Below are 1,153,433 nucleotides of genomic sequence, written 5' to 3'. Positions count from 1 at the left end.
AGAAATATTAAATTTTTGCTTAATTAGTTTTAAAAAACTGAAAATTAATGTACGAAACTGCTAAAAGAAAGTCTTTGTAAACAGTTTCGAGAAAGGGGTGGGTGCTTTAATTGTTTCTGGACTGGTACATGCAGCGCAAGACTGATTGCTAGATTGAGCTGATGATGTATGAAGTTTTTATTTTTTTAGACATCAAAGTGAAAGGAGTCTAAAAAACTGCATTTTGAATCGCATTGAACGTAAAAATATTCAAACAAATATTCCATACTGCTTTTGGCCCATAACCGACGTTTATTTTATTTTTTATTTAAATCTTAAAGTAGGGCACACATATCATACATATTGTTATGTTAACATTACAAATATATTTAATTTATAAATTGTTTATCACATATGTCTTGACCATTATTTTAAATTTTGATATGTTTTTTTCTTCATAAATATTTTTTTCCATTTCGTAATACTTTTTAATTGCTTTAAATAAAATTGAATTTTGTGACTTTGCCTTTTTCCTAAATGGAAGTCTAATTTTGTTCTTTTCTCTAGTATTGTGATCGTGTTCATGCTGGTTCCGAACAATTTTTTTCCAAAATTCTGTTTTTTTATTAGAGTTTATAATTTTATGAACAAATATCATTGTATTAAAAAATATTCTTTGTTTATATGTTAATAATTTCATTTCATTTACCATCGACTTTACCCTCGTATATCTGTTTTTTTTTTCAAAATGATTCTAAAGGCTTTATTTTGTAATACGTTTGAAGTTTATCACTGTCTAAAAATTTTGTTCATTACCTCATTGATAAAATATTTTTTTTGTTAGTAACGATATACTTAATCACATTTCAAATTTGAACACGTTTTAAAACTACCGAAATGCAAAAAGTTTACACTCTGCGGAACTGATTCCGTTGAGCGCCTGGCTAATTTTGACGAAAACAATCGCTCATTAAAACAACTCTACTCATTTATTACAAAAAAAAGTGCGGCTCATGCTCTTAGATGCTTATTTAATAAGGTTTAATGCACATTATATCATTTACTTGGACTTATTTTCTAACTTAAATATAAAACGACAGCTGGTTTAGCGCAAAAAATCAACTTTTTCGAAAACTTCAAGCTCTGGTTGAGGGCAAAAAGTAGTATTGAATATTTTTTTGGAATTTTTTCTGTTCAAAATAATCCAAAAAGACACTTCTAAGACCCGTTTCATTTCAAAATTCGTTAAAAATATATATCGGCCTACCCTACTGATCACTTTACCATCATGCAACAGATGATCGAATAACGCTGTGTTTGGATTACCAATGCAGAGCACTTTATACCTTTGGGCTCGGATCGTAGAATGACTCACGGATCACATCTTCTAAGTTTAACCCCACTCTACCCCAACTGGATTGCCATTTTTGAATAGTGAGTTACTTAAGTACAACTCGTTGAAAATGGCTAACAAATTTAAAATATTTTGGAAAATTATAAGAATGTAAATATTTATTTCTATGCGTATAAAAAAAAAAGGTAGATCGGGATTTGAACCTCGGACCACCCGATCCGCAGTCCATAATACTACCCACTGGACCGCTAAGAAAGAAACAGGATAAATTGAGATTATGTACATAAATTGTTAGTTTCCTATGCACCCATTTGTCTTGTGAAGAAAACCGCCATAGTATAATATATTCTAAGGCCGTATGGGTCAGCGAACTATTGACTTATACCTCCTTAAATTTGCATGGCCGTTCAGGGTAACCATGAATCTTTTATATGCGTGTTCCAAAAATCATATGCTTAAATAAACTTCACCAAGATCTAAATTTCTCGCAACGGAGAGGGAAAACATTGTCTAGAAAAGATTATTGAAGTCTAAGCATTTACAGGGATTATGACCTATCATTGGCTGGTTTTAGTGGCCACTTTTCACACTGTGTAACATTCATCATTTTGCCTATGTTTAAACATATACATTTCCTCAACTCTTCTATTTGTTTACTTTTGTGAAGTAAAAGAGCTGAAACCTTAATCATGCGGATGAGATTCATCCGGCTGAACCAATTCACCTATTAGGCAACGCTTGAAAACAATTGACCAACTTTTATACTTCTTCTTTTACCATTTAGTGAACTCAACAATATTTGGAGTATGCCCAAATTTTAAAATGAAACAGGAAATCCGGCCAGTCTGCAAACATTTGGACAAATTTTGAAATTCCATCTTTCTATTGTGAAATGTCGATTTGAAGATTTGAAAAAGTACGTAGTAAGTAAAAACTCCATCATTTAAAAAAATAAGAAAGATATCTCAAATCTCGATAAGTATGTAGATTAGTGTCACATCACAGTCACATAAGAGGTAACTAATTTCATGTTCACTCGCAAACGAGTGGAGGCGTATAAAAAATAAAAAAACATGTATTTTTTTTACACAATAATTCTTTTTTTGCCCTCACAGACTAGGAGTTGCCAATATTAATTGAGGACTTATTTTTTAAAACATTAACATAGCATGTTGCATAAATTCAAATATTCAAACAAGCAAATGTGTCAAATAATGTTAAATAAATGAAAAAAACTTTAATAAAAAATGTAAGAGACAGAAAAAAGAATTTCAATCTACATCGCAAGATGCGATCGATTTCCTCTCCTTTCCGCATCGTTCATTCGCTCAATATACTTTCAAAGTAGTTATGACTTACTGTCAGACATCTTCATGCCATATTTTAATTCATATTATATTTTCAAAAAAGATGTAAGTGTTAACGAAAAGCGAACTGTAATGAAAAAACTCATTTCATTCAGTTTAGGAAAAATGTTGGGAATATTTGAAGAAAGAAAAGGATCACGGAATATGGACCTACCTTTGTTACGATGTGAATGTTCTTCGGTTTTCAACACTGGATGATGAAATGCACTATGAATTATGTAACTATTTATGAAAACTATAGAACAACGCGCGACAAATTCAAGAATTTTTATTATATCTTTTGTAATGTGTCAAAAATGTTGTTATTTTTTGTTCCAAATCTTATAATTTTGAATTTCTTCTATTTTGATGTAAAGTAGGTACAATTAGGATGTGTCAAGAGGATGATAGGAAATAAAGGAAATCCGCCAGGGCCACGATTATGAACGGCTATCTTCATCGGTATATACTGAGACGGTATAAACTAATATCGATATTTATATATGAAAGTGTAAATATTATTTTGAAAATTCAAAGTATCTTCGTTGGTAACTGATTACTAAACATGTTTAGAAAATAAATTTTAAACATATTGTATTTTTTATACAGAAAACTCAATTTTACTTTGTAGATAAAATAGAAGATAAATTTTAACTTCCTATCAGAATACGTACCCTGGGCCTTGATTATGATCGTAAGATAAAGACGCCATACCTTCACCTTGACGGTTTAATTAAAAATAAATTCACTCTAGTGATTAAAAAGATATACTACCAACCCTTACCTTCAAATTTTGGGTAGGTACATCGATACAAAACAAGGGAAAGCGTACGACACGGTTCGCATATCTACGCACTGAAATAACATAGCTTCAATATGACGTCATAGTTGAAGATAAAAGTCTCCCGACCGGTGACTAAGATACACTACCGATCAAGTTTTGATGTAAGTACATCGGTTTATACCGACGGGTCAAGAACCTATTGATACGTTTATCTACGCATTAACAGTGTCAAAAATATTGTTCTACCTAGAAATTTTTCCTTAAATTATGAATTATTTAAATATTTCATCGTTTTGAGGTTGCCACTTTTTTACTTAAAAGCCTATTAAAAATATAAGAGAGAAATAAGTCAATTTTGAAGTCGAATTAAATTCTGAAATAACTGTCAGTTTCGGAAACGAGTAGCTAGATGCAGTTGCTAGACTAGATATATGCTGCCCTATTAACATATAAGAGCATCTAGCCGTAAAATGTTACCAATGCAAAAAATAAATTCAGCTATTTTATTTTTTCCGTCTGTTTAACTATCTTCCGGAGTGTACGTATCGAGACGTTAAAGGAGCCGGCTTTGTAGTCGCTCGCTAGATAAATACAGACGATCATTAAGCATAAATAAATATATATATATATATACGAGTTGGGTTGTGGTCCTGTGGCTAGTGTCTCGGACTCACAGATCAAAGGTCCCTGGTTCGAACCCCACTCTACCCCAACTTGATTCCCATTTTCTAATAGTGAGTTATTTACAACTCGTTGAAAATGGCCCCTCAAAACGAAATATTTGGGTAAATCATAAGAACGCAAATATATTTTTTTATTTAAATATTAAAAAAATATTGTCCTAGCAAGTGTCAAAAGTCTTTTGATAATCATATTCAAGCGAGCTTTTTTTGCTTGAATTGGGATTTGTTGGAATTTATATTCGCTTTGAAGTGGGCAATTTCTATCATAGAAGCCTTTTTAAAATATAAATGAGAACTATTTTAAATGTTAATGACGTAATGAACGCAGACTAATAAATTGTTTGAGGTCATTCTTTGGCTTGTTTCGATCACATGATGTCTATATGACAAGAAGGTAAAACAAACCGAGGTAAGATACATATAGTACAGAAGTTAAGTTTACCTTCTCGATATATACAGATGAAGATAGCGTTCATAATCGAGACACTGGAATAATATCGATAAATGCTGTTATTTACTAAACAGTGTCAGTGGTTTTTAAAAAAATATATATATGTTGATAAGTTTACTTAACTAAGAGATTTTTAATTTATTTATCATTTAATTAGCGCAATTTTTTTAAGTTTTGTAATTTTGAAATTACTCCATCCGTGACGTCAAAAGTTATCTTCTTTGAGTTCTGTTGATTGTTAAGTCGGCTTCCCAGAAACCAGAAATATATCACAACACTCTATCATTGGTTGATTTGGAAAGACTTGTTACTTAGTTCAAAGTAGTTGATAAAAAAAATGCGTTTTTGAGAAACTTCGCTGTTCAGTTAAATATTTAAATTTTTACTGCGTGATGAAAAAAAGATACATCCAATTGCCCATAGCGATCTTCTTCTTTCCTCAGTTTCAATACCTACGTAATAAAATAAAAAATATTAAATTAATACTTTGAAAAAATGAATATAACAGGCGCACTAGAAAAGAAAAAGAAAACATGAAAACGTTAAAAAAAACACATTTTGTATTTACGAAGAAACCAGATAAAACGGTTTATACAAATTACAATGCATGCAATTTAAAACACGGTTATTTACAATAAGAGACCTGCTTTGAATAAAAAAGGACTTCCAGGGAGAACATAGGCAAAGGATTCGAAGACCACCTCTGAAAGAAGTGAATAAAACAAAGAAACACAACCGGTCAGTGAAATCTAATGATTTAATAAAGAAAACAAAGTTTTAAGCAGTTCTCGTATAAAAAATACATTAATTGCTCCGCCAATTTGATAAAAGCTGTAAAATTTATTTTTTTATAAAAAAACGTAAGTCATGATTGAAAATCGTGGTCACAACAATTTTAAAGCTACATAATTTAAGAGAGTGTTAAACTGTTAAGTCTAAACTAAATAGTAACGTTCAACGTTTATAGGATGCACACGCTTTCTTGAATCTAGTGGGAATAAACAAAGGCATTCCTATTTATTTTCCTGAATAATTTCGCGTTTGTAACACAAAGCCGAAAGAATGAAAACAATTTGCCTTTTGACTCTTAAGTTGGCGGTACTCTTTTGTAATACAATTATCATTTTTGTTTGTCGAATTTGAAATGCGTGTTTATTTAAGTCCCGAACAACACTTTTTGGAATGAAACAGTAGCATTTTACATCGGAATTTAAATGTTCACATAATAGATTGCTTTGTTTATTGTAGGAAAACGAAAAATGTGAATGTTCTGAAGGGTTCGCGAAAAATTCAATTTACCAAAATAAATATTTTAAAGTGAGAGTCCCTTTGAGTTTTGTTAGCATTTGTAATTTATGCTAATTTTTATTGTCCATTAAAATTAATTGACAAAGCAAATGATACATTAAAAGCACCAGTTTTGGTTATCACTTATCAATCTTTATAGGTACGTTTATAACAATTTTAATCGATATTTGTATCTATTTTTTTTAAAGATTTAAATTCGTTTATTAGATTTTTTTTATTATTATTAAATTTATTTGATTTTTTATCTCGTTTTAGTTGCATTTATGAACACCCACGATTTTTTTATTTTAAAGCACAAAACGCATAAATTCACAGTATTTTTTTACTCCCTTGTTTTATGCACATTGTAATTATTTCAAACAATTTTAGATTGTTTTGATCAAGGTTTTATTTATGTATGTACTATTTGAATTGAATTTTTATTTACACAAATGTCTGAGCACCCGATAAAAAACTATTAGCTCATTGTTTATATGGATAATCATTGTTTAATATTTTTTATTAAAAAAAATATTGTTATGTGACATATGTAATTTTTCGAAGAAAGAAAAATGAAATGAAACTAAATATTTAATTAAGAATCAAAGTATTGTGTATTTCTTTGTTTATGACCTTTCTGTCATTGACGATTATTACCGAGATAATTAAATAGTGTAATAACATTTTGATCATTGATTGAAGGACATTTATTTTATTAAATTATATTATATACTTATAATTGAATCGGGTTGCGGGCGCGTGACTAGTATTGCGGACTCACGGATCAGAGGTCCAAGGTTCGAACCCCACTCTACTTCAACTTGATTTCCATTTTCTAATAGTGAGTTATTTATATTTCGTTGAAAATAGCCACCAAAATTAAAATATTTGGGCAAATTAAAAAAAAAACATAAATGTTTATTATAAAAAAAATATTTCAAGTTCCTACTATCTTGAATATGTAATGCAATATATTGACGGAAATATTGACAAAATTATAATTAAAAAAAAATTATAATTATAAATTTCAACTAATTGTGGTTTCCGTTTTATATTTATGCAGTACAAATTTTGACAACTCCATTACTCAATATTTCCTTATTATTTATAAGCCTTACCCACGATTATGCACAATTGACAAGTCAAGGCGTATAAAATAAAACAACATAACCCTCTAAATTAATATTTTGCATTTCCACAAATAAATTAATATTATAATCTTATAAACGATTTATTTATAGAGAAAAAAATATGTGTTATTTTGAATGAAACGCTGTCAGTTTTGTATTCAAAATGATGCTGAGAAGTGGGTTATCAATGACAGGAGTCGAATTTTGAAATGATCTTAAATTTGAACTTTTGAAAATGATTTTGATGTTAAATCCATATAAAGAGGGCAGTAGGCCAGCGAGCACGAATGAGTAAGGTATTTTTGCGGTGAACAAATACACGTCATTCGTAGGTCGAAGTATCAATAATATTTCAAGCGGCGCGAAGTCTGTCCTGCTCCAATGTTTATCTCAAATTGAAATTTTAAAGTGTAGCTTTGCGTTTGATATAAAAAATTATTCACTCGGTTCACTCCATACAAATTAATATGAAAATCTCACACGGAAAAATCAATGAAAAATAATAGTTTCTTAGTTAATGAAAGATCAAGTACCCCTTGACATAACATATTTTTTGGTATTTTAAATTTAATATTTATTAGAGAGGAAAAAAATTCAGGGTAAAATCCTAGAATGTTTTTTTTAATATTTTGTTAGGTATAATTTGTTATTCGGTCATTTTCGGAAATCCTAATGGACAAAATATTTACAATATTTGAGTTTGTTCAAATGTTCATAGACAAAAGACTGGATATAACCCCCTCGGGAGTCGTTAAGATTAAAAAATTACAACAAGGATAGAGAATACCTTAAACAAGGGAATATGGAAGTCAAGGCATGCCTATTATGCAAAATAATTCAGTTAGATGAATCTCTTCACAACAATAAAGGTTTCAGCTCTTTAACTTCACTAAAATCAACAAATGGAAGAATTAAAGAATTATAGATGTTCAAATATAGGCAAAATGGTGAATGTTACACAGTGTGTAAAGTAGCCACTTAAACCAGTCATTGACAAGTCATAAGCCCTGTAAATGCCTCGACATCCATATTCCCTTATTTAAGGTATTCTCCATCCCTGTTGTAATTTTTTAAGACAAAATATTTCATTAAAAATTTTGTAAGATACCTAAATATTACATATAACTTTTTTCCTATGTGTTCAGGTCTATTTAAAGATTATAAAAAAAAAAAAATAATAAAAATAATTTATTCACGTAGTTGCCGAGGTATCAATTGATTATGTGCAATTTGCAACACCGTGCGCCAATTACAATAACGGGTTAGTTCAAATTATCATACTAAAAAACACGTTCAATCCGTTTTGTTTAGATATAAGTATCTATTAAATATACTTAGTCATATAATATTCGCTCCCGAAACAAAAGTTTCTGTTGTAAGGGTGAGTTAGTGCAAAGATGTCCGACATTTTTGAAGTTTTATCCCCTCTTTTGTCTCCCCCTATTTGCGGTTCTAGACAAAAGCAGGCTTTCGATTGTTCGCGCATCAAGTTGTTTTGCTACCTATGTTTCTGAGAACCCATACTTAATTCTGTAAGACTTACTCCCGAAAACAATTCACCGAGAACGAAAAAAGGATTTTTTATTTCGTTCTATTATTGCCGAGGAGTATTTTTCATAGATAAAATATTTATTACATTGACATGTTTTAAATCACATTTTATTTTATCGCTTTGCAGTGGGCAATTTCTATCACAGAAGCCTATTTAAAATGTAAATGAGAAGTATTTTAGATGTTAATGACGTAATGAACGCGGACTAATTGTTTGCGGTCATATATCGACTTGTTTCAATCATATGATGTCGATATGATAAGTAAATAAAACATACCGAGGTAAGATACATATAGTGCAGAAGTTAAGTTTACTGTCTCGATATATACAGATGAATATAGCGTTCATAATCGAGACACTGGAATAATATCGATAAATTCTGTTATTTACAAAAAAAAACCACTTCATTAACTTTTTCCACGTTTTCATCGGTTATTGATGTGCTGTTCGTCATCTTCAACGTCTTCGCGGCCATCTTGGAAACGCTTATACCACTTGTAAACTCTTGTTTTACTAATAGCAGATTTACCATGAGTTAACATTTGACATACTTTGTTACACTTTATTTCATTTTTTACACAAAATTTTATATAAATTCTTTGATGCATTTTTTTTAACTAACGAAAATTGCTAGGTTCATAAAAACCACGACAAAGTAAACAATGAATATATTTGAATATTTTAGCATACTACAGAGGCATGTGTACCAAGATAATAAAATAAGAATTTTGACCAGCGGACTCTCCGAACCCGCGAAATTAAAAAAATACCGTTATTTTCTGAACACACCTCGTATATAAAGAATCGAAAAATGACTATCCAAAGGCAGAATTATGAATATTGCACAGTGTAAAATTAATCCTTTTAACCAGCTGATAACCAATCTTAAGCTCTGCAAAGACTAGACTAGAAGCCCAGACTACTATATTTTCAACGGTTTTATCTCTGCTACAAAAATATCTTAGTAAAATTAGTTCGTACTGATTTCGTTCTGCTATTTGGAATTCAGATTCTCCCAGTGAGAAAACTCCCTGAAAGCAGAAGCACAAAAAAGCTTTGGAACTGTAAGTCACTGAAAGCCCCACCTCTTGACCGACCAAAGAGCTTTATCAAAGAATCAGATAAAACCTTCTTTACAACCAACGAAGCTTTGGTAACGGTATTTTGTAAATACAATTGAACGAATTTTAAATCAGATCGACTGGTTAGTGTCCTAAAAAAGCTTTTCAATAATCGCACAGATAGAAAGTGTCTTTCATTTAAATACTTGACAATTTTAAAAGTTTTGAAGTAATTATGTCAAAGAGGTTTATTTTTTTAAATTCTCTAATTTCGTTGATTTCATCGTGAATAACCGATGTGCAAAAAATAGGAAATCGATTTTCTCATATATCGTAGGCATTCTGCGAAAACCCATTATGTTTTATTTACTAGTTTTAAGATATTTAAGAGAAAAAGTTTGTTAGGCATTAACAAATAATTAAATAACTAATGTGTAAAGCCAATTATAAAAATACTACATTGATCTTTCAACTACGATAAAAAAAAGGTTTTTGTACAAAATTACTTTTTTTTAAAGCAAAGAACATTTGCGTTCTTATGATTTACTCAAATATTTAATTTTGAGGGCCATTTTCATTTTTATGATGTTTTCTTCTTTTATTCTGTTCATGAACCCAGAGGGCTTTTACGTGATAGGTAAAAATATTACAAGAATTTCATTACAAAAGTTAATATACAGGTTTAATAAATTTGTGTCATAATTAATGTATCTAATAAAATGAAATATTGATTTAAAAGGTGATTCCACAATTCAATATTTCATGTTCCTGGACTTGCACAGATAATTAATATTCTTTGCATTTAGTAAACTATCACAGTGCCTTATGCACCATCAGGGTGTGATAATGATATTTATTTATATATTAAACAAACAAACCATCACGCCGTTTCTCCGTAGGGGTAAGCAGAGAGGATAGAACGCCACATCACTCTGCCTTTGCATACGGACCTCGCTTTCTCTACATTTATACATCTTCTCATGCACGCACACTAATTATTCCTACTCTTGACATGTGAATCTTCAGGTATTTGAAAAACTTGATTGTTCCATGTCTTTCTCATCAACATGCGCATCGTAGATCCTTTTAGCCGTTCTTTTGCTGTCCATTCGCGTTGCATGTTCAAACCAACGCAGCATCCCTTTCTTGATTCTGTTGATAAAGCTTGTCTTGGCCTTACATAGTTCACGGATATCGACATTTATGCACTTTTAATACATCGTTTCACCGCACATCTGCCTGAGGGGTCGCATTTCGACAGCATTCAACCTACTTTCATCATTACTTTTCCAATTCCGTCCTTCGCTCCCATACATTACGGTTAGCACTAGAACTCCTTTGTGAACTGCTAGTTTTGCCTCCTTTTGACAAAAAAATTGTTTGCCAAGGTAGATTTCAGTGCACAGTCCACCCTGTTCCCAGCACTTACCCGCCTTTCAATACATCTCTCAGTCTTGCCCATCCCTAGTAAACTTACTTCCCAGATACGCAAATTCTTCTACCAGATTCAGAATTTCACCGGTCTAACTGATCTCACATTAAGTTATACTTTCATCCTTTTCAAAAACCATTGCTTTTGATTTATCAACATTTATTACCAAACCGCTTTTCTTGCAAAGGCAAGACTGCTAGAAATATGACTCTTGGTTTAAGCACCACGATAATACGCCGTCTTATAAATTTATCCTTATACGCGGTTAATTGGCCAGAAGATGTTAGCAAAACAGAGTGATGTAGCGTCATATTTTCTCTGCCTACTTTTACAGGAAAACAGTGATATGGTTACGTTTGCTTTTGGATTAAATAAGTTTAAATAATAGACCATCTTTTGATATAAAAATGTTATTTTAGCTAGTTTTTAAAATACAGTTGGTATAGCGATGATTTTGAGCCCTTATTCTGTCAGTCCTTCGTTTCGTTCGTTCATTCGTATTTCACATCTCCATCCCCCTTTAAGGCAATGAAAATCATGTTACGAAAGAAAATGTAGAACATTTTAAATAAAAGAATATGGAAGTCTAGGCGTTTACAGGGCTTATGATCTATCATTGGTTGGTTTATGTGGCCACTTGACACACTGTGTAACATTTACACTTTTTAACCACCACCGACCTGCCGTATAAATTAGCTTGGCAAATCTTGTAAGTAATAATAAATTCGTGATGTATTTGATGCAATTTTAATAAATGTAGGTTTAATGTAATTTATGGAAAATAAATTAAAAACCCTCGGCTTTCTATCAAATCATTTCATTTAATTTCAACCTCAATTTTAATTTCAATTAAAGTCTTATTAATTAAACACGACCAAGTTTCGGTATGTTTGCCTTTTTGTATACAGGTAAATATAAAGCCAATCAAATGTTTAACGGACTGAACCGATTTAACCATTTTCAATTTGAATCAATGAACAGGCACACGAAATCATTGAACCGCTCAAAATAATGCACAAGCTTGTAGTTAATTTACCCATGCCAGGAAAACACGTTTATGTTACCTATTTTTTTTTCTTGTCCAAGTGGATAACGACACCGTTCTGTCTGTGAAACAAAACCAAAATCCTGGACGAGTGTTTTTAATTAAGGCTGTAGTCTGGTACAACGAACGCAAAATAAGGAAATCATACGATTTTGCCATTTTATAGCGAATTTTTATTTTTAATCGTCCAATTATAATAAAACATTAAAAAAAATTACATAAAAACATAAATTTAAAGGTATTTCTGTTTTATTTAAATTTTATTAAAATTAACATTAAAGTTTTATGTAACTAAAATCTAATTACTTTTAGACCGACAGATTACGCCATTTCAAGTTTAGACTAAACTTAGGTATCTGGGATCTTAATAAAGATCATTGAACTAAAATTCGTCTCGTAAATTGAACACGAAAGTGGCTGAAGCCAAATTATTATTTTTTTATTTTGAAAAAAAAACAGGCATTTAAAATCACATACATTTATGTGACATTTTCCTTAATTTCTTCGAAATAAAATTGAAATACTTTAGTTAAAACTTTTTTTTTAAAGTTGTATTCTCTCTTTTTTTAAAAAAAAAGATAATTCTGGTTGTAATATTTAATTTATAACAACATTTTTTTTACGTTTTTATCACCTTCAAACCTGCCCTTATCGTTTTTGGTTTCGAATTGAACAAACCGTTTACGATTCTAAAACAGTTTTATATGTCATTGGATGTTTAATACTCAGTGTGGCCACATATGAAGTAAAGTGTATTTGCATGCAAAAAATAAAAACCGCTATAAGATCCATAATTGCACCCCAGGTAAAGTACTTGCAATCCAGTGTCTTAATTGAAATTATTTTCTATCAGATGAAATCGCAAATGCGAATTCAGAAAAAATATTTTTATTTAGGCACCTTAAGTGTTTTTTTACTCTAATATTTAAGTTTCTTTTAGTTTTTCCAATGAATATTGAATAGCAATCATTACGAATTGATTGGTAAATTTATTTATTTATTTTTGAAACCAACAACGTCATTGTAATTAACAATACATAAATAATAACAACAAATAACACTACCAATTATGTGTTTCATATAGGAACAAAAATATAAAAAAACAAAACGTACTGTTCACTAGGTGTTAAAAGAAGTAGGATGGGAAAATAGGAAAGGAAGAGAAGAAGAAGAAGAAATAGTTAGTAAATATAAAACAATGAAAAAAGAAATAAAAATGGGTATAAATGTACACATACAACATACATACATATACAGTACACACACACACGTACATATATATAAATATACATACATACACATACATACATACATACATACATATACACATGAACATACATATATAAATATATACACATACATACACATATGAACATATACGCATACACTAATGCACAGACATACGCGTACATATTTATAATTAATAATAAAATAATAAAAAAATCATAAGTAACATACCAGATTTATTAGATTTATGGACTTTTTCTTTGTGATTTCAAAAAAATGTTCCTATTTTATTTGTTGTGTAGAATGTTTATTTACTGTGGGAGTATAATGTAAATATTTATTTCACCTAGACGAAGGTTTAACACTTTTACTTCACGGAAGTCAACAGATAGAATAATATTATATAACAATAAGCAATAAGCACAAATAACAACAAGAATGCACCTTTTCCCAGAATCTTAAATAGTTATAACAAACATTTTTTAGAAATTGATATATATTTTCTAACTTTAATTAACTATAAAAAAAATGCCAAGGCTATAATTGCAGATAATAATCATTTAACTTAATCAGTACTATCTATTTAACATTTGTAATTTGTTATATACTTGTACATTTGTATTTATGTCTAAGAGGAAAAGCTGATCTGAAGCTACTCCGTGGGGATCCGTAAAATGTTTTTTTTTTTTAATTATTTAAAAATTATAATAATAAATTAAATTTTGTACTTTTAGTTATTATTAATTTTTTTATTTTTTGCAAGTGATATGATACGGAGTGGCTTAATACTGGTACGCTTTTTTTAAATTTTTTTACATTCTATTTAGTTTTTATAAAGAAAACTATAATTGGCCTAAAATTTTGGTTTATTTGTATATACTGTATTTTTTGTTGTAATGGCTGTTGTTTTCTTTAAATAAATAAATAAAAAAATAAAAAATAAAAAAAAAATAACATATGAATGCTCCTCTGTGTACTGTTGCAGTATCTTATAAATCATTAGAAACGGAAAGTGAATAATTAAGATGATAAATTAATATTTTTATCAAAATGCACGAGTTTTAGAAATTTAGTGTGGCTCAAGATTTGCCACAAATGTTGTACAAAAACTGAACAAGATTTTGCGTAAGATCTAGTACTGTTTTTTGATCCATAAAATACGAATTTCACAGCAAAAATCAAGAAAAACGTAATTTTTCCTTATAACTTTTGCTTTGCAACACTTAACTTTTCTTTGTCGATTAGGCAAATCATTGAACAATTGCAAAAGGAATTTCAAGGCTTTATGTTTCCAATTCACGTGGCACCCCCGTATACTTTATCGGGGCCATTTAAAAATGCAAGGATCAAACATTTGTGTAACAAAGGATGCTACTTTGCATTGGACGTATGTTTTCCGCGAGCCAAAGGTCCTGAATTTCAAATCATAAACATTTCAGGACGATGAAATATTGAAAAATGTTCTGAAATAGAAGCAATTTTGATATTTCGTAGGGTTATTGAAATAAACGTTGTTTACGAGAGACGAAAATACGAAGAAAATGCTTTATGTTTTCTTTATAAGGCGTTATGAGAATGATAGTAATTTAATTATTTTTTTGTTTACTTTTTATTTGATTTATTTATTGCAATCTACAGTCATATATACAACAATACGGTAATAATATAAGATATACTTAATACTGGACTAAAAATGATTTCAAACTTTTGATTGACAAAATACGTAATGTGTCACATATTTATTTATTTATATTTTTACATTGTTTGTATTATTTTTTTTATTCAGAGTAATGTTCCCTCAATGGGGTGTCCCGTACCGCGGGAAACATTTTACAAAATGTGAAACATGCCTTAAATTAGTTGTTCAACAAAGTTAACATCATAATAATTTTAAAAAACGTAATTAATCTAATTAACCTAATTATCATCAACATAATAAACAACATAAACTAAAATAATCATAAAAAACACAACAAATTTATATCGACCAAATTTCATAAACTGTACACACATTTTACTTATTTGGCTTGATCTACTCATCGATCAGTGCGCAACCCACCTCCACTATCCATTTCTTAATAGCAATTTTATATTGTTAGTACTTACTTATTGTCCTTATGGATAATGGAAGTAGATTGTACACTTTAACCGAGTAGTAGGCCAATCCTCTTTGACCGAAGGTTGTATTAATTTTTAATTTTTTTTACAGCATCAGGGCAGCATTTTCAAATAAAGTTAAACTATACAAGAATAGAATTTGTAAAACCATAAATGAAATGTTTGTACATATTTGCTTTCGTAAATTTAAAATTAAATTCAAAAATAATATTGTATTTACTAATCACTACTCACTCGCGACGACAATGCCTGCATGCTGTCGCTGATTTCCCTTTTGAATTTATTATTATTCAAGTTGAATATATCACTCGCATTGGATCCAATAATATTATTATACAAGTTGCGAATTCTATGAACGCACAATTTTTTTGCGGTATTAGTGTTTACATCGGTGCAGTAAAATAATTTGGTGTGACGGGTACGTTTAAAAGGTACATGGAAATGAATTAATCTAAGTAAATTGGGGCAGACAGTAATGCCATTTAAAAGCTTAAATAGAAACATTAAGTCAGCAATCTCTCATCTATTATCCAAAGAATTTATTTTAAAATGTACTCTCGCTTTATTATAATTATTAAATCCGTAACTATTTATGCACGAAAGACGTTTAAATGATTTATTTTGGACTTTTCTATTTTATATTTGTGACATTCATAGTATGGCTTCTAGATTAATGTTGCCAGTTCAAGCTGACTTTTAACAAATGCGTATTACAGAATGTTAAGGATATTAATATCTTTAAACATTTTTGTGACTCTTTATTCTGGTACCAATGGCAATGTCCCTGGATTTTTTTCGCTACCTGAAATGCATGCGATCAGTTTTACGCTTCTGGTGCCAGTCCAGGGAAAAAAATATTGCAGTATAGAACAATCTTTAAGATTTAAAATTTTAATAACATAAAAAAAAGACCTAAGAATGTTAGGATTCATATACAGAATCTGTAAATCATTTAAATATATATCATCGATAATTTGTTTGTACAATTCATTAGTTTGTAGTAATTTGGGATTCGGATGTTTAGTCTGGTCACCACATTACATAACTCACATTAATTTAATTGAATCCGTGCAAATTTTTTTTTCTTAACCTAACATTTTTTTAATTTTTTAAATTTATTTATTTACAATTTTAAAAACCCGTTAGGGTCACATTAGAAATTAAATATTGTCTAGTCATTTTATGTCTCGTCTAGTCTAGTAAGTTCAGTCATCATGAGCTTTTTCAGATTGATTTTAAATTTGTCTCCATTAAAAGTTTTCAAGTAGTAAGGTAGGTCGTTGTAGTGTTTAAGTCCATTATGTAGTATTTTTGACTGTCCTGTGTTTGTCTTTGCTTATTCAATATGATAGTGTTGTTGTTGTCTGGTGTTATATTTGTGTATGTCAGCATTTTTGACTAATATTATGTGGTCGTCCTGTATGTTTTCCAGTGTTATTTTGTGCACAATTTGTAAGGTCTCAATTTTAGTCAAGTAGTTTATGTCAAACTGGTGTGTTTTTTTGTACAGTTCAGTCGTAGAAGTCAGGTAGGGTAGGTTGTATGTTAGTTTAAGAATTTTATTTTGTTGTCTTTGTATTCTTGTTATGTCTGTCTTGTTGCCAGTTCCCCAGAAGGCGATCATGTAACTCAATTTACTTTTGACATAGGCTTTGTACATCATAATTTAATTTAAATGTAACCTAGGCAGAACCCTTCAGTCCTCATGATCAGCGCCTAGAACAATTTGGTCTAGATAAGTTAGAATTTAGGAGACGGTTTATAGACTTGATGTATCTTTTTAAAATAATTTATTATAATGTTGGTTATGCATTTTGTTTCAAGAGTGTACCTCTGAATGTCCTCAGTCGGCGATTAAGATCATATACTACATCTTATCTTCCAACCTTCAATAATAATATGGCTCACGTTAATGCGTTATCATATATTTATTTATTTATTCATATTTTTTGCTTACAAACTATAATTAATAATTAAAATAATGCGACCTCACTGGGGTTTCCCATGCCGAGGACACTTAACAATTTACTTTTATGAAATTACATTTGAGAATAAACAAAGAAGACTAACTTAAAAAACAGAGATAATTCACAAATATTCAGACAGTTTTAAAAACAAGGTATTTATGTGCATCCATATGCAACTTAGAATATGCATCACAAATATGGAATCCTATGTACAATGTGCAAATATCACGAGTTGAAAATATTTTTAAAAAATATCGTAAAGTTTATGTGTTTCCGGTTGAAACTTGAGTTTAAGTCCGACCAGTTTATTAATTTATGTAAAAAACATCACCTGTTGCCTCTGCAAAAACGTCGGGAAATAGCGGATATAATTTATTTACTTAAAATTGCCTCCGGTTCAATTGACTGTCCTAAACTACTTTGCAAACTTTCTATCAATGTTCCTTCCAAAGTTTTAAGAAATAACCCTCTTCTTCACACACCTCTCGTTTCATCTAATTATAGGCAAAATTCATATTTATGGCGAACTTTTAATAATTTTAATGTAATAAATAAATCATTTAACATAGATTAATTTGCAAATAATCTTAATGACGTACGGCGTTTGCTTTCGATACAATTCGTACTATTTTTTCTTTTCTTTTGAATTTACATTTAATTACTATTCATTTTATGTTCGAGAATCTTTTTTTACTCCCTGTGATGCTACTTGTGAAAACCTGTAATTGGCTTATTTGTTATTTGTTTTGTAATATAAATAAAAGATAATTATAGTTGTTGGTTATCCAAATAAATAAAATAAAATAAAATAAATAAATAAATTACAAAACACACAATGAAAAAAACAAAAACCTAACATCAGCTATTCACTTGTGGAGCAGTTGATTCAATTTTGGTATGGGCGAATGAGACAATCCATTATACTTCTACCTAGCTCCACTATCCTTTTTTTTTAAAGACTTTTTAAATGTTTTCTCATTATTAATTGTTTTAATAGAAAGTGGAAGTTGGTTAAAGATTATGTCGGTTGAATGCTTAGATTATATAATTATGTAGAAAGTAATGCTGATATTGATATCTTCAACGATACATGAAATAATTATAAGAGAACTGTAATGCTATGTATTAAATCAAATAGTCCCTTTTGTTAGTTATTTTTTTATTTTTTTATTTATAAATTTCATAAAAGCTACATGTTTTAAAAAAATCTGTACACATCTACTTTTGTACATCCAGTAAATGTTATCACTGTAACTCTCCAAAAAAAGAGACTAACTCTTGTGCTTGGAGAGTGACATACACTGTTGTGGTTGTTTATTTATAAGAGTTTAGTTTGGTAAAATAATTGTACTAAGCTGTAAGTATAATTGAGTTTCATAACTTTCATTATATTAGTAGAGATTATTTAAGCAATTCAATGTTTAAAATAATTTATATACCAATATAAACATTTTAAAACTTATTTGCGCATGATGTGTTCACATTTAACTGATGAACAATATCTAAACATAACATATTGTGATATTGTGTCGTATGTAAACGAAATAAAACGTCAACAAATGGAAAAGTTGAGGAAATTTGGATGTTCAAACATTGGCAGAATGATGGATGTTACACAGTGTGTAAAGTGGCCACTTAAACCAGCCAACTACAGGTTTTAATCCTTGTAAATTCCAGACTTTCATATTCCCTTCTCAAAAGTGTTTTCTCTTTCTATTGCAACAAATTTAGATCCTTATTACTTTTACTCTGTTTTAAAATATTTTTTCGCTGTGTTTTTTAAATATGTTTCTTACTATACATATATAAATATATATACATATATATATATGTATATATATGTATATATTTAAATATGTTTAATATGTTTTTAATGTATTTTTTGTTTTAACTACGTATTTAACTTTATTTTTTAAAAAGTTTTATACTATATTTATACTTTGTCTATGACCTTAATTCATTTTTTGAATGAATAACATACTGTTTTTAAATCTTGACTGTATTAGAACAGAGTAAAAACCCTTAGTTATACAGGCAAAGCAAAATTGTTTGAATGTATTTTTGTATGTATATGATACTCCAATAAATAAACACTTTCGATAAATCGCTTTTTCTCACTAAAAATCAAACCCGAAATCACGTGCGATGTGCTTTTACCAAGGTTTTTAGTCATTACTCCACGGGGGTCGCCAAATGCACATGTTAACAGACACCAAAGAGTTTTCATGGTAAATGCTTATTGTCTCGAGTCATCTAAGACACCATAACTAACGCACAACATCTCATTATGCAACAACCATCCCGAAGAATGGTATTTCTCATCGCTTTATAGCGGCCTGGTTCAAAAATGCAGAATCACTATGGGATTGTAACTGCGCTGTCATTTATATTACGAAATGCATCTTTTACGAACTGACAGCCCAAAATAATTCCGCATAGCAACAACGAAAATGAAGACATCGATCTTGTCTCGTGATTGGTTGGTCATGAGTCATGATTCACCCAAACTGAGGAAACATTTTCACATTATATCATATCAAAATGTTAGTAAAAACCACTGGTAAAAACCAATATTGGTTTGAAATTTGGGATATAATAATATAAATAATATCTTATGATAATCAAAAATGTTTTGAGTGTGTTCAAAATATAAACCATTGTATTTCACACATAACCTTCGTGTCCATATTTTATATTGGAAGGAAAACATCCTCATAATTTAACTACAGTATGTGTTTTAACAAAAAGTTAAAGTTAAAATCCGTGTTTTAGGTTTATAAAACATATTTTATATTAGAAATCCATTAAGAAGTGACTTTTATTCTTCATCATCATCCTTCCCTTTCCGCACCTAATGGTGCATAGGGCACTGCATTGGTAACCAATCACAGCGTATCTTGATTATTTTGGTTATATGAAGGTAAGATGATCAGTCTTACGCTTCAGGTACCAGTCCAAGGACTATGAAATATTCTAGTGTGAAAACACTCTTTTAAACAAATATTTCATTTCAACCATGTCGGGAATCGAACCCAAGACCTCTTGCATGGTAGGCAAACGCGCTGACTATTACACCACGAGGCCGACTTTTATTACGAAATGTTTATTTTCTATACTATTTTGTAATGGCAGAATTTCGAAGGAAAGATTTACAAATAGAAGAATCTTATACCATCAGACTAACAGCAAGTTGTAATGGTCCAAATTTATTTATCTAAATATTTTAGTAAAAATAATAAAAACTTGGGCGAACTTATTGCTTAAAGCAAAATCTTCCACCCAACCAAAAAACAGTCTAGTCAAAACAAGAATTAGTCAGAAATTCGTACTAAAAAAATTAACTATATTTCAAAAGATGCATTCATGAAAAACTAAATAAATAAAAAATGTCGAATGTTTTTTTTAATTGGGAGATAAAACTCGATTAATAAAGGTTTTTTTTTTGCACCACAACAGACCAGGACGCTCAAAAACAGTGGTGAATGACAGCACAGAATACCCAGGCTTATGAAAAATCTTATTTTAATTTGTGCGTTCTCACCGAATCGAACCCGGAACCTTCCGTTTGTGAGTCAAGCAACCTAAACCACTACACTACATTATGTTATACACTTGAAAAATGAGGAATGTGCGATCAAGTCATGAGTTTGTAAAGAGACAGGAACAGGAACCAGAAAAGAGAAGGAATAAAAAATAAATAACCATATTCCGAATGCAATTTGTTTATTTATATATTCTTTTTCCACCACAACAGCCACCAAGCATGAGGCCCAATCACAGCGGTGAAGTACATCACAGAAAACTCAGGCTTGAGAAAAATCACATTTAACTTTTGTATTCTCACCGGGAATTGAACCCGGAACCTTCCGTGTGTGAGCCGAACGTCTTGACCATTACACCACGGAGGCCGCCAAATACAATGAGATACATATACAAGTTACATATTAAGTTCAAAAGAATATTAAACTATAAAACATTATTATGTTCCCGAGAGACAAGATATTGGCTCGTCGGTAAGTTTCAAAACGTTACCAATCAAAGTGGGAGTTAAATAGTTTTTTTTATAACTGTTATTTTTGTAGGAACACAAGTATGTTGCATGTAGATAAAAAATCAATCACTATTCAATCTACATGTTTTTTAAATGCATAGAATGTTAAATTGTAGAGTTGACAATGTAAGTGTATTTGTTTACTATCGATACCCCAAAACCGCAATTAAATCTAACGATTCAAAAAACTGTTGTATATAAATTCAAATGTACTATCGTTCTCATCCATATCCTGGTGTAGAATGGCAGTTAATATAACTGAGGATAATTTACAAGTCTGTTACCAAGATCAGCAAATCTAAGAATGTACATAACATGTTACCTACAGCGATCGGCTACCTGGACATGAGTTTGAAGGAGTACTACAGACTTTAATGAATTTATTGTGATTTGATTGTGAAACGGAATTGGGGCTGATCAGCGCGCCGGCCCCAAGAACGGCCATTAATCAGTGTGAGAAGAGCCAAACTAGGCTGGGCAGTGGCCCTTTTACGAACGTTTTCTGCTGTTTCTTTGTCACTTTTATTAATCAGACTTTTCGACAAAATGCAATTAATTGCATAATTCGTTTACAGGCCCAGGCGGTTAACAAACACGATTATGTAAGAAAAATACAACCCAAATCCCAGGTGAGTGTTTTTGACTCGACGGCCACTCTCAGGTGAAAATCCTGAAAAAGAAAATCGAGTCATTTTTTAGTTGCATTTATGAACATCAAGTATTTTTTTCATAAAAGCATCAAAACCATGATACATGTACAAGTATTTATTTTTGAATTTAATTGTACTTCGTTTTTTTTACTCTCTTAAATTATTACCTGTTTTGAATTGTTTTGATAGCATTTTTATTTTCAGGCATCAAAACCATGATCTTCATTATTATAATTACCTTTCCGCATCCAATGGTGTATAGGGCACTGCGTTGGTACACCAATCGCAGCAAATATTGATCATTTTTGTTACATGAAGAAAAGATGATAAACCTATCTGAACTCAAAATATAGCTACCGGCAGTCAAAGATTGCTAAATAAGTTAGACGTATATTCACTTAAGCCTCTTAATGTCAATAGGACTAATATTAAATACAGGAAATCCATTAAAAATCTAGAAGTTCTAATGGACGAACATGTATGCTGGCGAGCTCATACTAATGAATTATGCCGAAATTTTTTTTTCAGTCTAAACTAACTCAAGATTGCAAAAATTATTACCCGTTAATACTAAATGTACTCTGGCACAAGCATTGCTACTACCCATTTTAGATTACGCTGATGTTTCCATGACTGATTTGAGCTGTGAGCAACTCGATAAACTTTACCAACTTCAAAATATATGCATAAGGTACATTTTTGGTCTTGGCAAATATGACCACATTTCTGACTATCGCGGGCAACTGAAATAGCTCAAAATTAGACAGCGGAGAGACTATTACTCCCTCTCATTTCTGTTAAATGTACTTCATAGTCCTAACGCTCCTATATACCTGCGCGAAAAATTTCAACACATATCAGTTCATGGTTTACCAATTCGTTCTAATTCTCAAAGCACTATCTTAATACCCATTCAAAATTCCTCTTTTTTCTCTAACTCATATAGTGTCCATGCCGCTCGACTGTGGAATGAATAACATTATGTAAAAGTTAAATGAATAAAGATGATCAGTCTTACGCTTCAGGTACCAGTCCAGAGACTATGAAATATTCTAGTGTGAAAACTATCTTTTAAATAAATAATTCATATCAACCACGTCGGGAATCGAACCCGAGGTAGGCTAATGTGCCGATCTATACAACTCTTTTGAGGGAAAATCCAGCTTGTCTACAAACATTTTTGATTAAACTAAAAAGTATAAAAAGAAGTTGAAAAATTTAATTTTATTAGTTGAAATGGTTCAGCCGGATGAATCTCACCTACAAGATAAATGTTTCAGCTTTTTTACTTCATCAAAGTCAACAAATGGAAGAGTTGAGGAAATGTGGATTTTCAAACATACTAATATCCGTATGCAGAGACAAAACTTAAGGTGAGGAAAGTACATTCTAATATCAAATGCGGAGAATAATTTGAAGTTGAAGACAATAGAATGTACTTTCCTCACCTTAAGTTTTGTCTCTTCCATATTTACTTTTCAAAAATGTTTTTCTTCTCTGTTTCAGCAAATTTTTATCTTTCTTATTCTTAAATATAATATCTCATTTGCTATGACAGGCATTAATTTTGTAATTATTTTAACAAGTTATAGAAAATAGGTTTTTAGGTAAGTTGTTAATGTAAATTGATGGTTTTTAAAAATACCAGTATTTAAAATTTGTCGTATTTTGAACAGTGGAACACGACGTTTTAGAGAGATTTTTTAGTTTAGTCTTATAAGAGTTAAAAAAATAAGATCAATATGTCAAGTCTTGTAGCCTATGGGAAAACGTCACATCCCTCCCCCCCCCCCCCCCATTCACTACTTTAAGTAAAAATACGATAGCTTCTTTGTTTTAGTAGTGGCTTGTGCGTGAGCTGAGGTAGGTGGGTTCAAAGTAGATTCGGGTACCTCTCACCCAGGTTTATAGTTTGTGTAACATTTTCGGGCACATACAACACAGAAAGATATCCCTAAGTAAAAGAAATCTATGATATGTGCAAAATTTTTTTTCGTTTCAGATTTGCGTCTCCGTAGGTGCATTTTTCTGGAAATTGTGTTTTTTTCAATCTTAGTTTATAATATTTTTTTAATAATTGTTTTTTTTAATAAACATTTCTTTACAATATTTGAGTTTGTCCAAATGTTCGTAGACAAAAGACTGGATTTCACCCCCTCGGGAGTCATTAAGATCAAAAACTTACAACAGGGATGGATAATATCTTAAATAAGGGAATATGGAAGTCTAGGCATTTACAGGGCTTATGACCTGTCATTAGCTGGTTTAAGTGGCAATAAAGGTTTCAGCTCTGTAACTTCACTAAAATAAAAAAATGGAATAATTGAAGAAATTTGGATGTTCAAACATAGGCAAAATGGTGAATGTTACACAGTGTGTAAAGTGGCCACTTAAACCAGCCAATGACAGGTCATAAGCCCTGTAAATGTCTAGACTTCCATATTCCCTTATTTAAGGTATTCTCCATCCCTGTTGTAATTTGTTAAACATTTAATTGTTTCTTTTTCACATGGCTTCAAAATTTATTGAATAAACGTCTAATTAAAAATGAAAACTTAATAAAGTCGTTTTTAAATATCCTGATAATAAAATGACATTGTAGTTTATCTATGCTAGGAACAAAAAAAATATTTAGAAAATTAAAATTATAGTTATGGCTGTTCTACACCTGGTTAAAAAATAAAATGAATGTTTCTAATACACCCCTTTTCCTTTGTCTTTTCTGCCTCATGTTTCCTTATCTAAGGATTTCAATTAAGCGAAGTGCGCTACGAGTTGGTCTTTATGCCTTTTTCTGCGCAGGTTTATGTAGGCGAGATGGCTGACTGATGCGCAGATGCCAACATGCGCCATTATGCGCAATATAACTAGACAGCTTTATGTAATCGTTGGATGTGCAAATGGGAATTTCGACTTCAAACAGTTTTAATTGTATCAGAAGAAATTTGTAATAAATATTTGTGTATGTGCGGGTCTAAAAAGAGGCCGCAAGACATCTAGAAGGGATCTAGGTAAGTGAACAGGCATTTAATGTTAACAGATTGAGTGTTTCTACTGACATTTCTTGGTGGAACTGCATTTTAATTACAATAATAAAAATACGCATTTAGTTTTATTCCACTTTTATTTATAAATTTTTACCGGTGACCGGGTTTCGTCGTGACCGACATTGTCAGACTGGTGTGAGACTAAAAAATTTATTTGTTATATAAAAGTTCAAGCAGGGGTTGTAAATCATGTTTTTTTATAATTATGGAAATAAAAAATTTTGGATTAAGATAATTTAAGCATAAAGTAAATACAATTGGATTAATTTAAGTTTTATTTTTATGTAATTAATAACAATAGTAAAACTTATATAATTAAATGAAGTTTATTTGAAATTCATGTATTTAATTTTTTTTTAAATTTGACAGGAGCCGCTGGTTGGTAGTTCCATCGACAACTATGCCCCTGGACCCGGGGGTAATTAAGTGATTCTCTGAAAATTCAAACAATTGTTTTTACTTTATGCTTAAATTATTTTAATTTAAACTCTTTTGTTTCCATTTTAATATATTCAATTTTATTAACAACCCCTGCTTGCTCTTGTTTTCGTATATATCTGACAATGTCGGTTACGACGAAACCCGGTCACCGGTAAAAAAATATAAGTAAAAGTGGAAAAAAACTAAATACGATTTTTTATTATTTAATGTTTATTTATTTATTTATTAACGGACATTGTCCATGTATAATATTTATAAGGTTTAAATATTACAATAGAAGAATAGTTTAAAACATTTTTTAAAAAAGAAAGAAGCATTGACAAACGTAAGGGACATCGAGACAAGATCTGGACTATTTATTTAGTGCTCGTTTAAATCGTTGTAAACTTAAACCAAAAAAGTCCAGATCTTGTCTTGAGTTAACAATACGACAAAGGCGGGTCGTTGGATAATTTAGGCCATAGTTTGTTCTATGCTGATCGATGAACAGTACTTCATTGTTTCTCAATGTACGAGTCGGAATATTGAATTTTATTTGTCCCAGTAATGATGGAACATCGATTATACCATTTAGTATGCCGAACATATATATGGAGTCAATATTAGTTCTACGTTTTTGTAGACTAGAAATATTTAACATTGACTCTAATGTAATAACATATGTAAATCTTAATAACTTACTTTACTGTGTCCTTGATTATTTGCATAAATTCAAAATATAGCTAGTATCTAATTAAGGTCAAAACATAAGAAAATACTCGTTATTAAAGCGTATTTATTTATGCATGTTAAAACGAGTCAGCGAACAACTTGTTCAGTGATCAAGCCAAGAACATCATAATCCCAGTTTATCTTAGAGTGCACATATTACACCCACGCTGTGCCAGTATGCTTCCCGCAAAGGAAAAGACACTCCCACATCATTAAACCAGCCGTATTTTCATGGCATCCTCATTCAAACATAAAGTTTATATCTGATATTTCAAACAAATCCATAGCACAAACGAGTACGTAAGCGTATACAAAAATACGTGCATATTTTAAGTAATTATATATGTAGGTACTCATAAAAGTATGACTAATACAAACTTAAGTTATGATTCAGACATTAAGGGCAAGTTGAATCATTAAATGTTGAATAAAACAATTTCATGAAATAGATGCTTACTTAAAACAAAGAACGACTAATCGAAAATGAACATTTTAAATATTTAGGACTTACAATAGACAGACAATTGACATGGACAGCTCACATAAATAATTAATTAGAAAAATAGCAACAGTATCGAGTCTTTTTTTAAAAATCAAAAATTTTGTTCCGAAAACGGAAAAAAATCTTATGTATGAAGCAGAGGCGGTTTCTTAGTATGTGCATAAGTGCAGTGCACTGCCAAGTAAAAATATGTGCAAACAAATGAGTGATTTTATTGATAGTAAAAATATGTTATAGGTAGCTACAAAAAAACAGGGATTCGTTGCAAACTCGTAAACATCATAATATTCAATACTAGCGCCAAAAGATCTAGCGAGATCGACTCTAGCGGACGATTTTCACATCTTGTCTACGCATGCGCAATCGTCCCTGTGCATGTTCTGTTTTGCACAATTCTTTACCCTGAATTTGTATGAAATATGTAATTTTTTCTCAGATCGTCATTTGAGGGAGATAGACAACGCTTCATTCTGGTGAATCGTGCGTTAGAGGGAGAAGATAATATACATACTCCGGGCATTGCCAACGCATGCGCATTGAAGTTTAAAGTGCGTTAGCAATGTCACTTTGAACATGCGTAATGACATAATATTAGTACGAATTTAGTTAATTTAGTATCCTATAACGTGCGTATATTGTTAGGCGAATTTAACAACTTAACAACAGGGGCGAATCGTCAAAATAAGCGATTACGCACAGCTAACTATTATGTTTGACTTTCGATAATAATGCTTTATAGTAAATATGTTAGCGGGAAAATGATAAAATAATAATTATTCATTATAAATCACCACCAACGTTTTATATCCTCCTACAAAAAAATATCTTTGAAGTGCGCCCAGCGCCCAGCCCGTTTTCAGTGAACGATGAAACTAGCCGATTATCTTAGCTTTCTTCGCCATACTAAAAAGTAAACTATTTTCTACGTCTTTAACCCAAGTCAGTTTTTTTTTATTTGCAAATATTATTTAAAGATTCTCTATTTGGAAACAAGTATTTCAAACATTATTTCTGAAGGACTATTTTTCTTTGATCGGAAACCTTTGACGACTTCTATATTACCTTCTCTAAAATGTTCTTCATATCTGCTGTAATATGTTAATGTTAACAGCTCTCCAGGGAGTTGAATCCAGTCCTTGTCTACAAAAATTTGGACAAACTCAAAATATTTTTGATAAATCCACCTGGTCCATGAAGAAGTATAGAAATTGAAAAAAAAAATTTTTTTCAGACGTTGCCTAGTATGTAGGTGAAATAATTCAATTAGATAAATCTCACCCGCATAAATAGAGGTTTTAGCTCTTTAACTTTACAAACATCAACAGAGGAAAGAATTGAAGGAATAAAGATGTTCAAATATGGGCAGAATGGTGAATGTTACACAGTGTGTAAAGTGGCCACTTAATCCAGCCAATGACAGGTAATAAGCTCTGTAGATGCCTAGACGTCTAAATAACCTTCTCTAAAATGTTCTTCATCTCTGTTGTAATATGTTGATAATATTATGTCTCACATAGGACATGTGGCGTTTGCAGTGGCCGTTTTTGGCATTATTAATTTGAGGAGAAATCGGCCAGTGCTCTGTGTTGACAGTTACTGCTGAATTTCATTGTTATATTTGTTAATAAACTTTTGTATGTAAATACATCGTACAGGTATTGTTTTAAAATAGTGTAGAATAAAGCTACGTATATCACGTGGTTAATAATAATTGTTGTTTGAGTTGATTTATACAGAACCACAGTAGAAACAGTCATAAATTATTATTACTTACATAAGCGTGCGTTTTTCATAATATCCAAACTCTCGCTGATAGACGAACCACAGCTGATATAGTGTTACTCACCAACATAATATCTGATAAAATAGATTCCCCCGAATTGGTTAACCGCATTCATCTTAAGGTACCACAGAGACAAACGCGTTATACACAACTTTTCCACATACCTAAATGCAAAACAAATACGTCAAAAAACGCTACGATTAACCGTATTATGGATACGTATAACAGGAAATTTAACGAAATAGATATATTTACCAAAAATATTAAATTTATCAAAACTGCCATAGGTAATAAATTGTCTTTGTCCGCATCCTCCTCTCCGTTGCTCTCTATCCCTGAACATATATAAGTTTTATAGTGAGAAGATCTTTTAATATAATTATGTATCCCCGTACTGCGGGCCAACTGTTTGTGACACCTGATTTTTATAATCCGAATCATTTCTATTAAACTTATATGTTATTCTTATTTATATATTATGTAGGTGCATATAATATGCATTTGTGTGTTCGTTTTGAATCAACGTTCGCGTATTGTCAATCCTTATTTTATTGTTGTCATTATTTCGTATTTACTGCATTTTGTGATTACCTACTGTATTGTATAGGACTCGTCCCACATTATTCATTCGATGTGTATCAGTTAAATTTAAAAAATAAAATGCTTTTTTTTTCTTCAGAATACGGTTTTGAAATTTAACATACTTAAAAAAAAAAAAAAAAAAACAATTTATATCATTTCGTCATTTGAATTTTAACAAAAAGGTTTCTAACTTTTTACTAAGCTCTTTATTGTACCATTTTCAATACAATTTACAAGTTTTAAGCAAATATATTATTTTTATACTTACGCACCCATACAAACGCACCCTCTCCCTCTTTCATTCCCACACGCACATGTATCCTCTCCCTCATTCATTCACGCATACACACATTCACATACACATGAATACAAACGTCACACAAATACAATTACTAAACTTCTTTTCTTATATATTATGTGTCATTATATTTACAGTGGATTTTTTTAATTGGCTTTAGTATTGTTAAGATTTTTCTAATTATTTTGTTTATGTAATAGCTGTAAAAATCCCAAATAAAATGAAATAAATAAATAAATATTATGTAATCGTACTTCAATATGTGTACGTTTTTTGTAGATTACCTAAAAAAGAAATCACGGCTCGCCACTGCTCATCACGAGACTTTTAGTCCCATAGAGTTGAGACTTGTGTCTCAAATAATCAGGTCATTAGCCCTGTTAATGCCTAGACTTCCATATTCCCTTCTCAAAAATGGTTTTCCTCAATTGCAAAAAAAATTGAGTTTTTTTTTATTTCATTTTTTGAACGTTTTTTGTAGATTTCCTAAAAAAGAAATCACGGCTCGCCACTGCTTATCACGAGACTTTTAGTCCCATGGAGTTGAGACTTATGTCTCAAATAATCAGATCATTAGCCCTGTAAATGCCTAGACTTCCATAAATGTTTTTCCCTCTATTGCAACAAATTTAGAGCTTTTTTAAAAATTATTGTTTTATTTTAAAATCATTCAAACACTAAACTTCGTTTTCAAATATAAATATAATTCAAATGGGGGCTAGATTACTGCCCGTCCATAATTTCTGTAGCTGCAAGAAGTTTTTTAATGTTTGAAATATAATCATAAAAGTTACATTGTATAAAACAAATACTTCTTTCTACATTTTTTTTTTCTTACTAAGTAACCTTGGTAGCGTTTGTTTCATATGTTTACGCTTCAAATGGCATATTTAATTCTAAACTGTCATTTTTAGGATTAGTGGCTTTTGTCTGAACGGCGACGATATATGGTCGCTTCAGTTCGTTTTTGTTCAACAAACCAAAACACAAATCTGCAGAAATAGAGCTTTCAAGTTTTTTTTTTACGAAATAAGCATTTCATAATGACCACAACTTAAGACAACATACGTCACAAAAATCCTTAAGCATTTTTTTTTTCATTTGAATATTATATATTTAGGCTTTCTCAGAACTCCTAAACTCAATTTTGTTCAAATTGATCATTTGGACAAATAAAACTAAAGCGACGACTTATAAATATTAAGTATTATCTCTTTATTCTATGACACGTCGAAAATCTGATTACAAAAAAAATGTACATAGAAAATCTGAGAAAATTAAAAACAAAAATAAACCAAATGAAAAATTAAATTAAAATACAAAAAAATATTGATGTAGAAAATTACGTTCTAAAAACTAGATCCTTAACATACCTCCCTCTTTTGAGCCTGATATTTCTTATTTTTCATGTGAACATATTGAAAATTGAAGATTTAGTATATTATAGTATTCATTGCCTGTATTTATACATGCATTTTGAGAAAATAAGTACATTTACACTAGTGAACCGAGTATTATAAACATGCTCCAATTTATATTTTAATGCATATTGAGAAACCTGCTTAGACCCATACTGAGAATATTAGAACATCGAGATAACAAAAGGTGATGTTTGATAACAATTTGATCCGGGTTGCGGTCCCGTGGCTAGCGTCACGGACTCACCGATGAGAGGTCCGAAGTTCGCACCCCGCTCTACCACAACTTGGTTGCGATTTTCTAAAAGTGAGCTATTTATAACTCCTTGAAAATGTCCCCTAAAATTGAGATGTTTTAATAAATCATAAGAACGCAAACATTTCGTTTTTATTTAAAAAAATACGCGGATTATGTGGTTTTTGGAACTAACTAATTATGAAAACAATATCATCATAACCATCATTCCATGTCCGCTCCCTAGTTGGAGCATATGGTGTCCACGAAGATCCTCCAGGAATCTCTGTCGGCTGCCAACTCTTGTGCATTCTCCCAAGTCAGGTGCGCGTCCAGTAGTTTCTGACATGAACTGCCAACGAAGAGTCAGCAGTACACGTCCAGGACGTCAAGAACCTGACGGTTTTTAAGTAGACACTTTTTTTCGAAACTCAGTATTTTGCTGTTTGGGCCCTAGTGAGGTGCCATGATTCGCATCCATAGAGGAGAATATTCGTTATGCAAGCGTTATATAGTGGTACCAATATTCAATACAGGAAATCCGTAAAAATCTAGGAGTACAAATGGATGAACATCTCTGCTGGCGAGCTCATACTAATGAATTAAGCCTCAAAATATTTTTCAGTCTACACTCACTTAGAAGGTTGCAAAAATTCTTACCCATAATACTAAATGCACCCTTGTACAAGCATTACTACTACCCATTCTAAATTACGCTGATGTTTCCATGACTGATTTAAGCTGTGAGCAACTCAATAAACTTGAACGACTTCAGAATACATGCATAAGGTACATTTTTGGTCTTAGGAAATATGACCACATTTCTGATTATCGTAATTTTGAAGATGTACATTTTCACAGTTGTAGTTAAAATCAATATGCAAACGTCAATCTAAAATAAATTTTTCATGTCAACCAAACGTTATACCATTGATTTAATTATTCATTAAACCGATATAAATTACCACATTTCCGTGTTTCAAAATTGTGTCGGAATACATTTCTTCAAAGGGGTTTCTTTAAATGTTTATTTTTGATGCAACGTCATTCGTCATCGCCCACAGCAGTCATCAATTCGTTCATTAGCGTAAATATTTTCATGATGTTCCTGTTTTTATAAACACGAAAAAAAAGACATTCCTCTTCGCCAATTAAAAGGTCCCTAAGGACTGTGTTAAATGTATAAATATAACTAATTACTTCCAGCGATTAAAACAAACCCGAGGAAAAAAAATATATCTAAAGCCCTTTCTTGTATTCTGATTAAGCGAATGGAGAATCATTTTTACTCGGGGCATTAATTTTGATTCCCAGTCTCTTTTAATTTAAAAACCTGCGTTATTTATAAAGTTGGAACTGTGTAAAAAGTTCTTGGGTATTTTACTGTGCACGCGTCTCTTAGGATTAATAGACTGTGTATTTTTGAGTAGCGGTCTTGTTTTCCTTGCTGGTGAGAGGTGTTGCCGGTTGTCTCATAGGATTGCCAGGAACATAATAATATCACAAGTCGGAAGTATGATATATGGCAGTCACTTTTCAGCTGGGATGTCAAAACGAGTATTCTGTGAAAGATCGGAGTTAGTAATCAGAGGTAGACAACATTTTATTGTTATTTAATTTATGGTTTAATGCTTGCTTTTACTCTAGTATTAATGTATTGTAACATATTATTTGTAAATTTACTAATAGAACAGTGTCAAGAATAAATTAATCAATGAACTATTGTCCCTTCTCACTTTAAGTCATTATTGTTGGTGATTTTTACGTTTTATTTAGACGGTAATAATATCTTATTATAACTCTTTAATACTGATTTTAAACATTTCACATTGTATAACTTTGCTATTCTTGTCTGTAAAAGCCAAAATCATTTACAAACGAGTGGAAGTAGTGAAAGTATTTAGATTCACTGTGCTTTTCAAAAAAAAAAGTATTAAAAAAAAAAGTTTTAAAAAAAGTCTTGAAAATATTGAAAATATATATTTATTTATTTAATTGGATAAACTAACAGTATGTTCAAAACAAACTGACAATATCTTTCTATATTAGTATAGGACACCCATGCACACACCGAAAAAATTGTTAACATTCGAACTGTGAAATATTACAAATGAAAAATATAAAAAATGTAAAAATATGCAAAACTGTTTTTGTCATAAATATTTGAATGATTCAAAAAATAAAATCTAAATAAAAGTCTGAGTATTGAACATTATTCTCTTTATAATAAACGGGATATTTAATTTTATCCTGGTATATGGACCAAACTTTAATACCACTCTTATTGGCGTGTTCTGAGAAACTTGATTTTTTTTTAAATCTGGATCGTTTCCAATAAACAAGACTGTAGACCAATATTTCAAGTTTTTGCAATAATTGAGAATCATTTTATCTAAACACAATATTTGCCCCACATAGAGACTTTTTTACATTTCTTTTATTGAAAGCCAGTATCGAGACTAAAACCACCAAAACAGGCTAAAAAACCGGCTTAAAAAATATCAACGTCTTATCGTTTTTTTCAAAATACGATATTTCATCGTTCTTATTTCAATTATTGCTTGCCGGTCTCGTAGTGTAATAGTCTGCATGTTTGCCTACCATGTAAGAGGTCTCGGGCTCAATATTTATTTAAAAGGGTGTTTTCACAGTAGTATATTTAATAGTCGATTGACTGATACCTGGAGCATAAAACTGATCATCTTCATGTAACATTTTTTTTTATCAATATACGCTGCAATTGGTGTACCAATGTAGTGCCCTATGCACTATTGGGTGCGGAAAGGGAATGATGATGTTGAATTTCAATCATTTCTGCGGGGTGATAATAAAACAAAAGAACATTATGAATTATTTTTAAATTATTAATTAGAATATCAGGCTTAGTTGTAAAGCTGTGATTATTTAACACGAAGATTGTTCACGCGATTTGACGGGAATCACAAAAACCTTCTCCTAAAAAGTTACGTCTTAAGCAATTGCTAAGTTTTGAAAAAAACGATCTTTAATTGAGTTTAACATTTGGACAGTTAAAATTGTTTTGTCCATTCGATTAACTTTTGTGTTGTTGCATTCGTGTCATTGCGGTAGTGGGATTTTAATAGTTATGGTTGCCGACCTCGCGATTACCACGTGCAGACACACGTCAAGGAAACATGGTATAAATTAGCTTCTAAATGGACCGTCGTTATGATTATGTTCTTAGGAAGGAAGCAGTACTAACTATTCCTGGCAGACAAAGTCAGCCTACCATAAATTTTATTAAAACAATATTACAATTATCGTACAAACCCTTTATCAAATTCATAAATGTATTAATCTCATACAATACCTACATTGTTAAACACTTATTCAACACGCAAATAATGTATAACATGTCAAACACCATTTTTAAAAAAAAATAAGTTTGATCGGTTAACATTTACAGGGCCTTTGATCTGCAATTATTATTATTATTATGGATATTATTTAATGAAATGAACAAAGATAATAAAAAGTACAATCAGGAATACAATATATTTAAGAAAGAAGTAAAAAATAACATCTATAATTCTTCTTTATGTAACACTGATTGAAAACATCGTTAATATATTTTTTGTAATTTATTTATGTTATTCTAAAAATATTATTGATTAAAATAAAATAATCTATTGTAAGACGTCACTCCCCATTATGTACGCAAGAATTGTTTATTTCTTTTGCGTAATGGGAAACATTAATGTAAATATATGTATTTGATTAATGTGAAAAATTGTATTTAGTTGTAATATTGTATTTTAATTTGTTATTAATAAATAATAAAAAATATTTTTTTAAAACTTACATAGCGCCACTTTCGTAATATAATACCTCAAGGGCGCTTTACTTAGTGATTCTATAGATAAATTAATTTAATTGAACATCCACATTTCCTCAACTCTTAAACATGGGCAGAATGGTAAATGTTACACAGTGTGTAAAGTGGCCACTTAAACCAGCCAATGACAGGTCATAAGCCCTGTAAATGCCTAGACTTCCATATTCCCTTCTCGAAAACTTTTTCCCTCTCTGTTGAAATAAATTTAAATATGAACAACTCCCTAGGGAGGAAATCCAGCCAGTCTGCAAGCATTTGGACATAATCAAACATTGTTGAATTACTACCTGGTAAAAGAAGAAGTATAAAAATTGGAAAATTGTTTCCAGGCGTTGCCTAGTAGGTGATTTGGTTCAGCCGGATGAATCTCACCCACGTGATAAAGGTTTCAGCTCTTTCACTCCACAAAAGACACCAGATGGAAGAGTTGAGGAAATGTGGATGTTCAAACATGGGCAGAATGGTGAATGTTACACAGTGTGTAAAGTGGCCACTTAAACCAGCCAATGACAGGTCATAAGCCCTGTAAATGCCTAGACTTCCATATTCCCTTCTCGAAAACTTTTTCCCTCTCTGTTGAAATAAATTAAAAAAAGTATTTCATTTAAATTATTTATTGACAATTCTTTATGGAATTCCATTGTAATGATGTAATAACTTATATTAACATATAAGTTATTAATTTAAAAAATACTTGGTACACTTCCACTTATTTATTTTGACTAATTAGCGCTTTCACCCTCTAATGGGCATCTTAAGACTGGTGAATATTATAATAAAAACTAAATATTATCTTAAGTGTAGGTACATTTAAAAATAAGTCGAAAAAAATACAATACGCAATATTGCAATGGAACAGAGAGAGACAAATGATCGAAACACGTGTTGGCGGTGTACTGTAAGAGGATATTCTATGTTATGAAAAATATTTATTGTTTTATTACAATGTACAAGGTCTAACTAAGGGGGCTAATAAGGGTGAGTTTTTAAATTATATCTGCTGATTTATTAAAATTCTATCGCTATTATTTTTTTATCCTATTATCTAAAATTTCTAATCTATCTAACTTTTGACCTTTATGTCCTACATGTAAATTTTTTTAATGTTTTTTTCTTTATCAAAAGTATGTTTAAATTCATTTAAATGTGATGCATAGTTTGATAAGTCGTTATTTAATCTATGTAAAGCTAAATGTTCTTTCACTCTGTATTTAATAGTTCTCCCGTTTTGTTCTATATATGAACCAGGACAAGTACATGTTAGTTCGTATATTCCGCTATTTTCAAATTTGTCGACCTGATCTTTACTATTAATTAATGTTTGGCCCAAAGATTTTTTATTAAAAAATATAAGTTATTACATTAAATAAATTAAACGTTGCTTTTTGTGATCATGTAAACATGACTTAATAGAAGACAAAAAGCGCACATCAGCGCTGTGGTGTTTATGTGTAGGTTTCAAATAACAGGGGTCGTGATTTGCTGTCACTGTTAAAAAAATATTTTGACTTAACACGTTTTCCGGTTGTCGCTTGTCACTTTTTGTCACCACGAGAACGGGAATTTATCGTTTTATGCCACGGGAGCATAATCGACCGTGTTCATGCACTGCGAAAAATCGTGAAAGAATATTACGAAACAAATATTCATTCAAAAGAACATTTAAATAAAATATTAATTATCGTTTATTTCGCTCAATTTTTTACCTTTAAAATAATATTACCAAAAGAGACGAGGGCAAAATTAGCGAGTGGCTTTTGAATCACCATCATTATTTAAAAAATAAAATTAAACCGCTTGATACCCTCTTCGTTTTAAATACACGTTATGAAATTATATATTTTTACTTACGCACCCAGACGCACGCACCCTCAGACATTCATTAACACACGCACACGCACCCTCTCCCCCACTAGCAAAAACATTAATAATTATTATGTTTAATTAGATTTATTTATTAATTTATACTTTTACATTGTTTGTATTATTTTTTTATACAGAATAATGTTCCCTCACTGGGGTGTCTCGTGCCGAGGGAAACATTTAACAAAATGTGAAACACGCCTAAGATTAGCTATTTAACAAAATTAACATAAAAAAAACGTAATTAATTTAATTAACCTAGTTATCATTAATCAACATAATAAACAATAAAAAACCAAAATAATCATAAAAAACATAACCAATAATATATATAGACCAATAGAACAAATTTCATAAACAGTACACACATTTTACCTATTTGGCTTGATCCACTCATCGATCCGTGTGCAACCCACCTCCACTATCCATTCCTTAATAGCAATTTTATATTGTGAGAACTTACTATTTGTGCTTATGGATCATGGAAGTAGATTGTACACTTTGTCCAAGTAGTGGGCTAATCCTCTTTGACCGAAGGTTGTATTTTTTTTTTTTGCAGCAGCAGCATCAGGGTGGAGTATCTAGTAACTTTTGTATTTGTAACGGAAGGCAGAGAATAATGTTTACGTGCGTATAGGAACAAAGCTTTTACATACAGTTGTTTTACAGATTTAATATTAAGATTTTCAAATATACCGAGGGAGGTAGTTCTAATTGGGACTCTTAAGATAATTATTTTTAAAGCTTTTTGTGCAATTGTTATTTGCTTGATCAGTGTGTCATTTGCATATCCCCATCCAATTATTCCATATTCCAAAACTGATTGAGTTATTGCGTTATATATTTTTACAAGTTATTTTAGGCTCATTATATTTCTTATAGTTTCAAAAAAGTGAATTTGCTTTTTCAATTTATTTTTAATATGTTCAACAGATTAATAGTAGATTTTTTTAATTGGCTGTAATATTGTTAATATTTTTCTACTTAAAGTTATTTATTTATTTATTTACGGTTCAATGAACTTTTTCATAATTACAATAAAACCAGTGAAAAAAATTATAACAAAAAATAAATTATATTAAAAAAGAACAAAAACGTCAAGAAAAGCATAAAATAGTAAGCAATATATATATATATATATAAATATATATATATTTAAAAATAGAAATAGAAGTATTACATCTGTAGCAAATATAAATATTAAAAAGAAAGGTAAATTAAAGAAAATAGCAACTACTACTACTACTACCATCGCGCCATTTCTCCGTAGGGGTAGGCAGAGAGAATGGACCTCCACACACGTCTATCCTGGCATACATTCCTAGCTTTTTTCTCATTCATACATCTTGTCTACATGCCCTTCGGTTCTGTCTGCTAGTGACATGACCAGACTTAAGATTTCGGTTTATCTGATCATGCCACGTCTTCCTTGGTCGTCCTCGTCTCACGTTGCCGTTCATCTTCGCCATATATACTTGTTTTACCATTCTTTCGTCGTCCATTCGTTCTACGTGACCAAACCATCTCAGAGACCCTTTCTTAATCTTATTAATTATACTTGACTCAGATTTACACTCTCGCCTGATTTCATCATCAGCAGTTTTAAAAACGAGGAAGCGAAGAAAAAAAAGAGAAAAAAAAGAAAAAGAAAGTACTTTAAAAGGAAAGTTAAAAAGTTTACTTCGTAGTTAATATAAATATTAATACTAAACTATAATAAATTTTAAAAAGAATTATACACCCAAAAATTCAGGAAGTTCGAGAAAGACATGGAATGACCAAATCCAAAAAATACTTGATAATGGACAAAAGTCGGAATATTGGAGCGCTTGGATTTTAAAATGTATGAATGTATAGGGAACGAGATCCGTATCCAAAAACTTATAAGTTAATGTCTTGAAGACATTCCTTTATTTGCCAAAAGCTTGCGTGTATCATAATTAGTACTGTTTCTATGTCGTTTCTGACGATCCTATTTCGAAGTCCAGCACGCATGCGCAAATCTCAAGTACTAAATTAACCGACTCCGCGGAATAATTCAAAACGGAAAATATCACAACGCACACACACACATGCACATACCTATACACACACATACCGACACAGGCAGACGGGCAACATAGAGGTAATAAATAATATGAGAAGGGCGAGCAACAGATGTGGCTTAAGACAATTATTTCAGGCCGTTCTTTAAACCATTTCCATAATACATATTTTAACAAATATGAAAAACTCCTTTGACAAAGTAATTATTATTATTATTTATGAAAATCATTGAGCAATATAACAAGAGTAAAAATGAGCGTACAAAATATGGTCCCTCAACCTGCGGCCAATTGACATTTGTTTGATAGAACGTACTTTAGCCTGTTACGAGCATTCTTTGGCTACTTCTGAACTTTTATCTCCTCTCAATTACTAAAATGCCTATTAATGTACCCAAAGATACTGCACAAATCGATTTGGAAAAGAAAGAAATAGCGATGGCTTAACCTTTCACCGGTAAGTAATGTTTTTATATTAATCAATACTTAAATTAACATATTACAACAGAGATGAAGAACATTTAAGAGAAGGTAATATAGGAGTCTAGGCATCTACAGCGCTTATGACCTGTCAATGGCTGGTTTAAGTGGCCACTTTACACATTGTGTAACATTCACCATTCTGCCCATATTTGAACATCTATATTGTTAATAAATCCACCTGGTCCATGAAGAAGTATAGAAATTGAAAAAATAACATTTTTAGGCGTTGCCTAGTATGTAGGTGAAATAATTCAATTAGATGAATCTCACCCGCATAAATAAAGGTTTCAGCTCTTTAACTTCACAAATATCAACAAATGAAAGAATTTAAGGAATAGAGATGTTCAAATATGGGCAGAATGGTAAATGTTACACAGTGTGTAAAGTGGCCAATTAAACCAGCCATTGAGAGGTCATAAGCCCTGTAGATGCCTAGACTCCTATATTACCTTCTTTTAAATGTTCTTTATCTCTGTTGTAGTATGTTAATATAAACAGCTCCCTAAGGAGTTGAATCCAGTCCTTGTCTACAAAAATTTGGACAAACTCAAACTATTGTTGATAATCAATACTTGTTAAAAATAGTATAAAATATTATAAAAAAACTTTTATCAATATGTTGCCAATATTTATTAGTCGAAAACTATCTCTTGTCTTTGTCCTGCTCAGTTAGTCGGGCGTATAGTGAAACGATAAACAAAGGTGACGCGTATGCGTAAGCAAATAACATACTGAATAGAACTTACAGCAACCATGTCGGGAATCGAACCCAAGACCTCTTGCATGGTAGGCAAATGCGCTGACCATTACACCACTAGGCTGACAAAGATATTTATAGACATTTACAGGGCTTAAGACCTGTCTTTCTCCGATTGCGGGTGAGTGAAAAATAATGTTCTAGGTGTGAAATAGAATCTAAACTCTTGACGTGTGTTTTTGTTTAAGTAGATCAAAAACACTCTCAGTTTAAAATACTGTAAAGGAAAATCGAGTGGAGATAAGTATGCTCCGTAGTGTAGTGGTTGGGACGTTCGCCAGCCATTCGAGAGGTCGTGGGTTTTATTTTGCCTTTATTAGGGTATTTTACCAAAACATGAACATCGACCAAAAACAAGTAAATTTCGGTCCATCGTGGCAGCCATTTTCAACAAGTTGAAAATAACTCAATATTATAACATGGGAATTAACTTTTAGTAGAGAGAGGGTCTTGATCAATGAGTGCGCGACTCTAGCCACAGACCACTAGACAATTTCACTACAATAGTTCACTGTCACTTGCTGGCACCTGAAGCTGAGGTCCTTACATAATGGGTGATCAAGATACATACATTAATAATAATAATATTTGGCTGATTTATATAGCGCCATTTTTGTAAAAAATCACCTCAAGGGCGCTTTACAATTGTATGTCTAAAACTTACATTCTAACTAAACTTAAGTGATACATTATATTTCAAGATTTAAAATTGAGGGTATGATAGTTTAAAGAAGTGGAATTTTAGATGGGATCTGAACTGACTGGGACTGTCAATGATTCGTAAGTTTGAAGGCAATTGTTTACAGGCAGAGGGGCCGGCGGCGGCAAAAGCACGATCTCCAAATCTAGTGTTTGGGGAGCGCTGGATTTCAAAAAGTTTTCCTCTTACTGAATAAAATGCTGACCTAAGGGTAGATTTTCTTTGACATGTATTTTCCCTAACACAAAGGTCCGATGAGTATTTTGGAGCCATTTCATGAAGGATTTTGAATACTGTCCAGCAAAGCTTGTATTTTATTCTCTCTGGGCTTTTTAACCAGTGCAAATCTCGAAGATGTTGTGAGATGTGAGAATATTTTTTTACTCCCGTAATAAGCCTTGCTGCTGCATTGAAAACAGATTGAAGTTTATTAGTTTGATAATTGCATTTAGTGTTCCAATGCAGTTCCATAGGATATAGTGATGATGTAATGACACTCACTGCTCAAGAGATGTCACTGCGGTGCCAGTCATGGCTTATGACGTGAGAGTGAGCGGGGCCACGTAGAACGTGACGATCGACAGGAGGACGAAAGTAATCACTCAAACGGCATTCAGAATCAGCGCTCCCTCTATAGGTTGTATTTCTTTATATTAAACTATATCTCAACAATAACCATCTTTTCTTTTGCCACCATCAAGTTATAACAATTGGCGATAAGGGTGGAATTATTAAAATGAAATACCTAGTTATATTTGTACCTTACAGCTTAAAGGCTAGAAGTCACATTTAAATAGAATTGAGTTATGAATGGTAATCATTTGGTTCATATATTCAGATTCTATTAATGCTAAAAACATTGAAGTCGTTCGATACACCACTTCTGAAATTGCTTGTTCTAAAACACCAGTATTGCAGTAGTAATACTCCTGCTTTCAACTAAATTCAACGGTTTTCTGGTATACCGAATAAAGTCCACAATTTTTGATCCAAACCATCTATGACGCAGTGAAGAATTTTGCACAAGATTTTTTTTTTCATAATCAACCATGTCATTTCTTTTGCCGTTAATTTAATTATTTTACTTTTCTTTTTTTACATACTGATTACTTCCAATTACTGTTTTATTGCAATATCACATCATCAAATTTATATTAACCTGTTTTTTTTTTATAAATAATAAATGTTTCAATTAATGAGACGTAATTAAATGTTTTGCATAAAGAAAGTTTAAAAATACAATACAATGTTCTACATTACTTTTTAAACAAAAGTCCGAGGACGAATTAGGACGCGGGCCGGGCGGTCAAAAAAGAAACATTCAAGTCCTATAGTTATTTGATAGACCATACTGTAAATGTTTTTTTCTTCAATGTTCTTATCAAAAGCCTATAAATTAAAAAAAAACAGCAATCAATTGTGTTTTTACTTCGAGAGATACATTTGCAACAGTTTTACAACTTCAAACCGCTCTACTGAACAATCGACCAAATGTAACTTTTGGCATTTCAGCTGTAAGGTACAGATATTATTTCGCAAAATTAGTGCTTCAAATATTAATTTTATGATGTCCTTTACCTATTTTATTTACATTTCGATACGACAGCAAGATGGCTGACAGTTCACGGATCCAGATTATCAATGCACAATGACGTATGATCATTCGCCATTACAAAACATGTCGCGAAGATGTTACCGTATAATTTACTGCGTGATTTGTTCAGGGAATATGTCATCGGTTCCCGTGTCTTACGGACCGCATTTTCGGAGCAAAGTACCTACAGTCCATCTCAAACACAACAATAGCAGTCTATCAAACTAAATCTGCTAACTCCAATTTCTGTATTTTTTCGGTTTGTTTATTTTTCCCCTTTTCTAAATATTAACGATTTTCATCGATCAAGTGCTTGAATACTTAATTTTTTTTTATTTGAAAATTTATTTAAAAACCTTTAAGGATTATTACATTCATTTTACAAAAATAATATTTACATTTTTCATTCATACTCAAATACTTCAAAATAATATTTTTTTACATCTTTTGAAAAGTTTGTCTGAGTCTTTTGTTTAGTTTTGTCTGGTAGTTTATTGTATAATTTCAGTCCCTGGTTTATAATTCTTGATTGTCCTTGTCTTGTTTATTTATTTTATTAATTTTTCACGCCCATAAAGCTTTGACATGCATAAAAGTTATATAAAACATGAGAATATGAACAATATAAAATTTTAAAAATACAATATAAAGCAATAAAAGATATAACAGTGTTTAGAAGTAAAGTAGGTATAAAAAATGAAAATGAGTATATAAGGAGGTTTATATGATATTTTTCTGATATTCTCGTATTATGTCCATGTTTATTACAATTTTACAATGTTTTAGTTCTTCGTCTACAATCACGTTAGTGGCTAATTTATGGATAAATTTTAATGATTCTAGTTGAAACAGTTCAGTTATATTTAATTGCTTAGTTTGTTTAAAAAGCTCTCTTGTTGCAGTTAGATAGGGAAGGTCATAAACTAACTTTAATATTATATTTTGTTGTCTTTGTAGTCTGTTTATGTCATTTTGATATCCTGTTCCCCATATTAGTTGCGTATAACATATTCTAGTTTTTACGAAGGCTTCATACATTAGATTTTTTTCCGTTTTTGGAACAAAGTTTTTGATTTTTAAAAAAAGATTCGATAATGTCGCCATTTTGCTTAATAAATTGTTGATATGAATTGTCTATTGGTATTCCAAAGTATTTAACATGTTCAATTTCAGTAAGTCGTTCATTATTTATGAAAGCATCTACTTTATGACATTTTTTTCTAGATTCAAAATGGATAATATTGATTTTTTTTTCATTAAGTGTTAGTAAATTTGTGTTTGTCCATTTAGTCAACATTTTTGTTTATGTCATTGTTTGGTAATACGTCTATTTGATTTTTAGAATAGTCCAATGTCGGCATACATAATAATTTTTCCCTTGAAATTGTACAGTGACAAATCATTAATGTATAAAATATAAAGGCAAAGTGAACATGGAATTGTATTTTGATAAAGAGTGTGAATAAATAAATACAATATTGGACCCAAAATATTTTTTTTCATTTACATATGTATACTGCTTTATTAAAATAATTTTAAAAATAGAAATGTATTTTCATAAAAGGTACTAGAAATAAGAATTGCATTTTTAGAAAACGCTAAATAAAAAATAAAAATTGTATAAAGAAATAAACACTTTTCTTGGCAATGTGTCATATCTTCTCCAAGCGGATATATCTAATATATATGTGAATGAGGAAGGCGTAACAAACTTAGGTTTAATGTTTCCAAGTGTTCGGTCACGTCTTTCACTAGGGTCCAAAAAACTCTATTTTTTCATCAATTACCAGAATCTGATACGAACATCAAATGTTAAGGATCTGGGCGTTAGATTTGTGAGCACCCTGACATTTCATGAACACATAGAGACAATCAATAGTAATGCATTGAAGATGTTAGGATTCGTGCTGCGTACTGCCAGGGTTTTTGAAAATACCCGCGTACTGAGAACTCTTTACAACTCCTTGGTGCGAAGTAAACTCGAGAGTGGCTCGATGATTTGCGGGGCACATGAACTGAAGATACATGACTCTTATGATAGAGAAAATTCAGAAGAAGTTTCTGAGATATCTCTACATGAGAGAGTGCAGGTATTATCCTTGGCTCTATCCGACCGAGTTTCTCTACAGTTTTGATACCGGAAGGAATGTGTATTTAACTACACATTTTTATCGATTATTGCATGGTACGACCGATAATCCTGAGATTATGATGAGCATTTGTTTGTATGTTCCTGATAATTATCCAAGACAGATTATTATTTCATATTCCGATATACAGGACCAACCTGCCAATGGTTACGCCTGTTGGAAGAATTACAGCTATGCTGAACAATATTGCTCTGGATAATGATCAGTTTCATGTATCCAAAAGAGTTTTCCGGAGCAGGATTCTCCTTCTACTTTGACAAAAGTCTCTTTAATGTATTTTTTTTCTTGTTATAATATGTATGCCTAAAATTTTAGTTTTTTATGTGCATGTTATTTTTAAAATAAATTAATTGAAGTGAATTGAATTAAATTGAATGACATATCATAAGCTCAGTAAATTGCTAGACTTCCATAATCTCAACAGCTTCATCTCTGTTTTTCAAAAATATATCATATTGAACCGGGTCTTGGTCCTGTGAGTGTCATGAAATTGCGGATCAGAGGTCCGAGGATCAAACCCCACTCACCAATTTGATCTCCATTTTCTAAAAGTTTGTTATTTTCAACTCGATGAAAATCATCAGAACGTAAATATTTTTATTTTTAAAAAGTAAGGGAAAAATCCAAAATGTGTCCAAAATATATAAATGTAAATATTTGGTTTTTAACTATTGTATCGATTTAAAACATTTCATAATATTTGTCGAAAAATTTGGTTAGCGGGTTTTAGATGGAGCCTGTTGAAATGTGATTCCTTATTATATGTTTTATAAAATGTATGGGTTTTTCAGTCCACCTACACTATACAATTTGCATTGTATCGATATCTAATTATAATTTATTTCATTAAAACCTTTGCAATTTAAAATAAAAATCTTATTGTTTCGCTATAATATGCTCGCTTGATTATAAATTTTACTCACATGTTTCTTTTTTGCTTTTCGTAACATTCATTTAGGTACTTTGTTTGCTTTACATAATTTATTTCATAAAACTATACAATTGCATATTTTGTTTAAATGCTTACTTTTTTTCTTGTTTACCTATTATTTACTTTGTATAACTTTTTTATGAAACCTTTTTTAATTTCTTTCTAATTTTTTAAAGTAATTTCACATATTTTTCTGTATATTTTGTGTTTTATTATTAAAAATGTGAGCATGTATTTTTTTTCTTTTTTCAAATGCTCCTCTTTTTATATTTATTTATTTACAATTTTAAAAAACCCGTTAGGGTAACATTAGAAATTTAATATTGTCAAGTCATTTTATGTCTCGTCTAGTCTAGTTAGTTCAGTCATCATGTGCTTTTTCAGATAGATTTTAAATTTGTCTTCAGTAAAAGTTTTCAAGTAGTAAGGTAGTTCGTTGTAGTGTTTAAGTCCATTATGTGGTATTTTTGACTGTCCTGTGTTTGTCTTTGCTTTTTCAATATGATAGTGTTGTTGTTGTCTGGTGTTATATTTGTGTATGTCAGCATTTTTGACTAATATTATGTCGTCGTCTTAGATGTAAATGAACAAGATAAATCAATTATTAAAACGTATCTATATGTGTCTTTTTTAAAGGAATAACCCGCTTAGCCTCTTTTCTAGAGGCTTGTCAACACGTGGGAAACAAAGAATTTGAAAGGAAATTATAAATAATGCACCACACTTAGACCAATTGCGAAAAAAATCTTTGTTGGATTATATTCTTGCAACTGGCGGGAATCGAACTCACGACTCCAATTTCACAGTTGGCCGTTTAACCAACTGCGCTACGGCGCCTGTCTACATACGTTTACTTTAGCACGTTTTCTCCAATCGCTACACTTCTCAATTTTATTTCAAATATAAAAGCTTTAGTTTGTGTATATTGTAATGATCGTGGAACAATGACGCATGTGATTTTCTTCAACTTTACATAAGAGCAATTTTTTTCGTCACTTCATGTCACAACTCGAAAAGCACAAAAGGATATCCTTTGATAGTTGCGATAGCTGGAAAATAAAGGCTTTCCAAAAAATTTTCAAGATCAAATCTACAGGAATGTCAATGTCGCATTTTTCACACATCCGTCGTTGTTCTACGATTACGACGATATGTTTTTTTCCCTTTATTCAAATAAACACATGATTAACAACTATTCCTACTGAAATACACATTTTATTAATAAGTACGCCAACATAATTTTTAGTTATCCAAATTTTAAGCTATCTCATACATCCATGATTAATGTAAATATTTCAATACCAAGGTTCAAATAATCGAACCTCTGATCGTGAGTCAGTTACAATAGCCACACGGCCTCAACCCGGTTTTTTGACATTTATAATTTTAAGATATCTTATGGAGTTTTTCTCGCTCCTTCGGCAGTTTAAAAAAAATAATATTTTAGTTTATTTTTTATCCTTTCTTTTACATAAAACTTTTTATTTTTTCTTTTCTATAGGAACACCTTAGTGGTCATAACCTGTGCCTAGGCATTCATTTACGTTTTTTTTAATATTATCTTCTAGTACATAATAAATAAATATAATGTATAAATAACACTTTATAAATATAATTTATAAATAGCAGACATGCAAAAATAATTACAGGTTCAAATAGACGACTGTTCTGGTGGGGTAACCATCTTAAGGCAGTTCTCGGGACCCAAATCGAGAAGCCATTTTTTACCAAATAATTTCAATTGCTGTTTTTTTATTATTTAATTTTAAATGAAGAGATATAGTGTTGTAAATTTTGAGAGCAAGGTACACGTGACTCCGCTGACCAAACGATGTTGTTGTTTCAGGCGGCACGAATAGTTGTCTCTTTTTTATCTGGTTCCATAGATTATATTTTATTTTCTCCTACCATTTTTATGTGCAGTTGTCTGTTGTCCAGAACACTATATCTTTCAAACACCTCCGTTTTGGGTATTCTGATAGGGACCCAGAGTAGAGCCTTGAGTACATACTTTTGCGCTATTTCCAAGGTATGCATAGCACTTTTGCTGGTTCCACTCCATACAATTATTCCGTAATCTATAATGGCTTGCCAGATCATTGTCAATATTACTCCCTTTAACAAAACATTCGGACGAAGGTCCAAATATTAGTTTTCTGCCAAATTGTTTAATATGCTTCCACATAAAATTAAGTTAACTGATAACAAAATATATTTAAAAAAAGAAATCAAAATCTGGCGAAGAAAACTTGGATGAAAGAAATATTTGAATTTTTTTGTGCTGTGAGTGTTTTCTACAAATTGAAAAATGGCGTTTTTGTGATCGACACCATTTTCAGAAGGTGATTAAAACAGTTTTTTTTTGTATGGAAACAGTCTTGCTGCTTTCACATACCTACCAAGACCACACTTCACTTTTTTGCACACGCATCCTCACACAAAAAAAAACTCGCGCACATGCACTTTTATGAATTAATATCTAACTGAACTGGATTTTTATAATTGTATTTATGTGGAAAACTGATTTGGCTATATTTTACGTTTTCTTTATAATGTTGTGTATATTTTTTTGTATTGCTTAAAATTGACCTTTTTGCACCCGATAACATCAATACAGGTTTTTTTCGAAATTGTGGACTGGCTGCTTTCTGCATAACTACGTTCAAATTTCAAACGCTCACGTTTACTCTAATAATATACCTCTATGGTAATTATTATTGTTTTTAACTAACTAACTAACTAACTAACCATCACGCCATTTCCCCAGAGGGTCAGGCAGAGAGGATAGAACGCCACACCACTCTGTCCTGGCACACTTCCTTTGCTTCCTTCACATTCATACATCTTCTCATGCACGCACGTCGATTATTCCGACTTTTCACATGACCACTTTCAAGAATTTGTTGTACTTGATCATGCCATGTCTTTCTCGGCCTTCCTCGACTTCTACAACCAGACACATTCGCATCATAAATCTTTTTAGCCGTTCTTTCATCATTCATTCGCTCCACATGACCGAACCATTGTTTTTAAGAAGTACTTTTAACGAATTTTTGACGTTGGTCGTGGCCTTAGTTTTTCTGTGTCTACTATAGTCAAGACTATCTTGTACTCATTATATTACTGTGTACATGTTTATGCTCTGTAGTCGGGATGAGTGTGTATTGTATTATCTGCTGTGTATGTGTCAGTTTGTATGTAGAAGTGTAGGTTTGCCAGCACCATAATTAATTCATTACATTCCCTTTACACGAAGAAATGAGTCATTTGCGACCGACGAATGTCTCCGGGTATTTTTACATTCACTGTGACAGCTTTTGATGAAGACATCACATTATGTTTAACCCTTTACATGCCGACCAACTCGATGAATTATTTTTAATGTATTTTGTCCATAAAAAAACATTTAATCTATTCAAGTACCCACAATATATCGATATTAATTTAAAAATATTTTATTACATAGGTATACAACTTGTAAGGTAATATAAAAAAAAAACTATTCACTTAAATTTTTTTGAATTTTGAATTTGAAAATTTATTTATTAACGCATACGGATTTTTACATTCATTTTACAAAAATAAAATATTTCTGAAGATACCATTTTTTACATCTTTTAAAAAGTTTGTCTGGGTCTTTGTTTAGTTTTGTCTGGTAGTTAATTGTATAATTTCAGTCCCTGGTTTGTTTATAAGTCTAGAGTGTCTTCGTCTTGTTTATTTATTTTATTAATTTTTCACGCCAATAAGGCTTTTCATTTTCATTTACATTTTCATTATACAATATAAAGCAATAAAAGATACAACAGTGTTTAGAAGTAAAGTAGGTATACAAAATGAAAATGAGTATATAAGGAGGTTTATATGATATTTTTCTGATATTCTCGTATTATGTCCATGTTTATTACAATTTTTCTATGTTTTAGTTCTTCGTCTACAATAACATTCATGGCTTATTTATGGATTAATTTTAATGATTCTAGTTTAAAAAGTTCAGTTATGTTAACTGAATTGTTGAGTTTGTTTACAGAATTCTCTAGTTACTGTTAATTAGGGAAGGTCATATACTAAAGTTAATATTTTATTTTTCTGTCTTTGTAGTCTGTTTATGTAATTTTTATTTCCTGTTCCCCATAGTAGTTGCATAAAACATATTTAAGTTTTTACATAGGCTTCAAACATTTTTTTTTTCTTTTTTGGAACAAAATTTTCGCTTTTAAAAAGACTCGATAATGTCGCCACTTTGCTAAATAAATTGTTCATATGAATTTTCGATGTCAATTATCTGTCTTTTGTTAGTCCTAAGTATTTAAAATGTTCAATTTCAGTTAATTAATTTAGGTGAGCATCTGTTTTCTTACATTTTTTTCCAGATTCAAAGAGGATTAAGTTGCTTTTTTTTCATTAAGTGTAAGTAAGTTTGTATTTTTCCATTAAGACAACGTAGTTAGGTCTTCGTTTGTATCGTTGTTCTTTAATACGTCTATTTAACCTTTGTGGAATAGTCCAATTTCGTCGGCATGCATAATATTTTTTCTTTTAAAATTGCACAGTGATAAATCATTAAAATCTATAATATATAATAGTGGACCTAAAAAAGATCCTTGTGGTACTCCAAAATTTACTGTTTTACTTAGGTTATAAAAAAAAGAAAAATTAATCTTAACTAGTTTCATAAAAAAATTAAACAATTACAGTAATAAAAAATATATATATATATATTATGAATTCACAAATTAAACTGCTTCGTGGAACTGTTTCTAAAAATCGTGATTAAAAACAGCAAAATCGCACTATATTTGTTCGGTTGAGAAGTCACAGCAATAAGCGAATAACTATCCTAGGGGAGAGGGGAATGGTCACGGGTTTGCCTACACTGCTCTAAACTAAACTGTAATTTTAGAAAAAGTTTCACATATCCTGACTAGTATTGCGTTACAAGTAACAGTTAATATTATTTTATTTGAAACCGTTACATCAGCCGGTTTTAAGATATTATTTAGAAACAGAGTAATTTGGCAAAACGGTAACTGTTACTGCTCCTCTTTTTAAATAACCAAAATGTTCATCTCCAGTAGGCAACAAAATATTTATTTTATTCTTCCATCAATCTAATGTTTGTCAGGACGAAATTCAGAAACTGGTTAACAGTGTTTCAAATAAATTTGATAGCGTATATTACATAAAAAAACAACATATTATATAACACCAGTACGTTAACATACTTACAAAAGTACTAAGAATTCACATTGTAATACAGTTAATGGACTATTATAAAGCCTGAGACGTAAATTACAAAAAATAACTAAAAGTAATTATTACCAATGTATCATTGTGTACTTACAAAATACTCACTAAAAAAGTATATGATTAGACAAACCAAATTGCTTTTTAATTGTAGGTACCGAAGACCATAAATGATATAATTACTCTACTTATTAATTGCCTTCTCTTTGCTGTGAAAAATACATCTGCCACGTGTTTGTTTATGTTGTATGTTTCAATATTATCTGTTTTTAAATGCATTATTCCATAATACGATGATTTAAATGTAATTTTTTGTACTATTTTTTCATTGATATTTATTATTTTTGTATCAAATAAAATGAATACGAAATATGTAGTAGGCAGTTTAAACTTTTTAATTGATTGATTTTTTGCATGATTTCTTAACTTTGAAAACTTTTTTAATAGCTCTCAGGATATAATAGTTATTTATTTTAATATTAAAACACATCTAAATTTAAATTGTTTTTTCTATGCTGATTACGACGTGGTTTTTGCTAACAACAAGGACAGACTGCAATTCTTGGTAACAAAAGTATATGATGCATGAAAGAAAGGTGATTTGCTGATGAATGTCGATAAATCGAATATGATCGTTTTTGTGAGAAGTGAAATTTTAGCTAAATGTGAAGTCACTGTGAATGGGGTTATACTAAAACAGGTAGATAAATTTGTGAATCTGGGAGTATGTGAACTGGTATGGAATGACCGAAAAATATATTGAAAGGAGGGTGAGTGCCGGGAGCAGAGTGAACGGTGCACTTAAACCATCCTTGGTAAATAAATGTTTGTCGCAAGAGGCAAAATTAGCTGTTCACAAGAGAGTCCCGGTCCCGACTCTGATGTATGTTAGCGAAGTATCGACTTGGAAAAACAGGGATGAAAGTAGACTAATACTGTCGAAATGCGATCTCTGAGGCAAATGCGAGGAAAAACTATGTCCGATAGATGCACAAATGCTGAGATTCGTAAATTATGTAAGGCTAAGACAAGCATTATCAACCAAATCAAGAAATGAGCTCTGCGTTGGTTTGGGCATGTAGAACGAATGGACAGCGAAAGAATGACTAAAATATTTACAATGCGAATGTTGATGGATGCAGAAAAAGAGGAAGACCGAGAAAGACATGGCATGACCAAATCCAACAAATATTTGAAGATGGACATATCAAAAGTTGAAATAATTAGCGCGCGTGCGTGAAAATGTATAGAATGTAGAAGATGTATAGAATTTTAGAAGGTAAATATTACAATTTTGGCTCATAGAATTGACCTCACTGTACCCAATAACATCAATATGACAATTTTTCAAAATTGTGGACTGGCTGGTTTCTGGATAACGACGTTTAATTGCAATGACTTCCATTCTGCTCTAAAGCAGAATTCTGAGAGGGTTTCCAGATAATGACGTTGCACGGTCGTCTTTTGTTCGTATGATTTCTCAAATCAATTATTTACATCCTCTACAACACTGTTGGAACATTTCCAATACCATGCCAACTTGGATCATTAGCGTGCCAAGAGGAATCAGTACTTGGAAACTAACATATATTGCATCCTCATATCTTGACTAAAAAATAAACTATCAGAGCAATGTTTGATGTTTAAAACATAAGATATAATTATTAATATTTAAAGCATTAACTTTGTGGTCAAATATTTTACTAAATGTAATGAAATATTTGTATTTAACCACTTACCGACTTTTCTATGTCTACCGGTTTCCAGACATGCCCGTCTCTTTATCAGGACACCAATTAAATCAACATGCAAAACCAACTTTACACCCTCACCATAGTTGTAGCACAAAAATATAAAACTAACACGACATGCTTTTGAATAAGCACATGCACTTATAAGGACAAACATGCATTGATTAAATTATGAAAATATTATATCTTGTTATAGAAATAATTGAAAAAAAGTAGAGGGGAGGGAGGGAGTGAACCTAATAGGTTTAGGGTGACCATTACAGTGAAACATCGTATAAAAGACTATATTGAAAGATTGTTTAATTATTGATCAAAATAACATTTTTTTATAGCTTTCTTAATGTGAAATATTTCCATAATATTTACTTTTAACCCTTAATTATTTGTATTTAAGATTAAAACTCCTGTATTTTTACTAAAGTTATGATTTAAATTGATTTGAAAATTTGGAGAAATTATTATTGTGAAGACACCTCCTATGTTCTTTAACACGAATATCAAAATTTTTTGATGTTCTTGCAACGTAAACTGGTGAACAATAACTGCATTTCAAAAAGAATTGCATTGCAATACTCAAACAACCTTTCAATAAATTAGGTTCAGCCCCTCCCCCCATCCCCTCTACCTTTTTCCAATATTTCTCAAACGACATAGAATATTTTTATAATTTAATCAATGCATGTTTGTCCTTATTAGTGCATGTGCTTATTAAAGTGCATGTCATGTTGGTTTTATATTTTTGTGCATCAGCTATGGTGAAGATGTATAGTAGGTTTTGCATGTTGGTTTAATTGGTGTCCTGATGAAGAGGCGGGTACGTCTTGAAACTGGTAGACATAGAAAAGTCAGTATGTGGTTAAATAGAAATATTTAATAACATTTAGCATACTTTATTATATTCACCCTGTACCCCAATTTAAGTAAGTAGTTAAAAGCTCATAATTTCATTGTCTATTAAGTAAAATCGATTTTAGTTTTTGAATTGGACATTTGAAGTTTTACCGCCGAAAACCTAAAAAAAATGTATAAAAATATATTTTAAAAAACGCTATATATTTATTCCGAATAATTTTTTTGGGCCATTTGTGTGGAAAATCACCTGAAGGGCGCTGTACATAAAAAAAAACCCGATAAAATCCAGATAAGGACATCATATCCTGCAGCTATAAAGCGTTTGGACAGTTAGAAATCTAGAACCTATTTATAGTTAAATATTATTTACATATTACAACAGAGATGAAAAACATTTTAGAGAAAAAAACCTTTAGAATCATTTTGAAAAAAAAACAGAAACACGAGGGTAAAGTCGATGGTAAATGAAATGAAATTATTAACATATAAACAAAGAATATTTTACAATACAATGATATTTGTTCATAAAATTATAAACTCTAATAAAAAAACAGAATTTTGGAAAAAAATTGATCGGAACCAGCATGAACACGATCACAATACTAGAGAAAAGAACAAAATTAGACTTCCATTTAGGAAAAAGGCAAAGTCACAAAATTCAATTTTATTTAAAGCAATTAAAAAGTATTACGAAATGGAAAAAAATATTTATGAAGAAAAAAACATATAAAATTTTAAAATAATGGTCAAGACATATGTGATAAACAACTTATAAATTAAATATATTTGCAATGTTATTATTAGAACACACATAACAATTTGTATGATATGTGTGCCCTACTTTAAGATTTAAATTTTTAAAAAATTAAAAAAAGAAGATAATATAGAAGTCTAGGTATCTTATGACCTGTCATTGGCTGGTTTAAGCGGCCACTTTACTCACTGTGTAACATTCACCATTCTGCCTGTATTTGAACATCTATATCCCTTCAATTATTTCATCTGTTGATGTAAAGTTAAAGAGCTAAAACTTTTATTTATGCGGTTGAGATTCGTGTATTTGAATTATTTCACCTACATACTAGGCAACGCGTTAAAATTTTATTTTTTTCCATTTCTATACATCTTCATGGACCAGGTGGATTGATTAACATTTATCTTCTATCTTATCTTCTCTAAAAAACTCTTCATCTCTGTTGTAATATGTTAATATTAACAGCTTCAGTTTCTGTCTACAAAAATTTGGACAAACTTAAAATATTGTTCCTATAATTTTAAAATGAATTTTATTTAAATAATATTAAATGTAATTTTATCAAACATCTTGCAGCTTTAAAACATTGGCACTCCAAAACTTAAATATATATATTATGTTCTTTGGTCTTATATGCTTGAGTTAAAGGATTAAATATTTATGATTATTTTTAAATATTTGCCAGTATTTTTTTTGCTGGCAGAATGAACGTAACATATAAGTTTTAAGGCTGATTAACATATTGCAAAAGAGATGGAAAATATTTTAGAGAAGGGCATACAGAAGTCTAAGCATTACAGGGCTTATTACCTATCGTCGGATGGTTTCAATGGCCACTTTACACGCTGCGTAATATTCACCATTCTGCCATTTATTTCTAGTTTTGTACTTGTCGACGAAAATTTGAACAATTTTCAAACATTGTTGAATGTATGAACGCATTTGTATCAACCGCCTTTGGTAAAAAGCAATACATTGTAATGGCTCCAAAAATATTGAATGATTTATTGCCAAATATAAAAGACTCAAAATGTTAAAAAAATCTAAAAATAAAAATAACTGCACATATAAATAGTGTAGCGAGAGATTTTTTTGAAAAATATATGTTTATCATCAAACGTAGTACTTTATATAATTGGTAAACCTATTATTTTAATTTTTTTGTATTTCATTGCTTTTTATTTGTTTTTTTATTTTTATATTGTACTATATAATTTATGTTAAAGTAACATGTATTCTTATCACATATATATACTTTATATTTGAATTATAACGATTTTTAATTTCTTACATTAGATTAGCTAGGCATTTATAATTAAGTAGTTTTAGTTTTTCTTTTTTATATTATTGTTTTATTAGTATAGGACTACTTATGCTCTAAAGATAAAAAATCTTCATCTTAGAACAGGCTGAGCCATGTTAGATGGAGACTATCATGAACAGAAAAAACTCCGTTTTCATTTTACATTAATTAGTTATTATATAGATTCTATGTTATTAAGTTTGTATATTAATTTTTTGCAGTAATTTTATTATAAAAATATAAGTATACTAAAACGTCCCAACTCAACATGGATTTTCTAACGAGTCGGGACAAGTTCACAGCCATGGGTTATTCCTGATTTGTCCCTATAAGCAATGACTTTGTATTTGATGAATTATTTATGCATTATTTTGTGGTCGAATAAAATAGTATAATAACTTCAAATCACTTTGACACGGTGATAACTGAAAGGTAGTTTCTCCCCTCATAAAAAAATAATTAAAGAACGTAGTAAAGGAAAAAACAATCAATTAGTTAATTGAAGCATGAAAATTAAGATTGATTACCTCCGGTTCCTGGCGGACATTTTTGCTATATTTTTAAACACTTAAATGCCTTAGCTTTTAAACACGCAAACAAGGGGTATATTTAAGAGTAATACCAACCCTTATTTAATAATATTCTCAACATATTTGCATGCATTGTTAGTGCCCCGACTCAACACGGATTTTCTAATGAGTCAGTAGCTCAATCACAAATAACTATCGACCTGCTAATAAGTGACGTGATAACAATTTCTAACAATGGATGTTTATCGTATTCGGGATCACAATGCAACATCCGTGAAGACTAATATAAAATGTCAAAATATTTCAATACAACAGGCCAGGAGGCCTAATTACAGTAGTGAATTACATCACAGAGCACCCAGGCTTGAGAAAAATCACATTTTAATTTTTGTGTTTTCACCGGGAATCGAACCCGGAACCTTCACAATCATCTTGACCACTACACCACGGAGGCCGCCGACGAGATATTTACGTTTCGTATCGTATAATCCTGTTGCGCAATCACATATTTTAATTTCGACGGTTTAAATATGGAAAATATTCTAAAACTGATATTTTAATTTATTTTTTTATAATTTATCATGCTATTTATTGCATTTAGCCGGCGGTTGGCAAGCTACGAGTAAATGTCAAGAAAAGCAGTCGCCATAGTAATTGTAATTTAATTTTCACTTTTTTGTGTTAGATACTCCTTACTATTCAGCAAATGCCATATATTGTATGATTGTTGTAAACGCCGATTTTTGGCCAATGAACTGTATTTATCTACTAGAAAAACCAAAAACAAACCAACAAAAGCGTTGACTTAGATATTACACACGCGTTGACTTATGACTGCGATAACTTAGACATGTTCATTGTGATCGCTCAAATGCTTAGCATGATTTTAAGTACGTCGATAGTTATTTGTGATTGAGCTACAGGGCTTGTGATTAAGGTACAGCCATGGTTCATTCTTAACTGTCTTGATATATATGTAATCGGATGAGGTGGTGCTTTTAAAACAAATATTTTACCCGTCAAAAAAAAAACAAAAATTAATCATAAAAGTTATGGAGGGAATAAACAGTATTATAAATCTTGCATCATAAACGATACAACCAATTAAACAATCTCTATCGAATTAAATAATTATTTATAACCAAACTAAACGTTTTCTACGTGTAAAATATTCCACTTGGCACCTTTGAGTATGATTTTTTTTAATACTTAATACTTTTACAATCCACATCATACGTATCCATGCTCTTAAAATGTGTATTTCAAATGCATTTTAAATTCATCCGAGCAGATCAAGACAGGATATTAATTCAAGTAGCAATTAAAATACTTTCACTTAAGGAAATCATTAAAAAAGGATTCTTTAATCAATTACAGTTAAAATGACATAACACTTTGGCATAATTCAATAAATTAAAGGGGTGTAACTGTAACATTCTCAACGTTTTATCATTTGTAACGCGGAATATTAATGACGCACGTCAAATATTGAATTCATGAAGTTTATATGAGTCTCACTTCTACGTGTTTTAAATCAATCAAACATATTAAGCACAGAACTTTAACCCCTAATTAATGTTTCAACATTTTAATGCAGTTTAGAACAGGAAGAACGACGTAAGTTTAATGATATGTTTAACAAAACGGAAGAGGAATGTAGCTAGTTTCCGGTTACGCAACGCTGTTTTACGTTTAGTATAACAAAGGTTATAAATATTTCAATTATATTTATATGTACAAACAGTTCAATCAACTTTAATGGATATAGTATTTTTTTATTCAGTTTCAGTGCCGGAAGACAATGTTTATCGTCAAAAAAAATCTACTACACACCTTAAAATAAACATTACAAAAATAAGAGCCTTGCAAGGAAATATTAAATAGATAAATAAATATCCGTTTAAAGCTAGATAAATTAAACAAATACTTTAAGAAAAATATGAAAATATAATAATAAAAATAGTTCTAAAAATAGTATAATAAGAAAAAAAATTAATACAAAAGGAACACTCCCACACTACCAGAAGTCAAACTAGAGGACGGGTCATGGAGTCTATCACTAACTCTGAATTTGGGCAAAGAAATTTCAGAACTCTGGGCCCCAAAATATTAAATGTGTTACCCGAACATTTTCAAGCCATGACCCGGATTCAATTTTTTAAAAATGGAAAAAAAAATATTACTGGGTTTGGTTCGTAAAAATCGGAAAATTTACTCAAAATACATTCTTAAATAATAAATGGTATAAATGAATATTGTAAAAATGTATTGTAAATTAACTAGTAGGTAGTAATTTTATTGTTTATTTTTGCATAAAAATTTCTACCTTGAAACAGGTTGTACCTAACTAGGCAGGCTAGACATGATCCAGAGAAATCTATTACCTAAGTGTAAATGTAGTATATAAAGTAATTGTTATTTTTTTAATAAACAATGGTTATTATTATTAATAAATTATTTTTTTTAAAATTGGGCAAAAATTTGTAATATTTATAATTCAATGAAATTCAATGGGATATAAAATAATAAAATCCATCGCATATTTATAGAAACTATAATTTTCACCGAGCTTTAAGGCAAAATTTATAAAATAATTTATCAACCAATTTTTTAGTTTGTCCAAACGTTTGTAGACAGGCTGGATTTCTTCCCTAGGGAGTTGTTACAAAGAGGGAATTTTTGATAAGAAAATTCCCTTCTCTCTGTTGCAACAAATTTAGATCTCAATAAATTATATTTAATTGAGATTATAGATTATAGATTTAATTGAGTTATATAAAGAAAAAAAAAAGGTTTTTTTAATTTCATGTACGGTGCCAATTTTATTGTTTCGGAAGAAGCTTAAAACCCACTTGTTCTCTAAGTCATTTGAATAAATCCGTAGCATGTCATAACAAAATAAATAGTTTTAATTAAATTACAAATTTAAAAGCTTTAGTCAAATTTATTTATCTATAGAATCACTTTGTAAAGCGCCCTTGATGTAATATATCACAAAAATGGCGATGTATAAGCTATCCATAATAATAATAACTCAATTAGCGTGTGGTGCCTCAGAAGTAGGTACCGGCAACTGTGAAGAGAATAGCATTAGACAAAAAACACAACTGGTTGGCAACTCAAAGGATCACTGACAGGTAAGCATGTAAAAGGACCTCTTCTCCACTTTTGCAGCTCGCCACCTACAACACAGACCCAAGATCTTCGCAACACGAAATTATTGTCAACCGCAGTATGAAAATATTTAAATTCTAACATAAGGGCTTATTTGTATTAGGAATATATTCAATAACGAATCTCGTTCATTTTTAACTCTTGTGTGGCTGTGGTGTCACGATAGTCTACATACGATACAATACTTGTAATGCCGTATAAAGTAGACTTCATGAACTCGGCAATAGTTATTCCTCGTATCTGATATATTTCGTGTAGGGTATTGTTCCTATAGAACAAACCTTTTGAACTTTTTCCAAGATGGTGAATGGTAATTATATTTATTTATTCATGCATTTCATAATATAAACAGTTTTTTGTTTACTTTGTCCAGCTGTATGAAACAGTACTTATGATTTTCTTGTGTATTACTGTAGAATATTTTATTATTTAAACTTTCTACTGAATATGCTGTATATTTTTTTTAAATATACATCTTTTATAATTTTTAGGGTTAATTTTTTTTTTATAAATCTTGGGTATTGGGAAATTTATGTTTTAAAAAAAATATAAATATGTATATATATTCAGCTAATATGTTAGTATTATAAATGTTTGTAAAAGGCAGATTTGCCGTTTATGTTATTAAAATAAAATAAAATAAATACTTAATTATATATCTCTCTTAATTTTTAAAATGAAGTTGTATTTTTTATGATCTTCAAATGGACATTTTCATACCAAATTTAGAAAGTAAAATTTGTTTGACTATGCTGGATTTCAATACAAAAAATATTTTACCTTGCTACCTGAAGAAAAATGTCCGCAAACACAGCAATACATCTGTATTAGAGAGAGCACGAAGAAAAAATACATTACAAGGGAGACAGAGACACTGTTCTGTAGCTGCCGTAGCTGCCGTAGCCGTTATTATGTGAAACAAATTCAGTTGAGTGCAGAGATAATGTAGAACTAACTTGGTTGAGTGATGACGGTGATAGAGGACGCACGCGTGAATTATGAGCGGCGTTTTTCTGAATATTTTTTTTGTTGCAAAAAGAATTATTAAACTGCATGTTTTTTTTTCAAATGTTTGAACTTTAGAATATTCCGTCTTTTACTAGTGGTAACACGATGTTACATCACAGTTTTTAAAAGATTTTACCGTTATTTATTTAATTTTTAATATATAGGGTTCGAAACTTATTTAAGTGTAGACTTTTGTTTTATTATAAAGTGTAAAGCAACCTTTTGAAAAGCAAAGTGGGGCCACGAGTGAAAGGTTGGATGTAGAATTTTGGTCGACTCCCTACACCACATTTTAGCCTGTAGCACAGGACTAAAAACACCTACGCGTAGTGTATGCTTTTAGACCTAACTACTGAGCCAGTTAGTAGTAGAGTCGACAATTGGCCGATCGCTAATAAGCGATCTTCACCACAACTGGCGATCTACACCACAGTTGGTGTCCCCCACAAGCGTTATTAATTATTCAGTGGTGTAAAAAACATTTTTTTTTTTCGCCCAAACCAATATTAAATAACCAATCGTTTAGAGTTTGGTTCCATTATTTGGTCGCCACATGAGGCTTGATACTCTTTGAAGGTGGAGAGAGTGCAAAAGAAATTTCTGCGCTATCTGTACTTAAAGAAGTGTCCTTGGCTCTTGCCAACCGACTTTTTACTGGGGTTGCTAGGCTTACAGTCATTATGGAGAAGAAGGGGCGTTCATTTGAGTTTTTACTTCTTCTAGGTGATTGGTGGTCGTAAACATAACTCAGAAATTCTGTTCGTACCTGATAACTATCTTCGACAAAGACAGCATCAATTGTTTTACCCACTACGATGCAGAGCCAACCTGCCAATGGCTATGCCGGTTGGTAGAGCAATCTTGCTACTTAATCGCATCACCTCGGATGTCGACATATTTCACGACAGTGGGTCTTTCTTTAGAAAAGCAATTTCTACTTTATATTTTTTTCTTTTTACACTTTGTTATTTTACTATACATGACTATGTATTATCATTGTATTTACAACGAATTAGGTTTTTTTTTGTAATGTTCTAAACAACTAAATAAAATATTTAAAAAAAAAAAAATACCTATGAAAATATATATTTTTTTTAATAAAAAGAGAAATATTTGAGTTCTTATTGTTTACTTAAATATTTAAATTTTCAGACCATTTTCTAAAAGTCGTAAATAACTTGTGCTGCAAAAATGGAAATCGAGTTGTGGTACAGTGGGATTTGAACTTGGGACCTTTGGTCCGTGAGTCCACAATACTACCTCGGGACCACGACTTGATTTTATATACATCTACGTTTTTCATTAGATATTTTTATGTTTTTTCATTATATATTTTTGTATTATTTGATTATTTATTACTTACTAAAGTATAGAGTGAGTTTCTAGAAACAATATCTCAATTACCACTTCAATTACGTTTTTATACAAATATATTATTTTTCTGTATTTTTTTGTTTTTCTTTTAATTCATCTACATTTTAAAATTATTTTTTTAATTTCAATTATACTGTTTGTTTTGTATATTTGATTATCTATGAATCTAAATTTGTGTAATTTATATTTTAATATTTATATCTGATTATCTTTTTTTTGTGGTATTCTTTGAAATTTTATTATTTTTTACTTATACCTTGTTTTTATAGATTGTTGTTATATTGCATCACATGTGATTATAATTTAATCTAGTTAATTTTACTTGGTGTTTTTATTGTTAATTATTATGGCTTGACACGGGCACTGCCTAAAAAGCTTTTAAAAGTTCATTAATATTTAAACGGGTGTAATTTTCAACGAATGAATAAATAAATAAATATATTAAATTAATCAACTGCTCCACAAATGTGCAGTTCATGATTTTTTATTGTACGTTTTATAATATAAATTACACAAGCGTACATAAATTACATATAAACTTAAATACAAAGTGTTTAAAACTGATTTTAATTTTGTCAATTATCTCAGTACATTAAGTTTTTTTTGTTTATTCTCCCATGAAAAAATATGAAAAAAAGTATACTCTTAAGTGTTCTCGGCACGGGTAACCCCAATGAGGTCACATTATTTTTATTGTTGATCTTTGTTTATAATGGAAAAAAATGAAAAGATAAATTAAAGAGAAAAAAAATGCCTTTATTCTATTCTATTATATTTATATTTTTCACAGTTTAAATACATACCTTAAGATTTGTTTTAAGTTTACCCGCTTTGGCGACATAGGCATTTGAGACAAGATGCTTAAACTTATTTTTCCATCTTTAAATTACAGAGGTTGGAGGGTTTATATTATGAGGCTTTATGTTTCAAGCATTCTTTCAATTTTGCAATCCCTCTCAAAGTTGTCGGACTTATTTACACACTGATAAACTTTCTTCGAAGTATGGGGAGGGGGAAAGAGGAGTGAAAAGGTACAAAATAAAGAGGATAGTTGGAACGAAGGGCAAGTGAATAAATATTTTTGTAATTAATTTTTGAAGAACTTATTTTGTAATTTGCCATGTTGCATCATTCAACGAAGTATTTATTTTGTATTATTATTGTAATAATTTAGATAACTTACATAGTACCATTTTCGTAATATAATACCTCAAGGGCGCTTTACAAAGTGATTTTATAGATAAATAAATTTCATTGAAGCTTTTAGATTTTTAATTTCATTAAAACAATTTATTTTGTTGACACATGCTACGGATTTATTCCAATGATTAAGATAACAAGTGGGTCTTAAGTTTTATCCGAAACATCACTTTACTTTTGTCTAATAATTCAATGATTTTAGATAATATACGAGTATATACGTATTTGACATGTATTTATTTACTGTATAATCATACATATGCTTTTAAAATTAGTTTTCTCATTTTTATGGTCAATAAAATTGTGATCTAGTATTGGCACTTATTTTTTGATATCTATCGTATACTTCCAGTAGCCTTTATTCAAATTGAAAATAAAACGCATTCCCACACACAAGCCATGCCTTTATGGTTTTTTTTTTTTGTTTTTATTTAATAGTTTTATTTGTATTTGTAACTTATTAAAACATTTTATAAAATGCAAAGAAAAATGTCTAATAAAGAAAAACATATAAAGCTAAGTCATAATTTATCTTTCAGCGTCCAGTGACGCATTGAGTACTGCAATCGTAAACCAAATGCAGCTTATTTCTATAAACCGTTATTTGCAGCTAAGGTACTAGTCCAGGAATAATTCAATATTGTGGTTTAAACAACCAAAAATATATTTCTAGAAACTGAACCTAGGATCCACCAGTCACTACACAACGAGGCGGACTATTCTCAGCCCGATTTCTTTATTCAGGATTTTTATCTGAGAACAGCCGTCGAGACAAAAACACTCGTTCTGGGTTCTGGTTCTTTTTCACACAGAGCTGTATTCTTCATTTGCCACGATAAAAAAAATCATGGTATGATGTCGGCTATTAAAAAAAAATACCGTTAAATGTGTAGTTTTGGAATAAATATGAATAAAACTAAAATTTAATCATTTTGATAAAACAATTATATTTTATGGGTCGTTTTCAATATCCTTTTATCTCCAATAAGCACAACAATCAACTTCGAGAAGCATTGACAAATTGTTAAAAAACTATCTTTATTTTATTTGATTTATTTCGAATACAAACAGATGTACAGGTTAAATAAATATAAATTAAAACTATAAAAATGTTTACATTGAAGGGTCTGCCATCTAATTATATGTATTCACAAAATTATACTGCAATGAAGCGAGTCAGGTTTAAAGTTTAAACTATACAAAGAATAAATAAACAATATATTAAAATGAAAGAAATATGAACGACACAATGAGATAGTGAGAAAGAAAAAAAGGAAGTTGATAAAAAGTGCTGAAGGATGATTAAAGGCAAGTAAGAGTGGAAAATTGCGTTTGATTTAATGATTAAGAGTAAGAAAAGAGACAAAACGTCTATTCTCTGTTATTCTGAATCGAACCTATTAGTTTTCTTTTATGCCTCTGTATGGAGTATTTTGTACTTTTGTATGGAGTGTCTAATATATCAGGACTATTATTTTTTTTGTTGAATGCTTCACATATACAAGGGACCGTAGACTATATGTATGTATGTTTGTTTATATAAAAAACATTCATTAACATATGCAGATTGCACAAGGTAATATAATTTACAAATAACGCTTGAGTCGTCTTTCCCCAATCTCCCCTAAAGAGTTCAGGGGTGAGTAAAAAAAATAAATGAGAAACTCGGAGCAAATAAATAATATAAAAGTAAGGGAAGAGAAGTTCCGGGGAATATCATCATCAAAGTTTTATTTCATCACCGTCTTTGGATCATACGCTGCGCTGGAGGGATTTCTACGTTTCTAGATAGGAACGACATGTATTTTTAATGACAAAATCAAATAAATTTCTCAAAGCATTGGGATTTTTTTGGAAAATACTTTACTTGTCTATTCATAGGTAGACAAGGGTACTACAAAACTATCTGGCTTCAAAATTGTACAATATTGTTTACCTAGCCGGACCAAAGAGGGGAATTCGAATCTCCCATAGACCGATTTTAATTCGATAACTCAAGTATTATTAAAATTATTTCCCCTTTTTTTTGTAACTTCGAAATTAATAGAAAAAAGCAATTTCCTGTTTTTATTTTTAAATTTTGAAAAAGTCGTTTTTTATATTAAATCAAAAAAGACGTAAATAATACAAGGGTCAATTTCATTTTATGAACATAAACATTCGGCAAACTAACAAAAATGTTTACGCGAAAACATGAATAAATGATTGCACGGTCATACACACTTCCAACATTTTATTCTTTTGACGCTATATACAAGTAGGCACTGGGGTCGTTTGGTCCCCCCGTTCCGATCATGTGTAATTTTTGGATGCTTATTGAAAGAAAGGTTAACATGTGAAGGCACCCTGAAAATAAATTAAAATTAAAATTCATAAAAGTCATAGATTACAAACAATAAAACGTATTGATCTGTTTAGCAATTATTTTTTATTACCTATATTCCTACTAAACCTGCCATTGGAAAGAAGATTATTTTATTTAGCAATCTTTATTATTATTAATATTTTATTGACATGTAATATATAAATAAAAACATTAAGGAGATGTATCAAATATGACATAAGTCCCTAATGTGAGATGGCGGAATTTCTCAAAAACGAAACGCCTTCTAGTATAACCCAACGGACTCACATCCCCTCCGACCAACCAAAACATTGTAAGGACACGACAAGATTTCAGACGCACCACATGAGTATCCCATATTAGGACCACTTTTTAAAAACTGTTTTTTCCTATAATTTTACTTTTTGTTTAAAATAGTTGAATGTTTTAGAAAAAATTTTCGATGACATTTTATCTATCTATATAAATAAATGAATCGCCGTATCGTGTCTCGCAAAAACTCGATAATGGCTTGACAAATTTAGGTGCGGTTTTTGCTAAATTTTCTAATTTACATCTTTAAGGTTTACAAACAATAACATCTTCAATAAGTTGAGTGGAAAAAAAGTTTGAATCCCATATGATTATCGATTTTCAGGGGTTGCATTTGACTAAAATGCATATATTGAAAAATTCGGAGGATGTTTTATTTTTTTTACATAAAAAAAGTATATATGGCAAAAATGAACGGCAACGTTAGACGAGGACGACCAAGGAAGACGTGGCATGATCAGATAAACCAAAATCTTAAGTCTGGTCATGTCAAAAGCAGACAGAACCGAAGGGCATGTATGACAAGATGTATGAATGTGGAAGAGGCTAGGAGTGTATGCCAGGATAGACGTGTGTGGCGGTCCATTCTCTCTGCCTACCCCTACGGGGAAATGGCGTGATGGTAGTAGTAGTAGTAGTAGTAGTTGAATTTTACCGTTTACAAACATCAATAATTTTTCACACGTTTTCACGACATAACCAACCATTCCAGTTTCGAATTAAATGTTAAGCTCACGTCGAAGCCCGTCTGGTGGTTAAAGAACGACTAAATACACGTAGGGCAGGACTGAGCGTTTGAGCATGAGTTAAGTGTCATAATTATAGAGGGTTCCGGGTGCACTTTTGTGTATTGATAGGTCGATGGTTTAAATCAAGAACACCGAACCTGTTTTTACGGTTACATAAAAGCATTATGAAGTTAAGTTTTGTAAGTATACTTAAAAATGTTTATAGAGAAAATTTTATTCTAATACTTGCTCAAAAAAAAAACAAAATCGGTTGACTTTTGAGGTGTGGAAAACGAGACAACGAAACGTCGATTTTGTTTATTCCAACAATAGGTCTGACATGCAGTTGTTTTTTTCACGCAGCATCGGGGAGGCATCGCAAGACAGTGACAGGAAAACAATGTTCAAATACCTAATTATCAATATTCTCTGTCCTCACAATTTATGTAAAACGAAACACAAAAATTAAAAATGTGTACGTACATTTTTAATTTGGACTAAATACAATACTTGAAATCAAATTTTCGATTTTGTTCATTTAATATATGTATATATATACGAGTATGTACTCAAATCTAGCAATAGCAATGCATTGCCGCGTTCAGCTTAATAACATAAATATGTCCCCAAAGATTTGAATGTGTTTGTGAAAACCATTTAATTATAATTTCTAAGATTTTTCCCTAAGCCATATAGATGTACCGAATATAGATTCGGTACATCTCGTCTACAAATATGCATTTAATATTCCCTGGAGTTACAACTCATTCCGAGACATGAGGAATTATGTACTTATGCATATCAGCACTATAAAATCAAAAACATGACATTTCTATATTATATCATGTAAATTTACCGCTCTGGCTGATAAAAAAAAGAAAAAACTAAAGGGCTTTGAGATTTTGATGTTATTTTTGCTTTTATTTCACCGGGTGCATGTATTATTTTTTAATTTTTGCATTATATTAAATATGAAACGTTAAAAAGAATGTGTCATTAATGTGGGTTTTTTTTTATTTTTATTACGTTGTTCAATTTTTTTTTCATTTTTCAATTGTGTCTATGGATATTCTTCCTGAAATGTTTCTATTTGAATCCAAGTTTATTTAGATTTTTTTTCATTGTTTTTTGAAGAAAATTTTTCATTGTTTCTTTTTCACATGGCTTCACAATTCATTAATAAATGTTGAATTAAAAATGAAAAAAAAAAATATTTTTGAAAATATTCTAATAAAAGTATGTTTGTTGCAGTTTATCCATCCAAAATATTAAAAAAAATGTTGAAACACAGAATAAAAATAATTAATTTATAATTATGGGAGTCCTTCATCCGGTTCATTCACCGCGTAGTGTAAAATAAGTTTATTGACGATGGGATGAAATAAAGTAAATGATAACAAGTATGTAGATATATTTTTTTTAAATGTAGAAAATAAAATATTTGGAAAACGTTATGTTGATGAAATACATTAAAATATTGTAACTCTCCAACAAGGTTGACAATTTCAGCGAATAAATCCGGTTACAAGGAATTAATACTAAATCGGAAACGGTCAAAACTAAACCAAGCTTACCAATGAAAAATTAACTTGACATTTCCATAACTGGTCACGTCTTATTCAAACATTTCCGTCATCAGATATAGGTATTACGTATGTTCAAAACTTATTTCTACCTCGGTTTTCTTATGGGGTCTATTTTCCCTTGAATGCCCACCCGCCCCATCCTATTATCACTATTAAAGCTGTATGAAAAACCGAGAGGCCGCAAATAAAAAGTTTGCGATATTCGACTTAATAAGCATCAAAACGCCAAAGGGCTCGCGTACTTCTCAAAATTTCCAATTTGTAATCACACCCCGTACCTACCCAACACTTCATCCCCACAAATATAATCTCATTTTAATCTTCCCTCTTTGAAAATTGGCGGGAGCCGCAATGAAAATGTATCCACTTATTATCGTCAATAAAATAGAATTTATAGCTTGAAAACGTTTAATGCTGGGATAAGACTTACTGCAAAATAAATGTGGGTCCTGTGATTATCCTCACATATGGAGTTCGATTCCGAGTGAGATCAAGGTGTTTTGTGCTGAAATTTACTTTCAATCACGTAACTGTACATTGTCTCCTTGGAGAGCGACATCTTTCACGTCAGTGAAACTTTTTTTAAGAGGGAAATACTCTCATATCTAAATTCGTTGCGACAGAAAGGAAAAACATTGTTGACTAGGTAATATGGAAGTCTAGGCATTTACAGGGCGTATGACCTGTCATAAGCTGGTTTAAGTGGCCACTTAACACACTGTCTAACATATGCTAAGATATTAATAATAAATAATACTTTTATGCTTTTTCAAGTACGGACTTTAACCGTGAGTCAATAAGTTTATCAATCTTCGTTTTCCATGTCCTCGCAAATTGTGTCGGGTCTAAGGTCAAACCGCACTACGGTGGCGTGGCGCTTCGCTGCAAGACGAAATAATGTTTCCAATGTTTTGGATAAAACCAATTATGCTAGAGCTGCGTGACACGGCGCGGCGCGGCGCGGCAGAGTTGCCTTCGGAAGATTATTTTGCCGCGCCGCGTAGTGCCACGGACGTCAATGTGGTATAGTGCAGTACACTTCACAACGCGCCAATCCGCATTCGACGTTGCAGTTTTTTTTTGTTTTACTCTCTACCGCCTACTATAATTCATATAACTCTTCACCAAAGATATACAGAAAGTGTCTTGGTGGGATTTTAGTTTAAGAATAAATAAGAAAATTGAAATGTTAAAACTAATAAAAAAAAAATTACTAACCTAACCTAACGTACAATAGGGTGGGCCGATTTTTTATTTTTTTTTGAATTTCGAAATAAAAGGGGTCTAAAAAGTTTCCTTTTGGATTACTCAAAATGCGAAAAATATCCAAAAAAAATATTCGATACTACTTTTGGCCCTCGATTTTGAAACGCCCGAGCTTGAAAATTTCGAAAAAGTCGATTTTTTGCGCTAAACCGGCTGTCATTTCGTATTAAAGTAAAAAAATCAATTCAATTAAATTTTGTAATGTGCATTAAATCTTATTTAATAAGCATCTAAGGGCGTGAGTTGCACTTTGTTTTGTAATAAATGGGTAGCATTGTTTTAATGGGCCATTGTTTTCGTCAATATTAGCCAGGCGCTCAACGGAATCAGTTCCGCGGAGTGTAAACTTTTTGCATTCCGGTAGTTTTAAAACGTGTTCGAATTAGTAATGTGATTAAGTTATTTATTTGTTAACACAAAATAATTTTATCACTATAGATAATTAACAAAATGTTCAGACAGTGATAAACTTCAAACCTCGGTTGAGGGCCAAAAGTAGTATGAATTACTTTTTAAAATAATTTATACGTTCAATGTGATCCAAAATGCAACTTTTTAGACCCCTTCTACTTTGATGCCTAAAAAAATAAAAAACTTTATACATCATCGGCTCACTCTATTGTACATGCCTCCATCAATGGTATTAACAGTACACTTATATGAATACTCAAAACATAAATAAACAACTTTGTGCTTATTAAATTTTTGTTTTACTTAAATAAGTATGAGCATTTGTGTCATATGTTCAGTGGCACAGATAGTACAAAATGGTACCAGTTAAATAAGTAGACTCATTTATATCATTCATTGAGCAGTACAAATAGTATAAGTTAGTTTTAGTGTTATAAATAGACTCATGTCTGTCATATCTTTAATGGTTCAAGTAGTATATATGGAATATTTTTGTTATTTGAACAAATTACTTGAATGTTGTAACACAAATCACATTATCTGTATATAATAACCCATTTTGAAAAATCTGAGTTCTGTAGCTAAATAATTGGGTTCGTAATAACGTTTTTTTGCTCTCCTGAAAAGTTGCACTTTTTCAGTTATACTCTTATGTCCGCCCATCAAAGATATGTTTGTACCTGGGATGTAATGTTGCCAGTGTCCATAGTATGGAAAATTAAGTAGAACTGGAAAATTATTATGACGCTGTTTTATTTATTTATTTTTCTTTGTGTTTACTGAAATATTTACTAAATTTTTTGAGATCAAAAACACAGAAACAAATATGGATGGTCCCATCCGTCATCTGACTACCGTTATATTTATACTTTTAATTAATTTTCCAGCAACCTTTTTAAAATGTCAAGTACTTAACCACTTTAAAAATAAAATAATGATTTTTAAATATCACATGATTTTAATTTTGTCGTGTTTACATTCAGAAATATTCTTAAATAATATTCTTCAGATTTATGACATTAGTGTTTCCAATATTTTTTCATACTTCTGTATTTAGCATTTATTATTGTTGTTTGCTTTTTTCTATTTCACGTTATGTCTATAAGAAATTTCTGAGGTATCTTTACTTAAGGGAGTGCGGATATTATCCGTAGTTGTACCCGTCTGACTTCATACTGGGAATGCATGGCTGCAATAGTTTGGAGAAAAGAAGAAATACACACTTGCTTATGTATTTTTTCCGATTGATCCGTGGTATTACGATCAACATAGGTGTAACGTAGACTATTTTTCTTTATGTTCCTAATGACTACCTTAGACATAGACAGCTTAAGCTGTTTCATCTTCCTGCTTGCAGAACCAACCTGCCGATGGTAATGCCAGTAGGAAGAGCAATGTCTTTACTCAACCGTATCTCTTCGGATATTGACATCTTTCATATTAGTGAAAAAAAGTTCAGAGAGGATAGCATTCTTTCTCTATAATTGCTGGGTATTTTTATTTTACCATTTTTGTATATTTAAATTTTAGTATTAATTTTGTCGTTTTATGAATGCATTGTAATATTTTGTAATGTACATAAACGCTTATAAAATAAATAAATTGAAAATTGAAAATTGAAAATGTTCTTCGTGAAAATAGTAAAGTCGAGTTCAATAAACAATAAAACATTTTTCTAAACATTGCGTATTATTTCCTATTCTTCCTATCCTGATTAGGTGTCTCAGGTGTACCGTATGGCAGGTGTTAGACGTAGATACGGATCCATTTACTAGTTTTGTAAATTCTAATGACCAACCTGCAGAATAATAATGGTTATTGCCTCGAGTAAAACAGAAAAACGGCCATTTTGTTTGTCGTTTGTGACAGTTTTATTACGGTGTAATTATTAGAATCGATTCTAGAAACGTTGGGATGTTATTTAATAGGATGTCGTCAATCATGCCGAAGCGGCTATTTGTGAATTAATCAATAGGAAAACAATTTGATTGGTTTTATATTGTTTGACGCTTATTCATTTAGTTACTTGCCACAGCTAAAATTTATATACAATGTAAGTAGATACAACTATTTTAATTTAACGCTAATCCCCAACATTGTTCGCTCCATCGCTCTCTGCTTGGCTACCTGGTTCAGTTAAAAACGGGAGAGCTGGACATCGTTGAAAGTGTTGCAGCGTTAAAATAGCGTTGGGCTGGATATGTTGCTTGCAGCTCAGACGATAGATAGACGAAACGCCTCCTGTGCTAAAACTCCACCCTCAAACTTCTATCAGAAACCCCGGGCGACCCCAACTCCGCTGGAGAGGCACGCGGGTTTAGCGTAGATACAATTAGCTCAAGACCGTTTTGACATCGAGGGGGATAGAGGAGGCCTACGTTCAGGAGTGGACGGCTACAGCCTGAATAAGAAGAATATACTGCTTCTCAATTACGCCATTTCAGCAGGCAAAGAAGATGGTACGCGTGTATCACGACAGACATTCCAGCTTCTTCCAAGTTCATTCATCTTGTCATAATGTATGATGTCTGCTTTTGACATGACTAGATTTATGATTTTGATTTATCTTATCATGCCACTGGCCGTCCTTATTTTACGTTCAATTCAATTCAATTTAATTTATTTTAAATATAACAAATACATTACAAAAATATATTCAATAAGTACGTATTATAAAAAAGAAAAAAAAATACTAAGAAATTCATGTCAAAGTAGTAGAAGAATCCTGCTCCGGGAAAACCCCTTCGGATACATGGAACAGAGCAATATCCAGAGCGATGTTGTTCAGCATAGCGGTAGCCCTTCCAACAGGCATAACCATTGGCAGATTGATCCTGAATATCAGAATATGAAACAATCTATGCTGACGCTGTCTTAGAAAATTATCAGGAACATACAAACCAATGCTCATTATAATTTCAGTATTATCGATCATCCCGCGCAACAATCGATAAAAATGAGTAGTCGAATACACATTCCTTCTAGTCTCTAAATTGTTGTAGCCAAGCCATACCCCGAAGAAACTCGGTCGGATAGAGGTACGATCTATTACAGAAATTCGCAGATTACATAAATAATGAATTGAATGGCTTACAGCATATCTTGGTTTTATTTATAGATTTTTCAAAAGCATTCGACACTTTATGTCTCTCAAATTATTAGAAATATTTAGAGTCAATTGGGATTAGGGGAACACTGCATTCTTTTTTTTCAAAATTATTTTTCGGGGAGAAAATTGAGCGTCAAAATTAAAACATTTTAAGTTCAGACAAGGAATATTTATCCGGAGTACCTCAGGGATCGATTTTAGGCCCAAAATATACATATTTTATGTGTCATTTATATAAAAAATTGTTTCGAAATGTTAAAAAATTTATCTTTGCAGACGATACGGCACTTGTGATTTCGGGGAAAAATCCACTAGAAATGCAAGAAAAAATGCAAAACGATTTTAATAAACTGTTGAATTGGGCACATGATTTTGGTCTCATTATTAATATAAAAAAAACAAACGTTTGTATATCAAATCACCTCATGCTAAAAAATATAAACTTCAAAATTTCATTGCCCATAATGTTGACTGTCTACATATTAAAATTCCACTACACTGTAACTGCGATATTATTCAATTCGAAAGTCAATATAAATATTTAGGAATATATATAGATGTCAATTTTAAATGGAATTGTCAAATATCTAACCTTTGTGATCGATTGCGGACTCTAGTTAGTACTTTTTATTAAGTTTTATTAAGTTAAGTTATCGGTTTATTCTGCCTAAAAGTACACTCAGAATTATTTATTTTTCCTTGGTGGAGGCGATTCTAAGATATGGTATCAAAGCATGGGGTCACTCAACAATCACAAACATAAAAATGATACAGAGTTTACAGTGTTCCATCGTTAAAAAAATAGTCTCCAATGATATTTACAAAATAAGGAGTAACAAATGTGTACTATATAAATCTATTAAGGCGCTGCCGGTTCGAGGAATTCTGTGGCTCTGTATCATTTTGGAACAAAGAAAAAGTGATGAATTCAAAAATTTATTGGAACATGGTTATAACACAAGATTCACACAAAATGAAGGTTTAGTGATTCCAAAGACAAGCAACAAATATGGGACAAGAACTTTAAAATATGTGGTTCCAGTTATGTTCAATTTGTTACCAAACAATCTGAGAAATGGCACTACCAAAAGTGACAAGGGCAAAATAATAGACTGGCTATTCGATCAGGAGTTTATATATTAAAAAATTTAATATTTGTAAATAAAGATATATATATAAAATAGAATTTATAAACTAAGTAATATTCTCATGGATGTTTATGTGTGTATATGTATGTTCACATGTATGTATGTATGTATGTATGTGTATATATGTGTATATATGTATGTATGGATATGTATGTGTGCATGTACGGGTATAAATATGTATGGATATGGATGAGGATGATGATATATAGATATAGATATAGATATAGATATAGATATAGATATAGATATAGATATAGATATAGATATAGATATAGATATAGATATAGATATAGATATAGATATAGATATAGATATAGATATAGATATAGATATAGATATAGATATAGATATAGATATAGATATAGATATAGATATAGATATAGATATAGATATAGATATAGATATAGATATAGATATAGATATAGATAAAGATATAGATATAGATATGGATATGTTAATAAATAATGTTTTTAATAAAATGCTTTGTGCCTATTAAATATATACACACTTCTATTTAAAATTTTGGTTTTTTTTCCGCTTCCGTTCCATTAAAAGAGTGTTTGGCATTTTATTCCCTACTTTGGTTTATTTTACCGATTGCCTGAACTATATTAATCATGTATGATACTACCTCTCGTGTGAATTCTTTATTACCTATCACTGATGGGATGACGCAAAGATCTTCACCCAGGCTTCTGCATCGCGCCTCCAGCTGTTGTCTTTGTAACCTAAAAAGGGACAATGTATCAACATGTGAGGGACATCTTCAGAAGTTTCATCAAATAAAGTTATTTGGTATTAAAAATATCGAATTTCATAAATTTATTGTGAATTATAGTACGATGCAAAAAAAAATCATGTATTTAAGGGTTAAGCATCTCACGATTCAAACAATATTTACAAAAAGGATTTTATTTCTCATAAGTATATTTATAAAATATAAAATAACGAAGTCAAAATTATTAAATGTTTTCAAAGCAGAGACAAACACAACGTTCGTAATTCAGTACAGAAAATCACATTTCTTTTTATCTCATACTTCTATAACAAGTAATGAAATTTGACATTCGTTAAACTTTCTCGACGTTTCAAAGGAAAACTTCGACTTTACTTCGGGGAAGAGATATTGTTTCAAATAGTGAGTACAAAAGGCAGAAATATCCTGTTCACGTTATATTGTGTAGGGCGAACAACAGCAAACAAGGTAACTATGAAAACCCGTTACTAAAATGAACTTTCAAGAAATAAAAAAAACTAAATTACATAAAATATCTATAACGTATTCACCGAGGCCTTAATCATGAACCCTATCTTCATCTGTATATATCGAGACAGTATACTTAACTTCTGTACTATCTGTATCTTTCTTGGTATGTTCTACCTACTTGCCATATCGATATCATATGATCGAAACGAACCAATGAATGACCGCAAAAATTAGTCCGCGTTCTTTACTTTATTAACATTTAAAACAAAATAGGCTTCTGTGATAGAAAGTGCTCACTTCAAAGCAATTATAAACTCCATAATTCAAGTAAAAAATGCTGGCTTGAACATGATTTTGAAAAGACTATTGACACTTGCCAAGACGACAAAGCCGGCTCCTCCAACGTCTCGATACGTACACTCCGGAAGATAGTAAAACAGACGGAAAATTTAATGACTAATTATTTTTTTACAGTGGCAACTTTCTTACGCCTAATCACTCTTAAATATTAATAGGGCAGAATCTAGCGACATTATTTTTTGCATCAAGCTACTCATTTCGGAAACTAACAGTTATGTCAGAATTTAATTCGACTTCAAAATGTACTTATTTTTCTCTTAAACTTTAAATTTTAAGCACATCTGTTTACTGCGGGCATCATTTATACATATGCTTTGGGTGCTCTCACTTAGTTGATTTTTAAATGTAGGTAATGCTAATGATTGTCCAGCTATTCCAATTTTATTATATTTCAAGTCATTAATTTTAGACGTATTATGTTTTCTATTTTATTAAATATTTCTTATTCTTCATCTGATTGAATTATTTGAGTAACTTTGTTCGAGTCATCTCTCTGATTCTTAAGTTCACACAAGGGTTGTATTTACCATTATTTGGCATGATATTGTCAATTACTTTCATTACAAAACGAATGAAAACAATGTGATACATTACCTCTGTCACTCCAATAATTTTTGTAAAATATTTATTGCAAGGTTATATTCCATTTTAGACCACAGCGTGCAAGACGTTAATTGTTTTTTTATTTATTTATTTATTACAACAGTACATATTTTATTATTGTACATAAAAAAGTAGCTCATGCCAAACTCCACAAAATCAAAACCTCTATATTGAGTTTGGATACATAGAAAGTGGAAGCGTATATTGTTAAAAATTGTTTTATTATGTTTTTTTTAAATCATCGGCTGTTAAATAAATTGATGAATAAAAAAAATATCATTAGACATTTCAAAATGATTCAAAATTTTTAAAGCATATGAGATTTTAAAAATTAAAATAAAAACATGAACAAAATAGACTAGGAGATTTAATGCACAAATTCAACAACGATCTCTTTAATTGGTTTTTATTTTAAAAGTAATAAAAGCTTTTCTTAGGTTTCTTTTTCTTGGTGTCTTTCAGAGTAAAGTATTTGAGTCTAGCGGATTCCTTGAACATAGCTATGATGGAGTCTGTCACCTCCTCACAATTTGGGATAATCTGTTCTGCGGGAAGAAGGAATCCATGTTTTCCAGTGTCCCGTAGTTCGTAAGTAAAGGATATTGGGACTTTGTGCTTAGATTTCACCCAGTCCATACTGCTTCCGCTAGCTTTATCTACAAAAATATAAAACAAATGCATATTCGTAATTTAATTTTCAACAGAAATGAAGCCGCTAAAAATATGGAAGCAAAGGCGCTTACAGAGCTTGATCTGTTATTTGATGAGTTAAGTAATCAATTTACACGCTTTAACGTTCGCTATTCTGCCTATAGACATTTTTCAATTCCATATGATTATATATAGAGATCCTCCTCTTCGCTATACCAGATTAAATTCCCTTTTTTATATACCAACTTGTAAAAACCATTATACCTCGAATTCATTCATTAGACGTACGTGTAGAAATTACAATGGACTCAGTATTGATGTAAACATTTTTAATGAAAATTTCTTCATGGGGTCGATTATTTGGGATAGTTGCTGAATGTGCATTTCGAGTGGATCATGCTAAGTATATGCGCCGCATGTAATGTATATGTTTGTGTATGTTTTATGTGTGCGTTTATGTGTGTGCGTGGATGGCTCGGAGTGTGCGTTCGGTATTTTTATTTATTTTAATTTATTACCTCCACGGAAAACGCAAATTTTAACAATTATTCTTTTCTCACTTGAAATTTTCATTTATTTCTTTTTTGCTGTCACATTTAATGTTTATATCTTTTGCATAATTTATGAAAACATAATTCGTCTTTTTATTTAAAAAAAATGTTGTTTTTAATGCTTATTATGTATGACTGTATATTTTCTGAATAAAATAAAATAAAATAAAAATAAAATAAAATTTAAAACTTTTTTGCTTGGTATACCATTGTTTATACTACAGTGGCAAAAAATATTTTAGAATGTACACGAATTGGTGTTTTTTTTTGTATTTAGTTTTATTGTGTTCTGCATCAAACCGAATTCATAAGAAAAATAATGAAAAAAACATGGTCAAAGCATACGTTGTGAGAGGATCTGAGAATGAGAAAACTTTGATCTTAAAAACATTCAATGCAATGACGAACTAATTCATTATGCAAAAGATATAAACATTAAATGAAACAAAAAAAAATAGAATTTCAAGTGAGAAAAGAATAATTGTTAACATTTGCGTTTTCCATGGAGGTTATAAATTAAAATAAATAAAAATACCGAATGCATTTTCCGAGCCATCCACGCACACACATAAACGTACATATAAAACATACACAAACATATACATTACATGCGGCACATGTACATAGCATTTAAAATAAAGCAATCTCTTAATCTGTCTTCATTGGAGAAACGTAGAACTGAGATGGACCTCATATGCATTTTCAAAGTACTTAATGCTATAAGTGATGTCCCATCTCTGATGCAATAATATTCTTTTCATGTTCCCAACCAGAAGTCAAAATTTGCTATTTATTAAAACTTCTAAGAACAACTTTTGTTCTTTTGCCCCAATGTCCAGAATATGTAGATTAGTCAATTCGTCACACTACTTGGAATTCTTCGGGAAATTTCTCCCGGCTTTACGTAGATCTCTTCGCGACTAAAACAGTGGGGGATGAAGTTGGAATGGCATGGTTTGGCTCGAAGTATCATAATACTTCAAATAATACATATCATTCGTTTTTATAAACATATTGCATACCATTATTGTATTGCCCTTGTTTGTCATTGCAACTTAGTTTTATGTTCTTTTTGTTCAGTTTCTTGTATTTATGTTTCTTCGTGTAACTGTTGTAATTGGCTTAGGCCGTAAATATAATAAATCAATACCTTACAGATTGTCAAGAGTCTACTTTACTATGAATCTGAAATTTCTAAAATAAATGACTTAATTTTGATTTTCATATCACGTTTTCATGTTCAGAGTAATCTCTGAAACATTATAAAATTATAATGCTATCTTAAAAAGTGACGCTGATGTTAAATTGCTTAATTGATACTTACATATAGTTTCTGCGATGTTGCCAACTTTGTATTTGGTACCATATTTGACTGCAAGTCCTTCAGCCGCTTTGAGACCAATAGTTAACTGAAAATTAAACATGTTAGATTAGACTGAAAGAATCCTGATTATTTTTGTTAAGTTTTTTTTTTGTTTGTCCATTTGATTGATAATTTTATACATAATTTCTAATTTTACATCCAAATTATAGATACAGCGAGCTTATTTTTCCTATTATCATTCGTGCCAATTGCCCATTACGGTAAATTCTTAAGGGATAAAAAAATTTAAAACTGATAAATGTTTTAAAATGAATTTGGAAAAGTTTTCTAAATAAAAAAAAATAATATGACTCATTAGAAGCTTAAAAAAATGTGGGTTTTTTAACATAAATAATTAGATAAGAATGTGACATATCCCAATTTAAAAAAAAAAACAAATAATTGAGGATAAATAAAATAAACAATTAATTGTCCTCATTTGGTCGTCAATTAATTTTATTTATTTTAGTTAAAATGTATTTTTTTGTGTATAAACTAATATTTGTTATGAACCAATATATTATTCTTGAGATAGACGGGCAGTCTATCTCAACAGGACAATGTTTTTTTCAGTTACAAATTTGTGTATATTATTTTTTTTTGCAAGATTATACTTGTATTTAGTAGACTTCAGATTTCTTCCACGGAATATAACAAAAAAAAATCATAATAAATAAAATTAAACCATGGAAATGGTCGTACGTGTTTAACAAAATTATTAACACAAAATTAATTAACTTTTTTATGACTGAAACTGCACATACATACTACATATTCCTTATAATTGTAACAGTTGTTTTTTGTTATTCTTACTACGATCATTATTTTCCGACCAATCGAATTCTTTTAAAATCCCAACATTAAACGGTAAATAAAAACTAATAATATATTTAATATAGTTTGAAGACAAGAAAGCATTTAAAAATAACGACCTATTTTAAAAAAAAAAAACAACAATGCAAAATTCAAAATTATGTTTTTTTTTTTTTGTATTTTGTTTTTAATTTGAAGTACTCCGTGAATAGTGTATTTGGTAGATATTTTTGTAGTTTGAAAAAAAAACTTTTACCAATTTTTTTTTTTTTAATAAACCGTCCATTTAAATGTTTTGATTACTTACAACATCGCCATAATTATCTAGATGCTCCTCAGTATGTCCATAGGGCATCAGAAGGAGTTGAGAGTATGAATGGAAAGCCAGATACACATCCAGCTTGTCAGCGATCGTTGAAATAAACCGAGAAAGAGATCGCGTTTCTCTTTCAGAGAATGCGTTTGGTCCTGCGTAGACGTCTGAACACACGCGATTACTAGATCCTTCCTCTGAAAAGGGGAGAAAGAACAAATGATTAAATGCACGCGTGGCGGTGGTGAGTCAGATACGACCGAGTAAAAGTCGCTATTTTTGTCATTTTTTGTGAAGTTTACAGCATTATTTAACCATTTAAATTTTTAATCAGTTCAAAGACATTTCGTAAATGGACTTGGTTAAAAAATATAATGCTCATAAAAATTACTTTTCACATAATTGAGAATTTCCAATACTACAATTGAGAAAATATTTGTATCGTATTGTGTTGATTCCTTATTTAGTCATAAAAGAGTCTGACGTTTTACAATAGACGCCTTATTACCTTACTAGTCTTATCTCATATTGACACGCAGTCACGTTGCATTTTAAGCGCTGAAAACACCGCGTAAGGCACACCGAAACTGCTTGACGTCAGCACAATTGAAATTCAACAGAATCTCCGAGTCCCGTGTTGACTTCGGTTCAGATAGCTTTTTGCGCTCTCTCTCTCTCTCTCTAAGACTTTTAATTACCCACATAATATAAATAGTGTCATGGTTAATTCATTCAGTGTTGTATTTAATTTAATCGTTATTTGTATAATTTTGTATTCATCATATTATCTATTAAATCTCAGAAAAATGTAACTGAACGTTGTATTCAATTTCACCCAACAACAAAACTACGGTTGGTCAAACTAACTATTTCATTCCAACAAAATCGTTCACTATATAATTAATGCAGCGTGAGAGCTTGCTCATGGCAATTTTTCCCATAGCACCTCGTCTGATAATGATTAAAGTCCGTTGAAGGTTATAACCCAGCCACTCTATGCTCTTTGTACTACCCATTTTTATGCTCCTCGCGCTGCTCCCTATCACCCGATGTTGCTCTCTCTGCCCACACACTGCTCTACTCGCGCAATAAATCGCGACGTTTCGCACTTGTCATTTGTGTTTGCTATACAATGGACAATGAAACTATGGCAACGTGCGTAAATACATCATTTAAAAATGACGCGCGCGTTTTGTGTGAGCGTTCGATGCGTATTGCGACCGCGCGATTATGTGGCCATCCACTCGCGCTCATATTGCCTGTTCTTTGATTCGCTCTCAAAAAACCGACAATAAAGGGAGCGGTAGGCATAATGAGGAACATGGCGTGCGGCATGACGAGTAATGTTGCCACACTACGTCTCTGCCTCCTTTTCTCGCTACTTCCCAAGCATAAAGGAAAAAAAAAACATGAATTAAAATACCATTTACCATGCTTGTAACATGTCTATTAAATTATACGTCGTTATAGTAAACACCATTTTTAAATTTTTTTAGGTTTTGAAATCTAAACATTATGTTATAAATTTGGAGATATCTCCCGCTCCTCTGGGAATTTCTATTAAGTTATAAAAAACTACTTTAAAATTTGTATCATCAACTCTCGGGTCTAATATATATTTTTTTTAATGAAAATTTATATAAAAAGTAATAATATCTAGATTGCGTTAAACTAATAATAAATAAAATTTATCAGCGTGTTTTTAATACAAATAAAAATAACGGAAATTTTCATAAAAAAAACTAAAATTAAACCGTAAATACTAAAATGTAAAAAGTAGTACTGCGAATTTATAAAAAAGGAGAAATAAAGTTGACACATTTTTACACTTATAGTTTTGATTTTCAATGAGGAAGTACTTTAATCGTCCGCTTCTTTACTCGAAACTAGTTGATTTCTTTACCGCGGTGGGAAGCTTTTCAAACAGTCTTAATAAAATAGATTCTGTTGTTCTGTTTTAATAGGAGTTTTGTGCTTTAGACTCTACCAGTTTCATAGCTGAAATCGCCCTTGTTCGATGTCGGTGACAGAGCGGGGTTATTTCCTCATCAATAAACTTTCTATATCAGCGTATAGGGGTATAGTTGCTGCATCTACCCCAATTAAATATCTTATTTTTCTTTGCTAAGCTTTTTAATTTTATTATTAACAATAATTCAATGGTGCATTTGGCACTGTTCGCATTGTATCAACGATATATTGTAATTGTGATATATTGTAATTCGGGGATTGCGAAATACTTCCTTGAAAAAAATATAGCGTATATTCCATTTAAGGAGAAGGTAGAATAGAAAACTGCGTATGGATAATTTTGTTGGTTGTTGTCAATAGAGCTTCTACACTAGTTGGAGATGCCAGAAGAAACGATGTTGATGTTTGATGTGTATTTTTTGTATGGTGAATTTAATACAGGACCACGAGAACTGAATCGAACTGGATGATGCGATTAGGTGAACACTAAACATTGAACTGAGCTGAGCTGAATGATGTAACCACGCCCTGTGGTCCTTTTATAGGTTGTCTTATTCTGTATTTGATATCTCTATGGCGGAGATGAAGTTAATTATTTATTTTTTTATTTATTCATTTATTTTTCATTTTTCTTCCATTATAAACAATGATGAATAGTAAACATAATGTGACCTCACTGGTTGGTGCACTTTAGTGAGTTGTACTAGTTTTGTCATCTGATTTTGTTATTAGAAGACATTAATGTCTGGTTGGTTTTGCATGAAATATTGTTTTGTGTTACCCAGAACATGCTACGTCGCTTTCTTTGGTAGATGTTTTTTTATTTATTAATGTACACGGCACGCAGTGCCTTTTACCTTAAAAAGATATATATTTAAAATAATATAAACACTACAATACAATGTGAAAAACTTCAAAATTAAATTGAAAAGTATTATGTTACATAAATACTATATATAACATAGCAGTATTGTATAAAGAACATATTTAGATAAAAAAAAAATTAAATAATACAATTATTTTGTCTCAAAAAAAATAATCGAACAATACTAATAATTTAACTTTTTTTTTTTTTTTAAATAAGTATACACGTAAATATGGTACACAATAGTATATTTCATATAAACTAATTTAGCGTAAGTGTGTAATTGAGCTATGTACGTTGCACTCACACGTATGAAACATTTCTTATTAGGTAAACGAAAAAATAATTTAACTTACCTCCCCAATGTATGTCCCAATTTCTGTTTGGATCAGCTCCCTTACAGAAGAAGGTATAATCTGTTCTTGTTTTCCTCCAAAGTCTGTTCTGCAAATAAAAAAAAATTGAACCATTCACTAGTATTACTTTTTTATTCTTTATTTATTGTTTTTAAAAACCCGTTAGGGTGGTATGATTTAGCTGTTGTTAACGGTATGGAGTTCCTACCCCGTTGGAAATTGGCAAAATTCACAATTTTGATGTTTGATGCGTGAATTTATTACGTGGCGAATAAAAAATTAATTGAATTATGGCTGCAATTCGAACTACATGCTAGAACTGAGTGGCTACGTTGAGCTGACTTGTAAGGCTGACTGTTCAGGCTAACTGGTTAGGCTGACTTGGCGTTTCCACACCATGTAGACCACGTTCCGTTTTTATTCATATTTATCTGGTAAAAATTAAATGTATACTCCAAATAAATCCTGTTTTTGTAATAACAGCATAAATATGTTAATCTTGTTTTTCTTTTTATGGTTATGTCATACCATATTTACATACGATAAACTTACAAATTATTAAAAAAAGAATGGCCAACGCTCAGGCGCTGAAGTCTTTGTGGGCATTTTTTCCAAACTACGGTTTTTCTTAATTTTAAGATGTATTTTTTAAAGTGTATTTTTGCATGGAAAATTCAATGTTTTGCAAACTCAAATAAATTTCATGAAATGATTTATAAATCTACTATTTACAATTTAAAAAAAGTTTGTTATTTTGAGTAATAAATTATGGTTAGTATAATTTATGAGTCTGTTACTAGGTGCATTTGATTTATCTCACAGCTGTTTAAAAATATCAAAAGCAAAACTTCATATATTTATCCAATCAAGTGGCATTTTTTGGCAGCTAAGCGCATTTCCTATCATTTTTATTTCTCACATTGTATGATACCTTCTTTTTTCTGATTAAAAAAGAAAAGTCTCGAGCAAGTAGAAGAATTTGTGTATCTGGGAAGCATGTTTTCAAGAGATAGAAGAGTAGAAAAAGATGTTGAAAGAAGAGTGAATGCGGGCAACAAAATGAACGGAGCACTAAGCACAGTAATTTCTAATAAAAATATGTCAATCGAAGCTAAACTGGCAGTGCACAACGGAGTTTTAGTCCCAACACTTATGTATGGAAGTGAAACATGGAACTGGCAGAGGAAGGATGAAAGCCGAGTGAACGCGGTTGAAATGCGATCTCTTAGACGAATGTGTGGGAAATCAATGTATGACAGGGTTACGAATGATGAAATCAGGCGAGAGTGTAAATCTGAGACAAGCATAATTGATAAGATTAAGAAAGGGTCTCTGAGATGGTTTGGTCACGTAGAACGAATGGACGACGAAAGAATGGTAAAACAAGTACATATGGCAAAAATGAACGGCAACGTTAGACGAGGACGACCAAGGAAGACGTGGCATGATCAGATAAACCAAAATCTTAAGTCTGGTCATGTCAAAAGCAGACAGAACCGAAGGGCATGTATGACAAGATGTATGAATGTGGAAGAGACTAGGATTGTATGCCAGGATAGACGTGTGTGGCGGTCCATTCTCTCTGCCTACCCCTACGGGGAAATGGCGTGATGGTAGTAGTAGTAATAGTAAAAAAAGAAAAATCAAAAGATGTTCCTAAATTTGTACTAGGATTACGACTACCATGCTATTTTTCCGCGCGAGAAGGCGGAGATGATAAATATGCAGTAAAAGATATTTTCATCATACATAAATTATGTTGTTTTAGATGTTCTCTGTAGCTCAATCACAAATAACTATGGACGTGCTTTAAAACATGCTAATCATTTGAGCGATCACAATGAACAATAATGAACATGCTTAAATTATCGCAGTCAGTGTAATCTCTAAGTCAACGCTCATGTCAGTTTATTATTTGGTTTCTTCGTAAATAAATACAATTCTCTGTCAAAAAAACGGAATTTACCATACAATAAAATACAATTTATTGCATTTGCAAAAAAGTAAGGAGTATCTTTAACAAAAAAGTAAAAAATAATTTACGATTACTATGGCGACTGCTTTTTTTGACATTTGGCTTGCCAACCGCTAACTAAATGCAATAAATAGCATAGTAAATAATTAAAAAATAATTTCCATGTTTACACCGGTGAAATTCAAGTATATAATTGCTCAGCAGGATTATACGTCGCGAAACATATATATATCGACATTCAATATTAGTTGTTCCCGGATGTTTCATTGTGATCGCGAATACGATAAAAAACCATGGTGAGAAATTGGTATCCGTTGCTTATTAGCACGTTGATAGTTATTTATGATTGAGTTACAGATCATTATATGATAATATGATCAGATCTGTAAGTACCAAAAACGTGATAAGAAAGGCAAATCCTCTAATCACTATAGGACGAGGCGGACTAATATCTATTCGCTTTTTTAAATTTTTTACTTGTTATCAAATATGAACTAGTACAAGCGTATAACATTTCTCTTTTATTTATCGTCAGTTTGATCCACCTCACCAAAAAATCTTATTTACCCATTTTATTGTCTTTTGTAATGCTTAATTTATTATTGATTGATTTGGTGTTTATTTTGTAGAACTCCATATTTAAACTTATAATTAGAAATCATAATCGTATCGTATAATAATACATTTATGTTTATATAAATTTCCTCATAATATTTCAATCATGTTTTAAAATTAAAATGAACAGCAACAATACTATTGATATTTTTTCGACAACAATTATCTAAATTTACAAAACTATAAGGTTTCATTAATTATCTCACAATACATACTTGTATGTCAATAAATACTTACTTTGTTATATTTTCCCCGAAATTCAAATACAAATACCTAAATTCCCCATTACCTATTAAACACATAGCCTCACCCTTAACCATCGGTTTTTCCCTCAATTATGATTAATGTACATGCTATAGTTCATAAACTATTAGAATGGACAAACAAAAACTTCTTAACACTAAATGCCAAGAAATGCAATATAATACATTTCGAAACACAAAAGAAGAACCATAACATGAACATAAAAATAAACAACGAAACTCTTAAAGAACTAGGACATGTGACTTACCTAGGACTCACAATGGACAGACAATTAAAATGGACAAAACACATAGATGGACTCACTAAAGTAATGGCATCACTACATAGCCTCTTCTACAAAATTAAAGATTTTATATCAAGAAAGGAAAAAATTATGATGTACGAAGCCTGTGTCAAAAGTAAATTGAGTTACATGATCGCCTTCTGGGGAACTGGTAACAAGACAGACATAACAAGAATACAAAGACAACAAAATAAAATTCTTAAACTAACATACAACCTACCCTACCTGACCCCTACCACTGAACTGTACAAAAAAACACACCAGTTTGACATAAACTACTTGACTAAAATTGAGACCTTAAAAATTGTGCACAAAATAACACTGGGAAACATACAAGACGACGACATAATATTAGTCAAAAATGCTGACATACATAAATATAACACCAGACAACAAAAACACTATCATATTGAAAAAGCAAAGACAAACACAGGACAGTCAAAAATACTACATAATGGACTTAAACACTACAACGACCTACCTTACTACTTGAAAACTTTTAATGGAGACAAATTTAAAATCAATCTGAAAAAGCACATGATGACTGAACTAACTAGACTAGACGAGACATAAAATGACTAGACAATATTAAATTTCTAATGTAACCCTAACGGGTTTTTTAAAATTGTAAATAAATAAAAATAAAAAAGATTATTTTTAATTCCTACTTAAGTACCTTGAATTATATAACTATATAAGGACATTCAATCCAAATAATCTTCACATTCGTTTGAAAATGCCCTAATAAGGCGAAACAATTGTCACGAAGTTCTTATTTTTATATGTTTATATTTGTAAAAATAAAATAAAGTGTTCAGTAGACTCAAATCAGTGTTTGATTTCTTATTATAAGATTAAATTATTCTTACATTAATTTGTCGTAAATTGATTTTCCTACCCGCAATATGTTTAATTTTAACCGCGTATATCTGGTACGTTCTCCCAGTGCGATGTTTTGATTTCACGTATATTTTGAATGTGCATTGGTCACGAAATAGTTTGGTTTAGCTCTTACTATGAGGTGTGTGAAGACGTAGCCATCTGGGTTTGAAACTGGTACGATGTACCAGTCAAAGCTCTCAGCCACCTGTCTGAAATCTGGATTTTTGCTGGTAAGCAATTCATTGGCCAAGTACGTCACAGTTGCGGGTGAAATCCATTCTCTGGCATGCATTCCTCCTTCCAAGAAGACGGCTCTTCTTCCTTCACCGAAAGATATCTTTAGACCCTTAATAACCCGGTCTTCGTACGTTGTTCCAGCTTTTAAGACAGTCACTTTTCCTGGATATTGTTTTGGAAGACCATCCATCCAGGAATAAATGTTTTCAAGTCTGTGATAACTTGTCCACGTCATACTACCTCTAGATAGTGACTGCACTTTTTCTTCGTTAATTTTCCTTTAACAAAAAAATAACATATATTTGAAAACAATTGATATGCAGTTTTCATAATTAGGACGAATATATAAAAATAGAAAATATTGAACATCTTTGATTTCATAACATTATTTGCTAAAAATACTATGTAACAACAACAACAAACCATCACGACGTTTTCCCGTAGAGGTAGGCAGAGAGGATAGAACTCCATATTACTATTTATTCTTTGCATACAGACCTCGCTTCCTCTACATTCATACATCTTGTCATGCACGGACGCCGATTATTCCTACTCTTGACATGTCTATCTTCAAGTATTCAATGGACTTGATCGTGCCATGTCTTTCTCGGTCTTCCTCGTTTTTTGCATCCAACAACATTCGCATCGTAGATCCTTTTAGTCGTTTTTTCACTGTCCGTTCACTCTACATGTACAAACCAACGTAGCGCCCCTTTCTTGATTCTGTCGATAATGCATGTCTCAGCCTTCCACAGTTCACGAATTTCGACATTTGTGCACCTATCATACATCGTTTTACTACACATTTGCCTAAGAGACCGCATTTCAACAGCATTTATCCTATTTTCATAATTATTTTTTTCAATTCCATACTTCGCTCCCATACATTAAAGAACATTTTACAGAAGGGAATATAGAAGTCAAGGTATCCGCAGGGCTTATGACCAGTCATTGGCTGGTTTAAGTGGCCACTTTGCACACTGTGTAACAATAATTCAAACTAATGAATAACACTCACAACAATAAAGGTTTCAGCTCTTTAACTTCAGAAACGTCAACTGATAATGTAGATGTTCAAATAAAGGCAAAACGGTTAATCAACAATATTTTGAGTTTGTCCAAATTTTTGTAGACAAGGACTGGATTCAACTCCTTAGGGAGCTGTTTATATTAACATATTACAACAGAGATGAAGAACATTTAAGAAAAGGTAATATAGAAGTCTAGGCATCTACAGGGCTTATGACCTGTCAATGGCTGGTTTGTCAGTGGCCACTTAAACCAGCCATTGACAGGTCATAAGCCCTGTAGATGCCTAGACTTCTATATTACCTTTTCTTAAATGTTCTTCATCTCTGTTGTAATATGTTAAAATGGTTAATGTTACAGTGTGTTATGTGGCCACTTAAACCAGCGAATGACAGGTCATAAGCCCTGTGGATGCCTAGACTTCTATATTCCCTTCGGTAAAATGTATGTTGTCATATTTTGTATATATATATATTTTTTTATATAATAAAGAAATAATATGGTAAAAATGTTTTCCCTCTCTGTTGCAACAAATTTAAAGATAATAATATGTTTTTACCTATTTAATATTTTAGTTATAAGCACCTACTGACAAACTACAGTCCTGCAGTTCAGTTATTTATTTTTTTTGCATATGAATAAATAAATCAAATAAAATAAAATGAGGTTTCAAGAAAAAAATTGTTTGGCCTTAGCCTATTATAGAGCCAAATTATCGCATTTCCATAATGGGTTATATTTTCTCTGTCTTTTAATTTGTATGAAACAACCAACGATTGCGTATCGTATTGCAGTATCGTAGTATTGCAAAGCAGTTTAAAATTAGAGGCCAAAGAAAAAACAGTCGCTCGACAATCGAGCCATTTGGTAACATCATCAAGGTCCATTAAAGTCACACTGAAAAGTTCAAAATAGTTCTTTTTTTATTACTGGTCAAATTGATCGCTTTCAGTGCACTTTTTATTTATTTAACGAGTGAATATATGCGTTTGTTTTATTTAATAATTTATTTTGCATTTTGAATCAGTGGCAATTAAGTGTGGCAAAAAAAATGGAAATCGAGTTACGACAAATCGTGGTTTAACCTTTTGTCCATAAATTTGCGACATTACGAGACTACAATAATACTCATTATGAAAACGGCTCTATTGAAAAAATATATCATTTATGTTGATAAAAGCTGAGGCGCAGTAGGTTAGACGGCTAACTATGAAACTGGCGTCGCGGGTTCGATTTCCGGCTGTTGCAAGAAAGAAATCCAAGAATGATTTATTTCTCAATTGGTCTGGGTGTTGTGGTGTATTTTTCATAACTTCCTTCTATATTATCTCTTTCATTTTTGAAAAAGAGGCTTAGTAGGTTATTCCAATTTTTAAAAAACCAATGGGTATGTATACTTTCTCTGGAATGTACTCGGAAACTCATGCACAGAAATTGAAAACCAGAGGCTCTAACTAGTAAACCAAAATGCGGATAAACTTTTAATCAGTTTTAAAGAAAAATTCAAAGATTTGGAAAATACTAACTTTGGTACTCACTTTTGAATATCATTGATGAAAACTTCCACTTCCAATCCATGATCGTGCATTCTCCTTACAAAGTCATCTTGTTCGTATGGTGGAACCATCACATCCACGGGTATTCCAGCAGAGTTTGGCTCCGCCCAGAAGTCCAGAGAGAAGTCTTGGTCAAACAGATTCTCTAGGAAGGTGTTTTGATCTTTGGTTGTTGGTTTTAGCCTAAAAACCTTAAACCCATCATATCCGCCGCCGTCGGGAGCAGTTTGACAGATGTAAAATATGGAAGCAAGAAGGAATAAAACCTTCATCTAGAAGAATAAAAAATATATCATAAGGTCAAAAACAATATTGAACTGTGACATCATTTTATTTAATTGAAAGTGTTTTTTTTAGGAAAAGATAAAATAAAATATTTCTTGAATATTTTTTCGTTTTCTTGTAAATTTCGTTTAACGTTTTCCTTGCCATGAAAATGTACTTTACATAATATTATTGTTTTAATGATCTAAATTCAAAGATTGATTTGGTTATTTTAAAAACAATCAAATCATTTTAAATCCTTCAATTCGACAAAAATTAATTGCTGTCAAATAGTATAAAGAGCGCTTAGAACACACTTCATTTTATAAATCGAGTACTTATGTTATAGGACTTACAGTAATCCTTAGTTTTTGTTTAATATTAAAATAATAACACACTTATTTCTCTGGAGACACAATAAGTCCTAAAAAAAATGGTTTACATACGAAATCATTTGTAGGACATAATTATTTGCTTGCGAGAAATGTTTGAATGAAAAGTGTAAAAACGTTCCGAAATAACATTAAAAAATACTTATATTTGCTGTCATTTATTGTTTGATTTGAAATCCGTCGATATTTTACTCGGTTTTTGTTACATCATAAGTCAATACTGTCAAGGTTTATGTTTTACGAAATGAAATCTCTAGACCAAAACTGACAAAAAGACGTTCCTTCAAAAGTCTTTGAAGTTTATATTGGATCGGTGTATTTCACGATTTCATATTGGAAAAAACACAATGAAGTTAATAATTGATTGACTGTTTGGTTATGCGAATATTTTGACACAGCAGAGTTTATACGCCAAAACGAATTGTTATAAAGAAACAGGTGAAATCGAATTCTCTCAGTAAATACGTGTACCTTTAAACAAAATGTCAGCAGAATGAGATTTTTAGCAACTCGAATCGTATTTATATGGTCGATTATTATTATTGCAGTCATATCGCTGTTTTTGTGTCAGATTTTCTACTGTCAGACTCATAGGGGCTGATATACCGATATTGCCATTCAGGTTACATACAATCAATGTTTATGAGTCAGATAAGATTTTTTTGGAAGTTATATTAACATATTTTTGAATTTATTAGTATTGTGGAAAAAAAAAACTTGTGACCAGTTTCATCGCTTCGGTGGCGTCTCTGCTAGTCTTTTATTTCCATAATAAATTTTAACGAACTTCCATCAATAATGGTCACTTGCAAAATTAAATATTTTATTAATGGTGTATTGTGACACGCGTTGCGGATACCCCAGGAAAGCCTTAACTACCCCTGTTTCCCTTTTCTTTACATTTGTAGGATTAGGTAGTTGAGGGTTGGTTGGAGCCCCTACCTTAGTTAAAGATTGACAGAGAAGACATGAGGTTGCTGTTTGATGTTTATTTCTTACATGGCGAATAAGATACAGCACTTGGTTGTATAGGATACCACCTTGGTATCCTGGAGGAACATCACGTCGGAACAACGGGATGTGTTAAACTCACGTGGGGACGACGGGGCGTATTTAATTTGCGTCGGGGTCACTACTGTAGGATTGAGGTAGTTGCTGGGTGTGGTGATACTGTCCCAGTTGGAAGTTGTCAGGGAAGAGTCGAGGTTGCTGTTTGATGTTTATTTATTACATGGCAAATAAATAACGAATTATGTCGGACGAGTGTTACGTCGATGATGGGTTGAGGTAACTGCAATTGAACTACATGCTGGAGCTAAGCGAACTGCAGTGATTTTGTTAGGCTGCTGACTGAACGGGCGGACTGACGTTGGAGGCGTCCTGTGGTCTTTTTATAGACGACGTTTCTTTGTAGTTCATTTCTTCATGGTAGGAACGATGTGAATGTACTGTAGAACAATGTTCCCGGTTTAACTTGTAATCCTATAAGAGTTGCATTATACGAATGTATTGGATTCGATTAAAAATGATGACATCGCATCGTCGGTTATTAGTCCACTTCAGGTGAATTAATTTAACACGTGTGCGTCATCGACTATGGACTATGAACCCTACACCTCTATAGGCTTCCACGATCCTGGAACGCCGTCGATGACAATTATTCTTCGGCTATATTGAGAGGACTTTGGAGACGCCGGAGGAATCGGGTCGTGGTCCCTTGGCTAGTGTCTCAGACTCACGGCCCAAAGGTCCATGACTCAAATCCCACTCGACCCCAACTTGTTTCTCATTTTCTAATAGTGCGTTATTTACAACTCGTTGAAAGTGGCCCTCAAATGAGATATTTGGGTAGTGCATAAGAACCCGAATATTTATTTTTACATTTAAAAAATGTGGGAGGTGGCGAGAGTGCTGGCGTCGATAAGGTCCCGTGGCGGCGTATGATGATGTGGAAAATGATAAAATATGTATTGATTTATAAATATTAAAAAATGACCTTTTTTAGATACATAAAAAATGAAAGAATACTACCTTTCTTATTTTTTTATTTATACACAGCATACTAGTTACGAGGAGATTAAATTAAGCACAAGAAAATTTAACATAAGGCAATAAAATATGGTTAATTTCCTTGGGTCGGATTGTTTGAAACAAACAAACAAACCATTACGCCGTTTCCCCGTAAGGGTAGGCAGAGAGAATATAACGCCAGAACACTATCTTTACATACAGATCTCGCTTCCTCTACATTCATACATCTTCTCATGCACGCGCACCGATTATTCCGACTTTTGACATGTCCATCTTTAAGTATTTGTTGGATTTGGTCATGCCATGTCTTTCTCGGTCTTACTCTATTTCTGCATCCATCAACATTCGCATTGCAAATATTCTTAGCCGTTCTTTCGCTGTCCATTCGTTCTACATGTCCAAACCAGCGCAGAGCTCTTTTCTTGTTTTTTTTTTATAATGCTTGTCTCAGCCTTACATAATGTACGGATCTCATAATTGGAATGAATGAATTTCTAAAAATTTATGTATTTATAAGCTTTATGATTATATAATATATATGTCAAATCCAAAAAAATGCAAAATGTGAATCAAATTTCATTTTTTAAAATTTAAAGTAAATAAATTTAATATATTTCAGTTTTTATTTTTTTTAGGCACTGTGCAATGAAGAAAAATATTAGTTGATCTCTATCTTTGTGCCCTTATACCACTATTAAAACGCTTTGTTTGCCTGTGGTACTGTCACAGGCTGAAACATCAGGGGTCAGAGGTTCGAACTCCGCTCTATAACTTGTTTCCTATTATAACACGATTATTTACGGCTCAAATAAAATGGTACCAAAATTCAAGTATTAAGGTTAATCATAAAAACGCAAATATTTATTTTAAAAAGTAACATTGAATAATATACTATTGTACTTGTTCCGGTGGATGACGAATACAGTTCTGTATGTGAAATGGAACTAGAGTCCTAAATGAGTTTCTTAGGTAAAAATACTAAATACGGGAAATCCCCTCTCAGTTTGCGTACCATTAGCCTACAGTATTAACGTCTCAAGGTTGAATCCAGGCAGAGCCAAAGAAAAATGTTTGTTTAATTGTTAAATATTATTTTCATACTATTCCTTGTCCGCTCTCTAGTTGGAGCATATGGTGTTCACAAAGATCCTCTAAGTGTCTCTGTCAGCTGCCAGCTCCTGTGTATCCGTCCAAGTCAGGTTCGCGTCCCGTAGCGAACTGCCGACGAACAGTCAGCAGTGGACGTCCTAGACGTCGAGAACCTGATGGCTTACAAAGTAGGCAGCGTGGTTAAGGCTCTCAGAATGCATCCGCATATGACAGTTCTTCTATGACAGTTCTTCCGATTGGTTCATTTACGGTGACCAAACCGGATATCCTTCAAAGCTCTCATATCATTGGATGGTTCATATGAACCAGTGACGTCATGCAAAGTAGTGCGTTCTTATAATATTTTTTTTTCGTACATTTTTTATAAATTTTACCGTAAAATTTAATGCTATATTTTTTACCACGCGCAAGAAAACAAATTTGTATCCAATTTCCCGTAGGGCTGAAGTTCCTCATTGTGTTAGATACCTTTATCACTGCTTTGGAAATATATCATAATGTGGATTTGTATTATTTACATTTAAAAGATGATGCTCTATGCACCTCAGCATGCGGAAAGAATTATAAAAACGCTTGAGTAAATACAAAGTAACAAGGTTAAATTTCTTCAGGTGATATACTTACGCTCACGCGTCGAAAAAATAAATAAGTGTTCTGATATTCTGTGTTCTACTTGATATTATTTCAATATGAATCTAATCAACCTAAACAATATGTGCAATAAACAAACCAAAGTGTTACAGAAATTGTATTCCCTTTTTTACGATATAACCTTCACAAGCAATTTTGTTTGTAATATACTGTGAAGTAATTTGTCGTCTGTGTACCTGCATGAAATCGATTAAAAATAATCACTTTTTTTTGGGATCTTTATTAAAGCAGGTTAACTGGATTTTCAGGAAATATATTTTTTTAAATTACTTCTAATATGTACTGCTAACTACTACCTCTAAGGGTGGGCGGTGAAATTACATTCCTGCACATACCCGAAACTGTTTTAAAGACCATGAGTCTTCCTTTCGGTTTTACTCGTACTAGTAAGGATTTTTTTCGGTCGATAAACTAGTTTTTTTTTATTTTTAAATTGCGTCTGTCAACGGTGAAACTCACAGGAGTTCGACAAAGTGTATGTAGAGCCCTTTTTCAAATATTATTATTTTTCTTCATGACCATACTGGAAATACTAATCGTAGCAAAACTGTATTAACTTGTATCATTATGTCCATTCCAATAATTTTATAAATTTAATAACGTCAGATTAGTTTGTTATTATCATTATTTAAAAAAATTGTAACTCCGACGCCCTTCGTCATCAAAAAAAAAACCTTAAAATCATGCATGTAGCATCGCTTATTTAATTTTATTAACTACATCAATTTAATCAAGTCACACTGAAAACATTGCTAGTACGTAGGTACTACGTTTGACAATCTCAACACCGTGGGTTAGCAACACTACTTTATTTTAATGAGCAAGGATGGAGAAACGTGTATTTATTGACACCAAATATTTCTCCGATAAGTTGTAAAAAAATCATAAATTAATGCAAAATTTTAGTGATCGACCAAAATTTCGGTTCCGGACAGTTTTGGCCGCGATTTCGGTTTCGACAAAAATTGACTGAAATCGAAATGCCTTTGTCAGATGTATCAGATTACGTGATGTACTTGGGTGGAAAATTAACACAATTAGAGATATTGAATTGTTGTTTATTCAAATAATTAGTTATTGTATTGTCATTGTCTAACATAAAAAAATAAAACTAGATTAGTTAACAGTTCTAAGATCTTTCATATCTATGTTTATGTAATTCCTTTATATTTAATAAGTTTAAGTTCCTACGGCGATCATTGAAGAACTGTTACATAAAAGGCATATGTTTAATAACAACGAACCAAGAAGTGCTCAAAATATACCAATTTATTAATAAAATTTGTGCCTTTTATTTCATTGTACATTTTATTTAAAACTTACTATACTAAACTCGATGGGTTTAACAATAAAACGTCTAATTTTGGGTAGTTAAAAGTGACTTTTAACTTATTCAAATTAGTTTAGGTTTCAATTTCAGCCGGAACTATAAGAGAAGCCGAAATTCGGTGTTGATTTCAACTGAATCTTATCTTACACAATATTATTTTTGGTATGTGTATATATATTTACATATTTATACACACACAATTCTGGGTTTTATCCCAAGGGGGAGTAGGTATATTTTTATTTGCTTTAATACTTAACCTCAATATCAAATACATAGATGGCGCTCCAAACGCGCTAGCGAAAGCTTTCCTTGTTTCATGACATATATACAAAAACCAAAAATGTCACCGATATGGATATTCGCTAATAAGCGGAATGGGGAATGTTGTAGTATCTACATAAAAGTGGCCACTTGAACCCAACCTATGACAGGTCATGAGCCCTGTAAACACTCGAATATCCATAATCTTGAAACAAAAATTCTACCCATCTCTGTAGTGATATAAATAAAAATGAATCTTATCTTGTGAATCTGGCCTTGTTTCAGTCGATCATCATAAAATTGCACTTGTCATAGAAATAATATAATTATTTTGTGAGGTTTTAAACTAATGTGACGATTCCTCTTCTCTCGGCCTCTTGAAACATGGTGGTAAGAGAGTCCACCACTTCTAGGTTGTTTGGCAAAATTTGGTTTGCCGGAAGAAGAAACCCACTCGCTCCCTTGTCTCGCAACTCGTACGTGTATACCAGCGAGGTATTAAACTCTTGCTTAACCCAGTCAGTACTCAAACCACTAGCGGCATCTGAAAAACGGATACTTTTATTTATTATATAAATCAAAGACAAGTGATACAAACACAAATTCGGAATATCCAGTGGCCAGTTTCATCGCTTTAGCGACATCTTCGAGACTGGTATCTTTCAATATATTTATACATAGCACCTTTGAGGTGATTTTCACAAAAACGGCGCTATATAAATTATCCAAATACATATATGTATATATCAGAGGTAAGAAAAGAGAATTCAAAATTATATGAAAATAAATTAAATAAAGTTATTTTTATCTTAAAGATCATTATCAAAACTTTTAACAAATGAGTTGATTTAATGCTATTTTTTTTACTTTAAGTATTTTATTTTTAGTGTATTTAGTTAATTATTGTTAATTTAGTTATAATTAGTTATTATTTTATGTAATGCTATTTTAATAAGTCTTAGTATTTTTTTACACTAAATTAACTAAAATTAATAAACTAAATTACACTAAAAATAAAATACTTAAACTCATAAAAATAGCATTATATCAACTCATTAGTTAACCCGACTGACTTTATTTAATTTACTTTCATATAATTTTCAATTCTCTATTCTTGCCTCTGTTTTGTATAAATACATTGAACTGCTTAGTAAAGATACTAGTCTCGAAGATGTCTCGGAAACGATGAAACCGGTCACTGGATATTCCAAATTTGTGGAATTAAGTATCACTGGTGTATGGTTTATATAATAAATTAACTTAAATTTACTACATAGTTTTATTTGTTCAGTTTCTTGTACATATGTCTCAAGTCTCATCATCGTTCCCTTTCCGCACCTAATGGTGCATAGGACACTGCATTGGTACTCCAATCGCAGCGAATCTTAATCATTTTTGTTACATGAAGGTAAGATGATCAGTCTTACGCTTCAGATACCAGTCCAGGGACTATGAAATATTTTAGTGTGAAAACACCCATTTGTATAAATATTTCACATCAACCATGTCGGGAATCGAACTCGAAACCTCTTGCATTGCAGGCTAACACGCTGACCATTACACCATGAGGCCGACAAAATTATATGAAAGTTAATTAAATAAAGTTATTTTTATCTTAATGATCATTATCATGTAATTTTATTATTTTTTTGGGTTAACTAATGAGTTCATATAATGCTATTTTAATGAGTTTATGTATTTTATTTTTAGTGCATTTTATTAATGATAAATATAAGAACTTACTTAAACTTAAGTACATAATTCTTATTAAAAAAAAAAATCTTATTATTATCTTATTATTATAATTGTTTTAATTTTCATTCACATAGTGCATTCAATCACACAATCCCACATTTACTAAATCTCACGATTGTGACAAACCCTATGTGTAAAATACCGTCGAGTAAAAGAAAAATATTTTGCTTCTTACTAGTAGCATTAAAAATATTTTTTAATTTGTAATTTTTAATACCCGCAAAAACGGTAATTGCATTAGCCACGCCCCAAATATGTCACGATTCATGTTAATTTTGAATTTTGTTCCTAACCTTTCAAATTTTTAAAGAACATCGTCACGAATCTTAACGTCACAATTATCAATACCAAACACGTCGCGTTTTTCAAGTGGTATATTTTTTATAATATTTTTTTTAAAGTTATGTATGAAAATATTTCTCCACAATACCTTTATTAATTTTGAAAATACAGTTCATTATTTACATTTTATGCAGGAGGAGTAGTGTCAAATATTCCATATTACATTAAAGTAAAACTTTGAAAGAAAACGCAATGTAGAAAGAACACATTTCTTGGCTTAAAAGTTAATAAAAATGGTTCTACTGTAGTTCCGAATCCTTACTCAAAGCGACTGGAAAAAAAAAAATTGTTCAATAAATATGCAATACCAACTGACACTACATTTTTTTTTTTGCACCACAACAGGCCAGGAGGCCTAATTACAGTGGTGAATTACATCACAGAGCACCCAGGCTTGAGAAAAATCACATTTTAATTTTTGTGTTCTCACCGGGAATCGAACCCGGAACCTTCCGTGCGTGAGTCAAGCGTCTTGACCACTACACCACGGAGGCCGCCACTAGTGTATTTTTGGTAGGTCGGAAAATATTGTTTGATAGTTAGAAGCCCTATAATGCATTTTGTACAAGTTCGCTTCTCAAAAAGACATTGTTGAAATATCTACATAGAAACAAAATGTATGCATTTACAAAGATCCGTATTTCTAAACCGTATGCTAATTTGTTTTTTGGGATCAGGGCCTCGTAAGCTCCTTACAATATCTTGACCGACGAAGGGCTTTTGCAATTGTGATGGCATATTATGATTATTAGTGCAGTCATGAAAATTCAACCGATTGTTCTAAATTGCTATCAATGTGGTCTGTGCGGACTGATTATACATATTTATTTATTTAGTATTTCACAGTTTTAAAATGTACAGAGTTTATTTGTTTCAGGTCCCGACTAGCTAGGAAATTCCTGTGTTTAGAAAGGACCTTATTTTTTTCATGTGTTTTTTTAAATTTTTAATTTCATTAAATGATGCTTAATAAATTCAAAGAATAATAATAACATTAGAAAAAATCAATATAAATATAAATTAAAAAACATGCGAGTAATAATAATAAAAATTGAATCATAAAAATAAATTAGAAAATATGCCATTAATAGTAAATAAATGAGACACAATTATTATAAATTATAAAACATACCGATAATAATCAAAATTGAACCATAAATACACATTATAAAATATAAAATTAGTAACTAAGAAATTAAACAAAAATATAAATTGGAAAACATACCGATAATAATAAAAATTAAAGCTTAAATAAAATTTGAAAATATATCGTTAGTAATTAAAAATTGAAGAACAAAAATAAATTACAGAATATACCATTTATAATATTTAAAAAAATAAGATACGGTTAAAATACTAGTATTAAAAAGAAAAAAAACATATATAAAATGCGATTTTCACTACCAAACATGTCATTTTGAATATTTTTTGGAAAATGCAGTAGCTGGCAGTAAATGAAGAACATCGAAATTAAGAAAAAGACTGCCGGCCATCATCGGCTAACTTCGACTTTGTAGAGCGTCGTCTTTATCGCGCGAGCCCGGTCTCTCCATGAATATATGAATGACGCTATACAAAGCCGAAGTTAGTTGACTAGGCCAGCAGTCGACGTCTTTTATTTGCTGCCAGCTATTGTACAGTCTATTCAAATAATTTACACCCTCTTTTTTATGTGTGCGTAAAAAACTACCGCGTCCATCGCTCCATTTCCCCATAGAGAGTAGGTATCAACCAGGGCCCAGTAGGTATCAAATAAATTCAATCAACCTAGTAAATGTGTTTTACACATATAGGGTAAATGTGGCCTCACCAATAGGTATAAATCATTCTAGTGTGCCTACTAATTCAAATGAAATTTGTATGCTTACATGGTTTACGGCAGGTACTAACACATTAAAATAGGGTTATTAAACATTCGATCGCACTGAACAAAATGTTTTAAAACACTTACAAAGAACCTCTCCGAAATTTCCTGCTGCTGAATATTTAGTACCGAATCTTTTGGCCAAAGCTTCAATGGCTACGTTTCCTATAGCGACCTGAAAACATTGATAAAAATAAGTTTTTTTATCGACAAACATACGACTCAGATGCTGTTGATTGATTAGCAAACAAAACTTTACCGCGTCCTCATAGTTTCCAAGGTGTGTTTTGGTGTAACCGTATGGCACCATAAGAAGCTGAGAGTAGGAATGAAAGGAGATGTAGGCGATCAGATCTGAGCTTATGGACTTTATGTACGCAGACATTGTTGCAGAAGACTTTTCAGAGAAAGCATTTGTTCCAGCATACGTGTCAGATGAACACAAAAAACTGGTGCCAGCCTCTGAAAATTTCAACAAATTTTTTATTTATTTATTTATTTATTTATTTATTAACGGACATTGTCCATGTATACAATTTATAAGGTTTAAATATTACAATAAAAGAATAGTTTAAAACATTTTAAAATAAAAGAAAGAAGCATTGACAAACATAAGGGACATTGAGACAAGATCTGGACTATTTATTTAGTGCTCGTTTAAATCGTTGTAAACTTAAACCAAAAAAGTCCAGATCCTGTCTTGAGTTAACAATAGAACAAAGGCGGGTCATTGGAGAATTTAGGCCATAGTTTGTTCTATGCTGATCGATGAACAGTACTTCATTGTTTCTCAATCTACGAGTCGGAATATTGAATTTTACTTGTCCCAGTAATGATGGAACATCGATTATACCATTTAGTATGCCGAACATATATATGGAGTCAATATTAGTTCTACGTTTTTGTAGACTAGAAATATTTAACATTGACTCTATTTCATGTTTTTTTTAACTGCTATGATAATGAAATCGATTTCTTCTGAAATTATATTGTTCAACTTTGCGCGCTAAAATTAATACTCTGATGATAAAATGATATGGCTAATACATTTAATACACCCCCATTTTACAACATGATGAGCCAACTTTTATTCCAAGAGCGTATTTTTCAGTGTGAAGTATTTAAAAACAATAATGATTTATCAACAATATTTTGAGTTTGTCCAAATTTTTATAGACAAGGACTGGATTCCTAGTATGAGCTGGAGTTGCCTAGTATGTTTTTTTTATTTTATTTTTTTTATTCATAAATTTCATAAAAAAGTACATGTTTTTGTAAAATTCTAAACATATCTACTTTTACACATCTAGTAAATGTTATCACTGTAACTCTTCAAAAAAAGAGACTAACTCTTGTGCTTAAAGAGTGACTTACACGGTTTTAGTTGCTTATTTATAATAGTTTATTTAATTTTAAATACGAGTACATGAAAAGAAAAAAAAAACATAGGATTTATAAAGAAAAAAAAACATAAAACAATAATTCATTCATTCTAATTAAAATTTAATGTTGTTTTCACACGAGTTAAAAAAATTTCTTTATATTAACTTTAAATTTATTGATTGATATATTATTTTTAATAGTTTTTAGTTCATTAGAAAGATTATTATAATTTTGTACACCTTTGAAGACAAAGCTATTTTTACCATGACTTGTATGGAATTTAGGAATTTAAATATTATGTTGGTATCTGAGTGACTTATTCATTTCAAATTATTTTCTTTTTTCTTTTTTCTTTTTTATAAATTTGTATAATAGAATTCATTTTATAAAGAGTGTCTACTGTATGAACCTTAAATATTTTATATAGACTTTCCGTATTGAATGTTGAGGGTTTCTTTAAAATTACTTTAATAATTAATCTAATTCTATTAATATAATCTAATTTTATTTCTTGAAATATTTAAAGGAATAAAGATGTTCGAATATGGGCAAAATGATGAATGTTACACAGTGTGTAAGGTTGCCACTTAAATCAGCCATTGACAGGTCATAAGCCCTGTAGATGAATAGACTTCTATATTACCTCCTCTTAAATGTTTTTCATCTCTGTTGTAATATGTTAAGATAATGATTTAAATAAGGTTTCATCTTACGGTTCCATTTTGAATCCCAGTTTCTGTTCAAATCAGATCCAATGCAGTTGGAAGTGTACACCGTTCTCGTCTTTCTCCAAAGTCGATTCTGGGTAATTTAAAAACTAAATGTTAATTTATTTAGTATTTTGAATGGGATACTCGTGTTCATTTGATTTTCAAAAGTTTTGTTTTAAAACTCCACACAACCAGAAGTCAAACGAGAGGATGTATCCTGGGGTCTTCCACAAACTCTGAATTCGGGCAAAGAAATTTCAGGTTTTTGGGCCCCAAAATATTCAATAGGTTACCCAAACATTGCAAAACTATGACCCGGATTTAATTGAATACATTTGTAAAAAATTGGTTACTGGGTTTAGGTAGAAAAAAATCGGAAAATTTACTCAAAAACATTTAAAAATAATAAATGGTATAAATTAATATTGTATAACTGTATAATAAATTAACTAGTTGGTAGCAATATTTTTGTTTGTTTTGCATAAAAATGTCTGCCTTACAACAGGTCGTACCTTGTTAGGCAGACTAGACGTGATTCAGAGAAATCTTTTACTTAAGAGTATGTAGTAGATAAAGAAATGTAAGTTTGTTAGTTAAAATTCTTGATAGAAGTTCATTGTAATTTATTATACAAATAAAAGACGAGTGATACTTTGATCCACAAATTTGGAATACCCAGTGACTGGTTTCATCGTTTTTGCGACATCTTCGAGACTGGTATCTTTATTTAGGAGTTCAATGTATTTATATGAAACATAGGTTATGATAGATAATTCTAAATAATATGATAATTCAAAATGTCAAATGCCACAAAAGCAGATAAAAATCTTGAGCAATTTTAACTATTTGTAAAAAAAATGCCTACTTGATTTGGGTCCCGAGAACTGTCTTGAGATGGTCACCCCACCAAAGCAGTAAACTTGTTAATATATAATTATTTTTGCTTTAACTTTGAATTTAAATGTGAATATGTAATGTTTTATATGTATTTTATATTATTTTTTTAGACACTATTAGTAATAATATATTAAATCGTGTAAATGAATGCCTCGACACGGGTTGTGCCCAGTGAGGTATTCATATTTAAAAAAAAAGTTTTATGTAAAACCTAAAATGAAAAATAATAATAATAATTATTATTATTATTATTTCTTCAGACTGTTCTTAGGTTGGCGTTTTCTTACAAAAAATATTAAACAAAAATTCCAGGACATTAATAGAAACTAAAAAAATTAAAAGATGATTATACCATCAGAGCTTGACTTACGTTTGTGTGAGTGAACTGATAGCCATCAGGATTAAAAACGGGAAATATATACCAGTTAAAACTGTCCGCTATTTTTCTAAACTCCGTGTCATTACTTGTCAAAATTTCATTGGCTATGTAGGTGACAGTAGCTGGAGTTATCCATTCCCTGGCATGAATACCTCCTTCAAGGAAAACGTTCTTTTTGCCTTCTCCATTAAATATTCTTAAACCCTTGATATCCCGATTTTCGTCCGTTGATCCTCCTAAAACTACGGATGCCCTTTTATAAACCGTCGCCATATCGTTTAACCAGAGATATATATCATTTAGCTGGTAATATTTATCCCATGTCATGCCAGCACGAATATAGTCACCAACTGATTCCTTATTTATTCGTCTGAAAAATCAAGTAATCATGAACCTTCCACTAGTATAATAATTAATTCCAAAATAATGATAACAGCTACCCATTGTTCTGTTAAAGGAATTTAACTGGAAGGAACTCGTAATATTAATAAATAATAAAAATATTTGGCTGATTTATGTGGCGCCATTTTTGTGAAAAATCATCTCGAGGGCGCTTTACGATTGTATACTTAAACTTACATTCTAACTAAACGAAAGTGATATATTATATTTTATGATTTAAAATTGAGGGTATGATAATCTAAAGAATAAAGATTTTAGCTGGGATCTGAACTGACTAGGACTGTCGATGATTCGTAAGTTTGAAGGCTATTGGTTCCAGGCAAAGGGGCTAACAACGGCAAAAACACAATCGCCAAATCTAGTGTTTGGGGAGCGCAGGATTTCGGCAAGTTTTCCTCTTGAATCAGTTTTTTTTTTAAATTTGTACGAAATTAACTGAATTAAATATCAGAGAATGAATATTTACACTAAATTTGCGTATGTATTATATTTAATTTTCGAATAAGATTTAATATTTTGGAATAACTACAAATATTAAGGATCCCTTTAAAAATATGCTTTAGGAAAATGTTGATTTTTTGGCAACATGAAGGCCAATATTAATTAGATTAATTATTTGTATGGCCGTAAAAATATTTGATAAAGCTACCAAAAAGAAAAAGACAGCACATTTTATTAAAACGTTTTGGAGTGTTATTTTTTTAAAAATAAATTAATGTTATCTTTCAACTTGTTAATGTTAGGAAGATGTAACTGAGTACATACATGTAAATGTATTTAATATAAATATTTTAAGCACTAGGTATCATAATATTTTTACGGTGTATATTTTTTATTTATATTTACAGTTGGCAATAGTCGGCTATTTCTTAAAGTAAACTTTTGTTTTTTATGTTGTTTGAATCACTTTGTGTATAATGCTTAATAAAGATCTTTTATTATGTAATATAGTAACAGCGAAAATTGATGAGCTGTGTAATTGAAACTTACTTTTGAACGTCTTCGATGAAAATTTCAGGCAATAACCCAGCATCTCTTACTATTTTCGAAAACAATTCTTGGTCTTCAGGTGAAACCATAATATCCGTTGGCATCTCTGATACTTTTGACATGGACCAGATGTCGAATTTCCCATTGTCTTCCAGACTTTGGAGAAGATATCTTTGTTCGAGCGTCTTCGGCCACACCCTATATACTCTATATCTATCGTACGTGCCTAGAGCAGCTGAGAAGCACAGACTTCCAAGAAATATCAAACATATTGGGTTCATCTAGAGTTAGAGTAAAAATTAATAAATTGCATATTAGTTGGTCGAATATCAAATATTTCATAAATAATAGAGTTTCTTACCTTGACAAAATCCGAGAACATAATATATATATTATTTTGTGCCGATATATCTTATCAGAACAATAATAATGATAAATTTATAATTTCAGATACAGTCAACTGATTGTATGTAATCAATAATACCTTCATGAAAAAAAAGTTTTTTCGAGAGGTTTTTTCATACATTTTTTCATTTTGTATCTGTCACTATACGTACATTTTATTAGCTTATTGAATCATAATTAATTAAAAAACACAAATGTATTTAGTCCATGATTTAAACATCATATATTTTTTGGTTTATTAATCTCAAATAACAATAAAACAAATTTGCTTAGACTGTGCTACTATGGTAAGAAACTCTAATCAAAGGCCTTAAAAATTTGTTGCTTGGCAACCAAAATATAATACAATGTATACACATTTTTTAAAAATAAAATAAATAAAAAAACTTTGTTTTTACGCACTTATTTTGTTTTTTTTTCCACCTACCGGTTTTAAAGCAAAAGAGCTTCATTGGCAAGGTTTGCGTAGCTAAATAATTATTTCCTATTTAATGTGTTCCATGTTTACTAAATACTACACGCGGAGCCAATAAATCAAGTATTTTTTTCCCTAAGAAGTTGATAATTTGTATTAAAAATTTTCAAAGTTAGACAGGAGTGGACTAAAAAAAATATTGTTCATTTAGTTATTAATATTTTTTTCTTATTATGAATCATTTTTTAAATTTCTAAGATTTCTATGTTGTCTGCTTAACATATTTTATTTTCAACATAAAGTAATTTTTAATTTAATCCGGTATCTATATTGTAGTTATGTTTATTTTCTACCCGATGATTTTCAATCAGAAAAAAAAAAAAAAAAAAAAAAAAATAGTGGTTAAAAACAAATTACAACAGATATGAAGAACATTTCAGAGAAGGTAAAATAGAAGTCTAGGCATCTACAGGGCTTATTACCGTGCGTTTTCAGAAATTCTCCAGCAGCCAGTGGACCACATGGTGACAGTATCTACCTACTGTCTACAAAAGATTCTGTTCGGACATCTATCTCCCTTTGTTAACCATGGAGTTTATACAGTGCTTTATTTATTTAGTTTTTTATTGCTTACTTTTTGGCATAAACACTTGACAAACTTACTACTTTGCTCTATTTTTTGTAAATTTATTGATATCATTCTAACATTGCTAGAATTCCACTCGTCCATGCCCTTTGTAGCTGCGCGATGATTGGTTATCAAGCTTTCATATATCAACTTTAAAATACCAAAATTTTGTAAATGGGGTCTAGAATTCCAATCGTCTATGCGCTTAGTAGCTGCAAGACGTTCTGTAATCTAGCTTCTATATGTTATAATTTTTGATTGATCTTAATTAAAAACGAGGAACTAGAATCCCCACCGTCCATGCGCTCTCAGCTGCAAGACGTACAAGGATATTTATTAATTGTACAGCGTCCTTGAGGTGATTTTCACAAAAATGGCGCCATATAAATTATCCAACTATATATATATATATATATATAATGGCTAGTTTATTACCTTCTCCTAAATGTTATTCATCTCTGGTGTAATATGTTAATATAAACAGCTCCTCAGGGAGTTGAATACAGTCCTTGTCTACGAAAAAAATGACAAACCTAAAATATTGTTGTTAAAAAATAGGAGACAATGAATCAAGCCTTTATCTTTAAGTTTTAAAGATCGTACCTTCACATTACGCTTCCCAACCTTACAAGACATGATTTATTTATTATCTCCATACGCAGAATTGATAAAATAAAATACGATTGAATTCATTGGCTAAGTGTACTTTGATGAAGAGGCATGTATATCTTTAAAAGCGGTCGGTAGAATAAAAAATTGGTTTAAAACAAAATTGCTTTTAATAATAATAAATTTTTTTTAGTTTTAATAATCACAAAGTTATTACTTTAAGTAAAATTTTCACACTTAATTATTGACTTTTTATGTCAACTTTTTGTTACTAACACTCAAGAGTATTTAAAAATATCAAGAAACATCCAAAGAAGTATAAACATGGAATAAAAAATGTTAAATAAATAACAGTGTCCACATAAGTCCATACATATAAATGGTAATAAGACAAACGTAGACACTGTTCAAATGATAAAATTGTATTTATATTCAATTCTTAAAGATACATGTGTAGTTCCGAAACCGGTTGGTAATCAAATAAATAATAAGTGATAAAAACGATGTGTTTAAAAAAAAAAATTTACTTGTGTACTGTTTAAATTACAACACAATAATAATATGACGCACTTTGATGGCGCACATTATCACATATGTTTAGATTGTATAATAATGTAGAAAGTAATACTGATATTGGTATCTTTAACGATTTATTAAATAATTATAGGAAAGTTGTAACGCAATTTATAAAATAAAATGGTCACTTTTGTTAGCTAGGTTAAATAATTTGTAATAACCTGTTAGTAATACTTTATTGTTAAAACTTTTATAACCATCATAGAAAACTAGGCAAGTTTTAAAAAATCAATTTTATATACTTTTTTTTTATATCATTATTGCATGCTGTGTTCACATTTAATTGATGAACAATATCTCAAATGACAATTTGTGATTTTTATACTAATGTATTGTCTACTGTTTTTGAACCATAATAAATTAAATAAAAAATCATCAAATTTTGCTATCGTCGAGATTCAAGTAATATTCCTGGTTTTGGGATACATGAAAAAAAATGTGGGATCGCTAAGGAATTCTTTTAAAATAAGGCTAAATGACAAAACGCCGAAGGGTTTCTTCCCCGAATTTTTACGCACGTAGTTCATGATAATACTTAATACATGGGTAGTTAAATATATAAAAAAAATTGATACGTGGCCCGAGGCGGAAAAATACTAAAATAAAGTCAGACGATAAGCACTACTGATAAGTCTAGCATTAATTATATATGTATGTAGGTTCTCCTCAAGTAGAACAAACGGCTAGATGGGTACATGAATATTTTCTTCTATCGACCATTATTTCAAACACCTTATTTCACGGTAGCAATTTTTTTCTAGAGGTGTCCTTTTAACGGTCAAATATGTGAAAAATCACTTTCGACAGAAGTTATGTTACTAATGATGGAACCGTTAATTTCATACAGTATGTTAGATAAATATCTAAAGCACGGGTTTTCAACCAGTGGAACGCGAAAAATAAACTGCAAAATAAAAATTATGCCATTTATCCTATCGTCGGCAAAGAAGCTCTGCGCGTCTTTTTGCTATTCGCAACTACTTGTCTTTGAACAAAACAAATAAATAGAATACACGCTGAAAATAATCTCATTTGTGCACTGACTTCCGTGAAGGCGCGAATTGTAAAAGATTGGGAACCGCTGATCTAAGGTCTCCGTGGTATAGTGGTCAAGACGCTTGATTCACGCACGAAAGGTTCCGGGTTCGATTCCCGGTGAGAACACAAAAATTAGAATGTGATTTTTCTCGAGCCTGGGTGCTCTGTGATGTAATTCACCACTGTAATTAGGCCTCCTGGCCTGTTGTGGTGCAAAAAAAATATAACAATGTAAAAGGTATAAAATGAATTGAACGCAATTATGCAGAAAGCAGCCAGTCTACAATTTTGAAAAAATGAGATATTATTGTTATCGGGTTTAGTAAGGTCAATTATATGTCCTGCTAAAAACAGTCAGACCACTTTCAAACAAAAAATTGTTTTTATCGCCTTCTGAAAATGGTGTCCAACACAAAAACGGCATTTTTTAATTTGCAGAAAAAATCCACAGCACTAGAAAATCTTAACGAATTTTAAAAATCATTATAACTGGTCAAATACATAAATAAACTCTTGTTTGAAACGTAAAAAAAAAGTTATTTATTCCTTTTTAATAATTTGTTTTGTATTTATTCCTTGTTAATCATTAGTCAAAAACATTCCAACTGTTGGGTCGATTTGTTTATTCACTCTTTTCACAAAAGTGCCATATCTCAGTTTCACTTTTCTATGGCTGGCTGTTTTCTGCATAACTACGTTCAATTATACATCAAAATGAATGTTTTGAAATCCCATGCCAAAAAAATGTAGTAACTTATTCAAAATCTGTACATATTGAAAACTGGCTGAAATGCCTTTTCCGTAATGTTTCGTGCGCCATTTTATTAATAAATCCTTTCTTAATCTCATATTAATGAGTTAAAATTTACTCTTAATGCGTTAAAACAAATTCGAATTAATTTTTCTTTGGAATTCAATCAAATTTTTACATATTTCGAAACACTAGAGTCGCCTGTCTCCTTACAAATGAACGTAGTTATGCAGAAAGCAGCCAGTTCACAATTAAAAAAAAATGAGACATTGATTTTATCGTGTACAGTAAGGTCAATTCTATGTTTTGCTAAAAGCAGCCAGGCCGCTTTCACACAAAAAAAACTATAACTGTAATAACCTTCTGAAAATAGTGCCGATCAAAAAAATTGCATTTCTTAACTTGCAAAAACACCCACCGCGCTAAAAAAATCTGGCGGTACTTTGAAAATCATTAAAACTACTCAAATACATAATTAGATTCTTGTTTGTATTATTAAAAAACTAATGTATTTATTGTTTATCATTTGTCAAATTCAAAAACATTCTAACTGTTGTGCAGGCTTGATTATTCACTCGTTTCATAAAGGTGCTATTATGTTAGTTTCACTTTTCTTTGGCTAGCTGCTTTCTGCATAACTACGTTCAAATTTATGTAAGAGTTTTGACATATGGCAGGCGGCGGCGCGTTCACCTTCCATTTTTGAGGTCCTGAGTTCGATTCCTGGCACGGCGGACGTAAAATATCGCATTTCGGGCTGTTTAAACTGAAACATTTCATTACAAAATAAATAAAAAGCCATTTTGTTTTTAACCACTTATTTTTATTTTTTCTACCTACCAGTTTCAAAGCTACACAAGCTTACTAAAAGTGAAAGGGCAGGGAATGTAGTATATTTAAATTCAATTATAATTACTATATACGAAATTGAAAAAAATATCATTTTTAGAGAGAAACTCGTTTATTGTCTAAAAAAATGTTCTTTTGTATGAGCGAAAGCAATTGGAAGATTTACATAGACGGTGCCTTTAAAATGGTTTTTGGGTATGCAGAGGAAGTATTTTCACTGCTTTATTTAATTGTTCTTAGACTGGCACAAAAAAAAAAACGACGATATCACATAAAAATGAAACGCGCCAAAAAGATAAAGGACATTTCATAGAAAAAAAAAGAGCTCTAAATGCGTATGGAGATAGGACCAGGGCGTATATACTCCCACGCATAGTAAATAGAAATAAAAAATAGTGATATAAATAAAAATAAAGTAAAATTTGTTTTAAAAATATTTTTCTCAAATTTTAAGTTAAGTAAGTAAAAAAAGGGAAACCAAACAATTTAAAACAGTGTTAAAAAAATGTTTGTTTTTCATATATTTCGGTATCAAAAAAGACTTGATTTACTTGTATTAATTTTTTTGAACTTTCATTTTATTGATATATTTAAGATTTTATTTTTTTTATTTAAAAATTATTACATTGTGTTATCAAAATATGTAAAGAGAGAAATGCCTGCAAAAAGACTGCTTTTGCAGTTTGGCAGGAGTTAAAAAAGTGTTCAAAGGAAAGTTTTAGTGTAAATTTTAAATCTGACAGAGTGATGTTTGTGTAATCTATATTTTTAAATTTTGTATTGTAAATTGAAAAAGTCCTACGAAAAAAAGCATTTTTAACATACGATGTTTTACTTATTGGTACATGAAACAGGTGGTACCGTCTACAAATCCTGGCTGGCACATGTATTGTTATTAAACCAAGCAGCTCTGTACAGTCAACCATTCCTGTCATAATTTTGTAAAGCAGTAGTTGGTCCGCACACACTCTGCGGTATTGTAGAGAAATGATTCCATGGAAGGTGGAGGCAGTGAGAGTAGATACATAAGAAATACCGGTTTTGTATTTAAGGTACTTTATAAATTTGTTTTGAATATTTTCTATTCCACTTATATATATGGCATACTGGGGATTCCATATCTGAGAGGCGTATTCCAAATGGCTTCTAACAAATGTATAATATCATGAAATAAGGGCCTTTGGAATATCAAAGTGTTTACTCATTCGAATTATGAAACCTAACATGCTCAATGCTTTGGAGGTAATTTTATTGATATGCGAATGACTGATTAATTAACCTTCTTTTAAAATTTTATTAAAATACGCTGCATTTGGTTAATCAATACAGTGCCCATTGCACCACGGGGTGCGGAAGGGGTATGACGATGATGGTAAACACTAGTTATTTTTTTTATTTTATACCAATTTATGTGATTAATTTGATGAAGTCAATATCGATTCTATAAATGAAATCTCAAAAATAATTTACGCATCCAATAAGCATTCTAATTTCTGTGAAGATCAGCTCCTTGGCAAGATGCAGAGTAGATTGTTCTTGTTTTTTTCCAAAGCCTTGTCTGAAAGAGCAATCAAATAATCACATTTTACGCTGTTTTGTGGAAACGGGTTGACCTTTGTATTGGACTATTTACAAGAGGAGATCTCCGCAAAATGCTTGTCCGATTTTCTTCTGTGGTTTGAATTATCAAATACCAAAAAACGTACGACATTCGCTCGGAGAAATTTCTCTTTTGTGACCCCAAGAATGTTAAATGTCCTGGACGAACGAACAAAAAATAAGTTCTTTTAAATGAAAGTCATTTTTTAGGAGAAGTGCACAAGTTTGGATTTTGTCTAAGGGAATTGCAAAAGACAGCTGCAAGACATTTCATAGATTTATAAACGATTATGGTTGCTGTCCAAATGTTTATTAATTTTTTTATTGATGAAATGATATTTTTGAAATTTTTATCATGCATGCTTCATCTTCCATTGTGTTGTGTCGTAACACAACACAGGACACTTGGTCGTGTAGAGTTAGTAAGACGTTTTTTTTTAAATGTGTATTTTTGTATTAATAAATAAATAAACTTGATTTCTTTGAATTTAAAAGTAAAATTAAAATGTCATTCGATAACTCGCTGTACAGTATATGTAAACTAGCTCAGTTTTTGCATACTGAATAATCACCCGCATCCTAAAGAATATTAGTGAATTCACGAACAATGGTTGATATGATAGTATAGTAGAAAGCGTACCTAAATTTAATTTTATGTCAAACAAAAAAAGACAAATAATTTTACGTACAAAGCTCCAGTATTTGCATAACTGATTAATCATTTAATTTATTTTTTAAACGCCTTGTAGGCTTTGTAGGTAGAATATTAGGTATAAGGTGGTTCGATTTTATAACTAACATTAAAGTCCGAGAATGGACGGCTGGAAGGCCGTCAATAACGATCTTTAGACTTTATTCGGCGGAATTTAGGGGCGCTGGATTGACGTGGGAAGAAGCAAAAATGCTGGCTGGCGATAGGGTCTTCTTGAGACAATTGGGGATGTCCACATGCTCCACTTAGAGTGGATGTGGATAAGAAGAAGAAAAAGTAGGTTTTTTCATGTTAGATGTATACAAATAAAGATAGACATTACAATATTTGAGTTTGTCAAAATTTTTGTGTACAGAGACTGGATTTCACCCCCTCGGGGTGGTTAAGGTTATCAAATTACAATTCGGATAGAGAATACCTTAAATAAGGGAATATGAAAGTCTAGGTATTTACAAGGCCTGTCGTTGTCTGGTTTAGGTAGCCACTTTACACACTGCGTATCATTCACTATTTCAAACAAAGGCAAAATTTGTAGAACTTGTGGTATCAGGGGATCTTAGAAAATTACGTAAAAGATTTGACATGTACTTATTACATCTTAAATAATACAGAATCAGTGATTGACTAACTGACTAAACTAACCTGTCATTGGCTGGTTTAGGTGGCCACTTTACAGTCTGCGTAACATTCACCATTTCAAACAAAGGCAAAATTTGTAGAACTTGTGAACTCGGGGGATCTTAGAAAATTACGTTAAAATAGATGAACTAAAAAACGGAAAGTTGAATAGTAAATCGAAAAGTGTAGCAATTAAAAAAACATTACTTAAATCTTTTTGAAAGTGATAGTTATTTATTTAATTTATATCTTCTTTTTAATGGCGGCCTCTTCCAAACGTCTCCATTCCTTCCTATCACCCGCTTTCATCATCCATGTTTTACCGGCTATCTAGGCAATGCCATCGATTCATCTTTTCTGTGGCCTATAAATAGTGTATAATACTGTCATATGTTTCTTGTATTATGTTTGCTTACTATTTTGAATTGTATTAACTTTTATTATGTATTGTTAAAATTATTTTTTTTTTGTATGTAACGTCCCAAATGAGTTTTCTTTTTATAACCCCTGGGAGTATAATATCTGGTTCATGTATTATATGTTTTATGAATAACAACAACAAAAAACAACTACTACACATAATATTTTTTAAATAATATAATAATATTTTAAATAATCCCACTTCGCCTGTTTATCTGAGAGAGCTCATCCAACCTGTTTCACAACACGGACTATCTCTTCGTTCTAGTAACGAGAGAACCCTTTTAATACACTGTCATCGCTCTAATTTTCTTGCCTCCTCTTTCACAGTAGTAGCCGCTCGATTGTGGAATAATCTACCCACTAATGTTAGAGACGCCCCTTCTTTATTTACATTTAAGTAAAGATTGAAATTGATATTCTTGCTAGCAGCAAAGAAGACCTTCAATTCTTAGTAACAAAAGTCTACGAGGTATGCAAGAAAAGCGATTTGCTTATGAATGTTGATAAATCGAAAGTGATGGTTTTTGAAAAGGATGAAAATATAACTAAATATGAGATCAGCGTGAACGGAGATATTCTGAATCAGGTAGAAGAATTTGTGTACCTGGGAAGTATGTTTACTAGGGACGGAAAGGCCGATAAAGATATTGAAAGGAAGGTGAGTGCCGGGAACAGGGTGAACGGTGCACTAAAATCTACTTTGGCAAACAAATGTTTATCGCAGGAGGCTAAACTAGCAGTTCGCAACGGAGTTCTAGTTCCAACTCTAATGTATGGGAGCGAAGTATGGAATTGGAAAAATGATGATGAAAGTAGGTTGAATGCTGTCGAAATGCGATCCCTCAGGCGAATGTGTGGTAAAACGATGTATGATAGGTGCACAAATGTCGAGATCCGTGAAGTGTGTAAGGCTGAGACATGCCTTATTGACAGAATCAAGAAAGGGGTGCTGCGTTGGTTTGGACATGTAGAGCGAATGGACAGCAAAAGAATGACTAAAAAGATCTACGATGCAAATGTTGATGGATGCAGAAAACGAGGAAGATCGAGAAAGACATGGCACGATCAAGTCCATCAAATACTTGAAGATGGACATGTCAAAAGTAGGAATAATCGGCGTGCGAGCATAAGAAGATGTATGAATGTAGAGGAAGCGAGGTCTGTATGCCAAGATAGAGTGTTATGGCGTTCTATCCTCTCTGCCTACTCCTACGGGGAAACGGCGTGATGGTTTGTTGTTGTTGTTGTTGTTGTTGAAATGTCACTATCTTAATATTTAAATTGTTCCTTTATCCTTCTTCTTTCCTTCCCATCCCCTCTCTTCTCTTCATAGTACAGTGTTATTTTTTTAAAATTTTGTTTATCTTTGTTTTTAATTATTGTATAAAATTGTAAGATTCAATATGTCCATGTATTTATAATTTTCTCAAACTGAACGGTTTGGGTAGGTAGGAAGAAATTGCCTTAAGGCAATTTGCCTGCCCTTATATGTATATATATTGTATATGTATATAAAGTGTTAAATAAATAAATATGTTCAAAATATATGTATATTTCAATTAAATGAACATTGATCGTATTTTAAATTTTAAGCATTGATGTGCATTGACAGAGTTCTCTTTTACACCAAGTCAACGATTCCTTTCTTCGCAGCTTCTTGAAATATGGCAATCAAGGAATCCACAATTTCCAAACAGTTGGGGATGATTTGTTCAGCAGGGAGGACAAAACCGTACCTTCCTGTATCTCTCAATTCGTAAACATAAGTCAGAGGGGTGTTGTATTCCTGCTTGACCCAATCAATGCTGCTACCGCTAGCGAGATCTAGAATTAAATAAAACATGAAGTGCAATATTATATAGTATCGACTTTACCATGATTAATCATTATGCCGTATATGCGTTTACCTATTAAGGAAAAAAATATAAGAAATAATCTTAAAAGGGTTTTCATTGTCATTTTTAGAGTCCATTTGGGATATAATTTATCGTTAAAAAAAGTCCTTTAATAATATAAATAATTAAATAAATTTTCTAAAACTGCTCCTGTATTTTATATAAATATGGATCTAAACATTGAGACTGATCATCTTAACTCCGTAAATCATAAATCAAACAATTGATATAAGCCGTTTAGGTACCAATGCAGCGGCTTTTGCTTCAAGAAGTAAAAATAGAATAGTTATAATAATTCGTAATTTGTAATTTAAAAGAGCAACTCTAGAGGGACAGTTACAATCAGAAGTTACAAAGTATATTTGACTGTCTATAAAGTAAAATCGATATTTATGTACGAAAATGTGTATGTTAAATATCTAAATTAAAAAGTACCTGCATCGGTTACTTGGAATTGAAGATGTTTAGAAACGAAAATTGTATGCATACTTCAAATAACAGAAATCTTATTTTACTTCGTACATAAAATTGAAGATGTTGACTTCTCACGTCGGGGTCACCAATGTAGGATTAGGTTGTTGAGGGTTGAAGTTCCTACCCCAGTTAGAGATTGACAGAGATGACACGAGGTTGCAGTTTGGTGCGTATTTATTACATGGCGAATAAGATACAGCACTTTGTTGTATAGCACGAGTGTAGCGGCGATGGTGGATTGAAGAGATTGCACGTGAACTAAATGGTGGAACTGTGTGACGTCGTCGAGCTGGACTGAAGTGAACTGAACTTGTTAGGCTAACTTACTGGCGTTGATCCTGTGGTTTTTTTTATTGAGCACATTTATTTCTAGTTCCTTTCTTCATGGTAGGAACGATGTGAATGTCCTGCAGAACGTTGCCCCCTGATTTTATGTGCAATTCTGTTAGATTTGCTGTATTGAATTATATAAAAAATGATGACATTGCTTTTTTCGGTCATCACACTATTTCAGGTTTTATGAATTATCTATTACAATAAAAAAATAACATGAAACAGGTCTTAATTTATTTTTAGGTAGCTGGGCAAGCAAGAGATGTTAATTCTATGTTCACCAATTTTATACCCCCAGTGAGAACTCCTAACTACATATCAAAAATAAAATGTGGCTCAAAGCAATTGAAATCTCACAACAGAAAAGAGAAATGACTATTGCAATATTTTTATTAATAAGCGTTGAGATAAAAACATTTATTAAGATCAATGCGATATTAAATTAGTATATCCTTGTAAAAAAAATACATCGGCAATTTTTAACTGACAAAATTATTTACTACTCTAGGTTTTCTTTAAGGCGTATTAAAGTAGCTTTTTGGTATACAGGTATTTGGATGGCTAGCAGGAATGTTTTCCTGTCATCACCTACCTGATCCTTTGCATCCTTACTTTTTAACGTACTGTCTCATCAAGACAGTTTTCCATAACGTTACAATAATTATTAATTTACAACTCACTACAGTGATAATAAAGGCCTACCGTGAGTATCTACCAAATCGGTTTAAGATAAATGAATACAAACTTGGGTACTGGCATCGGTTGTCTGAACTGGACTTTTGTCCGTCTGTGTTGTTCTTGTCCCATAGAAGGGAAGTGGTAAATTAAAAATCTAAATAGTAGACTAACTCAAAAGAACCACGCGCTGACCATGTTCTACGACCCGCTTCATGTACTCTAAGGTCTGAGAGATTGTTGGGACGAAAGGGGTCTTTTATTGCACAAGATTGATCCCACTGTTGGTATAAGGACAACAGAGGTAATTTTGGCTGAGTTCGATAGGGATCATGTGAGGATCTGGTTTAATACTTTGCCAGTACTGTCTTGATAATTTGATGTACTTATGTGCTTTGGTACACGTATTGTTTTTATTATGTTGCCTGAGTGCATATTGTATAGGGTAACTTCTTCTAAGGTTGACTATATTTATTTAGGTTTTGTGTCGTTGTTTAAATTGTTTGTATTACTACGTTCTTTTTCTTTTCTGGAGCATGCAAAATTAGAAAAAAGTGATACTGACCACGTGTATTTTATTGATCAGAAATTGATTATACTCCAGTGAGAGGTACAATGAAAGCTTTTAAAGATTCTTTGTTTTTTTATTTCTGTGGTTTGATCGTAAATAAATATTAAATTTCCGCTTAGTCACTTTTTTAAAAACTGATAGCGAACATGCAAAACTGAAGAAAAACACAAGCCATTATGAAAAGTTTCTAGAAAGGGGTGAGTGCTTTCATTGTAGCGATAATTACGCTAAATGTTACGAATTTGAATTTTTTAGTAGCAATTTAATGGGCGTTTATGCCGTTTTAAATCTTGCAGATAATTTTTTTATTTTGTTACTAAATTAACTTATTTTAACTGTGTATACTACTAATCTGATTTAATGGCCAAATGAAAAGGGGGGTAGTTTTGTTTTGGGTATTTTATAGAGACGGTTGGGTACTAATTTGCTATATTTTTTTAAGGTTTTGTGCGTTATCTATGAATGGCCGTACAGTCAACTTATTCCAAAATACTTACAAATTGTCTCTGCAACGTTTCCGACTGGTGAGTATTTAGTTCCATATCGCTTAGCAAGAGCTTCAATTGCAATTTTACCAATGGCGACCTGAAGAATAAAATTTCGTATCAATTGTAATTTTTATAAACATTGGTAATGTTTTTTTTATTGTTCAAACATGTATTTTATGTAGTTTTTTTGTAAAAATGACACTGTTTTTAAAACAATTAAAGGGAACAAGCTTCAAAGTTGCTTAGAAATAACGTATTCATAAGATTCGAATGTTGACAATGGATGTCCAATCAGAATTGTTTAGTAAGATTTAATTAGTGTCCTCAAATTAAATTATAATTTGCGAATACAAATAATAAGAACTTGTTATTTTGTTTGACTTCTGGTTTCAATAAAATAATTCTTATTGTAAAGGTTACTTTTAAAAAATTACTTTGTTTTGTCAACCACTTTTTTTATTGTCACAACCGACTAGTTTCAGCAACTAAACGTTGCCCTCTTCAGGGTTATATAATAACTTAGTTTATATATAACCGGTAGTGACAATAAAACAAGTTTTTTATAAAACAAACTAATTTTATTTATACCTTTAAAATATAACAATGAACTACAAAATTAGTGCTACAAACATCCAAAATACAATTCTTATTGTTTAATATTGAAGGCGAATGAAGATACGAATCTATTGAAAATATTTTTTTGGATTCAATTGATACAAAACTCGTTCTTGTTTTAGGACTAAATTGAGTTTTAACAATATATTCTGCAATTTTTGTTCCGCCATTATGAATACTTAAACCTATTACAAAATATTATTGGGTTCAAATGATAATTTAACATAGCTATGCAAAAAGCAGGCAGGTATAGAAAAGGGAAACTTAGATTATAGCACTTTTATGAAAAGAGAAAATAGTCCAATCTGCACAATAGTTGGAACACTTTTTACTTTGACAAATAACAAATAATGCAAACATTAGTTTTTTATAATACAAAACAGAATTTAATGATGTGTTTGCCTTGGTTTAATGATTTTTGAAGTCTGGCTGACCAGACTACCTAAGAAGTGCATTTTACAGAAAAGAGCCAGTCATAGTAAAACTCTGATGTTTGTTCCGTCATTATGTATTCGACATATTTTTTTATATTTATATTAGGGTACTAAATTGTAAAGATTCACTTTATGAACTTGACATTGTTACAATATTTTGAGTTTGTCCAAATTTTTGTAGACAAGGAATGGATTCAACTCCCTGGGGAGCTGTTTATATTAACATATTACAACAGAGATGAAGAACATTTGAGTAAAGATAATATAGAAGTCTAGGCATCTATAGGGCTTGTGACCTGTCAATGGCTGGTTTAAGTGGTCACTTTACACACTGTGTAACATTCACCATTCTGCCTATATTTGAACATCTATATTCCTTAAATTCTTTCATCTTTTGATGTTTGTTCTATATTCCTTAAATTCTTTCATCTATTGATTGATGTACAAACATCAATAGATGAAAGAATTTAAGGAATATAGATGTTCAAATATAGGCAGAATGGTGAATGTTACACAGTGTGTAAAGTGACCACTTAAATAAGCCATTGACAGGTCATAAGCCCTGTAGATGCCTAGACTTCTATATTATCTTTACTAAAATGTTCTTTATCTCTGTTGTAATATGTTAACATTGACATTGTAAGTATATTTTTTTTAATTTAATTACATGGTTAAGGAATTTCGGTGATTTCAAGTTTGGCTGACCACACAACCTAAAATATGCATTTTGCAGAAAACAGCCAGATCTAATATTGAATTATACATCATTTAAACTTTTAATGTATGAGGTGACATTACGTACAAAAACATTTTGTTCTTCGTGTGTTTTTAAATTAAATAATTTATAATATTAAAATACCTACGTATTCATCAATTTATTCCAAGGAAACAGATTTCTAGCGGCATTCATTTTCCCATCAGCACCTATACGGTAAGATTTTTCAAGTGCTGTGGGTGTTTTTTGCTAATTCAGGAATGCCCCTTTTTTGATAAACACTGTTTTTAGAAGGTGATTATAACTGTTTTTTGTATGAAAACGGCCTGGGTGTTTTTAGCAGAACATAGAACTGACCTTACTGCGTACGATTAAACCAATATCTTAATATTTCAAAATTGTGGACTAATAGTGACTCATCTTACCGTGTCAGCATAGTTCCCAAGATGGTCCTTGGTGTGTCCATAAGGGACCATGAGAAGCTGTGAGTAAGAATGGAAGGAGATGTAACTGACAAGATCCTTGCCAACAGTTTTGATGTATTCAGATAGTGACGAAGTGCAGTTTTCAGAGAAAGCCTTTGGTCCTCCATAGGTGTCAGATGTACATACGCTGCTGGATCCTTGTTCTACAAAAAAAGATAAATAAGTGCTCTATCTGTTATTTGACGGGTATTGGTTCTTTGAAATAGTTCAATCCTTACCCATCCAGTGGGCATTCCAGTTCCTATTAGGATCAGCTCCGTGGCAAAGTGCTGAATAGGTAGTTCTTGTCTTTCTCCAAAGTCTGGTCTAAGCATCAAACATAACGTCATTTATTTCATAAGATATCCATCAAACAACTACAAAGACCAAAAAGGGTATTTTTTGTATGGCAGGATTCAAATCTGCTTCGTAAAATCAGAACTTTGGCAGAAAAACCAATAGATAATAATTAATCCTCATTTATTATAGTCATTGTTTGATAGGAATCGCACGAAAAGGCAATAATGAATCGATTCTCAATTGAATTATTAATCATTTGATAAGAACGCATTGTTGTGTTTTTTTTTACTTAAGATACTCGAGATAACAAATGTTTTATAAAGCATATAAAACCAGAAGCCGTTTACGAGTAATTATTGCGATAAAAATAATAATCAGAAAATTGATAAAATAATTATAAAGTCATTTGATTTGAACAATTCAGTAATGTTATTGATGGTTGTTCTTTTGATTATTTATTTCTATTTTAGCCCACGATTGTTAACTGTTAGAAACTATGCATTTTGTCAAGTAAATATGGTTATCACCTTCCTGCAAATCACACGTTTAAAGTGTTAGAAGATTCTAGGTTTCTCATTCTCCTTAAATATTTTTTTTTTGTTCTTCAATGGCTATTATAAATATATTTAAACATATACGGTACCAAAAAAATATTATGCATACAGGTTGATTTAAAAACATTTCTGAAATCTCAATTTCTAGTACCGTTTATTTTCTACAGAAATAATTTTATTTTTTTGATAACAGATATTTAAAAACTTTAACTGAATTATGTACTATTTTTTATATTCCTATATACCAACTGTGGTTTTTCCTAAATAAATAAAAATAAAACGTATTAAAAAATAATCCAATCTCAAAAGATTTTCTTAATTCTTAAGAAAATGAGGATTGAACAGATATTTATATTTTTTATGATTCATCATTAACTTTTTGACTTCAAACACTTTTCTAACATATTCAGAATGGTGAATATGAAGTGACACACTTAAACAATTTTATAACAGTTCATAGTCTTGTAAGTGTCTAAACATATATAGCTTCCATAAAAACAATAAATTTCTTTACTTACGGTCGTGTGACTGTATTCGTAACCATCGGGGTTAGAAACGGGGAACAAATACCAGTTGAAGCTATCAGCAATCTTCCTGAACTCTGGGTCAGTGCTAGTTAAGATCTCATTAGCCAAATAGGTAATTGTGGCTGGAGATATCCATTCCCTGGCATGCATACCACCTTCCAAAAACACTCCTTTCTTGTTGGGTCCGTTGTCGATTTTCAAACCTTTGATTTGGCGTTTTTCGAAGGTGGAGCCTCCGACGACAACGGTTGCTTTTGGGTTGGCTGCAGCCAATTCGTCAAGCCAGGTGTAGATGTCATTCAAACGGTAAAATGCAGTCCATCCCATACCAGCGCGAGCAAAGTTACCAACTCTTTCTACATTGATGCGGCTAAAACAAAAGAAATGCGAAATTCAAAATGACTTCAAGGTATTGGTGGCACTAGTTATTGGCCTTGCAAATTAAAAATATTATTATATAATTGAATAAGGTTTGAAACCCTAGTCTTTTTTTCCACAAAATAAAAATAGGTTTTAAATAAGTGTCAAGTATTTATAATGCATTATATATCTTGTTGTGGATAAAGGTTGTTAATTATGTACATCACCAAAATGACTTCATCCATTATATTTTACAAAAGAATTGTGAACTGTTTTATCCGTATATTTTTTAAGAGTTTACTGATGATGTTTCTTTAAATCTTTATTTTTACTGGTTTACTGAACTGTAAGATGTTAGTTCATGGAATTAAATGACATATTGAATCAAACTTACGCCTGGACGTCATCAATGAAGATTTCTGGTTCCATACCAGCGCTGATCATTGCCTGAACAAACTTTTCTTGTTGTTTAGGCTTCACCATAATATCAGTAGGTTTGTCAATCAACTTTGTGTCAGCCCAGAAGTCAAGTTCATCACTTTCTTCTAAGCTCCTGAGATAATCCCTTTGTTCCGTAGTCTTTGGCCACATTCTGTAGACCTTGTAGCCATTGTAAGTGTCACGGGCTAGAGAGATGCTCAAAGAGCCCAAAACTAGTAATAAAACAACCTTCATCTAAGAACAAAAAAACAGAATACATTCTGTAATAAAATAATGATTGATTTGAATTTTGAATGAACTGTCTAATCTATTGAATCAATTTTTTGTTCTCTTACCTTGGCTGGTTTTCAACGTCTGTTTCTTGAATCAAAATTAATATGCTTTTATAATAATATTTATTTTAAGACGTTTGTTAATCAGTGCCATCGAGATAATTTTTTCGTTTGTCGAAACTGATAAAGATAAAGTTTTTTTCAAGTGTCCTCAATCAAAGTTTAAATTGGGTAAACATGACACAATTTGTTAATGCAATTACTATTTTTAATATTTTTTACAAAGTCATGATCTTAAAAGTTCTTATTTGATTAAAACAGACCCTAGAAGATAATTCGGACGCTAGTTATTTTTGTTGCCAAGTCACGAATTCTGAAATGTGCACGTTTTTATCGGATTTTCAGCATTCACCTGATTTTTTGAGCTGAAACTTACACACAAAGTTGTATTTCCTGTTATTGAAAAATATCGTATTTTGCCTACCTGAAACAGACCATTTTATTGGTTTCGTTCATAGTTAAAATTATTAGTGTTTCTGGTGAAATGAAAAATCTGTGTTTTTTTTTACATATTTTTTTTGCACCACAACAGGCCAGGAGGCCCAATTACAGTGGTGAATTACATCACAGAACCCCCAGGCTTGAGTAAAATCACATTTGTAATTTTTGTGTTCTCTCCGGGAATCGAACCCAGAACCTTTCGTGTGTGAGTCAAAGTCTTGACAACTACTAGGCTATGTGTTTGTATGCATCCATGTGTTTGTATGCATACGTGTAAATGTGTGTAAAATTTTATGAATCGGCAAATGTTTTAACCGAAGAGTGTAATAAACGATTTTAAAGGTACGGGGTAAAAAAAATGTGGTATTTTGATAAAAAATGTTAATGCTGATGAAATTGCTATGTTTAGAGTAAATTAATTAAGGGCGAAAATAAATCTCGTTCATTATATTTAGGATTGAAATATTGATTTGTAAGCCTTATTTTAAGCATCGAACTGTGATCGCGTAATAGGGTGTATTTAATTAATTAAGTTATTCCTATAAATATGTTTGAGATTTTTGAAAATAACCAGTTCATGGATTTTATAATATACCAATAAATAAAAGTGAATGAAAAATGTGTTTAAAATGTTAGAATTTCTTATTCGTTTTTAATATGGTAACCAAACCCATTTTAATATGGTGTATTTATCATTACCTTCTTCCATATTCCCTCTATCCCACCTGCTGACAAGCCTCAAAATAGAGGCTTAGCGGGTTATTCCTTTTAAAAAAAAAAACCTTTTTCTTACTTTTCCAATTTCATTTATCAATTAATTTATAAAAAAATTGTATGCCTACACAATCCATGTGACTTTTGTTGAGTTGTGACAATTACACACATTAATTACACAAAAAACTTTTTTGTACTTATTTGTGCACATTGTGTTCACAGATAATTGATGAACAATAAACTCGTATAACAGAACAGATCGTGATTATTATACCAATATCGTATGTATTGTTTGTTGTTTGTTATCCATAATAAATAAAAATAAATTATTTAGATACATATTTGCCACGTCTTCCAAATTTAATTAAATAGATTTTTACTATCACTAATAGCGTAATCGGAATATGCAAGATGACAAACTATTATTGAATAGTTTATCGGGACAAAATATATTTTAATACTTTGTTTTCTTTATAATGTATTAATATTGTAATAATGTATATATTTTATTGAATAAAGACTCTTTGAAAAAAAAAGGGAAAATAAATAAAATTACTCTAAAATTGGTTGTAAAATATTTTATTAATATCTATTATATTACTTATTGCAAGCACAAAACAGACTGACAGATTTAATTGTAAAAACATTGTTATTTTTATTTTTATTTATTTATTTAAATCTTAAAGTAGGGCGCACATATCATACATATTGTTATGTGTGTTCTAATAATAACATTGCAAATATATTTAATTTATAAGTTGTTTATCACATATGTCTTGACCATTATTTTAAATTTTAATATGTTTTTTTCTTCATAAATATTTTTTTCCATTTCGTAATACTTTTTAATTGCTTTAAATAAAATTGAAATTTGTGACTTTGCCTTTTTCCTAAATGGAAGTCTAATTTTGTTCTTTTCTCTAGTATTGTGATCGTGTTCATGCTGGTTCCGATCAATTTTTTTCCGAAATTCTGTTTTTTTATTAGAGTTTATAATTTTATGAACAAATATCATTGTATTGTAAAATATTCTTTGTTTATATGTTAATAATTTCATTTCATTTACCATCGACTTTACCCTCGTGTATCTGTTTTTTTTCAAAATGATTCTAAAGGTTTAATTTTGTAATACAGTTAGTTTATCTATGTCTTCTTTGTTTGATAAAAATAAAATGCTAATACTGTAGTTAACGTGTGGTTCAATAATTGCTTTGTAAATGTTTTGCAAGAGTTCTTATTAATAAATCTTCTGATCCTTCCCAAAATAGATATCTTTTTTGCAATCTTATTTATTACCATCTTAGCGTTTTGGTGAAATGTAAGTTTTGAATCCAACATTACACCTAAATATTTAATTTCAGTGACTTCATTAAGTTTTTCATTTTCTATTACAATTGATGGTGTAATTTCTATTCTTTTGTTCCCTATATTCATATATTTAGTTTTGTTAACATTTAATTTTAATTTATTAATTTTTAGCCATAGTGATACATTATTAAGATCATGACTTAGTCTGTCCATAATTGTTTTATAATTTTCTCCCGATATATATATTAAGGCATCGTCTGCAAAGAGTCTTGTTTTTGAATATTTTAATGTTTCGACAATATCATTAATGTATATAATAAACAAAACCGGTCCGAGAACTGATCCTTGTGGTACTCCCAATGAAATTTTGAGAGGCTCGGAAATTTCATCATCCATCTATCGAATATGTTTCTGAACGAAAAATACCAAACTATCAAATTCAAGCACTTTTGAGGTCTTATGATACCGCGGTAGAGTTATATTTAGCGTCAATGGTCAAAATTTGGTCGGGTCAAGCGACTTTAGTTCTTAATTTGTTAAACAATACACTACGAGATAATGAATTCCGATCGGCTTTTTTAAATTGGTTCCAGAGATCATATAAAATGTGGACTGCGCTGGCATGGACTTATAATTATTTTAATACCAAGATCTTTATTCGATGGTACTGTATGAATTCACTGCTTATATCAAGACCTGCGCGATGCGCTGAGATTTTTTAGACCACAAGCGTTGACCGCGGCAAGGAATGGTTTTCTATTAGGGGGGCTCTCGTCACATTTAGAAATTTGATTCGATTGTTTGTCGATTCCGTCACAGATTGTTGCATTTGACGAGATATTAATAATTTTAACTGTTCATTAGAATAAACCTTAGGAATTTTCTATCAATATCATTATGATTTTAAAAATGTTCTTTCTGTAAAATTAAGGGAACCAATAGTTTCATCCGTTCTATAAACGGACCGCGCGTGCTACATTGATACATCTTGGTGTTGCTTAAAATCAATGTTGTATACTTGCATTGCAAATTTCAACGTATAATTGACAATAAGCAATGTAATTTAACGTTTGAACTCTTAAAAGACTGTGGTTAATAATACCTTTGCCCGCGAGGTAACATCGGGATGTAACATCGTGTTACCACTTGTAAAAGATGAAATATTCTAAAGTTAAGATATTTAAAAAAAAAAACATAAACATGAAGACAGACTGCTTAATATTTTATTTCCCATAATTTATGCAAATAAACATATAATTTAGCCCTGTTATAGCAAAATGAATAAAAAATCACAAATACGCCGCTCATGTTACGCGCTCATCATTGTTATCAACCGACTGAAGTAATGGTGGGAATAATCGAATTAAAATAATTGAAATATTCGGTTATTAAAAAGATCGAGACATTTCGAAATGCTTAGAATTAATCAAGTTCACTCGTGCTAGTCGGAAAAATAATCGAGATATCTCGAGTGAATTCATTCGAAATGGTTTTCCGAGACAATCGAGATATGAATTCGGACTTGACATTTCGAGACAATCGAAATATGATTTCGGACTTGACATTTCGAGACAATCGAAACATTAATTCGGAATGGATTTCGAGACAATCGAGATATGAATCGGACATGACATTTCAAAAGCAATGGTAATTAATTTTATCAATTTTTTGGAAGTGTAAAATATCATTCGTGTTCAATAAAATTCAAGTATGCAATGTTAAATAAATTGTTGCTATGGGTTCATATTTATATTATAAAGGGACTAACCTGAGCTGATTAAGATGTGGGAAAACATTCACAACTTTTAACATTTTTGTTTGTCGTATTATCAGCGCTATGATATTAATTTTATTTTGAAATTACTCTGCGTGTGACGTACAAACTAACGTACGTGAAGTTCACGTCTGTTAGTTTGTTTCCCGGAAATAGGATAACTATCACAACGTTATATAATCGGTTGTTTTCGCTGAACTAGTGACGTCATTCAAATGAGTTTGTTCTTATTAAAATAATGTATTTCATACATTTTCAAAAAAATTTCAATTTATTGCTCTAATTTTTAATGTGCGTAATAAAACATGTTTTGTACCCAATTTCCCGTAGGGCTAAACTTCATCATTATTATTTTGAAGTACTTTGTTATTACACGTGTTAATGTTTACCCCCCCCCCCCCCAAATGTCAACAAGTTTTTTTTTATCGTTTTCTGACATTTCACGGTAAAAAAATTGAGGTTCGAATTTGATTATTTGCATGTCTCGAATACTTCTATTTCGATTATCTAAATAGTTCGATTATTCCCATCATGAGACTGAAGACTAAATCTATTTTAGACGACACCCGTCGCGGAACAGCGTCTCTGTCTTCCTTGTTACGACTTCTATCTTCTTGCTCTCTTTCGTATTCAGTATATGTATAAATGTGTTGCTGAAAAGGCGAACATTCATTTTTCGCGTAGCAAGGATAAATATTTTTTGTATTGACATTTAGCACAGTAATACAAACTTTACTTTCCAAATCCGGTGTGAAAGTGTCCATTTGAAGAAAACAAAAAATCAATTCATCATTAAAAAAATAAGAGCGATTAATCAAGTATTGTGTCCTGTGTCAACTAGTGTGGCATCACAGCCACACAAGAGTTAACAAAAACATCTCATAAAATTTTTATTCTTAATAATTTCATGATTTCGAGGAACGCAAAAATAAAAAACATGATTATTTACCAAACTGTTTTAATTCAAATTTTAATTAAAAAATCAGATAAAACACAAATTATCGGTTAGTTATTCTTCTTCATCGAATTTACCCGAGAGTTACTATTCCTCTCTTGGCAGCTTCCTCGAACATCGCGATTAAAGAATCAACAATTTCCAAGTTATTGGGCATGATCTGGTCGGCTGGGAGGATGAATCCATATCTTCCTGTATCTCTCAGCTCGTAAACGTAAACCAGGGGAGTGTTAAACTCTTGCTTCACCCAATCAATGCTTCCCCCACTCGCAGGGTCTGTAGAAAATATAATAATTATAACACCTAATAATAACCAAGAAACAAAATTAATGAAAACTTTAAAAAAAAATATAGTTTTTTAATAAGCATGAAGGCGTCGGCGTCGTGCAGAGACACTGGACACGCGTCCGAAATTCCGAAATAAAGGAACCCCCGTGTAGGTAAGTGGCTATAAAAGCATTATTCTCAACCATTGAAGATCATTTTACGCCAATTATTCCTACTTTTGACATATCCATCATCAAGTATTTAATTGATTTGATCGGGCCATGTCTCTCTCGGTCTTCCTCGTTTTCTGCGTCCATCAACGTTCGCATCGTATCTGAAAGGATCTCCTTTTAGACGATATTTCGCTGTCCATTTGCTCTACATGTCCAAATCAGCCAAATCGGACCAGATCGGAGGAACCATTTGTTATACAGAACCTTTTATGAATACAAGACCGAAATTTTAAAAACATTATTATATTTAAAAGGAGTGTTCATTTTTGGTTATTACAGATCAATTGAGAAAATTTAGAGTCTGAATTGTTTAAAATAATTGTGAACTTAGGGTAATTTTTATTTGGAGCACATATTAGGTATATTTCTTGATTTATAAAATGATATCTTTTTATTTAGTACTTTTTTTGATATATATTTTGTATAAATTATATTTTAATATTTATGTATGATTGTTTTTTTACGTTATTTTATCTGAAATTTTATAAATATGCTATAGTTTTCTGTATTGTTTTTCTATTGTATCACGTGTAATTATTATGGCTTAACACAGGCACCGCCTAAAAAGCCTTAATTAGTACCTGAATATGTAAACGAATGTTATTTTGAATTGATAAATAAATAGAATTTTAAAAAAACTGCCTGAAGGAGCTCTCTGTAATCTGGTAGCCTTAGTATCTTTGTGCTGAAAGAAGGCAATTTAGAAGTCCAGTATATGCACTTCATTGGACTGAGAAAAGAGAGAAGTTAATTCTTCACTGACTGGGATTCAATTGACTGGACATGATCAATTCGCCGAAATGATTACAAAACTTTTTTAATGTCTTCAAATTATTTTTGGAACCCACCAGATCTGTATATCCGACAGGAATAAAGGGCCAGTAGCCAGATTCGTAATCATAGAGAAGGGAAAAGGGACAAAACTACAGGATGTGTTCAAAATATTGATAAGGATATCCCTTAACTTTTAATTTTATTATGTAAGTACCCACCGATAAAACAGAAATGAAGTGATATCGTGAAAAACTGTTCATTTTATAAATACGACTTAATGAACCGGGGTGTGGTCCCATGGCTAGTGTCAAGGACTCACGGATCAGAGGTCCGAGGTTTGAATTAGTGAGTTATTTAAAATTCGTTGAAATCGAACTCCAAAATTAAAATGTTTTTTTTTATTTTTAAAAGAAGTATTTGCATTCTTATGATTTATCCAAATATTTAATTTTGAGGGCCATTTTCAACGATTTGTTAATAACTCACTATTAGAAAATGGGAATCAAGTTGGGGTAGAGTAGGATTCGAACGAGACACTAGCCACAGGACCACAGTGGGGTTTGAGCAAACTAATATATCGATAAATAAATGCAAAGTAAACATTAAGAATTTTTTTAACCAAGTGTAAAAACCAAACCGCATTCAATTTTAATTAGTATGAATTTATCATTATTTTCATGAAGTTTTTTTTTCTCATGTTTTCGTATATTCTAAATAACATAAATTCTAATAAATAAACAACTATAACAGTGTGATTCACTCTCCAAACACATGAGTTAGTCTGTTTTTGGAGAGTTACAGTTATAACATTTACTGGATGTTTTCAAGTAGATTTGTGTAGAATAAAAAAAACATGTACTATTTATGAAATATATTGATAAAAAAAATAAAAAAAATCGGAAGAAAGCAATTTTTTTTTTTATGCAAAGAAATATTTTTTTAAATACTTACAGATGACTTCAGCAATATTTCCGACAGGGGAGTACTTGGTTCCGTACCTTTTGGCCAAAGCGGCAATAGCGATGTTACCAATAGCGACCTATAAAAACCAAATTCTTACCACTTTTACTAAAATTACAAAATGTTTATAATCGTTAAAATACTTTTTTTAAAAACAACATTTTTTTTCTTCCTTTTCCGCACCTTGTGGCGCATATTGAATTGCATTGGTCCACCAATCACAGTGTATCTTGACCATTTTTGTTACATTTAGGTAAGACGATAAGTCTTACGCTCAGGTCCAGGGACTATGAAATATTATTTTGTAAAAACATCTCTTCAAATTAATATTTCATGTCTATGTCGGGAATTGAACCCGAGACCTCTTCTATGGAAGGCAAAGGCTCTGACCACTACACAACGAGGACAATACTTTAATTTCAGTACACAGATCCATCTGCCCACTTTATATTACCGAACTATTAAAAAATTTAAAACCACTAAAAATTATTAAGTTTTAACTATTTTAAACTATACTAGATGTAGAAAAAATATTAAAACTGAAAATTGATCGATGTTAATTAATAATTAATTAATATTTGGCTGATTTATATAGCGCCATTTTTGTAAAAAAATCACCTCAAGGGCGCTTTACAATTGTATACCTAAACTTACATTCTAACTAAACTAAAGTGATATATTTTATTTCCAAATTTAAAATTGAGGGTACGATAGATAAAGAAGTGGGGTTTTAGTTGGGATCTAAACTCACTGGGACTGTCGATGATTCGTTAGTTCGAAGGCAATTGGTTCCAGGTAGAGGGACCGGCGGCGGCAAAAGCACGATCTCCAAATCTAGTGTTTGGGGAGCGCCGGATTTCGACAAGTTTTCCTCTTCCTGAATCAAATGCTGACCTAAGAGTAGATTTTCTTTGACATGTATTTTCCCTAATACAAAGGTCCGATAGGTATTTTGGAGCCATTTCATGAAGGGATTTGAATACTGTCCAGCAAAGCTTGTATTTTATTCTCTCTGGGCTTTTTAACCAGTGCAAATCTCGAAAATGTTGTGAGATGTGAGAATATGTTTTTACTCCCGTAATAATCCTTGCTGCTGCATTGAAAACAGATTGAAGTTTATCAGTTTAAGATGAATATTGCGATGAATCTGTCCCGGATAATCAAAAGCCAATAACGACTTACTTACTTTTAAAAAGGTTAAAAAATATATTTCAGTGGGGAGGTACTTATTAATATGAGTTACCAGCAACTGATTTAAGTTAAAAATGAATAACTACTACTTTAAAAAAAAAAAAAAACATTGACTCAATATTTAGGCTGCACTTGGGACATCCAGCCTAAAATTGAATTTTTGCTATTTTTTTTTTTTAAATCCTAATAAATTTTGAACGACTGAATATCGCGAAACATACATGGGTGTTAAATCGATAGGAATTGAGGTCCCCCATCGCTTTGCCACCGATGATCCACCCTCCCAGTTACAGACTTTATAAAATAAAATCATTGAAATATGATAAAATTATCATTAGGTTTTTTCTTACAAAGGCAATTAATATGCATATTGTACTTCCTATTATTTCAAAGTTTATTTTTTTAAATACAACTAAACTTATAAATTTCTTTCTTATCAAGTTCTTCGTGAGTTCGATCACTTAAATTATTACGCTAAATTATGGTTGAATTCCAAAAATTAGAAGACTGCTTGTTTTTCCGACTATCGCATGAATTTCTCATATTTTGAAGAAAAAACCAAATAAAATGTTGGTTGCACTCACTGTATCGGCGTAATTTCCAATCTTGTTGGTTGTGTGTCCATAGGGCACCATCAGGTATTGGAAGTATGAATGGAAGTCGATGTAGCCAACGAGCTCTGAGCTGATGCTCTTGATGTAGGCAGACAAGGAAGCGGTGCAAGGTTCAGAGAAAGCCTTAGGACCAGCATAAAGATCAGAAGAGCACACACTGCTCGATCCTTGTTCTAAAAAAATATCAATTTTGAAGCCTCATACAATACAGCCCGAGTAAAATTGGAAAAAAAATGGTGAATTCGGGGATTTTCAGATAACATCAACCATATTCACAGTCAAAAGTGCATAAGGCACTACATTGGTATTCCAGCGTATCTTGATAGTTTTTGTTATATGAAGGTAAGGTGATCACTCTTACGCTTGGGTACTAGTCCCTAGACAATGAAATATTCTAGTGAAAAAACGTTTTTTTTTTTAAAGGGAATATTAGCTTTCTTATAATTGACCTAAATATTTTAATTTTGGTGGCCATTTTCAATGAGTTGTAAATAGTTTTTTAATAAATAAAAAATTTAAATAAATATTTCACATCAACCATGTCGGGAATCGAATTCGCATGTTAGGCATTCACGATGACCATTACACTACGAGGCTGACAACGACACTGAAATTTTAATAGGTTATCTATAGCCTAATCTATCAAACAGTGCTGCAGTGTGTAGTTCACATGGCGTGTTGGATTGCATTTTTAATTACAAATAATGTTTGTTTTTTGGTGATTTTGATCGAAAAATAGAAAAAAAGTGCGAAAAACCAATATTTTATTATAAGTTTGCAGATATGTCGGAAACATAACGTATTAAGATTGGCACTTTTTTTTTTTTAAAGTCGATTTAAAATATGAGAGAGAAATAAGGAAATTTTGAAGTCTAATTAATTTCCGACATAACTCTCAGTTTTAAAAACGAGTGGCTAGATGCAATGGCTAGACTGGCTAGATGCTGCCCTATTAACATACAAGAGCATCTAAAAATAAACTTACAGATTATATTTCTCCATATGTTTTACCATTTTCCTGAGAGTATGGTATTGAGAGCCGGTCTTGTAACTCGGTAGATAAATACAGACGATTGTTCAGCATATTGTCTCGGTAATTGTCAAAAGTTATATGAAAATCATGTTTAAGCGAGCATTTTTTTGCTTGAATTCGGATTAATTGGAGTTTATAATCGCTTTGAAGTGGGCACTTTTGATCACAGAAGCCTATTTAAAATATAAATGAGAACTGTTTTTAACATTAATGAAGTAAGGATCGCGACTTTAATCTTTGGGGTTATTCATTGGTTAATTTCAATCATGTTGAGATAACAAGTAAGAGAACATACTGAGGTAGATACAAATAGAACAGAAGTTAAGTAAACCGATAGCGTTCGTAATTGAGGTCTAGATTCCAGGCTCCTTTAAAATCAGAAAGCCTTAAAAAAGGAACAGCATATTTTTAAAAAATGACCTAAAATAGAAGAAAAAGAGTAAATCCATTACCTACCATTATTAATGCTTCATTAAGTATTTGGGGCCGTAATACTGATTTGATATGTGATTGTTGCATTTCATATTGGGAGCACTTTGTTGAAAATACGTTTAATGTATTGTTTTACTTTTTGTTTAAAATCATGACATCTGCTTGTGTTTTAAAAATATTTTTCGACGACATTTTATAAAACATAACGACTTAACAAAAAAAAAATTGTTTCCCTAAGCTTTTCCATATTCAGAAAATCTCCTCTGCCTTTAACACTAAATAAATAATTCAGTCAAAGATTCGAGTAGTTCTTTCCGTTGCGTCAGCGTCACTTTCATTCTCGATAGCCAATTCTGCATTATTTTATTCAAGAAATTTTAAATACGCATTGGAGCATTAACGCCGCTTTTTCTGCCATCTCCAACGTATGCATTATAGGTGCTGCCTTTCTCATAAACGAGCAAAACCCTTCAACATTAAACTTCACTCCAACGTACATAAAAAAATATAAAAAGTACATGGAAAAAAAGAAATCTTACCCATCCAGTGAGCATTCCAGTTCCTGTTGGGATCAGCTCCAATGCAAGTGGCACTGTGAACCGTTCTTGTCTTTCTCCAGAGTCTTGTCTGCCAAAACGAAAAATTGTGTTAATTTATTAATACAATTGTGATCATACTCACTCTTTGTAGACAGGATGTTTTTATAAAAAGGCTAAAATGCTTATTTAGACAAAAATATTAAAAGGCTTTTTCAGAATGAAGTACCTCAATGGTAAATAATAAGTATAGATAGGGTAAATTCGTATCTTTGGAGACTCATTAAGACTTATGCTTAATTTTTTCCGTATTTTCAAATTTTCATTTAGTTAATATTTAATAGTTTTTTTATTTATTTAAAAAAATATAAATAACGCAACCCTAACTCTATTAGGCCAAGAGCCATGTGTTGAGTTGGAATACAACACAATGAAAAATGGAATCATATACATTATTAAACAATAGCAAAATTAAAAATTAACAGTAAGTGCATAAACACATATTTTAATAAATATTTTATATCTATAAAACAACTTTATGTAAAAACTTTGTTACTGTACGCACGTAAACATTATTCTCTACCTTTTGTTACGAATACAAGAGTGACTAGATGATGAGTTACTACCCTGATGCTGCAAAAAAAATAAAAATAAATAAAACCTTCGGTCAAAGAGGATTGACCTACTACTCGGTTAATGTGTACAATCTACTTCCATTATCCATAAGGACAATTAGTAAATTCTCACAATATAAAATTGTTATTAAGAAATGGATAGTGGAGGTGGGTTGCGCACGGATCGATGAGTGGATCAAGCCAAATAGGTAAAATGTATGCACGGTTTATGAATTTTTTTTAATTGGTCTATGTAAATTGTTTTTTTTTTATGAATATTTTTGTTTTCTATTGTTTATTATGTTAATTATAATTAGGTTTATTAGATTAATTGCGTTTTTTTTCATTGTTATTATTATGCTAACTTTGTTACCCCAGTGAGGGAACATTATTCTGTATAAAAAAAGAATACAAACAATGTAAAAGTATAAATAAATAAATAAATGCATGGTCAATTCCTTATGATTTTCTTGTATTTTGGATGTATTTATGTAAGTTTGCTAGAAATGTATTAATGTTCAAAAATAAATTTAAAAAACATTAGAACCCCCCCTCACGTAACGTCCTATTCAGCACTTTCAAAATCATCATTTCCCTTGCCTCACCCAACGGTGCATAGTGCACTGCACTGGAACATCAACTGCAGCATTTTTAAATAATAGAAACATGCTAGTGCAGAGAGAGTGAAATAAATCATTCACTTTGAACCTGTAAGGAATCAAACCCCAACATGATTGGCAAATGCGTCGACCATTTTCTTAATTAGTTTATTGGTGGACTTATCTCCATCCAGACGAAAACTGCTTAAATCACTAAGTGTGTGCATTCAATTTATTTTTAAGCTTATCATGTCACTGATTTATCATAAATTATATCAAACACCAATCAGTCGTGACTTTTACATTAAAATTTATTTTCACCGTACTTTTCAGATACCGATCTAAAAAATGTTTTTTTTATATATTGTTTTTAATTGTATACTCATGAGCTATTTTAGTATAATTATCTCTGGTGATTAAGCTTACTTACAAAATTAATTGTTATTAATTATATAATATACTCCACGTTTATAATTGCATGACGTACAATAAATAATTTAATCTTGCCCACGTAAAAGACGTAGAAGATTGACAATCATTAAATTTTGTAAAATAAACATTGTTTGATACAAAATAAACACATTAAAACTGACTTAATAGAGTTTTCGCTAAAAGTTTTTGTTAAATAACTGTTTGAAAAAACCTCCACTAATACCCTTCTACGTGGGCATAATTTGATTATGTTACAACATTAATGAACAAATATTTTACCACCACGACATTTTTCCGTTAAGGCAAAGAGAGAGAAACAAATGCCAAACTTATCTGCTCGTATTTTAACATAATGCATACACAATATAAGTCTTTGTCATGTTTTGTTACTTTTTATAAAAGCTTAATTTAATTTGTTTTAAAATTTAAAAAAAAAAAAATATTCATTAAAAATCTTTATTTATTACTATTTTATTTTAAAATCCTTATTAATTAAGAACCTTTAGATGAACCTTTCAAAATGTGCTTACGTTTGTGTGGGTGTATTCGTAGCCATCAGGGTTCGTGACAGGGAAGATATACCAGTTGAAGCTGTCTGCAATCTTTTTGAAAGCTGGATCAGTGCTGGTCAGGATCTCGTTAGCCAAATAGGTGACTGTGGCAGGGGAAATCCATTCTCTGGCGTGCATACCGCCTTCCAGGAACACTGCCTTCTTTCCTGATCCATTGTTGATTTTCAAACCTTTGATCTGGCGTTTCTCGTAGGTGGAACCTGCAACGACGACGGTGGCTTTGGCATGGGTGGATGCAAGGGTGTCCATCCAACTGTATATGTCATCCAATCGGTAATATTTATCCCATGTCATTTCAGCGCGTGCAAAGTCGCCAACTCGTTCTTTGTTGATATTCCTAATAAAAAAACAAGCTTCAATCATATTTTGTTTAATTTTTAGTTCGATTATTATTACGTTTAAAAAACTTAAATGAAACCATTATTGCCATAAGATCTTTTTATTGCAGATTTGACAGCAATTGAATTATGACATCCACAAAGTTTGCTAGATTGCAAATAACACTGGAATTTTAATTCTATTTAACAATAACAATGATTATTCAAATTCACGTGTTTACAGCAAGTCAATTTACCTGCATACCAAGCATAAATATAAATAACCTTTCTTTTTATTTGTGTATTGTAACGACTTTATTTCGTCCTGCCCCATTTAAGTAGCGCGTGATTAAGCACGAGTCTAAATGATATTTTTGCTACGTTAAGATTCAGGCATGGCAATACCACGTCAGACTGTGCATTGCTAGGAAAAGCAAAAGATTGCCCGTAACAAGCGGATAAACGAGACAAAATCAAGGATATAGTTCTTTTATATCGAGGAAGCATGGCCTTAAGGCATGTAAGTACTATGTAATTGAATTTGTAATCGTATTGTCGTTCCAATTTGCCAGAACACGGAATCTAATGATGTATTTTTGTCCATACTTATATACTTCCTAAACACCCCATTTTATGTTCATAAATTTAAAATATATGGTATATTTCCATCTTTATAATAGATTATCATTACATCTGTCTTAATCTTGACAATTTACGTCAATTTCTTTGTACAAAATCTAAATTACTAAACCCGATGCCGAATCGACAACAATAAAATTGGTTGAAGTATTATTTAGAGGAATGACGCGTACAGCGATGGCTTATGCCAAGATGTTGGCCGGAAGTATGTACCTTTAAAAACTGGAACCTTTTACATAATACTCCGGCTATTTGAAACAGAAACAAATTGAAGGTCTTCAAAGAATTTTAAATTTAATTTCTAAATCATTTGCAATTTTGTCTTTTAGATGTTATATTTAGCTAGGTAAACGCACAAAACTAAAATTTTTCTTGTAAAAATAAAATTGTTATTTCGAGAAACAGCCTTTGTTATTTTGCAATTACCTGGTCTACATGTTTTAATTAGCAATACACAGTGATTATTGAGGCTCCAAGACTATTTAAATTTTGAATCCTATTTTTTATCTTGATTCTTCACACATCTTGTAGGAAGGTCGGACATAATTATTCTCCTCATTTTGGAGAGATTGTCATCTTTACTGGTGACACTGGCAAATAGCTTATATTTTGTGAAGAATTTTATCTGCATTTCAGCTTACTTTTTGCATTGTCTCACAACAATGCACAGAGCGTAGCTGTCAACCAATAAAGGCACAATTATTTTTTTCTATATAATTAAATTTTCAATTTTCTTGTTTAGATTTATCTGTGAAATATGTTAATACATTGAGTGTTGACATTTTTTTTAAAAGAAAATATGTCACTTTTCACACTCCTCACAAAAGGACATTATAATGTATCAACCCTTAATTAAACTTAGATTCTAATTTTTATAAATTATCAGAAGAAAAGTAAGTAGGTTTTTTATATTGATAAAATGCTAATCAAAATTCAAAGGTTTTTAAACTTCAAATTCTTATTCAGAAAATAGGGGTCAGTGCTATAAAAGCTCTTAAATCACTGCGATCTTCGTAGATCTTTAAAGTATCAGTCTATTAAGTAGGAGACGAGTGTTAAAACGAGCTCAGGGCCGCGATTATAAACGGCTATCTTTATCGGTATATACTGAGATATATTTATGTGCGAAAGTGGGTATATTTATATGAAAATTATTAAATTGAAAAGTATCTTCGTCGGTGAGCGGTAATTGAACATGTTTAGAAAAAAAATGTAAAAAAACAAATTTTTCAAAAACTTGATTTTACTTTTTAGTTCAAATTGAAGACAAATTTGGATTTTCCATCAGAATACGTACGTATTGACCGATAACCCCTCAAGCATGCGATATAAACCATTATTTTGTGATAAAGTAAGCATAACATTTATTGTTTTCTAAAATCTTCAGATTTTAAGATTATTTTAATACAACCTATACGAAAAAATGTACTCTTGTTCTCCAATGCAATATATGTACGTATTATCATGTATCCCCATATATTTTCTACTAATATGTAATGATTTAATTTTTTTATTTTTCTTTCTCTTCTTAATTAATTTTTTTTTTTGCTCTTTTCTTTGTGTAAAATGCATTTTTATCTTCATATTTAAAAATGCACTTCTGTTCTTTACTCTTTTATAGTAATATGTAAAGGTGATATTTTTGAAATTTTCATTTTTCTTCTAGAAATCATTTATATATTTTTTGCTACTTTTTTGTAAAATACATGTCTGTTTTTATGTGTATATATACATATGTATGTAAAAACATGTAAAAGCTTAAAAGGTGTTTAAATAAATAAATAACATTCACATGTAATGGTGTTTCATGTAGAAGTTTAAAAAATTTGTAAATCTTACGTTTGCACGTCCTCAACGAAAATTTCTGGTTCCATACCAGCGCTGATCATGGCCTGGACGAACTTCTCCTGGTCCTTAGGCTTGACCATCACATCGGTCGGCTTGTCCACCAGCCTGCCCATAGCCCAGAAGTCCAGCTCGTCACTGTCCTCCAAGGTCTTTAGATAGTCCCTTTGTTCCTGGGTCTTTGGCCACATCCTGTACACCTTGTAGCCATCGTAGGTGTCCCGAGCCAGAGATAGGCTCAAGGTGCCCAGAAGAAGCAATAAAACGAACTTCATCTGTAGGACGGTAAAAAGTTATTTTTTTGTAGCTTAAACTTCATGTATATGTACAATCGTATTTTGTATAAAATAACATAACTATAAAACTAAAGTTAAAAAAAAAAATCGCAAATATAATCGAAAACAGAAGAGCAAAACGTCGATTTTGTATATTCTTACATAAGCTCTGATATGCAGTTGTCTTTTTTGCACAGTGTCGGGGAGGCATATGAAAGACAGTGACAGAAAAACAATGTTCTAATACATATTTGTTAAAATTCACTATCCTCACAATTAATGTAAACCGAAAAACAAAAATAATAATCTATACGTACATATCTAATTTGGAGTAAATACATTATCAAACTTTCGATTGTTTTTATTTAATATATATGCGAGTAAGTGCCCAAATCCAGTTATAGCAAAGCATTGCCAGGTTAAGCTCGCTAATAATAAAAATGATAAATCAATGTAAAAATGTTTTATTAATTTTACAGTGCAACATTAATACAGAATATGAAAAATCGCATTATAAAAATGACTAAGAAATTCATGTACTTACCTTTACTGTCAAAGTACTATTGAGTAGAATGTCTACCTTATTTTTTGTTTTTTATATTTGCCTTATCGTTTATCGCGCTGTCTATATAATCCATTATCTAAGTTTATAAATAAATCTATCACAAAATTAAGATCTTAAAATAATTAAGAGAGGTAGCGTAAATCTAATTTAAATAAATTGAATAAACCGATGGCCTAGTCCATTATCATCAGTGGTGCTACGTTGTGGGCCCTGGCCTCCTCCAGAATTTGTCTCCATTCGTCCTTGCACCTAGCGGTTCCTCTCCAGTTCATCAGGCCAATTGCTCTAATGTCACTTTCCACAATATCCAGCCATTTTAATTTTTGTCTGCCTCTGATTCGTCTGCCTTCCGGAGTGGTATAAAGAACCTTTTTTGGGGTACGGTTTTCATTTATTCTGTGCACATGACCCACCTATTGTAATCTTCTTATTTTTATGAATTGTGGAATGTTGAGTTCGCCATACAGTGCCTCTAATTCGTGATTAAACCGTCTCCACCACACTCCGTTACGGTTGATAGCACCAAATATCTTCCTTAATATTTTTCTTTCAAATACTGATACCATATTTTCATATTTTTGGTCATAACCCAGCATTCGGCACCATAGACAATGACTGGTCAGAGGAGAGTTTTGTAAATAATGGTCTTAGTTTTTCTAGTGAGCAGTTTGGATCCCAGCTGTTTAAACAAGCCCAGTCCATTAGACTAAAATCTCTAAATTTCATCACAGAGATACTAAAAATATTTATATGTGTTGATATAATTTAATCAATATTTTTGAATCAACAATGTTTGAATTCGTACAAATATTTGTAGACAAGAGCTGGAGTTAACCCCGTAGAAAAGAAATTGAGATTACCGATGAGATGAAGAGAATCACTTTCGAAAATAGTTCCTTTGAAGGCTTTAAAAAATTCAATATATGAAAGAATTAAGAAAATATTGACGTTTTAACAGAGGCAGAATAGAAAATGTTATACAGTGTATAAAATAACCACTTCAACCAGCCAATGACAGATAATAAGCCCTGTAAATGCCTTGACTTTTATAAGTCTTCTCTAAAATATTCTCCATCTCTATTCAAATATGATGATTTTGTTGAATGAGGAAGTTCAGTGGTTTTAAAATAAATTTATTTTTGATAGACTAAGCTAAGCTCAGCTCAGCTAAACTAAGCTCATTAAATAAATACATATATATAAATATATATATATCGTATTATCAGCGCTGTGACTTGATTGAATTTTGTATTCTTGAGATGACTCTGCGTGTGATGTCAAAAGTTCTCTTCGCCTTCTACTCGGTCAGTTCTGCTGATTTTTCAGTTGACTTACCGTAAACCAAAAATTTATCACAACTCTCTATCATTGGTTGATTCATAAAAATTAGTGACGTCGTTCGAAGTAGTTCGTTCTTATTACAATCATTTTATTTTTGTTCATAAATGTTCAATAAACTTTAATGCTCTAATTTTCACCGAGCGTAAGAAAACTTTTTTCATATGTAATTTCTAATAGCACTGAACTTCCTCATGGAAATTAATCGTTGACATCATGTTGTTTTCTTTCAATTCGCTAAAGAGGCATATAGAATTTGCCATAACGGAAATATGCAGTTTTAAAAACGTGAAAGTAAAATTTCCTATAATGAAGAAGATTCGTGTTTTTTTATATTTTTTTATTGGTCAATGTACTACTAAACTAGACCATACTTTTTTGGTGAAGTTTTTCATTTTTGAAATTACCTCCCGTGTGAAGTTTTAAGTTTTTTCCCCTTCTTCTTGATGAGTTCTGTTGATTTGTCGGTTGACTTACCGTAAACCAATCCCAACATTCTTTGCATTAGTTGATTTGGATGAACTAGTGACGTCATGCAAAGTATATTTTTACACAAAAATATTTCAACAGAAAGGGAAAACATTTTTGAGAAGGGAATATGGAAGTCTAGGCATTTTCAACTCTCTGTTGAAATAAATTTAAATATGAATAACTCCCTAGGGAGGAAATCCACCCAGTCTGCAAGCATTTTGACATACTTAAACATTGTTGTTTTTTTTAAATTAAAATATGTATTTTTTTAAATATAACTAAGGGGGGAAATTCGAGAAAAAGTTTACATAGCGCCCCTTATAATATATTTGACAATTAGCGTCAACCGCAAATAGCTGAAAACGCGAGTTCAAAATTACATTTTTAATATTATTAATGATAATAGAGAACAACAATGGACCCAGGTTAGGGCCTTGCGAGACATCTGAGAAAATATAGAAACACTCTGACGCGAAAAAACTATACGAGACGTCTTGGCTTATATTTTGAGGGTAGTTCGCCATTAATTTTTACATACCATCCGAGAAACCGATCTCATACACCTTTTTTAATAAGACATCATGGTCGACAGTATCAAAGGCCTTGGCGAAGTCATTTCATGAACAGTCTACCTGATGTCCTGTGCCCGTTGAATAATATGAAGTACTCTGAATTCTTTGTAAAGCAAGTCACTTGGATAACAAAATGTTTTTTTTTTTTTAATTACTCGAATTAAGGATTTCTGTGCAATTGTTACGGGTTCAAGAGTAATTTTTGTGCAAGCTCCCCAACCAATTAGACCATAAATCAACACAGAATTTGCCAGTGCATGGTATAGGTATTGTGAAAAAATATATAGTGTAAACCATTTCGGGAATCAAACCCGAGACCTGTTGTATGGCAGGCGAATGCGCTGACTACTACACCACGAGGCTTACGTGATGTTTTGTTGATGTTTTTATGATACACCTACATAGAAGCATCTTGGTGTTGCTTAAAATCAATGTTGTAAACATGCTTTGCAAATTTCAACGTATAGTTGGCAATGAGCAAATTATTCATAAATTGCTTTTTCAATTGGCGCGGGTAGATTTTAAGGACCCGTGGCGTCCATTTTGTTTTGATGACATCTGTCAAATACTTTTTTTATTATTTAGTTACTTATACCAAATCACCATGGCAAGTTACACAATTGAAAAGCTCGTTCAAGTAATAAAATTAAATTAAACAAAATTAAAATGAGTGTTTGTTAGTGCAAACGTTGTGCGTAATGCGCTCATTTTATGGTAGACGTGGTGGCCTTTCACAGTCAACTCTTTAAAGTTTGGTGGCCAAATTTGAGACGGTTAGTTTGATAATCAATCAATCAACACCCGTACGTTCAAGTAACGCAATATCAGCTGAGAACCTCGCCGCTGTCCGTGAAAGTGTACAGCAAAACCCGAGGCATTCGATTCCTCGCCGTGCACAAGAACTTGGTCTTATGCAGACTTTAACTTAGCGAATATTGCTTGGGGACTTAGTTCTATACCCATACAAGATCCTACTAGCCCCGGAGCTCAAAGTTCATGACCATAGACAATGCCGTTCGTTCACTGAATGCGCTTCGAATCGTTTGGAAGGCGACCCCAACTTTTGCCGAAAAATATTTTTTAGTGACGAGGCGCATTTTTGGATGAATGGCTATGTTAACAACCAAAATAGCCTTATATGAGACAACAACAACCCATGCAAGGTTCACCAGGTAATAATTCATCCTGAAAAAGTTACAGTTCGATGTAGATTTCAAGCCGGCGGCGTCATTGGTTCGTCCTTTTTTGAAAACTACGTTGGTGAGGCGGTCACCGTCAATGGTGAGCGCTACAGAGCGATGATAACCATTTTTTTATGGCCTGAATTGAACTATATAAGCCAAGACAACATGTGGCTCCAGCAAAACTGCGCTATGTGTCACACAGTGGACGCCACGATTGAAATTCTGTACGGACGATTTGAGGGTAAGGTTATCTCTCGCAGGGGTGATCTGAATTAACCACCAAGGTCATGCAATTTTACCCCGCTAGACTTTTTTTTGAGGGGTTCCTTGAAGTCACGGGTCTATGCAAGTAAACCATAACTGACCAATGTCCTAAAGTAAAACATAACACAGGCCATCGCTCAAATTCATCGGATTTACGCGGAAGAGTCATTGAAAATTTGACCACTCGGATCCGAGCCACCGTAAGAAGCATTTTGCGAGGCGGGCATTTTTACGATGTCATAAATCAAACTTAATGGCATTTAAATAAAAAATAATTTTGTAATACCTCACACACAACTTGTTTTATTACATTTCAACATATAACCGCCCTCATTGAAAAACCCTATAGTTAAAAAAAAAGCATTTCGTTTAAAAAAAAATCTGATTAATTCTATGATCTCAAGTAACACAAAAATAAAACCACATTTATTTATAAAACTTTTTTCATTCAGATTGCAATTAATAATTCAAATAGAATACCAATTATCTGTTAGTTATTATTTCGCATCGACTTTAACCCAGAGTTACTATTCCTCTCTTGGCAGCTTCTTCAAACATTGCTATTAAAGAATCAACAATTTCCAAGTTATTGGGCATGATCTGGCTGGCTGGAAGGACGAATCCATATCTTCCTGTATCTCTCAGCTCGTAAACGTAAACCAGGGGAGTGTCAAACTCTTGCTTCACCCAGTCAATGCTTCCTCCACTCGCAGGGTCTGTAAAAAAATAAAATATAAACAAACAAACAAAAAGAAACCATTACACAGAATCCCCGTACAGGTTGGCAGAGAAGATAGAACACCAAATCAATCTGTCTTTGCATGCATACCTCGCTACTTTTACATTCATACTTTTTCTCATGCTCCCACGTCGATTGTTCCTACTCTTGACATTTTCATTGTTTATCTTCAAGTATTTAATGGATTTGATCGCCATATCTGTCTTGGTCTTCTTCGTTTTCTACGTCCATCAACATTCGCATAGTGGATCCATTTAGCCGTACTTTTGCTATATGTGTCCAAACCATCGCAGCACCCTTTCTTGATTCTGTCGATAGTGCATGTCTCAGCCTTACATAGTTCACGGATCTTGATATTTGTGCACTATCATACATCGTTTTACCACACATTTTCCTGAGATATTGCGTTTCGACAGCATTCAACCTAATTTCTTAATTATTTTTCCAATTCCATACTTCGCTCCCAAATATAAAGGCTGGCACTAGAACTCCATTGTGAACCACTAGTTTTGCCATAATTATAATACTCAATAATAACCAAAAGTTAAATGAATCAAAACGTTTAAAAAAAATTTTTTTTTTTAATTCATTAAAAATTTCAATACGAAACCTGTAAATTTAATAATTCTGGACTTTTACAGATTTTTTTCTTCAGATACGTTTGATTAAGTAAAATTATGTTTTATCCACAGATACCGACAGATTGCCTACCACATACCGCACACCCCATTTGAGGACATACCGTAGTTCTCCTTAGCGGTGCCCAAAACAAGGAAAAGTTGCTCGTTGCCAAACGAGGATTAGCATCCTTAGCATCTTTGTGCTGAACGAATGTAATCCAGAAGAACATTATATGCACTTCGTTCGATTGAGAGAAGAGGGAAGTAAATTTTTCACTGACTGGACGTGATCAATTCGCCGAAATAATTACAAAACTTTTTTAAAGCCTTGAAATTCTTTTTTTGGAAGCCACTAGATCCGTATATCCGACCGGGCTACGAATTGTAGCGAGAAGCTCCATTAACCGCATAACCGAGTATCGCACGCAACTACACTGGCTTAGTATCAGACATGGAAGAAACATTCACATTTTATCACTTCTTCACAATATTTTAAATAATCCCACTTCACCTGTTTATCTGAGAGAGCTCATCCAACCTCTTTCACAACACGGACTATCTCTTTGTTCTAGTAACGAGAGAACCTTTTTAATACCCTGTCATCGCTCTAATTTTCTTGCCCTCTCTTCCACAGTAGTAGCCGCTCGATTGTGAAATATTCTACCCACTAATGTTAGAGACGCCCCTTCTTTATTTATATTTAAGTCAAGATTGAAATGTCACTATCTAAATATTTAAATTGTTCCTTTATCCTCCTTCTTTTCTTCCCACCCCCTCTCCTCTCTTCATAGTAAAGTGTTATTTTTTTTTGTTTTTCTTTGCTTTTAATTTTTATATAAAATTGTAAGATTCAATATGTCCATGTATTTATAATTTTCTCAAACTGAACGGTTTGGGTAGGTAGGAAGAAATTTCCTTAAGGCAATATGCCCGTCCTTATATGTATATTTATTGTATATGTACAAAAAGTGTCAAATAAATAAACAATAATCATAGAGAGAGGAATAGGGACAATATCACATAATGTGTTTAGAAGAGGAATCAACAATATTTAAAACATATAATTTGTCATGAATTTTATTTTTTGGTAACCACAAATAAAACTCAGTTAAAAGGTGATTTCATGCTAAACGAAATTTTTAATAAATTCAACCTAATGAACCAAGGAGTGGTCCCGTGGCTAGTGTCACGAACTCAAGGATCAGATGTCCGAGGCTCGAAAATTGGACCCCAAAATTAAAATGTTTTAGTAAATCAAAAGAAATGCAACATTTTTTTTTTTGTGAGAATAATATTTTTAAAAATACTTACAGATTACTTCAGCAATATTTCCAGCAGCAGAGTACTTTGTTCCGTACCTCTTGGCTAAAGCGGCAACAGCGATGTTACCAATGGCGACCTGTGAAAATCAAATTAAGACCAGTTTTACTAAAATTACAAAACGTTTCCAATAGTTAATTTTTTTTTTTTTTTAATTATTTATTTCAATTCACATGTCTACTTGAATGGTGCCAGACTATCAAAAAGTTTATTATAAACTATGTATACTAGAGGCACTAATAAATCAATTTTAAAACATCTTGAATCCGCTCAAAAATCGATCATTAAAATATTTTTTAAAAAGCCCTTCAGGTACCCCAGAGTCAAGTTGTTTGAGGAATTCAGGATCCTAGATAAAAGGAATTTATGTATTTTAAGAATTATAATGCTTGTGAATGGAAATTATTCTGCCAAATCCCAAAAGGAACACTCTCACACTACCAGAAGTCAAACTTGTATGGGTCATGGGGTCTATCACAAACTCCGAATTCGGGCAAAGAAATTTCAGGTTTCTGGGCCTCAAAATATTCAATATGTTTCCCAAACATTGCAAAACCATGACCCGAAATCAGTTTTAAAACTTTTTTAAAATTGTTTTTTGGGTTTTAATAACTGTAATACTTTTAAAATATTTCAATATTCTATAACTGTATAATTAATAAGTTAATAGACCTAAATTTATTGCAGCAGAGAGGGAAAACATTTTTGAGGGATCAGGACTTGCCATTGGCTGGTTTATGTGTGGAAAATTCCCATCTGTTGAGATACTTTAAAGTTTGGAATTTTTGGGATTTGTTTGAATTACTCCGCCTGTGACGTTACAAGTTCTGGTCATTGAGTTGTGCTAATTGGTGAGTTAGCTTCCCAAAAACCGGAAATCTATCACAACATTATCATTGATTGATCTGGATGAAATAGTAACGTTCATGGTAGTTTATTTTGATTAAAACTGTTTTATATTTTTTCCTACATTTTCGTGAAACTTCGCTGTAATTTTTACCACGTTTAGGAAAACATGTGTTTATTTATTTTTCTGCAGCACTGAACTTCTTCATTGTGCGAAAAAAAAAAGAAAGCTGCCTCAAAAAATTGAGGCAAAAAAAAAAAGAAAAAAGTTAAGAAATAAAATTATTATATATTTTAATTTAAATTTTACTGCCTTTAATTTTTTTTAATTGACTGTGTTTAAAATAAACTATTGTAAAAGTACCAATTTATGTTTGTTTTTTGTACCATTCTGTGAATTTTACAAGAAAACTTAAATAAAATAAATGTGTTGATAATCCTACTACTCGTAAAAAACGTTTCGTTTCGTCTCGTTAAGAAAAAACAAAATTTTTAAAGTTTGTCGCACTTACTGTATCGGCGTAGTTTCCAATCTTGTTGGTTGTGTGTCCATAGGGCACCATCAGGAGTTGAGAGTATGAATGGAAGTCGATGTAGCCAACCAGCTCTGAGCTGATGCTCTTGATGTAGGCAGACAAGGAAGCGGTGCAAGGTTCAGAGAAAGCCCTAGGACCGGCATAAGTTTCAGAGGAGCACACGCTGCTTGATCCTTGTTCTAAAAAAATATATTTTTTCAAGTCTCATACTATACACCCCATGTAAAATTTTAATAAATTTGTGAATTTGGGGATTTTTTAATAAAGTTTAATCCTATTCGCAGCCAAAAAATAATAGGGTACACCGTTGGTGTATGAAACCCGGTGTAATTAATTTGTTACATGAAGGTAAGATGATGCAGGTCGGCCTTTTAGTGGAGTGGTCACAAGAGGTTTTGGATTCGATTACCGATATGGTTGACCTGAAATATTGATTTAAAGGGGTGTTTTTACATTTCATAATCCAAAGACTGGTACCCGAAGCGTAAGATTAATCATTGTTCTTTTATGTAACAAAAATGATTGAGATACACACAATTTTTCACTTCTTTTTCTTCACGTAACACAAAACCACAGTTCACTGTAATAATTTTTTTAACCTACTTTGCTCAACTTGTGAGAGAACTAATGTAAATTGCACCTCGGATTAAACACCGCCGTGGAAGATATTTGACCAATATATCTCTTAAACATAAAATATTATTTAACATGATATAAAAATATTCGTTTTATGTAAAATAAAATTTGTTTTATTTTTAAAGTTCAAAGTTCATTGATTCAACTCTTCTTTTTAAATGACCCTTAACTTATTTACAATAATACACAATAAAATTTTAGAGAAATTAACAAATTGCTCTATTTTTACCTTTCATTTGTGTTATAATTACATTTTTTTCCATCGAGCAACATTACGCGGCGACTTCGCGAATGCGCGCTGCGAAAGTGGAACAAAGTAGGGGGATTTTTGGACATAGTCCGATGTATTTAAATATGTCGAGTCAAGCAGTTTTCACCGTCGGGGTCGCGTCGCGTCAGCCTTACTTTCATGCTCCATAACCAATTCTTTATTATATTCAAGAAATTATAAATACGCACTTGAGCATTAATGTCGCTTTCTTCTGACATCTCCAACTAGGGTATTATAGGACTTGCCTCTCTGATAAACGAGCAAAATTCTTCACTGAATCCAAGAATTATTTCTTTTCGCTCTGACGTGCGAAAAAATATTATTATGAGTATATGAAAAATGAGAAATCTTACCCATCCAGTGAGCATTCCAGTTCCTGTTAGGATCAGCTCCGATGCAAGTGGTACTGTGAACAGTTCTTGTCTTCCTCCAGAGTCTTGTCTGCCAAAATTAAAAAATGTTTTTTTTTTTAAATTATGTATATTTAATTTTTATTCAAGAAGGTAAACATGAACAGAAAATGTAAAAGGATAAATAATAAAACCCACTTAACCGCGAAACCGGCTTGTCAGCAGGTTTTTTTTTTCTGTGTTAATTTATTGATACTATTGTGATCATACTCAATCGGCTTAAAAGCTTATTCAGTTTAAAATATTGAGAAACTTTTTCAAGAGTTAAGTACCTAAATAGTTAAATATAAATAAGTTAGATTTGTATCTTTGGAGACTCATTAGGCCTTTGCTTTTGTTTTGCTTACATTTTAAAGTTTTTATCTACTTCGTTTTTTTAATGATGTATTTTCAATTTCTTGTGATTTTTTAAACTTTTGGATAGCTAAAAAGGATTACTAGCCCAGTTTTATTTTGTTTTGTATTTATTTACGTAAGTTTACTAAAAATAAATTTATCTGAAAAAAAAAATGTGTAGAATCCCCTCTACGTCCTTTTCAGCACATTCATAATCATCACCATTTCCCTTTCCGCACCCAATGGTGCATAAGACACTGCACTGGTACATCAACTGCGGAATTTTTCAATTATCTGTTACGTGATGGTAACGTGCTAGACCCAGGAGAGTGAAATAAATACATAACTTTGAACCTGCGAGGAATCAAACCCTAAGATGGTTGACATACGCGCCGACCGTTTTATTATGTGGTGGCCTTATCGCCATTAAATCAAAAACGCTCGCCCAGAGTTCTCGTTTTATTTCACAAACAGAACTGTATTCTTCATCATTTCATTTTCATTTATGAAAAATCGTAGATGTTCGAATTCTTAAGAAATTGGTTTATAACGTCTTAAACCATTATTGTGGATGAAAACGTTAAGTCTTTTTTTAGATAAAATCATTATGTCAGTACCTTAATTAATAAGTTTGTACGTAGTATTAATTCAAAAATTCATCAACTTATCATAAATTAAATCAAACATCAATCAGTCGTGACTTTTACATACAAAATCAAATATACTTTCACCGAATTTTTAGATAGCGATCTAAAAAATGATGAAATATTTTTAATTATTGTATACTTATACACTATTTCAATACAATTATCTCTTGTGATTTAGCTTAGTTAAAAAAATATTTTTAATCGAAATATCTGTCGATTTTGATAGTAAAAAGTATTATAGCACACTACACTTTTATAGTTGTATTTTCTTCTTCTTATCAGCCCGTTTCTCTCCACCGCTGGATATGGGCCTCTTCCAAATTTTTCCATGTTTTTCGGTCCTGAGCACTCTGTTTCCATCCACGGCCACGAGTTCGACGACGTCGTCAGTCCATCTCCTATTTGGTCTTCCTTCTTTCCGTTCACTGTTGCAAGGTCTCCAGTTTAGTATTCTGGGGGTCCACCTGTCGACTTTTTTTCTCGCCACATGACTCGCCCACTGCCATTTCTGTCTTTCCACTCTTTCTGCTACATTGGTCACCTTTGTACGGCGTCTTATTTCCTCATCCCTTATTCGGTCTCTTAAGGAGATGCCCAACATGAGTCTTTCCATAGACCACTGAGTGCACTTAATTTTGTGAACACTTCTAGCAGTGAGTGACATGGTTTCCAAACGCATTCCAACTTAACCCGATTTATCTAGGCAGTTCCGCAATTTAATTTAATTTTCCCAATTTGATTTTGTGCCTAAGGTAAATGTACTCGTCAACAGCCCTTATAGCTTTACTTCCAGTCTATATTATATTGCCAAGTATTTAACTTAAAATCTTGGTTTTGTCGGTATTCATTTCCTCTTTGTACATTCAATCTTGGTTTTGTCTACTTCATATTCATAATTGTATGCCTCACGATAAATAATCGAATTGTGCCCACGTAGAAGTACATGTACAATATGAACGAAAAAATAAAAAAAAACTGTTTCATTAAACGGTAAAATATTATAAATTCCAACGAAATACCATTGACAGTCATTGAATTTTTAAAAATAAAAATACCAAATAAATAGAGCTTTAGATAAAAGTTTTTGTTGAATTACTCTACAAAAAACTACGTACACTCATCTACGTCGGCATAATTCAATTATGTTACAACATTTGAATATAAATATTTTATCGCCCCGCCATTTTTCTGTTTGCAAACAGAACGAAAATAATGCCACACTTATCTGCTCGTGTTTTAGCATAATACAGACACAATAGAAGTAATTTTCATGTTTTGTTACTTTTTATAATATCTTTATTTAATTTGTTTTTGAAACTTTAAAAAAGTCATATTTGTAATAATTCTTAATCCTTAGAATATTTTGGGTATTATTCTTTCTTCATTTATTTTTTCTTGTTTTCTGTTTTTTTCTCTGCACACATACACACAATGTAAAATTTTAAAAACGTTAATTTAATTTTTACCAATCAAAATTACTTTGCATTATTATTAATAATCATTATGTTCTTATATATTTTCTTACTCGTAGCATTCTAAAAAATATATAAACCAACCACTTAAACCATTCACAATTATTTTGTTTTACTACTACTACTACTACCATCACGCCATTTCCCCGTAGGGGTAGGCAGAGAGAATGGACCGCCACACACGTCTATCCTGGCATACAATCCTAGCCTCTTCCACATTCATACATCTTGTCATACATGCCCTTCAGTTCTGTCTGCTTTTGACATGACCAGACTTAAGATTTTGGTTTATCTGATCATGCCACGTCTTCCTTGGTCGTCTTCGTCTAACGTTGCCGTTCATTTTTGCCATATATACTTGTTTTACCATTCTCTCGTCGTCCATTCGTTCTACGTGACCAAACCATCTCAGAGACCCTTTCTTAATCTTATCAATTATACTTGTCTCAGATTTACACTCTCGCCTGATTTCATCATTCGTAACCCTGTCATACATTGTTACTCGGTATATAAAAAAAGTATCATTCACCGTGGAATATATGCAGACTTTTTTTCAATTCAAGTCAGGATGTATTTTATTTTATTTGAATTCAGTTTTTTTAATTTTCCCAAATAAATAAAAATTAAATTAAATGTGCTTCTTTTTTTCTGTCCAAGCAGATGGAAAGTACAATTATGTGTGTGAAATAGACCTAGAATCTTTTATACGCCTGACACAGTATATTAATTCTAAGAACATTTAAATGAACCTTTCAAAAGCTGCTTACGTTTGTGTGGGTGTATTCGTAGCCATCGGGGTTCGTGACAGGGAAGATATACCAGTTGAAGCTGTCAGCGATCTTCTTGAAAGCTGGATCGGTGCTGGTCAGGATCTCGTTAGCCAAATAGGTGACTGTGGCAGGGGAAATCCATTCTCTGGCGTGGATACCGCCTTCCAGGAACACTGCCTTCTTTCCTGATCCATTGTTGATTTTCAGACCCTTGATCTGGCGTTGTTCAAAGGTGGAACCTCCAACGACGACGGAGGCTTTGGCATGGGTGGATGCAAGGGTGTCCATCCAACTGTTGATGTCATCCAATCGGTAATATTTATCCCATGTCATCCCAGCGCGGGCAAAGTCACCAACTTCCTCCTTTTTGATGTTCCTAATTAAAAAAAACACCTTAAAATGATATTTCGTTTAATATTTGTTTCAATTATGAAACGTTTAAAACACGAAAAGAACAATAATGTCGATAGAACCTTTTTATTTGTGGTTTAACAGAGATTAAATAATAACACCCAAAAAGTTTGCAAACTTACAAATAACCCTTGAACACACCAACAATGATTATATAAAGCCACTTGTTTACAGTAATTAAATATATCTAGATGCCCAGCAAAACTTGATTAGCTTTTTTTGTTTGTATTTATCAAGCTATAATAAAACTTTTGATTATTATTTTCATTTACTATCAGAAAAAAAGTGTGTAGATTTTTTACATTAGTAAAATGCCAATCAAAATTTAAAGGGATGTTGAAGTTTTTACCCTTATTCTAAAAAATAAGGGTCAGTGATCTTTGAAGTATCGACAATGTTTGAGTATGTCCAAATGCTTGCAGACTGGCTGGATTTTCTCCCTAGGGAGTTGTTCATATTTAAATTAATTTATTTCAACAGAAAGGGAAAACGTTTTTGAGAAGAGAATATGGAAGCATAAAGGTTTCAACTCCTTTACTTCTCAAAAGTCAACAGATGGAAGAGTTGAAGAAATGTGGATTTTCAAACATGGGCAGAATGGTGAATGTTACACAGTGTGTAAAGTGGCCACTTAAACCAGCCAATGACAGGTCATAAGCCCTGTAAATGCCTAGACTTCAATATTCCCTTCTCAAAAACGTTTTCCCTCTTTATTGAAATAAATTAATTTGAAGTATCGGTCTATTAAGCAGAGGACAAGTGTTTAATAATTCTCAGGTTCAACCAATAACCCCTCAATAATGCGATATAAACCATTATTTTGTGATGTAAGCATCACATTCGCGTAAAATGGTCTTTCAAGTAGAAGATTACAAAAGTTTTTAGACTTACGCTTGTACGTCTTCCACGAAAATTTCTGGTTCCATCCCAGCGCTGATCATGGCCTGGACGAACTTCTCCTGGTCCTTTGGCTTGACCATCACATCGGTCGGCTTGTCCACCAGCCTGCCCATAGCCCAGAAGTCCAGCTCGTCACTGTCCTCCAAGGTCTTTAGATAGTCCCTCTGTTCCTGGGTCTTTGGCCACATCCTGTACACCTTGTAGCCATCGTAGGTGTCCCGAGCCAGAGATAGGCTCAAGGTACCCAAAAGAAGCAATAAAACGAACTTCATCTGTAGGATAGTAAAAAGTTATTGTTTTTGTAGCTTACAATTCATTGATATGTACAATCGTATTTTGTATAGAGTTATAATGCAAAACCAAAAAAAAATCACCATCATCATCCAACCCTTACTCGAACCTGATTGTGCATAAGGCGCTGCATTGGTAACATAAATGCAATCTCAATAGTCTGTTACGGGAAGTTTAATTCATCAGTCTTTACAGTACAGAACTAACTTTTAAACAAATATTTCACTTAAACCAGGCCAGGAATTGAACCGAGAGTTGAAGTTTAGTAGGGGAAAGCGCCAACCATTTTTTTTTTATTTTTTATAAGTAGTTGCATTATTTTTTTACCTTGCTTGTAGTGTACGAGGTTAATATATACTTCAAAGCGATAGTTATTCATTTGTTTACTTAAAAATATTTACTTTAATGAAAAACTTTATTTCGTTATTTTATGTAAGGATCGGTAAGATGTTTCGGCTGTGACCTGTTTCAAGAGGAAAGCATAGAAAACTCGTCAGAAGAAGTCGGACCGTTGTTATTCGTCAACAGATCTTCCGATCCACTTGAATAGTGTTCGGCATTTGGTGTCCTGCTATCATTGATACCTTTTATTGCCTTCACTTTATCTGTCATGTATAATGATACCTCTCTTGACAAGTCCCTGTGACTAATCACTACATGCACATCGTGTAAATCCTCATTTAGACTTCTGCATCGCGCCTCCAGTTGCATTCTCTGCAGACTAAAAAAGGGGCAATGCATCAATAGATGGGAGACATCTTGGAGAGTAACATCATCGCATGGGCAGCGCCAACCATTACGCTACGTGGCAGATCTTGACTCAATTTTATTTCTCAGGATTTTCTAATAAGCATAGCGAAGTAATATTCTTCTAGGGTTATGATATTTTTCACACATATAAAAATTATATTCATCTACTCCAATACGAAGAAAAACTTCTGTTAAATCCCGAAATTTCCCTTATTAACTAATATGATACTTTGTATGAAGTTATGAGTATAATAGGGATCCTTTTCTACGTGAAATCGTCAGTATAATTAGGAAAATGTAATTAAATCATTATTACACTTATTTGTTTATAAATTTGTATAAACCACTTAATTTTTTTAATTACACTTCGACCGGTTTCGAGGTTACTACCTCATCGTCAGGAATTTAACTAACTTATAATTACACGCGTTGCTATTTATATAATAAAATATTGTATGAAAGAGACAGAAAATTGATAGAAAGAGAGAGAAAATTGAAAGAAAAAGAGAGAGAAAGAAGATAAAATAAATCATAACGGGTATAGCTTTAAAAGAGGACTCGAAGTTAAAGCTTTTAAAGCTATTCCCGTTATGATTTATTTTATCTTCTTTCTCTCTCTTTTTCTTTTAATTTTCTCTCTCTTTCTATCAATTTTCTGTCTTTTTCATACAATATTTTATTATATAAATAGTAACGCGTGTAATTATGTGCGCGTGTAGTGTAATTAAAAAAATTAAGTGGTTTATACAAATTTATAAACAAATAAGTGTAAAATGTCATACCACAAAGTGAAAAATGTTTTTGATAACAATAATATAAATCATTATTGTTTATAATCTTAGATTATTTTATTTTATTAATAATAATAATGAATCGTTGATGATGAAATGTAATTTTAATTTAACAGTTTTACATAAATATAAAAAACAGCAGCATAAAAATGAGGAAAAGAAATTCATGGACTCACCTCAACTGTCACAGTACAACTGAGTAAAATGTCTATATTATTTATCATTTATATATGTCGTATCGTTTATCGCGCTGCCGATATAATCCATTATCTCAATAAAAAAATAAATCCATCACATAATTAAGATTAAAAAATAATTAAGAGAGATAGCGTTAACCTTATTAGAAATTAATTATATCGATCACCCAGTCCATTAGACTTAAATCTCCAAATATCAAGTTTAGAGATACTAAAAACTAACAATATTTGTTAAACAATTTAATCTAATCTTTTTTAATCGACAGTGTTTGAATTTGTCAAAATATTTGTTGACAAAAGCTGGAATAAACCTGCGAGAAAAGTAATTAAGATTAATGATAAGATGAATGGAAACATTTGAAAGAAAGGTTCCAGCTTTAAAAAAATAAAAGATGGAAGAATTCAGAAAATATAGATTTTTTAACATAGACAGAATACAGAATGTTATAGAGTGTATAAAACAGCCTCTTCAACCAGCCAATGACAGAACATATGCTTTGTAAATGCCTAGGTTTCCATGAGCCATGTATTTGCCTTTTCAAATCTCAAACAAAAGTGGCCCTTCACAGAATTTATCAATTAAAATCCATGATTTAAAAGGTAATGTAGATATTTGTAATAAGTTCTACAAAATAAGTTTAGGGGAAAGATATAAATATTTGGGTCGATGCATAGATTATAAAGACATCTGTTTTGTATAAATACTTTGAACTCCTTAATAAAGATACCAGTCTCGAAGATGCCGCGAAAGCGATGAAACCGGTCAGTGGATATTCCAAATTTGTGAATTAAAGTCTCACTCGTCTTTTATTAATAAAATGAATATTTATAAAGGTTAAATAAACACAGAAATACAAAATTAATAAAAAAGAACAAATAATTAAGAAGTGTTACGTAATAATCTAAAGAGTAAATTTTATTAATGAACTTTTTACAAAAAAAAACCGTATCTATCAAATACAAAACGTATACTAACTTGCTAACTACTGACTACTAACTCTAACTTAATCTTCGCTGGTGACATCCCCTACAAGTAAAATTCACTTACTGTTACTTGGTCAATTCTTCGGATCCTAAATTTACTAATAAAATTGACTGTGTTTGTTGGTCAGTTTTACTTGTCAAAAATCTGTGAGCTTCTATCAAATGGTCACATATTTTACAAATTAAATTCATTTTAGAGTGTCGGATCGACTTGGCATTTTTTACCAGTCAACCATTGGGCTAATATGATGTCAAAAAGTCGATTGACCCGATTAGTTATAATGAGTTGATAATAATCCTAATTAACTAATCACAGTTAACAATTAACAGTTAACAATCAACTAATAAGATGATAATGTGATTTTTTTGCAGGTAAGCTAAAAAAAATATCATTCATTTGTACCTACACAGTAGGTACACAATATAATGAAATTTATATTATAAACTATAAATTTATATTTTTTCTGTGGTTCTGTGTGCTTCAACAATTTTCATCTATGAAATCAACTCAAACTACGTAACTTTGTGATATATTATATTGTGAAACTATATTATTCATTAATTTAACACATAACGCATATAAGAATTTATAATTCAGTCAGTATTAGGTATTCTCATAACGATTGAAATGTCAACTGGGCGATTTGTTCTAGAAATGAATAATGCCAAAAACGGCCGCGTCGAGCGCCATGTGTTATTACGCCACCAATTACAACAGTTACATGAAGAAACATAAATGCAAGAAAATGAACAAAAAGAATATAAAACTATTTAGCAAAGACAAACAAGGGCAAAACAATAATTGTATACAATATATTAAAAAAAACGAAAGACCAAAAACTTTGAACTAAACCATACCAATCCAACTTTACCCCACACTGTTTAGTCGCGAAGAGATCTACGAAAAGCCGGAAGATCTATCCCAAAAAATTCCAAGTCGTGTGATGAATTGACTAATCTACACATTCTGGACATAAAAACCAAAGTTGCTCTTAGAAGATTTTATAAATAGCAGATTTTGACTTCTGGTGACACGGTTGGGAGCATGAAAAGAAATTGATTGCAACAGAGATGGGACATCATAAACAATGAACAACTAAAACAGTGTAAGTCACTCTCCAAGCACAAGAGTAAGTCTCTTTTTTGGAGAGTTACAGTAATAATATTTACTAGATGTGTAAAATAAGATATGTATAGAATTTTAAAAACATGTATTTTTTAACATGTATGCAATTTTTAGTAGCACTGAACTTTCTCGTGGAAATAAATCGTTTGATTTATTGAAATGCTAACAGAATTTGCCATGATTGAAATATGCTAAAATGCCTGTAATAAGGAAGTTTTTTCATTTGTTATTTGACTATCAAACTAAACCACCTTTTTTTTACTACACGTAACACGATGTAACATCGTGTTACGTGTAGTAAAATACGGAATATTCTAAAGTTCAGTGATTGAAAAAAAAAACGTGGAGGCATACTGCTTAATAATTCCTTTTCCATAATTTATATTGATGCGAATAAACATATAATTTAGCCCTGTATTTGCAAAATAAATGAAAAATCACAAATACGCCGATCATGTTACGCATGTGCATCCCCCACCACTGTCATCAATCGACTGAAGACTGATTCTGTTTTAGACAACACCCGCCACAGAACAGAGTCTCTGTCTTCCATGTTATGACTTCTATCTTCGTGCTCTCTCTTGTATAAGGTATTTGTATAAATGTGTCACTGAATTAGCGGACATTTATTCTTCGCGTAGCAAGGATAAAAAAAAATTGTATTAACATTTAGCATAGTTATACTAATTTTACTTTCCAAAGCGGATGTGAAAATGTCCATTTGAAGATTACAAAAATACGAATTCATCATTAAAAAAAAAAAGAGATATTTCAAGTCTCGTGTCCTATGTCGACTAGCGTGACATCACAGCCACACAAGAGTTAAGAATCATTTAGAATATTAACCGATACACAAGTGTAAATTTGATGCTACTCTTTTTTTCTATGATTTTATTTTGTTGCGCTTTAATAATAAGGAATATTTTTGGGTTTTTTTAAATATTTTTTATTTCCTTTTTTAATTACTATAAAAAAAATATATCATATTTACACACATCTTTTACAAAATAATTTTTTTTTTCTTTCTTATGTTATACAAAAATATTATAACTGTCCATTATTTATTATAGGAGCTAAAATTCATTAACATTTTCTTGTATACCCACGAACAGGCCATGCCTTTGTGGGATTTTTTTCGTTTACTATTTTTCTATTTTTATGTATTTCATTGATATGTAATTATGCTTTATTTTTTTTAAAACTCTGTTTTATTATTATGTTTATTGTTAAAAAACAAAAAAAAAATAAAAAAGAATTAAAAATACTTACATAATATAAGCGAGGAATATTTTTCAATCCGATGATGTTTGTGTAGAATATTATTAATTATTTTTAAAAAACACAGAATTTTGGCCAAAAATTAATCAAAACCAGCATGATCACAATACCAGAGAAAAGGTAAAAATCAGACCCCCGTTTAGAAAAAAGGCGAAGTGAAAAAATTGTATTTTATTTAACGAAATTTAAAATATTTTGAAATGGGAAATAATATTTATGAAGAAAAAAAATAAATGTACGAATAAAGACAAAGACGACTCGTGGTTGTCTTCGTCTCACGTGACCGTTCATTTTCACCATTTATACTTGTTTTACCATTTTTTTCTTGCTCCATTCGTTCTATGTGACTAAACCATCTCAAAGACCCTTTCTTAATCTTATCAAAAAGCTTATAAATTAAATATATGTACATGGTTATTATTAGAACACATATAAGAATTTGTTTATGTATGCTCTATTTCAAGATTCAAAATAAATAAATAAAACAGTTTAATAACAAAATAGTGTATTTCATTCAAACACGATTCTCTTACAATAGCTTTGTAAGTACCTAAATGAAGTGTTACTGAGTAAACGCCGATAAAATAAATGAAATAGTTGAGTAGCTTAAATATGGTGCAGTTAGTCACAGAATACGTTGGCAAACTCTATTATATCTCACACGTCCTTCAGGACATGGCCTTCACGATGTTGCAATCACGGTTGGAGATCTCAGGGTCCACTCTTCTTCTTACTTCTGGTGTATAAAAATAATTATTCTGGAAACATATTAAATCAAAAAATAAATTAATTCAGTTTCACAACTGCTAACCTATTCTTTTTTTAGATTTCAGGACCGATTAGGATAAGTGAATTTCAATAATGGTGTCATAGCGATTTTTCTACTTGTTAGCAAATTACTAAAAACAATTGATTTACTTCTAAACCAATATTTTTTAAACATTTTTACACCGATTTAATTTTTAGCAAATAGTGTGTTGAATATGAAAACAAAGTCATGCATTTAATGTAATTCCTTCTCATAAAATTAATAAAAATCGTGTTAAAGTGCCAGTGTGAGATTTTGGCTGACCGTCATCTAATTTTATATATTTTTTCAAACGTTAAAAAACGATAATACCGCTTTTTTTTCAAATTTTATTCTTAGTGAGTTTTATAATTTAACTCATTCATTTTATTTTATCCAACAAATTTCTTTAAAGTATTTGAATACTAAATTTAAAAAAAAAAAATTAAATGGTTTGAGTCGGCAGTGAGAAATTATCCAAAGGCAATATACCTGACCTAATATTTATTTATTCATGCAAATATGTACATATATATTGCATAAAAAAAATAGTAATGTTTCCTTAAATATATGAAGCCACGAGATCTGTGTTGAGTTGGGGTAAATATAATGGAAAGTGGAAGCGTGTACATTATTAAATAATAGCAAAAATAAATACTAAAAATAATTACACAAAAATATGTTTTTCAATAAACATCTGGACACCACGCAGTATATAAATCTATGTAATATCTCGCAGCAGTCTCCTGGAATGGTATTTTTCCTTAGACAAATTATGGTATGATATATTCATGGTACAATAATTATAATCTTATATGTAAATATATTATTTTCTGGTACTAGAATAACAGTGAGTTCCCAAATAGGCAATGTTTTGGGGACCTCACTTAACAAATAACAAAACATCTGCAAAATCAAAGGTATAGCAGGTAATTATCAACAAATTCAAGAAAGGAGTGCGGTGTTGGTTGGACGTGTAGAGCAAATGGACAGCGAAAGAATGGCTAAAAGGAGAAATGGCACGATCAAATCTAAAAATACTTGAAGATTGTCATGTCAAGAGTAGGAATAATCGGCGTGCGTGCAAAAGAAGATGTATAAATGCAGGGAATGAGAGGTCTTTATGCAATGATAGAGTGATATAGCGTTTTATCCAACCCTAATAAAAAGTGTGCGTAATTGAAACTTATTATATGCGTTTCTTCGAAGGTAAAATAATTATATAGAATCTTGTGACATCAATTAGAAAAAGCTTGTTTACTTCTCAAAAATAAACAGGTGAAATAATTGATTAAATGCCTATTTATTTATTTCATATACGGCTAAAGCTAATAACAAGAGTTATATGAAAAAACATAAATACAAGAAACTGAAAAAAAAGAAGATAAAACTTTTTAGCAAAGACAAACAAGGGCAATAAAATAATGGTATAAAATATATTTAAAAATACGATCAACATATAAGATTTCGAGCTAACCCATACCAATCCATCTTCATCCCACACTGAGTTGATGGCAAAGAAATGTATGAAAAGCCGGAAGATCTGCACAAAAGCACAAAAACCGCCCTTGAACCTGTAGCAATTGCACAGAAATCTTTAATCCGAGTCATCTTAAAAAAAACTTTTCACTATCCAAGTGACTTGCTCTTCAAAGAATTCAGAGTACTGAATATTATTCAACAGTATATATTGAGAACGGTAGTGGTTACACACGTAAAGAGAGACATTTACCCAAGCGTCAACCACAACCATAATACAAAATACTCTAATAGGGATCTGATACTAAGTGAAGGGGTCAACACTGTTCTGGCATCGAGACAACACTATAACGTAGGCAAAAAGGTCCATAACCTTTTGCCAGAATCGTGGAAAGACGGGAGTGTTGTCAAGTTACGGAAGGTATTGACCTCGCTCTTTCATGACATTGGTCGTCGGGAGTCAGAAAAGTTGATGCATGCCACGGATTGGAGAACCTCACTGGATGTCAAAAATAAAATATAAAAAATAAGGAATAATTAAAAAAAAAAAAAATTATAGATGACAACCATGAAGTTTCGCATAAATAAATTGTCTTTGTTTTTATGAATGTATGTATGTGTATGCGCATGGGTGTATGTACGTGTGTGTGTATGTACATGTGTATATATGTTTATATTTATATATACATGTGTGTATATATGTGTATGTCTGTATGTATATGAATCAAAATGTGTATCCGAATAAGTTTATATTTTGTTTGTCTGTGCTCTATATTAATTTGTTAACTATTATAATATATAAAAATGTAATTGCCTAGCTTGGAACGGGGTATGTACCCTTGTTAGGTGGGCAAAGTGAATATGGAATTGTATTTTGATAAAGAGTGTGAATAAATAAATAAATAAATAAATCTTTCCCAAAGAATTCCAAGTTATCTGACGAATTGACTAATCTACGCATTCTGGACACTGGGGCATAAAAAAAATTGCTCTCAAAAGATTTAATAAATAGCAGATTTTGACTTCTGGTGACATTATTGGAAAAATGAAAAGAAATTGATTGCAGCAGAGATAGGACATCACTTATAGAAGTAGGTATTTTGAAAATGCGTACATGGTCCATCTCAGTTCTACGTTTCTTCAATAAAAGCAGATTGAGAGATTGCTCAATTTAACAGGAGGAATAATGACCCCTTCACAATTCGGGCAACCATGCCTTTTTAGAAAACGGTGTTGGACAGACTCGATATGGTGAAATTTGTAAATTTATTTATTTTAAAAAAACAAACAGTCGACAATGATATAATAACATTTTTTTTTAAATACAGTTTAGAGACAGGCCAGCAAAGTTTCTAAATCAAAATCATTTATACTATTATATTGTGTTACAACATAAGCATGTGTTTATGTGTATTTGTATGAGAGTAAGTGTAGATGTGTGTTTATGTGTATTAGTGTGGGAGTAAATGTTCAAGAGTGTGCATTATTAAATAGATATATTTGATATATTTGATACACGTTCTGTCTTTGAGCAGATCATAGACAGAATATTACACAGTTCGTAAACTGACAATTAAAACCACCCAATGGTTTTAATTGTCAGTTTAGCATTGCAAATGCTAAACACCCATATTTTCTTTCAGAAATTTTCTCAATGATTGTAAATAAAATATAAATTAAAAAATATTTTTTTAAAAAAAGTAAAATAATCACAGTGTTATCTACGTGAGCATAATGTTTTACATTTCAATATGTACACACTTATCTACTAGTATTCATAAGTATTCCTATCACACTTATCACTAATTGATTAAATACGTTAAAACAATTAAGGTTGATAAAAATCTCGATGGATGTATTTTCGAAGATTTAGTATTTTATCAGTTATTTTTTGTGATTTAAAAGCAAGGTTTGTCTAATTAATTTCAAACAAATAAATTAATTATTGTTTTTTTTTACCGCAGTTTAATCTGAAAAAAAACTAAATAAAAAATATTTCAATATTTTCTTAAATAAAAATAAATATTTGCGTTCTTATGATTTACTCAAACACGTTTTAACGTGGTCAATTTGAGGGGCCATTTTTAATACGTTATAAATTACTCACTATTAAAAAATGGGAAACAAGATATGATAGAATGGGGTTTGAATCTCAGACCTCAGATTAGTGAGTTCACAACACTAACCACGGGACCACAACCCGGTTAATTTAATGTCTCTTTCAGATCCTATGTCAATTTCAACGGATTCATGAATTTGAGCTAGCATCAAAACATATCCAAAAAGACCGTTTTAAATATTGTATACAGTATGTAAACCGGAATTCGACTCTTGTTGTAGGCTGTGGTAATTTTGGGAACTCGTGTATTAGAGATCCCGTGTTAATTCTCGATCTACCATAAATCGAAAAAAAAAATTGCATGAAATAATTTAAGACGCGCTAAAAATGGCCCCAATTACATTTTTGTATCCCAAAAATCGTTTCAAATATTAAAGTAGTGAATATTCAAAATTGCAGAAAACCGTATATTTTTGTGAGAGTTTTGGCTAAAAACACTTTGTGTTTCATTCACACTTGTCTTCGTTTTTAAAATAAATTAAAACCTTTCAGTCAAATACCCAAACACGTCTAACAAAAAACCATTAATCTCATAGTTAAGAAAAAATCACCGTATTCCAAGCAATTATGAATTGAAATAACTGTTACTGTTTTTTTGTTACCTATGATAATAAAATGTATGTAATTTTTCATGACATTTACATTGGTTTCAAAATTTATGTAACGGTTTTTTAGATAAAACAACCTTATTAAAACAAAACCGTCCGATATGCTTGTCTAGCGGTATTTTTGTTTTTTTACTTGAGTCAATTTTCAAAATAAACTTAATATATCTGGATACGATGTTAATTAAAAAATATAAACATGTTATCTTTAACAATATGGCAGATATAAAATAAATAAATATTTAAGACGTACCTTCTAAACTAAACATCCCTCTTTTAGCTCCTTCGATAAAAATCGTAATAATGGCATCCATAGTTTCCTCACAGGTGGGTATAATTTGGTCTGCAGGTAACAAGAATCCATATCTACCCTCGTCTCTTAGCTCGAAAGTGTAAACTAAGGGCGTGTTGAAGTTTGCTTTCACCCAATCTGTGCTTCCTCCAGATGCTTCATCTGATAACCAATTCAAAATAATCAAAAATCGTAATATACTCGGAGATCTTGTTTACTGGTTCAAAAAATCCCTCTAATTCAAATGAAGAACATTATTATATAAATGTAACTTATATTTAAAGTGTGTATGGTCAAAAGCGTTTGTAGTCAATATTTCAGTGAACGTTATTAAATATTTGTACATAACCACGGACCGACTTTTCTTTGTCTATCGGCATCGGCAGGACATTAATTACACCAACACGCAAATTCCACTATACACCTTTAGTATATACAATGAAAGTATCCACCCTTTTCCTGAAACTGTTCATAAAGACTTGAGTCTTTCTTCAGTTTCGCATATCAATATCAATTTATTTTTTTTAAAACTAATTAAGTGAAAATTTAATATTTCTTTACAATCAAACCGCAGAAATAACAAAACAAATAAACTTTAAAAACTTTCATTGTACCCCTCACTGCAGTATTGTCAGTTTGTGATCAATCAAATACACATGGTCAGCACAATCACCTTTTTCTAAATTCCCAGTATTACAGTGAAGGAATACAGTGTTAGTTCCAAATTGAGACCGCGGCCGCACGCTCCAGATCCCGCATCGGAAAGGAAGAAGAACGTAGTAATACAAACAAATCAATCAAACGACACGAAACCCAAATACATATAGGAAACATTGGAATAATTTGCCCTATACAACATGCACTCAATCAACAGAAGAAAAACAATACGTATCTATAACAAATCACAGTGGAACATCAAATTATCAAGACACTACCGGCAAAATCCTAACACAGATCCTAACATGATTCCTATCGAACTCAGGCGAAATTACTTTTCGAAATTACCTTTATTATATAATAAATTAATGTTGGGGTAAGCTTCTAATAACATGTGTTCTTTCAAGACGTTGGTGTTAATATTTTTGTGCAACTACTCGTACTTGCCGTCTGGAGATCCGATATTTACTCAGTGAAAACCAAATCCCGCCCATATAACGCCTGCGTAACACCTGTTCTCCTCTACGGATGCGAATCGTGGCAACTCACTAGGGCCCAAAGCAGAAAAATTTTGAATTTTGAGAAAATTGGTGTCTCAGAAGAATATTGGGTGTGTGGTGGTTTGAATTTGTGAGGAATGAAGTAATAAGAGAACGGAACAAACTTCTGTGACAACTGTCATCAAGCGGAGGCGATACGGTCGGCTTAGCCATGTGCTGCGGATGCCCCACGCTTGCCTACTTTACAAGGCATCAGGTTCTCGACGTCCTGGACCTTCACTGTTTGCTGTTTGTCGGCAGTTGGTGTCATAACTACGGGACGCCGATAAGCAGTTTTCAAAACGCGAGAAAAAAAATGTGTATGCCTGTATGTAATAATATATTTTCACGACAGATGCAAATGGTGGCACCTTCTTGAGGGCCCAAAACCGTAAAATACTGGATTTTGAGAATAGGTGTCTATGAAAAAAAAATTGTTTTTACTTTTTACTCTGTTTTTAGTATGTTTTTTTATTAAATGTGTTTTGTTTACTATATACATACATTTTTTTCTTTCTTTTTTTTCTTTGTTTTTTCTTTTTACTAAGTATTTTGCTATGTTACCGTTGTTATTATTTTTGTATGTATGACATTGTAAATTATGGTTGGTAAGGATTTGTTATTGTTATTTTTATATGTTTCCTACTATATGTTTTATTTTTACTACGCATTTTACTGAGTTTTAAAAAAAAATAGTCTTGTTTTTTACATATTTTTCAAATATGTTTTTCACTCTGTCTACCTTTATTATTGTTTCTATATGTTGATTACTAAATTTTATATGTTTTTTGACTGGCTTAGAACGGGGTAAATAACCCTCCTAGTCAGCAACTTTTATAAATAAAAATAATAATAATGATAAATAGATTACATAGTATGCTTCAACTAGAGAGCGAATATCAAGAAGATTTTTTTTTGTATGATTTAATTTTAAAAACTCACATATAGTTTCGGCAACATTTCCAGCCTTGTAAGACGTTCCATACCGTTGTTGTAATGCAGTTAATGCATTCATTCCAATACTTATCTGAACAAACATATAGAAAATACTGTAGAAAAAGCATACAAAATTTTAGGGTTAGTCATACGATCAACCAAACCTTTCACAAGAACTGACTCATTAAGAAAACTTTTTTTCATATGTACGTAGTGTCCTCGAGTTTAGTTCGCCGATTTGGAATCCTCAATACAATACTTACATAAATCGTATTGAGCATATTCAAAACTATGTTCTTAGACAATGAGATTTCAAAAATAATGTTTCATTTTCAAGGAGGACTGAGTCCGCTAATTTTCACAAGGCTCAAAATCTCGCAACTCGGCGTACCATGTTGGATATGAGCTTTCTCTACAAAATTGTTAATAACCTAATTGATAGCCCAGAAATTGTTAGAGGCATTTCATATCGAGTCTCTATTCGTAGAACTCGTCAATCTGTACTCTTCGACATTCCTAACTCAATGACTAATTATTTGAAAAATAGCACTCTTCGAATAATACTGATTACCTGTTTGTGACTGTTTCCCTAATTAAAAACCTCACCGCACGCTCCTGACGGGTATATTTAAAAGTAATTACAATTCAAATTCATGCCAATTTGGCATCTTCTGACCTGAGTACCTACGGCCCATTTTTTGCTGCAAACTGTAGCTTACTTTGTTATTGATAATCCTAGATCATTTTTTGGGCTAACAGGTAGCTATGCAATCGGTAGCGCGTATTATTATCTGAGGTTATATCACTATTGACAAAATTAGTTTAAAAATAGCACGATCTTTGCAAATTCGACCACATAACCGAATATCGCACGCAACTACACTGGCTCAGTATCAAGCATAGAAGAAACATTTACATTCTATCATTTTTTTACAATAATTTAAATAATCCTCCTTCGCACGTTTATCTGAGAAAGCTCTTCCAACCTCTATCATAACACGGACTATTTCCTCGTTTTTGTAACGAGAAAACCCTTTTAATACCCTTTAATCGCTCTAGTTTTCTTGCCTCTTCTTTCACAGTAGTAGCTGCTTGATTGTGGAATAATCTACCCACTAATGTAAGAGACGCCCCTTCTTCATTTACATTTAAGTCAAGATTGAAATGTCACTTTCTAAATATTTAAGTTGTTCCTTTATCCTTCTACTTTCCTTCCCATCCTCTTTCCTCTCTTCATAATATCGTGTTAATTTTTCATATATTTTTATTTTGTTAATTTTTGTTTCCCGTTGCCTTCTCTGGAAGATTTTTCTGTCGGGGTTACCTTCCCTTTGCTGGATAGATCTAGTTTGGAGGCGCCAGAAACTCGCCTTTTATCCTCTCGTTATCTGCTGTGATCACACCGTTATGCGTGTGATCCCAATGCCCGGGGTTTGCGACATGGACGCTAACGAGTAGGACTAATCAGTAATGTTGCCGGTGGAATGCAACTGGGCATTTGCAGAATTTTTGAAGAAGGCAACGGGAAACCACTCTGGTCATCTTTTCCCGGGAATCACTATGGCGAGTATATCTAATAAGCAGTGGTCCTGGCTGCGGAATACAAGAGTAGCGCAGGACCAAGATACTTTCGCTGTAGTGATCGCCAACCTCGGGAGGACCTAACAAGGCACTGCAAGAAGATGAAGAATCTTTTTTTTTTTTTTTTAATTAAAATTTTCGTATAAAATTGTAAGATTTAATATGTCCATGCAGCTGGAGGCGCAATGCAGAAGCTTGGGTGAAGATCTATGCGACATCCCATCGGTGATAGGTAATAAAGAACTCACACGAGAGGTAGTATCAATCATGGTCAATATAGTGCAGGCAATTGGTAAAATAAACCAAAGTAGGGAAGAAAATGCCGAACACTCCTCTAGTGGAACGGAAGGCCTGTTGACTACTGCCAACAGGCCGGCTTCTCCTGAAGAGTTTTGAGTGGTTTCCTCTCCTCCGAAGTTCCTGATTGGCCCACATTAGTATATCCCTCCTGATCCTAACAGTTTAGATAAATTTAAAGAAATTTAATTGCAGAAAAATCCACTTTTGAAATATAAACCTTGTATATTATAAGCAAGGTAAATAATAAAGCAACTCCCATATAAAAAAAATAAATAATAATAAATATGTCCATGCGCTTGTAATTATCTCAAACTGAACGGTTTGGGAAGGTAGGAAGAAATTGCCTTAAGGCAATATGACCGCCTTTATATGTTTATAAATTGTTTATGTTTATAAAGTGTTACAATAAATAAATAAAAACTTTCTTCACAACTTACAGCTTCATCATAATTGTCTAAATGTTGCACTGTGTAACCAAACGGAACCAAAAGGAGCTGTGAGTAGGCGTGAAAAGATATGTAGGCCACGAGTTTATTTCCAATGGATCTAATGAACTTTGAAAGTGTTTTAGTTTCGACTTCAGAAAAAGGACTCGTCCCCGCAAAGTTTTCGTTACAGGGATTAGAACTGGTGCCACGTTCTGAAAGAAAAAAAACCAAAGTTATTACCGTATGAGGGAAATATCACATACTACGAATACCGATAAAAATATATGAAATAGATTAAGAATATTTCATTTATATTATTAATTGACAATTCTTGGTGGAATTCCATTGTAATGATGTAATAACTTATATTTACATATAAGTTATTAATTTAAAAAATACTTGGTACACTTCCACTTATTTATTTTAACCAATTAGCGCTTTCACCCTCTACAGTGTAAGGATAATTTAAATAAAACTAAATATTTTCTTAAGTGTAGGTACATTTAAAAATAAGTTGAAAAAGATACAATACGCAATATTGCAATGGAACAAAGTGAGACAAATTATTGAAACATGTGTTGGCGGTGTACATTGTAAACATTGTTATAAAACAATAAATATTTTTCATATAATAGAATATTCTCTTAAAGTACACCGCCAACACATGTTTTAATAATTTGTCTCACTCTGTTCCCATTGCAATATTGCGGATTGCATATTTTTCAACTTATTTTTAAATGTACCTACACTTATGATAATATTTAGTTTTATATGAATTATCATTACACTGTATAATATTCACCAGTCTGAAGATGCCCATTAGAGGGTGAAAGCCCTAATTGGTCAAAATAAATAAGATTTAGAATAATTAATTTTATTTTCAAAATCCATATGGATATTGTGGAGATTTGTTTTTACACATATCTTTAAAAAAATATTTATTTAAATATGTTACTGGAAAAACACGACATGTTTGGCATTGGTGATTGTTTTGATTTAAGTTATTTTTTGACAATCTTTGATGGAATTACATTGTTATGATGTTATAACTTATATTTATATTTAAGAAATAAGATATTCGAAATCAGGTAGAAAAATTTGTGTATCTGGGAAGTACGTTAACTAGGGATGGAAAGACCGAGAAAGATATAAAAAGGAGGGTGAGTACAGGGAATAGGGTGAACGGTGCACTGAAATCTACTTTAGTAATCAAATGTTTATCGTAGAAGGCTAAACTAGCAGTTTACAACGGTGTTCTCTTGCCAACTCTAATGTATGGGAGCGAAGTGTAGAATTGGAAAAAAATATGATTAAAGTACGTTCAATTCTGTCGAAATGCGATCTCTCAGGCGAATGTGTGGTAAAACGATGTATGATAGATGCGCGAATGTCGAGATCCGTAAACTGTGTTAGGCTGAGACATGCATTATCGACAGAATCAAGAAAGGGGTGCTGCGTTGGCTTGGACATGTAGAGCGAATGGACAGCGAAAGAACAGCTGAAAGGATCTACAATGCGAATGTTGGTGGATGCAGAAAACGAGGAAGACCGATAAAGACATGACACGACCAAGTCCATCAAATACTTGAAGATGGACATGTCAAAAGTAGAAATAACCGGTGTGCGTGCATGAGAAGATATATGAATGTGGCGGAAGCGAGGTCTGTATGCAAAGATGTGACGGCGTGATGGGTTGTTGTTGTTATATTCAAGTTTCTAATTAACGATACTTTGTACACTTTTACTTGTTTATTCGACCAATTAGCGCTTTCACCCTTTAATGGGCATTTTCAAATTGGTGAAGATTTCCATATTTTCATATAATTTCTTCATCGCAGTTGAGATATGTGTATGTTTTCAATATGTACCTGCCCAATGTGAATCCCAGTTTCGATTGAGATCTGATCCTTTACACGGTCCATAAGGCTTTCTCGTCTTTCTCCAAAATCGATCCTGAAATCAAATGACAAATGTTTTTTTTTGTTCATTCCCCGAAAAAACTTTTTGTAGAGGGAAACTCAAATATATAAAAAAAAAATTTTTGATTTATAATTTTTAATAAGAAAAATCAACAGAAATGGTATGAAAAAATATGTATGAAAATATTAAATATACATTCAATTGATGTTATTTTACGAATATCTAGCCATGATCCCCAAAACACCGTAATCGATAAAATATATTTTTTATGGGTGGACATTTTGTCTTTTTAATTGTTAAGAAATGCACTGTGCGAATAAATTTTCGCTTCAAATGTTTATATTATTGATATTTATTTATTATATAAATTTATGGTCTAAGCCAATTACAAGTTATATAAAAAGACATATGTACAAGAAACTGAACAAAAAAATCATAAAACTGTGTAGTAAATTTAAGTCAATTTATTATATAAATAAAAGACGAGTGATACTTTAACCAACAAATTTGGAATATACAGTGACCGGTTTCATCGTTTCCGCGACATCTTTAAGACCGATATATTTATTAAAGAGATCAATGTATTTATACAAAACAGAGGTAAGGATAGAGAATTCAAAATTATATGAAAGTAAATTAAATAAAGTTATTTTTATCTAAAAGATCACTATCAAAAGTTTTTCGGGTTAACTAATGAGTTGATATAATGCTATTTTTATGAGTTTAAGAATTTTATTTTTAGTGTGATTTAGTTAATTTAGTATAATAAAATACTTAAACTCATTAAAATAGCATTATATCAACTCATTAGTTAACCCGTAAAAAATTGAATGGTTTAGGTAGGAAGAAATTATCTTAAGGCAATATGCCCGCCCTTATATGTATATATATTCTACTACTACTACCACTACCATCACGCCATTTCCTCGTAGGGGTAGGCAAAGAGAATGGACCGCCACACACGTCTAACCTGGAATACATTCCTAGCTTCTTCCACATTCATACATTTTGTCATACATGCCCTTCGGTTGTGTCTGCTTTTGACATGTCCAGACTTAACATTTTGGTTTATCTGATCATGCCACGTCTTTTTTAGTCATCCTCGTCTCACGTTACACGTTCGTTCATTTTCGTCTAATATACTTGTTTTACCATTATTTCGTCGTCCATTCGTTCTACATGACCAAACCATTTCAGAAACCCTTTCTAAATCTTATCAGTTATACTTGACTCAGATTTATACTCTCGCTTGACTTCATCATTCGTAACCCTATCATACATTGATTTCCCACGCATTCGTCGAAGAGATCGCATTTCAACTGCGTTCACTCGGCTTTCATCCTTCCTCTGCTAGTTCCATGTTTCACTTCAATACATAAGTGTTGGGACTAATACTCCGTTGTACACTGCCAGTTTAGCTTTGATTGACGTGTATAATATATGTATATAAAGTGTTAAATAAAACAAAAAAAGTAAAGACAAACAATGGGCAATAAAATAATGGTAATACATTCATAAACACGATAAACATATAAGACTTCTATCTTAACCATGTCATTCCATCTTCATCCTATACTGTTTTAGTGATATCAATATGCATAACGTATACACAACGTAACGTAACGTAACAATGTGGTAACAATATACATAATGTGTTAAAATTAGCAATAAAAAGAATTCTCGTTATTGAATAATTGGTTTTATCCAACAATGTTTGAGTATGTCCAAATGCTTGCGGCTGGATTTCCTCCCTTGGGAGTTATTCAAATTTGAATTTATTTCAGCAGAGAGGGAAAACAGAAGTCTAGGCATTTACATGCATTTGGGTTTTGTGTCGTTGTTTGATTTGTTTGTATTACTACGTTCTTCTTCCTTTCCAAGGCGGAATCTGGAGCGCGCAGCCGCGGTCTCAATTTGGAACTAACACTGTATTCCTTCACTGTCATACTGGGAAATTAGAAAAGGGGGATTATGCTGACCATGTGTATTTCATTGATCACAAATTGACAATACTGCAGTGAGGGCTACAATGAAAGCTTTTAAAGTGTTTTCGTTTTGTTATTTCCGTGGTTTGACTGTAAATAAATAGTAAATTTTCGCTTAATTAGTTTAAAAAAAAATTATATAGATATGCGAAACTGAAGAAAGACTCAAGTCTTTATGAACAGTTTCGGGAAAGGGGTGGATGCTTTCACTGTATTATGACCATAAGCCCTGTAAATGCCTAGACTTCTATATTCCCCTCTCAAAAAGGTTTTCCCTCTCTGTCGAAATAGATTTAAAATTGGTTTTATATTCATCAGTGGTCAAAAGTTGACAATTTTAAAATTTCTAAAGTCGTTTTTCTCTGTTTGACGCATTTAGACTTGTGGCACTCTACACGGGGGGTGCGATATGTAGGTAATTACGATAGTATCGCACAACAAAAGAATAACAGTTTTTAATAATCGTATGACCGGTAGTCATCAAAATATTAAACTTATTCTAATTCCTGTGCGTAGTTAGCATACATTCAAGACAACAAACATAAAAGAGGCCCATTCGTCTGGTAGAGATAAGAATGTTTAAAATGTTACACTTACTTTAAAATGGGAGTATTCGTATCCATCAGGATTAGCGACAGGAATGATATACCAATCAAAACTTGCTGCTATTTTTCTAACAGCCGGATCGGAACTCGTCACTAACTGGTTTAACAAATATGTAACCATTGCCGTTCCTATCCATTCTCTGGGATGCATTCCTCCTTCTATCATCACAGCTGGTTTTCCGGTCCCATGTGAAAACCTGATTCCTTTGATAATGCGCCTTTCGTAAGTTCGGCCGCCTTCGAAAATTGATACTTCGTTGTGTGCACTCGCCAATTTTTCCATCCAATCATAAATTTGGTCCAGACTCGCGTATGATTTCCAATCCATTCTTCTTGTTCCACTTCTCAAAAACAAAGGCTTTGATTCTCTTCTGAGCAATCTAGAAGCAGATATTGACCAACGTCTCCTTATTGCTTAGCTTTGTGGGATGATAAAGTAAATAATGAATTACTCAAAACTGCACAGCATAAATTTACAAGTTTTGCTCATATAATAGCAATGAAAATAACATCATGAAATCTTTATAGAAATTGTCAAAAGGAAAAAAATTATGCTGTAAAGATTGATAAACTTACTCTGTAACATTTGTTACGAAAACTGTAGGATCCATTCCACACTTGAGCATATTTTCAATAAAATTGTTTTGAAATTCCGGAGGCACCATGATGTCCACTGAATTCCCTTTAGATTTGACGTCACACCAAAAATTCAAAGTATTGTTTGCATCTTCTAAACCTTTTAGAATCGCGACCTGATCGTCAGTTTTAGGAATGACTTTAAAAACCTTATAACCCTCATAATTACACCAACTTCCTACTATGAGTCCACAAATTAACAAGAAAAATGCGTACATGTTATAAAACCATCAAAGTTTTACAAAAAAAACAACTCTAAACGTGTGTGTATAAAAATCTTGGTATCAATATTACAAACGAACTAAGAGCAATATTTATAGCTTCTAAAAATAATTTTCAAGTGATTTTTCACACTTCATTGGTGAAACTCTTAACCTATAAATACTGCATTTGATTAAAAAATAGCGTAATTTTCAAGTAGTAACGTTACGCCTTAAATAACAATAAAATGTATCATTAAATAGCAATTAAAAACCATTTTTACGATTTCGCTCTAATAATCTGAACACAAAATAATTAACATTCAAACTGAAAAGACTTCTTTATTATTACATACATAATATGAAAAAAAATATAAAGGTGCAACTTAGTTTCTGGAGAAAATTAATTTTTTTCGTTTCAAGAGTCAAACAAGGAAAAAAAACAAATGATAAACTGTTGACAAAGTATTTGTTTGTGCCAAAATATTTTCATTGATAAGTTTCTGTTATTGCTAATTTTAATATTTTCTTTCTGAATCTATAGCTACGAAACAGGATATATCTATAATGTTACTTTCCATTGTATATTTTTTATTCAGGAAACATACAGTACGGTTACAAAGTTTTATATTTTACACAGTTAGACTAAATTCTAATGGACCAGTGAAGTTTCAATATAAGATGTATATATACATCTAATATTAAAACATATACATATAATTATAATTATATCTAATGAACCATTTTTTTAAGTACAAAAAAGAGAAGAAAAAAACAACATAAATAGAAGTTGTTTGAAAACTAAAATCAAAGTAAAAAAGTTATAAGTTATTATTTACAAATGGTAATAAAATTACAAAAAAAGAAAAAAAATTTTTTATAATAAACATGGAATGTACTTTTATGTATGAAATCTTAATTATAATATTTATTTTTAATCATTTGGGCTACGTCGCACTCAATGTATAAATCAATAATTTAGAATTCATAGTAAAAAATAACAGTTAATAGTAACAATGCGGGGTTTTCGCTTAATGATGCAGGGAGCTATTACCCCAGTTGGAGATGACATGTTATGGTTACAAGTCGAATAATGTAACACATAATAGGTATAAGAGTTATTAAACTGATGAACTAAACTCTATTGAACTATTGACTGGCAGTATCTAAGGGTGTTTCTGCTTTTTAGTAGTTGTCCATGGGGTTTTTGTTTAGTATTTATTTCTTATTGGAGAATTGAGCTCGTCCGCTATTTTCTTTGATCCAATTTAACATTCATGACAGGTAATCAAGATATTGGATATTCTGATTATTTTGTTGTTTACGTACAGAAAATGCATGATTCACCTTCTGCATTGTCTTTGACGAAAATTGGTCAAGTGATAGTGCACATTGGTTTCCGGGTGAGTCCAACTGCTTTTAATAATTAAATTTAAACGCAACTTCAGCTAGTAACTTTTCAATAAAACGTACAGTTATATAAATAATAATATGGTTAATACAACATAATATAGTTAATATAATATAGTTAATACAAGGCATAGAAAAAAAACTGATTTTTCATCTTCAATTCTTCTTCTTGCAATGCCTTGTCAGGTCTCCTAGAAAGCATCTCGGTCCTGCGGCACTCCGCAGTCAGATTAACTGCTTATTGGATGTATTTGCCATAGTGACTCCTGTGAAAAGATAGCCAGAATGGTTTCCCGTTGCCTTCTCTAGTAGACTTTTCTGTCGGTGTTACCTTTCTTTAGCTGATCAGTTTTGGTTTGGCGACGCCAGAAACTCGCCTTTCATCCTTTCGTTATTTGCTGTGATCACACCGTCATGAGTGTGATATAAAATATCTACATTATATTATTTATTTATTATATATACGGCCTAAGCCAATTATAACAGTTACATGAAGAAACATAAATGCAAGAAACTGAACAAAAAGAACATAAAACTATTTAGCAAAGACAAACAAGGGCAAAACAATAATTGTATACAATATATTCAAAAAAACGAAAGACCAAAAACTTTGAGATAAACCATGCCAATCCAACTTCATCCCACACTGTTTAGTAGCGAAGAGATCTACAAAAAGCCGGAAGATCTATCCCAAAAAATTCCAAGTCGTGTGATGAATTGACTAATCTACACATTCTGGACATTGGGGCATAAAAACCAAAGTTGCACTTAGAAGATTTTATAAATAGCAGATTTTGACTTCTGGTGACACGGTTGAGAACATGAAAAGAAATTAATTATAATTAATTATGATCATGTTTTATTTACTATACAAAATAACAAAACAAAACACTTTGATTCTTTTATTCTATATTATAAACGTTTTAACACATAAACAACATAACCTCGTGTCTGTAATTTTAATGTTCATATATTTTCACTCATTGAAGCCTAAAGTATCCCAGTTTTTCTGCTTCTTCGAAAACAGTTATGATGGAATCCATAACTTCTTCGCAATTAGGGATGATCTGATCAGCGGGAAGAACAAAACCATATTTTCCTGTATCTCTCAATTCATACGTAAAAGCAATCGGAGTTTTGAATTCTTGCTTCACCCAATCTACGCTGGTTCCACTGGCAGCGTCTATAAAATAAGTCAAAATTTTAAATACTTCTGTGAAATCATGTTCGAATTTCAAAAATGATTATTATTTACTCACACAGAATTTCCGCAGTGTTGCCCACTCGGTACTGAGTTCCATATTTACGAGCTAAGGATTTAGCAGCAGCGTTGCCAATATGACGCTGCAAATCAAACGCAAATTATCGATCAAAATTATTAAACTTTTTGTCCAACAATTAAATTTAAATGGACTTAAAATTGGCAACATTTTTCTAGTGCATATTAAGGACAAAGTTTGGCACTTATAATAGAATGTTATTTATATTTGATTACCAAGCTGTCAAATAAAAATATTTAATTGCACAGTTTGTTTTATGGTATAAGCGATTTTTGTCGGTTAAAAAAAGCTTCACTTGCCATATAATTCTTAGGACTTAAATTAAGACTGTAATTGGATTCAAAATCTGAAATATGTACTGAAATTTTATACTGATAATAGAAATTCAAGTAAAATAATTGGTTATGTGTTAAATCATTACTAATTTATTTATTTATTAGTGTTTAGACGGCACAAATGCCTTTTATAAACATAAATAATTAATAATAATAATAAATATGTACATATCCCCTCCCCTCCTTATCCTCTCTTCAAGCATTTTTGTCCTTATCCCGCCCAATTTACAGTAACTTAATGTTCTTAAAATAAATATTTAAAAAATCTTTGATTATTAAGTACATGAAAATAATATTTTTATATATATTAATTGTATGTATTTATTTGATATGTAATATATTTTCTTTACTAACTTTGTATACTATGTGGAAATCTGTTATTAGTTCTGAGTTTATACACTATATCTGTTTGTTTACTAAAAATATGTATGTAGAACTGTTGATTTCCCAAATAAAATAAAATAAATAAATAAATAATAATAATAAACATAAATACAATTAACTTACAGTTTTCTCTTAGAAAATTATGAAATAATATAATAACAATATATCTATACATATTACACAGTTGTTTTTTAAATGTTCTATGTAAAAACTTTGAGATTTTAATACTCAACATACTTAGGCAGAAAAATTATAAAAATAAAGACAACGCGGTATATTCGAAATGGCAAAAATCATAAATCATTGATTTGTTGGTATTGTTGCAATGTATACTGAATGCCCTAGGAATTATACTAATTGTCTCCTGATAAAAGCTCAGGGGTCCACAACCGTTTTAAAATTAAAATATAATAAGGAACAAAATAGTAAAAAAAAAAAATTTTTTTTTTTAATTTATAAAAATTTAAATTTGAAAAACTAAAAAAAAAAACAAATATCTAGTCGTACGTTTATAAATATGTTTGACATGTATTTATTTGAACATTTATTTTTCTTTTTTTAATAAATGAACATAAATACTTAAATATCAGTCAAAATCCTAAACAATTTCTTTAATAGGAAGTTTAAACTTCATTTGGCCAATGTGAAAAAATAATGCCAAATCAGAATTAACGATGTTGTCACAGATTGGTTTGAGGTAACCACCGGAGTTCGCCAAGGTTGTGTCCTTGCACCGTTCCTTTTTATAATCCTTTTGGACTTCATTAGGAAGTCAATTCTACTAGATCGAGGAATATCCATCTCCTCTTCCCAGAAACTTTGCGACCCAGAGTATGCCGATGATGCGGTTATAATTGACGATTCAGTCGGGGGTCTTTCAGTCACTGTAAATAAGCTAAATAGGGACACCGCGCGCATGGATTTAAAAATAAATATTGCAAAAACCCATGTACTATGTTTTTGCAATATCTTCAACACTTCGAGGGTTGAAAGGGTTGAGAATATCAAATACCTGTGAGTAAATGTTACAGAAAACGGCAGCTTTCAAAAAGAACTGGGAGTGAGGCCATAAGTAACAGGCACCGCATCCATCAGTATGATGGCTATCTAGAGATCGGACATTTGCTCAGTGAAAACCAAATTCCGTCTTAACAACGCCTGCATAACACTTATTCTACCATACAAATGCGAATCGTGTCACCTTACTAGGGCCCAAAATAGCTAAATACTGGGTTTTGAGAATAGGTGTCTCAGAAGAATCTTCGGTGTACACAGGTTTGACTTTGTGAGGGATGAAATAATAAGAGACGGACGCAGCAAACTCTTGTGACAACTGTCATCAAGCGGAAGCGATATGGTTGACTGGGCCATATAGGCACTGCGGATGCCTCCTGAGAGCCTTTTCCATGCTTGCCTACTTTACAAAGCATCAGGTTCTCGACGTCCTGGACGTTCACTGCTGACTGTTCGTCGGCAGTTTATGTCAGAACTTTGGGGCGAGAACCTGATTTGGGAGGACGCACAGGAGTTTGCAGCCAAAAGAGATGCATGGAGGCTCTTTGTGGATATCATATGCTCCAACTAGGAAGCGGATATGGAATTCTGATAAACATGAAATCAGTAGTATGTGTATTTTCAAAAAAACATTTTTCTATTGATGAAATATATTACTTTTAAGAAATTATATTTAAGCGTAATTGATATATTATGTTAGTTTCAATGTTAATTAGGTTAAAGAATCATAAATTATTTACCATTGATCAAATAAATGAAGCCGTATAAATGCAAGTCAAAAATTACGCTTTAATATGGTAATTCGCTTGCTAAATACGGCTTCTGCGGATAATGTGGATTTTTTTTTTAACATTTTGGAAATGTAGCAGCTATCTGCTTTCTAATTATTAAATTCTACCTTTTATTTACATTCTGCATTGCATGATGGGTTAAACAACCTGTAAAGTAATGCAGACTACAATTTATTGTCAAATAAATAAATACGAAACTATAATATAATATTATTGAACTATAATAAAAACCTTATATGCTTTTAAAAATCTCGTTTATACAAACTCATAAAAATGTTGGAGGATATTACAGGGAACACATTTGATGTTCGTGTGAAATTTTACTTTTACAAAAATGTCATATTATTTAAAAAATGTATATGCACTCACAACATCGTCATAGTTATCTAAGTGTTCACTGGTGTGGCCATAAGGAATAAGCATCAACTGCGAATAGGAATGGAAGGAGAGATAGACGTCTAATGAGGAACCAACAGATCTGATGAAATCAGCCATCCTAGAAGTCTCTACTTCTGAAAATGCACTTGGTCCCCCATAGGTCTCCGAACATACTGATTTACTTGTTCCAGCCTCTAAAATTAAATATTATACAAAATTTTCATTCTGAGTCTTTAAAGTTTTACGGGTTTATTTAAAACGCATCAGCAAGTTAAATGATGTATCTAATATTCGAAACTTCTGTTTAAACCCAGAGCAGTTTTATCCTAAGCTGATGAAATATGTCTTTTCTTACCTCTCCAGTGAGCTGCCCAGTTCCTGTTTGGATCAGCTCCAACGCAGTTTCCATACGGGGTTCTGGTTTTACGCCATAATCTATTCTACAAATGGAACAGTAATAAAATTTAAAAATTAGTGCCACTTTTTAAACTTTATTTATCTTGAAAGAATTTGGATTCACTAACGGTAGAATGGGTGAAAGCATAACCATCAGGATTGATGACTGGAAAAAAGTACCAATCAAATCCGTTGGCTATTTTTCTTACAGCAGGATCTTCGCTATTCAGGATTTCATTCAAGAAGTATGTAACTGTTGCAGGACCAATCCATTCTCTGGCGTGGATACCACCTTCGATAAACACTGCCCTTTTACCACTGCCAAATGATACTTTTACACCTTTTAAATCTCGCCCCTCGTATGATTTACCAGCGCTGACTATGGAGACGGCAGAATTTTCTTTGGGAAGTTGGTTCATCCAAGAATGAATATCTTCTAATTTGTAATAACTTGTCCATGTAAAACCAACTCGCGGCAAGGTTTCAACGACATCAGAACCTACGTATCTAAAACAGGTATTGAAAAAACATCTGAGAATTTCAAATGTGACTTTTTTTTGGAAACACTTTTTTATTGTTAGTAATACTTACTGTTGGACATCATCTATCATTATTTCCAAAGGAATATTATACTGCTTTATAATATTTAAGAAATTTGACTGTTCTTTTGGTTCAACCATAATATCTACTGGAATTCCAGCATTATTGACTCCGTTCCAGAAATCAACATTTTTTTCATCATTTTCAAGTTCCAAAAGAATTTTTTTCTTGTTCTTTCGAAACGGGACTCAATCTATATACCTTAAATCCATCAAAAGATTTCTGTTTGGAACGCACTATAGATATTATAACCAATAAAAATAAAATAACTAAATGCATGATGTGCTTTGGCATAGTTCAGTTTATAAATGAAGTAACTTGCAAAATTACATTCCCCTCACTCTATAACAGATTTAAATAGTATTTTTGTAAAGTACTCCTTTAACAAAAATAACGTATCATTAAACCAGGTATGAACTAGATTAAAAATATTTTATTTCAATGAAAACAATTTCAAAAAAATATATTAACGTTTTTATAATTTACCTAAATTTTTGTGGCCTTTTTTAACGAGTTGTAAATAACTCACTATTAGAAAATAGAATTCAAGATGGGGTAGAGTAAGGGTTCGAACCTAGCACATCTGATCCGTGAATCCGCATTACTAGCCGCGGGACCACAACCCGATTAATATTACTATTTGTTATTTGGTAAACAATAGAAAGTAGAGCGAAATCTAAATGATAGCTTAATAACTTAAATAAACAATAATGGATTGCTCTAATATAAGTTTATTTGATTTGACAGGGTCGATATGAGAAAATACTATGAAATAGGTGTGTAATATAACAATGTTTTGAGTATGTTAAAATGCTTGCAGACTGGCTGGATTTTCTTCCTAGGCAGTTGTTCATATTTAAACTTGTTGCAACAGAGAGGGAAAACATTTTTGAGAAGGGAATATGGGAGTTTTGGTATTTACAGGGCTTCTGACCTGTCATTGGCTGGTTTAAGTAGCCACTTTACACACTGAGTAACATTCTCCTTCCATGTTTGAACATTCACATTTCCTCAACTCTTCCATCTGTTGACTTTCGTGAAGTATAAGAGGTGAAACCTTTATCATGTAGGTTGGTTCATCCGGATGAATCTCAATGCTGGGTTCTAAATATTTGAGAATTCTTTTACCATACTTATTACATAGTTTTTATATCACCAAACCTATGTTTGAGAGGAATTTTAAAAGTATTACTATTAAATTCTTCCAAAATGATGCAGAGCCACAGTAATCCTCGAACAAGCAGAGTTTTGTGTTTTGTGCAGGACAACATTATCACTTCTTTGTTCGTTAATCTCTGCTGGTGCAATTCTCTTAACTATATAGTACTTGGTCCCCGTATCATTTTAATATTAGTTTAAGTCGAATATCCCCATGACTTAAAATAATAATAATAATAATTATGGATAACTTATATAGCGCCATTTTCGTAATATAATACCTCAAGGGCGCTTTACAAAGTGATTATATAAAGATATAAATTTAATTTTAACTTAAACTTTTTAATTTAAGAAAAATAATGTACTTTTTCATACTACTTTTCCACCACATGCTAAGGATTTATTCAAATGATTTAGAGAACAAGTGGGTTCAGTGGTTCAGTGATTTAGAGAAAGTTATTATACCTCTACACAAGCTAGTTCATCTGGAATGCAGAGTTACCTTATATATTCTGGAGCAGAGTTGTGCAGTGACTTATACATAAGCCAACAGAGTTTGTATTCCATCCTCTGTGGAAAACGTAGCCAGTGCATTCCCGAAGTAGTGGAGTGATATGACTGAATTTAGAGATTCCAAAAATAAGTCTCGCTGCGGTATTTAATACAGCCTGTAGGCGAGTCATTTTATTCATCGGTAGACCTGCGTAGATACCATTACAATAATCGACTCTAAACACTACAAACGCATTTATTAATTGACGGGCGGCATCAACTGGCAAATTTTTGCGTATGCATTTATCTGTCTCAGCTGATAAAAGCATGAACTTATCGTTCTACTAATTTGAGCGTCAAGAGAAAGGTCAAAATTAAGGATGACTCCCAGTAGTTTAATGGTGGGTAAAGCGGTACTCCTTACATCGGGTAGTGCCGTATCCTGAATCAAATTCTGTCGTCTGGCTGAAGCCATCCATAGTTGTTCCGTTTATACCATATCTTGTTATATAAATAACCAAACAGAATAATCAAGTAAAAAAAAAATCATTTTTAGAGTGATTTTAGACAAAATGAAAGATAACTTATAAAAATTACTCACAAGAGTCCGCAATCGATCACAAAGTTTAAATTTTTGACAATCCCATTTAAAATTTTGATCTATAAAAATATAATTTTAAAAAATTAGGGTCACAAAACCAAACCCATGGTTACTGAGCCTGTTTATTTAACCAGGGCTGCATTCATTGATCATGCCGAGCTACACATGCTTTCACGTTTGGGTATGACAGGTAAATATAATCCACAAATCATCGCCCAAAACCAAGGGCACATTTTGTTATAATTACTTTTAAAAATTATTTTGTTTATAAATCTACAACTTAATGTATCAAATTTCTTATTCCAGCTCTTACCCACTCCATGTGGTTAGATTTAAGTAAAAATAATGTGTATTTTATCGTTAATTTATCAGTTTTACATAGGATATCCGCATATGAAGTGTTAACTTAATCAATTGATTATTTTTTGCATTCAAGTCACGTTCAGAGTTACGAAAGTTTTCATTTGAATGTGTTTACTGATCACACAAGTTTTAGTTTTCTTTTTGAACACATTATTACGTTTTGTATCATTACTCAAACATTATATGTTTGCCCATGTTCTGGCAAAAATAAATTTAAACTTTTCTTTTTAAACTTGGACAAATGTTTTTGACTCATTGGTTATTTTTAGACGGAAATCCTTCGAAAACGGGAATTCGGTAAATAATTGAACGTACTTATATAGAAAACTGCCAGCCATAGAATAGTTAAGCTGAGATAATAGCCATTTTGTGAAAAGAGTGAATTATAAAATCTACACAATATCTTGACTCTTTTTGACATTAACAAAAGGTAAACAATGAATACATAAGTTTTTAAATATTTTACAGACAAAAATTTTATTGTGTATTTGACCCATTTAAAAGATTTTTAAAGTACAATAAGATTTTTCTAGTTTTGTGGGCGTTTTCTGCAAATTGAGAAATGCCGTTTTTGTGATCGACACCTTTTTCCGAAGGTGATTACTACAGTTTTTTATATGAAAGCGGTCTAGCTGTTTTTAGCAGAACCTATAATCGACCTTACTGCACCCGATAACATCAATATCTCATTTTTCCAAAATGGTGGACTGGCTGCTTTCTGCATAACTACGTTCAATTGACGGTCTCCGTCATTTTTACTCCGTGATTTTACACTAGAATATTTCATAGTTCCTGGTCTGGCACCTGAAGCGTAAGTCTAATCATTTTACCTTCGTGTTACAATAATTATTAATATATGCCGTGGTGGTTTACCAAAGCAGTTCCCTCTGCCTCATTAGGTACCAAAAGATTATAACAACAATTAAGTTTTATGTGATGATTGATACAGTAAAATGAAGACACTAAATAAAAAAGACTACTCTGTAAGTTTGTACGTTTCAGTTGTCCGTGTTATGGTTTGTTTCTTTTATAAAGTGCACTCTCTTCAATTTAACCAATAGGTGTGAACATGCATTGTATCTGTTGCATAGAAATTTTGTTTTGAATCGGATGAAATTAGACTCCGTTTTCTAACCACAAATCTGATAGGGAAAGAGTTGTAATTGAATGAGATTGTAATACAATACTTTTCATTTTGTTTTATGAAATGATGAATGGGTTTGCGGTTTCAAGTTTTCCAGGTGGATCAATTTACCTTATGCCTAAATAACAAGACACTTATTAGTCTAGTTACCTGACACCGTTTCAAACATTACTTTTTACAAATGATTCCAATAGGAAATATTGCGCATCGAATCATTTTTCTTTCCATGTAAAAGCATTATTGTTTCATGAATAAACAAACCGAGATTTTTATTGCAACCAGAAATAACCCAATCAACGCCCGATCAACGCCAATTAGTCATTTATATAACATATTTTAACTACTGTTTTGCATTAATTTACGTTTTTAACTACAGAGTTATAACTAAAAAAAAATTATACATTTTTTAAAATTAATGCTTTCTCACTGAGATATTCTATGCCGAAGAAACACTTCAACATTTGGGGTGATACATTTAAAACAAATATTTTACCCGGCGAAAAAATACAAAAATTTACTATAATTGTTATTTTTGAAAAAACCGTCTACTTTTCCCACTGTTTTAGATACAAAATTGTGATATAAAAATAATTGTTTGCTTCAAATACAGAGTCAAAATGAATAGTTTTGTTTCACGTCACAAAACGTAAGTACGCGACCTAGAACAGGTGGTAATATCTTAATTCCCAAATTAAAAACAACTACAGCAAAACATCTTAATACTTACAGAGGAATATTTTTCTTAAATGAACAAAGAAAATAAAAAAGTTTATTCAGCAATACAACATATTTAAGAAAGAAGTGAAAAGTTACATTTATAATTCTTTTTTGTGTAGCACTGATTAAAAACGCCGTTTTTTTTTTGTAATTTATATGTTATCCTAAAAATATTCATAATTTAAAAAAAAAAAAAACTATTGTAAGACGTGACTCCCAATTATGTACGCAAGAATTGTTTTTTTCTTTTACGTAATGGGAAACGTTAATGTGAATATATGTATTTAATTAATTTAAAAATTATATTATGTAGTAATATCGTGACCTTATATTTGTTATCTGAATAAAAAATTTAAAAAATACGAAACATTACAAATAATGCATGCCTTACTTACCTTTCATTTTCATGATGACAAACTACAAACAGAAATACGGTAATTTTTGCTTTTCACTTTTTTGTTTCTTGTTTTGCTCATTTTTAATTTTATAACCAAATATATTTTGAGTGTCTAAATATTTGTATGTCCCTAAAATAAAAAATACTCACATACCTGATGTTTTTGTCTCCCAAAAACTTATAATGAAATAGTGTAGTTATTAAAATACTGAACTGTTCATTAATTCGTCCCCATTAGAATATGCTAGTTTGATTTGGTCTCCATACTAAAGGAATCATATTGACCATTTGGAGTCCGTCCAGCGTTGTTTTCTGAGAAGAGTCGCATGGCTGCTCGGCTCCAAAATAGGAACCTATTCCTATGCGAAAATAGACAAACGTTTACAAATGTCTTCATTGGAGGACCGTAGAACAGAGTTAAACTGTATATATAAATAAAATATTTGATGGCTTGACGAGAGGCAATGAGACCGAATGTAACCCGAATAATTTTAGTAAACTTGCGAAATTTGCTAGCTCATGGGTAGAACAGTGGGATGCGCTTCGAGGAATCTAAATGAGCATTGTTTTTTTTTCGTGGCTCTAATGGGATTTCAAATAGGATGATCTTCATGGCGGCAATGCAAAATCGAACTTAAGTCGTGTGTTGTTTATTTCCGTACAAAGGAAGAAAGTTTATCTACTAAAGCTCGGGTTTCCTAGGACAGCGGTGCCCGTATTTTAACGGCCGTAGTGAACATTAATGCGGTTGACAGCCGTCGTAACGGTGACTAGAGAGTGGTTTCCTATAAAAATGGTGTTGACAACACCGTTAAAAAATAAAACCACTCTCTAGTCACCACTACGACGGCTGTCCACCGCATCACCGTTCACTACGGCCGTTAAGATACGGGCACCGCTGTCCTAGGAAACCCTAGCTTAATACACTATCGAGTAACGCTAGGAGGCGTGTATCGGTCGGGGGTTGGGCTGGGCTGCTCCTTCGCCGCCGTGGTGGGTTATTAAGAACACTGTACTAGGTATACCCGCTGATGCACAGGGCACTGTATTGTCTGTCCAATTTCAGCGTACCTAAATATTTTTTGCTAGATGGAAGATAAAGTGATTAGACTTACGCTTCATGTGCCAGTTTAGAAACATTGAAATATTGCGGTAACCACCTTTTAAACCAATATTTCACGTCCACCCTGCTAAGAATCAAACTCAGGACCTCAAGAATATTCTTTATCTGCCCGAACACAGGTAAAAAAGAATTATTATTTTAATTTGTTGCAACAGTGAGGGTAAAAGTTTTTGAGAAGGGAATATGGGAGTCTAGTCATTTACAGGGCTTATGACCTGGCATTGGCTGGTTTAAGTGGTCACTTTACACACTGTGTAGCCACTTTACACATATTCCCTTCTCAATAAGGTTTTCCCTCTTCGTTGCAACAAATTTACAAATGAACAACTCCTTAGAAAGGGAATCTAGCCAGTCGGCAAGCATTTGGAGATACTCAAACATCGTTTAATTTACTACCTGGTAAAAGAAAAAAAAATGATTTCAGGCGTTGCCTAGTAGGTGATTTGGTTCAGCCGGATGAATCTCACCCACATAATAAAGGTTTCAGTTCCTTTACTTCACAAAAGTCAACAGGTGGAAGAGTTGAGGAAATGTGGATGTTCAAACATGGGCAGAATGGTGAATGTTACACTTAAACCAGCGAAGGATAAATCATAAGCCCTGTAAATGCCTAAACTCCCATATTCCCTTCTCAAAAATATTTTCTCTCTGTGTTGCAACCAACTTAAATATGAACAACTCCCTTCCCTAGGGAGGAAATCCAACCAGTATGCAAGCATTTGGACATACTCAAAGATTGTAGAATAATTATTAATTAATGTAAGCTATGAACATTGTTTTTATATGTTTTTATTACGTATCGTTATCAATTCATTATTTGATTTCAGTCAGTATTTTACATACGTTCATAAATATTTTTAAGACAATGTAATAAGTCCGATCTTTTCGCCTTCTTGAAAGATGGCGACTACCGAGTCCATGATTTCAAGGCAGTTGGGAATGATCTGACTGGCGGGAAGGACGAAACCATTGCTTCCTGTGTCTCTTAACTCAAAGGTAAACGCGATGGGAACTTGGAAGGTCTTCTTCACCCAATCCATGGTGCCACCACTGTGCTTATCTGGAACACAACAAAAAAGCTTAGAAAATAATACCTAGCTAAAGTGGATGCTCAACCATGCTTCATTTTAAGACACGGAACTAATTTTATTACAAGAACAAAGACTGAAAGAAAACTAAGCGCCAACTAGAAAATCTGATCTCTGGGGTACTCTATATTAGTTTATTTCAAATTAAAATTTGCAAGGTAAGCCCATTACTGGCATTAAACATCCTTTGACTGGTATCATTACATTCACTGCCGTGGACATGGCTTCAGCTCTACTTGACGCACTTATTCCTGCAGAGAACACGCATTATTAATTCCATCAAATTCATTGTAGAAAAAATTGTTTCCAATATCAATCTGTATCAAACATCTTATCTAGACTAAACTGACCCTGTGCTTGTAAAAAGTTGCTGGTCTTTAGCTCATTTGAACTCCTTACTATGTTTGATATTTGCTTTTCCGAAGGTGTCTTCCCAGATTGCTGGAAAACGAGATTGATAAAAATAATTCCTAAGCGCTGCAATCGGCCAAGTACTGATCCAAAAGCGCAAAGACCAATCACTCTTCTGCCTATTCTGGGAAAAATACTGGAGCGACTAATATGCAACAGACTCGAGACTCACTTAAATGTAACTCAACCGATAAATGCTAAGCAATTTGGGTTAAGATCCATAATTTCTACTGAAGCAATAAATAATAAGCAATTTTGTTGAAAACACAAACAAAAAATATGTCCTCATTATATTACTTGATATCTCAGGTGCCTTCGATCTCATTTACTAACAATGATGATTCCAAGTTTCTACATGTCAATTTATAATTATTTGTTGGATTTAGCCAAGGCATACGTTTTTAATTTTACATGAAACGTGTTTTTTACAATATCCTAGCTTGAAATCAACTATTGGAAGAGTCAAGAAAATGTAAATGTTTTAACATAGGCACAATAATGAATTTCGTCAGTGCGTAAAGTGTGACCACCACCTCAGTAAACTGTAAAATACCCGACGAAGAAACTTTTCATAAACAACGAACTCTAAAGTCTTCTCATCTTGAGCACGTGGAATTGATTCATATAATTAAAAAGCAGTATATTCTGTAAATATATTAAATCTCCGTGGAGCTATTCGTTTTTTTTTTACAAAACTATTTGATCAAGTGACTATTGTTGAGGTTTTTTTTATCAGTACTCACATATCGTTTCTGCGGTATTCCCAACCTTGTATACTGTGTTATATCTCTTAGCCAAAGCAGCAACGGCAGATTTCCCAACTTTGATCTGAAAGAATGAAAACGAAAATTTATTATGTATGTGAACTGCGCGGCGTTTAAAAATACCGCTTACGCTGGTAAAATTTTTTGATCATTTAAAAATACAATTATTTTTCAGATAAATCAATTTTCACAACAGCAAGCTGGTAAAATCAAAAGTTCAAGCAAACATCCCGCTACGTTCCAGGAGGAAATGCAAAGATGACGGAATGCCAGTCACATTTAACTTAGCACCAAACTCTATTTTCATCATACATGCCATTTGATTCGTTCCATTTTTTATTTTTCCAAATTCAAGATTTTAATATTAAATACATAGATTATGCCAAGTCTTTCTTTATTGTCCATTTTACATTTTTATGATAAACTTTTGTTTATTGTCATATTCAATTTTAATAAGAAGGCAAATATTCTTAAACTGGTGGTATTTATTTTGGATAATTTATAAAGAACCATTTTTGTGGAAAAAAATCACCTCAAGGGTGGTGTACAATAAACATCCCAACATGACTTGTAGCTACACAGCTCATAGCTGGTTGGGATCCTAGTTCTTCATATCCGATCAAGTTGATTTCTGATAATTTTACAGGAACTACAAAACGACACGTCTTACAGCTACAGAGTGCACGGATATTTAGAAATCTAGCCTTAATTTAAACCGTAAAAAAAATACCAAGAAGATCTTTTAATATAATTGTATATATCCCCGTACTACGAGCCAACTGTTTGTGACACCTGATTTTTACAATTCGAATAATTTCTATCAAACTTATATGTTATTCTTATTTATATATTATGTAGGTGCATATAATATGTATTTGTGTGCTCGTTTTGAATCAACGTTCGCGTATTGTCAAACCTTGTTTTATTGTTGACATTATATCGTATTTACTGCATTTTGCGTACTACCGTATTGTATGGGACTGAATTATTCATTCAGTGTGTATCAGTATACACATTCATGCATCTTGTCATACACGCCCTTCGGTTCTGTCTGCTTTTGACAGGACCAGACTTAAGATTTTGGTTTATCTGATCACGCCACGTCTTCCTTGGTCGTCCTCGTCTCACGGTACCGTTCACTTTCGCCATATATACTTGATTTACCATTCTTTCGTCGTCCATTCGTTTTACGTGACCAAACCATCTCAGAGACCTTTCTTAATATTATCAATTATACTTGACTCAGATTTACATTCTCGCCTGATTTTATCATTCGTAACCCTGTCACACATTGATTTCCCACACATTTGTCGAAGAGATCGCATTTCAACCGCGTTCACTCGGCTTTCATCCTTCCTCTGCCAGTTCTATGTTTTACTTCCATACATAAATGTTGGGACTAAAACTCTGTGGTGCACTGCTAGTTTAGCTTCGATTGACATATTCTTATTAGCAAATTACTATCTTTTTCTACTCTTCCATCTCTTAAAAACAGCTTCCCAGATACACGAATTCTACCTTTATTTCTACTTGTTCGAATAAAAAATATATACTGATTGGTACATTGATCAAAAAAATAATTTAGGCAAGCGTAAATAATGCAACGGCACAAAAAAAAAACAGTATAAAACTAAACATATATTATTCCTATGAACTCCAAAGTAGAAGCTTTAGATTTGCTCTCGGCTATACTATTGAATACTATGATTTACTAATGACCGACAAAAATACAAATTAAAACATTTATGTTTCATTTTCACTTTTTTAAGTAAAAAGAGTAATTACTTGATGTGGTTAGCAGGTACTAAGCCTCTACTTTGAATGCATATCATCTGATAGAAAAAATAATTAAGAACCGGCTTGTCTGAATTACGTACCACATCGTCATAGTTATCCAAATGAGCAGTTGTGTGTCCATATGGCATAAGCATCATTTGGCCATAGGAATGGAATGATAGAAAGACAGACAAGTTAGATCCAATGGTCTTTAAGAATGCAGACATGACAGTGGTTTCTTTTTCGGAAAAGGCTTTGGGTCCCCCGTAAGTATCGGCACATGCTGACGTACTGGTACCTTCAGCTGTGGAAAAAATTCACATCAATTTTACTTCAAAAAGTTTAAAGTATGTCATCGTGAATTATGAACGGTACTCAATAATAAAAAATACAACTTGTCATATTTTTTACTTACTTCCCCAGAAAACATCCCAGTTTCTGTTCATATCGGCTCCATAACACAGTGAATATGGGGTCCTATTTTTGCGCCACAACCGGGACTGAAATTATTTATCTTATTTTATTTTATTTTATTTAGGAAATCAACAGTTCTACATACATATTTTTAGTAAACAAACAGATATAATGTATAAACTCAGAACTAATAACAGATTTCCACATAGTATCCAAAATTAGTAAAGAAAATATAGATTACATATCAAATAAATACATATAATTTATACATATAAAAAATGATATTTTCACGTACTCAATAATCAAAGATTTTTGAAATATTTATTTTAAGAACATAAAGTTACTGTAAATTGGGCAGGATTAGGACAAGAATGCTTGAAGAGAGGATAAGGAGGGGAAGGGATATGTACATATTTATTATTTTAATGCCTACTAAGTTACATAATGCATTTTTAGTGTAAATTTTAAATCTGACAGAGTGATGTAATCTATATTTGTAAATTTTGTATTGTACACTGAAAAAGTCCTACGAAAAAAAGCATTTTTGTTTTACTTATTGGTCCATGAAACAGGTGGTATCGTCTACAAATCCTGGTTGGCACATGTATTGTTATTAAACCAAGCAGCTCTGTACATTTAACCATTCCTGTCATAATTTTGTAAAGCATTAGTTGGTCCGCACACACTCTGCGGTATTGTAGAGAAATGATTCCATGGAAGGTGGAGGCAGTGAGAGTAGATACATAAGAAATACCGGTTTTGTATTTAAGGTACTTTATAAATTTGTTTTGAATATTTTCTATTCTACTTATATATTGGGGATTCCATACATTCATAAATTTATTTATTTATTATATATCACTAGCGGACCCGTCAGACGTTGTCCTGCCCAAACGTTGCGCGTTGGCTTGCCTGCTATTAGCTTGGAAAAAGATTTTTAATTGGTAAGTAGGTACCTAGGAACTTGTTTGTGATTAAATTCCAAAACTAAAAATTGTTAATATTGAATTTAAGTAAGTACTTGTTAATGGTTGAATTCCAAATATGGCATTCTTTTTGCAAACGTCAAACTCCGGTCTTCTCACCAACAGAGGGGTGTACTTATCTAGGAATACGATTTTTAAAAATGTATTGAATTTAATATTATTTTAGTGTTACCAAAAATCCAGTAAAAATAAATAAATGGATGGAAATTTCAACGAATTTAAGGAAAAAATCTGATTGAGATCCACAAAAAATAAATGCTGTTTGTAAACATTCAAAAACAAACTTTTTTATGGACAAAATAACAACATGTTTTCATTTTTTTTATTAATGCATTCTCCTCGAATGTAGATCATGCAACCCTGGTAGATCTATAAATAACATATTTATGCTCCTTACTTCTCTTTGACATATTAGATTGAATATTTTACTATCTACGAACACGCACAGCGCAAAGATCTATATTTCTCTGAAAAGGCACGTAAATCGGTTAAGCCGTTTAGGAGGAGTTCGGTAACATCATCCGTACAGATGAATTATATATATTTATTAATATATAAAAATAATGATAAAGATTATTTTATTTAAAACGGGTTTGATTAAAATCAATATCCTTTTCACTTTGACCGAAAAAAAATAATTACTTGCACCATGTTCTCAGATCAAAAACTCTCCCAAGCTTGAATGAACTTTTTCTTCCAGAATTTTGTTTATTTTTAACTGAACACTGTTTAAATATGTCTGTCTTAAAACTAAAAACAAGCAGGTTTTACATTTTTTATAGTTTAAGCTCTGAATCACTGTAAATGTAATATGATATTATTAATGCTTAGCGATAGTTAATAAACAAATGAATATCTTACGTTGGTGTGAGTGTAGGCATACCCATCTGGATTAGCCACAGGAACAATGTACCAATCGAAACTCTCTGCAATTTTCCTGAACGCAACATCCTTACTGTTTAAGATCTCATTAATGAGATAGGTGGTAGTTGCTGGTGATATCCATTCCCTTGCATGAATCCCTCCTTCAATATACACACCCTTTCTTCCAGGCTTAAACGATATCTTTATTCCCTTAATCTCCCTTCCTTCGTGCGACTGGCCTATCTTAAGAGCTGATACTCTTGAAGGGTTTGCGGAGATGAGACTATTTAGCCAAGCGTTGATGTTTTCCAAGTTGTAGTAGTTTGTCCAAGTCATGTCCACTGTTGTATTTTTTGCTGGGATTGAAGATACTGCTGGTTCCATTTCATCGATCTTTCTGGAAATGAAATAGTCCTTTGATTTAAACTGAGTCCTGATTTTTTAATATTCTAGTGTTGTTTCTAAATTTTCTACCCCGTTTTTCACCAAATAGCTCATTCCACACCTAATTTTGTATTAATGCATAAATTGCAATAAACCTCAATGGCTTTATTCATAATACGCTTGAAACGCCAGTTCTTATCCTTGTAGATCAGTGCTTTATAGTCGTGGTGCAGTATAGAACGGGTCCCAATAAATTAGTTCTCGCCCTCCAAATCCAGGTTTTAAAAGAGTCTGTTATTGTGTGGTTAAGGAGTATTCTCATATTGCTAAATCTGCCTTTCCAAACCCAGGTTTATAACATATCTGGCTATTAGGTTAGGTGCGAGTTCTGTAACTTCCTCAGGCTTAAGTCCTCTGATTAAGCGTCTACTTTTTTGGAATAAAGCATAGCATTCCCATTGAATGTGCATAAGTATTTCGTCGTCGGCTCCGCAGAATCAACATCTAGAGGTTGCTAATTAAGAGACTTTAAAGTATTTTGCTGAAGACACACCTATCTTGTAAATATTTTTTATCGTATATATCGGAAATAAGAAGCCAAGGATCTTTGCTAGCCAAATATTGGTACATACAAATACATGGAAGCCAAACGCTCTTTCCGCTTAACCATAATACCGTTTATAGTTTCAGAAAAACATATTATTTTATCTAGTATTGATTTTTTTTATCGTTATCAGTAAATTTGATAATAATTATTTACGTCAGTTGTCGAGAAAATAAATTAAGTAAATGCCGAGCAAATGTTATTTTCATAATATCAATTACAAAAACTGATAAAGGTAATTACTAAATAGTGTTTATGTGCCTTTTCTGACTTTCTTATTTCAAATTATCACTAAAATATTACAACAGAGATAAAGAACATTTAAGAAAAGGTAATATAGAAGTCTAGGCAACTACAGGGCTTACGACCTGTCAATGGCTGGCCACTTTACACACTGTGTAACATTCACCATTCTGCCTATATTTGAACATCTATATTCCTTCAATTCTTTCATCTGTTGATGTTTGTGAAGTTAAAGAGCCATTGACAGGTCGTAAGCCCTGTAGATGCCTAGACTTCTATATTACCTTTTCTTAAATGTTCTTCATCTCTGTTGTAATATTTTAATATAAACAACTCCCCAGGGAGTTGAATCCAGTCCTTGTCTACAAAAATTTGGACAAACTCAAAATATTGTCAAATTATCACGTTTTGTCGTTATTAGAAGCATTTAATCTATGTATTTTTGGTATGATTTACTTCAACTTTCTTCTTCCATAATTGTTGGAACATCCGTCTACATCCACACAGTAAATTTGAACAAAATTAAATAAACAAAATATACATAAACTCTTACTTCTGAACGTCTTCAATTAACACCTCCATATGTATTCCATTACTCTTCATAGTTTTTGTGAAGGTCTCCTGACTACCTGGTGGAACCATCACATCTGCAGCCTGCCCAAGTCCTGCCACCTCGGCCCAAAAGTCCAGGTCAGACAATTCCTTGCTGAGGGAGACGATGACTTCGAGCTGGTCACCCGTTTCAGGGGTAACCCTGAATACTTTATGGCCATCATACCTAGTGACATGTGAAGTCACATATGCAAAGCATATTACCAATAAGAATATTGATTTCATTTTCTGGAACAAATATTAATGTGTAATTTTGACAATTAGAAATATTTTTTTTTATATTATCAGTTTTTAAACCGTGCTTGTGGTATCATATTACAAAATTGTGCTAAGAAAGCGAGTTTTTTTGTCAATTTTTAATGAAAATCATACAGACTTTATCATAATACATGATATTATACGATAAATACTTTAAAAAATTAAACCAATTTTATATTAACAATTTGTATTTATTAGATATACATAAGTAAAGAGAAAAAATATTTGAATAAATAAATATTAAATTTCAATTACTTTGAACATCAAAAATGAATTGTTAGGCTTAAAGAGGCGATATTTCTAGGTATCCGAGATCCTAATCAACTGAGGCCCAAAGATAATAATTTCGGATAATCGATATTTATTTATTAATACATACGGTACGCAGTACCTTTTACCAAACAAAGATACATATTAAAAATAATACAATCACTTCAATATAGTATGAAAAACATAAAAATCAAATTGAAAAGTATTATTTTACATAAATACCATAAAACAGCAGTTTCGTATAAAGAACATATTTAGATTTTTTTAAATAATTAAACAATGTGTGGAGATAAATTTTTATTAGGAAATTAATTTTTATATTTTTTTTTCAAGAGGTACAAAATAAAAATAAATTAAATACATTATAAAAAAAATGAAACTCCAAAAAAATATGAAAAAGGTGGTAATAATAATAATTAAAGTAATAAAAAAATAAGTAAACACGTAAATATGGTAAACAATAGTGCCCATACAAAAGTAAACATAGAGAGCACTATAATAAAAAAAAATGAAAATTACCGTTCACCATCATTGAAATGATTAAATAGAGTTGATTTATATAAACTTAACTTAATGTCAAAAATATCAGCAACGTTGGAATAGTTATTGCCAAGTACATGGAGTCGATTCAGAATAGTATTATATGAGTATACCGTTCGCGAATTGTTGCAACTTTACTGAGGTACTTGACGAGTCCTTCGTCCAGGTACCCTGAAGTTAATGAGTGGTAATAGATTTGTGCAGTTCCATGTAAAGTTAACAATCTTAAATAAATTCGGTAAATCTATAATATTTCTTCTCTCAGTTAATTTCAACAAGTTCAAAGTATTTATATCAGCTCATTTATATCAGTTCAAAGTATTGATATCAAAGATATCAGCTTGAGTGAATGATAGCGGATACCGATTCCAACTCGACTTTTACTAGAAGCAAGACGGTGCAGAAATAATTTTATCGTATAAAAATCTTTGTATTACTTTAGTTAGATAGTAAATATTTGTATAAAACCACTTACCGGTTTTCCTATGTCTACCGGCTTCGAGACGTGCCCGTTTCTTAGACAGGACACTTGTCATACAAAAGTGTACTGACGAAAAACGGATACGTTTCGAAACAGGTAGACAATAAAAAGTGGTTGATTAAACATTGTCGAAGGTGTATATTTTTAAATTCTGTAATGTCCTGCCGGTAAAACAACTTTGTGACTACAAATTGATTGTAGATCACTTTGTTGATCCGGAATATAAAAAAAAGAGTTTCCCACACCCACAACACTAAATTAAAAACTAAGGGCTCCCTGTTCGTTCCCCGAATTACAAATTACTTCGGAGAGAGAACATTAAATTACGTTGTTCCAAGATTGTTCAATGATCTCCCACAAACCATCATTAACATGAAAGATCTTCAAATGAAAAAAAATAGAACTGAAGAAATATCTTCTTGATACTTTATAGTGCCTGTTTATAAATAAATTTGTAAAATATAAATAAAATAAATGTAATTCAAACCTGTCATAAAAAAAAAATGTGTCCCACCGAAAAGTCTTTAGACTTAGTAGGTAACAAATTCTTATACGTATTTTTTTAATTACAAAATAAACGCTGCTCTGCAGCACTGAAACTGAAATACACATATTTACTTTGAATTACGTATTTGAAAAAAAACTTTTTAATGGAGGCGTGTCATTTACCTGGTTATACAATTTATTAATCGGATATCAACCTACCTTGGCAAAGAGCGAAACAGATATGATTTTTTTTATGTAACATGTTTTTAAATACTTTTAATAACATATAAAATAATATTAAACTATTTTATCAAACAATCATTCGATAACGATGATAAAAAATGACAGGTTGATTAGCAAATATTATATTAATTATTCATTTGTTTATTTTTTATTTATTTAATTTTACAATAAGCCCAGGGGGCATTTACAAAAATATACAGGTAATTAAAAACATAGTAAGTAATAATTAAAAAAATAAACAACGCTTTTTTGTATACATGTAAAAATAATAAAAAGCATACTGCTATGCAAAATAAAAAGTGAAACTTTACATAGTAAAAAAAAAAAAAGACATGGATATAAGAAAAGTGATTAAATTAAAAAGCAAATTGTAAAAAAACTCGTAAAGAATTAAAACAAAAAAATATATATACATACATATATACGTACTAAAAAATGGTATTAACAATTTATTTTTTTAAAAATTTATTTGGAAGTTCAACAATAATAAATAAAATACATAATTTTTTAAAGTAAGTATAACTTACGTTCTTTATATATATTCTCAATTATAGAACTCCACCATTTTTCATAAATTATATAAAACAAGTGTGTAAAATCAATTTAAGTAATAATAAAGATTAAGTTTAGTGAAAGATAAGAATAAAGATTGATTTAAAGAAATAAAATTAAGTTAAACATAAGAAACTACATTTTTTTTTTTTAAGAAAAGAAATGAGAAATTAAAAACTAGAGAAATTAAAAATTGGAATGTTACAAACAAATAAAAAATATTATTAATATTCAAAGCATTAACTTTGTGGTCAAACATTTTAATATTATGTTAATAAAATTTGTGTAAAACAATTCACCGACTTATCTGTCTACCGGTTTCGAGACGTAACCCGTCTCTTCGTCAGGACAACAACACTACTCCAACATGGAAATACCACTACACACCTTCACCATAGTAGATTTGCAAAAATATAAAATCGACATGCAGGTTAGACACATGCTTCAATACGCCACCACCGAGGGTTAATGACTTATGAAGCTAATATTTTTATATTTTGATACATTAGCGGATACAGTATTTATATATAGATTTCGCCTCCATTTATTTTCATTATTTATATTGTTATCATTATTGTTAATGGGATATAAAAATTGTTAAATAGACTTTTTCTTAAGTTTTCTATTTAAAATAGTATTTACTATCCATAAGAAAATATTTTTTGTTAAAATGTTATTTGAGCTGAATATTTTATCCTCAACGTTATCCAAGAACAAATCAGCGACTAAAGGACTTGTCGGACTTCCCATTGCGAGTACAGATTTAGTTAATACTATTTTAAATAGAAAACTTTAGAAAAAGTCTATTTAACAATTTTTATATCCCATTAACAATAATAATAACAATTTAAATAATGAAAATAAATGGAGGCGAATTCTATATATAAATACTGTATCCGCTAATGTATCAAAATTTTTACCTAGTAATATCAAACCTGCCTTCTATACTAATAATAATATTGGTAGATTTTTACTAAATAATAAAGATAAAAATAATGTATTAAATTGCAATTCTTGTTCTTCAGTCTACATTGGAAGAACGTCAAGAAATTTCGATACTCGTGTTAAAAAACACATGAGATGTCTTAGTAATAATAACTTCGCAGAATTCGCCAACCACATTATAGACTCAAATCATGAATTTAATAAAGATACCGGTGTTAAAATTTTACACATAAATAATGAAGGACTGAAAGTAAATAATATGTAGATTTTTTTACATAAAGAAGGCTTTGAAAAATAATGTCCCATTAATTGATAATCAAGTAACTTTCCAATATAGTCCATTATTCGATATTTCATTGTAATGGTCACCCTACCCTCCCCCTCCCTTTTTCCTCCTTTTCCGATTGTTAATCCTTTTGAAATATTAGCTTCATAAGTCATTAACCCTCGGTGGTGGCGTATTGAAGCATGTGTCTAACCTGCATGTCGATTTTATATTTTTGCAAATCTACTATGGTGAAGGTGTGTAGTGGTATTTGCATGTTGGTGTAGTGTTGTTGTACTGACGAAGAGACGGGTTACGTCTCGAAACCGGTAGACAGATAAGTCGGTGAGTGGTTTTATACAAATTTTATTAACACAATATTAAATAAAAAATAAATTATCAGTAAGTATATATAAGAAAATTAATCATTATTATCACTTATTTTTCGCACTAAATTGTGCATATGGCTCCACATTGGTCTACCAATCCCAGCGTATCTTGATCATTATTGTTACATAAAGGTAGAATGATCAGTCTTACGTTTCAAGTGCCAGTCCAGGGACTACGAAATATCCTAGTGTAAAGACACCTTTGTAAGTCAATTATATGCATTTTTATTATTTTGCCATTATCTGTTAGTCCTAAAACTTAGTCCCCGTTCCTGTGATGTACCCGGCGCCGGCGTTCCAAATTGCACTTAATTCATTTATATCTCGGCAACTACTGTAAATATTGTAACCACGAATTTCTGTAATATTCAAGTAAACCTGAACTAAACTCAAAAAATAACAAATATTCAAGTAATGTTTCCGAGTCACACGACTATCAGCTGTGATTTGTTGAATTGGCTACAGGAGGCGTAATTATCGTAATCCAAAACAAAATATCATACAAGATTAAATGAGGTTCTGCAAGAAAGAAAACTCACGATGCTCGTTATACGTACAAGTTAAGAATAAAATTATAACAGAAACATAATATGCAGTATTTTTCATGCTACTAATAATTATCTAAAACATTTAAGTTTGTAAGTGAAAATTCTTGATGGAAGTTCATTGTAATTTATTATATAAATAAAACACGAGTGATACTTTAATCCACAAATTTGTGGATTAAAGTATCACTCGTGTTTTATTTATAGAATAAACTATTAATAATTAGCAAGATTTTGGATTTTTTAGACCTTAGACAGTATTTCATAGACCTTTATTACCTTAAAAATGTAAAAAAATAATATTTCATTATTCTGGGGTTTTTGTAATTAATAATTGCATACCCAACCATTTGTTTGTAAGGATTTGAGCTTGCTCAAAATGTTTTGGAAGCAAATGATTGACGTCTGATATTATTAACATGGATTTCATGTAACACGTATTTATTATAATTGTAATGATGACTATTGCATTTCGCCAGTGATTATTGAAAATTGATGTAATTATTATTATTCACATTTATTTGTATAGATAATGTTTGATGTATTGCTCGTAATTACATCAGAAACTATTATGTCTGCGTGTAATTGACTCGGCGCTTAATTTGATAGAAAAATACATTAAAATGTTATTACACTTAATTTATAAAACTACCAGATAAACATACGGATAAAAAAACCCGTGTATTATTTATTAGAAAATTCAGTTCACCCAAATACGAAAGTTCCTTTTACAAGGCGAAAAAAACATTTTTTAAACAGCCTACATATTTTTACTACTCAATGCCCAATTTCAGTACAGAACACCCAGGACCCGGTACCTTCCGTACGTGAGCCAATCGTCTGAACAAGCACACCCCAGAGACCGCCTCTATATTCGTCATTTACCTCTTTCCCAGGGGTCTTACAAATATAAAATATGATGAGAAACAAATTTTTCCATACGAAATAAATGAAATTCCAAAGATTTTTCCCAACGCTGGCTGATGCAGCAAACTTCCGTCATCATCACCAAAGTACTTGCAAAACGACTGAAATCTTTACCGGACACGGAACTATGAAAATTTATCTACGAGTATACAGGTTTAAAATAAGGAATTATGACTATTGTTCATGCGATGATATTTCTTCACCCATATTTCTGAGCCCATTTTTTAGTTTACTACGCCATAATCTTGAAGCAGAATGCAGGAAAGATGGAATATCTTTAACAGATATTAACACTATCGTATAAAGTAGTTATCACGCGCCATTGTTCTTGGACTATGCAACAATGGTGATTGGACTCATAAAGGTAATTAACCAAAATCAGAGATCGAACGTCCCATTTCCACGATAAACAATATCGATTTTTTCCGAGTACCTTGGCCTTGTACACGACACGTAAGGCTACGAAATACAGGGGTCCAAATACATATATTAAATAAAATTCTTTTATTAAAGAGACTTTTATTCTAGAAAATAGTTATATGTACATAGTGATAAAAATGCAAGAGGATGAAGGTTTAAAATTGCTACATTATATTTTATTTGTTTCTTTACTTGAGCAAGCGATTTTGTTTGTGCATTATTTCTACATTAAAATACGAGTTAAATCCTCGTCGCCTTATTTTGAAGAATTTGTGTTTCATTTTAAATAATAACGGCTTCGTTATATTTATAAAATACGTATTTACTGGTAAAGTAATGCTATCGCCAATAAGCCCCCGAGCTTTGATTACAATGGAAGGTGAAGATTGCCTTTAAAGTAAAGTCTACTTAAAAAAAATGTAATCATTTTAACCATTTTTCATTTTAAATGTATTTTATGATGTTTTATTTATTTATTTATTTCAGCAATCATTTAAAAGAACACAACTACCATTACGACCGCGCAAATAGTTAGTCTGGCAAACACAGGCTTCATTGCACTTGAATGTGCATATCACTGGATTTTTATTTTCGCATGTTGGCTGACATTCACTTGCGCAGGCATTGTATTGTTCATTTTCCCCACATTTCAAAGGTGTTATTGCCTTCGGAATTTCTGAAAAAAACATGAAAATAAAACAATTTAAAAAAACATTAATATAAAACACTAAACCGTGACTTGTTACGCCACATTTACTATGTGTTTGAATAGAACATTGACTAACTTAAGGCGTTAAAATTTATTTGCTACCTACAGGACCCTGGTTAAGGTGTTTCAATGCCTACCATGGGTATCAATATTGTTCCGGCCCTATAATAACAACTGAACTGATAGTGTGTGCGTGTACTTTTTTAATATTCTCACCTCGATCGCGAATAATTTATTTTTGCGATCAATAACTCAATAAATACACTGTGTCGTGTAATCGCATTTAATATTCAAGAAAACACGTCAGATTTTTTTCGCCTCCTATTGCTCAATCACAAATGACTATCGACGTGCTAATAAGCGACGTGATAACAATTTCTCACCATGGTTGTTTATCGTATTCGCGATTACAATGGAACATCCGTGAGATCGGGATTATTGTATTTTTTAATATTGTTACACGCGCAATCACATATTTTTCTCCAGTGTAAATATGGAAAATATTTAAAAACTGTAAGTAAAGGAAAATAATTTAGTTTTATATAGTTTTATTTTTTTGTTCACAATTTATCATGCTATTATTGCATTTAGCCGGCGCACGACACGGCTGTTGGCAAACCAAATGTCAAGAAAAGCAGTCGCCATAGTAATTGTTTGTAATTTCATTTTCACTTTTTTCCATTAGATTCTTATTAGAAGAATTATTTTTTGTAATAAATAGCCGTTTTTTTGTAAATAAACTGTTTTCATTTACGAGGAAAACAAAAAATAAACTGACACAAGCGTTGACTTAGAGATTACACACGCGTTGTCTTATGACCGCGATAACTTAAGCATGTTCATTATTGTTCATTGTGATCGCTCAAATGCTTAGCATATTTTTAAGCACGTCAAAAATCATTTGTGATTGCGTCGCTGGCCTGTTGCGGTGCAAAAAAAAATTATATATATTTATAAAATTGGAAATTTGTTTTCAGGCGTTGCCTCGTAAGTGAAATAGTTCAGCCAGATAAATCATACCTGCATCAACAAACGTTTCAGCTCTTTATCTTCAAAAACAGATGGAAGAGTAAAGGAAATGTAGATGACTAAACATAAGCAGAATGGTGAATTATACACAGTGTGTAAAGTGACCATTTAAACCAACACTAAAACAGCTACACTAAAAATTTATATAACTGATCGTTACCCAACCTTTTATTCCCATACAACACTAAAATCTAACAACTCTACTATCTACAATCGCCAACATAAAAACAAAATATTAACCAACTTATTACAATATAAAACATGGTATTTAGTATTTTCTAATGACGATCCGAATCCGTATTTACTGGTAAAGTAATGCTATCGCCAATAAGCCCTGGTAAATTACCTGGTCCATGAAGAAGTATAGAAATTGATAAAATAACATTTTCAGGCGTTGCCTAGTACGTAGGTGAAATAATTTAATTAGATGAATCTCACCCGCATAAATAAAGGTTTCAGCTCTTTAACTTCACAAACATCAACAGATGAAAGAATTGAAGGAATATAGATGTTCAAATATAGGCAGAATGGTGAATGTTACAGTGTGTAACGTGGCCACTTAAACCAGCCATTGACAGGTCATAAGCCCTGTAGATGCCTTGACTTCTAAATAACCTTCTCTTAAATGTTCTTCATCTCTGTTGTAATATGTTAACAATAACATTGATTTCACAATTATCAAAAATCCTAAAAAATAATTTTAAAATTAATGAATTATCAATTTTATGGAAACTAATTATCTTTTGTCAAATAACCGGTTTAGATTTATACCTAATTGCAGTACAGATGATGCAATATTTAAACTTACAGATGAAATCTATTCTGGTCTAGATGCGAATATGAAAACATTAACAATTTTTTTAGATCTTAAAAAAGCATTTGATACAGTAAATCATAGAATTTTAATATGTAAATTACGTCAAATTGGCATAAAAAATGAGTGCTTTGTGTTTTTTGAAAGTTATTTGGCAAATAGACTGCAATGTACCAGGATCGTAATTAATGTTAGTAATACTAAGACCGTTATAAACGGAGTCCCACAAGGAACGGTTCTTGGCCCTTTGTTATTTCATATATATATTAATGATCTTTGTAATATAGCTGTCCCTGGTAAATTAGTTTCTTTTAGAGATGATACTGCAATAATTGTAAAAAGTGATACCTGGGATAATACTTTCAAAAAAGCCAATATATGTATAACTATTATCAAGGAGTGGTTAAATCGAAATCTTCTCTCGCTAAATTGTAATAAAACACTGTTTATTCCATTTTACAACTCAAAATCATCTTCCCCTTCTTCTTCCCTTAATGTAATGTTTCATAATAAATATTGTAATCTTGACATATGTAATAACTGTGAAAACATGAAGTCTAAAAGGTGCATAAAATACCTGGGAGTAATCATTGACTGTCAACTTAAATGGACTAATCATCTTGAAGTAATTGTTAATAAACTAAGATATTTTACCTGTGTGTTCAAACGACTATGTATTTACGCCCAGCTGAATACGATTAAAATGGTATATTATGCACTTGTACAGTCATCGCTTTCCTATGGAGTAATTGGATGGGGGGGGAACTTACAACAATCATATTAAACCATTAGAAACTATTCAAAAATTTATATTAAAAATAATGCTTCAAAAAAACTTTTCACATTTCCCTCTTTCCAATTATCCCTAGAAGCTAAACTTTTAGATCTAAGACAAATATATTGTTTTCAATGTTTAAAATATATATTAAAGAACAAAAATTTATTTACAAGTTATTCAAATAGATCAATTCAAAGAAGGAATCATTTATTAGAAATACTACATTGTAAAACAAGGCTCGCACAGAGATATGCATATTTTATAGGCCCAAAAACTTTTAATTATTTTTTTACTGACAATATTTCATTGATTCCAAACTTTCAAAATTTACCTTCTTTTAAAAAACATGCACTATCCTGGATTCAAACTAAAGATATGAACTCTTTTTTTCTATGATTTATTTTGTTGCCTTTTAGGAATATTTTTCTGTTTTTTTTTTATAAATATTTTTTTTTTCCTTTTTTAATTACTATAAAAAAAAGTACCATATTATCTTACAGAATATTTTATTTTTTCTTTCTTATGCTATACAAAAATATTATAAATGTTCATTATTTACTATAAGAGCAAAAATTCATTAACATTTTCTTGTATACCCACGAACAGGCCATGCCTTTGTGGGTTTTTTTTGTTTCCTATTTTTCTTTTAATATGTTTTTCATTGATATGTAATTATGCTTTATTTTTTCTTAATACTCTGTTTTATTATTATGTTTATTGTTACAAAACAAAAAAAAATTAATAAATAATTTATTTAAAAAAAAAACATTGACATGTTACAAGCCTTGTAAATGCCTAGACATCTTAATAGCTTCTTGAAAATGTTTTCTCTTTCTCTGTTGCAACAAATCAATATGTTTTTATTATATTTATTCATTTTATACATTTTAAATGTTCTCAGCGGGATTTTTTTAATACGTAAGGAAGCTAATATATTTACAAATGGCGAAATGATATCATAAATGGATAAAAAATAAGTAAAGCAATAATAGCACTCGAACTTTGAATGATTAAACGACTCAAGAAATTATTCTACCATTTATGCCTTTCTTCAAATTTTCATGTTTTAAAGAAAAATATAACAAAAAAGAATTCATTGTCAAGTTAATGAAGTCACTTACAGAATAGGCGAGTGAATTAATTAATAAGTACTAGATTTTTCACTGCACATAAAAACTATCTACCTTACAGCAGGTTGTATCTAGATAGGCAGACAACCTACAATGCAGAAAAATCTGTAACTATAAAGTTTTAGTTGAAACCAACTGGTCAAAAAGGTATGACAATTAATAAAGTTTTTTTTACAATGCTACTTATAACAAATGCCTAAAATACAGCACATTAATTAGCGTATTTTTCTCAAAATTATTTTCATTTTATTGTAATTGGTGGCTTGTTTTTCCTTTTTCAGGATTTTTACCTGAGAATAGCCGTCGAGTCAAAAACACTCGTCCCGGATTCTGGTTCGGTTACACCACTCAAGACTATGTTTTGCGTTGTGCCTAGACACGCGGAAAATATTGTTGAAAAATACAATGAGTTAAAATTGTTTATATATTTCTAACCTTGAATATTGTAAACAGCACATTCTGCTAGCATCACGAACGTCAAAATTGTAAAACAGATGAACGTAAGGCTGCGGACTGATTTGTCAGACATTTTGTTACAATTTCAAGATTACGTCTGGCACCACTGCGTACAGGCCTCAAACTAATATGTTTTTCTGTATAAGTTATACGCGTTTATGATTCCATATTAATGATTTCCGTCGTTTAAATACTAAAAACACTGATTCTAAACATTTCATAATCATCTACTCCGCATCAGAAATGGCGCATGGACGCCATATTGACTAAATTTGGTGTACTTTAACCATTTGTCACTTAAAGGTAAGGTGATCATTCTTAAGCTTCATTTCTCAAAATAGTAATACACGGGAGACATTGATCATTTCAAGGCGGTTGGTAATCTGTTCAGTTGATACTATTACTCTTTACTTTTTTTTCTGCTTGATCGGTAAAACAGGTATAAAGCCCACAAGTTCCCAATACAGAAGATGAAGTATTCATGGAAAAGATAGCATAGCAGCAATATAGTAAAGTTGACAACAAACACCAATTAACCCATATTTTTAAAGACTGCCATCTACTTGGAATAAATGATTAAACGTTCGTTGAATTCTAAGTGGGGGTGAGTGGTCATCAATATATATATATTATTACTCTATAAATGATTGATTGCGTCTTTCCTGTGCGTGCTTATTTTGCCCGCTGGTGAAATTTTTCCTTTTTAGTATATGTACTTCCGAAGCAAAAGTTTCGTAAGTGAGTTGAAAGTATGTGATTTTGGTTTATATATCGGATAAAATTTTGGTTTAAAGTTTCAAAAATCGGCCGCTAGATGGCAAGATATTTTCATATTTTTATTATACTTATAAAATACTTTCTAAATCTAAATTTTTGTGCGGTTTTTGGAATACAAAAAATTCACGTGAGTATTTGGTTTGTGGTGAATTAAAAAATGCTTTAATCACATTTAATTTTTGTGTTCTCACTAGGAATCAAACCCGGAACCTTCCATGCGTGAGTCAATTTTGAGGCTTAAAAGGGTGAAATTTCACAGCGCCCGAGATTCTAATAATTTAAATGAGGTCCGAAGGGCCGATCAACTGAGGCCTGCAAGGCCAATAAATCAAGGCCTAAAAGGCCGAATTTTCTAGCTATAAACAGTCTGTTGCTTGCTAGTTTGATTTAAAGATTGACAAAAAAAATGGTTGGTGATGTTTTGTTCTTCTACTGCAGAAAAATCAATTAGTGTAGTCAAGTTTGGTGCGTCTACGGATGAATGTATTATTTTATGCAGGTAAATTGTTCTCTATCTCTGTTGAAATACTTAGCAATATTACATTAAGAAACATGAGATTTTGCTTCGATTCTCAGAAATAAAATGTGTACCTACAAACGGGTTTTACTGGACCGGCACACGGTATTTTTAATAATTTTATGTATAATTTTATCTTAATCATTAATACTGAATTTAACTAAAAAATGATATTATTAATCCGCATGATGTATTTACTAAAAACTAAAGCATTTAAAATACATTACCATATATGGCATATATATTATACAGACAATTACAGACATTTTTTTCTACATGACTCTCTTAACTAATTTATATGACTTGCCAGTGAAGTTTATTTTTCAAGAATATAAAATTAGATTTCAATTATATTAATAGTGACTTAAATGAGTTCTTGCTGATTCCATACAGACGATGTACTTAGTCTTATTAAATCGGGCAATACAACAGCCAACTTCATCGTGAAGCTCCACCATTGTGATTGAAACGACAGTATATTTTATTCCACCGAATTGTTAACAACGTATTTTTTCATAGAGGTAAACATGTTTAATTTCGTTGCTAAAAATTGTATTTGCTGGGAATTTTACTGCAGTACTTGTTTTTTTCATCTGCAGCTAAAGCAGATAGAATTCTTGTGAAAATCTGTCGGAACCAAAATGCAGAAATTGGTTTTGACGCTTTGAAAATAATGATTTTGATGTTAAATAGAAAGAACACTCTGGTGCACCAAAAAGTTTGAAGACAAATAATTGGAAGCTTTACTTGACGATGAAGCTAAATAAACTGACAAAATCATTAGCAATTGTTTACACAATAATTGCCTACCGATTAAAAGCAAGGAAATTGGGTGCCTTACGAATTGAAGCCGAGAAACGTCTAACAAAAAACGGCAAGAACTAATTCAAGTCCCTACTAAAATTACAAAAATAAAGTAGGGAATAAGATATAAAGAATAAAGACATGAAAACTCAATAAGAATATTTATTTGAAAATGTGATTTACATGCTTTTATATTCCTGAACAGAATCGGCAGCGTGAGTCTGATCACCTTGCTTAAATTTATCAAATGAAACGCAGCATTGTAGTACGGATTCAGTGTTTTTTGCTCCACGGCACAGCACCGAAATCGGATGGGGTAGTAACGATAATTATTATAAAAGCAAGATGTTCGTGTTTAAAAAGAGATGATTTTACAATTTCAGTACCTCCGTTTTTTTAAGCTCTTCATTTGTTTTTTTAAATAATTAAATAAATGTATCCATTACAAGACTCAATAGTTACGGTACGGAAGTTAAAATGCAATGAATTTAAAATGTTTCTTTAGTTTGGCTTTAAGTTTTCTTATATTCTAAACATTTTTTGGTTAATTGGATTAATTTTTTTCATTTTAATCATAACAAAGAGCACACTTTTTTTTATGCATATATTTTATATGTGTATGTTTCCACTGTCTACTGTTAGATCCCAACTCAACAAGAGGCTTTTAAGCTCATGGAGTATGGGAAACGTTACTATTTGGTTTTATATAATACGAGCTGAACGCGGCAATACTTTGCTATTGCTAGATTTGAGTACATACCAGTATGTAGATAAAATGAATACAATCGAGAGTTTGATATAAATTAGTTTATTTACTCCAAATAAGATATGTACGAATATATTATTATTTTTGTGTTTTGGTTTACATAAATTGTGAGGACAGAGAGGATTGGTAAATAGGCATTTGAACATTGTGTTCCTGTCACTGTCTTGCAGATGCCTCCCGATACTGTGCAACAAAGACAACTGCATGTAAGACCTTTTGTTAGAATAGACAAAATCGTCATTTCGTTGTCCCGTTTTCCGCACCTCAAAACCGAACCGATTTTGTTATTACTTTCGACAGAAAATACGAATAAAAAAAATTATCGATACATTTTGCGTTTTTCAAAAATAGTTATTTTTGTATACCGAGCACCCGAAGACAGCAAACAAAACTGTTGTTTACGGGTTTAAATGGTTCTAATTCCCATTGTAAACTATTTTATAAAATCAAAACAAAAAGAACACGCCAATAGTAAATATCTATAGTCTGTAAAAAAAAAACACTACTCTAGTGCCATAATCTAGAGAGAAAATACGGGAAAACTGTTCTATGAAGAAAAGTCGAATCGCGTTTCCTTTTAAGATTAAACGTTATTAAGTATACTTGCAAAACTTTACTTAAACATATTTAGTAAACACCGTTCAGATAAACGGGAAAAAGATGTTTTAACTTTTTATTGATAGGTAAGTAGGTACCTAGGTAGTTGTTTATGATTGAATCCCAGAACTTAAAATAATTCATTTTCAAATATTCTATTTAAGTAGGTACCTAGATACGTGATAAGGTTTGAATTCCAAAACTTTAAATAATTAATTTTCAAATATGGATTTTTTTTAGCAAATGTCGAACTCTACTCTTTTTACCAACAAGGGTGTACTAAAGTAGGATATAAATAAATTTAGGTATGCGATTTCCAAAAATGTATTCAATGCCAGTTTATATAATTTGTGTGTAACCGAAACCCGGTAAAAATAAGTAAATGGGAAGAAATTATTAGAAATTCATTGAATATCTGATTTGGATCCATAAAAAACTAATTTTGTTTGTAAACATTCAAAATCGTTTTTTTTTTAAACACAAAAAATAACATCTTCCCATTTTTTGGAAATGCATTCTCGTCGAATGCAGCCCTGATAAACGATGAAAAAAACATTTACACTCCCAACTTTTTTTTTATTATATAAATTGAAGATTTATAAAGTTTCAAATATGCTCATGGCAAAGATCTACATTTCGCTGAAAACCGCGCGTAAATCGTTCTAGTGTCTCAATTATGAACGTTATCTACATCTGCCTATATCGAGACGGTATATTTAACTTTTGTACTATTTGTATGTTACCTCGGTATGTTCTACTTACTTCTATATATCATAAATGTTATATATCATAGGAACTAGAATCCCAACCGTCCATGCGCTCTGTAGCTGCAAGACGTGCTGGGATATTTATTTATTGTACAACGCCTTTGAGGTGATTTTCACAAAAATGGCGCCATATAAATTACCCAAACATTATTATTGTTATTATCATATCAACATCATATGATCGAAACAAGCCAATGAATGGCCGCAAAAATTAGTCCGCGTTCCTTACGTCATTAACATTTAAAATAGTTCTCATTTATATTTTAAATAGGCTTCTGTAATAAAAAGTGTTCACTTCAAAGCAATTATAAACTCTAATAAATCCCAATTCAAGCAAAAAACATGAATTTTGTATGACTTTTGGAAATCACCTAGACGGAACGCTTTACAATCGTCTGTATGTATTTAACGATAGACTACAAAGCCGGCTCCTTTAACGTCTCAAAACATGCACTTGAAAATATAGTAAGATGTAATAACTGAATTTATTTTTTACAGTGGTAACTTCCTAACGCTGAGATACTCTTATATGTTAATAGGACAGAACCTAGCGACATTATTTTCACATCCAAGCGTTCGTTTTCTTTAACTGACAGTTATGTCGGAATTTAATTCGAATTCAAAATTGACTTATTTCCCTCTTATATTTTTAATAGGCTTTTAATAAAAAAAGTGCCAACCTCAAAACAATTTAAATTTTTAATAAATCATTTTTAAAGGAAAAAATTCTCGGTGGAACAAAATTTTTGACACTTTTGATGCGTAGATAAACGCATCGATGTGTTCTAGACCCGTCGGTATAAACCGATGTACTTACATCAAAACTTGATAGTGGGGGATCGGTATTATATATCTGTAGCCAGTCGGAAGGCTTTTATCTTCAACTATGACGTCATACTGAAATTATGTCATTTTAGAGCGTAGATATGTGTACCGTGACGTACGCTTCCCCTTGTTTCATATCGATGTGCCTACCCAAAACATAAAGGGGGGGGGGTCGGTAGTGTATCTACGAAATTGCTAGAGAGAATTTATCTTCAACTATACCGTCAAGGTGAAGGTATGACTTTTTTATCTTCCCATCATAATCGAGGCCCTGTAGTTATTCAGTCTATCGAGAACACACATACGAACATTGCTTTTTACATATACTAGATGTTCTATTGAATTGGATAAATAAATAAATTTATTCAGTAAATTTATTTTTTTCTAATGTGGTTGTTATTTTTATGAATTGGGTTGAGAAGCTATGAAAACTAAAATTATATGTGGTTAAGTGAATCATTATTAAAAACTTAATTTGCATACTCTAAGTAGGTACTTACGAGTGATACAATAAGGAAAAATAATTAATATTGCACTTTTTGTACTATTGAATAAGTCATAACACTCAACATTGGGTGTGGTCTCACAGAGATAAGACACAAGAAATTATATATTTATTTATATATTTTTTTTTAAAATCACACACCCAAAACTGTAAACCGACATTCTACTTATGCACTAAGAATAAGTCAAACAGCGAAGCAGTTTGGTAAAGCAGAATGCTTTTACGGGTTCGTTTCCTATAAGAGCTGGAGGCTTATGCTGGAAATATGTGACATTTTGCCACCCACTTGACAATAGTTGATTGAGCATCTCGATTGCTTTGTCATAATGGTATTCTTGAACACCCTCCGACAATTTAATTACAAAGAAGAATGAGAAAGTGGCAACACTAACAAATTCGTATTTATCTCTGACTCTTCTGGTCTCCTGCCACACGTAAACCTTTATAGTTTCTTGTCAGACTTCTTTTGTTAAATATTTTTTTAAGGAATATTATGAAAAAAATATTTTACTGAGACGCGGCAACATTTATAATTATTACTTGCCTTTGACCTAACACACATCTTCATGTTATTAGAAATATTTCATATTTATTTAATGTATTTTAAAAACATTCCGTGTAGTTTATATCTCAAATGCGTATTTTGACATTGAAGAGCGATAAAAAAATTGAAATCATGTTTCTAGTGAAACTAAATTTGATAATGGATTTAAAATAAGTCCAGTTATATTTTTTGATACGTCATCATTATACCATTGATCAATGTTGTAAATTTTAAGGTAAAATATAACAAAAATACATACTCGTCATTCAAACATGAATGCCGAGAGTTTTACAAGAAGGAAGTTTAACAGCTAAAGTTACGATGTCGCATTCGATTGTCAATGACGAGTGCTTTGGGGCACTCGAGATAAAGTCGATTGGTTTTCAATCAACTGCATTCGTATGGGTGGTTCATGAATGCTGTCACTTGTCGAATTACGGAAGTCGCATACGATTCTAAAGACGGAGGAGTCCAGCATAAGGACCCTGTGCCTATGCTGGACTCCTCCGTCTAAAGAACCAATACGTTTCTATACGAAATTAGAAAAATATAAACATATTTGCAGAGATTAACAAATTACAACAGGGATGGAGAATACCTTAAATAAGGGAATATGGAGGTCTAGGCATTTACAGGGCTTATGACCTGTCATTGCCTGTTTTAAGTGGCCACTTTACACACTGTGTAACATTCACCATTTTGCCTATGTTTGAACATCCATATTTCTTCAATTCTTCCATTTGTTGACTTTAGTGAAATTAAAGAGCTGAAACCTTTATTTTTGTGAAGAGATTCATCTGACTGAATTATTTCACATACTAGGCAACGCCCGAAAACAAGTTTGCAATTTTTAAACGACTTCTTGGACCAGTTGGTTTCATTACAATATTTGAGTTTGTCCAAATGTTTGTAGACAAAAGACTGGATTTCACCCCCTCGGGAGTCATTGAGATTAACAAATTACAACAGGGATGGAGAATACCTTAAATAAGGGAATATGGAATATGGGTGTATACACACGTAATTTAAAAAAATATTTACAAATACGTAACGCTTAGTAATTATCATGTTTTTATCTCAAATAATAATAAAGTAAAAAACTAATTAAAATAAGCGCGTCATTTTTAGATACAGTTCATACTTACAAGTTGATGAAGAGGATCTAGCAGCTATTTGTACTAAAAAAATGCCAAAATAATGAAAAAAACTCTCATTTTGCGCATTTAATGAAACTCTTAATTGAAATGATGGCGTTGTAAGTCTAGCTTCAGTTCTCCTACTGTAATCGTTATTTTTATTTGTTTCTACATTAATTATGAATTGTTGTTTAGCTTTGCTCCTAATTAAGCCAATCAAAATCTTCACGCTTTAAATAAACTCTTATAATTAAGAGATTGAGTTTTTATACTGACATTTCATCATGAAACTGGACTTTAATTTAAATAAAATTATATTTTCATTTAGTTTTAACGATTTTTAAATGTATTTTTTTTTAGTGACCGGGCGTCGTTGTGACCGATATTTCCACACAGGTTGGAGCCAAAAAAAACATAAGTAAAATGACAAGTATCTCCTTGAGGTATTATATTACGAAAATGGCGCTATATAAGTTATCCATAATTATTTTTATTTTTTTTTCAGGTACATCCAAGAACTATGATATACTGAAGGGTAATCTCAAATGGGAAATAGCAGGTTTTTTATAAAATTGCATTTTTAAAGCAATAAAAGTCTATGAAATACTGTCCAGTGAAAAGAAAAAAAATCTGCTAATTATTAGTAGCATATGTATTTTTTTTTAATTTGTAATTTTAAAATTCCTGCAAAAAAGGTCATTCCATTGGCCACGCCCCTAATACGTAACAATTCAGGTTTATTTGTTCCTGTCTATTCAAATTTCTTTAGAACATTATTACGAATCTTGACGTCACAAATGTCATAGCCAAACACGCTGCGTTTTTCTAGCAACGTATTTTTTTTCAAAAGTACTTTTTTAAATTTAAGCATGAAATCATTTCAAAATCCATATTGATTTTGAAAATACAATCAATTATTCTAAATCTATTTCACATATTTTTATCGGTATTCGTAGTATGTGATATTTCCCCATTGGGAAAAGAACCCAGAACTGAAGATTATTCATCATAAGAACAAGTCAAGCCGACCCCAACAGCCTACATGTGCAATGAATTTGGACAATGGACAAAGAAGAAAACGAGCATCAATATTATTATCATCACAAACCCTAATCACGGGTACTCTTAATTATACATAACAAGAATGTTAGGTCAAATCATTCAGGTGTCCAGAACAATAAAATACTTGTTTGAAACCTATTTAAAAAAAACATTTGAGATAAAATTTGATCAACATATTACAACAGAGATGAAGAACATTTTATAAAAGGTAATATAGAATTCTCCACAGGGCTTATGACCTGTCATCGGTTGGTTTAAGTGGCCTGTAAAATAAAAATAAAAAAATGTAATAATAAAAAGATGTATTTCATTTTTCAGTGATCAAACAGGTTCCGTGACAGAGTTAGTTGGACGGCCAACTGGGAAACTAACGTAGCGCGGCAGGTTCGATTCCAAAACAAAATCCGAGAAATGTTTGTTCTCAATTGGTGTGAGTGTTATGGTCTATTTTTCATAATACCTTTTAAAAAAAGACACAGCGGGTTATTTCTCTGAAAAAAAAAACAGATTGAATTTTTTATTTCTTTGTTTTTGTGCTCAGGAAGCCTATTTTCTGCAAAGAAAGGCTGATTACCTTCAATTTTAATATTAAAATAGATTATTATGCACTTTGCTTTGATCCCCTTTTCAAATAAGCTTTAATCAAATTAATTCCCTAAATATTCCATAAAACAAATTATCTTCAGCTTGTGAAACTTTTGCTTAAGTGAAGGGATTCACATAAGAATAGGGAAACCCTATTCTTAGAGGGTTGAACAAATTATTACCCAGAAAAATATAGGGTGAATTTATTCATTCACCCCTCATCTTTTTGAATTATCCTTTATTATTTTAGCATATTTACAAAGCGAGAAATTTGAAATTAGTTATTGTTGTGTTAAGGATTTTTTAAGGAAATGAGTTTAATTAAGTTTGCTTTGCTACGTAAAATTCAGTTCCAAAAATACTCACCTTACATCACTGGAATTTTTTGTCGTTATAAAACTAACGATCAGTAATACGAAGAGATACAAAAACAATAATCTTTAGAGATTTAAAAATAATAAAAAGAAGACCAAGTTTCAAAACTCAAAAGCACATGGTCTTAAAATTGTTCAATGAGTTACGCTCTTCTAGGAGGTATGGCAGAAAAGTAATGCGACAGATTTTTATTTACAAAAGTTTTTTTTATTATTGAACATCAATGTTATTCCCTTTAAAGTAGTTCCCTTGGGCAACTACACACCGATGGAGACGTTGTTTCCATTGTTGGTAGCAGCGCTGGAAGTCTTCAACCGGTATTGTCTTTAGCATGTCTGTTACACTCTTTTGAATATTTTCTCAAGTCCCGAAATGACGTCCTTTGAGGACATTTTTCAGTTTGAGGAAAAGGAAAAAGGAACAAGGACTAAGATCAGGTAAATAGGGGGGCTGGGAAACCACAGGAATACCTTGAGAGGTCAAAAAATCTGTTATGGAGAGGGCAGTGTTTTTCGGCATCATCCTGGCACAGATCTTTCTTATGTGCAAATGTTCAGTCAAAATTTGATGAACGGTAAAACGGTTCAAATTTAATTGTTTACTCAATATTCTTAATGTTAACCGATGGTCTGATCTCACTAGAGTGTTCACAAGTTCGATGTTTTCGTCGGTTATCGAAGTTGAAGGCTTCCTTGAACGATGTTTGTCTTCAACGTGTTCTCTGTCTTTCAAAAATGATTTGTGCCACCAAAAATCCTGTGCTTGGGATAAATAATGTTCCCCATAGGCCTGTTTTAACTTTTCAAACGTCACACTTGCCGATTCTCCAAGCTTAACACAAAATTTAATGGCACAACGGTGCTCCAAATTCCGCTGTTCCATTTTGCGTGACACACAACCTAAACACAACTTCACTAATAGCAGCCTACTAAAATCACGTGGTTAACGTAAGGAGTTGAAACTCACACTGGGCTATGGGAGGTTACTGATACACCTGCTCTACAAAGGGCAACAACGTTGCAGTGTTATCAGTCTCATTACTTTTCTGCCACACCTCGTATACCTCCGTTAAAATTTCGTCGCTTATCAGTTCATGGTTAACCTCGTATTAGTGAAGTTATGCAGAAATCAGCGAGTCTGTAATTTAAAAAAAAATATATCAGGTGCTGTAACGTCAATTCCATACTCTGCTAAAAATAGCCAGGCCGCTTTCATACAAATAAAACTGTAATAATCTCCTTCTGAAAATGGTGTTGATCACTAAAACGGCATTTCTCAATTTGCAGAAAACACCCACAGCACGAGAACAATCTTATGGTATAGATGCTGATGGGAGGATTAATGCCTCTAGAAATCTAGTTGTATCAAACAAATTTATGTGTAAAAATGCATTCGTATTTGAGCATTATAAATTTATTCATTGAAAAATAGTAGGAAAAAAAAAAAAAATGTCTTATTGTATACTGTCACTCAGTTTGAAAGAGGTATCATTCAATATTTGATCTGGCTGTTTTCTGCAAAATGCATAATGTAGATTGTATGGCCAGAAAGACTTAAAAAATCACAAACATTAGCTTAGTGCATAATTAAACTATTTAAAAAGTTCTTTACAATCAGTTACCTTTACATAAATATAAAATAAATGTTTAATACATTATAATAATGACAAGACATACATCAGAGTTTTACTAGAGCTGGCGGTTTTCTGAGGAAATTCACATCTGCCAATCTACAAATATCTTTAACCTATTGTGTGAAAAAACTCCATAGATTCATAGTACGGTCACTTGAGGCTAGAAAATGATGGCCCGATAATCGCTGACTCTTTTCATCTTATTAAAATTACATGCATGTTTTGCTTATTGATCTAATTTAATTATATTTCGCTATCTCAAATGAATGTTTTATATGATATTTGTTTTAGGGTACTCGATATTTTGTCATTTTGGGATATATTGGTGGGCAAAATATTTCATTTAAAATTATATTATATACCTATTTAAGTATTACTACATAAATTATTATTTTTTCGACTCCGTAGTGTAATGGTCAGCGCATTTTTCTACCATGCAAGAGGTCTCGGGTTCGATTCCTGACATGGTTCTAAAATGATTAAGATACGCTGCGATTGGTGTACTAATTCAGTGCCCTATGCACCATTAGGTGCGGAAGGGGAATGATTACGATATTACTTATATTATTACATAAGCAAAAATGCATATTACATATTTCATATTTATGTTATAATTTTAAGTAAGAATTTTTTTTTATAAAAAAAATAAAATATTTGCGTTCTTATGATTTACCCAAACATTTAGTTTTGAGGGCCATTTTCAACGAGTTGTAAATAACTCACTATTAGAAAATGGGAATCAAGTAGGGGTAGAGTAGGATTCGAACCACGGACCTTTGGTCAGTGAGTCCGAGACACTAGCCACAGGATTACAACCCGATTTTAGTCTAGATATGTTTAACACTCCATAGGCTTGATTCAGAACAACAAAGACGTCTTGTCTCCTTTCTTGCTCTTAATCATTAAATCAAATGCAATATTCCACTCCTACTTTCCTTCAATCATCCTTCATCACTCTTTATCAATTTCTTACTTTTCCTTCTCATTATCTCCCCTTTTTTTCCATATAACTTTTATTTTAAAATAAAGTATATTTACTCTTTATATAGTTAAAACCGTGGTCGCTTTATTGTATTATTATTTAGTGAATATGTATTACTGGATGACAGACCCTACAATGTAAACATTTTTTTAGTTTTTATTTAAATTCATTTAACCTGTACGTCTGTTTGTATTCGAAATAATTAAAGTAAAAATAAAATTAAATATTTGTGGTATTATTCATAGCAGTTGCCGAAATATTAATTAATTTATTGCAATTTATTACGTCATAGGAACGGGCGTGTTAATTAAATTAAATAATAAACTGGAGAGCCTTAATACATTTTTATATATAAATGTTTACATTTAATGTTTTGTTCTTTAAGGTTCGTATAAATATTTAAGATATTACAAACTAATTTGACAAAGCATAAATAAATCAAATTTAAAGTTTTATAACTGATTTTTAACTAAGAGTAAAACAATGTATTTTTTCTGCTTGCTTTCCCTCAAATCCAATATCTATGAACATCGGTATGCTTGCTGTAAAGTTCGTACCCCTAAGAATAAGGAATAGGGGTCCATAAGCAAGAAAATAACCAAGTTGTGTAATCCCTAAAGTTTTGTCGATTTAAATCAGGAAGATTTGCATGACAAAGTCGTCCTGAATAATAAAAAGGACTTTCATTTTACCTACCCACTTCGGAGTTTAATAATCCTAAACAAAGGAAATAAACTAAGCGAATTACTTATTAACACGTTTGTATTTTGTTAAATACGACCCAGCATTGTTTTGGCGGAGCTTAATTGTGATTGTGTGGAATAAAAAGAAATACTATTGTTAGAGTTGTACTTACTTTTTGACCCAGCCGGATGCCAATTTTTGGACCATGCAAATTAAAACAAAAAATTACTTAAAACATTTAAGTTTGTAAGTAAAAATTCTTGATGGAAGTTCATTGTAATTTATTATATAAATAAAACACGAGTGATACTTTAATCCACAAATTTGGAATATCCAGTGACCGGTTTCATCGCTTTCGCGACATCTTCGAGACTGGTATCTTTATTAAAAAGTTAAATGTATTTATACAGAACAGAGGTAAGGATACATAATTCAAAGTTATATGTAAGTAAATTAAATAAAGTTATTTTTATCTTAAGGATCATCATCAACAAATTTTCTATGGGTTAACTAATGAATTGATATAATGCTATTTTAATGAGTTTAAGTATTTTATTTTATTTTTGGTGTCTCATTCTTCGTGAGTGTGGTTTTGTAAATAATGATTTCTGAAAAACAAAGGGTAAAAAGTCATTGGTAAAATTATATTACAATGGGTAAAGTAATGGAGAATGCACATGTTTTATCTGTTCATTAAGTAATTCTACGTCGGGTTTATTTTTTAATCTATTGATTTCGAGAATTTCTAATTTGTCAAGTTAATGGCCTTTGGGTGCAATATGAATTATTTTTACATTATTTTGAGTTAGAGAAAAAAAAAGGAATTGTGGATGATCTTACTAAAAGGGGCGCTTTAAGAATTAGAACGAAGAGGTAAACCATATAAACCTTTAAAATTTTCAGGGAGGTGTATAGGAGCGTTAGTACTAAGAAGTACAATTGACAGAAGTGAAAGGGAATGAAGACTCTCCACCGTCTAATTTTGAGCCATTTCAGTTGACAACGATAATCAGAAATGTGGTCATATTTCCCTTGGTCTTAACCAAAAATATGCCTAATGGATGTACACTTAAGTAGCTTAAATCAGTCGTGGAAACTAGAATGGGTAGTAATGCATGTACGACTGACCGTTTTGGCATAAATGTGTAACAACTTTTGTATTTATAAGTTTTTAAAAAAATCAAATGCCGTGCCCTGTGTGTTAGTCTACCGTGCAAGAGGTCCCGGGTTCGATTCCAGACATGGTTTATATGAAATATTTATTAAAAAAAAGAGTGTTTTCACACTAGAATATTTCATAGTCCCTGGACTGGTACTAAAGCGTAAGACTGATCATCTTACTTTCATGTAACAAAAATGATCAAGACACACTGCAATTGGTGTACCAATGCATTTTCCTATGCACCATCAGGTGCGGAAAGGGAATGATGATGAAATAAATAAATTAAAAATCTTAAACAATCAATATGCTTAAAGAGCCAACTATTTCTGGTTTTACCCTAAATAGTTTACTTTAAAAAAACTAACAGTTAACCTAAGACCTCCGGTTAGTTATTTGAATGGAACCCAATAATATTGACAACATAAGAACCTTTTATTTTTCCCATTCCTCAAAGGACACCGCGATGTGTTTAATACCGGCAAACGTGTTTTATTCAAGAAGTTCTATTTAACTCCTGTGGCAGGAATTCTATTGTCGCCAAGGTACTGAAGCACAGTTCAAGTTAATAGGAACACAATGAAAATAAATACAGACGTAACTTTCTGTTGTAAATCCAACCCAACATGGGATACATAAAGGTGCGTGATAGATAATAAGCCGACATTTCTGCCATACATCACAGGTACTGAGTTTTGGTACAGAGGTGGCTCGTCCCTACGTTCTTACAATCTCTATTTTCAATTATTTTCAATCGAAGAAATAAAGCTGTCGAAGCTGCTCGCGATATTCGCGTGCTATACGTTGAAGATGCTATGAATGAAAGGACAACTCGTCCATGGTTTTTACTTTTCAAAGACAGTAGAGCGATTTAAGATGGCGGTATACAGACATGTGGCTACAATTCATCTGCTAAGCCATTTCACCAGTGATTTGAATTTTTTTTTTTGAATAATTAAAAAAATATTCACACTTAAAGGGCCCATATGCATGGCAGTTAACATTTATTAAAAGCTTCCTAAAAAAATAAATTATATCAAAAAGTTTTCAAAAGTGTTATAAGTGTTTATTATAAATAAATGTTTCTACAGTTTGAATGAATATTTGGAAGATGTAATTGAATGGATTAAAATGTAAATAACGTGAGCAATAGACATCTCAGCTTATATTTTTTTACTGTTCATGGTTTCTTGAGTTTTTACTTATTTACTTTGTTATTTCATTTTTATATTTTTTTATAGCTTTTTTTTAAAACTTTTTTCTGTATTTTTTTGTTTGTTTTTTGGTCTGACTATAAGAAATGGCTAGTGAAAACAAGTCCGTCATTTAACTGTGCATACTTTTGTTTTATTTAATAACAAATATTTATTTATTTTAATAAATATTATGGTTAAAAAAAAAATATATTCCTATGATTATTATAGTTTAAATGGTCTTCATCGAAGTCTACTGTTCCTGAGAAACGCTTCATGTCTTTCAGGTTTAAATAATATTTTTTGAAACGCAAAAACAATCAACGAGCTGTCTTTTTATTGAGAAAGGATGTAAAATAATAAAAAAGCAAAACTCAGTAATAAATAAAGAAAACCATTGTAATCATTATTCCCTTTTTCACACCCACGGGTGGAAAGGGCACTACATTGGCAAACCAAATGCCGCGTATTGCTTTCATCTGCTACATGAAGGTAAGGTGTCAACTTAAATTGACTAATCATCTTGAAGTAATTGTTAATAAACTAAGATATTTAACCTATGCGTTCAAAAGACTAAGTATTTACGCCCGGCTAAATACGATTAAAATAGTATATATTGCACTTGTACAGTCATCGCTTTCCTATGGAATAATTGGATGGGGGGAAACTTACAACAATCATATTAAACCATTAGAAACTGTTAAAAAAATTATATCAAAAATAATCCTTCACAAAAATCGCACATTTCCCTCTTTTCAATTTTTCCAAGAAACTAAACTTTTAGACCTAACACAAATAAATTGTTTTCAATGTTTAAAATATATATTTAAGAACGAAAATTTATTTACAAGTAATTCAAATAGATCAACTCAAAGAAGGAATCGTGTGTTAGAAATACCACATTGTAAAACGAGGCTCGCACAGAGACATGTTTATTTTTTAGACCCAATTTTTTTTAATTCTTTTTTTACTGATAATATTTCATTGATTCCACACTTTTGTCCTTCTTTTAAAAATATGCACTATCCTGGATTCAAACTAAATATATGAACTCTTTTTTTCTGATATATTTTGTTGCCTTTTAATAATAAGGAATATTTTTGTGTTTTTTAAAAATATTTTTTATTTCTTTTTTTAATTACTTTAAAAAAAATACCATATAATCTTTTAAAAAATATTTTATTTTCCTTTCTTAAGTTGCACAAAAATATTATAACTGTCCATTTTTTATTATAGGAGCAAAAATTTATTAAGATTTTCTTGTATACCCACGAACAGGCCATGCCTTTGGGGGATTTTTTGTTTACTATTTTTACTAGTTATATATATTTTATTGCTATGTAATTATGCTTTATTTTTTCAAAACTCTATTTTATCACTTATGTTTATTGTAAAAAACAAAAAAATAAACAATAAAAAAAAACAAAAAAAGGTCATCTGTCCAGAGTTTCAGGTGCCAGTCCAGCTATTTAATCGATAGTTCACGTCGACATATCCAGTGATCGAACCAAGGACCTTAAAAACGGTAGACAAACGCACCGGACACTTTAAAGAGAGGGACTAACTTCGCTCGGTTTCCTGAGTTAGAGCTTTTACCTGAGAGCAGCCATAAAGTCGAGTCATCATTTGCCTTGATACAGAAATGAATATAAAAAATGCTAATAAATGAACCATAAAAAAATGTATTTATATTTTTATCAAGACGAACCGCCCCTGTGTAAATCTTGTGCGAGGAAGCATAAGCGTGCGGTGTAGCGGCGCGGCGCGGCGCGGCGGCGGGACGCGGCGGTGGTTCCGAAAGGACCCGAGCCCAATACCCAAGACCATTCAACACCAATGGCCGCGGTACATAAAATATTATTTTGCGGTGCATAGTGAATAGAATGTTAAACGTTTGTCACCCGTGTCCATGGGACCCCTTACAAGAACCGTCTTCCAGGATATGCCGGCGTGATTTATTAGGTCAGGTAAACCCTTACGATTCCACCCCAAAAACAAAACGTAGTAAATGCGATTGCAAAAAAACGCAAATTAAATAAAACACTCGTCAAAGTGTTATTATTTATTTCATTAATTTAATTAAAATATTCAGAAAATGACTAAGAAAATCCAATTCATTCTAACTACACACATATATTTATATATGGATAATTTATATAACGCCGTTTTTGTGAAAACCACCTCAAGGGCGCTGTACAATAAATAATTATCCCACCACGTCTTGCAGCTACAGAGCGCATAGACGGTTGGAATTCTTGTTCCTCGTCTCCAATTATGATATATAGGAGCTAGATTACTGCACGTCTTGTAGCTACAGAGCGCATAGACAATAAATCTAGCCCTTATTTACATTTTTTGTTTTTTATTTAACATTAAAGTTTTTATTTTTCTTTGACAATAAAGTTTAGAGTTTTGGTAATATTAAGAAAAAAATATATATATATAAAAATTGAAGTTAGATTACAACAAGTCTTGCAGCTACAAAGTACATGGACGAGTGAAATTCTAGCAACTTAAATTATCAATAAATTTACAAAAACAAACATTGATCTCAAAAGTAAATTTGAAAAGTGAACATGCTTAACAATAAACAATAAAAAACTAAACAGACGAGGCACCGTTTCAACACTATGGATAACATAACAAATAAAAATATCCGAAGGGTTGCTTTCGCAGATTTTGGGTAGATCGGGAATGGGTACAATAATAAATCACAAATTATAATAGATAGTTATGTAAATAAAATAAAATAACCAAATGTATTATTGTTTCATGTTTTTTCTTTAAATATAGTACGTTTTTATTTTTTTCTCATGTACTCATATTAAAAATTATATAAACTCTTGTTATAAACAATTAACAACTATAACAGTGTCACTCTCCAAGCACAAGAGTTAGTCTCTTTTTTGAATAGTTACAGTGATAACATTTACTAGATGAATAAAAGTAGATATGTCTAGAATTTTTTTTTAATATTTACCTTTTATGAAATTTATTAATAAAAAAATAAAATAAAAAAACAAAAAAAGGAAAAAACAAAAATTAAAAGTTAGAAAGTGCTTTCCTAAGAAAAGGTCCACTGTCGTGAAATATGTCGACATCCGAGGTGATGTGATTAAGTAGCAAAATTGATCTACCATCCGGCATAACCATTGGCAGGTTGGTTCTGCATCGTGGTAGGTAAAACAATCGATGCTGTCTTTGTCGAAGATAGTTATCAAGTACGAACAGACCTACATCCATCAGAATTTATGAGTTATGTATGCGACCACCAATCACCTGGAAAAAATGAACACTTAAATGAACGTCTCTCCTCCATAATGACTGATAGCCTAGCATCCCCAGTAAAAAGTATTAATACGTACGTATTTTCATGCTTTGTTAGTCCATCACGCCTTTTCCGTGGGGTTCGGCACAGAGGATTGAACGCCACGTAACTCTGTCTTGGCATACAGACATCTAGATTTATACATCTTCTCATGCAAGTACGCCGATTATTCCGAATTTTGACAGCCCTATCTTCAAGTATTTGCTGAATTATGTAATGCCATCTTGACCCGCCTCGTTTTCTGCATCCATCGACATTCGCATCATAAATACTTTCGGCCGTTTTTGCTAGTCCGTTCGCTCTATATGTCCAAACCAACGCCGCACCCGTTTCTTGATTTTGTCGACAAAGCCTTTCATAATTTATAATATTTTATTTATTTTTATGTTATAATTTTTATTTTCGCTATTGCTTCTACTTTCCATTATGTTGTATCCCAACTCAACACAGGACTCTTGGCCTCACAAAGTTGGTGGCGCGATATTATTTTTTTGTAAAAATATATGTATTTGTATGAATAAATAAATAAAAATAGTTATAAAAAAACAGCCAATGACAGGTTATAAGCCCAAGCTCTGTAGATGTCTAGACTTTTATTTTCGGTTCTCTAAAAGGTTCTTCATCTGTGTTGTAATATGTTCATTTAACATAATATATTTCATGAAAAAAATACCATTAATTTAATGTACATTTTTTTTTCCAGTGCGTTGAAGTGGAGTTAGCATTGTTTGAATTCAACGAGACGTTTAGTGGGCATTGTATGACCCATATCTTCGACAACCTGGTCGTGAGCTGAGCGGTGGTTTACGGAGAGGTGGTTCTGTAATACCATTTACGTATAATATCCCTATAGGGTAGAAGATTGTGGTTTGGACTTACCTACTACCGTTTATAGAGTGACGATATTGCTAATGACCTCCATATAAAGCCACAGAATACTGGGAATTTGAAATGCCGAGGGGAAATTATTTTAGAAAATAAAATTTTAATACGATTTTAATAAGTATATGAGTGAAATAGAAACAGTCTCATACGTCAACATTGTATTTTATTTTGAAAATAAGTACTATTTCAATAAAAATATAATTTTCGAAAATTTGCCATGCCTTTTTCTGTGTTTTTTTCTTGGTATTTTTTTTTACTACGTATTTTCTGCGTTTTAAAATATGTTTCTTTATTTTATATATTACCATGTTTCTAACTTTGTATTTTCTTTTTACTGGTTTCAAAATACGTTTTTTTATAATATTTTTGACTTTATTTTTCTCCGTGATTTTACTACATTTTTTACTATGTCTAACTTTATTTATTTTTCGATGTATTAATTACTGTGATTTTTAACTGGCTAGAGCGAAGGGGGTAAATAACCGCTAGTTAGATAGTCAAAGCAAATTTGCTTAAATGTACAATTTAATGTTAGATAATATGATAATAAATAAAAAACTTATCAATGAATACTGGCAGGCAACGGTATCGTCGTGTAATGCTCAGCGCGTTTGCTTACCATGCAAGAGGTCTCGGATTCGATTCCCGACCGGGTTGATATGAAATATTTCTTTTAGAAGGCGCTTTTAAACTACAATATTTCATAGTCCCAAGACTGGTACCTGATGTGTAAGACTGATCATCTTACTTTCATGTTACAAAAAATATCAAGATTCACCGCGATTGAACCAATGCAGTGCCCTATGCACTATTGGGTGCGAAAGGGAATGATGAAGATGAGGGTGAACAGTCAAGGGTACGCCTTTCTCTTCACCAGGACACCAATAAAACCAACAAGCATAACCCACTATCCTTCATTTAGTTGTTGTACAAAATTTAAAACCAATGTGCCGATTTGAAACCATATGCATTAAGTAGGCAGCCCTTAAATATGTTTTCAAATCGGCATGTTAGTTTTATTTTTTTTCGTTTGTGTTCTGACGAAGAGACGGGTACGTCTCGAAACTGGTAGACACAGAAAAAGCAGTAAATGGTTATTTACAAATATTTCATAGCATTTAATAAATAATATTATACAAATAGAATCTAGATTACATGCCCTACTATGAAAAGGTCCCCGGACAAAAGTAATTGAATTTATTTATTTGAACTGAAACGCATTTTATAAAATCAAATAGTCTCTTATGTAAGTTAGGTGAAATAATTTGTAATAATCTATCAGTCTTTTATCATATTTTTTTGTGATAAGTTTCATAATACATATTAATAGACCTTAATTTAGCTAGTCAATAAAAAAAAATACAAAAAGTGTTCAAATATAATTGTTGAGCAATACTAAACATAACAAATTGTAATTATTATACCGATCCCAAAGAATTCTAATTTGTGTGAGGAATTGACTGATCTACCATTCTGGACAAATAAACAAAAGTTGCTCTTAGAAGATGTCATAAATAGCAGATTTTGACTTCTGGTGACATGGCTGGGAACATAAATGGAAATTGATTGCAACTAAGATGGGACATCACTTATAGCGTGAAGTATTTTTAAAATGCATATGAGGTCCATCTCAGTTCTACATTTGTCCAATGAAGACAGATTAAGAGATTGCTCTATTTCAAAATAGGAACAATTACCTACCCCTTTGCAATCAAACCTAACCTACCCCTGTGCAATCCAAGCAACCGTGCCACTTTTCTTAAAAAACGGAGTTGGACAGAGGGATATGGTAAATATGAGTCCTCTAGTCACTATAATGAAATTACTGTTGTTTGTTTTTAATTCGAATTAAAATTTTAAATAAATTAAATTTAAATTTTTTTTTTTTTTTAATGTATTTGTACTGTATTTGTATAAATACATTAAATTTTATACTCAAGATGTTCAGCGGTTTTTAAGTATTTTTTATTCATTAATACACTATCTAACTAAGCCAAAATTAAATAGTAATAAATGTTTGTTGGATATTATAAGCGTTATGATTTTTCAAGGTTTTTAATTTGAAAGTCATATTACAAGTTCTCTTCGTCAAGTTCTGCTGATTGATTAGTTGGCTTTACTTAACCCGTATAAGAAAACGTTTTTCACAAAAATATTTATTTATTTATTTTTACATTCACTTTCCCTTAGTTCTGAAGTTTCTCATGATACCAGCCTTGAAGATCTCGCTAAAGCCATGAAACTGATCACCGATTTTTCCAAATTTATGGATTTAAGTAAAGTAAGTTAGTAAGTTTATTTAAATACCTTTTTCTTTTGTTTCCAAAATAAATTATTCTTAAGCTTTTTTTATTTTGCAATAAATACATTTAATTGTACGGCGAGACTAATCTCACTATAATGATTCATTATGATGGATATTTTTTAAAGTCTCTAGACTAACTTGCAACAGGAACGCGTGTTCTGTACGATGTTCAATATGCACAAAAAATCGAGTTTGCTTCCTAAATCGTACATCTGTCACCAGCTGTCATTATGTCGTACCTACGTCATGGCGACCGGCATAGCTGTCACTTTCAATCATAATCTAGACCCGTACTTTAAGGGTTCTATTGTAGGACACTGGATGAGGACAGAACAGTGGTGTGAATTATTCGACACAATATCGTTACCTGGACACAACGGTAAGTGGATAGTAAAACAATTTAAAAAATCAAAACACAATAAGAACGCAAACATTAAAAAGAAAAGGAAAAATTTAATTATCTGTGTCCAGGCAGATGAATAATACAGTTTTTTTAAATAATATAAATTTTAATTTATTTTTATAAAATTGAAAAATACAATTTTTATTATTGAATAATAATAATTTATTATAAATTAATTTACTGTTGATTTGGCTAAAATTAGCACTGGTGAAAAGACTGATAATAATTAATTTTAAAGAATATTTGTTATTGAAATAATTATTGAATCAAAATAAATTATACAAAAAAATTATTACATAATTTGAACCGGGTTCTGGTCCCGTTGTAATATTATGGACTCACGAGCCAAAAGTCAGAGGTTCAAATCCCACACTACCAAAACTCGATTTCGTTTTTCCAGCAAAAGTTATTTACGACTTTTAGGAAATGGTCTGAAAATTTAAATATTTGAGTACATGATAAAATCTCAAGTACGTCTCTTTTTCTTTAAAAAAAAGTATATATATATTCATATTACAAGGTGTATTACAAAGTACAAGACGAATGAATTAGAATGAATTTTATTCCCAGGAGTTATTATAAATCAATTTGGGGACTCAGTAATGAAATCTTTATTTCTTTTTCCCACTGTGTAATAATATTTGTTTATGATAATTTATAAATAAATATTGTTACTTCAACTTTTGTAATTCCTAAGCTCTTTATTTTATTTTCTATTGAATATGTTTTGTAACTTAAGCATTACAAATAAAAATATTTTGTTGGTTGGTTAGAAGAAAGTGCTGTTTGGCAACAAACCCGCCAATGTACAATGTACATTATGTACAAAAAAAAATAATTTTTAAATAAAGTAATACTAACAATTTTTCGAAATTTACATGTTCGGAAAAAAAGTTTTATTCCCCTCAATTCAACGCGAACAGGTGGAGGTTTCAAAGTGCCTACTTTCGTATACTTGACATTTCATTTTGTAGGCTTGTACACAAATAAAATAAAACACGTAACGTAAAAACACAGTATATTTTAGATCAGAAAATTTCTTTCGAATAAAATAAATTATCCTTTACCATTTTTTTCAAACTTTTGGTGCCCATTTTTTAGTTTGGAAAAAAAGACACCACAAATGGTCACACAAAATACAAAAATGTTTACTAATTTTCGTACAAAAAAAACATATTACTTTATAGACAATTAATTGAAGGTAACTCAGTTAAACGTTGAGATCGAAGCCGTAATAGGGAATGTCCTTTTTTTAAACATTTTTATAGTGCCTACCTAATGAACGTCGATGAAATACTGTAAAAAAAAAGTGTTACTCAGTAGTAGCATTAAAAGTATTTTTAAATTAGTAATTTTAAATTCCCGCAAGAAAAGTCATTCTATTGGCCGCGCCTCTAATACGTCACGATTCATGTTTATTTGTTCCTGACCATTTTAACTTGTTAAGAACATTATCAGGAATTTTGACGTCACAACTATCGAGGCGAAACATGTCGCGTTTTTCACGAGACGTGTTTTGTAAAAAATTCTTTTTATATTTCAGATCCTTGGCCATGCCTTTGTGGGATTTTTTCGCTTACTATTTTTACTGTTAATATGTATCTCATTACTATGCAATAATTCTATTTTTATACCATGTTTTACCTCTTATGTATTTTGTAAAAAAATACAAAAAAAAAATTATAAAAATATTTAAAAAAATTAAAAATTAAAATGAAAACATTTGTCCACAATATCCATATTGATTATGAAAAAAACAATTAATTATTCTAAATTCATTTGATATTTTTTTATCGGTATTCATAGTTTGTGATATTTCCCTATTCCGATCGGAACGACGACAAAGACATATGTAGGTAAATGGTACTTTGCTGAATAAGGTACCAGATGCGGCAAAACTTTTATGGTGCATCTTCAGAAGAGAATAATATCCATCATACATTTTACTGGCCGGAAATCCACCGCATCTGGATAGGAATCTGTGTTATGGGTCACCCATTATACCGTTTTAATTATTATGAAATCGTTCATTTAATCCATAACTTTAGAAGCCATATCTAAAGGATTTGAAGTATTGAAAACTATAACTTAAAAATGACCTTAATTATGTATTAATAAATCAAAAAAATTAATATTGAAGTTACCGGGTTCAGGAATTCAGAAAGGTTAATTGAACGATTATATATATATATATATATATATATATAGTTGGATAATTTATATAGCGCCATTTTTGTGAAAATCACCTCAAGGGCGCTGTACAATTAATAAATATCCCAGCACGTCTTGCAGCTACAGAGCGTATAGACGGTTGGGATTCGAGCTCCTTGTTTTCAATTAAGATCAATTAAAAATTATAACAGATAGGAGCTAGATAACAGGACGTCTTGCAGCTACAGAGCGCAAAGACAGTTAGAAATTTAGCCCCCATTTACACATTTTAAAAATTGACAAATAAATTTAGTTTATTAATGATATTTAAAAAATAAAATAATATGAATAATAAAAAGGAGCAAGATTACAACACGTCTTGCAGCCACTAAGCGCATAGACGAATGTAATTCTAGACCCCATTTACAACGTTGTTTTGCAGAAAGCAGCCAGCCATAGAAAAGTGAAACTGAGATAATATCACCTTTGCGAAAAGAGTAAATAACCAAATCCATCCAACAGTTGAAACGTTTTTGACTTTGAAAAATGATAAACAATGAATAAATGATTTTTTTAAATAATAAGAAAACTTATTATGTATTTGACCAATTTTAATGATTTTCAAATTCCCGTTAGATTTTTCTTGTGCTGTGGGTGTTTTTTGCAAATTGAGAAATGTCGTTTTTGTGATTAACACTATTTTCAAAGGGCGTGCGTGCATGAGAAGATGTATGAATGTACAGGAAGCGAGGTCTGTATGCCAAGATAGAGTGTTATGGCGTTCTATCCTCTCTGCTTACCCCTACGGGGAAACGGCGTGATAGTTTGTTGTTGTTGTTGTTGTAGTTCAAAGGGTGATTACTACAGTTTTTGCATAAAAGTGGTCTGGCTGTTGTTAGCAGAACATAGAATTGACCTTACTTTTTTTATCAACTGTGGACGCTGCTTTTTGCATAACGACGTTCAATTTTATGTTCATGCCAGGCTTCTTTCATACATAAAACTGCAACAATTACATACTGAAAATGTCATGAAAATAAATGTCTCCTCATACGAGTACATTCAAAGGTCGTATAATATATTAGATCTGGCTGTTTTCTACAAAATGCATATTTTAGGTTGCGTGGTCAGCCAGACTTAAATAATCACCAAAATTTCTTTAAAACATTATTTATTTATTAAAACAAATTAATAAATAGATTCATTGTAATTAACTACCTTATATACAATACACTAATACAGCCTAGGACACAGAGTAAGAAATGATGAAATTAGGAACAAAACCAAAATTTCAGATGTTATGGATCGCGTAGCAAGACTGAAGTGGTTTTGGGCAGGACATGTTGCGAGACAAAACCCCATAAGATGGACCTCTAAAACCTCCTGAAGGCTGAAGAAAAATAAGAAAAATAAGCTTCAATAAATACAATAGAATATGATCAACATCATGATGACACAACACACATCAGAGTTTTACTAGAGCTGGCTGTTTTCTGCAAAATGCACACCTTGGATTCTGTATTCAGCCAGGCTTTTAAAATCATTAAAACGAGTAAGATACTTTTTTTCTGTAGCTGACTGCTTTCTGCATAATAATGTTCAATTGATATTCTTCAAAATGCCTGAGTTCTCAATGTTTTATTTTATTTTATTAACATAAATGGCAAATCTGCCTTTTACAAACATTTATAATACTAACATATTTGGCTAAATTAGTTTTTAATTTTCTTTAAAAAACATGAATTTTCTTATACCCAAGATTTATTTTTTAAAATTAAACCTAAAAATTATACGGCGTATTCGGTAGAAAGTTTAAATAATAAAACATTCTACGGTAATACAACAAAAAAATCATAAATACTGTTTCATACAGCTGGGCAAAGTGAACAAAAAACTGTATATATTATGAAATGCATGAATAAATAAATATAATTACCATTCACCATCTTTGAAAAAGTTCAAAAGGTTTGTTCTATAGGAAAAATACCCTACACTAAATATATCAGATACGTGGGAATAACTATTGCCGAGTTCATGAAGTCTATTTAATACGGCATTACAAGTATACACTGCCCGCGAATTGTTGCAACGAAACGGTGGCACCTGTCTAGTCATTCTCCCAGGCACCCTGAATATAACCTTTTATCTGCCTCAAAAAATTAGTCAGTGGGAACCCGTCTCTTTTAAGTTGCAAACTGCCCGTCCCAAACATGTCGGCATCTAATATTTAATTATATTTAATTGCTGAAACGGTAATGAGACATCCTCGCTATAATTTGAAATCATTATCATTCCCTGCCGAGTTATACACAAAAATAACACGTTTGTAGGCGCTCTGAATTTCACAACAAAAACACCTTAATTAAATTTGCAAACAAAGAGACTCCAATTAATACTAAAGCACTAACAAGCAACGGTCGCACTCACTTGTGAAAACGGTTCGAACCTATTTATAGGATTGCCCATAAATGTACAGCACTATACCTACACTGTACGAAGCCTTAAACTGTGGGATGATTAATACAAAAAAGTTTTAACGGTCGTAAGATTTTGACTTATACAGCTAAACCCGGCAATGCTTTTCAATTGCTAGATTTGAGTACTACTACTACCATCACGGAATTTCACCGCAGGAGTAGGCAGATTTATTATTTATTTATTATTAGTATTTAACCATCATTTTGTCATCCATTCGTTCTATATTGCCAAAACATCTCAGAGACCTTTTCTTAATCTTATTAATTATACCTTAGTCAGATTTACTCTCTCGCCTGATTTCATCATTCATAATCCTGTCATACATTGATTTCCCACACATTTGTTTAAAAGATCGCATTTCGACCGCGTTCAAACGGCTTTCATCCTTTTTTTGTCAGCTCCACCTTTAACTTCCATATGCAATTGTCAGGACTAAAACTCTGTTGTGAACTGACCGTTTAGCTTCGATTGATATATTTTTATTAGCAATTACTGTGCCAAGTGCGCCGTTCATTTTGTTGCCCACATTCACTCTCCTTTCAACATATTTTTCTATTCTTCCGTCTCTAAAAAACATGCTTCCCAGGTACACATTTTTTTCTACTTGTTCAAGACATTCGTTGTTTACATTTATTATGCAGTCAGTAACCTCAATTCCCCTTTAAAATATTATCACTTTTGACTTGCTTTCGTTCTTCACCAATTCGCTATCCTGGCATATATAATAAATTCTTGTTATATGAAATGAACACAATCGAAAGTTTGACAAATTATTGTTCTTGGTTAACATTAGATATATTTACATTATTATTTTTCTGTTTCGGATTGCATAAATTGTGGGGATATGCGTGACAGGGAATTTTGATTGATGGGTAATTGAGCATTGTTCTTATGTTACTGTCTTGAAGATGCTTCCTCGATTCTATGCTAAAATGACAACTGTATTTTTGAAAAAAGGAAACTGTTCCGATAAAAGGAAAAAAGATGGTGTATTTTTTTTTTTTTGAAAAGTATAAACCTAGGTAATTATTAATGATTGAATTCCAAAAATAAAATATATTTTTTAAATTTTAAATTATTTTCTTAAATGTCAAACTCTGCTCTTCTACTAACAGGGGTACATTTTATGTAGGAATGCGATTTTCGAAAGTGTATTAAATTTCAGTTTATATTATTTTAGTGTTACCAAAAATCCAGAAATAATCTAATTGGGATCTATGAAAAGAGAATGTTGTTTGTAAACATTCAAAACCAAACTTTTTTTCAGACACAAAAGAAATAATATCCTTTCAGTTTATTGAAGCCCGGGTAAACGATGAAAAAAATAAATTTTAGATTTTAAGAGCTATAAATATGCCCACGGCAAAGATCTACAATTCGCTGAAAACGGCAAGTGCTTATTTTATTAAAATGAAGTGAATGATCTTCTGCGTTGACTCGATATAAAAGACAGTCGGTCAATTAAACCCTGTCACATCAGAAACCACAATGATTTATGTTTTTACTAATTAGAAGCGTTTTACAAGATTAAGAAACAAATATTTAAAAAAAAAATTTAAAAAATTAAATACCGTTTTTTTCAATCGTTCAAAAGTTGACAAAAATAGTTGAAAAGACAATTGTTGAAGCCCTCCTGGAAATTCATTTTTCATAGTTACGAATCTGTTTTATCTAATGTGATACAAAAAAAATATAATCGAAAATGAAAAACACAGCATTAATATAAATAAAAAGGATTACAGTTGGTACATAGAAAGAAAAAAATACAGTAGGTATAATGATTCAAAATTACAAAATATATTACAATTATATTTACATCTTCTGACGCACATACAATATTCTTGTGTTAATTCTAAGAGGTACTTGTCGATTAACAGGAGTTGGCGCGTTTGTAAAACTTACACAAACGCATTCAAAATCTACAGGGTGTTGATTTAAAAAATACTATATTAAATTTTAACCAAATGTGCAATTTTTTTTTAAAACCCAAATTGGATAAAAAATCGAATGGGTTAAGAAAATATAATGAATTAATTTATTTTACACATATACATTTTTAAAAAATACTAAAAGTATGTGTTCATCATTTTCGGCATACCAAATAATAAGAAGGCTAATTTTCTGCCGCCGTTTTCTGAAGATTTTTTTTTGGGAGCGACACGTTATTAAATAAATAAACAAAATTGACTTAATTCATCATTTTGTTATTGCTTTAATCCAAAAGAAATTTGAAAATTAAGGCACATTTGACTTAAATTGAACATGAAAGTTTTTTTGATCAGTATTCTGTTTATTAATAATGTGTTATTGTAAGTTTTGCAAACGCGCGAGCACAAGATAATCAACTTATAAATGCTAAGATGAAATGAAAAAAACATATTTATAAACCAGTGTTTTTAACCGATTGAATATATATTATTATATTTTACTGTTAAGAATCGCAGCAAAATTCAGACGAACACAGAAGCATCCTGTGTATATTTTATTACCATTTCATTAGCAACTAACAAAGCAATAGTAGTATATGTCACGCTGATAAGCGCATCTGAGCGCAAGAGAGACAGATATTATTTTCATAATACGTATGCCGTGCAATGTCATACTATCCGCTTATTCACATATACACACAATGCGTTTGTGTAAGTATTGCGAACGCGCCAGCTTTAAATAGTCGACCAGTGGGTACATACGGTTATATTATGTAACACAGACTCTAAAATAATATTATTTTTTTTACGCCACTCCAGGTCAGGAGGCTGAATTGCAGTGGTGAATTACAGCACAGAACAAAAAGGTTTAAAAAACAGGTGTTCAAATTTTATTAGTGGCTTAAAAAACTCACATTCAATTTTAGTGTTCTCACCGGGAATCGATCCCAGAACTTTCCGTGCGTGAGTCAAGTATCTTGCATTCTACACCACGGAAGCCGCCAAATTCCAAGGTATACGAAAAACATCGATTTCGTTAGCGTATTGGTTCGCAACGTAATTAGGCATTATTTCGCTTTATGTGTACAATGGAGTATTAATGTTTAATTTCACATAAATATAATAATCCTCGAGCTAATGATTTGAGAACCATTCAAAAACTTACCATTCGTAAATTACATAAAGAAGAACACGTTTGTTACGAACAGCCAATGGCCGATCCTTAGTATAACGATTCGTCCCGGCAGAGGGAGAAGGCAGTTTAGAATCACCGTGTACCTTATTAGACCTTCATATAATTCAATGTGAACGTGGACCCGGTGTAATACACGCTTGTACAGGAAGAACAGGAGTAAATTTCCTATTAAAATTCACACGATGAGAGTTTCGGTGGCGATCGAATTAATTGGACAAATTGTTTGAATTCCGTTTGGGAGACTACAAACAAACTGAACACGTCGGATGAATATTCAGGTATTGTTTTGTTTTAATTAAAAGTATTGGAGTACTTACATTCCGGTGTGTTATGGGTCTTTTGTTTTATATTATTCTCGCACAAAATGAAACACTTATACTATAAAAAAAACGGATTTTCAAGTTAGGGGACATATTCTGTCATTTGAATGCTTTGTGACCAGTCTGTCGTAGACTTATTTAACTCTTGCGCGGCTGTGATGTCACACTAGTCGACATAGGATACAAGACCTGGGCCTCTATTATGATGGAAAGATACATCATATAGATAGACGTCATACCTTCACCTTGACGGTATAGTTGAATAAAATTCCCTCTACCGATTATAAAGATATACTACTGACCCCTCACCTTTAAGTTTTGGGTAGGTACATCGATATGAAATAAAGGGAAGCGTACGACACGGTACACATACCTACTCTCTAAAATGACATAGCTTCAGTATGACGTCATAGTTGAAGATAAAAGTCTCTCGACCGACTATAAAGGTGCACTACACATACCCCCCCCAACAAGTTTTGATGTAAGTACATCAGTTTATACGGACAGATCTAGAACCCCTAGATACGTTTACCTACGCATTAAAAGTGTCAAAATTTTTGTTTCACCAAGCAATTTTTCCTTTAATAATGATTTCTTAAAATGTTTAATCGTTTTGATGTTGGCATTTTCTTTCTTAAAAGCCCATTAAAAATAAGAGAGAGAAATAAGTAAATTTTGAAGTCGAATTAAATTCCAATACAATTGTCAGTTTAATAAAACGAACGCCTAGATGTGAAAATAATGTCGCTATATTCTGTCCTATTAACAAATGGGAGTATCTAGGCGTTAGAAAGTTACCACTCTAAAAAAATAATTTTGTCATTATTTTTTTATCTGTTTTACTATTTTTCCGAGTGTATGTATCGAGACGTTAAAGAAACCGGCTTTCTAGTCGATCGGTAGACACAAACAGACGATCGTTAAGCGTACCGGCTGTACACCAATCGCAGGGTATATTGATGATTTTTTTGTAACAGGAAGGTAAGATGATCAGTCTTACGCTTCAGGTACCAGTCCGGCGACTATGAAATATTCTAGCGTAAAAACACCTTTTTCAATTTTATTAATGTATTTAACAGTTTTAAAATGTACAGAGTTTCTTTGTTTCAGGTCCCGACTAGCTAGGAAATTCCTGTGTTTTGGAAGGACCTTCTTTGTTACATGTGTTTTTTTTATTTCATAAAATGATGCTTAATAAATTCAAAGAATAATAATCACATTAAAAATAATCAATATAAATATAAATTAGAAAACATGCAGGTAATAATAATAAAAATTGAATCAAAAATAAATATCATAAAATATAGTATTAGTAATAAGGAATTAATCATAAATATAAATTGGAAAACATACCGATGATTGAATTTGAAGGAAAAATAAAAATCATAAAATATAGTATTCGTAACTTAGAAATTTATCATAAATATAAATTGGAAAACATAGGGATAGTGATAAAAATGTAAGCATAAATATAAATTTGAAAATATACCGATAATAGTAAAAAATTGAAGAACAAATACAAATAAGGGAATATACCATTTATAATTAAAAAAATAAACATATTAAATAAATGTTTCATGTCAACCATGTCGGGAATCGAACCCGAGACCTCTTGCACCGTGTGCGAACGCACTGACCACTCACAACGAGACCGACAAAATTAACAATGGGGAAAAAATGCAATAAAAGAAAAGAAAAAACAAAACTGGCCACTTCAATGCCCAGATTTTTATATTACCTTCTCTAAAATGTTCTTGATCTCTGTTGTAATATATTAGTACTCTCAATACTTTATATAAATTGTCACTGTTAAACATAATGCCTATAAAAGTTTGTATATACTCAAATCTGATTAAACATTCCGTTTAATTCATAATTTTATAAACGAATTTACCAAATGACAAAAAATAAGATTTTTTTATTGAATTGTATGTAAATCCGTTTACTTATGAAGGCGTATTTGCCTAACAATGCATTTTAAAAGCCCCTTCATTTTAAACTAATAAAATCATCTATGTAAAATGAATTAATAAATTCTAGCAAGTCACTGTAGATCCAGGTGCTTTGCCATAGTAAAACTGATCCATGCTATATAATGATATGTATCCCTTTAATTCCTTTTTGAGTCCTTTGATAATTGCATTTTAAAGGTAGGCATTAAAAGGAATAAGTGGCCATTCTAAAGGATACGGTTGAATAAAACACAATGCTACCTTATTACTACTTACTCTGATACAAAAATGAGGGTTGGTCTCGATAACATATGATACTGTTGTTTATTTGTCGGGATGACGCGAATTAAAAGCAGGGGTAGTAGGCGAAATAGGGAGGCTTAAATTAACGGAAATATGAGCGCATTTGATTGTAAAGGGTTGAAGGTACAATTAGAATTAGGGTTATTATTTTAATTTTATTTATTTACAAATTATCGCGTTTTGTTGCATTTTTTTTTGCTAGCAGCAAAGAACCTTCAATTCTTGGTAACAAAAGTCTACGATGTATGCAAGAAAAGCGATTTGCTTATGAATGTTGATAAATCGAAAGTGATGGTTTTGAAAGGGATGAAAATATAACTAAATGTGAGATCAGCGTGAACGGAGATATTCTGAATCAGGTAGAAGAATTTGTGTACCTGGGAAGTATGTTTACTAGGGACGGAGAGGCCGAGAAAGATATTGAAAGGAGGGTGAGTGCCGGGAACAGGATGAACGGTGCACTAAAATCTACTTTGGAAAAGAAATGTTTGTCGCAGGAGGCTAAACTAGCAGTTCACAACGGAGTTCTAGTTCCAACTCTAATGTATGGGAGCGAAGTATGGAATTGGAATAATAATGATGAAAGTAGGTTGAATGCTGTCAAAATGCGATCCCTCGGGCGAATGTGTGGTAAAACGATGTATGATAGGTGCACAGATGTCGAGATCCGTGAAGTGTGTAAGGCTGAGACATGCATTATTGACAGAATCAAGAAAAGGGTGCTGCGTTGGTTTGGACATGTAGAGCGAATGAACAGCGAAAGAACGGCTAAAAGGATCTGCGATGCAAATGTTGATGGATGCAGAAAACGAGGAAGACCGAGAAAGACATGGCACGATCAAGTCCATCAAATACTTGAAGATGGACTTGTCAAAAGTAGGAATAATCGGCGTGCGTGCATGAGAATATGTATGAATGTAGAGGAAGCGAGGTATGTATGCCAAGATAGAGTGTTATGGCGTTCCATCCTCTCTGACTACCCCTACGGGGAAACGGCGTGATCGTTTGTTGTTGTTGTTGTTGTAAGTCAGCAACATTTTTCATTTGTGGAAATAATGGCTATTAACGATTGGATTTGACCCCGAAAGAAATTGTCAATATTAACATTTATGACCAGTCTTATTTACATAACCAAATTACACGCTGTGTAACATTCACCACTCTGCCTTTGTTCGAGATTTGAAGATATATATGGAAAAATGGAATAATTGGATGAGGGAGAGCGTATAGTAATCATATTAAGCCATTAAAAATTAAAATTATGCTTGAAAAAAACTTTTTCCTCCAACCAAGTATTTCAAGAAGCTGAACTTTGAGAGCTACTTGAAATCTATTACCAACAGTATCTAAAATATGTTTTTATGCGGTAATATTGGTTTCCTAAAAAAAATACAGATCGTGCCAAAGATTGTATTATTGATTAATTGAAACTAGAAATTCTTTATTGTAAATTTAAACTCGCGAAAAGACAATAAGTTTTCATAGCTCCAAAACCGCACAGTGCGTTTTTTTAGGATAATATTATGGTGGAGGCTATTTTTTTAATCGCTTTAAATTATGGATAAAAAGAAATATTTTTAATGAATAGCATTTACTTTTTTTCTATTTTTATAAACAAAACTTATGTTCTAAAATTACAATTTTATTTATATCAGTCGTTTTCTTTCATCATAATCGTCGTTGCCTTTTCGCACCTAATGGTGCATAGGGCACTGAATTGGTACACTAATTGCAGCGTATCTTGATAATTTATGTTACATGAAGGTAAGATGATCAGTCTTACGCTTCAGGTACCAGTCCAGGGACTATGAAATATTCTAGTGTGAAAACACCCTTTTGAATAAATATTTCACATCAACATGTCGAGAATCGAACCCGAGACCTCTTGCATGGCAGGCTAACGCGCTGACCATTACACCACGAGCCGACTCGTTTTCTTTCAGTAGCCTTTATTAAAATTTAAAATTAAATGTAAACTCACACATAGGCCTTGCCTTTAGGAGATTTTTTTGTGTGAAAGTGGATTTTGATGTTTCGAAAATTGCATTTTTATGATGAAAGTTGACTTCAGTGATTTATTCACGTATGAAATAGCTTATTCCGATAAGTTATTTTTTTTTAACATCTTTACAACAAAAAGTGAATTCCCATGTTTTATCTTCTAAGGTACAGAGATATATGCTCAGAGTAATAATGCGTGAACCTATAGAGAAGCCCTATCATTTTGTTTTACAGAACACAAGCGATGTTGGTTTGTTGGTTAGCGATCAATTGGTGGCCATTTTTGTTTGACAACATAGACATAACGATTCAATCGGATGCTTTTGTAGCTGTGCTTGGCTTTGTTTGTAAATAACGTGGATATTTACGTTATAATAAATAAAAATCAAATCGTGAATTGCAGTATGTTTGGTTGCAGCAGTAGGAGCTTCAAAGATGTTAAAGAAGACAGTTTTCACAGAAAATCGATTTAGAATATTTTCCCAAGATTTACATAGATTTTTGGTATTTATTGTCCCGACACGTGTATTATGTTGCTTAAAAACTTTCCTTGTATTAATATATTTACTTCAGATACTATTTTTTCTCAATTTAGGAGATAAATTTGTGAATTAAAGTATGCTTACTGTTGATGCCGCTACGATTTGCCGTGTCGGAGATGTGACGGACAAACAAACAAACTCAACACAAGACTTTATTTCCATGAAGGTGGGATTTATGTCTCAATAAATATAACATAAGTATATTCTGAATAAAATAAATAAACGCACACTTGTATTTTCAGTTTAATAAAATAAATATAGGCGAATTATAGAAAAATAAATTGCAATAACCCTGCAATAATAAATACGCGGGTACATATTTAAAAGTATTTACAATGCAAATAAATATCCATTTATCGATTCTTGACCTGAGTACGGCCCATTGTTTTACTGCGAACTGTAGCTAACTTAATACCCAATAGTCATAGAATGGTTTTCCTACGTTTGGGCTCCTCAATAGCTTAGCGCATTATTACTCTGAGGTTATATGTATATAATAACAACAAGCCAAGAAGCGCTAAAAATAAACAAATTTATACGTTTCATTTTATTTAATACATAATTTAATTAACTCATAAGCTTGAAAAATAAAAAAGACTGATTTTAAGCGTTTTGAAGTGACTTAAAACCTTGTCAAATCAGTTTCGGTTTCCGCCGAAACAAGAACAGAAGCAGAAATTCTGTTTCGGTTTCCGTTGAAAATCTTGTTTCGGTCAGTAACTACCTTAGAAAGAAAGTTTCAAGAAAAATCAGGAAGAGGCTTTGTACTTTAGCCCATAAAGAGGGTAGAAAAAAGTAAATAAAAAATGTCTAGGGGTTAAGAGCCCGTTAATGAGAAGATCTTTGAATAGGTATTTCAAAGAGGACACCCTTATTTCCTTTTCACCTTCCCCGCACTCTTTCACAGTTCCCGTGCGAAATATATCAAAGAATTCAGAAAAATTATATCAAGGGTTCAGACATCTATGAGTTTTAAGTAATTTTGTAGGGAATTGTTCGCTGGACTTACGTGTAAATGAATACCATTCGTTTGAAGGGAAATTATGTCTTCCGGTTCCGAGTCGGCCGTTTGCAGAATAGAAAAGGGAAGTTACCGGATATACTAGTGGGTTTCCGGTCCCGAGGGTTGGGGCAAATAAACCTCTCTAGCGTTTATCGATTTTAAATTGGAAGAAAATGTTTGTGATGTAAGTTAATACACATTTATAATTATCATATTTTCTGTTGAATTTTTATATCATTTAGTCTATATTGTAAATCTAATTCTTTTACCTGGGTTCCAAATTTTTTTTTAATGTTCCTCTACGGAAGAGACATTGTGTATGATTGAATTTCATTTCATTCTAAAATTCTGATAAACCAGCATTTTCAATTCCTCTTTTCTGGATATGGTTTTAATTATATCTAGTCTAGATTATATTATTTTTCTTCAACCTTTCTACAAAAGTTTTAAAGATTTTCTTTGCGGAATAAACTGCTTGTTACTGTGTATTATTATTTGGTTCATTTTTTTGAGTTGGGTTTTTCTCTGCGCTGAGCTCTGCGCTGGTTTGGACATGTAGAGCGAATGGACAGCAAAAGGTCGACTAAGAATATTAACAACGCAAATGTTGATGGATGCAGAAATAGAAGAAGACCGAGAAAGACATGGCATGACCAAATCTAACAAATACTTGAAGACGGACATGTCAAAAGTCGTAATAGTCGGCGCGCGTGCATTAGAACATGTATAAATGCAGAGGAAGCGTGATCTGTATGCAAAGATAGTGACGTGGCGTTCTATACTCTCTGCCTACCCTTACGAGGAAATGGCGTGGTGGTTTGTTTATATTTTTTGTTTGGATAACATAGTAAGTCGTTGACGTTAACAAGAGATTGCAGGAATGAGGAAATTGGATACAAAAAATGTTTCTTGGGCTCGGTAAAAATAAGAGCCTTCAATTGTACGGTGAATTTTTTTTTAAATATACGAAAAAAAATATTTTTTTTAATAAAAACGCACTACTTTGAATGACGTCACTGGTTCATATGAACCATCCAATCATATGAGAGCATTGAAGGATATTCGGTTTGGTCACCGTAAACGAACCAATTGGAAGAACTGTCATAGAACAACCTCTGACGTCATGTTCAAAAATCATAGTGCAAATAAAAAAGTTTGGCTTAGTTTAATAATTCTGTTAACAAATAAAAAAAATAAAAAAAGCCAGTGAACTTCCTCATTCTATGTTTATAAATATAAAAAAATGCAGAAAATAGCAACGCAGATATTTTAATAAAGTTTCTTATTGAAAAACAAAGTTACAGTTTATGTTACAGAACAAAGCATCAAAAGTATACTGTGTTAACTTTATCTCGGCGTGTCGCGTGTTGGCAGATGTGTTAATCCAGAGACTGTCAGCAAGCACGACGAGTTAATTAGATATGAATCCCGAGTCCTCGAGAGGTATGAGTGTGTCAGAGCTAAGATGCAGCGCGCAGACAACATGGGATGCACAATTTTCCCATGTAATTGGATGTGCCAATCACAGCCACCAAACCAATCTCGCCTCCATTTTGTGGTACTTAGCGGCGCTGTGCATGCCTCGCTAGCTGAACGCCATCCGAATTTGGGAAACCAGAATTCGAAGTTATGGAATGAATAGAATGTAGCAGAACGCAAAACTCAGAGACAAGCGAGTCACGTTAAAACTGCTGACAAACTTGGCATTTTGAGTATTTCGATGTTGAATTTGCTATTATTTTCTGCAAGATATTATCTTCTACATATTTTTGTCGGCCTTGGTGTGTAATGGTCAGCGCGTTTGCCTACCAAGCAAGAGGTTTCGGATTCGAGAGTCGATTATTGTAATGGTATCTATGCAGGTCTACCAATGAACAAAATAACTCGCATACAGTCTGTATTGAATGCTGCAGCGAGACTTATTTTCGGAATCTCTAAGTTCAGTCATATCACTCAACTACTTCGGGAATTACACAAGCTACGTTTTCCACAGAGGGTGGAATACAAACTCTGTTGGCTCAAGTTTAAATCACCGCACAACTCTGCTCCGGAACTATACGTTCCAGATGAACAAGCTGACAGGCGTCTTACGCTTAGATCAGCTACGTATACGGCGAGAGAAAAAGTTATTATACATCTACGCAAACAGCGCACTAAATTCAGTGAACCCGCGTTTGCGGTCGCAGGCTCTATGGCATAGAATGCTCTCCAAGCAGAGGTGCGAAACTGTGAGAGTAAAGTGATGTTTCGGAAAAAACTTAAAACCCACTTGTTCTCTTAATTATTTGAATAGATCCGTAGCATGTGATAAATAAAATAAATTGTTTTAATTAAATTACAAATTTAAAAATATAATCAATCTGTAAAGCGCCCTTGAAGTATTATATTACGGAAATGGCGCTATATAAGCTATCCATAATCATAAAAATAATTATGAAATATTTATTGAAAAGGGTGTTTTTACATCAGAATATATCATCGTTCGTGAACTGGTACCTGAAGCGATTGACTGATCATCTTATCTTCATGTAAAAAAAATCAAGATACGCTGCGATTGGTGAACCAATGCAGTGCCGTATGCACCGTTAGGTGCGGAAAGGGAATGATGATGATGCTGACATATTTTTGATTTGTGGATTTCCTTTGGTATATAAGGTGTTTTTACCAAATTAAAAAATGAGCATCAAAAGTAAAACAAATCGGTAAAGATTATACATACTTACGTCATTCGAAAGAAAATATTCTGCTCTACAAGATAATGTGTTTGCTTTAAAGTTACATGTATCATTTTATTTTATTTTCACATTACCAGCCTTCAAAATAAAATGTCAAGAAGACGAATGTGAGCATTTTCGACACCTCTTTTTGTTTGCTTTCAATCGAGTTTAAGGAGAAAAACGAAAATATAAGATTGACTTTTTTTTGTGATTTTTTTATGGTGCCCACTTTTTACCTTCATTTGGAAAAAAAAAAGTTCATTTTATTTTGTTTTTATCCAAAAAATAGTTCCATTTTGCAAACAGAAGGTGTCGAAAATGCTCACTTTCATCTTCTTGAGATTCCATTTAAAGGCTTGTAATCAAATAGAATAACATATATAACGACAAAACAAACGCAATGCCTTGCAGAGCACAAACTTTTCTTACGAATGGTGTATAAACTTTTCCATTTTGTTTTTTTGTGGTCATTTTTTAATTCAGAATAATACAGATAAAACTAATGTTACCCAATTATTTTAGAAAATATCTTTACATTATTATTTACACGAGTAAATCGCTTGTTTAAGTATTGTCAGATTTAAATTTGTATTTTGTAGCTCAAAAAAAAGGAAATTTGTAACATCCAAATCATTATTTGGATTTTGTTGCTGGTTCGGTTTCAAATTCCTTTGTTTCGATTTTCAAACTTCCTACTTCTACTACTATCACGGCATTACTTATTTACATGACATAAAAAAATATTTGAAATTTTATAGTTATTTTATTTATTTATTTATTTTCTTTTATTCAGGAAAAGTATATAAGTTATATAAGTTATTTACAATTTGCTTTTTAATTTAAACATTTTTTAATATCCATATTTTCTCTTTTTTCACGTTTGATTTTGCATTACGGCATGCTTTTCTGTTTCTACATAGGTACAAAAAAAGGAGAAAAAAAACGTGTTGTAGATTTTAAAAATTATTATTTACTATGTTTGTACTTAACTTTATTATTTTTGTAAATGCCCCTTGCGCTACAGGGGTAGGCAGAGGATGAAACGCTACACACGTTTATCCTGACATATGTTCTTGGCTTCTGCCCCATTCGTACATTTTGTCATTTATTAAATATGTTAGGTATTTACTATGCCTAGTGAGGATAGACAGTGTCTAATAGAGATGCCACAAATATTCTGCTACTTTTTTAAATATTCGGTATTCGGCCGAATACCGAATACAAAAACATGAAAAAAAATGCAAGTATTTCTTAAAAACTCTTATTAATACTCAAAATCTTTCAGTGGTAAGTTGCAGGGGCGAACCGTGTATGAAAGCGATTATGCGCAGATTACCATTATATTTGACTGACCATATTATTGTTTATTTTAAATCATTTCCACCGTTTGTATTTTTTTCCTGATATAAATATTTATATTAATGAAGCGCACCCAGCGCCTGCGGTGAGCCAAGAAACTAGCCAATTATTCCAGCTTATTTTTTCATCCAAATAAGTGTACTGTATTTTGAATGTCTTAATCCCAGTGCGGGTTTTTTTTATGCTAGATTAAACTTGCAGATTACACATTATTAGAAGATTCTTGATTTGGAAAACAGAATTTCAATAATTTTTTCTTAAGGGCTATTTTTCTTTGAGATAGTACTTTTGACATAAGAGGATAATTACTTTCATGCGTCATTTTGCAGGACATATGGCGCTCGACTTGGCCGTTTTTAGAACTATTAATTTCTAGAACAATTCGGCCAGTCGACATTTCAATTGAGTACCTTATATCGACGGAAAGTGGTATTTTTTATTTATTTTAAAGTGAGTTTTGTATTAAAGCAATGGATAATATATCTATATAATATAATATATCACGAAGTTACGTCGCTCAAGTTGATTTCATGGATGAGAGTTGTTGTATCACAAAGAACCACAAAAATATATATTTATTACTTACATTATATTATGTACCTTCTATGTAGGTACAAATATTTGATATTTTTTTATTGCTTACCTGTAAATAAAATCACCGTTCGTTATTGGTAAGTTGTAATGAATGAAAACAATTTTTTCAGCAATTGTTGATTACGAACGATACCTCGTAATATCTCGTTGTTGCATAGCAAACTGACAGCCAACTTTTTACTATAAATCTCTTAATATTCCCAAATATACGAATTTAATCAAAGTGTGCTATTTTTTATTTTTTTATTTAGGAAACATACAGTACATTGTTTTATATTTTACATAGTTAGACCTAACTCTAATGGACCAGTGAAGTTTCCATATTATAAAATAATTATATGTAAGGTTATCAATTAAAGTACAAAAAAAAGAAGAAAAATAAACATAAATAGAAGTTGTTTAAAAATTAAAATCAAAGTAAAAAAATGAAGAAAACTTGTAAAAGTAATTAAAAGTTAAGAATTAAAATAAAGAATGAAAAACATGCTTAGATGTAAAAATAAAATAAAATAATAACATTTTTTTAAAAAGGAAAAACATAAATATACTCATCCATATTTTAAGGGATTCAAAGAAACGATGAGAAGAATCTTTAAAGATTAACGATGAGCAAAAATTACTAATTAATAATAATTATTACGAATAATTATTACTAATAATAACTATCAGTACCACAATGTGACGCACCGCAATGAGACAGGTCGTAAACTGTCGGGTACGAAATGCACACACCTTTTGCCGAACATTCAGCGTATCGGCCGAGAGCGTGGCCGAATATTCGGTATTCGGAGCTGGTTTGGAGGCGCGATGCAAAAGTTTGGGCGAGGTCCTAATCAACATCGGTTCGGTGATACTCTGATATTTCATAAAGAACTCACACGAAAGGTAGTATTTTACATGGTCAAGTTAGTGCAGGACATCAGTAAAATAAACCAAAGTAGGACTCAAGAAGCTGAACACTCTTCTAGTGAAACGGAAGGCCTGTGTATGACTGTCAACAGGCCGGTTTCTTCTGAAGAGTTTTAAGTGGTTTCCTCTTCACTAGAGCAAATGCTAGAGAAGTTCCTGATTGGCCCACTATAGAAGATCCCTCCTAATCTCAACACTTAAAGATAAAATAAACGCTAAAAGGATTAAAAGCAGAAAAATCCACTTTTATTAATTATTATAAACATTGTACGTAATAAGCAAGGTAAAAAATAAACGCAACTCCCATGCAAAAAAATGTGTTTGCTTATGATTTAATTTTACATGCTTGAATTGCATTTAATTTTACTTCATTGTACCCTTTTCACTGTTTTGAAAACTGAACATATTTTATTATTTACAATAATAAACGTAGATTTTCGGAACTGAACCGGCCCAAGATAATAACAACACAATTATGAAGAAATGATCTACAAAAAATTGAACCAAATGAACATAAAACCATGCCGAAAACACAATCGAAGGCTTCGGTTGTGCCTGGCTTTGACAGAGCTTTACTTGCGATTTCGGTTTATACAGGGTGTTCTTTAAACCCTGTTACATACGAAATCGCGATGATCAGTATGGGCAAGAAGACATATTAGCATATTTAAAACAATATTTAGAACGCAGAAATTTAAAAAAAATAATTTAAAAAAACAAATGGTTGCTTACTTCTACAAGGGCGAAGCGAGGGGGGCGTGGCCATGTGGTTGACGGTGTATCAAATTCCCCCCCTTTTTCATCGCTTCACCCTTGCAGAAGTAAGCAACTATTTGTTTTTTTAATATTTTATTTTTGTAAATTTTGTTCGTTCTAAAAATTAATTTTAATGCGTCAGTATGTATTCTTGGTCATACTGACCATTGTGGTTTTTGATAAAACAGGGCTTATAGAACACCCTGTATAATAATGCCACGCATTTCTTGGTCATACTCGTCCTACGTAAGCCATTCATTGTCTCCGTGTATATTTATTTTACTATCCTTTCATCATCCATCTTAGTGACCTATTTGTCTAAGATTTGCACTCAATCTTAATACATCATTCGCAACACTGTTATTTTAATATCGAAACTCACACATTCGTCTGACAGATCGGACTTCAGCAGCGTTGAATCTGTTTTCCTCCTTCCTCTCCCAGTTCCATGTTTTACTTCCAGGCACAAGTGTCGGGACTCAAACTCCGTCGTGCACTGCAACTCTAACTTGAATTGAAACATAATATTTTGTTTCGCAATTACTAAAATATTGCGATGTTCGTTATTCGTTGCCCGCATCTATTTAAACTTATGGCAGTGGCGTCAACTGTTGAATAAATACTTTGGAAGTTTTAATGGGCTCTAATTCGGGGTAGGTATGGTAATAGTAAATGTGCCTCCGATTCAAAATGATACGAAACATTTTCAGTTCAAGAGAAATTAAGCAATTTATATCATTAGTGAAAATGAAACCAGACGTAAGGCGGCTGTTTCAAAAGTAATTAAAATTAAACGTGCAAAACGACCGGCTCCCGAGACAACGCGAACACAAGATAATATTCTTTCATAATAGCCCACACGGTTCTCTGCCAAGCGTCATGTCAGCGCCTCTCCTCCGTAACATCTCAACTTGTCGGCGAAATAAGCGCACAGAACACAAATAATGATTGAGTACTGCGATCTCCCGCCATTACAAAAAGAAAAAAACAAAAGAAAAAAACGAGTCGACGGCTATTGGTCGGCGGAGTGTATTTACGCTCCCCCCTTTTCAAGGTAAAAAAGCGCCTGCCCGCGCGAAGTTCGAAAACGCAGCTTGCACCGAACGTACAAACTTGATCGGTGCAACATGAGCACCCCCCCCCCGATCGCGATTTTCCCTCTCTGTCGCCACAAAACAACCGTCTCTCTCACCCCCGTTCGGAAGCGCTCGGGCCCACCCGAACCTCTCGTGTTTGCCGGCCTAAAACGAGTTCCGATTCAGTCGCTCTTCGGCAGCCCGGCCGCCTGGGTTGTGAAGGATTTTTGCTTTTGCGAGCGCGGATTTCAGGATCGGAAGCTCGCCGCGTTGGATTTCGAAGCGAAGTGATTTTGTGGACGCACCGACGGTGAATTTATACGAAAATGTTGCGAATGTAACATCGATAATAATATCAGATAACTGCAAACCGATAAGGATTATTTTACAATTGTGCAAATTCAATGTTGACATTTTGTCATATTGTGATCAATTAATGGATACAATAATTAAACATTAATTTTATTACGTTTTGTATTATTCAATTAAACAGTTATTATAAAAAGTTGTACCTACGTATTTAAAAAAAAAGTGTTGTTAATATATAATACAATAATTTTCATTAGCGCGTAAAACAGGTTGGTACCTGCCCGTCGGCGTTTGAAATTGAGGCGGCGTTCGAGAAAATATTTTTTTTACCTACCTGTTCTGAGGCACCTTTTGGCATACATATAATGCAAATAACACACGAAAATATATTTTTGTTTTTCTGACAATCTTATGTCATTCCACTTGATGTGGAAGTAACGAATTACCAAGAAAGCATAAAAAAATACAATACTACCTAGAATCGGAATCGACAACCAATTATTGTGAAAAAAGCCGGTTACCTATCTAAAATATTCGAAGAAAATTTTGTATTATCAAGCACTGATAATCACAGTTTCGATACGTATTTTTCAGTCGAATTCTTTGTTTTGTGTCTGTGATAATTATATTGTCGTCATTGTTTATATTTGTAATAATTTGAAGTGTAAACAAATATAATCATCGAGTGATCGAAGTGTTCAGTGATTGTTTCCTGAAGTTCTCCAGAAACTGTTGAAATTGTAAGTCATACTTCTCATGTATTTATTATTTAAAAAGTTTGTTTACACGCGTTAACATTTTATTCTGACCAAATTTATGACATACAACAATAAAATGGCGTCTTCGATAAAGTCAAATAGTCGGCAATAGAAAAATCAAATGCATTAAGCCGATGTGATAATAATTGCATGGCGATAAAAGAAAAACATAAAAAAAATCGTGGGTATTTGTAATGATGTAGTAACTTATATTTACATATAAGTTAATTATTTTAAAAAATACTTGGTATACATCCACTTATTTATTTTGACCAATTAGCGCTTTCACTCTCTAATGGGCATCTTCAGACTGGTGAATATTATCTGGTGTACGGATAATTTATATAAAACTAAATATTATCTTAAGTGTAGGTACATTTTTTAAAAGTTGAAAAACATAACAAAACAAACATAACAAAGCATCACGCCGTTTCCCCGTAAGGGTAGGCAGAGAGGATAGAACGCCACAACACTCTTTGCATACAATTTTCGCTTCCTCTTCATTCATACATCTTCTCATGCACGCACGCCGATTTGTTGTTTATTTGTTGGATTTGGTCATGCCATGTCTTTCTCGGTCTTCCCCTATTTCTGCATCCATCAACATTCGCATTGTAAATATTCTTAGCCGTTCTCTCGCTGTCCATTCGTTCTACATGTCCAAACCAGCGCAGAGCTCCTTTCTTGATTTTGTCGATAATGCTCGTCTCAGCCTCACATAATGTACGGATCTCAACATCTGTGCATCTATCGTACATAGTTTTACCACACATTCGCCCGAGAGATCGCATTTCGACAGCATTCAGCCTACTTTCATCCCTGTTTTTACAAGTCCATACTTCGCTCCCATACATCAGGGTCGGGACCAGGACTGTGAACTGCCAATTTTGCCTCTTGTGACAAGATACAAAGATACATTACGCAATATTTCAATGGAACGAATTCCATCATAAATTGTCAATAAATAATTTAATTGAAATAAAAAAATAGTGGGTTGTATTCTTATACCATAACCATTTTTAAAAAAAACGCTATTATTTATTAATTTTATATTTGTAGTCTGTATGACTATACGGGCTATTTAATCAATTACTTGATACAAATTGTAAAAAAGGTAGAATTGCATTGCGGATGGTAAGTTAAAAAGTAGAAAGCATATAGCTGATTAACTGCCGATACGTACAAAAAATAGATCAATATTATCTGCAGAAGCCGTATTCAACAAGCGAATTGCCCTATAAATGGGTGAATTCTCACTTGCTCGTACAGCTTCTGAGTACTTGAAACAGCGCATGAGATGTCGCTCTAGTAAAGTTAGCTGTTGGGAACATACAAACTGATCTTTTTCAGTATATTTGGATTGTACATACTTCCAGAAATCAGCTCACAGAAAGGTTTCCCAAGAAAAATATGTCGACGAGATTCGAGGGTAATGTAATCGAGTATCCCCGCTAGAAATAATGACGGATACACAAATGGATATTTATTATATTCTTTAATATATAAGTATCGCAAAAATCGCCCTTGAATCTTCTCTATTTCAAGATGTGGTTTGACTTAGAAGGGTCCCAAATTTTGGAACATGATTCTATAGTCCTTAAAATGTAACATGATTAGAATGACAGTTGTCAGAAAAAGTGACAACATAACTTTGTAGTAACGTCAAGGGAGTTTTTTATATTGACACACGAAAAATCATTTGTATCTGGCATGTTAATAATTTTTTTTATTACAATGCTTAAAACATAAATCAACATTAATATATTAAATCAGCTTTTAAACTAAAAAAAAAATTAAAATAAACCTTATTTTTAACGACGTTCTTACAAGGTCGCATCATTTTGCAAAAACGTTAGAGATGAGACAAATTGATCAATGTAAATTGATCGAATAAAAAAATTATTCGTTTGATGTTGTTCATGAAAAAAATATAAATATCTCATTTTTTAAAAATTATGTTAAACACACTATAATAGGCTTGTTTTTTCGTTTTTTTATCAATTTTCGGAAACAGAGTTTCATGATTGCATGAAATAACTGATAAAATCGATCTTATCAGTGATCAGTAATTTCCCATCACTAATGAAATTAGTTTGACAGCTGTCACTCTAATCAAGCTATATTTTAAGGACTATAATATGCTGCGGACTAGTGTATCATGACATGTATTGCAGAGGTATTATTGAAAGATCTTGAATTTCGAAGTACAAATCCAAGCATCTTTCTGGATTTATCTACAACATTAGTAACGTGGTATTTACGTTGATGTATGAGAGAATATTTGTATTTTAGACACGTGGCTATATAATATGTTCCGTCCCTATGTCAGCATTTGAATATACATTCACCTGTATTCAATCAATTTTTGTTTCTCTGTCGATGAATATTTTGAATGCATTTTCTTTTGTAAGAACATATTGTTATTTTATTTATTTTTTTTAAAGAGAAATACTTGAGTTCTTATTATTTACCAAATTATTTCAATTTTCAGTCCATTTCCTTAAAGTCGTAAATAATTTGTGTTGGAAAAATGGAAATCGAGTTGTGGTAGAGTGGGATTTGAACCTCGGACCTTAGGCCAGCGAGTCCACAATACTACCACGGTACCACTACCCGGTTAAAAAATTCAAATTCAAATCATTATATAATACATTTAAATAACTTGTTAACAGTATTTTGAATTCCAAACGTTTGTGGACTAGATTTCACCCCCTAGGAAGATTTGAGATTATCACATTGCTTACAACAGGGATGGAAAATACTTTAGAGAAGAGAAGGTGGAAGTTTACGCAATTACAGGGGTTATGACTTCTTGGCCTGTTTAAGTGGCTTATTTACTAACTGTTTCTAACTGTTTCGGAAAAAAATTAAAACCCACTTGTTCTCTAAATCATTTGAATAAATCCGTAGCACGTGACAAAAAAATAAATTGTTTTAATTAAATGACAAATTTAAAAGCTTCAATTAAATTAATTTAACAATAGAATCACCATGTAAAGCGCCCTTGAGGTATTTTATTACGAAAATGGCGCTGTATAAGTTATCCATAATAATAATAATAATTTCCACATTTCTTCATGTCAACTATCTGTTGATTTTTGTGAACTTCGAGAGCTGAAATTCAGCCTTAAGTAAAATGGATCTTCAAACATGGCAGAATGGTGATTTTTCACGTCCGTAAAGTGGCCACATATTCACTTAATGACAGGTTATAAGCCGTTAATGCCTTAACCTTTATGTTGCCTTCTCTAGAATCTTCTCATCTCTGTTGTAATATGTTGATAGCTATGCTGGTAACAGAAAAACGTTATGTTCAGATTAATACTTAAATAAATTTTATCTATGCATATTACATCTAGTTGTTTTCGTTTGCTTATAGTGTTGTGCGAAATGCAAATTAATTTAAATTGAATTATGTATTGCAAACTGCAACATACACAATTTATTGCTTTCAGTATCTCTTAAAACGAATAGTTTCATTTATAAAATTAGTATTGAATGCAAATTAATGCATATATATATTTGGATAATTTATATAGCGCCGTTTTCGTAAAAATCACCTCAAGGGCGCTGTACAATAAATAAACATCCCACTACGTTCCTCAGCTGAGTGCATACACGGTTGGGATTCATGTTCCTCGTCTCCAATTATGACATACAGGAGCTAGATTAAAGCACGTCTTGCAGCTACAGAGCGCATAGACAATAAGAAATCTAGCCCCTATTTACATCTTTTATTTTTTATTTGACAATTAAGCTTAGAGATTTAGTGATGTTTAAATAAATTAAATAAAAAACAAATTTATAAAAATAGAAGTTAGGTTACAACAAGTCTTGCAGCTACTGAGCGCATAGACGGTTGGAATTCTAGACCTCATTTACTAAATTTGGATATTTGATAGTTGATAACATTTACCTATTGAAGCTAGATTACTAATCGTCTCGCAGCTACAAAGTGCATGGACGGGTAAAATTCTGGCAACTTAAAATTATCAATAAATTTATAAAAACAAACAAGCATTAAAGTGAATTTGTAAAGTGTTCGTGCTATAAAGTAAACAATGAAAAACTAAACAGATAAAGCATTCTCAGCTGGAATATAAAATATAATATATTTATTATCTGTAAATGTTCAGGAAACAAGATTTTGTGACTGCGATTTCCAAAACACTCTGACTTTTGAACCAAATGAGATAATTTCAATCTAAAAATATTTTTTTTATGTACAATAAAGATTTTTTTATAATGATGGTACACATTATAATGGCATATCTGGGACGATAGGTTTTTTTTTGCACTAAAACAAAGTGGACTTGAGAGTTTTTTATTTCATCGTACAAAAGCATTTTTATGACGAAGGTAGACTTCGGTGTTCTACTACTACTACCATCACGCCATTTCCCCGTAGGGGTAGGCAGAGAGAATGGACCGCCACACACGTCTATCCTGCCATACAATCCTAGCCTCTTCCACATTCATACATCTTGTCATACATGCCCTTCGGTTCTGTCTGCTTTTGACATGACCAGACTTAAGATTTTGGTTTATCTGATCATGCCACGTCTTTCTTGGTCGTCCTCGTCTAACGTTGCAGTTAATTTTTGCCATATATACTTGTTTTACCATTCTCTCGTCGTCCATTCGTTCTACGTGACCAAACCATCTCAGAGACCCTTTCTTAATCTTATCAATTATACTTGTCTCAGATTTACACTCTCGCCTGATTTCATCATTCGTAACCCTGTCATACATTGATTTCCCACACATTCGTCGTAAGAGAACGCATTTCAACCGCGTTCACTCGGCTTTCATCCTTCCTCTGCCAGTTCCATGTTTCACTGACTAATCCAGTCAGATGAATCTCACCCACGTCGATAAAGGTTTCAGCTCTGTGACTTCCACATTCCCTTCTCAGGGTGGTTTCCCTCTTAGTTGCAATAAATTTAGAAAACATAAGTATTTTACTTATTCAAAGGTAAGCTCTTGTACTTGCTTAAATTTATTCGTTTTATATCCATATAAACTTTATACCTAATTCTTTTTTGTAAGTAAGAAGGCACGTGGGAAAATACGCAAAAAATATTACAAATAAAAGGTAGGCAAGTACCAAGTAGACATGACGTGTGTTAGAAATTTGTATGTAAATTTGTGCAAAAATATGTATTCATATCTTATCTGTTTTATTTTATCTTGGATATGCCAAAACGACTTTTAGTTCATATCATTATTTTATGTTTATATAAATAGTAGGTACTTTAAGCTTTCGAAACGAGCCGGCTTCTACGTACTTTTGTGTTATTTTGGGGTTATCAAAAGGCTCGCTAATTCTAAAGAGAGAAATAATTATATTTCCAAAGAAACCCAAAATGAATGGAGTACGTACTCCATACGAGGTATTAGTATTTCAGTATCATAAAGACGAGTAAAAAGATCATCTAAAATGTAAGAGTCCTTATTTGTTTCCTAAGTATAAAAGTAAATTCTTGGTATTTTATTTTACATCGGGGTAGAGGGTAAAATTAAGATTACGCCTTTTCTAAAAATAAATTAAAAGTTTTTTTTAATGAAAACGAAAGGAAAAAATATTATTTTGGTTGTATCTTAATTTTTATTTTGAATGTTCGGGGGACTAGTAAAGTTTATATTCATCTGTTTTACATCCATTTTTGTTTTGTAGCGATTGCCTAAAACACTTAATTAAACAATCGAAATACAGGGCGATATTAATTCGATCAAATCATCTCCGATATTTTCTATAACCAACCGGATTTGAAACAAATTTGCATTAACTGGTGCCCAATGCACTGTTTACTTAAGTAAGAAGATTTTTTGTTTAATTATTCGATGCCCCAAATCAAAAAAAATATTCTCACATCTCACCACATTTTAAAGATCCAAGAGCCCCCTCTAACAATTAATTAAACATGCATCTTTTATTTTTTTTGTAAATGCATTCTACTCGAATGCAATCCTGGTAGATTGACGAATAAAACATTTATGCTCCTTACTTCTTTTTTACATATAAGATTAAAGATTTTAGTATCTACGAACACGCACAGCGCAAATATCTATATTTCTTTGAAAACCGCACGTAAATTGGTTAACCCGTTTAGGAGGAGTTCAGTGACATCACACATACAGAGGAATTATATATATAAAGATAAATTCTGCCTATAAATGGCTAAAACGCTTTAGGTTTTTTTGCCAATATCTCGGTTCTTAACGCTTCCAAAATCATATTATTTTGAAAACTAGGCTCTCATATTTTAGGTCTTAATGGTTTGTTTGCCGAACTATCTAGTTACACCGACTTTGTTGGCAAATAAAAAAGTTTATGAAATTCGAGTCTCCCAACCCAAATAGATCGAGATCTCAGTCGTTATTCTCAGTCGGGGCAAAAAATATGAAAGGTTAACATATTTATTTTCTCTCCAATGACTAAATGTCTGCCCGAGAGATTTCTATCTTAATATTATTACAAAAATCAGGTTCCTTCTGCCAAACAAAAGAAATATTGTCCTGGATTCTGCTTTTGAGAAAAATTCAACAATTTTTTTAGAAAAAAAAAACGGAATCTAAAAAACTGTTATTTTGTACCCCTTTTTTAATCTTGATGGTTTTAACAATTCTCTTTGATAAGTTAGGGTATTTTAAAAAAGCAAAAAAAGTACCTCACTAGATTATTTTTTAGTGATAATTAATTCCTAGTTATGCGACGAATTGACTTGTAATCTACTTATTCTGGACATTTATGTATTTTTTATTTATTTAACTTTTTCTACATAATATTAGTTATACATTGGCGGGCTAGTTACCAAATGGCAATTTTTTTCAACCAACCAATAAAATAAAAGTTTTTTTTTTATCATTCAAGTTAAAAACAGATTCAATAGAAAATAAAGATAAAAAATAAGCTGAAGATATTTAAAAATAGAAATAAATGTGTTTGTGTATAAATTACCTTAAAACAATACCAATACTCAATGGGAAAAGGGAAAAAAGATGAAAGGAGGAGAGATTTAGGAAGAGAAAAGAAATGTTTCTTCAGACGTGATTTGAACAGAGATACGGTAGTTACATCTTTGATGGTGGATGGGAGATGATTCCACAGTCGAGCCGCATGGACACTATATGAGTTAGAAAAGAAAGAGGAATTGTGGAAATTGGGGTGTAAAAACAAAAGTTGCTTTTATAAGATAATAGTTTGATAAATAACAGATATTGACTTCTCGTGAGACGGTTGGGAACATAAAAAGAAATTAATTGCAATAGAGATCAGACACAACTTAAAGCATTAAGTATTTTGAAAATGCATGTAAGGTCCGCCTCAGATCTACGTTTCTCCAAAGAAGACAGACTGAGAGATTGCGGTTTCAAAATGAGAATAATTACCCCTTGGCAATCCGATCAAACATGCTAATAAATGTTACCAAAAATAATTCAGTATTCTACTATCCGTACCTGTACCGTACCGTACCGGTAAAGGGCATATCATTTTTACCCAAATCGCAGAGCATATCGATCATTTGAGAAGGGATTAGTTTTTTTTTCGTTACTTTTCACACCCACTCCTAAGCGGAGCATGTGGACATCACCAGTTGCCTTCAGGAGACCCTATCATCAGCCAGCATTTTTGCCTCTTCCCACGTCAATCCAGCGCCAAATAAAGGCTAAAGATCGTCATCGATGGCCTTCCAGGATGGCGTGAGCCCGCAGGTTTAAAGAATGTAAAATAATATCGTAGTAAAACGTATGTATTTTCTTGAAATAAAGACTCCAACTAAGAAAAAAAAGTTGGTTAGTTGGAAGAATTTACCATTTAGCAATAAGCCCGCCAATGTACAATATAAATTGTGTATAAGAGGTTAAATAAATAAATAAATTTAAAACACATTTAGTCCTTTTCGGTGGAAAATAAAAACAGTAACTTTGTTGATAAGTTCGAATTGAGAAGCTTCTCGTTTATATTATGGTTGAAAAGCTAATTGTTTTTCGGGCAATAAAAATGATACCCACGCCACTTTGAAATAACTCAAAATTTCAGTAGGTTTCTTGATAAATAATCGGACTGTAAAATGTGTAATTTTAAACAAATTTAATGGGCTCTTGCCCAATTTTATTATTAATTTTCATACATTTAGTTTGACTATTATCTCCGATCTCCGTGATTTGTGATACAGGCGATGTCGAAACGCCATATTTCCGTGTCTCTAGTTGTTTTATAGATGTATTACAATGGAAACTGACCGAGGCTTATCAAAAGTTTTGGATGTCAAAATGGTGGATTTATTACCTTGCCACGCTGTTTGGGAGAAAGCACCGTGGATTCGCTAAGGTGGATCGTTGACAAACTAAACATTTGTTGTTTAAAAAAACATTTGTATCTTAAGAAACTTTGCTATGGCTAGGAATTTCGATGAATACTTATTTTATGTTCTTTCTCCTTCTTTTTTCCTTCCCGTGCTCCTCATTCATAGTATAGTCTAGATTTTCAGTTTATTTTTGTTTCATATTTTGTATAAAATTATAAGATTCTGTATAATACCTAGAACATATCCATGTAGGTACATCTTGTTTTCTCAAACTAAACGATTTGGTCAGATAGGAGGAAATTACCTTAAGCCAAAATGCTCTCCTTTATATGTATAATAAATTAATATTTTAACATTCTTTTTCTGTCACTTTTCTGCGAATGCCTCTCCGATACTATGCAAAAAAGACAGCTGCACGTCGGGCTGATTATGCCTAGCAAAATAGACGTTTCGTTGTCCCGTTTTATGCACCCCAAAACTGAACCGATTTGGCTGTTTTTATTAAGAAAGGGTACTAAAATTTTCTGCAGCTTATTATTTATTTAAAAAAAAAAAACGTTTGTATTCAGAACATCTAAAGACGGCAGACAAAACTAGGCGCTTTTGTGGGTTTTTGGATGGTCCTAGCTCCTATCAGAAACAATATATCAAAAAAGCAAAACAATAATGACACGCCAATAATAAATATCTATAGCACGTAAAAAAATCATTGCTCTAGTGCCATAATCTGGGAAAAAAATCGGAAATACGTTTGTCTGAAGAAAAGTCAGACCACGTATCCTCTCAATAACTGCCAAGGGAGGAAATCCAGCCTGTCTACAAACATTCGAACATACTCAGAACATTGCTGTTTTAAAATGCTTTTATTTTATACGGATCAAAATTTTCTCTTTGAAATTGCTCGATCCATCCTAATGTTTGCGGGTCCACAGGCACAGATGAAACTGACGCAGTGTTCTGGTATAAATCCGACTATGTCCCTAGGCGAAAATTTAAGTAATGGCTCAAACCTACGCTTCACGGCTCCAAATTTGGATAGGGCATGTGGATAGTGGCGGACTTAGGAAAATACTTCGCCCATAATGCCGACAGTCAATGACACTTCCGACTAGTTAGCGAGAATTATGGTTGCAAGTTATCGCGGAATCTCCTGCATTCGCGGTAGTCGCACGTACAAGGATTAATAATAATAATTGGATGGCGCCATTTTTGTGAAAAATCTCGCTTTGAAGTTACAACTGTAAAAAAATCAAAGACACTTATGTCAGTATTTTTAAACAGTTAACGGTAATTATCCTCCCAAGTTTAGTTAATAATAATCAAATTTAGTACATTTGCGGTAGGCAAGCATATTAGAATTAGCTAGGTAGATAGGATAGCGCTATTTTTGTGAAAAATCTGCTGAAGAGGGCTTTGCAGTTATAACATGTTTTTAAATGCGTCAGATATTAGAAACATTGCTTCGCGTCATTCCAAGATACGTGATATTACAGATAATTAATATGTTAATTCTACACGGATAGTTTGGTAAATATCTAAATCTAAGGTATACCTTAGATATTGACCTAACTATGATTAGAATCTCAAATTGAAATTTTTAAAATCCTATTATATTAATGCAGGAACTTAGTACTTAAAAACTCCCGAAAATGCTTTTTACGTCATGTCTCGTGCGCCTGTTACAGAAATTTTATTAAATAATCCTTAATACATCAAATCAAATCAGTTGAATAAGTGCATGAAACCACTTCAAAGTAATTGCATTTTCACTGTAACTCCATAGAAATTTTGGAATATTTCGAACGCTGAGTCGCCCGTCTTAAAAAAATAATATCCGAGTATTCACACACTACGTTCTAAAAAAAATATTTCCGAGTTATGAGAAATACTTTGACCTGGACGCGCGTCGGTTTGAATTACAAAATTTTTTAAAAATATAAGGCGGAATGTGGGACTGTGTACATATTATGTAAAATGGCGTCGGTGGCCCACTGGTTTGCCTCGTGGGCCTTAAGTATATTATAATAGTCATTATTGCTAACAATTAATAATTACTGTAAAATATCGTTAATTTACGCCAAGCATATAGAAGGATTAATTTAACATCGCAATTTACTTATTTAAAAATCTCCTCAAGAGCGCTTTTTAGTTTTTTATAACGCAATATTAAGTATTTTATATTATAAATTAAAATAGGTAAGAATAAATTATGCTTGCAAGTGTAATTATGTCGTTTATTAGCAGTACGCATTAGGCTTTTGTTTTGTTGTTACTTTAATTTATTTAGGAAACTATTTTTTTTTTTTAAAAACATTTTGGCAGAAAAGAAGTATCATTTAATAAAACTAGAAATAGGAACTAATGACAAGTTTTTTGTAAATTGTAAAATGTCGTATAAGTAAAGAAATTTATAAAATAGTTATTTTCAAAATGAAATGAAAAAAAAAAATTAGAAATTTGTTTGCTTTAAAAGAAAACGTAGTTTGACGGAGATGCATGTGAATATCAAAAGAATAAGAGAAGTTAAAGTTTAAAAATATACATATTTAGTATTGTAATATATACCATGGTCTATGATGCATAATAGGGAAGTTCGGTGCTACGAGAAATTGGATATAATAAATGTTTTCTATCGCACGGTAAAAATTATAGCATGAAATTGCATGGAGAATAAAATATTTTAGTACAAACGAACTGCTTCGAACGTGTTTCGATTTATATTCGCTAGACGCTAAAATTCTAAAAGCTCTCGAAACCCACTTGCGCAATGTATTTCATCCTGCCACGATGGAAAATTGTGTTAAATAAGATTAATATTAAAAAAAAAAAAAAAATTAAATGAATTTATACGAACATATCGAATTCTCGAGAAATTAAAATCTACGTAAAAGTATGTGTTTCAAGCGTAACATACTGTGTGTTTAACTGAAATTTATTCATAACATTATTATTCACTGCCACAAAATTTTGCTTCGATAAACTCTTTCGTGTTAAAAAATTCTCTTCCCTGAAGATTGTGAAAAATAAAAAAATAAACACGATGCATTAGTTGCTGTATATTACATAAAAAATAAAAATACTATTTCGTAAGTTTTCACAAATACAAAATAATATGTATATTTTTTACAGGAGCACCTACAATGTTTTAAAATAAAAAAAGAACAACTATAGTGCAAAACTTTTGAAGTAATATACACTTTAAACTCAAAATATAACCTTAACCAAGAAAGGATGGATGAAAGTATGCAACCAAGTAACAACATATAAATATATTATCTACTTGAGGATGCAATTATTAGTAATCGCACGAATTCGTCAGACCAATTAAGCATTAATCACAATCAAACTAACGTCATCGTTTAAAAATTCTGAAGTGAATTTATAGCCTTAAGCCAAACGTGTGCGACGTCACAAGTTCTTCCGAATCAAACAATTATAGAGTGCTGTGATAGATTTCCGGTTTTTCGGAAGCTAATTCAACCTACCGAAGAGAACTTGTGACGTCACACGCGGGGTAAATCAAATATACATATCTTAAAAAATCGTAGCGCCGATAAGACGATCCATAAAATTATATTTTTGCTTCGTTTGATAGTCCATAAACAAACATAAAAAACAGCGGAACTTCCTCATTAAAACCTTGAATACAAAGTAAAATATTTTAACTGATTTAAATAACAAATAATTTGTAATCAAAATGGAATAAAATTACTAAGTTGCAATTTAAGATAGCTTATTTTAATATCTCAATTCAAATTGCAATAATTTATTCACTTGAGAACATGTAATTAAATTCCATACATTTTTCGCTTAAAGTTTATGGCTTTATTTGCAATTCCTATCTTTTCATCAATATTTAATCAATAAATCGCTAGCACCTGTGACAATTAACGCTCTATCTCAATGTCGTATATTGGCCGCTTAGAAATTAGGCATCTTAATTACTCGTTTATGTAAATCAATTAATTATCGAGCGAAAATATAGAAAAAGCGTTTTATTCCTGACATGTTAAAATAAGTTTAGCATTTTATTGGCAGGTGTCTTATAAATCTAAATGTCAATGAGCAATTTGAATACTCGATCGTGAAAAATTGTTACTATAACAAAATTGATGATCGTACTTTTTATTTACATGAAAATCATGTAAAATTTATGTCTTAATTATTTGCACCATTGTGTAATGGTTAGCGCTTTGCCAACCTGCTCCAAGTCTCTGGTAATATTTAACTTCAGTAAGACTTCATGTGTATAATTGCTTAACCTAATTATTACATATTGAACCGTATCTCTTCGAATATCGACATCTTACATGCGACTGAAAGAAATTCTAATTATAGGCTATTTTTCCCCGTTTACCATATATTATGTAGTTCACATTAAAATTCTATTGCATACTTTGAAATATGTATTTTGTGATGCACATAAACGAATAAATTCAATAAGTTGTTTGTTTGCATGTTAATTTTCTCTTTGTGGTATAATTATTGTGGCATTAGTCTACCATGTCTAAGGTCCAGGGTTCGTTTCCCAACAATGTTAAACAGAGTTTTATTTAACAATATTTTGAGTTTGTCCAAAACTAGATTTCACCCTTTAGTCTAGGGAGTTATTAAGATTAACATATCACTTACAACGGATTATATTTCAAAGAAGGATATACGGAAGCCTAGGTATTCACAGGGCTTATGACTTGTCATTGGCTAGTTCATATCGTAACTTTACTCACTGTAACATTCATCGTTTTGCCTATGTTTGAAAATCCATATATCTTCAATTCTTCCTTCTGCTGATTTTTCAGAAAGTTTAAGGGGCAGTGATATAGTTGAGTTGAATTCAATTAAAATGGCGATACATGTAATTTAAAATTTAAAACGAGTAACGCGTTTATTGACAAGGAAAAGGGTTTTAGGCAGGCCACTGTCCTGTCGTTTAGCCAATGGCGGATCATAGAAAATTCCTACACTGCAATGTCTCTTCTCAAAAATATATTCTTTCTCTGCAGCGATAAATTTTGATGAATTTGATTTTTCGGATTTTTCAAAATTTCGGTTCAGTTTGTAAGTCCTCTCCTGTTTGCGATTTATTCCCCGTGCGTTATTTGAATGTTTTAAAATTATGAGCTTATTGCTTAATTATTTTTCTGTTGGGTTTCGATAAATCACGTTAGTCTAAACATATCTCAGGATATTATTAAACTACGTAAGATAATGAGAAATGAATTATTATCATTTCGAACTGGCGGACCGCTACGTAGGCCCGGCCCGGCCCATGCTCCGCAGTAAGTTGAGCCTCAGCCCGAGGCAACTGATTTGAAAATATCTGTTATTCAGTAACTATTTTCGATTTAAGTTCAACGCCGAGTGTAACAGAAGATAAATTCGTTATATTCTTTATTCAAATTGCTGTTATAATGTCTTAATAACAACTTCTCTGAGATTTCCAGGGTCTTATGTATACTCGCTACTTCTTAGACAGAGTATATTAAACTCCACGATTTCAACAGATACAGAATATTATTATCCTAGGTAAACAGTAAAATAACCTGTTAATATGTAGTGTTACCTTATAATAAAAAAATATTTTATCCAATTTATTTAGCGTCATTTTCGTAATATAACTAGCAGGCAACAATCGGCGATAGAATTCGGCCCTTCGGGCATAATATAATCGGCCTCGATTTATTAGCCCTACGGGCCTCATTTTTCGGCCTTTCGTGCCTCGGTTGATTAGTTTCTCGTATCGTCCCTTTGCACCAGACTTTTTTTGTCGTTCGGAGTAATCTAAATAAAATAAACAATTACGTCTCATTCAAAACAATCATATCTACGTAAAAATTTTGGTTAGTTAGGTACAAAAAAAGTCGTAAAAAAAAGATAACAGACATCCGTGACTGACTATAATATACAATTTTAACATACGAAATTGACTCTGATTTAGCGTCGATCACACGATAATAAGGCTCAAATTCTTATGGGCGAGTATAATGGTCAGACGCCATCAATTAATTTTAGAGTATTCATAATATAGATACTTCAATGGTTTTTTACAAAGTGATTCTATGAATATCTACTTTAATGAAGAAGTTTACTGTTTTTGTAAATATTTGTCAATAGACTATTACTAACCAAAAAAAATGTTAAGTGTTCCACAAATAAGGTTTCACGGACAGGTACTACTAACACGTTACCATAGGCTTAATTAACAATTGAACGCACAATACTTCATGGTCTTAAGAAAATTAGACTTCTGCCCCAGATAAATCATAATGGAAATATCTGCTGTTGTATATATATCTTGTTAATAAACTGTTGTCAAGTAGTATATTAAAATAGTTTAGAATAAAGCTACATATAATATTTTTTGTTTGAGTTGATTTTCAAAGAACCACAGAAAAAAATGACGTTTATAATTATATTAGTGTAGCGAGAGATTTTTTTGAAAAATATATGTAAATAAAAAAAACGTAGTACTTTATATAATTGGTACACATATTATTTATATTTTTATGTATTTAATTGCTTTATATTTGTTTTATTATATATTATACTATATTATTTATGTTTAAGTAACACGTATTCTTGGCACATATATGTACTTTATATTTGTATAATAATGATTTTTAATTTCTTACATTTTATTAGCTTAGCATTTATAATTAAGTAGTTTTAGTTTTCCTTTTTGTTATTGCTTTATATGTTATTTAGTATAGACTACTTATGCTCTAAAGATAGAAAATCTCCATCTTAGAACAGGCTGTGCCATGTTAGATGGAGACTCTCATAAACAGTGAACACTGCGTTTTCATTTTACATCAATTGGTTTTTATAGATTCCCTGTTATTAAGTATGTATATATTTTTTTGCAATAAATTTAAAAATAAATAACTATAACTTACATCTTATGTACATACTTATATGCAGGTACAAATTAATTAATATTTTTTGTAGTTTACCTATAAAATAAATCACGGCTCGCCACTGCAACATACGCAGTAAAACGAGAGTATACTAGGGGACAGAAGGAAGTACACTGACCTTATCTCTAGCGCAATTTGTTAGTAGGTAAACACAGCGTAATACCGTGTACATAAATATAACATTCTTCGTGCTGTCATCAGAAGATCTAGTCATTATAAAGCTGTACCGAAGTGTGCCTTAGCACGGCTAAAGTAGGCATTCCTTTACGTACGTCATTAATCCATACTCCATACAAACGTGGTCTAGGCCACTTGTTTTCTTAAAATCACGGGTAGCGAATGGGGCACTCAATTTGTAAACCAAATTAATTTTTCTATCATCCGTTGTGTTTTAATTTGTTTAAAATTTAATTTAGTAAAAAATTTATTGAAAAAAAAATTCATACTTAATAAAAGGGAATCTATATAAAACCAATTAATGTAAAATCAAAACGGAGTGTTTTCTGTTTATGAAAGTCTCCATCTAATATGGCACAGCCTGTTCTAAGATGGAGATTTTCTATCTTTAGAGCGTAAGTAGTCCTATACTAATAAAACAATTACATAAAAAAGAAAAACTAAAACTACTTAATTATAAATGCCTAGCTAAGAAATCAAAAATCATTATTATACTAATATAAAGTATATATATGTGCCAAGAATACATGTTACTTAAACATCAATAATATTGTATAATATGTAATAAAACAAATATTAAGCAATGAAATACATAAAAATATTAATAATATGTGTACCAATTATATAAAGTACTACGTTTATTGATTTACATATATTTTTCAAAAAAATCTCTCGCTACACTATTTATATGTGCAGTTATTTTTATTTTAAAATTTGTTTTACATTTTGAGTCTTTTATATTTGGCAATAAATCATTTAATATTTTTGGAGCAATTATATTGTATTGCTTTTTACCAAAGGCGGTTGATACAAATGGGACAATACAGTTAATTTGTGTTGCTGAACGAGTGTTTATATTCTGTTGGGTTATTTTGACCTCACTTAATTTATCATAAAATTTAAGTAGAAGTATGAAGGTAAAGTTATTAGCCTTACTCTTCATGAGCCAGTCCAGGAACAATAAAATGCTTCCGTTGAAATTAGAATTTCACGAACCCAGGACATCAAGAATGGTAGGCGAATACTCCAATCACTGTACAATGAGGCGGAGTTATCCCCACTAGATTTTCTTATTAAGGATTTTTAGTTGAGTTCAACCATCGGGTCGAAAACACTCTTCGTTATGATTTTATTTCACAAATAGAACTGTATCCAAAAAAAAAATAAAAAACAACTTATCCACTTGTTTTTTTTTTTTACTACCGACCGGTTTCGAAACTACATAAGCTTCTTTATCAAGGTATAATTTAACGGATGAATTCTATTATATTCTTTTTTACAGCGAATACTAAGTATTTCATCAAACATATGGAGCTATTAAGTTAATAAAAGTTAAAAATAAAGATTTTTGGTAATTATTTTTTTATATCTGAAAACAGGTAGGTAATTATCAGGATGAAAATGCGGTAAAATTCAATCAAATTAACAATGTATTAACTTCAGTACATTCCTTATGCTGAGTTTAACCTTTTGTCTCTTAATCTCAAAATTCCAATTCGTGATATGTCTAGTATCGATCATTTGAATTGAAATAATATTTAGAAGGAACACTTTTGCTCAGAAAATAGTCAGTAATCAAATTAATCGGTAGTGGGGTGGCAAAAAAGTACATCTGTCATTTTCTAACAGTACGGGACAAGCAAATAATTCCTTTTGTCACATAGCCTTATCACATGTAGAAATGTACATCATAGTAACAAAAGACAAGTGATATTACATATTATATTCACACATTAAAAATAACGCGACGTCTTCGAGACTGGTGTCTGATGTCTGACTGGTGACCAGTCCCAAAGATATCCCAAAAGCGATGAAACCGGTCCAAATTTGTGGATGTTAGTATTTCTTTAGTATTTCAATGAACATCCACCAAGAATTTTCAATAACAAACATGAATGTTTTAAAAATGTGTGTTTGGAAAAAGTGACAGATACGAGTATACCCTTTTGCCATTGCACAGCCGAAATAATACATGGTTAAACCGGCGCCGTAGCGCAGTTGGTTAGACGACTGTGAAACTGGCAAAGCGGGTTCAATTCCCGCCAGTTGCAAGAGAGAAATTCAATTAAGATTTTTTTCAATTATATTAATGAGTATTTTCCTAACTTTCTTCCACATACTTTATCACATCTGATGACAAAACTTTAAAAAAGAGGCTTGAAATATAATGTATGACAGGGTTACGAATAATGAAATCAGGCGAGAGTGTAAATCTGAGACAAGTATAATTGATAAGATTAAGAAAGGGTCTCTGAGATGGTTTGGTCACGTAGAACGAATGGACGACGAGAGAATGGTAAAACAAGTATATATGGCAAAAATGAACGGCAACGTTAGACGAGGACGACCAAGGAAGACGTGACATGATCAGATAAACCAAAATCTTAAGTCTGGTCATGTCAAAAGCAGACAGAACCGAAGGGCATGTATGACAAGATGTATGAATGTGGAAGAGGCTAGGAGTGTATGCCAGGATAGACGTGTGTGGCGGTCCATTCTCTCTGCCTACCCCTACGGGGAAATGGCGTGATGGTAGTAGTAGTAGTAGTAGTAGTAGTGAAATATAATTAAAAAAACAGAGCATTTGCATCTATTTTATTGAAATATATTGTAAAAAATATTTTTTTTAATTTAATGTAAAAAACTATCAGGTTTCGCATCAGTTGCGTAAGAAAGATAAAAAAAATATAGCTCTCACGAATTTCATTCGATCGTTTATTTTCTATTTTTACAACTATCTGGTTAATATATGACTCGTTATTTCTATGACTGTCGACGGTGCTAGAAAGTTCGTGTTAAGACCAACGATTGAATCTATGATTTCTCTACATAACCTCAAATTACATGCACGTAATCCGATGAGGAATATTTTCCATTGCTCTTCGCATCGGATTCCCTCGCCGTAATAACTAAGTGAGGCTTACAGCCGATTCTATCTCGAGCCGAGAACTGGCCAACATGGAGGCGCCTTATCTACCTCCATTTTATTGAATAAAACTACTCGCGGGACAATAAAATGGCGGCTTTCCCGCGCGATTATCTATGCCAGAAGAGCCCACACGCAACAACTGGCGGGAAATGGAATTCGCATAAGAAAATATATCGTTCTTGCAAATTTTATAATACTAGATACCTAGAATTATGTTTTAAATGGCAAGTGGTCTTTAGATTCAAGATACGATTAAATTTTCTGAAATTGCTGCCCGTCGCAACTTATACACATGAAAGCATAAATATAAAACATTTTTGTGAGGAGTCTTTATAATTGTTTATTGTCTAGTTTAAGTGATCTTTTTAAGCACTGTAAAGTATTCACCAATTACCATTGTCTGAAAATTGGAGATAATATTTTTTAAATATTGTTTATTTAATGCAACCAACTGGCCTGAAAGGTCTTTTTTTTTTTGTTTTTATATGCTGGTGAGATTTTACCGAATTTTTTCTGTTTATTTTTTCGTTCAATAATATTTTGAAAAAGCCCAAATACTTGTAGACAAGTATTGGATTACTTTCTAGGGAGGTAGATATCTCAATGTTTGTTTTTGTAAATTTATTGATAACTTTAAGTGGCCAGAATTTCACTCGTCCATGCACTTTGTAGCTGCAAGACGATTAGTAATCTAGCTTCAATAGGTAAATGTTATCAACTATTAAATATCTAAATTTAGTCAATGAGGTCTAGAATTCCAACCGTCCATGCGTTCAGTAACTGCAAGACTTGATGTAATCTAACTTCTATTTTTATAAATATCACTAAATCTCTAAACTTTATTGTCAAATAAAAAATATCAAATGTAAATAGGGGCTTGATTTCTTAATGTCCATGCGCTCTGTAGCTGGAAGACGTGCTGTAATCTAGCCCCTGTATATCATAAACGGAGACGAGGAACAAGAATCCCAACCGTCCATGCGCTCTGTAGCTGCAAGACGTGGTGGGATATTTATTTATTGTACAACGCCCTTAAAGTGATTTTCATCAAAATATATATAATAAATATCAAAATTCATATAATAATTCTTCAGTGATTGAGAAACGTTTTAAAAAGTGAACGTGAAATACTTTTTAATTTTTTTTCTAAAATATCATATAAATATCTCTAGGTACAGATAATGAAATACCTGGACCTTAGAGAGGATAAAATACGGGGGTCCATTTTTTGCCGTTTTGAATTTTAAAATGCAGAAATTATCGCGATTAGCTATTTTATACGTGAATAAAACATCGATCCCCACTTTCACCATAAAAATGCTTCTTTGAGTTGAAATACAAATTCTCTGTTGTAAATTGATAAAATAATCAATGCAATAATTTAATTAAGTACCTTTGCATCTGTGTTTGTCATCGTAATGCTCGCGCTGCTTAGCTTATTCTCTAACCCGGGTTTAAGATAAAGGGCCGAGAAATGATATCAGTCATCGTGACCGCACTGTTATTTACTCCCAGGCACAAAGTAACAGTCTCTTGCATCGAGTAACACCCTTGTAAAAGGCTTCGAGGGGGATAAACTAGAGGTTTCTTATCTCCCGACCACCCGTACAATCTACCCCCGAGGCGGAAAGAACTTTACTGTTGCAATTTCATTTTGAGAGAATCTGCCACTTACCAAGGACAATTAATATGCTAATATATTTTTTTATCTACTAAAAAAATTATTTTTCTTATATAGCTTGATATGTGCTTTTCATGTACAGGTAAACGTCGTTTTGCGCCGGTTTGATTTACGCCGATTTACAACTACGCAGGTTGTTCCTGGTGTGGGATTCCCCGGTTCGGCCGACATCAGACGACAGTAGGCGCCGCGATTCTAATAACAGACACACTTTTACACGTTGTTTTATTCTATTACCGTATACGCGAGCGGCCTATTGTGTGTGTGAAATTGTTTCCGAGTTAGTTTTTGTTTTTTTTTGGAAGAAAAATAAAATGGTATGTTGATACCATTTTTTAATTATTTCAACTGAAAATTATAATACTTGTAGTTTATGGTATGATTCTGCATGAAAGAAAGCAACAACCAAAGCAAATGAAATTGTATGTTTTTTTAAAATTTTTATCAATTAATTTAGTACCGACGAACTGGTGAGTCAGTTTTTATTATAAAAAAACACATTGTTTACATTAATAGATTATTATTTATTTTGTAATCGAATAAAACTGTATTTATTAAATGCATTTATAATTATTGTGAAAATACATTGGAAATGTATGTATAAGTTATGTTACATGGTTATACATTATTTAGTAATGGTTGATTTTTCGTCAAAATGTTCAAAATTAGTTTCATGAAAAATAAAATAGAACAACTTATTTTGTCAATTTTGACGAAAACGCCAAAAATATAAAATCTGGTAATGTATCTAAAATAAAACACGTTTATTCGATTTTAATTCTACTTTATTTTTTTAAATATACTAGAGAGTATATTGTAACGCGTTTTGCCTTGTTAGGACATTTTTAAACGCTAAGACGAAACGTGTCATAATATTGTAATCTCTATTGTATTTTCAAAAATAAAGTAAAATTAAAATCCATTGAACGAGTTTTTTTTTGGATAGATTACCAAATTTATTATGGAATTCTACCAATTGTCTGCATACACAATATTAAAAAAAATTAAACAATGTTTTGAGTATGCCCAAATACTTGCAGACTGGCTTTATTTTCTCCCTAGGGGGTTGTTCACATTTTAATTTGTTGCAACATACAGGAAAAACATTTTTGAATTAACTACCTGGTAAAAGAAGAAGTATAAAGAAATGGAATATTTTTTTCTAGCGTTGCCTAGTAGGTGAATTGGTTCAGCTGGATGTGTCTCACGCACATGATAAAGGTTTCAGCTCTTTTACTTCACAAAAGTCAACAGATGGAAGAGTTGAGGAAATGTGGATGTTCAAACATGGGAGAGTGGTGAATGTTACACAGTGTGTAAAGTGGCCACTTAAACCAGCCAATGACAGGTCGTAAGCCCTGTAAATGCCTTGACTCCCATACTACCTTCTCAAAAATGTTTTTCCTCTCTTTTGCAACAAATTAAAAAAAAAAACTTATTTTAGATCCATGTTATTTTTTTTGTTGAAAACAACAAAAGTAGCGAAAATTGTGCGAATCGGCAATTTTGCAAATACGACAAAAACCTTTAAAAAATCTGTTGTACATTTCAAAAATATTTTGTGTTTCAAACACTCGTGCACCACGTTACTCGACGATTATTTTCGTCATAAAAAATAGGTCAAATTCGTTCAGGGAATTTGTTCATCGCGTTCCTTTAAATGAATATTTTGGCCCGTTTCCGTCGTCAATAAAAGGTTTTTTTCTGTAAAACAAGCGTATAAACACGAAATAACGAGAATCCGCGTTGTTTTCTCTTTCAAAGAGCGTATAAAACCTTTTAGAAAAACAGTATTGGAATACGCTTCGGGCAGAAATCTTTTCCGCACATGGCACTCGGAAAAGCTCAGAAAGTAACAAAATCTGCGTTCAGAAAAACTTTCGCAAAAACGTTTATTTGTAATTAATCATTTATACAACATGCATTACACTTCCAGTTGCTCAATAACAAATAACTACCAACGTGCTTATAAGCGACGTGATTACAATTCCTCGTCATGTTTGTTTATCGTATTCGCGATCCCAATATTAAATGTCAAAATATTTACGTTTCGCGTCGTATAATCCTGTTGCGCAATCAAATATTTATTTCACCGGTGTAAATATGTAAAATATTCCAAAACTGCTATTTTTTAAAAAAAAAATTATAATGCTATTCATTGCATTTAGCCGGCGGTTTACAAGCCAAATATCAAGAATAGCAGTTGCCATAGTAATTATAATTAAATTTTCACTTTTTTGTATTAGAAACTCCTTTCTTCATTGCAAATGCAATATATTGTTATATTTTTTATAGTAAATGCAAATTTTTTGCCCATGAACTGTATTTATTTACGAGGAAAACAAAAAACAAACTGACATGAGCGTTCACTTAGAGATTACACACGCGTTGACTTATGGCCGCGATGACTTATACTTATCTTAAGCATGTTCATTATTCTTCTTTGTGATCGCTCAAATGCTAAGCATGTTTTTAAGCACGTCGATAGTTATTTGTGATTGAGCTACAGGAGTTAGACATAACGCTATGTGGGACTGATAACTAATTAAAACTATTGTGAATATTTTCTCAACAGCTTCCCGGGAGTTGTATCCAGTCCTTGCCTACAAACGGCGGCCTCCGTGGTGTAGTGGTCAAGACGCTTGACTCACGCACGGAAGGTTCCGGGTTCGATTCCCGGTGAGAACACAAAAATTAAAATGTGAATTTTCTCAAGCCTGGGTGCTCTGTGATGTAATTCACCACTGTAATTAGGCCTCCTGGCCTGTTGTGGTGCAAAAAAAAAAATGTTTACAGACTTAAAATATTGCCAACAATACCATTTAGCAATAAACAAATATGTACGTACAAGAAGTTAAATAAATAAAACAAAAAATAAAAGGCAGCCGTGATATGGTGTATGTGGTTCACCAAATCGGACACGATTAATACCAATTTAGTTTCTTTGCTCCAGCAAGTTCTGAATTATTGTGGCACTCTGGTAGCCTGTCTGTTATATTCGTGAGAAACAATGTACAAAAGATGCTTTAGATCATACTTAGTTAATTGGATAAATCTGTCCCGAATTATCTCTTACGGACACTAACAATTATTTATCAAATCAAGGTACATACCATCTTAATACTTACCAAACGCCTCGAAATGATTATGATTAACTGTCCGTGTGAAAAGTATATCGAATAAAGTTTATTTTCAACGAATTATAAAACTCTGTAGTTTTAATGAGCTGACGGAACTTTTAACTGGGTGTCATTATTTTCTTTCAGTTGAAATAAACGATTACCCAAAGTACTTAATGAAGAAACATTTTGCAACGGGGATATAAGTCTAGGCTTTCAAGATGCTGACGACCTGTTATTGGCTCGTATAAGGTAATATTTTTACATCTTCTTCTTCTTCTTCTTCAGCCTTCTGTTCTCCACTGCTGGATATAGGCCTCTTCCATATCTTTCCATTTTTCTCGGTCGGTTGCTACTAGGAGCCAATTTTACCTCCTATAGCAGCTATGTTGTCTGACCATCTTTTTTGAGGTCTTTCGACGCCTCGTTATTCTCCCAAGGTCTCAATCTTAAAATTTTTGGGGTCCATCTTGTGGGGTCTTGTCTCGCTACATGTCCTGCCCATTGTCACTTCAGTCCTGCTTCGCGAACTATGATATCAGTTAATTTGGTTCTGTTCCAAATTTCTTCATATCTAATTTTTACATATTGTCTAATAATCATCATCATTCCTTTCCGCACCTAATGGTGCCAAGGATAGTACTGCATAAGTACACCAATCGCAGCGTATCTTGTTCAAATTTTTTGTTACATCAAGGTAAGATGATCAGTCTTACGTTTCAGGTACCAGTGCATGGACTATAAAATATCCTAGTGTAAAAACACCCTTTTCAATAAATATTTCATGTCAACCATGTCGGGAATCGAACCCGAGACCTCTGACATGGTGGTAAAACGCGCTGACCAATACACCACAAAGCCGACAATGTAGAAATGATGATTCTTAATTAGTTGCAACAGAGAGGGAAAACGTTTTCGAGAGAGGAATATGGAAAACTAGTCTATTTACTGGGCTTATGACCTGTCAATGACTGGTTTAAATGGTCACTTTTCACACTGTGTAACATTCACTATTTTGCCCGTGATTAAACATCCACATTTCCTCAACTCTTCCATCTGTTGACTTTTGTGAAGTAAGGAAATCCAGCCTGTCTAAAAACTTTTGGACAGAGTCAAAACATTTATGAATAATGATTCTGCCTAAATTTACAGTTCCTTGTTTACTTACTTTGGACATCTGTTCTCAACTCTCTCAAAAAAATCTCAAAATATCCCTCCCTTCCTTTCAATACTTTTTTAAGACTTGGTACAGTCAAATAGTTGTTTGTTTTACCAACAATATGTTTAGTTCACGGAAACATTTGTGGACGTGCAAATAATTCAACTTCAAGCCCCAAACTAGGCAGTGAAAACGTGAATTTAGCACATACATTGAAAAAAAATATATTTTACTTAAAAACAAACTTTAAAAAAAAAAAAACAGATAACGCGTGTTTTTTTGTCGTAATACATTGCCTGACAAATTTGGGTACAACATTATTTTCTACGGTTCTTTTAATTGGCCTCCATGAATGTGTGATTTTAAGCAATTTGAGAGCATCAAATTGTATTAAAAAGGAAACTTTTATTTTATGAAAGAATTTAAAAAGTGAAATAAAAAAAAAAGCTTTTATCCGTCCTCCTTCCTCCTTTGCAAGTGACGCCACTGACTCGCGAGGTAGTACTAAAAAAATTATTAACAAAATTTTACCCACTTTTCAAAAAAGTCGCCAGATTTTTTTGCACTCGTAAAGTAGTTGCGTATTTAAAAAGGTTAAAAAGCATTATTTTTACTGAATAAAAACACATACAAAAAAAAACAAATAAGTTTTTCTAAGCTATCAAATTATTTATGTAGTTAAGATGTTCATTGACTATTCTATTTTACCTAATAATTTCGAGACAGCTAATATATCACAGGGACAATATTACGTTTTAAAATTCGATTTTATAAAGCGTTTTTTTGTCATTATTAACTGTGTGAAAATCGGATCTTACCAGGTACTTTTTTGTCTTAATATGCCTGGTTTTATGTAAATGGTTTGTTATTTCACAAGTACGCTAATTTTACACACAATGTACGAATGTTGATGGAGCGAAGCTAATGCTTCTGTATTCACATAACGAAGCGGTTTTAACTTTAAACACAATTCTCCACAAGTCAAACAGAATTATCGCTGAAATCTAGCGATGCGAATAACCGGTTACGGAATCGAATACTTCGATTTTTTCAATGACCGCATTATAATCATAATATATTTTAAAACAATCATTACTAAAATAAACCGTTTTCTCCATCATCTTCCGATTCGTGCCAAATAGTGCATTGAGTAGTGCCTTGATACACCAACCCGACATATTTTTGTTACATATAGGTAATAAAATCAATCTAACGATTCGGGTTCCGATCCGGGACTATTAAATACTGTAAAAATACGTTTTTATATAAATGTTTCAGGAATCAAACCTGAGATTAGAAAGCCGTTGTTTATAAAATTACTAGGTAGATAATAACAATTACATTACAAAAGTAAAATAGCCAATTAAAATGTTTAAATTACCAATATGGTTTGGTCATGTTGAACGAATGGACGACAAAAGAATGGTAAAACAAGTATACATGGTGGAAATGAACGGTCACGTGAGACAAGGACTACCAAAGAAGACGTGGCATAATCAGATGAACCAAAATCTCAAGTCTGGTCATGTCAAAAGCAGACAGACCCGAAGGGCGTTTATGACAAGAAATAGACTTGATGGTAGCACCTAAGTAATAATTCTGTATAATAACATGTATAATTTATTTATTTAATCGTTAAGTGTTATTCAAAATTGTTTTCATTTCTTTATTAACATGTACTTTTTTCGTGGTTCTTTTTAGGTGTGAAACATTATTATCATAATTTTTTTAAAACAATATTTTCATTTGTTTACATAATTTTTTTACTGTTTATATTGTAGACTTTTTAATATTTAAATAACTGAAAATATTAATTTAATTTATAATGTTATAACATAGCTCTACTTACGAGTACATGTATTTTTTTTATTGTATTTGCAATTAATGAGTTAAAGGCACTTATTGCCGTTTATTTTAATAAATTTAAAATCGCTATGACATTATAGGTGAAAATTTTTTGGAAGAGCTAACTAAATATTAAGAATGAATTTTTAATGCCTTTAATATCCTGGGGTGATATTTTGTATGTAAATACGCAAGATAAAAGTGTTTTCTACGGCCGCGAGGGCGCTTCAGAATTGCACCGCTGGACGTTATCGACTGTTTTGGCTGTGGGTTAATAACTTTCAGTACCTAAATCTGGTATTTCATAATCCATTATAATTTAATCGATCAATCGGTTTTCACATCACTACTTAAGCGCTCAACTTGACAAAAACAGAAGCTCATGTGTAATATTTTCATGAATGGCGGTCATTAAGTGTGTATTTACAAGTAAATCTTTGTTTAAACCACATTTACCTGTTGTGCCTGTGCGACCTACCAGAAAATAATGTCGTTTATTATATTCAACAAAAAAACTCGTGACTAAATTAAGTTATTCACTGTGAAATAAAACCACGCGATTATTTTGCCATGTAATTTCGAATATTTTAGATTTAGTTTCTAAATAAGGTGTTTACTAGGTGCGAAGGTTTTCACGGTCACTGTTATCAATATGTTTTTTTTGTGTGATACCGTCTGTTGTTCCGACGTTTTGGCTACCATTTTGCCATCTTCAGGGTAAACTGTGTGTTTTGTAGGAAATAGTATGTGTTTAATTGGGCACCCTGACAAATCCGCAATAGCGGAACACTTTATAGACACGGACATTTTTTCGCTTTCGTACCTAAAATTTTACTTGAACCCACTAATTACAGTGCACGTATAATAAAAGAGGTGATTGAAAAACACAGACACTCAAATAACATAAACAAAGACGACAAGTTCAAATTAAACTGAACATGGTTCCCAGCACTACATACTACAAAAACGAATAGAAATGTGCCTACTGCTGACTGCGACACGGTACAAATTACTAGTATTCAAACCCATACTATTTTCTACGAAACACGCAGTTTACTCTGAAGATAGCTCCTGCAATGGTAGCCGAAACGTCGGAACAAATCGAACATACATAATGAAGGCGTTTACTGTTCAAAAAAGAGAAGGTTGATACTTGCAATGCAAAAATTTATAAAGTAAATGCTTGACATGTAAAGTGACATGGATTTTATTTTATAAATAGATTTAATTTCATAAAAATTATTTAACAGTTTATTTGATGTCCCGACTCTTCTCCAACAAATATCTCTTAATGTTCCTTCACGTAGACTCAGAAATAATGAAATTCTGTCCCTCGGTCAGCATTAGACTAATTATGGTTTCCATGCGCCTCTACCCTGACTGATTGGATTTGTAAGTGAAAAACAATATTTTAATCATTTTGATTGTACGAAAATTGGGTTTTTTTACTAATAGACTGAAAAATATTCCCCATAAATTGACTGTATATTTGTAGAATTAACCTAGGTTCCATAATGCCTGTCGAATGTATTAACTTGTCTTTGATTTTCTTTGTTGTATTGCTTCTATTATTTGTTACTGTATTATTACTGTTTTTCGTTATATAGTTTGTTTAAATAAGACATTGTCCTTAAATTTGTTAAATAAATTAATAAATATACCGGTCGCGAAGATATTGCGAAAGCGATGAAACCTGTCACAAGTTATTACAATTTCGTGAATTTATATAACCGCTGTCTTTTAATTTCTCGCGTAAAAAAATGCGGTATTTATATTTTAGTATTTTATTGAATTATTTTCAAACAAACCATGTTCCTTGTACAATATTCAGAGAACCATTTGTTAACCGATGAGTTGATTTTGGTAGTGCACAAAGTTCTGATGGGGTGATTAAACTTCTCAACTCCGAACACAAGATGTGGAGACTTGACATGATGAAATACGAATATATCCTTTCATAGATGGAGCATCAATTGATGATTTATAGACACGATGAAGCGTGATGTAAAGTTGAAAGAAGACATGGGAATGCCTTCCATTATATAGGATAATAAAACTTGTTCGCCTGTTTAAATCTCTTGATTTATCAGATACGAAATACGAACTATCCGTACGAAGCGTTTAATTTCATTTAATTTAACAGATTTAACGCCAACGGGTTTTTGAAAAGTATATTTTTTTTTTATTTGCAGTAAAAACATTACATCATAAAATATAAATAAGTAAATTGAGGGTTATATTTTTTTTTTGTTCATGATTATAAATTAGGGTTAAAATTTTTTTTTTTATAAATATCAATATATCCGATTTTTTACGTCGATGTATATATTGAAAATTGGCGCCCTTTATTTAAATCATGCTATTTATATAAATTCTTTACTAATAAAGAAAGATTATTTTATATTATTTATGTTCAAAGCATTAACTTGGTGAATAAACATTTTAATAAATGTTAGTAATCATGTGTGTTCAACTACTTACCGATTTTTTATGTCTACCGATTTCGAGACGTACCCGTCTTTTCGTCAGTGTAGTGAGTGGTCAGCCAAACAAAAATCATTAAAACTGGTCACATACAAAATTAAATAATTTTTTTTATATTGAAAAAAATTAATGTATGCATTATTTATCATTTGTCAAAGTAAAACATTCCAACCGTTGTGTAGATTTGATTATTCACTCTTTTCACAAAAGTTATATAATCTCAGTTTCACTTTTCTCTGGCTGGTTGCTTTTTGCATAACTGCGTTCAATCGGTTTCAGCTCTTTTATCTCCCAAAAACAACAGATTTAGTGAAAATGGATGTTTAAATATGGGCAGAATGGTGAATGTTACACAGTGTGTAAAATTGCCGCTTAAACCAATCAAGGACAGATCACAAGCCCTGTAAATTCCTTGACCTCCGTATTCTTACTAAATCTTAACTAAAATGCTCTCCATCTCTTTTGTGATACGTTTAAAGCACTGTAGTTTGATTTTTACATTGTACTAATATTATTACTTTGATTGTATGTTTCTGGGAAACAAATTCGTTAAATAATAAATTCAACTGAATGTGTAAATTTTTTTTTTAATAATTCTCTCGGGTTCCAAGTTCCAACCGCTAAGCGGCTTAAACCCTGGGGTCATTAGTTCGTTTCCTGTTTAAAGCTAAGCAATGCACGCTTTAATAAATTAGGAAGATTAAGTATTCTCTTCGTTATTTATTTTGATAACGACATTAGTCTTTTTATTTAATTTAAATATCACCAAACCACTTCAACAGATATAAATTACAATGTCTTATACAAAATTGTGATTTAATTGTATTAATTAATTATTAACGAAGCTTAGGATGTTGAAAGGAGAGTGAATTCGGGCCGCAAAAAGTTTTTTGTTTTTTTTTTCACATATCTCTATTTGTATATATTTTCTTTTTTTAGCACAAATTTTTGATCAATTCTTTTTTTGACCAGTCGTTTTTTGGTGGAGCGGACGATATTGCTTTTAGCAAAAGTCCGCCAAAGTAGTTATTCTTTGAACTTGAAGTTTTGAATAAATAAACAAAATCAACGGCGAACTTAACACAGTAATTGCTAAAAAAAATATGTTGAATGACGGCAGATAGAATTTATTGATAGTTTAGGCAGGTTTTTTTTGGGTATAACAATTTTCTACCTAAAAACAATGTTTCATAATAAAATATAAAATACATTTTTAAAAAAAAATTTTTTTTTTACGACAAAATTGAATTATTATTTCTATTTGATTGATTTGGTGTTTATTTTGTAGAACTCCATATTTATCTTTATATTTATATTATCTAAATTTACAAAACTATAAAGCTTCATTAATTATCTCACAATACATACTTGTATGTCAATAAATACTTACTTTGTTATATTTTCCCCGAAATTCAAATATAAATACCTAAATTCCCCATTACCTATTAAACACTTAGCCTCGCCCTTAACCATTGGTTTTTCCCTCAATTATGATTAATGTACATGCTATAGTTCATAAGATTATTTTTATTTTCTACTTAAGTACCTTGAATTATATAACTATATAAGGACATTCAATCCAAATAATCTTCACATTCGTTTGAAAATGCCCTATTAAGGCGAAACAAATGTCACGAAGTTTTTATTTTTATATGTTTATATTTGTAAAAATAAAATAAAGTGTTCAGTAGACTCAACTCCGTGTTTGATTTCTAATTATAAGTTTATTATTTCTAATATTTTCTTTCTGGTAATATTTTTTTGGGTTGAAAGGTCCAAATAAAGAACGATCAAAAGCCACTAAACCAAATTTGAGCCACCTTGCCACATCTTCTAGATATATAAAAATGTATCCGTTAGTGTATGTAAGGAAAAGTTACCAATGGAATTGATAAAAAAAAGGAAATAAAGAAATTGTGTTGTCTACATAAATCATTCAAAACATAAAAATCTCATTTTTCCTAGTTCTACAAACCTTCAAATTTCGATTTCTTAAAATAATTAATTTTTGACGGTAATAAATTTTATAAGTATTTGTATAATAATCACAATTTGTCATGTTTAGATATTATTCATCAACAGCATGCACAAATTAGTAAAAAAAAGTTTATCTTTACATATATAATTATTCTATATCTACGTTTGATGTGGGGTTCTCACCGAAATGTAGATCTTTGCGCTGCGCGTGTTCGTAGATATTTAATATTTCAATCAAAACTGTAAAAAAAAAATAGAAGCATAAACATTTTTGCCATCGACCTACCAAGGTTGATGACAAGGATGTTGTTTTTTTTGTGTTTTAAAAAAAGTTTGTTTTTGAATACAAATAACATTAACTTTTTATAGATCCCAAACAGATTCTTTCCCTACATTCCTTTTAATTTCTTCCCATTTATTTCATTTTACTGGATTTTTGGTAATCCTAAAAATAGGATTATTATTGACTGACATTCAATACATTTTTGAAAATCGCATTCATAAATAAAGTGCATCCCTGTTGGTGAGAAAGGCTGAGTTTGACATTTGCAAATAAAATTCTATATTTGAAAATGAATTATTTTATGTTTTGGTATTCATCCATAAACAAGTACCTAGGTACCTACTTAAATTCAATATTTGAAGATTAATAGTTTTTAGTTTTGGAATTCATTCATTCACAAGTACCTAGGTACCTACTTATCAATGAAAAGTCTTTTTCCAAGCTAATTGCAGGCAAAGCCATCGTTCGGGCAGGACTACGTCTGTCGTATACCTATATATATATATATTTAATTGACCAGCTTAATAATTTCTATTAATATTATGGAAGTTATTACAATAAATTATACTTCCAGGTCTGCAAATTATTTTACCTAGCTTCCATAAGGGACTATTTGATTCTATAAATTGGGTTTACAGTTTTCCTATAATTAGTTTTTGTCTCGTTAAATAAATTAATATCAGCATAACTTCCCACATAATTTCAGAATCTTTACATACGCGATAATGCATTGAAATGCGCCAAATAATAATTATTAAAGATTGGAAAATAAAATATAGCGTACGATCTCAATTGCTGATTGGGGACATTCAGGGGTATATTCTCTAAACAAAATGTAGAATCAATATAACAATTGATTATTTTATGAAGATACATCAATTTGTCACCTAAATTCTAACTTATCGAAACCAAAGTTCTATCCCCACAAACACACATTTGCCTAGCAAGTAAAAAAAATTGGCCTTCGAAAAGTCTGCAGTAGATGGTATGAAATATATTATGTAGTTTAAAGATAACCCTGGATGTTGGGATGTCAGGAAATAAGAGTATGAGAGGTAATGGAGAAAGGAGAATATTTCCTGAGGAAATTTGACACCAGGGATTCAGGATGGATGAAAGGATGTAATCTATTCTGTTTACTCTGCAACGTTAATTCTGTGCAAGGATGACAAAGCGACACTAACAGATCTACCACCCCTCTCTGAGGTTTGTTGAGTAATGATATTCCCACTGAGACGTCAAATATCCACATATCAAAATATTACTTATTTAATGTCTGTGCAAGTGATTTAAATTGATTTATTCAATGAATTATTCCATACCTAGAAACGCGGCGTATCTTGCTATTTTTTTTTAACATAAAAGAAGGATTGTCAGTCTGCCACCAGTTGAATTCAGGGACTATTGAATATATTTTTATTTTAACACTATATTCTCGTATCTAAATTTTTACAAAATTCCTGCCTTCTGTGCAAATAATATTTTTTGTTAATTGTTACTAAATAATAAATATGAAAATAGTTTAATAACTATCTCTGGGCCGCGATTCTGAACGGCTATCTTCATTTGTATATACTGAGACTGTATAAACTAATATCGATATTTATGTACGAATGTGGATATATTTCCACGAAAATTCAAAGTATCTTCGTCGGAACCGGTAATCAAACATGTTTAGAAGAAAAAAATGTAAAAATATTATATTTTTCATACAGAAAACTTCATTTTACTTTGTAGATAAAATTTAAGAAAAAAATTATCTTCCCATCAGAATACGTACCCAGGGCCCGCATTAAAATGGGAAGTTAATACTTGTCTTAAATTTTATCTACATAGTTAAATTCAGGAATTTGTAAATTAAATCTTCAAAAATTTGCTTTTTTTTTAGAATATTTTTGTACATTAATTTTTGACCATCGCTTTTACTTAAAATGTATCAATATCACTTGTATTTTGACATAAATTTAATGTTTTTAATTTAATAAACTTCGAATTCGGTCAAGTCCTTCCTTGTTCTGCACCAATTCACTCAAAATTTAACAAAAGTGGACATGACCATTTTTCAAGATTACCTCCTAAATTCAGTTTTCTGTAGGAAAAGACATCAACGTTTGCATTTTTTTTAAATATGTTCAGTTACAGGTTACCGACGTAGATATTTTATTTTTTTATACAAATGTACACATTTTGTACGTACGATGAAGATAGCGTTTGTAATCACGGCCCAGGGCTGGTATTTCAAACGCTCTCGCGGCTGCAGAAAAACCATTTATCTCGTGTATTTACGTACAAAATACATGAGTTCAAGTGGTTTTTACGGCCGTGAGAGCGGTTTAGAATAACACCCCAGGTGTTTACCAATTCAAATACAATTATTGTCCTTTAATTTACGTTGCAAAAACATCAAGAAATTTTAATATTCGTGTTCAAGAAGACATAAGATGTCTCCACAACAATTCTCATAATAATAATGTCTCCAATTTATCATCGTTATTTACCGCGAATAATTTACCGCCATTTATTACCCACAAATCACCTAATCAATTTTAATCATTACTTTTAAAGAAACAGAAGCTAAAATCTTACATACAAATAATAAAGGCTTGAAAGTAAATAATATAGAAATATTTTACATTAGGAAGGCTTTGAAAAATACTGTTTTATTTTATCAATAGTCAAATAACCTTCCAATATAGCCCATTATATTTTGTTCCATTGTAATGGCCACCCTAAGTAAATTCATTCTCCTTCCTTCTCCTCTCCCCTTTTTCCAACTGTTACTTCCAAAAGATAAGAAAAAATACACAATCACTGCACGTTACTGTTAGCTACTAACAGCATGTGTCCTATCAACATGTCGGTTTTATATTTTTAAGCACCTACTAGGTGCTATGGTGAAGGTGTGTAGTGGAATATACATGTTAGTCTAATTAGTGTCCTGGCGAAGTGACGGGTACGTCTTATAATCGGTAGACATAGAAAAGTCGATGAGTGGATGTATAAAATTTTATCCTTTACCAACATATAATAAAAATGATTTTATTGAAAGAATCCATGCAGTTCTTTATGAATAAATTCAGTGATTAATTTTTTTTTTTTTTTTTGTGTTTCTGAAATAACTCCGCGTGTGACGTCTCAAGTTCGCTTCCGCTTCTCCTCGGTCTGCTCTGCCGATTGGTCCGTTGACGGTAAATAAACCGAAAATTTCCCACAACTCTCTTATCATTAGTTGATTCAAATAAACTGTCGTTCAAAGTAGTTCGTTTTTAATAAAATATTTTTTGTTATATTTTTCGTACATTTTCAAGAAACTTTGGCGTATAATTCAATGCTTTAGTTTTTACCGCGCGTAAGAAAATATTTTTGTATACAATTTCCCGTAGAGCTGAAGTTTCTCATTATCGAAAGAGTTTTTTTTTTATTATTTTTTTTTATTATTTTTTTTTATTTTTTTTTTTGTTTTCTTACAATAAACATAATAATAAAACAGAGTATCAAAAAAAATAAAGCATTATTACATATCAACGAAATCCATATTAATAGAAAAATAGTAAACAAAAATCCCACAAAGGCATGGCCTGTTCGTGGGTATACAAGAAAATGTTAATGAATTTTTGCTCCTATAATAAACAATGGACAGTTATAATATTTTTATATAACATAAGAAAGAAAAAATAAAATATTCTGTAAAAGATAATGTGGTAATTTTTATTGTAATTAAAAAAGGAAACAAAAAATATTTTAAAAAAACACAAAAATATTCCTTATTATTAAAGGGCAACAAAATAAATCATAGAAAAAAAAGAGTTCATATATTTAGTTTCAATCCAAGAAAGTGCATGTTTTTTAAAAGAAGGAAAATTTTGAAAGTTTGGAATCAATGAAATATTATTAGTAAAAAAAGAATTAAAAATTTTTGGGCCTATAAAATATGCATGTCTCTGTGCGAGCCTCGTTTTACAATAGAGTATTTCTAACACACGATTCCTTCTTTGACTTGATCTATTTGAATTATTTGTAAATAAATTTTGGTTCTTAAATATATATTTTAAGCATTGAAAACAATATATATGTCTTTTTTTGTTGCATTGTTTACGTAGGCACGTTATTTCATTATCAGGTTTATGCCAGTACATTTATTTTATTTAAGTCTCGATTATTCATTTTTGTGGTAGTTACGACCAGCGCTCGCCGCTTTAAAAACCATTCGACATGTCTCGTTATTTATGATCGGCCAATAAAGGTAATTGAGAAATGAAAACGAACCGATGTCACGGGGCTGCAGGGAACCGAACGCGACATTTCTCGTACCTCGAGCGTAGGTGGTGCTATGGGCAATGAATAAACAATATAGGACTTAATGAACACGCCCACATGGCATTCCATCACTCCATTCCCAATGAGAGTAAATAAACCCTTACCTTTTATGCTGACACTCCTTGTATCTTTCTCCTTATTCATGGATATATCGGTCTTAGCTGTTAAGTCACTATCTGTTCTCACATGTATTATGTTATTTACATTGTTGTGTAGAATTTATCTTTTTGCATTTGCTGAAATATTATTTCTGCCGTATAAAAGTTCTCTCTATCTTTCGTTCAGACACCTTTGAAGCTATGTAATAATAAAATAAAGTATTATGATTTTGAAATCGACAAGTTCTGGTTTTACACATATGCAACACAACTGCGGTTTTTTTTAACCCACCCTATTCAAACTCCATTTAGTAAAATGAAATGTAAATTAGAGATGGAAGAGTAGAAAAAGACGTTGAAAAGAGAGTGAATGCAAGCAACAAAATGAACGGAGCACTAAGCAAAGTAATTGCTAATAAAAATATGTCAATCGAAGCTAAACTGGCAGTGCACAACAGAGTTTTAGTCTCAACACTTATGTATGGAAGTGATACATGGGTCATTTACTGGTGCTTTGACCCTATATTTAACGTAAAAGGTGAGATTCTCGACATCTTTTGATTTGTGAATCACTCGTGTTAAAATTATCGAAAATATTTCTAAATTTATTGTCAATAATGAGGAATTCCACTGTTTTCTAATGTATTTTTTTTTCTATTAGCGTACTATTTAACTAAGCAAAAATATGTTGTTTTTTTTCTGCGTTTTTTACAAAGATATGATTTTTCAAAGTTACATTTATCAAATACCGCGCCAAATGACTAATCAGTGTGTCACTTTTCAGTAGTGACGTCATGAAACGGTTGGCGTTCTTACTTTCACTGACCGCGGTAAGTTGTATTTCTCCAGCCAATAACAAAACTGACAAGAATCTATGGAATATTGATTTGATTACTTCATTTAGTTGATCGTAATTTGCTCATTTACCGAAAAATCGGTAGATCTGGCAACGCTGTTGAAATGTCAAAACTTTTCAATCGCAAATTATACTCTTTATTTTTCTATGGTCAAAACGTTCCTTACAAGGTGCGGGGCTTTAAAGCGGAAACCGGAAATACTACACGTAGATATAAGGAGTGACGTCATTATTTACGATTTTAAAATGAATACTTTTATTAACATTTTTTATTTATTTTTCCATGCGTTTTTGACATATTTCATCCTACTCCAAAATTTTTAAATATTCACGTGTACACGAAAACATTTTTAAAATTTAATTCCGGGTTGGGCTGGAATTTCCATTGCCAACCTATTAAAAATGCCATTGGAATCGTCTTTGGTTCGACAGTTTTCTTCCAGAAATAACGTGTTACCTTGTATGTCTTTGTGGTACATGAAACCTTATAAATTGTACAATTTCTTGGCAATCAAGTAAAGAATTTATTATTCCATATAGTAACATAAAACTGAACATTTCTCTTCCGTCATACAATGAAGTTAATTGTAGTTCTGCTTGTGATTCTTGTATAAAACCAAGTAGGTTTTATCTTGGAATCATATCTTTCCAATACCCGCCATATCCATACAACTTTTAAAGAAAAAAAAGACACTGTATTAAATTCCGAAATGAATACAATCGCAGGCATTTTTTTTCATGGATAATAAATATTTGCATTCTTAGTATGAATTACCTACCCAAATATTTAAATTTTGGGTGAAATTTATTTTAGTAGTTTATAACCGCATGAGAAAGTGCTGTATGGGAAAATGATAAAAAATTAAATCTAAACCTAGCAATTATTGATACATTTCCTAAAATTAATATACCATCCACGTTATTTACAAATATGCTCACATCGTTCATTGGAGTCTGAAAATATAATATTTTGGCATTCGTTGAATTATTAGCTTTTTGTGCTTTTATTTGCAAGTCATTTTTGTAAAGATGGGAAATAATTTATATCAATCTATTCAAAATATTCTTTTGATATGTAAATGCAGAATTCTACTCTCTACAAATCAATAATTTTATTGTTTGTGCAAGTATTACGAAATAATACTTTTGAACACAAAATATAACGTTCATTTTTTTTATTTTTATTATTAATTAAAAGTTTTATTTAAGCGGATTTATTGCTGAAAGCAATATCTTCTAGCTAACCAAAGAACAGACTGGTCAAAATCAGAGTTGGTTAAAAATTTGTTCTAAAAAACAAAATATAGGTTTATCAGAATACACACATGGAAAAAACGGGTTGATAAGGCTTACAAATATTAACTTAAATAAAAGTGCATTGTATTTTTGCATAAAAATGTCTGCCTTAAAACAGGTTGTACCTAGTTAAGCAGACTAGACATGATCCAGAGAAATCTATTACCTTAGTGTATATATAGTAGATAAAGTAATTGTTATTTTGTTAATAAACTATGATTTTTGTTATTATTATGCATATTAAATATTGTTTATAAAAAAAATGCACTTTTATTTATACTAAACATTACTACTTGATCATCATCATCATAATCCCCTTTTCACACCTAAGGGTGCATTGGATACTGCATTGGTACTCCAATCGCAGCGTATCTTGATAGATTTTGTTCCATGAAGGTAAGGTGATCAGTCTTACACTTCAGGTACTAGTCCAGGGACTATGACATATTCTGATGTGAAAACACCCTTTTTAATAAATATTTTATGTCAACCATGTAGGCAAACGCGCTGACCATTACACCACAAGGTCATTTTATATAATTACTTTATATTTTAATATTATTCTAGTTGCGCTGTGCCTATCAAAAAAAAGAAATTAAGATTAAGCTCTTGTGCTTGTAGAGGGACTTACACAGAAGATTTATTAAGGTACAATCTATTTTTTATTTTTTTTGTAAATCTGATAAGTTGGTTTATATTATATAAAAAGCAATATTTTTTCCAGATGTCGTATATCCCCTTTTTTAAAAAAATAGGGTGGCTATTAAAATGTTTATCACCCAAATATTTATAATTTTATTGAAATTGCTTGGTTTGGCACTTTGGCATTCTGAAATCATTTTGCAATCTTAAGTATATACTCTTTTTTAATTTTACTTTTTTTGTCTTTTATTATTATACTACTTATATTTTAAAATAGTTTCTGCATGGGGTGTCGTAATTTCAGATATAATGTTTTTGTTGAAAAAGTTTTGTTTTTAATATGATTTCATCATTGCTCTCTGTACTATTTTTCCGAATTCATTATGTTATTTAATGCTTCTCACCATCTCACATACACAAATCCATCATACACCAACTTGATTTCCATTTTCTGATAATGAGTTATTTATAAATTTAAATATTTGGTTAAATTATAGGGATACTGATATTTCTTTTATATATTTTTTTTTAAAATTACTTTTAATAGGCACTTAATATTTATTTAATTACCGACCGGGTTCGAAACTACACAGGCTTTATCTAGATATAATTTAATAAATCAATCAACATAGATAAATGAGGTTGTAATGAACATTATCCTATTTTATAATTTTAATAGTGGATACTGAATACACAATCTTATACATATGGAGGTAACAAGTAGAGTCTTTGTTTCATGTTGCCATGTAGTATTTTGGGTATGCGAAGGTATGGAGTAAGGGGTGCGTAGGATTTAAATTTGATCATTCACACGTCTTAAATTAGACAGGAGTAGACTATAGGAAATACTATTTATTTGACTGTTTTTTTTTATTTATTTTTTATTAATATTTTAATTTTTAAGATTTCCTAGCTGTCTTATTGATTAAAATAAGCGTTTTCATTTTAATTTTGATTATACACGGTTTTTCGGGGCCAGACCGCGAAATTTTAGAGGAACATTCCTTATGGTAAGTTTTTTTTAAATCCCATCAAAATTTTTAAAAAGTACGTATTTTAAAAAAAATAAAAATTGGCTATCTCAAAATATAGTAAATCCTTTATTTCTTGAACAAGCATCCCTTCCGTTTTTTGGAAAAAATTTATAAGAATTTTTTTAAAGCCTACCATAAGGAATGTTCTTCTGAAGTTTCGCGGTCTGGCCCTGAAAAACCGTGTATAGTGAATAACCACGAAGTAAGTGCTTCAAATATATATTTTATTTATTTAGATTTGAAATTTGAATTATTAGTTCTGCAGAAACGTTGTCATCTTCATATTATTTTGCAAATGAAACTTGATATGTTTCATTGAATATTCGAATTCATTAAACATTGCTACGTGCCTTTTGTTCAACAATGAAACACGATACTCGACTTGAAAGACGAGGCAAGTTTCCTACAATAATCGCTAAATAAACACTCGGAAATAAATATATTATATTACATAAGTATGTTTACTATTACTTATTTATAATTCTTTACGCGTGATGTATTTATTACCTTTATTATAAAATATATATATTTTTTTAGCGTAGGCCTTACATTTTTTTAAATGTAATAATTTTACTATCAATTCAAAAGGAAGATTTGGAAAAAATGAGCGACTGTCATTGAACGAATATAAAAAATATGAAAGCGATTTAGGGGAGTATTGTTATAGGGTTATGAAAACTAATTTCTCAAACAGAAGCAATTCACCTTTGTTATATCTTTAAAATTTATCTTGTTATTCCAAAATTTCCCCATTTACTGACTTAAATTTAAGTTTAACGCTTTTGTTTATATTTATAGGGGGTAGTTTCAACTGGTATTGCTTTCCTTTCGTAATTGGCAAGGACTGTGCATAAAAGAGAAGGTAGACTCCCCCCTTTGCTTAAGGCTAAAGGGTGGCTAATTAGGAATGATAATGAGCGTCTCAGATTGCAGCTTGCATAACATCCCCATCGGATTTTAATCGCAATGAAAGGGATGATTTGATTTGCATCTAGATCAAAAACAACCCCAACCCATCCTTCATTAGGCCTAGTTATTCTGCGCGTTTCTGACTTTGATTCAAAATGTAATGAAATAACTAACAATTAACTTAAGTTGATGTGTCATTTAATTAGATAACTGTAAAGGTTCAATATCAATCTGATTACTTAATATGTAAAGCTTTATCGTCAATATATATAATATTTATTAGATTAAGGAATATTTTAAAAATCTATAATTTCGAAATAGCTTTTTACTCAATTGTACAATCTTTGTTACGATATGGTATTGTAGGATGGGGTTGTGCATTTGCCAATATATTTAACCCTCTTAAAATAACACAAAGATTAATTTTCAAGGAACCCTCAACATTCAATTCGGAAAGTCTATATTAAATATTTAAGCTTCATACAGTAGACACTCTTTATAAAACTAATTCTATTATACAAATTTATAAAAAATAAAAGAATTTATAATGAATAAGTCACTCAGATACCAACTTAATATTAAAATTCCTAAATTTCATACAAGTCATAGTCAAAATAGCTTTGTCTTCAAAGGTGTAAAAAATTATAATTATATTCCCAATGAACTAAAAACTATTAAAAATAATAGATCAATAAATAAATTTAAAGTGAATCTAAAAAAAATATTTGAACACGTGTAAAAACAACAATAAATTTTAATTTGTATGAATGTATTATTGTTTTATGTTTTTACTTTAAATATACAAGAATGTTCAAGAAACATGTGTTATAATGTTAGCTCCTGCCGAAATAAATTTAAAGTTATCACTAGAGCACTTACTGGGCACCGCAGATTGAATGTTGAATTTCATATCGGGTTGTGGTCCCGTGGCTAGTGTTGCGGACTCACGGGCCAGAGGTCTTAGGTTTAAACCTCACTCTACCCCAACTTGATTTCCATTTTCTAATAGTGAGTTATTTACAACAATGAAAATTAACTCGGAAACAATTTCACGCACACAATAGGCTGCTCGCGTACACGGTAATATAATAAAATAACGTGTAAAAGTGTGCCTGCTATTAGAATCACGGCGCCTACTATCGTCTGGTGTCGGCCGAACCGGGGAATACCACGTATGTAAATGTAAATTGGCGTAAATCAAACCGGCGCGGCGCAAAACGACGTTTACCTGGATAATGAATCCTTGTTTCTTTGTATAACATAACATAACATCATAGTCTTGAGAGGAGAGAACGAGAGTTTGTTTCTTTCACCCCATTTTAAGATGTCGTTCAAAGCATCACTAGCCTTCTTTTCTATCATAGCTCTCGATCCTCCAGATACAAAAAGTAGCGCATCATTCGCATAAGCCACCGTCATGCAACTCTTCGGCAGTGAAAGTAATAAAAGGTCATCGAATAAAAGGTTCCACAGGGTCGGCCCAAGAACCGAACCCTGAGGACAGCCCATAGTAGATGCCCGAACCACACACGTATCGCCATACCTGATGGACACCTCTCTGTTAACAAAATAATTAGAAATAATCCTGAAAAGTTGTCCTGGACAGAGCCTGTTCTTCAGTTTTAGAACCATCGGCCACCAGGCGTTATCGAAGGCACCAGATATATCCAGAAATACACCCATGACGTACTTTTTGCTGCTATCTTTCACCATATTTAGTACATATAAAATGAAATGCTCTTATTTCATTTCATTTCATTTATTTATTCAGATATTTACAACATTACAGAAAAAAGACCCAATTCATTCTAAATACAATAATAGATCACAAATTACAGTAGATAGTTAGATTTGTTTTTTTAATATCAGTTACTTATTCATTTCCCATATTTTTACTTGGCAGTGCACTGCACATATTAAGAAACCGCCTTTGCTACCAACAAAAGCAAGAAAATTGAGACGTTTTAGGGATACCTGTAATTCAAGAATAAACTGCGAATTTTCAACTACCTACGAAGATTTGACTATCAATTCGTGAATCGTTTGTATTTTCCTTTATGTCTTTTTTATTACTTTGTTCAAAGTTTTATGTTTTAATTATTTGCCATGTTCGTAGATTACACCTCAGGAGGGAGAAGTAGATTGTACATACCTTTAATTAGATTATTTGAAGTCGAAGGCGAGCAACACACAACTCATTAAAAAGTTGCGTGCTCCTACGAAAGTTCGCGGAGATATGAGAAATCTGCCATGTTTTAACTCCAGACTGAGAGAATTTCTTGGAAACAAATTGCGAGATACTACGTATTACGTACAACCATGTATCATTTTGTATTTCTCCTAGGTGTGAGTTATTCGGGAGCTGATTCATCCCTAAGTAATCGGATACTATGTAACGCAGATTAAATTGAATATCACTGAAATTGTCCCGAAAAATTAAGCTAGATCATAAAAATACAATTATAAATGTTACACAGCAGACTGTTTTTTTGTGATAATTTATTTAACATCGTTATAAAGCTGATGTCCCAATCAGTAGCTCAATCACAAATAACTATCTGAATATAAAAAATAAATTAGAGCATGTATTTAATACGCGGTTCACTAGTGTAGATGGACTAGCTCTACTTAAATTCAATAATAAATACGGGAAAAGAACACTTCAATACAATATACCAAAAATGTATAATATGCTCCCATTAAATATAAAAAACACAAAAAATTAAAAGGCTCAAGAGAAAGATAATGCGATTTTCAGTATATAGAATATTGAATTGACTTTAGGGCACGCAATAACACCAATATCTAATTGTTTCAATTGTGGACTGGCTGTTTTCTGCATAACTACGTTCAATTCTAATAATTAGTGTTCTTTCGCAGGGTATCATCATGCATTGTTCTATGGCACAAAGTCACATTTAGTTTCAAATTTCCACCTTTATACCACTGTCAGTTCATTGTGCAAAGCGCATTGTTTTCCTATCGAATCATTATCGCATCGCGAAATACATGAAAGCCCCGTGATCAAGCCTACGCTTCGGGGCTTTCTATTCAACCTCCACCCTCCAGTAATAAAGGCTTATCAAATTCTGAAATTCACAATCTGTTCCGGAATTTAGGTAAATTCATCATTATCCCTTATGTTAGTTAGCTAAAATAATTTGTAATAACCTGCTAGTATAATTTATTATAAAAACATTCATAATATTATTAGAATTTAATTAAACCAGCCAATTTCAAAATATAAATACAAATTATTTTTTCTACTTATTTGTCCATGTTCACATATTTATAATTTAAGAACAATATCTAATCTGAAAAAAATGTGATTATGATAACAATGTCGTATGTTTTTGAACCATGATAAATAAAATAACTTTTTTCTTATTATGAAAGAAGGTGAGTTGATCAATCTTACGCTTCAGGCGGAAATTTAGGAACTATTTATTTTATTTATTTCACAGTTTTAAAATGTTCAGAAGTTCATTGTTTCATGTCCCGACTAGCTATGAAATTACTGTGTAAAGGCAGGATCTTGTCTTTTACATTTCATTAAATGATTCTTAAAAAATTCAAATAACAATTATAATATCAATAAAAATTGAAGCATTAGATATTTTTTTAATCAATTTTCCCTTTCCGCATGTAATGGTGCATAGGGTACTGCATTGATACACAAATCGCAGTGTAACTTGATCATTTGTTGTTACATGAAGGTAAGATGATCAGTCTTACCCTTCAGGTGCCAGTCCAGGGACTATGAAATATACTAGTGTAAAAACACATTTTTAAATAAATATTTCGTGTCAATTATATCGGGAATCGAATCTGAAACCTCTTGCATGGAAGATAAACGTGCTGACCACTACACCACGAGGCCGAAGCATAAATATGAATTGGAAAATATACCATTAATAATTAGAAAATGAAACATAATTATAAGTCAATTTGAAAACATACCGATAATAATAAAAATCAAAGCATATTTATGTATTTACATAGAATTAAGAATAGTATGGAATAGTCCAGAAGGAGCGAAGAATCATATTTGAATATATCGGACTGTGTCCAAAAACCCTCGCACTTTGCCCCACTTTCGCCGTGCGTATTCGTGAAGTCGCTGCGTAGTGTTGCGCGATGGAAAAATATATATAAACATAACACAAATGTAAGGTTAAAAAAAGCAATCTGTTAATTTCTCTAAAATTTTGATTTCCTTAGATTAGCCATAATCTCAATAACACTCCTTCAGGGTTCTGGTTCTATTTCACACACGGAACTGCATTTTTCATTCACCCGGACACTGAATAAAATAAAATATAAACTAAGCTTCAATGCTTTTGTTGTAATTTCTAACATAGTATGGAGATTTTGACAACGTAAAACTCTGAATTTAAAAATGCTTTATTTAAAATTTTGCTTTGAATCTCTTGATTGTGAATTATTCCTGAAAACATTTTTTGGGAGAATACGCCTCGGATTATGGCATTATTTACTCTCATTTTTGAAAAAAACAATAAACTTAATTATTCCGTAATATCATAATTTAATTTGTGGTCCTGGAAGAATGTTTGTTAATCCCTTATTTAAATAAATATTTTTGTGATCAAACGGAGAAATGGGAGCGCGAAACAATAAAAATATGCTAATTTTTCTCCAGCATATCAATGAAAACATGAATAAAAAAATGATCCTCTTCCATACGCAAGTCCCGTTGATATAATTTTATATTTTGTGGAAAATATTTTAAAGTATCTTATCTAAATATTTATTTACAAATACTGAATTAAACCGTTCGTATTTTCATCATGTAAGGTATTTCAAGAGAGACGAAGACACAAGATAATTACAAAATCACTTTTGAAATAATAATTTCGTAGGCGTATGTATATTTTTGTTGAGAAGTGAAGTCTGGTTATTTGGAAGAATGCTAGTGACATATTCCGTTTCGGCTGGAAATCGTCTCAAACTTCGGCTCATCCTAAACCTCCTATTATACATGGTGAAGATTAAGTTTATAAGGCTCAATTACATGTTTATGCTCTAGTTAACTTAAGTCTTACATTTACATACACGGGATTCATTCATCATTAATGAAAAATAATAAGAAAGATTAATTAACATTTTTTCATATTTTCATATAATATGAGGCTCTGAGAGGACTATTAAAAGATGAGATAAGAAATGTTTGTCAGACATAATTTAATAATTAGTGCCGTAGAAATTTATTTAAAAGAGTGTTTTTACACCAGAATATTTCATAGTTCCTGGCAGCAAAAGACTGATCATTTTATCTTCATCTTACAAAAAAATATCAAGATACGCTGCGATTGGTGTGCCGATGCAGTGTCCTAATGTTAATTGGATTAATTACGTTTTTTTATTGTTATTATTATGTTAACTTTGTTGAATAGCTAATCTTAGGCATGTTTCACATTTTGTAAAATGTTTCTCTCGGCACGGGACACCCCAGTGAGGGAACATTATTCCGTATAAAAAAAGATTACAAACAATGTAAAAGTATAAATTTATAGAATACAGAGAGAATAGGCTAACATTAAAACCGTCAAAAACAAAACAGCTATGAATGGATTCAACCAGACGACAGAATTCGATTTAGGATACGACGCTACCCGAAATAAGAAGTAACGATTTGCCCATTAGATGCGAAAGGGAATGATGGCGATGTAGAAATATATTTGATAGTGAATGGTAGATGATTTTACAATTCCACCGCCAAGCAGCATGGACAGTTAGTTATGTTTTTGTAATAAAAAAGAATCATAAGTGGGATTTATAAGCGGTTATTTAGAGGATGTGGACAAAGAAATAAGTTTATATAAGTCGAACATTGTTCATCAGGTAATAGTCCTCAACTTTACCTCGGATCTTGCAACTGAACTGGCTGAAATAATTGCTTAATTTGCCAAACAAAACGAATCTCCTTCCTTCACTCTACTCTGTACCTTTAGCCTCAACTCTCGACTAGACTCACACTCCGCGCGTGACTGGATCTAATACGTTCAATTTAAGAAGAAACATCGAGAACGTACCCGCGGGGGATCTGGCAATTTATATCCCCGAACTTTATATGAAAATGAGATATTCTGTAACTAAGCGAATGTGAATACGACCGCGGGCATCGCGCTTGTTACGAGTACGTACACTTTGCTAAATCCAAGTTTTCCACAATGATAATATAAGATCGTTAATAAGATTTCCTACGAACATATTTTAACCCCTCGCTTCAACAAGGGTTTTTCGTTACTTTTTTTTTTACCGTTTGTTAATTTTTCTTCCTCAACGTCTTACTCAATGATGAGCGTGTCCTTAAGGGATACAAAGTCTCCGTAGCTCAAGCGATTTAGGCATATTTCAGGACAAACCTAAAAAAAATACTGCAGCATTTCTTTACTTTTGACACAAATTACAATTTTTGTTTATTTGTTTGTTACGCTTATGTTATATACATAAACATTTATACATTTTGAGGCATTTAAAAAACGGAAAATAATAAACACTCAATTTAACGGTGAATTGTGGTGAAATAAAAATACCCAGTGATAAGAGTAAATGGATGCCATCAACTCCTGAACTTTATTTCAGTAATAAAATAAATAAAACAACTTTTAATAATATTGATGTTTTTTTTTGACATTTCTTGATAAAACTCCACAGTAAATGATTATGATAAAATTATAAATAAACTTATCATAAAACTTCTTGGTTTAGTTGAACTTTTCATTATTTTGACCAACGAGCGCTTTCGCCTTAGTATGCATCTTCAAAACTGGTGAATTGTTTACAACATTTGCAGTTTTTATACTATTTTTAACATATTTTGGAGATAACATCAAATAAGTATTTTAACAGGGGACAGAAACATAAATATTTACAACTAGTTTGCTAAACACTTCATTTTTGGGAGTTTTTGGACCGAAATTGGGATTAAGCTTTTATTATGTAAAAGGTGGGAAAAGAACACATGGCGAAATACAACAGAGTGAGAAATACACATTTTAACAGATAAAGTTAGCACAATACTTGATTTTTGACAGGGAAGTTTACATACCTAAAAAGTAAAACTAAACCAAGAAGTTTCATTGATAAGTTTATTTATAATTTTATCATAATCATTAAAACGACTTCGTTTTTAATCAGTAATTTTTTTAATTATTTTTTTCTACCGACCGGTTTCAAAGCATTCGTTACGTAAACCTTGACGAAGAAACTTGTTTGCTTTGAAACCGGACGGTGGAATAAAAATAATTTAAAAAATTAGTGGTTAAACTTAAACTTAAAACCCACTTGTTATCTAAATCATTTGAATAAATCCGTAGCACGTGACAACAAAATAAATTATTTTTAATAAATTACAAATTTAAAAGCTTCAATTAAATTTATTTAACAATAGAATCACCATGTAAAGCGCCCCTGAGGTATTTTATTACGAAAATGGCGCTATATAAGTTATCCATAATAAATAAATAAAATTTAAAACAAAGTTGTTTTATTTATTTTATTTAAATGAATAAGCACAAAGTTAGTGCTTCAAATATAAACTTTATTTCAGCAACTTGAAAGATATTGATTTCTGAAGAGATATGGTCAAGTAAGGATAAAAAGATTGCCTTCATTAGATTAACCAAAATCTCATGTGTGTTTCAGTAAAAAGAAGACAATCAAAGGGCATGTATGATAAGATGCATGAATGCGGAAAACTAGGAATGTATATCAGGAATTTCAGGATAGACGCGTGTAGCGTTACAATGTTTCGTAGTAAATAGTATTAGGAGTACTTAATATGCCGTTTCTTTTTTGTACATTTTGACTGCCTGGTTAGTGTTGTAGGTTGTAATGTAAGACCGAGCATCTCGTATTATATACAGAAATCAGTATTGCTGCGATTGGTGTAAAACTTTGTTACTATACGCACGTAAACATTATTCTCTACCTTCCGTTACAAATACAAGAGTTACTAGATACTCCACCCTGATGCTGCAAAAAAATAAAAAAATAAATACAACTTTCGGTCAAAGAAGATTGGCCTACTTCTCGGTTAAAGTGTACAATCCATTATCCATAAGGACAATTAGTAAGTTCTCACAATATAAAATTGCTATTAAAAAATGGATAGTGGAGGTGGGTTGCGCACGGATCGATGAGTGGATCAAGCCAAATAGGTAAAATTTGTGCACTGTTAGTGAATTTTTTTCTATTCGTTTATGTAAATTGGTTATGTTTTTTATGAATATTTTATTATTATTTTTTTTATTATGTTAATTATAATGAGGTTAATTGGATAAATTACGTTTTTTTATTGTTATTATTATGTTCACTTTGTTGATAAGCTAATTTTAGGCATGTTTCACATTTTGCAAAATGTTTCCCTCGGCACGGGACACCCCAGTGAGGGAACATTATTCTTTATAAAAAAAAGAATACAAATAATGTAAAAGTATAAATAAATAAATATAGATGTAGAATGCAGAGAGAATAGACTAACATTAAAACCGTCAAAAACAAAACAACTATGGATGGATTCAACCAGACGACAGAATTTGATTAAGGATACGACGCTACCCTTAATAAGAAGTAACGCTTTGCCCACCGAGAAACTACAGAAAGTCTTTCTTAATCTGACTTCACTCTCGACGCTCAAATTAGTGGGACGATAAGTTCATGCTTCTACCAGTTGAAAATTATTTAATGCATACACAAAAATTTGCCGGTTGATGCTACCCGTCAATTACTTTTTTTTTTTTCCTTTTTTCATAGATATATTATTTACATAGAAATATAATTAGAAAAATACATCTTAAAATTAAGCTATACCATGAATCGGAAAAAATGCCCACAAAGACTACAGCGTCTGAGCGAGGGCCATTCCTTTTTTAATTATTAAATAGTTTATAGCACATATATATGGTATAACATGACCATGAAAAGAAAAATAAAAGAAAAGAAAAGATTAATAAAAGAAAAACCAAATTAACATGTGCTGAAATTACGAAAATATGATTTGTTTGCATTTTTTTAAAAAGAATGTGTCTATCTGCTCCTTCCATGCTAATCCAAGACCTCAAACCTACTTTAAACTATACCAGTGATTGAATGTTTTGTAGTTCCTTGATTAGAAGATTGAAGGATCTTGGACCAACGTGTGCCTCTGTGCGAACTTAGTTCTGCATCCTGGAACTGACAGTACTAATTAATGCGTTTGTAGCGTCTAGAGTCGATTATCGTTCTAGTACCTACGTAGATCTACCAATGAATAAAATGTGACATATTTTGTAATCTCTGAGTCCAGTCATATCACTCTACTTCTTCGGGAATTACAATTACTAATAAAAAAAAAACTCAAAACCCACTCGTTGTCTAAAACATTTGAGGAAATCCGTAGCGTGTAATAACAAAATAAATTGTTTTACATAAATATAATATTCACAGAATCACTTTGTTCAATACCCTTGAGATATTTTATTACAAAAATGGCGCTATGTAAGTTATCTATAATAATGATACTTATAATACACATAAAAGAATTATAATTATGCAAAAAATTAAGTCATTTTAAGTTAGCCCAAATGTGCTTTATATTCGCGTTATTTGACGTTTTAAAACTAAAAATGACTTCATTCTTATTTTTTATAACGCTTTATATTATCTTAATGGCCTTAAAACTGTTGCCTCATTGTTTGAAATATAATTACGTTTGTATAAACAAATATCGCTCGGCGTATCTCAGAGATAGACATGTCATTTCTCTGGGATTTGTTGAACTTTTAACAATGGGAAAAATAAGATTATACGTTTGTGTTTGTGAACTTTAGTGTCCATTCACACTCGGTGACTTTGTTCTTCGGAATGTAAGATAACATAAAATGCAAAAACGTAATTAAAATTCTTTAAATTTTATGTTTAATTTACTTCTCGACCCTGATGTGTTGCGTTTATAAATTTTATCCGCCAGTTCTACCGAAGTAAGCACGCAATTTTATTTTATGTAGACTAATTTAGATCTTTTTAAAAATCATAACGATATTGAAAAATAATCCTTAAAGGATAAACCACGAGTGTCACATTAAACGAAATGTTTAAGAAACAAGATTTTGTGATTGTGCGATTTCCAAAACATCGTAACTTTTAAACCAAATGAGATAATTTCACTACATAAAGAACTTTCAATGTGAAATAATTGTAATTTTAATAATAATAGTGCAAATTAAAAAAAGCGTATCTGGGATTTCTGTTCCTTTTCGCATTAAACAAAGTGGATTTCAGGTTTTTATTTTAACTTAAAAAAGCGTTTTTACGGCAAAAGTGGACTTCGCTGTTTTATTTACGTATAAAATAGCTTATTGCAATAAGTTCTTTGTTTTTAACTCCAAAACGGATCCAAAATGTGAACTCCCGTGATTTATTCCCTAAGGAGACTAAGGTAGGAAAGGCCGGGGCTAGTGGGCCCACTTTTAACTTAGTGATTAAAAAGGGGGGGGAAAAGCCTCTTACCGATGGAAAATTGTAATAATAATAATATTATTACAATATTTTTTGGTTTATTAACAAAAATTACAATTACGACTATGTGATCATACCATAAAAAACTTAAAACATTTGCCTAAAAGAAAGCAATTATGTTTAGAGAAAACCCAATTATTAGGGGTAAAAATTAGAGCATTAAATTATATAGCAAAGCTTCTTGAAAATGCACGAAAACAAAAAATTTTTTTATGAAAAAAGAACTACTTTGAACTATGTCACTAGTTCATATGAATCAACCGATAATAAGAGAGCTGTGAAAGATATCTGGTTAACTTACCGTGAACGGCCGAATGGGTAGAACTGACCGAGAATTCGCGGAATCACCTCTGACGTCACATGCGGAGTAATTTTTGAAATGCAAAACTTTAAAAAATGATATCGCTGATAGTACGATACATGAAATTTAAAAAAAATGTAAATGATGCTTATTGTTATGATGAAAAATATGAGTTTACTTGTATACATCCCCATTTTTTTGATTCAGAGTATATGGAAAAATCCAGTTTTATAGTTTATAAAAAATCTCAGCTGCAATATTTAGGTCAATATACAGTAGTGTGTTAGCAACTGTCCGCTTTGAAAATCTGTTTGAAAACTACCGAAGTATTTTAATATCTGAATAATATTATAACCATAATAGAATGTGCTGTAGAGATTGCGTAGCATAATCGTAAAGTTAATGTTTTATATAGGCATATTTTTGTTTTGAATGCGCTCTGCGATGCGCAGAAGAGATAAATGGATAAATATTTAAATACAGTGCGCAGTGTAGTGGGCGCGTGTCGTAAAATTTATTTCTTAGTATTTTTATTACGTGAGCTGCAATGTGACGCGCTGATAAAAATATAATTAATGAACGCTTTATCAACAGAACTCGTCAAATTTTGAAATATCACCCCGGATTAATCAGAAGTTATGGTCACCCAAGAATCGAGCTTGAATTTACAATTTTATATTGTTATAATTATTTGCGGTGTTGTTTTATCTATCATATTTTAGTAAAGCATCAATAAAAATATTATGTAGCAATTTTCATAAAAAATATTTCTAATGAGAAAGTCTCAAAACTCATTTTTTATATATTTAAAAAAAAATATTAATAACAAATAAAAATACAATATTACAACTAAATACATTTTTTTACATTAATCATATATATACATACATTAACATTAACGTTTTCCATTATGTAAAAGAAATGAAATATTCCTGTGTACACAATGGGGAGTGACGTCTTACAATAGTTTATTTTATTTTAATTAATAATATCTTTAGGATAATATAAATAAATTACAAAAAAGAGTTAAACGATGTTTTCAATCAGTGTTACATAAAGAAGAATTATAGATGTAATTTTTCACTTTTTTCTTAAATATATTGTATTCCTGACTGTACTATTTAATATCTTTGTTCATTTCATTAATGAAAAATATTCCGGAGACGTTTGGAAGAGGCCTTTGTCCAGCAGTGGAGAGAATAAGGCTGCAGAAGAAGAAGAAGAAGTACAATGATGTTATGCAGTAATTGTTTTTAATTTAGGAATTAAGATATTATTACCTGTTCTAGGTCGCGTCTTACGCTTTGTGACCTAGAAATACTACTATTTATTCATATTTATGTATTTGAAGCAAACAATTCTTTTTATAAAGCAATTTTATATCTAAAACATTATTTTTTTTAAATAGTTGATTAGTGGGAAAAGTAGACGGTTCATTGTACAGGGGATTAAAACTGTACAGTTACCCTGTTAAATAAAATAAATGTTAAGCCTTGAAATATTTAAAATCAATTTGAATTCGATAATTTTTTTATAAATATTAATATCATTAAACATTTATGCTAGTTCGGAAGATATTATGAGTTATCTAAATAAAGCGTAAATAAATCAATATAACACGTTTTAAATATTGGCATTAGTACTCCAGTAAAGCCTCCTATTGTAAATAAGAGGGATTTTGGCTGGCTTGATATTCTTGTACAAATTAATATCTAACTGCCCACGATATCCTTTCTCAGATAAACCTTAATGTACCTCGCCGTAACTTTCGTACCAATCCTGTCTTTGTTGTGGGAAATTATAAAACTAACATCGGATTCTTTTCCCCTCTGTCGAGGATCCTCAGAACAGTGAACGAAATCTCACTAAACGGTACTGTCAATGTGTTCCAACAGCAAGGGCAGGTATTTAAGAAGCAAGCGGTGTTGTCTCTCCTGACTTTCCATGTCACACTTGCCGTTTCCACCTAGATTATGCTATATACATACCTTTTGTTAATTATACACTTTGTTAATTTAGGTAGATTTTAAGTATGTTAAGATTAAGTATTGCTTATTAATGCATATCTATTAGAGTTTACTTAGACTGTTGATTGGCTTAAAAATATTTTTTTTAAATAAAAAAGAAAATAAATCCCAGTATTCAAATCAAACTTGGGTTATAATTAATTTTATTACTATTTTATTGTTGTTTATTTGCACCACAAAAAAACAATAGGTCTAATTAAATTATTTTATTACTCAACGGAACATCCTATTAAAAACCACATTTTTATTGAGATTTTCAATAAACAATTTCCACAGTTGTGTAAGATATCGATTAGGTACATTATCAGTATCAAAATAAAAGCAATTAACAATTGTTAAGCACTTAGAAACTTGCAAATAAAATAAAAATACGTTTAATTATTTACAGTTATAAAAATAAAGTTAATAGAAACAAGATAAATTTTAATTTAAAGAATAAGAAAATATAAAAGTTAAGTAAAAATAATGTAAAAGGTACAAAAATATAATAATATAATAATGAACATACGAGCTAGATAATTTATGATTTAGCTACTGGTATCCAGCACCTATACGTTTTATCAGGACGAGTATAATAAGCATGAGCCGTCGACACAATATGAACAAATTATAAAAGGCTACATACAGGCTACTGGGTAGCAAATTTTCAAATCACGCATGTTCTCAATCCAACCCCCATTCTCCCTCGATCGCTACATCACAAAGGGATCCTAATAGTATATCATCGCAAGGACTAACAGCATTACTGGCGTTTTACTTTATTATTCAAGTATATATCCTGGAAGGTCTTTAATTCCTTTTTGAATGGAGGCGTTCCGTTGTCACCCGGAGATTATTTGCTAAACACATGTAAGGATTTCTTTGGTCCTTACTCTATTGTACAATACGGACTATAGACTAATATGGAACCGGGCAATAATACATGTATTTGATACAAGGATCTATGTCTGTTTGCGGGTCCTGAATCGCATTTTTATAAACATTGCAAATGTTTTCTATCTGCCATGTTCTTGAGATAAAATGATACTGTATAATATATTCAATTACATGTTTATTCTTAACGTAATTACTTTTTTTAATTTTTTTTTCTACTTTCCCTCTTTAAAAACTGCTATTTTATTTAATTTACCTTTTTTAAAGGTAAATATTTATATTTGTTGCAGATGTAATTTTTTTTTTTTATATATATGAATACTGTTTACTATTGTAAACTTTTCTCGATATTTTTGTTGTTTTTTAATATTATGCTATTTTTGGTTGTATTTTTGTTGTCACTGGTTTTATTGTAGTAATTTAAAAGGTTCATGGAACCGTAAATAAATAAAATAAAAAATATTACTCATTGTTTCGTACATTACTCATTAGGGGCAGCAAAAACAAACATTTCCGTATTAAATAGTATTTTATTTTATTTTATTTTATTTTATTTTATTTTATTTTATTTTATTTTATTTTATTTTATTTTATTTTATTTTATTTGATTTTATTTTATTTTATTTTATTTTATTTTATTTTATTTTATTTTATTTTATTTTATTTTATTTTATTTTATTTTATTTTGTTTTATTTTATTTTATTTTATTTTATTTTATTTTATTTTATTTTATTTTATTTTATTTTATTTTATTTTATTTTATTTTATTTTATTTTATTTTATTTTATTTTATTTTATTTTATTTTATTTTATTTTATTTTATTTTATTTTATTTTATTTTATTTTATTTTATTTTATTTTATTTTATTTTATTTTATTTTATTTTATTTTATTTTATTTGGGAAATCGACAGTTCTACATATCATTGGGATTCTATCAAGCCACTCTAAAGAACATTTTTAATAGATCGTCCAAAACCACCCAATTGCTTAGGTTGCAAATAACGTTATTAAGTTTACCTCTAATCCTCAAATAAGCGTCGCCTTCACAAAATAGTTCCCGGCGGAACAAATAAAGAATCCAAAGAAAACTTTATTTTTCCAATTTAAGCTTTTATTAAGTGTTACAATTTTGACGCCTTTTACGCACTATCTTCTCCTTGGAAAAAGAAGATCGTCTAAATGTACGAGAATTTATTTCTTGGCTGGTAAAAATACTTTGCAACTTAACTTTGTAAACTTTCGTACACGAATAAAACCTGGAACCGTAACGTCTGACACATGTTTGCAATGTTTAGAAAACGATATTTTTTGTTGCGTTAGAAACAATTTTGAAAAGGATATTGTTGAAAAATTAAAAAATGTAGAGCAAATGGGCAATTAAAATGCGAATCAATGGTCTGGATTACAAAAAATTGAGTTGCAAAAGGCATTAAAAATAATAATAAATAAAATAAAGAAATACCGTACCAGTGTACCTAAAATTTACCCAAATATTTCAATTTTGGTGGTCATTTTCAACGAGTTGTAAATCTCGTTCGGGTAGAGTGGGATTCGAACCTCAGCCTCTAATACGTGAGTCTACAACACTAGCCACAGGACCATGACCCGATTCAACGCTAAATGTTTTAAATGAGAATGTCGTATCATTTGCATTCATTAGAACACTAATCTTTCATCTCTTTCCAATTTTTTTAAAAGGAATAACCCGCTAAGCCTCTATTTTGAGGCTTGTCAGGAGATGGGATAGAGGGGATATGAAAAGAGGTAATGAAAAATACACCACAAACCCAGATCAAATGCGCAAAAAATATTTTTTGGATTTCTTTCTTGCAACCATCGGGAGTCGAACGTAGAGAGGAAATCCAGCCAGTCTGCAAGCATTCGAACATATTCAAAACATTGTTAAAATAAATAAACAAACAAAATAAATGGCGCAACCATATCTGGAATCAAACCCGCGACTTATTGCATGGTAGGTAAACGCGCTGACCATTATAAGACCATAGGAGGCGAACAATACTAAAAAATCTAATATTAATTATTAATTTTTAACTGCTCAAATTTCAGATCGTTCGAATCCATACATAATTCTGATTGAAATCCTATAAATATTTTTGTGGGGAAAGCTTTCTTGAAACCACTCGCTACAAATAAAATAACAAATGTTATTATTATTATTATTATTTGTGCTGTATGTTTGCATGTTGACAACGCGATAACAAAAGAAAGATTTGTCAAACAAATACAGATGTTGACAGAGCAAAAAATGTTATGGGAAAAATGGGGATATAATTCGGATTAAGGGTCGTATTCGTTTACACATATTCCCCTTACTTAAGACGTTGCATGCATTTAGATAATATAAATACACTGCGTTTCATGGCAAAAACTCAAAAATTCAAAAGAATCTTTAACTATATTTTTTAGGAATACCGCACATAGTTAGTATTTAACTGTCAAGTACCGTTTATTAGTGTCGAGAATCCACCGTATAACATTGTTGAGAGATGATGATAATTATTTACCTAAATATTTAAATTTTTAAGATGTTTGTAACTAATTTGAATTAACTTAGTTCTAGAAAATAGGACTTAACGTGTGATAGATCAAGGTGTCCTACGTAATGTGCTGTTATATAGATACACCTTATTTATTTAAGCATTTTATATAGCGCACGTACGCTCAAAAACTAGTTTATCTTTTTCATTAGAAAAAAATAAAATAATTCCCTCCGGTGCTAATTCTGTAAACCTAACACTATTCGTTGAGGTAACGTTCCAGAAAATATTAGGTCATCTCCGGTTACAAATCTCGTCTGGAAACTCCTCCTGGCGATAATGTCCTCAGGGACTTCTATTACAAAAAGACGGTAGAAGATATATCGATGTTTTTTGATATTTTGTGAGGAGCTAGAATTATATATTATAAATACCTATGTGCTTTGTTTTATAAATCGTATCACAAATAGTTTGTAATAAGGAAATACCACTTAAAAAAATAATTTAAAGTAATAAAGATCTATGAAATACGGTCCAGTAAAAAAATATAGTTTTTTGCTAATTATTGGTAGCATAAAAACACTTAAATTGGTTATTTTGAATTCATTTGTTTATTTGTACGTGCTATTGAAATTTGTGAAGTACAATATCACGAATCTTGACGTCACAACAACCAATGCCAAACACGTCGCGTTTTTCTACGAACGTATTTTTATTGAATTTCTTTTTTACATTTATGTATGAAAATCTTTCTACAATATCCACATTGATTTTCCAAATACAATTAATTATTCTTAATCCATTTCATTTATTTTTATCGGTATTCGTATTATGTGATATTTTCATTTTCAGTATACTCTATTACTGAAAACAATAGCTTTTAAACGGTGTTTTTAAAAATAAAAAACCCTTTTCCAAAATGTTTTCCCTCCCTGTTGTAAAAAACTTCAATCCGTGCATCGAAAATTCGAGTTTATTTTATCGACTCTTTGTAATCAGGTTCCGAATCCCGACTAGTTGAAGAGGTTTATTTGGCTCTAAAGCTTCGAGGACAGCTTCTAACTGAAATTAAGTCCCCTTATCCGATGAATCGGCCATTCGCGTCGCATCTTGCGGAAACTGCAACTTGTTTTTTAACCAACTGCTTTCCGCTTAGTCTTTTTGGCATTTGTTTCATTTCTCATTAAAAAGTCATTATTATATTAAAATGTTTACAGATATGAAAATATGAAAGCCTGGGTACTTACAGAGCTTACGATATGTCTTTAACTTGTTTTTGTGGCCATATTACAAGCTATTTAAATATTTACATTTCATCGATTGTGTAATTAAATTTTAGTCATTTAAAATTTCGTTTCCACTGCCATAAAAAATAATAATAATACCAAGATATGTGCAGTTCTGTATGTAGGCACATAATAAATGTACACTGCATGGTCAACTATAGTTGTATTATATATTATAATGTACAAATATGTGACCAATATTTAAAAGTAGATATATTTTGAATAATATGTATTACTTTTTCATTTCTAGTAATATTATAAGTTTTGTATGATAAGTTATTTTATGGTATGTATAATTTTTATGTGACAACATTTACAATAACAATATTATGTGGAAGCCTCTAATTGGACTTTATGATATGTATTTATGGTATAATTGATTCTTATAAATCTGTAAATGTCTGTTGGCTTTCCAATGAAATAAAATTTTTAAAAAATTAAAGATAATCTATCCGTTCGCCTCGTGATCTAGTGATCAACTTGTTTGCCTGCCGTGCAATAGGTCTTGGGTTTGTTTCCAAGAAGGTAATTTTGAAGTATTTTACCGTCCATTAACTGGCGTGTGAAGTGTGAGACTTATCATCTTACTTTCATGTAGAAATGTAAGGCCGGTAGTATACTATTAGTAATTTATTTTTTAAAACCGTATTCTACCGTATAATACGGTAGACTTTATATAATATAATACGGTAGAGTTTTTCTTAATAAAATGGCTATATAATTATTTGATTAGTAATATTTGATTACATGGCCTGTATTCCATTGGTATTTTATACTAAGAAACAATATATGTGTAATAAATAGTATAATACGTTAGAATACGGTATTTTTCTGTAGTTTTCATAGAAAACATTGTGTTTTAATACGGTAGAAAAATAACTTTATTAGTAACAATTCATTATTTTCGTCCATAGCGCACTGCCTTATTTCAGTCCATATTCAGTTTATATTTTTTTTTGCCCTTCCGAAAAGAAGCTGTACTGTCATGAAACATGAAATTGTTAATTAATAAACTACTTAACCCTTTATAGGACGGGACCATTTTTATTGCATTTTTGATGAAAACTTGATTAAAGCTTAAAACTACGAACATTTAATATGTTTTTAGTATTTATATGATCATTAAAAAATATAAATCTTACCTGTTTTCTCCCTGAAGACGGATTGGGATCGAAAAAAACAGAGAAACAAGTCGAGACACGTCCAAACAGCGCAAAGTTCCGCGCGGGGATGTTCGGTGGCAAATATAAGTGACACATATTTTGTTTTTGCCACCACTTGCACCACCGGTTTCAATTTGTACCAAAAATGACATTTATATTGACCACTGTCTGTTTACCTAACGAAACAAGTACATAAACATAATTTTAGATGGAAATTAGTAAAGATATTGACCTTTGTTGAAAGTGGCACGTATATTTGCCACAGACCTATAAAGGGTTAAGAGACGACAAGGGGCTCAAAATGAAACAAGAATTAATAAAATCATATTAAATAGTATTTCTTTTATCAAAATATTTAATATTTTTTAACGAAAAAATAAACTACCAAAACTACGGTAGGATACGGTAGACTACCGGTATACTACTGAGCGAATTGGTAGACTACGGTATTTTTACAACTCTACTTTCATGTAACAAAAATGTAATAATAATAATAATAATAATGTTTGGATAATTTATTTAGCGCCATTTTTATGAAAATCACCTCAAGGGCGCTGTACAATAAATAAATATCTCAACACGTCTTGCAGCTACAAAGTGCATGGACGGTTGGGATTCTAGTTCCTCGTCTCCAATTATGATATATTACAATTATGATATATATGAGCTAGATAACAGAACGTCTTGCAGCTACAGAGCGCATGGACAGTAAGAAATCTAGCCCCTATCTACATTTTTTTTTTAAATTTTTTATTTGACAATGAAGTTTAGAGTTTAAGTGATGTTTTTAAAACGTCTATTTTCAATTGTTTTTTGGATTTGGTCATGCCGTGTCTTTTTTAGTCTTCCTCGTTTTGTAGATGCGATGCGAATAATGTACCACTGAAAGTGAATATATGTTTCCTACATTAAAAAAATCGTTTTATAGTCAAAGCAACTTTAATCAAAACAATGATGCATTTAAAATTTGACTTTTAAAATACTCAAGTGGTTTTACTCGCAAAACCGGTCCTGAGATGCTGTTATACATCGACAATAAAACATATCTAATACGTTTTTCGATTTTCCTCTTTCTCTCTACAAAGCCTTAGAAAAGACTTCTCGAGCACCAATAATTTGATTTATCGTTGATTGCGTATAAAAATAGCATTCCAGACTTTTGTAGGTAATGTAGAAATAAAATGTTTTTCTAGCTGCAGAGGAGTAAACTGTCTCAACAGAAATTCGTCTGGCTGAAGTAATAAATAGCAAAACGAATAACTGAGTGGTCAGCATTGAACCAAAAGTTTTTACGCAACTCCCCATCTAAGAAGTAAACACATAAACAGGGCATGCATATTTTTTAGATTCTAACGGTTTTACAGATATTTAGTTTACAATATAATATTTCTACTCCAAAAATATTTGAAAACTCGGATCATATTTCTTCTGTTTTTACTATTTAAGCTGACAGTTGATGTTTAGTTGATACTTAAAAATTACAAAAATAAGCTTAACCATTCACAATAATAATTACAAATACCAATGTTTGTTAAATTTTTAATAGTAAAACATTGCAGTTTTTTTATTTATTTACCCACATACTTAAACACTTGTGGGTGTTTTCCAAATCTATTTGATTTTGTAGATAATATTATATAATATGTTACAACGTAGATGAAGAACATTTAAGAGAAGGTAATATAGAAGTCTAAGCATCTACAGGGCTTATGACCTGTCAATGGCTGGTTTAAGTGGCCACTTTACACACTGTGTAACATTCACCATTCTGCCTATATTTGAACATCTATATTCCTTCAATTCTTTCATCTGTTGATGTTTGTGAAGTTAAGGAGCTGAAACCTTTATGTCAGTTAGAAGAGAGTGGAGATGTTTCTTCAGACGTGATTCAAACAATGCTACCATAGAAACATATTGGATAGCGGATAGGAAATGATTCCATAAATATAAACTTAAAAAAAAGATAGAATTATGGATGGTCCATATGGGAAAAAATGTCGACGGTAACGCTATAAATATTTTTTTTTCGGTCGACGCCAGAAAAAGATTCTACGAAGGTTTGAAATATGCATATTTTGAATTACCCGAAAACGAGACATTTTGCGTCCTATGGGACAAACGACACGTATGACGCTTTAGCGCCAAAGTTATCCGCAATGTTATTAGAAACGCAGTCGGCAATCATTACGCGTGACGTCAAAGTAACGTGATGCCAACTGCGACCAGTTTTGTATGTGCTAATTTTTAGACCATAAAATTATAAATTAAAACATATTTTGAATATATTATATCATTCATCAGCATCATCGTCATTCCCTTTCCATACCTAATGGTGCATAAGGCACTGCATTGGTACGCCAGTTTCAGCGTATCTTGATCATTTTTGTTACATGAAGGTATGATGATCAGCCTTAAGCTTCAGGTACCAGTCCTGGGACTGTTAAATATTCTTGTATAAAAACACCCTTTCAAATAAATATTTTACATCAATTATTTTGGGAATCGAACCCGAGACCTCTTGCACGGTGAAAACACGTGCTGAACATTACACCACAAGGCCGACAAATTAGAATCGTAAAAATCGGCTTTAAATATAAAATATATTTTTAACGTTATACCTGACTTGTGAAAATACTATATTACGGTGCTTTGAGAATGTAAACGAAAATATGATACTACGGCATTTACTGAAACGGCATCCCAAAAAACCATTTTTTTCCGTTTGTATGTTTAGTCAATTATGATTTTAATTTCTCTATTTGTGTCATGAAAATCATACTGAAATTAAATTTATATTCGATATTTATAGAACTAATTTAATTTATTAATTTTCCGGTATTACCGTTTCTAGATAAGTTAGCAAACCCTATCCACCAGTCTGTGCCAAAATCATTTCCATATCTCTCAGACTCCGCTGGTAACAGTTGTTTCAAATTAGTAGCCGGAAAGACAGTCAATTTGTAAACCAATCTCGACATCTTGTTACATTTATATCTTTATGCCGATTGAATACACAAAATCTAATAGATCTTACTTGGAAGATAAAACACTTCTTCTTCGTTTTAATTTTATTTATTATGCATATCAATAGTAACACAGATCACACGTTATTTTTTTAATCTCCTGGCAGTCATAATATATTTCGTCTGTCTTTATATAAATATAGGTGAAGTATTCAAAAGGTTATAAATTAATTTGTATTAAATTTCTTAATAGTGTTCTTTATTTACTATTTTTTTTTTTCTCATGTATCTCAATAAGAATGTATAAACTGATGTGTATGTATATGTATGTGCGTGTATGTGTATATGTATGTATATATATGTATATGCATGTATATGCATGTATGTATATGTGTGTGTATGTATGCATAAGGGTGCATGTGCAGGTTCGAATGAATGAGGGAGAGGGTGCGTGTGTGTAGGTGCGTATAATAATAATAATAATGTTTGGATAATTTATATAGCGCCATTTTTGTGAAAATCACCTCAAGGACGTTGTACAGTGAATAAATATCCCAGCACGTCTTGCAGCTACAGAGCGCATGGATGGTTGGGATTCTAGTTCCTCGTCTCCAATTGTGATATAAATCAATTATGATATGTAGGAGCTAGATAACAGCACGTCTTGCAGCTACATAGCGCATGGACAATAAGAAATCTAGCCCCTATTTACATTTTTATTTTTAAAAATAATATTTGACAATGAAGTTTAGAGTTTAAGTGATATTTAAAAAAAAACGAAATACAAAGCAAGTTTATAAAAATAGAAGTTAGATAACAACAAGTCTTGCAGCTACTGAGCGCATGGATGGTTGAAATTCTAGACCCCATTTACTAAATTGAGATATTTGATGGTTGATAACATTTACATAATATGATAGCTAACATCACAAAAAGTCTTGCAGCTACAAAACGCATCGACGAATGGAATTTCAACAACATAAGAATGATTTTAAAATGTTAACAATAATAAATATGTATAAAAATATAAATAATTCAACACTTGTAATCATATTGAAAAGTGTACAGAAAAGAGATTAGTTAGAAGTTTGATTAGAAAAACTAATAATTGATATCTACTTTCAAAACCTTTTTGTATTTATTTAATCTTATAAATTTCTTTTTTTTTAAGTATGGTAAATTTCTAAACCTTATTTTGAAAAAAAAGGATTTTATTAAAAAATTTAATTGATACCTAATTTATACATATTTTTAACATACGCTAGTTTACGCGGCTGCTATCGATTTTTTCAGGACGACTTAAACTTTTTACTGGACCGTCCTCGCCATGACGAGGATACGCTGTTGCCCAGTAGACCGCAATTCCAATTTTACCTACAACTTAGTTCGTGACCAAAAAACTTTGATGGTTTTGTCAGTTCTGCGGACATAAATTATTTTTGAGTTAGGCGTGAAAAAACACCCGAATCAAAATACTCATCACTCAAATATGTTTTATTCACATTTAAGACATTCGCCGCCAAAAGTTTCAATAAATGTTAGTAAATATGTGTATAACCACTTAGATTATTTTATTTTATTTTATTTTTTTGTTTTTTTTACAATAAACATAATAATAAAGCAGAGTAAAAAAAAATAAAGCAAAATTACATAGCAATGAAATCCATATTAATAGAAAAATAGTAAACAAAAATCCCACAAAGGCATGGCCTGTTCGTGGGTATACAAGAAAATGTTAATGAATTTTTGCTCCTATAATAAACAATGGACAGTTATAATATTTTTGTGTAACATAAGAAAGAATATTCTTTATAAATAATATGGTATTTGCACTAGTTAAAAAGCCCAGAAAGAATAAAATACAAGCTTTGCTCGACAGTATTCAAACCCTTTCATGAAATGGCTCTAAGATACCTGACGGACCCCAATATTAGGAAAAATACACGTCAAAGAAAGTCTAGCAGAAGATCAGCATTTAATTCGGGCAGAGGAAAACTTGGCGAAATCAAACACTAGGTTCGGAAATAGTGCTTTTGCCGCTGCCGGCCCCTCTGCCTGGAACCAATTGCCTTCGACACACTCACTCAGTTCAGATCTCAATTTTTATATATCGTATTATCAGCGCCACGATTTTTTAAAGTTTTGTATTTCTGAAATAACTCCGCGTGTGACGTCAGAGGTTCATTTTCGCTTATTCTCATTCAGTTCTTCCCATTGGTCAAGAAATGACAAGCAGACCGAAAATCTTCCATAGCTCTCAGATCATAGGTTGATTCATATGAACCAGTGACGTCATTCAAAGTAATGCGTTTTTGTCAAAATATTTTTTATTATTTTTTCCGTTCATTTTCAAGAAACTTTGCTGTACAATTTAATGCTCTAATTTTTATCCCGCGCAAGAAATCATTTTTTGTATCCTATTTCCCGAAGGGCTGAAGTTCCTCATTGAATTGTAAATAATGCGAGCAATAGACACCGCAAGTAATATAGTATTGTACCTATTTGTGTTTTCTTAACTTTAAAAAAAAATATAATTTTTATTATCATTAACTTTTTTTTGGTCGAGCTGTAAAAAATTACTACTGGAAAAAGTCCGCCATTTAATCATGTTTATTTTTTGTATTTATCACATTTTTTAAAAAGATTTTTTTTTATTATAAAACGTCTGCATTTCTATCCTCTTTTTCTGCATTTCTATTGTAATATTCGCTCCTGTCTGCATTATTATACATTCAGCAAATTTATTTTAGCGACATTTTAAACATTGTCAACCGCCTTAACCCATGCGTTTACAAATCCTATATAAAGAAATTATTTCTCCCCATTTGCCCACAAAACGGTTTAGTAGACAGCCTTTATTCATGTTCAGAGAAGCTTAACTAACGCATATTATAAGACATTTTTTACCGATGTTTGTTTTTTCATCCAATTTCGGTTTTTCAATTTTTTGGGTTGGCTGACTGTATTGTCAATTCCGTACATTAACAGAAAATTGTCTTTTATTTATCCTCAATCTGAAACGCATAGGCCACTGAGTTCTTATATTATTTAGAACCGGGTCCTGTCCCGGCTGGCAGTCTGGTAAACAATGCTTTTAAATTTGAATACATATTTCAGTTAATCACAAAAAACATTTATATTTTCTTATAAAAAAAGCAGTCAATTTCAGGTAATGTCGAAAATGTACTTTTTTCATGTTGCTGAAAGAAATTTCAGAAAGGATTTTCTTACTTTTTCTCCAATTACTGGGTATTTTTATTCCACATTTTTTTCATATTCAAATTGCATTTTTGATTTAAATTCGTATTATTTACGCCTTTTATATATTTTTTATAATGTACGTAAACATATTAAATACATAAATTAAATTAAATTGAAATTGTAAACCAACATTAATACGATTAAAACTTTTTCTAGTTGCAAATCACTTCGACAAATGAAATTCTGGCTGGGTTGTTACTTCACTAGTAATATTTGAATATCAAGAGTAATAGGTAGTTATGAATAACTAATGCTTTCTGTTATTTCCTATTACCAATGATCTATCAACCTTAAAAATTATTTTTAAAAATTAACAAAATAACATCGAGCCATGTTGTAAGTTTTGCAAATATATATGATACAACCCAACAGCACAAAAGTAAACGGTAAAAAACTCAACAAATAATTACTTACTTTTAAACTAATCCAATGAGTGTTCTAAACATGTGCATATAATAATCTTAATTAATAAATATTCTCCTTTTGAAATAATTTTCAATGCCAATTTTGATTACCCTTAAATTCATCATAATTCCGACCAGACAATGTTCATATTACGCCTATTTATAATTAAGATAAGTCATTTCAAGTCTAGACGAAGGATTGCTGACCAGAAATTAATTTCTCCTGAAACAATTGTTTTCGGAATCCTCTAGATTCTAGAAATAAGGATTATATCGGACCGGACGTTAAAAAATCTCAGTGCTTTTTTGATTATTTTGTTCTTGTTTGGTGTCCTTAGTTTCAACGAATTTGATTTGATTTTATAAAAGTAAGATATTAACTTTCTCTATCATATTACAACAGAGATGAAGAACATTAGAAAATCTAAATGAAATTAGCATTTTAAGGAATAATTTTCACTTAAAGGTTGACTTTGGCCTCTTGGCCAGTTATTGCTATTTGTCATTGGCAAGGAGCCTTTCTGAACTGCTATTCCAAACGCTCTCGCAGCCGTAAAAAAATCTTATATCTCGCGTGTTTACATATAAAATACGCGAGATAAAAGTGTATTTTACGGGCGCGAGAGCATTCGGAAAAGCACCGCTGGTGCGCCTTCATCTCGTGTACTGCTTTTTTTCTGCCTTCTTCCTTCAAATTTCAACCATCTATGCGCTTTGTAGCTGCAAGATGTGTTGTAATCCAGCTTTTATTTGTAAACGATTAAAAAAAATGATCAGGAAAACCAAAATTCAATTTTTAAATAATAAAATTGGGGGTTAGGCTTCATACCATCCATGCGCTCTGTAGCTGCAAGACATGATGTAATCTAGCTCCTATTCTTTATCTGTTGTTAAATTAAATTTTAATTGGAAACGAGTAACTTGAATCCCAACCGTCAATGCGCTATGTAGCTGCAAGACGTGTTAGAATATTTATTGTACAACGCCCTTGAGGTGATTTTCACAAAAATGACGCTTTATAAATTATCCACAGTTACAATAATAATTTGTATACCATACGTCAGCAAGTTTAGGGATTTTTTGAATGGTTATAAATCCCATGAGAAACATAATTTTATACTTTGTTTCATGTATTTCTTATTCATCAACCAAGTTTTTTTTATTAATTGTTTTACTATACCTTCCTTAAATTTTGTTCTTTCAAAATGTTTTATTTAAAATTTTATTTCTATTTTTTTAAAGAAACAGTTTATTTAGCATTTACTCTTTATAATTACTTTTATTAAATTATAATTTGTAACAAATTGCATGTGAACAGTTATAAAAGATGACAGATCTTGTAATATTATATATTATCTTATTTGTTTTCCATATAAATATGTTTTTTTTTTCTTAGCTTATTTTTCCATACATATATTTACATATAATTTTAATTACAAAAATACACTTAAAAACATACATCTTTAAATTAAGCTATAACATAATTTGGAAAAAATGCCCACAAAGACTTGAGCGTCTGAGCGTGGGCCATTCCTTTTTTGATGATTTAAAGTCTATAGCATATAAATATTGTATTACATAACCATGAAGAAAAAAAGAAGAAAAAACAAACAAGATTAACATATGCTGATAAAACAAAAGACAGGATTTATTTGCAGTATTTCATTACATATTTATTTTTTTAAATAAGGTGTCTATTTGTTCCTTCCGTGCTAATCCAATACCTCAAACCTACTTTAAACGGTATCAGTGATTTAATGTTTTGTTATTCTTTAGGTAAAAGATTGAAAGATCTTGGACCAACATTTAAGGAGTGCCTCTGTGTGAACTAAGTTCTGCATCCTAAAACTGACAGTACACTATCGGATCTACCGCTAATCCAATTTAAATTATTACTAAATAATTCCCTATTTAAGTAAACATATTTCAGGCACTGAAATGTATATAATTGTCTTAAATTAAGGAGTCCACTCTCTACGTATAGTGCATTACTAGGAAATAATTTTTTGTACATGATCTTAATAATACTTTTCTGTACAATATCCATTGAGCGACTATGTACGTCCATCCTCCCCATCCTATTATACCATATGTGACTGAAGATTGAATTAAAGCGTATTATAACATTTTTAATTTTATTTGCTTCAAATATGTTTCATTCTTTGGAAAACATAAGCTAATCACCTGAGTTTGTCTGTTAGTTTAGTTATATGAAGCTGCAAGACTTTTTTGTGATTTTAGCTATCATACTATTTTTATCATATTATGTAAATGTTATCAACTATAAAATATCTTAATTTAGTAAATGGGGTCTAGAATTTCAACCGTCCATGCGCTCAGTAGCTGCAAGACTTGTTGTTATCTAAATTCAAATTTTATAAATTTGCTTTTTATTTCGTTTTTAAAATATCACTTAAACTCTAAACTTCATTGTCAAATAAAAAATTTAAAAATAAAAATGTAAATAGGGGCTAGATTTCTTATTGACCATGCGCTCTGTAGCTGCAAGACGTTCTGTTATCTAGCTCATATATATCATAATTGTAATATATCATAATTGGAGACGAGGAACTAGAATCCCAACCGGCCATGCGCTCTGTAGCTGCAAGACATGTTGGGATATTTACTTATTGTACAGCGCCTTTGAGGTGATTTTTTACAAAAATGGCGCTAAATAAATTATCCAAACATTATTATTAATATTATTATTTTTATATGTTTTTCCCATTTTTCCCATTGTATGTCCAGTTATCTGTTATTGTTCCCTAATAAAATAAACGAATAAATAAATTCATCAACCATAGAGACACGCCAATGGTCTATAGCGTGTAAAAAAACATTGTTATAGTGCCATAATCTGGGTATAAAATACGGTAATACGTTTGCATGAACAAAAGTCAGACCGCGTTTCCTCTTAAGTTCCAATGATCGAATCGTACAAAACTACCTACTGAGTCAAAATACACGCCGATGCACTAATAATAGCATACTTAAATGTGAGTCTGACGTACGAAAAATACGCAAAAAAATCTTGACACAGACCATTATCCCGGGGTTTAGTAAATTATGCAACCGATCCCCGAGGACTTCCGAGGAAAACCGAAAAAAACCGAAATCTACCTGTGAAACAGTCGAGGTGACGTAGGTTGACATCGGGTTGACGAAATAATCCGAAGTGATACGAATGCAGGCCTTAAATAAGATGGAGGTGACATTTTTAGTGTTAAATATGTTTTAATTTATGGGTAGGCGGGAGCTTCTGGGTTGTGCGGAATTTAGATTACAGTATTATTTTTTTATGACTCCATATTTCAATTTAATTTAAGCCTTAAACACCAGTTCAAAGGAAAGAATTTTAATAATGGTATTTCTTTATCATTAGTGGCCAAGATATTTAATAATGAAGGTTTTTAACATCCATCATCTTTAAAATACTTCAAAGATAATTGGCCAGCAAATATATTGATTATTTAAATTACTTTTATCAAATTATGATACTGTATAAGATTTATTTTTTTTAGAAATTAATCATTATTGCGGTGGTTCCCGTCTTCAAATCCAGAGAATTGAGATTTTTAACTAGAATTCAAATGGTCCATGCATTTTGTAGCAGGGGCAAATCGTCCATATAAGCGATTATGCGCGGCTTACATATTTGACAATCGATAATAACATTTCATGTAAGTTTTAACTATAATAAAATAAATTAATCAATTCATTTTTATTATAAATTAAAGCAACTTTTATATCTTCTTCGAAAAATTAATATATATATCAATAAGCGCACCCAGCGACCAACCCGTTCTCAGTTCCCAGTGGGGGAAAGAAACTGGCCGATCACTTCAGCTTATTTCTTCAAACAAATGTCTACCGTATTTTAACATTTCAAAACCCATCTAGTGTTTTTTCCTCCTTAATTAAGCTTGCAGATTACAGATATTATTTTAAGGTTCTCTATTTGGAGAATAGCGTTTCGAACATTATTTTCTAACGACCATTTTCCTTTGATAGTATACAGTTGACATATGACACCAGTTCTTTCATCAGCCCGTCTTAACGTAATGTTTGTGACGCTCTGCTCGGTGCATGTGTCAATTTTTGGCATCATTCATTTTTAGACAGAGTCAGTGGGTGCGCTCAGTGATAGCATTTTTGTTGCAATAATTTTGAGAATATATCCTATGAATGTCATTGTTACAAAAAAATTACCTTTTGCGTATACGTATTTTTTAAAAATAATTTAGAATATACCTACGTGTATCGCGAAGTTATTCAATATTGTTGAATTCTTAATGGTGGATTATTGGTAACAATTAATAATTATTTTATTTAAAAATAAGCAGGTATTCCGTTTTCCGTTTTAAATACATTATTACTTATATGTATGTACATTTGTACATACAGGTACAAATTATGAAAACAAGTATGTCTTACCTATAAAAAAAGACACTGTTTGCCACTTCTTTGTAACTGCAGAATCTAATAAATTCCATTTTATTTAAAGAAAAAATGCCTTATTAATTTCAAATACGTAAACATAAAAATAAGTATTTGTAAAGCTGCATCATTTTTTGTTAAAATACATTTAAACGTTTTGTACTGATCATAAATATAAATTATGATTCAAGACAGATTTATTTTTATGATTATTCATGCGGGATTCTGGTTATATTTCGCGCAAAGAAACGTATTCTTCATCCGCCTGGACATCGAGTAATAATTATACCACAAAACAAATAAATATGCCTTTTTAAATTTGATTATAATTTGCTGGTGTTGGGAAAGTAAATACGTTTTGTTTAACCGTACCTAATGCGGAAATCGTTAAACATGTTTTTCTTATTTTGATTAGGCGACGAAAACATTAAGTAGACGATTTAAATACATAATTTATTAGGATCGCATTTCCTACGGAATTCTGCGAAATAGGATTTCGGGAACGGGGTCCAAATAAATTAAGTCAACGAACCTTGTTAAAAACCACGTGTGACGTGTTTATCAGGAAACATCAGGACACATAATGAACCCCTAACATATCCTTGTCACTAGATGACAGCGCTGTGCCTTGTGACAACCCTGCCCCTGGGAAGAGACAGTCTTCCGCATACTAGAGGGAGAAGGGTGATCGGGACCAATACAAGGTTGCCGAAATTCGATTGAAATTTTTCGATTAAAAATAAGTTATTTTAAAACCAAATCCTGGGCCACGATTACAAACGCTGTCTTAATCGATACATATCGAAACAGTATACAGTAAAATTGATATTTATATACGTAATTGTATATATTTGTATATCAATTATATCTTCGTCGATAACCTTAAAAAACGGTAACCGCCTGTGCGCTATTTAGCTGGGATGTTTATTGTACAGCGCTCTTGAGGTGGAAGGTGGATTTTGAATGGAATAAAAAAATACTAAAAATGACGAAATTTTTATTGATTTTGAAGATAAATCATGAAAATTTTGAATCTTTTACCAAACCTACTCCAAACGATAATTATTGACTTCCTATGATTCTTTATCTTTCAAATATACCTATTCATAATTCTAACTGGATTGACTGCCGAAGTGCGTCAATTCAATTATCATATCTTGTGAAATGAGTTGATCAATTAATACAATAAAATAACGTGATCACGGCCGCTAGATAACGGCACAGCTATCTTTGGAATCCATAGCTTAAGTGGTTATCTACAAATATTTACTAATGTTTATTGAAATGTTTGTCCATAAAGTTGATGCTTTAAGTATTAATTATAATGTAATATACTTTTATTATTGTCTAAAAATATCTTCCATTGTACAAATGACAATCTTTATCTTAATTGAACGTATTTTTACATAATTAAAAAAAAAACAATTAATTGATATTAACTGTTATTCTGATTGCAGTTTCAGATGAATAGATTTAAATAACAATTATTTTTTTAATTACATTTTTAATCAAACTATTTAAACAATGTATGAAATGATCGATGATTGAAAATGATGGCAGTCAGAATTTCTATCATCCAAACAGTTTTATCTTCCGAGTAAGATCAAAGAATGAGACCATATTTTACATTGCTTCTGTCATGTCAATATTCGATCTCTCGAGATGTGACAGTCGATAGAAGTGATCAATAGTCTTTAGCTTAAGCATTCGGATTCCTCAATATTTTTTATCTTAAGCGCCCAAAAAGACATGTTTTCCCCTTTTTTATATGAATTCACTAAACAAAAATATTGTTTTTAAAACCGTTCTTAAAATTAACACGTTTTTTGTAGAATTATGCTCGATTACAAAATGCTATGTTATTCTTTTGAAAGTTTGTTGTCTATTAATCCGCAAAGGATACGATTGAAGAAATATTTCTTTTATTTTTAGATGTGGTGATAGTAAGTCTGTGTCTCGATGGATGAAGAATACAGACCCGTGTTATTATTATGTATTTTATTTGTTCGCAGTACTTTATTTGAAATGTTTAAGACATCAGTCCCAAATCCGTATGACCGAAGACCTATTTTGAGTTGGGACAAATAATATACTTAAAAAACAATAAACAACATATCGTAACATGTCACAACAAATATATAAAATAATAAATAACATCAAAATAAGACATGAGATATTAATTTACTATAAAGAACAAAAAATAAATAAATAAAGTGTAAGTTAAAGAACTCAAATATTTGAGGTATTTATTTATTTACTATGGATAACTTACAAAGTGCCATTTTTAACAATATATTTTACCTAAGGGGCGCTTTACAAAGTGATTTTAACTTGACTTATAACTTAAGTATAGCTTTTTAGTAAAAACAGTGTATTTTATCATTCAATCCTAGAGATTTATTGAATATATGAGTTTTAAAACTTTTGCAAAGCATCAGTTGACTCTCATAATGATTTTACTTTATTGATTATAAATTATGAAAACCTCATTTAAAAAAACAAATATTTCCTATCGATAGTTCCTGAAATCGAATCCGGAACCTCAAGCCTCCTAGGCAAACGTTGCAACCACTACACAACAAGGCGGTTTTATTTACTTGTTCAACTCTTCAAGTACAAAAATATATCTACTTAGGTAGACTCATTGCGAAAAGTAAGTCGTTGCTCTATATTCCAGGTGAAATCATTGCACGTGTGTATGTCATCGATTGATGGACCCTCACAGCTCTAAATGTTATTTTTTATAATACCGCTTTTCTAAAGTTAAATAAAAATTGTTGAACTTTACGTTTTTTTATGGATACATTTACCTAATTCTGTCCACTTTACGACATTCGTTATAGTTTCGGGTTTTTCTCGATAAATAATATGGACCGCTAATGAATTCCGCCCACTAAAAAGCGATCCGAGTGATTTCGGACATATGTTTCACGGATCGGTTGATTTTATACATGCGTTTTATGGAACGGATAAATTTGGACATATCCACGTATTGCAGGCCGCTTTGATGGTCAGTTCGGGAATCTGATTTTGCGGATATTGCTGCACGGAAATTTAGTTATTAGCGATATGGAAATCGGGAACTTCGCTGTGGTGGTAATCGCTTGCAATCGATTTCGATAAAGGATTAGGTATACAGGCTGTATCAAAAATTATGGTTACTTGTTTTTATCGTCAGTTATAAAGATGGCAAACATTAAAAATAAGCGTAGCGTTAATTCATTTCAAAATAGTAAGTTAATTTATTAAATATTATATTTCTCAATTTGAAAGAAGAAGAAACTAATGGGCCAAAACTTAAAACTACTCGTTTAAGAGTAGTTTAGTCGCCTTCTGTTTGATGCGCGTATTCTGTTTCTGGACTATTCTTAATTCTATGATATATTTATGTTTAATTTACTGAATGGCTTAATTGATGAACCATTGTTACTGGAACAAGTGGCATTCAATGTTCCAATCCGCCGGTTGCGAAATAATAATGTGCTGTTCCTCGATCAACACAGCACAAACTATGGCTTGCATGCAGCAGCAATGTCCCGATTGTGTCGTATTGTAAACTCGAGACAAGATCTGGAGTTTTTTTTTTTTTTTTTTTTTTTATTTTTTTATTTTATTCATTTATTATTTTATACATACAATGTTACAAAATGGCACAAAAAACACTCTGGCAATTTCTGCTAGTACTAGGAGTAGGCTCAGTATATGAAGGGTCGGCAAGCCAGAAATATTAATACGCCTAATGTTGCAATCGGTTCCTATATGGGCAAATGCCTGTTCTAAGAAACCGATTTGTTGCGGCAAATATGGTTTACGAATATGTTTCCTATAAATAAATTTAAATTATTATTATTATATTAAATTAATTAAATTTTGGGGGCAAGTCTTTATAGATTTAAAAAATCACTAAGATAGACCGGATCTTGTCTTGGGGTAGTAATTTTTTATTTTTTTGGTCTTAGCTTTAATTAAATTGTATTTTATTCTATTGGTGTCTGTATTTATTATAAGAAATTGTATTTACCATCGCTAGAATGGACTGCATAAGTCCGTCAAATAAATAAATAAATCATAATAGATCATTTTGAAAAAAAACAGATATACGAGGGTAAAGTCGATGGTAAATGAAATGAAATTATTAACATATAAACAAAGAATATTTTACAATACAATGATATTTGTTCATAAAATTATAAACTCTAATAAAAAAACAGAATTTTGGAAAAAAATTGATCGGAACCAGCATGAACACGATCACAATACTAGAGAAAAGAACAAAATTAGACTTCCATTTAGGAAAAAGGCAAAGTCACAAAATTCAATTTTATTTAAAGCAATTAAAAAGTATTACGAAATGGAAAAAAATATTTATGAAGAAAAAAACATATCGAAATTTAAAATAATGGTCAAGACATATGTGATAAACAATTAATAAATTAAATATATTTGTAATGTTATTATTAGAACACACATAACAATATGTATGATATGTGTGCCCTACTTTAAGATTTAAATAAAAAATAAAATAAAAATAATAAATTGAAAAATAATGTATTTCCGACTGTCTTAGAACAGTAGGCTTACCAAAATAATCGTAGTTAGACAACTAAAGTATCTTCTTACAAATCTAATAATTTAATGTTTGTATGTATGTGTAATAAGATGTATTAATTAATTAAACGTTGTTTTAAAAGTACAATTTTTGATGGTAGACTATTTATAAATTTACTAATTAAAATTCCTCAAATATTTAAACAGTGAAACAACGCTCATCAAATATGGATACAAATATTAATTGACTTTACCTTCCGTAATTTAAAACAGGTTTCTAAAACAAATTATAAGTCCTTCGCTAATTTCATACAATCCCCCACTATTCAATTGTCAAAAAATATGTAAGCATAAAACGGAACGGAAACGGTTTTAATGCGCCATTTATATAAAAAATCCGATAAAAGACAGATACATTTTCATAATTCTTGCACCTGATAAATTTATTGATTAATTAAAATAATTTTATGCTGATAGAACATCTTAATTGTTCAGGTTTTACTATGTACAAAATAAATTTATTAAAATGGCTTTGGTCACGCTAGCTTAGACTGGTAAACAAGGTTCTAGGTGTCAAGTTAATTTGTTTTTCAGGATATAAGCAGTTCACAATGGAGTCGTGGTCCCGACCCTGATGTATGAGAGCAAAGTATGGATTTGGAAAAACTGGAGTGAAAGTGGCTGAAAGCATTTGAAAGAAATGAAAGTATGACTTAATGTGAAATCACTGTGAATGGGATTAAACTAAAACAGGTAGAGGAATTTACGTACCTGGAAAGCATGTTAACTAGGGATGGAATGACTTAGCAAGATATTGAAAGGAGGGTAAGTTCCGGGAACAGAGTGAACGGTGCACATAAATCAACCTTGGCAAATAAATGTTTGTCGCAAGAGGGATCGCATTTCGACAGCATTTAACCTACTTTCATCATAATTTTTCCATTTCCATACTCTGCTCCTATACATTAGAGTTGGCACTAGAACTCCATTGTGAACTGCTAGTTTAGCCTCTTGCGATAAACATCTAATACTATGCTTATATAAATGCGCGAGTAAAAGGAGTGCATTGTCCAATAAACAAGTTTTTTATTAATGTTTTTTTGCGTTATTTTTGCCAAATATTTTTTGAAGACATCTGTTGAAACTATTTTTCATTAAAAATAAAATCATTTACAAAATTTTATCTTTGTCACTCAAAATAATAAATTATTATATTTCAAATAAAAGACATCCGGATCGCGACTATCGTGACTCTATGAATTCATACCACCTTAATTTTATATCAAAGAAGTGCCGAATAACATAAGTATATATTAAAAATTCTGTCTCATCATTTTTGAGATAACATCACTAAAAATTGCCATAATCAAAAACCATTATAATCCATCGCTTTGTATGGTAGTCCACAATTTATAGTTAGTTTCGTGGGATTTAAAGTTGAATCGTTAAACCACCGTGCACGTTCACAAATTATATCTAACTAGCTGATCCAACAGACGTTGTCCTGCCCGAACGTTGGCTTGCCTGCTATTACCTTGGAAAAATATTTTTATTGATAAGTAGGTAGCTATTTACTTGCTTAGTTGAATTTAATCTCAAAAATAAAAGTTATTAATATTCAAATATTGAATTTAAGTAAGTCATGTATCGTTGAATTCCAAAACATAAAATAATTATTTTTTAAGAATAGAATTCTTTTCGCAAATGTCAAACTCGGCTCTTCTCACCAACAGGGGTGCACTTTATTCATGAACGCAATTTACCAAAAATTCAGTTAAAATGAATTAATGAAAATAAATCATAAGGAATGTAAGGAAAGAATCTGATTGCGATTTATAAAAAGCTAATTTTGTTTGTAAACATTAAAAACAAAAATTTTTAATACAACAAAATAACATCCTTCCATTTTTTTATACATGCGTTCTCCTTAAATACAATCCTGGTAGGTCGGTGAAAAAAAGATTTATGCTTCTAACTTTTTTTTACCGATTCTATTGAAAATATTAATATCTACGAACACGTGCAGCGCAAAGATCTACATTGCGCTGAAAACCGCAAATAAATTAACTTAACCGCTAAGGAGAAGTTCAGTAACATCACAAGTACAGAAAATTATATACATAAAGATACATACAGACAAAAAAAACTTAATTTGAAATAATCTGACCGATTGAAATGGATTATGTATGTGATTTATTAATCACAAAAAATCTCACGCACCAAAAACTTATAAATTCCTTTTTTAGTTATTTTACTGTACATCGCTTATTTCTTTATATAAAAAATACAAAAAAACAGACAGAAATACTTCGTTTCAAGATTATGCCACTGCATGACATCACCAGCTCTATTTTGAATATCATAAACTTTTCTGATCACACAAATTTAAAATACACGAATTTTGGCAAAAAATCTCTGGAAAATATTGACCATTCCCAAAATAGTAAACTGCCCGATGAACTAAAGGGAAAACGAAAAGTCGACTAGCAAATCAGAAAGTGTTGTCATTCAAAAATATTACTTAAATCTTTTTTATAGTGATAGTTATTGATAAAATTTATAAAGATAGTGTATAATACTGTGTTTTATGTTTCTTGTATTCTGTTTTCTTACTATTTTGGATTATATTAACTGATATTTTTTATTGTCACAAAAATATTTTCTTTTTATGTACCGTCCTAAATGAGTTTTTTAAATTACTTCTGGGAGTATAATATCTTGCTCATGTGTTGTATATTCTATTTATTATATTCTAGCAGCATTTTTATACTTTAAAACGAGACAACACGGCATAGTTGAATTCAAATCGGGAGTTACGTACTGAGCGACGTCTACAAAGAAACTAATGTTTAGTCGCCTTCTGTTTGATGCGCGTATGCGGTTTCAGGACTATTCCTTATTCTATAATATATAGGCTTTAAATGTATTAAAAACAGATTTTTCATCGTTTATCATATAATTTGTAATGTAATTTTATTCATATTTGTTAATACTAGTAATTACTTAACCAATGTTATTAATTTTGACTCTTTCTGGTGACACTCTAGCTAACTATAAAAAATGGACGTTTATTTTTAACGAAAATAATCAACCATGAAACGATGCGAACGAGCCAACATCCCCAATATATTTCTCTTTTGTCTCCAAATCCTTGCAATTATGGGATTTCTGTCCGCCGTGTCGTACGACTTTTTTGCCGCACGACTATAACACGCACGTGCGCGTCGTTTCTAAGTCTTCAATGTAAGCAATCTTCACACAGAACAGGTAGCTGTGAAATATGGCCCATTAACTTACAAAGAAAGATAGAGGAAGAGTGTTTGTTTAGTTATTAACATATTTTTTAGCCTCGCACGGCATTATCTTCTACCACGGACTCGAGCGAAACACGCAATAATATTTATTATTGCGAGAATAATCCTAATCATTATTTACTAACAGGATTTAGATGGCTACTACATACATTAATCAATAAAAAACATCCATGTTTTTAACACCTATCAAAAATTTATGAATACCAGCATCTTTATTTATTTATTTATACATACATTTCATATATAACAAAATGGCACAAAAACACTCTTACAAATGTTTCTTGTAGTGGGAGTAGGCTCAGTATGTGAAGGGTCGGCATGCCAGAAATATTAATATGCCTAATGTTGCAATCGGTTCCAATCGGTTCCAATCGGTTCCAATATGGGCAAATGCCTATTCTAAGAAACCGATTTGTTTTGTAAGAAAAGAACCCATAAAAAAAATAATTTTGAAGAAATAGAATAACAATTACAGCCCAAAAGAGAAAAAAAAATATGCACAGTTTACGTTAGTATAAAATAAAATTTTAAAAATATATATACATTGAAAAAAATATAGTAGATTTTTAAATTATTCAATGGAATCCATGCAATATTAATTTATGATAAAGTAAACAAAACAACTCTAACCACCTTTTTTTTCTACCGACCTGTTTCAAAGTTATACAAGCTTATTTATCTACTACAACGTTTCATGCTCTTTGTAATGCTTGTTTACATAGGGGATGATGTTAATTATGTATACCCTTCGGGGATTCAGATCAACCTAACTGTAGTCTGCTTCGATCTTACTATAAATTATTCCGTTAAATATAACAAATCGGTATTTTTGTTTGAGAAATATTAATATAATGTCGCAGTAATACAATGACTCAAACATAGAGGACAAGTAATCGATTCTTAATAGGAAAATGTGTAGAGGAAAATATCAATCTTAACTAAAAAAACAAACAATATTTTAAGTTAAGCTTTTATTAAAACATGCTACTTAACTATTAATCTTGATAACATAACAAAGTTTTCTTTTTATATACAGGGTTTTCCAGGGCCAGACCGTGAAACTTCAGAGGAACATTCCTCATGGTAAGCCAGTTGTTAGAAAAAAATCCATGAAAGATTTTCTTCTCAATTGGTCTGGGTGTTGTGGTGAATTTTTCACTACCTCCTTCCATATCCCCTCTTTCCCACCTGCTGACAAGCCTCTAATTTAGAAGCTTAGCTGGTTATTCCTTTCTATAAAAAAAAAAAGCTTTAAAAAAAATTTTTTTTCAAAAAGTCATCTAAAATTTATTTTTCTTAAGATCTCAAAATGGAATCTTTAATTTCTCAAATAGGCATCCCTTCCGCAAACCGCTACCTCTCCCCGACAGAAAAAAAGTGTGATAAAAACGTAATTGACCAACGAAGCGATACGCACCAGAAGCGGACAAGGGAAGCGGCTAGGTAGGAGAGGAGAAGGGGTTTGTGGAGGGACTTCTTATCCGAGAAATTAAGGATTTACTAAATTTTGAGATTACATTTAATTTTTTTTAATGACTTCTTGGAAAAATTTTATTGGGATTTTTTTTGAAGCTCATTATGAGGAATATTTCTCTGAAGTTTCGCGGACTGGCCCTGAAAAACCGTGTATACGCCTCCACTCGTTTACAAGCGATTTTGTTTTTATTTAATTTATCATAATGAATTACCACAAAGCTAGTGGTTCAAATACAAATTTGATATTAATTCATTAAATTGGGAAGAAAAGTAAAGTGGCATATTTAAACTCTGCGTATTTGTAATTTTCTAGTTAACGAGTGTATAACATAATTGATATTTTAAGTATTATTATTTAATATTTGCGGTCTTAAGATTTACCTAAACATTTCTATTTTTGGATCTCTGGTTCGATTCCCGACATGATTGATGTGAAATTTTTATTTTAAAACGGTGTTTTGACACTAGAATATTTCATAATCCCTGGACTGGCACCGGAAGCGCAAGACTGGTTACAAAAATGATCAAGATACGCTGCGATTGGTGTACCAGTGTCCTATGCACCATTAGGTGTGGAAAGGGAAAAAATGAATGTCAGTAACTCACTTTTAGAAAATTGAAATCAAGTTGCAATAGAGTGGGATTTGAACCTCGGAACTTTGATCCGTGGAATCCGCGACACTAGATTATGATATTTTATGTGCATAATGTAAAAAATGTTTTCCTTAATTATGTTTTTTTGTTATTTTTAATTTTTTTTAAACCTTGTTTTTATTTTATTTCTTCCTTCTTTTATCTTTCTTTCTATGCGTAATGTACCTAAATTTCAGATCTATGTATTTGTTACATTGAACATACAAACCTTTATAATTTATGTAATATTACATTTTATTCAGTGATATGCATAATAAATAAATAAATTGGTAGATTTTTCTTCTTAGGTGTAACATAAGTTTTGTCCAGTTTTTTTTACAAATGAATAGAATAACCTCCTTTTGCTCTCACAAGACAAAAAACAATTACAATCAATTAGTTAATAATGTATTCTCTTTTATTATTCTACAAAAAATTAGACGATAATTCATTACATTTTACCGTACACTGCGCAAATATTGCGAACAGCTTTGACATCTTTATTTTCTCGATTGAACGCGAATAGGTGTCGAAAATGCTTTACTTTCGTTTACTTGGCACTCCATTCAAAGGCTTCAAATCAAATAAAATAATTTGCGTAATTTTTTATATAAATAAAACACGAGTGATACTTTAATCCACAAATTTGGAATATCCAGTGACCGGTTTCATCGCTTTCGCGACATCTTCGAGACTGGTATCTTTATTAAAAAGTTAAATGTATTTATACAGAACAGAGGTAAGGATACATAATTCAAAGTTATATGTAAGTAAATTAAATAAAGTTATTTTTATCTTAAGGATCATTATCGACAAATTTTCTATGGGTTAACTAATGAATGGATATAATGTTATTTTAATGAGTTTAAGTATTTTATTTTATTGTTGGTGTCCCATCCTTCGTGAGTGTGGTTTTGTAATGATTTCTGAAAAACAAGGGGTAAAAAATCATTAGTAAAATTATATTACAATGGGGCAAGTAATGGAGAATGCACATGTGTTATCTGTTCATTAAGTAATTCTACGTCGGGTTTATTTTTTAATCTATTAATTTCGAGAATTTCTAATTTGTCAAGTTTATGGCCTTTGGGTGCAATATGAATTATTTTTACATTATTTTTTAATTCGAAGGAATGTTTGTTTTCTATTAAATGATTGGCAAAATTTGAATTATCTTTATTATTAGACCATGATTGTATGTGCTCTTTTATGCGTGTTTTAAAGGCTCTACCCGTTTGGCCTACGTAGCATGTATTTTTACAGTCGTTACAATTAAGAAGGTAAGTTCCTGAGTTAAAATAAAATACTTAAACTCATTAAAATAACATTATATCCATTCATTAGTTAACTCATAGAAAATTTGTCGATAATGATCCTTAAGATAAAAATAACTTTATTTAATTTACTTACATATAACTTTGAATTATGTATCCTTACCTCTGTTCTGTATAAATACATTTAACTTTTTAATAAAGATACCAGTCTCGAAGATGTCGCGAAAGCGATGAAACCGGTCACTGGATATTCCAAATTTGTGGATTAAAGTATCACTCGTGTTTTATTTATATAATAAATTACAATGAACTTCCATCAAGAATTTTCACTTACAAACTTAAATGTTTTAGATAACTAATTTGCGTAAAGTAAAAGCAAATACAATATCTAGTAGAACAGATTTTTTTTTTCCAATGACGTGTAACCTTAATGAATTTTTTTAAACTTTTGGTGCTCATTTTTAAATATAACACAGACACAATATTCTTTAGAAGTTTTTGACAAAAAATATTATGTGTTCTAAGTGATAATGGTGTCAAATGCCCTAAAAATGCCTAGACTTCGATTCTCTTACTTTAAATAACAAAATCGTTAATCTCACTTAATCGATTAACCATTTAAATTACTAGATATCTTTAAGTGTTCATATTACCTAAAACCTAATTTAGAATTTCAAATTAGCGTTGTCAATTTTGTACGGTTTTACCCGGATGTTTTAAATAAATTCAAGTTAGTTGGTATTTTAACGGAGATGGAGAACGTTCCAGATAAACTTTTATGATCACCACGTGGTCTAGTGGTGTGCTTGTTAGGTAACATCGCGATGTCTGTGATTCGATTCCCGATTAGTTCAAATTTGTCGTAATATTTAATGCAATATTTTTTCATTCTTTGAACTCCAGTTACAATGGGAAAGTAACAAAGTTATCTTAAATTATTGTCTACAAAGTGAGATTGAATTTTCATTTTGATAAATTGAATATGCACAAATTATTGGTTTTAAATACATATTAAACTGCTGGTTACTGACTCAATTTCTTCAAATTCGTATGCAAAAATATACATTTTTGTACATAAAATTCAATCGAACATAACTTTGAACCGGATTGTGGTTCCGTGGCTAGTGTCTCAAACTCTCGGATCAGAGGTCCGTGGTTCGAACCCCACTCTACCACAACTCGATTCCCATTTTCTCATAATAATTTATTTACAACTCGTTGAATATAGCCACAAAAATTTGTATAATTGAGTTAGTAATAAGAACGCAGATATTTATTTAAAAAATAAAATAATTATTAAACCAACCCTTTTTATTTAGGCCCTGGACTGGAATCTGGACCCTGATTACAAAAAGATGTTAATAGAGTTTTTTTTTTAATTTTCTGTAAAGTGAAATCGAATTTTCTGTATGAAAATGTGCTCATTTTTATGATTGTTTATTGAAAACATGATCAATTGCAAGTCACCCCAAGAGATGCTTATTTTTTTTACAAATATTTACATTTTCGTTTAACCAAATTGGTTCTACCTAAAAGGCAATTAAAGATAAGGCTGTCGACTTCTCAGTAAAATCGAGGCCTTGAAGTAAAATATTGATCATCTTGCTTTGATATGTCAAAATAACAAATAGTCTAGATATAATATATTTGTCTACCGTGTCTTTAGAAAACATGTTTTTGAAACATTCAAACTGACGCCCTATACATTATGTGAAGATAGGGTTCACAATAAATTACAAGTAGAATAATTATAAAAATATTTCGAGTTTATTATTAAGTACGAAAACGATTTTTCAGAAGTTGAGCGAAACCAGAGCATATTATACGAGAGTAATTTTAAAATAAATTGCCTAATTAAATATTTTACCACAACTTCATAACATAACATGTTTTGTATTCGAATGAAATCGTGTCACAAAATGGCGCCGGCCCAATAAAATATGCATCTCAGTGCAAAACCACGTAAGCCTTAACGATCTTATTAGCATTTTAATTCGTTTATTATCAAGAGATGTCATTCGGTTTATTTGCAAAGTTGTTTCGCATAATATACCTCTGGAAACGACTTAATTAGAGGATTTTTGAGAATATTAGATGCTTAAAATAAACAAGAAAGTTTAGAGGGATTTAAACTTTAAATGTAGGCGTAAAATCGTAACCCTTTCAATGACGAGAAGCCATTTTATTATTATTTGAAACACAATTCTTCAACATGCATGATCTTTTTTAAGTGATCCCGTGTAGGTGGCAAGAACCGTCTTCAGAGTAAACTATGAGTTTTGTGGAAAACTATTTGTTTAAGTACTAGTAGTTTGTAGTTAATTGTATGTTATTCGTGTCGCAGTTGACGATAGGTCAGTTTTATTTTGTTCTGTCGTATGACTTGTATAAAGTACTGGGAACCATGTCGAGTTTTTTTTTGTTTTTCTCCTGTTTTGGTTACTTATTGTTTTGCTTAAGTAAACAAAGCTTTTTTTCCTAGGATGTATATTCTGTACAATAGTTATTTTTCACGGATCTGGGTCCGTTCCGTCATTATTTTTTTCCTTTTTATAACTAAGGTCTTTAAAAAGTCAATGTATCCTTCCGCAATGGCTTCATTTTTTCATACTTCCTCCGGGTTTTCAAAATTTAAGCCGTTTTGTGTGCACATTTATTTGCAGTTTAAGTTTTACCTCTCGGCGTCAAACATAGGACAATCGTGTAATATATGGAGAACGTTCTGAGAGATGAGTCCATCGCAAGAGCAGCAATCATTAACTTATTTTTATATGCATGGATATATTTTAGAAAAGCACCATGACCTGAAAGCATTTGAGTTAGCTCGTAAGTCCACCCAAAAGTATCCAATATCTCGGCATTCTTTAAATTTTTGAAAACCAAATTTGTTATTTTGCTTGTATCGCTTGATAAATATCTTTTGTTCCAAGTTTTATATGATTTTTCTTGCACTTTTTTTCAGTGTATGCCATAGGAATATGGTCATAGGCTGAAAGAGTTCTTATTTTGGAAGCTTTCTTCGCTAATTCTTCCGCTTGCTCGTTTTTCATGTAACTATTGTGTGTTTTAATCCACGTCATTGCAATTTCGTTTTTTACTTGTTCGGTATATTTTTCAGCAAGCTCTTTAATTTCATAGATAATTTGATCTGTAGACTTTGGATCATTCAATCTGTGTAGCTTGACATGCTGTCACTGTGTAGCATAATTTTTTGGCATTTTTAGTGTTTCCTCTTCATGGCTTATATTATAGCCACTAGTTAACTTTGGAAGACAATACACTTATTTGCCAACTTTATTTGTCTTTTAGCAGTTTTAAGTTTATTAAAAAAAAAATACAAAATGACCATGTCGAGTTACACATACACGAAGATATTAGAACACAAGTGGAGAACATTTAAGAGAAAGGAATTTATTTATTTTATTTTATTGTATAAACATAAACGGCAAATCTGCCTTTTACAAACATTTATAATAACAACATATTTGGCTTAATATTTTTTTCCTTTTTTTTCAAAAACATGAATTTTAAAAACAAGATTTATAAAAATAAAAAAAATCAAACAAAAAATTATATAAGATTTATATATTTAAAAAAATAACCTAAAAATTATACAGTATATTCAGTAGAAAGTTTAAATAATAAAACATTCTACAGTAAAACAACAAGAAAATCATAAGTACTGTTTCACGCGGCTAGGGAAAATGAACAAAAAACTGTATATGAAATGCATGAATAAATAAATATAATTACCATTCACCATCTTTGGAAAAGTTCAAAAGGTTTGTTCCATAGGAACAATACCCTACACTAAATATATCAGATACGTGGGAATAACTATTGCCGAGTTCATGAAGTCTATTTAATACTGCATTACAAGTTTACACTGTCCGTGAATTGTTGTTACAAAACGGTGGCACCTGTCTAGTCATTCTTCCAGGCACCCTGAAGTTGATGAGAGATAACAGTTCAGGGCAATTCCATATTGAATTTACAATTTTGAATAAATATATAAGGTCTATAATTTTCCTTCTATCGTTAAGTTTTAACAAATTTAATGTTTTTAGTAAAATATCGTAATTAAAAAATTCATGACTGATTCTAAGTTTTAAATTTATATACCGTAAGAATTTAAATGTTAAATTTTAGGTATTTGCAGTGCGTATGACCTGTCAATGGCTGGTTTAGTGGCTACGTTTTACACACTGTTCAACATTCACCATTTTGTCTGTTTGAATATACATATTTCTACAAGTCTCCCGTCTGTGAATTCTTCATTTTTGTGAAGTCAAAGCACAAAAATGTTCAACGTCCTACAGACTTCGCTTCCCCTGCGTTCGAACAAGACATCTTCTCATTGGTACCGTTGATTGTATTTTTTAAACAAAATAATATCTGGCCGTTTGCGCTTAATGGGTTAATTGTTTAATATTTTTGGCAACCCTCATTAACATGGCTTTCGGCATTTGAATTTAAATACACTTAAAATTTAAGAGTAATTTTTTTCGCACGATTCTTCCAGTTATTTGAACGTTTTTTATTTAAGCGTTTTCTCGTCTTCATTATGTACCAAATCGTAAACTTTATGCAGTAGTTTAACGTTTTTTTTCAGTCACTGCGTAGGAATTTAAAAATACTGTAAATATTTTTTCTTTATTATTTAATCTTAAAAGTGAATAACTCCACATTTTTATGTGTGTTCTTATAATAACAGTGTAGACATACATACTGTGGATGCAGCGCATCCCTTGAATATTTGAAAATAATAACATTTATTTTATTATTAAAAATTATAAAGATAAAAATATATAATATTCCAAAAATTATCGCCAAAAATATTTATTCGCACGCGATTTAAAAATTCAACTAAAATTTTCAGTTTACAAAGCTACCAAGATGTATTTATGACTGTAGTTGTAATCTATATTACGATGTGCAACTGTGTAACCAATATTTAAAATTGGATTTATTTTCAATAATATGTGTAACATTTACATTTTTAGTTATATTATAATTTGTGTACTATTAGTTATTTTATGTTATGTTTAATTTTTATGTGACAACATTTACAATCAACCATATTATGTGGAAGCCTCTAATTGAACTTAACGATACGTATTTATAATACAATTGTATCTTATAAATTTATAAACAATGTCCGTTGGCTTTCTTTTCAATGCAATTAATAAAAAAAATAGTATGAACGTCATTATTTGCTGTCAGCATACCTACTGATAATATTCACCGCACGCGCCTGATGTATATTTTTTATAAATTGTTTAACACATAATTACGCACTCGGTGGTGTATAGGGCATCGCATTGGAACACCAAATGCAGAGTATCTCCAACATCTGTTGCGTAGAAGTAAGTCGATGATCAGTCTTACGATGTAAAAGTCAGCTCAAAAACAGTCAAACATTGCGGTGTAAAACCACATTTTAAAACAATAATTCACGAAGACCTTGCCTATCTGTATTCTTCATCTGCCTGAACACAGAATATTGTTCAGTATTAAATAACTTAATTATGTTAACGATGCCTGGAATATTCCGAAAATACAGCGCGTTGTTGCTACACACAAGTATGTTTAATTATTTTTATCTCTTTATAAATGAGGTAAGTTGATTATTGCCTAGGTTATTTTTACTCAGTTCATAAAAATATGATAATTGAGTACGCAAAAACCGCCAGTTCATGTAAATTATTTTCTCGTTCACCTGCACGGTTTCCGTGGTGTAGCGGTTATCACATCCGCCTAACACGCGGAAGGCCCCCGGTTCGATCCCGGGCGGAAACATTATTTTTTTTTTTTTAACACACTACCGTATTTTTAAATGGTTTAAAAAATAAATAAATATATTTTCGTTTAATATACGTGTAGACGATAAATACAATAAGCGGTTTTAGTCTTGTACGCAAATTTAAAATCCTAAAAGTAATTAAGACATGATTTATTCATATACCTGGCATTGAAATCACGATAAAATTGGTTTATTAATTTTGTGACCGGGTGGATGAAGACTACTGTTCGGTCTGTGAAATAGAACCAGAAACCTGGTGGAGTGCTTTCGACTTGATGGCTGCTTTCAGGAAACATCCTAAAATATGAAATATTAGTAGCGGTTGGCGCGTTCACTCACCATTTGCAAATATATCCCTGGTTCGATTCCTGGCAAGGTGGATGTGACTCTCTCTTAAAATTGGTTCTTTACTGCAATATTTCACTGTCCCTAGACTGGCATTTGCAGCGTTAGACTGATCACCTTACTGTGGAGTTACAGATGATAAAGACACGCTGCTTTGTCTTTACCAAAGCAGTGCCATATGCTCCATTATCTGCAGATGAGAAATTGATAATTATAATTTATCAAAGAATATAAGCAGCTTGTTCACCACATACCACACACCGCATCTGAGGACTTAAGTCTCCTTGGCTAAAAACTCTAAAAGTCGCTCGTTGCCAAACGAGAAAAGCTGCCCGAAGAAGCTCTTTGTGATCTGGTAGCTTTAGCATCTTTGTGCTGATTGCTTTGTGCTCCCCATAATTGGTAACATAAATTATCACTTAAATATTATATTATAATTATGAATATATCATTTTTATTATTTTATTATTTGTATGAAAATCAATGTACACTTTAATACAGAACACCAATTTTGTTTTCGTTCCTGTGAAATAACCGAATAAAGACAGATCGATCGAGTAGAAAATTGTCTCTTTACAAACATTAATCTAATATTCTCAGTTAAATATTGCACGCTTTGTATACGTAATTATATCTCTAGTAATTTGCTGAGCTTGTCGACCTGTTTTGTATTTATAAACCCGTTATGTCCAATTTCCTTTCCATAATGTTTTCATACGTAATTAAATTGGCTTGCATCTCATTTGATATAATTTCCGGCCGTATAATTAAGACGTCTGGTTAGTTCAAGCGAATTTAGCTCTTGAAGTACAATAAAAAAGGCGTAGAAGATAACCATCGCTTCCATTGAAATGAAAATACCGCCCGATTGTACTAACTTTAATGAATAAATTCTTGCGTAGATCAGTTAAGCAATTAATTACATTTACATAGGTAAGTTAGTGTTTATCAAATACTTTTAAGCATTCATTCAATTACATTAAATTAATGACAAATTAGAAATTAGGATGGATATCTCATCAGTGACGGAGAATAAGGACTAAGAAATGGATAATGAAGGTGGGATGCGCACAAATTGATGAGTGGATCAGGTCAAATAGGCAGAAAGATTATTATTTTTTTATAGTGTTTTTATTTGTGAATAATTAAAAATCTTCTATAGGTTATATCCGTTCCATATTTCCCGGTATGATTTTTGAAATCTAACTTTTATTTTTAGAAAAATTACATGGACTTTTGAAATATCCCGGTTTACCACACTTGAAACATTTACTTATATTTGATCGACAAACGATGAGAATCGAATTTGAGTATAATTAAAACTACACATTTAAATTTGTTGCACCAGAGAGGGAAAACATTTTTAAGAAGGGAATATGGGAGTCTAGGCATTTACAAGACTTATGATATAAACAACTCCCTAGGGAGTAAATCCAGCCATTCTGCAAGCATTTGGACATACTCAAAACATTAATGAACTAACTACCCGGTAAAAGAAGAAGTATGCAAAAGTGGAAAATTGTTTTCAGGCGTTGCCTAGTAGGTGAATTGGTTCAGCCGGTTGATAAAGGATTCAGCTCTTTTACTTCACAAAAGTGTTCAGATGGAAGATTTGAGGAAATGTGGATGTTTAAACATGGGAAGAATGGTGAATGTTACACAGTGTGTAAAGTGGCCACTTAAACTAGCCAATGACAGGTCATAAGCCCTGTAAACTCCCATATTCCCTTCTTAAAAATGTTTTCAATCTCTATTGCAATAAATTTGAATATGAACAACTCCCTAGGGAGAAAATCCAGCCAGTCTGCAAGCATTTGGACATACTCAAAACATTGTTGAAAACTCAACGTTTTCACGAGCCGGGGTTGCTCACGTGTTTGCCAGATGATGTGAATTGAATAAAAAATCAGGTTTTCTCACTAAAAATCTTTCTGTTTGTTCTTAATTGGTACACGAATCACTTCACTTCACAATGTTACGAGTGCTGATAGATACGTCAGCCATATTTTTAGTGATATTCAATTTAAATATTTTCTTATTTGTGCGCCGTTTTCTGTGTGCTGAAATCATAGCAATTTGACGGATTCCAACGCCAGTCCACAGTATTCGTCTGTTTTTGACTTGTAAACGATTACATGAGTACCATTCCCCGTAACCACATAACGCTGTCCGACGTCCAACTAATCACGTTCATTGCAAATACACGTCAGAATTCCGTCCATTTTGCGTTAGCACAGCTCACCGTGCCTCAAACCACAAATCAAGCCAATCGAAATTGTCAAATGCAATACGCCATGCACCTTACAATTATTGCACCTCAAATGTATGTAGTTTGTCCGAGAAGTGCAACCAACTTAAAATTAGGTGCACAGTAAATATTTCAACTCAGATATAGTATGAACCCATGAAACCAGATATGAAGATCATTTTAGAGAAGGGCACATGCCTATCTGGGTATTAACAGGGCATATGGCCTGCCATTGCCAGACAATGACCACATTTCTTCAATTCTTCCATCTCATCTATTTATTTTTGTGAAGTTGAATTTCTGAAATGGTAACTTACCGTCACGCTTGCGAAATAACCGAAACACTCATATTTAGTTGTGATATTTATTGTACAGAGCCCTTCAGTTGATTTTAACATAAAAAGCATTATAAATTATACAAAATAATAACAACAACGATGATTTGAGATGCAATGATGTTGATTTATTAACCCTTGGAGACTGCTGCGAGATATGACATAGATTTATTTATTTATACATATATCAACGGTTCAAAGAACCTTTTTCAAAAAACAATAATTTACAGAAATAATCACAGCAGTGCACAATAAACATGTAGTACATAGTATGAAATAATAGAAAAATTAAAACTAAAAAATTTAGTGAAGATATAATACAAAATACAAAAAATAAAAATGAAACATAACATCTCTAAATAAAATATAACAATAACCATGAGAAAATCTTATGTTCTAAATATAAATATAACACCGTAAAGTTAGGAATAACTAGATAATCACAATTAATTTAGATTTATATACTTTTAAACATGTTGTCCATATATTTATTGAAACATATATTTAAACTATAATTTTTAATTTTTATTTACGCCATTATTCAATAATATACATGCTTCCACTTCCTATTATGTTGTATCTAAACTCAACAAAGGGCTCTTGGCTTTATAGAGTTTGGGATACGTTGTTTTTATTTTTTTGTAATATATATCGATTTGTATAGATAAATAAAAAAATGGAATACTTTATATACCCTTATTATGAAAAATATTTTTAAAAAAATAATTGTTAATTTGCGCTTTTATATACCAGTAAATATTTATATGTCTTTTGCTTAATGAAGTACGATGTTACAGAACCGTTTCCATGCGGATGTTTAGGACAGTATTTTAAAAGTTAATGCAAATTTAAATTTTTTTTATACTCTTTTTTTTCCATTGTGTTATTTGCATCTTAAATATAACGTTTTAAAAAAAGACATGCCTACGGCATATGACTAAATAAAAATACTTGTTTTTTAAAATAAAGAAATTTCTGTTGTATAAATATTTACATCGAATCATAATATTCAGAAAGTCATCACAAGTATATTTAAGAGGTCTACAAAAAAAACTTTTTTTCTGACTTTTTTGTTCTATAAATTTTTATTTTATTTATTTTATTTTATTTTATTTTATTTTATTTTATTTGGGATTTTGTATGCGTGAATGAATGAGGGAGAGGATACATGTGCGTGTGGGAATGAATGAGGGAGAGGGTGCGTGTGTGTGGGTGCGTAAGTATGAAAAAAATATTTGCTTAAAACTTGTAAATTGTATTAAAAATGGTACAATAAAGAGCTTAGTAAAAAGTTAAAAACCTTTTTGTTAAAATTCAAATGACAAAATGATATAAATTGTTTTTTTTTTAAGTATGTTAAATTTCAAAATCGTATTCTGAAAAAAAAAAGGTATTTTATTTTTAAATTTAACTGAAACACATCGAATGAATAATATGCGACGAGTCCTATACAATACAGTAGGTAACCACAAAATGCAGTAAATACGAAATAATGACAACAATAAAATAAGGTTTGACAATACGCGAACGTTGATTCAAAACAAACCCACAAATGCATATTATATGCACCTACATAATATAAAAATAAGAATAACATATAAGTTTAATAGAAATTATTCGGATTATAAAAATCAAGTGTCACAAACAGTTGGCCCGCAGTACGGGGATACATAAGAAATATTATTATATACATATTTTATGAAAAAGATTATAGTTTTATCAAATATTGAGTAGGAAAAGAGTTTTTGTTTATATTTAAAAATATTATTTTTGGCATTTAGCTAATGATTTATGGTGTGATTAGATGAATGTAATAATTATTAACAACATGTAGCATTTATTATTTACTGGGCGAGCTATAAATATTTTTACATCAAAATAAATACACACATTTATTGTGACCATATTTGTTTCACACAAGCCATCCCCTACCGCTGTCAATAGACCGGTTTCACACAGACCTTACCCGGCGCTTGTAGGTAATGTGTGTTTCTGACAGGTATACGAAAAGGTTTAATAGAGGAAATATTGTATTATGGATTACACCCAATAATAATCTGAATTCTTCGTGTACGATTTCGGTGCGAGGTCAGTTTTTTAATAAATGTACATAAATAAATAATTCTTATTTAAAAAAAATATTTGCTCAATTTTTATTCATATTTTTTACCGGTCAAGGATTTAAACTAAAAGGCGAATAATTAATATGCTTATTTTTATTCTCAGTATTTTTAATCATTTTCAATTTTTGATGAAATTCCGTACAGATTCACTCTCATAACTGGCTAATTTTTCTTCTGCATACATAAATATATGTTCATAAACTATGAAAATGTGCTAATACTTTTTTTTTCTTTCTTTCCAGGTAAGTTACCAGATATTCTTGCTATATTTATCAATAACATTCCTCGGTAAGTCCATTTTTAAGTCCCATGCTTTACAAACTCTAAAAACATATTTTTTTTTTTCTAGCTATATACACTCAGTTCTTTGCATTAAAATATTTGTAACCTGATTATATCAGAAGGTTCCGAATGTAAAAGAGAACGTATAGATTTATGATTACAAAAAAATGTTCTTTTAGATAGATACGTAGAGAAAACTTAAACAAACACAATGTAACATTCTGCCTATATTTGAAACAACCAGCATTCTTCTTGTTTTTTATATTTTATATACCTTGAGCTTAGTGATACAACTAGATAACTTATAAATCAGCATTTTTAATAAACCACTAAATACACATTTTTGTATCTCCATCGATGAACGCTAGAAACAGTCGTGCAATCAAATCATATAACGAAGATTTGAATGCACGATTTGTCTATTTGTAGCATACATGGAGGAACATACGTTTTCAGTGGTTATCTAGTAATAACATTAAGCCTACGATATAAAGTTCTGTACTGTAATTCAACTACTATAATTAGTCCTGGCCCGTTGGGGTGCAAAAATATGCAAAAGAAATATTCGTGATTTATTTATTTTTCACTTATTTGTTTATAAATTTGTATAAACCACTTATTTTTATTTTTTTTAAATTACACTTCGACCGGTTTCGAGGTTACTACCTCATCGTCTGGAATTTAACTAACTTATAATTACACGCGTTGCTATTTATATAATAAAATATTGTATTAAAAAGAGACAGTCAATATATCCGAAAACCATGAATTTAATCAAGAAACGCGTGTAGAAATTTTGCATGTCAATAAAAATGGTTTTCGTTTAGATAATTTAGAACGATTAGAAATTAGTAAAGCCATTAATCAAAAACTTCAAATAATAAATAATCAATTAAATTTAACTTCGAGTCCTCTTTTAAAACTATTCCCGTTATGATTTATTTTATCTTCTTTCTCTCTCTTTCTTTCAATTTTTTGTCTCTTTCATACAATATTTTATTATATAAATAGCAACGCGCGTAATTATAAGTTAGTTAAATTCCTGACGATGAGGTAGTAACCTCGAAACCGGTCGAAGTGTAATTAAAAAAAATAAAAATAAGTGGTTTATACAAATTTATAAACAAATAAGTGTAAAATGTCATACCACAAAGTGAAAAATGTTTTTGATAACAATAATATATATTTTTTTTCATTTACAAACCACAGCTGTAATGGAAAATCCAACCCTAGTTATATTGCCTTTGTAATGGCTTACTTAAGGTCTTTTTCATCACTTTTATTCTTTATTGTTTTTTCCCGCCAAATTAATATCTGGCTTGTCCGATTTAATGTCTGTATTTTGGGTACTTAATGTCTTTTTGTGGGCATTTACTCTCCTTTCGGGGCAGTAGAAATAAGGTTGACGGGGTGGCGCAGAAAGGTGGTGGGATTCTCATTTCCACGAAGGGTTTGTGAGAAATTTACATTTTTTCAATCAGGCATCTAAACAAACATGTTGATATAGACTGTTAATATATTTTAACGTCTTAACTAGGAATTTTGATGAATGTTTTTATTTTTATCGATGTCTAAAAATAACTGTCGTCCGTATCTGTGTCTGGACGGATCAAAAATACAGTTCTGCGTGTGAAATAGAAATATAATCTAGGACGACTACTTTTGACTCGATGGCTGCACTCTGGAAAAAATCCGAGAATCGAGTTGAGATAAGTCCTCCTAGCATCGCGGTTGACGCGTTCGCCTACCATGCTTGAGGTCCCGGGTTTGATTCCTTTCAAGGTCGACACGAAATATTGATTGAAAAGTTAGTTTAACACTGCAGTATTTCATTTTCCTGGACTAGCACTTAAAGCGTACGGCTGATCACCTTACCTTCATGTAACATATACTAGATATAGGTACATTGCATTTGCAGCAATATTTTAATAATAATAAACTTCATTCCAGTAAAATGGCTTAATAGTACAGGGCCAATTCAACGATATAAAAAAAACATATTCAATTTTAATGTAACAATGTAGAGATCACTTACAAAATATGCATAACATTAAATTAGCTACTTCTGCTAATGATCTGTTGTTTAATAATTTTATGTTTTTTATACCTTTTGTATGCTTTTATTTTTCTTTTTATTATTTTTTCTTTTTATACTCATGCTTTTCAGTTTTTTTATTTTTTTGTATATCTAACTAACTCATTATATTATTATATTTAATATTGTAAAAGGCGCTTGTGTCGTATAATAAATAAATTACATATTAATAAAGAAATAACAAGATAAAAACTTCCTTAAAAATTTAAACTTAAGGACAAAACTAAAATGAAGAAAAAAAAAAACAATTTGTAACGAAAGGAAAGTAAAATAATTTAATCAGAATAAGTTAATATTTGTTATTAATACAATTGAATGATTTTTTGCATAAGTGACATATGGTAAAATTAATGATATTATATTATGTCTTATACGGTGATCTCAGTATTTTCAGCCATCGCTCGAGCAGCGGTGATAGAATTGATTTAATCAAAAAAGATATGTAATTCCTTAGCCATTTTTTTTAAACTGAGCGTCTCGAATACTTAATTATTTAATTTAAAATTATAAAAAATAAAATGAAGAAAACAACTTTGTTTTCAACAACTAATTTTTATTTTCCACGCAAAAGCAAACAAGCTTCTTCGTCAAGGTTTACGTAACTAATGAATTGAATCCTTTTATATTTTATCATGTTCACTAAATACTACACGTGGACCCAATAAATCAAGTCGTTTTTTCCTTACACGGGTGGAAATTTGATATCATTATTTTTGAAGCTAGACACGAGAGGACTAAAATAAATATTGTTTATTTGGTTATTAATTATTATTTTCTTATTATGAACCGCTTTTTTATTTTCTAAGATTTCTAAGTTGTCTAATTTTAATATTTTATTTTCAACATGAAGTACTTTTAATCCAGTGTCTTTATTGAAGTTATGATTGTTTTATTTATTTTATTATAATGAATAACCACAAAGTTAGTGCTTCAAATATAAACTTTATAATTTAAAATTGTTTAAATTAGAATCTTTTATAAACATAGGTACACATACTAATAGTTGTTGATAAACCTTTTGAAAAATTAGGGTGTATTTTGAACACGTGTAAAATTACGAAGTGTCATGTTTCTTTTTACCGAAACCTTTGTATGTATATTACATATTATGTAGGTTCTCGTATGCACAAGAGCGAGCAAAAAAGTACTATCCCATTTGAATTGACCATCATTCTCGGACCCTGGCTGAATAACGTCGAAAATTTGACATGACAGCAATATAATTACTGATTACTACTGCTCCGGTATAATTTGTAATTATTTTAATATTTTAATTACCTATCATCCTGTCAATGTAATACGGTGTTCCGTTGCCAGGGTTTTTTATAATCCCAAAACACAGCCCCAAATCAGTGGCGTACCGGGTACCCAGATTTCAAAAGTGCGATGCAAGCAGTACAATCTTCGCACATTAATTAATGTATTAAATCTTAAAATACTGTGATAAAAAATACGCATTAGGATAAATTAATTAATAAAATATCACGTTTTCATAAAATTAATATAAAACATTTTTTTTTGGTTTCAACGCTACACAAGCTTCTTTATCAGGGTAGAATGAACGAATGAATTCCTATCTTATCCTAAATTATTTTAACAGTGATTACTAAATAACACATCGAACCTGTGGCTCTAATAAGTCAAGTATTTTTGTCGTGTTTTTCTTTTAAAGATAGAAATTATTTTATTTATTTTATTTTATTTTATTTTATTTAGAAAACATACAGTCATACAAAATAAATACTAAAAACAACAATTTTTTAACATAAAAAGACCAATTAAGTTTTCATAAATTAAAAAGATATAAACATTAAATGTGACAAAAAATAAAAAATAAATAAGAATTTTAAGTAAAAAAAGGATAATTGTTGACATTTGCGTTTTCCGTGGAGGTAATAAATTAAAATAAATAAAAAATACCGAATGTACACTCCGAGCCATCCACGCACACACATGAACGCACATATAAAACATACACAAACATATACATTACATGCGGCACATATACATAGCATAAACCACTCAAGATTCAGCAACTATCCCAAATAATCGACCCCATGTAGAAATTTTCTGTACAAATGCAACGTGCAGTTAAAAATGTCCACATCAATACTGAGTCCGTTATAATTTAATTATGTGAAGTTAGATAGGAACAATTTTTAAAACTACACAGGAGTGGACTATTTTTTTTTCTTGTTTGTTTATTTCTTATGGCTTTTTCATTTCTAAGATTTCCAAGTTGACTGAATTCGCAAACCATCTGATAAAAAATAACCATGATTTCATTAAATAAAAGTTCTCTTTATTGAAAATAAAATATTTAAATTAGGCAGAGCATTTAATTGTAACTTCATTATACAATTGAATGCTTTGATTTTTACCGCGTTAACAAAACATTTTTTAATATCAAATTTCCTGTATCTCTGAACTTCCTCATTAAACGGAACATAATATTAGTAATAAGACCACGGGTTTATTTATCTGTATGTAAAGTTCCGTTCCAACCAGGGGGCCTTGGCCTCATAGTGTAAGCGATGAGTTTTAATTTTTTTTGTAACGTGTATTTTTATATGAATAAATAAATAAATTTAAAAAAATCTTTTTCCGCATCGTGAAATTTAATGCGAATAGCGAATAAATAATAATATAACATAAAATAATTTGCATTAGTCTATTTATTTATTTTTAATTTCTCATAGAGTCTTTATTTAATAAAATGTACACATTATTACAATATTTATTTATTTTTTTATTTATTTATTCACACTCTTTATCAAAATACAATTCCATATTCACTTTGCCCAGCTAACAAGGATACATACCCCGTTCCAAGCTAGGCAATTACATTTTAATATATTATAATACTTAACAAATTAATATAGAGCACAGACAAACAAAATATAAACTTATTCGGATACACATTTTGATTCATATACATACAGACATACACATATATACACACATGTATATATAAATATACACATATATACACATGTACATACACACACACGTACATACACCCATGCGCATACACATACATACATTCATAAAAACATAGACAATTTATTTATGCGAAACTTCATGGTTGTCATCTATAAATATATATTTTTAAAATTATTCTTTATTTTTTATATTTTATTTTTGACATCCAGTAAGGTTCTCCAATCCGTGGCATGCATCAACTTTTCTGACTCCCTACGACCAATGTCATGAAAGAGCGAGGTCAACACCTTCCGTAACTTGACAACACTCCCGTCTTTCCACGATTCTGGCAAAAGGTTATGGACCTTTTTGCCTACGTTATAGTGTTGTCTCGATGCCAGAACAGTGTTGACCCCTTCACTTAGTATTAGATCCCTATTAGAGTATCTTGTATTATGGTTTTGGTTGACGCTTGGGTAAATGTCTCTCTAAATGTAAATGTAAATATTGATACTTTATAAAGAAAACAAAGTATTTAAACATATTTTGTACTAATAAACTATTCAATAATAGTTTGTCATCGGGTGCTCAGACTTTAGTTTCAATTAATAATCAAATAAAAGAGTGCAGACATAATACTGAATACACATAAAATAATGAACATGTATTATTTTCTTTTTGATGCTTTGAAAAATATTATTAAGAAGAAAAAACACAACAAAACGAGAGAGAATGGTTTAAAGAAATATTTTTTTTAAGAAAGAAAATTGAGTAAAATAATACAATTAAAATTAAATAGCCAAATGGCTAGTAAATAAGTAAATACTTGATATATTTTTAATATAGGAATATACGTTTAGCCCTACTGAGCTTCATATGATGCAATTAAAATATTAATTCCTTTCCAATTGTTTTATTGTTTGCTCTAGGTTTCATAATATTTGTTATTGGAATTCGGACAGGGTTCGTTTTTAGGCTTTTATGGTAGCTTGAGTACCGCCACTGTCTCGGAAGACCAGGAAATTGGTTGTTCAGCTCGGTCCATGATTGATGGCTTCTGACAGCCGATCGTGTCATGGAAGACACTGGGACTAAATTATAATTTCATCATTTCTTTGATAGGCAGACATCTGCGATTCCAGTATCATTTAGATTTTTTATTCGTGTATGCATAAATGCCGGTATCTAGCCAATCAACCAATCCAATATGTTATAGACTTTTTGTTAACTGTAATGTATCTCCACCTGGCTCGCTATGCCTGGGAACTTATCGAGATATGATAACTTATTAATTTATTTATTAAGGCTGCAGTCTGCTAAAACAAACGCAAAATTATGAAACCATACGATTTTACCATTTTAAAACAAATGTTTTTTTCAAATCTAGCAATAATAAAAAAATTAAAAAACTAGATAAAAACAATATTTTTTAAAGGTATTTCTGTTAAAAAATATACTTAAAAGTTTTATGTAACTAAAATATAATTACTTTTAGATCGGCAGATTACGCCATTTCAAATTAAGACTGAATTTAGGTATCTTAGATCTCAATAAAGACTAATACCCGTATGCAGAGACAAAAATTAAGGTGAGGAAAGTATATTCTATTGTCTTCATCTTCGGTTTATTCTCCGTATTTGAGATTAGAATTTACTTTCCTCACCCTCAGTTTTGTCTCTGCATCCGGGTATAAGTATTGAACTAAAATTTGTTACAATAATTTGAAGATAATAAATTGAACATAAAAGTGGCCGAAACTAAATTTCATTTTTTAAATTTAGAAAAGAAGTACAAAATATGTAATCACTTACATTTGTGTGACATTTTCTTTTATTTCTACTTAAAACTATGCCTTCGGTAATTCACTGAGTTATCAGAATCATCACTGACGAATGCCTATAGAAGAGCACAAGACCGTTCCAGATGGAGGGAGACTGTCCACAGACGAGCCATGTCTGGAGTCAGGCGTAACCACCATCCTCAGACATGAGGCACGGATTGAAGAGAGAATACTTAAAAAAAAAAAAATTAAATACTTTAGTTGAAACCTTTTTTCATAGAATTGTAGTCAATTTAAAACAATATCTTATTGATTTTTTTATGACCTTCAGACCAGCCCTTACCGAAAACGATTGAGGTAGGTCTGAAGGTCCAAGAGTCCAAGAATCGAACCTAGGACATCAAGCATAGGAGGCGCACGCTGTGAGTACTTTTTAATTGTCCATATGGATAATGGAAGTACATTGTACACTTGAACCGAGTACTAGGCCAATCCTCTTTGACCGAAAGGTGTATATATTTTTAATTGTTTTTGCAGCATCAGGATGGAGTATCTAGTAACTATTGTATGTGTGTAAGGAGTTATGGAAGGTAGAGAATAATGTTTGTGTGCGTACACTACCAGACCTTTTACGTAAAGTTGTTTTACAGATGTTGCATTAAGATTTACGAATATACCGAAGGAGCTAGTTCTGATTGGGACTCTTACGATAATTTTTATTAAAGCTTTTTGTGCAACTATTATTATTTTTTTTTAATGTGTCATTTGCACATCCCCATCCAATGATTCTATATTCCAAAACTGATTGACTTATTGCGTAATATATTTTTACAAGTTCTTACATTACAACAGAAATGAAGAACATTTGTAGAAGTCTAGACATCCACGGGGCTTATGACCTGTCATTGGCTGGTTTAAATAGCCACTTTACAGACTGCCTATTTTTGTATTTTATTTATTTTTGGTAGTTGTAAAAATATTTTTTTTATATCTAGTTACATTTCAACTAATAAACAATATGTACGCATATATATAAATAATTTCACACTTCTATATTTTCTTATTTGGAATGTTTTCCATCTCTCTTGTAATACGTTAACATTAACAGCTCCCTAGGGGTTTGAATCTAATCCTTGTCTACAAAAATTTGTACAAACTCGAAACATTGTTGATAAAATTGACCTTACTGCAAACGATAACACCAATATGGAATCCTATGTACAACGTGCAGATATCACGCATTGAAAATATTCAAAAAAATTCGTAAAGTTCATGTGTTTCCGGTTGAAACTTGAGTTTTAATCCGACCAGTATATTCATATATGTAAAAAACATCATCTTTTGACTCTGCAAAAACGTCGTGAAATAGCGGATATAATTGTTTTACTAAAAATTGCCTCTGGTTCAATTGACTGTCTTGAACTACTTTGCAAACTTTCTATCAATGTTCCTTCCAAAGTTTTAAGAAATAACCCTCTTTTTCACATACGCCTTGTTTCATCTAATTACAGGCAAAATTCATATTTATAGCGAACTTTCAATAATTTTAATGTAATTTATTTATTTATTTATTTATTTATTTATTTATTTATTTTTGCACCACAACAGGCCAGGAGGCCCAATTACAGTGGTGAATTACATCACAGAACACCCAGGCTTGAGAAAAATCACATTTTTATTTTCCGTGTTCTCACCGGGAATCGAACCCGGAACCTTCCGTGCATGAGTCAAGCGTCTTGACCACTACACCACGGAGGCCGCCTCATTTAACATACAATATATATAAATCATTTAACATAGATTTATTTGCAAATAATCTTAATGAGGTACGGCGTTTGCTTTCGAAATAATTCGTAGTATTTTTTTTTTCTTTTGAATTTACATTTAATTACTAATAATTTTATATTCGAGAATCTTTTTTAACTTACTGTGATGCTACTTGTGAAAACCTGTAATTGGCTTATTTGTTATTTGTTTTGTAATATATAAGATAATTATAGCTGTTGGTTATCCAAATAAATAAAATAATATCTAATTTTTTTTAAATTGTGCACCGGCTGATTTTTGCTTGGCTATGTTCAATTGTGCGACATTGCGCATCTTCGGATTAACAGTATCCATTTCGTGTAAGATAACATCCATTATGGTTACAGCATTCACCATTGTTGCAGCAGCCACAAATACGCCATCAGCCATTAATCATCACACAATAATAGTCGTACCACCTTTACTATTCATGACTAATTGACTCATACCTGCCACATTACAATGGACCACAATCACCGTGATCTCCATACAGACACAGCATCTGGGGATCCGATTGATGATGTTACAGTGGTATTTTTACATAAAGACTTGTTCGCGCGGTATTAATATTCACTTGAAAACATTTCTGAATAAATACTATCCTAGATAGATATTTTAATAGAGAAAGAGAACTTTTTTGAGAAGGAATATGGAATTGTAGGTATTTACAAGGCTTATGACCTATCACATATATACTTTTTTTGTACCGATTACTGCTGTAAATTATACTGCCGTTTTTTTATTATTATTATTATTAATTTTATTTAGTTCTATGATTGACATCGTCTAATATATATTTACATCTATACTTATTCTTACATTATTTATCACTAATATACAGTATTATACACTTAATATCTTAATTTATAATATTCACTGTTTCATATGTACATTTTCATTAATTATATTCACTATTTATACTATATATTACCTAATATTTTTCACATATATACTTTTTATATTTAATTTGAAATATATTTACATTTATTTCATTTTTTATGCTTTCTGGCATTTCCTCAAATAATTGTATTCCCTTGTACATAAGGCAGTTTTAGGACATTGCTTTTGATTTCTTTTCCAATCTTATATTTTTAGATCCTCTTGTTGCATAGTTATGAAAGAACTCATTATTTTTTAGTTTATTTTGAAAATATCTCGAAACTATTTCATTGATAATTTTGTTTATTTCATTAGCAACATTGAATTTGATTCTTTGATCAATTGTCGTGATGTCTAGAAGTTGAATCATTTTCTTAACTTTTGTTCGTCTCCCACATCTTAATAGTATCCTCATCGCTTTGTTTTGTATTATTTGGAGTCTCTTTAGATCTCCTATTTATTTTAAGCAAAAAGATACTACCATTACTACTACTACTATCATCACGCCATTTCCACGTAGGGGTAGGCAGAGAGAATGGACCGCCACACATGTCTATCCTAGCATATATTCCTAGGTTATTTTACATTCATACATCTTTTCATACATGCCCTTCGGTTCTGTCTGCTTTTGACATGACCAGACTTAAGATTTTGGTTTATCTGATCATAACACGTCTTCCTTGGTTGTCCTCGTCTCACGATACCATATTTACTTTTTTTTTTTTTGCCATATTTACTTGTTTTACCATTCGTTCGTCGTACATTCGTTCTACGTGACCAAACCATCTCGGAGACCCTTTCTTAATCTTATCAATTAAACTTAACTCAGATTTACACTCTCGCCTTATTTACTGATTATTGGCGTCGTCGCTACAATAGAGAGCGATACGATATTTAGGACCACTTTTATTTTCCATTTTTATAAATGACATAACTAGCGTGGCATTGCATTCACGAGTTCTGTTGTTTGCTGATGATCTAAAATTGTTTCTGGAGATTTCCACTATGGATGATTACCGCCTTCTCCGGTCTGATATAATTAATTTATTTGATTAAGGGAACTCAGAACCAACTAAATTTCAATGTTTCTAAATGTTATGTTTTGTCATATACAAGGGCGTTAAAAACTATTTTTAAACGGTACTGTATGGAAGTGTGTTCACTTAAGCCAACGGCCACTGTCAAAGATCTGGGAGTGATGTTTGATGTAAGATTGAAATTTAATACTCACATAGGCACTGTCAGTGACAGTGCGCGCAAAATGTTAGGATTTGTTCTCCGAACAGGTAAGGTGTACAAATATTTGTGTTCTTAGGCTTCTTTATAACTCATTGGTGCGAAGCAGACTTGAGTGTGGATCTCTGATCTGGGCGCCCCATGAATTGAAGAACTCTCTCATGCTGGAGATGGTTTGGAAGAAATTTCTGAGGTATCTTTACTTAAGGGATTGCGGATCCTATCCGTGGTTGTACCCGTCTGACTCCATACTGGGAATTCTTGGCTACAATAATTTGAAGAAAAGAAGAAATGCATACTTGCTGATGTATTTTATCCGATTAATCCGTGGTATTACGATCAACATGGGTGTAATGGAGAGTATTTTTCTTTATGTTCCTAATGACTACCTTAGACATAGGCAGCTTAAGCTGTTTTATCTTCCCGTTTGCAGAACCAACCTGCCGATGGTAATGCCAGTAGGAAGAGCAATGTCTTTACTCAACCGTATCTCTTCGGATGTCGACATTTTTCACATTAGTGAAAAAAAGTTCAAAGAGGAGAGAAGCCTTTTTCTATAACTGCTGGGCATTTTTATTTTTACCATCTTTGTATATTTAAATTTTAGTATTAATTTTTTCATGTTGTGTATGCATTGAAAAAATTTTGTAATGTACGTAAACGTAAATAAAATAAATAAATTGAAATTTTGAAATCTACCGAGCGCCCGATGTATTCAACTCCACAAAGGTGGGACGCTTGCAGTGGGCTGGCCATTTAATTAGAATGGATGACAAAACCCCATAAAACGCCTAATTCTCTGTGCTACAAGGACAACGAAGACCAGAAAGGCCCAAAATGCGATGGATGGATTGCATCAGCGCAGATATGACGATTTTGGAAGTGAGGAACTGGACCGGCAAGAGTGGAGGAGACTCCTGGATTCAGCCAAGGCCCACCCAGGGCTAAAATCCTAAGTGGTTGAATTCCAGTTTTATTCTTCATAGATTGGGACGTTCTCAAAACATAATGTTGGTTTGTTTATCTCTAATTTTTTTACCGATCACTCTGGTGCTTACCCAGAATCACCATTTCAGAATCGAAACAACATAACTCCGTTACGGTGAGCTATCTGTGATCTCAGATAAAGGCGGTTACTGCCGGATAAAGCGGTTTGTTATCTCTATTTGTGAGAAAGTTATCCAATTCTGACAGGGCCCCGGCCGGTTCGGGTCAGTAGCCCACAGACAGACTAGTGGTGGAAGTTAATGATATCTCTTACCTTGCTTTAGCATGCTAATGAAAATAGCGTGACACGACCAATGCTATTTCGAGGATGTTGGATTCTAAAATCCTGAAGGTAGATTTTTTATTACTGTACAAGTAAAAGACTAGTGATACTGAATTTAAAAAAAAAACGCAATAACCAGTGACAAGTTAAAAAAAAAAGAAAAATTAGCGTTCATATAATATATATTTAATGCTGTTTTGGCGTCACATTCATTCTTCACGTAGCCGGATAAATATTTTTTTGTATTAAAATCCACCATAGTTTTACATTTTTTTTATTTTTATTTTTTATAATCGAGATATATCTAGTCTTGTATCGTATGCTGCCTAGTGTGACATCACAGACACACAAAAGTTAAAGGAGCATGAACCAGCAGGAACGCCAAGGACCCATCAGGTGTGACACGCTGGAGCGGGGAGTTTCTACCCCGCCAGCACCCCTCAGGGTCACGAACATGGACCCCGTCTAAAACATAATATGTAGATAGGTATCTCACTTCGTGATTGGGCATGGCCATTGCTAGTCGACTCCCGGTGTTAATCAATATTGGTATAAAATCTACGCTTTGAAAAAGACTCACGTATTCATTAATATCATATTCTTAAACCTAAAATTTTTTAATTAACATTTTAGTTTTTACTTCATTAAAAACACGATTTTATCACGATATACTTGCATGATATATCTACTTCATACATACACACGCACATATTTGAATTATTATTCTTACTGGTGGGGGTCAGTGCTAAACAAGCTCTTGACGTCACTGCGATATGTGACGGATCCCCGTAAATAGTTCTCGCTCCCAAGCCCAGGGCCATGATTACAATCGGAATTTAACAGAGTTATCTTCAACTGTCCATATAGAAAAATCGAAAATTGTGTACGAAAATGAGTATATTTGCGTGAACATTGAAAGTATCTTCGTCGATAACCTGTAATTGAACATGTCTAGAAGAAAAATTGTTTGCATATTCTACTTTTCATACATAAAACTTAATTTAACTTTGGATATTGAAGATAAATGATAATTTTCCATTATAATCGGGGCCCTGTAGATCAATCACAAATAACTATCAACGGGCTTAAAAACATGCTAAGCATTTGAGCGAATACAATGAAGAATAATGAACATGCTTAAGGTATCGCAGCCATAATTCAACGCTCGTGTCGATTTGTTTTTTGTTTGTCTCGTAGATAAATACAATATATGACGAATAATCGGCGTTTACTATAAAAAGTAATACAATATATTGCATTTGCAAAAAAATTATGAGTATCTAATACAAAAAAGTGTAAATTATATTACAATAACTTTGGTGACTGCTTTTCTTGACATTTGGCTTGCTTGCCAACCGCCAGCTAAATGCAATGAATAGCGTGGTAAATAATAAATAAAAATAGCAGTTTTGGAATGTTTTCCATAATTACACCGGTGAAATTAAAATATGTGATTGCACAGCAGGATTATACTCGCGAAACGTAAATATTTGGACATTTAATATTAGGTGTTCACGGATGTTCCACTGTGATCGCGAATACGATAAACAGCCATGGTGAGAAATTGTTATCACGTCGCTTATTAGCACGTCGATAGTTATTTGTGATTGAGCTACAGGTCTATAAAGAGCCGAGCCGACTTTGTGAAAAGCGAGAGTTCTCATTTTGCTAAATTCTTCTGCCAAACCCAAATACGTAAAGTATCGGGCTATTAGGTAAGGGGCGAGCTCTTGAACATCCTCAAATTTAATCAGTGGTCCTCCGATGATGAGGCTTCTTTTATGATGTGAAGTATCTCATTCACATACAATGTGTATAGGTGTTTTCTCATCTGCGCTGCAGAACCTACATTTAGCAGTTTCGAAAAGGTTCACGCCCTGTAAGGGCTCTGGTGATAACCCTCACCTGATTTCGGCTGCGCTTTATATCAGCTTCATTTACCCACACACATACAAAACAAACTGATGAAATTGTCATTAATAATTTTGATTTGAGGTATAGAATACTTAAAGCATACGCATTCGACCCCTCTCACACGCTCACCTATAAGCCTATTTTACATGTATTCTCCCAATTCATACGGCACGGTAAATTAAGGGTAGGCCATCTTCAACATCATCATCATTTTTTTCCGAAATATCATCGCATGGACAATAGTCATCATTCCTTAATTTAAACCTATCAAGATAACTTCTCATAGCTCCGCGTCCGGTAAAAATTTGGGTCGTTTCGAAAGTACTTTGATAAAAACGACAGAAGTTTGCTGCATCAGCCAGCGTTGGGAAAAACCCTTTTAGTGATTTTACCTGTAGAAGAAGCGCGGTAATGATCCTCCCAACGCTGCTGCGTATTTTGTTTTATACAGCGTTTAGCAAAGCTAAGGGAAAATTCTGAGAAGAAAGGTGCCGTTATATAACAAGCTGCGGCTCTTGCTCGTTCATCCGCTCTCTCATTTCCTACGATACCAGCATGTCCTCTTTTCCAGAAAATCTGAAAGATCATCCTTCTGATTTTAAGATGCTTAATTTTACTCTGAATATCTACAATTAATGGATTTACCGACCAAGTATCAGTTATAGCTTGATCGCTCAAACGACAATCTGATAATATTTTTGCAATAACCCACCTCTCTGGTGGTTTTTTTAATAACCATTCGAGAGCTTCTTTTTTGCGAGTAGTTCAGCCTGAAAAACTGAGCAGAAATTGTCTAATTTAAATGTTCTGCCTGGTAATTCCCTATCACTCTCAAAAGGAACAAATGCCGCTCCCAAAAAAAAACCACATACAAATTACGAGCAACTTCTAACTCTTTTTCATTTTAATTCTTTGATAAAACGTTGTTTTCGATGTGAAATTTCTGTATAAAATACTAAACGACAAAGTAGATACTAACTTCCTTAATAAAATACAAATAAATGCGGAATTAAGAACACTCAGACATCGGGAAATATTTAAACTGCCTTTATTTTCAACTAATGCTACATACCACACACCTATGGCTCGCATGTGTCGGGAATATAATATTTACTGCCGAAACAATAAAATTAAAAAATTTCATAAGACTTTCTCAGGTTTTGCGAATAATCTCTTAGGAATAAATCTTATTTAATAAGTACAAACGTACAACTTATTTTTTATTGCATTGTATCCTGTATAAAAAAATATTCAAAAATATGTAGTACATCTAAATATATAAATCTATTTTGTGTAATTCTATAATTGAAGATATATATGCTTGTATAATTGTATCAACGAATGCTTTCAAATAGTATGTTTTCTAGTATGTATCTTTGTTGAATTACCTAATAAATTAAATTAAATAAATAAAATAAAAAAAATACAAGCGATACACATAGCATAAACCACTCACGATGTACATTCAGCAACTATCCCGAATAATCAACTTCATTAAGAAATTTTCTGTACCAATGCAACGTGCAGTTAAAAATATCAACATTAATACTCAGTCCATTATAATTATAATGACAAGCTAATTTGTTTATGTCAGTTCTAAAGATGTTAGGAACTAACTCAATAAAGCATAAATAAATTCAAATAATTTAAAGCAGAGTGGTTAATAGGCATAATCCCCCAGTCTACACACGTGCGTTTCCAGAAATTCTCCAGCAGCCTAGTGGACCACATGGTGACGATATCTACCTACTAACTGTCTACAAAAGATTCTCTTCGGACATCTATCTCCCTTTGTTAACCATGGAGTTGATACAGCGCTTTATTTATTTAGTTTTTTATTGCTTAGTTCTTGGCATGAACACTTGACAAACTTACTACTATGCTCTATTTTTTATAAATTTATTGATATCATTCTAACTTTGCTAGAATTCCACTCGTCCATGCGCTTTGTAGCTGCACGATGATTGGTTATCTAGCTTTCATATACCAACTTAAAAATACCTAAATTTTATAAATGGGGTCTAGAATTCCAATCGTCTATGCGCTTAGTAGCTGCAAGACGTGTTGTAATCTTACTCCTTTTTATTATTCATTTTATTTTTATTTTTTTTAGTATCATTAATACACTAAATTTATTTGTCAATTTTTAAAATGTGTAAATGGGGGCTAAATTTCTAACTGTCTATGCGCTCTGTAGCTGCAAGACGTCCTGTAATCTAGCTCCTATCTGTTATAATTTTTTATTGATCTTAATTGAAAACGAGGAACTAGAATCCCAACCGTCTATGCGCTCTGTAGCTGCAAGACGTACTGGGATATTTATTAATTGTACAGCGCCCTTGAGGTGATTTTCACAAAAATGGCGCTATATAAATTATCCAACTATTTGTATATTAATGCTGCATGTGAAAACTGCAGCAGTTATTTTTTTATTAATGTTATAAGTACTTTATATGCATTTGTTATTAAGTTTTTCCCAGTGCTTATTTCAAGATACTGTATTTATGACTTAAATAATGATGTCAGCAAATGGATTAAAGTCATTTGTATTAAAATAATGCAACTTTGAAAGTCATAACTCAAACTTTCGATCTTTTGTGTACGAGTATGTTTTCGATTCCGCTAGAAATTTCAATGTAGGTTTTATTATTACCATTTCCACTTACATGTGTTGGTAAAACATAACTTTTACGACTGCCATAAATAATATTGCTCTACAAGTTGGCTGATCGAAGCAAAACATAGAATCTCAGAAAATTTTACAAACACATTTTAACGTGCATTTTTGATAGTTTTTAAAAAAATTTTTTTTTTTTTCAAAAGAAATATTTGAGTTCTTATGATTTCCAAATATTAAATTTTTTGAGGGCCATTTTCAACGATTTGTAAATAACTCACTATTAGAAAATGGGAATCAAGTTGGGGTAGAGTGGGGCTTGAACCTCGGACCTCTGGCCCGTGGGTCCGCAACACTAACCATGGAACCACAACCCGATTCAGTTTATGAAATTGAAAATAAATAAAGCTACTCGATTAAAAAAAAAGAATTTTAGTATGAGTGAAACCGAAATCGAAGCACGCTACATTTGGTTTAACAATGCAGTGCCCTATGCACCGGTGCGAATAAAGGTTTATTGATGATGATGATGATGGTTTTTCACAAACTAAATCCATTGTTATATGATTTAAAATATTCGTCTACTATTAGTGGACTATGCGTCGATAACAAGTTATGAAACATGATTAAAATTAAAAATACTGTTCATTTTTAATTTATTCTACAAGATAATAAAGACATCAGTTACTATTTGATATACTGGGTTGTTAATCAATACGCCAAGGTTGGTGACTTTAATTTATCAAAGAACAAACGTGATTAAAATTTATGCTTTGAAATAATGTTTGAATTCGTTTTTAACATTGATCAGTACGTCAAGTCTGCTATTTTATGTATTATAATAAATCTGCGTTTCCGTTCAGATCATTATTTATTGTTTTTGATTAAAATGCTTTTAATTGTTTTGTTTTTATCGACTACAAATTAATTGATTTGAAAATCTCATTTTTAGAAGCGTGCGGCGCGGCGAGCACATAAAAAAGGTGTAAAATCTGATTAAATAGGTTTTTTTTTATTGCTTATAAATCGTAATATTTTTTTTAGTGAGCATTTTTTTTCTAACGTCTAACTTTACTTCCGCCTAAAAACAGTTTATTTTGTCAATTTTTTATTTTAAATCATTTAATACCTACTGATACATTTTTTTCACATTTTAATATGGAAATAACACAATTTTTCAAATATATTTTTAAAGTAAAAGGGGCCTATGAAATACTGTCCAGTATTTTTTGCTTCTTATTAGTGAATATAAAATATTTTTAAATTTGTAATTTTGAACTTTCGCAAAAACGGTATTTGCATTGGCCGCGCCCCTAATACGTCACGATTCATGTTCATTTTCAACTTTTTTCCAAACCATTCGAATTTTTTTAGAACATCGTCACGAATCTTGACGTTAAAACTATCAATGCCAAACATGTCGCGTTTTTCTAGTGACCTTATTCTTTAAATTTTCTTTTTTAAATTTATTTATATTTTTTTTTCTCCACAATGAACACAATTGGACATATAACAATACAACAATAACCATCCACATTAACTGTGACACAAATTTTCGCTGTCCATATAAATTAACAAAAATCAAATAATTACTCAACATTTTGACAAATAAACATTGTGAGATTATAAAGTGCTTAGTGTAAAATACGCACAAACGTTATTTCGGTGTTATGTGTAAACAATTCACATCTAAAGTCGTTTTGTGTTTATATTCTGCAAATACTTCTGTGCTAAGTGCTTGTATCTAACGAATGGTGACAATACTAAGTTATCAAAATAAAAACACTTGAATTTCAAAACATTTAAGTTTTAAAAAAAAAACATTTAATTGAATGAATCGGATTTAACCTACTCAAGATTTATATTTATTGTTGAAAGGCATATTTAAAAGTCAGATACTAACTAAATAAATTATACAAAACATACTATAAAAAATATTTATAAAAATTGAATACATATAAAAAGAGGGTGCATAATATAATTCTACAATGACTACAAGGAGTAAGCAGCAATCAGGTGAAATAAATCATTATATGATTGAATACATTGATAAAAAATTTGAATCACTAAAGAATGATATATTATTGAAGCTTAATGAGCAGGGAGAAAAAAGTAATAAAAATTTTGAATCATTAAATAAAACCATTAAAGATATGGAAAGCTCAATAAATTATTTATCTGGGGAGGTCGAGGCGACTAAAGACAGCGTTAAAAAGAATAATACTAAAATAAAATTAATGGAAGCAAAAATTGAAAACTTGATTGATAAATGCAATGTTCTGGAACTTCATCAGCAACGACGAGAGCAGTGGGACAGGGCTTCCAATGTTGAAATAAGTGGAGTGCCTTTTGACAGAAATGAGAATTTAATACACACATTCTCTAAGATTGCAGAAAAAATTGGAGTTAATATCAAAAAAGAAGAAATTACGTCTATTCACCGTGTTCAACCTTGGCCAACGGCAGGATCCAGTTCTCGCGATAAACCTAATATCATAATACATTTGATCAGAAGAGAACTTAAGGACACGATTATAACTGCAGCACGCAGACATAAAAAATTGTTATCCGCGGACGTTGGAATATCTGGAGAAGCAAGCCGGATTTTCATTAACGAGCATCTTACACCCGCAAACAAGCTTTTACTGCGTAAAGCGAGGCAGTTGAAAATAGATAAAGAGTACGCATTCCTTTGGGTGAAAAATGGCAACATATTCCTTAGGAAAAATGAAGGATCACCCATATCCAAAATCTCATCAGACGCTGATCTTGAAAAAATAATATGACTTTTGAAGCAGCTGACTAGTGTTATTTCTTGTTTTCCTTATTTTTTGTTTTTACCTTTTCTTTGTACTATTTTCAACTTTTTTAATGTGTATAATTTAGCGAACTACTTGCCTTTAGTGACTGCATTGATATATAGAGACTCATTTTACAGGTGCGTCCAATATAATTTAAATCAATTTTACTGGTGTATTTTAAGTTTATTGTTTAATAGGTTGAAATATTTTAATATTCTCAGGCGCTAATCCCATAAATAGTCTATCTATTTACTACCAAAACGTACGCGGCATTCGCTCCAAAACTCATGATTTTTTAAATAACGTCTTGATTAATGATTATGATATGATTTTTTTATCTGAAACATGGCTCCTTCCAAGTATCAATGATAGCGAAATTTTTGATAGTAGATATAACGTATTTCGAAGAGACCGTGATTATGAGAAAACACAACAGACTCTCGGTGGAGGCGTGCTTATAGCTGTCAAAAAAATGTTTTGTAGTTCTGTAGTAGATTCTTGGGACCTAACGGCGGAAGTTATTTGGATTAAAGTAAACACAATCACACATCACAAAACCTTAAATATGTTCTGTTCCTACTTTCCTCATGGAAATTCACATTTGCGAGTGATATCCGAGTTTTTTGACAAAGTTTCCGATACACTCTTAACGTCCCCTAATGAAATTTTCCTGATTATTGGTGATTTCAATATATCTAATGCTGCCTGGCTTTCGAATCCCAGTTTTACTCACTGCACCCTCGATCCTAAGGATGATCCACTTAGCAAGTCTCTATGTAATTTTATGTCATTTAATAACTTCTACCAGTTCAATTCGCATGCCAATACTCGTGGCCGTATTCTAGATCTAGTTATCTCCAACTTTGACTGCGTAGTCACCGAATGTGTATCCCCATTAACACTGGAAGACGCCCATCATAAGACTCTTGTAATTTTGCTCAATTTACAATTCAAAATTCTTCCCGATAATCAAAGATTTGTTCGTTTATTTCATAAGGCAAACTACGATGATGTTTGTGCCCATTTAGATGATATTAATTGGTTCGATACTTTGTCTAATCTGAACATGGAAGACGCAACCCAGCAATTTTACGTTGTTCTAAATGGAGTTATAAACAATTTTGTTCCCAAGCGTCTCACAAATAATAATTGCCGATATCCTCCATGGTACACTCGACCGCTAATAAAGTTAATTTCAGAAAAAAAAAAATTTCACAAAAAATGGAAAAAGTACTCTCAAGCGTCTGATTATCATACTTTTTCTTTGCTGAGGGAAAGACAAAAACGCACGAATAAGGAATGTTACCTACATTTTATCACAACTGCTGAATATAACATTAACCGAGAACCTAAACTTTTCTGGTCTTTTGTCAAGTCCAAGCGAGCTGGGTGTGATGTGCCTCTTCAAATGTCCTACAAAGATAATTTGGTAATTGGCGGTCAGAATATTTGTAATGCTTTTGCGGAATATTTCCATTCTGAATTTTTGGAAACTAATGCATCTAGTTGTAGTGTTCCTGCCGAAGAAAATAGTGTAATTGATCTTAATGCTATAGAAATAAATGAGTCATTGGTAACAAAATATCTCAAAAAACTTAAAGTCAGCAAGGGTGCTGGCTTTGATGGCATACACCCTTTTTTTATTTCTAAATGTATTAAACAGCTTGCGCGTCCTCTTACTTATCTTTTTCAATTATCAATAAAGGAAGGCACGTTTCCTGAAATATGGAAAAAGGCAAATATTACACCTGTGCATAAAAAAGGAAATAAGAGTCTTGTAGTAAATTATCGACCCATTTCTCTTCTTCCCATTTTTAGTAAAATCCTTGAAAATATAGTAACCGATCAGCTCTTCGATGTTATAAAACCACATATTAATCCCAATCAACATGGATTCTATAAGAAACGGTCAGTTGAATCAAATCTTTGTGAATTTACCGATATTGTTTTGAATGCAATGGATGCAGGTTTTCAGGTAGACGTTTTATATACGGATTATTCAAAGGCTTTTGATAAAATAAGTCATTTGGTCTTACTTCGCAAGCTTTGGAACATCGGTATACGGGGGAATCTGTATCGTTGGATATGTTCCTACATTAGTAACCGCAGTCAATCGGTCTCACTCAAGGGATTTAATTCATCATTTAAACCAATCCCATCAGGTGTCCCTCAAGGTTCGCATCTTGGACCCTTATTTTTTATTATTTATATCAATGATATAAGTTTATGCATTCAAAACTCAAATTTTTTGCTATACGCTGATGACAATAAAGTATTTAAAATTGTGTCTTCAATAAATGATTGCAAAGTTCTTCAAGCTGACTTAGATAGAATCTGTTGCTATTGCAAGGACAATCAGTTATTATTGAATTCTGATAAATGTCTTGTCATGTCATTTACTCGAAAGAAAAAAAGTATACTATTTGACTACAAACTATCTGGGAAAATTGTCAATCGTTCAATGAAAGCGAGAGATTTGGGTGTACTGATGGATGATAAGCTTTTATTTAGAGATCACATAAATACAATAGTAGATAAGGCGTACAGACTTCTAGGGTTTATCTTACGAATCTCCAAGCCATTCTCATCACCAAATACATTAAAACTTCTTTACTATACTTATGTGCGAAGTCAACTCGAATTCGCTTCATTAGTATGGTCCCCTCAATATAATGTATATATTAATCAAATTGAAAACATTCAAAAGAAATTTATAAGGAGCCTGGAATATCGTTTTGGTAACATTGAAAATGATTACAGCGCATCTTTGATCAATTTTAATATAGAATCACTACAAAAAAGGCGCCTTAGATATGATTTAATTTTTCTTTTCAAAATTCTCAATAACATAGTTGATTCGCCGTATCTTTTACAAAATATTGGTTTCCGTTGTCCTCTTCGCTATACTAGATTAAATTCCCTTTTTTATGTACCAACTTGTAAAAACAATTATACCTCGAATTCTTTCATTAGACGCACCTGTAGAAATTATAACGAACTCAGTATTGATGTAGACATTTTTAACTGCACGTTGCATTTGTACAGAAAATTTCTTCATGGGGTCGATTATTTGGGATAGTTGCTGAATGTACATCTTGAGTGGTTTATGCTATGCATATGTGCCGCATGTAATGTATATGTTTGTATATGTTTTATATGTGCGTTCATGTGTGTGCGTGGATGGCTCGGAGTGTACATTCGGTATTTTTATTTATTTTAATTTATTACCTCCATGGAAAACGCAAATGTCAACAATTATCTTTTTTTCACTTAAAATTCTTATTTATTTTTTATTTTTTGTCACATTTAATGTTTATATCTTTTTAATTTATGAAAACTTAATTGGTCTTTTTATGTTAAAAAATTGTTGTTTTTAATACTGATTTTGTATGACTGTATGTTTTCTAAATAAAATAAAATAAAATAAAATAAAATAGAGCGAATGGACAGCGAAAGAACGGCTTATAAGATCTACCATGCAAATGTTGATGGATGCAGAAAACGAAGAAGACCGAGAAAGACATGGCACGATCAAGTCCATCAAATACTTGAAGATGGATATGTCAAGAGTAGGAATAATCGGCGTGCGTGCATGAGATGTATGAATGTAGAGATAGCTAGGTATGTATTCAAAGACAGAGTGATTTGTCGTTCTATCCTCTCTGCCTACCCCTACGGGGAAACAGCGTGATGGTTTGTTTGTTTATTTAGATATAATTAAAGATAAATGTTAACTTCCCATTGAAATATAGGCCCTGATATAAGATTTCTGATTCACCTTTTCTACTTTCCTAACTAATTATTTTTAAATAAAATATTTCATATGCCATTTTAAACAACATTTTCAAATGAGGTATAAAAACTACGGCGCTTTTAAAAATAATCCAATAAATAAATTAAATAAATCTCTACACCAATCATCTTATAAATAATTTACAATATTGTTCATTATTCAAAAAACATATGAAGTAACAAAACTAAGACAAGCTATAAATTTTAAGCAAAAATAAACAAACGCAGTCAGAGTTTTATCGTTTCAATTGTCGTCAAGATCATCAATCTTATTGACACACGTGTAATAAAAAGTAAATCTTCGAGTACGTGGGTGGAAGGTGTGTCAAATGTACCTATGTGACTTCGACTTACACTTCGTATTGCATTTTTCATTTTGCTCTTTCTTACATGAGTTTAAAACAAATCCCATGAAAGTGATAACTGGTATTTTAATACACACAAAATACTTTTCAAATACTAAGGGCCAGATGCACAAACCAAAATATGATGTTAAATAATTTATGAGTATTTTTTAAAACTGGCACACTTTAACTAATTTATACACTTCTAGGCCCTAAGTCAAGGTAAAAAAAGCTCTTAAAAGGAAACGCAGTCTGACTTTTCTCACACGCACGTATTCCCGTAAACTAGAGCAGTGATTTTTTAAGGTAGTAAAGACATTTACCATTGGCGAGTCTATCGTTTGGTTTTTTTGATAAATTGTTTCTTATGGGAGCTCGGATCATCCAAAAACTCATAAATGCGCCCAGATTTATCAGCTGTCTTTGGACGTACAGTATACAAACATGATAATTAATTTTGAAAAATTAAAAAGAAAATAGGGGTCAAAAATTTTTATTCTGATACTTTTTATTCGAAAAATCAACAAAATCTGTTCAATTTCGGGGTGCGGTAAACGGGAAAACAAAACCTCGGTTTTGTCGATTTTCATTATCAGTTCGACAGATCGGGGAGGCATATGCGAGAGAGAAACAGAAAAACTATGTTCAAATACCTATTCGTCAAATTTCTGAAAAAATATGTACGAAATAACGTAAGTTATATTATTATATTTCATAATTTCTATATTAATATCTCTTACACACATACTCACACACACACTTTTATTTATTATTTTATACTTTTTCTTTTTTTATATTAATAATGAATATTATCTGTGAAATGATTTAATATGTTGTATGATTCTATTCTGTTTTTTTTTTCTGCAATAAGTTTTGTGATTGTCTCTTAAGTGTTTATTAATATGGACACTATCCTCAGAAAGTCAATTTCACTAGATCGAGGAATATCCATCTCCCCCTCCCAAAAACTCTGCGACCTAGAGAATGCCGATGATGCGGTCAATTGACGATTCAGTCCGGGGTCTTTAGTTTACTGTAGATAAACTGAATAGGTTCTTTGCATGCATGAGTTTAAAAATCAATATGGCAAAAACCCATGTACTGTGTAATACTTCGTGCCTTGATGCTCAAAATCCCCTGACTCTGTCAAACTAAATCATCGAAAAGGTCGAGAGTTTTAAATACCTGGGAGTACCTATATGAAGGATATGTGCAAATTTTCTAATAACAAATTATATGATTTTTCAAATTATTTTCTTAGACCATTTTTTTACATTAATAGATACTTTATTATTTTTGAATTTGCATCCAAGCTAGTGTGGATCTCTTGCAAAGGGGAAATAAATTCTCATCTTCCTCTCTCGCCTCGTGGGAAAATAAGAAAGGCAAGAACCCCCAAAAATACTTTCGCGTAATAAATTTAGGCATGATTTGGCCGACGGTATTCGCCGACAGGCGAACGAAATAATTTCATTAATTGTGGCTGTAAATTGAGCAGTTGTGAAAAGTTTCGTTGTGCGTGGAACGTTTATTCGTCCATTTTGTTTCCCGCGAGACACCATTTTGATTTACGCCCCCGAAATATGAAAAACAAACGCGAAACCAAAAGAGCTCTCGGCACATATCGAGCTTTACATAGAACAATACCAGTAAGGATGTTTCGAATAAATTAGTTTTTGATTTACAAAAGTACCGGCTTTTCGACTTTAAAAACCCAGAAAATAAAATTAAACCTGTGTCTCGATTATGAACGCTATCTTCATGTGTATATATCGAGACGGTATACTTAACTTCTGTACTATCTGTATCTTACCTCGGTATGTAAAATGATATGAAATTAATGCAAAAGAGGTGCTACATTCACTGTCTCCGGACTGCTATCTGAAATGATTCCTCTTACAGATTATTAAAACAAAGTGCATTTAACAATATTTGTGTATGTCTAAATGCATGCAGACTGGCTGGATTTCCTTCCTAGGGAGTTATTCATATTTAAATTTAATTTGACAGAGGGAGAAAACATTTTTGAGAAGGGAATATAGAAGTCTAGCGCTTTAATAACAGGGCTTATGACACGTCATTGGCTGGGTTATGAGGCCACTTTACACACTGTGTAACGTTCACCATTCTTTCCATGTTTGAACATCCTTCTTCTCCCGCTTCCCGCTTCCCTTGTCCGCGTCTGGTGCATATAGATTCGTTGGTCAAATATGTTTAATTGCATGTTTTTTTCTGTCGTGGAGTGGTAGGGGTTTTGCGGAAGGGACGCTAGTTCGAGAAATTAAAGATTTACTCCATTTTGAGATATTTTTTTAAAATTAAAAATGATTTGGGAAAAAATTTATTACGATTTTTTTCAAAGCTTACGGTGAGAAATGTTCCTCTGAAGTTTCGCGGTGTGGCCCTGCAAAACAGTATATTTATATATATATATATACATATATATACATATATATACATATTTGTGTGTTTTTAAACTGTTTTCTTACAAGTTATATTTAGAAATATGTTTTTGAATGTACCAAATGCCATATTTTATTTTTAACTTAATATATTTTATCTTTGTACCATACTTGTAAAAGCCCTCCGGGCGTTTATGTGAATTAAATAAATTAATTAAGGATAAAAGTTTTTTTTTTTTTTTTTTCGCAAAAGAGGAATGTATTTTTGAGTAGGGAGTATGGATGTCAAAGCATTTACAAGGCTTACGATTGGCTGGTTTAAGTGGCACTTTTAATATTATTATGACTTTTGAAAATTCGTACCGGATTCTTTTTTTCTAATTAAATCTATTTTTGTATTTTTTTACAAAAGGGTTTTCTTAAGATTTTCTCGATGGGGAGTGAAATCCAGCCTTGTCAGCAAACATTTGAATATACTCTCAATAGTGTTGAACTATCATCAATTTAATTTTATATAAACATAATACCTGAGTATAATAACATTATATGCATAATATATATTCGAGAACACTTTACCTACCGTGGATAATCAATATTCAATTTTGTACATTTACAGATTTCTTTTTGTGTTTCTTCATGTGTGTCTAATTAAATAATTTATTAAATGAATGAGCTTTCATGTTTAAATGAATTTAGGGATCAAAGAACGAGAAAAAACAAGCACACATGTTGATTTTGTAAAACACAGAAAAAACAACAAAATTGTCTCTGTCAAAACATTTTCACCCTTACTTTGTGAGGGAAAGAACATTATGTATTTTAAAATGTACACTTTGAGCGTTGGCAAGTACTGTAACATATGTTTTTGTTTTTTAATTAAATTATTTTGATGTGTTAAGTACACTTTTTTTTTTTTCATTTATTTTTCAAAAAATAGTATTAAATTAAAGTCCTGCTGAGTTGCATACATACAACTCGTCAGCAGGTTCTTATAAATTACATCGATTATTTACACTTAACCTACATTAACAATAATTTTACTTGAAAAACATTACATTATGAAAAATTAAAAACTATAACTAATACAAAAAACTTTTTTCTAATAACCATAATTTGAGCAAACGTCTCACTCCTGTATTTAACTCAGTATTTTTAATATTGTTTGGTAACATATTAAATATTTTAGGTATACTGTATTGCAGTGTCCTTTTGCCATATTTATTGCAATATCTAGGAACAGCTTGCCCTTCCATACTAGTAAAACTGGTGTTGTAATCATGTACCAACTTGCGTTTATACTCGGAGTGCGACGCATGCTGACAAATTAATTTGTACTTACATTGTACAAAACATTCAAAAGAAATTTATAAGGAGCCTGGAATATCGTTTTGGCAACATTGAAAATGATTACGGCGCATCTTTGATCAATTTTAATATAGAATCACTACAAAAAAGGCGCCTTAGATATGATTTATTTATTTTTTTCAAAATTCTCAATAATATAGTTGATTCGCCGTATCTTTTACAAAATATTGGTTTCCGTTGTCCTCTTCGCTATACTAGATTAAATTCCCTTTTTTATATACCAACTTGTAAAAACAATTATACCTCGAATACATTCATTAGACGTACCTGTAGAAATTATAACGGACTCAGTATTAAAATTGTTAATTAAAATTATAAGTTAGAAAAAAACTTTTTTAGAATACATATATAAGTCAATAAACGGTAAACAATTGAAATCAATATATTATTATTTAGGTATTACAATGTGAAGATAGTAAATTGATACACATGTTGATGTTACATATGTTGATGTTACAAATTAATGTGAATTTAAATTACTGACGTGTAAATATGAATTACCATACACAAATGTATATAATTAATGCAGAAATCCTTTAAGACCGAATGTATAATAATGTTCGCCCTATGTAAACGCCAGCCTTTCGATTAATTACCAGTTTCCCCTCAGTAATAATTCTGTGCAAATATTTCCCGACGTTTCGCCAAAAGTTTATCTCGCAAGTTACTCACATCGGCATCGTGTTTATCCGCGGCCAAGTATAGAAGACCAACTTCTCACAAAATTACTTCCACATTTGATTCGATACAGCGATCGTGATATGTACCAAAATCTGTAATGAAAAACGGCTTAATTCATGAAAAAATGTTCATTTAACGTAGATACTTTTAAAGAGTCATCAAAATTAATATATTCAAATAGAGATGAAGAACATTTTATACAAAGGATTTATAATCTAGGCATCTACATCATTTTTAGCCGAATTAAGTGGCCACTTTACACACTATTAATAATTTTAAAATGCTTATATTGGCTTATATTACAATTAGTATATAAACTAATATTTACGCTTACTTTAATTACATATCTATATATGTTATCTTACAGTAAACATAACATTTATTTTTAAATTCACTCAATCTCTTTTCAGTCTTCATACATTCAGATATCTCTTCATACATTTTTAAACATTTACAAATAATGTCGATTCGGGATTTTTTTTAAATAGTAGCCTTATTTTTCCTCCTTTCTAGTAATATACTTATGAAAATTTGTATTTAGCATAATTTTATAATGAAGTATAGTATTTGGGCATTCGATTGTTAAAAATATATGTATAAAAAATTAAACTATGCAACATTCACCATTCTGCTTATGTTTGAACATCTTTTTTCCTTTCATTCCACCATATGTTGATCTTTGTAAGTTAATACAGTTTTACCTGCTTTTGTTTTTGTAGTATGGTTATGCAGATTGAATGACGATATCTGACAAACGACGAATAACAAGAGTTGAGAAAATGTGGATATTCAAACAGAGTCAGAATTGTGAATGTTACACTGTGCGTAAAGTGGCCACTTAAACCAGTCAATGAGAGGTCATAAGTCCGGTCTAGACTTCCATGTTCCCTTCCCGAAAATGTTTGCTTTTTTCTATTGCAATAAATTAAGATCTAAATGTTTAAATCATTGTAGTAAACAATTTCAAACTTTCCTATGTGTACCATTTTCGAGACATGCCCGTCTCTTCGATGGGACATAGATTACACTAAAATGCAAGTCTCTCTACTATCAAATCGGGTTGTGGTCCCGTAGTTAGTGTCTCGAACTCACTGCTCAAATGTCCGTGGCTCGAATCCCAATCTACCTCAACTTGATTTCCATTTTCTAGTAGTAAGTTATTTACAATTCAAGAATCAAGTTAAAAATAGCCCCCAAAATGAAATATTTTTGTAAATTATAAGAACACAAATATTCATTTTTTTATAAAAAAAATGTACATGTAAATACCTTCACTCAAAAATATTAAACAAACTTGCTGATAGCACATGTTATGAGCAGACATTGGATCGCTTTAAAAAACAATGGACTGCTTGAAATACTGTCAAAAATTATTCTAAAATATGATTCTGGAAAAAAAATAAAAATTATCAAAAGTTGTCGCCGATGTTTTCAAATATCAGCGTATAATATTTGAAATATAGACAAACGGATTACACACCCCAAACAGGTACGCAAAGGTCCGCCATTTGTTCCAAATAACCAGAGGGACCCAAGAGCAAAGGACCCCAAGAGATCAGCGTGATGGATGGGGGGCTTATGACCTCACTGGCTTGTCAACTAGCTGCTTATCCTTTCGAAGACGACATTGTCCCTAAATAAACAAAGTGTCATCCATCATGGTAAGAAAGATGCAAGCCTTAAATCGGTACAATGGCTCCGCTTTCAATGCAAAATCCTCACGTAAAAGATTATGATTTATCGTTTCTACTGCAGATAACATCTTACGCGTCATGTAAAGTGACAATTTAAACCAGACAATGATAGGTCATAAAGCCTGTAAATGCCTAGACTTCCATATTCCTTTCTCAAAAATGTTTTCCCTGTCTTTTGCAACAAATTTAAATATGAATAACTCCCCAGGGAGGAAATCCAGCCAGTCTGCAAGCATTTGGACAAACTCAAAACATTGTTGAGTATTTTATTTCGTAACTCGGGAATCGAACCCAATAAATGATAACCCAACGATCTTTACCACTAACTTACAATTTTTCCAAGAATTAAGAAAATTGTAATATGTTGTTCATTAAATATTGTACAATAATTTGTAATAGATGGCCAATAAAACCTTATTTTAATTATAAAAGACATAAAAACTTATTTTTAATTATTTCCTCAATATTTGTGTTAGTGGTGTTTAAAAGCTTATTCTTAAACATGAAAAAAAAATGTTGAATGGATATAAAAACTGAATTTCCGTAATAAAAAGATAATTAAAATACACGGAACGTTATGCATAAACATGCCATACGTGATACTTTATTATGCCTTCTTCGTATATTTTTAAAATTTGATTCTTCTTCGCTGTCTAAACTATGGGGATTGGTTTGCAGCAAAGTCTTGCATCTCGTCCTCCATTGGTCTCTATTCTCTGCAGCCCCTTCAGCTCGACATATGAAAGCAGTTAAAATCCTAGCACATTTTCTCCAAATTCTCCCGTCGCGTCGGGGGCGTCCTCTGTAATTTGTCCCCTCAACCATTCCTTCTATGATGTCATGCAGGAGACCCTCGTGGCGTAAAATGTGGCCGATCCATCGGGTGCGCCTATCTGAGATGGTTTTGATTTGGTGCCTCCCTTCTTCGATTCTGCTGACAACCTCGCCATTAGTAATGTGATCCAGCCATGAAATTCCTAATATTTTTCTGTAGCGTTACATCTCGAAGGCCTCTAGTCTTATTTTATCACTTTCGGTAAGGCACCATGTCTCACAACCGTACGTCAATATGCTCCATTCATATGTATGTCTTGGCGAATTTGAATATATTTTTTTATTTATTTAATAGCCATGTTATTTATTAAGTGTCAAGAAATTAAAATGCCCGCAACGATACATGGAAAGACAGATGCTCGGTGTATGTCTAAGAAGCTGTCAAAAAGATATCATGGATTGTGCAGAAAAATCAAAGTGGCAGTAGGCAGGACACTTGACGAGGCAACATAACGGCAGGTGGACATCCAGAATAATAAAGCGGAGACCATGGGCAAACAAAAAAGTGTTGGAAGGCCACCAACAAGATGGTTTGATTACATTGCCTCAATAGCCGGTACCTTGCCTTCATGTAACAAAAATGATCAAGATACGCTGCGATTGGTGTAACAATGCAGTGCCCTATGCACCATTAGGTGCGGAAAGGGAACGATGATGATGAAAACGGGTGATTGGAAGGAATGTAGACGTTTGGAAGAGTGCTTTATCTCGCAGAGAAGAAAAGAGGGCTGAAGAAAAAGAAAAATACATAATTCATGAAGCGATTTAAAAAAACACCTATAGGTGTATCAATAAATATAAGATTTTTTTACTGTGATAAAGCTATTAAATATTTTTATTTTTATTTATTTTTTATTCATATTTTACTCTTACAAACTATAAACAATAACAAAAATAATGTGACCTCACTGGGGTTACCTAACAATATACTTTTTGGAAATGTTTTTACATTTGAGAATAGACAAAGAAGACTTACTTAATAAACAGAGATAATAAACAATATATTAACTGTTTTAAAAACTAGGTATATATGTACATCTATATTATTTAAATTACAAAACACACAATGAAAATAACAAAAACCTAACTTAAGCTATACACTTGTGGAGCAGTAGATTTAATATTGGTTTGGGCGAATGAGACAATCCATTTCTAGCTCCACTATCCATTTTTTATAGCCTTTTTAAACACTTTCTCGTTACTAATTGTTTTAATAGATTATGGAAGTCTGGGCATCTACAGAGCTTATAATTTGGCATTCTCTGAGTTAAGTGATAACTTTACACATTAAGATCACATTCAAATCACGTATAAAATTTCCCTCCCAGAATATTTGAGTTTTTCATTTTTCGTTACCCGCTCCTCTCTTCATAGTAGTTGTAAACATATTTAGTTTGTTAACATAAAAAATACATATCAAAGTTTTGTTTTATTATGAAAATACTAAGCCATACCTAAAGAATGTTCATATCACAGATTGGCTCCAGAAATTGCCTTACGGGCAATTTTTTCGATAATATAAATTAATGATGTATGACAAAGTGTGTAAATAAAATAAAATAAATGACAAAACTTGAGAAAAAAATATACGTATTCAGTTATATGTAATTTTTTTAGCTTTATCAACTGATTTATTCTCTTAATTTTCATATAGTCCGGGAAGTAGCGTTGCAAATGAAAAAGTCATAAAAGCCGTCTGATTTTGAAGTCAATAGTTGATCTCAAGTAGCGGAAGGTATGGGAGTGGGAGGCTATAAAAATAGTAAAAAAAAAAAAAAAAGTGATAGTATGCCGGCTGAAACTTTTTTAAAAAGATAGTTGGCATCATAGCGAGTTAAAAAAAATCATCAGTTGCATGGTGAAGAAGGGATTATGCGTCAGCTGATCGCATGAACTTGCATAAAAAAAACCAAGTAAATTAAAAATTGGTCGAAAAAATAAACGGAAGACTATCAAGTATTTTAAATTAGTAACTTACATGATAATTAACAATATTTTGAGTTTGTCCAGTTCTTTTTAGACGAGAACTGGATTGAACTCCCTGAGGAGCTGTTAACATTAACATATTACAACAGATATGAAGAATATTTTAGAGAAGATAATATATAAGTCCAGGCATCTACAGGGCTTATGACCTGTCATTGGCTGGTTTAAGTTGCCATTGTACTCACTGTGTAACATTTACCATTTTGCCCATATTTGAACATCTTTATTCCATCAATTCTTTCATCTGTTGATGTTTGTGAAGTTAAGGATCTGAAATATTTATTTATGCGGGTGAGATTCATCTGCTTTTTATATTATCTTAAATGTTCTTCATCTCTGATGTAATATATTAATGTGTGTGAATGTATATGTGAATGTCTAGTAGTACAATTGATTCAGCCCGATGAATCTCATTTACATGATAAAGGTTTTAACTCTTTTACTTCACGGTAAGTCATCAGATGGAAGTAAGGAAATGTGGATTAAACGGTGAATGTTACGCAGTGTGTAAAGTGGCCACTTAAACCAGCCAATGACAGGTCATAAGACCTGTAGAGGTTTAGACTTTTACCTTCTCCAAAATGTTCTTAATCTCTGTTGTAATATGTTACATGTAAATATAAGTTATTACATCATTACACTGGAATTTCATTAAGAATTGTCAATAAATCATTTAAATATATATGTTATTTTCTAAATTTCAATATTATTTATGTCCCGAATTGAGTTGTTGTGACTCCTGAGAATGTAATTCAACGTATTATACTTTGAATAATATGATTTATAAATAAAAATAAAAAAATAAAATAAAAATTAAAATAAAAAATATTGACAAATTACAACAGGGATGAAGAATACCTTAAATAAGGGAATATGGAAGTCTAGGCATTAACAGGGCTTATGACCTGTCATTGGCTGGTTTAAATGGCCACTTTACACACTGTAACATTCACTATTTCTCCATCCCTGTTGTAATTTTTTAATCTTAATGACTCCCGAGGGGGTGAAATCTTTTGAATCTTGAAAGTCTTTTGTCTACAAACATTTGGAGAAACTCAAATATTGTAAAAAAAAACGCTTTTTTGGTTTTCGGTTTTTTTTATTTTTATAAATATCCGTCTGAGTATGTTAAAATTTAATCTTAAGCTTGGTTCTTTTCTGATTATCACAAAGAATCGAACGACACTATTTTATTTTAATTTTTTAATTTCATGTCTGGTGCGACATCGCATGTATACGTCATCTCACGTCGCCTCTCCCATTACTTCCTCGAGTTTATTAACTTATGAATAAATTATATCTTATTCAGTTCATAAATTCCGGGGTTTTATTATATTTAAATCTATAAAACAATTTGGTGTCCATATTTACGGAGAATTTGCGACGGATCATATATCGCTTTATTTGGAAAAGCATTAAATGTTAGTTAGTTTTTGCCCACAAAAAACCGGTTTATGCTGATTATCGGCAAAAACGGACATGAAAAGATGATACAAATAAAATCACAATATGAGATAAAAAAATTATAGGAAAAAATGACAAAATGATACCAACAAAATTATAATAATACGCCCGTTTCTGTATAATCTAAATCGCTTATATCTGACTCAATATCATTGATTGCCTTTGAAATATTGTGTGTACCTTAGATTAAAGAAACCTATAGCTTAATCACAAATAACTATCAAAGTTTTAAAATTTATTTTAAACGAGAGGGAAAACATTTTTGAGAAGGGAATATGGAAGTCTAGGAATAAACCAGCCAGTGACAGGTAATAAGCCCTGTTACAGGGCACTTACATGCCTCGACTTCCATATTTCCTTCACAAAATGTTTTATTTCTCTGTTGCCACAAATTTAGATATAAAGAACTCCCTAGATTGGAAATCCAACCTGTAGTTCAATCACAAATAACTATCGACGTGCTTAAAAACATGCTAAGCATTTGAGCTATCACGATGAACAATAATGAACATGCTTAAGTTATTGCATTCATAAGTCAACGCGTGTGTATTCTCTAATTCAACGCTCGCGTCGGTTTGTATTTTTTTTCCTTGTAAATAAATACAGTTCACTGGCAAAAAACCGGCGTCTACTATAAAAAATAATGCTATATATCGCATTTGCAAAATAGCCAGGAGTATCCAATAAAAGAAGTGAAAAATAAATTCCAATTACTATAGCGACTGCTTTTCTTGACATTTGGCTTGCTAACCGCCGGCTAAATGCATAATTTAGCATGATAAATAATAAATAAAAATAGCAGTTTTGGAATATTTTCTTGATGTACACCGGTGAAATTCAAATATGTGATTGCGCAGCTGGATTTTACGTAGCGAAAATGAAATATTTTGACATTTAATATTAGGTGTTCACGGATGTTGAATTGTGATCGCGAATACGATGAACAACCATGGTGAGAAATTGTTATCACGTCGCTTATTAGCTCGTCGATAGTTATTTGTGATTGCGCTACTCGGTAAGGAAATGATCGCCTGAAATTATATGTGTGTCTTGCCTAGTGATCTAATTATATTTCACATATTTCTCTCAAATAAACGTTTTATAAATTTGTGTCAATATCATTATCATCATCATTCCCTTTCCGCACCTAATGGTACATAGGGTACTGCATTATTACACCAATCACAGTGTAGCATGACCATTTATGAATGTTAGATAATCAGTGTTACGCTTCAGGTATCAGGCGGCCTCCGTGGTGTAGTGGTCAAGACGCTTGACTCACGCACGGAAGGTTCCGGGTTCGATTCCCGGTGAGAACACAAAAATTAAAATGTGATTTTTCTCAAGCCTGGTTGTTCTGTAATATAATTCACCACTGTAATTGGGCCTCCTGGCCTGTTGTGGTGCAAAAAAAATGAAATGAAATGAAATCAGTCAAGGAACTATGAAATATAATAGTGTAAAAACACCTTAAATTTGGTAATTTATCAAAAATAAAACAAGTTTATTGGATTATAATTCTACTTATTTTGTTAAATTTATTTATAGTTTATTTGAAGCTTAATTTAAAGATGTATTTTTCTAAATTTTATTTTTGTAATTATATTTCTATGTAAATAATATATGAATGGAAAAATAAACAAATAAAAATTTGAAAATGTCTTTACAAGACGAAACGCGTCACAATATACCCTTTGTATATTAAAAAAAAAATAAAGTAGAATTATAATCCAATAAACTTGTTTTATTTTGGATACATTACTCAATTTAATATGGAATTCTACCAATTGTCTGCATACACAATAAATAAAAACGCCTTTTATAAAAAATAAATATTTTATGTCATATTTGGAATCGTACCCGAGACCTCTTGCATGGTAGGCATACCCGCTGACCACAACAAAATGCTTGACAAATGTTAGAAATATGTAGAAAAAATTCACCAAATAAAGTCATCTTCCAGCCCGAATGCCTTCCTTGAATAATTTGACTATGGGACCCGTTAAAATCGATTAAAGAAACGATTTTTTATACCCAAATCTTGGTTAGTTTTACTCGTAGGTTTGGCCGATACAAATGGGTGTCAGTGACCAAAGCGGGTTAACGAAAAAACGTTAATGGTCCCTGTTCCGGACGCGTAAAATCGAATAAATTAAAATAATACATTAATTAGAAAGGATCCCCGGTAAATGTATAGAACTGATGGCTGGGCTCTCAATAAAGATAAAATGGTCACTTTCGAGCCTGGCCTCAGTATTACCGGGGAAAAATAGCTAGGTTAAAATGAATAAAATGTACAAAAATATATTATGTAAATGTCATGTTGCGCGCGTCGCGGCTGCCGACGAAATGGCCCGTACGGGCATTGAGCGCCCGTATTTACGCCACCTGCGGCCGGCGGCATGTAGCGAGTGGCGGGGAAAGATTACCCCCACCACTCCGAGGCAGCCGGCGCGGGTGGGATGGCCGACTCACGGAGCCCGACGCGCACCGCTTTATAAGGCGGTCAATTGGAGATATTAAATCAGTTGAGTTCCTAACTCTGAACAGTTCACACGTGTTTTATTCCGTTCTCCGTCCTGTTCGCCTTCCTGCACTTCGCTCTTCGCTCCGCTCTGCCTGCTGACTGCCTTCGCCTCTCTGCACCACTTGGACCGGGTGGAAAGTCCTTTTCAGGGCTATTGAGGTTGACTTGCGGTCGGCGCAGCTGTGCTCCTACCTTCCGACTTTGTCTTTGGCTCTGTCTGGGAGGGCGGCTTCCCACTTACGCCGGGAAGCTTGACTGCGGCAGACGCGGGTGACGAACCGGCGAAACTTTCATCGTGGTAACGCGTACGTTACATTTGGTCCTTCGAGCCGGATCGTCGCCAGTGGTCTCCAGTCTACAACACACCTACAGCATGCCGGTCAACAGATCGCCTGTGTCGACGCGTTCGGGAACGCGTCGAGACGCCGGCACGGAGCACGAAGAGGAGCTTCAGGAGCCCCAACCGGGGTCTGTACGAGCACATCAGGAGGAGCCCCAGCCAGGGCCTTCACACGACTGCCAGGAGGAGCCTCATCAAGGACTTCTGGAGGAACAAAAGGACTCGGACGAGGAATCCGCACCCTCGGAGCGGTCCATCTCATCGGCGACATTTCGCCGACAGATGGAGGAACGCGAGGCGCATCACGAGAGGCAGGTGAGCAGCCTCAACGAGATCATCGCCGCGCTGAAGGCCGCCAACGCGAGAGAGGACGCCAGACGAGACATGGCAACCCCCCTCACGCCCACCATCGAGAGGGACCTCACATCGCACGGGACGTCGGAACCGGCTCACAAGCCGCTGCCGCTGACGTCAGACGCGTCTAGGACCGACGCAGCCCTCAGTACGAGGGAGGCTGCCGCCGCACGCCACGCCGCACGCTACGCCGCTGATCCGGAGGATACCGGAGCGGCGTACATCCAGCAGCCGAGCCACTACGACAGCAGCCGGGCGAGAGACGGGGCCGCTTGGAAGCGCCCTGTCACCGACGCGGAAGCAGCCTTCAGCACAAGGGAGGCCGCCGCCGCACGCCACACCACACGCTACGCCGCTGATCCGGAGGACACCGGAGCGGCGTACATCCATCCACCGAGCCACTACGACAGCGGCCGGGTGAGAGACGGGGCCGCATGGAAGCGCCCTGTCGCCGACACGGAAGCAGCCTTCAGAGCAAGGGAGGCCGCCACCGCACGCTACGCCGCTGATCCGGAGGACACCGGAGCGGCGTACACACTTCCGCCGAGCCACTACGACAGCGGCCGGGTGAGAGACGGGGTGCCACGGAGGCACCCGGTCGCAGAGGCGGACTCCAGGACGAAGGAGGCCGCCAACACACGCTACGCCGCTGATCCGGAGGACACCGGAGCGGCGTACACATTTCCGCCGAGCCACTACGACAGCGGCCGGGTGAGAGACGGGGTGCCACGGAGGCACCCGGTCGCAGAGACGGACTCCAGGATGAAGGAGCCCGCCAACACACGCTACGCCGCTGAGCCGGCCTACGCCGGAGCGACAAACGCACATTTACAAGGCCGCTACAATGAGCGGCATCGGGACAATGAGGCGCCACCTGCACACAGCCGAAGGGAGGACGCCGACGTACGCTACGCCGCCGGGCCAGGCGAGCCCGTAGCGGCACGTACTATACCACTGGGGGGCTACGAGTTTCGTGACCCGGTGAGCGCGTGGGTACAAGAGGGGCTACCCACGGAATACATGCCGCCGGGTGCCACCGGCGAGCCTGTGACGAAATACAGACAGCCGCCGGAGTGGCACACGTTCATGGCGAGGCAAACCGGCGCTAGGGATCTACCGCAATTCTCCGGCGACCCGCTAGAATGGCGAATATTTAAGGCGCAATTTGATCAATCGACACAGATGTGCTCCCTTACAAACGCGGAGAACATTCTCCGTCTGCAACGAGCCCTCACAGGACGGGCCAAGGCCACAGTGTCGTCTTTGCTGGTAGATCCCCGAAATGTGCCGGACATTGTGAAGATGTTAGAGGCCGCCTTTGGACACCCGGAGATCGTCGTGGACAGAGTACTGGAGCGGATAAGAAAACTCCCTAAACTGGCCGACAACGCATCCCTGGAGGCCCTGACGGACTACGCGGTCGCGATAAGAAACGTCGTATCGACCGTAGAGGGCCTCGATGGAAGCCACCTCTCCTCCCCGAAGCTTCTGTCCGAGATGACTCAGAAGCTGCCACGAGTCGAGAGGATGATGTGGATTATGTCACGAGCGGATACCGTGAGAAAAGCTACCCCCAGGGATCTGGCACTGTGGCTAGCGAGACTGACCGGTGCAATACCGAATGCGGGTTGCATCGGGATCAGCACGGAACCCGCCCGAGTGGAGAAAAGGCGTACCCAAGAAAGGCACGTGTTTCTCACTCAGGACAAAAAATGCCTGTTCTGCGACATGAGTGGACACGCATTCGGACAATGCCGGAAGTTTCTCCGGAAAACGGTAGAGGAGAGGTGGACAATTGTGCGTGCCAAGTTCGTGTGCTACGGATGCCTAGAACCGGGACACAAAACGACCACCTGTGAAGCGGCGAAGTGCGACGAGTGCCACGGGCGGCATCATCGGTCACTACACCGCGAGAGAGTGGACAGTACGCCGAACGAGCAAGTCTTATTGACAAGGCGAACGGAAGTCCCAGTGACCTTCAAGGTAGTGCCAGTAACCTTGAAGGGCCCGCGTGGGTCAATGGAGATCCACGCACTACTAGACGAGGGTTCATCGGTAACTCTCCTCGAGGAGGATGTCGCCCGTGCAGTGGGCGCCACCGGGGCCTGCGAGGAGTTGAGACTCATCGGTGCCAGTGGGAACACGGACACGCTACAATCACAGCGTGTATCCGTAATCCTCGTTAAAGGAAACAAAGAATTTGGTGTCCAGGCACAGACGGTGCGGGTCATGGATCTGCCGCACCGCAACCGAAAGAGCACCAAGACACACGGGCCAGGCATCAAGCCGAAGATGTTAATCGGTCTTGATTACGCCACCCTAATGGTATCTACAGGCCCGCCAGTCCTACAAGAGGACGGGCGGCTAACCATCGAGACGGCCCTAGGAGCCGTCACCTACGGCGGGGCTGTACACCCCGCCTTTGAATTACCCCCAGACGGCCAGGGTGAAAGGGACTTAGCGGAACTGGTAAAGAAGAGCTTCGCCGTTGACTCGCTAGGTGTAACCACCCTGGAACGTTGCCGCGCCGCAGATGTGCGAGCGGCGGAGCTCATGAGCAGCTCAACCACACAACTACCATCCGGACGATGGGAGACCGGTTTACTGTGGGCGAAAGACGGAGATTCTTTGCCCTGCAACCGGCAAGCAGCCATGAAGCGGCTGCACTCCCTGGAAAATAAACTACGGAAGGATCCGATACTGGCGATCGCATATCGCGCCAAGATGGCGGACTACATTGAAAAGGGATACGCCGTCAAACTAAGCCGCGAGGAGGTAGACGCCCACCATTCGCGCAAATGGTACCTGCCCCACTTCGCGGTGACAAACCCCAACAAGCCTGGCAAGATAAGGGTCGTGTTCGACGCCGCCGCCCAGTTCCAGAGGACGGCGTTGAACGACCATCTACTGACGGGACCTGACCTGCTTTCATCCCTCCTCGGAAACGTGATCCGCTTCAGAGAGGGACGAGTAGCCATCGCGGCCGACATACGGGAGATGTTCCTGCGGATAAGAATCCGGGAAGCCGACCAGCAATCGCAGCGGTTCCTATGGCGGACGCAGGACGGGCAGGAGCCCGACACGTTTGTCTTCGCGTCCATGATGTTTGGAGCGAAGTGCTCACCCAGCAGCGCGCAATTCGTGCGAAACACAGTCGCACGAGCACACGCGAAAGAATTTCCCGCCGCAGCAGAGGCGATCGAGCACAATATGTACATGGATGACTACCTAGACGCCACAGACAGCGAAGAAACAGCTGCAAGCCTGGTACGCGATGTTACCCTCGTACTCGGCAATGGCGGGTTCCGGCTCACCGGGTGGGCTTCAAACAAACCAGATGTCCTGGAAGAAGTAAAGGCCGACGACCGGGCCAATACAGCAGTCACCATAGGGGAAGAAGTAATGACGGAGCGGGTCCTCGGGATCGTATGGGATCCCAAGAGCGACCTATTTATATTTCGGCACGGAGCCGAAAGTGCAGCCATCCCGGAGCGACCCACCAAGCGCGGCATGTTGAGCGCCGCCATGAGTATCTTCGACCCAGTAGGCTTCATTGCGTGCCTCACGATACGGGCGAAGATATTGCTGCAAGCCATCTGGAGGACAAACACAGGTTGGGACCAACCGCTGCAACCGGACCACGCCGAAAAGTGGTTGGAATGGCGCGACCTGCTGGCAGCGAACGGCTGTACAATACCGAGATGCTCGCTGCAAGGGCAGAAAGAACCCGTGACACTGCACGTGTTCTGCGACGCGTCAGAGCAGGCATGCTGCACAGTGGCATACTTTGTGGGGGCCGATACCACAAGTTTCGCAATGGCGAAGTGCAAGGTGGCCCCCCTAAAGCCTCTGTCAGTGCCTAGACTAGAACTCCAGGCAGCGCTACTAGCGGCAAGGATGGCCGCCACCATAAAAAAAGAGAGTCGAGCTCTCATCACCCAAACCGTGTTCTGGACGGACTCGAGCACGGTCCTGTGTTGGCTGCGAACCGACCCACTGCGGTACAGCACGTTCGTCGCAAACAGGCTGGGCGAGATTGACGAGCTCACAGACGTACGGGACTGGAAATGGGTCCCCACCAAGGACAACCCAGCCGACATAGGGACCCGCGACAAGGGCCCACCCGACCTTGCGAGGTCGGGACTATGGTTCGGAGGCCCCGGCTTCCTGAGAAAAGGGGAAGCCGACTGGCCGAAAGAGAAGAAGTTACTACAACAACCGGACGAGAAGACGCTGGAGCGGAAACAACCCCGCCACTTCGTGGGCCACATCAGACGGACGGAGGCCCTACCCCAGGTGCAGCGCTTCTCGTCGTGGACCCGACTCGTCAGGGCGACGGCATGGGTGCTGCGATTCATCGCACGATGCCGCCGCCACGAGTCCCTGCCGTCCCCAGGGGGGACCTTTGAACTTCACGCCTCAGAAACACGGGCCGCAGAAATCATGCTGCTGAAGCGGTCCCAGGAGACGGCTTTCGGAGAAGAGCTGGAGCTCCTGAGACGAAAGGCGCCTATCCCGCCGCACAGCCGCCTCCATGCAGCGGCACCCTTCTTAGACGAAGAGGGAGTCATCCGGATGGGAACGCGCATCCAAGCGGCACAGAGCTTCGCAGAGGACTGCAGCGCGCCGCCTATCATGGACGGGACCTGCCCATACACCCGGCTGCTGATCACGCACAGCCACCGGAAGGGTGGCCACCCGGGAGTCGAGAGGACGATCGCCGACCTGAGAGCCAGCTACCTCATCCTGCGACTCCGCGGGGCTGTGAGGAAGATAACACGATGGTGCCCGCTGTGTAAAATGCTGCGCAGCCGGCCCCAACCCCCGCTGATGGGGCAACTGCCTGAGGCCCGACTGGCCTTCAGGACGCCGCCGTTCACGCACTGCGGGCTTGACTTCTTCGGACCGATGATGATCACCAACGGCCGAAGAAAAGAAAAGCGCTATGGGGCACTGTTCACCTGCCTCACCACACGCGCGATCCACCTGGAGCTAGCGTCGTCCCTCGAAAGCGACTCCGCCATAATGGCCATAAGAAGGATGGCCGCCCGCAGAGGCTGCCCACACACGTTATACTCGGACAACGCTACCAACTTCAGGGGAGCGGACAAAGAGCTGAAACAGGCCGTAGACGAGCTCCTGGCGGACCCCAGAATGCTCGCCGAACTTACAGTTCGCAAAATTGAGTGGAAATTCATTCCGCCCTCATCACCTCATATGGGGGGAGCGTGGGAAAGACTCGTGAGATCTGTAAAACGAGCCCTCCACGCAACCCTCAACGAGCAGGCTCCAAGAGAGGAGACCCTCAAAACCATATTGGCTGAAGCAGAGTACACCGTGAACAATCACCCGCTCACGCATGTGTCAACCAAGCCCAACGACGAAGCACCGCTGACCCCGAACCACTTCTTGCTCGGGTCAGCCAACACACAGCCAACTCTGGCATATTATAACAAAAGGGAAGAAGGGGCCTGCCTTCATAAGCAATGGAGGATCGCCCAGAAAATGGCCGACATGTTTTGGCGCCGATGGCTGAGGGAGTATCTTCCCACCTTGGCGCACAGGAAGAAATGGCGCGAGCCCGCGCCTCCAATACAGGTCGGGGACCTCGCGCTCATCATGGACCCAAATCTGCCGCGGAATTCTTGGCCTCGCGGCAGAGTCACCCGTGCAGAACCAGCAGCTGACGGACAAGTACGAGTCGTCGAGGTGCGGACCACCAACGGCACCTACACCAGACCAGCGGTGAAGATCGCCGTACTAATGAAGGAAGAGGAACAACGCGCCCAGCAGGAAAATAGTACAGACTAGCTGCACGGGGGGAGTGTTCCGGACGCGTAAAATCGAATAAATTAAAATAATACATTAATTAGAAAGGATCCCCGGTAAATGTATAGAACTGATGGCTGGGCTCTCAATAAAGATAAAATGGTCACTTTCGAGCCTGGCCTCAGTATTACCGGGGAAAAATAGCTAGGTTAAAATGAATAAAATGTACAAAAATATATTATGTAAATGTCATGTTGCGCGCGTCGCGGCTGCCGACGAAATGGCCCGTACGGGCATTGAGCGCCCGTATTTACGCCACCTGCGGCCGGCGGCATGTAGCGAGTGGCGGGGAAAGATTACCCCCACCACTCCGAGGCAGCCGGCGCGGGTGGGATGGCCGACTCACGGAGCCCGACGCGCACCGCTTTATAAGGCGGTCAATTGGAGATATTAAATCAGTTGAGTTCCTAACTCTGAACAGTTCACACGTGTTTTATTCCGTTCTCCGTCCTGTTCGCCTTCCTGCACTTCGCTCTTCGCTCCGCTCTGCCTGCTGACTGCCTTCGCCTCTCTGCACCACTTGGACCGGGTGGAAAGTCCTTTTCAGGGCTATTGAGGTTGACTTGCGGTCGGCGCAGCTGTGCTCCTACCTTCCGACTTTGTCTTTGGCTCTGTCTGGGAGGGCGGCTTCCCACTTACGCCGGGAAGCTTGACTGCGGCAGACGCGGGTGACGAACCGGCGAAACTTTCATCGTGGTAACGCGTACGTTACAGTCCCTATTTATAAAGACATTCTGGCGGCTAGAGAGCCAAAGGGAAAAGTAGATACCCCGCTATCTCTATGTGATTAACAGACCTGTGATGAAGCCATTTTCGGGTTAAAAATTACTTAGCCCACTTTTATCCAAAGCCATAACTTGAGTATCCCAGGGCTGCATCTATGATTAGAGGTTTAAATAATAAAAAATCTACAGTTTTATTTGAGTCTGTAGGTATTTTATTTATTTACAAATAACAATTTATTTGTTGAATAATAAAAGGTAAACCAAAAATATAAATTAGAAATTATACCATTAATAATTAGAAAATGAAACATGATTGAAAATTAGAAAACATACCGATAAATATAAATTCGAAAATATATCGTTAATGTTTAAATAATTAAACGAAAATTTTAATACTAAATCATAATACTCGTAATAAGATAATTATAACAAGTATTAATTACAGAACTGTAAAATAAAAAAATAAATAAAAAGAACAGGGAGATATTAGATAATTATATAATATAGACAATACAGATGAAAAATTTGTAAGAACAGGAAAATGGATGTTTTTATTTTTTCATGGTTTTTATTCAATAAAATATACACATTATTACAATATTAATACGTTATTAAGAAAATAAAGTATTAAAACATATTTGGTCCCGATACACTATTTAAAAATAGTTTGTCATCGGGTGCTCAAACATTAGTTTTAATTAATAATCAAATAAAAAAAGTACAGACATAATACTGTATACGTATAAAATAATACACAGATTTTATTTAATTTTTGATGCTTTGAAAAATATTATTAACAAGAAAAAATTCAACAAAACCAGATAAAAATGGTTAAGAGAAATATTTTTTTCAAAGTAAGAAAATAAGAGTAAAATGACGCAATTAAAATTAAAGAATAGCCAAATGGCTTGTAAATAAGTAAATACTTAATATATTTTAAATACAGGAAAAAAAATTAACACGCATATAAATATAGTGTGCTCATAAATGTAATCAAAACAGGATAAAAAATAAAACAAAGTTAATCGAAAATTTCAATTTATATCTTTAGAAAAACAAGTCAGGCATTTACAGGACTTATGACCTATCATTGGCTAGTAACTGGCCACTGAGTACATGAAATAATTTAATCAGATAAATCTCTTCACAACACTAAAGATTCTTTAAATTCACTATTTTTTAAATTGGGTGTCAACAAAAATTTGTGTTTTTTCTGTAGCTGCAAGACGTGTTGGGATATTTATTTTTTGTACAGCGCCCTTGAGGTGATTTTCACAAAAATGACGCTATATAAATTATCCAAACATTAAATTAAATTCTGTCAGAACTAATTGCTCGTCCCAACTCAACACGGGACTTTTAGTTCCTTGGAGTTGGGACTTATGTCTCAAATGTACCTATACTACCTATAAGTAAATAAATAATAACAATAGGAAAAATTTAAACACATTTAGGACTAAAAAGTAAGGGCTTTAATCATGTTGTTTGAAAATCAAAACCAAATTAATGAAACTGCACTAAAATAAAAAAATGGGATCCTTGAAATTTGACGAAGGCAGTTACGGTTATGTATATTTCTGGACCTTACTTCTCACGATGTGGCCCTGGACCTAAAGGGTCTTGACAGACATTAAGTTAAGTGTCCACCTAGTCATCTCCAGCGTCCCCCGTCCAACCTGTCTATTTATCTGCAAACATGCCGCTAGGTAACTTTACGTAACACGATGTAAACTAGTCCGTCTCTCAGAGAAACGATAAAATAATAAATTCTTGATGTTTGGCGATATGCACAACTCGAATATTTAGATACAAATTTCAGTCGCGTTCAGAGCGAAGTAGACCCTGTTGCGTTTACACGGAGACAATACAAAATTGTTCTGTCCCAGGATCTGACTTATTGTTCTCGTGTAAATAATAAAAATAAATATTTTTTAGCCATAAAATACTATATTCAAAATACATAAGAAAACAATGGTTTACATGGTTAAATAACAGACTTATTCCCCCTAGAATTTCTTTCAGCCTTGCCACAAACAAATAAAGAATACAATAATAAAAAAATAAAAACAAATAAATAAAAAAGTTACAGACAATTAAAACATATTATAAGATTATGGTGTACATTGCTTACATTAATTACCTTAAATATATTTTAATTTATTCCTTTGCATCTTCTGAATATTCATTTATAGTAAAGAAACAAGTTGTAGAACAGGACATTGTTCCGAAACATAGTCTACCACCGCACGCCGCCGCATTGCCCTCATATAAGCTAGGATCGTAGGACAATTATTGTGACTTGGTCGACGCGTACGGTTCGCTCCCGTGAAATGTCTTCAGAAAAAATGCTTTTTTTTTATTTAGTTATTTTTTTAACAATTTCTATACTTCGCGGTATAAAAGAAATGAATAATATTTTTCGCGAAAAGGAGCTCATAACAAACGTCGTCGTGTATACATTTTTGCAGCGCTCGTTTTATGAACTACGGTCAAATTTTCGTATTGTCCTAACGTCCTGTGCTGCGCAATCAAGGCTGTTCTATTTATTGTATTGTCTTAGGGTACGTTAAATAAATCGGCGCTGGTAAAAAGGATGAAACTGAATCAAGGTTCTACCCAAATGATGTTTGTATATGATTAACCGTTTTTTCAGGCTTGTTTATTTATTTTTAAAAAAAATCAATAACAGTTATCAAAACAATACAATATTTACAAATAAACCAAAATTATAAGACTAATCAAAGTTTTCTACATAATATTAAACATTTTTTCAAAAAAGCATCCTTGTGAAGGTATTTCGTGTCACTCTTTTCAAAAAAAAATATTCATAGTAACAATTAAATTTATATACATGAAAACAAAAATAAAGTCTTTTCAAATAAAATCTCTCTTATCTCTCTGCACAGAGCAATCATCCAAGATTTTTAATAAGAGAAAATATAATATCAAAGTAAATAAAATAAATCATATAATAAACAAACTTTCGTAATTTGCATACCAATGATCTTTGCTGTAGGAATTTTTTGAACCAACGTCGGATTTTTTTAATATCTACTTAGGTTGCTCAGATAATTGAATAAAATTCCATTAAACATTATTATCGATGCGTTTAAAAGACAAGCATACAAGAAGGAAATGCTTATCACTTCAGGGCCCCGATTACAATGAGAAGTTAACATTTATCTTCAATTTTCATACTAAGTAAAATTAAGTTTTCCGTGCGAAAAGCTGTAATCGGGGCCCAGGTTTAAAGGTGACACAATCAACATTGCCAATACTATGCCTGCCTGGATCATGCTATTTCAATGCCATATTATATCATAGTATTCAAAAATAATTTCTCATGTTATTTAAGTTAAACATTACAGCATGGGCTATCTCTTTGTTCTAGTAGCGAGAGAACTCTTTTAATGCCCATTCACCGCTCTAATTTTTTTGCCCAATCTTTCATAGCAATGGCTGGTCAAATGTGGAATAATCTACCCAATAATGTTAGAAACACCCCTTCTTTATTCACATTCGAATAACGATTGAAATGTCACTTCCTAACTATATCAGATTTTTCTTCCTCCGTCCTTTTTACTTCCAAAGTACCGCGTATATCGATGATTTGTTTTACAATAAAAAAAATATAAAATACCTAACAGATGTTTATAAACCACGGAATTTTTCAAATTTAACGTGTTGGATGCGTAGGAAAAAAATGCCTTAAGGCAATATGCCCACCCTTATACAACAACAACAACAAACCATCACGCCGTTTCCCTGTGAGGGTAGGCAGAGATGATAGAACGCCACATCATTCTATCTTTGCATACAGATCTCGCTTCTTCTACATTCATACATCTTCTCATGCACGCGCGCCGATTATTTCTACTTTTGACATGCCCATCTTCAAGTATTTGTTGGATTTGGTCATGCCATATCTTTCTCGGTCTATCTCTATTTCGACATCCATCAACATTCGCATTGTAAATATTCTTAGCCGTCCTTTCGCTGTCCATTCGTTCTACATGTCCAAACCAGCGCAAAGCTCCTTTTTTGATTTTGTCGATATTTTTTTTATTTTTTTTTTAAATTTGCAATTTATGATTTACCGAAATATTTCATTTTGAAGGCCATTTTCAACGAGTTGTAAATAACTCACTATTAGAAAATGGGAATCAAGTCGGGGTAGAGTGGGATTCGAACCACGGACCTTTAGTCCATGAGTCCGAGACACTAGCCACAGGACCACAACCCGATTTAAATAATATACGATTTAGATAATGCTTATCTCAGCCTTACATAAGGTACGGATCTCAACGTTTGTGCATCTATCGTACATAGTTTTACCACACATTCCCCTGAGAGATCGCATTTCGACAGCATTCAGTCTGCTTTCATCCCTGTTTTTCCAAGTCCATACTTCGCTCCAATACATCAGGGTCGAGACCAGGACTCCGTTTTGAACTGCTAATTTTGCCTCTTGCGACAAAAATTTATTTGCCAAGGTTGATGTAAGTGCTCCTGTGACCCTTATGCATCTGATACATAGCCAAATTTTGACTATGACTGGTTTTTTTTTACTTTTTCTTCTACCTTCTTAAAACGATTCATGTATATGTAGCACCAATGTACCCAGCTTGTTATCTTTTATCTCGTCTTCAACCCTAGACCAGGTTCGATAACTTCCCCGGGCTAATTACACAGGCGTCGCAGGCTAAGTAAATAAATAAATTCACGTAAAGTGCGTTATCTCTGTCCTGACACTCTTCGGCTCTCTCGAGGACCGTTTTCCGACACGACACGCGATAAGGGGTAATTCCACTCAGCACCCTTAACTTATAACTAATAGGCAGCCATTTATCGATATATTATAATAACGAGTATGAAAGTGGGCTAACGCGTGGTAACGCCGAGATTTGTGCAGAGTACAGGGTTATGTAGTCAATCTGTTTTCGTGCAAAGAATACTTATATGGAATTTCGACTTGCCGAAAGTTTTGTTAGGAGGTTGCGTGTTTTGGATGGGGATGTGCAAATGACACCCTGATCAAGCAAATAATAATTGCACAAAAAGCTTCAATAAAAATTATCTTTAGAGTCCCAATCAGAACTAGCTCCCTCGGTATATTTAAAAATCTTAATGTCAAATCTATAAAACAACTTTATGTACAAACTTTGTTACTATACGCACGTAAATATTATTTTCTACCTTCTGATACAAATACAAGAGTTACTAGATACTCCACCCTGATGCTGCAAAAAAGTAAAAAAATAAATGCAACCTTCGGTCAAAGAGGATTGACCTACTACTCGGTTAAAGTGTACAATCTACTTCCATTATCCATAAGGACAATTAGTAAGTTCTCAAAATATAAAATTGCTATTAAGAAATGGATAGTGGAGGTGGGTAGCGCACGGATCGATGAGTGGATCAAGCCAAATATGTAAAATGTATGCACTATTTATGAATTTTATTAATTAGTCCCTATAAATTGGCTATGTTTTTTTTAAATATTTTTGTTTTTTATTGTTTATTATGTTTGAGGTTAATTGGTTTAATTACGTTTTTCTTATTGTTATTATTTTGTTAACTTTGTTAAATAGCTAATCTTAGGCATGTTTCACATTTTGTAAAATGTTTCCCTCGGCACGGGACACCCCAGTGAGGGAACATTATTCTTTATTAAAAAAAGAATACAAACAATGTAAAAGTATAAATAAATAAGAATGAATAAATTAAATAAAAGATTTCACTTACATACTCATCGGGAGTTTTATTATTACCTTAATTGACTGTACAGGGGGAAAATAAAATGAAATATATGCAAACGATACTGGTTGAACTAACCGTGATATTTGAATTTAATTTACGTTAAATGTTAATAGTCGTTAACAACGAAAAGAGTCTTAATTCAGTTTTTAAGTTGTAAGTGTCGTGTTGCGTTGCAGCGTTGGCAGGCCTGGCACCTGGAATTGCAAATATCAAATGTTGCATGTACCCATCGTTAAGACAAGCAATATCGACATTCAAGAAAGCGGTTCGGTCTTAAGTAAAATCAGCCGAATGAATCTCACCCTCGTAATAAAAGTTTCAGCTCTTTAACTTTACAAATATCAAAAGATGGAAGACTTAAGTAAATGTGAATATTTAAAACATAGGCAGAATGGTGAATATTACACTGTGTGTAAAGTGGCCACTTAAACAAACTAATCAACTTTAATCTGTTTTCAATGCAGCAGCAAGGCTTATTACGGGAGTAAAAAAATATTCTCACATCTCACAACATCTTCGAGATTTGCAGTGGTTAAAAAGCCGAGAGAGAATAAAATACAAGCTTTGCTGGACAGTATTCAAATCCCTTCATGAAATGGCTCCAAAATACCTATCGGACCTTTGTATTAGGGAAAATACATGTCAAAGAAAATCTACTCTTAGGTCAGCATTTGATTCAGGAAGAGGAAAACTTGTCAAAATCCGGTGCTCCCCAAACACTAGATTTGGAGATCGTGCTTTTGCCGCCGCCGGCCTCTCTGCCTGGAACCCATTACCTTCAAACTTACGAATCATCGACAGTCCCAGTCAGTTCAGAACCCAACTAAAATCCCACTTATTTAGACTATCATACCCTCAACTTTAAATCCGGAAATAAAATATATCACTTTAGTTTAGTTGGAATGTAAGTTTAGGTATACAATTGTAAAGCACCCTTGAGGTGATTTTTCACAAAAATGGCGCTATATAAATCAGCCAAATATAATTATTATTATATTATTAAACCTGCCAATGACAGTAAATGCAGATTTTCATATTACCTTCTCAAAAAAATTTTCCCTCTCTCTTGCAACAAATTAAAAAGTATTCAAATGTAAATGCTTGTTTACCATTTTTTCAACGACGAGTGATTAAACGGCACGTCTGTCGTCAGTTGTAAATTATCGTAAACGTTGAAATATTTTAGGTATGTTTTTATACTCGTCTGTCAGTCAACTAGTGATATATTTTCAGCGTAAAACTGGGTGGGAAATTCGAGTAAATTACTCAGGAAAAAACATTTCAAATGCAAGATTTATTTCAGTATTATTCTGAAGTAAATACTGATACTAACTCAATGCGATTTTTCGATACCTAAAAATCAGTATGAATTATGGGTACCAGTATTAAAATTCACGTATTCTGGATTATTACGCCTTGTGACAATCCCACTCTTTCTATATTTCGGATCGCATAACAGCGTCCGTGTTCAATGTCCAGGGCCCCGATTACAATGGAAAAATAACATTTACCTTTAATTTTATCTACAAAGTAAAACTAAGTTTTCTGTATGAAAAGCAGAATATAAATACAATTTTTTCTTTTAAACGTGTTCAACATTTTCATGCAAATATACTCATTTTCGTACGCAAATATCGGTTTTTCACACACAGTCAAAGATAACTTTGTTAACTTCCCATTGTAATCGGGGCCCAGGGTTGATGTTATTTTGATAGATATGTAACATCGGAACGCCAGAAATGAATACGAATGACACGCAGCATAACAACTCACAAAAAATCATAGTGCATATCAAAAACATGCTTTAAAAATGTGGGTGCAAATTTAAATCAATCATTCGTAATTAATATTTTTTTCTGATAATTGGCGAGAATTTTTTTAAGTTACATTTGTCCGCAGTAAAAACATTCTGCTGTAGATTAAAACGAATCTCTACGAATTATTTCCCATTAAAATTCCTCTTCCAGGGCGTTTATCAGTTGTCAGAAGAAGCGCCTCTGTCTAGACGGGTTCCGATAGCGATTAGTGCCCTATACAGTAAGTATTACATAAGTGAGAACATCTATTTCACGAAAGAAAAACAGGGTCAGATGAAGGATATACGCGTACAAACATTATTTATAAGTGGTTAAATATTTTATTTATGGTTAGTCAATAATAGGGTATTAGTATTTACTATGCCTATTGTGAATATACGGTTGCCTTTTATTTTATTTTTATTTATTTATTCACTTTTATTTGGGAAAAAAACATCAGTTCCTACACATATTATATACAGAAAATAAGAATATATATAAACGAAAATTGTGAAAACAGTCAATATAAATTTTTCACAGTGGTATAAGCACTGAATAAATAATACACTGTATCTGTGGGTGTAAGCTATTGATTAAGTACATTATCGTATCAAAGTTATGGCAATTTGACAATTATGAAGTGTTAGGCGCTTAGAAGTTGCAAATAAAATAAAAATAAAGAAAATAGGAACAAGATAAATTTAAAATTAAAGAATAAGAAAAGAAAATATATATTATCTAAAATTTTTATTTTGCTTATTCGTATACTTTTTACCTTCTTCACTGTTTTGCAAAAATATAATAATAACAATGTTTTGGGTATGCTCAAATGTTTGCAAACTGGCAAGCTGTCAGCCAGTTCGCAAACATTTGGATATACTTAAAACATTGTTGAATTGACTAACTGGTAAAAAAAGTTTAAAAATTGGAAAATTATTTTCTGGCGTTGTCTAGTAGTTGAACTGGTTCAGCCGGATGAATCTCACCCAGATGATAAAGATTTCAGCTCTTTTTCTTCACAAAAAAGAAAGAGATAAAAAAGTTGATGAAATGTGGATCTTTAAAATATGAGCAGAATGGTAAATATTATTTTATTTATTTGGATAACCAGCAGCTATAATTATCTTTTATATATATAACTAAACAAATAAGCCAATTACAGGTTTTCACAAGTAGCATCACAGTGAGTTAAAAAAGATTCTCGAACATAAAATGAATAGTAATTAAATGTAAATTCAGAAGAAAAGAAAAAATACTACGAATTATTTCGAAAGCAAACGCCGTACGTCATTAAGATTATTTGCAAATAAATCTATATTAAATTATTTATTTATTACATTAATTTATAAAGTGTGTAAAGTGGTCATAAGCCCTGTAAATGTCTAGACTTCCATATTCCCTTCTCAAAAAGGTTTTTGTCTCCGTCGCAACAAATTTAGATCATAATAATTATATCCTTTACTTATAAAAAAAAATTGGCACTGAACTGAACTGAATTACATACTAAGTTCTCCAAAACATTTATTTTACACTTTATATACATATATAATTTATATAGATATAAGGGCGGGCATATTGCCTTACGGCAATTTCTTTCTACCTACCCAAACCGTTCAGTTATAGAAAATCACAAGTACATGGACATTTTTTAACAAAATGCAATTTCGTATAATTTAGAAAAAAATTACACTTGTAATTTTATACGAAAATTATTGAGAAAAATTAAGTTAACATTGTTGATATTTAAAAGGAATATTTATAACTTTATTTTATCGAGAAGAAAAGACCACTTTAGAAGATAGATACGGGAATTCATTTACAGTATCGACGCTCTTTTTTTAAATATATTTATAATTATATTTTCAACATATATATATATATCTTTGTTAATATTAAGGTTAAAAATTTGGTAAATATATAGTATTTATATTTAACATTTAATCCCCTGTCTCCTTTTTCAACTATTTCTCACACAACATAAAATATTTTATAACCTAATCAGCGCATGTATGTGGGTTTTACATATTGGTTTAATTTGTGTCCTGACGAAGAGACGGGTACGAATTGAAACCGGTAGATATAGAAAAGACCGTAAGTGGTTTTATACAAATATTGAATAACATTTGATAAATGTTGAGAATTGAAATATACATTTTTTAAAATCATTTTCCACCATATTTCTGTAACCAACGTCAGCTTGTTATGTTTTCTAATCGCGTTGGTTCGACTCTGTTCTTCAAACACGAGATATAGGTAGAACATTACTAAAACGTCAATCGCCACGCGCGTTATCTTACTTCTGTACACAAATAAAGTTCAGAAAGGTGTAGTAAGAATTGTCAATACGCGTTACGAGTGTTTTGACAGCCACCCGGTAAGCTCACGTAATATAACTGTAAAACAAGACACTTAAAAAAAACACCGTACTTCCATATACCAATAATATCACCAAAAGAGTAAATAATTTAGTTTATTGTGATAACAGTTTATTCAGAAAAACGGTTCATATTGCATATCGAAGTGTTTGTCCATTATTAGATTAAATAGGAATTACATTAAGAGTGTAGAGAATAACCTCAATTTGGCCTGTCGAGCTTTCTTGCAGCTATTTTGAAAACTGAAACGCTTAGGTCCAAATAATTATCTAACAACACTTTTAATTTAATGGGCTCAGTTATCAAAGATTAGGAGCATCGGATGATTTAAAAAAAATAAAATCGTGATTACAACCATGAATCAAAATTAAGTATTATTTACACATTTATTGTGTAGAAGTGGTATCCAACAAATGAACGCAGTTATGCAGATAGCATCTAGTCCGCAATTTAAAAAAAAGAGATATTGGTGTTTTCGGGTGCAGTAAGGTCAATTCCATGTTCTGCTAAAAACAGCCAGACCGCTTTCACACAAAAAACTGTTATAATCACATTCTGAAAATAGTGTCAATCACAAAAACTGCATTTCTCAATTTGCAGAAAAACCCATAGCACTAGAAAAATCTTACGATACGGTAACCTAGCCGGACCGAAGGGGGGGATTCGAATCCCCCATAGACCAATTCGGTCAATTTCACTTTATGTACATAAACATTTGGCAAACTAACAAAAACTAATACAATATTCGAATTAGTAAAATATGTTTACGCGAAAACATGAATAAATTATTGCACGGCCATAAACACTTCCAACGTTTTATTCTCTTGATGTCATATACAAAGAGGCGCTGGGGTCGTTTGGTCCCCCCGTTCGGATCATGTGTAATTTTTGGATGCTTAGTAAGGGAAACGTTAAAAATCGTTAAAACTGTTTAAATACATAATTCGTTTCATGTTTGTAATATAAAAAAAAAAATTAATGTATTCATTGCTTATCATTTGTGGAAGTCAAAAGCATTCCAACTGTTGTGCAGATTTGATTTGTCTCCCTTTTCACAAAGGTGCCATTATCTCAATTTCACTTTTTTATGGCTGGCTGCTTTCTGCATAACTACGTTTAAATGTCCCTCGTGAATACCAGTTACGGAGCGCCCATTCTGTCGGTCCAATTGTGACCGCTTTCTCCGACAAACCCGGTGTTATTTTTTAAATGGTCCGTGTCATATTGGCTTTTAAAGCTTCAATAGTTGTTGGTTTATTTTCATAGACCATAGACAACGGTGATATAAAAAAAAACTTGTAATTAGTTTGACAAGAGACAGTGCTACCAATCGAAAGTTCTAACACGACAAAATATCACCAGTTACTTTGTCTCTGTTCTTCTGATTATGTATAGTGTATGAGAATATACAGCTCTATAATTTTAAAAACAGCATTTTTTTTTAACATCCGCTCGCAAGTGGGGACACCCAAGACATGTCCACCACCACACCTCCAAGACGCTTGTTATAGGAGGTTGCTGCGTCTGTTTGCGAACTTCAATGTAAGTTATAACGTCAAACCACCTTATATCTAATCTATTCATAATATATTGAGTATTTCTTGGTGGAACTGCATTTTTAATTATAATAATAAAAATACGTAAATAGTTTTATTACACTTTTATTTATAAATTTCTACCAGTGACCGGGTTTCGTCGTGACCGACATCGTCAGACTGGTGGGAGACTAAACAAATTTCTATGTTATATACAAGTGCAAGCAGGGGTTGTTAATCATGATTTTATATAACTATGGAAATAAAAGAGTTTGAATTAAAATCATTTAAGTGTAAGGTAATAAAAATTTTAAAAATACAAGTTTAGTTAGAATTTATAAATAAAAGTGGAATAAAACTATAAACGTATTTTTATTATTATAATCTATATTCCTCAAAACTCAGGAATTTAGTGTTTTAAGATTTGATAAGGTGCCAGGATTCGCATTTATGAAAAAAATAGTGGTTAAATGTATAAATTTAATAAATGTATGTAGTTATCTAGAATTTTCAAAATAACATTGACAAAACAAGTGTTTATTCGCTTCGGTAGATTTTCTAAATTTTTTTTTTTCTTATTTGTTTCAGATGTAACAAGGATTTTAAAGTGTTTTTAAAATCAGCTTTTGTAGCAGAACGGATTAAAGGTAAAAGCTTTTTTGTTTAATTGAATACTATCGTACTTATTTATAATGCTGAAGCCTTAAATTCCAATTTTATAACATTGCATTTTGGTAATTATTTACTTAATTTACATTATTAATTCTACCCAAAATGTTATTTATTCAATTATAATTTGTAAAAAACTATTGTAATAATTTTAAAGTTGCTGGATTTCCACTCGTCTATGCACTTTATAGCACAAAGACAATGAGGAACTACATCCATACGGGAAATTGAATACAAAAAATGTCTTCTTGCGTGCGGTAAAAATTACAACATTAAATTATAAGGAAAAGTTTCTTGAAAATGTACGAAAAAAATAATCAAAAATATTTTGATAAAAACTCACTAATTTGAACGATGCCGACCTCACTAGCTCATATGAACCAACCAATGATATGAGAGCGGTAATAATTTTGAATTCTCCATCCTTACCTCTGTTTTGGTATTTTCTAATTTTGGTAATTTCTTAATAAAGATACCAGTCTCGAAGATGTCGCGAAAGCGATGAAACCGGTCACTGGATATTCCAAATGTGTGGATCAAAGTATCACTCGTCTTTTATTTCTTTAATAAATTTCTCTAATTATTTGCCACTACCTAAGTTATCCAAAATGCTCATTTAAATACTTGATGCGTATTTTAAAACACGCATTTTTCTCTTGTACTAAGTAGTTTTCCATTTTTTCTCTTAAACTATTATTTGGAATTTTTATTTTTAATCGGAATTCTGTCTTGGGGAGGAACTCACCAGTCATGCGCTAATAGAATTTACAATCTTCAGAAAAGACTTCTCAAGATAATGATTGAAAATGAAGAAGTCAAAAAGATTTACAAAAAAGATGACACAATCTCATTTAAGCATTGTGTGGTACTTCCGGTGAAGAAACTTTACCACTTGAAGCTAAATAAAGCATTTTTATGGGGAAAAAACCCTGCTCAGTCACCAACATGAAACAAGATCGATAACAGCTATGAAACTGGTAGAGTCTAGAGCACAAAACTTCTATGGAAGCTGGACGACAGAATATATTGTACCAAAGATATTTAATAAGCTTCCTGCTGAGGTAAAGAACTCTACCAGTTTGCAGCAAAGAAGCAAACGGTTGAAGGATTTCCTCATCAAGAATCAAAACTTCAAAGTGCAAAGTTGTGTTAATCCAGTCCAAATATATTTGTGTTGTTTAATTTTAACGCTGGTATTTTTTTGTTGTTTATTTTTGTGTTTATTTGATATTTTGTGATAATTTACTAATTTACTTAGATTTTGTTTACTTTTGTACCTTGATTTGAATAAATAACAAAATAAAAAAAACACACCCACTCAACTTCATATTCACACACTTTTACGCTCACACAAACACACTAATCTACACACCCAACGCCTAAAACATATTTACACACACAAAGTAACCGATTTACGTATATTTCGTGTATTTCTGTGGATATCTGCCATTGGTTTTGTTCTCCTTGTATTTTTTGTTATATTTTTTAATTGTTGATTTAACAGTAAATAAAACTAAATATTTTTATAAAGTCATTATTCAGACTGTGCTATTTTTCGCATTGCAATAAAAAACATCAATCGATCGCTTACATCAAAGAGTTTTTATTTTTCTCACGATATTCACATTGTGTTAATAAAAACTTATGAAGTAATAATTTCAACTTTAATCTGTTTCTCTGTGAGTGATGTACTCGTTGTAATTCCTTCAATAGACCTAAATAGACTATCACGAATCTCTTTAATGGACCATGATCCAACCAACCTATTGAGACATCAGATTAAATACTTAGTAACGAATCGACGCCAGACGCCAGAGTCGTCCACTCCTATTTGGGGATTATAGGCACTAGAACACTCAAATACAATTCTACAAGTGTAACCTTTGATATATTGGATGAATAGGGGTTAATTATTCCTGACCTATATACATATTTTCAAATATGTCAAATATTTCAGTTAAATAATTAAGTATCAGTTTTAAAATCAAAAACATTTCTCACTCTGCGGCATGAGTTTTAAAAAAAATAAAAAAATTCATATAATTACATAATTGAAAGATATTTTCTTTTCTGTATAATCCACTTTTACATTTTTTTAATGTTATAGCTGTTACTTTCCAAAAAACAGACTAGCTCTTGTGGTTGGAGAGTGACTTACCCTGTTATATTTATTTAGTAATTTTAAATTATATTATTTCGAAAATACATGAGAAAAAAAAAATACGAAATTAAAAGAAAAGCTCTTATACTAATTAAGATAGAAAGCTGTTTTTACTCGGGTTCAAAAAAAATCTTTGAGTTAATTGGGGAGATTATTGTAATTTTTTATTCCTTTAAAAACAAAACTGTTTTGACGATGACGTGTGTGGAATTTGCGAATTTTTATATTATTTTGGTATCTGAGTGACTTATTTATCTCAAATTCGTTTATTTTTTCCTCTTTGTAAATATAATATAATTTATTTCGTAAATAGTGTCTACTGTATGAACTTTAAATAATTTATAAAGATTTTCCGCGTTAAATTTATTGCATTCAACGCATACATTATTTATAACGTATTTAATATAAACTTTAAAAAATAATTGTAATAAAACAATGCATATAGTGTGTTCCCTATCGAACAGAAATGAATATTTAAGACAAACAGGGACAAAGGTTTTCACGGTCACTGTTATTAATATGTTTCTTTTTTGGGTGATACCGTGTGTGTTGGATTTGTTTCAACGTTTCGGCTACCATTGCAGGAGCCATCTTCAGAACCACTCAGTTTAACCTGACATATCAAAGTAAGGGTGTACAAGATATTAAATATTATCCAGAAATATTGCAACCATCGTCTCCTTAAACTTGGGTTTATAGTTATATCATTAGAATAGTCAAAGTCCGCTCTCAGTTTATAATTATAATTACGTGTTATGTTTTTAAAGATATTCCCGACTTGTGAAAATACCCTATTGAAAAGTAAAAGGGAACTCGTACAGTTCTTTTTTTTTTGATATGTCATAATGAGGGTTATAACACTTTTGCTCTGAATTTGTTTGGGCATTTACCTACTTGTTCTCATTTAACCCTTTGCGAACGAAAAACAACTAAAACTGAGGTGTACTAGACTAGTATACTCATATCTGTAGCAATACCTTTCGCCCGCTCTCGAAGAGTAGAATTTTCCGTATTACTCCTTCGGGATGTGAACGGGAGGCGATGTCTGAGTCTCTTACCCATTCGGCTAAGTGAAAACGCTTCGCTAATTCCGCGAAAAGCTTACAGTTCGGAATGAATAAATGAAATTTGCGGTTAGCACAGCAAAGTTCGCGTCGGAAGGGGTTGCGTTAGGTTTACGTAGGTTCAGTTTACGTTAGGTTATGTTATGTTGGGTTAGGTTAGGTTAGGTTATGTTTAGGATTCACTAACCCATATTATACAAACACTTTTCTTAATGTGTTTTAAACCACTCAGAAATTCCTTGGATCCCGTTAAGCTGCTGAAACTGACAAACTTATCTTTCAGTGAAAATTGTGTTCACACGCGATATTATTAATTTATTTGGAATTTTTACAGCTATTACGGTGTGATGGTCTGCTATCATTGTTGCATGATCAATTTCTTTCACAACTGACATTTAAAGCGCGTCCTTGTAACCTATCAGGTTGACAAGATGTCAATCCTACAATTGGTAAATTGACAGTTACGAAACGGACATGAAACATTATTCTTATAGACTAAACGGCTCTTGAACAAAGTGCACTTGGTGCATTACGATAGTGACCCAGCCCACGATAACAAAGAAACGTTTAATGATATATCGATGTTTATCCAATAGAGGCGTCAAAACCTAATATTTGTACGATATTTTGTCGGTAATATTTTTTGTAACAAATTAACATTTAAAATGCACGTTTAAAAACACAATTTTTAATCTTATACTTAGTTTCTAAAATAAAAACTTATTTTATTTCTAATTCTTAATATTTTATATTTTTGACACTTGTGCCATAATATTTACACACATTGCCAACCTCATTCCATTATAACACCCACTCACCCACCTTCTCACACACTTGCACTCACACTAACACACTAGCATGTATTGTACGAGTATTTCATGTAATTCTATGGATATCTGTCATTGGATTTATTCTTTGAATATTTTATTTGTTTTTTTTTTTTACATGTATTACTGTTGATATCTCCAATAAATAAAATGAATAAATAAACATAATTAGTTAGCTGGGACTTAATGTATCTAACCGGGAACGATACTTTTTTAACATCATCATCATTCCCTTTCCGCATTTAATGGTGGATAGGGCACTGCATAGTACGCCAATCGCAGCGTATCTTGATCATTTGTGCTTCATAAAGGTAAGATGATCAGTCTTACACTTCGTGTACCAGTCCAGGGACTATGCAATATTATGTTGTGAAGACAACCTTTTAATAAACATTTCAACACAACAACAAATGTGTACTATATAAATCTATAAAGGCACTGCCGGTTCGTGAAATTCTGTGGCTCTGTATCATTTTGGAACAAAGAAAAGGTGATATATTTGAAAATTTATTGGAACATGGTTTTTACACAAGATTCACACTAAATGAAGGTTTAGTGATTCCAAAGGCAAGCAACAAATACGGGAAAAGAACTCTAAAATATGTGGTTCCAGTTATGTTCAATTTGTTACCAAACAATCTTAGAAATGGCACTACCAAAAGTGACAAGGGCAAAATAATAGACTGGCTATTCGATCAGGAGTTTGTATATTAACAAAATTAAATATTTGTTAATATAAATATATATAACCCAGAACTTATAATTATGTAATATTCTCATGGATATTTATGTGTGTATATACTGTATATGTATGTTCATATGTATGTATGTGTATATATGTATGTATGGATATGTATGTGTGCATGTACGGGTATATATATTTATGGATATGGATAAGGATATGAAATAGATATAGACTTAGATATAGATATAGATATGAAAATGTTAAGAAATATTTTTTTAATAAAATGCTTTGTGCCTGTTAAATATGTACACACTTCTGTTTAAAATTTTAGTACTCCGGTTTTATATTTATTTTTTATCTTATAATTTACTTATTTTTTGCTTTTTTAAAATTTTTTCTAAATAATTTTTTTAAAACATAAATTATATGTACTTTTTTTTGCTCCTTATATTTAAGTTAGTAGTAATTATTATTATACAATTGTGTGGTGTTATCACATGATCTAATGTAAAGGATCTTTACCGACAAGCCATATTAATTGGCCTGGTGAGTCCTGTAAAAAAAATTTTTTTTTTTAAATAATAAAATTGTAAGTAAATAATAAATAAATAAATAAATAAATATATCACCCAAGTCAGGAATCGAACCCGAGACTTTTCACATGGTAGGCAAACGCGCTGACCAATGCACCACGAGGCCAACTAAATATATTTAGTAATTTTAAACTATTTTTTCTATTTTAATCTCATATTGTCTGTGTAATTTTATTGACAAACGTTTATCAATCGCTTTTCCCTAACATGGTTACATTGACAAATATTTTATCGTCTAAATAATTTTACCGACAAAGGTTTATAAATCGCTTTCATTCTATATGATTGCATCGATAAACACCGATAAATATTTTACTATCCGTATGAGTATGTCGATAAACTTTTTTTTAAATTTATATGATTTTACAAAAAATTTCGATAAATCTATTACTATCCGTAGGATTTAGTCAACAAAAGTCAATAAATCTCTTCATGTCCCTTTTATTTTAACGACGAACATCGATACATATCTTGCCGTTTGTTTGTAATGCTAGCCCCGATGCCATCACCTCAGCTGACCGCGGCTAGATATTGTAGATAGTATCAGATTTCATCGCATATGCCCAATGGCGTCTGATAAATGTGTTGTTAAATATTCTAACATGTTCCTTCTGGCAGATTCATCTCGGAATGTTTATTTCACACGGTGGAACAAAAAATATAGCTAGAAATTTCTGTCTTAAAAAAAGTGCTTTTTAAATTATTTTTTTTGAATATGTATTTTTCAACCCATACGGATTGACAATATATTTATTCTTGGGTGATGATACCGTGTGTGTTGTTTTTTATTCATACTCTGTTGTTGATAATAATATTTTTTACATCTTTTGAAAAGTTTGTTTGAGTCTTTCGTTTAGTTTTGTCTGGTTGTTTTTTGTATGATTTCAGTCCCTGGTTTATTAGTCTCGACTGTCCTTGTCTTGTTTTAGTAGGTTGTATATGATATTTATCTGATATTCTCGTATTGTGTCCGTGTTTAATACAATTTGTTTCAAGTTTTAGTTCTTCGTCTACAATAACATTAGTTTTTATTTTTTTATTAAAAATTTTCATAAAAGGTACATGTTTTTTTTCAAATTCCATACATTTCTACTTTTACACATCTAGTAAATGTTATCACTGTAACTCTCTAAAAAGAGACTATCTCTTGTGCTTGGAGAGTATCTTACACTGTTTTAGTTGTTTATTTATGAGAGTTTATATAATTTTAAATACAAGTACATGAGAAAAAAATAAAAACATAGGAAATATAAAGAAAAAACATTAAACAATAATACACTCATACTAATTAAAATTTATTGTCGTTTTTACACGTGTTCAAAAAATTTCTTTAGAGGCACTGGACTGGCATCTCAAACTTCATGTAACAAAAATGATCAAGGTACGCCACGGTGTGTGTACCAATGCGGTGCCTTATGCACCGATAGATGCGGAAAAGGAATGATAGTGCGAACTGAAATGAAAGAATAGAGGGAAAAGATTTACATTTATTTATTAATATATATTTTTTTGATAGTTTTTGGTTCATTGAGAAGATTATTATAATTTGTTTCACCTTTGAAGACAAAGCTATTTTGACCGTGACTTGTGTGGAATTTAGGAATTTCAATATTATGTTGGTATCTGAGTGACTTGTTCATCTCAAATTCTTTTTTTTTCTTTTTTATATATTTGTATAATAGAATTTATTTTATAAAGAGTGTCTACTGTATGAACCTTAAATATATTTTCCGTATTTAATGTTGAGGGTTGAGTTTATTAGAAACATTTGGATAATTAATTAATTATGTATTTAAAAAAAGTGTTCTAAACAATCCGATTTTTTTAATTTAGATTGCAAAGAAATAATTTACTAAAAATAGTATTTTACAAATAATGAATATTACGAAAAAATCGTTATTTAAATTACTGTGGTACTCCACTTCTAAACAAGATCCACGTCTTGTTCTATTAGAGGAACAGAAACGTTTAGTATAAAATGTAAAAATAGCGTATGTAAGTAAGTATATGTATATAATAAATGTAATTGCTAAGCTTTTTTCATTAAATAAAAAAAACACCATAAAACTATTTCTGCTCCACCGTGTAGCGGTTGTAAATATCTTATTTATTTTAATTTCTTCATTATCATAGAAAAACTCATGTACTAATATTAATTTTATCGATGAGTAAATCAGGTTTTGTGAGTATTTTGAATTTATTTAATATTTTGTTCACAAAATTAACATTCGTTGCCTGCGTCGATGAACTAGAAATTGGATTTTAATACATTGCTGTTTTATTTATAAATATTTTTATTGCGGAAAAAAAAGTAAGTATTAATAAAATTTGAATGAAACATTGTTATAGCCGAGATGGGGATTGAAAACACGATCAGATGATGCGTAATCCCGCGCCCTCTTGCATATGAGAAAAGGTCATTGAATGCGCATTCCTGTGTAATGTCCAGTGGTACAATTTGGGTGATAATATAGTTCTTATTCTTAGTTGTGGGGGTCAGTGCTATGCAAGCTCCAATCCATGTTCATTTTAGCAAGGTGTTTGTTCAGTCTGCAGTGCTCTAGTGATAACCCTTACATGATTTCGAGTGAGCTTTATTAGGTCAAAAGCAAAACTTTGCGAGTACCCTTTTATAATCTCTTTGAATTCTGGGGTGAACCTAGACATTTGAATCCCTCGCAAAAATCCTTATTCAATACATAATATTTAAGGAACTTAACCTTATATTTAAATCATGAAAAAAAACTTCAAAAAAGAACTTGTGAAAAGACCAACAAATTAGTTAATAGTGTATTCTTTACTATTTTGCAAAAAAAAATATATTTGATAGTGAATAGCATATTCACCGTACACTGCGCAAAATCGCGAGCAGCTTTGGCTGCTTTATTCCTCGATTGAACGTGAACAAAAAAAGTGTCGAAAATTGTGTTTTTCGTCTACACGATATTTCATTTCGAAGACTTGTAATCAAATAAAATTATTTATAAGATAAAAGCAAAATATAATGGAGAACAGGAAATTTTCTTTCAATCTACTTTTATTAATATTATTTATTAATAAACGACCTTTACAATTGTTTTGTTCTCACGATAAACGGTAAACAATGTCATTATTTTCAATCCCGAATTGATTTTTATGCTAGAAAACCTGTCAACTATTGTTATTTTTTTAGTATTCTGTTTTGTACTATCATACAAATATTTTTTTTTATCTAAAGATGCTAGTCTCGAAGATATCGCTAAAACGAATAAACTAAATCTAATTAAATCTAATTAAATACAGACACAGCGGTCTACAATGCAAAAAAATAATATGCGCACATTCGATTTTAAATAATTAAGACCATAAAAATGATGATTTCAAAATTCCGTTTGGTATAGAAAACATGCCTTATTATTAACATATTACAACAGAGATGAAGAACATTTAAGAAAAGGTAGTATAGACGTCTAGACATCTTCAGGTCTTATGACCTGTCAATGGCTTGTTTAAGTGGCCATTTTACACATTGTGTAACATTCTCCATTCTGCCCATATTTGAACATCTATATTCCTTCAATTATTTCATCTGTTGATGTTTGTGAAATTAAAGAGCTGAAACCTTTATTTGTACGGGGGTTGAATCCCCAGGGAGTTGAATCCAGTCCTTGTCTACAAAAATTTGGACAAACTCAAAATATTTTTGAGTCCTTATTATTTAAACATTTAATCAAAAAAGTTTTACATTTAAAATATGTATATATGTTGATTTTATTTTTACATTATTTACGTAACGTTTCTACCTCTTTATTGGAGCAAGATTCGCGTGTTTAAAGAGAAAGTTCGTTCATCAATTTTTCTCACAGTATTTTTCTGGAATTTGATTTTTATAAAACGTATGTTTTATTACAAGAATTGATGATACATACAGCATGGGAAAAGAGGATGGAATGGGTTTCACATGACCTTTTAGTTGAGCGTTGAATTTTCAATAATTTTTATTTCGGAAGGAAATTTATTAAAATTATTGTTCCCGCGAAGGAATTGTATTTTTTTTCTGCAAATTAATTTTAAAGGCTTTTAAATTTATCTTATTCTTCTTTTTCCTTCTTGCGGTGCCTTGTCAGGTCCCCCTGACGTTGGCAATCACTACAGCGAAAGCATCTCGGTCCTGCGCTACTCTTGTATTCCGCAGCCAGAACAACTGCTTATTGGATGTGCCATAGTTATTCCCGGGAAAAGATGACCAGACTGGTTTCCCGTTGCCTTCTCTAGTGGATTATTCTGTCGGGGTTACCTTTCCTTAGCTAATTGGTTCTGGGTTGGAGGCGCCAGAAACTCGCCTTTCATCATCTCGTTATCTGCTGTGATTACACCCTCATGAGTGTTATTCCATTACCCAGGGATCGCGACGTGGACGCCAACAAACTGGACCGGTCAGTAGTGTTGCCGGTGGAATGCAACTGTGCGTGTACAGCATTTTAAAGAATCACACGCTCCAGCAAGATGTGACTCTGCGACAGTTTAAATCTATAAATTAAAACTTATAACATTAGAAATCAAACACTGATTTGAGTCTACTGAACACTTTCTGAATACTTATTCATACGAATTCCATTACATGTTGAAAGCAAATGGCGTAAACTTAATATACTCGAACAATTGTAAATTAAAAAAGATCTAAATAATCCTAATTTTAAAATAATAAATGATCAACCTAACCTAATATCTTCACCACTATTAAACATATTTAAATAGACTGTTTAACTTCACTTTGTTCCTTTTTGTACACGCTTATATAACGCGTAATTAATAGATGAATCATGTTACAATTGGATTTATATATTTTGATAAGAAATTCTTAAAAATAGAAATATTGTTTAATAATACATTTATGTTTATATAAATTTCCTCATAATATTTCAATCATGTTTTGAAATTAAAATGAACAGCAACCTATTATAATATTATTGATATTTTTTCGACAGAAATTAGCTAAATTTACAAAACTATAAAGCTTCATTAATTATCTCACAATACATACCTGTATGTCAATAAATACTAACTTTGTTTTATTTTTCCCGAAATTCAAATATAAATACCTAAATTCCCCATTACCTATTAAACACTTAGCCTCGCCCTTAACTATTGGTTTTTCCCTCAATTATGATTAATGTACATGCATGCTATAGTTCATAAGATTATTTTCATTTTCTACTTTAGTACCTTGAATTATATAACTATATAAGGACATTCAATCTATATAATCTTCACATTCGTTTGAAAATGCCCTAACAAGGCGAAACAATTGTCACAAAGTTTTTATTTTTATATTTGTAAAAATAAAATAAAGTGTTCAGTAGACTCAAATCAGTGTTTGATTTCTAATATTATAAGTTTAAATATGGAGTTCTACAAAATAAACACCAAATCAATCAATCTATAAATTAAGTATATTTTATTTTAATTTTCTTGCTAGTGTTGTGGACTCGGGAATTGAAGGTCCAAGATGTAAATATTACTGTAGTACATCTCGATTCCTAGGTTTCCAGCACTAGTTATTTAAGACTTTTGAGGAAATATTGAGTAAAATCGTAATTTCACTGCAATATTTCATAGTGGCTGGAGAAGCACCCAGAACGAAGCGAACTTCGTACCTCTGATTCGGAATCTGTAACATTACCACAGGACCACAACCCGACAAAAAATAACCGTATTTTACAAAACCTTGTCTTGACAATAGTTTTTTTCTCATTCTTCTAAATTTGTTCAAGTGTTATATTGGAGCGGACAGTTCGTGTACAATATTGGAAACAAAATAAATTACTAATATAAAACAAAGTTCGCCGCAGTAAAGCAGTTTCCCCAGCAGACGTTACTTGCTGTTTGTTTTAAAAAATACAAAAGTGGAATGTATGAGCGGACTAATGGCATTTTAATTATTCCAGGAAAGCTTTTTACTTTTCCAGAATTCGGAATTCCAACCCTGGAACGAGTAACAGAATATTTTAGTGATTTAACACGTTCGTTAGCCAGGCCTGTCTAAATTAGACACCCGACTTTGTTTTTTTATAGATATTTCCCTTGCACTGAAATAATTATGCTAAAAATAATCACAATAAGGAAAAATCACGTACTACGAATTCCGATAAAAAATATGAAATGGATTTAAAATAATTAATTTTATTTTCAAAACCAATCAGGGTATTGTGGAGAAATGTTTTCATATATAACTTTTAAGAAGAAAATATAAAAAAAGATGTCACTAGAAAAACGCGGCATGTTTGGCATTGATAGTGGTGCATATAGATTCGTGACGATGTTTTATAAAAAATTGAAAGGTTTGGAACAAAGTTGAAAATGAACATGAATCGTGACGTATTAGGGGCATGGCCAATGCAATCATTTGATTTTTGCGGGAATTCAGAATTCCAAGTTTAAAAATATTTTTCTTGCTACTAATAAATTTGACAGTATTTCATAGACCCTTATTACTTTGAAAATATTTTATAAAAAATGATATTTTCCATTCTGTGTTATGTGTGAAAAATAAACTAAATTCGGACGAGCTTCTTTAAATGTATTCTTCTTTCTTAAAATGTTATTGCTGATTTACGTGATAACTCTACCTATGTCCATGTTTGAATACCCACATTGCCTTATTCAATACTTTCATTCATCGATTTTTAATCAATTGAAGATCTGAATTTGTAATGCCAAGAATTTGGTCATATATTTTACTTGCATCATAAAATACGTAGATAATATTTAAAAATATGCTTAAATGACACTTCGGACGATGATCGATGGTCCTAGATATTGGATGAGTGGATCAAGCCAAATAGGTAAAATTTGTGTACTGTTTATGACATTTGGTCTACAGGTCTTTATGAATCAGTAATGTTTTATATGATTATTTTAGTTTATATTACTTACTATGTTAACGATAATTATGTTTATTAGAATTATTACGCGTTTATTTTGTTACTATGTTAACTTTGTTAAATAAATCATTCAAGGCATGTTTCACTTATTGTAAAATGTTTCCCTTGGTACGGGACACCCCAGTGAGGTAACATTACTATGTGTAAAAAAAGAATACAAACATTGTAAAAGTATAAATAAAAAAAAAATTAAAAACTCGTATTGAAAATATAATTTATCAGTACCTTCGAACCAATGTGTGCCAACTTTCAATTCAGGCCCAATAAAATTATACCAACACGAAGGTAATTCCATTTCGTTCCAAGTTCATTTTCGGTTCTGTTTTCTTCGAAAGAAATAATACCGAAACGTAATTTAAATTAGGAAATATTATTAACATTTAAAGCATTAACTTTGTAGTCAAACGTCTAATATTATCACTTTTAAATTCGAATATAATTGACAAAATTAGTTGCCTATGAATGTTTCAATTTTAATCCCTCATTTTTGCATGTGTAATGTGTATTAATTACAAAGCACCGGGACGTGCTTTTTTTTTTGCACAATAAATGAAGGGTTAAATATTTGTTTTTACACTTCTAGAATGTTGCGTAGTACCTGGACTTGCACCTGAAGCGTAAGACTGATCATCTGGCCTACTGGATTTTTTCCTAAGAGCAGCAATCAAGTCGAAATCACTCGACCAGGGTTCTAATTATATTTTTCACACGTAACTTTATTATTCATCAGCCTAGACTTTTTATTCAACAGCCTAGAATTTTCAAGGCACTCTCTTAATACCCATTTACAATTCCTCTTTCTTTTCTAACTCATATAGTGTCCATGCGGCTCGATTGTGGAATCATCTCCCATCCACCATCAAAGATGTTACTACATTATCTCTGTTTAAATCACGTCTGAAAAAACATCTCCTTTCTCTTCCTTAATCTCTCCTCCTTTCCTCCATCCTCTTTTTTCCCTTTTCCCATTGAGTAAGTTTTTATGTAAGGTAATTTATAAACAAATACGTTGATTTATTTTCATAAATCTTTAGCTTTTTAATCTTTTTTTCTATGGAATATGTTCTGTAACTTGAATTATAAAAATAAAACTTTTATTTTATTGGTTGCTTTGAAGAAATTGCCATTTGGCAATAAGCCCGCTAATGTACAAATGACATTATGTACAAAAAGTTAAATAAATAAATAAATAGACACAGAGGAATTATAAGTCTTATGATTTACTAAATTATTTAAATTTTGAAGGACATTTTTAACGATTTTGTAGACCAGAGAGATCAAAAACTTTTCGTTTATTTTTGAAAACACATTACCTTAATATTGCGTTGATAAAATGGCTTCTATTATTGTAGGGGTGACGTGCGTTTTCTTTGAAATTGTAAAATGAATTGATGTAACCAGTAGAAGAATACTCATTGTCTATTATAGTCATACTGTAAACTGTAACCTGTAACATATCGAGACATAAACGGGTACTTATTTGAATACGTGCATGTTATTCATACATATTTTTGATGAATGGTTAAAGAAAGAGATAAGTCGTAATACCCATACATGCAGCGTTGTCAACCTCCATTTAAAATCGGTAAATTTAGAAAAATAAATTAAACCGTTTACATTCGACTGTTAATTCAGAAACAGTTTATACATTTTCAGTTTCTTGTGGAAAATGGCTGCGATTTTGCCACTCTTCTCTAGCAACTTATTTTACTGTTTTGTTAGGAAACGGTTTGCCAACCAACTGTGCCACTGTCTTTTTAGTATTTGTAATAATATAATAAAAAACGTAAGTTAACTCATTTTAATAGCTGGCAGTTAAAGTTCGTGGCAAAAATATGGATAGTGGACCAATTGAAACAATTAGTAAAGGATATCATTTACAATGTTTTGTGTGCAATACCCAAATCAGCGGGTATACATTAAAACATTATAAAAATATACATTATATAAAAAAAATATAATTAGATACAAGTTTCCCTAGTAAGAAAGGTAATTAGAAAAAGAGTGTAGTTAGGGTAAAAAAAATATTATAATACCATAAAGATCAATCTTTATTCTATAGTTTTATAATTCCGTGTGCATTTTAATTATTGTATGAATCGTGTTACTTACATAAGTCAAACATGATTCGTATTTAATTGTGACTGTAAGCACCTCAATCCTAAATCTCCCCATATATTTATCTTAGAAACACATTACTATACAAAATTTAATTTAATATTCCCGAGCAGTTTTTGGTAAAAAAAAAACTTAGCAAAAAACTCAACCAGCAAAAAATAACATAGATTTTATTAACATAGATTTTATTAATAATATTACATACTATTAATAAAATCTATTTGATAAACAGTACATGTTATTTTAAAATCTATACAAATCTACTTTTATACTTCTAGAAAATGTTATAACTGTTACGCTTTAAAAAAATAAAATAACTCTTGTGCGTGGAGAGTGACTTACACTGTTATAATTATTTATTTGTAAGAATTTATTTATGTAATTTAGAATAAACGAGTAAATGAGAAAAAAAAACTCAAAGGATATAAAAGGAAAAATAGAAAATAATAATAAATTCGTACCAATTAAATTTGAAAGCAATTTTTATACTTGTTCAAAAAATTTCTTTATGTTAACTTTGAATTTATTTATTGATATATTAGTTTTAATAGTTTTTAGTTCATGGGGAGATTATTGTAATTTTTGACACCTTTGAAAACAAAGCTTTTTTGACCATGACTAGTGTGGAATTTGGGGATTTTAATATTATTTTGGTATCAGAGTTCATCACAAATTCTTTTATTTTTTCTTCTTTTAAAATTTTAAGATTCAAATTTAAATAAAAACATGTTCTTTTGTATCTATATTAACAATTGATTTTTATCGCAATAGGCACTTTTTTAAATCTTGTAATTTTTCAACTTGGGACTTATATCGTTCTTTATCCCTACCAGTGATTTGTCCGCTTATCTATGGAGCCATTCTATTATGTCATATTCCTTTCACAGATAAATTGTTTATTACACGAGGCCGGGAATCGCTTGTGCCCTAAACAGGTACAAGACCGTTCGGGCCCAAAACAGCTTCGGCCAATCCTCCAAAATGTCCAATCAAAACTTCAGATGACTCCAATCAAAAGTTCGATGTTTTGAATCTTTCGCCACGTGGGTTAAGGTTGGTGATTTTTTCTCGCTAACTTTCGGCATCTTCAAACCGGTTCCGTTACGCTAGATTTCTAGTTACGAAATATCATGTTGAAGTATAGAGCTTAAATCACCTGATTAAACCATTATTTTTCATGGTAAAATAATTTTCACTCTTTAGATTTTATCTTAAAAAAATACCGGACACTTAATAGAAACATTTTATATTTATATCGATATTCGATTTCGAAGCTTTTATAATTAAAAAATATTTCTTACATTTCTTCGGGAACTAGAAATGAACCAAAGACTCCACGACATCGAAAAAAATAATTTCGTATAGTTTTTGACGCAACAACAACAACAAACCATCACGCAGATTCCTCGTAAGGTAGGCAGAGAGGATAGAACGCCATATCACTCTGCCTTTGCATACAGACCTCGCATCATCTACATCCTGAGGAGAATATTGGGTAAAATGTGGTTCGATTTTATAACAAACATTGAAGTCCGAGAACAGACGTGGCAGCCTGCTATAACGAGCATCGCTATTTTTGCGTTCAGAATAGCACCCCTGGAAGGCCGTCGATGACGATCTTTCGACTTTATTCGGCGGAACTAAGGGGTACTGGATTGACGAGGCTGGAGGCGAAAGTTCTGGCTGGCGATAGGGTCTTCCGGAGGTAACTGGTGATATCCACATGCTCTATTTAGGAACGGATGTGAAAAAAATAATATTGCCCTATAATGATTATTGCAAACTCCTAGATTTAATAAATATTAATATACTAATACGTAGAACTAGACAAAATAGTCTATATTATTGTCACCCTTCTCAAACCAACTATCTTTGTCACTCACCAATACCGCGTATACACAGACTAGGAAACGAATGTACCTCTCATTTCGACATTTTTAACCGAGTCTCTGTGAAGAAAACCATCTCTTTATAAATATTTTATGATGTTCTTTAGTTAATTAACGAATAATTTGCAACTTATGCTTATGATCTGGTGTTTATTCATTTTATATTTTTTATACCTTTTGAATGCTGACATACATACACATATATATATATAAATATGCCATATATTTATGTATATATATTACTTGTCATTTTTCTTTTTCTTTTTATACCCATGTTTTAATATTGTTTTTAAATTTTTGTATATATAACTAACTCATTATTTTGTGTATATTATATTGTAAAAGGCACTTGTACCGTATAACAAATAATATAATTGTACGAATGTCACAGATTGTTTCGCACGACATCGCTATGTGTATTAATAAAAATATCGAAAAAAAAAAAATTGCTTTGTAATAAAGTTTCTAAAACATCTCTGGTCAAAAATTCACTTGGTCACATTTTTATAAACATAAAATCGATGTTCATAATAGTGATTTATAGTCATTTAAAAATTTACATAAATATATCTGTAAATCACATGAACACGTTAAATTTTCATCTCGCCTGCTTTAAAATATTAACTATTCCGAATTTCGGTATCAATATTGCTATTATACATCTCTTATAAATCATATCAGGTACAGTTTATCATGGACTGGATTATACTTAACGGCGCGCGGCAGTGTATTAAAATTTTATAGGCTAATGAAAATAAATAGATTGAATTAATGAAGGATATAAATATAAGTTCATCAGATTAACTGCGGTAATATTGCTTAATTTTCTTGGCTATTTTATTTATTTTTTAATTTATTGGTATTCTAGGGTGTAACAAAACATAAAATTATAATTTATAGAACATATCTGCATCGTGAAAATGGTAGTTTTCGAGATCCTAATCACTTTAAACTCGTTTAATAAACACGAAAATACGTTTTATTTATAATAGAATTTTATGAAAAATTTCTTGTTCATAAAATTTTATGGAATCTCGTAAATCGCTTTTATGTTATTTACGATCATGTTCCTTTGATACAGTTTAGTGCCTTGTGCATCATAAGTTGCAGATAAAAGGCAAAATCAATCAAACGAGTAAACGTTTTTTTTATTAACGCATAATTTTAATCTGGCTTCATAGTTGTATCCGAGTTAAAATCAAATGGAATTTTCACAGTTTTTCGAGTAACTCGAATTTTATACGAACACAATTTTTTTTGTCGTTGATAAATGTTTAAAGTTAAGTTTTTTTTTGTTCCCTCATCATTGATGATTATAGTATCTACATTATCTACAGCATACTATGTGAATTGTCATTGTTAATTAAAAATAGATTTCATCCGTACGAAATCTTTTTTTTCTTTATATTTTCACATTCAAAATTTCTTTACTCCAAAAAGTATTTTTTTGTATTGAATCAGAAAATTCATATTATATCGTTATGAAGTTGTTGGAAATCAGCAAAAGGTTTTTATGATTTTTTTTAAAAATATAAAAAGTATCCTAATACTAATTAAATACAAGTACCGCACCAATTAGACAAACACAGCATGTGAGATTTTCCTTTCTCCTCCCTCTTTTCTTTCCTCTTTACTCTCTCCTCTCTTCATAGTATAGTGTAGATGTTGAGTATTTTTTTTTCCAAAAAAATATTATATGTCCCTATGTGCATATCACTGTTTTGTTTGAATATGAAAATATTATAAATTCCTACAATGTATTCATATACTACTGATTTTCTTCAATGGAACGATTTGGGTTGGTAATAAGAAATTGCCTTAAGGCAATATTGCCTACTCTTTTGCATATATATTTAAAATGTATTTATATATACTGATATTATTATGTACCTAGCTGCTTTCAACTTTTAAACTGTATTTCTTTCATATGTTTGTATTTTATTATTATTCAATAATAAATACGGGAAAAGAACACACCAGAAATATACCAAAAATTTATTACATGCTCCCATCAAATATAAATAATAATAAAAACTTATCTGGCTCAAGAGAAAGACGTCTGCTGAGAATCTGGCTTTTTTAGTTTTTTATATTGAAATTTTTTATATCTTTTTATTTTCGATGCACATATTTTCTTTTTTTTCCATGGTAATAAGAGTTTTTATATGTTTATAGAATTTAAGAGATAAGATTAAGTTTATATATTAGAGCTTAACTATAAGCACCTGCTGAAGAACTGCATAAAATGCAGTTCAGTAGGACTTGATAATTTATATTTATAATTTAAAATGAAATAAATAAAAAAATATAAGAAAATTGATTATCTAATTTTTAATATCTCATTTAAATTTTTCTCTCTTTTACAGCTTTTTTTGTATCAACTATACTTCTAAACACTGTTCTATCTTTTATTTCTTTATACTGTATTTTTTTAAATTTGTGTTATTATACTCATCATCTTTTTTATACCAACCATACTTTTAAACACTCCATCTTTTATTTCTTTATATTGTATATTTTTACATTTTATATTGTTTTTATACTCATATTTAATATAACTTCTATATATGTAAAATGGCGTGAAAAATTTAAATAATAAAATAATATTAAGCGTTTAAATAATAAATATTTCGATGCTAAAACGTATCGCGTTTTTTTACAAGAAAGAATTTTCGTCTACTATTGTTAAACTTCTCTCTTTCTGTAAATCCCTCAGTTACGAGGAGCGTGACCACGCGATATGCTCCCGGACGAGTCTCCCCCTCCCTCTCGGTCCTCTGCCATTCTCGAGGACTCATACGATGTGGCATCTGTGAGTCTCCCGATTATATCCATCCACCTTATTTGTAAACGTCCCCTTCCTCGTCTACCATCAACTGATCGAAAAGGATCTGTCGCTCCGGGCTGTCCACCCCGCTCTAACAATGTGCCTAAAGAAGCGAAGGGTGCGCTGCTCGCCCCGTATGGCTCGACTCGTTGGTTCTGTGCTCTGACCAATGTACCCGCAGCAGTCGTCTCCGACACCAAATTTCAAATGCATCACGGTCCCTGGCCCCAGTGTCCATGTCTCTGAGGCACAATGGAAGACACTTTACACCAGCGATCTGACCAGCCTCACCTTGTCAGTCCATGTTTTGTCACGACGACTCATTGCGCTTTTTGCCAGTGAATGCGGCAATTCACCTATGGTAAAACATAGATCAATAAAAATCAGCTAAGCGTTCGTTGCGTTTGAAAAAAATATCTGAAATACGAAAAGCATTTTAATACTTGTAAAATACTGCTGAATTTAGTATATTGTTAGGCTGTGTTATTCATCGTTCAATCAAAACTGTTTTGAGCAGTTATTTGGTTTTTCTATTTAGTTTTTCTTCTAGGTTTTTCGTATTTTTTATTTTCTCTCCATCTATCCTCGCCTCTGTTGTATACACCATGATTTGGTTTGACACACGTTTTGTATATCCAAATTATGTTCCCAATAATCATGTGTTCATTGTACTATACGACAAATCTTAGGCATTTAGATGTTTACTAACTGAGATGGATATGTTAACAGCATCACTATGGCAGCATCATCTGCATGGCATGTGATATTAATGACCTTATCTCCCTTAGTAGATTCACTACTTTTTTTTTATTCTTTAAAGCGTTTTTTTATGTATATTTATTCTGCTTGTGTAAGAAAAGGTTTTTGGCGTATATATTGTTGTGCTATATTTAGTTATAAAGGTGCTCAACTTGCTTTGTTTCTTTGTTGTTCTCAATATGTGTTATTTTCTAAATGTTAATATTATTCATGTCTCGAATTGAGTTGTTGAGTAGCTCGAACTCCTGGGAACGTAATTCAACGTTTTATACTTGTAAAATACTTAGTGTTATATGATTTATAAATTAAAAATTAAAAAAAAAAAAATTGAAATAACAAACTGTGACGGTTCAGACCGGCTTCATTAAAAAACACTTTGCTTCGTTCTTCGATATCTGAGTTACATATTTAAATCTGTACTCCGTCAAATAATACACAACTCACGCGTCAGACTTATCTTAATGTCACTCAAATCTTTTGAAACTCCAGACTTAATATGTAGTTATCACTGAGGACACCTGCTAAGTTACCTCGCCTTTCTTATATGTTAAACGTCTTCCGCTTTGAGCCTCGAGTTTGTATTCCCCTTTGCATTCCTTAACCGTCACATATCACCCATTCGAGTTTCCGATAGACGATTGCTTTGTGTCCAAAACCTACGTTACCTTTAAAATTAATTTATACTAACGCATCTATTGAATCCAAATGAGGTTGTTAGCTTAAATGAGGTATTACTTTTGTAAACCTCGCCGTTTATCGACCATTTAAATATATTTTAACGATTTCGTTCCGGACGTTTAAAGCAAAGTTAAAAAATATATTTGTCAATATACACGGTGTTTCAGGGCCAGACCGCGAAACTTCAGAGGAACATTTTTCATAGTAAACTTTTTAAAAACCATGATTTTTTTTTCTTCCAAAAACTTTTTTTTTATAACAAAAAATAAACATATTTTTACAATCTCAAAATGAAGTAAATACTTCATTTCTCGATCTAGCATTCCTCCCACAAAACCCTACCTCTTCTCTGCTCAGCCGCTTCTCTTGTCCGCGTCTGATGCGTATCGCTTCGTTGGGCGAATTTTATTTTACTTTTTTGTAGGGGAGAGATTAGTGATTTAGTTGGGGTTTAGGGGTTAAATTAAAGATTTCCTCTATTTTTAAACTATAAAAAAAATAAAAAAATATTAGTACTTTTTAAAAAGTTTAACATGAGGAATGTTTCCCGAAGTTTTGCGGTCTAAACCTGAAACACTTGTATATCTTTATCTCTTTTACATTTTTAAAAGCACAAGATTAAACCCAATATAATAATGCTTTAGAATAATAAACATAAGCAGACAATCAACTTTTTATCCCTCATTTTACCGTTGCTAAATGTTTCTACAAGGTCTGGAAAAAATCGGCAACGCCTCATCCACGCACTATTTAATTCTAGCCACACACCCCCCTGTCAAAACTCTGAGTTAGTTTCATTTTTAAAGCTTTTTATATGTAGATTGCCATATTAACTAGACAAACCTTAAATCGAAATAGACACAGGCTAAAAAAATCCTTAAGAGATGCAAAATATCAATCTGAATGTAAATTTATGTAATTTACATTTTATTATTATTTTCACACTCATAAACGATATTTCACTATAAAATCTCTAATTAGACAGCTTGTTTTTTAATAGTTTCAATTATAGATCAATCCAATCCATTTTAATAATGTAAAATGTCACAGATCGCAGGCTTATTCCAGTGTTATACCACGTTGGACGCAGGTATACGTAAACATGGAATAAATGTCTATAGTTGCTATCCCAGTATAACTTTATGTGAGGTTTATAAGTGAGAATATTTACTTATTCTATCACTATGCCTAGGTGTAAGGCCCAGAAATATTTAGATTTATTTAACTTTTACAATAAACAGCCTCTTCAACTTTATGTTCTACTTGTAATCGATAATAATATATGTCGCTTACGAAGCATTTTTAGCTAAGTCTTATTTTTATTTTGATTTGTTTCATCTTCAATCTTTTCCAAGTGTTTATTTTCTTTTGGTCTGCCCTGCATTTCTCGAAATCCGAAACCCATCGCCGATCGCCAAATCCCCCGGTAAAGGGAAACCCAGATATGTTTCTGATCAAACCTGTTGAGTATCTGAACATTTATTGAGTTGGAAAATAAAATTCTGAATTATACTCTATACGTCTGGGAACGAGAATTATTTGTAACCGAATACTAATCCGAACATAGATGAGAAGATCTGATATTCGATACCGTTGATGACATGGGTCAGTAGGAACCGGATTGTTAATAAACGCATCATGAATCAACTTTAAAATAACAATAACACATAAAGAACTGAAAACTAATATGTTTTGTCATAACAGAAATTCTAATTTATAAATTAACTCCACTAAAATCAACTGATGGAATAATTCAAGAATTATAAATTTTTGAACATAGACAAAATGGTGTATGTTGCGCAGTGTCTAAAATGGCCACTTAAACCAGCCAATGACAGGTCATAAGCCCTGTAAATGCCTAGACATATTTCATTCTCTAAAATATTCTCCATCTCTGTTGCAATTTGACAATCCTAATGACTTCTTGAGAGTGAAATGCAGTCTTTTGTCTACAAATATTTAAACTAACTCAAAATCTTGTTATGAATAATGTAGTTTTACCACGCTATTACCAAATAAAAGATTCTGGTATTATTTTTAAGCGAATTTCACGTTTAAGTCCCATATTACTAGTGATGTAGATAAATTCAGTAAAATTCTTGGATTTGTACTTCGAAACTCTAGATATTTCAATAACTACTGCAATTCTCACATTGTATGATACACAGCATTCTAAATAAGAATACTAAAAATAATAAGAATACCAAATAATAATAAAAATACTAAATAATAAGCAGCATATTAAATAAAAATAATAGATTACTCTTCCATAATTTAGGATCCTTGAAATAGAGAAGGTTGAAAGGCGATTTTTGCGAGACTTATTTCATAAATAAAATAATAATTTTCTATTCTTGAATCCAACATTGTTTCAAGCAGATGTGCTGGATTACGACACCCTCGAATCTCGTCGTCATTTTCTTCTTGGGAAACATTTCTACAACCGTATTTCCAAATATACTGAAAGAGATCAGTTTGTATGTTCCCAATAATTATACTAGAGCGCGATCTCATGCACGGTTTTACACACCCAGAAGCCGTACAAATGCGAGTCAGAATTCATCCATTAATAGGGTAATTCGTTTGCTGAATGCGGCTTCTGCGGATAACATCGATCTATTTTTCTGTATATATCGGCAGTTTAGCAGCTGTCTGCTTCTGTTCATGAACTTCTAACTTATATACATAGTCTGCATTACGTTATAAGTTAAACAGCCCGTAAAGTTATGCAGACTACAATTTGTAAAAAAATAAATAAAAAAATAAAAAAAAATATTTGTATTTAAATTTTATTAAAACTATAACAGGGCCGCTGGTCGGTAGTTCCTCCGAGAGCCATGTCCCCGGGCCCGGGGGTAATTGAGTGATTCTCTGAAACCAAAATTCCCGGCAGTTTCACCAAGAATTAGGAAATATATATTTTTTAAACATTTTTAAAGTAGTAATGGTTTAAATAATACTGTCCACTAAAAAAACATTTTTTTCACTAATTATTAATAGCATAAAAAATATTTTTATTTTTTTAATTTTTAATTCCCGAAAAAACTGTCAATCCGTTTGCCACGCCCCTATACGTCACGATTCATGTTTATTTGTACCTGACCATTCAAATTTGTTAAGAGCGTTATCACAAATCTTGACGTCACAACTACCAAGGCCAAACATGTTGCGTTTTTCTTGCGACGTATTTTTATTAAATTTATGTATGAAAATATTTCTCCGCAATATCCATATTGATTTTTAAAATACAATTAATTATTCTGAATGCATTTCATACACTTTAATCGGTATTCGTAGTATGTGATATTTCCCTATTGCCAGTAGAAAAACTCATTCTGTTACGAAGAAAATCTTTACATAAGTATTGATAATAATTGAATAAATCTTCGTGCATTTCCGGCAATCTTCGTTTCTTGATCTTTCCACTTACCCTTTGGGTCAGAGTTCAACGCTGTACATTTCCTCGTGGAACCCATACAAGGAACTTAAGGTCCACAAAGAACTAACGTCACGTATTGTTCGACTGTGTTATCCAATTGCTAATGACTATAGACTATCTTCGTGGAGAAAACTTAGAACGTGGAGTGTTTTTGTCAATAGAATCTTCTCTCCGTGAGTTGTTAAGTTTGAAAACAAACCTTTTCTCTTGTGCAATACCCACTGCATTGCTAAATCATTATCTCGCTTAGGTACATATTACATTTTTACTGTGCTGTTTGTCGAGGCTGCACACAAAAGCTCGGTTTTCTCATTTATTCATTTGATAATACTTAATTTACATGTTCAAAACTTAAATTCTCCCTTCTCGGTGATGTGTAGCCAGTACACATTGCATCTCATAACTTAAATACACTAGAAATTTTGTTAATACAGGGTTAAGATTTTCGATATTCCTCCAATAAATTATAATTATTGGGCACAGAAAAAGCATTTTGTAACAAATCAGATATAAAACACGAAAAGATTAAAATGTTAACGTGACCTATATCGTAAATAATATAAATATGTATTAACATATTACAACAGAGATGAAGAACATTTAAGAGAAGGTAATATAGAAGTCTAGGCATCTACATGGCTTATGACCTGTCAATGGCTGGTTTAAGTGGCCACTTTACACACTGTGTAACATTCACCATTCTGCCCATATTTAAACATCTATATTCCTTCAATTCTTTCATCTGTTGATGTTTGTGAAGTTAAAGAGCTGAAACCTTTATTTATGCGGGTGAGATTCATCTAATTGAATTTTTTCACCTACATACTAGGCAACGCCTGAAAATGTTATTTTTTCAATTTCTATACTTCTTCATGGACCAGGTAATTTATCAACAATATTTTGAGTTTGTCCAAATTTTTGTAGACAAGGACTAGATTCAACTCCCTGGGGAGGTGTTTATATTAACATATTACAACAGAGATGAAGAACATTTAAGAGAAGGTAATCTAAAAGTTCTAATATATTAATATAAACAGCTCTTCAGGGAGTTGAATCCAGTCCTTGTCTATAAAAATTTGGACAAACTCAAAATATTGTTGATAAATATATATAATTCAAAATACGAGCAACTTCTAACTGTTTTTCATTTTAATTCTCTGTCACGGATTAGAACCTTACTGGATGTCAAAAATAAAATATAAAAAATAAGGACTAATTTAAAAAAAATATATTTATAGACGACAATCATGAAGTTTCGCATAAATAAATTGTCTATGTTTTTATGAATGTATGTATGTGTATGCGCATGGGTGTATGTACGTATGTGTGTATGTACATGTGTATATATGCGTATATTTATATATATGTGTGTATATATATGTATGTCTGTATGTATATGAATCAAAATGTGTATCCGAATAAGTTTATATTTTGTTTGTCTGTGCTCTATATTGATTTGTTAACTATTGTAATATATTAAAATGTAATTGCCTAGCTTGGAACGGGGTATGTACCCTTGTTAGCTGGGCAAAGTGAACATGGAATTGTATTTTGATAAAGAGTGTGAATAAATAAATTTAAAAAATATATATATATTTCTTCTCTCTAACAATGATTGGTAGCCCAGCATTCCTAGTAAGAAGTTGTTTTCGACCCTTTGTTAGAAGCGGTGTCTCTGTTACGTCTGCGCTACAAACACCAGCCAATTGTTTTTTCAATGTTTTTAGCAATCAGATTAAAATTATCATCGCTTTTACCTTAACTTAAATTTAAGCAATTGCCCATGAATTTTTTTCAAATTAAATCGCTCATTGTTTGCACATGTATTGATTACGCAGCACCGTAAAAGGAGGATGTTTTTGGCACAGTAAATGAAATCAATTTTAATTTCAACCTTTCAAATCAATTTTACGGAAAAAAATACTTTCCCTCATATGTTCAGCTCTAAGTTTAAAAAAAATAACACAAGTATCTTACGAGATTTTCAAATATCGATGGTTTCGTTATCATTAATGTGTGTTGGCAGATAAAGAAAAAAGTTTTGAGTGTGAAATAGAATTACAACTCTGGGTGTATGCTTTCGACTTGCCGGCTACTCTTAAGAAAAAGTTCTGAGTGTGAAATAGAATTAGTACTCTGGATGTATGCTTTCGACTTGACGGCTACTCTTAAGAAAAAGTTCTGAGTGTGAAATAGAATTAGTACTCTGGATGTATGCTTTCGACTTGACGGCTACTCTTAAGAAAAAGTTCTGAGTGTGAAATAGAATTAAAACTCTGGGTGTATGCTGTCGACTTGACGGCTACTGTCAAGAAAAAGCATGACAAAAGAAATCGAGGGAAGATAAGTCCGCCTAGTTATGTAGTAGCTTGCGCGTTTGTCTTCCGTTCTTGTGATCCTGCGTTCGATTCCGGGCAGGGTTGAAGTGAAGTATTGATTTTAAAGGTAGTCCCATACTGCAATATTTCATTGTTTCCGAATACATACTCGCAAATACCTGACGATCCATTCGGGATGCTTCGGTATCACTCGGAAATACGTCTCCCGTTCGGGAGGTTTCAGAATCATCCGGGCGTTCGTTACTGTAATATTTCAGCTACGCTATAAATTTATTTTAAAATAATTAGGCATCCGACACGTCTGCTATATACGAAGCTGTTTCGGGTAGATTTCAAAACATCCCAAACGGATAACGCTTCAGGTATTTGGGAAAATGCTTCCTAAAGCGTAAGACTGATCACCTTAATGTAATCTGCCTTTATTTCATTTATTTATTTTATCTACTTGTACTTCGATTGGAGATCCAACGCATTTTTATTTGTTGAAAGATAAAGTAAGCCAACATAAAAAAAAAAAAAAAATGTGTATCGTATTATCATTGCTATGATTTTTAAAAGTTTTATCAATGTTTTTATTACTCCACGCGTGATGTCACTAGTTCTATTCGGTGAGTTGTCCTGATTGGTGAGTTAGTTTCGCGGAAATTGGAAATCTATATCAACACTCTTTTTTTGGTTGATTTATAAAAACTCGTTACGTCATTTATTGTAAGTCGTTCATTTTTATTAATTTTTTTCATGCATTTTAAAGATACTTCGAGGTACAACAAAACGAACTAAAAAACCACCACGCCATTTCCCCGTAAGAGTTGTCAGAGAGGATAGAACGCCATATCACTATATCTTTGCATTCAGATCTCGCTTCCTCTACATTCATACATCTAAATAATAATAATATTTGGCTGATTTATATAGCGCCATTTTTGTTAAAAATCACCTCAAGGGCGCTTTACAATTGTATATATAAACTTACATTATTATGCACGCGCGCCGATTATTCCGACTTTCGACATGTCCGTCTTCAAGTAAATGTTGGATTTGTCTGTTATGATACATCTTTCTCGGTCTTCCTCGTTTCCTGCATCAACATTCGCATGGTAGATTCTTTTAGCCGTTCTTTCGCTGTCCATTTGCTATTTATGTCCAAACCAACGCAGCACCCCTCTCTTGATTTTGTCGATAATGCATGTCTCAGTCTCTCAGCTCATGTTCGGATCTCAACATTTGTGCATCTATTGTATATAGTTTAACCACACATTCGCTTGAGAGATCGCATTTTGACCGTAATAATCATCATCGTTCCCTTTCCATACCTAATGGTGCAAAGGGAGCAGCATTGATCCATCAATCGCAGCGTATCCTTATCATTTTTGTTACATGAAGATGATCAGTCTTACGCTTACGTTTACGTACCAATACGGTAGAACGCCACATCACTCTATCTTTGCATTCAGATCTTGCTTCTTCTACATTGATACACCTTCTCATGCATGCGCGCCGATTATTCCGACTTTTAACATGTCCGTCATCAAGTAAATGTTGGATTTGTCTGTTACGATACGTCTTTCTCGGTCTTCCTCGTTTTCTGCATGTATCAACATTCGCATCGTAGACTCTTTTAGCCGTTCATTTGCTGTCTATACGCTTTACATGTCCAAACCAACACAGCACCCCTTGCTTGATTGTTTCGATAATGTTTGTCTCAGCCTAACATAGTTTACGGATCTCGAGATTTGAAATTTTTTACCGCGTGTAAGAAAACATTCATGTAGCCAGTTTTCCGTAGCACTGAACTTCTTCATTTAGAACATATCCTGACGTTTAGAAAAAAAAACACAAGGCTCCGTTTACACTTAAAGGTACGCACGCACATCCAAAGGGCGTCTGTTCGGAAATTCTCGCGCTTCGAGGCAACTCCACATCGCGTCATATCGTATTTCCCTCAGCCCTCTGCGGGGCATTGTATCTAAAGTCTCCCCAAAACTCGATTCCTATTATTCGCCTCTCGGAATAATGCGGCCGAGTGAGAAAAGCCACGGCTTCGAGCCCAAGGTATCCTGTTTCGAATCCGGGTGAATAGAGCCAGTAAATATGAGACCGAAATGTATACCGTCAACAAAAGCGACTCCCGACTACAATCCGTTTTGGGGTATGTTTAATGCGTGTAATTTATACAGTTCTATTATTTTTTAAATACTTCAAATATTTTCTGTACTTCCATTTTTGTATCGCATTTGGAAAGGGTTACATTCCGTTTCACTTTGACGTCAGATTTTTGTTTTGATGTTACATTTTAGAAGAAAATAATAACACAATGGGTATATTTAGAATATTGAAAAAAAAACGCATCCAAACGCATTCAAAGTTTTGTATAATATCTCCCGTCGATGGGAGGAGTGCTCTCCCGAAACTATAGATGTGTTCTTCTAAGAGAATAAAACGTGTAACACTAATAACAATGTTCGTATTTTTATAATTATTTATAATAAAGTGTTACAATGTGAATGCCGATCAAATTTTTAACAGGCTCTGTGAAATTGAATTAAGGTGGATCCCAAAATACATACGAAGACTGTTGAAAATTTTTCATTTTTTGTCGGCTCTTATGAAAAATTCCATTACTTACTTTCGTACTAAGGCTTTATATTAAAATATTCTGGCATCAAACGTGTATGCATAATGTGTAGAATAATGTGTAGACATGGGGAGTTCCCTGTGAAACATTTCGGGTTATTTTAACAATATTCCAGCAATCATTTTAGCTTTGAGAAACAAGTAATTTCAAAAATCTTATGAGAAGACTGGCAAAGTTTTTTATTCGAATATTTATCCTGAGTTTCGTAACAAAGAACAGATTTAATTTAACAAACATGAAAGGAATATAGTATCTTAATATTGAAACTCCATTTAAATTGATGACCGTAAAATAACAACTTGTTACCCTTACCCTTTCTGCATCCAGTAATGCATGGGGTATTTCATTAGTTCTCGAATTACAGCATCTGAAGACATAAGTCTTCTTGGCGGTGCCCACATACACGGAAAAGTTGCTCGTTGCCACGTTGGGCGCCATTGTAACGCTGTAGATGCTCATAAGATCACCTACATGCGCAAAGGCCACAACGTTACAATATTCAAAACATTGTTGAATGAAATAAAAGTTTTTAAATATATGCTCGTATATTTGCACTTTTTAATTGATCATTCTCTTTCAAATTGAAATTATCAAAATAAGCTGCAATTGGTGTACCAATTCAGTGCCCTATGCACCATTAGGTGCTAAAAGGGGAATGATGATGATTCTTATTCGATTATTCTTATCCATCTGTTTCGAACATCACTATTTTTAACGAGTCGAAGATAAAACCATGAAAATATAAAGTTATGATTACAAAACTTATTTATGGCAACTTTTTATCGAAAAAACGTCTATTGAGTTATCGAATCTCTATTTATGATTACCAAGAAGTGGCCTGGTAAACTTTTTTTTCGATAATTTGAAGGTGCTAGGATATATTTATTTGTAATTTTCCCACCGCGAATGGTTTACACGTCAAGCGTGATTTGCGTACAAACAGGATGTTCGGTACTTATAACATTTTCAAAAATATTTTTAAAAAAAATAACTGTTAACAATGAAAAGGTTTCATCCTTCATAGGATGAATTGCCAAAAAAAAACAATGCGAAGGTAATGTTTTTTTTTTAATATGGTTTTTCGTGAAGAATTTAGGTACGTTTACGAAATATTGGCCCAAGATAAAAACTAGCGGGCCAACATTTTTTTCAATTCAAACCGACTTGCGTCATTATAATTAATATAACATATTTCTTATATTTATTTAGGACGCCACGCCGTGCGTGAATACTCCAATGCTAATTTCTATGAAGACAAGCGACTCTAGCACTTTGAATTATTCCCAAAATCTTATTTATTTATTTATACTTTTACATTGTTTGTATTTTTTTTATACAGAATAATGTTCCCTCACTGGGGTGTCCCGTGCCGAGGGAATGAATTACTGTTAACGAAAAGGCGGACTGTAAATGAAAATCGAAATTTCTTTCAGTTTTGTGAATTGAGAAATATTTGAGAAAGGAATAGGTACATGGAGTGGATACCTACCTTTAATATAATCTGAATATTCTTCAATTTCTGGCACTGGATCACAAATGAACTTTAATATAACAATGTTTTTCTCGACGCGCGACTATTCCAACCACTTTTTATCCGATTTTTGTTCAAGTCCAAAATGTTGTTTTGTTTTTGTTCTAAATCCGAATCTTCTAATTTTGAATATCTTCTATCTTGATGCTAGGTAGGTACCATAAGGATGGGTCAAAGGAAGGATGGGAATGAAAGGTAATCGGCCAGGAATAGTATCGATAAATGCTGTTATTTACTTAACAATTACATTAATTTTTTTTTTTTTAAGTGGTTTTAATGCATTTAGAGTCTAATTTATTACAAGATTTTGAGTTTGTTCAAATGTGTTTAGACATAAGACTGGATTTCACCTCTTAAGGGGTCGTATAGATTATCGAATTACGACAGGGATGGAGAACTTTTCAGAAAAGAAAATATAATAGCCTAGGCATTTACAGGGCTTATGATTTATCATTGGCTAGTTTCAGTGGCCACTTAACACATTGTTTAATATTCACCTTTCTGCCCATATTTAAACATCTGTTTTCTTTCAATTCTTTCATCTGTTGATGTTTGTGAAACTAACAAATTGAAGGAATATACATGTTCAAATATGGATACTGGCATTTCTTAATTTGCAAATCACACCCACAGCGCTAGAAAAATTTGACGGTTCTTTAAAAATCATTTAAACTGGTCTAATAAACCATCAGATTCTTGTTTGGAATATTTAAAAAAACTAATCTTTTAATTGTTTATCATTTGTGAACGTCAAAAACGTTCCAACTGATGAGTAGATTTCGGGGGCTTAGGGTCATAAGGGCGAAATTACAAAAAATGCTGTTCTGTGTTAAGTACTAATCTGATATCCAAACAAAATATCCTGTTAGTGACAAAAAGATGAAACTCATCTGATAAGTAGTTACCTAGATAAATTTGTGTGAAACTACAAATGTAGCGTTTTGTTTAAAGTCAGAAGAATAAAACACCTTTTACATCATTTTGTTAATTACTAATGTAAGCGCAAGTTAGGGTCATATAGACGAAAGCGTAGTTTCATATTTTTGTCTCTAAAACATTTTATGCTCTATTAACTGTATTTTTTATTTTCTTTATTTGTTACCCTTAAAAGACCGTATTATTTTTTGAAAACTGTTATCATTTATCTCAAAACTGTGTTTTTGTAGTTTCGCCCTTATGACCCTTAACCCCCGATTTGAGAACTCACTCGTTTCATAAAGGGCTATTCTCTCAGTTTCACTTTTTTATGGCTGGCTGCTTTTCGCATAACTACGTGAAATTGATCAAAAAAGCAAAATTATTAGAGACACGACCATGGTGAATTTCTATTATTTTAAAAAAACACTGTTCTAGTACAATAATCCTGGGAGAAAATACGGTAACACGTTTGTATGGAAAAATTAGACCGTGTATCCACGGAACATGAAATATTCGAAATACGAAAAATAGTTTAATAGTATCGACTGCGTTTAGGACAATGGCTTCAAACCGCAATATCGGCCAATGTTATGTTGTTTTATTCGTTTAAATGTATTTTGAACCAATTACGTAGGTTTTACTTTCCACGTTCTAGCAAATAATTTGCGGCAATACGTGTTAGCGGTTTAAATACTTTTACGGGAATATGTATGATACCAATATAATTGGTTAGAAACATTTAACAATGTTTTGGGTATAAAATTTTTCAGACTGGCTGGAAAAGGGATATGGAAATCTAGGCGTTTATTTTATTTTATTAGGGAAATCAACAGTTCTACATACATATTTTTAGTAAACAAACAGATATAGTGTATAAACTCAGAACTAATAACAAATTTCCACATAGTATACAAAGTTAGTAAAGAAAATATATATCACATATCAAATAAATACATACAATTTAAACATATAAAAATGTTATTTTCAAGTACTCAATAATCAAAGATTTGTTAAATATTAATTTTAAGAACATTAAGTTACTGTAAATTGGGCGGGATAAGGACAAAAATGCTTGAAGAGAGGATAAGGAGGGAGGGGGGGGAGATGTACAATTTTATTATTATAATGTCTACAAAGTTACATAATACATTTTTAGTGTAAATTTTAAATCTGACAGAGTGATGTTTGTATAATCTATATTTTTAAATTTTGTATTGTACATTGAAAAAGTCCTACGAAAAAAAGCATTTTTAACATACGATGTTTTACTTGTTGGTACATGAAACAGGTGGTACCGTCTACAAATCCTGGCTGGCACATGTATTGTTATTAAACCAAGCAGCTCTGTACAGTCAACCATTCCTGTCACAATTTTGTAAAGCAGTAGTTGGTCCGCACACACTCTGCGGTATTGTAGAGAAAAATTTAAAGGGCTTATTACCTATCATCGACTGGTTAAAGTGGCTACTTTCCACACTGTGTAATTAAGATCTGAAAAACTCCCTAGGAAGGAAATCCAGCCAGTCTGCAAACGTTTGGACTTACTCAAAACATCGTCGAATCAACTAACTGGTAAAAGAAGATGTATAAATATTGGAAAATTATTTTTAGGCGTTGTCAGTAGATGAATTGGTTCAGCCGGGTGAATCTTACCCACATGTTAAAGATTTCAGACTTTTTTACATCAAAAAGTCAACAGATGGAAGCGCTAAGGAAATGTGAATGTTTAAACATAGGCAGAATGGTGAATATTACACAGCGTGTAAAGTGGGCACTTTAACCAGCCAATGACAGGTCATTAACCCTGTAAATGCCTAGATTTCCACAATTCTTTCTCAAAAGTGATTTCCCTCTGTTGCAATAAATGAAGGTTAGAAATTTGATCAAAATAAATAAATACTTTATATAATGCGAAAAAAGCTTTTAAATAATACACGAATTATATTTCTTGATTACGCGTATATGTGTAAACATAAAAGCATGGAAATCTCTTAATATCATCACAATATTCTTTTAAGTGTTTAAGTTAAATTAATCTAAAAGTTACCTGAGTAAATAGTACGGAAATATTTTATAAAATGAATGCTTTCAAAAATGTTTCAATAATCAAAAAACCTTTCCTCCCTTTCTGCCCACCTTTTTTCTTCTTTATTATGATCAATGCGCGTTGGCGTTAGCTTCTTATAACATGTGTCTTATCAGCACGTTGATTTTAAGTTTTTGAACAACTACTATGGTGAAGGTGTTTAGTGGAATTTGCATAATACCAGTTATTAATTAAAACCTAGAAAAATCAGTTAGTTGTTTTATACAAATAAATACTAAAAATTATACTAAATGTTTTTAAATATTTGTGTATAACCACTTATCGACTTTTCTATTTTCACCGGTTTAGAGGCGTACCCGTCTCTTCGTCAGAATACTAATTAACTAACATGCAAAACCTACTATACACCTTCACTATAGGTTTTGCACAAAAATATAAAACCAACACGACATGCATTTTAATAAGCACATGCACTGATTAGGACAAACATATTGGTTTAATTAGTGTCCTGACGAACAGACGGGTACGTCTCGAAACCGGTTGACATAGAAAAGTCGGTAAGTGGTTACATAAAAATATTGAAAAGTCGGTAAGTGGTTACATAAAAATATTGAAAAGTCGGTAAGTGGTTACATAAAAATATTGAAAAGTCGGTAAGTGGTTACATAAAAATATTGAAAAACATTAATAAAATGTTTGACCACAAAGTTAATGCTTTAAATATGAATAATATGTACTAAAAATTATACTCATTTTAACCACTCATTATCAATAAAATGTGTGAGGTATTTGCATAAGTTGTCTCCGTTTTGTTTAAATAAAGAAGACACAACGAAAAAATAATCAATAAATTTGTAAATATTCTCTTGCATTATTAAACAGCAAATTAGTCAATAATATATTATACAAATTAATCAATAATTCAATCTTCATCGTACACTGCACAAATATCGCGAACAGTTTTGGCAGCTTTATTACCTCGAATGAACGCGGACAGAAATAGGTGATGAAAGTGCTCACTTTCGTCTACTTGACATTCAATTTTTAAGGCTTGTAATCAAATGAAATAATATGTGTAAAGTTATATCTTGTAGAGCAGACATTTGTCTTTTGAATGACGTATACGTTACCGTGCTCATTTTTTAATTTTTGAGTAAAACATTCACAACTCGTATTGACACTCAATATATTATAACAACCTGTATATATCACATCACAATCATGCAAAAAAAGTTTTTTTTCAATTCTTATATCTCTTTAGGAATTTGGCGGTATCGAAATCATTATAATTTGTGGTAATCGGTTATAATTCAAGTCATAAAATGGCACGTGTTTTTTTTTTACATAATTATTTATTTGTATGTATAGCTGTACGATATTATTCGTAGGTTTTCATAATGGTTTTTTAATGCATTTTTTCAATGTTTCGTTGATGGGAGTGGCCACGACTTGTGGGCGCGATTTCGACAGTGACAAATACCAATCGCGGATTCGATTATTTCTATTTCAAAGCTATTAAAAAACTGTACTTTTTAATAATCACATTAATCATTACATTTTCAACGAGTCTTATATGGATTATCCTATGTTATTATTCAATTAATTGCGTGGTTTATTCCAATGGAACCAACAATTATTATGCCAAATGTCTTTTAAATTTTCTATTGATGACGATAAAAGCGTTTTGTAATGAATAATTGTAGAAATTTGAGCTCAAATCGGTAAACATTTAACTTTTTTTACTTCATAACAAGCAACAAATGGTAGAATTTGAAAAATACAATATTCAGTCGTTAATGGTATAATTAATATTTAACGGTGTGCAAAAAGATCACTAAAACAACAAATGATAGGTCATAAGCCCTATAAATTAAAGATCCATATTCCCTTCTAAAAAGTGTATTTTATACACAATATTATCCAACATTTAAAAATAAGTCAAGACTAGCCCTGTTAATGCCTTAACTTTCATATTTCCTTCTCCAAAATTTTATTTATCCATGTAAAAATTTGTTTGCAAAAAACTGTAGATAGAACCAGAACTATTATTAACGCTATCTTCATCTGTACCTATATATCGAGACGTTATACTTAACTTCTGTACTATCTGTATCTTACCTCGGTATGTTCTACCTACTTGTCATATCGACATCATATGATCGAAAGAAACCAACGAATGACCACAAAAATTAGTCCGTGTTCCTTACTTCATTAACATTTCAAATAGCTCTCATTTATATTTTAAAAAGGCTTCTGTAATAAAAAGTTTTATATACTTACAATAGACGATACCTGTATACCAATTTGGGACAATTGAGTCATGGTGTATTGTTTAATATGTAAAAAGCTCTTCCTTATTTTTTTTGGGATTTTTATTTTTACACATGTTATTTCCGGGTCAGACCGCGAAACTTTAGAGGAACATTCCTCTTGGTAAACCGAAAAAATATCTACATATATTTATTTTTTCAGAAAACTCTTTTTTAATCCTTAATTTCTCGGACTAGCGTCCCTTCCACAAAATCCTACCCCTCCCCTACCCAGCCGCTTCCATTGTCCGCATCCTGTGCACATCGCTTCAGTTCAGTGCCAACATACGGTGTTTATTGGCAAAAAAGTACATACTTGCCATACAAAATAAAATAAATAAAGTGTTTAGCATGTAAAAATTGCAGCTTCACTAGATACAAAAATACCTGTTCTAAATCTACATTTATTTTATATAAATATATTCACTATAATAATACAGTATAATAATTAAAGTTATTAATTATAATATTATTAATTACTATTTTGGATTGCATTGCCTGATATTAGATGAAACGTTTTATCACAAAAATGTTTCCTTTTTATTTACCGTCACAAATGATTTTTTTTTATAGCTCCTGCGATCTGATTCTGAGTCCAGGCAATCACAAGTTATACAGTTTTTTATATGAAAGTGGTCTGGCTGTTTTTAACAGAACATAGAATCAACCTTACTGCACCCGATAACATCAATATCTAATTTTTCCGAAATTGTGGACTGGCTGCTTTCTGCATAACTACGTTCAATTACGCTTTACTAACTCAATGGAGAAAGCTTAGTTTGCGGTGTCCAGTAGTATAATTGAAATTTGTTTTTGCAAGATTTATAGCCGGTTTTGAATTACGCTATTATTTAGGTAGGTAAGTTTTTATGTATTGTATATTTTGGCATCAATAACTAATTTTTCGTTTTTGGTGGTGATTTGCTTCTAATACCCTCCACTTAAAACATTTGGTTTGTATGCAAACTATGTTTTTTGCCTCATTTTTTGTAGGGGGGGTTACGAGTTTGTAGAAGGGATGCTGGTCCAAGAAATAAGAGGTTTACTCTATTTTCAGATAAAAAAAACTCATGATAAAATAGTAGGATATTTTTTTGTTTTTACCGTGAAGAATGTTTTTCTCTCTGATACACCACACCGCGTATAACACATTTTACAAATTTTTCAATAAAAAAACATTATTTAAAATGGAGCAATTTTTAATTAGGAACATGTTAACGGACTATTAAAATCGGAATTTATTCGCCGGAACGTAAAGATGGCATCTAAATTATATTGGTCCCTCCCCAAACTAAGAGTCCAATTACACATTTACAACTACCAGCCGCATACTAAATATAACAATTCTATCAAATGCGGAAGAAAAAATTCACCCATCAAACAACCACACCATAGACAAAGTATCATAAAGCAAAGCCCAGAGTAAAAGCCGTGTAGACCATTAACCATAAACATGTAACATTTTTTACTATACATTATTACCTATTCCTGCTTTACCTAATTTGACATTTCAGCCAAAAATGGAAATTACTGAGTAAATAGTATATTTATCTTCATAGTTATAAAATCATAAAATCACCTCAAGGGCGCTGTACAATAAATAAGTATCCCAGCACGTCTTGCAGCTACACAGCGCGCGGACGGTTGAGATTCTAGTTACTCGTTTCCAATTAAGATCAATTTAAATTATAACAGATGGCAGCTTGATTACGGCGCATCCTGCAGATTCAGAGCGCGTGGACCGTAAAAAATATCGCCCCCATTCACATATTTTTAAAATTGACAAAGAATTTTTATTAGATTAGATTTATTAAAGGAGACGAGCATTTATGTAATGGAACTTAGTCTTATTGTTAAATCAAGACCCGAATATTATATAATATTTTAGTACACAAGAAAACAGCCACTTTCATAACACCAGAAATATAAGTAAACCAAAAATTTATTGACGAAACAATCATTTATACAAAGATAGCCCATATGCATGACATTCAAAATTTGTAATAAGCTTTCTAAAAAAACTAAAGAAGTAAATTGTATAAAAAAAAAAAAGAGTTTTTCTAGTAAATAAATGCTGCTACTTAACTAAATAAAATCCAGTCCTTACCTCCTCTCTTGAAAATAGTTTTTGTTCTTCAGAGCTTGATATTTTTTTTTGGGAGTTGCTTTATTTTTTACCTATAATGTACAAGGTTTGTATTCCAAAAAAAGTATTTTTCTGCTATTATATTACTTTTATTTTAGCTAAACTGTTGGGATTAGGAAGGAAATTCTAATGTGGACCAATCAGGAACTTCTCAGCATTAGCTCATGTGGAGAGGAAACCACTTAAAACTCTTCAGGAGAAGCCGGCCTGTTGACAGTAGTCTACACGTCAACAGGCCTTACGTTCCACTAGAAGAGTGTTCTGCATTTTGTTCCCTACTTTGGTTTATTTTACCAATCTCCTGCACTATATTGACCATGTATGATATGTATGATACTACCTCTCGTGTGAGTTCTTTATTACCTATCACCGATGGGATGTCGCAAAGATCTTCACCCAGGCTTCTGCATCGCGCCTCCAGCTTTTGTCTTTGAAAGCTGAAAAGGGGTCTTCCAAAATATTGAACACTCTCGAAGCGACTAATGAGAGAAAAAAGGGGTACTTGTTTTGGGTATGACTTAACACGTGCTCTGGGAAAACCTCGCACGGACATTTTGCGGAGACCTCTTCTTATTGTTCGACCAGAAGTGTGTAAGTGTGTATATTCTTCTCAAAAATGTGTTTTTCTCTGTTGTAACAAATTTGGATCTTTGGAATTAAAATTAAGAGCAAGACGGGCAGAGTTATCTATGGTACCTATTACATATTTAATGTTTTTTATAATAATGTTATTACTTATATCTAAGATACGCCAGTTGGGCAATAACCAGACGTTACAAATAATGGGTTAAGTCTAGTTATCTCCTATGTGTAATTTCGTCGGCCAATAAAAATGCTGATCATATCTCAATATAATACATGTGTACCTAAATGTTTTTCCCGCTTTTTTATTGGGTTTCTTGTCACGCGAGAGCAACGCTAGTGTTGCCAGTTACGATACTGAGAAAATAAAAAAAACGTTTCCACACACTTCGCATTATAGCACCGGCCTCCGCGAAGGTAGGGTCTGTTTAATTAATAACGTATTGCGTACGTACCTGCCGGGACACGGTGCCTTGTAAATAAATACAAACACTAAATACGTGCATATTTTTATTTATTTTTATTTTAAAAAAAAATCGAAGTAAATATTTTTGGTCTTTTGATTTACCCGAACATTCCTATTTTGGAGGTCATTTTCAAATAGCTGTAAATAACTCATTTTTAAAAATAAGAATCAAGCTGGGTAGAGGGGGGTTCGAACCTCGGACCTTTGGTCCGTATTTTACAACCCGATGTTTATTTTATTTATGTAATTTTATACATTTATCTATATAACCGGCCAGCGGGCATTTATTTACAAGGACGATATACATTACATGATATAAAAAATAGGTACAAGATTATGTGGTACAAGTTTCTCTGAATTCGGGCGGATAAAGAAAACGGCTTTGTTTGTGAAATAGTACCAGAATCTTGGACGAGTATTTTTAACTCGACGACTATATTAATGTAAAATAAAAATCCTGAAAAATCGAGTAGCGATGCCTCGTAGTGTAATGGTAGGCGCGTTCGCCTGCCATACTTGAGATCTCAGGTTTGTTTTTTACAGTCCCTGGACTGGCACCTGAAGCGTAATGCGGACTACCTTGCCTTTATGTCACAAGTGAAATTTTTAAAATTTAATTGGTATATTTTATACGCATCTGTATATTATTTTTCAATTAATACTTAAGTGTTTATTTTTAAAATCAATTATTTATCTCATCCGGGCACTACTAATTTTTTTTTTTTTTAACTTTGCCCTCGTGTTTGGTTTAATGTCGTCGACCGGCCAAAGTTAGATAAAAAACCCCTACATTTCCATTACAGTACAAACTGACACGTGTCACGTGTCACACAGAGACACAGATTATAAACGAACATACGCAAAGAGCATTAATTAAAAAATTTAATTAGAGTCGTTAAGTTTGTTTATTTTGTGTGAAAATCTAGATTCGCCCGGCGTAATGAAGGACGCACACGTTTTTATATGATTATCAGCCGTCCTACCATATTTGTACCTTTTTTACCGTCCTCGTTAATTACGGAGCACCCTGTAGCCATGGCTATATGCCATATACATGGCGGTCCCATAAATTACACGCGGGAAAAGGCCTCGATATCCCAACATCCCAAACAAAGAGATCAAAGCCGAACCAATAATTAAGACGTTCAGTATGCCAGCGTCTATCTTTACACGTTCTCTGAACATGTAGTGGTGAAACTTGCAGGGATCGCCGATTCGTTTTATTTATTTCTACGCACCAAGGGCCGATTGTTTGATCAGTGATTTAAGTAAAATTAATAGTTATAAGAACATTATGAAAATGGGTTGTTTGATCGTGAGTTACCTCCAGCCGACGGCCAAATTTTAAACTCATTAGCTAAAAAAATAATTCGACAGCATAGAATTATAATAGTTCAGAAACCACGTAGGCGCACCAAACTGAAACCGACCGAACTACTCATAAATGAGTTGTTTCACGTGTTGGCCATTAACTGACTCTGTAAACGTCGTTTAGTACACAACTGCCGACTTAAATTCAACTATGCCGTGTTGTGTCGTTTGTAAGTTTCAAAATTATGCTACCCATATAAACAGTATGGAGAAGGTCCAACACAATTTTTTAAGATTTACAAATTTCAAATTAAACATTCCAATTGATGAGCTTTACTATAAATGTTTAATGAAGCAGTTAAAATTAATATGTATTAGTGATAGAAGGGAAGTTTTAGATTTAGTGCTGCTTTTCAAGTTATTAAATAATGTTTTTGACAGTCCCGAACTTTTCAATTGTGTGAATTTATGTGAGACAGCGTGGGACGAGACAAAATACTTCTTTTGCTGTTGATTTGCATAGCTCAAACTATGCGGAATGCTTTCGAAATTCAAAATCTCTATATGAATAGCATAAATGCGATTTGTTAATCGGAGACAAGTATCTTTGACAGAATCGATAAAAGAGTGCTTCGTTTTGACATGTAGAACAAATGGTCAGCGAAAAAATGGCCAAAAATATTTACGATGCGATTGCTGATCTATCCGGATTCTTTTCGACGAAAATATTTTGATTAATTTTATGCTGCTACTTTAATTTTTTTTTAGATCGATATAGTAAATAGTTTGTAAATCATCATTTAAAACTATTAAAAAAAATATTGTTTAGTAAACTAAGTCCAGGTTGCGAACCTCTGCATCGTTACCTGTACGCGCCCACCGCACCGTGTCCTGAGGTGGTTTGCTGTATCAAATGTGTTTTACTTCACAACTTTTGTTCTCCGACCATGTTAACTATTTCACTATTCACTATTCATCTCAAGTTCCATCGTTCAGTTAACGTTCTATCCTCTCTTTATACCAACTCAATATTCATTATCGAAATCCAAACAAAATCATATTTTGTAACAACGTGATTCATCAATTATTTTAACAAACTTTATTGAACATATAAATTGTCTTTGTCGTCACACAGATTAAAGAACACAGTCCTTTATCTAAAAAAGAATCTAAATCTGGACGAGTGTTTTTGACTCGATAGCTACTCTCAACAAACGTAAAATATATAATATACGTCGGTATTGAATATCATTTCTTTATCCGCACTTAGTAGTCCATAAGGCACTGCATGGGTACATCAAATTCAGCGCATCTTGATGATTTGTTGTATGAAAATGTGGTATCAGTCTTACGCTTCAAGTGCAAGTGAAGACAAAGAAACATTCTAGTTTAAAAACTATTTTTAAATCAATACTTCATGTAGATTATTGTATGCAAACGTGGCCAACCACATCACCAAGAGGTAGACTAATCTTCACTCGATTTTCTCTTTCAGGGCCCCGATTACAATGCTAACATTAATTAATTAAATACATTTGTGTATTTATATCATTAGATTCGTCTTGATGAGATCTACAATCTGGAAAATATGATATGTCTTCGTTTAATAGAGTTAGAGAATATGAGACGTGACGTACCATCTTATGGTACAAAATGGAGTTATGTTGGACAATTTATAACATTTCAAACACATATTTTTTTACATTCTATGTTTTAGATAGCAAAATATTATATGTCAAAAGTATCGTTTCTTTGCAAGAACATCGTTATATCTAGAAAATTGCAATAGTTAAATTCTCATTAAAAAATTCAAAAATCTAAAATGGTTATGTACTATGGATCTTCTTTATGGATATCGATGATAAAAAATAACCATTCGTTTGCATTTTATACTTTTTTAACGATTAAAAGTAATTTCTTGTAAAATAACAATATTCGAGATTTCACTTTGTTCTAGCAAAGAAGCCTTATTTTTTATTTTATTTTATTTAGGAAACATCCAGTACGGTTACATAGTTTTATATTTTATACTTTTTTAACGATTAAAAGTAATTTCTTGTTAATATACAATATTCGAGATTTTATTTTGTTCTAGCAAAGAAGCCTTATTTTTTATTTTATTTTATTCAAGAAACATCCAGTGCGGTTACATAGTTTTATATTTTACACAGTTAGACTTAACTCTAATGGACCGGTGAAGTTTCTGAAAATTCTGCATGCGACATCATGACCACGCCACTCAAGAGTTAAATATTTTTGGGTATTTCTACTGACAGCATTTTGAGTACGTACTAGCTATTTATTTTTTTGTAGACAACAAGATAATTGTTCATGTCATCTCTATGCAGATGATTTACAACTATATCTTCTTTGCAGAGCTAAAAGCATTAGCAAAGCAATAAAATCTATGTCGTTTACACTCAATTGCATGTTAACATGGACAAAGGAGAATGGTTTACTTATAAACCCATCTGTTAAGTTTTTTCTTTAATATAGTTCTTAATTTAAATTCATATTGATTTTTGTGAGTGCCACACCAGATTATTGTTGCTTTGGTGGGTACTAATAGCATAGTATATAAAGATAGCACAAGGGCTGTAACGACTCTCTATTTTGTTTTTTTTTCAACGTCTTCGGTCGTCACAGAGCGCACTGTGCTTTAAAAGAAATATTTTATACAGTCCACTATTTATACATTTTTTTTATTTAGTAGAGATCGACAACCATAATTTCATTAAATTGGCTGCAGCACCAGCACACATTTTTCCACCATCTAAAACACAAATAATGTTTGCGGGTAGTCAAAGATTGCTTGGTAAGTTAGACGTATCTTCACCTAATCCTCTTAATGTCAATGGTACCAATATTCAATACAGGAAATTCGTAAAAAATCTAGGAGTACTAATGGATGAACATCTATGCTGGCGAGTTCATACTAATGAATTAAGCCGCAAAATATTTTTCAGTCTTCACTCACTTAAAATGTTGCAAAAATTCTTACTCCTTAATACTTTATGCACTCTGGTACAAGCATTACTACTACCTATTCTAGATTACGCTGATGTTTCCATGACTGATTTAAGCTGTGAGCAACTCGATAAACTTGAACGACTTCAGAATACATGCATAAGGTATATTTTTGGTCTTAGGAAATATGACCACATTTCTGATTATCGTAGACAACTTAAATGGCTCAAAATAAGACAGCGGAGAGACTATCACTTCCTCTCACTTCTGTTCAATGTACTTTATAGTCCTAACGCTCCTATATACCTGCGTGAAAAATTTCAACGCTTATCAGTTCGTAGTTTACCTCTTCGTTCTAATTCTCAAAGCACTCTCTTAATACCCATCCACAACCCCTTTTTCTTTTCTAACTCATATGATGTCCATGCCGCTCGAATGTGGAATCATCTCCCATTCACCATCAAAGATGTTACTAAAGTATCTCTGTTTTAATCAGGTCTGAGGAAACATTTCCTTTCTCTTCCTTAATCTCTCCTCCTTTCCTGTTTCTTCATTTTTCCTTTTTCCCGTTGAGTAAGGGTATTGATTTAAGGTTATTTATACACAAATACATTTATTTTTATTTTTATACATCTTTAAATTTTTTTGTCTTTATTTTCCATTAAATATGTTTTAACTTAAATTATAAAAATAAAACTTTTAATTGATTGGTCGGTTAGAAGAAATTGCCATTTGTTAATAAACCTGCCAATGTACAAAAAGTTAAATAAATAAGATTTAAAAAAGATATATCTGTCGAAGAACTTTTCCTCTAAAGCGCAATCTTATAAGTATCATTAAAAGATTTAATTTTCTGCTTTACAAAATAATTTACCTTTCTCGTGTGATTTCCAAACTAGTACTCGTTCATCAAAAAATGACCTGGATTACATAAATAATTTAAGCGTTAGCAATTCGTTGTTTTTTTTCATTTAAATTATCTCGAATTAAAATAATCGCTCTGGTCGAGATCTCAAAGTGGCGAGTGGTCGAGTGGTAACGAATGCCGCTCTCTGATAAAGTAATTTTAGTTCGTGTAATGCTCGCGTATGTATTGTATGAAAAACCTGTTTAAAATACCTCCAGCGATGGCTGCATTTCTGCCCGTCTTGTATTATAAATCTTACCCATAATGTTTATAATGTACGACTATCGTGATATATGAAACACTCCTTCTGACCCTCTATCCTCGATGATTACCCCTATCAATCCTAGATATTCCACCAGTTTTATACGTACTTTTGTGAAATAGAGTAATTATATTTCAAATGTGTCAATACAAATTTGATATTAATTTAATATCTAGGTGCATAAATAAATGTCACATTTTTTAACTACAATTTTAATTTAACTTAACCGGTTTACTCAGTATAAGATGAAGAAGAATTGGACTGGTTTAGCTCGAAGTCCTATATGTTGATCCTGTTATATTGTGCATTATTATTGTATTGCCCTTCTTCGTCTTTGCTACATAGTTTATGTTATTTTTGTTTAGTCTCTTGTACATTGTATCTTCATACAAGTGTTGAAATTGGCTTAAGCCGTACATTTCATAAATAAGTAACCATAAACAATAAGATATTTCTACTTATCGGGAATAACTTTAAAAATTAATGTTATATTTTGGACGGTAACGTCATACGTGCTATTTGTATCAAATTGTACGCCTTTTTTAGATGACTGCATATATTAAACCATATTTGATAATACTATTTCTGCCGTAATTTCTTGGTTAATTAAAAATAAATAAATTAAAAAATAACTTCAAAAGACCCGCAATTCAAGAATTATTTCATGTCTCTTTTCATCTACGTACCCACGTGATACTTCTTCTACAAAAAAAATTGTCACTGGTAATTTAATACATAAGGTCTAATAAAATTATTGATTTCATTGCTCTCACAATTTCTACAGACTAATGTAAGATCGATGAAACTGGTTATGACTCTACAAAACTAGTGAGTCAGAATCAATGTAATGAGGAAATTTACTGGCGTTTTAATATTTTTAAAATTGTTGATTAAGTCGTATTTTTAGAGCAATGATTTCTTTAGTTTTGTAATTTCGAAAATACTCCTCCTGTGTCGTCACAAGTTTTCTACGGTGAGTTGTATTGATTGGTGGTCGGCTTCCCGGCTACCGGAAATGTATCATAAAACTCTGTCACTGGTTGATTTCGGATAACTAATGATGCCGTTCAAAGTAGTTCATTTTTAAGACTTTTTTCATACATTTTCGAGAAACTTCGCCGTACAATAGGAAAATATCGCATTTTTACAATTCAAAATTAATAAGGGTGTATAAAATGTCTAGTAAAAAAAAATATTTGTACAAAAAGCATAAAAAATATTTTTTGATTTATAATTTTAAATTCCGCGAAAATGGTTCATTGCATTGGCCACGCCCCTAATACATCACGATTCAAATATATTTTGAGCTTCGTTTGTGACAGTTGAAATTTAAATGGAACATTGTCACGAACCTTGATGTCGCGATTGTCGTGGCCAAACACGTTGCGTTTTTTTAGACATGTTTTTACAATTTTACTTGAAAAATTATGTATAAAAACATTTTTCCAAATTATTCGTACTGATTTTGTATAAACAATTAATTTTTCTAAATTAATTTCACGTCTTTTTATGAGTATTCCTAGTATGTGATATTTCTGCTCTAGTTTTTTGCACATTAAAAAACATTTTTTCTATCCAGTTTCCCGTCACACCGAATCTCCACATTACTACGAACATCCACCAACAAATTTTACTCTGAATATCAACGTCCAAAATCATCTACAATCAAATGATTTTTTATCTATTTTAGTATCATGATTCATGATTTCGTTTAAGGTGCGATCGCAACATACACGATGCGTATCCGGCGCGATTATTCCTAAACGACTAATTACCCTTAATTTCATTATTAACGAGAGATATTTTATCACTCCATCTTGTCGAATAACTCGAACGCGGCGTAATCAAGACATTTAACATTTTCCCAGTAAATATTTAATCAATCGGTTATTCTTGCACCTGCTGGTCAGGTTTGAATCTTGGGGTTGAACTAACGAGCCCAGGTCTATAATTTTGCTATTCCTTCTAGGAACCGCCATTTTTTGTGATGTTTCTGACAGAACAAATGTTTATAACAAGATGGCGACTGTGGAACGGTGTTTTGCCGCTAAATCGTCGGAAGCTGAAACGAAAATAAATAACATTTAAAAAATAATAAAATATACATTTTTTTTGACAGTTACAGTTTTTTAAATAAATCGTTTTTAGAGAAACCTTCTATGCATTTTTTTTAAAAGAAAAAAATAATCTCGTTTTTTCTCATGATATTAGAAAAACTAAAAAAAAGTGCTTCAACTATTGATAATTAATTATTCCCGGAGACTCGAACACATTTAAAAAAAAATAATTATTGATGTAATTACATAATTAACACATGTTTTTCTTTTACTATACAATCTACTTTTTAGAATTTTTAATGTGAAAGCTGTTACTTTACAAAAAAAAACTAACTCCTATGCTTGGAGAGTGATTAAAAAAATTAAATTTATTGCTTATTATAATTACAGCACAGAAAACCAAGGGTTGAGAAAAATTTCAATTAATTTTTATTTTCTCACCGGGAATCAAAACCTGGAACCTCCTGTGTGTGAGCCAAGCATCTTAACCACTTCGCCACGAAGGCCGACAATTTTTCAATTTCAATTGCCCTTAACTGGGACCTTCGCTCCAATGCCACTTAAACCAGCCGATGACAGGTCATAAGCCCTGCAAACACCTTATTCTGTTTTTCTTTTCTAAAATATTATTTATCAATGTTGCAATATATTAATTCTGCTTCTGGTAAATAGGAGGGTAATCCTTTTTTTATTGTTGTATTAACATTTTAAAATTAAAAGTTGATGATTGCGTACGTGCGCTCTGAGCGCGCATATTTTATTAATATTATTAAATTGTAATTAAGCATGCCCCATTGATTATCCTAGTATAAAGTTCGGGACCACAGCTGTCACGAACCATTTTTGAGCATACCTGTAATTAAACACGGTCCTAATTTATTCACGCATCATTTCATAAACAACGAGCGACTGAAAACAAAACACCGTAAAAACATTTTATTCAAAGCCGAATTTTAACATATATAGGTATTTATAATAGTTAAAACATTAAATTAGATTTAAGTCATACAGTTTATATTTGAAGCACTAACTTTGTGGTTATTCATTATAATAAATTAAATAAAACAACTTTGTTTTTAACCACTAATTTAACTTCAATAAAGACACTGGATTTAAAGCACTTTATGTTGAAAATAAAATATTAAAATTAGACAACTTAGAAATCTTAGAAATTAAAAACGCCTTTCATAATAAGAAAACAATAATTAATAACCAAATAAACAATATTTCTTTTAGCCCTCTCCTGTCTAACTTCGAAAATATTGATATCAAATTACCACCCGTGTAAGGAAAACACGACTTGATTTATTGGGTCCACGTGTAGTATTTAGTGAACATGATAAACATAAAATAGGAATCAATTCATTAGTTATGTAAACCTTGACGAAGAAGCTTGTTTGCTTTGAAACCGGTCGGTGGAAAAAAAAATAGTGGTTAAAAACAAAGTTGGTTTATTTATTTTATTATATATTTAAGTTATTTAATGACAATTCTTGATGCAATTCAATTGTAACTATGCAATGATCATTAATGTTTTAGGTTTGTTAAAATTTTTGAAGACAATGACTGAATTCAACCCCCGAGGTGTGGAGATAGAAGGTACCAATTAGTTTTTTTTACTGCCACTACCATCACGCCATTTCCCCTTAGGGATAGGTAGAGAGAATGGACCGCCACTCATGTCTATCTTGGCATGCATTCCTAGCTTCTTCCACATTCATACATCTTGTCATACATGCCCTTCGGTTCTGTCTGCTCTTAACATACCAGATTTTGGTTTATCTGATCATGCCACGTCTTCCTTGGTCATCTTCGTTTCACGTTACCGTTCATTTTTGCCATATATACATGTTTTATAATTATTTCGTCGTCCATTCAGTCTACGTGACCAAACCATCTCAGAGACCTTTTCTTAATTGTATCAATTAATCTTGGTTAAAGTTGATAGGAAAAAATTATGGATGGTTCTATCGGAGTATGGAGTGAGTGACAACCTTGTCCGCGCTATTGCTTCCTTGTACAAAGATAGTGTAGCGTGTGTAAGGGTAAATGGGTCATTAACTTCCTGGTTTGACATCCCTAAAGGAGTCAAACAGGGATGTGTAATGTCACCGTGGTTATTCAACATATACATGGATAAATGTATGAAAGAATTGAAAAGTATGGATGTGGGAGCGAAAATGAGTAATCTAACTGTCAGTTGCCTTCTGTACGCCGATGACGCAGTCCTCCTAGCTGACAACGAAGAGGAACTGCAATCCTTGGTTACAAAGGTTAACGAAGTGTGCAAGGATAGTGATTTGCTAATGAATGTGCAAAAGTCGAACGTCATGGTCTTTGAAAGAAATGTAACTATGACTGAATGTAAGATTGTAGTAAATGGAGATAGTTTGAAACAGGTCGAAGAATTTGTATATCTGGGTAGTATGTTTACTAGAGATGGAAATATGGACAAGGATATTGAAAGGAGGGTTAGTGCCGGTAACAGAGTTAATGGTGCCTTAAAGTCTGTCGTAGCAAATAAGTGTCTATCGCAAGAGGCTAAATTAGCAGTTCATAATGGAGTTCTGGTACCAACCCTAATGTATGGAAGCGAAGCATGGAGTTGGAAAAAAAGGGACGAAAGTAGACTGAATGCTGTTGAAATGCGATCCCTCAGGCGAATGTGCGGAAAAACAATGTATGATGGGTGCCCTAATGTCGAAATTAGAGCAGAATGCAAGGCAGAAAGCATTATCGACAAAATTAAGAAAGGTCTTTTGCGATGGTTCGGTCATGTGGAGCGAATGAATGATGAAAGAACGGCTAAAAAGATTTATGATGCGAATGTGTCTGGTTGTAGAAGTCGAGGAAGGCCGAGAAAGACATGGCATGATCAAGTACAACAAATTCTTGAAAGTGGTCATGTGAAAAGTCGGAATAATCGACGTGCGTGCATGAGAAGATGTATGAATGTGAAGGAAGCAAAGGAAGTGTGCCAGGACAGAGTGGTGTGGCGTTCTATCCTCTCTGCCTACCCCTCTGGGGAAATGGCGTGATGGTTAGTTAGTTAGTTATCAATTAATCTTAACTCAAATTTACACTCTCGCCTGATTTCCTCATTCGTAACCCTGTTATACATCGATTTCACATACATTTGTCGAAAAGATCGCATTTCTACCGCGTTCACTCGGCTTGCATTCTTCTTCTGCTAGTTCCATATTCCAATTCCACACATAAGTGTTGGGACTAAAACTCCGCTGTGCACTGCCAGTTTAGCTTCGATTGACATATTTTTATTCGTGATTACTGTGCGAAGTGCGCCGTTCATTTTTTTGTTCGCATTCACTCTCCTTTCAACATCTTTTTCTACAATTTTATTTCTTGAAAACATGCTTCCCAGATACACAAATTCTTTTACCTGTTCAAAACATCCATTGTTTACATTTATTTTACAGTCAGTAACCTCGCTTCGCCTTTCAAATATATAACTTTTTACTTACTTTCGCTCATCGGCAATGAAGAACTTCAGCCCTACGGGAAATTGGACACAAAAAATGTTTTCTTACGCGGGGTCAAAATTAGAGCATTAAAATGAAGAAAATGTACTGAAGAAAATGTACTGAAAAAATAATAAAAAATATTTTGATTAAAGCGCACTACTTTAAATGACGTCACTGGTTCATGTGAATCAACCTGATCTGAGAACTTTGGAAGATTTCCGGTCTGCTTGTCGCTTCTGGACCAATAGGAAGAACTGAATGAGAATAAGCGGAAATAAAACGGATTTGTAGACGGTACCACCTGTTTCATGTACCAACAAGTAAGACATCGTATGTTAAAAATGCTTTTTTTCGTAGGACTTTTTCAATGTACAATACAAAATTTAAAAATATAGATTTTACAAACATCACTCTGTCAGATTTAAAATTTAAACTAAAAATGTATTATGTAACTTAGTAGACATTATAATAATAAATATGTACATCTCCCCCCCCCCCCCCTCCTTATCCTCTCTTCAAGCATTTTTGTCCTTTTTTGTCCTTATCCCGCCCAATTTACAGTAACTTAATGTTCTTAAAATTAATATTTTAAAAATCTTTGATTATTGAGTACTTGAAAATAACATTTTTATATGTATAAATTGTTTGTATTTATTTGATATGTAATATATATATTATTTACTAACTTTGTATACTATGTGGAAATCTGTTATTGGTTCTGAGTTTATACACTAAATCTGTTTGTTTACTAAAAATATGTATGTAGAACTGTTGATTTCCCTAATAAAATAAAAATAAAAATAAAATAAAATAAACCTCTGACGTCACACGCGGAGTTATTTCAGAAATATAAAACTTTAAAAAATCGTAGCGCCGATAATGCGATATGTAAAAATTAAAAAAAAATTTTTTTGACTAAGTTTAACAGTCTATTAACAAATAAAAAATTTGAAAAAAACCACTGAACTTCCTCATTCGCTCTCCAGAAATACATCACACATTCTAGTCTAGTCTTCTTTTTGGTTTCGAATTTAAATTTGAATTTACTTTTAAATGTCACATACGGTATTTGGTTGTGAGTGCCATGAGACATACTTAATTGCATCATATGTTCACCTGTCGTTATTTACAAATTGCCGGTATCTAGAACCCGTCTTTGTGTTGGCTTTGTGTAGTTACTAGAAACTACATTGTACCACGACTACTAAGTACAATTAAATTGTGAAAAAATACTATTTAATGCTTTTTTATATCTTTATTTCACCAAAAATATCAGAAAAATAAAACCTGTTTTATCACGTATAATTTTATACTACGCGCACGTTGGACGCGCTCATCAATTTGCATGTATTTGGTTGTTGTATTAGTATTGTGTTAGTTGGACATCAAAATAAAATATCAAAATTAGTATATAATCTCCCTTATCTAACAGCAACCAAAGAGCTCTTTATACAAACTAAACAATTAAATGTAACTGAACTCAGCATTGTTTGAGTATGTGCAAATTCTTGCAGACTAGCTGGATTTCCTCCTTAGGGAGTTATTCATATTTAAATTGATTTCAACAGAGGGAAAACATTTTTGAGAAGGGAATATGACCTGTCATTGGATGGTTTAAGTGGCCACCTTACACACTGTGTAACATTCACCATTCTGCCCACGTTTGAACATCCGCATTTCCACAACTCTTCTATCTGTTGACTTTTGTGAAGTAAAAGAGCTGAAAAAAGGTTCCAGCTCTTTTACTTCACAAAAGTTAACAGACGGAAGAGTTAAGGAAATGTGGATGTTGAAACACGGGCAGAATGGTGAATGCTACACAGTGTGTGTAAAGTGGGCACTTAAACCAGCCAATGATAGGTCATAAGCCCTGTAAATGCCTAGACTTCCATACTCCCTTCTCAAAAATGTTTTCCCGCTGTTAAAATAAATTTAAGTAACGGAACTCTTTCAACAAATCGGGTTGTGGTCCTGTGGCTAGTGTCTCACGGACCAAAGGTCCGTGGTTCGAATCCCACTCTACCCCAACTCGATTCCATTTTCTAATCGTGAGTTATTTACATCTCGTTGAAAATGGCCCTCAAAATTAAATATTTGGATATAAGAACGCAAATATTTCTTTTTAAAAAAAAAAAAAGAATTTTGAAAGTGTATTCATAAATTAGTCACTGATGTAATTGTAGACAAAGAACTAAATCGTGAAAAAAAATATAGTAAACATGGACCTAATACGAGAATATCAGAACAATAGAAATCCAGTATTTTGTCTACGAACATTTGGACAAACTCAAATATTGTAATATCATATACAATATTCTAAAACGAGAAAAGGACAGTCGAGACTAATAAACCAGGGACTAAAATTATACAATAAGTTACCGGACTTACAAAAGATGTTAAAAATATGATCATAAGTAGAATATGAATTTAAAAAAGCAAAAATATTTTTATTAATGTATGTTTTCTTAGTCATTAATATGTGAGTAAGCCATCAAGTTTAAGTCCTGTTAAACAAATCATCAGGTATAAGTGTGAAGTTCGTGGAACTGGAGTGATTGTCGTCACAGATGCGCGCTCCTCTGGATTACTAACTTCAAAATCATTAGTTCGACATTATATTTTGATAGACAAATTTGTATCTGTCGCTTGGTGGTATTTGGAAAACAGAAAACGAGAAGAAACAGCTGCTCTCCGGTAACAAATTATTCCTGAACACATTTATCGCGACTCCGACGCCGAACCACGAAACTCGAATCTAGAACACATCAATAAATTTGTATTTTTTGTAAATTTTTTTAAGACAGTCAACAGTCTCATGAAATCAGTAATAGATTGGCATTAATGATACATTATACATTGGCTTAACTTAACCTTAAAAATCTTAGAAATTATTTAAATGTACAATAGGTATAGTCATTGCATAAACTAGGCAGACATGGCAAGTGTGTCATCTCAAGTCCGGAGTGATAACATCGCTTGCTTCTTGATGCATGCCTTTGCTATCAGAACACATCGACAGTACTGATTAGTCAGAATTTGTTAACTGTTCTGAGAATTCTTGGCAGAGGGAAAAAAATCCGATGTTGGTCATAGAATTTTCTAGAGCAAAGACAGCATTTATGCGCATGTTACGGCGAGGTACATTAAGGATAATCTGAGCAAGGATATCATGGACATCAATATAGTTAGATATTAATTTCTAGAAGAATATTAAACTAGCCAAAACCATTCAGAATTATTTTATTTTATTTCATTGGAAAGCCAACAGACATTTATAAATTTATAAGATCCAATTATTCCATAAATACATATCATAAAGTCCAATTATAGGCTTCCATATAATATTGTTTTTGTAAATGTTGTCACATAAAAATTATACATACCATTAAATAACTAATCATACAAAACTTATAATATTACTAGAAATGTAGATGTAATACATATTATTAAAAATATATCTACTTTTGAATATTGGTCACACAGTTGCACATTATAATATATAATACAACTATAGTTGACCATACAGTGTACATTTATAATGTGCCTACTTACAAAACTGCACATAACCTGCACAATATAGGCTGCGGATTCAAGACGCAACATCATAACTTGAATTATTTTTGGAAATTTTGTTTTATTTGTCATTGAATGCAACAATCTGTTACCGAATCGACAATCAAATCAAATTTCCAAATGTGACGAGAGCACCCCCAACGCGAAACCATTCCTTGCCGCAGGCAAGAGCTTAAGCTAGGGTTTCCTAGGACAGCGGTGCCCGTATTTTAACGGCCGTAGTGAACAGTGATGCGGTTGACAGCCATCGTAACGGTGACTAGAGAGTGGTTTCCTATAAAAATGGTGTTGATAACAGCGTTAAAAAATAAAACCACTCTCTATTCACCGCTACGACGGCTGCCTACCGCATCACCGTTCACTACGGCCGTTAAGATACGGGCACCGCTGTCCTAGGAAACCCAAGCTAATTTACTGCGCTTGTGTTTAAAAAAATATCAGCGCATCGCGCATTTCTTGAAATAAGCAGCGAATTCGTACAGTTTCATAGAGGAGGGTCGTGGTATTAAAATTCTCAGTCCACGCCTACGCAGTCCAAATTTTAAATGATCTCTGGAACCAATTCAAAAAAGCCGATCCAAATTCATTCTCTCGTTATGCTGTACTGGGCCTTACTCATAACTCGGCATAAAGTTACGCCTAAGTATAGTGGGATATTCTATGATAATAAGGATAATATTCCCAACCGAATTACATTACTTTATTTAGGCGTAACTTTACGCCGAATAAGGCCGAGTAAGGCCCAGTACCATGTTTAACAAATTAAAGAATAAAATCGCTTGACCCAACCGAATTTTGAATGTAAACGCTAAATATAACTCTACCGCGGTATAATAAGAGCACAAAATCGCTTGAATTTAATAGTTTGGTATTTTTTGTTCTTACACAAGACTTATTCGAAAAAATAACATAATATTTTACTTAACCGACAACAATAAGATATGTCAGTTTGTTTTGTGCTTAATACATATTTATATAAGTTTATATGATTTTTCCAAATATTTTAATTTTGGGGGCCATTTTCTACGAGTTGTAATGCATGGTATACTGGACTTGTATGTATTTTTGTACTTTTTGGGTATGTATGTACATATTGCTTCCCTAACCGAAAATCTCACTGCACGCCCCTGTGGTGGTATTCTGTATCTTCTCTACCCCCTAGAGAGTGATTAATTTGGAGATTTTTTTTTTTAATGCGACAACACTTTGCTTCATATAATGATCAAACTGATGATTAAACGTCAAATAGTGTATAAAACTGCTTCAAGAACGTAAAGAAAACTAATACGGTTTGGTCAATTTAACCGAATTAAGTGTTTTGGATAATGCTTAAGGTCGCAATAATGTTTTAAATTAAAATCATCACGTTTGATTTCACATGTTAATATTTTTTGACGTTTAATAATCAGTGTGGCCATATATGAAGCAAAAATTAGTACCATGGAAAAACTAAATATCCCCAAACTAACCACTCTCTGGGAAATAGAGAAGATTTATAATTGCACCCCTTAGCCCCGATTACAATGCAAAGTTAACAGAGTTATCTTTGGCTGTCTATAAAGAAAAATCGGTATTTGTGTACGAAAATTAGTATATTTGCATGAATATTTTAGGTATCTTCGTCGGTAACCTATAATTGAAAATTTTTTGAAGAAAAAATTGTAGGCATATTCTGCTTTCCATACAGAAAACTTAATTTTACTTTGTATTTAAATTTAACTTAACGTTAAACGTTTAACGTTAACTTCCCATTGTAATCTTGGCCCTGGTATGCAATGTATGCATATATATCTTCCATCTCCGACAGATCAAATCCGTGCGGAGAAATATTCCTATAGATGCAACTAAAGCTCTTGTAAATGTTGATGTCGTTTCGCGTCTAGATAACTGTAATGGAATATACGCAAATCTCCCAAAATATAAACTAATAAACTTCAATCTGTTTTCAATGCAGCAGCAAGGCTTATTACGGGAGTAAAAAAATATTCTCACGTCTCACAACATTTTCGAGATTTGCACTGGTTAAAAAGCCCAGAGAGAATCAAATACAAGCTGTGCTGGACAGTATTCAAATCCCTTCATGAAATAGCTCCAAAATACCTATCGGACCTTTGTATAAGGGAAAATACATGTCAAAGAAAATCTACTCTTCGGTCAGCATTTGATTCAGGAAGAGGAAAACTTGTCGAAATCCGGCGCTCCCCAAACACTAGATTTAGAGATCGTGCTTTTGCCACCGCTGGCCCTTCTGCCTGGAACCAATTGCCTTTAAACTTACAAATCATCGACAGTCCTAGTCAGTTCAAATCCCAACTAAAATCCCACTTCTCTAGACTATCATACCCTCAATTTTAAATCTGGAAATATAATATATCACTTAAGTTAAGTTAAAATGTAAGTTTAGATATACAATAGTAAAGCGCCCTTGAGGTGATTTTTTACGAAAATGGCGCTATATAAATCAGCCAAATATTATTATTATTATTATTATTATGAAGGATACATAAAAGTTTATGTTTTGAAAACTAATTATGGCAACTGATGGCAGTTTACATGATCTATATTTCTGTTTAATAAAATTTGACATAAAGGCTCTAGTTTCGAAGATAATTTTACAAGGAAAAAAATAATACTGAGGATAAAGGATGGATGTCAGTTTAAAACTGGAAATAAAGCGATAATTTAATGTTAATGAAATCCGTTAAAGATGGTATAAAACAGTAAATGCTTTTCACACTAAGCAGGTTCCCTTATTAATATAAGTTTATTTTAATATCCAAGAGGTTTGATTTTTTTTTATTTATCTCGATATTTCCTATTTTGACATTTATCCTTCATACCCTGTGCTCTTTATATGTATATGATAATTTTAACTTTTGTTTTCGGTGATTGATTTGTATATTCCCCTTTAAAGAGTTTTTTTATGTAAAAACGAGTATAAATCCACGTGTTGTAAAAAATATGTAATCGTTGGAAATATTGTCCACATCAATTTGTATTTTTAACATTTTTTTTTATTGTTCCCATTTTTATAATTCAAATTCAAAAGGAAATTAAATTAACATGTTATGTAAAATCTAAAACAAAAAAAAAATGAACCGTTATAAATTTGAATAAAATTAGGCAGAGGTTCATTTGTATCATATCAAAATTCTGACGTACATGTGTTAAATTATTTTCAAATGAGATTTATGTTTTAAAAATATTCTAATTATTAGAGTACACATAGGAATAAGCTTATGTGTCCCTTCCAATGCAATATGTTACTAAACATGCTTACACCTTTTACACCTACCAATTTCAATTATGTGCACAAACAAATCGTGACCCACAGATTAAAAACACTGATCCAAATATAACGAGTAATAAATTCAATGTTTTGAAACTCAACTATGTGTCGGTTGGATATAAACGTATTTTAATCTTAACTTATCGTCCGACAGATGGCTCCCAATCGAGTCTTGAATATTTCTGATTCCAAAAATAATTAGCAATTAATTTGTGAGTTAATGACAAACTTCCGGTTTTTTGACACTGTTTACGGTTTTGTACCGAAAGACCACCACCATTAATTGAACAGTTGAATAAACTAAATTTATTCACTTGTTTTTTTGTATCAGTGTCATATAGTTCTTAAGTTGTATTGATTCTCTATTCGTTACTCTTTTAATGCCAATTGCATGGCTGTTCAACGCGTATATCGATAACTGCATGAAATAAGTGAATGGCTTAAGAATGTGAACAAAAATGGGTGATTGAAATGTCAATTGCCTTTTGTATGCTGATGATGCCGTGCTTCTTGCTAACAACAAAGAGGAACTGCAATTTTTGGTAACAAAGGTCTACGATTTATGCAAGGCAGGCGATTTGCTGATGAATGTCGTTTATTCGAATGTGATGGTTTTTGTAAGAAATGAAAGTATGACTAAATGTGAAATAACTGTGAATGGAGTTATACTAAAACAAGTAGAGGAATTTGTGTATCTGGGAAGTATGTTTACTAGAGATGGAATGACTGTGAAAGATATTGAAAGGAGGGTGAGTGCTGGGAACAGAGGGAACGGAGCACTTAAATCAACCTTGGCAAATATTTTTTTGTCGCAAGAGGCAAAATTAGCAGTTCACAGCGGAGTCCTGGTCCCGACCCTGATGTATGGGAGTGAAGTTTAGACTTGGAAAAACAGGGGTGAAAGTAGGCTTAATGCTGTCGAAATGCGTTGGTGTTTTCTTAAAAACGGTGTTGGACAGACTCGATATGGTCAATATGAATTCTTTAGAATGGAGACTTAATTCGAGAAGCATATTCTAGAGAGTTTTTACGATATCAATGGTGTTGAAGTCCATCGTCATTCTATTGATAAAATATGGTCATAAACATAAATATGAAATACAATCTCCGACATGTGACTTCTACACAATTTGCCAAACTCAATGAAAGGGGGAATAAAAGCTGTCCAATTAAACTTAATTTAAAAATCGGTTTATTAGGAAAACGGTATTTAAAACAATTTTTGGATATGTGAATGGGGTGATTTCACAAACATGATAACTTAATCAGTTGTTGTATCGTACAATTCAACCAACATCCTTTTAAATTAATCTTTACAAACTGATCCTATCAATAGACCTTTAAGCGAATACACGTACACGCATACCTTCGTACGATCCTTATTAATCGCATATTAAAATTCGATTTAATAAAACCCCATCATGCATGGTACTCCCGGGCCTATGAACCTTACGCCACAATAGGTGCTGTTCAAAATAACGTCTTTTGTATGGGTTTTTTACATGGTAGAAAAAATAACGGATTTCAGAACCCTACTTAAGAAACCGTTGAAATTCACAAAGATTATGAATTAATCGTTGAGAATCGAACCCGTCTTTATTAATTTGTTGCTTTTTTATACATGCAATAGCCGAAAAAAATCAACTTTGTAGTCACTAGGTAAGGTTTGTTTTTTTGTTGGCATTTTTGAAGCAATATTTTTTATTCACTTCAAAGTAAATTTTATAAATATTATTTTTTAGTATATGATATTTTTAATATCCTAAATAAGTATGGTTTGTGGATGGCTATACTGTAGAACTTCGTTTATCCGAACTCCAGTCATCCGGATTGCCAAATATCCGGATCGTTATCAGGAAATAAAAACACGAGAAATTACAATGAAAAATAAAATGTCCCCTAATGGACATGTTTAAGTAAGTTTTTAATGTGATTCCAACTCGCTGCATTATTTCAAAAGTAATAAAGAGTTATCTTAGAGTAAATATTGCGTTTTCTTCCAAAACATTCCATTAATTTAATGGTTAATCCACTTATCTGGATTTCTACATTTACCGATAAACGTCTGTTTTTCCTTAATTCGGATAGTTGGAGTTTCACTGCAATTCATTTATGTTGTGAAATAAACATGAAATAAATTGCATCCAAAATTGAATTTAAATACACAATTACTTAATTTTGTATAAGAAATATAATAAATAAAAAGCCTAATAGTATTCATTATGAATGCTAATATTTTTTATTTGATTTTTCTCTCTAGAAAAAACCGTGCCTAGGAAGACATTTTACAAATTCAATTAATTTGTTTTTTTTAAATAACTATTTTAGACAGATATGAAAGGCATTTAAAGTAAAATCAAATATCAATGGATTAAACCCTGCATTTATAAATAAATATACAAGAGTTGTTTCAGTTTTTATTTTTAATATATGTTTAAAGAAAAAAACACATGTAATAAAAAAGGTCCTGCCTGAACACACAACCGAATTCCTGGCTAGTCGGGACCTGAAACCAAGAGCCTATGTACATTACAAAAATAAAGAAATGAATCAAATTTTGAGGACATTTTAAAACTTTCCGTCGGCGTCGTGACGTAAAAGTGACGATGTCACTGTAAAAATAAAATACAGTAAACTAAATACAGTATTTTTATTGTTGTAATTGAAATGTAGTACCACCATGATACGTCAATAAAGAAACTAAATTTATTTATTTATTATTCGTTTTGTTTTTGGGCAACTGGCCCTAAGAAACATCTAAGAAGTTTGAAAATGGTTTTCAGGCGTTGCCTAGTATGTGAAATAACTCGATCAAATAAATCTCTTCACAACAATAATGGTTTCATCTCTTTAACTTCACTAAAATCAACAAATGAAAGAAATGAAGAAATTAAAGGATGTTCAAATATAGGCAAATGGTGATTGTTACACAGTGTGTAATGTAGTCACTTAAACCAGCCAACGAAGGGTCATAAAGCCTGTAAATGCCTAGAATTCCACATTTCTTTCTCTAAAATGTTCTGCATCTCTGTTGTAATTTGTTAATCTATAATTTATTTTTAAAAGTTTCTATTACTCAGACCATTGCCTGGATTATGAACGCTATCTTCATCTGTATATATCGAGACGGTATACTTAACTTCTGTACTATCTGTATCTTACCTCGGTATGTTCTACCTACTTCTCATATCTTCTCATATCAACATCATATGAGCGAAATAAACCAGTGGAATGACCGCAAACAATTAGTCCGCGTTCCTTACGTCATTAACATTTAAAATAGTTCTCATTTATATTTTAAATGGGCTTCTGTAATAAAAATTGCCCACTTTAAAGCGATTATAAACTCCAATAAATCCCAATTAAAGCAAAAAGTGCTCGCTTTTTTGCACGACTTTTGGAGATCACCTAGACGGTACGCTTAACAATCGTCTGTATGTATCTACTGATCGACTACAAAGCCGGTTCTTATAACATCTCGATACATACACTCGGGAAGATAGTAAAACAGATGGAAAAAATATAATAACTAAATATTTTAAAGAGTGGTAACTTTCTGACGCATATAATCTGTGTCTGACGCCTAGATACTCTTAGTTGTTAATAGGAGAGAACCTAGCGACATTGCTTTCACATCTAGACGTTCGTTTTATTAAAATAACAGTTATGTCGGAATTTAATTCGACTTCAAAACTTACTTATTTCTCTCTTATATTTTTAATAGGCTTTTAAGAAAAAAAGTTCCAACCTCAAGACGATTAAAAATTGCAATAAATCATAATTAAAAGAAAAATTGCTCAGTAAAACAAATTTTTTTACCTTTTTAATGCGTAGATAAACGTATCGTGGGGTTCTAGACCCGTCGGTATAAAATGATGTACTTACATCAAAACTTGATGGTGGGGGGTATCGGTACTATACCTTTGTAGTCGGTTGGGAGACTTTTATCTTCAACTGTGATGTCATACTGAAGCTTTGTCATTTTGGAGCGTTGATATGTGTACCGTGACGCACGCTTCCCTTGATGCATATCGATGTACCTACCCAAAACTTGAAGGTGGGGGGTCGGTAGTATGTCTTTAAAATCGCTAGAGGGAATCGATCTTCAACTATACCGCCAAGGTGAAGGTATGACGTCTTTATCTTCCCATCATAATCGAGACCCTGTTAATAAACAATAATTTGAGTATAACCTGCCCAAAATTAAATAAAGAGCAATCGATTCACCAATTTCAGGAGCGTATCAAAATTGATAGAAATTACAGAGATATGGAAAACTACTTTAGCAAACGAATTTTTTAAAAAATCAACAGATGGGAAAATATGGAAACATAAACAACATGATCACTGTTCATTGAAAGCAGTCAACGACAGAGACTTCTTTTATTTTCCCTAATAAATCGTCAGTTACTGTTGAAATTTCTATACTTTTGAATGAATTATTTTACCTTGTATACATATTTTATTATGGAGTGACGTTAACTCAATGTGAAAATGATTCAATCCACACCCTGTGGCAACCATTTTAAATCGACATACCTACAACGCACACATATACAAAAACACACACTCGCATAAAAGCGATAGTCTACAAAGACACCCATACACGGATGTAGTTTTCATAATAATAACAATAATAATGAAGGCTCTCGTATTGAGCCATTATGTGAGGCTTGAACGTGCGAGGGTCCATTTATAGTTGTAGATATTATGTTCGGTGTGTGAGTTAAACAGGTTGTTTCAACTGTAATTGACGTCTCTATGTATTAGTCATTTAACTTGTATCTCTTTTGTTTCAGCTCTTGTTGAAATGGCGGGAGAAAGAGCCTTCCAACGCTCGACGTGTAAATGATTGGTAAGTCAGCTAGTATTATTATTGTTAAATATAATTATTTTTATTTTTTAGACAGAATACACAATACGTGACACGTGTACGAAAAGTTTCATAGATATATAGGTATGTATTATATGTTTATTTTATAAGAACACCCTCAAAATATTTCGCCTTTTGCTTAACTAGCCGGACCAAAGGGGGGATTCGAATCCCCTATTGACCGATTTTAATTCGATAACTCAAGTATTATTAAAGCTATTTGCCGTATATTTTTTTTTATTTGTGCAATTAATAGAAATTGGCATTTTTCAAGTTTTGGTTTTTAAAATTTGAAATAGTTGTTTTTTTTTTTTTAATATTAAAACAAAAAAAGACGAATATAATACAAGGGTCAATTTCACTTAATGTACATAAGCATTCAGCAAACTAACAAAAATGAATAAAATACACGAATGAATAAAATATGTGCACGCGAAAACATGAAAAAATTATTGCACGGTCACAAACACTTCCAACGTTTTATTTTCCTGACGCCATATACAAGTAGGCGCTGGGGTCGTTTGGTCCCCCCGTTTGGATCATGTGTAATTTTTGGATGCAGTGGGGGAAAGGTTTATGTAACACGAGGTTTCACGTTACAGCACCGTTTCCAAAGGATTTTTTCCTGTTCTTCCGTCGCCTTGTCGGGTCCCCCCGACGTTGGCGATCATTCCAGCGAGAGCATCTCTGTCTTTTACTTTTATATTCTGCAGCCAGGACGACTGCTTATTGATGTACTTGCTGTAGTGATTCCTGTGTAAAGATGACCAGAGTGGTTTTCTGTTGCCTTCTCTGATGAAATTTTCTACTGGAGTTACCTTCCCTCACCTGGTTGCTTCTGTTTTGGAGGCGCTGGAAACTCGCCTTTCATCCTCTCATTATCTGCTGTGATCACACCGTTATGAGTGTGATCCCATTGCCCGGGGTTCGCGACCTAGACTCTAATGATTTTGACTAGTCAGTAGTGTTGTCGCTGGAATGCAACTGGGCTTTCGCAGCATTCAGTTTCAATCATAACATTTTGATTGTTAATTAATAGGTATTTAATATTTCACGATCCTCAAATTTGAAAAAGAGAAATCCTCGATTTCCTACGACTTGTAAACCGAACTTCATTTCTTTTCTTATAACCCTTTTCTTATAACCCTGTTAATATCAGTATGATCATAACTCTAATCGATAAACTACTAATCGACTTGTATATACATAGTTTGAAATACTTAATACCGCGGTTGATTTAACATCGGCTTTAATAAAAAAGCTTCCTACCTGTCTAACGAGCCTGATTATTTCCACAGCGGACTAACCACTAACCAGCGAAATTCTACGACATTCCCACCAAAATAACGACGCGTTAAATTTGACCATACATCGATCAACGCTGGCTTGTTATCTCAGTCCACGGTTAACTATTAACTCAGAAAATTTGGATGAGTTTTGTACTAGGTGACTGGGTTTTTTTAGTTTGATTAAAAAGCGGCGCGTGTGGGTACCCGAAGTATCCTTTATAATGTGAAGTAATTTGCATATGTAATGAAGTGAATAAAAAAATGTCTCCCTGTCGCGGATTGTCGATGGATTTTTAAGTGGGTGATTTCGGATCGTTTTGATAATTTATTTTTTAAATTGCTGTTATTATTTGACGGCAATACCTACCTGAAGATGTTTTTGCTGACTACTCAGTATTTTTAAGCAACGTACATTATATGTATGGATGAACCATTAATTTGGTCGCATAGGAGAGTTTGCAGGCCTTTGTTAATTTATTTTTTTGCAGACTACTCAGTATTTTTAAGCTACGTACATTATATGTATGTCATAAACCGTTAAATTTTTCACATAGGAGAGTTTGCAGGCCTTTGTAACTAGATTTTTTTGCAGACTTCTCAGTATGTTTAATCTACGTACATTATATGTATGTCATTAAATCGTTAAATTGGACGCATAAGAGAGTGTACAGGTCTTTGTAACTAGATTTTTTGTAGACTACTCAGTATTTTTAAGCTACGTACATCATATGTATGTCATAAACCATTAAATTTGATGCATAGGAGAGTTTACAGGCCTTTGTAACTAGATGCTTTTGCAGACTACTTAGTATTTTTGATCTACGTACATTATATGTATGTCATAAACCGTTAAATTGGACGCATAAGAGAGTTTACAGGTCTTTGTAACTAGATGTTTTTGCAGACTACTCAGTATTTTTAAGCAACGTACATCATATGTATGTCATAAACCATTAAATTTGATGCATAGGAGAATTTACAGGCCTTTGTAACTAGATGCTTTTGCAGACTACTTAGTATTTTTGATCTACGTACATTATATGTATGTCATAAACCGTTAAATTGGACGCATAAGAGAGTTTACAGGTCTTTGTAACTAGATGTTTTTGCAGACTCCTCAGTATTTTTAATCTACGTACATCATATGTATGTCATAAACCATTAAATTTGATGCATAGGAGAGTTTACAGGCCTTTGTAACTAGATGCTTTTGCAGACTACTTAGTATTTTTGATCTACGTACATTATATGTATGTCATAAACCGTTAAATTGGACGCATAAGAAAGTTTACAGGTTTTGTAACTAGATGTTTTTGCAGACTTCTCAGTATTTTTAAGCTACGTACATCATATGTATGTCATAAACCATTCAATTTGATGCATAGGAGAGTTTACAGGCCTTTGTAACTAGATGCTTTTGCAGACTACTTAGTATTTTTGATCTACGTACATTATATGTATGTCATAAACCGTTAAATTGGACGCATAAGAGAGTTTACAGGTCTTTGTAACTAGATGTTTTTGCAGACTCCTCAGTATTTTTAATCTACGTACATCATATGTATGTCATAAACCATTAAATTTGATGCATAGGAGAGTTTACAGGCCTTTGTAACTAGATGCTTTTGCAGACTACTTAGTATTTTTGATCTACGTACATTATATGTATGTCATAAACCGTTAAATTGGACGCATAAGAGAGTTTACAGGCCTTTGTAACTAGATGTTTTTGCAGACTTCTCAGTATTTTTAAGCAACGTACATTATATGTATGTCATGAACCGTTAAATTGGTCGCATTGGAGAATTTGCAGGCCTTTGTTACTCATTTTTTTAGCGTTTTTAATAATTCGAGTATAATATTGAAGCGTAAATGATCAAAATATATTAAAATATTTTTAAGAGATAAAGAACTTCTTAAACAAACAAACCATCACTTCGTTTTAGGCAGAGAGGATAAAAAACTTTTTTTTCTGTTTTTGGAAACAGACCTCGCTTTCTCTACATTCACACATTTTCTAATGCGCGTACGACGATTATTCCATTTACTTCGCATATAGATATTAATTATTCTAATTTTCTTTTTGTTGATCCATACTTATTTTTTCTTTAGTGTTATCTTGTTTAAAGTCTCGATTTCGAGTCTGACCACCATTGCATATTATGTTCCTGTTATAAATTTGTTCTTAACTCGTATAACGAGCATCCTGAGTTTTCTTTCTTGCAGAACCTCATTTGAAATTATCTTAAAAGAAATTTTACTTTGGATAACGATAATTACGCCTCCGGTAGACCGACTAAACGAATCACATCTGACAGTTGTGTATTTCGGAAACATGACTTCATTATTTGTTATTTCTTAAGTTACATATGTTTCACTAAGCATCAGCTTACATAGATTAAACTTATAAAATAACACTTTCAGTTCTTTGCAATGAGCTAAAACACATTTTAATAAAATAAATAAAAAAACTTTGTTTTTAACCACTAATTTTTATTTTTCACCGACCGATTTCAAAGCAAACAAGCTTCTTTGTCAAGGTTTACGTAACTAAACTTAGTTGAACAACCTAGTTGAAGCAACCTTGACAAAGAAGCTTGTTTGCTTTGAAACCGGTCGGTGAAACTAAAAATTAGTGGTTAAAAACAAAGTTGTATTATTTATTTTATTATAATGAATAACCACAAAGTTAGTGCTTCAAATATAAACTTTATAAAACACTTAAATTTATTTCAACAGAGAGGGAAAAATTTTTGAGAAAGAATATGGAAGTCTAGGCATTTACAGGGCTTATGACCTGTCATTGGCTGGTTAAAGTGGCCACTTTACACACTGTGTAACATTCACCATTCTGCCCATGTTTGAACATCCACATTTCCTCATTTCTTCCATCTGTTGACTTTTGTGAAGTAAAAGAGCTGAAACCTTTATCACGTGGGCGAGATTCATCCGGCTGAACCAAATCACCTACTAGACAACGCCTGAAAACAATTTTTCAATTTTTATACTTCTTCTTTTACCAGGTAGTAATTCAACAATGTTTGATTTTGTCCAAATCCAGCCAGTCTGCAAGCATTTGGACATAATCAAACATTGTTTATAAAACACATTTATTTGAAACTCTTTTTCAGTCTTAAAAATCTATTTTCCTTTCCTCTGGTTCGATTATCTTTTTATAAACTGCACATTTGTTACTCCAAACCGGATGATGCAAATTAAGTTGTAATTTCAGTCGTTCATATATAATCTTACAGTTTAAACACTGCAACTTGCCTGCTCCTCCACAAAATATGACTTTTGATAAAGGTACGCTATTAATTTATTGGTAGTTTTTTTTTATGTATCAATATAATTGACATTCGATAAGTACACGTAGAATGCTGAATGTACACACATTTCTAGATTTAATAAAACAATAAAATTCAAGCTACTAATAAACGCCTTCGTGTTGAAATTCATAAAAATAATTTCAACGCTTTAAATCGCATAAAAATATTTATAAGTAAAAAAAATTCAACAACGACAACGTCAGCAGATTTTTACCGGAAGGTATTTTTAATTCAATAAGTCATGGTGCTAGGGGTGATATGGCAAACGCTCTCGCGGCCGTAGAAAACACATTTATCTCGCGTATTTTGTATGTAAACACACGAGATAAAAGTGTTTTCTACGGCCGCGAGAATGGTTCAAAATAGCACCGCTGAACCTGATCTTAATAGCAGGACTTAATATATTATCTTTATGTATCACTACTTCTACTGCTATCACGCCATTTTCCTGTGGGGGTAGGCAGAGAGGTTGGACAGCCACACAAGTTTATCCGGACATACATTTTTAGCTTCTTCAACAATCATACGTCTTGTCATACTCGCCCTTAGGTTGTGTCTGCTTTTGACATGACCAAACTTGAGATTTCGGTTTAACTGTCTTGGTAATCCTCGTCCTACGTTACCGTTCTTTCTCTCCATGTATATCTGATTTTTCATTCTTTCATCATCCACTGACCCTCTATGTATCGCTTCTTAAATATATGCTTCGACCGGTGTAATCAAACCAAAATCTCAAGTCTGGTCTTGTCAAAAGCTGACACAACCGAAGAGCAAATATGACAAGATGTATGATTGTTGACGAAGCTAGGAATGCATATGGATGGCTTCAACCGGACGACAGAATTTTATTCAGGATACGGCACTACCTGATGTAAGGAGTGCCGCTTTACCCACCGTTGAACTACTAGGAGTCTTCCTTAATTCAGACCATTCGCTAGACGTAGTAAATTAGTAGAACGATTAGTTCGTCCGATTTAAGTCGCCCGTCAATTAATAAATGCGTTAGTAGTGTCTAGAATCGATTATTGTTATGGTATCTTTGCAGGTCTAACAATTAGTAAAATGACTCGCCTGCGGTCTGTATTGAATTTCACAGCGGGATTATTTTTTGCCATCTCTATTTTCAGTCATGTCACTCCACTACTTCGGGAATTACACTGCCTACGTTTTCCACAGAGGGTGGAATACAAACTCTGTTGGCCTATGTATAAGTCACTGCACAACTCTGCTCCGGAATATCTGAGGGAACTTTGCATTTCAGATGAACTAGCTGACAGACGTCTTACGCTTAGATCAGCTTCATCTACGAGAGGAAAAGTTATTATACCTCAACGTAAACAGCGCTCTAAATTCGGTGAACGCGCATTTGCGGTCGCAGGCCCTATGGTATGGAATGCTCTCCCAGCAAAGGTGCAAAACTGTGAGAGTGAAGTGATGTTTCGGTTTTTTTTTTTAATCCACTTGTTCTCTAAATTATTTTAATAAATCCGTAGCATGTGTTGACATTGCTTTGCTTAAATTACAAATTCAGAAAGTTTTTATTTTATTTTTTATTCATAAATTTCATAAAAAGTACATGTTTTTGTAAAATTCTAAACATACCTACTTTTTCACATCTAGTAAATGTTATCACTGTAACTCTTCAAAAAAAGAGACTAACTCTTGTGCTTGGAGAGTGACTTAAACTGTTTTAGTTGTTTATTTATAAGAGTTTATCTAATTTTAATTACGAATACACGAAAAAGAAAAATAAAAACATTGGAAATATAAAGAAAAAACATAAAACAATAATATAATCATACTAATTAAAATTTAATGTTTGCTTTGCACGAGTTCAAAAAATATCTTTACATTGACTTAAAATTTATTTATTGATATATTATTTTTAATAGTTTTTAGTTCATTAGAAAGATTATTATAATTTCTTACACCTTTGAAGACAAAGCTGTTTTGACCATGACTTGTATGGAATTTAATATTATGTTGGAGTTAAAATTTAATTTTAGTAAGCGTCCTTCAGGTATTATATTACGAACGTAGCGCTATATAAGTTTTCTACTACAATAATAATTATCATTATATGCAGTACCTTATGCACCGTTGAGTCCGGATAAAGTGAAAAAAAGTTCATACAGAACACAGCAAAGGATCCTGATAACGACTTCATTATTTCTCGAGCAGGTGATTGGAAGCACACCTAACCAATTTTGCCGCGCCCTCTGATTGGTTGAGAGGCTAACCAAAATCAACACCTATCATTATACTGGCATGGTGTAACATGAACAGCACCTACCCCGAGGGTGACCACATGTCTCAACCTTATGGTCTTTTTTTTCTTTTTAGTGGAGCGTGACTTTTTTCCTCACTTTTTATGACATGATGATTATACTTATAGATCGACCGTCCGCGTCAGTAGGAAATGCGCGAAAATGATTCAAAAGAGTCATCTTATCGGATTGCGATAGTCATGACCAATTTTCGAATTAGCGATAACTTGTTTTCTAAATCATTTAAATAATTTATAGTTTGGGTTAAACTATAAATTAATTCAAATGAATTGTTTTCGATTGCCCAATACTGACAATCTGCTACATACCGAGAATCGGAATGTAAAAGTAATTTAAAACATTTTTATCACTCGGCGACTAGTGTGTTTTATTAAATACGTACCTACAAGTCTTTTTAGTTTATTACAAAAATCGTTACCTGGGTAAAACTGTTCTACAAAATTTGAAACAATAAGTAATCATTTGCACGTGTCTGTCAAAAGTGTAATTAAGCTAATGTTCAAATGGTGATTTCATTATATTTTTTCAACGATTTGAAGTAATAATTATTTCCACAACTTACGTTATGAGATAAAAAGATGTTCAAAGAAAACGTTATTTCTTGTTTTCCTTATATTTTTATACTTTAAATCGTATATGCCCGATGTAGCATATTGTCTACATACCTAAAAAATGCATATTTTAAATTTTTTAAAACCATTGTTTTTTCCGAGTCTACATAAACAATCTATCAAATAACAAATCTACATAAACATACCCAAGACGTCACAAGAGCAAAATTTTTAATTACAATTTTTAATTGTTTTACCTATTTGTTTTCATTATTATATTTATTAATTATACATATGTACGCGTACGTATGTGTATTAGTGTATGTATATATTCATGTGTGTATTTATGTTTTATATATATATAAATGCTTGTTTATGTGTGTATATGTGTGTATGTATGTGTGTGTATATATATATATATATATATATATATATATATATATATATATATATATATATATATATATATATATGTGTATATATATGGATGTGTGTGCAAATGTATATGTATGTTGTATGTGTACATTTATGTACATTTTCATTTACTTTTCATTGCTTTATATTGAATTACTATTTCTTCTCTTACTTCTTCCTTCCTTTTTTCCCATCCCACTTCCTTTCCCCCCTAACGAACAATACGTTTTTTTATATTTTTGTTCCTATACGAAAAACATAATTGGTCTTGTTATTTGTTTTTATTCTTTTTGTATTGTTTATTACTATGACTGTGTTGGTTTCAGAAATAAATAAATACCCAAATATATAATCTCAGTTAGAATTAAAGAATTCGAAGAGTTTTAAATTGAAAGGAGGGTGATATTTCCCTATTGAAAATCATCATAGACTTTTCAACTTAAATCCCTCCCTCCCAACTCACCAATCAGGACAACTCACCGAAGAGAATTTGAAACTTAATATCAAACTTAATAAATCATAGCGCTGAAAATACGATAGACAAAAATATTTGTTTGGCTTATTTTTATAGTCTAACAAATACAAAAAAAAAACCATTGAACTTCCTTATTGTTTGACCAATGCGTGTCAATGCTTTTTTAGGTAAAATGGTCTCATCCAGCACCTTAATGCACCGGAACGACTGATCTGATAGATATGTTTTTATTTTATGTATAACTGAATATTGTTGTAATAAAAATAATGGTTTAATTACGAGGTACTGGTTTAATAAATGTAACTCAAATAGAACATTTGTAATTTCAGCTCGTGCGGTGTAATGGCTACCCGATCATAATAGTTCTCTTGTTTCATTGGTAAGTGGGCATTCAAATTGGGCGCCATTTTGATCCCACGTGATTTAAATTTTCGTGTGTACACCGTCATGATGCAATTATAGAATCGTGATCGTGCTTTTATCCGGTGCTCAGACATCTTTTTAGGCACACTGACCTTCGAATTAATGATAGAGATGTGTTTTGTATGTTTCCCCATCGTGGTTAGCGGTGCGAATCTGGTGGCCACGCCCTCCCGCTGTCAAAACTCTAGTTTCCTTTTGGCGGCACAAGGATGACTGCTAGTTAATAATTAGCATTTGCATCATGAATTCATATTATTTTAGCAATAGCAAAGGCGATCGCTAAAAGTACGCTTAATTAATTTAAATGAACAGACAATTTTAAGTGGAATTAAACGAAAACTGAATGTAAAATTTTATATTAATAACCATAAACATCACAATTCAACATATAGAAAAGCCGGAAGAATGTAGATGTTTAATTTTATGTTGCAGAATGGTTTCCTAAATAATAGAAAATAAAAAAATAAAAAAATAGTGTGTAAGGCAGTCACTTAAACCAGCCAATTACAGATCATAAGCCCGATAAAAACCTAGACTTCCCTCTCTGTTGCAACTAATTTAGATATTTTTTTATTCTCAGTAAGGTCTTAGGGAGTGATTTCTTCTCTTGCCTTAAAAAAATTTGGACATACTCAACATTTTGTTCAATAAAAGGAATGTTTTTAAAATTTACAATGAAACTTCTTTGTTTTTAACCACTTATTGAATATTTTTTTACCTATCGGATTCGAAACTACACAAGCTTTTTCATCGAGGAATAATTTAGTTAATAAGGTAAGGAAGGAAAATATCTTGAGAAGGAAGCTTTTGTTACTTTGTAACCGGTCAGTAATAAAATATAAAATAAGTGGATAAAAGTTGTTTTAAATTCATTTCAACAGAGAGAGAAAACATTTTTGAGAAGGCAATATGGAAGTCTAGGCATTTACACGGCTTATGGCCTGTCATTGGAATGTGGCCACTTCACACACTGTGTAACATTCACCATTCTGCCCATATTTGAACATCCACATTTCCTCAACTCTTCCATCTGTTGACTTTTGTGAAGTTAAAGAGCTGAAACCTTTATCACGTGGGTGAGATTCATCCGGTTGAACCAAATCACCTACTAGGTAACGCCTGAAAACAATTTTCCAATTTTTATACTTCTTCTTTTACTAGGTAGTAATTCAACAATGTTTGATTATGTCCAAATGCTTGCAGTCTGGCTGGATTTCCTCCCTAGGGTGTTGTTCTTATTTAAATTTATCGATCATCAATAAATTGCGAGTAAATCATAGGAACGCGAATATTTCTTCACTTTTCAAAGCGCTTCAATATTATTTTTTCAATCAAAAGTGTTTTTTAAAATTATTTTTTGATGTAAACTATAATAGATTTTCAACTATAGCATGCCATTGTACTAACACGCATCAATTTTTTAAAATAATATTAGTACCTGCCTATTGCAAAAAAGCAACGTTGCAAAACGTAAAAGTACTTCTAGCGGTTATTTAGAAAATTAATAATAGCATTAGCATTAGCGTTTTATGTTTTAAAATTACATGCCTCGCATGCTTATTAAAGAATAAAAATAGAATTACTTTCCGCCAGAATCGGCGGCACCTAACGTCTTCATTATATTATGTGTTTCTCATGTTTATGAACCCGAAATGAACTAATTACGCTGTGAATAGGCGCTCTAATTGCAGAAGAATGCTTAAATTATATGTGGCTTCCCCGAATCCCCGTAAAACGCTGAGTAACTGAGGTAAGTCGCAGGCCAAATTGCATCTTTTGTTTTGGATTGCTTCTCATATTTATAGGCTGGACTAATAAAAGTGAATTATTAGGCAATTTCTTTGTTCTCTGTACCGATTAATAAACGTTGCTCCTCGCTACAGTTGGAAACCGCCAAGACCGCGAGGCGGATTGTTAAAATAAAAACTTACTTGTCCCGAAGGAGAAAACATTGTTTGAAATAATAAACTTTGTTATCGGTGTGACACGATTTTATTATTTTTTCAAGAACCCCACTCTTGTTTCGGGAGAGCACTAAACGGGGTGTTCATTAAACCTTGTCACATCCGAAACCACGATGATCAGCACGGGCTAGAAAACATATTGACATATTTAAAAAAATATTTTGAACAAAGCAAACTTTTAAAAATAAAATATTTAAAAGAACAAATAGTTGCTTACTTCTGCGGGGGAGAAACGAGGAGGGGGGGGGGGAGAAAAACTACCATTTGCTTTTTTTGATTTTTTTTTTTCTTCAAATTTTATTCGTTCTAAAAATTTATTTTAATGTGCTAATATGTCTTCTTGCTCATACTGATCATCGTGGTTTCGGATGTGATAGGGTTTAATGAACACCTATAGATATGTTTTTTTAGAATAATTTATAATGAAGTGTCACGAAGTTAATGCCGATTCAATTGATAATATTATAAAAAATGTTTTTTCTGAGTTTTTAATGCTAAATAGAAGTGAAAATCTGTCGATTTTATAAAATGAATTAAAAATATGAATGAAAACATTTTGAAAACATCCCGCTCAGGAAAACCCCTTCGGATACATGGAACAGATCAACATCCAGAGCGGTGTTGTTCAGCATAGTAGTAGCCCTTTCAACAGGCAGAACCATAGGCAGGTTAGTCCTGTTTAACGGAATATGAAACAATCTATGCTGACGCTGTCTTTGGTAATTATCAGGAACATGCAAACCAATGCTCATCATAATCTCAGAATTATCGATCATACCGCGCAACGATCGATAAAAATGTGCAGTCAAATACACATTCCTTCTAGTCTCTAAACTGTTGTAGCCGTGCATACCCCGGAGAAGCTTGGTCGGGTAGAGCCGAGGATAATACCCGCACTCTCTCATGTAGAAATATCTAAGAAACTTTTTCTGGATTTTCTGTATCATAAGAGTCCCCCTAAATCATCGAGCCACTTTCATCGGTATTCGTAGTATTAAATATTCCCCGAACATCTTGCTAGCGTCTATTACAAATATGTAAGATATTTACAGTAGTTGAATGTTCGAAAATCGAAAAACATTAAAAATTCTAATTTAAAATATTAATTTATCCAAATATTATATTGCTTTCGGTTGGTTTCTTTATTAAATTGTTAATTTGCTTTGATGGTCTGATAAATTATTTTCCTCGTCTAATATCGTTTAAACGTAGCTATGTATTTGACCGCCGCGCCGGAGAAACTGCACTGAAGCGAACTAAAGCATTATTGATAAAAATCTGTAAAAAAGTTTTTTTTTATATGTGCTAAAAAGATAGTTGTGCTGAAGTAGAATTTACGAATGTCAAGGAGCGTCAGTAATCCATTATTATTATCAAAAGTGTGATTATTTCCAATCAGGTGATTAGCGAACACTGTCAAAGTAATTATAGCAGTTGCACGCTGTATTAAATTATAATCGCATATTGTAACTCGTAATTTTAGCAATGAATTATCCCGGACTTGATGCTTTTGCATAATTTTGATAAAGACACGGGTAGCCTTCAACCCCTCCGCCTTACCCTTCAAACGAATCGCGTGATTAAGTGATACGTCTCATAAATAACGATGAACTCCTAAAAGGTCCTGAAAGGTCCCAAAAAGGTATTTAAAAATTTATTGAAAGAAAATCACCCGCTGAATTGTACCTTTTATGCTTTGACGCACTACATTTATTATTTTTTTCAAAAATAATTACATCTACGCTTATTGAAACGCAAGTCCCAACTCCATGGTACTTTATTGTTTTATTTGGGACGAACAATATGAAACTATTAAACTTAAATTCATGAATAAAAGCACATAACACATTAATATAAAATAACAAACAATGACAAACATGTTTAGAGTATGCCCAAATGTTTGTATACTGTATACATATGATACAAACATACGTACATACATACATGTAATCATATATGTATGTGTGTATATAAGTACTAACATTTTTGTTCCTTTTTTGAAATTTTAACTTATTTTTAAATTATTCTTTAGGTCGGAGCGTTCTTAACAATTTTACATCGACCGATAAGGTGGTTGATAGGTTTCCTCATTAAGGTTTGAAAAAAAAAACTGATTTAAAAAATAATTATTGTTCAATAAGTCCATTTATATTTACTACACATTGTCACATACAATACTCACACACCCATGAACATATAACACACACCCGGTATAATACATGTAGCCATAAACTGTGTCTCTGTCCCAAATAAATGTATGTACAATTTTATTAATAAATAAATATAATAAACATATACTCACCCTCACTACCATGCACAATAATAAAACTGTACACTAAAACAAGTACTTAGAATAAATATTATTTTGTTAAATAAAAGTTATCGTCATAATGGAATTGAGACACATTTTATAGATATATTTCTACCGACATATTGAAACAATTATATTAATTAGATGATGTGTTTTGTTTTAATGAGAAAAATAAAATTAAATACTGGCTGGATTTCCTCTGTAAGATCTAAATTTAGTGCAACCGAGAGGGATCATTTTTGAGAAGGGAATATAGATGTCTTGGCATTTACACGACATATGCCCTTTCATTGGCTAGTTAGTGGCCACTTTACACAATATGTAACATTCACTATTCTGCCTTAGCTTAAACATTCGCATTCCCTTAGCTCTTTTATCAGTTTTGTGAAATAAAAGAGCTGAAACCTTCATTATTGATGGGGGTGAGATTAATCTGATTGAATTGTTTCACTTACTAGAAACCGCCCATAAACATTTTTTAAATCCTTATACTTCTTATACCAGTTTGTTTAATTAACAGTGTTTTTTGAAAGTCCAAATGTTTTTATACAGCCTGGATTTCCTCCCTTAGAAGTTATTAAGATCTTAATTTGTTGCAACAGAGAGGGGGAACATTTTTGAAAAGCCAATATGTAGGGAATACATAGGCAGAATGGTGAATATTACACAGTGTGTACAGTGGCCACTTAAACCAGCCAATGACGTGTCGTTAGCTCTGTAAAAGTCTAAACTTCCGTATACCCTTCTCAAAAATGTTTTCCCTCTGTGTTGCAAAAAAATCTTTTTTTTTATTGTTTGAATGTAATTTTAACTGCTTAAAAGTATATCTTGTATAAACGGCATTCAAATTCATATAATAATTTATTAACTGGTTTTTCGAAGACAGAAAACGGCGAATATTTTAAATGATCATTTTGTAAAATCAGCAACTTATTTAACCTAGATTATTTTTATTAACAATATTTTGGATATCTGAAAATCTTTATAAAAAAAATCTGAATTTTTCGCTGACGGAATCGATATAAATATGAGGTAATTATTCAACAGAGATGAATTTTGAACAATTACATTGCTTTATAATTTTGACATCGTAAATGCGAGGGGCTTATCTCAATTTTTAAAAATAGTTTTTATTTCTAGACGGATACGAATGTAGTTTTGTGGATATTAATATATAATATTGTAATAGTAAATAAATCGTTAGTGAATAGATATATATATATATATATATATATATATAGGCATAAATAAATAATGGCTACACATTTCGCAGAGCTTTCAAAGTGATTTTTCAAGCTCCCATCAGAAAAGATAATGACATTTCACTTACAAAGATTTTATTTTATCAAGTCGCGTCTCAAAAGTCCTCTATCAAACTCGTTCGATACAAAGAAGGGTAAGCATCTTTCAGAGCCGTTTCCTTGTCAGAAAATAACTCTCATCTTTGAAAAAGAATCATTTAAAAGTCCTTTCATCAGTCACGTGGCACCAGCGCCAACGGTCTTCCATTAATTGGAGTGCGGAGCTCGTTACGGCCTCATTAACGGAGGAAGAAACCCTCAAATTAATCGGACGTAGTCTGCAGATAAACCAGATGCTCAGGCTGACTTAAGTATTCATTTAAAGTAAAGGATTTTCAATCACTTTTGGAGAAATCAACGATTCGATATCTAAATCCATACTAATTTATTTAACTTTTTGTACATAATATTAATTGTACATTGGCGGGTTTATTGCCAAATAGCAGTTACTTCCAACCAACCAATAAAATAAGTTTTTATTTTTATAATTCAAGTTACAAAACATATTCAATAGAAAATAAAAATAAAAAAAGCCAAAAATACGTATATAAAAATAGAAATAAATGTATTTGTGTATAAATTATCTTAAATCAATACCATTACTCGATGGGAAAAAGGAGGAAACAGGAAAGGAGGAGAGATTAAGAGAGAATAATATTATAAATGCGAATTTCTTTCACGCCGCAATAGAGTGACCGATCGACGTGATTTTTTGCATAAGAATGGTCGGAGAACTGAAAAAAGTTTAAGAATTTTATCCCCGAAAAAAAATTCTCAGAGGTAAAATAGAATGATATTAAAACAGAATAACGATGCTACGTCGTCATAGACTGACTGGCTGTCGTTTTTCTTGCAAAACGATAGTGGGAAGACCGGAAATCGATCACGCTACTTTTGTATATTTTGCGTCTGAAGCATAAGACTGATCGTCTTACGTTCATGTAACAAAAAACGATCGCGATGTACTGCGGTTGGTACACCAATGCAGTGCCCTATGCACCATTAAGTGCGATAGGGAAATGATGATGATGATAATGAATCTCAAATGATTTTACTATTAAAATATTATAATTAAATTAAATAGAGTAAGATAAAATAGTATGAAGTTGAATAAAATAAAATGCAAAAAGATATGAACAAAATCAATGCGTTTAACCCTTTGATCTCCGAAGATAGATTTATTAGAATTTTTGAACACTTTCTTTTTTTATTTTATTTTATCACTTATAGCTATAAAACCATTTCATATTTTTCTTGTTTTTTTTTTTCAAAAACTCTATTTTTTTTTTTAATAGCGTTACGAATTTGTAACTTCAGAGAATTGCAATATTAAAATGTTGTTTATCTTTCGATTCAATATATTTACAAACATGAAGAAAGAACCAACATTTTAATTTAAAAAAAACAAAAATATTGCAAAGAAAGAACTTACTTGTAATCATAACAATAAAATTGAAGTTTATAAAGCAGTTAAACCTAATTTTATGCAACCGAAGAGGTGACATATCTACACAAAACTAATCCCCTCGCATAATATTTGGAATTATTACTTTAAAATTGCCGATAGTACTGAACAACGTCAAAATCAAATAAATTGGTGGTTCAACAATGTTTTTAGTATATCCAAATGTTTGCAGACAGGCTGGATTTCCTCCATTCAGATCTAAATATGTTGCAATAAAGAGGGAAACCCTTTTTGAGAAGAGAAATTATAACGGACTCAGTATTAATGTAGATATGTTTAACTGCACGTTGCATTTGTACAGAAAATTTCTTCATGGAGTTGATTATTTGGGATAGTCGCTGAGTACATCTTGAGTGGTTTTGGCTATGTACATAAATATGTACCACATGTAATGCATGTGTTTGTATATGTTTTTTATGTAGATGTATGTAGATGTGCGTATGCATGTGTGTATATGCATGCGTTCATTTATGCGTGCATGGATGGCTCTGAGTGTGCATTTGGTATTTTCATTTGTTACCAATAATAAACTATATGGGAAACGCAAATTTTGTTTCATTTTATGTTTACATCTTTAACATATTAACATATTACAACAGAGATGAAGAACATTTAAGAAAAGGTACAAACAAACATCAACAGATGAAATAATTGAAGGAATATAGATGTTCAAATATAGGCAGAATGGTGAATGTTACACAGTGTGTAAAGTGGCCACTTAAACCAGCCATTGACAGGTCATAAATCCTGTAGATGCCTAGACTTCTATATTACCTTTTCTTAAATGTTCTTCATCTCTGTTGTAATATGTTAATATAAACAGCTCCCCAGGGAGTTGAATCCAGTCCTTGTCTACAAAAATTTGGCCAAATCTAAATATTGTTGATCTTTAACATAATTAATGAAAACTTAATTGGTATTTTTAGGTTTGAAAATCTTTGTTTTTTTATACTTATTATGTATGACTGTATGTTTTCTGAATGAAAAAATAAAAAAAATGATAATACAAAAATCTAGGCATTTACAAGGTTTATGATCTGTCATTGGTTGGTTTAAGCTGGAGAGGAATCCAGCCTGTTTTCAAAAATTTAGACATACTCAAAACATTGTTGAATCAACTAACTGGTAAAAGAAGATAAATACATATAATAGATAAAAACAATAAAAGTTGGCAAATTGTTTTCAGGCGTTGCCTAGAAGGTGTATTGGTTAAGCCGGATGAATCTCACCCACGTGATAAAGATTTCAGTTTTTTTACTTTACAAAACTCAACAAATGGAAGAGTTTAGGAAATGTAGATGTTACACAGTGCGTAAAGTGGCCACTTAAACCAGACAGTGGCAGGTTTTAAGCCCTGTAAATGTTTAGACTTACGTATTCTACAAATTAAAATTGGGGATGAGTTACTTCAAATGAATTCTCCTATAAAAGACAAACGAGTTATTTTACACCCGGACAGTGGACAAACTTGTACCGTCAGGAAGCAAAGAGTTAATATTATCGATTATATTATTATCGTTGATACTGTGTTGAAGCATGAATTTTCTATCTGTGAAATGTATTCCATAAATAGCCTGCATTATCGTCACTAATTGCTTACAATTGATTAATTTTACGATTTGAATGAAACATTTTTATTTGAATTTATTTTAAGGATGAAGCGATCCCATGTAGCTGCTCTGAGCTGAAACTTACCTACCTTATTGCTATCGAGCTAATAAAATTGATTCCATCAGTATTTCCTTAGCACGCCATTAAGAATCTGTAATTCATTAAAAGCCTGTTGTTCGAATTTGGTATTACGGGCTGCTCTCGATGACCTTTCTTCATTAGCATACCTTAAGAACGACGCTTGTATCCCCATGCAATACCCCATTTAACGATCCAGCGGTCTGTAATGATCAACTAGCGATATGTGTGCATATCTTTGAAATTGGCGCACCAATCTACTTCGCTATATACGTGCACCGGTTCAGTATTCGAGTATTCATTCTCATTAGCTGTCGGTCGGCATCGCAGATCCCCGCGTTACCGACGGCGCGGGAAAATGGCAGGCAAATGTCAAATATTCCGACAATCATGAAACCAGTTTGGCGATTTATTTCGCAACCAAAACAAACTTTCTCTTGTGGGCTCTGATAAAATTGCTTTGCCTAAATACTGGAGCATTAAGTTTTAATTTTAATTCAACTCCTTTCTTATAAATATATGAAAATATCAGAAACAATTCTAAAATTACCTGCGATAAACATTGACAATAAAATATTTCAAAAAGTAGTGACACGAAAATGTACCCATAGTTACTAAGTTTGTTATTTTATACCAGGGCTGCTTTTAACTATCGTTCTTATGCTACCAAAAAATATAGGATACTCTTTTTTAGTACATAAAATAGTTTGTATTATAACGTTAACAATCAACATTCATTTTTGGTGGATCGCAATCAGGTTCTTTCCTTAAATTCCTTGCCTTTTAATTTCGACCCATTGTTTTTTCTTTCTGGATTTCGGGGAATGCGAAAACAATATTTTCTCACATCTTTATATATATCATTCCTCTGTACGTGTAATGTCACTGAATTCCTCCTAAACGACTTAACCGATTTACGTGCGGTTTTCAGAGAAATATAGATATTTGCGCTGTGCGTGTTCGTAGATATTAAAATCTTCAATCTTATATGTAAAAAAATAAGTAAGGAGCATAAATGTTTTATTCATTGATTTACCAGGGTTGCATTCGAGGACAATTTATTTACAAAAAAAAAATGGAAATATGTTGTTTTTTGTGTATGAAAAAAATGTTTTTGAATGTTTATAAACAGCTCTCGTTTTTTGAGGATCTCAATCAGATTATTTCCTTAAATTCGTTATAGTTTCTACCCATTTATTTCTTTTTACTGGATTTTTGGTAGTACTAAAATAATATTAAATTCAAAACATTAAAAAAAATCGTATTCCTAGATAAGTACACCCCTCTGTTGGTGAGAAGACCGAAGTTTTACGTTTGAAAAAAGAATGCCATATTTGTAAAAATATTCATCTTATGTTTTGGAACTCAACCATAAACAAGTACCTACTTAAATTCAATATTTGAATATTAACAATTTTTAGTTGTGGAATTTAATTACAAACAAGTACCTAGGTACCTTTTTATCAATAAAAAGTATTTTTTCAAGGCACACTAAAGTTCGGGCAGGACAACGTCTGTCGGATCAGCTAGTTTATTATATTTTACAAACCTATTCCTATCAGAACAGCCCTCCAAGTTAGAAGAGCTTCGTAATTGCGCCGCTAGGCGTAATTTGACGTTTACAAAAAACAGTGTTTATATATGAATATGAATTTTTTTAAGCCTTGTTAATCACTCATGAACAAATATTTACCAATTATAATTTACACAATCCTTTTTACAATGTTTATCCGAAAAGTTTTTACACGCTTTCATGACACAAGCAAGTATTTTGGTTTAAATTCTAAACGGTTGAAGAACGATTAAATACGTGTTGGGTATGACTGAGCGTTTGGGCATGAGTTAAGTGTCATGATTTTTGAGGGCTCAGGAATTGTCTATATGTATTCAAATCAATGGGTTATTACCTAAATTTAAAATAACCTATCGAGTAACCACTAAAATCTTACTACTTTTGCTCATTTAAAATATTATCAATGAACTTATAAGAATTTTATTGAGATGCTAAAAAAGGCAACGAAAGTTTTTTAAAGTTTGTAGATGTCTGTTTAAAATAACAAGGATCATTGATAGAAAGTGGATGATTTTATCTTACAAAAAGTTATACTATACCTGAATAACCTGATCTTTTTTCAATCAGACAACTGTCACCATTGGAGATAAATTGACTAAAAACTTTAAAAGTCGTAAAGAAAACTCTTTACGACATATAACAAAATGAATAAAATAAACATGTCCAAAATGTTTAATTATGATAGAAACCACGCGTAGTGTGATGTTAAAACGGGCGACTTGAAGCGTTTAATTTGGCGATCAAGAATGTTCGTTAATTTGAACGCCTGAGTGGTATGATTTATTGTCAGGAGAATTGAGACATCAAACGTTTAGTACAAAAAACCGGCAAACAAGAAGGAAGCCTCTATTGTCTACGGCGGATTCCCTTCAGCGGAGCGTATACATTACTAGCAACACCAAAAAAACTATTCTTAACAACGCAACGCTTGATACGTCCATTTTACCCGTACACAACAAAATGGTTAACTATTTGCGTGAAGCGCGATTATTCGGCAGCGGGTTTTCGCGGTTCACCACATTTTAACAAGATTATAAAAGGTGCTAAATCACCAATGGGCTTAACCATAGACAGATAGACACACCTAGATACCTGCACGTACCCTGAAACTTCTGTGGGTAAATTTTTATAATAGCAAAACAGATAAATTGATACTATGATCATAATCGTGAACACAAACCAAAACAATAATGATACCGTTCGTAAAATATAATACAACAACTTGTATAGTTTTCTATTTGAATTGGGTTATTATAAATCATTTACTTTTAGATTAATTCTATTTGATATTTAAAATTAAGTGCATCTTTAATCGGGATACACTTTAAATATTACATATTTATTTTGTTCATTAACGCCCAAAAGGTATTTACAAAAAATAAAAATGAAATACATGCTAACATACTAAATAATAAACAGAATATACAGAAAAAAATTGTGAAATTAGTTAAAAAGGATGTGATAAAAAGTTTTACAAAGTAAAAAGATAAAAACAATAATAACAAAGGTATGCAAGAAAAAACAGTAAGCATATAAACAAAAAATGCAAAGATATAAGCTTATGAAATAAATTCTGTAAAGCAAATAATAAATTAAGTGTTACGGTAAGCAAAAAAGACATTTTTAAGTTAAATTAATAAACAAGCAAGCATATATTATCACGAAAAAATAAGAAATAAAAATATGTATCTATGAAATGCGTATTTTCCAATACTACAATGCAATTTGATATAATAGTCAAAAATAAAAAAAAACAAGTATAAGGTAATAAAAATAAACAAGTAAGTTTTTTTTTTAAATTTATGAAATTGAATTGTCAATAATAGTTTGACGAGCAGCTACAAATAAACTTGATATTGTGGACTTATAAGATGGTAAAGAATTGGACAGAATGTCTGCAGCCGTTCCATAAATGTTACCTAACCTATGCAGTCTCGGTATCAATGAAGTGTTTTGTTGGTTGGAAGAAGTACTGGAGCAATGAAACAATAAAGTAAAACAATATTCGATCGATACAGAAATAATTTACACAAATAAAGCTACATTTGACTATTCCACGTCTCACCTGATCTTTAGAGCAGCTTCCTAGTTATTGACGCTTGCTTCTAGGGCATAATACTGGCCTAAAAAAAGACTTATAAGTGTCAAAAAATAAGATAACTTTCCATTATGATTTGTTTAAATTCAGTATCTATTGTAGTACTAGGTTTTACCAGCGGCTTTTCTCACGTGGTATTAGATAGAAATTAGTTAGGTGAGTAATTACTTGTTTTTTTCGTTTATCAATAAGAACGTTCCCGATGGAATAATATGTTTTTTCGAGATAAAAAGCATATTATATCGATTGCCAACTGTTTGTTCAGCTCAATGCTTTTCAGGCATTGTACACTAATAACAGAGGGAATTGGAATTAAGTGGACTGTATGGAAATTGTTACTCACTTTTAAATTTCATCCGATTGTTTCTTATATAAAGCACTTAATTTTTGCTGTAGCGTGGATACCGATATCGTGTAGATGATGATGAACTGTATAATTGGGCTGTTTATAACACACTAATTTCACTTTGCACGAAATATGCTGATGCAGGATACAATAAAGATTTATCAGACAAATTTTCACATGTGACTTGCTCACAGGAAGGTAGAAAAACAAGAATTTGAAATTGGAAGGATTTGTGTAGGAACGGGATATTTACAGTTTTATATGAGTTGCTAGTATAAAAAATGTAAATTCAGTACTTAACACCAACATTATATCCAAATATCATTTCAAAAGAAATATCACGATCCGTTAGTCTATGGTGACGTAGCGTCATTACAAAAAGAAAATTAAACTAACAATAGATAAAGCAAGTAAATTGTAGAAATTTAAAGAATTTACTTCAATTAATTTCTTTTTGCCTATTTACCTTACCGCCTACTTATTTTTAAATAATGTCCCTCGTTGTTGTTGTAATTTTTTTTTCGCTTTTGTTGTTTTGTAATTCGGGATGGAAAATAATTATCCGGCTATCACTATGCAAAAAATTATGTTAATCGGTCGCTTGAGTTGAGACATGAAGGTATCACAAACAAAAAAAACACACTGTCTCATTTATAATATTATTCTGGATTTGATGTGAAAGCTTATTCTGGAGTATTTAAGTTAAATTTATCATTGTAGTTAAACTATTTCGTATTGTTTCTATAGTTTCAGTATTTTTCGACGTGTTTTGAATGTTTTAAAGATAATTTAGAAATCTTTCCTCCCTAAAACCAATGATACTGATAAATTCTGATTAATTCTCATTCCACATAGTGCAAGCCGTTAGTGTGCTTCGTATTTTTACGCCAAGAGTTTTTGTTAAGCGTGTCTTATTGATTACAGCAGGAAGCAACTGATCGTGCTTTTTGCTTCATTTTCGTCGTGTTCAAACTAAGATCTTTCTCGACAAAAAATACGTCTTTGTTAGCTGACTTCCCATGAGACGATAGGTCAGGTTTTGATCTCTATTTTATTTCACCACTACTTTTATCTTTATTCTGCATGGATGAATCAGATTTAAAAAAACCGTTTTATTCTTCTTTTCAGACATTTTCTTAGTAGAAAAGTATTAAGTATACATAAAATTTGAGAAAAATAGTCACATAACTAAAATTTTATTGCGGTTTTGAGGTGTAATGAGCCAACCTATTAAATCATGAATAAATAAAAAACGATAAACATTAATCACGATAAAGAAACTAATTTTAAATAGACATTACCCAAAATGTACGTCATTTATATTTTGTGTTATATTTTTAGTTTATTAACATGCTAAAATAAATAAATTTACATCATCACCTAAAGGAGTTTCTTTTACAAACATGGCGTTACTTTTTTATGAATAGAGTTTTTCGCATTAATGTGCTCATTTAACTTTTCTTTTATAATCATGAATATAAATAATGTTATATATTCACATTCGAAACGTCAGCAAAATAATGAAAAAACCATGTAGTTACATTTATCTTAAAATTATTTCTAATGAAATAATTATTATCAGGGAGTTACCAACTTAAACCCTTCCCCCACTTCTCTTGAAAATTGATTTTGTCTTTGAGAGCTTGATACGCTCTTCCAAAATGGTGCAAAAAGGGATAGGTGCCTTTGAGCAAAAGTCGTGGGGGTTTTGGGTATTGTATCTTTTAAAAAACATTTTTCTGAAACCTATTTGATGATTTTATTGATTAATGATCGAGATGCTCTACGATTTGCGTACCAATGCAGTATCTTATATATAATTAAGTGCTGAAAAATACACCATCATATCTGCAAATAATCTATTAGATGCGAGTTGCATATAAACGTGATAAAACAGATTCAAATAATAATATATATTATTACAAACAAATTGCATGAAATGGATTCGCGCTTTGCTTGCGGTGATTAGATATTTTTCTTATCTTTACTCATTTATTTAAAATTCAAGTACAAAAATCAGTACTTTAGCGGACTTATTACCAAAAGCAATATTTTCTAGACAACCAAAAAACTGACTGGTCAAAAGAAGAGATTGATCAAAATTTTGATACATACCTAAAATAAAATAAAATTAAAAAGAAACCTAATTTATTTCAAATAACAGTTATTTTTTAAATGGTAGATGAGGCTTGCACATAAAAACATTAATAAAAATATTTTAAAAAGTACATTATTGTGATACATATTAAATGATGAGAAATGCGGGATCAGATAATGAGTTTGGAAGGAGAGAGAAAGGGGAACCAAGGAAAGAAAAAGGGATAAAAAAAAATTTTTTGAGAAAAAAAAAATATGGGTAAAAACTCAAGGAGTTGAGAATTCTGGGGATTTATAAAAATGTTTCAGGCGTTTCTTGAAGGTGGCTAGAGAAGGTGTATTTTTTATATGGAGAGGTAGCTCTTTCCAAAGCTTTGACGGAAATGCGTTTTCGAAAAAAAAAAAAAAAAAAACTTCTTAACGATTTTTTATTTTTAAATGACATCAGAAATCGGACTTTAGAACGCTTGCATGAAATCAACCTCGAAACGCAAAACGTGAAAGAAATATGACAAAATTACGCAAAACAATATTTTAGCACTCAGCACCTCTGAGTTACAATGGTTCAATGATGGTACCTGGTATCATTAGATGATAATATTAAAAAGGGTGCCTACTTAACTCCTCACAAGCCGTCATAAAATTATCATAACATAAAACATAACCTTAAAACAAAACCATAGAACGGAACGAAAATTTGAATTTTCTTTATCCTTTTTACATGGCACAACACAAAGCGACTAACAATATCCCATCATTCAAATTTGGAATCCGTCCCGAGGAATCAACACTCGCCCGATCGGTGGTCTCCGTCCAGCGCACGCATCCATCTCCTTTTTTCTCATTCGAATTGAGTACTCGTTAAAGTCGGCCATTAAAGACAAGATTGCGACCATAAACCAAACATTCTTTAAATTAGCGATGATAAATCAATTAAGTTATTTATACGCATGCGCGGTAAAGGAATCTTCACTTGAAATATTGTTCTCTGAGTTGGAACGAAAGTTGTCTATGGGAACCAGATAATAATGTAAATCTAAGTTGTTTCAGTGGTTGTATTTGAATCAAATTGGCCTCCGTGGCGTAGTGGTCAAGACGCTTGACTCACGCAAGGAAGGTTCCGGGTTCGATTCCCGGTTAGAACACAAAAATAAAAAAAAAGGGATTTTTCTCAAGCCTGTGTGTTCTGTGATGTTAACCATTGTAATTGGGCAGCCTGAACTAATATTTAAATATATATATTTTATTGTAAGCTGTGAATTAATCACATTAGCATTATCATCAACTCCTTTTTCGCACCCGATGGAGCATAGGGCACTGCATCGTTGAAGTGATCTCGATCGTCTGTTACATAAAGGTAAATTAATCAGTCGTACGCTTCAGACGCTGGTCCAGAAACTATGAAATATATGTAAAACCTCTTTTTAAATCAATATTTCGTTAGCATATAGCGAAAAGTGGTCATGTCAAATTTTGCGATTTTGTCATTTTTTTTATCAATATTTAGTGCTGGATGATAGCTTTTACTGAAAAAAATCCAAGTCTACTTATATCTCAAAATTGATTATTGTATATTGATCAAATCAGGCTTTGAATTTCCGCTTCAAGAAATATTGACAAAATCAAAACACTCTCATACTAACACGATACCAAACTAAAAAAATTAAGTTTATAGTGAAAAATGGTTTTTTACATAGTAAAAATGTATGGTCAACCATATTTGTATAATATATTATGATATGCAACTGTATGACCAATATTAAAAAGTATATATATTTTTTATAATTTGTATTACATTTACATTTTTAGTAATATTATAAGCTGTGTACCATTAATTATTTTATGTTGTGTATAATTTTTATGTGACAACATTTACAATAACAATATTATGTGAAAGCCTCTAATTGGACTTTATAATTTGTATTTATAATATAATTTTATCTTATAAATTTATAAATGTCTGTTGGCTTTCCAATGAAATAAAATAAAAATAAATACGTAGGCTTTGTGGCAGTGGAAGCGGGAGAGAGGTGTTAATAATTGAATTTTATTTAGTGATCAATCATTTAAATGAAAAAATCAGTTATCAAAGAAAGATAGGCTGGAAGTCTAAGAATTTGGGCATAGCGAGAATGAACCAAGTAGTACTTATGAGTTATCGACTACTAAAGACGTATCTTTCTCTTCAGATGTATCTAGTTGGTATAATAATTTTCATTTTAATTTTATTGAGTTCAGTAGTTCAGGAGCATTAGATTGTTGGTTAATATTTTTATTAGGACTAGAAGGATGAAATTATTTCAACGGTCTTGAAGAGAAGATACGTTTTAGCTAGTTGCTAACTCATAAGTATATTGGTCTCTGGATAAGCCCAAATTCCAGCCTATCTTTCTTTAAAATCGATGTTGAACTGATTCAAGATATCAATATTCATTTATGAGTGTATATATATTACACTCATAAATGATAATCCACTTTAAAATCTCTAAAAAAATATCATGTTTTTAAAACTCTTTAAATTCGAGATGAATGCAATCCATTTCACTACTGAAAAATGCGACAGATGACAGATCGCCGGCTTATCCAGTATTTTACCACGTTGGGCGCAGGTGAAAACGTGTAATAAGTTTCTATGGCCGCTATCCCAGCTCTATACCGGGTATAACATTATGCGAGGTTTATAAGTTTAAAAAAAATACTATTCTATCCTTATTCTATCACTGTGCCTGGGCGTAATTTTATACTAGGTTTATTTATTAGCAAGGCCCACAGTTTTATTTTACTTTCTTTGCATTCCGTTTCTTTTACCAACAATTGAAGATTTTTGTTTTTTTATTATCTTTATCTACGTTTATTTTAAAAATTGGCTTCGTTTTGAAATTACAAGTTCCAAGAATTGTTGGTTTCTGCCCACTTAGAATATTTTTAAAGTCTACACCACTGTTCACAAGTTCGTATCAAATGTCAGATATTTTGAATAAATTTTACCTCCAAGTCCTTCTGAAAAATGATTAAGGATTTCTTAGAAATGAGACATTTTGGTTCCCGTCTCTTTGGACGAATTAAAAAAAAACATATTTTTATTCTTTTATAATTAAAATGTCCTTGTTCTGTCAACGCCGACGGTCAAATAAACAAAAATAACCACAAATATTTGAAGAAAAAAAAACTTGTATTACAGTTATCATAGTTGGATAATTTATATAACGCCATTTTTGTAAAAATCACCTTAAAGGCGCTGTACAGTAAATAAATATCCCAGCACGTCTTGCAGCTACAGAGCGCGTGGACAATTAGGATTCTAGTTCCTCATTTCCGATCAATAAATTAACAATCTTTTAATTTGACAATGAACATAAGTAATTGAACGACATTAAAATATTTTTCAAAAACTCATTTTTTTAAAAAGGAGTTATAGATTATAACAAGTCTTGCAGCTACTGGGCGCTGACATTTACATATTTAAGCAAGATTACCAATCGTTTTGCAACTACAAAGCGCCTGGACGAGTAGAATTCTAGCACTACTACTACTACTACTACTACTACCATCACGCCATTTCCCCGTAGGGGTAGGCAGAGAGAATGGACCGCCACACACGTCTATCCTGGCATACAATCCTAGCCTCTTCCACATTCATACATCTTGTCATACATGCCATTCGGTTCTGTCTGCTTTTGACATGACCAGACTTAAGATTTTGGTTTATGTGATCATGCCACGTCTTCCTTGGTCGTCCTTGTCTAAGAATTCTAGCATCTTATAACTATATTAATAAATTCACAAAAAATAAACATTTAGCAGAGTAGATAATTTGCCAAGTGTTCATGGTAAAGAGTAAACAATGATTAATTAAATAAAATCAGCACTGTCTTAGTATTTTGGTTAACAAAATAAAGAAATACATACGAAGGGTAGTTTTTATAGATTGTAGGTATCATGGTTACTGCCGGACATGAGGCTAACGGGCTGCTCGCGGATTCCTGGAAGATGGCAGATGCACGTATGTGGCGTTACCGAGAGATAGTACGCATTCTTCCAACTTGGTGTCCATTTTGGTCTGAATTGTTTAGTTTTGTAATAGGTACGCAGCATTTCCGCTCAATTCACTTTTTTACGTTAATATTAGACAAATGCGTGTGTGAAAGTAGTATTAGGATGGATTTATCATTTTGTAAGGTAGGTATTGAATATATTATGTATTCAACAAAAAACATAACTTCTCCCTCAGTGGCACTGTTGTAATTTATTGTGGGTTGTTTCAGATTGTTACATTTGGGTACTTTCGAGCCACAAAATAATACATTCTTAAAAGGTTGAAATGATTTTAAATATCAATGTTTTATGGTTTTAAAGTAACAGGCCCACTGTTGTTTGAAAGTTTTTATTGATCACTACTTGTCACATATTTTGGTAAGAATAATGTGTAAAACAACGCAATAAAATAACACAATGCTGCGATTGGAAAAAGGAACTATATTTCACACCCTGTCTGAAGGGTGGCTGAGCGCGAAGTCGCGAAAATATGTTTAAATTTAGATTTTTATGTCAGTATTCTATACAAATTATGATGGGAAAGTATTTCCTAAAAGCCTAAAAGGGTAATTTTTGTTGGCTGAAAGTCCCAAAGTTAAGATCCGTTAATGCCTTAAATAATATTTTTGACTGCTTTCCTACAATGTGTCCTAAATTCTAATCTAATTGTTAAAAAGCTTGTGCTTTAAATTTTGCTAAAACATGTTTGATTTTATGACGCAAAATACCAAAATTTTTCACTATTCTTGAACCTTAAGCAACTTAACTACATTGTCCCCATCGATGTGCAGCAGCCAATTGCAAATACTTCTCCTGTATTCGTCTGCAATTGAAGAACTCTTTATGACTGCCGGAAGATAATTGAAGAACTAAGGGGCCGGGAAGGTAAAGCTTCTTTGTGCCAGCTTTAAGTGAGTGATCGGACCAGTGTAATTTATTCTTCCCGCAGATCGGGTCTGATTGTTTTGTTGTGACCTTATTTTATCTTTAGATTTCCAGAAGTTTACAAGCGCCTCTTTAACAAATAGCTGCCGCAAATCAAAATTATTTGGAATAAAAAGTGAAGGTACTGTTTGTAAAATTAATTCATAGATCCGAGGTTTTAATCATCGATTTGTTGGATTTGAGTCATTTAGTTCTATTAGCCCTCAATATGTCTGATAATATATATTTTTTACTATTTCTGAAAATATTTACATTTTATTTTTTATTTCTTGAAGATTTTTAGAGTTTCCATCAAATTTCACATCTACCTCTTGTTTATAAGTTATTCAATCATACTTAAATTAGTGGTCAAAATTTTCTGAAATGCCTTTATTTGACTGTGCGACCGAATGCATTTTTCGTTTAAATTCTCAATAGTTTTGTCGAATAAATTGACTGCAAATGCGCCTCTTGTTTGCAAATTCATCGAAACTCGATTCGAGTAATCAAACATCGTCATTTATGTATACAAATGCGACTTTTTAGGGTCAATTAGTGCTCAAAATGTCCGGTAATGTCTTTATTTATCTGCTTGAGGACAGGATTTGCGTTTTTCGTTTCAATTCCCGATAATTTTGACAGTTTCACGGGGGCAAGTCCCGGGGGCCCTTTGTGTGCAAATTAAGACATTAGCAATTCATTACCACTTTTGTTTCGGGAGTCGGGTGGGTTTATTTCTGCCGTTTTTTGTCCGAACCAGAACGGATTCGCGGCGGTCTCGGACGAGACATTAACGCGTATCGCGGTCCACCTTCAAAGGGCTAAATATTTAATAAAATCTAACGAAGCGGTTTTAGATACACTCAAATTGAAAGGTTTCATGTCCATAAAATATTCAAATATACATTTTTTATGGTTTAATTTTAGCCAAAGCAAAGGGCAAGCTGTTTTATAATCATGATAATTGATTTATTTAAAGGCTTTTGCCCAGGTTTGTATGACTTTGGTCATAATTAATTACATACATAAGGTCAAGATTTTAATAATAATAAAAAAATAATAATATTTATTGGAATATTTTTTTATGAGGAATAAAAATATTGGATTGAATTTTATTTGCATCTCGTTTTTAGCTGCTGAATTTGCGTATTACTGTTTTTCCTTTAGTTTATTTTTCCCGTTAATGAACAAAGCGTTTATCTTCTTTATTTAATGATATCTCATCAAAGACGTCAAAAATGGCAAGGAAGTTTTAATTCTAAGCATTTTCCAATCATTTTAGTGATCCATCATTTCCGCGTAGTGTTGTAACAGACGGTGGATTTGGCTAGATGATTAAGATTCCAGGTAAAATTTTCCACGAGGTCAACATAAAATACGTACCCTAAATGATATACGCAAAACTGTCATCTGAAGCAAAAGCCTGATCGGCGTGTTCCCATTTAACGAATAATTTAAATAAACCTAAATTAATGTACAAAAAATGTAGTGCGCAATTGCAAATAGGGAAGAAATTAGAAGTTAAATAGTTAAACAACGTTTATATTTTTAAAAAATGTTTTTATTATAACCCGACAATTCATCAGCTCGTGTGCCTACCATGCAAGAGGTCTCGGGTTCGATTCTCGACATAGGAGACCGAAAAGGTGTTTTTAAATTAGAATATAAATATAATTAATAATCATCATCATCATTACCTTTCCGCACCGTAGTACTGGTGGTAGTTTCCGGTGAGTAGGGAACTGAATTGGTACACCAATCGCAGCATATCCCGATCAATTTTGTTACATGAAGGTGAGGTGATCAGTCTTACGCTTCAGGTACCAGTCCAGGGACTATGAAATATTCTAGTGTGAAAACATCCTCTGAAATGAATATTTAAAAGGGTGTTTTCACAGGAAATGCAATCGATGTATGGCAGGGTTACGAATGATGAAATGAATTACAGGTGAGAGTGTAAATCTGAGTCAGGTATAATGATAAGATTAAAAAAGACTCTATGAGATGGTTTGGTCATGTTGAACGAATGGATGACGAGAGACGAGGACCACCAAGGAAGACGTGGCATGATCACATATACCAAAACCTTAGGTCATGTCAAAAGCAGGCAGAACCGAAGGGCATGTATGACAAGATGTATGAATGTTGCGGTTCATTCTCTTTGCCTATCCCTACGGGAATATGGAGTGATGGTAGTAGTAGTAGTATATTAAAATAATTAATATCGCAAAATGCACAACCGAACGACAGTTTTTTTGTAGATATGAAACATAGTTATTTACATATGGATCTATTGACTTTTAATAAAAACTTTGTAGACGTTAACTAAAAATATCGTCAAAACATTATCACGATGTAAAAATAAGATAAAAATCGAAAGTAAAGTAGTAAAGGTAGACCTTTTTATATCCTGTAATTATTTTTATGACAAAAATTGTGTTGCTTTTAATTGCCAAATATCTCCTTATTGTTTTTATGTATATTTTATTTTTACTTTTTTTGTTTATTTTTTATTTTATTTATTTTATTTATTAATAACAAATTAAAATACAATATGACAACTAAATACAATTTTTTTACAATAATCAAATACATATATTTACATTAACGTTTCCCATTACGTAAAAGAAATAAACAATTCTTGTGTACATAATGGGGAGTGACGTCTTACAATAGATTACACATGTTTTATTTCTCTTATTAATACAAGTATTTACACGTATCTTTAATTTTCTAATTACAAATGGTATATTCTGTAATTTATTTTCGTTCTTCGATTTTGAATTATTAACGATATATTTTCAAATTTATATTTATGCTTCAATTTTTATTACTATCGGTATGTTTTCCAATTTATATTTTTGTTTAATTTCTTTATTACTAATGTTATATTTTATAATGTGTATTTATCGGTATGTTTTCTAAATTATAATAATTATGTTTCATTTATTTACTATTAATGGCATATTTTCTAATTTGTTTTTATGATCCAATTTTTATTATTGTTACCTGCATGTTTTCTAATTTATATTTATATTTATTTATTTATTTATTAACATACACGGCACGCAGTGCCTTTGACCTTAAAAATATACATATTAAAAATAATATAAACATTTCAATATAATGTGAAAAAATAAAAAAATAAATATAAAAGTATTATTTTACATAAATACTACATATATATAACACAGCAGTTTTGTATAAAAAACATATTTAGATATAAAAAATAATTGAGCAATGTGTGCAAATAAAATTTTAAAAGGAAAATAATTTATGTATATTTTTCTTTTAAAGGTTCAAAATATATTGACTTTTTCTAATGTTATTATTATTCTTTGAGTTTATTAAGCACCATTTAATGAAATAAAAAAAAACACACGTAAAAAATAAGGTCCTTCGTGAACACAGGAATTTCCTAGCAAATCGGGACCTGAAATAAAGAAACTCTGTACATTTTAAAACTGAAATACTTAAATAAATAAATAAACGTCTATCTCACTTACCACAGGACGTGACCACGTGACCAGGGACCAGACCTATCTATACCCATGCTATATTATACGTATACTTGCCACGGTAAGGATGAGGTATGGTCAGTATAACTATATAGGCTACCCTGGCTCGGGCGAAACCACAATACCAGGTATAACAATGCACTGCAGTAAGGTAAGGCCAGACCTTTAGTTTTGAAGGCTTCGATCACCCGCGGAGCATTATTCGCCCATAGATGTCTCAATCCATTGAAACCTTTTTGCCCCGTTTATCAAAACGCGTTAGAACGTTAAATATAAATAATTTTATTATGTATATGTATCGGCAATTTACTTTGTTTACTATAGAGCCGATTTTATAATTGAATTTCTATTGCTATTTCTTTTTTTAAATATTTTACTCTCCTCCTGTAGCCATAATAATTATAATTGAAAATTATGTAATGGGCCTGGTACTTTGTTTTTTTCTTGTTAAAGATTAGAAATAAAATAAAATAAGTCAATAATATCGTTGGGTTTCTGGCACAAGTTGGTAACTACAAATTTTCGAAAGATGAGATACCGTCGTGAATGGCATCAAATTATTTATTTATTTATTTGCGGACATTGACCATTTATACAATTCATAGCGTATTAATATTACAATATAGAATAAAATAAGTTATTAAAAAACGATACGATAGAATAAAAGAAGCATTGACATCCACGGACATCAAGTCAAAATCAAGACTATTTATTAAGTACTCGTTTAAATCGTTGTAAACTTGAAATTTATTATATAAATAAAAGACGAGTGATACTTTAATCCACAAATTTGGAATTTCCAGTGACCGGTTTCATCGCTTTCATTACATCTTCGAGACTGATATCTTTATTAAGGAGTTCAATGTATTTATAAAAACAGAGGTAAGGATAGATAATTCAAAATAATATGAAAGTACATTAAATAAAGTTATTTTTATCTTAAGGATCATTATCAAAATGAAAATAAAATACTTAAACTCATTAAAATAGCATTATATCAACTCATTAGTTAACCCGAAAAATTGAAAAACTCCTTAGTAAAGATATCAGTCTCGAAGATATCGCGAAAGCGATGAAACCGGTCACTGGATATTCCAAATTTGTGGATTAAAGTATCACTTGTATTTTATTTATGTAATAAATTACAATGAACCTCCATCAAGAATTTTCACTTACAAACTTAAATGTTTTAGTAAACTTAAAGTCTAGATTTTGTCTTGAGTTAACAATACGACGAAGACGGGTTATTGGAGAATTAAGGCCACAGTTTGTTCTATGCTGATCGATGTACAGTACTTCATTGTTTCTCAAAATCTTTGCTTAGTAAAAATATTTCATATTTTACATATACAATAAACAATGTTTTATGATATTTTATTTTGGTTTTATTTGAACTGTTGATTTTGGATGAGGTTTTAACTTAAGAAGTGCAATATCTCGCGACTGCTAAAAGTTACTTACAAACTTGTGCCAAAACACGACAATATTATATTATTAGTATTTTAAAAAGCGATTTCAAAATTATATGTTTTAAATTTTTTTAAGTTTTACAATTGAATATAAAGCAAACAAATGTTTGTTAAACTTTTTAATTATTTCGTCGTACATCCGTAAATTGTTTGAAATTTTCAAAACAGGTTGTGGACGTTGTGATTCTGTGGTAGTCTGTTGTTGTTTCCTTCGATTGCCCTTATTATTATTATTAAATAAACACAAAATACATATAGTAGATATTATACTCCCAGGAGTTATAAAAAAAACTCATCTGGAACCGTAGATAAAAATAAAAAAAAATTGTAACAATATATAATATAATACACAGTTTATACATCCGAAAAGTAAGAAAACATAATTTAAGAGACATAATATTTTACACCATCTATATAAATTACATCAATAACTATCACTATCAAAAAAATTGAAGGCATCTTTTTTAATTGCGACACTTTTGGATTAGCTATTCGACTTTTCGTGTTTAAGCTCATCGGGCAGTTTATTAAATTCGGAATGGCCAATGTTTTCCAGAGACCTTTTGCCGAACTTCGTAGAGCGAAACTTAGGAACTTTGGGGCTGAAAATCTACCAAGTGCGTCCAGGATCGCACTTGGTAGATTTAATTTTCCCTGGTTCAAATTATTCTATTTGTTTAAAGATTCGCACGCGGCACATGGTCTTCGATCGATTTTAATTTCGAGGTGTTTTCGTCACTGACTGCTTCCGCGACTCGTCACTTGAAGAGGAAGTGACGTCATAACCGTTGGATTCGAAACAAAGACCACCAAATTTAAAAAAAATGACAAATTGACACTAGAATTAAATACAATCAAATCCAAAATAGGTAGTGTCGTGGACTACCATAAGCGAGATATCTCGCGCATGGTACAGTGTAACATGAACATTTGCTTATAAATATTTACAGTATATGTTTTACCGTCAATTTAACACACTGCCTAATATGAATAGAGAGACCAATCCACTTTTGATTCTGTGTGATATCCTCTAACAAAACTTATCCCTATAGACTGCATTTTCTGTCCCAAAAGCATTCCAAAATCTGTTGAATTTGTCTGGCATTTAAGCGATTGAGCGTAGGACTCATCATTTTATCTTATCTTTATGACGTATTAATTAGGATATCAACTCTATGCATTTCTGAGTATTATTATTATGGATAAATGTTTTTCGCGAGGCAAAATTAGCAGTTCACAATGGAGTCCTGGTCCCGACCCTGATGTATGGGAGCGAAGTATGGACTTGGAAAAACAGGTATGAAAGTAGGCCGAATGCTGTCAAAATGCGATCTCTCAGGCGAGACTGTGTTAAAACTATGTACGATAGATGCACAAATGTTGAGATCCGTACATTATGCACTATCGACAAAATCAAGAAAGGAGCTCTGCGCTGGTTTGGACATGTAGAGCGGATGGACAGCGAAAGAGCGGCTAAGAATATTTACAATGTGAATGTTGATGGATGCAGAAATAGAGGAAGACCGAGAAAGATAAAGCAGGATCAAATCTAACAAATACTTAAGAAGGACATGTCAAAAGTCGGAATAATCGACGCACGTGCATAAAAAGATGTTTGAATGAAGAGGAAACAAGATCTGAATGCAAATATAGAGTGATGTGGCGTTCTTTTCTCTCTGCCTACCTTTACGGGGAAACGGCGTGATGGTTTGTTTTGTTTGTTTGTTAAGATAACCTCTACCGCGCAATTTCCGTAATACAATACCTAAAGGGCGCTTTACAAAGTAATTCTGTAAATATTGATTTTAATTTGACGTAGAATTTATTGCTTAATCACCCTGTAAAAACTGTTTTTACAGCGTTTATCAGGCAAAAGGCCATTTCAATCACATTTAAAAAATAATAATAAAAAATGTTGTATCCATTATGTTATTTATTCTGAATAAAGACTATCTCATTCTTGCCACACTCGCCTTTTAAAAATTGACCCCAATCCCAGGGGTGTCGAAAGCTTTTAGACCCGATATTTGATATTTTCTCTTAACTACATAAAAACAAAGCCATTTGTTTATTTAGTTTTTTCTTTTCCGACTGTTTTACCCGGTATAAAAACGAAGTAAATATTTATTTTCATGACAAATGTTATTGGTGGCCCTACAGTTCTGTTACTACGAGTAAAAATAGAAAAACAGAGTTCAGTACAGGAAACTTAATTCGTGTAGTTAAGTCCCATAAACTTCTATGCCGGCATTTCACTTAGTTAAAAATCACCCCTTGACAAAGGCAAATTTAAACTAAGATTTTCACGGTCTTCCTTTTTCAAAATAACATCACAATTTAAATTTTATCTACGGATTGCAAAATCAAATATATTTAGTTTTACTATACATGATGTTTTTTTTCTTCATTTTAATATGTAGACCTCATGAGGCACAACCCGCATCGAAGCATTCATTTACATTATTTAAATTATTCTCCTGTTTATAACCGTTAATATCTAAATAATATATAAGTAAATATGCATTCGCATACACATAAATGTAAACTACTCTTCGGATATTATTTATCTTTCATGTTATCCTTAATGTCAAAACGGTGCTTTATCTGTTTAGTTTTTTATTGTTTAGTTTTTAGCATGACACTTTATTTACTATAATGCTTGATGTTTATTTATGTAAATTTATTGTTTAATTACTGGTATAAATTTAAGTTGCTAGAGTTTCACTCGTCCATGCACTTTGTAGCTGCAAGACGATTAGTAATCTAGCTTCAATAGGTAAATGTTATCAACTTTTAAATTTCTACATTTAGTAAATGGGGTCTAGAATTCCAACCGTCCATGCGCTTAGTAGCTGCAAGACTTTTTGTAATCTAAATTCTATTTTTATAATTTATTTTTTTTACTATTTTTTTAAAATATTACTTTAACTCTTAACTTCATTGTCAATTAAAATGTAAATAGGGGCTAGATTTCTTACTGTCCATGCGCTTTGTAGCTGCAAGACGTGGTGTAATCTAGCTCCTTTATATCATAATTGGAGACAAGGAACCATAATCCCAACCGTCCATGCGCCCTATAGCTGCAAGACGTGCTGGGATATTTATTTATTGTACAGCGCCCTTGAGGTGATTTTCACAAAAACGGCGCTATATAAATTATCCAAATATATATATACACAGTTTTAAAAACATTTATAGTCCCAATCAGTTCAGATCTCAACTAAAATCTTACATCTATCGTTTATCATACCCTCAATTATTTTTTAAATAATAAAGTCTAATATTATGTAGTGTTGTTACTTAGTTAGAATGTAAGCTAAATTTTAGAGGTATAAAGCGCCTTTGACGTTATTTTTCACAAAAATGAGGCTCTATAAATCAGTCAAATATTATTATTATTAAGTACTGCGCAGCTATTGAGCCGAGAAACAAGCCTCTGTCTCGGGCGATTAGGCACTTACAATGTGCAATTAAAATACAAAGAAAATAGTTAAAATACAATATGAAATTACTTTTTCAGCGACTGTACCAAATGAGTGACATTCAGCGCTTTGCCATTATTTAAAAATCCACGGGCCTTACGTATTAGATTTCCTTATACGAAGGAATAACTATACCCGGTGTAACTATTGATACTTAGTATTAGAAAAAGGTTACTTATAAAAACATTTACGACTTAGTATAACTATACTAGGCTTATTCCATCGTTTATTCTTTTACCATGCCACATTTCTGCATACATTTATGAACTAGCTGCGTATGTGCAGTCACAAATACTAATACGTTATTTGTATTAGTATTAGTAACAAAACAAAACGAACTAAACACATGTCAAGCGTAACTTACAAAATCCAAGTCAATCGAAAACGATATTGATATTATTTATTAATGAATGTGTTATTTTATTATTTTAGTGTTTAAAATTTGAAATTTTTTCTCAAAGAACAAACTGTAAATAAACTATATTTTCTAGGCGTCATGGACTTTTGAAAGAGAATATTCAATGTAAATAATTGAAAAAAGATGATTCGTAGATATTACACAACGCACAAATTGACATTAGTCACAAAACAATAAATTACATACCGAAATTAAAAATGCCCTTGATAAATGTTTTTAGACGCATGTATTTTTCTTGTATAAATTTGAATATTTTATGTTTAAAATGTAACAAGGATCATTTTTAAAACAAATGGTAAATTTAATTTGTCTGAATGAAATTTAAATTTCATGACTCATTAACTAACATTTACACTCACAAACTACATTACACATCTTGTTTTCTAAATTGTTTAAATTCGAGATAAATGAAATCCATTTTAGTACTGAAAAATGAAACAGATGACAGATCGCGGGCTTATTCCAGCGTTATACCATGCTGGACGCAGGTGTAAACGTGGAATAAATTTCTATGGTCGCTATCCCAGCTCTATATCTCGGATTTAACTTTATACAAGATTCATAAGTAACAATTTTTACTATACGGCCCTTATTCTAGGCGTAATTTTATATCAGGTTTTTAAGTAAGGCCACATGTTTCTCCAATTGTTCTATTTGTTGATTTTTCGCAAATTAACGAAGCTTTATCGGGGTTAATAAAATAGTTTTTATCCGTATTTTAAATATTTTTTCCTGCGTACCCTCCCTGATCTTTACCTCATTTAGGGGCTATTTTCTTTAATTAGACTTGACACGTATAACGCGCACCCCCTACCCGCTTCCACCCTCCACAAATCGTCCTCAGCCCCATCCCTGAAGGTTTTTTACCGTGGCATATGAACCAGCGACCAACTCGTAATGAGCGCACTAATACCTGGCGGGCTCAGCGCCTCTCAAAACTCACCTGTAAAATTTATTTATTTATTTAAACACTTTACATACGTTTACACAGTGGCGACTTTGCCTTGTGTCTTCTGGGTCCATGACCCCCTAAAATTTCCTACCAATAAAAAAATATATATACCCAAAATATATAGGTAGGTAAACGTGCCAACCACTACACTACTCGTTTATTTTACCTGAGTGCAGACATCGAGTAAAAACACTCGTCTAGGATATTAATTTATTTAATAAATTTATTGCATAAAAATAGTATACATATTTAATAACAGGGAATCTATATAAAACTAATGAATAGAAAATGAAAACGGAGTGTTCTCTGTTTATGATAGTCTCCATCCAACATGGCTCAGCCTGTTGTAAGATGGAGATTTTTTAACTTTTAGAGCAAAAGTAGTCCTATACTAATATAACAATAACAAAAAAAACTAAAACTACTTAATTATAAATGCCTAGCTAATCAAATATAAGAAATTAAATTCGTTATTATACAAATATAAAGTATATATATGTGCCAAGAATACGTGTTACTGAAACATAAATAATATGGTGTAATATTTAATAAAAAACAAATATAAAGTAATGAAATACATAAAAATATAAATAACATCTCCACCAATTATATAAAGTACTACGTTTTTTTTATATACATACATTTTTTTTTAAATCACTCGCTTCACTATTTATATGTGCAGCTATTTTTATTTTAAAATCTGTTTTACATCTTGAGTCTTTTATATTTGGCAATAAATCATTAAATATTTTGGGAGCAATAACATTATATTGCTTTTCACCAAAAGCGGTTGATACTAGACTTATAACCTGGCTGGTTATAAGTCTAGAATATTACTTTACACACTGCGTAACATTCACTTATCTATATAATTGTTCTTTTTTCATCTAGCTCATTATTTTTATTTATATTTTCGTGAGCCTTGTGTTCTTTTAATGATTATATTTTATTTTTTTTACTATTATAGTCCCAAAAAACTCAAAATGTTTTTCACAAACAAAACAAACAAACCATCACGCCGTTTCTCTGTAAGGGTAGGTAGAGAAGATAGAAAGCCATACCACTAGGTTTTTAACGTATAAATAAAATTACTTTGTTTTATGAACCACTTTTTTTGATTGTCACAACCTACTAGTTTCAGGGCTAGAAATAACTTAATATATTTAGTTATTTATAACCCTGTTATAATTTAGGGTTCTGGGAAAAGATGTATTTTTATTGTTATTTATTCTTAAAATACCGACATGAAACAATTGTTGCAGCCGAGTTGTACATTGAGGTATACAAATTTCAATTTTCTCAAGCAGTGGGTAATCTAAGTTGTTATCAACTACATTTGAGGCATCTAGTGGGGTACCCCAAGGCTCCCACCTGGGACCAGTACTGTTTTCTTTGTTTGTTAACGACATTGTGTCGATGTTTGAGAAAGTAGACATTCTTCTCTTTGCCGACGATCTCAAAATTTCAAAAACTGTTACCTCTGATACCGATTGTGGAGTTCTTCAGTCTAATTTGGTAAGGCTGTACAACTGGTGCCAGAAAAATGAACTTTACTTAAATATCGACAAGTGTTGTGTAATATAATTTACAAGAAGTAAAAACCCATATTTATTGATTACAACCTTAATAATATCAATCTGGGAAGAGTTACACAAATAAAGGATTTGGGCATAGTTTTTGACGAAAAATTGACATTTATTCCTCACATTGATACCATCACTAATAAGGCAATGAAATGTCTTGGATATTTGCAGCGAACTGTAAAGAATATTAATTCCATCACGACCCTCAAAGTGCTGTTTACTGCCTTAGTTAGAAGTAGTTTAGAATTTAATTCAACAATTTGGTCACCCTATTACAATGTTCATATTTTAAAGTTAGGAGGAGTACAACGTAAATTCTTTAGATTCATCAATTATAAACTTAATATACCCACTGAAAATATTGATTACGATAATTTATTATGTACACTAAATATGTCAACTCTTTGTAAAAGAAGAATTATAAATGATTTATTAAATTTATTTAAAATAGCAAATGGCGTATTGGACGTCCCGGAATTAACTAGTGTTATCAGCTTAAAAGTACCTGTTCGAAATACTCGGCAGCTAACGTTATTTTTTTAATCTCCTGGCAGTCACAATTATTATTACAATTCACCAATACCTAGACTACACCGGCTAGGTAACGAGTATGGTGAAATTGATATATTTCGTCTGTCTTCATACAAATATAGGTTAAGTATTCAAAAGGTTATAAATTAATTTGTATAAAATTTCTTAATATTGTTATTTATTTACTATTTTTTCTCATGTATCTCTATAATAATGTATAAACTTATATGTATGTATATGTATGTGCATGTATGTGCGTGTATGTGTATGTATATATATATATGTACATGCATGTATGTATATGTGTGTGTATGTATGCATATACATGTTAAAGTATGTGTGTATGTTTTCATATGTAAATTTATTAAATATTTTTTTATGTACCCATATACCTATGTTGGTACATTTCCTTATTTTTACTTATTATTGTATCTTTTAGTTTTTTCTTATGTTTTCTTTAATTTTAACTAAATTTACCTACTTCTTTTTCACTGCTGCACTTGAATGTAATTTCTAATATATGTAAAAGCCCGTAGAGCGTGTAAATTCAAAAATAAATAAATATGTAGTAAAGAAAGATAGTATCAGCGATGGTTCTTCTAGATTGGTGACAAGATATCGATTTTGTAATGCACAGCGGCTTCTTCATAGTTATTAAAATGGAAGTTTTGTCAAAATTTCAGGTGCTTCAAATTTTGTTTTGAATTCTTTCAAATATCTTCCTATAATGCGTTTACATCCTAGTTTAGATTCTGGTAGTATGGCTACCATATGTCAGTAAATATACTTTGTCCCCAGTACTCAAATCAACTCCCTCCACGCGAGCAGAACGGGTGTGATTGTATGTTTTGCGGTCTTGTTTGAAGTTCCACATCACAGAATTATCCACCATATCAGTTCATAACTCTATTTGATTTTACTTCAACACAAATCCGCTTTTCGGCTTACAGAATATAACTCCCGACACAATTACCACCCCATTCAAATAACATAACCTAAAGGCGTGCTAAATAATATAATATTGTAATATCTCGGTACAATAAATAATGTTCTGGTTCTGTACCTGCCATTCATCCCTTATACCCTTTGTAAAGTAACCCTCAAGGACCTGTCATAATAAAACGCTTATAATATTATTTTTAAAGATTCGAGAACCAGTATTACATAATGTATATCTTAATATTATTATCCGATAACAAAACATCCAGGATTTTACCTGCAGTAATCTATTTTCTATATTTTTTTATTAAACGATTTCGCTTAAGTGGTTTCATTCTTCTTAATTATCCGTGTGTATAAATTTACTTTAGTAGTCGAAATGGTAAAATTTGTTTTTTTCTAATTGAATTTTATTTTTAAAAATACTTAAATAAGACAATTCTGTTTTGTGTATGGTCCGAATCTCTGCCCTTGTGGGAACCCACACACAAATTAAGAAATCGAAATCACCACAATCTTTTTGCGGGGCAGAATGTAAAAGCAAATTCCGGAGAAGCTTGTTGTGAAGATAAGTATTGCTGGACAAGATGAATATTGAGAATATCAAAACGTTCAATCGGTCGATCAGATATGGATTGCACAACAAGTTTTTTAATGACTGCAAAATCCGCTTAAGAAACAGCTGAGAGATTTGGATCAATTAATGTAGATCACGATTTTCAATGATAAGGGGATGACAGCAGGAGAACTTTCAAAAAGGGGAAGTTCTCTTCTAGCGTTATACCCATAAATAGTAAATAAATGTATGTATATCTACCCATACTTAAATCTGTATTTCAGCAGGTTTGAAAATAATTATAAATTTTATCCCTTTCGTTCATTCCTTGTACGCATATTTTTTTCCTTTATTAATGTTGATCTCGCAACATATTTTTTTTTCTGTAAGTGTACTTTTATTGAAAAAAGTAACAAAAAAAGAGCTGGCAATAACATATTGACGGCCTTGTGTCAATATATTTACGAAAATGTTCAAACATATTGATGGTTCAAAGCGGAACAGAGATTTCCATAAGTTTAATATAAGAAATAAAGACTGCAAGAAAAAATAGATTATTTTGCCTCAGACTGCATACGATTCTAAAACAAGGCATATTTATAAATTCAGGCTTTGCTGAAAATAAAATTAAAATGTTTTATCTTGCACAGGCTATTTGGAAAGAGCTGCTATAGGCCTATAGGGTCGTAGAATATTTGCAGCTCAAGACAGCTTGGCAATAGGTTCGTGTTTATTGATTTAAGATTATTAAATTGAGTTTAATTTACAAATTTTTTAGTGATTCAACAAATCCTATGTAAAAAATAAACTAACATTTTTTTTTATCACTATAGACTCACTGATTTTATAAAGTCTATAAGTGGTTTTTGGTAAGAAGGCGTAAAAAACCCAAAAGAATAGCAGTAGAAAGATCGTAAAAATCATAAATTACGGTTGTTTGTTTGATTTTTTTTCTTTCACGGGTAGTTTTTAGAGTAATAACCTTGTAGAGTCGCCCGTACGGAGAAAAAACATTTTATGATTATTGACCACAAACTTATCTACAGATTACAGCAATACAACGGGCTATAGGTACTTGCGTTGATAATCGCAAGCGCAAACCGAAACCGTCCATTACCCGTTTGTCGCCAAATGAAAAACTAAACTAAAACCAAACGAAAAATTATGATTACTTTTGTTCTATGCAATAGTATTTACATCTTTATGCAATTTTCTTAATATTTGACATAATAATAATATGAACTCACCAGGCGCGTTCTGCCCATGCGTACTGTGGATGCGGCACATCCATTGACTATTTGAAAATAATAATACGTAGTTCATTATTAAAAATTAAAAATATCAAAAGAAAATCTTCAAATATTCCTATAATTATCGCAATCCGTTTTTCCTATATCGACGTACTGAATATCAATATACCTTGGCCTCGACAATATTCGTTAGATACACTGGAATCTGGATACTACTCTTCATTTTGAGTTCATTCCTATTACAAGTGTTCGAGTTTCCGCGCACGCGCATTAAGGTTCATAGCGTTGTCACATTGGCCTACAAGACTCATGGAGATACGAGTATCCAACTCGTGTAATGCAAAGAAAAAATGACTCTTATAAGATATAGCATAATGATTTAAATAGCGTATTGAAATTTGGCCGAAATTGAAGAACATCTCGAGTTTTAGATACTTAGAGAAAACCTATATATAGGTATGGCATAATTTTCGTAATACCTCTAGCGCACTTTATAAAAGTGATTCTATGCTATATTGATTTTTATTTTCATTAGATATTTACCTATACCTATGTACTATCATGCCTAATAAAAGTAAAAACATGATTATTTTTTGTTAGCATCCCTTCTCATAATATTCACCGCACGCTCCTGGTACTTACGATAACGTAGAATGGACAAGTTTTTTGACCTCATGAATTAAATTCTTGTCACTGACCTAATTGCGACACGGCACACATCCTGAATGCATGTTATATTTACACAAATTATATCAACCCCGGTGATGCAATGCGGTCCGCGCTGGTGGCAAAGCGTGCAAATCATCCAGAAAAACTCTTTTTGCCCCACAATAATATTTTATTTTCCCTCGCAATTCATATTTTCTCTCGTCACGGTCTTCCAGAAAGTTCCTGCACCCCTGTTTTGTTGTCAAACTTCGTGGCCCGCTTTCGCCTTTTACGTCGGGAGTTGGCCGGTATTTTTTACTACATTTCGGCGTTGTTTTGTTTTGTTTTACGGTCCCGCCATTTTGTCAGGTCTCGGTCGTCGGCGTTATGACGCCGAGATGCTCCATGTTACATGCTATTCGCTGTCAGTTTGTGTAACGTTATTAATAACAAGAATGATCGTGACCAAGGTGACGAATCCAACATATAAGGAAAGAAAATTCATTGTTTATAGGTGAGATAATTCGTAAATTTACTTTTCGAACGTACCTAAACGAATCTCAACAGAAACGAAAAAATTCTTAGAGAAGGAATATAAAATTACAGACATTTGCAGTTACATTCTTCAATCGGCTTTCGTTTGTACATATGTAGCATGTCTACAGAGTTAAAATACGCCACCGGTTAATAGATTGGCCCATACGAACAAACACCATTGTATGATTTTATTTTTATTTTATTTTATTTTATTTTATTTTATTTTATTTTATTTTATTTTATTTTATTTTATTTTATTTTATTTTATTTTATTTTATTTTATTTTATTTTATTTTATTTTATTTTATTTTATTTTATTTTATTTTATTTTATTTTATTTTATTTTATTTTATTTTATTTTATTTTATTTTATTTTATTTTATTTTATTTTATTTTATTTTATTTTATTTTATTTTATTTTATTTTATTTTATTTTATTTTATTTTATTTTATGTTATTTTATTTTATTGAAATAAACTGAACTTAGTGCCTTTTACATATAAGTTGTATATACAATAAAATACATATATGTAAGTGGAATTATATGTAAAATATAGTATTTAAAACAAATTATTACTAAACAGTTATTAACAAATTAAGAAGTTTAAAAAAATAGGTACACAGTTTAAATATTATTTTACCAGTTATAAAAATATTTAAAAAATAATATACATATTTGGTCATATAAATATTTTAAACCTTTAAAAAAAACAAGAAAGCAAAACATTTTTTAAAAAATTAAAACATTTTTGGATAACACTAAACAATATATATATTTTTTTTTAATTACATGTATTATTATTTAAAACTACCATTTAGGTAACTAGTATAAATATACATATAAATACATGCTATTAGAAAAAATGACAAAGGTAAATATTTTTTACTTTTAACTTAAATCAAGATGAAAATAAAAAAAAACATTGACAAATAAATTTAAACAATTTTGAAGAACACTAAATGAAAAAAAAAATGTTATTTAGAACCATTAGGTACTAGCTTCTCCTACCCATGAAATACAGGTGAAGGGCCGTCCTGTATGTACTAAACTTAACATGCGAGAGTCACCAACGTCTCGGTACTTATTGCCTAGAGTGTGAAGTTTATTGATGACTACATTATGATGTTTACAGCAATACAACGGACCCTATAAACTCAAGTCGAGAATTGCAAGCGCAAACCGAAACCGTCTGTTACACATTTTTTTTTAAAAAAAAAAGAAATATTAGCGTTCTTATAATTTACCCAAATATTTCAATTTTTGGTGGCCAGTTTTAACGAGTTGTCAATAACTCACTATTAAAAAATTGAAATCAAGTTGGGGAAGAGTGGAGTTTGAACCTCGGACCTCTGATCCATGAGTCCGCAACACTAGGCACTGGACCACAACCCGATTGTTATACATTTGTTGTGAAACTAAAATAAACTAAATAATTATTTGGTTTTTGTCAAAATATTTTTGTCTATTTAACTAATTTAGAAAATTTTTACAATTCCCATTTTTTTTATAAATAAAAAAATTGTGTCACTTTTAAAAAATGTATCCTTTCGTATTTCCCTCATTCAAACAAAATATTTAATACTGTAGATACTATCTCAAAACACCATTTATGTAAATGTTCATTACTATTCTGCGCTGAAACCGTATTAGGTTTTACAATCTTCACCTCAATTCTATAATTACAAGCGTATTTAACTCAACCGTCTATATTAATTCTAGAAATATCCTGCGGTGAATTATATACATTCAAAATTATGGAATTACTATGTGTTTTGTGGGGATTTTGTACGATTATTAATATTGTTTTATTTGCTATTGGTAAACATGTATATTAAGCTTAATATTACACTCCCCTAAGTTTGTTAGCATACTAGAGATGTAAATGTTAAAAATTTTCCCTTTCGATCATAATGTTAATGTGAGTATATATAGATTGGTTGTGTATTCAAAGAATCTTATTTTCAATTATGAATTCATCTTATTTGATATATTTTTTACATCATATTATGCCACCATAAATATGAGCCCATTGCAAGTGACAATAACAAACATAGAAAGGATTGAAAATGTTTAACGAAATTTTTTTTAATTACTAAATTATAAAAACAATAAAACGCTTTGCACTTACAGCCAATCTGCTAAACAAAATGGATTTTTTACCCTTGAAAATAGACGCACTATATTTGAATTATGTTATTTATATAAATTATCAAATAATAAAGTAGACTCTTTTAACCTACTCTCCAAAATTAATCTTAGTGTCCCCTTTTGCGTGACAAGAAAAAGGTATTTATTCCATCTGCCAGTCTGTAGCACTAACTTAGCACAACATTTCTTCTTCTATCATTCTTGCTCTAACTATAATGCTTTTTTTTCATCTATTGATATATTTAACTCGCCCCAAAAATCAATTAAGACTGATTCTGTCTGGCTGCGATACGATCCCACTTGCTATTTAATGATACTCACACTTACACACACCTGAACACTTACTCCCACATACACACAAACACACTTATACTCTTACTCTCATACAAATACACATAAATACACCCTCTTGTTGTCCCACAATTTAAATATACGATTTTTATTTAGAAACATCGCTGTTCTGTCCTTAAACCGTATATATTTTTTATGTTGTTATATCATTGTCGATTGTTTGTTTCTGTAAAATAAATAAGTAAATTTTAAAAATGTGCCGGTTGATGCCACCCGTCAATTAATATATGCGTTTGTAGCGTCTAGAGTCGATTATTGTTATGGTATCTATGCAGGTCTACCAATGAATAAAATGACTCACCCAGTTTGTTTTAAATGCCGCAGTGAGACTGATTTTCGGAATCTCTAAGTTCAGTCATATCACTCCACTACTTCGGAAATTGCACCGGCTACGTTTTCCACAGAGGGTGGAATTCAAACTACGGTTGCTTATGAACTCGTATAAGTCATTGCACAACTCTGCTCCGGAATATCTAAGGGAACTTTGTCTTTTAGATGAACTAGCTGACAGACGTCTAACGCTAAAACCAGCTACATCTACGTCGAGAGGAAAAGTTTGTATACCTCTATGCAAACAGCGCACTAAATTTGGTGAACGTGTATTTGCGGTCACCGGTCCTATGGCATGGAATGCTCTCCCAGCAGAAGTGCGAAACTGTGAGAGTGACGTGCTGTTTTGGAAAAATCTTATAATCCACTTTTTCTCTAAATCATTTAAATAAATCCGTAGCGTGTGATGACAAAGTCAATTTTCCTTAAATTTCGAATTCAAAAAGGTAAAATTAATTTTTTTTTTTTAAATAATCACTTTGTTAAGCGCCCCTGAGGTATTATATTACGAAAATGGCCCAATGCAAGTTATCCATAATAAAAAAAATAGGGCTTTAACGTGACAAGCTTAAAATTTAAATTTAAGAGTTTCATAGTTTGATAAGACAAATATGTAGGTTTTCTAAATAAAACGATGCATGATAAGTGCACAAATGTCGAGATCCGTGAACTGTGTGAGGCTGAGATATGCATTATCGACAGAATCAAGAAAGGGGTGCTGCGTTGGTTTGGACATGTAGAGCGAATGGACAACGAAAGAACGGCCAAATGGATCTACGATTCGAATGTTGATTGATGCAGACAACAAGGAAGACCGAGAAAGACATGGCACGATCAAGTCCATCAAATACTTGAAGATGGTCATGTCAAAAGTAGAAATAATCGGCGTGCGTGCATGAGAAGATGTATCAATGTAGAGAAAGCGAGGTCTGTTTGCAAAGACAGAGTGATATAGCGTTCTATCCTCTCTGCCTACCCCTACGGAGGAACGGCGTGATGGTTTGTTTGTTTTGTTTGTTTTCTAAATATGTATCTATTAAACTGTTTTTTTTTAAAGTATCGATTACATTATGCTTTACAGATAAAGAAAAATATAAAATACTACCTGCATAAACGTAAGTCGGTACATATTTCAATTTTTTAGAAAAATTATAACAGTTTAAGGAAAAAAGTTGAACTTCACGGCAGATAAGTGTAAGTAAGTAAAATTCAAAAAATCAAAGTGATTTTTACAGCAGTCAATTTAATTTTTTCCCAAAAAAATAAGTTTTAAAAACTGATAATGGAAAAAGAAACATGACAATTTTTCCACACTCGTTTCCGAGCCGGTGTAGTCTGACAATTGGAGAATTTATAAAATACATTATATTACATTTGATTTCATCATTCTGTAATCGGTAGGCATAATCCGAAACCGCTTTTTCCTAGTTCTTTACGTACAATAAATCATTGTTAATTAGAATTATCAAATAAGTTTATTTAAAAAAAGCCAATAGAGTTAAAACGTTGAATACAAAATTTTAACTATTTTGTCAGTTCATTTACTTTAATTGCATTGGGCTCATTTTACACCTGTGGTTTTTATCGTAATGTTCTAAATCATATCCCAAAGGATTTCAAGCGGTCAAATTTTTAAACTACATATACGCTGAACATAGTTCATACGAGTAAAGAAGTCAGAAGAAATAATGATGGACGAACAAATTCCATAGTCAATCATACGTTCAAAATTAGTTTTATCTCACTCTTGCCTCAGCTGTATTGATGCCACGAAGAGATATGATAAATTTTCAACCAATCCCAGGCGCATCTCTAAGATCACTTCTAAATTGTCGAAAGGAAATCAGGTTTAAGAATGAGTGAGACATCAATCTTAACTTACAATCTTGAACTTATTTTCGGATTAAAACGCCACTGCGTAAAAAACTTAATCACCACCTCACAAAAAAAAACAAATACATTTAAAGAATAATAAACAACAATCAAGTTAAAACATTGCCTTTTCGACTCAACATCCTGCTGTATAGATGATTGATCTCTTATAATCCCAGGCATACAGAAGCCGAAAAATTAAATAAGTAACAAATCTCAACCACGTTACAAAAAACATCGCTTGTTAATATGCAAATGAGTTTAACACTCCCGCGTCAATCTGACTTTTTGGCTCTTCGTCTTACTTTTTTCGGTGATTTATCCTTCTTAATATAGAATCATTCGGAAGCTTCTAGAGTTCCTTACAAGCATTTGATTAAATGAGTTGGAAAATAATTTTGTAATAAAAACATCATGGTTCGTTTATTTCGTGTTACAAATGAAAATTCTGACACTAATTCTTCTCAATAGAAGGATTACAATTGATGCGTGTGTTTGTTTTTATTTTATTTTATTTATTTATATGTGTAAATCAGTGTGGGACCCGGGATGGTTCCAAACGAGTTCTGAAGATCATTTATCAAATACGTGTTATCTTACATCTTAAAGTTGGTTAGCCGTTAACTTATAAATAAAATAGGATTAATTTTGATGTCTTTAAAGTATTTACGATGCTTTGAATTTTTAACAAAGCGGCCAGTTTTATTGATATATTTTAAAACAAATAACATTAAAAAAATAGAATTCATGATTTGTTTGTTTTAGAATACAACTTTAAAATTTTAATTTGGAGATAAAAAGTGTAAAATGTGAAAATCGTAAACGATATAACATCTTGGTATAAAATATAAATGACTAAAAGCCAGTTGAACCAACAATTTTTACTTCAATATTGTTTTATAAATAATTGTGATGTTTTGCCTAAACGTACAAAATATGATTTTATCTTTATTTTTTCTTGCAACTATCACTTTTCATGGCAACTGATCCTTAAAAGTCAAAAATGTGTATTTATTCATATTATAATGGTTACATTTTCGTCAAAATGAGCAAAATGGACTGCTTTGTCCTTCATGCAACGATATATTTTTTTAACTTTACTTTTTTTGAAACTACTAGTACTTATTTGGGAGTACAAGACAAGGTCTAGAAGTACCAAACAAACTTTTTGTGGGGTAAATTGTACAGTTTTAGTACAAATAAATAAAATTGCTATTAAAAAATGGATAGTGGAGGTGAGTTGCCCTCGGATCGATGAGTGGATCAAGCCAAATAGGCAAAAATTTGTGTACTGTTTATGAAATTTGGTCTACAGGTCTATATACATCGGTTATGTTTTTATGATTATTTTAGTTTATATTGCTTATTATGATAATGAAAATTAGGTTAATTACGTTTTTATTTTATTATTATGTTAACTTTGTTAAATAAGTAATGTAAGGCATGTTTTCATTGTTGTAAAATGTTTCCCTCGGCACAGGATACCCCAGTGAGGGAAAATTATTCTGTATCAAAAAAAGAATACAAACATTGTAAAAGTATAAATAAATAAAATGTTGTTTGTAATTTATATTTGATACCGTGTTTATAAGAAGAAACTTTATGGTTTTGAACGATATTATAACTGCCAATTTTCATATTATAGACTTTCATTAAAATAATTAAAAAATTTCGTCTAGAACTGAACTGTTAATTTCATGCTTATATGGGGACCAGAGAGTGAGGGACGAGAATGTGTTGTTGTCTATGCGCGCAGTGCCCAGTGGACCTTTATAAGACCACGCAACACGTCACTCGCCTTTTCTGACGCCACCAGCATTCCGATCTACAACATAGTATTCTTTGTTTTATTTCTGAAACCACGGCATTTCATCACGTCGGGGTCACCAGTTTGTGGAGTAGTGTTGACTTCAGTTTGTGATTTATGTAAAAATAGTAATAATTGAATTTAACTTCACGGAATGAGTAAATAAACAATTGGGGTTGGGGCAATATAGGTTCATTTTGCACTGTGCGCATAGACAACACATTCTCGTCCTTCACTCTCTGGTCCCCACACAAATATCCTCGTGTCTTTATGTATAATTATATTATAATCTTTTATTGTATTTTTTTTATTGGACACACTTAAAATATTGTAACTAAATATACTGATCCAAGAATAGGTATAAAAACGGGAAAATTGTTTTCAGGCTTTGCCTGGTATGTAAATTAATCAGATGAATCTCTTCACAACAATCAAGGTTTCAGCTTTTTTACTTCACCGAAACCAACAGATCAAAAAATCGAAGAATAGATGTTCAAACATATATAAAATGGCAAATGTTACACATCGTGTAAAGTGACCACTTAAACCAGCCAATAACAGGTTATAAACCTCTTAAATGCCTGAACATATTCTCCATATACTTCCATATTTCCTTTCGGTGAACTAATCTAACACATGTTTGTGTCATCGATTATGGACTATGAACCCCACAATCTTAATAACTCCCTAGGGGGTGAAATCCAGTATTTTGTCTACAAACATTTGGACAAACTCAAAATATAATATGTATACAAGTATGTTTACTTTGTAAGAAATTAAATCACACCTCAAGCATACACCGAGCAATGCAATCTTGGCTAATCTCCACTCGATTTTTTTAGGATTATTTCCAAGAGTATTCATCGAGTCGAAGACACTTGATCAGGGTTGCGGTTCTATTTTTCACAAATTACTGTATTATTTATTTCTCTGAGACACGGATAAATTCTTATTCTTTGAATCGAAATTCACTTCGTAATACTTCATTATTTTTTTTTATGACGATAAAACTTTTTTATTCGTGTTACAAAATATTAACTCTTTTATAATAACACCACTACAGTTTCGAGAAAGTACTCCTCCCATCGATGGGTAATGTTAAACTAATATAGTTAATACAGAATATTGTTTGTGAAAAATAATAAAAATTGTATAAAACTAGTAACGAAGTTTTATTTTCAAAATAATTCACAGATTTATTCATTCATGGCAGTGAAAAGTAATGAAAATAAATAAGTAAATACGTTTTTCCTTTATTTCAAATGCGTATTTAAGTGCATTTGAACGTAATGAAATTTCATACGGTTTCGAATTTCGATAGGTTAGCCGGCGAACAGCGTAACTAATCATATTTCAAATAATTACTTATAGTACATCGAATTCCGAGAAAAAATCCTATTCACGAGATCGTGTCAGTCAGTGATTGAGAAGATACATTTCCTTTAGATATTAATAATAATCCGACATCGCTATGGAAGTACCGATCTTATGAAGATATCCGACGCCACGGAGAAAAAAGTACATAAAAAGTCAAACGAAACGATTACAAAGTAATTGTCTGGGATTTTTTACGTATGCAGTGTCGGTCACTTTTTTACACTTTTGAAATTGGCGTTACCTATGCCTCTGTTTAAACCCACGAAGTCAAAAAAAGTGTGAAGTTATTTCTGTATCCAGGCGGATGAAGAAAAAAGTCGTAAATGTGAAATAGAACCAGAACCTTGGACGAGTGCTTTCGACTCCATGGCTCTCAGCTGAAAATTCTGAAAAAAAGAAATCGAATGGAGATAAGTCCGCCTTGTAGTGTAGTGGTTGGCACATTCACCCGCCATGCTTGGGGTCCCCTTGGGTCACATTTTTAAATTTGATTTTTATTTATTTATTTACATACATTAGTTTATAGCACATTATTTGAGACATGAGTCCCAACTCCATGGGACTAAAAGTCCTGTGTTGCGATGGGACGAGCAATTAGTTAACACAGACACATGAGCATATATTATATAAATAAAAGACGAGTGATACTTTGATACACAAATGTGGAATATCGAGTGACTGGTATTGCTTTTGTGACATCTTCGAGACTGGTATCTTTATTAAGAAATTCAATGTATTTATACAAAACAGAGGTAAGGATAGAGAATTCAAAATTATTTGATGGCAAATTAAACTAAATTATTTTTGTCTTAAGGATCATTAACAAAGTGTTTCAGGTTAACTAATGAGTTGATAATGAGTTTTTATGTATTTTGTTATCAGCGCTATGATTTTTTAAATTTTAAAGTGTGTTTGAAATTACTCCGCGTGGGACGTCTCAAGTTCTCTTCTCCTTCTTATCGATGAGTTCTGCTAATTGGTCAGATGACTTACCGTAAACCGAAAATCTATTACAACTCGGATCGATTAATTTGGAAGAACTTGTGATGTCTTTCAAAGTAGTTCGTTTGTAATAAAATCATTTTTATTGTGCTAGTCATACATTTTCAAGATACTTTTCAGTACAATTGAATGCTCTAATCTTTACCGCGGGCAACAATACTTTTTTTATATCTATTCTTCCATTTTTTTGTTATCAATGCTTAAAATGAATATTTTAGAACCAAAATTTATTTACAAGCAATTAAAATAGATCAAGTCAAAGAAGGAATCGTGTGTTAGAAATACGTTAGAGGCTCGCACAGAGACATGCATATTTTATAGACCCAAAAGTTTTTAATTCTTTTTTTACTGATAATATTTCATTGATTCCAAACTTTCAAAATTTTCCTTCTTTTAAAAAACACGCACTATCCTGGATTTAAACTAAAGATACGAACTCTTTTTTTCTATGATATATTTTGTTGCCCTTTAATAATAAGGAATATTTTAATGTTTTTATTAAATATTTTTTATTTCCTTTTTTAGTTATAAAAAAAAAATACCATGTAATCTTTTACAGAATATTTTATTTTCTCTTTCTTATGTTACACAAAAATATTATAACTGTCCATTATTTATTATAGGAAGAAAAATTTATTAACATTTTCTTGAATACCCACAAACAGGCTATGCCTTTGTGGGATTTTTGTATAAAAAAAATTAAGCATAATTACATAGCAATGAAATACAAATTAACAGTAAAAATAGTAAACATTTTTTTTTTGTTAACATTTTTACTATTAATATGTATTTCATTGCTATGTAATTATGCTTATTTCTTTAATACTCTGTTTAACCTCTTATGTTTATTGTAAAAAAACAAAAATTTTAATATTTTTATTTTTTTTTAAATATGGCTGAACTTCCTCAATAAATTACCAGAATTTACCTGAACCTGTGACGTTTCAACGTAGTTCATTTTGACTATTTTTTTCATACATTTTCGAGATACTTCGCCGTTCAATGAAATGCTCTAATTTTTACCGCGTTTAAAAAAACATCTTTATTATTTATTTATTTATTATGGATAACTTATACAGCGCCATTTTCGTAATAAAATACCTCAAGGGCGCTTTACATGGTGATTCTATTGTTAAGTTAATTTAATTAAAGCTTTTAAATTTGTAATTCAATTAAAATAATTTATTTTGTTGTCACGTGCTACGGATTTATTCAAATCATTTAGAGAACAAGTGCAGAACTCGCACCTCTGCTGGGAGAGCATTCCATGCCATAGGGCCTGCGACCGCAAATGCGCGTTCACCAAATTTAGTGCGCTGTTTGCGTAGAGGTATAATAACTTTTCCTCTCGCCGTAGACGTAGCTGATCTAAGCGTGAGACGCCTGTCAGCTAGTTCATCTGGAATTCATAGTTCCCTTAGATTTTCCGGAGCCGAGTTGTGCAGTGACTTATACATAAGCCAACAGAGTTTGTATTCGACCCTCTGTGGAAAACGTAGCCAGTGTAGTTCCCGAAGTAGTGGAGTGATATGACTGAACTTAGAGATTCCGAAAATAGGTCTCACTACGGCATTCAATACAAATTGTAGGCGAGTCATTTTGTTCATTGGTAGACCTGCATAGATACCATTACAATAATCGACCCTAGACACTACAAACGCATTTATTCAACCGGCAAATTTTTGCGTATGCATATAATTTGTCTCAGCTGGTAGAAGCATGAACTTATCGTTCTACTAATTTGAGCGTCAAGAGATAGGTCAGAATTGAGTAAAACTCCCAGTAGTTTATATATATATAGTTGGATAATTTATATAGCGCCATTTTTGTGAAAATCACCTCAAGGGCGCTGTACAATTAATAAATATCCCAGTACGTCTTGCAGCTACAGAGCGCATGGACGGTTGGGATTCTAGTTCCTCGTTTTCAATTAAGATCAATAAAAAATTATAACAGATAGGAGCTAGATTACAGGACGTCTTGCAGCTACAGAGCGCATAGACAGTTAGAAATTTAGCTCCCATTTACACATTTTAAAAATTGACAAATAAATTTAGTGTATTAATGAAACTAAAAAAAAAAAAAACAATATGAATAATAAAAAGGAGTAAGATTACAACACGTCTTGCAGCTACTAAGCGCATAGACGATTGGAATTCTGGTATATGAAAGCTAGATAACCAATCATCGTGCAGCACTAGTTTAACGGTGGGTAAAGCGGTACTCCCTACATTAGGTAGAGCCGTATCCTGGATCAAATTCTGTCGTCTGGCTGAAGCCACCCACAGTTGTTCAGTATCGTTCACATCTTTGTTGTACAATCTCCCGTAGCACTGAACTTCCTCATTGAGAAGATCTGTGAAGAAAGTACGAAATAAAAAAACCAATAGTTCTGACATAAAACGTGATCTCGATTGGTTCTGTTATAAAAAAGATCGTTTTATTGTATCAATCCAATCGTGGGAACATTTATCTAATACAAACTACCAGTAAAATAAGTGTAAAAATAAGCGTACATTTTGTGTACTCAGGTACGCAATCTTGATTAGGTTGGTAGTATTGGTAACTTTTTACAGTTTTATATCTACAAACCATAAACCTAGACGAGTGTTTTCGACTCGATGGATACTTTCTGTTGAAAAACCCGAAAAAAATGTTTTTTTTTTAATTCTTAATATTTTTAATTTATTTATTATTTGCGTACAATACTTTTTTTTTTGAAAACATATTTTTTTACAGGACTCACCAAGCCAATTAATATGGCTTGTCGGTAAAGATCCTTTACATGAAAACATATGCTAACACTACATAGTTGTAAAATAATAATTACTACTAACTTATATATAAGAGCAAAAAAAATATACAAATAATTTATGTTTTCAAATAATATTTTTAAAAAAAGGTAAAAGTGTATGCTATCACAATTATAAGATAAAAAGTAAATATAAAACCGGAATACGAAAATTTAAAACAGAAGTGTGTACATAATTAATAGGCACAAAGCCTTTTTTAAAAAAACCTTATTTCTTTCATCATCAACATTATTCCCTTTCCGCACTTATGGTGCATAGGGCACTGCATTGGTACACCAACAGCAGCGTATCTTAAACATTTTCGTTACATGAAAGTAAGATGACTGGTCTTACGCTTCAGGTACCAGTCCAGGGACTACGAAATGTTCCAGTGTGAAAACACCCCTTAAAATAAATATTTCATATCAACCATGTCGGGAATCGAACTCGAGACCTCTTGCATGGTAGGCAAATCCGCTGACCATTACACCACGAGGCCGACAATTTTTTACTTCTTTACATATCTATATTAATATCTATATCTATATCTTTATCTATTTCCATATCTTTATCCATATCTATATCTTTACCCGTACATGCACACATACATATCCAGACACACATATATAAACATACACATACATATATATGAACATATATATACGCATATATAAATATCCATGTCTCTATTACATATTTATATTCCTGCCCTGTATATATTTACAAATATTTTATTTTATTTTAATATAAACTCCTGATTGAATAGCCAGTCTCTTATTTTGCCCTTGTCGCTTTTGGTGGTACCATTTCTTAGATTGTTTGGTAACAAATGAAACACAACTTGATCCACATATTTGAAAAAATAATGAAATAATCAATTTGGTAATGTATCCAAAATAAAACAAATTTATTGGATTATAATTCTATTGAATTTTTTATAAAATATACAAAGGGTATATTGTGACGCGTTTCGTCTTGTTAGGACATTTTTAAACAAACTAACTTAAATATTTTTAGTATATAAGTTTCCTTATATACTAAAAATAATTACTTTATTATGTTTGTGAATTACTATACAAGCTAAAATAAGTAGCGTAATTAAAATTAAATAAGGGTATACTGAGTTTATTAGATGAATATTTTGGTTATATTGGGGAAAAACCTTCCATTATTTAAAAAGATTTGTAAGGGTATGACTTTAAAATTAATATAATTTTTATAAAACTATTGATTTCATTTATACAGGTTTACTTTGAAAATCATTGTTGAAACCCTGCATTGGTGTTTTACACAGGTTTCATTAATGTTTAATGTCAACTAAGGTAAAAATACATTAAGATTTTATAATAATATTTCATTTTAATTATTATAATTACATTATTATTATTTTAATTATAACATTACCAAATTATAAATGGAATTCTTCCAATCGTCTGCATACACAATAAATAATGAAATAATCGTCAAGGTCGTAGAACAACGACACATGTGATTTTATTCAATTTTGTGTAAGAGCGATTTAATATTATTTTTGACACTTTATGTCACAACTTGACAAGTACAAAAGTATATTATTTGATACTTCTTAATTTTGTGTTATCAAACATATTTTTTCAAACCTCTAATAAAAAACCTTTTCAAGATCGATCGAAAAGAAAGTTAATGACACAGTTTTCACAACGTCCGTCGTTGTTCTTCGATCGCGACGAAATTTTCGTCGCGTTGTTCAGTGGTTTGTTATGCTCGTAATAAATGGTTGTCACAAAAAAAGCTTAGTGGAATCTTAGAGTTTATACATCTCTAAGAGTGAAATTTAGTTTTCAAAAGTTATATGCTATTCGAGATGTTATTAAAAATTACACGATGTTACATCACCGCGCGCAAAGGGATATTTAGCACAGTATTTTAAGAGTTAAAGCTAGTATTAAGATAAATGTGGGATAAGACACAAGTACACGTCACTCCATTTAAGTTAAGCACCTTTAATTTCCAATCAACGTACGAATATTTTACAACCAATGCAAAGATTTAGTTCGATATAACTACATTAGAATATAATCATTCTCGTTTCATCTAACTCGAAACACTTATAACTACTACACGACTTTCAAAAGATATAAAATGAAATGCAGAAAAGGAATAATAAACTTAATGTCTGGCTATAAATAATTCATCGTTGCTGACAGACGTTTTTATCTTATTTTTAATTACAGATTACGAACGCCCAGAAAAAACATGGCGTTTGATAAACTGACGATCTTACCACATGGTTTTTGCCGTACGGAATTCGAAGTTCTCATAATCCGAGTTGCAAAAAACACAACAGGATTCTATTGTTATAAAATCATTTTGTATCTGTGCGCAATGATGTTTAGAAATAAAGAAATCAGACGTAGTACCGACAATTTCAAAAATTTTTAAATGCGTTAAAGCTTGAATTCATTCTCACATATTTTCACGGCTTTTTAAATATTATATTTATTTATGGAAACGTTTTTATTGAATTGTTTTGCCGTGTTTTACCGTCGATGATCTGCCATTTGCCAAAAATTGCATCAGTTTGTTCTACCATGATTTTAAAAATATTTTTACTGTTACTACTATGGTCATACCTAATCAAATATCATTATTCTTATAGTATAATTTTTGCTATCACCACCATTACATTTTTATCCACACCTAATGGTGCAGAGGACATTGGTTTGATAAACCAAATGCTATGCATCTTGTTCATTTATTAATCACGGAGACACTAATCGCTACACCACGAGATGAAATTATCTCCACTTGATTTTCTTCGCCGTGTGTCCATGATGAGGAATACAGTTATGTGTGTAAAATAGAACCCGAAGCGTTGACGAGTGTTTTTGACTCGATGGCTACTCTGTTTTTCTAAAAAACCTACCTACCTAAATAATAGCGTCATTCAAAGCCGTCTCTAAATCTTGCAAAAACAAATTTCAATTATACTTGACGCCGCAAACTTAGCATTCTCCATTGAGCCGGTGAAGCATAGTTAGAAATCTCACAACTCTTTTTTCAACGTATTTCGCAAATATCTCAGCAACTCCTTCAATGGAGATTTCCTTAGTTTGCTTCTCATACCCTCATATTGCCTTAGGCAATTTCTTCCTACCTACCCAAACCATTAATTTTGTGAAAATAAGGAGTATATGGACATTAAAGTAGGCCGATATTTTTTTTTCCTGAATTTTGAAATGAAAGGGGTCTTAAAAGTTTATTTTTGAATTACTCGGAATGCCAAAATACCAACAAAAAAATCGATTCTATTTTTGGCCCTCTACTAGAGCTTGAAGTTTTTGAAAAATTCGATTTTTGCGCTAAACCAGCTGTCATTTCGTATTTAAGTAAGAAAATCAGTCTAACGAAATTTCATAATGTGCATTAAATCTTATTTAATAAGTATGTAAGGGCGTGAGTCGCACTTTGTTTTGTAATAAATGGGTAGCATTGTTTTAATGAGTCATTATTGTCGTCAATATTAGCCAGGCGCTCAACGGAATCAGTTCCGCGGAGTGTAAACTTTTTGCATTTCGGTCGTTTTAAAACGTGTTCGAATTAGTAATGTGATTAATTTATATCTTAACTAACATGAAAATAATTTTATCAATATAGATAATTAACAAAATGTTCCGACAGTGATAAACTTCAAACCTCGATTGAGGGCCAAAAGTAGTATATAATATTTTTTTAAATAATTGTTACGTTTAATGTGATCCAAAATGCAACTTTTTAGACCTCTTTCACTTTTATGTCTAAAACAATAAAAAACTTCATAAATCATCGGTCCAATCTAATGGACATTTACTAGAAATACATTTGAGTATATATTTTTTTATGATCAAGATACGCTGAATTTGGTGTTCAAATGCAGTGCCCTTTGCACCATCGTATGCAGATGGGTATAATGATGATGTAGCCATCAAGTAAAAAACACTTCTTCAAGACTTGTTCAGATTCCGATTCTGATGGAAAGGTCATAATCAATAGAACAATACCAGCCTTAATAGGTGCGAAGGTTTTCACGGTCACCGTTTTCAATTTGTTTCTTTTTTGGGTGATACCGTGTCTGTTGGATTTCTTACGACGTTTTGGCTACCATTGCAGGAGCCATCTTCAGGGTAAACTGAAGGTAAACTGCAATGGTAGCCGAAACGTCGGAACAAATCCAACAGACACGGTGTTACCCAAAAAAGAAACAAATGAATATCAGCTTAATTTTTATTATAATAATAAAACTATATATATTTATAATTTTTACCAGTGACCGGATTTCGTCGTGACTGGCATCGTCAGACCAGTGTGTAAATATAAATAAAAGTGAACAAAACTGTATACATATTTTTATTTTTATTATTATTAAAATGCACTTCCACCAAGAAATGTCAATAGAAAAACTCAAGTTATATCTTACTTTGACGTGTTTCAAGGGATGACGAGGCACTTTGATTTTTTTCGCATTTTGATGGCCCTTTGTCTTCCTTTCAGGGGGTGATCAGCGATACTTCGATTCCCATGAGGCATAGAATTAACAAGAAAGGGACTAACAATAGGTCCCTAACCGACGAGGATCATTCGGTAAGTTACAACTCTTAAGTAAATATTTTTGGAAAATCATGCTAAGTAATTAGATTGTTTTAGATATACATATTAAAACGTTTTTTTTATTTGAAAACTTTTTACCACGATGCGTGTTGTCTGGAACTGGAGCAGTTTGGCGGGAATTAAAAAAATTGTTTAGAATTTAAAAAAGAAAAATAAATAAAAAAATAAAAAAATAGAAAAAATAAAATAAATAAACTCTTGTATATAATCGTTTAAAAAGGAAATGCCAATTATTAAACTCTTGCATAGTGTCAGTAGTTTTATAAGTTGTATTTGGCAAGCTTATTGACAAATTGCAATTTCTTCCAACCATCCAATAAAATAAAAGTGTTATTTATATCATGTCATCATTTTTAAAAAGAAAATGAAATTTAAAAAAAAAAAATAATAATAATATTTGTCTATAAAATTCTTTAAATTAATACTAGTACTCAATGGAAAAAAATGAATAAAAAAGAAAAAAAGAAAGGAGGATGGATTTAGGAAAAGAAAGAAGATATTTTTTTAGACGTGATTTAAATAAAGATACAGTAGAGACATCTTTGATATTGTATGGGAGATGATTCCACAGTCGAGCCGTATGGACACTATATGGGTTAGAGAAGAAAGGGGATTGTGGATTTGAATTGAAAGTGTGCTTTGAGAATTAGAACGAAGAGGTGACCATGAACTGATAAGCGTTGAATTTTTTTACTGAGGTATAAAGGTGCGTTAGAACTATGAAATACAGTGTACAGAAGTAAAAGGGAGTGATAGTCTCTTCGCTGTATAATTTAAAACCATCTCAGTTGCCTTCGATAATTAGATATGTGGTTATATTTTCTAGGACCAATAAATATACCTTATGCATGTGTTCTGAAGTCGTTCAAGTTTATCGAGTAATTCACACCCTAAATCAGTCGTGGAAACATCAGCGTAATCTAGAATAAGTAGTAGTAGTAGTAGTGCTTGTAAAAAATTCTGCAAGCTTCAAAGTCAGTGTAGACTAAAAAATATTTTGCGACTCCTGTATAGGTGTGAATCTTGACACCTTACCAAAGCTCGAAACACCAAACTTCCGAGGTTAGAGAAAAGAAATGTACATTACAAGAATATTAGGCACAAGGTAATTTAATTTCATAACTAACATTAAAGTCCGAAAACGGACGCAGTCGTCGATGTCGATCTTTCGGATTTATTCAACGGAAATACGAGATGCGGGATCGAAGTGGGAAAAAACGAGAGTGCTGGCTGGCGATAAGGTCTCTTGAAGGTGTTTGATGATGTCCACATGCTCCGCTTAAAATCAGATGTGAAAAAAAGAAGTAAAAAGCAAACGTTATTTTTACTTGTTGTTTAAGAAATCATGTAACGATGTGGATGTTCTTAGCAAGTTAGGACAGGGATAGACATCAGGTTTATCCACACGATAATTACATCCGACTATCGGAAGGCGTCAACGCCATAAATCCGTTGAAACAGGCCGGTTGCGTCAATGGAGTAATTGGATGGGGTGGTTGTTTGGAGGCAATTTTAAATCCATTTGCCATTCTCCAAAAAACAATATTTAAAATAATGCTAAAACTGCCATCGACCCACTTCTGTTATCTATTTGAAATAAAAAATTTACCAAATGTCATACAAATGTATGTAAGAGAAGTTCTAACAAATTTCTGGTCTTCAGTTAAAAATATAACACAACAGAATATTAAAACAAGATACGTAATAAGTATTCACTTTGAGGTACTTCAAAAAGAACTGCCTTTTTTAGAGGCATTTTGCAGTATTGGACCCCAGGGTTTTTAACATGGACCCTGGCATAAAAGCGTCCGTCAGTTATAATGTTTAGAAGAAAATGGTGAGCTAGTGGATAAGGAATAAACCTTTTCATATCCTGTAAATTATTTTTATAACTAAAAGAGTGTTGCTTTTAATTGTCAAACAAATCCTTATTTTTTTTAGTTAAATATTCTTTTTATGTTTTTTAATTTATATTTGTGATAATTGATTTTTATTATTATCGGTATATTTTCTTATTCACATTTGTTTTATTTTTTAAATGTTTAATATAATATTTTCTAATTAATATTTATGCTTCAGTTTTAACCATTATCGGTATGTTTTCTAATTTGCATTAATGTTTCATTTTCTAATTCATAGTGATATATTTTCTAATTTATTTTTATTATTGCCTCTAAGTTTTCTAATTTGTATTTATGTTTTATTTTTTAATTGTTAAAAGTATATTTTTAAATTTATATTCATGCTGCAATTTTTATTATAATCGGTATGTTTTATGATTTAAATGCATTTCGAATTTTTTGATACTATTTTTATTATTTGAATTCTTTTAAGCATCTAACGAAATGAAAAAAAAATACTTCTAAAAGGAATATCCTTCCTAAACACAGGAATTTACTAGCTTGTCGGGACCAGAAACGAAGAACCTATGTGCATTTTAAAACTGTAAAACAAATAAATAAATATGTATAACACCCTAGTTTCGCCGATTTTATTACCAATACGATTTCTGAAGTTACGTGGTTGTTGAATGTTACAATGGTAAATGTTACATGATGTGTAAAATGTCCCCCTAAATTAGCCAATGACAGATCATACGCCTTATAAAAGCTTAGACTTCTATATTCCTACTACTACTACTACTAATACCATGGTCTTCGGTTCTGTCTGCTTTTGACATGACCAGACTTAAGATTTTGGTTTATCTGATCATGCCGCGTCTTCCTTGGTCGTCCTCGTCTCACGTTGCCGTTCATTTTCGCCATATTTATTTATTTATACTTTTACATTGTTCGTATTCTTTTTTTTTATACAGAATAATGTTCCCTCACTGGGGTGTCCCATGCCGAGGTAAACATTTTACAATATGTGAAACATGCCTAAGATTAGCTATTTACAAAGTTAACATAATAATAATAAAAAAATAAAAAAACGTAATTAATCCAGTTAACCTAATTTTAATTAACATAATAAACAATTAAAAACAAAAATATATTCATAAAAAACAACGGAGTTTTAGTCCCAACACTTATGTATAGAAGTGAAACATGGAACTGGCAGAAGAAGGATGAAAGCCGAGTGAACGCGGTTGAAATGCGATCACTTAGACGAATGTGTGGGAAATCAATGTATGACAGGTTGACGAATGATGAAATCAGGCGAGATTGTAAATCTGAGTCAAGTATAATTGATAAGATTAAGAAAGGGTCTCTGAGGTGGTCTAGTTACGTAGAACGAATGGACGACGAAAGAATGGTAAAACAAGTATGATGACTGGATCAAGCCAAATGGGTAAAATGTATGCACTGTTTATGAATTTTAAAAACTTATACTTTTTTTATGAAATTTATGAATATAAAAAAATATGTATGTAGAACTGTTGATTTCCCAAATAAAATAAATAAATAAATACATATTTATATATGTGCATACATACACACATACATACACATACATACACATACACACACGTACATACATATATACTACACATTTCCGTACCTAAATATCGATTTTATTTTATACCATCTCCACTCGAATTACCATCGATGAAGATAACGTTTGTAATCGCTACCTTGGTGCATACTCGTTTATTCGTTTTGACGAAAACGTAACATTTGTTTGACTACAATTTTTTTTTACTTCAGTTTTTGTCGTGCAACTGGACCTCAAACACATGGCCGTATTCCTAGATGCCTTACCTTATTAATATAAATATAATTCTCTTTCCTTGATAGTAAAATGGCGTCGGGCCATAATAACACCAGAAGTCACGTATGAACTCACTGTAATGCTTGTTCTGATGTCAATATGGTATTCCGAGATATTTTCTTCCATACTGCCGTAACAGCTGTCTCTGATATCGGTTTCCATTTCCCGCCAAACGTTATGGGCCATAAAACAATAGAGAATCGAGGGGAGGGTTCCAATACGATTGATGGACGTCGCAGTGATCAGAGATTTGAAATGCCAGTGATCGGATTTAAAAAAAACTTATTTATTCATAATTTTTTAAATACGACCTTGATTTTCAGTTGTATGTCGATCGATTTTAAGGATACCCCAAAATTAAGACTTTTTAGAGGCAAAATTATGGCAGGTGGACACCCAGAATAATTAAGCGGACCATTGGCAAAAAAAAAAGTGTTTAAAGGCCACATAAAAGATGGGTCGATGACATTGCCTCTATAGCCGGTAAAACATGTATGATGAAAGCAAGTGAAAGGAAGGAATGGAGACGTTTGGAAAAGGCCTTTATCCAGCAGTAGAGAGAAGGGCTGAAGAAGAAGAAGAATACTTTTTGAATCGCAAAATATAATATTTCTCCACTATGTCGCACTTTCATGAGAAAATATATAATTATAACACAAATGTAAGGTAAAAAAAAGCAACCTGTTAACTTCTCTAACATTTTATTGTGCACGCGGAAACATTGATTGACACAACAGAGTAGATAAGTAAAGGGTCGTTAAATAAGAGTAATTGAATTAATGAACTTTAAACTTAAAATATAAAACAACTTTTATTTTACGTAAAACGGATATTTTTATATCATGTTAAATAATATTTGATGTTTTAAAGATAATGTCAGTCAAATGTCCACAATAGAGTTGTTTAATCTGAGATCTAGTTTGGATACGTTAAAAAAAATATATATTAAAAATGTTAAATGTTAATCTCCCTTAGTGGATTCACAACTTTTTAATTATTTTATTTTTATTTTTTTAATTTTTTTTTTTAATTTCTCTCATTAGATGAGCAAAGTAGGGTAAAAAAATTTACTACCCTGGCAACACTAACGAAAAGTTTATTTTGTTCCTTCGACAATCTGACAGATGGAAAAATAATTCAATTTTTAAGTTATGCATTTGTTACATACACATTCATTTGATAATTACACATGAAATGTGATTGCATCCCGTTTCTTTAAGATTCTAGCAGTATTTCTACACAAAGGACACAACACGGCATAGTTGAATTCAAATCAGGATTTTCGTACTAAGCGACGTCTACAAAGAAACGAATGGGTCAAAACGTAAACCTACTCATTTATGAGTTTTTAGTCGCCTTCTGTTTGATGTGCGTATGCGGTTTCTGGACTATTCTTAATTTTATGCTTTTACTATAATTTTCTTATTTTTAGTGACAAATGAATTGTGTTCTAACATCACCACTCATTTTTGTTAACCCACATACGGGCCATACCATTGTGGATTTTTTTGTGTGGAATATGTAATAGTTTTTTGTGTATTTGTAACTAATGCATACCAATTTTAAATGCAAAAAAGTTTTTTTTTTTTAATCACTCGCTAGGAAGTAGAGAAGATTCACAATTGCAACCCAGACCTTCATATTAACTTTTGAAATGAAACTCTTAAATTGTCATTGTGAACCTGTCATGTCAAAGCGTTCAGGGCGTATATATTAAATAAATTAATAGATAAGTAGAAAAGTTGTAAATTTTTAAAGTTTGAAAATGTACCTAATTTATACCAGTGCAAAATTGTCATTCTCACAATGTAAGCATTTGTTCTTAGGTCGTAAATTTTCTGCTTGCTTAACATTTCGCTTGTACTTAAAACTAAATGGCTCAAAACTAATAAATTTAGTGCAGTTTCCTTGAAAATGTTCCGGAACATTTCTGAATTAAACTTGTTGCTACCCTTTGATACATTATTCAGCACACATGGAACGACGTAAATGCAAATTCCCGCTAATTATTTACAAGAGAGAATCGGAGAAATATAGCCCGGGAAGGATGAAATAGTAACATTATTTTGGAACACACTGTACTTCATAACGTATTTAATTAATAATTTATGTGATAAAGTAGTTTTCGTACCAGAGCCCGTATTACAATAGAAAGTTAACATAGTTATCTTCAATTGTCTTAAAATAAAATCGTTTTGTTTAACGAAATAGTGAATATTTGTTTTTTAAACATATATTCCTTCATTGTTAACATGTAATTATATGTTTTCATTGAAAAATATACGCATTTTTATCAAGTAAATACGATTTCAATAGAAAGTCAACAGAAGGGTATTTTTACGTTTTTTTTTTATTATTTTATTTTTAATATGTCAATCGAAGCTAAACTGGCAGTGCACAACGCAGTTTTAGTCCTTATGTATGGAAATGAAACATGGTGCTGGCAGAGAAAGGATGAAAGCCGAGTGAACGCGGTTAAAATGCGATCTCTTAGACGAATGTGTGGGAAATCAATGTATGACAGGGTTACAAATGATGAAATCAGGCGGGAGTGTAAATTTGAGTCGAGTATAATTAATAAGATTAAGAAAGCGTTTCTGAGATGGTTTGGTCATGAAAAACAAATGGACGATGAAAGAATGGTAAAACAAGTATATATATGGCGAAAATTAACTGTAACGTGAGACGAGGACGACCAAGGAAGACGTGGCATGATCAGATAAACTGAAATCTTTAGTCTGGTCATGTCAAAAGCAGACAGAACCAAAGGGCATCTATGACAAGATGTATGAATGTGGAAGAAGCTAGGAATGTATACCAAGATTACGTGTGTGGCGCTCTATTCCATCTGCCTACCCCTACGTAAGTAATGGATAGTATTTATTTTTTAATTTTTAATAAAAACCTTTATTAGCATAAATAAACAATAAATTCAGTAAAAAATGGAACACTTAAGGTTGAACTTGCCAACAAAGAGTCTGGCTCTTGTGTTTGGCAAATTTTAATATTTCTATATCATGTAATATATCACTAAGTTACATCGTTTGAGTTGATTTCATGGATGAGAGTTGTTGTATCACATAGAAAAATATCAATTTATAGTATATATTACTTACATTATATTATGTACCTTCCATGTAGGTACAAATATATAATATTTTTGTATAGCTTACCTGTAAGTAAAATCACAATTCGCTCCTGGTAAACAGAGAGGACATAATATTATATCACTATGTATTTTCATGCAGATCTCGCTTCCTTTACTTTTATACGAGTTTACATGCGCGCAAGCTGATTATTCTGACTTTAACCTCACCTGATGGTGCATAAGACTCGTTGCGCGTCGGTACACAAAATGCTGAGTTACTTGTTTATCTTTTTGAATTAACAAACATTTACGTTAATTTTTCGTATCTATCGTATTCTTCCAGTAACCTTTGATGGTTTCTTTCAATGTATACCATCACTCAAGCCATGCCTTTGTGTTTTTTTTTGTTTCTGATGGCGTATTTTTTATTTGCAACATTTCGTGTAAAAAACAAAAAATAACTAATAATAATTAATGAAAATAAAAAATTCTTCTGCACAAACGTAAGGTGATCAGTCTTATGATTTAGGTGCCAGTCTAGGGACAGCAAAACAAAGCATTGAGGTTATGCTACAGCTTGCCATCCACCCACAGCAGTTATGGAGTTCTAAGGGACTATCTGTCAGCAGCGCATAGAGGAAATGGAGCGAAAATTACCTCAAAGCATATAAACTGTATGCAGATTTATAAGAGAGGAGGAGAATGCATAGACGGAGGCCAGCACGTCATCCCTACACCTCAAAATAATAATAATAATCAAAGAAAAATAAGACATGTTCAAAAAATATCATTTAAAAAAAAATACATTTAAAAAAAAAAACAAACAGAATATTCCAGTGGAAAAGCACTTTCAAAATAAATATTTCATGTTGGCTTGGTCTGGAATCTAATCCGTGAAATCAGGTAATCGAACGCGTCAACCATTAGTCTACGCGGCGGACCTACTCGATTTCTTTTTTTAGAATTTCCTCCTAGGAGCATCCAACGAGTCAAAGTTCTATTCACACTCAGAACTGTATTCACCATCTGTCCGGACACGGATAATGCCTCTATAACAAGTGGGTCTTAAATACCCCATCATCTCTTCACACCTAATAACGCTCCGTTTAGCATGACATGGCTTCGAATTCACACTGTTCATTCAAAAATAAATCACTCAGTGCTAAAGTTCACTGGGTAATTAATGTGCGCGCCGTTGTACAGGGCAATCCGTTACGTCGTTATCCGTTACCCGGTGCCCGTTATTCGTTCCCCGTTCCCGTTATCCGTTAACAATCGCTATAAAGCTCGCGGCGTCGCGACGCGCTGTCAGCGACGGTAAAAAAACGCGCCCTACTAAACCCGACACTTGAATTTTAACAAAAATCGAGTTGTGTTGTTTTAAAATGCAACGATGCAAATGACAGAAACTGCAGCTTATTTATTTTCCGAAGTATATGCATTTATTTATCTCTTGTTTTTAAAAAAAACATACGGAAATAGGTTTAACATTGGGTATCGTATTTGATACTTTTAAAAAAACACTTTTTTTTAAATATTTATTTATTCACTCAAATTCATAAGGTACAATAATGGTTTTTGGCGTTTATTATAATTTTATTTCTTCTATTAATTCCCCAATCTACACCCAGTGGTGCACAGAGCACTGCATTGGCATTGCAATCACAGCGTTTCAAGATCGTTTTTATTACACGATATGGTGATCAGTCTTACGCTGAAGGTGTCAGACCAGAAATAATGAACTACTTCGAAAATAGTAGACAATAACAATAATAACTCAACTTCGAAAATAGTAGACAAAAGCCCGAACTACTACTCAGCGAGGCGGATATATCTTCACTGTATTTCCTTTTTTAAATCTTTACCTTAAGTAGCCATAAAATCGTCTATGTATACTCGTTCAGGGTTCTGATTGTGTTTCAAACACAGAACGTATTCATCATCCACCAGAACATAAAAAAGGGTTTTTGCTCTTACATTTTTTTCAATAATACTTAATGTCATGAAATAAAAATGTTTCGGTAATTAACAGTCCTTGATTATTATCAATATTTTAATTGATACTAGTTTAATTTATTTCATTTAAAAATTAGCCTTTAAAATCGCAAATTGTAATTTCAATATTGCACAATTTATAGGTGACTTCGTAAGATATCAAAACTCACTGGCCTTCAATAAATCGGTTAAATATATATCAATTTAATTATTGTGTTGATTTGTGAATCACTAAGTTATTTTTTAGAGGGTACCCGCAAAGTTTTACTTTGGGCCTAATAAAGCTCAGCCAAAATCAATTGAGGGTTATCACTAGAGCCCGCCCAGGGCACTGCAGATTGAACAAACACCTTTCTAGAATGAACCTTTCCGAAACTTCTTGATGTAGGTTCTGCAGTGCAGATGAGGAAACACCTATACACATTATATGTCAATGTGATGCTTTACATCGTAAAAGGAGCCTCATCCTCGGGGATCCCTCGAGGATGTTCAAGAGCTCGCGTTCTACTAATAGCCCGATACTTTACGAATCTGGGCTCGGAGGGGGAGATTTAGCAAAATGTAAACTCTCGCCTTCCACACAGTAGCCATACTCTTTATAGACCTGGGTTTTGAGGGCGAGAACTATTCACAGAGACCTGTCACAATCCGTTGCAGTGACGTCATGAGCTTGTAAAGTACTTACCCCCACCACTAAGAAAAATAGTAAGAATAAGTTTTATTTTAGAATACATGTATTTATATACTCGTATTTGTATAAGCTAACTTGTCAAAGAACTGAAATTCAAAAAACCTGATAATGCAGATTAGTATGATCTCGAAAATTCCATAACATAATATTTTAATTACAAAATCAGAAAACGTCTTATCACAGTCTCGCTATTAAAGCAAAGATATGCCCAAATAATCCAATCTCTCGATTTTCAACGTCACCCGAATTTTTCATTTTCGGACTAAACCATTAATTTTGGCGATCGTGGATTTTATCGGCAGAGATTTTAAGACGATAATCTTTATCGGCGCGAACAATAAAAAGCAAATTGATCTCTTTACGTCTCAGAACATGGGTCAGGGTGACACGTATCACTTAAGGTTACATTTTACATCTTCAGCGGCGTCACGCCAAAATTAAGTGCTTATAAAAAGTAACAAGTAGTAAAAACTCAATTTTCTTCTAGTCATAATCAATTGACTCAATATGTATCCACTGTGTTTAGGTGTGTTTTCCAAATTTTAATTTTACCTTGATGACCTTTAATTTTTTTGAAAACTGCGCACCTGTCATACTGTTTAAAATATTAAAATATTTTATTTATTTATGTAAAATGAGACACAGGCATATATTTATATTAATATTTCGCATTACGTAAAATAAAAAACGATTCTTATCTGCATAATGGGGAGTGATGTCTTAAAATAATGTGTTTTATTTTATTTTTAATTTGTAAATATTTTCACTATAAATATAAATAACAAAAAAAATGTTCGGTGATTTCAATCTATCATGAATATAACTTTTGACTTCTTTCTCAAATATTTTGTATTCCTGCATGCGCTTTTTATATCCTTTGTTCATATTATTAAAAAAAAAAAAAATTATGTCTATCAGTTTCAGTGCACGTCGGTGTTAGCTTTTAAAACCTTGTGCCCTGTCAGTTTATTGGTTTTATATTTTAGCATTACTTCTGTGATGAAGGCGTATAGTAAAATTTTCATGTTTGTGTAATTAGTGTCCTGAGATTGATCGAGAGTGGTAAAATTTAAAAAACAGTGACAAGAAAACCACGGACTTTGAAGGAACATTGAAAATTGAAAACGTTCTGAATTAAGGGGTGCTGTACTTAAGGCACCTTATTGTAAATTTATCATCAGAATGATTCAATTAATATTATGTGAAATTACTACGTGTCGCCTTTTTAAACGAATTCCTATTAAGTATCCTTCATTATGTGGATATATGTAAAAATGTACACAAGCGTACCCTAAATGTTGATATGACCCTTATTTTCCCGGGGCATAGTGAAAAACAAAGCATACTGTCCACAAACATTTAAGTCCTCTGTATGTATTCATTTTGTTTCCTATTTCTAAGTTATTACGTCACTCACACCCGAGGGAATAACCCTTACCATAAATTTATATCAAAAGTTAGTATAAATAAGGGCGAATATGAATCCGAATATTATGTCTACCCTGTTATGACACCTTTGACCGATTCAATACGATCGTAAAATCCACACGATACGATAAAATAACACGGGGTACATTGATTTTTGTTGGATTATATCATATATATTTTGCTCGCATAAAATAATTTAATAATATCAATTAATTAAGAAAGAATCCATAAATAAATTTTCTTTAATTTTTTCAAAGGAAATAACACGCTGAGCTTCTATTTGATAAACTTATCAGCAGGTGGAGAAGAGAAGATATGGAAGGAAGTTATCAAAAATATTCCTCAACACTTAGACCAATTAAAAAAAACCTTTTTTGGATTTTTTTCACGTAACTCGCGGGAATAGAACCCGCGACGCCAGTTTCACAGTTGACCGCCTAACCAACTGCACCACGGCGCCTGTCTAAGACCTCGTTCTAAATAGATCAAATGTCCATTCCGAAACGATGTTAATGGATTTTATTACTATCCGTCTATGCGTCCATGCAACCGTACTTTCTAAATATTTCTAAAAAAAAAATTCTGAAAAATGCCTTAAATTCACTGTTAAAAATACGGTGTTTTTGTGAAATTGGCTATTGTTCACAGCAATTTGTATAAATGAACATAAAATATCCTTTAATAGGACTTCTACAATTATGTAGCGCCATTATCACCCATTTGTCGATAGTTCAAAGGTGTTCTAAATATTATTTTATATAGGTTTTAACGGTAGTTACTGAATATATTTTTAAAAATAATAATGAGTTCCACCACTATACAAGTTTTTGAAAAACCGCTAATTTTACTTCAACTATTCATATTAATTTTTGTTTTATAACAAGAACAACAACAAACCATCACGCCGTTTCCCCGTAGGGGTAGATAGAGAAGATAGAACGCCATAACACTCTATCTTGGCATACAGACCTCGCTTCCTCTACATTCATACATCTTCTCATGCACGCACGCCGATTATTCCTACTTTTGACATGTTCATCTTCAAGTATTTGATTTTATTTAAACTAAAAACCACTAAGGTCTAAATTTTGTCTTTAAACCATATATGTCACCCTTAAATTTTGTTTAATATTTAAATATACATACAAACGTAATGAAAATTTCAATTTCTATACAATGCACTTGAAGTTTTTCTCAGCTTAAAAATTTCCCTGAAAAAATGTTGGTTTGTAACATTTAAGGTTTTTAAAACGAGATTTTCAATTTTCATTCATACAATAACAAATTAATCTTATTTTTTTTTAAATTAACACACCCTTGATTAACCACCACCAACGAGGGCAAAAATAATTTTAAAAGTCTTTGTGGATAGAAGGGTTTAAAATTGTACGATTAGTTACCTGAAAAAGTAAAGGAAATGGAAAGCATTGAAATATTTCAAATTAATTTGTTAAAATTTTTCCTTGATATTTTTTATATTAAAGGCAATGTTATTTAAATTTTTTATTGGTTTTGGAGATTTTATGAATTAATTTAATTAGCAAAAATAAATCCACCTTGATTTTACCGAATCTCTCTGAAACTTCTAGATATCAAAATGTAGGTTCTGCAGCGCAAATGATAAAACATCTTTACACGTGTTGGGTGAATGTGATACGTTGCGAACTCACGGATCAGAGGTTCGAGGTTCAAACCTCACTCTACCCCAACTTCATTTTCAGTTTCTTATGGTGAGTTATTTAAAACTTGTTAAAAAGGGCCACCAAAATTTAAATACTTGGGTAAATTATAAGAACGCAAATGTTTCTTTAAAAATAAAAAATCCCGCATCTTAGGGTACACCTAAGGATGTGAGTGCGCTCGCCCTACATCTATCCCAATATTCTAAGAACCTCGGCTTGGGTAAAGAGATTATGCAAAAGATATGAGAGCACTCCCCCTTCACTCAATAACCCAGCATTTTAAATACCTAGGCTTGGAGAGCGAGAATTAACTTATTGACTTACGGGAACCTGTCACAATAGATTTACCATATTATACATAGGTTTTAGTGACAATAGAAGTTCATTAAGCACTAACCCCCCCGCCATAAAAAATAAGAATACCTTCCATATTGATACGATTAAACCGAGATGTGGTCTCGTGGTAGTATTTCAAACTCTTTTTCAAAACTTTTAATATTTTAATATTATTTTAATATTATTTCCATTTGTAAATACTCACTACAAACTACAAACCTTAAAATATTTTTTTTTTTCACTTAAATTTAAATATTTAAACAACTTTCATTTATGTTTTCTTTTTCCTTCTCTTTTTTATACTTTCATAATTAACATTAGATTTAATTGCTTTTTAATATGGAAACTTCACTGGTCCATTAGAATTAAGTCCAATTGTGTAAAATATTAAACTTTGTAACTGTACTGTATGTTTCCTGAATAAAAGAAAATAAAAAAAAAAAAAAAAAAAAAAAACTCACGGATCAAATGTCCGAGGCTCAAATCCCGCTCCACCACAACTTGACTCCCCCTTTTCCAGGACAAGTGATTTACCAATTTTGAAATTAATAATAACTTAAATAATTGGTTTATCCATATGCACTATAGTTGGAATACCAATACTGTGTCTTATCCAACACTGGTGCTGATAGATAAATTGAACGTTCTTATGCAAGAAGCAGCCAGTCTACTATTTGAAAAAAAAGTATATTGGTGTTTAGGTCAATTCTCATCCTCATCAGTGGCGCTACAGCCCGTTGTGGGCCCTGGCCTCCTCCAGAATTTGTCTCCATGTGTCCCTGCACCTTGCGGCTCTTCTCCAGTTCGTCAGGCCAATCGCTCGCAATTTAAGAAATCATATTTTAATCCCGGGACAGTTATCTGCATTGGCTGATATCTGGGTAGTCTTTTTAAAAATAGTTCCTGTTGCTTCTACTCCTGCATCTCTTATGGATTTTTCAAGAGCAATATTAAACAACAGGCATGCCAGTGCATCACCTTGCCTTAGACCGTTGTACGCCTGGAATAGATCTGACTTACTGTTTTGAACCTTCACCGAGCATTGTGTTTTGGACATAGTCATCTTAGTGAGTCTTATTAGCTTTTTAAGTCAAGTTTTTTTTAATTTTTAGGTCAATTCCACATTCAGCTAAAAAGAGTCAGGCAACTTTCATGCGAAATAAACAGTAATAATCACCTTTTAAAAATGTCATGATTTCAAAATGTCTAAAAAATTCATTTGACCTCAAACATTCGGAGGTTTTATGAGATATTAAATCTGGCGGTTTTCTGCAAAATGCATATTTTAAGTTTTGTGGTCAGCCAGACTTCAAAAAATCGCCTTAATTTCTTCACCACATAATTAAACTATGTTTAAAGTTGTTAAAACAAATGAATTGGGTGATTCTTTACAATAAAGTACCCTTATATAAATATAAAATAATATGATTAATGCATAATAACATAACATACGTCTGAGTTTTACTAAGACTGACTGTTTTCTTCAAAATGCGCATATTATGTTATCTGGTCAACCAAACTTTAAAAATCATTTAAACCGGTCAAATTATATAAATAACTAGCTGACCCGACAGACGTTGTCCTGCCGGAACGTTGGCTTGCCTTGGAAAAATATTTTTTATCGGGTACCTAGGTACTTGCTTGTTATTAAATTACAAAACTACAAATTGTTTATTTTCAAATATTGACTTTAAGTAGGTTCATAGTTTAATTCCAAAACAAAAAATAAATATTTTTTCAAATATGGCATTCTTTTTGCAAACGTCAAACTCCGGTCTTCTCATTAACATACATGTAGAAATACGATCTTTAAAAATGTGTTGAATTTAATAATTTTTATTATTACCAAAAATCTCAAGCAAAGAAATTTTAAGAAATTTAAGGAAAAAATCTGATTGAGATCCACAAAAAACAAATGATGTTTGCAATTATTCAAAAACAAACTTTTTTTGTACACAAAAAACCAACATCTTTCCATTTTTTTGTAAATGCATTCTCCTCGACTGCAACCTTGGTAGATCGATGAATAAAACATTTATGCTCTTTACTTCTTTTTTACACATTAGATTGAAGATTTTAATATCTACGAACACGCACATCGCAAAGATCTATCAAAGAAAAGTGCTTTTATCTCAATTTAACTTTTCTATGACTGGCTGTTTGCATAACTACGTTTAATTATGATGTTGAAATAGAAGTTATAACCTCCCTCCTGGAAGTTTTACAAAGTGTGTTTTTTTAACTGAGGTTCGTAATATCTTTTAAAGAATAATGTAGGATGTATAAAATATTAAATAAATACGAGAAATCCCGAGTGTAGGTTTGAATATTCCATTACCATTCGCCCACGTTAACCTCAAAGGCAAAAACCCTTGGCAAAAATAAACCTAACCACGCCATTATCAATAAAGTGTTTAAGATAATAACTTATTTAGGACCGTTAAAGGTTTTTCTGACTTTAATGTATAATTCAGAAAATTCGGAACCATCCGGGTGGGTACCTTTTACGCTGTGCAAAATTAATGTAGATAGGTAGTTTATTGAAAAATCGATTAGGCTGTATTGTAGCGAGCTTCGCCATATGGCTTCTGTTAAAACAGGGACGAATTAGAAAATCTAATTTGGTCTCTTCTTCTCGCATTTAAATCCGTCAATTAAATTAGATTTTATTAGGATAACGAACAGGTGTACAGTGTACATGTTACAATGATCATACATTTAAAAAATGAAATCAGGTCTGCTTGCATCTATTTAGATGCATTCAGTAAAATTTATCCATATCGATTGTGTTTAGGACAAAGGTTTCAAACGGCAACTTCGGTCAAAATTGTTTTATTAATTTTTATGTGGGTCTTATAAACATTCTAGCAAAAGGATTCCGTTAAAAGTTTGTTTGCTAGAATATGTATAGAATCTATCTAATGAGGAACTTCAGCCCTTGGACGCAATAAATGTTTTCTTTTTAAAAAATTAGTACAAAACATTTTAGTAAAAACATAATATTTTGAATGACGCCACTGGTTCATACGAATCAACCTATGATATGAGAGCTATGGTCGATTTCCTGTTCGCTTGCTATACACGGACCAATGGGAAAAACTGAATGAGAATAATTGTAAAAGAACCTCTGACGTCACACGCGGAGTTATTTCAGAATTACAAAACTTTAAAAAATCGAGACTGATCATCTTGCCTTCATTTAACAAAAATGATCAAGATACGCTGCGATTGGTGTGCCAATTCAGTGCCCTATGCACCATTAGGTGCGGAAAGGGAATTAAGATGATGACATTAGATTTCTTTGAAATAAATTTATTCATCATTTTTATTTTTAAAACGTATACATGCTTTCTTTTGTTCATAATAAAAATAAAAATTTTAAATTTGTATTATACCACTATACTTGAAGTAAGGTCCTGCTTTACACATGTGTAACATTAATCGTTCTGCTTATGTTATCATAATTTTTTAAATGTTTATTTCCTTTTTTCGCCTGTGATTTTGTTCCCATTTCAGCCCTGTGATTTGTCAAAAGGTAACCTAATTATTGCACGGCCATGAGATAATTGGCCATCTGTCAGTGTGGGTTGGTGCGCCGGTCCGGACGCCTACCCCACGACAATAGCCTGTAGACGTTATGAAGACGTCCCTTCCTTTCTTCGGCCCATTCTGCAGCCATATACCCTCCTTTGTCGCGCTTAATGGCGTATTTGTTGTCCCTAATGTACTCTGGTAATAAAGGCGAATTTACGGTGGCAGATAGGTTTTCTTTTTCCCCGGTGCAATAAATATCGGCGCTGAATAAGGTAAATAAGAATATAAGGTGTCGAGATGTTTATCTATGGAGAATATCAGGTATTTAAATCACAGTTTGTGTATTCACAAGAATTCGCACTCTAGCCTGACCGCCATTGAAAGTATATTTACTGTAAGAATTTTGTTTTTTTTTTTTATTTATTCAAATTTATACAAAAATTTACAATATCTCGACACCTTACAAAACGGTACTATTATGGATAATATAAATAGCGGCATTTTTGTGAAAATTGAATTCAATTTTTTTTTTTAAAATTAATTTACAATATATTCAACAATATTTTGAGTTTGTCCAAATTTTTGTAGACAAGGACTGGATTCAACATATATATGTTAATATAAACAGCTCCCCAGGGAGTTGAATTCAGTCCTTGTCTACAAAAATTTGGACAAACTCAAAATATTGTTGATAAATTACCTGGTCCATGAAGAAATATAGAAATTGAAAAAATAATATTTTCAGGCGTTGCCTAGTATGTAGGTGAAATAATTCAATTAGAGAATCTCACCCGCATAAATAAAGGTTTCAGCTCTTTAACTTCACAAACATCAACAGATGAAAGAATTGAAGGAATATAGATGTTCAAATATAGGCAGAATGGTGAATGTTACACAGTGTGTAAAGTGGCCACTTAAACCAGCCATTGACAGGTCATAAGCCCTGTAGATGCCTGGACTTCTATATTGCCTTCTCTTAAATGTTCTTCATCTCTGTTGTAATATGTTAATACAATATATTCATTAAAACATTTATTGAGATGCAAGTCTCAACTCCATGGAACCATAGTCATAAAAACTTTTACAGTCAATATTACCATATTTACTGCATACTCGTTTAACAAAAACATCATTAAAAAATACACGGCAAATCAAATATAAAAAGAAACATGCAATAAAAAAACATTTAAAATACATGCAATAATAAAAATATAAATTGAAATAAAACCCGATCCAAATATTTGAAAAACCATCAAGGAGTTTCTCACTGAAACGCTTTTTTGAAAATTATTTTGCCGTTGAGAACTTTACACTCTCTTCCAAAACGTTAAACACTCTCGGTGCGATAAAGGAGAGGTGTTCCTGAGCAAAAGTCGTCCGAGTTTCGGGTTCGACGTAATTCATTCCATGGTAAAACCTCGTACAACCGTTTTGCTCAGACCTCTCCTTATTGTTCGACAAGAAGTGACTTGACAGACTCTTTTAGGTAAATTCGCCTCACATCCAGTACCCTCGTGGACTGGAACAACTATTCTGATGCATATGTTGGAGAACGCCGGAATATAGTTCTAAGCAATAGTTTCTGCGAAATTATTAGAGGCTTTAAAATGAATGACGCACCTCCTCCCCGCCAGCTATTCCATAAGTCATATATATATATATAGTTGGATAATTTATATAGCGCCATTTTTGTGAAAATCACCTCAAGGGCGCTGTACAATTAATAAATATCCCAGTACGTCTTGCAACTACAGAGCGCATGGACGGTTGGGATTCTAGTTCCTCGTTTTCAATTAAGATCAATAAAAAATTATAACAGATAGGAGCTAGATTACAGGACGTCTTGCAGCTACAGAGCGCATAGACAGTTAGAAATATTGCCCCCATTTACACATTCTAAAAATTGACAAATAAATTTAGTGTATTAATGATACTAAAAAAAAATAAAAATAATATGAATAATAAAAAGGAGTAAGATTACAACACGTCTTGCAGCTGCTAAGCGCATAGACGATTGGAATTCTAGACCCCATTTATAAAATTGAGGTATTTTTAAGTTGGTATATGAAAGCTAGATAACCAATCATCGTGCAGCTACAAAGCGCATGGACGAGTGGAATTCTAGCAAAGTTAGAATGATATCAATAAATTTATAAAAAATAGAGCATAGTAGTAAGTTTGTCAAGTGTTCATGCCAAGAACTAAGCAATAAAAAACTAAATAAATAAAGCACTGTATCAACTCCATGGTTAACAAAGGGAGATAGATGTCCGAAGAGAATCTTTTGTAGACAGTAGGTAGATATCGTCACCATGTGGTCCACTAGGCTGCTGGAGAATTTCTAGTCAAGTCATAGTGGATTGAAGTTGAGCAAAGTACACACTTTTGAGAGTACCAATATCCAGAATGTCTTACATAACAAACTGAAATTCATGACGTACATACCATAAAAAGAAAAAAAATACGTGAAAGAGACTCTTGTCAAAGTACTATCAGAATCCAGCACCGGAAAACCCCCTCGGATACATGGAACAGATCAACATCCAGAGCCATGTTACTGAAATTCATGACGTACATACCATAAAAAGAAAAACAAGTTCGTGAAAGAGACTCTTGTAGTGTTTTTCTTGAAATTTTATTCTTTATACAGTTCTTCCACAGCAAGAGAAAAAAGTGGTAAAACCTCAATCATAACTCAAAACAGCCAAATTTAGACTTGTGACAGTATACTTCTTAGGGTGCGGTATGAGTATTTACATTTTTTTAAATAAAATTAAAATTATAAAACTGTTACCATAGTATTTTTTTTGTATTTTGTGTTTTAAATCAATAAATTCATTTCCTTACAGAGATTCATCTATTAGTTACCAACAGAATACAGACCCATTGTATTTAATTGGTGGAGGCTGTATAGTTTATAACTAGATGGTTATTTTATAGCTTTACAAACCGTTTCCAATGATTACGTCTTGCAGTAGTTAAGAGCGGTTTGTGTAAAACATCCCCTAGGAGCGTGGACAATGGTGTCCTGAGTACAGCCATAAATAGTTCTACCCCCATTGCAGTGGTAGGCTGTAGAGTAGTATTCCCAGAAGGGGTAGGGGTAATTTCTGTCTGACCGTTTCTTCAGGTAATTAAAGATAGGGGCGCGTTCCTAAATTCTGGCCTGATTTAGACAACAATATTTTAATAATTCGTAATAACCATTTATTAGTACTTATAAAAATAAGTAAGTACTTATGATTTAAAAAAATTACATCTAAGCAACACGCAAATTAAAATACTATCTTTAGATACTAGATAAAAAGATAATTTATTTAACTATATTGATCACTTTTGTTGTTTTATATCATAATTTAAAGAAATGTCAGTATGGATGATTGATATAATAATTTATTGGGTCTTTAAACCAGCTTCTTTTCGAGTACTATTCATTTATTCACTTTATTACGTTTTTCTAATTTGTATTTTAATTTTAATATTTTTTTTACAATGAGAAAATTCTGTGCTACGGAAAATTCTAAATAAAAAAAAATTCTTACGAACAAAAATTAGGACATCAAATTACACAGCGAAGTTTATTGAAAATGTATAATTTTTTTTTTTGAAATAAATGGAAACGAACTACATTGAACGACGTCACTAGTAATTGTTATAAATTTTCGTTTTATAGATTACATAGCGTTTATAGAGTGTTGTCGCAGGCCCTACGGTATGGAATGCTCTCCCAGCAGAAATCCGAAACTGTGAGAGTGAAGTGATGTTTCGGAAGAAACTTAAAACCCAGTTGTTCTCTAAATCATTTGAATAAATTCTTAGCATGTGGTGAAAAAGTAGTATGAAAAAGTACATTATTTTTCTTAAATGTTAAAGTTAAAATTAAATTTATATCTTTATATAATCACTTTGTAAAGCGCCCTTGAGGTATTATATTACGAAAATAGCGCTATATAAGTTATCCATAATTATTATTATGTTACAGATTACGGGAAGCCAATTCACCAATGAACCGAACTCGCCGAAAAGAACTTGTGATGTCACACTACATTAATACGTTACACTATATTAAAAAAATTAAAAAATAGTTCAATAGTGCACATTTATATTTTTTTTAACCACTGAGCCTCCGCATTGAGTTTTAGCAACCTCATTAACTAAATGACACTGGTCAAGCCACTTTCAAATGATTTTTAAAAATATGAAGTTCACTAAACCGTCTTAATTTTTAATAAAATTAAAATGCTAATTCTTTTCTAAGAAATTGCAATAAATAAGTTGACGCTTTCATACAACAAAAAAGTTAAGAAACAGTTTTTTAAAATAAAAAATACTTTTCTTAACTCATGGGGTTTCTGAATATTACTATTCAATTGCGATAAATTTGTGCTGCCTAAGTAATTCTGCCTAAGGACGTTTAAATATAACATATTTTGTAGAAAAAATCGGTTATTCACAACTCGATGATCCTACACAAAAGTATCGAATGTGTGAATTTATTATTTTCGATATTTAAATATTCTTACATTTTGCGTCTCACAAAAAATGTATTTACGTTCTTGATTTACCCATTTTTTAATTTTTTTGTACCATTTCCGACGAGTCATAAAAACTGCTCGCCATAAAATAAAAGTATTCATGTTGGGATAGACTGGGGTTCAAACCTCAAACCTCTGACCTCTGATGACAACCTGATTCAAATTAAGAAAAATAGGTAATTCCCTAGACGTATATATTTTAATTAGCCCTAATGAGTACTTCGCCGGTGACAGAATTCGATTTTTTTAACCTAGAATGTTAGCATTAGAAAAAAGTTCAAATTTGCTGTTACAAATCGAATTGTGGTCCCATGGTTAGCGTCTCGGACTCGTGGACCAAAGCTCCGAAGCTCGAACCCCACTCTACCACAACCTGATTTTCATTTTCTTTTAGCGAGTTATTTACCTACGGCTCATTGCAATTTTTTTATTATTATTATTATTGATCTCTCTTTCGTGATATTTTTAATTTCTTTTAATTTTAGAAATAAATATTATATTTTTATATGTATTTGGAGTTGATTTAAAACTGGTTTACCCGCCCAGTGGTGTTGTGAAACTGTTGTATGGTAGTTGAGAGGCTTGCACAATGTTCGTCTAAAGGGGTAGTTGTTTCGATTTATTCTGAGTTTTCCTCCCCTTCCTTGTTCTTCTACCAACTCCACTCACCAAAACGTCTGCACACCATCATTCACCATTACACTTCGACACTTCTTATGAATCGCTAAATTCTCAAACATCCGTTTGCTTTACTCAACGTATTTATTGATACAATATTTTATTATTTTCAATCATAAAAATATTTCAATTTGTAGCAACAGAGATGGAAAACATCTTTGAGAAGGGCATATGCGAGTCTAGGCATTTACAGGGCTTATGACCTGTCATTGGCTGGTTTCAGTGACAACTTTAAACATGGCATTATATTCACCATTCTGTTTATGTTTAAACATCCACATTTCCTCAACCCTTCCATCTGTTGACTTTTGTGAAGTAAAAGGCAGAATATCTGTTTTTTTTCGCTTTGAATATTTAAAAATTTTCAACACCCTCCTTGTAATGTTTTATCTAGCTAACATACTTCCGAGACACGCAAATAAGCGTAGTTTCTGAAATATGTGAGTATTGCAATGTTTTTTATTGATTTGAAGATTTGGGATTTTCGACACATATATTTTATATAAAAAGATTGCGACAACGCTTTTATTAATTGATCAAATTAATTATCTTACCTAAACAAAAAATATACAAATTACATTTGTATACATATTCTCAAAGCTATAATGGCTTTTTAGGCCTTGTTCGTGTTTAGCCGTAATAATTAACTACAAAATATAAAGTAACTAAAATGAATGATAGTTACATTTGATAGAATATGAAAATTAAAAAATAACTATTTAAATCCAAGAAATAACATTAAGCAACTTATAAACCAAATAAAATGTAAATCATACATCAGAAGTAATAAGCGTTAACCAGTATACAAAATAATAAATATAATGTGTACAGTACAAAAACATTTATGGTACAAAAATATTTCATTTAAATATGGGATATGAAGCATAAATTAATGTTATCAAAAATGTTACGAAATAACTGTTTAAACTACATATAGTCGTTGCACATAGAATATGGGCCATGTGACTCTAAAAAGATGACTAAAATAAATATATTACTTTATTGAAAAACACTGTATTTATCCTACTTCGTTGATACACAGAAGTGTTATTTTCGGTTCAGTTTTTTTGTGAAAATCGTTTTTGTCGATTTTCTCAAAATGTGCTCCGAGTCACATGGCCCATATTTGATGTGCAAGGACGATATATTGAAAAATAAAACGAATCATCAAATATAAAGTGGAAATATGGATAAGTATAAGAAGGGGAAGCAAAAAGGGATAGAATAAATTATTTATTTTAATGAATTAATTCGTAGGAGAAATTTTTCACTATTCCCGAACCTTCAACAACTATAATATTATAATGTTCTAGTTTTTTATTGTTGTTGATTTAAGTTGTTCTCTTGGTTACCCTAGAGAATACGTACGAATATAATTAGTTTCGCAGGGTAGTACAATTAGGGCGCAACTTCGCCAAGACAATTTTAGTACGTAATTACACAATTCACTTTTAATGTGTCTACTCTTGTAAGGGGAGGATCTCGGTGTTTATGTGGGTCCCCTTTTTGAGAGTACAGTCCCTTCAAAACCATTCTCAGGACTATTCTGAACTAATGGCTCCATGAGCGAATCGTTTTGTTTTCTAGAATCATTTAAAATAAAATATGTAGGTACGTGCGTGTGCACGAGCAGTTATATTCAAGTTTATTTTATTTTCTAAATTCGTTGCAATTGGGAAGGAAAACATTTTTTTGCACCTTGAGAAAAATCACATTCAATTTTTGTGTTCTTACCGAACCCGGAACCTTCAAGTCTCTTATTCATTGCACCACGAAGGCCGCCTAGGTAATATAGAATTCTAGGCATTTACAGGACTTGTGACCCGTCATTGGCTGGTTTGAGTGCCCATTTTACGATCTGCGTAACATTTACCATTCTACCTATGTTTAAACATCCACATTTCCTTAAGTTTTCCATCGGTTGACTTTTATTTATTTATTTATTTATTAACGGACATTGTCCATGTATACAATTTATAAGGTTTAAATATTACAATAAAAGAATAGTTTAAAACATTTTTAAAAAAAGAAAGAAGCATTGACAAACATAAGGGACATCGAGACAAGATCTGGACTATTTATTTAGTGCTCGTTTAAATCCTTGTAAACTTAAACCAAAAAAGTCCAGATCCTGTCTTGAGTTAACAATACGACAAAGGCGGGTCATTGGAGAATTTAGGCCATAGTTTGTTCTATGCTGATCGATGAACAGTACTTCATTGTTTCTCAATCTACGAGTCGGAATATTGAATTTTACTTGTCCCAGTAATGATGGAACATCGATTATACCATTTAGTATGCCGAACATATATATGGAGTCAATATTAGTTCTACGTTTTTGTAGACTAGAAATATTTAACATTGACTCTATTTCAGCATAAGAATAATTATCTCTCTCTAGTCCAAGTTTTCTATGGTGTGTTATCAAGGACGCTTTTCTAGTACGTTGGATTGGGTTTTTAAATTGCGTGGGGTTTATAAAAATGGTTGAAAGGTCTTGACTAGGATGATGCCAGGATTTTCATAGGGTTTTGTCTTGAATAGGGTGAGATTTTCGTCTTAAATAGGGTGATGCTAGGAATAAATCGAATTTATGAAAAATTATTTTCTTTTGGGCATAATAGGTTTGAATTGTTTTGCTGGAAGAGGGATGGTGACGGTTCTGATTCTCTCGATCAGACTTGTTTCTTCCGGTTTACTTCAAGTTAATTAACAAACATACCCTATAGCATCAGAATTGGGAAAATTAGATCGAGTGTGACTGACAAATTGACTACATATTATAATATTACATTTTACAATTAGTAAAACTTGCCTTAAATTAGTTATTCAACTAATTGTAAATTAGTAAAAACACCGTATGTCAATTGTTCCTAGTAAGCGGAATAACTTAGCCAGATTAATCTCACCCACATCAATAAAGGTTTCAGCTCTTTTACTTCACAAAAATCGATTATATTTATTTGGACGAGGGTACAGCATTGAAGTTGATGAATTTTTCAAATTGTTTCGGATTATTGTGAACATTACTAGGTCGAATATATAAATTTAGTTTTTATATTTCAGAAAATCCCACAAAACCCATTAAGGCTTTTAATTTGAGGCTACCTTCATCATTTCGCCCAGAATAATCAACGAATTCTTCGGAAAATTTCAAAGTGGATTCCCCAATACTCCGTTTAAACTGACAACACTTTGGCACCTGTCACCTGAGTGACCCTGTCAATAAATTGTCAATTACACCAACACCAACACCTCCTAAACCATGGTTTATTCACCCCTGTAGCGGGTAGCAGCTTAGCACCACAAGTCTCATTTTGACTAGGTGGCTTCGTATATTTACCTTCAACACTATTATCTTTGGCCTGTAATTAGTTTACTTATATACTAAAGGTAAATTAAATGATAAGGAGAGATTGACATATTTCGCTTATCCTTTGAAGTCAGATACCTTATATTGTTATAATTAATCAATTTCGTGGGTTTGAATTGACATCGGACTTACATGGCGTATAATATATTTTAAAAAATAATTCCAGTTAAAATTCTGAATACTGCAGGCCGAATTTCACCATATTCACAAAAAAAAACTTTTTTTACATATACCAATATAGAAATGACTAATGTGGATATTTAAAAATAATAAATTATTTTTAAAAAATAAAAACGAAGTCAGGAAATTGAAACTAAATATAGAGAATTGAATAATGAGAAAATAGCAGAATACCTTTTTTTGAAAGAAAAATAAATAATCGATAATAAGTCATTATGACTGTCTCAGTACTTGACTTACAACGTTAATTGACTGGAATAATTCGCGGGTAATTGCCTTCAAGGCCTTGATTTTCTGCCAGACACACGAAGCACATAAATAATGACACTGAAAATCAGTGTCGTAGCTAAGGCAACAAGTTACACAGAAATATTAACAGGTAAAATGTGTGTATCTTTCGCAAATTAATTTTTGCATGTGTATAGTGTTTTTTTATTTCTTTTTTCAAATTGTTGAGGGCTACGCTATTTGCTGAATGCAAAATGCGGTTGGTAAGGCAATAACGTGTGTTTTTGTTATGCGTTATTGTATAACAAAAATACACGTTGTGCAACACGCACTCTCACACACATCGTTATTTTTTGTATTTTTTATTTTTTTCTTTTCCTGACTTTACCGGATTTTATTATTTTTATTTTTGTGGAACACTTCCCTAGTTTTTTAAATGATTTATTTTACAGAAACAGAAAGTCAACAATGCTTAAATTACATAGTAAAAATAAGGTTTAAAAACAGACTAGCGAAGTTTATAGCGAAGTAAAGAAACTACATATTAAATTATGGTACATTTGTTGTTTGTTGGTTTGTTTGTTTGTTTGTATTTGGATGAGAGTAAGTGTTCATGTGTGTGTAAGCGTGAGAATCATAAAAAAAGTAAGTGAGAGCGTATCGCAGCCAGAAAGAATAAGTCTTAATTTTTTTGAATAAATTAATGGGCATACCAAATATATCAATAGATGCAAAAAAATATTTATTGTTTGAGCAAGAGTGATAGAAGAAATAGTATTTTGCATAGTTAGTGCTACAGACTAGCAGATGGAATAAATATTTATTTCTGGTCATGCGAAAAGGGACATAAAAAATGCAATGAATACAAGTAATTACATTTATGCTTTTGGCAGGCGCCGTGGCGCAGTTGGATAGACGGCCAGCTTTAAAACTGACGTCGCGGGTTCGAATTCCACTAGATGCAAGAAATAAAAATTGAGACATTTTTTTATCAATCGATCTGGGTATTGTGGTGTATTTTTTTTAACCTCCTTCCATATCCCTTATATCCCGCCTGCTGACAAGCCTCGAAATAGAGGCTTAGCAGGTTATTCGGAATCGGAATTGGGCTTTGGTCCCGTGGCTAGTATCTCGGACTCACGGCTCAAAGGTCCGTGGTTCGAATCCCTCTCTACCCCAACTCAATTCCCTCAATTCATTATTTATGACACCTTGAAAATGGCCCTAAAAATGAAATATTTCGGTTAATCATAAGAACGCAAATATTTCTTTTTTATAAAACAGTTTTCCAAATTGTTCTTGCTGTTGTTTTCCCTTACAAACGAAATATAAAGCCGTGAAAATAAACTTTAGGATTATACAATGTGATAGCTGCCGTAGATATCGGAAACATATTTCGCGATTGTTGCAATCTTGTATATGAGCGTTATATAGTTTATAACCGCGCGACGGGATATTAACCGTCATAATAAGTGTCGAATGTAAACCAGGCATAAATCACGCGGCTTGTGCAATAAGTGTCGAGAGACACCCACATAAATCATGGTTGTAAAACGAAAATAAATTTCTTTTCTTTTTGCCTGTGTTAAATGGCTTTTGGGGTCAATTTATCGGGGGAGAAACATGTAAGGCCCGAGTGAGATCGAAGGAGTAGCGAGCTTTAAAAGTTTCTTCTAATATTGTTCTTCCGTGTTGACTGCTTTGTAAAGATTCACTAAACTTAGGGAAATCGAGGAAAATAGGGGAAAATTTACCGAATTTTATTCTGAAAAAGGTCAGGCGGATTCTGCGAAAACAAATAGCTGAAATATTCATTTCAACTAAACAACTTCACCAATATGAAAAAAATTAAAATACGTAAATTTACTAATTTTTCACTTGTGAATCAAGGGTACTCTGTGCTATGCATTTTTACTACTTTATTTTAATCTTCAAAAACTTGAGCGGAATTATTGGTTAAAGCAATGTCTTCCAGCCAACCAAAAAAAAAACCGGTTTAAATAAGAATTATCAAAAATTTTTACTAAAAAACAAAATATATATATCAAAAGATACATTCTTGAAAAATATCTAATTAATTAAAAAATTCAGAAAAATCAGTTTTTTTAATGGGGAGATAAGGCTTGCACATATTAACTTTAGTAAAAGTACATTGTGTTATCCATTGTGTTGTCCTTTTTTATTTTATTTTTTTTATAATTCATTGCCCAAAAAAAAATATGTTCAAAACTCGTTTATTTATCGTAGCTGCTCCAAATTTAATTTACTTTGTCCCCATTTAGATATTTTAAATACAAAATTTTGTGACTTATAAAAAAAAACTTTTTGAAACACTGTAAAATGAAACATTTGTCAGTGCGTAATAAGTTTTTGTTCATTTAAATATGTTTATTTTATTATGATTTCAAATTTTTAATTGGTCAACTATTTAATGAAAATCCCTCTCCTCCACTCATCCACTCTATTTCCTCATCCCTTAACCTTCTTACAAGCTCTTTTTTTTCTCATCTTTATATATATAATTCTTCGGTACGTGTGATGTCACCGAACTCCTAAACGGCTTAACCGATTTACGTGCGGTTTTCAGATAAATATAGATCTTTGCGCTGTGCGTGTTTGTAGATATTAAAATCTTCAATCAAATATGTAAACAATAATTAAGGAGCATAAATGTTTTATTCATCGATCTACCAAGGTTGCATTCGAGGAGAATGCATTTACAGAAAATGGAAAGATGTTGTTTTTTTGTGTATAAAAAAGTTTGCTTTTGAATGTTTAAAAACAACATTCGCTTAGGATTTATGGATTTCAATCAGATTCTTTTTTTAAATTCCTTATAACTTCTTCCTATTTATTTATTTTTACTGAATGTTGGGTAATACTAAAATAATATTAAATTCAATACATTTTTAACAATCGTATTCCTACATAAGTACACCCGTCTGTTGGTGAGAAGACCGGAATCTGACGTTTGCAAAAAAAATGCCACATTTGAAAAAATATTTATTTTATGTTTTGGAATTCAACCATAAACAAATATCAGGTACCTACTTAAATTTAATATTTAAATATTAACCGTTTTTAATTTTGGAATTTAATCACAAAAAAGTACCTAGGTACCAACTTATCAATGAAAAGTATTTTTCCAAGCTAATAGCAGGCAAGCCAACGTTCGGGCAGGACAACGTCTGTCGGGTTCGCTAGTGTTTTATATAATATATTATTTTTCTCTTTACTGTGTAACATGTTCTTTTATTATATTAGTGAGAAATTTTAACTGGATGTATGTACTATTTTATATATTTTGTATTCTTATAAAACAACTGTTGTTTTTCCTTAATAAATAAAAAATATATATATATAAACAAAAAGGATGAGGTATGTGAAATCAGCTGATTCGTTTGGAAAATAGAGAAAAAGGACATAAGGAAAGAAAAGGAAAAAAAATATTTCAATTCAAAAAAATTAAATGAAGGAAGGTTAGGGTTCTAATTCCAATATATAAATATTTCAGCCGTTTCTTGAAGGTTGCCAGAGAAGGTGCATTTTTTATATAAAGGGTTAGTTTATACTAAAGTCTAGCTTCTATATTACAACAGAAATGAAAAACATGTTATAGAAGGAAATACAGAAGTTTAGGCATTTACAGAGTTTATGATGTGTCATTGGCTGGTTAAAGTGGCCATTTTCCAGAATGGTGAATGTTACACAGTGTAAAAACGATCCAATCACTACACTACGAGGCGGACATAACTTCACTCGATTTCGTTTTTCAGGATATAACCGCAAAATAGCGTTTATTTTCTCGCATAACTATATTCTACATCTGCTCAGATGCGTACCAAATATAAAAAAGGTAATATTAAATTATTTATGCTTGTAATGTGGGACACAAATCCTACAAATAAACAGGGTGAAATAATTTCAACCTGATGGAGTTAATGCAAACTTCCTCGACTAGCTTACAGATCCCCGTAACAATAGTCCTGGGAGCGATTTTCACGTTCTCTAGGATTCGGGATGCCTGACGACTCTCTGAGGGAAAGTGGGAAGATGTTGTAATTAAAACCAGACATCAAAACCAGCAATACCAAAGGAAGAATACAATATGTTAATATGAAAACATAGTTAATTATCAAGTGTGTATATTTTTTGGTTGACTCAATGTAAGTTGGAATCGTCCCGACCTTTCGGCTACCATTGCAGGAGCCATCTCCTACTTTAATAAATAAATCAATAAATTAACACACTTTATGCGCGAAAGGTAGTTCTACCTACGCGCCTGACTGGTGTTTATTGGCGGCAAGGGTAATACTTGCGACGCCGGCTCCACTTTAAAGGCGAGAAATGTAGACGTACTCGATTATTTAATTCGAGTATTTTTCAATGCTTACAGATGCTCTAAATTACACACACAAATCTAAAAAAGTCCAATAAGCTGTCTTTTCAATAATTTGTTTAGTAAATTAGTATAAACTTTATGAAAATTATATCTGTCTTCTGTTCACTCATTTTTATTGAATGATTGTTAAGCAGAGTGGCGGCATTTTTGGATTGTAGTTTTTATAATATGGTTTGTTGTTTGTTCATCGCCCTGCGAATGCTAATATAGATAAATACCTATATATTTTTTATTTTGTGTTATGAATACATTTGACTTATATTCTTATCCTTTATTTTACTATCACGAGCGGTGTATGGTGAGTGTGTATTCAAAATTTCATAAAAAAAAATGGTATTTTACAAGACAGAGCAATTTTCATAAAAGTAGTCATTATTGAATTTTTTTGCTGAATTTTGCCCGTTGCGTTAACCTTTAACATTGTTGCTAAGTCCACATAAAATAGCTAGATTATATTACGAAAAAGCACGCGTACAACTTCCAAAAATCGAAGATATGTGGATATCACATGGATTTAGTGGAATGTTAAATATGACACATTACGTAAAATAATCACTTTGACTTAGGCGGATTTCGAAAATGTTTTTTTTTGCTAAAAAATAAATATTTCCATCCTTGCGATTAACCTAAATATTTCAATTTTGGGCCCATTTTCAACGACTTGTTAATAACTCACGGTTGAAAAATGATAATCGAGTTAGGGGATAGTGGAATTCGAATCTCGGACCTCTGATCCTTGAGTCCGCAATACTAACTACAGGACCACACGCCGATCTGATTTTATTCATCACTATTTATTTATTTGTTCTTTTACAATTTATGCATGACTTTTTTTGCATTATTGATAATATTGATAGATTTGATGTATTTATATAATTTTTATTCATTTTTGTGGGAATATCAAATAAATTAAACATGTTAACATCCACTGATCAAACAGGGTTGCCAAAACGGTAACTATTCTTCCGGAAAAGCGCGGCTGACTAACCGGTATAACGGTTTACCGCCCTCCATTTCTATTATCAGTTTCATTAGCTCTCTAGTCACGGATGTGAAATGGCATCCCTGTAATTTCTTCTGTTTCCCTCCTCTATCTGAGAGGTTTTTTTTTATTATTTAACCCCAGCTCAGATTAGATGACGCGTCTAACAAAATAATGCTATGCTCCATCGCTTCGCTCTCTAAAGTTGTTCTACAAAGGATCGAAGGTTTAATCCTTATTTATTTCTGTTTTATCACATATCCTTTATTTGGGTAAACACAATGGACTCTGCAATTACTTTTATACTAGTAAATTGCTCTCCATAAAATAAAACGCATTACTTTATAGTTAAAACTACAGATTTCTCAACCGTCGAGTGTTAAAATTAAGATACAGGGTGTTTTATGCATTTACAACCATTTTTTTTTACCTTTTCTCACACATTAAGAATAATTGACATTCACGAATTACATCGTGTTCAAATTAGTTCGGTAGTGTTATGATATATGTGTTATTTTTTCCAAAACGAATATTTTTATATTACACATGCTGAAATCTGAAGCGTTTTTACATGTCTCCTTAGAACTTCTTTCAAAATGCCCATTGTAAAATAGGGGGTTTATCTCTTCTTTTCACGGTTTAATCTCTGATATAATTAATTATTTCCATGTCCTACACAGTTAAGAAAATTACAGGTATATGTTATTTTGTCTTCGTTTTGGGTGCCTGTCTAGCTTACAAAAAATATTTCAATGACACTCAATCGATTGTACAGTGTTTATCAATAGCTAAATGTGCTTATCATTAAAATAATATGTTGCCAAAGCCAATCATTAATTGATATATTTCCAAACGGTGTTTTTGCAGTAAAAATGACAAATATGTAAGTGAAACTGTTTTTTTTTCCTCACCATAAATAAGTGGCCACCTTGTTTTTGTGTACTAGTAGTACTGAAATATTAATATTTCTAGTAATCTCAGTGTGTTGCTACCGCATTCTGTTTAAAACTTACTGTCTCCCATATTGTTATTGTCTCATAAAGATATTTGATATTTTAGCAGAAGCAGTAACTTTATGTCGTAAAATATTAACGCCCCTTATGTATGACAACGGATACAGCGATATCGTAAAAAATCAAATATTAATTTAGCTTATGTCGTCCGTAAAGCACTAAATATTAAAACGAAACCTCGGTGTATTCTTACAATAAATGGCGCACTTTTACAGGCTAGAAAAAGCGTTAAATATAGTACCTAATTCATAAAGTGTTTGCGTAAAACTCCGTCATAAAATATCTTCTCTCTTGACTGGTGTCATTATCGGGGCCATTTCTCGGGATTGTGCCACTAATATTGCGACTAATATCCCTCGCGCCACAGTTTGGCAACCCTGGCGAAAGGATTTTATTGTTTTTTGTGCCATAAAAGTTTAGGGGCGAATTAAATATTTATAACCTTTGCTCGAGTCCTACAATAAAATGACACGGTCTCTCCCTAAAGACGGCTCTGTACTTTAATTTATAATATTTTCTTGTATTTCGAGGAATGTTTGAAATGAGTAAATAGTACAAAGTATATTTTCAATTGACTATTTTCAATTGACTTGCAAATAGATTTAATGTATGTATGCATAAAGTTATATGTTTTACAAGGTATATTTACCTAATGCTTTTGCCGTAATTGTAAACTTTGATCAACAATAATTTCTGAGTTTGTATACGTTAAGTTCAGAAGATATACTAATATTTTACAATTTTAATGCCGACTCATAAGGTTTTTGTATGTAAGTATCTACGGCGTATAAAAAATGGTAAGTTGAAAGCATTTTCTATATTTTGTTGAAGAATGACTGTCTTGCATCAAAAGGGTTCTACCTATTTATAAAGGACTGTCAAAATGAATGATTATGATAAAATAACAATTTTTAAAAGTTCTTCAAAATCGTAGTCATTTAATTTGAACAGTTTAATTTTGATTGGTATCTCCATTATATTGATTTAATCGGTAAATAGATCTAATTATAAATTTAATCACTTTTGCTACGGTTTTCATACTTAGTAGTTACGATTTTATTGCCTTCTCAGAAGATATAAACTTTTTTTTACGCTTTCTTTGATGAACAGAATATACATCAGATACAGATGCCGTTAATTTTTAAACACAGGAGAAAGAAAACACAAATTTAAAGTAAACAAACTGTAGGGATTGTCTTTGAAAACATGATATCATCTAATAAAACCTACATTTAACATAATAGCTCAATTTAGAAATGAATTTTGGAAAATATTCGCCATTCCAAATTAAATAAACTGCCCAATGATCTAAAACACGAAAAGTCGAGTAGCAAATCCAAAAGTGTTGCAATCAAAAAATATTACTTTTATCTTTTTGATAATGATAGTTTTAAATGTCATTTATATAGATGGTGTAAAGTACTGTTTCATATATTATGTTTTCTAACTATTTTGGATGTATTAACTCTGTATGATGTTATGTATTAGCACAAAAATATATTTTTTTTATGTACGGTCCTAAATGAGTTTTTTTGTACAACTCCTGGGAGTATAATATCTACAATATGTATTTTATGTTTTATTAATAATTTAAAAAAAATAAAAACAAAATAATAGTATTGCTTCATTGGATTGGATTAAAATTGTGCAAATGCTTTGTCTGACTAGTGTTGTAAACATATTAATCGTATATATCTCAAATACTTTCAATTTTAGAGAATACTTCTTTGGTGATTTCTTTCTGCATCAAAACATTCATATAGCAACTTAAAAATATCCGGTCTTGGGTGGCGAATTTTTAAATTAGTCTCGTCTTGTAGTGGTTAGCGCATTTCGCTACCATCTATGACAATCAGGGATAGATTGCTGACAAAATTGATTCAAACCATCTAAAAAAACATACCTTTTACTCACTGGTCTTTTTTGAGACATAATATTGCCTACAAATTAATTTAATTAAGCTACACATCAATTTCAAATAATTTATGAAAGACGGTAGAGTTTTGTAATTGAAGATAAAGAATGATACCAATGCTGACTTGCAAATTGTTAGTTTTTTTATGTATTCTTATTGAACATTCAAATATTTTTTTTGAAAAAACTAGACTGGAAATTGTGTCCTAACGCAACAACTCACCGAGATTCGCCGCAGTTGGATTAACAATGCTGGACCCCACGCACAATTTTATGGGAACAAAATTAAAAAAAAAAAATAACTTAAATTCGTTTATAATATGACAGCATTCTAATTTTAAGATGTTTTGGCTATCTAGAGAAAACTCTTGGCAATTTGCGATTAGTTCAAACAAGAACAACCCGCAGCAATGATCTCCATGAAGAAGCTAGAGAACAAACAAATAAAGCCTTCGTGGCTGGATCCTCAAAAATGCTGCATAGAGAAGCAAACATATGCTGAAGGAGAGCAAAGTACAAATCTATAAAAACCTGCGTGTTTCAATGCAGTATATTTTATCATGGTATACGGCATTTAAACAAGGGCTGATAAAACTAGAACAAAAAGCCTCCTTAGAACCATTAAATCTGACCCACTGGAACGACAGTCCGAGACATAGTAAGAAACTCCGAAATATGAAGTACATATCTGCGAAGTCGGAGATGTCGCGTGATGTGGAAAATAAATAAGACGTTTCTGGAAAGACCACGTGGAGAGAGCAGATTATGAAAGAGTGGTGAGCATCACGGCAGATGCGATACCAGTTGGCAGCAGACCCTCCAAGTGAATTCATGAAAATTCATGGTTTACCTCTTCGTTCTAACTCTCAAAGCACTCTCTTAATACCCATCCACAATTCTTCTTTCTTCTCTAACTCATTATTATTATTATTATTATGGATAACTTAAATAGTGCCATTTTCGTAATATAATAACTCAAGGGCGCTTTACAAAGTAATTATATAAATATACTAATCTAATTATTCTTTTTTAATTTAGGAAAAACAGTGTTCTTTGTCACCACATGCTAAGGATTTATTCAAATGATTTAGAGAGCAAGTGGGTTTTAAGTTTCTTCCGAAACATTACTTCACTCACACAGTTTCGGATCTCTGCTGGGAGAGCATTCCATGCCGTAGGGCCTGCGACCGCAAATGCGCGTTCGCCGAATTTTGTGCGCTGTTTGCGTAGAGGTATTATAACTTTTCCTTTCAACGTAGATGTAGCTGATCTAAGCATCAAACTCATATAATGTACGAGTATATTCCGCTATATTGGAATCATCTCCCATCCTCCATCAAAGATATTACTACATTATATCTGTTTAAATCACGTGTGAAGAAACATCTCCTTAATCTTTCCTCCTTTCCTCTTTCTTCTTTTTTTCCTTTTTCCCATTAAGTAATGGTGTTGCTTTATTTGTGTATAGGTAATTTATACACAAATACATTGATTTTTATTTTTAAATATCTTAGGCTTTTTTAATCTTTATTTTCCATTAAATATGTTTTAACTTGAATAATATAATAAAACTGATATTTCATTGGTTGTTTGGAGGAAATTGTCATTTGGCAATAAGCCCGCCAATGTACATTTGACATTATGTACAAAAAGTTAAATAAATAAAAATACCAAACAGATAGCGAGACAGTTGGTCAGTGGCTTTATTCTGTAACTTCGTTTCGTAAATTCATTCGTATCGTATAAGAGGAAACAAGAGCGATATACGGTTTCGATTTTGTCAGAGCGAGATGGATATAAAATGACAAACTAATAAAGTAACGAAACGAAATTGAGGCAGAATAAGCTTGCTGTATCCAAGTAACAGGCTCCGAGTGACAACAGGACGCAGTCCTAGAGAAAAGAATTGAAAGTCAGTATGAACATAAATCAAGAATATTCTGAGTATGTCCAAATTTTGATAGACGAGTACTAGATTTTAACCCCCCCACAGGCACAAAGAGTAACAAACATATATCACAATTGAGATGAATAACCTTTTTAAGAAAGGGATATGAAAAATTAGGCATTTACAGTGCTTACAACCTGGACTCCGTTTTCTTTTGCCATAAAATCAGAACTTGTGATTATTTTTCTTCTCCGTCTTTATAATTATAATTTATTGGATATATTTCACAACAATTAAAAACTTTATTGACAACAGGGTAATCGGATTTAATTCGTAAGCTATAAAAGTAATCGTGACAATGTTAGCCCGTACTTCAGAATATGCTCCATCGCATCGACGGGATTATAAATATCCCTGAGATGGTTAACTCTGCCAGGGTTGAACATTTAACCGTTTTTATTTTGTTTTACGAACAGTCAAAGAGTCCGAATCTCACTTTTCTATTATGATCCAAATAAAACTATATCCTATTTACGAATACGTAATATATTATGAATAACATAAAATTCAAAATATGATCTACATAATAAACATATTACAACAGAGATGAAGAACATTAAAGAGAAGGTAATATAGAAGTCTAGACATCTACAGGGCTTATGACCTGTCATTGACTGGTTTAAGAGACCACTTTACACACTGTGTAACATTCACCATTCTGCCCATATTCGAACATCTATGTATATTCATTCAATTCTTTCATTTGTTGATGTTTGTGAAGTTAAAGAGCTGAAACCTTTATTTATGCGGGTGAGATTCATCTAATTAAATTATTTCACCTACATACTAGGCCACGCCTGAAACTCCTATTTTTTCAATTTCTATACTTCTTCGTAAATCAAGTGGATTTATCAACAATATTGTTAAAGCATTTATAAAAAAGTTTAAAAAAAAAAAAAACAGTCATAAAAAATATAAAACAAAAAATTAAAAAAATGTGTGACAGAATAATAAATAAAATAAAATTCAAATTATTGAATATTAAAAAAAATGGCAACTAGCAGTCCAAATTCCAAAACTAAAACTTAATAAATAAAATTACATGCATGAAAAAATAAATAATTAATCAAACGAATGAAAAATAGACATTGATTATTGAAGAATGAAGGCAGCATTAAATTCTAATTTTTAAAATTTCATCTAGCTAACTTCTTCCGATTCTGAGGAGCTACTCTTTATTTTCTACTGGAAATGTATTTTTGGAAAAATCAGTAATTTCTTGAGTAAGCTTGTTATGGCATTGAGGTTTTATAAAACTTATGTCTTTGTGCAAAAATTGTCTTCATTTAAGGAACCGCAAGAATACCCTTCTGGTTCTTTTGGAGTGTATTTCAGTTGAGGTTTCTTATCATAACTGATATATTGTGATATCTTTTACTGTTATTGTATTGAAAATAAATGAATTAATTAAACATTCCGCCATGGTCAAAAGTATGTATTAAAAACACTAAATGCTTTTACATATCACATCACGATTATTAATATTTCGTATTTTTCTATCGAAATTTTAAAAGCTAAGCGTGAAATTTTCCTTAATTTCTAATGAACTTTCTGCGATTTATTTTTTTTGTCTTTTTTTCGGTTTTTTTGTAGAATTTCAACCCTGATATCTTGCGCTATTAAATATAGAAACAATGCTATACGTCCGAGCTGAATAGCGAATGAAGACTGCCAGGGTTGCCCCATAAAAATATAACTATGTACACGAACATAGGATGTCCACGGAGAAGCACGACTTGTCGTAAAATCTCCTTATTTATAATGCGTAACAGACCGCCTAATTATAATAACGTATAGCGACGTTAAAAAGCTTTAAATGTCATCGGACAGAAAACGATCAATCAAAATGTAATTAAATAGATACTTCAAAATGTTACATTGATTTTACTAAAACTTTAGGAACATAACTAATACTCACACAAGCTGAAAATAAAAAATATTCTGAGCATTTATAAATAATGTTTGTAGTTGAATACTATATTCGAACCACTAGAACATTCTTCAACCTTTTTGCGAGTGATTTTTTTATGTTTTATGTTTTATAGAGTCTTTATTCAATAAAATATACATATTATTACAATATTAATACATTATAAAGAAAACAAAGTATTAAGATATATTTTGTCCCGATAAACTATTCAATAATAGTTTGTCATCGGGTGCTCAGACATTAGTTTTAATTAATAATCAAATAAGAAGAGTACAGACATAATATTGTATACGTATAAAATAATAAACATAAAAAATATTTTAAAGATTTTTTTTTTAAAGTAAGAAAATAGAGTAAAATAAAACAATCAAAATTAAAGAACAGTAATTTACTTAAATATATTTTAAATATAAGAAAAAAAATAATAGACACATATATAAATAGTGTGTGCTCATAATAGTAATCAAAACAAGATAAAAAATAAATTAAACAAAGTAAAGTAAATCGAGAATTTCAATTCATATCTACAGAAAAAAAAAATAAGAAAATTAAAAGTACATATTAAAAATAAGATCTAAAAATGTAAATTGAATAAGAAAGTAAGAAAGTAATAAAAGAAATGTATTACCCATTGTATTATAAAAGTTTCATTTTAGATAGTGTCGTTATAATTTTTAATCAACCAGGATAAAACACAGATGCCAATAACATTCACCTTTCTGCTAGTTTTTCGAAATCTGTAATTCACCCGTTGGAACGCAGGTGAGATTCTTATAATTTTTTTAGAAACGCCAGAAAATACCTTTTCAACTACTTTTTTTTTCAGGAGACTATTACAGGGTGTTCAAGCGATCACTCAAAATTGCCGATATTAATTCGTAAGCTCTGTCAAAGCCTAGTCTTTTGTATTACCTTCTTATAAAAAATATTTTAAATGATCTTTCATCTTCAGAAGACATTTTTCGTTTTTTGGTTTATGTTACGTTGTTTTGGTTTTATCTTTTTTATTTATTTTTTGCTTTGCGTTTTTCTTTTATACTATCTGCAGATTGCGTACACTTTTATTATATTTATTGTATGGAAAACCACATTGCTAAATGTTGGCAAGGTATCTTGATCATATTAATGCCCTTAAAAGCAAGTACAGAGACAATGATTTTTTCAACCAATTACGAGTATAAATACAGTTCAGTTGATGTTAAAAATTTCCTTGATTTTTACAGTTTGTTTACTCAATAAGCCAATGTTTATATTTAGAATGAAACTTATGGGTTCGAAAATGAAGTACTTTTGACGGCATTTTAACTAAAGTATTTAAAATTGTCAAGTTAAACAGCAACTAGCTGTAATGAAATGTCTTTTTTTTTAAAAACATTTTGAATGTATCAAATCAAAATAATAAAATAAAATAAAGGTGTCATTATTTCCGTACAACGAAGACGCAATTTCTCTCAAATAATCTCTCAGGGCTGGACCAATGGTAATATAAACCGCCTCTTATATAATTCAAGCTTAGTGGACCTTATTGCTTATATGGCTCCCAAGAGTGCATCCTTGTGGTACACCGATGTAGGCAATATTTCACGCGGCAGGCAAGCAAAAATTGTGTTTTTATAGAAAAGAGTAACCGTCAAAACTGCACGTAACCACACTTTAAGGCGTCTGTTTGGCTTTTTTACTAAAAAAATTAATACTTGCGAAAATGTCATTTTGGTTAACACAAATTACAAAAGAGATACGTACCTCAACCCCGGCAAAGAATTTTTATCAGTAAACAATATGAATTTCTAGGCATTTACAGAGCCCATGCTCAGTTACTGATTGATTAAATTTATCACCATATACGATGTATGATATTCACCATTCTGCTCATATTAGAAACAAAACAACTGAGCTGAAATTCTTTTTAGTTTGAGTGTAGGGATTAAATCAATCGCTCATCTACAAAAGTTGAGACATATAAATATTTCTTTGTTCATAACAAATTGCAATAAAATTAATATTTGAATCACCAACTTTGTGATTTTCTTTACTAAATATTTTTAAGTATTTTTAAATGTACCTGCCATACTTGTTATTTGGTAAAATTTTAAATACTTATTTTTTGTAAAGTTTTAAATCTTAACAAATGAACAGTTATGTTCTGAAGCCGACTTTATTTATTAAATGAGTTTACCCAATGAAAATATTAAGTTATATTATTTTTAAATAACAAGCATAAGACTAATGTTTAATCGATAATTCTGTTTGATAATGTTCTTAAAAATATTCTGACCTTATCAGGACAAAAATTAAATACAATATTTGTTCATTACAACATAATAATAACAGTGCATGCTAGGTTATGACAGAAGAAACGATGTTTATCGTCGGAACATTTTTATTATTTACATTTTTTTTTCTGTAAATTGTACGTCGGGTGTAAAGTAAAATTTGCTTGTTATTAAATATTATTTAATTAAAAAAGTAATATATAAGGTTATAGACATCCAAATATTTCATGTTATTTGATAAAGGGAAAGGAGGTCTGTGACTTTTCCTCATATTAACGTATTTCCTTATTTTCTCCCAGAGCAGTGATTTTTTTACACACCAGATATTTACCATTGGGGTGTCTCTACTACTACTACTACTACTATTACTTCTACTATATTTACTATTGGTGTGTCTCTATCGTTTTGCTTTATTGATTAATTGTTTCTTATGGGAGCTAGGACTATCCAAAAATCAAAAAAAGCGCCCATTTTTATCTTCCGGCTTCAGGAGTACAGTATACAAATATGATAAATAATTTTAAATAACGTAAAAGGTACCGACACAGAAAATTTTATTCTGATGCTCTTTCTTAAAAATAAAACTAACAAATCGGTTCAGTTTTGGGGTACGGAAAACGTAAATGCCAAACGTCGATTTTAGTGACACAAAATCAGTAACAAAATATCGCGGAGGCATTTGCGAGAGAGTGACAGAAAAACAATGTTTAAATACATATTTATCAAAATTCTCAGTTACCGCCTACCCTTTTTTTTATGTCGAGCCTCAGTATTGTTTAATTTTCTATATTTCATTTTTAGTATAGTTCTGATGCACTTAATCAACAAGTGGCAACTCATCACTGATGGGCTTTTTGACACTGAAGTTTCTTTTTCTCACTTTCGTTTCATTGTGATCATTTTCTCACCTTTATGGCACGAGGGTTCATGTTTACTAGAGTATCTGGTAACAAATTCCGGTTAAGTGTCGCCATATATCAATCCCTCCCGGTAATAAAGGGAATTCGCTTGTCTAAGGTCTAACATACCCGAGAAACTATCGTCAATAATATCAACGTAATGTCTATAAAAGTGTATAGGGAATATTATAATTTAAATCGACAGACATGTAGAAACAGAAACGAAGGAAAAATTTTAGTCATTTACAAGGCTTATAGCCTGTCACTGGCATGTTTAAGTAACCACTGTAGAGGCTGTGTCCTTTTGTCTGTATCCGGACGGATAAAATTACAGATCTGTGTGTAAAATATAGACCTTGGCGCATCACCAAAGCGTCCAGATTGTGGCCTGCAATACTTTAATAGTATCGTACATAAAGATATTATGACAATCTTGAAGATATTGATAATAGTCAATAATAAACATGTAGGAAGGCTGAGCGTTCAAAGTGAAGCTTAAAAAACAGAAGTTTAAATAATCGCCATAAAAAAGTTTGTAATACATCACAATATTTTAAACAATCCCACTTATCTGAGAGAGCTCATTCAACCTCTTTCACAACACGGGCTGCCTCCTCGTTCTAGTAACTAGAGAACCCTTTTAATACCCAGTCATCGCTCTAATTTTCTTGCTTCCTCTTTTACAGTAGTAGCCGCTCTATTGGGAATTATCTACCCACTAATGTTAGAGATAATAATAATATTTATTTATTTTTTATTTACATTTAAGTCAAGATTGAAATGTTACTATCTAAATATTTAAATTGTTTCTTTATCCTTCTTCTTTCCATCTCCTCTCCTCTCTTCATAGTATGGTGTTAATTTTTTTCATATATATTTATTTTTCTTAATCTTTGCTTTTAATTTTTGTATAAAATTGTAAGATTCAATATGTCCATGTATTTATTATTTTCTCAAACTGAACGGTTTGGGTAGGTAGGAAGAAATTGCCTAAAGGCAATATGCCCGCCCTTATATGTATATTTATTTTATATGTATATAAAGTGTCAAATAAATAAACAAATTATACTCTTCTGCATATATTTTTCCGACTTCATGCCTCCCCTGCTAACGCTCGCTCCATCCGTTCGGATTGCCGCGATCACCGGATAAGCGGGGTCCTGATTAGCGAGACCCTACTGTAGAACCATATATTTTCGTTCGAAAATGCGTATATTTTCAAAAAAAATGTAGTGTCTTCATTGGCAACCTGTAATATTAATCGTTCGTTACTTGCTTATCGGGTCCGGACTTCAGACCTTGTCACTCTAATGTGCAGCAACAGATATCGCCTTCTCAGTGGTCATCTTCAAATCATCCTCTTCACAAGACAGCCGCGTTTGTGGACACCGCAGCAGATGAGGATTATCCTGCAACTCTCCACAGTAGCAGCTCGCGGCATCTTCCTACAGAAAACCCTCCCCCTGCTGATTATATTTGCACCTGGTCACCCTACCCTCAATTTTGTTTGTTAAAAAATAGATTTTTTATTTGGGTCCCGAGAACTGCCTTGAGATGGTCACATTGGTCACTCCACCAAAGCAGTGGTCTATTTGAATTTGAATGAATTTAAATGTCATGTATTGTATTTAAAATTTATATTTATATCAATAAAGCATTTTTAATAATTATAGAAATAAGTGTTTTTATTTAAGTAATTCTGCAGACGTTGGAGTACCGGGAGTCCGGAAGCTAGCTGGTGTAGATGAAACAAAAACCTTAGTTAATAGTTTTTCTCATGAAGAACTTACAAATACTTCTTTCTGAATATTACTGTGTACAAAACCTTTGTTCCCTAAACATAGAGTTTTTGATTTTTTTCGATTGGAAATATGTTATTTATAGCTTAAAAATGATAACCGTTTTTTTTTTAAACCCGTTTATACTTTTTAAAATACAGGGAGTATTCTTAATTCTCTATTCGGATCTTTATTTTATGAATGCGAAATTGCAGATATTACTCTCTTTTTGTGAGATTATTTTGTACTGTTTGTTTTGTACGCGTGCCATACCCACACAAGCCCAAATTTAGACCCCCCGCTTGCGACAAACTATTTCCGGTATTCAACGGAACGGGCTGTCCATTCTTCCTCCATTTAGATGTTCTATAATCTTTTTATTTTTTCCACACGAGGTCTTTGAAAGCACACAAATTCTGGGCTCGGCAAAACCTTAAATGACACAGAGAATGAACCATAAGATGTTCATTCGCGTTCATTCACGTCAAAAACTACTGTTACCAATTTTTACAGTCAGGGAATTGCAATATAATAGTTATTATGTTTCCAATACGATATATTTTAAAAAATAAATGAGAAATCCGCTTTATTTAAACCACAAAAATATTTTTTGAAAAGAATTTACTTGCTCTCATGATTCTGATATTGAAGTTTGTAGGGGAATCGTAATTTCGCACAACTGAACTGGTGATAGTTCTACGCCAAACTGATCCCCAGGAGTCATTTTTTTTACTAATTACTTCAAAATGGCTGAAACTACTCAAAAATGTAATGTGACTGACAGTGATTAGTCACATCAAATGCATTCTCGTATACGATTCAAAAGTCGTATGTTTACTTCTTGGCACTATGCCATTAACATAGATTTATCAAACATTCGAATGCACCGTAGTCCGATAGTTCGTTTTCGTCTTCGGATGCGTATACCATTTTCAAAGTATCTCATTTCTTTCCATGCGTCCATATTATATCTCAGTAATAAGTGTCGCCGGTAGCACATGGCCCATTACATTTTTTGTAGGGACCAATAATCGTTTTCACCGTCCATTAAACCCGTTTAGGAAAATTCGCGACGACAATTTTTATCAATCTGCCTGCGGGTGTTCTGTGTAATGTTGTAGCGAAAAACTTATTTTCTTATGTGTATTACTAAAGTTTCTAGCGGAGAAGTTTTGTTTTCTTGTCATTTCGTATGAAAATATAATATTTTTTATGATAAAGATTTTTTTTTACTTTTACGAGAAGTTGTAAGCATTCAGATTTTCACTTGTATATTTTTTTGTGTATTAACAATTCTGTTTTCTTTTTGTTACAGGTAAGGGCCACTGATTACCCATGATTTTTATTACTAATAAAATAAAGAATTTTAAGGTAAGTTAGTTTTAGCTTGAATGACCGATATTAATAATTTTTAAAAATATTTAATATCAACATATTACAACAAAGGTGGAAAACATTTTGGAGAAGGGTTGGCTGGTTTAAGTGGCCACTTGATGCACTGAGTAATATTCTGCAAAACACTGTCAACATACATACCTTTTTTTCCATTTTTCCATCCGTTGTATTTTGTGGAGATTAAGTTCCGAAAATTGACGTGGGTGAGATTTTTTTTCAATTATTTTTTTTTTGTTTACATTTAAGTAAAGTTAGTTGATTAATATCACTATATTTACTAATCAAAAAAAATCCACCTAGGCGTAGCCCGTACGTGAGCATACTTAAACTAAAATACATCTATAATGTAGCCATGTAAAATAAAAACGTTTTATTCAGGTTTTTTTTTAATACGAGCAGGTGGAAAATAAGAAAAACAACTATGAAAGTAGGCTGAATGCTGTCGAAATGCGATCTACTAGACGAATGTCTGATAAAACTTTCTGTGATAACTATACAAATGTCGAGATCTGAACATTGTGTGAGGTTGAGACCAGAATTTTCGACAAAATCAAGAAAGACTGGACATCGGAAGAACGATTTGAAGGATTCGCGACTCGAATGTTGATGAATGGAGAAAACGAAAAAGACATGGCACAGTCAAATTCAACAAATACTTGAATATGAACACGTCAAAAATCGGAATAATTGGCGTGCGGGCATGACAAGAAGTGTGAATGTAGACGATGCGAGGTCTGAATGCAAGGACATTGGTGGTCTATCCTCTCCGCCTACTCTCACAGAAAAACAGCGTGGTGATTAGTTTGTATAGAGATGGAAAACAAAAAAATTATGAAGGGATAAAAAATAGTAAAATTAAAGTAGATAATTAAATGATTAAAATTTACGAAAGCAAAGAAAAAGTTTCAAAAAGCTTAATTATTAAAAACATTTTGGTAAAAAATATTTTTAGGTGATATGGAAGTCTTAAAATTTACAGGGCTTATAACCTGTCATGACCATTTATGACCTGGGAAAGAATGATAAATGTAACACAGTGAGTAAAGTGGCCACTTAAATCAGCCAATGAAACCCTGTAAATGCCTAAACTTTCATATCGCCTAAAATGCTCTACAATTATCCCCTACAGGGTGAAATCCAGTCTTTGTGTACAAAGATTTCGACAAACTCAAAATATTGTATACATTTTTTATTGCTTTCATCTTAAAATTACGTATAATTAAACAATAGTTTTGTGGCACATTATATTTTAACTGAAATTATTAATATTATTTTGTTTTAATTGACATTTTTTTTAAATTTATAATCATAAATTTAGTCATTTTTAAATATGTAAGCTATATATATTTTTTAAATAGATTTTATCTGATATCATTTTACGTATACTATCGCATTCGTGTGATTGATCAAGAGTGAAAAATCTTCAAATATTTTTTTAACTTGCGACTTTTTTCTTTTTTCACAAAAATATTTTGTCTTGCTTATCTTTGTCCTTAAATGCGAAAAATCCAATTAAATTTTCTTCTGTGTAGAATGCGTCATTTTAATATCGAAATTGAATTTACGTATTTGCTTAAGAATTTCGTTTGAAACTTTTACAACAACATATTACGAGAATTCTGATGTATTTTTTGCACGGATGCCATCCCGATATGGTAGCGATATGATTTTCAAAGTCTTTTAACGATAAAAACGACGTTATGTTAATGTAGCTTTAAGGCTGAGACAATAGTGTCGTTAAGACGTACAAAGCCCGGCTAACTTGTTTTAAAATGGCGCAGAATTTTATAATTGAAAAGTTATTTGTGCGGGTTGTGTTCACATATAATTGATAAACAATATCTAAACATAACAAATTGTGAATATTATACCAATGTCGTATGTATTGTTAATTGTTTGTCAACCATAATAATAAAAATTGATTGAGAACCACAATAAATAAAATGATATATTAAACTCCCTGGAGTTACAAAAAAAACTCACTTGAGACGGTTGTTTTTGTGACTATTTAATACAATCCAAAATAGTAAGAAATCATAATATAAGTAACATAAAACACATTATACACTATTTACAAATAATTTATTAATAACTATCACTATCAAAAAGATTCATGTAATATTATATATTATTATAAACACAATCTAAAATAGTAAGAAAACATAATATTAGTAACATAAAACACATTATACACCATTTACAGAAATTATATTAATAACTACCACTATCAAAAAGATTCATATAATATTTCATAATATTATTTAATACAATCCAAAATAGAAAGGAAACATAAAATTAGTAACATAAAACACATTATACTATATTTACAGAAATTATAGTAATAACTGTTACTTAAAAAGGTTCAAGTTATATTTTTTAATCCTACACTTATGAATTTGCTATTTTAATTTTCGTTTTTTAGTTCATTGAGTAGTTTATTAAATTAAGAACGGCTGATATTTTCCAGACTTTGAAATAAATGGTGTTTTTAATAATAATAATAAATTGCATCTAAAAGTTAAAAAATAAGTCATTCTGATTTACGCTTTTTTTCTGACTTAGTTACCTTGGTGACGTTTGCTTCTTAAGGAACCTAGTTTTTCGCTTCAAAAAAATATTTAACTAAAAACTAGCATGTTTAGGGTAAGTGATTTTAGCCTAAAAGGCGATGATGAGAGATTAATGTTTTAATAAAGTAACTTGAATTGGCTTTTCTATAAAACTGCTATATGTCGCTTAGAAATTTTTTTTCCTCCGTCGATATAATGAATAACCTGTTATTGAACAATGTTTGAGTATGTCCAAATGCTTGCAGACTGGCTGGATCCTCTCCCTAGGAAGTTGTTCATATTTAAATCTATTTCAACAGAGAGGGAAAACGTTTTTGAGAAGGTAATATGACAGGTCATAAGCCCTGTAAATGCCTAGATTTCCATATTCCCTTCTCAAAAACGTTTTCCCTCTCTGTTGAAATAGATTTAAACCTGTTATTGCTTCAAATGTCAATTTTATAGTGTCAAAAAGTTTGTGAATCTCCATTTTCTGCGGAACGTGGTTTAGGTGGCTTGAATAAAACAAGATATTCCATTTGCATTGTGCTCATTATTCAAAGTTCACAAATGCCCATCCTAAAATGGGCAAATCGGTACTTATCTATGGTGTAAACTCTTCCGCGTTTCAAATGTGGAACATTTTGCTATGATCTCATTTCAGATTTCTCAAAATGGTTCTAAACCATCGATAACGCCAAAAATGGTAGAATAATCGTTAATAGTGTACCCAACTGACTTGCACGATTGACGTGGCGTGTGCATGAAAAACGAGATCCTGACCATATTCTTCTGTCTTACTTCATACAATGTATTCCGTGCAAAAGAGAGACAACTGGATTTTATAATGCTTGCATCGTATTAAAACCATAAAGAAAATATCAAATCGATCAAATCATTCGTGCTGTCCATAGAATTAAGAATAGTCCAGAAACCGCATACGCACATCAAACAGAAGGTGACTAAACTACTCATAAATGAGTAGGTTTACGTTTTGGCCCATAAGTTTCTTTGTAGACGTCGCTCAGTGCGCAACTCCTGAATTGAAATCAACCATGCCGTGTTGTGTTCTTTTAAAGTGTAGAAATACTGCTAGGATCTTGAAGAAACAGGATGGTATCACATTTCATGTGTTATTAGCAAACGAATGTTTAAATAGCAAATGCACACTTAAAAATTGAATTATTTTTCCATCTGTTAGATTGTATAAGAAACAAAGTGGAAATTTCGTTAGTGTTGCCAGGGTAGTTATTTTTTTTTACCCAACTTTGCTCATCTAATGAAAGAACTAATGAAAATTAGACCTCGGATTAAACAACGCCGTGGGGACATTTGAATGACCATTATCTTAAAAACATCAAACATTATTTAACATGATATAAAAATATCCGTTTTGTGTAAAAAAAAAATTGTTTTATATTTCAAGTTCAAAGTTCATAAATTCAATTACTCTTATTAAATGACCCTTTACTTATCTACTCTGATAGTGTCAATGTTTCCACGTGCACAATACATTTTTAGAGAAATTAGCAGATTGCTTTTTTATTACATTACATTTGTGTTATGATTATTTTTTTTCCCATCAAGCAACATTAGGCGACGACGTCACGAATGCGCGCGGCGAAAGTAGGACATAGTGAGGGAATTATTGGACACAGTCCGATGTATTCAAATATGATTCCTCGCTCCTTACTATTCTTAATTCTATGGTTCTGTCTTATACAAAATAATTGTCTATTAAGTAGAAATTCCTTTAACATAAAAAAAATTCAATTAAAAATATCATCATCAACGTTTCGTGTACCAACCCCCTAATTAAAGCATAAAGTGTCCACAAACAGAGTCCGGGGGCCGTATTACAACATAAAGTTAACAGTTATCTTCAATTTTATCTTTAAAGTAAAATCATGTTTTCTGTATGAAAAATTGAATGTGCGTACAATTTTTTTTCAAAACATGTTCTATTACAGGTTCTCGACCAAGTTATTTTAATTTTCTATTCAAATATTCACATTTTCGTACATGAATTTCGATTTGACTTTAGTGGCAGTCGAAGATACCTCTGTTAACTTCCCATTGTAATCAAGGCCTAGGCCTCTCTGTTGGCTGCCAGCTCCTGTGCATCCCCCCAAGTCAGGTTAGCGTGCCTTAGTTTTGACATATACTGCCGATGAACAGACAGCAGTGCACGTCCAGGACGTCGAGTACCTGGTGACTTGTAAAGAAAGCAAGTGTAATTAAGGCGTCAGCAGCTTATTGCCCGGCCAACCTTATCGCTTCCGCTAGATTATAGTTGTCACCTAGAATTACTGCGTCGTTTTTTTTATATCATTATTACATACAAAGTCAAACTATCGCAGACCCAGAAGTCTCCTTATACACCAATACTCAAAACTCTGTATTTTGCTGTTTCGGGCTCTAGTGAGGTACCGCATTTTGCATCCTCGGAGGATAATATTTGTTATGTGAACATTATATGGACGGCAGTTGGTTTTCACTGAGTAAAAAATATCCGATGCCCAGACAGCCTTTATACCGTTGAAACAGCTCATATTATTCTAAGCCGCACTCGCAGTCGTTTCGAAAGGGCCATTTCGCGTTACAAAAACTCCCAGGTCGACCCTTTAGATGACTTTGTTTGACAGAGTCAGAGGAATTTAATAGATATATCTACAATAAACTACTGACACTCAAAATGGAAACTTATTAATGCTCTAACGTTGAATTTAAATTTGTTTGAAATCATTTTGTTTTATACTACATTTTGTTAACGTTATTCCATTCGATTTGCTTGCCTTTTATATCTTAAGTCTAACTCTCTCAAGCATGTAATTTTCAATCGAATAAACTGGCGGAATAGTTATCCCGTACGCAAAATACCTTTCCAGAACTTTTTATTACCCCGGCGTATTTCTCTGTACCGCCGCTAGGTGGTACTTCACTTCTTATATTATGTAGTCTACACGAATCTGATAACTAATAAGAAATTGTCCAAAAATCTTAACAAAATACTGAGGTAGCTAATGCCCGTATTAGAGGCAGAACTCAATGTAAGAAAAGTAAATTCTAATCTCATCAACTGAGAGTAACTTGATGGTAAGGACAGTATAATATAACACCACTTCACCTTAAATTGTGTCTTCTTAATACGGGAATAATTTTTCAAATGTTAATTCACATCGACGTGACGTTACGGCAATTAGACTTAAAAATTATTGGTGAAGCCATACATAGAATTTTATAAGAGAATCCATTTTAAAAGTTGATTCCAATACGAAAATTTGAGAACAAATCACGGGTCAAAAATTATACGCCCATTTGTATTTTATCCTGTTTTGCAAAAGTTTTTGAGTCGTAATTTTGACTTGCTATAATCTACTCATTTGTCCTAAGTAACAAGTAAGTAAGTAACAAGTTCCAAAGATGTCTATTGCATCCGACTGAATATTTTTTTAAAATTATGTTTGATTCTCAATAAACGAAAGATGTCAGGCGGATGGCGTATGGCGTATGTACTAACTTAAAAAAAGCCTTTGTCAACCATCATGTTAAAGTTTTAAAATGGAAGCAATCAGCGTACATAGTAATCTCTTGCGTTAGATGAAATTATATTCAGAAAACGGAAGCCAGATTGTTCTCATAAATCGATTCTAATCATTACCAATACCAGTGACATCTGGTGCGCCACGAGGATCAAACATTAGGCCGCTATAATCTTGGCTCTCTTTTAAAGTACGATTTTCCGCTGTATGCTGACGATATAGATATTCCGTAGAAACATCAGCTGACCAATAAATGCTGCAAAAAGATCTTTACACTTTAAGTATGCGATGATGTGAGTTTATGTGATCTGAACGATATGTAATATGCAAAATGTTTACAATATTACGTTTACCAGAAAAATATTTACAAAATATGTAAGATACAGTATTAATATGGTTTGAAATCTAGGAATAACTCTTAACTCACACTTTTCATTTTAATATGTAGAAACTAATGCTGATATTGATGTCGTTAACAATCTATTAAATAATTATATTAAAACTGTGACTGAATTAATAAAATCAAATCGGGATTTTTGATCGGGTTGTGGTCTCGTGGCTAGTGTCTCGGTCTCACGGCTCAAAGGTCCGTGGTTCGGATCCCACTCTACCCCGACTTGATCCCATTTTATAATGGTGAGTTATTTACAACTCGTTGAAAAAATTTAATATTTGGGTAAATCATGAGAACACAAATATTTTATTTTTTCTTCAAATAAAAAAAATAGTCTCTTATGAAAATTATATTTTTTGCTGTATTTGTTAAAGAATAAAAAGCTTATTTTCTGATTCAAAATCTGAGTCTATGCGTCTGTGCATGTCAATATGCGATTCCAAATATCGTAAAAATACAGTGGCGGGATTTTTTTTCTGATGGTAGGAGTTGAGTTATGATAGAGTGACATTTAAACCTTGCATATTGGACCAGAAAGTCCATTTTACTAGATACCACAGAACCACAATACGGTTTTAAAAAAAACTTTATTCTTGTTTTTGTATAAATACACTTAATATTATAGTAAAGATACCAGTCACTGCAGTTTAGGCAATATTAGAAGGTATTTTTGACAGATTACAATAGTGTTTGACAGTCTTTTTTTTCGGTTTTCTTTTTCGATTTTGAATAATTTTCCGTCAGATAAGGTAAATAGAATCGGGTTTTTATGACTAAATAACTAAATACGTAATCGTTTAACGAAAAATTATGGTCGTTTTGCTTTATTTTTTTTATTTTTTATTAATAAATTTCATAAAAGGTACATGATTTTTAAAAATTCTACACAGGTCTAGTTTTATACATCTAGTAAATGTTATTACTCTTACTCTACAAAAAAAAAACTAACTCTTGTACTTGGAGAGAGACTAACACTGTTGTAGTTGTTTATTTATAAGAGTTTATATAATTTTGAATATACGAGTATAAGAAAAAAAACATAGGATATATAAAGAAAAAAAGATTAAATAATAGAACATGCACACTAATTAACATTTAAGGCAGTTTTTATACGAGTTCTTTAGATTTACTTTAAATTTATTTATTGATATATTATTCATAATTGAATATTCAATACAAAGTCGATATTGTCGATCGTACGTACGTCACTATTGCGGCGAGTCAACAATAAAGTAGGGCATTTGTTTCCTACACGTAACTGTCAATATTTACAAAACTTGATGAGCGCGCAAACGTCAAAAGTGTCTAATTAAGTTGACTGTAGAATAAGGTGTCGCGAATGTGATAAAACCGGTTAAGGGTTATTTCAAATTAGTGTATTGAACCACTTGTTTCTTATTTTTATAGCAATTTTTTTTTAAAATTTATGTATGACAAAATACAAGGTTTTTAAACTTAACATATTACATAACTCAATCAGCAAAAGTGCTGGTATGGCGGATATTGTATATAATAACACAATAGTTTAAATAAACTGTCGATAAAATAACACCACATATCACTCGTCACACGGGCTGTAAGAACTGTTTTATTTTGGTGTTTTTTAAGTACGTACATATATGTTTTGTATGTTTTTTAAGTCATTAGAAAGTGAGTTGTAAAAATTTATTGCTGTATACACAAAACTGTTTCTGATTCTGTTAGTCTTAGGTTTTTCGCAAGTTAAATAATTTGATGCTCCTGAATTTATTTTATATTTGTTGTAGTTAAAATTTAATTTTATATTTGTCTTTATTTTATTCTTTTTCATCTTAAATATCATTTTTAATTTTTCTGTGTAGATTAATTCCTCTAGATTGAGGATTTTTGTTATTCTATATAATTATCTGGTTTTAGTATATTAATTAAAATTAAATGTTACTTTAAGTGCTTTATTCATTGTTCTTTGTTTTGATTCTTGCATTTGTTTACTACATTGCGACCATATTATTAATTCATATACAAAGTGTGGAAGTATAAAAGTATTGTCTATCATTAATTTTGTACTTTTATCAAAGACTTGTGACTTGAGACTGTTCTTCTCATTATTTTATTTTTATTTTATTTTATTTACATAAACGGCAAATCTGCCTTTTACTAACGTTTATAATACTTACACATTTGGCTTAATTTTTTATTATTATTTTTAAATACATAAATTTCCTTATAACCAAGATTTATAAAAAAAAATTAAACCTAAAAATTATACAAGATTTATATTTTAAAAATTAATTCAGTAGAAAGTTTAAATAATAAAAAATTCTACAGTAATACAACAAGAAAATCATAAGTACTGTTTCACACAGCTGGGCAAAGTGAACAAAAAACTGTATATAATATGAAATGCATGAATAAATCAATATAATTACCATTCACCATCTTTGAAAAAGTTCAAAAAGTTTGTTCTATAGGAACAGTACCCTACACCGAATATATCATATACGTGGGAATAACCATTGCCGAGTTCATGAAGTCTATTTTATACGGCATTACAAGTATACACTGTCCGTGAATTGTTGCTACAAAACGGTGGCACCTGTCTAGTCTAAATATTCCAATAATTGGACCCAGTATTTTTATAACTGCTTTTATATGATTTGTCCGCGCTAATTTTTCATCTACTTCCAATTTCCAAGTACTTTACATTTAATTAGGTAACATTATCTCTCTTTTCTGTATTCATCTGAATGTTCAAACCATTTGTTCTATGCTGGCAGTATTTAACATTCGAAATGATCATTTGCCGTGTTTACTATTACAGTTTAAAAATTCCCTAAAGTTCATTGCATCCCCTTCCTTCCCCTCGCCGCCACCCCTCGCCGACCGGCACGAGGCATCCAGCGAGATCACGCATCTTGTAAGACTTAATAAATTACATGTTATCAAATACTTAGTAAACGCTCGCTTCCTTCACATCCATACGTTGCTGTATAAGAAACTACAGTTAGTTACAATAAAGATATTATTGTTGATGCTCCCATCACGTATTGGAACAGAAACGCCACAGGGTGACTGTGAAATTAATATACAGTAACTTTTGTTATTCGTCGTTGTTTGTCGGCCTCGTGGTGAAATACTTAGCGCGTTTGCCTGCCATGAAAGAGGTCTGGGGTTCGATTCCCGGCACGGTTGATTTGATTATTTTTAAATGGTGTTTTCACACTATAGTATTTTGTAGTTTTAAAAAATAAAAAAATTTATAAAAAAAGAAATTCGCCCAAATATTTCAATTTTGGTGGCCATTTTCAACGAGTTGTAAATAACTCACTATTAGAAAATGGAAATCAAGTTGGGGACTAGAGTGGGGCTCGAACCTCGGACCTCTGATCCGTGAGTCCGCAACGCTAGCCACGGGACCACAACCCGACTTCCTTCAACCCGAGTTCCTGCACTATATCGGTATCTGAAGCTTAAGACTGATAACCTTACCTCCATGTAACAAAATTCATCAAGATACGCTGCGGTTGGTGTACCAATGCTGTGCACTATGCACCATTAGGTGTGGAAAAGAATGATGATGATGATAAACTATCATTATATTTATGTTTTTAGCACTGACTTTGGGGTTTTCAATTTTAAACGAATTTTAGCGAATATTGATTGACATAGGAAGTACGGAGTAAAAAACTTGATGACAATTACTTAATTTATGGATAATCAATTTATTTTAATTTTATTTTTTTTATTTTTAGACCGTTCAATTTTTGAGAAAATAAGAAATATATGACCATACTCTAAAGTCTGTTTATTATTATAACCATTTCCAAATAAACAACCAGCCGCGTGATACCCGACAGAAAATAGCCTTTATCACACATATCATCTTAATCTTAATGGTACGGTTAAATTATAGTGGATTGACATTTATTAGATTTGTTAGTACCTATTTCAATTCGATAATATTTTTTTTAGTTTTTTTTATTAAACTCCATTGTCAATGACCTAATTGAAAATATCAATAAAAACGCCTCGGTTATCTTTTTCAAAAAGAAATAAATAATGTCGTTCTTGTGATTTACCCAAAAAATTCTATTTGAAATGAAAATCAAGTTGGGGGAGAGTGGATTCTAACCTCGGACCTCTGGTCTATGAGTCCACAACACTAGCCACGGGATCATATCCCGATTCAAATAATATAGTCTAACTTACCAAAAGAGATTTTAATAATAATTTTATCAATATCATTATTTAAATTTAGCGAGTACTCTCAGGTAAAAATCCTGCAAACAGGAATCAACTGAAGATTAGTCGGTCTCATGATGTACTGGTTATTGCGTTTGCCAGGCATTAAAAAGTAAATAAAACAATAAATATCGATCCACCGTATTGTATTTTGTCATTTTGTGGTGTGAAATGGGCCAATCATGCGATATCACGCAGTGGGCTCGTGGTTTGCAAGTGCACAGCGGTCCAGTTTCCATAAATGTACGGTGGGTAGTACAGCATATGTATAATAAGCATGTACAAAATTTGAATCAAAAATAATCTAAAAATTTATATTTTACTATGAAGAGAGATTTTTATTATAAATACATACCAAACACTTGAGTTCTTAGTGTTTACTCAAATATTTAAAATTTCCAAAAAGTCGTTAATAACTTGTGCTGGAAAAATGGAAATCGAGTTGTGGTAGAGTGGGATCTGAACCTCGGACCTTTGGCCCGTGAGTCCACAATAATACCACGGGACTACAACCCGGTTCTATCAATATCAAATAAACATACTTAGATTAACACAGTTCTTCAGTATCATACCGCGGAACTTTGGAGAAACATTTCTTATAATGCAATTTTTAAAACGTCCTGATTTTTTTGTTGGAAAATCGCCGTTTAAGATTTTTTTAAATTGTGATTAACCAAAAACAATATTTGGGTTTTTTTTCAAACTTACTATGGGGAATGTTCCTCTCAAATTTGAAAGAGTGTAAAAATACATTGCAAACGTATTAACGAACTGATTATGTATTTGTACGCCTATTACGTAATTTTTATAAACTGTTTTCTGGTGAAAACCATTAATTCCATTTGCTCGATATTTTTCCTCGAAATCCCATTCATTAAAACAATTTTAAAAAACTAATATGGTTTGTATGTATCATGTCCAAAATATGTTGAAGAAAAGTATTGTTTCATTAAATATTCAAAGTAATTTATCTCATTATAGTCAATAACGCGTTTAGAGGACTTTGCCAGTATACCGACTATACTTGGGGTCTAATAATAATGACATTTTTTTGTAAAAAAAATAACACATTTCTTAAAATGATATCGTTTCGATGTACCAAACAGATTTTTCAGGGAGGCGATTAAAAACCATGTCTTTTTCGGAACGTGTCTAGATGGTATACTTAACTTTTCGACGGTATCTCTATCTACCTCAGTATTAAAATAATATTTTATGTATTTTTAAGCAACACGGTACAATCTCATATCTATTGAATAGTTGTATCTTAAATATATTAAGTTTTTTAGTAACCCTGTGGTCAAATGTTCTCCAGTACAGAGATTGATGAAGAGGCTTTACCTCTCATCATATGAAGAAATATATTAATATGATTGATCCCACTAATCGGCTCAGCTCACACAGATACTTTTAAACTGTTCTTTGTATAAGAGTATTTTTCTTTTCGCGTAGGTACCCAATAGTAACATTATAACTAGCTCATTTTTAATTCTGACGTCACCAACAGTCGTGTTGTATTGAAAAAGCGACTAAATTTTCTTAATCGAATAATTTATGGCTTTCGTGGGATTATTAACGATTATTACACCGGATTTCTCTGCTCTTTTAAGTTTAACAGAGCCGCCATTTGTTATTTGTAATGACGTCATTGTGTCCTAGTTATGTGACTCGTATTTACATAATAGTTATTGCCCTTTTTAGGTTAGTAGGTTGATTATAGTTTCGTCGTCGGAATTATAAAATGCTTTAAATGACATCAATTACTTCAACCGCTGATAAATACACGAGGCGAGATATTCGTTCATGTTGGAGAGAGTTTCTAAAAATATTTTCCTCTTGGACATGCTTGGGAACAACAGTTTGCAACTTAGAAGGGATGGTGGATGGAAGTTTACACTGACCTATTTTTCCCAGGCTGATGAGAGGTTATATTATCGAGAACTCAGTTACGTTCTACGTTCCTGATCAATGTCTTCGATTGTGTCAGCAGACTCTTACCTCAAGACTTCCAGAACCAACCTGCCTCTGGTTACGCCGATTGGAAAAGCAGTCAGGCAGCTGAACATGATGATCACTTGGAAGATCGACATCTTTCAAATTAGTGAGACTATCTATCTTTAAGAGACAAATACTCTTGTTATTGGAGAGTATTATGCTTTTGTAATATTTAGCGATTGCTCAAGGATTCCTGGGCTGATATGCTGTCCCAATTAAACGCCATAATGTTTATGAAAGAATATATCAAATAAATCATTAAAGTTTTGTTTTATTTAAAAATATATTATTTCGGTCCTATTAAAAATGAAAATAACCTTTTTTATCAACTAAAAAAATGCTTTTTTTATCAACTAAAAAAATGTTTTTTTTAAAGGAATCACCCGCTAAGCCTCTATTTTGAAGCTTGTCAGCAGGTGGATAGAGGGGATATGGAAGGAGGTAATGAAAAATACACCACAACACCCAGACCAATAATTGAGCTACACATTTTTCTTGGATTTTTTTCTTACAACTGGCGGAAATCGAACCCGCGACGCTAGTTTTGCCAACCAACTGCGCCACGGCGCCTGTCGAGTCATTTTCTGGAATTGTTGCATTTCCAAGTCTGTTTTTAAGTCCATAACTTTACCAATCTATCTTTGTTTGAATATTAAATATTATTTTTATCCTTGCAATCGTTGGTTTTTGCGAAAACAGGTTTTTTTCCGAAACGCGAGTCCCATAGAATTGATTTATTAAAAAAAAATATCTATTAAAATTATTTTGCATTTTTCTCTTTTAATTTTTTTTTTGTACAATTAACTCAAATCTCCAAGCTACTTTCTGTGGCTCGTGGTTTAGTGGTCAGCGCGTTTGCCTGCGATGCGAAAGGTCTCGGGTTCGATATCCAAAATGGTTTATGTGTCATATTTATTTGAAAATGTGTTTTAACACTAGAATATTTCATAGTCTCTGAAGTGGTACCTGAAGCGTAAGACTGATCATCTTACCTTCATTTAACAGGAAATGATTAAGATACTCTGCGATTGGTGTACAAATGCAGTACCCTATGCACCATTAGGTGCGGAAAGGGAATGATGGTGATGTTGATTTATATTATTACTAACTTATATGAAAACACCTAAATTTATAAAAACAATGACTTTACAGATATAATTAAAAGCCGGAAAGATCTGTAATACACAAACAAATAATTTTGTTTTTCAAATACAAGAATAAAATATATAAAAAATAAAAATATTTACGCATAAGCTAGTCATACTCAACAATGTTTTGAGTATGTCCAAATATTTGCAGACTGGCTAGATTTCCTCCCTTGGAAGTTATTTAGATCTAAATTTGTTGCAACAGATAGGGAAAACATTTTTGAGAAGGGAATATGGAAGTCTAGGCATTTACAGGGCTTATGACCTGTCATTGTCACTCGCATGATAAAGATTTCAGCTCTTTTACTTCACAAAAGTCAAAAGATGGGGGAGTTGAGGAAATGTAGATGTTTAACATAGGCATAATGGTGAATGTTACACAGTGTGTAAAGTGGCTACTTAAACCAGCCAATGACAGGTCGTAAACTCTGTAAATGCATAGACTTCGATATTCCCTTCTCACAAATACTTTCCCTCTGTGTTGAAAGCAATTTAGATAGTTATAATCATTTCAAACACCTGGAAATACATAATACATAAAAAGTTTAAAACCAGTATTCGTTTACGAACATTTGTACGTACTCAAAACATCGTTAAAAATATTTGACTCAAAAACTTATTATCGTCATTTTAAACAATACTTTTAGAGCCTGTGTCCAAATTTTTGAAAATAAATTACTGGATTCAACTCTCTAGATAATTTATAGATTAAATTTAGTTTCTGCGAAAGTAAAAAATGGGAAAAGACTGTCTTTCTCATAGAAAAAAAAAACAACAATCATTTCTGTCGACGTTCCCATAATGCCTTTTCGTTACGTTTGTCACAGTGTTTAAATATCGTTCCAAAACCGCGTTCGCGCTCACACTTCCCGCCTTTTCTATAAAGGTCTGTTCACACTTAGTACACTCCCCGTTTTTCTATGGATTGGACCCCGTTCACACGTGAGGCGGTCATTAGTGCCTGGCCCTAATGGTTGGCTGTAATTGGTTGTTTATCCATGGTTATTTCTGTATAAAACGCGCTGAAAGATTAATACGTTTTAAATAGGATACGCAATGATGCCATTATGTAAGCCTAAAACTAAATAAATAATATTAATAAATATGTTATTTTAGTTTCTCTGTTTTTTCAAGTTTTTATTTGAGTTTCAAATACCTAAAAGTATAGGTTGCGGAAAACAGTTTTCAAAAAGAACTAGGAATAGCAGACCTCGCATTAAACAGTATGTAGGCTGCCTGGAGATCGGAAATTTACTCAGTGAAAAACAAATGCTGCCTAAATAACGCCTATACAACGCCTGCTTAGCACCTATTCGCCTCTAAAGATGCGAATCGTGGCACCTCACTAGAGCCCAAATCAGCAACATACTGAGTTTTGAGAATAGATGTCTCAGAAGAATCTTAGGTTTGCGTTGGTTTAACTTAGTAAGGAATGAAGTAATAATAGAACGAACGCAGCAAACTCCGGTGACAATTTCAAAAACAATGTAATGTTATTACTCCAAAAATACTGAATGTCAAACCAACTGTGCGCAACACTCTTTCCTCTATCGTTCTTGTTCATATTATAATTTCTTTTTTTCATCTATTAATATGTTTAACTTGCCCCTTAATTTCCTTAAAAATAAACTACGACTAGTCTTATGTGGCTAACGATAGATATACACCCCCACTTGCTTTTTAATGATGCAAACACTTACTCGCATACAAATACACACAAAAACACTATCTTACATATATATAAATATGCGCACACACACATTTCAGAATGTATCATAATGTTATTATTTAGGAACTTCGCTGGTCTGTCTTTCAACCTTATTTGTATAATATAATTTTAACATGTTTGACTGTATTTATTTATTTAACTTATTGTACAAAATGCAAATTGTATATTAGCCGGCTTATTTCCAAATGGCAATTTCTTCCAGCCAGTCAATAAAATAAAAGTTTATTTTTTATAATTCAAGTTAAAAAACATATTCATTAGAAAATAGAAATAACATAAAAGTAAAAGAAGACTGTTTTTGTACATAAATTTTACATTACTTAATGAGAAAATGGAATACAGAGGAAAGAGGAAAGGAGAAGAGATTAAGGAAGAGAATGGAAATGTTTCTTCAGACGTGATTTAAACAGAGAAACTGTAGTAACACGTGTATATTTCTATTAAAAATAAATAAATTAGCACCTCTTTTTTTATTTTGTCCAAAGGACTTGTATCAGCCTCGCATACGGCAGGTTCTTGACATCTGTGCATCTTTCATCGATAGTTTTTGACATCGAGCTTTTTCGACAGCATTTGGCTTATGTACTTTCATCTTGTTTTTCAGATTCAGTTCTCCGGTGTTTAATTATTTAGCGAAATTCGATAATAAACTATTTGTGCATCTTAATATTTTTTATGTACAGCGCTTAGTTAGTTTATAATATTTTCTTCTCTTTTTTAATTATTATGCACAATCACATGCTGTGGTCTTCTTACATGTCTAAAACTCGTTGTCATACTCATTTTTTCTCTTCGCCATGTTGCTTGAAGTCATTAACGAGAAACTTGTTAACTTTTTGTCAATTATAGTGTGAGATATTCTCATCTTGGCGTCTTTCTCTCAACTGTCCCAAATTATCGTCAATTTAAAGAAGTTTCGAGAATCATTATCTATCATTATGGTTAAACTTGCAAGAACAAGAGAGTGTTTTTAAAAAGGTGTCCTAGAATTTTGTTACCGAATGCTGTTAATGAGATTTATTTTCTAGTGCCTTTACTATGTTTTGTGTTTTTTCTTTATTTAAATTAAGTTTAGTTTTTACTATTAATATTTAAAGCATTAACTTTGTGGTCAAACATTTTACTTAATGTTAAACAATTTTTATAATATAAATGCAATTCTCGTTCTTCAGTTGGAAGAACATCTTCATATTCGTGTTAAAGAACACACGAGGTGTCAGAACAATAATAATTTCTCCGAATTTGCAAATCACTTAATCAATTTAAATCATGACACTAATAAAAATACAGGACTCAAAATCTTACATACAAATAATAAAGGGTTAAAATGAAATAATATCGAAATATTTCACATTAGGAAACCTTTTAAAAATAATGTTTTTTTGATCAATAATCAAACAACCTTTCAATATAGCCCTTTATACGATGTTCCATTGTAATGGTCACCCTAAACCTATTAAGCTCACCCCTTCCCTCCATCCCTTCTACCTTTTTTCAACTATTTCTCAAACAACATATAATATTGTATAATTTAATCAATGCATGTGCTTATTTAAATGCATGTCGTGTTGGTTTTATATTGTTGTGCAACAACTATGGTGAAGGTGTATAGTTGGTTTTGCATGTTGGTTTAATTGGAGTCCTGACGAAGAAATGGTTACGTCTCGAAACCGGTAGACATAGAAAAGTCAAATATTTGGTAACATTTAGTTTGGTTTTTATGTTTAATTTAAAAACTCAAATCCTCACCGGCCACGGTGGTTTTATGAGCTAGCTTCACAATTTTAAGCTCACAGAAATTAATAGCTGTCCGTGTGATGATGAGGCACCCAAAGATGTCTCTTGTCTGTTGCTTTCTGCTTAAAGCAAATGCAGCTAAAGGCGCGATATAGAAGTCTGGATAAGGACCTAGAAGATACCGTCGTAAATCTTTAATAAAGTTTAGAAAGATAATTGTTGAAATTAACAAAAATAAGACGCAACATGCCGAACACTCAAGGTAGGACGGAAGGTCTGTTGATGCCTGTCAATGGCCGGTCTGTCCGGCTTCTCCTAATAATTTTTTTGTGGTTTCTTTCTTAAAGCAAATGCGGAAAAGTTCCTTAACATGGCCACAGCCGATCCACCAGATCCTCACACTGCAGAAAGGAACATACCTTTTGCAGTTAATATAAGCCTTTTACTAATAAGCACGGCAAAATAAGCAACTCTTAATTTTTAATCATTAAAAGTGTAGGTACATATACAAAATATTCTCGCATAAAACAAATCTTTAAATATATTTTGAAGACACTAATGATTTTTATATATTTAGATGGTATATTTATAATTGAAATACATGTGAATTTGTCTCGATATATATAAATATGTTGCACTTATCAAGTATTCCACATATAAAAAACTTTCCCGTTTCTATCAACATACCAAAGATTTTTTCTGGGAAATACTTTACTATCGAAAATCTTAGATATTTATTATTATTTCATTTTCAGCTTCGATAATGGGGAAATTTCTTTTACAATTTTGAATTAATATGGGTCTCTGAAAGGCTAAAGGGTAAAAAATATTTTTGTATGATTGTATTAGTAGCACAAAAAATCTTTTTAAATTCCCACAAAAACGCTACATTGTATTGGACACGCCCCTAATACGTCAGAATTCGGTTAAATTTTGAACTTCGTTTGTGGTCGTTTAAATTTAAATGGACCAGTGTCACGAATTTTCACGTCACAATTGCCAAGGTCAAACATGTCGCGTTTTGGTAGATACGTATTTAAAAAAAAATGGTTTTAAAAGTTATCTATGAAAACATTTTTATCCATAACATCCATATTGATTTTGAAAATACAACCAGTTTTTCTAAATCCATTTTGTTCCGTTACTATTTCAGAGCAGGCTTTTAGTCAGAGCTTGCACGTCACAAAATAAAACATCCGACAGTCGACTGAATTCTAAATTCAAATCTGCACGACGCGCGCGGCGGGACACTTTAATGGCGGCCGATATTTCTCATTCAGTAGCGGCATGATTTTTTTTCTATTTGTTTGTTTATTGTGTCGAAATAATGCGCCGTTCTCCGTCAATATGGCGTCAAAAATAGGCCTTTGTCCAGCCGTCGATCGCCGTCGTTCATAAATGCGATGCATGCTTTCGTTTTCCCGCGCAAAAACAGTGTCTAGCGAGGGCGATTTTAAATTCTAATAAAAGAACATTCGAATTGTAATGGGAGATTGGTGTTGCCAGACTGAAACAAATAACATCGTTTACACAAAGCACTCATGAAAAATTGAAGGATTGTGGAAAATGCAATAATTATGTCATATTATTATTTTTTTATTTGTTACCTACGCTTTAATGTTCGAAGCTACAATATATATTATCAATTACTTTTAATATCGATACACATCTCATTCACCTCTTTAAAATACATTAGTATGAACTTAAATTAGTTTTATTACATTATTATTCATACCAAACAGTTTATAGTCCATATATTATGTTTTTAAATCTTTATGTATTTAATATATAATATTTTTTAAATATATTTAATATTTCCTTTCTTTCAGTAACTTTTATGGGTTGCATTGTCTAGATTTTATAACAACAAGGGTCACTTAACCACATTTTCGCTACAGTGCTTAGTTAAAAACCTTTAAGATTTTTTTTTATTGATCAAATTAAAAAGTTTATTAAAAATACATGATTTAAATTTGTTGTATTCATTAAACCTCCAAAACACAAATATCACATTTTTCCTTGACCTGCAAATTTTCAAGTTGCGATTTCTCAAAATAATGATTTTTTGGTTAGTGATATTTGCCTAAACGACCACGGTATATTTATTAATTAAACACAGATATACCATTGCATTAAAATAAATTACTGTTTTGTATTAATAAAACACAGTTATTTTGTTACATTGTAACTGAAAATTAAATGTGTGTACAATTTCAAATCTGGATGAGGTAGGTAGTTGAATAATTAAAGAGCAATTTATTTTCGTTATTAATGCAGTCCTGGCAACACTGCGTTAGCCGTGGTCGCGGCAACTGGTCCTATTAAATATGAAAAAGTAAAACTCGTGGAACGGCGAACGACAGGAGTTATTATTTTTATGACGAAATCTCCACCAGGGGTATGCGTTCGTGGTAGCACGTTCGCGAACTATTTCATAGAAAAAGTGGATTATTTTGTCCGTCTCGGGTATTCATTCTAGCATGCATGAACAGACTTATACTTAGACATATTTTGTCTGTTTATTCTTGAAATAAGTACCACACACTTTTTGCAATAATAAATACTTTCTTTTATGATTCTCATTACCATGTTTATGTGTATGTATGTGTGTGTCTGTGATTATGTTTGTATATATATACGTGTGCATGTGCGCAATCATGCATAAATATACATGTGTACCAGGCGCGTTCCGCCCATACATACTGTGGAAGCGGCGTATCCTCTGAATATTTGAAAATAATATGTATTTTATTATTACAAATAATAAATAAGAAAATAAAAATCTAAAGATATTCCTAAAATGGTCGCAAAAATGTTCGAGCGCACGTGATTGACATATTCAAACAATATTTTCAGCATTCATTTCGACCTACGTATGCGTATTTTCTGTATCAACGTACTGAACACGTACCTTTGTATCTGGATACTACTCTTCATTTTGATTGCAGTCCTATTACAAATCTTCGTATTTCCACGCACGCGCATTAAGATTCATAGCGTTGTCATATTGTTCTTCGAGACTCGTAGAGATAAGAGTATCCAACTCGTGTAACGTAAAGAAATAACTACTCTTATAACATAATATATCATAAAGATTAAAATAGCGTATTATTGTGGTTACATCTCGATTTTAAGGTACTGCCCCTAATGTTTATTCTCCTCTGTAATTTAATTTATAGAGGTAAATTTATAGACGATGAACTGTTAATTAATATTATTATAATGGCAATTTTATATAGCATCATTTTCGTAATATACGAGCGCACTTTACAAAATTGATTCTATTCTATGTTGATTTTAATCAGATGTTTACCTATATCTACAATCATACCTATTTAAAGTAAGACCATGATTATTTTTTGTCAGTATCCCTACTGATGATATTCACCGCACGCGCCTGATGTGTACATATGTATATTTGTGTGCACTTTTAAAAAATAATTGTTTTATATACATTATGTACTTAAGCTATCCATATTTTAATTCCGAACAAAGCACAAGATGTTTTTTGTTTTAATGAGGTATTCGTTTTATTTTCTTCACGTGTACTTTCGCATTGTAGTATATTTCTTTCGTAAAAAAATGTAATTTATTTAAAATGTTAAGAAAATAGTTTAAAAATACATTGTACCAATGCAAACACCTGTACAAAAGTTTTTTTAAGTATGTAAGGAATTAAAATGAAAAAACAAATCACCTTGGTCCAGGCGGATAAAGAATACAGTTCTGTTTGTGAAATAGAACCAGAATCATAGACGAATGATGGCTGCTCTCGTGTATTTAAGTTCAATTCCTGACAGGTGGACATGAAACATTGCTGTAGTTCTGTAGTTATGTAGTAATTCATTGTTACTGGACCGATACCTGAAACGTAAGACTAGTCACCTTACCGTCCATGTAAGAATGATTATTTAGATACGCTGCAATGAGGAAGATAGTTGCTAAGGAAATTTAATGTAAAAAATGTTTTCTTACACGCGATCGTGTCCATGAGGCTCGACTGTGGAATCATCTCCCATCCACCATCAAAGATATTACTACATTATCTCTGTTTAAATCACGTCTGAAAAAACATCTCCTTTCTTTTCCTAATCTCTCCACCTTTCCTTTTCCTCTTTTTTCTTTTTCCCCATTGCGTAATAGTTTTTATTTAAGGTAATTTATAAACAAATACGTTTATCTTAAGTTTTATATATCTTTTGCTTTTTAATCTTTATTTTCTATTGTGTGTGTTCTGTAACTTAAATTATAAAAATAAAACATTTATTTTATTGGTTGGTTGGACGAAATTGCCATTTGGTTATAAGCTCGCCAATGTACAAATAACATTATGGTCAAAAAGTTAAATAAATAAAAATTAGATCATTGATGATAATTGTGCAGTGAAGATTTTCTAAAATCTGTATGAAAACATTTTATAAAAATGGACTACTTTAAATGACGTAAGAAGTTCTTTTAAATCAAACAATACTAGTGTTGTGATAGATTTCCGGTTTCCGGGAATCCAACCCAATTATGACGTCACGTGCGGAGTAATTAAAAAATTACAAAACTTTGAAATATATTATCCATGAATGTAGTGCGATACATATTTTTTTTGTTTTTAGTAAGACTTGATAGTATTTAAACGAAACAGAAACCAAAAACAAACCATCACGCCGTTTCCCCGTAAGGGTAGGTAGAGAGGAAAGAATGCCATATCACTCTAGCTTTGCATACAGATCTCGCTTCCTCTACATTCATGCATATTCTCATGCACGCATGTTGTTATATTATTTGTTGGATTTGGTCATGCCATGTCTTTTTCGGTCTTCCTCTATTTCTGCATCCATCAACATTTGCACCGTAAATATTTTTAGCCATTCTTTCGCGGTCCATTCGCTCTACATGTCCATACCAACATAGAGCTCTTTTCTTGATTTTTTCGATAGTGCTTATCTCAGCCTTGCATAATATACGGATCTCAACATTTGTGCATCTATCGTACATAGTTTTACCAAACATGAAACACTGAACTTACTCATTGGCGTGCCAGTAAAGTGTCCTATGCACCACTAGGATAGGAAAATGATGATTATAACGATGTTTTATATTAAAAATATATAAATACATATTTTGTAACGTAGAAGAGCTAAAACCTTTCGAGATTGAACTGTCTGAAAATTTTGATAAAATTAAATTTACGCTCAAGTTCAAAATTCTAACGTGCCTATTCAAAATATCGCTATAAATCGGATTATTTGTCGTTTTTATTTTTCTTTTTGCCTGTGGACGAATAGTCCTTTTTAATCGTGATGGATAGCACGACTGACAAAAGGCCCCAATACACATAACTTTGAAGTGTTGGATCGCCCATTCATAGTCAAGTTATAGACTTATTTATCGCTGTACACAATGAAAACGTTTCGCCATTTTGAATTGAAAATTTTGCAAATCACCAGCACCGTGGTAAAATATCGTTTAGCGACACAAAGAGACATGTTTCGGTTATCAACCAAAAAAATATCAGAACATTAAAACATTTAAATTTGCTAGTGAAAATTCCTGATGGAAGTTCATTGTTATTTATTATAGAACTTGTGGCTTCAAGTATCACTTGTCTTACCTAAAAATCAGAACATTAGTTTTAAGTTTTGCTTACGGTAGTTAGCAACACGCTCAGATGATCAAAACCTTTATCTTTATTTTATGAAAATATATCTATAAATGGGAAAGGTTAGTGCTACGGGAAATTGGATGTAAAAAAGTTTTCTTACACGCGGTAATAGGGAAATATCACTTACTACGAATACCAATAAAAATATGTAAAATGGATGTAGAAAAATTAATTGTATTTTCAAAATCAATGTAGATATTTTGGATCAATGTTTTCATACATAATTTTTAAAACCAAATTTTAAAAAATATTGTATCTACCAAAATGAGAGGTGTTTAGCCTTGAGAATTGTGACGTCAAGATTTGTAACGATGTTATATTTAATTTTATCATCATCATCACCTTTCCGCACTAATGATGCATAGGGCACTGTATTGGTACATCAATCGCAGCGTATCTTTATTAATTTTGTTACATGAAGGTAAGGTTATCAGTCTTACGTTTCAGGTACCAGCCCAGGGACTTTGAAATATTCTAGGGCGCAAACACCCTTTTAAATAAATATTTCATATCAACCATGTCGGGAATCGAACCCGAAACATCTTGCATGGTATGCAAACGCGCTGGCCATTACACCACGAGGCCGATTCATTTAAATTTAAACGATCACAAATATAGTTAAGAATTTAAGATATTATTATTAAAATTTAGATGTCTGGTTGTCATGTAAAATAAAAACATAAATTTACATTCAGGTTTTTTTTATACGAGTATGTGGAAAATAATAAATTAAGAAATACAATCATAAAATGCTGTCTAAATGCGATATATCAGGCGAATGTGTGATAAATCATTAATAATGTTGAAAGAGTTCAACGAAAATTTTTGAGATTCATTAATTTCTAATAGCTTAATATGTAGCCAAAATATATTCAAACAAATTTCATTTATGGGAAGATAGCGAAATGTAATAGATGTAAAGAGTAGTGTTCTTTTATATAAAACAATCATATGTCCACATATAAAATCCTGATCTTCTATTCTTTTTTTTATGTAATGAAGGAGAAATTAAAAAAATACAAACTCTTCAAAATAAGGCGATGAGGATTATACTCAAAATAAATATCTATTCTGCGGAAAGAATGCACAAAGAAATTGGCTTGCTTACAGTACTGCAGCAAATTAAATATAATGTAGCAATTTTTATACATAAAATAATTAACGGGATGAATAAAATAAAAAAAATAATAACATTTAACCAACAACGTCATACATATGAAACAAGGGATAAAAAAAGATAAGATTACCAATGAGGAGATAAACAGAATCTCAAAACTCATTGTACAAGGGATTGAAGCTGTACAATGAGTTACCTGAAGAAATAAAGGAGATAGAAAAGATCCAAATATTTTGAATGAATTTGAAAAATATATGTTTTTGAGAAATTTTGATAAAAAAATTGTAATGTTATTAAAAGTTTATATTAGTTCTTAAGATGTTGTGAACTAACTCAATAAAGCATAAATAAATAAATAAAATATTCCTACAGAACAAATTAACAAAACTTCTTTGATAAATTATTTGAATTTACCTGCTCTGTAGGGTTGCAGGATAATAACAAATTAAATATTTTTTTATCAAATCATTTATTCTAGATTCGATTCTATAAATATTGATGTACCAACACGTAGAACTAGACAAAATACTATATATTATTGTCACCTTTCTCAAACCAACTATATTTGTCACTCACCTATACCGCGTATACACAGACTAGCAAATTTACCTCTTCAATCGACGTTTTTAACTCGAGTCTCTGTGAATTAAAATCATATCTTTATAAATATTTTACGATGTTTTGTAGTAACGGTTAATTTGCAAAAGCTTCTTATGCTAATAATCTGCTTTTAACTCATTTTATGTTTATTATATACCGACTTTTTATCTTTTGTTTGCTGTGATACATATGTATATATCTTTTTCTTTTTATAAATCCATGTTTTTATATGGTTTTTCTTTTGTTTATTTGAACTCATTATAATGTGTTATTTTATAAGTCACTTGTACCGTATAATAAATCAAATGAAAAACTATCATTGATAGGGGCTCAATTGTCCAGATCCATACAGTATGTAAGGCGGAGACAAGCATTTTCGATCAAATGAAGAAAAGGGTTGGTTTGAACATGTAAAGCAAATGGACAGCGATAGAACGGCTAAAAGGATTTACAATGCGAATGTTGATGAATGCAGAAAACGAGGATGACGGAGAAGACATGGTGAGACCAAATCCAACAAATACTTGAAGGTGGACATGTTGAAAGTCGGAATAATCGGCGTGCGTGCATGACAAGATGTTTGAATGTCGAGGATGCGAGTATGCTAAGACCGAGTGATATGGTGTTTTACCCTCTCCTCCTACACTAACTGTTTGTTTGTTCGGAGTTTTTTTAAATATTTTAATGCAGGTATTCACAGACAAAACTCAAGGTAAGAAAAGTACATACTTATCTTAATCATTTGCAGGGAATAACTTGAAGATGAAAATTATAAATAGGTATAAAAATGTTTTACTTAAATACCGCGTCTGTTAATCATAGATTATTGAAAATTCAAAATGGCCACGCATTTCAGAACACCCGTATTCGTTATTCTCCGAACAGTGTTGAAGGAATCATCAAAAATTATAGAGATGGGACATCCAACACCTTTTCTAATTCCGATTATCATTAATCATTCGACTTTATCGTTTGAATCTCCCGCCGGACCTCTGTGTGAATTTCTATGAAAGCGATATCAACGGTGTGATAAATATACCTCATTTTATTTTTCAAGCAACATTTTCCTTGTTAGAGTTAAATAAATAGGCAAACCTAACCGCATCATTTGCCACTTAATTTTTGAATAATCGCTTTATCAGAGAAGCTTCTTGGAAATATTTATTACGTGTTTATTTCACGATAAAACTTAAAAGAAAATTATTTAGATTTTTTTAGATTTTTTTCGTCGATTGCGGATATCACAACATTCCTTTTAAGTAAATAACGTTATTATTTAAAATAATTATGTAGATTTTTCTTAGTAACTTTGTCGTGCGTTGTCCATTATATTTTTTTATACGCTCGTGTATTTTTACACGTAAACGCCCTAAGAGCTTTTAAATACTCGCAAATCGCATTTTCAAAAACACCAGTTAGTACTAATGGCACGCAATTAAAATTATAAAAACAAAAAAAAAGCACAATCATATTAGATAAGTAATCTTTATATATATATATATATATATAGGAAAGGCAATGTTCGTATGTGTGTCCTTGATGGACTGATTAACTGGACCGATTTACGTGCGGCTTTCAGCGAAATGCAGATCTATGCCGCAAACATATTTATAGCGAATAAAATCTTCAATTTATAGAGTATAAAAAAAGTTAGGATAGTAAATGTTTTTTTTATCCATCAACAGGGTTGCATTCGACAATAATGCATATACAAAATAATCAGAAAGATGTAGTTTTTTTGTCTACGAGAAGTTTATTTTTGAATGTTTACAAACGACATTAATTTTTAATGATTCCTAATCAAATTATTCCCTTAAATTCTTTATAATTCTACCCATTTATTTCTTTTTACTGGATTTTTGGTAATACTAAAATAATATTAACTGACATTCAATTCATTTTTGAAATCGCATTCATTGTCATATCCCAACTTGATTCTCAGTTTCTAATAGTGAGTTATTTACAACTAGTTGAATATGGCCCTAAAAATTTAATATTTGGGTAAATCATAAAAATGCAAATATTTATTGTTATAAAAAAATCTATCACTCTGTCTTTGCGTATTTGCATCCTTTACATTCATACATCCTCTCATGCACGAACGCCGATTATTCCGACTTTTGACATGTCGATCATCAAGTATTTGTTGAATTTTACCATGACATGTCTTACTTGGTCTTTTTCGTTTTATGCATCCACTAACATTAGTTCGTTTTTATTAAAATATTTTTTCGTACATTTTCAAGAAAGTTTGCGGTACAATTTAATGTTCTAATTTTTACCGCGCGTAAGAAAACATTTATTTACCTAGACGCTATCTCTTCATTAATCAATCGCAGATGGTATTATCTGGACTTTACAGTGAGATAAACGTACAAAATTGTAAATGTGTATAATAAAACTAGCTTATTATAAACGGCTTTGATTCGTTGTGTTCTTCATACGCGTAGGTAACACCACCTTTAATAAATTTCCATTCATTCCGATCAGATAAAGTCGACGCTACGCGTTCTGCACATCCCTATATTGTGCTGATTTCAACACTAAGATATTGACCACACGGAGAACAAAAGACACAAAGAGAGTAAGGGTAATGTAAAATACCCAAGAAATTCATAATAAATAACATTGTTTTCTAAGGGCCGGTTGTATAAACAATCCATCAAACTTTTCTTAGTGCTGCGAACCGTAAACCGTTCGCTACGTTAACTAACTGTTTTGTCTTTTATAAACCGATTTTGTTGACTTGCTTTAAGTTCTATTCATATTTTCTCTTTTTTTTGGTAGAACTCACTGTAAAATTCATCATTTTGCCTATAGGTAATTCATTTTCAAATTTATTGTTAATATGAATACTTATGTAGCGTCATTTTCATAATATAATACCTCAGAGGCTCTTCACAAAGTGATTGTATTAAGATTGATTTTAATTTGACTTGAAATTTAAGTAAAATAATTTATTCTGTCATCACATGCTATTTAGTGATCTACGTAGTAAAGCCGAGATTACAAACGATATATTTATCGGTGCATATCGAGAGGGTATAAAGAAAAATCGATATTTATAAGAATATTTGCATCAAAATTTAAAGTATCTTCATCGATAACCTTTAATTGATAAGTTTAAAAAAATATATATACTATATACATGATTTTTTGAACGGAAAACTTTTTCTGCTTTTCTTTAGATAATCATTTGTAGGTATTTCTCATAAGAACCTTACTTCTTAAGACTTCAGAGTGGATCTTTGAATTTCTTTTTCTATTATCTTAAATGCTCTCCATCTCTATTAATATGTTACAATAAGATTACGAAATGTAGTTGATATAAAGAGTAGTATTCTTTTTTATAAAACAATCAAATGTTCACACATAAATTACTGTTCTTCCATTATTTTTTTATGTAATGAAGGGGAAATTTTAAAAAATAAGGCGATAAGGGTTATACTCAAAAGATATATGTATTCCAATGTAGAAATAATGCACAAAGAAATTGGCTTGCTCATAGTTAATCAACAAGTAAGTCATAATTAAAAGGATGAATAAAAAAATAACCAACATATGTAACAAAGGGTTAAAAAAAGATAAGATTACCAATGAGGAGAAAAACAGAATCTCAAAACTCATTGTACAAGGGATTTTAAGAATTGTACAATGAGTTACCTCAAGAAATAGAAAGAATTGAATTATTTAAAATTGATTTGTATAAATATGTTTTGAGAAATTTTCATAAATAATAATAATGTTCATAAATGTTTACATTAGTTCTTAAGACGTTATAAATTAATTGATTAAAGCATATATAAATAAAAATAATATTACAAGCTCCTTAGGCGGTCGAATCCAGTTCTTGTCTATAAAAAATTTGATAAACTCAAAACACTGGTGATATTCGTAATTTTGTTTAAACTCTTACCAATAAGACAAGCCTTACAAATAAAACACGGTAAATTATTTTTAATTCAAAATTTTCATTAATTTCTATTTTATTCCTCCATACTCAACCCTACCAATATTTAAAAAAATGTTTTTTTGAAATTAATTTTGAATATCTTGTCTACGGCGTAAAATTAACCACGTGGGAGTTAAACTCAATCGTTTTCGCGATCGATACGCAATAGTAATTTGAATTTCAGGCACGAAATCGTTATCGGGTTGCGATATTTATTAATCATAAAGTTGTTAATTAGATTCGAAGCGCCGAAGTCATAAAAACGCCCATCTGTATTTTAGAATCATTTTTATTCCAAGCGCACAATAAAAAGACCCAGAACCTCTATAAAATATTACGTTGAATGCCGTAAAAAATCAACAGGTATTTTAAATAATATCAAACATGAAATTTGTTTTTCGTTTACTTTGTAGGGAAGTTAAAAAATAATATATTGTTATTAACCAACGACTGGTTATTATGAGCTTAGACTTCTATATTCCCTCCTTCGATGGTATTCTGAATGCTTTCGCGTGCTAAGAGACAGCATTTATAGGGCGGATTTCGATTTTATTACACGCACAGAACTGTCTTCTTAATCTGTCCGGACTCACCAGAATACAGGTCAGAACGTAATTATTTCATTATCTGCACTAATGAAATATATACACGGTTTGACGCGTGTCTTGTATTCAAGCAAAATGATCATTTTCTTATTCTTTTGATTAACTCCAAGAAGCAAATAAGTTTAATCAACTTTTGTTGAAATTTTATGCAACATGGAAAACATTTTTGAGAAGGTTATTTATTTATTTATTTATTTTATTAACATAAACGGCAAATCTGCCTTTTACAAATATTTATAATAACATATTTGGATTAATTTTTTTTTTCAAAAACATGAATATTAAAAACAAGATTAAAAATATAAAAAAATCACACCAAATATTATACAAGATTTAAATTTAAAAAAATAACCTAAAAATTATACAGCATATTCAGTAGAAAGTTTAAATAATTAAACATTCTACAGTAAAACAACAAGAAAATCATAAGTACTGTTTCTCACAGCTAGGCAATGTGAACAATTTTTTTTATATGAAATGCATGAATAAATAAATATGATTACCATTCACCATCTTTGAAAAAGTTCAAAAGGTTTGTTCTATAGGAACAATACCCTACACTAAATATATCAGATACGTGGGAATAACTATTGCCGAGTTCATGAAGTCTATTTAATACTGCATTACAAGTATACACTGTCCGTGAATTGTTGCTACAAAACGGTGGCACCTGTCTAGCCATTCTTCCAGGCACCCTGAAGTTGATGAGAGATACAGTTCAGGGCAATCCCATATTGAATTTACAATTTTGAATAAATTTAAAAGGTCTTTAATTTTTCTTATATCGGATTCTAGGCATTTACAGGGCTTATGACTTGTAATTTGCTGGTTTAAGTGGCCACTTTACACACTGTAACTTTCTTCATTCTGCCCATGTTTAAACATCCACGTTTCCTGAACTCTTCCATCTGTTGACTTTTTTGAAGTAAAGAAAGGGAGTAAATTCAGCATGTCTGCAAACATTTGGACAAAATCAAAATATTGTTGAATTGACTAACTGGATAAGAAGTATTGGGAAATTGCTTTCAGGCGTTGCCTAGTAGGTGAATTGATTCAGCCGGATGAATCTCACCCACACGATAAAGGTTTTAGCTTCTTTTTGGAAGTTCAACAAGAATACATAAAATACATCCATTTTTTAAGTTAGCATAACTTACATTCTTTATATATATCCTTAATTTTAGAACTCCACCATATTTCATAAATTATATAAAAGAAGTGTGTAAAATCAATTTAAGTAATAATAAAGATTAAGTTTAGTAAAAGATAAGAATAAAGATTGAGTTAAAGAAATATAATTGAGTTCAACATAAGAAACTATTTTTATTTAAAAAAAAAAAAGAAAAGAGAAAATAAGAACATATAAGTTGAATTAAAATAAAATACTCCACGAAAGTCAACAAATGGAAGAGTTGAACAAATGTGGATGTTTAAACATAGGCAGAATGGTGAATGTTACACAGTGTGTAAAGTGGCCACTTCAACCAGCGAATGACAGGTCATAAGCCATGTAGACGCCTATACTTCCATATTCCCTTCTCAATAATGTTTTCTCTCTCTGTTGCAACAAATTTACACCTAAATGTTTGTTTTTTTATTTATTAAAAATTTACATTTAAATTTTGAGTATGTCTACAAACATGTAGACATACTTTGTTGATTTTTTTTTTAATTTACAAAATTGCTTAAAAGTATTTATGTTTCTAGCATATGTGGCCGGTAAGAAGGTAATAATCATAAATAAAAACAGAAAAGAGGCATTTACTAGCTGTTTGTGTCAAGGGTCACAAGAAACATTCTTGTCTTTGTATATTAAATTACCGAAAACGATTTGTTAACATGTCTTGTTTTTACAATACCCGATTAAACCCGTTTAAAACAACAAATCAACTCGTTTAATTACACTTATTTGAAAAAAAACCTATAACTTTAAAACAGATCGAGAAAAAACGTGTTTAATTTTTGTCTCATTTATTTATTTATTTTTAAAATAAAGTCATTCGTATATCGTTGGTTAGAAAGTAAATACAGTTAGTAAATCCCAAATATTTAAAAAAATGTTAGTAAATTTTAGTTTATAACCACTTACCGAATTTTTATGGCTACCGATTTCGTGGCGTAAATAAAATGTTTTTTTAATGGTGGTTTTCAACTGCAATGTTTCATTGTTTCACTGCATGTAATATACCGTAGTACCATATGCACCATCCGGTATGGATAAGGGCATGATGAACGTTATGGACAACATTATTTTTTGGTATGTGTATTTTTGTACATACACAAATCTGGATTTCTCCCGAGGGGAGTAGGTATATATTTTTTATTAATATCCCTACAGAGATGTATGTACAAAAATACACATACCAAAAAATAATGTTGTGTAATAAGATCTGGTCAAAATATAAGTATAAATAAATTGCAGAATTATCTGCAGGCGATTACTAGTACTTAATTTAACTCGGAAGAGTCTTAAATACATAAAATAAAGTAATATGCTAATTAAAAATACTTAACTTCAATATCAATACATAGATGGCGCTCCAACACGCTAGTGAATGGTTTCTCATTTAATAAGATATATACAAAAATCAAAATGTTACCTGTGTCGATATTCGCTAATAAGCGGAATGGGGAATGTTGTAAAACGCAAAGTGGCCACTTAACCCAGCCAATGACAGGTCATAAGCCCTGTAAACGCTCGAATATCCATAATCCTGAATTTGAAAAAGTTCTACCTCATCTCTGTAGGGATATTAATAAAAAAGTTATGGACAACGTTTTTTTTACTGGTATATTAGTCATTATAGTGAATTTGTTAAGACTAAAATAGCAGTTTCATTTAATGGATTTTTGTAAAACGATAAAGATATTATTGTACTTCGCTAGTGTTTTCCTGCATTAAGTGAAAGAAGATCAAAGGATATGTACATATCGTCCTATTTAAAGATTCATAGTCCTATTACCTACAATGTACTGTATTTCTTATGTAAATAAACGTCCTGAATCCAGTTGTTAACTTCCTAAGTAGCAACGCTCTCATGTAACATGATCATAAAAAATAAAGGATATTTATAATTGAGGTTAGGGCCAGTTGCATCTAAAAAAGTTAAGGAAAGGAAAGAAGATGTTGAATGTTAAGTGGAAAAGATAGACCAAGTAAGCAAATGTCTATCAAAAATTCGTCATTAGGTAACAATCTGCAGTTAAATAGAACGTGATCTGCGGTCACCTCTTCCTCTTCACATGTTCTAATCTTATTAAGATACAAAAAAATAATAATTTATACTATACAAAAAGTACCAAATAACAACGAAATAAAAGATTTTAAAATAATAATTAAGAGTAGTGCTTTTAAGAAAACAAAATATATAAATAATAAACAAATAACACTGTTATAGGCAACAAAACAACATTTGAAACTTTGTTTTCACAGACTGAATTTAAAATTTATGACTAAAGTTTTCAAAATAACTTTTACTTCAATTTTATTCATAAATATTTTTTTAATTTCTCAGGCAGACTACTTAAGCTTTGAGGGAAGGTACACGTTATTCACAATAAATACACGACTTTTTTCAAAGTGAACCGGGTTGTGGTCCAGTGGACTCACGAATCAAAGGTCCGAGGTTCGCACCCCGCTCTACCACAAACGGGTTCCTATTAGTTTTTTACAACTCACTTTAAATGTCCCCCAAAATTTAAACATTTGGGTAAATCATGAAAACGAAAATATTTTTTTAAAACAAATTGTTACTAAAAAAAAAAATTAACAGCAAAAGTGAGAAACTCCATTAAAAAAATTCCTATTTAAATTTATGACGAGAGAACTAGGAAAACATTTCTGAAAAAATAATATAGATGTCTACGCACTTACAGGGCTTAAGACCTGTCATTGGCTGGTTCAAATGGCCACTTTACACACTGTGTAACATTCGCCATTCTGCCTATGTTTAAAAATCTTCAATTCCTCAATTCTTCCATCTGTTGAGTTTTGTGGAAAGAAAGTTCGTGAAAAGGGAGTGAAATGCAGCTTGTTTTGAAACACTTGGAGATACCCAAAACATCGCTGATTAATATTTTCGTATTTAGATTTACATATGTTTTTAAATTTAACATAAATGTTTTTAAATAATGGACTAACTGCTATAAATTAAGATATGTTTTTTTCCCCATCCAAAAAACTTGATTTTAAGAGCACAATCTTACACACATTTGTCAATGGCTGGTTTAAGTGGCCACTTTACACACTGTGTAACATTCACCATTCTGCCCGTATTTGAACATCTATATGTGAATGTCACACAAGGTGTAAATTGGCCACTCGGAAACGGCAGTCATAAGCCCTGTAGGCGCCTAGATTTCTATATTACCTTCTCTTAAATGTTCTACATCTCTGTTGTAATATGTTGATATAAACAGCTCCCCAGAGAGTTGAATCCAGTCCTTGTCTACAAAAATTTTAACAAAATTAAAATAATACTAACATTTGTCTTAAAACATGCTACGACATTTAAAAAAAATATTTGGTTATCACAAAGAAAAAAGTTAAAATATGACACTCTTTGAGAACGGCGGCGTTGCAATAAGTGTAAAATAGGATAAGTGTGTCATTCAGCCATCAAGCGGGAAATCATAAAGCTAGAATTGTGTCAATCTTTTAGCACATGAAACGTTTTTTAAATAATTTATTTTGTACACTTAACTACAAGTCGTTTTTTTCCTTCATATTTATGACTATTTTATAGGAAGTACTATGTATAGAAATTGTGTTTTCTGTTTGTTAATTATAATGTTTTTCTTGTTTCAGGTAAGTTTTTCTCACCCCTGAGACAAAGTCAAACAAAAACTAACTTCTAGAATAACCTGACAGTATGAGTTTATTGGAATGGTGAGTATTTACATATAATATAACTATTTTTATTATTATAAATCATGAACTCGTTTAAAAAATATAACTTTTTAGTAAGCAAATTAATAAAACATGATATCCTGATAAAAATCACTTTAAAATTCAATTTAATAAATTGATTTTACCGAATTAAAGTTTTTGAGTTTTTATAGGCATAATAAAACTATGTATCACAATTTTTTTTTGAAAATTACATCTTTTCTTGTCAAATCAGGAAAAAGTCATTAAAACCAGAAATTATTAATAGTGAAATAACCTTTGTAGCATTTGCTTTTTGAATATGTATTTATTTATGAGAAAATTGTGTAACAATTTTAACTTATATTGGTTATTTAATTATTTACTCTTTTTTTTTTTGACAGCGGATATTTCATGAACCGATATGTCATTGAATATTTTTTTTTCAAGTTGACTTCATCTACTGCTTAATGCATTTGTTTTTAATATTGATTTAAAAAACTAGTGGATTTTTTATATATTTTTTATTAATAATTTATGGAAGTTTTTCCCATATTTAATCATAAAATATATTAAGTAATCATTCTTTGTTAGTTGCTTATACTGTCTATTTGTCACATTTTTAAAAATGAGCGAAAAATGCTCATTGCAAAAAAGGTTTAATCATATATAAACAGGATACAATCTTATTTTACCGAACCGCTTTTTTTGCTAACAATCACTTTCGTTTTTCTATAAACCTTCCTTGACCCTTGTAAACCCTTCAATTTTATTATTGGTTGGTTTGCAACTAGTCTTGTTAATACAAAATTCAAAATAGTAAAGCAAAAAATCGATTTTTTTGTTTAGGTTGATATTCTAACACAGACAAAGAGGTTTTTTTTGCAATTATCGGATTTGTTGACCGTGTTTTTTTTTATGAAACGAATACAAATATGATCATTTTTAGTCAAGTTATAGACCCAAAGTGATATTTTTTTTAATTATTTTTCGAATCAAGAATGCTAAAAATACTTCTCTGCCTTTATGTACTCGCGTATATTTACAAACGAAATTGAACGTAACAGAAAGCAGCCAGCCTTAGAAAAGTGAAACTGAGATAATAGATATTTTGTGAAAAGAGTGAATTATAAAATCTAAACAATAGTTTGAATGTTTTTGACTTTAACAAACGATAAACAATGAATACATAAGTTTTTTTTACATAGTACATACAATAATTTTATTGTGTATTTGACCAGTTTAAAAGATTTTAAAAGTACAATAAGATTTTTCTAGTTTTGTCGGTATTTTCTGCAAATTGAGAAATACCGTTTTTGTGACCGACACCTTTTTCTGGAGGTGATTAAAACAGTTGTTTTATATGAAAGCGGTCTGGCTGTTTTTAGCAGAACATAGAATCGACCTTACTGCACCCGATAACATCAATATCTCATTTTTCCTAAATTGTGGACTGGCTGCTTTCTGCATAACTACGTTCAATTGTGACAATTGATTTAGGAATCTGTGATCGGTTTCTTATGTATGTATTTTGGTCTTTAGCTGCTCTTTTTAACTAGTTATTGGACATACAGCGGAGCCTATATATTCTTAAACCCTCATTATCGTAATATTTGATAATCGTCACATTTTGATGCCAATTTTTTTCTCTTATTTTCATTAGTCGTTTCCTTAGTCGCTCTCACACTCACTGTCGCTGATCATAATAGCACTGTCGCTGTGGTCCTATGATCAGAATTGTTTTTTTTTTATCATTTATCGATAGCAACTCTTGTTATCCTTTTACATTTTTACCGCTTCATATTTACATTAAAAGTCACGTTAAAATCACAAGAAGCAACATTAGCAGTTAACAATGGAGTCTTGGTGCCGACCCTGATGCATGGGATCGAAGTATGGGCTTGGAAAAACCGGGATGAAAGTAGCCCGAGCGCTGTCAAAATGCGATCTCTCAGTAAAACTACGCCCAATAGATGCACAAATGTCGAGATCTATACATTATTATGAGGCTATAATAAGCATTGTCGACAAAACCAAGAAAGTCGGTTTGGACATGTAGAGCGAACGAACAGCGAAAGAACGGCTTAAATTATTTACGGTGAGAATGTTGATGGATGCAGAAATAGAGGAAGACCGAGAAAGACATGGCATAACCAAATTCAGCTAACACTCGAAGATGGACATTCAAAAGTCAAAAGTCGGAATAATCGGCACGCGTGCATGCGAAGATGTATAGAAGTGAGATCTGTATGTAGACAGAGTGATATGTCGTTCTTTGCTCTCTGCCTTACTTACGGGGAAACGGCGTCATGGTTTATTTGTTTGTTTGACGTTACAGTTTAAACAAAATTGCTTTTCATCATTGCACCATTTTTAGGAACTGGTAACAAATTAATTGCATTTTAGTTATATCTTATCTATATTTGTCATATTCCACATTTGTAAGAATCCCAGAAACAGCTCAATTACAAATATTAATTTATTTATGTATTCATTCAAAACTACACTTGTTGAAATATTTACTTTTTAAGGGTTTTTAGGCTGTGCCCGTGCTAAGGCATAATAATTAACAATAAAAAATACATAGTAAAGTTAATTTAATTATAATAACATGTGATGCAATTTAATAACAATCCAGAAAAACAAGGTGTAAATAATAAATAATAAAATTCCAAAGAAGGCAATGTAAAACAAATAATCAGATATAAATATTAAAATACAAATTTAGATTTACAGATTATCAAATGTACAAAACAATAATATCATTGAAATCAACAGAAAAAAAACATATGAAAATATAATTGATATGATAATTAAGATATGGCTTCTTTAAATTCACTCCACTCTATATTTTAGTAATAAATGAGAGTTATAAATAATATGGCAAATAACAGGGAGTACTAAATTAAATAATACATCATGAAAAAACGTAATAATATTAAGATATAAAAAGCAAATAAAAGTATGAAAGGAAAGCAGATTAGACAATTTTCGATAATCTCGATCATGAAAAAGATTGATAACCTTGTCCCTATCGATGTATAAAAGTTCCACTGTTTTGTGATGTGTAGTCTATTTTTACTTTTATAAGTGCGTATTGTATTGAACAAATTATAAAATAGAATTAAATATATCTAGTTTACTTGTTTGATTGTTTTAGTTTTCCGTAGCGGCCCTTTCTTTATTTACATTTACGTCATGATTGAAATGTAACTATCTAAATATTTAAATTGTTCATTTATCCTTTTTATTTTATTCCCATCCCCTCTCCTCTCTTCAAAATATAGTGTTCTTTTTTTTTTAATATTTGTAGTATTGTTTAAAATTTACATATATTTTTATTGTATTATATTTTCATCATCCACAAAGTTAGTGCCTCCAATATAAATTAAATAAAAAAATATCGCCAAATAAGTAAAAGTCTTACACTTCTGATCCCAGTACACGAAGTATGAAATATTTTAGTGTAAACACACCTTTTAAAATAAACGTTTACTGTCAACCATCTCAGCAATCGAACCCAAGACCCCTTGCATTGTAGACAAACGCGTAGGCCACAAGGCGGACAAAAACACTAGTTTTTAAAAACGATTTTCAAAACATGGCAGGCGCTCTCATTGTGCAATTCTATTTTTTTTTTCGTTTTATTATTAACAAGTTTGGGTAGGCATAAAATGAAAACAAATCAAAGCCGTATTTTTTGCACTTTCTCAACTTTTATTCAGCGTTTTCGGGCAAGCCTTTAATAAACCCTTTCACCCTTATTTCATAGCATCTCTCTCACCCCCTTCGCTAAAACAAATGACCCAACTTTTTAACCCCTTGTTTGCCGCCGTGAAAAAAGCTTGTTCTTATTTCATTACTCGTTTGAATTTGAATGTAGTTCGGTCCGTGATTTTAATTAGTATTTTTTCGACGAATTTTCGGTGAATTTTCGCATAATTAACATAAAACTCGTTACGCCCTTTCTTTTTTTATTACACCCAAAGTTCCGCAAGGACGGAATTCCACAACGCTTTGCAATTCCACTCTTATCTTTTGTAGGGAGAAGTTCCGCGAACTTTTAATTCGATTCTTTTTTTAGGGATTCAAAATTCTGGCGGCTATGTCTTGTGAAATTTAAAATATTTATTTATACAATAAATCGAATTTCTTCGTGTTATTTTTATTCAAACATATTTTTGTTTGTTTTGTTATGTATATTTTTTTAAATACTATTTACTACTATATACTACTATTTACATTTATTTTTCATTATAAATGGTATATTTTCTAATTCATTGAATTTAAGTTTTTTATCTATTTGTTTTCAAATTTGTGTTTAAATTTATGAACCGAACTCTAGATCTTAATCATGATGAACGAACGCGTCAACCGCTACATTACGAGGCGTTCTTATTTCTTCTTGATTTTTTTTTTATTTTTTTATTTTATTTATTATTTACATACAATATTACATTTTAGTTATTTTAAGACATTTTTAAAATTATTATTTTTTTACAGGACTCACCAAGCCAATGAAAATGGCTTGTCGGTAAAGATCCTTTATAATTAATCATATGATAGTCCTACATGGTTTTATAATAATAATTACTACTTATTTAGATATAGAGAGCGAAAAAAAGTACATGTAATTGATGCTTTCAAAAAAAAAAATTAGAAGATGTAAAAAAAATAAAAAAATAAGTGAATGATAACGCAATTTTAAGATAAAAAATAAATAAATACAGAACCGGAGTACCAAAATTTTAAACAGAAGTGTGTACATATTTAATAGGCACAAAGCATTTTATTAAAAGCATTATTTATTAACATATCCATATCTATATCTATATCTATATCTATTCTTAATATCCTTTTCAGGATTTTTATCTGAAAGTAGTCATCGAGAGTTCGTTGTCTATCCAGACTCGATTGAGATACTTATATTATGTATGTTTTATTCGCTTCTTCTACAGGTAAAATCACTAAAATGTTTTTCCAAACGCAGCAAGCTTCTGTCGTCATCACCAAAGTTCTTTCGAAACGACCCAAATTTTTACCAGACACGGAGCTATGAGAATTTACCTACGAGTTTATTGGTTTAAATTAAAGAATGATGACTATTGTCCATGCGATGATATTTCTTCACAGAGTATCGAACATCTGTTATTTTAGTAGCCATTTTTCAGTTTACAACGCCATAATCTTGAAGCAGAATGCAGGAAAGAAGGAATATCCTTAACAGATATTCACATGTAATAAACCAAAATCAGTGATCGAACATCTCATTTCCAAGACAAAGAATATCGATTTTTTCCGAATACCATAGCCTTATACATGACACGTAAAGATACTTAATACAGGGGTCCAAATATACCTAAAAAAAATAAAAAATATGTAGAATTTTATAAAATATATTTTAATATCTAAAGGGTTTCGAATATTCTCATTTCTGCTAAGGAAAGAGTCTCATGTTGTTTTCTTGCCAAATTGCAGCCATTCTAAACATGCAGTCACCCTTCCGTAGGCCTCGAGTGCACCTCTGCATACATATAGCCTTCAAGCGATCAACACCACGAATCAAGGCTGTACCAAAGCACCATATTTCGGTGGCGTTATGGCGCAAACTGATAACTGCTTTTTTTAAAAAAACGTTCTTCGAATTCCCATAAAATATTTTTCAGCATGTGGCGGCAAAACTTGGTAAGGTCAGTGTGGTAAGAGTGTTTTATAAATTCAAATTAAACGCTTTTTTGACAGAAATTCTGCTTTGTTTTTCAAATTCATAATGGATGAAATTATATATATTGTTAATATATTACATCAAGCAAAAAACATAGTATTATTAATGATGATCTTAAAATCTGCACAACTGCTTCTCTTGCCCCGTTACCCGAGAGTATCATAGTAGGTTACGTTATAATATACATAGTTGTAATAAAGATATTATATCTTATAAATTTGTACCTTTAATCATTAAAATTAGCAAAAAAAACTTTTGTTTCAATTTGAGGCAAGAGTGTCAAATAAAATCACATTAAAAAATGCAACGCAATAGTAGTATATTTATTTATTGTGTATGCAGACAATTGGTAGAATTCCATATTTAATTTGGTAATATGTCCAAAATAAAACAAGTTTTTTGAATTGTAATTTTACTTTATTTTTTATAAAATATACCCTTTGGATACATTACCAAAGTAGTATATTTGTTTCGATTCTGGAACAACAATGTATCTCTGTATCTGACGGAATGAGCAAATAAGCTCCTCATTCTATAGATTTTGATAGATGAGCTTTTTGCTTTTGCCCCGTAGTAACTCTTGCCTCACCTGACCTTAGATGAACAATTTTTAGATAAAATAAATATTTGCCTTCTTATGATTTAACTATAATATATTATGTTAGTTGAAAATAATATTTCTTTTAGTTGTCAATAACCGTGATAGAAAATGGAAAAAAAATGTGGTAGAGCGATGTTCGAACCTCAAACCTCCGGTCCGTGAGCCCGCAACACTTCCACAGAACCATGAATCGTATCATTGACCTTACAAAATATAAGTTAACCACAAAGAAATAGCATATTTTTTGACCTGCCGTTCGAGTGCAGTTTGTGTCCTGACACGGCGAAGTAACAGTGTGTTTTTTTTTTGCTTTGAATTTTTGTTTGACATTATCTACATTTTTGGTCTTAGGAAATATGACCACATTTCTGATTATCGTAGGCAACTGAAATGGCTCAAAATTAGACTAGATTAGAATAGAGACTTTCACTCCCTCTCACTTCTGTTCAATGTACTTCATAGTCCTAACGCTCCTATATACCTGTGTGAAAAATTTCAACGCTTATCAGTTCATGGTTTACCTCTTCGTTCTCATTCTCAAGGCACTCTCTTAATACCCATCCACAATTCCTCTTTCTTCTCTAACTCATATAGTGTCCATGCGGCTCGACTGTGGAATCATCTCCCATCCACCATCAAAGATGTTACTACATTATATCTGTTTTAATCATGTCTGAAGAAACATCTCCTTTCTCTTCCTTCATCTCTCCTCCTTTCCTCTTTTTTCCTTTTTCCATTGAATTATAGTTTTGATTTAAGGTAATTTATTACGTTTATTTCTATTTTTATATATCTTTAGTTTTTTAATATTTTTTTTCTACTAAATATGTTCTGTACCTTGAATTATAAAAATAAAACTTTTATTTTATTGGTTGGTTGGAAGAAATTGCCATTTGGCAATAAGCCCGCCAATGTACAAATAACATTATGTAGAAAAAGTTAAATAAATAAATAAAATTAACCAGTAATAAAAGCTATGTTATTGTTAAGAGGTGAAAGAGAGAATTCATGAAAAGGTATTTGAATACAGTTTTTTAGAACTGTGCGAAAAAGACAACAGCTCAAAGAACTGGTTATACCCAGCTAAAATCGGAAAAATCAACGTCTCATAGTCTCCTTTTCCGCACCCCAAAACTGAATAGAAATATAAAAAAAATAAGAAGGGGTATCAGAAAGAAATTTTCTGTGTTGGCCACTGAGGTATACACATATATCAATGGTGTTGGCACACATTGTTTTTTTTACATTTTTTTTTTCATATTTGTATACTATACGTCCGAAGTCTGTAGATACAACCAAGGGTTTTTTGGATGGTCTTAGCTCCTATAAAAGACAATGAATGATTTTTTTAATGCGATAAACACACAAATAGTGGCTATCTATAGTATGTTGTCATTATTGATTAAATCATTGCTAGGGTGCCATAATCCAAGGGGAAAATGTGGGAATACGTTTGTGTGAAGAAAAGTCAGACCGCGTATCCTCTTAGGAGGAAAGTTTATAGACATAGAAATCACACACATTGGGCATATAAGTGAAGGTTACACTATTAGTAATTACACTTTTGTTTTAGCCAATTTTTTTTTCCTTCTTCTGCTTATCTTTCCTCTCCCTGATGGAGGTTGGAATCATTGCAGCAATTCTCACTTAGTTGACAACTGCTCGGAACAAGGACTGAGTGCTGCAATGGAATCAGTCACGCAAGTTATTTGGCCAAGAAATGCGCCTTCTACCTACACTGCGTCTTCCTTCAATCCTTCCCTGCAGAATGACTTGTAATTTTAATTTTCCAAAATTCATGATGATATAGCCTAGATTTTTGTTAATGTTACATTCCGAGAATGGTTCCTCCCCCTCTTCTACATTTGGTCGCCGGTGTCATATCTTCTATTGCGTTGCGGAGAATATTTTCGGCCATAAAATGCATGCTTGAATATTGTATAACTAATATGTAGTATTTCCCCCACAAAAAAGGTTTTTCGCAATATTAATCCGATCTGTCGGACATCATCAAGTCCAGGATCCAAGAGGGTCTTTATGTGAAAAGCTTATCACGCTGTGGTAGACGTTAGAGTGCTAGTCTACTATTCTCAGGTTCGATTCCTGAAAAGGTCATGAATATTCAAATCTCACGATTATAATAAGACTTAATTCTAAGCACTAAGTGGTAAGTTTTAACATTTAAGATTTACGATAAAAAATACAACATTATAACAAAATCGTGAAAGTTTATGCTATTTTTTTATTTATTTTTAATTTTCTATTTTATATCAATTTTCCTCAATACTCTTTCAGGTAGTCAATATTTTTTGTCTTAATTACATTAAATAATTTTTCTCTCATCATGATCATTCCTTTTCCGCACCCAATGGTGCATAAAGCACTGCATTAGTACACCAATCGCAGCGTATATTAATCATTTTCCAGTCCAAACACATTTTTAAATAAACAATTAATTTTTTCAATAAAAAAGAAATATTTGCGTTTATATGGTTTACACAAATATTTGATTTTCAGGGCTATTTTCAGCGAGTTGTAAATAATTCACTATTAGAAAACGGGAATCAAGTTGGGGTAGAGTGGTATTCGAACCACGGACCTTTGAGCCGTGAGTCCGAGACACTAGTCAAGGGACCACAACCCGATTCGGCAATAATTTTTTTTTTCATGTCAACCATGTCAGGAATCAAACCTCTGACCTCTTAAATGGTAGGCAAACGCGCTGATCACTACACCACGAGGCCGACAAATTTCCTTCTAGAAAATCATAATTCTAAAGATGCAATAATTATTTGTCTGTGTCCGAGCGTGTGAGGAATATACATAGTTCTGTTTGTGAAATAGAAACTGAACGTAGGCAAGTGTTTTTCTCCGTTTAATAAAAAAATATATTAAATGGAGAAAAATTCGCTTCGCAGGATGCTTGTGATCCTGCGATCGATTTCTGGGAAGGTCAACATGAAAAATTTATTTAAAAAGTGATTTTACATTGCGTTATTTCACCATCCCTGAATTGGCATCTGAAGCGAAAAACTGATCCTCTTTCCTTCCTGTAAGACATGATCAAAACACACTGAATGTACTACTCCAATGTCGTGCTCTAAGCACCACCAACTGTGGATTAGAGTTGGATGATGACGATGCTCATACAAAATTATACGTTAAAATTATTGCGTTCGAAAACACTAAATAAATAATTTCAGTTTTCTCCGCACTTAGAAAAACTTCTATGAGAAGAATTATTTTATCGTCATTTATATCATAAGAAGCAAAATTGATGATCATATTTTATTTATAATTATGATTTAAAAAATGCTTCTTAAATCAATCAGGCATCTCAGGTCCAATCAATTACATTGAAACTTTTAAAACACTGGCTAACGCAAAAAAAAATATTTAGCGACTCTCAAAACACTTATTTTTTTATCTGGAAATAAAACGTTACACAAAACAAAATAATTGGTTCCTTTTCCATCTAAATTTCCGCATGGATCCATTTTGCCAAGACACGTCTTCGTGAGTAAATAAATTGTGAACACAAAATAAGGGATGATTGACTTGTGTATTGCAACCCTCTAGGTACACACTGTCAAATCAACAAAATCCTGGAAAGATTTATCACTTTCCAGATTTCAAAAAACACTATACATAATGAAAAACTTCTCACAAGTAAGAAGATTCAACTCAACTATTTTTATTCCAGCCGTTTTAAGCTAAACACGTTTAGAATTATGCCGTTTTTCCAATATTGTTTTTAATGTATATGGGTCTATTGAATACCGTTAATTAAAAAAAAAATACTAGTTATCAGTAGCATATATTCAACGAAATTTTTTGAAATAGCTAGATTATAAAAACAATAAAACGCTTTGTACTTACAGCCAATCTGCCAAAAAAAATGGATTTTTTACCCTTGAAAATAGACGCACTGTATCTGAATTATGCTATTTACATAAATTATTAAATAATAAAGTACACTCTTTTAACCTACTCTCCAAAATTAATCTTAATGTCCCCTCTTGCATGACAAGAAATAAGTATTTATTCCATCTGCCAGTCTGTAGCACTAATTTTGCACAACACTCTTTCCTCTATCGTTTTTACTCCTAACTATAATGTTTTTTTTTCATTATATTTTACATACCCCTTAATTTATTTAAAAATAAATTAAGACTTATTATTTCTGGCTGCGATACGATCCCACTTACTATTTAATGATGCACCCTCCTGAACACTTACTCCCACACTAATACACATAAACACACATTAACACTTACAAATACACATAAACACATCCTTTTGTTGCAACACAATTGAATAATATGTATGATTTATATTTAGAAACTTTGCTGGTCTGCCTTTAAACTGTATTTAAAAAAAATATTATTACATCATTGTCGACTGTTTGTTTCTTAAAAATAAATAAAAACATTTCTAAATTTGTAATTTTGAATTCCTGCGAAAACAGTCGATTGCAGTGGCCTCGCCGCGATTCGGTTATATTTTGAACTTTGTTTGTGGCAGTCTCAATTTAAATAGAACATCGTCATGAATCTGTCCGTCACAATTATCCTTATATAAGGCCAATCATGTCGCGTTGTAGGGACATATTTCTAGAGAAATAAAAAAAAAGTTTTGCATGTTATACGTTTATTACAATAAAAAGTAAAATATATATTTTTTTTTAAATATCATAATCGTTTTATTCCCGCTCCCTAGTATATGACCAAACGTATTATCTACCGTCTTTATTTTGAAATCAATATCAAGATATGTCCTTTTTTACTTTCACGTCATTCACATAATTTTTTCACGATTTTAAATTAAAGCGTATCTTCATTATTCATGAAGGTAGCATGATTAGTCTAACCCTTCTGGTGCCAATCCAGGGACTAATTAATACCGTACAGTAAAAACACCTTTTTAATAAATGTATCATGTCGACTGTGTAAAAAAATCGATTTCAAATCTTAAAATGTGGAATAAATTGTTCGTTCTATGTTTGGTGATAATTAATTCTCAGTTGTTAGTAGTATGTGAAATAATAATGTTAATTTCACTAACATCAATAGTTCTAGTTTTTTTTCGTTGATTATTTAAAATGAGAAAAAAAGCTCTGCCAAACAAACATTTTTAGAGCTTTGAGAAAATTGAGGTTTTATAGTACGTAGTTGGTATTTTTGTTGTGTGTATTTATCAAAACAGTTTTTTTCAAGTTTTTATTTTATTTTATTCTTATTTATCAAGGAAAAACAACAGTTGTTATATCAGTATACAAAACATAAAAAATAGTACATACATCCAGTTAAAAATTTTCACAAATATAATGAGAGAACATGTTACACAGTAAAGAAAAAAATAATATATTATAAAAGACATGAGAAAAAAAAAGAGCTCGTTAGAAGGTTAAGGGATGAGGAAATAGAGTGGAGGAGTGGACCAGAGGAATTTTTATAATATAATTGACCAATTACAAATTTTGATATCATAATAAAATAAACATATTTAAAGGAACATAAACTTATTACACACTGACAAATGTTTCATTTTACAGTGTTTCAAAAAGTATTCTTTTAAGTCACTAAATTTTGTATTTAAAATATCTAAATGGGAACAAAGGAAATTAAATTTGGAGCAGCTACGATAAATAAACGAGTTTTGAACACAATTTTTTTTGGGCAATGAATTATTAAAAAAATGAACACGTCGTGTTGACTTTGCGGGACAATTGATTGAAATACGCTCCAAAAGATATGGACTATCGATAAAATTGTTTAAAATTTTGAAAAAGAAAGACAGATCAGAAATGCTTCTACGTTTAGTAATGGAAGTTTTACTACAAAAGGAAGAAGAGTCTTTATACGAGTCAAAATATGTAAGAGATTTACCATCCAGAAGTTTAAGGAATCTATTCTGTATTTAATTTTTTATTTTTTTATTTTTATTTTTGCACCACAACAGGCCAGAAGGCCCAATTACAGTGGTGAATCACATCACTGAACACCCAGGCTTGAGAAAAATCACATTTTAATTTTTGTGTTCTCACCGGGAATCGAACCCGGAACCTTACGTGCGTGAGTCAAGCGTCTTGACCACTACACCACGGAGGCCGCCATTCGGTATTCTATCTAATTGTGATATATAAATAGATTTTTAGATGTGTTTATAGGTCGGTCTCGCGGTGTAGCAAAAAGGTTCGACTCCCGACATGGTTGATTTAAAATATTTATTTAAAAGGATGTTTTTACAATAGAATAATTCATAGTTTCTGGACTGGTACCAGAAGTGAAATGCTTATCATTTACCTTCTTGTAACAAAAATGATCAATATACAATGCGATTGATGTACCAATCGAGTGCCTTATGTACCTTTATGGTGTGGAAAGGTAATCATGACGATGATGATTCTTATTATAGTAAGTTATTTAGAAAGATTACAATAAGGAAGTTCAGTTTTTTTTGTCGTTTTTTATTTAACTAAGCCATATTTTGTATGTGGATCGTTTTATCACTGTTTTGATTTTTTAAAGTTATGTTTTTCTGAAATAACTCCGCGTATGACGTCTCAAGTTCTATTCTGCTTCTTCTCGATCAGTTCTGCCGATTAGTCTGTTGACGATATGTAATCCGGAAATCTTCCACAACTCTCTTTTCATTTGTTGGTTTATATGAACTAGTAACGTCGTTCAAAGTAGTTCGTTAGTACCAAAAAAAACCTGCATTTTAAAGAAACTTTGGAGATTACAGTTCGAAAAAACATTTTTTTATTTAATTTCCTGTAGGGGTGAAATTCCTCATTATTTGTCAGAAGGCATTAAAAAAACTCATTTTTTTAACTTTCACTAGATACTGCTTTTTAACTTGTAAGGGCAGAGTAGACATTAAAAATCATATGCTCGGTGCCTCGGGCCAGTCAGCAAAACCTTAAAAAAAAGTTTATTATGGTAACATTAAAAAAAATAAAAAATTGTGATTTGAAAATGTAGTAAAATTTCTCAAATAAGCATCCCTTTTACAAACCCATACTCTTCTCCTTAAAAAAAGGTAAAAAACGTATTTAACTCTTGTGTGGCTGTGATGTCACACTACATACTATATAATACTTGACATTTATCTAAAAGAATATCATTGTGTAATATAATAATTTATATATCTCTTTTATTTTTTTAAATGATGAAAATGTATTTTTGATAATCTTCAATTGGACATTTTCACATCGTATTTGGAAATTAACATTTGTATAAATATGCTGGATTCTAATACAAAAATTATTTTTCCTTGCTATGCAAAGAATGAATGTGACGCCAATACAGCAATTAATATTTACAAGAGAACACAAATATAGCTCATAACAAGAAAGACAGAGACTGTTCTGTGGCCAATATTTGTGAAAAGATGTTCAGTTGGTTATTGGCGCACTTAAGATGACCGGCGTAATTACGATTTGTAATTAATTTTGTTATAGACAGGCTTAATTAAATGTTTATTTTTATAAATTATGGAGAAGGAATTGTTTAACAAAATGTCTCCGTGTTTTCTTTAAATGTCTGAACTTTAGAATATTCCGTATTTTGCTTGTTAATGACACGATGTTACATCACCGCGCCCAAAGGAATTATTTACCACAGTCTTGTAATAGTAAGCGCCGTACGTGGATAGTGGAAACGGATGGATATTCTGAGAAATTTAGGATTTAATACATTTTCAGAATATTAAAAAAAACTTTATAGAAAAAAAAGGGTTTTTAAAAAAAAAATTGTTAGGATTTAAAAAAAAGTTTACCATGAGGAATACTCCTCCAAAGTTTCGTGGTCTGGTTCTGAAACACCGTGTATGTACATTTTTCGCTTTTAAATTTTTCTCTTTTTCCGAATTTCTCATTCCTATCGTGTTGATTTCGCAAATCATTGAACTGCGAAGAGTGGAAGCAGGCGTCGCGCGTCTATTTGCTCTTGATGACATTTTACTTTTCTTCTCTAAACCAATGCTGAAAGGGTTAAGCGGAAGGAATAGGAATCCGTATACCAATTTCTATACATTTTTTCCACTGACAGTGACAGACGCGGAGAAATATCTATGAATAAATCAGGCAGATGCGAAAAAATTATATGGCTGTTGTGAGAAAGGGGCGGGCAAATGTTATTGTCGTGTATCGTGTATAGCCCCTTTACACTTCAGTCAAGCTCGCGTTCAGATTCTATGTACTTTCCCGTAAGTGGCTTTCAGAAAATCTCGGGAACCCGTAATGGTCTTCTAAAAAATAAAACGAAATATCTAAAAACCTTTTTTACATCCAATTACAAACCTTTCTCGCAAAAAACTTTTTTCTAAAATAAAAACTGCTTTTATTTTTCGAATTTCGCCTATTCGTATGTTTTTTTAAACCCTTTTCGCTTTGTTGTGTGTTCAACCAATGCAGGGCATTGATCGAACAGTTGAGGGCATTAGAAGCAAACTCCACAATAAACTATACGTAAAAAGTTACCTACCTAAATAATAGCGTAATACAAAACTGTCTCTAAATCTTAAAAAACCAATTTCAATTATACTTCTTGATACGGTTAACTTATTATTCTCCATTGAGTTTGTAAAGCACAATTAGAAATCTCAAAATTATTTTTTCAAAGTTTTTCGCAAATATCTCAGTAACTCCATGGAGATTTCTACGTTTGCTTTTGACACCCTCAATTGCAGTGTATCCTAATGATTTATTATACAACACGAAAATTAACATATGCATTTACAGAGCTTATGATTAAAACCTGTCACAGGCAGGTTTAAATGGCTGTTTTAAGTTTTTTTTATTTTATTGTTTTTTATTTTCTTGTTTAAAAAAAATATTTATAAACCCTTACGGATACCTTACATTCATTTAAAAAAAAATAATATTAACATTTTTTATTCATACTCTGTTGTTCAAAATAATATTTTTTACATCTTTTGAAAAGTTGAGTCTTTTGTTTAGTTTTGTCTGGTAGTTTATTGTATAATTTCAATCCCTGGTTTATTAGTCTTGATTGTCCTTGTCTTGTTGTAGAATGTTGTATGGGATATTTTTCTAATATTCTCACATTATGTCCATGTTTACTACAATTTTTTGACAAGTTTTAGTTCTTCGTGTACAATTACATTAGTGGCTGATTTATGGATACATTTTAATGATTCTAGTTGAAAGAGTTCAGTTATATTTAATTGCTTAGTTTGTTTAAAAAGTTCTCTAGTTGAAGTTAGATTGGGAAGGTCATATACTAACTTTGATATTTTATTTTGTTGTCATTGTAGTCTGTTTATGTCAATTAGATATCCTGTTCCCCATAGTAGTTGCGTATAACATATTTTAGTTTTTACATAGGCTTCATCCATTAGATTTTTTTCCGTTTTTGGAACAAAGTTTTCGATTTTTAAGAAAAGACTCGATAATGTCACCACTTTGCTAATTAAATTGTTGATATGAATTGTCTGTCTATTTTTAGTCCTAAAAGGCACAAATTTAATAAGTATTTTTTTTTATTTTTAGCGCTTTTTGGTTCGTTGTCATTTATACATAAAACTTATATGTAACAGTTTATATATGCCATAGGAACTTTAACTTACTAACCATAAATGAATTACAAAAATATGAATTTGAAATACTAACTACAGTCAACTATTCAAGGGTATTCGGGTACAGCCGACCGTAATCCGACAAATTCCTACCGAAGGTTTTGGCTGAGACGAAGTTTCGGCCAGTTTTTGACCGAAACTGAAACTGCGGCCAAACTCGTTTTATTGGCCATAACTGGTCGGAACCGAAACCGAAACTTCGATCGGTTACTATACATATAATAAATAATAAATAAATATATCCATACTATTATTGTACTCATACATGCAAGAGTGTGTTTGTTTGTTTGTTTGTGTTTCATTCACGTCTCAGCGGAGCGACTGATTGTAAAATTGGATAATTATTTTCCATACCGAATTTTGAAAAATGCAATAAAAAATTTAAATAATTGATCAAAAATAAGCAACATTATATAAAAATGAGGTAAGATGAGATGTCAAAAATAATCAATTTGAAATCAATTCTTAAACTGTCTATAATTGATCTATGGTTTGCTTGGTTTGCTTGTCATTTAAGTTTTGCAGTAGGACTAACGATTTGTGAACGGAATAACAATGCTACGTCACCATAGACTAACGGATTATCGTATTTCTTTCATAGCAATAGTTAGAAGACCAAGCTACTTTCAATTCAGATATATCATTACATCGGGAAAATTCTTATTGATAAACGACACGCCTAATTAATTTTATTTATAATGTTTTCCTTAAGCCACCTGAGCAACGCCGCGGGTGAAAGCTAGTTATATATTATGATAATATAATTCCCACGTCTTTCATTAGAACAAACAAAAAATTGTTTTTATTATAATTTATGGCATAATAGGATGGGGAGGCACTTATAAATCAATGTTAAAACCTCTCGAATCCGCTCAAAACTCAATAACTCAAATAATTTTTAAAAGGCCCTTCAGGTACCCCAGCATCAAGTTATTTGAGGAATTTTAGATCTTAGATATAAGGCAATTATATATTTTTAGAATAATAATGTTTGTGAAAGCAAATTATTCTACCAAATCCCAAAAAGAACACTCCCACACTACCAGAAGTCAAACTAGAGGATGGGTCACGGGGTCTATCACAAACCCTGAATTCGGGCAAAAAAAATTCAGGTTTCTGGGCCCCGAAATATTCAATATATCACCCAAACATTGCAAAACTATGACCCGGATTCAATTTAATAAATTTGTAAAAAAATGGTAACTGGGTTTAGGTTGAGAAAAATCGTAAAATTTACTCAAAATATCTTCTTAAAAAGTAAATGAATATTGTTCAACTGTATAGTAAATTAACTAATATATAATTGTTAATGTTAATAATTATTTATGCATAAAAATGTCTGCCTTAAAACAGGTTGTACCTAGTTAGGCAGACTAGACATGAACCAGATAAATCTATTACCTAAGTGTGTATGTAGTAGATAAAGTAATGGTTGTTTTTGTTAATAAACTATGATTATTATATTATTATTATTACTAACATTTGTTAATTAAAGATTAAAAAAATAAATCCATACAAAAATGAAAATATGTGTATATTACTTCTGCGCGGTGTTATTCTGAACACCCGACATCATAAATTATTCACATTTTGTAGTGGAAATATTCCGTACGAGTGTTATTTAATAGCCGTCTGACGTTTTGAAGTTTTTCTGATTTTTTCCTCTCAAGAATACGCCTTTCTTAACCATCTTCCTATTCTCCTCAACTCTCGCATCAATCTCCCTGAAATTGGAATTTTCCCAAATACCTTACGTTGAGGGGGAGATTGAATATTATTTCAACGCGTTAAATTAACTCGTATTTTAAACAGAAGTGTTTTGAAATCATCACGTTTTTTCACTAAATAATTGTAACGTGCGTAAAAACCTACGTAGGTATATTTTTATGCATGTGTAAGTTCACAGATTACATTTATACAAACTAAATTTGATTATTTTTATTAAAATGTTCAAGTAATGCAACACACTGTACACCTCTCTGTAGCTCGCGTGTGTCGGGAATATAACATATAGATACTGCCAAAATAGAAAGATATATGTACATATTTCGTGATCTTTTTCCAATTGTGTATACAACTTATTTCCTACAAAAATATTTGTCTAACATACTTAGAGAACATGAACTGAGTATGGAATAGCTTAAGAAAAAAAAACACATTTTAATACGGTTTTTTTTTAAGTAAGCCGTGACATAGAAGTTAAAAATTTTAAACAATACGAGGGTCATCTACTAAATAAGGTTACAACGTTTATGTTAGATCAAAAAATGCTTGTAAACACTTGAAATTCACAGGTATGTAAAACAGTTTTTTAGAACAAAAAAAATCTTAGTATCTTGATCATTTTTTTGAACTGTTACTTCAAGGAAAGATGATCAGTCCTCGAAGGACCACTGGTTAAACCTTAAGATATTCAAGAGATCACCTTCTACCTAATAACCCGTTACTTTACGGATCTTGGCTCGGAGGGGGAGATTCAGCAAAACGTAAACTCTCGCCTTCAGTGGCCAGGTTCATTATAGACCTGGGCTTGGACGGCGAGAACTATTCACGGGGACCCGTCACAATCGATCTTCACAGGTTGTAGTGACGTCAGCAGCTTGCAAAAAACTTATTTCCACATCTAAGAATTATAAAACATGTAGGTAAGATGATCAGTCTTACGCTTCAGCCAGTCCAGAAACAATGAAAAATTCTAGTTTTTATTTATATCCCTACAGAGATGAGGTAGAATTTTTTCAAATTCAGGATTATGGATATTCGAGCGTTTACAGGGCTTATGACCTGTCATTGGCTGGCTTAAGTGGCCACTTTAAGTACTACAACATTCCCCATTCCGCTTATTAGCGAATATCCACACAGGTAACATTTTTGATTTTTGTATATATGTTATTAAATAAGAAACCATTCACAAGCGAGTTGGAGCGCCATCTATGTATTGATATTGAAGTGAATTTGAAAAAATTCTACCTCATCTCTGTAGGGATATAAATAAAAATATACCTACTCCCCCTTGGGAGAAATCCAGATTTGTGTATGTACAAAATACACGTACCAAAAAAATATTCTAGTGTTAAAACACCTTTTTAAATAAATATGTCACATCAATCATGTCGGGAATCGAACCCGAGACCTCTTGCATGGCAGGTAAACGCGCTGACTACACCACAAGGCCGATACAACATAATCTCATAAATCTATCATTTATTAAATCTTCTAAGAGCATCTTTTGTTTTTATGCCCCAATGTCCTGAATTTGTAGATTAGTCAATTCGTCACACAACATGGAACACTTTGGAATAAATCATCCGGCTTTTCTTAGATCTTTTCGCTACTAAAACAGTGTGAAATAAAAATAGATTGGCATGGCTTAGCTCAGAGTCTTATATGTTTACGAATATATTGCTTTGCTCCATAGTTTTACGTTTGTTTTGTTCTGTTGTAGCCGTTATAATTGGCATAGGCCGTATATTTAATCAATAAATTAATAGGAAAATAATGTTTAAACTTTGTTTGCCATTTAAATGAATAAAAATAAAAAGGAATCCTAAATTTTGCTTTTAAGTTACAATGGTTTTCTTTTCTTCGAATCATTTTTCTCTTTCAAGATCTATGATACTTTAAGAAACTTTGGACAGGAGCTTAAGACTCAAAACCTGGAAAATATATTTCTTACCCCTACCACCCTTATCTTTAATGCAAGATGCAAGCTTTAAAGATACTTAAAAACTAATGCTTGCATGTAAACCATCTTAGCAAACCAGATTTTGGTAGTCGTTTGTGTTAAAACCATACTTTGGTCAAGTTTTCTTGTGAAAAACTATATCCATCAACTTTTATTTCCACCCTCAGAACATATAATTTACATACATTCAGATTTTTTTCTTTATTTACGAAAATTAACCATTTAAACAATATATAGGGATGAATATTACAACATAATAATAGTTAAAAACATTTAAAAAGAAGGAAATTGTTAATTGACAAACATAAGGGACATCAAAATAAGCCCGGACTATTTAGTAAGTGCTCGTTTAAATAGTTGTAAACTTAAACCAAAAAAATCCAGTTCTTGCCTTGAGTTAACAATACGATATCATTGGAGACAGAGACATGTCATTGGATAATTAAGGCCATAGTTTGTTCTATGCTGATTGATGAACAGTACTTCATTGTTTCTCAACCTATGAGTTGAAATACAGAATGTTACCTGTCCAAGTAATGATGGTACATCGTATATGTCATTTAGTATGCCGAAAGAGTCAATATTAGTTTTACGTTTTTGTAGACTAGAAATATTTAACATTGACTCTATATCATTATATAAATAATAACCTCTCTCCAGTCCAAGCATCCACGCTACTTTTCGAATCAAGCGACGTTGGACTGATTCAAAGTGATTAATACGATTCACATGGAATAGAGAAATATTAATAATGCATCACGATATTTTGAGTTTGTCCAAATATTTGTATACAAAATACTAGATTTCACCCCCAGGGGTACCTGTCTAGTATGTGAAATAAATCAATCAGATGAATACTTCACAACAACAAAGGTTTCAGCTCTTTAATTTTACTTATATCAATAGATGGAAGAATTAAATAAATATGAATTTCAAACATCGACAAAATTGTAAATGCTACACAGTGTGTAAAGTGGCCACTTAAACCAGCCAATGATAGGTCATGAGCTCTGCACATACCCAGAGTTCCAAATTGAATTGAAAATAGAAAGGAATGAAGACTTTTAGAAGAGGCTTTGATCCAGCAGTGGAGAGAACAAGGCTGAAGAAGACGACGAAGAATGGGCATCTCAGCCTGTTGTGAGCAAAAATAAACACAAACAGCGTCTGTTATTTTACTAAAAAGCTTTGTAAACTTTTCAAAGCTATCCGATATTTGTGGGGACCGTTCGCGTTCCTAAGCAGTGCATTTACATACAGATCAGAAAACAAAATACCTAGCTAAGTAGAATTAGTTGAAACTTCCTCAGTAAGCCCGCATAAACAATTTCGAAAATGATTTTAATTTAAGCGACAATTAGTGTTACCACAACACCAGGCGACAACTTCTTAATTACTTAAACGTACAATGTCTTTGTTTTGTCTTCGAAAATTTCCAGAAATTTCCAAAACTTTGTAGATACTGTCTTTCTTGGGGCTTACTACATCCATTTTAGATACTCTTCCACGTTTCCGTGATAGTACTCGAGAGCCTCGATATAACGCCTCAACTCTTTCAGCCCGCGGTTTCATTCAAAAATACACGAATTTTCAGATTTTTTTACTCTCGTACCGACCGAAGTTTAAAAGCGATGACATTTTTTTTTAATTACTGGAACCCTTAAATACTTCTCTATTTTTTGCGTACGTCTCCAATCAGCATTACGCAGAAATGTTCGTTTTTACTTTGACAGCTCTTCTGGCTATTTTTTTTGTTTTGGAACAAATACGTGTTGCCTTTATAAATATAAAGCAACATGTTTCAGTAAAATTTAATTAATTTCATGAGTGATCATATATTGTGAGATAATTTTAAAATACAACAAATATTAAAAGAGTTTTGTCGGTCGACTATCAGTTTGAGACCTATTAGATAGATAAAAAATAATAATAAAGTCTTTATTCAATAAATACACATATTGTTACAATATTAATACATTGTAAAATAAAAAACATAAAGTATTAAAAGATAAATTTTGTCCCGATAAACTATTAATATTCAAAGCATTAACTTTGTGGTCCAACATTTTAATATTATGTTAATAAAATTTGTATAAAACCACTCACCGACTTATCTGTCTACCGGTTTCGAGACGTAACCCGTCTCTTCGTCAGGACAACAACACTACACCAACATGCAAATATCCCTAGTGTAGTGTTGTTGTCCTGACAAAGAGACGGGTTACGTCTTGAAACCGGTAGACAGATAAGTCGGTGAGTGGTTTTATACAAATTTTATTAACATAATATTTCAAATAATAGTTTGTCAAATAATTGTATAGATATTCCATATCTCTTGGAGCGTATTTCAATCAAATGTCCCGTAAAGTCAACACGACAAGTTCATTTTTTTTTATAATTCATTGCCCAAAAAAAATATGTTCAAAACTCGTTTATTTATCGTAGCTGCTTCAAATTTAATTTACTTAGTCCCCATTTAGATATTTTAAATACAAAATTTTGTGACTTCAAAAAAAAACTTTTTGAAACACTGTAAAATGAAACATTTGTCAGTGTGTAATAAGTTAATGTTCTTTTGATTATGTTTATTTTATTGTAATATCAAAATTTTGAATTAGTCAACTACATTATGAAAATCCCTCTCCTCCACTCCTCCTCTGTATTTCCTCATCCCTTAACCTTCTTATGTGATATTTTTTTTCTCATGTCTTATTTTAATAATATATTATTTTTCTCTTTACTGTGTAACATGTTCTCTCATTATATTTGTGAAAAACTTTAACTGAATGTATGTACTATTTTTTGTATTGTGTATTCTTATACAACAACTGTTGTTTTTCCTTAATCAATAAAAATAAAAAAATTAAATTAAAATCGGGTGCTCAGACATTAGTTTGTATGAAGATTTAAATCAAAGTAAAAAAGAACAGTGAAGTTTTCTACACATATAAAATAATGAAAATATAATATTAAGTTTTAAATGCTTTAGTATTAAAAATAGGATTCAGAAGATGGACAAAAAATAATATAAAATTGAACAAAATAAATAAAAATAATTCAATTCACGAATACTGAATAACTGATTAGTTTTGGAAACTTAACACCACAACTACCCGATTTTTATTTAAATGTAAAATGATACAATTTTAACTGAAACAGAAATAACACTATTTTTAAATTTGGTTTGACCATTTAATATTACATTTATAGACTGAAGATTGTTAAAAAAATTAACGTCAAATAATTTTTCAATTATAAACGATAAAAAAAACATTAAAAATACAACAAAAAAAATCATATAATTCTTTTAGTACACACATAATAAAATAGTTTCGTTTAATCCATCTTAATTAATTCAGGTCTGAAAGCATTTAAAAAAGAAATGTCTTATCACATTACTAACTTTATTAATTCATGTCCACTCCCTAGGTGAAGCATATGGAGTCCACTAACTATCTCCAGGTCTCTGTCTGCCTCCAACTCCCGAAGGTCATTCCAAGTCAAGTTTGCGCCCTTAAATTCTGAAATAAACTGCTGACGAACCGTCAGTTGCGGACGTCGAAAACGTTAAGATCCTGATGCCTCGTTAAGAAGGCATGAGTAGGAAGAACTCTCGGGTAGTATCAGCAGCATTTGGCCCAGCCAATTATATCACCTCTGCACTATGGCTGTTGTCACAAGAGTTTGTTGCGTCCGTTCTCTTAGTAGGAAAATATTACATACTATGCATACCGATAAAAATATGGGAAATAAATTTTAACAAAGTAATCGTATTTTAAAATCAATGTAGATATTGTGGAGAAATGTTTGCATACATAACTTTTAAAATTAAATTGTTAAAAAACGTTCTTCACAAAAACGAAACATGTGTGACCTGACAATCGTTATGTCAAGATTCGTGACGATTTAATATTCAAATTTAAACAGTCACAAATATAGTTCAAAGTTTAACGGAATCGTGAGGTATTTGGGGCAGGGCCAATTAAATGAAACTTTTTTAGGCCAAGTGAGTTACCGCAATATGCATCCGTAAACGAGGGTAAGTTATATGCAGGTATACAAAATTACAATTTAACGAATTACGTGTTTTCCATTTGTCCAATTTTGTCACAGCATGTTTTTTTCGGCATTCCCCGTTTTCTGCCTCTATTAACACTAGCGTCAAAAACAGTCACAACCGTTTTTTTGCTGGCCATTTACTCTACATATCCAAACCATCGCATCACCCTTTTTAAATTTATCAATAAAGCTTCTCTCAACCTCACATTCTGCATGAACCAGTATACGTACTAAACCTTGACAAAGAAGCTTGTTTGCTTTGAAACCGGTCGGTGAAAAATAAAAATTAGTGGTTAAAAACAAAGTTGTTTTATTTATTTTATTATAATGAATAACCACAAAGTTAGTGCTTCAAATATAAGCTTTATAAAAACACATTATTTAAAATAAATATCTCATGTCAAAATTCGATTCCGCGACCTTCTGTATACTAGGCAAGTGGGCTGATTATTAGACTACGACGTGGAAAAATGAATAGATTCAATGAAAAATGAATAGATTGTAGTACTATCACATCCTAATTAAAAATATTTTATCTACGAGGAAATCTTTATTATCTCTTTAATGAAAAAGTTCTGTGAATATTTCACATCATAAAGTAAATTCTTTGGGCTTCTTTTGTTAATGAGTTTCCCAAAACATCCAGAAAATAATGTTTAGGGACTTATTTTATTTTCATATTCCGCAAATATTTTAGTTAGAGATGAGAATTCTTTCAGAAAACATTTATTTTCTTTAGTAATTTTCAGGCGAAGCTGATTATTTTACCCTTAGAATTTTGACCTGATATTTCAGTTCATTAAACCGTATGTCTGAATAATAATTATTATTTTATCCGTATTTTTCTCTACTGCCCTCCAAAGATTTTAGTATTTATCTTGTTACACATACATTCAATGAATGATTTCTCCATCTTTGTGTAGACATAATTAGTTTGTGCGCCAGAACAGGCCAGAAAGCTAGTAAAAACAGCATCAAATGTTTGGGCTTCAAAACAAATACATTTAACTTGAAATTTTGTGCATAAGGCAATGATGTGAGCTATCACATTTTGAGGGCTGCCTAAATATTCATGTATCCATATGAGATAAGTTTTCGTCAGAAATTGTGTATAATTATAATGAGGAGGTTAGGTGGTTTCCAAAAAATATTTTATTTGTTAATAGACTATCAATCTAAGCAATTTTTTATTTTTTTTAATCGCATTATCAGGGCTATGATTTTTTGAAGTTTTAAAATTACTCCGCCTCTCACGTCACCAGTTCCCACAGTGAGTTCTGCTGATTGGTGAATTGGCTTCCTTTAAATTGGAAATCTATCACAACTCTGTCTTAGGTTATTCATAAGAACACGCGACGTCATTCATGTAGCTTATTTTTATTCAAACCATTTTTATTATTTTTTTATACATTTTCGAGAAACTACACCGTACAATAAAATTCTCTAATTTTTACCGCGTGTATGAAAAAGTTTTTATATCCAACTTCCCGTGGCATCAAACTTCCCATTATGTTTTAAAAAAACTCGAGTTAATGTTGTAAAATCACTTTCATTATTTTTGTATAAATAAATTACTCCAATATACTTATTTTTGTGTAGTACTTTATGTATAAGTATTATGTTTTTAAACTATTCAAATATACCCGTATAAAAAAATACATAAATAAAATAAATAAATGTTGATAGTTATCTTTTTCGTGCTTATTTAAACTTATGTAAATAAACAAAGTTACAATAATTCCCCATGCAAATATTTTCCGTTTTCACAGTGCCTTGGTGTTGTGTTGTATGAGCTTTTTGCATAATCCTTCATGAACAAGCTGAAATAATATATTATGCTGAAAAGCATTTCAGCAACTTTGTTTCAGGGAACAAAGTTTGGAATTATGTGCAGTATACGAAATATTAAAATATTCGTCCCGATTTCAAAGTGGCATAGACAGAATTCGATAACGTTTTAAAGGAAAAATACATTTTCGAATTTTGATTTTACAATTTCGATGCTAATTTTTCAAATATTATTTTTATAATAAAGCACCTATCGATGATATGTTAAAAATCAAATATTTTAAAACTGATTTTCAAAGAGCGTTTAGAGAGTTAATGTGAATTTATTGTTTTTTAACTGTGAATATGCTTTGAATTGTGTATTAAGTACCTATATACTGTGTTTTCAGCCGCAATTTAACGTTCCGTTACCGGTAGATTCAACAAATTCGGAATGTTGGTTCTATTTCACAAACAAAGCTGCATTCTTCATCTTTCTGGGGATAGAAAAAATAAAATATATGAGAAAATGAAATAAGAACATTAAAAGATATTTTCAGGAGTTGCTAGTAGCTAAAATAATTTAGCCAGATGAATCTTACCCACGGAAAAAAAGGTTTTACTTCATTTATTTCATAAAAGTCAACAGATTGAAGAGTTGAATAAATGTGGTTGTTTAAATATAGGCAGAATGGTTTATGTTTTACATTCTGTAGAGTTAACACTTGAACCAGCCAATGACGGGTCTTAAGTCTTTTTAATTCCTGAACATCCAAGACTCAAATATTTTCATTTATCTGCATTTTCAATAATTAACTACTGTATATTATACTCTACAATAATGTTTATAGATACTTTAAGAAATCGAGTTACATGACTTATGACCTGCTATTATTATCTGATTTTAGTAGCCACTTTAAACACTGTAACATACAACATACTGCTTTTGATTGCCTTTACCCGAGCATTGTGTTTATTTGTTATAAGAAAAAATACGAAACGACGATATAACAAACATAACTACACTAACCAGACGTGACAGTACATGACTAGACCTCATAATATTGCTTAAGTAATATTTTTAATTGAATCGGCACTCACTTCGTAACACTTCATTATAAATTATCATGAAAATTAAACTTTGTTATCAGTGCTACACAATTTTATTATTTTACAAGAACACAACTATAGTTTCGGGAGAGCACTCCTCCCATCGACGGGTGATATAAAAAAAATTGTATCACCCGTCAAATTGTGTAACACTGATAACATAGTTTTATTTTCATAATAATTGCTTAAGTAACCCTAGCGGAAATTTTAAAATCGTTAAAAAAAATTATTGAATAATATTGCTTTTAAATTTTTATCGTTTTTGATGTTAATATAAAAAGATTATTATCTACACATATTTGAACATATTCAATATACTGCAGATAACCATCAATGAAATTATATGTACTATTTCTAATCTTCTTGCCAAATTCTAGAAGTTCGATATTTTAGATGTTTTCTTCAATTTATGCATAATATTTGACCTCATCGTGTTTATGGCAATCGGCACACTAACGTCTCTGTTCTTAGCAGGCCAGGAAGCATTTGGAAGAATTCCAATGTTTTCATTGGTCTACTAAGAGCTAACTTCCATGCCAAACTAACTGCCGAAATAATAATTCCTCCCCGATCTCTCATTTCCTCTTTGTCTCAGATCCTCTTTTCTTTCGAAATCTTTTCATTTGACCTGTGTGAGTCTATTGGACAAGATTCTCTCCAACCTAAAAAGGAAGTAAGTAAGACTTGAATTTCGCCTGGCATTTTTTTGTTTTACTTCTCTAAATAATTTCCAAAGAAATTTATTTTTTTAATTTAAATTATAAATATTTGTGTATATATTTTGCATCTAATGGTGTATAGGTCACTGCATTAGTACACCAATCGCAGCGTATCTTAATCATTTTTGTTACGTGAAGGTGAGATGATCAGTCTTACGCTTCAAGTTCAGGGACTATGAAATATTTTAGTGTGAAAACACCCTTTTAAATAAATATTTCATATCAACCATGTCGGGAAGTCATATTGATGTGCTTATAAATATTTCTCTAATTTTTTTGGTGTAAATAGTTTATTTTTTTCATATTTGCCCATTAAGATTTCATTTGAATAGGCGTGTAAGCAGAAAACGGGATATAAATCAAAACTTTTTTTGCACTATCTGTTTTCAAAATACAAAGAAACTGTAATAGATACTACAGTTTAAGGATGATATTTTTGTTTTATATTTTTCTCATCCTATTTTATATTTTTAAAATGGCAAAAATATCAACGTCTTGCTATTTTTGATAAACCTCTTTGTTAAAAAACAAGTAATGTGAAATATAAATATAGAATTTTCGCTTATTTTAGAAGATTATATTCATAAATCCATAGCTTACACAAAGCATTTGTGGATTCAAAAGAAACATTATTAAAACACAGTTTAATGGTTCACTGAATCCGCTTCTGTTCCCTTGTTCCCTTGTTCTACTTTTCAACATTTCCTATTTTTTTCGGGAAGAAATCCTGGATTTCAGGATGAGACTAGTAACAGGTTTCTGAAAAACCTTATTTTTCATATTTCCTCTGCAAAGTAATCCGAAATGATTGATTTTATAGATATACGATATGATTGCTCCTTGAAGCGTATAAATAATTTTCAGGGTTTTTATGCCTGTGAAATATACATATGAAAATATGGTTCAGCCAGTCATTTTTCAAAAGTACAAATATATTTTAGTGCTTTTATATTTCTTTTATATAAAAAAAATACGCCAAAAATAAATACTATCGGTAAATTCGAAGTCTTTAAAATAGTATTTCCATTAACTTTTATACACATTGAATTCACTACTCTACGGTTAAAATTTGATTTTCACCACAGTAAAAATACTTAAAAATACTGTTACATCTCAAAAAAAATATTTCTGGATTTGATTAAATTTTTGAAGCAAATAGTGTTTTCTGATCAAATGAGTTTAACAAAGTTCTTAACCGAACGAGAGATACTTAGTTGTATAAACTCTGATGATGATGTTGTTACCTCCAAATTGGTCGACGTTTAACTAAAAATTAATTTTGTTTATTCAAATTTATAAGAATGTTATTTTAAATAAAAAAATGACGCGTATAAAATATAACTCGTATAACTAACAACCGAGCGGTAATCCCGTGACTAGTGTCGCGAACTCACTGGTCAGAGATCAGAGGTTCGAACCCTACTCTACCACAACTTGATTCCCCTTTTTCTATTGTGTATTATTTACAATTCGTTAAAAATGGCCACCGTTTCAATATTTAGGTTAATCATAAGTACTCAAAAAATTATTTTTAAAAAAAATATTAAATCAGATTTTATTTTTTAACTCTTGTGTGGCTGTGATGTCACACTAGCTGATATACGATACAAGACTTGATGTATCTCTCTTATTTTTTTTAAATGATGAACTCGTATTTACTCTTATCTTCAAATGGACATTTTTACATCGGATTTGGAAAGTAAAATTTGTATAACTATGCTGGATGTCAAAACAAAAAATATTTATCCTTTCTCCGCGAAGAATGAATGTCCGCTAATTCAGCAACACATATTATGTATATGAAAGAGCACGAAGATAGAACTCATTACAAGGAAGACAAAGACGCTGTTCTGTGGCGGGTGTAAAACAGATTGAGTCTTCCGTTGGTTGATGACAGTAATGGGACGCACGCGCGTAATATGAGCCGCGTATTTATGATTTTCAATTCATTTTGCTATAACAGGGCTAAATTATATATTCATTTGCATAAATTATGGAAAAGAAACTATAAACAGTATGTCTATGTTTTTTTTTTTCAAAGTCTGAACTTTAGAATATTCCGTCTTTTGCTTGTGGTAACACGATGTTACATCACCGCGCGCAAAGAATATATTTAACACAGTCTATTAAGAGTTAACATCAATCGAGTCTATTTAAGTAACTCATAAAAAATGTTATTTGAATAATTAACTGCCTTCCTTGTATCTTTAGAAATAAAATATATTAAGCGAATTTCCGAGATATATTTAGATCTTTTTATAACGCTCTTCATGTAGAAATAACAACAAAAGCCATGTTTGTGTTTTGTTCTCTTTGTCCAGTGTTCAAAATGAGTCTTGGGTTAGCGTTTTTCTTTATCTCTCCTTCAGGACCCTTTGTATATCTACAAAGGTCCTGATTTTCTTCTACTTAGATCCTTGATTCTTAAAGTCTGCGGAGGCTTCAAAATTACTCAAGTATAATGTATTCCAAAAAAGATAAAAAGAACCCAAATACTTTGACTACAGAAATGGATTTTTATTACTTATTTATCTTTGTAACGGAATGAAACTGATCCATTTATTTTAAATCAGTCGTTTTTCAAAATGCTTTTAAAAAAATACTATCACAATCACAGACATTTTCTTTGGTATTTATATCGTTATGTTATAACATCTAGACACGGGTTTGATTCCCGAGATGATTGCAATGAATTGATGTGAATTCAAAAAAAAAAATTGAATCGCCTAAACTATCGTCAATATTTACATTTCAATAACTATGAAGAAGCAGCAGTACATCACACAATCGACACCTTACAATCTAGAAGAATCATCAATGATACCGTCTTCTTTTACAAAATATGCAATAACAACTTAGATTGCCCTCAACTGCTTGAGAAATAATTTATTTTTTTTGTACTCTTTAATACTGTAATTAAATTATTTGTTTAAAAGAAGAAAGAAGGGAGGGCTGATTTGAGGTTACTCTGTATGGATCCGCCGATGAAAGGATTTTTAAGCCCGAGTAAATAAAAACTTTTTCTCTTATTTTTTTTATTATTTCATTATTTGTGTAATATTTTATTTATTTTTTACGTGTGGAATGATGCGGAGTGGCTTTTTACAGGTACCCATTTTTTTCTTTTTTTTGACATGGTATTCAGGTCTGTATAAAAAAACTATAATTGGCCTATATTTTTGGTATATTTTTAAATATTTGTTTTTTTGTTATAATGGCTGTTGTTTTCTTTTAATAAATAAAATTTTAAAAAATAAAAAAAGTCTTAATCTTTAAGGTTTTGTTCGATAATTCAAACTGTTACTATTTGTGTATTTGACCCGTTATGATGCAAAAAATATCGGAAATAACATATGTACATTTTTTCCACATATACCCAATGGTACATAGGGCATTGTATTGATACACCACATGCAGCGTATATCGATCATTTGTTACATGACAGTAAGCTGCGAGTTCTAAAACAGTAAAGTATTGAGGTGTTAATCCACCATCAATACAAATATTGCACCTACCATAAAACAAAATTCAGAGCTCAAACGTATCAACCACGTTAAGTCAAAAACATTTGTCTAGAATTCTGTATTTTTGAAACCATTCAGTGCGTATCCATAGTGCAGAGCGTTTGCATTTGCGGAGCGGGCGTGAGACGCGGCCCGGGCCTGGTGTTCGCGCGCCAGCGCCGCGCGCAATTCTCTCCACACGGTTTGACTTCTCCGCAAACCGCGTGGAGACCTTGAATCCCGCGCGCGGACACCTGGCCCGCACTGCGTCCCACGCCCGCACTGCAAACGCAAGCGCTCTGCACTGTGGCCAAGCTCTTTCAAAACTGTATCTTCGTTCTAAAAACATTACATCTTAATTCATTTTTAAATGTTGACTTGTATAAACGTTGACCCTAAAAAATGCAGTATTGTTTTATTAACTATCCCTTGCAGGAATGTGTAAAAAAAAATCTGTATACTTTCGTTATACATTTATGAGTCGGTTAAATTAATTCATTATTTAATATGGACACAGAAAAAGCATTTTATCTGATAAAGGAGATAAATCACCTATATAATCTTAAGATTAGCAATGTGTAACATTGTCGCGGCGATGAAGTAATAGGGTACTGAATACGCGATTATCTCAAACACTCTTTAGGTCATACCATCGATTCTCTAGATATATTCGCTATCGCAAGAGAAACAATTTTACTGTAGACATACGTCAGTTACTCTCGGAGCTTCGATAAGGGCAGTTCATTTGCTCGCGCTGTGAGCATTCACAAAAGGTTTTTTCATGTTTTTAGCGATTTTATTTCAAATATTATCATTTTGACTTCAGATAAAGTTGATTGAAGCGATCGCTTATGAACGATCCGTTTTCTAGATTTTACTACACAGCACCGGAACGCGACCATTTTTTTAACATAGTAAAGAAAGGGTTTAAATGATTTCGGTATAGTATTCGAATCACCTTTAAACATTTTTTGCATTCCTGTTTTTAATTGATTACAAATGCATTTAAGGCTTTTTTCACTATTGAATTTATGTCAAAAAATGAACTCTTCACGCCATCATAATGGATTTGATGGGGTACAGAAAAATAAATCCGAAGCTTTTGTGAAGAACACAAACAAATAGCTTAAGGGAGGTTTTTCACTCGTATTTTGTGTTGGCATTGTTTACCTTTATCAAATACTTTCAAAACTCGTTCAAAGCAAAACACTATATATAAAAACGGCGCTGTGAAGATTTTCCCATAAAATGCAGAGAGAATTTTCCGGCTTGGTTGGTTAGCACAAAGGGTTAACTTTGGCTGTATAGATTTAGCAAGGGTGACCATCATTTCATAAATGATTTCTTTTTTTTTTAAATAAATATTTTATTTCATTATTCATATTAAGTTATTTCTCAATAGTTAGGTTAAGCCAGCGGGGCGAACGGTTATCGGGAAAAGTAATTGATAAGTCTTATTTTTTAATCAGTAAATCTAAAAGACATATAATTAAGTAGACACGTTACAAACGCGTAATATATGATAAAAAAAAATTAATTTATAATTCGTTTGCTTTCCTTACATATTTTTCTAACATAAATATTTGCATGTATACCATAATAATTTTTTTATATCACAGTTTTGGCAATGTTAAGAGTTTCTTTGTTTCAAATCCCAACTAGCTAAGAATTTCCTGTGTTTTGGCAGGAATCTTGCTTAATGTGTTTTTTTAATGGATGATGCTAAAACGAATAAAATCCATACTCATTATAGTAAAATTTTATACAGAAATAAAAATATATATTACAAAATAGTAAATAAATAGTAATAACGAGATATAATTAAAACAAACGAAATACGATAATAAATAAACAATTCACGGGATATTAAAATGTTTACATTTTATCCAATTCGATGTATCAATTTTTTTCATTTTATGGACAACACAGCAAAAACTGAGACGCATATAGCGAATAAATAAAGTGTCTATTTATTATACACCGTTGGTAAATATTTGATTAATCAAATTAAGATCAATCAAATCAACAGAAACAAACTTAATCGACGTATTTTTCTATTATTAAACTTGGAAAATCACAAATCAAGTGCTTCAAATATTAAATTTAAATACGTTTTTTTCCTTATTATTTAAGTTCGTCTTATGGAATAAAAATTTTTTTTCTCAACGGAGATGGAGAAAACCCTTAAAAAAAGTTTATTAGAGCTCAGAGTGAAAGTGGTTTGCTCTATGTTACCAAGTGGTTAATCATATCACAAAACATTCAGGTTTTAGAAATAAATTTTATTATTATACTGAATATGAGATCAGTGTGAACACATATATTTAAATCGGGTAGAAGAATTTGTGTATCTGAGAATTATGTTCACTAGGGATGGAAAGGCTGAGAAAGAAATTAAAAGGAGGGGGAATGCCGGGAACAGAGTGAACGGGGCACTTAAATCTTACTTAGTTAATAAATGTTTTTCGCAAGGACACAACTTGCAGTTCACAATGCAGTTCAGGTGCCGACTCTTATATATGGAAGCAAAGTATTGAATTGGAAAATCAATTAAGAAAGTTGGCTGAATGATCTCTCAGGCAAATGTGTGGTAAATCGATGTATGATAGGTGCACGAATGTCGGAACCCATGCATTATGTAAGGCTGAGACTAGCATTGTCAACGAAATCAGGGTTTTAACATGTAGAGCGAATGGACAGCGAAAGAACGGCTTAAAGAATTAATGATACGAATTTTAATGAATGCAGAAAACGAGGAAGGCTAAGAAAGACAGAACACTACCAAATTCAACAAATACTTGAAGATTGGCATGTCAAAAATAATATTAATCGGCGTCCGTGCGTTAGAAGATATGAATGAAAGTAAGAAAAGCGATGTCTGCATGCAAATACAGAGTGAAATGGCGTTCTATCCTTTTTGATTACCGCTTAAGACAAATGACGGGATGGTTCATTTGTTTATGTCACTTAATGTTGGTGTTCACTACTCATTCAATTCTATCCCCTTAATTTAACGTTCAAAATTTTTTGGGGGCGGGTTTTTTTTTAAATAATTTCATGCTCACCCGATTATTCGCATACCTTCATAAGTTTTCAAAAATCACCCTCTTCTGTGGGTCTTTATACCAAGGAAACATGTGTTCTCTTCGACAGAATCTTTCCATACAAGTGCCAGTCATGGGCGCTAACAATTTCCCAAAATATCTCAAAATCCCCCTCAAATTCTCACATCTTGGAATTAGATAAACTATACGCACTCGCAGGCTACGAAGCTAAGCGCCCTCCTGATTCTGCTGGCTGTATTCGTCCCCCGATGGAGGGGATTAGGGGGTTGTTTTCGCAAGTCTCTCCAGAGGGATGATTCTATTCAATAATTGTGTTATTTCACTGATTGGTGACGATACGAATTTTTTTATTTGGCCATTCTCACAAGTAAAAGAGGAGTTGATTCGTGTGTTTTTTTCCCATAAGATTCAAGAAGCGCTTTTATTTCTTGATTCGAAATTCTCGAGCTCTATTTTATTCGTGTGTACTTAAGTTAAATTTTATTTGTACAATTTTTTTTTCGTTTGTCACCAATGACTTCTGCAAATATTCAAAGTCATTAGTTATATTACAAACAGTTAATAAACAATGTTTTGAGTATGTTTAGACAGGCTGGATTTCCTCCCTAGGGAGTTATTTAGATCTAAATTTGTCACAACAGGGAGGAAAAACATTTTAAGAAAGGAATATGGAAGTCTAGGCATTCACAAGGCTCATTACCTGTCATTGGCTGGTTTAAGTTGCCACTTTACCCACTGTATTACATTCACCATTCTACCCATGTTTGAACATCCACACTTCTTCAACTCTTTTATCTGTTGACTTTTGTGAAGTAAAAGAGCTGAAACCTTTATCATCTGGCCGAGATTGATCCGGCTGAATCAATTCAACTACCAGGCAGCGCCTGAAAACAAGCCAAATAAATCTCACCCACATGATAAAGGTTTCGGCCCTTAATTTCACAAAAGTCGTCAGATGCAAGAGTTAAGGAAATGTGGATGTAAAAACGTGGGAAGAATGGTGAAAGTTATACAGTGTGTAAAGTGGCCACTTTAACCAGTCAATAACTGGCCATAAGCCCTGTGAATGCCTAGACTTTCGTTTTCCCTTATCAACAATATTTTCCCTCTCTGCCACAACAAATTTATTTACAAATAGTTATTCAATACAATAATAATTTAATTTACACTTCTACTCTAAACACAAGTTTTTTTTTACTTTATAAGAAAGGTAAAAACGTTATAATTAACCACATATGTACAAAATATTTCAAACTTTATAATTACTTTGTTAAAAAAAAAAAAAAAATTTAAAAACGGTTTTGTGTGTTTAACGGAAAAATAGGTTTTAATTAACCGTTACATATCTGAATTAAATCTTTACAAAAAATATTTACACTAAAGGAATAAATAGATTTTTTGTGTATGTGTTAAACGTTTATTTTTAATGTACTATGGGCCTCACTCATAAACTTGTTATAAAGATACGCCTTGGCGTAGTGTTAGAATATAGATGGGAATATCATCCTTATAGCAGTAGTTCAATAAATATGGTATTTTTATCCTTATTTTCCCACAATGCCTAGGCGTAACTGTATCCAAGGTCTTCGGTGTCAAACTGACAATTTATGTATAACCAGGTTGTGGTTCCGTATCTGCACGGACTCACGGATTTATTTTATTTTATTTATTTAACTTTTTGTACATAAGGTTATATGTACATTGGCGGGATTATTGCCAAATGACAATTTCTTCCAACCAACCAATTATATAAAAGTTTTATTTTTATAAATTAAGTTACAGAACATATTCATTAGAAAAAAATATTAAAAAGCTAAAGATATATAAAAATAGAAGTAAACGTAATAAATTACCTTTAATCAAAACTATTACTCAATGGGAAAAAGGAAAAAAAGAGGAAAGAGGAAAAGAGTAAAGGAGGAAAGATTAAGGAAGAGAAAGGAGATGTTTCTTCAGACGTGATTTAAACAGAGATAATGTAGTAACATCTTTGATGGTGGATGGGAGATGATTCCACAGTCGAGCCGCATGGACACTATATGAGTAAGATAAGAAAGAGGAATTGTGGATGGGTATTAAGAGATGCCTTGTGGTCCAAGGTAACCTAACCCCACTTTACCATGACTTGGTTCCATTTTTTAGTGAGTTATTTACTCGTCGAAAATGACTCCTAAAATTGACATATTTGGGTAAATATTTTTTTTCAGTTCATCGGCAAAATTCATAAAACACGTATAAGTAATTATCTCTTAATATTTTTTATTTTTTTTCAAATCAAAATAGTTTCATTTCACCGAATTATTTGGCTTAATATATTATATAATTATGAGATAAATTCGCTCAAAATAAAAAAAAAACTGCCAGAAACCAACTACTCGTATCTAACTAAAAACTAAATTTTCTATGTAATGCAGGCTATTAACATAATCAATCAATATGGAGACACAGTAACTTAGGGATACAAGTAATTATTTATAAATTAATTGCATAAATAAGTACATATTTAATACCAGGTATCTATATAAAAGTAGAGAATGATGAAATGAATACGGAGCGTCCTCTGGTTGGGATAGTCTCCATCTAACATGGCTAAGCCTGGTCTAAGATGAAGTTATAAAAAATAAATTAGCCGCTTTTAAATTTCGCGAAATATGGGAGTAAATAAATTTGTTTTTTATTTTTGTACATTTTAATGAACATTCGAACTGAAATGTTTCAAAAAGAAATGCGAAAACAGCGTCGTACTAAATTTATTTGAAAATGAAAAATATTTGGAATTAAATTTACTTTAGAAAGTGAAATCATTAACGAGTCCGATATATTTTTATTTTATCAGGAACAAAATTCGAAATGAATTAAAAAACATTTTAATTACTTTTATCATATTATTAACATTTAAAGCATTAACTATGTGGTCAAATATTTATACTTTTTCTTCGTTCATATTCATTTCATACTTTTTATTCAACTTCATTCATACTTTTATCACTTTGATAACGTTTTATAATACAATTTTATTGTAATCACAAATATAATCCCTTAAAATATGTATGTGTATATTTATGTTTTTCTTTTTTTTAAATGTTTTTAGATACTATTTTATTTTATTTTTACATCAGAGCATGTTTTTCAATCTTTATTTTAATTCCTAACTTTTAATTACTTTTACAAATTTTCTTCACTTTTAATATTATTTCCATTTGTAAATACTCACTACAAGCTACAAACTTTAAAATAACTTTTTTTAAAATTATTATGAAAATAAAACTTTGTTATCAGTGTTACACAATTTTATTTTTTTACAAGAACACAACTATAGTTTCGGGAGAGCACTCCTCCCATCGACGGGTGATATAAAACTAATATAATAAACACAGAATATTGTTTACAATGTCATAGAATATCATCCGTCGATGGGAGGAGTGCTCTCCCGAAACTATAGTTGTGTTCTTGTAAAAGAATAAAATTGTGTAACACTGATAACAAAGTTTTATTTTCGTAATAAATTATAATGAAGTGTTACGAAGTGAATGCCGATTCAATTAAAAATATAACTTTTTTTAAATTAAATTTTTATTTTCAAACAACTTCCATTTATGTTTTTTTTCCTTCTCTTTTTTATACTTTTATTAATAACCTTACATATAATTGATTTATAATATGGAAACTTCACTGGTTCATAAGAGTTAAGTCTAACTGTGTAAAATATTAAACTTTGTAACTGTACTGTATGTTTCCTAAATAAAAGAAAATAAAAATAAATAAAAAAATAACTATAACATCAAAGAACTGTTAGACTCTTTTTCGATACTTGTTCTAATATTCTCATTGTAGTTTTTTTCCCTGGCGGTTTTGAATTTTTTTTCATACTATTTTTATTGGGAAAAACAACATAAATTATGTAACCTATGCAACATCAGATACAAATTGGGAAGTTGATTCGTTCAGGATCATTAAGTCTAATATTTTTTTTGTAAAAAATCTTTGCCTTACACTCGAAGAGAATCTGCCGCGGACATCCTTTTAGAAGTTGAAAAGACAACTGACAGACGGCCGTTATAGTTGGAACGTCATTGTTTAACGTGAAAATTTAATGTCTGACAAAAGAAAAAACAAATTACACTGTCGGACGTTTTCCCGAAAGACAAATGGACGGCAAGATAATAAATTTGAATTTTTGGCATTTGGAAATTGCGATTTTATATTTAAATATTTGAATCAACATTTCATAATACCATTCACAGATAAAGTTCTTTTTTTTTTTCAAAATCTTTTAAAATTAGTTTTATTAATTGTTTTATATGATCATATTAATTCAGTATTTAAGGACACGTTACAAGTGTCAATGATCAAAATATTAGGAAACATACTAAAATATGTTATATGCAACTACTTTGGGAAACAGGAAATCAAAATGACATAAACCGACTACAAAGACAGCAAAACAAAATATTAAAGTTAGTATATGACCTTCCCTATCTAACAGCAAATAAAGAACTTTTTAAACAAACTAAACAATTAAATGTAACTGAACTCTTTAAACTAGAATCCTTAAAATTTATTCATAAATTAGCCACTGATGTAATTGTAGACGAAGAATTAAAACTTGAAAAAAACTGTAGTTAACATGAACACAATACGAGAATATCAGAAAAATATCATTTACAACCTTTTAAAACGAGAAAAGAACAATCGAGACTAATTAACCATGGACTGAAATTTTACAATAAACTACCAGACAAAACTAAACAAAAGACTCAGGCAACCTTTACAAAAGATGTTAAAAATATTATTATTAACAGTAGAATGTGAATTTTAAAAGTAAAAATATTTTGTTAGTAACCCACAAGGGTTTATCAATGAAATTTTAATAAATAAAAATAAATAAAAAAATAAAATAATCTACTGTGTATCCATATAAGTTCCGTACACATCTAAAGCATCTAATATAACAGCGCCGTTTGCGGTTATTCGAGGAGATCCAAACCTCTAGACAATCCTAATAACATACACGTTTTAATTTTCTGAAGCAACGAAAAGGCTGATAATTGCGGACTGTGACTGTAATATGGAAATAGGTGGTGTCAGAACTCAAAAGCTCAATCACAAATAACTATCGACGTGCTTAAAAACATACAACGCATTTGAGCGATCATAATGTGTTCATTGTTTGCTTTAGTCATCGCAGTCATAAGTCAACCCGTGTGTAGGTTTTCTTTTTGTTTTCCTCGTAAATAAATACAGTTAAATGGCGATAAATTAGTGTATACTATAAAAATGATACAATATATTACATTTGAAAAAAAAAGGAGTATCCAATACAAAAAACTGAAAATAAAATAAAAATTACTATCGCGACTTCTTTTCTTGACATTGGGCTTGCCAACCGCCGGCTGAATGCAATAAATAGCATGATAAATAAAAAACAATTTAAAAAAATAGCAGTTTTGGAATATTTTCAATATTTACACCGGCGAAATTCAAATATGTGATTGCGCAGCAGGATTATACGTCGTGAAACGTAAATATTTTGTCATTTATTATTAGGCGTTTAAGGATGTTCCATTGTGATCGCGAATACGATAAAAAAACCATCGTGAGAAATTGTTATCGCGTCGCTTATTAGCACGTCGATAATTATTTGTGATTGAGATACAGATATATGTGAAGTTAAGGATCAATGTGACAAAGGCTAAGGCGTTTGGTTAAATAAACTCGTACTTGTCCAAATCCAGAAATTCTTCTGCTTAATGCCTAGACTTCCATATTTCTACTCAAAAATGTTCTCCATCTCTGTTGTAATTTGCAAATTACTGTATTGTTATAATTATTAAAATTCGCATACAAAAAAACACTTTAAAGTTAATAAAATAGCTTTTTTGAAAGTTAATTTTTACTTTTTATTCAAATAGTACATCCAGTTTTTTTTGTGTTTTCGTTTAGCAAATTAAATAAAAAATTCGTTCACGATTCAATATTTTTCTTCTTATTTTCCACCCTATTTACTCCCAAATAGTTAAACCAATTAGTCGTGCCAAGAAATTTGTTCAAGTTTATTTTGTTGTTTGCTCTGGAGATTACTATTAGGCGTTGTATCCCAAAATATACTGTTCTGTCACCACACACTTTGTGAAATGAGGTTAATAAAGGATTTACACGATCATAAAAGGACAAAAACCATGGCTGTAATCCCTTAAAGGACTTTGTAGTTTTTTAATCCTGTGAAAACAATATTTTTCTCGTACGTGTTTTCAAATAAATTAATGGGATTTAGTTTTACATATTTTTTTTCTTTATTTTTATGAATATCTGAGATTACAAAATGATAACGTTTGATCGATATTTCAATAGAAATGGAGAATATTTTTAAAAAGCATGTGTAGTTTTTAAGGAAAAGAATGGTGTGAAAATATCGAGAATAATATTAGAATAAGTGTAAATATAATATTTCATCAAAATATATTTTTTCATACTTTTTTTTCCCTAGATTTTATAGGTTTTTTCAATATTTCATAACTTTGAATTGTTTATTTATTTCTTATTTTGTATGTGCTTTGCATTTTCATATCTATTTTATATTATTTTGTAAACTTGCCAAACAGAAGAGCATTACTCTTTTTTAGCAAGTTCAAGTATTCTATATTTTTTATTTTTATGAAATGTTTTTATGCTAAATAAAGGTTTACTAATAAAAAATATAGAAAAGTACGTTGTATCAACCTTTTTTTTTATTTTTTTATCAAGACTATATTTTAAAAAGTCAAGTAAAAACAACCTAAAATACTAGTAATAACAAATTCTTTATCATTTTACTCCTGTTATTAAAAAACAAAAATCTTAGTTTGATAAGATATTTTTGAAATTTATTAGATCACATTTGTTTTTTCAATTATGTCGCAATAACAAATAAATTTTTCAAAACGCCTTTGATAGAAGATTATCAATATGCATGTATCTTTCCCAAAACTTTTTTTCAATTTTCTCCCAAAAATACCCCCAACTTCGAAAAGAAAAAAATAATGCCGTATTTAGGGGAATGTTCCAGAGGCATTCTTTCATAAGTAACTCCAACTTTAGTCCTAGATAAATCTTTTTTCTCTTTGTTTTGCTGCGAAATTTTTCTCATCTGTGAAAGTAATTTTAAGAAACTATTTCGTTTTTATTATAACCCTACATGCGATGAAACGCTCGGATTAACATTTCCTTAAACACAAAAAAACTATTTTCTTTGTCCTTTATAAAATGAAATCATTTTATGTGAGCAGATACAAATTCGTATTAAAATGAAGATTTACAACTCTTAGTAAACACTAGTAAAACAGGTTTGTAAGAGATCCATTTTAATATAAAATTTGAAGTACATATGTACTCGTACTTACGTATTTTATTGCGTTTTTAGTCACAGATAATATTATTCATTTATTTTCTTATTTATGATATAATCAAAGACATTTGTTTTTTTTTATGCGTAATATTTATTTATTTCTCTGGTATACTATCAAAGAAACATAGTCCTTTGGAAATAATGGTCGAAATACTAATATTATGTATCTTTTTTGGGTGATACCGTGTATGTTGGATTTGATCCGACGTTTTGGCTACCATTGCAGGAGCCATCTTCAGAGAAATGTATGTGTTCATGTACTAGTAATTTGTACCGTGTCACAGTCAGCAGTAGGCACGTTTCTAGTTTTGTAGGAAAGAATAATTATGTTTATGTACTAGTAATTTGTACTGTGTCGCAGCTGGCAGTAGGCACATTTCTATTCGTTTTTGTCATCTGTTGTGCTGGGAACCATGTTGAATTTAATTTAAGCCCGTCGTCTTTGTTTATATTATTTGGATGTCTGTGTATTTCAATTGCCTCTTTTATTATTCGTGCACTATAATTACTAGGTTTATGTAGAATTTTTGGTTCAAAGGTGAAAAAATGTCCTGTGTCTATAAAGTGTTCCGCTATTGCGGATTTGTCTGGATGCCCAAGTTTACATACACGGTATCACCCAAAAAAGATACATAATATTGATAACAGTGACCGTGAAAACCTTCGCACCTGTCGAAATACTAGTTTCAATATTGTAATTTGCAAACTAATTTTAGTACTTAAGAAGCTGACTTGGTTTGGAGATGCAAAATGTGGTGCTCTAATTTGAAAAAAAAGCTGAGGTAATTGGCTAGTTTCATCGTTCACTGAGAACAGGCTGGGCGCTGGGCGCACTTCATAGATCTTTTTTCGTAGGAAGATATGAACGGTTTTGGTGATTTATATAAAATAACATTTATTTTGTTTATTGTTCTATAAACATGGTTACTATAAAACAATATTACCGTAATTCAAATAAAATAGTAAGCTGTGCACAGTTGCTTATTTTGACGATTCGCCCCTGCCATCAAGTAAACCTAAGGTTGTGAGACCACTCGCCTCCTACCTAATAGCCTGATACTTTAAGGCCAAGGCCATAGGCATGGAGGAGGAGATTTAGCAATATATATGATGGCATTCAATAGCCCAGCTTTTTGAGGACCTAGGGTTGGAGAGCGAGAATAAATTTAAGGGGACTCGTCACAATAGATCACTAGCGTATTGGTTTTTTGGTTTGGGTTTTTTCAGAAGGGTTTTGGCTGGTTTAATATTCTTGCACAAAATATATATATCTAACTATATCTGATATCCTTGCTCAGATTAACCTAAATGTACAACACCGTAACTTGCGTACCAATGCTATCTTTGCTGTGGGAAATTTTAGAACCAACTTTGGATTCTTTTCCCCTCTGCCTCTGCCAAGGATCCTCAGAACAGTTAACAAAATCCCACTTAACAGTACTGTTGAGAGTGTTATCACTTTTAATTTGAGATGACATACTTACCATATCTGCTTAGATCACGCCATAACCATACCTATCGTACATCTAAATGGATTCTATGATTTTATTTATTGATTGTTTAGGTTAAGTTAGTTAAATGTCTTATAAATTAAAGTCAATCTATAAAGGCTTTCATAAGTCTGTTGATTGCCTTAAAAAAATAGATCTACATAAGTCGCAGTGACGCTAGGAGCTTGTTTGTTTTTGTCTTCTATTTACAAAAATGCAAATAAGAATGAGTACGAATTCTATTGAACTTTCAATCTTGTTTAATTTGGTACATAATTTATCTTTTTTTTTATATTTTCATCTAAATATGTCATAACAAGTGTATAATACAGACAATTGTATCTACAAATCTCTTGCTTAAGAAGGATCTCGAATGATTCATATGTTATTGTGCATTAATATAATATATTGTGTCTTGAAACATCTGTCGTGCTATTACGAATGATTTACCACAGAAATACAGGATTTGTAAACTCAATTTTCCAACAAGATATTAGAAATTTGTATATAAATGTAGAAGACATATTTGGTAACATGTTCCCGATAATTTTATCACGACTCGATGTTTTGTACAATAATTTAAAGTTAGGAATGAAAAATTTGGATCGGCTAAATTCATTAGTTTTCTATAGATTGTTTTAGCGATAATATAATATTTTGATAGATTCCTATTTTAATCGAAATTACGCGTCTTGAAATTTAGACTGAACTTAGGTACATCGGTACCCATATAATGATTTGAAGATAATGAATTGAACAAGAAAGTTATTAAAGGGTGGAGAAGCCTATTGTTGTGTATAAATTGTATTGATCACCAGCGTGCGTACGCTACGCGGAGATTTTTTATACCTGTCCTGCAGACAAAAATGTGGTGTAGGAAATCGTCCGAAGTTCTACATCTTACAGATCACGCGTGGTTTTCATTTTACTCTTCAAAAGGTTGCATATACTTCATAAATAAAAGCATACGGTACTTGCATGAGTAGATGTACACTATTTATTGCGAGCAAAATTAAAGTACAATAGAATGAACGAAATATGATTATTAAAGATAAAATTGATAAAAGATGAATACTGAGTTGAAAATAATAAAGATTTTTTCTATGTTGGTAACAATAAATTAATAATGCGTAGATCCAGGTGCATAAGGAGAGCCTCCCATTGGACCGTATTACGGGAAGGTTAAGAACAGGATGCCTCGCTCTACAGATAATTAAAACTACCACGGTCAAACATCATTATACTTACATAGGACGGAAGCTTTTCAATAATTTACCACAAAATCTACGTCAAGAAATAATTTTAAAAAAGCTTCTTGATATAATTAACATTAACTGTGTTTTGAAAATAGAGATGTTTGTTTCATATGTGCCTGTGTTTATAAATTTTGTGTTCTTATTTTAATATTTTTTAGTATTATATTTTTCTCAATTTTTGAAATTGTTAAATTTTTTATTTAATTTACTATTTTGTTTTTCATTTTTTGTTTTTTTTTTAATGTTATTTTGTAAACTTGCCAAACACAAGAGCCAGACTCTTTTTTGGCAAGTTCAACCTTAAGTGTTCCATTTTTTACTGAATGTATTGTTTATTTATGCTAATAAAGGTTTTTATTAAAAAATAAATAAATTGGGTCTTAGTAAGTTGGTGGCGGGTTGCAGAATTCTAGAAAAATTGAGAGACCAGTGCATCGGTACTTTTATAGGCTTACCTACGTCACTGATTTTCTGTGTTGCCAACCTGCCGTGTCCATTCTATGGCGGTACCTGCTTGTGAGGCACCACAAATGCATAAACTTTTTGTTTCTAAAAATGAATAAAATCACAGTTTTTATTATATTTTTATTTTCTAGATTAATGTCGTAAATCGTAATATTAAAAGAAAGTAATTATTAAGTGATTTTGAGGCATTATAATGAACTGTTTAACGTTTTAAATAACAAATATGAATAACAAACATTAGCACGCATGTATTTGTAAATAAAATTGTTAAATATGCAAGTTTTTTAATTGACATCAACCGTCTACGAAATGGTTTCCTATAAATTTTAAATCTGACATTGGCCTTTTAGATCCAAGCCACATAAATAATTTCTAGACAACCGCTAAAAAAATATTAATATTTTAGTTTAAAATATTTCTAATGAAATTTGTTTTTTTCAAGAATAATATTTTGGTTTTAAATATTTCGTTTCTGCGGTTTGTTTTTTATTTTTGTTTTGATGATTTTCAGATATTCAAAATTTTGCTAAAAAAACAAAAATCTCACATCGACCCTCGGGGGATCGAACCCAAGACCTGAATATTTAATACTTATGTTGAGTTTAATCCAAATAAATATATTGAAAAATTTCACGGTTAGTGCTTCAAATATTCATTTTCTTTTGGTAGTGTTTTTTGTCTTGATATTGCATCTGTATGTTTGCATTTATCATTCATTTCTTCGTCAGAAGTTTACTTCCTCACACCACAAAGTTCAGAGCACATATTCGTAAATATGCAGTACTGAAACTCGAGCTCCGAAACCCATTCGCATGTGTTTAACGTAACCATACTTTCCACTTTGAACGGGACAGTGCCGTTTTTAGGTAGCCTGTTCAATTGCGTCCCCACGAACAACTTTTGGAGTCCGAAATGTCTAGTTTTCAGAAAAAATCCATTCAAGGTACAAATTTGAAAAAGTCTTGAAAAATCCACTGACGATAGCGCCTAATATCGCGGCGAAGACGGCATATTGCAAATTCGAGTGTCCCTGAAACGAAAGAATTTTGTGTCTAACGGGATTTTGTGTCTAGCGGGATTTTGTGTTTAATGGGATTTAGAGGATGACAGATTTTCTGGCGGAATCGTTGGAGGAAAATATTTTTTTTTTTTATTATCAAATCATACAAAAAAATATATTTTGTGTTGTACTCCCAGGAGTTACAACAAACTTATTTTGGGACAGAAAAATGTTTACATAAAAGTATGGTAATAATATAGTAACAAGTAATAATATGTACCTACATCAAATTAAAAGAACATAGCAAGTTAAATATATAATACAAAGAAATTAAAGCAAATCATAATAAAAAATATAAATATATTTATATTAAGAAATATCCGAGGTAAAAGAAGAACTTAAAACTAAATTTCACCTTCCACGTACCTCTTCAAGCAGTAATTTTTAAACTAATATAGTCATTTTTTATGCTCTATACTATAGGATAGGACTGCGGTAGCCTGTTGTGCTCACTACATGCAAGGTACAGCAGAGACCTTAGACCATACCTTGTCGTGCGTGATCCGGGTACATGAATATTTTGACTCTGTCGCGTATTATTCAGGTGGACGTCACGATTGAAGGTATAGCCAATATTAGTGAGGGAGTCTTTATTTGCGCCTGAAGCACCGTTTTTGCAATCTCATAATACGGTATGACCAAAAATGGGAGAATGTCAGTAATTTTGTAAATGTCTTTGACATGCGTTCCCATTGGTATACCGTATTTGTTTCTTATAGCTCTATTTTGTATTACTTGTATTTCTGATGCACACTTTTTTGTGGCAAATCCCCTGATGCACGACAAGTACATTAAATGAAAGGGTATCATTAAAAAGTACACTGCACGGCGTAGTGAGATCGGAAGAACCCCCCTAAACCTATGCATTATACCAGTGATTGAAGAGATTTTATATTTAACATAATCAAACTGATGAATCCACGATAGCTGTGTGTCCATGCGACTTGACTGTGGAATCAACTAAAATATTTCTACAGTATCTCTATTTAAGAGGAAACACAGTGTCTTTTTTCTTAGCGTATACAAGCGTATTTCCCTATGTTCTCCCTGGATTATGGCACTAGAGTTAGTTTTTTTTCACACACTATAAATATTTCCCATTTGCATATCCTTTTTTTTTTTTTTTGATAAATGGCTTAGTGTGGGAACTAGAACCATCCAAAAACCCTGAAAAGCACACTGTTTTATTGGCTATTTTCAAACGTACGGTATTCATATAATTGATACTCTTTTTAGAACAGAGAACAAAAATTTGGTTCAGTTTTGAGGCACGGAAAAGGGACAACGAAACGTTGAAATTGCCGGTTTTAGTTAGGCATAATCAGTATCGGGTATGCATCGGCGAAATAGTGGCAGAAAATCAATGTTCGAAAAATACCCCCTTGAATCACGCCAGAATAAACATCTCCTTTCTCTTTCTTATTATCTCACCTTTTCCTCTCTCTTTATTTACTTTTTATATAATATATATAGTTCTATTTTTGTATATATTTTACTTTTTTATTTTTTCTCGCTCATGTTTTGAAACTGAATTATTTAAAAACACCAAATTCAACAAACTCATGTACATTACAAAAAAATAATAATAACGTACCCCAAAATCTGTAAGGCCAAGAGCCATGTGTTGAGTTGGGATACAACATAATGGAATGTGGAAGCAGGTACATGCTTATTATTATACTTATTAAATAATAGCAAAAAAAATAAATTTACATAAACAATGATTGGTTAAAAAAAATACCGTTTTGTTAAAAGCCCGCCAATGTGCAAATATGTGTGTACTAGAAGTTACATAAATAAATGTACTTAAAAAAAACAAATTTAACCTCAAAATAAGTAGATGTCCCGTCTTGAGAGAAAAAATAAACGGTCACCTTATGTTTGTTCCACAGAACCTCTGGGGAATAGCAAAACGTGTTGTTAGGGTAACTTCGATATTTGTATGACGAGGTATTTCACACTGATTTCAAATTTGATTTTTGTTTTTTCGCTTTTTTCCCCTAGTCTCTACGAGCGATTGAAATACACTGCAATTTGTGTTCCGATGCCTCATGCACCTAATGCTAATAATGTAAAATTGTATTTTGAATATATCAATGTGTTTATTATAATAAGATTTTAGTTATTAGTACCTACTAACGTATAACATTAATGCAATTCAGGAGGACTTAATTTTTTTTTGTTACTGAGTTATTGTTGAAAAAAAAAACCCGTGTAGATACTAGATACTACTCTTTGACGAAATGTTTTCATGTACCTATCTAGACCTAAAGATGCATACAATACTGCACTGGTACTTAAGTTGCAGCCGTACGCCTTAAATTCAGTAAATGGATTACGACAAAATATGATAAAATTGATTCATTTCTATTATCAATACCAAATGTTTAGTCTTTTATTACGAAGTAAATATCATTAACTCCTAATTTCTATAATTCTTAAAGCCCGTTGTTTAAAAAACTACGGGCGTGGCGGTGTTAGGTTGAATAAGACCCACTTTAAATGTCACCTTTAAGGAATTTTTGTGGGTTTATAATATTATTCTAACATCTCAACATGTTCTGAATCATAAAAAGACGTGTGGTAAAGTTTCGTGTGCGTTTTTTTTTATGATTTAGTTAATGAAACACAAAAAAACATGGAAAATTTTGGAAAAGGCTTATATCTAGCAGTGGAGAGAAACGAGCTGATAAGAAGAAGAAGAAGTTAACGAAAATGATTTACAAAAATTACGATTCACATAAACGATAATTAACAATACTACTGGTTCTAATCGGACCTATCTCCGGTAGGCTTATGCTGACAACAAATGTTTATTTTTAATTATATTGATTACTCTTTACCAAATTAGAGGTTAAGATCAGTAAGAAAACATACTGTCCTAAGAAATAGCAGAAAAAAAACTCTAATTTATTTGTTTTGTAGAAAAGTATTACGGTGTTGCTTATAAATATGTATTTTTTACTTACTGTTAAATACTTACCTACTTATTTTTTACAAAAAAACATAGAATAGAGTTAGTTATATCCTAAAAAAATACTTTACTGTTCGTTTATCAAAAATCAAAACTAATTTTGTACGACAATACAGACACCCTTTTTACATTTATTTATTTGAAAAACATTCAATTATAATAGAATATTCTTACAAAAAATATTTTTATGATTAATAAAAAGTCATTTTTTCTGTTACGAAAAAAAATTCCACTAGAATTACATTTGTTTTCCCATACAACATTTTGATGTTGTTCCATAAATATATTTAAAGGCACATAAATGTATCTCCATTTTGAGCATTTAAAAGTCTTAAAACTAATGAAAAGTATTACAGCAATAAAAGTACATGAAAATTACTAAATAATTAAAATCAAATTTACTTTAAAGCCTTTCATTAAAAAATACTAAATGTTTAAAGTATAATAAATCACTAATTAATGTAATCCTGCCTTTATAAATATGTAAAATAATCAAATATCAATTTACTGTTAGTCAAAATTTTATTACTTAACAAAGGAACTCTCATATTCTGAAACCGGTTGGAATATTTTTTTTTTACTGATTCTACATAAATGCGTTGTTATATTAACAATATGAGTATACCCAAATGTTTGTCAATAAGACTGAATTTCATCCCCTGGGCAGTTAAGATTGAAATATATTACAACAGAGAGGGAAAACATTTTTGAGAAGGAAATATTAAAGTCGAGGCATGTACAGAACTTACGACCCGTCTTGGGTGATTTGAAGATTCATCTGGCTCTCTGAAGTGATTGAAATCTATCTAGCTCTCACCCACATCAATAAAAGTTCCAGTTTTTTCCCTTCACAAAAGTCGACAGATGAATGAATTAGGAAATGTGGATGTTTAAAAATGGTGAATTTTAACGCACGTTTAAAGCGGCCAATCAACCAACCAAAGACACATCAGAAGCCCTGTAAATGCTTAGACTTCCATTTCTCAAAAACGTTTTCAAAATATTTAGCATGGAAAATCACAAAGTTAGTTCTTCAAAAATTAATTTTGTGAAGCAGATAATCTGGTTTGTGATGATTCAATTTCGTTATTATGAGTAAAACACTGGTTAAAGCTTTGTGATTCGTAAGGTTAATGTGTAGTGTAAGTAAAATAATTACGTCTCGAGTTAATGTGTATCTTGTCGGTTTTAAGTTGATAATGAGAGCCGTCTCTACCTTACCCGCCCTCTGAACACCCGCGCCATCCCCTTATTTCAACCTATTATGTTTGCATACTCCACAACACCACACCAGCGCAGCGCCATATATAATCAACTCAGGGGTAGTATTTTGACTCAGTAAAATTAATTTCATGATAAAATGGGGATGGTAAATGTTAAGATCGTGAATTCACAAAGCGACGAGCAATCGTATGAGGTACGCAATGATACTTAATCAAAAGTTGGCAAGTCAAATGTGTATTTATTTTTGTATTACATACATATGTTTGTATCAACGAAATAAATATTAATCAGTTAAGTAACAGACACAGACCCATTACGAGAATATCGGAACGATATAACATACAAAATCCTATAACGAGACGAGGACAGTCTAGACAAATAAACCACGGACTGAAATCATTCAACTGCCAGACGAAACTAATCTAAAATATGTTAAAAATATAATCTTTAACAATAAAGTAAGATATCAAAAATAAAGTTTTGTTATTAAATTAATTAACTAGTCCGTAAAGGTTTATTAATCCGTTTTTAAATTTAAAAATATGATTCAATTATCATCATCATCATTCTCTTTCCGGACCCGATGGTGTATAGGGTACGGCATTGATCACACCACTCGCAGCCGTTCTTGGTCATGTTGGTTACGTGCAGGTAAGATGGTAAGTCTTACGCCAGTGCCAGTCCAGGGACTATGAAAATGCTCTAGTGTAAAACTCCTTTTTAAATAAATATTTCGTGTCAACAGTGTCGTGAATCGAACAGGACCTCTTGCATGACCCCACGAGGCGGAAATACAATTGATAGTTATTTATCGAACTATTCACGAAGTTTATCGGATATTTTTAACACCATTACCAACAGAAAAACATATCAGGCCAAGAACCCCTGAGCGATTGCTTTAAAAATTGAAGGTGAAATACTCTCTAATAGCAAGAATTTACTCTTACTTCTTTAACACAGTTTCACTGATGTGAAAGATTTCTCTAAAGTGATAATGTTCAGCTTCTTGACTGTTCTTCCAATCGGCATGACCAGAAGCGTGTTGGTTCTGGAAGCCGTCTGCGCTGAAGCTGTCGGAGATGACAATCAGAAACATAAAAATTCATACTCTCCAAAATGGAGTTCCTGAAATAACCTCTTATTGTGTGAATCCATCCTTTCTAAGTTGCAAACTGTTAGTCCCCAGCATGCCCAAGAGCCAAGGGTAACTACCATACTCCCTCATGTTGCAATGCCTCATATTTTTTTAATCATCTTGATTTCCTTAACCATGCCAAGTGATACAGAGTATCTGTGTTAGTTTTATTTGCTATTACTGAAGTTGTTTTATAAAAGTTGTAAATAATTCATATACCTTAACTAGAAAATGCGGACCAAGTCATGGTAGATGGTCTTGGTAGACTAGGTAATTTAATTTGGTTGCGCGAGTGGTTGGTAGGATTGAGTGGTTTGTGGCTGGATGGACCGCCAGTTAATGAAAGTCCACCTATCCTGCCCATCCTGTGTTCCCCAACTTCCAATGTTATTTATTCTCCTCGTCGCTATGGCCATGAATGGCTACTGTTACTATAAGAACAATTTTCCATATCCATAGCAACCAACATCAACAATCTCTTTTTTTTTCTCTGCATTTTTTTTTCTGTCAATAACCGCATGCATCATATTTTATCTGCCCGCATTCGCTCGCCTTTTAATCGTCTGCACGCATCTGCAAACCTTTACATATTCTGACCGCCGCGCCGCCACATTCATCTGTATATTTCCCACATAACTATAGTGAAAGTGCAGCGTTTACCGTCCGAAATTCCAAAATTCAATCAAAGTTTTTTTTAAATTAATTTTGGACTTACCGCTTTGCAAAAATACGACACGTGTCAAAGTTGAGATTAAACACCAAGTTTTATGTCTTATTAGATAATCCTACACTGTCATTTGTTTACGTACTAAACCAAATGTGATTTACTTCATAATTAAGTTTAATTAGCATGAGATATTACGATTATAATCAGCGCCTTGTCGAATATAAATTTGGATGAAATTTCATTTCTAGGGATTTAGAAACGCAAAAATAATTGGAAATAGCAAAGAAAAATTATGAAAAAAAATGTACATAGATTTTTTATTGCTGAACTTATTATTATTATATTGATTTTAAGCGAGCAGCTTAAAGCTGATATGCCCAAATCCATTTTTAACGAAAGGCAGTTGTTGACGCACTTAAACTTTTCCGAAACAAAACTATTCCATTTTTGAACCCATTGAAACTACACGTTAACAACAACAACCCTATCGCTCAGTATTTTATGTATCTTCAATTCATTCTATTTTCGGATCACCCAAAAAAGATACATATTTATTACAAATCATATCTGTACCTTAGAGGAATAAAAAAAAAGCCCACTTTTTGCTGTTTTGATGTTGAAAATGCAGAAATTATCGCGATAAATTATTTTATACGTGAATAAAACACTTTCATCATAAAAAATGATTTTTTTTATGTTGTAATAAAAATCTGAAGTCCACTTTGCTCTTGTGCAAAAAACATCAGTAGTCCAGATGTTATTTCAATATGTACTATTCATATCAAAATAATTATTATTTTACCTAGAAAGTTTTTTATAGATTGAAATTAGCCCATTAGTTTCAAAAGGTATGGTGTTTCGGAAATCACACATTCACGAAATCTTGTTTCCTGAACATTTTCTTCAACGTGACTCTCACGGTTTATTGTTTAAGGTAAATACTTATATACATATTTATGGACTGTGTAATTAGCAGTCGCGCTGTTTTGTACATTTAATTAAATTAATAAATAAATCTCGTTTAAACACTTCCTTGTTCAGTGCATGCTTAAAACATGTTCAAACTACATCACATTTATATTATCAATACCTAAATATTACTATATTGTCTTAAACTGTATGCCTTTTATTAACCTAAATCTTTTTTTTTTTTTTTAAGAAATATTTTCGTCAATGTTTGATTATGTTCAAATGCTTGCAAACTGGCTGGAGTTCCTCCCTAGGGAGTTGTTCATATTTAAATTTATTTCAACAGAGAGGGAAAAAAATTTGAGATGGGAATATGGAAGTCTAGGCATTTACGGGGCTTATGACCTGTCATTGGCTGGTTTAAATGGCCACTTTACACGCTGTGTAAAATTCACCATTCTGCCCATGTTTGAACATCCACATTTCGTCAACTCTTCCATCTGTTGACTTTTGTGAAGTAAAAGAGCTGAAACCTTTATCACGTGGGTGTGTTACACAGTGTGTAAAGTGGCCACTTAAACCAGCCAATGACAGGTCATAAGCCCTGTAAATGCCTAGACTTCCATATTCCCTTCTCAAAAAAATTTCCCTCTCTGTTGAAATAAATTTAAATATTTTCGTTCTTATAATTTACGCAAATATTTAATTTTGAGTGCCATTTTCAACGAGCTGTAAATAACTCACTATTAGAAAATGGGAATCAAGTTGGGGTAGAGTAGGATTCGAATCACGGGCCTTTGATCCGTGAGTCCGAGACCCTAGCCACGGGACCACAACCCGATTCTGTATTTCTAATCATTATCTTTCTAATTTCTTCTAATTTTAAGATTCTTTTAATATAACCGAAGGGAAAAAATGTACTTTTGTTTTCTCTACTGCAATATATGTTTGTTCTACATGTATACAAATACATTTTATTCTTAAATAGGTAAGATGACTTTTTAAATTTTTTATATTCCTATTCTTGTTAATTCATTTTTATTTTATGCTACTTTTGTTTAAAAAAACATGTCTGTTCTTTATATTTATATATGTAAAAGCCTACAGGGCGTTTTAATAAATAAATGAATAACATATAAGAACAGAGATGGAGAACATTTAAGAAAAGGGAATACAGAAGCCTAGACATTTACCGGGCTTATGACGTTGTATTCCTTCAATTCTTCCATTTGTCAATGTGTGTGAAGTTAAGTAGCTGAGACCTTAAGAATCAAAGGAATAAAGAAGTTCAAATATAGTCAGAATAGTGAACACAGTGTATAAAGTGGCCACTTAAACCGGCCAACGAAAGGTCATAAGCCCTGTAGATGCTTAGACTTCTTTGTTTCCTTCTCTAAAAGGTTCTCCATCTCTGTTGTAATAGCTTGCCCACCACATACTGCACACATCATTGTTGATTCAACAAATGAAAGAAATGAAGAAATATGGATGTTCAAACATTGGCAGAATAGTGAATGTTACACAGTGTGTAAAGTGGCCACTTCAACCAGCCAATGAAAGGTCATAAGCCCTGTAAATGCCTTGACTTCCATATTCCTTTTTTAAGGTATTCTCCATGCCTGTTGTAATTTGTTAATCTTAATGACTCTCGAAGGGGGTGAAATTCAGTCTTTTGTCTACAAACATTTGAACAAACTCAAATTTTGAAATAAATTGTTGATTTATATAATCTTTAAATACGTTTACACAGGAAGTTGTGGGTTTCTGATTACGTTTCCACCCCAATTCAGAGTCCGGATTTGGATGTCGACCGTCAGGACATGCCACTGTTTGCTCCCCGACAGCTGCAGCTGGCGGGAAAGTAAACAGAGTCACTGTTGTCGTCCGTCAATGGTCGGGACCTAACTTTACTTTATCGATCGTCCAGTTCATTATTCATGAAAAAAGTACTTTATCAACGAACTCATTTAATTTTATACTGTCGTTTGCATTTGTTTTTAATATTGCTGACTCCCCTTCGTGCTGCTGCGGATATCCTAACCAATCTTCTGAACACATCCTGTGGTCTTGTCCTTTTTCTCTTCTCTATGATTACCGAACGGAGCTTCTCGCTACTATCCGTGGCCCTGTTATAGGCCCATCTGGTGGCTTCCAAAAAAAATTTCAAGTCTTTTAAAAAGTTTTGTAATCATTTCGGCGAATTGACCATGTCCAATCAATTCAATCCCAGTCAGTGAGGAATTCGCTTCCCTCTTTTCTCAATCCAATGAAGTACATATTATGTACTTCTAGATTAAACTAATCACCTCACCTTCCTATAATAAATTATTTAGATTTGCTCATATACTTTACATTGCCCTATGCTTATTAGATGCTAGTAAGAGTTTGATGACGATTATTATTTATTGACTAAGTTTTTGGTAAGACAATAAAAAATCATGAAAGATCAAAAACAATTTATAATTTCATTTTGACAGCGCAGTGATAAATTCGTAGATAAAATGTAAAGTAGTTTTGTCGTTAAGACCAAAATACATAAATAACAGAGAAGTCTGAAATTCTAGAATATTCTTTTTTAAACTAAGAAAGCAAAACCATGCGCGTATTTTAGCATAACAATCTGGCTTAGAGGTATTTTTATGTATCATTCTTTACTCTAAGCCATTTTATTTGAACGAATTCTTTGTACCGAGGCTGCCGCACAAGTCGATATGCATTTTTCTTGTTGCTTTTAATCTAGCATAAATATAAAATACTATTTTATGTGTTTTTTAAATTGTCAAGTTGCATATAGCTCGTTATCAAATTAATAACCCTCAACAATTTTTTGTCACAATGGAGTCCTGTTGACGACGCTTATGGTTAAATGCGAAGAATCGGAAATACAAGGATGAAAGAAGGCTGAATATTGTAAAACTATGTACGACAGGTGCCTAAATTAACAATGTCAACATCGTGCAAGGATAAGATAGTCATGATCGACAAAATATAAAAAAAGCAGTTCTCCATTGGTTTGGACTGGCGTTGTTTAATTGTTTGACCATCATGTTTTTGCCTAAAACATTAATAGTATTTTTGTTTTATTATTAATTCATGATAAGTGTTTTTTTTCTATTTCAATCTACTTTTAGATAGTTACTTAATATTTTAACTAACTTTCCAAGAAACCCTTGTGCTAAGAGAGTGACTTACACTGTTATAGTTTTTTAGAAATTTGAAGTTATATAATTTCGAATATACCTGACAAAAAATGCAGCAGCAAGACTTAATACGGGAGTAAAAAAGAATTCTCACATCTCTCAACATCGTCGAGATTTGCACTGGTTAAAAAGCCCAGATATAATAAAATACAAGCCTTGCTGGACAGTATTCAAAAGTCATCATGAAATGGCTCCAAAATACGTATCGGACCATTGTATTAGGGAAAATACTTGTCAAAAAAAATCTACTTCTAGGTCAGCATTCGATTCTCGACTCTGCCAGGAACCTTTGCGAATTATCGCAGTCTCAGTCAGTTCAGATCCCAACAAAAATTTCACTTCTTAAGTTTATCATACCCTCAATTTTTAATCAGAAAATATAATATGTAGTTAGAATTTAAGTTTAAGTATACAATTGTAAAGCGCCCTTGAGGTGATTTTTCACAAAAAACTGTGCTATATATATTAGCCAAATAATAATTCGGTAAAACTAATTCAATCAAAATGCTGTTTTTAATTTTATGGCTACTTATTTTGTTTTTTATTTTGTTTGCAGTAGCAGTGTGAGTGGGCGCATGGATAATCGTGGAGCGGGCGAGAGCGGCTCAGCCCAGACGCTAGAGGATTCGCAAGGAAAGTCGGAGCGAAACTTACACGCGGAGCGGTATTTACGAACAAAGCCGTACTCACAAACGACGGAGCGGGTCTTGCAAACTGAGAGCGACTTACATTCTGTCCCCGAGCTACAAACGAAACAGTATTTACAAACTCCGGAGCGGCTGTTGCAAACAACAGAGCGGGTGTTACAGACAACAGACCGAGTCTTACCAACGGAGCAGGACTCGCAAACAGAGCCTTACTTTTTAGAGCCAGCTGCTCAGCGCTTATTACTTCATCCAGACCAAAATTTTGATAACCCCGATAGTGGAAGCCAAGATTACAACAGGTACATGTTCTTTCATTTAAAATTTATTTTAAAATTAATCGCTTATTTGCCTATCCATCAAAATAATCAGTAATTTTTAAAACCAACCCTTTTAAAATTCGTTTGTCAATGGTTGTAAATCGGGTTGCAGTACCGTGGCTAATGGCTCAAAGGTCCGTCGTTTGAATCCTACTCTACCCAAACTTGATCCATATTTTCTAATAGTAAGTTAATTACAACTCGTCGAAAAGGCCCTCAAAATGAAATATTTGGGTAAATCACAAAAACGCAAATATTTCTTTTTAAAAAAAGCAATTGGTTTGTATTATAAGTTAATTTTTAGGTTTGATTTATTTATCATTAATAGATATATTTCGCAACATTAATTTTTATTAAAATAGGCCATCAAGCCTTTATTTTAGAGTTATTTCAGAAGGTCGAAAAGTGTTATGAAAAATACACTTAAACACCCCGACTAATAGAGAGAAAAACTTTCTTGATTTTTTTTATTACAACTGGCGGGTATCGAACCCGCGACCCCAGTTTCGCAGTTGGCCGTCTAACCAAATGTACCTCGGCACTTGTCATATATATCAAATTTATGATTTTGTAGTTTAGTGGGCGTCTTTTTTTACGAGACATTCCCGCATTTCTCGATGTTTTACTTTACCGAGATTCCCCGGCACTATAATGTCGCATTTTTTGCGTGTCATAACACGTCCATAGACCAGATTGTGTGGAGTGGATTAACATGCAGCAACAGCAGCTCTAGAGAGATATGTCATATTTTAGTTTGGTTCAGTTCAAACTTAGAAGTAGGCTGGAAAGAAAAAGGGCGTAAAACAGGTTTTCCTCTTTAAATATTTCAACCAACACCTTGAATTCACACATACTGATTTGGAAAGGCATTGGTCGCAAATGCTAATGAATATTCGTAATTTGATGATATTAATCAAAATCCAACATTTAACTGGTTAAGATATTATTATCTGTTTTATCCTTTGTAATTTTCCTTTTTCATTAATGTTACAAACTGATTTTTAACGTTTATTTTCATTTAAAATGAAAACATCCACCCCTTTCCCGAAACTGTTCATAAAGACTTGAGTCTTTCTTCAGTTTCGCATATAAATATCATTTTTTTATTTTTTTTTTTAAATAATTAAGCGAAAATTTTATATTACTTTACAATCGAACCGCGAAAATAACAAAACAAAGAATCTTTAAAAACTTTCATTGTACCCCTCACTGCAGTATTGTCAGTTTGTGATCAATCAAATACACATGGTCAGCACAATCACCTTTTTCTAATTTCCCAGTATTACAGTGGAGGAATACAGTGTTAGTTCCAAATTGAGACCGCGGCCGCACGCTCCAGAACCCGCATCGGAAAGGAAGAAGAACGTAGTAATACAAACAAATCAATCAAACGACACGAAACCCAAATACATATAGGAAACATTAGAATAATTTGCCCTATACAACATGCACTCAGTCAACAGAAGAAAAACAATACGTATCTATAACAAATCACAGTGGAACATCAAATTATCAAGACACTACCGGCAAAATCCTAACACAGATCCTAACGTGATCCCTGTCGAACTCAGGCGAAATTACTTTTCGTCATAGTACTGAATTCCTCGCAAAAACCATTTTCCTAATACCAACAGTAGAAACAATCCTATGCAAAGACCTTAATCGTCCTAACAATCTCACAGACCTTAAAGCAGACGAAACGGGTCCTAGAGCATGGTCGGCGCGCGTTTATTTTCATTTAGATATTCATACAAAAAAAAATATATATATATATTGGCTTGGATCTAAAGGGTCCAGTGTCAGATTTCATATTTTTCTTGACATTTTTTGGTAGAGGATCAATATCAATTTAAAAACTTGTATATTTAATTATTTTCTCGCACAAGAATGTTTTTTATTAATATTGGTTACATGGAGGTAAGATGATCAGTCTTACGCTTCCTGTACCAGTCCAGGGACTTTAAAATATTGCAGTGTAAAAACACTCTTTTTAATAAATATTTCAACTCAATCGTGTCGGGAATCGAACCCGAGACCTATTGCACGGTGGACAAACGCGCTGACCATTACACCACGTCAACAAATAATTACTGTCCCGTAATATTATGACTTACGACATTGGCCCTTATGGACCCAAGCCACAGATTTATTGAATATATATCGATATATCAAACAGGGATGTGTAATGTCACCGTGGTTATTCAACATATACATGGATAAATGTATGAGAGAATTGAAAAGTATGGATGTGGGAGCGAAAATGAGTAATCTTACTGTCAGTTGCCTTCTGTACGCCGATGACGCAGTCCTCCTAGCTGACAGCGAAGAGGAACTGCAATCCTTGGTTACAAAGGTTTACGAAGTGTGCAAGGAGAGTGATTTGCTAATGAATGTGCAAAAGTCGAACGTCATGGTCTTTGAAAGAAATGTAACTATGACTGAATGTAAGATTGTAGTAAATGGAGATAGTTTGAAACAGGTCGAAGAATTTGTATATCTGGGTAGTATGTTTACTAGAGATGGAAATATGGACAAGGATATTGAAAGGAGGGTTAGTGCCGGTAACAGAGTTAATGGTGCCTTAAAGTCTGTCGTAGCAAATAAGTGTCTATCGCAAGAGGCTAAATTAGCAGTTCATAATGGAGTTCTGGTACCAACCCTAATGTATGGAAGCGAAGCATGGAGTTGGAAAAAAAGGGACGAAAGTAGACTGAATGCTGTTGAAATGCGATCCCTCAGGCGAATGTGCGGAAAAACAATGTATGATAGGTGCCCTAATGTCGAAATTAGAGCAGAATGCAAGGCTGAGTTAAGCATTATCGACAAAATTAAGAAAGGTCTTTTGCGATGGTTCGGTCATGTGGAGCGAATGAATGATGAAAGAACGGCTAAAAAGATTTATGATGCGAATGTGTCTGGTTGTAGAAGTCGAGGAAGGCCGAGAAAGACATGGCATGATCAAGTACAACAAATTCTTGAAAGTGGTCATGTGAAAAGTCGGAATAATCGACGTGCGTGCATGAGAAGATGTATGAATGTGAAGGAAGCAAAGGAAGTGTGCCAGGACAGAGTGGTGTGGCGTTCTATCCTCTCTGCCTACCCCTCTGGGGAAATGGCGTGATGGTTAGTTAGTTAGTTAGTTATATCGATATGTTATATCGGATAATATGATATTAAAACCGTCCTTGATTAAAATTAGTCATTGACACATTTCTTGTCATGTGATTGCCAGAGGAGATCCCAGCAGAAAGCTCGTACGAGGTTTTTCTGTACTTTTAATTATTTAATACCAAAAACACAAACGATTTTGCTCAGAGGAATGTCTCTTTGTGGCCCCAAGAGTGGTCTATCTCCTGGATGAACATATTTAGTTCGCCAAAACGAAAGCCATTTTCAGGAGAGATGTATAAGTTTGGATTTCGTCCAAGGGAAGAGACCATTGCAGGATACTGCTGCGAAATATTGCATAAATTTATATACTTTTAAGCGTGTTTTCCAGATCATTTAATTTTTATTTTTGCTATTATTTAATAATATGGATGCTTCCATTTTCTATTATGTTGTATCTTAACTCAACACTGGGTTTTTGGCCTCATAGAGTTAGGGATACGTTTTTTTTTTTTTTGTAATATATAAGTATTTTTTTTGTATAAATTTACATTTATTTATTTATGACAAAATACAAGGTTTTTAAACTTCTTTGAACGAAATATTCCCCATTAGCAAACGTGCTGGTATAAGGGGATATAATATATAATAACAAAATAGTTTTAATAAAAAGTCGATAAAAAAAACATCATATATCACTCGTTACACGAGCTAAAAGAACTGTTTTATTTAGGTGTTTTTTAAGTACGTATATGTTTTTTTTTTTTTTAGGTCATAAGAAAGTGAATTGTTAACATTTATTACCGTATACACAAAACTGTTTCTTTTTCTGCTAGTCCAGGTTGTTCGCAAGTTAAATTATTTGACGCTCTTGTATTTATTTAATGTACATTTTATTTAAAATTAATTTTTATATATGTCTTTATTTTATTCTTTTTCATCTTAAATATCATCATTACCTTTTTTCAGTAAATTAATTCATCGAAATTGAGCATTTTTGTTTTTCTATATAAAACTGTGATTTTAGTATAATTATTAAAATAAAATGTTACTTTAAGTGCTTTATTTATTGTTCTTTGGATCGGTTCTTGCATTTGTTTACTACATTGTGCCCAATAAGTTTAAAAACATAGATTTCCGTGTGAGCTTTCTTTAACGCTATGAGCCTTACTTATAAATCGGGTATAAAGTTAAACTTGAGAATAGTGGTAGAATAATGATGCTATAGCAAAAAGTATTACTTATAAATCTCGTATAGAGTTAAACTCGGTTTAAATCTGGGATAGCGACCATAGAAACTTTTACTTGCACATCATGTGATATAACGCTGGAATAAGCACGCGATCTGTCAAAAGTCATATTTTTCGGTAGTCAAAATGGATAGTTTATCAGTTATTTTTTTCAATTTTTTTCAATTTTAAACAATTTCGAAGTCCTGCGACCTTCTCAATGCGATTCAAGTGATTTTTAATTATTTGTTTAAATAATATCTGAAATGTTATATGTTTGTATGTGTTTTGATAATTTGTGACAAAAAAGAATCACGAATAAACTATAGAAATCGTTTTTAACTTCTCCTCTTCTTCCTAATTTTGATTTCTTTTTCCAACGGTGTTCTCCATGTTCTCGATTACACTGACAGTAGTCTCGATTTGATTTTGACGTTTGTTTGTGTTTTTATAAAAGATACTGCGCACGCGCACATATCAGTGTTGACTGTTTAAAAAAATCAAACATGAAATTACCTGTGAATTTTTATTCTAGGTAAAAAATATTTTAATAAGTAAGTTTTTTATCATATCGGTTATAATTGGTTAACCCGGGTATATTTATTTCCTAATATAAACCTGGTATAAGGAAATCTAATAAGTAAGGCCTTATGTAATTTAATTCCCTCATTCATGTTATTGTTCTAATCTTTTTACTGCTTTATCAACACAATAATAGTTAGTTAAACTCGCTGTTACCTTTACGAGCCAAGATAATTAAGCAGGTGTAAATTTCTTTATGACGCCAGTTGACTTTTATCTGTGTGGTACAAATGGCGCCCTAGGTAAAGGCGCTGATACACTATCCTGTAAAATTTGTTTTATTTTTTACTACTATTTTTGAGTCGGCCTCGTGGTGGTGTAATTTATTTATTAATTTTCACGCCCTACGGGCTTTTACTTATATTAGAAATTACATTCAAATGCAGCAGTGAAACATAAGTATGTAAATTTAGTTAAAATTAAAGATAACATAAGAAAAACTAAAAGATACAATAATAAGTAAAAATAAGGAAATGTACTAGCATAAGTATATGGGTACATAGAAAAATATTTAACAAATTTACATATGAAAACATACACACATACATACACATGCATATGCATACATACACACACACATATACATACATGCATGTACATATATATACATACACATACACATACATGCACACACATATACATACATATAAGTTAATACAGTACATGTTGTCAAATAAAAAATTAAAAAATGTAAATAAGGGCTAGATTTGTTATTGTCTATGCGCTCTGTAGCAGCAAGACGTGCTGTAATCTAGCTCCTGTATATCATAATTGGAGACGAGGAACAAGAATCCCAACTGTCCATGCGCTCTGAAGCTGCAAGACGTGATGGGATATTTATTTACTGTACAGCGCCCTTGAGGTGATTTTCACAAAAACGGCGCCATATAAATTATCCAAATATATATTTATATATTAATACATTATTATATAGATACACGGGAAAAAAAAAAGTAAATAAAGAACAATATTAAGAAATTTTATACAAATGAATTTATAACCTTTTGAATACTTAGAAGACAGACGAAATATATCAACTTCACCATACTCGTTACCTAGCTGGTGTAGTCTAGGTATTGGTGAATTGTAATAATAATTGTGACTGCCAGGAGATTAAAAAAATAACGTTAGCTGCCGAGTATTTCGAACAGGTACTTTTAAGCTGATAACACTAATGATCCGAAGGTTTGTCTACCATGCGAGAGGTCTCGGGTTCGATTCCCGACATGTTAATATAAAAAAATTATTTAAAAGTGTGTTTTTACACTTGAATATTTCATAGTCCCTGGACTGGTACCTGAAGCGTAAGACTGATCATCTTACCTTCATGTTTTATAATTCTTAGATGTGGGAATCAGTTTTTTGCAAGCTGCTGACGTCACTACAACCCGTGAAGATCTACTGTGACGGGTTCCCGTGAATAGTTCTCGCCGTCCAAGCCCAGGTATATAAAGAGCCTGACCACTGTGTGGAAGGCGAGAGTTTAGATTTTGCTGAATTTCCCCCTCCAAGCCAAAATCGGTAAAGTAACGGGTTATTAGGTAGGGGGTGAGCTCTTGAACATTCTCAGGTTTAACCAGTGGCCCTTCGAGAATAAAGGTCCTTTTATGATGTCAAGCATCACATTCACATATAATGTGTACAGGTGTTTCCTCATCTGCATTGCAGGACCCACATCTAGAAGTTTCGGAAAGGTTCATTCTAAAAAGGTGTTTGTTCAACCCGCAGTGCCCTGGGCGGGCTCTAGTGATAACCCTCACTTGATGAGGCTGAGCTTTATTAGGTCAAAAGCAAAACTTTGCGAGTATCCTTTTATCAGTTCTTTCGCATGATGCTGACCAGGTCCTTTTTGGCAGAATTTTACACTCTTCTTCCTGGCCCATGACCTAAGCTTCCTTCATGTACATAAATGATAAAAAAAGAGAATGATGAAGATGATTATTTTTTGTCAACAAAAAAATTAACATTACTGCGTACCTAATCAAAGCGTCTTCGCAAACAGTCCAACGTAGTATAAGTACTTCCAAAATAAAGATGAAAATTTGTCAGTTTCTGGTACTGCGATTCGGTATGTGAATATTGATTTATTTTCAAAAAATAATTAGTTCAGTTTAGATTGAGTGTTTTAAAATATTAAAAAAATAAGTAGAAATCTTTGATCACTCGTCATCATTCTATGTCCGCTTCTTAGTTGGAGCATATGGTGTCCTTAAAGATCCACCAAGCATCTCTGTCGGCTGCCAGCTCCTGCGCATCTAAGGTCAGGTTCGCGTCCCGTAGTTCTGACACGAACTGCCGACGAAGTCAGCAATGGACGTCCAGGCCGTCGAGAACCCGATGCCTTGTAAAGTAGGCAAGCGTGGTTAAGCTCTCAGGAGGCATCTGCAAAAACATGGCCAAGCCAACCGTATCACCTCCGCTTGATTACTGTTGTCACCGGAGTTTGCTTTGTCCGTTCTCTTATTACTTCAAAGTGTAACCACCGCTGCGTGTAATCTTTTTCTTCTGTCTTTTTAATATTTTTTTCAATAGTTCGTGTTTCGGAGAAGCCTTCAGACGTAAAAATTCAATGAAAAAATAAAAAGAAGTGAGAACAGGCCTCTTTAACCGTTCCTTAAACACGGTAATATTCACTTTATCGTGATAGCGTTATTAATCAAGATCCTCTAATCTAACTTTATGGAAGACGTTGCCATTATTTCTGGTAATTTGACAAGAGCAAAGACTCTTGTCAAATCTCTTATTACTCATCAAACATTATGAAATTTGTTCACCCGTAAATATTCTCGTGCCGCGCAATTTTCCTTAATTAATCGAATCGCTAAGTTTTTGTACATTTTTAGTTATTTGCATAATATATACATTTGGTAACACTAAGCAACATTTATTTCAGTGAAATAATTGTTGAAAACATTTTTACAAAAATACTAGCTTTCGTATAAAAAATATTGATAGCATTAACTTTCTGGTCGAAAATTTCAATATACGTAAGTACAAGGTGGCGCAAAAGTTGTTATCCGATGTTTTTTTACTATATTTTTTTTAACATAATTACAACAGAGATAAAGAACATTTTTAAGAAGGCAATATTGATGTCTAGGCAATTACAGGGCTTACGACCTGTCATTGGCTGGTTTAAGTGCTGGTTTAAGTATGTAAGTGAAATAATTCAATTAGATGAATCTCACTTGCATAAATAAAGGTTTCAGCTCTTAAACTTCACAAACATCAACGGATGAAAGAATTGAAGTAATATAGATGTTCAAATATGGGCAGAATGGTGAATGTTACACAGTGTGTAAAGTGGTCACTTAAACCAGCTAATGATAGGTCATAAGCCCTGTAGATGCCTAAACATCTATATTGCCTTATTTAAAATGTTCTTCATCTCTGTTGTAATATGTTAATGTTAACAGCTCCCCAGGGAGTTGAATCCAGTCCTTGTCTACAAGAATTTGGACAAACTCAAAATATTGTTTTTTTTATTTTTATAAATGAATAATTTTTATTCTGCTTTTGGATCGTGTTTATTTTATTTTATTGGGGAAATCAACAGTTCTACATACATATTTTTTCAGTAAACAAACAGATATAGTGTATAAACTCAGAACTAATAACAGATTTCCACATAGTATACAAAGTTAGTAAAGAAAATATATATTACATATCAAATAAACACATACAATTTATACATGTAAAAATGTTATTTTCATGTACTCAATAATCAAAGATTTTTTAAATATTAATTTTAAGAACATTAAGTTACTGTAAATTGGGCGGAATAAGGACAAAAATGCTTGAAGAGAGGATAAGGAGGGGGGGGGGAGATGCACATATTTATTATTATAATGTCTACTAAGTTACATAATACATTTTTAGTGTAAATTATTAATCTGACAGAGTGATGTTTGTATAATCTATATTTTTAAATTTTGTATTGTACATTGAAAAAGTCCTACGAAAAAAAGCATTTTTAACATACGATGTTTTACTTATTGGTACATGAAACAAGTGGTACCGTCTACAAATCCTGGCTGGCACATGTATTGTTATTAAACCAAGCAGCTCTGTACAGTCAACCATTCCTGTCACAATTTTGTAAAGCAGTAGTTGGTCCGCACACACTCTGCGGTATTGTAGAGAAATGATTCCATGGAAGGTGGAGGCAGTGAGAGTAGATACATAAGAAATACCGGTTTTGTATTTAAGGTACTTTATAAATTTGTTTTGAATATTTTCTATTCTACTTATATATATGGCATACTGGGGATTCCATATCTGAGAGGCGTATTTGATATCTTAACTTTTTTCCATCAAATCGAGAAAATGATATCGGCCAAGTGGCCGCCGCCAGAATTGATGACCATGCGGGCCCGATTTATGGCATTTTCCTTCACTCTTTCCAGAACTTTCGGCACTAGGTTCTCGCATTCTTGACGAATATTCTCTTTGAGGGCTTCAAGAGTCTGAGATTTGTTAACATAGAAAAGTCAAGGACGGTTAAATCGGGTGATCTTGCCGGCCAGTGCAAATGGCTAAAACGACATCAAGTGACCTGGAAATACAGCCCTCAGAATATTGGTTGTGGCTCGTGCAGTATGCGCCGTTCCATCATGTTGGAATTACGTGTTCTCCAATCCCAAAATTATCTGTCAAGACTGCCGATTGATGCCCAATTACGTGGCACGTTGTCTGGTCGATATTCCGGGATCTTCTGCGATATATTCAGCCATAGCTGGGATATTCTATGCAGAACGGTTGCTCCGGGGCCGGCCAGACCTGGCAGTATCTCAAGTTGTCCCATACACTTCTAGGCGAGCGGCTAAACGCCGAAGTGCTTATCCAGTTGGTGTCGGACGACTGGGAAATCTGCGCCTTAATTCCCGCTGCACCAACACCACCTACGAACTATTCCGCAAAAAAATCTAAACAATTTTTCCGCGTTCTTAAAGAAGTATAGCAATTCTTGTCTTGGCGTGTATTTTGTATCTAAATTTATTTCAACAGAGACGGAAAACATTTCGGAGAAGGAAATATGTGAATCCAGGCATTTACAGAGCTATGACCTATCGTTGGCTGGGTTAAGTGGCCACTTTACACACTGTGTAACATTCACCATTCTGCCCATGTTTGAACATCCATATTTCCTCAACTCTTCCATCTGCTGACTTTTGTGAAGTAAAAGAGCTGAAACCTTTATCACGGGGGTGACATTCATCCGGCTGAACCAAATCACCTACTAGGCAACGCCTAAAAACAATTTTCCAATTTTTATTCTTCTTTTTTTACCAGGTAGTAATTCAACAATGTTTGAGTATGTCCAAATGCTTGCAGACTGGCTGGATTGAACTGTGGATTTATACTGGTTGGATTAAACTGTGGATATTCATACATGGACAGATTGGTGAATGTTACACAGTGTGTAAACTAGCCGCTTAAACCAGCCAACGACAGATCATAAGTTTTGTAAATGCCTGGACTCACATATTCTTTTCTGAGATTTTTTTTCCCTCTTTGTTAAAATAAATTTTAATATGAATAACTCCCTTGGGAGGAAATCCAGCCAGTCTGCAAGCATTTGGACATACTCAAACATTGTTATTTTGTATCTGTTTACTTCACAAATGTCAAAGCAGAACCAACATTTGCCGCCATTTGCAAAAGTAATGGCATCTTCCCATAGGGTGATGACTTTTGCACCACCTTATGTAAAGAATGTAAATAACAATTTTTCTGTCTACCGGTTTCGAGACTGTTTATGTCTGTCGGTTCATTTTTTATCTGCAAGTTTACACCATTGGATGCGATTAAATGGATGCGATGCGAATAAATATGGCAAAAGGACACTGCAATACAGTATACCTAAAATATTTAATATGTTACCAAACAATATTAAAAATACTGAGTTAAATACAGGAGTTCGACGTTTGCTCAAATTATGGTTATTAGAAAAAAGTTTTTTGTATTAGTGATAGTTTTTAATTTTTCAAAATGTAATATGTAATTGTTTTTCAAGTAAAATTATTGTTAATGTAGGCTAAGTGTAAATAATTAATGTAATTTATAAGAACCTGCTGACGAGTTGTATGTATGCAACTCAGCAGGACTTTAATTTAAGATTTTTTTGTAAATATTTTTGAAAAAATAAATAAAATAAAAATAAAAAAAAAGATTAAATATAGAAATAATAATAATTGACTTGCCTCCCTTGCTTTTATACCGTATCTTATGCACCCACTAAGAATATCCTAATTTACTTATCTATTTTTTAATGTCAAGCCTGTATGATATTTTCACATTTCAGTGGCGCCGCTATGTGGGAAATGGAACCGGGAGAGAGGGGAGGAGACTGCGATTGTTTGGGCCCCCCACCACAATTTCTATTACCCCCTCCGCCGCGACCTCCACTCCTCCAGCCCCCGGATTACCTCTGCTCAGATGACCCAATACCGGACCTGGAAGCTTGCGACGCAGAACCGGTAAGTTTTTATTAAAACTCTTTTTTTAGCGATGAATAAAATTCGATCATTCTAATATTCGCAATAAGCCATTTTATACGCGAATAAAACACCGAAGTTTACTTTTGTCACAAAAATGTTTTTTTAAACTTATAATACAATAAATCAAACACTGATTTTTTTATTTTTTTTATGGCGTACTAATTATTATTTTTTTTAAATTTATTTATTCATATTTTTTCGCTTACAAACTATAATTAATAATAAAAATAATGTGACCTCACTGGGGTTTCCCGTGCCGAGGACACTTAACAATTTAGTTTTTTTTTATTACATTTGAGAATAAACAAAGAAGACTCACTTAAAAAACAAACATAATTAACAAATATTCAGACAGTTTTAAAAACAAGGTATTTATATACATCTATATTATTTATATTAAAAAACACACAATGAAAACAACAAAAACCTAACATAAGCCATACAGTTGTGGTTTGAGTCTACTGAACACTTAATTATTTATTTTACAAGTATAAAAACAAAAATTTTGTGAGAATTGTTTCGCCTTGTTAGGGCATTTTCAAAGGAATATGAAAATTAGATGAATTGAATGTCCTTATATAGTTATGTAATTCAAAGTACTAAAATAAAAAAATAAAAATTATGAACATTGATCATGATTGTGGGAATAACCAATAGTTAGAGGCAAGGCTAACTGTTTAATAGGTAATGGGGAATTTAGGTATTTATATTTGAATTTCGGAAAAATTCGTAACAAAGTATTTATTGATATTTATGCATATATGTATTATGAGATAATCAATGAAGCTTTATAGTTTTATATCTTCAGATAATTGTTATGGCAATCATATTTACAATATAATCATTGGTTGGTGTTCTTTTTTATTGTCATACATGATTTAAATATTATGAAGAAATTTATAAAAACATAAATGTATTTGTATAAAATATTCGTATTTTTAAGAATTTCTAAAAATATAAATGCAATTATAAAATGATTTATCTATCGATAACGCATTATGCAAGCGTGTATATAAAGGGATATAGTAAAAAATAACAGTCTTTTTAAATATGCTTAATAGTGGTTAAGATATTAGCTCGGTTTGTTTATTTATCATTTTAAAATTAGGGATGTTTAGATATTTATTGATTTCCAATTTTTTGCTTTCAACGTGTAATTGAATTTGTTTATTTAAGATATAAATTTTATGATGATTTTCAATTATGTGATTGGCAAATTGAGAATCTTGTTTTTTTTATTTTTAAAGGATCTTATGTGTTGTGAATATTATCTAGTTAAGAAAGAGCGCCCAGTTTGCCCCACGTTAATTGCATTACAGTCGTTACATTCCAGTTTATAAATTCTATTGTTTTAAAAAATATTCATAGTTCTGGTTCTATTTTACAAACAAGATAGTATTCTTCATTCGACTGGAGACAGATTTTTTTGAAATGGAAGTTTTTCTATTTTTAAACAAGATAACCTGCTCAAATTGAGACATTATGATGTTAGTGTTCTTAAAAATTTGTATTAAAAACATTTATCAATTATTAAATACTTATTTAATATTTTTTTTATATATCCGTCTTAATAAAATACTATTATTGGGTATAAAAACTCGATTGTTTTATCTTTATTGCCGCCTGAAAAATTTGTTTTTGGCAAATAACATTTTTTTAAATTCTCTTAATATAATTTTGTTTATTCAAATCAAATACGCAATAAACGAGATTCTATTGAGGGTAAATATTAATAAAAGTTTTTTCTCACAAAATGTTTTTTTTAAATCTTTTGTGGTGTTGAAAAAGTATTTCATTTCGAGAGATAAAACAAAGCAATATTTATACAACTATTCTTTTGAGAGCCATTTATTAAGGCTCTCTCCGGAAATGGTAAATTAAAACGCAACTTTATATACAACTGTGTATTTAGATCGGTCTAAACACCGGAAGTTCCCGGCCGCGGGAAAACGCGCGGAAAAATATTTTCACCAACTTTGTCTCCCGAAAGAAACTTACGCTCAAATGAATTCAATTCTGGGGCAACTTTGAAATGGAAATTCAGAAGAAAATTACCTTTGTTTTATTTATGGAGTTTGTAGTTTTCGTTTCATCCCTTCGCGAAAACTCGCCCGGGGTAGCTTAAACTTTTGTCAAATTTTATTTTAATTGTTAAGTTTGTTTCGGTGCAAATTGATTGATGGGAAAACTGATAAAGGGTGAAGGGATGTTAATAACAAGCCCGAGTTAAGAGGAGCGGATAATTAATACTAAGCGCGAAGTGTTTTTCAATTGCCTGGGGAGTTCGGCATGCGCACTCAATGGTTCTTTCTTCAATCTTTTTTGCCCAGATAGGTACTTTTTATTTCTTACCGAGATATTCAATTAGCTCTGAATGCTATCAAATCCCATGAAAGTTTGTATCTCGAAGCTTGTACTGTAATTAAATAGGAATTTTCGTTTCGCGCTGCCACATTTGATATGTTTTTACTATGGATAAAACCTTATCATTTGCAATTTACTTGCGGATAGGTAATTCAAGAAGGCAATATCAGCATATTATTTACAACAGAATACTAAAAAAGGATTACAAAAAGTATGAAAGAATTCAGAGATATGTATCGACGTATTGGGTTGAAATTTAGCGTGTAATACTTACATGAAATTGTTAACAATTTTTCAACCAAAAACATCGTATTTTAATTATTTGTAAAAGTTAAAGTGATCAGTCTTAAGCTTCAGGTGCCAGTTCAAAATCAATGACTACTGCAGCGTAGAATCGTAATTAAACGCAGGCGGACGCGCCAAACACACTATAACTTGATTTTTACTTGAGATTAAATCAATGGCTACATTAAATCGAAAATACTCGACCATGGTTCCGGTTCTATTTCATACTTGGAATCGTACTTTCATCCATCTAGACAAAAAAAACTTATTTTGATTACAAAAAATACACACAGTCAATTGTAATTCTGTGTACCAAATAATATAGTAAGAGTTATGTTAAAATTAGCATATTAATTGAAATAATGCTAATTTAACAAATTGAGTTTTTGTTCTCTATAATTTACAATCAGGCAGTTGAGTTAATTTGCACGTTTGATCACACCAACCGAAAAATTTACAAATACAAATGTTAGCTATTGTTTCCGAAGCCCATTGCCAGCATTAAACTCTCATTGAATTAATGACGTTCGTTAAACAAATAAATGATACGTCGGTAAACAACCTTCTCGCAATTACTTCCACCTTCAACCACACCTCTAGGGTAGTTGTTTAACCAATTTCCTTTATGTTCCTTCTGAAACCATCCCCTAGAAAGGCCTTGATCTGCCGGAACAAGCTGAAAATTACAGGCGTTTAGGTGAAATTATAAATTAAAGGAAAATTAAAACACATTAAGTTCTAAGGATATTTTGAGTGTTTACATATATTGAACTTACGTTACTTTAGAATTTTGGGATTACTTATCTCTGACGTTATTTAAATGTATATTCAAATACATTATTCAATGACGACGCTAGATTTTCTAACAAAATTAATATTGTTCATTATTTTTCCTCTTAAAAGTAAATGTATATAATTGATTTATTTATGCTTTATTTAGTTAGTTCATAACATCTTGAGAACTAATATAAACTTTTAATAATATTACAATTTTTTTATCAAAATTTCTCAATTACGTATTTTTTCAAATTAATTTTAAATATTTAATTTTTTCTATTTCCTTTATTTCTTCGGGTAACTCATTGTACAGCTTCAATCCCTTGTACAATGAGTTTTGAGATTCTGTTTTTCTTCTCATTAGTAATCTTATCTTTTTTTTACCCCTTGTTTCATATGTATGACATTGTTAGTTAAATTTAATTATTTTTATTTTATTCATCCCCTTAATTATTTTATGTATAAAAATTGCTACATTATATTTAATTTGTTGCTGTACTGTGAGCAAGACAATTTTTTCGTGCATTTTTTCTACATTAGAATAGATATTTCTTTTCAGTATAATCGTCATCGCCTTATCGGTTTGTATACCTTGCTTAAAATCTAAACGCTAAAAACCTCCCTGACAATTGAAATTGTAATTTTTCGTTATGATTATAAAATTGACTTAAACTGATAAATAAGTGTAGAATCAGAATAAAAATTCATTAGAATATAGAATTTGGTGTAGATAAATTAATTATGATCAAAAACAGTAACCCCAACATTGGTGAATTCAATCAATATAATTTCAATCATTTAAAATTTTTTATGTAAAAATTTTAAAAATGAAAATATGTAAAAAAAAATTAAAAAATGTAAAAAATGAAACAGAGTTTCTACCTATATTAGATAAAAAATATTATGATGATATTAAAAAAACGGTATTTTATCAGTGATTTTTTTTTTCTAAATTAAAAGCAATTATTTAATTTAACAAATTCATCAACAAATGATTTCTTGACTTCTAAACCTGTCCAAATTTTTGCCAAGGCTTGAGAAATTTCTTAAAACTTCTACATACTTGGGAAACTTCACGCATTATGTATAAAGCCTCATTACACTCCAATTTCCTATTTAAGAGATGGTAAGAGTGGAACGATCATGTTTTTTTATGTAACCAGCTTTCCTCTTTTTTATATTTTCTTTTTCGCAAATTGGAATGCAAATTGAAAAAAAACGTTGTATTTATAGTAGGCCATTTATTCCAGAAATATGTTTTTCCTTAAACATAACACAAAAAAACGCTCTATGATATTTAATGTAATAACAATGTTATATTTTATCAAAAGATGCTAGGATTTGGTTCCTCGGTTTTAATTGTTTTTTTTTTTTTTTAATATAAAATATTTGCGTTCTTATTATTTTATCCAAATATTTAATTTTGAGGCCATTTTCAACGAGTTGTAAATAACTCACTATTAGAAATCAAGTTGCGGTAGAGTGGGGTTCAAACCTTCGATCTAATATACTTAATGCTAAAAATGTATAAATTCTATGACCACAAGCTTTTTCTAATAATATAAGTTGAAAAAAAACATAGCATCCCAAATTTAAAATCACAGAGTACGGATTACAATACAGATGGTTGATCAACATCTCATCCTATTATTACGATCTCACCTGGAATCAAACTTTGAACCTCGTATATAGCAAGCAAGCGTCTTAGATTTTACGCCACGAATTCAATTACGTATAAATGATATTAACATACTACAACAGAGATGAAGAATATTTTAGAAAATTAAATATGGAATTTTATGCATCTACAGGGCTTATGAACCGTCATTGGTTGGTTAAGGTGGTTACTTTACACACTGTGTAAAATTCACTTTATTGCCTATTTTTAAACATCTATATCCCTTCAATTTTTCCATCCGTTGAAAATATTTTTTAAATTTTTATACTTCTTCTTGGACCGGGGGATTTATCAGCTATGTATGAAATTCGATGAATCTCACCCGCATTAATAAGTTTTGGATATTTAACTTCACAGACATCAACAGATGGAAGAATCGAAAGAATGAAGATCTTCAAGACAGTATGGTGAATGTCACACGGTGTGTAAAGTGGCCACTTAAACCAGTCAATAACAGATTATAAAGCCCTGTAGATGCCTAGGCTTCTATACTCTCGCCACTTCAATGTTTTTCGCCTCTGTGGTAATACGTCAATATTAACAGCTAACAGACGGTTAAATGTCCTTGTCTGCAAAAAAATTTACAAAGTCAAAACATAATTTAAATTATATATTTATTTTGTTATATTGTGGGTATTTTTTTATTGTCCGTTCATGGGTTCGATTTCGGACACGTTATCTAAATAGACGTTTTTGCAGTGCAATAAATCATTTTTAAAGAAAAAACATATCCTGCCCGCATGTCATGAAAAATAATCGAAATACTTTCCGATTATTTAATAAAAGTGGGCCCTACACCGTAAGGAAATTCTGGAAATCGTTATTATTTTTGCTTTTTTACGTTATATTTTTTGACTTGAGAAACATTTAATAAATATTTTTAAATCTTTCTCGGCTTTTTATGCCGATTAATAGACATATCCGTCTCTTTGTAAGGACATTAATTTTACTAACATGTAAATCTCACTATGCAACTTAATTTTTTTGTGAATGTAAATGTTATTAGTGCCCTTACGAAGAGAAAGGGTAAGACTTGTTACTTGTACACACAAAGTCAGTAAGTTTTTATAAAGATATTTCGAAATATCTACTAATATGCATTAAAATGTTAATACTTTGAATATTAATAATCAACAGCATTTTTTTGCAGTTTTAACAACGGCAATTTTTTTATGTAAATGATCGCTAAACAAAAGCGTTTAAATTAATACGTTTTCAATATTCAAATCAGTACCGTGGGAAGTGTTTCGATTTTACTATCCACATTCCCCTTAATAATCTGTGTTTAAGGCCATCTAACCCACCTGTGTCTCTCCGTGAGAGATGAACGCCGGATTTACAAAATAATTGGGAAACGTTCTGCGCACTTTGTACCTTAAATGATTACAAATTTCAATTATTGGTTAAAGTGGAATCGACTTAATAATGGAAGGGTGAAATCGAACGGTTTAAAGATAGCGCGAAATCGGTTTTCATAATAGCGTTTTTCATCATCATCACCATTTCCTTTTCCGGGTGTAACGTTGCATAGGACATCTCTATTATTTATTTTTTGAAAGTAAAATGAATGAGGAATTTGAAGTTCATTATCTGAACTTGCTTACCGAGGCTGTTTAATGTTCTTCCTGCCAAGGTAAAGGACTCTACCGGTCTGGATCAAAAAAGCAGACGATTTAATACTCGTAACTACCTCATCAAAATCAATTTTAAGTGTAATAATATGTTTATCTATTATTTCTCATTTTTTTATGATTCGTGATATTGTTTTTCAATTCGAAGTATTGCTTTGTTTTTTACAATAATTTCCTGTTTTTTTTTGTATTGAAAACTTGCTGGTAAGCTTTGATTTACTATTAGTTTAAGGTGATCTAGTTTTTGTTTACTTTTGTAAACTAATTTCTTGGATTCTGTAAAACTATATATAAATGTGTTTCAGTCTATAAATATCATTTTCAAAAACTTGCGTAATATTGATTTCAAATCAATTAGGTAATTTAGGCCTATCTGAATAATCTATTTAATTTTTTTTATAATTCTTAAAACTCGGTAGGGTTAATAGGTGAATTGGTTCAGTCGAATGAATCTCACCCACGGAATTCAAGGCAATGAAAAAGCAGATGAAAAGGCTCGAGAAGCTTCTCTCAAGAAAACCGCTCCTGATTTTGACAGATTTCCTTTAAGTTTTGCCAAAAAGAAAATACGAGGCAGAACTCTTAAGCTCTGGAACGACCGGTATTTAAGTGAAACTACTGGACAGGTAACTAAAGTATTTTTTCCGACAATCTTTCATGATTTTGATTTCAAGAAAACGCGGCAAGTTAGCTACGAACTGACTCAAATCCTTACAGGCCACGGAGGTTTTATGAGCTATCTTCACCGTTGCTCTCAGAAATCAATAGCTGTCCATGTGGTGACGAGACACCCCAAGATGTCCCTCATTTGTTGATGCATTGTCCCATTTTCAGCTTAGAGCGAATGCAGTTAGAGGCGCGATGTAGAAGTCTGAATGAGGACCTAGAAGATATCGTAATAGTAATAAGTCTTAAAAACTGATTGCTCGAGGTAATATCATACATGGTAAAAATAATAAAGGTAAAAATAATAAATAAAAAAAGGACACAAAATGCCTAACGCTCTCAAAGTGGAACGAAAGGTCTGTTGACGCCTGTCAATAGTCCAGCTTCTCCTGTAAATTTTTTACCACCAGTTCCTCACACTAAAATCGAAAAAAATAGAAGGAACATACCTTTTGCAGTTAATATATGCCTTGTACATAATAAGCGAGGCAAAAAATAGGCAACACTTCTATTAAAAATAATAAAAAATCTCACCCGCATGATAAAGGTTTCAGCTCTTTTACTTCATAAAAGTCTACAGATGGAAGAGTTGAGAAAATGTGTATGTTTAAAGTGGCCACTTTAACCAGCGTTATACGTTAGTACGCATAAGAAACTAAAAAAAAATTTCTATAATTAATCTTATAAGTTGATTACTTACGATTGCTAACTGACAAAACTCGCAATTCAACTCGGCTAGGTTACAAAATCGTGTGGGGAAAACGTTTCCTAATACAACCTCTTATCGAGTTCAATTGTATTTTGTTGATACGATACCAACCTAATTTAACGTAAAATCTTGGATTCTCACTTAATTATTTCGATTATAAACGGTTTTCAACGCTACAAAAATTTGATCAGTGCTGTCATATGACGCTTAGATAATAGTCAGCACGTTTGCCTACCATGCGAGAGGTTTCGGGTACAATTCCATACATGGTTGATATGAAATATTTATTTAAAATTGTGTTTTTACACTATAATATTTTATAGTCCCTGGACTGGTACCTGAAACGCAAGACTGATCATCCTACCTTCATGTTACAAAAATGATCAATAAACGATGCGATTGGTGTACTAGTGTACCTTATGCACCATTAGATGTGTAAATCGGAGATGCAATCAATTTTTTTATTAAATGCCATTTAGTAGAGACATGTAAGCTAATCAGGATTTACAAGCAGAATATAAGTGAAATACTCCTTTGTTATGGTAACTTACTTATTTACCTTAGTCAGATTTTATTATTTAGAATATTTTTTTGTAATGCGATTACGAAATACGATATAACTAATTTAAAAAATGTGAAACAATGTGTTTTTCGTTTTTATTAGATTTTCTTGGATTTTCTTCATTCAAATGTGCGTGTTCACAAAATAATCCCTATATTTAACGGCCTCTGAACTTATGAAGAAATATCGTTAAAATCTGAGTAAAAAGGTCTTTTACGAGTGATTTTTTAGGATCCCTTAAACAAGGAATAACTTTTGTTATATCTTAGAAAACCATACTAAAGTAGGATACTTAGAAAGCCAATTTTTCACAAACGGCACCGTCATTTCGGTTTTAACGAGCAATTTAGCGAGATAATTCTTCAAAGTCATTTATCTCTGAAGATGAACGCCGTAAATATCGAAACGTTATCAAAATTTATTCCCCCCAACTTTGGGCGTAATTAGTCATTTGTTTTTCATTTCGGTATCGAAGAAGAAAGTGTTTATCGGTCGTTAAGCCCAAAAGCTCTCTGTGAAAATATTGCCCAGGGGAGAAATTCAACCATTTTGCTAACCAGCCCTTGCCTCTTGAAGTTAAATAGTAATTCTAGATCTCGTTAACATTTTATTACCAATCAATATTTCATTAGCGGTGTGTTTTTCTTCTTTATTGTATTTTCAAACTCTTAGAAATACTTATTTTACCAATAAAATATAATTACAGATTTGAACATCTGTAACAATATTCTATTGTATAAAGCATTTGTTAAACCTGAATTATGTTACATGCAACTTCTATGGGGATCAGGAAATCAAAACTATATAAATAGACCTCAAAAACAGTCAGCGCGTTTGTCTACCATGCAGAAGGTTTTGGGTTCGATTTCCGGCATGGTTGATTAAAAATATTTATTCGAAAGGGTGTTTTCACACTAGAATATATCATATTCCCTGGACTGGGACCTGAAGCGCATTTGGTGTACCAATGCAGTGCCCTAGGCACCATAAGTGCGGAAAGGAAATGGCGATGATGATGATAACTGTGTAACAGCGTGTTTTTCAAATATCTTTGCTGCGTTTTTTATTTTTTTAATAGCAGATTGAATTTTTTTCTAACAAAATATATGCGCGTAATAAATGAAAAAGTGGTTTTCATATTTTAAATAATAAACGTTTGTTTCATTTAATAAAAGGAATAATTAATTTGAAATCAAAATCCCGGATATTATGCAAATAATCACACAAAAGCCACAATACAATTATTATCGTCTATTATAAAATGATAATTTATGATTTCATCCCCGGAATGTCGCGTTTTATTTGGCATAACCAAAATCAAATTTGACAAATTTATATTTGTATGGGGTATTTATTTCCGGAACTTGTCCGTCCCATGGAAATGTATAAATTACGAGAAACAATACCTTTAATTGTTTCATAATAAGTCAGACTTGAACATTGTTTAAGTCAACAAAGATAGCGGAACGCGAAACATATCTAATTTGAACACAACATTGACAGTTATTTCAACAGAGATTGAGAACTGTTTTATTTATTATCTACTTATGTCAACACTTTACATATATATGCAGAATGGCGGGCATATTACCTTAAGGAAATTTCTTTCTACCTTTCCAACTTAAGAAAATCAATAGTATATGAAAATGTTGTTGGTATATTATAATGTTTTTATTATGAAACAAAATATTGATGAACATAAATATTTTTAAAAAAAAACAAAAATTGACTAAATATCTACACTTAACTATTGAGAGAGTTTATAAGTTTTATTTCATTTAATGGTGATGTCAACAGGGACACAGATTAATAATCTGTTAAATAAAATATTCAGAGAATAAAACAATTAACAGGTATCCACAGAAATACGTGATATAAAAATCAGTTATGTTATATCTCTGTGTGTGGATGTGTTAGAGATTATTTGTGAGGGTGAGTTAAGTGTGCGTAGCAGCTGCTATAAGGGTGTGTGGGTGCATGTGTATGCGCAAGTGTCAAAAATATATCATACATTTCATTAATATGAAGGTAAAAAACTAGGTACAAATGTACTTTTTTAAATATTCGCATTTTGAATGTTAATTTATTGCGATCGAAAGGATCGATATTCGGAAAGTTTGAATTGTACTCACGAGCTAAATTTATAAGTGAAGAGTTCTGGGCATTGTTTGAACAAGTGACTGGCACACGAAAGAGAGGGTTTGGCATGTGACGGATGTGGTAGCCAGGGGCGTTTTGTGATAATTCTGACACATGAGCCGGAAAAAACATTTAAGAACAAAATATGGAAATGAAATCATTCTGTCCTATTTTATACGAACCTTTTGTAGAAGAGCGGGGTTTGAACCGCAGACCTTTAATTTATGAGTCCGAAGCACTCAGAATCAGATTTTATATTGCAGTTTTTTTTTTTCAATTAACGTAACATTTTTTTTTCAATCAGTCACATTTTAATTTTATTGAAATAATCTCTAATAAATGTAATTTTTCTGGTTAAAAAAATTATGCATTGAAAGATGTAATTGAAAAATATTTCATTAAAAAATCACTCTACTTTTTTAGATCGATTGAAATATTTTAGACTTTCATTAAATTAATAATTTTTACGTTTAAAAAACGTATTTTTTTTATCGTTTCGATTAAGTAGTTATTTGTTCAAATTCTCTTTCAACGCTCTTAGAAAGCTTTGTACTCAGTTAACTCGCGATAAACCCGCACGGACGGATTAGTGGAGCTTTCGCTCTAAGCGCCGGACGCTGGCGTCACCGCCGGGACCCTCTAACCGCCACTTGAAAAAGCGTCGCCTAAGAAAGCGTCGCCTAAGAAAGCGTCGCCTAAGAAAGCGTCGCTTAAGAAAGCGTCAGCTTAACTTCTGATGATCCAGTATCAATCGAGAGGCAGAATTTGTTGTTTTTGTTTGCCGTCTCGGAAATTATCGCTTTTTTTCCTCGTAGTCGGGGATTTAGAATCTTATTTCGGATTACTAACAAGTTAAGCGAGTCTGTAGCTTCAAACTATGAATGTTAACAACTTATATGCCCCACTTTTAAAAAGTTTATGATTTTATTGTTTTTTTTCGGGACATTCGTATTTTCTCGGAAATTTATTTATTTTTTACTTAATTGGGCCATTAGAACTTTTAGTTCATCAATTATACTTATTTATGAAATAAAAAGATCGTACAAAAATGCACTACAATAATTGAGACTAAACAAGTAATTTAATTAATTTACCAATAATAATTAATACTAATTTTAAATGTTAATAAAGTAAAGTTTTTTATTTATTTAACGGTGAGGTTCTAAATAGGTAGCGCAAGTTCTTGACAGTAAAATGTTGTAGAAAAAAAATACATTTAAAAAAGGCATTTTATTGAACATTCTTAAATACATTGCATTCTTAGTAAACGCATCATTAAATCTTTAAGCTCAGGATTATTTGTCTAATTTATAATTCCTGTAGTTTAGAAGGGCCGGTTATCTAGTTTTAGAACGTAGCCAAGATAAACGAAGCTTAGTTAAACTCCGGAAATCTCTCCTTCCCAGACATGATGCAATGAGTCTTTAAACAATGAAGACTTGATTTCCTATTCCTTGGCAAGTTTCCACGAGCAGGTAAGCTTTGAGTTAACTAAACTCAACATGTTTGACAGTAAACAAACAAGCCTCGAAGTTCAACGTAAATACTAAATACAGATTTGATATTCAATATTTGCACATTCTAAACATATTTAGCAAAAACAATATTTTATGTATGGAACAAATAATTACTTTTACATACGTATATTGCAACAAAGAGAGCTGACATTTTTGAGTATGGAAAATGGAAATCTTGGCTTTAACAAGGCTCACATATTTTTTTTTGTGAAATAGAACCAAAACCTTGGTCGAGTATTTTCCACTCGATGAATGCTCTCAAGCAAAATCCTGAATGACGAAATCGAGTGAAGATAAGTCCGCCTCGTTGAAAAGTGGTTGGCCTACACTTCTTGAGATAACCTTGGTCCGATTCCGAGCAGGACGCGCATGAAATATAGATTTCAAAGGTTCTTTCAATTTTCATCGTTCCTGGACGGCACTTGAAGCGTAAGACTGATCACCCTTCCTTCATGATACAGTTGATCAAAATACGCTACACTTAGTATACTAATGCAGTGTCCTATGAACCACAGGGTGCAGAAAGAAGAGTGACGATGATGGTGAATATTATTTTAATCTTACATACTTCTTGGACCAGATTCTTTAATCAGAAAATACCAATCTTTAAACAACTAAAACAACAACAAACCATCACGCCGTTTCCCCGTAAAGGTAGGCAGAGAGGATGGAACGCCACATCACTCTATCTTTGCATACAGATCTCGCTTCCTCTACATTCATACATCTTCTCAAGCACTTCTCAAGACACGCATCAAATTTTTTTTTGTAGAGAAATTCGATATTATTTCATAGACAATTAAAAACAACTCTAACTTCCCATTGTAATCCCCTGGGTTCGATCTCCAGCAAGGTCGAAATAAAAAGTTGATTTAAAGGAGTAATTTTCACTGCATTATTCCTCGGTCACAAGAATTGATCTAAAGAGACTTATCTTGACTTATTGTCTTTTTGTGTCTACAATTAATTAAATAAAATTAATAAGTAAAATTAATCCACATTCACTATTATTAATAAAAGTTTTTTTTACTTCTTGGGCATGCATGACATGATGAACGAATGTGTAAAAAGCTAGGAATGGATGCCAGGACAGACGTATATGGCGGTCCATTCTCTCTGCCTACTTCTACGGAGAAATAGCGTGATGGTAGAAGAAGTACTTCATGCACGTCATAGCCTATTGATTTATCTGTTTATACGCCCTACGGGCTTTTCCATTTATTAGTAATACATTTAAGTGCAGCAGTGTAACACAAGTATATACATAAGATTAAAAGTAAGAATAATATAAGAAAAACTTTAAAAAACAAAAATAAGTAAAAAGAAGGAAAAGAAAGATATTTAATATTTTTACATATATAAATACACACACATACATACACATGCATATGCATCCTTACACGCACACATATACATACATGTGTATACACATTATGTAATAAATAAATATATGTATTAATATAGAGATATTTATATTATTATTTATACTTATTTGTATTTTCTAAATTGACAAGTGATAGGCCGACAGCTGTGTTTTAATGAAAATGTGTACTCTGCACTAAAATTCATGTCAAAAAATAATGCAGTTCATAATATTGTTTTCAGAAGAATAATTATTTTATATCATCATCAAATTATACATAAAAAAAATATGAAACGTTAAGTAAAATTTAGTATTATGTTATTATTTTTTTTTCCAGCTCGTATTTTTTTAATGGTTTTAATATTTTTAAATCTGATGAATTTATCAACCTAACAATCCCAACTGTGCTCATGATTAAAGATCAGTAGCAGCTCTAAATAATATCTAATCTCCATGCTCCCGCCAATGAAAAACTATATTTCATTGAGATTTTTTATTTATTTGTCCAAAGTTTCGAAGTTTTCCAAATACGTAAGTTCCATAGGCAGTATTTCGCAGCCTAGATTATATCTGTAGGGTTCCTTATTGTATGGCTGGTTCTCCCTTCTCGCAATATTACTTTGTGGGAGGTCCGTGACCGTCATCTTAAATCAAGCTTTTCGGAACAAAAGCCAAAGAAGATATTCATTTGACCATAGATTTTCTCAGAAGCACTCTTTGTATTACCGAAATGGCTACCGTAATTAGATTTATGTGTTTTGACGGGAAACCGAGTTTTTTTAGAAAAATCAATTAGAAGTTTATTATACTTTTTCTCTTTATCGTCGTCGTTAAAAAGTAAATCTCCATTTGTTTTTTACGTGTATATTAGCACTTGTGCCATATATAACTTTTGTAAGTTTAGAAGTAGTATATTATTCTTTACATATGATTCTTAAAATCTATTATAAACGTCAATTAAATCATAACTATATAAAACAGTTCAACAATTAGTAAATCAACTTTTTAATAAACAACACAAATCAAATCAACAAACTTAAATCGATAAATTATAATTAATAAACACAAATCCAATGTTGAAATTCACTGTCTTTTTTTTTCTTTTTTTTTATTTCTTTAAGGACTAATAAACTGAGCCCAAAAAAAATGTTTTTTTACTCTTCGTATTATCAGTGCTATGATTATCTTCATGTTTTGTATTTCTGAAATAACTCCGCGTGTGACGTCAGAGGTTGTTCTCCGTTAGTTCTCCCCATTGGTTCGTTTGCGGTAAGCCAACCGGATACCCTTCCTGACTCTCGCATCATTGGCTGGTTCATATGAACCAGTGACGTCAAACAAAGTAGTGCGTTTTATTAAAATATTTTTTATTATTTTTTTGGTGCATTGTCTAGAAAATTTGCCGTACAATTTAATGCTTTAATTTTTACCACCAGCAAGAAAACATTTTTTGAATCCGATTTCTTGTAGGGCTGAAGTTCCTCATTCCAAGCTGTCTTGTCCTGCAAATATTCTTCGACTCTATAGTAGCTCTTTCCAAACAGCCTATGCTTGAAGAAATCTTAATTTTTTTTTGTTGGCAAAGCCTGAATTTCAAGAGGTAGCTTGTAGAATCGTATGCAGTTTAAGGCAAATAAATTATTAATTTTTTGCAGTCTAGTTAGTACTTAATTTTTTATTTTATTTAAAAAAAAAAAAAAATTAACTGATACACACTGAATGAATAATGTGCGACGAGTCCCATACAATATGGTAGGTAACCACAAAATGCAGTAAATACGATATATTGTCTTATCTTAAATTTATGGCACAATATGATGATAATTTTATTCCATATCGTAAATGCTAATATCAAACACATTATTTTTATTTAGTATGATTTCAGGAACCCTTCTGTTCAAAAATGTAAATCTGGATCTTTTGAGTAGGAATATCATGGTTTTCCGATCGGATTATTTTGTTTACACTTTTAAGAAATTTCCGATATGTTTTCCGAAGTTATTTTCTCATAGCCTTATTTGTGAAATATTATTGAAATAGAAATTTATTTATGTATTCGTCACTTTTCTTTTCACCGGTTCCCTTTCAGTGATTTTCGTACTTCTATATTTTTATCACAAATTCTATAATTCTTATAAAAAAAAAATATTGCCTCGGAATTATTTGTGGAATTTCAATAATAATACTCCTATACTGAAATAAAAACTTGTGATAGATATTGGCAATAGGATGGGCCGATATTTTTTTTCCGAATTTGGAAATAAAAAGGGTCTAAAAAGTTACCTTTTCTTTTACTCGGAATGCAAAAAATATCAAAAAATATTTTTGACACTACTTTTGGCCTTCAACCAGAGCTTGAAGTTTTCGAGAAAGTCAATTTTCTGCCCTAAACCGACTGTCATTCCATATTTAAGTAAAAAAATCAGTTCAATTAAGTTTTATAATGTGAATTAAACCTTATTTAATAAGCACTTAAGGGCGTGAGTCGCTCATTGTTTTGAAATAAATGGGTAGCATTGTTTTAATGAGCCATTGTTTTCGCCAATATTAGCCAGGCGCTCAACGGAATCAGTTACGCGGAGTGTAAACTTTTTGCATTTCGGTAGTTTTAAAACGTGTTCGAATTTGTAATATGGTTAAGTAATATATTTACCAACCAAAAAAAATTTTTTATAAATACAAATAATTAACAAAATATTCAGACAGTTATAAACATCAAATTTCGGTTGAGGGCCAAAAGTAGTATGGTATATTTTTTTAAAATAATTTTTACGTAATGTCATCTAAAATGCAACCGTTTAGACCCCTCTCACTTTGGTGTTTAAAAAAAAAACATACATCATCGGCCTATTCAAATGGTATTCATTTTAGTTAACAAGTTAGTCCTTCCACTTCTCATGGTCGAAATCTATTTAGGCCTCAAAAAAGTTTTTTGTTTTTTACCTTAGTGTAGAAGTATTGGTGGCAGCAATAATTTTTACCTCTCAATTTATTGACAAGAAAGTTAATGTCATTTTATTCTCGAGGGGTTGTTTTTCAGAGATGCTCCCTTACTTGCCTGATATGAGTGACAGCGGCTGCAAAGGCAAGGCTCTAATCATCATCATACCATGTTCACTGGTTAGATGGAGCATATGTTATGGTGTTTACAACGAGCCTCTTAGCACCGGCTTTCAGCTGCCAGCTGCCAGCAAGTCAGGTTCGCGTCCCGTAGTTCTTACATAAACTGACTACTAACAGTTCGTCAGTTTAGTTAATTTTTATCCATCATACCATTTTTAACGAAATTGAGTTATGTAAGAGTACAGGAGTTCTGAGAAAGCCTTTATTATATATATATATATATATATGTATATTTATATTTTTTAATTGTTTAAGAGATTTTTTAACGAATTATGTCTTAAGTGTTGGTCATTATTTATGCCTATTTCGTATCAAAAACTTTAAAGCTCTTTTTCTGCAGATTTGTGTTTTGGTATGATGGACAAAAACAAACTGAAGAGACGAGTTAGCAGCAAACGTTTTGGATGTCATGAACCTAATTTTAATTTTCAATTTATTTATTGATTTAATACATTTATGCACATAACATTGATGTAATGTTACGTGTAATGGTCAGTGAGTTTGCCTACCGTGTAAAATGTCTCGTTATCGATTCCCAAAATGGTTGCTATGAAATATTTTATTTTTTTTCAGGGTATTTTCACTCCAAAATATTTCATAGTCTCTGAACTGTTACCTGAAGAGCAAGACTGATCATCTTGCCTTCATGTTACACTAAAGATCTACATACGCTGCGATTGGTGTACCAATGCAGTCCCTATGCACCATTCGGTACGGAAGTGGAATGATGATGATGGTGAAAAAAAATTGTATGTGAATATGGTTTGTGGCGCATTCGCCGATAATGTTTGAGGTCCTTGGTTCAATTTTAGCAAGGTGGACGTAAACATCGATTTTAAAGGAGGTTCCAAACTGCATATTCTGAAAGGGAAATCGTGAAAAATAAAGGGGCAAATTCACCCCATGGTGCAAAAGTTGGCGTGATCGCTTACTATGTTTGGATATCTGCTTGGATATCCGGCATGGTCAGCGTACAATATTTATTTTAAAGGTGATTTTTACACCGAAATATTTTACTATTCTTGACTGTAACCAAGAACGAAAAACTTACAGCTTTTTTTGTGTAACAAACAATCGAGATACGCTACATTTGATGTAAGAATCGGGTTCTAATTGGAGTAAAATGATTATGAATTAAGTCTTGACGAAAAATGTCATGTCTTTAAGTAAGTCGTTGATAGTTACAAAACACGTGTTCATGTACAAAAAATTTGGACGTACCCAAAATATTATTTGCAATTAATTAACAACACGCCATTTCGAATTGAAATATCTCTAATTTTTCGCCGGATTTCAGTAATTTTCAATCGGATGTAACGGTCATGATCGTTTGATTTCTCATTTTAATTATTCGCTTTGTACCTCGGTCGCTTCGGTTTTTGCTTCATTAATTATTTGTGTTTGAAATCCGCTAAACGACTGAACACAACTCCGCTCTGAATTGGAAATAGGGATGGTGTTGATTTGTACTTATCGTAAACCAAAGCATTCTGAATAAATACAATAATATGAGCAGATATTTAATAAAGACCGGACGATAATTTCGTTATAACTAATGTTAGTAAATATTCCAATATAACAACTAACCGTCTTCTCAATTTCTCTTGGCTTTAAGGGCCCTTAATTACAATAAGAATTTAACAGATTTATCTTCAACTATTCATAAAGTGAAATCAAATTTTCCGTACCAAAATATCTATATTTTGATGATTTTTAATTTAAAACTCATTTTATTTTTTTTTTCTGACGAAGATATTTTTCTCCAATTACTATCGTTTTATTTTTTTTGATGATTTAAGTATATTTATTAAACAATTAAAGATAGTACCGTAATCTTGGCCCTCCGGCTTGGCTCCGAATACAATGGGAAAGAGTTATCTTCGACTGTCTATAAAGAAAAACCAATATTTGTGTACAAAAATAAGTATATTTGCATGAACATTTAAAGTATCTTCGTCGATAACCTATAATTGAACATGTTTAGAAGAAAAATGTGTACACATATTCTACTTTTCACACATAATATTTCATTTTACTTTGTAGATAAATTTTAACATTCCATTGTAGGCGCCGTGACGCAGTTGGTAAAACGGCCAACTGTGAAACTGGCGTCGCGGGTTCGATTCCCGCCACTTGCAAGAAAAATCCAAGAAAGATTTTTTCTCAACTGGTCTGGGTGTTGTGGTGTATTTTTAATTACCTCCCTCCATATCCTCTGTATTTCACTTGCTGACAAGCCTCAAAATAGAGACATAGCGGCTTATTTATTTTTTTAAAAAAAGTATATAATCGGGGTCCTGGCGTAGGTACTAGTCTCAATTTTCTTCTAACAAAGAATCCTGCACATCTCAAAACCGTACTCATTAAAAAATCGATGAGTATTTTTATATTTTTTAAACATCAAATATTTATTTTTATGTTAATCTATTTATTTATTTATTTCATATGCAGATGCAAACTCATTTAATATTAATTTTAATTGTCCTTTGGTCAGATGTGTCTCCATCGCCTTAATAAAAAATGTTTATTCAAAAAGTTCGTACTTTAAATATTCTTTAAATTTTATTTTTGATAATTAACTTATCTTCATTTGTATTTCATCCAAAATCAATATGTAAAAAATAAACTTATATTTTTAATCTTTGATAATTTAAAAATTCAGTCCCTATATTTTTTGTAAAAGTGATTTTACGTAAAATAAAATATCATTATCTCCCAATCTGCACCCAACGGTTCAAAGAGCACTGTATTGGTATTGAAATTCAAGCAAATCTGAATTATTTTAGTAATATGAAAACGTGTCTTATGCAAAATAAATACCTACGTCTCCAAAACTATTTAATGTGGTCAATTACAAAGTTAGTTCAAATATTGATTTTAATAATTTTTGTCTTCGTTATTTTCTCTGATTGAAATAAAATAAAAGTCCTGTTTTTGTTCCTCGGTATCTACTCGTAGGTAAAAATTCAAAAAAGGAATTTTGAACGGGTATAAATCCGCTTTATTGTGTGCAGGTTAGTACGTTTGTTTACCACCCTTGAAGTTTCTGGTTGGGTTTTCGGCAAAAGGAAATATTTTCTCTATTCCTGAACTGGCACGTGAAGCGTGAAACGAATGATCCTTGATTGATGACAATTTTTGACAAAGTTATGATGATAATTTTCTTGAATAAAAAAAGCAGCGATTAATTTAATAGTACGCAGTACTTTGTTATTTATGTTTCCTATAGGAACGATTAAGCCGTATCCATCTTATTCAAATAGTAGGGACGTAAAATATTCGTGTTCTTATAAACAGGGGTTGCTTTAATAATAAATCTTTGTTTTCGGACTCTACAATATCAGTGAGGGAGGCTTCTCTAATTATTATTTATGGTTTCGTCAATGGTAAGGCTTTGATTTCACTTTTTCTTTATATTTCAACTTGGAAGACTTTGATAGACATACATTAAAAGTGAATAATATTTTATTGTACTAGAAAAAAATCTAACTCTAGGTATTACGCATTGGGTTTTAAAAAAAATTATAAATGATACAGTGAAAAAAGTTGGGTAAATAAAAGACAGCATTATTACTAATACATAATTACTTCAAAACACTAACAAAAAAATACTAGTTATATTTTTATATTATAAAGTAAGTACTACCGTTATGAAAATGTTCATTTAATAACCATTAATGCCTTTTAAGAAAATATGTAAAATTATACGTAATTATCCTCACGAAGTCTTTCAAACTTGGCAAACAAACTTTTGCTACATTGCGAACGCCTAACGCCCCATGTCGCTGGTTGCAGTGTCGGTCGACGCTAGCTGACTTTCTTTTTACCCACACAAACATAAATCAGTGTTGCTTTAAGCTTTGACTGAAAAGAGCGTGTTTTTTTGTGGGGTAAAATTGAAACGGCGTAATTACAAGACAGTGTGTGAGTTAAAACGAGACCACAAGGAACAATCTTAACTCCTTAATGCCACAAAAGTACACTGAAGAAAAATAATGGTTTTGTTTATTTAAACTTTAAAATGGTTAGATAATAGCAAGTTTTAAACTCGTCAAAACAGTTCACGGTCATTTTTTTTTGGGCACAAAAAACAGATAACCTTTTTTATGATTTAGCAAAATTCTTTTATCAAAATCCAATACATTTATTACATTTAAATCTCTTTGTAGCGTTCCCAAAGTCTCAATTCAGCCATTTTCCTACCCTCATCAGTACAGGGGGTGAAAGCGGAAATGGATAAAAATAAGACTCAATAAAAGGATAACGTTATTTTGTTTTATTAGCTTTATATCAACACTGTTTTATTGCTGGTTTTCTTTTGTTTTTGCTTTTTTCTTAAGCATTTTCATTTTATTTTAGTTAAAATTATACAGATCCAGATAAACTAATATATCTATTTCGGGGAAGAAATATTAAAGTGTAAGTATTTAACCTGATATTGGCTTATTTAGCGATCATTTTACAAGCCTTTAATTAGCACTTTATTTATTTTATTTTATTTTATTTTTAATGCTCTCTGCGAGCTTTTACATTGCAAAATAAATACAAACGGAAAGAAATGAAAAAAAGTCATACTGGGACTCGGAACACAAGATGGCTAAAGGATTCAATACATTATTCTACCATTAATAAAAGCATTTATTTAACACAAAATATATCAATATATCTTAATTCAATGCAAAGTTTATATGGTATCTGAATAATAAACTGAAAATTACATTTAGTACGAGATTTAAAAATATAAAATCGCCATTTCTGTGTTAGTCGCTTACTTAGTAACAGTAAAAATAATTCAATGGAAATTTTGTATAAAATATGTTTTGTGAGATATCACTAGTCCTGTAAACGTCTAAACTTACGCATCGTCTCTACTCAAAAATATTTTCTATGTCTTTTGTTATAATCCTCTAGTTTACATTAATTTGATGATTAATTAAATTAATTTGAAGATGTTATGAACTAACTAGTACTTGAGGCGTAAGATTGATCACTTTACCTTCCTGTAATAGGCGATTAAGATACGCTGCATTTACTTTACAAATGCAGTGCCATACCTACAATCCGGTGTGGATAAGGTGTGAACTAACTTAATCAAGCATAGTTATAAAATTTTAAAAGTTAAATTTATATTTGTCAATAGGCTATCAAACAGATTATTTTTTTGTTTTTTTTATTTTATGTATCATCGCTATGATTTTTTAACGTTTTGTTATTTTGAAATAACTTCGCCCGTGATATCAGGCCAGGATACCAAATTACAGTGGTAAACGAGAGCACAGAACACCCACGTTTGAGAAAAAATACATAATTCAATTTTTACTTATTTATTTATGATTTTGTATTTTTTGTGATTTTTGAAATCTAGCCCGGAACCTTTCGTGTGTGAGTCAAACGTTTTTTTTTACATTTTTTTTTTACATTTTACATTTTTTTTTTTGCACCACAACAGGCCAGGAGGCCTAATTACAGTGGTGAATTACATCACAGAGCACCCAGGCTTGAGAAAAATCACATTTTAATTTTTGTGTTCTCACCGGGAATCGAACCCGGAACCTTCCGTGTGTGAGTCAAGCGTCTTGACCACTACACCACGGAGGCCGTTTTAACCACTACACCATGGAGGCCGCCTGATACGATACATAAATGCGTATAACCACTTTTGAAGCTACGTTTCGTTTCTACATTACCAGAAATCGAACCAGGGACCTCAAGTTTGTCAAGCAAACGTGCCAACTACTACGTGACGAGTCGGACTTATCAATTTTTGATTTCATTATTTTAAGGGTTTTTACCTGAGAGAAGCCATCGAGTCGAAAACGCTAGTCGAGGATTCTGGTTTACAGTTTGTATTGTGGCCATTTAAATCATCCAATCACAGGTCATAAGCTCTGTTAATTCATTAATTTATTTATTGTTTTGATCAGATTTTTTTTGTGTATTGTATTATCATCGCTTTGATTTTTTAATATTTTGTTGTTTTTAAATTACTTCACCCTTAATGCTGACATTTAAAAGAAGAAGCCCGTAGTGTCAAAATACACTAAACGTTGAAAACAGTGACCTGTGACGTATTTTTTTTTTTTGGTATGTGTATTTTTGTACATACATAATAAGATCTGGTCAAAATATAAGTATAAATAAATTGCAGAATCATCTGCAGGCGATTACTAGTACTTAATTTAACTCGGAAGAGTCTTAAATACATAAAATAAAGTAATATGCTAATTAAAAATACTTAACTTCAATATCAATACATAGATGGTGCTCCAACACGCTAGTGAATGCTTTCTCATTTAATACGATATATACAAGAATCAAAATGATACCAGTGTCGATATTCGCTAATAAGCGGAATGGGGAATGTTGTTAAAAACGTAAAGTGGCCACTCAACCCAGCCAATGACAGGTCGTAAGCCCTGTAAACGCTCGAAAATCGATAATCCTGAATTTGAAAAAATTCTACCTCATCTCTGTAGGAATATTGATAAAAAATATATACCTGTGACGTAGTTCAGAGTAGTTCATTTTTATTAAAAACATTTTTATTAATTTTTCGTACATATTAGAGAAGGTTCGTAGAATGAAATGCTCTGATTTTTCTCTTCCTTATTCATTTGGTAAAGTTGTTTATAGCGCTTTGAGTACATTTTATTAAATAAGTATTTTCTCTTGCAAGCATAAATAATTCCTTTCTTCATTTGCGACGCAAGGTACAAAAAGTGAGCAACCTTACAAATGATCTCATCCGACAGCCAAGTTGGTTGATTTATTAAAACTTAATTCGATAATTTGTTTTCCCGGACTTAACTGCTTCTTGTCAAAATATTTTTAAAATCGCCTTCTAGTATTTTGATTAATTTACAACTGTTATCGTAATTATCATCAATCACCTAAAAAAGGGAATTAAGGGAGATAAAAACCAAAACGTTTACAAAGCAAAACAAACAAATTAAAAAAACAAATAATCGGTTATAGCTTTTCTCGCCTTGTTAGGAGAAAAGGCGGTCTGACTTTTCTTCATACAAATCTATTCCCGTGTTTTCTCCCTGGATTATAGCCCTAGAGCAGTGTTTTTTTTACTCACTATAAATTTTTAGCATTAGCGTGTCTCTGTTGTTTTGCTTTTTTGATAAATTGTTTCTTATGGGAGCGAAAAACCCATAAAATGGCTTATTTTATTTATTTTATTTATTTGGATAACCAACAGCTAAAATTATCTTATATATATATATACCAAAACAAATAACAAATGAGCCAATTACAGGTTTTCACAAGCGGCATCACAGTAAGTTGAAAAAGATTCTCGAACATAAAATAAATAGTAACGTAATGTAAATTCAAAAGAAAAGAAAAAATACTATGAATTATTTCGAAAGCAAACGCCGTACGTCATTAAGATTATTTGCAAATAAATCTATGTTAAGTGATTTATTACATTAAAATTATTAAAAGTTCGCCATAAATATGAATTTTGCCTATAATTAGATGAAACAAGAGGTATGTGAAGAAGAGGGTTATTTCTTAAAACTTTGGAAGGAACATTGATAGAAAGTTTACATAGTAGTTCAGGACAGTCGATTGAACCAGAGGCAATTTTTAGTAAATAAATTATATCCGCTATTTAACGACGTTTTTGCAGAGGCAATAGGTGATGTTTTTTACATATATGAATATACTGGTCGGATTTAAATTCAAGTTTCAACCGGAAACACATAACCTTTGCGATTTTTTTTTAATATTTTCAATGCGTGATATCTGCACATTGTACATAGGATTCCATATTTGTGATGCATATTCTAAGTTGCTTCGCACTAATGTACAGTAAAGGATTCTAAGTGTCTTTGCCATAGTGAACGACGTAGAGCTACGCATAACAAAGCCAAGCGCCTTAGTTTTATATACCGTCTTGGGACGAACGATATACAAATATGGTAAATAATTTTGCAAAACGGAAAAAGTACCGACTCATTTGATACCTTTTCTACAAAAAAACAACCGAATCCGTTCAGTTTTGGGGCGCGGAAAACGGGACAGCGAAACGTCGATTTTGTTGATTTTAGTAAGGCAAAATCAGTCCGACGTGCAGTTGTCTTTTTTGGACAGTATTAGGAAGACATTTGCGAGAGAGTGGCTAAAAATAATGTTCAAATACCCATTCATCGTTTCCCAGACACTGCCTATCATTTTAACCATTGAGGATGCATAATCCGACTTTCATTCATACAATCATATTTCCATATTGTTTCAGTAGATTACAACATTAGAGCGATGATTTTTGTACATTTTATAGACGCCTACTATTGGTGTGTCCCTTTCGTTTGTTTTTCTGTTGATAAATTATATTTTTTAGAATCTAGGACCATTAAAAAACCCTTAAAAACGCATAGTTTTTTCTGCTTTCTTCAGACGCACAGTAAACGCCGACACAGAAACTTTTTCTTTAAGAATAATATTATTTTTTTTACTTGTATATTATATACGAGACCTCTATTTTAGTCATACATAATCAGTTGGACGTGACTTGCAGTTTTCTTTTTTGCACATTATTCGGGGAGGCATCTGTAAAAGAGTGACATAAAAACATATTTAATGCTCCCCCACCGCATATCCTCTTAAACAGCGCTACAATTATTTATTTATTTATTTGTTTATTTAAACGCCTTGTAGGCTTTTACATGTTTTACATATATTTATATATAACGAACAGACATATTTTACACAAAAGTAGCAAAAAATTTAAAATGAAATAATAAAATCTTACATATAGTACATACATACATTTAATCCAGTAGAGAGAACAGAAGTTCATTTTTTCCTATCGGTTATATTAAAAGAATCTTAAAATTAGAGGAATGAAGAAAAATAATAATTAAGAATACAGATATAAGTTAACAAAAGGTATACAATATAAAACAACATAGTATTTTTAAAGAATTTATATTTGGAGATAGTAAATTGATACACTGCTTTTTAAAATTCAAAAGTGTTGTATTAAATTTGTCTATATCATTTGCGTATTCGTTTGCAAACACATGAATTCTCCTCATAGGCGAGTGTGCACTGTAGTTAGTTGTAGATAAATTTATATAGAAGAGTTTATTAAATCGAGTAATCCGGCTGGGCACTCGCAAGTTAATTAGTTTTAACAGTTCAGAACAGTCAAATATTGAATTTAATATTTCAATCAAAAATAACAAATCATTCAATTTTCTTCTAGTTTCTAATATGTGTAAAGTGAAATATTTATTTAAGTATGTCTAATTAATGAGTTCAACTGAAATACCTAATTTAAAATTAACGTAACGTAAAAATTTATGTTGAATTCTTTCGATATTATTAATATGCACTTTATAATATGGTGACCATATAACAGAGTTGTATCAACAGATTTCAAAAATATTATTTTGCTCTCTCTGCATTCGGAAATTCAGACATACCACAGTGTATTTTTAGGGGTGCGACATCTAAGTTAATCTGTAGGACTCTATATCGTCTTAACATTGCAGGAATAGAATCATACATTCTCTGTATTAAAACATCAAAATTGCTGGCGGCCAAGCAAATAGTGTAAAACCTCAAGTCCCTACTAGAAAGTAAATTGAAAACTGAACAATATACCAGTAAAAGTTGTAGCTTCCTTAGTTACGCAGTCAGTACTTAGTCAATCAATTAGTTACTCAAGTAAAACGTCTACGGAGTTGCTCTGTTTATTCAATATGAAATAAATACCCATCGACTCTGTTAGAATGTGGACTGTATGTTTAACTGACTAAAAAAAAATGCTTTTTTCCGTTTGGAAATCTTGTAGTTGATTTTATAATTACAATTAATTACTTTGGTATAAATATAACTTCGCCGGAGCCAACAGTCAAATCAAGGAATTCATTCTGAACTGAAAATTTTGTCGAGAAAGAGAACAAAAATACCGTTGTGGTTGTAAATATTCATAACAGAATTCATATTTTTGTAATAGATCTTCCGGCTTTTCGTAGATCTCTTCGCGACTAAACAGTGTGGGGTGAAGTTGGATTGGCATGGTTTAGCTCAAAGTTTTTGGTCTTTCGTTTTTTTGAATATATTGTATACAATTATTGTTTTGCCCTTGTTCGTCTTTGCTAAATAGTTTTATGTTCTTTTTGTTCAGTTTCCTGCATTTATGTTTCTTCATGTAACTGTTGCAATTGGCTTAGGTCGTATGTATATAATAAATAAAAAAATAAAAATAACCTTTAAATGCATTTTGAACATAGTCGCGTATTCAAAACTACCAATACAAGAAATTTAAATTAAACACCCGAGTAAGCGATACAAGAAAACTAAATAAGTTTTTAATTAGACTATAAAATAAAAATCCAACCAGACGCATTACGTCGTCTTTCTTCTATCAATTTCCAACTAGGGTAGGAGCTATCATGCATCCGCAAGCATAATTCCTACAGATAATTCATATTTCTATTCAATCTTATTTGTAGTAAACTTTCATAACAAATCACGGGTGTTAAGTAGTTTTCTAGAAAATTCGTCACGCTGGCGCCAATATAATATTTTGCTGGCAACTTGCCTCACTTTTCCAAGAATATTTCACTACCGATTGTAAGAACCTTCTTTTTTATTTTTCTGCTTATCATACTCGTAACTACAGTTTATACAGATAGTGGAGTCATAGAAATGATTCATAAAATAATTATGGCATTACGACTTTGCGAGAAATTCTTTTGTGCATTAATTGCGGTACAAGTGTGAAATAATGTCTAAATTTGTTGCAACAGACGAAAAATATTTCTGAGAACGGAATATGGAAGTCTAGACATTAACAGTACCTATGACCTGTCGTTGGCTGGTTTATGCTACTTATTTATTATTCTTAATTTATTTATTCATTAAAAAATTACACTCGTTTAAATATTAACTAACCTATTAAGGCTTCTTAGACTGTGCTTTTGTCAAGCGTTAATAATTAACAATGAAAAATACATGATGAAATTCATTCAAATAAATTATAATGAAATGTGATGCAATAGAATAACAATCCGGAAAAACAAACTATAAATAATAAATACTAAAATTCCAAAGAAAACAATGTAAAAAAATCCGATATTACTTAATTGAATGTTACACAGTGTATAAAGTGGTTTAAATGGCCCATTTACACACTGTTAAACCTTCACCATTCTGCCTATGTTTAAACAACCACATTTCCTCAACTCTTTCATCTGTTGACTTTTGTGAACTGAAAGAGATATATATATAACTATAATATAGAGTTCTCTAAAATAAACACCAAATCAAAATAAAACAAGCTTGATTTGATACAGTTATTTGGTATTTTATTATATAGATTAAAGACTTGTGATACTTTAATCCACAAATTTTGAATATCTAGTGACCGGTTTCATCATTTTCGCGACATCTTCGAGACTGGTATCTTTATTAAGGAGTTTAATGTATTTATACAAAACAGAGGTAAGGATAGAAAATTCAAAATATTATGAAAGTAAATTGAATAAAGTTATTTTTATCTTAAGGATCATTATCAAAAATGTTTCATGTTAACTAATGAGTTGATATAATGCTATTTCAATGAGTTTAAGTATTTTATTTTTAGTGTCTCATCCTTCGTGAGTGTGGTTTTTGTCAATTATGATTTCTGAAAAACAAAGAGTAAAAAATAATAAGTAAAAATATATTACAATGGGTATAGTAATGGAGAATGCACGTGTGTTATCTGTTCATTAAGTAATTCTACATCGGGATTATTTTTTAACCTATTAAATTCGAGAATTTCTAGTTTGTCAAGTTTATGGCATTAAGGTGCAATATGAATTATTTTTACATATTTTTTTAAATCAAAGAAATTAAATTTGTGGATTAAAGTTTCACTCGTCTTTTATTTATATAATAAATTACAACGATCTTCCATCAAGAATTGTCACTAACAAACTTAAGTAATTTAGTATCTTATTTTTATCAATTCATTTAAATCAATAAAATAGCTTTTGTATATAATTTAATGGATAAAGGTGTCCGAGAGAAATATCACGAACTGGCAACAATTGAATCAAACTATTTCCACAATCCTTCATTCCTAAACTAACGAAATCAAGTTTCAGATTCCTCCATCCCATTTGAAGTCACCCCTCCTGAAATTCTGCTGAAACTACCCTGAAACACAATTCATTCAATAAACGGCCCTCCCCTATCATTCGCTCTCGAATCCCAACCCTTAGCTTCGAATAGAAAATCACCTTTATAAGATAATTTATCCCATGGAGGCTTTGATGTTGGAAAGGTCCTGCGAAGCCTAACAGGATATTGTGACATTGCGACCGAGAGATCTATCCATTCACTGTTTGTTTACGTTGTCTATTGAACATTTGGGATTTTTAAATAAATATAATTCACATCCTGAATCAAACTGGCTTTTGAAAATGGAAATAATAACTTTATTATATTTTCAATTTTATGATAAAACACGTTTTAGAGAAGGTAAAATAAAAGTTTACATTTACAGGATTTTGTAGGTAGTTTTTTTTAATACTTAAGAAAATAGCGACAATTTTCACATTAATTGCACACAATATAAAATAATTATATAAACTGAAATTGTAAAAAAAAAAACTTTCTTCAGTAAACAATATCATTTATTAATTAATTAAATTATTTATACTAGTTATAAAATAAATTTTATCATGATTATTTTTAAGGGTACTATGCCATCAATTATTTAATTAAATTATAGAATCAACAATATTTTGAGTTTGTCCAAATTTTTGTAGACAAGGACTGGATTCCACTCCCTGGAAAGCTGTTTACATTCACATATTACATCAGAGATGAAGAACATTTAAGATAAGGTAATATAGAACTTAAACCAGCTAATAACAGGTCATAAGCCTTGTAGATGCCTAGACTTCTATATTACCTTCTCTTAAATGTTCTTCATCTCTGTTGTAATATGTTAAATTATTAAATTATTGAAGAATTAAATTATGAATTTAAGTGGCATTACATATAGTTGGATAATTTATATAGCGCCATTTTCGTGAAAACCGCCCTTTAAGGGCGCTGCACAATAAATAAATATCTCAGCACGTTTTGCAGCTACAGAGCGCATAGACGGTAAGAAATCTAGCCCCTCATTTACACGTTTTATAAATTGACATATAAATTAAGTGCAACAACAACAACAAACCATCACGCCGTTTCCCCGTAGGGGTAGGCAGAGAGGATAGAACGCCATAACACTCTATCTTGGCATACAGACCTCGCTTCCTCTACATTCATACATCTTCTCATGCACGCACGCCGATTATTCCCACTTTTGACATGTCCATCTTCAAGTATTCGATGGACTTGATCGTGCCATGTCTTTCTCGGTCTTCCTAATTTTCTGCATCCATCAACATTTGCATCGTAGATCCTTTTAGCCGTTCTTTTGCTGTCCATTCGCTCTACATGTCCAAACCAACGCAGCTCCCCTTTCTTGATTCTGTCAATAATGCAGCTACTAAATTAAGTGTTATTATGATATTTAAAAATAATAAACTAATAGTAATATGAATAATAAAAAGGAATAAAATTACAACACGTCTTGCAGCTACTAAGCACATGGACCATTGGAATTCTAGACCCCATTTACTCAATTAAGGTATTTTATAGTTGATATTTGGAAGCTAGAAAACCGATCATCAAAGCGCATGGACGAGTAAAATTCTAGCAAGATAAAATTAATGATAGCAATAAATTTACAAAAAATAAACGTAAACATTGAGCGTAGTGGTAAATTTGTGTTCATGCCAAGAAGTAAGCAATAAAAAAATTAATCAACAAAACACTGTTTTAACTTTATGCTTAACAAAAGAAGATAGATAGAGTTAGGAGACAATATCATATTGCTACATTAAAGTTGATATTTTTTATGTTTTTCTTATTATGTATTTTTGTATAATTTAATTTAGTACGTACTATTATTTGGCATATGATTTATTGCTCCTATTCCTTATATTTCTTAATATAATTGAGTGAATTTCTAGAAAACATAACTCAATTATCATTTCAATTATGCTTTTATATATTTATATTCTTTTTCTGTTGATTGAAATCATGCTCTTATTTTGTGTTATTTTTTTTGAATACTACTATATTTTACTATTATTTTGTTGATTTTAATGATACCATTATTTTGTATATTTGATTATGTGTGATTCTTAATTTGTATAATTTATATTTTAAAAATTATTTCTGATTATCTTTTTTGCATTGTATTCTTTGGAATTTGATTATTTATTACATTTACCTTTTTTATAGATTGTGATTTTATGTCATTATAATTTGATCTAATTAATTTTACCATGTATTTTTATTGTTATTTATTGTGGCTTGACACGGGCATAGCCTAAAAAGCCTTTGTAAGTTCATAAATATTTAATTTTGTAATTTTGAATGAATAAATAAATAAATAAAGTATTATTAAATTTGGCGATATTTTTTTCAGAAAAAAAAAATACTCATTTAAATAGTTAGACACGTAATAAATTTTTTCCAATATTTTTGGTACGTTCAAAAGTCTGTCGACATATTCTGAATTTTTCCCTGAAGAGATTTGTATAAATATTTGACATGAAAAGTGTTGATATTTACAGAAATTATGATCTGTCATCAGCTGTGTTAAGTGGTTTTAAGTATAAAAAGTTTTAAAAGAACGTTTCAATTCTGAAATTTCATAATTTAGTCTTCTGAAAACCGATCATGAAATCGTTCTTGAAATTTAGTCTAGAGGTGGAATGACACAAAAACTGATCGCTGGGTGAAAGGGCCAGTAATTGTGAAGGTGAATTTATTTTCATACTAATCACCAACCCTTCAAGGGCGGGTTATGGCCCCGAATTCATTATTAGGGCAATCAAAACTTATTGTTATATTCTATAATATATATAAGATAGGAAGAAAGGTGAAAAAAATTTGACAATTGAACTCACAAATTAGTTAACTTGAAAAATGATGTTATTATAATCTTGTCCCAATCCACAACCTTTGGTGCATAGAGCACTGAATTATTATACCAAATGCAGCGTTTATTGATATATCTTACATGATAATAAGATGATCAGTCTTACACTTCAGTTGCCATTCCAGGAACAATGCAATACCATTTAAATTAATATTTCACGCTCGCATTTCTAGGACTTCAAGTATGGTAGACGAATGTGCCAACTAATACACTACGAGACGAAATTACCTTGACTTGATTTCTTTTTTCAAGATTTTTACCTAAGAGTAGTCATCGATTCAAAAACGCTCGTTATGGATTCTGGTTCCATTTCACACAGATTCATATTCATAATCTGCCTCGACACGGAGGATTTATCTTTATATTAATTATGATATGTTTTTGGTTATAAATGTGATATTTTCTCATTGTATGAGCAAACTTGTTCTGTACCGGTAGCCAAAAAGTCAAAACCAGTCCAACGTACACGTGATTACCCACAAAAAGACCATAATTCACTTCATATTTTATTTTTAATAGTGGCTTTCTGTTCGTTATTATTCTTATTTTTAATAAGATATCTTTATTATTTTCTTACACAATTCCATATGCATCTTTGAACTTGTGTGTAAAAAGTATTCTCATAAAAGACAATCATTGAAATTTTCGTCTTCTATGTATGTATGACCTAGTTATTTTTTTGTGAAAAAAAAAATCAGAGTTAATTTTTATTATCGCATTTAAAATTTAGTTACACCATAAAGTGTCACTATTTTAAGATTTGACACAATTAGGGATTGTCAACTTCATGCAAATTAAAGAAAACTATCAACATCCATGAATAAAAACATAGCATGACAATTTCTTCCAAAGCATAAAACCTACATTTGTCTAAACTGAGATTTTGCTCATGGATCTGTAGATATTATACCAATTAAAAAACTTAATTTGAAAAACAGTAAGTCGTTTTTTTACTTAAATATTTGTTTTACTGCTCATTGCTATTTATCAAATAGTTCGAAATTTCTTGTAGAGCATTAGCTTATATTTGACTCATTTTGTATTTTTTGTAAAAAAAACTGCCTTTTTCTTATGAAGGCAGTACAATTATTTCTTTTAATGACACTTTCTGTTAAAATTTATAAATCAGCAAAGACCACGTGATTCTTTTTTAAAAATCGTTTTCATTTAGCATGCGGTGATTATAATGATTTCAATTATATCGAGTAAGCCCCAAATCAAGATTTCAGTTGGTGATTATTTTAGAACAGTAAGCTGCGGCTGGCCACCATGTGTAAACTAATTGGCGTTTAGTACGATACCGATGCATCAATGCAGTTAGACTTCAATGGCGTCTAATTGCGACGCCACACGATCGCCTCGGGCGTCGTCAAACGACGCGACGTCTAGCGTCTGGACGCCAAAAATATGATTGACTAATTGATATATACTTGAATACCAATTTCATTGCCTCGCATGAATAATTTCCGTAATTTGATAACGAATCATCTTTCAATAATTAACAAAAAAAATAAGGTATATGAAACATGGTATAATAATAAATCATTTTTAAATTATGTAAATATCTGCTTTTTTTATGTATATTCGTGCGACCGACATTGTTGTTCTGTATTTAAGAGTACATTTTTTTCATATTTATAATAATAAACGTTGCTTATTTTTAATATATTGTATACTTATTTTCCTTTAAACAATTTTTGTAACCAATCACGAAGAAGTCTCTGTTCGGAGTTCGTTAAATTAACATTTGCATATTATGTAATACGATTTACTTATTACTGTGTTGGCTATTAAATAAATGAATGTATAAATAAATATTTTTAAAATATCCGTCTAGACTCTGATGTTTTCCTCTCACAGAGATTATTCATTTTTGTTGAAATATCTCTCAAAGATGGAAAAATTCTTTGAGATGGTAAAAGAACGCCTAGAAATTACATGGATTGTGTTACATTCAAAATCCAGTTCGCAAAGAAATATGGTGTTCAATTATGACGAGATTGATAAATATTTTACAGTTTGTCAACTTATCATTAAATCTACTAATTACTGTATGATTCAAAAGCTCTGCTAAATCTATTTTTTAATCTTAATATAATCCTTAGCGGATAGCATCCAGTATTTGTTTACAATTTTTATGTTTGCCTACTGGTCTAATAGTCAAGACGTTTTCCTACCATAAAGAAGGTTTAGGTTTGATTCCTTGTATGGTTGAGATTAAATATGTTTTTAATGGCGTGTTTTCACTCTTGAATATTTTGTACTGGAACTGTAAGCATAAAACTGATAATTTTATATGCATTAAACAAAAACGACCAAAATACGCTGCAGATTGTGTACGAATATTTTGATATCCTTAAATATTGAGTAATATTGAGTCGATTTGTTTTGTAATCATAATAATTTATTAGCTTCCTTTGTTTTGTTGAATAATGTATTTAAATTAAAACACCTGAATATTCCCGCAAGTGGATCTTATTTAATTTATTTTGAAAAGTGACTCTCTTATCGGAAACATCGCTTCGTATTTTTGTTTTATTTGCCTTAATTTAAATTTACAAACAAGAAAATTCTTCCATTCATCAAATCCTCTCTTCTGTTCGCCAATTTGCCTCTTTATCCATTCACTTCGCGTCGAGAAATCCAAAAAGTTGCTATCACGTAAAAAAATACATTAGAAGTAATACGAACCGCCTCTGTTGCGTTAGCTTTATAGATTGATTAATGTTTTCCTGAATTTGTACAAAAAAAACAGAGGCGGTTCGAATGATCAATCATGTAACGTTGTATTACGTTTACCGTTTATTTTCTTATTCAAATTTTTTGACGGTAAATTTAATTCTCGGATTATTTTTCAAATTGAAATACTTTGTCATTATTAAAGAGAGAAATATCTCAACATAGACGGAGTTATAAAGCTGTCAGGAATGTAAGGCTAAATGACACATGTCCTTCCTACACTGTCACGCGATTCTAAATGACGCGAACTGCAGATCATGAGGTCTGAGGCTCAGACCCCGCTTTACCGTGCCCGTTTGCTCACTATTATCCTTAGACTAAACACGCCGAACACACAAATAATACAGAGGATAACCTTTTTTCGGTTATTCGCCGGGAAGTTAGCTACATATCACAGCAATACAACTGGCCATAGGTACTCGGGTCGAGAATTGCGAGTGCAAACCTAAACCGTCCGTTATACGTTTGTTGTTAAACTGATAACCTAACTAAAAACAAAACCAAAAATTTGAAACTCTTTTTTTCTATGCATTACAGTTAATTTATTTATTAAAAGAAAACAACAGCCATTACAACAAAAAAAAAATATTTACAAATAAACAAAAATTAACGGCCAATTATAGTTTTCTATACATTACTAAATACAATGTTAAAAAAATAAGAAAAAAAGCGTACATTGAAATAGTCACTTTGCATCATTCCAAACGTTAAAAAAATAAAATATTATAGGAATAATGAAATAGTAAAAAAATAATAATAATAAAAGTTTTTTGTTTACACGGACTTAAAAATCCTTTCGCCGGCGGATCCATATGGAGTAATGCGGAGCTATCAGTCCTCCCTTCTTTCTTCTTTCGAACAAGAGAAAATAATTACAATATTCAAGTGTACAAAATAATAAAGTATTAGGTAGGTATAGTGATATTAAATTATAATTATTATTTTTAATTAGGGTTCTAGCATTTTCTTTAAATTTCTTTTATGTTAGGAAATATATATCTATTTCAGCAAAAAACGTGTTATAATTATTTGAAATTCTAGGCAAAGATGCATTCTTATTATTATTCGTGCTTGAAATACCAACATGAAATAATTGTTGCAGTTAAATGGCTTTTCAAGATAATTATTACAATGAGATAATATCAGTAGGGGTGGGGTGCTGACAAAAAAATAATGTTTTTAATTTTAGTGGTAGGTGTAAGTATCTAACGTATGTATATATAATTATTTTATAAAATTATCACTTAAAATCACTTACCTATTTGTATATTAGCATTGTTACTTTATTTGATTTTGACATCACGAACTTAAGGAGGTATTCTGAATAATCTTTATTTTAATAAGATAAAGGCTTGCAATTCTCTCTACGCGAATTCCTGTCTAATGGAGCCATTTAAATTAATACATACTGTGTTTGTAATAATAAAATTAATTTCGTTTTCAAATTTATTTCAACAGATAGGGAAAACATTTTTAAGAAGGGAATATGGAAGTCTATGCAAATTAACTACCTGGTAAATGAAAAATTATAAAAATTATAAAAATTGGAAAATTGTTTTCAAGCGTTGGCTAGTAGGTGATTTGGTTCAGCCGGTTAAACCTCACCCACGTGATAAAGGATTCAGCTCTTTTACTTCGCAAAAGTCAACAAATGGAAGAGTTGAGAAAATGTGGATGTTCAAACATGGGCAGAATAGTGAATGTTACACAGTGTGTAAAGTGGCCACTTAAACCAGCTAATGACAGGTCATAAGCCCTGTAAATCCCTAGACTTCCATATTCCCTTCTCAAAAAGGTTTTCCCTCTCTGTTGAAATAAATTTAAATATAAATAACTCCCTAAGGAGGAAATCCAGCCAGTCTGTAAGCATTTGGACATACTCAAACATTGTTTAATTTCGTTTACTTAAATTTTGAATAAAAATAAATTGAACATTGGATAAAAACAGATTTTTAAAGCGCGTTTAAGGTATTGTATTACGAAAATTACACTATATATTTCATTACAAAAAGTAAAAGACATATAAAAACAAGTTTTACGAGTAAATTGTAGAAAATTTTGTGTTCTATAAAAAGATGTTTGAAAAATTTATTGTAGAACTCACAAATAAATGTTTGGCAATAATCTTTAAAAAATACCCAAAAGTGGATATACATACTAACGTCCCCACAGGTTTGCTAAATTTTAAAAATTGGGATCAAATAAGGCCTTTGATATATACAATATATATTGCACAGAAATCTTTAATCCGAGTCATCTTAAAAAAAAACATTTCGCTATCCAAGTGACTTGCTCTTCAAAGAATTCAGAGTACTGAATATTATTCAACAGTATATATTGAGAACGGTAGTGGTTACACACATAAAGAGAGACATTTACCCAAGCGTCAACCACAACCATAATACAAGATACTCTAATAGGGATCTGATACTAAGTGAAGGGGTCAACACTGTTCTGGCATCGAGACAACACTATAACGTAGGCAAAAAGGTCCATAACCTTTTGCTAGAATCGTGGAAAGACGGGAGTGTTGTCAAGTTACGGAAGGTGTTGACCTCGCTCTTTCATGACATTGGTCGTAGGGAGTCAGAAAAGTTGATGCATGCCACGGATTGGAGAACCTTACTGGATGTCAAAAATAAAATATAAAAATAAGGAATAATTTTAAAAATATATATTTATAGATGACAACCATGAAGTTTCGCATAAATAAATTGTCTATGTTTTTATGAATGTATGTATGTGTATGCGCATGGGTGTATGTACGTGTGTGTGTATGTACATGTGTATATATGTGTATATTTATATATACATGTGTGTATATATGTGTATGTCTGTATGTATATGAATCAAAATGTGTATCCGAATAAGTTTATATTTTGTTTGTCTGTTCTCTATATTAATTTGTTAAGTATTTTAATATATTCAAATGTAATTGCCTAGCTTGGAACGGGGTATGTACCCTTGTTAGCTGGGCAAAGTGAATATGGAATTGTATTTTGATAAAGAGTGTGAATAAATAAATAAATAAATAAAATAAATAAATAAATAAATATCCAAAATCCAAAACAGCATGACCTTTTGCGAGGTGGTATGCATGTATGCTCTTGGCCTCTGAACGAATTTTAAATTTCTTCTTGAAAGTTGACTCTGATCATTTATAAAAGTTTTCATCTTAATTACACACTACTCCATTTTGACGTGTGACCCAACCACAAAATGGCCGCTGACCTTTTACAACATAACTACCTTTTTTTGTTGCCACCAATTAAAAGAACACATTGTTAATTTCGAATATCTATTTGATTAGTGATGCCCATTCAGTTGTTTGACATCTACTTGAAAATTCGTCAAAAATCAAACACGCATTATTTTAACAGGACTTTGAGTTCTGTTTCTAAATAAACCTTCAATAAATGTTATCAAGATATATTTTTTTATTTAAAAAAAAAAAAAAACAGTCGACAATGATATGGTAAGATTTAAAAAAAAATACAGTTTAAAGACGGACCAGCAAAGTTTCTAAATAAGAATCGTACATATTATTAAATTGTGTTACAACAAAAGGATGTGTTTATGTGTATTTGTATGAGATTAAGTGTAGATGTGTGTTTATGTGTATTAGTGTAGGAGTAAGTGTTCTGTTGTGTGTAAGTGTGAGCATCAATAAATAGTAAGTGGGATCGTATCGCAGCCATAAATAATTAGTCTTAATTTATTTTTAAATAAATTAAGGGGCATGTAAAATATATCAATAGATGGGGAAAAAAAAACCATTTTAGTTAGAGCAAGAACTTGGAGTATTTTAAAATTGAAAAGTTAGAAACTAGGAGACAAATTATAGATATGATGTACTTGTATAATATAATTCACAATAATGTTGATTCAGTGTTTTGTGTTCAAAGTGTGTCATTGTACGTTCCCCGTAGGCGCCTTAGATCACCTAATACATTTTACCTTCCAATTTTTACAAACATTATGGCACATTTTAACCCTCTTGCAAGTATGTTAAGACTCTATAACAAAATGGAAAAAAAAGTTAACATTGACATTTATCATGATAGAGCAAATGGTTATAAAAAAAAACATTACTATGTATCTTAGATCAAATGCCTAATCCTTATTTTGTGAATGTAAATTAATTTTAGTCTATTTTATTATATCTTATATGTTTTTAATTTCTCTTTTCTTTTCTTTAAAAAAAAAAATCTTTCTTTATTTTTACCTTTCACTAAACTTTATCTTTACCATTACTTAAATTGAATTTACACTCTTATTTTATATAATTTATGAAAGATGTTGAAGTTCTATAATCGAGAATATATGTAAAGAACGTTAGTTATTCTCACTTAAAAAATGTATGTATTTTATGTATTCTTGTTGAACTTCCAAATAAATTTAAAAAAAAAAAAAAAAAAAGAACGATAGAGGAAAGAGTGTTGTGCATAGTAAGTTCTACAGATTGGTAGATGAAACAAATACTTATTTCTTGTCACACGAAAGGGGACATAAAGATTAATTTTGGAGAGTAGGTTAAAAGAGTCTACTTTATTATTTAATAATTTATGTAAATAGCATAATTCAGACACAGTGCGTCTATTTTCAAGGGTAAAAAATCCATTTTGTTTGGCAGATTGGCTGTAAGTACTCGAACAAAGCGTTTTATTATTTTTATAATCTAGCTATTTCAAAAATATTCGTTTAACATTTTCAATCTTTTCTATGTTTTTTATGCATTGTGGGCTCTACCCAACGGATTCAAACTACAAATTACTGCGTTCAAAAGAGTTGTATAAAGTTTTAAATTATAAAATATTCATTGATAACCTTTGATATAATTATAGTCTATCTCCGTAAACTGTAAAACTATGTCATTGTACTGTATGTTTCCTGAATAATAAAAAAAATACATAAAAAAAAACAACGGGCTGAAATTAAACTCAACATGGTTTCCGGCACTATCCACTACAAAAATGACACGGAATGTGCCTGTTGCCGACTGCGACACGGTACAAATTACTAGTACATAAATATATATATTTTTAGTTTAACCTAAGGGTCCTGCAATGGTAGCCGAAACGGATCCAACTTACAGGGATCACTCAAAAAGATACATATATAATAAATAAATGTTATTTTGTTTTAATATTGGATGATTTCGAAATGGCAATGCCAGTGCAAAGATAAACAAGCTTTTTAGCGCAATTTCTGAGTTATTGAACAAGTTTTGCTTTGCAAAACAGAAGTAAATCATATAATATGCAGTTTTGCCAGGGGCGTGTTATGTTGGTAAGGCAGACGTTGATATTATCACACACAGTATATTGCAAGCCAGTACAAACATCATATAAACGTAGTTATGCAGAAAGTAACCTGTCTACAATTTTAAAAAAATATATATTTGTGTTATTGGTTGCAATAACGTTAGTTATATGTTATGTTAAAAACACCCAATCCGCTTTTATATAAAAAACTGTAATAATCGCGTTTTTAAAATATTGTTCATCATAAAACCGGCATTTCTTAATATGCATAAAACACCCACAGCACTAGAAAAATGGAAAATATAACATTTTCATTTAATTTAAAAATACATGTAGAAAAAAATTGTTTTAATCATAGCATTAAGAATAGTCCAAAAACCGCATAAGCGCATCAAACAGAAGGCGACTAAACTACTCTCAAGGGAGTCGTTTTACGTTTTGTCCATTAGTTTCTCTGTAGACGTCGCTCAGTGCGCAACTCCCGATTTCAATGCAATTATGCCGCGTTGTGTCGTTTTAAAGTGTAGAAATACTGCTGGAAACATAAAAAAACATAATGGAATCACATTTTATGCCGAAGTAGCAATTGCATTACTTAAAAACTGAATTATTTTTCCATATGTCAGATTTTCAAAAATAACAAAATGGACGTTTAGTTATTGTTGCCAGGGTAGTAAATTTTTTGCGCTACTTTGCTCATCTAATGAGAAAACTAATAAAAATTGAACCTCTCTGATTTAACAACCCCGTTGTGGACATTTGACCTATATTATATTTAATACGTCAAATATTATTTAACGTGTCATAAAAATATCCGTTTTATTTAAAATATTATTTTTTTTTTAAGTTCAATGTTCCTTAATTAAATTACTCCTATTAAATGACCCTTTACGTGGGGAAAGTGGGAAGGTTTTTGGACACAGTCCGATGTATTCAAATATGATTGTACACTCTTTTTAAACTATTCTTAATTCTATGATTTTAATACAGATTGTCACCTTATACATTCAATATTTGAATGGGGTATCATCCAATATTAGATCTGTCTGTTTTCTACAAAATGCATATTTTAGTTGGTGTTGTCAGCCAGACTTGAAAAATTCACCAAAATTTCTTCAATACAATTATTTTTTAATCAAAGTTATCATAACAAATTGGTCAAGTGATTCTTTGCAATTAAGTACCCTAATATGAATATACAAATTGTCTTAGGTTGTTATTGCAGCTTGACTTAAAAATCATTAAAACTAGAAAAAATAAAAATTTAACCCATTTTTATATTTGTAAAAAACCTATATATGCATTATTTATCATTTTTCGAAGTAAAAACAGTCCATAAATTTGATTATTTACTCTTTTGCGCTATGCGAAAAGCGAAACTAAAATAATGGCTTAGTGGCTTTCTCCTTCTTCTTTCCATCCTGTCAGTTCTCCTCTCCTCTCTTCATAGTGTAGTGTAATTTTTTAGTTAATTTTTGTTTTAAATTTTTGTGTAAAATTATAAAACTCGGCACAATTACCTAGAATATGTCCATGTACTTATAATTTATTTTTTATTTTAAATTGTTCTATGAAATTTTAAGATTCTGGTAGAATATGTACATGCACTTGAATTTTCTCAAACTTAACGGTTTGGGTAGATAGGAAGAAACTGCTTTAAGGTAATATGCCCGCCCTTTTATATTTATGTTTATTTATTCATATTTTTTCTCTTACAAACTATAATTAATAATGATAAAAATGTGACCTTATCCGTGCCGAGGACACTTAACAATATACTTTTTTTTTTCAATATTTTTACATTTGAGAATAAACAAAGAAGACGAACTTAATAAACAGAGATAATAAAAAAAATGTTCAGACAGTTCTAAACATTTACGTATTTATGTTTATAATTAATGTTTGTACATCTTTATTATTTATATTACAAAATGCACAGTGAAAAACAAAAAATCAAACATGAGCATCACTTATGGAGCAGTTGATTGTTTATAAAGTGTAAAATAAATTAATAAATAAACAAGTGTCATTATCTCAGTTTCGCTTTTTTATGGCTGGCTGCTTTCTGCATAACAACGTTCATATTATATTGCTATAGCAATTTCTACCTGTGCAGTTTAGGTACTCGTTCCTTTGTTGTTTTTAATTTGAAGGTGGATATAATAAACTGCTTTGTGTTTTTATTTTAAATAGTTTTAAAAATTCAATTTAAGATTGATCCAGGTACTAACTTTGTTAATATATAACAACAGAGAGTGAATATGGATGTATGGGCATTTACAGGGCTTACGACCTGTCATTGGCTGGCTTCTTTACACCAGTGGTGTAGTCGGGCCGGAGCGCACCGGAGCGGCGCTCCGGCTCTGGTCAGGAACAAATATTACGTTTCAAAACTATTTCTACTAAGTCTCTTCAAACAATTCGAAATAACAACAAACGTATTTATTGCCGATAGCTTGCAAAATTCTAAACGTATGTCACCTAGGTATATGTAACATTTAATTTTTTTCATGTTTTGTCTATTTACCAACATTTTACATGATTGGTTTGCATCACTCATTACTTTAATTTTCGCATTATTCATTTTCAAGCCTGTTTTCAGAGATGCTGTATTAACTCCATATGTAATATAGTATTTAACTCATATAGTGTCCATGCGGCTCGACTGTGGAATCATCTCCCATCCACCATTAAAGATGTTATTTCATTATCTCTGTTTAAATCACGTCTGAAGAAACATCTCCTTTCTCTTCCTTAATCTCTCCTCCTTTCCTCTTTCCTCTTTTTTTCTTTTGACCTTTGAGTAATAGTTTTGATTTAAGGTAATTTATAAACCCATACGTTTATTTATATTTTTATATATCTTTAGCTTTTTAATCATTATTTTGTATTGAATATGTTCTGTAACGTGAATTATAAAAATAAAACTATTACATTTTTTTTTGGTTGGTTGGAAGAAATTGTCATTTGGCAATTATCCCGCCAATGTACAAATCACATTATGTACAAAAAGTTAAATAAATATAATGTTTTTAAGCTCCTTCTCATCTTTGACAAATCATCTGCGAATCTGAGATTGCTCGTAAATACATATAAATACGCATAAATATTTTCAAATTCCAGCTGTTTTATTAGTGGACAGATAAAGTTTGCTTTTATATATTTATTAATAAAAGTTATGTTTTATACATTATATGATAAAAAATGTATTCTGGGTGAATTGCGTTCGTGTTCACGAAAATAGGCTCAAATATCGTTTTATTCGAAATTACAATTCAATTTATCGAATAAGTATTAAAAATTAATATTCAAATTCAAGTATATTATTATTTTGTCAAACATCAAGAAGGTTGTACCTCGTGTTTTGTTTATTCATATAAGTATTGTACATTTTTTCTGTCATTACATCCCACAAAAATGTCAAATCCTTCATACAGACATAAATCACTTATGATATTTAGATATTTCCATTGTTATTTACGAAACAATATTGATAAATCATCACACCATCTTCGATGTACTTCACCGTGACTTTCACAAAATGCGTTTGTCATCTTTCCCGCCATTCGCTGCGCGGGAGATCCATAAAAAATGGCGGCCATTTACTCGGAGTAGGTACCTTGTGGTCTGTTTGACTCCGCGTTCTGTTTACACCACAAAACCGTCCGGTACAGATACGCCTTGTGCATGGACTACTATCTATATAATCTATGCTCTTTGGTTTAATGCTCTATGATAGGGCTGGAAAAAAATATTTATCAAAATCACGAAATGAAATAAAATATATACGTACATATATATTTTTTTTATGTCCCGACTTCTTAGAAAATTGGGAATGTTAAGTGGAGACACTTCATTACTAAAATCAGTACATTTATAATTATTTATGACACATCAGTATACAAAATACATAATAAGTTTAAAATATAAATCATTAATCTTTACTGTTAAACGTATTAAGAAATTATGGAAATAACAATATATGACCATTTACCGGCTCCTGTCTATCGGTTTCGAGACTTACTCGTCTCTTTGTCAATACTGTCAGAAATATGTAAATACGTTTTAATGTTTACTAATATTAGATGAAAAATTATATTTAATCGCTCTAAACATTTTTTTCTTTTATCTTTTATGTACAATATTTAATTGAAATATTTTGGCAGCTTTTCTTGTGTTTTGTTATTTTTACTTTTCATTTAATTAGTGTACACGGCACAAATGCCTTTAATAATATTAATACACTAGACATAACAGTGTTATATTACATAATTATGAAATAATACAAGAACAGTATAGTTATACATATTACACAGCTGTTTCATACATTGTTATTTATTATAATACTATGCGATTGATTATACTTAACATACTTAGATATAAAAAAAATATATATAAAATATAATCATAACGCAGTAAATTAGAATTAGTAAAAATCATAATTTGTCGTTATTGTTGCAATGTATATTGAATTCCCTGGATATAGTAAAAAATCATTGTCTTGTGCTAAGAGCTCAGGGGTTCACAACAATTTAAAAGTAAAATATAATTTAAAAAAATAATAAAATAGTAAATCATTTCATAAAATTAAGTTTTTTTTAAACTTTAAAAATCTTAAATCTAATCGTACGTATATGTTCATATATATTTATTTATACATTTATTTTCCTATTTTTACAAATAAACTTAAAAGCAGTCAGAATCCTAAATCATTTCTTTAATAGCAAGTTTAAACTTGTTGGTTAGTGCAAAAATGTCAATACAATTGATTTAGTTCCCTAGACTGTGCAATCTTGGAATAGGTGAATTAATAGCATAATTTGTTGCAGTAATTTCAATACGATTTAGATATTTAAGCACTAGGTGGTTATTCGTTATATAATTTAAATAAAAATAAAATTACTATGTGGTTATTCATTATAATATAATTACAATTAAAATTGTAACAAATTTCAACCTGTTTTGGAGCTACTATGTGCTCATCAAGGTAAAATTTAAACATTTCTAAATTATTGTTCCTTTTACTTTTTTTTTCATGTTATTTTTTCGTTATTTCACCGTCATTTTGATGATCTCGGCTTAAGCATACTTTTCGTTTTTGGCATCCCTGTATTTTCGTCTCTGTTTCTCTCTTCCACAGTTTGTCTCTGGTCTTTGACCGGCAGCCACATATGTATATATTTTATACAAATAATATGTAAATACGCACACTGGTTCCCACAGATATGAGAGTGTTCTGTATTTTATTAGATTGCCACCCAGATAGTAAAAAGTATCTGTATTCTAACATTATTGCGTAGATAACTTTATTTACAAGTGTCTCTTCAAGTCTCTTACAATAATAAAATAAAAAACATATTTTGAAAATATTATTTACACCTTACACTTTCAATGCAGAGTTACAGACTTGGTTTTCAAAACTGTTCTCTTTTACGACAATTTACAGATATAAACATGGTTTTATGTTTTATTACGCCAATTCTACTGACAAACATCTAAGTGACAGGATACTAAAGGATGACTTATTTGATATTATATGGATATTGCTAAGGTTTTTTATCATATAAGAATAATTTTATTTTTCACGTAATACCTATAAAGTATGTAGGCATTCAAATGACTGTTTATCTTATCCTGTAAACAAGAATGTATTTCAATGTCACAAAGTTATTTACTTTCATTACTGCTTTTAATCCCAGACTTCATTTTAGGACCAGTTTATCTAAACATGTCAGAACATACGCTCTGAAATCTGTCAAATTACATTTGCAATAAAATTGATTAATTAAAGTAATATATGACACGATATTTCAATAAAGCTAATTTGCAAAATGTCTCATTACTCGCATAGCAAGGCAGAGTATACCAAATAAAATGTGTGTATTTTAGTACGAGTATTCGGTAAATAAATCAACAAATCTTGCCATACCGTACAATTATCATTTCCACAAACTGATTCATACTATTAAATTAACTGTAAATGAAATTTTAAAAATATTGAAGTATTTGCAATTAACTAACATTATTAAAATTACTGTATTTTTTCATTATGTGTCAGCGAAATACTGCCTATCTTTTTTAATGTATTTAATGCTCGAAACATGCTGAGATTAGTTTGAAATAATGCTTTTTACACTTTCAGATTTACTACAGAATTATGACGATTATTGTAAAAGCCGTTAAGTTGTGTTTAAAAAAAAAAAAAAAAATCTTCAGGAGGTAGTTGTGAGTACTTACATACTTGGTTTCTCACCAAAAAAGTTAAGATTTTTTTTATTACTGTACAAGTTATCTACCAATATGTGTATTTTTACTGTTTACAGTTTTATATCATTATCTTATGTCTTTACTGATACATATTTTAATTTTAAAAAAAGAATTAATTAATGAAAAAAAACTATTTCTATATAAGTATGTCAAAGAGGTTTCATTGTGCAAAAAATGTTCGTTTTATTACAGTATTTAAGAAAACATGATTTAAAAATCAATTTCGGTTAGCACTAAACTCAATCATTTTAAATTGAAAAATAAATTTTCATTTTTACACTGTTGCGTCGTTTGCAGTACATAAATTCCTTGCACATTTCCGCTGGAGATCATATCACATTTCCATTAGCCTAACAGTACCGCGTGGTGCTATATTTATTTTCGCAAACACATTATTTCGCGAAGGTAAAACTGTTCAAAGTTATCTTCACCTCGATATCAAATTATCGATATTCGTTTCTCGCACATGTTCCGCCTCCCTACGCGGCCACAGGCGTCTCTTTCTTTGTCAGATTTCCGCGCCACAATGAACCGCTTCGGGACACGAGAACTCGATAAAAGATGAAAAGAGGTATGCAGGTATGATTCCTCGTTTTCTTTTTCTTTTTTCTTCCCAGCGTCGGCAGTTCGATACTACCTCTACGCCTTTGTTTGCGAGCACCGGTAATTGTATTATATTGTATTGTTTTATCGAACCAATGTAATACAACAAATTGAAAACGTTGCGTCCCTAAAATACCTTCGACGCTTACAAATTAAAATGCAATAAAAGGTAATTTATGAGCTGGATTCGAATAAATAAACTTCGTAGATGTTCATCATACCTTTCAGATAATCTCGTAACTCTCACAAATTTCGCAACTCGGCGTATCATGTTGGATATGAGCTTTCTCCATAACCTAATTGACAGCCCACAAACTGCTCAAAACATTTCACATCGAGTTCCTGTCCACAGAATTCGCCATTCTGTACTCTTCGACATTTCGCGCTCACAGACGAATTAAAAAAAATAGCACCCTTCGAAAAATACAGACTACCAAAGAACTTTCAAATAATATATGTAATCTGCGAACTTACTTGAAGAGGAAGAAACAGCAACTGGGTTTTGAGATGTTAAAATACAGTATACATTTTGTATAAAGAAATCTGCTAGTTTCTTTCCCCCACTGGGACGGGCTGGGCGTTGAATGCGCTTATAGATGTTTATTTATTTATTTATTTAGTTCTATGTAACATAGTCTAATATATATTTACAACACAATATTTACATCTATACTTATTCTAACATTATTTATCACTTTTATACACTTAATATCGTAATTTATAATATTAACTGTTTCATATGTACATTTTTATTGATTATATTCACTATTTACACTATATACTACCTAATATTTTTCACATATATACTTTTTACAATTAATTTTAAATATATTTACATTAATTTCATTTTTTAAACTATTTTTTTTTGAGAAATATAAAAACGACAACGTAAATTTATAATAAACACAAATAATTCTGTTTTTTTCCCAAAGTAAATAATATTATAAAACATTAATATCATTTTCAAATATATAAACGCTTAAATGGACGATTATATTTTGTTTTGCACGGGCTTAACTCTTTTTATATTTATTATTTGATAGTTAAACTAAAAACAGTTTACGTGTCGTATTATCAGCGTTATGATTTTAAAAATCCTTTAAAATTGTATAATCGATGATCTTAATGTCGAAGCGAGTGAATAGTGCGGTAACAGCTCTAAACCGCACCGTTATTGGGTACCATAGCTGACATTTCTGTATCTCCTGGAGTCTGAGGAGAGAAATTTCCAGTATGTTCTTGTATAATTTACACCCCCATCTAACATTCTGAGGTAGACCGTTGAAACTAGTGCGGTCCAAACTTACAAAGTACTGAGACAGGTATTCACAATCGACAAATAGATATCTACCGAACATCCCTATAAATAGATTCATAGAACATGCAACGTAATTTCCTTCATAATAGATGTTCACTTCTTATGTAGTTATTTAATAAAGATTTGAGATTATATATATAAAGATATATTAATTTATATTTTTGTGTATCTTAAGTTTTTTTTTCTATTGTAAATGTTTTGAAACTTAAATTATATAAATAACAAATGCCATTTGGCAATAAGCCCGCAAATGTACAATTTATTCTTTGCATAAAATTTTAATGTTGTTTTTTATTCAAATACCTCAAAATCAACACATAAAATAAATAAATATAGACGGATGTTCAAACACAGACACAATAATGCATTATGTAAAGTGGCCACTTTTTCTTAGTTTTATTATTTTTATTTTTATTTTATCAATATATTATCATACATATTAAATAAGTTATCTCTATTGTTTGAAAATGAAATATGTTTTTGTTTGATATATGAGCATTGGCTCTGCACTAATTTGCCATTTTACAGGATTTTTTTTATTTATTATTAAACCAACCAATGACAGGTCATAAGCCCTATAAATGCCTAGACTTCCATATTCTCTGTTGTATTTTGTTTACTCGTATTTTGATGACGTATTTTTCGTAACTTCCTTTCTTTCAATCAGTCATTTTTCTTTTCAATCAGTCATTTTTCTTTTCATTTCTTTTGATCGCAGTGTTTTAACGTGAGCTCAACATTTGATTCGAACCCAAAGTTAATGAAAAGAAAAATGCCTGATTGTGTCGTGAAAGCGATAAATATATTATGTTTGAATAAGTGACTTAGCATGTTCTGCAATGGAATACTTTCTTATAGTGTTATTACTATAATTTTCCGTTGTTACGTGATTGATTCAATGCGTCATTATTTATTTCGAATCCAATCAATACACTCTGAAGCAATTATATCGATAACGACATTTTACTTTTAATAACCACTCAACATGAAGTGTAAACATCACACTTACATTTCCCTAATAGACCGTTTCCATTTCCCCATAAAAGGTCCAACAGTGGCAGGCATATGGTATTCCATTCAACACCATTAGCTCATTTTAACAGTATTTTTTTATGGCGATATCATTAAGTTTTGCATTTATTTCTGTTGATTTTTCATTTTACAAAAGTTTATTTTGACCTTATATTAAATGAACATTTTAGAATGATTTTAATAAAATTATAAAAAAAAGTTATCAATAAAACTTCCTGGTTTAGTTTCACTTTTTCATTATTTTGACCAACAAGGACTTTCGCCTAAGTAGGCATTTTCAAGACTTAAATATTTTAAAAATTTTATTTGATTTATTATTCCCGTTTTCGTCCTTATTTCTGCATAGGGTACTTTAATCATAGGATACTTTAATAGGTACTTTGAATAAGGTAAAAATACCTTAATTAATAAATTTAATGGAAAAACGGGGCTAAAAGTATGTGGAATGCTATGGAAATGCGATCTCTTAGGCGAATGTCTAAGAGATCGCATTTCCATAGCATTCCACCTACTTTCAGCCCTGTTTTTAGAAGTCTATACTTCGCTCCACGATGCAGAAATGTCAAGATCCGCACATTATGTAAGGCTGAGATAAGCACTATCAACAAAATCAAGAAAGATGCTCTGAGGTGGTTTGGACATGTACAGCGAATGGACTGCGAAAGAACGGCTAAAAATATAACCCATGCCAAATCCAACAAACAGTTGAAGATGGACTTTCAAAAGTCGTAAAAATCGGCGCGCGTGCATAAGAAGATAAGTGAAAAATAAAAGACAGAGTAATATGGCATTCTATCCACTTTGCCCACCTTTAGGGAAAAATGTGTAATAGTTTGTTTGTTTAGAATTTGCTACGCCGCGCGGGTTTTATCACATGAACATGAAGGTTGATGTGTTTTTTTACAATAAGCTCCAAAGCCAGTTGAATTTCCAACTCAGTAGAATCAGATTTATGTTTGTGTAATTATATAAATACATTTAGTGTTGTATAATGCGCACCCTAATGATCCTCAAACAGTCAATATGGGCTTTTGTCGTTTAGCTTAATATTTGGGACATTAAAATCTCAAACAGCGCTTCGCTCCAAAGTACAAACACCAAAACTCAGAAAAACAATTATGTTAAATTTATATTTCAATTACCAACTTTGTGATATTTCATCTTTGAACACTTACTTAATTAAAATTGATGTTCCGACCTAAATTGTACTATTTAAAAATGCGTCCTCGTAACTATCGAAATACCTTAATTTTGGAGTCAATTTGAACCAGTTGTAAATAAATTGTTAATAAATGTTCAAAAATTGCAACCATTTTATTTCACATTTACATAAACTATTTCGTGTTATGAAACAAAACATTTGAAGGCATTTTTTTTATTTTATATAAAAAAAAAATTTATTATAACCCATTTACATTACACAACAATAAATACTTTGGCGGACTTAATGAAAAAAGCTATATCTTCCAGTCAACCAAAAAAGCAGACTGGTCAAAAATGTGTACCCAAGCACATAATATATATAAAAAAACTTTTGATTTTTTCATTTAAGTATTTATTTATTTTTTAACCCTTATGGATTATTATATTCATTAATTTTTCATTCATACTTTGTTGTTTGAGATAAGGCTTGCGTGTATTAACTTAAATATACGTAAATTATGTCAAACATATTAAACGATGAAGAATGTGAAATTAGGTAAATATTTTGGAATAAGAGAGAAAGAGGAACCAAGGAACGAAAAGAAATCAAAATATGTATTTTAAAAAACAATAAAATAAAAGGAGAAAAGAAAGTAAAGCTCCTTATCTCTGTATATAGAAACAATCATTTATATTATTTATTATTCATATTTCAAGCATTAACTTTGTGGTCAATCATTTAAAAAAATGTTATTAAATATCCGTATATAACCACTTACTTTTATTTATGTGCAACAACTATGGTAAAGGTGTTTAGTGGGTTTTGCATGTTGGTTTGCATGTTGGTTTAATAGGCGTCCTGACGAAGAGACGGGTACGTCTCGAAATCGGTAGACATAGAAAAGTCGGTAAGTGGTTAGATACAAATATTTAATAACATTTAGTTATTTGCATAATTCTTCAAATCCAAAAAAACTTTTTTTGTTTTTCGAAGAAAGATTTTTTGATTACATTTTATTAGATTTTTGAAAAAAAAACATTTTAACACAACACTCAATTCATCCCAGGTTTTTTTATTTAAAACTTTATACACTGTATTCACAATTTGTTAGTTCATTTAAATTTGAAATAGTTGCCTTTTGTAGATACGTTGTTTTTCTATTGAATTTGGCTATGACAAACGAAAGCTCCCACCATTAATTTGGAGAGCTTTTTCCCTATATCCATTTTGATTTAAAACAAAGCTCTATATAGTATTTATACCTTAATGCAGCATTAGTTGAAATTGGTGAATGTTACTACGTGAGCTTAATCATTTTTTTTGACTGCGTCATTTTTTTCTTATTCGTTATCGTATTTTGAAATTTCGTACTTTAACAGAAATGTAGAGCATATAAGATAAAGGAATGCAGAAGTCAATGTATTAACAGTTCTCATGACCTGTCATTGACAGGCCACTTTTAAACTCACCATTCTGCCTATGGTTGATTATCCGTATTTTTTTAATTCTTCCATCTGTTGATTTTTGTGAAGTAAAAGAGATGAAACATTTATTGACGCTTTGTAATGTGACCACTTAAACCAGCCAATGACGATTCATGAACCCTGGCCTCGCCTTTTTAATCTTATCCTTAATATATTTTTCATTTTCATTGTAATATGTTAATTTTAATAACTCCCTAGGGGTTTAATTCCAGGCTTTGTATTCAAAAATTCGGATAAACACAACATTTTGTTAAATAAAGTAGTTCTTACTGAAAATGACTTTACTTAACTGTATTTTCCTAATCCTAAACAAATTATTTAAATTCGTTGCAGCTGAAAGAAAACATTAATGAGAACAGTACCTAGAAGCATTTGATTTAATAATGCAGTGCCCTATGCACTACCGAGGTGCAGATCAGGGTTTGATGATGATGATGAAGATAATAACTCCAACGCTTCAGGTGCCAGTCCAGAGACCATGAAATATTATTATTCCCTTTCCGCACCTAATGGTGCATAAGACACTTCATTGGTACACGAATCGCAGTGTATCTTGATCATTTTTGTTGCATTAAGCTGGGGTAATCAGTCTTACGCTTCAGGTACCAGTCCAGGGACAATGAAATATTCTAGTGTAAAAACTCATATTAAAATAAATATTTCGTGTTAATTATGTCGGGAATCGAACCCGAGACCTTTGCAAGGTAAGCAAACGCGCTGACTACTACACCACGAAGTTGCCTTAAAGACAATTTTTTTTTTCAATAATCTGCCATTCTTCTTCATTCTGTTACCTATTGTATTATTCATTTATTTTATTTTTTCTCTCTTTTTAGTTAAATCTCTCTTTAAATCCTTTTCGTTTTCTCTTTAACATTTTATTTGTTTTATACTGTTTATATCTGTTTATGCTATTCTTTTTCATGTTTTCCTGATTATTTATACTTTGTACAGGTTACGTGGCTGGTTAGCTATTGCATTATTCGCCCAATCGAGCTGATTTTTTTTTTAATATTATTAATATTTATTTTGGAGTACGACCAAGATCTATTTTAGGTCTACTATCATATATTTTATATTTTAATTACTTATAACTATATAATTTTATGTATGCTAAATTAAATTGACGCATTTACAAACCAAGACTCAAACTATGACCTAACTATGTAGACTAAATGGACAAATACAAACTTACTTACACTTAATGAAAAAAAAAAGTAATATTTTATTTTTTTTATCTCAAAAAATTTGTCATAAAATAGATGCTTACGTAAACGAAGGGTGACTAATTGAAATTGAATACGTTAAATATTTAAGACAAACAAAAGACATACAATTGTCATGGACAGCTCACATTATTTTTTTAATTAGCAAAATAGGAAAATTATCGAGTCTTTTTTCTAAAATCAAAAATTTTGTGCCGAAAACGGAAAAAAATCTTATTAATGAAGCCTATGTCAAATCCAAAATTTGTTATTTGCAACAACTATAGGGAACAGGAAACCAAAATGACATCAAAAGACTACAATGACAGAAAAATAAAATATTGAAGCTAGTATATCTAACGCCAACTATAGAACTCTTTTAAAATAACTAAACAATTAAATGTGAATGAACGCTTTCAACTAGAATTTTTAAAGTTGATTCATAAGTTAGCCACTGATATTATTGTAAACAAAGAGCTAAAACTTGAATAAATTTTAATAAACATGGACATGTTTGATTTATTTAGTTTTTTATTGCTTACTTCTTGGTATGAACACTTGACCAATTTACTACTATACTCTATTTTTTATAAATTTATTGATATTGTTTTAACTTTGCTGGAATTCCTCTCATCCGTGCGCTTTGTAGCTGCACGATGATTGGTTATCTAGCTTTAATATATCAACTTTAATATACCTTAATTTTGTAAACGGGGTCTAGAATTCCAATCGTCTATGCGCTTAGTAGCAGCAAGGCGTGTTGTAATCTTACTCCTTTTTACTAATCATACTATTATTATTTTGCAATACACTAAATTTATTTGTCAATTTTTAAAATGTGTAAATGGGGGCTAAATTTCTAACTGTCTATGCGCTCTGTAGCTGCAAGACGTCCTGTAATCTAGCTCCTATCTATTATAATTTTTGATTGATCTTAATTGAAAACGAGGAACTAGAATCCCAACCGTCCATGCGCTCTGTAGCTGCAAGACGTACTGGGATATTTATTAATTATACAGCGCCCTTGAGGTGATTTTCACAAAAATGGCGCTTTAGAAATTAACCAACTATATATATATATACATGAAAATGACTCGCCTACAGTCTGTATTGAATGCCGCCGAAACTTGTTTTTGGAATCTCTAAGTTCAGTAATATCACTCCGAGAATTACACTGGCTACGTTTTTCACAGAGGGTGGAACACAAACTTTGTTGGCTTATGTATAAGCCACTGCACAACTCTGTTCCAAAATATCTAAGGGGACTCTATATTCCAGATTAACTAGCTGACAGACGTCTTACGCTTAGATCAGCTACATCTACGTCGAAAGGAAAAGTTATTATACCTCTACGCAAACAGCGCAGTAAATTCGGCGAACGCGCATTTGCGGTCGCAGGCCCTACGGCATGGGATGCTCTCCCAGCAGAGGTGCGAAATTGTGAGAGTGAAGTGATGTTTTAATCATTTGAATAAATCCTTAGCATGTGGTGACAAAGTACATTGTTTTTCTAAATTGAAAAAGTTAAAATTAAATTTATATCTTTATACAATCACTTTGTAAAGCGCCCTTGAGGTATCATATTACGAAAATGGCGCTTTATAATTTATACATAATAATAATAATATCGGAACAATACCACATACAACATTCCAAAACGAGACAAGGACAATTGAGACTAATAAATCAAACAAAAGATTCCGACAAACTTTTCAAAAGGCGTAAAAATATCATTTTCAACAACAGAGTATAAATAAAAAATGAAATATATTTTTTGTTAAATGAATGTAATAATCTGTAAGGGTTTATAAATAAATTTAGAACAATTTTTTTTTTAAATCCGACAAACATTTGCGCGTATCCAAAATAATGTAATTATTTTTTAAAATAATATAACTATTTTCATTTCTGTTTAACATCGTACATTTTTACTTTGTACCTCTCCTCGCAATAATTAATATTTGAGCAGTCATTGTACCCCACAAAGCATTCAATTCTCCATACAGCGGAGAACGATTTCTCTAATCAGGCGTACAATTGGAAACTATGGATTATTTCAACTCTACCGAATTAATCTTTATATTAATCTTCGTATCACTGGAGTACTGCCTACGTAATCCGAACTAATCGAAAATGTCATTATCATAAATAATGTTTCTCCATAATCATAACAAATTCACATAAGAATATATTCCCCTGTACGTGATTAATTTGCAGATGAATTATTTCCGCTACAATTAATAACTACCCGAGTTCAACAAACCAAGTCGTAGAAGATAAGGTTTGTTTATTCATTATTTTGTTTCTTTAAGCTGAAAAAAAATAAAATATTTAGAAATATTCTAAATGTTTGCAAACAAAAGGATGGATTTAAAAATATATATTAAGGTTAGCAAATAACAACAGAGATGGAACACATTTCAGATATGGAATTTACGGGGCTTACGACCTGACATTGGCTGGTTTAAACGATCACTTTTTTAACACTCTAACATTCACCATTTTGCCTATTGAGTTTTTCTACTGACATTTCTTGGTGGAACTGCATTTTAATTATAATAATAAAAATACTCTATAGTTTTATTCCACTTTTATTTATAATTTTTAATAAATGTTTTACCAGTGACCGGGTTTCGTCGTGACCGACATCGTCAGACTGGATGAAACCCGGTCACTGGTAAAAAAATATAAATAAAAGTGGAATAAAACTGTAAAGTATTTTAATAATTATAATTTTGCCTATGTTTAAACTTCCATATTTCTTTAACGCTTCCTTCTGTTGATTTTAGTTAAGTAAAAAAACTAAAACATTTACCGTTGTTTAGAAATTTATCTGATCATTAGCTCTGTGAATGCCTAGACTTCCATGTTTCCTCAATAAAAATAAAATATATTAGACGATTTTTATATCGACGTGGAGATATGAAATATTTTTTATTTTATATCAATTGTTGTTTATAATTTAAATTTTATTATTTTTTGTATCATTGTAACAAATTATCACATTTAAAACAATTTTATTTTTTTAACATCATCATCGAACCCTTATCCACACCAGGTGGTGCAAAGGGCACTGTATCTCAAAATCAAATGCAGCGTATTCGATCTTCTGTTACAGAATGGTAAGGTTTAACTGGTAAAGTCTTACGTTCCAGATGCCAGTTTATTGACAATCAAATACTTAAATAGAAAAGTATCTTTAAAACTTAATATTTCATGTCAACCTTCCCAGGAATCGAACTCATTGACCCTGTCAGGAATCGAACCTGATATCATAAGCATGATAGGCAAACGTGCTGACACTTCATTACGAGGCAGACTTACCTCGACTCGATTGGCTTTTTAAGGATGTTTACCTGGAGTGGCTATCGAGTCGAAAACGCTCGTCCAGGGTTCTTTTTCTTTTTCACACAAACAACTGTATTCTTTGTCCTCCTGGACTCGGAATATGACGTAAAAACGTAACACTTCCAATTCATTTTCTCTATTGCTTAACCCGAACCTTGTTTTTAACCGTGTGTTGGGTAGTCAACAGCAAAGGTACAGGACCACAACTCAACTTGCCATTTCTCCCGAGGCGAATATCTGTCATATTTCAATTGGCTTTCGAATCCTGTCTAAATTTAACATTCCAATGTGTATATTAAATGCCTCGTAGACATCAGTATTCATGGAATTCTAAACAGTTATGACTGGTGGCTATAGCTGTTAGTTATGTCCTTAGAATCTCCAGGTAAATCGTATTGATTATGCTAATCCTGTAGAAACGAAGCTCAGAAATATCTAATTATGCATGAGAAAGGTAATTTTCTAAACTGCGCTAAGCGAAGTAGCTTACCCCCTGTAATTTGAGAGAGTATAAGAAGATAACCCTACACGATTTTTCCTAATTGAAGCATTTTCTAACACGATTTTGCAATAATCGGATTCTGCTTTAATATTATTTATTTTTAAATTACTCACTCTGTATCACGTAATTCATTTTTCACGTGAACTGATTTAATCTGGCCGTTTCGTATTGATCTTAAATTCCTTTTTAAAATTTGAAACCATTGCACATATTTTTTTCTTGTGCCACAGTCTGTTAATAAATAATTAATAATAACGTGTACAAAATTTGATTTTGTCTAAGGGAATAGACTATTGCAGGAGACTACTGCGAGACATTACATATATTTACAAACTATTAAGCGTGTTGTCTAGGTGTTCATTAAAATTTATATTTATGTTATAATTGTTATTTTCAGTATTGTTTACTAATATGCATGCATCCACTTTCCACCATGTTCTAACCCAACTCAACACAGGCCTCTTGACGACATTAAGTTATGGATACTTTATTATGACTTTTTTGTCGTATTTATCTTTATATGAATAAAGAAATAAATAAAATAAACTAAAAATTTTAAACAATGATTGTAAGTTATGTCCTGTACTGACAAGAAAAAAAATTTTGAAACTTACCTTTACAAACTGCTAATTGATATATTCTGTTAAATTTTTTTCGTGTTGAAACAGTTCTTTTAGAAAAATATGGTTACATATTTTTTTATTCCTTAGATATATTTTTCTGAGATATTATAAATTTATTATTATTTTCTTGGATATTTATTCTGTAAAATTGTATAAATTTAATTCAATTATTTTTTTTTAAATATAACACATACATTACAAACATATTTTCAATACGTACATATTATAAAAAAAAGGTCAAAAATACACGAAAGAGACTCATGTCAAAGAAGTAGGAGAACTCTAGATTACACCTTCGAATACATGGAACAGATCAATATCCAGAGCGATGTTGTTCAGCATAGCGGTATCCCTTTTAACAAGCATAACCATATGCAGGTTGGTCCTGAATATTGGAATATGAAACAATCTATGCTGACGCTGTCTTAGGTAATTATCAGGAACATAATTATCTTAGAATTATCGATCATATCGCGCAACAATCGATAAAAATGTGTAGTCAAATACACATTCCTTCTAGTCTCTAAATTGTTGTAGCCATGCATACCCTGGAGAAACTCGGTCGGGTAGAGCCAAGGATAATACCCGCACTCTCTATAATTATTGTAAGATTCTCTTTATGTCGGCCTCGTGGTGTAGTGGTTAGCGCGTTTGCCTACCATGCAAGAGATCCTGAGTTTTATTCCAGACATGAAATACTTATTTAAAAAGGTGTTTTTACACTAGAATATTTTATAGTCCCTGGACTGGTGCCCGAAACGTAAAAACTGATCATCTTACTTTCGTGTCACAAAAAAAGATAATAATACAATGTTATTGGTGTACCAATGCAGTGCCCTTTCCACCATTTGTTGCCGAAAGGGAATGATGATGGTGTTGATGAACTTTATATATAATTCATGATTAATTTTCTTCACCCACTACCGCAAATATGATCGCCGAACACCCATACCACTGCTTTACGAGGCGAACTAATCTCCATTCGATTTCCTTGTTCTGATTTTTTAACATAGAGTCATTATTAGTAACCGGCCGAAGTTTCGGTCTCAGTTTTGGCTCGTTTCGGCCAGTAAAACGAGCTTCGGCTCAGCCAAAATCTGCGGTCGGAATGTTTAAGATTACGTTCGGCTGTTCTCCAGTGGAAAATAAGCGCAATTGGATTGTTGTCCATTTAAATAATTGCCGTATTTTGCGGACGATACGACGCATCGGAATATAAGACGCACCTCAAAATGTATCTATCAATACTTAGAAGAAGATAAAAAATTTGTACTATAAGACGTGCACTAATTATCGGTTGAATTTTCAGAGTAAAAAAGTGCGTCTTATGGTTCAAAAAATACGCTAGTTATTGTATTGCTGACTGATTTCGTAATTTTCTAACTATAGCTAGTTGTTCTCTATTCTTTCTTATTTAAATTTTTGTAATTCCTTTTTAGTTAATTAATTAAAGTCCCTATAGCGTACATTAAAGAACTGTGGCAAATACGTTATATGATATGTATGTTTAACATTCCAACGAACCAAAAAACGCTAAAAATAAACTAATTTACTCTTAAATGTATACCTTTAATTTCATCGTGTATTTTACTGAAGGTGATTCTAAACGAAAATATGAAACTAATTTTTCGTAGATGGCGCTTTTATCACAACTTATCTTATTTTTAGTTGTGTACACCATTTTGTGAAAAGGACCTTAATTTTATTGTTATGGTATTTGTAACAATCAATATAGTTGAAAATTTCCGCCAACGAAGTTTTGTAAAATTTCTATTAAAAATAAACGTTAAATGGCATTTTAAAAAAAATAAAATAAAAGCGCCATCTTTGAATAATTAGTTTCATATTTTCGTTTAAAATCACCTTATCACTTATACTTATGAACTCATAATTTTTGGCGTTTTGAAGTGACTTAAACCTATTTAAATTATTTTCAGTTTCGGTTTCAGCCGAAACTAGAACAGGAGCTGAAATTCATTTTCTATTTCAGTTGGTCACTATAAATTATCGAGTCGAAAACACTTTAGGATTCTAGTTCTTTTTTACGCACGAACCAGTATTGTTTATCCGTCTAGACACATATATTTTCATAAAACATTAAATTTCCAAATAAAATAATAAATTAGTTTTTTAAAAACGAAGATTACTGGATTGCTTAATCAAGAGAGCACAGTGCGTACAATGCATTACAGCCGTTGGCGGCATAAGCGACGTCAGGTATATATTATTTTAAAATCCCTACAAATAAGGTTCCACCATTTTTTATCATTATTATCATGTTTAAAATAACCTCGAGTTTCGCTCCACACACGTTCATAAATTAAAAATGTTCGGACTTGTTTATGGAGCACCCTTTGAAAAATATAACCCACCCTGTACCCACGTGGCCTGTAAAGTCTGTTCAGTTAAACATTATGAGGTATGCGGTATGCTCCTTAAAACCCTCCGCATATGGGACGTTTTACGTTGTTTTATGGCCCAAACTTAAAGTTTAAAAGTGTATTAACTACACAGCTACAAATGTAGGTACTAGCAATCGTATTTTATTTACATAAAAAAACCAACGTTATTAAATATTCATATATTTATTTATAACTTGATTCACATGCCTAAACATCTTTATTTACTGGTAATCTATTTAATAATAGAGCATTTCAACATGAATATGGAATGTCATCTTTTATGGTTACTTTCCATCTAACATGGCTATGTATGTTCTAAGATGGAAATTGCTTGCATATCAAATTATATGTTATACTTGACCAATATTGAAAGACCATTATTAACAAAACTAAGACTATTCAATTGTAAATTAAAAACTGTGTATAAGAATTATGAAATATTTATAACGAATATATAAATAATAAAGTAATATGTATGATAATAAAATCGATTGAAAATCATATTATAACACAAATAAGTACAAATAATATGTGTACCAATTATATCATTATATTAAAATTCATGAAAAGCCATGCATTAATTGAACGTTGTAATGCAGAAAGCAGCCAATCCACAATTTTGAAAAAATGGAATATTGATATTATCGGATGCAGTAAATTCAATTCTATGTTCTGTAACAGCCAGGCCGCTTTTATACAAAGGACTGTAATAATCACCTTCTGAAAATAGTGTCGATTACAAAAACGGCATTTCTCGATTTGCAGAAATCAACCACAGCACTAGAAAAATCTTACGGTACTTAGGAAATCATTAAAATCGGTCAAATACCTCATTTGATTCTTGTTTGTCATATAAAAAAAACACTAATGTATTCATTATTTATCATTTGTCAAAATCAAAAACATTCCACCTGTTGTGTAGATTTGATTATTCACCCTTTTCACTGGAGTGCTATTATTTCAGTTTCACTTTTCTATGGCTCGCTGTTTTCTGCAAAACTACGTTCAATTGATGCCTACATATATTTTTCGCATAGAAGAATCATTCACATTCTGTCACTTCTTCACAATATTTTAAATAATCTCATTTCGCCTGTTTATCTGAGAGAGCTCTTCCAACCTCTATCACAGCACAAGCTAACTCTTCGTTCTAGTAACGAGAGAACTCTTTCAATACCCAGTTACCGCTTTAATTTTTAGCCTCCTCTTTCACAGTAGCATCTTTCCTCCTTTCCTCCTTTCCTTCTTTCCTCTTTCCTCTTTTTTTCCTTTTTCCCATTGAGTAATAGTTTTGATTTATGGTAATTTATTACTTTTATTTCTATTTTAATATATCTTCACCTTTTTGATCATTTTTTTCTATTGAATATGTTCTGTAACTTGAATTATGAAAATAAAACTTTTATTTTATAAATTGGTTGGAAGAAATTGCCATTTGGCAATAAGCCCGCCAATGTACAAATAACATTATGTACAAAAAGTTAAATGAAAAATAAAAAAATAGCAGCTGCTCGATTATAGAATAATCTACCCATTGATATTAGCGACGCCCCGCCATTTCTTCATTTACATTAAAATCACGTATGAAATATCACTTCCTAAACATTTGAGTTTTTCTTTTCTTCTCCCTCTTTCTTTCCCTCTTAACCTCCTCCTCTCTTCATGGTAGAGTGTAGATATTTAGTCAATTTTTATTTCCAAAAAAAATCTGTGTGCTCATCAATATTTTGGTATATAGTGAAAATTTTATAATACGCTAACAATATGGTCATACATACATATATCACCGATTTTTGCCAAATAAAACGTTTGGGTAGGTAGGAAAAATTGCCTTAAGGAAATATACTTGCCCTTATGCATATGTATGTAAACTGTGTATGAATATAAAGTGTTTAAGTAAATAAATAATTTATTTACAAACCAACATTTATATTTTGATTAAATAAATATAAGTGGTATTATTTCTCCTTTAAAATTGATTTGTAATATTTATGTCAGTTTGTATATCACTGTAACTAATTTACATTTTTCTTTTTGTTTCAGGTAAGATAAACATTATTGCCGTCATTTTTTTTTACCACTCATTGGTAAGTTTAAAAAGTCTTTATGTCTTCATCATTTCTTTATCTACATCCAGCTTTGCATAGGGCACTGAATTAATACTCTTATTCCAGCGTATCTTCATCAACTTTATTATATTTCAAAGAGGGAAGATTATCAGTCTCTTGCTTTATATCTTAGAGTTTTAGCAGTTTTCAAAACTGTGTCCATTGGATTACATGTATTATCTAGCTGTGAGATTCCATTCTTTGACCTAACTGCTATCTTATTTTTTATGATATTTTAATGAACAATACAACTTTTTTATTTCTAAAAACTAATCATATATAATGTTGGCTCTCTACATGACTTTGATTTTGTTTCACTGTCGTTTGATATTAAGATCACTGGCGTATAAAGTCTTATCACTTCCGTTAGAGCATAAATGTGAAGCAATTAATGAATCAATATGCCGTTTATTTTTATATTAAATTGAAAATAATATTGTTTTACGTTTTTTTTTGCACCACAACAGGCCAAAACCCCAATAACAGCGGCGAATTACAGCACAATACACCTCGGCTTGAGAAACGTCATATTTAATTTTAGTAATCTCACCGGGAATCGAACCCGGAGCCTTCAGTGTAAACATTTACGCAAACATTTCAATTTTTGGGCCATTTTGTAAAAAACTCACTTTTAAAAATGGAAATAAAGTTGTGGTAGAGCAAGCACCAGACAACAACAACACTATCATATTGAAAAAGCAAAGACAAACAAGGGATAGTCAAAAATACTACATAATGGACTTAAACACTACAACGACCTACCTTACTACTTGAAAACTTTTACTGAAGACAAATTTAAAATCAATCTGAAAAAGCACATGATGACTGAACTAACTAGACTAGACGAGACATAAAATGATTAGACAATATTAAATTTCTAATGTAACCCTAACGGGTTTTTAAAAATTGTAAATAAATAAATTTTAAAAAAAACCTTAAATCTTTGATCCGTGAGTCCGCGACACGAGCCACGAGACCGCAATCCGTTTTAATTCCGTATTACGCGCTTTTAACGTGTCTATTGAATAATACGTTATTGGCTTACAAATTATTTTATATAAATTAAAGTTTAAAATTATTTTAACTTTACTTTTACATAAAAGTGTCTAGGAAATCCTACAAAATTTATAACCATTTTCATCTGTCAAAATTATTTTTTAATTCCTTTTTTCATTCGATTCGGAATCTCGCGGGATAAAAGTTTTCCAATTTCAATCATTCGAGCCCGACGTTGCCAGATAGAGTAACAAAAGTAGTTATTACGAATGTTGCCAGATCAGGGAACAAAGGTACCTAGTTACGTTACACTGACGTAGTTATCTGCTGTTCAATAATAAAAAACGAGCCAACCATATTAGATTCTGCTGTGTGGACAAATAGAGCATCACCGTGGCATCTGAAAGTCGAGTCTTTGTAAAAAATATGGTGGTAATTACTCGAGGGAGAGTGCGCTGTTGAAAACAGTTTTTGACTTTGTATCAATTAGTCCAGTTATTCACAGTGATTACACAAAATTCGCAGTTACTATTTTTTATTTATGCTCTTCCATAGTCCTCGACGTGCAGTCGCTGGCGTATGAAAAAAGACACGTTATTTTAGGGAATATTGCCTTGGTCCTATAAATTTTAAAAATTAATAGAGATAGCACAATATATCGTACATGGAAATATTAATGCGAGAAACATATGCAATTGAAATGCCATATTTTACCAGCCTGTAACCTGTTTATTTAAATTATTTTGACACGCAAAAGAGTGTCGTTTAAAAATATCGATTGGTCAGCTAAAAAAAAACTTCATTGAAATTGACTTTTTTTTTAAATTTTCTTTTTAATTTACTTTAAATTATGTTGTTTCTATACGATAAGGTTTTTTTTTTTTAATAATATGATAATTAAATGTGTAAGATTAATTTTTTAAGGCAGTACATACGGCAATAAATGAACAATGTTTACTTAAAATGGTCAGATTACAAGTTGACTTTATACATATTTTGAAATTAAGTTTTTTTAGGCGTTTTAGTAGATGAAAATTGCATAATAAATAAAAACAATGTCTTTATTTATACATATTTTGTTTTTTGATAAAACTAAAATTTAAACATTTATATTGTACCTACAATATGTTCATATATCTAACCAGAGAACGCTCTGTATTCATTTTCTTATCCACTTGTTTTATATAGATTCCCTGGTATTAAATACGTTTTCTTATTTATGCAATAAATTTATAAAATAATAAATATATCAATCAATATTTACCATTTAACTTCACAAATCAAACGGGTTGGTTAAGAAGGAAGAAATAATATTTAGACAATATACCCGCCTTCATATGTTTATAAAATGTTGAAATAAGGGCACATTTGTTACATTCTTTTCAGACCTCGTTGATCACAATGAAATAATTATATTTCGATACCTCTGTAATATTTTTTTGCACATACAGTGTCATGTTTATCTGTGCGCAAATTTATATTTGAATGTTTCGCATTTCTTTATATCACAAATGTGAAATTTTGAACCGGAATTTAATATTTGTTTTCCGTCCCGTTTGTAATCCTCACATAAGCGGACCCGTAGAATCGCCATTTTAACCACAAACACCAACAAAACGGCCATCTTCCGCCCTTGTATTAAATGCAAAATGCCGCCCGCCATATTAAATTTAACAGTTTTATAACTTCCCGCGCTGGCGAAATTTTTCACATACCCCCGCGTAAAATTATCACTCCACTCTTTCTTTTAGTACACTATTACATTATCTCTCTCTTTCACGCTTTCCGCTTCGTTCGCTTGCTGACAGTTTATAAAAACCACATTCATTTTGGTAGAAAAATGTCACTGCAGTTATTTTATACGCATAATACAGAGGACCCTATTCCATACGTCCTATTAAAACAGAATTTCGGCGTAATAAATTATATACACCAACATAAATACATGTTTTGTAGATTCTACCCCATAAAACAGTAACAAGGTAATACTTCCTTGTAGATTCCATTTTTTTCGGCCATCTTCCTCATTACTGTTACCTATACGTCTTATACCATGACGCTTATTCCCCTTCAGGGTTGGCAGAGAGGGTCCACATTTTCAAATACATGCTTTTGGATTGTGTCTGCTTTCGATTTATCCTTGTTCTACGTTACTATTTACTTTCGTCATACATATCTGATATACTATTCTTTCGTTATCCGTTAATTTCGCATGACCAAAGCTATCTTAGTGCATTTTTCTGATTCCCGTTCATAATTCCACCTTTCTTTTCAAACTCATATACTGTCGATACGGCATCCGCGATCAAAGAAGTTTCAACGGTAGTTTTGTTCAAATCACGCCTGAAGAAACATCTCCTTTCTCTGCCTTAATATATCTTTACTTCATCTCCTTTCATTACCTTTTTTCCATTAAGAGTATCGATAATTATTTATTTAGATAAACATATTGCTTTTTCTATTTAATTAGGTATATTTTTTATTTAGATTTTTTTCGCATAAAATAAAAAACATCTTATTTTTAATTGGTTAGATGAAAGTTATTACTATTTAGCAATTAACCCGCCAATGTACAAATACGGATGTACAAATAGTGTAGTAAATAAATGAAATACCTGTCATAGATTTAACTTAGATTTTCACGGCTGTTCAGATGCATTATGTTTTTCTTGTTATTATGCCGTGTGTCCTCGTTCGCATTATTTTCCAAAGTTTGGATCTACTGATTACAACGTCAAAAACATGCGTCAGAAAAGAGCGCGAGCGAAAAACAGCTTAATGAACCAGAAAAACTCATGTATACCTGCCACAGATTTGCATTTTTGTCTGCTTTCATAATTTGTGACCCTTTAATATATTGATTCTACATACATTGTTTCAAGATCGCATTTCAAGCTCGTGCACTCAACTTTTATCCTTCCTCAACGGGTTTTGTTTTACTTCCATATTCGTATGTGAATCTCAGAACCAAAATGATATTGCGCGCTCTCAGTTTAGCTTCAATTAATATATTGTTCTATGCTTGTGTATTTCTTGCACCACTTTTTATGACAAACCATATCAAAGTTATTTGATTAAGTTCTTCATAAAAATCTTCGAATCGGGTTGTGGTCCTGTGGCTAGTAGCTTCGACTCACGGATCAAAGGTTGAAAGATGGTTCGAACCCCATTCTACCCTAACTTGATTTCCATTCTCTAATAGTGAGTTAATAATGAGTTAAACCCACTTGTTCTCTAAATCATTTAAATAAATCCGTAGCATGTGATAACAAAATAACTTGTTGTAGTGAAATTACAAAATTAAAAGCTTAAATTAAATTTATTTATCTATAGAATCACTAATTAAAGTGCCCTTAGGGTATTATATTACGAAAAAAGCGCTATATAAGTTATCGATAATAATAATAATATGAGTAACACTTTGAAAATGGCCTTTAAAATTAAATATTTGGGTAAACCATAAAAAAAAAAAGTTGTTTATTCTTAAAAAATAGTGGTGTTCGCATACACGTTTCCTTAAGATCTTATAATAGTGCAGACGGATAAAGAATACAGTTTTATGTGTAGAACCCAGGACGAGTGTTTTCGACTTAACAGTGCACTGTGGTAAAAATCTTAAATATGGGAATAGAGTAGAGATAAGTCCGCCTCGTTGTATAGTTGTTGACGCATTCGCCTACCATTTTTGAAGTCCTAGGTTTGATTCCTGACCGGGTGGAACTGAAATTTCGTGTTCAAATGTGGTTAAAACTGCAATATTTCTATCATTGATTGAATCGCGATTAACATTGTGGAATAACTTGATTAATAAATGCCTCGATACGGCTTGTGTCCAGTAAGATGTTCACGTAGAAAAGACAAAACCAAAGTGCTATGGGAAATAAAATTAATAAATAACAAAACAGTCACACATTATGTTTTAACTTTAAGTTAAAATCTTAATATTTTTGAAACATTAGTATAACTGTATATTGTTACTGCAGATTTCAATCACCAAGCATTACTTAGGTCTGATCTAAAGTACAGTGTTTATGCAATTACTATTACACGTACAAAATAAAACTACTAAAATTTACTCACCTCTTTCAAATAGCCGCTAATGGATGCTTTTAGGGGTAGCAGGTATGTGACGTCACGCCCGTGGATATTCCCAAACGAGTTTTGAGTTTCGCTGTAAATTATATTTGTGACATCATTAGTACAATGAAGCTCATAAGCTGTTTTATTTTGTAATGACATCATTAATATTTCTTTGATGTTAAAAAATAAAATTTTATATAAAATCACAATCGATACACACCTACATTACACAAACAGATAGTTTTTTTTTCGCAACCTCCAATGTTATTTTGATCTGTTTTTACATTGTTATTTATTATTTTGAATTTTCCGTGATATTTTTCGCGGCCCCATGGTGTAATGAATAAGACGCTTGACTCACATGGAAGGTTCCGGGTTTGATTCCTATTGAGAGCACAATAATTGAAACGTGTGGTATGTGCTGTTCACCATTGTAATTGGGCCTCTTGGCGTATTATTGTGCAAAAAATTTAACTTTTCACTATTTTTTAAAACATTTTAATGTGCTTTCGCACATTGGTGAAAGCATTTCTGGGTCATTGTGCCATATAATTTTTTATCGACAAACTCTTTTGATTTACGGAAAAACACCCCAGATAAACTAAAGAGGCATCTTTATTCATTTTGTTTTTGAATTTTCAATGTTGAATTGAATTATATTTCATTGTATTATGTTGGCCTTGTGGTGTAATGGTCAGCTCGTTTGCTTACCATGAAAGAAGTCTCAGGTTCGATTCCCGACATCATCATCATCATTCTCTTTCAGCACCTAATGGTGCATAGGGCACTGCGTTGGTACACCGATTGCAGCGTATTTTGATCATTTTTGTTACATGAAGGTAAGATGATCAGTCTTACGCTTCAGTTACCAGTCCAGGGACTATGATATATTCCAGTTTGGAAACACCCTTTTAAATAAATATTTTATATCAACCATGTCGGGAATCGAACCCAAGATCTTTTGAATGGTAGACAAACGCGTTGACCATTACACCACGAGGCCGACATATTCCGATTCCCGACATGGTTAATATGAAATATTTATTTAAAAGGGTGTTTGGGAAGGAAAATATTCAATGGCCATAATATGATCTGTCATGTGATTACTTAACACCAAATGTTCCGATCATATTCATCGTGCTGCTTATTTTTGAACATCCGTAATTCTTCAATTTTTCCGTTTGTTCATCTGGTTATTTTTCTCAAAACTTAATTTTAGCCTCCAAAAATAATTGAAATCGTAAATTCAGTGATTTAACAGTTATGCATCTAAAATTCCAAACTTTTTAAATCTAGCAACATTGAAAATATTTCGTTTTTTCCAGCCATTTGGGGATTATATCAATTTGTGCATCTGCGCTTGGATTGGTACTCCATTTTGTTTACGCGGTCAAATGATTTATCGAATTTGAATTTAAAATAACTTTTCCATTTTCATTTTCCGAAGAGCGCTCTCACGTTTCCAATTTTCACTTCGTGAAATGGCTTTTATATGGAAGTTGCAACGGATTTAAATATTCTCGGAAACCTCTGTGAATTAACGGATATATTTCAAAATTTGAAAAACTTACCCCTAGTTCAAATGTTAAACTACTGGGTATTCATTGAGATTCACATATTTCTCTTCATTCTCAGGTCAAAACGGTAAGTGCTGGTTTCTTTCATCTTCAACAAATCAAATTCGTACGGAGAAATATTTCAATAGACGCATCTAAATTCATGTGAATACCTTTGTCGTTTTGCGTCTACACTTCTGTAATGGAATATACCCAAATCTCCAAAATACTAAAGTGTCAATTTGAAATATGTTGTCAATGCTTATTACGAGAGTAAAAACATATTCTCATATCTCACAACATCTTCGAGATTTAGACTGGTTAAAAAGCCCAGAGAGAATAAAATACAAGCTTTGCTGGACAGTATTCAAATCCTGCCTATCGGACCTTTGTATTGGAGAAAATACATGTCAAAGAAAATCTACTTTTAGGTCAGCATTTTATTCGGGTAGATGAAAACTTATCGAATTTCGGCGTTGCCCAAACACCAGGTTTGGAGATCGTGCTGTTGCTTTTGCTGGTTTCTTTGCCTGGAACCAGTTGCCTTCACACTTGCTAATTATCACTTCAGGTCTCAACTGAAATTTACTTCTTTCGTTTATCATACCCTAATACCGTAATGTTAGCGTAGATATATTATTTATTTATTATGAGTTATTTAAAAATTTATTGCAAAAAAATAATATACATACTTAATATCAGTGTTTTCTGTTTATGAAAGTCTCTATCTAACATGGCACAGCCAGTTCTAAGGTGGAGATTTTCTATCTTCAGAGCGTAAGTAGTCCTATACTAATAAAAAAATAACATAAAAAAGAAAAACTAAAACTGCTTAGTTATAAATGCCTAGCTAATCAAATGTATGAAATTAAAATTCATTATTATACAAATATAAAGTATGTATTTGTGCCAATAATACATGTTACTTAAACATAAATAATATAGTATGATATATAATAAAACAAATATAAAGCAATGACATACATAATAATATAAATAATATGATATACATTGACTTATAAAATTGTAAAACACCCTTGAGGTGATTTTTCACAAAAATGGCGCTATATAAATCAGTCAAATATTATCATCATCAACTCTATTTTCGTTTTTAATGAATTATAAAATTACATTTTTTTATTTCGCTTTTATTTTTTTTCTTGTTTCAACAGACAGACGTCAAACTGAGCCGTTTAATAAGGTGAAACAATCTTCATAATTATTATTTCATTTGAACATTCACAGTTATCGAACCCGAGACTTCAAGAATGGTAAACGAATGTGACACCGCTAGGTGGCCTTATATTTACTCAATTTTCTTCTTTAGATAAATTTTACGTACTTACTTTATTTTTAGTTAAATAATTTATTAATATATGAGTAAAAAAATGCATATTTATTATTATTTATATTTAGCATTACTTATTAGTATTTGAACATAATGAATTAATCGCTTATTTTATAGAATTAAACACTAATGTGTGTTTTTTTATAAAAACACTGCTCTCATTATTTTTTTAATCACAGCCAATAATTTTTCAATTGAATTGTCATTTCATTGCCTATGTAATGTATTATATTATGTAAAAACCATTTATTTACTCGCCTCTTTTCTCTTTTTAACTAATGATATCTCATACCGATGGGGTAGTTTTCTCATAAAAATAACAGCCACACTCTAAATGTTGCTATTATGTAATAAGATAATAATATAACATTTCATGTACACAGTATCATAGGGGTAGTTGGCCTTAGAAGACATTAAAATATATTATATAGAAATGTGTACTACATAATATATCATTTAACAGCCTGTTTTTATGTTTCCCACTTCAGTTTACAAGGAAAACTTTTCAGAAACGAAAGCCTTTTCTGTGCTTAGTGAGATTTTATTACGCTATTTCCCTCTTCTTATTTTTCTATTTAATTATATATCCCGCTTTATTTATAGCAACATATATCTGATACAAACTTGCCACATAATTCCTTTTTTATTGTTTTCGGTAGGTTATAAACAGAATCGTTTTAAAAATTCTACGGTAAATATATTAAGACCAGAACATTCTTAAAAGAACACTTATATCCATTTAATTATTTCTAAAAAAAAAATGTTTTTTCTAACTACTAAACAATCGCAAAACCATTTTGCATTTGTTTTAATATAAATACATCAAAACAAAATGTTCTCCAAGCTTCAAATGAATACGCGAAATATAAATGAATGTTTTTTTTTATATCTTCCGAGCTAAGTGGATTACTTACTAATCATTTTTTTTATTGTTTTATTTTGTTTTCTCTTATTTAAATATTTTGACAACGTATATAATAAAATCTAAATTAAGACGCATCCTCGGGGGAGCACTGGATAAAGCTGAGGATGTTAAAGAACTTGCCTCCTAATTAATAGCCTGATACTCTACGGATCTGGACATGGAGGGGGGGTTTTATCAAAATAAGAACTCTTGCATTCCATGAAGTACCCAGGCTCTTTAAAGGCCTGCTCATGGAGAGTTTTTAAGTCGCAATGACGTCAGAAGCTTGTATAGCACTGACCCCCATCTTAAAATATAAGAAGAAAAACGTGCATAATGGATATTTTTTTTAAATTGTGAACCCGTAAGCAAACCACGTTTTAATAAACTAGAAAAACGTTATGTAATTCGATTATTTATTATATCAGAACTCATAACAAAGCCTTAATTATGTACTTACATTTGAAAATCAAAATAAAAAGCTTCGGAAATGTTTTATGTTGCATTCAATACATGGGAGTCTCATCAGATGTCGTCTGAATTGAATGATAATTTTGTTTTTTTTATTTTTTTTTAAAACTTTTTTTAAAAGTTAATGTGGTTGTTAAATTTGTATGGTGTACAAATATCTAAATAAATAAACTATGTTTCATAATTAAATAGACAGATTACAAGCACGAAAACAATGGCATTTCAATCTAGAGTAATGTTTGCGTCGCTTGCCTTTTTCTCAAACGGGATGTTATGAGAAAATGCTCTTATTATACTGCAACTATAAAAACAAAATATTTATATTGTTTCATTCGTAAACACAGTCTAATTTAAGAAATAAGTAGTAATTAGTTAATTTTTCTAGTATGTTTTCTGTATTTTCGTGTAGTATGGAATAATGCTGTTAAATCGCTTTACATTAAGCTCAAAAATACCTTCGTATTTAACTCAAATAATTCCAGGTAAGTCATGTTTTGCTGTGAAATGAAACCGTTTTCAGTGGCTTGCAATTTCGGTAGCTACCAAAAGTAATAGTACCATGAAGAACGATTTACTTCTACTCTCCCAATATACAAAATCGCCGGTCAGAAGCTGTAAGGGTGCTTTAAAGCTGTATAGAGCCTGAAGGCAACATTATGTGCAAGTTTACTACCCTATTGGCTTGATAGTTCCTTGGCCAGGGGTGGAAGGCTGTAAAATGTAAACGAAAACCTTTTCCACCCATTCACATCTTCGAAAGATGTTTTTTTTACATTTTTATTTACCCTGTTGTATGATTTTACCCCAGGCAATACTATTTCAAAGGGGCGACACTCGAAGATAATACCGATAAAAATGTTTGCGAAGATTCGAGAGGATGTGTGTTACTCTCTATACAAAGAAGCTGCATTGAATGACTTATAAAAGTTACGAATGAACGAATGGTTTCATTTATATCTTCCGGGGAGAATTTTTAACATAATTTTATCATTTTCATTCACGTACTAACCTCAGCCACAAACCGTATTGACAAAATTACCCTTTTACTTTGTGTAAGCTGAAAAAATGAAATTGCAGTTTTTTCGGTATTATTTTTACAATAAAAAAATTAAATCAATGACGCAATAAATATATTTTAAACATACGTTTTTAGAAAAAATATTTTGTTCAATTCGTTCCACGGTTAATAATTTTAATTCAATGTTTTAATATACTTATAAAGACCTGTATTGAAGATTGTCACGTTGGCGTTAGAGAATTATAAGAGGATACAACTTAAACATAAAGTTTGATCAATATTTGTATCAAAATCATTTTACAAATAATATTCTAATTGGGTTTTAGGACTACACATCTGTATGATCATTTCATTGTTTCATAACGTATATTTTTACAATTGATTTTTAAATGGGGCATAGGGCTTTATTATGTATTACAGGAACGTAAAGTGATCAGTTTAAAATTTCTAGTAGCAGTCCAGGGACAATGCAATTTTTCAATTTAAAACCAACACAAAACTAATATTTCACGTCAACCTTCCCAGGAATCGAAACAAGAACCTCAAATTACTACTGTATGAACTTTTCTCCTCTTGATTCCGTTTTAAAGGATTATAACCTAAAAATAGTCGATAAACGAGACGAAAACACTCGTCCAGAATTCTAGTTCTATTTCACACATATATCTGTATTTTTTATCTGCCCAAAAAACAGAAAGATTTTTCGAATATTATTTTTTAAATAAACGACAGAGCCAAAATTCTTAAAACAGACTTGTATGGAAGAGATTAGAAATGTAAACTGATTAATATGGAAACTTAGAAAAATATTCCGTTTTAAAAATACGGTTAACTTTATAAATTAGAAAAAAACATAAAGGGGGCAGGAATTACGATAAAAATTTGAAAGCTCCACAATCTATAATGGAAATAATGCAAGTAATATTAAATCTAGAAAAGGAAGAAATTACCAATATACTCGCTATTAATTTATAGACCACCGATCAAGAACCAAAATAAAAAAAACGATCATGTATACATGAGATAGGAAGGAAAGTCATTTATATTTTCAGTTATTGAATCAATAACCAAGACCTCAAAGTTTTTCCTTATTATTTTCCCTTTAAAAAAAAACGTAATATAGTTTTTTTTTTCATTCTAAGTATAGTTTCATTTTTTGTGTTTACTTGATTGTTTGTGAAAATTTTCTGTTTTTTTTGTATTAGAAACACGCCAATAAGCTTTTATTTATTATAAGTGTGGCGCGATCTAGATTTTTTTATTTTTTGTTTATAAGTTTTAATGATCTAAAAATAAAAATAGATGGCTAATATCAAAAAAAATACACGTAAACTTAATTTTTTGCAACTTATTTTTAATTCACGTTTTCTATCAGCTGATACGTATGTGTGTATGTAACAAAAAACTAATAATGTTATCATTTACTTCTTTTAATTTCCGTTCTTTATCGATACTTCAGTAGGGTACTTGTTAAAGAGTTGAACTATTTCGTTCTCCGCTTCCCCGCCTCTTTATACAGCTTCATGGGCAAAATAAGGTAGGTTGGAAGGGGGATGAAACAGTAAATAAAATAAAAGACTCGATGATGAAGATGGATCCTTAGTAGGGGACGGACGGGAAGAATCATTAAGAAGAAATAGAAGACAACGTATCCTGCAAGGATCAAGCAGTGTATATAAAAAGGATTTTACTTTATCCCGAAATGTGCGCACTATTTGGTTTTTCTTACTTCATTTCTTTTATATAAATCTTCTTTTGAAAGTGTACATATATGGTGAAAATAAAAATATTTTTGGTAAGCCTGGTAGCACCAAAAAATGATAATCTAAAAACTTAAAATAAAATTATTGTTACGTTATTTTTCATTTAGTTTTATAATTTTACATTTTACACAGTTATACTTAACTCTAATAGACCAGTTAAGTTTCCATATTTTTAAGTAATTATATATAAGGTTATTAATTAAATTACAAAAAAGAGAAGGAAAAAAACATAAATAAAAGTTGTTTAAAAATTGAAATCAAAGTAAAAAAATGAAGAAAATGTGTAAAAGTAATTATAACTTAAGAATTAAAATAAAGAATGAAGAACATGCTCAGATGTTAAAATAAAATAAAATTATAATAACATTTTAAAAAGGAAAAACATAAATATACACATACATATTTTAAGGGATTCAAAGAAACGAAGAGAAGAATCTTTAAAGAAATTTTAAATAAGACAAATTTAAGATAAATTCATCTTTAAAATTAATGACACATTTAGTAAGAGCAGCAATGTATTGATTTTATATACTGTTACATATACAATAAAAGTAATTAAAAATATTTTAAAAGTATAAAAACATGTCAATGCAGTAGAGAAAAAAGAAAGAATAACAGGTATAACAAGTAATATTTCAAATTTGAAAAAGCAATATAAGGAGAAGATTTTAAACCAAAGGTAGTTAAAATAGCCAAAAAATGTTGCTTAATCTTATTTTTTTCATGTAACATTCTTATGAATTATGCAGCTAGACTTTAGTTAAGCATTTGGAATTCAAAATTTGAGATTTTTTTTTTTTAAATCGTAGAGTTGAGTTGGTCAGACTGGCCTGACGATGTTAGTTACGACATAACCCGGTCACAGATAAAAATTCTAAATGAATGTAGAATTTAATTAAATACATATTTTTAATTTATTATTGAAATAATAGACGAGTGATACTTCAATCCACAAATTTGAAATATCAATTGAACGGTTTCATCGCTTTCGCGACATCTTCGAAACTAGTATATTTATTAAAGAATTCAATGCATTTATACAAAACAGAGGTAAGGATAAAGGATTCTCAATAATATGCAAGTAAATAAAATGAAATAATTTTTGTCCTAAGGATCATTTAAATGTTTCGGGTTAACGAATGAGTTGATAGTCGTATAATGATATTTTAATGAGTTTAAGTATTGTATATACATTATTTTTAATTGTCCTATCCTTCGTGAGTTTGATTTCTTCAGTTATGATTTCTGAAAAGCAAAGGGTAAAAAGTAATTAGTAAAATTATTACAATCGGTACAGTAATAGGGGATATATATTTTTATTAAGAAATCGTCTTTTATTTCTATAAAAAATTACAATGAACCTCCATCAAGAATTTTCGCATGCAAACTTACTGTTTTACATATTTTTATTATTATAAATATTTTACTTGCGTTTGGAGCACCCGATGACAACTTAAACTATCTATAACTATCTTAAAAAACGGTACACGAAACTTACATGCACTTTTGTGTTTTTTTTACTTGTAAAAAAATGTGTCAAATATTAGATTTACCTAAAAATATTTTAATGGTAATTTTAGGTGGCATTTTTCAATTTAATTTGAATTTATCCAATCGACTGTCATGCCTATTATATTTGATCGATTTTACTGCAAAGACCACATAAACCATAGTCTAACGATCATTATAGAGGCCTTTTTTCCATGAATAATCAAACATTGTCCAGAATATCCTTCTCAAAGGATATTTGCAGTTAGTCAATAGACGATCCCTTAGCTTTAATCAAGAGAAATTTTGATTTGTATATCCGGTAATTGACTCTGGCTTACATTACTACCCTTGTCCGAACATCCCCTATCCAAATGAATTCGGACGGTTTGGACCCACAATTTTGGAATTAAATTACGTTCGGGGTAAGATAATATTTTGATTTTATCTCGAGCCGGAGAAGCCTTGTAATAGATCTGTTTTAATTAATATTGCTAGAATAACTACATACAAACAGTTGCTGCCTTCGCCATAGTAAACCTTAGACCTTTATTTTTTTGCCTAAACCAATTGTAGAGCTTTTTATGTAGAGCGGAATAATAAGATTATTGGACAAAACTTTTATACGATTAATTAGAAACATTGTACGCTTTACAATTTGAAAACTTTTCAAAATTAAATTTTAGAAGTTATGCGAGTTATTAACAGTTAATCAAATTTAAGGATTCGAAAAGTAAATTACCAAAATGACTTGTTTTAAGATTTAAATTTTATCATCATCATCATTATTATCTATGCTCCCAGTGGTGCGTAAGGCACCAAATTTGTACACCAAATACAGTTTATTTTAATAATGTATTTCACGAAAGTAAAATGATCAGTCCTACGTTTTGGGGTCCCGATTACAATTGGAAGTTTTTAGATCTATCATCGACTGTCTATAAAGAGAAACCAATATGAGTGTACGAAATTGAGTATATTTGCATGAACATTTCAAGTTCCTTCGTCGGTAACCATTGAAAAATTTTAGAAGGAAAAATTATATATGCATAATCTGCTTTCATCATCATCATCATCATCATCATTCCCTTTCCGCACATAATGGTGCATAGAGCACTGCATTGATACACCAATTGCAGCGTATTTTGATCACTTTTTGTTACATTAAGTTAAAGCGATCATTCTTGCGCTTCAGGTACCTGTCTAGGGACTATGAAATGTTCCAGTGTAAAAACACCCTTTTAAATAGTATTTCATATCAACTATATCGGGAATCGAACACAAAAGCCCTTGCACGGTAGGAAAATGCGCTGACCATTACACCACGAGGCCAACAAACAATCTGTTTTACATACAGAAAACTTAATTTTACTTTGTAGATAAAATTGAAGATAAATGTTATTTTCTTATTGTAATCGGTGCCCAGGTTTATTATAAAGTTCTTGAATTCCGAACTTTATATATTTTAGTTATTTTCAATGATTCCTTATTACTCAAACTTCGCTGCCTTTCAATAAAGCTAAACTTGAACATATTTTTATTATTTTTAGTGAACCGATACGAAATATAACGGATACGTGCCTTGCCGTATAAAACACATGTTTCAGCGATTTCAGCGCCAATAAACCGCCTTTTCAGTTTCTAGACTTTTCAAGCTGAAAGTCGCCCATAAACCTCGGGGAACTTCGTTTCTAACTTTATTTGCACGAAGCTAGCAACAGATACGAGTCCTGTCCGTGCATGTTTGATGTTAAAGGCATATGGCTCTCTTCAATAAGGACTCGTATCCTTATTGAATTCCTCTCGGAGGTACGGGAAAAGAAAGGGTGTATCCTAAGGCTGCGAGGGAAATCTACCGGAAACCGGAAGAGCACTTCCACTCTAAGTGACCATCGAATAATCTTACTTCCTGTGTTCTTTCAACCGGAAGTTCGTACTTTAAATTTGAATAAGAAACTCGGGAAAGAAGCGAAAAAAGGTAGAATCTATTTAAAGAACTACTTTCAAAATCAATAAGGCTTTGAATGATTATGCATTCAACTATTTATTTATTTGATTTAGCAATGTAAATTGGGGTTTTACAAGAATCGTTTTTTAGTTTAAAAATTTTAAAATTTGCTTCGTCTAATAATAATCATTCAAATCCAGTAAAAAAGCCATGGAAATATGTCCTGCAAAGGAAAATATTTTAAAAATCACAAAAAATATTTTTTATTTTCATAAAAACACATTAATTCAACTAACGTACTAATATATACCCAATAAAAATACAATTTCGAATATTCATAAAATATAAAAGAGCAAATTTAAAAAAAAAAAACAATTATTAAAAAAGGGCTTGGAGAAGCGTATTGTTGAAGTTTTTTAGTCTTTATCATAGGCTCAAGGGTCTTAGACGAAATAGGGTAGCGAAAGAGTTTACCTGTCTAGCCGTTAACATTTCGGAAGTACTGCAAGCCCGAGACAGTCCCCAAAAATGGCTAGATACCAATGTAACTTACTTCGTGATTCTTGAGAATAATTATTCCATAGTCCAATGTATACATATAGGTTCGTCATTTCACTAAATTATCATGCGTTGATATTTTTTTTTCAATATTTTTTTAAGTTTTAAAAATAACGTTTATTAAGCTGTTAAAATAACCCGGCGTCCTTTTATCCTATCATTTTATCAAATGAATGATTCAGAACAAATTAATGTAATTGAAATGGTTCCCCGAAACGTTCAAAGAGCTTTTCAATTGCGAATAATCTATTAAATTAAATTTGCCTTTTATACCTCAATTATCATTACTATTCAGACGTCAGAACGATTATAACTATTTTCGATTTAATATTTAGTTCGTCGAATTCCGTTCGAATTTATGAAAGTGGTTATGGAAAAAATAATTTTCTAAAACGCGTTTAGCCAAATGCGTCAAAATGATTATTAAAAACCCTAGATTTTATATGTGTTTTTTTAGTTTAAGGGGTAGCATTTGTATTTACACCCCTCTAAAATAATGTTTTTTTATTTAACATTATCCACATTATTTTGATCCTACTGTTCTAATATTTTATTACTATTTAAAAAGGTAATAACATTTTTTTTTATCGTTTTATTTTGATACAACTGTGTTTAATTAAATACATAGGTTTTTTTTAAACCTGGAATTTGTTTTATCTTATAAGTACTCAGCAGCTCACAATGGAATCTTGGTGCCAACCCTTTCGTACGAAAATAAGGTATGGAATTGGAAAATCCAGAATGGAAATATGCTGAATCCTGTTGAAATGCGATCTATCGGGTGAATGTGTGTTAAAACTATACTTGATGGGTTTATAAATGTCGAGATTAGTTAATCTTAATGACTCCCGAGGGGATGAAATCCAGTCACTTGTCTACAAAAATTTGGACATACTCGAAAATTGTAATGGTTTATACGTTTCTTTATAATACATACAGGTACAATTGATATTAAATACAACTAAAAAAAAAGCTAGGACAAAAATTATTAAATAATAATTACTACATCAAGACAAGATCTGATCTGAGCTGTCTTAGTGATTGTTGAAATCTATGTTTCATGTTTACTTCGCAAAAATGTTTTCCCTCTCTATTGTGATAAATTTCAATGTACTTGGCGTTTTCTTATTATAACCTTGGCGCCACTCAACTTTTTCTGTGCCGTTTTAAATTATTTCGAATTTATGTAGCGAAAAATTCTTCAGAACCGACTAGAATTTTTCGTGGAATTTCGAATAAAGCACACCCGCCTTGATTTCAATTTATGGAAAGAGATGAGGTCGTTCTCATGGCGAATTTATGGTGACAATCGCAAAACCGATATTTTGGCAAAATCTACACTTACCATCACGACGGATCACCCTTTTCCCATTTCCCGAGCTGTAAAGGCGTTTGGCAACGTTTCCACGTTCAGAATTGAACATTTTCAGCCATTCAGATCGACCCCGGCCCTTTACGTAAGATATTTCCATAAGGGATTTCTTAAATGTATCGATCGACGAGAAATAAAAAATGCTTAAATCTCGTCCGAACTTGTGTCATAGACCCAAGTTTTGGCCTTTATGGTCATAATCGAGCCATGATCGCTAAAACATCGTAACCCACAAAAGCAGCATTTATTTACAATATTTTGAGTTTGTCCAAATGTTTGTGGACAAGACTGGATTTCACCCCCTGGGAATCTTTAAGATAAAAAAATACACTAGGGATGAAAAAGATTTTAGAGAAGGTTATATGGAAGTCGAGGCATCTACAGGGCTTATGAACTGTTGTTGACTGTTTTTTTATATATTTTTTTATTAATAACAATAAAAATACAATATTACACCTAAATACAATTTTTTACATTTATCAAATACATATATTTACATTAACGTTTCCCATTTCGTAAAAGAAATAAACAATTCTTGTGTACATAATGGGGAGTGACGTCTTACAATAGTTTATTTTATTTTAATCAATAATATTTTTAGTTTAACATACTCGTATATAAATTACAAAAAAGATATAAACGATGTTTTTAATCAGTGTTTTATAAAGAAGAATTATATATGTAACTTTTCACTTCTTTCTTAAACATATTTTACTCCTGACTGTACTTTTTTATTATCTTTGTTTAAGTAGCCAATGAATACACTGTGTAACATATACCATTCTGCCTATGTTTAAACATCCATATTTCTTCAATTCTTTCATCAGTTAATTTTAGTTAAGTTAATGAACCGAAACCTTTATTTTTGTATCTTTAAAACCAACTTGTCCAAAAAAAAATCAACAGATGAAAGAATTGGAGAAATGTGTATTTTTAAACATAGACACAATGGTGAATGTTACATTGTGTAAAGAAGCCACTTAAACCACCCAACGACAGATCATAAACCCTGTAAATGCCTTGACTTCCATATTCTCTTCTCGAAAATGTTCTTCATCCCAGTTTTAATTTGTTAATACATTTATTTGTTCACGGACTTATTAAGTCAATTGAACAATGGTAAATATATATTTTTATGTAAATACAGGGAATTGAAATAAAATACAACTAAAGAAAATTAAAGAAAGGAGAATGAATTTAATAATAATTACTACCTCAAAACAAGATCTGGGCTGTCTTAGTAATTGCTAAATCTAGAAAGACCTACACCAAAAAAGTCCAGATTTTGTCGTGAGTTTACAATGCGACACAATCGGGGCATTGGTGAATGCAAGTCATAGTTTGTGCTGTGCTGATCAAGAAACAGCACATTATTATTCCGCAACGGATCGGAACATTGAATGGCACTTGTTCCAGTAACGATGGTTCATCAATTAAGCCATTTCCGTAAATGTAATCTTCCCTCTCGAGGCCAATCGTCCGTGCTACTTTTCTTAGTAGACGATGTTGCGCCGATCCGATATGATTAGAATATATTTTCTTCATAATTATTAAGGAATGTGCATTGACAATCAAATGCTGTTACTGATATCAATCGAATCGATATTCAAAACAAAATTTGGTTCTCAAGGTATACTCCTTAATTAAGAAGAAAAAATATTCTGTAAAATTCTGCATTTGTCGGTTACGATGCTTTGACAATCATGGCTCTCTATATACAAGTATAAAATTAAGCCAAAAAAACATGTTTTTATTTTTGTGTATCGGATAATCAACGCGATGATTTTTTAAAGTTTTTTTACTTTAAAATTACTCCGCCTGTGACGTCACAAGTTTTCGTCAGTAAGTTCTGCTGATTAGTGAGTTGATCAATATTGAATGATATTTTGTAAACCTGTCACAATACTATCGTTGGTTGATTCTTAAGAACTCGTGGCTTATTTCAAAGCAGTTCATTTTTTTTTAAATCATGATATCATAACTTATATTTAAACCGTTACCAATTTTACCAAACGAAAATTAAATTTTTTGAAATTATTTTCTTCCTGTGTTTTCGAGAAACGTTTACATACAACTAAATGCACTATTTTTTACCGCGTCTACGAAAACATTTTTATACAATTCCCATAGCATTGAACTTCCTTTTTCGAGTATTTTACTGTTTTCTTTTATATGTATTGTGATTTTAAGCTAAAATCTCCTCAATTCAGAAAAATAACTCTGAGAGAACAACAGTTATAATATAATTAAATAGAGATCCGGGTCGACCAACTGAGTGGCAGGCTTCACTTTTGATTACGCAGCCACCTTCGGGAGGTTAATACAAGGGGATGGACAGAACCGGAAACGGAAACTGATCTTTATCTACCGGAAGCGTGTAATATCATCCCTAATTCTAGTCCACTTCACGTAATTTATTAGATTTTTTCCAAGGGAATTTTCGTATATGAGGAAAATGTGCAAATATTTGTATGAACACATTTAGTGGTAACTTAAAATAAATAATATTACCTTAACTATAATACAATAGTAACATTTAGAATAACTATCCAAAAAGTACATAACTCTCAAAAATATCTTTATTTATCAGTCACACATAGCAAACATAATCCAATATACTAAATAATAGAATCATAAAAATTAAAAGAAAATTATGTAAAAACATAATCTGAGAATTATTTTTACTTTTTATTTTTAACATCTTGTTCATACATATTTTTATAATTGTATGAAAAATGTGATTTAAAGTTTCTATTTTTTCCTTTACTTAATGCGGAAAATTTATTGTTTTAATCAAAATGCAATTCTGTCAACAATCTATCAAAATTCTCGTAGATAAGAACTGGTAAATAAAATAAAATTAAAAGCAGCCGGTCCAAGAAGAAGTATAAAAAATATTTTCATGCATTATATTGTATGTCGGTGAAATCATTCGGTCAAAATGTCATCCGCATCAATAAAGGTTTCAGCTCTTTAACTTTGCAAAGATCAACAGAGGGAAACATTGAAGGAATACAAATGTTCAAACATAGGCAGCATGGTGAATGTTACGCAGTGCTAATGTGACCACTCAAACCAGCCAGTGACGGGTCATAAGCCCTCTCAATAGCCCTGGCGGCCTACGTCAAGACACTTGACTCACACATGGAAGGTTTAGGTTCGATTCCCGGAGAGAACACAAAAATATCATGTGATTTTTCTCGAGCCTGGATTGTACTTAACCACTGTTATTGGGTCTCCTGGCCTGTTGTAGTGTAAAAAAATATTCAAAAATAAATCAAAAAAGAATTGAAAAATACCATAAGACGTTCTTCATCTCTGTTGTTATATATGAAGGAATTAGAAGCAAACGTAGAAATCTCCACCAAAAACGGAAAATTAGTTATTGATAACAAAATTAACTATTCATCGAAACCTACCTACTAAATAATAGCGTAATTCAAAACCGTCTCTAAATCTTGCAAAAAAGATTTCAACTGTACCACTTGACACCGCAAACTTAGCATTCTATATTGAGTAAGTGAATCATAATTAGAAATGTTATAATTCTTTTTTTTAAGTTTTTCGCAAATATCTCAGTAAATCCTTCAATGGAGATTACTAAGTTTGCTTCTAATATCCTCATTTGTTAAATGTAGTTCTTTCCGCAATAACATTCTGTTGGTGTTGATGGTACTGTGGAGGTCATCAAGATCACCATCAAGCCTTAAAGTTGGCGGGGCCGAACACCGTTCTGGCCTGCAACGCGTAACTCGACGCAACGTCAACTCGGACAAGTAATTAAACGTCGTGTAGCGAAAGAATATGCACATTTCATCTTGGTTTTTCGTGTCGCCGGTCCACCAGCTCCTCGCCAGTTTTCGCTATTGTAAATTTTAATCTACTCAATAAATAACTTCAATTGTAATCCATTTTTCTCATTTAACCTCAAATCAATTCACGCGCACCCATCCATAAAGTACATAAGATGTTGCATTGGTAGTACAATTGCAACATATTTTATATGTGGTTCTTCATTGCAATATTTCACTACCCCTGAACTAGCACGTAAATCATAAAACTGATCACCTTAACTTTCGTTTAATAAATTAGATCTAGATACGTTGCGATTTAAGTACCAATCCAGTGCCCTTAGCGCCACCGATTGAACCCGTGACTTTGAATTTAGTAGGAGCACGCTCCAAAAAGATTTGGTGTCTACAAAAACATAACTGATAGCAGGTATGAATTGATTGTCAGTGCGCCATTATCAATACTTGAAACCACGTAATTCTCTCACGTCCTTTCCCTCTCACCTCTTTCTAGCTTCATTTATCCCTGACGTCACCTGACGTATATTGCCGTCCGTCGCGACGCCGACGCTTATTTGCCTCCAATGTCAGTGAATATATATGTATGTCATCACGTAGACGCTACGTTTTGCAATATAACCTCGTCACTGTCTGATTTTTCGTAAAGGATCATTATGCTACTGCGGCCATTTTATTCGTATCTACAGATGAACGTTGTTATGCAGAATGCAGCCAGCCATAGAAAAGTGAAACTGAGATAATAGCACTTATGTGAAAAGAGTAAATAATCAAATCTATACAACAGTTGGAATGTTTTTTACTTAGACCAATGATAAATATTGCAAAGATCCAATTTTTTTTATAATGCAAAAAATAATTTAATACGGTATTTGACCAGTTTTATGATTTTATAGTCTGGCTGTCCACACAACCTAAGACAAGTATTTTGCAGAAAACAGCCAGCCCTAGTAAAACTCTGGGGTGTTATTCTGAACCGCTCTCGCAGCACGATAAAACAGTTTTTCTCGTGTATTTTGTATGTAAATACGCGAGCCGCAAAAGCGTTTAGAATACCAGTTCTGATGTATGTTGTGTCGTTATGTATTTAATATATTGTTTTATATTTGTATGAGGGTTCTAAATTATAAAAATCACTTATTTATTGGTTAAAATATCTTTTAAATTATTTTGATTTTTTTGAAGTCTGGCTTACAATACAACCTAAAATATGCATTTTGCGGAAAACGGCCAGATCTAATATTAAATGATACCTCATTCAAACTTTGAATACGTGAGTTGACATTCTGTATTAAAACGTATTTTTTCATTACAGGTATTTTTAATTTACCATCTCAATTTATTTCAGAAAACTAAATTTATGAAGGCATTAATCTTCCATCAGCATATATACGAGTACCATAAGATTTGTCTTGTGCTTTTGGTGTTTTCTGTAAATTGGGTAATACCGTTTTTCTGATCAAAACTTTTTAAAGCGGCATGACTGTTTTTTTTGTTTTTTTTTCTGCTTACTTTTTGTTCCGTTATGTAATATGCACACTTGCCAAACTTACTCCTTACGGCTCGATGCATTTTATTTCTTGTACATAAAAATAATTTTTCTGTTGCTAGAATTCCATTCATCCATGTGCTTTGTAGCTGCAAGACGTTTGATTATATTAGCATCTGCATTTTTTTTTAAAATTATAATTTAAAACTATTTCTAAAATTATTTTGATTTGAATTAGGGTTTAGATTTTTAACTATCCATGCGTTTTTTAGCTACAATATATATTGTAATCTAGATTCTTTCTGTAAAGATTTTCTTAATTTTTTTATTTATAATATGTTTTATAATTTTTAGGTAAATTTTTTTTATTAATCTTTTTTCATTTTTAGGCTTATTTTTTTTATTAATCTTGGGTAAAGGGAAATTTATGTTTTTATAATAAAAAAATATTAAGCCAAATATGTTTATATAATAAATTTTTGGACAAGGCAGATTTGCCGTTTATGTTAAAAAAATAGAAGTAAGTATAAATGCAAAATTTTTCGCTCTTATTTTTTGTATTGTATTGACTTTTTTCCTGCATTTGTAAAATAAAAAAAGTATGTTGTTCAAATCAACCGTGAAACAATTCGTGTGATAAGGATTCTTTGAGCGAAACATTGAAGTTCAGAATTAAATGGATAAATGGCCTCCGGTTGAAGGGGGGTTGTTCGGTAGTGACATCCCCTCTAGTGAAATGAAGTAAGTACCCTCTCTCAGGAAATGTCCGCGCATACTTGGTACTACAGTGTAACTCACAAGTGAAAAGTTTACACAACGTCTCTATAGTAGCATTCAATATTGGAGTCTCTTTACTCCGCCACTGGTAGAAACGAATATTGTTCACCTAACTGCTCCAATTTAAATTCCAGAAACAATACTCTCCACCTATAAACCAATGACGTATAATTTATTGAATAGACACGTTAATAGGGTGAAAAAAATAGCTATTCAATTTGTGAATAATAAAGCAGTTCTGTTGTTATTTTTTTATGTGTAAATAGACTATTTAACTAAGCAAATTAAAAAAATATATACACATGGCATCGTTCCCCTATAATTTTTATAGTATAATTTTCAAGTTTTCTAATTTTAAAATTACTGTGCGTGTGACGTCAGAAGTTTTCTTCGGTGAGTTCTGCTGATTGGTAAATTTGCTTCTCGTAAACCAGAAATCTATCTCAACTCTGTCATTGGTGACGTTTTCAAAATAGTCATTTTTATAATTGTTTCCATACATCTTCAAGAAACTTCACTATCCAATTAAATTTATTTTTTATCGCGCATAAGAAAACATATTTTATATCTCATTTCCCGTAGCACTAAACTTCTTCATTGTGGAACGTGATGCCCTACGGAAATTTGCCGTCGTTTATGATAAAAAAGGCTTTAATTGCACTGCAACTGCAAAAAACAAAACAAATTATCCAATTCATGGCATTAGTAGAAAACAAGTTATGTTTTTAAGTACGTTTCTCAATTTTTTTACAGCTGCCAGTTAGTGTCGTATCTATTGTAATGAATTACGCAGAAATAAATATAAGCCATGAAAATTCGTGCATCTCTTTTTTTACAGAAATAATTGCATTAGTAATTTGCTACCTCTTTTTTTATTTGAATGCGAACGAACATCTTATGCTTCGTTCTCGGTATCATGTAAGGTATTGACGCGACCAATATTTTTGTACTTTCGAAGGCCTCGTGTAATAATAAAAATGATTACAGAATATCTAAAAATATACATTGATCCCCTTTTTGCGAACGGAGCCGGGGTCACGAGGTGCCGTCAAAGCGCTGAGCGTGGGGGTCTAAATTTGGGCTTGTGTGGGCACGGCGCGCACTCGGTTCAGTTGTTTTTCCGGGATGAGCTGGTCGATTTTGATTAATAAACATTATGTACAGCGTAATTTTCTTTCTTTCGGACAAACAAAACAAAATAATCCGCCAATTACGAGAATAACGTTTGTAATTTCGCATCCACGATCGACGGGAGTATCAAGAACACTCCCGGTATATATTTTTTTCAAATCCATAAGGCAACGAATATTTGCCATGTTAGTTTTTACGGATCGTATGAATTCCATGCCGCGCTGAAAATATCTGTGTGACGAATTTTTATTTATCTCTCGAAATAAAGCTAAGATATTTAGCGGTTGAAATGGTTCGCAAAACCAATTCTTTGTAAGCGTGTCCCCTTAATCGGGTAGCATGTGTTGCTCAATCGTACGAGAACGATAAAAATGCCTGCCTCCATTCTCAAGCATATTTAGCGAGTATTACAATGCTTAATATCCGAATTCGCCATAACTCACGCTTAGGGGAGTCTCGTCCGATGGGGTTTTATACTTTCCCGGTTTTCTTACATTCTGCAACTTATTATAAGCTTCTCCCCCGCTTTGCCATTTTTTGTCACGATTCACGAGGCTTTATATTATTTCGATTTCAAGGGTAGTCTAGTGATTTCAGCCAAGTTTTATCATTTATAATATGTTCTATAAGTTCATACACCCCAACTGCAGAACACTTGCGCATTGTATTTTTCGTTTTATTATTTACTTTCATTTTAATTTATTTTACCGTCTTATCATTATTTTTAATAGTACTTAAACATAAATTACAATAAAAAATATATAATAATACATTATTGAAACATAATATTTGTGACATAATCTTTTTTTTTAACACTTTATTTATTTACTTTCATTTACAAAAATAATAAAGTTAAGTACAAACTTAGTAAGTAGTAATTTTAAAAATTGTTTTTTTTTTGTTTTTTTTTTTATACTTGTCGAAACAGAGAACGCATGCAATGCAAAATCAAAAGTGAAAAAAGAGAAAAAATATGGATATAAGAAAAATGTTATTGAATTAAAAGGTAAATTGTAAATAACTCGTAAAAAGTTTAAACAAAAAAACGTGTTTAATATTAAAAATAACAAATTAATATTAAAAATAAATAATAAAAGTAAATCTACAGTAAGTTTATAAGATAAAAATATATAACATATGGTATACATATTAAAAATATTTAAAAAAATAATTTTATATGAATATATATTTATAAACATATTAGGGCGGGCATATTTATATGTTTATTTATTTATTTTACTAAAGCAATTTCTTCCTACTTGCCCAAACCGTTCAGTTTGAGAAAATTACAAGTAAATGGACATATTCTAGGTAATTGTGCCGAATATTATAATTTTACACAAAATTTAAAAGAAAAATTGACTAAAAATTTACACTATACTATGAAGAGAGGAGAGGAGAGGTGATAAAAAAGAAGGAGAAAGGAACAACCCAAACATTTAGATAGTGACATTTAAATCTTGATTTAAATGTAAATTAAGGAAGGGGCGTCTCTAACATTATAAGGTAGATTATTCCACAATCAAACACCTACTACTGGACTACTACTAAAGCTGCTACATCATCATCAGCATTCCTTCTCCGCACTGCATTTGTACACCAATCGCATATCTTGATCATTTTTTTCACACGAAGCTCATATGATCAGTCTTACGGTTCAGTTGCCAGTCCAGGGACTATAAAATATTCTAGTTTAAAAACACCCTGTTAAATAAATTATCAGTACATAAAAGTTTTTGTGAAAATAAATGTATACAGTTAGAATGTAATTATTTGGGTTAATGAATGCCAGACGTTATCCGGATATGCAGAAATCCGGATAGTTTGCTTCACTTATAAATTAAGGAAATACACTGAAAGAACACGCAAAATTAATTCTTTGAAATAATACAGTGGATTGTCATTAAAAACTAACTTAAATATGTCCAGCAAAGTTAATTACTTTGTTTAATCAAATTAAAAACTTCTCCATTATTTTTCATTTCCTGATAACGATACGAATATTTGGCAATCTGGATAACTAGAGCTCCTAGAAAGGGTGTTCTACTGTAATATCAATTAGTTATGCATAATTCAATTCAGACTTCCAGTAGCCTTTATTTCAATTTAAAATACAATGTATGCCCACATACAGGACATACCTTTGTGGGATTTTTTTGTGTTAATGCAATAGTTTTTTTTTTTGTATTTTTAAATTATATATATCTTTTGTAAAATGCAAAGAAAAAAGTTTAATAAAAATAAAACAAAATTTAAAAAATCTTATTAGAATTGGATGTCTGAGCCTCAATTATATTATAAACAAATATAATAAATAATATTTATTTATTGCAACATAGAGAGAAAACATTTTTGGGAACGGAATATGGAAGTCTAGGCATTTACAGGGCTTATGACCAAATCCAGACTGTCTGCAAATATTTGTATATATACAAAACATTGTAGAGTAATAATGTTCCAAAAATAATAAGGTGAGATCTAAAAGCGATTTGCCTTCGGATGATTAAGTTTAAATAACTTAAGTTATCAAGCTTGCTCGGCCTTTGAACTCGGGACATTGCGGGTTTTTGAAGGCGCCAATTTACTATCACATAACCCCAAAGGTCTAACGTTTTACGATCAAAAATCGATCCTTTGAAGCGTTTTTAACGCAGCCCACTTAATTTGATCGTTAATTTGTTCGATGGAAGATATTCCTTCACAAACGTTTGATTAATGCCCCGTATAAACGCTCTTTTATACCCACAAAAGTGCCAATCCAATTGTCAACGATGACGAATCGAATTTGGCATTATGTCTCTCGTCTTTACTTCGGAATAATGTGAATTTGGTTCATAAATAAGACGGCTGGAATTGACAACACGAAATTCGCCCGTTACTCCAATTTTATTGCTTTTTATTTATTTTTATGGGCCTCTTATTTGTATGGCCACACGGTTCCATCGCAGTTCTGAATGACAATGGCGTATTTCCATATTTATATTATATTCACGATTTACGACACACGATCGACCTTACGATAATGACACTTTATTCGCTATTGACCTACGCCGCAATGTGTCAAAATATATTTTCTTGCTTAGGACATATTATAGTCTATTAAATTTGTTGAGGAATGGACGAGGTGTGAAAAATATTTCGTCCTAGGAGAAGGAAAATTTAGAGTGGACTGTATTGTTGGGGAAGGAAGGTTGCGCTACTCCATTAACCTGCCGATGATGAGGCGTGACGTGTGGAACCCTGGTGAAGCTGGGCGGTCTTGAGACGCTTGTACAGCTTGTATGGAGCTGGCGATCCGAAAGGACGCAGGCACAACTCGCTGGGGAAATATTAGTTAAGCACTTCACTCGGTGGATGTTAGATTGTGTACTGATAATACGAGTATAATGTTTTTTTCCGGCACTCACGCGTAAAATTATTGTTACATGGAGTGCGCTAGGAAATGGGAAGGATTGGTAGGTATATTCAGATTAAGTTGAGAGTTGGTCCGAACATAATTCTTTTATAAACATTGTTTTTTTTTTTATTTGTTTATTTTTTCATTCAAAGAGATATATTTACAAAAATACACTTGGAAAAATATATTTTAAAATTAAGCTATAACACAAATTGGAAAAAATGTCCAAAAAGCCTTCAGCGTCTAACTATTAAAAGTTTATATCATATAAATATGGTGTGACATGGCCATAAAAAGAAAAGAAAAAACAAATTAACATATGCTTATATGACGAAAACATGATTTATTTGCAGTATGCATTTATTTTTTTAATATTTTTAAAGACTGTGTCTATTTGTTCCTTCCATGCTAATCCAAGACCTCAAACCTACTTTAAATTGTACCAGTGATTTAATGTTTTATAGTTCCTTAGTTAGAAGATTGAAGGATCTTGGACCAAAATGTAAAGAGTGCCTCTGTGCGAACTTAGTTCTGCATCCTGCAACTGATAGTACACTATCGGATCTATTACTAATACGATTTAAATTATTACTTAACAATTCCCTATTCAAGTAAACATATTTCAGGCACTGAAATAAATACAATTTTCTAAAACTAAGGAGCCCACTCTCTACGTATAATTTATTACTAGGAAATAGTCTATGTTTTTTAAAAATTATTTTAATTATGTTTTTCTGTGCAATTTCTATTGAGCAACTATGGTGATGTGCGTGACAGAACTTTTATAAATAAAATACTATATTGTGCCCACTAACCTGAACGAAATGTGTACGATATCATGGTCGACCAACAGACGTGTTTATTAAAAATTCGAATGTAATGTACATACATAAAAACAGATTCTTTATACCTACAACCTAACTTTTATTGAAAAGATAATCTATTCAAATTTATCGATCAGTATTTTAACATCATAATCATTTCCATGTAAGCACCCAATGGTGCTTAGGGTACTGCATTGTTATCTAAACGTAGCGCAAATCGATCATCTATTACTTGAAGGTAAGGTGATCTTACAACTCACAAATTCTGTGACATTTCGCTGTATATTATTTACCTAATTTAAGTGCATATTTAGACATGGTGTTGTTTGCATCTCCTTTAACTCTGCGTGTAATTTATGTATTTTTTCGTAAATACTGTGTATACTACAGTGATGGCAAAGGTGATTGTGTGTTTGAGTATTTGCATATTGATGTAGTGAGTGTCCTGACGAAGAAACGGGTACGTCTCGAAACCTGTAGGCATAAAAAGTCGATAAGTATTCGAAGACTTATATTTACTAAAATTAACTTATCCTATGTTCTCGAAATTACTATAATGGACATAGGCTTAGTTAAATTCAATAAAAATCACGATATATGAAATTGGAAAATTCAAAACTCATTTTTTTACAAAAAAAGTCGGAAAACGAGGAAGACCCACAATTTTTAAAACAGTTTCGGGCATGTGGAGGAAGGTCTTTCACTTATGTTACAGAAATAATCAAGATCCGTTGTGGTTAGTGCACAGGTTGTCTATTTTCCGACATATTTCTCTTCACATTTTACGTAACATATAGGGGAGACCAGGGCTAGTGGACGCACTTTTAACTTAGTGATTAAAAAAGGGGAAAGGGGAAAAGGGAAAGCCTATTCCCGATGGAATACTAATCGAATAATGTAATATATACATTTGATTATGTGATGAAACGATAAGAAACTTGAAACATCTGCCTATAAGGAAGCAATTATGTTTACAGAAAACTCCATCCGGTGGGTTGACCAACCCCTGGTGTGGGGCTAAAAGACTCATAGTATTGGGTTAGTTGACTCATTCCAAAATAAAACGATAATGTTAGATAAATCAAGTAAAATATATTGAAATGCATGATTTAAATTTCGATTATTTATTCAATAACAATTATATATTTACAGATTCACAGTAAAATAAAAAAAAACAATAAATGTAATTGTAAATAAATTTTTTTAAAGCTGCCTTTTGGAATTGATAAAATGCTAATATTTAAAATAAAATTTTAAAATTAAAAATGTTAACATCAGATATAAGGATGTATCAATTGGTAGTTATTGTGATTTTGCAATGGTTGTAAATAGCGTTTTTAAATTAGGTGAGTCGAATAACCCCAAATCCGCTGAGTCGACTAACCCAAGTCGTCGTCAATTTTCATTTGAAAGCATTATTTCCAGTAAACGACTAGTCTGACAAAAAAAAAGCTACCGCCTTTCACTCACGAAAGATGCAAAATTAGCATTCGCTATACGTATAAATGATATTGTTTACTTAAAGGATAATAAAAAAACAATGAAATTAAAGTAAAATAGTCACTCGCGGAAGTAAAAACTTCAAAATCAGCTCTAAGTTAACAGAAAATGTTTGAGTATGTCCAAATGCTTGCAGACTGGCTGGATTTCTTCCTTACGGGGTTATTCATATTAAAATCAATTTAACAGAGAGAGAAAACATTATTGAGTAGGGAATATGGAAGTCTAGGCATTTACAGATCTCACCGACATAATAAAGGTTTCAGCTCCTTTACTTCACAAAAATCAACAGCTGGAAGAGTTGAGGAAATGCGGATGTTTATACATGGGCAGAATGGTGAATGTTACACAGTGAGTTAAAGAAATAAAATTAAGTTAAACATAAGAAACTACATTTTTTTAAAAATAAAATAAATGAGTAATTAAAAGAGAAATCAATCAATCTTCTCAATAATATTTTCCTTCTTTGTGCAATTGATCTAAGTTAACCGATTCATGCATGCGATCCAAAGGAACACAAATACTAATCCGCACCGGCCACGTTCCAGACGAGATAGACTTAGAACGCCCTCGAACGAAGAGTTATCACCGATGAGTCTATTAAGGCTTATAGTCTACTAACCCCGGTCTCCTCTGTCCGTACAGTATGTTAATACTCGTATTTATCTTATTCAACAATAATGATATTGAGTTCCTTAATGTCCGGATGTTCTCTCCGCAACGGGTACTTGTTCCAGTCGCGTAGCCAACAGTATCTCATCGGAAAATCGTTTTATTTCGTGCGACCACAATTTAAATTTTAAACTTTATTCAGTGTATCAATTTTTATTCACTTATGCTGAAGTTCAACCAACCTACGGAACGAAGAAAGAAACTGTTTTTTTGTGTTTATTAATAGACAATCAAACCAAGCCAAAATATTAAAATCATATTTTTATGTTTTTATTATCAGCGCTATGATTTTTTTAAGTTTTGTAATTTTGAAATTACTTCGCCTGTTACGTCACTAGTTGTCGTCGATGAGTTGTCCTGACTGGTGAGTTAGTTTCCAGGAAACCTGAATTCTATCCAACATCGTAGTTGATTGGCTGATTAGCAAAAAATTGTTACGTTGTTCAAAGTATTTTTTTTTTTTTTAATTATCTGAACAGAGGCGAAAGAAGTTTTATTTATTTATGGACTCATTCAGTCTATTAGTTACAATCAAATCAAAATAAAATATAGGTAAAAAGATTAGTTACAACTTCTAGGCAAGATCTTCCGAAATGAAGACACTGGGGATGATAGCAGGCGAATGTCTAAGAGATCGCGCGAGGAACACCAGAATAAGATTAATATGTTAGGCTGAGGATATCGTAAGATGGAGGAGACAGCGAAAAAGGGCCTACTATGATCATCTCCAAAGATCTCCCCACCAGACTTCTTATGTTACATTGCATTATCAGCCTTACAGGACTCGTCCTCAAGGAAGCCCGCCAAAAAAGGGAATAACACTCTGGAGAGCAAACCACATAAGTCTACAGCAAGGAAGAAGAACTTTTGCGTTTCTGCCCATTTTAAAAAATACGCAGCAGTTATTAAACTTGAATCTTTTTTAAACCTTACTTTTGTTGGTGCAACAGGCCTTACTAGTGTAATGTGAAAAAACGTTGTAACTATTTGTCGTCAAATCATATTATGGTTTGAAACTTTGCTTAAAATAAAAGTAGATAAAAACAAAACAGGTAGATGTCGTTCATTAGTAGTTTAATCATGAAATAGACGGATATTTTTAAAAAATATTTTTTCTTCGTTTTTTATCAAACATTTATTTGTACGTGAGTTCTAAAACTATTATTTGTGTAAAAAAAACTTGCTTAGCCGAAATTGTAAAATGTCTTCTTTGGCACTGGTTTTCCCAGTGAGGAATTGTTGTTAATTCAATTATACAGTGCATTCTTGTAAAGTATCTAATCAATAAAATACGAGTATTCGAGGCAAGAGTAAACCTTTAATGATAATAAAGTTATGTTTGTAAAAAAATTAGACGAGCGTTTTGACTAGATGGCTGCGGCTGCTCTCAGCTAAAAATCCCAAATTAGAAGTTGGCTCATTCGCCAACCCCACTTGAAGTACCGGGTTCGACTCCTGAAACTTTCGACACAAAATACTGATTTAAATATTGGATTTATACTGCAGTATTTCATAACTCTTTGGCAAATATAGACTGGTTTTGTGTACAAATTCAGTGCCCTATACGCCATATGGTGCGGATAGGGACATTATTGTGGCATATACAACACAGCTACAGCGTGAACAATCAACATAATTGATATTATTTTATTTATTTATTTTTATTTTTTATTTATTTAAAAGAAAACAACCACTATAACGAAAAAATACGATATTTACAAATTAAATTTCAGCTTAATTAAGTTTTTTATTACAAGTACAATTAAGTTTTCTGTATAATAAAACTAAATACAACGACAAAAAGATGAAAAAAAGTGTACCCGTGAAAAGCCACTCCGTATCATTCCACTCATAACAATTATAATTTTTGTATCAACCGCCTTTGGTAAAGAGCAATATAATGTCATTACTCCAAAAATATTTAACGATTTATTGCCAAATATAAAAGACTCAAAATGTAAAACAAATTTTAAAATAAAAATAACTGCACATATAAATAGTGTAGCGTGAGATTTTTTTGAAAAATATTTGTAAATCAAAACACGTAGTACTTTATATAATTGGTAAACAGATTATTTATATTTTTATGTATTTCATTGCTGTTTATTGTTTTTTATTATATATTATACCATATTATTTATGTTTAAGTAACATGTATTCTTGGCACACTTATGTACTTTATATTTGTATAATAACGATTTTTAATTTCTTACATTTGATTAGCTAGGCATTTATACTTAAATAGTTTTAGTTTTTATTGTTTATGTTATTGTTTTATAAGTATAGGACTACTTATGCTCTAAAGATAAAAAATCTCCATCTAAGAACAGGCTGAGCCATGTTAGATGGAGACTATCATAAACAGGGACACTCCGTTTTTATTTTAGATTAATTAGTTTTATATAGATTCCCTGGTATTAAGTATGTGTACTAATTTTTTGCAATAAATTTACAAAATAAATAAAATATAACATATAGTCGGGGTCGTAGAACAACGACGCACGTGATTTTCTTCAACTTTACGTGAGAGCGGTTTAATTTATTTTTTTGACAATTTATGTCACAACTTGATAAGTACAAGAATATATTAATTTATTTATATATTAGAAAAATAACAAAAGCCAAATTACAAACAAATATTCTACTTCTTAAACACTAAGGATAAATCAAGCAAGTGAAGGAGTGCGGTAGAGCGGATAACTTGAGAGGATCTATCAGCTTCTATATAGGCAATGCCTGTTCTAAGGAACCGATATGTGGCGGCAAAAAAAAAATGTATATAAGGTCGTTTTTGCAAAAGTGTACACGGATATGCTGCTGTCATAAGAAAGAAGAACATTTCTACATAAAACAGAAAACGGAGAAAATAAATATTTTGTAACTCTGAAATTGAAAAATTTGCTGTGTGAAAAATACTACAAAAATTAAGTGTATTATTATGCGACAGTATGTATTATAGTTTACTGTAACGGAAAATATATATTTTTTTAAAATTACGTTTTATGTTTGAAAATAAACATTTTCATTTACTTTTTAGTGAAAAAAATACAATAAAATATGTTATCCTGCAACGCAAAGACGTTTCTGGCTAGAAACGCCCTTTTTATTAAGTAATTAAATCAATTTCTTTCTTTCTTAGTGTTAATATGTCAATAGCTTCTACTCAACTAAATAAAATAGACGTAACTGGCCATTTACCGCTTTTCAAACTAGTAACGCCGGCCCAAAAATCAATTAACTTTGAAATTACCAGCAGATCTTAAATTTCATTGAAAACGAGTTGGTACATTAATTTCAGATGTTTTTAAAAACGGAATAGAAGAAAAAATAGGTATGTTAATCAGTATTTAATAATTATGTAAGTCAGAACAGCCTTTTATATTTAGTAATTTTCAAGACTTTTTGCAGTTTAGTCTCATTTTTTAGTGAAAATAATAGGGTTGTGGTTATTTGAGGAAAAGAATTCAAGTACCAGTAGATGCGTATTTTTTTCCTGATTCCGAATATGTATTTAACTCATTTTCGAAAAAAATGTTAACTGCGTCCTTCTTTCATAAGAAATATTTATACACTCTTTCCATGTTGGTCCAAGATCTTTTAATCTCCTACCCAAGGAAATACAAAATATAGAATCCCTTCCAAAGTTTAAAGCGGCTTTGAGGACTTGGATCAGCATGGAAAATACAGATATACACCAATTGTGAAAGAGTCGTACAACAGCATATTCTAAACTTTGATGTCTTAATTACATTGTTTATGTCATTTTCCTGTTATTTCTGTATGATTTTTTGGCATTGTCATATTTGTGTTTGTATACCAAAAAATTCACCAAAAACAATAAAAAAGGAATGGCCCACGCTCAGACGTTTAAGTCTTTGTGGGCATTTTTTCCAAATTTAAGGCTATGTTTATTTTTAGAATATGTATTTTTTCTCTTTTTCTCTTCTAATGTTTAATAAATATAATGTATAAAATATGTTATTTAATACATGCATAATATGTAACAGTATGGAAAAATAAACAAAAAAAAAAATATATATATATTATTTTATTATTCAAAAGAAATATTCATTTTTTATTATTTGAATAATAATTATATTCATACTAATCATACTGCCGTCTTATGACGGATTTAAATATAATATTATTTGATACTTCGGGTGATTATGAACATATGTTTTCAAACCTAGAAAAAAGCCTTGAAAAAATTTTTCCGTCGTTCTTCCCGACGATATGTTAACTAGGTCTTAAAAAATATTTTTGCCAGCGGATCCCATACGGGATAACCCCAAATAAACCTTTCTTCCTTTCTTATTTCCAACAAGAATAAATAAATATTATATTAATGTCTACATTTTCTTAAGGTATAGATATATGAAATTATAATTGTTATTTGCAATTTAGGTTTTAGCATTCATAATTTTGATTGCGTTTACCCGTTTTTCAATTCATGGTCATCCTTAAAAATAGTCGCATCTCTCCCATAGATGTCATCCCAGCTCGGGCAGTGCCGTGTCCCGCCCACGTCCGCCCACCACACTCTCGTAGCTACAAATCCCGTCGTACTTATTGTTTCTTCCACACTCGTGAATTATTGTATGCAAATGGCGATCCCATCTCACTGGCCGTCTCCCCCGACCCATTGTCCGTCGCTGGATGAGCAAATTAACCAGAGATTGAAGCCCCAAGACGACCTTAAATCCATTTGTCGAAACTCATTTGAATAAGCCAAATGGCTTTGTTCAAAGAAGTTTGCGGCATTCTTGAATAAAATTATTAGTGCACTTGAAAAAAGTGTAACAAACGAGAATCAATAAAAGAAAACAAATGCAAGTGAATATAATTATATATATTCGGAAATCTTTTTATAATTTTTTTTTTTTGGTTTTAGGTTCACAACCAGTATAATATATCAACATAAAAGTATGTTAGAAACTATAAGGGCAAACTAAAAAATCTCCATTAAAGGAATCACTGCGATATTTGCGAAAAACTTTGGAAAAAGAATTGCGAGATTTCTAATTATGCTTCACTAACTCAATGGAGATAGCATTCTCCAGTTTGTGGTGTCAAATAGTTTAATTGAAATCGGTTTTTGCAAAATTTAGAGACGGTTTTGAATTACGCCACTATTTAGGTAGGTCGGTTATTTTAATATATATATTTCTACTGTACGAGGGATGTCACTGAATTCCTCCTAAACGGCTTAATCGATTTATGTGCGGTTTTCAGAGAAATGTAGATCTTTGCGCTGCGCGTGTTCGTAGATATTAAAATCAATATAATATGTAAAAAAAATAGTAAGGAGCATTGATGTTTTATTCATCAATCTACCAGGGTTGCATTCAAGCAAATGCAAATGCAAAAATGGGTTTGCTTTGAAATGTTTAAAAAAGCATTCGCTTTTTGAGGATCTCAATCAGATTCTTTACTTTAATTCCTTATAATTTCCATCCATTTATTTATTTTTGCTGGATTTTTCATAGTACTAAAATAATATTAACCGACATGCAATACATTTTTAAAATTGTATTCCTACATAATTGCACCGCTGTTAGAGAGAAGAGCGTTGTTTGACATTTGCAAAAAGAATTCCATATTTGAAAAATGTTTATTTTTTGTTTTGAAAATCAATCATAAACGAGTACCTAGGTACCTACCTTAATTCAATATTTAAATATAAAATATTTTTAGTTTTGGAATTCAATCATAAACAAGTACATAAATACCTACTTATCAATAAAAATAATTTTCCCAAGATAATAGCAGGTAAGCCAACGTTCGGGCAGGACAACGTCTGTCGGGTACGTATAGTTTATTTTGGCATCAATAACTAATTTTCCGTTTACCTGTTTCACCTATAATTACGCTTTTGTGATCTATAAAATATGTAATAAATATGGCAGTAGATTATACCTTAAATTTTCTATTTAATTCATACTGACCTTAGATTTAAATTTAAAAAAATAAAATATTTGCGATCTCATGATTTACCCAAATATTTAATTTTGACGGTCATTTTCAACAAGTTGTAAATAACTCACTATAAGAAAATGGAAATCAAGTTAGGGTAGAATGGGGTTTTGAACCACGAGCCTTTGAGCCGTGAGTTCGAGACACTAGCCGCGAGATCACAAACTGATGAATTTAATAATTAATGTAACAAGAATAAAAAAAGAAATTGGCTTCTCAATCAAGAGTTTTTACATTAATGTAGTATAAAATAAAGTGTTTAAATTTGATGTATATATTATATTATAAGGTCTTTTACTTAATTGAGCAGGTACGGATCTTTTTTTATGGGTAAATGTAAACATATTTATTTTTAAGTTGTATTAATTTAATGCAGATATAATCTCGAATTTTTGTATTTCATAGTTATATCATCTGTACACACATAATTTAATAAATCATATACATTTTTTTTAAATGTTTAGTAATGTATAGGCATTACAAGGCTTACAACTTGTTAATAACTGGTTTATGTCGCCACTTTACACACTGTGTAACATTTACCATCTTGCCTATATTTGAACATACATATTTCATAAATTCTTGAATCTTTTGACTTTGTAAAATTAAAAAGCTCAAACCTCTTTTGATCACATTATTATTATAATAAAAATAAAAAAACCAAAAAATGCAACCCAAAGACAAGCCTCGGTTTTGCAGGAACAAAAATATTAAATGGCATTTAAAGTAAATTAATTTATTTTAAATGATGAGTCAAAAATGTAATTAATTATATTTTACGACACAAGTCAGCAATCAGTTATTGTTCAAAAAGATCAAAAAGAATATTTAATGTAATTCATAAAATTATGTGATTGGCGTAAAGGTTCTTTAAGCCGTGTTTTGGTTGTGTTTTGTTTTTGAGTTAAACTTCTGGTCGAAAATTCAAGCTCTTGACTTAAATCAAAAGCTGTCAATACCTCATCCCTTGACAAATATTTGGAAATGTTTCAAAGGTATTTAATTCATTTTATTTAAAATACGCCACAACAACTTAGGAAGTCTGTTTGTTTTGACCACAAGGCACTTCAATCGGATTATTCAGAATTTACTCATCTTTGCTTTTAGTTTCAAACTATATAAACTTCGAGCAAAAGTGGGAAAAGTCTACATTAATAAAACTGTTCACAGTATATTAGAAGAAGATCTTCAATAATTCGTTAAAAGGTCCTAGATGTAACTTTACAAGGAAATTGATTTTCCGATAAATGCTGATAAATATCTTAAGTGGTACTTTTTACAGGGGATAAAAGAATGACCAAATATATGGAATATTTTGAAATATGTATAAAAAATTATGCATCTAGGAAATACGTTTACTGCGGGTGAAATTAATAAAGATATTGAAGGAAGGGTGAATTCCAGTGCACTAAAATTAACTTCAAGCTTTTATACTTTTATGAATTATATCATTAATTGTAGTGCTTTCACACTTATAGATTACGCAGACAGGGTGTAATCTAAGCTTATAACCGAGTTGCACAGTTCGAACCCACGCTGTGCTAGCGGGTGCTCCGCAAGACATCGTACTCTTCCATCGGACTTTGGAAGTTGAACGTTTGTCACAGGAAGTGAGATTACATTTTGATAATTTGAGCCATGGTACCAATTAGAGATGGGCATTTCGGTAATTCAAAAAGAGTAGCAGTAGCAGTTACTGTTTCACAAATAAAACTGTTTCGTGAAATGATATCTAAATAACAGTTTTGAGCAGTGTGGGCAATTCCCGTTGTCATCCTCTTTTTTGTTTCGCTTTAGGAGTCGTGGTCATGAGCATGGGCTGAAAATCCTGGGGAAGGGAGGTGGCCAGGCGGTTTTTTTCCCTGTTGCTTTAAACTTTTAATTTTGGCAATAGTTCCACGAAGCAATTCCTTTTTTAATGAGTAATATCCTAAATTGTTTTTCTTTGCAGTTATATTTGTTTTGTTTTTTTTACTTATTCTGCTGTTTTCTGTTTTCAAATAACTGTTTGATTTATTTTTATCACCTTTAATACCAACCCAGATGCATGGAAGTGGGATTACAAATATAAAAGTATACTAAATCTTATCGAAATGCGATCACTCATGATAAAAGCTGCTACACTTCAGCACAAAAATCAGTGCAGTATTCAAGGTGTAAAGAACCCCTCTTGTGATGTCTTACTTATTGAATAAATTTTATTCTGTGCATTTAAAATGTTCAAAATTTCAAAAATTCGTCTTCAAATTATTCTTATTATCCTTCCTTCTGCATTTCTTTCTACTTTTGCTTCAAGTCCAGCGTGTGAACATCACCGGGCGCCTCTAGAAGACCCTTCCGCCAGCCGGCGCTCTGGCGTCTTCCTCCGCTAATCCCGCATCCCCAAATTCCGCCAAACACTGCTGAAAAATCAACTACGATGGCGGCGGGACCCCGCGGGTGCAAAAATAGACAGCTTGGGTTAAGGCTGTCCTGAGGTATCCGCAGCACGTGTCTAAATCACCGAACTCTCGAGACACTCGAGATATAGATAAACATTGTAAATAATATTTTATTAATTGAATACTTGTTCACTTGTGTTTCCTGATCCAGTGCAGTATCAGTAAACATCAGGCCGCAATCCCCAATAATTGAGACATGAAGTTGGTCTCAGTTCTCCTGAAATATAATCCTGAAACTTCCACCGAACGTTTGCCGGTAATTTAATACAATCTATCCAACTGAAAGTTCGGCCAGCTGAAACTTCACTGGGCTACAGTGCAAATTTAATTTTTCGAATTAAAACTTTTATTTCGTGTTTGGAAAACCGAAGAAAGAAAAGTACGAGTACTTGTATCTTTTGATGATTAGATTTATTTTCACATAGGCGAGTTTTTATGCAAGTCAACCAAGCATAAATCTTAATCATCAGAATACTACCCGCAGCTGAGTGTGCTTAGGGCACTGTGTTTGTTGAATCTTAATCTTCTTTTAAAATAAGATAAGGTGTATCAGTCTCACGCTTCTGGTGAAATATTGCAGTAAATAATAGAGTTTAAGATCATGTCGACCATCCCTGTAATCGAATCCGGGACCACAAGCAGGGTGAGAGAACGCTCCAACTACTGTATTATAAAATCGAAAAGGTTCAGATTCTATTTTACTCACACAACTGCATTATTCACCCGCCTGGCCGTGGACCATATAAAATTTAATAAAAATAAAATAAATAAAACAACTTTGTTTTTAACCACTAATTTCTATTTTCCAACGACTGGTTTTAAAGCAAACAAGCTTCTTCGTCAAGGTTTACGTAACTAATGAATTGATTCCTTTTTTTTATCATGTTCACTAAATACTACACGTGGACCCAGAAATTAAAAAAGCGATTCTAAATAACAAAACAATAATTAATAACCAAATAAACAATATTACTTTTAGTCCTCTCCTCTCTTACTTCGAAAATAATGATATCAAATTACTACCCGTGTAAGGAAAAAACGACTTGATTTATTGTATCCACGTGTAGTATTTAGTGAACGTGATTTTTTTAAAAAAGGAATCAATTCATTAGTTACGTAAACCTTGACGAAGAAGCTTGTTTGCTTTGAAACCGGTCGGTGGAAAATAAAAATTAGTGGTTAAAAACAAAGTAGTTTTGTTTATTTTCTTATAATGAATAACCACAAAGTTAGTGCTTCAAATATAAACTTTATATGTAATAATAATTATTTCGATATATTTTTACTCTTGAAATATTTCAAGTTTATTACCAAGGTCCAAAAGTTCGTCTTTTTTTTAAAAAGGCTCTGCGAATTTTAATATCATTAATAATTTAAGAATGAATTTTAACATATGTTTGTATTATATTATATTAAACTATAAAATTGCGTTATAAAGGCTTGTTTTTTTATTATTAAATCCGAAAAGAAACGAAGAACTGTGATAGTAAAAAACATCAAAGTTTATTTTCATTCTATTTAAATGGAGAGCTTTCGAAATAGATCCCGCTTATTTCCTCCAATGCAAATAATTTTTATTCCTTTATTGCGTGGACAAAGGACATGTTAGGGACCCCAGCCCTTTGATGGGACCGCCTCGCCTTGAGATTTGAATGCCTATATTCTCCATACAATATCCTTGGCACATACATTACGTCACTGCAGGATCGTCCTTGATTTGATTTAGCGTACAAAGGGTCACCTCCTCTTGCAACAATCTGAGAATCGAAACAAGAATCCCTCCTCATTCCTGGAAAAGATAACGCATCCTTTATGGCAGGACCTCGAGCCTTGCATCCGCACTATAGAAATCATTTTAATTGATATTTGTAATTATATTATACTGATATCTCTATAAATGAACATATTTCATTCTTGTTTCCATACAATATTGCATAGGATACTACATTTGTAATCCAATCGCAGCATTTATATATTATATTTTTTTCCTTTTTTAATATTATTTTAATTTGTGATAAAACTATCATTTAACTATTTTTTCTTTTTTCAAGTACAATAATATTACAAAAGAAGAAAAAGAACAAAACTCGAAGTAGTTTAAATATGAAATAAAAATTGAAATCATAAAAAACATCAAATTAAAAACATGCTCAAAATAATAACAGAAAAAAGCAGTATTTAAAGTATCCCAAAAAAACAGGTAAAATGTTAAATGTACCGTTTCAGTTTTTACATAAACTAAAATAATATTAAAAAAGAAAAAATTTTTTTAAAGAATAACAATAAAAAACACAAAACATAAAAAAAAATTATAAATGTGTATATTTTAAGGAATTAAAAAAAGAACGCAACTAACGCGATAAGAAGCAACAATGAAAGACATAAAGGAAGATAAATTAAAGTTAATTTAAAGAATAACTTCATAAATAATAATAAATAACGATAAGAAAGGTATATTTTTTATTTTAAAAAGCATTTTTAAAAGTAATTAAATATAGTCAAAAATTTTGAAAAAATAATCAGAGTCATCAAAAGAAAAATAACAATGTTTCAAGTATTCCTTAAAATTTCAAACAGCTATATTAAGAGAAGATTTCAAACTACAGGTAGTGAAAAATAATAATAATGCGATATTAACAGTCATATAAGTTTGTTTAATCAAGTTAGTTTTATTTTATACTAATATGTTTGAAACTTGCTCGGAACAGCATTTAAAAGGCGCCAGGAATTTGCTCCTAAATTAACAAACCAGGTAGAAGCTGTCAGACAAAACCGAACTTTTCTGTGTAATTCCGGCAAAAAAATAAACAGCAAAAATATAGGCGTACTTGGAGATGATAGTTATCAAAAAAATAAACTCATTGCTTTTTAATTTTTGTTGAAATCTGAATAAATAAATCTTAAATTTGTGTTAATTTAAATATGCATCCACCCGGGCTGAAGGAGTTAGTTATGGAAAATCGCTAGAAAAATGTATTTAAAAAAAGTGATTTTGGTCGCTTTTTAATCTTGTTTACCATTCAATTGTTGTGTATTTTAATGTAATGGTATATATTCCTCATGATGCTTATTCAAAAATATTTGTTTTATAAAGTGGTATACTATTACAAACTTTTCTATCACCCAAAGCGTAAATTTAATGATTTCGTTTCCAATCAGCATTGATTAAAAAACCAAAATAAATGAGTTCGAAGCAAACGGATTGAAGACATGTTATCATCAGAAGGTCTTTTTAGATGCTCAATTCACGATTGGCTTTCAATAAATTCTTCGCCGAATAAAGCTATCATATAACTGAGGCAGAAAATCTCTGATAAATTCTAATGTGTTTATTATAATATAAATCTTCATTTCCTTACCCGACAAATATTCAAACGGCTCTCATAAAGCTGCCAGCCAAATTTCCGAACTAATTTAATTAAACGAAGTGTTAAGGGTAGTTCCCAAAATGTCTATCGACAGATGCTTCTAGAATGACGGATCTAGACTTCCCCCCTCCTGATATTCCTTCCCCCCTTGTCCTGCTTCATCCCACATTACTATTTCAAGGCACTTAAGCTTATTAGAACCACTGGATTAGCGTAGTAAAGGCTGGATTTATACTTTTCAAGATAAAACGTTTTGTGTTTCTATGCCTGTGGTTCTGAAACTAATAAATCGTACGACATATGCACGTCATTTGCAAATGCCTATTATCTTGTACAAAAATAGATTTTGTATTTTAATATTTACTATTGTTTAATAATAATTAAAAAACATGATTTCCTAATAATATTAATATCAAACACTGATTTGCGTCTACTAATTTCGTTTATTTTATTTTCAACTCCCCCTTCCCGGCGATGTAGGGTCAGTACTAAATGATTAAGATTTTTGTTATTCCTTAGTCATAGATTTCCATATCAATTGCAATAATTTAATATTAAATAATAAATTATTATTAGGCCCAGAAAAAGCATTTTATAATGAATCGGAGATGAATCACTTGTACATTCAAAAGTTTAACGAAATTTTGTATGTCGTAAATAAGAGTACCGAATATACGGTTGTCTCAAACTCGTCTTACGTCGTTACGTCTCACTCTCGGGGCTATAGGTTCAAATTTACATATTCGCGAGTGAGAGAGACAAATTCACTCTGCTCGCAGGCCAGTAGCAAAGTAACAAAGTAACCCGTACCACTGCCACAGTACGCCGTATGTGCGCAGTTGCTTTTGAACCTTCGTTATCTTACAAGGAGTCGCGAACGTCAGCCAATGTTTTTTTTAAATGTTTATAGCTATTAGATTTTAAGTATTATCGCTTTTGACTTAACTTATAAATGATCCAGGCAATAGCCTATCTATGTTTCATTTTTATGATTCAAAATCTCCCATTTTTTACATGAGTATTGACTTAACAACACCGTAACGCGTAAGTGCGTTTTGTAATATAAATAATATAGATGTACATATATACCTCGTTTTCAAAACAGTCAGAATATTTTGTTAATTGTCTCTGTTTATTAAGTTAGTCGTCTTTGTTTATTCTCAAATGAAAAAACATTTCAAAAAAGTATATCCTTAAGTGTCCTCGGCACGGGTAACCCCAGTAAGGTCACATTACTTTTATTATTGTTTATAGTTTGTAATAGTAAAATACGAATAAATAAATAAATGTATATTTTTTTTAGTATCGGGAAATAATGTATCGATTTATTTTTAAACCGAATATTGGATGCCAAAATTTTTACCCCATTCCTATAAATCGACGTCTTTTGCATACAACCTTAAGGCTCTGTCGCTTTCCCTTCAGATTTCGGAGTTTCCGAGACTTATCCACTTTAGAAGGTCCTTTAACACCCTCGGTCATATGACGGCAAGTCCTTGATGCCTTAACTGAAAATTGAAATAGGACTCGCTGCTTTAAATAACGATTAAAATTAGTAGTTCGCATATTTTCAATTGAAATTAATTTTAATTATGTATATGAAAACCGAATGGAAATAAGTGTAATTCAATATATGTTTTTTGCATTGTTATTATTAGAGCGCACATAAGAATACGTTTATGTATGCCCTATTTCTAAATTAGAAAATTAAATTGATTAATGATTGGCGCGTTATTTTACCACGCATGTGGTCCCGGGTTCGATTCCTAGTTTCACTGGTCGTCGACTGCAATATTTTACTGGTCGTGGACTAGCAGAGTATAAGACTGAAGTCTAAGACGGATCGCCTTACTTTTAAGTAACGAACGATTGTGACATACTACATTTGGTTTGCGGATAATGATGTTTCCTGCAAAAATCAGAATGGTTTATTTTAGTTTTGGGTACAACGTTCATAGCTTAATGACCCACAGAATCTAGAGCGTCGGCCGAAGAAATGAACTAAGCATTTTATATTTTGACACAAAACATTATATTGTGCAAGACCACCATTATTACATACAAGACGTTTACTTTTAATAATTAAATCGAATGAAAGATCCAGCAACGCTCTAAAAGGCTTTAACTTCATCCCCGCCATAGAAACGTCCAGAACAAAAGAATACTACCTATAAAAGGACCACGGGGCATGGTAACAGTGCGTTTTAATTTAGTTATCACCGTGTCCTCTCATAACCATATTTTCTATTTTATTCAACGTGTAATAAATGCATGTCGAAACATCAAAATCGTTCTTCTGTCAACACCAACTTGTGTTGGAGCTCTTCTAACGACAAACAAAAATACCCAACATAATCATTTCACTCTTTTGTCACTTAAAATATCAACACATGTCCTCTGAGAATATGTCCTTGCATTTACGGACCCTTGGCATACCGAGTATGCCTCAGGCCTTGCATAGATCCGAAGGTTCTTTAGATCGCCAGGGATAGGACTTGATACTAGTACCCTTCCCTCCTCTTCCGCCTGACGACCCACCCCTCAATGGAGTCCCTTCAATGAGAAAATTAGCAACTTTTCGCATACAAAATACCCTCATTTCAAAAGTTTACAAAATTTAACCTAATTTGTATTTATGGTATTTTTAGGAATAAATTTTATTCAGATCCAATTTATAATTTGTTATCAGTATAACATAAAATAAATAATATTTTTTTCATGTACGTACCTTTCGTGATGTGGTTAGGGTATTTTATTTTTTTTATTTTTTTATTTTTCAATCTTTGTATTACTTATTCGTTAACAATAAAGATAATGACCGGTGTCTTGTGCTCAGAGAAATATTTTGTATTACTTTAAACTTGTTTTAAATACGCATTAATAGTGGCCGATCGAAGTTTCAGTTTCAATTTCGGCCAGTTTCGGCGAATAATAAGAATGTACAGATTAATCTCACTCATTTTAATAAAGGTTTCAGATCTTTAAGTATACAAAAATCAACATGTGGAAGAATCGAAGAAGTGTAGATGCTCAAACACAGACAGAATGGTGATTATGACAGTGTGCAAAGTGGCCACCCCAAACAGCCAATAACAGGTCATAAATCCTGTAAATGTCTAGACTTTCGTATTCCCTTTTCTTATACGTTCTCCATCTCTATTTTAGTAGTTTTATCTTAACGGCTCCCCAAAACGTGAAATCTAGTCCATATCTACAAACATTTGGGTTAACTGAAAATATTTTTATACAAATATTGTACTATTTTATGGACTTTATAATTTTTATGGATAACAAGATAAGCACAGCAAAATAATATTTACTTCTCTGGTATTGGGATTCATTAGCGCATCCATTTTTAAATTTGATTTTCTTGTGGAAATACCACTCAGACACACTCAGACAAATTGGTTCAAGTCAAGTCTTACTCATTCAGTCCCAAAAAAAACAAAAATAAATATTTGTATATTGTACCATAATTAATTGGGTGTCACAATATTATAAATATTTCAAGTACAAAAAAGGTTCCTTAATATTATCGACAAAAAATCTGGCAAAAGGAAATCGAGGGAGGTATAGTCCGCTTGCGCCTTACGATTCAGATTTCAGTCCAGAAAATACATTACAGTATAGACACACATTTTAACCAGTATTTCACGTCCATTTTTCCTGGAATCAAACCTAGGACCTCAAGCGCTGTAGAAAAACTGTCGGATAATTGATCTGGCGACATTTTTGTGAAAATCACCTCAAGGGCGCTGTACAATAAATTAATATCCCGGCACGTCTTGCATGGCTACAGAGCGTATGGACGATTGGGATTATATTTATGTTCCTTATTTCCGGTAATGATATATTTAAAATATAACAGATCTTGCAACACGTCTTGCAACTCTTGCAACACGTCTTGCAACTACAGAGCGCATGGACTGTAAAAAATCTAACCCCCAATCACATTATTTTTAAATTTGACAATGACGTTTAGAGTTTATGATATTAACATATATTAAAAAACTTATTTTTAGAATTTCATTATAACAGGTCTTGCAGCTACAGAGCGCATGGACAAGTGGAGTACTAGTTTAAAATTATATCAATAAATTTACAAAAAATAAACATTAAGTGGAGTAGATAATTTGTCAAGTGTTCATGCTAAAAACAAACAATGAATTAATAAACCACTACCCTACGAAGTAGTTTTATTTCCACTCGATTTCCTTTTTCGGTTTTTGTTTTCTAAGAACAGCTATCGAGTAAAAAACACTCGTTCAGTATTTTGGTTCTATTTCACACACATACTTGTAGTGCTCGAACGAACAATGCCCGCAGAGAGAAAAAGTCATGTTAGGTTGTTAGATGGAGACTATCCTAACCACAGAAATCACTTCATTTTGTGTTAATCGTTTCAGTTTTATAAGGTTTTCCCATTTTTCCATTGAGGATTTCATATGAAAAATTGTACGTACTTATTATATTTCATTTCTAGCATAACTGATAATGCTGGTTTTTTGCGGGAACTCCTTAGCTTTAATTCCTTTTATTTTTCAAATAAATATATAATAATACTAAATATCACATTTTTCTAACAATCAATATAAAAAAATACTAAATATTGTTTTAGACTTTTTTATAAAAGGGGATTTTTTTAAGCTGCTAAAATAATAAAAAGGTTATTTTAAAATTGGTTAATGAAAGGTTAATTTATTTATTTATTTATTTATTTATTTATTTTACTAGGTAAACAAACAGTATGTACACATATATTGCCAATTTCTTTGTATATTAGAGTAAGAAACTCATGCACACACCAAAAAAATTGTTTACACTTAATACAATAATTTTAATTATGTTCAATATAATAAATGTAAAAGTAAAGAAATGAAAAAATATTTATATAATAATAATGTTAAATGTCTGCTTCTCTCAAAATTTCAATAATTTTTGACCTAAATTTACATACATTGTCACAAAAAATATCAGCCTCGGTAAATATATTGTTATACTGGTCGCATATTCTAGGTATTGTAGATTGTTTAAAATAGTTTGTTGACGCATTTTCAGTGTAAAACAAAAGATTTTGTCTTGTCGGTCTAGATGGCACACGGAATGGAAGTCTTTCTAGTAGGTTAGGAGAATCAATTTTGTTATTAATTAATTTGAATAAAAATAACTGGTCCAACATTATTCTTCGATTTTTAAGAGAGTTTATTCCATGGTACTGCATACTTTCAGCATGATTAGAAAGGTTAATGTTTAACCGGTAGTCGACCTGCTTAAAAAATTTTTGTTGGACCCTTTCTAGTCTATTAATACTTACATTATAGTAAGGTGACCAAATAGGAGTACAGTATTCTACCTGGGGACGAACAAATGTTTTGTAGAGTTTTTCATATGTCTCCGCATGTTTAAAAGGTTTTGATACTCGCATAATAAGTCCAACCATTTTATATGCTTTTTTTAGGACTGATTCAATATGAATATTAAACATAAGTTTTGAGTCAATAATAACACCTAAGTCGCGAATTTGACTATCTGTTATAGAGATCGGGGTATTATTAAAAGAGTAAGGAAAGCTGATTGTTGTTTGTTTGCGCGAAATACAAAATGAATGACATTTACTAATATTTAATTCCAGTAAATTTTGATTACAATACTGAAAAAGTCTGTCGAGATCTTCTTGCATTTTTGCACAGTCAGTGTGAGATTTAATGCAGGCGTAAACTTTCATGTCATCAGCAAAGGATATGAATTTACAATATTTAAAGCATTTGTTTATATCATAAGTATATGCGTTAAATAGTAGAGGGCCCAGGTGAGAACCCTGTGGTACACCAGAAGGTATAGTTACAAAGTGTGAATTATAGCCTTCAATTGTTACACTCTGTAACCTTTTTTCTAGGTATGATGTAAACCATTTGAGTAAATCCCCATGGATACCCATGCACCGTAATTTATTAATTAAAATTTGATGATTTACCCTGTCAAATGCTTTGGAATAGTCGGTGTATATGACATCTGTCTGATTGTTACTACGCAAGTTTTGCATAGCAAAGTCTGTGAAAATTGTAAGATTCGATAAAACTGACCGTTGTTTTAGAAAACCGTGCTGTTGATTTGGAATATATTTTAAAATAAGGGGATATATGCGATCGTATATTATTTTTTCAAAAAGTTTACTAAATACCGACAAAATTGATATTGGGCGATAGTTTTTAGCTAAATTTTTTGCTCCCGACTTATGTATTGGAATGACAAGTGCTTCCTTAAACTTTTGAGGGAAAATTCCTTCTTTAAGTGATCTGTTAAAAAGTAAAGTCAGCGGAGTCACTAGAGATTGCGCACAGCGTACAACGAATAAAGGTGGAATCCCATCGCTGCCTGCACCTTTGTTTACATCGAGCTTAATTAAATATTTAAAAACTTCTACCTTGTTTAAAATTATAGAACCTATATTATCAGAAGCCCATTGATCTGTGGTATTTTCTTCTTCTGTGAATGTAATTGAAGCTGTGGTTGGTGATGAATAAATAGAATTAAAGTATTTCAGGAAGAGATTGCATACGTTTTCTCCCCCTGACACAACTTCATTTTCAAAGCATATGGTTTGTGGAGTATTTGATCCTTTATTCTGATGTTTAATGTAAGACCATAGTTTTTTAGGATTTTGTGGTATTTCACGTTCAATAGTGTTGATATAACATTTGTAGCAGTCTTTTTGAACTTTCTTTTGTCTTGATCGAAGTAGTGAAAATTCAGAATAGTCACGTGGATTACCATATTTTATCCATTTTTTATGTATTTTTTTCTTTTCTTTTATGATTTTTATCAAAGAGGAGTTGTACCACTTCGGATATTTTTTTGGATTAAATAACTTTTTCGGAACATATGTAGAAATGGCTTTATTGATACTGCCATAGAAATATTTTATGGCAGAGTCAATATCTTCGATCTCACTTAGAATCGTCCAATTTATATTTGTCAAAAAATTGTTAATTTGATTGTAATCACCGTATCGAAATAGTAAAACTTCCCTTTGAGCACCAAAAAGAGAGCTATTTACCGGTTCTACCAGAAGTGTGATCTTTAATGCAGGGTGATGGGAGTCTTCCTTTACTAAAGGTGAATCACTGTGCAGTATTTGGCATTCAATATTACTAATAACCAAATCAAGTATTTTACCGTTGAGATTCAAAATGTTATTATATTGTAAAAGTCCAGTGTAGTATAGGGTATCTATAAATGCAGCGTCAGTGTGATGACTTACGGAGTGCGGTATAAGAGAATTGTTATGTTGTCCAATAATCCAGGTGATGTTTGGCATATTGAAATCACCCATCACTATTACAGCGTCACCGGGACATTGGTCACGGACCGAACTTAATAATGATGAAAAAGAATTTACCGCTGTGTTGTAATTGCGTCCTTGAGGTAAATAGACACACGCTATGTGAACATTTTGGTTTAAGATTAATTTGCCGGCAGGAATAGTTATCCATACGCACTCCGCTGTGCATGCCAAATCTTCGCGAGCGCGAGCTTCAAGCTCCTTTCGGCAGATAATCATCACCCCGCCTCCGCGGGATACGTTACTTTCGTGGTAAGGTCTATCGGCCCGGAAAATACTGAAGTTCAATATTGGAGCTAGTTCGCCATCAAAGATATTATCATGGAGCCAAGTCTCGGTTATGCCGTATATAGAATAAATATTATTTAGTAATATGTTATGGAAAAATGTTTCGACCTTGCTTCGAAGGCCTCTACAGTTTTGATAGAATATCAAAGGCATGACAGGGCAAAGCACCAAATTATATCGCTATTAATACATATTATGATTTTTTGAATAGAAGGTAAAATGTAAGAAGTCTCTATTTTTAGAAAACATATATAAGATATACAGTGGGTAAGTTGTTTAATGGATTCGCAAAAAAAAAAAAATTTTTACGTAACTTGTGTTTTTACCACTCAGACCGACCAGACGAAATCAATGAATAAAATCTTAATAAAATATATTTAAAGATATTTGCTTGAATTAAAGCCTCAAAAAATGAAAAAATATAGCATAATAAATACAAATAATCATTATTTAGCATAATTGTAGAATAAAAGCATCTGTAAATATGAAATTTGGTTGCAATCAGTAAACATTCAAATTTAAAAAATATTAATCTCACAATTTCAAATTTAAGTGTGACGGTTTTAGAAACAAATAAATAATAAGTACAGAGATATGAATAAATTAGAGGCAGTGAAACACCAGTCATCGTCTGTATAACCATAATTAAAAATGTACTGTGAATAGTAAGTTGCATAAGTATAATGAAGTAGTGAAACTGATATAATTTATAGTATGCAAAAATAGTTAATATAGTAAACATCAGCTGAAATACTATACAGTTTTTTATAACAAGTTTTGTACATAAATATGACATGTTAGTTTTTTCTAATTTTAATTGCTCATTAATAAATTCAAAAATGAGATTAAAAGTTCTGCCAGACATAAATAAAGCGTGATGTTTTAATATATATATAGTTTTAATCACCCTGAGAACAGATTGTAGTATACCAATATTAGTAAATTCCATTACCATATAAAATATAAAAAAAGTAATAAGTAATATTTTCAACATATAAGTTTCTGAGCTCATTTTACAAATAATATTGGTCTTTAAATGTAAATTCATGATTGTTTGCTTAATGTATAAGTTAAAAATGATAATATTTAGTAATAATAGTTTACAACATGAAATAATATATTTCCTTTTATACATTATCAGGCAGTTCACACTATTACAGCGAACATGTTTTATTTCACGGTAAATATTAATAATATTATTTCTACCTGCAAACGGTAGCGCCGCGAGGTACATAAACGGGCACATTTTAAAAATTGCATTCGTGACTGTTATGAACAGACGCATGTCGTCCTCGAAAGCATAGAATGAGTTATTAGTTCGAACTGTCAAAACAGTTTCCGATGTGTAATTAAGATTAAACATGCATTGTGATAATGTTTTTGCTTTACAGATTATATTTAATTTGTTGAAATTGATAGGTTTTATTAGATAGAGGAAAGTATGGACGTAAAAATCGACTGCAGTATAATCTGTTATGATCAAAACATAGAATGTAAGATAAATAACCTGAAATGTGCTAAAAAAAAAAGCTAATTATATTTATAGGCAAACTATTAGATATACTCGGATGCAAAAAAATAACAAATATACAATGAATGGTTGTAGTTTTTTGTAGTTCCATGAAAATCACGGTGCAATGATTATTAGTGAGAAAAATTATATTAGGTGAGTTTATCGAGGTCTTGAGTATTAAGAATAATCCGAGCACCGGAACACAGCTACCTATCTTTAATTGTCTATAAGTAAAATCGAATTCGCTGTACGAATATATGTTAATCTTTCCGCCTCGTCGTCTTAAATATTCTAGCATAGTTAATTCTACACTTCAATATTTATGAGTCCCTGGCCGTAAGACTAATAATCTTATCTTCAAGTATCAAAAATGATTAATATACTCTGCAGTTGGTACACTAATGCAAAGCCATATGTACCCTGGAAAGGAATAAAGAAGTAATGTATGATTTATATTCGCATAAATATATAATATATCCTTGTCGGTTACATGCAATAGGGAAATATCACACACTACAAATACCGATAAAAATATGTGAAATAGATTTTGAATAGTTTATTGTATTTTCAATATCAATATTGTGGTGAAATGTTTTCATATATAACTTTAAAAAAGAAATTGTAAAAAAATATGTCACTTGAAAAACGCGACATGTTTGGCATTGATAGCTGTGACGTCAAGATTCCCGACGATGTTCCATAAAAATTTAAATGGTTAGAAACAAAATTGAAAATAAACATGAATCGTTACGTATTAGGGGCATGGCCAATGCAATGATCGTTTTTGCGGGAATTCAAAATTACAAATTTAAAAATACCTTTTATGCTACGAATGAGAAGATTTTTTTTTACTGGACAGTATTTTACAGACCCTTTTAAAAAACGAAATATTTCCCTATTTAATATGTTGAAACATAATTATTTAATTTTACGTACGGCAAATTTGATTTCACTCTATAAATATAAAAAATACCTTTGGCCCCGGTTTTATGGTGTTAACACTTTTAAAAGAAGCGCGAAGCCCCCCATTTTGTAAATCTCGGGTCTAAGGTTAATATTTTCCCGACCTCATATCAATAGGAACATTGGTTCTAGCTGACAATTCTTTTTCCTCCTTTAGGGGAGAATTTCGTTTGATTTATATTCATTCCTCTCACGAATTGAAAAAAATCATCTTATTTTTGTCAAGTAGACGTTTCATTTCTTGTGCGATTTTTGTAATATAATATAAATGTTAACCGCGTCACGTTTTTACTAAAACTGGATTTTTGATCCAAAAACCAAGCTTTTCATCGTAATTTTGAGCAAGGATTCCATATGAATAAAAAACTGTTTCTTGAAATACTTAAATTTTCTGTATATAAAACTTTTTTGAAATTTTCTACAACGCAAACAAATTTAAATATATAAATCAATATTATCATTCATAGTTACTCTCTTTCCCCACCTAATGATGCATAATTCTATTAATTTTAATAATATTTATATTCTGTATTCTGGTTTATTGTTACTTTATAGGTTTGGCTTATATTATATTACTTTCATAAGTTTTAAATGTTATTTCTTTTATTTGGATTGCTATTTTCTTAAATAAAATTGTTATTCTTATTATAGCATCATACAAAATAATTATTTTCGAAGTATTTTATTTTAGCATGTAAACTTGCGCACCCTGACAAATCTGCAATAGCGGATGACTTTATAGACACCTGACATTTTTAGCATTTGAACCTAAAATTTTGCATAAACCCAGTAATTACAGTGCACGAATAATAAAAAAGGCAATTTAAATACACAGACACCCAAATAACAAAAACAAAGACAACGGGCTTAAATTAAACTCAACATGGTTCCCAGCACTACATACTACAAAAATGAATAGAAATATACCTACTGTAGACTGCGACACGGTACAAATTACAATTACTTAATTTTTTTCTACAAAACACTCAGTTTACCCTGAAGACGGCTCCTGCAATGGTAGCCAAAACGTTGGAACAAATCCAACACATACGGTATCACCAAAAAAAAAAACATATTGATAACAGTGACCGTGAAAACCTTCGCACCTGTTCAATGCATTTCGTAAGAACAATATGATAGAGAATAATTATTTGAATTTTTGTTGAAATTATGGATTGAAAAAGCAGATTTAATTAGCTTCTTTTTTAAATAAATAGCATTTTCTTTTATTCTAATTTTCTTAATTTTATAGACAAAAAAATGTTTACATTGGCACTATTTTTTTTTGTATGTATATATCGTATTCTTCCAATGTCCCATATTACAATTTAAAGTCAAATGTATACTCTCACACAGGACATGCCTTCTTTTTGATTTGTTAAGTATTTATTTAAGCTTGTTTTTTTTATTTGTTACGAGTACATATACCTATTGTAAAATGCAAAGAGAAAAATATAACAGATTAAAAAAATAAATCGTTAATTCAATCGTTCGTTTGGTTATCGTTCTTATTCCGTTTTTTAAATATAATATAAACGTTGGTGTTATTTACAAAAGGATTCAAGAAAATGCAATGAGTTAGTGCGGGAATACTGTCTACGATTATTTTTAAAACAAATGCAAAGCAATGTTGACCATTGTATGCAATCCTAGATCTCCAGTTTACAAAACGGCTATACTTGGAAAATAGTAATACATTGTAGTAAGTATGCTCATTCTTTCGGCGAATCGTACCTTTACTAAAAGGGCATTATTCTCAGAAATTAATAATCATCATACCTTTATTCGCACCCAATGGTGCATAAGACACTGCATTGCAACAACAAATGCAGCGTATCTTGATAATCTATTACATAAATGTAAGGTAAACAGTCTTATCGGGAATAGTGAAATATGACAATGAGAAACCAGCATTAATACCTACTAGGAATCAAACCCGGGACCTTGAACATGGTAGACGAACCCACGAATCACTATATTTTGAAGCGAACTTATCTCTAATTGATTTTATTTTTAAAGATTTTACCAGATAGCCGCAATTAAGTCAAAAATACTTGTCCAGGGTTTTCATTTTCTTTCACAAACAGAACTGTACTCTTCATCCGCCTGGATACAGTCACGAAAAAAAATTGCAGTTTTTTCATTATTTTAGTTATGTATTATTTGACATGCCTTCGTTAATATACATGTGAAGGATACAGGATATGAAGAATGGATGTTAACTTTGATGTGTTTTAAACTAATAATAGCATCTGACGGCAATTCACATGATCTGCATTTCTCTTAAATAAAATTCGACAAAAAGGCTCTACTTTTCAATACGATTCAGGAGAAAAAACATGCATACTGGGGAGAACGGGTGGTTGTCGGTCAAATACTGGATATGAAGCGATAATTGAATATCAATAAAAACCTTAATTTGTTTCAACTGAAAGGGAAAATATTTTTCAGAAGGGAATATGGAAGTCTTGGTATTTACAGGACTAATGACCTGTCATTGGCTGGTTTAAGTGAGCACTTTACCCACTGTGTAACATTTACAATTCTGCATATGCTTAAACATTCATATTTTCTAAACTTTTTATTTGTTCACTTTTGTGAAGTAAAAGAGCTGAAACCATTATTATGTGGGTGAAATTGACATGAAATGCTTATTTAAAAAGGGTGTTTTTACACTAGAATATTTCACCGTCCCTGCACTGTCGCATGTAACATAAGACTAACCATCTTACCGTATGTGCTACGAGAAACTGTATTTAATCATTTTACTTAAATATATTTTCTAACGCGTGGTAAAAATTAGACCGTTTAATTGTATGGCGTGGTTTCTTGAAAACGAAAATAAAATTTAAAAAAAAATTAACTCCTTTCAACTACGTCACAAGTTCTTCCGAATAAACCAATGAGTGTTGTGATAGATATCCGGTTCCCAGAAGGCCAACTAACCAGTCTCCAGAAATTACCGACGCGAATTTGTGACATCGCGGATGGATCAAAATTACCAAACACCTTTAAAATCATCGCGCTTACGATGCGATACATAAAAAAAAAAAAAAATATTTCAATTTCTCATTGGAACATCAATTCAAAGTCCCACACGAATAATGGTGGATGTATTTTTTTTTATTTGTTTTTAACATTGATATGTTAATTTTGCTTAAATTCTTTACAAGTTGTTTACAATTTGCTTTTTAATTATAACTTTTTTCTTATATCCATATTTTTTTTTCTTTTTTGCTATGCTATAGCAGTATGCTTTTTATTGTTTCTACATGTGTACAAAAAAGCGTTGTTGATTTTTTCAATTATTACTTACTTTGTTTGTACTTACCTGTACATTTTTTGTAAATGCCCCTTGGGCGTATTGTAATTTTTTTTTTAAATACATTAAAAATAATATTAACATCAAACAATCGTTCTCAATTTTTTTTTCTTAAATTAATAATTAATTTTATTGTAATGATAAAAGTAGAAAAATATCTGATTTTATATTTATTTTTAAGAAAGCACGCAAGCTTCAATAATTTTCCAATTAAAATTTGTGTATCCCAAGTTTTATATTTCAAATTTTATTTACTTTATCCCAAGTACGTTCCGCTTCTTGAAGCTTAAAATATTTTTTCGCTGCATAAAGCTCAGTCTCGGCACTCGATTGTCGTCCGTATACTGCGTCTGCACGTGTTTAAGGGCTGCGTTCCCAACGTCCGCCAGTAAAATAATGAGACAGCGCCTCCCATTGTTGTGTCAATTTAATATTATATCACTTAACAGAGAAACTATATCGCGATCCCTTATTTATAACACATATTGCTTATTTCTTCTCGATACTAAATTGTGCGTTGCTGCTTTTAATACATTATTTTTAAATGTCGCAATAGCGGGAAATAAAATATACTGCACCGCCAGCTTGATCATGATCGTGGGCATTTCTTATTTCAAACATTCCATTGTTGGTCGTATATATTTATTTTACGCATTTTCTATTTAATAAATATTTTATTTTTTTACATATTGGTTATAATGTTTGTTTTTTTTTTCTTTGAGTCTTTATTCAATAAAATATACACATTATTACAATATTAATACATATATTAATACATATTCATATTTTATATAACGTTCATGTTTGTAAAAGCCTTATGGGCGTGAAAAATTAATAAATTAAAAATAAAAAAAAACAAGTTAAATTTCAAAGAAAACAAAGTATTCAAATATATTTTGTCCCGATAAACTTTTCCATGATAGTTTGTCATCGGGTGCTGAGACATTAGTTTTAATTAATAACTTTATAAAAAGAGTACATAAAATAAAATAAATAGAACATAAAATAAATGAAAATAATGAACAGATAAAAAAAGAAAATAAAAAAAAAATAAAGTAAGAAAATATAGTAAATTAATACAATCAAAATTAAAGAATATCAATTTACTAGAATATATTTTAAATATAAGAAAAAAATTAAACACATATAAATATTGTGTGCTCATAAATGTAAACAAGACAAGATAAAAAATAAAACTAAGTAAATCGAAAATTTCAATTCATTTCTACAGAAAAAAAAAAAAAAAACTATTAAAAGTACCTATTGAAATTAAGATCTAAAAAATGTAAATAAAATAAAAAAGAAATAAAAGAAAAGGTTAGCCTAGTAAAAAAACAAAAATGTATTCTATGAGAGATTCTTTTATCTTGTACAAATACTGGTGGATTTTTTAAAGCTAGCGCGTTCGCAATACTTACACAAACGCATTGTGTAGTATCTGTGAATAAGCCCATGGTATGACATCGCACGGTATACGCATCATGAAAATAATATCTGTCTCTCTCGCGCCCGGACGCGCTTATGAGCATGACACAGACAACTATTGCTTTGTTAGTTTCAAAAGACGTGATAATAAAATATACACAGGATGCTTCTGCGTTCGTCTGAATTTCGCTGCGATTCTTAATAGTAAAATTATAATTATATGCATTAGATGTATATGTATTAAGCTATGGATTAAAAACACTGGTTTATAATTAAATATTTTCATATAATATAATGGGTAGAATTTTTGTTTCAAGATTATGGATATTCGAGCGTTTACAGGGCTTATGACCTGTCATAGGTTGGGTTCAAGTGGCCACTTTCTACCCATCTCTGTAGTGATATAAATAATAATATACCTACTCCCCCTTGGGATAAAAAAAACCCAGAATTGTGTGTGTATAAATATGTAAATATATATACATACCAAAAATAATATTGTTTAAAAACATGATCTGGTCAAAATTAAGTAAATAAAATTGCAGAGCCATCTGCAGGCGATTACTAGTAATTAATTTAACTCGGATAGAGTCTTAGCTACATAAATAAAGTAATTTGCTTTAATACTTAACCTCAATATCAAATACATAGATGGCGCTCCAAAGGCGCTAGCGAAAGCTTTCCCTGTTTCATGACATATATACTAAATCCAAAAAATGTCACCGATATGGATATTCGCTAATAAGCGAAATGGGGAATGTTGTAGAATTCTACATAAAAGTGGCCACTTGAACCCAACCTATGACAGGTCATAAGCCCTGTAAACGCCCGAATATCCATAATCTTGAAACAAAAATTCTACCCATCTCTGTAGTGATATAAATAATAATATACCTACTCCCCCTTGGGATAAAAAACCCAGAATTGTGTGTGTATAAATATGTAAATATATATACATACCAAAAATAATATTGTACAGAATATTAATTTTAAAATCTTGGTATCATATTAAATGTTTTAAAAAATGTCTTTTGGATTAGAGCGAAAAATAATAATCACTTAAGAAAATGTCATATATTTATTTACTTTTAAACAAACATATTTTTTATTTAATATTTTGTGTTCATTGTAATATTAATTAATACAGTGTAATTAAAATGCACAGACAAATTATATTGGAGAAAATATATGTACACACGTATTTATAAACAATAAAGACAACACATTTGGTGGAAATTTGATACAACTTTTTTTTAAATCATCATCATCCTGTAGATTTTTAATGCGTCTGTGTGAGTTTTGCGAGCGCGCTAGCTTTAGTATAACAACCAGTACACCAAATCAGAAATTATTCTGCTTTCTGTCATGTAAATTAAGTTTATTGTACAAAATATTTTTTAATGTTTGTATAGAACCACTTACCGACTTTTCTATATCTACTGGTTTCGAGACGCACTTGTCATTTCGTCAGGACACCAATCAAACCAACATACGAAACCCACTTAACACCGCCGACAATATACATATGTAAATTTTATCCTTCTTGTCTTAGTATTTTTGTATAGTGTCTAAATTGTCGTGGATAGTATTAATATTAATATCACTTACCTTGAAATGTAGTTTAATAAGCTTTCAATTTCCTAACTTAATAAGCCACTGGGTTATTATTTTTTTGTATAGTACTCGTATTTGCATCATGTTGGGTTCATAAAATATCTTTAACCTCAATATATAAAGACTATTCACTTAATGCTTTCTGTCAGTATAAATAGCCTCGATTTATAATCCGTGATAAAGGAACAACCGTGTTCAAAAAACAATTGGCACTTAAAGTTCATTTTTGTGAGTTTGTACAAACTGAATACGTAGTTAAATTATTTTACATGAAAATATTAATTAATTTTCTATAATTTACAAGTAATTTTTAAAACAAAGCGTAATTTGACAAAGTATTAAATTCGAATACTTTTCGTATACTATTAGCTAACATTTCATATTTTTTTTACCCTTGCTCCTAAGAGCAGTCATCTGAGAAAAAGTTTTCCCAAAACTTTAAGTAAAGGCTTTCATTACTTATAAAAAAAATACTTTACATCACTTTGCAATCAAATAATTTTGCTACAAAAATACAGTCTGAAATTTCGTCCTTTTTTTAATCATACTAAATGTGCATAAATTTATATTATCTCCCATGCCTGGTCGAAATGAAATAGATCCAGAATCCTGGATCTATTACTCGATGGCTACTCTCAGGTAAAAAAACTGAAAAGGGAAATCGAGAAATAAATTTCAATTCAATTCAATTCAATTTATTTATTTTAAATATAACATATACATTACAAAATATATTCAAAACGTACATATTATAAAAAAGGAAAAAAAATACACGAAAGAGACTCATGTCAAAGGAGTCGAAGAATCCTGCTCCGGAAAACCCCTTCGGATACATGAAACAGATCAATATCCAGAGCGATGTTGTTCAACATAGCGGTAGCTCTTCCAACAGGCATAACCATAGGCAGGTTGGTCCTGAATATCGGAATATGAAACAATATATGCTGACGCTGTCTTAGGTAATTATCAGGAACATACAAACCAATGCTCATCATAATTTCAGAATTATCGATCATACCGCGCAACAATCGATAAAAATGTGTGGTCAAATACACATTCCTTCTAGTTTCTAAACTGTTGTAGCCATTTGTAAATACATTCCTCCACATACCCGAAACCGTTTGAAAGACCATTGGACTTTCTATCGATTTCACTCATGCAAAAAATCAATATTTGTTTGTCAATAGACTAGTTACAATTTTAAAATGGTAGATTTCATGAATCACGATTTTTATTAAACTTACACTACATTCACTGCCTCTTTCACTGTAAGTTTGGCAATTTATATGAAGAACCTTTGTCGGATATTGTCATTCATCCTTATGACTATATTGCGAACACGAATGGTTTGAACAAAAACTATATTTGATTTGACTATTATTATCATTATTCTGAAATTTTTCATCAGAAAAAAGCGCCAGGCTGATAATCTTGCCTTCAAAGATTATTGAATTTTCCTATGTATTTTACGTCCTTAAATCTTAGTTATTGTTTCAAATCGAAGCCAAGTCTGTTTATCTGATTCAATAACAATAATGGTTCAAGTCTGCCAAGTTGGCCAAACAATAATAATATTATTATTGCAACGATGGGATAAGACATCCCGTAATGTATGAAAGCCTTAAACGAATAAGGCTTCTGTCTTGCACAGTGAATAATACAGCATTACCTACATTATGTAGAACTTTGGCCTACTGAACCCAAAGCTCTTCGCCAAATTTGCTTGCCAAATTCTCGGCGTTTTACCATTGATTTAAATGGTTACATGAAAAAACTTACGTTATTTTAATATCCATAAACGACAAGCATCATAATGCCTTGGTATGCCGCGTTGAAATTATTATGATAGTAAAAATAATTTTTCGTTTTTGTTATGAATTTATGTAGTTTTCGTGTTTTTATTGTGTTCAAAGGAATGAAAATCCATTTTTCAATATGAAAATGAAATCTGAAAATATACCTGAAAATAAATATAACAGTTTATATTTACACCTGATGATGGGTAGGTAACACAGAATACCTGAAATTAGTTGTGTTATAATATATTAAACTCTTATGTGGTAAAAATTACAAAGTGTTTCATTTCAAATAAATTGAAGATGTTTCTGCACAAAGTTAATGCTGAAACAATAAATAACATAGACAAAGTTTCTTTACGTGGTATTATTTTATTATAAAGTCATTTTCTCAAATCGACGAACGATCAAAATGGCACGTTGTTCATCTCTGATATATATGATTATCCAATAACACGCATCATCGGTGTGGCTGAGGCGTCTGCCATTTTCATTTCCACGCCGCGATAGTAAAACCTTAATTATAATGCCATAAAACCAATTTTATGTCCATCCAATTTGCCATAATCCAGGGCGCTAATTCCCGAGAGTAAAGGGGGATTTTTTATCGAAGGTTTCAAATTTATAGTGCCTGTCTTAAGCCTTTTTTTCGCATTAAGAGGGTTTACCAGTTATGTTCATTTTTTTAGTTAATCCAGATCTTTGTAGAAAAATAATTGATTTAACCTTTGTTTTAAGCCCTGTTATGCCCAAACCTATAAAAAAATTCGTAAATGTTGAGACATGTGTAAATATTTTCTAAACATGAATAATTATACATTTTGATTTTTTGTGGTCACTCAACAGGAATGTTGAAAAATCACCCTTAAAAATATGTATAGTTAAACACATAATCGCGCATTGTGATCATTATTCTCCTGATCACAACATTCCATGAAAATTTTGACAGCTCCCGCTATAGTGTTTTTTTTTCTATTGTAAAATAACTTACAACTATTGAAACTATGCCTGGAAATATAAAATTTCAATAAATGATTTGAAAAAAAAAGATTAAATAAGAAAATTGGGAAAATTAAAAAATATTTACAAACAAATTTAAAATGTTAAAGTTTTGCGTTTTATTTTATTGTATTTTACCACGCAAATCATATTATTATTACGTATTCATTTCATTTTTCGTTGAATCACTCAAATAGTGGTGTTCATTTGAACTTATCTTGACAAATATCGAGACAATAAAGATTGTACAGAAAATAACATTGGGAATCCTCCAAGACGATTACGTAACAGTAACTAAAAGTACTCATAATACACAAATATAACACCAGCAATAACAACGCTACCAAATTAATAAAGTAAGGACAAATTAATGCAGGACAGTCAAAAATACTATACAATGGAATTAAACACTACAATGACTTACCCGACCCCATGAAAAATTATATTGGAGACAAATTTTAAATCAGCATCAAAAATCTTATGATGATACTTATCAGGCTTAACTATAGGGTTCATATAAAAGAAAAAAATACATCGTGTTTTAAAAAACCATATCAAACAATTTAATGACAAAAGAACAAATTGATAATATTGTATTAAGTTGTACTGAGCAAGGCACACTAGAAAGCGGAAAGCGCCCCATCTCTCACTAAACTTTAGAGTCTGATAAATAAAGGCCTCAGCGATAAGCTCATTCTTTGACCATATACGATTATAACGGGGGTTTAAAAAAAAGTAATACAATTGAATTGTACTTTCTTATAGGCCCAAAAATTTGTAATTCTTGTTTTACTGATAATATTTCATTGATTCCAAACTTTCAAAAATTTTCTTCTTTTAAAAAACACGCACTATCCTGGATACAAACTAAAGATATGAATTCTTTTTTCTATGATATGTTTTGTTGCCCTTTAATAATAAGGAATATTTTTATGTTTTTTAAAAATATTTTTTTATTTCCTTTTTTAAATATACTTTATAAATAAAATACCACATTATCTTTTACAGAATATTTTATTTTCTTTTTCTTATGTTACACAAAAATTATAACTGCCTATTTATTATAAGAGCAAAAATTCATTGATATTTTCTTGTATACCCACGAACAGGCCATGCCTTTGTGGGTTTTTTTTTTTGTTGTTTTTGTTTTGTTTTGTTGAGAAAAAAATATATATATAAAATAACATCAAACTTAATTAAAATGGTTGATATCATCGTCTTGCTTTTCGATTGCTTGTTTTATCATGTTGTTAATTTATTAATTATATTTTTTGATAAAAATTTAAAAAACACTTATCTTTTTATTGATTTATTATTTTTAATGGCGTGCGCAGCAGATAATTTACCAAGTAGCATAATATTTTTTACATGTCAGCGTTTTATTCACAATATCCGTTATCAATTTATTCATTTTCCTTGTGTTCTTTGAACATCTTTAAAAAACGTTTGTGTTCTTTTAATTTACCTACGTTAATATTTCAATTTAAAGCGATTTTAATGAGTTGCAAAAACTGTGCCAAAAGTTAATTCATAACATCTTAAGAACTAATAAACTTTAAATTACATTACGTTTTTAAGATATAATAACTTATATTCAAATATAAGTTACCAATTACATTTCATTTTGTATCCAAAACACATTTTATCAAATTGCTTAGAAATATTTCTATTTCGAAATTCAATGTTAAAAATACGATTTTTTTATGAAAACAGCAGTTATTGTCCACATCATTTGTATGAATGAATAAATTCATTTAATTAACATTTCTACCACTATGCAGCGCCACTATCATTCGTTGTTTGACAGTTCAAATGTGGTATGGATTATATGGGTTTTTTCGCAGTGTTTACTGAATTTTTTTACCAATCCTTATATGGAGAGTTTAACTACTATTCAAGTTTTTGAAATAGCACTATTTTTATTTTTTTTGATATTTATACTAATTTTCGTTTAGTTTGTACCAAAATCCACAATTGCCCAAACATTTTTTATAACAGCAAATGTCATACTAACATTTTATTGAATATTTAAATTTACGTACACTATCTATAAAATGTTCCATTTCTATAAGTATATCAATGAAGTCGTATATAACTTGTGCTGGAAAAATGGAAATCGATTTGTGGTAGAGTGGGATTTGAACCTGGAGTGGAATTCTAAACGCTCTCGCGGCCGTATGTAAATACACGAGAAAAACTGCTTTCTCGTACCGCAAGAGCGGTTCAGAATAGCACCCCTGGTACCTTTGATCCGTGAGTCCATAATACTACCATGGGACCACAACCCGGTTCATTAGAAGACATAAAAAAAGAAGAAGAAAAAACACACCAAAAAAATTGTTGGTTCGACACATTTGTGGTTTTTTAAACAGGGTCACATTTTTTTTATAATAAATTATATTTATTTTACTATAATTTTTTTTGTTTTTTTTTTTTTTTTTGATATTGCTATTTTTATTTAAAATATCATTAAAAATAAATCTTTTTTACATTAGAAAATAAAATACGATAGAAACATCAAACATTTTACTTGATGTTTACGTTTTATAACTCAGTACGTCCAATTATAAGGACGTATTAAAATAAACCTGTGTGTGATAAAATACACACATTTCCATACATTAATGTGGTCGTTCGACTGCCGATGCACCGTGAATGAAGTACAGGGCTTAGTTTCTTCGTTTTAGTCCTCACAGAGCAAATAATAACGTTCACAGACCGGCCGTGCTCAAAGGCAGTAAACGTAATCCTTCAATCACGATTCGCGAGAATTGCCCACAGATCCTCAACACGTGAGAATACGGGGGAAAACCATTGTTATAATTTGTAATGGTGAGTTTTTTTGTAATATTCATATATTTTGTTTTTGATATATTTAATTCCAATTTATTTACTTTTAACCATTTTGATATATTTCCTAAATCGTAATTAATTTTATTTATCATTGTATCATAATTATCTCCTGTTATGTAAACTAGTGCATCATTTGCAAAAAGTTGATGATTTTATGATCTGTTGTCGTTTGAATATGTGATTAGCATTACTTTTATTTCCTTATATGCACATAATGGTGCACAGGGAACTACTTTGATCCTCCAGTTGTGGAGTATCAAAGTCATTGGAATATGAATTATTTTTTTGGATAAAAATATCACTAAAATGTATTGATTTACTTTTTTTTGTTGTCATGTTTTTAAGTATTTTTAAAAAAATATTAGAAAGATGTAGTTTAGAAATGTGTTGATTAATGATTTTTTTATCAAGACAAAAGTTAGTGTAAAAAAAAAGTCATCTAAAAATGTTGGAATGAGATAAGATTCAAGTTGTTTTAATATTTTAATTATTATTAATAAAACTCCCAGGAGTTATTAAAAAAAACTCATTTGGGACCGCACATAAAAAAAAAACATTTTTTGACAATACATAATATCATACATAGTTAATACGTCCGAAATAGTAAAAAAGCATAATATAAGAAACAAAAAACACAGTAATTTACACCATCTATATAAATTACATTACTAACTATCACTATCAAAAAGATTGGCGTAATATTTTTTAATTGTGACACTTTTGGATTTACTATTGGACTTTTCGTGTTTTAGCTCATCGGGCAGTTTATTAGAATCGGAATGCCCAATATTTTCCAGAGACCTTTTGCCGAACTTCGTTTAGCGAAACTTAGATACATGAAGATTCCCTGAGTCACGCTTATTGTATTTGTGAATATTATGACCAAATGTGTATTTTAAATGTGTGCGAGCAGAAAAATTTATGATATTCAAAATAGTATTGGTTATGTCATGCTGTGGCATTACCGTGAAAGGAAGTATTTTTGTCTGTCGGTAGATATCCTTGACATGGAAATCCCATTTCAGTCCAAGAATGTTTCTCAGAGCTCACCTCAATATAATAAGCGCACTGTAAAAATTTGTGAATTTTAACTTCAAAACGTTTTTTTTTTCCGATATAAACTTTCCGATACTAACTTTCCACAGATTGAGGTTCGTGTGATTAGTGCGTTACCTTTACACGGTGCAGTGGAATTGAGTCATCAATACATCGTCATTCGTGATGGCCGGAGCGGGATTTATTGAGCAAGATTACACTTAACGACCGCTGCTCGTGGCCACGTTGCTCTGCCACGGATACTGCAGTGGCCAGCTACAGCAAACTATCTTTATATCTTCTTTTCTAGAATGTTCTGTTTGCTGTGATAGATTGATCTCGTGTTCTTAACAAATCGCAAGATAACGTACAACTTGAATCAATTACCTCGGAGCAAAAAAGCATTTTTGGCAATTAATCGTCACTATTTGTACCTGGGCCTTGATTGTTATGGGAAGATAAAAATGAAGACGATAGTTGAAGATAAATACAACGTAGTTATGCAGATTACAGCCAGCCATAGAAAAGTAAAACTGAGATAATAGCACCTTTTATATACCGTCCCGAATGAGTTTTAAACCAGCCAATGACAAATCATGAGCCATATGCTTCTCTAAAATTTTCCCCCTTTCTGTTGTAATTTGTTAATCTTTATGACTCCCTTGGAGGTGAAATTCAGTAACTTGTATACAAACATTTGGAAAAACTCAAAATGTTGTAAATAGATTGTTATTTTGTTAAAAAATTACAGTATGTGGAGAAGCCGTGTAAATAGAATTCTCCTTTGCGATTTAAATATATTTTTTATAGCGGACAATTAAATTATTTTCTCCAAAACTGCCAATGTGAGCTAGTGGATTATGCAGCCAACAATCTATTGAAATGTACTCGAACCAGAGAAAATCAATATGTAAAAACACTGACTAACCTGGTGTTGAGTCTTCTTCTTTGTCGGCGATCAGCTCACGCGCTAACGGGGAAACTAATGATCGGGAAAACTGCATGCGCACAATTGTCTGGAGTCTGGAGGCGGCGCGGCGGATGATGACTAATGGCGATGGATGATAAAAATGTTCGCGGCGTTACATTAACTTTTACGGCGAAAAAAGCGAGAAATACTTTTCAACAATTAGAAAAATCATGCGAACATAACTCGTTAAAAAAACGAAGAGAGCGCGAAGGACAAGCAGAGTTGCCAACCAACAAATGTCCTGTCAGGCGTGGCAACCTCACAAATCAAAATAAGCCAGTATCTACTTATATGCGATTCTTCTGGCTAAAATACATTGAAACAAATTATCGGCTCAACCAGTATGTTTAGGTGTTTTAAATCGCATTTAAATCAATAAAAGTATTATTACTAAACGAAATTCTCAGTAATCTAACGTCTTCTATTGTTGAAATAACGGAGCGTTATGTTTGTGTTAAATTACCTCGTTTCAGTCCCTTACAGAGTTCTCTATTAAGCATCTTGTAAACAGTTTTGTCTTTGTTAGCTGTAGACTTTAGTACCTATCTAATAGCTCTTTAAATTAACTTTTCCTTATGTATACATAATACAAACTCCCCTAGTGGCTTTGTTTTCCGAAACCAACCCCTAGTTTAGTTTCCGGGAAACATTTTAAGTTTCAAGGATCCTTTTAACTCTGTTTTTAGTAAAGCTGTGAACTTACTTTGTGGTGTAAAATATAATGTTAACTATTTTTTTCTGTTCTTTTGTGCTTCCGAAACTAGCCTTTAATACATCATCGCCAAATGCTTTAAATTGATCAAATAAATCAATAACAAATTGTGTTAAAGACCGCACTACCGAACTTAAAAGTTTGCGGCGATTGCAGTAGATTCTTTCAATTTTAATAATAAAAATACCTTTACAGTTTTATTCCACTTTTAATAAAAGTGGAATAAAACTATATTACGTATTTTTATTATTATAATTAAAAATGCAGTAGCATCAAGAAATGTCAGAAGAAAAACCCATGATTCTATCAACATACTCGTACTTACATACTACAATATCCATTAGGTTCCTCTATCATAACATAGGGCCATCTCTTTGTTCTACTGAAGAGAGAACCCTTTCAATACCCATTCACCCCTCTAAATTTTTTGCCTCTTATTTCACAGTAGTAGCTTTTCAACTATAAAATGTCAGTATCTGAACATTTGCGATTTTTCTTTCCTCTCCTTCTTTCCTTCCAACCTTTGATTCTCCTAATAATATAGAACAGATTTTTAGTTAAATTAATGTCCATTTCTACGTTGTTAAAAATTACGCAACTGTCAATGATTCATTAATTGATTCTCATATCAGTGATTTTTTAAAATTATCTTCGATTTTTTTTGTTTTAAGATACAAAAATGCAATTAATCTTACAATCAAAAATTGATCTGATTTTAAAAGTATTTGTCGAATTAAAGACAAATTGATTTGATAAGATTCAGTAGAAGGAATGCTACATATTTTTATAATCATTTACAAAAACAATTCTTAAAAATATTCACGACTCAAAATTCAAACGATCAATGTGGTATTTAAAATATCTTTAGTCTTAAATAAATAAAATGCTTGCTTTAAAATATATTTTTATTTAGAAATGAAATAAATTTTCTTGTTTTTGCAGAAAAGATATAATCAATATAACCTACATTCTTGGAAATACATTAAAATATAACGATTACCTGAGTATTTAATGAAACATTATCAATACTGCTCATCGTACTGATTTATCAGGAAAAACACGTGAAATCAACGGAAATGGCAATTAATCTACAATTTCTTTTTTTTTATTGTTTTTTGTGTATTTTTGTTACAGATAATATTGTTATAACATTTCATTTTTAACAATTTAAATTCTATCAAGCCAATTTTTGTGAAAAAAAACTATTTCCCCGTTAAAAAAATATATATTCGATTCATTTTTTGTTCAATAAGAAAAAAAATATTGTGATGCTTATATTATTAAATTATAGACTGAGATATTCAAATTGATTTAAAATAGGAAATTTCTTAATCTGTTCTACTCTTTTGATATTATTGCTGATACTCTGTCTACCGGGATTATGCCTTAATGAAACCAATTTATTCATTGGCCTCATAAAGTTAGGGATAGGTTATAATTTTTATCTAATATGTATGTATTTGTATGAATAAAATAAATAAATATTAATTGGCCTATATCTCTTTTCGTATTTCATTATCTTACTTAATGTCTTTCTTTAAAAATATGCTTTATCAGACTTTTTGTGTTGTTGTTGTTGCCAAAAAAAATAATAAGTTCACGAAAGGTTGCTTATGTTATTAACGAAACTTTCTGCTCATACTTCAAAAAAAAATTGTGTGTCAAAATTCAAGTTACTTCTACAAATTTGAATTCCATTAACCGTGATTTTAATTCAATTTATGCTTTTATTGTTTAAACTCTAATGCCTTATTCTGTACGTTTAGCGTTTTGTATGAAAGGTTTATGTCGAATATTGACATATTTACCCAATACCCACGACTATATTGCAATTTATTTTTATATTTATTTATATATACGCCCAATGGGCATTTTTGAAGACATGTTTACACATAAAAAAATATTATAAAAGAAAGTAGAAAGACACAATGGTATATAGTAGACTTGGTGGGAGTGGAAGCGGGAGAGAGGTGTTTATAATTTAATTTGATTAAGTGATCGTTTGAAAGAAGACAACTTGTTATCAAAGGAATCAAGACTGGTATGTTTGTTGGCAGACCGAAGAATTCTGAGCATAGGGGAATTAAAACCATAGTTATTTCTATGGTTATCGGTATATAGGAGTTAGTTTTGTCTGAGGTTTCTAGCTGGGATATTTAATTTTATCGAGCTCAGTAGTTTAGGCGAATCAAATAGTGAGTTAGGAATTTTAAATAAGACTTGAAGTCTTGAGATATATTTAAGCTTGTTTCTAACTCTTTATACGTATATTGGTCACCGAATAAGCCCAACCTCCAGCCAATCTTACTTAAAAATCGATGTTGAACTGATTCAATATTTATGATGTGAACATCATAATATGGAGACCTGATAACAGAGAAATACTCTAGGTGTGGGCGAACTAGGGAACAGAAGAGAGTTTTAAGGGCATTGATATTTTTGAAGTCAGTGCTTCTGTTAATAAACCGGAGGAGTTTTAAGGATTTATTAATAACAATAAATCATAACAATTTTACAAACAATAACAAAAACTGCATTTATCCACTTGTTTATGTATATGATTGTTATATATTATCTTCTTTACCAATCAATAAGAATTTTTAACCTTTTGATTGGTTTTAAAACATAATCGTTCGCTCCGTAGAATAGTATTGAGCTTGTTTATTTGAAATATTTTGTAAACTAATTATAATTTTCAAGTATGTTTTACACTGCAGTACGTAGTAGAATGAATTTGACTGCTTTTTAGCATTTTTTTTTATATTTCAATTTCACTCATATCAAAGGGACACAATTGAAATGGAAATCAGACAAGCACATTATAATTCAGCGGTAGAACACATCTTTTGTCCAGATTTTCTTACTTCCTTTAACAATATGAGTATGTAGAACCTTTCACGTGACGAACCCCTTTGAAATAATCGCATTATACACCCATGAAAGCCTCCTGCGGTATCTCTCTCCTTCCGGATCGTGATTGACAGTTTGTCCTTAGTCCTTGCGGTATAATATGCATAGGGGAATGAAATAATGTCATTTGTGATGGGAGTTTGTATTTTGCATCCCTTAATGCTTCTAAGGTAAGCCTACAATTTACTTACCAAAGAGTTTTATATTACAATTTTCGTCTTGCTTTGTGTATATGACTATTTTAACTATAATTTCATCTTTATTTTTATTTTATAATACTACTAAATATCTCTAGTTGAATAATTTCACGGGCCCGGTAATTCTTTTACGTACTTTTTCAATTATTTTATTTTATATTTTAATTATTTATTCCCTTCTCAAATAAGATGCTCTGGCTGTGTAAAAAAATATTTTACGTGTATTTATGTAGTCGGGCCATTTTCACATGTAATCGTCAATATTGGAGTGCCCCTGGACCTCTATTTGGAGTTGTGAAACTACCATTCAACAAATTATCGTAGAACCAGTTTTACCAGAAACGTAAATGATTAGATTTTTTAAATCGAAATAAGTAAAATTGATTTTTTTAGTGCGACTAAGTCCCGTTTTGAAAAAATATCACAATCACTCTCATACGCACGTGTGTCTAATAATAATTCAAAATAAATAAAATTGAGCGGGAATTTCGTGTACCCATTATAAAACGAAATAATACAGACTAAAATGGATGCAAAGTCATTGGAACAATAGGCATCTTTCCGTCCTCGGAAAATACACATGAGTCGAGCCATTTCCAGGAATTTAGCATACAACTGTGTTTGCCACACGTTCGACACTGCGACAGTGACTACCCAAAATCTACGAAAGGTACCCATCGGATATTTTTATCTGTTTTTTTATCTTTACTTTTTTTTATGTTTAATTTTTAGCATGAGCACTTTACAAATATACTATTATGCTTAATGTTTGTTTTTGTAAATTTATTGATAAATTTAAGTTATTAGAATTTCACTTGTTCACAATTTCATTAGTAATATAGCTACAATGAGTAAATGTTATTAACCATCAAATTTCTAAATATAGTAAATGAGGTGTAGAATGTTAACCGCCCGTGGGCTCAGTAGCTGCAAGACTTGTTGTTATCTAATTTCTATTTTTATAAACTTGTTTTTTATTTCATTCTTTGAAATATCACTTAAACTCAAAACTTCATTGTCAAAAAAATAAAACATTTATAAATAGGGGCTAGATTTCTCATTGTCTATGCGCACTGTAGCTGCAAGATGTGCTGTAATTTAGCTCCTATATATCATAATTATAGACGAGGAACTAGAATCCCAACCGTCTATGCGCTCTGTAGCTGCAAGACATGCTGGGATATTTATTTATTCAAATTTATATATTTATTTATTTATTCATATTTTCTCTTGCAAACTATAATTAATAATCAAAATAATGTGTCCTCGCTGGGGTTATCCGTGCCGAGGACACTTAACAATATTTATTTTTTTTAATATTTTTACATTAGAGCATAAACAAAGAAGACTAACTTAATAAACAGAGATAATTAACTAAATATTCACAGTTTTAAAAACTAGGTACATATGTACATGTATATTATTTATATTACAAAACGCACTTAAAAAAAACAAAAACCTAACATAAGATATACACTTCTGGAGCGGTTGATTCAATATTGGTTTGGGCGAATGAGACAATCCATTTTACTTCTACCTAGCTCCACTACCCATTTTTTTATAGCCTTTTTAAACATTTTCTCGTTACTAACTGTTTTAATAGACAGTGGAAGGTTAAAGATTTTAATTGAATAATACTCAAAACCCCTTTGTCCGAAAGTGGTATTAGTTTGTATTTGTTTAAGTTGTCTTTGTGTTGTTAAACTGGGTTATATTAATACTTTTTTATTGCAACTGGTCTCTAATACTTTATTACCTGCAAGCGGCAGCCATGTTTTGATTTCACTTCGTGGAAGTATAGATATAGAATAGGTTGGTGTCTATGTTTGTTTAGTATATATTATGTACGTATTACGTATAACGTATACAGTTGCAGTGACCCCTTTTCAATTAATCTCCCCGTTGCGCTGCGATCACTGAAATAATTTGGTATGTCTCGCTTCAAACGTCAAAGAGTTTGTTCACAAATAAACGAACTTATTTACAAGTTTGTATACGGCCCGTGAGCGTGGATGTGAATCGTCCATAAATATTAGTAAACCATGTCGTCCCGTTTTCAATAACAGTTTAAATAGATAAGATATGAAAGCGATAAACGGAAACCAATGTTTACAAAAGGTTTATTAAACGCCATATGCAACAAAATAAATGAGGGGATATTAAATCCTGTACTGAAAATATGAATCCGGCCATCAGGCGCCCCAGAAGTTTAACATATTATTTACGGTTCCAAGTTCGATTCCTGATAAGATCAGAAAAAATAGAGATTTTTCTCACGCCTGGGTTTTCTGTGCTGTGTTCACCACTGTAAATTACCGACTTGACTTGTTGAGATAAACATAAAAATAAATAAAAAGAATAGTTTAATGTATAAACTATTTTCATTTACATTTGAATTTGTTGGAACAGAGAGGGAAAACATTTTGGGGAATTGAATCTGGTAGTCTAGGCATTTACAGGGCTTATGACTTGTCATTAGCTGGTTTAAGTGGCCACTTTACACACTGTGTAACATTTACCTTTCTGCCTATGTTTAAACATCCACATTTCCTCAACTCTTTCATCTGTTGACTTTTGTAATGTAAATAAACTGAAAGATTTGTCGTGTGGGTGAGATTCATCCGGCTGAACCGATTCACCTACTAAACAACGCCTGAAACACTTAAACCAGCCAATGACAGGTCGTAAGCCCTGTAAATGTCTAGACTCCCATATTCCCTTCTCAAAAATGTTTTCCCTCTGTGTTGAAACAATTTTTTATTTAAATATGAACAACTCCTTATAGAGAAAATCCAGCCAGTCTGCAAGCATTTGGACATACTAAAAAAAAAAAATATTTTTATTTTAATTCTTTTTTAGGAATAAAGATTTTTTTAAGATGAAAATCTTGTTTGTAAATATTTTATTTCTACTTTATTTACTCAATGAGAAACTTCAGCCCTACGGGAAATTAAATACAAAAAATGTTTTCTAGCGCGCGGTAAAAATTAGAGCATTAAATTTTACGGTAAAATTTCTTAAAAATGTACGAAAATTTTAGTAAAAACGCACCACTTTGAATGACGTCACTGGTTTATATGAACCATCTAATGATATGAGAGCTTTGAAGGATATCCGGTTTGGTCACCGTAAACGAGCCAATCGAAGAACTGTCATAGAACAACCTTTGACGTCACTCGCGGAGTTATTTCAGAAACACAAAACTTTAAAAATCATAGCGCTGATAATAAGATTTATAAAAATAAAAATTCTAGCTTAGTTTAATATTCTATTAACAAATAAGAAAAATTAAAAAAGACACTGAACTTCCTCATTAGATTAGTTACTCAATGTCAGCAAATGTTGCCGTCGCTTCAGCAATTAAAAGACGAAAAAGATATGGCAAATCACGATAACATGAGACAAAGATGCTTGGATATGAATTAAAATGCCACACTTTATGCGCTTGTAATGTGTCCATTTAATTATTCGTCATTGCTTATAATAAAGTTCTTATCCCAGTAAATTTAAATCATTTAACATAACGAGGTGACTGTAAATTTGGGGATAAGACGCCTCATATTATTTTGGTTTAGCTATTTCCAGATTACTGCTTGTGTTGTACTTAATTCGTCATCAGACGCACATAAAACCATTTCATTTAAATGGCGCGTACACCATATATTATATTAAACATAACTAATGATATCTCTAATATATGTGTTATATTTATAAGTTTGTAAATTTCATACTGTTTTGTTTGATTATGACCTTAAATACGGTAGGAAAACGCGCTAACCATTACACTACGAGGCATATCCCTACTCGATTTCATTTTTATAATTTTTATCTGGGAGTACTTCTCGAGTTGAAAACATGTGTCAAGGGTTCTGGTTTGGGATAGACATGGGCGTAAAAAATAGTTTAATTGTGGGTTTACACAATAATTCATTTTTCCTAGACTAGCACATGTAGGTTAAGACTGTAAGAAAAATTATCCAAATACCCGACAATCCGAGTACCGATGCAGTGCCCTGTGCACCACTCGGTCCAGATATATATATATATTTTAAATTGCATACTATAAAATGAGATGTTTATCAATGTTTTAATTTATGTTTATCTTAATACGCTCATGTTATTTATCATATGGCGGATTCCGGATTGGTCACTTCTGTTGTAAAAATATCTCGTTCACTTCGTTTCTTTTTTTTCTCATGCTCAACCTTCTTACTGTGCTCCTTTTACCTCTTCTTGAATTATTTTTTATGCTTTCACCTTGATATTAAACATGTTTTACTATTTTTTTTTTTTTTTTAAAAATAAATTATCTACGGACTAAAATAAACATAAAACTATTTTGTTTTTAACCACTTACTATATTTTATTTTTCTACCGACTAGTTTCAAAGGTACTCAAGCTTCTTTATCAAGGTATACTTAACAACTGAATTCTCTCCTATTTTATTTAAACATATGGATAGGATATATCCATAATATGTATCAATAATAAGTCCAGTGTTTTTGTTATGTTGTTTTCTTAATGACGAGAAGTGTGAAGTGTGATGGATACTACCTTTAAAACAAGACTGGAGTGGACTTAAGGAAATATTGTTTATTTGGTAATTTATGATAGAATTAATTAGTTAAGTATACCTTGATAAAGACGCCTGTGTAGCTTTGAAACCGGTCGGTAGAAAGAAAAAAATGGTCGAAAACAAAGTTGTTTTATATAAAAAAATATACAATGAATAACCACAAACTTAGTGTTTTAAATGTAAATTTTGCAGTAAAATAGATTTCCTATTTTTATATACTCGTATTATGAAAATAAAATTCAACTAAAATCGGGTTGTGGTCCCGTGGCTAGTATCTTGGACTCACGGATCGAAGGTCCGTGGTTCAAATCCCACTCTACCCCAACTTAGTTCTTATTTTCTAATAGTAAGTTATTTACAACTCGTTAAAAATGGCCCTCGAAATTAAATATTTGCGTAAATTAAATAATTTATTTAATTAATTTTAATTGAACGCAAATATTTCTTTAAAAAAAAAAAAAAAAACAAAAAAAACTAAAGCTAGGACATGTAAATAATAAAAATCTCGAGACTAGGTCTGTTCTATTTTAGTGATTGTTTAAATCTAGAAACACTTACTTTCACCTGACTTACTTAAAACTAATCATCCATGTTACTTTTCTTATAATACGATTAAATACAATCAATTTGTTATATTTATAGCTATTAAAAAAAATAATTAACTGAATGTGTGTACTACTGTTAACATTTATGTCATTTCTGTTTTTTTTTCCTAATAAAAAAAACAATTTTCTTCTTCTTTGCAGACTATCGACGCATCATACCACAGCAACCCGTCATTTCAAACCCCGGCACTGATTGCAATATTTTCTATACTTCTCACTCTGGGCATATTTATCGGAGCGCTTCTCATTTGGAAGTAAGTACCTAATTTCAAAATATTTTAATTAATTAATATTGCTCTTACGTGAAGCCTTAGAGCTGAAAATGGCGAGGAAACAACAGTTAGAGTTATTAATTGTACTTCTCTAATTCATAAAAACGAACATCGATTTTTATTTTTAGGTTGCTACCTTTTATGTTTCGGCGTTCATTTTCTTTAAATTTTGATCTCTTGTATGCCAAATAATGTTTGACAATATGTAACAAGATCACTTATAAGCCTAATTATGTGTAAAAATACTACCTATATGTAAATAAGTTAATAAATAAATCATAATATTTACATTTGTCAAAAAAATACCATAAAAAAAAACAATTGTCGAGAATGAAGAGTAAATTATTATTATTGACTTAAATTTCATTATTCATTTAATTTTATTTGCGTTTAGAATTTAATAAGAAGTAAATGATACAAAATAATCCATAATTTAATCAATGATGGTGATGTAATTTACCACTGTAATTAGGCCTCCTGGCTCGTTGTGGTTAATATTTTAAAAAAAAAAAAAATTACTGCTAATTCTTACTTGTTGATACGAACTACAATAATATTACGAATACCTTGCATTAGAACAAAAATTAAATAGCTAAGACATGGATGTAAAACAAATAAAACACAAATTAACTTGACACATTGTTGAGTTGTTTGATGAAATATGATGTTAATCTTCCTCCAAAATAATTGAAATTAAATATATTCACTATTATGATCATTCTGGATAAATTGAATGCAATATAAACATAATAGTGTCCTTGCCAAATATAATAGAAGCCACATAATTGATTAACGACTTGAACATGTTAAATATTCAGGACTAACAATTGACAGACAATTGATAGAGAAAATTCTTATCAATAATTTAATTAGAAAAATTATCGGGTATTTTTGTAAAATCAAAACTTTGCTTCAAAAACTGAAAAATTCGAATGTATGAAGGCTTTGTAAAATCTAAAATATTTTATATGCAACAACTACGGGCAACAGGAAACCAAAATGATATAATCAGATTACGAAGACAGCAAAATAAAATATTATAGTTGGTATATGACCTTCCTTATCCAACAGCATTTAAGAACTCCAAAGTTAATAATTTTACGTAACTGAATTTTTTCAACTACAATCGTAAAAATTTGTTTATAAATTAACAACTGATGTAGGTAATTGTATACAAAAATCTAAAATTTGAAAACAATTGTACTTAACACAGATACAATACGATCATGTCAGAACAATATCACATACAATATTCTAAAACGAGACAAGGACAGTCGATATCTATCTTTTTTTACTGATCCCGATTCGTTTCGACGTTTTGGCTACCATTGCTGGAGCCATCTTCAGGGTAAACTGTGTGTTTTGTAGAAAAAAATGTGTGATTATGGATTAAAAATTTATACCGTGTCGCATTCAGCTTTAGGCACATTCCGTCTCATTTTTGTTGTGTGTACCAAGAACCATGCTGAGTTTAATCTCAGCCCGTCGTCTTTTTTCTGTTCGAGTGTTTGTGTATTTCAATTGCCTCTTTTATTATTCGTGCACTGTTATTTCTTGGTTCATCCATAATCTTTGGTTTGAAGGCGAAAAGATGCCTTGTGTCTATAAAGTGTTCCGCTACTGCAGATTTTTCAGTGTGCCCAAGTTCACACGCTAGTTAATGTTCGTCAATTATTTTATTTTTGTACACCCTGCTTTTCCTATGCACACTTGCATATTGATAACAGCGACCGCTAAAATTTACGCTCCTTTTAAAGGATAGTCGATACTCATAAACCAGGTACTGAAATTATACTAGTACAATAAACTACCAGACAAAACTAAACAAAAGACTCCAAAAAAGTTGTTAAAAATATTATAATTTACAATAGGATGTGATTAATTTAAAAAAGAAAAATTATTTCAATGAAAAAATCTGTATTTTACAACGGCTTATCTTTTTGATAATTATCATTTGGTATGGAATTATCTTAAGTACCCTAGCAACAGCTACAAAAAGTGGCTGATAAATCAGGAACATCATTACACGTAATTATGTTTGCGAGTCTATTAAAACTTTTGCATTAACTAACTTTGAATTATTGTACTTTTTTCCCTAGGTAAAATTTCCTGCGGTGTTGGCAGCCATCCACTAGTAATAAAAGCTGCAAAGTTTTTCATACGTACGAAGTTATTTCCGCAGAGATGCTGAATTTTTTCATTATAAAAGAACTTCTTCAACGCGGTTAATGCCATGTTTTACGATACTGGTCTCTTGTATGACCAACTTTTCATCCTACGACTTTCACTTTTATGCCGGACTATAAAAATATTGTCGCTACACTCCGCTAGATGTCACTAGGTGTCTCGACTCTAAATCAAATATTTGCCAAACGGTACAATGTTTACGGCCCAAACTGATTTATGCCTTTCTCGTAAATCGCGTATTGAAATTTATCGCCCCCTATTTTATCTTTTTACTCCTGTTTCGGTTTAAGATTTTTTGACTTCCGCTGTTCTTTTTATACTTTTTTTTATCTTGTAGTCCCGCCGCAAAATATAGCTCCAACATGGTTTTATTGGAGAATATTTTCAGGTTATTTTTCACATTGGATCTTTTCTTCTGTACTCTCCGTTTACCAATCTTCGGTTTTGTGTTTATTCACCTTAATAACATTGATATTTTATCACTTTCAATGTGACATTTTTATTTGTTTCAACATTTTTACAATTCGTTGTTCGTAACCAATTTGATTATCGAATCACCGCTATTATTCTTAATAAATTACTAAAATTTATAAGGATAACTCTACTAGATTTTTTATTATAATCAAAACAAAATGCATGTGGTGATTGATAATTTCATTTCATTTTTTTGCACCACAACAGGCCAGGAGGCCCAATTACAGTGGTGAATTACATTACAGAACAACCAGGCTTGAGAAAAATCAAATTTTAATTTTTGTGTTCTCACCGGGAATCGAACCCGGAACCTTCCGTGTGTGAGTCAAGCGTCTTGACCACTATACCACGGAGACCGCCGCGTGATATTGAAAAGCGAGTGAGTGCCAGGAACAGGGTGAACGATGGACTGAAATCTACTTGGCAAACAAAAGTTTGTCGCAGGAGGCAAAACTAGCATTTCACAATAAAGTTCTAGTGCCAACCCTGAAGTATGGGAGCGAAGTATGGAATGTGATTAAAAACAAAGTTGTTTTATTATTTTTTTATTGAATTATTCCCATTCGTTTTCCAGAATTTTTACCTGTCTCGGGTTCGATTCAGAATATGGTTGACATTAAATATTTTTTTTTTTGAAAAGGTGTTTTTACACTGAAATATTTTATAGTCCCCTGGACTGGCACCTGATGCGTAAGACTGCTCATCTTACCTTCATGTAACAAAAATGATCAAGATTCACTGCGATTGGTCTACCAACGCAGTGCCCTAAGCATCATTAGGTGCGGAAGGAGAATTATGATGATGTCGAATGTCCAGTGCTATTTTACACAGAACTGTATTTTTCATATCAAAAGTTTAATTTAATTGAATTCATCTTAAATTTATTTGTTTATTTATGTAATTACTCCAATATCAAGACGTTAGATCTCAAATATTTTCTTAGAATTTTCTCAGTTTTCCCAGTAAATACATTTCAACACGTGGCCATGCGCAGTACACACGTGCACTAAAACTGAACGTAATGAAAATTAAATGAGCATCTTTTTCCATGCGGAACACGTGGCTCTTACATTAATATTTCTCCATAATGAATGAAAGGAAAAGAGACGTAGAAGTTAAAAAGAAAAGTCAGCGAAGGCATTTTATTATTTCTTTATGTCCTTCCATTTTCGTATAACTAGTTGCTCTCTGGGATATTTCCAACGATGCGATCCTAAAGTTTTTTGCGTTCAAAAAATGAAACGTGTCCGCCGTTTCGTCTTTACGGGGGACGCGATGGTAGCCGATATTACCTGATTTTACCAGGTACTAGCCAGTTTTATGGCACAAATAATAACATTCCAATGAAAAACTTAATGAAAAAATAATTTCAGGGGCAGTGAATAAGACATAATGATTAATATTTTAGACTCCACTTGCAGAATATTACCTGATTTTACCAGGTACCAGCCAGTTTTACGACACAAATAATTAACGTAGGTATACATTTCAATGAAAAACGAATTGAAAAAATAAGTTTAGGGCAGTAAATAAGACATAATGATTCATACTTTAGACTCCACTTGCAGTATTTTGATTTCTTAATTTAGTTGTCATGAGTATTCTATAGGAATATATTTACAATCATAATAATTACTATTAATTAAACAATAGGAGTTATTGTCATGAAAATTATCATTATAATTTCTATATCTTCAACAATATTTACTGTTTGTCCAAACTTTTGTATACTCTACCGGATTTCATCCCCTAGAGAATTATTTCAGTAATTAATACAGTTTTTTTGTATATTTTAAAAATTATTATTATGCACGACTTACCACCTTTTGTTTATAAAAAACTTAAAGTACAAAGAATAAGTACTTTGGTTGACTTATTGCTGAAAGCAAAATGTTCCAGCCGACAAGAAAACAGACTTGTCAAAAGAAGAGATGGTAATTTTTTTTTACTAATAAACTAAAATGTGTATCAAATGATACATACAAGAAAAAAATACCTTATCTATTAAAAATAACAGCTGTTTATAACGAAAGATAATATTTGTACAAATTGACTTTTAAAAAGTACATTGCGTTGTACATATTAAAGAATGAGGAACGTGGATCAGATAATGAGTTTGGAAGGAGAGAGAAAGAGGACCAAGGAAAGAAATGGGATAAAAATATATGTTTCAAAAAACAGTAATATACAGGGAGTCCAGGATTCTGAGAATATATGGGTATAATATTAATGTTTCAGACGTTTCTCAAAAGTGGCTAGAGAAGGTGCATTTTTTATATGAAGAGGTAGCTCATTCCAAAATCTAGCGCCTTGAACGGAAAAGGAAAAACTGAAAAATGCTGTGCTGTGTCGAGGAATGGAATCTGTTCTTTCCTGAAAAGAGCGAATCGAAAGACCATGATCAGAAAGGTACATGAAATTCTCATGAAGATATTTCGGAGCACAAGGATATTTATCGGACACAGCAGCTTCCTATAACGATCTTTTTGAGGGTGCGATGGTGGACTTGCTTAGGAATGTGCTGCTGATGCCTCAGGAGAGCCTTAACCTTAATTGCCTCTTCTTCACACCTGCGGGCTTCCGCTGCGCGACGTCCTGTAAGGCCGTCGATGACGATCTTTTAGGATTGTTCGGCATTACTAAGGGACGCGGGATTGACGTAGAAAGAGACGAGAGTTCTGGCTGGTGATATAGTCTCCTGGAGGCGTCTGATGATGTTCACCAACTTCACATAGTAGCAGATATTAAAAAGTTAAATGAAGAACTGTGTTATAAAATCAGACATGGGGAACATTTATGAGGTCGGACTTTGGAAGTCTAGGCATTTACAGGGTCTATGACTTGTCTTTGGCTGTTTTTTTTTTACCAAATACATAAGAGATAAAACAGTATTCAAAAATAAGGGATAATTACATAGCAATGAAATACATATTTACAGTAAAAATAGTAAACAAAAAATCCCACAATGGCATGGCCTGTTTGTGGGTATACAAGAAATGTTTGTAAATTTTTTGCTCCTATAATACATAGACAGATATAATATTTTTGTGTAATATAAAAGAAAATATTATGTAAAAGGTTAGAAGGTACTTTTTTATTTTTTAGAAATTAAATAAGATAATAAAAAATATTAAAAAACATAAAAACATTCCTTATTATTAAAGAGCAACAAAATATATCAGAGAAAAAGAGTTAATATCTTTAGTTTGAATCGAGAAAGAAAGAAAGAGAAATCAAGTTTGTGATCAATAAAATGAAATTTGGAAATTCGTGATCAATGTTTAAGTGCCCACTTTTTACGCTGTGTAACACTCACCATTCTGCCTCTGTTTAAACATGCATATTTCTTCAATTCTTCCAACTGGTAATTGTTGTGAAGTTAGACACCTGAAAGCTATAATTGATTCAAAATTATGATTTCAGATGAGTTGGTAGTAATCAGTGTTAATAATATAATACTTGCTAATTATTTATCTTCCCTTTTACCCTCCCCCGCTGACCCTAAAGCTAACCTGCCTTATCTTTTAGCGTACTTTTATCTCTTTAGAAGTCGGTACAGGGAGGGACAATGTATTTATAAAGTATTCACGGGCCCAAGTGCCGGAAGCCTTCCCACCTCTACCCCTGTCTGGGACATTATTTATGTTTTGACCCGTTCAACCCCGCCTTGACCACCTACCCAGTACGGGACTGGACGAAAAGGGTTAAATTCACTGCAAATTAAGCCAAGTGGAATTTTTAATGGATTTTGCTAATTTTAATTTATTAATAATTATAACGGCAGTGATTACATGGTTTGAAATATTACTTCAACATTTTTCACACCTTTTTTTAGTTTGGTATTTATTTTTACTTAATTATTCACACCTGAATAAACTCAAAATATTTTTAATTAAACTAACTGATATTAAAATGAAGTATAAACATTAATATTTAAAGCATTATCTTTATGGTCAAACGTTTTATTAAATGTTATTAAATATTTGAATTTTATATGTCTACATGTTTCGAGACGTACAAACATAAATATTTAATAAAATTTAGTATAAACGTAAAATTTATTTTCAATTAAAATTCAATTAGATGAATCTTACCCACACTGAAAAAACTTACAGCTCTTTTACCTCACAAAAGTCATCAGATGGAAGAGTTGAGGAAAAATAGATGTTTAAACATAAGCTGAGTGATGAATGTTGAATTAAAATTGAAAAAAAAAAACCCTTTGAACTTTAGCTAAATTATACTTTTGACAGACAACGTGCAACTCACTTTTTGTTTCCAATTAATCGAAAATGTTTACCCTGGTGGCGAATTTTTATAACGGCTAGTATGTACACAGTATAATACACTAGTCCCCGTGATAATCATGTTTGAAATTACTTTTATTCACCAATTATCAGCATGTAGCAGATCGGCTGCATTGGGCATTGTAGGGTTTATTTACAATAACGGATTTTAAATTTTGTTTAGAACTGAATAAATATTTAATAAATTTTTAGTTAGTTGAATTGCAAGTGCACAATAACATTGATTAATACAACGCCATTAAAATCTTCTTATAATTTTGAAAAACTGCAATGTGCATCGTAAAGTTCTGCGAAACATCGTTAAGCTAAGCCAAAAATGCAAGTCTGAAGTCTGTGCAAATTTGCCGCAGTTTTTGAGCACATTTTTAATAAATCTTTCATCCAAACATGTTTTGTAGACAAGGCACCCCACTCTCCCCTTATATTTTCCTATTTGCATTTTCCTAATTTTTCCGCAAAGTCTAGTCCGACGGGAAGACTAGTACTTACAGCACCAGAAATAAAACGGGCGAATTTTAATTGCGAAATTAATTATTATATAAATTACTCTGACTGCAGAGAGGCGGTTAGGGACTGTGTTTATTAAATAATAATGGATATCCTTTGTTGCCGGCATTTTGAAATGAATGCTTCCCCTCCGTTTTCTGTATTACTGTTTTGTTTGTCTGCCTTTGATTTCACGTAATTAATCTGACGCTTAAAATGATTTTTAAACGTATTCATTGGAGTTCAATTTTTAATTTCAATTTTATTTATTCATATATATGTACATTACAAAATGGAATATCTTGATTCTTACATATGGGAATAGTGAAAATAAAAAGGCGAAATTAGGTATGTTTAAAAATAACACACAGTATACATAAAAACTAGAGAATAATATGTTAAAAAAGTAAGAGAACATTGTAACGGAAAACTCCCTCGGAGACGTGAAAAATTTTAATGTCCAAAGTAATATTGTTCAACATAGAGATAGCCCTTCCAACAAGCTTAACCATTGGCAGGTTGTTTCTGTATATTGGATTGTGAAACAGTCTATGCCGACACTGTATAAGGTAATTATCCAGAACATAAAGGCAAATTCTCCGCATTATTTCAGGATTGTCAATAATACCGCTAAACAATCGAAATAAATGCGTAGTAAATACACATTCCTTCTGGTCTTTCAACTGCTGTAACCGAGCATACCCTGGAGAAACTCAATGAGATAAAGTCATGGACAATATCCGCACTCCCTCGTGTAAAGAAACCGAAGAAATTTATTTTGAACCCTCTCCACCATAAGAGAGTACTTTAACTCACATGGCCTTCAAATCATCGAGCCACTCTCGAGTCTACTTCGCACCAACGAGTTATGAGGAATTCTCAGTACTCGTGTAATACCAAAAACCCTGACAGTACGCAGGACGAATTCTAACATCTTCGACGAACTACTACAAACAGTATATCTTGTATATCTGCATATCTAACATATTGAGATCCACAATATACTATTGGCATTCATTAACTTCAAGGTACCTGGACGAATGACTCCCCAAGTAAATTGCAACGATTCGCGAACAGTATACTCATATTATGCTATTCTGAATAATGCTGTCGTTGCTGATATTTTAATTTATTTTATTTTTGTTTATTAAGAAAAACAACAGCAATGCAAAAAAATATACACAACATTATAAAAAAAACATAGAATAAAGCCAAATCAGTTTTCCACATAAATACAATTATAAAAATCCAGTTCAGTTAAATATAATTCATAGAAGTGCATGTGTGCGAGTTTATTTTTGTGTGTGAGGATGCGTGTGTAAAAAAGTGGAGTGTGGTTTTGGTAGGTATGTGAATATGTGAGTGATTGTATATGGGTGTGAGGGTAGGTTTAAGGACAGGGTAAGTGTGTATTTGATATGAGTAATTTAATGTATAGTTTACATAAATAAATTCTATTTAGTTGTTTAAAGATGGTGAACGGTAATTTACATTTGTTAGATTATTGTGCTTTCTATGTTTACTCTCGTATACTATTTTGTATTTACGTGTATACTTAATAAGATCATTTTTTACGTATTTTTTTAAGGTTTTAAATAATTTAACGGATTTTTTGCATTTAATACACTAAATATTTTCTTTAAAAAAAACAAGAGGGCTTGTAATACTTAGTAACAAATTTCTACATGTGTGCCAGAGGACTGATTTGTTGATGACTGTGATGGATTTTGAAAGAAATGAAAGTAAGACTAAATGTGAGATCTTTGTGAATTATCCTGAAACAGGCAAAATAATTTACGTATCTGGATAGTATGTTTTTTAGGAAAAGAAGTACTGAGAAACGTATTAGGAAGAAGGTGAGTGCAGGGAACTGGGTAAATATAGCATTTTGATCAATCTGGTTAAATAATTCCTTTTTCACAATATTCGAAATTAACAATTGGCCGTTCACAATGGAGTCCTGTTCCCAGCCCTTATGTATGAAATTGTAAAAACAGGTATGAAAATAGGCTGAACGCTGTAAAACTATGTACGGTTGGTGCACAAATTAATGTCGAGATACGTGCATTACATATGGTTGAGATAAGCACTATCGACGAAATCAAGAAAGGAGTTCTGCGTTGGTTTGGACATCTTAATCGAATGAACGACGAAAGAACTGCTAAAAAGGTTGACGATGCCAATGTTGGTGGATGCAAAAAACGAGAAAGGCATCACCGAATCCAACACTTGAAGAAAAAAGTCGGAATAATCGGCGCGAATGCTTAAAAAAGGTGTATAAAAATTGTGGATATGAGGTCTGTATGCAAAAACATAATGCTATGGAGTTCTATTCTCTATGCCTACCCGTATAGGGAAACGGCGTTATGGTTTATTGTTGTTATTCTTCGTTCTATCGACCTCGTGGTGTAATGGTCAGCACGTTTGCCTACCATGCGTCTCGAGTTCGATTCCCGATATGGTTGATTTGAAATATTTATTTAAAAGGCTGTTTTCACACTAGAATATTTCATAGTCCCTTGACTGGTACCTGAAGCTTCTTACCTTCATGTAACAAAAATTGATCAAGATTCGCTGCGATTGGTTTACCAATGCAGTGCCCTATGCACCATTAGGTGCTGAAAGGGAATGATGATGATGATATTGTCGTTGTTCTTGATTAATTTGATTTTAAATCTTATTTATGATCTATATTGATAGGGTTTTTGGAGCCAGAGGGTTTTTATAGAGCCCAGGGCTGGTATTCAAAACGCTCTCGTGGCCGTATTATCTCGTGTATTTACATATAAAATACACGATAAAAACTGTTTTCTCGTGCCACGAGAGTGGTTAAGAATAGCACCCCAGGGGGTTTTAACATGACAGATATAAAATTAAAATTCAACCGTTTTTTGCGATTTCAAATTAATGTTATGTTTCTAAATTTTTATATGACTTTTTACGATGTTATGAACAAACCTTATACAGTAATAATAAATTAATAAATAATAATATCACAATACTTTATGTAAATCGTTTAATCCCATAATTATTAAAACTATTATTTACAACCTCCACTCTCACGAGTATAAATAAACCAGGTTACTGGGGAAAATTTCTAATATAGTTTTAATGACGTATTTTACCTATTATATTTTAATTAGAAATAAAATTTTGCAGTCCGAAAGATTTTTATAATGTGTATTTTTTAATTTTGCAAATTATTATAAATTAAAAAGTGCTTACGTGCAAAAATCAATTTCTGTATTATCTCAAATAATTGACGTATTTTTCTATGGCTTAACGTTCCGTGCAAGAAAAATAAATTGAAAAGGTAAACTACTTTCTATAGTATTTTCACCCTCGTGGGTAAAAGTTTTCATTCCGTTTTTACTGCAGAAGGATTATGACGAGTGCACGTGGTGCCAGGATATTAAAATACTCACTTTAGTTGAGGACAAAAGAAAAAGATTTATAAAATTTAATGTGACTGAAAGGATTAGTGCATTTTATGACCCCAATAATTCGCAAAAATGAATAGATTTTAAATATCATTAAATTCTCTTCATTGAAAAATCTCAATAACAAAATCTATATCTAAATTGCCAAGTATAGACCTTCATCGTTTTTTTTTTTTTTTACGAAAATGTTTTACTGGAATAAATTCGTTATGGGGTTTACGTTTGCTCAATTGCTATTTTTACTCTAAATAATTATAGTTTTTCTGGTACTCCAGTGATATTTTTGGTTGATTAAAATCGTTAGTAATATATTGTAATAACCGAACGCTTTAAGTATCCCCTGCTGAAAAATTCAAATTACGCGGTATTGCAGTACCACCGACGATATTTGATAGTTTTTTGTTTTATTTTTTTAAATATTTTTTTGCACCACAACCAACCGAAGCCCAATTACAGTGGTGAATTACATCACAGAATATATGATATGCACTGTCTGTATGTGTCTGTTTCTTGTATCTATACGTTCTGTTTTTACTGAATTCTACGTTTTATAATTAATAAAATTCCTGACATGGTTGACATAAAATATTTATTTAAAAAATGTATTCAGTGGTTATTACACTTGAATATTTCATACTCCCTGGACTATAACCTAAAGCGTTAGAATATTGATCTTACCATCGTTAAACAAAACCGATCGAAATAAGCTTTGGTTTGTGTATATTTCCGTATGCCTTATTAGGTGCGGAAACTTCTTTTTTAGAGCGGAGTTAATCAAATTACCCTTTTCAAATACATCTTTGCTAATTGGTCTAACTACTCCTCCCCGTACCTTTTTTTCCGGGGGTAGTTACCAACGTTATCTTATTTATACAAATATATAGGTCTTTGATTATAAAGGGGGGGTTTTTCATTATAAAATACCACCACTTTCCGCAAGCGATTGGGAAGTAAGATTTTAAATATTCGCCTTCGTCTGAAGTCGAACTGAATTTAAAATTGAAATAGTAAAAGTTTGGGAAAATTATTTTCATTCGGGGTTTGTATAATTTGGAAACACATTATTATTTTATACGGATAAAAGTTTGGCACTTCGAATGACGGGGATGCATTGATTTTATTACATTAGGGATATTCATTTTAATTTATGTACGGGGAAGGTATTCAATCGTGTCCATACTTTTCATTGATATGTATTACTAATAATATACACGAATTTATTTACTTTAAATTAATTACTCACGTACTTGCCAAAATTAAAAAGTGACGATTTTATTGTTTTATTATGAATATCATAAAACAAATCTCTATTTTATAAAAAAAATTAATACGTAATTTAAAATAAATAATGTTACACAATTTGTATCATTAACTATATGAAAATAAATGTTCATTTGATTACAGAATACCAATGTTGGTCGCAAAGTTACACATTATAAATGAAAAATAATATGTTTAATATTATAAAAAATATTTATTCGAAATTAATTCATATTTTAAAAGTCCAGTTTTTTGTTCAAATGAATGTTTAAAATTTTCTAAAATTTAAAAGTTTTAAGAACAACTGCCAAAAATATTTTAATATTTTTTTTAGTACATACTTCATACAAAATATTTTTATATGGTATTTACTCAGTAACACTTTGTAAGAAGACTTTTGATACAATACTTAAATTCAAATTATAATTACACCATTTTAATTTTTGATCCTTGCTCTTTTCGTATACGTTTATTTTTTATATAAAGTTACAAGTCTCAAAGATGTCTAAAGCGATGAAACTGGTCACTGAAATTTAATCTGTGGATTCAAGTATCACTGTTCGTTTATTTCTATAGTAAATTCACATGAACATTCACCGACAATGTTCACAAACAAACTTGAATAAAATAAATTGAACAATTTAGTTACTTGTTGCTAATTTATTTTTTATAACACTTATTGACAGATAATTGTAGGTTCATAAATCTATACATATTTTTCTGTAAAGTTTCAGAACATTTCTTTTATCCGTGTGTTCATATTTACTCGAGTGATTTTCTTTCCAGAATGGATTATTTCAAAAGCTTTCAAAAAGATTACTTGAACTGCAAATCTTGGAAATCAACTTCCTACCCCTCCACACAATGCCCCCCTCCCACCTTTCTTATTCTGTCGTATTAAGAAAATGACAGGTGAACAGAATCGACAAAGAAAATATTATAGAATATAACGCCGTAGAATCCTTGACAGGTATCTTCAGGAAAATGCAATACTTTCGAAGACGACGCGGAAAACATAAATATGACATCAATTACTTAAAGTTATGTTACAACATCCAACATTTAAAAATAGTTTTGAAGCTTAGAGCTTTTGTTAACATTTTCTTTACGTATGCACGTCAATTTTAACATTAATTCATTGATACCCATAGGGCTTTTACATGGACGATTATTGAAAAATAATAAACACAAAAATATTTATGAAATTGTTCATTATATCCCCAATTGATTTTTATAAGAGACGTACATGTAAAACAGATTTAGATAACTGAATCGATTTGCAAGCTGCAATCAATAATTTAATAAATAAAATGTATTAAATATTTGTATATAACCACTTACCGACTTTTCTATGTCTACCGGTTTCGAGACGTACCCGTCTCTTCATCAGGACACCAATTAAACCAACATGCAAACCAACATGCAAAACCCACTATACACCTTAAAATGCATGTGTTGGTTTTATATTTTTGTGCAACAACTATGGTGAAGGTGTATAGTGGGTTTTGCTTTAGACCTTTGGGCCTCACAATGATTTTTTATTCGGAGAGATCGAAATGTAATAAGTAGGACTCTGAATCATACAAAAAATTAACCTTTTGAATATGTGAATCTTGATAACCTCCTCCGGAGTAAAATCCAGTTTTTTTCTACAAACCTTTAAACAAATTCAAAATCTTGTTTATTTTACAAATGTGCTATTCAAACTTAAAAAACTGTGACGTAAATAACATACTTATGGATATTTGTATAACTGATAATTTGTAATGATAGGTTCCAGTACAGATTTTCAGTTTTAAAACGTTGAGTTTATTGGGTAGCCTTCATATTTTGATCCCTTATTTTCTAAGTCGCTACATCTTTATTGGAAAGTCTTCCACCAAATGACTCCTCGACTTCTTGTCCCCCCTTTTATACTCTCCTTCCACTCGACCCCACCCCCTTTCTCCCACTCTATCAATATTTGCTGTGATTGAGAGAACCTTTTGTCAGCCTGAATCCTTTTTTTTCTCACCCGTCGGAAAGCGCAAATCGCGTATATTTTGACGTGAAATGTCTGACTTTCGGGAGATATTTCAATCCATATGGGTTTTTTGTTATACTTCTAATGCGTAGCATTTTTTACTCTTCTACAGTTCAAGTGAAATGACATTAGTGTCAAACTGAGTTCAGTTCTTTAAAAGTTCATAAGACTAGTAAGTAGTCACTTTTGATTATTGGAATATATTTTTTTTCATGGCAATATTTTTAATCTTTAAATTTATTTCAACAGAGGGGGAAAACATTTTTGAGAAGGTAATATGGAAGTCTAGGCATTAACAGGGCTTATGACCTGTCATTGGCATGTTTAAGTGACCACTTTACACACTGTTTAACATTCACCATTCTGCCCATGTTTAAACATCCATATTTCCTCATTCTTCCATCTATTTATTTATTCTTTTTTTTTGCACCACAACGGGCCAGGAGGCCCAATTACGGTGGTGAATTACATCACAGAACACCCAGGCTTGAGAAAAATCACATTTTAATTTTTGTGATCTCATCGGGAATCGAACCCGTAACCTTCCGTGCGTGAGTCAAGCGTCTTGACCACTACACCACGGAGGCCGCCAATCTGTTGACTTTTGTGAAGTTAAGGAGCTGAAACCTTTATTTTGCGGGTGATATTCATCCGGCTGAACCAAATCACCTACTAGGCAACGCCTGAAAACAATTTTCGATTTTATATACTTCTTCTTTTACCAGGTAACCTTTACTTCACAAAAGTCAACAGATGGAAGAGTTGAGGAAATGTGGATGTTTAAACATGGGCAGAATGGTGAATGTTACACAGTGTGTAGAGTGGCCACTTAAACCAGCAAATGACAGGTCATAAGCCCTGTAAATGCCTAGACTTCTATATTCCCTTCTCAACAATGTTTTTCCTCTCTGTTGAAATAAATTTAAATATGAATAACTCCCTCAGGAGGAAATCCAGCCAGTCTGCAAGCATTTGGACAAACTCAAACATTGTCATATTTTTAATCAATAGATATGGGAGGTCCAACAAGAAGCTCTAGAGTTCTTTTCTTTTTTTTATCTGTTAATTTTTATGCATCTTTTTATCAGCTTCATGATTTTTCAAAGTTTTGTGATTTTTAAATTACTCCGCCTGTGACCCGCAAGTTTTCTTCGGTGAGTTGTCCTGATTGGCTTCCCGGCAACCGGAAATGTATCACAAATCACAACAACATTTATTTTCTGTAGTTGTATTTTATTTCAATTGTACGTATATGTATTGTAAGGAAATGTGTCTGACATTCTTCAATGGACTGAACAAGTCCGCAAATAAAAAAATAAAAAATTGGTACTAAGAAATTACAACAGGGATGGAAAATACTTTAAAGAAGGTAATAAAGTAAAGGACAAACTCAAATATTGTAATAAAACCAACCGGTTCAAAAATAAGTTTAAAAATTGGAAAATTGTTTTCAGGCGATGCCTAGTATGTGAAAGAATTCAGTCAGATGAATCTCTTCACAACAATAAATAAAAATTTAAGAAATATATCCATCCAACAAACATTCGTTCAAACATCGGTAAATTGGTGAATGTTACACATTGTGTAAAGTGGCCACTCGCATCAGGCAATGACAGGTCATAAGCCCTGTAAATTCCTAGACTTCCATTTTGCCTTCTTTAAGGTATTCTTCATCCCTTAATTTATCATCCCATAATTTGTTAATCTTAATGACTCCCGAGGGGGTGAAATCCAGTATTTTGTCTACAAACATTTGGACAAACTCAAATATTGTAAAATTGTTATTGTTTGATTTCGGTGAACTAGTGATGTCGTTCCAAGTGGTTCATTTTTATTAATTTTTTCATGCGTTTCGAGAAACTTAGCCGTACAATTAAATTCTCCTATTTATTACCACGCGTTAGAAATTATTTTTTATATCCGATTTCCCGTTGCACTGAACTTCCACATTACAATGATTAATTACTTCCTACTTATTTTAGTGCGTTTTTACTGTAACACATTCAGGAGCTACGTACATTTTCTTTATCTTTGTTATCGTAAAATAAAATATATATTACCTACTACCGAAACATTCAGGCGTTATCTATTCAAGATACTCTTAATGGTCCTATTTTAGTCCTTTTCCAAAATGAATGCTTTTTCCAGCAATACAAAGCAGTTTATTGCGCTCTCGGGGAAGACTTTTAACGTTTTCTAAAATTTCCAAAGTAAACCGACTTAATTACTAGTAAAATTACTCGATTTATGTGTGACTTTTATCTGTTAATTGTTTTTTTCTATTTAATTTTTTTGTTCGAATTTTTTTACATTCTAACTAGTTTGAGAAATACGGTTTTAATCCAATTATAGGGTATACCTATATGCATTAATATATCTTTAAGCCTTCAAAAATTATGACACTTAACTCATGCCCGAACGCTCAGTCAGCCCAACGCGTATTTAGTCGTTTTTTGACCGCCAACCAAGCGTAACGCTTAGAATCAAAACCAAAATACCTACTTGTGTCATAGAAGTGTTTAAAAACCTTTCTGATAAACATTGCAAAAAGGATTCTTACTTTTCGTTGGTAAATCCATGAATTATTAACAAATCCTAAAACAATATATATTTAAATGTAAATATTATTTTTTGTAAACGTCGAACTACGACTAAGCTTTTGACCCTTTTATTTCTTTTAACAAGATTTTGGGCAATGCAAAAATAATATTTACTCACATTTATTATATTTTAAAAACCGTATATCTAATAATACATCGCTGTAACTAGGGAGAGCTTCGCAATTGTGCCGCTAGGCGTAGTTTGACGTTTACAAAAAAATATATTTGTATTTGAGTAATTATTGTTTCTAGCTTTGTTAATCACTCATGAATAAATATTTACTAATGAAATGCAACAATATCCTTTTACGATGTTTATTCGAAAGATTTTTACACGCTTTCATGAGACAAGCAGGCATTTTGGTTTCTATTCTAAATGTCACACCTGGCTGGCGGTCGAAGAACGACTAAATACGCATTGGGTTTACTGCGCGTTTGGGCATGAGTTGAGTGTCATCATTTTTGAGGGCTCAGGGCATGTCTATGTGTACTAATATATTTAAATGATTTGACACATAAAATATGGATATTAGATATTACAGTAAAATAACAATTTATTTGTTATCCAGTCATTTTTTTAGTTGTATTTATATTTTTAATTAATTATTTTATCCAGCCATACACGTTTAATTTAAGAATAAACTTTAAGGCGAAATGGACACTGACAAATATGAAATACGCTCTGAATTTCTGGGGTTTTATGACGTTCCCTTTTGATATTTTTCTCTCCTCTTCCAATCAGCTGAGTGCTTCAAGTGTCAGCAATATGATAATTTTGGGCTAGCCGTAAAATATTTTGCCTCGCTTTTTTGCATTCTACTCGAAAGGAAATGTGTTCAACCATTAGGAACTCCCAAAATTATATTGAGACGAAGAGTCTGAAAGTAATGTCGCAGTTTCAAGAATCAAGTTGAGTTAAGTCCATTCTTCGTAGGCAAGAAATATTTTTACTGTATTTAAATGTTTACGTATCACATTGTCTAGCTAAATAGGGTAATATCACATACTACGAATACCGATAAGATATATAAAATGGATTTAGACAATAATGTGTGAAAAAGATCTACAATTTTTTTCAGTTCAAATTCCTGAGCAACTCGTTACCATAGTTATGACACTGATTTTTAGAGTGTTTTTTTTATGTTCTGAATAATTGAGAAAGCCGTGCATAAAATATAAATACTTATCTACATGTTTTATCGATGATAATTTTTTTGTAATTTATGTATAGTTTCATTTATAATTTGATATTATTTATACATAATTTGATTATATTAACGAATAATAGGATATACTATATAATATGTTCTGCTTTTGATAGAAAACTTCATTTAAATTCAAGCATTTTCTTATCACACGCGATGGCATTATTCTTCAAAGCGTCACGTCTGATTACGACGAAAGTCTGTTAGGGAATGGAGGCAAGAAAGGGACGAAAAGAAAGGATGCAAAGAAAATTACCCACTAATTTCAATGCCACATATTGCGCGCTCGTCATAGATGGTATTTAAATTAATCTAAGATGTCTATTAAAATCTACGTCAATGGTAACAACAACCCGTTATTTTAAAAAAAACATCAATCCTCATAGCAATGTTTAATTGGATTTAAATATCTTTCGATTCAAACAAATAAAGCAGTTTTGTTTGTTTTTTAAACGCTCCTGATCCTGATTGAATAAAAACAGCTGTGAAAGCACTGCCATTTTGTTCTCACTGTTCGATCTGACAGCATTTCATATGAAGAATGTATTTGCAACGAGGCGCTGCAGTCGCCCGGATGTTGTGTTGCCATTTTTGTTTTATTTACCGCGCAAAGCTTAGCGTCGACGTTTGATGCGCACCTTGTGTTCCATACGTCATTGCTGCAATTTGAAAAATGGCAGAAATAAGAATACAAACTTTAAAATAAAAGCTTGGATATTGACTCTGACCTGTCAGAGGAATATTGTTTGCTGGGGGAAGCGTTCGGATATCAGAATGCAATCATTTTTAAACCAGTCGGCTCGGCGCTTTTCAAACAGTTATTTATTTAAAACAATGAATATTTGAAACAGTTACTTTGTGATTTTTTAAGGCTGTAAATAAAATCACATGAAATTTTTTACTTTCAAATAACAAATGTGAATCTTAATTTAATACTATGCGGTATTATGTCTATGTAAATTATTTTACATGCGTATAAATAAGTAACTTTCGATACAAGCATCCACAGTAAATAAAACTTTAGATATAATAATAATATACGCAGGATTTGAAATAATATAAACACTTAAAAATAGTTTTTTTTTTTTTTTATAAAATTGAAAACATATTATACATAATTATATACAATATTCCCAAGGAGTTTTAAAAAAAAAACTCATTTAGGGACAAACAGATAACAAATTTATTTAAAGACGTTTTTAGTTGTCATAATAACGTTTGTGTTATTTAATATTATTAATCGTATTTTTGTTTATTATATTTAAACACAACACAACAAGGAGGAACTGCAATTTTCGGTAACAAAAGTCTACGATGTAAGCAAGGGAAGCGATATTCTGAAGAATGTCAATTAATCGAATGTGATGGTTTTTGAAAGAAATGAAAGTATGACTAAATGTAAAATTACCGTGAATGGTATACTAAAACAAGTAGAGGAATTTGTGTATCTGGGAAGTATGTTTACTAGGGATGGAATGACCGAGAAAGATATTGAAAGGAGGGTGAGTGCCGGGAACAGAGTGAACGGTGCACTTAAATCAACCTTGGCAAATAAATGTTTGTCTCAAGAGGCAAAATTAGGCGTTCACAAAGGAGTCCTGGTCCTGGTCCTGGTGTATAAGAGCGAAGTATGGACTTGGAAAAACAGGGATGAAAGTAGGCTGAATGCTGTCGAAATACGATCTCTTGGGAGAATGTGTGATAAAACTATGTACAATCGATGCACAATTGTTGAAATCCGTACAATATGCAAGGCTGAGATAAGCTTTATCGACAAAATCAAGAAAGGAGCTCTACGCTGGTTTGGACATGTAGAGCGAAGGGGCAGCGAAAAAACGTCTAAGAATGTTTACAATGGGAATGTTGTTGAATACAGAAATAGAGGAAGACCGATAAAGACATGGCATGACCAAATCTAACAAATACTTAAGAAGGACATGTCAAATTGTGTCTTGTCAAAACATGTCTTCGCGTGCATGAGAAGATGTTTGAATGAAGAGAATGAAGACGGACATGTCAAAAGTTGGAGTAATCGGCGCGCGTGCATGAGAAGATGTATGAATGTAAAGGAAGCAAGATCTGTATGCAAAGATAGGGTGATGTGGCGTTCTATCCTCTCTGCCTACCCTTACGGGGAAACAACGTGATGGTTTGTTGTTATAGATGAGGCGGTCAACCCATAACCGGTACATAAATTAACAATTCGTGTATTATAATTTTTTATTTTTTTTATTTGTACGAACCTTCTTTTTTATATTTATTTGTTACAGTTAAATCTTGTGTATTTGCATTATTTAAAGTTTTGTATTACACCCTAGAGTACTGACAAGCTATGATAATGATCACAATTATTTATGGAGCCTTAATATCCCTTTAATAACCATATTTTCACTTTGTTGGCATGTGAACGGAAGTACCGGCCCCTTAGTGGTTTGCTCCGGTACCTAATTACTGTATTGTTTCCGTTAAATGTGATTGGTCCTCGAATTTGGACGCCATTTTGTTGTTATTTTTAAAACTATTTCAGAACGGTAATCGGTCTAGTTCCGCTCAATTTAATAATGACCCAGGGGTTTTATATTTAGTTCAATCAACTAATTGTTTCAACGTTCAATTCCTCACAGATGTCACCGAATACTTTTGATTAGAATGTAGTTTATCTCGTTCAGCTATTAGAAAACAACTTTCGTTAATTTCGATTGTTAAAAATATATATAAATTTATACTTTATATTTATACATGATAATCAACATCTAAATAAAAAAACTATATTTTTTATCCCGGACAAACAAAGAAACCCAATTATTCCATAAATGTGTCAAGATGAAAAAAATCTGTCTTTAAAGTATTTTCGCATACTTTGAACTCATTTACTTCAATAAAACTATCCGCAATATTTTGAATTTATATTTTATAAGCCAAATAGTTTTGGAATCCGTAAAATATATAATAAATTATTAGAAGGTATCTTAAAATTGACACATTAGAGTCTAGAAAAACCATAACTTACTTTACAAAATAGCGCCCCGGTTTGCCCTCAGTTTCTTCAGAGGATCCATTTTCGAGTCCCTCAACGCTCAACAAGATTTGACCAACTGTTTTATGTTGAGGCATCTAGTACGAGGAATAATCTAATCACAGAGATCCCGAAAATGCTACACTTTTACAATGAAATATTTGTCGATATATATATATATATATATATATATATATATTTTAAATATAAACATGTACAGGCGCATTGCTAGAACCTACATTGAAAATCGTAATGCTTATTATTATTTTATATTTTGTGTTATTATTTATTATATTTTGTTTCGTTTTTAAATTTTTCAATATTTTTATAAAGTAACTTTACTCAATAAAATATGTACGTACCTTAAATATGCCAACCATTTTTTTAAAATTATATATATATCTACTAGCGGACCCGACAGACGCTGTCCTTTTGCCTGCTATTAGCTTGGAAAAATACTTTTCATTGATTAGTAAGTACATGGGTACTTTTTCGTATTTTATTCCTAAACTAAAAGTTGTTAATATTCAAATATTTAATTTAAGTAGGTACCTAGGTACTTGATTATGGTTGAATTCCAAAACATAAAATATTTTTTTTTCAAATATAGCACTCTTTTTGCAAACGTCAAACTCCGGTCTTCTCACCAACAGGGGGGTGTACTTATGTTGGAATACAAATTTTAAAAATGTATTGAATTTAATATTATTTAAGTTTAACTAAAAATCCAGTAAAAATAAATAAATGGGTAGGAATTATAAGGAATTTAAGGAAAGCATCTGATTGAGATCCACAAAAAACAAATGCTGTTTGTAAATATTCAAAAACAATTTTTTTTTAAACACAAAAAAAAACAACATCCTTCCATTTTTTTGTAAATGCGTTCTTCTCGAATGCAACCCTGGTATATCGATGAACAAAACATTTATCTGTATTTCTCTGAAAACCGCACGTAAATCGGTTTAACCGTTTAGGAGGAGTTCGGTGACATCACACGTACAGAGGAATTATATATGTAAAGATAAGTAGAAAACTTGTCGGCCTCGTGGTGTAACTGTTACTACGTTTGCCTACCATGCAAGAGGTCTCGTGTTCGATTCCCGACACGGTTGAAATGAAATATTGATTTTAAAGGGTGTTTTTACACTAGAATATTTCATACGACTCATCATCTTACCTTTATGTTCAACCTACTGGAACACAAAACACAAATACTAGAATTACTGGAAGCTTCACTGTAATGCTGCAAGAAAAATTTTAAATTTACACTTCTTTTGATCAAAAAGAATTAATCTACTACGTACAACCTATTTGCATTGTCCATTGACAATAAGTATTACATTACGTACAAAATCGCCATCAAAAAGTGGATTATAATGGTGGGATGCACACATATTGGGGAATGGATCAGGTGAAATAGGTAAAAATGGGTTTTTGTTTGTTATTATTGTAATACGACAAAAGTAGAAATAAAATTTAGTTTAGGTACTGCGTATTTAAGGCATGTGTCAAATCTAAGTAAAATGTTTCCCTCGGTACGGGATACCCGGAGAGAACATTATTTCAAATAAATAAAAAAAATATGGAAAGTGTAAAAGAATAAATAAATATTTGCATATGTAGAATATATAGCATATGATTTTCTAATGTGAAACAATTTTAAAAAAAAACATTTTGAGAAAAGTAGAACGAAGTGTTTGTGAGCTTGATAAAAAATATTTACAAAATCAAGAGAATTTTCCAAGGTAATTGGCGCTGAGTAACAATAATTAAATATATTTTTTTAACATTCTTGACCCTCCAATATCCTTTTTGAGTTTCGAAAATTTTGAGTTTCGAAAGCTAAGCTACTGCTTTTTCAATTATTCGTGGAATAATATTTCCTTATCTACTACATTGCGAAAACACGGATTTTTTTGTTGTCTGTTTAGAAATAAATGTACGATACATCTATCTGTTTCATTTATAAATCATTCTCATCTAGTACTGTTCTGATTGGCACGGGCCTCTCGACAATTCTGCAACTAATTTGATAAATTATTGATAGCGTTTCTACCTTCATCTACGGGGTGAATTCTCAAACGGACTCCGTAATGATCACGTCTTAATGCGCACAGAGTATCTCTATTCCACACCTCTTCACTTACCATATACCTATTCCAGAATGGTAACAAAGGGAATACTGCGCTCATTGAAGACATCCTGTATATATTCATATATTTGTGTAAAACATAAAATGTTTTACATATAGGATGTTTTGCATTCATAGTGCGAATAAACTATTTTATTTAGTGAAAATCTGTGCCTAAGATGATAAAACACGGAAGTCCAATTTCGATATAAAAATGCCACTTTGTTTTAATGTCAAAAATGTCCCAAATACAATATTTAAAAATATATTTTTATTGATAGTTCTTTATTGGTTGAAATTATCTCTTTTGGTTCAAAAGTTATGATGTTTTGGAAATCGCACAATCACAAATCTTGTTTCCTGAACATTTCGTTCAATGTGACTCTTGCGAACAGTAATTCAAGCCTCCTTCCATGCTTTTTCAACAGGTTTTTAAAAAATCTAAACGTGATACAATTTACTTCTACCGACCTTTTAATTATTACCAGTTTTAAGATGCACCCGTTTCTTTGTCAGCACATGAACATGTCGTGTAAATACTAAAATACACGCCAATGTTTAAAATCGTTGGCTGTCGTATCGTTGAAAAATATTTTTCGTGAAAACTGGTAATGTTGAATGTTGAATATTAGTATTTACCTGCTAATGTAGTGAGGGTCCCACTAAAGTGACGGGGTACATCTCAAAACTAGTAAACGTTTCAAGGTCGGTAAGTGGTTATACACAAATATTAACCAAGTAACATTTTTTTTCTTTTTCCACAACCGTTCTAAATAAGAATTTAGAGTTGTAGTGTAACCACTTTCTTAAGTTAAGTTAGAAGAGAGAATACGTCTTTTTTCTATACTCCCTAAGTTTTCTTTAAACTTTTACTTGAATATGCTTCAGACCGCTTCATATTTCTCTCCCCGCATAAAATGTCCAAAGTACCCCAGCTTTTTTTCTCTAAAATACTTAGTATTTTTTTCCCATGCGTCTTTATACATTGCGAACTTCATAATATTTTGACCATTATTTAAAAAAAATAATAATTTATTAATCAGATAATACAAAGTATAATACAAATAAATCACATTCTCAGAAGTAACTGCAACTCGATTTGGAACATAAATAATATTATCTTTTTTTAAGCACATATTCGGAACAGAAAAGGAACAAAGAGAGTTCAACATATTTTTAACTGAACTATCACAATATATAAACCTGAAAACTTTTCTTACACAAAAAAATAAACCAATAAAAACACTTTCTAGAATGGAGGAACTAGTAAATCTAGGACTGAGGGAGATAAGGTCGTTAATATCACATGCTACGCAGATGATCTAACGTGGCAAAATCAGAAGATGATTTACGACTCATGTTCACAAGTTTCATCTAGCAACTCAGAAATTTAACATAAGTATTTATCTCGGTATTTTTTTTTCAATATTTCATCATATAAATAGTGACACGATTAATTCTAATCATTTAATTAATTAAATAATTCTCGGTGATTAGAACATGTCTATTCTGCTATAGTACTGACTGTTTGTTTTACTGCAAAAAGTATTAATTATAATAACATCAGCTCAAAATGTAAGCTAATAAATGTTGCTTTGTATAAAAAATATATAATTATGAAAAATCATGCATTTTTCTTCTTTATTCTATTACTAGCTTTGCTTGCGCGGTATTAGGGAGAAATTGGTTTGTTTATTAGTTTGGTTATGTAACAATAATAATTTTCCCAAAAGGAACTATATATTTTTTCACTATAAAAAGTAGCCTGTATCGATTGCAGGCCCTCCGAATATCGCTGTGCGCTGACGTGACCTAGCATCGTTATTATGTTTTAACATTTTATCAATTTTCAACAAAAAAATATTTTTCCTACAAAAAAAAATTTTTCCGTTGCCTTCTCTGGTGGATTTTTCTGTCGGGGTTACCTTCCCTTAGCTGGTTGGTTTTGGTTTTTAGGTGCCTAAAAAACTCGCTTTTCATCCTCTCGTTATCTGCTGTGACCGTTATGAGTGTAATCCCATTGCCCGGGGTTCACGACATGTTTCCACTAAGGAGTGATGTTTTTTCGGGATAAAAAGTAGCCAATGTCATTTCTCAGATCTTTGGCTATTCCTATCCAAAAAACCATTTTGATCAGGTGCTTCGTTGTGACACGAAAGAAACACAAACAAGCAGACAAACCCACTTCCGTATTTATAATATCTTCTTATTGCTTCAATTATCATTACCTGGAGCTTGAAACGACATTCTCGTACCGTCTTAGACTAAGCTCTTTTTGACTCCATTCGACTCCAAGTACCAATAGTCTGGCTCCCGTCCTATGCATCGTGCACCGGGAATATCCACTCAGTAATAATTATACAGAAGCATTCCATGAATTCGACAAATGGTTTCCAACTCGCCTTAGTGTTTCCATGGTACTCATTGTAAATTTAACATTCATTACTTTTCTTCGTAATTTATCATTTTAATTTTAAATGAACAAATGTTTGCAGACATGTGCAGTCCATTGACATCTTAATTAGCCTCTGTTTTATATGTGCGTAGCAATGAGTTTTCATACAAATCGTTTTATAGTGTGCCTACTTCCTACTAACGCAATTTGTTTTTTTTATTTTATTTTATTGAAATAAACGGCACTTAGTGCCTTTTACATATAAGTTGCATATACAATAAAATACATACATAGAAGTGGAATAACTAAAATATATTATTTGAAACAAATTATTTACAAATTAAGGAGTCAAAAAAAAAGAGGTACACAGTTTAAAAATTATAATACCAGTTATAAAAATACTTAAAAAATAAAATATTTAGTCATTGAAATATTTTGAACCTGTAAAAAAAAGTAAGAAAGCAACACATATTAATAAAAAAGTTGAAATAATTTTGAATAACACTTAATGATTTTTTTTTTTAATTGCATGTTTTGTTATTTAAAACTACTACTTGAGTAACTAGTATAAATATACATATTAATCCATACTCATAAATAAAAAAATGATAAAGAGAAATATTTTGTACTTTTAAATAAAATCAAGAAAAGAAAAAAAAACATTGATAAAGAGATCGTAGATTTAAACAATTTTGAAAAAAAATAAAAAATATCTAGAACTGTTAGGTACTAGCTTCTCCTACCCATGAAATACAGGGAAGGGCCGTCCTATATTAACTAAATATAATAAAATATATATATAATATGTTATGAACATGCATAAAGTATTAAGAATAACATATTACAACAATGATAGAGAAGGGAATATGAAAGTCTTATGACCTGTTATTAACTGGTTTAATTTTTTTATTTATTATCATAATATACATAAAATTATACGTTTGTACAAAGTTGCTTTGACAGTCTAACCGGCGTAATTTATTTCATTCTAGATAATCAAAATATAGAAGCAGTAATCAAAACATAGAAAATATAATTGAAAACAATATTTTTAAAAAAAGGTACTAAAAGTAGAAAAAATATGTTTAAAAAAACAGAAAAAAAAGAATTGAGGCTTAATTGGGCACTTTATACACTGTGCAACATTCACCATTCACCATTTTGCCTGTGTTTAAACATCGATATTTCTTCAATTCTTCCAACTGTTGATTTTTATGAAGTTAAAGAGCTGAAACTTATATTGATGCGGGTTAGATTTATTTCACTGAAATATTACTACATCCTAGGCAATGTCTGAAAATATTTTGATTGGAATTTTTAGAGATAATAGCACTTTATTTTAAAATACCTTATGTTTGAGGCTGACGTAATTTTTTCATTTTTAAATTTATTATCAATAATTTTTAAAACCCGGTTCGGGTTATATAATCATGTTATGTCTTGTCTGGTTAGTGTAGGCATCATGTCCTTTTTAAAGTGGATTTTGAATGTGTTATTTCGTTTTATGTGATCTAAAAATGTTGATATTTCTTTTAAAACTCTCTTTTGACGATTTACAATAAAAAAAACCGTTAGATTTAATTCGTTCAGTTTATCGATCATCAAGTACAGACTCGATGTTTGAGACTCAGACACATGTTTTATTGAAATAATCTTTGAGTTTCCCTATCGAAATAGTGTTATTTCATTTACATTTTAAAATCTTCAGTAAGCATTATTGATTTTTCGCCTTTGTTCTTGTCTGAAATCGCCAATCCTTAATTACATAGGCTTCCATTAAACGTAATGGTTCATTTGTTAAACACATTTTTCTTGTGTTAATTGCCTCGTTCTTGCGTCACGTTGTCTTCGGACCTTTTCATTCGACCTAAGGTATAAATTTTCCTTAATCAGCCCTATAAATACGCCCCTAAAAGAAAATGTCCCTACACCTGTAATACTCGCCAACCTGAAAAGGGCAGATGGTGGGTTTATGAAACCAATCCCAGCCTTATGGGCAAAAAAACTTGATAACTTATGTAATTTTCTTGTAAAAATGCACGAGACTTTTAACTTTATTAGTCAAATATGTGTTTGATATCTCTTTATCAAAATGAAATATTATTTTGATGTAGATTTACACTATAATGTTGTTGTCCCTAACTGTAACTTACAGCATAAGACCATCACTTTGCCTCCATGTATCAAATAATTTAGATACCCTGCATTTGATGTAAAAATGTAGTGCCTTATGCACCACTGGACGTAGGTAGGGAAATTATTTTTGTTTCACAACTTTTATACTCGTATAAAGTGATTTTTTTATTAGAACTATTTTATGTTATCAAATAGATAGCAAACCTGAAAACTACGGTATTTTTATTTTCATTTATCGTCCCGTAAATATTATTTCCGGTTTTCGTTAGCAAAACCGGGAATGTGAATAATTCTACTACTCAGGTAAGCTTCTTCCTGGCAAAGCGGAAATTATCTATGGCCGGAAGAGGTGGTTGGCGCGAAACCGAGGGATTCCATTTTTAATACTGGATTTTGAGTTAATTAGCTGGTTTTATTTTTAAACATCTGACGGATAAGCGTTTCATAATAATTTAAGACTTTGAGCTAAAAAATCGTGAAAAATATTCTCACTTGTATAAAATTGGGTCATAATTTTCATAATGAAAAGTTCAGTACTACGGGAAATCGGATATATAAAATGTTTTCTTACGCGCGGTAAAAATAAGACAATAAAATGGTACAGTGAAATTTCTAAAAATGTATAAAAAAATAATAAAAACGAACAAATTTGAACCACGTCACACAGTTCTTTCGAATCTACCAATGATAGTGCTATGGTAGATTTCTGCTAACCGGGAAGCCAATTTGCTTATCAACAGGACTCTTCGAAGAAAGTAATTTTAAAATAACATAAGTTTTAATAATTATAGCGCTTCATTTTTAATTTGGCTTAGTTTATAATCAAAAACCTTCAAACTTCATTATTTTGCAAAGATTTTTTCTAAATGTTCATTGGCAAATAGAAAACAAAGCCTATTTTCTTGGTACATACTTACATATTCGCAACAATAATAAGTTGACTAAAACTAGTTTTAAGAAAAATGTAATGTATTTGAAAAATGTTTAACACCGAGCGTTTTTTAAAGTTTCAAAATGAACTTAAAATCACAACAGTATTGTTAAAAACATACCTAATAATTTGTCACTTAAATTCGACAGAATTAAGTGACTCGTAAAAAGCATAGCATATATGCTAATATTAAAGACACCTCATTTGTTATTTTCATACAAAATATCTTACAAACAAGCTTTATTTAAATAACTATATTTTAATTTCAGTTTCCGATTTTGGAACACAACCGTTCCAATTTTAAAAAGATGACGCCTTTATGAAATGTTTTCTAGACCAATTATCATTGTTTTTGAATAGCGAGACGAAATTAACGTAGTTATGCAGAAAGCAGCCCGCCATAGAAAAGTGAATCTGAGATAATAGCACTTTTGTTAAAAGAGTGAATAATCAAATCTACTCAACAATTGGAATGTTTTTTACTTAAACTAATTATAAATAATGCATATCTTTTTTTATAATACAAAAAGAAATTTGACCATCTCATTTTTTTCAAGATTGTGAACCATGTTCAAATGTAGGTTCTTGTATTTACAAAACCCATAAAAAATATAATTTTGTAAAAAACTGACACCTCTTTACTGAGTGCTTCGTATAATAACATATTATTTAAGTGTATTTCAACAAACTGTTCATTTTAAAACGCCATTTAAGACAAAATTTATTTTGATCTATTATTCATCTTCCTAAATAAATTCAATTATCTGCACTGAGTGTTATTTCTTGCTTATTTGTTTATAAAATTGCATCTCTCATAATTTAATCGGATTAAGTGTTCCATCGCAGAACTTTGCAGTGGAAACTACAGCAAAATCTTATTATTAATAATTGACATTTTTCTCTGAGAAAAACTTTATGGAAATTCCTTTTTTCCATTTTGATCACGTGTACTATAGTTAATTCTATTTTTACGATTCGTATATTTTACTTACGATTAATTCTGTTATCTTTTATTAGAAAACATTTTTTTGTAGTACATTCTAAAAGTATTTACTTTTCGCAACAATAACAAATTACACTGATATAGAGGCACGTTAATTGTGCATAGCATGCCAGTTACAAAACAAACTTTTTTTTTTCAATTGAAGCAAATTAATTATACTACAAACGATTTTAAGAAAGAAACTTAAAAATGTGCAAAAAACTGTCTAGGACAATAATATCTGGAAAAATCTCCTCTTAAAACGCTTCACGAATCTCCAAAGATATCAATGTTTCTCGACGTGTCTTTGTGTAACATATTTTTCTGTCGGCATGTGGGTTATAAAAGTGGTGTAGTCGGGCCGGAGTGCACCGGAGCAGCACTCCGGCACTTTTTATCTTAGCGGAGCGACGCTTCAGCTCTGGTCAGGAAAAAATATTACGTTTCAAAAAAACATCTACTTAAGTCTCTTCAAACAAAAGTCTAAACATGTGTCATTACACATTGCACATGTTGCCACCCCATCAATTCAAAATAGGAACGGAGAAATTTCTTTCTACTATCCGTGGCCTTGTTATAGGCCGTCTCGGATATACAGATCAGGTGGTTTCCAAAAAAAATTTCAAGACAAAGTAAAATAAATATATTTTATGTAGCAAAAAACGTATAAAAAAACCTTGTAAAATACGTAAAAAAACAAAAACAGTGTAAAATATATTTTTAAAATAGACTATTTCTTCATTGTCTACACTTGCTTTCTAGTAGCACTTCCGTTTTTACCGGAAGTCGTGTGGAAAGTACCTACAAACGTGGCTGAGAAAGTTTTCTCACTTCCGTTTCCGCTCATCCGGGTGACAAACTTTCATTAGTTTACATTCACAATCTATAGCTTAATTTCCCCCCTTTGAAAGCTCCCAAAACTTAATATAATACCTACATCAATTTTTTTCTTAGAGTCAATTTTGATTTATTCCATTGTTTCGATTTTTTCTGTGCAATTACGTTCTTTATAAAAATAACTATTTTTAACTGAAAACAAATTTAAAAAAAAAATTACACCGATAATCACTTTTCCTTATACAATTAATTGTTTAAAACTCGGGTCAATGATACCTTTTAAGGTTTTAAAAATAAAACAAAAACAAAAACAAAATTATATGTAATTCATAATACGATTTCTTTTGGGTTAACCAATTTAAAAAATCCAAAATACATTGTTATTAATTTTATTTATTGTTTTAACTCAAAAGTTATTTTATCAGATGTCTGTAGGTTTCAAAGATTAAAGAATTTAAATTTCGAACAAAGGCGATTGCTCTTTATACTCTATTCAATATTCACTTCAACCAGCAAATTTGATAAAAATTTAAATAACGATGACAAGCATATTTCTGTTATTGAAATAATTTTTATAAATTATAGTACTCGCAAAACTTCAATTTTTTTAAATATTTTTAAAGACAACGGTTGTCAGAAAATCATAAGAACTAATCAAAATGGTTTAGAAAACAACTGAGTTTTATGTTTTTTTCCTCACCATCATATCACTTTAAAGGGGTTCTTAATCTCCAATAAAAAGAGTTAAATCGCATACCTTGTTCATAAAGATTATTCTTTTTTTTTCACATATTTAACAAGTTTAATTGATGCGTGCATTTCTTATTTTTAAATCTTATTTTATTTACGTATATGTGCGTATTTATCTGGATTTCTATTTCGTTTGCAACACTCAATAATTCAAAAAACCGCAGGATGTGTTTTAAATTTTAGTTGGTAATATAATGTTCCCGGTATCCTGTCCTCCTTACCTTTGGGGTTAGTTTCATGCGGGTTGTTTCAGGGTAGGCTTTAGTAAGTTAATACTTCCCCTAGGCGCATTCGGCTGACATTTTTAACCGCATTATTACTTCTCAGAATGAATAGTCCTGCAGTATTTGTTTAACTGAAATATATGCGCAATTGTTGTGACCAAAGCCATACCATGTTTTAAAAACATATCTTTTGAGAATTGTTAAGATTTCGAAAAGGATTTTTTCCCAAACTGGTGACATATTTGTAAAATTGCTTTAAGCGTTCTTGTGTACAGTTGTATTTTTTGTTCTATCAGGATTCTATAGATTTTTAGACATATTCGTGCATACAAATGCATAAAGATTAGTAAAAATTAATATATCCAATTACTAGCACAAAAGAAACTAATAAAAATACTGAATTCCCTTGATCGTCTAAATTTTTGATAAAATAAAATTGGTCTTTTTTTATAAAATCGTAATAAAAATGCTTGTATTTCTTTAAAAAAACAAAAAATTAACATTTTGCTTTAGCCACTTTCATGTTCAATTTAATATCTTCAAATTATTACAATTGTTTGTTCAATACTTAGTCTTTATTGAGATCTCATATACCTAAGTTTAGTCTAAATTTTAAATGGCGTGATCTGCCGGTCTAAAAATAATTATATTTTAGTTACATAAAACTTTTAAGTATGTTTTTAACAGAAATACCTTTAAAAAATATTATTTTAATCTAATTTATGTTTTTTATTTCTTTTATTTTTGCGCGATTAAAAAAAACATTCGATTGAATGAGGCAAAATCGTATGATTTCCTAATTTTGCGTGCGTTTTACCAGACTTCAGCCTTAAAAATCGCAGCGAAATTCAGACATGTCATGCACATAATTGGCATGACCACTTGACAAACTTACTACTATGCTCTATTTTTTATAAATTTATTGATATCGTTCTAACTTTGCTAGAATTCCACTCGTCCATGCGCTTTGTAGCTGCACGATGATTGGTTATCTAGCTTTCCTATACCAACTTAAAAATACCTAAATTTTATAAATGGGGTCTAGAATTCCAATCGTCTATGCGCTTAGTAGCTGCAAGACGTGTTGTAATCTTACTCCTTTTTATTATTCATATTATTTTTATTTTTTTTCAGTATCATTAATACACTAAATTTATCTGTCAATTTTTAAAATGTGTAAATGGGAGCTAAATTTCTAACTGTCTATGCGCTCTGTAGCTGCAAGACGTCCTGTAATCTAGCTCCTATCTGTTATAATTTTTTATTGATCTTAATTGAAAACGAGGAACTAGAATCCCAACCGTCCATGCGCTCTGTAGCTGCAAGACGTACTGGGATATTTATTAATTGTACAGCGCCCTTGAGGTGATTTTCACAAAAATGGCGCTATATAAATTATCCAACTATATGTAAGCGCGTCTGAGCGCGAGAGAGACCGAGCTTATTTTCATAATGCGTATGCCGTGCAATGTCATTCACAAATACTACACAACGCGTTTGTGTAAGTGTTGCGGACGTGCCAGCTTTAAAAATCCACCAGAACGTATTTTTTTAACTTTCATTTCCTTTCCCATTTCGCCACGAATTATTTATGGCGATTTGAATTACTGTTTTCTAATTTAAATAAATATTTTTTTATGAGCAAGCACATTAAACATTTCAGTTTTAAAATGATTTTATTATTACTAAACCGAATGACATGATTACAATCTACGAAGTCGGCTCAATAAACAGTAATTTGAGCCTTACATAACTACAGATTAAAAACATAAGCGATATCATTGTTGTATAACCTAGGAAAAATTGTATTAGCTAACCATTATAAATTATTCACTTAAACCGCTGCTTATTTGATCATCTAGGTACCGAATCAACAACCATGACTATTTATTAAAAAATACTGTAACGTCCTTTATACTGATTTAATTTAAACAAAACCAAAGTATGTAAAGATTTAACGTATTTGGCTTATTTATTTTGTTCAAATCTTATTTTATATCTATACAATTATTACATTAATATAAAGTTGCTATAACTTTCTAACTAGGATTGGTTGCACTGTTCTAACTAATATAAATGTGGTTCTAATACAGTCAAAAATACATTATAACCAAAATAAAAGCAAGAAAAGAACTGATATTTTAGCTAAAAAAGAATGCCACAGCTTTTTTCTTCGTTCTTCTAATGCTGCACTTAGGAGCGCATCACCAGACACCTCCAGGAGACTATCGCTAGCCAGCACTCTCGCCTCCTCCCACATCAATCCCGCGTCCCTTAGCTCCGCCGAATAAAGATGAAAGATCGACATCGACGGTCTTCGGACTTCCGGAGTGCCAATCAATCTTGAGAAACAAATGTTTGTCGCAAGAGGCAAAATTAGGAGTTCACAGTGGAGTCCTGGTGCCGACCCTGGTGTATGGGAGCGAAGTATGGTCTTAAGATAAAAATAGGCTGAATTCTGTTGAAATGCAATCTTCTAGGCCAATGTGTGGTAAAACTACGTACGATGGATGCACAAATGTCGACATACGTGCATTATCTATGGCTGAGATAAACATTATCGACAAAATCAAGAAAGAATCGGAATAATCGGAACGCGTGCATAAGAAGACGTATGAATGTAGATGAAACGATAAATGCCTGCAAAGACAGAGTGATATGACATTTTATCATCTATCTTCAATCCGTGCCTCATGTCTGAGGATGGTGATTACGCCTGACTCCAGGCATGGCTCGTCTGTGGACAGTCTCCCTCCATCTGGAACGGTCTTGTGCTCTTCTATAGGCATTCGTCAGTGATGATTCTGATAACTCAGTGACTGTACCGCTCCATCTTGTCGGTTGACGTCCACGCGACCTTGTCCCTTCGACACTTCCCAGGAGAATAGTTTTCTCCAAACTATCAGAATCTCCCCTGGAAATATGCCCAAAGAACTGCAGGATTCTTTTCTCGCACGTGGATATCAATCTTTCTCCTATGTCCTATGTCCTATTATCATCTCTACACATCGATTAATAATATATTTTATTGAAATTTCCCCATAGATTTTCAATAAACAATTATAAAGACATTCATTAATTTATTGATGTATAAAAAGAATTCTGATGTGAACGTTTTTGGTGTAAGTCTTTTTAGATTTAATCGATCACTAAGATCGACTAGATTTTGTCTTGATGTAGTCAATTTTTTTGCCCTAACTTTAATTTTCTTAGTTGTATTTTATTTTAATTATTCATGTTTGTATTATAAGAAAATGTGTTTGCCATTGATGAATGGACTGAATAAGTCAGTTAATAAATAAATTTATAAATAAATCGAAGTCATTTTTTAATCAACTTAAAAAACCGTATACGCTTGAAATAATGCCAGTTGATTGCCATCTCTACAATTTTATGTAACACTTTGAATTAGTAATACATTAAGAGCTACACACAATCTTCATTTATAATGCGCCATCTTGTCCTTTTACTAAATTAAGCTTAAAATTTCGAGGTGATTTGCACTCGAAGAATCGGGCAATAACAATTAATTAAGTGATTATCAGAGCTAGCATCACCCGTCAGGAATGTTCTGTGCGTCACGCTGTATTTATATTGTGATAAGTAATATCGGAGAATGAAAATCACTCATTTCAACCAAAACATTACGACAGACATAGTAATTGATAAAGATAACGCTTTGTATCAATAAAAAATAAAAAAGACCATCCAGATTATAGAGCGTAGGTATTCTTTTCATTACGCAAAGAAATCGTAAATAAATTCTATCTACCTCGATATGTTATTCTGACTTGTCATATCGATATAATGTAATCGAATCCAACCAATGAATGACCCCGAAAGTTTAATCCGCTTCTTTACTTAGTGAAATTTTAAGATTTTTCTCATTTATATTTTAAAGAGACTTCTGTATTAAAAAGTAGCCACGTCAAAGCAATTATTATAAATTCCTGATTTACAGGAATGCAATGCAAGCAAAAAATGCTCGTTTGAACACGATTTTTGACAATGACCAAGACAGTATGCTTAATTTTCGGCTTTTTTGGCGTCTCGATACGTACTTTTACACCTAGATGCTCTTATATGTTTATAGGACAATATTTAGCTATATTATCTGTGCCTCTAGCCCTTCGTTTTCAAATTCTGACAGTGATGTCAGAATTTAATTCGACTTCAAAATTCACTTCTCCCTCATGTTTGAAAGACACTTTTAAGAAAAAAACTAGGGACCTCAGAACGGTTTAAAAAACAATTAATTCTAATTATAGCAAAAACTGCTCGGTGGAGCAAAATTTTTGACACTTTTAATGGGGTAGATACGTGTACGGTGAGGTACTAGATTTTTCGGTACAAACCGATGTACTTACCTCAAAACTTGAAGGTAGGGGGTCGGTTGTGTATCTTCATAATCGCTCGGGAGAATTTATCTTAAACTATACCGTCATGGCGAAGGTATGACGTCCTTAATTACCCATTGTAATAGCGGCCCAGTGCCTCGATTATGAACGCTATCTTTATCTGTATATATCGAGACGGTATACTTAACTTCTGTACTAGCTGTATCTTACCTCGGTATGTTCTACATACTTATCATATCGACATCATATAATCGAAACAAGCCAACATAATGACCGCAAACAATTAGTCCGCGTTCCTTACGTCATTAACATTTAAAATAGTTCTCATTTTTATTTTAAATCGGTTTCTGTAATAAAAAGTGCTCACTTTAAAGCGATTATAAACTCCAATAAATCCCAATTCAAGCAAACAATACTCGCTTGAACATGAATTTTGCATGACATTTGGAAATCACCTAGACGGTACACTTAACGATCGTCTGTATGTATCTACCGATCTGTATCGATCGACTACAAAGCCGACTCCTATAACGTCTCGATACATACCCTCGAAAAGATAGTCAAACAGATGGAAAAAATATAAAACCTAAATTATTTTTATAGAGTGGTAACTTTCTGATGCATATTATCTGTGTCTGACGCCTAGATACTCTTATTTGTTAATAGGAGAGAAGCTAGCGACATTATTTTTACATCTAGGCGTTCGTTATATTAAAGTGACAGTTATGTCGGAATTTAATTCGACTTCAAAACTTACTTATTTCTCTCTCATATTTTTAATAGGCTTTTAAGAAAAAAAGTTCCAACCTCAAAACAATTAAAATATTTAATTAATCATAATTAGCGGAAAAATTTCTCGGTGAAACAAAATTTTAGACTCTTTTCATGCGTAGATAAACGTATCGAAGGGTTCTAGACTCGTCGGTATAAAATGATGTACTTACATTAAAACTTGATGGTGGGGCATCAAGACTTTACCTTTGTAGTCGGTCGGGAGACCGTTTTATCTTCAACTATGACGTCATACTGAAGCTATGTCATTTTAGAGCGTAGATATGTGTACCGTGACGTACGCTTCCCCTTGATTCATATCGATATACCTACCCAAAACTTAAAGGTGGAGGGTTGGTAGTATATCTTTATAATCGCTAGAGGGAAATTATCTTCAACTATATCGTCAAGGTGAAGGTATGACGTCTTTATCTTCCCATAATAATCGAGGCCCTGGTGTAGTCACTAACAATAAACAAGATGATATTATTTCGAAATGAAGAGCAGACAAACAAGATACGTTTTGTTAAGTTAGTTATTTTAACAGCCGATCATTTAAATTTTCGTCAATTTATTTTGCGTGAAAAATAGGTATGCTTTTAGTTCTTAATAATTTTCATATCACTTTTTCAATTTATTTAATTTTTTAAACTTTTTTCTTTGTAATGGAAAAATATGAAACCTGCTGACAAGCCGATTTCGCGGTTTAGTGGATTTCATTTTTTTTTTTACATTATCTGTTCGTATTTACCTTCTGAAATAAAAATAAATGCAATACTACTAATATTTTTTTTTATTTGAAAATTTATTTATAAACCCTTACGGATTATAACATTCATTTTACATAAAATAATATAAACATTTTTCATTTATACTCTGTTGTTCAAAATAATATTTTTAACATCTTTTGAAAAGTTTGTCTGAGTCTTTTGTTTAGTTTTGTCTGATAGTTTATTGTATAATTTCAGTCCCTGGTTCATTAGTCTTGATTTATTTCAGTATTTAATATTTTCCGTAGGAAAAAATCATGTTTTTTTTTACAATTTTAAATTAATAAGAGCATCTATGCCGTCGCGTGAAAAAAAAATTGTGCCTGTTAGTTGCATAAACAATATTTGTTAAATTATTAAATATAAATTCCCGCAAAAACAGTTAAAAATAAATTCCTTAGAAAATATTTAAAAGCATCCCTAAAAGGCTGAATTAACCCCAAAAACCCTACTTTTAAAGGACCTTTTCGAATTCGCTACGCCCTGCTATTGGTTACGCCCCTAATACTTCAGGATTCGGTACTTTTTTGTGACCGTTTAAATTTAAATAGAATGTCATCACGACTCTTGACATCATAATTGACAAGGCCAAACATGTCGCGTTTTTGTAAATACAAGTTTTTAAACTATATTTCTCCACAATATCCATATTGATTTTGAAAATACAATTTATTTTTCTTATTCCATTTCACACTTTTTTTTCGGTATTCATAGTATGTTAGTCGTAAACTTTATAGCAGTTTGCACTCACTTAAAAGATTACAGAATTTCTTGCCAATTAATGTTAAGCAAACATTAGTCCAGAGCTTACTTCTTCCAGTCCTTGACTACGCGGATGTATGTTATCCAGATGCTAACTCTGAATTGCTTGATAAGTTAGAACGATTGCAGAATATTTGTATTCGTTATATCTTTAATCTTCGCAAATTTGACCACATAACCGAGTATCGCACGCGACTACACTGGCTCAGTATCAGGCATAGAAGAAACATTCACATTCTATCACTTCTTTACAATATTTTAAATAATCCCACTTCGCCTGTTTATCTGAGAGAGCTCATCCAACCTATTTCACAACACGGACTATCTCTTCGTTCTAGTAACGAGAGAACCCTTTTAATACCCTGTCATCGCTCTAATTTTTTTGCCTCCTCTTTCACAGTAGTAGCCGCTCGATTGTGGAATAATCTACCCACTAATGTTAGAGACGCCCCTTCTTTATTTACATTTAAGTCAAGATTGAAATGTCACTATCTAAATATTTAAACTGTTCCTTTATCCTTCTTCTTTCCTTCCCATCCCCTCTCCTCTCTTCATAGTAAAGTGTTATTATTTTTTTATGCATATATTTATTTTTGTTAATCTTTGCTTTTAATTTTTGTATAAAATTGTAAGATTCAATATATCCATGTATTTATAATTTTCTCAAACTGAACGGTTTGGATAGGTAGGAAGAAATTGCCTTACGGCAATATGCCCGCCCTTATATGTATATTTATTGTATATGTATATAAAGTGTCAAATAAATAAAAATAAATATGTAACATTTATCAAATGGAAAAAAAATCAAATCAAATGTCGATGTGTATATTTAAAAAAAAGAAACACCAACTGCCGTACTTCCAATATCAAACTTTGTACATCAAAGTTATCTGTATTGTTCCTAAATAAACATTTTCCTGATAACAATCTGTTTTCATAGCTTTCTATCACAAGTACACCGAAAAGCAATATTTTATGAAAAAATGCGCAACAAATTGATTTTGCCTAGCATTGATATTTTTCATACTTTTTTGTCGTATTCTACCGGCTGAAATAAACTAACTTTTATTTAAAAATGTATGTCGTCTATCTAAAAGTACGTAGACAATAACTGTAGCGCAATCACAAATAACTATCGACGTGCTTAAAAACATGCTTAGCATTTGAGCGATCACAATGAACAATAATGAACATTTAAATTTTTGCAACCGAGAGGGAAAACGTTTTTGAGAAGGGAATATGGAAGTCTAGACATTTACAGGGCTTATGACCTTTCATTGGCTGGTTTAAGTGGCCACTTTACACACTGTGTAACATTCACAACCATGGTAAATGTGACCATTTAAACCAGCCAATGACAGGTCACAAACCCTGTTAATGTTTAGACTTCTACATCTCTGTTGAAACATATTTACCCCTTTTATTTTTTGACTACAAAAAAGATATAAGTTTTGATTTTCAAACGATTCGAGATCTAAAAACTCCTATTACAATTCTTTTCTACCGACCGGTTTCAAAGCTTTGTAAGCTAAATGATTGCGATTCAATTTACAGTGGAAAAACTTAGAGATACTTTAATACTAGAGTAAAAATTAATAATGTTTTTTAGAATTTTCAAATAATTGTTTTAATAAAAACACTGAATAAAAGTTTTTCATGTTGAAAATAAAATATTAAAATAAGACAACTATGCAATCTTAGACAATCAAAAAGCGATAAATAATAAGTAAAAATTTACCAATAATCAAATAAACTATGTTTCTTTTAGTCCCCTCCTGTCTAGTTTTAAATATTGAATCCCCCCCACTCGGCACCTCCAATCTTTACAAGAACGACATGAAAAAAGGACATGACATATTAAATTCATATGTTAAGATTGAATATTAAGTAGACACTGTTAAAATAGAATGGGATAAGATTTTTTAGTAAAATACGCCATGATAAAAAAGCTTTTATAGCTTTGAAACCGGTAGGTAAACAAAAAAAGTTGTTATTTTTTATTTTGTTTGTTCAATTCTCAATATCATGCTTTGATAAAGCGTGTAGCTCCAAAACCGGTAGGTATTTTTTTTTTTTTTTTGTTTTAAATTAATTTATTAACTCTTACAGATAACATACATTTAACAAAATAATTGATATTCTACTGTTAATGATAATATTTAAAACATTTTTTGTAAAGGGTGTCTGAGTCTTTCGCTTAGTTTGGTCGGGTAGTTTACTGTATAATTTCAGTCACTAGTTTACAAGTCTCAACTGTCCTTTCTCGTTTCAGAATGTCAAATATGATATTGTGCTGATATTCTCTTATTGTGTCCATGTTTAATACATTTTTTTTTTAATTTTAGCTCTTAGTCTACAATTAATCAGTGGTTAATTTATGAATAAATTTTAAGTATTCTCGTTTAAAAAGTTCAGTTAAGTTTGTTTAAAGAGTTCTTTGTTGCTGTTAGATAACAACTACTAGCTTTAATATTTAATTTTGCTGTCTTTGTGGTCCGTTTATGTCATTTTGATTTCCTTTTCCCAATAGTTTTTTTTCTTTATTTAATGCACAAAATGCACAATTTTATCATAGACACAATTATATGTTTTTTATGTCCCACTTGTTAGAAAATTCCGTGTTAAGTCGGGACTCTCCGATATATAAATCAAAATATTATTTATTAACATATTAAAAGAATATACAAAATAATCCAAACAATATTAAAAATAATCAAAACAATGTACAAAATAATAATAGAAAAATATAAGTAGTAAAAATTATAATAGAAAAATATAAAAAATAAAAATTTATACATGTCGAAAAATGGAATGCAGAAAAGTTATAAAATAATACGTATGACAGTGATGATATACACATATACGTATGTATATGGATAATAATGAAGATAGCAGCGGTGTTATATATTTATTCCCGAAGCAATCTCATACAGTGGTCTCTACCCCTCGATACAATCCAATTATGGATCTTCATCTTAAATATAGACGTTGTTTTGGAGAACTTAATATGTTGCATATGACATATTTAGTTCTTACATAGGCTTCATACATAAGAATTTTCCGTTTTTGGAGCAAAGTTTTTTATTTTTAAAAAAAGACTCGATAATGTCGCCACTTTGCTAATTAGATTGTTGATATGAATTGTGTCTGTCTATTGTTAGTCATAAGTATTAAACATGTTCGAATATCAGTTGGTCTTTCATTATTTATGTAGGCATCTATTTCATGTCATTTTTTCTAGATTCTAGATAGAATAATTAGTGGTTAAAACCAACTGATTTATATTTTATTTCAATAACTGAAAATTTAGTGCTTCAATTATTCATTTTATAATTAGTTTGGGATAGCGACGGCGTCGCATCGTCACCATGGTTGAATCCAAGTAACTTCTCGGAAATTTCTGAGGAATGACTCCGCATTTATGCCGTTTACTAGCCCAATTTTGTGACTTTAATTACCTGATAAGAGTGATAAGACGTTCTTCCACGCGATTATTTCGCGTGACTGTTATACTAACTAATACGTAACAGTGTATTTGAATCATTTTTGGGTTAATCAAATAAGCGTATCGTGAAACTATTTGGTAGTTTGAACATAGTTTCCTGTCTAGAATTTTATTTCACCTTAATTAAATAGTAATACAGAAAGCAGACCACCATAGGAAAGTAAAACTGTTAAAATAGCAGTTTAGTGTATAATCATGTCTACTAAACAGTTATAATGTTTTTTAATTATACAAATGATAAATAATGAATATATTTGTTTTTTTGCAATAAAAAATATAATTTCATTGTGTATTTGATCAGTTTTAATGATTTTTAAAGTCTGGTTGACCACACGATATGTTGTGAAGTAAAACTTTGATGTATGAGTAGAGGTTGCTTCTTTTTTGGCGTGGTGTTTAGACCTTTAATGAGCAGATTTCTGACGATATTTTATTTTTCTATTTGGCCTACTAGAGTATTCTGATTATGTCTTATCGCGTAAGCGCATGGATATTCTTTTGTATGACGTAATTAATTCTAACATTTTCTTATACTTGTATTTAAGTTTTGAAGCTTTAAAGACGTACTTTTGCCTTATCATTATTTTCAGACTATTGTGTCATGAAGAAGAAACAATGTGTATTGTGTTTGTAACATTATAAAAGTAGGTAAAACAGGGCGCTTTAAGAAAAATATATTTAGGTATGACTTTATTTCTTTGAACAATGCAATTCGTATGTAAAGCTCTTAAATTTTTATATTTGCTGCATAGTAACATTTCATATAAAGGAAATAGAATTTTTTCATGTTTGGAATAACGCAGTTTTCTTTTCGACGAATTTATTACTAACTATGGCGTCTTGACGCCGGCCATTTGTTTATAATAAAAACTAATGTTTCTCCTTTATAAGCATTTTGCAAAAAACAGCTAGATCAAATAAATATTCAATAACTTAATAAAACTTTGAATGTGCGAGGTGACATTCTTTATTAAAACATTTTTTTTATCGGTGTCTTCACGACAACAATTTTTCTCAATTCGTAAATCACCTAAACAATTTTAATCATGACTTTAAGAAAGATACAGTAGTAGATAAATTATTACACGTAAATAATTGGGAAATATTGTAATAATGTTACTTTGATCAATAATCAAACAACCTTTCAATATAGCCCATTTTTTGATATTCCATTGTAATAGCCACCCTATACCTATTAAACTCACACCCTTTCCTTCATCCCGTCCCTCGTTTTTCAACTATTTCTTCCACAACATAAAATATGTTCATAACCTAATCAGTGCATGTTTGTCCTAATCGGTGCATGTGCTTATTAAAATGCACGTCGTGTTAGCATGCATTTTTGTGCAACAACTATGGCAAAGGTGTATCGTGGGTTTTACATGTTGGTTTAATTGGTGTCCTGACGAAGAGACGGGTACGTCTTGAAACCGGTAGGCATGAAAAAGTCGGTTAGTGGTCATATATTGAATACCATTTATCCAAATTACATTTTAACAATGTTTTGAGTATGTTAAAATGCTGGCAAACAGGCTGAATTTTCTCCCTAGGGAGTTGTAAATATATAAATTTATTGCAACAGAGAGGGATGTAAATGTTAATAAACCTGTAAATGCCTAGACTCCCATACTCCCTTCTCAAAAATGTTTTTCCTCTCTTGCCATAAATTTTAACATTATTTTTTTTACAACTTAAGTTAAAATAAGTTTTCTACCCTTTTTGGGCAGCAAAATAGACTGAATAGTTTTTAGATTCTCATTTGGTTGAAACAGTAACAGGTTTTTTTAAAAGCAAATATATTTTTCCTTGATGAATTTTACTACAGTCATTATTTCTCCACAAAATACAATCGAAAACTCATTTCTAAAAGATTTATCTTATCGTTATTGTTTTGTAAAAGGGTTAAATTAATTTATTATCTTTTTAAGTCAGTAAAAACATAAACAGCTGACTAATGTATCATATTTTAGGTTTTACTCTTAATCTTCCGATCCATTAAAATGATAATTATCTTTGCGTAAAATCCATTAAAATTCTTTCATAAGGAACGAGTTAGTAATAAAATATTCCGCTCCGGATATCCAGGAAGCGGAAATCAGCAGATTCGCATTCCGGATCTTGCATTGCACCTCCGTTTCCGGTCGGAGGAAGTTCGATCCATTTCATTTAGTTTTATTCACACCATAACGCAAATGACGTCATAAAAGACGAATGTTAGTAGAGTTGAAAAGTTTTCAGTCTAGAAAGCAACTTATTTTGTTACTGGCAAAATTGTCTCCTAACATGTTCAGAAATAAAAAGTAGTTTAAAAAAAAAAACATGACTTGTTTAGATTTGGCATCAGTGTCGTTATTAATAATACGATCGTCATTGGCACATAATATTTTGACATGTAAATTTTACCAAAGATCTGGGCTGCGATTATGAACGGCTATCTTCATCGGTATATACTAAGACGGTTTAAACTAATCTTGATATGTACGAGTACGTAAGAAAGTGTATGTTTGTATTGTTTATTGTTTCAGCATTTACTTTGTGGAAAAATATTTTGAATTTAATTCAAATAAAACACTTTGTAAATTTAGCACACAAGAGTTTAATACATTAAAACACGACTAGTTTCGGGTAATCAGTATTACCCATCCTCAGATGTAAATATAAACTAATAATAAGTTTATATTTACACCTGGGGATGGGTTATACTGATTACCCGAAACAAGTCGTGTTTTAATGTATTAAACTCTTTTGTGGTAAATTTACAAAGTGTTTTATTTTAATTAAATTGTATATATTTGTATGAAAATTCTAATTATCTTCTTCGATAACCGGTAATTGAACACGTTTAGAAAAAAAAATGTAAACAAATTATATTTTCATACAGAAAACTTGATTTTATATTGTAGATAAAATTTCAGATAAATTATAACTTCCCATCAAAATTACAATGGGATGTTAACATAGTTATCTTCGACTGTCTATAAAGAAAAATCGATATTTGTGTACGAAAATGAGTATATTTGCATGAACACTGAAAGTATTTTAATCGTAAACCTATAATTAAACATATTACAACAGATACGAAGAACATTTAAGAGAAGTTAATATAGAAGTCTAGGCATCTACAGGGCTTATGACCTGGAGTTGATTCCAGCCCTTGTCGGCAAAAATTTGGACAAATTCAAAATATTGTTGATAATTAAAGGTGTTTAAAAGAAAAAAAAATGTAAATATATTTTGATTTTCATACAGAAAACTTAATTTTGCTTTGTAGATAAAATTGAAGATAAATGTTAACTTCCCATTGTTGCAATAGGGCCCTGGATTATTTGAGCATCAATTTGTTTTGTTGAACTAAAAATTATTATTTCATCCTGCTTTATAGCCGAGTTACCAAGATTTTCTTTGCTATTTTCATCTCCAGCTTTGTTTTGTTCATTTTTATATTATTATATCTGATTAGACTTATTTTGCTAATACGAGTAATTATCTTATTGCGTATTTAGCTGCTCGATTATTTATTTTATTGGGTAAACAAACAGTATGTACATAAATATTGTCAATTTTTGTATATTGGTGTAGGACACTCATGCACACACAAAACAATATTTTCGCTTAAGACAACAATTTATATTAGATTAAATATAGCAAATGTAAATGATAAAAATGTTATTACTGTTTTATTTTATTTTTACATCTGAGCATGTTTTTCATTCTTTATTCCAATTCTTAATTTTTAATTACTCTTACAAATTTTCTTCATTTTTAATATTATTTCTATCTATAAATACTCACTACAAACTACAAACTTTATAATATCTTTTTTTCACTTAAATTTTAATTTTTAAACAACTTTCATTTATGTTTTTCTTTTTCCTTCTCTTTTTTATACTTTCATAATTAACCTTACATGTAATTGCTTTATAATATGGAAACTTCACTGGTCCATTAGAATCAAGTCTAATTGTGTTAAATATTAAACTTTGTAACTGTACTGTATGTTTCCTGAATAAAAGAAAATAAAAAACAAAATAAATAAGTAATGGAAAGTACGTATGCAATATTAAATTAATTAAATATCTGCTTCTCTCAATATTTCTATGATTTTTTGCTTAAATTTACATACATTGTCATTAAAAATATCAGCCTCGGTAAATCTATTGTTATATTGCTCGCATATTCAAGGTAAAGTAGATTGTTTTAAATAGTTTGGTGATGCGTTGTCTGTATAAAACAGAAGATTTTGTCTTGTCGGTCTAGATGGCACACGGATTATGAAATAATCTACCAACTAATGTCAGAGACGCCCCTTCTTTATTTACTTTCAAATCACGTATGAAATGTCACTTCCTGAAGATTTCAGTTTTTTTTCTCCTTCCTCTTTCTTTCCCTCTTTGCCCCTCTACTCTTCATAGTATAGTGTTGATATTTAGTCAATTTTTATTTCTTTAAAAATACATACTTTTATTAATATTATATTTTATAATGAAAACATAATAATATACCAACAATATGTTCATATTTGAGTACCACTGATTTTCTCAAATTGAATGGCTTGGGTAGGTAGGCAGAAATCGCCTTATAAGGCAATATGCCCACCCTTATGCATATAATTGTAAACTGTATATGTATACAGTGTTAAAATAAATAAATATTTTTGAACATCAGATATTTTGTTCAATGAATGAATATAATCCTATTATATAACATATCTACATAAATCTTATACATATGTTAATAAATCAAGTAGTATTTTCTGTTTGTGGAAGGTATGGAGTGAAGAGTGAGGGGGGTTGAAATTCGATTATTTGCACTTGTTCTCAAAGAAGACAGGAGTGGACGACAGGAAATATTTTTTATTTGATTAAATTTAATTTGTTTTTTTATTATTTTTAATGTTAACTCCCCTCACCCCTCACTTCATACCTCCAAAAACACAACATACTATTTTACATGAAGACTCGATTTTTTACCTCTATATGTCTTATATAGACACTTAAAACTATAAAATGCGATTATTCAATATCTTCAGTCTCAAAAATGTTGCAAAAGCGTTGAAACCGGTCACTGGCTAATCCAAATTTGTGTATTAAATCTATTTCCATCAAGAATTTCGACTTACAAACTTGAATGTTTTAAATAGGATTTAATCCTTTTTATATTCTTTCTTGATAAGCATATAATAGCTCTGAAACCGGTTGGTTATTAAATAAATCGTTCATCCAGTATTTTGTCTACAAGCATTTGGAAAAACTCAAAATATTGTACAAATTAAGTGGTTTAAAATGTTTTGTTATGTTTATTTTATAATAAATAACTAAGTTATTGCCTCAAATATAAATTTTATACCATTCAAATTAACTTAATGTTTAATTAACTCTTTAACTTCACAAACATCAACAGATGAAAGAATTGAAGGAATATAGATGTTCGAATATGGGCAGAATGGTGAGTGTTACACAGTGTGTAAAGTGGCCACTTAAACCACCCATTGACAGGTCATAAGCCCTGTAGATGCCTAGACTTCTATATTTTCTTCTCTTAAATGTTCTTCATCGCTATTGTAATATGTTAATAATATTTAATTCATATAAATAATTTTAAAAAGCAGTTTTTCACACCTTGGACAAATATAAAACATCTAAAATATCGTAGATGTTCGTCAAAAACAAAGCGTTTCCTATGAATGAAAAATTTTTTTTAGAAAGGGTGAAATAATGCCTGAGATTTTTCAAGAAACTTTCATCAGAAAATGTATGAACACTTTCAAGAAAAGGGGAGAAAGCGTCTTTTTTATTGAGAAATTAATGGACGTAATAAAAAGCTTTCGACTCTTAAGCAATTAGTGATCAATTTTCTTAAAAGCAAAAATGTATTATTTTATTTTTATAGAAAAGGGCTTCTAGAAATAGACGTGGACGTAGAAATAAATGTTTTTTACGAATTTTCAAAAATCACGAGCTTCATCATCATCATCCCTTGCCCGCTCCCTAGTTGAGGCACATCGTGTCCACAAAGAGCCTCTTGGCATCTCATGTGCATTTTGCGTCCCGTAGTTCTGACAAAAACTGCCGACGACCAGTCAGCAGTAGACGTCTAGGACGTCGATAACCTCGTAAAGTAGGCAAGCGTGGTTAGGGCTCTCAAGAGGCATCCGCACTACATGGCCCAGCCAACTGTATCGCCAGTTGTCACCGAAGCTTGCTGCGTCCATTATTTTATTTCTTACGAAGTCAAAGCACCTACAAAATCACGAGCTTATTAAAGATTAACACTTTCTAGACTCAGATTACATAACTCCTCTCCCTATGCTCATAACCTCTTATAACACAAAACATAAATGCTTAAAAAACAGTTGAAAATCAACGCAATTTTCTGTCTAAGGAGATTGGTCTACTTCTCGATCAAAGTGTACAACCTACTACATTGTCCATAAGGACAATAATTAGTAAGTACTCCAATCTCAGAGAAATATTTCGGGGCATAAACTATTCTAGAATTATCTACTGTGAAGTTAGCTACAGCTTTCAGTAAAACAACGGACCGTAGGTACTCAAGTCAAGAATAATTGAACGTAGCTATGCAGAAAGCAGCCAGCCATAAAAAAGTAAAACTGAGATAATAGCACTTTTATGATGAGAGTGAATAATCAAATCTCCACAAAAGTATGACATGTTTTGACTTTGACAAACGACGAACACTGAATACATTAGTTTTTTAAATATAACTAACAAGAATCTTATAATGTATTTGACCAGTTTTAATAATTTTTAAAGTATCTTAGGTTTTTCTAGTGAAGTAGGTGTTTTCAAGGTGTTTTCTGCAAATTAAAAATTGCCGTCTTTGTGGTCGACATTATTTTCAGGAAGTGATTATTACATTTTTTGTATGAAAGCAGTTTGGCTGTGTTTAGCAGAACATAGAATTGGCCTTACTGCACCCGATAACACCAATATCTCTTTTTTTTTTAATTTCCAATACACCAAGTTTTGTAAAATTTCAGAACTACAAAATTACAAAATTAGCATGCGCACAGTTATTACAAAAATCATTGTTCATTTATAAGGCAATTATAACTATGGATTTGTGATGTGTATATGCATAATTATACGTTGTATTCATTACAATTATTGCATTTTAAATATTAACATGCGCACAGTTATTCCAAAAAATATTTGTTCGTTTACAAAGAAAGTTGCGGCAAAATAATGTTGTGTATACAAATAGATTAGTTGGTTATTCTTGCGAAAGTCAGAAGCATAGAGCCCATTTGGTAAGCCCACGAGAGCCCAGAAGGCTTAACACCATGCCAAGGAAAGCCCTGTTACTTTGTTTGTGCTTTTCCGGGAATCGCTAAAGGATTTTCATACCACCCTGTACATTAGCAAGATAAAGTCTTCCTCGCTAGTTCACAGAATAACGTTTACATGATACTTAATATTATATTGTTGCTTATAAGTTCATTAATAATAATTAAATTAGTGGACATGCTAATTAAGTTGATCCTATTTAAAACTTTCGAGTTTGTTAGTGAAAGTTCTTGGTAAAAGTCATTGTAATTTTTCTGTAGAAATAAAAGACGAATGATACTCAAATCCACAAATTCGACATAACCAGTGACCGGTTTCATCGTTTTTGCGGGACTGGTATCTTTTTATCTGTACGCTGCAATACACCAGTGAGCTGAGGTGTAAATACAACCAACGTAGTGTTAGTGATATGAATGTGTACTACAACAATGGTTATGGACCTCTATACAGGCTTCTACAACAATGAAGCGCACGTGGGATGTTCGCTAAAGCTACACTTCCTTACTGGTATGGACTGTTGCGACGCCATATAGCTGGCCTCAGAGAAAGGCTGTAGAAAAGTCCAAATATTAAAATCGGCCAATTGGTGAAACACTGCTGGGTATCGAACGTTGGATATTTTTATTTATTTATTTTTATCATGATATTACCTACATATAATGAAACATTTATACCAAGTTGCTTTGACTATCTAACTATGGCTATTTACCCCGTTTTAAGCCAGTCCAAAAAATGTGTAAAAAACAGTCAATCAATACAAAAAAACAATAATAAAGGTAATAGACATAGTGAGAATATAGTAAAAAACATAGTAAAATACATAGTATAAAAAACATTCTATGAAACAAACAGTAATATACAAAGTATAAAACATATTTAATAACCTAGTAAAATGTGAAGTAAAAACAAAATACATAGGAAGAAATATAGTAAAAGACATAGTGAAAAAAATATGTATGTATAGCAAAAAACATATTGAAAAAAAAAAAGGCAAAGTACTTTGTTAAACGAAAAAAACATAGTTAAAAATAAAGTTAAAGATGTTATTAAAAATATATATATGTAGTAAAAAAACATATTTAAAATTTAAAAAAACGTAATAAAAAATAATAAAAATGTTTATAAATACAATCAGTAAAAAACGAAATATGTATAACTACAATTCAAATAAGAACATGTGTTGCCCATCTAACAGCCACCATCAACCCCTCAGACTCTCTTCGACCAATTTCACTGAGGAGTGATGTCAGTAACTTTTTAGCTTGTGGCTCTTACAACATTTCCATGGTTCTGGCATTAAATTATATAGCTTTTGTCCCATGTAGAAGTATCGTCTTGTGCTAAAGAAGTTCTAACCATTTGTCGGGAAATAGATCGCTATTGGAACTCCGAGTCATAGTGATAAAAAACTGTTGGATGCGTATCTCTGTTAGTGTGAGTGACCACCACTGCCCTCAGTAAATACTGCTGTCTGATATCAAGTTGATGATGATGATATCATAATCGAAAGAATTTGAAAATTTGAAAATTTGGAAATTTAATTGTACAAAAACCCAATAACAAATAAACTGTATGCAAAGATTGAGTAGAGTGACGTTCTAACCGCGGCCCACCCCTGTGTGGAATCAGCGTATTTTTTTATTTTTTTTATTCCAGTAAAATGGCTATATAGTGCAGAGCCAATTCTACCATATAAACATGAACATAATTATAAATATCAACAAAAATATAACAATAAACATAAATATAAAATAAAATTTTATATTGCAGCACTTATGGTAGTCTTAACATATCGCGCCATCGCTCGAACAACGGTGAATGGATCCACCCTGCAGTGGCTTGGAGAATTTCGTTATTAGAGTTTTTCAGGCGTTCCCATAGGCTCCAGTCTCTTTGGTGAAGTAGGGCAGCGAAAGTGTTTATTGTAATGGTTTGCTTGTTTGTTTTGTCAATAAATAAACAGTTAAATAAATAAATAACCAGCTATAATTTGATATTATATTCCCTACCCTTTGTTCTGTCCAGTTCTATGATCTTACTATTCAGTTTATATAATTTAATATACACTGTTTTGTAAGGTCCAAAGGTCTTCAGTTAGAATTAACCTCTATTTTGTCTATCAAATTATAGAGATTCCACCCAATTTCTTGACAATAGAAACCACTATCTAAACTAAGTTCCCCGATATCTCTCATAAAACATTTATTATGATTGCTTGCAATAACAGAAGCAACAAAGGACTAAATAATTAGAGATACTTTATTGTTCAAAGGATTTCTCAGTAATTTGAACCGCAATACGAAACACTTTCCATTGATAAGGTAGTTTGACAAATATCTCGACAGAAATGAAGGATTAAAAAAAAGGATTCTCAACCTGGGTGAAAGAATTGTTGAGAAATGTGGAAATTTAGGCACTTTCCAGTCTTTGTCTGGTTTTAATTTATTTTTTATTTATTCATATTTTTTCAATTATAAAATATGATTAATAATAAAAATAATTTGACCTCACTGAGATTACCCGTGCCGAGGACACTTAACAGTATATTTTTTTTAATATTTTTACATTTCAGAATCAATAAAGACGACTTAATAAACAAAGATAATTAACAAAATGTTCATACAGTTGTAAACACTATGTATTTATGTTTATAATTAATTTATGTACATCTCTATTATTTATATTACAAAACGCACAATGAAAGAACAAAAACATAACATATGCCATAAATTTGGGGAGCAGTTGATTCAATATCCATTTTAAGTCTACTTAGCTCCACTATCCATTTTTTTACAGCCTTTTAAAACATTTTCTCGTTACTAAGTGTTTTAATAGAAAGTGGGAAAAGGTTATAGATTTTAATTAAATAATACTCAAAATCCCTTTGTCCGAACTTGTATTTAACTGATCACTTTACACACTCGTGTATTCTGCCCTTTGTTTGTGATTTTTACATTTATACAATTTTCAGAAATTTTGTTTACTTTATATTTAAATCTTACAAAAATTACAAAAAATATTTAAAATAATACATTTTGCGGATTTATTGCTATGAGCAATATCTTTCTTTGTTTTTTTTACTATTTATTATTGCTATTTATTGTTATATATTACTTATTGCCAAATGGTAATTTCTTCCAACCAACCAATATAATAAAAGTTTTATTTTTATAATTCAAGTTAAAACATATTCAATAGAAAATAAAGATTAAAAAGCTAAAGATATATAAAAATAGAAATTAACGTATTTGTTTATAAATTACCTTAAATCAAAACTATTACTCAATGAGAAAAAGGAAAAAAGAGGAAAATGGAAAGGAGGAGAGATTAAGGAAGAGAAAGGAGATGTTTCTTCAGGCGTGATTTAAACAGAGATAATGTAGTAACATATTTGATGGTGGATGGGAGATGATTCCACAGTCGAGGCGCATGCACACTACATGAGTTAGAGAAGAAAGAGGAATTGTGGATGGGTATTAAGAGAGTGCCTTGAGAATTAGAACGAAGAGGTAAACCATGAACTAATAAGCGTTGAAATTTTTCACACGGGTATATAGGAGCGTTAGGACTATAAGGTTACATTGAACAGAAGTGAGAGGGAGTGATAGTCTCTTCGCTGTCTAATTTTGAGCCATTTCAGATGCCTACGATAATCAAAAATGTGGTCGTATTTCCTAAGACTAAAAGTATACCTTATGCATGTATTCTTTAGTCATTCTTTCATTTTTAAGTTTGTCAAGTTGCTCATAGCTTAAACCAGCCATGGAAACATCAGCGTAATCTAGAATGGGTAGTAGTAATGCTTGTACCAGGGTGCATTTAGTATTAATGGGTATGAATTTTTGCAACCATATCTTTCAGCCAACCAAAAAACAGTCTGGTTAAAAAGTTTGTACTTAGAAACAAAATAAATATCAAAAGATACATACATGAAAAAAACCCAATCAATGAAAAATAACAGCCTCTGTTTTTTAAGGGCGTGATAAAACTTGCACATATTAACTTAAATAAAAGTTCATTAGCTTGTACATATTAGAGGATGAGGGATGTAGAATCAGGTAATAAATTAACATCGTGGTGTAATAGTCAGCGCATTTGCCTACCATGCAAGAGGTCTCGGGTTCAATTCCCGACATGGTTGATATGAAATATTTATTTAAAAGCGTAATCTATTATTTCACACTAGAATATTTCATAGTCTCTCGACTGGTACCTGAACCGTGGGACTGATCATCTTACCTTTATGTAACGAAAATGATCAAGAAATGCTGCAGTTGCTGTACCAGTGCAGTGCCCTATGCACCATTAGGTGCGGAAAAAGAAAGATGATGAAAGGAATTAATATATTCATTTGAATATTAACTAACACAATATAATTGTAGTCCCGTGGCCTCAAATCAGAGGTCCGAGGTTCGAGCCTCTTCTACCCCGACTTAATTACCATTGGACTGTAGTATTGGCAAATACGCATTTCATAGATACATATTTTTATTTCTTATTTTTTCGTGATAATATATGCTTGCTTGTTTATTAATTTAACTTAAAAATGTCTTTCTTGCTTACCGTAACACTTTATTTACTGTTTGCCTTACAGAATTTATTTCATAAGCTTATATCTTTGCATTTTTTGTTTATATGCTTACTGTTTTTTCTTGCATACTTTTGTTATTATTGTTTTTTTTTTTACTTTGTAAAACTTTTTATCATATTCTTTCTAACTAATTTCACATATTTTTTCTGTATATTCTGTTTATTATTTAGTATGTTAGCATGTAATTCATTTTTATTTTTTGTAAATGCCTTTTGGGCGTTAATGAACAAAATAAAATAATAAATAAATTTTGTAATAGTGAGTTATTTACAACTCGTTGAAAATAGCCCCTTAATTCATGTTTATTGTAAAAACTCAAGTATTTCTTAAAAAAAAATATAATTCATTCATTTTTTTTTTTAATTATTTTTAAAAACATTGTATTTTGAATACAGAAAATAAATTTTTTAAGAATCTAAATGAACGCAACGTGGAATAAATTTCTTGGTAAATGAAATTAATATTTGTTTTGTATAAATCAACATAATTGCATATCAAATTTCGTTTCTTTTGGATTCGATCCAGATTATAATGGAATATATAATTGGTACTGTCGTTATAAAGTTAGGAAATTCGTCAGTTACCGAAATATGTTAATACGCTTTTACAAAGGGCACATGTCGTGTAACCTGTCATCTGCCGGTTTAATTAATCACGATGATAAATAAATGTGGAAGAAGCGAGGGCAGTATGCAAAGACTGAGTTATTTGGCGTTATATCCTCTCCTCCCCCTTCCCTCAACTCTCAATACTGGGAAACGGCGTGAAGGTTTGTTTGTTTGTTTTTTTGTACTAATTATTTATGAAATTCACCAATGAGGTTCAAAGTTCGGTAGTTTTTTTAATATTTTCATGTATCGTGTTATATGGTCCGTTGACGGTAAGTAAACCGGATATCTTTCTCAGCTCTCCTATCATTGGGTGATCAATTTCAATAAGACTAGTGACGTCGTTCAAAGCAGTTCGTTTTTATTAAAATATTTTTTTTAACAACTTGTATTTTTTTTTTTTTTGTATAAGTAAATACCTTCTAGTATTTACCCAAATATTTCAATTTTTGGGGGCATTTACAACAAGTTGTAAATAACTCACTGTTAGAAAATGGGAATCAAGTTAGGGTAGAGTAGGTTTCGAACCTCGGAGCTCTGATCCGTGAGTCTGCGACACTAGCCACGGGAACACAGCTTGATTCAAACGTGCATATAGCCCTGTAAGTGCCTCCATTTGTTTTCCATCTCTGTTATATGTTAATCTTAGTAATCTCCCTAGGGGGTTTAATTCATTCCTTGTCTACAAACTTTTAAACAAACTCTAAATATTGCTGTGAGAACCGTTTATCAATTCGTAAAATCTCTTATACTTGTTTTCGGAGACAGTAAAATATTTGTTAACGTTTAAAGACGTCTCAACGGTATTATTTTCTCTTTTTTAACAGCTGTTCCAAGAATCCTCCCTTGTATTTCAAGAAAAGTAATTATGCCTCCATTAATCTTCAGATTGCAAGTTTAATGAGAGAATTTACGATCTACCCCAGACTGCTTTGTTCATAGATTTTTCCTTCCCGATTGCTTAAATAATTTAAGAAATAAATAATTACGGTATTTTTTTGAACGCTGTTTATTTTACCTATTAATTATAGTGAAATAAAACTTTAAATTCTAAGTTTGTGCTGTGTGCTTTCGCATACATTTATTTATTTATTTATATATTGGATTTAACCTATACAATATCAAACATTAAATAAATAATGTCATAACTGTAGTAACCCGTACCGAGGATATTATTTAGCAATATACACTGGAACCTCGTTTTATACATTGAATATAAACTTAACAATGCGTTTACTATTCGTTATAGAAATGCCGTGCATTGTTTTTTTTTTTACTTGGCGTATAATATATTATGATACTGGTAATGAATAATCTTTCTTACCAACAATGTTTTGCGCATGCCCGAATGTTTGTAGACAAGCTGGATTTCCTCCCTAGGAAGATATTTGGATCCAAATGTATTGCAACAGAGAAGGAAAACATTTTTGAGAAGGAAATATGGAAGTCTTGGCATTTACAGGGCTTATGCCCAGGCATTGACTGGTTTAAATATCCAATTTACACACCGTGTAACATTCCTCATTCTGCCTATGTTTAAACACCCACATTTTCTCAACTCTTCACATCTGTTGACTTTTAATAAGAAAAAGAGCTGAAACCTTTATCCTACGGCTGAACCAATTCACGTACTCGGTAACGCTTAAAAACAATTTTCCAATTTTTATACTTCTTCTTACACCATTAAGTTTAATCAACAATGTTTTGAGTATCATGTTTAAACATAGGCAAAATGGTGAATAAAGTGAAAACTTAAACCAGCCAATGACAGGTCATAAGCCCTGTGAATGCCTAGACTTCATTATTCCCTTCACAAAAATGATTTCTCTCTCTGTTGCAATAAATTTAAATATTTGTTACGTTGTTTTTAGTATTTTGATGTATTGTATTTAATAAAAAAATGTAGTAAATAGTAAACAATTTTTTTATTTTTTAATCTTTCTTCGATTTTATCGATTTTAGTTTGGCATAATTAGTCAGACTTGCAGTTGTCTTTTTTTCCCAGTATGGGGAGGCATCTGCGAGAAAGTGACAAAAACAAAAAAAAAGTAGTCTGGCACCACATAGCTATCCTCTTAACATCAACCAATCATAAATATGAAGACAGGGACTATCTATCCAATCATGTTTGGGTTATTACAAACGTCAATATTACGCGGGAAAGACGCGCAAACACAACATCGCTGCGTGGCGCGTTCTTTTTTATCTATGGCGGCGATACATTCAAAAACACATTGTGTAAGGTAGGTACTTGAGTGGATATCTGTCAGTTATGATTACTTTCGTCCTTCCCGATCCCAACCCTTTTCACAGCGCATTGTCTGCGGTTTACGGCCAAATGAATGGCCCCGGTACTTACCTGGCCGGGAACTATTTCCCGACAATGGCAACACTCCACAAGACAAGAGGAACACGTCAAAAGTGCCAAAACGGTTTTGTTCATCAATCATTTGTGGGTTAGGTTGTCGTTTTGTTAGGCTCCACAATAGCGTGGCTTTGTGTCAGACTAATATCCGATAATCACGCTAAACGGTGCGCGCCGCGGGTGTCGAATAATTGCCGGATTTTTTGATTCCTGGCAAATTGCGTTAGATAAAAGGCCTTGTTTATCTATAAATCAGCATAATTTTTTTAAATGAAAATTTAAAGTTATAATTGTTTGAATTTTTCATAGTAATAGCCAATGACTTACATAATGGGTAGGTCATAGAATTAAGAATAGTCCGGAAGGAGCGTAGAATCGTATTTGAATACATCAGACTGTGTTAGATATTAAACAATTTTTGGTATACGAGTCAGAAGTTATACAGCAGCATAAAACTAATGATGGCGATCCTGGTGACTATCGGGACCTTTGAGAAGAAGTTGACAGTGGCAGTCCAGACGATGTGCCTCTTTCGGAATTACGATCTAACTTTTTATGGAAAAAATCGCAATAAGCGGGCAAATACGCCACCTACTGCTAGAGTTCGCACACTTAGTCATAATATTGTATCTCGTGCTGCTTCTTCAAAGTTGAAGGCTGACGATAAGAAAGATCCCCTTTCCATCTGGAATAAGTTGTTTGATGAGAGAGCATCGGTCGACATGACTTGGGTTTTAGGTAACGATATGGTTACAGTAGATGTCCAGACACAACCAATTAGTCAAAGAACTAGAAAAATGTGCAGAAAACAAAAAACATAGAAGGACTACCTGTTTGTATTGGGTGTAGCGTGCAGAAACCTTGGGTGCCTTCAATGTTCTCTTTCTCTATGCAATGACTGCCAATAATTTACACGCCAAAAAGCTGTGTCAGAATTTTAGTTTTTTGTTACCAGAAGTGGATTTAAGTTCTTTTTGATAACTCATATATTATAATTTGAGATTAAAAAGTTGATTTCGGTTTATTGTTAAAAATGCAACTCAAGTTAAAATAGCTTAAAAAGTGCCATATTTATTGACTTTTTCATATTAATTTATTTTTAATTCAAAAAGTGATTTTATTTCAACGTTTTTTTTTTATAAAATAGACCTATACATTGATATGTAAGTCAATAAATTAGAACTAAATATTAAAAAATGCAAAATAATGTCATTTCATAGAACAAAACAACCAATTTCCTTCGAGTACCTATTAAAAAACTCTGTATGTAGTTAAGTCCATCAGAGATTTATGAGTTGTTTTGGACTATAAACTACATACAACAAGCATATAGATAATACAGTAAATAAATCACTGAAATTACTTGGCTTCATTAACAGAATATCCTCTGATTTGACTTATGCCCGTACAATCAAAACTCTTTATTGCTCAACTGTTCGCCCTCTTCTAGAATATGCCTCCGTGGTCTGGTCCCCATTCTATGTCAATCACATAAATCACATTGAATCAGTCCAACATCGCTTGCTTCAAAAAATAGCGTGGATGCTTGGACTAGAGAGAGATAATTATTATTATGCTGAAATAGAGTCAATGTTAAATATTTCTAGTCTACAAAAACGTTGAACTAATATTGACTCCATATATATGTTCGGCATACTAAATGGTATAATCGATGTTCCATCATTACTGGGACAATTAAAATTCAATATTCCGACTCGTAGATTGAGAAACAATAAAGTACTGCTCATCGATCAGCATAGAACAAACTATGGCCTCAATTCTCCAATGACCCGTCTTTGTCGTATTGTTAACTCAAGACAAGCTCTGGACTTGTTTGGTTTAAGTTTACAACGATTTAAACGAGCACTAAATAAATAGTCCCGATCTTGTCTCGATGTCCCTTATGTTTGTCAATGCTTCTTTTCTTTTTTTAAATGTTTTAAACTATTCTTTTATTGTGATATTTAAACCTTATAAATTGTATACATGGACAATGTCCGTTAATAAATAAATAAATAAATATGTATTTATTTTCGAAGTGATTCGAAATAATTTCCCCAAAAAGGTGCAAATATAGGAGCCTGTATGGCTACATGTCCATAGTAGTGTTAAAAAAAATTACGTCCATACTCAAGGTTAAAATGAACGCCGGTATTGTCGACTCCAAATCTGAAATCTGAATCCGTTGTTTTTCGGTGAGGTTATTCGCGCTTCTATTCAGGCAGATTACGATTATGGATCTATATGTTACCATGCAACCAATTATCGCCCCCCATTTAGTGCATGCCCATTCCATCCATACAACATGCCACACTCGTAATGACAAATTAATGGTCGTATAAATTGCTAAATTTCCATACGCATTCCGTAGCAAGAAATGATTTTCCATACATAAATTACACTGGCAAAATCGACAGTTGAACAACTTATTTAATGGCAATACCGATATTGTCCCAAAAACCTTATAAATCCTAATGATTTATAAACGATCCAAATAAATTATAAAGAAGCGGGAAAACAACTTCGAGAAGGCAATATGGAAGTAGGGACATTTTACACACTGTATAACATTCACCATTTTGCCTATGTTTTATTTGCCTTTCATCCAGCCTGTCTACGAACATTTGAACATACTTAAGACTAAATAGGTGCGAAGGTTTTCACGGTCACTGTTATCAATATTATGTATCTTTTAGAGCGTGTAAACTTGGGCATCCAGACAAATCCGCAATAGCGGAACACTTTATAGACACAGGACATTTTTTCGCCTTTGAACCAAAAATTCTACATAAACTTAGTAATTATAGTGCACGAATAATAAAAGAAGCAATTGAAATACACAGACATCCATATAATATAAACAATGACGACGGGCTTAAATTAAATTCAACATGGTTCCCAGCACTACATATGACAAAAACGAATAGATATGTGCCTACTGCCGGCTGCGACACAGTACAAATTACTAGTACATAAACATAATTATTCTTTCCTACAAAACTAGAAATGTGCCTACTGCTGACTGTGACACGGTACAAATTACTAGTACATAAACACATACATTTCTTTATAAAACACACAGTTTTCCCTGAAGATGGCTCCTGCAATGGTAGCCGAAACGACGGATCAAATCCAACATACACGGTATTCCCCAAAAAAGATACATAATATTGATACTTAAGACTGTTGATAAAAAAAAAGTACTAAATTTTTCAAGTGCCTCGTCAGTAAATTGATTCAGGCAGGTGAATCTCACGTACATCAATAAAGGTTTCAGCTCTTTAAATTCACACAACTCGTCAGATGTAAGAGTTGATGAAATTATGGATGTTTAAACATGGACAGATTGGTGAATATTACAGTGTTTCACCGGGTTGTGGTCCCATGGTAGTATCGTGGACTCACGGACCAATGGTCCGAGATTCAAATTCCACTCTACCACAAGTTATTTACGACTTTTAGGAAATGAGTTGATTTTTTAAAATATTTAAGTAAATAATAAGAACTCGAGTATTTTTTTTTAATGGCCATTAAACCAGGCACGAACTTTCTCCTCCATTCTCAAACATGTTTTCCCTCTCTGTTGCAATAAATTAAGATCTAATTATCTCCCTGGGGAGTGAATTCCAGCCTGCCTACAAATATTTGCACATACGTTTAACATTTATAAACGAAATTATCTTATCCACCAATTCTTACTTTCATAACGTCAAATGCATTGAATTAATGTTTCATCAAAACTTCATAGACGTTATGACGTCGTGTATTCCCGAGCCTTCTTTGGTTTCCTATTCCATCAACGTTCGCATCATAAATTTCTTTATCCTTTGTTTCATCACCGATTCGCAGTACGTGCCTCAAATAATCTAAACTCCCTACATTAATTGTATTGAAAATTGAAGATTATATTTTGAGGATTGAGAATATTGTAGTAAGGGGTATTTGGTATTTATTTATGTATTATACATAAGGCCATCGCCAATTACAACAGTTAATTTATTTATTTACACTTTTATATCGTTTAAATTCTTTTTTTATACAGAGTGGGTGTCACTCATTGGTGTCTCCTGTGCCGAGGGAAACATGCCTTAAATTAGTTATTCAACAAAGTTAACATAATAATAATAATTAAAAAACGTAATTAATGCAATTAACCTAATTATCATTAACATAACAAACCATATAAACTAAAATAATCTTAAAAAACATCCACCAATTTATACATACCAATCGACCAAATTTCATAAACAGTACACACATTTTACCTATTTGGCTTCATCCACTCATCGATTTGTGTGCAGTGGTTATATATATACATGATTGCGTAGTGTTTAAATCTGTCTGAACATTTTGTTTATTATCTCTGTACATTAAGTCTACTTTTATATTCTCACATGTAAAAAAATACAAAAAAGTATATTGTTTAGTGTCGTCGGCACGGGTAACCCCAGTGGGTCACATTATTTTTTATTTGTAATGGAAAACAATGAATTAATTCATAAATATTACGAAGAAATGATTTGCAGGTACTTGAAACTGAACATAAATCTTTGAAGCAAAGACAAACAAGGGCATAATAGAACAGGATGAACCATGTTAGATACAGACTATCCTAACCAGAGGACGCTCCGTATTAATTGTGTTATTCGCTAGTTTTGTATAGTTTTCCTGGTATGAAATATATATACTTATTTGTGTCGTAAATTTATAAAATTTATCAATTGAAGTTTCGCCTACATTGATTAAATTGTGTATCCTTATGAATGTATGTATGTGCATGCGCATGGGTATATGTATATGTGTGTATGTATATGGGTATATGTATATTAGTAAGTTTTTTTTTATTTGTCTGTTCTTTTTTTTTTTTAATAAATTAACTTATAAATTATTGTTATGTACTAAAATTTTATTGCCTTGCTTGAAATTGACGAATCGAATTGACTAATCTTCACATTCTCGACATTGGGACATAAAAACAAAAGTTGCTCTTACAAGATTTGATAATTCGCAGATTTTGACTTCTGGTGACACAGTTGGGAACATGTAAAGAAATGAATTGCATCAGAGATGGGACATCACTTATAGCATTAAACATTTTTAAAACGCATGTAAGGTCCATCTCTGTTCTACGTTTCTTCAATTAAGACAGATTGAGAGATTGCTTTATTTCAAAATAGGAATAATGGCTGGCTGCTTTCTGCTTAACTATGTTCAATTTATAAGGTTAAGAAAGGGTCGCTAAGATGATTTGGTCATGTAGAACAAATAAATGTAGAAAAAATGGTACAACGGATATATATGGCGAAGGTAACGTAGAACGAAGACGTTGCATAATCAGATAAACCAAAATGTTAGGTCTAATCATGTTAAAAGTGGACAGAACCAAGGAATATGTGTGACAAAATGTACAAATGTGGAGGAATCTAGGAATTTATGTCAGGATAGTCGTGCGTGGCAGTCCATCCTCTCTGCCTACCCCTGCGGAGAAATACCGTGATGGTAGTAGTAGTAGTAGTAATAAATATTACTCCAAACTAGTAGTGTAGATATAAGCCAGGGGTGCTATTCTAAACCACTCTCGCGGCACGAGAAAACAATTTTTCTCGTGTATTTTGCATGTAAATACACGAGATAATACGGCCGCGAGAGCGTTTGAAATACCAGCCTAGGTCTCTTAAGTGAATAGAATGAATTTGCCAGAATATGTGAGTATGTAGATGATTGTCGATATGTTATTGTTACGCACAACATATATGTTAAATAATTGTATATATTTTTATGTTTATGAACTTTTTGTTCAATATTGTGTATGGAAGAACCTACAATGTGTGCAAAAGATCCTGTGTGTAAAGGCTGTATACAATATGAACGCGTTGCATTGTCTATTATCCTTAGTCACGATAGAAGAATTGAATACATCCTTATTTTATTATTCATCCTGAACAGTGTCTGCCGCCATATTAAAATGATAATGACTCTTACAGCCCATTCTATGTTCCTCTTACAAGCCTTTCTCAAGTCCCGTCTCACTATAAATCAGTACACACGTTAAAATTGATTGTTTTAAAATGAACACACAGAATTGAAATCATGATGCCATTCTGAGGAATGGTAAAGCTTAAATGTATGGCTAGAGAATAACATTCAAAGTCAAAAGGTAAAAGGTGTGATCAGGTACATTTTAAAAATAAATTCGGTCATGTCAATAGTCTACATATACGCGGTGTTTCGGGGCCAGACCGCGAAACTTCAGAGTAACATTCCTAATGGTAATCTTACCTACTACTACTACCATGGCCAGACCGCGAAACTTTAGAGTAACATTTTGAATGGTAAACTCAACTACTACTACTACTACCATCACGCCGTTTCCCCGTCGGGGTAGGCCGAGTGGCTGGATCGCCACACACGTCTATCTTGACATACATTTCTAGCTTCTTTGACATTCGTGCATCTTGTCATATATGCCCTTCGATTGTGTCGACTCTATCTGATTTTGGTTTATTTGGTCATGCCAAGTCTTTCTTGGTCGTCCTAGTTCTACGTTACCATTCTTTCTCACCATATTTATTTTATTTATTAAAAGAAAACAACAGCCATTACAACAAAAAAATATATTTACAAATTAACCAAAATTATAGGCCAATTATAGTTTTCTATACATTACTAAATACGATGTCAAAAAAAGAAGAAAAAAAGCGTACCTTAAAATAGCCACTCCGCATCAATCCACACGTTAAGAATAAATAAAATATTACAATAATAATGAAATAATAATAAAAAAATAAAAAATGTTTACTCGGACTTAAAAATCCTTTCGCCGGCGGATCCATACGGAGTAACCCCAGATCAGCCCTCCCTCCTTTCTTCTTTCAAACAAAATAAAACAATTACAATATTCAAGTATATAAAAAAAATTTAGGTGGGTACAGTTAGATTAACTTATAATTATTAATTTTAATTAGGGTTCTAGCATTTTTTTTTAATTTATTTAAAATGAAAATTTCTCGATTTCACCAAAAAACGTGTTATGATTATTTTGAATTTTGGGAAAAGATGCATTCTTATTATTATTTGTACTTGAAATACCAACATTAAACAATTGTTGCAGCCGAGTGGTACGTTGAGGGATACGAATTTTTATTTTCACAAGCAGTTGATGACAATCTAAGTTGTTGCATATTTTGTAAAGTAAAACGGTATATGTATATATTCTTTTGTTAGCCATTTGTTCCACATAACCAAACAATATCAGCGACCCTTTCCACTGAATATCGATTATACAAGTCTCAGATTTGCACTCTGCTCTCAACCCTGTTATACATTGATTTCACACATATTCGTCTAAAAGACCGCATTTCAATCGCGTTCACTCTGCTTTCATCCTTGCTCTGCCGATTCTATGTTTCACTTTCATACATGAGTGTTTGGACTAAAACTCATTTGTTTACTGCCAGTAACTTAAGTCTAAAAACAACCCGAATACTTTTTTTTCAAAAAACTCTTTTCAATAAAATATGTATACTTGAAAGTATAGACAACCCTGAATGTCTCGGACTAGCATACCTTCCACAAACCCTTACCCCTCCCCTACCCAGCCGCTTCCCGTGTCTGCGTCCGGTGCGTATCGCTTTATTGGTCCAATACATTTTTCATGTGATTTTTTTCCAATTTATGTCTGCAGTGCCCTGTGCACCATAAGCTGCAGAAAGGGAATGATAAAGTTTTTTTGGTTTATTTTACTTATTTATTTTGAAACCAACACAGTCATAGTTATAAATAATACATAAAGAATAACAACAAATAACAAGACCAATTACGAGATTCATATGGGAACAAAATAAAAAACGTACAGTTCCCCAAGGATGAAAGGAAGTGGGATAGGAAAAAGGGGAAGGAAGAGAAGAAGTATATAAATGTACACATACAACATACATACATATACATACACACACACATCCGAATATATATAATTTGATTGATAAATGTATTTTTTTGTATAATTTCTTAAAAATATGTATGTATTTCAAGTAATTTATAATGTACGAGTACGAGTATATTAATCTATCATACTCGATTTTTTAATATTTTTATTTTTAAGCACTCTTTATACCACATATATGTAAATGGCAGAAATGCCGTATATAAATAAAATTACATACATACATATACATACATGCATATATGTGTACACATTCATACACACCTGAACATATACGCATACAATAATGCACATACATACGCGTACATATATATAATTAATAATAAAATAATCAAAACTAATAAGTAAAAAGATAAACAAATAGTAAGTAAATAAAAATGTTACTCTAAGTAACTTAAGATGATTGTTGTATTTTAAAAACGTGTTCTTATCAGTGCAGCTCTGTAACTAGAAAGAGCTTCATAATTGCGCCGCTAGGTGTAGTTTGACGTTTAGAAAAAATAATACTAATTGTTTTAAGCTTTGTTAATCACTCATGAACACATATTTGCCAATAAAAAGTTACACAATTATTTTTTCAATGTTTATCTGGAAGGTTTTTACACGCTTTCGTGACAAAAGCAGGGCATGTCTCCTCGTATGTGTATTAATTTGTCAATATTCGCGTAGTTTACTTATTAATTTGTTTATGATACATGCTAATTTAAAAATTGCTACTATTTTCCGTAATAAAAGGTTTAATTTACCACTTCACATTCTCTTTCATTCTATCCTCCGTCTATGCGCTTCGCAGAACATTTATCTGTCAACATTTTTTTCAAACCGTAAGTGTTCCATTTTTTACATTCAACTTTGAAAAGGAAACGCTTTTATGGCGGGACAAAACACAATGGATCATTATCAAATGTCAAAATAGACGTGTTTATACCACAATAAATGTTTTTGTGTTCTTTGTTTGCATTTAATAGCGTTCAAGCGTTTTTTAATGCAATTCGTTTTTTCGAATACATTTCAATACCAATTATTTTAGGCGAGTCAAAAGAAACGATGAAATGAATTCATCGATTTTTAAAAGCCGGTATGGTAATCTAATTATTGAACTTTTATATATTTAACATATCTGTTAGTCCTATCGGCATTGTCGGCTTCGTGGTGTAATACCAAGCAAGAGGTCTCGGGTTCGATTCTCGACATAGTTGATATGAAATATGTATTCAAAAAGGTGTTTTTACAAGAATATTTCTTAGTCCCTGGACTGGTACCTGAAGCGTAAGACTGATCATCTTATCTTCATGTAACAAAAATTATCAAGATACACTGCAATTGGTGTACCAATGCAGTGCCCTATGCACCATTAGGCGTGGAAAGAGAATGATGATGATGCTAACATCCTAAAGTCCTATTCAAAATCCTGAATTCACTATTTGATACGCCTGAACCACTGAGCTCTAAAAAATTTAATATCCCAACAAGAAAACCAAAGACATGACTGAGTTTTTCGTTCTGAAAACCGTAGAATTAATTATTATGGTCTCCGCCATGCCTAAAATCAGGAATCTCAGCCCTTCGGGAAATTGGATACAATAAATGTTTTCTTGCACGCGGTAAAAATTTTATCTTACTGATCGAAAATAAGCGGAAGAGAATCTCTGTCGTTACACGCGGGGTGATTTCAGAAATACAAAACTTTAAAAAATCATAGCGCTATTAACACGATATATAAACATTTTAAAAGATATTTTAGTTTAGTTTAATAGTCTACTAACAGTCTAATAACTGTCTTATGTATGCTGATGATGCCGTGCTTCTTGCTAGCAGTAAAGAAGGCCTGCAATTCTTGGTAACAAAAGTCTACGATGTATGCAAGAAAAGCGATTTCATTTGAATGTTGATAAATCGAAAGAGATGGTTTTTGAATGGGATGAAAATATAACTAAAGTGAGATCAGTGTGAACGGTGATATTCTGAATCAGGTAGAAGAGTTTGTGTATCTGGGAAGTATGTTCACTAGAGATGTAAAGACGGAGAAAGATATTGAAAGGAGGGTGAGTGCCGGGAACAGGGTGAACGGTGCACCTACTTTGGCAAACAAGTGTTAATCGCATAAGGCTAAACTAGCAGTTCACAATGGAGTTTTAGTGCCAACTCTAATGTATGGGAGCGAAGTATAGAATTGGAGAAATGATAATAAAAGTAGGTTATATGTTGTCGAAATGCGATCCCTCAGGCGAACGTGTGGTAAAACGATGCATGATAGGTGCACAAATGTCGAGATCCGTGAACTGTGAAAGGCTGAGACATGCACTATCGACAGAATCAAGAAAGGGGTGCTGCATTGGTTTGGACATGTAGAGCGAATGGACAACGAAAGAACGGCTAAAAGGATCTACGACGCGAGTGTTGATGGATGCAGAAAACGAGGAAGACCGCGAAAGACTTGGCAAGATCAAGTCCATCATATACTTGAATCTTCAAGTATTTGATGGACTTGATCTTGACTTGTCCATCTGGACATGTCAAGAATAATCGGCGTGCGTGCATGAGAAGATGTATGAATGTAGAGGAAGCGAGGTCTGCATGCAAAATTGGAGTGATATGGGGTTCTATCCTCTCTGCCTACCCCTACGGGGAAACGGCGTGATCGTTTGTTTAAAAAATTACTGAACTTTTTCATTTGTAGGTCTGCCAACAAATATCCTAGTCTTGATTTCTTTGATAACAAGTTGTCTTCTTTCATGGCATCACTCTAACTACATTTGTCCCTCTTTCGTTCTCACCTAATCAAATTTAGTTACCTCTCTTCCTTAATGTTATTTCAATGGTTTATTCGTTTTCTTGTACTTATTACTATTTGATATGATGTGTATGTTTTTCTATCATGTAGGTAATGTATATCGTCCTTGCAAATGCCCACTATATGTCTAGTATAACTATGTTTCGAACACATTGCTTCGCCCGCTTCTAAACTGTTTTTAACAAACAAATTAGTGAGATTAATGATTGCAGCGCCACGCAACCGCAGACTTAGACAAAGCTGTCGCCGGCACCGGAAGACTCATTATTTGTCCAATTTAACAACATAATACATTTTAATTTATTGATCAAGGCGTTCCTTGCCCGGCACGCCTGCACGCCATTGGCCCACTTCCGACCAATCGCAGGATGGCGTGACCAAAAAAAATGGAATCGCAGATGGTAGATGGTCGATGGCTGATCCATGGCGGCCCGTAATTAAGGAGGGTTAAGTAAACTGAACAATAACATGTAATTTTATCAACATAGGTACATGAATATTTCACGCAACCATTTTCCATCGTAAGTACTATCAAAATGCCGCTATTGTTTCGAGGATTTTCAAAATAATCGTTCGTTGTTTGGCACGCGGTTTGAGTTTTAAATCGACTCTTTTTTGGTGTCCAATTTTATCGTCATTGTCATGCCACATTTGAGTTACGAACATATCGATAGCCATAAGTTTTTTTTTTTTTAATTATATATTCAAAATAATGTACAAAAGAAAACAAACTCTAAATCGCGCCAAAATAATAATAAATAAAAGTTTATCAGCGCGTTTCTAGTACTATTTTTTTTTGTAATAGTTAATTATCACAAAATATCAAATTAACACAAAAACAAACAAAAAAAGCTACTGTAAAAATAAAACAACACAAATATGTTTGGACTGGATAAACACAACTTTACACTTTGAAGTTTTGATTCTTGATAAGGAAATCCTTTAATCGTTTGCTTCTTTGCTGGTAGAGTTATATTTACCTCAGCACAAAGCTTATGAAATAGCTTCGGTACAGTATATTCTGTTGTCCTGCTTTCATAGAAGTTTTGTGCTCCGATATTTTTTCAGAAATATTTGCGTTCTTATGATTAACCCAAATATTTAATTTTGAGGGCCATTTTCAACGAGTTGTAAATAACTCACTATTAGAAAATGGAATCAAGTTGGGGAGAGTGGGATTCGAACCACAGACCTTTGGTCCGTGAGTCCGAGACACTAGCCACAGGACCGCAACCCGATTTACTGACTACACAATTTAGATTTCGTTTTTCTTTAAACCCTATATCGATTAATTTATGTTCAATCGTCAATCGGTAGCCCTGTTTTGTCGTGAAAGAAACACAAAGAAACAGATAAACACACTTTCGCATTTATAATGTACGTATAATGCACATTGTACATTACAAAATATTACATCTTAATACATACATAATTTTTAAAAAATGTTGACAGATTATGTTTGTTTACAATGATGTTCAAATGTTTGGAAACCCTCCCTTCTTTCCAAGAAAACCTGTAACCGGCGGTAATTAATGATCAAAATACTATTTTTAAGGAGATTATATTATGCTACAAGAATATTAGTTTCCGTATTCTCAAACTTAATTACCCTATTTAGTCCATAACTACTCGAGTCTCTAACTAAATATTACCCAAACAACCCTATTGACAGCAATTATACAATTAGTACTAATTAAGTCATAATTATTCTTCATTTTAACACTTTACAACATTTTTTGTTTTTTTTTGAGTAGATAAATAAACAGGCTTTCTGATGATTTATATGTTGCTGACAAATAGTTAAATTAGCCACTCAATTGGACGGTTAGGCTGTTTGTTAAATGCCGGTGTTTTGTATGGCTAAGCCGTTCATTGAATGAATTAAGATAGCTCAACGTTCAACGTCTTCGCTGGTTGAAAGCTATCTGTTTGGTACCGGCTGAACAAAAAGCCACCGCGTGAGGCTAGGTAAGGTAAGGTTAGGACTAAGTTAAGTAAAATAACTGTTTTTTTTATTATTATTACACTTGACACAACCTTACCTCTTCACGTAAAAAAAATAAATTTAAAAAATAAAACAATGAGGAACTTTAGCCCTACGGGAAATTGTATACAAAAGATGTGTACTTACGCGCGGTAAAATTTAGAGCATTAAATTATGCGTCAATGCTTCTTGAAAACGTACAATAAAAATATTTTTATAAAAACGAACTACTTTGAATCACGTCACTAGCTCATATGAATCAACCAATGATAAGAGAGTTGAGAAAGATTTCCGGTTTACCGTCAACGGACCAATCGGCAAAACTGACCGAGAAAAAGTGGAAGAGAACTTGAGACGTCACACGTGGAGAATTTCAGAAAATCGAAACTTTAAAAATTACGTTAAAAATAAAAAACAAAAAATTTGTGAAATTTAACAGTCTATCAACAGTTAAAATAAATGTAAGAAACCCCTGAAATTCCTCATTATTATTGTTGTATTTTAAAAAAAGGCAAAGCGACTTCTTTCTTTTTCGTTAAACGTTGCTTTGCGTTGTAATCCTATTGAGTGGCTTATTTGACTATTTGTCATCGTCATGTACATTACCTGTTTAAACTATTGTTATATATTAAAAATAAATAGGTAGTCTTGAAAAGCAGGGGTTTCCAGACATTTGAACATCACTGTAGTACATTTTTTCCACATGTTTGCGATCGATTAATCTTCGCTGTCTATCGTCAGGGTTAAGCACCATTTTATAGAAACGCGAAAACAAAATGCGGTTTTATCGCGTGTAGAGAGTAGAGACCACATCGAGAGTTTTATCGATACTTTAGTGCCTACTTGGTTATTCTACGAAAATGTCATCTAATGAATAGATTCTATTAAAATTGCGCTCTCTCGGTGTCCGGATGGAATAAACATACAGTTCTATGTGCGGTACGGAACTAGAATCCGTTATGAGGCCACCTCAAAGTGTAGTGGTTAGCGCATTTGATTCCTTGCAAGGTTGTCACGAAATAGTCGTTTAAAATGTGAAATTTATTATATATATATTTGGACCCCTGTATTTAGTAGTCTTATGTGTCATGTACAAGGCTAAGATACTCGGAAAAAATCGTTTTTGTTTGTCTTGGAAATGGGATGTTCGATCACTGATTTTGGTTTATTACCTTTATGAGTCCAATCACCATTGTTGCAAAGTTCAAAACAATGGCGCGTGATAACTACTTTTAACTACAGCGTGGATATCTGTTAAGGATATTTCATCTTTCCTGCCCTCTGCTTCAAGATTATGGCGTTGATAACTGAAAAATGGGCACTGAAATAACAGATGCTCGATACTCTGTGAAGAAATATCATCGCATGGACAATAGTCATCATTCCTCAATTTAAACCTACATAGATAACTTCTCATAGCTCCGTGTCCGTTAAAAATTTGGGTCGTTTCGAAAGTACTTTGGTGATGACGACGGAGGTTTGCTGCATCAGCCAGCGTTAAGAAAAACATTTTAGTGATTTTTTATGTGAAATTTATTGCTACAGAGAGGAAAAACTATTTTTAGTTGAAGTCTATATATTTACAGGACTTTTGGCCTGTCGTTGGCTGGTTTGAGAGGCCACGTTACACACTGTATAACATTCACCATTCTACCTATGCTTAAACATTTTATAAAAATCAAATCTTTCAATACTTGATTTTTGTGAAGTATCCACGGTATTCGCATACCTATGTGGGCACGTTTCCTTATTTAAACTTATTAGTGTTTCTTTTAATCTGTTTTATGTTATTCTTAGATTTAATTTCATTTGTATACTTATGTTAGACTGCTGCACTTGAATTTATTGCTAATAAATGTAAAAGCCTACAGTAAAGGCGTATAAATAAATAAAACGATCTGAAACCTTTATCTGGGTAAGATTCTTCTGACTGGATTATTTTACCTACTAGGCCATGTATGATAGCTCTTTTATTTTATACCAGTATTTTATATAATATTTCTCTCTGTTACAATAAATTTCAAGTAATTAGTGTAAATCCTGCCTTATCTACAAACAATTTGACATACTTTTAATACTGTTTGTTGAAAATATTAAAGCAATAATCTTCTTCGCTTTAGTATTATTACGTAGTATAAACAGTAGTTTTACGTAGTAAAATAAATAAATGGGTATTAAAAGATAGTTTTAAAAAACTGTCTCTGTATAAATAATTTCTGTTTATTAAGTCTTCTTTGTTTTTTCTCACATGTAAATATATTTTTTTTAAAGTTTATATTTTTTTTATTAATAATAAAACATGTAATACAAAAAGTACATATTTTACTCTCAGAAGTTATAAAAAAAACTCATTAGGGACCGTACATAAGAAAAAACATTTTTTTGTAAATACATAATATTATACAAATTAATACATCCGAAATAGAAAGAAAATATTATTGTAAAAGAAACATAAAACACCTTCTATATAAATTACATCAATAATTATCACTTTCAAAAAGGTTTAAGAATTTTTTTTTAATTGCGACACTTCTGGATTTTTTATTCAATTTTTCGTGTCTTCGCTCATGGGGCAGTTGATTATATTCGGAATGACCAATATTTTCCAAGGATCTACTGCCGAACTTTGTTGAGCGAAACTTAGACACATGAAGATTCCCTGAATAACGCGTATTGTAATTTTGAATTTTATGACCAAATGTGTATTTTAAATTTGAGTGAGCAGAAAAGTTTATGATATTTAAAATAGTGTTGGTTATGTCATGCAGTGGCATTACCTTGAAAGGATATTGGATATTGTTAAGTGTCCTCGGCACGGGTAACCCCAGTGAGGTCACATTATTTTTATTATTAATTATAGTTTATAATGGAAAAAAATATGAATAAATAAACATAATAATTTAACATGTACGATTTTAATGTAGAAACTTCGCTGGTCTGTCTTTAAATCTTATCTTTATCATGTAATTGAATAATTGTTGACTGCGTTTCTGTAAAATAAATAAATTAATAAATCAATCAACTTTTATCGTAATTTCCTTGGTTTTTATTGGATATAAGTACATGAATATAGATATTTATCTACTATTAAACTTTATTCCTAATATAATAATAAAAATACTTTATAGTTTTATTCCACTTTTATTTTTTTATAATTTTTTTACCAGTGACCGGGTTTCGTCACATCGTCAGACTGGTGGGATATTTTATACCAGTTTTTATTATATACATTCAAACAAAACTTATATTCTTATAATTGTTATTACCTTATACTTAAATGATTTTAATTTAAATTCTTTTATTTAACTTATTATATAAAATCATGATTTACAACCCCTTGCACTTGTATATAACATAGAAATTTGTTTAGTCTCCCACCAGTCTGACGATGTCGGTCACGACGAAACCCGGTCACTGGTAATAATATTATATAAATAAAAGTGGAATAAAACTATAAGGTATTTTTATTATTATAATTAAAATGCAGTTCCACCAAGAAATGTCAGTAGAAAAACTCAATATATTAATTCCTATTTTCTCCTTATTTTAGGCATAAGCGGAAGGTGGCGAACCTTTTCCCTTGCAAGAGCGCTGCAAGGGTTCCACCTCCAGCACCAGCAGCTCTTTATGAAGACCTTGCAGAACTCTCCCATAGGCCACCAGATTCACAATTAGAGGTATTTACATTTTTACCTTGAATACTCCGCAACATACCTTTATCCTCCAATCCATTATTAATATTTAATTGATTTTGTGTTTTAATGTAAACACTTATTTTTTATTTTTTGATATCTATCGTACTCTTCTAGTAGCCTTTATTTAAATTTGGAGTGTTTTTCGTAACCTATTGTAAAATGCAAAGAAAAAATTATGGTAAAATTTTTTTTTTTTTTTTTAAGCATTAACTTTGGGGCAAACATTTTATCGAATTTTAACTGACTTTTCTATGCCTACCGGTTTAGAGACTTACCCGTCTCTTCGTCAGGACTCTTATTACACTAAAATGCATATTCTATATACCTTCAATAGTCAACTATAGAGTAGTAGTTACACTAAATTTCAAAACCTACATGCTGATATGACACATGCTGTAAGTAACTAACACTAAACTGCACTGTTCTTTGTTATGTTTAATATTGTTGGAGAAATAATTGGTAAAAGGGGCGGAAAAGCATGAATTTATTAAAAGGTTTTTTTTATTATTAATTAGATTTTGATTATTTTTTAAAGCCAATAATGCGAAATATTTCCATGTTATTTGCTTTTAATCTTGGTTAAATCCAATTATTACTAACATGTAATTCGTTTCCTACTTAATATTTACCACCCGAGAACTTCTTGCTTGCTTCTTGTACAAAATGTTATTTATAAAGACTATGATCTAAAAAATGATCCATTAATAAATCACGAATTTGTGATAAGTCATAGGTATAGCAATTAACTTATAAGAATAATAATGGTCGTTTTTTTTTCCTTCGTTTATTTATTCAATTTTTTACGTTGGTGGCGTAAACCACATTAAATATTCATTCCCATCCTTCTCCTCTTACTGCATAGTATATTTCAATATTTCTTTATTTTCTTAGCAAATCTTATTGCCTTTTTCTAGAACTTCGTTACATTTGCTTTACTTCGAGATAACTATCATTCTTCTCCTCTTGATGCGTAGTATATTTCAATATTTCTTTTTCTTAGCAAATCTTATTGCCTTTTTCTAGAACTTCGTTACATTTGCTTTACTTCGAGATAACTATCATTCTTCTCCTCTTGATGCGTAGTATATTTCAATATTTCTTTTTCTTAGCAAATCTTATTGACTTTTTCTAGAACTTTGTTACATTTGCTTTACTTCTAGATAACTCTCGTTCTTCTCCTCTTGCTGCGTAGTATATTTCAATATTTATTTTTCTTCTCAGCAAATTTTATTGCCTTTTTCTAAAAATTCATCAATGTATTTCGTCGATTGTTTCAGATGTTGGACGTCAAACTCGGGACCCATTTTCCTAGTGGATATCCAGTGTCCCGCAGCCCCCCCGTGTTCCTCCGCTCGTCTCCGGGCCCCGAGCCCTACAGGCCGAGAGAGCACGAGCCGGTGTACGAGGAGCTGCACAGACGCCACGGAGACTCCAACGACAGTGACGGAGACTTCGCCGGAGACGAGCTCAGTCTGGCGGGGGAACTGCCACCGGCGCCCTGTATCTCCACAATACACAGAGAAGCGTCGAGGAGACCGCGAGGAAGGCCTCCCACATCCCTCCCCCATCAGAGAAAGGTCCAGCAGCGCCCCCACAACGCGAGAGCCGCGGAATTTCACGAAGGGCTGTTGTTAGACGCTCTTCTGAGGCTGTACCCTACCGTGGGCACGGTCGGGGCTCCGAGGGTTCCCGCCTGGGATAACTGCGCCCCTCATAGAAGGCTCCCGTGCGAACCCTGCGCTCCAACAGCCTGCAGCAGAGACTCCTTAGGATCTGATTCCGGGTACAGCAACACCACCGGTGGCACTCGGGCGAGCTCGAGAGCGCGACGCGACATGAACTTTTCTTAATTTGTGAAATGAAAATTTCTAGTGATAACGGATACTACCGACTTAGGGTGAATACACTACAATCATTGAACTTTTTGAAGATACGAATCATCTTGTGATAGTTTCACAAATGTACAATATCTAAGAATGACCACAACGACATTTTTGTGAAACCACTTTTGCTGATCGATAAAATATTACAGTGCCATAGTGTAAATAGGGTAATCGTTTAAGCCGACGATTTTTTCCTTGCCTTTGATTTGGATGACAACATAGAAATCTGTACGTTTGTTATTGATTCAATCGCAGATTCAGCCAAACTAAAGTGCTGATTGGATGATGGGCGATTGGACGATTTTGCACATAATTTGAATGCAGTATTGGGAATAGACTTTCTATGCAAATAATACTGATGAAATCAGTCAATAAGTTATTCCATTAACCTGCTTTGATTTTTGAACATATTTCATTCTTGAATCAATATAAGGTACCTTATCCCATTCTTGAATCAATATAAGATACCTTATCCCATTCTTGAATCAATATACGATACCTTATTACATTCTTGAATCAATATAAGATACTGCCGTGTTATGTTCAAAGTATAAAGTTGAAAAATCTAATTTGGTTCGAAAAACGAATAATTTTAATGAAAATAAACGAGCACATCATTTCGCCGATTGTCATTTGTTTATAAAATGGCGTTTTCATAACACGTGACTACTAGTGCAGTCAAATTAACCCTTAGTTCTTGTATGTACATATGACCTGTGCGCAGCGTCGTAGCTAGGGGCTGGCTAGACGGCCGGCTGCCAGGGGCGCAGCCCTCAAGGGGCCGCACTTTGCAGGCCCACAGCCTTTTTTTCTCTTTCTCTCGCTAGAAGGGGGCGCAAAATTCAAATCTTGTCATGGGCGCTCATGACCCTTGCTACGACGCTGCCTGTGCGTAATAAATGCAGTTATTATACCTTAAATGAACCGAAAAGTTAAGTTTATTCTGTCGTTGGTAGCAAATGTATAATTAATTTTGTAATATAGTCACAAAAATATAATAATTGCACAGTCGAGAACACAAACATATGAACATGAATAATCACTCACAAGGCACACCAGTTCAACCTTATGCAGTAGGTAATTCATTCTTATCGAATCGGCCAATAGTACATATCTCTGTGCTAACATTTTCAAATATTTTGCATATAAAAAGTAAATAATTTCATTTAGATAATATGCGATTTTTACTCTTTTAGATGTTTGTATTTAAGTGTACATAATAGATTTTGTAATATGAAAATAATATTTTGAAGTGCTGTGAACATAATTCATAAATCTTATTTAAATTATTGACTTGTAAATTTAGGTTATCGTACTTTAAGACCACAAAAGGGTCAAATTGGTAAACCAATTTGACTCTGACTAAAGTACTACTATAATGTTATTAGTGTGAGAAAAATCCTAAAATCTCTTAGAGAATGGGATTTTATTCCTGATTTAAAAAACTTTTTTAGTTAAACTATTTTCATTCACTTTTATTTTTTTTAAATTTCATATTCAATAGGCGCGGAAACCTGCGTCATTTCTTTATATATTTTATTTAATAAACATTATTTCTTTTCTTTTTCTACAATCATTCAGTTCATCGCCAGCCTGTTGTATATATTATACCAACTCTATCATCTGGCAACTATTATATAAGCTTTTGTATTATATGATATAAATATAGTTAAATTGCCTTCACTAATTTTTAAACGTGTATAGTTTAAAAAATAGCTTATGTGTATGGCAAATAATGAAAAAATAACTTGAAGTGAAAATTTTTTAATGATTTGAATTTTAAATTTTGTACCGTTGGATTAATATTCGCAATTAACACATATAATGGAAAACGCCATCATTTCTATTTTTCACTAATGAACATAGTGTATTTTTAAACTACTGTTCTATTCTATTACTCAAATAATGTTGTTTTGATGCTTATCAAAAAAAATTAAATAACTGTTTATTTCAATATTACGTTTTCCAAAAACGTATGATTTGTTTTTTTAAAACACTTGGTGTCCTTTTATTAGAATTTTATTGTCGCTTAATAACGTAAAGTAATAATATGCCACCGCTGCCCCAGAAGCAAATAATTACTCCAAGCTTAATTATTATTTTATTCAAAAAAATATAACATGTTGTTTTTACTTGTCTTTTAAAACGTATTTAAAATTTTTCTTTAAATGTATTTAAATCAATTAAAAAATGTGTTTACAAACAATTTCTAAACATTTTATGAATTTCAAAATAATTTTTGAAGAAAATTATTTTTTTATTTGTTTTACTTTTATTCATTTTTTTTATTTTGAATCTGAAATAAAGCACACATAAATGCTATTTTTCAAAAGCGTTAAATTTTTTTTTTTTTTGGATTTTAAAAAGTGTAAGTGAGACAATGTTTTATTTGGCACATTCATAAGTGTATACACTTAATTTTATTTTTTTTTAATAAAAAAAACTCATAGTTTCATTTTTAATTTCAATTATCAAACATTTTTTGCTAAAATATACGAAAATTTTAGCCCATTTTGCATATATAATTCAGTTTGATTTATTTTGAACAGAATGATATTGACATACGAGTACAACAGAGGTGAAGAACATTTAAGAAAAGGTAATATAGAAGTCTAGGCAGATGCCGGGCTTATGACCTGTCAATGGCTGGTTTAAGTGGTCACTTTACACACTGTGTAACATTCACCATTCTGCCCATATTTGAACACCTATATTCCTTCAATTCTTTCATCTGTTGATCTATGGCGGGTAAAAGTGGCCACTTAAACCAGCCATTGACAGGTCTCCTAGACTTCAATATTACCTTATCTTAACGTTCTTCATCTCTGTTGTAATATGTTAATATCAGCTCCCAGGGAGTTGAATCCAGTCCTTGTCTACAAAAATTTGGACAAACTCAAAATATTGTTGTTGAATAATATTGTTTTAATTTTTAACCATGCAAATGGGATTCTTATTTTTTAATTGTTTTTAAACATTTGACATGGCTCCTGTTTTTACGATGGCGTTTTTATTATTTATACATACACGCTCTTTATTTCTACAATACTTAATATTAAAACAATGTAAAATACTGGGTTTAATTTTTGTTGATTTTTAATAAATTACCCATTTAAGTTTTGAAAAATTTCTGTTTTATTAAAAACTTTTATTAAAAAGGGATAAAAAAGAAGTCAAACAATGAAATCAAAATGCCTCTGTAATTAAATTTCGTAATGTTGTTCTTCCGTCACCAAAATTTCCCCCCCAAAACTAACATGAACAACCCTTGTTCCAAAACGTTTTTTAAAATAAATTGTTTTCCTTTTTGAAATTATTGAATATGTGAAACGTCGAAAACTCCAATACTGCAAACATGACGTACAAACTAACGAAACATTTATTTATTTGGCATTTTATAAACGGTGTTATTTTTTGTTTTAAGATCCAACAGGTTTTGTACTTGACGAAAAGTTTAATCGATGATTTGAAATCATTTTCGTTAATTGTAAAAAGTAATCCGTTTTTATTTTAGCTAGTATTTACTTTGTACAATTTGTAATTAATTTGTGTTAATTAGATAAGTTATCAAACTGTAGATCACTGTATAAATGTACTATCCGATGTGTAAATAGACTTTTTTAATTTATAAAACATATAAATACGTAGGATTTACTTAAAACTAATTTAAGGAGAAGGTTGTGTGGACGATATCCAAAATGAAAATAAAGTTTTTTTTAAATAATATTTCGTGTTATTTTTTATATCTACATATAGCTTTGGGCTACCAAAGCAACTGCAAGGTAAACTCAAAATTACCGATTTTTAAATACTGAAGTTTATTGTAAACCTATGTGAAAATATTGTATTGATAATGTACTTCAAATAATTCAATGCAGTCAGACCCTTTGCACTCTTCAAAGTACGACTATCTCAGAACATGTTATTCAGAGATATTGTTGACGTCACTGTTGCTTCAGACTAGCGATATACTCTAGCGAAGTTAAGCTTGGTGTGGTTTTTACGAATTTACAAACTCTTTCTCCCAGCTTTTCCCTATCCACTCATTGCACATGGGGCAGTGCTAAATAAAACCTCCTGACGTCTTTTTATTATTCTAATTCTTAGTGGCGGAGGTCAGTGCTATGCAAGCTCCTGACGTCACTGTGACCTGTGAAGATCTATTGTGACGGGTCCCCGTGAATAGTCCTCACCCTCCAAGTCCAGGTTGTAAAGAGCCTGGCTACTGTGTGGAAGGCGAGAGTTTACATAATGTTAAATCTCCCCCTTCAAGCCCAGATCCGTTATGTATCAGGCCATCAGGTAGGGGGCAAGCTCTTTAACATCCTCAAGTTTAACTAGTGATCCTTTCAAGAATGAGACTCTTTTTATGGTGTAAAGCATCACATTAACATAGAATGTGCATAGGAGTTTCTTCATCTGCACTGCAAAACCTACATCTAGAAGTTTCGGAAAGGGGAACCTTTATTATTATGAATCCAGCAAGGCGTTTGTTCAATCTGCAGTGCCCTGTAAGGGCACTTGTGATAACCCTCACTTAATTTCGGCTGAGCTTTATAAGATCAAAAGCAAAATTTTGCGAGTACCCTTTCATCAGTTCCTTCCCATGGTGCTGACCAGGTACTTTTTGCCACAGCATTACTTCCTTTCACTTCGCTTCCTGGCCCATGACCTTATCTCATTACGAGGAGCACATTTTGGCAACCTACAGTAGTGTTCAGGGCCAAGTGGGGCGGTCTCAGCTCCCAGCCTTGCCAATTCATCAGCTGCCTCGTTACCGTCGAGTGGTAGTACCTAGGTACCCAAATGAAAGTCACACAATAGTGTAATTACATTCACCGACACAATTAAGCACCCGTAGGCACTTTAACATTGATCTTGACAGAGTTCAGTGCTGTTAGAGTAGCCTGACCGTCTGAGAGAATATAAATTCTTTTGTTTTTGTATTGTCTCCGCAAATTTTCATGTCCGCAGGCATTGGTGGCATAGAGTTCCGTTTAGACAGTGGGATAGAGCCCTAGGCTAATGAAGAACCTTTTCGCGGGTCTAACTCCGTGTATCACAGCACCTGCTTGTCCATTTTCTTGGAACCATCAGTGTACCACACAATGTCTACTTCCCCGTTTAATTAAATTGAATTAAATTGAACCTTAAAATAAAATACAAAATTTCCGACCATTACATCACGGTGCTCAGCGTGCCTCTAATACCTATGCCGAAACCTAGAAAAACAAATAAAGTCAAGTCATTGGACAATAAAAAAATAGAACACAAGCTGTCGAATATAAAATGGAATCAAATTTCCGCTAAATATGACTGTCCATCGCTACTGCTTGATCAAAATGTCAATACTTTTCAAACAATATACGAACGATGTGCATATGAAAAACAGGAACTGTCAAGTAAACACAGTAACGAAGCTTGGATAACCCGAGACTTAAAGCATATGATGCGCGAGAGGGATATTGCGTTCAGAAAATGGCGAAGCTGTCCAACAAATGGTACATATAGAAAACACTACGTGAAGTTACGTAATAACACGACTCTGAAAATATATTTTTTTAAATAAAACATCAAACCGAATTCGAAAAAAATCAAGGAAATATGATGAAAACCTGGAAAACCGTAAATCATCTATTAGGAAAAAATTGTAAACTCCCTTGATAAATACATGTCAAGAAAATATACTCTTAGGTCAGCATTTGATTCAGGAAGAGGAAAACTTGTCGAAATCCGGCTCTCCCCAAACACTAGATTTGGAGATCGTGCTTTTGCCGCCGCCGGCCCCTCTGCCTGGAACCAATTGCCTTCAAACTTACAAATCATCGACAGCCCCTGAGATTCCAGATTCCAACTAAAATTCCACTTCTTTAGACTATCATACCCTCAATTCTAAATCTGGAAATATAATATATCACTTTTGTTTAGTTAGAATGTAAGTCTAGGTACGAGTATACAATTGTAAAGCGCCCTTGGGGTGATTTTTTACAAAAGTGGCGCAATATAAATCAGCCAAATATTATTATTATGACGTTGTCATGAAGTACATGGGCTCAAATACAGAAATAAATTATATATGTTTGCAGATGATACTGCAATTGTTGTTATTGGAGACACACAAATAGACGCGCAGCAAAAACTGCAATCGGATTTTAATCTAGTTTTAAGATGGTCACATGAATAATCATTATTTACGGTTAGGCTATTGTAAAATAGCCTAACCATAAATAAAAAAAAACCAAAGCGTTACACATTACGTCCCCATATAATAGACCAAAAGAAGATTTATTAATATATGCACACACTCACGAATGTTTGCATAAAAATCTACAAGAATGCAAATGCACAAAAATAGATCATGTATCAAAATATAAGTATTTAGGTATTATTATAGATTCTACTTTTGATTGGGAAGAACAAGTAAAAACAGTTTGCAATAAGCTTAGAGTTTGCCTACTTAACATGTACCACTTAAAACCATACCTACCATACCCAGTGCTGAGACTGGTTTACTTAGGGCTAGTTGACCCAATAATTCAATATGGATTAAGAATATGGAGACTAAGTTTCAAATCTTATACCGACAGCCTTGAACTTACAAGTACAAATTTTAAAAACTATCGTACCTGTAAAAATAAAGATTGAGGTAAAAGACAACAATAATATATTATTTGATTATGTTAACTTTTTGCCAAGTAACAAACAGAGTCAGTATAAGATAATGACAGATCATTTCCTCGATTGTAGTTTTAAATCCAAAATAACCCACCAGATCGTGACCTGACAAGTATTGGCACAGCAGCTGACGGTGCCACGACAGAAGAACTACTATGGAGATAGAACAATGGGAAGTGTGGTGCCAAAACTGTTTAATTTAATACCAGCTAAAAATCGTAAGGAAAAAAACCTAAATTCATCTTTAAAAAATAGTCAAAAACTTATTAAAAACAGCAAGTGAAAATTAAATATACACATAAATATATTTTATTTTTAATTTATTATTAAACCATGTACTTACATTTTTTTATATTTTTTTTATTTAAATCTTAAAATAGGGCACACATATCATACATATTGTTATGTGTGTTCTAATAATAACATTGCAAATATATTTAATTTATAAATTGTTTATCACATATGTCTTGACCATTATTTAAAATTTTGATATGTTTTTTTCTTCATAAATATTTTTTTCCATTTCGTAATACTTTTTAATTGCTTTAAATAAAATTGAATTTTGTGACTTTGCCTTTTTCCTAAATGGAAGTCTAATTTTGTTCTTTTGTATTTTTTTTTCTAAATTATGTAACCCGCAGACAGACAAGCTTCGGCTTTGCGGGAACAAAAATACAATTATGTATGTTACTTATTTGTTAAAATAAATAAAACTTTAAAAAAAATATTACAAAATCTACACTCCAGGAACTGGACATTGGAGAAAAACTTACATGAATGTGCGAGAAAAGGATCTACAGTTCTTTGGACATATTTCCAGGGGGAACTCTGATAGTTTGAAGAAAACAACTCTCCTGAGAAGTGTCGAAGGGACGAGGTCGCGTGGACGTCAACCGGCAAGATGGAGCGGCCTAGTCAATGAATTATCATAATCATGACTGACGAATGCCTACAGAAGAGCTGAAGACCGTTCCAGACGAAGGGAGACTGTCTACAGACGAGCCTGGAGTCGGGCGTAATCACCATCTTCGGATATACGGCACGAATTGAAGAGAAAGAGAAGAGATAACAAGAAAATCATCAAGTACTGTTTCATGTAACAATTATACTAAATGTTTAATTAAAGGAACAAGTCAAATTAAATAAATAAATAAAATAATTAAATAACTAAATAATTCAATTTAATTAATAAAGTTCATCATAAATTCTGAGTTTTCGTGATACTGGTACCTACAAAAATGTTAATCGGACGTTGTTTTCATTTTTGTGCTGTTTAAAATATTTTCAAGGATTTTTTTAAACTTACATAATGACACTGCTTCTATATATGTGTGGCACGTGATAACGTTTTGGATATAAAAGGATTCTTATCACCACTCAGTATAGGTAATCAGTTGACTCATGTCGATAAGATAAAAAGTGTGATCAATAAATTAATCAGACGGGTATTAGAAAAATATTCAACAGTCATTGATCATTCGCAATCTATGATTGTCCTAGCTTTTCTCTTTCAATATTTATATATCAGAGGCGAATCATCCTTTTAAGCGATTATTCGCACCTTACCATATTTTTGGGCATCGAAAATAATAGTTTATGTTACATATCTTTAATAAGTATAATAATATTTATGAAAAATTCATCACAACGCATCGTTTGCATTTCTTGCGTTGGTAAATTTATACCATATTTAAATAGTTTCATTATACATAGCGAGCCCCTATCGGCCGGACATCGTACTACCGGATTACACACGCTAGTCGGCTGAATACAAAATATTATTTATTTACCTCTTCAAACCCCGTCTTTCTTTTAGTGAAAGGATTTTTTTTATTTTTTTTATTATTTCCTAAATGCAATTTAGTCGTTCAACACTACTTCATAAGGGCTGTGTTGCAACAGAGAAAGAAAACTATATAAAAAGGGGTAACAAACTATAAAAATGCGATTTTCCGTTAGTTCATTATTCTAGTGTTTGTTTTAGTATTTTATTATGTAAATAAAAAACGAGCGATACTTTAATCCACAAATTTGGAATACCCGGTGACAGGTTTCATCGCTTTCGCGACATCTTCGAGACTCGTATCTTTATTAAGGAGTTGCAAGCATTTGGACATACTCAAACATTGTTGAATTACTACCTGGTAAAAGAAGAAGTATAAAAATTGGAAAATTGTTTTCAGGCGTTGCCTAGTAGGTGATTTGGTTCAGCCGGATAAATCTCACCCACGTGATAAAGGTTTCAGCTCTTTTACTTCACAAAAGTCAACAGATAGAAGAGTTGAGGAAATGTGGATGTTCAAACATGGGCAGAATGGGGAATTTTACACAGTGTGTAAAGTGGCCACTTAAACCAGCCAATGACAGGTCATAAGCCCTGTGAATGCCTAGACTTCCATATTCCCTTCTCAAAAGCGTTTTCCCTCTCTGTTTAAATAAATTTAAATAAGAGTTCAATGTATTTTTACAAAACAGAGGTAAGGATAGATAATTCAAAATTATATGAAAGTAAATTAAATAATGTTATTTTTATCTTAAGGATTATTATCAATTTTTTTTTTGGGTTAACGTATGAGTTGATATAATGCTAGTTTAATGAGTTTAAACATTTTATTTTTAGTGCCCCATCCTTCGTGAGTGTGATTTTTCTCAATTATGATTTTTGTCCAATATGTGGATTAAAGTTTTACTCGTCTTTTATTTATATAATAAATTACAATGAACTTCCAGCAAGAATTTTCACTTACAAACTTCAATGTTTTTGTTTTAGTATTTTAAAAACAATTCAGTAAACTAAATGCGGTAGTCTTGAAATATAATGTTTAGAGAAAGGGGTGCATAATGATGAAAGAGAACTTGATTAAATTTAGACAAGATAAAATGAAAAAAACCAGATATTAACTTAATTCTTAAAATTACCGACTTAAAACTAAACTTAATTCTACCCAAAAACACAGGCGAAGTTATTAGGCTTTCGTATTCGCAAGCAGTACGGAGCAGGAGGGGTGCGGGTGTCGCACGATCTGGAGGCAGCAGCCTCCAGCTGCAGCTGTGCAGTGTGTGCTAGCGTGGGTAGCTAAGGCGGCATCATTCGGCTGCTAGCGTGGGTAGCTAAAGCGGCAGCATTCAGCTGCTAGCATGGGTAGCTAAGGCAGCAGCATTCAGCTGCAGCGAGGGCGCATGGTGAGCGCATGAGGGGCGTCGTGTGCGTAGACACGACGTAGAGCGGGTGTCTGTGAACGACGCGAGGGGCTGTTGATGCAGGTGGAGTCGCATCCAGCTGCGACGAGGAGCGCAGCTAACGTCACAGTTAACGAAGGCGGACATTTGGGGACGACGCGTGGGGTGCGGCATCGCGATGTGCACGGATGGTAGCGGGTGGTAAGCGGGTGAATGCTGGCTGACTGGGCCAGGGAACTTGGGAGGCCAGTTCGAAGATCAAACGGAGGGCTGGGACAAGTCCGAGTACTTGTCCCGCGACGAGTTTCGCAACTGTTCTTTACTGAGTGATCGACCCCTCACAACTTATGATCACTAACGATTGACCTACAACTGCCACTGAATTTGTTCTAAGGGATGCGGCCCTTTTAATGGGACCACCCGATCGTATCCTTCTCTCTTCCCCTTCACACTTTTGTTACAAAAGTTTTGTTGTCCTTTTCAACCTTTATTACTACACAAATCGTACATATGTAACAAAACTATAATTGTAATAGTAATGAACTTACACTACCTTTATTAAATCAACGCAAATGTTAACATGGAGTTTAAAATATAATGCTGCATATAATTTTTCTTCGTGGTGTAATGTTTCTTAGAGGCTCTTGGAGGAACCTGAAGCGTAAAGCTGATCAAGGTATCAAGGTATGCTGCCATTGGCGAACTAATTCGGTATCATATGCACCACCGAGTGTGGATAGAGAAATGAGGATGATGAATAATTATTAAGCATTTTATTTTCAAATATAAACATAAAACTATTGGAAGTGGTATCGGGTTTGATTACCAGCCAGAAAGAGAAGTAATTATTTGGTAATAATTATAATAAATATGTTAGTATATTTCAGAAGATAAGATAATTGAAGCGTCGGAAAGAACATCTTGCCGTAATGTACCAAGTGACCGGAATGTTTTTATATTTAACATTGTGTCAAGCGCCCTATGGATCTTTCCAGTATGCCGATAAATCTAGGTATAGTTCGCCACATTCCGGGGATTGTGAATTTTAGATTCGAGGTGTGTTCAGAAAATAAGGGAAATTTTTTGATTTCGCGGATTTGGAGAGTCCAGTCTTTTTTACTATGTTGGTATACATGCCCATGAAGCATGCTAAAATTTTCAGCTGTATTCATTGTTAACTTTGTCGGTGGCAGTCGCCAAGGTTAGACATGTTCGGCGTGCTCGGCGATTTTCGTCTTGGCGATCCAAAATGCCTCCACTGGGACGATTGAGCCTTAGTTTCAACGTCATATCCATAAACTTAAGTTTTGTCACAAGTTATAACACGTTTCAGTCATTCTGCATCGTCGTTAACTTCATTTAGTGACACCTGAGCAACTTCCATTCGCCGGTGCTTTTGTTCGAAATTTGGAATAAATTTTGCTGCCTCACGTTTCATACCCAAAACATTCGAAAATATTTCATGGCACCAATCGGTATGCCAACATCATCTGCGACTTCTCTGATTGTGATTCGGCGATCGTTCATAACTAGTTCATTCACTTTTTCCACGTTTTTATCGGTAGTTGATGTGCTGGGGCGTCCGGGCCGTTCGTCGTTTTCAACGTCTTCACGGCCATCTTGGAAACGCTTATACCACTCGTAAATCTTGTTTTACTCAGAGAAGACTCACCATAGGCCTTTGTTAACATTTCACACACTTTATTTCATTTTTTACACAAAATTTGTTGTAAATTCTTTGATCCATTTTTTTTGACAAATGAAAATCGCCGAGCTCATAAAAACACATCTAACCTTAGCGGCTGCTACAGACAAAATAAACAATGGATACACCTGAAAATTTGAGCATAATCCAGAGGCATGTATACCAACATAATAAAAAAATGACAGTCGGACTCTCCAAGCCCGCGAAATTTAAAAACTCCCGTTATTTTCTGAACAGACCACGTACTTTATTATAGGGTAGGATTAACATCGGGTTCTATCTTGTTTTATAATCTAACCATGAGGTCCGTGCACAGTACCAGTTATTTTAGTTTGGCGGATTGCAAGAGATTTTTTAAGCTTAGAAATTTACCGAACGCACGAACATGATTTTCATTATTGTCGGCAAATTTATTTTAAAACCAATTTTATTACATATTTCATTTTGCCAAAGGTTTTTACTTATAAACGCCGCCTTGGTGTTTTCCACACATCAAGGGAATATGGAAGTCTAGGCATTTACTGGGATTATGACCTGTCATTGGCTAGTTTAAGTGGCCACTTTATACACAGTGTAACATTCACCATTCTGCCTATGTTTAAACATCCACATTTCCTTAACTCATTGAGAAGCGAATAGAGAATATGGAATATGAAAAATGTTTTCCCTCTCTGTTGCAACAAATTAAGACCTAAATATCTCCCTAGGGAGGAAATCCAGCCTGTCTACAAACATTTGGACATACTCAAAACAATGTTGATTAAACTAATTAGCATAAGAAGTATAAAAAAAATGTTTTTTTTGCCTAGTAAATGAATACATGATAAAGGTTTCAGATCTTTTAGTTCACAAAAATGTGAATGTTTAAACATGGGCAGAATGGCGAATGTTACACAGTGCATAAAATGGCCACTTAACCCAGCCAATGACGGTCAGAAGCCCTGTAAATGCCTAGACCTGCATATTACTTTCTCAAAAATGTTTTCCCTGTCTGTTGCAACAAATTAACATAAAACTATAAAACATTATTATCTATGGTCAAATATAACGATATGTATATGTACCCAATTTATAATATAATGGTATTATACCGGTTGTTCTTTAAACCCTGTCACATCCGAAACCACGATGATCAGTATGGGCAAGAAGACATATTAGCATATTAAAAAAAATATTTAGAATAAAGAAAATTTATAAAAATAAAATATTAAACAAAACAAATGGTTGCTTACTTTTGCAGAGAAGCGAGGGGAGCGCGGCCGCGCAATTTTGGCGTATAAGACTTCCCCTCCCCCCTCCTTGTTTCTCCGTTGCAAAAGTCAGAAACCATTTGCATTTTCTGATGTTATATTTTTTTAAATTTTATTCGTTCTAAAAAAATATATTTTCAAGTGCCAATATGTCTTCTTGCTCATACTGATTACCGTTGTTTTAGATGTGACATGATGAACAATGAACACCCTGTATGTATCAAATTTGTGTATGTATATGTATCAAAATGTGTATACGAGTAAATATATATTTTATTAGTCTGTGCTCTCTATTAATTTTTCTTCTTTTTTTTGCACCACAACAGGCCAGGAGGCCCAATTACAGTGGTGAATTACATCACAGAACACCCAGGCTTGAGAAAAATCACATTTTAATTTTTGTGTTCTCACCGGGAATCGAACCCGGAACCCTCCGTACGTGAGTCAAGCGTCTTGACCACTACACCACGGAGGCCGCCAAATTTGTTAACTATTATCATATAATATAATGTAATTGCTCAGCTTGGAACGGGGTATGTACCCTTGTTAGCTGGGCAAAGTGAACGTAAAATTGTATTTTTGATGAAAGGTGTAAATAAATAAATAAAGTAAATAAATGGTGATTTGCTCATAATCGCTTACATGGACGATTCGCCCCTGAAACCTATCCACCATTGTTCTCTTTTTAGCATACTTTTTTTACACGGTACTGCATGGAACTGTATGCTGTTCTATCGCTCGTTATCGCGTCATCAGAAACTGATAAAACAACCAGTCTATAAATTCAATGTATTATTTCCTTGCCGCTAGTCTTGCCGTTAATTTTCATTGAGTTTGTAATACTGAGTTATATAATCAATACTATAATTATGTTTTTACTAATTGTAATCGCCGCTGTTTTGAGCGGAGTTTCTGCTCAAATCACTAAGCCGGGACTTTGTGATACCACCATTGCAACAGTGAACCAGTTTAACGCCACAAAGGTATAAAATCATTATTTCATTAATTTATTTATTTATTCAGATATTTAGAACACTTCAGAAAGAAGACCCAATTCCATAGAATTAAGAATAGTCCAGAAGGAGCGTAGAATCATATTTGAATACATCGGACTGTGTCCAATAATTCCCCCACTATGCCCTACTTTCGCCGCGCGCATTCGTGAGGTCGCAGCGTAATGTTGCTTGATAGGAAAAAAATCATAACACAAATGTAAGGTTAAAAAAAAGCAATTTGTTAATTTTTCTCAAATTTTATTGTGCACGCGAAAATATTGATTGACAAAACAGAGTAGATTAGTAAAGAGTCATTTAATAAAAGAATTAATTAACTTTAAACTTAAAATATAAAACAAATTTTATTTTACATAAAACGGATATTTTTGTTATGTTAAATAATATTGATGTTTTCAAGATAATGTTGTTACACAGAGTTGTTTAATCCGAGATCCAATTTTCATTAATTCTCTCATTAGATGGGCAAAGTAGGGTAAAAAAATTTACTACCCTGGCAACGCTAACGAAATTTCCATTTTGTTTCTTCGACAATCTGACAGATGGAAAACTAATTCAATTTTTAAGTAATGCATTTGTTTTATACACATTCATTTGCTAATTAAACATTCGTTTGTTAATTACACATGAAATGTGATGCCATCCTGTTTCTTTAAGTTCCTATCAGTATTTCTACACTTTAAGAGGTCACAACACGGCATAATTGAATTTAAATCAGGAGTTGCCTACTGAGCGACGTCTACAAAGAAACTAATAAGTCAAAACGTAAACCTACTCATTTATGAGTAGTTGCGTATGTCGTTTCTGGAATGTTCTTAATTCTATGCCAATCCATTCTAAATACAATAATAGATAACAAATTACAGTAGATAGTTATGTTATTAAAATAATATAACAAAATGTGCAAAGAAAAATTAAAAGTTAGAAAGTGCTCTTCTAAGGGAAGGCCCACTGTCGTGAAATATGTCGACATCCGAGGCGATGCGATTAAGTAGCAAGATTGCTCTACCAACCGGCATAACCATTGCCAGGTTAGTTCTGCATCGTGGTAGGTAAAACAATCGATGCTGTATTTGTCTAAGATAGTTATCAGGCACGAACAGCTACATCCATCAGAGTTTCGTATGCGACCACCAATCACCTGGAAAAAGTGAACACCCAAATGAACGTCCCTCCTCCTCCATAATGACTGATAGCCTGGCGTCCCCAGTAAAAAGTCGGTTAGGAAGAGCCAAGGATAATATCCACACTCTTTTAGATACAGATAGCGCAGAGATTTCTTCTGCACTCTCTCCACCATCAAAGAGTATCGAGCCTCATGTGGCGACCAAATAATAGAACTAAACTCCAAACGACTTCTTACCAAGGAATTATATAATGTCTTCATACTCTGAGTGTTAGAAAATATCTTTATATCTTTATATTTATATTCATAGGTATAGCAATAATGTCAGCTATCCTATTTCGGCATTGTAAGACTTGAAACTACAAGCCTAACTTCATGTTGAGTCGCGAGTTGGGATTTGGTATAAATATGTTTTTTTTTAATAAGGCTTACTTAAAAAAAATCATAAAATATTATTTTTGAAGGGAAAACATCCTATTTCTTATTTTATTTTATTTTTAGGCATTAGTGTCTGTACAACATCAAAAAAATGTTTTGTTCTCTGCAGGTAAACTGTACCAAGAAAACTTAACAAAACACTTTTTTTACATGTAAGAATCCACAGGGAAAACCTAATATCGAAAATCGTAGCATAAAAGCACAATTTCTGGGAGAGTCAAAAAACTAAAATAACATGTCTTAAAAACATTTTTTTTTTTATTTAATATTGTTTTGCAGTTTGTTCTTGTTTCTCTTTCTATAAATGTATTAAGATTTCTTTTAAAAAATACTATTTCATTTTTAAACCTCAATTGTCATAATGAAAATAATTCAAATATAACACTGTTTGAGAATGGCCGTGTGTCATAAAGTCTGGAATTTTGTGTCTATTTTAATCATTAATTTTAATTTAGCATATTTAACTAAAAATCAGATTCTTTTAGTTGTGACTCTATTTTATCGGATACGCAATAAAGGGACTGAGAAAATTTAAAACGCTACTACCCAAAAAAAGGATTTAAAAACCATTGATATTTTGTATATGTATACATTGAATACGTATATAAATGTATACACTAAATGCAGCACTAAGCACCCGTCTCGTGTTGCATTCAACTTAAGATTCGGAACTTAACTTGTAGTACGAGTATTAACACAATAAACTGGCATATACTGTTAGCCTTCGCATTTTGCACGGCAATGTTGACGCGAAAGCGCTTATTTTTAAGAACATAATTTCAAAATATCATTCTGTGAAGCATCATCGCTATTTAACTATACCTCAGTTTTTAAAATAATATTTATGTGTTTAATTTTTCACTGTACATTTATGTTTTATTTCTATTATAAAACGAAAAAAAAAACTTTGCATTTAATGCCGTAATTTATAGTAATCGTAATGTACCTATGAAGAAAACTGGCACATGCGAAACATTGTAATTTAAATATTAACTCTTGATTTTAATTACCTCATTTTTTCATTAAATAAAGATAAATGATTGAAATTGAACAAAATGGTCAAGATCCGCTGCGGTTGGTGTGCAAATCCGGTGCCTTATGCACTTTTAGGCACAGTCGACGTCTAAAGAATCATCTTGTAGCGAGTAGCAGAACTAGAGCATATTTTGTAAAAATGCCGCGAAGTTGCTTGCCTGGAAGATTTGAGTCCTTTCGAGAGTCTTCGAATATGTTCTACGCACCGAGGATGCGTGATTTGAATACGGGAAACAGCCGAGGGTTTGACAGTTTATAAAGCGAAAATTGATTTTGTGCTATGATTTCTAATTCAGTGAGTTTAATTGTTAGTGATTAATTCAATTAAATGTGTCTTAAAGATAAAACAGGTGCATTCTATTTGTAAAGAACCCCGGTTCGTAACAGTATTAATTGACATTATTTTAATTTGAAGTAACGTGTCTTTTATGTGGATTTGCATATAAATGGAAAAGAAACGAGAGATAGATAGTGAGTGCAAAATTTTAAAAAGGCAACCTTCTTCACTTGTCGTGTCGGGTACCCCCGACGTTGACGACCACTTGGGAGAAAGCCTCCTATCCTGAGGAGTGCGAAACGGCTTCTCCACAGTTCTAATCCTGGTCCATGCTCGCATGTTTCGAAGCCAGGAAAGCTGTTTTCTTACAACCCCTCCAAGTCTCTCGATCTTCATCTTCGTGACAAGCTGATGTATGGCATATTTATCATCTCTCAACACATGGCCAAAATATGGAATCGTATTGGCTCTACGTAATACTTCATTGTTGGTTATTATATCGGTTCGAGATATCTTTAACAATCTACGATGGATCCACATTTCAAGTGCTTTAAGGCGGTTAGTAATATATTAAAGAGCAATGGGCGATATTAGTTAAAATCAATTCATTTATTTGAAATATACAGAACAAACATATATTAAATACGTACATATTTAAAAAAAGGAAAAAATACATGAAAGAGAATCATGTCAAAGTAGTAGGATAATCCTACTCCGGAAAACCCCTTCGGATACATGGAACAGATTAATATCCAGAGCGATGTTGTTCAGCATAGCGGTAGCCCTTCCAACTGGCATAACCATAGGCAGATTGGTCCTGTATATTGGAATATCAAACAATCTATGCTGACGCTGTTTATTCTTTAATATTTCGTTAGTCGTCTAGTAATGAGGCGATGCATATAATTTGCAATAAAGTAATGCAAAAGTAAACATTTTCAGAATTACTGCAAGTTTACAGGTAGCCTACGGTTAGAAAAACATGAATCTTCAAAACGCGCGCTGGTTGATATCTCAGCAATTTTTGTTAAATAAGGTAAAGCTGAACAAGAAGCAGTATCCGCATGGATCATTCAGGAGCGTAACATAGGAAACCATTGACTGAAGGCAAATCAGTTAAGTATTGAATAATTACAGCAGCGGAAGAAATGTCTCCAGAAAAAACTGTTTTTTCAAAGCATCAGTTTGTCCGCAAACACTGTGGCTCGAAGAGCAAATGGTTTTGTTAACCTTTCCTTTGCCGTCCCAAAATCATCCTCGCTTTATGGTGCTGTGTAGTCATTACGCATGCAAAAATGAGAGATTTTAAATAGGAAAAATGTAATATTCACACGTTATTAAGTGAATTAATTATAGCTGAAGTCAAAAGAGCTATTATTTTTAATCTAATTGTTAGCAATGATTTGACCAAAAAATATGAAGGAACGCCCCTGACTAAAGTCGGATAGTTACTAATTGGCGTCTGGGAGAAGTACTAGAGGAAGTACTAGAAACATTGCTGTTCGGGCCGGGCGTGTGACGAAATTGTCGAGTAATATACGTGTAATATCGAGAGTGAGACGCAAAAAGAAAGAGGGTGTGAGACAGTTATATATTAGGATTACTCCGCAACATTCGACACATTGGTGAACTTTCTATTGTATTGGTGATTTTTCTCCGATGTTTCGTAAAATGCTTTTTCTGTTCCCAATGAGCATCAATTATTCAACAACAAAATATTTCAACAGATTCGTAAATTTGCAATGGAGGAATACCGAATTTATGAAGGTATTAAAGTTATTAGATGCAATGTTTACTAGCTACAAATCGCATCGCCGGGAATGGAAAGTAAAAAACACAAACTCAATTGTTTGTCAAAAATAAATAGAGAAGTTCTAGTTGGCCCTGGATGAGTCAAACAAATGTTTTATAGATACTGCTCAGCAGTGCGACGGATAGAGAACGCGTTTCTAGTACTTAATTCAGGAGCTAGATTACAGCACGCCTTAAGGCTAGAGTGCCTTTCAGGGAGATTTCCACAAAAACGGAGCTATATGAATTATCCTTAACAAATAAAATAAATACAGAGCGCCTGAGCGGTATGAAATCTAGCCCCATTTACATTTACAAATCAAGAATTTAAATCAAGCACATATCAAAAATCTAAATCATGCCCTCATGTCCCGTGGGTAGTGTCTCGGACTCGCGGCTCAAACGCCTGTGGTTCCAATCCCACTCTACCCCAATTCGATTCCCATTTTCTGATAGTAAGTTATTTACAACTCATTGAAAATGGCCCTCAAAATGAAATATTTGGGTAAATCATAAGAACGCGAATATTTCTTTTTCTATAAAAAAAAAACTTAAACATGTGCAAATTAAGAATCTAAATCATGACGAATCAAGAATGATTTGTCATGATTTAGATTCTATGACAAATCTAAATCACGGATAAATTGAGAATGTTATAGACCAATATTTTTTTTTCTCATCATCACCGAACTTTTAATTTGAAGATGCTTTACTAACCAATGAACTGGTCGATCGATAACTATATGAACGTAGTTATGCAGAAAGCAGCCAGTCCACAATATTGAAAAATGAGATATTCATGTTATCGGGTACATTAAGGTCAATTCTATGTTCTGCTAAAAACAGCCAGACCGCCTTCATTTAAAAAACTGTAATAATCACCTTCTGAAAATGGTATCGATGACAAAAACGGCATTTCTCAATTTGCAGAAAACACCCACAGCACCAGAAAAATCTTACAGTACTTTAAAAATCATTGAAACTGGTCGAATACGTAACTAAATTCTTGTTTTTAATTTTTTTTAAAAACTGATGTGTTCATTGCTTATCATTTGTTAAAGTCAAAAACATTCCAACTGTTGTGTAGATTTGTTTATTCACTTTTTCCACAAAAAAACTATTATCTCAGTTTCACTTTTCTATAGCTGGCTGCTTTTTGCATAAGTAAGTTCATATGTTCATAGCTATTAAATAAACAGTTATATGTGGTACTGATTTCAAATGAAACCAGCATTTGCTCATTTGAATCCGAGTCCCATAAGAACCTAAATTATTTTACCGATTGTATACATTTAATAATGTAAGTATTTTTTCTTGTATTTTTTAGTATTTGGGCACATGGTATGAGATGTACAGCCATCCGCAGTTTTGGGAAAGAGACATGACATGTGTCACAGCTAAATATTCTCTAATGGCTAATGGTCAATTGCGTGTTAACAATTCTGGAATCGAACTGATTGACAAGAAGAAACAGTGGGTCATCAATATTGGTAACGCCAGCATTGTAGGCGATGGCAAATTGGAAGTACAATTTCCCGATATAAGCGGTAAGCAAATATTATACTACGTTAAGGTAATATGGAAGTCTGGAAAATTCAAGGGCTTATGTTTTCTAAAATTTATTTTTATTTTTATTTATTTAAACAAATACAGGTTTGGCGGGAAAACGAATTCCCACGCGGGTGCGGGGCGAGAAATAGCGGAGACGAAGCCCTAGGGCTTCTACGATATAGTGGACTGTATCTTTTTCATTTTATTATATGTGGTGAATATCTTTGATATGCGGTATGCAATGGCAATCAGTCATAACCCAAACAAATAAAATGAATCAGGAATGGAAGCCACACTAACCTGGTTCGTTCTTGATGAAACGGCACCAACGCTAGGATAGGCCACCGATCTGGAGCTGAACACCGGTGGTTGGTGGAACAAATGGTGATGCGGCACACATTTGGTGAAAAAATATACAACACGAGGTCTTGCTGTGGCGGGTTATCAACGGATACTGGAGGTGGGAAGTGCACAGTTGTTGTGGGTAAAGGATATTGAAGTGTAACAATAATGGACAAATGCATACCCACATAATTATCAACCAAGGTTATTAAATAAACCCCTTATGGATTGGTATATAAACAAGTATTTAATTCAAGATATTTTATTACACATTATTTTAGACTTAAGTACCAACTCCGTTGGACTTAAAGTCCTGTGTTGAGTTGGGACGAGCAATTAGTTGACACAAGCAATGAGTATATTATCTCAAATATTAAAAAGGATACGAAACACAACAATAATAAAAATAGTCATAAAAACAAGTACATAGCATATTAATATGATAAATAATAAACTCAAACATTCGGAAAAACATCAAGGAGTTTCCCACTCAAATCCCTCCCACTAAGGAAAATCCAGTCCTTAACTACTCTCTTCAAAATAGTTTTGGTCCTTGAGAGCTTAATACGCTCTTCCAAACACTCTCGGTGCGATAAAGGAGAGATGTCTCTGAGCAAAGGTCGTACGGGTTTTCGGTATGACTTAATTCGTGCTCTGGGAAAACCTCGTTCGAACATTTTGCTGAGGACCAGAAGTGTGTAAGTGCTTCTTTTAGATACAGCTGTCTCATATCCAGCACCTTCGTGTATTGAAACAACTGTTCTCAAGGGGATGTTTGAGGGCGCCGGAATATTATTCTCAATAATAATTTATGTGAAATCATGAGAGGCTTTAAGATGAATGCCGCACAACCCCTCAGCCAACCATTCCATAGGTTGCAGTGGATTGAAACAGAGCAAAGTACACATTTCTGAGAGTGCCTCTAAGAGTATATGAACAGTTCATTTCGAAAAGTGAGCTAATTATTTATATTTTGTGTAACTCTATTTGCTGTAGGAATACATTGACCGAGCCGTCTTGGGACTTTTAATTGGAAAACCTGAGCATTCTTGGCATTGGTGAAGCTAGAGCTAAAGCTAGCTTTCTATAATTTCCCAAAGCGAATAAAGCAGCATCAAATCAATAAAAGGACAGCTCTTTTACTTCACAAAAAACAACAGATAAAAAGAAATTCCTGTTTTCAGTCCGTCTAAAATTGAACCAAAACCCTGGACGAGTGAGGAAATCGAGTGGAGATAACTCCGCCTCGTTCCCGCGTTGCGCTTACCGTTTTTTAGGTCCTGTCCTGATAGTTGAAATATTGATTTTAAAGGTTGTTTAAAGTGCAAAATGTCAGTGTTTCTGGACTGGCCCCTGAAGCGCAGGACTGATCACGTTGCTATTAAGTAACAGTTGATCGAAATACGCTGCATTTTGTTTCAAAACACAGTGCCCTATGCACCATTGGGTGCAAAATGGGGAATGATGATGATGACGAGTCTCATCAATAAAGGTTTCAGCTCTTTCAATTCACAAAATATGGAAGATTTTTAAAAAATGCATGTTCAAACAATGGCAAAATAATGACCATTACACAGCTCATATTCCATATTCCTTTCTCAAATAGTATGTTTTTTATGTTTATTGCAATATGTTGTTTAATACGTCCCCCCTTTTTGTAATATTATCATTAAATGTTGAAATTGGAAAATTCTGTGAACTTAAAAAAAAATTCTTAATAGACTATCAAACAAAGCCAGTTTTATTTTGAAATATTTTCATGTAGGTATCGTATTATCCGCGCTATCATTTAAAGTCCTGTAATTTTGCAATTACTCCGCGTGTGACGCTACAAGTTCTCTTCCGTAAGTTCTGCTAATATTTGTAAAGAAATATTCGCGTTCTTATGATTCACCCAAATATTTCATTTTCAGGGCAATTTTCGACGAGTAATAACTCACTATTACAAAATAGGAGTCAATTGGGGTAGAGTGCGGTTCGAACCGCGTACCTTTAATCCATGAGTCCGAGACACTGGCCACGGGACAACAACCCGACCGATTGATGAATTGGCTTCCCGTTAACCGAAAACCTATCACAATACTCTGTCATTGGATTATTCGGAAGAACTAGGGAGGTCGTTCAAAGTAGTTCGTTTTTATTAAAATGATTTTTTCATAAATTTTGAAAAAATTTCGCGGTACAATTGAATCCTCTAATTTTGACCGCGCATAAGAAAATATGTTTTTAATCCAATTTCCCGTATCACTGAACTTTCTCATTGTTTTTTTTTTTCTTTAAAACAAACTAGGGGGGGGTCGATGCTAGATACTTTATTTACTTACTCAGTCACACTTCTCGCCTTACATATATATTTTTTTAATACAATTCAAACTCATGTACGTTCAGCTTAAAGTATTTTTCTGAACTGACAAAAAAAACATTTTGTTTGCATTATTTGCCGCGTGTCAAAACTTCAATTCAGATTTATATTGAGGCTGGCGCTCTATCGTTTCGAAATATTCTAAAAGCTCGTTTGAATTACAATAAACATTTAATTAATTTGAAGTGGTTGTGTACATTAGTATTGTTTAATTATTTTAAATAGGATTATAAAGGGCTTTTTAATCAAATCGTCACCTCGGTTCGTTTTTGACCAACAAATCGAATTAGAGATTTTGCAGAAATGGAGCTTTAAAGTTTTTTTTACCAAATCGGCATAAATAATGAACAAATTCGTTAAAAAACCCCTTAAACAATTTTCGAAAAATATTTCTGTCATTTTAATTTTATAAATAAAGGCTTTCTCAGAACTCCTGTAAACTCAATTCAATTCCGTTTAAAATGGTCTGTTGGACAAAAACGAACTTAAGCAACGAAATGTGAGCATAACAGAAAATGCATTTTTCGTGTTTTACGTAGTTTCCTGCATTTATTACTAATGGTATTTTTCAAATTTCAATTTTAGATTTTAATCAGTGTATACCTTAGATATTTATCTAATTATCCCTATGGAATTAACACTCCAATCGTTAGTTATATTGCTTCTGTTGGAATGATTCAAATTGATTTTTTTAATATCCCACCATTGTTAATAACAATATGCAATGTGATTTAATGTCTAATGACCGAAAATGTATGATTTTATTTTCAGGAAGCGGAATAGCACCATATTGGGTTCTTGCTACAAACTATGATTCATATTCAATAGTCTACGCATGTAGAAACAACGCCACACATAAATTCGGTAAGGGGCTTTATACATTAAATAACTGAATTTATTTTTTCTGTATTATTAATAACAAGAGCAGACAAAACGCTTTAACAAAACAAGTGAAAAAATCTTGAGCCATGATCGCGTTGACGCGCTTTCTGTTTTCGGGCTCGGAGGGCCGGCCATACAAAAATAGAGATAAATTATATCTAACGATTTTATATTTCGAACACAAGAGACATCTGTTAAAATATTCATGAAACTCAAATTATTCTACACGACAGCGGTTAAATCGGACTCTCAACGAAAACATATAACTAATTATTCATAGATGGCGCTTTTATAATTTTTTTGTTAAAAATGTCATTTTTACGTTTATTTTCAATATTCATTTTACAAAACTTGGTTTGCGGAAATTTTACACTATATTGATTGTAACAAATACCATTACAATATTATTTAGATCATTTTCACGAAACGATGCCATCGTCATCGTTTCCTTTCCGCACCTAATGGTGCATAGGGCACTGCATTGGTACACCAATCGCAGCGTATCTCTATTATTTTTGTTACACATAGTTAAGATGATCAGTCATACGCTTCAGGTTCTAAGGAAATATTTAATATCAACCATGTCGGGAATCGAACCCGAGACCTCTTGCATGGCAGGCTAACGCGCTGACCATTACACCACGAGGCCGAAAAAATAATGTGCAAAACGAAAAATAAGATAAGTTATTTTATTCGGCCGACAAAAAATTACTAACCTTTTTTTTTGTTTTGTACACCATTTTGTGAAAGCGACCTAAATTATATTGTCATGGTATTTTTTACAATAAATATAGTGTAAAGTTTCCGCAAACTATGTTTTGTGAAATTTCCATTGAAAATAAATGTAAAAATGGCATTTTTCAATAAAAAATTACAGAAGCGCCACCTATGAATAATTAGTTTCATATTTTCGTTTAAAATCACCTTAAATGAGAGAAGCTATGTTTGACGCTTTACACGCGTGGATAATGCAGGGTTGACACTTTATTTTGGGAGTCCCCTTTGCGCATAATTTTTTGACAACCTGAATTTGTAGTTATTCTTAATGCATTTATTTTGATATCTTGCAACGATTTTTGTGATTTTTTCTGTGTTATAAAATCGCTTTTTGCGAATTGACGACAATGCGTTTTACAATATTTCTCAATTTACAACCGCAGTTATCTCGATTTTATGGTGATATTTTTTTACTATCGGGACCTAAATACAATGCATTAACGTTTCATTGTCCGTTTTCAAAAATAGTTTTCCATACTTAATTAGTTAATAACTGTTGCTAAATATTGTTAAGGTAATATACCTATAAGCTTATTTAAATATGTTGTTTTCTCATATGGACTCAAAATAGAAGAAGGGCGTGAATGGATGATGCACGTTCATAATGTTAAAATAGAGAAATATCACATACTACGAATACCGATAATAATAGTTGTGGAGAAATGTTTTCATAATTTACTTGAAAAAATAAATTTAAAAAAATATGTAATTAGAAAAACTGTAAATTTAAATAGAACATCGTCATGAATTTCGACGTCACAATGAGGAACTTCAGCTCTACGGGAAATGGGATACAAAAAATGTTTTCTTACGCGGGGTAAAAATTAGAGCATTAAATTGTACCACAAAGTTTCTTGAAAATGTACAGAAAAAATAATAAAAAATACTTTGATAAAAACGCACTACTTCAAATGACGTCACTGGTTCATGTGAATCAACCTATGATCTGAGAGCTATGGAAGATTTCCGGTCTGCTTGTCGCTTCTGGACCAATAGGAAGAACTGAATGAGAATAAGCGGAAATGAACCTCTGACGTTACACGCGGAGTTATTTCAGAAATACAAAACTTTGAAAAATCGTAGCGCCGATAATACGATATATAAAAAATTTTAAAAAAAATTTTTGACTTAGTTTAACAGTCTATTAACAAATAAAAAATTCAAAAAAAACACTGAACTTCCTCATTGTGAAGGCCAAATATGCCGCGTTTTTGCAAAGACACATTTTTTAACAACTTCATTTTAAAAAAATGCGTAGTAAAACATTTATCCATTTTGATTTTGAAAATACAAATATTTTTTCTAGATCCATTTCACATATTTTTAAGCTTGACTTTCCTAAGATTTTTTCGTAGGAAACCACTCTCTAGTCGCCGTTAAAACGGCTGTCCACCGCATCACCGTTCACTGCGGCCGTTAGGACACGGGCACCGCTGTCCTAAGAACCCAAGCTTCATCGGCATTCGTAGTATGTGAAATATCTTTATTCGGTGACTTGTTTTTTTTACAAAACGGCAGACTAGGGTTACTTATAGTTGTCCTTTGATGTTCATGCTCGTATTGATTTTTTAAAAATGTTTAATTGATTTGAGGAATATCCGTTTATTTGATTTGTGTCGAATTTAATTATTTATTAATTTTAGTGTCAAGTTGGATTCTGAGCAGATACAATTATATCCTTTCCAAGGATATGGAACCAATTAACGCTATAATATCCCGTATCACGGATTTATCATGGATGCAATATGAAGTCAACGACCACTCTTTAGAAGGATGTACGACAAGCGCTGCATCCACCCAACAGTTTGCACTAATACTGCTCGTTGCATCTCTTCTTACCAAATTTATATAATATCCCTCTAATACAATGAGACGGAGCGTTTTGATCAAATTTATAACAATATTTTCATTTTTGTTTGGGAAATGAGTTTGTTTTAATACATACTTATACGCAATATCTCAATGTTAAACAATTCCACAAAGCATAATTATTATATAATTTTACGTATACGGCTCTCAGTACAAATAGGATTCATACTACCAACAACAATTTTGGCTCATCACATCTCATTTAAAAAAAACTAAAAACCTTTTAAAAGACAATCGGAGCCTAATTTGGGTAGATTTAAATGTAATCAATTGGCAAAATGAATCGAATATTGTCGATGTAGCATTCTCAATTATTTGATTAGTTTATTTTATTTATTTTTACTATCCTTGTTTAATAAATGTTTAAGGTAAATTCGTATTTTTCTTCAACCTAAATAATTAAACTTCAGAACAATACACGGGTTTTCAGAGCCAGACCGCGAAACTTCAGAGGAATATTCCTCATGGTAAGCTAAAAAAAAATTGTAATCTCAAAATAAAGTAAATTCTCAATTTCTCGGACAAGCAGTCTCTCCACAAACCCCTACCCCTCTCCTACCCAGCTGCTTCCCTTGTCCGCGTCTGGTGCGTATCACTTCGTTGGTCAAATACGTTTTTATCGCTTTTTTTTGTCAGGGAGGGGTAGGGGTGCTCGTCCGAGAAATTAAAGATTTACCCCATTTTGAGATCATAATTTTTCTTTTTTTTAAATGACTTTTTGGAAAAATTTAATTAGAAATTTTACTAAAACTTACCATGAGGAATGTTCCTCTGAAATTTCGCGGTGTGGCACTGAAAAACCGTGTATAGTAGATAAACATTTCGTCGGGATCGTAGAACAACGACGTTTGTGCGAAAAATGCGACAGTTGAAAAAGTTAGATTTAGGCTGTTTTTCAGGTTTGAAAATATCCATATAAAGTTTTTTTACCTAACCTAACAAGTGGTGACATAAAGTGTAAAAAAATTAAACCACTTTCACGTAAAGTTAAAGAAAACCCCAAGCATCGTTGTTCTACGTTCCCGACGATTTCATAATAATTATGTCCAAATCTTCGAAGACAGGTTTTGGATTTAACCTTTGAACAATTGTATCAAGACACAGACTTGTTTTTTAGACAACCATCATGATCATCATTCCATGCACGCTCCTTAGTTATAGCATATGGTGTACACAAAGAGCCTCCATGCATTCTACCGTAGTTATGACATAAACTGCCCACAAAATCAGCAACCAGGACGTCGAAAACCTGATGCCTTGCAAAGTAGGCAAGCGTGGTTAAGGCTCTCAGGAGGCATCCGCAGTATATGGCCCAGCCAACCGTATTGCCTTCGCTTGGTGACAGTTGTCACCGGTGTTTGCTTCGTCCGTTCTCTTATAACTTCATTCCTCACAAAGACAAACCACCGCACACCCAAGATTCTTCCGAGACACCTATTCTCAAAACTCAGTATTTTGCTATTTTAGGCCCACGATTCGTATCCGCAGAGGATAATAGGTGTTATGCGGGCGTTATATGGGCGGAATTCGGTTTGGTTTTCACTGAATAAATATCCAATCTCCAGACAGCCTTCATACTATTAAATGTGGTACCTGCTACTCCTAGCACCACTCCCAGTTTTTTTTTCAAGCCTCCATTTTCTGTATTATATACTGACAGGTATTCAAGGCTGAGACACATTTTGATGCCTTCCTGAAATCACATGAACCTATTTACAATGTTTTTATACCCAACATAAACCTTAACAGGCTTTTAAAAAAAAAAAGATGTAATCAAAATATGGTGTCAACAAAATAGATACGACTCTAGACTTCTCTGTCGGAAAAATGACAATTTAATAACAAAATAAGGCAATCGACTTGAGACAGTAATTTCATCAGCGATACAGGTGGCCGGAGAATGACGTCCAAACGCAAAATGTAGGTACCTTATATTGAGGGGAATCCAATTCGCCCCTATGTATGTTCAGCGATTTTGCGTAGTTTTCGAGCTATGATTTTTTTATTGGGTCTTTGAAAATTTTTGACCGGATCGGTTTTAATTTTTTTTTTTTATTTGCCCAACGTTTTTTCGGATTTATTTTTTGTAACTCTTTTTTTTCATTGTACTTTCACGCATAAAATAATCAGCTTCGTAACATTAATGGAAGCCACAAAAATTTTGACCTGGAATGGAGAATTTGCGTTCGAGCGAGTCCAACTTGAACTTTCAACTTTAAATTAATAATCTAAAAAGGCGATTCCTTAGCCTCTGAATAACTTTAAAACCTGTAGTAGGCTTTCTAACTACCTTTTATAAAAAATATTTATAAAAAAGTAGTACTTAAAATACTATGTGTGGTGAAATCAGCCTTCAAAGATACTGTGGTGGAAAATTCCCAAGATATATATATATATATTTTTTTGCACTTTTTATCATTCCGTAAACTAATTATGATAAAAATTGTATAATTTAACAAAAAATAGGAAGGAAGTAGGAAAAAGTTTGTTTTTTGTTTATTTTTTTTGTGATAGTAGAGTGTAATAAAAATTTATTTATTTCCAAAAGGTTTTTAAAATTACGACTTCCGACAGGAATGCACATCCTACACCTAACTACGCGATAAAATCGTCTAAAAGCTTCGTAAAAGTACAATAATAAAAAAATTTGTAAAAATAAAAATTAGGAAAAAACCTTCCACAAATTAAAAAAAAAATTAAACTAATCCGGTCGAAAATTTTGAAAAACCTATAAAAAAAATCACAACTCAAAAACTGCTGAAAGAGCTGAATCCTTTATTTATGCGGGTGAGATTCGTGTAATTGAATTATTTTGCCTACATACTAGGCAACGTCTGAAAATGTTATTTTTTCAATTTCTATACTTCTCATGGACCAGGTGGATTTATCAACAATATTTTGAGTTTGTCCAAATTTTTGTAGACAAGGACTGGATTCAACTCCCTGGGGAGCTGTTTATATTAACATATTACAACAGAGATGAAGAACATTTAAAAGAAGGTAATATAGAAGTCTAGGCATCTACAGGGCTAATGAGGTCATACAGTTTGTTCTTTAAACCCTGTTACATCCGAAACCACAATGATCAATATGGGCTAGAAGACATATTAGCATATTTAAAAATATATTTACAACAAAGAATTATTTTTTTTATAAAATATTAAAAAAAAACAAATGGTTGTTTACTTCTACAGGGTAGAAGTGAGGGGAGCTCGGCGCAGTATCAGATTCTCCCCTCCCTCTCCTCGTTTCTCCCCTGCAGAAGTAAGCAACCATTTGCTTTTTTAGATAGTATATTTTTTAAATTTCATTCGTTCTAAAAAAATATTTTAATGTACAATTATGTCTTCTTACTCATACTAATCATCGTGGTTTCGGATGTGACAGGGTTTTATGAACACCCTGTAATATGATAAAATGTATAAATAAAAATTTAAAAATAATAAAATTAATTATACGTACAACGTTATCGTAAGCTATCTCCTGTCTATGTCCTGCTTAGTTAGTCGAGCGGATAGTGAAACGATAAACAAAGGTGGCTTGTATGCGGAAGGGAGCGACATACTGAATAGAACTTACAGTAGACCGATGTAAACAGTCAGTGCTTTTTACTGTGATACTTGTTTTGCTTGTCAAAGTCGACATAATATGACGTGACGATACTTGCTCCCTCCGCTGGTTATTTCCTTTCCTTTGGAGATGGCTTTTTAGCTCGGATTCATGTGGAGTGTCATCTCTTTATATTATATATCAATTCTAGCGATGGACAATACTTTCAATGACATGTTCTTTACTAACGTTTAGAAATAAATCGTTAATTTTCACGAATAAACAGCTAAAACTTTTTGATATTATGTAATATATATTATATTTATAACAATGATGTCAAGTGAGGTAATCCAAAGTACTACGAATTACTACTGATCACAGATTAATAGTACAAGCTGCTGATATCAAAGCGATATTTATTGGGATTGAATAATCAATGTACTAATTACCGACTGAATGTAGGTGAGAACATTTCTTTGTAACAATTATTTCAACTTTGAAATTAGGCATTAGTGACATCTGTTGAGGATTTGTATAAGCTGAATAAGAAGATAGTAGCGTCTTTCGATATCCTGGTAAAATATTAGTTTTATTTTATCGACACAGGTGGTGTATTAGCAAATTGCAAAAGTATTAAAGTGAATTAGTTATCTTTATGGTAAGATTTAAAAAAATATAAACATGTAAATTAAAAACGTTAATGTAGAGTTTGATAAAAAAAAATAAAACCCTTAATTTGTGTTTATTAAAAAAATAAATATTCCTTAATCTTATCTTCCTGAACCTTATCCATCCAAAGTAAGGATATGTATCCCTTTTGTATTTTTTTAAAAGTCAATCAACAGGCTTATGAGAGCTCTAATAGATTGGCGTTTATGATATATTAATGATATGCATTAATGATATAGGCACAGAATTAAGAATAGTTCAAAAAGAGCGTAGAATCATATTAGAATACATCGGACTGTGTTTAAAAATCCCCTCCCTTTGCCCCACTTTAAGCAGACAAACATTGAAAACAAAATGAGAAATACGATTTATTTCAAATCTTTAAATCTTTATTCGAATGAAACATGCAAAAAGAGTGGATTGTATTTATATTTTATTTTCAAAAGATATTTCACAAATATAAAATTAACAATTTACTTGGAAGACGGTACATTATGGTGTTACAATTAACTTAGAAGACGTTGCGTTTTGGTCTTGCTGCAATCAACTCAGAAGACGTTGTGGTATGTAGGAATCGTCAAAGTTCACTCTGAAGGCGTGATGGTTATGACTTACTTAGAAAACGTTCCAATGTTACTACAGTTTACCCATAAGACGCCAGTATTGTTACATGTTTGTTACAGTTTACTCACCGAATTGGTGCAACTTACTCAGAAGGCATTATGGAGTTGATACAGCTTACTCAGAAGACGTCCCGGTGTTACTTCGATTTCTCTGAAGGTATTACGGTGCTAGCACAGCTTACTTAGAAGACGTTCCAGTATTGCTACAGTTTACTCAGAAGACTAAGGTGTTGTTACGTGATTGTTAAAGTTTACTCAGTAGATATCATGGTCTAGGTACAGCTTACTCAGAAGGCGTGCTTGTATTACTACAGTTCACTCAGAAGACTGGGATGTGAGTTTATCTTAGTGGTGCACTGAACTTGTTATTTTACAAGCTTCATCAGTATGGATTGTCTCTCTATAGTGATTCCAGTCTAGACCTTCAGCTTTCTCAATGGAAGGATTGATAGCCAGAACTGCTTGTGGAGTCAGTTTTGGTTTTCTGCTCAAGATCCAGCTTGAAACTGAACAAATAGATTAAATCAAACATGTGTTTTTAAATGAGATTTTCACGAAAATATGACTATAACATCATCAGTAAAACAAAAAATTACTTGAGTGCTTCATAAAAGCATCAAAAGCACTATTTTTTTTGTATAAAATATTTTATTCATATAAATTTAAAGCATTTATATTGTGGTCAAAAATTTAAACATAAATTTATTAGCATATAATAATTACTTGTCTACCGGTTTCGAGACGTACGCGGCTCTTCGTCAGGATACTCAATTAAGATAACAGTCAATACTGCTGTGGTGATGGTAAAGGTAGAGGTTTTTTTATATTGGTATTTACATGTTTATGTAGTGAGTGTCCTGACAAAGAGGCGGGTGCATCTCAAAACCGTTTGTGAAACGACGGTAAATGGTCGTTTAGTAATATTTACAAAAACAGTTTTGTTGTAGTCTTATTCTAACACTAGTTTCGGGAATGGCATTAAAATAATAAATTTTAATTTACCTCTAATAGAATTTTCACCAGCATCTCTGCAAGAATATACTAAAGCATGGTCCGTGTAATCAGTACTAAGAACCCAGTACTTAGCAACCCTATTTCCTAAAAATATCAAAAGTACAATAAAAAATTATAAGCATTGGGTAATTTATTAGAATTTCAACTGCGGATCTTTGTCATTGGTTCAGGGAGTATTTTTTCCGGTTTTTTACAGCAATTACAAAACAATAAGTAGGAATATATTAACAATACTAGAGCCATTCAAAAAACCCACCGTAAATCTAATAATATATAATATACTATAGCGAACCCGACAGACGTTGTCCTGCCCGAACGTTGGCTTGCCTGCTATTAGCCTGGAAAATGACTTTTCATTGATAAGTAGGTACCTAGATACTTGTTTATGATTGAATTCCAAAACTAAAAATTATTAATATTCAAATACTGAATTTGAGTAGGTACCTAGTACCTAGGTACTTGTTTATTGTTGAATTCTCAATCATAAAACATTTTTTTTTTAAATATGGCATTCTTTTAACAAACGTCAAACTCCGGTCTTCTCACCAGCAGATAATAATCAAAATTTATATAGGTATACAATTTTTTAAAATAAATTAAATTTATTATTATTTTAGTATAACCAAAATTCCAGTAAAAACAAATAAATGGATAGAAATTATAAGGACTTCAAGGAATGAATCTGATTGAGATCCACAAAAAACAAATGCTGTTTGTAAACATTCAAAAACATTTTTTTTTGTAAATGCGTTCTCCTCGAATGCAACCCTGGTAAATCGAAGAATAAAACATTTATGCTCCCAACTTCTTTTTTACATATTAGATTGAATATTTTATCTACAAACACGCACAGCGCAAAGATCTATATTTCTCTGAAAACCGCACGTAAATCGGTTAAGCCGTTTAGGAGAAGTTTTGTGACATCACACGTACAGAGGAATTATATGTATAAAGATTAGGAGAGAATTTAAGTCATTGAACGTTTGTATTCGTGTGTGTGTATACTGTTTTATATCATCTAAAATGGCTATTGAATCATCGATTTATTTTCAGTATCTGACATCCACTCTTTGTCCCCTGTAAGCACGTTGTTTTCTTGTTCAATTTTCTTGGAAAGTAGAGTCTTTATGTCAAATTTTTATTAAACAGTAATGTAGTTCACGTGAACTACCATTATAAGCCATTATTAGTTTAAAACACGTCAAAATCGATATCCATAATTTATATCCGATTGTACCCTTCAAATGTATGAAAATTCTAAACAACGCTATTACATCCCCAAGAATTTTTTAACGAAATACTCATTAAAGGACAGGCATATTTTAAAAAAGCATAATAAATATACGTATTTTTTTAAAGGGAAAGAGAAATACTTGAGTTCTGATTATTTGATTAAATATTTCAATTTTCAGAACATTTCCTAAAAGCCGTAAACCATTTGTGCTGGATAAATGGAAATCGAGTTGTGGTAAAGTGGGATTTAAACCTTGGACATAGGCTCGTGAGTCCACAATACTACCACGGGACCACAACCCGGCTCAAATTTATATATTTATGTAATAAACTGTAATAAATATACCTTAATTATTATATATTAAATAAATATTCCGACGTATGTGTTTATTTATTAAGATTTACATGCTTACATACATATGTATATCCATATATACTGAAGAAAAGAAAACGAGAAGAAAGAAAAAAAAATCCGGTTATCAATTCACATTAAAGATTTTTTATATAATTTGCAATCAACAATTTGTCACCCAACTAGACAATAGTCTGTTCTAAAGCAACAAATTTTGAATTTACCGGTTTGCAATAGAACATTGTTAGGGATACGTTTTATTATTTTTTTGTAATATATTATATATTTTACACTTATATGTTTATTTTTCTGTCTCTTTTATACGATATTTTATAATTTAAATAGCAACGCGTGTAATTATAAATTAGTTAAATTCCTGACGATGGTGTAGTAACCTCGAAACCGGTAGAAGTGTAACTGATAATTTAAGTGGTTTATACAAATTTATAAACATATACGTGTTAAATGTCAGACCACAAAGTGAAAAATGTTTTTGATAAAAATAAAATATTACATATTTATTTGTATGAAGAAGGTAATATTTTAGTAACGTAAAACTTTTAGTTATATTTTTTAATAGAAATACCTTTAAAAATTATTGCTTTTATCCAATTTATGTTTTTTTTATTATTGCACTATTTTTAAAAACCATTCGTTTTAAAATGGCAAAATCGTATGATTTCCCCATTTTTCGTGCGTTTTACCTGACTGCAGCCTTAAGGAGAAATTAGAAACATATTTTATATTGAATTTACTGCATGGCCTGAAGTATACCTTTTTTTTGCACTCCTGTTCAGCAATCTACTTTAGACGTAAACGTAAAAAAGACTTTAAACGTATTTAAGTTGTTGGTGGTTTTCAACGGACTGTCCAGCTGACTGTACACTAGGGGGGCCGATATTTTTTTTTCTGAATTTTGTAATAACAGGGGTTTGAAAAGTTGCCTTTTGGATTACTTGGAATGCAAAAAATATCGAAAAAAATATTTGATACTACTTTTTGCCCTCAACCTTTGAGAGAGCTTGAAGTTATTTAAAAAGTCATTTTTTAGCGCTAAGCCGGCTGTCATTTCGTATTAAGTAAGAAAATCAGTCTAATTCAATTGCATAATATGCATTTAACTTTATTAAATAAGTATCTAAGGACGTGAGTTGCAATTTGTTTTGTAACAAATCGGTAGCATTGTTTTCGTCAATATTAGCCAGGCGCTTAACGGAATCGGTTCCGCGGAGTGTAAACTTTTTGCATTTCGGTAGTTTTAAAATGTGTTCGTATTTGTTATGTGATTTAGTTATATCTTTACTTACAAAAAAATAATTTTATTAATATAGATAATTAACAGAATATTCAGACAGTTTTAAACTTCAAACCTCGGTTGAGGGCCAAAAGTTGTATGGAATATTCTTTTTCATAATTTTTACGTTCAATGTGATCCAAAATGTAACTTTTTAGACCCATTTTACTTTGAAGTCAAAAAAAAAAAAAAACTTCATACATCATCGACAGAGTGGGCACTCTACTGAACACTTTCGGTGCAATAACACTATATTGCCTTTGAGCGAAGCTCGTTCTTGCATCAGGGGCTACATAATTTCAGCCATGGCATGTATGTACTATTGACACTTTCACCGGTATTAACACATTTGCAAAACCTCTCACATAATATTTCGATAGTAAATTTTACAAGTACAAAGCATAAAATCAAGATTATGAACTCTCGATTGAGACGGATCAAAGACAATACCTACCAATCGAGGGAAATGTGACCTGTAGTTTTCCGTTCCCTGCTGCATCGGGGTCCAACTTAGCAGACCCTGGCAGCTTCCAGCTGGTTCCATTAGTGACCCTGGAGTTCAAGACCTCAACTCCTCCTTCGTTGAGGGTATACTGCGCTGTCACACATTCCGCGCCCACTTCGAATTCTTGTTCATAGCGGTAAACCTCATACCAAAGTCCTGCGTACTGAGGAAATATTGTATTTAATTTATTTATTTACTTATTCATTCAAAGTTACAAAATTTGATATCTATGAACTAATTAAGGCTTTTTAGGCTATGCCCGTGTCAAGCCACAATAAATAACAATATAAATACATAGTAAATTTAGTTAGATCAAATTATAATGACATAGAATGATCTAGAAAAAAAAAGGTAAATGTAATAAATAATCAAATTCCAAAGAATACAATGCAAAAAAGATAATCAGAAATAATTTTTTAAATATAAATTATACAAATTAAGAATCACACATAATCAAATATACAAAATAGTGGTATCATTAAAATCAACAAAATTACAGTAAAATATAGTAGTATTTAAAAAAAAAAAAATAAGAGTATAATTTAAATCAACAGAAAAAGAATATATATATATATAAACATAATTGAAATGATAAGTCATCTCTAACATTTTGCAAAATGACGTAACCTTGTAAGAACGTCGTTAATAATTAGGTTTGTTTTAGTTTTAAAGCTGATTTTATAAAATTATGTTGATTTATATGTCAAGCATTGTATTAAAAAAAAAATAACATGCCCGATACGAATGATTTTTCGTGTCAATATAAATCACTCCTTAGACGTTACAACAAAGTTTGTCCTCACTTTTGCTGACAACATTCATTCTAATCAAGCTGTATTTTAAGGACTATAGTTTAGTTCACTTAATGGCGTTGCATATTAAATTTATTGCTTTTGCCAGTGTCACGTTGAATTATTTTATAATACACAAGCTGGTTCGCAGTACGCAACCAGCAACCAGGCCCGACCGTCGGGTCTGCAAGTAACATGAACATAGGCGAGTCTTACAGTTCAGAGAAAGTTCTCTCATTTCTCGTTTCAAAACTAAAAAGGAGAATCCTTCCACCAAACTATCAGTCCTCCACCCATACTCATACTACTGTCACCGATCTAACAACGGGCCCCAGTAGCTTAATCACAAATAACTATCGACGTGCTCATAAGCGACGTGATAACAATATCTCACCATGATTGTTTGTCGTATTCGCGATCACAATCGAACGTCCGTGAACATCTAATATTTAATGACAAAATATTTACGTTTCGCGACGTATAATCCTGCTCCGCAATCACATATTCACATGTTAGTAATGTTGTTTCTTTTTAACTTTTTGTATTATATGTTTACTTAATTGTTTAGTTTTAACTATTTTATTATTTCATACTATGTACTACATGGTTATTGTGCACTGCTGTGATTATTTCTGTAAATTATTATTTTTTAACTGTTGATGTATAAATAAATAATTATCACATATTTGAATTTCACCCATGTAAATATGGAAAATATTCCAAAACTGCTGTTATTATTTATTAATTTATTTTTTATCATGCTATTCATTTCATTTAGCCGGCGGTTGGCGAGTCAAATGTCAAGAAAAGCAGTTGCCATAGTAATTGTAATTTAATTTTAATTTTTTTGTATTACCGTACTAGATACTCCTTACTATTTTGCAAATGCCATATATTGTAATATTTTAATAGTAAACGCCATTTTTTTGCCAATGAACTGTATTTATTAACGAGAGAAAACAAAAAACAAACCGACACGAGCGTTGAATTTGAGATTACACACGCGTTGACTTGTTGACTTATGACTGCGATAACTTAAGCATATTCATTATTGTTAATTGTGATCGCTCAAATGCTTAACATGTTTTTAAGCACGTCATGTAGTTATTTGTGATTGAGCTACAGACGTGCACTTCAAATCAATTCCGTTATTTTCTTCAAATTAAAGTCAATTGTTGTATATAGATGGATTCGTGCACGCTAAGATGAGTTGGAAGAGAAATTAGTGGGGCCAAAGTCTTGAAAAAGGCTGACATTAATTTGGTAATTTATTGGGCAGTTGCGTATAATATTAGTGCGTATAAAACAGTATGCAAACAAAAACCATGGTGATTTGCGCGGCCCGTAATATTATGATCGCTGTTGTGCCAGACTTGTCATATTGTTATAATATACTCGTACAAGTTGACGAAATGTAAATAAATACACTGCCGTGGTTTTGGATCAGAAGCCGCTAGTGATAATTAGGACTTTCAGTGTACTTAATCTTCAGAATCGTTTAAAATGCCCTAAAAAGGCGAAACAATTGTCCGATTTTTTTGTTTAATAAATAAAATTAGTCGGCTCAAATCAGCAATTGACATAATAGTAAAATGACAGTTTGAATTTATGTAAAATAAACATTAACTCAATAAATCAATGTCCGATATACCTATATTTTTAAATACACAAATGCAGACATGAAGATTACATAATACAATATGAAATTCGTTTACCTTTGCAACGTCGAAATTTGTGACGACGTTTTCATCTTTGCATTTACCAGAGGTGATTAGTTGACCTTGGCTCGTGATCAAAATGGCCGATAGTGTAAACAGAAGCTTCATGATGCACATTGTGATGAAAACAAATACGAAGTGATGGTGTCCAACGTCACGCGTCACGCCTTACTGATGGCACAAATGACGGAAAGCGAATATTCGACTATTGGCCTGAAAGCGGGTATTTATACCTTTTGAATAACATTAATACTCACCAAAAATGTTTGCTTAACAATAAATAACACATACCAAACCAATGTTTTGTAGTTAACCGGTTTTTTCGCTTAAGTCTTTAGTTTTTTTCGTTTGATTTAATTTTGATTAAATAATCAAAATTAAATCAAACGCTCACCTTTACAGACAGTCATCTCAGTAGAATTGATTAAAACCTCACCTTTTAAATACGTGCTATTCTCACATATTATTATATGATAATAAAGGGTTAAATACATAGAATTAACCACCTATTATAATTCTATGGTTAAATGACACGGCTTAGGATTAGCAATAGATCCGATAGTGTACTGTCAGTTCCAGGATGCAAAACTAAGTTCGCACAGAGGCCCTTTTTACATGTTGGTCCAAGATCCTTCAATCTCGTACCTAAGGAATTACAAAACATTAAATCTCTGATACAGTTAAAAGTAGGTTTGAGGTCTTGGATTAGCATGGAAGGAACAGATGTACACTTTTTTTAAAGAGAAAAAAAATCATATTAAATATATACTGCAAATAAATCCTGTTTTTGTAATAGCAGCATATGTTAATCTTGTTTTTTTTTATGGTTGTGTCGTACCATATTTATATACTATGAACTTATAAATTATTAAAAAAGGAATAGCCCACGCTCAGACGCTGAAGTCTTTGTGGGCATTTTTTTCCAAATCACGGTATGGCTTAATTTTTAGATGTATTTTTTAAAGTGTATTTTTGTAATGAAATTTCTATGTAAATATATGTACGGTAAAATAAATAAAAAATAAAAAATAAATTTAAAAGTGGTAGTACTATGTAAAGTTTGTATCAAAAATTCAATCATGTGAATCTGTTACGGCTTCCTTGATTCTGGTACTGGGTGAAAAGCGTTGTTTTTGTTTAATTTACGTTATTTATTTATTTATGTTACGGAAACAAACAGTCAACAATAATTAAATAACATAATAAAGATAAGGTTTAAAGACGGACCAGCGAAGTTTCTAAATAAAAATCATACATTTTCAATTATGGTACAACTAAAGTGTGTGTTTGTGTGTATTTTTATGAGAGTAAGAGTAGAGGTGTGTATTTGTGTGGAAGTAAATCTTCAGATGTGTGTAAGCGTGATCATTATTAAATAACAAGTGGAAGTGTATCGCAGCTAGAACGAATGAGTCTTATATTTTTCTACAGTTTTTTTTATTATCACGTTTAATTTCATGAAAGGCAAGGGTCCCAATTTTTATCGCTACCACGATTTTGTGGACCTGCAACTTTGGAAGTCCATAAATAAGACATGGAAAGTAAATTAAATTATTTGCCTGTCTTTGTTAAAATATCTGTGAACAATCATCCATTGTGGAAATTGGCGGTTTAGAGTCAGTGATCGCCACACGGTAGCTCGCCAAGGCTTTTTCGGTGGCTCGCGTAGGATATTAAATTATTTTAGTAAATTTTATTATTGCACTCCGAAAATGAATAAAAAATGTTCTGAATTTCAACGAAATGCTTAAAAGGTTGCTATGAAGATTGTTAGGAGTAAATATAGAAACAGACTCACAGATTTACATCTTGATAATTACATTCGGATGGTAGTGACAAGCTACTCACCAAGAATTGAAAAAAATGTATAGGAAAGTGAATGCCATTTTTTCACTTATCATTTTTTCACACCGATTTTAAATAACTATTTTGTTTATAAATAAATATTTAAAGTACGCATTTTATATTTTATTGTTAATCTGGTGTTAATTTATTTAAACCAATATAAAAATATTATGTATCGTACGATTAGGGCCGATGGTAAAAAACTATTAAGGAGGGAATTTGTATTGGTAGCTTACCAGACAAGTTCAATTTCTGAAAGTAGCTCACATCCTTATTGAGTTTGGAAACCACTGGTTTAGAGTAACTAATTTCTTTCTAGTGTCTTTGTTGTGAAGTTGTAAATCAAATTCCTCCATTTTTTTAATCCTTAAGCAAAACTATACGCCACCCTTATATTATTTTTGATAAGTAATAAAATATATATTTCGAATCATTGTTTTTTTTTATTTGAGATCGATTCTCAATTATTGGAATGTGTGGGAACTTGATTTTGAATCGTCGAATTCCTCAGCACGTATTCCGAAGGGAAGTCAAAATTTTCTGTACGAAAATGAGAATAGGCTTACATTTTTTTTCTAAACATGTTCAATTACTGGTTACTGACTAAGATACTTTGAATTTTCAAGCAAATATACATACTTTCGTACATAAATATTGATACATGTTTATACCATCTCAATAAATACAGATGAACATAGCGTTCATAATCGCGGCCTTGGTGCTAGAACTCGACATGACCACGACTAATAAAACAATGCGTACTTTGCTCTGGCTCTGGCCATGTTTGTGGCCACAGCTGGTTCCCATATTACAGCACATAAATATCGATACTAGTTTATACCATCTCAATAAATACAGATGAACATAACGTTCATAATCGCGGCCTTGGTGCTAGAACTCGACATGACCACGACTAACAAAACAATGCGTACTTTGCTGTGGCTCTGGCCATGTTTGTGGCCACAACTGGTTCCCATATTACAGCACATAAATATCGATACTAGTTTATACCATCTCAATAAACACCGATGAACATAACGTTCATAATCGCGGCCTTGGTGCTAGAATTCGACATGACCACGACTAACAAAACAATGCGTACTTTGCTCTGGCTCTGGCCATGTTTTTGGCCACAACTGGTTCCCATATTACAGCAGTTTTGACCATAGTCGATTGTATTAAAATTGAATCTATAAATAAAAGACGAGTGATACTTTAATCCACAAATTTGGAATATCTTGTGACCGGTTTCATCGCTTTCGCGACATCTTCGAGACTGGTCAGTGTCAGATGTCGCGAAAGCGATGAAACCGGTCACTGGATATTCCACATTCACTCGTCTTTTATTTATATAATAAATTACAACGAACTTCCATTAAGAATTTTTACTTACAAACTTAGATTGTATTAAATACAATATCTCGGCCCTGGGCCGCGATTACAAACGCTGTCTACATCGATTTAGTCGTCGCCAGATAAGAATGCCTACACTCATATACACTCATTACCACAGTGTAAACGATTTTTCAGCCTAGGCATTCTTATCAGGCTCAGGCGACGACACATATCGAGGCGGTATGAAGTACAATAAATATCTGTACCTCAGAGACAGACAGTTTAAAAAAAAAATTAAATTGAAAGCATATTATACATAATTTTATATAATATTCCCAAGGAATTTTTGTATAAAACTAAAATTAAGGACATGCAGATAACAATATTTATTTACAGACGTTTTTTTATATTTTAAACTATAACATTATTTACAAAAGCAGAATAAAAATTGAAAATACACTACAAATTAAAAGGGTATAAAAAAGTTTTAAAAATTACAAAATTACAAAATAAACATAATACTAGGTATGGAAATAAATTAAAAATGATATATACATCATAAAATCTGTAAAAGAAAAATTAAAAAATAACGTATATTGTTAACTCAAGACAAGATCTGGACTTTTTTGGTTTAAGTTTACAACGATTTAAACGAGCACCAAATAAATAGTCCAGATCTTGTCTCGATGTCCCTTATGTTTGTCAATGCTTCTTTCTTTTTTTTTATGTTTTAAACTATTCTTTTATTGTAATATTTAAACCTTATAAATTGTAAACATGGACAATGTCCGTTAATAAATAAATAAATATGAAAAGTTTCAAAATTACATTTATGTATATATACAAGCTGAACGAGTACGAGAGTGCAAATGTAAAAAAATTACAAGAATGAAAAAGTTTTTAAAATTAACAAAATATATGTACCCAATACAGGTCAAAAAAATATCAAAAGCGTATTAAAATTACTTATACATAATACAAACTAAAAAAGTATGAAAAAGCATAAATATTAATTCAATTGTATTAAAAATTACATATACAAGCAAAAATGGTAAAATATTAGAAGTGCAAATCCCGAATTTGATGAAATGACATTTCGATTTGCGTATCCAGTTTATGATCATGTCCATTGATCTTGAAGAAATGTAAGTCTTATAATGAAAGAACCAATGTTTTAAGACACTGAAAATACAAATGAATGCTATAAATTATTAGAAATCACTTAGAGAAAGTAGATTCTCTAGGCTTTGGTTGAACATTTGAAGTATGGATTTGCATCCGTCTGCCTCTGAGGTACAGATATGTATGTACGAAGATGTGTATATGTGTATGGAAATTTAAAACATTTTCGTCGATAGACTGTAATCGAACATGTTTAGGAAGAAACTGGTAAACATATTATATTTTTTATACAGAAAACTTAATTTTACTCTGAAGATAAAATTTAAGATAAATGTTAACTTCCCATTGAAATACGGGCCCTGGTTCAGAATTGATTATAAGTTATATTTATAAGTTACATTTATAATTTGCTCTAATCGACATAATTGACAAGTGACATATTATGCCACAAGTCAACAATTATAGCAACTTATAAATATACAGTAAAATGAGTGCCAGATTTAACGCTCTCAGTACCAGCGTCATTCCTCAGGTACACGAAGAAAAATAATAATATCTCGTTATTTTCTACACCAATCTGCCCCATTTTTTGCATGCATCTAGCCAAAGATATAATCTTAACAAAACACTATGATTTTTGTGTTGATAGCACACGCCTGTTATGACGTTTGTGTTTTATGACGATTGTTTTGTAATTTGAAAAACCATCACAATAATGAAATGTTTTTTTATTTTTATACCTATAAATATGTATAATTAATAAAAAATCTTTCATTTTAAATTATTTTATGTGTTTTTTTACATTTTTAAAAATAAAAATATATAAAACAGTAACATAATATGCCATTTGTACTCTGTACCTTTATTTTACAACCCCTAAGCCCCAATGTCGTTCCTGAAGTACATGTTTGTTTTTTTATAAACTATGAAAGCTTAAAAAAAAAAGTGAAAATATTTGAAAAATAGTAGAATTTATAAATGCAAAAAAAAAAATTTTACCCTGTAAAGTTTACTTTTGAAATATTACAGCGAATTGCTATCACATTAAAAACTTATGTAAACATGTCCAGCAAAGTTAATTGCTCAATTAAATTAAAATTGAAAACGTCTCCTTTATTGTTTTAATATTTTGATAACGTTTTGGAAATTGGCAATCCGGATGAATCGAATAGATAAAAATTAAATTATCTTGTTTTTTATTTTTCAATTTAATAACTGACTAGTTTTGGCAACACATTACCTTCTTCAGGGTTAATTACAAAACGTTTCTTGCATACTAATTTTTATTATTTTGCTGATAACTTATACTAATATATGTAATAACAAGAAGAAGGCTCTATGCGCTTATAGTTCAAAAGCTGTTAAATATTTTTATTTAAAAAAATCGGTAAATAAAAAAATATTATTTAAAGATATATTCCATGTCTACCTTATTGGGACTCGAACCTGAGACCTTGGGTAAACGCTCTGCGTAATTTTTTTTGTACATTTCTCGCTTATACGAAATTCTTCTGAAACACACTCGCAAAATTCGAGGAAATCATTTAGGTATTTAAAATATTAACATGTTTTTTAATGTAGGTACAAACCTTAATATTTCTAGAAAACGGCCAGTATAAAAAACGTTAAAGTGTAAATAAATATTGGAATAGGTACCATTTAAGGAAAGTAAATACAGTTTGATTAGCATTAATGAGAAGTCAAAATAGTTTTATTTGTATATAAAATTACTATCTCTATTTTTTACAACGCTTAAATTAAGCGTAGGCAGGCGCAGGCGGTTTTTACGTAAGAATTAAAAGTCAATACGTAATTTATCATTGTGAATTCATACAGAAAATTACATAGAAAAGGCAACTGCTCAAATCGCAGAATATCCTTTAGTAATTTTATAATAAGCAATAGTAATATGCTGAATATAAAATTATTATCCCTTATAAAGTTGATCGAACGTTCCCGAAAATCTCTTAAAATATTAACGAACCCAAAAGGTTCTGAGAATTCCTGAAAAACTAGATTTTACTTAAGTCCAATTTATTGTAGGCGTGCACTGGGTTATCGGGAGATCAAAAAGATTGACATACTATGTTTTTAAGAATTTCTTTGATAAGGGATTGTGAAATATGAAAAATGCATGCCAGGCTTTTATGACCTGTTTGTGACTGATTTTACTGATTAATTTACAAACTGGGTAACATATCCTGTTGAAGGGTGTATATTTCTATATTATATATTGCTCCAAATAAATCTCTACCTATCCATACCAGGGCCGCGATAGTGAACGGCTATCTTCATCGGTATAAACTAATATCGATATTTATGTACGAAAATGTGTAAATTTGTATGATAATTCAAAGTATATTCGTCGGTAACCGGTAATTGAACATGTTTAGAAGAAAAATTTGTATGTTTATTCTGCTTTTCATTCAGAAAACTTAATTTTACTTAGTATATAAAATTGAAGGTAAATGATAACTTCCCATTGTAATCGGGGCCCTGATATAGATATGGAACTTTAATAACAACACATTTCTTCGTTTGTATCACAGCTTTATTAACCACCCCACAGATTATTAAATTTGTCTAAACATATTAGATAACAAAATATATTAATTAATTTTATTTATATATATGAATTATCATGTTTTTTAGAAATCTTTCTATAAAAATTAATTATAACAAAATATATTAGTTAATTTTATTTACATATGATATAGATATGGAACTTTAATAACAACACATTACTTTCTATAAAAAAAAATCTTGTTTCTATTTTATTTCTAAGTCTACCATTTTAATTGTTTTTAAGGGCATTTTTGTTAAGCAGTGTTATTTCAAGCTTTTTATGTATTTCATTTTTGTTTGCAAGGGTGAGACAGCTTGCAGTGTACACCAAGGGAAAAGAAATACGTATTTAGTGTCTTAATTAATACGTATTATGATTTTATTTATAATTTATAGTGTTTTGGTACAAAATAAATTAATAAATTAACTTTACTTCAGTTTACAAGAAGCCTCAGTATTACTGGTGAGCCTATAATCATCCCAGGATAATCCCGATACTGATTGCACGATGGGGTCCATTTTTATGATCGCCTGAGGAGACAGAGTCAAGATTCTACTCAAAATCCACGTAGAAACTGAAAATAAATAATTAATTAAGGAAACAAACTGTTACTGTAAAAAAACAATGCAAAACATATGATATTGAACGTATATGCAATACATGTATTTTCGTTTTCACTAAATATATAACCTTTATTATTTATTGTCATATTGTAAACATAAATTGTGCATTTGTACAAAGTTTCTTCGACTATCTAACTAAGGTTATTTACTCCGTTCTAAGCGAGCCAAAAAATATAAAATAAGTAAAAATAAAAAATATAGGAAAAAAGACACGGTAAAAAAAACATATTTAAAATAAAACACAGCAAAATATACATAGTAAAAAGAAAAAAAACATTAAATAAAAATGCAAAAGATGTAATTCTAAAAATTGTATATGTATATATACGAGTATTCGTACATGTAGTAAAAAAACATTATTAAAAAAAAAAACGGTAAAAAGTAATCAGGATCTTCAAATAATCAGAAAAAAAACTAAAAACACATTATTAACAAAGAACATGTGTTGCCATTTAACAGCCACCATCAACCCTTCAGACTCTCTTCGACCAATTTCACTGAAGATGAAGAAAATTAGTTTTTACATTTCGATATTACAGTAGACCTCCGTTTATCTGAACTCCAGCCATTCGGATTGTCAAATATCCAGATCGTTATCAGGAAATACAGAATATGGAGATGTTATAATAACAAATATAAAAGGGCGCTGGCAGCGCACCAGCGACAGCCCCTCTGGCAATAAGTTATAAGTATGAAGCGGCCTCCGTGGTGTAGTAGTCAAGACGCTTGACTCACGCACGGAAGGTTCCAGGTTCGATTCCCGGTGAGAACACAAAATTTAAATTTTGATTTTTCTTAAGCCTGTGTGTTCTGTGATGTAATCCTCCAGTGTAATTGGGCCTCCTGGCCTGTTGTGGCGCAAAAATAAATTAATTAGATTCACTCCTTAATAAAGATACCAGTCTCGAAGATGTCGCAAAAGCGATGAAACCGGTCACTGTATATTCCACACTTGTGGATCAAAGAATCACTCGTCTTTTATTTCTATAATAAATAAATATTATTGTCTTTACTGTTTTTTTTATTACTTTAATTTCCTGTTTTCTAATATTTTTTCATTCTTGATGGTGATTATATATAGTGAGTGCGTTCGCCTTAGGTCCCGGGTTCGATTACCGGCAGAATCGACGAGAGATTTTTATTTGATGGGTGACTTTTCACTGCAGTTTTTCCCAGTCCCTGGACTGATTAAAGCGAAAGACTTATCATTTTGTCTTCGTGTTATCATGGTCAAGATACGCTGCAATTGGGATACCAACGCAGTTCCCTATGCATCACTTCAAATAATAAGCGACAAATTGAGTGTTTTTTTGGTTGATAAAAAATAATACAAAAAGTATTTTACATGTTCTAAAAATTAAAGAGATGTAGAAACTCAAATAGGCATGCTTTGTATATTTTTTGACGTATCCTGGGTTTTTACCCAGTTTTAATTGATTCAAAACAACTGACCTATATTTTCTTCACAAAAATCGACAAATGGAACAATTATTGAAGAAATTTATAAAACACGGTTTTTCTTTTAATTTCAAATTTATATTACAAACTTTGGATTAACATTTCTCATCGTAAGCTTTAAAAAAATCCTAAAAAAGTTTTTCCAAAAAGTAATTTAAAAAAAAAATATATCAAAAAAATGTGATCTCAAAATGTATTAAATCTTTCATTTCTCGGACAAGCAGTCCCTCCACAAACCTCTAACCCTCTCCTACCCAGCCGCTTCCCTTGTCCGCGTCTGGTTGGTCAAATACGTTTTTATCGGGAAGGAGTAGGGGTTTGCGGAAGGGATGCTAGTCTAAAACAATATAGATTTACTCCCATTTTGAGATCATAAAAAAAAGTTTTTTTTAAAAAAAATACTTTTTGGAAAAATTTTATTAGGATTTTTTTTAAAGCTAACTATGAGGAATGTTCCTCTGAAGTTTCGCAGTCTGGTCCTGAAAAACCGTGTATATATTCAAACTCTAAGCAGTAGTAAGCCATATTATTCGATACAAAAATGCAAAATAAACTCACCTTCTTTGTTGTTATTTGGTAGATTTTTACAGGCGTAAACAAGGGAGTAGGTTTTATAATCCGTAGATAGAACCCAATAATCAGAAAACATGGTGGCTGTAAAATTTAAAATAAAACAAGAATAAAGTCATTAGTCTTACACCTCGGACGTCAGTCCAGGGATAGTGTATAACCAAATCAAAATATGGAATAATTGGGTGGGGATGTGAAAATGACACATTGATCAAACAAATAATAATTGCACAAAAAGCTTTAATAAAAATTATCTTAAGCGTCCCAATCAGAACTAGTAACTTATATCATCGACCTAGCCAGGAATCAAACCCCGGATCTACACTCCACTACACATGAGACAGTCTTCGCTCCACTCGATTTTCTTTTTTAGGAATTCAACTAAATTTTTAAAATAATCCAATGTAGAGATGGCTCTTCCAGCTAGCTAACCATTGACAGGTTGGTCCTGTATATTAAATAGTTAAACAGTATGTTTTATATTGACCCTATCTAAGATAATAGTCAAATATCATATACTACGAATACCGATAAAAATATATGAAATGGATTTAGAAAAATGAATTGTGTTTTCAAAATCAATATGGATGTTGTGGAGAATTTTTTTCGTGCATAACTTTAAAAAAGAAATTTTAATAAAATATGTCCCTACAAAAACGCGAAATGTTTGGCCTAAATAATTGTGACGTCAAGATTCGTGAGGACGTTCTATTTAAATTTAAACGGTCGCAATCAAAGTTCAAAATTTACATGAATCGTGACGTATTAGGGGCGTGGCCAATGCAATGAAAGTTTTCTCGGGAATTAAAAGTTATAAATTTAAAAGTATTTTTTTATGGTAATAATTGTAAAAAAAACATTTTTTGCTCGTCAGTATTTCAGAGACCCTTATTAATTTAAAATTGTTAAAAAAATGTGATATTAGCCCTTTTCACACATGCCACGCAAATCCACCGGCCCGGTAACTTTACCGCGTTCATCCTACAAACGCATACACAACGTGTCAGCTTTTGTAGGGTGAACCCGGTAAAATTACCGCGCCGCGCCGGATGGATTGGCGTGACATGTGTGAAAAGGTCCTAATGCTTCCCATCATTTTATGGTTGTTGGCAGTAATAATAAAATAAGTACCGTAAAACGGGGTTAAATTGCATCACTTTTTAATAACTTTTCAGCTATAATGATTTTTTTCATCGAGGAGATGAGTAGTGTTTTTGACAATAAATGTCATGGTTATATAATATATTTCCTTTACTTTTTTGTGGTTATAAGTATATTTTGTAGTTTCATATACAAGCTATAATTTTTTGAAAAATGATGCAAAGTAAGCCCTAGGGCGGGGTGACATTGCATCACTTTTTTTTTCCTTCACTATCTTAATAGATTCCACATGGACATGGAAATATTAATATTAATATTTTTTGGTAAATTTAGTAAGAAATACTGGTATTATCAAATACATGACAAAATTCAACATACGAAACCACTTTACTCACTTTAGAATGATACACACTGTTGAAGATGTGATAAGAATTACCTATAGAAATTATTCATAAAAACTGCACAACCAACCCAAACCGCTAATCGCTCAGTACTAAAGTACCATATTGAATGGAAAATAACCTTAGGTAAGAGTGAAAAGTGACATCCATTGAATATTTGGAGAAACAATGAGTTATTGTTAGTAGCAATGACAACAGGTGTCTCTAAAAACTTTTTTTTTTTTATGCAATGTTACCCTTGATGGTGCAATTTAACCCCGTTTTACGGTACATGGGATAATATTTACATGTTGTAGGAAAGTTCACGAGAAGTTTGGCTTCGTCAGTTGTTTGGTTGGCAAGTATGGCAACTCCTCTGATGGTGTTGGCAACCCCATTGACAACCATTCTGTTGTCAACTGTCACGTTGCCGGAGGGGTTGAGGGTATAGACGGCTGTGACACAATCTCCGTTGATTTGGTTTGCATGATTATAACGATACATCTCATTCCATGGACCTGCATACTAAAAAAAATTGATAATAAAAGAATTTTATTTTTATGTCTTTTGAGAAAGAACTTAAGGCCTCTTTAAAATCGGAATAAATTGAAAACTCAGCATGTTTATTGATTTATTTATTAAAACAGAGGTTATAAACAATTTGCAAATTTAAAAATACAATTAAAAACGAAAAAAATACATTTTAATCGGGTTGTGGTCCTGTGGCTAGTGTCTCGGACTCATGGACCAAAGGTCCGTGGTTCGAATCCCACTCTACCCCAACTTGATTCCCATTTTCTAATAGTGCGTTATTTACAAATCGTTGAAAATGGCCCTCAAAATTAAACATTTGAGTAAATCATAAGAACGCAAATATTTCTTTTTAATAAAAAAAAAGTAAATAAAATATATTAAAAACAAATGAAAATACCAGCAACTAAAATACTACTTGTTCAAAAAAATTTAAAATAATTATCTTTTGAAATTTGATAAAGTTTTAGCAAATATATCTATTTTTTGCCATCAGTGAATTTGTTCCCGAGAGAGTGAATTCTCGGTAACAGAGAATTAATGTGCGAATTTCACTTTGATATATTAATATATCTTAAGTAAATTTGATGCCTCATTGGCCTATTAGGCACATTGAAATATATACATTTAACCAAATCTGGAATCTGGATCAGATATTATTCTTCTGTCACTAATTTAAAGTAAATTTAATGCATATAAGAGAAGATTATAGTTTATAGTTTCACGCGGTAAATGCATGTTGGCTACGAGCTGACTCAAATCCTCGCCGGCTACGGAGGTTTCATCTGTCCAAGTGATGACGAGACACCCCAAGATATCCTTCATTTGTTGTCCCTTTTCCAGCTTAGAGCGAATGCAGCTGGAAGAGCGATGTAGAAGTCTAAATGAGAACCTGGGAGATGTAACCGTAATAAGTCATGAAGATTTATCACGTGCGGTAATATCAAGCATGGTAAAAATAGTAAAGGCAATTATTGTCGGAATAAATAAAAACAGCACTCAGAACCTCGAACACTGTCGACGTGGAACAGAAGGTCTGTTGATGTCTGTCAATATTGAGGTTTCCTACTCATCAAACAAATGCGGAGAATTTCCTTATCATGGTCACAGCCGAGTATCTCGCCAAATCCTCACAAAATATTTAATGCAGTTAGAAATAAAATAAGCCTTGTACATAATAAGCGAGGTCATAAATAAGCAACTCCTATTTTTTTTTAAAAACATAAACAAAATACAAAAAAATTTGGAATCAAGCTGTTGGTGAGAAGAGCGGAGTTTGACTTTTCTAAAAATATTTCCATATTTAAAGAATATTTATTTTACGTTTTGGAATTCAACCATAAACAAGTACGTATGTACTTACTTAGATTCAATATTTGAATATTAATAATTCATCACACGTAGAGAAAAATTATGTATATGGCTGGTGATATTGTATTTTTTTTATTTTGCTTTGGGCAACAACATATCACCCAATGACAAAACGAAAAGATTGAAATGTCGAACTCAATGTCAAATATATATATAGTTTAACAAAAATTCGAATATCCAAAATACGTTTAGTGAACCAGCTCATAGCAGGCAAGCCAACGTTTGGGCAGGATAACGTCTGTCAGGTCCGCTAGTTTAGTATAAATTATGACAGGCGCCGTGGCGCAGTTAGTTAAAATTTAAGATTTTTTTTTCTCAATTGGTCGGGGTGTTGTAATGTATGTTTTATAACCTCTTTTCATATTCCCTCTTTCCCTCCTGCTGAGAAGCCTCTAAACAGAGGCGGGTTAATCCTTTTAAAAAAAACCATGTCTGCGTTACCGGAAAGAACGGTGTTATAACAATGACTCAGTAAAATATGTTAAAACATCTAAAAACAAAATTTATTGGTCTAACAAATGGAAATCATCGTAAGATGACGTACCTACGTTAAGAAACATGTGCGGACCTTCATAGAAGCTTGCGTTCATTATTTTTCATTTTCTCTACGGAACATAATTTCTTAATCAATTTACCAAAGACGTATTTTAATAAAAAAAACAATATGAATGATAATGTTATGGTTATATAATTATACTAACTCAAAAATATTTTAATTGGGATGTCGGAATAACAGTAAATTTGGTTAATTGGCAATGAAACGCAAACAGTTCTTTTAAAAAGTTTTTGAAAACAAAAGTGATTTGTTTATTTACGTTTGTTTATAAATTGTAAAGTATGTACTTACAGCAGCTACGTCAAAATTCTTCACGACTTGAACATCAGTATCGCACTGCCCAGTGCTGGTAATCTGAGCTGATGATACAGCCACCAGAGCAAAGAGAAACACCAGGATCTTCATTTTGGAGTATGGTTCTGAAGAGTATTGAAAATTTTGAATAGACCTAGAGCTGAATATGCCAAATCTACCGTTATTCGAGCTATTTATAGGTGATTTTTTAATCTATCTAAATCACTAATATAACCTATGTACAGATAAGGTTTTATCTGGAGATTTAAGATTAGTCTGAAATATTTGTAAAGTAATCAGTTATTATATAGGTAATTATGCAAGAGTTAGTTTTGACTGGATGAGGTGTTATGAATGAATCATAACATGTGCTCTAATTCAGACGACAAAGACTTTAAATCTTTAGATAACACACAGTAATTTATTATTCGGTTTTAATATTAAGTTAGTTCAATTTTTACCATGATAATTCTCCAATTGTCAGACTAAACCAGCTCGGAAACGAATATGGAGAAATTGATCTGTTTCGTTTTCCATCGAATTAGTCAAATTAATTTAAAGTTTTTTCTACTACGGATTTCCGCATCAATTCGTAATCTTTAATGATCAATTAAATTAAATTTTGAAACAGTTGAAAGGTCAGTTAAATGCACTAACATTATCATCATTGGCTCTACAGCCCGCTGTGGGCCTTGGCTCCTCTAACATTTGTCGCCATTCCCCTCTATCCTGGCATGTACTCATCTGGTCCCTGATGCCAATAGCATCCACACTCCACATCCTGCTGCACTCCATCCAGCCATCGGAGCTTCGGTCTACCGGCGCTACGTTTACTATCTTATTGGACACTCTCTTCGCTAATTATGTGTACTTCCCATCGCAGCTTTCCTATTTCAATAAAACAACTATCTTTGTCACTCACCTATACCGCGTATACACAGACTAACGAATGAATGTACCTCTCATCTCGACATTTTAACTCAAGTCTCGAGTGTGAATTAAAATCATCTCTTTATAAATTGTTTATGATGTTCTATATTAACGATTAACAATTTGCAAAAGCTACTTACGCTTATGATCCGCTTTTAACTCATTTTATGTTCATAGTATACCGCCCTTTTTATATCCTTTGTATGCTGATATACTGATATACATATATGTAGGTATTGTATGGATGGGTGCGCGTGAATTGATTTCATGTTAAATGAGAAAGATGGATTACAATTGAAGTTATTTATTGAATAGATAAACACACGAGTTACATCCTTACAATTTTGTACAGATAGAATTTACAATAGCGAACAGTTGGCGAGGAGCTGGTGGACGGGCGACACAAAATGCCAAGATAAAGTGTGAACGTTCTTCCTATGCACGACGTTTGATAACTTGTCCGAGCTGACGTTGCATCGCGAAAAGCGTACTTTTCTTTTTATTTTTATTTTTACTAGTATATACTCATGTATTTTGTTTTTTATTTTTGTATAACTGAACTCATTATATTGTTATATTTTATATTGTAAAAGGCACTTGTGCCGTATAATAAATAAATAAATTTCATTATGGGCTCTTGATGATATTGTAGACTTCTTCGTTGAACCGTATTCTCCAAACTCCGTTTTTCTGCACCGATCCAAATATCTTTCCTTAGTATTTTTATCGCAAATATGAGGAGATATGTCTCATCTTGTTTACTCAATCTCAAAACCCGGCATTCAGAGCCATGCCCATGCAGGGCGAAATAGTATTTTGTAGATGATGGCTTTCATTTTTCTCGACAACACTCGAGATGCGAGATGTCTTCTCAAACCAAAGAACCATCTATTTGCCAAACACACTAACGTAAACGGTTTTTACGGGCAACATCATTATTATAGTTCGATAATTTATATGGCACCATTTTAATGAAAATCATCTCAAGGGCGCTGTACAATAAATAAATATCCCAGCACGTCTTGCAGCTACAGAGCGCATGGACGATTGGGATTCTTGTTCCTCGTTTCCAATTATGATCTATTTCAATTATTTATTTGATTTTACAATACGCCCAAAGGGCATTTACAAAAATAATACAGGTAAGTACAAACATAGTAATAATTTTTAAAATTACTTACGAATTTTTTTTTTCAAGACTTATTGAAACCAATAAACACTGAGGTGTTCAAATCAAAATTCAAACTTTGCGATGTAAAAAGAGGGAAAAATATGGATAAAATGTGACATTAAGTTGGGTATAAAAATACGTATTTTAAAAAAATGTCATGACAGTAGGTAAATAGGAAAAATTGTGAACATTTTTTACAAAAATACAAAAAATATATATAAACAAATTGATATTAAAAATTATAATGGATAGGGCTAGATTACAGCACGTCTTGCAGCTACAGAGCGCATGATAGGTGAGTAATCTAGCCCAATTTATCTTTTGTTTTAATTTGACAATGAGGTTTAGTGTTTGAATTATATATATATTTTTTTTAAATTTAAAAATAGGAGTTCGATTTTAACATGTGTTAGATTATAACAGGTGTTAGATTATAACAGGTGTTAGATTATAACAGGTCTTGCAGCTACTGAGCGCATGGACTGTTTAAATTCTGAAATTATAAAGGTGTACTTTTATGATTAACGGAATAATTCATCATTGAAGTAATTTTAAAGAAACCCTCAACATTCAATACGGAAAGTGTATATAAAATATTTAAGGTTCATACAGTAGACACTCTTTATAAAATAAATTCTATTATTCAAATTTATAAAGAAGAAAAAAAAACACTCAGATACCAATATAATATTTAAATTCCTAAATTCCACACAAGTCATGGTCAAAATAGCTTTGTCTTCAAACGTGTAAATAATTATAATAATCTCCCCAATTAACTAAAAACTTTTCAAAATAATATACCAATAAATAAATTTAAAGTAAATCTAAAGATTTTTTTTGAACACGAAAAAACTACATTAAATTTTAATCAGTATGAATGTATTATTGTTTTATGTTTTTTTCTTAATATATCCAATGTTTTTTTCTCATGTACCAACTCGTATATTTAAAATTATATGAACTCTTATAAATAAACAGCTACAACAGTGTAAGTCACTCTCCAAGCACAAGAGTTAGTGTCGTTTTTTGAAGAGTTACAGTGATACCATTTACTAGATGAATAAAAGTAGATCTATAGAATTTTTTAAAAACATTTAACTTTTATGAAATTAATTAATTTAAAAAAAAACTAAAAAAAATACAAACACAAAAAAAATAATTAAGTAGGTAATCATAATTCACTATTGTTTTCTAATAATTTTGATAATAATCCAGAATGACACAAAGAATATTATAGTTTATCATCATTTTAATTTAATCAGCGTTGTATAATATGTTTTTGAATTTATCTTCATTTAAAAACTTCCGCAAGATTATCAACATTACCTACATAATATTATGATAAAAAAAACTTCGTCAATTATTTTACTATCCATCGTTATGGCCTTATGATGATACATGTGCACGCAATATAAATGGTACATTTTAGATGCTAGGTATTATACACAAAGAATCATTTATAAATACAAAAAATCCAAATTTTTATTCTATTGGAGCAAGATCCTTATTATACTTTTTTTTGAATCTTGCCAAAACGTGTTAAGTCTGTTTTAAAAGCAAAAAGAGGACATACATCCTATTAAATAAAAAATATTTTATGATTGTACGTCACCTGTAACTCAAAATATTAGTAAAAAACGTATTTTATGATTACAAGCAATTTTATTCCATTAATGCGCACAATACGTAAAGCTTTATTTTGTAGTGTGGTAGTTTGTTTAAATTCTCTTGATTGGCTTGATAAAAATAATTTTCTGCTACAGTAGTTAATGTGTGGTTCAATAATTACGTTCTAAATAATTTAGCATGAATCCTTATCAATAAATCTTCTAATTCTTTCCAAAATTGTTTTTTTTTTGCAAATAACGTGTTTAGAGGGGGAGTTAGGTTTTGATTTTTTTTTTAAATGTACGTTGTATAGTTTTTAAACTAATTTTTAATATATGCTTTTTATTATTACTTTTTATTACAATAATCAATAGAGTATGGAAGTAAGGATGGACTAAGTTTAATATATTTTTTTGCTGTTCTTTAAATTTTCTAATATTTTTATTTTTTATTTTTCTTTCCAAAATGACATCCAGCCCGGAACCTCGAGCATGGTAGATTAACGTACTAACCACTAGACTACCAGGCGGAGAGAAGCCATTGAGTCGAAAACACTCGTCCAGGATTCTGGTTCTTTTTCACACACGGAACTGTCTTCATTCACCTAGACACGAAATATAGTAGTTCTTCTTCGCAGTCTCAATCCTGGGGATTGGTTTGCAGCAAAGTCCAGCCTCTCATCCTCCATCGGTCTCTATTCTCTGCAGCCCTCTTCAGCTCGATATATGAGGTGCAGTTTAAATCATTGCACTTGCTCCAAATATTCTCGTCGGGGGCGCCCTATGTAATTTGTCCCCTCAGCCATTCCCTCTAAGATATCATGCAGGAGACCCTCGTGGCGTCGTGGCGTATAATGTGGCCGATCCATCATTTTCATTTGTGAAAAACATTTACTTGATATACAGGGTATTCATTTAACCCTGTCACATCCGAAACCACGATAATCAGTATGAGCAAGAAGACATAATATTGACACATTGAAATATTTTTTTAGAACGAATAAAATTTTACTTTATTCAAAAAACTTACTTCTCAAGCTACCATTGGTTTTTTTAATCATTTTAAAAAAAATATTTTTTGTTCTAAATATTTTTTGAATATGCTCACATGTCTTCTTGCCCAAACTTATCATCGTGGTTTCAGATGTGACAGGGTTTAAAGAACATCCTGTACGTGCTTAATTTTATATTAACTTGTTGTTTTTCATAATAAAATTAAATTAACATTAGATACTTTACTTATTTATACGATTTGCATAAAGCGCAAATTTTCAAACAAATCCTCGGTAAAGTTTCATATGCATCCCTAATATTAACGTTTATATGCTATTTTTAAAATATAAACAGTATTTTTCGCCCAAAAAGTAATGATAAGCCGTGTGATCAGGATGATAAAACCTAAAATAACAGTTGATGTGGGCAAAATTGTCGACAAGTGCAGATAATTTTGCCCAGTATATTTTGTCTTCGAAAATGGCATAAATAGAAGAAAAGTAAACGTTGTGTGCTTGTAAAAATGCTCAGAAAAATAAGTATCATTATTCAACAAAATGGATAGGAGTAGTCCCATACAAAAATTCTAAGATATAATAAAAGTTTGGTAAAACTGGGCAAAATTGTCACGTTTGACGGTACTTATTATTCGTTTTTGACAAATGATAAGCATCACCGATCTATTGCGTTGTTTCATTAAACCATGGGAATTGAAATAAAATATATAATTTTTCTGGAAGACTTCATGAGATATTTAAAAGAATCCATATTTATATTAACTGTATTTTTATTCATCTGCCAAACCTAGATGAAAATATTAATTTACTAAAAACACCGTTATATTTTTAGTTTTAAAATTCCATGACACTCAGCGGTGTTATTACGGTGCACACGTTCTTTGTATGCAATGTTTGTCTGAAAATACTCCAATCCAACCCTTCTGTGGCATCAATGGTATTGTTTATAGCCAAGGTGGCTTCCTTGGTCAAATATGGAGTCCTACTAAATATCCAACTTGAGACTGAAAAGAAAAAAGAAAACAAATAAAGGCATATTTCCAATTAAGGGTGCAAAACGGAATTTGTACAGAATGGAGGATGTATGATGAGAAACCGTTGCATTATTAAGAGGATATACGGCGAGGGCAGTTCAATTAATAGGTTTTTTTATTTATTTATTTAGTCTTAAAATAGTACAAACGTATTTGTTGCACAAAAATCCATAATTAAAATAATACTCAGAGTCCCGATACAGACATCTACTGAAGAAATATTCCATAAATCACAACTTATGACACCAAAACAATTATACGCTAAAACAATACTCACTTATAGATTCAAAAACTACTCTTACTCAAATGAAAGACATAACCCCTACAATACATCACATACAAATAATATAATTACTAGATCATCAACACATAGACAACTTAAACAATTTTTTTTTGCACCACAACAGGCCAGGAGACCTAATTACAGTGGTGAATTACATCACATATTACCTTCTCTTAAATGTTCTTCATGTCTGTTGTAAAATGTTAATATATGTACACTTAAAAGCTATCACAAAAAATATTGCAGAGATCAAAACATTTTAAACAAATTCACCATATTAGAAAAAAGCTCCAAGAATAATTCCCGAGAAACAGATACACAAGGGTAAAGTCGATGCTAAATTACATTGAAGTACTAACTCGTTGTAAACAAAGAAAACCCCTTCAATTCAATGATTTTCGTTCAAAAAATCATTAAATCATTATTTTAGAAAACCCTAAAAAAAATTATTTAAAGCCAACCCGAATACGATTACTTTTTAATAGCTAACTTATCTGCTACACACATGTTTTTTTTTTATTTACATTTAAATTTTTTTTGTTCTCTTATTTCTAATGGTATATTCTTATAATAGAACTGTACAGCTCGGTGCATCAACGAGTTCTGTGTCTTTGTCTTCTTACGAAATGGCAGACTTACTTCATTTTTATTTCTAGTTTCATATCCGTGTTCACGTTGATTAGAAAAAACCTTTTTAGTCAACTCTTTTGAAGAATAACCATTAATCATTTTGTGAACAAAAAACATTACATTAAAATATATCAGTTGACGAACTGTCATAATTTTGTTTGTTTCGTCATCAATTTAATCCCGGTGTATCTTATTCCTTCTCAAAATTATTCTCGCCCTATTCTGCAGAATAGTAAGTTTATTTTTTTCCTCTTCAGTAGCCAAAAACAAAATACTACTACTTTAATTTATGTGTCTTGATATTTGTTTTAATTTATCTCTCACTCTCTCGCATGCCTCCCCGAAAACTGTGCGAAAAAGACAATTGCGCTTCGGACTGATTATGACTAACTAAAATAACAATCGATGTGTCGTATTCCCATTTTTCGCTCCCCAAAATTGAACCGATTTAAATTTTTTTGAAGAAAGAGTATCAAATTTTCTGTGTCAACAGTCAGCACGTTTCGCTTTTTTTTTAAATAGTTGTCATGTTTGTAAACCGTACATTCGAAGACGGCAGATAAAACTAGGCACTTTTAAGATTTTTATAATGGTCCTAGCTCATTTAAAAGACAATTTTCCAACAAAAACGGAAGGGACGTGGTAGATATCTATAGTGTGTAAAAAATCATCGCTCTAGTTCAATAATCTAGGGAGAAAATATGAAATACGTTTGTATGAAGCAAAGTCAGACCGCGCACTCTGTAAATAATGTCAAATAATATTTAAGTCATATTGATCCGACCATTGAAATAGTTGATAAAATTATGCCTCGTCGTCCATGTTCCCTTCTAAATAATGTTTTCCCTCTCTGTAGCGATAAATTTAGATAAAATTATTGCTCATTTGAAATAATTAATTTGATAGTAGATAGACAAAACGTATTTTTGAATAGGTAGAGATAAAAAAACAAGAAATAACTATGTACTCGTGCATACGAGTATAATAGGTGGTTGATGTTCAAATATTTACCGGATTTTATTGGACAACAAAAGCTTAAGATTTGGTAGACTATAAAGGATTCGCATCGTGCAGTGGGAGAATACTCGTCCAAAATACAAACTTACCGCTTCTTCTATTCTTGCTTAGGTTTTCACACACATAAACCACGGCATATGAAATATAGTCGGTGGTCAAAATCCAATATGGCGACGATGCACCTGGAATTAAATGGGTTAGTTACATTTACACGCTGGTACAGGAAATTTGTTAGTTAACCGGTCTAACAATTTAAAAAAATATTTCATCGTGTGGAGTTCCACAAGGCTTCGAATTGGACCGTCACTAAAACATTTATAATGAATTCAAATTGTAAAAATTTCGGTAATTCATACAATTATTTCATATTTTCTCATAAGACAATTTTACGTCAGTCACAGATTATATAGTTGACGTCAGTTTCAAATGTAAAAAAATCACCTATGTGGTCCTACGTACTAGAAATTACGTGGATATACCACATTACAAATTGTGAAGTATTAGGCAAACATAGAGAAGATCAGCCCTTGCTTTAAATGTTAACATCAACAAAAAAAAAAGACGTGCAAATGGGATTGAAAAATCTCCCCCATACCCTACTATTTTGAAATGAACGGTAGAGAACTCGAATCAATAACAATAACTTCGATGAAGCATATTACGGAAAAAATCAAATGAGATGTATGTAAAATGAACATCATATGGCTAGTCAAAAAGAGGCAATGAGGACTAAGATTACTAGAGGAGAAACCGGAGTTTTCTGCAGTTTATTGAAATCATATAATGAATAATTAGATAATGGCCTCTCACGGGACTTTTGTCATAATATGATGAGGAGGATTAAAACTAAGCTTTTTTTAAAAAAACATTTTAATGTATACTTAGTCTATTGACTGGTAATGCATTCAAGTTTTTATTTAAGGTCTATATTTGGATGTTTCAAGATCCCACAAATGACAAAATACCTCAATGAAACATACCTATAGATGGGAAATTCACAATCAGCTTTCCATGTCCTTCGGCATCTGGAGCTACAACAGCCGTTCCATGTACCTGAATAATACTCCCGAGAAATACTATACGGTTGACTATCTTCACAACTCCATCTTCCAGGCTATAGTTAGCAGTTACACACTCTCCACCGACCTGCGCAAGTTGGTCATATCTGTAAATCTCGTACCATAGTCCTAAAAACTAAAAAAACGACATGCTTTTTATTGGAAACAAAAACATCTACGGTCAAAACTAATACTTAGAAACACTAAGATAGTACTGTACAAAACACTAATCAAACCAATCCTGACGTATGCCTCCAAAACCTGGTTTACGACAAAGAATATTGAGGGAACCATCGCAGCGTTCGAGAGATGGATTCTCAAAGTTGTCTAAAAAAGCCTTTCTCGCTGTCGCTACATTAGGAAGCTACATAACATTTATGGAGCACCTTGTAACGTTGTAAATGGGGAACTAGAGAAAAGGGGCAGCAAACCGACAAGAGGAAAAGAGACTCCTGGATACAGCCAAGGCCCACCCAGGGCTGTCGAGCTTAATATGATAATGATGAATTTATTGGCATTTTGAGATGGAAGTGGATTTCTTAACTGTACTGCCTATTGAAAATTTTTTGATCCTGAAAAAGCTTATGGTTTGTGGTTTTTAAAAATGAAAGGTAATGCAGAAGATGCAACAATCGCCGCTAGACCAACCCTAATGCGCGCCCATTTACCTTATCAGGAATCGGCTTACCTCCACTCAATTTTCTTATTCAAGATTTTTACCTAAGCGCAGCTATCGAGTCAAAAACACTCGTCCAGGGTTCTGACCCTATTTCACACACATAACTATATTATTTATCCGCCTTGATACAGAAACAAATATACTACGGGGCGGTAAAATATTAAATTTCATAAAACACCATTAGTCAGTACTTAGGTAATAAATAAAACATGTAGGTATCTAGATATTAGGACTTAAAGGTATTTGAAGCAAACTTAGAAATCTCTGCCAAAAATAAAAAAGTTAGTTATTGATGCTTAAATAATGTATATATAAAAACCTACTACCTAAATAACAGGGTAATTCAAAAACATCTCTAAATCTTACTAAAACCGATTCCAATTATACTTAACTCCGCAAACTTAGCATTCTTTAGCAAGTTTTTCGCAAATATCTCAGTAACTCCTTCAATGGAGATTTCTAAGTTTGCTAATACCCTCACTTGTCTTACGTTTGCAACCGAAAAATCTTGTTTTGCTTCTAAGCCCTTGTCACAAATTCCTTCTTCGGTAATTTGGGATGCAACCAAACTTAATATTGACATTAAAAATATTAATGTAGACATTATTAATGAGCTATTAATTTCACACCCGGTAAATTTAACGATAGGTTCTGACCTGGTTGAATTCTAAAAGGGAAATGTACTATGTTTGCACTAATATGTAAAACAAAATAAATTCATCAATCACAAATTTATTTTAAATTTGGTTTAGATGAAAAATACTGATTAAAGTTATGCACACAAAACGTTATAATCTCTTCTGTACGATACTAATTTTAATTTAATTGATATAGACTTACAATAGCGTATTTTGTTCTCGTCATTATCAACAATAATTCACTGAGCAATTTACTTTTATTTCTAGCCAATGAGCGTTTTTCACCACAACAGGCCAGGAGGCCCAATTACAGTGGTGAATTACATCACAACCCAGGCTTGAGAAAAATCACATTGAATTTTTTGTGTTCTCACCGGGAATCGGACCCGGAACCTTCAGTGCATGAGTCAAGCCGTGAGTCAAGTCTTGACCACTACACCACGGAGCCCGACTTCTCTGCGTTGATTATATTTTCGCCTTAAATGTAAGAGATATGAGATATAACAAACAAATACGACGACTTGACGAGACCAATTTTAGGTGTTGTAGAACTAAAGTCCGTATCAGTACTGCCCATGAAAACCGAGCGTAGACCGGCACCGGTACCAGTCAGTGGAAAAACAAAGCCCCGGCACGGCGCCGAGCCCGTGCCGGTGCCGGTGCCGGTGCCGGTGCCGGTGCCGGCGCCGTGCCGTTGCCGTGCCGGCAAGAGAAACCCCTAATGACTGCTTCGTGGTTGCACCGCTACCGTAAATTAACTTTATATTTGCCAACGTTGCACGATATTCGGGTTCGATTTTGAGCTTAGGTAATTTATTTTATTATTGTTATTATATATTTATTTAACACTTTATTTATTGGTTTTTTTTTGCACCACAACAGGCCAGGAGGCTCAATTACAGTGGTGAATTACATCACAAAACAACCCAGGCTTGAGAAAAATCACTTTAATTTTTGTGTTCTCACCATGAATCGAACCCGGAACCTTTCGTGAGTGAGTCAAGCGTCTTGACCACTACACCACGGAGGCCGCCATTTACAATATATATACATATTTTACGATGTCAGTCATTATGTATGTACTCGTATGTTCATTATTATATTTTGTACCTTTTACATTATTTTTATTCAACTTTTTTCTTCTCTTATTTTTTAAATTTAAATTTATTTCGTTTCTTTTTACTTAATTTTTATTACTGTATATAATTAAATGTATTTTTATTTTATTTGCAACTCCTAACATTTATTTTGTTAAATTGCTTTTATTTTGATACCGATAGTGTACTTAATCAATAGCTTATACCACTGTGGAAAATTTATTTGGACTGTTTTCACAATTTTCGTTTATTTATATTCTTATTTTCTGTATTCAAAGTATGTAAAAACTGTGTTTTTTTCCAAATAAAAATAAATAAATAAGGGCGGGCATATCGCCTTAAAACAATTTCTTCCTACCAACCCAAACCGTTCAGTTTGAGAAAATTATAAATACATGGCCATATTAAATCTTACTATTTTATACAAAAATTAAAAACGAAGATTAACAAAATTAAAAATATGTAATCTGGTAACTTTGGCATCTTAATATATTAAGATGCCAAGGTTACCAGATTACAGAGAGCTCCCTCGGGCAGCTTTTCTCGTTTGGCAACGAAAAATATTTCCTTGTATCTAGTCAAGGCACCGCCAAGGAGACTTGAGTCCTCAAATGTTGTGTGCGGTATGTGGTGGGCAAGCTGTAATTATTATGGATTTTAAGCATCATTTTAGTCATAATTAACCTAAACGCGCATTCAAAATATAAATTCATTAAATGTAGGTACTTATACAGGGTGTTCATTAAACCCTGTCACATCTGAAACCACGATGATCAGTATGAGCAAGAAGACATATTGGCACATTAAAATAGTTTTTAGAACGAATATTTTTTTTTTAAAAGATAAAAAAAAGGAAATGGTTGTTTACTTCTGCAGGGGTAAAACGAGGAGGGGGATGGGGGGAGTCTGATACTGCGCCGCGCTCTCATCACTTCTCCCCTGCAGAAGTAAGCAACCATTTGTTTTTGTAAATATATTTTTTTTTTTAAATTTCTTTGCTCTAAATATTTTTTAAATATGCTAATATGTATTCTTGCCCATACTGATCATCGTGGTTTTGGATGTGACAGGGTTTAAAGAACACCCTGTATAATTATTTCAATAATAATGATTTCGATTAAATTTGAAATGAAAACTCCTTGGTTAAGTTTTACTTTATTTAATTTGACCAACGAGCGCTTTCGCCTAAGTAGGCATCTTCAGGACTGGCTAATTGTTTACAACATTTTCAACTATTCTACTATTTCTTACAAGGTTTGGAGGTAAGAAGACCCGTTAAGTATTTTATTTAGAGACAGACAACATAAATATAAATACAACTTCAAGAGTCTTCCAATAGGGACATCCAAACTTTGACAGTTGATAGCAGCCATATTGTTGAAACGACGTCTGCCAAATTGGCTGTCATTTATTTATTGCCAAATCACCATGGACGGATATAGCGTTCAACAACACGTGCAAATGATAAAATTGTTTTATCAAAATGGTGTTCTGTTCGGGCAACGTTCCGCGCCCTTCGACCATTTTACGGCCGCCATAGGCGTCTTACCGAGAAGACTATTCGCAGTATGGTGAATAAATTTAAGTCTACTGGTTCAATAATCAATCAATCAAAACCCGTACGTCAACGAAATGCAAGATCTGCCAAAAACATCGCCGCTGTCCGTGAGAGTGTGTAGGAGAATCCAAGGCAGTCAATTTCACGTCGCTCACAAGAACTCGGTCTTTCGCAGACCACAACTTGGCGAATTTTGCGACTTGGGCCTGCACCCGTACAAAATTCAACTGACTAAGTAGCTGAAGGTTACCGACCATAAACAACGACGTGTGTTCGCAAATGGGCTCTGGAGTAGTTGGAAACTGACCCAAATTTTTATCTAAAAATCATTTTCAGCGATGAGGCCCATCTCTGGATGTCGACAAACAAAATTGTCGAATTTGGGACGATACCAATCCACATGAGATCCAAGAACGTCCAATGCATTCCGAAAAAGCCACTGGTGTGGATTTTGGGCTGGCAGCGTCATCGGTCAATATTTCTTTGAGAACGACGTTGGCTTGGCCATCACTGTCAACGGCAAACTCTAAAGGTTGATGATTACCAACTTCTTTTGACCTGAATTGGACGACATGGACACCAATGACATGTGGTTTCAACAGAACAGTGCTACGCGCCATACAGCTCATACCACATTGGACATTCTGCACGAGCGATTTGAAGGCATGGTCATATCTCATATCACGTGGAGGTGATGTGAACTGGCCACCGAGATCATGCGATTTGACCCCGTTAGACTTTTTCTTGTGGGGTTTTCTTAAGTTGCAAGTCTATGCAAATAAACTACAAACCACAGCGGCCCTCAAAGCCAACATAACCTATGCCATCGGTCAAATTCAGCCTGATTTATGCGCTAGAGTCATGGAAAATTTGACATTTCGGATGCGCGCCACTTAGAGAAGCTGCGGCGGACATTTGAACGATGTTATATTCCATACATAATGGCATCGATAGACATTTCAAACGAATTTCAAACCTTTAAGAATAATTTATTTGTCACTTTCAGAATCAATTATAAGATACCCTTTAACGTCATGGACTTTTTTCAATAATACAAACATAAACCGTGTTCAGAACTTACAAAATTCAATGATCAAATTATTAATTGAAAAAAAAATGTGCTGTCAGCGTCACGATATTCCGATTTCCTTATTGTATAAATTTAGAAATATTTTATCCGTTAGAGCTTTATTATGGTCCAAGTTAGTTTCTCAGCATGCGTCTCTATCTGAATATAGAAATAGATTGGAGCATGTATATAATACTCGGTTCACTAGTGTAGATGGACTAGCTCTCCCTTAATTTAATAATAAATACGGGAAAAGAACACTAGAATACAATATACCAAAAGTGTATAGTACGCTCCCATTAAATAAAAAAAATAATAAAAAATAATTCAATGATATCTCACACACACTTTGTTTTATTTAAATTCAAAGATAGGAAGCACTTAATGAAAGACCCTATAGTTTACAAAACAATTCATTTTCGTAAACATTTGTTATTAGACCGAAATTGGGATTAAGCAATATTTATTATTTAGAATACGGGAAAGGAACACATAGAAAATACAAAAGAGTAACATAGTGAGAAATGCAAATGTCAACTGATTAAGTTAGCAATACACCTTTATTTTATAACCGGGAAGTTTCCACAAAAAGACATTAATAATATTAAAAGTACATACATTAGACTACATAAAAACGTACACATAAAATTGAAATAACGTCTGATGTATTATGATATAATATCACATAATACATAATATAACGTACATAATTTTGTTATTATTTAATACAAATAAGAAAAAAAACAAAAGTCGCATACGTAGGTATATTTTTTGCACCACAATATTGTCCCTTGCACTTTTTATTTTTACATTAGCAACATTTCGAATTCGCTTACTCAGAGGTGGCAACACTTAGCGGTGTGAAGGGAAGAAACTGATAGTCCTCGTAAATTTGCACTAAAAGCTGAAAAATTCATATGAATATAATTATTTATAAGTGTAAAAACTTTGAAAATGTCTTCGAACAACGTAAATGAAAATACTGTTTCGCAGGAAAACATGGACGAGGCTGAAAATTTCAAGAACGAAGCCAACGAGTTTTTCAAAAGTAACTACATTAATATTTAATAACATGTTTTTTCTTGATTATTTGCCTTTTTTCTTATCTTAATAAGCTCATTTCGTGTACATTATCCTACTTTTAAAAAATCGTATTGAAATGTGTGGTATGTTGTCTTATTTTCTTTTGCAATGTGAAATACATAACCTAACCTCACTTTCAGATCAGAACTATGATGAAGCAATAAGACTGTATTCGAAATGTATCGAAAAGAACCCGATTAATGCTGTTTATTATGCGAATAGAAGTATTGCTTATCTTAGAACCGAATATTTCGGCTACGCTCTCGCTGATGCTTCCAAAGCTATAGAGCTAAATAAATCCTATTTAAAAGGTTACTACAGGCGAGCGGCCGCTCACATGAACTTAGGAAAATTCAAATTAGCTCTTAAAGATTTCGAATATGTAAGTACTGCATTTCTTATTTTAAAAAAAACAAAAACAGCATTACTTGTGATATTTTTTTTTAAATTATCGCTTTTTTGGCTTTAGGCATCTTCGACCACAAACCACAAAGAAAAACATTTAATTAATATTGTTTTATGTATATTATGAATTTATTATATTATGTTCTATCCCAAAGCTGATAACCAAATTAAGGATCTTTCACAAATTGAAAGCATTTGTGGTTATTTTTACCAAATTTCAAAAGAAAACATGGTAATGTGCAAAAATAAATAAAGTTATTCTTGTACAAACACAAATGAAAGCCAACACTTTTCAGGCATTTGTTCCTCAACATCTTCCTAACTAAGATTGAAGTCTGCTCATGTAGAAAGGCATATACTATGCAAACTAGAAAAAGTGTTATTTAAACGGTTATAAAACGTCTGATTATCTTTTAAATATATTTATTGCTTCAGTTAATTCATTACACACAGTACAAGCACTAGGAAGTTATATAAATACAATGGTTACACGGGTTCACAAGCACTGATATTACAGTTTGAGAGACGGTGGAGTTATTATTCAAAACACGGGGTTGATTTATGATTCCGGATGGCCCGGGCGAAGGAACACATGTGTTTAGATGGCCGAACTATCTCTTCCTAGTAATATGATGTCTGGCAACTTATTCAAAAGTTAGTGAAAGGGCCTTAGAGCCAGCATTCGAACTTCTCTGAGTAGGTACTCGGGATCAATTACTATGATCTGGATTAATCAAATTATATGTCTAACCAAAAAACCTGGTTGTGCCAAATAAGGCAAGCGACTAGGTAAACAAGGGTTGACAGTATAATGTGACCGTACAGGGTGAGAGCCGAGGCGTAGCCTAGTAGCAAAGCCAAGAAGATAGGTAAGCAGAAAGGTTACAAGACGACCCGGATTACTCTGACTTCTGGAGCTGAAAATTTGCCTTGCAAAGGCCAAAATTAAGGGGGATAACAAATTTAGGGGTCTTATGGGGTATGAAGTAAGCGTGGGTGGCTGAGGGATGTCGGAAGGGCATTGCGTTGAAATGCGAGAGTGCAAACTATCTAATAAAATTATATGCATATTGTATGTATAAAATTGATGAATAGTAAAAATGTAATCTTTATTTTGAGTTTCAAGAAAAAAACTAGGGTATTCAAACTTTTAATGGCCATTTTCAAGGATTTGTAAAAAACTCACTATTAAATGTAATGTGGGGTTCAAATTTTAGACCTCTGATCCCTGAATCTGCGACACATGCAATTCACAACTCCGCTAACACTTCATTTTTGACATTGCTTAGTTTATTGGCTATTGAACCCAAATAAATACATAATAATGTCAACATTATTTTTTTTATTCATTATCCTTTTTTTATGCTAGTGGGGCTAAATTTCTGTTTGTCGATGCGCTCCATAGCTGGAAGGCATGTCGTAATCTCCTGTCTGTTATTAGAATTTACCGTTGTTGGGAATAGGGAACTACAACCCCAACGGCATATACGCTCTATAACTGCAAGACATGTTGAGATATTAATTGTACAGCGCCCTTGCTGATTTTCACAAAAATGGACTACACAAATTATCAATAATAATTCCATAAAATTTTTAGGTTACCAAGGTGGCACCAAATGATAATGACGCTAAATTGAAATATACAGAATGTAATAAGATTGTCAAAAAGATGGCATTTGAAAGGGCCATTGCTGTGGATAAACCGGAAAAATCTATCGCTGACTCCTTAGATTTTGAATCAATGAGTAAGTTCACAGTTTTTCATAAACTCATCCTACTTTTTATTTGCTTTGGTTACATAAACACCGGCACAATGCAATAAATGGAACTAAAGATATTTAGCTGATACTTAAATAGATTCAATTTTATTCAAATAAAATAAATTAATGCAATCAACTTTGTTTTCAACCTCTTACTTTTTTATGTTTTCTACTGACAGGTTTCAAAGCTACACCAGCTTCTTTATCAAGGAATAATTTAAATAGAAAATAAGTTGTTTAAAACAAAGTTGTTTTATATTTATTTTATTATTATGAATAATCACAATGTTAATGCTTCAAATATAAATTTTCAGTTTTATTGATTGAGTCATTTATACTACCAATAAAAGTATTTCATATCATTTCTGTTCCATCTGCTGGTCTGTAATTTATTTATTTATTATGAAGAAACATATGTACAAAAAACTGAACAAAAATAACATAAAACTATTTAGCAAAGACAAACAAGGGCAAAAAGATAATGGTATACAAATATATATTCATGAACACAATATACACATATAAGACTTCGAACTAAACCATGCCAGTTGAAATTATTTTTAAAAAATCATCAATAATTAATATGTTTTCATCAGTACCTAATTAATAATTAACATACATGCTCCTTATTTTGTTTAAAAATAAATAATAACTTTTGCTATCTGGCTCCGATACATAATCGTTTACAATTATTACACTCCTACTTGCATTTGGATTATGTACACACAAACTTTCACATAGGCCAACGCTTCCTCTCACCCAAATACACGAATGCATATACTCTTAAATTTGTACACGCACGCACACATTTAAGCATGTATCGTAATTAATATGTGTGATTATTATTTTGAAACTTGGTCTAACCATTTTTTTTTAAATTTCATTTTGCATGTAAAATTTAAAAATCTTTGGTTTTTCACTACATCATTTAATGTAAATGTACAACATTATGACATTCATAACTCAGATCTTCTCAAAATTGATATACAGTGTCATTGCAGGAGAGCTCTCAAATGTCGAAAAAGTAAAAACAATATTTTAATCTCAAAGCATATAGCGCTTTTATGTCAGAGCCCACCATTTTAAAGACAGCTTAATTCTTAAATAATACTAGTATAGTATGTTGACTTTTCTTGCAGCCATTGAAGACGAATATGATGGACCAAAATTAGATAATGATGCAGTGACGCTTGAATTTGTAACTGAATTAATGGAGTACTATAAAGCCCAGAAAAAACTTCACAGAAAGTATGCGTATAAGGTAATTATAATTCATTTTTCTTTGTTCTATGTTATGAAGAGAAGAATTAGTAGATTGACTGATGTTCAAAGCAGGGTTGCAGGCGCCAGTTAGTGATCACTCCCTCATGCGCTGGATGGAGTAAACTAAAAATTATCTTATTCTCTCCTGAATAAATGTGCAAGAAAGACCTCGCAGCGTGATAGGTGGCAAGATATAGTTCAGCGCTCCAGAAGGCTTAGTTACCAATAGTTAAAATGGAATTCTACCAACTAACTGCAATAAATAGGAGACTAAATGTTCGACCATGATGTCTGTACTAAGAAGGAACATTTAAGAAAACGGTTTTATGGTCTTCTGATTTCTTCTATACATATTTCAGATGAACAGAAAACAATACAAAAACCACAAAGTATTTTAATACAAAATAATAGTAGAAGAAATGTAATTTTTACTGTGCATAAAGGATGAAATTTTTTAATCAAACGTAGTCTTCTTGAATGTTAATACATAAAATATCGCTAGAGAAAATTAAACCTGTATTAAAAATCAAATATCTGACATATTTAATTAACATAAATGACATAAGATATTTATTTATGAAGGTGGCTGAAGCATATGACTAATATCTATGTTTATTACAAACGATCGCTGAAAACCTGCGGAGTACCAATGCAGTGCTTTATTCGCCGTTGAATGTTGTTATAGTTTTTCATTCCAAGAATGAAAATTACTTGAAATCTTTCGCATATTCTAGCTAAATGGTTAGGATTTAAATGGGTTAAGCACTTAACTAAACATTTTGAAGACTATATTTATGCTGTCATTCTAATATTTTTATTTCAGATACTTGTTGATATTAAAAACTACATGCAGAAACAGCCGTCTCTTATTCATATTACAATTCCTGACAATGAAAAGTTCACTGTGTGCGGAGATATTCACGGCCAATTTTACGACCTCATGAACATATTCAGCATTAATGGGTTACCCTCCCCCTCCAACCCCTATCTCTTCAATGGAGACTTTGTAGACCGAGGATCCTTCAGTGTGGAATGCATATTTACTCTCTTCAGCTTCAAACTTTTATATCCTGACCACTTCTTCATGTCGAGAGGTAAGGATGAACACATGAAGATCATAATTTTAAAAAAAGCTAAGCCTAATAAAAAAAATTGCTAACCATTTTTCCAATACCTTGCTTGCAGATTTAGTTTTATTTGTTTAAGTTTTATTTCTACAGTGACTTTTTACTTATAAAACTAGGGATTTTATTAATTTATTTATGCTTTATTCATTAAGTTAGAATTAACATCTTAAGAGCTATTGCATAGAAACTTTTAATATTACATTTAATATAAATTTTCCAAGATCATACCTTTTCATATAGATTTGAAATATTTTATGGCTTTCCATTCCTTTTATTTCTTCTGGTAACTAATTTTTCAGTTTTAAACCTTTGTACAATGAGCTTTGTGACTGTTTTTCTCCTCATTAGTAATCTTATATTTTTTTTATCTCTAGTTTTGTATGTTCGGCATTGTTGGTTAAATATTTATTTTATTTAACCCCTTAATTATTTTATTAATGAAAAATGCATCATGGTAAATGTAAAAGCAATTGAAAATATTTAAAGACAATTTTGTCCAATGTTGCAAAATCCAAAAGTAACATTTTTTGTTTACAATACGTAGTTCGCATGTTGGCCATATAAAGCTTTTTACGGGTGTTTTTTCATGTACAAAATAATAGAGATGGAATGGATATCCGGTAACTATCCGGCGGATACCCAAACCTAATATTTATTGAAATACGAAAATTTCATGAAATCAACACCACTAAATCGATTTATTGATTTCGACCGTGTTTGGGATAACGGACATAACCCTCATTATTTGAAAAAATGACTTTTTTGCATAAAAACATTCGCCGGTGTTCTGTATGCACCCTAGAAAAAGAATTTAACCCAAAAATAAAAAATGATTATCAAAAATATTTTTTAAATAAAAAATTATGTTAGTGTGAAAAAAATAAAGCGGAAGGGGTGAAACTACCCAAAACCATTATAATTATTTAATTAATGAGCTTATAAACCATATTGAAATGCAACTCATAGATGGATAAGTACTTATTAAAAATATTATTGAAATATTTTAACCCTTACGATGTTTTTCTGGGTTACTATGCCGTATATTAAAACTCCCTCCTGTTGACGTTTCGGACAGCGCTACAGCGTCCATCAGATGCCCGGCAGCCTAGTCGGCAAGAAGGAGTTTTAATACACTGCATAATAACCCAGAATCAAAAGAATCTGAAAGGCCGTAAAAACCTACGAACTTTAATATTTTAACCTTTAAAAGTTTTGATTTCAACTATGAGTGAAGCCGGATATTCGGCTATCCAGCTTAGGGGTATCCTTTTTATCACTATTAAATAATGCCATGATTCTAAATCAAGCTTCTATCATGAATCTCTGTTTTATTCATATTTATTAACGGATCAAGATAAAATTATAAAACGTATGATTATAAAATATAATTGTGTAAGAGAAGTACCTAACATTCATAATTTAACTGAAAAATAACAAAGTAATTTTTTCTATCACAGTTTTTGACAGTCAACATGTCACACCGTGGGTGTAAAACCGAAGTGGAATTTTTTTCATTTTTGAGAATTAAATGCAAAACGTTCGCATTTGTGTAAGATGGAAAGTAAGTTTAAAATCAAACATTAACGCATAAAAAAGTAAAACTCATTAAAAAAAATCAGCTTTCCAAGCAATGTGAGATTTTCAAACTCCCATATCTCACTGTTTTACATTCTGGACGCGATGTGTTCAAAAAATATGCTCAATAATCAACTGCTACAATTTTATCATGCGGCCCTCTGAAGAGGAAAAGACAATGTTATTTTTAATTGAATTAAAAACCCAAATGTATTTCGTGTTGTAACTATATTTTATCGTAGGTGGGATTTGTGTTACCATTCCTGATGACTTTCTTTTCTATGAATTTATCGCCATATTTTCTGTACCCAGGAAACCACGAGTCCTCAACTCTAAACCAAATCTATGGTTTCGAGGGCGAGGTGAAAGCCAAGTACTCGACACAGATGGCAGATCTCTTCACGGAGGTGTATAACTGGCTGCCTTTGGCCCACTGCCTTAACAATAAGGTCATGGTCATGCATGGAGGACTATTCTCCCAGGATAATGTCACACTGCAGGATATTACAGACATTGACAGAAATAGGCAACCTCCACAAGAAGGTATGTATTTCTTTAGTCTCGTAATTCTCTTTCAATATTTCCACTTAGAGGAAAAAGCAAAAAAATCTATGTACATCACAATGATAGGAACTGAATGCCGACGATATATTTGTGTCATTATTTTTTATTAGAATAATCTAGTTTATAAAGTTTTTGACATTATAATTACTTATTACTTGTTAGTTTCAGTCTTGTTTATTTATTTTATTTTATTGAGTTACCCAAAATAAATTGAACTAATATTTTTTTAAGCCTTTGAAGTACTCCCCATTGGAGCTAATATTCTGGTCTAATTTTTTATTTCGTTGTTAGAAACATTTTAAAAATTGGTTTTCCTTAATGCTTGACAGTGCCTCCGTCGTTTTTTTTCTTAACTCCATGGTAAAATGCTATCTTTTCATGTATTTTTTCATTCAAAGGAATAAAAAGATGTCACAGGGGGCTAGATCGGGTGAATAGGGCGCTCGATCATCCATGACAATAACGTCAAACACATAAAACAACTGTCACTAAAAAATTCACACTCGCCAAACAGAACCTTCTTCTTCAACAACAATAGAGGATTTTCACAAGTCGGGAATAACGTTAAAAATATATCATGTATTTATAGCGGATTTTTACGATTCTAATGTATAAGTATTAAAAACAACTTTTCATTTATAATTTTCGGGTTTAAAAATGAGTACACACAAAACGGCCACATTAGGCATTATGTCATTTCGACGTCACGCGTTATGACTGCCAACTGCGCTTTTAATAAACATTGCGTACAAGTTTGGTGCCAAAACTTCATACATGCTGTTTGTCCTACAGGGGCGAAACGTCTCATTTACGGCTAATTCAAAATATGCGTATTTTTAACCTTTCTAGAAAATTTATCCCAAGTGGCACCAAAAAAATATTAGTACTGTTATCACTGTATTTTTTTGTTTATTTAAAACAAAAATAATAATTTTAAAAAAAAACATGAAAAGGGAAAACATTGTAATTCAGACTGATAAAAGATCCTATCAGCAGAACTTCCGTACTACAAAAACTCGCCCACCACAATTGAATTAATAAGTTTGTAATGAAATAGATTTGTCATTGTTCTAACTGTCTACTTTCAGGTGTAATGTGCGAGTTGCTGTGGTCGGATCCCCAACCAGAGCTGGGTAGAGCCCCGAGCAAACGAGGGGTCGGCTGCCAGTTTGGTCCCGACGTCACCAAGCGTTTCCTCGACCTTAATAACCTGCAGTATGTTATCCGCAGTCACGAAGTCAAGAACAAAGGTTACGAGGTCGCTCACGATGGGAAATGCATCACTGTATTCTCTGCACCAAATTACTGGTAGGAATATATAAAATTAAGCATACTGTTATGCCTCTATACAAGGGAAAAGGCTCTAGGGTGGACTGCGGAAACTATAGAGCTATCAGCCTTTTGAGCGTTGTTGGAAAGATTTATACCAGAATACTGATTGAGAGAGTAAGAAAAGTGACTAAAGATAGAATTTGGGATTTACAAAGTGGATTTATGAATGGAAGAGGATGCATGGATCAAATATTTGCTCTGCGAAATATGACATTTATCGATCTGCAAAAGGCATTTGATAGAGTTGACAGAGAGAAGACTGTCATACAATGGGTAATTTAATTACTATTGTGAACATGTTCTCTTCTTTAATCTCTACTACTTCCCTCTCTCTTTGTTAACAAATTATTTTATGAAAATTCATTCTTGTTCACATTAAAGTATTTTCTTTGGATAACTTAAATTTAACCTGGTTTTCAGTTTTTTTTTCTTATTTCATAACTTGAGATCAATTACTTTCCGCAAAAAACCTTTTAAACTTAACCTGTAATTTTAAGTTAAAATGTTTTTAACAATTTATTTTTAGTGACACGATGAATAATCTGGGCGCATTTATTAATATGAATGGAAAGGACATGGTTCCTAAGTTTACTTCTTACAAGGCAGTGGTAAGTAATCAATTTATTTATTCATATTTATCACCAAGAGTTAACATCAGCGTATTGTGAATTTTGTTTCTGATAAAAAAATAATGATAGATTTAGAATTGAAATTATATATACAATCCATTCATATTTTGTACTTTTGCTTTATGTGTTTGTAACAATAAATTTTAATATCAATCATTCTAGTGTGCCTACTGACACGAAATTTGTATATTTACTTGGTCCACCGGCGGGCACTAACACACTGACAAAGACAGTAAAACCTCATTTATGTGTTCCTCAATTTAATGTTTTCCCGCTTTTTACGCTGAAATGCTCAGGACCCATTTTTATCCATACATATTCTCCCAATGAGCAAAAAATTTTGAAAATCATTCCGTGTCTCAAAAAATTGAAAAATTACATCAACATAAAAACGGTACTGCGCGCCACATGTGCCTGTTTTATATGTGGAGTTTTTTTATTTCTCTTGTTTCTTTGAACTGTTAATACAGTAGTTTTTGTTTTCAGCCCCATCCGAATGTCAAGCCAATGGCGTACGCTAATCCCCTGCTCAGTATGATGTGCTAACTGCCTCCCAGCAATGGTATTACTGGAATCCGTACAGCCTGTAACAAGTGTTCACTTGTCACAACATATCACACGGCGTAATATTGTAACGCCCAGTCATCACCACAATACCATCGTTACAAATATTATTTTTGTACCTAAATGTATATTATTTTTTTCATTACTTACGATATTTCCAAACTGATTTCATTCCACAAACGGATGCATTTCAATTTGTTTCTCTTTGTTCGTTTTATACTTAAATTCTGCATTATTTAAATAATACCGCATACATAGAATTGTATGTTATTCTCATTACATAATGGTGAAGTGTTTGTAAATTTTATACCAATCACTTTATAATATTTGTATTGTTATCCATATTTTCTAATTCATTTCACAATTTGTGCGCGCCGGCGTAGATAGTTAAATTTTAAAGTACAACATATTATTAGATTATTATTATAGTAGATCTTAGTTAATTTTTACATTTCTCAACATCATTTTGTTACTAAATATTTTACAAATTTATCTTTTCGGTGTGTAAATAGTCAATGCTTTATTAGGCCATATATTTTCTTTTAATTTTTTCAATCAAGATTTATTTCTTTTACCATTGAAGGACACTCTTTGTCCACATGATTTAGTCAATTATAATAATGCCTTTGCTGATTATAAATACCATTATGTTCAAGTTCAAAGTAATGTTTGAAATACTTATACTTAATATTTATTATATGTGATTCACAAACCTGGATGGTTTTCTTTCCAATTTTTAACAGTTATGAATGTTCTTTTACAAGGGTCATATATTATTTTATTTCTTATGCAGATTACAATTCTTATGACTCTCCACATGGGCGCAACATTTTAAAAGAAATATAACATAAGCAATTTAAAATATATTATAATGTATATATCGCACCTCCCTGTCAGAGTGACACAAGTCTAAATGCATCAAACTGAAAAAAACGACTTCGAAGATTTTGAAATTCGCAAGTTTTGACTACAGATCAATATAAAACAATGTACTCGATATAATTATACTGTAATATACATTCAATAATTACAATAATTTATCAAAAAATATCATCAATTGTTAATTTTGACACTCAATAAATGTGTTATGACTAAATAAATATCATGTTAAGAGTGCTATTATGCACTCCTATGCAGTTTTAATGAACTTTTTAGTTATGGCAGTTTGGCACAGTGTACTTACTACATTCTAAATTCTATTGAATGTCATACTGAACTCAATACACTTTTTTTTACTAATTGCGCCCTTGACCGGGAAGTGCGATATATGTATGCCATTACAACTAGCTGGATCCTATTTAAAAGCAACTAGATTTTAAACATACATGCATAATAACTATTACCTCACAAATCATGTAAACCAAAATATGTATATATAAAAAACTTTTTATATGTAAGATAAGCTAAAGAATTGTTTTAAAATTCCTTTGAAAGAAAATCATCCGGACATCTTAACTAACCGGCCCTTTCAGAGAATGTCGAACCAGCTTATACATTTTAAATATTGAATAAACGCAAATATGTACAATGTTTTTTTAATAATGTATTATCATGAAAATTTTGTGTAAAATTCACATTTTTAATATCATTTGCACATTGTTTTTATAACCTGTCAATTTAAGATAATAATTGTTTTTTTTTCCATTTTTATCTGTTGATTCCTCTGATTGGGCTCCTCTGATTCCCTTTTAATAAAGGATACAATGTCCTTTGAAAGCATCGCCTCTTTCACACTTTACTAGAAAAGCAAAACAATGTTGCCAGATTGTAATAATTTTAATACAAATCCTAGTTATCGAACACTGTATATATTTTTTAATAAATTAACAGTTTACATATTTGAAATAATTATGTTTTTATTTTACAACTTATTTTTTTTTTCACTTTTTAATTTTGTTTTAACATAATCTTTATTAATTACTAAAAATTCTCAACTTTAGTTTTATGCATAAAACAGGTTTTGGAAAAAATATTTCAACTGATTCTAGATGATGAATACATAATCGTAATATATATATAGTTGGATAATTTATAAAGCGCCATTTTTATGAAAATCACCTCAAGGGTGCTGTACAATACATAAATATCCCAGCACGTCTTACAGCTACAGAGTGCATAATATTTCACATGAGTAAAAATACCACTTGCCTTATTTTTGTCAACAGTTAAATAAAAATATAAAGTCTTAATGAAAAAATACAAAATAACATTATGCAATCATTGAAATAAAAAGATATGTTATTATGCAAAATTTTAGTTCAGTGGAAATTTTCTGAATAATTATGAAAAACCAATGTATCTGATACAAAAAAACTGATAAATTCAAAATAGAGAAAGGTGTCTGACAAGGGGACTCAATATTGCCAAGGCTCTTAACACTAACCCTGAAGGGTGTATTTAATACTCTGAATTGAGAGAATAAGGGTGTGAAGATCGATGGCATGTACATACTTGTGTCATCTCAGATTCACGGGTGACATAGTGGTCAGATATTTTTGCTTTGGGTGAGTGTCAACGTTTCGACGCCGTCTATATTAAAGTCTCTACTGCAAAGAAGGTCACGCATCCTGAAAAAGCACCCTCACGCCATCTCTATTCTGACTTTGATCCCATTTATCATTCAGCTAGCATCCTAAATATTTATATTGATGGACTTGCTCAAGCTCCAAGTTTTAAAGTCATTGGTAAAGTTATGCATGCATCATTATATGCAGATATTTATTCTTTTTGATCATTTATATAGTAATTTTTGTGATTTGACCTCAAGGGCACTATGCGATAAATATCAACTGAGTACATGGGCGTTCGAGATTCTAGTGATGATAAATTATATTTAAAATTAAATAATTTTATGTTTCTTAATAAATTTTATAAAAGGTACCAATAGAATAACAACAATGTTTTGAGTATGTCGCAAGTGTTCTTAGACCGGCTGGCTTTACCTCCCTAAGAAGTCATTAAGATGTAAATTTAAACGAGCCAATAACAGTTCATAAGCCCTGTAAATGGCTAGACTTCTATACTGTAATTCCAAGCAAGAAGGCCGCAATCAACATTGAAAAAGTTTTGAAGAAATTGAGTTTTTAAGTATTTTGTATTTTTTTACCATAAATTTATAAAAACAGTTTTATTTTTTAAATTTTGGATGTATTCATTAGACTAAATTGTTTAGAAGGATTACAATTTTTTATCAGGTGGCACTAAAAAAACTCACTTTACAATTTTTGCTTAGGACAGCAGTATATTATTCTATACCTTCTCAAAATGTTTTCCCTCTCTTGCAATAAATTTAATCCAAAAGAAAATATTAAAACAACTTAATAGTCCTGTATAAATGCAAATATTTTTGCTATAATCATTTTGAAATTAGATGTATGTGTATATATGTATGTATTTATTTTTTAAATAATTAATATGTATATTACAAAATATTGAAAGAAATGGAGTATGAAAAAAGAAAGAAGATAATATGAATCATGATGGGAATATTTTTAAAAGGCGACTTGAAATTAAATTTTATTAATTATTTATTATGGGGAGTTTTTGGATAGTAAATTTACTTCTTTTTTCTTCTGATGCCTTGTCAGGTCCCCTCGGCGTTGGCGATCACTGCAGTGAAAGCGTCTCTGTCCTGCGCTACTCTGAACAGGTCCTCAACTATCCTTATTGGATGTAATCGCCATAGGGATTTCTGGGAAAAGATGACCAGAGTGGTTTCTCTTTGCCTTCTCTGTCGGGGTTATCTTCTCTTAGCTAATTGGTTCTGGTTTGGAGGTGCCAGAAACTCACCTTTCATCCTCCCATTATCTGCCGTGATCACACCGTTGTGAGTGTGATCCCATTACTTAGGGTTAGCGACATGGACACTAACGAGTTGGATTAGTCAGTAGTGTTGCAGGTGGAATGCAACTGGGCATTTCACAGAACTTTATAGAACCAATTGTAGTTTTTGGATTTACAAATTTCCAGCAGTTGTTATCGAGACATCCTTTAATATATGTATTAGCCATTTCCTCCATTTCAAATTTCTGTTTTAGGTTATTACAAACTAGTATTGTGAATATCACTATAATGACACTTAAAATATTGCGGCCAGTCTCCGCAATTGGTCCTTGAACTAGGGAAGCATGTTGGCCATTATCTTCAGGAGGGTTTGCTTATCTAATTTACACCGAGAGTAGAGTCCTTCACAGTTGGTGTTCACATCCTTTCCTGCCTCCACTGCTTCCTTTATCGCCGTCCCATCTAGCATGTTGTCTACCAAAGAATTACTATAAAAATGAAAAGTTAGGAGTTTAAAAAAAAAACTACAGATCTATTATATACACCAACGACTTCAACTACTACCATCACACCTTTTCCCGGTAAAAGTAGGCAGAGAGGATTGAACGAACATACAAACATGCCCTCAATAGGGTATTTTTGCATTTTTTAAAAATTATTTTAATTTTTAAATAAGCAAAAAATTATAGTAGTAAATAGTATTAATTTTTTTTTGTGCAATGTCTGATAAATTCTCTACAAAGGGTTCAAATATGCATAGTTTGAATTACCCTATGGGACAAATGGCACTTATGATGTTTTTGCTCTATACTTGTATGCAATATTTATTACAAGCGCGGGCGGGCATGATGTGTGATGTTAAAATGACATTACGCCAGCTGCGACCCGTTTTATTTTAAACTTGTTTTGAATACACTGATAGTTATTTATTTATTAACACCCAAATGGCTTTTACATATTCACAGGTTATAAATAATTTACAAACATAGAAATACAAATTAAAATTTAAAAAAAGAAATCAAACAAAAATAATAGAAACTCAATTATTATTAAAAAAAAATAAAAAAATTGGTTCTTAAATTTCATAAAGTTATAGCAAATACATCTAATTTTTGGTCATCTGTGTTTTTGTATTTAACTTTGATCCATAAGATCACAACCCGGTTCAGTTTCAGTGATGCAGAACAGCGTTTATTTGGTATTTTTAGTAATCTAGTAGTAGTTACCGACTAAGTCTTAACGAGTTTTCGGTGGGGCACAATTTTTTAGGACAGGTTTATTTTACACACTTTTATATATGTTTACTACCTTTTAACAGTCACCACAAGGTATTTTTTCAGTTCTTTTTAAAAAAAATTGAAGATCTTCCATGTTAATGATGGTTTGCGGGAGATCATTGAACAACCTTGGAATAACACAATGTAATGTTCGATTTCCGAAGTAATTTGTTATTCGGGGAATGACCAGTTTGTAATCTACTGGTTCAAACTGTTATTATGTATTTTAAAAATTTTAGAAGTTTTTTCAGACAGATAAATGTTTGTGTTTTGATTATGGCCATGAAAACATTTCAAAAATATAATTTAAACATTCTCGTTGATGTGCAACAATATAATATGAAGGAATTAAGGAAATATTATTACTCCTATTTGATTTATCCCAATATTTAATATTTTTCATATTCATACCTGGATAAGCTGGCTATAAATTGGTCCACTTCTGTAGCATTTCCTAGAGAAAGGTTATCAAGTGATGTTTGGACATAGGAGCATGCTACTCTTTGGGCACACGTAGAAGAGTCTATATTGTTCTTCTCCAGTATCCTCTCCACCTTTGCCATCAACTCGGTGAAGGCATTCATTTCAGCTTCAACGCCTAAATACAAGAAATATTATATAATACTTTACTACAAAAATACCTATCTTTAGTATTAGTAGGAGCGGTGTGTGTTATTGCCAAGTGACAAAAAAAGTGTATTTGAATCTTTGAAACTCATTAATTGTTTTTTAAAAAATCAACACAATAAGTCACCTTATCCTTTATATTGTTAATATTAGAACAATATTAATGTGGACTAGTGGTATTCCTTTATTATTATTTTTTGTCTAATGTTCTGTAGCCTATAATTTCCAAAATACTCTGTTTCTTGGGAAAAGTTGGGGACTTCCAGGCTCAAAATATTCATAATATGCATAACAAAATTCCCTTACTTCTTCCATAGCCTCCGCCATATGAATAAGAGAATGCTTGCACAAGTTTTGGCAAGATTAACACTGCTCCAAGACCTATCAAAGATCCCAACAATATTCCTCCAATATCTATCTTCAGGGGCCCGTACAAACCCGGAGAACCAGACCCAGAAGGATAACCACCCTAGAATGTTTAAAGAATAATGTAAAAAAAAATATAATATTCAGATTGCATTAAACTATGTAATATATTGTGAATGCCTAATGCATAACCCTCCAAACCACCATTGCAAATAGGTACTCTATATCCATCTGTGTTTTAAAATAATGGCTTTAATGCGTTTAGCCTAGAAAGATATATAATAAAAATATATTATTTAGTATTGGAAATTTGTAGAATTAGCAAGAAATTTGTTAAAGGGAACTTTTTAAATATATTATTAACTGCTTTTTAATCAGTATTATTAACTGCATCATTGTAAAATTTTTATCCTTGTGATAGATACACTTTGTTGTATTATAGAAACAATAATTTCACTCCTTTTTATGAAAACTAAAATAATTTTGGATTTGTTGCTACGTAAGCACTTGTGAAATTTTTGCCATTTTGATTTATAAATGCAGTTTTTAAAGTATTTTTTTATCTCCAATCAAATGTCTAAATACTGAATAAATTTTCTCAAAATTCAATTACTGCACAAGTGTCCTTTTCTTTTGTGCTGGCGAACTATTGAATAATTTTCTTGTGACAAATTTTTCTACAAGCAAAATTTAAACCACCAAAATGATTTTTTTAAATATATAAATATTTTGGCTCACTTTTCACAACCTATCTGAGAACTGAGTTATTTAATCTTTTTGCATAGAGCATGAATTTATATATTTTTTAAAATTAATACCTATAACGATTTTAATTTTCAAACTTTTTTTACCTTGACCTTACAAATTTTGTTTTTATAATTATAATCTTAATTTGCTTTAGTATTTAATATACTATGCGGATAGTAAATATAGACAAGATGCTTTCCTTTTACATTGCATCCTGCTAATTTTGTATACATAATTCCTCACCATGCGCTATTCGTAAATTCTTTAAAATAAATGTGGTCTTACTTGCACTCCTGCTCCTCCATAGCTAGAGATACCAAACCTCTGCGTTCGCTGCTCCAGGCCCTCAGCTTGCGTCCCTTCCGATTCGCCCCCAGTTCTCTGTACCACCGAATCCACTCTCTCAGATGCTTCTGCCACTTGATCTATTCCTCGATAGTAGCCAGGGTTGGGGTGGAACCCAGCACTGAAACATTCAAGTTTGTAAAAATATGTATGTCGCCGCGAAATAGGTAAATCACTGAACTGAGCGGCTAGGCTGTTTATTAAATGCCGGCATTAAACCGAATGGCTAGGCCGTTTGTTGAATGAACGTTTAACAAAAGGGTTGAATGTAGCTTGGCCTCTTTAATTTAATACAACAGTAATCATTTTATTTTGACTTTTTTTTTATTATGTGAAGTTAAGTTAGGATAGGTTGACAGGAAATAATATTTTTTTTTTTACTTTACTTAATTAGTTAAGTAAAAATCCTTTTAGTATTATTTTTAAACACCCTACCTATCCTAACCTAATCCAGCGGCTTTTGGTTCGGCCGTCCCAAAAAAGCTAGCTTACAACCTGACAACTTGTTGAATGTTGAGTTATTTTAATCCATTTAACTAACGGCTAGCCATTCAGGTGAATGCCGGTATTTTATGAACAGCCTTGCCGCTTGGTTAAGTAGGTGATTGAACTACTTGGTGGCGACATGTACGAGTATATTAGGTATCTAAAAACAGAATTCAATTTGTGATCACCTTAACTGATGTTCTAATTCCAGTAAAGTATATTGTGGAAATATTTTATTTAATTAACATATTTTAAACACATTTGTAATTAAAATCAATTTCCTTGTTTAGGTTGTTTATGCACAGCAGCGCATAGAAAAAATATTTTAGGGGTAACTTTTTATTGACAATTATTCAACCTTGCTCTTGATATTATTATTTTTTAAATCCTTTATTAATCTCTCTAAAAATATTAACGGTGAAAATTTTGATAGATGCAGAAGACGAGGAATACCAAGAAAGACATGGCATGACTTGAAGATAGACATGTCAAAAGTTGGAAGGAAATGTATTAATGTCGAGGAAGCAAGGTCTGTATTCAAAAACAAAGTGGTGTGGCGTTCTATCATCTCTGCCTTACCCTATGGAAGCGACTTAGTGGTTTTTTTAAATATTTATTAATCTCTTTAATGGAGTGACGATATTCGTCAATCAAATATTTATAACTCTTACTATTTTATTTAATTATGTGAGTGAGTTTCTGAATGAATTATTCATAAAAGCCACAATAATGAAAAAGTACCTACCTGCTCGGGAAATATTTTATTCATTATGTTGACAACACTACCCATCTAGAGCGCAATATTCGAAATACAAATATTTTTCGATTGCGCTGAAGTTAGCCATGTAAAGTGAAGTTAACTTATAAAGTAAACTTTAGTCATTTGTCAAAACGTGTTTATTTTTTAATTTCCTTTTCAAGTTAATAACTGTGATAAAAATAATTACTCTGATTTGTAATTGTGACTTGTGACTCCATCCGTTGTCCTCAGCACCACCATAAAAACACCCAAAAGAAAAATCTTCAGCATCTTGAATTTAAAATTGATGGAAAAGTCGATGGCGAACGGTTGTCAGAGACTAGATTTACAACACGATGACAATAGCGTTATATAGATGCGCCTTCGTTATACATTTTGACCAAAAACAATGACTAAATGAATTAAGCAACCATCCAAGGCGACATATTGTTTGATACCATTTTTTATTATAACTTTTCCTTTCTTTGTTATGATCGCTCACATCTTCCTGCATATGTCATAATCTCACTTTCAGCATCACAATGCTCGCTTGTTACACGAGGCGAAACAACGCCGATTATCGTCCAAAGGTAGGTAATATCTATATTGTTTAGAATTATTATTGTATTATTTATATAAAATTGTTTTTATTTTTCGAAGGTTCCTCTGACGTGTTTTTTTTAAACTTCCGCAACTTATGTTTGTAGGCAATGACGCATAATTAAATAGACATGTTACAAGCCCGTAATATATACATATCATTGCAATTCAATTGGCTTCTTTGCCTCCACTCTCTAACGGATATTCGTCGTGATCAGACGTGACGTTACGAAGAGAAATGCTGCCGACAAACCTACTCATAAATGAGTAATTTTGTTTTTGCCATTAGCTACTCTGTAGACGTCGCTTATTACGCAACTGCCGATTTAAATTCAATTGCGCCGTGCTGTGTCGTTTTTAAGTGTCAAAACACTGCTGAGATTAAAGGGGATAGGGTACGATCACTTTTTATGTGTATGTTTCAATTCACAACCAATATTATTTTAGATCTGGATTATTTTACCGTCTGTCAGATTGTTAAATAAAACAAGGTGGACATTTTGTTAGTATTGCCAGGGTAATCGAATTTTTACCCGGCTTTCTAAATAAGCCTTAGTAAAATATTAGACTGTATTAATTCGACTTAATTACTAAATTATTATTTAATGTTTTTTTTACGTTTGCTTAATGAAAGTAATGTTTTATTTTATAGTCAGTTAAATATTTTTTGTGTGTAAAACATAACATAACACAAATTTTTCTTATATTTGTGTTATGATAATATATTGTTCGCGGTTTGGCAACATTACGCGGCGCTTCACGCATGCACGAATGGTGGATGTCGTGCACAACAGTCAAAAACAGTACAAACATATCGTTTTATTTGTAAATTCATCAGTAGACAGTTTATGGACATAGGCAGGGCTGGGGAGCGCGTATATAGGGCTAAGTCGCTCGTTCACTGCTCACTGCTTTGGTGTGTTGTTAGGACGTTGTCCCTGTATACAGTAAGCCCTAGACTTTCGCATATAAATGTGTGCGAATGTTGAATGTTCGAAAATCGAGAGATGTAAAAAAATCATCGAAAATTGTATTTTAAAATATTTATTCATCAATATCCATAATTAAGTCAAAGAAGCGTGTATAAGTGCTTTCATGTGGTTTCCATCTGTAGCCCGATTACAAATAACTATCGACATGATAACAATTTCTCACCATGGTTGTTTATCGTATTCGCAATCGCAATGCAACATCCGTGAACACCTAATATTACATGTCAAAATATTTACATTTCGCGACGCATAATCCTGCTGCGCAATCACATATTTGAATTTCACCGGTGTAAATATGGAAAATATTCCAAAAATGCTATTTAAATTTATTTATTCGTAAAACAAAAAACAAACCGACACGAGCGTTGACTTAGAGATTACACACGCGTTGACTTATGACTGCGATAACTTAAGCATGTTCATTGTTGTTCATTGTGATCGCTCAAATGCTTAGCATGTTTTTAAGCACGTCGATAGTTACTTATGATTGAGCTACAGGGTTCTGGTTCTATTTCACCCTCGGGAATGTATTCTTCAACTTCCTGGACTATACCCGAAAATAGTACATACATCCAGTCAAAGTTTTTCTCGAAATATGAATACAATAGTAGAACATGAGTAACATGTTACATACTAAGAAACAAAAAATATTATATTAGGAAAGAAAAAAGAGCACTGTATCCTTACCTTATGGTTGAAGATGAGGGAAAATGTTGAGGAAAGGAAGAGAGATTTTTACTATATTATGAACAAATAAGGAAGTCCAGGGGTGCCGAAAATTGTATATAAAAAATGTTTTACACGCGCTAAAAATTAGAGCATTTTATTAGTGATCGACCGAAACCAGATTTTCAGCCGAAACCAAAACCGAATTTCGGCTTTTGTTTTAGTTTCGGTCGAAACAGAAACATTAAAAAATAAATAATAAAAATAAAATAAAAATAAAAATTAGGCGTTTTTATTGTGAGGCCTTTTGCGAGTGGTCAGTGCGTTTTCCTACCAAGCAAGAGGTCTTGGGTTCAATTCCCGACATGGCAGACATGAAATATTTATTCAAAAGGGTGTTTTCTCATCAGAATATTTCATGGTCTCTGGACTGGCACCTGAAGCGTAAGACTGATCATCTTACCTTCATGAAACAAAAATGATCAAGATACGCTGCGATTGGTGTACTAATGCATTGCTCTATGCACCATTAGGTGCGGAAAGGAAATGATGATTTTTTTTAAACCTTTATTAACAAAAAAAAACAATATATTCAATAAAAAAATGGAACACCTAAGTTTGAAAAAAAAAAATTAAAAAAGAAACAAAAATGCAAAACAAAATAATACAATAAATAAGAAATTAAACAAAGAATATCCTGGACCGCCAAGCGCACCAGCGCCTCCATTCTTCAGAAACTGAAACTGACTGACAGACTATCGACCATATGCCTTAGAAGAGTTTTTAGGTATTTTGGTCACATCTCTTCTTGGAGAGCAAAAGGTGCATGGAGAAGCTTGTTGTGGTCGGGAACGTAGAGGGAAGAAGAGGACGAGATGCGGGGTGCTGAGACAAGTGGCGGACTACAGTTTCGAGAGTACGACATGATGGTCACGATCCTTAGTCATGAGGGACCGACTAGGTGGAGACGATGGATAAATGAGTTTCAAAAACATTTTTTTTGGACAATGGAATGTAAAAAAAATGAACCTATCGTTATAGAAATGTGTTCTAAAAGATAGTGACTATCAATAAAATTGTTAAAACAATATATCACGTTTACCCTGCCAGTAATCGAACCTAAGACCTAAAGCGTGGTATGCAAATGGGCCAATCATAACACTTCGAGGAGAACATATCTCTACTCGATTTTTTTTTCAGGATTTTTACAAGAGTAACGCCATCGCATCGAAAACTTACGTCCTGAATTTTGGTTCTATTTTTTTTATTATTTATTCTTAAAACAGTACAAACATAATATATAAATGTCCTAATATTATTAACTTATATCTAATCATTATTAAAACATATACTTATTATTAACATTTATAAACAATATACGAACACTAAAAAAAAAACTTCTTTAAAGCCAACTCGAATAAGATTACTTTTTAAGAGCTAACTTTTTTTTTTTATTTCGACGGCTTACGCCTTTGACAAAGTATAATATAATATTAAAAAACAATTATAATAAAACAAAACACCTGAACACAGTATAAAAAAATATAGATACATGAAATAAAATCAGCAGAAAATAAGGAAATAAAAAAGAAAAATTAAATAGAAAATATAACATATGCATGCAGAAAATTAACAATAAATAAAGGGTTTAAATAAAAAAGTATTGAAGTAACTGAGGCGGTGTATCATAGCATAAACAGTAAAACAAGTATAACACTTAGTACATTTTTATAATTTAGAAAAGAAGTGATTAAATAGTAATGATTTTAATTGATAAAAAAATAAATTAAATAAGTCTATGTTTCCATGTTTGTTTGCTAACATGTGGAACCGTGGAATAGGTGAGTATTTGGCATAGTTTGAACTATGCAAATCAACAGCAAAAGAAGTATTTGTCTCGTCCCACGCTGTCTCACATAAAAATTAACACAGTTTAAAAGTTCGGGATTGTCAAGAACATTATTTAATAACTTGAAAAGCAGCTTTAAATCTGAAATTTCGCTTCTATCACTAATACATATTAATTTTAACTGCTTTATAAAACATTTATAGTTAAGCTCTTCGATTGGAATGTTTAATTTGAAATTTATAAATCTTAAAAACTTGTATTGGACTTATCTTATATTTCGCACAGAATGGTATTATTTTTCCACCGAGCACAGACAAAATCGGGTTGCCGTCCCGGTGGTTCGAATCCCACTCTACCCCAACTTGATTCCCGTTTTCCAATAGTGAGTTATTCATAACTCGTTTAAAATGGCACTTAAAATTAAATATTTGGGTAAATCATAAGAACGCAAATATTTATTTTAGAAAATAAAAAAACTATTCCTTATGATCAAACAACCGGCCACCATGCAATATTGTTTTAAAAACATTAAGTACCTATTATTTTACAATGCACTTCTTAATTTGTCTTTTTATCCTTTTCACTTCCCCTCTCATAAAATAACACCGCCGTGCCATTGTGTTAGAGCAAACGACAAACGGTTCATTAAAGCAGTGTTTTTCAATCTTCTTGAATACGCGACCCCTTACAAATAAAAACAATCTGGTGTCCTCCCAGAACCCTGATTTAATTATATGTACTACTCGTATGTCTGCGATTTCAACGTCAATGTATTAAATTTAATTTATACTGAGACCACATTATTATTAATAAACTAACCATATTTGACTGGCGCCGCGCTGTGGCGCAGTTGGTTAGACAGCAAAATGTTAAACAGAAGTCCCTCCAGTTGCAAGAAATAAATCCGAGGATTTTTTTTCTCAATTGGTCTGGGTTTTGTGATGAATAGGGAAATATCGCATGCTACGAATACCGATAAAAATATATGAAATGGGTTTGAAATAATTAATTGTATTTTCTAAATTAATATGGATATTGTGGAGAAATGTTTTCATACACAAATGTAAAAAAGAAATTTAACAAAAATACATTAGTAGAAAAACGTGTCGTGTTCGGCCTTGGTTGTTGTGACGTCAAGATTCGTGGTATTGTTCTTCATAAATTTTAATGGCAAGGAACAAATAAACGTGGATCGTGACGCATTAGAGGCGTGGCTAATGGAATCACAGTTTTTGCGGGAATTTAAAAGTGCTTTTTGTGCTAATAATAATTAGCAAAAAAATCTTCCTTCCATATCCTCTCATTCCCACTTGCTGACAAGGACAAGCCTCTAAAATAGAGGCTTAGCCGGTTATTCGAGAAATCAAGTACAAGGTACAAGGAAGGAGCGGGCCGTCAGCAGCAAGATCTATAAAGTTTATTTAGACAGCGCCCTTAAAACGGAATTTAATTCGCGTCTTTTGCATAAAGATAAAAGAAAAATATCCAGAGCTGACACGGAAAGCTTTGAAATTATTAATGCCATTTTCCACATCGTTCCTATGTGAACTAACGTTGTTTATTTGTATCTGAAATATAGAACTATGATTCTGCAAATTGTTAAGAATAAACAGGCACATCCTTGTCATTGAAATGACTATATTTTTGTGGTAGTGTAGGACCTTAAGCCCTCGGCTTTTAGTTTTACTTTGCTTGCTACCGCGACCTCCCAAGCAAGACCTCGCGACCCGCAGATTGAAAAACGCTGCATTATAGAAATGTTAACGTCAACTTTCCCCGTTTTTCACAAACAATCATGAAATTATCATCAAAATGCTGATCAAACGCGAGATAAGAAAGAAAATATCGCTGAGGTGGAAATGCGTATCCAAGTTTGAAATTGCCTTAAAATAAGTCGGAATTAACAACGTTAGGTCATTTAGAGCAACACCTTCGGCCGGGTGAGCTTGCCGGTATTCAGTGCTTTGAAGACTCGCTTACCTGGCGGATAGAGTGATAGTTGGAGACTACTATTTAGGTCAGTACGTAGATATTAAAATCAGGTTCTGTACCTCTATCACAAATAACTATCGATGTGCTAATAAGCGACGTGATAACAATCTCTCACCATGGTTGTTTATCGTATTCGCGATCACAATGGAACATCCGCGAACACCTAATATTAAATGTCAAAATATTTACGTTTCGCGACGTATAATCCTGCTGCGCAATCACATATTTGAATTTGACCGGTGTAAATATGGAAAATATTCCAAAAATGCTATTTTAATTTATTATTTATCATGCTATTTATTGCATTTAGCCGGGGGTTGGCAGCCAAATGCCAAAAAAGCAGTCACAAAAGCAATTGTGATTTTTTTTTTTTTTTTTTGTATTAGATACTCCTTATTATTTTGCAAATGCAATGTATTACATTATTTTTTATAGTAAACGCCGATTTTCGCCAATAAACTGTATTTATTTACGATGAAAACAAAAACAAACCGACGCGAGCGTTGACTTATGATTGCGATAACTTTAGCATGTTCATTATTGTTCATTGCGATCGCTCAAATGCTTAGCATTTTTTTAAGCACGTCGATAGTTATTTGTGATTGAGCTACTGGATATATGTTACACAATGTGTTATAGTGATAAGGATGATTAAAATATATATTTAAAAAAAAAAAAAATTAAATTAATATACACGGAACGCAATGCCTTTTACCCAAAAATACATTCTTAATTTAATATAAACACTTCAATATAATGTGAAAAAGTAAAAAATATTACATTACATAAATACTGTTATGACAGCAGTTTTATATAAAGAACATGCCTAAATACAGATTATAAAAAAATTAAAAAAGTAATAAAAATATGGTTGATTCGCCGTATCTTTTACAAAATATTGGTTTCCGTTGTCCTCTTCGCCATACCAGATTAAATTCCCTTTTTTATGTACCAACTTGTAAAAACAATTATACCTCAAATTCATTCATTAGACGTACCTGTAGAAATTATAATGTATTGATGTAGACATTTTTAACTACACGTTGCATTATACAGAAAATTTCTTCATGGGGTCGATTATTTGGGATAGTTGCTGAATGTGCATCTTGAGTGGTTTATGCTAAGTATACATATGTGCCGCATGTAATGTATATTTATGTTCGTGTATGTTTTATATGTACGTGCATGTGTGTGCGTGGATGGCTCGGAGTGTGCATTTGGTATTTTTATTTATTACTTATGGAAAATGCAAATATTAACAATTATTCTTTTCTCACTTTTAATTCTTATTCGTTTTTTTTGTCACATTTAATGTTTATATCTTTCGCATAATTAACGAAAACTTAATTGGTCTTTTTATGTTTAAAAATTGTTGTTTTTAATACTTATTATGTATGACTGTATGTTTTCTGAATAAAATAAAAATTTAAAATAATAAAATAAAGCAAGTTAATTTTAGAAATTTAAAGAGCTAATTTTAAATGGATTATTTTTGACATCAGACCTTGCCGCTAACTCGTTTTTAAATAACGTTGCTCATTGTTACCATATTTAATTATTTTTAAAGTGTATTCTTATTTATTTTTGGGATGAAAAATAAGTAGAATATTTTACTTTCCATCTCTCAGGCTATCCCTGTGCGAAAAAATCAACTCGATCGGTCGCTCCGCTGAGACGTGAGGAATTCACGAACAAACAAACATTTCATTTATGGGACGATTAAGAAATGTAATATATATAAATTACTGTAATGACCATTGATGACCACGATGCGGACGACTGTTCTATATCAACTGATCAGTTTCTTGATTAAGCTATCGGTTGAGGCCTAGTTGCGTCAAAAGAATATAACATTAAAAAAGGTTAAAGCTTAGTAATGGTTGCGTTTTCATCAAAATTGATAAAATAGGTTGTATGGAAAAATATAGGTAAAGCAGCCCATTTTGACCAACGCGCAAAAAATATTTTATGGTGCAACTGGTCCTAAGTGTAATTAAAAATATCGAACTCGTGTATTCTTTTAATCAGAATTGATGAAAATAATCGATATATTCATTGAATGAATCATTTATTTCCGGTATTCCGTAGATACTAGAAATGGGCGTTTCGGTTATTGTGGTCTACGGTCAGTCTATCCATGGGAGTGGAATTCGGACAAAAGTTAGCAACGTCAAAATTTAAATAAATTCAATCTATTCATTCGTTCATTCATTCACGCATTTAATTACTTATTCGTCCATATGAATTACTACATTCGGACATTCATTCGAATGAATTTAGTAATTAAATGCATTAAATTATTTTAATTCGAATTATTCGTCTCTAATCAGAATGTTATTTTATTATGATAACAAAAATTATTTTAGAATCACGAATCATAACATTCCACGAATTTCGCGCTCTACAAAACAGAATCATGCTTATTTATTGCAATAAACTATTTAATAGGTCAGAAAAGTAGGATCGTAATTTTTACGTCATTTTTCTTCACGGTTACTCGGATCTGATGATAACAAAATGTCATAATCTCGCTCTGTCTCTACAGAGTCCGATTGGATTAGGTACCGCCCAAAATTTTATTAAAAATAATGTTTTATATAATATATACGTAATATATTTTTCATGTATAGAACTTAATTTAACTTTGTTGATAAAATTGAACATAAATGTTTACTTCACATTATAATAACGACGTGGGGATATAGTTATATTACTACATTCTATTTTGACGTTGCTAATATCTAGTTTTTTTGCTCCAACTTACGAAAAAACTGACGTAGTTTTGTATTTTTTTGAATATTTTTATATATGTATTTCAAGTAATTAATAATGTGTACAGTACGAGTATATTAATATTTCATACTCGATTTTTTAAATATTTTTATTTTTAAGCACTCTTTATACCACATATACGTAAATGGCAGAAATGCCGTATATAAATAAAAAAAATAATAAATATACTTATACATGTTATCATATTTACATTTTTTGTTAAACACTTTGACCAGCTAACAAGGCTACATACCCCGTACCATGCTAAGTAATTACATTTCAATACATAACAATAATTTACAAATTAATTTATTTTAAAGAAAGAATAGACAAAGAAAATATAACAATGTTTGATTATGTCCAAATGCTTCCCATCTCAAAATTTTTTTCCCTCTCTGTTGAAATAAATTTAAATTAAGAAAATATAAACTTGCTAGTAAACGCATATTTATATATACACACACATACGTATACCTATGCGCATACACATAAATCTATTTATATAAAAGGTAATATTCGTATGTGTATCATTGATAGTCTGAATGATTGAACCGATAGTCGAACCGATTTACGTCCAGTTTTCAGCAAAATATAGATCTTTGCCGTGAGCATATGTATAGCTCTTAAAATCTTCATTTTTTTTATTTTTTAAAATAAATATTTGCGTTCTTATGATTTACCCAAATATTTAATTTTGAGGGCCATTTTAAACGAGTTGTAAATAACTCACTATTAGAAAATGGAATCGAGTTGGGGTAGAGTGGGATTCGAACCGCGGACCTTCGGTCCGTGAGTCCGAGACACTAGCCACAGGACCACAACCCGATTTATTAAACCACAATTTATTAAACAGAAAAAAGGTTAGTTAGGAGTGTTAATGTTTTTTTCAGCGTTCACCAGGGCTGCGTTAGCCGAGAACGCATATTAAAAAATACGAAACATATTATTTTTCTCTGTATAAAAAAATATGTTTTCAAACATTCGTTTTTTATTGATCCAATCAGATTATTTCCTTAAATTCTTTAAAATTTCTACCCATTTATTTCTATTTACAGGATTTTTGGTAATACTAAAATAATATTGACTGAAATTCAATACGTTTTTGAAAATCGCAATCCTGAACAAAGTACCTGTTTTTTTTTTCCCTTTATTAGAGCCTTCTACCAAAACATAATAACGCCGACCAAAAACAAGTTATAATTATTTACAATAAACATAAAAACAACACAAACAGAAAGGAATAACAATGTAGATACAAACAATACACAACAAAAATATATGTTCAAGCATAACATAAAATAATGATTGTAATAATTAACATATAACTAAACTAACAAAATGGTGAAAAGCGCACAGTTTGACTTTTGCAAAACGAATTCCATATTCGAAAATTATCCTTTATGTTTTGAAATTCAACCATAAACAAGTACCTACGTACCTACTTAAATTCGATATTTGAAAATGAATTATTTTAAGTTCTGGAATTCAATCATAAACAAGTACCTAGGTACTTACCAATGAAAAGTTACACCATCTTTTTTTACGTTTATCCGAACGGTTTTTACATGCTTTCACGACACAACCAAGCATTTCGGTTCCGAATCAAATGTCAAGCTCACGTCAAAATCCGGTTGGCGGTTAAAGGACGACTTAATAAGCGTAGGCCAGAACTGAGCGTTTGGGCATGAGTTAAGTGTCATAATTTTAGAGGGTAGCGGGTGCGTCTATGTATATTAATAGGTCGATGGTTTCGTTTGAGAACACCGAAACTGTTTGCATGGTAACATAAAAGCATTATGAAGTAAAATTTTGTAAGTATACTTAACAATGTTTCATCTTAAGAGGAAACGCGGTCCAACTTTTTTTTATTCAAACGTATTCGCGTATTTTCTCTCTGGATTATAGCACTAGAGCAGTGATTTTTTTTACATACTATAGATATTTACCATTGGAGAGTCCCGATTGTTTTGTTTTTTGAAAAAATGTTTATTCCCGTAAAAAAACACAGTTTCATCTGCTGTCTTCGGGAGCATGGTATACAAATATAACTATTTTTGAAAAACGCAAAACTTACCGATACTGAAAATTTTATTCTGATACTCTCTTAAAAAATTAAAAAATCGGTTCAGTTTTGAGGTGCAGAAAACAAGACGACGATTGTCGTCGATTTTGTCTATTCTAACAAAGGGTCTGACATGCAGTTGTCTTTTTCGTATCGCAGTATCGGGAGACATCTGAAAGACAGTGACAGGAATAGAATTTTTAAATATCCATTCAACAAAATTTTCTGTCGTCACAATTTATGTAAACCGAAACACAAAAATTATAATAAATACGTACATATCTAATTTGTACTAAATACAATAATGAATATCAAAATTTCGATTGTGTTCATTTAATCTATATGAGAGAATGTACTCTAATCTAGTAGCAATAGCAAAGCATTGCCGGATTCAGCCCGTTCATGCATAAAAGATACACAGTTTAATTTAATGGTATTCTCAAATATGAATTAATATTTTGCTAGTACTCTAATACTGCCCTGTTTTTAACATATTCATGCTTTACATATTGCATACGTTTTTTAAGTATGACAGCACAAAAGAGTGCACGTCAAGTTTTCTAGGCTTGAAATAAGAGCACATCATTATACTTACAGAGTAGTTTTTGTATTTCTATGTAGTGATCAATGTTATACGCACTAGGCAAAACGCATCATCAAAGGGAATAGTTTTGTATTCCATTTTTCTTTTTTTATACCCCAAATTTAAAAAGTGTAGTGTAAGAAATTATAATATTATAAACATTCACCTGTGTATTTTCTCGTGGAAAATCAAAAGGGAAATAAGTTATAGATATTTTATAAATGTATGTATAATGCGAACAATAAAGTGACAAATTTGATGCAGGAGTGATTTCTCAACCAGTATTTTATGTGATATAATATATCTAATATATATACACATATCTTTGATGGGCGGACATAAGAGTAAACCTGCATTTTTGTTCATTTTGTGATTTATGTGCGAAAATGTTCCTTGCACATGCCTGCATCAGTGGTATTAACAGTACACTAACACTACCCAAGACTACTTAAAACATAAATAAACAACTTTGTGCTTATCAAATTCTGGTTTTAATAAAATAAGTATGCACATTTCTGTCATATTTTCAGTGGCACAAATAGTGCAAAATGGTCTCAGTAATATAAGTAGACTCATTTCTATCATTTATTGAGTGGTACAAATAGTATTAGTTAGTTCTAGTAGTATAAGTAGACTCATTTCTGTCTTTAATGGTTCAAGTAGTGTATCTGGAATATTTCTGTTATTTGTATGAATTACTTGAATTTTGTTACACAAATGAAATTATCTGTAAATAATGACCCATTTTTCAAAATATGAGTTCTGTAGCTAAACAAGTGGGTTCATAATAACGTTTTTTTGCTCTCTTGAAAAGTTGCACTTTTGCAGTTATACGCTTATGTCCGCCCATCAAACATATAATACATAAATAAATATAATGGAGGGACAACTTTGACGTCGGATTTATTCCTCAACCAGTATTTCTTATGTAATATAATATATATGCTATATTATATTATATATATTATAAATATATACATATATAATACATACATATATAATATATCACATAAAATACTGGTTGAGGAATAACTCGTACGTCAAAGTTGTCATTGTTCGCATTATACATACCCCTTTATTTCCCTTTTGTTTTTCCACGGTAAAACTATACACGGGGTAATTTTTACAATATTGTAATTCCTTACACGTCATTTTATGAACATGTATTATGCTGTGAAGTTTGTGTGTATCAAAGGGGTTTTTTCATCGTTGGGACGAAGGCAGACTAGTTGCGATATTTTTTTATTCAATCTATTTTATATAAGTCCGTAAATAAATAAATAAATATTTTATTGTGTTTACTGTTTCAAAGAAAGAAAAAAACTAAATTTATTTGGTGTATTAAAATAGATGAAACAATATTTATTTTTTATGCTTACTTAATTTAGCTAAGAAATAATATAAACTATTCATAAAATTACATTCACATAAAATTTTATCAAAAACATATAATTTCGGATTGGTTTAAAACATTTCAACGTTTTCTATTTATTTTATTTCTTCGGGTAACTAATTGCACAATTATTTTAAACCCTTGTATCTCTAGTTTCGTGTGTATGGCGTTGTGGGTTAAATTTATTATATTATAGTATAATTATTTAGTTTAGTACCATATAATTTGTTATATTATATTAATATTCTATTTTATTTGTTGCTTTACTGTGAGAAAGCCAATTTTTATGCATTTTTTCTACATTTAAATATAATATTATATTTATTTTGAGTAATATTGTCCTCATTGCCTTATTCTACATAATATTAGTGTTTTTTAATTCCCATAGATAAAAAATATTCAACGAACAGTAACGTGTATGTGTGTTTATTATTATTTAAGAGATACAAATACTAATTAAACTTCTTAGATTTTCACGGCCGTTAAGATGCACAATAAGTTTTTCTGGGTTATTATGCCGTGTGTCGTTCGTACTCTCTACCAACGTTTCGGATCGCGTTACAGCGTCCATCATCAGGGTTGATGTTATTTGTGTATGAATATGTGTTACGTTAGGTACTTAGAATTTTTACCGTGTCGTAGTCGTTTTTGTGTGATGTTATGTATTTGGGACTTGTACCGTGTCGTAGTCGTTTAGATTAATGTGTACCATTATGTACTTAGGATCTATACCGTATCACAAATCTGTGTTACATTGCAATCTTTATGCGATTTCTTTATGACTGGGTACCAGGATGTTTTTAATCGCATCCCATCATCTCTGTTTATGTTGTCGGGATGTTTGTAAATCTCAATTGCTTCTTTTACTAGTCGTGTTTGGTGGTTCTTTGGCCTCCCTAAGATTATCGGCTCAAAGGAAAACTTATGCCCCGTTTCTATGTGGTGCTCGGCCAAGGCCGATTTTTCGGGGTAGCCGAGCCTGCATGCACTCATGTGCTCCTTTACTCTCTTTGTTATATTTCTGGCAGTCTGCCCGATGTAAACCTTAGGGCAGTTTTTACAATCCAGTTTGTAAATGCCGTCGGTTTCGAGAGGATCCCGGTCCTTTGCTGATTTAAGAAAATCTCTTATTTTTGCCGACGTGCCGAAAACAGTTTTAATCTGGTGTTTTTTAAGGATTTTGGAAATTCTATCCGTAATATTCTTAGTACGAACGACACACGGCATAATAACCCAGAAAAACTTATTGTGCACAAATACTAATGTTTATAAATATCATAATTTTTTATCTTCTCATAATTTATTTTTTTACGTATTGGGAAAGTGTTTTGAAATTAATTTTCTATATAAATGGGTATATTCCTAGATATGTTATGAATTTAAAACTTCACATTATATATAATTTTATTATTAATGTATTCCTCACTGGGCAAACCAGTGCCGAGGAAGACAGTTTACAATTTTAGTTTAGTGTGATATATATATATATTTTACACAATGAATTGTTTTCGATTTATTGATTGATTTGGTGTTTATTTTGTAGAACTCCTAATTTAAACTTATAATATAAGAAATCAAACACTGATTTGAGTCTACTGAACACACTATTTTATTTTTACTAATTTAAAAACACAATTTTGTGACAATTGTTTCGCTTTGTTAGGGTATTTTCAAAATAATGTGAAGATTAGATGAATTGAGGACATTCATTAAAGACATGCAATCCATCTAATCTTCACATTCGTTTGAAAATACCCTAACAAGGCGAAACAATTGTCACGAATTTTTTGTTTTCATATTTGTAAAAATAAAAGTAAGTGTTCAGTAGACTCAAATCAGTGTTTGATTTTTTATATTTTAAGTTAAATTGTTTTCGACTTTTTACATAGATATACAAAAAAACATTTATTTATCCACATATTTTATAGCTACATCAACAATATGAATATTGTATCATTGTGACATATTTTTTATCACAACATTCAAATATATAGTTTTTTCGAGGTTTAATTTTAGTTTATTCATTTTTAGCCATTTACAAATATTTCCTAAATCATATTTTAATGTTATTTATTTACTGTATCATATTCCTGATATATAAATATAAACAAGGGCATCATCTGCGAATAGTTTTATTCTACAATATTCTAAAGATTCATCGATGTGATTTATATATTATGTACATATATGATAAACAATGTGTTATTTTATTTATATAAAACGAAGATTCAAAAGTTTGGTTACTAGACATTTTCCTATATAAAACAATATTTACTTTTTCAAGCAAATGTATGCTTAAAACCGTGTTTTGGTACTTTAATTTCGAGTTTTAATTTATTTTTTATCAACTTTTTTTTTCAGATCACAAAAATGCTACAGTTACAGTGGTTTTAACATAATATTTTTTCAAGATGTGGTTTCTTAAAGTGCTGGCGGTGTCTTTCTGTGTTGCGAGGTTAAGTGGTCCAGTGGCAGTGTTAGCCTCGGGAAGTAACGTGACGGATGGACTCCTGACCATGAATGAGGAACAGATCATGAAGGGAAGGTTTCTGGGAGTCAGAGGAAAGAAACAGCCGAGATTTCTCAGCTTCAATACTTTAGATAATGAAATTTCTGTAAGTACATCATTCAATAAGATTTTCAAAAGTTGTTATTAGAAATGTTCTCTGGCATAATGCTTTTTTTTTATTTTTACATAAAACTTTTAGTAAAAAATAATAGATTTGTAATTCATCATTATTCCCGTATCACACACAACAATGTGTAGGGCACTGCTTTGATACACCTATCGTAGCCTATCTCGATCATTTTTAATAGTATGAAAGCAAGGGATCAGTCTAGCGCTTCAGGGTCGCGATTACAATGGGAAGTTAACAGAGTTATCTTCGACCATCTATAAAGAAAAACCGATATTTGTGTACGAAAATGAGAACATTTGCATGAACATTTAAAATATTTTCGTCGGTAACCTATAATTGAACATGTTTAGAAGAAAAAAAAATATGCATATTCTGCTTTTCATACAGAAAACTAAATTTTACTTTGTAGATAAAACTGAAGATATAAGTTAACTTCCTTTTGTAATCGGGGCCCAGGTACCAGTCCAGGGACTGTGAAATATTGAGGTGTAAAATTAACCTTTTCAGTTAATAATTCGTGAGAATTCTTCGGGGATCGAACCCGAGATCTCATTTACCATTAAATCACGAAGCGGGAACGAGATAAAAGTTCCGTTTCAGTAAACTTAAAATTGTAAGTTCATGCATAGAATTAAAAATTAAATCAAATAATTTAAAACATCGTATATTTACAACTTACTCCCCTTTGACTACCGGGACCTACCCTTTGACCATTTTTTTAATTATTTTTTTTTATGTGCACCAAAAAAACGATTATCTAAAACATGATAATATTTTGATATCATTGAGAATAGAAGTCACCAAATTTGCTAATTACTACAACAAATTACCATTGGTAAATATATAATTAAAATAAATTACCTTTTCAGAACGCTGAATTAATTTAAATTGAATTTATTACTCTATTTTTATAAGGAAGTTCAGTAGTTTTTTTTTATAAATTTTATTTGTAATATGTACATATCGCTATTTTTTATTTAAAGTTTTGTCATTTTTAAATTATACCGCCTGTGAAGTCACGAGTTTAAGTTGGTGAGTTTTCCTGAACCCCGTACCTGTCAAAACACAATAAACGTTAAAAAACGTGACTACCCGAAAACCGAAAATCTATCATAACACACAACAACGCTTTAACTGATTGAATTAAAACCTGTTACGTTTCAAAATAATATTTTTTTATCAAAAAGTTTTTTTTCAATACATTTTCGGGAAACTTCGCTGTACAATTAAATGCTTTAATTTTTACCTCGTGTAAGAAAACATGTTTTGTCTCCAATTTCCCGTCGCACTGAAGATATTAAAACACATATTATTAATGTTATTTTTATTATATACCAAATAATTATTATTTGCGATATGAATTGTGTTTAAACAATTGTTTTCTTTTCAGGTAGAAATGCAGCTTGGAGTCCCATTTCTATCAATACCTATAAAAAAATCTATTAACTCCGCTACCGGATTTTTATCGGTAAGTAATTTGTGGAATTCTTACAATGTAAAATTTATACAGCTTATCCCCTAGAATGTGTAAGTTTTTGGGACACCCGTATGTAAATAATATAAATATTAATATTTTATGTAAATTTGTCTCTTACGATACAGGCTCTTTCGAGTGAAACAAATAATAAAAAGGGGAAAACGTATGTTCGGTTTAATAATAAATATTTTTTTCATAAACTTTCTACTTTTTTATTTTTATCAAATGATCGGAAACTACTGATTTTCTCATGCTATTGAAGAGTTATATAAAAAGCAATATTCTGTTCTGTAAAATAGAAGGAAACAAATATAATATTAACTAATGTAAGTAAATATTAGTATGCAACCACTTACCTACTTTTTATGTCTACCGGCTTCGAGACGTGCCCGTCTCTTCGTCGGGACTTTTACTACACTAAAGCTAGGGTTTCCTAGGACAGCGGTGCCCGCATCTTAACGGCCGTAGTGAACGGTGATGCGGTGGACAGCCGTCGTAACGTCAACTAGAGAGTGGTTTTCTAGGGAAACGGTGTTAAATGGTGTTGACAACAACGTTTTCCTAGGAAACCACACTCAAGTCAGCGTTACGACGGCTGTCCACCGCATCACCGTTCACTACGGCCGTTAAAATACGGGCACCGCTGTCCTAGGAAAGCCTAGCTTAACAAGCTAAAATATACTAAAATACACTTTCACGTTTACCAACACCGTAGTATAAATATAGTATTTACGAAAAAATACATAAATTACATGCAGAATTAAAGGGGGTGCTAACACCACATGTCCGGACATGCTATAAAATTAGGTCAAGTTGCAAAAATGCTGGGGTGGGTGTTAGGAAGTGGAGAGGCTAGAAGGTTATAGGTTAATTTTAAAATAAAAAAGTGGGCTTTGTTGAAAAGATATATGATTATTGATCAGGCGGCCTCCGTGGTGTAGTGGTCAAGAGGCTTGACTCACACACGAAAGGTTCTGGGTTCGATTCCCGGTGAGAACACAAAAAATAAAATGTGATTTTTCTCAAGCCTGGGTGTTCTGTGATGTAATTCACTTCTGTAATTGGGCCTCCTGGCCTGTTGTGGTGCAAATTTTTTTTTAAAAAATTAGAGGAATATTACTTTTCAAAGCTTTTTTAAGACATAAAAAGTCGGTAAGTGGTTACATATTGGTTAAAATGTTTGACTATAAAGTTAATGCTTTGAACATAAAAAATATAATATTATTCGTCTCAACACAGGACTTTGGTCACATGAAGTTAGAACTTGCATCCCAATAAAATGTAAATAAAATTATATTGTGAATAAATAATTTTAAAACAATTTATTCCTACGTGATCGTAAGCCTTGTATTTCAAATTTATTTATTTGACTTCCATGTTCTTTTCCTAAAAATGTCTCCATTTCCTTTGTAATGTAATTAATATAATTTTTAATTAAATGTTTTTTCTATCTAACAGAATCTGCCAATGGCTAATGTCAATTTAGGAGCTATCGGACTAGCGGGAGTGGCGATATTATCATCAGTGATAATTATACCATTCCTAGTCAAACTGGTTTCCGTAAATTTCATTAATGGTGGAAACAAAAGAAGTAAGTTCATATGTGATCGTAATATTGCAATTTTTTTAAAATTTTATATCAAAAACGAAAAAAAAAACATTTCTAGTTTCACAATTACGTTTAATTGGCAACAATAATTATCGGAAAACATTATCTAAAAAAAAAAAACAATCATACCAAACACAACAAATGAATTCACGCAAAGTGGCGTAATTTTTTTTCCCGCGGTCATCTAAGCCTAGACATTGAACGCATTATTTTCGGTAGAGACGCTTCGGCGGACAGGCCCTTTCCTGAGGTCATTTTCACTTTCCTCGCGCAGTCACTCTCGGAGTACTGCGTCTCCGCGTGTACCAAGGTTGGCCTCCTCGGCTTCAGGCCCATCATGGCGAACGGAGGTGTATACTCAATATCCCAATCAGAGTCGCTAGAACTAGAGCTGTCGGCATCGCAGTTACATTTGGGTGCCGTCGCAAATGTCGGCGCTTTTCCGATCACGTCGTCGATGGCATTCAGATCTGTACAATAAACGTCCTCATACGCGCACTGGCAGATCTCTTCCAAAGCTTGTTCGAGAGACTTTTTTATCTCTTCTTCGTATTTTTTTCTTTCCTTGGCTATTCTCTTCGCGGCTTTCTTCGGTGTCGGTTGTTGTACTATTTTGAAGATAATAGGATCGCAATTCATAAATGGATCTTCTCCGTCTTCTAAACACTGTAATTCTTTTAGCGGATTGACTATGACCGTTATGACGTCTCCTTGTCTGCGGACGTGAAGAGCGGCTTTCGGTTCTATTTCCTCGTCCTCTGGCTCTGAAGGGTAATCACTCGGTAAACCTTCCTGCCTCTCTACCCGCCGTTTCTTCGATCTTCCTCCTGACATATTGGATGCACTCGGTGGCGCCAGCCTAAAAAAAAGATATAAGAATAAAAAAAAGCTTTAAATTAACTATCTATTAATACTTAGTCGGAGAAAATTCGTTGTCTTACTTCAACTTCATCAATTTTAAAACACTTTTCCCTAATGCGCCTGGACGCCATCCTCTTCTCGACTGAAAAATAGACATAATAACAGTTAATCGTAAACGAGAGTTGAGTTGGTGTTACCGTATTAGATTGCTTACCTCCCCGAAATTCCACAACCACCCCATGTTAGGAGGGACTCCGCTAAATCCTTTTTTCCTCCCAACACACTGTTTGTGGCCAGCTACAATTCCTGGATATTCATCTCCGACTGTATATATGTATCTTTTACTTCTATAAGACTTCCTCTTTTTTTTCTTCCCTCGTTTTGCATTGCTTACATCTAAAGCTGACATAAGAGTTTTCGATCAACTCTTATAAAAAATCTAAGGAAATACAATTTTACTTTGTATGCGGTACTTTCAAATAAACGAAAACTTTTTTTGGAGACTCCCAACGGACTCCGAAACTAAATGCTTGAAACATATTTTCATTTTCTATAATTTCCTTAAAATATCAAAATAGAATACAATACCCAACCACACGATAACTGATAATGTAAATTAATTTTCAAAAATTTGAATATAAGGAAACATTAGAAGAAAAATCTAAAAACCCATTTAGTATTCAAGATTTTATTGGAAAATTTATTTTACACTTGAATAAAATGAAATCACAATAATCAAACAAAACAAAACATTGCAAAAATAGCTCATTTTGTGGTCTTGGTTAAATATTTATTCATACGCGTTTATCTACCTACAACATGAGCCCTTTTTGCTCGAATCAAGAGGTTCCCTCATATTTGTTTTAGACCCTTTCAATATTTTTGTAAGTCCATCGTACAGCATTCTTTGCACATTCACCTCCTTTTTAGACGAAGTATTGCAGTTCAAAAAGCATAAACCGGGACACGGATCCTTGTCCTTACACGTGACGGAGTTGGAATATCCTCCGCAGACTTCGCAAATAACGTATTTGGGTTGGTCCGCCAGAGTAGCGCCGCATTCCTTCACCTCCTGCGGTGGATCTGCGCTGCAGGCGCAGCAGCCGCCAGATTCGCTCTTCGGCTTCGCTCCTCCAACCTGACAAGGACCCGGCGCGCTGCCTAACTTGATCGTTTCACCTTGAGTCAGATACGATTGTATCATCCTCGTTAGCTTGCAGTTAGCATTTCCACAGGGAAGTGCCACCTGCAAAGCTTGCTTGCCAGATTGTCTCATTTGATCTCCTGTGATGAACATGACGCAATCTTCATCGAGTCCCGCTGCCTTCAACTCATTCGACACCACCTTCTTTCTTTCATCCGCTTTCACAACGTCTGGGTCTTCTATTTCTAAACTTTCGTACAATATGCCGATGGTATTCAGCACAACGGGATTATCATTTTTCGGCCCGAATATTTTGCATTTGTGAGAACCATTTCCAGCCCGATTTCTAAAAATAAAGCCTCTCCCACTGCCGGATGTTTTGAAGCGCGTTATAATCTTCCTCCCGAAACAAGTCAACCTTACTAGGGAAGTGATCTCGCCAATTACAGATCCAGTAATATCGCTTCGTAGTATTTGAACACTTTTTATTGTCACGGGAGGCAGAATCTTGCAAGTTTTAGAGCTAATAGTTACTAGTTCTAAAAACTCAGAATCCCACATTACTTTCGCTGATCCGACGCAAGCTCTATTCTCCGTCTCGTCGTTCGTCCAAACGGTAATGTCTAGTGGAAAGAGTCTAAAGGTCTGTTTTAAACCATCAGGATTTAGAGGAAATAATATAGAAGCTCCAGAATTGAAAGATTTATTTTGGCTTTGTTTTTCTTCTTCGTTTATATCGAGCTCAAATAACGTTATGTTGGATTCAGTTTGTTTTCCGGATAAATGGTTTGCAATACTGACATCATCATCGTTCGTTTGTTCCTTTTCAAACTCGCTTTCATTTACAATAAACGAGGCAAATTTTCCAAAATCCAAGTTAACTGTCAATTTCTTAGAAGAAGACTTCACTTTTCCAGATTTGCATTGTAAACTAATGTTTGTGATCAAAAATTCAATCATGTATATGTCTTCCATGATGGTAAACCTGTAGAGAGACGTTCAGTTTTATGAAAAAATATTATTATTGTTGGAAAGTATGATAAATATATACCCTTTTTTTATGTAAAGAAATTCTCAAATATTTTGCTTATTTCGATTTCATTCGTTTTTTTTTAAGTACAACAAATTTATATTATTCCTAAAATTTCATTGGCAGCAGTTCCCCCCTATTGGACAAGAAGGTTTATGCTTAAAATCTGAACAATATTTCTTATGATTTCCACTTCTCGCATTAGACAACATACTCGTCAATCCTTCATACAGCATTCTCTGTACATAAGGATCCCTCTCAGGCTCCGTTCTGTCTAGGTTACACGGCCCACTACACATGTCTTTGTCTTTACAGGTTTTGCCATCGTAAGAAACTCCGCCGCATATTTCGCAAACTACAGATTTCTGATTGTCTGCGAACGGGGGAATAGCATCTTTCTCCAGCGGAATACCCAAATATTTACAATTGCAACAACAATCCTCCGTATCTTTTGCCCCCGACGAGCCCGCATTACAACAAGTCTCTTTCTTGGGTGCATTTCTTGACCTCGAATCGTCACTTGTTGCCGATTGTAACAATTCCGTCAGTTTGCACATCCGGTTATCACACGGTATAACCATCGCACGGTTTGGTGGACCCGCACTTTGCATTTGATCTGCGGCAGCGTACATGCCCACATTCGCCGATTTCCATCCGTCGATAATTTTACCTACATCCATATCAGCCCCATCCCAATCCTGGTTAATTGCGCCATAAGAAGTGTGCTGCTCGTGTTTTGGATTAACGCCGTACTTTTTGCATTTCACAGCAGAATTTGATAGAATATTTCTGAATACAAATCCCTGATCATTGTTCTCTCTCCTGAAACGTGTTATAATAGTACTTCCTAGTGTCGTTAGGCGAATGAAAATCGAAATTTCTCCTATTATGGAGCCGGTAGTTTCACTTCTGAGGCTCTCCGTGGATGCTAGCGTTAGTGGGTCATGACGGGAACCGTTCGATGCACCATCGCCGATTAATTCTATGAACTCGGAATCCCACATAACTTTAGCAACTCCCACGCAAGCACGACGTTCTGTCGCATCATTTGTCCACACCGAGAGTTCCAACGGAAAGAGCTTGAAGGTCTGTTTCAGGCCGGGAGGATTGTGGGCAAACATTAACGAAGCTCCAGCGTTAAATGACCTCTCTGTTTTAGTATTTTCTTCATAATTTTCTCCTTCATCGCCAGAATCATATTCATCTTTAGGGCTAGGCACGTCGGGTTTGTTAATGATAACTTCCGCTTCCTCGTCCGATAAGTCGTCGTCTTGTAATATGTCATTGACGAATTCATTTTCGTTAATTGTAAGTGAAGTGAACTTCCCAAAGTCGATATTAACCGTTAACTTCTTATCTTCCGCTGGAATACCTCCTCCCGGGGGGCATTCGATACTAATTTTCTTAATATAAAATTCAATCAGATATAATTCTTCCATAATAAGACTGAGTAAACCTGTTGAAAGATTTTTCCTATTCAGAATATTTTTGCTTATGATATTGACTATTTATTTTTCAGTATTTTGTTCTTAAAACCCATCGTTGATAATGAAATAAATGCAAAGGAATGCCAATTTTTTAGAAACGAGTAGGTCATATTTTTTTTTATATCTACGGCTAGGTTATACAAGATTAAAAGTCTACCATTTTTATCATAAAAATTACCTTGAATATTCGTTTCCGTTAAGTATTAATAATATTTCCAGTAAATATAAATTATTCAATATACACTCTGAAATTTCGTGAACCGTTGTAAAAATTCAACCGTTGTTCATTATTTTTACAAACAAACAAAATATTTGCATCGTGTATTTAAATTCGAAAAAAGCGTGATTTTTAAATGGTTCAATGCATATTGTTTTTTATAAACGACAGTGCCCGTGTCCTACTTGTTAGATTAATTCAGTACCTACTGTACCCATAACCTTTATCAAGATGCAGAAAATAGCTTTTAAGTAAAATACCATTATTAGTATTGTTTTTTTCCCTTTATTGGGGCCTTTTACCAAAACATGATAACATCGGCCTAAGAAAAGTTGCATGCATTTAAAAAATAAAAAGCATATAAACAATAAAAACAGAATGGACGAAGAATAACAAAATGTACACAAACCTAAAAATAATGCGAATAAGAAAAATAATATAAAATGAATGCTATTTGTAATAGTGAACACACAACTCAAATAAATAAACTTTCACTTTAATTGAAATAAGCTCTATCGGAAAAAACCCACTGAAAACATGAGGGTGCATATTTTACAGTTATAATGTTCTTTACAATATTAAGAGTGTTTTTCCAATATTTAAGCTTTGAATTGCTTTCCTCAAATGTAAAGTTCTTTATAATCGAATTGGGTTAAGTGCATACAAGGAATCAGCTTTGGGTATGTTTGGCGATGCGTCATCATATAATTTTATTTGGTGCATACGTAATTTTTTTAAATAAAATCTTTTTTTTTTTTTTTTTAATGCCAAATATTGAACCATAGAATTAGCAAAGTCCAGAAACTGCATACGCGCATGAAACTGAATCCTACTAAACTACTCACAAATGAGTAGTTTTACGGTTTGGCCATTAGGTACTCTGTAGATGTTGCTTAGTACGCGACTGCCGATTTAAATACAATTACGCCGTGTTGTGTCGTTTGCAAGTGTCAAAGTACTGCTGGGATTAAAAGGAAATACGGTAGGATCACATTTCATGTGTAAGAAGCGAATTCACAAGTAATATTATTTAAGAATTCGATTATTTTACCATCTGTTAGATTGTTAAATAAAATTACGTGGACACTTTGTTAGTATTGCCAGGGTAGTCGAATTTTTTACCCGACTTTCTATTAATAAGCCTTAGTATAATATTAAACGGTATTAATTTACTTAATTACCCAATGATTATCTAATGTTTTTTACATTTGCCTAATAAAAGTAACGGTTTTTTTTATGGTCGTCAGTAAAAAAAAATTGTTGTAAAATATCGCATAACATAACACAAAATTATCTTATATTTGTGTGTATTGTTCACGGTTTGTCAACATTACGGAGCCACTTCACGCATGCGCGCAGGCGGGATGACGGGTAGAGGGGGGACTTTTGTTCACAGTACGATGTTTACAAACTTGGTTCTACGCGCCTTCTGGTATATTATAAATCTATGTATTGAACAAGTGTTTTTTTTCAATATTGTATTCGCAAAAACTCAATGAACATATTATTTGTATGATAATCGTGGTCTATCTTTAAAACGAATACGAATCACGTTCTGAAGATTATACAAAACGTGCAATTATACAATCGTATTACTTCAGTAATTCCTTGGTCAGGTGACGATGCGGATCCTTCCGTGCTGCTTCAGTTCCAACGGATGCTGAGTGAGAACGGAGTTCCCCTGGAGGTTTGCACCCAGCGGGTGCTGTGCGCCTATATCCGCCAGTCATCCAGGGCTACGGATCCCACCAGCGTGGATAAGATTATAGATGGACTGGCGAGGTACGTTTTAGTGCAAATGGCATAAGAATCGATTGGTTTATCACACCTTGAATTGAATTGAAAAAACCTTAAACGCGAACAATTTTGCCTAGTTCGAACATCAATTATTTCATCATGGATTTGGACATGCTTAAAATATTTTTGACAACACCAAATTATTTAAGAAGTACAAACTTTTTGACGTATTTTAAGGTGTTTTCACTAGTAGATGAAACGATTTGGTTAAATCTCACCTACATCAATAAACGTTTTAGCTCTTCTTAAAAAATAAAAGATACTACTATCTACAATTTAAAAAATGCGAATGTCCAAAGAATTCGGAAAGGTGAATGTTACCTCAAACTAGTCAATTATTATTAATATTTTAAATAGCGCCTTTTAATTTTTTTATGCACCACAACGAATCGGTCAGCGTGTATGCCTACCATGCAAGAGATCTCGGGTTCGATTCCCGACATAGTTGACACAAAATATTTATTTTAAAAATGTGTTTTCACACTTGAATATTTCATAGTCTCTGGACTGGAACATGAAGCAAAAGACTGATCATTTTACCTTCATGTAAAAAAAAAAATGATCAAACTACACTGCGATTGGTGTATCAATGCACTGTCCTATGCACCATTAGGTACAGAAAGGGAATTATGATGATGATTTTAAAGAAAATCACCTCAAGAGCGCTTTACAATATTAATCCCAGCATGTCTTGCCGCTACAGAGCCGCGTGGGACGATTGGCGTTCTAGTTTCCCGTTTACAATTATATTTAATTTTACCAATAGATAAGAGCAAAAATCCAGCACGTCTTGCAGCTACAGAGTGCATGGATGGTGAGAAATCTATCCCCCTATGAAGGATTTTTATTAATAAATAATTATTTACAAACAAGAGCTGAATTACAAAACGTCCTGCAGCTATATAGCGCATAATTCCTTTAAATTCCTAGACTTATATATTTTCTTCTTAAACAGGTTATCGCTCCCGACATACATATCTATCAATAGTATGCAAATTACGAAAATAAAATTGAATTCGCACATTCGATAGTTTTGTAAACATAATACTAACTTGTAACTTGTCCCTAGTTTAAAATTTTTAAAATGGTATGTTTTCAGCAATGAATGGGTGCTGGGTGCTTTGAATGGCACCTTTTTATCCAAAGCTATTAGCTCCGGGTACAGTGAAGAAAGTTGCGCCGCCGTTTTCGCCCGGTGCAAGGTCAACCAATCAGCGCTTCACAACATTGCCAAAACTGTATCCAATATGTTCACTAGTGAATCCAACCAATTGTAGACGAGGCTTTTTATATAGTAAAAATATTTATATTTTTTGATGAAATTTCTTGATAAAACTCCATAGTTAATGATTTTGATAAAATTATAAATAAAGTTATCAATAAAACTTCTTGGTTTAGTTTTACTTTTTTTTATTCTGGCCAACGAGCGCTTTCGCCTAAGTGTAAAAGCTGTAAACGTCGTAAACATATTACCAGTCTTGAAAATGTCTACTTAGGCGAAAGCGCTCGTTGGTCAAAACAATAAAAAAGTAAAACTAAACAATGATGTTTTATCGATAACTTTATTTATAATTTCATCATAATCATTTTAAAATAGTATTTTTTATTTTGTAACTTAAGAAAAACTCGTCAATAGTATTATTTGTACAGCGAAAAAAACATGTAACTTTTCTGAAAAATTTAGTATTTTAACTTAAATTACTTACTGTAACAATTGTCCGTTTATTAACTATTTATTTTACCTCTGTGCGCTGTGCGTTAAAACCTTAATGTTCCTTAAAGGTTTGTTTCATCAAATAACAATCGAAATCCTTATGGATTTTATAAAATGACGGCCTAATGAAATTTTACGGAAATGAATTTAATAAAATAAAATAAAAAATGTAAATATAAAAAAACTTTTTATCGGAGAAGTATATAAAAAAATTCTTTTTTAATTAAAATTTGCAATCACAAAAAAAACATGCGCATAAAAGCATTTTATTTATTTAAATATATTTATAATCTTTTATCATATATTACAGTGTTTTTCAACCTGTGGGTCGCGACCCCCGGAAATTCGCGAAGCCTTGCTAAGGGGGTAGCGTAGCGTATTTAAAAGGGTTGAAAAACACCAAAGTATTGTATCAACATTAATTATAAATGAATCAAATAAGTACATGACATACGAGTATAGGTACATTAATATTTACTAAGTAGGTTCTGTTAAGGATATATATAACACAGTATTAAAATGGTATTTATATTTTTTTTAAGTGAGGAAAGAACCCTTTAAATAAATAACATGAAATATTTTTAGATTTTAATAATATTTTAACAATATACATGTATATCTAAAACAATACAATGATACTTACAAAATAAATTAAAGTATAATTTAATATATGAGATTCCGTTGCATTTTTTATTAATTTATAAATAAAATTGTGTATTTAAAAATAAGTGCTTATGATACATAAACATGGTTTTTGACGAGGGGAAGGAGCCGCTTATGGAGCAATGGGTCTCTACGTGATTTTTTCAATGGCCCGAAAAGCCACAAATATTTTGTATTTACGTTTTAATCAAAATGTGTAATTACTAATAAGTTTTTTTTATCAATTATAAGATCATTTTAACAAAATTATGAAATGCGAATATTTATTGCATTTAAAATACTTTTTTTTAATCATCATTTTTTTAGATTATAATTAACAAAACACCTACGTTTGTCTCTCAACTAAGTTTGAGTACATTCTATATTATATTTAGTAGAATATAATATATCACGGTATACAACTTATTATGTATTATACACTAATGGAAGAATAAGGATCTAATATTTTAAATTTTATAAAAATATCAAAATAATTGGTTTAGAAAATATTACAATATTTAATATTTTTGGATTTGAAAAGGTAAAACATTTTCAATTAGTAAAATAATACAGCAATAAATTAAGGAATACCTCACTAGAAAAATATTGGTATGTTTAAACAATAATGAATTCATGTTTTTTTCATAACTATATACATAACAATTCATTTTAAATATTTTACTTATCTCTTAAATAATTATTGTTTTTAAATATCTAAAAAACAGCACAGCACAAAGCATCAAAATTATATACACAGTCCTTTGTTCATTCTATTTTTTTTTCCGTAACTAATTCAATTTGTGTATTTTTTTTACAAAATGTCAACAATGCTATGATTTTGTCAATTAAATTACTAAATTGCGTATTGAAATTGCATTTTTTAATCAATTCTTTCGTCTCTATTAAGATACCCGTTAATTTGAAAAATCACTTGATAATTAAATCTTATAGGTACTTTTTACAATGATATTGTTATAAAATATTGTTGGGAAAATATTAGCAAATATTAATTTGTGTCATCCAAAAGGATCAATTCAAATATTATTATTATTTTTTAAATTAAAAAAATATAAAAATAATTTATACACTTGATAAAAATTTGAAGATATATTTGTTTCTCAGTTATGGGCATAATTTATATAATATTACATATAATATTGCCGTGTAAAATTTCTAACGTCAATATTGAATCTGATAGATTTTTACCCGAAATGAAAATTTGTGATCCATTTTCTTTTGAATAACCGTGTTAGAAAATGGGAATCCAGCTGGGGAAGGGTGACGCCCGCGCCCCTCAGAGTACGGGCGAGGCCTGGAAGAGGCTGAGGATGTGCAGCTGGCCGGCGTTGTGGGCGTAGTCCGCCGGCGTCAGGCCGAAGGCGTCCTGCTGCGCGGGGGACAGGCCCTCCGCCAGCAGGAACTCGGCCGTCTTCTCCTGGCCCAGGAGCGCCGCCTGGTGAAGACGAATAAAGGTTTTAGGGGCTGAACAGGAAATCGCATGTTTTGTTTTTTAATTTCAATAATAAAACCGTACTTTCTGTTTGTATTCATACATAGGCAAAATATCAAACTATGTGTAAAAAAATCTGCTTTGTCGCAGTATAAATAGACTCAGTGAGCAATAATTGTAGCTACTGATAGATATATTTTATAAATTTCCTACTTTTCATTGTTATTATTTCGGAATCCAAGTTTACTTTTATTTATTTATTTTTATTTGCCAAAAAAACAACAGTTTTTACATATATTGTATACAGAAAATAAGAATACATATGAACGAAAATTGTGAAAACAGTCAATAAAAATTTTCCACAGCGGTGTAAGATAACGATTAAGTACATTATCGGAATCAACATAAAAGCAATTAACAATTGTTAGGCACTTAGAAGTTGCAAATAAAATAAAAATACATATAATTATACACAGTTATAAAAATAAAGTTAATAGAAACAAGATAAATTTAAATTTAAAGAATAAGAAAAGAAAAAAGTTAAATAAAAATAATGTAAAAGGTACAAAAATATAATGATGAATATACGAATACATACATAATAATTGACATCGTATTAACGATTCCATATAATTGAAGCATATTCTAATTGACTTCTCACATATGTGTTATATAGCAATATAAATGTTTTAATGTTTTTGAAGTCATTAGATTTTTTTTTTTTTACACGCCTCCACTCGTTTGCGAGTGATTTTGGTCATTAGATTTCGCATTAAAAAACCTAGCATTTTGTATGCCTTATTAATAATTCCATTGATGTGAGTATCCTTTTTATTTCGAATACAAACAGATGTACAGGTTAAATGAATATTTTTTTAAAAAAACTATTTAAAATGTATACATAGTAGGGCTTGCCATCCAATTATATGTATTCACTAAATAATACTGTAATAAAGCGACGACGGCTTAAAGTTTAAACTATATAATTAATAAATATAGTATATATTAAAATAAGATAAATACGGACAAAACAAGGAGATAGTGAAAAGGAAAAAAAAGGAAATTGATAAGGAGTGGTAAATGATGACTGAAGGAAAGTAAGAGTGGAAAATATCGAACACAAGCTTGGAATCTAAAACTATTCCGAAGTCTCTGATAACGTTCTTTCTTGGAACCATTTCATTTATTAAAGTATACTGAAAATTGATAAAAGTATACTGAACTTTTATACTATTTATTATTTCCAGCTAAACGATCACAAATATCTTCATAGGTATCTTATATCATGATGTGAAATTGTTGACGATACCTGTATTTTATTTTAATTATTGTTCACAAACAATACACAAGACATTATGCAAGTTTAGTAAAGTTCTCGGTAATAATATACAAATAATCTCCGTCCTCGGTCCGCCTCGTGGCCGAGCGGTCAGCGCGTTTGCCACAGTTTGCCCTGGACGGTGGGTGATGTAGATACAAGTGATGGGTACGTCACCATGTGGAGGGCCGTGCGGCCCGCGCAGTCGGCGGCGCCCAGGTCGGCCCCCGCGCGGCGGTAGAGGCGCAGGCGCGCCAGCAGGCCGCGCGCCGCCGCCGCCAGCACGTCCTGCGCCGCGCGCTCGCCGCCGCCGCCCGCCGCGCCCAGGTGCGCGCCGCAGCGCGCCAGCGTGTCCACGGCCGCGGCCTGCTCGCAGTGGATGGCGTCCAGCAGCGGCGTGTTGCCGTAGCGGTCCTTCAGGTGCACGTTGGCCCCGCCGCGCAGCAGCCGCTCCATCACGGCGGTCTCCCCGAGGCACGCCGCCGCGTGCAGCGCCGACCTGCCGTCGAAGTTGGTCCCGCACACGTCGGCGCCGAACTCTGCAATCGCACACGCTCTCGCTTACTTACAAGATCTGACATCAATCAAAAATGTTGTCAATGTTTATGTATGTAAAAAAGAGCAATAATACATCTTTATAATTCCTCTGTACGTGTTATGTCACTGAACTCCTTCTAACGGCTTAACCGATTTACGTGCGGTTTTCAGAGAAATATAGATCTTTGCGCTGTGCGTGTTCGTGGGTATTAAAATCTTCAATCTAATATGTTGAAAAGAAGTAAGGAGCATAAATGTTTTATTCGTCGATCTACCAGGGTTGCATTCGAGAAGAATGCATTTACAAAAAAATGGAAAGATGTTGTTTTTTTGCGTATAAAAAAAGTTTGTTTTTGAATGTTTACAAACAGCATTTGTTTATTGTGGATCTGAATCATATCCTTACCTTAAATTCCTTATAATTTCCACCCATTTATTTCTTTTTATTGGATTTTTAGTAATACTAAAATAATATTAGATTCTATACATTTTATAAATCGTTTTCCTACACCCCTCTGTTGGTGATAAGCCCAGAGTTTGACGTTTGTAAAAAGAAAGCCATATTTAAAAAAAATATTTATTTTATGTTTTGGAATTCAACCATAAACAAGTACCTAGGTACCTACTTAAATCCAATATTTTAATATTATCAATTTTCAGTTTTGGAATTTAATCACAAACAAGTGGGGTGATCGGGTTGTGGTCCCGTGGCTAGTGTCTCGGACTCACGGACCAAAGGTCCGTGGTTCGAATCCCACTCTATCCCAACTTGATTCCATTTTCTAATAGTGAGTTATTTACAACTCGTTGAAAATGGCCCTCAAAATTAAATATTTGGGTAAATCATAAGAACGCAAATATTTCTTTTATTAAAAAAAAAAAAAAAAAAAAAAAAAAGTACCTAGGTACCTACTTGTCAATGAAAAGTCTTTTTCCAAGCTTATAGCAGGCAAGCTAACGTTCGGGCAGGACAACGTCTGTCGGGTCCGCTAGTATTAATATAACTTTTATTATGGCGATTCTTTTTTTAACAATTTTATTTTGTACTCCCTTTCACTATCGAATCTCAGTAAAAATTCAGAGAATCGTACGTTTGTGACAGCCCTGTTTCCTTTACAACACGTGTAAACGAAGGACGACTACACTGAACATAGTATGGCCACAGCCCCTTTTGAAAAATGCCTACACATTTCGAAATAGTACAAGATTTATGAAGCAGTAGACAGATAATTTTATTTTCGAATGCGTTTAGGGCATTGTGGTATGAGATTCCACCAATTAAGGTTAAAAGTGTAGATAAATGGTTTTCTTTTTTGAATTGCCTTCCTTCTGGCGAAAACGGTCGGTGCGATGTAATAAGTTGCAACACGCAGATCTAAACTCACGAAAGGTCGTCTCATTGTATTACATATATTTAGTTACCGATCTTACTTGGCAGGATATCTTAGACCTTTTCTTTTATCACTTTATCTTTCTTTCCCTTTATCAGTTTAAATTAAATTTAGGTCTCGAAGAGCCTTAACTGTATATAATAATTATAATTTAACCTCACTGTATTTATCAAACCTTACATACTTTTTTTTGTATACTTTTATATTTGATTTATTTTCTGATGTTTAAACGAATGGCTACCGCATCTTGCGCACGATAAGATGCATCGGACTAGAAGACGCATACCAAAATTCATCTAACAATGTTTTGGAAAAATAAATATTTTGAGCGATAAGACACAACGGATCGCACTCCAATTTTTGGTTGAATTTTCAGAGTGAAAAAGTGCGTCTTATTGTCTGAAAAATACAATAATTGAGGGTTACTTCGTGCTGATAATACGACGAAAAGGTTTTCTTGACCAAGTTAACAACAAAAAACTTTTTATTTTCATATTTGTGTCTTTTTTTTCTTTTAACAAGTGGGGGTGATACGCAATGACTTTACACAAGTATGTTTTTTACTTTGTATTTAGTAATACAGGGTGTTCTTTAAACCCAGTCACATCAGAAACCACGATAATCAGTATAGGCAAGAAGACATATATAAAAAATATTTAGAACGAAAAACATTTTATTAAATAAAATATTTAAAAAAACAAATGGTTGCTTACTTCTGCAGGAGAGTAGCGAGAGGGCGCGGACGTGCGGTTGACGGTGTATTAGACTCCCCCCTCCCCCTCCTCGTTTCTCACCTTCAGAAGTAAGCAACCATTTGTTTTTTCCCATATTTTATTTTTTAAGATTTTAGTCGTTCTAAAAATTTATTTTAATGCGCCAATAATGCCTTCGTGCTCATACTGATTATCGTGGTTTCGGATGTGACAGGGTTTAAAGAACAACCTGTATAAGAAAATTATAATTGGTCTATAATTTTGGGTTATTTGTAAATGTTGTATTTTGGTTGTAACGGCTGTTGTTTTTCTTGTACACATGACGCCGTTTTAAATAATATGATTTTGACTGTTTAAAAGTAAATTTTACCATGGAGGTATCATTTAGGTAGGTACTATAACTATGGCTTATTAATGCTTATTATAATTAAAGATGTTAAACTTTGTCTTTATATGAAAATCCAGCTAAATTTTCCCTAAAATGTCTGCTTACTCAAAAGAAACACGTGTTTTGGAAATCACGCGTAACGCTTTTTAAACCCTTTTATATTCCTTCAGAATATTTGAGTTATTTGGACACATTGATTTTTTTCTTCGTACTTCACCCACACCATTAAATTTAAAACGGTGAAAAACTAGCAATTATAAGGACGGTTAAAACGTGTCATGTTGCAGAAATATAACAATTGGCTATAACAAATATTTTACCGACGAGAGTGTCGATCAGCTCCGGCCTGGAATGTACGGCGGCGTAGGTGAGCAGGGCTGGCATGACGCTCTCGGCGGACACCGCCGCCGCCTCCTTGCTCCCGGAGGCCCCCACGCACCTGCCCACGGCGTCGATCACGGAGAAGTCCTGCGGACGACACAAGGCGTTACCTACTCGGCCGGCTGCGGATCACAGGAGTAACGCTCAACTAGTCGAGACAACTTACCATGGCTTTACATTTCCCGTTGGTCAGTTCACCGCGGATACTGGTTTCCATCATCTGAAACAATATTCGAGCAACTGTTTTATTGCATTTAAGTTTTACTCTTACAATTGTTTTTTTTTAATCACCTTTCTTTTGAAATATATTTTTGAGAAGGGAATATGCAATACAATATATTTTTATTACACATACTCACTCTGCATTTTGTTTTAAAATCCCATTCATCCTTGGATAAGACATACGATAATTTGGTTAGAGCCGCTTCCGGAGTCATGTCATATCCGGACACAATCCCGCATTCAGAAACAAACTGTAAAAGAGAACCAAAAATTTCATACCTGAAATTAAATTTAAAGCATTAATTTCCCTCGTGACTAGACCCACCTGGCCAGTTTTGTATAAAGTTTTGACGCTGCCCCTCGCACATTGTGTAATGTTGACGATGAGGACTCCTCTATCTACGGCTCCCTTCAGCGCTTCGTGGATATCCTTCCTGTTAGAAGGAATATTTCCCGCCCCATAGGTCTCCAAAACGATTCCTGAAATTACAATTGTCCGTACAAACTCACCGAGTCCAGTTACGCAAAATAATGTGAAGCCACGAAAATGAAAAACGTATTCATTTATTTTAGAAATATTTATAAAATTCTGCATGGGTATTATGACAGCGAATTTGGTGAAATACACAATTAATACAAGATTTATTTAATGAAATTAGAGAAGCCAAAGTCCAACTTTAATCCAGCTAAGCATTTCATCGATGGCAGGTCTCCTGATGCGATGAATTGCCTCGAGAAATAGTTACGCCACCGTGTACGAGTATTAAAACATTAAAAAACAAATTGTGCACATATTCAGGAAGTGAAATAAGCTTACCAGGGGTGGTATTCTGAACGCAAAAGCGCGCGTAGAAAACGCATTATTAACGCGTATTTATGCACTAAATACACGCTAACAGAGCGATCTCTTCACGCACAATTCCGTTCAAAATACCAGCCCAGGGATGCTATTATGAATCTTCTCGCGGGGGCAGAGATTAGTTAATTTGTGGATTTTTATTTTTTGCGTGCGACTACACTCTGCTTCATATATAGCCACACATGGCCACACTTTTAATAAATATGAACACGTGAAACAAAATATGATGATTTTCTTTTAAAACATTATTGCAATCTTAAGCATTACCCAAAACACTTTCTTAGGTTGAATTGACGAAACGGCACTTGTTTTTTTTTCCATTTTTTAATAGTTTTATTGTTGATATTTTATAGATCGACATTCATTTGACGTTGAATCATAAGTATGGTCATATTTCATTTTATTTTATTTTAATCAGAAAAAATACAGTCGTCCATAATAAGTATTAAAAATATCGATTTATTAACATAAAAATACCAATTAAGTTTTCATCAATTATGCACAAGATGTAAATATTAAATGTGACAAAAAATAATAAGTAAGAGACTCAAGTGATAAAAGAATAGTTGTTAACATTTGCGTTTTCCATGGAGGTTATCATTGGTAGTAAAAAAAATATACCGAATGCACACTCCGAGCCCACGCACACACACACACGATTCACGCACACACACATGAACGCACATATAAAACATACACACGCATATACATTACATGCTGCACATATACCTAGCATAAGATGTACATTCAGCAACTATCCCAAATAATCCACTCCATGAGGACATTTTCTGTATATGAAGGAAAGTGCAGTCGCAAGCAACAAGTCCATCAGAGATTTAGGAGTTGTTTTGGACTATAAACTGACATACAACGAGCATATAGATAATACAGCAAATAAATCACTGAAATTACTTGGCTTCATTAACAGAATATCCTCTGATTTTACTAATGTCCGTACACTCAAAACTCTTTATTGCTCAACTGTTCGCCCTCTTCTTGAATATGCCTCAGTGGTCTGGTCTCCATTCTATGTCAATCGCATAAATCACATTAAATCAGTCTAACATCGCTTGCTTCAAAAAATAGCGTGGATGCTCGGACTAGAGAGAGATAATTATTCTTATGCTGAAATAGAGTCAATGTTAAATATTTCTAGTCTACAAAAACGTAGAACTAATATTGACTCCATATATATGTTCGGCATACTAAATGGTATAATCGATGTTCCATCATTACTGGGACAAGTAAAATTCAATATTCCGACTCGAAAATTGAGAAACAATGAAGTACTGTTCATCGATCAGCATAGAACAAACTATGGCCTAAATTCTCCAATGACCCGCCTTTGTCGTATTGTTAACTCAAGACAAGATCTGGACTTTTTTGGTTTAAGTTTACAACGATTTAAACGAGCACTAAATAAATAGTCCAGATCTTGTCTCGATGTCCCTTATGTTTGTCAATGCTTCTTTCTTTTTTTTTAAAATGTTTTAAACTATTCTTTTATTGTAATATTTAAACCTTATAAATTGTATACATGGACAATGTCCGTTAATAAATAAATAAATAAAAATCCCAAATTTATTTCATCTCTACCCACGCGAGAAGATTTATAATAGCACCCTAGAAAGACAAGATAGGGGCATATCAGCTGAAAGTTACCTGCCCCTAATTTATTATAAAATATTCATTTTTTCTTGCACTTTAGATAGGTTCTTACTTATTTTACGTCTAACTTAAGGGATGCGAAAAAAAATATTTAAAAACCATGATGATTGGTATCAAATATAACGAGAAAACATTCGAAAATTGATGAAGGTAAGATCCGAATCTATCCACCGTACTACGTGAGCAATAAGTATTATAGCGACCTACGAGGATAATCGATATGTGTCCCTACCCTTGATCGGTGTCTGGAGGTACGTCCTGACGGCGGCCCCCGTGATACTCGGGAACACCCGCACCGGAGCCACGTCCCTGTCCAGCTGGGTGTGCGCCCTGAAGCCCTGGATGGCGCTGGGCCGGAACACGGCGCGGCTGTCCGCCTGGAGGGACAGCCCGGACACCACGAGGGGCTCGCAGTTGGGAGAGTTGAACGCGTCGAAGTTGTCGGCGGAAACCTTGGACGTCCTGAAACGCGGTCATGAGGAAAAATGACAGTATCCGGCACAAGACCTCCGCGTAATTTGCCGAACTCACAGTGAAAGGAAGAATGAATACAGTTGAATTCAATTAAATTAAATTGCGGTTTATAAAATTGTAGTTTTTAAAAAGCAACTCGTTTATTGGCGAAATAAATAGTAATAGGGAAACCGATAGGAAGACATTTCGCAGACGTCCTGAAATTTCATTTTTGATCGAAACCAAAAATAGGACAAACTTATACAAAAATTTAATCAATGCTAAAGACTTACTTACCAAAAAAACATCGCAGTCCGTATTCGTCCATATTCCGATCGGATCCGATTTTGAATGATTTCTTTCCGATAACGGAGGGTCATAGTCAATAGGGAAATATCACGAATACCGATAAATATACATGAATTTTTTTCTGAATAATTCATTGTATTTTCAAAATCAATATGAATACTATAGAGAAATGTTTTCATATATAACTTTAAAAAAGAAATTACTTAAAAATATGTCTCTAGAAAAACGCGACATGTGCGGCATTGATAGACGTCAAGTTTTGTGACGATGTTCTATAAAAAACTAACGGTTAGGAAGAAAGTTGAAAATTAATACGAAGCGTGACGTATTAGGGACATGGCCAATTCAATGACCTCTTTTTGCGGGAATTCAAAATTTAAAATTAAAATTATTTTTTTTGTCACAAATAAGTTTTTTACTTGACAGTATTTCATAGACCCTTAATAATTAAAAAAAGTTTTTTAAAAAACGTGAAATTTCCCTATTGCACAATCGTTATCCATTATTTAATGATCCGTATTTAGAATTGAATGAAGGTATAGTTACATTTTTTTGTCGGCCTCGTGGTGTAATGGTCAGTGTATTTGTCTACCATGCAAGAGGTTTCGGGTTCGATTCCCGACATGGTTAATATGAAATATTATTTTAAAAGGTGTTTTTACACTAGAATATTTCATAGTCTCTGGACTGGCACCTGACGCGTAAGACTAATCAATCTTACCCTCATGTAACAAAAATGATCAAGATACGCTGCGATTGGTGTACCAATGCAGTGCCCTATGCACCATTAGGTGCGGAAAGGGAATGATGATGATAGTTACATATGTGTGTGTGAAAGAATCCTGGACGAGAGTTTTTGACTCGATGAAAAAATTGAGTGCAAATTAGTCCGCCTTGGGTGTGTTAGTGTCTGTTTGCCTTGCCTGAGGTCTCGATGACAATTTCATACGTCTCCCATGCCATTAGCTTAATCTTACATAACGTGTTCCCATTTTTCCACACACGAAATGATGCATTGAAATTTTGAAAGAAAAAATGACTGACAAAATTAGGAGGCGCCGTAGTCGAGTGATCGACATCCCGATGTTCGCTGAAATGAAAATACGGAAATCTGATGCCGTGGACAAACCAACTAAAAGCTTTTACAGAGGATTTAGGGGAGAAATGGGTGACATGATAAATGTGATTTCGGGATTCTGTATTTCGGGAAACTTACCTGTTTCCTCTGAACAGCTTGTTTCCGAAGAACAGGGTAACTTCTGGTATATCCAGCGTGCTTGCTATGATCAGTGCCGATACAAAATTATCAGCTCCGTCACTTCGCGGCTCGAATATGGGGATCTAGAACAAAGCGTCGTGATCAACACGTCATCGTTTGCTTCCGATTTGTTCAGCGATGATTCGTTAGCGGTTGATTTACAGTACCTGCGATCCTGTGACGACAACTGGTTTACCGAGGTTCTCCAGCATAAAGGAAAGGGCCGAAGCGGTGTAGGACATGGTGTCGGTCCCGTGGAGTATAACGAAGCCATCGAAATCTGTATAGTTTTCCTATAAACATAAACGTTTGATTGTTGTTGTACCGTTTTGTTTTTCTTTTGAAAATAGAGGCAAGTTGTGTACCTTTGAACAATCATCATATCTCTGGCAATATAATATATAAAAATTCCCCAAATATCATATCTATATATTGGGATTTTATTTTTGTTAGCTGACAACACATTTCTGTCAAACTTGAATTTATTTACAACAAAAGATAAGTTTCATGCCATAGTTGCCGCTTTTTTACCACATGATGAAGTCTGGTTTTTACTATTTGTATATTACATACGTATGCTTGAAAGTATTATTTATGTGTCTAAGCGTGTGTTTGTTACATCTAACCTCTTCAACCTCAAAATCAAAAAAACTGTTGCATTTAAGGTTTGAGATTTTTAGTGTATCCATGGACAAATTCTGGAGAGTAGAAGATGCAGATAGTTTTCTATGTCACAATTCCTGTGCCATTTTAGAGTAATCAGATTCATTCGCTCCTAAAAAAAATTATGAATTATACCTACGTCCAAAACAAAAATTCTATGTAATTCGTTTTCGTGTTCATACTTTTTGTATGTACCTGCCTGCATTTTTTTACATTTGTATTCTTTCGTGACAATGTACGATTTTCAATAGTGTTAAAACTTTTTTTCAATAAACTATAGTTTCTTTTAAGTCAAAAACTATTTTTAAATCCACGTGTAAACGGGTACATTTTTTAAGAATTGACATAAAATCAAATGGGTGCCATTTCTAGCATTTTTAAAATTAGTGAGCCATAGGCAATAAAATTTTTAATCTGAAACAAAAAAATAAATCTCTGTTTGTTGACAGATGTATATGAGAAAAAAAAATAACCACGATTAAAAAGCTGTCCAAAGGTACACCACTTGCCCCTACCTACCTACTTGGTAAGTTCTTATGGTGTTTCTATTCTGCAAATTTTAAAGCAGGAATAATATTTAAAATAGTAACAATTATCGATTATACGCGTACCACAATTATTTTTTTTTTTCTTCTGACAATAAATTATTGATGTAACTACATGTTTTTTTTTAATTCTTAAATATATTTGAAGAGAGATAGATAACTTCTTTGAAACAGGGATTTAAAACATATAACATGTAAATCCCTAGACTCGGATAATCTTTTCTTAAGGAAGCTTCCATTTTTGTAAAACTTAATAAGCTCACTATCAATATAATCCAGTATTGGTTTGCAAAGATTTTCTCTAACTCAAAGTATTAATTGATTATTAATTAAACAAAAAATGCATTTTGATTGCATCGTTTCTTTTCTGCAGTTGCTTCCTCCTTGCGGTGCATAGGGCACTTAATTTGTACACCAACCGCAGCGTTTATTTATCATTCTTGTTACATAAAGGTACGATTGCTCAGTCATACTTTTCAGGTGCAAGTCCAGGGACTATGAAATATTTCAGTGTAAAAACACAATATTTATAAAAATATTTTGTGTCGACCATGCCGGTAATCGAACCCGAGAACTCTTGCATGGTGGGGAAACGTGCGAGGCAAACGAAACGAATGAGGCGGACAAAGTAAAGTAAAATGTGTTTTTTTAAATAAAAGGTTTTTAAATAAATATCGAAGAAGGAAAGAAAAAAAATTCTAAGCGACGTGTAGCAATTTTACAGAAGAGCCAATATTTTTTTATATTTCTTATAATTAGTTATGGATCTCTTTTTTTTATTTATTAAAATGTACAAATTACGCCAAAATAATACGTTTGTATGATATTATTTTATTGATTTAAAAAAAACTTTAATCGGTACTTTAGTGAGTTTCTACATACCGTTTGGTAACTTTTTCCTTTCCGGCGTCGATATGCTATATTTTTCTCCGTTTTATATTGATTCTCGTTGGCAACGAACATTAAAATTAGCACCAATCATCATGTGAAATGAGGTTATATTTCAAAAACAAATCAATTTACCCCACTTAGAGAAATAAATAAACATATTATTCCGTACCAATTGACACGAGCTACGGCGGCATAATCATCGTGAATATGCGTAATGATACTAATAGAAAGATCAAGTAATATGTCCCAAGTCAGTTGACATAAAACATTAAAGCATTTGATCTCACACACCTCAATAAACAATACTGTTATCGAACTGTGGAAACTGTTACGTCATAACATATTGCGAATACAAAATCATTGCCTTTAAAATAAATAATAGTTTCCCAGGTTCGATACTTTTAATCTCGTTCAACGATAAACACTTATTTCATAAAAAATATTGAGAAAGTGCTTTAATAGCTGGAATACGCTTTACTGTATTTGAAACAACAAATTTACTGACAGGCAGCTTTATGTAAGGGAGGTTCTAACAAATTTCTGGTCTTCAGTAAAAAACAGAACACAACAAAATATTAAAGCAAGATTCGCAATGAGCATAAAACTTTGAGGTAATTAAAAATAGAACCGCCTTTTTTTCTGGGGCATTTTACAGTATTGGGCCCCAAGGTTTTTAACATGTTGGACCCTGACATAAAGACGTCTGTCAGTTACAATGTTTATAAGAACCACTTACACCAATCCTGTTAAGCTTCAAAACATAATAACCTTTTTTATAAAAAAAAGTTTAAAAAGTACATACCGAATGACCTTGAACGTCCCATACTTATAATAAATCTCGACAACTACCCGATGGATCTACACCTGGTTTTGGCAGTCATGTAAAGTGTCCTAAAACAAATCTACTCGTATTTGTAATATCTTTGAGAAATAAAAATTAGTACGTCAAATTCGTTTCTCACCGAAAAATACCGTAAAATACCGAAAAATACCGTATTTTACCAAAATCTAGTATAATTCCCGTAAAATACCGCGGTAATTTTACCGCCTTACATCTCTAGTAAGAAGTAAGTCGGGAAAAGCCTCGGGTAAAATCCATACTCCCTGAGATACAGATAGCGCAGAATTTTTTTCTGTACCCTCTCTATTATTAAGATTATTATTAACGAGTGTAAAAATGTACACAAATTTAATAATGTACACAAGTGTAATAATCATGCTCAAAGCCACAGAAATAAAAACTATGTACTTTTTAACAACTTCAATATTAGTATGGACGACGGGTGTGGTATGGGATGTTTTAAATATTGGGAGTGCCACGCTATTAACAAATTACTCTTTTTTATATACATTTCCATACCTCAATTTCTTTGGCTATCTTGATCCAGTCATCGATAGACATGTTGGAGGAGTCCGTTAGTGGCTCCCACTCGTCTATTCTGTACAGGATTCTGCGCCCGTGATGTTCAATATCTGGGAGAATATTTTTTACACAAAATCATAACAGTTTCAAAGCTGCTCCTAGCTACAGGCGTCTTTGAGACGATACAATATAAATAATATCTTATAAAATAGACAGCATTTATAAAGTGCGACATCCCAGTGAAAGAACATGCTGATATTCGTCGACTTACGACCTATGCGACTTACGACTTTACGGCCACAATCCGCGATCAGTTGTCCGCCTGCGCTAAAGGTGGCGCGGAAGAAAGAAGTGAAGAAGAAAAAGAACACGAGGCACTAGAAAGAAAATTCAACGTCAAGAGACTATCCGAAGGTTTACATCTTCTGAATAAACTTCTTGCATATTTTGAAGAAATGGACCCAAGCATCGAACCATTCGCGAGGATTGAATCGATGTGTTTCGCCCATATTGTGAAATACCCGAGGAGAAGAGGAAACAAACGATCCCGTCAAAGCTCACCATGTTTATGCAAAAAAAACATACAAGCCACCAATAAAATTTTTCCATGCATAACACTTGTATTTTCATGTTTTTGTATGTTTTACGAATACAATATTAAACCGTTTTTACTGTAGAATAATTAACTTATTTGTAACAAATGTAAAAATAAAAACAATATAATACATCGAGATTTTCAAGTATCGGGAATGGTAATGATTATTCAACCAAAGACCAACTCAAAATAGTATGAAAAGAAACAGAGAAACCCGATAAATGACAATGACACAGTATTTCACTTTCGTCGTATAAAAATATCACCACGCAGCAAAAGTAATTGTATATGAAAGGAAATTATTGCATGATCCGACTTACGACCAAATCAACTTACGACCTGTTAAACAAATTACAACAGGGATGGAGAACATTTTAGATAAGGGCATATGGAAGTCTAGGCATTTACATGGCTTAAGACTTGTCATTGGCTGGTTTAAGAGGGCACTTTACACACCGTGTAACATTCACCATTTTGCCTATTTTTAAACATCTATATTTCTTCAATTCTTCCATCTGTTGATTTTAACCAGCCAATGACAAGTCTTAAGCCCTGTAAATGCCTAGACTTCCATTTTACCTTCTCTAAAATGTTCTCCATCCCTGTTGTAATTTGTTAATCTTAATGACTCCCTAGGGGGTGAAATCCAGTCTTTTGTCTACAAACATTTGGACAAACTCAAAATATTGTTTATTGTGTATGCAGACAATTTGTAGAATTCCATATTAAAATTGGTAATATATGTGATGCGTTTCATCTTTTTAGAACATTATCAAACTAACAAAATGACAATAATTGCTAAAATCGCTAAATACTAAATACACTTATGCAGAGTTTCAGCTATTTTTAAAAATAAAACTTGTTAATGAAATCAATATTAAAATCTAATTATTATAATAATTTTAAAGCTGTAACCCTACAAATAATTTAAATAATGGAAGGCTTTCCCAATATACCCAAAATGCACTCAGTATTCCCTAATTGATTTTTGATTAGTTTACTTTTCTCGGTCTATATAAAAATCCTCAATACTTGTTAATACACCCATAAACTATATGCACTATTGTACACCTGTATCATTAAACAGCAATAATTATTGTTAGTAAATAAGGAAACTTTGTCAATATTTAAATCAGTTTGATAATATCTTAACAAGACGAAACACGTCACATATTAAAAAAATAAAAAAAAGTAGAATTAAATCCAATAAAAGTGTTTTATTTTGGATACCTTACCAAATTTTTAAATATTGTAATAAAAACTATTTGCCGGAACCGATCGCGGTCGTAAGTCGACGAATAGCAGTACATAGGAATCTTTGAAAAATAATAAATAAAATAAAATCATTAACAAGGTTCGACAAAGGGTTGACTAGGGCCCCGATTACAATAGAAAGTTAAAAGAGTTATCATTATCTATAAAGTAAAATGACTTTTTTTAAACGAAACTGAATTATTTTATGAAAACTTGAAGCATCTTTTTCTGTAACATGTAATTAAATTTTATAGTCTTTATTCAATAAAATATACATATTATTACAATATTAAAACATTATAAAGAAAACAAAGTATTAGGATATATTTTGTCCCGATAAACTATTCAATAATAGTTTGTCATCGGTTATATGTTTTAAACAAAAAACTATCACAATATTTCGTTACATAATAATAATAACACTTAAAACAATTTCGTACAGAATATTTGACTTCAGTTTATAGACAATTGAAGATAACTCTTCTCTTAATTGAAGATAAAATTCCCATCGAAATAAGGGCCGTGTGGGGTAAAACCGTTCAAAACCGAGTATTTTTTTCGTGTGGCAATAGTAATAATTGTATTTTAAAGAACAATACTACTATAATTCTACCTGGCAAGACGAGAGTGGACTCCCACGTGGATTCCCCCATCATGATGGCCGCATACTCCGCATCGTGTAACTGGGGTAGAGCCTTCACCCGCTCCGCCAGCACTCCGGAAGCCGGCGCCAGAGCTGTAAAGTACATTGCCCATGTTTACTCTTCATTGCAAACTGTAAATGTCTCATAAATAACTAACATGGAGACGATATACTCTCAACCTCTATTTGGTTGATCCGTTCCGAGAAACGCAGGTAGTTTCATTACGACTTAATGGAAGTCCTAGGGTGTCGCTTCAAATAGTGTCTAGACTTATTTGTTCATACATATAATAAATACTTTTCCAGAATTCATTTATCTTTATTACAAAAGGGCAAAAACACTACATTTGTATCTAAAAACCTACTGCATATAAATATTATATTCTATTCACACTACCAGAAGTCAAACTAAAGGACATGAGGCCTACCATAAACTCTGAATACGGGCAAAGAAATTTCAGGTTTCTGGGTCCCAAAATATTAAATGTGTTACCCGAACATTGCAAAACCATGACCCGAATGCATTTAAATATATTATTTAAAAATGTTTACTGGATTTATGGTTACTGGGTTACGCCCAGTAAGGTGTTCACATAGAAAAGAAAAAATAAAAAAAATACGAGAAATGAAAAATAAATAAAGGCACCTTTGTTTTTAACCACTTATTTTCATTTTTTCTTCCAACCGGTTTCAAATCTATACAATCTTCTTCAAGGTATACTTCCAATGAACTCTATCCTATTTTATTTTTATCAATGTTGACTAAATATTATGCTTCATATTATTTATTTATATTTTCACAATTTTCTATTGTTTTTTGTATTCAGAATAATTTATTTATTTATTTGACACTTTATATACATATTCAATATATATGCATATAAGGGCGGGCATATTGCCTTAAGGCGATTCTTTCTACCTACCCAAACCGTTCAGTTTGAGAAAAGTATAAATACATGGACATATTGAATCTCACAATTTTATACAAAAATTAAAAGCAAAGATTAACAAAAAAATATATATATTGAAAAAAATAACACTATACTGTGAAGAGAGAAGAGGGGATGGGAAGGAAAGAAGAAGGATAAAGAAACAATTTAAATATTTACATAGTGACATTTCAATCTTGACTTAAATGTATATAAAGAAGGGGCGTCCCTAACATTAGTGAGTAGATTATTCCGTGTAGTAATGTCGTGCCGAGGGAAACATTTTACAATAAATATAATGAAACATGCCTTAAATTAGTTTTTTAACATAGTCAACATAATAAGAAAATAAAAAACGTAATTATCATCGTAAACATAATAAGCAATATGAACTTACATAATCATAAAAAAATAATAAATTCATATAGACTTGTAGACAAAATTTCATAATCAGGAAACAAATTTTTACCTATTTGGCTTGATCCACTCATCGACCCGTGCGCAACCCAATTTCACTATCCATTACTTAATAGCAATTTTATATTGTGAGTACTTACTAATTGTCCTTATGGACAATGGAAGTAGATTGTACACTTTAACCGAGTAGTAGGCCAATCCTCTTTGACCGAAAGTTGTATTAATTTTTAATTGTTTTTGCAGGATCAGGGTGGAGTTTCTAATAACTCTTGTATTTGTGTAATTAGTTATGGAGGGTAGAGAATAATGTTTGTGTGCGTACAGTAACAGAACTTTTGCATAATTATGGCAATAATAAATTTTTGTCCTGTTTTTTTTTTTTTTTATTTCATTGGAAAGCCAACAGACATTTATAAATTTATAAGATACAAGTATATTTCATAAAGTCCAAACTTATAATATTACTAAAAATGTAAATGTAATACAATAATAATAATTAAAATTATATCTACTTTTAAATATTGGTCACACAGTTGCACATTATACTTTATAATACAACTCTAGTTGACCATACAGTGTACATTTATTATGTGCCTACAGGCCTACATACAGAACTGCGGATAACCTGCATATTATAGGCTGCGGATTTAAGGCGCAACATCTTAACTTGAAATTTTTTTTGGAAATTTCATTTTTAAAGGATTTTAAAGATATGTTATTAATATCAATACAATTTATTTTCTGATTACACATATTGCAGGTTCTATTTACAAATTAATTTTGAAAAGATGTAGTGGAACATTAAGAAATTTTAAATCGAGATCGGTTTCTGGTCTGCGTTACTGGGATTCTAAAATTAATAAATGATAGAATCTTATCATGTTATTCAAAGTTATATATATATATAAATGGCGTCAGCCATGTTCCTACGAGTTTGGAGAGTTTGGAGTTTAGGTAAATTTATAGATTCATTATTCGATTGTAAGGATAGGAAGCGTAATGTAAGATGGATACGATCTTTAAAACTAGGCAGGAGTGGAATAAAGGAAGATATTTTTTAAACATTGATAAAATAAAATAGGACAGAATTCATAAGTTAAGTATACCTTAATAAAAAAGCTTGTATTGCTTAAAAATCAGTCGGTAGAAAAAAATGTGTGGTTAAAAACAAAGTTGCTTTTATTTATTTTATGATAAAAATACTATTGATTGCTTAAGGAAGATATTATGTTCGTACCTCCAGATTTATCTCTCAGCATCCCAATAGTCCCCCCAGTATATATGACCAGCACTCTCGTCTCGCCAGCCCGTACCTGGGAGAAACTATCGTCCTCTATACTGTGGTTGCTCTTCACACTGTTTTCCCTCATCTTCGTGGTAATAAACTCCGTGTCGTGTCCATTTTTCTGCGCCGACCCGTTGACCTTGGTCGCCGCCATTCCGTTACCATTTACATGCTTAGGGGGTCCGTTCATCGCTAATGAAATGGAATCTTTATAACCCTAAAAAAGAAAACAAGATAGTATAACATCGTCAAAGGAAAATTAAAATATGCAGGATCATTTCAGATATTCCTAAAAATCCACATGGCACGATTAAATTACAGGAATCGATTAATTTTATTGTATGATAATTTTTTATGCACTAATCTCCACTCGATTTCCTTTTGCAGGATTTTTATCTAAGAGAAGCCACTAAATAAAAGAAATTAATGTAACACAAATTAATCAACCCTAATTTGATTTAACGGACAGAGTCCATTTCAAACATATTATAACGAAATATTCAATACACGTATGAATTTTTAAATCAATTTTTCAATTTGATTTATTTATACATTTGGTGCATTACAAAATATGAAATCTTAATTCATACGAAAACAAATATTTTTTAAAAAGTCAATAAAATCAGGTATATATGAAAATAACAGGTAGATATACATTATATTTTGAATATGTAAAATTTTTATTCATTTATTTTTTACATATTTATTACAGCAATTTACAAGTAATTATTTTTACAACGAATTAATTAAGTAGTAAAAGTAAACATACGTATTTTTGCTGTTGGTTCATCTAAACTGCCTAACTAGGGATAGCTTCCCGTTCTAAGGCAGTAAATTATGTATTTTATAATTATATTAAAAAGTAATTACTAAATAAATAAGAGAATCTTGTAATGAAAATCTCCCTCAGAGACGTGAAAAATATTAAAAGCAATACTAGCCCTTTCAACAGGATTAACCATTGGCAGGTTGGTCCCGCATATTAGAAAGTGTAACAGTCTATATGGACGCTGTCAATCCGGAACATAAAAGCTCGGCATATTTTCAGGATTTTCGTCAGTACCACGCAACAATAGAAAGAAGAGCTGTAACCAATCATACTCTGGAGAAACTCGATGGGATAAAGCCATGGATAATATCCGCACTCCCTCATGTAGAAAAATTGTAGAAATTTCCACTGGACCCTCTCCATCATAAGAGAGTACTTTAACTCACGTGGTCCCCAAATCATCCAGCCACTCTCAAGTCTACTTCGCACCAAAGAGTTGTAAAGAATTCTCAATAGGTACTCATGTAATAATATCGATGGCTCCATTTTTTCAGTTCCGTAGAATAGACAAGCCAACATTTATGAAAAAAAAAAGAGTAATGTTACCTATTATACTAAAAAAAGCACTCGTTTTCATTTCTATAAATTCATAACTTAAAAATTATTGGTTTTCTCTTATTAGATAGATATTTCCATACAGAAATGAATAAATCTAACAATCTTCCAGCTTCATAACTAAAAAAAAAGTTGTGATAATTTTCATAAACAACTTTACTCCCAAAACTAGTATGTGTATATATTTGAATCTAAAGATTCCTATTTGAGGGTGAAAGCACTAATTATTTTTAATTTACAACTTATATTTAAATAAAAGTATATATAGTGTATACGATATTATTCACTTTAGTCATATTTATATAAATAAATAGTTGTTACAAATATATAAATCAATTAATCAATCAATGAGTCATAGAATTAGAAATAGTCCAGAAAGAGCGTAAAATCATATTTGAATACATCGGACTGTGTCCAAACCCCCCCCCCCCTTCCCTTTGCCCCACATTTACTACGCGCATGCGTGCGCAAGCTGCCGCGTAATGTTGCCAGATCGCGAAATGTATAATCATAATACAAAAAAGTAAGATAATTATATTTTTTAAAATTTCTCTTAAATTTTATTGTACACGCGGTAACATTGATTGACACAACAAAGTAGATAAATATAGGGTCATTAATAAGAAAAAATGAATTAATGAACGTTGAACTTAAAAAATGAAACAAATTTTATTTTACATAAAGCGAATATTTTTATGACATGTTAAATAATATATGATGAAAAATTTTACTACTCTGGCAACACTTACAAAATGTGCGTTTTGTTTTCTTTGACAATCTGACAGATGAAAAAATTATGATTTTTTTAAAGTAATGCATTTGCTACTTACACGTGCATTTGCTAATTATACGTGAAATGTGATCCTATCCTGTTTCTTTAAGATCTCAGCAGTATTTCTACAGTTTAAAACCGCCGGTGCCAATCCGCCGGTCGCGAAATAATAATGTGCTGTTCCTTGATCAACACTGCACAAACTATGGCTTGCATGCACCAATATCCCGATTGTGTCGTATTGTAAACTCGAGACAAGATCTGAACTTTTTTGTGTAAGTGTTTATAGATTTTAAAAATCACTAAGATAGACCGGATCTTGTCTTGAGGTAGTAATTTTTATTTTTTCTTTCCTAGATTTAATTTTATTCAATTGTATTTTTTTTATTAGTACCTGTATTTATTATAAGAAATTGTATTTATTTAATTTATTTAATTTTACAATACGCCCAAGGGGCATTTACAAAAAATATACAGTTAAGTACAAACATAGTGCGTAAAAATTTAAAAGATAAACAATACATTTAGAAACAATAAGAAGCATACTGCCATGCAAAATAAAAAGTGAAACTTTACATAGTAAAAAGAAAAAATAATTTTATATGGATATAATAAAAGTAATTGAATTAAAAAGCAAATTGTAAGTAACTTGTAAAGAATTCAAACAAAAAAATAAATACATTTTCATATATTTATAAGTGTAAAAATAAATATACAGGTAACTACAAACAAAGAAAGTAATAATTGTATAAATACACAACACATTAAAAGAAATAAAAAAAGATTTTATATACATGTAGAAACAATAAAAAGCAAACTGCAATGCAAAATAAAAAGCGAAACTTTGCATAAAAAAAAAAAGATTAAAAATATGAATATAAGAACAATGTTAAAATTAAAAAACAAATTGTAAATAACTTGTTAAGAATTCTAAATATATATATACACACATATATACACATACATATATACGTATAAAAAAAATGTTATTAACAAATTAATCTTAAAAACAAGTAATGAAAATTAGTTAACAGTAAGTATATGTGTGAAAATAATATAATATACGGTACACAAAAATATTTGATAAATTAATATCAGAAAGAGATAAGATAATAATAATACACATCAAAAACAGAGAAAGAATTGTATGAAAAAGAAAGTTTTATTACGACATTAATAATTTGCTTCAAACAGTGCATTTAAGAACGTTTTAAAATTAATAATTGTCGTATTAAAAATGTCTATTTCACAAGTAAATTTGTTGGCTAAGGAATGTAAACGCGGAATCGGAGAGTGTCGTGCATAGTTAGTACCCACGTATGTACTCGTAGTTGCAAACAACTCCGTACTTCTAGTGACTCGATTAGGTATTTTGAAGTTAATGAGATTCAGGAGTTCACAACAATCGAGCTCCGAATTTAAAATTTTAAATAAAAAAAGGAGGTCATTTATTTTTCTACGATCTTCTAATAAAATTAAATTTAAAGTGTCTAATAAATACGTGTAATTTATGTTATCTAAGGGAATATTTAATTTAAAATTTACAAATCTCAAATACTTTTTTTGAATTCTCTCTATGTTCTTAATGTGTAATTTATACAGAGGAGACCACACAATGGAATTATATTCTAACTGACTGCGAACTAGTGCTACATACAAAATATTTATTACTTTAAGTGAATTAAAATCTTTGACAGTGCGAAGCAGGAAACCTAATGTTTTCATGCTTTTGTTCGTTATGTTGTTAATATGATTAACGAAATCTAATTTTACATCAAACACTATACCCAGGTCTCTAATTTCGCTCACTCTTTCGAGCAATATATCATTTATAGTGTATTCATACGTAATAGGGTTTTTTTTACGACAGAAAGTAATTGATTTGCACTTACTTACATTCAAAAACAAATTATTTTGTATGCACCAACTATTTAGTTTATTTAAGTTTAACTGAAGTGTTTTACAATCATTAACATTTGATATTTCCTTATATATTTTTATGTCGTCTGCAAACAAGACAACTTCTACATCCTCAAAAATGGAAACAATGTCATTTATGAAAAGTAAAAACAGTACTGACTGCATAAGTCCGTCAAATATACGGCATAGTTGAATTCAAATCATGAGTTGCGTACTAAGCGACGTCTACAATGAAACTAAGAGGTCAAAACGTAAAACTACTCTTTTAAGAGAAGTTTACTCGCCTTCTATTTTGTCATTTATCTCGCGGTCGTGTTTATGTATCAATTAAAAAAATAACTACTACTAATCTTGATATTTTAATGGGATTTTCTAGCTGATAAAATTTTCAAAATGTAGTTAAATTCTCAGCACATATAAATAACATTGCATTATAATATATCATATACAATTTTTATGCAAAAAACCCGATAAAAATTCAATTTGAATCTTTAGAATACCTGTCATCATTTCGTTAACCTAGATTCTCAATTCATGATTTCCTAACACGTTATTTAAAACTCAAAACAGACCATTGTGTAGACTATTTTCAGTTTTTCAGCATTATACACGTCAGTCTCCCCGCGCATATATTAATTTGTTTTAATTCAGATTAGCCGTATCATACACATACTCGTAATCATTTAAAAATTCAATTTGTAAACAATCCTTCTAAATGTGAATTTAAATATTCTCTCACCTAAGAAACGTTGTAAAATCAACCTTTCATCTACTCCAAAAACACAAAATGAACGCTTTCAAATCATTATATTGCTATGGCACGTAAAACTAATGAATTAATTCTTAAGAAAATTGATTTTTTCATTCAAAATTTCCAGATTAAAACTCCACTATTAAATTTAGAAACACATATTGTATAAGTATGCTTTGGTGTTTTCACCGCAACTAACATTGACCATATTCAGCACTACAATTTTAAACACACAATAACTAAAAACACTAGATAATTTGGGTGCATAATTCAAAACCAAAATCCGATTAATCTAACATTTTGTAAACTTGAACATAACCATTAAATTGAAAAATTTCACTAAAAACAACTGAACGCAACCACGGCGAAGTAAAATTCAAATAAAGAATTCGCTTACTTTTCCCAATTTAAAAAACTTTTAAAATAATTTTCTAATTAAGTACCTACCTAATTTTTTTAACGAAATTTGAATAATATTCTGGTCTTTATTCTGCGCGTGTAAACGACCGCTGCGCTCGGCCACGTGTTTAATACTAGAGCAAATATCCGAACTGGAGTAAATATAACTTCTCTTCGGCAAAAGGAAACTCGTCCCGAACGAATCTGCACGCAAAATATACTATCTTACGTCCCGCGTCACAAATCAATAAATTTGTTCTTAACAAATAGATTGGTTAGTACCTACCTAATGTTTTCCCAAAGTGTTAAACTTTTTGCAAACACGTTGTTTGTCATTCATTTCTGACGGTTGACCTTTTGATTAGAGTGTGTAATCATTTCTGAGTATTTAATCACGATGTAGTCACGCACGTTTGTTCACAAATTAGATGCCAATAAACGCATATACTTATAATATAATTTTCAATGCTTTTCCGGGCCTACTTAGTACAAGAATTGCACCAAATAAAAATTAAATTAAATTCTTCAGCTGAGAGAAATTGATCAGTCTTACGCTTCACATATCAGAACGTAGAATGAATGGGTTCTAGTAAAAACTAAAAACATACTTTTCAGTTTTTTTAAAGGGAGTAACCCGCTAATATTTTAAATTGGAGGCTTGTCAAAAGGTGAGGAAGTTATGAAAAATACAACACAACCCCTAGAACAATAGGGAAATATCACATACTACGAATACCGATAAAAATGTTTGAAAAGGGTTTAGAATAATTAATTGTATTCTCAAAATCAATATAGATATTGTGTAGAAATGTTTTCATATGTAAATTTTATAAATATATATTTTTTAAATACGTCTCTAGAAAAACGCGGCATGTTTGGACTTGGTAGTTGTAACGTCAAGATTCGTGACAATGTTCTAAACAAATTTGAATGGCCGGGAACAAATAAACATGAATCGTGAAGTATTAGGGACGTGGCCAATGGAATGACGGTTTTCACGGGAATTCAAAATTACAAATTTAAAAATATTTTTTATGCCACTAATAAGGAAAAAAAAAAAAATCTGGACAGTATTTCATGCATCTTTATTACTTAAAAAATGTTAGTAAAAAGTGATATTTCACTATTGAGAAAAATACTTTCTTCGATTTCTTTCTTGCTGGCGGGAATCGAACTTTCGACGCCAGTTTCACAGTTGCTCATTCAACCAACTACACCACAGTGCCTGGCGTATAATATATGTATATATGTATTTTTTAAAAGAAATATTACCGTTTTTAGAATTTATCCAAATATCATCATCATCATTTCGTAGCCATAGGGCACTGTATCAGCACTTCAGTTAAAGCGCATCTAGATCTTTTTTGTTACATGGAAGATAAAGTGATGAACGGGTATCCGGTCCAGGGCTTCGATTATGATGGTAAGATAAAATTAAATTTTATCTACAAGGTAAAATTTTATGTATGAAAAATAGAAATGTTTACAATTTTTTTTTCTAAACATGTTACCGGTTACCAACAAAGAAACTCTGAATTTTTATACAAATATACACACTTTCATACAAAAATATTGATATTAGTATATACCGTCTCAGTATATACCGATGAAGATAGCCGTTCATAATCGCGGCCCTGGAACGATGAAATTTTGCAGCAGCGTTGCCAGCTCTACCGATTTTTCGGTAGGTCTACTGATTTTAAGAGCAATCTGCCGAATTTTTTGGAAATCCTGCCGATTTTTAAGCATTTTGAACAATTGGCAATTTTTATTTTTACGCTGTTTTGCAGTGCAGATCCACCTTTGAAACCAATGTTTTACTTCCACCCTACCAGGGAATCGAATCCGGGACCTTGAGAACGGTAAGCGAACGCGCCAACCAACACGCATCGAGGCAGACCGATATCCACTCGAATTCCTTTTTCTGTATTTTTACCTGAGAGTAGTCGAAAACGAAAAGGTTATGGTTCTATTTCACACACAGATATGTATTCTTCATCCGCCTGGACATGGAATCCAAACAAGTATTTCAATTTTGGAACCATTATCAACTTATTTATTTAATCCATGTCCGCTCCCTAGCTGGAGGATATAGTGTCCTGAAAAAAGAAATTGAGTGGTGATAAGTCAGCCTCGTAGTGTATGCGTGCGGATTCGATTCGTGGCCGGGTCAACTTGTTTTTTTTTTAATAAAGGTGGTTTTATACTACAATATTTCACTATCCCTGGATTGACACCTAAAGCGTAAAACTGCTCACCTTACCTTCACGAAATAGAGGATCGAGATACACTGCATTTGATGATCCAATGGAGTGCTCTATGCACCATTTGGTTCTAAAGGCGAAATTACGACAATACCTGTTAGTAAAAAAAACATTCGATATTCTTTATTTTTTTATTTAACGTAACACATACATTAATAATGCAGCGAATTCTCATTTAAGAATGTGAACTCCCATTTTTAATAGCACACTTTACGTATGAATTAACGTGTACCCATAATAATTTACTATTTTATGAATTTTATTAAATTAAATTTTAATTGTGTAAAAGAAATAAAAAAATTATTTATTTAGATTAATAATTAACTGTTTTTACTAACTTTACTCAGATATTTAAAATTCAGTGTCTGATACGTAATAAAATATTTATAAAACGTTTTGTGGAATGGGAAAATCAGTAAAGCCACGTGCGTCACAATCAAAATATTGGTTGGTGAAATCTGCGCTAGGATCACGCGTCGGCGCGTCTCGACGGCAGCCGGCGCCGGCGTCGAGATGTCTAGGCACGTCGGCTCTCCCAAGTGTTACCATTCTCAAAAAAAAACTTACAATAAAGTTAGTTACATAGTTAAAATAAAACTATGCCAAGCAGTCCTAGGGATGCTAAAAAACTAACTGTCTTTTATTTTATTGATTTAGTTTTAGTTTTCAGTAAACACCACTAACGACGAAACAAAAATTTGAAATGTTATATAGACCAACATTTGATTAATAATAGAAATAATTTATACAATTTCATTCATTCATTATTCCATGTCCGCTCCCTAATTGAAGCTTATGGTGTCCACAAAGATCCTCCAAGCATCTCTCTCGGCTGCCAGCTCCTGTGCATCCTCCCAAGTCAGGTTCACGTTCCGTAATTCCGACATAAACTGCCGACGAACAGTCAGCAGTGGACGACCAGAACGTCGAGAACCTGATGCCTTGTAAAGTAGGCAAGCGTGGTTAAGGCTCTCAGGAGGCATCCGCAGCACATGGCCAAGCCAACCGTATCGCCTCCGCTTGATGACAGTTGTCACCGAAGTTTGCGAATACAATTTAATAAAATTTCATTTAAACATTGATAATTTATAAACAGTCTCGTAACAATAATACGTTTTTTTGTGTACCTGTAACAATAACAGTAAGAATAGAGTAACATTTTTTTTTTAATTAACTCAATAAATTATATTGAATAATAGAGGGATTGATAACAATTTTATGGTAGCAGAATTTTTATATTTGTGACCATCACTAAATACATCAATATCAGTATCCTGTTCCATATTTTTATACAACCTCATGATTCGAGATAAGGATAGTGGGCAATATTGTTATCAAATACTGAAAGGGAAAACGTATTGGGCATCCTTAATCACCGAGTGGGTACATTTAAAGTTACTTTTTCTGTGTAAAATGATGAATTAAGATTGGAATGAATTATATTGTACAGGCACATTACGTCGGCCAACTGCCTCCTCACCTACAACCTTTTAATATTTAAATATCACTCAATCCACACTTAAATGAGAGCAAACGAATAAACTATTTTGCACAGACTCAGTAGTATTTTTGTGAGTAATATAATGAGGTGACCAGATTACACTTCTAAACTATAGGATGATAGGGGAACTCCGGAAGTTGGAGAATAGGGCAGTGACTCATAATCTCTAACCATTACCACTTGACACCTATTTGATATATATGACTGAATCCAACGCAGCAGGTCACCATGGATACCAATATTTTCAAGTTTTGTTTTGAGAATACGAAGATTAACTTTATCAAACGCCTTGCTAAAGTCCGTAAAAAATGCGTCGACTTGTCCCCTGGAACCTACAGTGCCACGCAAAAAGTCCACATATTCCAGTAAGTTTGTGGTGGTTGATTTTTTACTCACAAATCCATGTTGTTGGAAGCTAAGCACTTGTTTTAATTGACAGTAGATATATCGGTACGTTATAGACTCAATTTTTTTTTAAATTTATTTTATTCTCAAGATAAAATGCATATTGGACGATAGTTACAAATGTCGGATTTATCACCGTTTGCTATTTTCCAGAGTTCTGGAAAGACCGCTTTTTAAAGATTTGTCATAAATTATATTTAATGGTTTTATTAGGCTCGAAGCACACATTTTAACATTTTTGAACATTTTTTTGAACATTTTTTTGAACATTTTTTTTTTGCACCACAACAGGCCAGGAGGCCTAATTACAGTGGTGAATTACATCACAGAGCACCCAGGCTTGAGAAAAATCACATTTTAATTTTTGTTTTCTCACCGGGATTCGAACCCGGAACCTTCCGTGCGTGAGTCAAGCGTCTTGACCACTACACCACGGAGGCCGCCACGAATAATGGTGGAATGCCATCATGTCCAGGTCCTTTTTTAACGTCTAAATTTTTCATTTTTCCCATTTTATCTGACTCTGTGAAGTAAATACCAGTTAATGAAAACACATTCAATGTACTTGAATCTGATGGGTCATTACTATTATGCGGACTGTTTGATTGAGAAAATACGGAGCTAAAGAAGTCGGAAAATAGTTTGAAAATTTCATGATCATCAGTAGCTTGTTCGTTATTAAAGTGCATAGCCTTTGGGATAATATTGGATACTGTTTTAGAGGAAGCGAAGGACCAAAACCTATTCACGTTACTACTTATCGATTCTTCGACAGAAGTGATAAAAGAATTATACCATTCTCGTATTCGTTTTTTTGCACTTTTTCTTAAAAGTCCAAAAGATTCGTAGTCCCTAGGGTTACCATATTTTTTGAAACGTATTCGAAATTTATTTTTTTCTTTGATAAGTGGGGTATCAAACCATTCAGGATACCATTTGGAGTAGCGCCGTTTTTTCGGTGTATGAGTGTCAATAGTTTCCTACAATATGTTGTAGAAGCACTTAAGACTATCATTTACACTGAGGTCGGTTAGGCAAGACCAGTCTATTATCAATAAAACGGTAGAACAATTAACAAAGTCACATTTATAGAAATTGTATTTAGGAGCATCATCCTGAGTATTCCTCAGCGTATTGTTTGTCCGTTCTATCAAGAGGGTTATTTCAAGAGGAGGGTGATATTTGTCAGCAGGAGCAAGAGGATGCATTGATTGATCTACAGTTGCGTTAGAAGAGGATGAAAGAACAAGGTCAAGCAATCTACCATTATGATTATGTATGTAGTTGTATTGAGTAAGACCCCCATAGCATATTAGTTCTATGAGTTTTTCAGTTTTATAATCAATCGAAATATTAACGGGATTAAGATTTGTGTTTTGTGAGTTAGTAAACACGTGCTCTATATTATATGTATTAAAATCACCCAAAATTAATGTATGTGTGTTGTGGTAATTAAAAGAACATATATTTTGACAATTATCAAGGTATTCCGAGAACGTTTCTGTATTTAAATCGGGCGGTAAGTAAACAGTCCCAATATTAAACTTTTTGTTATCAGACTCAGACATTTTAAGACTTACCTATAAATCCTCAGCATTGGTTTCTCAGGATTTCTTTTCCGTTACCATTAATATTTTATTTTAATTTTAAAAGTTGAATTCAGCGTAATTCGATCATCTATTACGTAAATGTAAGATGATCGGTCTTACGCTTCAGGTGACAGTACTGGGACCTGGGACGGTGTAAAATTGTAGTGGAAAACCATCTTATATGCTAATTTTTCATGTCTACCCTCCCAGGAATCGGACCCAGGGCTTCAATCGTGGTAGGCGAGCGCGCCAACCACTACACTGCGAAGCCAACTTTTCTCTGCTATATTTCCTTTTTCAGCATTTTTACCCGAGAGGTAGCTATCGAATCAAAATCACTCGTTCAGAATTCTGCTTATATTTCACATGCAGAACTGTATTCTTCTTTCGCCCGGATACAGATAAGGCTCGCATTACAATCGTATATAAGAAGCCCTTTGTTTTATTATTTAATTGAATCATAATTCAACGGAAGATTTCATGTATTAATACTTTTAAAAATGATACCGATGTAATGTTGATTAAAATAGCAAATAATTTACTTGTCTTTTTTTTTAGTTTTTTATCAATGCACTTTTTTAATATTTAAGCCGGGTTGTGGTCCCATGGCTAGTGTCACTGACTCACGGATCAGAGGTCCGAGGTTCGCACCCCGCTCTACCATAACTTGGTTCCCATTTTCCAATAGTGAGTTATTTACAACTCGTTGAAAATGGCCCCAAAATTGAAATATTTGGGTAAATCACAAGAACGAAAATGATTATTTTTAATTTCAATTTTTTATTAAGTTTTGCGATCGGGTCTGTTAATAAGATTTTTTTTAAAACCGTTTTATTTTTGCTTAAAAATCCAGGTCTAAAGACCTGCAATTAGAAATTACGATTTTTAAATCGTAATTTATGTAAAAGTTTAACACATGTTTAGTTATGGTTACAATTTATTTTTATTTCTTTTAATTATATAATGAAACAGTTTTCACCTGTTTCGTTTAGTTGAAACTAGTTTTTGCCATCTCTTAAAAACTATATTAATGTTGTATTAATTATTGTGGAAATATTTTTACTTGATAAGGCATACACAGTTCAAACATAGAAAAAGTCGTCGCCAGATAAAAGATGTGTTAGCATAGGCATTCTTATCTGAGTCTACTTGATACTTTCATTTAATCTTAGAAATAGTTTAATACGAAATCAATTAACAGAAATTCTTATTATTTATATTGATAATAAATCGTCGAAAGGATACGTCCTAAAACCCGCTATGTATTATTTAGATGTAGCAATAATTATATTTTTAATAGGAATTAAGTTCAAACAAAATACATCTTTTTTCTGTTCAAGAATGAGCTTCAGCTTCATATAAAGAATGCACCTTATTTGGCCACCTTCAAAAAACGCCTGAAATTTTTTTATATTTATATCCTTAGAGCCATAACCTTTTCTCGGGTTTTTTATGTAAATATCTTTTTATACACATTTCGTTTTTTGGTAAAAAAATTTTCGACCAACTCTTCTTCTGACCTTTTTTTGGTTGGCTGGAAGATTTTGCTTTTAACAATTCATTTATTCGTTTTTTTCCATATAAATAAACAATGATTAATAATAAAAATAATGTGACCTCACTGGAGTTACCCGTACCAAGGACACTTAACAATATACTTGTTTTTAAATATTAGTCCGCCGAAGTACTTATTATTTGTACTTGAAAATTTAAATAAAAATAAATCAATAATCCATATAATCATTTTACTTATGAGGAAGTTCAGAGGTTTTTTTTTATATTTAGTTTTTTGTTAATAGACTATCAAACTTAGCCAATTTTTTTTATGTATTGTATTATCGGGGATTTGATTTTTTAACGTTTTATAATTTTGAAATTACTGCGCACTTGACGTCACAAGTTCTCGTCAGAGAGTTCTGCTGATTGGTGAGTTAGCTTCCTAGAAATCGGAAATCTATCACAACTCTCTATTATTGATTATCCGAGTGAACTTATATATAGTTCAAAGTAGTGCACTTTTTGTCAAATCATTTTTATCATTTTTTTTCATACATTTTTAAGAAACTTCGCTTTATAATTGAATGCTTTAGTTTTTACCGCGCGTAAGAAAACATTTTTATATCCGATTTCCAGTAGCACTACTTCGTCATTTCGTAACAATGCTGATTTTTTGTTGCTAATGAAAATGAATTATTGAATAAAAGTTATGGGTATTTGATTGTAAGCTTATAAAAATAATACGGATTTGAGTGTACCTACGCATTTATGAGAAGAAAAAAAACATGTATATTATCAAACGATAATGTTTACTTTTGATGACTATTTGCTGGAATCAGCTGGTTTTAAAAATTTTAGGAAGTAAAAAATATCAGCTTTATAAATTACACAAAAACAAAATCTACACATTTCGTTTGTGTATATTTTTTAGGATTTGTTTATTTCTACTTAGCGTGATAAATATATTTTATCAATGAAAAAGGCATAATCATAATTTACGCCAGTAAATAATTGTGACACAACTTAAAAAACTCATTTTTACAGAAGAGCAGTTTCACACACAAGCGCTATCAGGAAACTAACATTAATTCGGAAAAACAAAGGCGCAACTTGAACTGTACCCACTAATGCCATCGACATAGCTTTGAATATTTTCAGAAATAACAATGGCATAATGATCATTGTGACACTATTATTTCAGGAACATTTCTGCGGACTTATCTCAATAAAGGCAATTTTGGACTTGCGCCATTATCATCGCTCAAGTGCTATAATGTAATGCAACCTAATGAAAACAAAATACATGTTTTATTTTGAATAGCCCATAATAACAGTATAAGGTATTCAAAATTCAACAGAACCACTAATTTACTTTTATATTACATAATACTGCATAATCCTTTCAAAACTCGTAATGATTGGATATATGTTCTAGCCACAAATTGCAGTTCATAATTGATTATTGCTGTAATCAACGGTTTCTGCAAAATGCAATTATGATGCAAGTTGCATTTTACTTTTTTTGAAGGACATGCTAAAGAGAAACTGATTAGTTCTGTAAAAGTGGATAGAAACTCATCATCATCATCACTCAATTTCCGCACCTAATGGTGCATAGGGCACTTCATTGGTACACCAATGGATAGAAACTAATCTAGTCAAACGAATTAATCGCGATCTTTATTTTTTTTATAAATTATAAATTATTATTCTAAAATTATATTAATATGGTCACTACAAGGGTTATATTTTTTTCCTTGATTACCATTTTGTAGTACTTAATATTAGCCGGGAAAAAAATATATTCACAAATGCAAATACCTACAAACAAATAAAACAGAAAAAATAGAGAAAACCTAATAAAACAGCGTTCGAATAAAAATTACGTTTAAAAATATAAAAAAATTACAAGAATGTGTATTATCAAGAAACATATATAAAAATTTGATTAAACGTAATATTTAGCAGTTCTTATTTTACATAAAATTACGATAGAGTTGGAGTTGAAAATGTTTTTTTTTAATCAAAAGGCTAGAAGAAATGTTTGGGGAAATAAAATTGAACAATGTTTGAGTATGTCCAAATGCTTGCAGACTGGCTGGATTTCCTCCCTAGAGAGTTATTCATATTTAAATTTATTTCAACAAAGAGGGAAAACATTTTTGGGAAGGGATATGGAAGTCTAGGCCCACACCCACGTGATAAAGGTTTCAGTTCTTTTACTTCACAAAAGTAAACAGATAGAAGAGTTGAGGAAATGTGGATGTTCAAACATGGGCAGAAATGGTGAATGTTACCCAGTGTGTAAAGTGGCCACTTAAACCAGCCAATGACATGTCATAAGCCCTGTAAATGCCTAGACTTTAATATTCCCAAAAATAAAATTGAAGTCAACTTGGATCACCAGATAATAAAATGAAAAGAATAAATTGGACGACATGGGGCAGGGGTTGCAGGGCCGCGATTACAAACGCTATCTACATTGGTGCATATCGAGACAGTATAAAGTAAAATCGATATTTATGTATGAATTTTGTACACATTCTTGTAAATTTCAAGTATTTCCGTCGGTAACCTGTAATTAAACATGTTTAGAAAAAATATATATTCATATTCTATTTTTCAGACAGAAAACTTTATTTTATTTTGTGGATAAACTTGAAGATAAATGTTAACTCGCCGTTGTAATACGGACTCAAGTTGAATTGTCTATGTAGTAATGTGTAATGTACTATAATAAATAATAATAAACAATAATAAACAACTATAAAACACAACCATAAACAAGATACTCTAATAGGGATCTGATACTAAGTGAAGGGGTCAACACTGTTCTGGCATCGAGACAACACTATAACGTAGGCAAAAAGGTCCATAACCTTTTGCCAGAATCGTGGAAAGACGGGAGTGTTGTCAAGTTACGGAAGGTGTTGACCTCGCTCTTTCATGACATTGGTCGCAGAGAGTCAGAAAAGTTGATGCATGCCACGGATTGGAGAACCTTACTGGATGTCAAAAATATAATATAAAAAATAAGGAATAATTTAAAAAATATATATTTATAGATGACAACCATGAAGTTTCGCATAAATAAATTGTCTATGTTTTTATGAATGTATGTATGTGTATGCGCATGGGTGTATGTACGTGTGTGTGTATGTACATGTGTATATATGTGTATATTTATATATACATGTGTGTATATATGTGTATGTCTGTATGTATATGAATCAAAATGTGTATCCGAATAAGTTTATATTTTGTTTGTCTGTGCTCTATATTAATTTGTTAAGTATTATAATATATTAAAATGTAATTGCCTAGCTTGGAACGGGGTATGTACCCTTGTTAGCTGGGCAAAGTGAATATGGAATTGTATTTTGATAAAAAGTGTGAATAAATAAATAAATAAAATTAAAAAAAACACTCTTGGCCTGTTGTGGTTCAAAAAAATATTTTATTACATTTTATATTTTTTCATGTTATTTGAGTAAAAGACAATAAAATGCTGGTCATTGAGTGAGTACTTACGATTTTTTTAGTCCAATTTTCATTTTTCGGAAATTTGCGTTTAAAAATTTACGCTCTTCCACAACTTGATTCTTGTTTTACAAAAATATTTTTTGGAACTAGTGGACACCAAATTGAAGTATTTCGATATTTTATTTTTTTTGGTTTTGAATGATTTTGCACAGCAGCACGAAAAGAAATTTTAAGAAATTTAATGTGTAGGTACTTAATAAGAAAAAAACGAATCCTTTCCTCTTATCCCCATTACCTTTAATGGAGCAGTGAGCACTGTAGATTACTACCACTACTACTACCATCACGCCATTTTCCCGTAGGGGTAGGCAGAGAGAATGGACCGCCACACACGTCTATCCTTGCATACAATTCTAGCTCACATTCATACATCTGGCCTGATTTCATCATTCGTAACCCTGTCATACGTTGATTTCCCACACATTCGTCTAAGAGATCGTATTTCAACCGCGTTCATTCGGCTTTCACCCTTCTTCTGCAAGTTCCATGTTCACTTCCATACATTAGTGTTGATACTAAAACTCCGTTGTGCAATGCCAGTTTAGCTACGATTGGCATATTTTTTTAGCAATGACTGTGTTTAGTGCGCCGTTTATTTTGTTGGCCGCATTCTCTTTCCTTTCAACATCTTTTTCTATTCTTCCATCTCTTGAAAACATGCTTCTCAGACACACAAATTCTTCTACTTGTTAGAGACATTCGTTGTTTGCATTTATTATGCAGCCAGTAACCTCACTTCCCTTATCAAATACCATTACTTTTGACTTACTTTCGTCCATATTTCGATATATATATATTTTACATAGGTAAAAATGTTACTTTCAAATCGGTAGGTAGTTAATTTGGAAACAAATCTTCATTTATTTGTTGCTTATGATATTTATCGAGTGCAATATTACTCATTGAGTATTTATTGTTTTATGTTTCACTTTTCATATCAAATAATTTTATTTATGTTATGTATTGTAATATATGTATGAGTTGACTTTATGATTTGATCTGTATTTTCTTACAAACCACCGTTAACTGTTTTATATAATGACTAATGACATAAATGTATCTCACCCTACGGTTGATGACGTCACAGAGAAACGCATTTTGGATCTAGTGGATGTTGGTTAGATACACATAAACAAAGATTTATTATAGATTTTAATGGACCGCACCTACCTTTCATTTTCATCAGCGATTTGTTGAACGATCGATTAGGGTTTTCTCCGTCAATTGAGTTTTTTTTCTTGATCCAATTGCAACAATATGCGATAGCTGCGTCCAATTTTGGTCAACAACATAACTCACAATAGCCAAAAGCGACATAACTCTTTATTTACAAAACAAAATCATAAACATATTTGTATTCTCACTTTTTTTTAACTCGGCCAGAGTAACTATTTCGAAGGACAGTACTTACTTATCTTCCTCAAAAATCCCTAATATTTTCATGGTAAAATATTTTTTCAAATGTCAAACGTCAAAAAAAGTGTCCATAGAAACACGAAACTGGAATTATTTTGTGGAGGTTAGAATCCGATCGAGATTTGTTTTCAAATATTTATTTAATTAATAAAATAATACATAAGTAATCAATCAAAATGCGGTTAACTCAAATATTACTTCATCAACACATCGAATTTATGTTTAAGAAAAACTGGATATTTCAAGGTAAAAGAGTTCCTGCATATATTGGCATTGATGAAATGAAAAAGAAGGGTATTGAAGTTGTGGACGCAAACGATTATATTAAAGTTGTCCGAAAACCTTACAGGTATTTATTTTTTCATATCATTCTTTATTATTATTTAAATCTTCAAATTTAATTTGATATATTTTACCAAAATAACATTACACGTAAAACAAAATGTTTAAGCCCGTTATATTGTGACAACATATCAGACCAGGAACCCTTAAGCAATGGTTCTACATTATTTAAATATAATACTCTCCAATAGCAAGAATATTTGCCTCATAAACATAGTTTCACTGATGTGAAAGAGGTCAATCTCCAAAGTGATAATATTCGGCTGCCTGACTGCTCTTCCAATCGTCCTAACCAGAGGCAGGTTGGTTTTAGAAAATGGGAGGTAAAACAGTCTATGCTGACGCTGTCTGAGATAAACATCGGAAATAAAAAAAATACATATATTCTCTCTAAAATGCCCGAGTTCCTCTTATCAGTCTGAAAAAATGGGTCAGTGTGAACCCATCCTTTCTAAGTTGCAAAATGTTGGTCCCAAGTATGCCTAAGAGGAATGCAGTGGGATAGAACCACTTGAAGATCTTGAAGTGGGGCACACTTGAACATATTCTTATGTGTGCTCTAATAGTCGCATCGTATTTACACATTTAATTTATAAATTGTTTAACATATATGTAGAAGAAATTATCCCCAAACTTTATCCAATGTCTATTAACGCTATAATACAGTGTTTATTATGATTTGTAAAAATACAGAAGACCCTAATAGCTATCCAATTTCCAAACAATAAGATCATGTTTAACTGCTGTTGTGGTTAATGTATTTTGCTCAGTTTAGCTACCACACATGAAGTCTGGATTCGATTCCCGAAAACAAAGACATGAAACCCTAAATAATATTGGGATACGTTTTATTGATATACCAAAGCAGTTTCCTATGCAACGCTTGCTAATGTGTATGAGATCATGGATTCGTTTATCACTGTTATTTTCAATAAATACGCTAATCTTCATATACGTGTCCCGACTTGCTATAAATAAAATCCGTTAAGATTCACAGATGAGTAAACAAATAAAATAATTAACATAAATTAAATTAAATTAATCAAAATAATTCATATTAAATTACAAATGATTAGTGTACCATTTGATATTTAAGTTGGCAAGCACTGTCTCTCACACCGGCATGTTAGGTGACAGTTTGCGATTAGCCTCCTGAGAATACAAATCATTCTTACATTTTATCAATAAACTGTGATACAATTACTTCAAACAAACCATCACGCCGTTTCCCCCCGTAGGGGTAGGCAGAGAGGATAGAATGTCATATCACTCTGTCTTTGCATACAGACCTCGCTTCCTCTACATTCATACATCTTCTCATGCACGCATGCCGATTATTCCTACTCTTGACATGTCCATCTTCAAGTATTTGATGGACTTGATTGTGCCATGTCTTTCTCGATCTTCCTCATTTTCTGCATCCGTCAACATTCGCATCGTAGATCCTTTTAGCCGTTCTTTCGCTGTCCATTCGCTCTACATGTCCAAACCGACGCAGCACCCCTCTCTTGATTCTGTCGATAATGCATGTCTCAGCCTTACATAGTTCACAAATCTCGACATTTGTGGACCTTCATACATCGTTTTACCACGCATTCGTCTGAGGGATCGCATTTCGACAGCATTTAACCTACTTTCATAATTATTTTTCCAATTCCATACTTTAAAATTATGTTAAATAAAAGAAATGTAAAAAATCAGAAATTAAATGTAAGTATATAATAATAATTAATTCAATACATGCTTCTCTCAATATTTCTATGACTTTTGACTTAAATTTACATTAATTGGCTTGAAAAATATCAACCTCGGTAAATCTAGTTATATTTCTCTCATATTTTAGGAATTGTAGATTTATTGTTAGTGTTTATACTTTTAACTACTCCCGCACTTAGATGCAGATTAGGGTAAAACAAGTACCAAAGCAGTGCCCTATGCTTGCTAAGGTACCAACCAAGGAATAAAGTGTATTTATCAATTTTCAGAACACTTACACGGACACCTACAAAACAAAATATAACTTAGCTAGTAATTCTTGGCATACGAGTTATAAAAATCATAAGGAATTTTAAAAATTAAGATTTTCTTTTAAAAATGCTATGCTATTGCAAAATTTCAGAGAACCCATCATAGGCTTGCAGGATTTACCAGTCCCTCTTGATGAGAACCATCCTGATTGGAAGGAAAGAGAATGTTATGTGCACATGGAGAGGAATGCATTACTCGAAGGATTAATGCAAGCTCAAGTATTGACCAAATCTGTGTTAGTCGAGTCTACTCTTCCCGAATATATAGAGGAAGCAGCGCAAACTCAACATTCGGAGGAAGTACACAAACAAATCCGGACTGCTGTTCTAACGGCCAACATATTCGATTGCACTCAGGTGAAGCTTCCTAAAACCAAAGACCCGGAAAGACCCGCAGTAAATTTTGCTAGACTTCTGGGAATTTCTAGCAATAGAAGAAAGTAAGTATGAAGTTCATATAGATCATTATTTTATCATTTCCCTTTCCATACGCTGGAGTTAGAGTACCAATGCAATGCTCTTTGCACCATGAGGTGCAAGTAAGGAAATAACCATAACGATTTTATGATATTTTTTTACTATCTACTTTGTGTCCAGCCGTGTAAAATTTGTGTATGAAATAAAACCAGAACCCTGGATGAGTTTCGACTCAATGGCTACTCTCTGTACTCTCTCTCTGAGAATGTAAATCAAGCGGATAGATGTCGTAGTTTAGTGGTTGGCAAATTAGTCTAAAATATTTAAGGTTCAATTTCCAGCAGTGTGGAGTTGAAATAATTGTTTTAAAGGTGGTTTTACACTGCGATTATTCACTGTTCCTGGACTGGCACCTGAAGCGTAAGACTAATCACTTTACCTTCCTGTAACAGATGATCAGTTTCACTGCTTTTAGTTTAACAATACCTATCACCATCCAGTGCCCTATGCACCATCATGTGATCATACAATCAATATAAATCCATTTGTATTTCAGCATTATTACAACAAACAGACTCCTAACTATACTGGAGAGAAATTCAGGAGACGCTGCGAAGGACAGGTATGCAACTTGCGATGCGAATGTAATGACTTCCTTCGAAAAAGATGGTGTCCAAATTCAATTTCAGTTCAAATCCAATATTCTCGTCACTTCTGCCAAACCAATGCAACCACCCAGCCCAAAGATGGAAGACTTCGAGAGCAGTGAAATACCGAATATGCATCCCATAAACCACATGATCACTATTCAACCTGAGCATTTCTATAACTTCGAAGACTTTTATCGTAAGTATACTTGTTGGAATTTTGTAATCATAAAAACAAAATCCAAAACACTTGTGTATATAAACAAAATGAACAAAACAAATTGGTGGCGAACATGGAAATAAAATCATATACATTTAAGCTTTAGTATACATAACAATAAAAATAAAAAGTTTTGGAGTGACAAAAGGCAATGCATTCCTTTATATAAGGGTAATCGCCAGCTACAGTTAATAATTACAGTACAAAAAAGAAATTCTTAAAAAGTATGCATTTCAATAAGGACATCAAGTTCAGTGTCTTTTTTTCTTTTTTTCATTTGTTAAAAGACTATTAAACTAAGCCAAATTTAAAAAAAATATAAAAAAATTACTTATCGTACTATCAGCGCTAAGATATTTTAATGTTTTGTATTTCTGAAACAACTCCGCGTGTGACGTCAGAGGTTGTTCTCTGTTGGTTCTTCCCATTGGTTCGTTTGCGGTAAGCCGACCGGATATCCTTCCCAACTCTCCAATCATTGGTTGGTTCATATGAACTAGTGACGTCAAATTAGTACGTTTTTATTAAAATATTTTTTATTATTTTTTTGTACATTTTCAAGAAACTTTGCCCTACAATTTAATGCTCTAATTTTTACCGCGCACAAAAAAACATTTTTGTATCCAATTTCCCGTAGGGCTGAAGTTCCTCATTGCAATAAGGATAAAATAAACCAATCTACATTATATCCATGTCTGTTTACTAACTTGTGGAGCCGTGGTTGAGGTGAATACTTAGTGTAGTTTGAACGGTACAAATCACCAGAGACCGCAATAGTATAATACAGTATAATTGGCATAGAAAACTCTGTAAAATCCAGGACACTTGCCAGACTAGCGGGAAAATATTAGACCTATGTAGGTCCTTATGTAAGAACATTTTGGATAATCCAAATCACGTTTGCACTCATTTTCAGGCACAATAATGCTAGTTTGTACAGGCAACGTTTTAATGATGTCATCCATCGCTTGATGAAGCACCGCTCTCGTGGGAGGGAAATCATAGCTTTTTTTTTTAGAAAATAAATATTTGCGTTCTTATGATTTACCCAAATATTTAATTTTGAGGGCCATTTTCAACGAGTTGTAAATAACTCACTATTAGAAAATGGGAATCAACATACATAACAACATTTTGGATAATCCAAATCACGTTTGCACTCATTTTCAGGCACAAAAATGCTAGTTTGTACAGGCAACGTTTTAATGATGTCATCCATCGCTTGATGAAGCACCGCTCTCGTGGGAAATCATAGCTTTTTTTTTTAGAAAATAAATATTTGCGGTCTTATGATTTACCCAAATATTTCATTTTGAGGGCCATTTTCAACGAGTTGTAAATAACTCTCTATTAGAAAATGGGAATCAAGTTGGGGCAGAGTAGGATTCGAACCACGGACCTTTGGTACGTGAGTCCGAGACACTAGCCACACGACCACAACCCGATTCTACTTTACTTTACTTTTAAGTGCTATACTAAACATTTATTGCGGGCATTATGTACTTGTAAAATATTATGGAATTGAAAATATCATTGTGTTGCTGATTATTTATTTACCATAATATAATTTTATTTTAGCAATTAACGGTGACCAAAAAGCATTTCATCCTCACACCACGTTCTTACATTACAACGATGCATTTGTTAGAAATCTATACAGAACTCCAGTATTAGAGAAACAAAAATTGGGACGATCTCTTGTACATTCTTTCACAGTAGCTTCAGCTTATGCTAAGTCATTATACGGTGTAAGTATTTAATTATATCCCTTTTGTCCATTTTATGATTTTATTTTTATACTACCCATTTTTATTTAGCCTAATTTATGAATACTTTACAGTGGGTACAGTATTCAAACACAGGTACCGAGGATAAATTTTTAAAAAATAAATGAAATGCTCTTTGTGCATGAGAAGATTTATGAATTTCAACAAGGCAATGTATACGATTTTTTTTTTTTTTAATTAATTTTATTTAATAATAGTTTAATATCCTATCCTCTTTTTTTAAAACCTTGGCCATTTCACGGGCGCGTTTTAAATGCTGTCTGTTCAACTAAAGCCTTTTATGTTGCTAGTGATGAATTCATCAAAAACATTTTGACACCTTAAAAACTTTGTAAGACAGTGGTTTTTACCACTTATAAATACATGTTTCATTTTTGACTTAGTCGGTAATCAGAGCCGAGATCTCGTGCAAGTTAGCCCAACACGCTAACCAACCAATCCTTGAGGTAGACAGTATTCAATTAAATATACCAAAGGGTTTTCTTTTCTTAATGCTGCATCTTCTGGGGGAATTAAAAAATATAAATGTGTAAAATACCAATTGCCCCATCACTACAGACTATTTTTACAATTTCATCAGCATTATAAAATTTCCTGGGCACAATGGCGCTGAAAATAACAACATACGCGCATGCCTACGCAGTTTTCAATGAAATAAATTGTACAAGAAATGGTACAACTATGGTACCATTTCTTGCACCATCTAACAGAGCTAATAGAAACTGATGTGAATATTCACTATTTACAGAAAGATACGAAAGTACTACCAAAACCAGTTACTATGCAATGTGTCCAAACTGATGGGTGCAATTTCTACCTGGGAGTTTTGCAGCTTAATACACTCGATATGAATGGATCAAACGGAGTCAAGAATATCTGGTATAATGCCCCAACTATCAAATTATTTGACACGTGTGGATATGTCAAAGCAATTCCAACGCTAGAAGGATATAATCCTAATGTGTATAACTACCTCCACGCCTTATACAACAATCAATAAAAAATATTAATGTTTTTGTTTAGTTCGTAAGTTCTAATTGTATAATTTAATAAAAAGATAAAAACATACTGTAAAATTTATTTTTAATTCTCACCGATATCTGTTGAAAATTCATTATGAAAATCCCTTTAATTTAAATCTTACAAACCCATTCTAAATTACAAATACTTATAAAGTTTAATTCAAATCAAATCATGACGTTTTGACTTCATTTGTAACACCTAGATTCTTATGTGTCTGTTGAGACGTCTGCCTGCCATAACATTGTAGTAGTATATTTCTTCAATTTTATTTCATTAATTTGTATTTCGCTTCACAAAATGCACTCTTAACAATTACACATTTTACTAAAAATACATTTGTATTTGTTTCATTCTGTCTTGACGATGGTGTTCATAGACAGTTGTTTCATAAATAGTTTTTAGAAATTGAATGCCCTAGGCCTTCACTAAAAAATTCACCTGCTTGTATTAAGATACTCACTATCCAGTACGATGTGTCTACAATTAATGCAGGTATTTACAGGTATATTGAAGGTAGAGAATCCGTTTTCAAACCTTATAAAAAAGATGAAATATTATTCAGACGTGACAAATGTGAATTGCTTTTGTCTGAAGGAACTTTTAACAAAGTGTCATGGGGTAAATACACGAGTTGTTATAATCTTATTTTAATGAGTTTGAGTACATAAATATATTGTTGTTGCTCGGGTTCTTGATTCTCCCATCCCGGTGAGGCTAATTAATGACTGTCAATTACGACATACGAAAAGTAAAATAATTAGTAAAGTTATTGCAATGGGGAATAAATGTGTGTTAGCTGTTCGTTAAGTAATTTTACATCGGGTATATTTTTTAATCTATTGATTTTGAAAATTTCTCATTTATCTTATTTATGGCCTTTAGGGCTAATATGAATTATTTTTAAATCAAAAGAATGCTTATGTTATATTGTATGGTTGGCAAATTTGAGTTATCTTTATTATTTATTACTACTTATGGTTTTTGTATAATGTCATTGCGCCGGCAATATTTGTTATGTGGTTTTTGAAAGTATTTTTAATTTCTCATTAAGATTACAAAATTTTATTTCAACAAAATATACTTGCATATTTTATCAAAATAATATGATGTATTTTTCCTTTTTGTTATCCATAACGATACTCCTGGCGCAACAACGATAAATACATTGAATTGCATAATAAAGATAACAGTCTCGAAGATGTTGCGAAAGCGATTAAACCAGTCACTGGTTATTCCATATTTGTGGGTTTAAGTATCACTCCTCTTTTATTTCTATGATAAAATAGTATTTTATTTAACAGGAATTGAAAAAACAATGATTTGTTTTTATAATTTATTTATAAAAAAACAATATAATTTAAAAATCTGTAGTGTTTGAATGTGATGTATATTTATAAATTAAACAATAACTAATCATTAAAAGGTATGAAATAACCCATACATGATTGAATTCTATAGCGTACTGTAAAATCATGTTTCTTACTTTCAATTCTTAAATTACGTTTAAGATTCGAATTTGATTTAAGTTTTGTAGTTAAACACTTTATTTTCAACATGTTTTCCAGTCTCAAATAATTTATAACTTGACTAGAATTAGTACGCATGTTTATTTTTGTGGACAAGTGTGGATAAACTTTTATTCAAGCCAAATTTCTGTTTGAAATGACACCAGTGAACATACCATGGGAATGAATTTTTAACTCCCCTACCGTGGACAACAAAATCAAAAAATCTATTCATAAAAATACACTGTACGCTGCCCCTAGTTCTTATATGTTCAATATACCATTTTGCAAATTTTACAAGAGACATTTTTTTGTTTTTAAAGTCAAGTATGTAAGTCAAATTAGTAAGTGGAGATCGGCACTCAAAAAATGCTGAAAATACTATTTAATAATGGAAAAGATAATAGTTCTTTAGCTACATGGACGCGTAATAAGATAATGAACATATTGACATTCAATTTTGCTGAAAATGGTATATTGAACATGCAAGAACTACAGCAGCGTCTAGTAAACAACTCCCCAGTCCAAAATTTAATAACATTTTAATTTCTAAATAAATATTTTACATAACATATAATCACAATTTGTGATCTTCAAGTTACAAGTGATCATAAAAAATAACAATTTTACACATTAGGAGAATACAATAAATCAATCTGCAGTTAAATATTACTAACATAAATATGATTAAAGGCCAAACCTTTAAAGTCATCGAGTCAAATTTGTCCGCCTCGAAGTGTAATGATCAGCGCGTTTGCCTACCATGCAAGAGGTCTCGTGATCGATTCCCGACATGGTTGATACGAAACATTTATTTAAAAGTTTATTTTCATTTTAGAATATTTCATAGTCCCTGGACTGGTACCTGAAGCGTAAGACTGATCATCTTACCTTTGTGTAACAAAAATGATCAAGATATACGCTGTGCCAATGCAGCATTAGGTGTGGAAAGGGAATGATGATGAGTCAAATTTAGTTTAATAACAAGTTTAAAATTAAATCAATTTTGAATCCACATTTTAATTTATGCACAAATTTTTTTAAATGCTGGAATTAGATTGCGCTCGGTTGGATTTTACACGAAACAAGCAGTTCTTTATATTTCTCATAAATACAAAATGTGGGGGAGCATAGTTGTTTGATATTAGTTTTTTTTTTTAATTTTTAAGATGAATAAAATATTTATCCAATTGTTTATGAATTAAAAATCGCTATCTATTTACATATTATGCTTGAAAAAATATAATATTGTTGCGAAATAACCTTGTTCCCTACAATTGTGAATTAATTCTGTATTCTGTAATTCTGTAACCCTTTACAGAATTTTCATTCACATTTAAAAAAAATAATATATTTATTTATATGCCCTTTACATATGCATTTTAGTATAGAATTTTCATATTTCGTCATTGCGTCGGCCAATTTCTGTTAACATTTTAAAAATTGTTCAGATTAATCAAACAGACCTTTCGATGATGGTTTTTTTAAATATATATTTTTTTATTACAAGTAAATATTTAAGTATATATTTTTGGAACAAAATCATGTAATCTTAATGAGAAATTAAAAATACTTTTAAAAAAGGTTTACTCAGCAGATATTGCCGGCGTAATGAGGATTTGCATCTTATGAGGAAATTCCAGTCAACATTGTTTTTTCATTCATTTAAAAAATTAAAAAAGGAAAATCACTACCGCACAAATAAAACATATACATGCGTTAGGCTCAAAAATCAGTTTAGTTTTTAAATTATTATTTAATCAAAATGAAACCCTTATAAATAATATGTAGTTTTTTTTTTATGAAATGACCAAATGGGTAAGGGGTGCAAATGTTTATATTCACAGTAAATCGTATGTGTAAGAATTAGGCATAAATAAATAATAAATTAGGCACATCTAAACAATTTTAAATGGAAAAAAAAGAAAATTCCTCATTTACTACCACAATTTGATTAAAACCCCACAAGTATTGACTCGCTTCAAATCTCTAATTGTGTAATTTGAAGACTTTTTAAAAATAAAATGGCTTTGCATAATAAATTGTATGCTTTTGCCAATGTCATGTTGAATCATTTTGTAAACAAACCGGTTCACAGTAGTAACGAGAATTTGAACTTACTAACCGAGATTGGTCAGATTTGTGACAAAAAAGTAACATATTTAAAACTTATATATGCGGCAGTAGAAATATATAAGATATAATTTAATCGGTATATAATTATTATCCAGTGAATCATTAGTTGCAATTATGTAAATATATTCACTATAAGTCTCAGGTTTCATTACCGGCAAGGTTCACATGAAATGTTTATTAATATAGTGTTTTCACACTGCAATATTTCGTAGTCTCTGGACTGGCACCCGAAGCTTAAGACTTTCCTTCTTGTATATAACAAATTACCGAGTTCCAGTTCAGTGCTCTATGCACCATTAGGTGCAGATAAGGGGATGGTGATACATATATACTTTTCATACATCATATACTTATGATCAATGTGTAACACTGTACAAAGATTAAACAAAACATATTGGAAAATAACTTTAATACGTAACTCTTGAAAGATAAATTCACTAGTTTTTTAAATAAAAAAATTACTTTTTATTTACTATAATATTGATAATCGTACCGTACACAATTATACACCATTGTTTGTATTTGCGATTTGGAACTGCTACAAATCATTCATAGCAATTCTGAATAAAATATGAATGTATGTACATCGGAACCTCTTTTTACACATTTTTTTATATACAGTCGAACTCGGTTATAACGATCACGGAAATAGCGAGATTTCAGATGTAACGAGGAAACATTAGTTGACATTTTAGTTCATGGTTTTCTCCATACAATTATTCACTGTTATAACGAGCTACTTCTCAGACATACCGAACAAAAATATTGTCAAAAATTACACAAAAAATCTTCAATTGCTAAAAACATAATTCTCGAAATAAAAACATAAGTGATAAAATCTAAACGGTCGGCTAACGTAAAGGATAAATACCGCCAGGCGCTGGGATCGGATTATGTTTATGATAGCTATGTAAGTGTCTAAGTACCTAATTGGATTTTTCGCTGACAATATTGAAAACTGAACATACATGGTTTTTTAAAAAATCCAAGTTTTGTGAACTTAGTAAGTGCCGGTTCGGCACATTGCTACAATTTACAGCTGCTTTTGTAGTTTATGAATGACATGCTTTTTTTGAGGGGTTTTACGGGTTTTTTAGATTTTTTAATGTTCTATGCTTATTTCAACAACAACAAAAACAACAAACCATCACGCCGTTTCCTCATAAGGGAAGGCAGAGAGGATAGAATGCCACATCACTCTATCTTTGCATACAGATATCGCTTCCTCTACATTCATACATCTTCTCATGCACGCGCACCGATTATTCCGACTTTTGACATGTCCATCTTCAAGTATTGGTTGGGTTTGGTCATGCCATGTCTTTCTCGATCTTCCTCTATTTCTGCATCCATTAACATTCACATTGTAAATATTCTTAGCCGTTCTTTTGCTGTCCATTCGTTCTACATGTCCAAACCAGCGCAGAGCTCCTTTCTTGATTTTGTCGATAATGCTTGTCTCAGCCTTACATAAGGTACAGATCTCAACATTTGTGCATCTATCGTACATAGTTTTACCACTCATTCGCCTGAGAGATCGCATTTCGACAGCATTCAGCCTACTTTCATCCCTGTTTTTCCAAGTCCATACTTCGCTCCCATACATCAGGGTCGGGACCAGGACTCCGTTGTGAACTGCTAATTTTGCCTCTTGCGACAAACATTTATTTGCCAAGGTTGATTTAAGTGTACCATTCACTCTATTCCCGGTACTCACCCTCCTTTCAATATCTTTCACAGTCATTCCATCCCTAGTAAACATACTTCCCAGATACACAAATTGGTATACTTGTTTTAGTATAACTCCATTCACAGTGATTTCACATTTAGTCATACTTTCATTTCTTTCAAAAACCATCACATTCGATTTATCGACATTCATCAGCAAATCGCTTCCCTTGCATACATCGTAGATTGTTACCAAGAATTGCAGTTCCTCCTTGTTGTTAGCAAGAAGCACGGCATCGTCAGCATACAAAAGACAATTGACATTTAATTCACCCATTTTTGCTCCCATTCTTAAGCCTTTCAGTTCTTTCATGCAGTTATCGATATACACGTTGAACAGCAATGGTGACATCACACATCTTATTTCAATACACAATAAACATTACAAGTGGGTGACGTCAAATGTGTTTTAGACCAGATCAGTTAAAACTTAACCCCTGAATTATAAACATGTCTACGAACAAGAGGAAGTGTCTCTCAATTCGTGAAAAAGTGGCAATTATTCGTGAAATCGAACGTGGCGCGAAAAATGTGGAATTGTGTACAAAGTTTTCTCTATCTTCATCCACAGTGTCAATATTGTGGAAAAATAAGGATATTTATTTGTCTGCATTTGAAAAGAATATCATGGACACAAAAAAATTTAGAAAGTGCGATTGTACTAATGTCAATGACACATTGCTCTAATGGTTTTGTACCCGAAGATACGCAGGATTTTCCATCAATGTACCATATTTACTTGTTTACTTAGTGACAATGTGCAATAGCGATTGTATAAAAAAACATTTCTCTGGTATAACGAGTAACGTTTTTCACAAGCAAATTCAAAAAGTCCAATCTTTCTCGTAATAACCGAGTTCGACTGTATTTTACAGGGTTTTAAAATAAACTATTATAATATACGTATATACAGGGGTTCATTAAACCCTGTCACATCTGAAACCACGATGATCAGAATGAGCAAGAAGACCTATTGGCACATTAAAATCATTTTTTATAATGAACAAATTTAAAAAAAATATATATTCAAAAAAGCAAATGGTTGCTTACTTCTGCAGGGGATAAACAAGGGGGGGAGGGGGAGCCTGATGCGCCTCAACTGCGCGACCCCGCTCCCCTCACTTCTCCCCTGCAGACGTAAGCAACTATTTGTTTTTTTAAATATTATTTTTTTTTTAAATTTCTTTGTTCTAAATATTTTTTTTAATATGCTAATATGTCTTCTTGCCCATACTGATTATCGTGGTTTCGGGTGCGACAGGGTTTAAAGAACACCCTGTATATATACACGGTACCGAAATTAACTTTAAAAAAAAAGAAAATTAAGTTAACAATGCGTATTAGTTATATAATTTATTATACTATTTATTTTTGGAATTCCCTAGGTCGCTCTTTTACTTACTAGGCGCAGAGCGGCATGCCCAAGGGAAGGGTGATGGTGAATAATCTTTGTTACGATTTTTAAAGTATTTTGCTGTTATATTATATTTTTAAATAAAATTAAGGTACGATGAGGAACTTCAGCACACAGTTAGATACAAAACAAGGTTTTCTTGCACGCGGTAAAAATTAGAGAAAATGTATGAAAAAAATATTATAATAAAAACAAACTACTTTAAACGACATCACTAGTTCGTATGAATCAACCAATGATAAGAGAGTTGTGGAAGATTTCCGGTTTACTTACAGTCAACGGACCAATCGACAGAACTGACTGAGAAGAAGCAAAAGAGAACTTGAGATGTCACATGCGGAGTCATTTCAGAAATACGGAACTTAAAAAAACAATAGTGCTGATAATACGATACATAAATTATTATTTTTTTAAATGTTGGCTTAGTTTTAGTCTACTAACAAATAAATTAAAAAAAACACTGAACTTTCTCATAATTATTTTTTTTTTAATATTTTAAATAATTGCATTCCAATTTTAAGGCCATGACCCCCCCCCCCCCTCCCAGTACTATCAAAACTATGATTTTTTCAGTTTTGTGATTTTGACATTACTCCACCAGTGACGTAACAAGTTCTCTTTGGTGAGTTCTGCTGATTGGTGCGTTGGCTTCCTGCTAAACCAGAAATCTATCACAACACTCTATCATTGGTTGATTCGGAAGAATTAGAGACGTTGTTCAAAGTAGTTCATTTTTATTGATTTTTTTCATACATTCTCGAGTAATATATATATATTTTTTTAAAGAAATATTTGCCTTCTTATGATTTACCCAAATATTTAATTAAGAAAATGGAATCAAGTTGGGGTAGAGTGGGCCTCCAACCACGGAACTTTGGTTCGTGAGTCCGAGACACTAGCCACAGGACCACAACCCGATCTGTCATGTCATACAATAATGCTCTAATTTTTATTGCACTAGCACTGAACTTCCTCATTACCTGAACCCAGGAGGATTAATATTTTATTATGTATAATAAAATATTGTAGTTTTATTGTAGTAAACTTTTAATTATATTCTTAAGAAACATAGGATAAATTTGCCTAATTGAACAGTTTAATAATAAGTATATAATATTGTTGAACAAAATCATTATTATGTCCACTGTATTAATCACATTGGAATATTTTATCTAACCTCTCGTGGCTGGCTGGACAGAATTAAGCCGCATTAGTCTGTTAGCAGGAAAACCATATGAACGTAGTTATGCAGAAAAATTGAAACTGAGATAATAGCACTTTTGTGAAATTAATTAATACTCAAATCTACACAACGGTTGGAATGTTTTTGACTTTAACAAATGATAAACAAGGAATACATTTTTTTTTATATATAACAAACATAAATCTAATTACGTATTTGACCAGTTTTAATGATTTAAAAAGTACTGTAAGATTTTTCTGGTGCTGTAGGTGTTTTCTGCAAATTGAGAAATGCCATTTTTGTGATCAACATTTTCAGAGGGCGATAAAGCGGCCTGGCTGTTTTTAGCACACCATAGAGTTGACCTTCCTGCACCTGATAACATCAATATCGCATTTTTTCGAAATTGTGGACTGGCTGCTTTCTGCATAACTATGTTCATATATCCGTTCTTTTTACCACTTCATCTCTCAATCACGAAGACCTATACTATCACGATCAAGTCTGGAATCCAACAAATGAAGCTTAGTTACAAATTGGTTACTGTGTGTTTAATTACTTACTGTACATTGAGATTTAAGTAATGCTAACGGCTTACTAATACGGTCTGATAGTGATCACCCAATGTACGGCCTTATCTTATAAAATTATCTACATACCAATATTTTACTCGATACATATTTTCTATGATCATATTCACGTACAAATCAACCCTTTTCCTAAATATTTAAGAAACAATTTAAATAAGCATTTCATTAGACTGTGACCTGGATTTTAAAGGTTAGAAGTCTCGTTAATTACGTTAGTTTAACTGCGGAGAATTATTGAGAAAGTGCAAAACACATTTTATATAGATCACTTAAATAGATCGCACGTCACAAGTGCACGATGTTCGGACAGGTAGATGTATGTTTAATTTCTTCTTCTCTGAACCTCGTATCATATCACTTATATTTAGTAAAATGTCCATTTTATGTTGAGATATTTTGACCGTAGCTTTCAGTGCTCCTGATTGAATTTTTGCAATCTTCGTCGTCTCAATTCATTCGCATCGGCTTGGTCTTCATCACTGAAAACAATTTTTTTAACAAAAAATTAAAACCGATTTTAAAATTGTACAGATAAATCCTCGGCAATAAGAAACTAGTATTTCCTGACGTTTTAGCTATTTATTTATTTATCTTACATAATTATTAAATTAGTACTAAGTTAACATAAAATATCAATTCAAATAAGAACAAAGCGTGTTGGCCTATCAGCTATCAACCTCTCAGACTCTCCGCGACTAATAAAAGTTCACTAAGTTAAGCAGTCAGTCACCTCTTTAGCCTGAGGCTCTTACTGCATTTCCACGGTTCTGACATGATATTAAGTATTTTATGTCCTATGTAAGATTTATTAACAATACAAATATATAAATAACCAACAAAACTATTTCCATTAAAATTTAGATTTGGAATATTTGTGCAATGTTATCCCATCCTAAGGAAAGTGGCATGTATGTACATAATATTTCATTCCAAATACATACAACATCACACCGTCTATGTACGTTCAATACTGCGGATGAACCATTTGTCAAAATGTTCAGGAGGAACAAAAAACCTCGCGATTTCATTAAAAAAAAAGATTTTTTTTTTTTAATGCAGTTTATTTTGTGTTGTTGATTTATATCAGAAAATCTATTTTTACTATCGTATGCTAGAAGTTGACTGTGGCAGTTAAACTAGCAGTTTGGATTATTCGCTGTATTGCCTTTACTGTATAGGATTGGATTTAGGGATCTCCGCAGTATTGCTTTGCTTCTTCAATTGGGAGGATTCATTCGCAGTACTGAATTTAATCAAATGCAAGCAGTCTATTGGTCAATTTAAATATACCAATCAATGCGGCTTGTTCCATACAATTGATAATGACAAAAAAAATGTTGGCTCATACGCGGTATGGAACTTACATTGACAATATAATTAAATCTTTCAAATTTATTAGTGAAAATTCTTACTGGAAGTTCTTTGTAATTTGTTATAAAATTAAAAGATGAGTAGTAGATTTAAGTATCACTAGCCTTTTATTTCTATAATTAAATATTTATTATATTAGTATATTTTAAGTGCAGTAAATTCATACTGACTGCCATTTATGAATAATGCCGTTTATGCCATTTATGAGTAACTTTTTTTTGTAAAAAAAATAAAATGAGAATATATTCTAACCGAATCATAATAACAATGAAACAGTTAATAAATTAATAAATGTTATCTCTTGTGCATGGTTGCCATTTTGTAATATCAGCACTTTTACAAAATCAATAAAATCGCATTTCAAAATGAAAAAATATCTACACATATTTACCAGTCAATCATATTCACCTTTTTGAACTATGACTATCTTCTGTGTTCGTTGGATTATCAAACACTTCACCTTCAGCAGGTGGATTCTGATCACTTACTTCTTCCACTTTAAGAGCTAAACTTTCCTCCTTTTTGTCGACTCCACAATCCCCCGCAGCCTCGTTACTTTCTTCAGCAACTTTAAGTTTAGTTGGGCGGGAGATCCCGGAAGTTCCAGGTTGATCGTTGACCGATACACTGCTGTTCATCTCTTCAATAGGCTCCACAGCAGCCGGCGCCACTTCCTCGGAAGTCTGCGTACTGACTTCCTTGGTTATCGTTGGGTAACGATTGGCTATCGAAGAATATTGCTGCATCATCATGACGGATGCGTCGAGCATCGTTTGTATATTTTGTAAACACTGAAAATTATACTCAGTATTAGTGATAAATATCCAGTAATCTATATTCAATGCACATATATAAAATGGGTTAAAAATTATCTGTTTTTGTTTTTTTTTCAAACCTTAATGCGGAAACGGAAACTTATCAACCACCTTATCGTTTGTTGTAAAATTGTTAAGAATTATCGTTTTTTGTAAAATTGTTAAGAATTATCGTTTGTTGTAAAATTGTTAAGAATTATCGTTTGTTGTAAAATTGTTAAGAACGCTGCGGCCTAAAATCCAAATTTATATATATTTATATTGGCATTACTACATCCAGAAATCAATATTTCTTCTTAAAGTTTAATATTTTTTACAAAGGGTCAAGGTGCCGACAGTGGCCCAGGTGGATACAGTGGACCAAGTACCCTGCACGTAAAAGTATAAGCACTACAGTTTAATATTACTCAAAGTAAGAAGGTCTCGTAGGGCAAACACATCACCACTAGCCGACTAGTAGCTGTTACAAAGCGTACACATGATGCATCCATGAATTTTTTTGTGTCTCAAAACTAAACGGCCTCCGTGGTGTAGTGGTCAAGACGCTTGACTCACGCACGGAAGGTTCCGGGTTCGATTCCCGGTGAGAACACAAAAATTAAAATGTGATTTTTCTCAAGCCTGGGTGCTCTGTGATGTAATTCACCACTGTAATTAGGCCTCCTGGCCTGTTGTGGTGCAAAAAAAAAAGGTAAATTTAAAAGATAAGTTTTCTTTGTTTCTTATTAGATTTGAATGTAACATTTTCATATGGCATTGATTTTACTGTCATGTGTGTTCTGTTTACATATAACAGTATCACTACCATGAGCAAACTTTGTAATTTGTGTTTGTTTGACTAGAAAATCAAAATGACCGCATACAGTACATCATCATGATCCACTGTGTACCTAAGATATTGGACGTATTTCCTATGCTACCCACATATTCACTAAAGTCTAAATACATATTTATTTACCATGTATCCGACCTAGAGTACACAGTGGATCATTTTCCATTTTTTAATAAAACCGTTGTAACTCTTTATATTGATAGTAAATCTAAAAAAAATACAATGCAGTCTGAAAATATTATAATTAAGCTACAATAACACAAAATTTTAGCTTTTGTGTTAAAACCATTACAAAATTACAGTCCTCCAAAAAAAAGGTGATCCATCATTGGCAGCATGATCCTACATATAAGATTCATATTCCTATTCCTCACCTGAATTCTAGCTTCTATGTGTTCTCTACTCCTACCCTCCATGCGTGCTAGTTCAGCAGGGGAGAGGGTACTGAGGTTGGGGGGCATCGCAGGAGGGGGAAACGGGAATCCCATAAAAGCTGAAATTATAATTATATTTAATTTACTACTAACATTGTTCTGTTTATTTAAAGTCAACATGTATTTTGTAAGGAATATAATATAAATTATGCACTGGTTGCAGCAACCTGTAGTAACAACTGGCAACAAACGGATTGTGTTATGCCACATACAGCGTATGCCTTCCTAGAACTTTAATGAGGAAGTTTTGAAATTGAATTCTGAAATATTTTTGGATACACAGATTTTTTATAGACCGGCTGATGCTCAAAACATTGTTAGTTAAACTAACTGGTATAAGAAGTATATAAATTGAATTATCATCGCTATGGTTTTTTTAAATTTAATAATTTTGAAATTACTTCACCCGTGATTTCATAAGTTGTCGTCGGTGAGTTGTGCTGACATTTAAAAGTAGAACCTCGTAGCACCAAAATAAACAAAATGTTGAAAACGATAGCTACTTGGAAACCTAAATCTATCACAACACATAACACTATAAAAACCTGGGATGTTTCGAAGCAGTTCATTTTTATTGAAACCATTCTCATACATTTTTGAGAAACTTCGCTGTACAGTAAATTAAATGCTCTAATTTTTATCGTGTGTAAAAAATCATTTTTTATATCCGATTTCCAGTACCACAGAACTTCCTCATTTATTGAAAATGTAATATTTCTTTACAATTAAATCATGAAAATAACAAAACATAGAAAATTTAAAAGCTTTCATCACACTCCTCACTGCAGTATTGTCAATTTGTGATCAATTAAATACGCGCTAGTACATTCACGATATTATAGTTTACCAACGTGACAGTGTTTCCATATTGGGATCGCGGCCTTACTTCTCGGATCCCTCTTCAAAGGCGCGATTTACTAGTTGCAAAATGTTAAACCCTCTTTTACTTACACGGCAAGTTGGCCATATTGGGCATCATACCAGGCATGGCAGGCATGGTGGGCATGCCGGGCATGCCGGGCATACCAGGCATGCCGGGCATGCCGGCCATGCCGGGCACGGCAGGCATGCCGGGCATGGCGGGGAAGCCGGGGGGCAGGGGCTGAGTGGGCGGCCGAGGCGGAGCGGGCGCGGCGGGTGCCTCGGGCGGCGGGGGGCGGGGAGCAGGGGTAGGCGCCGCCCCGTGCAGGATGTTGAGACGACATGTGGGACACGTCTGTTGACGCTGGAACCACGAGCGGAGACATGCCGCGTGGAATATATGATTGCAGGGAAGTTTCTTAGCCCCTATAATAATTGAAATGTATTTATTTAGATAATTGTACAAAATAAACTTTAACAACTAGTTATTTCTCAACTAATAAGGATTATAAACAAAATATATATTTTTAACGTGACTATGATGTCACATGAGTCCACATAAATACAAGACTTGATATAATGTTTTTAAGTAATGAAATCATATTTTGCTACAACAGGCGTAAATTATTTGATTACTAGTACAAATTATGAATAATAGACTATTTAAATTGATGAGTTAAATTTTTATTTTTAAAAACAAGTCCTCTTTTGCTAAATGTAAGAAGATGTCACAGCACTGTCTCCAGAAGGGTTTTTTAGCACAGTCTTTATAGAGTTAAATTGTTATTTAATCAGATACTTTTGATGACATTCTATTTATTTATTTATTTAACTTTTTGTACATAATGTTATTTGTACATTGGCGGGCTTATTGCCAAATGGCAATTTCTTCCAACCAACCAATTCAATTCTAGCTACCTTTATGGGTGTATGTTTTCAACAAAAACCATCACCATCCTATAAAATTATGCAACAGACCCAGCATCGCTAATCTCTTCCGGTAACTCGTTAAACATCTTGAGTTGTCTTAATTCTTATTTTTGGGAGCCTGAAACATGCACCTTCTCCTCGTAGGATAGCAATGAATTTCATTATTACGCTGAATATTACTGAACATGTATTCAGGCAACAATTTATTTATTAATTTGAGAATAAATAATGTATAGAAAATTATTATTGATATTATCAAAACCTTGGCAATAAATATGCAGATATAAATTATGTACTTTAGAAAACATTTCCAAAATACAGGTGATAATTATTTTCCACGTTTAATCTTAATGGGATGTAATAATTTATTAATGCATTTTTTTAGACTATTTATAAACGTTGTATTTTAATTTAAACATTTTACAATTTCTTACTTTTTACACCAAAAAATGTGTACCCGCTTCACTCTTTATAAAACAGTAAAATATTTATATATGGCCCATAAAGATTTCATTAATAAATACTAAATTTGGAAAATTGTAGTGTACTATACAATAATAACAGAATTAACATTACAAATACTACATTTTTACATGTAATTTATAAGCGGGGGTTTTTATTTTCTGACAGTTTAATTTAGATAGCAATAAAAGTTGAAATATTACAAAAGGTTTATATCATCGTATCACTTTAATAAAAATACTTTACCGATCACTACTATTATAAATTAGAATGTCATATTAAAATTCAAACGCGCTTACTGAAAAAAAAAAACACAGATTCTACATTCTGTAATTTTTATTATCGAACCCCAATTAAGCACCAAAAATTAAAAAGAAAAATATTAAAAACAAACCAGTATTCATTTCTTCCCGACAAATTATGCAAACATTATCCACTGCAGCCAACTCTGCCCCGGTTGCGTCCGGATACAGTGTGTTCATATTTCGTATTGCGCGCCTCGACAATATTACATCGTTGAATGCTTTCTTGAAATTTCTGTGGAGTTTAATATCCAAAATGTAAAACCATAATGTAAACAGAAAGACATTGATATGTACATATCGATTGTCAAGTTTGTTAGTCAGACATATCCAAAAAAACCACGAGAAAATCATTATTTCAATGGCTATCTAAGTCGAGTTATGTTGATTTGTGCCTGAATTTTATACATTTATCAATGGCGGATGGAGAATAGAGTTCTGTGTTTGAAATAGAACTAGAATAATTGAAAAATATTATTGACTTGATTGCTGTTCTCAATTTTAAATCTTGAAAAAATGAATTGAGAGGAGAAAAGAGTAGTGGTTGGCGCATTCACCTACCATGCTTGAAGTTTGGGGTTTGATTCCTGGGAATGTTGACATGAAATATTAGTTTTTTAAGTTGGTATATTTTTTATTTATTAAAATGACATGTGAATTCCTATAATCTACTAAATTTTTCTGGTAATAAATTTCTCTGGGTTGTTCGTAGTCTGCCTAACTAGGTACAACCCGTGTTAGGGCAGACATTTTACAATGAAATATTTCACTGTCCCTGGACTGGCTCCTGAAGAGTAAGTCTGAACACCTTACCTTCCTGTAACAGATGATCAAGATACACTACATTTTTTTATTTTTTTTATTTATTTACAATTTTAAAAAACCCGTTAGGGTTACATTAGAAATTTTATATTGTCTAGTCATTTTATGTCTCGTCTAGTCTAGTTAGTTCAGTCATCGTGTGCTTTTTCAGATTGATTTTAAATTTGTCTCCAGTAAAAGTTTTCAAGTAGTAAGGTAAGTCGTTGTAGTGTTTAAGTCCATTATGTAGTATTTTTGACTGTCCTGTGTTTGTCTTTGCTTTTTCAATATGATAGTGTTGTTGTTGTCTGGTGTTATATTTGTGTATGTCAGCATTTTTGACTAATATTATGTCGTCGTCTTGTATGTTTCCCAGTGTTATTTTGTGCACAATTTTTAAGGTCTCAATTTTAGTCAAGTAGTTTATGTCAAACTGGTGTGTTTTTTTGTACAGTTCAGTCATAGAGGTCAGGTAGGGTAGGTTGTATGTTAGTTTAAGAATTTTATTTTGTTGTCTTTGTATTCTTGTTATGTCTGTCTTGTTACCAGTTCCCCAGAAAGCGATCATGTAACTCAATTTACTTTTGACATAGGCTTCGTACATCATAATTTTTTCCTTTCTCGGTATAAAATCTTTCATTTTTTAGAAGAGGCTATGTAGTGATGCCATTATTTTAGTGAGTCCGTCTATGTGTTTTGTCCATTTTAATTGTCTGTCCATTGTGAGTCCTAGGTAAGTCACATTTGATTTAACAATGCAGTGTCCTATGCAATTTCAGTAATAAATCATTTTAGTAAAGTCCAGTTAAAATAGTTTTGCATCCAGCCAACGATATTAATCCCTCACAAGTGTTTATTTTTTTTTTTTTATTGCGTAACAGTAAACATGAAACTTCGACTACATATAATATATTATTTTGAATACATTCATATCGACAAAGAGGAAGTTCAGTGGTTTCTTTAAAAAAATATATTTGTTGATATTATCAAACTAAGCCAAATTTTTTATGATATCAGTGCTTCTTCTCTTCCAAGTCGGTCCCTCAATGTTGAGGATCGTGATCACCATGAACACTTCTGATTAGTCTGTTCCACTCCAGTCTGTCCTCAGCCTGACGAACTGACTCATCAAATTTTAGCCCCGTAGCCACATTTATTTGGTCAGTCCATCTATATGGGATTCTACCCCAGCTTCTCCTACATTCAACTCGGCTAGACATTATTGCCTTTTCTAGATTGTCTGGGTCACGTCTAGCAATATGTCCAAAGAAAGACAGAATCCTTCTCAAACACACCACTGATCAGTGGTAAGATTTTTTAAGTTTTGTAATTCTGAAATTACTCCGCCCTCGACATCACGAGTTGTCATCGGTGAGTTGTGCTGTCATTTAAAAATAGAACCTCGTAAAAACAAAATAATCTAAATGTTGAATAAAATGGCTACCTGGGAACCGAAAATCAATGCTGTAATTGATTGGTTGATTCGCAAGAACTTGTGACATAGTTAATTTTTATAAATTATTTCATACATTTTTGAGAAACTTTGCCGTACAATTAAACGCTCTAATTTTTACCGGAGTAAGAAAAAAAAAATCATATCCAATTTCCCTCGGCACTGAACTTCCTCATTGAATTGATTCTTTACTCTGTTAATATAATTACATATTATTGTAAAATGAATTATCCACTCACCTCATTGCATAGTACATGGGCCTGAATGCAAAAAGAGGCAGGGTATACTTCCGTACCATGATGGCCACAAAGGACACGTACAAAAGGACCTTGAAAAAGCCCACGATGAGTTCCGTATATAGCAGCACCACGGCCTTGTTTTCCCAAGGACTCTCCCAGCGAGCGTCTATCGCGTGAAGTAAGTACTGAAAGATGGAGTGTCAAAAAAATCAGGAAACAAACATCAAGAAGATTGGTAGAGTGAGACTTCTGAACATTGCCGTGGCAATGGTACGGATCCCGGCTACAGCCATTTTCAATACAGGTAACCCTCCTAAGACACGGTAGATAGGTTCCTATAAAATTTCGTGTTATTTGACACCGTGTTATGAGACTCAGACAGTGCAAAAGGGGAGGTTAGGTTTAAAAAATATGTTTTTTTGTTATTGGGTGTTAACATAAGTTGTGTCCCTTTTTTCCAAATGAAGAGAACAAAAGGACACACCAAAAAAATATGTTCATAGCATCTTCACCATACACTATGCAAATATCGCGAGCGGCCTAGGCAGCTTTATTCCCTCGATTGAACACAAACAAAAGGTGTCGAAAATGCTCATTTTTATCTACTTGACATTGCATTTTGAAGGCTTGTAATCCAATAAAATAATATATGTAAAAGAAAATTTTCTTTCAAATGACATATAACATTTACCATTTTGTTTTACTTTTGTTGCTCATTTTTTAATTTGGAAAAACGGACAAAACTTATGTTAACACCTAATGCTGAAAAATTAACATATTTATGTGCCAAAGAGTAAAAAATAACTTTTGCAATATGTTAGATCTTTATTTAATGATTTACTTTTTCATTGCTGCTTGATAATATCATCTTCACTTTCAGATTCTTTTTTATCATTTGCGATTTTGGCCATTTTTAAGAAGTCTGATTATGATTTGCTTGCTGTTCCTTATAAGGTGCCGGTTTATCTCGTGTTGTAAGTGTACTGTATTCTAACTAAAAAAAATTTTTTTTCATTTAATTTTTTTGCACCACAACAGGCCAGGAGGCCCAATTACAGTGGTGATACATTACAGAACAACCAGGCTTGAGAAAAATCACATTTTTAATTTTTGTGTTCTCACCGGGAATCGAACCCGGAACCTTCCGTGCGTGAGTCAAGCGTCTTGACCATTACACCACGGAGGCCGCCATACATCATAATATATACAATCGTTTTGTGAGAAGCCGTGTTGTAGAAAGGTATCCGCAAAATTTTAAATAGTGTTTAAGCGAAACCGTGTTGTTGGAGACCGTAATATAGGAGGTTTACCTGTACTTACTCACTCGCTGTTACCTCTGTATGCATTTATTTTTTATATTAAAAAAAAAAAAAATGGCGTTGCATAATAAATTTGACACCAATTTGACCAATGTCACGTTGAATTATTTTATAAACAAATTTATTTATTTGAGGAGAGAACAAACAGCTTTATAATAATACTTGACATAAAAACTAAATGCACCTGAGTGATAATAATGGCACAAGTCTAAAATTTTAATTTTTTAGTTAAATGTTCAGAAATATTCCTGAATAAATTGTCTAAAAGCAAAAAATGACAATGTTCTACTATATTTTTTACTTGAACTCAAGAAATAAGAGTGGCACGATGATAATTGTGCCATTGTGTGAATCTTAAGGTTCAAAATACGTTTCGGATGTGGTCTATTATTTATATTTTAGTATAAATACCAGATGAAACAATATTATTTATACTAGGCATTATTTATAAGTTTATGAGGCCGAAAATTTTGGTTAAGATATTAAACATCGATATAAGTATCGCTTATTTCACAACAATCTTGATGTTTGGCCAAATCGATTTCAAGTTACATTTACGTAGAAATAAAATATTCAAATACCTTAACTGATATGTTGAAAATCATGATGAGGAGTATGGCATATTCAAATCCAAACACCAGTTGAACCGAAGCGCCCTTCGCTATGGTAGATTGGTACGCATAGTAGATGAAGAACAAATCCAAAGCTGCTAATACAAAAAGCAAGCTTTGCACTCGTATGTGAAAAAGAAGTCCAATTACGGGGCTTCTTTCCATCTGAAAAATAAACACTCATTTCCATAAAACATGCGGTATTCCTTTTGAAAGTGATAAAAATTAATAAATATTACAAATTATTAAATAAATACTATTATTCATTATTTTTGTGGCTTGGGATCTATTAAGACTAATGCAATAAATCTTAATATTACAGAAGAGTAATTATTTTACATCTTGTGGCGTCATAATGAATTCTTCGAAGTCTTTGATAACAAATATTAATAAAAAAACATTACAACATGTATGTGTGTATAAAATAGTTAAATAAATAAGTTTTTTAATTGACATGGCCTCTGCAAAATTGTGGTGAGAAAAATATTAAATCTGACATTAGCCTTTCTAGATCCAAGCCACAGATTTATCAATGATAATTTGGAGTACAAACGACCCCTTTAATTTTATCTATTGGAATTATTGAAATGGTTCTATACGAGTATTCATGTCCCTGTCTCATATTTATTGAGTTAACAATAAAACGCTTTATGAAATAAAACATTTAATTAAGCAAAACTGCATTGTGTAAATTTTTACTGTTACATGACAGATATTCCAAGCACAATGACGATAATTGGAAAAAAAATATTTTCTAGAGTCCAGGACTTGAGTCGTAGGCACTGAGCTTTTTAGTGACCTCAGCACCATTAAATTTTTAAAAAACCATCATAAAAAGAAGTGATATCAAATATTGTGTGTGAACTATGGTTATAAATGCCATGATCGGTTTACAAAAACATAAAGTGTGCATTAGAAATAAATCACTTACAAAATCAACCCTGTCTTCAGCAAGCCAGTGGAACGATTTAAGGAATAACAGTATTGTAAAGAACGCTACAAACTGTGGATTGAAATCATCTCTCAGAACGGTAAATGCCAGGCATGTCTCCGTAATGGCGTACCAAGATCTCTCCATGAGGTGCTAAAATAAAAAAATTAAACTTATGTACAGACATACCTATTTATAGAATTCAGCATATTGAACACGGAGTAATAACATAATTCAAATATTTTATTTTTTTAAATACTGTCCCAAATCCAAGGGCTTCATATCGTACAATTAATTGGAATATTCACATAAACACAACATATATTATAATAATGTGGTTTATATTTTGACAATCACAACATAGACAGGTTTCCAGGAAGAAAAATACACTTTCTAGTTTCATAGTAAAAAATTTACATTTTACAAAAAAAGTTCAATTCATAGGTTTGGATTTGAAATATTCAACAAATGTGTCCTACCTGTTAAAACATATGATGAGGAGACTATGACTATGACCAAGGAGACTATGACTGTGACCAAGCAGTCTTCTCATAAGTTGGAAATAGCAGAGAGAAGTATGGAATGCGTTATGCTTGGAATAACGTTAAGAAATGGGAAGGAAAACAATTGGATCCGCAGTCAATGGTTGAAGTGGGAATGGCCAGGCCATGTCGCTCGAATGTCTGTTGATAGACGGAAAAAGCGCATTCTCTAATAGAGACCGAAAAATACGAGACCCCAAGGATGCCCATCAATGAGATGGTCAGCAGTGGATGAGGACGGCGCGAATCTGGGAGGAGACAGGACCAGGCCTATGTAGAAAAATGCCAAGCAAGTTATTTCATAATGTTGGATAAGCATATAAATAAATCAGAACAGATATTGAGTAATCCTGATTAAACTATTTCTGGCACTTTCTATTAAAAAATTACAAAGATAATTAATGTAGTGAAAAAAAAACAAGCGTTCATATTTCAAGAGTGCGGTACCCTACATTGACGGTTATAGTAAGAATACTACATTTTTATATTTGTGAATAAATATTACCTCAAATTCGGCAGCCCTTAACTGTCCAAAGAACACCTTTCTCATTAATTTTCCCATTAGAAAAACCATGATAAATGCCTGAATATAAATTACCTGTAAAAAATATATCATTAAAGGTTGAGCATATATTTTAAAATATAAATAAAGGCTATACATGTTGGTAAGTAATGGCTTTTTAAATCCAGGATTTCACAAGAATCTAATACACAACATACAGTACTTTATATATTTATTAAGGAGGATAAAAAACATCTACAGGTAAATTAATGGGTCAGTAATTTTAACACTTGAAATATTAGTATGGTTCGATATCGCTAAATCTAGGAGACGATTACTATCGTTATAAATATAATTATGTTGATACAAATTTAGAAAGTTCATCATATCAAGAATCACACATCCACAATCATTTTCACCTTCCTTCACTATAATACCATTGTCACTAGATAACCACTTTGGGTTTAGTAGGTTAAGTCTCCTAAAATAGTGTTTTTCAACCTATTTGAATATGTGACCCCCTTACGAGTAGAAAAATAGCTGGCGATCCCAACTACACAGTGATGAGGAATGCAAAAGTTAAGTGTCTTTGGGAGGGGGGGTTAACACCAGATTTCTAAAGATCTGGCGCATACTCCCTCCCTCTCAAGGCGCCAGTTTTTCACCCCTTATTTTTTAACACGGGTTGAAAAACACTGTTCCTAGCAGGGGCGAAACATCCAAAAAAGCAATTACACACAGCTTACCATTATATTTGACTTAAGCTAATGTTTTATAGTAACTGTGTTTATGGGAAAATAAAATCATTTTTGTTTATTTTAATTTATTGTTTTATTTAACTTTTTGTACATAATGTTAATTGTACATTGGCGGGCTTATTGCCAAATGGCAATTTCTTCCAACCAACCGATAAAATAAATTTATTATTTAAATAAAACACGAGTGATACTTTAATCCACAAATTTGGAATATCCAGTGACCGGTTTCATCGCTTTCGCGACATCTTCGAGACTGGTCTTGACCAGTTCGACACTGGTCTTGACTTGACCAGTCTCGAAGATGTCGCGAAAGCGATGAAACCGGTCACTGGATATTCCAAATTTGTGGATTAAAGTATCACTCGTGTTTTATTTATATAATAAATTACAATGAACTTCCATCAAGAATTTTCACTTACAAACTTAAATGTTTTAGATAAAATAAATGTTTTATTTTTATAATTCAAGATACAAAACATATTCAATAGAAAATAAAAATAAAAAAGCTTAAAACATATAAAAATAGAAATAAATGTATTTGTGCATAAATTATCTTAAATCAATACCATTACTCAGTGGAAAAAACGAAAAAAGAGGAAACAGGAAAGGAGAGATTAGGGAAGAGAAAGGAGATGTTTCTTCAGACGCAATTTAAACAGAGATACTGTAGTAACATCTTTGATGGTGCCACGTGGACACTATATGAGTTAAAGAAGAAAGTTTATTATAAATCCCCACCACCATTTATATCTTCCTACAAAAATATAAATATATAAATAAAGTGCGCCCGGCCCGTTCTCACCGAACGACGAAACTAGCTGATTACCTCATCTTATTACTCAAAACATACAAAAAAGTACACTATATTTTACATCTTTCATCCAGTTTTGGTTTTTCAGTACTAAAACACGCTCGCAGATTACAAATATTATTGGAAGATTCTCTATTCGGAAACTAGTATCTCGAACATTATTTCCAAAGGACTATTTTTCTATTTTTCTTTGATATGATACCGTATTATGTATCACACATCTGGCATTCGAAGTGGCCGTTATTGGCATTATTCATTTTAAAAGGAATCGGGCAGTACTTAGTATTGACATTTCAATCATAATGGAAATAAACAAACTTTTGTACAAGTGTTGTATTAAAATAGTGTAGAATAAAGCTACGTTTATTGCAAAGTTAATAATAATTGTTGTTTGAGTTGATTTTCACAGAAACAGAGAAAAATAGCCATTTATAATTGTACTTATATGTAGGTACAAATATTAACATTTTTGGTAGATTGCCTATGGTAAAACTTACCACTAGCCACTGGTTTCTAGGATAATGAGATTGAAGTTGGGGTGTTGGGATAGTGTACTTTCAACGTACGTCTTCACTGTGTCTTTTGTTTAACATGACATCGGAAAGTGCGGGAACGTAGAACGTTCTAATCACAAAGATTTCGGAAAGAGTATAAATAGAAGAATATTATGATTATGATTCATATTATAACCGTAGTTCATGTTAAAACTGATGCTAATAATTTCACACTTGTAATAGTAAATAATATTTACAATAACAACCAAGAACTATAATATACTATATTATTATAATACGCCATTTGTAAAAAAGTTTTGGAAATATAAAAAGTTTATAACTCCACAGGTAACTACACTCCACCTCGGAGTTACTTGTTTAATTTGTGGTTTCTGGTTTCAATTTAAAAGCTTAATAATAATCAACGCATATTATTTTTTATTAAGCTTCGATAGTCTTTGAATGCGCAAATTCAATAATATATTTAACAAAAATTAATGGGTACATGGACCCAAATTCCGTCAATACAAACAATATCCGAGATGTTTAAAGCTTACTAGATGCATATAACAAACCTTAAAAAATGGTACAATGTTATAATAAAGGTAAAGATGTTACGAAAGAGAATAAATGCAATATTTTGTACATACAGCCATGCTAAGATTAGATTTGGTGATATAGACGACAGATGGATAAAACTGTTTCTTCTGGATGTAAGCATTTCCAATTACGCCCGCTGTCAGAGTTAAACTCAAAACTGTTATAGCTAATGCCCTCATCTTGGTGTTGTTTTGAAAAAGGGACCCCGTTACAGAATAAACCACATCAGTTTGGCACAATACAATTTCACTTTTCTAGTTGTCAAATGTCAGCCACACAAATACAAAAAGAATAACCCATAGAAAATCTACAAATTGTAGAAGAGATGACACTTCGACCAATAACGTTTAGGTTGTTACGTGGATGAATTCTTATTGGTCGTAGCATGTTGAGAAACGCGCGATAAACAAAACCCAAAATATAGTAATATTGGAACACGCGATAGCAACACCTACAAGGCTTGAATTATTATTTAAAATAATATGAAAGGTACATGGAGGATATAAAGGACGGATGTGAACTTTTATGTCTTTTAACTTATCCGGGCCCAAAGGAGGTAATAAAAGGTAAACAAAGGAGGTAAAGGCCCTCCAGAAATATTTTTTTTCGATAACTTTTTTGATAATCATCACATTGAATTCGTTTTTTGCATAATCCTCCCAACTCCCCGCTGTACCTCCCCACTACCGAATAGGATGACTTTAAATCGCATTTTAGTTAGATGAACACAAAACAAAATGTGTGTCCCCATTTTTTCGTATTTATAGTCGGAGTGCGCATCGTTGATTTTCGAAGTAATTCATGAATTTAGTTTAAATATAAATATTTTTGGTCCGCCTTTATTGTGGTATTTGGCGCATTACGCTTGAGGTCGGAGATTCAATTTATGCCAAAGTCAAAACGCAGTAAGTATATAGCAAGCTGAAACGTATTCAGTATTAACAGCGGGTAAGGTATACTTTGTGAGTAATTAGCACAAGAGTCGTAGTCTTTGTTCATATATATGATTATTAAAACGAGAGTGAATTAAAATTTTGATGGCTTTATAAAGTGATACAGTTATAGCTAATAGCGGATACGAACTAACTTATAGAATATAGGTATGACATGTTAAAAATTATAATGTTGCGGGGTAATTACAACAATTAGGTAACTTCAAAATCAAAATTTTTAATAACCCAATAAAAACAAATATTTTTATCCTCCGCCATGAATGCTACAAACAGAAAAGTCATCCATCTACAAATCATCATGTCATCAAAACGAATCATGATTTATCTACTTGTATTTATAGCATTCATGGAGGAAGATACAAATATAAAAAATGCTTATATTGGAGGTACCCAGTTGTAGTAGGTAATAGGGAAATATCGCATACTACGAATAGCGATAAAAAAAGAAATGGATTTAGAATAATTAATTATATTTTCGATATCAATATGGATATTGTAAAGAAATATTTCCACATATAAATTTTGAAAATACTTTTTTTTAAATACGTCACTAGAAAAACGCGAGATGTTTGGCCATGATAATTATGACGTTTAGATTCATGACAATGTTCTAATCAAATTTGAATGGTCGGGAACAAATAAACCTCGTAACGAATGGCCGTTTTTGTGGGAATTCGAACACAAATATAAAAATATTTTTTTGCAACCAATCTGTAAAAAAAATTAAAAAATTCACCGGATAGAATTTTATGAACCTTTATTATTTAAAAAAAAAATTATTTTCCCTATAACTAAATCTACAGTTTGTGGTAATTAACTCACGATATATTTTTTGTGGTCTAGTTATAATAATATTTTGTTTGTGGTCTTTTTTGTACTTGTGTCTATTGTCTATGGCCAATCATTGCTTTTGCATTTGCTGTCATTTCGTCACCTGTCACAATCTGTCACTCTGTACCCTTAATCGCCACTTTTAGGACTAGATCATTATAGAATATATATTTATCAATTCAAAATACCAATATGTTTGATAAAAAACATGTATTTTTATGATTATTAATACCTTGGATGTAGCAGAACAACCGCTTTATATGAAGCTTTATTAAAATTTTATTATATGTAAACTCCAACGGATTAAATATGATAGAAATAACAGCTAAACTTCTCAATGGATCGGTGTACTTATCAGGAGAATTGGTTGAATGTCTCATTTCGTTTTACCACACCACTCAACCAGAACATAAAATATCTCAAAGCCACAGGTAATTATTATTTGGTGTGTCATTGGAAACTGGTAGAATAAGATGAATTTGTAATACATTTAAAAAAAAAGAAATATTTGTTTTATCAAAGCTTATTACATAAAAAACACATCAGACCTGAACTAGAACTCCATATCCACCAGTGATTCCTTGATCTGTTTGAGATATCCATCTATTTTAAAATTAACTTTTAAAAGACTGAGCTAATAAGTCCCCCTGGAGACGGTACTGTAACGTCGTGTTGCATTAAGCAAGAGATGACATGTTTTGAAATACAGGTATTTAAAAACAAAAATTTAAGACTCAAATATATGGTTTAAACAATCTGTTTTCAATAATTTGTCAACATAATATGATTTAAGCCCATTAGCAAAAAGCCGACATAATTATTTCAACAAATAAGAGATATACCAATTCTGTATTCCATGTGGACTTATGTGACATCATTGCCATACAAGGGTTAATTAAAATTTGTACTAGTTAATATATCATTTCACAAAAATATTTACGATTGACTATCTCATCTTGCTGTTTCAAATGTATAAATATATTTGCATATAAAAATCAAACAAACAAAACCTCACATCAGGAGCACCTTAGGAGTATTTATTTATTTACGGGCATTGTCCATTTATACAATTCATAGAGTATTAATATTACAATATAAGTCGGCCTCGTGATGTAATGGTCAGCGCATTTACTTACCATGCGAGAGGTCTAGGATTCGATTCCCGACATGGTTGATATTAGATATTTATTTAAAAGGATGTTTTCCCACCATAATATTTCATAGTCCCTGGACTGGTACCTGAAGCGTAAGACTGATCATCTTACCTTCATGTAACAAAAATGATCAAGATGCGCTGCGATTGGTGTACCAATGCAGTGCGGAAAGGGAATGATGATATAAGAATAGTTAAAAACATTTTTAAAATAAGAAAAAAGTATTGACAAACATAAGGGATATCGATACAAGATATGGACTATTTATTTAGTGCTCGTTTAAATCGTTGTAAACTTAAACCAAAAAAGTCCAGATCTTGTCTTGAATTAACAATACGAGAATTAAGGCCATAGTTTGTTCTATGCTGATCGATGAACAGTACTTCATTGTTTCTCAATCTACGATTCGGAGTATTTAATTTTAATGATGACACATCGATTATGTCATTTAGTATGCCGAACATATATATGAAGTTAATATTAGTCCTACGTTTTTGTAGACTAGAAATATTTAACATTTACTCTGTATCAGCATATGAATAGTTCACTCTCTCTAGTCCAAGCATCCACGCTACTTTTCGAAGAAAGCGATGTTGGACTGATTCAATGAGATTTTGCTTTTTTGGCCGTGGCGCAGTTGGTTAGATGGCCAACTGTGAAACAGGCATCGCGGGTTCGATTCCCGCCAGTTGCAAGAAAAAAAATCCAAGAAAGGTTGTTTTCTCAATTGGTCTGGATGTTGTGGTGTATTTTTCATTATCTCCTCCCATATCCCCTCTATCCCACCTGCTGACAAGCCTCAAGATAGAGGCTTAGCGGGTTATTAATAAAAATTAAAAATAAATTGTTCTCAGAATTTTGACACGGAACCTAACCTTTATATCTTCCTTTATATTTGTGTTCATTTTACGCCGATTCTTTACGCTGGTGTCTCTCGAAACGGAACCTTGGCGTAAAACGACGTTTACCTGTATATAATTCGACACTAGCTAGAACACCCCAGTAGGGAGAAGGAAGGTGAAAAAATCCATTAAAAAAAGAAGAAGAGCAGTCACATTGGTTATCTTTTTAGCCATTCTTTCACTGTCCATTTGCACTTTATGTCCAAACCAACACAGCACCCCTTAATTTTGTTGATAATATTTGTCTCATAATAATGCTAGCAATAGTTTCAAGTAATATACAAAATGCATGTATTTATGTACCTAATGATCGCTTTGTCTCTGCTGAGATATCTATTTTTGAACAGGTATCATTATGGAGTATTCTTTCCTTATTACTTTATTACACATATTATAATATAAATATTACATTTTGATTCTAGTGATGTTTTGGAGAATCTCGGATGGGCATCAGCTCAGATACATTGCTTCTATTCCACAAAAGATAAGCAGGATCCAATATCTCCCAAGGGTTTACATAGGGTTGGGTCCATCGGAAGTACGAGCACATCATTACAAACATCCAACGGAACTCTTGGAAAAATTGTTTTGCAAACAAATCCCAAAATTTTATTCTGTGACTTAACAATTCCAGTGGGTCAAACTAAGTCTTGTAAGCTATCAAAAAATATGTCTTGTTTTAAAATAATCTCCTAATCATTATTTCCGTATCTGCATTCATTGGTGCATAGGGCACTGCATCATTACTCCAATTATAGTGTATCTCGATTATTTGTTATATATACATATAGAGAGGGAGGCAAAGTGATGCAACACCTTTTTAAATCCATATACCGTCAGGTTTCTTGCACAAGTTAGTAACTACATTTTACTAGTGGTAAAATATTGAACTTTCAAAGTTAAAACTACAATTCAAATAAAACTGGAAGTTGAATAATAAAATATTATTTTTTGTATTTATAAAATATTTTTATTTACTTTTTAAACAAAGATTATTTGATGCCATTTATAAAAACATCTCTTTTTCCGAAAATATGTAGTTACCAACTTATGCCAAAAACCCGACGATATCATATCAACCTTCTCAGGAATCAAACCTGAAACCTCGTGCATGCCAGGCAAACGTGCCAATCATTACACCATGAGGCAGACATATCACTACTCGATTTACTTTTCTTAGATTTTTACCTGAGTAGCCATTTATTCGAAAACGCTCATTTAGTGTTTTGTTATATTATATACAAAGAACTGTAATTTTCATTCACCTGGGTGACAATAAAAACGGACAATAAAAAACTTGCATGGACATGGGAGTATTTAAAAGAAATATTTTTTCGCCTCTGTTTCACTAATAGTGCACAAACCATTGAAATTTTTCTAATGATAAGCAGATAGGATTGCAAAAAGGCAATCAAAATATAACTATATATAACAGTTGTTTTTATTGATGCCATAGAAAAAAAGTGATACCATATAAATAAAATTTCCCAACATTTAGGGAAAAAATTATCAATGAATTATTATTATTAATTATGTTATTTTATGCAAATTCAAATTTTTTTTCTCGTTTTTTTTATAAACATAAAATAATTTTAACATGCTGTTTTTAAATCAAATAAATAAACAGATTACATAATATTTTTTTTTTTTGATATAAAAATATTTTTAGTGAATTAATTGAAAATAGGTAAAAAAAAAATATTGTCAATTTCCACTTATCACCGTTTTTACTATTTTTTCTAGAAGTATATTTACACTTTGGTGTAGCAATCAATTTTATTTTTATGTAATTCTTTTTTTTTCCATATATTTTTCATTTCCTCACTTTAACGTTTTCCTCAGTTTTACACTTTTTTTCTTGAAAAACGTAAAAAGGGGATTTTACTTTATTTCATTTTAGTCCGAATGTATTATTATTAATTTTTCATGTATTTTTGAAAAACTTTGCTCTAAAATTAAATGTTCTAATTTTTACCGGGTGTAAGAATTTTTTTTTTTATCGGATTTCTGTAGCTCTGAATTTTCTCATTGTGTATATATAACAAAATAATAGTTTATTCTTATGAAGATAGTGGCTAGTTTATTATTTAACTAACCCAATTGAGTATTTATAGTTTGTATATATTCCTTTTTATCTTAAAACTATTTGTAAACTAATGCAAAATAGTCAACTTAAGTTTCCTATCCCGAAATTGGTATGTTTCATTTAAATTTTGATTTCCTTGGTTCAAACCAATCATGTTAAAAATAAAATTTTATGAATATTCTAATTTGTCCACGAAAAAATCAAGACTGTATCTACAAACACATTCTCATTGTAATGAGTATCTATTCTTTATAAATTTAATCACAACATTTTTTAATGGGTAATATTACGCATTTTGTTGTTAACAATTAGTTGATATTTTTATTGCATTTGATTTTAGTTGTTTACCGAGAAGTATTACCTATGGAAGCTCCACCGTCGTATAGAGGCTTTGGTGCTAAATATTCATACAAGATAACTATAGCAACACAGAGAGTCAACTCTCCTATTAAAATGATCAGAATTCCTTTGAGGATATTGTCTGTCAGTTCTATAACTAATATGCCAGATGTAGCAGGATTGTGTTGCAATGAAACTACGGAAGAACTGCAACCAGCCAATCCATTCTTGGAAGAAAGAAAAGTTGAAACTCCATTAGATATAGCACTTCAAGTACTACAGGTAGAACAAAATCTTTATTTTTTAAATTTATTTATCTTAATATATATTTACATAAAAATATTACTCAAACGAGTTGACTAAAAAGGTTTTTTCTAATCACCATTTTCATGCACCTAGCTGTACATTTATATTAAAAGGAAATACCATTAGACATGACAGAACATTTTTATTTAAATGTTTTTTTTTAATATGTGTGTAGCAGATAAGTTAGCTCTTAAAAGGTATTCGGGTTGACTTTGGAGAAGTTTTTTTTTGTTTTACAAAAATCACGTGTTTTTAAAGAGTTAAAGATTTTTGAATGAATATCATTGTATTGTAAGGTATTCTTTCTTTTCTTCTTATTCTTTTTTAGTACTTGTAGGTATGTAAGTGTTAGTACTTTTAATTCATTTGACATCAACTTTACCCTTGTGTATCTGTTTATTGTCTCGGAATTGTTCTTGGAGTTTTGCAATATGGTGAATTCGTTTAAAATTTGTCATGCTGCGGTGGATGGTGTGTGGTTCAGTATTGTAGGTGATTTTGCATGAACCCTTATCAAAAAAATTTCTGGTATTTCCCAAAATTGAAAATGTTTTGTTATTTGCAATATTGTTCATTACCACCTTAGCGCTGTGATGAAATATATGTGTCAAGTGTGTATAGTTTAGAAATATTGATAGTAAATATATAGTTTAATGATAATAAGATTTAAGTTAATATTAGGATATTCATATATTATAATATTTGTACTATTTTATAATAATTCTTATGAACAAATAATAAAAAATAATTTAAAAGTAATATAAAGTTTCTTTGACTGCCTAACTGTAACCATGTTCGATGACAGTCAAAGAAATATTATTTTACTAGCCAAAAACACAGTATATAATACTATTTTTATATACATGCACAAAAAACAATAAAAATAATATTTTTAGAAAAAAAAAAAGTACATCATAAAAATAAATAAGAACTCTAAAAATCAATTTACAAAAATAACAATTTAAAACATTCCACCAAGGCAAGCATTCAATAATGTCTTTAGCTTGAGGCTCTTACAGCATTTCCACAGTTCTGGCATTATATTATAATATATTTGCTGTCCTATATAAAAATATTGTACCATTGTACCAATCTGTACCAAGAAGTTCTAACTATTTGTCGAGAAATCAGATTGCTACTTGTTGCGCTAAATATTTCATATTTACTATTTTTTTATAGCTTTGAGTATACATAAAGTTATGTTTTTTAAACATATTGTGATTATTATGGATCTGTTGAAATATGACACTAGTTGAATCTATTTTATAATATTTTATTTGTGTTTTAGAACATAACAGCCAGAAGAAGCCCTAATTTCTATATGATTTCCAACGCCAGGGGCAAAGTTGCGAGGTTTTGTTTGTTCAAATCAGCATACAAACTTGGTGAAGATATTGTTGGAACGTTTGATTTCTCCATTGGTACAGTGAAATGCATGCAAGTGAGTTGAACCTTTTTATTTTTTTATGAAAAGAAATATCAGCATTCTTATAATTTACCCAAATAGTTCAATTTTGGTGGCCATTTTCAACGAGTTGTAAATAATTCACTATTAAAAAATAGAAAATAGAAATCAAGTTGCGGTAGAGTGGGATTTGGACCTCTGATCCGTGAGTTCAGCCGTGCTAGCCACAGGACCACAACCCGATTTTTAACAATCAAATCAAATCATTTTTACTTATATGATAATTAATGATTGTAAGAGTCCTTGCAAGACCTTTTGTACCAAATCAAATACCTAAATTAAATATTTTGTCAAATCAATTTTGAAATCCATATATTCAGGTTTCTGTAGCATTACAATCAGAGGAAGAGTTGAAAAATAAAGACAACCCTAACAGCGCAGAGGGAGCGTTCAGAGCGATTACCTTTGCGAGGCATCATGAGGTGACTCTTGGCTTGAGTAGATCACAACTGATCCTAGCTATTCCACTCCATATAACACCAGCTTTCGACACCGATATTGGTAAGCCAAACAAGTTTATTGTTCAGTCCTTGAATCAAAGCTCTTAATGTAGTCTTTATTTCCAAAATATGAATACACATATCTTCTACATATTACGAGAGTTGGTTGGCTATTCCTAAACTAGTGGACATAATTTATTCAGTGGTTTAAGCAAAGGGATTAAAAAGTATATAACATCAATATAATATGAAGTGTGTTAAAACAAAGATGACATTCTCCACTTTTTTTTGTTTGAATAATATGCAATTAATTATTTTTATTACTTTTCCCAGACTGCAGGATAATTTATTATTTTAGTTAATAATTGTTACCTGATGTTATATTTTATTAAGAATAATCGGTAAACTATTGACTTATTTTAAATTAATAAATTGTTTTGGTTTATACATTGAGACAAAATTGTATGAGGTACTGCCGTTTATGGTCCGAAATCTTTGCAGTTGTCAATCATATTTTTGTTTTTCTATCCATCGCCATATCTAACTCATTTCGGACCAATGCAATGGTGGAGATTGCCATCTTTGTTTTAACACACCTCATATACATATAACCATTCTGATAGTTTGTTTTTAAATTTTATGTTTTCAAACAAATAACCATAGGAAAAGAACATGACATCTAATGTCACGTGGCTACTAGTGCCATTTTGATGCATTGTAAAATGTATTTATCTATCCATTTATATAATATTTAATATTTTGAGTGTACCTACATGCTCTCTAAATAAATTATAACATATTAAACGTAAACATTTAATAAAACCTTCTATCACACTGGTTCCAATAAAGCAAGTTTTTATGAAATCGAAATTCAGAGTAACAGAAGTCAAATGACTGGTTTCAGTTAAAATTATATATTGATTCAGATATAATATTACTATTTGCGCTAAGAAATCTTTAACTCTAAGAAACAACTCAGTCCCGTGTCCCATTGATGAAAACTCCATCGATATTTTCTGTAATAATTTTCTAAAATCTATATTTTATTATCAAACATGCCTTTCATTTCTGGGAAAAAAGTGACGCATCTTTTCCAGTCCTCTCCTCCGAGATGATAAATTTCACTTATCTCCATTGTCACTGCTGAAATTTCAGACACCCAGTTGGTTTGTGTCAAACAAGGTTCTCCGAAGTAAGCACCATCGGTGACTTTAATATTTCCGTTTGATCTTTTGATTTCAACAGATCCACATTTTAAAAGGTACAAAGTGTCAGCTACTACTCCCACCTCCAACATCGCCTGTAAAGTTATCTTTTATTCATTACCCATTTTTTTTTTTTTAAATAAATATTTGCATTTTTATGATTTATCCCAATATTTCATTTTGAGGGCCATTTTTAACGAGTTGCAAACAACTCACTATTAGAAAATGGGAATCAAGTTCGGGTAGAGTGGGGTTCAAACCACGGAATTTTGATTCGTGAGTCTGAGACACTAGCCACTAGACCACAACCCGATTTGAATACTTAATAATAAAAGAAAATGCTTAATAATAAAATAAAGTCAAATATCAAATTAAATTTTAACTACAATATACATCCAATACAAGAGCGTCTAATAACGTGTTTTAAACCTTTTGTTTTATTATAAGAATGTGTATAAGACCTATGCAATTGGTTTAAAACAAATTTGAAATAATGAAATAGTTTTTTCCAGAATAGGGAAATATCACTTTTTTTTACACTTTAAAGTAATAAGGGTCTATGAGATACTGTCATGCAAAAAAAAAAAAATTCTACTTAGCATAATAAATATTTTAAAATTTATAATTTTTAATTCACACAAAAACGGTCATTGCATTGGCCACATCCATAATACATAACGATTCATGTTAATTTTGAACTTTGTAACTGTTAATTTTTTTTATAAAACATCGTCACGAATCTTGACATCACAATTATCATTGCCAAATATGTCGCGTTTTTCTAGGAGACATATCTTTTTTAAAGTTATGTATAAAAACATTTCTCCACAATATTTGATTTTGAATATACAACTAATTTTTCTAAATCCATTTCATATATTTTTATCAGTATTCGTAGTCTGTGATATTTCCCTATTGTGGTTTAATGTCTTAAGAATTTTAAACAATACTCACTTCTCCCGGAAGGTGCACTTCTAAGTGGAGGCACTCCACGACATTCAATATTAATTTCTTCGGGAGATTCTTGAAGAATGGAACTGCGTATAAGAGCTTTTCACAATCATACAACTTGATTTCTAATCTCAAGTTTCTAGAAAGTGTTTTCATAATTCTTTCCTCGTGAAAATATTTGCCTTCCCATTTGTAATTGACGTATGTAAAAATTTTCTTCTCTAATTCATACGGCAAACCCTTTTTACAAATATAGTGTCGCAGGCTTAATAATTTGGTATCGTACTGTAACTCCACACTATTGCTGTATATGTTTGATTGATAAACGGAAACTGTAAGATATGTTAGGTAAATATACCCTGATAAAGTAATAAATGCAATAACTACTAATTCTGGATTAGTTTTGGGGACATTGTAACTTTGCCCCGAAGTGGACATAAAACCACTCACAAAGTAAAGCGTTGTAATGTATCTTGTCCATACAGAACTGTTGTAAAGGATATTCTCTCGAACAATCCAGAGTTCTTTTCCTATCACCTCACCATTAATAAAGTGAAATGTTTTGGTAATTTGGTAATAAAATCCCGTGATAAATTGTACGAAAATAACGCTCTTCAAACAGAGGTTTATAATGTGCTGTATTTTAAAGGTTGTGTTGAACTGAAAGAAAATGGCGTCCAAATAAGTGATCACGCAATGGATGCGGAACATCTTAAAAAAACACATCGTTTCTCTCAAAGATTTTTTTTTCAGCGGAATGACTATTAACTGTAAGGGAAGCGCTCCGATCAAATCTATTATGAAATCGTTTTTTATGTATTTTACTGCCGTGATCGATAAATCAAATTCAATTTCTTTAGTTATCAAGTGGTAGTAGGCAGTAAAAAATTTAATGAACATATTTATACAAGCAATTGCATCTCCGAAGACTATGTATTGGCCAAAAATATTTCTTTCTGAAACAAGACAACAGTTTTATATACAACACTCAACCCAGCCAATGACAGGTCATAAGCCCTGTAAACGCTCGAATATCGATAATCCTGAATTTGAAAAAATTCTACCTCATCTCTGTAGGAATATTGATAAAAAAAATAAATAAAAAAAAAAAGAATATTGATAAAAAAAAAACAGTTTTATTCTTAAGATTTTCATCCCTGCGAAAGTAGGATTTTTAAAGTATGTTTCACTGTTTTCCTAAAATGGTGCTTTGAGAAATTGAACGTAGTTATGCAGAAAGCAGCCAGCCATAGAAAAGTGAAACTGAGATAATAGCACTTCAGTGAAAAGAGTGAATAATCAAATCTATACAACAGTTGGGCTGTTTTTTACTTTGAAAAATGATAAATAATGCATACATTTGTTTTTTTTTTAAGGCAAAAAAGGATTTAATTATGTATTTGAGCAGTTTTGATGATTTTTAAGTCTGGCCAGCACAACCTAAGACATACATTTTGCAGAAAACAGCCAGCCCTAGTAAAACACTGATGTATGTTTTGCATTATGTATTGAACATATTATTTTATATTTGTATTAGAATACTTAATTGAAAAATTCACAATTCACATCTTACTTTGATTTACCTAAATGTTTGTTTTAAATTTATAATTTTACTGAACACACGTAAAAAAAAACATTTTAATCTCTCTCCTCTAATGTGGTCAAATTTGAGTTATGTGGTGATGGATTGCCGTCAACAATATAATATTATGTCTATATTTTTTTTCTATCAAATGTATAATGTATATCGTCCTTAAAAATGTCCACTGGGAGTATATATAAATAAATACCTCTCGTTCGAAAGAAGATGCTGTACGGTATAAATATCAAATCGATAGTCCACATGACGAAGACAAAGATCTGCCAACCCAGTAAAAACATGCTGAAGGGATGAATCATAAACCAGTGTTTGGAAGCAATCTGTTTCCTTCTTTCTTTGATAAAGGCAACCTCGCTACCGAGGTTAACCTTAGTTCCGCGATGATACTGGGATGCGAGGAAATAACTTCGTACCAACCAGAAGAGGCGCTGGGATAATTTGGCTGTAAGTGGTAGTTTCTCCGTATAAACAGCCTGAGTTATCAATTGATTGATGTGCAGTCTGCATACGTGCTGCCCATTTACATCTGTGAATTAAAATTCAAATGTATTATTACTACTACTATCATGCCGTTCTCTGTAGGGGTAGGCAGAGAGGGTGGACCGCCACACATGTCTATCCTGACATACATTCCTACCTTCTTCCACATGTCTTCCTTTGACATGACCAGACTTGAGATTTTGGTTTATTTTCAAAATATGAAAAAGTAGAAAAATATGTTGAAAGGAGAGTAATGCGAGCAACAAAACGAACGGCGCACTAAGCACAGTAATTACTTATAAAAATATGTCAATTGAAGGTAAACTGGCAGTGCACAACGGAGTTTTAGTCCCAAAACTTATGTAAAGAAATGAAACATAGACATTTACAAAAAATAATATTTGAATATAAATTATTTTAAGCTTTGTTATTTGCTCATGAACAAAAGTTTATCAATGGAAAGTTACACAATTCTTTTTACAATCTTTATTCGAGAGGTTTTTACACACTTTCATGACACAAGCAGGCATCTTGATTTCAATTCTAAACGTCACACCTAGCTGGCGGTGGAAGAACGACTAAGTAAGCGCTGGGCATCACTGAGCATTTGGGCATCAGTTAAGTGTCATCATTTTTGAGGGCTTAGGGCGCGTCTATGTATTAATTAGTCTGTGGTTTTAAGGATATTTTTAGTTATTGCCTTGACAAAAACCATTGTATTCCAAAACCAGCCGGCATTATTATTTTTACCCACTCTTACCTATCTTCATTGCTAGTGATGATTACAACTTTTAAAATGGTTTCTTATATTTTTGTAATACCTAATATCTCTCAGAGATCATATAGTAACAAGTTAATATCTCTAAATCACATTACTTACAAATTATTCTTAATTTAAAATGTCATATTTACTAGATAAGTAGGTACTTTACTAAAAAATATATACACAAGAATGTATTTGTTATATTTTGATGTTGCTATATTTTTGTAAAATCTTAGATTTCATAATTATTTAAAAATTATAAATGCATGAATATTTATTTGATTTATTTTGTGAAATTTACAGTCATATACAAAATAGTATAGTTATAATATTACAGATACTTAGTACTAGGCTAAAATTGATTATTTTTTTAAATCAACAATATACATACTATTTCATAAACTATACAGGAAAAAAATGTTTATACATATATATTAAAACTCCAATTATCCAGATCAATGAGTGCCAGACATTATCCGGATATGCAATATAACATATTCTTTACATATGTTAATATAACATATTCTTTACATATGTTAATATAACATCTTCTTTATACATGTTAATATAACCCATGATGCCCATGATATCCTTGCTCAGATAAACCTTAATGTACCTCGCCGTAACTTGCGTACCAATCCTGTCTTTGCTGTGGGAAATTATAAAACTAACATCGGATTCTTTTCCCCTCTGCCAAGGATCCTCAGAACAGTGAACGAAATATCACTAAACGGTACTGTCAATGTGTTCCTACAGCAAAATCAGGCATTTAAGAAGCAAGCGGTGTTGTCTCTCCTAACTTGCGATGTCACACTTGCCATTTCCGACTAGATTATGCTATATACATACACTTTGTTAATTTAAGTAAATTTTAAGAAAGTTTAGGTTCAGTATTACTTTTTAATGCCAATCTATTAGGGCTTACTTAAGCCTGTTGATTGGCTTAAAAAAAAATAGATAATAACGTCTTCTCTATTTTTTAATTCCTGATAACGATTCACCATGAGACGAGGCCGTAATGGTCAGCGCTTTTGCCTACCATGCAAGAGGTCTCAGGTTCGATTCCCGACATGATTGATATGAAATATTTATTAAAAAGAGTGTTTTCACACTAGAATATTTCATAGTCCCTGGACTGGTACCTGAAGCGTAAGACTGATCACCTTACCTTCATGTAACAAAATTGATCGGGATATGCTGCGATTGGTGTCCCAATACAGTGTCCTATGCTCCATCAGGCGCGGATGATGATAACTATCCGGATATTTGGCAATGCGGATGAATTGGATAAACGGAATTATTTAACGGACATATTTTATTCTTAATATCACAGTATGTCATAATAACATGGTATTGTAAAAACACTTCAGTTTTTGCATGAAAAATTATTTAAAAATCTCGTACCATCTCTTCATAAACAAAGCCCATTGTTTCAGCATTTACTTTGTGAAAAAACATTTTGAATTTTTTCTTTTTTTTAAATATAAATATTTGCGTTCTTATGATTTACCCAAATATTTCATTTTGAGGGCCATTTCCAACGAGTTGTAAATAACTCACTATTAGAAAATGGGAATCAAGTTGGGGTAGAGTAGGATTCGAACCACGGACCTTTGGTCCGTGAATCCGAGACACTAGCCACAGGACCACAACCCGATTCGATTGTGAATGAAATAAAAATGAAACACTTTGTCATTTTTACCACATAAGAGTTTAATATATGTATTATAACACAACTAGTTTCAGGTATTCTGAATTACCCATCATTGGGTGTAAATATAAAATCTATGTTTATATTTACACCTGATGATGTGTAATTCAGAATACCTGAAACTATATAGTTGTGTTATGATATATTAAACACTTATGTGGTAAAAATGACAAAGTGTTTAATTTGAAATAAATTCAAAGCCCAGGTGTTTAAAACAAATCATTAAAAAATATTAGGACTTTTATAGAGGACAATAAAACCACAAACGGACAATCCTAAATCACAATATGTATAAATTTATCAAACTTGGTCATTCTTTGTTATTAAATTGAGTATTTTTATGTTTCAGTGTCATTAAAATGGAAACTTCATTTTGAGTTTGTCACAAGTACCTGCCAAGAGTTAAGTCTACACGAAGAGCAGAGTGAATGGAATGCTCCCATCAATGTACCCATTGAGACGATGGTTTGGAATCTCCCTGTTCGAATATACCCAACCATCCCTAAACAAATCCCACACTTTTGCCAACCCAGTAATGTTTGTACTTTAATAATTAAATAAATGTAAATTCAGTAACTGCGCAATAATACACCCTACCGTCCGCTATATTGATATAATGTGTATCTGTGCAACTGACATTGGTGTTCTGCATTCAAATATATATTTATTTTTATATTTGTAATAATATAAGTTGTGTACCATTACTTATTTTTCATTATTTTATGTGACAATTTATGTAACCAATTACGAGGAAGTCTCTAACTCAGCTTTATTGAATTTGTTTATAATATGTATCTTAGAATAAAATAATTTTCTGTTAATTTTCCAATTAAAAAAAATATATACAATTTTTATGGGTGATAGTTAAGAGGATACGGGGTCTAACTTTTCTTCATACAAATGTATTCCCGTATTTTCTCCGTGGACTATGGTTCTAGAGCAATGATTTTTTTACACTAGATATTTTCCATTTTCGTTCCGTTCCTCTATTGTTTTGCTTTTTTGTTCAATTATTTCTTATGGGAGCTAGGATTATTCAAAAACCCAAAACAACGCTCAGTTTTATCAGCTGTCTTTGTGTTTTTAAGGAATTCTAAAAATTATTAATTGTAAAAATCATAAACCAGATACAATATACTACTCTCCAGTCATTTTCTTTCTTCCAGGCTAATATTATTTTTTATTTGATTCACACCCATAAGGGCAGGATACGTATTTAAAGGATACGTATATAAATATGTATTCAACATACAAAATATATTTTTAAAGAGTAAAATGTTAAATACGTAATATAGAAAGAGTATAAATAAAGAACCTACATACATAAATTTATTTTATGTGAAAAATGAAGTATTTTAGTATGAAAACATGGATGCACCAATATTATTTTTTAATTAAAAACATGTCTAAAAAATATCTAGTAAATAATATTGTATTCATTGTGTATTTATTACCCAAATTCTATACACCATAAGATGGTAAAATAATCTCAACAGTATTTTATCATTAAAACTTAAACAATCTTAATGATTTTATTGCAAAATTGTGTAAATAAACTACAAAATATGTTTAAATATGAAAAGAAGCAACTTAAAAAATCTCCATTCATGAAATTCAATGAGGCAAAAATTATATAGTAAATAAAAATTACCTTATTTAAGTATGTGTCTTATTTATTGAATTTGTAAATATTGTACTCTGTGTCCAGGCGGATAAAGAATACATTTCTGTTAGTGAAATTGAACCAGAACCCTGTATGAGTATTTTGGATTCGATGAGTGCTCAAAAAAATAATTTAAAATGAAAATAGTAATGGCAGAAATAAGTCCACATCATAGCATAGTGGTCAGTGCGTTCTGGGTTTGATTTCTGGCAGTGTAGACAGGAAATATTGATTTCAAATGTGGTTCTACACTGCAATATATTTTTATTCCTGGACTGGCACCTGAAGCATAAGACTGATCACATTATCTTCCATGTAAAAAAAATATCCAGATTTGCTGCAATGAGGAAGTTCAGTGGTTTTTTTTATTTGTCAGTGGACTATCAAACTAAGCCAAAAAATTCAAAACAAATATTTCATAAAAAATAGTTTTTATTGAGGAATCTGTGTATGGATTCGACTATATGAAATGCAGTCTGTTGACAATTATTTTCTTCATCCTCAGAATCCAAGCCTCTTGATATATTTTTATGCATATTCCTCAGAACTTTATGTTATCCAGTTCTGAGTTCGTGAGTTATGAGTTTTCAGTCGCCCTCTAAATCAATTATTCTAGAAGAACAAAGGGGAGTCTATGGGCACGCGACGGACTACTGAATTTGACATACAAATACTGGCAAATTATAAAGCCTGATTTTATGCTTTGAACTAGTAAAAAAAAAAAAGGCAGATTATAGTATTTATCTATTACTGAGAGTGTACGGTAATCTACATTTTTTGGAAGTAAGTCTTATTTATCAGAAAAATAATGATATCTCAATTACCTTAATTTCCTTATCCACACCCGATGCTGTATATGGCACAGCCTTGGTATACCAATTGCATTGTATTATTATAAGACAAAAATATCAGTTTTTCTTTGAAATGTGCCTGAAAACTTGGGTGTTCCTGTGATGTAATTCAGCAATGTAAGTAGGCCTCTTGTGTTCTAAAGAAAATAACTATCAAACCATTTATTTTATGTTGAGCTCATGACTAACAGTTGACAATTATTATTACCGACAGAGGTTACCTACCACAGGTTCAGTTAGAACAAAGAACCAGACAGTCACTTAGAAGGGAGGGGAGAATAAGACGCTCTTATTAATTTACAAATTTGTATATTCCTTTCCCTTTTTGGTAAATGAAGGGGCGCTAGATCCTGTTAGATCTGACGCTGCTCATGATATGCACCAATTCATAATTGCAGATAAATATTAAATGAGTCAAGATACTGCATGGTGTTATAGTTGGTGCATTTGCTGACCATGCCAGGAAGTCCATTCTATTCGCAAAAAAATGGGAGTAAAATTCTAATTGATATGTGTTTTTTTTCCGCATTATTTTAGTCCCTAGACTGATTATCTTCCCTTTATTATTATATTTGGATAATTTATATAGCGCCATTTTTGGGAAAATCACCTCAAGGGTGCTGTACAGTAAATAAATGTATTAAATTAATCAAATAAATTGCTATTGGGATACCAATGGAGTGCCCTATAACACCACTGGGTGCAGATAGGAAAATGATGATGAAAACAAGATGCTTATAGGAAGGCTTCTACCACACAAAGTTATTTATTATTATATCCATCTTTCAATTTAAAACAAATGCAGGTTTCGCATGCCATTATCAAAAGGAAATATGATATGAGAGCAAAGGGGGTGTTTTAAGACACATTTGATATCATTTATGATTTTAATTCATAAATTACATTGTATTTTATAATAATATAACTTGGATTTGGAAATTAACACAGTAACAGGTTCGCATATACAATTTATTCAGAATCACTCAAATCTGACATTTCCTCATCTTCCTCTTTGTTTTTATCTTTTTTGTCCCAGTCTTTCATTTTGGCTCCTAACATGAAGTCTTCTCTAAAAATGATAAAAGTACATGTTTTTATTATATTTACAAACTCTTTTCCATCTACTATATCTGTAGGAGGATACAAAAATATGTTTTTAATGGTTAACTCAAAAATCCTGATTTTGAAGTTACCTCTTTGTAATAATTACCCTGCGAAATGGAATGTTTCATTATTTCAAGAATTTATTAGTTTTTATATTAACTTCTCCACATGCAACTGAATTATAGAATGTAAGTATAGATTATTTATTTACCTAAATACATTCCATGTAGAAGGTTCCTCCTTTTTAATTTCTTTTTTCGCCTCCTGCTTTAGAATGGCTGATTCGTTTACTTTTTCGGATTTACTCTGTCCCATCAATTTATCTAAGAATTGAGTTTTATCTACTGATTTGAGTATCTTGTCTTTTTTCCTCTCTAGTTTTCCGGCAGACTGCATTTTTGTTTCTATATCCTTTTGTTGGTTCCTCACTGCGTTAAATAACTGAACAACTCCCCTGGTGGCAGTTTTAGAGAGAATTTTTTCCCTTTCTTTCTCTAAAATAGTGGGTTTTACTCTCAAGTTTGGCAGGTTGTCAATTCTCTAAAAAAATTTATATTATTATACTCAAACATGCTGTAAAACGAGATGAGATTCATAAATGATGAGACTTAATTATTTCAGATCACCTGAAGTGCAATGTCTCAAATTGATTTTATCAGTTATTTCATGCAATCATGAAACTTTGTTTCCAAAAATTGATATGATAAAAAACGCAAAAACAAGCCTATTATAGTGTATTTAACACAATTATTCACCAAAAAATAAGACATTTATACTTTTTTCATGAACAACATCAAATGAACTATTTTTTTATAAGATCAACTTACATTGATCAATTTGTCCCATCTCTTAACGTTTTTGCAAAATGATGTAACCTTGTAAGAACGTTGTTAATAATTAGGTGTATTTTAGTTTTAAAGCTGATTTTATTTATTAATGTTAATTTATGTGTCAAGCATTGTATTAATAAAATAAATTAACACGCCAGATATTAATGATTTTTCGTGTGTCAATATAAATAACTCCTTTGATGTTACTACAAAGTTATGTCATCACTTTTTCTGACAAATGTCATTCTAATCAAGTTATATTTTAAGGACTATAGATATTTCTCTTTCACACACATATCTCATATAAAAATAATTGGCTTAATTATTATAAAATAACAACTTTGTTATTAGTGTTATACATAAAAGTTTATTTTATTAAAATAATAATAACTATAGTTTTGGGAGAACACTCGTCCAATATAAAAGTGATACAAAACTAATATTATAAATACAGAATACTATTTGCAGTGTAATCCGATTCTAAAAAAAAACAAAGTAATTCAGTGAAATAAAGTATTTAGAAAATTTCTACCTGTTCTTTTTATATAATAAACTTGTGATTGTAACACTAATAACAAAGTAGAAGAAGGATAAATTATAAATAAAATTAAGAAGAAAAAAAACTAGAGTGCTTTGGAGATTTTAAGCGGGGAAAGAAGTACAAAATAGTCCATACGATATTGTAAGGAAAATGCAGTGAAGGAAAATGGCGTATCTCCTGGCTTAAAAGAGTGGTTCAACTGTAGTTCTAAATTCTAAATCCTTATTTAGAGCAGCGAAGACAGAAGGAGCAGCTACAGCAGGAACCCAAACTCCAAACCTAGTGTTTGTAAGGGGAAAACGTTTTCCTCTGCCTGAATCAAATGCTGAACTAAAGGTAGACAATTGCGAACACAAATGTCCGATATATATTTTGGAGCAATTTTAGTAAGAGATTTGAATACTGTCCATCACAGCTTATATTTGATTCTCGCTGGACATTCTAACCAGTCCAAAGTCTTAAAAATATTGTGAGATATGAGAATAATTTGTTACTCCTTTAACAAGCCTTACGTTTTAATTTGTTTATACTAATAGCTTACCCGTTTTCTTTTAGAGTCATCATCTTCATCTTGGCCAGGTAATTTCAAATCCTGTAGAGAAGGTTTTTCTTCTTTGATTTCACCAATAATTTCAAATTCTTGTTTTTCTATTTTTGCCTTTTTTATGTCTGAGATTTTTTTGGCTTTTGATAAAACTAGAGATCTCTTTCCTTTCGGTTTATTTGTTTTTAAAATCTTCGCTATAGAATCGGCCCATCCAGCATTGATGTTAGCGTCGTCATCGTCACTTTCACCTTCATGTTCTGATGAGCCTTCTTCAGATTTATACTTTTGAGATGAATCCGAGTCAGAAACGCCATTTAATTCTTCCTCTTCCTCAACTGAAGAATCACTTTCATCTTCTTCAACGTCTAAAAGATTTAATAAATTAAATAGAAATAAAATAGAAACAAAATTAAACGATGACATCTTCGTAATTTATTTATTACCTTCTACTAAAGAAGTAGTCATATTTTTATACGAGGTCATTTCTATTACAGTATTTTGTCCTAAATTTTGCCAAGAACTGTAACACTTCTTTTATAAATCTACTTTGAAAAAGTATATAGTTATTAAAAATAAATGTTTACAACTTGAACGATATTTTAGGTTATGTTGCACGTGCGGCATTCATTTGACATTTTGATCACAGATCACAGACAACAGACAGATTTTGATTACTTTTTGACATTTCAAAGTTTAGGCTACTAAAATAGTATAACGTAACCATAATCTGGTATTAAATAAGAACTCGATTTGAATAACGGGGCATAAACGGGTATAAATTGAATTACGTGTACAAAATATTATGAGAGTAAATAGAAACATTTGTTTCTCCATCGCGAAACTTTTCTTAAATTCTTATGTATTTTCATATTCACGTATTGTGACTATTTATAGAATGGCGGTACGGGATTCTGTCATGTGCGAGTGTCAGCTTAGAAAGATTCAAAGCTTTTTTTTTTGGATGGCCCATAAATGATTGTTATCCTGAGTTCCTATCCGACCTCTCCGATATCAAGGTCACATTTCCGAACTCTCCTGCCCCCACCCAATAAACATATATTCAAAATGTTATGTAAATATCCAGTTATAAATGTTACCAAATTGTAAATATGTTGCATATCGGTATGACACACTAACTTGTAAATAGTACTAACACATATGTAAATAGGAAAAAAAACTCGACACTCAGCACCCCATTAAGGAGGTGAGAGCCAATAAACAAAGAAAAAGAAATAAGGAATCTCGGTATATTTAACAAACAAAATACTTTTGTACCAAATATTAAATAATGACTGACTTGTATCATAACACTCTATTGCATAGAATCAAAGCATTGCAAATTTTTGGTTAGGTTTAACAACAAATGAGTAACGGATGGTTCGTAGCTACGTTTGCAATTCTCGACCGGAGTACCTGTGGCCTGTTGTTTTGTAGTAAGCTCTAGACTTTGTAATTGATAATCATAGAATGGTTTTTGTCCATATAGGGGTCTCTATAAGCTGGCCACGAATTGTTACTCAGAGATTATATCAGTACCTAATCAAATTAATATCCTTTTTTTTACATTGACATTACTTTCCTTCTTTGACCTCATATTCAAATATGTACTCTCTCTCGTATCCAAATGAAAAGTATAAATATCGTCATCATCATTAAAACCGATATCCACACTTAGTGGTGCATGGGGCACTGCACTGGTACAATCACTGCAGCATATCTCGATCATCTGTTACAGGAAGGTAAGATGATCAGTCTTACACTTCAGGTGCCAGTCCAGAGATAATGAAACATTGCATTATAAACCACCTTATAAATAAATATTTCATGTCGCACCTCCCAGGAATCGAACCCAGGACTTCAAGTATGGAAGACAAACTTGCTAACCACTGCTCTACGAAGCAGACTTGTCTCCACCCGATTTCCTTTTTCAGGTTTTTTACCCGAGAGCAGTCCTCAAATCAGTCATCAAATCAAAATCACAGTCCAGGATTCTTCCATTTTACACACAGAACTGAAAAGTATAAATCGGTAGTCAGATTGCAGAAGAGACCATCTGGAATTTTTAGTTTTCAACAGTTTTAATAAATATTTAGTAAATATACATAGAAAAAAAAATGACACCACTATTTAAGAAGGTAGTTAATTATTGAAAAACAACACACTTAAATATTTTAGTTTGTAGATTGAATCAAGGTCTCAATTCAGCTCTCCTGAACATAAAAAAAAATACAAATGGTCCCTTCTGCCAACTGACTACCAAAATATAATCTATATTTATTCAATGTAAGGCAATAATTATATTTCCTGTCAACCAGTTACTACTACTAAGTACACTAATATGCCAGTCCCACTTTACACACACATACAGACCCACAAGTATAATAGGATGGCGCTGAAATGTATTTTAGGCTTGCCAGACTAAAACATTTCTAGATTTCCTCTGGAAATTCAGTGTTAAAAATCAGTACTGAACAAAAATAGTACACATGATCAAAAAAGGTACCATTAGTCAAGAGAGCTTATCTCTAGAAAATAACAATAGCTTTTGGTTTCTTTATTATTTTAATCTATTTTTAAATACAATTTTATTAATATATTGAGTTTTTATACTGACATTTCTTGGCAGAACTGCATTTTTAATTATAATAATAAAAATACATATATGGTTTTATTCCACTTTTATTTATAATTTTTTTTACTGTCGATGTCGATCACGACAGAACCGGGTCACTGGTAAAAATTTATAAATAAAAGTGGAATATAACTATATATGTATTTTTATTATTATAATTACAATTTTATTATTTATATACATAAAACACAGGATTGCATACAGCAAATAAAGAATTAAACATATTATGTCCGGTCAATTAAATAGATGCCTGAAATACCAACATTACAACTTTAAAACAATGAATGACGTCACTGTGTTCTACCACAAAATAAATTCAATAAAATAAGAAATAAGCTTTAGTCATTAGTTTTAATATCTTATTATATTCAGTAATGATTTTCAGGTGCATTGATTTTAGCTAACGAATTCCCAGCTGATTTTCCTTTGGCAACAATTTTCTGGACCGACCGTTCAAATAAACTGGTAAAATCAATAAAATATAAACATAAATGTATTTTTGAATAATTGCACTGATCGTAAACATGAGTAATAAATTTTCTGGAATATGACGGCACTTGTCCGTTAAAACAGCAACTTTTCCATCCACTTTTTCAAATGAAATTAAAGTCTTTATTATTTTGGATGTTTGTAGCACTAACTTTGTAATTCATTGTTATATTTTAAAGGAATAAATAAAATTGCTTTGTTTTATGAACCATTTATTTATTATCACGTCTTTATTGTCTGCTCCTCTTCACGAAAAGCTTTAACTTTGAGAATACTCTTTGTAACAGTTGTTTTGTATTACTTCAGGTTTTGTTAGCTTCAGATCATTTGAGAAAACTAAAACAAACAGGAACGACGGCAGCAAAAAAGCCCATACATAAATATAATTAAAAATTTAGTTCATATTTATGCCACCCCCAACTTGTACTTGTGACTATGTAGACATTAAACAGAGAAGTCGGTAGGTGGTTACAATTATTTACTAACATTCAATAAAATGTTTGACTACAAAGTTAATGCTTTAAATATTAATAATAAAGTATATTTATTGTGTAATAAGAAAAAAAACATGCTACAGGTCAAGTTACTTTATTCATTTTTAATGAATGAAGACAATGGCATCTTGGAATCACATCTTAACGTAAACTTTATTATGGCTTTGATTAGGTTAAAGATTAAAATTAGAGATATACAAACTAGTAACGTAAGGAATAGACGATTGGCTGATTGCACCATATATTTTTACAATGACTGATTTAATATAATAATTTTAGTTCTGTACAATTTGTCTCGCTTTTATACTAGTGAGTCTCGGAGATTGTCTTCTGGGGGTGGAATGATTAGCTCGCAAAGGAGTATTTGGTTTTTTTCCTTCAGCCAGGGAACTCTGAGTAATCTTAAAAGTCTTGTTTGTCTTAACACTAAGGGGCTTTTTGATCGGTGGAGCTTGTCGGGGTGTTTTATGCAGCAGTCCATTGACTTTTAGTTTATGACTTGGGGTATTGACATCCTCAATAGTTAACTTTTCACTCATTGGAGTGCACACATCATAAATTACTTCTTTTAATTGGGAAGATAAATTTAGATTGTCTTTCATCTTGGCCATGACGACAGGTGATCTAATTAATTTAGATCGAGATCTCTTTGACACATAACCGGGGCTCTTGTATGCTTTTCTCAAATGCTTATTTTCTAGTGCAGACATAGAAGTATCGGTGTCACCTGAAGAATTAGCTATATATTTGTTTTGTGATTCGGATGTTGCATACTTTCTGGGTTTCCTCGCAAATCCTGTGTGTCGAACAGATTTAGCGGGGACCACTTTTTTCTCTAAAGAGGTGTCAGAGTCAGTCATACCATCGAATAAGCGAGCTTTTGCCATAACCATTCCCGCATTTTGGCTACGTAATTTTGCAAGAGACGCCCTTCCAGTTAGAGGGTTTTCTAAACTTTCTACACCAGATAAGAACAAATTTGCGCATTTCCACGAAGATTCAGCTGTCGTGTTAGGTACGCGTTCTTTTATTTCTTTTGGAGATAATTTGATTATATTGACATCTCCGTGAAATGAGGAAGCCCGTTTTACATGATCTCTTGTTAAGTACGTTTGGTGAATAGGTGGATTGGTAGGTAGGTTACCATTGCATTCATTGGCCGAATGTTTTCTAATATTGAGTGATGATTCTGTATTTGTGGTACCATTTAGAATAGCTGGACTAGGATGAGACAAGCCGGTATTGACCGTATTGGGTCTGCCCCGCCTTAGGCTTATTTGAGGATAGAATGGATTCCCTCCATGACACATGCTTGTTTGTGATGAAGCGTTCCATGTCTGTGTTCTGGTTAATCTAGTAACATTTTCACGAGACCTTCTTCTCAAAGTGCCTATTTTCCTGGCACTGGGTGATCTGATAATCTTGTGTTCGTCACTCTGTCGTATTTTCAACTCTCTACTGAGTCTTCTAGCCAGTTGTTCAGATCCAGGAGTAGCCAAAATGGCCGCTTCCTCTAAAGTTTTCTCGTAAGCAGTCTGAACTTGTTGAACTGGTTCATTAGTGGTTGAATGATCAATCGCAGTTATGACGTTGAATTCCTGCGATATTCTATTTTCAATGGCAGACACTCTGTTTTTTATCGCTTCATATTCACTTTTAGGGATTCTCACATAGTCACATTCTTTATTAGTTGAAAGATCTATACTTTCTGAATATTCTAACTTAGTATTACAACTATCGAGTGATTTCTTATTCACATTAGTTACGTCATGGGGTAATTCTTGTAACGCATTATAGTTAAATTGTTTCTCTTTAAATTTGCGACCGATACTAAGTCTCAGCTTTTTATGCTCCTTGTCCCCTCTAAAAAGAACATCATCATAAATATGAGAAAAATATTATGTATGCATGAAAATATGTATACAGAGTGTTCACTAAACCCTGTCACATCCGAAACCACGATGATCAGTATGAGCAAGAAGACATATTGGCACATTTAAATAATTTATTAGAACGAATAAATTGTTTAAAAATAAAATATTTTAAAAATCAAATAGTTGCTTATTTCTGCAGGGGAGAAAGAAACGAGGAGGGGGGAGTCGGGAGAAAATAAATGTGGAGTATAAATTATCGTAAAATCCTATAACCTGAAAACAGTGTGACAGAACAGTGAAATATTTTTTTGTTGATCGGAACGCAATGTGACGTTGATAATGTTTTGACGAAATAATGTGGATAAAATTATGTTTTAGCATTAAGATGTGTCAGTGAAGGCGTTTTAGAACGATATCTGACGTGCATATAATTTGGGAAAGGGCACATCAAACATTAAAATACCTCGACTTTCATATTTTGTTCTGTGAATTTTTCTCAATATCTGCTATAAATTTATTGGTTAAAATTCCAATTGTTAATATTTCAATTGAATAGTGTGGATAAACGTAAAATATTAGTCGATCATAGTAAAGAAGCCGTGTTAGGCCAAGTTTCTCGGTGCTCGGACTGAGGCGGGCGAGGGGGGCGCGGCGCGCAGCGTATCAGACTCCCCCCTCCCCACTCCTCGTTTCTCCCCTGCAGAAGTAAGCAACCATTTGATTTTTTAAATATTTTATTTTTTAAAAATTTATTCCTTCTAAAAAATTATTTAAATGTGCCAATATGTCTTCTTGCTCATACTGATCATCGTGGTTTCGGATGTGACAGGGTTTAGTGAACACTCTGTATAATAATGACTATTATGTGATATTGATTGGAACTTACGTGACTCTTATTGGCGTGCAAGTAATTGTTCTCTGGGGTAGATTATCTAATATTTCTTTTCTGTAAAGTAAAAGAGTTAGATTGATGAATAATTATGGTTATAATGTACAGTATCTAACTAAGAATAACACATCTGTAGAGCTATTTACCTCTTCTTGGCAGAGAGCCCTAGTTGAACTTCCTGTTTCCTTTTATTAATAGCCTTATCCATCACAGGAGTGGCGAGAGGATCCGGGGTAGAAGATTTCACGGATGTCGTACTGGCACCAACCATTTTTCGTAATCCATTTAGCATGCCTATAGAGTAAAAAGTGCATCAGTTTTCTGTTTTTAAGTACTCTTATACTATACGCATATTTTTTATACTTTAACTTAAGAAATTCAAATTATTGTGGAAATTCATCAATTTTTTTAAATTGCAAAACCAACGAATATTAAGTGGTACTGTGAATAAAAAAAATATTTTTACACTGTTTGGACAAGTTTTGTGAGTGCCATTAGAGAAATAGTTTCTGCAGTAATTATCGTGGAATAATACTGAACCCACTGAAGTAATATGAGAAGGTGCAATTTGCTGTTATCAGAAGAATGTCAAGAAAGCCATTTGAATTAGAAGTCATCAGCTAATAGAAAGGAGGACATGAACAATAGAGGTAATGAGCCTTGAAGGGAGATTCTTCCGGAAGCGGAGTTCCAATTGGCATTCCTATATATTCTACTAACGTGTGAGGGACCCACTTCTCCTCTTCTTCTTTTGTCTCTGTTCTTCTTCCCTGCAACTCTCCTCCCCCAGGTGGGACACGGTGCACTCGGGAACTTGTCCAATAAGACTCGCATTCTCTATGAAGAACTAGAGAAATCAAAACAAAGACATGAGTAAATTTTAAATATTTATTTGAAAGTACCTAGGGGTATAAAAAAAAAGTATCGACCGATTAGATTTTCTTTGTGATGTATAAATCGTCCGGTTGGTAACTACAAATTGTTAAAAAATGAGATGTCTTCATAGATGGCATAAAATAATCATTGTTTGAAAAGTAAATATTATATATTTCATAATTTATAAAAACTAAAAATAATGTTTTGTAATATTCAACTAGCAGTTAAAAATCTTGTCAACATTTCGACCGACTCCATATACATGGGTTGTGTCTAAAGAGCCAAGACAAAGCATATTTGAAATAAAAAATAAAACCAAATTTTCAAACTATTTTTTTTTCAATTGCTGCTTACTGCAACTCAAAACAAACATTTTATTTTTGTTAAAACTAGCTTGTACCATCGTGTTATTTAGATTCAAATTCTACTAATCCAAAAAAATCATTTGTAATTTTTCTCAAAACTAAAAATTTTACAAACTCTCGGCAAAGAAGGCTTGGTAACCAATCCAATATAAATATTTCTGGTGTATTAAAAATTTATCACTCTCCAACAATAGATGTGGCTTATTTCCTCTATAGTGGGCCAACACGCGTGCAAATGTTATATTAAAACCAAGCTTGTATAGAGTAGAACCAAGCTTACTATCCTCTCTGCCTGCCCTTACAGAGAAATGGCGTAATGGTTTGTTGCCGTTATATAGAGAATTGATAAATGCCATACGTGAATATGAAAGTCAATTAACAATAGGCAGAATGGTGAATGTTACACAAGTGTGTAATGCGATCACTTAGCCCAGCCAAATTAAGATCAATAGCTCTATATTGCCAGACTTTCACATTCTCATAAGCTTTATCTCTGTATTTTTTATTTTAAAATGTACATATGTATATATATTTTTATAACACTCACCCTTACTAATCTAACATGCTGCTCCATTCTCTGTGGAGGATAGGAGTGTGGAAGAGGCATTACACTCGGAGCCAGAACTATGGCTAAGTTGTTAGCATCCATTCTATTCACCTCACTCTTTGAGGATACAAATCTAAAAAACTGAAGAAAAAAAAACATAATTATGAAAAATACATATTCAAATTATCATAATACCCCCTCCACTCAAGGCCTTGGTGCTAACAGCGCCCCTAGCAGTAGAATTAGCTGAGAACCCATGGGAGAGTCTCTACTTAAGCCAAACTTTAGAGAATATGTATATTCAAACATGTTTTGCTGGTCAAGTCACCGTTCACTTGCGTTTTTTAGCATTTTGCTGACGTTGCTGAGGTGAAGAAAAAACAGCAGAGGCACTGTGGAGCATCACGGAAAATGAATTTTAAAAATGTTTCCAACAATAGAATAGAAGAAAAAATAATTTACCTCCAATGGAAGTACTTTAAAGGTTATTAAAGGTTTCTTGTAAAATAATTAAACAAATTAGTTTTGTTTTTTTAGGTACCCTCTCGTATTCTTTATGTATGTTTAAAACATATTTTTTATAATTTATAAAAATAATCATATAATTTGGGCCTCTTATGACAGACTACGACTTCATTATTTTAAATATTAAAATAGATTTATAAAGTATTGTATTCAATGTCGACTTATGAGACGTCAAAGCCACACAACAGTTAAAAATATCGGGCTGTTAGGTAGGGGACGAACCTCAGAGTAATAACCTAATAGTCGCCCATATGGAGAAAAAACATTCTATGATTATTGAACACAAAGTTAGCTACAGATTACAGCAATACAACGGGCTGTAGGTACTTGCATCGAAAATTGCAAGTGCTAACCGAAACCGTCCTAAAAACCAAAATAAAAACAAAACAACAATTTGGAACGCTATTCTTCTACGCAATAGAGCTTAAGGGCTTCTCTAGAGAATTATTACTCTGAGGGACGAACACTCTCACACCCTTATGTTTAACTAGTGGTACCCCGAAGATGGTGATTCTTTTGTGATATAAAACATCACATTCACATAAAATATTATGGGTGTCTCATCATCTGCATTGCAGAACCTAAATCTAGAAGGTTCATTCCAACAAGGTACTTGTTAAATCTGCAGTACCCTATAAGGGCTCTAGATATTTGGAAATACTGAAAATGTACAAAATGGTTTAGCTATAATTACCTCCATGATGTAATGTAAAATGTATAAATATGGCAGTGGAAGTAACAGCAGGGCGTTCTGTATAGCACTTATTCTGAGGGCATCTGATAGGAGAAAGCAGCGCAACAACAGTTCCTGCATGTCTGTCCCGATGATGGGATCCGGGAGTGCCCTCAAATACAGTTTTAGAATACCCGCAATATCCACAGCATGGCAAGACTTATCTATCCTTCCTCCATTATCCAACATTCTCTGAGAACAAGAAAAAAAAATTAAACCTACAATTAGATAATTCAACAAAGATACATAAAAGTTTTAGGAAAACATTATATTTATTTTACTATTATTATTAACTATAGTGAATTTAGTCTCATTATTGTAATACTAATACGTAATATTTCGAAAAATAGTTTATTTTGCTATACATGCTTATCGTTTCAATTACAGATTTGCATAAATGAATTATTTATAAATAATATTTTAAGTAAATTAAGTAAAAGTGTTACAATAAAAAAGTTTATTTCATTTTCATTTATTTCCGTATCAATTATTAATTTAAATTATGTGAACACAAGTTCAAACTCTATGGGACTAAAGTCTTATGTTGAGTACAAAAATCCTCTTATTGAGATTAATGCATAAAGATATCTCAGAAACTTTTTTGGATCATTACAAAACTCATTAGGAATATTAAGAGCATATATAACCAACACCTCGAAGAAAAGAAGGGGAAAGAGAAGGAAAATGAGAAAACAAAAGAAGTTCCTATCCTTCCCTTGATCCATCCTCATGGTACACCTACCTTTAAAAGATTTGGAACACATTTAAAAATTGACACAATATTCTGGAAATGGTTCTCGCCTGTTCAAAATCCATGTCTGAGATTCTGCCACGTGCGAATGTCAGCTTAAGGAAGAAGATATAAACCATGTTTTTTTTTATGCCCCATAAATGATTGTTATCCTGATTTTCTATCCGGCCTCTCTGATATTAACATCCCATTCCCTACTCATATTCTAACTCTCCTGTCCCAACCCAATAAACATGTATCTAGTAATAAATGGTGTTAAGTTGTAAATATGTTATATAATACTATGTAAAGTTTTCAAAATATTAAATACTAATTCACTAACTTGTATATATTACTAACACACATGTATACATCTAAATAAACAAAAAAACTAATACTCGACACTGGCTAGAACACTCCAGTTGGGAGGTGAAAAGGCCATAAAAAAACAAAGAAGAATATTCTGGAATCGCCATTTGTAAATTCAAATACAGGTAATCCCCGTTGATCGCGGGGAATACGTTCTGGACATAGCCACGATAAGCAAATTTCGCAATCAACGGGGGATTTTTCACAGAACTCTATTGGATATTTATCAGCTGATTCCATGTCTGCACTAGCCGATTCGCCAATGATTATAAGGCAATGCAAGTTTGACCGTTATTTAAACCGATCAAACCAACCATTGCTTGCTTTAAAAACAATTTCTCCTCGTTTTTTTCAAATTTATCGCACTATAGACTCGGGCAATTAGAAATCCCTACCTAAAACTGCAATTTTACCACCATTTTCTATCATTTCGAATATTCTTAGTTTATTTTCTAACGTCACTACATTACGATAAATATCGCATTATAATTAATCCGCACTTGCCGGTGTCATGATCGACGGTGGTTACCTGTACAAATTGTAACCAAAACCGAAAAATGACAATAACTTAGCAATATTTTTATCATTCAACAGTAAAGCATCAGAGGAAAATAGCGCAACATCATCATATTAAAGGTAGTCCATTACAAAATTCTTATCCTTTTCTTAAATACTTATTCATTCTTACAAAAAAATTAATGATAATTTTTATTTGCAGCTTCATAATACATTCCAATTTTCACTATCGTCAGTAACACATAAAAAAAGGACAGAAAATGATAAGAAAAATATTTTATAATTTAAGATGTAGAAACAATTTTAGATAGTGTTTGTTATTTTTAGTTTTGAAGCATAAAAAAAATTATTAGAGTATTTTCTTAATTTACTATAAGTAAATACGTGACCAAGCTGTAAAAGCTTAGAATTTTAATAAATAAATGATTTTTAAATATATATTTTTTTCTCTTTGTTAATTATTATGGCTTAACACAGGCACAGCTTGCCCGCCACATAACGCACACAACATCTGAGGACTTAAGTCTCCTAGGCGGTGCCCAGAAACAAGGCAAAATTGCTTGTTGCCGAACGAGAAAAGCTGCCCAGGAGGCTCTATGTAATTCCACAAGTAAGTATTTATTTATTTATTTTTGCACCACAACAGGCCAGGAGGGCCCAATTACAGTGGTGAATTACATTCTCTGCAAGAGAGGAATTCTACATTGACTGGGATTAAATTGATCGGACACTTAACACAGGCGCAGCCAAAAACGCCATAATAATAAATTCATGAATACAGCCGAACTTGGTTATAACGATCACGGAAATAGCGAGATCTCGAATATAATGAGGAAACATTAGTTGACATTTTGTGGTTTTCTCTATACATTTATTCACTTTTATAACGAGCTTCTTCTCGGACATATCAAACAAAAATATTGTCAACAGTTGAGCAAAAACTTTTTAATTGTTTAAAAACATCATTTTCAAAATGAGAACCCGAGTAATAAAATCCAAATGGGAGACTAACTTATTACCGATGCCGCTGGGCGTTGGTTTCGGCTATCGTTAACGATACCATATAGATATCTATCATACAGGATTACAATTATTTAAAAATAGTGTATTGAAAACTTTTGAATAAAACTCCCGTTGGTCCCTTTTTTTCTTATATCACTCAAATTACATACATTAATATTATAATTATAAATCAAATTTCTCTTTTGAAATTTGTATTACTACTAAAATCGCTTTAATCAAATTTTATCGACTTCTCTCGGTTTAAAATCTTCTCCTTATATTGCTTTTTCAAATTTTAAAGATTACTGGCTATACTTGTTATTCCTTCTTTATTTTTTCTTTTTTCTCTGCTGCATTGGCATGTTTTTATACTTTTAAACTACTTTTAATTACTTATATTATATATGTAAATAAAATCAATATATTACTGCTCTTACTATAATGTGTCATTAGTTTTGAAGATGTTTTTTAAATTGACCTAAATTTACTGTCTTATATTTCACATAAAGATTCTTCTCATCGTTTCTTTGAATCCCTTAAAATAAATATGTGTATATTTATGTTTTTCCTTTTTTTTAAAAATGTTATTACTATTTTATTTTATTTTTACATCTCAGCATGTTTTTCATTCTTTATTTCAATTCTTAATTTTTAATTACTCTTACAAATTTTCTTCATCTTTAATATTATTTCCATTTGTAAATACTCACTACAAACTACAAACTTTAAAATATCTTTTTTTCACTTAAATTTTAATTTTTAAACAACTTTCATTTACGTTTTTCTTTTTCCTTCTCTTTTTTATACTTTCATAATTAACCTTACATATAATTGCTTTATAATATGGAAACTTCACTGGTCCATTAGAATTAAGTCTAATTGTGTAAAATATTAAACTTCGTAACTGTACTGTATGTTTCCTGAATAAAAGAAAATAAAAATAAAATAAAATACTATGTAAAAGTACCTAATTGGTGTTTACGCCGACAGCATTGACAAAGTATATATACATATGGTTGAAATTGCGTGTTAAAAATCCAAGCTTTGTAAACTTAGTAAGCACAGGCTCGACACCTCATTACATATTACAACTTCTTTTGTAGTTTATAAATGACATCCTTGTTTCGGGGGATTTAACAATGTTCTTTTTTAAATGTTCTCTGGTCAATGCATAATGAACATTACAAGTGGGTGATGTCGAATAAGTTTAAACTTTACCCTTGAATTGTAAACATGACTACTAACAAGCAGAAGTGTTTCAATTTGCAAAAAAGTGGCAATTATTTAAAAAGTAGTATGTGGTGTAAAATATGTTGAAGTGTGTAAAAAGATTTCTTTATTCTTATCACATTGTGAACAAATACGAATGTTTATTTATCTGAACTTGAAATTTAGAAACTGGTATGTTTGTCAGCATATGTTATAATTTTTAATAGTGGCAATATGCAATGGTGATTGGATTAAAAAAACTATTCTCTGGTATAACAAATAATGATTATAACGAGCAAATTCAGTCGGTCCCGTCTTCCTCGTAATAACCAAGTTCGACTGTATATGTAAAATATAACTTGTTTAGAAATGAATTAATAAATCCAACTGAAACCCTAAATAATAAATTTCTTATAATCACTGAGATAAGTTCTTCGCCTAGAATCATCCTTAAACAAAATGTAAAACTCGGATGTATTTATACAAACTTTAATATCCTTCTGCCTTGTCTGAGATCCCGCTTTCCTGAATAATCCTTCTAAATGTACGTGGCATTTCAACATATTGCAGGCCTCAAATACAATCAGGGGAACAGAGAGCTTACTTCCGCAACAAGTTACCGTCTGTAATGGTACGCTAGTTATATCAGCTCCAAAAGTTACTGCAGTTCTCTGTAGGAAAATATACATGTATTGTATTTTATTGATATCAGGGCAAGAAAATCTCGAACAAAGTAATGAACATCTGACAGTTAAAGACCTCTACCAAATGTTTACACATCAACTAAACAATTGTAAAAAAACAATTATGTAAGTATGAAAGATACGTCCGATTCACCAGAGGATTCAAGAACATTCCTTCAAGGAGAATTTAACCAATTCTGTAAGGATTACCTGTACGGATTTACCGTTTGACTTTTTTAATCTGTACTTGATTCCGTGATTTCTTAATTCTTGAAGTACGGTATGTTGAAGATTTCGAACGTTAGAAAGGTCATTAATAAACATGATGAATAAAACTATTAGTATATTTTATATTAACAAAATCCTAACAATTAAAAAACAAAAAGTACCACGGCTCAAACACCCTATCAAAATTATTCAAATTTCAAATGAATGGACGCAATCACAGTTATAAAACATGAATATTTTTAGTCTATGGTATATGGCTATAATGGCACGTAATAAAAATAAAATGGTTGATTTGATTGTTTGTGGTTTTCATACTGCCACACCTTCAAAGGTAGGTATTGAATAACCTCAACATAATGATCATTTCTACGGATATTCAAAATTACAAATTTATAAATATTTTTAATATTTAAAAAAAAAAATTTTACTCGACAGTATTTCATAGACCCTTTAAAACTTAAAAGAATTTTTTTTTTGAACTTGAAGTTTCCCTATTATTAAGATAAGCGATAACGCTTACATTCTTACGGAAATATTCCTTTTTTTTTTTTCTATTGTATCGAAAACTTCAATCTTGTTTACTAAGAGATAATTAATTTTGAAAAGGTAAACGATTTAAGTTAATATCATCTACTAAAAATGTGTTTTAAATCTGGCTGAAACATTATTTTTAGGCTTTTTTTTTTACCTACGCGTGATGTTTTGGACAGAATTACGGCGTCCATATTTTGGAAAACAATGCATTATTTAAGTTTATTTTTAGCACTTTAGCTTGCCCTTTACATACCGAACACTACATTTGCGTCTTCTTGACCCTTAAGAGCTATTTAAAAAGTGTAATACATAATATTTTAGTTGCAATGTAGAAAGGAAATCAAGCCTGGAAACTTTTATCTTCAGTCAACAACATACCGGACTTCAATGAATTTTTTTTTCGACCAATTTTATTTGTATTATTAGAATGCCGAAAATAACATAAATTCTTTAATTTTTTTTCCAACAGTAATGTAAAACTTTAACCAAAGTTAAGCAATTCCTAATATTTTATCGTACTTAAAGGGTGATGCCGATTATTCCGTTCTTCAATTTTTAATTGTGTCAATAATTTCTTGGGATGCGGATTCTTCCAATGGGTAGGTATTATATTTAAATAAATTTTTATTTATGGTAATACTAAACGACAACCGCAACATTATGATTCCGCTTGTTGATTATTCTAAAGAAGAAGAAGATGTTAATTACTATTTTTCTGTTGATCGGAAACGGTTTAACGTGGGCTTTGTAATTCGTGGGTGAGACTCTTCGATAATTTCGCAAAATTATATGTCAAATTGGTTTAATTCGATTTCACATCAAAACACAGTTTTTTTTAATTGTAAAACCCTACATGAAATTTGTCATCTAAGTCTATGTGAGTGAAGTTCAAGTGATAATGTACGGGTAAAATTGTTGATTAGAAAGCAACATGGAAGTTATGACAGTTCAGCCATGAATGCAAATAAAAGCCTTTCAGGTAAATAATACACATCGCATTATCCAGCTTCCGTTAATAGTGTTAACAGTTCTTTTTATTTGTAAACAAAATTGGCATTAATAACGATTCGCAACGGTCAATATTTAATAAGAATGCTGGTTATTGACATTTTCGCAAATATGTAATTTACATCCTTTATAATTGCATACGGTCTCGAAAATTATTCATGTACAACCAGGAAATCACTTATTATGTACTTATTTTATTCTGCAATAGTGAAACCTGGTAAAATATTGCATTAATATTGAAGACATTCGCGTTTTAAAGTATCGTAAAATGGTCATTGTTAATAAACAGACTACGTTCTATGGACCAATTCCATCTGTTAAATTTCGCAGGATTCCAGATATTTAGTTTTAATTTAAATATATTGCATTAGTATCAAGTTTTTTGTGATATCAAACGATAAAATACCGAACTTTAATAACTGGGCCATATGTAGTAAAATATGATTTTGAGTTATTTGTTTCAATTGATAAAAAAAAGTGTACTGGTAATAGTTTTATTGTGATCGTCTTTAAATATCTTACACGACATGAATTTATTTTGTAAAGTGCACCGTTTATTATAATAAATGTATTTCTTACAAAGTGTTGTATTTGAAGCAAGCTTCATTAGGACATGTATTGATTATTGTTAGAAATTATTTATTTAAATTTAGTCAAGTGTCAAACAAACCAATCGATTTATGTTCTCGAATGGAGTATATGGCATCCACAAATTGCCTCCAAGTTTCTTTATCCAAACAAAACTGGGTCAGATTTGAGGTTGGTTTTCGAGGTACTTGGTGGATATTTTGTAACCAGCCTGTTAAAGGAGGCGAGGGCTAATTAGCCCTGCGCTCCCGAGTAGTGCCTCTCACCAAATAATCTTAAAATTAGAAATAACGGTATATTTAACCAAATGTCTGTTGCCGTGGGTGGGCCAAAAATTGTCTTAAGCAGGGGTACTCAAACGGTTGCTTGCGGTGCTTTTTGACTCGATTTAGAGAAAAAATATTCATACGTATTGTGCGAAAAACTAATATCTATGCCACGATACACCCTACCTAGACGACAATCCTGCATTACACATACTTGCTGCCTCTCAGAGTCGATCGATCGTAGTCTAACAATATTGAGGTAGATCGCCAGCAGTTCAAGTTTGAGCACTCCTGGTCTAAAGGAATATAAAAATGTATTTGAGTTTTCAAAATTCTGCTTCATTTGTTAGATGGAGAATTAAAATTAAACCAATATTTTAAAAATATATATCAAGATAAGCCGCAATTTGTGTACCCTATGCGAGATTAGGTACAAGTACTCTGATGCTACAAAAACAATCTAAAATCAACGCAATTTTCGGTCAAAGAGGATTGGTCTGCTTCTCGATTAAAGTGCACAACCTGCTTCCATTATCCATAAGGACAATTAGTAAGTACTGTCAATTTATAATTGCTATTAAAAAATGGGTAATGAGGGGGGTTGCGCACGGATTAATGAGTGGATCAGGCCAAATAGGTTAAAAATGTGTTTTTGCTTGTAAGTTTTATATGATTTTACTATCAATATTGTTTCGAGTCGGATTGGATTCAACCCTCTAGGGAGCTGTTAATATTAATATATTACAACAGAGATAAAGAACATTTTAGATAAAGAATATAGAAGTCCAGGCTAACAGGGCTTATGACCTGTCATTGGCCAGTTTAAGTGTATCGGGTTGTGGTCCTGTGGCTAGTATCTCCCACTCTACCCCAATTTGATTACCATGTTCTAATAGTGAGTTATTTACAACTCGTTGAAAATGGCCGTCAAAATGAAATATTTGGGTAAAACATAAGAACGCAAATATTTATTTAAAAAAAAAAAAAAGTGGCTACACTGTTTAAAATTCACCATTCTGCCCATATTTTAACATCTATATTCCTTCAATTCTTCTATCTGTTGATGTTTGTGAAGTTAAAGAGTTGAAAACTTTGTTGGTGTGGGTGAGATGCATCTGATTGAATTATTTCACCTACTTGCTAGGCAGCATCTGAAAATATTTAAAAAAATATATTACAGGTGGATTTATCGACAATGTTTGGAGTTTGTCCAAATTTTTATAGACAAGGACTGGATTCAACCCCCTAGGGAGCTGTTAATATTAACATATTACAACAGAGATGAAGAACATTTTAGGGCAGCCAAATATCAGCAGAATGGTGAATGTTGCACAGTGTGGCCACGTAAACCAGCCAATGACAGGTCATAAGCCTAGACTTCTATATTTCCTTCTCGTGAATGTTCTTCTTATCTCTGTTATAATATGTTGATTTTATTATGTTTAATATTTATTTAGGGCATGTTTCAGAATTATGTAAAATGTTTTTGTCTGCACGGGACACCACAGTGAGAGTATTTCCAAAACCCGCTATCTCCCTATGGTCGCCATAGGGAGAAAGCGGGCTTTGGAAATAGACGACTCATCTGTGGATACGTAGAATGGTTTACATACCCCATAATACCTCATGTGGTAATTAGCATCATCTGTGAATGCATTTAAAATAAACTGAACTCTCATTGTTTTCATTTGCATCTTAATAATTTAATCTATATTTAACTACAAATATGAACTACAATTTTTTTTTTTCAGGAAATAGACAATAATATCTGAATAATTATGGGTATAGCTGGAGTCGTTTGGAGCAGCGGAGGGTGGTGCTGAGGCAACATGTTCAGGGGGCGCCACAGCCCCGAGGTGTTGCCGGGCGCGCCGCACAAGTGCTCCCATTGCAGCGACACCAGCTCCGCATACAGCGGCTCCGACACTATGACCTCCGTACACTCCTCGCTCGAGCTCGAGCTTGAGATGGACCTGTCCGGCCTGCTGGAGTCCATCGTGGACTCTGACGAGGAGGAGGACCCCGAGGAGAGCCTCGACAGCCTCACCGTGCGCGATGCCGTGAGAGAGTGTCTGGAAAAGGATCCTTCGGAGCGGACGGAAGATGACTTGGAGATTCTGCTGGAGTTTACGCAGCACCTGAAAGCATTCACCAACATGACCCTTTCAGTGCGGAGAGCCTTGTGTTCCGTGATGGTGTTCGCGGTGGTAGAGAAGGCCGGTACCGTGGTCATGAACGACGGCGAAGAGCACGATTCTTGGTCGGTGCTCATCAACGGTCACGTGGAAGTTCAGCACTCCGGGAGTCCGGCGGAGCAGCTGCACATCGGAGATAGCTTCGGGATGGCTGAGGCTACTCTGGACAAGCTGTACCATCGCGGGATCATGACAACGCGCTGCGACGATTGCCAGTTTGTGTGTATAACCCAAACTGACTATTACCGTATTCAGCATCAAGGCGAGGAGAATACGAGGCGACATGAAGAAGATGGGCGACTGGTGATGATCACGGAATTGCGAGGAGGATCTCAGGGCCATATAGTGATTCGGGGCTCTCCCGAACGACTTATGTTGCAGCTCATAGAGGAAAACCCATTTGACGCAACGTATGTAGAGGATTTCCTTCTTACTCATCGTACTTTTATAGACAATCCTCTTTTTGTAGCTGAACAGCTGCTAGATTGGTTCGAGGAACCTTCTGTTCGAGACCGTGTCACGAGAGTAGTTATTCTGTGGGTTAACAACCATTTTACGGACTTTGAGATGGACCCACACATGATGGACTTTCTCGAAACATTTGAGTCCCGACTAGAGAGGGAGAAAATGGAAATCCAGCTTAGACTTCTTAACTTCGCATGCTCCGCCAAGGCTCGCACGAGGAGCGTTACACTCTCGCGATCCTCGAGGGATGAGCCATTACACTTCACTATCCTCGGCGGCTACGAACGAGGTTTCGGAATATTCATACTGAAAGTTGACAAGAAGACGAAAGCCGAAGATGTTGGGTTAAAAAGAGGCGATCAAATTTTAGATGTCAACGGACAGTCGTTTAAGCACGTAAGTCACGCAAAGGCTTTGGAAATCATCACAGGGAGTACTCACTTGTGTTTGTCAGTCAAAAGTAACCTGCTTGCTTTCAAACAAATGCTCCTTCTGCCTGAAAATTCTCCTCGGCAGCGAGGTTACAAAGTGGCCGACATGGTGCGCTGGCAGACAGACACTCGCTCTCGCCTGTCTGTGGTGGAGCTGTTGGGCGATGATCCTGTTTCCTTCCAGTCTCCCAACAAGAAACCTCCTCCACCTGTAAAGAAAGATTCTCAGAAAGGCTTCATGACTCTCGATCCTAAGAAGCGTTTACGAAGAGCGTTGATTAAAATGAATATTTTACCTAAAAATACAATATCTGATGGATTGCTCGCGGATGATAGTTGCCTACCAGCTACAGATACTTTGAGCAAGAGCAATAACACCTTTTACAATTCTCACAGTAACCCTGATCTCATTTCCATATGTTACGAGGAATTGCAATCCTCGGATTATCCCGAGCATGTATTAAAAGTGTACAAATCTGATCAGACCTGCAAGTATTTACTAGTTCATAAGGAAACAACAGCTCATGAAGTAGTGATGCTAACCCTTCAAGAGTTCAGTATCACAGACCCTAGCTCGCATTTCTCTCTGTGTGAAGTGTCAGTATCCGAGGGAGGTATCATCAAGCAGCACACGTTGCCCGACCAATTGCAGAATCTAGCTGAGAGGATCGGTCTCAGTTCTCGCTACTATTTGAAAACCAACGGTGTCACGGAGACGTTAGTGTCTGATGATATGGCACCGGAGCTCTTAAGAGAAAGTGTTGTTCACTTTCTTCAGTTGAATGCCGTAGAGGTCGCTATTCAGTTAACGCTTCAAGACTTTAGCATCTTTCGTCAGATTGAAAGCACCGAATATGTAGATGACCTTTTTGAACTCAATAGCCGTTACGGTATTCCGATGCTAGCTCAGTTTGCCGAACTCGTAAACAAAGAAATGTTCTGGGTTGTTACCGAAGTTGTAAAAGAACAAAACATCGTTAGGCGATCCAAGATCATTAAGCAGTTTATTAAAGTGGCTCGTCAGTGTAAAGAGTGCAAAAACTTCAACTCGATGTTTGCTATTATATCCGGTCTCGGTCACGGGGCTGTTTCTCGGCTGCGCCAATCGTGGGACAAATTGTCTACCAAGTACCAGAAGCTCTTCTACGACCTGCAGGAGCTTATGGATCCCTCGCGGAATATGTCTAAGTACCGGCAGTTGGTCGCTTGCGAGCATGGTCGCTCTCCAGTCATTCCTTTTTACCCGGTAGTGAAGAAAGATCTAACCTTTATTCATTTGGGAAACGATTCCCGCGTTGAGGGTATTGTTAATTTTGAAAAACTAAGAATGATCGCCAAAGAGGTACGCTCCCTTACCAACATGTGCAGTTCCCCGTACGATCTACTCACTCTACTGGAGTTAAGCAAACAGCCACATTCCACAGCCATGGTGGCTCTCAACCAAATGACGGCCGGGACAGTGCAACAAGGACAGGTTACGGTCAAGCGTCGAAAAAAATCTACGGCAGCGCCTAATCCTAAAAAGATGTTCGAGGAGGCTCAGATGGTACGGCGAGTAAAAGCTTACTTGAATAAAATGCAAGTGGAGACCGACGAGGAGCGGTTACATGCCCTGTCCGCCGAATGTGAGGGTAGCGGGCTGCCCGCTGGGCCTCAGCGGCGGCGCCATCCGTCGCCCTCCCACTCCACGGCCAGCAGCGCCAGTTCGGCCAGTGAGAGCAAGAAGGGCTTCGGAGGACCCAAGTTCGGCGCCGCGTCTCCCCAGGCCGTGCGAAAGTTGCTGGCGCTGTCGGAGCCAGCCAAGACGCGGCCACACCAGCCGCGAGCACCGCCGCCGCCCGGCCCGTCGCCTTGCGCGCACCGCCGCGTGGGCTCCGCGTGCGCCGGGCACGCACACCCGCGTGCCGCGCACGAGCGCTCGCACTCGGACACGCCAACGCCTCTCCCCTCCGTGGATCTGTCGGCTGAGAGCAGCAGTGTGACCTCGCTGGTGAGCCTGCCGCTGCGCAAGACAGGTTCCGCCACGTCCAGTGACAGCGGCCACGGCGGCTGCCGCCCGCCCCCGCGCCTGCCACCCCCCTACAGCCTGGCTGCGCACCTGGCGCGCCTCGAGCGCCGGGAACGTATGGGCCGCGCCCACAGCCACGAGGGCGTGGCTCGCGCGTACGACACTTTCTACCTCGGCCCGCCCGAGGATGACGACGAAGACCAGCAAGTGTCGGCGGTATAGACTCGCTGTTTGCCTTTGTTACGCTATTACTCTCACCTACTCTACCGAGCGAGACGGTTTATACGACTTGTCTTCGTCGTTCTCCTTTCTTTAAAAATCTCACGATCCTCGATAGTTTGTTGAAATATATTATAACGATCTGTCTTGCGAAGCTAGCGGCTGTAGAAAGTTTTAAACTACAAATATTGATGTTGTGACGTAGCCCCGTTTTTATGTATTTATTTTCCCAACCTCTGGCACATTCTATTCTGTGTATGTTATCATGTTGTACATAGTTTCTGATGTCGCATGAAATGTGTGATCCCTATACTAGAGTTATTTTTAGACATAACTAAAATTTTAAAAATACTATCTGGATACTTTATCCTTTGAGAGTTGCCGGAGTCGGGTTGGGTAAACTTTAGCTATGGCAAAATCTAAAGATATTTTAATTTAAAAGTCCACGAAATGCTCCCTATCATTTTGAGGTTCATTCCGCCAGTGCTCTATTCTTTCCAAATTAAATGTATATCCTCTCATGCAAAATATCTAAGTGTTGTGATACCCTATCACTAATTATAACTTTTTATCTGTTTGTCATATAGACATGTATCAAATTGTAAAATTTAATAAACACCGAGTTCAAATTATTTCTATAAAATCTCGATAGATTTAAAAAAATTATATTTTGAATCAATTTTACAGTAGAAAATAATGAGTATGATTTACTTCCATTTTATAATTTGATATTTTGTTTTTGTAATGCGAACATTAGTAAATGCGTGTCATTTGTAACCGACATTCTGATGGACACATTAATACGATGAATCAACTTTTGAAACATACACCACCTCACACTCAACTGAGCGGAGTTTAAAAAAAATATTAAACCGTCCCAATTTTTAAAGAATATTTTAATTATTTTAATATTATTTATGGTAGCATTAGTCCCGTTACGTTCTAATGTAGATTATGTTCTAACCTGAAATTGTGATATATCGATGTTCTAGACTTAGATTCTACATTTTTAAGGTTCTTTTCACCATTATTTACTCATCGGCACCTAAAAGTGCATATGACATTGTATTGGTACTCGAACTGCAGTGTATTTAGTTTATTAAATACTTAAAGGCAAAATAACATCCTTTAAAATAAATATTTTATCTCTACCTTACCGAGAATCGAACTCGAGATATCAACAATAATTATATTTAAATCCATTTGTGTTCTTTGAAAATAAAACACAATTGATTTTAGACAAACTACAGATTTCTATCAAAATTTACACACAGGACAATCCTCTGTTCTTCTAATTCCATATGAAGGTTGAGTAAAAAATTTTTTAAATGTATCTAACGTATTTTATTTATGACGAGACTTGAAATGCTAGATACCGAGTAGTTTTATCAGTATTGTGATGGTTCTGTTATCATATTTTTGTGTGTGATTTTTCCTTGATTCTTAAACATTTGCACTTCATCTGTTTGACGTATATAGTTTTCAATTGACGAAAATATTAAATTTTCAAGCTGATGATTGCATAGTGTGTCCATCAAATTTTGTAATATTCAATCTCATTATGGTCTTTATATATTATTGTTTTTTCTGTGATATGAACTTTCTATACTACTTGTATATATTTAAAAAAACTAAATTGTATTTTATAATATGTATTACAGTATTTGCCCTTTTCTATTGGAAAAGATGCGGTAAGTTTTTCTTAATAAAATTAAGATATGGTTTTGTATTTGAGTTAAGGAGCACATCAAAAATGATATTTATATTTCATTAATAGCATTCAAAGTCATTATAGATATTTGTCATTTAAATGTTGCATTTTTTAATATTATACTTGTATTAGTTGATAGTAAAATTTCTCCAAATTATATTTATCTTAAATAATACAGATTGCTTCAAACTTCTAAAATTAAAAATTGTTTTCTTCCATTAAAGTTTTGTTTAAAAACAGCCTGACAATAATACATAGAACTATAATCCTAACTTAAGAATATGATCTTTAAAAAATATCAGGTTTAAAAAAGTATATTTATCACTTAATGTCTTTACAAAGAAACTGATACTGGATAGTAAATAATATAATACGTATATTCAAAATCTTTTCTGAAAAGTTGTTCACAAGATACAAGAATTTTTTTAATACGTTAATTTGTATCGAAGCTCGCATTTTCACAATATAATTCATTAAAAGAATTCCCAATTTGGGATTTTTATTGTTGTTTCAATTTGGTTTAGTAATAGTTTCAAAGTGCAACAAAATTGGATAAGTCAGCTTTTTTGTTTCATGTTCATTTGTCAATCAGAAGTCAAAATTATCATAAAATATGTTCAGAGTGCAAACTTTTTGGCACTGTTTTACAAGTTTATTAAATTTTGTAATAAATTATATTTTCAAGATTAACTACTAAACAAATATTTTAAATCCTTTAAAAGGGAAGCATATCTTACTGACATAATATTTTCCTATGAAATAAGAGAAATCTGCCTTTATTGCATTTTTCCAATATAGTTAATGGTTGCTTTGATGTGAAAGTGACAACACATTTTAAAAACAAAAGATTCGCTGAAAATGGCTGACATGGGGATTCATTACAAAGTGTCAATCTTGCACCGGAGCAATGATTACTGTGAAAATTGCAGTAAAGGCACAGTTATTCTCTTTAATTGGACTGATGCTCTCTAATTTTGCTTTATTTGTAGCCGGTCATACATGTGTAACTTAATTTTATTCTAGTAAAACATGTAGAAAGTTGCTATCAAAAATTATTTTCACCTTTTGGTCATCATTATTGTTTGTGTTTTAAATTTTTTTCAAATATCTTTCTCGATATCCACCTTTGATACATAAAGTATATTGATTATAGAAATTTAGTATTTTTCTGTATTAATATTAAATATAGAATAAACATACTTAATTAAGGTTTTGTGATCTTCTTCAAATTTATGCATTATTTCATTCGGGATATTAGTAAGAATTTTAAAATGGATTGAAGGGGCCAGTGGCTTGAATTTTAAAATGCTCTAGAAGGAATATTCTTAAGTTCTGTTAACTCGGCAATAGATTATATTATGTGGTTGAATATTTGCCTTTTCACTATTTTGAACATTGATAAATCATCTACATAAGCAATATAAAGACTATAGAGAATGTATTTCGAATGGTGAAAGCCATATGTTAAGGTACCCAGTGAAGAGTTTGATTGAGAATCCAAAGATTTATACCTTTCATAGTTAGTTACATTTTTTGTATTATACATAAATAGTGTTTATGACTTTGGGCAGTTTTTCAATGGGTGTTAAATGTGATATCAAAAATATTAACATTTTTCTTTCCTCATGTCTGTTTAATGTTTAGAGAACATACAGATTTTATCGTATTAACATATTTAAAAACAACACGTACACATTACTTTAAATTCTTTATCAATATGATTTTAACAAACCGATTCATTGGGAAACTGTCCTCTTGTTAAAGTAACCTCATGAACTCACCAACATAAGTTGGCGTGTATATTTTTCTGTATAAAATGCATATTTTAAAAATAAAAGACAATTATCTTTATTTATGATCATTATAATGTATTGACTTTGATGGGAAAACATTCCGAATAGCGGGATTTATTTAATTAATCTTGGAACAAAATAGGTTTACTTTAATAAATCGGTTAATCGGAACTATTTTTAAGACTTGTATATAATTCCACTCGATGTTGAGTCCTTACTCATAAGATTATATTTGTTATAGGGTTAATTTCCAGTTCAAAACTACATTTTAAGGGCCTGCACAACCTCTATCATGTAAAGTTACATTTTACGAGCTAACAGAATCTCGCTTGGCTGTTTGTAGTACATAACGTGGTAGAGATAAGACTTGTGTTGATCTCTGCTACTACTCTCCCAAATTATTATAAACTAGACATATGATATATGAACCTATTTTTCTGATGATTATAGAATATATACATCATATACTGTGTAATTTTATAATACTTTATATAGTTTTGTACCATGTTGTATCATCTCATAAAATGTTTCACAGCCAATATTATTAGCAGGTTACTAAAAAATGCCATGTAACAATACACAACAATATTTTTTCTACATAATTCATCGGATTGTTTGTAATATTTTAATTGTATCAACATACAACAGTTTAATGAACGAAAAAAGTATATTTGTGCATACAAATGTTTTTTTTCTCTGAATCGTCTTGCAATGATATCTGCATATTGCAAAGTCCCACCTCTAATATGGAGCTTTTAATTTATACTTTATATTGTTGTGTTTTGTTTTCCCCATCTTCAATTTACTGTCCTCTTGAAAACATTTTATTTATGTAATGATATTAACAGCATTATTATACCTATTGAATATTGTCAATTTTGATATAAATATTTCCATACGTGTTTCAATGATGGTCTTGCCAGTGTACAGACAATCTTAATCTATATTTATTTATAAGCTAAGGTTGCCTTAGTAAACAAATATGTTTTTACTCTTAGTAATTTCATAATCGGGGTTGGGTTAGGCCATGTTTTGAATTGTTTTATTAAAAATTAATACTGTGAAATGAATTATTATATTTAGGGATCTCTCCGTTGGAAATAAAATAAGGTAGAGAATAAGGTTAACTATTCCAAGCACTTAAGTATCGTTTCACAGTGTCACATGCTTACTCTGACTGTAATTTTTATATTGTAAAAACAAATGTATCTATCAACATAAAAGTATTTATGAAAATAAAAGATTCTATATGTAAAGTGTTATTTTATTTTGTCATATAAAAATATTCATAAGCTTCAAAATTTATGTGAATTGTGCCACAAAATCTTCCTCAAGGGGGTGTAAAACTTTAGCTGGAATTACAAGGCTATGTAATGGCTTCCCCAAGTCAGTCATACTCATTTCTCTCAAAGAACATGCCTTTATCTGTTGCTCTGGAGACCCGACTCTCGCAACTCCAATTACTAAGGTTTCGGGAAAAATATCTAAAATAAATATAAAAAAATACAGTGGACAATAAAATCTTTGTGTAAAAAATGTAACTTACATGTTATAAACAAATAATATGTAGATGAAAAATAACTCACTTGTAGCTCCTACATTTTTCAAACTCGAAAATAAATGAGATGAAATAGGTAAAAAAAATTTCAACCGATAAAAAGACATTAATACCTGAGACTTCATTCTCTTTACTATTTTCTATGATTTCTAGTAGTTGCTTAGAAGCTTCCATAACTGACATAAATCTTGGGTCCATATAGGTTATTACTTTCTTTGTTAAACTTTCCTCTGTTGGTTCTTTAACTTTGATATCTGAAAAATAAAATTTATGAGAAAAACACAATGCAGCATGATGTTCTTGGCTTTCAAAAATTGCTTAAATTTCTTAGCAATATACCTACAAGGTTTTGATGAGGTGTTGATTTAATATTAAAAATCTAACAAAGAATAGAAGTAAATAATATAGCTCTAATGACTGTTTTATGTAGATATTTAAAGGAAAGATCCTACACTTCATATACTTGTCTAGAGTAGTGTGAAATATTATAAAGAAACTTTGTTTTTCATTTTATTATTATTATTTATTCCATAGCATGTAAAAAAGCAGCAGCCTCCTATAATGAGCGTTTTGAGGATGCAGCAGTGGACCTGGTTTGGACACGCGGTGCAAGTGCCACAGGAGAGCCTTAACCCAAGCTGCCTCTTCTTCACACCTACAGGCTCCTGCCGTCCTAGAAGGCCGTCGATGACAATTTTTTAACTTTGTTCAGGATTGACACGAGAGACAGCGAGAGTGCTGGCTAGGGATAGGATCTCCTGGAGGGGTTTGGTGATGTTCGCATGCTCCACTTAGGAGCGGATGTGGAAAAGAAGAAGATATAAAGTACATAAATAATGTTACATATCCTCCAAGAGACTACAAGTTCCGCATCGAGTTGAGGGTGTTAGGGCACACAATATAAGTAAAAACAGTATTTAATTTCTTCCTAATCGGGAATGTATCACAAATTTCTAGCGTGGGTAGTCAACACGCTAATCGTAACACCACCGGTGAACAGTTAAATTTATTAAAAGCAGTATGAAAATAATAATTCTCAACCTGTTATTTTTTTCCTTCTTTAAGTATTCAAAGTTTATTATTATAAAATGATATAAATTACCTAATAAACATAATGTGTGTAGACCCCTGGAATAATTTGACAAAATTTTGGCAAAAAAACTGTCAGGTTTCCAAGTTTCAGTCCAGTATGGAATGGATATAGTTTCCCCAAAGCTGTACAGCTGCAAACCACAGCATCCAATGGCATTAAGAATAGAGGCATTGTGAACTACCTAAAATAAAATAAAAATACTCCAGTAAGTAATTTGAGATAAATTTATAAATTACGAATGTCAAAACAGTGTAAAACAAACACTCAAATCACCCAATGACATATTACAGTCCCCGAAAATGTCAACAATCCTTAAAAATATCTGCTATCTTTTTATAATTTACCTGAAATGGAATGTTCATTTCTTTTGCCCGTAGAAGCATATCAGCGTGTGTTGTAGCTCCAAGAGGATCTCCGACAACAAGAAGAGAGACGTCTTTATCAGCAGCCCCGGCCATAATGTCCGTTGTTCCACTTTCACACATTTCTCTATCGGCAACAATTATTTCTCTTCCATAAAACTCTTCCTGCAAATACAAGTAAATGTCATTTTTTGTTACAATACGGTACACATTACTTTATTGTACACCGTCTTTATCAACGTCAGGTTTTATATAATTACTCCACTAACTAGTGATTCTTTGCCGACTGTCAGGATTGATGTATATGCCTCTAGATAAACTCGGTCGCACTTTTTAATTATTTCTAGACCCTTCACAGTTATATCTTTAGCATCACCGAGACCTAAGCCTATTAGGAAAAACATTTTATTTTATTATGAACGCTGGATAAAAATATGTTTTTTTTATTAAATCTTATATTTATGTCAACAGAAATAATTGTAGGTTAGAAATAAGATATGTCAACGCTGTCAAAACGTGAATCGTTAAAATGACAGATACAATACCTTGTTGCCATTTTATCATAATATTATAGTAGCACTGAAATTTGTCACACTAAGAACCTACCCACAGATCAGAACTAGTAAAAAAAAAATCTACCACAAGATAATATTTTCATTCTAAATGCAGTAAACTTAGATGTATTAAACTCTTATTAGTTTTTTTTAAAAAAAAACACAGTCCGCCAGCTTCACGTCGTGCCGTTTAAAGTATTATAAAAGTAATCGAATGTTGAAGAAAGTTACCTTTGCGGGACAAAACTAAATATAATTCGATATTGTAAACATCAAAAAGATGCACATTATCTGAAGAAAGAAGTTTGAAAAAAGATTTGATTATTATTAAAAACTAATAATAAGAAATAATGAACTGTTTTTATCACGCTCAATTTGTAAAATTTCGTTTATAAAATAATTAAAAACACAGGTTTTTTATGGTTCACAATAAACGAAATTGAAATATGGAAGTATGAAAAATTGCTCTTTTAATTACTGGGAAAGAAAACTTCCATAAATGCTATAAACGTTATAAAACCAAAATTTAAACGGGTTCTGCTGAGCGCCGTAGTCAAAACCAACTACACTAGTTTATTTGTAAACCACTAGTGAATATAACTAATAAAAATAATAAGCGCATTCAAAATAAGGAAAATTAAGTAAAACATTTGATAAAATCTTACTTTTTACCATTATAGACGAATGTAGCGATTCTTCAGGTTCTGAGAATGTTGTTATTGCCGTAGTGCCTAATGTGCTAGGCTGATTTTTTCCCCTGCAAAAAAAAAAAACAAAAATCAAGTACCTCAATAAACTCGACATACTTAATTAGAATTGAGTACTTGAAGAGAATAAATACATTATATAGGTACAGGTATGGTATCTACAATTTATTTATGTTTCACTTTTGCCACCCTTGTAACTTACAAGGGTGAGCCAATTAATCTAAATAATTTTACGACAAAAAAATCAGTAGAAGTGAATTCCCCTAAAGCTGTGCAACTTACGTACGCTGACGACGCTGTCCCATGGAGACATTTTGCGATGAACAAAATATGGAGGCCATAGAGAGATAGTGGGTTTTGGAAATTTACGACTCAATGTTTTTTAGGATACATTTCTACCTCTCAAAAACCAAACTTTTAACCTCTTTAAAATATATTTCAAACTAGAAATCTGACAATATGGTGTCTATCATTAGATACGTAGAGTTTCTATAATATATCTACCTATATTTTTTGGAACCGTAACTATATTAAAAACAGCGAATATTTGTATTACATAAGTAGTTTTAAAAACATAAATGAATACAGTAATATTTTAATTAATCATGATGTCGAATTTGACGTTATCTTGAAATACCTACATAACTTCTACATACATGACTTAAATCGACCCACGCAATCGTAACTAAGGTAACATAGGCCACAACTTACAATGAACTCTAGAATTCGGCTTATAATTGGAACATAATCCATAAATTTCGTCAGATTGAGCAAGAATGAGGACCACGATCGTGGTTGTGCTAAATTGAATGGAAGCATCTCCTAAATAGTTGCCTTCGTCACCAGAAACAACCGAAGGTACCTACATTTATTTAATACATTATTTCAGCCATTTTCTTATTTACTCCCGCGTTTATGATAATCTAGATATTGATGATCGGAAAAGGCACATTTTTATTATCACAGTTCTTTGTTGCATCGATAAAATCCATACACTACTTATTTTTTTAAATTGAACGGTTTGGGTAGGCAGGAAGAAACTGCCTCAAGGCAATACGCCCGCCCTTACATGTGGATAAAGTATAAAATGTACATGTATTAGAATTGGCATAGTGTTAAATAAATGAAACCGACGATACCTAAATTGTTCATTTCATGGTCTATTATTTATTATTTGCAAAAGTTCTTTGGGTTTTAAAAGTTTAATTCTTGTCGGCCTCGTAGTGCAATGGTCAGCGCGTTTGCCTACCATGCAAAAGGTCTCGGGTTCGATTCCCGACATGTTAGATATGAAACATTTATTTAAAAGGGTGTTTTCACACTAGAATATTTCATAGCCCCTGGACTAGTACCTGAAGCGTGAGACTGATCATCTTGCCTTCATGGAACTGACATAAAGATACGCTGCGATTGGTGTACCAATGCAGTGCCCTATGCTCCATTAGGTGCGGAAAGGGAATGATGACGAGTTCTTTAATTTTTATTCAACCCTTTGAATGCCTTTGACGTATAGAAAATATTATTTTTCGGACCTATTGTAATTTTAAAATATCATGGATATCAAAAAAAAACACCTACGTATTTTTATGACGAAGTTTGGTGGTTTTTTTATATTTTTAATTTGTTAACAGATTATCAAACTAAACTAATTAAAAATATATATATTTATCGTATTACCAGCGCTGTGATAAAGTTTTGTAATTTAGAGATTACTCTTCACGTGACGTCACAAGTTCTCGTCGGAGAATTCTGCTGATTGGAAACCAGAAATCGATCTCAACGCTCTATCATTGATTTATACGAGTGAACTTGTGACGTAGTTCAAAGTAGTTAATTTTCATTAATTTTCTCATACATTTTCCAGAAACTTCGCCATACAATTAAAATGCTCTAATTTTTACTGCGCATAAGAAAACATTTTCGTATCCAATTTCCTTTAGAACTGAACTGCCTCATTGGTCTCGTCAGACAACAAATTGATTTTTTATTTTTAAATTGTTAAATTTCATTAAAATATGTTTTTTGACTTATCGGTGTTCCCTAACTTTTCAAATATTTTTCTCACAGAACATAAATCTTTTTAAAATTGTTTGTAGGATGCGGGAAACTGAGGGCTTTGTGAACGGTGGGCTGTTCCCTCCAGAGGGGCTCCGCCCCCCACGGGGCCTAGACGCTGCGATGGAAGGTTTAGCTAGGGAAGTTCTGCTGAAGGCCCCAACGGATATTTTTGCCTTTGCTGCCGAATATTTTGAAAAATTAATTCGCTTGAGGGAACAATTCTCCTTTGACGGTACCTCTAATTAACGAAACACCTTTTTAATGTTAAACAATTTGTTTATTAAATAGTTATTTTTTTACTTAAATTATATACCAAAATAACATCGTTAAGAAAGCGAGAAAGTGTTTTTTAAAAATATTTACATCATACACAGTTTTTTGTTTATTATATTTATGTCCCGAATTGCTAGAAAATAAATACGCGCTAAGCATCAGTTGCATAAAAAAGAGTTGAGTTAAATAAAGTTTCGTTGCGTTTTCAAAATGGACAAAAAAGTTCGCTCGATAAAGTATTTAACTTCAAACTTTTTTTAACTAAAGTTTTTTTTATTCAACTGGTCCAAAGTCTCACAAATAATTTTTTTCTTATGTTCGATGGTTTACAAATTCGCCGCAGGGAAAGTTACAAATAATAATAAAAAATTGTGAAAAAAAAAAAGCATTAGGTATCATCATCATCATTATACCCTTATTCGCACCAGGGGTGATATTCCAAACGTTCTCGCGGCCGTAGAACAAACTTTTATTTACGTACAAAATACGCGAGATAAAAGTATTTTCTACGGCCGCGAGAGCAGTGCAGAATAGCACCGCAGGTAGTGTAGAGGGCACCGCTTTGGTACACCAAATGTTCTATCTTATTGTGATGACGTATTTACAGGAAAGCCAACCAATATTGAAAGTTTGGTCACCGCTAGTTTGAGGAACCAGGGTAATAAAGAAACATCAACCAGCCCTAAAAACAACAAAACTGCTGACACGAAAATAAGTAATCATCATTTGAAAAATAACCAAACGCGAAGTCAAGAAATCGATTCTAACTGTTACTCGAATAAAACACAACTTGATAGTTCAAAGAGTAAAAGTGTGGAAGAAAAAAACGTTCTGAATAAAGTCAATACTCCGTCAGAAAAAATAGACAAAATAAAGGAAGCTCTTATTTTACCTTCACCTCCTCGATTCTCACCAGAGGCTGAAAATACCACAAAGCGCGGTCTTCAAACGGAAGAACCTGTGCGCAAAGATTTAAAAAAGGAAAAAATAAATATAAATATCGATGAAAATAATGATATTGATAGAACAACAGAAAATATTGAATTCCATTTATTGGAGGATGCTAAAATTAAAGAAATTGTGATATCTTCAAAAGAAAACGATAATTATGTTGAGTCAAATAAGAATATTCTTGAAAAAGAATCACTTGGGGATATGGTTCAATCAACCTACGATGAAGGGAATCGAGAAATTAATAATTTTGAGAAAAACAAACAGGTGAAAAAAGATTTTTTCCAAAATAGTAATGTAAAAGATATTACAACTTCCTTTATCCATCAAGAAAAACTTTTAGCGAATAATCTAATTGAATCTTTCAAATCTGAAGAATTTAAATCCAACGGGAGCAAAATAACAAAAAAAGATTCAGCTTTGCAAAAAATGTCATTAGAAAAGGAACAAACGGGTCTCGATAGCGTTAATACTGACCAAAATAGCAATACAAATAGTTCGAGTTTAATTGAAGATAAAATGTCAATCTATAATTTAGAAAACTCACATGTGCTACAAATTTTGGATGCTACGACCGAAAATATATCTAACTCGGATTCATGTATTAGAGAAAAACGTTCAGATTCTGTAAATAAAGATGATTGTGAGAATGAATCTGAGAAGTCAAACGAGAAAACCAAAGATCGATCTATTGCAGAAACAAATGATTTGAAATCTTATTCGATTATTACAGAAAGTCAATCTGAAAACGAAATTGAGAAAAAAATAACATCCAGTGTTTTGACTGAGAATAATAATATAGTAGATGGGACGAATATCTTAAAACCCTTAGATTGTTTTGATGATAATAATAAAGAAATGCTTGATAATGAAAACAGTTCTTCTGATACAAATAAAAAAATCGAAGATATGGAACAAAAATTGGAAAACGTAACTCATAATTTAACAGAACTAATTTCTCAATCAATTGACCAAGAAGAACATAAAAAAATTACTACATCTTCTGATATAGATTACAAAACCAAAGATATAGCAAATTTGGAAAACATAAACGTCAATTTAGCTGAACTTGTAACCAAATTAGATGATGAAAAACCAGACGAAAAAAACAATCATTCTACAGATACACGTGTCTTTCTAAAACAAGAAGAGCCTACAACTGATGACGATAATAAAACAAAACTTAACAGCGACGATGTTCGTGACTATCACCCAGACAAAAAACACATTGAAGAGCGTGCAAAACAATCACTTGAGCCAAAGGAGAATCAAGAGCTATCTATAGATCATAAAGAAATATCCCAGAATGAATCCATTGGAAAAATAATCAATATAGAGCCGGTGGATGTGGGGGCAGAACAGTCAAGTGATAAAAATGTAAAAAAACTAAAATTTAACAGTGAAATGACTGATTTGAATGAATACATAAAAGATGTATTAATTCAAGATTCAACTGAAATACATAATGACTCTAATATTGTTCAAATTAATGGAGAAAATAAAGAAAGTATGTCTTCCATATTCGAAAAAGAGTTAACGGATAATACGAAGGTAGATGAAAATATGGTGGTACCATCTGCAAATGAAGAAATAAAAGATATTAGTGGGCATGATTGTCCAAAAACTGAAACCATAGATTCACCCGACAAAAATAATTTAAAAGATAAGGAAAATTCGACAAATGAAGATTCCGTCTTTGAAAAGGAAGTGGAAGTTAGTCACGATAAGCTCAATCAAAATGAGTTCATACAAAAAGAATCAACCATTGAATCTAATTTAGATTTGAACACGGTTGGAGTAACAAACCAAGATAATGAAATAAATTTAACTATTATTCAAGAAAATCGAAAAATTGGTATTTCTGGTGATGCTTTAAAATTAGAACCAAAACAGGACGAAAAAAAAATTAACAGTGAAAATAAAACGAATACCGGAGATAAGGAAAATCTCTTTGAAAAAGCTTCAGTTTTGATCCAAAAAGTTTATCGGGGTTTCCGAGTACGAAAGCATTTAAAAAAGGCTAAAACTGAAGCAGAATCTCAAAAAAAGTCATTTGAGAATGATATCATACGCAATACTAATGTAGGGGTAAGTAAATACAAATAAAGTGTTTTTTTAATATCTTTGTGTTCCAATCCCTTACAATAATTGATAATTCTTTCCTAATATTAAGGAAACCGGTGGCATTTTTGGTGAATGCAACGAACCGAAAATTGAAGAAGTTCCCAAAAGACCCGACAATATACTAAGAAGTATTTCTTATCAAACTGCAATGGATAATAAATTGTACACTCTATCCGAAGAAAAGAATTCATTTTCAACGGATGAAGAATCATCTACGTTCTCAAGTGCTGCGACAAAAATACAAGCGGGAGTTCGAGGATTCTTAACAAGGAAATATTTCCAAAGAAATAAAACTGGAAACTCATCAGACACAACGGCACCATCTATCGGAGAAGATAGCAGATCTTTGGATGAACTCGGTAATATATCAGAGATGCAGTCAGGGACTGACGATACAGTAAATAAAATTATTGTTGCCACATCAACTATTCTTATAGAGCAACTGGAGCACTTCGAGAAGTTGGACCAAATTAAAGCAAGTAAACATATACCTGATATTCATTTGATAGAGGCGAATAAGGAGAGCGAAGAGTCGATTGGACGTTCTAACCAAAACAGGAAACGCCTAAAAAGGGAGGATGCAATTCAACTCCAATCTCCTTATAGTAGTGGGGAAACCCCTATCAATAGGCAAGCTAGTAAAGTTAGTGAAGATGATGAACCAATTGGAGATTTGGCACAGAGCATTATCACAGAAATCGTCTCAAATTCTTACACACCTGTTATCCAAATAAAACAAAATATTCGAAGTCCAATAATGAGCCCTTTAAGTGAACTGACAAATATTGAAGAAAAAAATCTTAAAGAAGTAGTCATAGAAGTAGCAGTTAAAGAAGAGGCTCAGGTAAGATTCGCAGGAAAAATAAATAACTATAATATGTATCGTGTAAATATACATATATTATTTATGTTCCAATAACTATTATTATATTTTTAGGAAAATGACGCAATTTCTGAAACAAATGAACACCCAAACAATCTTAATGAACCCGCACCGGAAGCTGAAAAAGCCGTTTTCATACCGGAATTGAATCTTTATTCTGACGATGAAGACGTTGATAATATTACGCATGAAAAAACTACACTGAATGTCGATGTCGAAGATAAAAAAATAAAAGAAGAATCATTGGTAAAGGAAGAAAACATCAGAAAAGCTTTACCAAGATATATAAGCACTGATGTTGAAACGTTAGTTTCCAAGCACCTAAAAGAAAATGTGGACGATGTTACGGGCGAACCAGAAGTTGAAAATTTTCAGATATCTACTTCTGCAGCTGAATTAGACGAAGACCAAACAAACAGATTCAGAGAAAATTTAGTTTTATCAAAGCCAGATCAGCCGATTGATGCAAAAGTACAAGAAAAAAGTGACGATTTGAATCAGTTTACAGGAATATTGCACTCAGGAGAGTTTCATGATACTATAGTTTTGCCAACAAAAATTGAGAGGAGATTAAGTATTCAAAAAGGTAAGATAACCTAGTTTACATGTCTATTTGCTCAGTAGTGCTGTGTTTTGTTGAATCATTCATGTTCAAAGCTACACGTAATACAACATGGCCAGTTATCTTGTTTGTAATCGCATCAAAAATATGTTGAGCCAATTTCCTTCTTATTTGGCATGTTTCCAAATATGTATTGTGCAGAATACCAGTCTTCCCATGAGTATGACGGCTCCGAAATGGTATTCCGCGTTGACAGCATCCTCTGACGTTCGTGTGACGTCAAATTCTTTGCAAGTCCCTTGTATCATATTTAACTTGAAAGCTTTCTTTCCTCATTAATTTTCCGAGTTTATACAAAGGAGCTCTTGATGATGGACCATTAAAATTATTTTGATAAAATTAGCGAGCGGAGTTGTCTTTCATTTCGTGTCTGGTTGGCAAAAGATTCTGACATTGTCCATCAAATAAAAAATACCCATTTTGATTCAAGGAACCTACCTTTATTTTGGAAAATCGCATTTAAAAAGTTTGCTAAATGCACGTGGTAAAAAAAAGGACACAGTTTTTTTAAGGTTTTGAATCTTTCTTTAGAAAAAAACATAATATTTACCAGATTTCAATAAAGAATACAAAAATGCATTTAAGCCCCTTTTCAAGCAACTTGTTATCGTAAGCTCAAGTATGTTCAATATTGTACATATAAAGCTAGAAAACAGATACAAATGCGGAAAGTGCAAGATGTACCGACATACAATAATAAAAATAAATGTGTTTGAATAGTTTAAAAAATACACATATACATATAGTACAGTAAGGTATAAAATAAAAGGACTTTTTTGTGTCCATGCGGATGAAGAATACAGTTTTGTGAATACAGAACCAAATCCCCATATGAGCGTTTTCTATTTGATGGCACCTATCAGGTAAAAATCTTGAAAACGGAAAATTTGTGGAAATTAGTCCGCCTCGTTGTGTAGTGATTTGCAAGTTTGCCTACCGTTGTTTTGGTTCTTGATTCAATTTCTGCCAGGGCGGACATGAAATGTGAGTTTGCATTGTTCCTTGTCTGGCACCTGAAGCGTAATACTGATCACTTCACTTTTTACGTAACAAAAATTATCGAGATACGCTACAATTAGATCGTTAAAGCAGTGCACTGGGTTCTGATAGGGAAATTGTGATAATGAATGAGTAAAGTAATATAAAAGTTCTCCATCTATGTTAAAATATATATCAACATATCATGAGTCCTATATTCGCAGTGCACAAGGCACTGTATTGGCAGGTACGCCAATCGCAGAGTAACTCGCATAATTTGTAACATGAACGTAACAAGATCAGTCTGACGCTTCAGGTACCAGGGAGTGTGAAATATTGCTGTGTAAATCCGGTTACACTTACAAAAATTTATCTCGGGAATCGAACCCGAGACCTCTTGCAGGGTAGGCAAATGCGTTAACTGCTAGACCCTTAAGGGATAATTATTATCATTTAGGTAACACTTCAGACAAGTGTTTGCCTCAAATAACGTCATTAATAAAACACGTTTTTTTTTATTCGTAAAAAGCAACCGGTTTTTGTACTTAATTCTAATTGATTTATTTTTAAAAAACAACAGCTATTTTAACAAAAAAAAACAAAATTTACAAATACACCATTATTATAGGCCAAGTATAGTTTTATATATATGTATAACTAAATTCAGTGCCAAAAAATAAGAAAAAAGCGTACTCGTGTCAAGCCACTCCGTATCCTTTAACTTTTAAAAAAATAAAATATTACAATAATAATGAAATAGAACATATGAAAAGTGTTTTGTTTACTAGGTCTTAAAAAATCTTTTCGCTAGCGGATCCACACAGAGTAATAATGAGTATTGAAGTGGTACCCTACTGGAACGAATGTTATAAGTATCGAGTGTTTCGCCATACCTCATTTATTTTAGTACCTACACTTAATTTATATACTGTTTAAAACTTTGTGTATAATAAACAACTAACCACGTTTCCTGACAGCAGCCAAATTTTGGTCAGTAAACTGTTGTTGGCATAGGTCTGCTGTAGCATTATGACAGCATTTTATATTTAAAGCGCTCAGACAAAGATGCGAGAGGAAGCTATTATTGAAATTCGTTTTTCATTCTCCGAGTTCCTTTGTATATCGTAATAACAGCATAAAACAAGACCACGGATGTAAATCCCCCTGCCAACATTTTTTCAAATAATTTCCACACACTTTTATCTAGTAAGTGTTATAGTTCGTGCGCGCCTATGCCAAATTTTATTTGTTAAATACCATACCCATCAAGACTCGTGATAATATGTGTGATTTGTATATCCATTATCAACCCCTCAAAATATTCGACAATATTAACTAAATGTTTATTTCAGAATAACATCACGTTATTTTAATATTTAGTTGGGTACAACCTACCTATAACTTACCTTAAAAGCTCTCCCGCGCATTATTCGAAGTTGACGCCAAATTCTTTTATAGTTTCCCGCGTTTATCTATGTATGTTTTACAACTAGGTATTAGATAGGTACTTTTTATTATTTTTTTTTGCAATATTATCAATAAGAAAAGGAGATAAAAAAAAGTGTGTGGTACGTATCACGTTTATTTCTTGTGAGATTCTCACCTCTGGTTTATAAAATTTTTGTAACGAATAACTTCTTGATATTTTGTTTTATTTACTAAGCTTTCTTTAGAGTGTGACAGCATTTTTATGAATAAAACAGCTTTTTTGAAAATAAAAAATACGTTTCCATTTTACCTTGGACGCAAGATATATAAAATACAATGTACATAAGAAATGCCAAAAAATATATTTAAAAAATCTGGTTTTAAGTACATAATATTAATTTTAAATAAAGGTTTTGGGGGATATTTAAGAGCGAAAATAAACGCCGCGCCGCTCGTCGTTACGTCAATGGAAAATGTTAGGAATTTTATTGTTTATTTTGCGATTTTCAAATTAAATTACTTTTGAATAATACGGGATTGCTTTTAATACACAAATTAATTATATTATGTTATGAATGTAATATTTCGTATCTAATGTAGACGTTCGCGTTCTGATAAATTCAGACAATATGTGACAGTGCCCACTTTAAGCAGTGACAATAGATTATTATTACCATGGGTTATTCTTAAGAAAGGGCTATTACATTCTACTTCTGTTTAGTTTTCACTTGTCACATTAGGACACATTTCTGTACGGAATTCTAATGCAGATATTTATTTTATTGGTATATTTAGCTATATGTGTGACGTTGTGCTGACGTCTGACATCCAAGATCCCATCGTTGTGACTAAATAGTTCGGAATCCCATTCGCTTGTTTTCTATTTCCACATGCGTTTTGCGAGAGGATATTTATTTTCGAGTTCAAGGTGTTGCAACTGAAATACTTAAGCCGAGTTTAAACGGAATTCTAATGCAGATATTTCAAAATGAGGAACCTTTTCGAGAAAGGAATATGGAAGTTGTCTTGTCATTAGCCGCTTTATGTGATCACTTTACACGCTAAATAACACTTATATGCAATACAATGTTTGAAAGTCCACAATTCTTCATCTGATTGATATAAACGATACTGACTGATTTAAATTCCCAGCGAATTACACGTTTATACTATTTTTAACAATATTCAACGAAAGGAACAAAAAAGTTTAAAAATGATTGATATTCTGACTGTATCACTCAATAATGTTATCACAATTAATACCAAAGCCACTACTTCCAATCGATACTTACGCAATAAAGTCCAAAATCAATTATTTTATTACATTAATCTTATATATTAACAGCCCCTGTAGGAATCTTTAATAGTTTAAAATATGTTATGCTTAAAGCTTACAGTTTTTGTTTAATGTAGAATAAACTCCGCGTGAAAACACCCAGTGGGCCCCGATTACAATGGGAAGTTAACAGAGTTATCTTCGACAGTCTATAAAGAAACGAAACGTATAAACGTACGAAATGTAAGTTCGAAAATGAGTATATTTGCGTGAACATTTAAAGTATCTTCGTCGGTAACCTATAATTGGACATGTTCAGAAGATAAAATTGTCTGCATATTCTGCTTTTCATACAGAAAACTTAATTTTAATTTGTCGCCAGGTGTAAAGCAAAATTTTGCTTATAACTTTCTTTATAAATTCCTTTGGTGCAAACGCGGCATCGAAGATGGGAAGGAAATGTTGGGAGTTAGGATATTCGTCATTTCAGGGCACCCACGCGTGGCTTCCATCGCTGATGCTGGGTACATTCACGCCATACGCCAAACCGATCATTATAATATGTAAATAATTATGGAAATTTAAGAGCTTGCTTCGTCTGGCTGGAAGGACGAATGCCTCGCATTCCGATGTTTCCAATAATAAACAAGGATTTATGTAGTATTATTTAGCTTTATTACTTTCTTATAAACAGCTAAAAATAACTATACTCGAGCTGGCAAAGTTGACCCTTGTGACAGTTACGCGTTGCCATCGTTTTCTGAAAATTTCTGTGGGTATCTAGGTACTTTTCGATGATTTATTTTTGGCCAAAGTATTTCTTTAGCTCAATCACAAATAACTATCGAGTGTTAATAAGCGACGTGATAATAATTTCTCACCATGGTTGTTTATCGTATTCGCGATCACGATGGAACATGCGTGAACACCTAATATTAAATGTTAAAATATTTACGTTTCGCAACGTATAATCCTGCTGCGCAATCACGTAATTTCGAATTTCACCGTTTTAAATACGGAAAATATTCCAAAACTGCTATTTTTATTTATTTGTTTATTATTTATCGTGCTATTTATTCCATTTAGCCGGCGGTTGGCAAGCCAAATGTCAAGAAAAGCAGTCGCCATAATTGTAATATAATTTTAACTTTTTTATATTAGATACTCCTTACTACTTTGCAAATGCAATATATTGTATTATTTTTTTATAGTAAACGCCGATTTTTCACCAATGAACTGTATTTATTTACGAGGAAACAAAAAACAAACTGACACGAGCGCTGACTTAGAGATTACACACGCGTTGACTTATGACTGCGATAACTTAAGCATGTTTTATTTTTTAAAAAAAAGGAAAAACCCGCTAAGCCTTTATTTAGAGGCTTGTCAGCAGGTGGGATAGAGGGGATATGGAAGGAGGTTATGAAAAATACACCACAACACCCAGACCGATTGAGAAAAAAATATTTCTTGAATTTTTCAAATTTTTCTTGGCGGGAATCGAGCCCGCGACGCCAGTTTCACAGTTAGCTGTCTAACCAACTGCGCCACGGCGCCTGTCTATTCATTGTGATCGCTCAAATGCTTAGCATGTTTTTAAGCACGTCGCATCGATAGTTATTTGTGGTTGAGCTACTAAACAGTTTCGGAAATAGAAAATGGATATTAAGAATGGTTTAGATCTGTTTTTATAAGTTATTTTATCTTCAAATGTAGATAGAGGATAGAGGAATTACGTCGCAAAATAGTGGACCTATATCCTCGGATCTCGATTGTATGTAGAGATATTTTATGACGGCTCCGGTGCGGCGCGGCGACGCGCCGTGACTTTCTTTTGGAAAGCACAATCAAACTTTTAGTATGGTTTTATTGTCTTGTATATTGTCCCTACATATTATATCATATGAATACTTATCGTATCGATTTATGTGTAATGCTTTTAATTTTTTTTTTGTTTATTAACGGACACAGTCCGATCTTGACAAGAAATAAAAAAAATAATAACTATAACCAATCAGATAGCAAAGACAGAAGAAATAATGGCAACAAAAAGTATCATATGGGTAAATTCAGATGACAGATCTTTAAGTTGATTGATTACGATTCTCGACAACGGCGACTTTTGACATATTTTTGAATAAAATTAGTAAGATATTAGCGTTTGGAAATTCCTTGTGATTTTGTTAATATATTATGTACGGGCCTAAAGTTCTCGCCTCTGTAGTCCTTAAAATATAGTTTGATTAGACTACCAGTTGTCAAACTAATGTCATTAGTGATGGAAAATTACTGATCACTGATCAAATCGATTGTATCAGTTTCCGAAAACTGATATAAAAATGCAAAAACAAGCCTATTTTAAAATGTTTAACACAATTATTCACCAAAAAATATGACATTTATTCTTTTCTCATGAACAACATCAAATGAATTATTTTTTATTCGACCAATTTACATTGATCAATTTGTCCCATTTTTAACGTTTTTGAAAAATGATGTAACCTTGTAAGAACGTCATTAATAATTAGGTTTTTTAAAGTTTTTTTTAGTTTTAAAGCTGATTTTATATATTTATGTTGATTTATTTTCAATGTCAATTTTAAATATCAATTTCAATTTTATTTATTCATTTATATGTACGTTACAAAATGGAATATCTTAATTCATACATATAGGAATAATTTAAATAATTAGGTAAAATTAGGTATATTTATAAAAAACACATAAGTATACATAATATCCAGAGAATGTTAAAAAAGTAAGAGAATCTTGTAACTAAAAACTCCCTCAGAGACGTGAAAAATGTCAATGTCCAAAGTAATATTGTTCAACATAGAGATAGCCCTTCCAACAGGCATAACCATTGGCGGGTTGGTCCTGTATATTGGAATGTGAACGAATGCGACGCTGTCTAAGGTAATTACCGGGAACATAAAAGCTAATGCTCCGCATAATTTCAGGGTTGTCAATAATACCGCGCAACAATCGAAAGAAGTGCGTTGTTAAATACGTATTCCTTCTAGTCTTCAAACTGCTGTAACTAAGCATACCCTGGAGGAACTCGGTGGGATAAAGCCATGGATAATATATTTATATGTCAAGCATTGTATTTTTCATGTGTCAATGTAAATAACTCCTTAGACGTTACTACAAAGTTATGTCGTCACTTTTTCTGACAAATGTCATTGTAATCAAGCTATATTTAAAGGACTATAGATTTAAATTTTCAACTGTGACAAAATGGACAAGTTATGGAGTATGTAATAACACTACGTAATATTGGAAAGCATCCAAAATTTATATAATATACCTACATCTATTTTCCGAAACACTAAATACTGATGGTAACTTATATATCATCTCATCTACTGGTCCTCTTTATTTACGCTCGTTTGAGTCTAAATAAATAAATTTTAAATAGAGCATTGCCGAGTTAAATCATACTGAAGTTAAATTAAGAAAACGTGGTATAACGGAACATTGATTTTTAAAAACATATTTCATTGATCCTTTTTTACTTTTTATAAAATAAAAAAACAAAAAAGAATGTGTCCTCACTAGGGTAACCTGGGCCGCGATTATGAACGGCCATCTTCATCGGTATATACTCAGACGGTATAAACTAATATCGATATTCATGTCCGAAAGTGTGTATATTTGTATAAAAGTTCAAAGTATCTTCGTCGGTAACCAGTGATTGAATATGTTGAGAAAAAAAAATTGTTGACATATTCTATTTTTTACAGAAAACTCAATTTTGCTTTGTAGATAAAATTTAAGATAAATTTTAACTTCACATCAGAATACGTATCCTGGTAGGAGTTTTTTCTTGGAATTATAATGTCGCTTTCACGTTGGATGGGAGTATTAGGTGCCGAGGACACTTTACTATGTACATCGAAAAACAGTTGAACGTACTTATGCAGAAAGCAGCCAGACATGGAAAAGTTTAACTGAGATAATAGCACTTTTGTAAAAAGAGTGAATAATCAAATCTGCACAACGGTTGGAATGATCATTACTTTGACAAATGATGAATAATGAATACATTAGTTTTTTTTTAATACAAAAAATGATTTTTATAGTCTGGCTGACCACACATCCTAAGATGAGCATTTTGCAGAAAACAGCCAGATCTAATATTGAATTATACCTCATTCAAACTTTGAATTTATGAGATGACATTCTGTATTAAAACATATTTTTTCATTACAGGTGAATTACATTAAATGAATGAATTTAAAACATTAAAATACTTTTGTATGAATTTATCCAACTTAATTTATTTAAGAGAACCAGATTTCTGGAGGCATTAATCTTCCCATCTTCTCGTCAGCATCTATACCGTAAGATTTTCCTTGTGCCGTGGGTGTTTTCTGCAAATTGAGAAATGCCGTTTTTGCGATCAACACTATTTTCAGAAGGTGATTATTACAGTTTTTTGTATGAAAGCGGCCTGGCTGTTTTTAGCAGAACATATAATTGACCTTACGGCACCCGATAACACAAAAAAATATTTTTTCAAAATTGTGGCCTGGCTGCTTTCTGCATAACTAAATTCAGTTTATATCAATTCACAGGGAAGAAAATCTACCATAATTTGCTTTTTTGTAAAAATGTTATTTTGCCTATTTAATAGGAAATATAAATATTGACAGGTAAAAAAATAAGACTATGAATATTAAATGCGTTAAAATTGTCTGCCCAAGTAATACTCGTAGTTAGCACTATTATTTCATTTTATAAAATTAAAATTGAACCGTGTGTGGTTCGGTTCTGTGGCTAGTGTCGCGGACTCCCGAATCTGAGATCCGAGGTTCGAAGCTCAGACTATCTCAACTTGATTCCAATTTTTCTAATAGTGAGTTTTATTACAACTCGTTAAAAATGCCCCCCAAAATGAAATATTCCGGTAAATCATAAGAACACAAATATTTCTCATTAAAAAAAAACATTATTAAATCTTTTCAAGATCAACCATGCATAATCTACATTGATTAGTATTTTTTTATAAAATATTACAGGTGTACTAGTATACCTAATAATTTGAAACCTAATTAAATCTTTAACCCAAATAAAATATTAGTAGCTAATTAATTACTAAGGGCCGGTTGCATCAAAGTTGGTATAAATTTAGTTTAAAGTTAAATATTTAAACTTAGTTAAGGCTCAAAATCTGGTAACTGAAAAATTCCATTGCATCAACAATATTTTAGTTAAGTTAAAGTTAAGAATGTTGCTACTGTAAAGGTTCAAGTTTCACCCTAAAAATTGTTGGGATTTTTGCGCAAGCACGTACTTTTTTATTTACATGTAGCAATACACATGCCCCGCGACGCGTCTTTGGGCACAAACGTTTAAATTTCGTTCCAATTTTCAGTGTGTGCGAAAGGGCGAAGCAACACTGCGCATTCGGAGAAGAAAAGAACAAAAGGGACATCGTCCTTTTTGTTCTAGATAAAAAATCAAAAGAGCAAAAGCTAAAACAAAATGAAGAACTTTTTACTCTAGATATAGAGCAAAAAAATGACATTTTTCGGGCAACTATGGCAGCCTAAAATGCCCAGAAAGAGTTAGCTGAGCTAAATCTAGCTCTATTTAAAAATAAATAAACAGCATTTCAATACGGTGATGATTCAAATTTATTTTACACCACGCCGCTGATGACCAAGTCCTGTGTTTTGAAAAATAATTAACAATTAAAAATTCAAATAATTATTAGTTCTTCACTTTTTTGACATTCGAAATCTTGCGATAAAGTCGGACTCTTCCCACAAAAAAATGATCCGTTCGTGGTTTGAACAGTTTTTTTTCGGTTTAGAATATACTCGATGATAATTCGTCATTGTAAGACGAAAAATCCGATAAAATTGACATTTTGTGCAACTTTTCACAGATCGATCAATAGATTTCAACACTCACGACGCTTTTTTGACAGATGGCAGATCGCATTTAACTTTAAACTTAACTTAAAACGGTCCCCTGGCGGCCGGTCAAATAAAAGTAACATTTTTGTTAATATTTAGTTAACTTTTTTTGATGCAACGCATTTTGACATAAAAGTAACTTTTATTTGACTTTAGCCCTGACTTTAACTAAACTTTTGTTAATGCAACCGGCCCTTACATAATTAAGTATGTAGCCGTATTTTAGATAGCTATTAATAGGTCTGTCTTAAAACAATCATTCTTTAATTTTTTACCAAATCAATTGATTACCTATCTACGAATTTTACTTCTTAATTTGGAACTAAATTGTAATAACAGGACAGTGGTCCCAATAATATATTTAAATGAGAGATCTAACATTTTGAGCACGAATATCACAAAAATTATATCCATTTAATATGTACACTTAGTTTTAGCTATAATAATCCGTGTTTTAACTGTAAAGGGAATATGTAACGAATATGGAATAGCTTACGGAATCTTTTTTCATGAATTATATAATTAATGTTTATTATTAACATTGTTTTTTGGTATTACACAATGAAATTTTTGGGAAAAAAGTTAGTTATGTAACATAAAATGACATTGAAATATTAAAGAAAACATGCAAATGTCATAATTTTAAACTAAAAGTAAAACGATAGAAAAAAAAATGTTTTCATAAAAGTGCTCCTAATATTGAATACTCCAGTTTTTTTTTAAATGCAATAATCGTATATGAATTTCAATATTATCGTCACCCGAATACTCAATATGGCATCGATAATTAATTATTTATTTATTTATTTACGTACATAAGTTTATTGTACATTATTTGAGACATAAATCCCAACTCCATTGGACTAAAAGTCCTGTGTTGAGATGGGACTAGCAATTAGTTGACACAGACACATGAGTATATCACCACAAATATAGAATCAGAACATTAAAAATATATTTTTTTCAAATACATATATATGTATATGGCACATCAATATGGTAAACAGTAAACTCAAACATTTGGAAAATCATCAAGGAGTTTCCCACTCAAAACCCTCCCACTAAGGAAAATCCAGTCCTTAACTACTTTCTTGAAAATAGTTTTTGTCCTTGAGAGCTTAATACGCTCTACCAAAATATTGAACACTCTCGGTGCGATAAATGAGAGATGTCTCCGAGTAAAAGTCGTATGGGTTTTGGGTATAACATAATTCATGCTATGGGAAAACCTCGTACGGACATTTTACTGAGACCTCTTCTTATTGTTCGACCAGAAGTGTGGAAGTGATTTTTTTAGGTACAGTTGTCTCATATCCAGCACCTTCATGTATTGAAACAACTGTAATGGCAGGCTATGCACTGTAACCACTTCGTCATTGATTTCGTGCCTATTTTCAAAATGTCCCTTTTCTTTCGCAAGCTTTCCAGTTCTGTTTTATAAATAATCTGGAACCTGAGTACAACCTGAAGAATATGAATAAACGCAGTTATTCTAGAATACCATATTTGAAATAATGTTCCTAATATGAGACAGTATTCCATATTAGGGTTGCCAAGATATCCCATATTAGGAACAAGATAAAAACAAACAAATATATCTACGTGAAAAAACGTATTTGAATTTATTTTAAAAACATTATGAAAACGTAAAGTATGGACTTTAATATTGTCTACCAGTAAAAGATTGATAATTCTGTGAAGAAAAAATATTAAAAAATAATAAAGTCAAACTTATGTAAATATCAAATCGGTAAGGCGCAATAACGTAATCACTGTCTCTGACGCTTATGGTGCGTCTGGCATCCGGGTGTGTACTAACATGTATTGGTAGGTTGATAGGGAAGCGGGCACCTTGGGTTATAAAGGGCCTTTAGTTTTTGAGAAACACCGTCATCTCATATTAAGGGGCTATATTCGGCATTTCATACTTAATTAATTAATTTACAATAGTTGTTTTTATAAGAAGTAAAAATATAAAAATATCTCGTCTCTACCCATGATCCGCAACCCGCACTCATATATACAGGGTGTTCATTAAACCCTGTCACATCTGAAACCACGATGATCAGTATGAGCAAGAAGACATATTGGCACATTAAATTATTTTTTTAGAACGAATAAAATATCAAAAAAAGCAAATAGTCGCTTACTTCTGCAGGGGAGAAACGAGGAGTGAAGAGGGGGGAGTCTGATACTGCTCCGCGCTCCCCTCACTTCTCCCCTGCAGAAGTCAGTAACCATTTGTTTTTTTGAATTTTTTTTTTTTTAAATTTCTTGGTTCTAAATATTTTTTTAAATATGCTAATATGTCTTCTTGCCCATAGTGATTAATGTAGTTTCGGATGTGACAACAGGGTTTAAAGAACACCCTATATACATAGATTATAGGCATTGAATTTAGAAAAAGATTCCACCAAGTCTTATTAATTGATTAATCAACGGTATCATTGCGGCAAATAGCAGAGAATTGAATAATTGACCAAAGTCGTACCAATTATGATTTATATTTCTGCTTAAGGACAAATCAATAAACTCCTATTGCCACATTAAAACATCCATCTAATCGAAGCAATTAAATTTTATTATGTTATATACTTCTTTATAATTGTGTTTTTGTTTTTAGAGTTTGATGCAGTTTTACTCCTGTTCCTTATTTGGAAATAACAGTTGCAATCTGCGAGTGTAAAATATAAGACGAACGCATGAAATTAGTATCCACCCTTTTGAAGGTGATATTTTTACACACAACTTTGGAATCAAAAACACGATTAATTATTATTTCACATCTATTTTAAACGGTCGAGAATCTGCTACTCGCTGCAATGGTAAATAGTCTTTTCGGTATTAGTTCATGTTTTTGCAATGTTAGATCCATCCGCACTTCACTGCAAAATCAACCACATTCAATATTATAATTCATGTCAGTGCTGTTTATACGCGTGGTGCTACAAATTCCTCGCGTTTGTAGAGGCGTTGGCCATAAAATTTAATAAAAACTAATGCATTACGTATTGGATTTACAAAAATCTGCGGTTGAAGAATTTGAATATCAACATTTTAGCTACCTACATTAATTCGATTAAAATAGACTGAAATATAAGCCATAATAAATAATCATACAAAACAATCTGTCGGTCAATACAGCAAACGCAAAAATTAAAATAATTAAAAGCATATTGTCGACATAATTCTGAACTTGACAAAAAAGATTATTAACCGATTTATGTGCGAAATGTAGATCTTTGCGCTGCGCGTGTTCGTAGATAGTAAAATTTTCATTCGAATCTGTGAAAAAAAAGTTAGAAGCATAAATCTTTTTATCATCAACTCGGGTTGCATTCGACGAAAATGCATATACAAAAAATGGAAGGATGTTGTTTTTTTGTGTTCAAAATAAAATTTGTTTTTGAATTTTTACAAACAAAATTCGCTTTTTATGGATCTCAATCAGATTATACATAATATCTTACCACTTATTTCTTTTCACTGGATTTTTGGTGATACTAAAATAATATTAACTGACATTCAACATATTTTTGAAAGTCGCATTCATGAATAAAGTGCTCCCCGTTGATGATAAGACCCGAGTTTGACATTTGCAAAAAGAATTCTTTATTTAAAAACGAATTATTTTATGTTTTGAAATTCAACCATAAACAAGTAAGTACCTAGGTACCTACTTAAATTCAATATTTGAATATTAATATTTTTTAGTTCGGGAATTCAATCATAATCAAGTAATTAGGTACCTACTTATCAATGAAAAGTCTTTTTCCAAGGTAATAGCAGGCAAGCCAACGTTCGGCAGGACAATGTCTGTCGGGTCCGCTAGTTTATTTATAAGAATAATATGAGAGGTTCATAAAAGTAACAAAAAATGATCTTAAGGAAATGTACATAAAAACTGGTAATACTTATATTATAGAAATAAAATAATAAAAAAGCAGATATATTACAAGCAGATTTTTAAAAATTGCCAGGGTTTGTCTGCGCGTTCCCACACTGCATCCACATATCGCCAAATTCCAATATTTATTGTAAGTGGTTCGAGGATTTTCAAAATAAAAAAAGAGACATACGGCTAGTACAGTGGTCGGAAAACCGCGGCTCTTTAGCCACTCGAGTGCGGCTCAGCGCAAGTTACACCTTTTGTTCAAATTATTTAGTCAACAGGTTCTATAAAAGAACTTCTGCCTTTCGAATTATTGAGGATATTGCAAATACTGTAATCGAATGCACGGAGAAGCATCATTTTAAATTTGATGAAACTATTTCAGTTTCAACATATGGAGCTAAAATTACGACCGAAATGAGAACGGTTTTTTTTTATTTTCAAAGCCAAAATTAATCACTTCATTTATCAAGAGGTGAAACATTTAAAATGTTATGGATTTGTTAATCATGATTGTCAACACAATTGTCGTTAAATCTTCTTTACATCGCTTATAAGAATGTTTACTCAATAACATACGGAGGCTTTGAAGAGGAAATAGTTTAAGGAAAAGAAATTTGACTCTCAAAAGAAATCTTAATCGTCGTGATGCCGATCTTTGGCTCTTTTGACTAAAGTTTAAGTTTAAGAGTTTGCCGACCACTGGGCTGCCAGAGCCCCAATTACAAGAGTTATCTTCAATTGTCGATAGAGTAAAATCTGTACGAAAATGTACACATTTTAACATAATTGAATAAAAATTTGCAGTAATATCGTCGGAATGTCGTCTGTAATGAGGAAGTTTAGTGGTTTAAAAAAAAAAATCGAAATTTTTAATTACTATTAAACCAACCAAAATTTTTTTATTTTTTTTTATGGATATTATTATTATAGTATTATCAGCGCAATGCTTTTCAAAAATCTTTTTACTACACTCTTGTCATTGGTTGATTCATATGGACTACTGACGTCATTCAGAGTAGTTTGTTTTCATTAAAGTATTTATTATTATTATTTTGGTACAATTTAATGCTCTAATTTGTACCGCATCTTAAAAAAAACAATTTATTTATCCAATTTCCCGTTCCCCAAACATGTCTTGAAATATAATTTATATATATTATTTTTATTCAAAGAGTGAACCCAAATTTTTTTTTCAAACATAAAAAAATATTTTCGTACATAAATAAAGACAATAAGGTAGTTCCGTGCTAGGGAAAATTAGATAAAAAAATGTTTTCTTGCACACGTTTAAAATTGGAGCATTTAATTGTATGTCGAAGTTTCTCGAAAATGTGTGAAAACGTTAATAAAATACGTTTTGATAAAAATAAACTTCTTCAAAACATCGTAGTTTCTGGTCAAGAACTGTTTAGAATAGCGAATCAATTATGTGTTGTGATATATTTTCGGTTTCCGGGAAGCCATGTTTAGCGTGTTTTCATATGTACGGAGTTCAATTTTTAAATGTCAGCTCAACTTACCGACGACAAGGCCTACTATGTACGTAGGTAGTAGGCCTTGCACCGACGACTAGTGACGTCACGGGCGGAGTAGTTTCAAAATTACAGAACTTCAAGAAAATCACAGCGATGATAATACGGTATATATATATTTTTTAATTAATTGATTTATTTTGAAAGTTGATCAACAAATAATTGAGGGTATTAGAAGCATACTTAGAAATCTCCATTGAAGGAGTTACTGAGATATTTGTGAAGAACTTAACAAAAAACAATTGTGAGATTTTTCATTATGCTTCACCTACTCAAAGGAGAATGCTAAGTTTGCGATGTGAAGAATAAATTTGTTGCAACAGAGAGGGGAAACATTTTTGAGAAGGGAATATGGAAGTCTAAGCATTTACAGGGCTTATGCTACATTGTTGAATTGACTAACTGATAAAAAAATAAATATAAAAATTGGAAAATTGTTTTCAGGCGTTGCAAATATTTTAATTTATTTAAAAAATATATATATCTACGAACACGCGCAGCGCAAAGATCTACATTTCGCTGAAAGCCGCACGTAAATCGTTTAAGCCATTTAAGAGGAGTTCAGTGAGTTCACACGTACAAAAGAATTATATATATAAAGATTTCCCGTAGCATTGAACTTTCACAATGAGCATCAAGGAAATATGTTACAAATTACAAACGACACAATGGTAACTCTAAATTTCATACAAATATTCTAATTTTATTTTGGAAAACCTAACGTATAGACTGGACATACATATTATAATATCCGTCCAGAAATCGCGCTGTGACGACAGGTGAAAACATATTTCAAGGATAAAAATCTTAACAGTTTTGTTACATTTGCGTGAGTGCCGTATGATGTGGCGGAGCGAGAAATGTATACATCATGTTTGCTCTAATACAATATCAATTAATGTATTAATAAATCCTATACGCGCGCGTATCATAGAATGACGTCAGAGCTTACTCCCGCGTTGAGTTTTTATATAGTTTCAACTAGCGTGGCTAGAAAAAACAGAATGATTGGAGCAATGACGTATAATTAAATGCACACGTTACAAACGCGAAGAAAATAATTCAATTCGTGGGTAATCGCCTTCCGTGCCTTCATTAACTTACGGACCTTCATCGTGGAAACACGTGATTGAGTGTGATGAGAAAATGGTTTGATTACACTGTAACCATTGAGGTGTATCAACAATATTTTGGGTTTGTCCAAACTTTCGCAGACAAGGACTGGATTAAACTCCCTGGGGAGCTGTTAACATTAACATATTACAACACAGATGAAGAACATTTTAAAGAAGGCAATATGGATGTCTAGGCATCTACAGAGTTTATGACCTGTCATTGGCTGTGGCCTTGTGGCATTAAGTGGCCACTTTACACACTGTGCAACATTCACCATTCTGCCCATATTTGAACATCTATATTACTTCAATTCTTTCATCTGTTGATGTTTGTGAAGCTAAAGAGCTGAAACCTTTATTTATGCGAGTGAGATTCATCTAATTGAATTATTTCACCTACATACTAGGCAACGCCTGAAATTTTTATTTTTTCAATTTCTATACTTATTCATGGACCAGGTGTGTAAAGTGGCAACCTTAACCAGCCAATGACAGGTCAAAAGCCCTGTAGATGCCTAGACATCTATATTGCCTTCTTTAAAATGTTCTTCATCTCTGTTGTAATATGTTAATTGAGGTATATAATTAGAGTAAACATGGGCATTCAAAATATGTTCCCTCAACCTGCAGCCAATTGGAATATGTTTGATAGAACGGACTTAAGTCTGTTGCGAGCGTTCCCCGGCTAAGTTTCTCCTCGCAATTACTTAAATGCCTGTATGTACGCTAAGATACTGCCCAAATCGATCTGAAAAAGATAGGCTTATTACGGGAGTAAAAAAATATTCTCACATCTCCCAACTCTTCGAGATTTGCACTAGTTAAAAAGCCCAGAGAGAATAAAATACAAGCTTTGCTGGACAGTATTCAAATCCCTTCATGAAATGGCTCCAAAATACCTATCGGACCTTTGTATTAGGGAAAATACATGGCAAAGAAAATCTTCTCTTAGGTCAGCATTTGATTTAGGAAGAGAAAAACTTGTCGAAATCCGGCGCTCCCCAAACACTAGATTTGGAGATCGTGCTTTTGCCTCTGCCTGGAACCAATTGCCTTCAAACTTACGAATTATCGACAGTCTCAGTCAGTTTAGATCCCAACTAAAATTCCACTTCTTTAGACTATCATACCCTCAATTTTAAATCTAAAAATATAATAAGTCACTTTAGTTTATTTAGAATGTAAGTTTAGGTATACAATTGTAAAGCGCCCTTGAGGTAATATTTCATAAAAATGGCGCTATATAAATCAGCCAAATATTATTATTATTATATTATGGAAAAAGCGATGGCGTAACCTTTCACCGGTAAGCAATGTTTTTATCTTAATCAATACTTTTTTTAATTAGCTATTTTAATGTAAAAAACGTTTTATTAATATGTTAACAGTCGTAAGCTATTTCCTGTCTCTGTCCTGCTCAGTTAGTCGGGCGTATAGTGAAATGATAAACAAAGGTGACGCGTATGCGGAAAGGAGCGACATACTAAATAGAACTTAAGTAGACCGATGTAAACAGTGCGTGTTTTTTACTGTAATATTTGTTTTACTTGTCAAAGTCGACGTGATATGATGTGACGATACTTGCTCCCTCCGCTGGTCATTCTCTCTCCATTGGGGACGACTTTTTAGCTCGGATTTGTATGGAGTGTTATCTCTATATATTATATCTCAACGACTGTAACTGTGAAAAAAAAAATATTTATTAAAAGCAAACATCAGCAATTATTGACTGATGTTTGCTTTTATAAAACAACAAAAAAAACAATATTTTTAAATAAACCAAAATTAAGCCAATTATAGTTTTCTGTAATTGGCTTAATTTTGGCCTATAACTAAATGCAATGCCAAAAAATAAGAAAAAAAGCTTACCCGTAAAAGCCACTCCGTATCATTCCACTTGTAAAAAAATATAACTCAACAACAATAATAATAATATAGAACATATGAAAAGGAAAATAAAAAAATTGTTTACTCGGTCTTAAAAATCTTTTCGCCAGCGGATCTATACGGAGTAACCCCTTATTAACCTTCCCTGCTTTTTCTTTCAAACAAGAGTAAATACATACAATATGAAAGTATCCAAAAAATAAAGTACATTTGTACAACATTTTTAATAGGCAAGTACAGTAGATTAAATTATAATTATTATTTACAATCATAGTTTTAGCATTTTCGTTAAATATAGTTGTTTATGGTGTGGAAATATATATCGATTCTAGCAAAAAAAAAAATGATTCTGGGAAAAGATGCATTTTCGTTGTTATTAATTTGTGCTTGAAATACCAATACGAAACAATTGTTGCAGCCGGGTTGTGAATTTAAATTTTCTCAAGCAGTTGTGGGCAAGATATTTTATTTCATTCACAAATACAATACAATGAGGAAGTTCAGTAGTTTTAAAAAAAATATATATTTGTTAATAGACTGTTAAACTAAGTCAATTTTTTTTATAATTTTTTATATATCGAATACGATAATAATCGGCGCTACGATTTTTCAAAGTTTTGTATTTCTGAAACAACTCCGGGTGTAACGGCAGAGGTTCATTTCCGCTTATTCTCATTCAGTTCTTCCTATTGGTCCAGAAGCGACAAGCAGACCGGAAATCTTCCATAGCTTTCAGATCATAGGTTGATTCACATGAACCAGTGACGTCATTTAAAGTAGTGCGTTTTTATCAAAAAAAAAAATATTATCTTTTCTGTACATTTTCAAGAAACTTTGCCGTACAATTTAATGCTCTAATTTTTACCCCGCGTAAGAAAACATTTTTTGTATCCAATTTCCCGTAGGGCTGAAGTTCCTCATTTATGGAATAAGTACATAATTAGTTATATTTTTATGAGCATTTGGACAGCTGCCATCTTGTGTCGTATATAACGAGTTACAGAGAAATAAAAATGAACCAAGGAAATATTTTTTAATGTTTTTTTTATAAGTAAAACCTTTATTTTAGCATTAAAACAATAAATAAAAATAGAACACGTCAGGTTGAACTTGCGAAAAAAGAGTGAAGCTCTTGTGTTTGGCAAATGTCCAATATAATATAAATAGATACAAAAATGCATAACAAATAATACATAAATAAACTATTTTTTATTTTTTTAAATAACACTTAAAAAAAGAGAAAAAAATAATTAACATTCACGGGCACATATAATATATATGAACATAATATGCATATATACCTACTTGTACATATAATATATATGATATATATGAACATAATATGCATATATACCAAGTTTGATTATTTTGTATTTGATATTATGATTTAATTACGTTTAATAAGGCATGTTTCAAAATTATTTAAAATGTCTCCCTCGACACGGGACACCCTAGAGAACATTATTTTGAATGTAAAAAAGTCAACGACAGGCGCCGTGGCGCAGTTGGTTAGACGGCCAACTGTGAAACTGGCGTCGCGGGTTCGATTCCCGCCAGTTGCGAGAGAAAAATCCGAGAAAGATTTTTTCTTAATTGGTCTGGGTGTTGTGGTGTATTTTTCATTACCTCCTTCCATATCCCGTCTATCCCCCCTGCTGACAAGCCTCAAGATAGACGCTTAGCAGGTTATCCCTTTTTAAAAAAATACATAAATTGTAACAGAACAAATAAAATACTTAATACTTACATACACATTTTATTATAAAATTACAGTTAATATTAACTATGCAAGGAAGCTTTTCTTTAATTTTTCGTAATTTATTTCTACCCGTAGATTTTGTGGTAAATTATTGAAAAGCTTCCTTCCTATAGAAGGCCGAATATATTCGGCCGTAGTAGTTTTTATTATCTTTATTGCGAGGCATCCTGTTCTCAATCTTCCTGTTATACGGTCCGATGGGAGGCTCTCCTTATGCACCTGAAGCGTACAACGCCATATATATATATATATCATTCTTATATTGATGATTGCATATTATGTATCGTGATTTGCCATGTCTTTTTTTCTTCAAATTGCTGAGGGCAACAAAATATTCGCTGTATCTTATATGCAGCTAGTATCGGAGTAACTTCTCTATCTTTATATATAAAATTCCTCCTAAACGGCTTAACTGATTTTCGTGCGGTTTTCAGAGAAATATAGATATTTGCACTGTGCGTGTTCGTAAATATTAAAATCTTCAATCGAATTTGTAAAAAAAAAAATAGGAGCATAAATGTTTTATTCATCGATCTACCAGGGTTGCATTCGAGGAGAACGCATTTGCAAAAAAATGGAAAGATGTTGTTTTTGTGTATAAAAAAAGTTTGTTTTTGAATGTTTACAAGCAGCATTTTTTTGTGGATCTCAATCAGATTCTTTCCTTAAATTCCTTATAATTTCTACCCATTTATTTCTTTTTATTGGATTTTTGGTAACACTAAAATAATATTAAATTCAGTCCATATTTAAAAATCGTATTCCTACATAAGTATACCACTTTATTGGTGAGACGACCGGAGTTTGACGTTTGCAAAAAGAATGCCATATTTGAAAAACATTTATTTTATGTTTTGGAATTCAACCATGAACAAGTACCTACTTAAATTCAATATTTTTTGAATATCAACAATTTTTAGTTTTAGAATTTAATCACAAACAAGTACCTAGATGAAAAGTATTTTTCCAAGATTTTTCCAACATTCGGGCAGGACAACGTCTGTCGGGTTCGCTTGTTTATTATATATCTTTGGAGTAGAGAACTCGACACTTTAAATGACGATAATAAACAGACCATGACGAAACAAATTACAAAAACTTAAGTGTCCTCAAATTACTAGGCACTGGCTAACTTTTGAATACGTATGCATCGATGTAATATTCGCTTTGGTAAACCAGTAAATCGAGAGCGATCTTATTTTCTCGAAGATGCGGGCGGGATAGACTTCAATTTAGTCTGGGCTGGAAAGCTGAGCTTCTACGCAAGTATCTTACGCATAAAAAAAAGAAAACTTCACGCCGAAAATACTTCGGGCTATCGAAATATCTAAATAGATTAATGCGCTTGTATTTGATTTATTAACAGTACTTTATTTAACATTTTTTGAGACATAAGTCCCAACTCGATGGGACCAAAGTTCTGTGTTGAGTTAGGACGAATAATTAACTGAGACAACATACCTATTTAATAAAAAAAATCTATAATCATTTTGACTGTTCCAAGAAAGATAACAGTAAGCTAATTTTAACTATTTTGCACAAGAGCAAATTCAATGTTTGCATTTTTTTCATTATACTTACTAAAGGAATATATTTTTTATGAGTATGATTTCTTTGAACATATATTGTACAGTATATAGGTACTCGTAAATCAACTAAACTTTGGAACTAGTAAAAAATCAAATTGAATGACATGTGCTCTCCTGCTAATTTAATCAAATTGTTTTATTGATTTCATAAGAATTTCGTAATTAATAAAATAAGATTTATTCCAGTCAGTTTGTTATTTGCCTTCTAAACAATAATTATATTTGTAATTTGAAGTTTGTCGTAATGAGGAAGTTCAGTGTCTTTTTATTTTTTTTATTTGTTAAAAGACTGTTAAACTAAGCCAAAAAACAATATTGATTTATTTTACTTATCGTATTATCAGCGCTATGATTTTTTTAAGTTTTGTATTTCTGAAACAGCTCCGCGTGAGACGTCAGAGATGGTTCCTTGCTAGTTCTTCCCATTGGTTCGTTTACGGTCAACCAACCGGATATCCTTCCGAACTCTCGCATCATTGGTTGGTTCTTATGAACCAGTGACGTCAATCAAAGTAGTGCGTTTTTATTAAAATATTTTTTATGGGTAGATATGTTTATTTTTAACAAAAGTCATCGCTATCCCACGAAACGACGCTATAGACCCAGCATCCCTTATCTCTTTTGGCAAGTCATCAAACATCTTAAGTCCTTTAAGATACAGATTGTTTTGAGTTACCTGGATTCTTGGATTGGGGAGTCTGAAACCCTCACTTCCCCTCGTAGGATAGCGATGAATTTTGTCATTACGCTGAACATCACAAAACATGTATTCGGGCAATAATTTATTTTTGAAATAAAATTGTTAAAATATTAACACTAAAGTATTTAAAATGACTCTTGCTTGCTTATCACCGTCAACATATGCTGATTTTTCGTATATTTGCCACATCTCAATACTGTCCTCATTCCCCTATTCTTAGCTTTCTTCTTGAGGTGCCTTGTCAGGTCCCTCCGACGTTGGCGATCACTACAGCGAAAGCATCTCGGTCCCGCACTACTCCGCAGCCAGGACAACTGCTTGTTGGATGTATTCGCCATAGGGATCCCTGGGAAAGACGACCAGAGTGGTTTCCCGTTGCCTTCTCTGGTGGATTTTTCTGTCGGGGTTACCTTTCCTTAGCTGGTCGGTTCTGGTTTGGAGGCGCCAGAAACTTGCCTTTCACCTTCTCGTTATCTGCTGTGATCATACCGATATGAGTGTGATCCCACTGCCCTGATCCCACTGAGCTTTCTGCATGACATTATATTGATTTTCAGTGCTCGGAAAGAGAACACTAGAACAATAATTGAAATGCGGCAAAACAATTGCCTTTAAAATTAGATTTCTTGTGTTTAAACTGAGATTTTTCTTTTTATATTTTAAAATCCGTATTACATTTTAATAATATATTTAATAAAATCCTTACATTATTTATAAAAATTTATTATTGATACACTCAAAATGTGATGCAAATTTTAGCTTATTATCTATTAGTACGCCTTAATATTTTGTTACTTTTACTTCATCTATATTTTCACCGTGAACATTTAGTTTATTGCATTCTTTAATTATCTTAATGATAATGAATAACTTATGGATGATTCTGTCATAAAAAAAAAATGGTAGGTACTGATTGTTTAAAAGTCAAATTTTTAGGGAAGCATCAGTTCCATCCAATCTATGGACGGACCGCGCATGCTATGTGTCTATTGCTAGTTTTTGCATATGCGCAATTTGTTTAATCTTTGTTGACTTATTCTTCTTCTTCTTATGGTTCCTCTCCCCGATGGAGGTTGGAAATCATCGTTGCGATTCTTACTTTGTTGGCAGCTGCCCTCAACAAGGACCGAGTGCAGCAATGGAACCAGTCGCGCAAGTTCTTAAGCCGAGAGATGCGCCTTTTACCTGCACTGCGTCTTCCTTCAATCCTTCCCTGTAGAATGACTTGTAAAATTTTATATTTTTTGCCTCTCATCACTTGCCCAATCGAAATTTGCTGTTTTTCGGCCATTTGGCCCATTTTACATGTATCGTTTCAATCCACCCAGCCCGGTAAAATTAGGGTGGGTGGATTTTTATTTATTATTTTATTTTTTCGTTTTATTTCTTTAGTTTCTACTCGCGCATCGCTGTTGAAAATATTGCTAAAGGAAATCGAGTAGGATATTAGTCGACCTCGTGGTGTACTGGTTCGAGCGTTTACCCGCCAATAAATAATTAGAACAATTAAAAAATATATATTACCTTACGATAAAAGTCAATCCACGCGATGTTATTTTGTCGAGCCAGGGGAGGGGTGCTGTTTTGAATCTTCCCTACCCCCTAGAGTGATTAATTTGATTTTTTTTTGCTTGCGGTTACATTTTGTTTTATATCTGGCCACACCGAATATTAAATGTCAAATAAAAATGAACACGTGAAATCAAACGTGACGATTTTCATATAGAACATTTTTGCGACCTTAAGCATTACTCAAAACACTTTTTTGAACAGTTTTATACATTGTTTGACGTTTAATCGTCAGTTTTTAAAATATTTTTTTAAAAGTAAACAAAGTATTAAATAATATTTTGTCCCGATAAACTATCAAACAATAGTTTGTCATCGGGTGCTCAGACATTTGTGTTAATTATGAACAAAATGAAAGAGTACAGACATAATAGTGTACACATATAAAATAATGGACACATATTATTTCGTTTTTGATGCTTTGAAAAATAAAAAAATTCATTAAGAAGATAGGAAAGAAAAAACTCAACAAAAGCAGATAAAATGGTTTGAAATAAATTTTTTTAAGTAGGAAAATAGAGAAAAATAATACAATTAAAATTAAAGAATAGCCATTTGCTTAAATATATTTTGAACATGTGACTATTATATGCAGCGAAGTGTCGTCGCATTAAAAAAAAAATCCTCAAATTAACCACTCTCTAGGGGATAGAGAAGATTCAGAATACCACTGCGGTGGATGTTTGCTGTGGCGGCAAAATGGCCTTCCGCTAATCGTTGTATCAATTCTTTCATCGTTCATTTACAGGCCGAAACATTATTTAACATACCATCTATATTAGTTTCAAATGCCTAAACACAATCCTGGTTTCACACACACAATCTTCGATTCATAGCCCAAATTTCGTTTAATATGCCTTTTTTAGAATACCCAAACATTGTTTCACGTTGCAAAATCATTACAGCACCCCCCTCTCTCGTATAAATAGTTATTATTAATCTTAAAAAGAGGTCATATGATTGAACGATTTGAAAAAAAATCCATTGTACTTATTCATTTAAAATGTTTTACACTATTTAATGACTAATTTATTTTTAAAAATATTTTTAAAAATGAACTTCTGTTTTCAAAATAATAACCACTTATCCATGTTGCGGACTTTTCGTAGCAAAACATATTACTTGACCTGTTTAATAGTCACGTTTTTCCTGTGTGCGTACATAAGTTAAAAAATATTTTTATAGCTCCAGACTGCCACCGGACAGTTCCTACCGAGGAATAATTATATTTTATTTCTATTTACAACGTCCAGATATATTTACACACATATACCTCTACTCGGGCACATGTGTTACTTCTCATTTTTTCGCGAAGCATTAAATTATTTTTTGCGAGGAAAACATACGTATATGAGGGATTAAAGATCAAAGCTGTCTAGAAATATTTGCCTGTCTAGGTAGATTTATATTTTGATAGCCATCTTAGGTTATGAAGATATTTACAAACATTTTTTTGAATTATATTTTATGTTAAGAAGTTTATGTCGGTACGGCACCGTACCGGTATGTCGTTAGGGAACTTGATCGTCATAGTTAGACGTTCAAATATTTGCTAAAAATGGCGGATCTGAAGGGTTTGGCGGATCTAAATTACATATATGGAAAATTAAATATGCGATCGAAAAATCGATGATAGGGTTTCACTTCTATTGTATTGTGTATTTTAGTGGAAGAAAATCCAACCGTTAGTTACTTTTTGGCCATCATGTAAACTTTTAAGGGTCAGTTGCATAAAAAATAGTTAAACAATTGTTGCGTTTTTGTGAAAATGTGCAGAATGAGTTGTTTTATTGTTTTTTTTTTACTGTAATCTTTATTTAACTTTTTTATGCAACTGGCCCTTAGTGTCACTACTTGCACCCCCGCGTATCTTCATTTGAATATGGTATTACTTTAACGGAAATTGTTATGTTACGCACACCGCACACATTTATAAATAAAACGATTTTAATGAACTGTAGAAGATATTTTGAAAATGCAATTTTATTTCATGTAAACCAAATTTTACTTTACAAAAATTAACAGATGGCACAATTTATGAAATACAGTCTGTTCTGGTAACGTTAAACCATGTCATACCCGAAACTACGATGATCAGTATGAGCCAGAAGACATATTTAAAAAAAATTAGAAGCGATTCACAATTCAATATACAAATTATTTTAAAAATAAAAATGGCTGCTTAAGGAATTATTGAAAGATTTGGACAATCTAAAAATATTGTAAATAAACCAGCTGGTACAAGAAGAAGTGTGAAAAATGGGAAAATTGTTTTCAGGCGTTGTCCAGTATGTGAAATAATTATCATGAATTTCTTCACAACAATAAAGGTTTCAGCTCTTTCATCGTCAGTGGCGTTACAGCCCGTTGTGAGCCCGGGCCTCCTCCAGAATTTGTCTCCATTCCTCCTTGCACCCTGCGGCTCTTCTCCAGCTCGTCAGACCAATCGCTCTAATGTCACTTTCCACATTATCCAGCCATCTTAATTTTGGCCCGCTTCTGCTTCGTCTACCTTTCGGAGTGGTATAAAGAATCTTTTTTGGGGTACGGTTATCGTTCGTTCTGTGCACAATGACCCAACCATTGTAATCTTTTTATTTTCATGAATTTTGGAATGTTGGATTCACCATACAGTGCCTCTAATTAATTATTAAACCGTCTCCTCCACACTACGTTTTAGTTGACAGCACCACATCTTCCTCAATATTTTTCTTTCAAATACTAATACCATATTTTCATCTCTTTTGGTCATAACCCAGCATTCGGCACCATATGCAATGACCGGTCTGAGGAGAGTTTTGTAAATCGGTAGTCAGATGGCAGAAGGGACCATTTGTATTTTTGTCTATGTTTTAGTTTTCAAGAGTTTTAATTAATATTTCAGCAAATACACGCAGATTTTTTTTTAAATCAGCGTCTTTAAGAATGGTAGTTTATTATTAAAATGCAACACTAAAATATTTTAGTTTGTGGATTAAAAGATTAGTTTTTACAGAAAGCAAATTCGGATCCAGCTCTTTAACTTCACTAAAATCTACAGACGGAAGAATTGAAGACATATGGTTCAAACATAGGCAAAAATTACAGCGTATAAAATGACAATGACAGGTCATAAGCCCTGTAAATGCCTATAATTTCATATTTTGTTCTCTAAAATATTGTCCATTTAGGTATGTTATAGTTTGTTTTGTAGATGATGGTGATGGAGTCTAGATAAGTAATTGTCAGGGGTCGGGCAATAATGCTCCATCACGAAGCTATAGAAATGTTAAAGCATCGTTGGAAGAAATACATACAAGTCCAGAGGACTACATAAAAAAAAGGATACAAAACTTTTTCTCATTCACTTCGAAATACATCAAGGATAGGGTGGAACATGACACACGACAATCAACCCTCGTAATTTGATTGTTGATTTAACCGGTCCAAAAAGAAGAACGAATATCGAAAAAATCAGTAAGTACAATCAAAGTATTTTCAGGCGTTTCCATGTTAGTGAAATAATTCGCTAAGGTCTTTTACTTAGCAAAAATGAACAATAAAAGCGCCAGCCCTTCTCCGGGTATAATAAAAACACGGTAAATTGGAAAAGTTAACATGTTTGTTTTTTTAATTTTTTTTGTTTGAAGTACGAGTATGATTGAAACCGATACAATAAAAGTGCTCACCCCCTTTTCGAAACTGTTTATAAAAACTAGTGTCTTTCTTCAGTTTTGCTTATTCACTATTAATTTTTAAAAATACGTATTTAGCAAAAATGTATTTTAATATTTCTTTATAATCAAACCGCGAAAATTACAAAACATAGAAACATTAAAAGCTTTTATTGTACCCCACCGCAATATTGTCAATTTGTAACCAATTGAATACATAAAAATACAAATTGTTAACGAAAAGGCGGACCGTAAATGAAAAACGAATTTCATTTAGTTTTGTGATAGGAAAATATTTGAAGAAAGGATAGGAACATGGAATGGAAACCTACCTTTAATATCATGTGAATATTCACTATAAAATGTACAACAATGTTTTCAACGACGCGCGACGAATCCAAGCACTTTTATGTAAAGTGACAAATGTTGTTTTGTTTTTGTTCTAAATCCGAATCTTCTAATTTTGAATATCTTCTATCTTGATGTTAGGTAGGTACCATAAGGATGGGTCAAGGGAAGGATGGGAAAGAAAGGTAATCGGCCAGGAATAGTATCGATAAATGCTGTTATTTACTTAACACAAATGTTAAAATATAGACAGAATGGTAAATGCTTCTCGTATAAATCTCACTCACCTCAATGAAGGTTTCAGTCCTATTACTTCGTAATAATCAACGGATGGAAGCATCAAATATGAATATAGGCACAATTTATTGTGCCAAATGATCAATTGAGCCAGTCAATGACAAGTCACAGACACCTGTAAATGCCTGAACTTTGTAATTTTCTTTTAATAAATGTTCTCCATGACTGTTATAATATCTATTAAGGCTCTAGTAGGTATAGGTTCAAAAAGAACTGGCAAATATTAAAATAAATAAATGTCGTCTTATACTAATTATACGTACCAGAACACGTTTGTTTGTTTTAGATAAATTATATTTTTTTAATCTACATACAAAAAAATTTTCTTGATGAAGCTTTTCAGTCAGAAAATATTTATTTTCCCGCCAGCTTTAGCGCGGGAAAACAAACAAAATGTTGAGAAAGACATCAATGGCGACTGCGCTCGTCACAGTCGTAAGTTAGGAGATTTATGGGCTATTAAATGCATTATTGTAGTATGTACAAAAACGTTAAACGCATTCAATGTCAGTCCATTAATATAACTAATGGAAACTGATCAAAATAACATGAGGTCGTAAAATAAGGTCTCTGTATATTATGTGCATACATAAATACATGTAAATGTTGGTATATGTACAAATTCAGGCATATAAATAATCCTTTTTTTATGAAGTGAAAAATTTGCTCGGCAGCAAATGAGTAACGCTTCAAAGTGAAACGCTCATTCGGATAAACTCGGAGAATCCGGGCGAAGCGTAAAATAATCTTTAGCGACTACCTGCTAAATTAGATGGATACATGCAAAATTTTTGGTTATAATCTATAAGACGATTTTTGTGATATTAATAGAAGATGAAAATTTGATTTATAGCATCTACAAAGATACGTATTGTTGGGATCCAACAAATCTCAATTGTTTCTTAATAGACTACTTGTACGTACATATCGATTAATAAGAGTTGGCGCGTTCATTAAACTCACACAAACGCATCTAAAATCTACAGGAAGGTGATTTAAAAAAATTTACATTAAGTTTTAACTAAATGTGCATCTTTTTAAAAAATCTCTGTTGGATTAGCGGGTTGTGTATATAAAAAACAATAGGTTACGAAAACGTAATGAATATATTTATTTATTTTTAAAGGAGTCCATTTTTTTATTTAATATTTTATGCACATCATTACATATAAAAAAAAATGTTTTTAAAATACCACAAGTTAAATTTTTATAGTAGATTGTTTTAAGTGTAAAAAAAGTGGGTATGTGTATATATTGTCTCCAATATAACTTACCATGCATTTTATTTACTCTGTATCAATTATTATCATAAACACAAAACGTTTGATAAAAATTATACTTGTTTAAAAATAATTCATTTATGACATATTCTTAATTGATGGTTTTTTTCATATGCACAATCCTCTAATCTAAAATAGATTGTTGAAAAACATACATTTGACCATTTGACTAAAATTTAATATTGGGGTTTTTTAAATCAACATTATGTACATTAAAAATGCGTTTTTGTAAGTTTCACGAACGTGCCAGGGGTGGTATTTCAAACGCTCTCGCGGGCGTACTATCTTTATTTATTTATTTATTAACGGATATTTTCCATTTATACAATTTATAGGGTTTTAATATTACGATGAAAGAATAGTTAAACATTTTTTAAAAAATAAAAAAAGTCATTGACAAACATAAGGGACATCAAGACAAGATCTGGACTATTTATTTAGTGCTCGTTTAAATCATCGTAAACTTAAACCAAAAAAGTCCAGATCTTGTCTTGAGTTAACAATACGACAAAGACGGGTCATCGGAGAATTAATGCCATAGTTTGTTCTATGCTGATCGATGAATAGTACTTCATTGTTTTTCAACCTACGAGTCAGAATATGGAATTTTACTTGTCCCAGTAATGACGGAACATCGATTATATCATTCCGTATGCCAAACATATATATGGAATAAATATTAGCTCCACGTTTTTGTAGACTAGAAATATTTAACATTGACTCTATATCAGCATACCTCTCTCTAGTCTAAGCATACACGCTACTTTTCGAAGCAAGTGATATTGGACTGATTTAATGCGATTTATGCGATTCACATAGAATCTTGCGTATTTACATACAAAATACACGAGAAAAACTTTTTTCGTGCCGCAAGAGCGGTTCAGAATAGCACCCTAGGACTAGATAATCGACTTATGCATAGGCGACTAGATTAAATGTGAAAATATATTTAAAAAGTAGTATTTTTAATCCACAGCTTAATATCCATACATTGAATATATATTATTATATTTTTACTATTTAGAATCGCAGCGAAATTCAGATAAACGCAGGAGCACCTGTGTATATTTAATAACCATTTTATTAACAACAAATAAAGCAATAGTGGTCTCTGTCGCGCTCATAAGTGCGCCTGAGTGCGAAAGAGACAGATATAATATTATTTCCATAATAGGTATGACCTGCGACGTCATACGTCATCCATGCGCTTATTCACAGATGCTACACAAGTACAATGTGTAAATATATTGTTTGCGCCTGCTCCTCCTAACTGATCAGTAGTGATTGTGACTTATTTTCCACTTGAGTGTTTATCACTGCATTTCAGCATGCTCAATCAATGACCGGCGACCAGTGTACCGAGTTACTTATACTTCAGATTCGCTGGGCTCTGGACTTCAGGGCGGGATTCACTTGCCAAATGCGAAAGGCAGATAGATGACAGAGGGCAATAAACATGAAAGACTGTGAAGGGCTCGTAACTTGTCATTGGCTGGTTGATCACATTACACGCTGTGAAACATTCTGCCAATTATATGTATGTTTTTTTTCTGAAAGATCTCTAAAAATACCGACTTAAAGTGGACGAAAAAAATCTAAACGAACTTCTTGAAAAGACTACTTCAAATTTAAAAAGATCTTAAAGTTTTTTAGTAAAGTCCCGAAAAAATTAGGAGTCTGATGAAAAATTCGTTCTTCAGTTATTATAATTACTACCACCGTTCTGCGAATAAAGTTTCTATTTATTTATGTGAAACAATTTTTTTAATGAGATTAAAAATAATGCAATATTCTTAGATTAAATAGATAATTATTTATAGCTAATTCAAATCTTTTAACATGCCATCGAATGGTCGATATGCATAATAAATTTTTACTCAAATGAATGAATTGAAATGAAATATTTACTTCCAAAATATTATTCCAAACATAAAATCCATAAAAAGGGTTTGGACCAAATTTCGATTTTTGAAACGGTCATTGAAGGCATAATTAAACCTATATTTGTGTGATATAAAATACTTTTATTTCTTTTTCAAAATCAAACTTCAAGTTTTCTTGCTTAATATATTATCAACGAATACTTAGTCTTTATATTTTATATATATTTATATATACTAGACGTATTCTATTATTCTTAATAATAATCAAAAATAATTATTTTTTAAATTTAATTTCGCGTTTTGCACATATACATATATTTGTGCATTGGAGGTTGAAGGGCTCATTGTCAAATGGCAATTTCATCCAACCAATTAATAAACTAGCAATACGCATTTATAAATTAATTTATATCCATACTAGTCCTCAATGGGAAAAGGCAATAAAGATAGAGAAAAAAGAAGGTCTTAAGAGGATGCGCGGTCTGACTTTTCTTCATACTAACGTATTCTAGTATTTTCTCCCCGGATTATGGTACTAAAGCGAAGATTTTTTAAAACCCTATAGATATCTACCACTGGCGTGTCTCTATCTTTTTTTTAGCTATGAAAGCTAGAACCTTTCAAACCCTTAAAAGCCCCCAGTTTTATTTGTCGTCTTCGGACGCATGGTATACAAATTAACATAACTGTTTTTGAAAAAAGCCTTGCCGACACACATTTTTTTTCTTATACTCTTATACTCATTTGAAAAAATCGGTTCATTTTTGAGGTGGGGAAAATGACGGACCTCGATTTTGACGGTTTTAGTGAGATGAGATGAGATGTTTCTTTGGGCGTGATTTAAACAAAGCTGCTGTAGAAACCGTTGATCTTTCTAGGTACTAATTTTAACATCACCATTCGCAGTAAGAATAACGATGTATTCTACTATGTGCCCCCAAACATGTACGACAATAAAAAAATCTAGTAATATAAAGATAGCAAAATGAAACAGAAATCACTAATGGTAAAAAGAGTTAGAAAACTTATTTCCATATTTGTCTGACTAAGAAACATTATCTCTACAAAAAATATGAAAACTGTTAACACGCAATCAAACAGTCTATTCTGCAGCTTGGATCTATAGGCTGGGAAGTCAAAATTACGTCCGCTTTTGATTGCCCAAAAAACAATCGCTAAATTTTTATATAAAATTCCTAGAATTCACCATTCAAAATTGGTTTATTATCTTTGTGTGAAAAAAAACTTTGATAGTCTTCCTGACATCTTAAAATCAATACCAATCATTAAAACATTGAAATCTCAATTAAAAAAAACACCTATCCTGAACAGTAGAAAATGATGTTTCTTTTAGAACATAATATCTAATTTTAAGAAACTTGTGTAAAAAATAAAAGTGAATGAAACGAACTCTTCTTTAAACCCCAGTTTTTACTCTATTGGAGAGGAAGAAACGTTATTACTTCTTAATTATGTTTTTACATACACCATGTAATATTATTCTTATTTTGTAAAACAATGATCAATAAAAAATAAATAAATAAAAATATTATTTGATAGTGGATAGGAGATGGTTTCACTCAGCCGCATAGACACTATATGAGTTAGAGAAGAAGAAGGAATTGTGGATGGGTATAATTATTAGGATTAACCAGTTTTATTTTATTTGTATAAAAATATCTGTTTTGAAAAACGTGTTTTTTATCAAATCATTTTACCTTAGTATAATATCATAATACTTATATCTTAAAATGTAACAAAAGATGGGATTATTGTTTTGTTCCTTTGTTTGCTATTTTTGAGAAAGGTAATTCTAATTTAAATATGCATTGTCACAAATTTTGAACGAGCATTCATGCAAATGTAAGAAATTTATCATATTCTTGCTTAATTCCGTCTTATCAATTTGAAATTAAAATCTTTAATTAAATAAACTAAGCTCGGGGTAAATACGAGTAAAGATATTACAATTGTTTTCTACATTAAAGCAAATCAACACTACTGGAGCATAAAACTGTTTGGATTATATTTAATTCGTATTTTTACTGGTGAGCAGGGCTGGCTTTAGAAATTTAGACAAATTGGGTACCGTGATTGTTTTCAGTAGAATTTCAATGGAATGGATGTAATTCATCTTCATAAGCTCGATAGTCCTGCGTGGGCCTCGGCTGAATCCAGGAGTCTTCTCCACTCTTGCCGGACTGCTGCCATTCCTCTCCAGTTCCTCACTTCCAACATTGTTATATCTGCGCTGATGCAGTCCATCCATTGCATTGGCCTTCCTGGTCTTCGTCGTCCATGTGGCACAGAGAGAGTTCGGCGTTTTATGGAGATTTTGTCGCCCATTCTAATCTTGATGGAGTTGATTTCATCGGGCACTCGGTAGATATCGTATCGCTCTCTATTGTAGTGACGACGCCAATGGTTGTTTTCTCTCACAGGGCCATAGATAACTCTGAGGATTCTTCTTTCGAAGGTTGCAATGGTTCCCTCAATATTCCTTGTCATAACCCAGGTTTCGGAGGCATATGTCAGGATTGGTTTAGTAAGAGTTTTGTTCAGAATCATTTTAATATTTTTTCGTAATTGTTTTTGAAGCACGTAGTAGCAACGGTTGACAGCAATTATTCTTCTCCTGATTTTTTCCTGTGTACTGTTGATCAGGTCACCTGATTGATCACCTCAAATTCGTAGTTTCCCACTGTGAAGGTGTGAGGGATTTTGACGAGAGTTTGGGAAGCAATCATCAATTTCGTTTTGTCCTCATTAATGATGAGTCCCATTTTCCTTGCACTTTGTTCAAACGCTATAAACGCTTCGCGGGTGGCTTGGAGATATCTTCCGATGATGTCAATATCGTCCGCATAGGCGAGCAGCTGAACTGACTTGAAGAAGATATTGCACCTGGTTTCTATTGATGTAATTGATTGATGGATATTCTGGAATAATCTATATTTATTTACTTGGGTGGGTATTTATTTATTATCTGTATCCAGACGGATAAAGGATATAGTTGTGTGTTAAATAGAACCAGATCACTGGACGAGTGTTTTCGACTTAATGGCTACTCTCAGGAAATTCTGAAAGAGTAAACCGACTGCAGATAAGTCCGGCTCGTGTAGTGGTTGGCGCATTCGCTTAACAAGCTTATATTCCCGGGTTCAATGCCTGGGAAGGCCAACATAAAACATTTGTTTTTTAAAGTGTACGAAAGTACTTAAAATATTTTCTCCTCTGACAAATTTTCACCTCAGTAATAATTTTGAATAAATAAAAATGTCATCTATATATACAAGTTTAAAAGATAATTAGAAAACCATATCCGACTTCGCTCGCCTCTTTTTAACATGATTAATCGAAGTCAAGGACAAATAATCGATTGATGTTTAAGGAAATATCGGATTAATCTAATGTCACGATGCAATCAGAATATAATAAATATTATACCATTGTAAGTTCGTCACGGTAGGTAATCTACCTGTCGGAAAACAACCATAACATCGGCAGATCCGGCAGTCAAAATTGATTTATTTCACAGTTTCAAAATGTACAGAGGTTTATTGTTTCAGGTCCCGACTAGCTAGGAAATTCCTGTGTTTGGGTAGGACATTATTTTTTCCTTTTTTTTTTATTGAATGGTGTTTAAAAAAATTCAAATAACAATAACAATTATATCAAAATAAATATAAATTAGAAAACATGAAATTAATAATTAGAAATTGAAACACGAATGTAAATTAAAAAATATACCGATAATAATTAAAATTGAAGCGTGAATATAAATAAGAAAATTCACCATTAATAATTAAAAAATGAATCACCTTATTACCATTTTCTTATTTCTAATTTAAGTCTTTAAAAATCATCCATCACATCATTATATTGTAGTTGAAATAAGTCAATATTCTGATGTTTATACAAATGAAACACATTCAAAATCGGAAAGGTCTCAACGGCCGAAAACTGGGTGAGATTTGAATGACGTTTGTGGACGAACAAATAAACATAAAAAAATATTTTTTTGAAAGTTTTTTCATGCATTCTTGATGAACAAAAAAAACTTCGAAATTTCCAAAAATATTAATAATTGGGGGGTATATTTATATCTACAGGCGACCGCGCAACTCGCGAACAGCTTTCTTCTTGCCGCGATTCCTGGTGAACGAGTTAAAGTTTTTTTTCTTAGCGCCATTATGTTGGTGAGATCTTTTTATATAGAATGAACTTAAATTCTATAAAAAATCGACAAAATTAGAGCAACGGTGGCCAAGAAATCAAAAACTTCGAAAACTTCAAGTTGCTTGTGGTTAAAACGGTATTAAAGAATTGATTTTTATACGCAGGCATTGGTTTAGTTTATGTAATACGTGTTTATCTTCAATTTAAAAAAAAACTCGACAATATCTTTAGCCGTTCTTGAGTCATCGCGGCAAAACTAGCGGAAAATGATTTTTTAAGAAAAACGCAATCAAAGTTTTGGAACAGGATTACGGGCACTCTGCCGGCCGTGCACGGCCTTACATTTTTTGGCTTTCCTGAACTCAATGTTGCGAAAATCGAAGCTTTTTAACGCCAAAATCTTCCAAACATCGATTTTTTTTAAATTTCAAACCTTACTGGTCCCCTTGAGATTCATTGGCCTACACATAATATAGTAATTTCACACCGAAATATTAAAAATAAAAATATTGTAGATATTAGGCAAAAGATGATCATGCCATAAAAATAAAAGGGGAGGAATCGGTGTATTTCTGGAACATTATATCTATATATACATATATGTAGGTCTAAAAACTGATTGCCTCGTTTTTCACACTTCTATCTGGCGGAAATTATATTTATTTTTAGCTATTTCAAAATATATCTTACACTTTTGTTTGGGATGCTCGAGTAAAAAAAAAAATAAAAACATTATTATGTCCATAGATAATGTAGAACAATAATGTCTAAAATTCTTAAATATCGGGCACTCCTTAACCAATATTTAGCATAATAAACATAGAAATAAATATTCGCCTTATATTCACAAGGTACTTATAAAATAAAATCAGGCTCATACTCCAATACTTAATTTTCAAGTGCATATTGGGAGGATCCAATAGTTTACCACCCTCAGCTGTTATGGAGTGCCGGTCCGTATTACAATCCGTTAACATTTAGCTTCAAATTTATCTACGAGGTAAAATTAAGTTTTCGGTATTAAAAATGGAATATGAATACATTTTTTTTCTAAAATTAGTCAATTACAGGTTACTGACGAAGATATTTTAAATTTTCAGAGAAAAATACACATTTTCAAAATTATTTTTTATTATTTAACTTTTTGTACATAATGTTCATTGCACATTGGCGGGCTTATTGTCAAATGACAATTTCTTCCAACCAACCAATTAAATAGCAGTTTTATTTTTATTATTCAAGTTTAAACATATTCATATCAGATAAAAAAAGCTTAAGATATTTAAAAATATAAATAAATGTATTTGTGTCTAAATTACCTTAAATCAATACCATTACTCAATGGGAAAAGGAAAAAAAAGAGGAAAGAAATTTTCGTACATTAATATCGATTTTACTTTATACCGTCTCGATATGTACCGATAAAGATAGCGTTTGTAATTGCGGCCCTGGAGAACACCCTGTCAGCTAATCCCCCCAATCCCTTTGGTCTTTTTGATTTTAAAAAATAAAATTAAAAATGTAACGAGTGAATATTTTTTTTGTTTTTTTTTTCAGATGAATAGTTTGGATCGCCCGACTCGGTGCATCTCTGGAGCGAGTAGCGAGTGCCCCGCGTTGGTCATCTTCCAAGGGAGTAGATACGGCGAGGGGGGCGGAGGGCGGAAAGCGGGAAACTCCGCCATGTTGACATCATATTATTAGGTACTTTCCCGCCAGCTGCTTCACTCAGCACTCAGTAGATCTCCGTTCTCCGGGCAGCACGCACAGGCGCTCACGGAGAGAAAGAGAACTCGGAACCTCAAATTCAAATCAGTAGTCTCCGCGACAAGTCACGAGTTAGCGAGAACAAAGATTAGTCCGAGCCAGTCCCGATGCAACTGATAATGGATTCCGTCGAGCAACCGGCTTCAGTAGAAGACCGCAGCGCTGTCAAGATCCAAGCTGGAGTTCGAGGATACTTGGTGAGGAAGCAGCAGAGGCTCGCTAAGGAAGCCGCTACCAAGATCCAAGCTGGCTTCCGAGGGTTCAAGGCACGCAAAGACATCAAGAACGCTAAGCAGACAACATAAAAACCCACGAGTGTTGTTCTAAAACGTTTAATCATTCCGCTGGTGTTTGAAGATAAATCAAATTGTATTCTCCTGCATTTTTCATTTGTATTATTAGAGTGCGCTGTGCTCTGCTATTGGCCTTAGTTGCCGATCGTACAAGACCGTCTGTTTAAAGTCTAAATTTAATCTGTGTTTGTGTTTGGACTGTTCGTCTTTTTTACAAATGGTCGCGGTCGTTCGGTCGAACGGGAGAAATTGATGAGTTTCCAAAGTGATTACTGATTATTTCAATTACTTACCAGCGGCTGGACTCAAAGCGGATAGTTTTCCCGATAAATCAACGCTCGGATTGATTAATAGCGGTAACTAATGAAAAGATCATGTTCAATTCATAATTAACGGAAAACGAAGGGAGGTGTTAAATCACAAGCCATTAATGTTAAGTAATTTTATGAAGAAAATTCCTGACTTTGAAATATTTCTCAACTTTGCAAGAATAAAAAATGTTCTATTTCTATTGACGTATTTTTCTAACGCACTGGGATATGAAAATATTTTAAAAACTGATCTGCACCACTAAAATTATGACAAATAAACCTGCACGTACCAATCAATTAGAAATTAGAATATTATTATACGTACTAGGTAATTAGAAATAAACATATCCTTTATTTTATAATAATAATATGTTACTTACTAATTAGTTTTATATTTATGAAGAATCAATAAATATTTTGAAATAAAATTGCTCTCATTTTTGTTTTATTTAATATGGAAAAAGCATAATGTATATTAATCGTTCATGATTGATGAAATAATATATTTTTTTGTGCTCCATGGGTGAACTTTGAAATTGTGAGAAAATAAACGGTACGCAAAAAGCTTTGCTATTACTCGTAAGTTCAAATGAGCTTTATGATCATTAAACCAAAAAGACTTTCATGGCCCCAGGGTTTATACGAAGTGCCAAGTTAAGTTCTATTTATAAATTCCGTAAAATTTTGATGTAGTTTTTCAGGATCTTTTAGAATTGTTCAGTTTTTCAGGGGGACTTTCAGCCGATTCATTTATCATATTTCACGTTAATGACCTATTTCAGGATGTTTAAAATCTATCAGAATTACTTTCAGTCTTTTCACGATG

At 31.9% G+C, this 1,153,433-nt stretch overlaps 29 protein-coding genes and 1 non-coding gene across 45 annotated transcripts; 12 read left to right on the top strand and 18 right to left on the bottom strand.

The window, feature by feature from the left end:
* Positions 1 to 76,132: 76,132 nt before the first annotated feature.
* Positions 76,133 to 104,687, bottom strand: LOC148284211 (uncharacterized). Its single transcript, XM_088242498.1, has 13 exons — positions 104,627 to 104,687; positions 104,266 to 104,546; positions 102,865 to 103,243; positions 101,601 to 101,688; positions 99,764 to 99,966; positions 99,592 to 99,679; positions 95,900 to 96,087; positions 89,487 to 89,776; positions 86,816 to 87,197; positions 82,664 to 82,751; positions 79,466 to 79,668; positions 78,307 to 78,391; positions 76,133 to 76,436 (listed from the first exon to the last, which is right to left on the bottom strand). Exons 1-13 carry the CDS (start codon positions 104,645 to 104,647, stop codon positions 76,192 to 76,194), a joined length of 2,541 nt encoding a protein of 846 aa, XP_088098624.1. The 5' UTR covers positions 104,648 to 104,687; the 3' UTR covers positions 76,133 to 76,191.
* Positions 104,688 to 114,422: 9,735 nt separating this feature from the next.
* On the bottom strand, positions 114,423 to 123,096 carry LOC148284210 (zinc carboxypeptidase-like). The gene is made up of 7 exons (XM_088242540.1): positions 122,070 to 123,096; positions 121,688 to 121,968; positions 120,925 to 121,303; positions 119,792 to 119,879; positions 119,514 to 119,716; positions 117,334 to 117,421; positions 114,423 to 114,712 (listed from the first exon to the last, which is right to left on the bottom strand). The coding sequence occupies exons 2-7, from the start codon at positions 121,966 to 121,968 to the stop codon at positions 114,510 to 114,512; spliced, it is 1,242 nt and encodes a 413-aa protein (XP_088098666.1). The 5' UTR covers positions 122,070 to 123,096; the 3' UTR covers positions 114,423 to 114,509.
* Positions 123,097 to 127,244: 4,148 nt separating this feature from the next.
* On the bottom strand, positions 127,245 to 139,175 carry LOC148284209 (zinc carboxypeptidase-like). The gene is made up of 7 exons (XM_088242541.1): positions 139,136 to 139,175; positions 138,311 to 138,591; positions 135,474 to 135,852; positions 133,302 to 133,389; positions 131,268 to 131,470; positions 129,484 to 129,571; positions 127,245 to 127,534 (listed from the first exon to the last, which is right to left on the bottom strand). The coding sequence occupies exons 2-7, from the start codon at positions 138,589 to 138,591 to the stop codon at positions 127,332 to 127,334; spliced, it is 1,242 nt and encodes a 413-aa protein (XP_088098667.1). The 5' UTR covers positions 139,136 to 139,175; the 3' UTR covers positions 127,245 to 127,331.
* A 4,195-nt stretch (positions 139,176 to 143,370) lies between these two features.
* On the bottom strand, positions 143,371 to 154,933 carry LOC148284208 (zinc carboxypeptidase-like). The gene is made up of 7 exons (XM_088242539.1): positions 154,908 to 154,933; positions 152,891 to 153,171; positions 151,586 to 151,964; positions 148,307 to 148,394; positions 147,023 to 147,225; positions 145,656 to 145,743; positions 143,371 to 143,701 (listed from the first exon to the last, which is right to left on the bottom strand). The coding sequence occupies exons 2-7, from the start codon at positions 153,169 to 153,171 to the stop codon at positions 143,499 to 143,501; spliced, it is 1,242 nt and encodes a 413-aa protein (XP_088098665.1). The 5' UTR covers positions 154,908 to 154,933; the 3' UTR covers positions 143,371 to 143,498.
* A 999-nt stretch (positions 154,934 to 155,932) lies between these two features.
* Positions 155,933 to 172,877, bottom strand: LOC148284207 (zinc carboxypeptidase A 1-like). The gene is made up of 7 exons (XM_088242497.1): positions 172,542 to 172,877; positions 169,908 to 169,992; positions 168,049 to 168,251; positions 165,737 to 165,821; positions 163,609 to 163,760; positions 158,837 to 158,858; positions 155,933 to 155,955 (listed from the first exon to the last, which is right to left on the bottom strand). Exons 1-7 carry the CDS (start codon positions 172,875 to 172,877, stop codon positions 155,933 to 155,935), a joined length of 906 nt encoding a protein of 301 aa, XP_088098623.1.
* A 2,842-nt stretch (positions 172,878 to 175,719) lies between these two features.
* Positions 175,720 to 184,856, bottom strand: LOC148284206 (zinc carboxypeptidase-like). The gene is given in 8 exon segments (XM_088242496.1): positions 175,720 to 175,978; positions 176,055 to 176,139; positions 178,969 to 179,171; positions 179,333 to 179,417; positions 179,502 to 179,880; positions 179,965 to 180,131; positions 180,133 to 180,209; positions 184,844 to 184,856. Coding segments are annotated over 8 exon segments (1,212 nt in total). The 3' UTR covers positions 175,720 to 175,775.
* A 1,885-nt stretch (positions 184,857 to 186,741) lies between these two features.
* On the bottom strand, positions 186,742 to 196,007 carry LOC148284205 (zinc carboxypeptidase-like). Of its 2 annotated transcripts, none has more exons than XM_088242490.1 (7): positions 195,162 to 196,007; positions 194,056 to 194,342; positions 192,269 to 192,668; positions 190,423 to 190,507; positions 190,109 to 190,311; positions 188,211 to 188,295; positions 186,742 to 187,028 (listed from the first exon to the last, which is right to left on the bottom strand). In XM_088242490.1, exons 2-7 carry the CDS (start codon positions 194,337 to 194,339, stop codon positions 186,826 to 186,828), a joined length of 1,260 nt encoding a protein of 419 aa, XP_088098616.1. In that variant the 5' UTR covers positions 194,340 to 194,342; positions 195,162 to 196,007; the 3' UTR covers positions 186,742 to 186,825. The 2 variants fall into 2 exon arrangements, with proteins under 2 accessions (XP_088098616.1, XP_088098617.1); XM_088242491.1 differs by having other exon boundaries at positions 195,296 to 196,007.
* Positions 196,008 to 248,652: 52,645 nt separating this feature from the next.
* Positions 248,653 to 879,407, top strand: pxb (putative Hedgehog signaling attenuator pxb). 3 transcript variants are annotated; one of them, XM_088242536.1, is made up of 9 exons: positions 248,653 to 249,516; positions 397,399 to 397,457; positions 459,063 to 459,118; positions 519,781 to 519,870; positions 654,163 to 654,549; positions 665,791 to 665,965; positions 803,994 to 804,106; positions 876,816 to 876,942; positions 878,238 to 879,407. In XM_088242536.1, exons 5-9 carry the CDS (start codon positions 654,179 to 654,181, stop codon positions 878,808 to 878,810), a joined length of 1,359 nt encoding a protein of 452 aa, XP_088098662.1. In that variant the 5' UTR covers positions 248,653 to 249,516; positions 397,399 to 397,457; positions 459,063 to 459,118; positions 519,781 to 519,870; positions 654,163 to 654,178; the 3' UTR covers positions 878,811 to 879,407. The 3 variants fall into 3 exon arrangements, with proteins under 3 accessions (XP_088098662.1, XP_088098661.1, XP_088098664.1); XM_088242535.1 differs by having other exon boundaries at positions 654,160 to 654,549; XM_088242538.1 differs by lacking the exons at positions 248,653 to 249,516; positions 397,399 to 397,457 and having other exon boundaries at positions 459,083 to 459,118; positions 519,792 to 519,870.
* Positions 336,278 to 336,350, top strand: TRNAV-AAC (transfer RNA valine (anticodon AAC)). The gene has a single exon. It is a non-coding gene; the product is annotated as a tRNA-Val (tRNA).
* Positions 360,360 to 360,992, top strand: LOC148284203 (uncharacterized). Its single transcript, XM_088242495.1, has one exon. It carries the CDS (start codon positions 360,360 to 360,362, stop codon positions 360,990 to 360,992), a length of 633 nt encoding a protein of 210 aa, XP_088098621.1.
* LOC148284202 (uncharacterized) lies at positions 378,470 to 384,601 on the top strand. Its single transcript, XM_088242494.1, has 2 exons — positions 378,470 to 378,938; positions 379,539 to 384,601. The coding sequence occupies exons 1-2, from the start codon at positions 378,470 to 378,472 to the stop codon at positions 384,599 to 384,601; spliced, it is 5,532 nt and encodes a 1,843-aa protein (XP_088098620.1).
* A 13,056-nt stretch (positions 879,408 to 892,463) lies between the features above and the next one.
* LOC148284200 (apolipoprotein D-like) lies at positions 892,464 to 905,489 on the top strand. Its single transcript, XM_088242489.1, has 4 exons — positions 892,464 to 892,636; positions 898,661 to 898,880; positions 902,360 to 902,452; positions 904,891 to 905,489. The coding sequence occupies exons 1-4, from the start codon at positions 892,523 to 892,525 to the stop codon at positions 905,097 to 905,099; spliced, it is 636 nt and encodes a 211-aa protein (XP_088098615.1). The 5' UTR covers positions 892,464 to 892,522; the 3' UTR covers positions 905,100 to 905,489.
* Positions 905,490 to 909,745: 4,256 nt separating this feature from the next.
* On the bottom strand, positions 909,746 to 917,127 carry LOC148284199 (apolipoprotein D-like). The gene is made up of 4 exons (XM_088242534.1): positions 916,862 to 917,127; positions 914,305 to 914,518; positions 910,960 to 911,055; positions 909,746 to 910,463 (listed from the first exon to the last, which is right to left on the bottom strand). Exons 1-4 carry the CDS (start codon positions 916,979 to 916,981, stop codon positions 910,303 to 910,305), a joined length of 591 nt encoding a protein of 196 aa, XP_088098660.1. The 5' UTR covers positions 916,982 to 917,127; the 3' UTR covers positions 909,746 to 910,302.
* A 6,581-nt stretch (positions 917,128 to 923,708) lies between these two features.
* LOC148284198 (lopap-like) lies at positions 923,709 to 930,792 on the bottom strand. 3 transcript variants are annotated; one of them, XM_088242486.1, is made up of 4 exons: positions 930,614 to 930,792; positions 928,173 to 928,389; positions 926,372 to 926,467; positions 923,709 to 924,306 (listed from the first exon to the last, which is right to left on the bottom strand). In XM_088242486.1, the coding sequence occupies exons 1-4, from the start codon at positions 930,725 to 930,727 to the stop codon at positions 924,161 to 924,163; spliced, it is 573 nt and encodes a 190-aa protein (XP_088098612.1). In that variant the 5' UTR covers positions 930,728 to 930,792; the 3' UTR covers positions 923,709 to 924,160. The 3 variants fall into 3 exon arrangements, with proteins under 3 accessions (XP_088098612.1, XP_088098613.1, XP_088098614.1); XM_088242487.1 differs by lacking the exon at positions 930,614 to 930,792 and adding an exon at positions 929,402 to 929,660; XM_088242488.1 differs by lacking the exon at positions 930,614 to 930,792 and adding an exon at positions 929,402 to 929,660 and having other exon boundaries at positions 928,173 to 928,382.
* Positions 930,793 to 936,045: 5,253 nt separating this feature from the next.
* On the bottom strand, positions 936,046 to 943,585 carry LOC148284197 (apolipoprotein D-like). The gene is made up of 4 exons (XM_088242493.1): positions 943,394 to 943,585; positions 939,279 to 939,492; positions 938,388 to 938,480; positions 936,046 to 936,338 (listed from the first exon to the last, which is right to left on the bottom strand). The coding sequence occupies exons 1-4, from the start codon at positions 943,583 to 943,585 to the stop codon at positions 936,169 to 936,171; spliced, it is 669 nt and encodes a 222-aa protein (XP_088098619.1). The 3' UTR covers positions 936,046 to 936,168.
* A 1,645-nt stretch (positions 943,586 to 945,230) lies between these two features.
* Positions 945,231 to 956,544, top strand: PpD3 (protein phosphatase D3). Its single transcript, XM_088242510.1, has 9 exons — positions 945,231 to 945,445; positions 945,621 to 945,862; positions 947,483 to 947,630; positions 948,785 to 948,906; positions 949,732 to 950,002; positions 951,923 to 952,153; positions 953,263 to 953,482; positions 954,033 to 954,114; positions 954,622 to 956,544. Exons 1-9 carry the CDS (start codon positions 945,352 to 945,354, stop codon positions 954,679 to 954,681), a joined length of 1,470 nt encoding a protein of 489 aa, XP_088098636.1. The 5' UTR covers positions 945,231 to 945,351; the 3' UTR covers positions 954,682 to 956,544.
* A 1,610-nt stretch (positions 956,545 to 958,154) lies between these two features.
* Desi (DM4/DM12 domain-containing protein Desiccate) lies at positions 958,155 to 963,392 on the bottom strand. Its single transcript, XM_088242531.1, has 5 exons — positions 963,278 to 963,392; positions 961,785 to 961,965; positions 960,693 to 960,855; positions 960,171 to 960,357; positions 958,155 to 958,970 (listed from the first exon to the last, which is right to left on the bottom strand). The coding sequence occupies exons 1-5, from the start codon at positions 963,358 to 963,360 to the stop codon at positions 958,817 to 958,819; spliced, it is 768 nt and encodes a 255-aa protein (XP_088098657.1). The 5' UTR covers positions 963,361 to 963,392; the 3' UTR covers positions 958,155 to 958,816.
* A 135-nt stretch (positions 963,393 to 963,527) lies between these two features.
* On the top strand, positions 963,528 to 991,467 carry LOC148284193 (uncharacterized). 2 transcript variants are annotated; one of them, XM_088242532.1, is made up of 6 exons: positions 963,528 to 963,659; positions 978,340 to 978,593; positions 980,008 to 980,085; positions 981,553 to 981,685; positions 988,059 to 988,224; positions 989,339 to 991,467. In XM_088242532.1, the coding sequence occupies exons 2-6, from the start codon at positions 978,390 to 978,392 to the stop codon at positions 989,514 to 989,516; spliced, it is 759 nt and encodes a 252-aa protein (XP_088098658.1). In that variant the 5' UTR covers positions 963,528 to 963,659; positions 978,340 to 978,389; the 3' UTR covers positions 989,517 to 991,467. The 2 variants fall into 2 exon arrangements, with proteins under 2 accessions (XP_088098658.1, XP_088098659.1); XM_088242533.1 differs by lacking the exon at positions 963,528 to 963,659 and adding an exon at positions 969,113 to 969,193.
* LOC148284194 (uncharacterized) lies at positions 981,755 to 986,542 on the bottom strand. Of its 4 annotated transcripts, none has more exons than XM_088242527.1 (4): positions 986,404 to 986,539; positions 982,779 to 983,003; positions 982,645 to 982,706; positions 981,755 to 982,562 (listed from the first exon to the last, which is right to left on the bottom strand). In XM_088242527.1, exons 2-4 carry the CDS (start codon positions 982,971 to 982,973, stop codon positions 981,884 to 981,886), a joined length of 936 nt encoding a protein of 311 aa, XP_088098653.1. In that variant the 5' UTR covers positions 982,974 to 983,003; positions 986,404 to 986,539; the 3' UTR covers positions 981,755 to 981,883. The 4 variants fall into 4 exon arrangements, with proteins under 4 accessions (XP_088098653.1, XP_088098655.1, XP_088098652.1 ...); XM_088242529.1 differs by having other exon boundaries at positions 982,779 to 982,966; positions 986,404 to 986,517; XM_088242526.1 differs by lacking the exons at positions 981,755 to 982,562; positions 982,645 to 982,706; positions 982,779 to 983,003 and adding an exon at positions 983,243 to 984,693 and having other exon boundaries at positions 986,404 to 986,542.
* LOC148284192 (uncharacterized) lies at positions 990,530 to 1,027,497 on the bottom strand. 4 transcript variants are annotated; one of them, XM_088242520.1, is made up of 13 exons: positions 1,027,323 to 1,027,497; positions 1,010,080 to 1,010,344; positions 1,007,467 to 1,007,589; positions 1,005,002 to 1,005,114; positions 1,001,710 to 1,001,835; positions 1,001,501 to 1,001,625; positions 999,755 to 999,984; positions 997,321 to 997,475; positions 997,133 to 997,246; positions 996,940 to 996,993; positions 996,713 to 996,860; positions 993,541 to 993,902; positions 990,530 to 992,048 (listed from the first exon to the last, which is right to left on the bottom strand). In XM_088242520.1, the coding sequence occupies exons 2-13, from the start codon at positions 1,010,315 to 1,010,317 to the stop codon at positions 991,890 to 991,892; spliced, it is 1,947 nt and encodes a 648-aa protein (XP_088098646.1). In that variant the 5' UTR covers positions 1,010,318 to 1,010,344; positions 1,027,323 to 1,027,497; the 3' UTR covers positions 990,530 to 991,889. The 4 variants fall into 4 exon arrangements, with proteins under 4 accessions (XP_088098646.1, XP_088098645.1, XP_088098647.1 ...); XM_088242519.1 differs by lacking the exon at positions 1,027,323 to 1,027,497 and adding an exon at positions 1,015,402 to 1,015,554; XM_088242521.1 differs by lacking the exon at positions 1,027,323 to 1,027,497 and adding an exon at positions 1,014,943 to 1,015,240.
* Positions 1,027,498 to 1,027,622: 125 nt separating this feature from the next.
* On the top strand, positions 1,027,623 to 1,034,084 carry mRpL37 (mitochondrial ribosomal protein L37). The gene is made up of 5 exons (XM_088242530.1): positions 1,027,623 to 1,027,917; positions 1,030,030 to 1,030,377; positions 1,030,911 to 1,031,200; positions 1,032,800 to 1,032,969; positions 1,033,757 to 1,034,084. Exons 1-5 carry the CDS (start codon positions 1,027,745 to 1,027,747, stop codon positions 1,034,006 to 1,034,008), a joined length of 1,233 nt encoding a protein of 410 aa, XP_088098656.1. The 5' UTR covers positions 1,027,623 to 1,027,744; the 3' UTR covers positions 1,034,009 to 1,034,084.
* A 4,043-nt stretch (positions 1,034,085 to 1,038,127) lies between these two features.
* Positions 1,038,128 to 1,058,020, bottom strand: sip3 (septin interacting protein 3). Of its 2 annotated transcripts, none has more exons than XM_088242524.1 (10): positions 1,057,706 to 1,058,020; positions 1,054,996 to 1,055,088; positions 1,053,949 to 1,054,101; positions 1,052,988 to 1,053,182; positions 1,051,088 to 1,051,272; positions 1,048,687 to 1,048,829; positions 1,046,991 to 1,047,326; positions 1,045,980 to 1,046,098; positions 1,044,350 to 1,044,749; positions 1,038,128 to 1,043,066 (listed from the first exon to the last, which is right to left on the bottom strand). In XM_088242524.1, exons 1-9 carry the CDS (start codon positions 1,057,832 to 1,057,834, stop codon positions 1,044,363 to 1,044,365), a joined length of 1,740 nt encoding a protein of 579 aa, XP_088098650.1. In that variant the 5' UTR covers positions 1,057,835 to 1,058,020; the 3' UTR covers positions 1,038,128 to 1,043,066; positions 1,044,350 to 1,044,362. The 2 variants fall into 2 exon arrangements, with proteins under 2 accessions (XP_088098650.1, XP_088098649.1); XM_088242523.1 differs by having other exon boundaries at positions 1,044,367 to 1,044,749.
* A 1,498-nt stretch (positions 1,058,021 to 1,059,518) lies between these two features.
* Positions 1,059,519 to 1,073,545, top strand: LOC148284188 (RAB6A-GEF complex partner protein 2). The gene is made up of 6 exons (XM_088242508.1): positions 1,059,519 to 1,059,870; positions 1,061,918 to 1,062,147; positions 1,063,922 to 1,064,202; positions 1,065,515 to 1,065,667; positions 1,066,012 to 1,066,192; positions 1,073,191 to 1,073,545. The coding sequence occupies exons 1-6, from the start codon at positions 1,059,749 to 1,059,751 to the stop codon at positions 1,073,400 to 1,073,402; spliced, it is 1,179 nt and encodes a 392-aa protein (XP_088098634.1). The 5' UTR covers positions 1,059,519 to 1,059,748; the 3' UTR covers positions 1,073,403 to 1,073,545.
* On the bottom strand, positions 1,067,070 to 1,071,236 carry LOC148284189 (potassium/sodium hyperpolarization-activated cyclic nucleotide-gated channel 1-like). The gene is made up of 4 exons (XM_088242506.1): positions 1,071,128 to 1,071,236; positions 1,070,078 to 1,070,413; positions 1,068,291 to 1,069,243; positions 1,067,070 to 1,067,431 (listed from the first exon to the last, which is right to left on the bottom strand). The coding sequence occupies exons 1-4, from the start codon at positions 1,071,135 to 1,071,137 to the stop codon at positions 1,067,168 to 1,067,170; spliced, it is 1,563 nt and encodes a 520-aa protein (XP_088098632.1). The 5' UTR covers positions 1,071,138 to 1,071,236; the 3' UTR covers positions 1,067,070 to 1,067,167.
* A 2,683-nt stretch (positions 1,073,546 to 1,076,228) lies between the features above and the next one.
* Positions 1,076,229 to 1,079,091, bottom strand: LOC148284187 (RRP15-like protein). Its single transcript, XM_088242509.1, has 4 exons — positions 1,078,821 to 1,079,091; positions 1,078,372 to 1,078,742; positions 1,076,671 to 1,076,999; positions 1,076,229 to 1,076,424 (listed from the first exon to the last, which is right to left on the bottom strand). The coding sequence occupies exons 1-4, from the start codon at positions 1,078,858 to 1,078,860 to the stop codon at positions 1,076,325 to 1,076,327; spliced, it is 840 nt and encodes a 279-aa protein (XP_088098635.1). The 5' UTR covers positions 1,078,861 to 1,079,091; the 3' UTR covers positions 1,076,229 to 1,076,324.
* A 2,981-nt stretch (positions 1,079,092 to 1,082,072) lies between these two features.
* LOC148284186 (uncharacterized) lies at positions 1,082,073 to 1,092,789 on the bottom strand. Of its 3 annotated transcripts, none has more exons than XM_088242502.1 (8): positions 1,092,521 to 1,092,789; positions 1,092,116 to 1,092,298; positions 1,087,763 to 1,087,993; positions 1,086,544 to 1,086,684; positions 1,085,476 to 1,085,602; positions 1,084,902 to 1,085,049; positions 1,084,753 to 1,084,812; positions 1,082,073 to 1,083,855 (listed from the first exon to the last, which is right to left on the bottom strand). In XM_088242502.1, the coding sequence occupies exons 1-8, from the start codon at positions 1,092,632 to 1,092,634 to the stop codon at positions 1,082,268 to 1,082,270; spliced, it is 2,592 nt and encodes an 863-aa protein (XP_088098628.1). In that variant the 5' UTR covers positions 1,092,635 to 1,092,789; the 3' UTR covers positions 1,082,073 to 1,082,267. The 3 variants fall into 3 exon arrangements, with proteins under 3 accessions (XP_088098628.1, XP_088098629.1, XP_088098630.1); XM_088242503.1 differs by having other exon boundaries at positions 1,085,491 to 1,085,602; XM_088242504.1 differs by having other exon boundaries at positions 1,092,535 to 1,092,736.
* A 992-nt stretch (positions 1,092,790 to 1,093,781) lies between these two features.
* PDZ-GEF (PDZ domain-containing guanine nucleotide exchange factor) lies at positions 1,093,782 to 1,101,111 on the top strand. The gene is made up of 2 exons (XM_088242501.1): positions 1,093,782 to 1,094,051; positions 1,096,686 to 1,101,111. The coding sequence occupies exon 2, from the start codon at positions 1,096,764 to 1,096,766 to the stop codon at positions 1,100,253 to 1,100,255; it is 3,492 nt and encodes a 1,163-aa protein (XP_088098627.1). The 5' UTR covers positions 1,093,782 to 1,094,051; positions 1,096,686 to 1,096,763; the 3' UTR covers positions 1,100,256 to 1,101,111.
* A 3,893-nt stretch (positions 1,101,112 to 1,105,004) lies between these two features.
* On the bottom strand, positions 1,105,005 to 1,107,312 carry Dph5 (diphthine methyl ester synthase). The gene is made up of 5 exons (XM_088242505.1): positions 1,107,039 to 1,107,312; positions 1,106,752 to 1,106,934; positions 1,106,417 to 1,106,588; positions 1,105,428 to 1,105,568; positions 1,105,005 to 1,105,240 (listed from the first exon to the last, which is right to left on the bottom strand). Exons 1-5 carry the CDS (start codon positions 1,107,171 to 1,107,173, stop codon positions 1,105,059 to 1,105,061), a joined length of 813 nt encoding a protein of 270 aa, XP_088098631.1. The 5' UTR covers positions 1,107,174 to 1,107,312; the 3' UTR covers positions 1,105,005 to 1,105,058.
* Positions 1,107,313 to 1,108,698: 1,386 nt separating this feature from the next.
* On the top strand, positions 1,108,699 to 1,151,930 carry LOC148284183 (uncharacterized). Its single transcript, XM_088242499.1, has 6 exons — positions 1,108,699 to 1,108,888; positions 1,110,127 to 1,110,320; positions 1,110,969 to 1,113,400; positions 1,113,486 to 1,114,280; positions 1,114,374 to 1,114,905; positions 1,151,794 to 1,151,930. The coding sequence occupies exons 2-6, from the start codon at positions 1,110,128 to 1,110,130 to the stop codon at positions 1,151,799 to 1,151,801; spliced, it is 3,960 nt and encodes a 1,319-aa protein (XP_088098625.1). The 5' UTR covers positions 1,108,699 to 1,108,888; position 1,110,127; the 3' UTR covers positions 1,151,802 to 1,151,930.
* Positions 1,151,931 to 1,152,037: 107 nt separating this feature from the next.
* On the top strand, positions 1,152,038 to 1,152,805 carry LOC148284182 (uncharacterized). The gene has a single exon (XM_088242500.1). It carries the CDS (start codon positions 1,152,111 to 1,152,113, stop codon positions 1,152,306 to 1,152,308), a length of 198 nt encoding a protein of 65 aa, XP_088098626.1. The 5' UTR covers positions 1,152,038 to 1,152,110; the 3' UTR covers positions 1,152,309 to 1,152,805.
* Positions 1,152,806 to 1,153,433: the final 628 nt, after the last annotated feature.

This window comes from Micrasema longulum, unplaced genomic scaffold (genome assembly GCF_059751315.1).
Source record: "Micrasema longulum isolate JH-2025_06_02 unplaced genomic scaffold, ASM5975131v1 h1tg000141l, whole genome shotgun sequence".
NCBI lineage: Eukaryota > Metazoa > Arthropoda > Insecta > Trichoptera > Brachycentridae > Micrasema > Micrasema longulum.
Note: the sequence above shows the minus strand (reverse complement) of the source record. Positions and strands in the feature narration are given on the sequence as shown.

Coding starts and splice junctions, on each gene's coding strand:
- LOC148284198 (XM_088242486.1), bottom strand. CDS start 930,727: ATGAAGATCCTGGTGTTTCTCTTTGCTCTGGTGGCTGTATCATCAGCT. Junction 928,390..930,613: donor AGAATTTTGACGTAGCTGCT/GTAAGTACATAC, acceptor AATTTTTTTTAG/TATGCAGGTCCATGGAATGA. Junction 926,468..928,172: donor CGTGAACTTTCCTACAACAT/GTAAATATTATC, acceptor TAAATTTTACAG/CCACCATGTTTTCTGATTAT.
- LOC148284197 (XM_088242493.1), bottom strand. CDS start 943,585: ATGGTCGGTAACCTTCAGCTACTTAGTCAGTTGAATTTTGTACGGGTG. Junction 939,493..943,393: donor AGATCTTGCATTTCGTTGAC/GTACGGGTTTTG, acceptor TCGTTTTTTTAG/TTTTTAGGACTATGGTACGA. Junction 938,481..939,278: donor TGTGAATTTCCCATCTATAG/GTATGTTTCATT, acceptor ATTTAATTCCAG/GTGCATCGTCGCCATATTGG.
- Desi (XM_088242531.1), bottom strand. CDS start 963,360: ATGCTGAAGATTTTTCTTTTGGGTGTTTTTATGGTGGTGCTGAGGACA. Junction 960,856..961,784: donor ATGGAGGAGCAGGAGTGCAA/GTAAGACCACAT, acceptor TAAACATTCTAG/GGTGGTTATCCTTCTGGGTC. Junction 960,358..960,692: donor TGGCGGAGGCTATGGAAGAA/GTAAGGGAATTT, acceptor TCTTGTATTTAG/GCGTTGAAGCTGAAATGAAT.
- LOC148284210 (XM_088242540.1), bottom strand. CDS start 121,968: ATGAAGGTTGTTTTATTACTAGTTTTGGGCTCTTTGAGCATCTCTCTA. Junction 121,304..121,687: donor TTCATTGATGACGTCCAGGC/GTAAGTTTGATT, acceptor CTTTTGTTTTAG/CCGCATCAATGTAGAAAGAG. Junction 114,713..117,333: donor AAACGTTGCAGAGACAATTT/GTAAGTATTTTG, acceptor ATTTAATTCTAG/ATCTCGCTAGCGGTAGCAGC.
- LOC148284187 (XM_088242509.1), bottom strand. CDS start 1,078,860: ATGACCTCGTATAAAAATATGACTACTTCTTTAGTAGAAG. Junction 1,077,000..1,078,371: donor ATGACTCTAAAAGAAAACGG/GTAAGCTATTAG, acceptor AAATTTTTTTAG/AGAATTGACAACCTGCCAAA. Junction 1,076,425..1,076,670: donor TCTACATGGAATGTATTTAG/GTAAATAAATAA, acceptor TATCATTTTTAG/AGAAGACTTCATGTTAGGAG.
- LOC148284211 (XM_088242498.1), bottom strand. CDS start 104,647: ATGTTCTCGGATTTTGTCAAG. Junction 101,689..102,864: donor ATCAGTTCACTCACACAAAC/GTAAGTCAAGCT, acceptor TAAATTACCCAG/AATCGACTTTGGAGAAAGAC. Junction 79,669..82,663: donor TTGGGACATACATTGGGGAG/GTAAGTTAAATT, acceptor TCCCCTTTTCAG/AGGAAGGATCTAGTAATCGC.
- mRpL37 (XM_088242530.1), top strand. CDS start 1,027,745: ATGCGGTTAACTCAAATATTACTTCATCAACACATCGAATTTATGTTT. Junction 1,027,918..1,030,029: donor GTTGTCCGAAAACCTTACAG/GTATTTATTTTT, acceptor GCAAAATTTCAG/AGAACCCATCATAGGCTTGC. Junction 1,030,378..1,030,910: donor ATTTCTAGCAATAGAAGAAA/GTAAGTATGAAG, acceptor TTTGTATTTCAG/CATTATTACAACAAACAGAC.
- LOC148284183 (XM_088242499.1), top strand. CDS start 1,110,128: ATGCGGGAAACTGAGGGCTTTGTGAACGGTGGGCTGTTCCCTCCAGAG. Junction 1,110,321..1,110,968: donor GGAACAATTCTCCTTTGACG/GTACCTCTAATT, acceptor ACGTATTTACAG/GAAAGCCAACCAATATTGAA. Junction 1,113,401..1,113,485: donor TACGCAATACTAATGTAGGG/GTAAGTAAATAC, acceptor CCTAATATTAAG/GAAACCGGTGGCATTTTTGG.
- Dph5 (XM_088242505.1), bottom strand. CDS start 1,107,173: ATGTTTTTCCTAATAGGCTTAGGTCTCGGTGATGCTAAAGATATAACT. Junction 1,106,935..1,107,038: donor CAGTCGGCAAAGAATCACTA/GTTAGTGGAGTA, acceptor TTGTATTTGCAG/GAAGAGTTTTATGGAAGAGA. Junction 1,105,241..1,105,427: donor TAAAGAGAATGAAGTCTCAG/GTATTAATGTCT, acceptor TATTTATTTTAG/ATATTTTTCCCGAAACCTTA.
- LOC148284189 (XM_088242506.1), bottom strand. Junction 1,069,244..1,070,077: donor CATCTTCTTTCGAACGAGAG/GTATTTATTTAT, acceptor GTCTTGTTTCAG/AAAGAAATATTTTTGGCCAA. Junction 1,067,432..1,068,290: donor AAGTGCACCTTCCGGGAGAA/GTGAGTATTGTT, acceptor ATAACTTTACAG/GCGATGTTGGAGGTGGGAGT.
- LOC148284209 (XM_088242541.1), bottom strand. CDS start 138,591: ATGAAGTTCGTTTTATTGCTTCTTCTGGGCACCTTGAGCCTATCTCTG. Junction 135,853..138,310: donor TTCGTTGAGGACGTGCAAAC/GTAAGATTTACA, acceptor TTTTTTTATTAG/GAATATCAACAAAGAACGAG. Junction 127,535..129,483: donor AAATATTGCTGAAGTCATCT/GTAAGTATTTAA, acceptor TATTTTCTACAG/ACCCTGCGAGTGGGGGAAGC.
- PpD3 (XM_088242510.1), top strand. CDS start 945,352: ATGTCTTCGAACAACGTAAATGAAAATACTGTTTCGCAGGAAAACATG. Junction 945,446..945,620: donor AGCCAACGAGTTTTTCAAAA/GTAACTACATTA, acceptor CCTCACTTTCAG/ATCAGAACTATGATGAAGCA. Junction 953,483..954,032: donor TTCTCTGCACCAAATTACTG/GTAGGAATATAT, acceptor ATTTATTTTTAG/TGACACGATGAATAATCTGG.
- sip3 (XM_088242523.1), bottom strand. CDS start 1,057,834: ATGAGGGCATTAGCTATAACAGTTTTGAGTTTAACTCTGACAGCGGGC. Junction 1,051,273..1,052,987: donor TTTTCAACATATCAGTTAAG/GTATTTGAATAT, acceptor TCCATCTTTCAG/TACTTACTTCACGCGATAGA. Junction 1,044,750..1,045,979: donor ACATAGAAGCTAGAATTCAG/GTGAGGAATAGG, acceptor TATAATTTTCAG/TGTTTACAAAATATACAAAC.
- LOC148284202 (XM_088242494.1), top strand. CDS start 378,470: ATGCCGGTCAACAGATCGCCTGTGTCGACGCGTTCGGGAACGCGTCGA. Junction 378,939..379,538: donor TAGGACCGACGCAGCCCTCA/GTACGAGGGAGG, acceptor ACCCGGTCGCAG/AGACGGACTCCAGGATGAAG.
- LOC148284192 (XM_088242520.1), bottom strand. CDS start 1,010,317: ATGAACGGACCCCCTAAGCATGTAAATGGTAACGGAATGGCGGCGACC. Junction 1,001,836..1,005,001: donor AGATAGCCAAAGAAATTGAG/GTATGGAAATGT, acceptor TTATGTTTATAG/GAAAACTATACAGATTTCGA. Junction 1,001,626..1,001,709: donor TTGTCGTCACAGGATCGCAG/GTACTGTAAATC, acceptor GCTTTGTTCTAG/ATCCCCATATTCGAGCCGCG.
- LOC148284188 (XM_088242508.1), top strand. CDS start 1,059,749: ATGATAGAAATAACAGCTAAACTTCTCAATGGATCGGTGTACTTATCA. Junction 1,064,203..1,065,514: donor TAGCACTTCAAGTACTACAG/GTAGAACAAAAT, acceptor TTTGTGTTTTAG/AACATAACAGCCAGAAGAAG. Junction 1,066,193..1,073,190: donor AGCTTTCGACACCGATATTG/GTAAGCCAAACA, acceptor TTTATGTTTCAG/TGTCATTAAAATGGAAACTT.
- LOC148284203 (XM_088242495.1), top strand. CDS start 360,360: ATGGAAAGCTCAATAAATTATTTATCTGGGGAGGTCGAGGCGACTAAA.
- LOC148284186 (XM_088242502.1), bottom strand. CDS start 1,092,634: ATGTTTATTAATGACCTTTCTAACGTTCGAAATCTTCAACATACCGTA. Junction 1,086,685..1,087,762: donor TTTTACATTACATCATGGAG/GTAATTATAGCT, acceptor TTTTTTCTTCAG/TTTTTTAGATTTGTATCCTC. Junction 1,084,813..1,084,901: donor GGGCTCTCTGCCAAGAAGAG/GTAAATAGCTCT, acceptor TTTACTTTACAG/AAAAGAAATATTAGATAATC.
- PDZ-GEF (XM_088242501.1), top strand. CDS start 1,096,764: ATGTTCAGGGGGCGCCACAGCCCCGAGGTGTTGCCGGGCGCGCCGCAC.
- LOC148284194 (XM_088242525.1), bottom strand. CDS start 986,177: ATGGAAGAATTATATCTGATTGAATTTTATATTAAGAAAATTAGTATC.
- LOC148284207 (XM_088242497.1), bottom strand. CDS start 172,877: ATGGATTGGAAATCATACGCGAGTCTGGACCAAATTTATGATTGGATG. Junction 165,822..168,048: donor TAGACAATTATGATGAAGCT/GTAAGTTGTGAA, acceptor ATGTTTGTTCAG/ATAAGTATTGGAATGAATGC. Junction 155,956..158,836: donor AGCTATTGTAAGAGAATCGT/GTTTGAATGAAA, acceptor TTTTACTTGTAG/GGGATGTCACCAGCGAAGAT.
- LOC148284208 (XM_088242539.1), bottom strand. CDS start 153,171: ATGAAGTTCGTTTTATTGCTTCTTTTGGGTACCTTGAGCCTATCTCTG. Junction 151,965..152,890: donor TTCGTGGAAGACGTACAAGC/GTAAGTCTAAAA, acceptor TTTTTTAATTAG/GAACATCAAAAAGGAGGAAG. Junction 148,395..151,585: donor ACGAATACACCCACACAAAC/GTAAGCAGCTTT, acceptor TAATTTTGGCAG/ACAAGACTCTGGAGGAAGAC.
- LOC148284182 (XM_088242500.1), top strand. CDS start 1,152,111: ATGCAACTGATAATGGATTCCGTCGAGCAACCGGCTTCAGTAGAAGAC.
- LOC148284205 (XM_088242490.1), bottom strand. CDS start 194,339: ATGAAATCAATATTCTTATTGGTAATATGCTTTGCATATGTGACTTCA. Junction 190,508..192,268: donor ATGCCTACACTCACACCAAC/GTAAGATATTCA, acceptor AAATAATTTCAG/TCCCGGTTGTGGCGCAAAAA. Junction 188,296..190,108: donor TGGATAACTATGACGATGTG/GTACGTAATTCA, acceptor TCATTCTTTCAG/ATCAAAGTTGGGAAATCTGC.
- LOC148284199 (XM_088242534.1), bottom strand. CDS start 916,981: ATGTGCATCATGAAGCTTCTGTTTACACTATCGGCCATTTTGATCACG. Junction 914,519..916,861: donor CAAATTTCGACGTTGCAAAG/GTAAACGAATTT, acceptor ATATTTCCTCAG/TACGCAGGACTTTGGTATGA. Junction 911,056..914,304: donor GGTCACATTTCCCTCGATTG/GTAGGTATTGTC, acceptor TGATATTTTTAG/GAAATAGGGTTGCTAAGTAC.
- LOC148284193 (XM_088242532.1), top strand. CDS start 978,390: ATGTGGTTTCTTAAAGTGCTGGCGGTGTCTTTCTGTGTTGCGAGGTTA. Junction 980,086..981,552: donor CCGCTACCGGATTTTTATCG/GTAAGTAATTTG, acceptor TCTATCTAACAG/AATCTGCCAATGGCTAATGT. Junction 981,686..988,058: donor TAATGGTGGAAACAAAAGAA/GTAAGTTCATAT, acceptor TTCCTTGGTCAG/GTGACGATGCGGATCCTTCC.
- pxb (XM_088242536.1), top strand. CDS start 654,179: ATGGATAATCGTGGAGCGGGCGAGAGCGGCTCAGCCCAGACGCTAGAG. Junction 654,550..665,790: donor GGAAGCCAAGATTACAACAG/GTACATGTTCTT, acceptor TTCACATTTCAG/TGGCGCCGCTATGTGGGAAA. Junction 804,107..876,815: donor GGAGCGCTTCTCATTTGGAA/GTAAGTACCTAA, acceptor TCCTTATTTTAG/GCATAAGCGGAAGGTGGCGA.
- LOC148284200 (XM_088242489.1), top strand. CDS start 892,523: ATGTTTTTACTAATTGTAATCGCCGCTGTTTTGAGCGGAGTTTCTGCT. Junction 892,637..898,660: donor ACCAGTTTAACGCCACAAAG/GTATAAAATCAT, acceptor TGTATTTTTTAG/TATTTGGGCACATGGTATGA. Junction 898,881..902,359: donor ACAATTTCCCGATATAAGCG/GTAAGCAAATAT, acceptor TTTTATTTTCAG/GAAGCGGAATAGCACCATAT.